The sequence below is a fragment of the Bombus pascuorum genome, chromosome 6 (assembly GCF_905332965.1).
Source record: "Bombus pascuorum chromosome 6, iyBomPasc1.1, whole genome shotgun sequence".
Classification (NCBI taxonomy): Eukaryota; Metazoa; Arthropoda; class Insecta; order Hymenoptera; family Apidae; genus Bombus; species Bombus pascuorum.
This window is the reverse complement of record NC_083493.1, coordinates 10,526,685-11,515,559: the sequence shown is the minus strand read 5'-3', so window position 1 is coordinate 11,515,559 and position 988,875 is coordinate 10,526,685. Positions and strand designations below refer to the sequence as shown.

Genomic DNA, 988,875 nt, shown 5'->3' with positions numbered 1-988,875 from the left:
AATGCTGTGATGCCGGCGGCCGAGCTGCAATTCAATTTTCCGGACTCCCGGGTGCACAGTCTCCTCACGCCTCAAATTCAATCCGATCCCGGGGCGATGCAACTGATATGCAGATACAGGAAAGCACGCTCTCTTACAAATTTATTAATATTTGAACCGTTCTAAAGTCAACGAGATGGACAGAGAGTTAGCGAGAGAAACGAAGCGTGGTTAGATGAGTTTCCTGGAACACCTGGAAATAGGAGGATTTCAGCTAACGAAGAGTCAGATTATTGGACAGGTTTCGACTTTGTACCATGGAAACTTTTGGTGAAGCCAATTAGCGAATTAAACTGACCTTGGGAACCGGCTACCCAGCTCACTCGCAACGCTCTAACGTTATTAAATACGTATCTCCCCTTCGTGCCATTTCCTGTGTGAATGCGGCTACCACTGTGAATACGTTTGAATAAACGCGATCTCCACACAAACATATGTGGAAAATCTCGCGAGATCTATGAAACATTGGTTTAATCGTTTTAAACGCGATAGAACGGTTTATGGTATTTCATTAGCGGTGACGTGACCACGTTGCCGATTATGTCGCCCTGATTGCTATTGGAATTGTAATTACGTGATGATACGGTGATTGCCATTAGCTTTAGCTGTGTCGATGAGGGGAGGAACGATATTGGAATCGATTTGACGAGATGTTTTTGCGCGGCCTTGAATAAATCAACTCAAGATAAAAGATTGGGCGTCAGGGTTTAAACTCGATAAAGCGAGGGCAAACTTACCGAAAAGGAAATAAAATGTCTGACAAATTCGCTTTGACGACAACGCTCTCCAGTTCTACGCTGGTAGAGAATGTTGAAACTAATCGTAGCATTGCAACGGGGTTTCCTGAGAGTGATATTAATGAGTTCTAACAGCTCGCGACACTAGAGAAAAATTGTAGTCGCAAAACCTTTTGGGAAGGGAAACCGCAACGGTTCTCGCGTCTGGAAACAAACGACTATACGAAAGGGAACGAAAGAGAGCTAAAACGATCGAGTAAAAGAGAGAGAGAGAGAGAGAGAAACGACGATGTAGGGGAAATAAGCGGGAGGGTGAACACGAAGGCTTTCCGGTTCCGTAGCGCTAATTCATTTCATCTTATGCGCACTGAAGAGGCGCTCGATCAAAGTTGAAAAGAGTCAGCGCGACAGCACTCGAGATCCAACCAGAATGGCGGGGGTTGTTTCGTTGAAGGGGAAAGCACTTTGGTGACAAGACGAACAGGGAACCGACACGATGCGACGGTGCGGGCACTCAAAAATTGAAACCGTTTTTTCGTGTTTGCCGTGCAAAGGGACAATGGCGAGGCGCGATTTCAACGTCAACGCCGGGAATCTCTTTTAACGTGGAACGCGACCACTGCACAAGCACCATAACGAATTTCTTCTTTACAAAGGCCTACTTCCTTTTATAATATCGAAACACCATTCGTCGAATAGATGTGATGTTTAACGTTATGTTAAAATAGAATTTATTCGACCCGAGAACGTGACTGAATAGAATTTTAAATTCGAATAAAAAATTAATATACGGCTTAATATATTAATGTCTGTCTCGCGGTTTGCTGTTCCGTTTCAAGGTGCTTTATCATTTTCCAAATGGATGTATATTTATACGTCACAGTTGTTGAACGAGAAAGTGTCTCTTCCAACTTCCAGCAAATCTGTATCGGGATTAAAACATTTACTTTCGTGTCACCTTTGACCTCTTTAATACACATTCGGTTCACGAACTACGTTAAACTTGGTTTGACGTATCATTAATTTATGTTTATTATGGATGCGTACAACGCTGTTATCCCGTTTATGAGCTTGGTTAATTTGCATACATTTTTGAATATACCAGGCATACACATCTGTTCACGACATTGCTGTGAGTGAGTGAAATTTAGTTTAGTTTACCTCTCTGTAGGCAATTAGGTATCTATTTCTCTGTGCGTATATTTTCATTAACAATTTTTTATATTTTCATAAAAATATCGTAAGACAGTTTTTGAATCCTCATTCCTGGTATACGTTTCTAAACTAAAAATTTATACGAATATTTTTAACCGGTTAACTGCGTTTGACGAGTACACAAGTCAAATAAAAACTTTATTTCGATGCGTTTGACGTGTATACTAGTCGTCGCTTGTATTTATTTACGCACTCCATGACCTAACCCTATGAAAAATTTCTAAAACTAAATTTCGCAGTTAACTGGTTAAATATTAAAATTTCAAGCTTATTTATACGCTTCTTGGAAAACCAGAAAAATTTCAGGACAACCAAGAAAATTATAATATGTGTAAAATACAGAATGTTTAATTAATGTTTCATTCATTTTGAACCGTTTTCCGTATTTGACGATCGAGATTGAAATTCTTATATTCTAGAATTCAATCACTATTTCTGAAGAATTCTGGTGTAACGAAGCGCGTTTCATTTTGTTCGTCTCTTCGGCATTTTGACGCTCGTCGTCTTTCAGCGACGACGCACAAAAACCCGCACGTTTTGGGAAACGCAAAGATCTACGACGGAGGAGCCTTCTCATTGTGAAGCAGACCGCATTGTGAAATCGGCTGCATTTCCAGCGACGTTTAGCCACCGCAGCTACGCGCACTATGTTAGATCAATGACGCGAGAATAATTTCGCTGCACCGCCCACAAACACGGGGAATCTTTTACCTGAATTCGATTTAGAACGCACACACGAGCTGCGATGAAATTCACGAGCACAATGTGGGAGTCATTGACGAGTTGCGAACACGGGAACTTGTCATCGCCAGAAAGCAATACACGTATCAGAAGGGACTTTCGAATTGAGGAGTTGAAATGGAAAACGATACAAATGTCAAAAAAATAAATAACGATATTTTTAGTGAGAAAAAGAATATAAATTCTATGTGGAATATAACAAACAAAGTTAAAACTGCCAGAATAATGTTGACTAAATTGTAGTTGGGAAAGATTAAATCTAACCATTCGGATACATTTTTCACGATTTATTCTCGCTCTAAATCTGCAAATGTGGTATGATCTCAAAGTTTATAATATTCAAGTGATAGATGATACAAAATACAAAAATTGACAAAACTGAGATTTTTGTTTCTAATAGAAATCTTTGTTCCCGACACTTAAGTATATCGTTTATCATTTTAACTTCTCAATTGTTAAAAATCATCCTGTCTTCCTTGTTTATAAATGAAAATTTATCCTTTCGAACTATGAGAAGTACGTTCTTTTTATTTCGTTCTTACTATTATAAATATAATGTTATCGCGCTGTTCTATTATATTATTGGACTCGATCGAAAGAAAAGAATCCAAGAGAAATACCAACTATGAGGGAATTTCTTAAACTCGATAGACGGGTTTCAGTATATCTGGTATAGGAGTAGTGACTTCCGCAAGGTGACCCGGTTTTCTGTGAGTTTCTACGAAGAATATAATAGAGACACAGTTTCGACGAGTCATTAAGCGATCGTTATACATAGCAGGTGCCTACTTTTATCGTTTTCCCTTTATACCATTTGATTTTCTTATTAAACCGTGAACCACATGTGTCTTAAGCATCTGCGTTCGTCTAATTTCACCTCGCAAGTTTCAGGAAATTACTGTAGGCTCCGTCGAATCGGTTTAACCGAAAAATGTAGCCAAGCGTGACGATCGGGTACTTTGGTAACCCTGGCGTTGAAGAGTTAACAATCGAGAACGAAAAAGAAAACCATTTGAAGGCTACAGGGAAAGCATACGATAAGTCACATTTTCGATAAGTCATACTTACAAGTCCTGTTTTGCGGCCAAGTTTCAGGACAAAAATACAACACAAACAAGAATACACAAAAGCCACGCTCCACTGCGACTTAAATCCAAAAAACAAAAATAAACACAAAAACCGAAAAACCACGACACATAATATAGCATGGCTACGCCGTACCGACGCGTATCGGTATTTTTGCCTAACACACTATACTCAAATTCATTGTTTATTGTGAATCTCAAAAATGTATAAAAAGAAACAAATCTTGGCAAAATAAACGATTAAAAAAAAAAAAATCATACTTCTTACAAAGAACAGCTTTAAAATTCTGTATAATGTCAATAAATGTTATATATTACCAAAATCGTCTATATATTTGATTTTGAAGTTAAATACATGTCTTTCCACCCTCTTTAATATTTCCAAACTATTGCTCGCCATAATATTATAATACAGAAAATATTAAAATATTGTCTGCCTTAATTGTATCTTTGACTTGTGTAAAACTTCGCTAACTCTTCACCTATTTTGAAAAGATTAACATTTTTAAACTTAACAGATTGTTTTCATTTTCAATGACGTTATATCAAGATTCTCTTGTTTAATCATAAAGTGATATTAAAATCAGAGAAACAACGTAATAATATCTACTGATTTCCCTACGGGATTACAATGTTCCGCTTCCTTCACGCTTCAGGCATCATATACATAAATATCACATACTAAACGTACATATAACATCATATATACTTTATCATTTATAAACTGTACAAAGTATGAATCAACAAAAATATACAAAAATATCGTGTTCTTTTCTTGTGATTTTTATTTGTAATAACGTAAAGTTAGATACCACTTTACATTTACAATTTTGCCTGATTTTCCATTTATGAAATTCAAGCGTCGCCTCATTATGTATGTTACACGATCTGCGTTTCTTACAATACGCTTTGTTCTTTGAGAAGCTCGTATAATTTTATTGTCTAGAATAGAAAATGTGAGATGCACTTTTTTCACTTTAATCATGGGATATGTACGTTAAACATATTCGTACGCGTGCATATGTATAATCTAATATTTGCGTGTCTGAGATGATTATCTCGAAACGCCGGGATAATAAAATAGCAAAAAGCTAAAATGCAAATGAGCATCTGCTGCTGTGGCGGAGATTGATTTATGAGTGTGCCGCTCGTAACTGTTCAGCTTCCTCCCGATAGGTACGCGATGATACGCGAAAATCTCGATGCGGATTTTGAATGGTTGACGAATGAAAATTTTGCAAACAATAAATACATCATACGAAATGATAATCACTGGTGTGTTGTTTTATACATGAGCTCAGTTTTTGAATACACATACGCGGGGAAAAAACAATTCGAAGAAATAATTGTATCGTAATAACTAATTGTTCATAAAATTAGTTTATATTTTCTTTTTTACAACATCGTTAATTCAATCCCAAACAATTTATTTCAATTTGGTACATCAATTGTAGCAAATTGTAAACGCCAACTAATTGTATGGAAATGGAATGTACGTTGTTTGTATGCATTCCCCGATGGTAAAAATTTGCAGTTTTAAATCGTAAAAAATAAACGTATTACGTACGATACAAGGGAACTTGATAGCGTCAATATAAATATAACAATTGACGAAAAGAAAGAAAAAAAAAGTGGGCTCAGCCGGGATTTGAACCCGGGACCTCTCGCACCCAAAGCGAGAATCATACCCCTAGACCACTGAGCCGCTTATGAAAGATACTCACTTACTACGGTATATGAGCGTTTAGTATAACATACTTTCGCGATTACAGATTGAATTAATTTGTTCGTTTGATATGACGTCGCGTATTACGAAACCAACTGTTTGAACGATCGATCTTTCAATCATCTTAATTAAAATCCCACGTTTGATATGTAATTTCAACTTCTCAGTTGAATACATTCTACGATATATATCAAATGTGAATAATTTTATAGTAATTAAATATTTGATCGATGTTACAATAATTAATATTTCTAATCATCGTCTGTTTAATTATCTGCTTGCATGCTTTTAATTATGTATTTCATCAAATATTCGTCTCTTGCGTATATAAACGCTACACGCACACGAGACGTAGTCTGAGTCATCTGAGTGAAAGTACTCACAGAACCATAAATGCGTAATGTTGTGTCTACTTACACATATATTATAGTGAAAATTTTAAATATGAAAAAATATTCTGAAACGGTTGATAATAAATGTGGAAGTAAAAATGGGAGTAAAAGTAGGTACTTCACTTATAACGTCTTTTATCTCGTACATCGAAATTGAGTGTCAGATAAACTTAGCAACGCGATTGAATTAGGAATGGAGACGACATACGTCGGTTGCTTGGCTGAAATTGGTTGAAATTCATCAGACGGCCAGGTCGAAATTGCGAGCCATATAATGAGATATGCAACGTGTGTCCGTGCCATATGCAACCGAATAACTTGATTACAGGGTGCACCTGCCTATTTTTGATCTCTAGTTATACCGCGATCACACTGATCACTATGTTCCATTCGGTTGATTGGGCAAGTAAGTGAAATACCGATGGGAATCAATTTTTTAAGAAACTAGGTCGAATCGTCCGGAGCATGTTCAAAAAACGAATCGGTACGTAGTTACTCAGAAAGATGTAGAAAGAAAACAAAGAATAGAGCCCGTTGAGATTAATAGCAGATCGTAAAGTCTTCGTCCTATTTGTCATAATTAGCACCATGAAATAGCTACTTAATTTCGATCTCCCCTTTTGTAAAAGGACATTCTATTTGCATCACTCGCGGTGATGTCGCAAAAAAGCGCGTATTGTGTGCGGCCACTTCGATCAAGCAACGCGAGAACACCCTTCGAGCAGGCTACGAACCCGACGTGCAACTACAGCTGGTCACGAAGGGTCGGGAGATTTGTAGTCGTTTCATGATTGCACACAAGCCTGGGCGAGGTAAAACCTAATCTAGCAGCGGCTTACTGAATCCGTTGTTTCGATTCTAGTAGGACTCGAGGCAATCGAGGAACCGAGATATAACCGCGGTAACTATTCGATCGATGACGAACTTTCCGACGGACGAATTTTACCAATGTTTCAAGTTCTATAGATTTCTTCAGTGTCTTTCGTAACGTTACGTGAGCGCAGATCCAGCGACTTTGCGCGATGCTTCTTGTTAACAGAAGTGGAGAGTATTTCTGTGGTTGAAGATTGTTTCCTCGCTGTCGTGCGAGTATTGATTTTACCTAGCACGCTGAGCCAGACGTGAGATTCAAGTTAAATCGGTCACCGTGTTTTCGAAACTCGTTTTCTTTATTCTTGAAGAAGTGTACAAATCGTAGACGATAGGAAAACGCTTCGACTCGACGATCACTCGAGTGACCACGCGCGTTCCTACGCGCCTTTTAACGCCACTTTAACGGGTCCCGATACCGATCTACCGATGTTCCCTCGGCTGGGGGCAGCTATTTTTTCACGGCGATACATCGCTCCGGAGGAAATCCGATCGAGTCCAGGATTGGTTGGCTCTTGGACGAAAAAGCGAAGCGACAGCTCGCTGATCGGGTCTGTCCTCGAAAATCGACCATGCCTGTTCCTTAAATCTCGTCGAGTCACCGCGCTAATCCTTATTTAACCCCGGAGTCTATCGGCAAGATCGGACATCGGGATTAACTTAACCGTTTCGGCAACAATGAGGCACACGAGAAGACACCACTTAGCGCGGGCTACACCTTCGTCCGACGGTATCTTGATCGAAGCTACACACAAGAGATTGGGGGATCACCTGTAAAATTGTCAGTCCTCGTGGAGATACGTGTCAGCGCAGGCCATTCTGTAATGGAAATTGAGTAAGGAATGCAATTAGCGGGAACACTGGGCCTACGAAAGCGACAATTAGTGGTGACACGGTTGACAAGCCGCCGGTACTTAGACAATGCGATAATAATGATCGTTGTCAACGGAATATCGGAACAAAGATATCTAGAGCATGCCGATACGCGTTAGTTAATTGCAGTCCTTTGATTTACTGGCGATGAAACGATCAATGGAACTCTTGTGACGCGAACTTCTTCTTTTCGTTAGTTTCTACGTTTCTTTTTAATTTGAAAATAACGAATAGTCGCAATTAGCGCTATATCCGGTTATTAGAACTGAGATAAGTTTACGATACCAGTTGACTTAGAGTGAACGCGCGTCGTAATAATTATTCGCAGTGGTGAAAATCGTTAACGTTTCAAGTTTAATTAAACGAGCCGTCCGTACCTCTAAAATCAATGAACGGTCACGTTACACGCAACGAACATCATCGCGTTTCAAGTGTTGGCCTGTTAATGAGGAATTTGCATAATATTAGCCACCCTTCGACGTCGAATTAATGTCCCTCTTCGACGGTGACATAATAGCGGGACAATGAGCATCAGGTCAGGGGACTGTGCTTTAACCGGTTATAAAAAATCGTGCCCACTTATATCTATGCTAATTTTATTTGCTAGCGAGACCAATCATGCCATTAAATCAGCCGGTTGCAAATAAATGTGCTGTCCTCGGAACAAGAGTTAATTGGCAGCGTCAAAATTTAACGTACAAATGTTGGTAATTAGAAGTACATATTTTTTGCCTGTTCGAATAATAGCTCGAAATAAACGAACTTTAATGGAAGTTCAATGGATGAAATTAACTGTTACACATGAAAGTAGTTCTATTTCTATCTTCCACTAAATTCCTAACTGAAGGTTGAAAATAGCTTCGTTAATACAATATGCGTAGAAAAAAATCTTTTTTCGCTCTCATTGTCTGTTGATTTTTACCCTGGAGTGACTGAAAGCATCGGCCAAAGGCATAATTTTTGTCGTTTATTTAGTCGCTTTTGTTCCTCCCTCTGGTGGAAACCAGAGGGGCCATTTAATTAGCTTAGGACCTTCCATTGAATTCATCTTTTTGAAAATAAAACGACGGCCCGCTTCAACGTAACGAGGGCCATACAATTACGGTCCTCCTTGACTTCGTCTTTCTCTTCCTAGTTTCTATACGGACGCGCCGTTGCCACTGATAAATTCTAGATAACAACGTCTCTCTTAGTTCACACAGTCTTTCGGTTGACTCTGCCTTTCTTGGAAAATACCGACGCTTCTTCGAGTTTCGCCCGATACCATCCACAAATGGTTCGGGAAAAGCAAGTTTTCGCGGGGCGCAAGATAAAATTACAGCATGAATTCAGTTTTACAAGAAACTTGAACGTATGACGAATGCCCGGATTTCCAATTTAATTAAACTTTAAATTGAAAATTCGAGTTCCCAAATGCTTTATCCTGTTCGCGCGTTCCACATTTCATTTTATCAACGACACGTGTATTCCGCGATATGTGGTGCGCAATATGGAATACAACGAGTTTAGAGAAAGGAATAGGATAAAAAATATTTAAAAGATATGAGAAATTTTCGATTACGGATTTTTCCATCTTTCATTTCTCTCATTAAGGGGTTTTTTCATTAGAAAAGCTAAGCTTGTAATGCGCGGCGCGAAGCAATAATCGTTGCGTTCCAACCTGCATTTGATAGCTTTGCTTTACCGCGGCATCGTATTTTTTATGGATACTATGTGTGCTTTAACCATGGATAACCCGCAGTGCAAACGTTACCTGGGAACGTTTATTAATCGCATCAGAGACAGTATTATATTGTCGGCTATTTGTTGTCTAGAGAGACAAAGCTGCAAGCATGCATGATTTATAGCCGTATGGAAGTTTGGTGCACTTATTTTGGCAGAAGTTCCAATCGGTGACGATGATTAATTGTTCCACGATCAATCGACGCTGCCTACCCTGGTAGTCGATACTTATACGTCACAAATCGTATATCGTTAAACTTTATAATTTCCCGGGGGATCCACGCTTGTGATCTTCCTCATTGGACCGGGTAAAAATCGAAGAAAATTCGCGAGACTTTGGTGGAACGATGAAGATAGAACAAGTTCAGGAAATTCTTCATGATTTCGTGTGATAGGTTAACCCATTCGTATTCATAGCTGAATGGTCAATAGTAATTAAGGTGGGATAATGAGCCGATTAGTATGTAATGCAACAAACGATTAGATAGCCTGAGAAATCGATGTCTTTTTGTAAGAGGTTACGCTTTGTGTTAATGGTTATCGCTTACGTACTGTGTAAATAACTGGTATATAACTGATATTTAAACTTATCAAGTGACAAACATGTTATGTAACTAGGTTTCATATATATATGTTGTAGAAATTTACTAATTCTCTTCATTACCTATGATCTCTTGGTTGTATACCTAATAGTACATGTTCAACAAAAGTTCATTTTAATTGGGCACCAAATAAAATTTCGTACTAGCCAATGTGATAAATAGAGTCCTTTTCTTCTTGTTTTCAAAATTTAAAATGAATGCAATGGACAAAATATTGTAGAGCTCAATAGAAAATCTTATGCCTCAAGAGTACAATTTTGGGAAAAATAAAGGAAAAAGAAACACTTGCCTGTGAAATATAAAATGACAGCAAGACCGTGTTGAAAATACGTTGTTTGAAAGGCAAGGAAAAAGAAAAATGAAACGGTATGACTGTAAAAAGAGTTTGGTGGCATATCGTGTATCAAAATCTTTTAAAGAGTGTAACATATTCACAAAAATTCAGGAACTTTAAATCTTCTATATGTGCAGTGATAATATGAGGAACCTCAGGAAAGCATAAAATTACTTGCCTGTACCATTTCTTTAATATAAAAACTAAGCTGAAGCAAATTAAATTTTCTATAATATAATTAGATCAGAATGGTACTTGTTATATGCAGTGATAATATGAGGAACGTTAGGAAAGTATAAAATTTAATTTGCATCAGCTTAGTTTTTATATTAAAGAAGTGGTACAGGCGGGTGAGATAAGGACGAAATAACTATGTCGCGCATGAATTAAATGCAGGAATCGCGGGATCCAACGATTAAAATGACTCCTATAATTACGTGCAGTAGTTTGCATTTTCAAAAGTTGTCGCCTCTCCAGGAACTTCTAAATGTCCCGGTGTTTCTTAAACGAGAATACTTTCTTGGCATTGTTAATGTCGGCTGTTCCTACGATCGATGTCCCAAGATTCTTCATTTCCTATCAACTTTTAATTTCATTCTCGAGCTGACCTTTCGATAATCTCATTTCCAAAGAACTATGACGTCTTTCTCGCGAAGATTTAACAGTTCCCTTGCCCCTCGTCTTCGAAATCGCTTCTTTTATCGTCGATAAGAGGATATTTGCGCGGTGTCGCGTATATGTACATGTTTCCTCTCCATAGCGCCACTGTTTATCGTAGATTGCTTTGCCTCTGATAGCTTATCGCGTGGCTGAGACGGAACCCGGGTCTACTGGCGAAGCGACGCTCGATCGACCTATTTTCCTTGGTTCGAGGGTTGGAAGGTTGTTTCGCAAGGGCGCACGTTCCGACGCTCTTTGTTCACGAAATTCAGCCTCGGGCTTCGTCTCAAAGACATCGAAGGGGACATGGTATATTTCTCCATATACCTTTCAAGAACATTCGATAGTAACTACCTCGATTTTTGGAATGTAATACTGTTTTGTAACTTATCTATACTTGTACCTGTGTCACTTGAGACGTCTTTGAGCAAGAAATTCACCTCGAAGATAATTCCAAGATTATTTTGAAGCAACAGAAAAGCTTTGCATACCAGTAACAATACACTATTTCCAAGCCTTCTTTTACTATTCAATGCAAGAATATAATCGAGCGACGAAAGAAATGTTATTTGCTCGTGGCACGTTCAATCGTTTTTATTTATGTCACTGATTTACGATAACAAAGACTATGTTTGTATAATGTGCTCTTCCGTTTGAAGTAATCTGAAAAGTGCTTGGTTACGAATCGATACCAGTCGTATGGTGTTCCGTTTATGAAATGTCTGCGGCAAACCAAGCGGAATTTGCGCTATCGATACTGAAATTCGGTGAGATTCTTTCGCATCGCGTGAAAGTGGCACTCGTAAATCATACTAAATGCCGACGTGACGGTACGAATTATCGCTAGTAAGGCTCCTTCGAGCTAAGGGGAGAGACTGATTGCCCGATTTTCTTTTCACTCGGTGGTACTCGACCGAAGGAGTGCACTTAATTAATGGTCGCCCCTTCCGCCAACCTCCCTTAGGCTTAATAGCATTGTTACGTGGCATATGTTTACGAATTGGGCACACCGCCGCTTGTTCCAGGTTCAATTCGACGATTCGACCTGGCAAGTGAACCGTTAAAGCCACATCAAGTAGCTTTAGTTCCTTTCCCTCTCTCCTTCTCATTGTTTGTCGCAGTTCGCTCTGCAGATTAAACGCGAATATACATCGAGCAGTTTAGTTTCTTTCCTACGAGGTGCACACGAGCATTCTTAATTCTACTTGATGTCGAGACGTTCTTCAAGGAAGCGAAGAATTGCTCGTACAGTCGACGACAACGTACTGAGTTATTCGAGTCGTTTCAGTCGTTTGCTCCCACTTGGCGCTGGTTCGCCGATTTCGTAATTCGTTTCGAGCAAAACGGTCGACAATACGCTCGATGGTTTAGTCTTTAGAAAGTTGCTGGGTAATATTTAAAAACTCCTTGGTGAATTGATGCGATGGATAAATGAACGCATCGTATAATGCCATGTAACGTAACAAATTTAAGAATCAAACATAACGTAATAACGTAAAAACATACGAGTGCTTTTGGAAAAATTAATATTGACTTTTGTTGGGATATACATATAATTATAAACAGGCTACCAAGTGTTGTATACAAAGGGAAACATAATTCAGTAAATTAAGTTCACACTTAGGCGCCACCACGTGTCTTCCAAACGACGATTCTCCTTCGCAAATCATTGCTATGTCAATGACGAAATATAGTATAGAAGGACATTAGGTTGTGGACCTAAGCCAATAAAATCCTCGCGACGAGGGTCAACTTTTCCATTCCCCTAAACTCTAAACCAACCATGAGATCTCGTCTAGTTCACGCCCTGTAGATATTTGACGTCGACCCGAGAGATCCTTTCTCGTATTTACATTTCTGCGGTGTGTACAAGGTTATCCGACTGGCCACGTTAAACGGATTAAAAGGGGGTGTATGGCAAACCATCTCGCATTTTGACTCGCACATTACGATCCTTTAAGCGTGTCTGGTCTGCGTGCAAGCAACGTGTATATATGGGCTTTATGTGTCACAGCGCTTTAACGACGTTTCCTCGGGCTGTAATGAAACATACTGAGTGTATACGAGATTAAGAACGTCTCTTCTTCCCAAGGAAAGGGATCGAATCGAAGCAGTCTGTAAGAAGATTTAGACTTATAGAAGGCGAAAAGGTTGTTGTTACACGAATGAGATATAACATTTTATTGTGAAGGTTGAATCTAAATTTTGAAAATTTATTAATGTCTTACTTTCGTGGAAAGATTGGAAAATTGTAAATGTGTATTTGTTCGGTATCGACCGCATAATACAACTGTCGCAGATTTTACGGCGAATTGAAACGACTGGTCACTTCGGGAGCACAAGTATAGAGATCTTTCCTCGTTTAGGAAAGGGACAGCGGGATTGGCAGCCTGGAAAATTACACGTTCATGATCAGTTCTCGAAAAGATTTATTTCTCATTGGTAGCATGAACTCTTGGTATCGTTTAAAATCCAGAATGATACGCCTGCGGGAACTGCATTGATTAATTTTTTATATCTTGATCGTTACGGTACAGGGTACAATTTTCGTAGCGAACGTCAAATTGAAAAATTCGTTATTAAGAAGCAGTGGAACTATTAGCTAGGAAAAATCGCGGAGGAACACGCGAATATCGTTCTACATTGCAGCGAACTAAAACATTTACGAGGTCTTGTTCTTAATCGTCTGGGGAAATGATAAATCGAGAGAAGTTCCCTTACAAAAGTAGAATTCACGAACGAAACGAAAATACAATATCAGAGTTTTTAATTTCGATCGGGTTTGAACGACCAGACATTTTGAAATATGGAAGTTGCCGCTGCAAATATTGGTAATTTCGACGTATCGTGATGGTTCTGCGCAAACAGGTCGTTTCGAGACGTTACACGTCTTTTGAAAAGCCGAAGAACGATCGTTTAATGGCTCGTTAAACGTGTGAGTATTATGCGAACGGCTCATTCGCCTGGTAAACATAGATCGAAGTTATGACGTGCATCATTCCAGACCGTTGGTTATAATTTTTTCCTTGCCTATAAGGAGTGAAATGATCCTAAGTGCTCCGGACCAGCCTAAGTAAACGATGGAAACGGCCCTGCAACGCTACTGTGCCCGTTGCTTTTTATTATACTGAACTGCCTATTGGGATAGTGTTCTATTTTTTATCATACTTTCATTATATTGTTGGCAGATTGTGCCTTTTATCCATTCATATCCTTTCTTTATTTACAGTGTTTCATTATATACCAGATCTCGACTGAAGTAACAAGTTTCCTACTTTATTTAGTCAATACCTTAAATACTAGCAAGCATTGATTGTTTTCTTAATTTTTATTGCCACACGCGTTCCACGTTTTGGCATTTAAATAGCCGTATGAATATTATAAAAGCTTTGTATAAATACAAACATACGGTATAAATATTTTTAACACAAATTTGTACAAATCGACGTTGAAAATTTTCCATATTGAATGTATGAAGCCACAAAAAGAGAGAAGAAAAATAGCATGCGTCCATAGCCAAAAAATTTACTGTAGATAAAAACAAACGAAATATTAAAATCAATACTTCCGACGGCAATATTTCAAGTATCCTTTAACGGCTTTTACAGTCCGATCTAATATTCGTCGCAACCCCGGAGGGCCAGGGTCGTAATAATTCGCTGTCCGATAAGCATACAAATAACGCGGATGATCCGTGACCATAGGCATAAAGGATCTCGAGTAAACTGAATGCGAAGACCTAGCTGGTGAAAAGTAGTGGAGTGGATACGGTTACGTGTGTTGTATCGTTGGCAAAAATTTTCGACGCGCGTTTGATCGAGACACGACCTATTATGCGTCGATAAAGCGCGGCAGAATGGTTGGATGGGCCGAATCCATGGGGCCCGTGGGTGCTCCCATTGTTACCATCCACGATGCTACCCTTGGCTGTGTACAGAAGTGCTTAATGCAATAATACACTATAAAGATACCATCGGGAACTCGATGGCCCGTGTTCTTTGCTCGGCACACAGCCTGAACCCGTCCCAACGAGATTTTCTTCCGACGGGAACATGAACTAATAAGCGTCAGCCACACACCATCCTGTGACTTGTCCCACGTTCTCGATTTTTGATCTCGTAATTGCCTAGATTAATACGTCACTCGGTTTTATTGATAATTTCCGACCGTTCATAATGTTAAATTATAAACGACGTTGATGGAATCGATTAAAGATTAGTTTCTCACATTTTTTCACTTCTTCCCTTCTCCTCGCTTCTTTTCCACATTCGTGCTCGTTACATTCGGAACGTTTTGAAAATAGGAACTTATCGGTTTGTGTTCGGCTAGATCACGTTTCGAAGACCCGTTTCGTGACCGACAATTTGGCACGTTAGGTATTTGCCGCATCATGTTTAGGATCACGATTTTACAAGCGTACGAATAATTAAGTAGGTCAGGTTGGCTACCACATCGGCGATGAAAGTCGTAAAACCAAAGAAATCTCTCGAACGTAATTCTTGGTTTACGAGTCTGCGCAGGTGTACAAAGAGATCTTTAGTTGGGCGTAGAAATTATCGAGTTGCGAACGATATTTATCATGAATTATTACGGCTCATGATGGGGCAATAACCTATATATGTCCCTGCATGACGTCGATATTTATCTAGATTACCGCTTTATCTTGTGGTATTTATAAACGTTTGGAAGTGTAAATAATTGATTTTCCATTCGTACCAAATAACTTTCGATCTAATACAGTATTAGATGAAATGACAAGTTTTTCATTTCGTATTACGTTTGAAGTTTTTCAAAAGTTCTATAATTAGTCACGCTGATGAGAAGGTAAAAATGAGGAGGGTTAGAATGCATTTAACGGGGGCGACCAGGTAAATTACGTCACACTCCGTGGTATTCAGGTATCCACCAGGTGTCACCAGACACAACCAGCAAAACCATTTAACCGTAAGAATTCTTTTGGCTCTTGAAAACGTCGAGCACCCCACACATCTTGCGTTGGAGTTCGAGGCATGTTTTGCCACAAGAGCGAAGTCGCTCGTTTCTACGCATTCGGCTTTGTCGGTGGCATCATGTCCCATTGGTTTTCTGACAAATTGAAGAGAAGAGGGTAGTTTGTAACAGAATGAAAACAAATTTGTCTGCACACGGTCATTGATAGATCGAGTTTTATACGAATTTTCCAATTTGTCGCTATAAATGTCGTATTCGGCGATCGGTCGTGCCGATCTTTTTTAACGCAATTACGAAGCCTGTACAGTAACAGAGCGGAAACAAATTTGTCTGCGCAGGATCATTGATAGATCGAGTTTTATACGAATTTTCCAATTTGTCGCTAGAAATGTCGTATTCGGCGATTGATCGTGCCGATCTCTTTTAACGCAATTGCGAAACCTATATTTTAATATCTGACTACGCCGCGCGACACAATAGCCACCATAGTTTGTTCATATATGAATCTATATTATTCAAATCTCCAAATTCGAATTCACATATTTTAATCCACATTCAAATATTTAAATTCCAGCGTAGCAATTTTCATATCCAAGTGGAAAAATTCACATTCGAATTTAGATTGGTTTTACAACGAACATTTCTTATTCTATGTAAGTTCAGTTCTTTCAAGTCTTGGCTGTAAAGCAACGTCAACTGGAAATCGATTACCAACAAACTACGACGAGGAGAATTTCACCAACTAAAGATTTACTTATTTACATGGTGCCGTATCCTGACGTGAAAGAAAACTCTCAAGAATCTTTGCTGGTCAAGAGGATTTGCGGCAGCTGCGAGATCTTGAAACTCGATGCACGCCGATTTTCTACGTCAGAGCCGAACGATTTGTCGAAAGTACACTGGGCCTCCATCTAGATTTGATACGCCGGATCTTGGAAAGATTCTGCGGCAGGCACCGAAGGATTTCACGCCTCTCGAGGAATACACTGCCTCTCCATTGCTCGCCTCTTCTCCGTTCGATCATAATGGAATCGAGGGGATACGAAAAATACACGTGCGCTCGTACGCGACAGTCTATCTGTGTGAAAAGGGCACGCTACCGGAGGGTTGAAATCGGTGAATGCACTCAAGAGTCTTGCGACATTCCGTCAATTTTGTGGAGAACGCGTGAAACCGAGCGAAATGTACGATAGACCGCAGATGCAAGTAACGCACCCATTCTTTTCTTCCTTTCGACTTTTCGTTTTACTTTGAGAGATTGATTTCCGCGCCTCGATTTCAATTCCCAATGCACTTTAAATCGATGTCGTTTACGATTCTTCACGGCGAAATTCGACACTATGATATGGACGATAAGGTATCGAGGTTTTCTTTTGGGATTTTGGTCCAGCTGCATCTAATACTTTTCTCGAAGATAATATGCTGTCTCATTTCACAGTAGTTCTATTTCATTAATCTAACTGAATTCTCTCTCTCTTTCTCTCTGTTTCCCTTTTCTTCCTGGAGCGCAACTCAGATCCTCTCTTTCGCCGTTAGATAATGATTTGTTGGAAATTCGCGAAACAATTTAAATAGAATTTCCGATAACGTCTGCTTTGTTTAACTGTAGTCGCTGCTCGACTTTAGCAACAGATTTTAATACGAGATAGTAATTTGTCGTTGAATCACCTTCTAACGCATTCAAAGGCAACAATTAGCGAACCAACAATTGCGAGGTATTTCGTTACAGAATTATGAATATAGAGAAATTTGAAGCGAACTCGACATAGTCGCAATACGTGAACCGAAGTAGCAGAGTGTGGAGGGTTAAAGGCACGTTAAAGCGGACAGTACAGGGTCCTCGCTCGTTTCATTTCCCTTCAACTATGTTGGCAATTTCCGCTTTATCGCGACAGCAGTGAAAAATTCTTATCAAAATACTGCCATTATCGAACACGATGCGTCACGAGATTCAAAGCGCTTTCGAGTCTTTAATAAATCGATCAAATGTCGTTGTCGCGATCATTCTGGATTATTCCAGTAGTCTAGCAATTATTTTCAAACGTTCTCAGAATTTATTATTTACTGTAATAATTACACGTTTATTTCACATTCGTTATTTTTTTTTTTTTTTTTTTTTACCAACGTTAGAAACAAAATTACGTCTACTCCAACTGTACCGACTCAACCTCCTTAAATTTCAAAATTTGTCATCTACCTTCAAGCGCTCTACACTAATTAGGTTAACCTTTCATTTCTTTTTAAAAAAAGAATTGCGTGCTAATTGCAATAAACTTCTCGTTTCAAAAGTCTTAAAGGTAACGTGAACGTCGGCAAGAGGAAAAAGTTTCTTTCCTGAGAAGTATTCTTATTGGAAAGTCGTAAAACTCGACGATCCCTAGACAATCACTGTCTCGCTGTGCAGTGTAATGCATTCTGAATAAAGATAGGTCAGTATTAACGGCGAAGCAATCGTGATTTCGCTACGAATCAATTTACCACAAAAGGATTGGAGTCGCCTACGTTTGCATCGACATTTGTCTACTATCTGCCTCTCACGAAACCACCGATAACTTCTTAGCATCGATATTTTTGCAAACAACTCGTTGACAAAAGGATTTGTTTCTCTTTTATAAGATGCGACATCTAGCACCGATAATTCACGAAGCCTCCGGGGAAATAGTTGCCTCAGACTTTTCCGTCGAACAAAGAACTGGCAAGAATCCGGGTTTCCTATTGGAAATTCTCTGTATTGATAGCTACTATCGAATTAAAACAGCTTTTTGTTATTGTCTATTTTAAATACGTTAAAGCAAAATTAAAAGCGAAATATACAGTAGAGAACTCTGTTTGAAATTAATTTTTAAATTATTTAATTATAATTAGTGTTCGATTGACACTAGAGGTATTCACTTGAGATTTATACCAAAATTTATGTTACGTAATTATAATATATAAAAGTGTCAGCATTAATTTTTTTTAAAGTATTCCAGTTTTCTGAAGGATTTTAAACTCGAGTATGGACTTTCCGATAGTAAGTTTGCCTAATTGTGTTCGATGAAATATGGATCTAAATTATTTTGTCAGCACATTCGTGCGTTTCAATTCTTTCAATTTGAAATCGTCAAGCAAGGGAATAACGACTCGTAAATCAGCTTTCTTCCGGTCGGGGCGTTAACCGATATTTTAGACACGATAAATTCCACTTATTTCCGATTCAGATATCGATTCTGGTTTCACGACCCTAATAATTGATCGTATAAATCGATAGCAGTATCGCTGGCAATGTATTAACTCTCAAATCATTGGGTTTCAGGACCTAAATATAACGAATACGATGTACTATCGATGTGAAGATCCTCTTGGAATTGTACGAAAACCTACGCAATGGAATTCAAGCAAAGCAGCGGCAAACCGAGATCAAAAGCTGCTGGCGAACGATGAACGAGTTTTCAGTGTGCATCAAAATATTCCGTCGATGGTGCTTCGTACCAGCTGAACTTTCCCTCCTTCTTTCTCCATGTGCCACGCACAGAAGAGGATGAAAGCATCGCTGAAGAGTCGTAGATCCAGATAAAGCTTTACTTCAGCTGCGATAAAAAATGATAGGTTCTCCATTGATACGGGCGTACGACAATGGCTAGGCATCAAAACGTAAGCGAGAGACATCCGTTGGTCGAATGACGCAAGTGCATTTTCTCAGAATTTCTCACCTGTGCTGCCGTTAATACGAAATCGATAGCGTGATCAACTTGGAGAGCCTAGAACCAGAGAACGACACTCAAAGTAGAGGAAGAAAGGGGAGAAAAGACCGTCATAGATTCCTTGGCACTCTTTAATAAACGCTATTTTCCATTGAATCCGAGGAACACGTGTCCTTAGCCAGGGTCCAGGTCAAACGATACGGGTATCTTTCGCAAAGTGTCATAAACCACCATAAAGAAAAAGAGAGCGATGCTTGGCCGAGGTCTCTCGGACGCTCAATGATCCCTGAGAGGCCATTATTATCCTCGTAGTAAGTCGAGCTGACCAGATGTTAAGACTAGCCTCCTCGATTTCAGCACCGCTAGTATAGATTTCATTCACTAGATCTTCGGTTAGCTTCTCGAGTCGATCGATCCATTGTGACTTTGAGTACCTGTAACTTAGAAGACCCGAAGGACGTTCGTGTGCGGTGGAGAAACGTAAAATCCAAATTTCTCGCACGGGGGGAGACGACTTGAAAGCCGAGACGCTCATTGAGAAATGTAGAAGAAGAGAAAGAGAGAGAGAGAGAGAGAGCGAGAGAGAGAGGAAAAATTGTGGGAGGAACGAATACGAAAAAGCAAAGACGAAGGAAGGGATAACTTTACGTCGTTCTCTTGCTAAAAACACGATAGTTGCCTCTGTCGAGAGGGTGTTTTCTTCTTGGCAATCCTCACGCTAAAGCCAATGCCTCCTTTAACTTCATTCAACGTCGTGATGATGAATGGAAACCGAACAGTTCTCTAGTAGGCGGTGAATGAGAATGATGCTATTGCTGAAGTGCCAGGGTCGATGGGGAGTTTCAGCCACAGTCGAAAAACGCGATCCTCTGACAAAGAGGTGCAACCAAGAGGCTGACTAAAGGAGTCAATAACGGTTTAGAGCCTCTAGCAACGACCATAACATTCATTCTCGGTGATTTCCGTTCATATTAATTGCGCGAATCTTACTGTCGTACAAGAGGCAATCTTCTTCTTTCTCTCGTATTATTGAAAGTAAATGTGGGAGTGTTTGAAAGAAAATTATGGCCAACGTACTACTTAGGCTAGAGGTAAATTAATATTTTCTAACTGAGGAGAGTTACGTCGGTGGGAAGACGGGGAGCAACGGAAATAAAAAGGGAAAATGAATTTTAAAGTAATTAATAAGTTTGCGCTTCGTCGACGAAAGGTCGATTTTTCGATCGGAAAAACCCAAGACGAGAGAGGAAATGAACCAGAGAAATCGATTGAGGAACACGTTCTTCGCATACCGGTAGTCCAATTCCTTAGGAAGTCTGTTCACCTTCGACCATTTCGAGAAAACCGTATCGCGAAAGTCACATTGGGAAACGAAGGACGACGTCAAGTTCAAGCAATAACGTACATAGTACGCGAAACCGCAGGTCGTCGCTTTTGCGCCAAGAATCATTTACTTCTTTTCAAAACCGGCTTCCTTTTATGTCGTTTGACTGTGTCGTCACGGCCTCCTTTCGTCCTTCTTCTTTTTTCCCCCGGGGATTTTCGACGACACGCGCGGAAAAGATGTACGCGACGATAACGACGCATGATTACTTATCCTACTCGCAAACGACATATGCATGCGTGGGTACATCATTATTTTGCATCCATGACATTGCACGCGCGCGTTTCTGTGTTGGAGCCGCTGAAAGGCAAGCGATAATACTTTCTCATCTTCTCATCTTCTCACTTCGCGCTGAGGAAGAGGTGAGATTTATTTTCGTTACGGAGAATAAATGATACACAATCAAAATAAATGCGTCTTTCTTTCTTCTTATTTCGGAAGAAAGATAAATTTATTTCGTAAAATTGCCGATGGTAGCGGTAATGTTATTCGCTGTTGGAATAATATTGTAATTTCTGTATTCATTGAGAATACGCTTAGACGTTAATGGGGAGGGGCGTCGTTTAGAAAGTGGAACGTAATGGGAAATACGATGTCGCTTTATTTCGTTAAAATGTTAATAATACGAACGATAGTGTTTATTGTCTGTGTAATGATTTCTAGTTCAACGAGAACCCGCATAGCGTTTAAAGTTTATCTGGGCCAATGCGTGCAGATTTTGATCAAAGTGGCGTCAAACTATCACCACGCGAACACGACTTCGGGGTCGTTCACAACGTCACCTATTGTAATCAGTCACTTGTTGACCGTATCCACCGGCCGTATATGTCGCTACTTTAAGCGAATTAAGCGCAAATCGAGTCGTCGAATCCGCAAGTGGCGGTCGACGAGCGTTAAGTTTACTTTAGCACTTTATAGGTCAATGGGTCGTAATTGAGATGTCCGAACAGCGGTGAATGTAGTCTGACCTGGTTCGTGGTAATACAGACTGCATAGTTCGCGATAATTTCGTTTCGACTATCCCATTCTGACGACCGTTTTATCGAGAAAGGTGTAACCGAAGTGAATTTGCAAAATTTCGTTCCCGACGTACTTTTGCCATTTAAAGGGGAAAAAACGTTGGAAGAAAGAAATCATACGAAATGGCCGTAATAATTAGTCATTAAATACACGTTTGAAGCAAACAGTTTACGAGATTCTAATTTTATAACCAATATAACTCGAGGGATTCTCGTCGGAGTGCCGGCACGCTCTCTTAGTCGTAAATTTTTATTTGTCAGAGTTTCTTAAGCCCAGTAGGCAGCTTGCTTGCCCCTTCGTATTCTCGAAGCGAAAGGACTTTGCTGGTTGCTCGTAATTTTCCAACGGACTCCGAATATCCCTACCAGGAGTTGCTCTTTTCTCAGAAACTGTTCCTTATTTGTGAATGGTCGTTTTCTATTGAAACACGATCATTTCTGTTTATATTCGAGGGAAGTTGTAATAATGCGACTTCTCGGAGATTTATTAACACGGACATCGAGACTTAGAAAGAAATCGCTATTTACTTTGGAATATCACATTCTTTAACGCACTTGTTCTTAAATTATTAATAATATCACCGCTTCAAAAAAAAAAAAAAAAAAAAAATAAAAGGAAAAGAAGGGGGAAAGATTCCAAAGAAATGAGAAGCATCGAAAATCACCATGGATTACTTTCGAGCTCTGAAAACCTACCACTTATGACCGTGCGAATGCCGTTTCATCGCATTAACGTTATCCTTCCTATTTTTCAACTTATCCACCCTCTCGCCACGAGAAATCGCAGGAGAAATCTTTTCGGGCCAGTTCGAAACAATTTAGACGGTTCCCTAGTTCTGTTATAAATCTTTATTTGTCAAAGTTTCACGAGACTGTCGAATGTTCTTACGTCGCGACAATGAAACTTGGCGGTGGATGACAGAGATTCGTGTCGAAGTTGTCGGGAAAGCTTCTTATATACTGTTCAATTTGCTTCGGGAAAAAGAAACTTTCCTTTTCCAGAATTAATTCTTCCAAGAGCGATAACAGTATATATTCTAGTTATAATTTATTTATAAATTTTATCACTGTCAAAATTTCGTCACCGTGGAGTTCGAGTTGAATTATCAAATAATAAAATTCTGCAGGGCTCATCGAATCTGTGGAATTGATTTACTTTGACATACGTGTAAGTAGTAAAATATTCTCCCTGCTGATGTCACCGTCCCTTTAAGGGATGAACCGCAACCCTAGCTTCCTCTCAAGAGATGACATTTATTAAATTAGAAATGAAGGGAGCTGTATGGTAGATGCAACTAGCGGATACAACTGGGGCCAGAAGCATGCGGAATACGTGGCGAGGAATCTTTGCTTGGCGTTTTCATCAAGCAGAGCCTCCGCGAGTACGCTTGGAATTCAACGTGTCGCAGCCAGCTACCATCATATTGATCGAACCTCGAAATCGAGCCAGGCTAACGCTTTGCGGACGATGAAGGTATAGATTGTTCGAAAAGTTCGTATCGAAGTTGAATGAAAAATTTACGTAATGTATTTTTATAAAAACTGGCATTTTATTAAATAATATCTATGTAATTCTTTTTAGTAACTTTTTTTTATTCCATCGTTTTATGATAATTCTTTTGGAAGATAGCGACGATTTCATTAGGAAGGTTTATGTAGACGCGTAAAATATTTAGTTTGTTACTGTGGAAAGAGAAACTTTCGCAGAGACAACAAGTGATAATGGAGATGGTTGTTAAATACTTCAACTAATTGTAAGATCCAACATTTTTCGGTATATGCTATTAAGATTAATAATCTGTGGAAGACATAATGTTTGTGTTGAAATAATATTCAGTGATGTTTATTAAACAGAACTACAGAACCTAATGTATGTAAGCGAGTGATATAATTAACAACGTATGTAAGAATTGTTGATTGTTGGCCAGTTACTCTCAGGCTAGGCTTAGGTAGTGACCCATGATCCCTTAAATGTTTTGAACCGCACTCTCTATACAGTAATAAGTATAATCTGTGTAAGAGTCCTGTTCAAATGCCTGTGTGGGTGTCTGTGTAAGGGAATTCGTGCCTATGCATGAAATATCGTTATATTCCAACATATGCATTTCATCGGTATAACATCTAACGTTGTTTCGTTGAAAAATGACATGTTTCCTGTTAATAAATCATCAGAGTTTCCTCTGTACTTGTCGCATTTAATTTTGAACTAAAAGTAGAAACTTTTTACTCATATTTAGCATTCTGTCGTTTAATAGAAGTAGAACCCAATATTCGTACTACCAGTGTATAAAGGATCAAGGACGGTAAAGGATAAAAGGAAATGCTTTCAAAAATAAATACGAATATTTATACTCCTGGAAGATATATACAGGGTGCGCCGTTAGAATCCGGACAAAAGAAGTTTTGTGCAGAAAGTTGTTTATTTAAGTCAATACACAAAAACACATGAAAATGTTGTTATATCTCATTTAAAGGGTCCTTGCTGAGAACTTTTATTCTATGTAACCACCCTCTGCCTCTATGACCTGCTCTATTCTTGCTCTAAAGCGCGAGCACGCTGACTTCAACTGGTCGCGTTTAATTGTCGCGAATTCTGACTCGATAGCAGCTCGTAGGGAGTTGACGTTGGGGTGCCTGCATTTATTAGTTTGTCTCTCGATAACGCCCCACACGTAATAGTCCAATGGGTTTAGGTCGGGACTGTTAGGAGGCCAGAAATCTTTCGACCAAAACATGTCCACATTGTCAGAGAGCCAATTTTGAACAAGATGACTTGTGTGAGCAGGTGCGCCATCTTGTTGAAATAAATACGGCCTTCCAGAAGCCGTAATTTCCATCCACGGCTTTATTACTGTCTTCAGGACCTCCAAATAAACCTCCTTTGTGATTCTTTCGCCTTTTTGGAAGAAGTGCGGAGGCATGACGTCGCCCTCACTTGAGACAACGCTCAAAACGTGAACACTTGCTGGAAATTTGGTTTTGCCCACAACAAAATTAAATTACCGTCGATCTTGGGTAGCTAAAGAATTTTATAATTTCGACCGGCGTTCTCCCGGCGCGAAGACTTTCTATAATCGCCGCTCTTCTATCGTATTCCGGGTTTTGCTTAACGAGTTCTGTCATTTTGAGGTTATAGAAGACTTATTGACATATTTAACTAACTTCAGAGTCAATCAGCACAAACATCTGAATTCTAATATGGTGGGAACTACAAATTGAATTCTGTCCGAATTCTAACGGCGCACCCTGTAGATATCCACTCAACGTTTTCGCGAATGAATCGTTTAAATGCCATTTACACCAGATATTGACGGATTTCGAGTGTAATCAGTCGTGTTGCTCTCCGATTCGGGGCATTAATATCGCATCATCCTAGATTCATTACGCTAAGAACTTGCAGATTCATTGGATGGCGCACCGGTTCACTGCATATTCATCGTGCCTCGAAAACCAATAATTCCACGATCGTTATACGACCAGGTAACCATGGGAGGCCCGGTTTGCCATCGCATTAATCTTTCGGTAGAACTTTGCAGTCTTAATAAACGCGTGATATAACAGTTTCGACGCCGTGATGCAGATCCATTGTGAAACTTGGTTCGGTGGAGTACCTCGTTATATCGAGCACGTTGTGTGCAGTGTATTTCGTCGACACAACGTGATAGGACGCCGTTGCTGACTGAACGCGGTACACTCCAAAGTGAAACGCCTCGATACCAGACATTTCGAACGATCGTTTAATTGTTCGCGCTTAATTTTAGCGGTGGATCGGTCGAGGTCTCGTCGGAATTATTCGGATGGTAATAAACTTCCATTTATTCTAGTAATAGAGATAATAATAATAAACATCGTGGATAATTCAACAAAGACGCCTAAAAGACGGGCACTCGAGGTTAAAGACGAAATTAAAGTTTCAAACAGAGATCGATGTAGTTGCACTTAGAATAGACGTATCGTGGAAATGATTCCAAATTTGATTCGATTTAATTTTGTATTGCAAAAGTTACCTGCAAATTAATATTCTGATTATGAGCTTCCATTATATGATATAACTATTTCTCACTTCTTACTCAATGATAATTGTTACGCTAGTAAGGATTAACTTCCAAAGACTAACTCAAATGTGTTGCTTCCATTCTACGTATTTTATTTTATGTATTGTTTCTAAACAAAAATATTTATCTTTCTAGAAAGATGACTACAAAATACATTTAATTGACGCTTCAAATAGAGAGAAAATTACTTGTTTTGTAAATCACCGCAGGCGAGCGTTCAGGCATAGTTATGATAAAACATGTACATTTGAAAAATGTAAAGAAAAACGGTTCCTAATTGCCATCGCAATGTTCAAAAGGGAAATGAAACTCTAAAATTTTCCAAAAATTTCTTAAATTAGGTACATGTTTTTGTTTCCGGAACACGGTTACTTCAATTTTCGGCTGGTGTAACGACCGCGCCACATTGCTTCCACTCGCGACATTAACTCCAGAGTTTCCATAAAAATTTTCATAAAAATAGTGGATGGCAGTCGCTTCTTTCCAAGTTCCATCATTCTTCACTGTCACCGATCTTGCATGCTCACCATTTCTTAGGTAAACAGAAGACGGAAAAACATGTAATTTCGTTGTAGTTGCATGCAGCTGAAGGCGATCGTCCGCGAAATTGCGCTTGTTTAGCTACCAGTGCATACATCGCTGTGGCCTGTCGGGGTGACGCGCGATATATCATAATTTTGTAACTGGTCTGAAAAAAAACCAGTGAAGGGAGAGCCTGTTCAGGGGGAGGGGGTCAAGATTGAATATGTTTCGTGTATTCATAACTCGACAATGGACACTTGAACCTGCCTTGTTAGATGGGAGCAGTGAAGCGAGAAACTGGGTGGAGTCTATAGGTCGCTATAGGTCGTTTCAGGACCCGTTGAACGTTATTGATGATGGTTCTACGTACAAGGGCAATACGGTTTCTCGATCTACGATCAAATCATTCGACGATATATATCGATAACGTTTCGGACGTGTTCTTCGAATTGTAGGAATTTTCAATGGTCGAGCGTAGACGATAAACTATTTACGATTTAATTTCAAATGAATGTATAATTCCCTATGATGAAATCGATCTAGTATGTTATATCAATCGTTGATTCTGCACGAAGCGCATCCGAAACGTGCATAAAATACTGTAGTTGTACACTGTAAAGGACGGCTCGTATGATATTGTGCTGAATACATTCATTTCCGTTACACGTAATCCACTATACCCTATTTGATGCAATCAATAATTTAATAAATTCCGATTGATTGGAACGAGATCAATCTAACCGCTGCTATAATTGCATGGAATAATAATTGAAACTACGATAAATATGATCAAACGCGTATCACGATTGATAAATATCCATCGAGATAGAAATAAGATATCGTGATATAAATAATACCAAAACATCGTCGTCGATCGGAGTATGATATTTATCATCGTCGACGATGTCCTCTTTCCGTTTGGCTCGGCGTAATTCCTTCTTACGCTCGTGGAACGCGAAGAATGCAATTATTTGTCGGTGTAATCGCTCGTGAATCCTCGGAAGATTCAACGCAAAGGACGGATCGATCGAATTGGTTCCGCCATTTGCTGGACACACGACAAACTAAACAGCGACAGCGGCCATGTTTCAACGAGAGAAACAGTAGCGTGAAAGCAATTGGGCTTCTCTTTCTTCCTTTCTCACGGTGACGAAATTTAATTCTTAATTAAAGCACGAGGATGATTTGCTACGCGCCATCGAGCTACCCTCTGTCCAAGCGCACCTGCACGCCTGCGCCATTCTTCGACACGCCACGTGGAATCCGTAGAACATTAAGCGCATAGCGAGCGAAAACAAATACGCGTCACCCTGGACGAGTCCTCGAAGCGTAGGCAATAATATGTGTCCTCGACCCTAAACTGTCGAGTTGAAAAAGATGAGGCAACGTGTTCAATCCACATAGATCTCTTCAATGATGCAATGGCGCAGCTATCGAAAGGACCTTTCGTTAAAAACTTCGAAATTGTCTTTTTTGAAGTCCCCTCCCCTCCGTCTACGGGGTAAGCAATTTATTTGGCGGAAAATAAATTACTTCGATAAAAATCTTTTTTTTAGAAAACAGACAACAAAGGAAGACTAAACGTTGTAACTAAAATTGGCGATTTATAGAGCGTTGTTTGAAATTGCGCCTGAAAGCACGGTTAACTGCAAATGTTGATTCAACCTGTATGAAATTTTCCTAGACGCCCGGTGGTATTTCGTGTTTGTAAGTTTCGCTGGATCCAATGTAAATTGTATTCACACAGAAACAAAACTTGCTCAATCGTTTCGAGCAGGAGCAGAGGCAAATAACTGCACGGTATAATAGAAGTTTTAACCGATAGTTTCGCGGCATTTGTCTATAGCGGCGCCATTGGAGGCGAAACACTGAAATGCGGGGTAGTTTCGACACCCTCTCTGCTCGGTATACGTTGCACGTGTACGATCCGACAATTCGTCATGCTTCTGGTTTCCAATGCAACCTATGATCACGCGTGTTAATACACGTTAATACGCGTTATATATCCATCCAGTGTTTATATTGCACACCGCTTAGAAGGTATTACGAGCAGGATCGTTTGGCCGTTGCTTAATTTTTGTTGCGTATATTGCGTGAATATTGCGCGCGAGAGCAAATGAAAATGGGTCAGCGAATGCAGCAAAAGTCAAAGAAAAAAAAAAAAAAATAGGATAGTGGTGTACTACAACGCTACGGTATTCGAACGATTCCAGATCATTTGCAGATCCAAAAAACGTTTTCAAAAAAATGTGTTTACGTAGGCTGGTATACAACAAAAACGAGTATACAGAGTATAGGCTACAAGAAAAAAAATTAATGATCCTCGTAGTCGTTCGTCGACAACCGACTGGCTAAATTGGTCGAAAAGTCGTGATGGAAATGGAATCGTCATCGATTCACAGTGGCCGATGTTACGACAAATTCGTATTAATGACCAGGCAACTTTTCTTTCCATCGGTTTTTGCATACTCATCGCCGGCGCAATATGCGACGTAACAGTTGGTAGCGGATAGATTCGATCGTGAGTTTCTTCTATTGTCGATTTCGAATTGCTCCGCGATCATATGTCGAAAGAAGAAAACCAGCGGGAAAAGGCGTTGTTCGACATTCTGTCATGCAGATCTCGATTATAGCCAGTGGTGACGGTTGATTCTACGCGAGAGTCCGGCTCGGTATAATTAATTTACCAGTGGGATTATTGATTGTAGCGTCATCGGGACGAGAAGGGACTGCAAATTTACATTCTTCTCTCGTGTTGATAAAATAAATAACGTCGGTGGATGGTATTTACCCTCAAATAATTACTTTTATCTACAACCAGGAGTACTAATTATATATAGGGAATCGTTGAGCGTCATTGAAATCGGGCATAGATAGAGTCAAATGTCGTATTTGAGAACATTATGGATTCAGGTGCTTCGTGGCTTCGTAATACAAACATCGAATATCCGAATGCGGATGATATAAAAAGTAACTGTTTTCTTTTTTAATGCTTTTGGTTGGTTTCTGCTAAAAGATAACCTACAGGAATGAAATATGAAGAGCGACGAAGCGATATACTCATCCGCAAACCAGACCCAATATTCCCTCGATCCATTATCCCCTTGAAACTGCCCTAACTTCCACTTCTGTTTGCTACTCGTTATCTCGCGAGTTTATAATATTCAACGACACAGGCCTGTGATCGCGGGCTTCATCAAATACGCACGATTTTTGCTCATCGTGTTTGCTTCCCGTGGGATGATATCCAAACACGTATATGTTCGCATACACACGCACTAAACACGCTCTCAGTTCGGCACACGAACACGCGTATAATCGAAAGCGGGAACGGAAGAACACACAGTCGGTGCACGCGTCTTCGGCTTTGCTGCACAATCAAGTGTCCCTCGTCATTGTCCGCGGTTATTTGCCTGGCGAAGTAGTCAATGAGAAGTGATTCAGTAAACAAGTAGCATATTGCCGATGGCCGTTCGCTCAGCTGTATGATTTAATGTTTCGTCGGGATACAAGCAACCGGGGAATCGATTCGCCCGACACCGTTGCCCCATTATATCTGCTTATCGGTGGGAAACAGTGAAGCCCGTGTTCATATGTATTCGTACTTTCCGATTTAAGTGAGCGCGTGAATCGACCGCGATTCATTAAACTCCTCGACAGTGAACGAACGCACGTACGTATACGTATACATGGTAGCAAGTTGCATAATTTCAGGACACGTATGTAACGGTGATTATGTCAGTGGAACCGGTTAATTCGGGACAGGTATAATTAACCAGCTGTTTGACTAGTCTACGTTTGATAATGGCATTCCTGTTTCTATGGTTTATTTTAAATATTCATTGGTGGGTATTGGTCGCATTAATGGCACGATAGGTCACATAATTTGCTATGCTGTGTAACATAATTGCATTGTAATATGTAAATACGAAATATAAATATTTCGAATAATATGTAATTTGAATAATAAACGAATAACGCGGGAATAATAATTAAAGTTTCTCTGATATATCATTACATTGTCATTAATTTAAAAGATGTAACTACAATAAAATCATCGTTCACGATAAAAGCTCCGCGTCGATGAAACGTACTTACGTACTGTTTAACATCTCCTGTGTGATTCATTACGGTTAATTTAATTTATCAAACGCGGATCAAAGGAACGTTTGGAACGTTTCGTTGCCTTTCAACGTTTTCCAACAACGAATGCGCCATTGTGGACAGACCTCGCTACTGCCGCGAACAAACGTAACAGTTTCACCCTGTGTAACTATGATCGTAAAGCAACCACGAACTGCAGACCGCATACAAGTGAGTACGTATGGGCATTGCAAAAAGCTGAAGATCGCGTGGCTGGCGATTAAATGGTCCGACGTACAGCCAAGAGTTTAACGACGGGTGGAGAACAGAACACTTCAAGGAGTTCAAAGCGAGACGAGAATATAGAGGAGGAAATCCAAGCGAAGATGCGCATCCGGGGCGAGCTTGGTTGGTAATATAAAGTAATCTGGCAATTTTCTGGGACATTGGTTTTCTACAACGCCAACTTTGCAGAAGTCGCAGGAAGTTGGGTTAGTTTAACACCTATTTGCGAGAACGGCCCGAGAACACTCCGACGACCGGTCCATCTTTCACTGACATCGAAAATTTTTCGTGAAGCCTTGGAGCGGTCACGACCCTTTGCCGTCAGCACGTTCCAAGAACATATGTCGATCTTTTGTGCGAGATCCCGAAGATTTTTCCTTTCGTTGCGGCCCCGAGTTTTTTCGTGTCAATACCCGGGACACCCTCTACGCGCCATTCGACCGGAGTCATTGGCGCGTGGTCGATCTCGTTAATGACCCACGCCCGTGCCAAACTTCTTTTTTTCCCTCCCTTTCTCGTGGAAAGATGGTAGTTTAACGTTTTCTGCTCTGTTGCGCAAAGGTACGTGCACAGGAGGATGGAAACCTTTCGTGTCCATATATCTTCGTTAAACGTCTGTGAAAGGTAAGACAGTGGGAAGGTTGTGTCTGTGTGACGTTTGCGGTTTCATCGATTCTTTCAATTATTGCCTTACTGAAATTACGAGTCCCTGCGGAATTACGAAAAGATCAAATTACGTTGTTGTAGCGATTCTTGGGAGTTTAAAAATCTATCGATTGAATAGAAGAGATGGCAGATACCTTACACAGTTGGCAATTTATTATAATTGTCAAAGTGAAAAACAGTCTTTCGATAAAGGGAATGTTAACGGATGCAAAAGAAGACGTATCATTTTTCTTGATATTTTTCTTTGAATTTTTATCCGTCTGCCTTTTCCAATACACGTTCGTATGAATCGCGTGAATTCAAAGCAAAAATTATCTCTAAGGTACGTTGTTCTATGTTAGTTCTCTTATAGATGTCTGTTCGCTTCTGGTTTCCTGTTTCCTTTATTTGACTCGAGCCCAACGCGTCAGTGTCATTGAAATAATATCCGACGAGGAGCCAATTGTTTGCAATTTTCTCTTTTCCTCTAAAAGTGCCACGTTACACGGTTGAACATTTGTTCGCGTCCTCCTTTGAGTACTTCGTGACATGAATTTTCCTACGAGCCATTCTTGAAAAGGACGTTCTTAAGATGGCGGTAGAATTGGAGTATTCTTTCGTTCCTAAAGATTCGTTTGGTGCCTGTGTAATCGAATAACATTGAGAAATGTAATCTTCCGAGTTCGTAACTGTAAATTAAATTAATTCTCGCTTCCTGGTAAAGTTAGAAAAACTTTCGCGAGTAGAAAGGGTGACGACATAGTTGGGATTGCATTAACATCGAACATACGTAAACCTATAGATTGCTTAATTCGCCGATTTAATTCACCAATCTAATTTACCGTATTCCAGAAAGCGACGAAATTAATATTTAAGATGATAAGGACGGCGAAAAATCGGGTAGATGAGATCGCAAATTACCCTGCATCGCTTCGTTTTTTTTTCATTCAAAAGTTTCAACCAATCGAACCCCACGCTATCTCAGTTCCGTTTCAATTACCGACTGTAATGCACTATGTCTGGAACGTGTATTCGCTATAAAAACTAATTAACTTTTAATTAAACAGTATACCCTTGGATTTCTACGGCTGTTACGTTGGCCAAAGTTAATTCGTCGACCGCTTGAAGTTTGCTTCTATACGTAGGTAATCGCAATTAAAGCAATCAGTTTTTCACATAGGGGCAAAAACCATGATCTCGCGTAAGCCTACGCAGTAAATTCTCTGTCCAGGTACGGTTTCCATGATTGTGCTGGCAAATGACGGAAGACCGGCAAATGCAGGACACTAGGAAATTCTGCAGCCACGTGTGACCAGGGCTTCCTGCGCGACGAGCAACGTTAATTGGACAAATAACCTCGGCTCGTATTAGACGGACCGTACGTTTCTTCCCAAAGGATTAGAGACCTGTGCATTCTCTGGGGTAGATCTGCTTTGCCTGTCGCAGTTTGCTCATGCGGCTAATCTACTTTGTTTCAGGTAAAATTGCGTTCTTGACGACATGTGCGTCATCGCCCTTGTTCCACGTTTATGAACAAGGACAAAATGATAAACTTTGTGTTTCGACGAATAATATATACGAGTAAGTTCGAGTGGGTGACGAGTGATACAGAGAACTGATTCAATGTTTAGTTTAACATACTGTTTGCGAGTAAACAATATCGGAATATTTGAAATGCACGTAAGGATCGCTATGCGTGACACCACACAGAGATTTGCTTGCACGTGAATCGTTGAGGAGTCGAAAGACGGTAATTTTAGAGTTCGTAGAATTGGATCGTGTTTGATTCCTATATTGCCGTTAATGCATTTTCATTTGCGCAATATTACGTTTAATGAACAAAACGCTGCGTGACATCCAATATCCCTACAACGGTGACAGAGACTTAACCGAAGGACGCAAGGTTTAATTTTATGCGAAGATACGCGATAGTCTGTACGCAAATTTGACTGCTACATGCATCGCTTATTCGAGATTCACGTACGAATTATACATATGCATTGAACGATAACATTCATTAAAACGTTCTATCTTTATTGGGAAACGCAGAAACGAGATTTCTAATCCGGAGCGGAAAATGGTCGAAGAGAATGTGGAGGATTTGTAAAATTCTTGTATCGCGTAGAATTTGCATAGTGGCATTCTGTTCGCGGAAACAAGAGTAACGCGTGCGAAATAGTTTGTTAGTCAGGGAGTTGAGGTTGGCGTACGAATTCGATTAGGTACATCGTACCGTGTTCTCGACAGCTCTCGCTGTGAATCGGCTTTATTCCATCCAACGAAACAGACAATGATCCTCGACGTTGAAATAGTTGCGTCTTGTCTTAAAAACCGATAGTAGAAACGCAAATGACGGAATTACACGGATAAAAGAATATTCTATTTGCGAGCGAAAGAAGTTGAAACTTTGTGCCGGGTTATGCAAATTAAAAATTGAAAATCTTATTCCGTTGAAGAACACTTCCAACAGTGGGAATCGATGGAAAGAGCCTTTTGCGGCTTCGACGGCCAAACAACCGATAGAAAATTTATTTCTCTGTCACGGCATGAACGAGTTCAAAAGCTCTTTTACCGCGGGAGAAAAGCAGCGAATATCGCAGAAATAAAACGTGCCATTTTCCAACGAGGAAGGTGAAAAATATGCAAATATTAGGTACAACGAAGAAGAGAGAAAGGGTCTTGTGAAGTCTTCGCTATCGTCTGCGCGACGATACGCGGTAAAAGTAAATTCACCTGCTCATCTTCCCTTTATTAGATTTTATTATATTTTCCAGCGAAAGCGCCATGTTCCCTGCAACGATTCTACCTTTAATGCGTCAGAGCATAAATATTTCATATTCGGTCACTCATTGTATATATAGTAATAAGGGGTGTTCTTTGAAAAGTTTACGCTTAGAGAGTACAAAAAGCTCCCGCTTCCATGAAACTCCCACGAATAACGATTTCTAGGAAGGACCGTATTTTATAATTTTCCCCGTGGAAAGCGGTAATTTCCTGTGAACTCTGTATACGGTTTACATTGGTCCCGTCTTCAAAGACTCTGCGTGACTGTTGGTAGGAAATGAGCACGCAAATACCCGTGCGAGTACAGGAAAGGGAATGATGATTTTCTCTTGGAAGTGGGACGAACTTTGAATGGCTTGTACGCGTAAGAAATCATAGTTTGGCTATCGAAGCTGAAATATCAAAAGTCTTCTTGTTCTCTTAACGATCATCCTCCGTCACTTCGTTTTGTTTCAGCCCGTTGTCCGGCGATTCTCGCCGATACGAGCTACCGGCGAAGAAGCAAGAGAGCAAATGCTCAATGATAGCCACCCTCCGACTGCGAGAGAACGAAATCAATAAAGCCAGGGCAAGTTTTACCAGCTCTCCTTCTCTCGCTTCTTCCTTTTGTTTACTAGTTCGTCTCTCGCTCTTTTGCGTGTCTTTGCATTATCCTCGTTGTATCTTCCTGTAGTTTCTCATATCTTCTACCTGCTTCGCTGGGTTCACTCGTTTCTTTCATGCATGGTATATTAAATTTTTTTTCTCCAGTCTCTCTTATACTTGTACTTTCTAGCCGCAGAATTCTTGCGTGTTTATGAAGGAAAAAAAAAAAAAAAGAAAAAAGAAAACACAGGCTTTTAGGGTAAAAATTGATTTTACCGCGGACTTTGTGTGTTAATTTAGAAACTGCGTTATTTAACATATAAACGGACTGATCATACAGAAGTGACCTTTAGTTGGAAGTGAATTTTTTCACTGTCGTTCCTGAATCGGACATGTGAATTTGATAAATAAAAGGATAAGAGCCGTGCGAAAATGTTGCTATCGCAGCGATGGCTAGAACGCGATCGCATGCATGTTACGGAGCCATTCGACATCATAAGGCATCACGAAATATCAAGCATAGATTGAATTATTCTTGGGTAAGGCGGCTGTTTTCCCATGACCGACGGAGCGTGCGTTTTCCAAGCGTACGTGCTTTGCAAGTATGTATACGAGAAAACAGGAGTTATATACTGCAACGCGATACTTATATTTTGCCTACTATCGGAACTATCGACGATTAAAGAATAACAAAATTAAAAAAGATCATTGCTCCGAAAGAAAAAACTGTAAATTGTATACTTTGTTCACTGTGGTATTTTTAGTGCGAGTAATATCGTCAATTTTCTGGAAGAGTGATATGGATGTAAAAAATCATCAAGGACGCTCTATAGTCATAACACTTATTAAGATTGTAGGTTTGACGGAAATAATGTTACAATTTCGAAATTGTATATTTCACAATCTATGGCAAGAAGCAGTAAAAGAAAGTGAGGAAACGAGAACAACGTTTGCGATCGCAACGTGCGTCGTATTAAATGAAACGTTAAAGTGAATCTTTGCTTGTGCGACCATAAATCCACGCAAAATGGTTTACGCGAATGTGAATCGCGTTTCCCGTGAGCATGCACGCTCGTTGAGCGTGATAGACAACAAAATTGCATCGGAAACGGTGCGCTATGTGCATGTAGTCACACATGCTATCCAATGCTATTTGAAACTGCAGTGACTGGCGTTGCAGTGGAATTGATAGATTAAATCTAACGCCTCGTTCGTAATGCGGGGAAGCATATGAAAAGTACATCACACAGTTGCTATCCTACAATGCTATGAATACCCAAAAGTTTAATATTTTTTTAATTTATTACGTTACTTCCTCGTAGAAACGGAGCGTCAAACACTGTAACATCGTTCATATATTATATAACTCAGATTTGTAATATATATTATCTTTCTCCAATGATAATTTGGATAGATAATTTTATCATATTTTACCCTAATTACAATATTTCACCCTAGATAGAAGATGCCTATTGTTTGAAGACCAGTTTCCCTACTAACACAAAGGTTTAACGAACATATGAATTCAGAGAGAACTACATTGTTTCGAAAATTATTTGCAAAGATATTCGTATCGGAATTAACTTCCTACTAACCTCTTTGTAAGCGAATAATATAATCCTAGATATCATCGCTATTGTATATATCGCACGAGATGTAACGATAGCGAAGGGATTGTTGCGGTCTGAAGGCAAAGGCCGCGTGAAAAGTTCCGGTTGACTGGGGATCCGGTTTTCCGGTCTCATCGCGAAACGTACGAATGCGTGTGTTGTTCACGGTGGGCGTGCCGCGCCCGACAAATCGTCTTTCGATGTATGCTTGAGCGATTTCGAATAGGAGAAATAAAGCTGGGGCAAGAGAGCGCCTAGGAAACAAGGGGTTGCAACCATAAATATAGTTTTTTCTTGAACGACCGTACGTTGGGTATCGCGCCACCCTGTCGGCAGTTGCCTCGCCTTTGCGACAGGTTTCGTCGAAAGAGAGGGGTTGGTGTGGAAAGATGGACCCGGTTCGGGTTAAAATGTGGGCTGGAAATGTGATAATTTAGTCGTGAGTGAAAATATACGTAGTGTAAAGAAACGTACAACTCATTTTGGCTATTGTACTTCTCTTAATATCGCGTTGAATTTAGATAATTCTTTTACATCTTAGTCAATTTAAATTGTTTATTTGAAATTTGTAAGTTAAATCTGTTCGTTAAAGCGATAATCCCAGTAAGCCTTCAAGAATCCACTGTCTTTTTTCGAATCGCGCAGTGATCCGACATCGAAGTGCTGGAAAGTTGGAAACGTGAAACCTTGATGCTGAGATTAATTACCGAGTTTGTTGGTGTTCCTGCTCGCGCCTTTGACAACTGTGTACAGAGAGAAGTGCGATATTCAGTCGAGCGAAAAACTTGTAGCAGCAAATATTCGAAGCGAGAGGTGACGCGACATAGCCATCAGCCACGTGTTTACACGAGTGTCACTCGCAACCAGTCTCCTCTCGTACCTTGAACGTACTTTTCCCTTGAACTTTAAACTTCTTAATTACGCGACCGTGATCATCCTAAGGAACACCTCGAAAAGTTAAGCTAACTTCTGCTCCGCCAGAAATCCCTGTTAATCTCTTTCTCCCTTTTCGTAAACGATCCATTTCCAACCGAGCCAGTTACGAATGAAAGGAATTTTTAACGAATTTCGCTCGATCGATACGTTTGATTCTCGGCGTACGGTACAGTGTGTGCGTTTACTATCTACTAGAAAAAAAATAGAAAAAAAGAAGGATGCATCTCGATCAAATTATTCGCTAACAAGCGTGAATACGCCTGTTAGCTAACGGTCAACTAATGGAACTTTCGAACGAGATTTAGGCAAACTATCTGTCGGATAAACTATGGAGACCAATTGATCTCGATTCGAGGTCGTCGTTGTCGAGGATGAGTCGATTTATCAACGAGTAAGTCTCATCAATGGGGACAATGAGAAATTCAGGCAGGAACAACCATCATCGGCCGCAATATCCAAACGTTGTACACATTGTCGATGTCTGCGGGGCATTTACCTGTTCCTTACAATGTGTCCTTTCATATAGGATCGATCGAAGGTTTCTTTGAAACAGCATAGATGCCACCCTTCCTTTATCGATGTATCGAAGAGGTTAAACGATGGGTTCGGGGAATGCAATCGTGCCGCCCCATCTGCGGAAAGCTCAGGTTCGAGGTTTCGGGTGAAAGCGTCGTTGTCCAACATTCACGTCTAAGATTCATCTGAGAGGCTTAATTCATTTTGACAACACCGTTTAACCCTCCCTATTGCGCCGATCTGTTCCGCGTCTCTGTTATTTCGTAACTGAATTAGATCCGAGCTGATCGTTGTGCATTTCGGCAGATGTCAGATTTCGCGATAAACTCGAACCAACGCGCACCGGTTCTCGTTCTGTTCTACAGAGAACCGATGAAACAATTTGCAACGATAACTCGACTTAATTTAGTTTACGATTCTCAGAGAGTCGGTGTTCGAAGCTTACTGTCGCCGCTCCTTCTTTTTTTTCTTTGTTTCCGGGTATAACACCCGCGAGCGCGAGCGACGGTCTGTACGTGACTCCTGAGAGAGAAAGAATCGCGGAAAATTTCAATTTGCCGACGGTGAGTTTGCGTTTCCAATTTGCACAGCTTTGCGGTTAAACGATAAGAGATTCGAAACGATCGCCGGTGAAATTAACGAAGAATCAAATATCCAACGCGATTTCTTTTATAGAATTTCATCTCAACGACAGATTGTTCGAACGATCCATTAATAATATGCAGATCATGCTAAGTTGCTAAACGGTTAACTTTATCTCGCGTAAATCGACTCATGACGACATTCATTGTCGAGGGTATCGATCTCGAAGAACAAGTATAATACATTAAACGAGAGGAAGCAGTTTCACTCGGTAGAAAGTACGGTGCCGGAGTTTCTACCTGGTATAAAGCATCCATTACAGCCAGTTAATGGTCCACTAAGTGACCTGTAATAGAAAAACTTTTTGTGCAATGCCGCTTCATGTAGAGTTTAGTACCACGATTGTTACGTCCAAGCCAGTATGGCTGGTAACGCGATACCGGATTGCATTACCTCTTTAATCATAAGCTCGAACATACGTATTCGACATGCTCAACAGGATATTAACTTTTCGCGATAAGATCCAACCGGCTGCCAGCCATAAGTTCTGCCCATTATTGGATTGGGAGATAAGGGTAATCATTTGATTTTGATTACATTTGTAGCTGCGCATGAACTAAAGGACAATTCGAATCATGTTGTTATTTTACTTCGGAGTATCAATATCCTTATGATACACATAATGTAATGATAAAAAAAACTCCGTGCAAAACAATGTCGTCGCTACGTGCAACCGTCAAACAAAGAATTTGAATTTTCCGGTACTCCCTTGACCAGTATAAATAAACGGACGCGACCGTAAGGAGTTCAGTAATCAATCAGTTATCAGTTAGTCGAGTTATCAGAGAATATTTTAGCGATTATGCACTGTCTTAGCGAATTTGTTAGTACGAGCGATTATTGTCTGCATTATACTTGACGGTTTCAACAACGAGCAATCTCGTCTTCTAAATCTCACGATCAACCATCCTCTATGAGCCTCCGCACATTTCTCGTATCCATCCTGAATGGCGTGTACTTTGACTCTTCTGTCGCGTTTGCTCGTGACCGTTTCTCTGGAAACATCGTGAAAGGCACTCATAAAACTCGGAACAGTCTCGTTTCACGATTTATCGTGAGATTATTTGTGGCGGATGTGGCGGTCACTGAACGCATCCAGAGCCATAGAAGTCGTTATCATATTGCCAGAGGTTATCCGAGTAGCAAAAGTTATTCGAAGTTGTAATTTCCGATGAACTGCTCACTCTGTAGCTACATATATGATACGATGAAACTTGCTTCGCTTTTAGCTTTCTGACTATCAATGTTCCGCTTAGACGTAAATAGGTCTACAACGACTATGAATTTCATGAAATCCTGCTGCGATTGAAAACCTTCCTGGTTAGATATATACCTCGAAGTTTGACGATCTTTTATTAACTAAACGAAAAGTGTCGAATCATAATGAATCGATCTTTGCAATAGAGCGACATTATTTGCGGAAGTCGAACATGGGGAAACAAGGAATCGAGGCAATTGGCGGTCCAAGCAGCCTTACGCTCGAATTATTTAAAACAGTGTTCGACTTTGACCGACCTTGACCCTATTCGAAACACCGCGCAATAAATTTCCATAATCTGTTCCATCGAGTTGATTCGCCCCTTCCAGAGGACATTAAGGTGGCATCGTTTCGCCCTCCTGACTGGCGCCACCGACGCGTCGTCGTTGTGGAAATAAACGACCAAACGAACACAAAGTAAACGAACTACTTTAGAACTTGAAACTGCTATGGCACCCTATTTTCGATGAATATTCGAGTTTTAATGGTCGATGCAGATGTGCGTTCTTCCCTCGCGCGTTGCAACGGTACATAGAAATAAAAGAGCGTCAATCGTGTACATACATGTACGTGTATGTAAATATATGCTCGCAATTTCTATTCGTCACGAGCACAGCACCCACTTGTATGTATTTTTCCATATAGTGCAACGTATTGTTAAAATATGTGTAAAACGCTGGCGCGTCAAAACTCGCTCTGCTCTACATCGAGCAAACAATTGTACGTCTACTATCGATTATACATACTATCGATCGAGATTCACAACGACAGGAATTCCAAAGACCACTTTATCGTTATTAGAAAACCATGAACTACGTTGCAGAGAGGGGAAGCCCTTGCGATAATAAATCGTTATAATAATCGATAAACCCGTGGTCCGTCGCACGATTTCCACGACATAATAACATCACACGATAAACAACTGCGTAGTAAAATTATTCGATCCGAGCGGTTCCCACAATTTTAATTGGTTGACCGCAAAAGCTTTATGCGCGACGATTAAATGGCTGTCAGGACGAACGCAACCATTTACACGTACACGTATACATACGTCTACATAGAATTAATGTCACCTCTTTCAGGCATTCTCCTAGCGGTTTCCTTTGTGCGATCCTTTTTTCGTAGGTCATGTGTTACGTGACACGAGTAGAATTGCCGCGTGTACGTGCGTATGGTTCGAATAAAATCGTCGCGTCGTCAAATGTCAACCCTTAAAGCAGCCACTCGAGTTACTCGGAAGGGAAACACGAGTCCAGAGTTTTAGTCTCCGACTCTAAGCCCTACTCTGGGATTTCTGTCGGTTACACAGTTAACATTGGTTTCTCCGACGGAGAAAAATTCGTACGACTCTCTCTGATTTAACTGGATATTCAAATACTCTAATCTAATACTGTTCTGGCCGACAAAGATTTCACGCGACAAATGCGTGATTAATTCGTCAGAATTTTTAGAAGTTGCCTGGTGTATGTGTGTGTATATTTCACTATGCAGTTTCGATTTTCACAGCAGTTTGCATAGCCTCTAGGGAACACGGGAAAATTCAGTGATTTTTGCCACAATCCGAACGAATAAAAATTCAAATTATACAGCAAAATTGGGCGACGAAAATATGGGCGAAAATCGGCGAGCAAATCGAGAGTTCGTCACATGAAAATTACGCAAAAATACGATAACTTTGATGGCTGATCGTCAAAGTTCTGGGAAGAAATAAAATGATTTTTACTTGTACTCGAAGCATTCATTCATTCGTCATCAAGTCATTTTATTCGTGATAAGGAAGCGTCAATGTTACAGAGAGTAGGTTTCTAACGCTATTTTCTGCAAACTATCGGCATCCACATCGGTAATCCTCTTACATTTTCCGGGTAAAACGCTGCGACGATCCTTCGCCAATGGAATTTAAGCGCCTTACGTGAGATCTATCAGCGAATTTGTGACTATCAACTCTGTTTCCTAATTTCTGATGGTACATCAGGAAAACGAAAAGCAGTGGTCGCGGTAAACAATTACGTCTTTCTCTTACCGTCAATTCGATTGTTTCTTAGCAATGTAAAAATCACATTACTTTTTCATCGTTTACTCCCTTAATTGGTATTTGATCTTTCGGCAGAATGATAAAAGAATGACAACACAAGAATCTGAATTTCGTGAGAAACAAGTAAAGCAGCAGTGATAACCGAAAATCACTTCTATAAGTTATTCGCAATCTTTCAATGTAAAGACGTACCAATAATTTTTCGAGGATCCAGGAGAGAGAGAGAGTTTTGTCAACAAATTTTAACCAAATCCCAGATCACTGAAAAAGTTCGGGATGGAAAATCTAGTTTCGAATTCAGGAGAGATTGTAGATAATGTATTCTCGGAATTTTATGATAAAAATTGACAAAATTCGTAAAATAATGTAATACTTTCTTCGACAACTCTTCCACGTGATTTCGCCGATTATGTTTTTCTAGAGATGTAATAATGCTTGTATGATTCCTTCGTTGAAGGTTAGCAGGAATAGCAGCTAGAAGGGCTGTTGGAATAAAAGTTTACGGCAACTTTCGGAAACAGCACGTTCGACGGAGTTCATCCTCCGTTGTTTCCGTATCCTCCTTTTCGCGGCCGAACTCGTCCTTCCGGAATACGGCTCGACCTATATTTACATTTAGATTGAATTCCGTATTTGCCTGCAGCAACTACGCAGCGCTGGACTACGCTGATTTGCAGCTCAACGATAAAGGCGCTGCTACTTACTTTTATCCTATTATCCTTTTTTATCTTGCTTATATCTACGCGAAAGAATGTACCGTGATTATAGCAATCTTTTAAATTTTCCAGGCACGAATTTACTAAACTGCAACAAGCACGAAAAAGGAAGCGAACCAGTAGAAAAATTGTTCGAAAAATTATTCGAGTAGGTGGATCGATGGTAGCGCATTGAAATTAAAAAACAGCGTGATTATGCTAATTCCAACTTCGCACTGTCTTGAATCGTGTGCTCTAATGATCCTTTGCGTTAATACGTTGTATTTATTAGATCATTTTTTCTGCCAGTCGAACAATCACAATTATTCCCTTCGCCTCTTTGTTCAATCAATGATCTTTATATTTATGACGACGTTGGAAGCTTCGAATTTTATCAGCTACGTGTTCACGAATCTACGCGAACATTCCCCTTCGTTACTCTTCCTCCCACGCTATCAAAAAGCACTTACTCTAAAACATTCCACCGGTATCGTTTTATCTTCTTTTTAATTCAATTTTGTACTTTCACGAGAAGCATCAAAGAAAAATATTTTCTGACCGAAAGAGGCCAACGCGTATACCTTTGAAGATTTTCCACTAGCTCCGCCCTTCGTCTTCGTTGCGTTTCATATCACGGTGCTTGATGGTAATAACGAAATGGTCAGAGTATATGATGTGACAAGAAAAGGGAACGTGAAGCCTGAAGATGGACAATGATTTAGGTCAAAGAGGTTGTTTCACGTTCAATGTAGACACCATGCGTACCACGTAGACACTTTTTATTCACAGTACTCGGCGGTTACGTTACAAATGGGTCACAATATGAGTCCACCACATCGTTTACAATTGTTTTACTCGCAAATTGAATGTTAATATCGCAAGTGTACACGTACAGAATTAAACGAATTTCTTCTTACATACTCGATTCATTCTTGATTCTACACCGATAGATACGATAGATAGATAACGTGCACGCGTATGTTTGCTCGCAGACCCAAGGATATGCGTGCACTGATACTACTCCATCGTTTGATTGCACATTTTCCCCTCGACAGTAGAGGGAACGCGTTCCGATATTCTTCTCCATCTCTTTCCCTCTTCTCGCCTTTTTCATTTCTTTTTTTCTTTTCCCTTTGACCCTTCTTTATTTGAATTTTATTATCGCGAGCACGGAAATATTGCTCGTATCACGTAATTGGGATACGCGCGATAGATTGTATCATAGGCGTGCTTGATTAGCAGCAGCTGCGCAATGGGTGTCGGTGTTGTAAGCTATGGAGAGGAAGAGGCGAAATCGCCGGTTTCGAGGGTAATTTAATTTAACGAAACATGTCGAGGCGATAAGCTCCGGTACTGTATGGTGTCGAGCCAAGTCTCGTCGCCTGCTACATGCAGATAATACGTCGCAATTCGAGGTTCAATTTACTTTAAATAGCCGCAACGTTTATTGATGGAACGCCTCCTCTGAAAGTTACATTTACTGCCGGTCATGTCGTTATTAAGTATTCTCTGTGAATTTATTTGCTGTTCCTTGGTTGCGGCAATGAAATATAGCCTCGTAACTTATAGTTATAACACGAAGTAGTCATAAAGAGACTGACAGGGATATAAGAACAAAAAGCGACGCGCATCCCATATATGAGCCGTGCAACCGTGCGTTCACAAAAGATGTACAACTTCCTGGGACACGTTTCAAGAGATCGTTATACACGCTCGAATCGTGTCACATCGTCACGCTACTGTTTTGTGTAAGAACGTTACAACGATTAAGTATAATACGCACGGAAGCGTAATCGACGTGTATCTATCGTGGAAACGAGGTGTAAACGTTATACGAGCTATTGTTCACCTGGCAATACGATAAATCAGCGGAATTGATAAAACAACGAATAATTACCAGTACGGACATTCTTTGTCGACGGAAAGTACAAGTATGTATCGTCGTTTCGAAGACATTGCTCTAACAATAAGGTTCGGGTTCACAATTGGTCGCGGTGTAAAGTCATTCGAAACATGGCGCTTCTAAAAAAATAATTTTCGATGTGCTCCCTTTCGGACGTTCTGCTAGTCCTCCGACAAGGTCTATTTCGTATTCGAATCGACGATACTCGATGATTGGCCGATATTTCGCTGCCAGGTTCGCGTGAATACGATCTCTTGCTTGTTGGCTTGAGCGTGGGACTTGGGAAACGGTGTGTTCGCGCCAGGTAAGGAAAAATGTCACTAGTGACGCGATCGATGGTAATTCGACAACGATGGCTGCTTGACGTGCAATTCCGCTTCGTGTGGCTGTTCGACGAGACGAGCTGCCTTCGGTAGACGCGGAGGTGTGTAGATGTTACACGCTTTTATGAATCGAGCTGAGGCGTTAATTTCTCGGGCAAACGAGAATACGTTAAATGGCCATATTAACGAGAAAGACTAGACAAACAAACGTTCGCGCCGTACTCGTTCGAATGGCTTCGCGAAAAAATATCAAGATGGAACTACTTCGGCCCCGACGCGAGTACAAGGGGTTGCCGACTCTTGCGACAGAATAGGGTCGTTTTATTTATTCAATACGAATCCCATTTTCATTCACTCCTCATATTCCTGTCCGTATGCTTGATATTCGATTCTGAAAGAAGCCATTCGTTACACATAGCAGTTCATATTTTAATCGCGATCGTACAGATAACGAAAAAGGAAAAAGAAGTAGCGTTCTTCTTGCTATCCTCTATAAACCGTGGAAAATCAATAACAGCACGGCGCTATCTAGTAATCGCAGAGTACTTTGGTGGACATGTTGCAACGTGCACTGTTTATTAGCATCTATATCGTTTCATTTTTGCCTGTTGTTCGTTTTTTTTTAACTCGCTCGTATTAATCGGTCGGCCTAATTAACGGCCGTGTCAAAACTAATGGTCGAACAAGAATACGCGTGTACGAGCTGGCGCCTAGTTATGGCGCCTCGCCCTCAGAGGTACTGCTTTCGATGTTAATTTCGCGCACGATGCGATCTCCCAACTCATATTCTCTACGCACGGACGATTAATGAGGTATATTTATATCGAAAGAACACGAGTCATAGCATGCTCGTTGGTATAGTGCAAATGGTGTAGAAAAATGTAATCGATGTATATGCGATACATAGTTGGTTCGGCCCCGTAAATAGCGCTGGCAACTTTTCTGTTTCTTGAACGAAGGCGGAATAATATTGATGATGAAGCACGGGACAGGAAATTAGTTTGTAGTATCGCTGGAAAGGATGACTGCGCGATATGGATATAGATATAGAAGTTACAATGGTACTGGGGTGTTGTTCAAGGTCGCAAAATGAAAGTTCGATTGATCTGGTAACGTTTGGATGGTTTCCATCGCTATTTTCGGGTACCAAGGAAGGAAACACTGGAACGTGTTAACGACGTGAATTCTACGTTAAAGCCTGGACCACATTTGCGATGTCAGTGCGTGCAAATAATTCTAACTACTACTTAAATAGTTTACGACACGACTAAACGCACCTCACGCATTTCTAAAATGTTCTCACTGAAAAACGTTATATTTGTCACATAATTACAAGATATGTATTACGTTTATGTATTATTACGTACACGTATGATATTTATTTTAATTAATACGACGATCTGTTAATCAACGACAAAATCAACCGACGCGAGTCACGCGTATAGCGAAATCTGAATAAACGAAGAAATCTCGCGATAATAATAAATAGCATCTCTTCGCCGCTTGCGCGTTGTTTAATTAAATATATAGGACGCTATCAAACCATCCAGTATAAAAATAAATAAGCTCTCTATTCTATATAAATCCAACGACACGTTTATATTAAATATATCAACACAATTGTTAATTCTTACGTGCTACGGATTAAAGGAGATCGCCAAAGAGGAACCTTGTGTTCTATTGTAGCTCGGTTCCGTACACAGTAACAGGATTTCTCTTTCACGACTCACGTACAGAGACAGATATACATGTATATACTATATATGTATAGATCTATATTACATCCACTTTACAGGGCATCGGGATTCGTGGAAATGTTAAATCAAATCGCGAAATCATTTTGTTGATTAATTTCATATTTGTCGTCGCGCAGCGTTTTAATTGAAATTTCAGAGTACCTTAGGCCGGTATCACTGGTTTCGCGTCTGCGAAAAATATTTCCGCGAATATTGTCACCCTCGGAAGAATATCGAAACAGTAGGTTTATTTGCGCCTGTCGATTTCAGCTGACTATCGAAATGGCGAGTTACCGGCCCCGATTAAAATCGTCGTCGTATTCGGTCGAACCGTTTGTTCCACTTCACTTTTATTTCGCGAATTCGAAAATCAAACTATGTAACTTTTTCTACAGAAAGAGGGAGGCGAGGCAAATACAGATTTACGTTTTCACGACTTCCCGATAATCTTCATTGTAAAATTTTTAGCAAGCGTTACAACGCATTCACTCGTGTCATTCATTCGTTCAACACTTACTCGTACGGCCGTGAACGGCGGTAACGAAAATCTGTAATGATTAATTGTATGCGATAAATTGTCGTGAAACAACTAATGAGCAAACTGTTTCGCTGCTATTCAGCTAATCAATGTAACCACGTCATGGGAATACTTCGTTTCGTTGATTCCTTAATACGATTGTGAACCAAGTTTTATCGATACGAGTTATCGCGTAAATAGTGACTCTGAAAGATTCGATGGTGAACGCACTTACGTCTGTGATTTTTGCCATGACGCGATAGTCAATGTTTTAAGCGAATGGAATGATCGAAGATAAGTACATATTTGTTTCCGGCAAGCAGTGCAGATGGAAGTTGAGCGTTCTCGTTTCTCGGTAATCCTATTCGTTCGTAGTGTCGTAGATCCCACGAGACTCCTGTAAAACATCGTTTCGAGTAGATTCAACGAAACTCGTTAGAAAATCCCTCGAAACGTTGGTGCGTGTTACGCGTTAAATTTCAGACGTAACTACATATTCAAGTCCTTTTTTCACTTCGTGTACCTCTAATTTTATACGTCTCCGAGTTGAATTCTATCATGTACGCGATGTGTGTGAATTTCTGCGAAATTTTCTGGCTGATTCCTTCTTTTTCTTTGTACTTCGTTGTGCACATGGACGAGGTTCGTGCCTGGCGCCTGCAGCCTCTATGTGCTTACCCGTTTCGATCTTATTGTTATGCGAGCATATAGGATGATCTGTTGATTTTGTTAATGATTTTAAATTCCCCAAATAATATCTTTTTTTTCGTTCGATTCAGTCGTAGTGCGTTTTCCTGTCGAGCCAAATTGTCAGTAGACGATGGTAAAGAATTTTGCATCTCATAAATCACAACACGGTACACGTATACGTTTGACAGCTCGGAAATGAAATTTTCAGTTGATTTCAGTTCGCCAGGCACGGTTTTCGCAAAAATCGGGCAACGATTCCGCTGATTTTCCCGTCGGCAATTTAATAGACGATCTGCGTTCTCAACGAAGTGTCATAAACTCGTCGACACAGTCACTGGCAAACATATATCAATTTAATAGAGCAAGTAAACATCTTCGCATTATTCGTCTACTGTTTTCTTTTGTTCTTTGTTCGACTGAAAATTGTACGTTGATTTTGAAACGATTCATTCGCCATTTTGGCCGAAACTCAGAAGAACGATCGCGAGCGCGATTAACGAATACAGTTGTTTAACTAAGATGGTTCACACACATTTTTTTTTTTTTTTTTTGTTTACATCGACAAAGTGTACACGATTACAGATTAGTAACATTTACTCGTACGGACGACTATAAGTATGGACCCGTTTTCGAATCGCCACGTAATCATGGACGTCGTACGTAGAACTGAAGATGAGCCTTTCTCTATACGTTTATACTCTCATTTAGATGGCACGCGTGCCGAACGAGAAACACACGCCTTCAGTGAACGTGCCTCGTTCGTGTCGTGTCTCTAAAAATACCTACAGAGCTCTTCTTCATTTTGTTTTGGTCGATTCTTTAATAACGACTATTTAGTAGCGTAAGAGCGTACGTGTATAGGTATTTATTGTATATATGTAGATATATAGACAGAATATATATATATATACGTGTATGTATACATCAAAGTGTCATCGACCGTTAGTGTTCCACGGCGATGGAATGAAATTTCCGATGCGTTGATTTAATTGACACTTATTCATTTTGTCCTCTTTCCAATCAGATTTTGCTTCTTTTTTATTTCCATAGTCGATAGTCATTGGTATGTACTTGCCACACACCGAGCTAGGAGAATTTTCAGCGGAAGTCACGCGGATCGTCCTGATCGCGTTACCTCGTGAAAAGGAACGAAAATACATCGAACGATACATCATCCTTAAAATAGTTTACAGACAACATATCCTTTGTTAGGCTTTATCATTGTATCAGGTTAGTGATAGTCGAGCCTTCGTGGTTAGTAACAGACACGAACGAAATACACATAATATTTTTTTTTTTTCTTGACACTGTTCAATATCGTGACGACGATTTCCGTCACCTCGAATTGAAGATGATGGACATAAATCGATGAAACATTAAACATCGCGATTTTCTGTCGTATTCTTGTAACCTTGTGACATCGTATTAATTGGAGTTTAACTGTTAACCGCAGACCCACGTTGTTCGCGAGAAAGAAGATCTACGAGGGTTTGTTTCAACAGAATGCATACGTTTTGTTATAACATTGAACGCGGTGTATAAACGAAAGAATATATTGGTTCAAATAAACGATTACGTTTAAATAAGAAAAAATGAGAAACGAATGAAGGTAAAGAGAAACATTGGTTAGTGTGACAGACCAGTTAACAGTTAAATGGAATTCAGTGTTAGCTACACAGATACGTTTGTACCGACCTCGTAGTTCGAATAACATGCAACATGAATGGAACCCCATAACCGCCGATAAAAACACTTATAAAAAGTATTATGTACAACAAAACTCCTTTGTACGGATTTTCACGTGACAATAAAACGTGTTAGCCAGTCGATATATATGCGGAAAGCTCTTCAAATGGACCTGGATAAAAGTATCGACAAAAAGTACATCCACCTTCGTAAATATTACACGTCACGACGTAATTGTTATTGATTGACAAGATTTACACCTATTTGATACAAGCTCCATCAAGCGCGAACTTTCGAGATCGTCGAAAGTATCCAAAGAAAAGGAACAATAAAAGCGTCGCTTACCTTCGGTTTTCTTAATAAACATTACCGTCAAGAATCGATGAACGATTACAAAGCTATTTTCCTCGTCGGTGTTTTTCTGATTTTGGTGAAATCCTCGTAAAAGATCTAAGATCTTCTTCGATGAGCCGGATATTTTTCATAATTCTTAAAATATAGGCAGAAATTGTCGGGAATTTTCTGATGTATCTTTCTTTGCTGTTCGCTTCGTGTACGGTTTGTGGCCCTCCTTTTCTTTACGTTACGGAAACGCGGCTCGTCGGAGAGAGCTGCGTCGTTGAATTTGATTTGCTGATTAGATTCCAGCGTTAAATTGAATAACAGCTTATTACGTATATACGCCTACGCGTGTCTCGTGACAATAAACATCCAGTATTCTTTATCGTCTGTTCCTTCTCTGAATTGTTCCAACGCTTTCTTTATCTTCCATGATTTTTTACTTCAAAAGAATCTTCTGGTATTTTCCTCTTAGCTTCTTCTCATCCAGATTATTCGAATTTTACGATGCAGGCAGGGTTTCTCACAAAATCCCAAGCGATAAACTTCTCTTGAATAGATTCCAGTAACGTAAGTTTACCACCTACATGCAATTTCCGTAGCTCCACGTCTATTCTGATTATTTTCCTTCTTTCCTGAAAGAGATGTTTTCGTTTTGGCAAAGGAAGTTTAATCTTCGCGAAATCGATCCTTCCTCGTCAAAGTTACTGCTTAGTGCGTGAATATAGTCGGTAGATAAGAATCTTCTCTGAAAGTCGTTTGTTTCCTTGGGGTTTGATGGTAATTTGCCAGATTTTACGGTGTTCGATCGACACGATCATGCTTTCAGCTATCTTCGCATAATTCCAATTCTCCTGGAGTTTGTTAAGTTACGAATTGCCGATTTCCAGAATTTACTTTCGACTCGTCGTCGCAGCCGATGTTAAACTGTAAATGCAATTTTTTCTTTCCGTTGCAACTCGAGGGTCCAAGATTCTGAGCCGTAGGTAATAGTTTGTAATAGTGATAGTGGTTGTAGGTTCGGTTGTAGGTTTGATCATTGGAATCGCTGTCATGTTTGACGCAATCGTCATTCCGCTTTACGACAGATTTCAAAATGTGCCCTTGGACGATGTTCTGGCCATATTCTACTTGCACGCGTCGTTTCTGTGATACCACTTCATTTACGTAATTAAATCGTTGTTGTTATCTGTATCTGGAAGAAAGAAGTCAATACGAATCGATGTAAATCGCGAAATATTTAGTTTAGCTTAGCAATAAACGCGAAACCATGAAAACACGAGTAAAAAGTTATTCGAAATATTTCGAAGAATGACGGATGGCTTTTGGAACTTGGAATTTTGTAGAAAATGTTACGCATCGATTTCAATGAAAAATTCTTTCTCGTAGGTACCAAATGCACAGTTGAAATGTTGGCACCATGTGTTTAATATAATATCGTCTGTCATAGTGTTAACTCGGCAGTTTATATTCGCGAAATATTACGAACGTTTAGAGAAATGGAAAATATTTGAATTTTGTTCTGATGAAATATTACTAAAATGAAATAAAAGTTGTAAAATAATATAATATTAGTATAATATTACCAATATACTATTTTATTGCCATTTGTTTAACTCTGGTGTTCCATAGCACAAAGAACGATGCTTCGTCAAAGTCGATGTGTAATATTTCGTACAATTTCCAAGATTCGTTTCTCGATGGATGGTCTTGTTACAGTAGGTTAGTGTCGTAAGTATCCATGCTGTAGATCACGCGACGTCGACCTTTTAGGACACTATCCGGCATCTATAAGACGGATTACTTCAAGCAGTCTCGATCGAACGATCCTACTATCGTCTACTATTGTCACAAATGTTCCATTGTTCCCACTTCTGCTTATATTCTAGAAAATTTCTACATAAATGTTTCTCCATCTACCGAAATTTTAATTAATATCAAATTAAATCGAGCTTCTGTTGATTGAATTTGTTTATCTATGTGAATGTGAATCTATGTAATTACGAATTTCTATTATATAAAAGAAAACATAATTCTGTACGTATGAACTCCACTAGAGTCGTATATAATGTAAATCATTGATTAGTTTATAGTAAAATTTGAAGGTAGAATTTCTTGTATTTATCTCACTTAATAATAATAAGTAGTACAACGCATCATATACGAAGCTACGCTTCTCAAACTCTTGTACCTTCCTCAATTTCAGAAATTCCTCAATTCCCTCAATTTCAGAAATTTCTAGCTTCGTACTTCGAAATTCCAATAAAATTACCAACCTCTAAAATATGTATTAACCAAAACAAGACCGGTTATTTCACGATTATAATCGAATAAAATAAATCTACTATCAAAAATATTAACTTTTCATGGAACTGGGTATCTGTCTGCCGACGGATTCGAATAGATGGAGTTCTACTGTAACCTTGAATCACCGGCGAGTTTTCCTGGTTCTCAGGGTGGAAAACTGAAGCATAACGCTGCCTGAACAATCTGAATATATCGCCGCGTGTCGAGATCGATCCGGGAGGAAACACGGCGACCCGGTCAACTGGCGCACAATGCTCGGTATGCGTGTCGTGCAATTCTTTCTCTGTCGATGTCTGTGGTCACGCGAATCCCCGTTTAACACTAAGACAGGAGGAAACAAGAAGAGCAAAAAACCGGCGGTTTTCCGCTGCACGCAAAACGGGAAACGGTTGGTTCATCGACGCGTTGCAACGACACCGTTCGTTTCTGGTTTCGCGGCCTCCTCGGGTATTTATGAGGCTGCCGCGCTGACACGCGACCAAATTCGTTGACCTACTATTTTGCACGTACATCTAGTTAGCGTGTAAGTGTACGTGTACGTACAGAGGCTGATTGCTTTCCGGGTATAGAATATTTGACTTTCGCGTCGCATGCGGAACACCCGCGCTCGACTCACGCTGACCCGATACCCTAGAATACCTTGCGCTACATCAGGGGTAAGAAGTTCGTCGACGTCTTGCCAGGCTGTCTGCAACGATCCAGATTATTCGAACGGTGCTGTCTAAAGTTTGGCTCAAGAGCTCCGTGCTCTGGGATAATGGAGAAGGGATAGGAGAATCGCGTGGATGTAGATACGTTCTGGTTCTGTCTAATTTGAATAAAACTTTCGGTTAACCAGAAGGTAAATCGATAGGGACTGTGGTATCGGTCTCTGTTTACGCTTAATTCGATTATACATTTCAATGGGCCGTGTTTGTAAGAAACGATCACTTTCTATGACAAAGAGCGTGGTGGAGTATCGATATCGGTGAGCGATACTATTTTATAACCCTTGAACTTTCGTTCGAGGGAATAGTTGGAACCAAATGAACTATAAGGAAAACAGAGGGAGGAACCGGTATTACTATCTATCTCGCTACCTTCGAATAAATTTCCTTTTCTTTTCATTTCGTATACGCAAATTCGCAGCAAGGAATGTACAACATGGTGATTTATCGCATGATCAAATAGCAGTCTCATCGACCGAATTCTACAGTGTGGTAATTCCATGTTCAGACCAGCGTGTACGGCAGATCGGGTCGCGATTGAGGACGAATCAGCCTGGCGGCGTATCGAACGCTTCGATTCGATCGAATTGGCGATTTACGATTGACCAAGGCTTACCTTTCTAGTAACGGACACGCTAGGATTCTGAAAGACGCCAGTACGGTTATCACGAGCAGTATGATTCCGATTGTGATATATATCACGCCCAGATGTGCCAAGGAAAACAGATAAAGAGTTCTGTGACAGTGATCATTCGGAGTGTGTATAATGTACGTGTACGGTGGCCACATGATGTGAAGTATCCAGTAATTTCCTGTAACACAAAGAAGATCAAGTAGCTCGTAGGAGGAAGAATCGTTTGAAAATGCATGTTAGAAAATGTCTAAGTGGATTATAAATAGAATTTAAAAATCTGCTTCATGGCGAGCAGGTTTTTATAAAATTAAATTGCAAGTTTGCTCGTGGAAGTAAGGTTCGAACCACAATTTGCGAAAACTTTCACAATGGTAAAAAGTTTCGTGTAAGCGGTAACGAGCGAGCTCGTGTTACACTTGAAGCAACAGCAACGACCTGGTCGCGAACACGAAAGAACAGAAGGGGTGTAAAACTTTGAGCTCGTTACCGTTTTTAAACGGACGCAATTGCGTCTGTAAACGTACGGCGCGCTTTATAACGCGATCACGAGACGAAAATTAGGTTGCATCGGTGCAGTTTACCACCGACGTCTAGCAATTACCCGGCGGCAGAACGCAATCGATCGCTTTTGTTCGCATTGTTTCGAACCGTTCAAAAACACGTTCGGTGCGACGCGAGTATTCGGGGATCGAGTACTTCGACACCTAAATCCTTTATAATTCACAGCGTTCTTTTTCGTCATTCAAAAATAAGTCGTCCTCGAACGATGGAAATTTTATTTCGATCACGGACCATAGGTTTCGAACGCGTAATTTACTAAAATATCTATTTAAATACGTTAATTCGTAATTAAATGTAATTAAACGTAACATATTCCTGAATTTTCGTCCATTCAAAGCTTCATATGCATTCGAAACCTAATAGCATCGTCTCCCTTTGAATATTACGTGAGCACTGATACAATAGTAACATTTGAATGTTATTTGTACTGCCATACCATTGTTCGTATTATCTCGTCCATTTTCTCATTATAACGTTACATTTTTCCGTTAGCGACTAAAATAACGAAATATAATAAAAATCCTGTAATCCTCAAGGAAAATAAGAAAACAAATATTTTACATGTATTCTAACAAAAACTCTTGAAACCTGTTGTTGTGTATCCAGAAAGACAGAGATTATGCTCGTATTGTATTGTAACCAGAGCTGTGGCATTTGGAGGATTAAAGCGTGCGACACGACGCTCGTGACAAAAGCATTAACATACGAGAACAATTAAACGGAGTCACGTGAACGATGTATTTCACGCAAGAAACAAACTCTCACAGGATAAATGTTATCTGGATGGCAGTAATAAAGAACTATCGTATTTCTCGCTCTTGCATTATAGACTCCCGAGCTTTCCTTCGACTTACCCATCACGAACCACCCCAGTAGGAAGCATGATAAGACGATGATGATCAATTTCCTGAAAGAAATTTGCGATCTGGTCGACGGAACCGAGAGCATTTCTGGTCTTCTTGAGCGTATCTGCGAGTAGATAAGCAACGGCATAAGCATACTTCCAAATGTTCCACCAATCACCATGTATATGGGTATCCTTCGCTCTCTGGGACATTCTTTCGAGAAACTCAAACCTGAAACAAAATCAGGACGAGTTGTACGAAAGAGGAACGGATTTCCGACGTTTTCTTTCTAGCGGCACGCACGCTCCAGTATAATCGTTTTTGTTTTCGTGTTCATTTACAGTCGAACGAGCAAATATATCGCTTGGATCGATATCAAAAAGTTTTCGCGCTGACTGCGTTGAATAATGTAATGGTAATGACGTTGCCTGACTCCTGCTCACTGTGTCACGTCCTATTTCGATACTTAACTAAGGATAACTTGGCATGCGACTCTTACACGCCTGATTCTTACTCCCTTGCCCCTTCGCGACCTATGATTATTTATCACTAATCTTCAAAGAACCTGCGAACAACGTGTCAACCATTTACAAGGCAAATTCTACGTTTTCTGAAAGCCTCGTAATTTTAATATCAGCATACATCAGAGAAGATCGAGGTTTAGAATTTTCTGAATTTTTTGAAAATCAAGCGATTAAACCTGATAGAACCGATCAATTTTTTTCCGTATTCTTGCCTCAGTTTGGATTCTTTGCATCGAGTTAGACAAATCGATCATTCGACATTATTAACATGTTAATGTTGAATATTGCGAAGATTCTCGGCGACTGACACTAGATTGGACAATGACTTCGTTGATGGTTAATATAAATAGTAAATAGTATAATAGTAAAGAAGTATATAAATTAAAGAAACGATCATATTTGTAAAATTTCTAATGTTTTTAATATTACAATAAAATATTACACGCATCATGAGGCTAATTTTAGAACTACAAAAAATATACTTCGCTATATCACACATAAATGATTAGAATCAAAGTGGTACGATAAAAACAAACAAGTGCATATAACTATATTTTAAGTCATAATTAAGTTCACGATAAGAGTCATTAGTTTTTCCCGAAGCACATGCATGTTTTTAGTAATTACAAAAACAAACAGTCTGAAACCGTTTATTTTGGTTTGGTAGCTCTGGTATTAAACAATATTATTCCTTCATTGTAACTGCATTTAATACGTCATGCTGAGATAAGTACCCTGATGCAGCAGGCAAAACACGTACAATTGCCATATATTCAACGCGTCAACTCGACGAAGAAACAGCTCTTTTCTCAACTTTGTATAATATCTCCACAGTAAAATTCTCTTAGTTATTCAGTAACAGTTATACTACTGTATAGTCTAATACTAATTGATTAGCGACGAGTGTTATTCATACATACACGTGAAATAAGTAAACACCGTAGATTTCATTTATCCCGCCGCGCTGTTAAATTTTCTGGAATTCACACGATTGGAAGGTTCATCGATGTTGGTAATTCCCGTTTCTCCGACCGCGTACTCTATCGATTCGAAGAACGTTCTATAACTCGAAGAAGAGGTGAACGCGCTGTCCTGGGCGACTCGCGCGAATTCATAGTCCGCGAGGGAAACTCGCTGGCGGTGTTGTTTCGCATGTCATAAGTAGCGCGCGAGCTTGCGTGTCGTAAACCAGGCAGGGTCAATTAGCTTGGAACCGATGCCCGCGTTTCACCGAGTCTCGGCTCAGGACCTCGTAAACGTGCTTCGATCCGTAAAATGCTGTTTCGTGACGGTGCGGCGCGGCGGCGCGGTAAGAGCCGCCAGTATCTGCATCTTTACCCACGTTTCGCTGCAGATTTGAATCTAGCCGGCCGAGTTTCTATTATTCACCTTCGAGACTGGTATATCTGATATTCGCGTTTCTCTTACTTGAGAAATCAGGACTTTTTCAACGTCCTGTTAATTAATTTTAATATCTGAACTGTGGATATAGTATTAAGTTGTAATAATTTGTAGGTAGGTAAATGTAAATGTTAGAAGATAGTTTAACGAGATAGTTAACGATCGAAGAAATGGGATGTTTCGATGTTTTCTAAGATTTGTCGAGTCTCATTCTTTATCGTGTCGTATCGTATAAAGTAGATTGAGTCGTGCTATACCGGTAAATTATACGGAATCGTGTTAATACGATAATCGCGACCTATCAGAGAAATAAGATTAACGAGCAGCTTCGACATCACCGGTACATTTCCTCCACCGTATTAACGTCCAATCGTATGCAAATTGAAACGTGTGTTTTATGCATTGTTGCATATATTTTGATATGATCGGCTTAGGAATCGAGAGGCTTTTAGAAAAGAGGAAAACCCTTCGTGCATGTCAACGGATCGTAACGTGAGATATACTTTCGATATGAAAACTGAAAGTTCAAATAAAACTTCGCAGGGATATTACTGGTAGACTAAATCGTTTTTCTTAATTTATATTGCGGCTGTCGTAAAATGAAGTTGCTACTATTTGTTAATTACGAAGCTTCACCACGATACGAACAACAAAGATAATCTCGTGGGATTTTTACCGTACTATGGACAAGTTAGTTGTCAAGTTAACTCTTTTCAGACTAATGGATGTGGAAACCAGGATTGGTGATAACGTTACAAGTAACGACAGCTCTCCGAGTTTCGCAACTAATTTATTGATAAGCCGAGTATTGATTCGACGTGAACACGAAGCGGTCTGTTAGGTGTTTGTAGATTGATGCTTTCTACATGGTACTACTATCTCGTGCTATTTCTTACAACTTCGTAGCAAACTATTTGTTGACAATTCATAAGAAAAGTAACGCAAATATTATACAGTTTGAAATATTATTTTGTCATGTACCTAACAGTATAAATATATGAATAGTACTAGATCAACATTGACTTATTCATAACTACCGACCATTCAATAACGCGACACCAAAACAATAACGTTCGTTCAGTTGTCCACGCATCGATGCTATTTATTGTGTACTTAATAATTAACACGTTCGCTACCAGCATCATACATGTACATGATGTTTTAGAATTAATTTAAATATAATTTTGAACTGGAGAAATAACTAAAGAAAAGGAAAAAGATAATTCTCGAACATTCATTGTTTATAATAAACATTAGAAATGTAAGTATTGGCACACTCTTTAAAACAGAATAACTTTTTTAAAATTGTATCAAACGAGTTGAATATTTTTGAGAAGTTAAGAGGATTTAATTTATTAGATGGCGCGTAAGAGAAATTTTGAGAAAATTGCAGTTGACCGGTATCGCCAAAAAAATAGTAAAGGTCACTGTTTACAATCTTCTTATCCTGTAATGAAAATTTATAAACAACACGTTTCCTGGATATGTCAACTATAAACATGCTGAAAATCTCATCGAAAACGATTAACCTTGTTATGAGCTTCAAACAGTTAACACTGATGAAAATCGCAATTTTTCTATGACTTTCTGGATTATTTTTATTCGTTCTTCGATACCTGTAGCTTGTTTTTTCATCAACCGATTTCGATGAAATTTTTCGCATGTATATAATTAATAGCAACATAGAATTAACGTCTACAAAGCGTACCATTTAAATTTTCATTATAGGTTCAGATAAAAAAGTTGAAAGTGACCTTTGCCACTTTCTTCGCGATTCCGACCAACTGCTATTTTTCCAACATTTTTTATTGCACGTCATATAGTAAATTAATATCCTTTAGATTTCTAAAAGAAGTTCGAGTCGTTTGGGCCAACTTTAAAAAGATTATTCTGTTTTAAAGAGCGTGACAATACTCGTGTTTCTAACTATGTATAAATAAAATACAATCTGTGGTACACGTCTTGTTCCAATGCACTGTGGCAACGTATACGTTAAGAAAACACGAATGTAAATTTCATATATTATGATGAGCATTATGGTGACAGTAACTCTGAACAAAAATCAATATTTCCAAAGTAACTTTATCAACCAGTTGTCCATCGTGTACGTTATATCATTATGGACGCGTTACCAGTGATAAATGCCTCGTTATCAATATACGAGGCACATACAAACGCCATTCGATCGTCATCTGATTAGTAAAACGTTCACGCTGCTATTGACACGGTACAGAAGAGTATCCATGCTATGCTATTACCGTCAAGTGGATTTACTTCTATTAAAACACATCTAATCATGTGAATATTTCGATGAGAAATTAATGTCATTCAGAAATTAAATTAACGATGACGTTTTAAAATACTTAAAGCACTCTAATATCTGGAAATCGAATTAAAGTTTCCTTCGGTTAAAAGTATATTGCAATTACAGACCATGGATGAAAAACGTGATAAATCAGATTTCCTGTATTTTACAAAACAGAATTTTTTAATTCGATAGGTTGTTAGCCAATTTTACATTAAAATTAACTTTGCGTTTGAGACTAAATGTGTATTTCTGACAGAATATTAATAACATTACGGTAATTATTTACAAAACGGACAACATCATCGATTTCCGTCGTCCTGGCATTAGTTTCCGTGATATTTGTAAAAGTTTCCATTTCGATCATAGCATGATTTTGATGATCGAACAATCGCTTTTTTTAATATCTTGGAAGTGAAGGCTGAAGTGCTTTCAATTTCGAATAACAACAAGATAATATAAAGCTTAATACTAATTGCATCTGTCTTATTATTTAATTCCTTAGCTTATTTCACAGCAGCAAATAATTATCTATAGCAAACCTAACAAATTGATTTTTCTTTCCTGTATGAGTTGAAAATGATTATCGTAAATGGATTAGATTGGATTATATAAAAGTACGGATGCCGTGAGGTGTAGCCAGAACGAGGGCTAATCGTAACATAAATCGAACTGAAGCTTTTTGAATATATTTCAAGATCATTGAAATTGGTGACATCGCCCGCGTCGTAAATAATTATCAACATTAGCAAATTAATATTAATAAACTTACACTAACCTAATAACTGAACTAATGTAATTTGTTTCTTACAAAACACAATGGATTTATTACCTGTTCTTAAAAGGTGAACATTTTCGAATCTCTCAGATTAATTATTTCTTCAACCATTTCACGTTGGAATATTCCAATTTAGTCACCAAACAAGTCAGAAAATCAACAAAAATTTTGTTATATTTCCTCTTGTGGTCTTTACTTGCAAAATACATATATACGAAGTAAAAGTCCGATTGCGAATGCGGTAAAAGCGACCATTCAATTCCCTTCACTTACCGTAAATAAACATAAGAACCGGGACAGGGGACAAGCACATCAGGCAAATAGTAACCACCCTGGTTCTGCAGACAACCTTCAGCCCTCGAAACACAAAGTCGCAGATGTTGTTCGCTTCGAGATTCGCGTCTTTCAATTGAAAGACCACGGAACCGTAGGTGAGGTTTCTGTTCTCCATTGTGTTCTCCGGCACTTTGGCGCTACTGGTGAAAAGCCGTCGCGACTCGTCTCCTGAAAACTGAACATCAACAGAAACATTCGCGTTAATTGCCTTCTAATTACCGTACTAGTTATCGTATACGTCGTTAACTAATTATATTAAGATCTACTCTACAAGAAACTATTTAACATAAATATTGAAGGTTGGCGAGTTATTAAGTTTTGAAGCTTGTCAAAGGGAAAAGAATCGAAATGATTTGCGATGATTTCAGATCGCAAAACACAAACTCGAGCGTTGGACGATAGATAAGCCACAAGCTTCTAACTTGAAGCTGGAGGAAGTCAATGTCTGTGATCGCCGAATTATAGTAGAATTGATACACGTATGTATATGTGGCGAATATCTAAAGGCTCTCTAGTTTACGTAGTTATTAGGCTGATTCTAATTAATAGTCATTGTTCCATGATGAATGATATACATGTATAGAACATTTTATATACGGCGGTTTCGTCGTGTCGTTTGAATAATTAATCTGTGAAAAATATAGCTACAATGCTGTGGAAACATTGAGGTAATATTCCTATTCGACACGGTCTACGTTCGACAGCTTTGTGTAGTAGTAATTGCGTGTGAATGGTAAATATCGACCACTATATATATCCTGTTCGACACATAATTGTTCCATATATATCCTGTTGCCTTTCTTCTCGGTTAAACAGTTACACATTTACGATTGAAAATGATACAATTTGTAAATGTGACTTCTGACGAATAATTAAAGTTCACGTGCCTCGTCTTCGTGATTATACGAACGGAACTGAGACTATCGATGCATTTTTATTTAGAAAGAAGATATAAGTGATAATCGTCATCGTCGTCGAAAAGACCAAGTAGAAAGGTGATTTTAAAATATGAACACTGACCATTTCAATTTTAGTACGTCGTTCTCGTACACGTTGAAAATTAAACAGAGACTCCAAGGTAAGGCTCGTGGTTTCAAATATCCAGAGGTCAGAAAATATCTGTAGGGTCACTTTCTCGGTTCAGTTTACTCGAATGAGTCTGAATCTTAGGATGATCGCGCGAATTCGTGGCTGTAAAGCGGTGGTTGTTTCGATCCAACCGGATGGACCGTCTGGAACTTGGCTGCTTTTTACGATCTAGCTATTTCTTTGATCCTCCTGGGAGGGGGGTTGTTTCTACACATGACCACAGGGCAGTTCGTTATATCGTAAAGATTTTAAGCCAACACGATGGTGGATGCAAGGTCGCGGACTACGCGACAAGATGAAAAACACGCGACCGTATTTCATGATGAAATTGTCAAACGTATCAAACGTGTCATCGCTGAGCGTCAAACTCTGACCATATACATCGCCCTCGCTAACAAAATTCGATAACAGCGTTGACGATGCGTCGAAAAAAAAAAAAAGTTTTAGACAATTGGGAACTAATCATCACGTGGAGTATTTTATTCGAATATACAGGCACGGTCGATACTTTATTCGACGAATACACCTCGAAAAAATAGAGGGAAATAATCCTAGAGCGTGTGAAAAATTCTATGTTCGCGTAACGATGTTTCTCCATGGTAAAAACTGGATGAAAAATGTAAAATTTTGCTGAAAAAATTTGTTTTGTTGGGATATGAGATACGACGAATGAAAATACCCTTCGGAAATGAATCCGTAGGATGCTTTCAAGGAATTGTTGGCTTGTACTTTGCCTAACGAAATTTTCCTAAGAGGATACAAGAGGTTTTAAGGCTTTCAAGAACGGGGGTACAGGCTTATAGTGTACAAGGGGAAAACGCTTTACCCATTCTGGTGGTATCCCCTTTTGTTTTTGTTATCGAATATCTCGAATAATAAATGTTGGATTTTGCCTCTGTGTCAAAGGTGAATGAAAAATATCGTACCTGCGATACAGAGCTGCTGGCTCGTCTAGAGTCTTCGAAGGTATTTGGGCCATATCCTAGAGAGATCTGAACCGTACTTCCGCGAGATTTGGCGCTGCCCGAGTTCACTTCCTTTTGCCGAGATGGGGATGAATTTCGATTCTCGTATATACCTGCGGAAACATAAAAAACAAAATTTTTTACACTGATACCACGAATTTCTTTTAGATAAAAATTAAGTAACGGTCAAAGAAGCGTCATTGATATATATATATACTTCCAAAATATTGTCTTAATATCTAGCGTATTAATATTAGGCTAGTCCATAAATTCATGGCTTTTACGAATGCAAGGTTTTCAGTTTTTCCACAATCGTTTGATACGATTTAACGAATCATGTATTTTCTATCGTTATTTGCAACCTTCTCCCCTAACATTGTGAAAGTTTCTGTATTCCTTGCTTCAACGATTCCGTTGGTTTTAACGCGAATGAATTTTTGAGTAGATTTCGCAATTTTACAATGTTGTGGGAGGAAACTCCAGCTAAAGCATTTCGAGGAGAACGGGGAAGATGGTAATTCATCGAAGTAAAGTCCGATGAGTAAGGCAGATACTACAACAGAGCTTCCCATCCAGGGTCTGGGAGAGCCATTTTTGTTAAATTTACGACGTGACCTTTGGCGTTATTGCGATGAAATAATGTCTGTTGTCCAATAAAACTTTATATTTTATATTAACAACAAGAACATTTTTATATGCAACCAGAAACTCGAGAGCCATTGTACGATCCACAATACATAGGAGATAGACAAATATTATAATTTACGTTCAGTACGAAGTAAAACACGAATGAATTTATGGACTATAGAATGATATGGTCGATTCTACAGAAGTGGGAAATTTCATCCACACACTTTTTCATTTCCTCTGCGAATTGTAACAAGTTTCGGGTATGGCAGAGAACATACTGGTATTGTTACAAAAATGGCCAGACAAATAAGTAACAAATAAAACATGTATGAAATTTCACCGGCATTTTTAAAATAATTATCTGCAGAGATTTCAATAAAAATCTCATATAATTTATTATATTATATATTATATTTAAAACTTTTTACTTGAAAAAAAATCAATATTTTTTCATGCTTTTTACCGTAAAGAATTAGTGAAAAGATAATTAGTTTTCTCAAGGATTATTTACAAAGTTTGAGCATCCAACATTTTACATCAATAGTAATTTGTAATCATCTAGATTTTTAGCAAACTAACTACCACTCTTGACAATTGTTAAGTTAAACTTGAAAGTTAAAAGAGAAATAATTAGAACTAGCTATCAATCTTGGCAATTGTCAGTTAAACTTCAACTCAAAGATCATTGCATTTTTAAAACAAATGAATAGTTATTCCTTAGATAAACAAACTAATGATCAATCTTACGTTCTTTATTGTAAACAGTGTATTTACAGAAAATACGGAGTAATCGGTATAAATCGGGTTCAGACATAACAGTTTAAAAAACACGAACAATTTCGTTTTAAATGGTTCAACTCCTTTTATCCGCGGCATTGGTCGCACGACAGAATCCAGTTATTAATTTTTCTTTGTGAGCTTGTTCTTTCCGTGCCAATAAATCGTACACGTTTTTATTTTACGATTGGCTGAAATTTATGGAAGTAGAGTTCCACGTAGTGTCTCAGAGATAATCAATAATAGCGCGTAATCTTTAACGCATCGATAATTCGCTCTTTCCTACAGATATTTCAAAGCAAATTACTTTTGTTCGATACATTATTTATTGCGTCGTTGACAAGTGCCATAGCTTTTTCTTATAAAGTTTAACAAGGACGATAGAACAATTCAACGTAAGTGTTTCATTTCCTTTTTAATAACGAGCAATACGCATAAACGATACATATTTTGTTAAGGAGTCTGAAAACCAAGACTATAAAAGAAAGAATTGTGTCATTGCTAAATAATAGAAAAATTAATTTTTCTTAATTAGTTTGTTCTTTTAGCAAACCGACAATATACGTATGTTTACCGAAAAATAATAAATGATCGTAAACTCTTTAACAGCGCCGATTCACAATGCCACATGATCAACAAAAATTAGGTCACTACGTTATTTCGTATTATTATTCCGTGTAACTATTTTCAACGCTCATATCAAACTACACAAATCGTATCAGAGTATTCATAGACCAACTATCTCAACGATGATTTTGTCTTCAGTTTCACACGATGCCTATTCGGTTCTAAACCGTGTTCCGTTGTCCTGATGTGTTACGTACACATTTACAAGATTTGCTCAACTAGATTAATGCGGTTGCATGAAAAGCGACAAAGTGTCACGATGCTGACTCGCTCCTATCACTATCCATACTACACTCGGCTATAATAATTCCGGCGATCAGGTAGGATTATCAGCTTATCAAGAGATCCTATTTTTAGAGGAATGATCGTCCTGAGTGTAGTTCATTCTCGTCTTGATCCTCGATGTTAAATTTGCAATATCACTTGCATCGGTTTATACTTGAAAATTTGATACCAATCCGTGTTAATCAACGTGTGATCAGATTCGCTTGTCTGTACTTCGATTACGACGCGGCGGAATCAACGATCTATGAAACTGCTCGGCAAAACGAATAAAATTTACGGCTCTCTTGAGATGTCGCGTCAAATTAGTGGGTAACGAGCATCGAATTGCCATAAGACTCCGGATACGGCGAGAACGTAATTCAATCACGTTTACTGGAAAGCGTCATACGTCGATCTACAGCGAGAGAACTCGGTATCGAGAGGATTAACGTGATTAATTATTTCATCGAATGTAACGCCATATCGATGACGCCGTTGAAGCGTTATAACGGTTTTCGTTTCCATGGAGTGGTGAATATCGTGCATGAAACTGAAACCTATAACACTTGTTCTTGTTTGTAAATACAAGCAAGGCACATGCCGTACAGCTTTAGTATGCTCGTATTCGCGTACATTAAAAACGTAGCTGCGATGTTAACGATATTATGGTTGAGCATTTAGAAGATTACAAAATCTCGTCGCTTTTATATGCTATTAAATTTTATTGGACTTCGTTTGTTCACAGTTATTCGAGAAAGTTTTTGTACATCCTATAGAAGCGCTATATCTGTTGAAATAAATTATATCTTTATCAACATACGCGACAATAGCTATTTTGTAGGAAATTGTGTTGCTTCGCAAAAATATACAGAAAAGAAGAGAGAAAATACGATTTGTGTGGGCTTATTATTACATATTGTACATATTGTCATTTTGTGAGAAGCTTGTTTTATTGTACCTTTAAAGTAGCTCTCAATTAGTCTTGGCATAAAATATACTAACTTCGTGATGGAATTTTATTTCAATAAAAATAGTTTTACTATAAGCTATACGAAGACTTTCGTCACTGATCTAATGCTATCAACTTCAAAATTACGTAGAAATTATCATTGGAAAGAGAAACCTAGTTATAAATAATTAGTTTTCACCTTCTAATTATTCTAAGAGAGACAAAGAAAATTTCGTGTTTCCCATCGCCAATCGCATCAGCATTCTCTTTTAGCATTAGCATTCTAGCATTCTCTTAGAGCAAACAAACTCTTACCTTGATCGGCAGAGGCCCTTCTCGGATCGTGCGCCACCATACCCGCCTTTACGGCTCTTCTGTCTTGTAAACCACTCAAGCTGCCCCTCGGAGTTCTGTCGATCGTGTCAGGATCGATACCTCGTCGTGTGCTTCTCGTCTCTTCCTCATTAGCACCGATCGATCCTCTAGGCGCGTCGTTCATGCCAATGCTCCCTCGCGAGGATCTGTTCACCTCATATGGAGTGATCGAGTTTCTTGGACTCTGATTCAAGCACTCCGAGGCTATGGAACCTCGCGGGCTTCTCTGCGGGCTACGATCGACCAGTTCCATGTTAGTCATGCTTCCACGGGGGCTTCTCGAAGAATTGGGTATCAAAGAGTGTCGAGGACTGCGAGGTGGAGGATTTCCATTTTCAGACATCAGGGACGTCCTTGAAGCGTTCAGAGGAATCAGACTGTTCCTCGGGCTTCTATTGTGAGTAACATCCGGTACCAAGGAATTTCTGGGACTCAAAGGAGCTTCCGGAACCAAAGAATGTCGCGAACTGTATAACATGTCAGGTGCCAAGCTGGTATCTGGAACCAAACTGTTCCGGGGACTTCGTACTCCGTTACGGGAACTTCTGTAATAATCGTCCGGAACCAGGGAATTTCGCGGGCTGCGACTGATCTTCTGAGTGAACATGTTCCGCGTGTCGCCATATTGATCTCGCTCCAGCAGAGGCTTGTGGTGGATTGGCTGAAAGGTCAAGGGTATATCCTCGAAATTGATGAAGGCAAAAGGAAATTGTAAGAATATAACCAGCGCGGGGAATCTTTATGGGAGAATTTCTCTGATGTCAAGAAGTTGTAGGAGATTCGAGTAGAACACAGACTACGATATAACCGTGCTCTGTTTTTCACCTCAACTTTGCAACTACGTTTCTAACCAATTAATCATTGCGAGACGGGGGACAAGTATGACATAGAACAAGGTAGGTCGTTCGACAATTATTTCCAAAGATGGTTCGAGTATTGGCACACGTCGAGCTCGCTAAGAATAAATTTTTTTCCTGTAGAACAAGTTTTGTGAATTTCTAGAAAGTTTCGAAGCCATGCTCCGTCACATTTAAGTGTCGATACGCGTTACTCGTCGTGTGCCGGTATCGATTTAGATTTTGTACTTTCTCGTCTCCAATTCACCTATGCGAGGTACGTAAAATATTTACAGATCATTTCGTGTTTGAAGCTTCCGTATTGTACGATACGATGATTAGCACGCTCGTATGACTCGTACGAGTCTCGTTGTTCATGCAAATTCACAGGATGCGAAGGGATAAATCTAAATAGATAAAATTGTCAATTATGAACAACCTCGATGTCGTTTCCCATTGATAGAGCAATATCGGGCACGATACTGCCCCGTGGAGAGCGTTGACGTTCCATAGTTCCTCGAAGACTCGTCGGTGGCAAATCGACAGGTTTATCGGTTGCCACGCTGGCGCGTCGTCCTCTTGGTCCGGCGATCGGCGACGTATGACCAAAATTCGTCATATTGCGCGATGCTCTAGAGCGTCGCGATGATGTGCTTCGATGCAACATCACAGAGGCATTTTCTCATCCCTGAAAAACGAAGGTAAAAAAATCTTTTTAGTTAGATGATAATTAAAGTAATTTCCACTGGTTTAATTTTTACTGATTGTTTTTACAGCGACTGATTAGAATTTCATTATTCCAGATTTGCAGGAATTATCTGTGTTGGAATTAAAAAATTCGCAGAAAAGATTCGTTATAATTTCTTCGTTTACAATTTCTCTGAATGTTTTTCAACAAACTTTTTCAACTTTAATGTGATCGATAATTGACGATGTAATAAAATTTAATTTAATTTAAACTTGGGAGAAACGACAGTTTATATAGCACGCTGTAACACATATCGAGTCAAATATATTTCTCTTATTTCTTCACATCGATCTTAATAAATATTTTCTTTATTGCTTATTCGCCAAGTCACGTTCGCTTTATTAAATTTTTCGATTAAACTTTGCGAAGAAGTTTCATGTAAACAGAGAACTTCGTGTCTTTTTCGACTGATAGGCATAGTAAAGACCCATAAAGTACTGGTAAACGAGACCATTTGACGAAATGTCGAGAAACGGAAAGCTAATCAACGTACTTTACTTCTTTTATCGAATATTTTTACTCGGTCAGCATGCGAAGTGTCCACGAACACGAAACGTACGATCCTCGGTATACGCTTAGCCTGGTAAAGATAATCAACAGTATGGAATCAATTTCCCGCAAGCTACAGAACACGCCAGGTACGTAATAAACCGGCTTTTATAAAGATGACCCAGATACGTACGCGTCGCGTTGCATCGCTCATCGGTTTCGATTCGCTGGCTCGTGATCGCGACGAATATTTCCATGGAACAGCGCGAGGAATAGGTAAGCGAGCAGTGATCCATTCGAACGATTAATCATAAACGTGACCGATCAACAGGAGGAAATAGGTCCTTTATCTAATAAAAGCTATCCTTCAACCATCAAACGAACTGTAATTGAATTTTCACGTTATTAAGTTCGTTGAATCATTTCCGTTTTACCAAACGTAATCAATGATACGATAATGTTCGATTTGTAATTGGAAATTTAACACAATCGAGAATCGAGATATTGAAATGATAAATGAAACAAATTGTGGGAAAATAAAAAAATAATCTTCCTGTAGAAAAGGATGTAAATTTGATATATACGATGAAACGCTAGAACTGTACACAGAGCGTATCACTGTAAATTCATAAAATTTCCATAAAAGATCGTGAATTGATTATTTTGACAATATTGGTGGTTAAATCTGATTAAATAAATTGAACTATTTCGATATATTTTTTAAAGGTGGCAAACGCTGAAAGCTCTTTCAACTGATAAATATCAAAATTAATAAAAACACGATTCTCGTTTCTCTCTGGTCCCTATAATATTATGCGAATTGTAATTACGTATTCTAACTATCGAAAATAATATATTTTAGAAGTTCTTCGTAGACTCATAAACACGTCGAATCTCATAAAAGTATTTCTTGAGACTAAATCTACTCAAAGTTACAAAGATATAAACATAAAGCGCTTTTTATTCGGTTTGCTTCTTCAGATTGGTATACTTGTTCACTTCGACAGATCTTACGAAGTCGTAATAAAGCGATATACCCGAGAGCGAAGCTTTTTATCCGAGAAAATTGCATTCCGTGCCAGTCATCGGATATTTAATAATCCGCTGCTGCTAGCATTAAGCTCGACAGAGGATACGTGGTCATTGGTAATTAATGTTCCCGACGCTTTTTTTCGAAGGGGAAACGGCAATAATTTATGTAAATCGAATAAATATTGCGTGCGTCCATTGCGTAATCGTCTAACTTTTCTTAAGTATCATCGAAGTGGCATCGCATCGCGAATATAAGAAAAGAAATGTGGAACAGCAATTCATCCAACAGCACGTGACTTAACGTAGAACTGCTTGAAGGCGAATCGAAGTACATAGAAAGCTCGTTGATTGAAGACAATTAAAAGACCTAAATGTTATTACAATATTTTCCGATTTTTAAGTGGAAGGATCGAGCTTACTTTTAAGTGATTTGAAATTCTTTAAAATAAAATCTCAAGTAATCTTCCGAACTATAAAACTTAATTGAAGTACAGTATCTACACATAAAATATCATAATTGTTTTGGGTCAAGGTGTCGAATAGTTATCTCTTGACTGATTTCGGTAGCCTCGAAATACGTTGTCAAGATCATCATTCTGATTAACTTTTTCCTATTTTTCGTATTGGAAAAAGTTGTTCACATGGTGACCTTGAAAAAATATTTCAAGAGTATCGAAATTTTGCAAATTACGAGTTAGTTGATCATCTTATTTGGCGTAAAATTGTAAAACTGTAAAGTTGTACAAGGCAAGTCTATAAGCTACGATTCGTAACTTACAAACTCTGTAATATTACTAGTTGATCAATAATTTCGCAAGGAGCAACAAACAAGGGAGAAAAATAGTACGTCTCTGTATGGATTAAAGCAACGTGTTTTTCACTTCGTTTTATACTGACCATCGTCGTTAACACACGAACGTGACTCGATTCGCCGAATCGTTAGAACATCGCTCGTTTTATTGGCTGCTGCAAGCGGAACAAGTTCTCGAGCAATTTTTTGACTCTGTTAACTATAAATGAGGTATAGAATTAAGCGACTTCTCTAACCAATTAGCATTTTACGATGGTAAAACTGCTCACCTGGGGTAAATAGAAAGAAAAACTCTACTGAACGTGTCTGTGTTCGCTGCTAAACTCGGTACCATGAGATGTTTCTACGAAAAGGATCGATGAAACTCTGAGTTCTGTTAAATTTTGATCAAACTTTTCGATGTAAAATTAATAAGCTTGGATTGAAAATAAATGGCTGAGGTTAATACGAAATCACGTCGGAAACATCGCTTCGTTACGCTGCAAATGATATATGCCCGACTTGGAAATATATTAATCGATTAAACACGATCGATTACTTTATCACTATATACACACATGTACGTTTTCCATATTTTTCCATTCGTTCACTTTACCGTCCTACTTCGTTAACGAAATCCTGTGTCCGCAGGTAATAGTTTTACAAAGGTAACGATGATCACGATAAGAGGAAATAATGCATTTTTGCTGCTTTTCGTGTTCAACGTTGAGATTATTAAGAATATTCTGCGATATTAATCGCAAAATGGACGCTTGAAGTACTACCGAGGAATAAAGCATACAAAGAATGAAATATTGCCGGCAATAATAATTCAACTACTAAATGAAACAATGTAGGAATATTGTACATAGAAAGTATTACGGTTGAATGACGTGAACTGTTACCTGTTAATTGCAGCCGGGGCAAGAATGAAATTCATGCCGCTCGTGGTCGATACAATTACATTTTTGTGCAAGCCGTTCCCTAGTCGGAAATGAATTAACCAAACGCCGCCAGTGTATTCCAATTGTTAATTGTTCCGATAACTCGTTATACCGAACCACATCGATTATCCCGATATATCATCATAATGCGTTTTCTAACGCGTCTCACGCCCAATGATAATCGAATCGCACGATCGTGTCTTAGCCTATGGAAATCTTAAAATATCACTGACTTTTTGTTCCATTTCAATTTAATTAGCGATAATTCCCTTTAACGGATTGAAAGTAATACGATATCTTGAGAAACATCTTATATCTCGGCAGTAATGTGGGACCAAAAGGCGATATGTAATCCGCCGATTGATTACTTTGCCTTTTCGTTACGTTGAAATTGGGAAGCCGAGAATTCACTGGATTTCTTTAGAAGAATTTATAGTTTCATTACGTGGTATCGGAAAACCCTTTTTTACTCATGAAGCGATATTAAGATGAAAATATATTAACAAGACATTACTTATCGGCTTTTCCTTCTAATCTTCATTTATTATTGTACAAAAAATATTTTGAATTTTTCCAGAAATGCCCATTACAATTACTCGACAAGAGGAAGCACAATCATTCTTCATCTTCTCGTCTATCCTACGCTCATCCCACGGAATTTCTTCCATCGTTTCCCCGAAATCCATTTGTCTCTACCGGTGGCGGAGGGCTGACGAGGGAAACGGGCCGATGAGTTTAACGGCACGGAATCGGGGCCAATTTCAGCGAGCTCTGGCAGCGCGTGCATGGTGCCACGGTTCGGCTCAATTTCTATTGCGACTGGATTACTCTGAAGACGGATTTTTCCAACCGGTTTCGATCGTCACGAAGGCTAAGATAAGTGCGTTTCAGACGAACGGAAATGAAAAATTCAGCGTGACGAACGCGTGAAACGATCGTTCGATCTTCGTTAGAACCAAAGCTGGAGAAAACGACGAATTTGCGGGAAAATCGATGCGTTCCATTATAACAAAAGTTGGTAATTTAATCCTTTCGGATGAGGATTTTTCTCCAGCAACGAATACGATAACGTAATAATACAAACTACAATACGCTCGAGTTTGAGAAAATGAAGAATGTGAGGAGGGAGCATTATGAGCCATATTTTCCACTCTTTACAGGGGCGAGGATTTAAAATCCAGTTCTAAAATTTCTCCTATTTGGTTTTGAAAGCAAATATACCCTTTTACTCTTCATATTCTTCGTAATTTCAGAAATGTTGCTTGGCAAAATATTAGAACACTGTTAGGGACTTTAGCGGCTGTTGAGGACGGTCTGGTCATCCGCTACGAGGAAATTGCTTGAGAAATGGAAGTCGAACAAGGTGGATGTGTGAAGGCTGACTACTTCTATCTAGTAGGAAATTTATTTCAATGGAATGGTGGAAATGAACGTCTTCGACGTGGCGGAGATTTTAAATTCTCGGCGAGATAGGTTCAATCGAATACTCGTTCTAGTGCGACGATTAAAAATTTATATTGAAATCAGCCGCGTTTCCCACTAGTACGACGTTATTAATGGTAACGAAGTCCTCGTGCGGAGTTTGGAAACTATTTTCTTTTCGAAGAATGGGAGGTAATTGAAATTATCGACGTCTATTCTTTGCAGAGAAATTTCCAACGGCCAAACAAAAAGAAAAAGAAGTACCAATGATATCGAGCGATATTTTAACGCTAATTACCTTAACGAGCGATGTAACGATCGATCGGCTAGATATTATATTCTGGGTATAGCAAGAACGAGATTTCAAACGTGAAATAATGAAATAAACAATCGGAATCGATAACATTTTAATACAGTCCTTTTTCCTAGACATAAGCTGCTTTCGATAAACTTGTATAGAATAGAAGAATAAAAGAAATAGTATAAAGATAGACTCTCATTGTCTAATGTTTATCCTACCAGCGTGTTTTTCTATATAAAACATCGTTTCCGAACTTCATGCATTTCGAAGATAAGGGAAGAACAGCATTGTTAAAGGCAGAAAAAAGGGGATGAAAAAGAGTAAAATAACGTTCTGGCATATCCGTGTTGTCGGATATTTATCTGGGAAAAGGGGAATAGTGACAATCGGGTAAAGTTGCACGCGCGAGCGAAGGCCACAGGCAATCGACCGAAACTTCGAGCGCTTCATCTGTTAAACGTCTAAATGCCACTCTCTCTCTTTAAACGGTTGGCCGGCTGGCAGAGGTTTTCATTTAGAAAAAGTCACCGGAACGCATTCATTTAGTTTTACGCCAGCAATTTTAATCGGTCGAAAAGATGAAAGATGCTTATCATGACGTAAACTCCATTTATTTCTTCTTATCCGTTATAGGAAGCTGAGTATCGCTGGATAGCTAAAGTACTAGCCAGCACTTGAAAAATTATTGGACGCCGATTCGAATCGTTTCGCAGGTGAACGCGTTAAGGAAATTCACGTCTTTATCTATTTAAGATTTTCATCTCTGTAAATCGAACATTGTCGTATGATAGATGAAGGATTTGAATGGATCGGATCTTCGTGCACGTAATCAGTAAATGGAGCGAGACGGAATCTCCGTTTCCGAAATGAGAATCTTAATCCCCGTTCCCTTTAGCCTCTCTTTTATTTCGCGTTCTTTGACGTTCCCGTTGGAATGAAAAGTTGGCGGAACAGCGTAGAAACTGCGTTCGAATCGCATTAGTCTCGTCGAGTCGAAAGTCAAGTACTACAACAAATGTAACTCGGGCCATTAGCTATTCAACCTCGAGTAGCGCTGGGAATTTATACGAATGACCTGAGCTGAGTTGCGTTAATCCACGTGGCGTACTTTCCGCTTTTAACGTAGGTTTACAAATAATTCCAACGATGGCTGTTTAATCTAATGCGTTGTATGGCGCGGACATTCTAAACGTTACGTTCGTACGAAAATGGTCGCCGTTTGTGAAACATCGCGAAACAATGTGCCGTTGAAGATGTAATCTTCCGTTAAAAATTGTGATTTAAACGGATTATTTAAAGTATTTCGTAGAAAGAACGTGCTGAATAACAGATAAGGATTCCGATAATGCATCGACACGCAACTATTTTAATAATATCTGAACGGAATTGAATGGATAACGTAATTATATGAGCTGAAATTCGACCATGTCCCACGAAGTTTGCATAATGCAAACATGGTGTACATAGGATCGTGAGTTCCTCGGCGTTTGAGTAATCCGAAGATGCGCATCGGAATACGGTTTCGCGACGGCCGCTAGATGAGCCTGGATTCCAGCGAGTCGCCGATAAACAACGTTCAATCTACCGGAAAGTAAACTGGTATTAAAGTTACAATGGAAGTTAACGAATTCACTACCGTTAATTCACTGATTCTTTGTTCGCATTAACAATACAGCATTGAATTTCGTAAAATACGATAGATAACGTATCCCACGCTCTGCTATACTACATTATCCCAATTTTTGTAAATATAAATAAAGCATTGAAATGATACAAGTTGTAAGTGTCAAAAAAGAAAAAAAATACAGAAATCGATTTGTTTATGATTGAGAAATAATACAAGTTGTACATGGAATAGGACGAAGAGATTATAAGGATTGGAGCAATTAAAATGGAACCTATATCGTGATGGAAAATAAATTTTCTATCGTATCTCTGAATCTGTAAAGATGGCAAACGCTGAAACAATCGATACTGTCTTAGTGATAAAGAATGTAATGAATCAAATGAATCAAAACGAATCGAAATGTGTAGTTTATTTCTATTGGAAATCTTCACTTTTGGGTTACTCAAAAAGACATGTAAAATATTAACGCGTTCATCGTATGGCGATCAGGATGTGACACTGAATATATTAGAGGCAATATTTATATTTAGTGAGAAGTATAATACATCATGCTTTCATGTATGACTCACTTTTCACCGAGGAACGATAAACCGAGTATATTTAGAATCATGCAATGCTGCACCAAAATGTATAATCGGTCGCATGATTACGGTGAATACTGAAGAGCTCTCGCGGCCTGAATCGGATTCGTCGGAGGTTTGTCGAGCAAGAAGTTCTTACTACCTACGCCTTCAATTAGCTCCGTTTTTATGTACAAGCAGCATTTCTGAATTTGTTTTCGGCCAAAGAAAGGAACCTGAGCCAGGTGGAACTGCAGTCACGATTAAGAACAAAGCGAAAATATTTCGCCTACTGTTTCACCTTATTATATAAAAACGATAAGGCGTGTAAGAACACGAGCACTTCTGAAGGTTGTATTGCTTGCTCGTGTGTCAAAGTTTCCGAGATGCTGAATAAAAGCTAATGCGTGTGCAACAATCATTTGTCTGTCTCTAATTGCGCGGAGAATGCGAGTCAAGTTTGCTCTTATACGCAAGATTACGTCGCTCAGGGGCACATTTCCTCTTTGACGTGGAATATTCCAATACCTGTTAACGATGGTAATTAATTCGGTTACTCAAATTATTCAAATTCACGAACACGATTATATTGACGCAATACTTTACCTAATTTAGTCTCTCTATTACTTCCAAACGTTATCATTTCACAAGAAAGGAAAAATACGGAACGTCGTACTTGTTCGTGGTATGTGAATTGGAAAATTGTCAATCGAAAGCATGAAACGTTTCAATCCCATTAGTGATACAAAACATTGTATAATGTTACGCGTGGATTAAATTTTAAGCTATTTAACTGGAAAACGAGTAGATTTGTAAAGCATTGATAAACTGATTGCGCGTTTACGTTTCCTCCCTGTAAATGTAACACGTAACTGACTCTATACGACTTGGCGTACTGACGATTCGCGATCGATATTGTGCAAACAAAAATAGAACGTAATGCACTTATTTTCTATCAAGCCGATTGGTCGTGGTCAGACGCGATAGAGCGTCCCGAAAAATCGTGTTGTCGGTACGGTAATATCAGTCTTTCACGTGTCAGCCGGCGTACTGTGGAAGGCGTATCCAGCGCGACCCAAGGGGTTGGTGACTAACATTTTAGATTCAGATGAGCTCGTGTGAATAGACCTGCTGTCTACCTTACGGCCGTTTTAGTCACAGATATACACGCACTTGCCACTTGCTATAAGAACATATGCTTTCTTTAAACGGACGACCGAGTGAAAAGTTCTCGGTATATAAATGAAAAATTTCGCGTCGCAACGCGGGTGTCCCGCATCACGACCGCTCATCCATAAAACAGCAGATCGTATGCTGAGATCGTGGAATGGATAATTAACGTTTATTATACGAGAATTTTAATGAATAGTCAAGCATGTTCGTATATGAAGTATATTCTTTGTACAAAACTTGTATTGCTATTTTCTCACCTTTTTTTTTTTTTTTTGCAACGTGTCGAGAATTTATGCGATTGAACGAGATAACATCAAAGTTCGAGCATGTTTGCAGGGAAGTTAAATAATAAAAAAATACGATTCTAGTAATAAAGGGATCGTAAGTTTCGATATTAATAGAACATACGTGGAACTAGAACTTTGAGAGTTAAGTATACCGTGTATTTCTGAAATTAGTCGATTAGTTTCACGATCCGCGTTTACGATTCCAGGAACCCAAGAATCGAGGATGAATACTTTGAAGAAACGATTGCATACAGAGAGGGTAATTTCGAAATACGCTTCAGAAAGCAAGAGACGGTGCAACGTTGCGAACCTTGCTATGGAAAATCTTAAGAAATCGCGAGAATCTTTTAGTGTAATTTGTTACCGGGACACGGGCACACATTTCACGGTATTACGTATTCACGGATATAGAATGTTAATAGCGAAGGTCTTCTGCTTCGCGTTTCGTTCTCAAGACGAGATGAAAAACAAAAAATGATATTAATAGGCTTTCTCTAAAAAGCTTGTGATTAAACGAAGAAAAGGACTGGATCCCTTTGACCGTGTCTTCCTCGTCGTGATTTATTTTAATGAATTTTTATTAAGTAGCGTAAAAAATGTTGAAATTGAAGAGATAGGATTAAAAATTTGATTCCCTTGATATATCCGTGAAAATATTAAATCTTTTCAAGAGCTCAATTAGCTTGCTTACTTCAGTTAAACTATACGTACGATGTACACGGTATATAGTTTATATTTTTGTAAAGAAATATTTGTTAATATCATTAATAAAAATAACTTTACATCACTATTAACGATGTCGCTTGAAATAACGAACGAGGCCAGACGTTTAATTTTATCTGAAAAATTTAATCAGAGAAGAAATTTTTGTGACGGAATTCATTAAGAGAATCTTGATCGGATTTTGAACGAGAAACGCATAATATTATAAAAGCCACGAGCAGAAAAAAATATTCTGTTATCTTTCCAAAACGAATTCATGTTGAACCATCTGCGTAGAGCTCGATCAAAGGATTGCGATGCGAGAGAAAAATTTTCGTGAAAAAGAAGAGGAAAATTAATACGATATAGCGATTCTCTCGCAATAGAAGCATGCAATGTATTTTGCATGTAGGACCGAATTTTGCAAGTACCGCGCTTCAATGTCAAAAAGAAGTAAGTATACATATAAATGTTAATTATGAATATGGCATGATTACTCTTAAAAATCCATTGAAATTTCTTCCACGAGGATATCGTTACAGGGATATGTTCTAGAAACACAATTTTATTTGGCCGTTCCATTCCCCGCGCACGCTTAGCAATTAAATCCAATCAATCGTTGTAGCGGTAAAATTAGAAGGAATGCGAATGTCCCTGTAATTTCAATTCACTATCGCGAACGAAGAATTTTGCAGAATCAATACCGCAGTTCGATGAATTAAACTCGAATTAGTCTGTACTAATTTCTTTAAACGTTCTTTTCTGCTATTTCTCCCTTTACATCGCGATGAAATCCTCGCTTCTGTGTCCTTACTCGCTCTACACTCTGACCACCCTAAAGCCACGAGATATCTACGTTCTTGACCCACTTGTACGTTGAATCTTTTATTGCAAAAAATTTTCCGTTTTACCAGCGAAACTTAAGCAGCGAAAATTCGCGATGAATGGAAATTAACATAATTAGGACAAGACTTTAAGCGCATCAAGAACAGGGTCAACGCCCAAACACATTCCCTCTGTTTACAAACGTCTTTAAAAGAGAGGCCTGCTGCACGAGGCATAATTATATGTCAGGCATTTGGCTTTTTCCATTGAACAACTATAGCGTACGGCTCGTCCCCGAATTCTTTCATGGACCATCAAAAAACGAGCGGTTTAATCACGTCGGTGAGAGCCGCCGTGCTTTAGAGGTTGCTCAACCAGCTCGTTTGAGTTATTTACTTCTTTCCGTTTCCGTTCTCGTGTCAATAACATCCCCGCGAAAAGTCAACATTATGTGTCGCTATTGTCACAATCGATCTTCCGTTCTATGTCACTAAGCCATCCATTCGACGTGAAACGTAGTTAGGCCGTTTGAAAAACTGTTTCACCTCGAACCAAATTCTGTGTTTTGCCCTTGCGAAACGGAATAACGTTCTATAGGGTCAGCTGATGTTCGTAGCAATACAACAGTTAAACGTAATTGAAAGAATCATACGTAGTTTCCTTTAGAGAACACCGAGGGACTAAAATTCCGGAAAAATTAAAAAATAATGAGCACGAGAAGAGTTCGAGGCGATTATTATTTGAACGACTCTTCTGTTGCAAAATCAATTACACCGAGAGGCATGCACTCTATGACAAGCAGCTCGAAGACGAAACTTTCCAAGTCGACTTACCTCCGTGTACGAAAACGGTGGTAACGTGTTCATGTCCACCAAGGAGTACGATCGCGAGGTATCACGTTCTCCCGTTGGTATCATATGTTAAAATAGTTTTAGCTCGCGGATTGGCAAAAGATTGCAAACGGAGGCGTACTCGTTTCTTCTCGAAAGGTTGCCCGACAAACAAATCTAGTTACTCGATGCTGATAGAAGATACAATTTTGACTTTCTATTCGATTCTGACGACAAGGTATCCCGGGGGTTGGTTTGTTTTCGTCGCGGCAGCCGGTCGCAGCGCAGGTTATCGCAGTCGCGGCTTGGAGCAGACTGAACGCGCCCCGCAGCTCAGGCCAGCGAATAGCATGACGCGCAGAACGGAGACGCTCTCACTGATACGCCCCGTGATTGTGGGCTCAACCTTAGACGCGATTCTACGACGATTGTACGACTCATCGATCCTTTCGTGATTGATCTTAATTTATTAAAATCGTTCGGAAGTATGGTAGAACTTTTGGAAAAATTGTGGATGAAGTGGCTATCGAGTATACCGTAAGATAAGAACTTGTAAGTTCCACTTAAATTTATGGCAGGAACTGACTTAACGAAGGAAAGGAATATAATTAGTATTATTTGTATCGAGTGGAATATCCTGGAGACGTTGTTTAACAACATTCCCATGTGCATAATTTATTTTGTTTTTGGAGTTTTGCATTCCCGAAATAACGTCGTACGAAGATCTTGGAAAATCACAAAACATTCACGATATTACCACAATATTGATATTAATCAGATGTACATTATAAACATACCAGATGAATTATTTGTCTTGAAAAGTTATGTTATCTAGCGGCGAATTTCCTTCCGTTTTGTTTAAGCAATGCGATATCGTTACAGCAGCACGACTCACACCTTAAACAAAGTTGATGGTAGGTTAATTGATTTATCCTCATTTTGCATCTTCTCGGTTGACAATCGCTTTATCCGCGCTAGAGTTTCCAGGCACCAGCAGAATGAAACTTCGCCCGTCCTAAAGAGTTTTGGAATGTTTAATAGCTCTTTTGTCTTTACGGGAGCAGATTTTTTCGTACTGCATGAATTTTTCATTTATTATGAATCTTCTACACCGTTGCTTCAACTTGGCACAGTTTTGAACTTCTCTGGTAAGCACTCTGAATTCTTACGAAAAGATTACGTACGAAAATAAATACACGATCGTTGTTTGTTTATCTCATCTTTTCCCTAGCTAATTGATTTTCAGTCTGCATTTTCAGGCCTATGAGAGAATCGAATCTTTCGTTAAAAATACATCGCAGCACGTTACAAAGAAACGGAAACCAGGAAGGGAAGTAGCATTTTAAAGTAGGTATTGCAATAAAGGGATTATTTTTATGCGACCCAAAGGTCGATTCCGCTGCTTCGAAAGGAATACAGTTTGACCAGCATGATCGATGGACTTTTGTAATATATCAAAGAAAATTACCGTGGCATCGGTTATGCATGAAAAACGGAAGCAACGAAATCGAGCGATCGTTACGATCTTAATAACTATGATTTAAATTCTCGTTGAAATTTTAACGTATGTACACCCGCAGTATTTTTATTGGCGAACGCTTCATGCTTCGATAAAATTAGACGCGTGGCTATTTTTTTACCCTGGATATACCGTTATGTTACGAAAACACGACACGACAAACAGGAAATCCCGTAGGAGCAAGGGTTAATCGTTTATTTTTTCTCGATAATGCGATCAAATCGTCTTTTTGTTGTACATGTATCATATAATTATTCTCACGTTTCGTGATTTTATCGGTGGAAAATCCTCGATGCCCGCGGGACTTTTAACGACTAAATAGTTGAACAGACGGTCTTTGTACGTCGCGACTACAGCCTGATCAAACGGTTCGAACAAAAAACGCGTTCCTCTTTGTCTTTCTACATGTTGTCGACCGTGTACACTTTGTGTACATGCCGTTAGTTATTATTGTCACATTTCTGTTTCGTGTACTTATTTCCTTCTTATAATTACGTGTAGTTGAGTATAATTAGACGAAACGTTTAGTTTATTCTCCGACCGAGAGAATAAAAAAAGAAAAAAAAGAAAATTCCGTGTACCACAGCGTTTAATATTAAAATGCAACGAATTTTTCGCGATACCTTTAACACGGATACTCGTGTGACATTCGAATCCTCTCCGATTGTAAAAAGTACTCATAACGCACGCGTGGCTCATTTAATACCAAAGACGAAGAAGAAATGTTTATTTCGTTGATGCAGCATAAACAGAGTTTATTTACTGAGATATTTCTATCGGTATTTTTACCGCCTGAAGGCAACAATCGGATACACGTGGTTACTCGGAACTTCGCAGACATTGGAAATTTAAATTCTTTCTTTCGTATCGCGAAACATACATAAATATTCACTGTACGTTGTTTACAATTCATTTTCATTGAATTGATTAAATATCCAGCTGCCTGCTGCAATCGTTCATAGGAGACGATCTTGAGGAAATTTTATAATTTAAACGTAGCTATTTTTTCAGGTTTTTCATCGTCATGTCGTCGTGTTGGTTTCTGACTCTTCGCACTTTCCCACCACTTACCCAGTTTCCCATCAGTTTTCATTACAAACGTGAACCTTTTCAACTCGTCTGCACAGAATTCTCGAGAAAAAAGTAAAAAAGGAAAAAGAAAGAATACCGCTAAATGTCAAACTTTTTCACAGAGGAATTCATCTCGAAACTGATGTTTTGGTTTATCATCGGTTACGTGCTGCGAAAGCATTTTTCAGCCGCGTAATATGAACTTCAACCTTAAACGAAGGAGCGATAGAACGGTAATAGGATAAAAAAAGTTTCGTATCAAATTTCTTTCAGCACTATTTCCTTCGATGCTAGTCAATCTCCTGTAACCTGTATGGCATCCTCAATTATTACCCTCTGCGATGTTCAGGCAAGGACGTTGTCGATAAGAAAGTAGATTTCATCGCGAATACTAAATGATTTAAAATACGAGGAACACCTGCAATCTCATACGACGGTCGCCTATTTTTAAAATCTGTCTAGTATCGATGTTGCCCAATTAAATCGTTGTTCACGCTATAGAAGGTGGGAATTATCTGACCTTATTCGAACTTCGAACAAGGACACTTGCACAATTCCAAACATGAAGTTAATTTGAAGTTGGACTTGTCGTTTGCAAAGGTTCGTTGTCAACTCTCTATCGTCGGCATTGGATTTCACGAAACCAATTCTACTTGTAGGAAAGGCGTTGCAGTTCCTGCTCGAATAATTCGTAATTCACATACGTCGAACGCGATTAGTGCGTTTCGACGATAATCTTAATGATTTTTCGATTTGTTAATCGAAACGGAATGGAATAGTTGGAATCGTTTACAGTGTTTCCAGTGAGGTGCATCGGGTTGAGGTTGAAATAAAAATAACGATTTTCAGCGATGCGTTAAATGGAATAAAACACGGCTGGCTATGTGTAATTTTTGACGCCAATAACTTCGACCAAAAGATTAACGAACCAGAGAAAAGAGCGTGCTTCTATAATTTTGTAAGCGTAACTCGACAATTTCCGATAATGAACAGCTTAATAAAGCGCGCTTTTAGCTAGATCAATTCTGTCCCTGACAGTTGTAATTTGATGCCGTTAAAAAGGTCGATGGTGCCCGTGTTCAAAGTGCCAAGTTTAATGCAACGTACAGTCGCACAGATAGAGATATCTAGTAGTGCGTCTAATTGCTTAGAGATTAGATCAATTTCCCTTTTGAAATATTTAATTCCATCTTAACGCCATGTTTAAATTAAGTAATTTATTTCAAGATAGCGGTACACACACCGTGTGTCGTGTTGCGTGCATTGTCGTGCAACATTTTTTACTTATCCACGACATTTATACACGAATATTCGTTGAATATTCCTCTTCGTAGGTACTTGGAGCATGTTACACGTCATTCTAACTTGACCATATGGCTAACTTTAACTTTATCATACGGCTCGTCCAAATAATCGAAACCTTGTCGACCTTTATTATTTTCGTAGAGAATTTAACGATTGCGTCGCTCTACGCTAATTAAAAGCAGCGTTAAGATGCGCTGGAAGAGTTGAAACGCGATGAGTTAATCCGGTTATAACCAGTTAACGAGAAACTGAATTTCTCTTTGCAAACCCCCTTAGCAAAAGTACGTCCCACTGACTGTCATTGTGCTTCCAAATATTATTCGAAAATTATTCGATATCGTTAGAATGTTTCAGTCAAGATCATATAAGGTCATTTAAAAGACATGCAAAATTACTCCAAGATCATTTTAAGATATCCTTAAGACCATATAATATCGTTTAAAGCTTGCTTCTGCCTTGAAGATTATGCAAACTAACTCCATAATCTAATTTCATAAATTTATCGTCTTCCCTTTCCATCCTATTATTTTGTATTGTTCTTTAAGTTAAAATTTATTCCACAAATAAATAATAAACAAGACTGAAATTGTTCACCGAAGAAAAGGAAACTGGACGATAATACCGAATCGTATGTATGTCTTCTAATCTATGAACTCGTTGGAAATCACATTGGAACAGCTAGCAGATGATTTTATTTCTCAACTACGTTGCTTATGTATAGTTCTATCACAATTGCAGGGTGCAGTTTCTCGATCGTCAAGAATCGTATCCAATAGCTATGAGTATGTACCTAAAGTTGAAACAAGGAGTAATTTTCTCGGAATTGTTACTGTACGTTCTTGGAACGTCTTCCGAGCACCGAGTACGCGGAACGCGATGAAACTCTTCCGCGGTGAGCACGACCGTGCAATTCGTCACAGTAAAATTAATTAAACTACGCGTACAGTTGTCAGCTTAAACTTACGACTTAGGATTGTAAGTGTAAGAGCTGATATCCGTTTAGTTGATAATTTCATTCATCTCTTTGCCATGTAAGTTTTGAAGTTTGACTTTGAAATAAAGCCAGCTGACCGAACTATCATAAATACTCCAGCATGTTGGAACATTGTTTATAGTATCATAATGCTGTTTGCGGGATCGCCAGTTAGCTTTCGGCATGCCCCTCACTTCGTTTGTAAACGCACGATCGTTGTTTGAGATAGAGATTAGGTTCGAAATAATTGTAAACTCTTGTTAAGGATTCAACGAGAAAGTAACAATGGCTGCACTGTTTCTGGTCCCGCATAAAATTCGAGAATTTATAAGAAAGTTTACTTAAAATTTTCTTATCTTAGGAAATTACGTCGTCAAGTATCTACAAAATTAAAGGAAACTTTTAATAGCACATATTGGGATAATTTCGAATTAACAGGAAATTTCAGTCTAAGAATATTCGCTGTTTTTTTAAATAAATACTTTGGTATTTGTCGTAGATTGTGGATTTTAAATTATCAGGTTGTCCGAAAAGTTTCTTTCGTTTTATGAGGAAATAACAGACGCATGACGTTTTTTGTTTTATATTATTTTGTCGAATTACGTACGATCCATTTTGTTCTGTTGAGATAAACACCGCGACATTTCACACACTTGGTTTCACTTTTGTATGAAGGTGCACTGTTGTGAAAAACCACGTCTGCGAGAGAAAGACACTTTTCGGACAACCTAATACATTCATTTTTTAACGAAATCATTAAAACATTAGTAGCGTAAATCTCAAAATACCTTGAAACTGTCCCAAGATACTTGAACAGGCGTATAAGCATAATTATTGTTAGATAAATAGCGCATGATTCTTTTATGTATGGAACGAAATTCAGATTGTTTCAAGGTTATCATCATCGCTGTAGAATTCATAGAACGAAGGCAAGAAAGTTGGAATCAGTGATTGAACGATTTACCCCGTCGAACGGAGTCTGATCGTAATCCTTTTTGTAAATATTTCCTGTTACCGAAGATTGCAAATATATTCCCTCGGATCAACTGACAATCACGTTTGTCAAAGTCTCTTTAGATTTAAATTACTATATTGCAGTTAATGGAATAGGATGTGCGAAGGATGACGTAAAAGAATGAATCGTTTGTTTCGCCACTAAACAAGTTTCATTCTCTTCGGAATCGAATTTCGATTTCAATCAAAACAGTACTGCCTGCCGGCAAGATATTTGCCATGAAAATGAGCTTTGGAATTAAATTCCACCCAACACGGACAGACAATCAACTTACAAACTGTATTAATGAACTTCTTAGAAGAATCGATTCGATCCCGTTCGACAAGTTGTCGTTGTCATTATTTTTATCGTCAATCGTTCCCCTTTTTAAAGAATAAATATCATCTAGCCTATTAACGGCAGATAAATCAAATTTCCTGCGCCCTTCATTAACCTTTTAATAGCTCCGTGCTTATCTTTATAAAAAAGTCACTTCCTCGGCTGTACACTACATTCTTTGTATTATTACCTCTTGAAAGGTATACGCTTCTCCATAGATATCGAATCGAGAATACTATTAGTATCGTTTTTTCCCTTTCTCTTAAAATGCTTCTTCCATTAGCGGTCACTTTGTTATACTTTCCATTCAACCTTGATGCAAAGGCTGTCCATTCGTCTGTCACCATCTTCGAATCTACTCTTTTCTATTTCACTTTGATTAAGTCTCGGTACATCGCAATGGGATTAAAGGATGACGTTTTTGAAAAAGCACTGATGAAAATGAAGATTTGAATATATTTGTTCCGGTTATTTGCCTTGCAAATGCGTACAATAGCAACCTAATTTCATGTAAATGGATAATATCGCAGGCGAATACATCGCGTGTTAATTTTTCAATTTGTTTCAGCTGACTGACAGATATAATAACTGAGCAATTATCGAAAAAATATACAAAGGATTCGAAATTATTCACCTGATAAATTTCGATCGTTACCTCTTCACAAATAACCAACAAGGAAACACGATTGTTTCTAAGGAACGAGACGTCAAGAACGAGCGGACCGATCTCGAAATGTCGTGAATATTTGAAAGAAGGTGACTCGCGAACTACCGTGACGACCATCTTATCATGGGGCCAACACACTTGACGTTCCTTAGAGAATAAAAGATATTCCTCCGACCTATTTTCCACGCATTCTTTCGGCCGGTCGTGAAACCGATTCTGCTGACATCGCGCAGATCGCTTCCACTTCGCTTTTCGATGCAAATGTTATTTGGAAAGTTTATTCAAAAATTCCAAGCTGTGATCCCCTGGGAATCGATGGAAAATTCTACGCAGACCTGTCGTACTTTTATTTAGAACATTTTGATCGAAGAAATGTTAACGACGATTACATGAATAATTTTCCGCCGTTATTTCGTTTTTCAAGAAGAACCTTTCACTTGCACGTTTCTAAATTCACGAATTAATTTAATCGAAATGCGAAATATGTAGTTTCTTTCTGTTTTCCGGTACATGATCGTTCTCCGACGGATATGTCGGACATGATCCCATTTAAGCTGTTTGTCGGAGCAGGAAATTCAGGCGACGTTATACGCCTGAATTACCCTCGCACGTATGGTATGTATGCTACGAAAATTGTAGAAATATCTGTTTCGAGATAGAGCAGCGCTCTCACCTTCGGGACATCCCATTCTTACATATACCATGGTGTAGTGTATAGAAGATAAGAACGGGAACGCGAGTGTATTGGATTTAAAGGGGAGAGCATAGTTTCAGCCAGAATGAATTTGCCCCTTCAATTGTTTTCAAACTTGATGACTACCTTGACTCTGCACGTGCATACCTTATGAATATACTTACTTTGTAGATGGGTACAGAAACGCACAAAGCGTATAAAGTAATATTTCCATAATATCGCTCGCGTTTCCTCGACGTCGCTCTGATAAATACATATGTATCCTGGAGAACACGGAGATAAGGCGAGGGAGAAGATTTTTCATTTTTAGCAGTGATATGAAATCGCTGAGCGACTGCGGAAATAAAGTTACAAGATTCCGGATAGTCGTAAGATTGGGACGTAAAAATCCGTGTTGCCACAGTGTTTAAATTATTCATTAATACCAGGAGCAGTGAAAAGAATAAAGTGGAAAATGGAATTCTCGTGTACTGACAGCCAGATTTTTTTCTTTTATTCTTTTGGTACAGCTAGCAATCTGTCTGCGGTCAGCTTCCGTTCTCAGTCCAAAGCGAAAGGACAGAATTCTGATCGATCGTACAGGGTCGACGACGTAGGCACTATCTTTTAATTCGTTTCTTTATTCCTCGCTCTCCAGCTCCAAGAAGAGATTAGGCGCCACTTCGAATCTGTAGAAGCATTTTATCTATCTTATTCCTTAAAAACGTATTACTTTAGGATGAATTAAGTTCCAAATTGGATGGAAAAAGTGCAGCATACACTCTCGAAGTTAGTTTAATGACGAAGAGACGTTCCAAAATAGTTAAAAAATTAAACGAGGCTTGCTTAATTTAAAGCTGCGCAGTACCAATTTCCTGGATATGTATTGGTTGTTAATTAATGTGAAATTCCCTTGTTGATTTCTCTCTCTATCTCCATCTCTCTCCTTCTCTTTTTCGTTTAATCGTTGCTCATCCGTAACAGCAGTTAGCCGTAAACGAAAATATAAAAATCGACGAGTTCTATTTGTTTGCAACACGAATGAGCATTTCTTTCGAAACGTCGCGCGTCGCGTTGGAAACGCACGTACCGGCAACTGCAAACATCGATCGAATAACGTTAATTCCTTGATAACGTTTTCCACCTAAAAGGACTTTATTCGTAATAGGACCACGAGATGTTAAACTTTCTGCCTCAAATTTAACTCTCCAAAATGCATTGTTCTTATAAATAAACAAGGGACTTAATGATAATTTTTCGTCTTCGCTATAAGAAAAATATTCAATGACTTTAACGCTGTATAAATTCAAAATCGAATTGTTTCAAATTGAACAATTATTTCCCGGAGGGAACAGCTCGATCAACAGATTTTCTATTCGATGAAATTCCATCGACTCTAGAAGGTGTACATCTGAGCATACTAATTTTTCATACGTTAACTTTACCATACTTAAAGTACGAAAAAATCTGCAGTACGTAAATATCGGATGATTTACGAAAATGTACTACGCGGCAATTTTTTCAGGGAAAGTTTGGATACGTCTTTCAGCTTCACAAATTTAGTTAACCGAAGGAAAAACTTTCATAAAGCAACTTAGGCGCTGGATAGGATAATCCTTCCTTCCGCGCTTGAAGGCACCATATTACTCGAAATTTTAATCAAGCCCGTTTAACCGCCGATATTCTTTCCCTTTCGTTAAAGTAACCACCACGAGCGTTGAAATGGTCGGTAGAAAGAATTCAGGAAAATTTCTTCATTATCTGGTATGGCCTTAACCGAAGTATTTTATGAGAAAACATCGATTCATCGAACGGTATACACGATTCCCGTTGAGTCCTTTCATCAAGTCTTATGCCTGCAGTTATTTTCTCGATCCACCTAACAACGATATTGTAACTGGAGTAATGACTTTTTTACCTGTCCGCCAGTAAAATGGTAAGATCAACTAGGTCAGAATGATAGTCAGATATGTTCGCGGTTGTGAACCAAAAGAAGAAATTTAGACAGTTGCTTCTCTCGCTCGTTTCTAAATCGAACGAATATTTGCAATAACCTTAAACCTTTCGATGAGTACATACAAGGGTCACTGACCCTTAAGAGCTTCAGATGAAATCGTCGCTCCGACCCCACCGATCATTAGGTTAGAACTTCCGGTCTATGACCTTTCTTGTTTTTACGGGTGGTGAATTTCTATCGACGATTCTTGTATTTTACGGATCACTGCATTTGGAGTGGCAATTAATTTTAAATGACTTAAAATTAGAATTTGGCGGAATTCGAAGGAAGTTGGAAATTTCATGCGATGTAAAATAAAAATTTTCCGAACATGAAACGGTTATACTTTTTAACGTTGGAAACGATCGAAACCTGTCAATTGCATCGCATGCACGACAATGTAAAACAGTATGTATTTAACAGTTAAGAGAATTGGTCGAATGCCAAATTCCGTCTATTGAAATAACGACACGTGTCAATGTTTGATCCCAGACACAATTCAACAGTAATTAAGATTAGTATTCATAGTTGCACGTTGCCCTGTATTCAACTGGAACTGTAAGGTATTTTGCGTGTATTAATACAGAAACGTCAATAGCTTACGATTGATCTAGCGACCCAATAATATTTCACCGACAATCGAGTATCCCATGTAGGACATGTAATAGAACGTTTCACTTTGTCCGACGAATAATGGCCTTTATCATTACGAACGATAACGCTATTCTATGTTCTAATACACTTGCTCTGATACCAGCCTGGTGGCAATGTGAACGCCTATGTCGCCATCAACGAATGAAAATAGCGGTTCGTACGTCATTTTATTGCAACTTTTATCCAGAGCCAAATGCATCGTGTTTGACATAACGTAGCAGCTACTGCTGTTCTACAATAGTATTTCATATTACGAGGATTCAAAGTGAATATTCTTGGAAGCAACGTGAATTCTAGTAATACAATGAAAATCCTCCCAGGAACCTTACACCGATTTTCAGGAATGAAAAATTGAAATAATAAAGGAAGAATGTTGCGCGTGTAATGTCAAAACTGCTGTGCTTCAGTTATTCTGAAAAATGTTACGCTTAGTTATTCTACAGAATAACTTAGATAAAGTTTGTTATCAACTCGGTTCAAGTTGGCTGAAAAACAATTCGTGTAAAATATTAAAATTGAATTAAGCGGTCCTGCAGCTTCTCTTCAACGCCGTCTGATCAATAATGGGCTGTGCTACTGTGAGCGACGCCTAGAACCATGTGTTCGCTGCTTATAATGCTTTTTATTTCATATCTTTGGAAACTATAATCTTTTAAAGGAAATCTTTATTTTCCAAATACTCCAAAATATTTTGTCCTTTCCAAGCGGAACCTTATTCGTGGAAGAAGCACGCAAATTTCCAGTAAATGAACAGCTATGTATTATAATCGGAATCACTTTCAAGTAAATGGTACCAATTACGTAAAGCTTACTGTTTCGCCATCGGGATTTCTGTTTATGTCTCCATTGAATACACGCTCGACAGCATGGATTATGCGAACAAGGCAGCCAACTGGTTTGTATACGAACTTGTAATTGCAGCCTTGTACGATGCGATGAGTATAGCGGCGTTCTTGTGGTTGACACATAGCTGGCAACTTTATCCATTCCTCTTATGGATAATATTATATCTTTTACGAACGAAATATGTGATCGTTACATAGTGCAAGGATACACGTCTACGAAATAAATCCAGTTTTTTTATTTGGGACAGTTATTTTTATATCGCTTTAAGCGGATGAAATTCGTTAATACCTCTCATTAGGTTAATCTGATCGTTTTTAAAAAGTTGAAAATTAGCTCGACATTATTAGAGACAGATTACGAGAGTGAGCTTTAAGTCGTGTAAATTTCTAGGAAACATTTTAGCGATATAAACTGAACAGAGGGATTCATTTGGCAAATTGAAGTGGAGGATGGCAAATAAGATGTTCGCTTAGATGGCAATTAAATGTTTCGCTTATCGCAGTTCGTTGAGTAACATCAGGCAAACGGTAGTTCAAGGTTTGAAGTGAGCAAAGTTATGGAATAAGTAGATATCAGTAATTAAACGTTTACCGAGGAACGACGTCGAAAAATGAATTCAAGGTTAGCATAGAAGCTAGCAAAGTTAGTACGATGAGAGAATAACGTTATAATTAATTTCAAATTGTCACGGTCGGAAGCGAGGAAAGAATCTTGTGTCTCGGTCCGTCTCTGAAAGTTGGAGAACGTCGCAATAAAACGTGCTTTATGGCCTTTGGGATAAACAGAATCTCAATTGTTTGCGTACTTGGAGCTTCAATTTAAGTCTTATTATTTTCACGATTTCATTTTCAATTCTACGTACGTTTGATTCCTGTTGAATTAAATTCATATTGCGCGCAACTTCGACCTGACTCTCAAGCGGGAAGGAAATCACCGGCCACTTTTGATCTCAAACTTTTCTACAGCCTCTTCTGGAAGAAAATTCTTCTCAGTCTTCGAAATCTTCCTTTTCAACAGAAACATGCTGAATATCAGTTTGCTCCATGACCTTCGTATGTTTCCTCTGTACATTGCCACAATTCGACCTAAGAATTATATACACTTTGCCACAGTGGGCTTTTCATATTCTATTCGTACGCAACGTGAAACATCAATCGCGTTCTTGGAACCTTTGTGATTCATAGCAAAGAACGATTTAATAATGGTTGTGCGTATTAATTCCTGTCCCAAGGCCAGAAACCGCTAATACAACATACAAACATAAAAAATGGCTATTCAACTTTCGAGACAATGATACACAAACGAGGCTTTCAACCTGCCTATGCATGTATTTAGTCTCACGGATTTAGTTTATGGAACTAATTAAACATTGGAAACGGCATTGCAAACCGCTACACTTGGCTCTTATAAACGTTACCATAAAATTTTCAAGAGTGTTCATATTTAGTCCACAAATCTTTTTGCTGGTATTTTATCGCGAAAAAGAAAAAAGAATGGAAAGGTTATAAAGTGCATGTTGATTTATTCTGACACGAGAAGCAATACCGATACGGTGGATCATCGAGGAAGATGCATATATTTCAAGATTTTTTGATTTATAAGTGGGTCACTCGTACCGCCATAGCACTCAATTTTTCTCGAGCTGAAGAAATATTGCACTCTGCATCTTTTTAAGGCGAGAAAGCCGACTTGAAACATGCGGAAGGTTCCTTAGATTTTGTGAATTCATTGTATCATATGGATAAGGTGTATAATGAGGTGATTCGTGAATAATGGACGAAACTAGCTGCACCGACAAAAATGTTTCAGTTAGTTTTCCTATCCTTTGACAAAATTTAAAATAAAAGAAAATTTAATTACATTTTCGGAAGGGCAAAAAAGGATTAAAAAAATGCAGCGACAACGTGGCGAGAATTATCGATAATCTCTGCGCAAGTATTTGATAAATTGTCGGGATGTGATTGATGGAAAAGATTTATGCAATACAGATTGGAGGTAATTTGTTGCGAGACCAAACCTAACCATCGATGAAAAATTTGTATTGATGCCAACATGTGTACCTGATGGATAAAAGAAACTAGTATCGTTAACTTTAAAATTATACCTAGTCCTTGACATTGATTTCCAGACAATATTATATTGTTTATCGGTGGATGACGAACTCCTATTTATTTACGTCTGTATTTTCGTCCAGTCGCGGGGAGACGCGATCGCGATGAAACGTCAACGTGTCAACGGGAGTCGTAAATTCCCGTTACGATTATAACAATCGATACCGCGAACAGGTCGATCCCCTTATTTCTTGTGGGATAATAGGGGTGTTTGTTGTGTAATAAAACTGTAGTCAACAGTTCCATAATACATATATTTTCAATAACTTATCCTGTTATTGTTATATCAGGAGGAGGTGCATTGTTCTAAGAAAGCGGATTCGGAAGGTGCCGATCTGTGATGCCCATTGGTTCTAATCCTTATTAATGAATAATGGTTGAGGAAGAAAATCTCCTACCATTGTTGCTACCGTCTTTATTCCCCGTAATTTAATACAGCACAACAAACCTAATGACTTTTGTACGAACTAGCCACAAACCGAAAATATTTCTAGGATTCGAAATTCCCTCAGAGTAAATAGATTAACCTAAGGGCATTATTGACAACTAACTAAACTAAGAAGTTAAGCTTTATGATGGGTCCTTAGGTTTATGGAGGATCGGATTAACGGTATATGTGTAGAGTCAGGTTAATTTGTTGTTATATGTATAAACCGTACACTTGTTGCAGAAAATAGTTATCTTTATTGTTTGGTCCTATTTCGTATAAATAAAAATTTAAGGATCGGATTAACGGTATATGTGTAGAGTCAGGTTAATTTGTTGTTATATGTATAAACCGTACACTTGTTGCAGAAAATAGTTATCTTTATTGTTTGATCCTATTTCGTATAAATAAAAATTTAAGGATCGGATTAACGGTATATGTGTAGAGTCAGGTTAATTTGTTGTTATATATATAAACCGTACATTTGTTGCAGAAAATAGTTATCTTTATTGTTTGGTCCTATTTCGTATAAATAAAAATTAGAAAGATCGCTCAGTTCATAACTCGAGAAACTGAATTTATTTTAAGCAGAAAATAGTCGGTCAAAGAACATATTGCGTTTGTAGGAGTTTTACATAAAAACGCTATTAACAAGTAGAATGACGAATATGCAAATAGGAGGTTAATCAAAACTCAGTCGCGAAACTATTCTATTAAACCAGCTTCGAGGAACTCGGGAGATTGTAAATAATTTCGGAAGTTCGCAACTCGCCAAGGAGGCAAGTAATTCTCGAATATCCGCTATACCTTCTAAGTAGCTATGTGAAAATTCACGAAGGCTAATTAAAACTTACGTTTATTGCAATGTATTGGAAACAACTTCACGAAGAATAAAAATTACACGCGGACTGCTTTTCTATGCTTTTATATGAAAATGTGACATAGAATGTGATATAGAAATGCGACGATAGAAAAGGATTTGATAATCAAACAGGAAGAGCAGTAAGATATATGCACACTCTAAGGAGTTGAATCGAAAAAGTAAACGCTTCCAGCACTCAGAATCTTCGTAACTCGGATAAAACCGATATCTCTATCCTTCTATCAGCGTAGTTTCCTTTGCTATTTACTCTTTTGCTTTTTACGCAAACTGGCTCAGGATTTTTCTTATTCGTGGAATATATGTGCACAGCGTGTATTTTATGATTTATGTATACTTAAAGGATTAAATGTAGTAGCAGTATACTAAATATACTAAGACGATAAGCTTTAGCGATAATGAAAGTGGTATTTCATAACATACCAATTTTTCAAGTATGATAGTTTTCCCGGAACGTTTCTTGCACGGCAGTGTTCGAAGAATTAAACAGTAAAACAGAGAGCGATTCAATGGTACTTCATCATTAAAGTGATATGAATCGATCGATGACTAATCGTACGGATATTCGTATTAAACCTGCAATGATCGATTCGATCGGTGTTTGTTTATTTCTTGATTTCGCTGTTGAATGCGAATGGTATTAATCCTAAACAATTTTAAACCACTGCGGTTCTTACGTGCTATTTAGTTGCCGACGGGAAGGTAGCGTCAACTGACGTTTAATGCAACCGGCAATAAGCTCCACTTTCGGCTAACCTGCTATGTGCGGGAATACTGCCACGGCAGAGGATTAAAGTTGTTCGAAAGTAGATTATCAATATAATATAATTTATTGAGATCTTACTCAATTTCGATATTGACAATTGACTGACGGATATGAAATTCTTCGGTTGACAAGTGATGATTCTTCGATAGACAAATGATAACTAATTCTTTAATAGACAAAATGATAACTAACTGTTCGATAGACGAACGCTAATTAATTTACTCGATAACCAAACGATAAATATTCTCAGACTCAAAGTCATGCTGACTTCTCTGAGTCGCTACATTTATATCCGTCGGGGTCCTTCTTTTGAAAATGTTTGTTCCCCAACATTCAACTGCCGATTTAATAATATCGTCCTAATATCGTTATAAAAACATAATATAAAAACGTAGTTAGAGTTTTTGCAAAATGTAGCTTTTAGCGGATTTAACTGCCTTTCACTTCAAATGCCCTAAACACGGTTTCGAATAAACGGTTTAAATTACCTCGGTTTAAAAGAATTTATAAATTTTACTTTCGCGCGGGTCGCGGGACGTAACAGCGGTAATATCTAGGGTTAAACGTTATTCTTATCCTCTCACCCGAAGGTTTACTTATACCTTGTCGTAATTTTTTGCTTGTTCTGTAGCTATAGATTACAAATCGATAACGCTCGTGTGGGAGTGATAAACATTTGTGTGCATCCTCATGTAATGACATACTCTTAATATAGTTTGAAAAAAAAGCAATAATGTTGCAACATACATACTTGATGAAAATAGTTGAAAAGAATCGATGGAAAAATTGTAGTACAGTGGAAAAAAATTGACCTTCACGAAAAGGGAGCCAACAGTGTAAAAGAGTAAAAAACGTGCGACTTCGTAGACAAGGAAAATTCTTTTCTAAAACATTTAAGAATAAAAAATATTACATGTAATGCGCTATCTAGATCTAGATGAATGTTTAATAGAAAAAGTTGAATTAAAAAGCATTATAAATACTCTGTTAAGTTGATTGACTGTTGCACAAAATATGTAATGACAATGTAATGACATATGAAGTGGCACCAATGTTATTAACGTCTACAAAACTTTAATCGTGCATATATAAAATATTTTAATTGTGTAATACATTTTAGAAGGAAATAATGAAAACGTTAATTTTTATAATGTTTTATTTATGATTTTTAATATAAAACAATACGTTGGTTGTTAACACAACCCTACATATCTTCTTTTATATTAAACAATGTGAGTGTACAATAACAATTAAAACTATTTGTTTATCATACAAAGTATCAATAGATAACTAATCAGAAAGCAAAACGGTTTATACATTAAACTAGATGAAATACGAAATCGTAATAATTTTACAGAAAATTACCTTGCATCGTGAAGCAATACTTCGTTTTAAATACAATATGGAAAACATAAACACACGGTTTGGACTAAATCTAAGAGGTTTTATTATAGTCCGCAAACATAAAACAAATATTTAATTGTCCGAAATATTACGTCCGAAACTCTGAAGTCGCCCCATCTAGAGATCGTTTAGTTATCTCGAAACTGCGCTTCGATAAATCATAAATCGAATTCCGATAAATCGAATGATTGCCAGTTGCCGCGCTCCATCTTAGCGTAACAATTCTGTTTTAATTCGAACGGTTCTTTCAAACGCGTGTTAACAAATATATCGCGAAAATTATATATATTTCATTTATATAAATTTGGTTCTTACAAAAACTACGTAATCCAAGATTAAATAGGATTTTCCGCACGCTAGTGATGTTATTATATGCGTGTTGAGTTTATTCGCTTTCACTGCCACCTCCTCGATCTGTACTCGAATGGCGGGAACCAACGTCACTGCCCGAAACTGATTTTCTCGACTCTGGAGTAGCAGATCTGGAATAAAATAATCGCAATATATGGTTATCACGGTATCACGGGAGCTGTGTTTCGTTTCGGTGAGTGCATTTTGATGTTTTTTTTTATATACCTTGCCGATCCACTAGGGCTGCGACTTCGAGAACCACTCTTTGACCGTGAACCAGAACGCGATCTAGATCTTGACACAGATTTAGATTTTGATCGGCTTCTACTTCTCGATACACGTCCCTCCGACTGTGAACCACTCCTTGATCCTGATCTTGACCTTGACCTTGATCGCGAAGCTGCTTTTCTGGAACCACTAGGAGACCTTGATCTCGATCGTGCACTAGTTGCAGATCCCGATCTCGAACGTGCAGAGCCTGATCTTGATCGTGCGCTACCTGCAGAACCCGATCTTGATCGTGCACTAGCTGCAGAACCCGACCTTGATCTTGGTTGCGATCCACTTTTCCTCGAACCACTACGCGATCTTGATCGCGATTGACTCTTCCTTGACCCTGATCTGGATCTCGAGCGTGAACCACTTTTCGCTGAAACGGATCTTGATCTCGACGGACTTTTCGACCGCGATTGACTCCTCGACTTGGAACCTGAACGAGATCTAGACCGTGAACGAGATGCGGATCGGGATTGAAGTCCTGATCGTGATCGTGATCGTGATGGTGATCGTGATCGTGATCGTGATCCCGATTGTGATCGCGATCGTGAACTACTTCTAGAACGGCTTCTAGATTTCGATCTGGAACGAGACCTAGATCTCGATGCACGGGATCCTTCTGAGTCAGATAGAATTCGTCTAGCACCTCGTCCGCGACCTTCGTTACCGCTTTCACCCCTGAAAAACAAATTAACGACGCCATTAATTAATTTATTACACACCTCAGTATATTATATTCTTGTAGTAGCACATGAGTCAACGTTTTTTTGATTGGATAGGTTCAAACTCCGGACAAAAATATTATCGCCATTATTTCTAATTGTATAACAAACCAGTATAGCGAATCAGTATAGTGAATCATTATACCGAGTCGAATCACTAGCGTAGATTTGAACAGTAGCATTGAGTGAGTGACGATAACGACCGGCATACACTATCTCTGTACTTGTACATAAAGTGATTTTAATATACACTATTACAATTTTGTCACTCGTCTCTTTAATAAACCAACACGTATAATAAACCACTTCATTCTGATAAAATGAATGATCCTTACCCGCTGGCAATTTTAAGGCCTCCTGAATCGCTATCAGAATCGCTCGTCGATATAGTTTCCTTCGATAAAGGCATCTTTCCTTTTGTAGTTTCAGCTGTACCTTTCCGAAATGCTCTGTCTTTCTTAATAATCCCTTTTCTTGTACGTTTGGGCTTGAATCGATCACTTTCTGAACCTGAATATTGCGAAATAAAATATATATTTTTTGAAATACGCAGATTAATGACGCGTATAATCGAAGATCATGAAATACTATCTTACCACTTCCTCCACTTGCCACTTCTTTCTTGCGCTTTCCTTTACGCTTGCCCCTTTTTTCTTTACGTTCACCACTTGCTTTCTTTTTACGTTTCTTTTCTCTAACAGCTTCATCCCGACCTTCCTCTCTTCCAGAACCACCACTGTTGTCACTAACATATTGATCAGTGCGTACTCTTTTTCCTTTCCTTCCAGGTTTTTCTGAAGGCATTTCGCCGAATACTAAAGCGTTCTTTGTCTTTTCAACGTACTCTTGACGTTTCTGTAACATTTCCTCTTCTTTTTGGCGTCGCATTTCTTCAAGTTTCCGTTGTTCTTCCGTTTGTCGCATTTTAAATGCTTGCCTATACATTAATACAAGATCATTATATGGTGTTTGATGTATTCCATATGTTAATTATGTTCATATAATTACCTTTCTTCTTCTTGTTTCCTCCTAAGCATTTTTTCTTCCTCATCCAATCGTCTAGCTCTGGCAACATGATATTGTGCTTGCGATAAAAGATCTTGGCACCTCCTTGCTTCTGCTTCCGCAAGTTGTCCCATTTTATCTCCATGCGTTGATAGATATTGGAAGTATTTATGTGAGAGTCCCAATTCGTGAACTGCCTGAAGCACTGTTGTTAAGGTGGACTTCTCATCCTTCAGAATTTGTGTCGCTAGACGTTGAAGGACAAGTGCAATATTGTATAATAAAACGGTGTCCTGTGGAGCTACTCTTCTTGCCTAAATTGATATAATGAAATTGATTAGTTATTCTTATTTAATCAATATTAATGATATCAGAGCATGACACAATGTTTCTGACTCACCTTTAATAATGTCAATTTTGCTTCTTTTAATTTACCAGCTTTAAAGTAAGCTCTTCCAAGATATTGCAAAACTTCGACATGATGGTATTTATAGAACTTCCGAAGGCAGTTTTCATACTGTAAAAAGATATATTTTATTAAATAGTTGCAGAAACATTATTATACCGTATTACATACAAAACGGAAAGTTACCATTTGGATAGCGCTAACGAATTGTTTTTGCTCTACATAAATGTGCGCAATATTCAACCACACATCGCAAAATTCTGCTGTTGCTTCTCGAACTTGAGCAAAAATATCTCTAGCTTCATTTACACAACCTTTATGCGCTAGTACAGCTCCTATTCCATTTGCAGCCCAAATATTTTTAGGGTCGTTTCGCAAAACCTATAAATTTCAATATTTATATATGTGTATACGAATAGGAAGATTTATTGTTTTTTACTATCATACCTGCTTATACATAGCCAATGCTCTGTCTTGGTGTCGCTTCTCTCGATCTTTATCTTTCCCACTTTGATGCAATGTTTGCAACCAAATGTTACCCAAAGCAATCAAAGAATAGGCATCGGTACTTGTTGCTGGATTTTTCAAAATTCTTTCGAATTTCTTCTGGCCAGGACCCCACTGCATTTTACCCAAATGCAAGTTACCCAAAAGAGACCATGCATCTGGGTGCTCGTTATTTATGCTTAAAGCATCCTTAAACCAATCAGATGCTTCATAAATTTGTCCTTTATCTCGAGCCATACAGCCAAGTCGTAAATAACAATCTACATAGTTTGGGTGTTTCTTTAAAATGGCTTTGTATAATTTTTCTGCTTTATCAAATACACATAAAGCTTCGTTCAAACGAGCCAAATTATATGTCGTTGTAACTGCAATCGAGTTATAGTATACAGAATCGTGTAAGGCATCGGCTTTAGAACGCGCTAAAGACTCCTCCAAATTTTTCCTAGCTTCTTCTAAGTTTCCAAGTCTATGATAAAATAATAAGTTTTAGCCTTAATAGTAGATAAAATAAATTAAAATAAGGAAATATGAAACATACCTATAGTGTAGAGCACCAACATTATTTAGAATTTCTGGTGGTATATCTGCCTGGACTTTTTCTTTTAAAATCCTAGTTGCCGTACCATATGCATTTAAGGCTGCATTAAGGTCACTTTGCTCCAATATTTGAGCCAATTCAATCCACGCTTCAACATCATCCGGAAATTGTTCAGTTACTTTTCGAAGGTGGTTTTTAGCAATATCGCGTTTCGATTGAGAACTTGAGTTTGCGTACAGAGATCCAAGAATTTTCATTGTTTCATAATTACCTGGCTGAGCTTTTAACACTTTTTCGAAACATTGTGCTGCCTGTGATTTAAAAACAGTGTATGTAAAATTTATTAGTTTTGCCCTATCGTATATAGTATATAATAATATATATAATGTTATGCTTACATTTTCTGCATCACCACGATAAATATACATTTGACCTAAGCCAAAGTGTGGTAATACAAAAACTGGAGGCGCAAATTGTGTTGCCTGATAGTAATATTGAAACGCTTGGTCATAGTCACCCTGAAATAGTTAAATTATTTGTAAAAATTTTGAGTATGTATATATGTAAACTTACTTATATTATACACTTACTTGAACATGAAATGCTCTGGCTAATTGATAGCAACTCTCTGCACGCATAGCCTCGTTCTCGGTATTGTGAAATGCATGAAGGGCTAAGTGCTGTACTTTATTATAGTCCTTTTTGAAGAAAAAATGATTTGCCAAATGATTCAACACCATGGGATTAGTCGAATCAATGGTATAAGCTTTAGATAACATTTGAACACCAGTTCTGATACTTTCAGGCTGTTGTTGATTCAGTTTCAGTACTGAAAGTCCAACTAACGCTCCAACACATTGGCCATCTAATTGTAAAGCTCTTTCAAATGCTAAACGTGCTTTTTCCTGGTTATTTAGTTTCATAAAACAATGTCCCATCCCTAACCTCACAGCAGCTGGACAATTTGGATTTGTTCTCAATGCCTTTTTATAAAAGGCAAGCGCACCTCTATAATCTTTTTTGTTAAACGCTATGCATGCTTTTCCCAGTAGAGAAGGAATATTATTTGGAGACTGATTTAGTACAAAATTAAATTGGGCATCAGCCTGATCCATTTTATCCCCTTCCAGAAGGCAAAAATAAGCTCTGCCAAGTAAATGATTCTGTAACACAAAGAAGTATTATATAAATAATACATAAATATTTCCAAGCATCAAATAAAATACTAGAAACGATATATACCTGGTCATACATAATAATCTTATCTGCAGTTGTATATAATAGGGTAGCTTTTGTAAATAGATCTCTCTTTTTGTCTTTATTCTTTTCTCTGTTGGCTTCCTGCACATAATATGCAGCCAACATATCCAACGCACGCATTTGATCTTTTTCATAGTCACGGTAATCAATATTAGCATCAATCCGAGAAGATTCAAGTATTTTAATGAAATCTTCAATTTTGTGTTGTTTGTAATATTCAAGCTACAATGAAATACAATATGTTTAATGTCTTGCAGCTTTTCTATTATATCTATTATAATTTGAGGTACTTACAGCCAAATTGACCCAAATATTAAGTTGTGCATGTTCTTGACGTAAAATACCAAGAACCTCATCTCCTTCTGGTAATTGATCCAGGTATAGCTCGATTACCTAACAGAACATAATTTAATATATTAAAAAAATTAACCAGCGATATATGGTGAGGGATTTAAGTAGACAAAAAGTGAATAAAAGATTCAATTTATCGAAAAATTTCAATTAACAAATGTCTGATGTTTAACATTTTACTGTACATGACATAAATGGGAAACATATTGGGAACAATATGAACAAAATAAAAACCAAAAAGTTAGTCCAAAATTATGCGATCAAAACAAATATGACACAATAATAATTTATATTTCATATCGAGGACAAATTTTAAGATATTTAATAGCCATTGTTTGTACGATGTATATATTCCGCAAACAACGCTTGCAGGTTAACTACACAAACACGTCTTTATATCACAGGTTTTTAAAGAATCTTGAATTACATGTCACTGATATATAACAGGAATGGTTTAGCTTACTTTCAATACTTCGCAAATGATAAAATTCAATGTTAAAAACAAAAATATTCACCTCATCTGTATCACGGAGTGGTATCTCTATGGATCCCGCCATCATGTACAGTGGTTAGCCACTAACTGAAGCGGGGTATAGCCGACACATATCATTCCGGCCTAAGCTTCGCCGCCATTTTGAAATAGAACAGTAAGAGTGGGGATAAGTAATATAGGAGGGGGTAGAAAAGACAGCGCAAGAAAGAAGGGAAAGAGGAGAAGAGAAAGAAAAGAGGGGAAAGAAAGAATTTCTTAATTTGAATTTTTTGTTTATTTATTATTTATTAATTTATTTATTAATTTATTTAAAAAAAATATACACAACACGCGAAATAACGTTCTGACACATGGATGGACTATAGAATATATAAGTACAGTTCAGTGCATTTACGAACAAAGATTGTAATAAGAATCATTAAAAATAATTCTTATCAATTTTCACTTATTATTTTACAGCAGGAAATTAATTAACATCTTTCGGTATTTAGATCTAGTAACAATTAGTTGTGTGTATTAAATCGTATCATTATCATTTACAAAGTATGTTGAGCAACAAGAATATATTTTTATTCTTACTGTTACGTCACGCGAGATGATCCGTGGGGTCGTACGTCCCTCACGGTGGGGCCGCCGAGGCCCACACATCGTTAAACTAATCCGCAATAAACCCAAGGGACAACCACAAACCGAACCTTTTCAGCTTAATTTCTATTTATATAAATATTTTTGGTTTATGGATGGTACTTAGAACAGTCCTTAGGTTTATTGCTAGTTACTAATTCCTCTTACTACTTACGGAGAAAGCCGATTTTTGTCTAGCGAAATAGCAGGTTTCGCCACGAGTCACACATGCAGGAGACTTTTCCCTCGTATTTTATTTATTAACATTGGCTATAACTAATGGGCATCTACCATTTTCTACCGAAAAGTGTAAAAAAAGTGTGAAACGAATCCGCGTTCTTAGTTCAAAAGGGCACTCTCACACCGAGCTTTCCTCCTTAATAGACGGCTATGTTATTGTTCTATCAATCCTCGGGCAATCAAGTCAAACTGTTCTATCAATCTTCGCGTAGTCGAATCAAACCTTGTTCTTCCACATATCAAATCTAGTTAAACATTAATCGGGCAGTCAAATCAACTAAACATTCGAGTAATCAACTACTATACTTTCCGTCACGACAAAGTCAATCAATTCCTATCTACGCAACAAGTGTTGTAAATTTGGACGCGTTATTGTAAATATATACATATCATATAACTGTAGACTACAGTTGTATTACAAAACAAACACCCCTATTATTCCACAAGAAATAAAGGGATCGACCTGCTCGTGATATCGATTATTATAATCGTAACGGGAATTTTCGACTCCCATTGACGCGCTTCAACGCGATCGCGTCTCCCCGCGACTGGACGAAAAAACACTTACATTTCGATAAACAGTCAAATCAACAATGAAGATCGCGTTTATACGCGGCTAATCGATATTTATGTTGGTTAAGTTCTTTAAAAAACCACGACGTTAATCAGAACACTGTGTATATTTAACTTATTTAACTTATTTATCGAGGAGATCTATTTACTATTATATTGTATCACATCATAGAAAACGAAAGAATGCACCTCTGTGATCATTAATTTCGAACTTGGTGTAAAACTTTAACAAGAGCGCGCACACGGCGAATCTACACATGTTGTTCGGTTGGCTCTACATTTTCTGTGCGTCTTCTTGCAGATTCCCTTAATCGTAATAACTTCCGTAAAAGGAGGTGAAGGCTGTATCAGAACTAACGCTTGGCGGTATACTTGTCGCGTCCATAGTTTCTTTTTCGCTGCCAAGGGTCGACGTTCTAACGTCGAGGGTACCACTCACGCCAGACATCCCTGAACTTGTTGCCATTTCCACTTCTCCAACGTCGGGATGAGATATATGTCTTAAAATGACGTCTCTTTAATCCACAGTCAATCGTTTATTAATTTCTTGTCAGGGCCGATGATGAAAATAAAAAAATACAACGGGGATGGAGGAGTTGTTCTTATTATAAGAGAGAATTGTAACTGAATTTCTCACGGGAACCATCTTTTGAAAAGAAAAATAAAAAAAAAAAAACATATTCAATCGAAGAGTGAATGAATAGAACATCAATGAAATTGAACATTTAAGAAAAAAGCTCGAATCGATTGACACATAAATCTTTAAGACTTTTCAGTGTCGTTAATATTTTGCTTCTTTTAAGAAACCACGAGTAACTTTTTCTTGATATCTCCTTTGGCGTTTTTCTTAGCATACAAGTTATTCGATCGAACGTACCTTCCAAGGCAGAATGCTCGCTAATTAAAAAGGGTTACTTTTTAAAACGTTCTGTGAACATTACCTGTAATCTGGAGCAGTGAGTTCAGTGTGTTGTCTTCGCGAGTTCGACGACATTGGTGTTCTCTTTATCGCGTAGATATATATGCCTGTCATTGTGAGCGTGTACGAGACGAAGTACAATGCGTGAAACTGGAACAGGTAGAACGAGACTTATTAGCATATGTAGCCATGTATTGTTTGTTATATAGGTTGTTGCAATAGATGATTCTATTCATGTAACACATAGCTTCGGACACATACGATAAACCAGAACAATAACGTTACGTTCCGATTACATCTTAATCTGAAAGGATCGTATCGAATGAAGATATACCTTGTATTGATGAACCAGCATGCCAGATAAAACGTTGAAAGAATCTGCGGTGAGTAACGCTAGTTGCAACGCAGTTGCACCGGACTCGAACAATATAACAGGTACCAACGAGAAAAAGACGAATTGCGTGATGCAGTAAACTATCAAGAACGTTATTACTGGTACATTGTTCCATTGAAATGATTCTAACTTTAAGCTCTCTAGTATGACCCTGGAACAATAACGATATAAATCATAATAATCAATTATATTGGATCGAAAATAATCTTCTTTTCTGGCGAACAGTACTTACATTTGTATACAGCATAATATAGTACCGAAGAAACCGATCATGCCGAGATATTCGATAATATCGACTGTCTTAACCGTTAATTCTTGTAGTACGGTTGTTATAGAAAACAATACCGCGCCTCCAAGGCACAGCATATCACCAACAAGATGATTCTTTCCTTTGTGGAAGAAAATTTAAATTGAAAAATTCAATAATAAACTTTAATGCTTCTTTTTTTCTAATTTGAAATTTATAATATTTGGCTGTAGACGAATGTTATGGATATAGATGAATTTATCGAACAATCACCTGTAGTCACAGGATCTTTATTGTCATCAATCCCTGCCCAAACCAAGCATCCTACACCCATCAAAGAAACAGAAACGCCGACTATGTGTACCATCCGATATCTCACCCCTAGAACTAAACACGATAGCGCCAATGCAACTGGTATGGCCACACAATCGAGCAGCTGAAACAAAATTATTTCATAATTAAGTTAAACATTGTCGATTCTTTAAGTCGTTAAAATTTTAATTCGGAATGAGTGACGATAACGAAGTTTATGATATTCGCGCGACGTTCGATTAAGAGTAAACAAAGAGGGGTAAGTAAGCCGGTTCGAAGACCTGGTATCCTCCTTTCATTGGTGGTAGTATATATCCGATACAATAGTTGCGTTCCGTGCCATTCATCTCAGCCACAAATACTACGTGCGCCGTTTAATTGATGGCTAAGCGACGAAAGTTGCATGCTCAACCGCATATAGATTGTGCGGTGTAGCGCTTGCACCTTATTTTATCGAAACCTTATTTTATCGGAGCTCTATACCAACGATGAAGAATAAGCCATTCAATGATGTCATTTCGCTTTTTCTAAGCTCTGGATAAATACGAGCTTCGTAGAATTTATATTTAAAAAGAGAGAAATATCGAATAAAAGGAGCAAGTTACAAAAGAAATATTTTACATTCCTTCAAAAGAACAAAGAAATTTGAACAAAAGATTTTCATCGTATAAAAGAATTTCCACGTCTGTATAGCAAACTCTTTTGTTTTTAATGACATTTTTTATGAATTGTCTTTTTATTTCGAGTACGCGAAGAGGAAAATATAATAATTAATGTATCATGTAATTTCTGACGTACGAAAGCTAAAAACTTCGTTATTGTTGTTTGGCAAAGTATAACGTTGAAATCCCACGTGACGTCATTAGCACGTACCTGTATTCCGGCTAGGCTAGTGAATTGATGCGAGGATGTTACAAGTGTGCACGCTTCGACGTCAATGAAAGCCAGTAGCAAGTACCTCCATCCACGGGCTCGTATGACAGAAATTAGGCCATTTCCTACCCCTTTGCAGGACATCCAGGTTGTGTACACAAGACACATCATAACATAATGCGGGAGATTTTGTCCTGTTCCGCGGAGAAAATTTGCTGGCTCGTTATATCAAATATATATACGTCTACGTACGATTTCAAACGTAATTCTAATTAAACGCAATTTTCGTACGCCGATTATCTATGCATGTGATTAATCATTAATGACATACCGGTCGGAAGCGCGAGCTGATACGCAGTGTTGATGTGATGATTCGCCAGTCTCATGAAGCATAACACGAGAGATAGAAATTGTCCCAATATTATCGCTCTCCACACTGACCTGTTAACAATGAAAAACGCAATTAAAGATATCAAGCATTTCATACATGATAAGCCTGAAATGATGTAGCCGTAAAATTGCAAAAAATTAGCAGCAAAGAAACTTGTAAAGTAAACGTAAGGTTAATTAAATGATAAATCATCGATGGACATTTGAACGGTATCCTTTTAACGATAAAAAAAATCATATCAAAAACTATCTGTGATTGAAGTAAATATGAAAATTATATTCCATGAAAGTAACAGGTCTCCGATGCGAGACAACACGAGATCAATGAACTAAGAACGTTGTTTTTCCGCCCACGAATTGTACGCAAGAAAATTGCTCCTAAACACCCGCCACTTCTATTTCTGGTGTTCCCCTTCCTCTCACCGGTTTAAAGGAGGCGAGAAGCCGGTTCAAGGGTGGTTCAACGTTCGACTTCCAATCGGAGGGTCCTTGCCGATTAGCCAGTTTTTGCTTACGTACCATTGTCCCAGGTCCGATATGTAATTTTCGATCTTGTCGCAGACCCCGTTCCCGGACTGCATCACCGTATTTTCGCCGTAGCGACGATCACCCGCTGACACTCCCATGCCAGGGTGCATATTCGCCCCGAGGCTTTTAGCCACAGGCGCTAGAAGAGAGGCGCCTGCGCGACCTCTTTCCCTCCATCGGCTCTGCATAAGCAGGGACCGGTATTTTTCGTTTTGCAAGTGCGATGAGGAACAGTGTGCAAAACCGAGAAACACGCTGTTCCATGGATGTCCTTCCCGTTAGTTATCCTACTACGCTGCATCGATCGATGAGAGTACAATCCAGTTTGCGTTCTATCGGAAAACGAGATTTACCTGGATCCGTCGATCATTTTTATTAAAAATAGCTTTGCTCGGTTCTTTTATCAGGTAGCGTTAGAAAGTTATGGTTCGAAATTTCTTGGATTGTGAGTTTTTAAAAAGTTTTAGAAGATCGATCACTAAGGTTCAATAGCTCCTTGAAACTTTTTTATTAAATAGCGTTAGAAAGCAATGATGAATAGCTCCTTGGGACTTCTTTAACAGATAATGTTAGAAAGTCACGATCGGAAATTGTTTGGTTTGATGAGAACGTTTGAAAGATCGATCGTTGAAAATAAATAGCTTTGTTGAATTTTCTCATCAGATAACGTTAGAAAGTTCCGATTTTAAGCTCCGATGTTTGTAAGTTTTTGGCGAGGTTTAAGAAATCGATGGTTAAGGGTGAATAGCTTCGATGAATTTTTAAACTAAATAGTATTAAGAAGTTAGTATCTAAAGTTCTTTGAGTTGTGACGTATTTCTGACGAGAAATTTTGAAAGATCGACCGATCTATAAAGATGAATAGTTGCTTGATATTTCTTTATCATTGTTAAAAAGTTACGGTTTGAAGCTCCGAGCGTTGCGAGCTTCCGATGAAAAGTTTTGAAAAGTAGGGCTGGAAGGACAATCATGCGATCTATTTTAAATGTATTTTATTCTACTTAAAAAGTAATTGATGAAGTTTTCCTGGAAAAGTTTCGAGGAATAATTTTGTTATTGTTACTTAGTAGCGGATATGATATCATTGAATGATAACGATAAACCTGTACACTGTTAATTGACGGTACTTATGACAGTATACTACTCAGAAACTAATGGAATTGTTAGAACTTAATCTTAAAGTTAAGATTAATAATCTGTGGAAGACACAATGTTTATGTTAAAATAATATTCAGTGATGTTTATTAAACAGAACTACAGAACCAAATGTATATAAGCGAGTGATATAATTAACAACGTATGGAGATTGTTGATTGTTGGTCAGTTACTCTCAGACTAGACGTAGGTAGTGACCCATGATCCTTTAAATATTTTGATCGCCACTCTCTATACAGTAATGAATATGACCTGTGTAAGTGTCCTGTTCAAATGCCTATGCGTGATATATCGTTGTATTCCAACAGGAATATTAGTTGCGAGGGATTGGAAAGGGAGCAAAGAACATCGAAATAAAGAAGTATGTCTTTCTTTATTCTCAGGTAATCTTGTCATAGATCGTTATTTACAACATATTGACATGTTTGATTACATCGCGATTTCAGTCGTCAATAATTTTCAAAGAGCTTCCACGTGGTCGTAGAAACCTTTATAATTTGATATAAACTTTGAAACATCTTCAACTTACGTAATATTCTTGTAATATCTCAAACATTACGTTAATGAATTAAATCATCATGCACAAGATGTGGTCATTCGACGTATGAAAAGAAGGCAATCGTAACGTTTATGATAATGTAGATTTGTGCAGTCGGTTCTTTTGTCGATGATCAACAACTTTGTAAATTATCTATCTAAGGAGAGGAAACTGTTGATTATACGGTGTGTCCAGCCATCCTTACAAAGTTGGAAAAATAAGTTGGAAAAATATTTCACCAGTCTCCCAGCTTGTTTCGCTCGTTTGCACGCGCTACTGGAAATGCGAATTTTTCGATCTCGTACGCGTGCAACTCGCGCAATTCTTAATTAATGTGCTCTAATCCGCGCATCGAAGAATTCGCTTAAAACTTGGAATAACGATAGATGTCGAATGTAGAAGATACACACGCGTTCAATGTAGTTTATCTATCGACAAACTAGCGAGAGTATAGCGTTTGAAAAATTTAAATCGTACGTTATCGAATGTTTGCGATATCTTAACGCGACATCTTTTCTTTGCGTGTAGAAATTACAGACTAATATTATCGAAGACGTTTCAGGAAGGGAGATCTTCCTTGGTAAATCGATCGATCGATTGGTCATTTAGCTATATGTAAAACGACATAAATTTGAAAAATTTGTTTATTTCTTCTTTGCCTCTTCCTCCACTGACTCGTTCTGTTTGCGGAAGCAATCACCGACCGGGAAAAAGTCCCAACACCTTTGCTGATACATGTTCCACACGTACGTTTCTTGACCGGTGTATTCCGTGTCTGGTTTGTTGATTAAGTGCATAAGGAAGAACCTAGAAAAATTTAAACCACGATGGTTAGTTGCTTGATAATTGATTGCTTAAAACATACGAACGTATGTGAACGTAACGTACATATAATTAGCAAGATTATGCTCCTGTTGAACATGTGTATCGAAACCATGCGGTACCGTATCGAAATATTCTTTTCCTAAGCCACAAATGAAACAGTTGCTCTCCATGTTCGTTTTTACGTTTTCGAGCTGGTCTCGAAGCTCACCGAATGCATCGATGATTAAACCTATCGTGCCAAAAAACAGCAGTTAACGTCCTAGTGCCAAGAAGGAGCATACTATTAAAGACATTAAAATTTTCTTCGATTTACCTTGAATAATAGCCAATAGAATGACAATGACGAAGAAGAAGAAAGTGATATCAAACATGATACGGTAGACTTCATAGTCGTCGCCATCAGGTTCGCCAATTTCATCACCGATACCACCACCAGCCCTAACACCTTTGTACAGATGAAATACGAAGCACTGAAACGTAAATATAAATATAGATAGTTGAACAATTTGTTCCAACAAGTTGCATAAGCATCGAGAGAACATTTTCTGTTATACCGTTAACATATCATGACATTTCTTGTCGACTTCGTCGTCCTCTTCTTGAATATAGAATTTTCTGAAGAAGTTGAAGGCTATGACAGTGTATATATAGACGACGATAGTTAATAACATCACTGTTAACACAAGTTGTTTGCCATTGTGCGTGACAGACTGCAAGATCGTTCTCAGAGTTTTGAAACCAACCGCGACATCCAGCAAATGTGCAGCGAAGAAGAAGTTGTTGTAATTGCCAAGGATCGAAAATGTGAAATACCATAAACTATACAAAAATGCCTATAAACAAATATAATAATTTAACATATCTGAACGAACTGAATTTTACTAATATTAATTATTTACTTACGTTATCCGTGATGGTGACTCCAGCTTTCCATACTTGATATCTCCAATCGATATTTACGATACTGAAGAACCAAAGATCGTAAGTAAATAGAAACTCGTATAAAAGCTATAAAAGCTGTGTAATTTTACTCACAAGTGTATCAAACCAGAACCCTCTTCCTCTTGTTGGCTGAACGAAGTCTTTTCCATGCCAAGCAAGTTGCTTATGTAATCGAAGTCATAAGTCTCGCTGTATTTCTGTCGAACTTTTTTCTTCACGAACTTGTCCCAATAATTCACGGGGAACGTTTTTGCCGATATCACCATCTTGTCCCAATGCGCTTTGATGTCATCTTCTTCCGGTGTCTCGGCAATATACAGACCATCGAACTCTACGCGTCGCGCAATTTCCTTTTCCCGTTTGAAGATAGCCAATGGCACCTACAGCATACATTTACATATTAACACAAACATGTTCATATAATCGAGAGAGTTGAATAATACGTAATAATAATTAATGTTCGTACTTTCAAGTGATAGTAGGCAACCAGCATAGCAAGAGAGACGATAGCATGAAGGATAGCCATGAGTCTTATAACGTGTGCCATGTAATAGAAATCTTCTGACACCTCCACGTATTCTAACGCGTACGCATCTTCCTCTTCTTCCGACTCGTCTTCTCCGCTCCCGCTGCCTATTTCTAAGCCACTGCCACTTCCAGAACCAGATGCACCCTCACCGGACATCTCTGCCATTATGTCATTAATCATTTGTCCGCTTCCTTCCTCATCCCCTTCGCCGGCCAATGATGTAACCTGTAAGATGATTCATGACACAATAATGTAAAATAAAATATTATTTATTTCATGAAAATTTTAAGCAAAGAGACGACTTTGCTTATCTAGTAAAGTTTTGAAGCGAAGAGTTACGCTTACCTTGTAGAACAGCAACATGAAATTGATACAGAAAGCGAGAACTAGAGCCACGTATTTTAGATTGTAGAAGTTTCTAGCCAAGAAAGAGACGATACGATGGGTGTATTCGGAGAAGTCGATAGTAGATGTTGAAGGCTCTGCTATCGTTTCTTGTTTCGCTTCCGCTTCGACAGCAGCCATAGCTGCTTGTTGAGCGGCCGCTGCTTCTGCTGAGGCTGCTGCTTGGGCTCTAGCTTGTTCACCTCTGTTCAGAAATATTTAAATATATTTCGTATCGTGTATATGAATTGCTTTTCGAATTCCACTTATATCGAATCACCTGCTAATTTTATTATTAATTCGAAATTGCTTCTACAAATACCAGAAACAATACCCTTTACTTCGACAAAATTGTTTACCAATACAGTTTTCTAAACTAATAAGATTATATACTGACTTTTTTAAACGTTTGTGTTCTATGAAACAAATAGTGATTCCAAATTTTTTAACACCAGTATACAAATAGAAAATTCAATTATACCCTAATAAATCAGCCAATGAAACAGGCGATTCCATGTTATCTCCACCACCTTCAGCTCTTGCACCTTCTTCGCCAGTAGCTTCTTCAGGTGTGCTTTCGCCAGTTTCTTCGATGCTCGATTGAGGAGTCGATGTTGCCGATTCGTGGGGCGCGATCTTTATCTGCCCACCTTCCTCTTTGGTTATATCCATTCCGAACGCTTGTACCTGTATACAAAATCGAGAGAATTTAATCAATCTGTGTAAATTTCTTTTTATAGCTATTATGCACATTTTTGTATATTTTTTCAAACCTGTAAATTAGATTCATCCGGTGTTGGCGGCAAAGCAGGCAAATGTCTTATCGGCTTTTCTTCCTCTTCCTTCACCTCGACTACAGGTTCTTCCACATGTGGTCCTTTCATTAATGCCAACAATAGCTTCATAAAGTATCCAATTATACAGCCAACGCCAAAACCAGAATAATAGAACGCATAGAATATCATCTTGAAGAAACCAATGAAGAGTTCCAGGAACGTCATCTGTTGCATTTCAGCGATCTTGTTCTTGATGTTACTAGGGGAGAATATGGAGAAAAAGAAGTAAATGCTGTCCTTGAATGTTTGAATGCCTCTTCTGATGGGATCTTTGTTTCTTTCTTCGTCATCCTCCGTCATATAGGTGTACGATGATTCTCTCGCCTTTCCGATTCCTCCACTTTCTTCTACCGCCATCAGCGCACTCGCGTGTTGCATTTCAAAGATAGCATCCTCGCAAAAGTTGATGAAGGTTTCCAATTTTTCCTTTTCTCCAGCTTCAACTACGGTATTATAGAAGTATGTTCTCTTTGACTCCTTAATTTGTGGTTTCTCCCATTGCTCGATGTTCGATTCCTTAATCTCGAAGTATACACGCTCGATCTTCTTATTTCCACCGAGAATTTCGATTCTTCCAAGATACGGTTCGAAGTAGTTCAATACGGAGCCTGCCGTTTCCAAAAATCTTGCCAGTCTCGGTTCATTTGGCATATGTTCTGATAAATTTGTTAACAGAACAGCAAGATTGAAACCGATTTCTTTAGCCGGTTCGTGGAAACGATCCATGAAAGCCACGTAATCGATTTTACCGTCGTGGTTCGTCTCGCAACAGGCCAACAAAAATTCGATCTCCTCGCTATAGAAATTTCTCTATGATATTTTTTGTCACTAACTTTAATATATAAACATAAAGAATAATACGTACTCGGTGTAACTCTTCTGTTGTTCCATTTTCTCTTTAAAATCTTTCGGATATACCCAGCCATCGCTGTTGAGATCTACTTCCAAGAAGCTTGGCGACGATACGAGGTCTTTGAGCTTCAAGAACATGTCGAAGTATTTCAGAATCAACTCGACGTTGCTTGCGGATTCTACCAGCGTGTCCACCATCTGCTTTCCAATGGTTCCATTTACGACGTTACCTACGATACCAAAACTCGTGAAACATCCATCGAAATAGATTTCATAGAAATATAGATCATCGTTAATGATATCTATAGTAGTTATTAATCTAACTTTATTAGTAAATATCTTAGTTTCGTATAGATTTCTTTATCGATTCGAAAGAAATACCTTCCAGCATAGAGAGCATCATAGTGATCATATCCTTTTGTAAGTTCAACAATTCCTTCAGAAGGTCCACTTGACTCGAGTGTTTAGATAGCTTGTCCTGCATATGAGAGAAGAGGAAAAGGAATCCACCAACAGCGTCCCACAATCGAGAGTGGGCAAGTGCCTGTTGATTCTGAGCGCAAGGTCCTTGAATCACTTCAGTAAGGGTATTGAATACTTGACTGGCAACGCCGATAGCTTTAAAGAAATTAGCTTTGCCAGCAGGATCGATGAGTTCTTTGCTGGAATAATGCCAGTAAAAGTCCATGATGGATTCCTGTAGGCGTAGTAGATAATCGACGGTGCAGATGACCACGTTCACCGTCGTCGTGTTGCCAGCTTGCGTCCTCAGATAATTCTGCCAATCTATTGATATTGAAAATTATATCGATTATATTTCTTTGGTCTCGTCATTGTATATCTATACACGCAGTGGATGTAAACGTCTTTCGGCCGAAGCATACTTTTATTATACCGTTAAGCTAATCACCGAGGAAAATGAATTAATTCGTTACACGTGTGACGGCACTCGGCAACAATGTATATCGCCGAAGTGAAGTGCCTAATGAATCATCAATATTCCAACGGTCCTTCCGCCGAATGTTTGAGAAGAAGGTGTGCGTTGCAACGGTCGCGGACGCCTAGCAAACGCATGGATAGTGGGAATATTGAAGGGTGACAAAAAGAAAAGAATCGAATCTGATCGACAGTTGAGTCTGAAAGGTCAAGACATTGCAATAGGGCAGCGAGATTGACTTGCGAAACCGAGAACGATACGCGACGCGATCAAAAGAAATGCACTGGTTAATAAATATATTGTTGACCTAAACATCGAGTGATTATTTAACGCGTTACACCCAATATCACCCCACACGGATTCCTAGTTTCTTGAACATAGCAAGTTCTTTATTTATAGATTTTTCATTTTTTAATGATGAATAGTTTCTGAAAAAGAAAAATTTTTGAGGGGGAAAATATCCACTGCATCTTACAATATATTAACGATAACAGTTAAACATTGGGGATAGTCATCAACAGAGCGTCGTATCGTGCGAGTGAAATACTTCAGTCTCAACAAGATCTTACAACCGTCAGAACATCAAACTTAGCAACAATCAAACAACAACCTAGTTTGGGGGCGTTCAATTCTTATCTTGTCTAACAATTCTTCCTATCAATTAACAACGACGATCGTTGCCTTTACTTCCTTACCGAAAATTGCAACTGATTAATCCACTTGTCCCTTGTTCTAAGCAAGCTCATCTCAAGTTTCACTTGCACTCAACTTTCCGCTCAAGAAACACAGTAAAACAACATAGTTTCGCGTACGTTATCATTCATCAGCACATTCAGTCTTCTAAGGTGTTCTTTTTTAAATATATAGCTATATTTAAACGTTAAAACCCTGCGTCAAATTCTATTTAACTACCCTTATCATTTTAATCGAGATGGGAAATTCGGGTGAATTTATGACTCTTCCGCGAACACAGCCGAACACTTACCAAGATTGTGGCCTTCGCAAGTCAGTTGAATGAATCGAAACAGAGCGCACGTAAATTCAGCATCGTGCATATTCTTCTCTCCAGCAGCTCCTTCAGAGCCGACTCCAAGACCTTCTGCTTTTGTGTTCCTCTCGAACGCATCCAAATCCAATACGCTACAGGAATTCATCAGACCAGCAATCGAAGTGAAGAAGCCTACATCCTTCTTTTCCTTCAGGTGGTTCAGCATTCCTCGTTGAATTTCTATGTTACCACCTCGCAAGATAGAGATTCCCAATTCCAAAGTCTTCATTACCATTTCACTAGGGACACCTTTGCATGCTGAGATATGAAGCAGAACCATCTCTGCTACGCCACGATTGGCAAGACGCGTTTGGTGGAAAAGAAGTTTCTGCTTCTCCATTTCTTGTTCCTAGATAATGATCGAGATTGAATCGAGAATGAATTTTATAGTTAAAACTGTTTTAAAGTTGTTGATGGTTTGTTTCTTTATTTAGCTGTTTATATTTTCTTTGATCTTACCATAAGTTTGTGCATCGGTCGCTTTAGGGAGAGCATTAAAGAAAGCATCATAGAATTCGTTAATGAAGTTACAATGCTTATGATATTGGATGACAGGAGAATCATTGTCGAAAAGGAACATAATAGACATATGTAGAAATAAAATTGATTTTGTACAGAGTGATCAGGGAATAGTCTACTGTTGATGCAAGCGTATTTACAAACTTGTATATGTGTATGTTTCAATAGGAATAATTTTTTAAATTAGGTTAACTAGATCCTACAATGAAATTTTGAGTAATTGATTGACATTATATTTAGCAATGGTAATATCGAATTTTTAACGAACGAGCGTACGTATAGAAGCAATTGAATTTCCGCAAACGATTACTTGTTCTTACCATAAGTGGCTTATAGCCCCGCTTCTACAAGGTCAGTACGCGAGAAAAAGATACGAAAGTGTTAATAATTTTCAAATACATTGGACAATCTCCCATGTTTGTATTTTTCATAAAGGAATGTTCAGTAGTTCAAAGAGTTTCGTTAGTAGAAATTTTTGTTTTTTAAATGTTTCAACGAATATTAGAGAAAGTACTTACATGGATCGAGGCGCCACCTTCTTCTTCACCTCCTCCTCCACCCTCGTCTTCGCCTTCCTCTTCCTCTTCGCCACAAGATTTTGATATAATTTGCGCGTAACTCATGTACAAGGGATCTTCTTGTAGCGCGCCAGATCGCTCGGTCATAGCGCCACGACAGAATGTTGTTACCAATTGCGTAAGCGGATCTGGTTTTCCTTCGTCCTCGTCTTTGTCCATTTTCTTCAGTTCCGCGTCCTCGAAAGATTGCTTTCAAGAAAAGAAATAGAAACAAAATATGAATAACGATAACTCTCAAACGAGGTAACTTACAAACTTTTGCCAATGCACATAAAACTGTCTCGCTTCTCAATCGTATCATATTTTTGAAGATTTGACATTACATATGAATTGCATATATTTTTTAATTTGAATTGCATGTGATTAATCGCCGATACTTTAGACAGATTCATTCACAAGATGTTCACTCGCCAGTTCATTATTATTCTTCGCCCATGTGAATTCTCATTCTCACAGTGAATAAAACGATAATTATGGAAGAAAATATTTCTTTACGAAACATATTCTTACCGTAAGGTCTTCAATCATCACTTCTTGGCCAACATTCTCATCCTGCAACCAGAGCTCGTAGTATGTTCGCGCGAAGATATTTATAGCCCGATGCCTGAAATAATATGTGAAATAATTATCATTTGTCAAAACTCGAAGAGCCATTAAACGTTCATTTTACCTTCGTAATTTGTAAAGTGGCTCACTACGCAGACATGCAATCGCTGCCCTTTTTCTTGCTGCGCACAGCACGCGTTTCCATCCATCCCGAGATGGTGGAGGTTTCGTTGCCTTTTAGCAGCATGCACACACAACTACAGTTGTTAGATCACTAACAAACAATTATAGGAGTCATTGTTGATGGTTAATATTATTTTTTGCTACTCTTACGATTAGACAAGCTTTCGTGGAAAACAACAAAAAATAACTGAAATGTTGGTTACTGGTTTACTTGGTGATAGCGCACTAAAAGTATAATATTTAAAACTCAAATCGAAACAAACGTCACGCAACAAAAGTATAGGGATTAAATAATATATTGATTATCCTAATTTTATTGTACTTGATTGCTTTTTATTATTGTCAGCGAAATAAACACAAGGTGTCACGGTACACTGGTAACGCGAATCAAACCAAAAGAGGATACCTGGGCAGGGAATGTAGGGAAGTTTGACGGAAACAAGCGATCACTGCTCGTTTACGTTGTATCGACACCACGGATCGATATTGACCCTTGCTCTGCTGTTGCGGATGATCTATCTACTCAAGAACATAAAATTACTAAATAAATCGAACACGTCTTTCGAACGAAGAAGCTTCGCGTATCTGAGAAACAACTATCGTAGAATATTCCAGGAGACAATGGTTACGTAATACTTGAAAATGATCCTTCACTAACCATATGTAAACCGTAAAGAACTTTGGCCATGTCTGTGATCCTTGCAACCACGTCCTCTAGCTGTTGTGCTTTCACTGGTTCCATGGAATCCTTCTTCTGACCTAGTTTGGAGTACAGATAATGTTGCCAGGACATTTCATCAGCTGGGTCGATTTTGTCTGGCAAAGTGAGTTGCGTCTTCGCGAATTCCGAGATCTCGTATTCCGGCATCTTCTTTAGGAATCTGTCTTTGCAGTGTTGCACTAATTCTTGTTCGCGACCAGCAAATAAGTTCAGACCAACTGGAAGCAATCTCTTCAAACAGGCTACCATTAGGGAAGCCTGCACTTCTTTGTCCTTATCTCTTTTCTTGTCACGGTGTTTCTTCTTTTTCTGTTGGATAATGGATTATACATTTAACTTTTTTTTATTAATTTTGTTATTTATGCAATATTTATGTCGTATTATCTACAGTTATGTGCATTATTAATCCTCTGTAAGCAATCTTTTACACCACGAGTTTAAAGCTAATTTTTATTTTTCTGAAAAATTTGACTTATTTGGCCAGAACGCTGTAAAGATTAAGCATGGCAAAATATGCTTACCCATAAATAATTAGTTATAATTTCCATGGACCATAGTATTTATTAATTATAATTACCATTTACTGTATCGCTATAATAGTGATTTATGATCGTTTAAAGTCACTATTGATTCTTTCGTATTAAAATACCAACCTTGCCTCCTCCGGAAGGTGCTGTTCCATCCGAAATAGTAGTAGGTCTTCTGGTCGCTGTCGGCATAATGAGCACCATATTATCGATCTCATTAGCCGATATGAAGTTTTGTTCTTCTCTCAAGAAGTACTGAGACTTGGACCAAATATTAAATATCGCTGCTACGTGATTATAAAGATCTTCTGCTTCTGGAATGTTATTCCTCAGCCAATGATTCCTTTGCAAATCAACGTACTTGATCAAAAGAGGATAGAATGAGTAGATATCGCGAACCAGAAGTTGCCAGTCTTCTTGAATCTGTGCTTCGATTTGTGACGTGTCATCCGTGGATGATTTAATAAAACCACGAAGAGATTCTTCTTTATGGAACATAGTATCCGTTCGTTTTCTGACACGTTCAGCAAGTGGTAAGAATGGATCCTTCAGTAACTCTTCTGATGAATTTATAATGATCTGTTGAGTGTAAGCAGCAATACGAGTCATCCAAGGAGCATTTTCGTTACCGATGTTCTTTTTAATCAACTTTAATACGTTCTTCAGCAGTTGATTCATGTGATCGCTGGTAACCATGCTGACGTACGTTCCTTCTGTCGGGTTTACATTGTCTGGCCCTTGAGACCACCAGAAAGGCAGATAGGAGCAAAGTAGAGGAAGAATAATGTCAACTACGTGGGGAAGATCGTTGTAGGTTTTCTCAGACTCGACGAATTGATCGACTTCCGTCAAGATCGTCTCTAGGGTAGGCATACTCGATTCCATCTTCATCATGATATCTTGTGCTTCCAAGGAATGGTCGGCTATACGATTCAAAAGGGAATACTGATTGTGCTTGTTTAAATGTGGCTCCAAGAAGGCCACAGGGAAACAACTAGAAAAGGCACCTAGACAGGAACCTAAGCTGGGCTTGTGACGCTCGATTTCTGTCTTCAAATATTTTCTGTCGTGTGTTAGGGAGGCATCTACACCGAGAGTGTATAAAGACGCCAGCATTTTGTAGGATGCCACCTGAATTTCGTCCACTGTTCAAAAATACAAACAGATCAATTTTATTGTGCATGTGTAGGTATTCTGTTCGATTAGTGAACATAATAATACTCGTTAAACAGTTAATAATATATCTCGCTATCTTCTATCGATATCACTAGACTATGGATGTTTGTGCAAGATAATAACTTCATAAATATGATCTAAAAAACGACAGTCAGAAAGAAAATTATTTTATCCGCTAAATGTTACAACATTATATTTTGAATATTTTTACATATTACATGTATTTTGTGCATGGCTGGAATTTCAGGTTTCCATAAATGCACAAACAAACATCGCAGTCTGGATATCATAAACATTCACTCGATTCACGATCGAGTATCATTCGTAGCTTCACACATATATTAAAAGGCTTAGAAGAATTTTATTTCAACTCTACTTACATAGCAAATCGCTACCATATTCGCAGGCAGCCAAATGATCGAACATGGCTGTGAGCACTGGCAAAACCACGCTATTGATATACGACAAGGATGTAGAAGTTTTCAAATGTGTTCCTCTCAGATGACTGTATTTGCCCTCTTGAAGATTAAGAATCGTGTGTCCTAAATCGTCTGCAGTGTTGTTGAAAAACGTTAGCATAGACGTTCTGATAAACTCAGGACAATTCTTCACTAAACTCTTCGCGTCTATGCCTTTGACTAGTACTTGAAGACAGCGGACGGTGATCCTAACATCCGGTCCGAAAGCAGCCAATCTAGATCTCAATAAACTGGCCAATTTACAAAATAGAGCTGCTACCATCTCCTTCTCTTTCAAGGACGCAGCTCCGACATTGTTGGTAGCCGTTGCCACAGCGATGAAATAGTTTTTGTGTGTGCTAAAATATTTTTCCATCAGTGGCAGGACAACTTTACTGAAGAATTTGATGTCTCTTGTAGACGTTTTAAAGCTATTTCTACGACTGAACGTGTCGGACGGTTTCAGTAATTTCATGTTGATAGTAGCCTTATCCAAGTAGGCTATCAACTTTTCAAGTAACGAGTAGGCGAATCGTAATTCCACCGAGGCTCCAGCCGTTGCAACTTCTGATTCTCCGCCTCTATTCGGTTTATGAAGCTTGTAACCCTGATATTGCAGGTACTTGAGGAATTCTTGGGAACGTTCGCGATCCTTTCGTTTCTCCTTATCGGTCAAAAGATCATACGGAACTAGTTGAGGATGAATACCACCTCCTGTGAAGGAGATAAATTAACATTTATATGTTGATATTAAATAAATGAGTTATTAATAGAAATATCTTGAGACAAATATTTGTGTTTTAGTAACAAATTATTTAATAATTTATTTCGATTCTTCATCGATACAAACCACAAGTGATGAGTTCTTCCTTCTTCTTCTTTGCCCAAATATCGTGCGCATTATCCGCGAGACGCTCTGCCATGTTTTGCATTTCTCTGCTCAGAGTCAAATTAGTCATATCAACTGGATGAGGATTATAATTAAATGGACTCGCTGAATCAGCCTGAAATATTATTTTTTATTCGTAACATATAATTCAGCTGGTGTATCGATAAAGATATATGTAAATAGAATTTTCACTCACTTGACTTTTCGATGATCTTCTCATGGAACTACGATTGGTAGATGGTACATCCACCTCTGCATGTTCAACGCTCCATCCTATGGCCAATAAAGCTTTCAAGCTCTCCCTGACTGGCTCTTTGTATCGTTCTCTCTCGTAATCGTTTAACATGTTGTACGGCTTCAGCCTGGGATGAGTCTTATTCACTTCAGACCATTGTTCGCCGTAGGTCCAACCGTTTTCTAACTTTCGACTGGCCCAAGCGTCGTGGTAATGCTCGGAGAACTTTTGGACTATCTGATTGAGGTCGTTATTGAGAACCACACTGTCGAATATTAAAACAATATCAGTATTATATAATTTAGAATTTTCATTCGCCGATTTTGTCGAATCGTAAAGCACATTTACGAAGGAATTTTATAATTTTACGAGAACTACATTCTTTCTAGAGGTGTTAGACAAAATTTATGACGTTGTTACGAGCGATAGCTATTTAATTTGAAAGTTTTTAGATTTTTATTTTATAATATTGAATGCAAATATTCAGTTGGTGCATGATCTAGAAATTACGAACTATATTCAGGAGATTTGTTAGACAGTTCACATTGAAATTTTCGTATTTTCACTTTTACACGTTTTGGTAACAAATTACATTGTCATAAATCTCGTAGAACTTTCGTGAGAAAATAACGAAATAAGGTTTTCTTAAATGACTATTCATTCATATTTTTATAAAGAAAAATATAATACCTAGAGGTATTGATTGGCTGAGGATTATAAGGTCCATCAGGCGACTGTGCAGATGCAGATTTACTTCCGTACCACTCGTCATCGTAATTTTTGGACAATGAATAATCAGGCGGTAACGCGCAACCAATAGCTGTGAGACAAGGTAGAGCTTTTCCAAATAGTTCTGGTTCGTAGTCCATCTTGGATAACGAATCGAAAATGTTGCTGAAGAGAACCATAGTCAGGCGTTTCTCTTCATCGCTCGATGCACCGTATGCGCCTTGTCCACCGGTCGATCCGTAATATTTCGCGCAACGATCGTAGTGAAGGGTCAGCAACTATTATAAAATTATGAATACCTTCAATAGCACAGAATATATTAAATAATTCAAAGTACGATAAAACTTCATTTATCGCGAATACGTCGAGAAGCAAACAATTTATGTAACAGTTGTTCACCAATTTACACAATAATAATAATATTTCACATTCAAATTGGGGGATTTAATTGACAAGAGTTCGATTAATCGATTAACTAAAATTTCGTTTCAATAAATGCAGTTCAGATAAATGAAATTCAGGTATATTTCATTTATCATCGTCATATTTTATACTCTACAATATTTTTCAATATTTCATAGAATTTGCTTTACCCTTAGAGCAACTGTCGTATATTCTGATAGTTTGGACACGTCTACGGTCAGCTTTCGAAGCAGCTTCAACAACATGCTGGGTTGCATTTGGCTAAAAAGAAAAATACATTAAACACATATCATAAAGAAGTAAAAACGTGAGGGCACTGAGTACTATAAGCGCCATTACCCATATAGTGTAATTACTGTGACTACAATCGTAGGCGAGAATTAGCAATTTAGAATAATATTGTTGAAACTTACGAGACATTTAACTCGTGGACGTCTCTTGTTAAGCAACAAAACGATTCCGTTAATCATTTTAATTATATTTTGGAAAAAGATCGCGCTTACCTGGTCAATGCCACGAGGAAATCCGACACTGCTTCACGTTGACCCTTAGTGAGCATTCTGTTCTTGCTCAATCGATATACGGTGTGCAACGTAGCATCTAGTAAACTGGCATAGTTATCCGCCTCGTTGTAGAATTTCGAATGTTTAATCAACAAAGGTAGAATACTGTTTCCAATGTAACGGTTCATCGCTAGCGCCATGTCTGATTCATATCCATCGTTCTAAAATAATAATTTTTTTTTTAGTTTATTTTGTTTTTTTTTACAATTTGTCCTGAAGGACATTTGGTAAAGTGTTATGTCTTATTGGTAAAAAAAAAATAAAATAAAAATAAATATAGCATGTGGGTGGCTACCCCCAGCGGGGTGCCATCTTCGTGTTTGCTAGGTTATATCTTTTATGAAAATAATAATTGAAATTAAAAGAAGAAACAAAACGATTCGACGTCCGAGTAATTGGTTACGAGTAGATTAATATCGAGTCTGTATTATATTTACCCTATCCAACATAGTGGCGGCTCTGAGATCGGGCAAAAATGCTTCCTCGAGTATCTTAAAGAACAATTCTCTGGTTTCGATTCCGTAAACGCGCTCCAAAAACAGAACGATGCTCTGTTTATGTCCAGGAATCAAACCAGACGGCATATCGCTTTTTGGTTTCTCTTCGCCTGCCGCGGGATTCAATAACGTGAACCTCAAAGACAGGACACCTTGTAGATCATCGAGTGGCACCAGAGATCGAAGAATAGCCCTCGCTCGAAGAGATTCGTTCTTCCCTGGAAAACATGCTTCGATGTAACCTCCTTCACAAATATGCGATTAGCAAAGAAAAGAAAGCTTTGATTTCGTATATATTACCGACGGATTCTGTAGAAGCCTCTGTTGCTCGTCAAAAAATAAACACTGTTATTAGATAAATAATTTTGAAAGTTGCGAGAGATGGAGGAGCTCGTGCATCAATTAGGCCGCAGGTTCTTAACCATTTCATAAACATAAACTATCCGAAGCAAAGTTAAAGAATTTCTGTACCATTAAAAAAAAAAAAAAAAAAAAAAAAAAAAGAAATGTCTTGCATGTAGGAATTTAAGGCTGGACGTTAATCTTCGTGTTCAGTTAATCTTCGATTTCAGTAGGAAGCTCTTCTACGTATTTGGCTAGCCTCTAATTATTTAAATACGAAGCGATCACAGATGAAGATTGAAACTGAACTCGTAAATGGTATCATTTTTATATTGTATATTGTAGAAATGCATAAATTATTATTGTATAGTACTGGTTAAGAACCGTTGGATCGACCTATAAGCTTGGAAACGAAAGTAAAATCGCGAACACTCTATCGAAATAAATAATGAAGTGGTCATCGACTAGTGATACTTACGAAGGTTCTGCATATTGCGATATCGTAACCCATGGAAAAGGGAATTCAACTTTTACTTACCTTGTTCGATAACAGAAGAATCTGGAGCGCAGCGGCCTAATAGGTCCACTAAGGTACAGTAGAAGTTCAAGATCGCAGCTCCTGTATCGATATAGTCTTCGTCGTCGTCTGATTCCGGAAGCGGATGTTCGAATTGCATGAGCGCCGTTGTACCTTCTGCTTCGTCGTGCACTTTCCTTCGATCAGCGATTCGTTCGGACATCTTATTGGCGTCTATGATAGCTCTTAATAGACCCTCACCCTCGCCACGAAGCGCTGGTCCCAGACATTCCGGTCTTCTGATCAGCAAACGGATCACCAAGTTTGCATTTTCTTCGACGCTTTCACCTAGAAGGAATTATTTCGAATTATTTTCTCAATGCGACATAGCACGACTTTTTTGATATAAAATAAATATCTCAAGATGAACTTTGGACTAACCATTAACCCAAACGCAGAACCTCAAAAAGTCCAAATATCTTTCGCCTTCCACGGGATCCCAACCCAGATCGGGATAACCTTTTTCAACCAATTCTGAATTCGATTGCAAACCACAACGGGATAGATATATGGCAATCTTTTCAAGATAATGTTCTCTGAGAGCCAGAGCCAGCTCCGTGTTTTCCATGAGGGAAGAATAAGCTACGTCCAGTGGAGTGGAACCTCTTAAAGATGGTCTCGATAACAAGATATTACTATTCTCCAGTAAAAAGTCAAAGTGGTCGAACATAGCCTTCTGATTCTGTCTGGAAGTTCGACAAAAGTAGCACAGGAATCTACAGCATGCTACCACCATTTCGTGAGAAGTATCCTTCTCCTTGGAAACTGGTTCTCCTTCGGTAGTTTGAGGCTGAGTTTGAGCGTCCGATTGCGCCTGTGCACGTCTGCCTAGTGTGTTCATCATGATCGCCATGACGTTCTCGTGAATTCTAAGCACTCTGATTAGATCTGGATGCTGGAAGAACGTATGATTGTTGACTAATTTCCAGAGTCGTTCCCGAACGAGCTCTTCTTCCTCTTGAGACATTTGTACAGGCAGTAAGGCGCGAATTTGGCTCAAACCGACCCACATCAAAGCAACGTCGTCCTTTGTCTTGCTGTTCGTCACGTAGGTTTTTTCTAAAGCTCTAATTAACTCGCCCACCGTGTCATACTGGCGAACCAGTAAACTGAACATTTCTCGAACCAACTTCGGAGTCTCGATTTGGGATTCCTCGGCCCAGCTGACGATGGTTTTTATCAGAACTTTACGGAACACCTCTGTAACAAATATCAAAAGAAGTGTCACCATTTAATATTTAAATATGTTTTAAAAAATGTAATAGCAAAAGATAAGAGCAACAAGAATCGAGAAGCTAAATACGATCGATACTGTGATACAATCCCAACCTTCTGGAGTCTTCCTCTCGGGTTCAGGTTCAGGTTTAGGTTCCTCTTCGAGTTCTTTCACTGCGTTGATAAAGTTGAATAGTTTCTTAATGGCGCCAGGTTTCTGAACTGCGTCTTCAGCCTCCTCCACGGCATCCGCTGCTTCCTGCAGGGCGTGCAAGGACACGTAGGACATGAGACTGTTGTGGAATTCATTCATCCGATTTATCAGATCTTCTCCGCAAGGACTATTCTCAGGATCATCCACGAATTCCATATTCTTGAAACTTAAGATTGCATTCATCTGTTCACGAGGTGGACATCGAAATTCTCTTGTCTTCTTCGCTGCTACTGCCGATGGTAAGTCAGATTGTTTGATTTCGACGTAACGCCGAAGTTGATCAGACTGAAGATCACCGACGAAGTCGTGGCTAAATGCGATAATGGACTCGACGCGATGTCGAAGCTGGATGTCGTTTAGATGATGAAGAAGATAGCACATCTGTAGTTTCGCACCTTCGGCCATTTTCATGTGAAGCAGTCCCTTCTTGTGCTCGTCTTTTCCTTCTGTAAATTGATTTTTATATTACATTTCGTATTTAGAAGATAAAATTTCACTTCTATTAAAAATATAGTAGGCCAGGGAATCATTGAAATATCATAAAATATTTGAAAAATTATTATTTGGATGCTGTATCATTTTATTTGCCTGGATATTACCTTGAAATAATTACGGTATTAGTTTATTTGATCTTTCAAATGATTTTTCTTCGAATTATTTTATTCAGCCATCAAATACTCGAAATGATCTGTTATCTCAAATCTTTCTTTTGTTTTCGTTTCAAATAAAATTTGCGTAAGTCTGAAATATATTTTACCTTTGTCAAACGTCGGATCCCAAGTCTCAGGATGAATCATAATCAGAAGCTTCACAACGTCTTCGTTCCTGAGCATTCCGACCAAGAGCAACCTGTCTACTAGTTTCAAAAGTGGCCTGTAATAAACAAAAATCACGTAAATAAGAGGCACAAGAATGGATCTGAATCTGCGGCAGCAAGCAAGTTATCCTGAAAGCATTTTCTTTCTTCGTATCGTCGACGTAGATATTAAATATGCAGAATAGCCCAGGCGTGCACGTATTCATTTGGCTACATACAGGAAAAGATTCTCATTGCTGCCACCAATGGGGTCCCGATTGTGAACTTGATTGACCTCGACGGCCTCGTTCAGTGCAGTCATCACATAGTCCCGCACTACATCCAGAGGGAAGTACGGACTGTAGAGACTCCTTATGTTCTCGATCGTTTGATCGCTGGAAGGAATATCCCTTGATGTCGCCTATTAGTCATGGGGTTCGTATCTAATTTTGAATTGAATGTACCTACCTGATGTCTGTCATTTTCATCTGAGGACGAACCGACTCGGTTTCTAGATACCTGAGGCTGTGCTTCATTTCTTCGTTTTCGTATAAATCCTTCAGTTCTTGGCCTATGAAACGTATAAACTTATTGTTACATATCTATAAAGCTATCTATATTGGTTACAGAAAATATTTCTACATGGTTGCATTTATTGTAGCATTCACGAACTAATTAATTATAAGTATATTAAAGTACAAGTTTATCGAATATCGTGTCATTTAGTAGTATTTTTACATCACTAACAAATGGTATATAGGACGTGACAAAAGAAAGAAGTTCATTGGAAAATATACAATAAGAGATATGGAATATAGGGATGTGTAAATAATTTTTTGTAACCACTGTATCTATGAATAGATGTCTTGTTTCAAGAGATGTTACTTTGAAAAAGTTTCTTTACCTAAAGGAATTATGTATTCATTTTTACACACTTCCATCGTAGTCGCGTGTGACTCGAGATGCAAGGCGATCAGCAAGTCGTAGAATCCTTGTCGTAGGGGCCCGGACATGTATTCCGCTCGAATTGCGTACAATAATTGTTTTTGATCGACGTGCTGGCATAGAGCGTGTGCTGCTCTGTAATTCGACTGATAACATAGAGCTGCGTACAGTGTCAGAGTGTGTGCGTGGAAGCTGTAACAATTATATAGACAAATGTTAATTCTTCGAATAAATAGAAGGTTTAATTCTCACTTAGCGGAGGCTCATGTTCGTCATGGAATACTTATTTTATAACAATAACCTGAAGATCCAGACAAAATAATTTTTTACCCTTATATGTTAATGAAATTCCTTTAAGAAATAAAATTCTACGTAATTCGATAAATTAACAACACACATACAATACTGTCCATATGTATCTTGGTACTTTGATCGATTTATAGCAATAGTACTTAAAATAGACCAAAGTATAGTTAGAAGCAGCATTCGCTTCCTTTTTATAGAGTCATTTTATGAAATCGAATTCTTTCATGCAATCACTGCAGTTCGATTTATCTGTAATTTTGTAATTGAAATATATCTAATCAAAAAATTAATAAGTGACCGATTTTCGAATGACAGCGTATAGGATGCAATTGATATCTGTATAAATCAAAATTTACCCAGTCTCTGCCTTTTGAGAATTAACATCGCACTTCCAGAACTTACCTAAGTAACTTATCCATCTCAATAAGCTCCAAGATGTCGATACATCTATCCTCTTCAGGGATATGCAAAGCCAACATTGATATGGCATCCTCGCACAGCATGGACCAACCTCTGATATCAGACAGTTTCAAGGCATGAACCTGAAGCGATTGATTTGGAACTCTTGCCCATTGGTGAGGTTTCAGACATTGAACCTTCAATCTAGGTGGGAACTGTGGTATCACATGACGTTCTGAGTTTTGTAATACAGCAGCGGATAATGGTAGCGTTGTGGAGGTTCTTCCAAGTTCAATCTGAAGGATTTCCTTGCTGGTAGCTTCTACGAAGATGGCAGGGAATAATTTCGTATCGGGTTCCATCTTGAATTTGTGGCTAGTTTCCTTTCCCTCGCAGGTGAAGGACACCCAACCGGTTGCGGTATCCACGAAACATCCAACGAACATTCCTTGAGAAGCTCCCTTGCCGGATGCATCTTGCGTTACTTCGTTGTAAAGCTCATCCGCTCTTACCATATAGCAGCTCTGTCTATCAACCCTGCAATAAATTGCTCCATTTAACAGAGTAATTTAAAATAAGTTATCTTGTAAAGTAAGTTGATTCTTTCGTTGACACACATGCATAGAGTTACGCTTAGAGCTTTGGCAGTATGCCATAAAATTAATAAAATTTTAATAGAATCGATAAAATCGATAGCGTGTTTGCATAAACATCATAGTATATAACGAAATTAATCGACATTTATTTCTTATAGAAAGTTGGAAATACGCATTTTTCGTGTCTGATAGAAGGAAATCTTAAAAAGAAATTTATTTTTTACATTGCTGATTTTCAATTTTTCCTCATTTCATTACACTGTCATAGTGCTAATTTGATGAGTCTTGTTTGAATATATATATAATAGAAGAGAAATTGAACTTACTGTTCTATAGGACGATCATAGTCATCGGTAATAACTACAGAGCCCTTCCTCACGCGAGACAGATTAAAGTCTTTAGTATGCAAATGATATTGGGAAGTGACCCAGCCAACATAAACGTGCGTTGGATCCTGTCCAGGAAAGATTCTCACTCCGTAGAAGTATTCGTTCATCAATTTCAAGCATTCTGCATCGAATATCTCATTTCCGATTGCCTCGACGCCGCTTCCACTCAGAGCAGACATAGACATTGCTTTTGGTGCGTTGCGTTCTGGGATCTGAGGTGGCACTACTTTCAAGTCCGTCTATAGGAAGAAGTTTTCATTTATTTCGTGGCTCTTAAACGAAGATGGCAATAAAATTATAGCAGCAGGTAGTTGGACGAATGGACAAACAAATAAATAAATAAATAAATGGTTTTACGTTTGATATGCGAATTTGGGGAGGCCGGTTACTTGCTTTGTTCATCGATTGGGTCTTGGTGCTCTTATCAGAAACGTCTGAACGTACTGGTGGCTCGGGCGTTTTCGATTTCGCGTCCGGAGACTTCGCTTTACGAGAGAAGAATCTGTGAAACACATTGGAAATTTATTGTTTCTTCTTTATGTATTCATTCGTGTTTTTCACATGACAAAGATGCAAAAGAAATTTCACATGTGCAAATATTTAGATATGAAAGATTTATCAATTTAACTTACGGGGCATCCTCCATTTCTTTGCTAAGTTTGCTAGGAAGATTAGAATATCAAAATCTATTTTCCCGAGAAGAACATATTTAAAATATGTGTTTATACTAACCGGAACGGAGAACGCCCACGTTTCTTCTTATCGTCCTTGATGTCGCCGTTCATATCGCCGTATCCATTCATGTCAACTTCGCTAATTGCGTTATCCATGTTTCCGACTCGTGACCCATAGAGGGAACCCTTTCTTGGAGGTCTCAACGGCTTGTTTCTTTGCATGGGAAGCGGTGACTCCTTCATCATTTCATCGGCTTCCACTGCATCCTCCGAATAGTTCCTTTGTAATCCTGGAACAAACAAGGTTTTTGTTAAAAACGCTCGGAAGTTTGAATTGGACAAATTATTTGTGTATTTATAAAAAATATAACGAACAGGTACCTCGAAGCAAACAAGTTTTTGCCTTTAAACATTACTAGCTAGTGTTACATTTTGAATATTTTGTATGTTTCTGCGTATTTACATTTCTGATAAATGCAACTTATTAATCGTAGAAAATTTTACCTTTGATGTCGCTCATACTGAATCCAGACCTCATGATCTGCTCTATTTGAGCAGAAGGCGCTGCTTGTTGAGCCTGCTCCACTTGTTCAGACAATAGTCTATTTTGTCGCATTTTGATTTCCTGCCATCTCCTTAGTTTCTCACTTTCCGAAATAAACGTCGATTGGCAAATAACCGGTAAAGATAATCGCAGGAACTCCCAGTTCGCCTTTTCCATAGTTTCGAACGTGTTATGAGAGATCTTCAAACATGGTGGAGTATCGGAACCCGCTGGAATCCTGGCTACATCTATCCTCGTGTCAGCCATATCGTCTGTGTTCTCGAAAATTGGTTGATCCTTGGTGTACCAATACGTAACTGGACGATTCATGTTCCTGGTATATTGAAGACGAATCTAGACATTTTACTTTACTCGATAAAATTCGTAATTGGAAAGGAGCGAAGGAAACGCATATCTAATTGGCATATAATACAATAGGATCATCCTCCCTTTTTAGAAGATAAAACAAGGTGCCTAAAACATAGGGCACGCGTATTTTCGTATACGATAATCGCTAGAGAATTACTCGTATCGATTACTCATGTAGTTATATAAATCATATGTCTAAAAACAAAACTATAATTCTAAATGCACCCATGATAAATAGTACATCTGTTTGTACACTAACCAAAAAAAAAAAAAAAAAAAGAAAGGAAGAAGTATCGTTTATTGACCGAGACAGAAGGACAAGCAACCAAAACACGTTTCTTCCAGCCATCTCCCCAACCACGTTTAAGACAGATTTATGATTCAGATGTAATACTTACACACAGAACGGTTCGTATCCCTCTTGCAAACCGCAGGTCGTAAAGAACTTTAAGGTATTTACATCCTGTCCAAAAGTTAATTTTGCTTTTTGTCCAACACCAAGCGTGAAAGCTGGTACGAAACAATCTCCCTGTACGTCAGCAAAAGACGTTTCACCACCGAGCGCATCCATCAGCAGTTCTCCGTTCAGAGAAAAGCCTAAATATTTCGATATTTATATAAAGATTGTTTGTGGTGATGGTTAAATGTATAAATTTATATTGGATTACTACCAGCACGGCAGGAATTAATTTTAAGAAAAGGGGTCGAGTAAAAGGAGTAATCCATTAGTGCGACTAGCAAGTTTAAAGTTAACGAAGCTTTACGTAATCGACTAGCAGCGGCTATAAAGATAAAACACGCAGATAAAATGCGACTATATACAACTATGCGAAGCAAATGTGAAAATTGACATAAACGTTACACATGCATATAGGGCTGATAATATCATAAAAATATATCAAATATTAAGACATGAAAATAGTGTGACATTATCACAAAGAAAATTAGCTTTGGAAAATGAATAAATAAATTTTGCAGAAATGTTGTAATGAAGAGATAGAAGGGCACTCCATATTGGTTTAGTTCAAACAAAATTTTCCATCGTTGATCAATCGCGACGGTCTTCTTTTCAAAGCCTATTCAAAATTATTTTGCGATACCAAAATTTAGGACCACCCTTTGTTTTAGTAGTTAGCAAGTATGAATCGTATGGAATATGAAAGCTTTGTTGCTGTTATTTACAATATTAATTGAGTAGAGTACTGGATACGGAAAGAATACAAGGACACACATGATGCTAATCGATTGTGTATGATTAGAATGTATAGCTTCGGTTGTAAATGGATGAAAATTTGATATATACGAATACGTTGTCGTGATGATGTGACAAGGTGAGGCAATAATCCGCATTAATGACTTTGTGGAATACATATGCTCTCATTGCCGTGTGATGTTGCAAAGTTTGATTGATTAAGCAAATGGCACTCATCCAAACTGTACGAAATACCGTGTATACAATAATACAGAAAATAAGCGAAAGATATACAATAAAAAAAAAAGCAAACGAACGTAGGTTATTTGTTGGACTTTAAACTTTTGTATTTAAAAAGACGTTTTTCTGTATCCAGTAATCTATCTCTTGAATCAAATCATATGTATGTATAGCTTGAAATGGCAGCTGAAGCGTTCGCTTGAAAGATTCCGTCTTACTAATTGTTCGGTCAATTAGATCCAGGAAAACCCCGACAACGTCTCCAACCTGCCATTGTTTGCCAAATGTCTCGGCTGTGCCCGAGTATACTTTTTCCTCCTTTAAAATAAAATTTCACCAATTCAAAATCTCCGTTGGTGATTTGTACGCGATCCATGACACATCTACCTTACGATTAAACACGCTTAATATCGATATAATTTGCATGTACGTTTCGTCGTATATTACGTATCTATTTATATATGTATATCTGTATATCTGCGCGAGACTGAGATTCGAACAAAGGCAATACGCAGGAGACACAGCAAATGAAGTACACTTGATAGATATATTATAGAGATATAATGTTGTTCGCGGATTCCTTCGCGTTCGCTAATGAACGTCAAGCCACACTTCTCGAACGAAATCCTCAAATCAATTTCGTTCGATCTTCGGACAAGGAAACGCAGAAAAAACAACCAAGTCAACATGAAAAAGAACATATAGAGACAAAGACAACAGTAGTGACGAGAAAACTCAAAAAATGGTGGGCCTGCAGATCGAATTATTGGAAAAATTGGAGTCTTACTGATCGTTCGGTCTGCGACGTCAATGAAACATCCAACTACGTCGCCCACTTGATATCTGTGACCAAATGACTCGTGGATACCGGCGTGTACTTTAGTTACCTGATATTTACGATTGGTATCAATTATTTATGGCCTGTCAGCTTATGATGCATTTAGAATCTATTTCATGGACAAACATCTATCCTTACCGTGAACATTGTCGAAACCATTCGAACAAATTTATCTGCGATGCATAATTCGACGTACGTGAATTCTATTCTTTTATTTTTTCGTTTACGCGAGTTCAGTGTCTTTAATAACAAATTGCTCGAGGTTGAAAATCTATTGGATCGAATCAAAGAACACTTACGTTATAGCCGTCAAAAGCCCAAGTAGATTCGTCGCTTCCCAGCATATTCCCGGGAGAGCAGTCAGCTTTTGCCCAACCGACTCGCATAGGGCCAGCTGTCAGCACCTCGAACTCGAAGTACCACTTTCCGCTACTGACTGCGTAGTGTTTCTCAACGCGATATGTTCTAAAGTATAGTTGTCGTAACCTGTTGGCTTCCAACAGCAGCGCTGTAGAAACAAACGTATGGAGGCAAATAATTTAACAAGAGTTTATTTTACTATTAGGTCGATCGGAAATTCGAAACTTTCGCGACTTGGTATTGCAAAATTTCCAAAACAAAGACTGACATTGCTAACGAAGCTGGCTGAAATCCTGGCAAAATATTGGAACATATCTTTTTCTCAAGAACACGACCCACGCTCGGAAATCTCGATTATGAAAATTCTATTATTAGACTACTCTAGAATAAAACAGGATTTGCCAATATTTCAATATCTTTCACCTTCGTGTTGTTCTCCAGTAGGTGGTTCCAACATGTATCCATAAACCAAAAGTGTCCTCACAGTTTCACTGGCTGTGTCACGATTAGCCTTCTTGATCGCTTCATCCACCTTCGGGTAGGGTACCAAATGGGGGCTCCTTCTCATCTCAGAATCCTCGTTCAGACCATAAGTCCATCCCTGACTAATCCTTTCCTTTGCCCACAAATTATGAGTATTTTCTGCAAGTTGGTCTACCAGTTCTTCCATCTTTGGCGTGAGTGTAATGGCACTAAGATCGAGTGGTGCTGGTTTATATCCACTGCTTTGCAGGAAGGGTTCATTCGGAAGCCTCAGAGTCTTTATTCTAGAGGGTGGTTTATCCATCGTGATATAATATCCCAAGGCTAGAACAGTCTTCAGCGTTTGCACTGCCAACTGAGTGTCGTAACGTTTTTCTGCAGCTGGTAATCGTTCAAACTGAACGATACATGGATGAATCTTTCTCATATCGTCTCTATGTTCTCCATATATCCAACCAGCTTCGATTTTATTCATTGCCCACATCTCGTGGATATTCTCAGCTAGTTTATCTCTGATTTGCTCGACGTAAGATGGTAAATTGATCATAGATGTGTCGACCGGAGCTGGGACGAAAGCTGTGTCGTCCTCGACCAGCCATGGACCAGCCAGGACCACCTTGTTCATGTTTCCAAAGTAGAAACAGGGATCCAAAGATAGAATTTGTTGTGGTAATAAGCTTTCCACCAAAGGTGAGAATTCTTCTGGCGGTTGAAACTTGAGTCGGCCGTGGTCACCGCCTAACAGGAATCTACAGGATAGTTTGGATGAGCAGCTGATTGCGGGGAAGAACATGCCATCGAGGTTGAAATTTCGGAAGGATCCCATGATAGGTGCTCCGTTGAAGGTGAAAGTGATTATGGGCACTGTGAGATCCAATGCACATCCGATCACGTCGCTCTTTCTGATGTAAGGTTCCGTGACATTCTGAACAACTTGAGTTTTTCTACCACCGGTCCATAGATGTGCACCGTCGAAACCGAATGAATAGAGGTCGTCGCCAACACCGTTTCCACCCCATTTCTCGCCACCACCGGGATATGGCATGTACCTTCGCAGGAAGAGATAAATAAGTGTTAAATCAGATTGAAGAATTCTCCATTGAAACTCTATGTATATTTCTTTCCCCGTAAAATAAGCGCAGTTATACGTATGGGTAATTTTATTAGTCGAATTATTTTCCTAGCGACGTTGAGCGATTCACTCGTAAGTTCGGCAGCTATAAAACAACCTTAAAATTATCTTAAGTACCAATGATACAACGATACTTTGTGTAACTTTGATACATTTAGTTGGTATCAAGGAAATTGTTAGTTGGTATCGCTGAAATGACCTCGAGTTGATATTTGATAAAACCTACACAGCCTTAAAAGGTCCACGAGTATCAATGAGACGATTTGAAATGATTTTTACTATCAGTGAATGCCAATAACACGACTCAATGGTCTGTCATTTATTGACTTACCCAGCAGTGTTCGCCCATCCTATTCTCAAATGCGGCATCATGTGCGTGGTCTGTTCGATGTGGTCGACGGTGACTTCGAAGTACCATTTCTGATAAAGCGCCGAGTTCTCGACTCTACCGACGAATATGTTCGGTCTAACGCTAGCCACGTGGTCGACCAGTTGCGTCTGAAGAAGAAGATTTTTTCCTGGCAGCAAGAAGTCACAGATGTTGTTCTGCGAAGATCGAACAGCCACGCCGTTACCCACGCACAGCGAGCAAAGTACGTCCAAGACTTTTGGGTCTCTTCCGTGCTTCTCCAATAAGGAAATGATGACTTTAATGTGCTCGTCCTGTGAAGATATAGAAGTTCATCGAGATTGTGGGATTTTAAATATTTTATCGTACGTTTAACTCGTTATAACGCTTACCCTCATCATGTTTAAAGCTTCGGGCGAGTCGATAAGAACGCAATGAAGCACGTCCAACATTCCAGTGCCTTCGCTGGAAGCCTGCGATCCGAGTCGACTGAACAACCAGTTCAAACGATTGCTGTTAGCAAATTGCGCGCAGTTTGTGTGATTTCCTTTGATAATAGCTGCCAATAGTTGATACAGGTATCCTGATATTTGGTCCCAAGCTTGACCACTCTCGTCTCCCGAAAGTGCCACGAGGAAACCTTGTGACGTAATCACGTTGATCTTGTCGATGGCTTCGAGTATCAAGTTCAATATACCTTCCTCTTGAAACAGGTCTTGACGATTTCTCAGAGCGCGGAATCTGTTTTGTTTCTCTTCGTGCTCTACATAAATGGTTAGAGTACGTCAATCTATTGTAATAATAGCGTTTCTGCGATCATAATAGTTTGCTTACCCATGTCGTCTTCGGGTTGAGCAAAATAATTAATCAAGTCTTCCAGACACATCACCATTTCGTTCAGATTCACATTTTGGAAGAACATAGACGCTCTTCTATCTACTTGCAGCGTCTCTAGGCCTCTAAAACATATTCGGTCCTTTTAGCGATCTGCCTGTCCACGTTAATTTATCATTCGGTTTGTAACGGCTCTGTACGCTTCCATCCAAGCCTCTACCATTTTTAATTGCATACTTTAATGTGGAGAAATTACAGTATCGATCGAACAATAGACACTCACGTGATGAACTGAGTGAACAGACTGCTGCACTTTCGTATCACACGAGCTGTCCGGGACTCCTCCTCTTGTGACCGAGAGAAGTCCAAACCGTCATCCATCTTTCCTTCCTCGTGAAGGACGGCTTGCTTCTCCTCCACTTTGCCCACACCCTTTTTCTTTGTCTCGTACGACTATGATATAAATCAAAGTCAATCAAAGTCAAGTTTAATCCACCCCGACGAATAATATATATGTGCTTTGACTGTAAATGCGTGTACGTACATCAAGATGAGTTATCTCAATAGTTAGGAGTTATGAGTGTAGAAGAATAAAAAAGAGAATACATATAAATTTGGAATTTATGTATGGATAGATTTCTTACGTTTAGTAAATATAGTAATAAACGTTTTAGTTTGGACATTTTATATATTTTCGTAAGTTCATTTCGTTTAGATGCTTAATTTTTCCAGTTCTGAAGGAAAGTCCAGCTTTTATGAATTATTAAACTGTTCTAAAAGTTTTGTGCAAGAGTGTATCTTTGCTTCTTCGTTTAAATAATTCACTTACTTGAATATAAGAATCCTACGTATAAATTATTGTTAATGTATACCTTGTACGAGACCCAGAGGCAAGTAGTAGCGTGCTGCATGATAACAGTCGAGTCACCATACTTGATGATCGGTGTACCGATAACTTCGAGATCCTTATCCTCGAGAATGATCTTCTGGTCATCCTTCTCTTGCCGTAACCAAAACGTTGAAGTCTCGGTCGTTGCCTCGTTTCTTCAAACACAGAACATAATTATGTAACTTACGATTATTGGCACGACGTTCGATTTGACCTTTGAACTTTCCTATTAATACCTATTAATAGATATCTACCTATCGACCAGATACAGTTCGTTGTTTTCTTTTACACCAAGGTAACGTCCAGTTGTCAAGTGTCTGATCCTCATCGGATGCAGCCAGTTGATAAAACCACCGGCCCATTTAGTTCTTGCCAGCTCCAGTCTCCATAGAGATCGAGCTTGACTCATTACGCTGCCTCCCTCGTAGACCACTATACTGTAAGCAATATATTAACTACTAGAAGCCATATGTAGGTTTAGCTGCTTTAATCGAATTATCTATAGAAAAGATTATCTCTAGTGGAATAATAAATAAATAACGAGTCGTCGTTAACTTTCTCGAGAGGAATTTTTCTTCCAACGATGAATGCAACAATATGATGGTGTGAAGCGTAATTGGATAGTACATTATGAGATATTTAAAGATGCAAATTAGAATGCATACTATATGCAAAAATATATAAAACGTTCGAAATATAGCATTTGTTATGATGCTCAGTGGATGAAACAAATTTCCGTTCAAGCTACACCTTTTGTTTAGTTCTGTTTACAAAAATATGAACTTGCATAAAAATAGTTATTTTGGTGCATACAGTCTTGTTTCATCTAAGGGATAGAAGAAGGGGTTGAATTTTTTAACATTTACTTTTGACTCGGTGTTGTGGCCCATGTTGACGGTATAGTGAGGCATTCGTCGCCACCGTGAAAGAATCGTAGAACATCACCGCCAAATACGTAACCAACGTATTTCATCCGGCTGATTCCAGTGCCGTAAGGTTGTACCGACCAGTGGGTTACGTGGAACGAGGCGTTAACCACTGATAAGTCGTTTTCTTTTGTTGTGTGCTAGATAAATGTGGACGAGATTAATTTTCAAGATAGTGTGGATTTTAATGATCCGACGGTGAGACTACAAAATATTTTTTTATTTTAATGCCATGCTTAACAAATATCATTGCGAACGAAGCCATTGGGAATATTATTAGAAAATATTATTGTTTTCTGTTTGTGTTGCTTACCAAGTATCTCTCAGTGGCCACAGATACCAGAATAAGGTCATCACCGACTCGAACCTTCTCACCCTCTGACCTCTGCTTCGATGCTGGATGCACAGTCCACCAACACGCCTCGCCTAAATGATCAATCGTATTACGTACACGTAAACACGACAGGAATTGATATTAGTTGATATTAATTCGATCGCGTTCCTTCGGCTAACCTTGAGAATGCTGTTGCAGACCTACGTCGAAAGCCAACTTGTCGTTGGACGAGCTGGTCGATAAACACGCCAAATACTGTAAACGAAACAGTCAGTTCTTGTGAAAATGACGATCAAACGATGATACATTTATTAATTATGTACGAAAAAAGATGCAATTGTTTACCATGTCGCTGTTTTGATGCCTCAGTAAAATAGCGTTGCCATACAATAACGTTCTGTGTCCAGATCCAGTGCCCTTTCCCTAAAATTACGGAACGATATTCTAGCAATTAGATGAAACATGTAGAAGGCCTGAGGTACACGTAGATCGAAAATGGATTAAAGAATGAAAAAAAAAAAAAAAAAAGAAACAAAATAAGTACACAAGCATACCGATAAGAGAAGGCCATAAATAATGATTGTTAACGAATGAATGTCAATGGCAGGCATGAAAAAATAAATGCGTAAATCGATCGTATGTTAATTGAACGTAAAAGAGAAAAGTACGCAGTCATAGAAATTCGCGCGATCAGCATACAAGTACAACGTAACTGTGTCAGTATTTAAACATAAGATAGAAAGATGCATAATCGAAGAAAGAAATTTCAACGAGGAAGAGAGAAAAGAATAACCAAATGGAAGAGAAAAGAGAAAGAATGAAAAGATCGGTGCAAGCAAATGACGTTACTCACAAGCATGAAAGTAAACGTAAACGTAAACGTAAACGGTGTCTTAGAGCGATACGGAAGGTATACTTACTAAATTTTCTTGCTGCTGCAAACAGAAACACAGATGTTGTAAATCTCATCTTTTCGCTTTGTCAATCGTGAATAGATAGAGAAAGAATAGTAGAAAGAAAAATTCGGTCAACACGCTTACAATGTCGGTCGATAGGTAAAAGTGTTTTGCATGAAATTCTAGTTTTGCGGTGAGTTGCAACGCATCGACGTAACAAAAATTGGACATAAACATGGGACATAAGAAACAAATACGGACAAATGAAAGACAATTTGAGACGTGTTACACGACTACATGGACGCATGCCACATTTATTGGATAAGGAAACGTGCGGATGCATTCAGAAAATTATTTCGTTGTGTCTTATCGAGGAATAAAAAAAGGTACGGAAAGAACAGCGATTCAAATGCAATTCAATTCGCAGTTGATCAAAAACAGTGGATAGGTTCACAAAATCGCGGGTATCTACTTTCTAAGTGCATCGTTCAGTTTAGTTGGTACAATTTTACAAAAATATGGATAAATGATATTGATTAATCTCTCCTGTATACGATACATGAGATCAAATGGATTTTATGGCCCACTCCTATGCAGGTGATTTAAGTACAGAGGTCATTCACATCGACCAATCGATTTACGCACGATGCAGAGGAGAGTCCTGTTTATCGTACGGATTAAAGATACTGCAACTATTCGTTGTCACAGTTATCGAACAAAAAATAGATACGGCGAAAATATATGACAAGAACGCCTGCACAGGAAAACGAAAAAATATCACGGTGTGGAACATTGTACGAAAATTAGAAAAGAAACAATTGCTTCGACAACGTAACGTTCGAACGATCGTGTCAGTGACACACGAGGATCATCGTACGACGAAGGGTGATAAAGAAGTGGTACGTTACCGTCTCGGAACCGGCGGCGGTTACCAATTCCTGCAGAGCTCTCACCGACAGAGCTTGTTCTATTACGAATACGCATTGCGACAGGTCAGGTGGTATGTTCTGCAATTGTAAATAAAATGGTCAATATTAAATTTCTACATTTGTTTGACTCAACTTTGTCAACGATCGTAACGAAATACAACAATCGAATTAATTAAAAATTCTACCTTGTCTGCGATATTCTCGAGGAAACAGTGTCGATTACCAAACCCTTCAGCTGCGAGGCAAACCCTTTCACCAGTTGCGGTACAGGACAGACATACCATGTCCTCCTACAATTTCGATTCATCGTTGAATTCAATTTTTCTTTTATCATTTTTCATGTAATTATCCCAGACACGAAACAATACTAGCAAACGCTGATCTGTTTTCGTTTTCCGTAGTATCGTGTATATACTATATACAACGATGTTATATACATTTTGATGGTATTTCGTTGCAATAATGTAATTTTCGAAATTCTCAGTTTTCGAAATAACTAATATATAGTACTAACAAACGCCGATCTGTCTTTAATTCTCCTAACATTGCATAACTGTTATATAATAGAAACTTTGATAATTCTTTTGAAATAACGCAGCCTTCGAAATGTTCATTTATTTAATAAATATATAAAAAGTGGCAACATAGTGAAAGAAGAGGTGTTGTGTTTAAAAAATGATTCATTGATGCATTAGAAATACGAGAACCAACGGCGACCTTTGCGAAACGCTAAAATATGATGTGAGCCAAACGGCAGATGTTACGCACAGTGCCAGAACCAATTTGGACCGTCTCAGGAATGCTCGACGCTGGTTTTATACAAGCATACTGGGAAACGCTTCTCAAGACTTTCAAAGCGGATTGTCAGGGAAACGATTTCACTGTTTTTACTACGCAAGCCTTGCTTAAGCGTTACTTAAGAGGCAGGAGTGGTAGTATTCTTCGGTATAAGACAGTGGCTTCGACTGAGTCATATCTCACGCGAATGAGTTTTATCATGCAATTCCGCCAATGTACAACGCAATTCGGCGAAAATATGCGGACAAGAATTTTCGAAGTAGTTCTAACTTGACTAAATAATACGTACTATATATTTGAAATAAAACAGTGAGGCGACACGACGATGCGCTTAGAATTGCATTCTTTAACAACAGTATTGAAATTATCGACGATTAAAATATAAAATTTCTGCTAAGCAACTTGAAAAAAGAAATATATGAAAAGATATAATGCAAACTTTTATCCATATATTTTACGACAAATCATTCAAATATTTAAAATTTATTGTTGCAAATTTAGAAAATTTCTACGGAAAGGTATACGAACTGGTCATATCGAATACTTTGATAATTTTGAAGTAAATATAGCGAAAGTATTTTTAGAGCGGCAGATTACGGTCGTGAACGGATTTAGAGTTTCGAACGGATGTGAATGATCGATTCTAATTCGCCCGTGCGTTTAAATTAGCGTCTTGGAGCATATTCGATGGCCCGTGGAAAGTTTCCACGCTCGATAACGCAATTAAACAATCGCTCTTTATCACTGCGATCGACGACCAGTGGTGCAATATGTTAACACAGTTATTTCTATCGTCGACGACAACCTGTCATGGCGCGTCGTATCGCTCACAAAAATTCCGTGTTCTTCCTCAATTCGTACGCGCGACGTAAAGAGTAACGGCAGTTCTGCTTCGTTACTTTACATATTTTTACGCAGATAAAAGAAGCACGCATATCCAAACGCAACGCGTACAACACGAACGCCGTCATGGCGTATTATAGGAAAAACGTGTTCGAGGGTGAATTAACATAACGTGTTACCGGGTTATACGAAAAGGCACGCAAGTCTTATCTGGCCCTCGAGTATATTTGCGATTCAGGCCTGCCAACGCCTTTGCAAATTTGTCTAATGACAACGTTAATGGCATTTCCCTTTTTAATTATTATTTTAGCTGTTCGTTAGTACAATCGAGTAATTTCTGATAAAATCTAAGGATCATCGATGGCTGATTACAAGTTGCAATAGTGATTTCTCGTGGTATTTCATTCGAGCGTGGAATATTGCTGCACGAATAACGAATAGGCAAACATCTTTGCAAATTTATTTAATGAGAATATCGACGATGTTCTCTGCCTCAATTTCTATTTCAATTGTTCGTTAAATAATTTGCGGTAGAATCAATAAATTACGGACAACAATATAGGAATTTTGGTCGCTTACGATCTATGTATAATCACGACTTTTCTCGGTGTTCCATTCAATTATGGAGAATGAAGCAATCGAACACGGATAATGAATCGAATAAACCAATTATTTCCGCTGTCCGCGAGATCAACCGCGATCGAACCTGCAACGTGTTGCAAACGTGGGTCAAGGGTGGGTTTATATTTTAGTGTTCAACAATTCGGCACGATTTTATTCGAACGTGTAATAAATGTAAATCACTCGATCTTCGGTTATGAATCGAAACATTCACTTTACATCTAACAACTTTCATCGAAATTGATGTCGTGAAGTTTAAGGTTACTAATTTATCTTTCTTACGTCAAATCCATTCACGACATTGTACTAAGAATCATTCTTCAATCGTATAGGTATAATTTCACAGTTTAAAAAGAACAAACGTTTCGATTGGAACGATTACGTCGTTAATTGCCGATCGATATCTTCATTGTACAGCGAGGTGCTTTCAGCACTTTCCAAACTACTCGTATCGGCCACTTGGCCCGTGGTTGTGTACGAAACCAACGAGCAATTGTTACGAATCGTTAATGATACGTTCTTTGCGTTCTCGTACGCAAGCACTGGCTGAAACGAAGCACGTTATTAACTCGGACGGTCGCTTTTCGACGTGGAATCTTTAATGAAGAGATACCTACACAAGCTGTATTGATCATACGGAACAATGCAACGTCGATTGCTAAAATTAACTGTCACGACGCTCTTAAAGAAGAGAGTTGACAGTCTAGAAGTGGCTCGTCCACTAGACGCACGGCATATTTAAATGGTCCAATTTAGTATTAATTTTAATTAGCTTGCATCGTCTATTTGTTGCCACTCGTGCCGCTAGCGACGAGTGAATGTAAGCGAATCGTAAAAGTGTGCAGGATAATTTTGAGCGGCGCTCTACGATGCCAATAGTTGTTGACTTAATTAATGATCATTACATACAAACCAGCGTATCGTGAGCGATGACATGATTTTTTTTTTAGCCTTCTTTATATTTCTCGAGACATCTCAACATTCTCGAACGTTTTCATTCGACGGATACCGTCAAACATAACATCCATGCGGTTTTATGTACGTCCGATATATTTTCGTGAAATTACGTTAAACGATCTATACCAGTTTCTGAAATTGAAAACGGTGCAAGGAAGAGAAAGAAAAGGGAGAAAACACTGGAGAATGAAATTACGCTCCTATTTCCGTCCTTTCTCGAAGCGAGGTAAAATTGATTTACGTCGGACTCGTTCTCGTGCCAAGCAAGGCTAGCGATAATTTCGAAAAGATTATGTATATTTGTCTTCGTTAAACTGGATGAACGAATGCGTCGTTATAAATTTCGTTTAATCGCATTAATCGACGCTCGATAAAGTAAACGAGACGTAAAACGATGAGACGATGTTTTACTGGAATTAATAACAAAGATAGAAATTATCGATTTGCGTGCCGGTGATAAGCGAAACGTTCGGTTATAATCAGCTCCACCGTATTAATTCTCGATTCACGTATAACACTATCGATTCTTCTGTTCCTACCTAAGCGAATCTAGCCGATGAAAGCTTCAAATGTTTTCAACCGTTTGGACATTTCAGATTTCGGCCACACATAATCAAATTTTCAAGTAAAGCTTAATAATAACGGCACAGCAATAGAACATGGATCGACCATTCGATTATGAAAATCCTAATGACGACAGGTGAGACACGTTCGATCCTATAGACTAGGCTAGAATCGTGTTTAAAATCATTTATCTCTGAATCGACACGATCGTTCCTCTAAAACGAGGTTGGCTTTCCTATAACTAGATCGGTCTCGATTAAATTTCGTCGTGAATCCAACGATAAACTTGTTTCTCGCACGATTTCCTAATCAACGAATCGGCAATCCCGTATAGTTGAACTCAACTTCAAAGGATCAAAGAAATATTAAAAATGTATTTTCTCGGTTGAGATAATCGATTTGTGACACGTCGCACACCAGCCAAAAACATATGACAACCGTATAACGTTGCATGCTCCTAAACATTTTCTTTCTTTTTTTTTTCTTCTTTTTTTATTTAGCCGATACATATTTACTAAAATGCAGTATGTTTTATCGGTGAAAAACGTGAAATTCGGTGACGATCGATAACATTGTTTCTCTTCGAACAAATATATCCGGTTATGCTTTTCAGTCACGAACGCCACTTACAGTCGTTTAACGCTTTGGATGGGGATATGTGATATCGTGTAATTTCATTAGCACATAATTCCCTTCGATACGTTTAATCAAACGCATCTCGTACCTTGGAAACGACGAAGGAAACACGACAAAGAAAAGTAATTAGTGTCGGTTATAACGGTCTATGTTCCAAAAAACCTCTGGTTTAAGGTATTTCTTCGTAGCATAGTAATTTCCTTGGAGACCTTGGAACTTGGACGACCACTTTTACGGATGCGCGATTCTTCAAAGATTCCCCCGTACAACTTCTGGGTCACGAGTAGTTTCCGTGAACGATCCCCTTAACGATATTTCGAATTAAAAGCAGTTCTCAACGCTATTTTACGAATTAGATGGTATTTGGTCTTCTTTTCGAGGCGAAACTTTTTAGGTTCGTAACGGGGTAAGCGTCCTCACTGGTAAACGATATTCGCGATATGGAAGATAGTTCGCGAACGATGCTTGCAAGATATTCGCAAACATTTCACGACCGCTTTATGATCACTTTATGATTTTCGTGTGAATATTACTTGTAACAAACTCACGAACAGTTCTTTAAAGCTATAAAAATGTGTCATATACCAATCGTGATCGATAGGAGCTTCGACGTAGACCGAGGATTTTCATGCTTTTCATAAATAAATATATTCCAGTTCACCACAATTCAGTAGCAATAAGATCGATATATCTTGCATGTAGAACTATCTTTGGATAATAAAGGCTTTATGGTATGTATCACTGATCGAAAACCGCTGATACAGGCGTTTCAGAGAATTATGTTTCATGAACATATTCGCGAACTCTTAAAGATTTAAAGGTAGGAATTTCAACGTTGTTCGTTCTCTTGATAGAAATGTAACGCAACAGACTGTTCATCAAGAACCCAATCCAGCCGTGGATAACCCAGTTGTCGAAAGGGGAAGTAGAAGAGGATGTCGCAGGCGTTCCCGAAGAAGAAGGAGAAAGTCCAAATGCGTCTGCAAGCCTCGTAGAAGGCTGATTCTATCGACTAATCCTTTCATCATCTTCTATTTGGAAATGTACTTCAAAACGCCTGGGAAACGCGTGACGTCAGTGGCTCGCGAGGCTGGTAAAAAGTGGTGTTCCATGTCGGAAAGTTCAAAGCGAAAGTACTACAAGCTCGCAGAAAGGGCGAGGCGACGATGCTCTTCGAGGCGGAGGAGATAGCTTGCGATACGATGCACAAAGTGTCTGGTTTACTTCGTATCCGTGATATCATTCTGATGATAGGATAAGAGAATACCCGGAAGAAAGCTTGAACGCTCTCACGTAACAAAGTGACGCGTATTCCAAAGCAAGAATCGGCCGTTTGAAACGCGAAACGCCTGCAACCTGCAGAAGTCGTATTATCGTAAAATCGAGGCATCGTATCGAAATTCGAATCATGGAATTTGTGTTGGAAAAACGAGATCGAGCGTATATAAATTCGCACTAAAACATACTATGTACTTTATGGAACGAATGTACAGGCTTTTTATACGTAGAAAAGGCCAGGACGTTGCGCAACGACAGCGTGTTGCAGAAAATGGAAAAGGCAAATAACAGAGGAAGGGAGAAACACGGAGGAAGAAAAAAAAAATCGATGGACACGCGTGTCGGTGTTGTTGGACGGCGATATTCCCCGATAAGAGGACCGCGTGCATCAGAGAGATATATTTTTACTAAAGGCGGGTATTAAAGAGTCGAGCATCGAGCGCGTGCAGCTTACGGAAGCTCAAGGCTGTAGCTACCCTCTCGGTCACTATGTTACTGCCTGATCCTTGCGGGTTGAACGAGGTCAAGGTCGTTTGACACGAGAACTTTAAGTGCTTCCACGATTCATTGAATTCCTCCCCCCCTTGTGCTCGTCCTTTGCAACGGAAAATCGCGATTTTATGCAAGACAACAGCACCGTAAACACCGCTCACACCGCGAATGCTAACTTTAAACGCCTTTTAAGCGGATTTACCCGACGTCACCTACTCGCTTGCCATCTAATTGCGTTCGAGCCTGAACGATATCCGACCTTCTACGATGTCGCGTTCTTTCTTCGCCGAGTCCAACCCTTCGATAACATCGCGCGCTTTTCGACCGCTCCCACGTGATGATCCGAGCTAGTCGAAGACTTTTCTGCGCGTGATTTTTATTTAATTCGTTTAATGTCCATTAAACGTTTCTCTCGTTGGATCAGCGTTTGCATGGTACTAAACTATAATACAACAAAAAAAGAAAAAAAAAGAAAAAAAGCGTTCCTTTGATAATAAGGTCCATGTCACGTTCAACTGTTAAATTCCTCTTTGGAATCGTAAGATAAATCGCTAAAAAATTTTCCTATTGCGTTATCAATTTTTAATATAGTAACGGATAAACATTTGACTCACCGTACGGAGGAAGGATACGTCATCCTGCTCGGAGCCACCCTCGCTGTCAGCCATCCCGTCGGTACGTTTTCACGTAGCCTGACGCCGAGCTCAGTTCACCTCCCCTCGCGTTATTTTTCTCGGTCGTGGTCTGGCCTGGTTCTCCGCGACGCACGTTCACCGTCTCCAGCTTCGTAGTCAATAGGGTGCTGATGAACGGTCACACGCGGTCACGATTCGACATGGTTCGCCTTTCCGGTGGCACACACACGGCTGCCGGTGCGGAACGTTTACGCGCTGGCCGACGATAACCACCAACACCACCAGCACGGTGTCGACGACGTCCTAACCTCCGATAGCGTACCAATGATCAGCCACTACTGGCTGGAGAGTGGCTCGCGTGAACCTCGGCAACCCCTGCGCAAGCGCCCGTTTCCTTCAATCAAATTCCGCATGCTCGAAATTCCGTCGTAATGAAAATGATACCCCGTATGCACCTTCCCTTGTTGCTGTTTTTCTTTACGTCAAGGCAGTTTGCTCATTTCGGAGATTTAAGTGGATTAAAATGGGCTAGTAGTTTGGGAATTCCCTGTATCTCCAGCAATCTCGATCGACTCGATAGATTTCATGAATTTATCGAGTTCCGGAATCTTGGAAGTTTAGAGACACGGAATGTTTCAGACGCCCTTGGGATGGGAAAGATCGCGAAATATTTTTGAAATTCATTAGCAATTTATCAGAAGGTTTCACTGGGTATATAATTGATACAGCGAATGCACGAATCGCGTCTAAGCTGTAAGATCCTTCGTACTTCGTGGGAAATATTAATTAGGTTACCCTATTACTCGAAAAGAAGCCAGAAGCAGGGGAAATAGTATTGCGTACTACGCACTGATTTAAACGATCAGAGTCGGGAAGAAAGCGCAGAAGGTGGAAGTTGGCTGAACAAGAAGGGAAGGCTGCCTGGATCTTACCGCGTTTAATTGAATTGGCAAAGTAGAGAAGTAATTATCGTGCTCTAGAATATTTCTACCTGATGCATTTTGAAACTAGATACACACATTATTATTTAGCAAATATCTTAATCGCTTGGTGTATTATTTTTCCAACGAATCATCCACGCGCTATTAATCGTCGTGTATCATTTCTATACACGATCACTGCTAATTGCGGCGTTAATTACGGTAACGTTGCTATCATTGTTGTTAACGGTATTATCGGTTTTACTATTTACGTAATTGCAGTGACGATGCGTAAACGTGCGTCAATTAAACGGAGAAAACTTCCAGCAGCGAAGTTCGTATATTTAGATATAAATCCAACGGGTGACGGGTTTAAGTAAAAATAGTTTAGAGCAACTGTTGCACCCCCTCCTCTCCCACCGTATTACTTCCGGTACAATTTAAGGTACAACGATCTGACGTCTCACTTGGTACAAATTGCTTTGCCATTGCACTCTTTCATTCTAATAACCGCGTTAAATTTATAAACCAACATACACACGCGACACGTAAGACCAAACATAAAATGGTTACGAATAATCCGTGAAAATCCAATTTGCTCACGAATCGGAATAAATCCAATTTCGTGCGAGCCCTTCGATCAAGTTTGAAGCAGTTCTTCATCCTCGACCGATATTCGTTCCCGAATATCAATCGAACAAATCGAATTTAATTACTCAGTTAATTAAACGATATCATCGACGATAACAAACGCGATGGTGGACGACGTTGACGCGAACAGACACACGCTTCGAATCGGACCTGTTTCATTCTCGCGTCTATTTCCAGCAACCGGCAGAAATAGATGCATTTACCACACGGTGAAACGAGCGAGGGATCCGTGTGAGCTTGGCCGTGCCTCTACTCGAATTAGAAATGGCAACATGTTAATCGAAGGTTAAGGATATCGCGACGATGTACGAACGAGTCGCGAGACGCGATCCTGAGAGGAATCGTCGAGAGTGCGTTCGAACGACCGCCGATAAATCAGCGATGCGTTGCCACGAATTGGCAACGAATCAGCAGAAATTAATATTGTCCTAGTGCTAAATATTTCTTTGAACAATTCTCACGGAGCAGCAGCGAGAAAATATACCTTGTTACCGAGATGGGACCGTGTGAACGAATTCGTATGAGTGTTTCGCAATTTTGGAAATTCGCTGCCAGAATATACACGAACTAAGTGGAAGATCAGCATCGTCGCGTGCATCTAAAAGAAATATACCTATCTCTGTGCGCGATCGATCTCTTCGATCGAGCAATCGAGCGTTTCATCCACCGATATAGGAAACTCCGTCGCGAAAGAGAAAGGTAAGAGAAAAGCCGCCCGTACGTATCTGTAATTAAAACAGGCACAAACTTTCGAGAAAGATGCCTGTGGCGCGTATCGCACCCACTCGTACGCAGCCACGCATACGCTTCTCGATGCGTACAGTATGCAAATGCATCGAGGTCGATCGGTCTGCCGAGTACCCGCAATGCAATTGGTAATTCACGCCGCATTACTTTCAAACTGCACGCCTTTTTTTTCAGCCACTTCACTGTATCGCGAAACAGACGAATCGATCAGAAACAAAAACTGCCCTCGAAGTTTCACCTCGAGAATCGAAAGGAAAAACCGTAAAGAAACTTCCTTTTACACTATACACCAAAAAAGACGGTAACACTCACTGTTGTCTGAAATCGATTTGCGGATCGACCTGGATCGAACCAGGGGTTAATTCGGTCGAACGATTCAGGATGGCTGGATCGTTCGTTTTCTTGGTCGGGCCCCACCGACGAAATTCGTATCGAGGCTCGAGCGGTTCTGCCGGAGCACGATGCCGAGCGGAGTGAAGCGAGCGAACGAGCTAGCGGCGCTCTCCGGCTATTTTCAGCCTCGAGCCGAGCCCGCGTTGCCTCTCCTCACGCTACGCGTCGCCGTTCCTCCGTGTTGCACGCAAAACACACCATGTTGCTGTCGTTCCTCGCAACGACGGTGTCTTGCCTCGTCGTTTGAACGAATGACGAGGAAGTTCAATAATAAATGGGTTCGTCAAACGACCTTAAAAAGATAACGAAACCACCCTAAACAGATATTTAAATTAGTAGATATTATTTCGCGTATGACCCGTTTCTATACTTTTAGATGTTTCGTGTTCTTGGAATATATTTTATGTGCGTGTCAGAGAAACGTATGACTAACGTCGGTACAAAGAACTGCTGTTATTTATTATTGCAACATATGTAATTACAAGTTTCATTGAGTTGATGTTACAATTTTGCAATTGCCTCGCCGCTGTTGGCAATGTTTGCCAAATTCTCCTGTATCGAGAAATAGATTTGATTCAAGCGTACAGAGAATTCCGACAGTGGTCAGACGAAGCGTTTTCCATGGAATTACCCTTATAACGCACCACCGACAGAGAGTAAACTCTGGTGTATTGATCGGACGTGGTTGTTCCCGGCTGTTGGTATTCGTTCACGTGTCTCGTCAGCGAGTCTGCAGTGAATAAAGTAGAATAGGATTTTTTTAACAGGATGTATTTTTTAACGTTTGCGTGACGTTAGATGGCGAGATTATATAACGTTGTACCTTTTTCCGTTTTCTTTTTTTGAGCGACGATTGTTTAGAAAGGATGTAAAAAGATTTTTTCGAAATTTATTTCTTACGATACTATTTTTTCGTCCATTGTTATTACCCACTTCGTGTCGATAAAAATTAACGTGCGACGAACGTTAACAAGTTATAGATAAAAATCCAGTGCGATACAACGATATATCTTAACTTATGTTGACTACGATCTACGCGATCGAGATAGACGCTAGATCCGCGATAAATCTTCTACCTCTGTTTGTTTTATACGACCTCGGTGCTGAGCTACTGGTTGATTGACTTGCTTTGATCGATGGTTATCGCAGATTTATTGCTCGATAGAAGAGAACTTGTTAAAATTCTCACCGTGCGATAAATTCTTCCTGCACGATGTGAATTCGGTAGAAAGAAAAAAAAAAAAAAAAAAGAAAAGCAAGGAGAGTATAACGAAAGGTAACAGCGTGTATCGATGTTGACTATAGAAATTTCGTACAAAATAGAATTCACCGAGGTGTTACGCGACACGATTCACGGCTCTATGGTGTTACACAGGAAAGCATGTGTCATTCCTTACACTGCACTTCGTCGTCTTTGCGTGTACCTTAAAATAGAACTATAGAGAAACATCGAAGTAATCGAACGACGATGTAACTTTATTTCTATACTTGAAGTTTCAGAGAATGGTGTCTCTATAAATCACAGAGAAATCTCCCTTAGGACTCAAATTAAACAAACCTCAACCAAAATGGCATCCGCTCGAAGAAAGCACGAACCACGAAGACTCAAAATGCCAGTATCCAACCGTAAAATATCGTTGACAAATGGTCGGTTCTTGGCCTTCTCGCGATTCTTCTCCGAGCGAAGAGCAATAAGCCGCGCGTCAAACGCGAGGAATTATTGACTTTATCTGTCCCTATCCTACCACCCCCTCTTTATATCGTGTAGCGCGGCAAATACGCGGTGGCTTTTTATCGAATATGGCAAACTTACCTAGACAATAAATCGCCTTAACCTGACCCGAGTGATCCCTTTATTGCCGGGCCCTTCGAAACGAGGGAAGGTTTGGCCCGCTCACTCTTTCGTGCTTCTTCGCGCAAATAAATTTGCACCGGCCGACCTGTACGCGTTGGAATCTGCCGGGGGAGCGTAATTTATTTTCACCCGTCTGCACCGAAGGCAATTGCATCATTTATATACGGACGCCGGACCGCTAAGGGTGGAAATTTGAAATTAAAACCCTGCCGCGCCGCAGCAACGATGGAAACTTTTGTTACGAGGAGTTCGACATTTTTCGCCATCTCAAATTGAAAGTGTATAAGAAATTGAGCGGATCGATAGAAAAGAGTCACATGCCACGAATGCCATAAATTTAGAAACGAGGACAATCTTTAGGTGAAAGCTTTTTCAGAAAATGTACCAGATTCGAATCGCTTTAAATGTTAAATAAATGCCAACTATTCTCATATAATAATAAATTAATCTTTGATTTATTAGCACTTGTTACTTTTAAATGTTGAGTTAATTTGGCATATTTTATTGGCAAATAAGTTTGGTAATAAATAGGAAGACAGTCCAAGTACAACAAATTGTTAGTTAATCTCGCGTATTCGTATTATTTTATTATAAATATTTTCTTCTTTTCCCGTTTCATTTGTCCTCGTTAGAAAAACGTTTTCTTCTTTTTCTTACTGCATTCAAGTGGAATAAGTGAGTAGTATTATTTCCATCTTTAAAATAATAAGTATCTTCTTACGAGTTTTCAAGAAGACCAAGTATATTGGCCTTCTATCTATATTCTATTTGTTTGCTTTCTTTGACGTGAAATTTTCATACGATCCTGTATAAAACATGGTAATATAAAAACGTACATGAGATGTTATATCGATACATGGAAAATTGTTAAATGGAAGCTAACAGAAACTAATTGACGATAAAAAGGATAAAAAACATTGATACAGATGTGACACGTTCCCTTTTTCCACTAAACCTCTCAATTGTTAGCCGACAATCGAGGGAACGAGCTTGGCTACATCGAGGACTTCTCTTTATCGATGTATTAAAGCTCTTAATACCAGCTTGAACTTGTACAAACGCTGTTATATCGGACACGGCTTAAGCCCCGTTCAAACTTTCCCTTATGAATAAGTATTTCTCAGTGTCGCGAGAAACCTTGTCCATTCCATTGCATTTATTAATTATACTCCGTGCTTTGGATGGAATATTCGATTGGATAAAATGGAAACGAATAAACGAGAGAATGCGAAGCATAAATTGGATGCGCAGCACTTTGCGGACGGAAATTCGTGTTTCGTTTTTCCCCCCGAGCTTTTTCGAAATTAACATTCTACAAGCAAAGCGTCAAGTATTTAGCTGTGAAAGTTAATATTTTAGTGCGTTTGTTTGTGAATTGTTAACGGTTCAGTGTCGAATATACCAAGCAAAAAAAAAAGGGAAACAGGAAAGGGAAAAAAAAGAATAAAATTTGAAAATATCGCAATGTCTGTATACTCAGTCAATATTTTATTTACTAGCAAACCGTTATTATTTTCGAACGAGTTAAAACGTAATTCGATATGGAGATACGGTGTCGTCGTATTTGCGGTTTAGGCTTTCAAATAAAATATCGCTCGATTGAATAAAGCAACGCTTATCGACGGTAACGATGCAGAATCATAGGTGTTTCGAATAAAATTGGCGAATTCTAAAAAAAAAAAAAAAAAAAAAAAACAAGAGGTAATTTTCGTTTCCCTAGGAAAACAAACGGAACGCGGGGATAAAGGGATCGCGAATTGAGACAAGTAAAAGTGATTTACTGTTTCAACAGGAATATCATTCTACGAAGATCCACACCGTTTCGAATCTATTTCATTGGAGGGCGAACCAAGGTATTTTCGGATAACAATAAAAGTTCCGACACGCCCGTTTCCACTAGCGCATCGATGGTTTACCAAGCCAGGCCACGACATCGTCCTCGTCGACCTTAATTTTCGACACCCAGGAACTGTTGCGAGTTGGCAGAGACTAGACGACCACCGAATCCGCAGTCGCGGTTTCAGCTCCGACACCGAGGGTGATCGAAAAATTTTTTCCCTGTTTACTTCCGTTCCATTCGAAAATAAACGAAACTAGATTCGGTTACGCGATTCTGTTTATACGCCAATAAATTTTCCCCTCGATATTTTGTTTTTAATACCGATTAGCATCGTTTTCCATATTCCTGTAATTCAACCGCATATATATAGCTCATTAATTTCGGTTAAGTTATCGTAATCGAGCAGCTAGAACGCTGTTAAGCGCGACAGAGTATATTTGAAGAGATTTCGTAGAGCTGTCGTATGCACCGAATCGGTCGAGTAAGAGAAACGTTGCGAAACTTTTCGTGAAAAAATTTCTTTGACACGCAGTTCGACACGTGCAGCCGACTCGGGATATGGACTTCGAATCTAATTTGTTCAATACGCAATGGAACTTTCGACCTCGTGGAATATAATGTTGACGTGAATTTTGGACAGCGTAAATGAAGTGACAACCGGACTTTGTTGCGCAACTGGAGAAAATAGAGTGCTCCTGGTGGTAGGCAACTGCTAACTGGGGTACGAAGTTAATCTCGGACTCGTCAACCGCACGAGATTAGCATATAAATTTGTCAAAATGCTTTGTCTACGCGGCCACGCCGAGCTTATGCGTTGGTACGACCGTTTTATAACGTCGACCGTACTTCTTGATTATTTTCCCTTTGTTGATTCGTTACATTCGTTCGAGTTGAACGCGATATTTCCCGTAGATTGCTCGTCCCTTTGGTTACATTCGCTCGTATTCGAAAGTTCGCTTATGAATAGAAACAAGCATAACAATAACTAATCTAGCGAGCCTCTCGACGAAGTGCTTCGAAAATAATAGCTTTGCGCGTTGTTTTGTAATGACCGGAACTTGTACATTCTCGAATATATTGCGCGAATCCTCCTCGGTACCGAACTTCGTACGTCATCCTTCGCGAAATGCTAATCACGTTATTACGTTAAAACAGAAACGTCGAATATGTAACCGGTTCGATGGTAACTATCGAGGAACGCGTCAAGGTGATTCAATTAGGAATAGGATACGTTCGATCTTAGCCAGGATAATTCATGATCTTATCAAGGACTAGCCAGGCTATCGTTGCATCGTAGTCAGCTACTTAATACGCAGTTACCAATACGTTGGGAATTTCGTTACAGCAGGTGGCAGGTATACTGAAACCCTTAGGCCACACGCAGACACGGAGGATTGAATTATTTCACCACGACTCCCACAACCGGCCGCAAGCCTAATTACGAATAGAGGTGAGTTTAGAAACTGGCAGACGGCTGGAAGTTCAATTAAATTGTTATTCGTCTCTCTTCGCTTCCATTACTTCCGCGGCTAGCGGCCCAAGATCCATCGAATCCGACCGACGCGACGCGTCGATACGGAACGTACCAATTCCACGAACCATCAACTCACAATGAATAGAAAATAGAGGCGTATTTGAATTCTTCGCGAACGTTTTGATTAAATTAATCGACGAATACGGCTACTCTCGAAGAAGAATTATCTGCGTGTTATCGGATGAAAAATTGCCTCGTTAAGCGTAAAGTAGTAGCAGTCGGGGATGGAAGATAGAAATTAATGGAAAAAATTTGGGATCTGCGACATAAAGAAAAACAGGGGATTTAGGGCACGGAGCCAAGAGGCGAGAGGAGTAGATGGAATCAGTTTCCTCGCTGGCGTCTGTTTAGTCTCGCGTAGGATCTCTAAATCGCCGGTGTTTGTTTCGCAAGCAAAGAAACGTTGCCGCGCATCGAAATCCTTCATGGACCAAATCTAACACACAGAGAGCATTTGGAATCGTTTTTTCGAGTCGGTTCGTGGCCCACCGAGTCGATGTTGATCCATTGCGTTTCAAGTTAAAAGCTTCTTGGTCAATCGTTGGCCGAGTAGAAACGGTAAGCAGTCCCCGGTAGACGACGTTAAAACGCGGCGGAATCGTGAAAATTGTTTGCCCTGGATCCGCGGTAAATTCTCTGCGAACCGCAAGACGCCACGGTAAATGGAAAATGCTTTCCAAGCGCTTTTAAAATTTCACGATAAACGATCTCGTAAATAATTACACGGAAATTACCGACAATCTCTTTCTACTATTGTCCTGGTAATCGTCCTATCTTTGATACACAGAGGTCCCCTTGTATTGTTTTATTCAGATATTTATGGGGAAAGCACGCGTAAGAGAAAACAGAGAGAAAAAAGAAACGGCGTCGAGGGGATTTTCGCGCGCTATGGTGTTTTAATCGACCAACTTCCATTTCGAAATCGACGTCGGGGACAAAAATGAACAGGAAAGGGGAATAATCCACACGGGATTTCGAAAGTTCAATTTTCCAGAGGGAACGCCACCTGTAACGGCAAATCCGTATGACCTTTTTGTTTCGATTCCGCGGGGAACTTCAATTCTCCCGTCACTGAATATTCATGCGATTTTATTAAGCACGATTCAAACATCGCTTTCCCTCGAAACGCCCTTTATCTTCTTAGACCTGTGCGCCCGTCCTTTTCCAGCCATCAGTCGCGACCCTGCTATGAAATTAAATTTCGTCCGATTCTATTGTGCCATTTCGTTCCCGTGTCGGGCATCGTTAACCATTTAGAAGCAAAATGCTCGTTTTTCCTTCGGCTCGATTTAAACGGGAAGAGATTAAAGCTTATTGTACGTATAAATACTCGAAACAAAAGTTATCTACCCTCTCGCCGTTTAAATTAGATCGCTCGTTTTCAAAACTTCCTACCCAACAATTGACATAACCGAACTTTTCTCCCTTGGCCGTGCTATCGTCCGAAATAATTGTACTCATAATCCAGAAAAAAAGAAGAGTCATTGGTATGCTGGCGGGCATTTTCAAAGTAACCGTAGAAATTTATATCACCGACGAGCAAGAAATAAAGAGTACCGATGGAAAGATTTCGTGGAGCAGACTTTGCCAGACCTTGGCATCAACTTGCTTGTTCGATCGTATAATGACGGTATTTTGCATCTTCATTGTACGGAATGTATAGCAGTGGCTTTTAAATTCTCGCCAGCTTCGGGAATTATCCTTGAATCTTTCTTACGTTTAAATCAGGCGAAGCTTGCTCTTAACTTCTTATTCTATCTTAAGTCAAAGTAAAACACCCAAGAACAATTTATTATACTGCAGTTAACGCGAATATGATTATATCGTACAGTGTATTAATATGTTAACATTACAACTACCAGGCTGGTCAAAATGAAACGTTCGTAATTTCTCATAGAAATGTTATAACCTTCCGACGATGAATTTTTGGAAATTGAAACGATTTTCTATTAAATGTTTCTCCCAGCAGTATCGTTTTATAGTTTTTTGAATTTTCACCGTTGAAGCATACCTTCTCATCCTAGATATCACTAGCCTAAATAAGTATCTAATAATTACCCAAAAGTAAATAATTCTTCTTATCTAGCGTAGCAAGGTAATATTTTAACAAAAACTTAAATTTCGTAAGATGTGAATAGCAAACGTCAAAAGTTTACGCGTGTAATTCAGCCACGTTTTATACAGAAAGTTAAAATTGGAGGAATAGAAAATAAGATTTGCGATACATCATTGTCACTCATACTCGTTTCTGACTCGATCTACTCCGCTACCAGTGTTATGCAAATATTTTTCTCAGTGTGGTAAACTCTACAGTTATTTGCACACGCACTTCCTGGTATTAGCATATATGCATATCCTGCAATATAGCTGATTGCTTTCAGTATGGGAATAAATTTGTTAGGACGATGCGGTTAAAAATAGTTAGTTAATATTAGGAACTAAATAGCCGATGCTAATTGATACTAAAAAATATCTTGCTTCAAATATATCACGTTTTGTTAGAAATAAGTAATACTATATTGGCAAGGATTAAAATCAACTTGACTGAGATTGACATACTTTATTATCTTCAGTTCCGCGATTGAAGAAGTTTGTGGCTAGCAAATTAATGACTGGCGTCAGACTCGAAACATTAAATAATTCACGCTAGTTAAATTTATAATTTTCGAAATGTTGGAAATAACATCAAATATTTAAGAAGTATCTACGATTCTTCCAGTTTGAGAATATATGTCCGAGAATAGCAGGGTTAAGAATTAGAGTTAAATTGTGACTGGTATTGAAAAATTCAGTAGTTCTTCTCAAGAATCAAGTATATTGTGCAAATTTATATCAAACGTATAAATACATACTATACAAACATAACTAAAAGTTAATTAATGGCTGACGCCAGAGTGCAAACAGCTGATATTTAACGCGAAGAAATATTCGAACAGGAATTCTCACGGTGCTAGTCTTTAAGCCCGAAAACAATTTATCCGAGCCAAACTATATTTCCACTGTTTGCTTATTTGCACGTTTCCGCAGTTTAGGACCTTTTATAGGTTTCTAGCCTTGAAATATTCTGCCTTTACCTGGTCAGTTTGTTTTCTCCATGATCTGGAGGAATGAATTGACGGTCAGAACGCTTTTACTTCGAGGTTCAGCAATAACGTTTCGTATTAACCGTAAATCCAAAGGGGATGCTACAAGAGAATGGATGAAAACAGAGGGACAAGAAATATATCGCGATCTCTGTTGTTCTCTTTCTGAAGTTTCTATGGAGGATATTAACTGTCGGATATCGTGAAACTCTTTCAAATATATCAACACGGATATATCAGCATTTTTTTCATGGTATGTTTCACGCATGTTTCTCTAATATATCGTAAATTGCTCCAAGTTATTCGAAGATCAGCGGCGGTTCTTGTTTCGGTAACGTGAGCTTACAGCGTGATGTTACAAACTATGTAAAACATTTTTCAATAACTCGCGTGTTTGCGTCGAACTGTTCGACTATATATGTATAATATTCTCTGTTACATATAATCGATATAATACCGTAAATTTCACATGTAAAATATTATCGTAACTCAATTATTAATTTTGTTATATATATATAGTCTTGTATCAGCGGATAAAGAGATAATTATTTGAAAGAATAAATTAAATAATAATTTGACGAGTCGTTTATTCTGAATTCTTTGTCATTTTATTACTCTTTTAAAAAGTTAATCGAATTAAACAGATGCTATATCTAACTCCTCGGTTGGTTATTGATTTCTTTTTAAAATAGAGTTTCGACATTTTTCTTTTTCTCATCTTTTGTTATACGGTTTTAGTTCAAACCTTTGCGTTACTGTTCTGTTCCAACAATGGTGACTAGTTATTATCATAGATTAATGGTTAATGTTAACGTATATAGGCGAAACATAACTCAATTCACAGAGGGTATTCTGTGTTCAATGAATGGTTGTACGTTACCAATGAATGTATAACTTGTATACACAGTTAGTAAACAATGACGTTTAAACAGCTAATAATTTCCTGATTGTTATAGAATCGCGTAAACGCGAGCATTCATCAAGAAGGTGAACAATCCAGTTGAAACTAACATTAAGAAGTCGAATCATTAATTAAATATTACAAACCAAGAACGTTTCTCTGTCTAATTCTCGTATAAATAACTTATCAAATGATATGTATTTAATGTTTAACAGTCCCATTCATCTCCGACACGTTAATGTAACATTATTTTCGAAATTACATCTCGAACTATTTCAGCAGACTCGTTAGAGATCAAACAAGTGAGCAATATTCCACTCGGATATGCGCGAATTTAAATGTACTTTGTCGCTAGATGAGACGAAATCGGTATTGTGTCCATCAAACTCTCCATTTATGGGTTGAGCTTTTCGTGCGGATAATTTACCTCGATGATATTTCACGTTACTCTCGTCGTTCTCGTTTTTTTTCCTGTTCTTTTTACCTATTCTTCATTGGAATTGAACAAAGCGGCTCGTTACCTGTTCACGGACGTTCGAGTTTTGAAATTTTCTTCTTTCATAGGGAAGGAAATTCTTTAGTTCAATTCCCGTTAAGCGTTCATTCGCGTGATTCCAAGGCAAGAAGAAATAAGCAAGAACAAAGAGGATCGGAAAGTTGGAACAAGTAGTTTTTCCGCTTTAGCAGTTTGCAATCTATAGTTTTGAGTCCCGAGTTAACAGCTTTTGTGCAATATATGCGAGGGGTACTTAATCCACTGGGGTATCCTACGCTGAACGGAACTTTATGTCGACACTAATTTCTCCTCTGTTATCTTGTAACAACACGCCCAGCAAGAATACGGCCGCAACTCCAACAGCGCTTCATGTTTTTCAATATTCTTAATCAATTCGCGTCAGTCAGGAAAGCTTTCGACCTAGATTATACTCTGTGAGAAAAGAAAAGTATATCGAAAAGAGGAAAAAGTAGAACGTGAGTAGGGGATGCTGGGTCGTGGGATTTCACGATGTTGTCTCAAAAATGAAATCGTTCGGTTTGCTTAAGAACAAGAGGGGAAAGGAGTGTGGGCGGCAGGGAGAATGAGGGTGGACAGTAAAGAGATGGAAAAGTTGGGGGAAGTAGATTTTCTGCTTTCGCCGTTTGCAAAGCGAAGCTTTGAACGCCGGGTTAACTGGCCGAGTTCTGAAACGACGATGTCCGTTGTGCCCGCGGTACTTAACCCTTGGGGCATTGTAGTCAAAGCGGAATTTCGTGCAGACACTAGTTTCTCCGTTTCTAGCGTGCCAAGGCTGATGCCGTGGAATTCAATGAGACTCCATTTCCAATGGTCCACGATATCCGGAAAAGCAGTTTTTGACGAATAGCATTGCTCGAGCTAAGCTGACGTAATTTTTTCTGGTTTGCGGTTATGATCGATGATCGCTGTGGCGCGATTACAATTTTTTCTGTACGACTGAAGATGTAAAGAGTGATGATCGTCTCTTAATGTAACGAAAGTTTTTTTTTTATCGAAAGAAGAGGAAAAATGGGGAAAAGAATAACTGAAAGCCGGGAAGAGGCAAAAAAGGAGACGAAAGGGAGAATGACAGGAAAAGGGACAAAGAGGAGGAAGGGCTGTAGAGCGAAGAAACGAAAGGTAGTGGGAGAATGAAATGCGAAGAGATACGATTGTATTCTCATTATTCAATCAAGACTTTTTACTCTAAACGTATCATGTTTCTGATGTTAGAAATTTCATTATAAACGTCAAATTAAATAAACGTTCTGATCTATCGTCGAATGAAACATAAACGGTTCTAGAGATGTAGCCCTTATCATGGTTTCACAACTTCGTGATTTAATCGGTAAGTGAAAAATCGAAACGTATCGAGTAGAAAAAGAGTTGTTTTTGCCGTGAGCTCGACGATTGTAATTAATTGATTGACACGAATCAGACTATGGTTACGATTTAATAAATAATAGTTGAAGCTAGTGGAAAAGCAATCGATGCTACCTTTAATTCTTCTGATTTTCTATAGCTTAAAACGTAACGACAAAAGCGTCAATTATCAGTTTGCAATTTCGTATGTTTTTTGGGAACTTCACGTTGATTTAAATACGATGGAAAACACGAAAAGCCGAACTCGATGATGCATGGAAGTAGAAATACAGGAAAAGTGGGTTAATGAGATAACAGTTTTACACGAAGTTCGCTCGTTTCGCGCGTTATTGATTCAGTGTTTTCGTAATATCCCTGAGGAACCACGAAAATTTTTCTCTTATTTTGAGATGATACCGCTCAGCCGTTGTCGCAAAGGCAATAGGAATAATTCAAGATTCGTCGTCATTGCGGAATTTCGACGAGACATCCACGGTTTGCAGGGGCGAAATTTTTCCGATCTGTCCGACGATTCGATTTCAGAAACAACGACGCAAGGGAAGTGGGTGTACGCTTTTGGGCGCTGACAAAGTTTTCGAAAGTACAAGGTTTGGATCGCCGACCGCTGAATATATGTATATATATTCCAGGCCGCGTTGCTCCGAAACACAGTGTTTGTTCGAAGTTATAAATCGTTGCCCGAGCCAAATGTTATTCTTTTATCTGAGTACTTCTTACGCGATTCAATTTTTGGGTAAATTTACCTGTTGTGCCCCTTAAACAAATTTTTCTCGATCCACGCCAATATGACGCGCAGGTCAGGACGAATGTTTATTGCGTTACAGCCGATCGATATCGGTTGTGTAACAAGGTACGCCACGAAAAATACGACAATCCATTTCGGAAACTGTGGTCTCAGTCTGTGGCAGCAGGCAAAATTGGTTATCGATCGACCGGTATCGATGGGTTAAGTCTCCTTGGCAGCAGAACGGTCCGGGGAATTAATAAAACGAACGATAATGTTAATGAGTCTGTTTAGCAACATTTCATTTATTCTCGCCTCTGATCCCTTTCGTACTCGTTCGCCTACGGTTTAACCATTCCGCCGCCCCTCACTTACTACGAAATTCTTGGGCGACCGTCAATTTTCGAAGCTACTTTTTACATCAAAAGCTAACCTTTTTTCGCTGAGACACTCGACTTGTTAATAGCGGTGTAAACTCGCGGATTGTGCCACGTCGAATCTTAAATTCATTTACGATCCCCTCGCGTAAGCAGGGATATTGAAAAGAAACCGAGCACCGCATTATCCGGCTGCTTTTATGGCGAGACAAACGCAGCCGCGTTAGTCAGCCGACATAGTCACAATGGAGCTCTTGTGCGTGATTAAAACGCACCAGAGTGATTCTACGAGTGGGAGCGCGAAGAGCGGATTATACAGAAAGAGAAAGACTTTTTACGTCGCGTCCGTTGCCCTGGAAGCTAGTAAGCATTAGCGGAACGGTGTCGGTATAAGGAATAATAAAGAAATAGGGGAGAATATTTATGTTTGGTTCTCGCGAACGTCTCTCCTTTTAACCTTCATCTTTCTTCGACGCTCGTAATCGGAAAGTCGCGAATGTTACGCGCTTCTGTGGTAACGAGATAGCGTCTGTCGACGTTCTAATTAATTGAAAATGGGGGTAATAACTCGCGTGCTGGCTAATTTATATCCTCGTTGGAAGGCAAGGTACAGACAATGTTTTACCTAATTAACCGATCTAATTATCGACCTGTAGAACCGAGGAGTAAACGTTAACGCTCTATATGTCGTATCGCGTATGTATTTTGATAAAAATGACATATCTCGAACAAGTTTTTTTAGGAGAAACGAGAAATTATTTGAAAGTTTGCAACGAGATAAACGCACGGTGTTGGCGAAGAAGAACAGTCTCTAAAAAGCAGTGGTTGAATATTATCTTTGTAACTATCCATTCTTAGCCCTTGTGATCCGCTTTTTACGGATTTTTCATGTGTTTACACACGATTGGATTAGTTTGGGTTGTAATATTTTCGAAATGCAATGTGCGAGGTGTAATATTTGCACGAGAAACGATATTTTAATACAGGAAAGGAATTGAAAGGAATTTTCTTATAGAACATTCTGAAACGTATTATCTGTCCACATTGTATTTGATCTTCGACTGATAGGACTTATTCGACTTATTCCCCTTTCAGTCGACTTATTGTCTGCGCACTTGCAAGGTATCCTTTGTAGCGAATAAGGCTCACGAGACACTAGATGTATATATTCTGTACAACCTAACAGGGTTCGCTGGTAGGATTTAACTTCATTTCACATTCACGGGAACGTAAGCTGGTGCTGGAGCATAGGTGTTGATCGTCTCAGTACGTACATGTATTCTGTTCTCAGGCTCTAAAGTATTTCAAGAATAATGGATTGCATTAATGTATCATAAATACATCATGAACTGTTCGATCGTGAATTACATTGAAAAAGTCATTTCGAGTATAAATTGATCGATACAGGCGGATTAAGGATTCGTTGCAATATAGATGCGTATTATTCGCGTTAAGTGGAGACGTTCCTAGAATATTCTGCGCTCGGATCGTGATTAACCATCGAGCTATAGAAACTGGGTCGACATTTTCTATAAAAAGACTACATCCGGAGCAACTGTGCTAGCCACGTTGTATTTACGCGAAGTATCACTCACTTTGCTGTGTTTATCAAACGTAACTTTAAAAATATTCTCGCGTTACTTTTACGAGATCCACTTGTACGCTGGAATTCGTTTAATTTCGGTTATGGTCAACTCGATCGCGCAACGATTCCTTCCACCGATGAACAAAGGGCTACGATAACCGACCAACGCGGGGTTTACGTCGTACGGATTTAACTGGATAAAGATCGGGGACTAGAAACGACGTTTGGTTGTTCAAATATTTTATTCACCCGCAAAATACCTCGGGGTATTACAGTTTGTAGCGGGAAAGTACGGATCCATGGTGAGCACGAGAAGAAAAAGGAATATCCCGGAAAGATGGCGTCGTATAACTCGACGGGGGGTGGGAGAACGATGGGAGAAAGGCATCGTGCGGAACGCGAATAAATCAGAAGTAAACTTGTGTAAACATCGCGAGTTTAGCTCACCATTACTTAGCATACAGACAAGGATGGCAAGCTTACGTCTTGTCCGAGAAATTACAACGTTCTCGCGAGCTGTTGGACCGGTCGTAAAAAATTTCCTGGCCTCTGCCACGGTTTCGAAGAGCCCTCGCGAATTACCCACCGAGCTTACACATATAGTTCTACGATGTTTTTCACGGGAAACCAGATACTCCTTCGCCAAATACGTTACTTTACTTTAACACGCGCAATACCGGCGACATTACGACCTGTTAAACTACTATTACGGCATTTAACGCGATGTACCGTGGACGAAGGCTGCATCATGATTTAATTTGTACAGCCTGGTAACGTATGTCTTGATGTGTTCGTTCCGCGGAACGTGAAATGCTCGTACCGGCTCGGGAATATTTTAACGCGTGATCGTATATATGTGCAATAATCAGAACCAACGTCGATTTCAACCGCGCTGAAATTTCCAACAGCAACTACGCGACTGTAAATCGATTAGAAAATTAGAGCTTGTTTAGAGCCGTTTTTAGAATAAAATCAGTCTCTGAATTTGGAATGTTGATGTTTCAACGAAAGCCATGAGAGAGGGTGAGAGAAAACGAGAGAGGGAGATCCAATCAGTTCAGCGACCGAAGCGTGAATAATTAACGAGGCAGAACTGACGATCGACGAGTGTTCTCGTCTTTGCGTGTTTCTTTACACGTCGCTGGTGGTGTGTCATAACGCATTCACCTCGTATATTACCCCATGGATTCTGCCCCCACGGGTAACTACTACGTTGGAATTTATCATTTTTCCGTGTTCGCAAAGGTATCGGAATTTGCTTTGAACTAAACAAAACCTTCATAAGACATGCATGAGACACGACGGATAAGAACGTGAATCGTAAGTAAGATAATCCATGTTGAAAGAAAAAGACTCGTGGCTCTCGCCCTTGGCGATCGAACTCGCTTTTCATTAGTCGCGATAACTTCCGAGAGGCTGAGGTTAAAAATAAGGGGATTATCATTTGTCTTCATCAACTTACAACTTTCTCCTTGTCCGACGCAGGGGCTCTATCACCTTAATCGATACCCGAGACATCGCAGTCTTTCATCTATCCATCTATCCGTTCAGTCATGAAACTAACGCGGCGTGCAACGTGGATGCAAGAAGCGTCCATTATCACTGAACAGGTTTTTGCTGCTTATGCTAGTGAACTTTTTTCCCGGTACCTTTAATTCGGTCCAAATAAAATGCCGTCCATCTGGAATTCCTCGATGCTTTAAAAATCGTTCAACGACGAATTATTCGAGACGTCCGGTTAAAGGAATGCCAAATGAGATTTCGATGGCTGGTAAAAGTTACTGACCATCCTAAACGTGCCTTAATGCGATCCACAGCTCTGACTATCTAAACCATCCTAGAATTCTAGGAAATTTGTTCAAGGACGATCGACGCAAAGGACCTTGTCAAAGCTGGCAAAGTTCGAATGAAATGAAAACGACCAAGGGAAGAGGGCTCGAAGTGTCAACAGGGTGTGTTAATGTGATGTTCGAACGAGAAACGTGGAAACGCGGATATGCGGAAGATGAACGCGCTCGGCCAGATACCGTTGAAAAGAGAGATAGGGGTAGATTTAAAGGTCTGTTTTCATTGCTATTCCGAATCGTGCGGGCTTCCGCACGGCTTCTATCGTCCTGTACGAGGACATCGGCCTGATTGGTAAATCTACGGCTGCTCAATGATGCGTTTATTTGCCAGAGAATTAGGGCAGGAAGCGAGACAGAACGACGGAGACTAGAGGTAACGACTTGTGGAAAGGGGATGGAGGAAGGGAATGGGAGCTAGGAAACGGAAGAGACCGGCCTCCAGAGAGGGATGACACACGGGAGGGTAAGTTCACCCCTCTGTGGAGGGACGGTGTACTCTACCGCAATCAGTAAACCTGTAAAACATTGGATTAGGTGGCCTAACCCAGACCTTACTCTGGCTTCGGTGGCTTGAGCGTACTTCCAATTTCCATGGCTTGCCTATACACCCTTTTGTTTCTGTCTCGTGTTATCTTATTCAATCGCGTTCCTACATATTCACGTTTTACTTCGTCGATCCGCGCCGTATGGTTCTGGTTAGTCGTCACTACCGCGATTGCGATGCCACGCGATGTTACTTCTTTGCTACGTTCTTTTTGTGTTTCAGGTAGTTCTATTATTGGTTTACTCGTTCAACGAAGGTAATAGATGGAATAAAAACGTTATTGGAAATGCGACACCGCAATGTGTATAAACTGTTTGTATACAGCAGGAATTTAAAATAAAAGAGGAACGAGTTTAATTAATGAAACGTTTACCTTTGAAAAAATTAGTTCGCCACTTACTAATGAAATTAGAATACCAGCGTGCTGTATATAAATGTAGCTATCGACCGGGTTGTCAATAATTGTTAACCAGGTTTTACTGGCTATCAATTACCGCTATTATTCCATTTTATTACGGAATTCACTCCGAAAGTCCGACTCCGATATTCGTTGCTGATGTTTCAAACACTCGTGCATACATGTTGTTTGCGTTTAATATTTCCGAATGAAGTATATTTCCGGAGAAAATAATGCTTTATTGCGAAAACGAATAATGCTAGAACGAATAATGGCCAAATACGAGACAAAGGATTTTCTTTTCTAGTCGAACAGGATTTATAGGTCAAGTTAGCTAGCTCTCTTTCCCTTCTTGGCCGGAGGAGACGATGTCCAACCATGTTCCGACTAATCCACTTAAAAATTCGATCGAACCACTGCTAGTTCAAGTCCATGAAAATTTAGCAACGTGCAAAAATGAAAAAACTACTTTTACACCGACATGTTTTTTCTTGTCGGTGGGAAAATTTTCCCATGTAAGCGTTCTTTGTTATTCGATGCTGGTATTTTCATCGGTGCATGCTGTCCGTGTATTTCACCTAGGTAGTCGATTTTTTAACTTCAAATATTGATCTTTTACAGATTTGATTGGTCTAGGGCCATAAAAAAAATCGTTTTGTTAACTACGGCGTCGTGTTATAAATGATAAATTATTTTTAATGATTAAATTATTATTCCGTAGTTTGACTTGGTAATACACTCGACTTCAACGCTATTGAAAGTGTTTAGAGCTTGTTCAGATTATTTGTACGCTCATTTCCGATTTTTGTATAACGAAGGTACGAAGAATTATCGCATGGTATGTATCACTTACGTATCATGTTTCAAGGGGTAATCAAGCAATGGTGTGATACATAAATTATTAATACGTATTGGATTATTCGGGAAGTTCATAATGAAATTTGGAAGAAACTCGTAGTTATTATGTCTTTATAGAATTCGTAGATTATCTTGTTATTTATTGGGTAACATCAAACCCATTTCTTTCAAAGAATTTGCTTCTTTCACGAGTTCCTTCTTTTCATAGGATTTTGAAATATCTAGTTCCTTGGGGTAAAATAAAAATTTTGTATAGACGATGGAGAGTATAAGAATAATTAAAATTACTGAAATTAAAATTTGGTAAATTCTTGGACATTTAATAACTTAACTATTCTTCAGTAAAATACAAGATCTTCCTTCCTTGTAGCAAAACATTTTTCTGTCTTGGTGTATTTTATATTCAATTAGAGACAATATTTGTTAAATAGTACTTTTCAAAAATACATGGTAAATAACTCTCTTTAAACTTTATCAGATAAGAGGCAAATATTTACAAAAACGGAGCCACTTTTGATTTTAATAATTTTTCAACATGTTGTCGAAGTCATCACTCTGAATAGTTTTGAGGATCGTTGTTTATAAAAAGCTATTGCCAAAAAAAAGTTTACAAAAATGTGCATCATTTTCCGTATACTATTTGCATTTAGTAGAGTGTAAATAACCAGGACCTCTTCCTTAGCTATCCCAAACCTAACCCACATCTAATTCAGACCAAAATTGGACTTGGGTTAGGTCAGGTTAGATTATTTCCAGGACAGGGGCAGAGGATGAGGGGCGAAGCTCATCCCTCGCCTACGTTTTCGTTTATTGTATTACAGTATCAATACACAAAACAATTTCACGAAACATTGCACAGTTAGTATTTCTCTTTTATTTTCTTCGTTCGTTTACATTTACATTTATACGATATGTATCTGTTATTATTTGCAAGAAAGCATCTAATCGTTTATCGAGATCAAATACTTTTTTAAACATAAATTCTGCTAAATAATAGTTGGAATGATATTTTCTCTGATCGTATGTAGGAATATTTGTGCGAATATCTTTCCATAATCTATGTTCTTAGTATGGACACCTGTATCTGAATCAACGAAATTGTGATCAACGAATGTTTCACTATGCAACGTTGATATATATTTGTATGAATTTTTACATATGCTTTCCAGCAGTCACTTTAGATTAAGGAATAATTTTCTTTTAAGTAAGAGAAAATTACATTAGTCCGCTTCACGAAATAGAATTGCCACTAGAAATATCTTTTACATAGCACGACCTGTACTACCGGAAGTCTATTGTTCGTCGATAATTAGAATTTCGATGTTGAAATTTAGCCTCTTCTATTTCCATAATAACTCCACTTCCTCCAATTTGAATTTCATTGTTCATCGACCATTGCTAATACATTGATAAACAACAATTGATAGAACAAGTCTTTAAATCGCAATTGATAAAATCGGCTAAATTAATTGCCTGCCCACAAAGATCGATCCAACAAACTGCTGTTCATGAAAAAAGGGTTAGTTCTTTTTGTAAAAATCTCTGGCGAGGAGTAATCAGCATCAACACGTAAGAAATTACTCGGCAAGCTACGTTAATACTTGAATAACCGTTTGAAAGCTAAGTGCCGTGGAGTGTATTGATTTTAAAATTACACCTTATCCGTATCCGTTCGCCTATAGTAATGATTTAAGCAACGAGAAATTAATAGTTTCAAATTGCTCGATTCTGGAATATTCCCACGTCCAGAACATTTCGTCGTTTTACGAAAAACATTTTTCGTTCGTACGAACGTATCAATTAACAGCTCGTCATATTGCGTTATTAATAGTGGAAATTCGAAAAATTTCATTCTGTGGTAATATATATATATTACCAATATATAACGTTAGAACATAGGAATTTGAACTGATCGTGAATCGTTGGCGAATCGTGAGTCGCGAATTTCATCGAAATCGTAAGAAATATCAGAAACGAAGATTTCAGATTTTTCGATAATAACTTTGTAATATATGACGACTGCCAACTAACACCTTGGAAACAAAAATTCGACAATTGACAACATATGAAAAAATTATCGAAATCGAAGGTGACTGCCTTTTTGTAAATATTTACTTAACAGAATAGCAGATGTATAACATCGGACGATAAACTTTGTCGACAAACCTTTGCTATTATGCATACACTACACTCGCGCCTCTCAATATTCCAAAGAAATGGAAAATATTGAAAACTTCGTATGGTCCTAACTTGATGGTGGGGATTTGTTAGGCAAACTATTTGACACGTTTCCTCGTCGCTGGGTCGATTTGACGTGTCATCGATGAATGATTACGATTGGACGTAGTAGAGATTGCGATTAGATGATGGGCAATGAGAAGGTGCGAAAGTACGTATTCGGTACGTGCACAAGCGACGAAATATTTCGCCCGCGAAGATAACCCGTCGCGAGCATCTTGTCTAGCGTGTTTGGCGCGCACTGAACGATTCGCAATCCCTCCATATAAATCGAAATCGTAGCGCGTATTTGGAAACTTCCGATTCCAATTTCGATCTACAAACAGCGTGCGAACGATGGCCATTCTTTTCGAATCGATTTTGCGATTCTATCGCGACATCGATTTTCGTGCGAATATGCGCGAAATTCTTCCGCCCTTTTCCGTCGAACGTACGCGCTTGCTCGATCATTTCAACGATCGACGATCATTAATTACAAAACACCGTGTTATCTCTGGGAAACGATTTTCTTATTAAATTAAGAAGAAAGAAAAGACAAATTAACAAGCGATCCGTTGATAAACTGGCGAAAGAAAGAAGTAAATCAGACGTTTAAATAATACGGATCGTTTGCGAAGAAAGTTTTTCACGAGATTAGTCCGGAGAATATAAATTCGAAGTGAGTTGGCGGCAGATTAGCGAGAAAACAAAACGGACGTTCCGCGTTTAATCGAATCGCGTATCTCACCTTCGTTCGAATCTGCTTAAATTATAAAAGAAACGTTTAATCGTAATGCGATAATGGAGCGAGAAAATAGAGCGAAACACGAGAAGGAAAAATTGAAGGAGAAGGATAATAATGTCGTTTACCGAGAACGACGCATTTCAATCATATTTTATCGCGTAACCGAGTCGCGAATCTTTTTCGACAATTTATCCAGGATCAGGGATTCACGTTCAATTTTGTCGAGTGAAATTATTTGGAGCCTGGGCGACAACGTTTTCATTCGAGAGCTCGGAGAAATCCGTATCGCGCGACTCGTGCAAAAACCCTAGGATGCGGAGGAAAATCTTGCGCGATAAAGCTATAATAGATTCGACTTAATAATTCAAGAACTCCGATATTTTTCTCGTTGAAATAAGAGAAAATAATGCACAAAAGAATCTGAGTTCATCGCGAAGCGTGCACCGGCGCGGCCGCTTCTGAAGGAAAGAGAGGCACTCGATCTTTGGGTCTCGATACGAAGAATCAAAACAGAGAAACATTAAAGGAACGAATCAGTTTCGTGGCACATCGATATTTGCAAACAAATCCATCCGAACGACGGATAGATATGCGAACTATGTCTCTTCTCGCGTTGATCCATACTCCGTTTCTTTTCTCCTGGCCGTTTTCGCAGGCGACGATCGCTCGGATTTACGAGCTGAGCAGCGGCGGTACGGCGGGCTTCGTCGAAACACTTTTAGGATTTTCGAGACTCTTGAACAACCACTCGACAATGTTTTCGTGCGAAATCGTCATGCACCGTGCTGTAATCCGAAAGAGTGGGTGGTCGAAATGGGAAACAAGAGAAAAAAGAGAAGAAATGGAAAGGAAGGAAGAAAGACGGAAAGAAAGAAAGAAAGAAAGAAAGAGGGAACGGAAGTAGGAAGGTAGAGAGTTGAAAAAAAGACATGAAAGGGTAGAAGGAAGAGGGCGAAGAAAAAGCAGGGAAGGGGGATAAAATCGAGAAAGCCAGTGAGGGGTGAGTGGTACCTGGTGCGCTCGCGCACACCGACGACGTAGAGGCTCTGATAGCAGCGTGCGCGCAAAGTCCGTCGCTGGAGAACCGAACGGGTGCTACTGGTACGAGTATTGTGTCTCGTATACGTTCTTGCGTTCATAGTCGGTGCCCTAGCCTGGTGCTGGTAGCAACGACACCGAGCTGCTGGTGCCTCGTGGTGGTGGTGGTGGTGGTGGTGCTGTCGATGGTGGTAGTGGAAGCCGGTAGTGGTGGTGGTGGTTGTGGTGGTGGGTCGAAATAGTGGGGGAAGGATGTTGGAGGGTTGCTGAAGTTTCCCTAACGCTCGATGGCGTACCAGTGCGGATCGTGATTCTGTGGGACGTGCAGCGTCGCGGCGCTCAGCTGTCTTAGCCTCTCTGTCGTCCGTCCGACGACCGATCGACGGACACACGCACGACGCGACGGCGAGTGCTTGACGGAACGTCGTGCGCGTCTGCTCGGTTCACAGTCGGTTCGAGGCGCACGATGTCATCGTGTTGGTTCGAAATCGCAACCGGTGATCGTAGCGATCGTGACGACGCGTGATCGTCGTCAGACGACGTTGGCGTGTCGCGTGAAATTAATGTCGTGCTACTCCACGTAGCATCAGACGGAGGAAGAGGCGGAATAAAATACGGGCAGAGGATCTCCCGCGCCTGACAGCCTCGTTGGCCGCGTGTGTTTCACAATTTTCAACGTCTATCCCGTTCCATTCCTCCGTACCACGGCGTGTTCGCGCCTGAAACTGGACGGGGACTGGAAGGTACGAGAGCCACGCAGATACAGCGGGAAAGAATTTTTCCAGGGGAGACGCCGGACGGAAGACGCGTTTGCGTTTCGTTCCGTGACGAAATTGTTCACGCGACCCGATGGAAAATTCTGCTTCCCTTTTGAATATGTTTTCTATGTCTGTAAGAGAGGGAAAGAGAGCGTGAGAAAAAGGGACAGAGAGGAGAACGAGCTGGAAGAAAATTGCACGATGACAACCAGAGCGAACCCTTTTCCATTTCTCTCTATTTTTTACCTTTTTTTTCGTTTTTAAGTTCCCCTTCTCCGTTTTTTGATACGTCCCATTGGAAAGTACCGTTCATTTTCTCCGGCGTAATTTTCTGCCTGCTAAAAGTGTGAACGCCGAGCTTCGCATTGTTCGGCCTTTCAACCGTTAAATTAATGATTCGAATTCGTTTCCCTGCGCGACTCGTCCGGGCTTAATCGCTCGAAACTGTTGCGTGGCAGAACGCAGGCGGCGAACATTCACAGCCTGTGCGATTCTCGATCGGCGAACATCAATCGGATTCGGTGATTTTCACTTAACGTCGCGACAAACGTTTACCCCGTAACGCCACGGTAGATCGAATCGTGCCACTTAACGCGAATTCGCAACGATCCAGTCGATCGATCAATTCACGTGGTCTAGATCTGGATCCCGCGAATGGAATATCAAGGACAAAACGTGTACGCGTACCGCGAGTTCCTATTTCATTCTTTTTCATTTCTCCGGAAAGACAATAGAATATCAATCGCGTTACCAATCATGTTTATTAATCAAATGGCAATACGTTTGACAGAAACAATTCGCGATATTTCGTGTCAAGACTTATTTCGCGAGAGAGATGATTCGGGGAAAAAAAGGCGAGAGGAAATTTATACGTTGCCTGTGTTATTTGGAATCGAAAATTGGACAGCGTGAGCTATGTTGGTAGATTCGATTGTTTGTTCTCTTGGGAAAAATGTAAACGGCACGCGTATTCCAACCTCACGGACCTTGTAAAAAATGTATCTTCGTTCGACGAATCGAACAGCCACTGGAGGACAATCGAGACGGGGAACAAAATGCAGAAATGAAATAACGGTTCGTTGGACGATTCTCTTTCCTAACGCTGCACCGCGATAAACGAACGTTCCCGATTAAAATGCAATTTCTTTGTGCTCGTAAAGATTTTAAAGCAGTCGCCAATCGAAAAAGAAGTTGTTAAACCGCGCGTCGTACGATTCTTCTCCGGATAGTATCGGTTTCTATCTATCGTTCCGTCTTGCTGGTCTCCCTTGTCTCTTTATCAATTTTTATCGTGACTCGGCTCGAACGTTATCTTCATCGTTGCGCGTTTCCTACGAGCCGCGAGGGCAATGACGTTTCCGTGACACAGCTCGATATCGAGGAAAAGAAGGATCGAATCGGTGATGGTCGTCCGTGCGATGCGTCTCGTTGGTTCGTGACCTTGGGTACTCACGAGGCACGATCGCGAGTCTAGATATCGTGGTTTGCTCGATGGGACCGATAAAATTCCCGATCGGTCGGTTAACCAGTGGTAGAACTGGATCGACGCTCGATGGGGCCATCGTTTTATCCGGATCTAGACTCTCGTCGAACATACTCTTTCGATCGTCAGGTGAGCGCTGAGAGATCGTAAAGGGGCCGACCAGTGGACTCATTGTCAGTGGTATTTCCAATTGGCCCGTTGCGATCTCTTGCGAGGAAACCGGTTCGACGACCGGCTCTCTGACTTCGATCCTCTCTCTTTTTTCTCTCTTTCTCTCTCTTTCGTTGCTGCTTGTTCGCCTCCCGATTTCAGCCGCGAGTTACCTGTTGTCCCTTCCTCGTCTGCATCGCGGCTCTCGATCCTTTCTATCTCCTCTCCTCGTCCTACCTACACGGCGAACGTTCGCGTTCCACCTTCTTCGCGCCGGCTACTAGCTTCTACGTTGCATTTCAGTGTTTACGCGGCGGACGTACCGTGACTGCGATCGAAGGACGAGTACGCGCAATATTCTGCCACGGGTCTGCTGGTGCTTACCGAGGACGAAGCGTTTGGACAGCCTGTAACGAACGTGTACTTATCGTCGAACATTCGAGAGGCGAAAAGTTGAAAGGGATTCTTCTACTTGCAAGCTGTTGGAAGAAAATCAAAGAAATATCTTCGCGGTGAGCCAGCGAAAGGAGGGATTGAGCAGAGGTATACGGGATTTCTCGAGGCATGAAAATTTTGATTATGTTCCACCTTTGAGGCGGAACGAAAAATCGAGTCACGAAGAAGCATTTACTCGTGAAACTTCTCGCCTCCGGTCAATGTACAAACTTTTCCTCGGAGCGTGAATAGACGTAACGTGTACCAACTAAAGGAGATCTTTTTTCTGCGTTTGAAAAAGGGATGGCATGAAACCTCGGCCAACGATCGACCACGCTTTGTTCCTTTCGTTTCCTTAGAGCATCTGCGAGATTCGTTCTAACCCTGCTTCGATTTCTTCTCGGAACAAAGAATACAGGCAACCACGATGGATGTTCTGTTCGACGTTTGGGGCGAAGGTACTTTGCCGAGGACCGCGCGTGCCAAGAAATCCGAGATTTAAAGACCTCTCGCGACTAGAGACGACTCTTTCGTCTTTTAATACCATTCTTCGAATATCTAACCTATCATTGACCTTTTTAACTTAGATGTGTATAGGATCCGTGTGATTTGGCAATTATTTGTACCTCAGTGTATTTGATTAATTATAGGAAGATAAATGTGCGCGATTTAGTGGATTTTCGCGAACGATCGCGATCCGATTCGTTCATCGTCGACTCGAAGAATCATCGGGGAATCTCAGAGTCTCTGGTTGCTTCTGCCTTCTTCGTGTGTTTTTCGTACAAACGCCACAGGATTTCGACTGGCAGCAGGGAAGAAGAAGCTCACTGCGAAGAGGTTCGTTTCTGTGGATCGGTGCTGCCAGGCCGTCGCAAGAAAGCGCTTAAAAGCTTGATTAATTGCGCTCGGAGGCAGCTCGGTGACCGGTGCACGCCAACCATGCATCGGTCGGGTTGTGCCGCTCGCTCTAGAAATAGCGGAGCGAACGTCGTTTCCTGTAAAAGGTCCGGTCCTGTGCCACGCCACCCTACTCTACCGATAAGATATCGAGGACGTTGGCACTATTAGAGAAAAAGAGGAAAAAGCAAGAGGAGCGGCACTAAAAGTGGGAGGTGGAGGAGGCGGAGGAGCAGGAGGAGGAAGAAGAGCTGGAGTCAGAGGAAAACGATTATCCAGAGAAACGAAAACGCGAACGAGTAGTGGCCGAACGGTGGCCACGACAAACGTTGACAGAGAGAAAAACTCAGGATAGTGTACCCGGGGATGGGAGGGCGGGAGGGTGGGTGGGAGAAGTCGAGTCAACACGGAGTGTTCACCGTTAGTATTTGACCGATCGCGATTCGGACAACATATACAACGGCGGTGGTGTGTGTGCGCGCGCGTTCTCCTATGCGACAATATCCGATATAAACAGAGTGTGTATCGTTCGGTGCGTGTCGTTAGAGGGGGTAAAACTCGATCTTTTCTGAATAGTCGGTGCTCCGCTGGCTCGGGCCCCGGAAACACGCATTCCGCCGGGGATTGCGTGCTCCTACTGTTTCGTGTTCGATAGTCGTCGTTGTCGTTACACGTTTAACCAGAAGTATAAAGAAACTTCCTGTATAGCAGCGTATCGGGTCGACATCGTGTCACGTTAAACCGTTGCCGATTACTTTATGCGAGCTTTAGCGGCTCGCTTCGTTCGCGCGTGATGATCCGTCTCGAGATCGCGAGCTCGCGAGTGTATAATAGGTGCGGCCACGATCGTGAACAAACAACGCGGTTTCCTCGATGATTCCCCCGATTGTTCCGTTCGTTCTTCACGAGAAGAAGGGAATAGAGACTGTTCTGAGTCGAGTTCTGTGCGGTTCGAGAGAAAACAGACGGACTCGAGAATACATCGAAATCCTGTATCCGGTGTCAACATTGATCGAATTAGATTAAGGTCAACGACGGGCCGCGTACAACAGGCCAGACGAAGGTCGCAAACACCATGGATTGGTGGCTGCGAGGACAGATTATCTACACCTACTCGTTATGGGTCGTCTTCAAGGCAGCGGCTGTTGGCGGTATTTTCGGTGAGTACTCTCACGTTCGTTCTATATATTACTTTTTATTTCTCTGTGCCTCTGACGCTTGTACGGTTCGCGATACGCCAGAAGGATTCTCCGCGTGCTAATCCGATGGCTTGATGCACAGAACTCTGACATGCGATTACATTATGTTTGAAATACCTTGTCCTTCGTCGAGTCGTCCTTGTTGTCGAGTATACGTGTCGTACAGCGCGGTCGCCCTTTTCTATCCCGTTTCCGTGAAAGGATTGCGGTGTTCGCGTTACAAAGAAACGAGAGACGCCTTTGTGACACAGTTATCCGCGAAATCGTTCGCTCGCGCCAAGCTTTTTAATTACTTTTTGCAAATTACACTTTCCCTTTATGCAAGCGAGAAACTAATTTCAATCCCCGAACGAACCCGAGCTCTCGCGAGCTTTGGGTTTCAACGTTCCTGAAAAATTCCGTGCGACGAATGACCCGCGCTTTTATGGATAATTAACCGTTTTGTTTTAAACCGTTTCTCTTCTGTGGATTTTTCTCACGACTACACGAAACCCAGTACAACATTGATCGAGTATAAAACCGCTTTATCGACCAGCTATCCTTGAAACTGATATTGTTGTATTACAACAACAATAACGGCTTGGCTATATTGTTACGTTCGATCCGTGGGTAAACTTGAGCTGGCTTGTCACGAAGTTTTTCCGATAATTGGAGACGCGTCCAAAACTGAAGTCCGCAACGCCGCGTTCCACAGGGATTTTTTCACGGTGACTCACGCAAGACCCTGTTCGAAAAGACGGACGAGAAAATGCCGCGGTGGCGCACACATGGTATAAACGCATCAGAGAGCAGGGGCGACGTTGTTGCATGAAACGCGACTCGAAATTACTTTAACCTTTTCATTGCCGTGTACAAGGCACAAAAGCCGGCGCCCGCTAGTCAATGACTTCGGCAACGTGTACACGGCCATGGTTAAATTGAACACGTAGCATTTTTTATGGATTACTTCCGGCACATTCTTCGCGCCACAAAAGAGTGGCATCGTATTGCGCGTGTAATTCACTGTTAGCGGTGGCGCCGCCTGCGAAATAAGAGAGCGAACGTTGAACGTAAATAAAAAGCTACCTTTTGTCCAAACGTGAAAACGTGCTCGAGAAACGCCAGTCGTTCGCGTTCGTATTCACGCTTTATTTTCGTCGTGTGGATTTTTTCTTTCGCTGTAGTTTTCCAAAGACGACGTTCGACCAGCGAAGGAACTCTTGATAAAATTCAACGGAAGATTCTCTTTGATCCTCTAGATCGTTTTATCTTCGACTACGGCTACGAATGATCAATCATTTATCATAACTTTCGATTCTTAGTATAACTATATCTTTGGTTCTAACTGCGCTTATGATGAACGATCCGCTATGCGAATATAGGTAGCTCGAACAAAGGGTAACCGTAACCTCATCAGCGGTAATGCCTCGTCTCGCATCTGATAAAGCTAACCGTAATGTACGTAACACGTTTGAATCCTCCAAAGCGCGAGAAGTTTCGAACGGAAGTTTGAACAAATTTTTGTTTGAAACACGTGGATCGTACTACGTTTGCATAAAACAATTTCGTAACAGAATATTCGGGCAAAGGACATTCCTCTTCGAAGGCGAAATTAATAAACGATAATTAAATTTTACGTGGCTTGTCCGCGGAGAAACTATCGAAATTGCTATCGAAGCTGCTCTCATTGAATCCAGGACCGTGATAATCTATTATTATTTCCGGCCCTAGTGTACGAGCTTGCTTCCATATCGGAACCTTTAGAGTCACTAACTGCCGCTTAACTTTTCGCGACAGTATTGCGTTCACCTGATCGAGCATATTTGTCAATCCGTAGGCGTTGGTTGCGTGGGTACGAGATCATATTACCGCCGAGTTAATCGCCAGCTTACCGCTCGAAATTAATTAGTAACCGCGGTGAACCGCGTTTCGTATGCTTCTAAATGCCTGTTGCCCGTTCCGTGGGACGATATACCGCAACACCGACCATATCTCCGCCAATCGTTTACCACATCGTGCGCGCGTTAAGAAAAATTCCCATATTATAAGACAATAGCTTTATCCTTTCTTCTATTTTAGAGCAGTTCTGGAAACATTGTTCTTCATTTTAACCTATCTTACGAAATAAAACTTAGCTTGTTTATAGTTGACTAAGTCACTTAAAGTTTTATTATTATCAAATTGGAAGAGCAGACAAACAGAGAAAGTTAGAATGAAAAAGGTCGATAGAATTATTTACTCAAATGCAGAGGCAAGTTTAGCGACAAATATAATAGTGGTAAGTCTCTCGGTTAATTGTATGCAAAGCAACTCTTGTATTATGCAATAGAACAAGCGATAGATTTACCGAAACAGCGACGTATCTGTCGCTCAAGTTGAAACAATTTCCATCGAGGTGACGGCATAAACGTCGCCAACTTGACTCCAGTTCTGAAGTCTACGAGCAGAAGAATTGAAAGTATGTTTCGATTAAAATACAATTTAGCCTGGATTCATAGTCTGGGAAATGAAATTAACATAAATTAGCATGAACGGCGTACGAGAGCCGTTCGTAGGTATTAAATTTTATTTAAGCAAGGGACGCGGAATTAATGTATATAGAATGTGCAATTATTAATGAACGCCGACATCCGATGCATTCACACGTTCGTTCTTTGTCTTTTTACGATCAAATGCATTCCTGCCACCGCATTTACGTTGCAACGTTTCGCGAATTTCACTTGTCATGACCGATTTCACACATTAGACTTTGTTCGAACGTTGCCAAACGTAGGACGAAGTAGATGCTAATTCGAGACGAAACGTCTAACTTCTTCATTACACGTTTCTAGTATCGACTTCAAAGGTTGTAATTTGAAAGAATAGTAACTTTTTCCCCGTATCTTTTCTTTCTTCTCCCTTCGTCGCGATTTCTCTCGTATTTTCATGAATAAAGAATTTTCAATTTGCACGACCTGAAGGGCTCTATGTGCGAAAGTGTGCGCCCGCTGAAGTTCTGAAAGATAGCCGTATTTTTACACGATAATCAATGTATGAATAGTAAAGCGGGAAAGTAAAGTTCGACGAAGAAGTCTCGGCTCGAGAGCAAACCGGGTCGAATCGATAATCGTTGCGTTCTTCCCCTGACGCATTAATCTTCTGGGAACGCACTCGATTCGGTCAGATAAACCGGGTTATTAAAATACAGTAACTTTTTGCCGTGCTCGATCGCTCGCGCGGATAAACTCCGTGGCCATTCGACTATCGAGCCGATCGATGGTGTAATATTCACAAATCCACGAAAATCATTATTGTATTACGGTGCGACATCGTGCATCGGCTACGAATCGATGGTGGACGAACGTCATGGAACAGTTCTCCGATCATATTCGATTCGTTCGTGTCGCGTGTCATCCGTTCATCCGTGAATTTCCAAGTATAGAACAGTACATGAAAACGCATGAACAGTTTTAAAAAAAAACAAAAAAAAAAAAAAATGTCGATGCTTCCTGCCTTCCAATTTGTTATCTTTTTAATCGAACTATAGTTTTATCTGTACTCTCGCGATTCTAACAGAAAAGGATTGTATCTATGCTGTCTCGTATATCGAGCTTTATGCAAATACTGCGTCGCCATCGATCATCGATACCGGATAAAATATTTTCGATATCTCATCGACGTACTCGAGACACTGTTTTCATCTGTAACAGAAAGAGGACGAGATACTACAACGAGTTGTAAATACGTCTCCGTCGCCGGAGGGAATCGCAGTAGGCCGGAATGGTAAACGTACTCGAGGGAGAACGAACGGACTATATTCTACAGACTTAAATCCGGCAATCGATTCGGGCGTCATTCGAGGAGACGCGCGTCGCGTCGTACCGTTTTGTTCTCCCGGCTTACACACAGACGTGGAAAAGGAAACCGGCTGGCTTCAACTATCTGTAGACGCGTTACTTTCGAAACGAGAGCTTCGAAAGGGATACGCGTACATATATCCAGTTCGTTTTCCAACAGCCGTCGTACCAAGATATAAGACATAAGGCGCACATTTTTCAATTTGTAGCGGCAGTCGAGCTATTGGTCGCGCGAAAGTTAAGGTTCCCTAAGAATCTCGAAACACGAATATCGAAGCAGCCGATGATTTATCGTAGATTAACGAGTAATTCATAGATCTTGATATCGCTCGTAATGCTCGGGTCACATTAGCCTGCTCTATCGGACAAGACACTAAGCGTTATCGACTATGTCATCGAGCCGGATATAGGAGGACACAGTCATGAGAGGGTGCAGTTGTGTCTTACGTGTGACGCATTATGAATCAATACCTGCGGAACTGTTATGCTCAGTTCGCGGAAGTTGATCGCAACTTTCTTCGTCGATGGGAATGAAAATCGTCTCCGAAAATTTTAGTTCCATCCCCACGAAGATGTACTTGCTCAGGATATAAAATCCTAATAAATAAATTACCGATCTTTTCGAGGGAACATTCGGGTAAACGTTTGCTAGAGTACCATAAGAACCGTCAGGAAAACTTTATCGCGGCTTTGAGAACGACTTGGCAAGAGATCCGAGGGACATTAACTCTTATTGGCAACACGTTTTATTCCACTTCTCCGTGCAAAGTGTTTTAAACAAGCGAACCGTAGTTGAATATAAAATGCTTGTTTATCGCTGTTATTACAAGTATGGGCAATTCTGGGCAAACAGGAACTTCCATTGAGGATCGTATCCCTGTTCGAAGATAAAGATCCTACTTTTGATATTTCGTATAATGGAGACTGAAAACATCAACTTCCTCTTTATCCTTGGTGCACTTATGGCGTGAAGGAGAAAAGTTATTCGACCTTTTTTTCTCCCAACGAGAACACGATCTTATACATATGTATAATCTAACTCGTTTTCAACGCATTAGCGCCCTCCTTTTTATTTTTCCACCGCGAAAACCGTCAACAGATTATCTCGTTAATAAAATAGCTGGTATCGCGTAGATTTGACAATCTAATTTCTACGTGCTAATTTCCGTGTCTTTCGTAACTGGTCTCGACGTGTAACTCCGATTCGTGTTTCACGGCACTGAGAAAAGGTCCAAAGGTAAACGGTGTCATGCAGCGTGACGTTAATATGGCGATACGTCTTTATCCTGGAAATCATCGAGGCGCTAGCTATGCATTTAGCGACACGAACTCGGCACAGAATACACGTGTGCATATACGTCAAATAACGGAAGTGGCTGGTGGAACGTTCGCGTGTTAATTATCGCGAAGGTCCTACTTATGCTGGAGATACACCTTGGTCAAAATACGTCTCGTTAACGCGTTTCTAAAGTCGTCTCCGTTATCCGTCACCTACTTCTTTTCTGCCAATATTTCCTTGGTCTTTGATCTCGACATTACCTTTAATACGTTCGCATAGGGCGCTAAATGGACGCTAAAGCACGCGTCTGTAGATCTTTCGCCGGAGAATACATGCAATACGAATAAGTACATGGACAGTGGGCGGAAGTGTTGGTATGTACGTAATTTGTAAAGAGATGAAGGATGAAAAGCTTGCGCTGAAGCATATATATTGCACACATGCACCGAGAACTTTTGCGTAACAAATCTGGTTCAAGTGGTTTGACTTTAATGACATACCGGTTACCGATCAATTGTGAATCTCTGGAGAACCGTGAAACGTACTTTATCCACGGCCCCCAGCCGCATATACGTCGTGAAAATACATACGTGTTCCTTGAAAAATGGCACGCCACGTTACGAGTGGACCCTCTGACCTACTTGCAACCCCCCTTGCCGATCTAATGTTTCTCACCTTCTTCAGGTGCCACGCGATATATATATGTATATATATATTTCGTGTAGATATATCTGCCGCTATTATTAACACCCGACAGAACGGACGGTTTAATGAACACTTACCAGTGAATATCCCGCTGAATGTAACGTCCTCGCGATTCGGTACGTACGAATGGGGTAAATGAACCGTACAGGAAGAAAGGTCGCATTCCGGAGATAGCGGTACGCGCCCTCTGAATTAGACCTAAGGTATGCGCGTGTAAACGTGTGCGAACGTGTTCCTGTTTGTGTGCACGCGTTCGTGTTCGTAAAACGGGTGTGCATACGAAGAATGCGCACACCTGACTCTCTATGTGCTCGTGTAGAACTGACTCGAGTTCACAGTTAGATGTGTTCGTTCGTGCACTTAATGATGCCGAGTTAATGCATGTGATTACGTGTGTGTGGGTACATATATGTGTATATATATACCGCAAGAATTCGATTAGGAAAAACCGGGATGACCGGATTTAGGGAGGGCGTACCGTGATCTTGTTATTAACAGGATGTGGAGTTTGTCATCTTCGAATTCTTCGGAAAATGTATCTCTGCTATTTTTGGATTAACAACTTCCTTTCAGTAATAACGAAAGTACATCATCAAGATCGTCAAGTATTTATGCGCTCAACGGAATCGATTGCGTACTATTGAATTAACGTTCAGACGCTTCGTGCGAAGGTGGTGCGAATCACTCGGCAGATAAGCAGGCTCGTTCGTAAACGACGCCAACTGCCAAAATGAGCAACGCACGTGTAATTACGTACGTGTCTAATCTCGATACTCGCGTTAATACCCTTTCCTCGCACGCGTACGCACACATGGTTAACAGGAATCATTAGATTTCGGCCTAACACTAGTAAGTACTTAGTACGAAGCAAGTAGAACCGTAAGGAGCCTGAGATTCATGAAACGTTCCATGCCACAAGGCGTATTCAAGCGTTACGTAGAAGCGTATTCAAAGCGAACAAAAGCAATCGCTTTTCGCGCGAGCACTAATTTTAATAATTATACGTAATCAATGTCAACTTTGTTGCGAAACTATACTTTTATGCAGTAGGCTGGCTTTTGTCTAGCAGAATCGATTGTTGAGTTGTCACTCTGAATTTAGTGACCAAATACGACTAAAAACTGATTATTATTATTATTCTAATTAAAACCTCACCAGAGGTCGGTCTGAAAACTAGTCTTCATTGGCTGAAGTTGGACAGTCGCGAAAATAAACTCGAAACGGTGAAAATTGTCGAGTGAGATTTTGTGACATTCGTTCACATTTAATAAGCTCACTGTCACGAAAGACAAATTATGAATCCTGGCGCAGCATACTTTGCACGGTTACCGAGACTTTCCCAACTGATGGAGAACGATAGCAGAGTAGGTTGTTACAATAACGCGCAACTGATGGCTCACGAGCACGCCTCTTACTAGGGAACGTCAATCAGTTTATACATATATGGGAAAAGGGTAGCAATTGTTTCATAAAATGTAAACACTAAAGTTCAAGAATTCCTACGTAGTGACCTAAAACTCGGAAACAATATCCAAGGTGCAAAATATTCTAAAAACGATTGGTTGATTGATTGAACCAGTCGAATGACAGGAGTGGTTACGATAACACGCAGTTCGTAGAGCATATCTTTCGTTAAGAAACACCAATGAGTTTCTATTCGAAGATACTCGAATAAAGAGATCGAACGATCAAAGTAAAGCCAAAAACGACTAACAAGATGAGAAAGATGTTCAAAATGATAAATCAATTTGACATCATTGATACGTACCGGAGCTGTCAGCGTAACCAAGGACAATCTATTCGCTCCGTTCTAAAAGTTTCGACACTGTAGAATCGGGACGATTATTCGAAACGTCGCTCGTCAAACATTTGTCCAACGTAATGGCGTATCACGAAGAAACGCGACGGCAAAGGTGCCAGCCAGCTTCCACCAAAAATGTATCGTAGGATCATAACTCACGCTCGATCATGAGGAAAGAATCCAGATCAAAGTTGCTCGGAAGCTCATCGCGTTTCCGTGAAGAGGAAGGTATCCCGGAACGTGGATACATCGATCCTACGTCTTGGAATCGAAAGCAGAGAGGAAACCTGAGGAAAGGCTGAGAGAAGGAGGAGGAGGAGGAAGAGAAGGAGAAGGAGAAGAGGCCACGACTCAGCGCCGGTTGCCGGTGCGTCTGCACAAGCAGATAGAAGGGCGAGAGAGTTAGGCTAGTCATCAGTATCGCCGAAATTGAATTTCTCGAGGGCGATTAGATGCGGCCGCGTATGGTAGGGTAAAATGCGAGAGGAGGGGTGAAACTCGGTGGAGGAAAGCAGAGGCCGACTGACGACGGGTTGGCAACGGTAGTGGAAAACTCGTCGAAGCAAGATGGAGGAAGTTCCGAGCGTCGACTGGGTAACGTAACTGCAGAGGGGTGCGAAACGGTAAAAGTTGGAAAGCGAAAATGTCCGCACACCGGGAAAAATAGAGAAACACCAGATGGCCAGGCCGCGGAGAGAACAGGATGGAAATGAGTTGGTAATGGGCGAAATATGTATGTCGTGGCTTGTGACAGTGAAGTATCGATTTGTGGTTACCGTATCGACGTGCGTATATTGATCTGCAGACGGATCGCGGCACGTACCGGTAAGCTTGGCTTTTTGCTCAGACTGATATGCACGAACCAGGCTTGGTTTCACGTGCTCGCGAATATGCCCGCGTTTACATGGACGCGTGTACGGGCCGCTGGCTCATCTTTTGAGAGGAGACTGCTTCATGGTCCCATTTACACACGGAGAAATCGAATCGGTGCAACGCGTAGTATCGGCATCGGCCGCCATATTCCTATTGTGAACCCATTGTGATCATTTGATCAATAGACGCCAACTCCGCTGCATCGTTTTACAAGGCGTCACTGGTATCGACAGAACGCGATATCGTTCCCGATCTTCCATTCGATCCATCCATTTTTTGTCTTTATTTTTTCTTCTTTTTTTTTTTACCACGGGTAGATGGAATTTTGCCTACTGCGGCAGATCGTTTGCATTATAAATAGCTTTCAATGGAGATCGTTTGATAACGATTGTTTTTACACAGAGAATCGGTTGAAGGCTGGATGGTAGAGTTTTAGAGAAACGTTTGTTCGACTTCGCTTTGGGACGATCCTCCTTCGTGTTTGATCATCCTCACGAATTTTGAAGCGCCGCATGAAAGTTGCGCTGCCGCGTAGCCATTACGCTCGATTGGCCCAATCAATCGCAGCTTGGCCGTGAATTTATCGAATTCGTACTCGTCCTAATATCATTTCGCGCCGTTCGTGTTACTTTTATCGATGTGTTTGGCAAGAACTTTCTTGGCCAACTTCCCCGCCATTGATTTGCACACTCTACAAACGTCTACAGACAACGCGACGCAGACTAATTTACATTCAGAATTCGACATTCGGTGGAATTCCCATTAACAGAGACAAGCGCGTGGTTACGCGACAAAACATGGGCGCATCCGAACGAGCTTCTTCCATCTACGAGTTGCGCTTGTGGTGAGGAAAAACGTCACTTAATACCGACCATCGTTTCTCGTAGCCAAAAAGTTAGATTAACAATACGAAACAAATAGTTTCAATTTCTTTCTATTTTTTGTCCCACTAAAATTTAAAATAGACGCGCAAGAGTAAGGATCCGGGGCGAACGTCGCAATTTTCTCTCGTTAAGGACCGACGAAATGGTGCTGCCGGTTCTTCTTTGACTTTTTGCGGTTCCCCGGAAGTCCACTCTTCGTTAGTTCTGCTCGTTATTCGTTTAGAAGTTTTCGTCGACGATTTACGCGGGCAAATTTCCATTCGGGAAAAGAGGAGGAAGGACGAAAAGGAAGGACGCGGGGACGGGAAGCGAAATTGATGTACATTCCGTTGCTGACAGTGGTTTCTGTAACATTTTATTCGGAACAGCGAACACGAAACGTACAAATCATTTCTGCAGCTCGAAATCGGACCTCGTCCTTTCTGATTTACACGCACGTTGTTTTCCCTCTTTTTCCACTCTCTCCTCTTTCTTTCTTTCTTTATTCCGTTCATCGTGGAATGATCATTGATTATCGAAGTTTATTGAAACGTCGTTCTAGTTACACGTAGCACGTTTTCCCCGCCCCTTTCTTTTTCTCTTTTCGATGGATCCGGGCTATTCGTTGTTTCTATCGTGGAAACCAGACGCGGAGCAATTTTACAGCGGTGCGGCGTCGTCTGTTTTACCTCGTTCACTAGATACGGCAACTTGTAACTCTACAATTATCACGAAGACCATCGTAGCTCACGCCATAACACAGGGACACCTTCGATGAGGAACAACGATAACGTCCGTGTTATTTACAACGTGACAACCCGTGTTTCATCCCGTTTCCCTCTAGCTACTGTAATTGAACTAGCCAGAGATTCGCGGTTTCTGCTCCCAGTATAACTAGTATAAACATCGTCAATTTGCTCCTCAGTCAGTCAGTGCTACCACGTGTGTTTTGACGCGATTCATTCACCGCGTAAAAACACGTATTCGAAGTTTGGCTGATTTTTCGAGCGGCACATGGCATTGAATAAAAACATTTCCGCTGACTTTGGGGTTGGATAAGCGGATAGACTGAATGGCGCCATTAGAGATTGGTGGCAAAGAGAAATACATTTTCTTAATAGCGTATCCGAGTTCGAGTAGCTCGACCAGAAAAGTTGGCTTAAATCACGCGCCCAGTTACATGGTCGATAGATTCATCGCGAATCTCGTCAGTTGCTAATGCTCATTCGCGAAACGCGTTTTGAAAATATGTAGGATAAAAAGCACGATATTATATAGTGGATTTATCTTACGTTTAGTTCCTCGATACCGGGTGACAAACTGTTCCTCTCGATTTAAGTGAAATAGTATCCGAAGTATATCGATATTTCAATTTTATACTGATTCATCAGAGATATGTCAGTTCTTGATAGATTGTCTAATGGGTTACAAAGCTTTTGTTTTCCATCCCTTGCCGCTCTTTTCTCTTATTTATGCGACCTAACGTAATAATAATAGAATAATAGTACGAAGATAAAGGTAGTAATATTTTTTATATACATAACGATATTTTAGAATAATATGTATTCTATAATCGCCTATTCCTAACGAAGAAATGGATCAAGCGAGAAACAAAAATAGAAGAAAGAGAAAGAAAACTAGAACCAGAAACTAACCCAAGTACAAGATTTACGTACTCTACGATTTAAATCAATTACCTAGGAAAAAAAAATAAAAAAAATCATTCTACATACGTGCATGATCTCTTCTAAGAGATACGTTAATCACCTCTATGTAACGAGAAGATTAAAATCAGTCGTTAACACGAATCGAAAGGTATAAAGTCTTATTATGTAGGATACAGTAGATCGTTGAACAACAATGTCGTGATGGAGCGTTTTCACTTCCTCTCTCACGATGTCTAATATTTCATCCGAAGAGCAATGGCGGTACGAGAACACTAGGATGCAAGCTTTCGGCGATCATAATGCCCTGAAATAGTCTTGCAACGCATGCTGGGAGAGAAAGGGAAGGGTGAATAGGAAGGGGAACTGTGGCCACGAGCAGCCACAATGGAAACTTTGCCTATCGTAGACAAGGCATCGAAAGTCGGACCTGAAAAAGCCAAAAGTACGAGTCTCTCTAGAAAATCGCAGACCGCCAGCGGGTTTAAAAGATACCCCGGGGACGCTTTCATATTTGGAATACGAACGAGAACGCTTCCGACCGATAACGATCGGTAATGCTGCTCTCACACACATCTTCATGAGTTTTGAAATTTCGAAACGATTAAACGATTGAAAAAATCGCGTTGATTGTTTTGTTTTCAACCACTTCTCCGGGAAGTCAAACTTTGATTCGCCTCGAGATCGATAATCGCAGACTGTCTTAGTGAAGTTCGTTTCGAGGCGAGTTTATAGATCATCTTGTCTTCGTTGATTCAGGAAAGTCAAGCGAAACTTCCTGGAACGAGAGTTCAAATCCAAATCCTTGGATAAAAAGAAAAACCAGTAGAAAGGTGATCTCGCAACCTCAAACTTGGTGCTTCGTTATTTTTAATATCTCTCCGTTTCTTCTTCCTTTTCCTTTTTTTTTTTCTTTTTTTATTTTCGTTGTCCGTCATGCGGCCCAGACCGAGCCCATCGATTATCGATTACGTCATTGCCTTTCTCTTCGACGCTTTTCATAAAATACTCAACGTGCTCCAGTCGTTACGAAGTAATACGTGTAGATATAGGTGTATTTCTGTTTGTCTTGTATGTACTTCGTTCTAATTAATATTTTTGTCAGAGAGCTCGTGTCGAGGTTGTCTCTCGTTCGACGTTTTACTCTTAAAAAAATGATCAAAGGGAAATTTTCCCTCTAACGAACAATAAGCTTCCTACGCGTCTGTGCTCGGCCATCATTATCGAACCTCCGTCTCAAAGCTGTTATTAGTTAGGGCCCATCAAGTAACATTCATGCGAGTCAAAATTTTTTAATCAGTCAGCCACTCCCAGATGAATCTAAAAAGGATGACCAAATACTTCGACCGAGAGCCGAACTTAATTACCGTGTTTTCATCGAACGAAACAAAGCTGTACCTTTCTCTCTCGTTTAATTTTCCATCCATTCGAGAGTATAGAGTAATACGCTGGAAAAGTTGATTCGCTAGGTTCAATTAGATCGGAAGAAGAGAAACAACAGAACGGAGAAACATGTTGATCGACATTATGATTTATACGGCTGGAAAAACAAAGAACGGGCTTAAACACTAACGAAGCGTTCTAAATTGATTTGATTACATCTGCTGGTGCGAAACATTTTAATCAGCGCCGGCCAATTTTTATATCGGCCTAAAAATTTGAAGGATCGCAATTAATCACGATAGGTAACGATTCATTTAGTTGCGCGATGTACTTCGTTGCCAGCCGCGAGCCGAATGCGTCTCGAGTTTCATGGAATATTCGAGCGCACTGGTATTGTAATTGTTGCAGTTATTTAAATTACAAATGCGCCATCCTCTCGTGACTTCTGACTACATATAATTTTTTATTGCACGCTATCTTGCAGTGTATTTACCCAGAGCCGTACGATTCAATATTTTTCAATACGATACACGCACGTTACACTTTATTGAATTGTTATTTCATGCTGCGCCATCGAAAATATTTACCCAATTTCCAGCGCGCAAGGATTCGTAATCAAACCCGCCCATGCTAATTACTAAAGGCGAGTCGTGTTCGATAATGAATCGTTCGCACATCGTTTTCTCTGCGACCTTTTCCAATTGCCGAGTTTGAATTTTCACGTACGCGACGCGACGTTCGCAGGTACACGCGGAGACGAACTCTCGTCTTTTCCCTCTTTTTCCTACCATTAGACTAACAATTTTAGCAATTAAAATATCACAGCGAGAGATACAACGATTCGATGTGTGTCACACGTGGTTGAGTCGCATTCTCTTTTCCCTTCCCGTTTCGCTCGTTTAGAACGCGTTTAGAACGATATTCGACTAGAACTCTCGTTATCGAAACATTCAAACGAGTGAATGGTAGGAAAGAAAAGGGTGGAAAAGAAACGGAAAGAAAAAAGACACGGAACGAACCAGATAGGGAAAACGTTCGAGACAGGATGGAAAAACGTATGCGCTAATTGGTTTCAAGTCTGTAACTCGCGCGATCCGCATTCCGCTGCGCTCGAACCCACTTTCCGTTCGCGTGGGAAAAGGCGAAGCGCATTGTACCTCGAGCCGGCTCGAGATCTCGTTCAAGTTGTTCTCGCAATTTGCTCTGGCTTCATCTTATTCTCTATTACGACGTAAAGTCAGTTTCGCACCCGTTTGTTTACACCACTCGCGTGATATCGCGACAGCACCAAAAGACGTCAGGTAACCCACTTGGACGTATAATAAAATTTCCCGACATACACACGTAGTCTCGTAGAAAGCCGCGCGATGGATCTATTAGACCGGAGAGACACGCGATGTAACGTGACTACTCCAGCTGGACAAGAATTTTCTTGCTTCGCAGTTGGCTAGCACGGCTTATCTTTTACACCTATCGTGTCTCTTTACATTGATAGGCAACGCGTCGCGACGCACACGGACGAGCTAACCAACGTAAATATCCGCCTTGTTTCTTTCGCGTCGATGCGATCGCGAGGAGCGGCGACCGGCTCTTAGTGTCAACAGGCCGTGCTCATTAATTACACGAAGCAGTTGGCTATCCTTGCGTTTCATTGAAATTCCAGAGACATCGACTTCGATAATTAATTACAGTCTTCTCTTCGTTTGTCGGACACGAGGCAGAAGGAGAGCCGATGGGAATTTCTCGAAACTTTTCAACTCTTCTCTCACGGTTTAAAGAGCGTGACTGTTAAGAGGAAGGTTGGCGAAAGTCGCGAATCTACTTTTGCAAGGTGAATCTACCGTAAATAGATCACAGACCGGCATGGTTTACGAACTTCCGCGCGTCAATCGTAAAGCCACCTCGATCGCTATAGCCGCATCCGACACTATAAAATGTACTTAAACACGAGTATAACATAATGTTCGAACGCAACTCGTTCCGCCGTGGCTGGAGAATCTCGTGGCGCACGATGGTCGGAGGTTTTACGAGACTGTTAAATTTCCGAGTGCGGCGATTTCCCAACTCTCAGCGGAATCGAAATGTTTCGGTCGGATCGGTAGCGGGAACGAGTCGAGATTGAGGCTAGCTGATAGCAAGGGGTGGCTGGCGATGGGCGAAGGATCGCTGTGGTGGGTGGGTTGTGGAAGGTTATGGCTGGAGGTGCATCGTCGTGCTCGCCAATTGCAACGCTACCATCGCCACCACATTTCTGCTGCTGCCCCTGCTCTGGTGGTTCAATAAAAAGTGGCAAAAAAAAAAAGCGTTTTGACAGACGTGTTTGCCAAGTTCTCGCGCCGCATATGACTGTAATCCTGACGAATACGAGGTGCACAAAGCCGCGTGTTCACCGTTCGACGATTCACCACGACGAATCTCTTTTTAATCAAACGGTCGTTGTACCCCGAACAATCGCAACAAAGCCCTCTCGCGCAGACATCGCGCGTTCGTGCGATTTTTGCGTCGCTTAAGAAAAAAACCGCGTATATCGGTCGACGGGGATGTTTCGCGAGTCACGAAACAGCCGATAACACCGAGCTTCTCTCTCAGCTTTTTTTCCCTCTTCGCCCCACTTTTTCCCCTCTCTTTCACCGGACTGTGATCTCTTTCTCACTCTCTCGTACGCTGCATCTGTTTCGCCCTCGTGTTTTTCCTACTTTAATAACGATTCATATCTCACCGCTGGCCGTTCTCCACGGTAATTTGCATGGACGACGAAGGAAATATTTCATGTGGAGAAGACGGAGCGGAAGCGGCTTTCCAACTGGGAAACGAGCGCAAGCGAGAAAAAGAAATCTCGTGCCTAAATTGCTTCTCAAGACCGCAGGTATTCGTGATCGAAACGCTGAGAATTTCTGACGAGACGAGTGCTATTTAATGATGCACAAAGCGACCGATGAAAAGGCAAAACCGTCTCCTCTCATTGACTCATCTCGCTGCGAGCCAACGGCCACCGAGACCGTCCAATATATCTATGGAATGAGTGTTTCTTCCCTCTTCGATCGTCCTGGGTATTTATTAGAGCTCTGTTGTTTTCTGGAATTTAGAGACCTATTATTTTTCCCAACTAATCATTATACATACACAAGATAATTACATAATATTCGTAAACATTTATTTATACTAAGGTACTTATAGAAAGATACAACATCTTATGAATAGCAATATATCTATCGTGTCTTTCAATAATTATCGTTAAATTTTCCGTTAATCCATATTCCGATAATCGATCGTCTCGGTGATCGATGTTGATCGATGATAATCGCGCTTGTACCGTATTTGAATTCTAACAACTACTTCGTTAGTATTTTCCCTTTGGAATTTCGCGACTGAACCAACGACGTGTAATATCGTTTACAACGCAAGATTCTTGGCACGGTCGATGGAAATGATTAAACGCATACATAAATGCATACGTGTTTATCATAGCCATTGATTTCTCGATAATTCGATTACACGAATGATTTGTTTCGCTACATGAATTCGACCAAAAAAAAAAAAAACATCTCATCCCGATGGAATAGTTAATTTATGTGGATACGAAATACCGAGTACCTAGGGCTATTAACCTGTGTTATTCATTCAGCTGACGCACGACTTCCTACTTCCAATGCTACGCGATGCAAAAATTGAAAAGACCAAAAAAAAAAAAAAAAAAAAAAAGGAAAAAGGAACGGACGTCCGTTAGAACCATGTTGGAACGTATTGTTCGAAAAAAATTACTTGACGTTCCCATTTTTGTTTGTCAAACGAACAGCGGCACGATCGGCGAAAAATGTCGGAACAGGTTTTCGGTGAAACGATCGACGTTTCGCTTATCATCTTTCTCCGTCGCGATAGATTTTTTACGAGGCGAAATAAACCATTACCAAGAACGCGAAGCAACTTTATGGGCAATCAAAACGCGGTGTTTGAACATCGCGAAATTCGCGACGCGGCAAATTACCGGCGAAACTTTTCGAGAGACAACTCCGAGCGTCTCTGAATAAAGTCGAAATTCAGAGGAATTTCTGAATACGAGCGTTACCTCGATCCATCTCTCCACCAACGGATACTTCACCCGTTTCGGTAAACGAGAAAACGCAATAGAGCCGCAGCGATGGGTAATAATAAAAATAAGCAATTTCCGTCGCATCGGTGGATGCGCATGATACGAACTAATAGAAGCTAGCGTGGAAGCTGCGCGAGCTTTTAAGGCGAAATTTAAGAGCGATGTTTAGAAAATAAGGATTCCAGGAATGGATGTGTATATCAGAGAAACTAAGTGGCATTCCTACGAATACGTGTATACCTACGTTTATAGGGTGAGCTTTCTTAAAGTTGAATGGCTCGTGCCATGCAAGAATGCCAACGCGAGAGAAAGAGAGAGAGAGAGAGAGAGAACGGAGGTAGAGAATCGCGTGCGAGAGTTTAGTACGAGAAATAAGAATTACGTTTAAAAGGAAAACGTGCGCAGCAACGTTTACAGAAAGCTTCTGACGTTAGATAGAATTGAAAATTACACATTTATTCGTGGGCGCGAGGGTGGAAAATATTTTGCCAGTGTTGGCGAAAGAACTTTACGCGTGCAGAAAATCGGGCACGTTTCGATAGAACGATCGATCACGCGCCCTTTGGTCATCGCACGAGAATCGAAGAGACAATTAACGCTTCCCAGTCATCGAAAGTACGGAATTCGCGATTTCGATCAGCGATTCCCGGACGCTGGTATGAAGAATTCCAGCACGTAATAAACTCGATAATCGTCGCCCTTCTCTCTCCCCGCGGCAATTAGCGATCTAATTCCCAACGAAACGCGCGCGCGTTGTCCTCCGGCGATCGCTTTTAATCGCCTCGTATACATGATCGTTTCGTTCGGTGAACGTCCATTAGTCACGCTTGCACCTGACGATCCTTCGAGAATAGAGTTCGACAACGGACAAGAGAGATGTCAACGATGATCGATCTCCGGCTCGTGATCCCTCTCTGGTCCACGGGCTTCAACTACGCGATTCTGGTCACGACGATCAGACTGGAATAAGGCACTCTGCGGACCATTCTCTCGTCGAAAATTACGCGCAGCTATAGGAATAAAAACGAGTCGACGAATGTGGGGGAGAGGAGGGCTCTATAAATTCGGTGGAGAACGTATAATGCGCTCCGGGTGGATATTCGGCAGGGAAGGTCAACAAAAATTTCCCCTCGAATATCTTATTACCTACGCGAATCAGTTTTCCCATGTCCATTAAGCGGATTGAAACAATGCGTTTACTTTCTTTTATTTTTGACCCTTTTCTCTCTTCCGTGTTATCCATTCTTTTCCGCGTGATGAATCGTCAAATATTTTAATAGCACGGAAAGTGCACAATGAAAATATTGAAACAGTTATAGAAACTTTTTTCTGAATATATAATATTATAGGGAACATGTGAAATTTCATTGACGTCGTAACGTGACACGAGTATATTGATAAAATTTGGAACGAATCTGAAAATGTATTTAAAAGTTGCAAAGTATTTATTGCAAGCATACACTTTGTAAATATCGCCAAAGTATCGGAACGATTAATTATTTCCTATAATAACAAATCAGAATATATTAATTTTTCTACGCTAACGATAAGCGTATATTTGCGATAAATGTTTATGGTATACATTTTCGAATCAGTTGCAAATCTTACCGATATCATTGCGATAAACGTGTCACATTTAAAGTTTCGTACAACGCTCATAACATATTCGTAAAAAATGGCGTTGGAATACTTTGGTGAGTCATTGCACATATAAGTCGTCAGCGAGAAGACTGAAATGAAATGTAATCGGAAGCTAGAAGGCAGACAGCCGGAAAAATGGTGCGCACACACATCTCCTTTTCTCTAGAGCGTATGCCGATATATCGCGTAATCCTGCGGATCACCGAGCTCCCCTATTGACGTCGCTTAACACAGGCCATTAATATTCATACGAATCGAGGAGCATTCGATATTATCGAGCAACCGCGCGGTCAATAATTTAATATCATCGGCGCAATAACGCGACAACGCTTTGGTCACGGAGTCATCGAAGAAGCCTGTGAGAGTAAAGGGGAACGTAATGGGACGCGTGGATGGATCCACTGGCATTAAGAGATTACTTATGTCCACTTGCACCGAGCAAACGCTTCTTAGGGACTTGTATGTGTCTGTATACGCTACACGACTACATTTATAACCGTGTTTGCATACACAGTCCCTTTGGTCCTTGCGGCTACCGCTCCCACGGCCACAAGTATTTGCATTTGCGGATTTGTCTTTCATCAGTTAGGTTTGTTGACCGATTTTTAACGAGTGTCGAGATTAGATTTCACGCAGCGTTGGAATTAACGAGATTTCGTCCGGGCAGGATTTTCCAAGGCGAAGTATCGACGGAACGCGAATAAAAAAAAGCAAATCCCATAACCGTTCCAACCTAAATTATCCTGTTCACCTTCAATCTTATATTCTTATATTGCTTTTTCCTGCGAGTTACGCTCGCGATATAAATTCTCCCAGAAATTTTTCCATTCCGTAACCACGTTCGTGCAATCCGACTTTTATTCTTATTCACGCGATACAAGGCTCAAAGGCGGAAGACGCGTTGTAACAAAGCAACGAAACAGCACAGCAACAAATCACATAGATGCCAATAAAATCGACGATGCGCTAATAAAAATACAAAGGGGAACAGACATTGCTCGTTGGTGGTACATGGCCGTAGAAATGACCATAGAAATGTCGGTAAAAATGACCGTAGAAACGTCCGAGTTAAGAGACGCATCGAATCGCGAAACGTCGGCCTGTATAATTTATACGCGTTTACGCGGCCACGAAAAGTGACACACTTTTGTATGTACATTCAGACGATTCGAAGGTATTCGAAGAGAACGACCGATGCTTGGGAAGACAGCCGAAACGCTTGGCAAGTTGGCAATTGATTTTCCATGCCATGTACGCTGTTGGCGATCTACCATGGTATTTCCGGAACCGCTGGTTCTGTCGATATAAGCGATTTGTTTCTACTTCCGGCTAACGTTCGAGAAATTGAGTTATTACACTTTAGAATGATTCCTCTACTCTGTTTCACCGATCGTGATCGTACGTAATTTTGACTTTTGCTGTTCTTCGGATTCACTGGTTTGCGTACAAATGATTCACTTTCAGGGTTACTAGCGTGAAAGTATTATAATCGTGGCACGTTTCTGACACCTCTACAGTTATTTTAGGCAAAACGCAGGAGGATATCCTCGACGTCCGCAAACGGTTAATTTCCAACATTATGCATTCCTTGTTTGAACGCGATAGCTTGCACGTCGCGTCACATAGGACAGAGCGGAGCTATTGAATATCGATCGAGCTTCGTTTCCACGCCAGTGTATACAATCTCGCGACGCTAATCGATATCGTATTTCCGATAGCCAGGCGCCTGTATCGTTACCATCCGAATTCCCCGTCACGATTCAATTCCGCGTTCGACGAAGAAGTTATAACGCGTCTCGTGATGTCTCATCGTAACAATCCGTTTTCCCTTGTGCATCGAAACCAACGAATCAACGTGCCACCATATAAACTAACTCCTTTTGACGCGCGCACGGTGTCACGGTTAAAATGGATTTCATCGAGTCGATTCGAATATCGACGTGGATTTACGACCGAGTTTCGTCCAATGGTTTTTCGTCCACGAAAGTTTCGCTGTCTCGTAAAATCCGTGAGAATGGCCCATGCAACTACATGCGTGCTAATTTCTAGGCGAGAAATAGAGCGTCCGTTCGTAGACCAATGCAAAATTGAAGGGCCAGCCGCGATGTATATTTCCAGCGGCGTTCCAACCAAATGCCGCACTGTTTACATTCGTATTACAGAACATTCTGTTAATTGCTGCTCGTAACCAGGATTCTCGAAATGAACAACCATCCCAGGCTAGCTTAAAGCCCCTTTAAATCGAAAGCTGCGGCTTTCCGACGATCGCCGATTCTCTGCTATCCTCCGTTGTTTGAATTTTTGGTATCTGAGACTATCCCAGTCGTCTTTACGCTCTCTCTAGATACTTTTCTTTCTCGCGCGTAGTGCAAATGGGTCGATGAAGAAACTGTGGTGGAAAGTTTAAGAGTCGTTATCTCGTTTCATAGACGTATTCTCGTCGATCGAAATACATATACCGATGTAACGTGAGTATAATTCGAAGATTAATTACACCTAGTCTTTAGCACAATTCTCGTTTGTATTTTATCTCTAATTTTTGCTAAACGTACTCACGTATGAATACGATAGAAGTAAAAACTAGCGGATTAATCATTCCTTGCTTCTAGTATAGTTTTCGTTTTTACTATACGTATAATTGTCACGAAATATCCATAATTTTCTCCTGTAATCTTCATACCAATGCCATAGGAAATATTATTTCAAGATCAACCATGTCGCATCTTTTTATCACGATTCTCATTTTCACCCGCTTTATCTATCTTTAATTATCACAATCTCCATATCTCTCGTATTAGATCGCAATATCTCGTCAGAGAGTTCGAGGTAGCATCTTATTTCACGTTAAGTAACCGTTAACCGAACCGTATTACCCTGTTCTCATTCCTTTCGTTTCTGGAATTGGACGATCGATGCTTGTTCAGTCGAACAGTGATCCTTTTGTATTCGGCGAAAGATTTAATTGCATCACCACGATCGTCTTCTTTCTTCGGATGGAAACAAGAAGACGAGCACGGGCGAGGCGTGGTTCCTTTAATCAGAACGATCTGGCTGATTCTTAATTAGTTACAAGTCCAGCGTTCGTCGACCCACTAATAAAAGTGTTGGGGAAGTTTCGTCCGGGATGGATCGTAATGCGAAATTTCTTGAGGAGTGGCGAAATATCCGTGTCGTGGAACAGAGAGCTGGCAACGAAGTTCGACCGTCGAAAGTTGAAGGCGGAGATAGTTACAAGACGGTGGCAGAGGCCGGTTGAGAATATACTTCGGATTAAACGATTTCAATTTCCCCCTCTTACTGAGAGAAAGAGAGAGAGAGAAAGAGAGTTGCGCAGTCAAATTTATGCGTCTATCTCTGCCACTCCCTAGTCAAGGTAAATTGATCATTAGCAACGAAGGTATGGCAAAGGCGAGATTGCCGTGCACCTGTACATTTTATCGATGTATAAACGACGAAGATCGAGGGAGGCAGTTTCAATCTAAAGTCGTTGAACAGTCGCGTGGTAGATTGAACGACTAGCTTGCCTGGATAGCACGAACTAGAAAAGGAAAGTCATCGAGGCCAATCTTCCGGTAGTAAACCTCCTTGGGATATTCATAATCATTCAACAATGTAACCTGTTGTAGTTTCCCAATGAGAGTCAACAAATCTGCGTGGGGTGATTGCTGCGTCTTGTCCGCTATTCGCTGGAACGTACGAAAAGTCAATAAATCGTGACTTTCGAATCGCGGATATTACCCACAAACTTACCCGGATTGGTATCGCGAAAAAGCAATCGGCATTGAAAAGAATTCTCGAGGGAAGAAGATATCGATCGTTACGAAGTTAAATTATAATAGATTTGATAGCTTGGGGAAACTAACTTCAACAACGTTTACATTATCAACAACTTCGATTTTTGAACCAGAAAAAAGGAGAAGGAGGTAGCAGGTACGAGAAGAGTGGAAGAAATATAAAGAAATTACATCAAGTATCTTCAGGTCAGTATCCACTGCACAGATCACATAACCGAAGTGTATCTGAAGCTACCCTCTTGAAACTTCTTTTCGCTATCTCGCTTGGGTCCCAGTTCCGACGGTGCTGGTATTCGACGGTTTACCTCTCGTGAAAGCACGCTGGCCCTCTGGCCAGCTATAATATTAGTTTCGACAGACGAGTAGAGCGAAAGCGAGAAAGGATAAGACGTAGGATGGAACGAGAGGAAGACTCGTCGAGGCCGGCGAGAACGAGATACGTGAGGAAGTAGAAGAGGAAGGCTGGAGGAGGATGGTTGGAGAAGGTAGAGAGCGCAAGGGGGTTGAATAGGGTGAAAAGAAAGAGTGGCTGAACGAAGAGAGAGCAGAACGAAGAGAGCAGAACGAAGCAAAAGAGGAGGTTCCGTACGTGACGACGGCGCTCGCAGTAAGGTGTTTCAGAAGTTGCAGATGTCTCTTGATTTATTGGCGCGACAGCTTCCGGAGACGAGCGGCATTCCGAAAATGGCGCCGGTGCTGCTACGTTCGTGGAGGTAGCTGCTTCATCTCGGTGGCAAACTTATTCGTTACTGGTGTATCAACCGCAGGCGAACAGAAACAAAAGGTGACGAAGTGGTCGTCAAACGGGAGAAAGAGACAGACCGCTCGGTAATTTTTATTTCTGATCGGTGTGCGTTGATCACGTTGGAGCGTAGTCACGCCTCGAATTAAGTCCTGAATAATTGACGAAGGGGACTGCCGCGCGTTAGTGCCGGTACGTAAGCTTTGCCTCTCGAATCGTGTCCGTCGAACACGTTAATTAGAGTGATTCACGAGGCGAATTTGCAACGACTGATAAATAGATGTCGTTTAACGAATGGAACGAAAGGATTATTTCTCTTGCCAAGCCGAAATACGTTTATCTTTATAATAATACCCAAGGATGGAAGGAACAGATTATCTTTCTGTTCGTGTCGTAAATTGCGTTTGTTGCTGTTTTCGGCGCAATTTCTCTATCTGAATCAGGGATTACAGGGTAACAAACATCACGCGATAGAACGAATGTGTCGGGAGGGAGCGGTAAAGGACAGAGAATTCTCGGCCGGTGCTAAAAAGCGTCACACAGCTGAAAAATGCGGCACGACGTTTCTACAGGATAGCCGCTTGAATGTCGGGCAAATTAATTCGTTCGTGAAGTGAAAAATCGAACGTTCCGCTCACGTTTGAAGGGTGAGGAGTAACGTAGAGAAAAAAAGGAGAAAGATCAGGAAGCTGGTTTAACCACTCTCTCAATAATGTTCGCGCGAGCGTGAAACGAGTTCACTTCGTCCTCTCTACATCTGTACACAGAGACAAAACAAACACAAAAGCGGGGGACACGTGAATGGGCGGCCACACGAACACACGTAGGCGTCGTAAACGTATCGTTCTGTGTCTTCGTTTTGTACGAAACAAAACGAGAAAGGAGAGTCGCAATGTTGTCGCGTAGGTGGGTAGACAAGGACAGCGATGTATTTCGAAGGTTTGGAAGCGGGAGACGAACGGAGGACAAAATTGACTCGGTCGTGAAATCGAAATTGCAAGGAAATGAACAGCTAGCCGCCACTAGCCGAGATTAGACATTGGAAAGCAGCGTGGATTGCCTGCGCGAGAAGCTCGATAACTCGGACGAATCTTCGGGATCGATGTTGGAGGATCGGATGCTGGAGAACGACGCCGCCGTCCCCACGGGGGTGTGGCGACGTTTAATTTATTACGCTCATTCCGAGATGCCCTTCGCCTCGAGACTAATTTAAATAATTGATTCCCAAGAACACAGCGATCTTGAGAGTTTCGCTCTTTTCATCAAGCCGCAACTTCCACACGGAGTTTTCATAGTGATTTCTAGGAACATCCAATCAGACGGACGGTCCATGATCTGACAAATTTCGATGAGCTGACAGTTTTGTGTCAGCTGTCTGTTGAATATTCCAAGGCGTTTCGTAATTATTTACTCGGGTAGTTCTCATTCTCGATACGATTAAATTGTTACGAGGCATTTGCATTAAAATATATTACGTTCTATACACACACACACACATATATATAACGTGAGAAGTAGAGAATATAAATTTTTGAGGAACATAAAAGGTTAACGATCCATCCGATCTGTATTCTCACTTCGTTCGAGGTATATTTAACGCTGTTTAAGGCGCAATGGTGAAGCGGATGGAAGCAGAGGAATACGCTGAAGTAACAACTAGTCTTTCATTGAAAGGAATGACCAGCGAAGCATCAAAACAATAGATTGGCACGGAATTGCAAGCGATCGGCGAACGAGGCGTAGGTGGTCGAATGGATGTCGGAGGAAAAAAAGAACGACTGGAGAAGGAAGAAGCCCGGGAAGCTTATCAAACGGGTTTTCAAATTACAGAAGTGATCCTCCTCGTAATAGACTCCCCTATTGCGACTTATAGGATCTCGCTTGGCTCGAGCCGGGAAGAAAATTATAAAAGAGAGGGCTCTTGGAACGGAGATGGAGGGAATGAAAATGGAGAGCACCAGAGGAGATGGAAAGGAGTAAACGACCGGGAAGAAGGAGACACGGAGCGTGAAGAAACGAGTTAAAGGTGGCTGGAGAAACGGAGCAGGTTCTCGTGGTCTCTGTCGGAGGGTAAACGCGTTCGTTTCTCTAGTTAACAGATCGCCGTTGAATTCTTCTTGTTAGACATGAACGATCGGTAACGTTATATAATCGTTATCGTAAGACACAAATATAGTAAATGCTTGTACAGTATAAGCATATTTAAGACAAAAAGTCGTAGAAAATATGAGGAAATGTCTGTAAGACCAGGAAGGGAAAATATCAAAAGAACGGAAAAATGATTCGATTAATATTGTATAAGGACTAATACACATAAACAACAAAATAATATGCATATACTACTAAATTATGGTAATTAAGATTGAGGATATTAATATTGCGGAAGCTTCTTTCTTTTTGACGACTGACAGTTACATCCTCGTTACATTCAACTATTTATCACTAATAATAATATACAAATAATCTGTTTTCGAATGCAGCCAGATCGCTTCGACAGCCATAACAGAATCTAGTGAGTTACGAGGCAAATCATTTGCTTTTGCTCAAATAATTATGCCTGTCGTCGCACAAATCGGGACATAACGCGATCATCTGGATTGTAAAATATTACGTAGAAAGGATAATGACGTGTACAATTGCCTCGATGACGTGGAGTAACCTTGTAAATTCATTCGCGGGAAACGCAACACTTTTTTCCCGTTCATCGTCGTAGTCGCGGACCATCCATCTTCCAGTAAACGCAGTAACCGAGAAATTTACGCGAAAACTCTCGCGTCTGACACGCGCGCAAAGCCGATGCCGCGCCGCCGCTGCCCAAGTTGCTGGAAACAGATTTGCTCGCGGATGCACCCTGACAATAACTTCTCGTCGACGCGTTAAAACGACATTAACGTCGTCTATACCGTTCGCGACGACGCACGTGCATTCGGTTTCGGACGGGAGCGATCACGGTCGCGGCTCAATTTTCCACGACATAGAGCCACCAAAAAAATAAACTGCTCTTAAAGACTTCTACGTAGAATTTTGCAAAATAACACGCGGATGTATTTCCGCGAAAACTAATTTACGAGAAAAAATCGAGCTGCCTCTGAATAATTTCGTGTAGATCAAACTTTGCGATCGAATAGATCGTAGAACTACCCTTTTTAAAATAGTCGATGTATTTCCTCTTTACGATTGCTTTCCGATGTTCGATTAAGCATAATTAAATAGTTGAAAAATTATCTCTGTTTGTAATACGTTTATCATTGGCTAGATCGCGCAGCTTAGTTACGGTAATAGCGTTAAAGGGAAACGGATTCACGGTCTTCGATGCTTTTGTCGTGGCACATTGTCAGCATCCGCGCTCGTGGAACGCCATGGAGAAATTCGACGAAATTCGTGTTGGCTTCATTGCGTCAACATCGACGAAGCCACGAGATTCGGTCGTCGGTTCTCGTTTCGCGAACGGCGTATCGCCCAGCGATTTTTGTAATCGAAGCGGCGCATGCTGCCGCATTAATTGTCGCGCGTGGAAAGTCAACGCGGCGGCTAATGACAAACTCGATTAAACGCGTTACAAATGGAAACAAGTCCAGTCAACCGGATCCAACCAAGTTACCCAACGATCCTCCGATGCTTTCGAAATTTTCGCTCGGTTTTAAAGGTTAACCTAAATTCCGTGTCTCGGTTAATGTCAAAGCGCGAAACATCCTCGACTCTACGTTAATTACTCCGCGAGACAGCGGCACGGTTTTTGCAACGAAAGCAAACGCTCGGCTACGGAACTCGCGATTTAATGCAATTTACAAGCGTTCCTTCATCGATCGCCCGTAGTTAAATCGAATGACACGAACGATTGCACTCGCTGCCACCAGTTCGTACAAGTGACTGCTCGAAGAGTGCACTTTCTTCGAACAGTCACCTTCGCGGTCTGAACATGTTGCAATTAAGCACGCGCCGTTGAACGACTCCATATACAGTATGTATATATGTATGTATCGTGAAAAGAAGTCGCGCGGTTGTTTCAAGTCCGTAGGCCGCTGCATATATCAATGCAGATCGTGGGATGGAAGAATTTTTTAGAAATCGATGCAAATAACGGTATTAATTGCCTGCGTTGCTCCCCGTATCCATATTTACCCATTGAACTGGATATCCGTTCTACTTGATGTAATGAGCGTTGTCGCAATTGTTACCCTGATTTCTCGTGCTGTATTTAGCGATGATTTATACAGCCGTACAAAACAAATGCAAATTGTAGCGTATATCTCTTGAATGCAGCAACTGTGAAAATATAAGAACGACAATGAATTGATTGGTTAATGTACTTAGCAATAACTGAAACACGACTGGTTAATACGAATTATGTAATTGGACCGTGCTGAGAGGTCTTATTGTTTTTTATTGAAAAATTTGCGATGCGAATGGAAATAAAAATTATCCAACGATGTTGAGTAATATCCATTGTGCTACATACGCAGCAGCAAATATGGAACGATACCGATGGGAATAAGAGTCGTAGGTACCAACGAACACGATGAAATGCAAACAGTTGTGAAAATCTAAGAACGACGATAAAAAAGCAATTTTATCCTTTCACAATCGAACCATCAAATATGAAATCTACTACAAATTTTACCTTAAGTATCATCGTAGGTAACGCAACTATTAATATCTATCCACCAAAAAGAGGTGAAATTACGTACTTCGTCTACGCCAGATACCAAAAATGTAAAAAAACGTTGACAAAAGATTATTTCCTGAATCGTTCGTTCTCTACTCTTCGTTACGCCATTATACTATAAAAGAAGTACAACCGGGGCATGAAGGGTTAATACGATAATTACCCCACTGGGACACTCTGAGAGTCTTATCGTCTCTTAACGAAAATTTCCCAACGTAGCTCATAATAAAAATTATCAGGATGAAGTAACATCCATTGTGTAATGTACACGGAGTTTGATATGAAAAGTCGTTGGTGGAAAAGAGGGTCCCAAGGCTACAGGAGCCAATGGGGAGGATCAAATTACGGTCGAGTATACATGTCGCATCGGATAAAACATCATCGTAGACCTTTAATCGTATCGAGGAGCGTGTCCCTTTATTTATTTATCGAACCCCCGACCAAGGCTGAACCGCGTGTATCCTCCGGCATTCTTCTTTTGTGCATAATTAATCGAAAGTTACAACAACACCATAGAAATACGTGGGGCGAAATTTAAAGTGCTCTTTCGATTCATAAATGATGCAAGTGGCTGTGGTCGAGACGCGGGTTAGAGAGCGAGCAGGGTTTCGCGGCTTGTTTGTGCACATGTAAACCTCTTCCGCGTGCACAAGCCCCGTGTAATTTTTCGAGGGTCGAATGAGGCTTTGACTGGCCCAACGGATTCGTGGTTGAAATACTTTGATGTCGAAAGTTCGTGGTCAATGAACGTTGCGGTGAAACAGGCTCAACTATTTGTCAAATATTCGGCAGGATACATTGTTTTTGTTGCATATTCGATACACGTATATATAAGTATATGATCTAAATTTCTAACGAGTTTCGAGCTCATCCAAATGAATTTTCTATTTCTGTCCATCAATGCGCGAAAGAACAAAAATTGGGTAGCTTTCAGAATCGCCAGTGTTCCAGCAAGCGTCGTATAAAGCCTTTTCGATATTATCGTTGACTTCACTTTTTATAAATTTCGTTATAAGCACGATTAATATTCACTTCTTAAAAAAACAAATGGCTTATTTTCGTAAGTTTGTTTATCACACGACGATATCATAGATAATGAATTAGAAGATACATTAAACAAAATAGCGTTTATTATATCATCGCATTCTTCTATATTCTTGTTTATGGAGTTAATTAATATGACTCCCGCATGATCCTTACGCCATATACCGAAAATTGTCAACAATTTTCAAATTCACTCGACGTCACGAATGAACTTTTCTTGTTGATTCGTACGTGAGAAAACAAGATTGTATATGTATACGTATATCATGCGGTATCACCAGTGTCCTTTCAAACACGACGCAAGAACGTAGGATATAAATTACGCAAGACACTTCCCCGCACGTATTCAAACTTTTCGATTACAATTTCCTAATTTGTAATATCGAACGAATCCTGCCTGTTAATCAACCCACGAGGGGACAGTATTATACTACATCCAACAGCATCAGCGTTCCCTCAAACATGACACAAAGTCATAAGGCATAATTACGCGAGATGCGTCCCTGACAAATGGACACAACGTTTCGCGGATGCTTGTGCTCGATGAGTCATGCGCGTCGTAAGTCATGAAGATCAATCTCGTGGCGAGAGTTATCTACTCTATTCTTCTTTCTTTCCCTCTGCCTGTTTCTCCTCCCCTACGTATGCGTTTCTCCGTACGTCGTGATCACACTATCGCGGGTTTTTCAATCCCGGATAAAATATCGTCCCACGGCAATATCGGAAGTAAATCACAAAGACCGCAGAGATTCCGGGTGGCGAGAAAAAGAGGGGAAAAACCGCTTGCCTCGCGGTTTAATCGAGTTAAGTGAAATTGTGCGACTCATGCAGCGACGCGAAAGGGGACAGAAAGTGACGGACGATGAAGCGGCTGCCGGAGCACCGACAGATATTTTTGGTTTTCTCTAAATCCTGGATGACACGCGACCCGCACGAAACGTAGAGAGTTTTCACGCCTATAAATGCGTGTCATCGCGTGCGATCAAACACAAACCACAACGGTGGGACAAACAAATACGGTGGGACCTCTACGCGGTAAATACATTGCTGTTATACTTAAGAACGCGTATGAGGATGTGATTCTGAAATTTATCGAAGCCGAGGAACCACTCGCCACGCTATGTCATGGCGACTTCACGATAAATAACACGTGTTGAAAAACGAAAATGGTAAACTGAAAACTATGTTTATCGATTTCGCATTAATACGGTATGGGTCGCTGATTCTGGATCTGCAATTGTTTAATTTATAAAACTAATTGTGTAATCAAAATTGGTTTCATCAAACGTCTTAATAAAATAACAAAAATAGAATTAAAAGGTTAAAACATAGTACTGAAATTAACGATAAAACAAAATCTCTTCTTCAGAATTTGCATTTATATTATATTGTCTATTTACAAATGTTTCTTTTGGTATTATTTCCTTAAATATCATATTCGGTAGCAATATTTTGATCGCGTTATACAGCGGTATACATGTGCATGTACTATACTCGTGTATAACGCGTTTCTCTATGATCTTCCTTTCCGAAGCAGGAAAATTTCAAAGCAACACGCGAGATACGTGTCGCTTAATTTTGCAATTAGTCGATCAACCCTTGTGCTGTGAACGGGAACGTTCCTGACTGGCGACTCGATATTCGCGAGTCGACTCGCTTTTACCAGCGCAGCGGTTGTTTCCATAATGAAATCGATTCCCGATCGTTTCCCGGCGGCGTGCCGATTGAAAAGAGTCATCGATTGAATTAGGCGTCGATAGCCTGATAAATTACCTGGCTATCGAGCACGCTTGGAAAATATCATTTGCATAGTAGAGAGAACGGCGCGTGGTAAATGCGAAGATCCGCGAAAACGCGAGACGTCCTTATGAATTAATTTTGCAGAACGTATTGCATCATGAAACGATCGTTTCCTGGTCTACGACTGCTGTTTGCAAATTCACCGTTGCATCTTTCTAATCTTCCCATTTTTTGCCATCTCTCATCTTCTCTTCTAGAAGACTATCTCTACTATACCATATACGATAGTTCTAGAGGATTCGCCCTGACTAGACGAGAGCAAGGCGAATTGAAGTGGAATCAACGAACATCTCCGAATACGACGGAAATAATAACCGGGCTGGCTTTTAGCCAAATAAAAGACGAGAGAGAGAGTTGGCCGGAGGGACACGGTAGTCTTAGCGCTCGTATGGTTCTCGTTTTTGACTGATGGATTTGTTTGCCCCCGTCGTCGATTCAGCGGGAGCAAGTTTACCAGCACACTGGGCCGCGTGTAACATCGTTCGTATACAATGACAGAAGGGAAGCTCTATGGTGTTTGCAACGTGCGCGAGCGTACGACAGGGTCGAAATACAGTGTCAATAACCGCGGCCGTAAATGCACAGGACAGGCTGCGGCGATACCCGTAGAGGGATGCCGATGCGGTGTCAGCCCTATTATGTCTACAATAATTCAACGTTATAGGAACGAGCGGAAATTCGGAGGTCACGACGACGTGCTCGTGCGGCGTCCCCATATCGACGCGTATCCACGCGGTCGGCCTCGTTCACGCGTGTGTACTGCACTCTCTCCTTTCGTCCTATGTTCGTCGTGGATTCTCGTCCACGACATCCCTACCTCTCTCTCTCTCTCTCTCTCTCTCTCTCCCTCTCTCTCCGGATAGTTCCTGGTTTTCCTCTGTTCCGGACCGCAATCGTTCGCGGTCGTCAGGCCGCCGTTTTGTTCCCGTATCAGAAACCGCAATCTACATCAATCTCGACGCCGATGGGTTCGGAGTTCCCTTAATTGGATAACTGTCGCGTTTTTCAATTTTATCGCGGCCAAAGCGAAATCCTTTTGACGTGGGTTCTCGCTATCTCCACGTCGTTCGATGCGATTTCAATCAAACGCGAGATAAAAGCAACACTTCTCTATGCTCCCGCCAAGCCGGCTGCTCGCCTCTCTTTTGTCCCCGTGTTCCTTTCTCGTCACTGCGCGCCGTTCTCTACGCGACTCCTTTTCGCCTCGCATTAGCGTACATACGCTTTGTCCTCGACACAAGCGGAATATGACGTGTCAAATATGCAGCACCGGGTGCGTTGTGGGGTTCGCGCGAAACACCGCGCTGACGAAGCTTATTTACTTTCGGCAGATCGGCCGTTGTTGGCTTGTCGCAAACCGTTGTTTTCATCGTTTCTCACCCTTTTCTCGCGTCTTCGAGTCGATTAGAATCTTTTATATCGGCTCTATCCCCCCGTTTCCTTCTTTATACGCAGTGGTTCACGAAATACCATAGGAAATACGGCCAGCATAGGAAACATTTCAAATATGAGCAACGTAATCGTGACAGTCGGATCTTGTTACAACGCTAATGAAATATTCATAACAGGTGTGTACAGGTGTTGGAATACTTTCGTGAGCTATTGTAAGTGTTTATCTCTATCCTAGTTGGTTCGTTGGTCAATTTTGTATCGTTTTATTGGGGTAAAACGTATCTCAATGGCGAAATAAAGTACGGGCAACTCTGTCATTCCTTGTCCAAGGTCTGGCACGCTCGACCCAAGGTGAAGTCAGCACTTTTTTCTCCTCCGATTATCGGTTGCGTACCGTGCTGCCCACAATACCCGCGATACCTCGTGTCACGAACTCCATTCAGCAGTCCTCTATTCCTTCGGGGAATACGAGCGACTCGGGAAACGGTTTGTTCGATGAATTATATGAATCGATTTTATGAACGTTTGTACAACGAATTTTTGTTTCAAATTTAACATCGCCCCTGGAGATTATTTTAGCTGTACCCCTACGACCGTTCATTTATTAAAAAAATACAGAATTAATAACGGCGCACTGGGGCAATTCTGTACGAATTTCATATTAGCTTAAGCTACAAAAACAGAATCTATTAAATGTAGCGCGCGTAAAAACGTTTACCCGATTCCATTGGTTCCTTCGACAGGCACCATTTTCCATACCACTTTTCCCCTTGTTTTTCTCCGATTTTCCAAAGATTACATTCATCCATTAGCTGCGCCATCATTCTCTGTCTACGAAGTTAGAAGCACACTTCACTCGCCGTTTCGCAATCAAATTCCACAAAACATCAGGTCAGCAGTTACAAATTTTTTACTCGCGAGGAATGAAGACACCACGCGGCAACGAATGTTATTAACGCTGCAATTTGTTTCGCCGGGACAAAATCGCAGCTGGTTAAATGCATCGCGCGTCTCGCACCGCATCCCATCAATCCACAATTGATACGCATTAACGTGACGCTGCCGCGGTGCCCGATTAATTCAGTGCAATATTAATGATCAACGGCACACGGCCCCGTTTAATTACACCCGTAGCCCGACCCTGTATTTTCTACATGCTCGTTTTTCCATCCCGTGTCCTCCGGATCCGGTTCCGCTTGTTCCCTCGATTCGTCACCAGTTCCATAACCCAAACGTTCACCTAGTGCGTTCATCGTGCAAGGGTGATGTCCCATGGTGACGCCCCCGTTTCGCCGCGATTTCAACACGCGCGTGCGACCACGTCACGACGACCCCTCGAGATTCCTGGCCTTGACTCTCGTCGATCGCTTCCGCTGCCACGCGACATCGTCACGGAGATTTGTCACGGTCGAACGTTCCGTTTCACCTCCTGGAACCGATTCGTCTCGTGGATTTTTGTCACTGTTCCGCCGGAATACGGAACGCTCCATCGTACTTTCCTACGTGGAATGAAATTCATGCGAATTCTGGCGTTGTTCGTTTTAAAAGATTTCAGAGATATCGAGGATGGAATTAAAAAAAAATATTGATAGTATTTTCATATCTAGTGGTTTTTTCATACAAAAACAAATAGACATATAGCAGGCTTGTATTATTGAATTGCTAGTATTAGTGGCATTAGTTAGATTTAATTGTTTAATCGAGGATGGTTGATCGTTGTTTTTCCTCGTGGCTTGAAAATCGTTCAAATTCTGGTGTTATTCGTTTTACAAGATTTGGTAGATATACATGCACAGATGATGAAATAGAATTTCCTGTTTGCCAATGATATTTTTTTAACGTTGGATTTTTTATATGGGAAAAAATAATTTCCTGAAAGCTATCGATCGTATAGTTTGTAATCGTTGGATTTCTGGTATGAAAGATGTTGAATTTAATCCTTCAGTAGCAAGTAATCCTGTTTCGCAATTGTAAATGCGAACCAATAAGGATAAAGATACGTAATGCGAAATAGTAAAATGCGTATAACGAAACATAAAAAGTTACAATAATTTTACTTAGTAGTTAATATAACGTAAGAAATAATTGAAATTTCCTGACATCGATTGATACGTTGTAATTGCGACTATCCCTCTTCCAGTGGATCCATAGATCAAAAATTGTCAATCAAATGTTCACGAGTTACATTCAAACGCTCTTCTTGAACGATGTATTGGCGTATTGCAATAAGAGAAAATAATGTTGCAGATGAATTCAGGTTTTGAAGATATAGGATTAAATGCGATTAACCTTGAATATTCTGTTCCTTGGCCCTCGATGCAGATTGATGTATCACGAACAGATGACGCAACATGCAGCCAATCATCTCAATGGACCTGCATATATAATTCCGATTCCTCTATTGTACAACGAACGTTGCTTATGTATATCGCAGATTCATCGTGTACGTCCAAATACTAATACTTCCTTTAATATTCAAATACTTCCTTTTCAGTGTTCTTCGATATCTTGTTCTTCAGCTACGTATATCAGAAAAGTGTCTTTAGATTTTGTATGAGAAACAATTTAGATACAAACATAATAAAGTTGAATACCTCAAGAACTAAACTGTAATGCAAATATCTTAATTGTATCAGTTACATACTTGTACATTATACAGCTATTATTCGATTGCTAAGAAACAAATGATTTATTTCCGTAAGTTCATTTATCACAAAAAAAAAAAGAAAAACGGTATAAGTAACGGCAAATTCCAAGGTAGATTATAAAAAATGATATTTGCCACTTAGTCACTTTTCTCTGTTTTTCCATTTGTGAAATTCGCCAGTATAGCCTCTGAACAATTCGACTGACTCCGCTATATCACATCACAAAATTGAGCTTTTAACGTCGATCTTTCAAGAATTTAACGGAAATAGCAAATAAAAATTTTAAAGCGCTGACTTTCCTGAAAATCGGTAATAAATAGTTCGAAAAAATGGTGTTGTATTTCGATCCGTTTCAATTTTGCAACGATTCGCGTTTCGACGTTGGGGCTGGTCCGTTTCCCTGGTAACGTGGTATTTGTCGATGCGATAAAAATATTTCCGCGCCAAGTTCGTAAACTCTGGTTTGTCGTTATCGCTACTTAATGCGTTGGGAAGCTTTCTGTTTGACCAGGAATCGTCGCGTACCTCTGAATCCTACAGTTCGGATAAATCGCGTAATTTTTTAAGCTTCCTATTTTACTCGTTTTTTTTTTTCTGTCAGGTTTCCATTTCCCGACGACGTTTTGTTTATAACCGGGGTAGTTTTTTACAGCAGAAGCAGGCGTTTACGAATGGAGATTTTATGCGCATAAATTTTATCGGACAGAGCAGAAAGACTTGTATACCTATTTCGAGAGGGTTACGTCGTCGTGCGGTGACGCTGTATTTTCTTTTAAACGTTTGAGCAGTTTCTTTTTTTTTTTTCTACGTCGAGGCGTTAATTATTCCTTGCCTTGATGATACCTCCTCGATAATCGACCAGGAACACACACCACTTCCGTGAAGTTCTCTCCACTCTATTTTTTCTTCTCTTTCTCGTCGCTAGAAGTTCGTGCTTCATCGCGAAGATTGATATTCTCATTGTTCCCGGGGAAAAATCGGAATTCGCATGGAGGTTTCGCCCGCGATGCAAATACGCAAATCGTCTTTCGCTAACCAAACGATCTACGGTTTCGTAAATGACTCTGTTGCGTGTTGAGCGCAAAAAATTGCCGTGCACGCCTGTTGTCTTTCCCTCGAAACGACGCAGCGTGCGCGTTTCGGAAGAAAGAGATCGGCGTACGACGAAGAGACACGCGGCTAATTCTCCTTCCCAGCCAAACTTTCTTTTCCACCATTAGCGAAGCGATACGTAATTACCGTATTGCGTGATCGATCGATCAGCCATGAGAGAGTGTAATCGTTGGCGGGAGTAAAAGGAACTTGGCGTGGTTAGGTTTGAGCCAGAGGGAGATAGAAACAAGCTCCGCTGTACGATGCGATAAGTGACGAAGTTATCGATCATCGAGCGACGTGACTGCGAGCGATAACTACTAGTCGTTGTATGTAACGCGATGGGATCGGAGGACTAAGCCTCGTGATTTTCGGATACGTATCGAGGAATATGGCCGAATTAGATTTCAACAGTGAAACGATCGTTTCATGGCATCTAAAATATAGGATAGATAGAGGGTTGCTTTGTTATCAACAGGATAACGGCGGAGAAATAAAGCAGGTTGGAAAGTTGTGCAGCTCGTCCCGTGGTATCGTATGCGGTTACCTCGCAGCAGCAGTTAATTCTACATCAATCAAACCGCGGTGCCAACGCCCCGCTAAAAAGAGAAGCGTAAGTTTAACCATGCGAAACTAACTTTTCCCTTGGATCGAAGTCTCGCAAGAATCATGCAACGAATGCGCCAGGATCGCGCGTGAGTCACTCGTTCTCCGAACGAAAGTGAAAGTCAGTTACGTACGAGTACATACTCTTATTTCCGCTCAATAAAATTTTAAATTATCCAGAAGCCAATTAATCGACCGTGATTTTTCATCCATGCAAAATAACGATACGAGAGTTTGTAAGAACTATTTCTGTAAATTACATCATACACATAATGGAACCGTTCGTGTTGATCCCGTAATCTGACTCTTATTGAAAAGGTTTTCTATGAAATATTGTACCATACGTAGGTGCAAAACTCAGAGAAATTTACCTAAAAAATCTGCATCCCGATTTCGAATTAATTCAGAACGAATGCATACAATCGAGACATTAACGACACGATTATCAGTGATAGTTAAAATCGATTAAAGATGAGATTTTTATTGTGACATTAAGTGCAATTTTTCATATATTTAAAAATTTTATAGCCTATACCTATCTCAAGTTTGAAGTCAGACGATAATTCTTTAATGGGTTTGTAATTATTTCTGAGAATAATCTCACTTTCACTAGAAGTGCTGTAATACTTATGAACGAGGGTATACACACATAAATATGTATTATACGTACCGGCTTAGTTCATAAATTCGTGATTCGTTCATTAATAATTAACGAGTCAGATTGCACGTTATTCTCATTTATACTCGGCGAGATCTCGAGGATCTCGATCGTCAGCTATCGAGATGGAAGATCTGCAAGCTAAGTAAGTTTTCCCGTGTCGTTTGTTCGCCTGATTCCTCGCGAACGTCGAACTTTCTTCCTTCTAAGATTACGGCCCGCGTCGCCAAGTCCCAGAGGAAATACAAATTCCTGATTGGCAAAGTCCAGTTGTCGTCCCCTAGATAATTGCCTTAAATTGGACCGCGCGCCGGCTGGAACGCTTGCGCCATTCTTTGGGACGAATAGACTAGGAGCTGCGAGTCGAATTAGACGAATCAAGTTAGAATACCGAGTTCCCAGTTGGAACGAGCCAGCGTCGGAAGTTCCTCTTGTCTTTATTTTTACCTGATTATACGACTCCATTAGGTACCGAAAGGTTGTGAAAATTTGCAACATTTGTTATTTTCTGCCCTGTCGTTCTGGGACAGGTACTAAATTGGACTTTTTACTGCAGGGTCGTGTTCTATACTTATTGGATTTTACAGGTGCCGAGCACTTAGTCGCATAATATACTTGTAAATAGGATGTCTATAAGTGTATTAGATACTTATAAGTAGCTTACACTTACCCACAAGTAACAGAATACTGTAGCAAGTTACCAGAAAACGCTACATCTTCCGCAGAACGACTAAAATGATGTTTTAAGGAGCGTTCAGAGGATCAATATTATTGTCAGTACTTAAGGTCCTCAACGTTATCGTACGTAAGAAACAATGCAATATTGAGAGCCTTAAATATCGATAATAATATCGATCGTTTGAACGCTCCTTTACGAAACACATTCATCAACGAATTGCCATTTCCGAGAAAGCGCAAATTCATCAATAACAACGCGTTATATAGACACAGTACAGTAAGTAACACACAGGATTCAAACAGACGTTGGGCAGAACAGTTTAGAAGTTATTTAATATACGTACACACCAATCAAACTGGAATTGAATCAAAGTGTACATAGTGCATCAAGTATTCGCAATCAATCAATCAGTTAGTTTGTTTTAAGGGTTTTGTGCGATGCATTTAAAAGGTTTTGTCTATCGTCAGATTGTACCGGAACAAGTGTTTCCTAACTTCACCAGTTTTCAACCGTACTTTCGGAATGTCTCTATGAAAACTTGAAGAGAATTAGTGGTCTAATAATAGTAGGGGTATTATTGTGAAACGAGCAGGGAGTAATTAGAGAAGCCGGCGGAGTATGCTCAACTTCATCGTTTTGCAATTTAATTGCGTACACACGAAGCAACTTTGTTCTTGTTTGTCGTCTTAAGTCGCAACAATTCGCTCGAACTCGGTCGATGTTTATTTATCCGGCGTGTTTGCGCCGAACGAGATTTAACGAGCATTTCGAGCGGTTCGTAATTAGTGAAACGCATTAAACACCTTTAAACTTTGATCAATCTCGACCTAAACGACGGCTGACGCCATCATTGAATTTGATAGACGAATTTGAATTAGAGAGGGACATTTGCTTGTTTCTACAAGCAGAGTAGTTCAGTTCTCGTATGATTCGCTGATTTACGAGCGTATAGCGCCCGTAACACGACGCGACATTGCACGCTTGAAAGGGGCGTCTAGTGCACATGAGAGCAAATATCGTGAAGCACGTTGTTCGCGAAATTCCAATTTCGAATTATCCCAGAATATTCATCGCATTTCGTCAAGCCACGTTCGAACTCTCGATATACGAGTATTTTCTTTCACTATGAAACCTGGTATATTATGAACGTTGCAGTCCCGTTCAAAACTTTGGAAATATCATTCGTAATAATATTGAAATATCGGAAACATCGTTTGCTTTAATAATTATATCCCTTGCTTCCATAAAACTTTGTCAACTTATCAGCTACTTTTTAAAAAACTTACACCTTTCAAACTGACAGCTATGTCGTATCAAAATTCTCCTGTTTGATCATAAAATGACTTTAAAATAAGAAAACAGAGAAAAATCTACCTACTTATTACGCTTTTCTGCAATGATCTTTGTATAGGATCGAGTGCGCGGAGAACGCACGTGTTTTCTTGTTTCTTCGATTTTTTCCATCTCTGATCTACGCTTCTTTATTAATGAATGGTGCGTTTTAAAAGAGAAAACGAGAAATCTAGCAACGTTTCGCGAGAGTGTCACTACCGACTCTTCTCCGCTCAGAACTTCCTCTTCACGGTCACTTTCGCAGTTTTATCCAACCTTGTCTCTGCACTTTGAACGAGTTGGTGTCCGATCTCTCAAACGGAAAGAATTATGCGGCGCAATCAATACGGCCCACTCGTTCTTCAGTTCTTGTTCCTTTTAGCTTCGCATACCACCAGTTGTCTTTCCGAAAAACATACGAAATTTCATCGTTCTTATTGGAGGTAATGTTGCTTCAAAAAGTCGTAATGGATCGGTAAAAAATATTGGAAAAATATATGTCGTCAAGTATTTTCTGATAGTTGGTAAACAGAATGTATTCTAATTGAGTCTGTTCGCTAACTACCATAATTAAAGCTTAGCATAGCTTCAGAAAATAGCGTAATGGAACGATTGAAAATATATATGGAGAGTATTTGAAGATAAACAAATATTTGCCTTTTTAAATAGAATATTGAAAAACTGTTTAACGTGTTTAGTTAATCGATGAACTAAAAGGTGTGTTACATAGATTTATTCGCAGTACGTCCCACTTTCCAAACTATTATAATTAAAGTTACACCCGTTTAAAACCAGCCACAGGGAAGACACCATTCTAATCGACTTAACGATCCCTTGAAGCAATATTGATCGTGATAATTCGATAATTGTCGGTCGGTAATTAAGCGAGTCTCGCGACGTTCGCCAGGGAAGGAAGAATCACAGATCTGTCGACTGATACCTTTGAAGAAAGAGGAATAGCAGTCGATAAAACGCGAACAAAGTTCCCACCGTTATTTTCCAAATGGTTTATAGCTTTGCTATGTTCGAATGGAGCTTGCGATACCGCGTGTAATAAATTTCAAATGCAAAGAGGAGCACTTTGCTCATTATTTTCTAGAAACTTTATGAACGTGCTTTTTCCTCTCGCATACGATTCAAAGTTTCCTGGATAATCGATTTCTACCGTGAACCGCTTCAATCATCGCGCGTCCGGAGCATTTTTATCACGACCACCGGCGAAAGAGATTTCCCAACGTAAAATATCACGATTGTTCCACTGGAAGATTTGAATTTCGAGAATGCACGAGTAGATTGGAACCGCTCGTTCCTCGAATTCGTGCAGTCGCATTGAACGTTCTTAAATGCGGTCAGCGTGTCGCTGGGCCAAAGTTTTGTAGAGTATAGCGTCGAGAATACGCCGGAGTTTCGAAGCGGAGAATACAGAGAATACTCGAAGAGTTTTACAACGAGTGTATTCTGTTCTAGGGAAAAGCAACGCTATAGTGCAATTGTAAACTGTTGTATTTATACGTATATAGCTGATCATTAAACAAAGCCGTCAAATAAAGCAAGCTGGATAATAAGCAAACAAAAATATGCTTAAACAACGCGTAAGAATATTCAAGGGTTCGTACGCGTGTCGAGGAAAAATTGATGGTTGATTAAAATGGAGGAACGAGACGTGGTAGTGCGTGATCCAGACGATCAAAGTATCGATGGGTGGAAAATCTTTTCTTACTCCACGCTCACACTTTACTCCACGGCTGCATCGAAAATGATTTTACAGTAAATGGACCTTCAAGCGACTATCGTTTCGCCGGCGATTATCCGGTTTCGCGTTATAGAAGTTCATTGAAAATTTCCACTTGAAGTAGCTGCACCCTCGTCTACGGCTCTCCAGGCGTCGAATAAACATTCGACGGGGAGCTTTTCTCTCTGTAAACGTTTCCCGCCGTAAACAACCGAGAAAAATGACGTCGCTCCGTTATTTCGGACGTATAATTTCCACACAGTGGCTTCGTCAGACGAGCGTTTCTCAAGTTCACGTCGAAGCCGAACCTGCTGAGAGGAATCTTGCAGGAAAATCGTATTCGTGCCGGTGAAACGAAAACAAATGGACAAGTTGATATCGAAAGTTCCACCGTCCGAGGAAGATTAATAACCCCTGTGCATAGCAAGCGCGAGGATATTTAACCGCAACGACTGCAGACGTTGCAAATAAGATGCTCGAGATGTCAGTAGGTTCCAGAATGAAAAATCGAGATTAGGTTCGTGTAATATTCGCGCATCAATCGCATGAAATATTCGCGTTCCACGGAGTCTGGTGAAAAATTGATCAACATGGAAGCATAAAACTTGCACGAAAGAAATAGAAATGTCAAGCTTGCTGTTTAAGAATGTAATATAATATCATGACACGCATTAAATTGCTTTTTAGAAGCCAATATCTAATATGTGTAATTGTCGAACCTTGTAGCATTATATATTTTGCTACCTGACAGGTCCCTTATCTTCAATCAAATTAGGTCTTATTGTTATAAGTCAAATTAGGAAGAGTCTTCTAGACTGGTAGTTTTTCTTTTAGCTTTTCTACATACATTCTCGACGATATAAAAAGTTACGAATTGATGTTGCTATCCACTTTAATAGTTCGAGTCTTAAACTTCTCTCCTGTTTATTATACATCTCTGCTGGCCTCATATTTACGCATGAGATTATAAATCAAATAATTACCTCTCCTGACGTCCTCCGTATGTTTAGCTTTCACGCCCCATCGCGTCGAATTAGAAACTACAGGCTTTCCACAGCTGATCGGCATCGCACACTTTATCGTTATAATAACCGTTTTAATCGCCTCTGTACGAATGCTAATTTTTCTTGTAGCACGCTCGATTTCTTTTCTACGTTTATCTTTTCTTTTAAACGTTCTGTCTACTCTGCTATTTGTAGGAAAGTACGTTGACGCGTTTACGTTAAATAAATATTATTATTATAGTTTGTCAAAACTCAAATTGAAAAGCAAAATGTTACGACGAAAAATATGACATATAAATATATGAGAAACGAGATGATGCCATTTAATTATTTGTTGTCAAGCGATCGTTTAACGTGCCGGTGGATTCGAGCAACGACGTTCTTCGTAGTCGAAACGCGCCGCGTTGGAGAAGGTAATCTACGAGCTGGCTCAGCTATGCGGAACTAAGAATTTGCCGGCTTAGCTATCCGACAGAGGAAACTGAAGCTAAACGTAATATCTGTATAAATGGTTCATGCATAAGGAATCCCGAATGGAACGCCGGTTTTGCGTTTCGCCGCCGGGTAAGGTGAAAAGTTTCCCAGGAATCGACGTTCTGTGCATTCGTCTGTGTCCTTATTGTTCAAACGGCGTAATTATTTTCTTACGCTTGAACCGGAACAACCGGTTGATAGCGTCGATGCCGTTGACTTGGCGATCTTTCCCTAAAACGCTCCGTTTATCTCCTTAGATCGTGGATTATTAATAGAGCACCCCGGGTTTCCGATTTAACGCGCGATTTGCTGGAAATTTGAATTGGATCGAATCGCAAATGCTGGTGAATTTAGCACGGACGATTTAGTCGTATTTGTCGTTGCCCGAAACGAGAGGGAATATCTTCTCGAAAGAACATTTTTATGGGATTTCTTTATTAAGAAAATTTTCGTCATCTCAGTGGAAAGAATCGCTTTAGATACCGGCCAGAGTAGTGTCTAACGATCACACGGTAATCTAGATTTGACGTGACTCGTCGTTGCGCAAAAATATTCAGATAGAATCTTATCTGTTTCATTCAGAAACGGAATTGTACGGTGACCCATATTCACAGTATTCTCGTCCACGAAGCGAGCAATTCTTGCTCTTGCTATTATTGTTCGTGTCTCTTGGTAAATCCTGCTAATAACGTATCGCGAGATAGTTCTCCTTTTGAGTAACTAACATCCTAACGAGAGCAATTATCGATAGATTTGATCTTTCTGATTTTGTCATTCTACAACGAACTCTTTGATTTCGTTAGAATTTCGTTGCCTTTTTTTCCCACAATTCACAGCGAGAGAAATTGCGGCATAGAACGAGCGTAAAGAATTTTTGTTTCCATCGACAAGGTACTCCTCGTTAAGCTGCTAATTCCGACAAAAGGGAAGTTTAATTAAACGTGACGTTTCCAAAAGCGCATTTCGAGAATGGCCAATTTTGCGATTATTTACATAAACACTTAACGACAACACGGAGGCCAGCATTGTTCTGGTTCGTTTCATTCGAGCCTGATTCCGCGAATAATGACGAACCTTTCTCCGCATAAAGTTACGTTTCGATTGTGTGCCGGAGACAAACACGGGACGTCAAAGGTTTGTCATTGGTGTGTTACCTTCGAAATGAATTGTAGTTCGTGGCACCGACTCCTATCAACCGTATGGTGCGTCATTAACGATAACTAGGCGATCGAATCGTTGCGTTGACTCTTGGACATTTAGCCGATAGTGTTCATTGACTCGTACAAATTTCGTACTACCAAAATTCTTAAAACAAACACCATGTTGTTTCCAGCCTCATAGTACACTCTCTCGCGTTACCAAATTCCAGCTGTCGGCGGTTGTGAAGGTTTAATAATCTTCCGATCGAGCCGTTCAGCCAGGTGAATAATAAACGCAAGCCACGTGGAAATTTATACACTTTAATGTGTTTCGAATTAATTAACTTGAGGAGCTATCTTATGAATTTTGAAAGGGAATATTCTATTCATACTATAATACTATCCGCTGTGATGATTCATTATTGGAAGCCACTAGAGTAATTGGTGAACAATGCATATTTGATTCCGCAGATGTAGATAGCTAAAGACTGCAGATTCCAGCGAACGTGGAATTACCGGAAGAAATTACAGTTCGATACGGAGTTCTCCAGTGTCCCCGTTGAACGATCTTTAAATGATAGATCGGATAACCTAGGCTAACCTGGAATCTCGTTGCTTACCGAGAAAATAACTTACTTGCATGCTCGCGTCGCGTTTACCCACCCTGCACGAAGTACTTAAGCACGATTTGTCGCACGATCAAACATAACGACGAATTGTGTATCGGCGGTATCGCTGTTTTGCATCGTTCATTTCTCCGCAAACATTTATCATCGATAACCTATCTTACTTACGTCAACGGGAAAATTGTACAATAAATCGCGTTCCGGTATTCCAAAACACGGCTATAGAAAAAAGAAAAAATCGTGACGTACCGGCGAATAATAATTCCTTAACTAATAGAATTAGCAGGATCGATCGGCAAACAATTTTCTAGATGGACGGATAACCGCGGGAACCGCAGATACCGCAAACGCATCAAATGGGCGTGCGCATTAATCGAGCTGATACACGCACTGCGTGTTGTATAACGGGCCGGGATATTTCCGTCAAAGTTGTAACCCTCGGGACGCATGGGCGAATTATCTACCTCGAACCGTGCACTGAAATTTCCACCTTCCGCACCAATTGATACCCTTACACTGCGCTAAGGCCGCGGTTATCTTTGACCGTGATACCATTTCGATCCCCTTTATCGAGCTCGCCATGCACAGTCGTCCTATCGCAGACCATCCAATTCGCAGACTTCCCATTCTACTTTCATTCTTCATTTTCGTTTGTAAAATATTTTCCGAAAGAATGTACACGAATTTCTATCAAATAAAGGAGCAGATACCGCTTCTAGTTGGATATTAAAAAGCATTAAGGAGAAACATTCGAAATGCGTTAATAAAAGGGATTTCTTTTTGTTTTGTTTTTTTTTAATAGATAACGTTGAACCTTATACGAAGAGCAAACAAGAAGTTTTAAATTCTGAATTTTTAATATAGCCTTGTTATTATACTATGCAGTCTTTATAAAACTTATTCAAAAGGCACTAAGTACTCGGCAAGCCTGTAAAAGCTGTTTGAAGGAATTCATTACCGAGCACGATGGAAATTTGTTGGAGGAAAGACTGGTCGAGTTACAAATGGTAAAAATTTATTCGAGGAAACGATGCATATATCCATCCAATAAAATGTTAGTTCTATAAAGGTATATTTAAATATATCTTAACTTTTGTTACAAATGTTGCAAACAACCTGATATTTAGAGCAAAGCACCAGGGAAACGAGATATTTTTTCATCTCTGGCGACGCGACAAAGTTGAGACCGAACAAGTAAAGGTAGACAGCGCGTCTAATTTAATCCGGTCGAGTAGAACACGGGACGGACGATCCTTCTTCAGTTACTTTAGCACCTAATCGATCTTATCGTGCTGGAGACACCTGCACGAACGAACTTTGTAGTTATTGTGGACTGAACTCATAAGCCGCGTTAACGAACCGCCGTACTGTTTCGTAGTTGTTCGCGTCATAAGTTAGCCAATTAGCCGGTGACAAGATTACGCGGCTATGTATAAACGTCTCGTTTCTATTTACATACGGGGTCAGCACTTGAGGCAGCGTCTGCTCGTCCCTTCCTACGTCTGACCAGAAGTACTGACGTTTCACTGGCACGGAGCGTGCTTGCACACCTTAATTACGCCAGTCTCTCGCGATAGGTAACATGCATTCCGCGAAGGATAATAAAAATCGCAAGAATAATTCGAGCCTAGGCCGCTCGCTGCATGAATAATGCTCCCGAGCTTTGTTCGAAAATTCGCGACAGGTCCGTGATTAAGTTTTTACGAAATAACTTTGAGTAATGATAATGGGGATTTGCATTTCGCCGCGAACCCACGTGGGTGGCGGCGTTTACGAATCGATGAGAACACGCGCTCACCCTTACCTTCTAGTAAAAAGTAGGATTTTTTTTTTATCGCGATCAGACGATTTAAAATCCCCCATTACGATCTATTTCAATTAAATATAATTTGCCGTAATGGCTATTTCGTTTATCACGAACGAAATCATTCATCCTTTATGGTTATTAAGCTGGGCACAGTCGGATTGCTTGGTGGTAAGTGCTCGATCGAAAAAGTGGCTAGAGCCACGATAACGCCGATTTACATTCGCCCCAGAGACAAGCCGTATCGCAAAGAATCGATAGTTGGATCGCGGTACTAGAGTCGCGAGTTCCGGCTGGAAAAAAACCACGCTCTCCATGGAAGGTTCAATGTCTCTCTTGGTAAATTGATGCACAGACACATTGGATATATGTGTGTACCTTACGCAGAGGGATGGATGCCGCGTCTATACATAGATGGATAGGCACACAGACAGGTACACACAGCTATACATTACGTTTCATTATCTCCGCCGCTGTTTGGCGTTGTTGCTTTATGCAATACGTTATGTTTCACGCGCGTATCGCGTGTTTGCGTATTCTTCGCCAGCTGCCTACGTAAATGTTGTGAATTATATTTCACGTTCGAGTCTACGTGTAAACACCGGACTCGCTAATCTGCACCGCTCCATCCTGCCTGCGAGTAAATTTTGCTTTATCGGTTCCTCGACGATCGGGAATGAACAAATTCGCGACTGCACTGGACGCTAATGGATGCGACACGAGGATTAACGTTACATACAGTTTAATCGTATTTTGACACAGAACCCGTCTATTGATATATATCGCAATACAGGAGAGAGAAAGAATCGCAGTTCCATGGTTTGGTCGCGATCGGATTTCGAGGCCATTACTTTCGTTTATCGTGCACGAAATTTCTTTCCTCGTTCGATCGGTCGGCTCAATGTTTGCTAAATGTTTATTATTTAAAGATGAAAAATGTAAGCTACATGGCCGATGTAGGTCAGCAAGCTTTCGTTGGAATTGTAATCTATTGTCAATCAAAATGATAGATCCCAAAGCGGTAGTAGGACGCAAACGTGAATTCTATTTGGTTTATACAGTTTCGAGGATCGTACGGATATGAATATTCGTGGACGAGGATCTTTGAAGCAGTGGGTCAGCGTTAGGAAAAACAAACGATTTCGGAATTAACCTCCTTCGATTCGAGATAACCTCTTGATTTTATTTTTGTGCTTCTCGCATCAGAACCACGCAATTTGCATATTCTCTATCTTTCAACCGTTCTTTCCGCTTTTAACGGTGTAATAAATTCAGCCTCGACGGCTCCCTCGATCCCATGAAACACTTACACGTCTGCCCGCTTTTCCCAGCGTGCACGCAATAGGTCATAGGTCGTGCGAAGACTCGGCTAGCATTCCCTGAACTCGTCCGTTCCACGCAAACACAGTCGGCCAGGATTACTTCTCTTCAACCCAACGATAACACCGGATACGACCGAAACAACTTAACGAATCACCTTATCGAAACAATTTCACGGCCTTCTTTTCCCCGTTATTTCTCTTCTTAATTGTACCTACTAATTCTTCGCTATTCGACTAAACGAAATTCTACGCGATCCAACGAAATTATCTTAAACTTCCGAACTCTGATTTCGTCGAAACTTCGGGTCTACATTACCCTTTTCCCAAATCACCGAAGGAAGGAAGCACTTAAACCGGAAGAGAAAGCGAAACGCTCGAAGCGGAGGTTTCCTTGAAACGAAAGTATCGGGTGAATCGAAAAGGGGTAACAAAATACGAACGAAGGAGGGGTCTCAGAGATCGAAGGAGAATGTAGTAGACGGTAGAAAAGAATGCTCGCAGGCAGGACGAAAGGATCGTGGAAAGGAGGAGCCTAATAACTTCAGCGGTAAGATCGCAACAGAAAGAGAACGTTCCCCCGGGCTGATTCGGAAAAAATATGTATCGGTATATCGTCGAGTGCCTCGCCCTTGCCGTGTCGTGGAAATGCGGCCATGCTGCTTTCACAGAAACTCATTCGTGTGTCCTGTATACAGACTTGTATACGTTAGCCGAGAGTAAAGTTACGCATCCAACGCACGTAAAACACTCGAGAGAGTCCGTGTTCGCGATAATTTCGCGTTTCTGTTCGCTACGGAGGGTAATTATGTCGCGAAACCGCAAGTGTAACAGCGTAACTGTTGCGCCAGCCAGCACAACGACGAGAACGTTGCTCACTGAAACGACTTTTTCATCCTTCGACCCGATCCACGTCGGGTTTCGTCGACGATCCAGCTTAAATGAGAAACGCAGCAGAGACGCATGAAAATTACCCACTAATAGTTTTCGCGTCAACGTAATAGCACGTTCGAACACTTGTTTGCCCGATGAATTAAAATGTCACGTTGCTTGATGTTTGGCAGAAAGGTACACGTTCTTTGATATGTATGTTCCACGCAAGGCAGAGTTTCTGTTGTTTTATTTATTTCGCTCGTATGTTCAAAGGAAAAATTTTCCAGGCTGATAATATCGAATCTTTCAGTTGAAACGCGACAAAGTTTAAAGGCAGGAAAATTGAAGTCTTTTAATTAAAAATTTTTTAGTTTCGCTCGTATATAAATTATACGTGAAAAGGGGTTTAGAAGAGCAATTAAGGCAGTGCTAGCTTTCAAATCGTCGCGTCGATCGAACACCCGATTGAGGAGCCATAAACGAACCAACAAGACATAACGTATGACGCTCTACATTAGAAAAAGTATGTCAGAAAGTTCGACTGTGCTCCTTTTAAAAACACCGGCTGGCGATACACATTGAATTCTAACGAGCCCAATTATAAGTCTGGCCTTTATTTTCCAAGGTATGTATGAATTAGTACAAGGAAAATACAAGGTTTCCTTCTTTTCCTTGGCACGTTTCGTTCCGCTTACAGCTCCGTGTATGATTCTCCACGCCAGAAATTGTTCGTCCAGATTTTCTCGCTTTTAGAAAACCGCACACATGGCTACCCTTTTCGCTGTTTCGCGCGTTTTCGCGTACACGAGTTTCTACAGCTCTGAACAAACATCGTTGTTGTCACAGGTATACGTTGAGTCGGTATTTGCACCGGGCGAATTTGCGACTAACAAGCGGTTTGCCCGTTTGCTTTTCGTAGAACAGCCGATCACGAGAAAATATAGCAAGAAATATACCGCGAGTTTGCTCGACATATACCTTCGATCCTTTTTTACGATCGAACGTATAATAAAACGAAAGATAAGTGGAACCGCCGCACTGATTTTACGCTAAAACACAACGTTCGCGCTCGAATCACCTCGAATTTGTGACGATCCCCGCGAACCTACATAGTTGGACCGATTAAGATATATCGTCGGTGCGTTTCCGTTACTTCGGTTTCCTCGCTCGTTTTCGAGAACGGCACGCGACACCGATGTTGGACCATCGAGATCGACGCTTTTTCCTGTCGACGAATACGTCCGTTCATTTCGATGGACGAGTAATGGAAATCGACCTTATGGTAAACGCGTTTTGGCCGGGCCATCGGTATTCAAACAGCGCGATAGCAAATCGATCGCATAAATTGTCGAGCAGCTGATAAATGTAAGTCCGTGCGAAAAGTTTGGTTCGTGAAATTCGGTGATATAGGTAAACGATAACTAAAAGCGTCATGATGTTTCGAGGCATATTATCCGAATGAAAATACTGTCTACATTTGTTTCTATATTATCACTCGTTTTACCAATGTATGCATATGTGTATGAAGTGTTGTTATTTTCAACGAACATTATGACCGTTCGTTTTTGTTTCGAAGCTACACCGTGTCCTGGTCGAATGGTCCCGTGTATTTATAAAATTGTTCATTATCTTGGCTAATGAAATCCCAGGCAAACGTAGAGTCGCGTAATAATGGCTTCCCTGAAAGTTTCCGCTAGCTCCGGGGCTGTCCAACTTTTGCCAACTTCTCGAATGGGGGTCGTTTACGTTCCGCGACGTGTAATTTGAAAATTAAATAACCCTTTCGCGCCGATAGAACTCTGTTTCGTTAGAACGAAACGGTTGGGGCCGGGTTTATGGAAAAACGTTGGAATTCCAACGAATTTCTCCGCTACCTTCCGCAGGTTTATTGTTTGAAAAAGCGACGTTTTAACGCGCGTCTGGAATTGAATTATCTATCCATTTTTAAACATTATAAAACCTCCTCCCCCAAAAGAGATGCAAATAAAAAAGAGGAACGAATAAAAAAATATATTTAAAAAATGCAAAAAATGCAAGGAATAAATATTGTCATGGCATTGCTGGCATTTCGAGCGAACATGTCACAGTCAGGTCCGATAACGAACCGCTGTTTAATGTGAAATTAAAAACGTCCCTCTCGTCAGTCAAACATTACTTTCCCGTGGCGCGCAAACCTCGTTACCGCGGCATTTAACGGCGATAACGAGACAACCGCTGTATCCCTACCAGGTTGGACGTCGTAACTGTGATTTTTAATTAAATCACTCGCCGGACGGTGCACGAAAAAGTGTCGTCGGTCGCGGGAAACACGTCGCTTGGAAATTTACAAACATACAGCTTCCAGGCACGGTGAAACGCGTAGCCTGGCACGTGCGTTACGTATGCATACGTCGGACGCGTACGCTTCGAATACAATTACGAGCAAATAGCGTCGGTATTTCCGGCCGACGATCGATTTTCGATCTTCGATTTAGAATTCGTCTGAGAGTATATCTCTGTCGATGGAGATTGTTCTACAGCAAATAGTCGACGCTCGATCGCGCAGCGTGTACACATATTGGCTACAGGATATTGCCGTCGACTGATCGATTACGAATCACCTGTACAATTCATCAAGAAGCGCGCGTTTGCGCGTATACGCGCGCGTCCCACCTCCTCCGGAGATTATCGCGTTAAGGACGCAAAACTGACCAAGCGAAAATTCTTCTTCAGTTCCTTTCACGCGTGATAAATAAGATCTCACGTACGTCATAATTAAAAATTCGCTTGGTCATAATTCGGAATTAGATTAATTTCCTAATTGCTTTTGTTCAGTGAATACGTTGAGCGCGGCAACAGACTGTTCATTTAGTTTCACCAATATATTCGGAATTTTCATTTAGAAGCTTTTTCATGTCAAAAACCTATGTTACACGGTTTTCGGTGCCTGTCACTTTTTCCCCATATCTATGAAACGAATAATAATAATGAATTTCTGCACAGAAATGTCGAAAAAAAATATTTCCACATCGATTCGACAATCCTCGCTATTTACAATTGGAAATTTCGAGTTGCATTGATTTAAACCTTCAAATAGGCTTGTCAAATAAAATAAATAAATTTGTCAAATTCAAATAAAATATTCGAAAGATGGGGACCTTAACTGAATGATATATTTTTCGAAAAGTTGGCGCATTTCTGAGCACCTAATCGAATAGAGTATCAGTCCAAACGTAAGGTAACAATAGTCAGAAGTGCACTAGTCTTTACTTATTATCTTAGTACTCGTCTTTGATTATCCAAGTATAGAACGAGGAAGTAGACAAAGAAAGAGAAGAACGTAAGAGGAAAAAGAAGGAGTAAACAGGAATATGGTTGAACGAGGAAAAGCCAGCGACCGCGCTCTACAAAATATCGATTAGTGTGTTCAAGATGTTACACGGCACGTCGAGTTTAACTCGCGACGAGTAAATTCTCTTTGAGAACACGCATAAACGTATTGGCATCCGAAGCAGAAAAATTCTGACGGATATTTGAGTAACCCGATTACACGTGTACATGTACCGTGACCTTATTTTACCGCGAGGCGTCTGCTGATACGAAAAGAACACGATTTTCTCTCGTAGTAGTCCTGACAGTATTTCATTGTTGTTTTACTACTTGTTTCGATACGTTGCACAAGAGTTGTTAAATTCCAGTCCTCTAAAGTTTTACTTTCTCCAATAGAAATGAAATTAATGATAACTGTGTCGATACGAGTAAGATTAGCAGAGACAAACTGCATGATAGATCGGATCTTGATACTCAATGAAACTCTGTGTTGCGTGATCTACTGATATTGCAACCCTCGTGTCATTGGCATGTCGTATACGCGGTAATTGGTCTTGTGTAAGGTGAGATTAAGATACTAATTAATGATTACGATCGTAATAATACTAAGAATTAGTGAAAATAAAATTTAACACAGTGTGGTATAAAAGAAAGTTTCGAAATATAAATATTCGACTGTTTTGTGAGAGATAAAAATTGCAGAACGGAATTACAAACTCAAAGGTGGTTGATGCGAATGTTCTTTAAAAATCTGTTATTTGTAATATTATTTCAGTAGGAGTTTATTTACATTCATGATTTCTTATGTTTTAAGATAATGTGCTATTGGTTGTCCGGAAAGTGTCTTTCTTTCGCACGTGTCTTTTACAACAATGCACCTTCATACGAACGTGAAACCAAGTCTGTGAAATGTCGCGGTGTTCATCTCAACAAAACAAAATGGATCATACGCAATTCAACAAAATAATATAAAAGAACAAACGTTGTGCGTCTATTATTCTCTCATAAAACGAAAGAAACTTTTCGAACAACCTATATATTCTCTTAATTTTATACAAAATTTACGCATCAATAAACTCGTATGATTAATACTATGATTATACATAAAACAACGAAACAATCACAGTCTTATGGGAAATAATCTCATTAGGACGTGTAATCGTAATATGAAAGATGTTAAACAAATAATACATAAATAAAAACCGAAGACATACTGAAGCCATATCATAATTTCATACCAATATTTTGATTAATTTTTAAACATGCGATACACGACACGAATGTGTTTAAACATACAATTATTGTTAATACAATGATCAAAGAAGACTTTATAATCTCAATTGTAAAGAGTACGATGTATCACCTGCATTTTTCAATAGTCAGCATTTCAATTGGTAGGAAGCGAAGTTTCTTAAGAAGTTAGATGTTACGCTATACTTCGTTTGCGATGCAAGTTATTCTAGCGAAGACGCATACCCGTGGGACCACTTTCCCGCATTTAGGATGTACTCATGGGAGTGTATAAATAGAGAAGTCAGTCTGTAACGCAGCCTTTGTATGATAGAACACTGATTATTCAGATAAATGGAGGAACTTGGTTCGATAAGTCGATAATAAGATAGTCGCGTAACAGTATATTCGCCATAATAGGATATCTTCTTTAATTATTCGTATCAAACCACAATTTTCAGCGTCTCAAGTCTGAAATTTCATATTATACGTATGATGGTGAAACGAAAATCCGATACTCGTAGCAATTTCTTTTAATATGATGATTATAATAATTCACATGATTAAGCAATATCTTTTATTCATCTGATATGATACATTTTTTCACGATCTGCAGCTTTCTTTGTTGCTTGTTGAACATTAGACGTCTTTATGGAACGAACAGAACCATCGTCAATTTGGATGGTTCGATCAGTCGAAACAATCGAGTCACATGTTCGATCGCTCAAACTCAAAATTCTCCTATGATATGTATAATAGAAAAACAGAGTTTGGATGCATGTAATTAGATAGTTAGGGATATCTCACGCTCCGTGATTCATACGTTCTTTCGTAGTTCGTAACTTTGTCTGTTACTTGTTGAATATTACACTTCTTCGAGGAACAGAGCTATCGCGAATCTGAATGGCTCGGTCAACCGAGGCAACCCAGTTCCATATTCGGTTCGGCAAATCACGTGGTCGATTCTTTTCTTCGGTGCATGTCCGCTTACGGAGAAACGTTGCTTCGCCGAAACTTATTACTTCTAGGCGTGCATTATTCAATAGATCAAGCGGACGCGGATCGGTCGCATCAGAACCACTTTAATATCGGCAAGCATACTTGCATATCGTTTCTAGCGGAGGAGTAGCGCGCGCAAAAGCCTTTCGCTAAATCTATTGGTCGCCGGTTAGAAACGGGGCAAAATGCAAAGTCGATCTTTTCCGATTCAGCGATCCTGGGGCTCGCTTCATTCAACGAAGCTTTATCGCCGATCGCTGTAATATCTACTCTCGTTCGATTAACCCTGTTAACCGGGACCGTACCTTATTCAGAAACTTGTATAATCACGAAATTAAAAGTTAATAGGGACATATAACTTTGAAGTAGGTCGGTTTTAATTCCTACCTACGCGGATATGATTTATAAACTGTAGATTTTTATGCATTTATAGGAAACTTAAACGTGCAGAGATGCAGAAAATATACGTATAACGATATTATTTTTGTATATATAAAAATGAATAAAATATCTGTAGCAAAGTACTTGATGAGTCTCATCTTCGCGTTTCTATGGGATGTGAAACGAATCTTTTTGAAAGCAAAAGTAAAAAATAAAAATGAAGGATAAAACAAGCTTGAACGGCGACACTAGATATCAAATAAATGAAAGAAGTTACAGACAATGTTAGGATTGAATCATTACCAGTATGTCACTTGCCTCGGACGAAAAGGACAATCGTTTCCAGTGGAACACACAAAGGTACAAACAGTTGGTAGTTCGGGTTATTAAGTTTTCTCATTTGGTTCGACGTAGATCGTGTCCTTTAAAATCGTATCCTAACTGCACAAATACATTTCCGTTGGAGACGGACTATCGGGAAATCCAATAACGCTATAGTCGAAAGGAGCCGATTTCTGTGCTCGTTTATCCGGAAGGCTGCGCTAAAACGCTTCGATCGCGCGCCTCTTGATTCCTAGCAACTCGCGGAAAGTAATCGCAAATCGTTACGAGCCGATCCATCAATCGGCGAATAAATTAAGAAGTTTCGAAAAGTTCATAGCGGGAAGGAAAAATTTTTAGCTATTCTATATCTCTAGAAAATTGTTATTATTATAGTAAAATTACATATTCATAGTTTTTCCATAAACTGTGTTTCCAAAACAGAGTACAAAATATTTTGTACAAATCAGTGTATCGACGAGACGAGATAAATTCCTAATGAATGTCGGAGATGTTTTATCTATTTTTATCATGAAAAATATTCGAAATTTACGTAATAATCGAGTGGTATAGCGAATAATTGAATAGTTTGCCAAGACGCGCTTTGTTTTCTGATAATTCGTCAAGAATGGGAATAGAGTGGTCCTGAAGGAACTCGTGCAAAGAGAATGAACGTATCAAGGCGAAACGAGGTTTACAATCAGCGAGAGATTCGTTCCAGCTGGGGCACGGGTGATCGTATGCCGCTTTCACAGTTGCCCAACTACAGCAACTGCGAACAAAGACCATTAAAGTACGGAGAAATCATGGTAATTTCTGCTTATCCTGCCGCGACGGTAATTTCGTCGGAACAAAACCGTACGTTTGATTGAAATATTAACAGGGCAAGTACACGCGACCGCAAATTTACCGACTTTTGTGCACTCCGTGTGCAGTAATGCGCATTTCGAACGTGTTTACGTGTGCAACGATGGGCATACCGTTGGCGGTAAGCGCAACCGCCATTGTATCTCCTTCTCTTTCTGCCATTCTCTATTTCTCATTCCATACTCCACTCTCTGTCTCTCGACTTTCTCAAATTATTCGAGCAGACTCGTCGGTATGGCCGAGCGCTATAACGCGACGGGAAACGCGGCTCCGACGCGTTAACGTCACCCTTTGATTAAAATAGGGAATCGTCTCGTCGGCGAACTTCCGTATTCAACGAATTTCCACGCGTCCGCGGTCTCTGTACGCGTTTATAAACACGATTTCGATGAACGAACGAAACATTTAATCCGGCCATCGTGAATATTTCAACGGGTCTAGAGTATATGTAAACCGGTCGTAGCCAGTCATCGATGACTGGGCAGCTTTTTTTAAAGCTGCCTCTTCCGGCCTTTTGATCGATACGTTATACGAATAAAACGACCGGAGCTGGAGGTCAGTGTCGCGTGGCGTTGTGTCAATAATAGGACGTCGACCAAGTAGAATCCATCCGTTATTGGTCAGACAATGCTTTGATGTATCACGCAGCAGGCGCGTTTAAACGTGGTTACAGCCGTTGCAAGAGGGGTTGTAAATTAAGTTATAAAATAAGTGCGCCAGTAAAGGCTGCATGTTTTTAAAGACGAAACAGTAATTTCAGGTATGAGTTGCTCGAAAGTTGCACTAGTCGAGCGAGTAAATAGAGCAAAATTTTATGACGCTTTATAATACTGATCAATTCAGTAAGTTGAGACAAAGTATAACAATTCCTTTTGAAATTCGCAAGTACTTTTATTACTTCTTCGTAATAAATAAATTCGTGGAAATATGTCGTACATTAAAGAAACAAAGAGAGCAAAATCTCCGTCAAGACAGTGCTAATATAAAATTGTTTCTTTTCTGATGGTGTATTTTAAAACAACGTAACGTACAATGTTACGATTTAAAAAATAGATTAGGTGGATTAGAATCGTTGCTTTCTTACAGTATATACATACAGTGTATTATATATACATACATGTATACATCGTGGAAAGCGTTAGAACGTGCACAGTGAATATTGGAAATACAATTTGCCATTTATCACACAATACACGCAGATTCTAAAGAAATTTCACGCGTCGATTCACAAATAACTTTTACTACGTGAAACTCAAAATAACTCTATACTGCAGATATATCAATTATCGATCAGTGTTTCCAATTACGACCTGCCGATATATATATCTTCTATCAAATATATACAATAACTGTCTCAAATAAGTGTCCAGAGATATACTATAAATCTTGCTGCGTCTATACAATGGGATTCAGGGTACATTGAGTAAAACTAGTACAATCTATTATCTAAAGTTATCAAATCTTTCATCAACAAACTGGCCAATCCAATCGTGGATAATAACACCGCCGACTATAATCCAGATGCGCAATCTGCGTAGTCCTCGAGCCACAGTTAACCCACGCAGAATATAACCAACTACTCATTTTCCAAGTTACGTCACAGCCTTGTATTAACTAGTCGCTTCGAACAGGGTGGATAGAGGTTGAATAACAGAGAATTCCGCGATAACGTTCCCCTACCGCATCGTGAGTTCATCTGTCCGCGTGTCGCAGTGACCAGCTAATAACTTTTCCGCGAGTATACCGCAATTGCATATGGTCAAACTGGAATGCCATTCTCGCGGCGGACAAAGGGACCCCGCGGTGGACTCGAACAAAAGAACAGACGTGGCTCTTCGTTGGAACGACATCGTCGAAAACAATGCGCGGTGGCGCGATTCAACGGGTCTCACGTTGGTAATTCGTAGTGATTTTTGAGCGGTTTCTACGGGGAACCAGGCTGGTCCCTGTCTCTCTGTCCCTGTACGTGGCAAAGAAGAAGAGGGATTCTCTCTGCCGCTGACATTTGGTTAAGACATACGACTGGTACGCCAGGTTAAATAGCGGAGAGTCTGTCTAATTTAAATTGCACCCGCTGTCTGCACACACGCGCGCATCCGCAGAGCCAGTCGGAACCCTTTCACCGCTGATAGTTCGTTTAGTACATGCGGCGCATTCGGGTTCGCGTTCCCCATTCCGAGTTTCAACGCTGGAAAATAGTGACACGCTCGATTGGCCGTGGAACGCGAGCCATAACTTTGCTTTATTTGTCGCGAAATTTTCAGCAGACGAGTTGGCAGAAATTAAACGCTTACGAGATATTGATTAGGTTTGCGAGTTTTCGGCTGCGCGATTGTGTACTTGGAAAAAGTTCGCGGCTAATAAGAAACGGAATTTTCATGATACAGTTGATCGGAGAAGTCCCTGCACGTTACGCGTTCCTGTGCAGTTTCATTTTCCAATGATAATTGGTTTATTATTTATTCGTACGTCCAATTAAAATCGTTGGATCGCGTTAAACGTTAAATTCCAGTAGCGACAAACGCAGAGCACGATTTTCCAGCGTGTATTTTGTCGCAGCAATTTATTCCGTCAGATACGGCGTTTTGAACGAAACAACCCACGTAACGGGTAAGTATCCGTGATTAAACGTAATGCAGAACGCGCGGCGATAAATCGCGGATCGTGGCACGGCGTGCCTGTGCCATTGGTCGCGAGCGCATGATCGTATTAGTTACGCGTGTTTAACGAGATTTCACTGGTAACAGACGTGTTTACGAGGCTCGTCTTAATTTAGTAGGTAAATTACTGCCTCTCGACCGGGCTCGAGTTTCGATGACGCGGATGACACTTGGACAGGTTGGAAGGGGGGTGGTAATGAGAGGTGGAAAAAGAAACAAGCACGAAGAGACATCGACGTCGCTGTGAAGTAATTACAATTTGAAACGATGCTCGGTACACGCGCGTGTTCCCGCGCCGATCGATATTTCAAGTTCTCCCACTTTTCCGTTTCTATCGTATGTCAGGAGGATGGAACGAGTCGGTCCCGTATCTCGAGGAGTTTATCAAGAGCGCGTAATTAACGTTCACTGTGCTCAACGGAGTTGCTTACGTGAGCCCGAGGAAGAAGATTTCGCCATATTGTCGTTGAACGTTCGGCATGTAAAAATTAATCGGATCACCGAGAAAATTGCTGTGGTGTAGTAGGTGTGCGATATCTGGCGAGGAACTGGCAACAGACCCACGTTAACGAAGTATTCGTGGTAAAATGGTAGAACTTGCAAGTGGAACATAAGCCAAAGCAAAAGCGATGTACAGACGAAAATTTTGTTTCCGAGGCATCCCAAAGACGAGGCGCAGATGTCACTCTGGCAAATGAATTTTCCATGAGCAGAGCATGCGGAACGTGTCTCGAATTCCGCGCACAAACACTCATTAATATCATCGGACAGGTAATTAATAATATATACGGGGTACGGTGCATGTTTCACAAAGCAGCTTGCGAGCTCGGAAACGCTTGGGATCGACGGTTAAAAAGCGATAGCGACGGGTCAGTGACTTGGTCAGGCATCCGTAGTCAAACAGGGTAAACCAATCGGACAGGGTAAATGATATTATTTGAACGATTACGAATTAGAACGTTTCCGATCTGGATGCGCTGTTTGCACGAACCGACGGGAATTAACTGTAAACTGCAGATGCGAATAAACACGATTAATAGCGCATTCTAACCGATGTTCGATCGTTGAAACGTAGCTACCCTCATCGTTACGCTCGTAATCCGTTACGGTATTCTGGACATAGGTTTAACAGAAGAAGTTCACGTGCTCATACGGTGACCAACGAACCGGTTTCAAACACGTACACACCACCTTGAACTTATCTTCGCGCAGCTTTCCGCTTGCCACCCACGAAAATTTACCGATATTCAGAAACAGCCGTTTCTCACCTCCTTTTCCATACTTGAACGAAAATGGGACAAATGAAATGTCTCCTTTCAGAAGCTACTTTGCCAAGAATGGTTTACAAGTTTGAGAAAATCCTGCTCATACTAAAGAATAGATGTTGTAATTAAGCGAATACTTGAACGAACTTCGTATTATTAGGATTGAATTATATACATCATGCAGATACTATATTCTGTTTAAGCGTACACGTTGTTATTCCTCTTATTGAAGATACGAAGAAATATTTTATATGAAAATTGGTTGATTTCATACAGGATACTTAATGGAATATTTGCATACTTTTTGCAATTTATATCGAGAATAATTTCAATATCAATATTAATTATTATTGCTACTTTTTTATTACATATTTTAAGACAAATTCAATAATGAATAACGAGTACATTTGTCGTGTGACACAAAAAATTGTTGACAAATGTCAAATTCAGTTATCACTTTTTCATAATATTTCGATTCATGAGATGAAGAGTAATTGAATCGAGCCACTGACATGTTTCGAGGCAATATATATATAACACTTTGTATCACATCAGATTCTCATCCTTCCAATTACATGTTATGAAGTGCACTGTCGGTTATAAGTACTTATTAAGGTACAAGTACTTATTACCTACTGATATTTAGTACAAATTGAGTGTTTTCCACTGATTTAATTTTCTGGTTATTTTTAAATATTTTTAATATTTAAATTTGTTAAATTTTCTAATAAATGGAACAAGTAATCATGCCTTGATGCTTATAACCAGCGGTATATTTTTCTCTTTTCTTTTTATTCGCTCGAGTTGTAACCAAATTGTCGAATTATATGAGAATCCAAGACTTATAACTCCTCGTTAAGATCCTCGTCTTATCTATGGTAAAAAATGATTAGAAAAACATTAGAAACGCGACATTCGTGACGCAGATTTCCGCGTCAATGCCGCCGTGTTCCACGCTTGAATACCACTGCTCGAGAATTTCATGACATTTGCTGTATTAAAGGAGCGGTTCTTGCCGTCTGAGATCCGCGGCATCCCTTTGCTTCTCACGTTGAACGTATGCGCGTCGGTAAAGCGAAGTGGTTTCCACCAGGTCCTTGTCTTTCATCTATCTGTCTCCGTTCCACCACATCCTTCAGTGTTCTTAACCCGAATAGAGTCGCATGCCCTATTATAAGACTTTCCTTTGCGCGTTTTGCTTACGCTCGAAGCCGACGAGAAAAAGACATCGCGATGTTTGCGACGGTCCTCGACTCTTCTTTGTCGGAGATTCTCCAGGTTTCGATGAATTACACTCATCGTAAAAAAGAAAAACGAACAGACGAAGAAGCAGAGGAAGAGAAAAGAAAAAAAGAAAAGGAATGAAACATGGATTTAGTCGTACAAATAGATTGAATTTTTCTCGAAAGGGAAATATCATAGGAAAAATTCTGCAAAGAGAAAGCAGAGCGACGTGTAGTCGAGTCGAAATTTAGCCTCACGATATCCAATCGCGCGACATTCACCTCGTTAGAGAGCATCGAGTTCGTCCCTTTCGGGATCAGGTTCTTCCGCGACACCGTTGCATTTCAATGCATTCACTGAACCCGTGGGAGACCGGCTTGCAACAATATCCTTACCGTTCCCCTTTGGCCCTCTATTTCGCTCGCCATTCCCAACACGAACAGGGTCACATACCTGTACAACGAGCACGCGACCAATAAACTCGTGCAAAACATATACGCACCGGTAAAAGGAGTCTCGGGGATACGGTAGAGAAACCAGGGGAGAAGAGCCATTGGAAGCGATGCAAGAGAAAAGAGGAGAGTTGGCGGGGGTTGCACTGGAGGGTAGTCAAGAAAGGTGGCGGAGGCGGAGGCGGAGGTGGAGGTGTCTTACGCGTTAGTGGAATACGTACGTGCATTGCACGTGGGAGCAGTGGGAGCACCGCCACATTGAATATAAATAAGCTGAATTTGTTGGATTACAATGCCGGAACGGAGCGGCGCGACGCAGCGGCAGCGTCTCGTCGTTGGGAGAGGGTTCCCCGGGCGAAAGGTGCCTACAGAAAAGGGAAGAATGCAGAGAGATGAAAAGAGAGAGGAGGGCTATGGAGAGGGCGGAAGAAAGAGCCCGAATGGTTAGCTCGGCTTTACCTCGAGCCTTCCAGCTTTGTATACTTTCGACGCTTTGTACGTGTCGCAAAGTGGGTGGGACTGATCGCTTTAAACTGAGAAGGGACCCTCCTGCGCGAAGTGTGACGCGCTCTCACGTCTGTATAGGGTACCTGAGGTCCTTCCTATAGAGGATATTGCGGGGAAAGTCGGCTCCAAGCGCGCGCGATGCACCCTCTGCTCTCTACGTTTACTTCCAGCCACACTTCTCGTTCCTCTTCTCTCTACTCGTCGTTCCCATCTCTAGTCGTTTCTCCTTGGGTTCTCCCGTAGCCTGGCTCGCCCATTTTCGTCAACCTCTTCGCCGGCGTCGTCGTCGTCGTCGTGTGCTCCTTTTATGCGCGAAAACAGCCGGTGTACTCGCGCGGATCCCTTGCTTCATCGGATCGGTGAAATCGGGAGTTCAGGGATTCTCTGAAAGGATGGAAAGAAGCTGTTACTTTGAAAAGCTTTCAGGCAAACACGAGAAAGAGGGAAATGGATATCTTGGAATCGACTGGAAGGCACTGTGTCTCGTGTTCGTACACGCGTACTATGATCGAGACACCACCCATCGGCGCTTCCAACTAATCAACGTCCGACGTTTCCGCAATTTTGTCGATGCCTGTGCAAAAGATACACCATGAAGGAAGGATTGTTCTTTCCCAGGGGATTTTCCTCTCAGTCCGCTGAACTTATCTCTGGCTCTTTTAGCCTTGTTGCTTAGACGAGGCAGAATACAGGCGAAAGAGTAACGAATGAACACGTTTGTACAGAAGAAGTTTTCGCAAGGACGCGCTTCAATTTCGAGGAAGAGCTTGGGCACAAAGATGGGAAAGAAATGTATCAAAATACTCGACCGAGTCGAAGAAAAGTATACGAGCCGTGTGTATTCTGTTCCTCTGTTTCATGTATCTTTATATTTAGCTCCGTGAACATCTACATACGCACGTGCTATGAAACTATGCCGCGCATTTTAAATTTCCCATCGTCCGATACGATACTAGGATGCATATCATCCGATTAAGGAAGATGCGAACGCCCAAAAGAGATCGTGCGAGCGGAAGGACGAAAAATGAAATCGGACGAAGCTTAACAATCGGCTGGTATACTAAAAATGTGACGAACCTCGTCGAAAGAGCCGGAGAGAGGCTGTGGAGGATTGTCGGACCGGAGGGCTAAAAGAAGACATATAGAATCGAGGTCTCTTGGGTATCCGGATATAGAAGGAGACAAAATACACACAAGCCGCAGGCATACGAGATATGGGTCTCGTGGAAGAATGAAAACGAGATTTCCCTCTGCGCCGGGGAATCGCTCTCCGGCTTTTTCTTATTTTTCTTCCGAATGTTTCAGCTTCTTTTCGCGGTTTCTCCCGCCGCTCTGGAATGTCCCTTCTCGGCGGCCAATCGTGCTCTTTCAGCGTCGAATACGCTCCAAATGCCGCGAACAATGCGGCCTCCAGACTTTTTACCCTTATTAACGCGAAAGGGGAAGAATATGGCGGGGGAAAGAGAGATTAAGGGGGAAAAAAAGGGACGAAGGGTCGGTGAAGGACCATAGTGTGGTGGTGCCCTTCTTCGAGAGCACTCAAGAGACTACGGAATCCTTTCCTTCCGGTGATCGTTATTATGGTTGCATATTTCATTCGGCAGGTAATTAAATTCATTTTGTTCGAACTATAGCGTAATTAATCGAATGCAGAATTAACGATGACGTTAAACAATGTTGCCTTCGTCAACAATGCGTGTATCGTATAACCCTTTATTTAGCCTTAAATGGGAGGTCCGATCGATGGATATGGCTATCTCACAGATCGATACCGACCACCTTAATAATTTATGTATGCGTTGCAATTTCGGTTATGGATTTCGAACGTCATCGGCTTTCTGTCCCGTTAAAAATACAGTTGAACGTTTACGTTTTATGGAGATCCTGGAAAATGATATCCTGTCACTCGGTTGCATACATATTTATGGTAACAAAAGAGTCCTAAATAATTGAAACTGTATCTTCTAAACTATTTATTAGTCCGTTTTTTTAATGATAAAATACAGCGAATATTTTCTACTAAAACTTTTCAAACACAAAACACGCAGGTTTTCTAATTCCTTGTTGAAGTCGACGTAGCGTGAATTTGCAGAGCGATCCAATCGAGCCCTCGGTTTCATCACGCGCACCATCGAAAGGGAAACGAACGACGAGCTCCACCGGCAACTTTCACGATAAAAATTATATCGAGGGAATTTACTGGCCGCGTCAGCCTTTAAGGGTTAATTTTACAATGCCCCGCGGACCTGCGCAAATCAAAGGAAGCGTACCCTATAACTGTTTTACGGTGATTTCACGACTGACACGCAACAACCTGCAGCCGTAAACCTGCTACAGCTATCGCGATTGAAAACTCGGATTCCCGGCGAAACGCGTTCCGGTTTCGACTTTTCTTTCACCATCGGCGTTATTTGGGGCAAACTGAAAATTGTTAATTTACCCTTTAGCTGGTACGATGCGAGTAAAATCACTGATAAACGTAATACAGTAGAACCTCGATTATCTTGCGGTAATCATGACACGTGGATAATCAAACTCTTGCGTAATTCTACAAGAATAGAAATTGAAAGAAACCGTTACATTTTCCTTCAAAAGTTTGTTCCTCCTTGATATTAATATCTACTGTACAGTTAAAAACAAACATGTTGCCCTAACGTGAAAATATGATAGAACTTCGTTTCTATGGACCTCCATTTATTATACAAAATTTTAGCTGGTGCTTGAGTTAATTTCTTCCTGTCAATTGAATCGACTTAGCGGTACATGACCTTCTGATGCAAATGAACGAAAAATAGCAAGTAGTAAAAGAAATTAGTAACATTAGCAAAGATAAATCGATTTAAGTAGAATCTGTTTTAATCCTTGCACGTGTAAATGCGACATAATTTGCTTTCGACGGAAATAGAATGCTATGTAAAAAGGATAGATGATTTCCAAGTAAAGATATTATGTCAAAAGTATTGGGAATTGGAATGATAGTTAATCCCGATTAACAGGTTAAGAGATATATAATAATAATCGGAATTTCATTGTATATTTTCCTGTATACGTGTTTCGTTTCTTCCAGAAATATTACGCTTCTTACTAGCTGCCTTCGATACACCTTACAATGGAAAGTTAGTTAAAAGTTAGTCGTTAGTCGATATGGGTACTAGTTATTTAACAGAGACCTGACCCATATCGGACGAGAGTTATTTGTTGTTAGAATTTGATATACATTATACCTAAACCGAAGTGAAGCCATTCGTTAAATTTCACCTGCTTAAGCGCACTCGACCGACCGTCCCAGTTTATCGATATTCCAAGCAAGTGGCGGAGGGTTGTATCGGCAACGTAATAACTCGGAAAATGTAATTTTTCGGTAAGGAACTCACGGGCGCAGTTCGGTGGAAACTGGCGCTGGTTCGCGACAGAATTCGATAATAAGTGTATCGATATCCAATACGACTGATTACCCAGTTCACTGAACACCGAGACTGACGTCGCTGAGATAATCGAATGCAAAGGAGGACGGCGCAAAGAATCTGGATAAAGGACGTTGCTCTGAAACAATCCTCTGTCGGATGCCAACATTTTCTAGGCTGATACGCTTTTCAATGTCTTTTCATTGATCGTTCAGAATTCAACCTTCAAATTTGAAAATCCCATTATAATTTGAAAATGATCACTCCACGTATCTGTGCGTTTGAAATTTTGCGTGAAAACGTGACAGAACGTTCAAGGATCCTTGTCCAGAGCTATAAATCACGCAGCAATAAACCCAACTCAAACTCTAGTCACCGAGTCTGACAACCAGACTTTTTATAACACCACCGATAACCAGATGGAGGCGAACCATCCATCAGTCAAAAACATAGCTAATAGGAAAACTAAACAATCATCTCTGGTATAACACAGCCAACCTTCTAGAACTCAACTAAACTTATTTAACATCGTACACACCATCAAACACTGAAAACTCTTCCACTATTTAAAAACGTAAGATCAAATTCTGCGAATGTCTAATGGCAAGTACTAAAAACGTAGAAAATTAATTTCGTAATAGCATCGAATAAATTGTAAAATTGGTGAAATTCTTTTCACATAAATGTTACAAAGTTGAGGAGAAAAGAAGAATAATACGAAGACAGACGAGGGTGAAATGAAAGGGGATAGAAGTAGATGACTGAAAGCATCATCGAAGCTTTTCAACCGGAGCCAATGAGTTCGGATATCTCATTGAGATGCACGGGGTGGAGTGCATCGATGACATGGTATGACGTTGGCGCACGTGTACGTAGGGCAACGTAGATATGCAGAGTTCGTACACACTCGTTGGTACTCGGAAATACTCTTGCGAGCGTGTGTGACGTTGTCGAGGTCGATCGGGGCAGGTTGTGTACCTATGCAACGTTCTCTCTACATATAGGGAAGACAGCGCGACGGAGTTAACGATAGAGAAAGGTGGAAGGCTACTAGAGTCTCGGCTAGGCGAGTATATCGTTTGGGACGTGCCTGGATTAACGAATGAGTAATAACTGGAATGCTTGGCCCGTTGGTATTCGCCTGTACCGGTAAGGGAAAGGACGTAGAGTGGTTAAAGCACACGGAGAAGGCACGAAAGAGAGAGGAAGAGAGAGAGAGAGAGAGAGGATGAAGAGGACCAGTAGACCACCGGTGGAAACTTTACTACCAACTCCGGCTGCGCAGATATCGTCGTTGCAGAAACCTTTGGCGCCATGTTCTGGCAATTAATATGCGGATTATGAGGTATCCTTTAAACGGGCCTGCGCGGACTTGCACGTAAACGGCCAACCTCTGATCTATCGCGGTTCGTTCGTGCAGTCTCGCCACGCCGGGAGCTGGATGGAGCGACCAGTTCTCCTATCTGGCCGGTCTGTCTGGCGAACGATCCTCTTCCACTGGATCTTGGCGCGAGGGGTAGAGGTTAGTTGGTTTCCGTTTCCAGAACGCGCACAGGTGTTACATCGCGGAGCGGCACGGATTTTGTTTAAGCTCGAAATTTCCATGCCCGCCAGAATTTACGGGCAGAGTTTACGGCCGTTACACGGGGCCGCGTACTCAGCCGTTAATACGCGCAATGTAAGCCCGCGAACGAACTGTTTATAAAATCTGGAATATCTGCGGGGATCGGCTGGCCAGCCAGGAGATTAATGGCGAGAGCCGGACTCTAGCAACGGTACGCGGAATTTGCATGCTCGCTCTATCTCATGGTACCTCGGTACAGAAAGATACAACTGAATCTGAATTTTTCCGCGGCTGTGTACACCGACTAGAAATATATTAAAAGCTCGACAACTCGTATTTTTTTTTATTAAGAATATCATAGTCCGTTTCTTATCAGATACGCGGCTGTAAATTTTCAGCCACGCGTGTATATAGATACGTGTGTGAAATTTTTACAGAACAGGCAGTTTACACAGTGTGGTCGAATCACTTAATCCTATAACAAACGTTGTGCCGCCTTTGTGTCTTGCGAGGAAACGCATTCGTCTTCTCTAACCTGCGATCAAACGAACTCTTCGAAGATAAATAATTCCATTATTAGGAAACAGTCTCTAACATCTGAAATTAAATCTTCGATATTCGATAATTGTTTTGAATCACTGGCAATATATTTGAGCACTTGCTGTCTAACAGCCAATTTGCCATAAATCAACTGGAAATATAATACGTCATTGCTAGTATTCAAGATGATGCTTCAGTTGATAATTTTCTCTTATCCCCTTTGCAATTGTAGGAAGAAATTCTTCGAAGCAGAAGCATCTCATCGAAATATTCTTTCTGTTCTATTGAAATCCCAATTCCATTTAATGCCTGCTAGTGGATCGAACTCCGCTTCGAACGAAGAACGGTCCCAGAGCGCAGAAGCTGCGGGAACAAGGTGTTCGATAAGCGTCCATAGTCCACAAACACCGAACAGTAGGGAAAAAGTGCCGAGCAACTTGGCCAGGGCCGAATCAAAAGAACACAAAGTTTTGGCTCGTTTAATAGTTTCCGGACGAGGAGCTCGATAGCGGATAATAATAAATACCCCTAGAAGGGGGTTTGCGAGCTCGCGCGCACAGGCTGGCGAACGAACGAGGACAATGGGCGGCCGCAAATAATTTCCAAACTTGAGAAGAGCGGCCGGCAGGTTCGGTTAAGTTCTCTCGTTGTCGTGCGTCGAATGAAAAGGGTAGAGGCGAGAGGAAATAGAGGGATGAACAGTGAGAGTTGAAAAAGGAAGGGTGTAGGAGGGTGGCTGGTGAGTTGGAAGGGGTACAGACATAAATTCAAGCATTTTTCGCGAAGTTTTGGCCCTCGGGATACCGTAATGGCGTGCAGCGAAGCAAGCACGACCGTTTACGTCGGTATATGGGGTAGAGGATCGAAGCAGCTAGAGGGGGCGGTTCGAATGGGCCACAGTCGAAAAGATGGCCAGGAACGAACGAATTTGCAACGTCTATTTAGGCCGTGGTTAGACCCTTTGTTCCTGCCGATGTTACGGAAATCCCTCGCGGCTTCAAATCCAGTTTCATTTTTTGCGGCTTTCGCGTATCTCGTGGATTTGATCGTACGCGCCCAACGAACTCTTTACGATTGATAAATTCTCCACGATTGATGATTCTTCACGAAGAAGAAAAAAAAACGACGACGTAGGAGGTTTCTGAAGACGTTGGCAAAGATACGGTTCGTTTCATATACTTTACGAGAGACAAACTATCTTCGAGCTGAAATTTTCAATCGTTGGAACGTTACGAATCGTTTATTCTATTGGAGCGGCCGCAATTGATAAGGAAATGACGCAATCGCGTCTCGAAAATGACATTACCGAGCAATAACGTTCCTTAGCCACGCCGATAATGAATACTAGATACGTGTTAGCCGTTCACGTAGATTTCAGTGAAAAACGACTCGTCGATTGAAACGTTTCGTTCACGTTTTCGACGTCGTCAGGCGGCGTCGTAATAGCGACGGCTTTAACGTTGCGGTCGCTATAAATGACAGAAATAGTACACTGTATTATGGAAAATATATCCATTGGGCGAGCAAGGATTCCGGTGGAAATAACGTCTTGGAAGTAATCTGGCTGCTAAACACGGGGATAAAAGTTGTAATGAGATCGAGTCGCTGATTTTTCTGGAGGGATAACGAGAGAACAAAAGGTTATAACGGAAGTTTACGAGCGACACGGAAATCTGCCGCCACCGTGGAATGTACTGGCGTTATGCGACGCGAAAAGCGTTCAATGATCCAATAAAATACGAGACAAAACTGTGTGGAACGAAATGAGTATAGTGCCGACTTTTATTATCACGCTGAATATTTTTCTTTAATATTCCATTGATGATGGCATCGAAGCCAACTCTTTTGGTCGCTCGCTTTGAAATTTTATTTTTACTTTGTTTGCGGGTGATGTCGTAGTTTCATTATTGTGGCAATATTATTTATTACGAGTTAATAGAAATGCATGCGTGTGACTAGATATTTATGCAAATTCATATTTTTATCAGCATGATTACCAGAATGAAACTTTACGATTACCCACTCAATATTGTTACCTAACGATATTTTACTCTGGATATTTTATTCCTTTTTTCACCTACAATACAATCATGCGAATATTTTATACACTTTGTTATGTACAATCTGTATATTTTCGCACCATTTTACTTCCCATACATATATAAACATCTACAATAAAATTACAAATAATAGAGTCGTTATTTCGAACAATATTAATGAATCGTATTCATTAATTGTACAGTTAAACCAAAATATTTCACATTCTTTTCGCGTAGTCCAAACTATTCGATTAAACGAAACTTCTAAAACTAAATCCTGTTTATCGTTAGCGATTTCAGCCTGGAAACTACTTAAACTGTCACGCGCGAATATTCAGTTTCCAAAGCACAGGTAAAGCTCGTCTCCGATCTAAATCCTTGTCCCTCCAACTTCCGGGCAAAACTCGCCGCTCTTATCAGTATCCATTGACGTTAAAGTTTCTCTACTGTGACATCGAAACACCGTTGGCGAGACGCCACCTCTGTGAACTCGTAATGTATCGCTTGTCTGTGTTTTCCGATGAAAATGTATGAACTCAGTGGAAGTCACTGGCAACAAGAAGAATCCTCCTCGAAGGACATCGATTCCCTTGCGGCTTAAGGATGCTGCTCCTAATGTTCCAACTACGTGCGACTTCACCTTTTATTATTTTCCATGACAAATATGTACATACAGTAGATGATAGCGGTATAACGACGTTATGAAATGGATCAGTAGCTCGAGGTATACATTTTTAGATGACCGTACAAGTAATTGGAAATATATTTGGTTAAATGGATTTGAAACGTCGTTCAAGATCATAGAATTTCAATTCACAAGTAATTCATTCTTTGCGGTATATCTACAAAAATTTGTCTCTTTATGGAGAAAAAAAGATTATGATTCATTGCTGATTTGTAATCTGAACGTTTCTATTTTATGCAAATTTAAATGAATATAATTAACAAATGAAGATTACGAGAGAAGTGTACAGTAGTAGTCATATTTTTTACGTTTCGTATCGTAGATACTCTAACGAGTATTCTTTTTTGGACATTTTGTATATTTTTGCATATTCGTTTAATGTATTCTATCCATTTTCCTTGAAATCTTTCATAAAATCTTAGACAACCTCTTTACAAGTAACAATATATATAAATTTTCTGAATAATATCACCACTATTAGAAGCAATAATAAAAACTGATTTAAAAAACACTGACACAAGTATCTACACGGATGTGGAACGCATAGTTTCGATTAAATCAATTGAAGATCCTACTTAATATTTTACTTTACGACTCACTATATCGTTTCCACTAAGTATATTTCGCGCGAAATAGGGCTGGCGTCAGCTGTTACCGAGTTTAACGACAAACAACTCTTATTAAAACACCGTTATAATATATTATAAATACCTTACATTATGAAAAGCTATCCTGTATAAAAGTGGGTACACGGTATCCTCGAAGAAGTGTCATTCTCTGAAGCGAGTGGGTCGCGGAAGGGTCGGGGAACAATGGAGGGCGCAAGGTATCTCATTGAAAAACGTCCAGCGGCACGGGGCGTACAATTTTCCGTTATATATACGCACGTCTATTACTTTAAATAACGACGTCCATAAAATACTTTGTGTCGGCTGGCCCGTGAAAATTCTGCTCGTTGAGGCAACTTTAAGCCCGTAGCAAAAGGAGAATTTCGACCACGGACCCTCTATTCGTGGCTGGATGTTAATTTAATATTAAGCAAGCAGGAATTAGTCTTGCTGAAGGGACGATGACCGTACGCGAAACCACATCGAATTCTTGCCTCCTTACGGTTGGACGGAAGCATAGAACGAACGGCACAAGGGGACAAGCACAACGATGAAGAAGATAGGAAAAAGTAGAAAGGACACGGCAGAGAAAGAGGAAAAAGATAGAGTTGAAATTGGAGAGTTGACCTGTAAAAAGAACGCCGGGCAGCGTGTCCCGGGCTTTGTCTGTATCGTATCCGGGCTTGCCTTTTATTCTCCGGCGCACTGATTCCTTCAACATCCAACTCGTGACGCGAATTCGTGATCAACTACGAGCCACTCGTGAGAGGAAGCTGCGGGAGACTTGAACAATCAACGTCACCGGCTGGACAAAACGGATTCGATCAGCGCTCCGTTGCGTTTCTCGATCTCCAACGATTCTAAAATCATGTTGCTTATCCCTCCGGAAGAGATTTCTGGTTTATCTCATCGAGAATGTTTATTCAAGACTCGATGTACCTTCTCCTGTATTTTTCTGATCGCGAAAGGGAAACGTTCAATCGGGATTAATTAATCTGTCGAAATTGAAATTACATACGAAATACACAGAAGAAAAATATTTCCGCGGAAATCATATTATCCACTCGTGCAAACGTACTTGCACATACTACAACTGTAATCTTCAATTCTACGTAGTTTCGTTAGGTATCTCGAGGAATCGATCGATACTGCTGTACCAGCTCGTTCCTCGCAAGAATTAAACGGACCTTTTAGTCCAAACCTCACGCTCGCGATTACCTACTTAACGAGCCGACGATTTAATGAAAATCGATTTCCGTCGCGGGTACCCGGAGGTGGTTTTGTTTTCTCGGCTAATTTTACGCTCGGCAAGACGCTGCGGTCGAGAGAACCAAGGGAAAAACCGGAAAAAGAAAAGCGAAAGCTGTGTGTCTCGAGAAGCAATCCGCTTGCTTATTTACCTCTCGTAAGAATCTTTTCCGCATTGGAACGCGAGTGACGAGCTTGCCTTTCAGGAATTACGCTCGCTCCGTTTTCAGTTTCCGTTGCACGCGGTGTGGAACGCTTTTTCGATCGATATTTCAAGAGGAAAACGCGATGGTGCGGCGGCCGTTCCGGCCTGACGTTTTTCTTTGCTTTGAACGGGCCGAAGGAATTCGAAGGCACGCGAAATGGATTTATGCGTCTGCATGTTTCCACTTGGTACGAAGCGGCGCTTCTTCGCTTAAGAATTTTATACGATACACGAGGTGAGCGCGTAGAGTCTGGCATTCGAATCGTGTATCGACGTCGAAGATAGAGCACAATGGAGACAACTGGCTTCCACGGATGTAACGAAGGAAGGAATAAGGAAAAGAAAGTGGCGCGTGCCTATGACGCGTTTGACTTGTCGATCGAAAGGGATAAAGCCGCCATGGTTCGTGGCTGGCATGCTTTCAAACGTATTCGCTTCGTTTCCTGTGAGCTCGGCAAGTAAAAAGAAAAAGCTTTTCATTATGTTCCGTGGATCGATTTGGATTTGATGAATTTAGTACGTTAACTGTGAACTAATAAACTATGATTATTGGATGAAAATATTCGCGATATTGTACTGGACGAGGAGACGGGGAATTTTGTATGACAAAATGCAGTGACTTTTATTTTCCAATGCACCGGTCCCTTGTTAGATTCTATATTTCATTCTCATAACATCAAATTTTTGCAACCATATGCAAGTACTATTAAATGATATAAAATTTAATGGATTTATTTAATGATATAAAATTACTTGGATTTCGTTAATTGGTATGTAAATACTATAATAAATACAATAGCGCGCTGATACTTCTTGTAGCCATTGTAAATAAGTGAGAACTGCGTGAAATTCTACAAACAATCAAGGATATATATTTAACATTATAACGATCAATATTTCTCATCGAATATTTCCGATATAACATGGGAATTTTCAACAGAATGGGCGAAGATATTTTTAATCGGAAAAACCAAACAAACGGATAATTTTGGTAATTGATTATTGAATGTTAAAATTTTTTATTGATTCTTATGGAATGGTATCAACGATTGAATATTAAAACACGCGTGCAATATAAAATCCAGATTCTGCACCGAATAAAAAATAAAACTACAATTTTATTAAAAACAGGGAATGTCCTTTTACTTTTGACCAGAAGTATATCTCTTCCTTCTTCCTTTTACTAAATATATACCATATAAAAATATAAATATGCACCAAAAATATTCAAGAGTTTAAGGAGGAAAAGGAAATCCTTGAAGTTCACACTTTCCGCTCAAACAATTATTTCATCGTCAAAGTAGAGAAAAAGACAGTCGTTCTTGCACGAAACGAGGGATAATTTCAATTAAAAGGAGCAAGAGGTCATCGCAGAAAAGGAAACGGGAAGGAACTGTGGGGTAGGTGACAAGAGAGGGCATATTCTCCAACTCAAAGGTGGAAAAGGATGTCTATGTCAGAAGAATTTCCGTAAAAAAGAACGTACAAGCAAATTACTCAACCGGATGCACTGAGCAGGATCTTAAGCTGGCTCGTCACGGTAAGCTACATCTGTGTGACACCGATTTCCTCTTCGTTTTTCCCTGCTATCCTCCGTGTGGCTTCTTGCGTGCAGGAACGTTGCCTTTCAAAGGACGTTCTTATTTCCTTACTCTTTCGAATGCCTCTTTTTCATCTTTCGCTCTTTTTCTCTGTTCACGACGAAAGTATCTCTAGCCATGTCCCCCTCGGACCATGCAACGATTTTAATTAATTCGGCAGGGAAAAGCAGTTTAGTTAGCAAGCTCGGTCGTAGTTTTCTTTTTCAAACTCGCTAAGTCGTCTCCTTGCGTCGAGCATCTCTTTCATATTTTTTGACCCAACCTCTCACCGTTCGTCCCACCGAGATCTTGTTCCATTTTCGTCCCTCTTTTTTCCTATCATTCTCTTTTCTTTTGTCTTCCTCTTCTTATCGTATCCACGAATAAACGAGTCGCATTGTAATTGCTAAGTAGCCCCATCGACTAATGTTCAAACGCCTCTTGCTCCTTTCGCGCCGCAAGAAGTGGTCTCTTTGATTCGCGATCGTGAAGATCTTTGGAGTTGATCGATGAAACAATTCCACCCACGACTAACGATAACCGTGTTTCTAGTTGATTTGAAAGCCGTTTCCTCGGTCGGAAGAAACGGTTAAAATATTCCTTTTACTCGGCTCGAGATCACTTTTCTCTCGTTGTTTGTACTTTGTAGTTTCGAAGGGTATATCTCCCTTTTTCCGATAGGGACAAAACATGGGGCTCAGAGCTTGTCGAATCGTGGCGGTAAATGCGATCTCGTTTCATGCGCAAACTGAATACGACACTGACTCGTTTGAATACATCTAACTCTCGTTACGTATGTACATTAATATGTTATGCTTTCACAAACCCTTGGAGTTATTCAAGTTATTCCCGCAGCAAGTTGGTAATTGTCGACGATACCGGAGCTTCGGGACCTCCGCGCGATAATTGATTTTCATACAGAGTTGAAACTTATCAACTTTAGCAGCCACCGGAGCATTAGCCGCTTTAAGTAGTTGCACACGTATGTCGCGGTGCGTCTACTACTTCGCCATTTCCTCTCCACTGCCTCGATTTCCGAACAACTTTGTTAACAGTTACCCCGAGGTAATTATCTAATAATTCTGAAAAGAAACATCAGGCTGCATAATACCAAATTTCGCTATCTAACAATTACGCGATAACAGCATCCTCACCGGTTTCTATCCTGAAACGTGTCAAACGGTAGCCACAAGAAGGTAAATGGAAGTTCATCGCAGCACATCCTTCTTATCAAATGTTATACTACTATCTGGATGTAGACTAAAGAAGCTATTGTTGGCAGTGATTATAAATAATAATATCGTATGATTACAGGACGATGATAGTAAAATAAAATTCATAAATAAAATGCATGGATAAAACCTATGATATTACAACTTATGATAGTCATTAAGGGTTAGATTCGCCTTAGTTTACTATTATCGAGCACCGTTGCCTAAAAATAACACAATAATTCCAAACTAGAATATCCCCTTGATAAAAATATCCACTTATTTCCTTATCATCTGTTATTACTAGCTTCGACCTTTGTCTTGCTGGCCTCGCTGAAAAACTAGCAAAAGGAGTATCAAAAGTGGACATGCGAGTGGCATGGAAAAATGGAACGAATTCTCTTTCGTAAACGCACACAAAGGCTGGGCGTAATCGGCGTTAAAAAGAATTTAGCCGTGCTAACTGGTCACCGAATAGCGTATTTCGAGCCAGCTCAACCTCTGTCTGCTTTTTCGTCCGGCATTGGGTTATCTCTGTAGTAAGAGTTCTGGGCAACGTCGAAGTGATTTCCGCGCAAGCTCTTCTCCTCGAATTGTTCCCGCGAAAAAGCACAACTGTCGCCACCGACTTCGTTCCGGTTATTTGCCAGACGAACGTTCCGAGTATACGTTGCGTGGAAAATTGAAGACCAGAAATGGGGAATGCTTCGCGTTGATGGTACTCGGCTGCGTTCATGCGGTTTTTGTTCTTTTAAGAGAGTTTTTCCAGGATTTCTGCTTCAACGTATGCTTATTTCAGTTGACGCGTTTGCTTGGTCCGACCTAAAAAGTGAATTAAATCGTGTTGGCTATCTTTCCAGGCAGACGACGTTTGAAACTTTTCGTTATATAGAATTCGTTGTCAACATGATTAGTTCGATTTCATAAAAGATTCTGCCTATGTAACGAGATATTTCCGTAAATGGGGCAAACGATATATTTTTATCAATAAAATATATCCATTTGTAAAGTTCCGACAGCGTGGATTGACAACTTATGACGATACGTGGTGCTTGATAAAAACTAGTTTTAGGTTGACGATGATCTCGACTTAATAGTTTATAAGTTGCTCTTAAGCTTTCCCTCGATTGTTCCAATGTCTTCATCGTTCAGTGACTAACGTAAATTACCAAGAGATAGTTGACATACACACACCTACGCAAACATACATATGGCGCACTCATATATATAATAGGTGTTACGTAGTAAGTGTAAGCAACTTCCAGGAGTTCAAAGAAAAGCTTCTTGTCGTTCAGAGTCACGCGGAGGTCGACAAGGGGATCGCAGCGGTCTATTAATTGGCTTTCTGACTCTTCCCCTGTCCTCGAAACCCAGAGGTAGTTACGGCCTATTTCCGTGATCATCAAAACTTCGGTATCTTTAGCAAAGTTGCTCATTACGAGCAACGCATTGACACGCACGTGTCAACAAGGCGATTCATCATCGATTCTTTGTAGTCAAACGGAAGGATCACTGCGTTATCCGTTGAAGCCGTCCTAAAACGGAAGTAATTACAGCTTCACAATTCTTGCAACCATTTTCTTATTTTCACGGCTACGTTCTTACGGCGTACGCTGCACGGTCGAGATAGTCTAGGGAAACTGTTTGGAGCATGTGCCAATCAGATCGGCAAGTCCTTTGAAAGTCGAGTTCGGTATCTGTCGAAGCAAGAACCGGAGATTAGCCGTCTCGATAACGTGCCATCGTGGAACGAATCGCTTTATGCAAACGACGAGTTATTCTGTGAACGTTCGCGACAAATTTGCAGCAGCAGTATGTTACTGCGTCGCAGCATCATCGAACAGACCAATATCGCCAAACCAATGGAAAACACGTACTTTCGAATTTTACATACTCCAAGCTGACGTCACAAGCCACTCTCCACTTTCTCCATCGGTTCCTTAAGGTGTCGGCTGGAAATGACCCCGGAAACCATCGTATAGCCTCTCGTGATTTTTACGATAAAACTCCATACGTTTATTCAAGCAGCGTAAAAGCCATCGAATGAATTACCGTCTCGCAAAACGTCGGCCACCATAAAGAACAGGCTAACTGATTCGGTTCCTTTCATGCTCGTTTCCTATGGTCGTTACCATGACCGTGATCGTCCGCTGGTGGACGATGGCGCGGAACGACGACCGAGGAAATAAGAGCATTCTGGCGCGCGAGTGCGGCCGTAAGTGGGACCTGCGAAACAGTTAGGTTCAAATAGACCATCCAGTCTGACAAGTGGACACTCGAAGGAGGATAAAGCTAGACAGGATATCGGTGGGCGCGGAGAACAGCAGGATGAACGAAAAGCCTATTTGTTCGCACGTGCGATACTCCTTCTTTCTCTCCTGTATCCTTTTAATCTTCTGTGACGCTCGTTCCTTTCGTTCGGCTCTGACGTGCTTCCGGGCTGCGCGGTGAGATTGACGTTGAGGGAAAAGTAATGAGAAAGCCGGGTCATGATCAATGCATCTTCGTCGACGTAATCGGTAAACGTACCGTACGGCTGATTCGCTATATGCAGCCGAGGGATCTCGACAGTGATAAAAACTAATCGAGTTAGCCGTTACTCATATCTTACGGGCCCTTCTAGCAAATTGAAAACGGAAAGCTGGCAGTGGTATCGTGAAGGATCAACTGATCAAGTCGTTGCGTTACTCTTTTCTTTTTCTTGCAAAGTCTTCACGGAGGAGCAGGGAATTTAATTCGGAGGGCGATTTGCATGCGAAGCACGAATTCCTATTTAATTGTAAATGATATCAGAAGGAAAATCGGAGCTTATGGCGATTTTCACGATTGCTCTGCCTTTTAGATTTATTAGAATCCTATAATCCTTTTGATGTAAATAGTCTTATATAGTTTCTTTGTATTTCGAGTTAATCGGAAGAGATGCGCGTGATTGATTATTACAGCCTTAACGTTAGACTATATTATTATCATAATTAATCTTTAGTGTTCTATTCTCGACATTCTATTTCGTTATTTTCAATTTTAATGTGTAACGATCTATTTTAATAAAGCCATGTCGATATAGATATTGCAGCAATATAAATAACTTGTGAAATTGGTTTATCAAATATGAACGAGTCTAAATAAAGTGTCGAATGGGATTTAGATGGCAAAAGGTTAAAATCCCACGAGACAACATAGTTTCAAGAAATACGTCCATCCTATGAAATATAACACCATTGGTAAAATATACAGCACATCAAGAAACAGATATAGTTTAAACAAACATCAATTTAGAATCCCATTAGTTATCGTTAGACTATAGATCTTCGTGCGTTTGTTATATTGTAAAAATATATTTTAACTGTGCTGCGATCTTCGAATAGTTATATTTTAATATACGAAAAGGATTCGTAGTGTTTTGAGAAATTGAGATGTTTGATAAAAAATTGTAGCAGGAAATTATGCATACCAATAAGAGTTGCTCCATGCATTATTCAAACTTGAGATTTTCTTTTAGGAAGAATATAATTGATTCGAAAATAATAGAAAGCAAACTCGGTAGAATGAATGTTCCATAATCGTGCATTCAATCACAATAATCGTCTCCATTTCGAGTATTAATTTATTCAAAGGCTCTCGGCATATTCAAAAGGTTCTTATTTAATCTACTATTGCTTTGCGCTATCACGCGGTTATTTTAAGCCGAATGATCAAAGTATCTTTTGAAGTTATACGTATTAACCCAACGATTCGCTCGACGTGACATGCCGTTTCCCATTTTCTAACGAGAGATGACGTAAAGCTTGCCGGATATGCGATAGATCTCAAACGTTCAGTGGCAATTGGCTTGAATCGTCCACTTTCGAAATCTCTTTAAAAGGTTCGTTAATTCGTCACAAAGCATAAATGCAAAGCCGGTAGACGCAATAAGTTCTTATTATACGATGCGTCGTCGAGCGTGTGATCGCCTGGCGTACTTGAAATTTCGAACGAGGATCGAATCGATGTAATTGGGCCTCAGAAACCTGAACAAGTCGGAACTTTCCGTTGGACGCGCGCTCACACCTGTAGCTCTTAATAGCTTCCACCAAAAAGGAGGCACAGCAATCACCAATTCGATCAGTTGCCCTCGACCCGCCTCCTACTCGCAATTGCTTCATTTCCTGCAGATGAATCATATTAGTAGGCGTTCCTCGTATCAGCTCTGTAAATTCAGGGACCATAATAAAAATGATTTTTTTTCGTGTTCGTGTTTTTCTATGAAAACGAAAGAATACTCTATACAGCATCTTCCGTTTCTGTTCGCTATTTCCTAGTACTTGACATACTTTGGTACGTTCTATATTACATATTTCCTGTAAATATATCTACAATCTAGCATCTGTTTAATTAAATCACAAAGTTAATTTCTGTTCAGTACAGTTGTGTTTCTGGTAACAAATATTTTATCATATTACGCAGCTGCTGGAAGTGTATCTTTAATTAACTTATGAAAGGATTTATATATTTAATTAAATCATAAATCTGTGGAACCTTGATGAAGATTTTTCGTAGAACCGTTTGATTTGCATCCTTATAAACCAGGCTATAGATCATTTTTTTTATAATATTGATTCCGTCATATCGCGAGTCTCGCTTCTGATTACACAGAATACATTGTCATCCGAAATGTATCTCGATTCATCAGTGTAGCAACGCTCGCTGAAACTCCCATAGAAGTTCGATTAAATTCCAATAATCTAACTCCACCGCATCTTTCAACTCAATGTCCCAAGCTCGCGTAATCTAAATCCGTTGACAAAGAACAATTATAGCCTGTAATATAATTAACGCAAAGTATTACATACGTGTTTCTCGGTTGTTCTCGCTAGATCTGTCCTTTTTCTTTCTCGAGGGACCTCGGAGTATTCTCGAAACACAATCACTGCTGGTCCACAAGAATTACAACGTACAATTCCCCGATTTATGGAAAGTTAGGCGAACAGTGCTGTAATTTATCAGTCCTCGAAACGAAATCGAAGATGAAAGAATCTATCAAAAGGGAGCTACGTATTCAATAATGGAGTTATCGACACTTATTAGTGTGCACTTTCAGGTCTGCAGCAAGAGGTGCTAAGCAGTCATTGCTCACTGCTTCGCGAAGCATTCTCGCGGAATAAGTCGGTCATTTGTCAGAGCTCCTCTTAGGAAGCTTTTGGTGGCGAGTAAGCTCGCTTGATTGAGTAAATCACCGCCCGTTCTCTGCCCTCTTTCTGCCTCTTTTCCTCCCCTTTTCCGCCTCGATTCCCTTACTCTCGTTTACTCGGAGATCTCTCAAGGTTCGACCAGTTGGTAGTACAGTACCTCTATCGTAAGAAAGAGAGAGAGGCAGAGAGAGAGAAAATTCTTTGTTCACCTTGTTTCGACTGCACGTCGATACGAACGGAGCATGAACGAGCCGTTTTCTTCTTCGACGTAGACTGGCGTTTTTCTTCGTGCTGATTGAAATGCAGCATACGTTTTCGCAGGTAACCGTTCTGTCGATCCGAATCGGCCCGCGCTACGGGTTCTTGCGGAACTGACCGAATCTCTCGGTGTATACTCGGCTGGCCTCACGATTTTCGCACGAACGCCAGCTGGAAATAGGCTCTGACGATTTCTTCCAGCGCTGCCTTTCGTTCCAGACGACGACGTGACGAGTTATACGTGTACCTTTTTCGAATCACGATCGACATTCGACCAGCTTCTTGATATATGATTCTTTGTCTTCTCCAACTTTTACGTTGGCTTATGACGTGGCGTGTATAGATTCGACCTGCCTATATATTATATTAAATAATGATCACACGGAGCAATGTCCGACGAGTATGGAGGATGACGAGGATGAGAACATGCCAATCAAACGTTAACAATTTGTATCCAACGGTCGCAATTAACGAACAGACTAGGCGTTGTTTTTTACCGCGATATCGCCAGGCCACATGTGCCCGTAGCCGTTAGAAATAAATTGTTAACATTTAATTGAGATGTTCTATCTCATTCTCCATACTCTCCGGATACTGCCCCCTGTGATTATTATTTATCCTTTTCGTTGAAAACATTCTCTTCGCGATAAAAGATTCAGTTCGATAAATGTCATGAGAGTGCACGTAGAACAATATTTTGCTGGCAAACCTCGAAGGCTTTGGAAAAATAGCATTATGCGGTTTTCAGAGAGATAGAAGAAGGTAATAAATCTGAGTGAATCGTAGTTAACTCAATAATAAGACGTAAAATATAAAATATGGTGCATTCACTGTGTATTAATAAAGAGAATAAAACCTCTGGGACAAGCTAATATGTGTATATTTCAAATAATTATTCATCAAAAGAAGATGTCAGATATTTTTGATACGTGTTTGTTGATAATATTATTTGAACGAATCGTTCGAACGACTGTAGAATTTAGAAGTTCTGGGATAAGTGCTGCTTTTCACAGTTCTCTCCCCAAAAGGCATCCTCGCTTTTCACACTCTGTGGCCAATTCTTCTGGAAACGACGTTCCTCTTTCTTAAACGCTCCATATCCCCTGACACATAGAGGCATAGATTATTCTGCGCTACTGATCCTTATAAATTCAAAAGTTACGGTATCCGATATACCAACATATTTATATATCTTCTAGAAAATATAATCTATACCCACTTGGAAATCGAGTCGCGTCCTATTACAAGAAATTTAATCACTTCCATTAACAAATTAAGAAAACTTCGCGCTTCGAGTGACTCAAGCAACGCTACTGTAAATTCCTTGTCGTACTTGACTTTTTTTATTTTAAACAACTAAATCACTGAACATCCGATCATCTTTATTCGCGCTTTCGTTACTCACGTAGTCTAAGTATAATACTTGCCATAGATTGTCTCAAAGCCAGGCTAATTACTTTCAACTTTCCTTGAAAGCACATCTAATAAATACACCCGGAAAAATCAATTAAGAGTGAATAATAGTCGGTGCAGGTTAGACGGCTGGCGCATGGAAGAAATAAAAGAGCACTGAAACGAGAATGGGATTAATGCGGATGATTATTCAGGTCTCCGGATGTTCTCAACAAGTATCGCACTTGGACCGTAGCCAAGGTTCGATCGAGACAGAAAATTCGATAAATAAAGCAACCGCGAGAAACAAGGGTTGCGCCGCGGGGATTGATTTACACGCAATGAATGACGGCCACCAATGTATTTACCGTGACAAGTATTGCGCCGTGATTAATTCTTGCCCTTCAGTCGGTATTAATCTTCGCGGCGCGAATCCAACGGATCGAACAGCCTACATATTTATTTCAACGTGGTACGAAGACGTAGATCGCAGTATAGTGTTAATGTTGAAACAGACGCGATTATTATTCATAATACGTAAGATCTGGAATCGGTGCGACAGGGAGAACGCGGTCACCATTAAATTTCAATATCGAACTCGGATTTCCGAGGTCGGCTTGGTTATAAATTATTGATCAGGCGGGGAGAATATCTCTGGAGAGTCGGTACTTTCGCGGATTCGCGGCTTGATTGGCAAAAGGCCGGATGAGTTAGATCTCCCCTCGCGAGAGGGTTGGGATACGTCGCTCGAATTTCTTTCCATTCTTAAAAGTTGCATAGCCAAGATGGGAGATCCGATTCCAAATGACTTTTTACGAATGTAAATTCCTTATCAAACTGAAAGTCGGATTACAAATTCGGAACGAGGCGAAGTTTTCCGCGGTGTCGTTTCCTCCCTTAAGAGGGCTGCTTTACGGGCAAGAAGAAGAAGAAGAAGAAGAAGAAGGGGCTCGGGAGTTCGATCGTGAGGATGAGGCGGGATACGGTCGGTTGCGGTGGCGGGCCAAGGGGTAGCCAAAGAACTTATGAGAGGAGAATTATGAGCGCACCTAATATGCATAATAACGTCTGATTCGAAATTTGTATTCATACCTGCCGATTTGCCAGCGAGTCGCGACTGTATGAATTTTGATGTTTCGATAGATGTAAAATGCCGGCGTTGTTGTTCGGATCGATAACTTTCTATTCGTGGCGCGCTTCTAATGAGTTCCGAAAAGTACTCATGCAACGCCGTAAATCAGCAATAGTGGGCGAAAAACTTCTTCGATGAATAATAAACGTGGAACTCTCAGCAATATTTCTGACAATACAATCCAAAAAAAGGGGGTTATGGAGGAAAATTAGAGTTTACCGCGGAATTTGGATAATTTGCCAGGTATCTAATTAGTTTTAATATAAAACATTTCGGTGGAAATTTATAGAAAGTTACGCGAGTTTTTTGCGATAATTAAGTTTGCTGTGTCCTTTGTGTCATTTTCAACCCAATTAAAGATTTTTTTGACGAAAATATGGAACAATGGTTTTATATGAAATTCTATGCGAAAAATGTTCTTGGACCTATGCTATATAAATCACTATAATCCCTTCTCAAGAGTCCATTTCTAAAGTCACGGATCATACACCTCTTTTTGATGATAAACTTCAAATATATAAGTATATAAATATTAGTATGAAATATTGTACACGTCGTATTGTGAATCGTGTCTCCATTGACAAGACGCGTGATACACGAATACCTTTTGCACCGTAGGATGGAAACGTGTTAACAATCTTATTGTTTCCGTAAGCAAGAGCAGGATTGAGATACAAAAATTGAAGAATCGTAGGAGAGTCGAAGAAAGGATCATCTGGAAGCTATCTGAAATGCACCTAACTCACCACTCGAAGCACATTTGTTTCTCACAGCACTAAAATCTCCATCGCAAACCACAAACTTCATTATCTAGCCCAAACGAACGGTGTAATTTCTCTTTAATTTTGCTGCTCCGATCTCCGTCCATCGTCTGGAGAATTCCCCAGACGATCGTATACTAGAACGCGATACATCGTTCGCGAAGGATTAACAGAGATTATGCAGCCCCCACGCGTCCAAACTTTATCGTTGCATCCGTAAATCATAGCCTCGGTGCGTGCACAACACTGCCGCCAAGTAATTCCGGACGAACCAAAGATTCTCATCAGTTTGTTAAGCTACTCCGTAATTTTAGATTTCCAAGTGGTCTCACGTAGACGATATAAATTCCGTTTAATAAGGGATAAAGATCGAGCGTTCGAGCTGGCTTGTTACGCGACTCGACGACGATCCACGCAGCGACCGGCCATTTCGACAACTTAGCTCGCCACACTTTCCAGTTTCGGTGGCGCATGGATGGCTAGCATCGCTGCGACAATTATGCAACGGCTGGATAAAGGCATGCTCTCGTATCCGGTTATAGAACGAAATAGCGACGAGTCCGGTACGCCGGCAAAGTTTCTGACGCAAATTCTACTGTCGTTTCCCTTCCCCGTCTCTCCCGTCGCTTTACTACCGTTGTCTCCACTTTTCGGCCTAGCGCCGTGCATACAATGTGATTCTCGTAAACCGACCGACACGAATATCCTTGAAATTCTAGAGAGCGCCGTGTTTCGTTTGCATGAAAATTTCGTCCGCCGGAAGCGACTCCGCTGGAAACATACGGAGGTTAATTTGGCTAGCTTTTTTTCTCGAAACTGTGGGAATTTTCATATAACGGCGCTGAAAATAGATCTTGAGTAAAGTATCTTTCAGCTTTTCTATTGAACGGTGTTGGGTTTTAATCAGGTGGATGAGAAATGATCGGTTATATCACTTGATAAGTAAATTAAAAGCCAGAGCCGTGTATGTTTCTTCATAAGCGATAATGGCGATATAAATAGAAATCGTATGAAAATTTCATCTGCCGGTTGCCATTTCGTTGGAGATATACGGGGGTTATTTTAGATCTTTTTCCCTAGATTGTTGAGATTTTTATATAACATGAAGCTTGAAGCGTATGTTTCAGTTTCTCATTGGAGAATATTGGATTTTATTACGTATGGACGAGAAATGATCGATTATATCCCTTAACGAAAGTAAATAACTATACGTGATTATGTTTTTCCCTCAATAAAAGTAAATATTAATGTTACCAAAAAATTTGTATTTTTTTAGTAATTACAAAAACCAAAAATCTGATAGCATCTTGATTGGCTTGATAGTTCTAGTGCTAAGTATATTCTTGTTGATAAACTAACACGTTTAAGATTGTTCCCTTGTAATCGATCGTCTTCATAGAATTGTTTGTTAATTTTAGCAAAAATTCCAATCTATTTCGTGTATCGTTACTAGATGCTCGCGTTGAAAAATCTTCTTTTATGTTAATTTTATCTTCAACTATGCATTAAAACTAAAATAGGAAATACGAATAATTTTTATTTCCAGAAACTTAATTCAATGACGTCATCATCGTCGATCTGCTCTACTTTTGCGACAGTAGATAGAGTCTGAATTGTATCAAGATTGAGATAAAACGCAGCAGATATTCGCAACAGCCTTTCTTTCGAAGAATTTAATTAAGTGACGTCGTTATTATCCAGCTAACTCCACTTGAAAACACCATTTACCCCGTAAATGATACAAAAATCACCTCCAGTCCTCTACATAATATTCTCCGAAACAATGTACCGCTTCCGAAATAATTATTCTACAGGCTCGCGAGTTGTCATTTAACTTAAATCACCCAGTATGCTGTGGTCCCTGTCAGCGGGGCGGTTTTATCCACGTCCCGGGCGGAGCTGGGCGTTTGCGGTCGCGACACTCACACGTTTGCTCAAGTTGACAACAAGCAGCAGTCGTCTGCCGACAGTTAAGCTACTTGGTCTGATAACGAAGCGGACAGGCCGGTACAGTCTCGTTATTTATTGAAATGCATGCGTCGTGCGAGAACGGGGGATGGTTTGCAGTTGTATTCTCGCATAGAGCATAAGGCGGGTATCGTGAACCGACGACCGAGCGATTTATTCGAGGGCTCTGGCTAATGGCGGTTGGTCGCGTGCTTCTGATTACACGTTTAACCGCGCCGCCCGTAATTGAGAGACACGAACGCTTCACATATTGAATAAATAAACAAATGGACGGACGCGCGTTATGGACGGCCCGTGCGATTTCAACCTTTCACCTAAGCAGTTGTTTCGACCGGTGCAACGTTTAATGACGACACAGTGATTAACGAGTTCCCTGCTGTGTTCATACTCGCAGGTGTTCAATTTTGCATGACTGCGTGATGTGCTCTGTTGAGAATTATTCGTCGCTCGGATGATAAAAGCTGCAACTTCCCGTGTGTAGAAACATTGAGTGACAGGTATATTGTTACATAAAAATACCAAGACTAGATTCAAAAATAAGATAAAAATACAGCTGTAGTTGCGAGAGATGGCCGATCGAAATGAAATTTGAGAAAGACGGTGGGCAGGGGAAAGGGTGAATTCCAAATATCAAATTTTAACTTCGGCTATAAATACGAAGGCTGATATCGCTCTTGTATCGTCGGCTATTCGATATTCAACGTCGACGACGATTATTATAGCGACGATGGTTGTATTAGTAACGTATGTATAGACAGTGTATAGTTGTGAATGTTTTTTATTAATACCTTGGAAACTAATAAATAACTGAAGCTAAAATCTTTTATTTAGAATCCACCTGCCTTATTCTCAAACCACTCTGCTCAAATCTCGTGTCTTTTCGGAACTCTATCTAAAAATATGATGATTCTCACTAGATTCTCTTTGAAATATCAGTTTTATCTTGTCTATTCTCTGTACGAAAATATCTCCTATCTCTTAATCATATATTACAATATAGATCCTATAAACATGGCGCACATTTTTAGAATTATAGGATTATTTATTCAGAAATATTAGAAATTAGAATTTCCAATTATTTCTATCCTATATTATAAATTTATTAGTAGTTGGATCTATTTACAGTGGATTAAGCAAGAAACGATGGTTATTGAGAAAATTTACCACGAATCCAAATCCACCTGTGAGTTCTCAAAATTACTTCTCATTTGTGATTAATGTATGCGGTCAAAATTCTATATACATTCTGCGAATCTTTCTTCATTTATTATCGACATTCTCGCATATATATATTCGTTCATGTATTAATAACTTATCATTCACTGATCCTTTCACTCCTATGCTTGAATAACGTACTATATGACTGAACAAAGACGAAGTCTGTAATGTACATGACTATATAGGTAAATTGGCAGTAGAGGGGATTATATGGGATCGCACCGTATCATTAGTTAATTATCGAATGCCTTTTTTATTATCTTTCTTTGATCTAATTGATGGTGATTATAAAAATTCCATATTATAATTGACGTATCGACAGTTGCAGATATTTTAAGCCAGAGTTTAGGAAAATTCAATAGAGAAAAATTAGTGTACAGTGTATAGCCTTTGTATGCTTGTTCTCGTTGATAACTGTAACTTATGGCAGAACAGTGGATGTTAATATCTACGAAGATTTAATTTATACATTTAACTCTTTTCTAACGAGAAGCGTCCGTATGTATACTCCCTAAAATATCGAGCAATCGTGCTCTAAAAGCGTATTCTATCGCCTAGAATCATTCTTATTTTTAATTACGTTTACATGTTGCACTACAATTAAATAAATGTTCATGTGCAAATTTTGTCCACATTTGTAAAAAAGCATTTTCGTCTCATGTATAAGAAACGCTTTCGTTTCTAATAGAATTGTAACGAAAGGATTAAATATTATATTCGGAAGTGTCTGTCGCTGTCTCTCCCTAAAATACAGGAGACCAAATGAACATTTCGGATGCTTGAAGCTTCACGTATTCTTACAATATCTTACAAATGTATCTCCATCCCCTACGTTCTGACCCTAACTTCTCCTAAAGGCTTCACCTCTGCTCGGTCAAACAGTGCTTCCCCAAAACCTTCGCAAATGAAAAGAGAATCGTATTCCTTTTGCTCCCATCGTCCCGAAATTTTCTTCATCTCTCCCTCGTCTCCTCTTCAATTTACCGTCCCATGGATGGTGACCAGGGACGATAAGAAGTAAGGATCGTTCGTGACAATCGAAACCCCGATGGAAATCGGGCACGGCGTTCCCCGAAAAACGAGTGATCGCGTGGCCATCGTTTCTGGGAATAATTTCTTCGTATCGAAACCAAGCCGCGTCCCACATGTCGTCGAGGAACAGTCGATAATCCTGGCGAGACTTGATAATTCTTTCGTGTCGTTTCTCGCGCAGTACAGCGGCATTTCCTGGAATCGATGTATCGACTGTGAGGGCGCCTCGACTCTGAAAAGTGGCAAGTTCGCCTGTACACCGGCATGCAACTTTAATGGCCCCAGAGTCGTTTATACGGCCGCCGCTAAAGCAACACAGACAACACGCCTATTCCCTGTAATGCAAACTGAAGACAAACTGCATCGATTCGGAGGCTACTCGATTTCGTAGCTACTACCGAAATTGAGATTTGGCTTTATAGGATCTTGGAAAGCCACAGAACCAAGGATTGAACATTTTCGGAGAAGCAAAGATAACGTAATGTAATTTGCATAAGTGTCTTTTAAGCAAAAAGAATTTCCGCGTAAAAGTTTCATGCGATTTATAGAGCGTGCGTATAATGATCTTAATTTTTCCATAGTACGAGTATTTCAAGAATTCGATGTGAAATACAGTGTAAAAGTATTGCGATTCGGAGACTATACAATGGCGTAACCACTATCGAAATTGGGATTTGACTTTATAGACTCTTGGAAAACTAGTGAAACATAGATTGAACATTTTCAAAGAAATATAAGTATCGAAGGTGGTTTGTGTAAAGGTTTCCAAGTAAATAGTTCGCCGAGTAAAAGCTTCGTGTGGGAAGTTTGCAAACAATGATCTTCATTTTTTATAGAGTATAAAACTTTCAAGTGTTCTAGTTTATACATTAACTCACGAAAGCATTTGAACACTAACCATAGAATAATTTTATGTATATACTGTATATGTTATATAAAATATTTTTAAATCTTATTAGCACTGTAATGAAACACGATTATCGTGATTACATCGATAAAATTCAAAATGAAAATTTAAATGTATCTAAAAGTCACAAGATATTTATTTAAAACATATTTATTAAAAAATTGCTTTCTCTTCAAACTTTACCAATATAATCATGATAGTTTGATCTCATTTCAGTGTTCTGGTATTTCAAAATGTTTCGTATAAAACACATAACATATACATTCATAAAAGATTCTTATAAGTATTTGGATACTTTGGTAAGCTACTCTGTATGCAGCGCACGAAACTAATAATGAAAATATTGTACTAAATTCTTAGAATCCAGAATAATCCCAACTTGTCTGTCGAGGTATTATATTCAGTGGAGTAGATCAGCCAATGGTCAAACACGATACCGAATAAGTTGCTGGCGCCCATTTAAGTGAATATTCGTTTTAAACACTTGAAATAACTGGAAAATAAGACAGGTTTAATAACAAGCTTTAAATTACTTTAAAGTTTTCTGCTATTTTTATGACAGCTATTCATTCGTACGGTCCATTATTAATTTAGAAGGAGAATGCTGATAAACGTTAAACGCTACGGCGTAACCTGTAACGATGGTTTATAGTTATCTAGGATTACTTAGAAGCCTTTTAAATACTCGCTACACCGTATGCCCCTCGTTTTATGTATCGTAAAGAAGCGTCGTAAAGAATGTACTATGTTTTTGTTGCAGGTAAGTGCCCCGTAAACGAGACTCACCTTAAGACGATGATTCAATTTCCTGGCTGGCGTTCGGCGGTGCGTAAGTCTTAAAAACGTACGATTATGTAGCTTTAAGAAATTGCTGCGTTAATACCTCGCTTAGATTGGATGCTAACCGTATCGTTAACCTCCGCATTCTTAACTATTTAAGACACAAACTTTAGTAAAGTACATAATTTCCAAAAGGAAGGATTAATATTCGAGGGAAAGTTATGCGGTGGCGAGCAAAGCCAGTTTTCGCTTCGGCCGATAAATATTAACATTGCACTTGCATAAATAAACGAATAATACAGTTCCGTATTTTTTCCTACGTTTCCAAGCGTATACTCGGTTCATACTCACTGCGTGGAAAATTATTAAATAAGTTGGTTTTATTATATACCTTATCATTAATTTCGAATAATAAATTTCAAATGAGTTCTATTCTCATGACTGTTTCTTTTACCAATGTTATCGATTAATAACGCTTAAAAGTGTCTACACTTAGTGATTATGCTTAAAAATCGGTAACAGAAATAAACCATGATGGGGATGAAAATTATTCGTTCCTTAGAATTATAACCTCTGTCATTAAGTTTCAGAAAAATAATTTCTTAAGTTCCATTTATATTACAAATTACTTCGAACTTTGAATTTTATCAACTCTAAACCAAATTAAAGTAAGGCAGATTAAAGTAGTCGATATTGCGCGATCTTACTTTACCAGGGAATAATCTAAAATAAGACGATATTGAAGATCTTTAGTGATCCGATCTTTAAAAGCTTTCTTTCTAACGAGCAAAGTCGATGATACTGGTGTACTCACATTTCCTAGAATTAACCAGGCAAAAGTAACATAAGTAAGTTGAAGGCAAAAGAGGAATAGTTTCCTTCAAGAAGTAAACATGGTTGCGGTTTAAAGAGAAACCCATAGGCGACCTAATCTACTCTTCGGTATACGTAAACAGGATTTTCCGGCGTTAGGAGGTGGGAAATGGGTGAAGCGTGATCTGACCCAAAATCGCAAATTGTTAATCTAGGTTGGTGGAAGTTACCTTAGTAGGCGCCGGCCAATAACTCGGCGGACAATCGCGACTGATTCTGCATCTCGATGAAGTTGGCTCGTGCGGCGAGGATTGCATCTGAAGTTGTACGATTCGAGAGGGAAGAAAGACGAAAGAGACGAGGGTGGTGAAGTGGGAGGACTGAAAGGGGAACATGGGAACACGGATTCGTTCGTGAAGGAGGAGAGAGAAAGGAGAAGTGTACTTCGGGGACGACCACTGGTTGAGTTTCCTCGGATGGCTCAAACGAAACTTACTTGGCAAGTTTCCACGACGCAGCCCGCGGAATAACAATCAATTAAATTTCCGGAAATTCGCTCGACACGACCTCGTCCCGACTAGCACGTTGGCTTCAATGGTGGATCCGCGTATCTCTTGGTCTCGTCATACGTGTCTTTTGTTCTCGTGCTCTGTCTCTCCTCTTAAATCATTCGAGCGGATTGCTCTCTTTACGAAGAGTGAAACGCGTTCGATCTTTTCCGACATGTATAGCCTCAAGGATTGATTTAGGTTAGCTGTAACGTCGTTCAGGTGTTCCAACAGTTTGTTCTTGTCACAAGGATTTGTTGATTCGAGCGTAAAACGCAATCGCAGAATTCAATGCAATTAGCAAACGTTCCGAGGAAATTGATTTTCGATATACAACAGTCTGTGCGACCTTGCACGTTCAGCTTTCTAGCTACTTTCCCGTTGTCTTCTATACTGTCGGAAGTGAAGGCATCCGAGCGGTAACGATTTCCCGTCCAGCGGCTCGTTACATCGTTACTGATGTCGTTCGCAATGTTTAGTCAGGCAACGGCGCGTGACGTCGACGAAAGAAATAACAAAAGTGGGAAAAGGGTGGGCTAACGAAAGCCAAGAACGCTCGCAGCTATTGATAACACGATGTGGATGGGTAACGAGAGGATGACAAGCTTGCCAAGAAATTGCCAAGCAATCCCGGGGTAAAATCGAACGGAGCGAGAACTTGGTCCGGCTGGCACGGTCAACGAAATCGTTCTCTTTCTCTTCCGATATCGTTGCTTTTTTGCCCGTGTGTATATGTGTGTATGTGTATGCGCGTGTGTGTCCTCTCTGCAATTTTTCACAGGAAAACGGGCTTTTTCTTCTCGTTGCTCGACACTTGAGAACAAACTCGCAACGAATCGTGATCGTATAAGAAGAAGAAGAAACAGGAAAGCAGCGAATCGGCAAAAATACGAAAAATTAAACGGCCGATAATTGACCTCGATGTATTTCCTCGGAAAGTTCAAACCACTCTGGATATCGTCGTAGCTCGTTTTGTTGTCGCCAGGAGTATCGAAGTTGCGCGCACACGGGCTCGTTCGAGCCGCAAACGCGCGACACCGTTAGACACGACTACTGGAAGACAGATGACGAAGGAAAGCTCTCTGGAGAGAAGACAAGATACAAGACGCGATAGTACAGAAGTTTTCGCGAGATCGTATAAAAGAGGAACTGGCGGGGTAGAAGGAAGCCGATGAGAATTCGGCCTGAAGAAAGCGGTCGCGGAATGAAAAATAGCGAGGAACAGAGGAAGACGGTGATAAAGGGGAAAAAAGAAAGGAAAGAAGGATGAAAGAAGCGGAGCATGGTAAAGCAAATTTGGAAGGCCGTCTATGAATGTACATCTTTACGCGTCAGCGACCGTGTTCGCATGAATAAATTACGCTTCCTTGAATCGCTCGGATTTCTCGAGTAATGTGATTTTTAAATAATTCCGAAGTAATCTCGTGAGATGGCAAGGAAAATTCGTATTTTCCATGAAAGAAGGGCGCGTCTTTCATATTTCACGTCTCACTCCGAAACATTTACGCAAGAAATCCACGATGTAAATAATTGCCATCGTCGCGAAATCCTATTAGACGCGAATAAGCAAATATATTTTTTCATTTTTTCGAAGAATCAGGTTGTGTGGTGTTCGAGGTGTACGCACTGTGTCCTTCTAATTTCATATTATTTAACTAACTGTATGTCAAGGAGAACGAATTGATCTTCATACGGACGTGTAGGAAAACGCGTCGGGGAAAGCGAGGAATTACGAAGGCGAAACTATCCGGAATTATCTGTGTGATTTACGCGGTGAATAACTCGATGAAATCGGTATGTGCGTCTGAGCATGAAATTGACTCTGACTACCTGGACTGTGTCAATTACGGTTCGTCGTAAGCATACCGTTATATTCTGTCGCGAAATCCCGATGATCTTTTCAATTTGACGCTTTGCTGATTTTTTCCGCTTTGCGATATCGACGGTGCCAAGCATCTGTACTATCAATTGAAAATGTAAATTATAGAACGATAATTTTATACTTCACCGTACCCATTGGATCTCGCAAACGATAAAAAGTGTTAAAATGTCAATATTTTTCAATGTTATTCGATTATATGATCTGCAGCCTTCAGCTATCAAATTAAGATAATCCATAAACATTTTACTCTTCTAATTACAACGTTATATTATAAATGACAAATTTCCTAAGGCTGTTGAAATTATTAAATACACGAACAATCGTGTGTACATAGAAATTTTTTTATTGCAACGTCGTATAGAAGCTTTGTTATAAAGTTCCTTTTACCAAAGAATATTCCATCATCTTAAGTGATTCTCGCATATAAAATAATCCGTTTCGTCCGCTGCTGTCATTCAGAGGTTATTCAAATATTCGTGACTCAAAGTTAAGACCTTCGATAGTCAACAGCTGCAAATCGAATGTTCGGATAATATCACAAAATATTCAGATTCTTTCTTGTTACTCTTGAGTTTAGTCTTATTTCGAGATATAGAATCTTCCTGAATTCACTTGTAAGGAATTTAGAACCACAGCGTATATGAAGTTCATTCCTGACTTTCAATCTTACTGAACAGAAACGTTGAAAATTATACGTAATCCCAATTCGATCGCTAGAAACTAGAGCAGTTGTTAATGCGAACGATTCGATCGTAATTCGTTTACCTGTACCCACGCGGCATTGCTACCTATTATCGTCGCACAGTACGCGTGTTCTCGACATCAAGTCCGAGCACGTTATCGCTGGCTCGCGGCACGAGTTACGAGCATGCAAATGCGCCGTGAGAGCCTACCAGGCGGATACGCCGTGTACTACGAAGAATTACGCTGAATCTTACGTGTGCCGATACTAGCTTCGAGCTAAAACAAGGTGAACAATTAACACGCGAGTTTTCGAAACAATTACGCGAAAGAAGCCGGATAACGGGAAACGAACGACCTCCCAGAGACTATCCCCTCTAGCACAGAGCGAAACGCTTCCCGAGGTGATGTTTTTCAACGGCTCGTTTACGGTTTAACCAGGCTCGTTCTCCTCCTGGCTACGGGCTAAATTAAAAATGCATATCAGCCTCGGATCGACCATCGACCCACCGTTCGGCTTATCAGAGAACACGCGTTTTACAGACCACGTCTATTTACTCGCGTGACCTTCTATTATTTTTTCCAACACAGTTCCACCTTCACTATGTGCTACTTTGATAACTTCGGAAGGGAATTCCCGTTATTGGCATGTATCGTGGATACCGAGGCCCAAGTGAGACGTTCTTCCGTGTTGGCACTTGATTTACGTTCTTTTCATTCTTCTCCTTTTTCTCGTCCTTTATTTACTCGATGAAGGGTTAGAACACGGGACACGTAAACTTGCGTTTCTTTCTCTTTACAAGAACTATGTTCTACAAGCATTGCAAAGGCCCCAGATGTAATGGAACGGTGAAAATTAGCGAAAGATCGGAGATCGATAAAACAAATCGAGCGCGATACTTCGCGTCGGATAGAAGGGTCCATCGAAGAACACGGCGAGAATTGAACGAAGAGGAAATTAAGTTCGATGCGGAAGGGGGGAAGGACTCTGTCTAACAGATAATTCGAACTAAAAACAGCTCGTTAACGACAAGAAAGGCAGCTGGCTTGCCCGAAATAATGCGGAACTCCGGTGAACAGCGAGAGAGATGGAGGCTGAAAGGAGACGCGGTTAGTTCTTACTTCGTTCCTGTTAAATCGAGTTCCCGACAAGGCATCAGGAAAATATTGAATGCCCTGTCGTCCACTCTGCACGGAGTTTTAATGGATCCCGTGAGTCGGAAAAGGTTTCGAGTATCGCACGATATCGCGTCCCGCAGCGAACTCGTACAGACACTAGCGATACAGAACCTCGAGCCTCGTCGTCAAATGGCACAAGGACAAATCGACAAGGTCGACAAAAAGCAAAACGAGAAAGAATACCGGAGGTTTCCAGTCGTCTGGATTTCCACGCGGTTCGCTAACATTCTTCTCATTAAATCGATTCAGACGAGACACGCGCGCGAGCGTCAACCTCGCCGTCCCTTTTTGTCAGAGGAGAGATCTCAAGTTCGATCTTTCACCTCGACGTTTTCCCCGTCCTTCGTTCGTCCGGTCGTTCAACGTCAACCAACGGGCGACGTCCCTGTGGCTGACGTTTAACGCAATAAGGCCGGTTTCTTCTGTCGAGGCTTCTGCATTTTACGTAATCCGTCGTCGGCGATCCACGCATCCCGCATCAACCGACTTTCATCTCTGGTTGACCGTTTATCCTCTTTTCCAACTGACCGACGCCACTCCCTTTCGCCATCACCTCGGTACGAAGTGGATGAAAAAGTTTTTTTCTGACTACCCCTCGAAATCCCCGGGAACGATACCGTCGTCGCGGAACGAGCTCGTAAAACCAGCTTCGGCCTCTCGACGAGACGCTACACGTACGACAGATCGCTCTCAAAGTCCCGGCTTAGAACAATCGTAGCCGATCCACCGCCGCGTCGCTTTGTTTTACGATTTCATAGGCATTAATGAACCTGGCTGGATTGGTCTGACGAATAATTAATAGTTACTCGGCACGATTCAACCAGAGGTAAAAATCTTTCGTCCGCGCCACGTCGCACCGCCAGGATTACCAGGATTAGCGCCTCCGTTCGATTTAATGAAATTATAGGCAAACTGCTATTGACCCGCAGCTTCAATTCTATACGAGACGATATCGCACCTAGTAAATAATTCCACTGTACCACGATACTTCGAACGAAGTTATTGACGTTACAAGGCGGTAGAAGTAAAAAGTGTATCGGTAGGCGTTCAGTGACGACTACGACACGGATTTTCGCGTTTTTCCGTGGATCTGCTGGATTTACTAGATTCAGTAGGGAAAGCTGTCTATGGAGAGACAAGAAATCGCGCGGATATCGACGTTATACAGTGTTAGGATCTTTTTTACCTGTATCCTGACAATGTTAACAGCGATGGTCGATCGTTTCCAAAGCTGACATTAGTTAAATCAGTAGCGTGCTCGCGTTATCCATAATTATACAGGATTCGCGGTTGCGGTGGTTCGAAGGCAAAAAGTTTCGCTTGGATGTCGCTCGTTACTCGATCGATCACGTCCAGTTATTCGAGGTTTCGACGATAGGGATGGAGGTACGAGTCTGGTACGGAATAGGATCGCGTGAACGAGATGCAAAAAGGAGACGTCGAATCAATCCTGTATTTCAACGCGATTAAGTATGTACAGATGTGTCCAATTAAAGCAGAAATGCGTAACTAGAACGTGGATAACGCGACTCGAATGTCGTTACACATACCGCGACGGTTGTAAATCGAAGCGAATAGACGCGATCCGATCCTATTCGACGAGCAAAAAAAAAAGAAAGATCGAACCCTTTTCATTCAACGTTCCACAGAATGTTGTTATTTTGATATTGATCCCTAGTCTCGGTTGCACGAAACACCCGTTTCTTTTTCATCTACTAGAATTAAACCTTTCTCATTGTTTCGTTCATTTCACACGCGCACGCGCGCCTGTGTGTGTGTGTTTGTGTGTAGACAGAGAGGGAAATTTAGAAAGAGAAAATTTTCCAATCAGAGTAGAATTGGATCCAATGATTTCGATAGATCGAAGGGTATAGGAAGGATATACTTTAAAACATATTCGTTAAAGGAAAGTTTCGTTGGAAAGGACCGCTTATTGGAAACGAGACGATTTCGAAGCGGTCCAGACGATTCGGGTCACGGAACGTCGATGGAGGTTAATGTTATATCACTGAAAGACTTACCATTCTCCGAGCCGGAAACGAGGCAGGATTCAATGGAAGTAAAGGTAGAGGAAGGGTAGTAGACGATGGCCAGAGTTTGGCCGAACTCTAACGGTAATTTGTTGGCTTCACCCCTTTTTCTCTTATGTGTTCTTATTTGCTTCACAGCCAGCATCCTCGAGTATCCAAGTACCGATTCCACTCTAATATAAATTGACCGAGTAACGCGTTTACGTTCTTTCCTCCGTGTGGCGCCTCGACGGAGCGAGTTAAAAGCGCTCGAAATTGACGAAGTCAATTCGATAAACGAGCCTGCCTCTGTTGAAATATCACACTTTTTCTGGAGATTAAGTATTACGAATGCGCTGCTCTGTTTATATCTCGGGTTGTATAAAATTGAAAATCGGTGTACTTTCTTCAATACGTTCGTTATCAGTTAGATAGTGACAGATATTTAATGAGTTAATTAAGGCAACGAATCGAATTATATAATAATAAAATCTTAATTATCGGAACATCAATTAATTCTTACAAGTTCCTTGTAAGAAAAGATTGAGAAACGAGAATAAGAACTGAAAGAAGTTATTACGTTTCTATTTTATTTGAATAATTATCTTCGTATTTATAAAATAGTTTTAAAAATAAAAGATCGTCTTTTATATGAAAATTAATTTATCCATTTATTCAAAATTCAATAGCGTCTGTTATAATTAATTGGCATGATCAAAATTCCACTGTATTAATTAACTGTTCAGTGAACGCGTCTTAAATATGCACCTACTTACATCTCGCGTACTTTTATATCAATCGCTTGATCGACCAACCATCCGATCGTTTTATCGTTACGCAACGCGTGTAAAGTTGGCGAGCCGTGTAACACAGTGTTTTTCCGCTCGGTGAGATTCACGACGAGGAAACGCGAACAAAGCATCCTTGAACGTATAAACGACCGAGAAATACACCGTGTGTTTTATTACACGTTGTCACCACATAAACATCGTGCCTGGGTTTTCGTTACGCCTCAGACGTTGGGCGAGAACATTCGACTCCAAGTACATAATTAACGCGACGAAGTTCGTCCTTGAAATGCTCCAAAGTGAATCGAGAAGCACGTTACAGTCGGTTTGCACTTTCGCAATTTCCGCCTAGATCCGTCGAAACTCCTTGATTGCAAGGGAAACGTGCAAATCGAGAGAAATTATTAAACGAAGAGAGATTTTAGCAAATCAAATCTTCCCGATACACTTCGATCGCATTTATGAATTTTCGGTGGAAATTTGAAACTCCTGGGTTTTAGAAGTATTTCTTTGATGTTGGAGTATGGGAGAAACAGTCTTCAAATTCATACTGTGGTTCAAAAGTTTTCGGGTCACGTATTTGATCAGACGAGAACTTGGATTTTTTTAACGGGAAAGATATGTACCATATGTTTAATTATGATATCTGAGCTTTCGTACATTTCAAATTAGAACGTAAAATTACAGTAGACGGTAGATTTGTTATTTTATTATTATTTTAAATGGTTTGAAAAATTCAATATCCAAATATATTTCTACGATATAGTATACTTTGAATAACACAGACACTTTAATTATATAAGGGGAAAAGAGATTTTGTGACACATTAAATAATCTCGAATTGGAAAATTCTATAATTCAAAAGTAAATCTAAATGTAACGAAATATTACTGTTTGTAAAAATAAAAAAGAGATACTGCAATGGGATAAAAAAAACTTCTATAAAAAAAATCCTGAAGACGAAAAATAATGAGACTTTTGAAAAACGCTACACGTTTTCTTCTCGCAAATCAACGCATTTTCCGAGCTTCAAATTACACGACTCGTCGAACCAAGAATTTCCTCTCGTTTAATACATATTTGATACTCGTATAAATTTTATGATCTGTTTCGCGCGAAACGTTCAGCAGTTTATTTTTTCATTCGTTACACTACGCTGGAATAAAAACTATCATACTCCATCAAAAAAAGTCCGGCTATTGTTTCGTTACTGATATGTATCTTCAAAATTTCACGTGTCCACCTACGGATATTTTTCTTTCGTCGTTGGCAAACGATAAACGCGTAATAAATTCTCTCCTCCGGTCATTGCGCAGTTTGCGTTTGAAATTCATTATGTAATTTCTTACGATTGAAAGGAAAATCAAGACGTTACGGTACAACCGTGTTACCTGAAGTATGTAAACAAAGTTATAGCAAAGGGAAATACGTTTGGCACACGTAACAGCGAAATACGAGCCGGATCCTGGAATCTTCCTCGACATAATTCAATTAAACTCGCCGTCTCTAATTCATGTTGGGCTAACTCGCCACGAGGCTTCCGCGTGGATATTTACTGTAGCCGATACACCGTTAAGTCGAGCCTATAAATCCACTCTGGTAGCCATGCAACGGTTTCGCAAGCGCTTTTAGGGGTGGCGAATACGAATGAATAAAAGAACTCGCTGTTCGTTGCACAGAGAAGAATCTACTACGTCGAGCCAAATATGAAACAAGTAGCAGCATAGCTGGGAATTTCTTATTGGATAGGTTGCAATCCATCGAGATATTACACAAACCAGGCAAGGTGATACGTCTATTCCACGATGGAATAAAAGAAAGGGAGAAATCATTCAACATCCATAGGAATAAATCTTCTTCGATGCTTCTATTTCTTGATCCCTGGCTTGCACGTGAACACGATTGTGCATTGCTCGCTATCTATCTATCGTTCCAATATCCCTGTGTTATTCTCGTTTATCAGCCAGCAAAAGAGGAATTCGTTGAAATCACGATAATGGGAAATCAAGCTGCCACGAAGCAATCGGACACCGGCTTTTCCCAGCGCTCAATGCCACTGACGTCGTGATAACGAGAAATACGATGTTCGGTTGAGAAGCAAAAGGGAAAGCGAGGAAAATGCTTAATACATTCGTTGCCATTAAAGAGGAATAACGCATCCAGGTCATCGTTAACGAGGTTAGGAATTTCGCTTTGGGAAATGAGTTGGGGGGAAAAAATTCGCGGTTTGCCAACGACGGTCTCGTACAGCCTTGTGTTTCTCGTCTGATTTCAGAATCGTTGTAAAAACAGAAACTTGAACAGGGAGCGCGTATGAAATTTAATCAAAAATATAATTTTTCCAGGCAAACGTTCGAGGGAACGGGCTCTCTGTATGCCAGCGGACCGTATTTTTCCAAAGTTTTTTTCCCTCGGCCTAGATTTCGAAGCGACCTAAACAAATAGTCCCCGGAGCAAATTCACATTCGAATTCTCTTGGCGTCGCATCAAGATAACGCCTCTGGTATTTCGACGCGGCCACAGCGAACCGTGTAAGATCGCCGATTAAAAATATTTCAGTTGTCGAAGTGGATTTTTCGCTACTCTGTAGGAAATTTTAGTTCGGAGAACAATCTTTTGCTATAAGAACGCTGAATTACAGGCAGATTTTTTGTTAATGAACATGATGGATATTGTAACGGGTATCCGATTTGTTCAGACTAATTATAGTAGTATGATCTACAAGTGGAAACAAGAAAAACATTCTATGGAAAGTTATATGAAATTTCACTGTAAACGTTTTATTACAAAGTGAAAAACAAATACGAATGCAGTGTGAAATATGTACGTAGCTATGGATTCTATCGTATTTACATTACAGAATATGAAAGATATATCATATTTACTTTTGTTGTGCTGTTAATAGTTGCAATTGCTTGGAATGCTTAAATAATCACTTCTGAATGTCGTCACGAGTATAACTAAAGGTTTAATTCTATAACAATTTATGTATCTAATATTATTATCTTATATGTGCATATTTTTTATACATTTTATTATTATACGAAAAAACTGAATTATCTGCAACATTTTTATTTACAATTAATTTATAAGTTTTTAGAAAATTACGCACAATTTTGACATTGAAGTAACTTTTTGAAAATTCTGTTGAATATCAGTGACTAACATAAGCTTAAATATAAATTAATTCTGCATATTTTAGTATTAATTACCTCGCACTACGTATATTACGATTGATCTTTTACATTTTATAATGCCGAATTCATTGCTACGTAGATATTTCACGCTTCGTACAATATTTGCTTGCAGTTTTGCAGCAAAGCATTTGCAGCAAAAACTTCGTATAAAATTTTTTGCTCCTTTTACTTGTAAATTTTTCTCCTGCCAACTTGTTGAGGAAAATTGGAAACATCCTGTATTTAATTCTTTCAAAACTAACGGAACACGATAACTTTTAAAAAGATTATAATTTTTTATTAGATCGTTATAATTTTTCTGCCGCAACTGAAACCTACTGAAGTGTAACGTTTCGTTATAAATGAAATTATATATCCCATTGAAAAAATGATACTTGATCTGATTATTTTTAAATTTGACTTCTATAATCTATGCCATTATATTATTACGCTCATTGTCAAAAGAATTTAACTCTAACGCGACTCTCGCTAAATGTTATTTTTGGCTGTGCGAACTCTCAATTCTCTAACATTTCACTCGAGATTCTCCCGCTTCTTAATCGTATCAGTCGCTTGAAGACTTCACATCCACGACATGCATTTTTCAAATTACTCTTCACTCGCGACAGATACTATAGCATAAACGTTCAACTTAATTCTCTGTCACTCGTCATCTGTGCGAATTCTTTTTTTTTTTTTTTTTTTTTCGTGCTGAGGAGTGACGACTCTAATGGAACGTTAATTTCTCACGACATATTAAATAAAATATTTATCTCGCCGTCGTCGGTTGTCGAGTCAGAGATAGCACGATATCGGTGCATAACCGAATAAACGAGTCCGCGTTCGGTTTTTCCACGAGTCGCTCACTCTTCTTAATGTATCGTTGTTCCGCGAATAAGAACGTTTCGTTCGGGAACATTATTTTTACATTACCAGAATTTATGTTTGGAAGATGTACGGAGTTAAAAGCTTCTTAGCTGGAATCCTAGGTAGAAATACTGGACGTTTGTGCACGCACACGATGAATTGTTCGCTATAATAAAAACTCGTCTTGCATCTCATGGAGAAAAACATTTGCGGCGATTCGCGTCAACCTGTGACAAAATGTGTCTCCCTGGTTTCTTCTGCTAACTGTAAATCGTTTAAACGCGGTCCAACGGAAGCCACGCGAACGTACTTGGACGAAGTAGTTGTCACCACGTTATTGTGATAATTTTTATCAACGATCTTGTTGAATATTATTTTCAATACATTTTTATCTTCTTCTTTGTTTTCTTATGGCTTTTTCTAATATTCGCGTCATTTATCATTACAACTAAAAAATTCTGTTTATTTATCCACAAAGAAAGAACGTTGGCCATACAGAAGAGAAAAAGAGAGAGTTAACGAATGACGAGCGAATCCCGGTAACCGGTCGCCTGGAAGTCGTGACATTTGCCAGAGATTCGGCTGGCTAGGTCCGGAGGGGGGTGTGGGGGAGGGGAAGACAGGAACATGGAATAAATTGAAAGTTCACCGGGAATATCAGGCACGAAGGGCGAAAATGTCGACGATAACTTTTCTCTGCAATTTTCCCGCGCGGAGGTCGCTCTTTGTTCCGCGGTCGACTTCCGGTGTCATTAGTTTCGCAGTTGCGAAATTTCGGCGGGTTCACAGTGCGAACGATCGTTGTATTCGGGGATCGAAAAATATCGCGTTTAAATATTTCCCATCCATCTTTGGCATTTTCATTCGATTTCTACAATTTGTCGAACGATTCGTTGAGTTTCTGCCTGATATTTTTCCGTCAACGAACTATCGAAATTCTTTCATATCGATCGTTGTAGAGTAGATCGCGACCGATTCGTATTGCAACCGACCACTGCGTATATTCGTGAAACCGCGTTTTTTCAAGTGGTTCTCTGTGCCGCTGCAATATTAAAAAACGAGGAGGGCAAGTAAAAGAAAAGGGAGGAAAGTGTAATATAGTGAAAAGCGTGTTTCGTCGTAAAACCGAAACGAGCTGGCGAGCTGGGTCCACTTTGTGGTTGGTTGCAAAGGGCGAGGCGAATCGAGCGGTTTTATCGATTCGAATTTTCGTTGTAGCGGTTTCTTCTGGCGAATTCGTCCCAACCAGAACTGTTATTTCCTTTTGTTGGTCTTCTATCTATACGCGTGTATCTGTTCGCCAACTTGCGTAAAAACATGATAGTCAAAAAGGTATTATATTTACGCAATTGCGAATTACGCGAAGCACCGACGCGTTGACTTTTGAACCAATTGCGATTTTTACTCAAAGAGTTTCGAACATTTTCAGTTTTTCATAAACGCCGTAGACATGTCTGAGCCGATCAATATTTATCGACTACATTCAACTACCTCAAACGTTCCACGTGGCTGCACACAGTAATCTCCAAAAAATAGAATATAAAACAGAGAGAAATGAAAGCACATCCATAACACATGAGGAAAGATATACAAGTACTGACACATCTCCGTTCATAAGTATCAGAACTTACGAAGTTATTGGGATACTGTTACAATCCTTAGCAATTATAATTTCACCTATGTAGCCGACTAACGTAATCGAGAATACTAAAGTGAAATTAGTCAGTTTGACTGTTGAGAGTGAAGATCGAATTTGAAAACTTGTCAAGTATATTTATTTATTATATTATATTTTATTTGATCAAATATTGCACTAATTTCCGGCTGAGCGAAAATGGTCAATCGGCAGCGGATTATTTTACACGCGAAAGTAAGTCGAAAATGTGGAATCAAATTTTATCGCTTAAGGAGAAAACATGGTTTATCCTTTTGAAAAATATATAGCATGAATATGTTAGCGAAGGGTTAATTATGTTTGATTTTCTCAGATAGGGAACTGCAGATGAGAAAATTTTGTTCTACGTTTATTTTTACACGTGCGATAATACCCTGTCAATTATCTGCTCTTATCTAGCTGGGAATTAGGCAAAATCATATACATTTGACAGGTTTTCAAACGTGATTTTCCCTTCAACTTTTTCGTTATTCTTTTCGTTATTTTGAGCCATAGGATCTCATTCAACTTAAAGTTACAACAAAATTAAAAATTCGTGATTTGTGGAACGCGATATTGAAATCATAAGCGTTTGCGAGGAAACTTTTCAACGACGTTGTACGCGGTTTCGTTCACAATCGGTGAACGTAAGTGACACGCAGGATACAACGTTGTGCTTTCCACAAATCATCGTGCATTTCAAGTCGTCTGATAGAGCACCGAACTTCGTACGTCATGAGAACCGTTACACGTAGGTGCAGACGTCAACTGAAATATTATGAGATTACGTATAACGAATACGTTTGGCCTGCAATCCACTCGACGCTCGCGCTTTCTATCCTTTCTCTCGCTCTCTTGCCCTCTTGCGCACTCTTCATCGTTGTCGGTAGGAGGATATGCATACCTATGCAGACCAGCATATTCGCCAGTAGAATGAAACACCGTTCGCGGACGCACGCATCGCACGCGAGATTTACGAGGGCCGATCTTTCTTTGGCCGCGGTATTAAAACGACGCCAGGTTTATGATTTTCAATTTACCGGATGCTGGACACGCTTTTAAGCTGCCACTGGAAAATTGAATGCCGTTCTGTTTTTACGCTCTACTCGTCCACGATCGCGTGTAACTTACAATTAGACAGGTTAAAAATGTCCAACGAATTAACCAAAGCTGTACGGGTTGCGGTTGATCTGCCAGATAAAAGCTAAATCTTTTCAAAAATTTTTTTAAACGAGTACAACGCGAAAGCTTAATAATGAACGAACGATGAATGAAAAGAAAAGAATAAGAGAACCAAATGTTCGTTTTATTGATCAAAGAAGAACGCTTATATCTGGATTAACGATTAATTAATATATTTCGTTTAATATTTGAGACATTTCTCACGTAACGAAATACAATTTTTATGAAAAGCTCGGTACTACTCACAACGTAGATTAACTTGCGACAAAATCTTTAGTAGCGTAGATTCTTAGCAAATATTCCACCAACACCGAGAAAAATATTTGTTACATTGTCGCTATACGAACATTATAAAAATCAATGTATCGTTACGAAAGAGATAACGAAAGAGGAATTCGATTAATTTGCTAAAAATTCGCGAATTCAGCCCGAATTCTATTCGATACTTTTCCAATTTCCCATCATCGACGGTTAGCAAAGCAGCCGTGCAAGCCTGGAGAATTTGTGGAATTCCGTAAGACGTAGTGGGTGCAACGTTACGAAGGCGTGTGCGATTTGTCACGTTGAGAGCGCATTGCCAAGTTGACCATTTTTCATTTGCCCGGGAAAACCGTTTCTCCCCTTGCGTCGGTGACTTTTGTACGGTAAAGTATTTACGTCTATCGGCGAGTGGGCGCGAAAGGAAACGGTCCGGCCCGGGCGTCGAGTTATCGGCTACCGGAGCTCTACGGTGGATGGCGTAGAGTAAAAAGGGTACGCGACAACGTAAATTCACCGAAATTTATTCCACGCTGACGCACTACATTTTTCATGGCGCCGGGGAATAAATTCACGAGTTAGCTCCCCGATCAGTTTCGATTTCGAACGCGCGCGGGAACAACGAGCTACGGGAGGCAACGAAGCGTGCGCCGAGAACGGTCGAACAGGCGATAAGGGAATAAGGGACTCCACCCTCTTTAATTCATTCCTTTTCGAACAAGCGGGAAGCTACACACGAGCAAACATCGTGTCGAGTGGTCCCACGGGTAAAAAAAAGAATTTTAACCAAGCACGATGCGTTCTACTCTGGCCCAGTCTCGTTCTGTGGCACCCAGCCTCTAAACGGTCCTTTCTCACCCCGAGCCAGAGAAATATTCGTAGTACAGGGGCGAACCACCATCAGCTTCTACCACGCCGGTAGTTTTTTCCCGTCCCTTGGCGTAAAAACGTATTTTTATGAATCAAACGAGCTGACAACCCTTTTGTTTGTTTATCCGCCTCGAACACTCTGCCACCCTGGCGAAATTGCTTTACGCGCGAATTCCGTGACAGTGTAATTACGCGCGTAATTAACCCCTTTGTATCACGATCCGCTACTTTTTCCATTGCTGGAAAATTAACTTTGCGTTCGGGCTAATACGCTGGACTCTTCTGCTGTGTATAATCTCGGTCTGACACCATCTGCAGCTCTGTAAATTAAGAGTTTATTATGAGAGTAATGCGGAAATTGATTAGCGACGGTTTTAAAAGAAGTAGAAGGAATAGATTAATACAAGTCTCAGGAATTTTCATATTTTCGTTTGGTAAGTATCTGTAGAATATGAGGAATGAAGTTGTACTCATGCGTGACTCGCGTTGCAATTTATGCGCTAACGTTCCATGAATTTCCGAATATTTTCGTGTAAGCGGTGTAAAGTTGGTCTGTGAATTAAAATTACATTACTTATATTTATGTCAGTGTTTATTCAAGTATCATGTATTTTTCGCCCTACCGTGTTTCTTGATGTTTAACAGACCGTTTTGAACGTAACTCTGACTCTTTTATAATCCTAAATAATTTCGTATTATGACGTAAAATATATAATGCGTGCTGTATGTATAGTAATTAGTGAAAAGTTGGAGAAGCAGAGAGAAAAAATGAAAATGCAAGATATATATGATCGTATGTTAAATAAAATTTGAAATTGAAAATAATAGAACAGAAGCATATAGAAAAAAGAGAATAGGGAAGAAAAATAATATGGTAGAAATGGACTTACAGTTAAAATAAATGTTTGATTTATTAAAAGGGTAAAATTTGCAAAATTTTTCAAAAATCAATTTCAGTTTCGTTTATGGTTTTACAATCGTTCGCTGTTCGATTTACCTGTATAAATGAACGAAATCGAATGTAAAAAGAAAAATGGCATAAGTGGAAGGAAGCGAGATGTTAGGCCGGCCAAAAGTGAGACGAATGCTAGATAGCGAAGCGAATGATTTATACGGGTCATGATAATCCATCATGTCCGTTCACCGGTGGTGACCACCCTTCTTGATTCTCCTCCAACCCCCGAACCGAGCCGGTGAAATCATCCCTGCGATTTAGCAAACTGCGAAGCGATACCTTTGCTCCTTTATGGGTAATATCGCGGCTATACAGTGGGGTGAATCGATGTCAAGAAACCTACGTAAATTTCGCATGAATGCGTTCCTCGACGACGTTTCAACCAACCCCGCAATTTTTTTTGCAGCCGGCGGCCGCAAATTTATTTCTACATAAATCATTCAGAATCTTGAAAAGAGGAACGACAGGGGCTGGTCGCGTAGAAAATTACCACCGAGCAAAAATGAAAGTCGCCATTAATAGACTCAATTCCGTGAAACATGGGACGTTGACAGGTAAAATTTGTTCTTCTTTCTCTTTTCTCCCCTCTTTTATTCCCTTCTTTCTTTTCTTCCTTTCTTCGTTCTATTTACGTTTCCCATCTTCCTTCTCGTTGCATACTTCTTCTCTGAAGGAAAGTTAGATTTTGAGGAACTTATAAAACGACGTGAAGATAAAAGTTCGAAAGCGCAACAGTGATCGAAAGTTAGTGGTCCAGTGAACCTGGTACGTTGGCATTACGTAATATTTCACAAAGTAACGGACGAGTTGATACTTTAACATCGCAAACAGATCCTTTAAATTGAATCATGCAGCGAGATATTTGCAGAGAAACTCGTTGGACGCGATCGATTGACTAATTTCCATGGATCTTTTATCTTGGAGTGCGCTTTGTATTTGTTTCTGCGCGCGGCAATCATCTCTTGTGTAAGTGAAACCGTGTAACCGATTCCTCGCGTACAATAATCTTAAAAGCAAACTGCTCTCTCGCCTATTCGCAATATACTTTCTCTTCTCTTTTCTTATGGCTGACTATCTTAAAGCGAAGGAAAAAGGTCAATGTTTACTTTTACATCTGACCTCGGCGACGTGTCTGTGAAAAAAACCAACGCATTCGCCTAAATATATTCGAAGAAACATCTAAACGTGTACATTCGCGAAAAATACGTTTCTCGATTCCACGAGAAGCCCCGGAATTAAATTAATTACGTGTTTTCCAATTCCCAGCACAGGGTAACGATACGTCGAAGCTAGTCATAGGAGCTACGAATTTTTTCTTTTTTTTTTTTTATTTAGTAGATTATTTACAATCAGTTCTCATACATAATTTTAAGTAAATTTGTTTGGCGTGCTACGGTAACTTGGATTATAAAAGTTTATAGTATGTTCGATTCTAGTTGAATCTAATGCTTCAATCTAAAGAGTACTTCCTTTTTAGTCTGCGGATCTGATCCGTCTTGTCAAGTAATTGGGTAACTAATGGATTTTGGTGATTGTTAACTCTTGTATTATATCTGTTTCTGAACTTGGTTATTTCCTCTTTGACTATGGGAGCTGCGAATTGAAGTTAAAATTAAGTATACGAGCTACACGTATCGATTCTCGTGACAATAATCTTTGGAATACTAAAATTCGACTAAAGTTGGCGGGTGCACGTTGGCTTGTAGCTGAAAACGGGTCTCTGCATGTTGGCCAAGTGGAGCACTGGGGCCTTTCAATTCGGAACGAAAGTGAGCGGCGTGTAAACGCTTCTAGAACGCGGCTCGTCCCGTGTATTTTTCACCGGGACCCAATAATATCAAGGGGATCACGTAATTTTCAGGTTTCTTGCTACTATACGTTTCATTGGTAGATATTCATTCTATCGACCCTCTTTTCCTTATTTCAAATGGCTTGAAGGTTTCAGGATATCGTTAGAACCGTGAGGATGAAGGGATACCGTGGTCGGCTTGAGTATTCCGCCACGAATTTATTCTAACGAGCTACGTTTCTATGCACATATGTTCACATAAATATTACGAGATACGCGTGTTTCGGCCGACTGAGTGAATCACGAGGGCGGAGTTATGGCTTGCTCTTTTCGGTTGGATTCGAGGGATATTCAAACGATACATGGTTAGATGTTATGCGAGGTCTGTTAGGGATATCAGTTCTTGTTAGAGAGCTGCGATAGCTTGTATTTTCTAAGAATTCTTTAGAAACCTTATAATTTCGATATAAGTTAGACAAGTTAAATTGTGAGTTAAATAGTTCATTTTGTTTTCAGAGAGGTTGAATATCACTCTGTGATTTAGGTAATTAAGTAAAGAATTTCTCAGAAAGAGTGAAGTCGATCAGCTTGTCTTCTGATAGATTCATATCACATTTGTGATAGAAGCCTGCGTCTCAATTGATCTCGGTAGTATCAGAAAAATCATAACAATCGAATAATCTTTCTAAGAATTATTTAAGAATTAAGAAACAGTGAAACTTTCAACAAAAAAGTTTCTAATCTACAACTCTACCGTATTTATGGCGAACACTGTCCTTTATGCACTTACATCTTTATACATGAATCGAGGCCGGTTTCATGTAAAAATCAATAACATTCCTCTCGACACGAATTTTAGTCGGTAATCAGGCCAAGCCCCGTTGTGGTAGGATAAAGCTTTTTTCCTAACGAAAGCTTTCTTCCAGCATCCAGTGGCGAAATTAAACATTCTCAAAGCTATTTGCGATGGTGTGCACCGTAATCGAGGACGTCACTTAGTGCCTTTTATCGACGCACGCGTGAAATTAGGGTGGAAATGGCCTCTTTATATTCCTATTACCCCGCTCCATGATGTCGAAGGTGGGAAACGGGCGACGGTAAATACATTCAATTTGACTGATCGCATCTACGCAAAGGAAAATAAGGGGATGGACGTTAACGTGTTTATCGAGGCTTCCAAGCACGGGGACTCCTGATACGCGTAATTAAAAAGACATCTTTGCCCTGTCTCCTATAGGGAAACTTGGTAAACGTCTATATAGAAAGAATTTACATTTTCACCAGGGGATGGAAAGTAATACTCTCCGCTCTTCTCCAAACTGTTAACGAGAATCTTCCTTTGCAATAAAAAGTTCTATTCAATTTTTCAGGCAGTTTATAGCGAAATTTATGACAAATTCTAAAGCATGTATTTTCCATGTATAATACTTTATTAAATAAATCATTGCTGAGATCTTTCGATTAATTAACACTGAAGAAACTAAATAAAAACAGGAATAAATTATTGCGATACTAGGCTACATTCTCGGTCGAGAGGACGAATGGAATTAAATCTTCAAGCTTCCTTGCAGTGGCATCTTATTAAAAGACAAAACCTTTTCGTTTAAACAATTCCGGTTTTGTTTCCGGTACAGGGACAGGATTCGTTTTAAATATAGGATTTTATTTGGGAGAATTTTATTAATAAAAAATGCTTTTCTAATCCTATCAAACACAATGCGATGTACTATATTCACTGCTGAAAATTCTACGAGAAAAGATTGGAAAGAGTCGACAAACTTAGAAGGGCGCAACTTGGTCTGTAATATATTAATGCGAATAACGGGAACGATCGTGGAAGACGACGATTCTTCCCGAGCTTAAGACCGTAACGTGAATTGGACTTAAGGTCGTTTCCTCGTGACAAACTGGCAACCTTCCGGGGAACCTTCTGGGCCGAAAGTCGACGCGCCGTCGCGAATAATTTTACAAATCAGAGTAACGAGGACTTTCTCGTTTCATCTTCGCCAGGAGATCCGCTATCACAAATGAAGAAGGAACCTCGAGCGTGACGAGGAAGAAGAAAAACTCGGTCGCCAATTCTTTATCTCGGTAGGTGGAGCTATCTTTGAAAATGAGTCTCATTAACGTTCCTTGTTTTTCCAGTCACGCTTTATCTCCGTTTAAAGCGTTTCGATCCTGACAAGCCAATTAAGTGCATGCCGCGCACGATTAACTAACTGCACTGAAAATGTGAATCTCTCGGCGGACCTACCTTAACCTAAAACAATTTTTGAGCCGTTCCAACGAGCACCGGAAAAACGAAGAGCTCGTACATTCTTGAAACTCCTTTTTCCGTAATTCACTGCATATAAATATCACCGGAGGTCGGCCACGTATGGCGCAGATTACAGAGGTAGAAAATAAAGAGCGTAGAGATGTTTCAGGGTCTCGTTTAACCCGCTACGAGCTCGAGACTCGAGTGGATCTACTCAACGATCCCTCACCCGTATCATCTTCCTTATTTTTCTTTCTTTCCTACGTCGTTTTTTTTTTTTGCTCTCCCTATTTTATTCCATCTCCGCTTCCGCTCTTAACACACGCACGGCAACCTGGCCAATTAACAGAGTCAGAAACAAGTAGACAGTTCAAATTGTGATTAATTGCGACAACACCCGAGCGAGTCTCTGCGATTAATAAAGACGCCTTGTAGTCTCCAGTGAAATACCTGATGATGTATATTAGTCGACGACTGCTCCATCTCTGTCCGTTTGTTTTATCTATGCGTAGAGAATCAAAATTTTCACCGTTGATAGGCTATCTATTCTAATGCATAAAATATGTAGCGATAATTTTGTTTCCATGTAATTTTCAAACTTTTAAATCTCGATAACGTTCTCCTATAACGTGTAGTTTTAAACAATTTGCACGTGGAATTACTTAAAACTACAACATAATTTTATGCCAGGATCAATCGGCTGTGTCATTCGCATACGTATGCGATAATATACATAAACGTGTTGTTCTTCACGTTTCGCGAAGATGTTTGCTTGTGGATACAACGACGAACGGTATCTTATGCTGTTACAAAACGATTACAAGTACCGACGATTTGTTTAAAAAAGTAAATAGGAAAACGGAAAAACTTGTGACGATTGTTTAAACACATACCTGTTATGGCGTGCATCAGTTCAACGCTTTGATACTTCAAACTTCGTGCATAAGTTTTCATTTTGAAGTTACGGATGGCGATCCGAAGCGGTTTTGACATTTTCACAAGAGTTAAACGGTTCGATCGTTTCAGTACGAATGAAAAGAATCTGCTGTCGTCAAACATCTTCCATGAAGGACTCTCTAAAGATAGGTACGCTGTCGGCGTTTCTATGAAATCGTGGAAAAACATCGAAGATTTCCCAACGTTGGGAACGGAAGCGTAGTCGGCACTGGATAATCAGTAACGCAGATTTCAAACCGTGGCGCGGAGCCGTTATCGGACTCAGCGAACCGTCTTTCGTCGAAAGGGCGACCGTAATGACAGCCTTTGTTACCATTGACAATTTTTATCGGTGAGAGAATGAAACTGTCGCGTATGCCGTGGCGCAGCCCCTAACGAGTTGACCAGGATTTATTGAAATAACATTCCCAACAGATTTCCCCGCTGTCTCCTCCCCAGCCTCGGTGAAGGTCGTTGAGGCGGAGGCAGCTTTGTAGGTACTCGAAGTGACTTTGCAATCGGCGGATAACGTCGCTATCAAATGGAACCACAGGGCTGAGGAAAAGGACAGGTCAATTAGTAATGGAGAGGCGCCACTGAAGCAGCATAAAAGCGGCAGAGGAGCAGCTCTTCGGTTCATCATTTTTCTCCCGTCTGCTAGGAAGGCTCGATCGACACCTGACTTCATTTACAATATCATAAAATATTAATATCGGCCGGCGGAGGCTTCGCAAAAGCTTCAAAGGATCGGGTGTGGCTGGACAAAGGTGGCGTTGCGAAAAATCGCGCCCCTGTATGAGACGTGTCCCTTTGTGAACGAACGGCATTATTACGCTGGAAGTTTGGAAAATGACGGACGTGGACACGCGCTACCCGTGATACATATCGCCACGGTGACGTTTTTTCCAAAATGTCCCGGTCGTTAGACGCGTTGAAAGGTGAAATATTCAAGGGTTGAAAGGTTTAATCGTGGCTCGATTAACGAGTGACAGCGGACAGCGCGACGTTTTAATTACTGGATTTCACAAGGCAGCAGAAATAGCTAAAAACTTTCGATAATTGTAGTTGCGGTTGATTGGTCACGGAGAAAAATGTCAGATAAAATGGTTTAATGTTCGAAAGAAGGAAAAACTTAAGGGGACGGTGCAATGTTTCCGAGATTTTTTCGTAATCACCTCAAAAAACTATCCGATGTTATGTAAATCGATGCTGATTCGAATCTTTGGAGAGTAGTAAGAAAGATCGTAACGATATAGCGCACGTTTTCTGGATGGGGTCTCTCTCGTTGATACCTTCCTTTCCTCGCCGACTGAGATCTTTTTCTCGTCCAACGATATCGAATGAAGCAAAAAGAACGGAGTCAAAAGTGCGGAACTGAAGTACCCGCAAACCAGAGAGAGAAAGAGAGATGAAGAGGAAACCCGGTTCTTGGTGTATCCTGGTTTTTCATATGGAAGCTTGGGAACCGTGCCTACAGATCCAAGAGGCTGGAAATAGTTACAATCTTAACTTACTTTCGAATGGCCGGCTTGGGACTCGTATCGTGCCTTGTCTGCCGATATTCGAACGTAACGAGGGTATTCTTCAAAGAGAATAAATTCCTTTGCTATTGTAGCACTAGCGCTGCATGAAAATTTATGTGGACGAAACTGTGGCGATGGCTGGTAGGCAGAGCGTAGCTTGGATATTAAGTCCGACAGGAAATGAATTCATCGACGGGTTGGATGATAGAATTGATCAAGGTGTCGTAATTTGATCGAGGATATAACTCAACGGTGGAATGTTATATAAGAAATGATCTATTTCGGTTAAAGTCGAAGGAGAGCAGCTATTTTATAGCGCGAAAGAGATAAGTGATATCTGATAGAATGATTGCACGTGTTACGGGTGTGAGGAAAATTATCGAGCAAAAAGCGTCAGTTAGTTACGCGCGTTTCTATAAAAATGATTGCGCACGTTTATGAAAATTCATATCGTTCCACTGTCTTTCATTGTCTATCGCAGTGGCTGGATTTATCCTGCACAGTTTTGATATTTTTGCATATTAAACGCACTCTATACATTTCTGCATACTATGTGTATTATATTTCCGTATAGATATATATCGTATATGTATCGTATTATATTAAATCCTCATAAATGCGACATTTTTCTTTCCGATCATGTATGCAGCTTTAGAAAAAATAATCCGTGATAATTCAAATGCTCTCGCAATGGAACGTAAAATAACATCAATGACGCATTGCAATAATAGGATAGTCAAAACGCGATGAATTAAATTTTCGGAATAACTATTCGCGAGCAAACTTCCATTGAGATCGAAAAGGAAACCATTGGTTTCTTCCGATCGCAATATCGCGCGTTATTTGAATGGACGATGTTAATACAGCTTCGATTCGATACAGGATATCTTGTCGGTTTTCAAAGATAAAAAATAATTGTAATTAACTGACTGGCCGGTGTACTGGTTGACTGATCTATGGGGAAAGTTGCTACACGAAGGAAACAACTGTCGCGCCGCTGCAAGATGCAGTAAATCAAACGGACAAAATAATTGTTGAAAAAAAGTGTCAGCCGCGCGAGTATTTCTCATTAACGCATCATTAACGATGAAAGGGTAGCGAACCGGGAATTCAAGGGTGCAAGGGAGGAATAAACTGCAAAAACGCAACGCGAGCATCGTCACAAAACGACGAAAACAAAAATAATTGTCGGAACAATCTGCGTTTCCCGAGTACAGCATTTTTTGCAGACTCGTTAATCTAATGAACATGGTTCAAATTGCAAAACGTTTATTAACGTTTAAGTATGTTTCCAAGCTAATGGTACGTACAACCAGAAGGTGAGGTTGTGTGAAAAGTAGATTGAAAATATTGACATTTTTCGTATAAAAATTCGACATTTAAATAATTTTTCTTTCAAATATGTTTAAAAACATCCTTCATACAGCATGCTATTGATACTTGTCTTTATTTAGTCTCTGAATCTCTACCATACTGCCGATGTGAATACATACAGTACTCCAGATTATCCCAATTATCGACATCTCGATAGAAAAGTTACATGTATGAAGAACAGAATGAATGGCAAAAGAAAAGGAAAATAGTTAATATAGGATAGGAATAAAAAATTATCGAGTAAAAAATTCTTTTGTTTCCTTTTTTGGTAGAGTAAATAGAAATAACTGTGTAGACGCTACAGAGATATTTCTCAGAGAAACCTCAAATGATATCGTATATTAGCGCAAGCTTGCTCGGCAAATCTTCAACATCGATTTATTCAAAGATGAAGTTTCCTATGGACAAATATCACGTATTCCATGTAAATCCGTATCATTCATAGAAAACGCTCTGTATTTCAAAAAGAAAACGACGATCAGCGATTTTCGAGTGAACATAATTCAAACACTAGGTCAGCCACTATCTTCGAAAATTCTAAAAATATCAAAAATACATTCCATCGTAACATTCACTCATTCAAAGAGATACTCGAACTGCCTCCCTATTCCTATTATATTCAAACTATGTTCGACTATATTTATCGCAAGACATTCAAGAAAGGAAAGAAATATTTCTCCGATAACAAGCATAATCCAATTCAGTCGTGGAACGATGGCACGCATCGATGAAGCGTCGATTAATTCAAAAATACCGTCTGATCGACAGCAGATGCGACACGATTTTCATGGCATTATCTCCGATCGTGTAGTAGAACATGTTGCGCGTTTCATCGTTGTCGATGCCAATAATGAGTCGGTCTCACATAAACAAGGAACACAATTTCATTGGGGCGGTTCTTTGGAGAGAGAGACACGATAAATGTCGCGCGACGAAGACCCGACGGAGCATTAATTCATTTGTCATTCCAGCGGCGGAGCAATTGTGTTCTCCGGATTATGAGGGCAACTTAATTAGTAGAGAATTAATTAGCCTCCATATGCTAGGCAAGGATAATGCACATTTCATGCGGCGCCATGAACGCGCGCGCGACCACGCTTGTGGATACGCCTGCATTTTGCGAGGTTCTTTAGCGAAATACATTAATCGCGTCCGTATAGTTGTGGAACGTGAAGCGCGAAACGCCACGGTGCATCCTGTGAACGGAAAGACGGGAAGCGGCGGCAATTTCGTGGTGCGTTTATCACCCCTGAGCTGCATTATTAGAAACGCATCTCCGCTAATTAATTCCGTCGCGCTTGAGAGCACGGCGACGGAGGCCCATGAACAATGCGTCGCGTCGACGAAACGCTTGATAAACTGGATGACCGGTTTTAAGCAGCCTAGAACATTCCCCGCGTCCAATTTATTTACACGCTTGTACAATCTACTATACTTCTTTGAATTGTTTCTCGACGAAATTGATATTCATTTTGCGTCATCATTCATCGCGATTACGCATTATATTCGTATCGTATATCCCGTACCCTCTTCGGGAACTTCATTCCCTTTCATCTTATGAAGAACTCTGATCTCATTGCCAAGCTATTACTGCTCCTCATATCGGAGCTTTAAAAAATAAAGGAGAAGAAAGAAGGTGGTTCCTATAATCGTAAAACAGGGGATAAGGCGCGTCACGGTGAAAGCTATCTTCGAAAATTAACATCCGTTCGTAGGCGGTATCGCAGCAGCGCGAATGGAGACGAAATTGCGGCCGATAAAAGAGAAAGTAGCACACGGGTGGAAAGCTAGCTAGTGAAAAGTTTCGTAAAAGGCCAGCCCGTAATTTTCCTCTTAGAATCGGTAAACAGAACCCAGCGTTGAATTTTTCGCGCTCTAATTGCAGCCGTTCCACGCACCGTATGCCTCTGTTTCGCTCTCCTGTGAAACGGCCAGCGATGTAATTGATTTCGTATTTCTCAAAGAACTTGCCGCCGTTATACGCAGCTGCAATAAACCGCCCCTGGAGTCGGATTGCTGTTAAACAAGATTTCACTACTTCCCGTTCGCTACGTTTAAATTATACCATAACGAAGACAAGATCGGTACACGTCGGTTTACAAGTGTCGTTCGTGTACGACCGACGAAATGGAAAAAAACGTAGGCGACGTAGAAAGAAGAACAAAGGGAGAGAAAAAAACGGGGGAAAGAAATATTCACAATACGTGCATTACGGAAATACGAGCATTTTTGTGGCGGCGGAACAGGCTCCTCTATTCTTTTTCGTTAACGAACCCGTTCGAGCAATAGAACGTCTTTTACCGCGGCTTTGATCTCGTAGGATATTCGCGAATAATGTCGCCCGTCTTTTCTCCGGCCAACCAGGAAAATTTTATTCTTTGTCATGCTCTCTTTTGTACCACTTTGTACACGCGTCGTGTTTACAACGGTGGTATATACGTGTGCACGCGTACACCCTCGCGAAACCTTGAACAAGGGGTTCGGTTGCTTGATGACGCGCCACGATACCTGGACGAACAATCGGTTTCGGTGTTCAATTTTTCAAAACGATGAAGGCGCTTTTGGTGTCGAAAACTGCTTCAAGAAATCCTTTTACCGCGTAATAATCTTCGGAGAATGTCATTTATCGTCGCGTTCTATTATTCCTAAGGTGAATATTCGTTATTAGTCCTGCTCGCAGGATAACTCGAGAGATATGAAATTATAGTTCTACGAAATTACCATTATACTATGAAATTATAGTACTATGAATTTCACATTTTCCTCGTTTCATCATACGTGACGCAATTATTAATATCTATTTCTCACGAAAAGTTGAAGGAACCTATTCGTGCGTAATATTTGAATATCCGTTCATTCGTTTATCTCTCTTCGTTACTTTATTACGCTATGAAAGGATTCAGTCCTGACAGAAAATGATCTTTACACATGAACGTTACTGATCACAAGAAGACAACTTAACAAACGTCCTGTAGTACAGAAAACGATGCAAAAATCCTTCTCTCAGCGTCTCTTCCGCTCTTTGTTCATCACCGTCGTGAACTTGCAAAGTGGTAACTCCATCTTCTAAATTCGTAAACAACCGCCACAGAATGATCGATGTAGAGCAGACTCCACCATCGTAAAATACGTGTACTGGGGCAATGAGAACTATTTGCGTTTCAACGGGGTTCTAACCGACGTTCATTCGCCTGACCTCGTCTTGCAAATATATCTGTTGGGCGTGCTTTAATAACGCAGATGAGGCGGCTTATTATACAACCTGCGGCCGTTAACTTTTAATATTTCGCGTCTTTATCTGCCATCAAAACGTACCTCGTCTCACGGGATCGTTAACGATCGAATGGTCGAAAGGGTACGCCCCTCTGTTACGAGGCGATTTTTAGGAACATCTCCTCTACCAACTAACTGTAAGTCGGACGTATTCGACGGTTTTATGACGGACACGGTGAAAGTTTCGTGCGAGGGATCGAACTAACGTACGAGCACAATTAAATGTTTGGATGATTAGCCTCGATGAGACGCGATCGTCGACGTAATCGAGTTCCCGTGGTAGTTTAAACTTATTTCATGGCTCAAGATTTTCAGGGGAACAACCGCCTCGCTGGGGAACGCGGAGATTTACGACACAGATGCCGGAAGATGCTGGTTACTCGCGCGCACCTCAATTCCCCGGAGGATGAGAGCGAAACTACGCGAAAGGTAGCCGTACAACAACAGGGCTACACCCCTAATTTCGATGTTGTTACAGGTCATCCTTGTATATAGACTGACTTGGGACAGAAAGGGTAAACTTGTTACTTCTTGCGCCAGACAAAAAGCTGAGAAGTTAATCCACCCTGAGAGACTACGTTCCGATCGAACAGTTCTTGGGAAGCTTTCCCCTTAACTAAGCCTCGTGATACACGGACAAGTTTTAGAAAAGTAGAGAAAGCTACTACAGAACCACATTTCTGTGGTTTTGGGTCTATAGTCCTTCAATTTGTAAAACAAATTGTATAATCAAAGTTGTATGCTCATAACCGATAAGATAACAGAAATGAAGCTTCAAAAGATCAAGCGTGATATTTAAATTAACAACGGAAGAAAATATTCTCTTTTCCTGATTTTGTTATATGGAGTGTCTAATACGATATTTCTCGTAAATTATTAATAATTTAAATTAATAAGGATAATATTGAAATTCACAAAGTTATTCGAGTTCCTGCGTGTTACATACAACGTTCGTACGCTCATACAGTACACTTTATGCACTCTGCTGAATTATCGTTCAAGCGGTTTCTAACCATATTCTTCGACGATATACCAACATTAAGTAATTTTCGTTATCACATTTTCCAAGTTTACTTGCTCTTGTTCACATGTTTCCGAATTTGAACAGGTTTCCTCTGATAGTAAAATTTTTAAAGAGTTGTTTGGCGCATAAGAGATGAAAACAGCGAGTGATCGAGCCGACTTTTCAGGAAGTTACGTACGTACATTTGGCAGAACGAAAGGATAGAACGCCGGCACACCTCGCCTTCTTTCCTGGGCGGGCATGCGTTAAGTTCACCTTTTTCGTAGCCATTTTCTTTACAATGCCGCACAGCCCTCTCGTCTATCTTCAAGCCCCATTCCATTCGCTTAGCCGTGCTTTCTTTTCGCCCTCTTTTTCCGCTATTCTCTCGTAGATGCTGCATCGAGTACCGATCCAACGAGCTTTCTGTACGAAAACGCTCGCTTTATCCACGAAGTGGCCAGCATTTCGGGTCCACCTTATTTCTCCTTCCTTTTCCCCGCTTCACACTCTTGTTTCTTAAAACGTTGACATGGAACTTCTTGCCATTCGTTTATCCGCGAATCAACCCACTTAAGTGCTCGATTTTCAGGCATTCGACTTTCTTTTCAGGGCCTCAGAGTATAGACGTGCTCGCGCTCGCCTCTTCTTGCTGCCATGTATTTTGTATACGATTTTATTCGTCAATTTTATTTGTACCAATATCAACGTTTTACGTAATTTTTTTTCAACCTTCTACTATACGTACAACTTACGATTTTTCAACATCGAAATAACAAATTGTTACGAAGCAAACAGTCTTGAGTTTTCAAAAATACAATTTATTTACAAATCGAATCAAACTGTACGAACATCAGCGTTTTACGTAATTTTCTCTCAATCTTCTATCATACGTACAACCTACGATTCTTCAACGTTGAACTATAATAGTTCTTGCGAAATAGTCAGTCTTGGATTTCCAAAAGTAAAGACCCCTATCCTTCAGGATATAAAATTATTCATAAATTGAATCGAGTTGTAAAGATGATGGAGAAAGCACATCGAAGAAGTTGAATGAAGAAGCCGCAGCGATTGCGTGAATTAACTGTGCGACTTAATACACCGTCGAGCTAAAAATAAATTGCACCCTCTGCTAAGAAAAGATTTCCCCCGCGGCGAGTGGCGTTCCACAGACTGCTGGTAGACAGGGGTTCGCTTATCGAGAAGATACTCGGAGGGATGGTATCCCTTTCACCTTAGCAATCCTTGAGAAAAGAAAATTGTTGTAAGAGGTCATGACGTTTCAACCAAAGTTTCTCGAGCGAAATTTTAGACAGACCTGTCTGTCGAGCTTCTTTCTTTGTTGCTTCAACCGTTTCTCGTAAAGATCTTGAGAGGTGGCCGAATACAATCGAATTTCTCTCGTGCCCCTTTTCGAGACGGCGACGAACTGAAATCGAGCGTGGAGAGAAAGTTTGAACATCGAGAATGTAAGGCGGAAGGAAAAGGTAGTCGTCACCCGATGAAAATAATTCTGCGAAAGTATAATAGTGCGCGTTTGAAAAACGTTCATATGTCCCTCCGCCTTTCTCTCTCATCCATTTTCTTTGTATATCCTAACAAAGAAACTTGTAACATTACGCAATGAAAATGTTATATATTATATTAATAACTTTCGTCTCATTAAGTTTGAAACTGAAGTTTCTTCGAACTTTAACGATTGTATAAGATGTATCCCATTTCGCTCTTGCTGTATCTTGATATTACGGTTTGTTAAGAATTATTTCACGACTATCCCACAGTTATATACGACATGCGTTGACTTCCATGAAATTCGCAAATCCTATTATCCAGCGAGCAAAATACATTTTATTTCTCAATACAAAATATGCATCATGAGAAACGATGACAATCGATACGAAGTTCTTAATATACGATAGAAATATTATAAAGCTGGAAATTGTCATAATTAATACTAAAAATCTTTACAAAATCCTCCACAAATTCCTACAAATCTGTACAAAAGTCTGCTTAAAAGATTCTTAAAAATACATTCATCTATATTTGGTTAAATTCTTTTATAAAGGCTTTTAAAGCAACAAAAAGTGCAATTGCAGATCCCCATTTACGCCTTGTCGGTCGTTTTTAACTCATAGTATAGTTACGTCGTTCAACCAAGTGTTAACCATCAGTAACAATTACAGTCTGTTACACCAAATGTCCACTGTGTCGTCTACATCGCGTTTAATCCTTAATCCTAACAATAGAATTACAAACGTTCAAAGGAATTGATAATTAATTAATTTTCAATATTTCCCTGATAATACGATTAATAATAATAAAATGTATTTCTATTATATTCTATTCTAGTATTCATATTAATAATTAATACATTTGTATATTTCAATACAAATTAATATATAATTAATAATTACTAACAGATCAAATATTCAAAGTCTCAGAGATAAAAACTAATTTATTCATATCGTAAACCTAGAAAGATTTGTTTGTTGACCCAAACATCACGAGGAAACAATTTTTCACGACCACATTTAAGTATAGTCTAGCTGATTTTTCCACGAGTATACGCTATATGTCATAGCTTATCGTGTTGGTCCGAGGTGGTCTTTGCGTTTCCTTCGTTGTAGCAGGCGAGGCGAGCCGCTTGTCATTCGCAGAACATCCTCAACCGACTCCTGCAATCTCTTTCTTGTCGGAGAACGGGATCCACCCTCTAAAGATTCAACCCGGAGAGCACGACTCTATCTTTTCTGTAATTACTTTCTGACTCGTTCGCGCTTTTCACGAGCCAACACTCCCGCCGCCTTTTTTCTCCTTGAATGATCATCCTGCACCGGGTATCGGACAAAGCCGCGAGAACGCGTCGCCAGGGAACACACAGGTTTGTGAATTCGGTTTTCCTTGCGTCTCGATCGCGTTTCTTGGTACATATATACCACTATATATACCCCAGCCAGCCTCCATTCCATTTCAACTGCTATCAACGACACCCTTATCGCCTTGTCCTGCCCACTTTTAATTGGATCGTTTAAGCGCCACTGTTTTGGTTTAATGCTTTTACCAGTGTTTCTGTGGCGAGGAGATAGGCCAGTAGGACAGATTTGTGTTGCATTTTGGTGAATCTCTCGCGTGTAGAAAAAGTACTGGGTAATTAAAAAGATTGTGGTAGGATATGTGGGAAAAATAAACAGCAGGTAGTACATGAGAATACAAGTCGAAAATCTAGAATAAAATCTTGTTGTTTAGATTCTCACGGATCTGTTCGTTCAATTTATCCGCTATCTCTGATACGTCCGTGTCGTGCAACAGCTACAAGAGCAAAGATATTATACAAAACGCAGCGAAAATTCGCGAAAAATATACAGAGTGTACCGTTACCGGTACTGACCGTGGCATGTTACATCGCGAATAAAGGTCAGTGTTCGTTTTCATTAACGCGCTTTTCATAAACGCTGCCAGCTCACTCATCGTTCTCTACTCCAGCTTCCGTCCACCCGCCCTCGCCTCTTTTGTTCGGACATATTTATTTGTTTGCGGCAAACTGGCGGTCGATTTGTTCCAGCTGATGTGCCGTTTTGATAATTAAGTCGCAAACTGACACGAACCGTCCTGGTTGTGTCTGCTTTTCAGCAAGAACAAAAGCTCGATTGTAGACGGAACGCGAAAATTATTGAGTCAACCACCACAGTGGGACAAACCAACAGAAACAAAGAAAGGACGTACAGCATAAATGCAAAGAGCGTTCACGGGACGGTGATTCTAAAAAGGGGATGCGAGGGGGAATAATGGCGAACAAGCTTTTAACTGTTGGTTAAATTGTTTTACCTGTTCGTATGAATCCACCGGTCTCGCATGCAAATTCCATCCTATGACAATTACGCCCGTGATTCCGAATGATCTGGCGACATTATCTTGGCCGATGTTGTAACGACCAGTCGATTTAAAAGTTGAACGAAGTAACTCGTAGGAGTCCATCGAAATTGCCTGAAATTCAAAGTCACGTCGTGGATACAATGGTCGTTACGTGGATACAATGGAGCACCTTCGTTTCACTAAAGTATTATCATCGATTCTATCTTTTCGAGGCTAGACAGAAGCAAAGTCAGTGGGCAACGTATCTGCAATCACCGTTGTACGTTTTATAACTTCAGATTAAAATTGTTGTTTATTGGTGTTGAGACGCATATTGGCTGTATATAAAATGTGGCAATTGTTTAAATCATTAAAGAAACGATTAATCGACTATGACGTGAATTGTAGGAGTTGGTATCCACAGTCTATCGTTGTCACATTTCAATATGAAATAAATGCAAAACTCGAAGAAGTTCTCTTAAAATCCGAATTGGAATTCGAAATTAATTAAGAAGAACACGTTATGATATATATATCAAAATCGTAACCTTTGAATTCTTAATTTATTTTAAGATTTTTAAGATTTTTTAGTAAGCATGCACGAAAACACAGTTGCCTATTGATCGGTTTCAAGATATTTAATTCCGTAGCAAAATCTATATTTTCCGGAGAGGAAATTCTACGGATATTTATAAGGACCGGAATTTTCCTATACCGCATTCTTAAATCGTTAGGATGAGAATTGGAACCATTTCTCTCGCATGGAGGAGCCGAAAAACGGGAATAGTACCCCGTGGAAACCATGCGACACGTATCGACTTAATCTTAACGTCACCGGCGATGTCGAAGATTCCGATAACCTCGAGGCAAAATTTAAATCGATGCCCGGTCGTCGCGACGCTGGCAACAGGCCGCGCGGTTCCGAGGATCTGTCATAGTTCTCCTTGCGAAAAATCCGATTTATACATGAACACGGGCGGAGAATCGGGTCCTATTGGGGGGGAGGGCGCGGTAATAACGCTAGGCATCCTTGGAACGTCGCAGAAAATCGATATCCTGGCTCGAAATCGACGATCGTCTTGAGCCCAGTCAGCTGCACGTGGAATGTGCGTGTAGTGCGTGGTACGCGGAGTGGATACGATAATCTCGGTTGGAACAACGACGGCCGCGGGCGTTGCTACGAGAAGATACTCGCCGGTATCTAAATAGAGCCATCAAATATAGATCACGAACGCGATACGTGCGAAGGCATTATCTATATGGCGTTATCCTTGGCGTAGCTCATCTTTCCATATTGCGCGTCGCGGAATTACGACCAGATCGGCCCATTCGTATTTCCAACAACGATTTTACGTTCTTGTGTGTCGCTACAGGGCGTTTCAGAAAGTCGGCGCCAAACTTCCAGAGCATATAAATAGTACTCGTTTGCTTCTGAACTCTTTTCCGAGTTTCAACGAGTATTACATTCTCTTAGGGTTTGGCTCCAACTTTCTGAAACACAGACTTAGTAGCGTTCGTCGTCTTTCAACGATTTCGAACATGTTTCCCCAAGAACAACGAACATAAAATGCCCCATGATTGTACCAAAGTGGCAATTGATAATTGGAAAGTGGTTTTGGTTGCTCGCGAAGTTTTGCATCGAATACGATCGTCGTATACGGTTAGCGACATCTTCGCGGCAGAGAATTCTTTTCTTTTACAGGATTCTTTGGTCGATATCCGAGCTTTCCTAAAGAGCAAATAAAATGGCGGGACTTAGCGAAACGACGCAAAATAGGGGAGTAATCGCATCGGATGGTTGCGATTGAAAACGGCGGGAAAGCTCGAACGGTAGGCAATAGTCTGGCGGCACGGCAATTTTCATACGTTTCGGAGAGTCTTACGAGTCGACCTACGAGCGAGATTTCGTGCCCGAGTCCGCTCGCTTCAGCTCGAAATTTCCCTCGTCTCGTGTGCTAACTTTATCCTTCGGAGATCTCTTGAAATGCTGCCGGCGATTTTTATTCCCCGAATTGTCTTTCACCCTCTTGACGATACGTGGCTCGTTTCACTCCAGCATGAAATCCTGGGTAATAACGACGACTTGAAAGTTCTTCGCGAAATCTATTCCCGGCCGATCGCAGACCGTGGAGAAAGTAGGGTAGAGTCTGATTTTTCGCGCGCGAACGAACCTTTCGGAAAGAAGTGTACAGGCGAGGACGATCAAGGCCACTCGAAGCCCGGCGACGATGAAAAAGAAGGCCCTTTGTTATGCATTCGTTATGAGCGCCGGCTTTATTCGCGTTACAAAGCATAGCACGATGAAACAAGCACTTCATCGCAAATGAAGTGGATTCTGCACGCGAATAAGGCCGGATGTGTTTATAGAATCCATTTCTGCGCCGCCCGTGGCTGCTCGAGACGTAAAGTGGCGTACTGTAGATAGGAGTCGTTTGCAAACGTTACGCGTGCCGTGTAATTTTTTTCATTCTCTTCCACGCTCGTTTCTCTTTAACCGTGTATCGCTGTTCCGCTCTTTTTTTATTCTTACCACTTTTTCTTCGCCGCGTTAGCAGCCTCGGCGAAACAACCGAGTCGAATATCACATTCCCACTGCGAGTAAGTGTTCATTACTGTTCATACTTTATAAAGAGAAACGAACAACATGTAAAAATTTATGGATATGCCTGATAAAGGTGGAATTAACATATAATCGTCAGTTAATAGTCAGGAAATAGAAGTTATGAAAAATCTTGATGATAACTGGTTCTCTTACGGGTTACGTGTTTCATATTTCTCTTCTTCCTCTTATCTTTTTTTTCATTCTTTTCTCTCGTCTTCAATCGCTTGAATTCTTCAGATGCTTACGTAGATAAGCATCCAGATGTATGGATGTTCCTCGGCATATTTATAAGTAATATTAAAAATGCTTTTCCTTACATTTCTTAGGACGAAAGTTATGCTACGTAATAATATAGCGCAGTATATACGCGATTACTTGAAATTAGTGCTGTGATTTTACAACAAATTTTATATTTAAACCCGCCAGATGTGCCTTGTTTTACCGAGTTCCAATACTGTTCGATTAAAAAAGCTTTGCTTTATGCATAACAGTTCTTCGAATTTGCCTGGCTTGTAACCCAATCTACTCGCTATCTTGTATCGTCATGCAGCAACTATGGCAACAAGAGTGTCGCACGAAAAGCAGCAAAGAAACGTAAGAAAAACACAGGGTGATCCATTAACAGGGTTGAGCGTATCTTGTTATACCGCAAATAAAGTCCGACGTTCGTCTTCGCTAACGCGCTTTTTATAAATATTATAACTTTAACGACATGTCTGTAGAAACGCGAGATTAATCTAAAATCGACATTTAACACTGAGAAAATCGGAGATAGTATGAATCTTGAACAGCTATTTTTCTCACGGATTGTGTTTCATACTTCGCTTCATACTTTTCATTTCCTGACTTTTCTTTGATAGACTCGGCTGACTGGAGACTGACTTCTTCTACTAACGTAAACGTTCCTAAGAACGTAGTACTCAAAGTGGGAAGTGCCCTCAAGAATTCATGCTTTTGTTAGAGACAGCCGACTTGTCAGGGTTTTGTTTTATGCATGCAGGCTGTTTCTTTGGTGACCCGTGCTTCGAGGATGGACTCGCGCCATGGAATATTGATAGGTACAATAAAAACAGCTCGTATAAGCGTATGGCCCTTTCCACATAGTTTTTTAAGGCACGGATCTCACGGCGTTTGCTCGGTAGCTGCATATTTTTACATTAAATACTGATATCGTTCGCTTTATTCCGGGTGCCGATCGCAGCGTGTAACTTCATCGTCGGCGTGTGAAGTGAAACAAAAATAGTGAAAAAAAGAAAAAAAAAATAGATTCGGCGAGTAATATTTCACGTTGAGTAAGAGGTCCGCGTGCACAACAGATAAATTCGTAGAACAGCGGCGCCTCGATAGGGGACAATGAATGGCCACTAGGCTCGAATAAACAACGACACGTGGGGAGAGGATGGGCTTATTTACATTCTATATGAGCTTCCGGATAATCGATATTCCAGGCCAAGTGGCGCTGCGATAATTCAAACGGATGGTATTTCGATAATCTCGCTTCTCGGGTGTAATTGACGTTTCAATCTTTCGCCATGGTCGTCCGTACCTCTACCATTTATCGATGTTTCCAATCTTTCCATCGCATCTCAAACGTAAAATATGCGAATAGAGAAAGGAAAGACGAAGGAAAGTAAAAGGGAGCAGGAAGAAATGAGACTGTGGTAGCGATCTGGAGATTGAATTCGCGATTCAAAGCGTCACGTCGTTGGATTTATAATATACACTCGATACCGCGTGAGATTAAACGTGCCAATTCGTCAAATCTGACGTTGGATTCGAGCGTTTCTGTCTGGTGGAATTTGTTGCGACGGAGAAAGCGAGAAAAAGCAAATGGGGGGAAAAACCGGGAGGAAAGCAGGCGACATCTGAATGCAGCGAATGAGACCAGGGGTATTTTCATCAGGATCCTAATCTCTACACAGATCTCCGACGACTTTCCTGGGAATGCAATTTCACCAAGTCGTCGAACGATTGGTCGAATCGAAGGACCGGAAGAAATGAAATTCAGGGCGAAAGGTTTTGTACATGAGATGTGGTTGGTCCGTGTACAACTTTTCCGAGTGGTCCACGCATCGACAGCTCTGTACCGGTCGCCGTTTCTGGTAAAGTTTTAAAATCAAACGTCAAGAAGTTAACCTGAAGGCAAAGGGAAAGGGAGGTGGTGAATGGAAGGAGAGGTCTCCGAGTAGAGATGAAGTTGTTTAGGAAAGCTGCCGACGAAGACGGTACTGCGGCTAATAATTTGCAGAACCCCGGATGTACGGAAGCCGCAATGGCAAGTATAACACCACAGCGAGCGATCTGGCACATTCATGGTTCGCGTGAGGCGCCTTAGAAATGAATTAAGTTCCAAACTTTGCATATCTTCCTGCTCTAGCTGGCGCCTGTACATTCCCCTTCTCCTATCTGCTCCACTGACCCGTACTCTTCCTTTCCTCTTTTATTTTTAGTCTCCATCTGCTCTTTTTGTCCTTTTTCTTTTACCCTTTTCCTTTTTCTAGTTCCTCCTGTGATGTATCTAGCCTCTTGGAAATGAATTAAGTTCTAAATTTCGCACATAGTGAATCTCGAAAGTATTCGAATAGTTGCAGAAACTTTTTACGAATATATTACGTATCTTACGCGAAACGTTTTCAAATTTTATTAGCACCGTGGTGAAACCGGGCTATGATGATTATATGGTTTAAGTTTGAAACAAATCTGAAAAAATATATAGAAGCCACAAGATATTTAATACGTGAACATATTTCGCTTAGATTACGAACAATCAATTATCCGTTCTGTCAATATGCCTCAATATTCTCAACGTTCAAACTGTTCGCCTCTTGCTGCTCTAGTTGGCGCTTACATTCCTCTTCTCCCATTTGCTCCACTGGCCCGTGCTCTTCTTCTCTTGTCTTGTAATTTTTGGTTCCAATCTGCTATCTCTATTCTTATACTTTCTCTTCCTCGTTTTAATTCCTTTTCTCTTCTGTCTGTCTATCAGCTACTCTACTATCTTCTTCCCCCCCACCCACCCTTCAAACCACCTACCATTTATTTTTTCTCTATTCTCTCGGTCTACTATCGTCTCCTTCCTTCCGTTGTGCAGCCACAGCATCGTCCTCTTCCGGGTAAAACGACCGAGCCTCGAACGCTTCGTCTAGCCTTGTTCGAACGACCTTATCTCTAAAATATTCCAACCACGGGACCTAGCGAAGCCGGGCATTGTCCTCTGGCAGGCACGCAGCCAGCCAAAGAACGTCAACGCTCGTTCCTCTCTGACACGTTATTAAAACGGACGTTACCGTGGCCTCGACGTGGTAAAGCCGGTACCTACGACCTTCGACTCGTCCCATCCTTGCTTTTCCACGTCCGAATAGCACACGAGTGAGCTCGGCCCACCCTTTAAAACGCTTTCCAAACGGTTTATTTGGAACTGTCCATGAAACTCGGCGCTCTCACGGGGCCTACCTCTTCCAATCAGACGCCAACTTATCTCGCGAAATGCTTTCGGACAAAGGACATTCGCGAACGGACGATGACACGTATTAGGTCGTTTCGTAATTTTTGTCGTTTCACTTTGACAAAAGCTTTGTACGAAGTCAGAGGAAAATATCATGAATTGAATTATTAACGCTGATTGGATTAATCGGACAATATGATTTAAGTTAACTTTTCAAATCTATTCGGACATGTGTGGGATTTTGTTATAAATAGTTGCATATGTTATTTTAAAAAGTATGATTTGCGGAATTAAAAAATTTTTAATATTTCACAGAAATGCATAAAGGTCACATCAAATTTTACCAAAATTCCTCTATTTAAATATCACAGGTGAATGCTATTAATATCTTCAATTGCCATTGTTAATTTATTTTTCTCTTTTTTTTTTACGAAATTCTGAAGCAGTAATTATTCTAGATTTGAATTTCCATTTCATTTTCATTTTCTCGCTATTTTCTGCATCCTTTTACATCTATTAAAGATAAAGTACTGACAAAGAAGATGGACAGATAAGAGAAAATGTAGTTTTGAGAGTAACTAATGAAACGACCATTATTATCTATGAAACGACCTAGCAGATCGAAGAAAATCCACTAAGAATATTTTTATGTAAGCGTTTCCACCGATAATGAAATTCTTATTAAAACTGGACGATAGTTTGAAGAAATAGAAATAATCGAACAGAAACAAGATACGATCGAACGAGATAAATTTATTATACATTTCAGAGACGGATGGACTGGTTCTACTAATAGAAAGTTGGACAGTCGTCAAGAAATTTTAACTGAATTTATAAATGTCATAAGTATTAAACATATCTTGCTGTAGCTACAGCTGTCATGGGATGGTTGGGAGAAGACCATTCCCTAAAGGTATGTACATAGAAGTTAAACTTACAAGTGCAAGACATGGTGTAACAGTTAACGAAAGTGCAGTGATATACAAACATGAGGCAATATACAATATGTATCGTTAGAATGTTGAAAGTTCAACATCAGTTGAAAGCATCAGGCTAATGATGCAAAATCGCTTCTTTGAATCCGTAACTACAGAAGTCAAAGGCTGTCTAGATACACGTTAGCCATTGGATGAATTAATTTTTCATAAATGCATGAATTCACAATGTATGAATTTTTATTGTGACATATGCGGTAGATGGAAAGATAGCGACATGGAATAGTTTCAGCATCAAAGTAATAACTATATACTCTTGTAAAGAAATTATAAAATTATGTTCCTTGTTTCATAATCTTCTTCGTTCACCTCAGGAAAGCTACGGACGGTCTCGAGATACATTGAGTCCCGTGCATTTTATAACTTTGGCATTCACGCACACTTCTCTCGTGCCCTGATTTCAAACACTCCACGCAATTCTAGTACTGAAACTCAACCACTTGCTATAAACACTCGTTTAAAACTAATTTCTCCAAAATCGACTTTTAGTGCGACTTTTATGCATTATGTGACTTAAATGCACTTTCCTAATGCTACTACCGTGGTCACGTCAGATTGACGTGTCTTTAAAAATGAATGGTGAAAACGTTGGAAATTCTCGCGGAGGCTTGAAACAGCGAGCTGTCGAAGGTCCAGGCTAGATACTCTATCGAAATATCATCGATTTTTCGTCGCTCGTACTTCGTTGATACGCATTCAACCGAGTGTTCGACAGATCGTTCGTACAGCTTTATGAAGCTCTCGCCTGTATGCACCATAATTTCGACGCGACATCATATGGCGATTTATGACGATAACGTTTGTTCACCGGCAGAAATTCATTAAATGGGTTCATGAACGACGCGGTGTGTTTTATTCACACGTTTTCAGGAACAGTCTAGGGTGCAGCAATGCTACTGTCAAACTTCTCGTGGTAAAATTAATTTTTCTTGTATGTTCAGAGTGAAATAAATGTTTCACATGTTTAATGACTGACTTCTCATTTTTTGGTAGAGATATTTTGATATTAAGTGAACGCTGTGAAACATTTTAACACATTGACAGGCCACAATTCTCTGGTAGATTTTAACATACTAACAGGTCTTTGGATTCCACCCGTTGTTCAGTCCGCTTTTATACTTCTCCAAATATATCAATAGAAATCCGTTTCGCGGAATCTATTCACTGGCCAACACTCATCAGTTTTCCATTGAACGTATCTAAAGCTCTGGATTCAAGGCTGTGGCTTAAAAACAAATGGCAGATATTAATACCTAAGCGATATATTTTTATTTATTTGCCACTCATGTCTATTTTGCATTTTGATCTACTAGCTCTTCGTTCGTTCTTTTGTTCTTATGACTATACATAAAGTAACTCATGTTCGACTCGTTCGTACTTTTAACTTCATTCGCATTGTGTCCAATGGAACCTCACCTGTCGGATTAATAAGCAAATAAACATCCTATGCGCTAGATTATTTCAAAATCGCTTATTATAGATAATTATTATAGATTATTTCTAAAGAAAAGGAAAATTGAAAGAGAGAGGAACACATTCTCATAGCGCTTAAACCATCCATAAAATACAGCCTGGGGTTTAAGCTATCGACCAATCATCCCCACCGAGTGATTTGTCTGGCCGCAAATTCTAAAATCGTGCATCGAGATAGCGCTCGACCCTAACTTAACAGCGTCACCGTAGAAAAAGTACGATCACAGATATTTCATTATCTTCGATTCGACCCGGTCGTTCGATTTCGCCCGTTCTCCACGGATGTTCTGTATCAACTGATTCCACGGGCGTTCGCCCCTCCGGACTCGTGAGACGCCAATAAAACCTTTTTTCGGTTTTCCCACAGAGGTCAATCATTCGTTAAGGAGATGGAGAATAGAACGGTATCGGTTCCCCGCGAATCGTTCTCGATTACCAAAGGCGGATTTACGATGGCGTTGGAGGACTAAAAAGGGAGGAACGGAGAAGAGATCCTCCGGCGGAGTGCGTCGAGTGAATAACTAAAAACGTTTAACATAATATCTGATCTCGCGTAAAGGCCCCGGCGGCGCTCTTTCGCGCAGTGCCGTATCTTATTCGAAGGCCAAAGGCTGCCGGGGACAAATGCAATTTTTCCAGCAGCGCGGAATCAAATGAAAGATCCAACCGCCATCGGTAACTACCCTCATTTTTATTCCAGTTCCTGTTCCCCTTCTCCGCTCGTTCCCTTCTCCCTTTCCTCGCCATTTTTATTCCTAGCTTTTCTGCTTGTCTCCTTACAGGATCGCGCTTTCCCTCTTTCACTCTTACTCTCGCTATCTCAAACGATGTTCCTCTCCCCCGGTTCCTTTTTGTATCCTTCCTCGACGATTTCTCGCACTCGGTATCTTGGGTACGGACGCCTTCGACGTATCAGCGCTCGTTATTTAAGCCAGTGAAGTCGCACGTGACACCCTGTAGATTACATTACATGCTCGCGTTGGATACCCACGTGAAATCCTGCCACGCCACTCGCCGCACACTGCGGTTTTCGGCAACGTCCTCCAGGCTATCTTAAACCGAGGAGGTTTGTCTTCGGCCACAATATAGCGCTCGCCACGTGCCACCTAATCACTCGTCTCGTTCGCATGCTTTTTGCCTACGTTTGATATAAGATATTATCTCGCCGGGAAGCAATGGTTAATTGACTTCACTTGTAATTTCTTGCTTGTATGGAATTTGTAAATTCAAATGAATAGAATTTACTGAAATGAACAAATACGGATATATGTCCACAGTTTTGTAACTTTGAAAGAAGAGCTTGGGGAGGTAGGCAATTCGGACTTTACCAAAAAAAAGGGAGATGTGTTGTCCGAGTCATAAACTGACGGCCACTCCAAATCCCGAACACCGTTCATAATTATTGATTTTGCAAGTGCTATGACGCTACTGAGATTCATACAATTCTCTCGCGTTAATGCTCGCTAAATTTGTTCTCACCATGTTGCTCCTTTAACAGTAGTTAAATGTAGCGACGTTTAAAGCATGAGACTTCCATTTAAAGAATCCAGATGGGAAATTTATGAAGAAATGCGTAATTTAAAAGGAAAATGAGCCTGAGAACATTTTTTAGGAAATTATTCGAAAATTTCACGAATTTACCGTTAGAAATTTAGAAGATTTCTATGAGAAATTACGAATTGGCCATTTTTACCATTTTGATAACTTCAGTTTTAAAGGCTTCACACGTACACATACTGCGAACATACTTGCATTACGTGCATTTTACGGAATCGTTCTTCACTCGTTACCAACATCCCGATATAATATAAACACGTGCTCGATCCTTAATTAATCATGTATAACACTATGGTTACAGTAAGAGCATGTTCTAGAGAATGTAACATCTGAAGAACGACGTAGCTAGTCTGACAAGAATCTACATATCTGAACGTTCTGACTTGTCAAAAATTGTATCCACTATCACCAAAGCCTAATTCTCAATTATATCTATCAACTCTTGACACACACAAACTCGTAATTATTTCACGCTTGTGAGTTTTCTTTAAAAAGAATCTACAGGTAAATAGAATTGAACTTCAGTGACAAAGTTGATTAACCGACTACGAGTCATGCAATTTGACAGCACATGCACTTGCTTTTGAACAACGATATACCACGATTCGGTAGAAAAAAAGGATATAGAATCATCGATGCATCGGGGCTGATGGTTTTCTAGGACGAGCTCGATTTAACGGTGAATCCACAGGGATACCATGGGATGCACGAGATGCATTTACGATACAGTTCGCGGGAGCTGTATTTGTCTCGAACTGTTCGCCATCGCGTGAGATTTGTTTGTTCCACTTTACTGATATTTCCTGCTGGATCAGCTGTCCTGGAAATGCGCCGGAGTTATAGCCTTTCGTGTGATTTAACGTTGCCAGTGCGTCGAGTACAAGAAAGAGACCAGCGAAAAAATCTAGGAGCAAGGGAAATCGGATGGAAAGTGAGGAAAAGGAGAAACGAGCGGAGTCAGAAGGAGCATAAAGGAAAGTCGAGGAATCTTCGAAGTTGAGGGCAAGGGCAATGAAGTGGCGCTGACCTCTGGAACTTCACCTACGATCTGCAATAGCTACGATCATCGATTTCATTCAACCCGACTTTTTCATGGCGACCCACTGAATTTGTAACTGTGATCACAATAGAAGCTTCATCGAAGAAACTTAACAACAAAAGAATTCGATATACCTACAAATAATGAAATACGAAAGAAGCGCGCAAAGAAACTGAAAGAGTTAAAGGGAAAAGATATGTAGTGAAATAAAGAAACGAGAACAGCCATGACTGTAAAATATAAAACGACGTAAACGTCTATCTTTCACGCGTCTCTGAGCGAAAATTTCGTTTCGAAGAGAAGAGACGTGAACGAGAATTCGCGAAAAAATGCAAGAGAGAGAATCGATGTCTTTTCCGTGAGTCGATATCGGGGACTTTATTTGAACGCGCTTCTTTCTTAGCTTGGAATCGGAACCAGACTCGGTTTTCGATGCGTCGGGCAAAGTGCGAAGGATTAGCAAGATACGGATCCAGGTTGTGGCAACGATAGTTCTGGGCACATAGTTGGTGTACGTTACTGTGAAACCTATGCAAATTGCCATTCCCAAGCCCGCATTAACGGATATAAATGCGATATACCGTTTCGCATTCAGGCTTCGAGCATTAAGCGCTCTGTCGTTCAACTTATCATACGTTGGATCCGCCAATAAAATTCGAACATCGATAAAAATGATTTGATTGATCTTAAATGTCAGTTTACTTGCTTGGTAAAATGATGAAACTCAAAGTATTGTGCCACTGTTAACCTGAAGACCGTATGGTAAAAATATATAACATTCTATGTGGTGGTATTTTATAAACTCGAATCGATTTTCTGGAAAGTTATAGTTCCGTGCATGTAAATTTTCAATGGAACGTCGAATCTGTATTCTCGTATTCATATTGAACGTATTTTATGCATTTAATTAATTAGGAATTCATAAAAACGTGCAAACGTTGTGATATTTTTTAACTAAAACAATATTCTTTGATAAATTTAATAAATGAAATAATATTCTTCAATATGGAAAGTTTCGTAACAATTTTATTGATTTCTCTTTTCGAAGTAAAATTTACCTGAGTTGTAACGAAACATAAATCTCCTTTGAAACTTTAACTGCGCAATAGTAGACACTTGTTGAAACGAGAGAATGTAGTACAAAAAGGAGATATTAAGGATTATTAACAGTGAGAATTGTTTGTAAGAAAGTAATACTACTTTTACAAGCATTCGGATGTATCATGCTGGGTTAACTGAAGTCTGCGAATGTAAAGGAAAAAGGAAAGAATGTCTTACGAACCATCGACCATTACAGGCGCGAGGTGAACTCGCGAAAAGTCATTTTTCAACATATTAATGCCTGACACTAAACAGGGATGGCATGGCGAAAAACCAGCGAACACGGGTTATCCATCATGTTCTTCCCAGCCTTTTTATCTTTATTTTTTGAAATCAACAAGAAAAATAAACGAGAAACGGAGAAAACGAGGGAGCAGCCTTGTACAACGCCAGCTAATGATCAATTAATCTTGATGGTTGTTTTCATAAGAATAGTCGATGGTGAGAACAGGATGAAATTGTAAGTACGTGCAACAATACTGCAAAACGGGCGAAACATAGCCGACACGTAACGAAATAACGAAACGTCGAAGCGTATAGCGACCTACATCCCCGGATTTCGAGAGCAAAGCATTTCGCGTGCTAATAAGCATTCGAGCGAGCGGTGCATGCAGCTATGCGCCGTTACGGATTCTACGGCATTAATGGAATGGCCTGTATCAAGATTTTCCAAGCCAGAGGTCTACTTCGTCGCACTAATTGCGATCTAATAATAGCTTTTCCCGCTGAGCACCATTCTGACGTCTTTAACATGATGAAAATTTTCCGACAAACCGACAAACGATATCGTTTCGAGGGGCTGAAAATCATAATGGTGTGCGTCAAGATTTTGAGAATTTCGATTTAGTCAAATCCTAGAAGCATCATCCCTTTAGTTTCGCCATTAATTATGTTATAACTTTATTCTCTGTCGCGATACATTTTTATGATTTAGAAAAATATAATGAATTTCGTGTAATAAAATGAACATAGGGGAAACATGAACTGACGAAACGTGATAAATCATATTGCTTGTTCTTACGAGAGTAATTTCTCGTAATCTACTTTCTCTAAAACTATCTCTATATTAAATTTGATCGTGCGGTTTTCTTAAAAAAATATTGACTTCAAAAGTAATTGGTCATTATATTTTGAATATTTGGTATGCCATTAATCATTTGACGAAACGTCACGGATTTGTCATGTATTGCAGAACGTTTACATCTTCGAACCGAATCAATTGTTCCTTTTAATTATGCTACGTTAAAATACACGCTCTCAACCATTAAATAACATCAAAATGAGAAAACAAGGGAATTGGACATACTATATTTTTCTTCTGTAATTTTCAAATGAACCGGAGAACACTATTTTATGAAATACAGCAGCGGATTGACTTACAGCGCTATGATTCTCAGCCCTCCATTTGTAAATACACCATTCGACGTGCCCACATTTCACGGAAGAGTACAGCGTACTACAATGTATTACCATAGTTTTTCCACTGTTTACGAGTTACATAATTCCAGCGAAATTCGGTCACTACGATGGGACAGGTCCATTCATCGTACAAGCTACTCCAACGATTGAAGCTAACAAACGCCTGTAGTTTTTGCCAGCTAGCAAAATTCGTGATTATTAATTAGCTTCCAATAACGTGATAGATCGTTAATGGAATTAAACGAGTGGAGAGAAACTCGGCGACATCATGGGATAAGATAATTAAAGATACGTGATCCAGGCGAAGAGACAGTTGGAGAAGAACGCGTTTAAGGGTTGGTCGCGTACGACCGGTGTCCCCGTTTGTGTGTTTTAAGGCGAACGGAATTAGGAAGCCGCAATGACGTGCCCGAAACTCTGTTGACCTCGCGGCGCTCAACGCAGAAATTGGATTACTCGTGTTTACCTGGGGACCCTTAACTGGCTGAAACCACTCGCCACCCCTCGACGAACGTCGTCGGTTATTCCAAGATGAGGTGTGTTCGATGGAGATCCGAACTGCGAGAAGCTGCGACGAGACGAAGCGAGAGAGAGGCAGAGGAAACAGGGAGTCATGGTAATTTGATTAATTCGACCCAACTGAATTAGGATTTGTCCGTTATCCGGTGTGCTCGAGGTAAACGTCAAAGAGCTCGAGTGTCGGGTACAATGGCGACGTAGCTCCCTGTCTCTTTTGTTCGCTCGCGAAATGACTACGTAGCAATACACAGTGGCTCTTGCCTTAGTTTCGTCGTTGGATAAACCACCTTCGTCCCTCTAAGAAACAAGCGAATAGAGCAATCTTGAAACTTGCCAATTGAAACATTCGCCGGTTATTGTTTGTTTTAATTACATCGTCGTAGCACGGCTCGTCCACGTGCGATATTGTCGTATAAAGATATCTGTACCTTTGTTGCATCGTTGAGATGTAGTTTAATTAGAAAATTATTATTGGACAAATGATTCTTTATAATCGCTGTCTCATAGTCACGTTATAAATCTTAATCGGTTTTTGAAGTCGATGTACAACAATGAAACTAGTTTCTGTAATTGTCGTGTTTCATGGAACTATTTTGTTACTTGATAAATTCTTTATCTTTAGATTCTTTAATGTTTGAATTATAAGACGGATTAAGCATTTCCACATTGATAGAAGCTCTTCTGTTATCATGTTATAGTAAAATATATTATTGTAATATTTTAGCAGATAGGTGATTTAGATTTATAATCTAGTGCTTTCATCGCAAGATAACGAGTGTTCCTCCTAGTTATTAATTCATCGCTAACTTGAATACTTTGGTAAAAGTCACACGGTATTACTACAAATCGACCAAAGTATTATCAGCGGTATTGTATACTATGTACTATATAGGGTCTCGTGCAAACAACCCTCTCTCATCAAGGCGGGCCATTTTACGCCGACACAAAGGTGTTTTGTACGATGAACACGCGACGTGAATTCACCGGACTTTTAATCCAACCCTCCGTTAATTCGCATGAAATTAACGATCGTATAAATGATTAATTAGCATGTGGAAGAAAAGGTCGCGTGTGGTGGACGTGTCCAATGGACAAATTCACGTTTTTAATCGTTTACACAGATGTCGCAATAACGGTACGCGATTGCGCTAATGCGGGGATGCCTGTTCATAAATCGTAATGGATTCAATGAAATCGCATGAATTTAATAATTCGATAAATCGCGCTAAGCGAATAAAACGTGGTCGATAATAGGATTGCAAATAACATTTTAGTCGAATTTGACGACGCTTCTTGCATTATTTTCCCAATGCTCGCTAACGCGCCTGCATTAATTTGTGTTGAATCAATCTCAGCCGATCGTACGCAAGAACCATGATCGTTATACGATATAATTTTTCTGCGAAAGGGAAACCCACAGGAAGAGGAGTTCGACGTGGTAATTGCTCCGTAAGCGATATTCACGGCGGGAAGTCAGCTCGACGATACAATTCCAGGGTTAATTTTCCATCGATAAGCGAGAGGCCGGCGACTAGGTACGGAAATTTGACTTCAGGAACGACGCCACCAACCACGAATTAATGGTATCGATAAATTCGTAAATTGTATCCGCTGGAGTCTCAGAGGGCGCATTTCCTTTCATTAGATCCCTCGCGACGCTTGATTAACTGGCCTTAACAGCCGTGCAAATATCTACCAATTCGTGACCAACAATTTCCCCTCTACACACATACGCTTTCTGCTTCACACGTACGATCCATGGTCGTGGGGAGGGTTTGCATTGGCGACGCCAGTTTACCCCACAAAGCGTCAAAGACACGTACGAAATCGTAATACAAAGACATTTCTCACAGTTGATGTAACCTAACGTTTCGTGACAAACATCTACGAATTCGTAATCAACTTCATCGAACAAAATTGTATTCGTCGTTGCTATCTGTAATTATCGGAATAACGTACCCCGATCTGAAGGCACATACTTTAAGCGGTTGCGGTATCTGGATCGCGGCCGAATTCTCCCCTATGCGGTTAAGCGTGGCGTCCAACAGCCATTTACAACGGCATTAAACTTCCAGATCGCAACAAATTTGATAAGTGCCGGCACAAAGGGTCGATGTACGGTGCTAGTCGAAACTTCATTCGAATCTATAACCTTGCAGCACAAAGTTAAGCCATTGGCGCGGAAAATTCTCACCGACCTCCATTAAAACCGTTAATTTTCCCGGTCGACACGTAATATCCGGCGGCGTGTTATCGACACGGTATCGATCGATGTCCCCGACGCGCGTCACGATCCATCACGCGATGTAGACAACGTCGGTACAGCGCGCGTCCAGAGTGTGGGAAAGCATCGAACGTGTGTCGGCTGCGTGCGGGGAAGAAGTTTGCTGAATCTGGCAAACTTTAACCTCGATCACTTATGTAACAGAGTTACCACCGCTACATACGCTCACTCATCCGGACAAGATTTCGATTCATCCTCTTCGTTCCATTCGTGATTGTTTGATCTTCTGTTTCCTCTTCGATTTGGCGTTCCGTTTTCACGCGTAACCCCGCAGGCGGGTTTCCTCTGACGTACGTGTTCTTCTGTGGCGAATCGTGCGACAGAATTGCAGCATTCAACGAACCAGATCGGAGCTCGCTCATCCCGCTCTATTCTACCCGTTTCATCACGGTTTATAGTTAACAATTTCGAATTCCGACTGTATTTACATACAAACTTATATGCGCGACGCCACGCGGAAACTCCATCTAGTCTGTTGCAACTCACCTCCTCTTCCTGTGGTTGACTAAGCTAGATCGAAATGAGATTTTGCTCGTACAGAACAGCGAAAGTCCGAACACGCGGCACGGGAACGAAGTTGGTCACGTAATCGCGGACAGGGGCTAAGTAGACAGGTGTCGACGATCTTCCGGAGAGCTATGGGATATTGCAGCAATTCCTCGCTTAACCCATTGCGTTCCAAGCGTCAGCTACATCGACAACAGCTTTTCGCTGTTACACGAAATTTGCAAAAATAATTTAATACTCGGATAATCGAATAATCTAATTGGCAAAATTACTGAACGTAAAGCTTGTACTCTAAAATATTTTCTTTCGTTTCAATAATATTCCTTTGCACGCGTGATCAATTCATGCAGAGGTTACAGAGCAAATATGACAAGAGGTGGGAGAATCACTGGCTATTTCCACTCTTTCGATAAGAAATTCGTGGAAAGTTTTATTTTAGTAGAAAATTAATGGATTTTGAAATTAAAGAGTATTGTGTGATGCAATGAATTTCTTTGCGAAATTACTCTTTCGTGAAACGATTCGGACGTTTCTTTCAAAAGATATTACGCTTTAAATGTGATGAAAATATTATGCAATGTAAATATATATTAATATGTTATTATACCGTTACGTTTTGAAATTCTTAGATAAAATATTGCTTTATACGTGACAGTAATATATATTAATGTAAACATGGTATTAGTAACGAAGATTTACAATTAGACTACGGATGATCATGCAAATTCATATTTGTATAAACATGACTAAAGAAAACCATTTCTTTCTGCTACTTAACTAGAGATTTACGTTAGCCATTAAATGTTATAAAAAGGACTTTACTTTAAGTATCTTACACATATACTGCAATATTACGCACATCCTGTATATCGTCCATTTTTTAATTTCTCATAAATGCATAAACATACACAGTATATGATATTCACAACTGTAGTCAAATTGTACGGTCAGAACCAATTGCGATAAAATATTGAATATATCCAATATTACAAAGAACCTTGATCATTCCGAAATAATTCCAATTATAATTACCGACGAAGATTTTTGGAAAATGCGGACTTGGTTCAAATTATCGTGTCACGAACACTCGTGTCTCGTTACGTTAGCTATTTAGCCTAGCCATATAAAGTTATACATAGTATACGTAATTATAACAGGAATATGCTTGTGTACAAGAGATCTTTAATCTTTAAACAAGACCAAGCAGTTCTAGAACTAAAGCTATGCGAATATAATTTCAACGGAGTTTTGAAAAACCATCCAGATTGGATGTTTAATATCACGTACCTATACGAAACGGATAGTAATTAATTAAATAATTAATAATCATTTTTGTTCTCGAGAAACGCATGAGAAACAAAGAATCCTCTGACAATGTAGAGGATCGACGAAAATATGCCAATTATTCTCAAGTGGTTTCAACGTATCGGGTCGACGTTCGATTCGATTCTGTCATAAAGAATGCACAAAAGCCAGGCGACACTTGACCGACACTCTCATCTCATTATCTCTGTGTACCTAATTTCAGACTCGTATCGAGGTCTCAAATTGATTTTTCGTTACACACAATGGGGGACATTGCCTTCGTTCACCTGGAATGCTTATCCTATTTTACATGGCCGATTGACGATAAAAAATCGATTATAGATAAAAACAATCGTGTGATTTAAGAGCGAATTTTATGAAAATATAATAATAGCACTGAGAGTGTGAACCTATTGCCGGTGAAGACGAGCTACTTGACCATTTTCGAATTTTTAATCTCTGGACGAAAATAAATGATATTTATGATCACTAAAGTATTCTTGACACAGTTGTTAGTATGAGCAATATCTTCGTTACGACAAAGTAATGAAATTTTTATGAAATTGGAAATTTTTAATATTGAAATAAAGAGTAATTGCGTTTAAAAAGGCTCCAAAACCGTTACTTTTCAATCAAACCGCGTACACTACTTTTTTTTAATGAAAATAACTAAAATTGACTGATCTTTGTTAATTTCCAATTCCATAATGATAGAAACTTCCGTTTAATCTCTTAGGTACGATTGAATTTTGTACAGGGCTGTTTCTCTGTACGGCAGAGTTTGACGCGAATTACGCGTAAACGATACAGCACTGCAATTTGTGAAGGATAATGCTGTTCTCTACGCAAGCACATTGGAATGAAGTTTTTGATAATTAAATTATAATTTTACTTAAAGATGCGATGCATATACTTGAACTTTAATAATTTACTTTAATAATTAATAATACAATTGAGTGTGATATATTTGAAAGCATGGCACCACACATAGACACACGTCACAATTTTCACACTCATAGCGCGATAGTGTTTTTTCAAATGGCTCTTGGTTTTCTATCTTGAAGCGACATTTTGAGCTTGAAGATTCTAAAAAATTATAAGGATACGAATCGGTATGTTATAAAGAGCATGTAATAATAGTATGTTTATTTTAACGAAAATCAACAATTGATATCTGACATTGACGTATCAAAATGACATCCGCGAAAGCCACTATAGTGGCGCATCGTACCTAAGAGGCTAAAGGTCGACGTTAATAGCAATTAATATAATCCATTGCCTTTTTTCGTTAAGCTTCGTCACTGGTAAAATCTGCTTAAACTTTACACGTTAATAATTTCGGATAACACAGATTTAATAAAGAGAACAAAATAATTCCATGTAGCACAAACTGCAGCTACGTTCTAGTTTGGTCAACTTTCAGGCCAAATGCATTCTCCAAGTCTGTAAAAACAACAGGATATACGGTAACTCCCATCGTGTTGAAAATCGCGAGTAAATCCATTAGAGCACGTGTGCTAACACGGAGGAAAGTGCGAAAACATGCGTGCGAGGCGCGTGTGTATCGTTGGCTCGATTTTTCGCGCCCTCCGAATGGCACGTTAACGAAAGCTCGATCGTAGGCTACGGAAATCTCGATAAACGATGCGACTTCCTGGATGATTCGTTTTGACGCAATCGGGAGGCAGGATCAGTGGGTGTTTATCGCGGCAGCGATGAAACGACGCTTCTATCGTCTCTTCCTCCTTCGTTAGTTGTTGCGTAATTACCGCTGTCCTTGTTCGCGGATGAGAAAAATGGCAGAGGGGCAGAGAGCCGCGCGTGTACACTCGACGAAGCACGCGACCCGTAATTATCGTGGTTTCAAACTGGTTCTGATTTATATCGGTCAGTTTACGTAACACACGTGCGACGATGAAATTTTTATCTTTCATTAAATTTTTGTTACGCGTCATTCGCGCGTTTGCTACGAAAATATGCCGACGAATGGCTGATCGTAGAGATCGAGGTCATAGTTGATCATCGATCAGTGCATTGAAAATATTTATGTTCTCATCAAGCTCTCGACAATTTTGAAAGATAAAATTTTTATCGAACGACGGTTCGCAAATATTTTCACGTAATTAGAGAGTATCGAAAGATTGGTAACGAGGTATCGTGAATCGTTGATGGAGATAAAATAAAAATAAAGAAAATAGTACGTATCCAAAAATAATATGGCGCGGCTAAGCTGTTTAAAAATGAAATATAAAGGTGGAAGGGAGACGCTGTAAACAGCGAGTACTTGGCTATTTAGAAACGTGATTTATACGGTTGTTCCTTAAGTCAGGTGAACGATATCGTATAAAATTGCTCGGTGAAAGCTGCGTGCCGGGTTTCCAACACGGACATCCCAGGCAGATGGTTAGACACGAAGGCATCGTCTCGAACGAGGCAACCTCCATTTGTGGGAAAACGAAGGGGGCTGGTTCCATTTATTTTGTCTTCTACCGAATGATCCATTAGCGGGAGCGTCGACTATCGGAATCTCGCGAACCACGCAATTCCAGTTTCGTTTTTCAACGGGAATCGAATAGACTTTGGTAGAGAAAATGGTGTTCGTGATCCTCGATTCGTTTAACCATGGCAACGACGCTGGAATTCCATTTCTTAATGATTGGTTATTTTCGCAGATTCATCCTCTCACTTCTGCCATTTAAAATAAAAGGAAATAAAAAAAACATGAGAGAAACATAAATGTATTAGATTTTCCAGGAAGTTCGTAGCATTTTCTGTAATGAATATGTTCTGCATTATATTCATCTTTCAGTCAAATATTTAAATACTTATTTAAATACTGTAATATGTATCGAATTGATTAATTAATAAGGTTTCGTTTTTTTAATAAACCGATATTGGATGATAGTTGATATATTCAATTCTATTTAATGTAGTTTTTGTATTATAATTAATAACCATTTATTTCCATTTTTACCAGGAGGCCAATTAAACGGTAAAAGATTTAAAATCCAAAAATTCACACGGAATAACGCGAAATTTTGGGAGCAATTCGGTTTTAATAAAATGAATCTACTTGATACACGAAGGAGACGTCATTAAAAATGAACTATATGTAATCGAATAAAATACAAATTTTAGCAGAAATACGTCGCCTTCAAATTTTTCTTAAATCTCGCTACAAACTTTTCGGAAAATTTACTATAACGACAAGGATTGTTCCGTAAACGAAACCTTTGCCAATGAAATATCCATTGACCCGTGTTCAACTTACATTTGTCTGACATCGAGAAGCTCAAAGAGAAAAATAATGGCGTAGCGATGGAAAGAGACTAAAGCAAGTTTTGTAAACTGTTTCTGTCTAAAACGGTTCCGGACAGACAAAGCCACGCAAGTGCATCAGACGAAGCGACATACTAATCGACTCTGTGCGCGAGAAGTCTCGTCCGGTTCGTGGATAGGAACGAAGAAGGGAAGCGTATCGAATTGCTGGAGCATCCAAAGTCAGTGATTTACAGTAAGTGCGCGAGAGCCTGCCTATTGTTACTCTCTAAGAGAGTAGACGCTAATTAAATGGGAGGTAATTAACGAGACAGCTTGACCAAGCGGCCAATTAAACCAGGAGAAGTTTACGTATTACCTGCCACGAACGATTCGGAAATCGCTCATAGATCTACGAGAGTCTTATCCATTCGTTTGCTCGAAAATTCCATCGTCTTTCGGAAACCGGGCTAAGTAAACATTATTCGATACCAATTACATTGTGATCGATGAGTTTACTTTGTAAATATCACGATCACGATCATTCATGAGATCGTTCATTTTATTACACGTTAATATAAGAATTTCTATTATAGGTATATTAGGATAAATATAATGAAATATATTGAAACAATTTTAAGTTGCAATAGTGTCACATAATATAACATTCAGAAATAAAATTTGTTCTTTGTTTAGTGGAGCGATTGCATTACAATGAGTCTTCTTAGAATTAGTCGTGCCTCAGGTCATCACTTTTACCAGCGTACAGAATTTGTACGAGTGACCTCATCTTACTAAATTACACAAGAGATTGAGAAATGTCATAGATAAACAGAGAGAAGATAATGTTTGTATCTCGTGCAGACGCAAGAACTAACTCGAACACGCATTTCTCGTTCAATTCTCCTTTTCTCTGTTTTATAATCTCTCGCAATCATTTTATAACAACACGAATATTCTCAGAACACATCAACCCCTAAGCTTGGATGATCATATACTCCTTCTTCTCGTGAAGATGATGCACTGGATTTGTCTAGATGTTTATACCGTTTGAAATCCCATCACTGGCTGTAAATGGTTATTCAAAATTCCCCTTTTCGTATTATCTTACAATACTCAGTTCAGTTACTCTTGTTCCAAACCACGAATGTGGTATACCGTTTCTCTACCTCCTAATCTTCAATATTCAACTTTCCACGCATTTCTAGCAAATGAAGCTCAAGCACCTGCAAAAATTTTCAATCACGTCCAAAATTCCAACTGTCGTAGTAAAGATGTTTAATGATCGTGACAGTGTTCGATCGCGTACGCGTCTTCGAAACACAGAATAATTTTTTCATTTCGTCGATGACTCACCAGTTTTCTAGCATGTGGTAAACGGTAAATTCCGCAATGCTCATGGTACAGAGGAAAAGCTGGCCAGATTAGTGAGTGGAAACACTCTGGTGTGCGGGCAGGGGTTGCAGAATGGTCTGTCCAATTTTGCGGTCGTGCTGCTTGAAATACCTAGAGATGTAGCGGTGGCATAAAGAGGAAAAGCAGAACGTGGGGTGAGGGCGAAAAAACACACTTTCCTGTAACCTCTCTTGACAAGTATCACAGGCCAGGCTCGTGACAACTTTAACGAATTCCAACCGCGGGCGAAGAATTTTTAAAAAATCATTCCTTTGAAAAAGGGTAGCGGGGATGTGAAAGGGGACCGCGGTCGCCACTCGGTTCCTCGACGGTGAGTTTCGAGTAAACACTTCGGCGTGAAGAAGCCGAGGCGGTCGCGAGTCGCGAGTAACAAACGCTCTCGCTGAAATAATGACATTCTGCAAAATGTGGTGGGCCTGTGCCACGAGCGAATCACGCTCGGTTGGAGCAACGAGATCGCTTTAGGCAGAGCTAGGCCAACGACTGCGCTGCTTGAGAAAGAGTTACGAAAATCTTGCTCATTTCGTGCTGCTTCCATCGTGGTGTGAACGCGTGCCTCTTTCCGTGACGAAGTTTGTTTACTTACACGATCATGCGATATTGCATGTATTATATAGCGTGGCATGTTCCCTGTTCTAAAGTCACGTCAGATTGTGAGTAATCGAATCGTATATGATAAATGGAAAAGCTTGTAATAAGATTCTGAATTTTTTTAAATTTTTAATAAGAATTCCTCATTAATTCGAGATATAAATGAAGTCGTCGTGAATTTTGCAGAAAAGTGAACGATAATCTTTCATTTTTACTTACGCTTCGATGCAGAAGATACTGTTGCGATATCCTTCCCGATAAGGAACGTAAAAGTGTGATAATTATCAAGCTTGTCACCCCTGTTACGCGTCAGTGTCCCATTGAGGGGATTTTTCTAAGCAGAAAGCGGAATAACGAGATGCCGAGTAACGCAGTGGCGACTAACAGCGTGAAAATTGGCGGAACGACTGGTTCCGTTCGATATTCCCTCGAGAGGATTGTCACGGAGCCGTGTCGCACGAACGATCAGGCATTATTGTCTGCGAGCAAGGAGCGAGAAATCTTGCTAGAAAGACAAGGGAAATCGTTCAGAATCAAAGACAAGAACAATCAGCGAAGTGCCCAGAGAATATCACGAACTAAAAGAGTCGAAACGAAACCGCACAAATCACAGATGGAATGAACAGCGATACTAAAGGGAAGAGGGAGCTAAATTAAGGGGTGGCAGAAGGCAAAACGTGGAGGGATTCGAAGGGTCGGAGGTGGGTAAGCGTAGAGACGTATCTAAAGTCAGGAAAGCGAAAGCAATTAAGATAGTTACTTGGTTATGAGACAAAAAGTCCGAGCAGAACGAAGGTAGGAAGGTAATTACCGTGGTAACGGCTTGCCAAGGCCGTGCGACTGCATCCCGTGGAGTGGTGCTGGCTCCTGGGGAAATTAGTGCTGGAAAAATTCATGCCCACAGAAGATTTGCGTAAATTAATTTACGCTGGCGAACCGGTCGGCTATACGGAGAAAGGGGATGAAATTCAATTTCTAGATGACGATGGACTCTTACCTTGGTCAAGATTGGTTTTGTAGAGATGATTGGTTAACACTCTAGAACCGTGGGAAGGGCAAATTATCTAGTGACATTTGGCTGGTTAATTCATAAAGATGTTATCGTTTACACGATGGTTGAGAATTAAGTTGACAAAATACAGGGAGAGAGAAAGGGAGTGCTATTTCGATCGTGTTAGTCGACCAATTCGTTCAGAGTTGGAACGATCTTCCGGCGCGTGCAGGATTTCTGCTGAAACCGAGCGAACGGAGGAGAAAAGTTCGATGTTGAGACACGTTCCGTAGCCGCGTTCGTCGATGTAATTAAGGAGGAAGCCGGATTAATCGGAACGATAGCGCGAAAGGAAACACGAAGTTGTCGTCTCTTCTTTTCTTCTTCCTCTCTTCTCGCTCTCGGTTTTCCATCGAATAGCTACGCTGCTCCTTTTTGTTGTTTTCTCATTCTTCGTCTGATCTCCCGACGAGTCTGCCCGATACTTTCTCGACACGGCGCGGCGTCCGTACCTTTCTATTTATTTGCATTTACCCGGAGAAGTCGGTTAAATACCGTGATCTATATCCTGTCTGGGGATAAAATGCCGTGATCCGTGAACGAAAAACGACGAAGAAATCGCGTCCGAAGCGTCCTTTGCCTCGCTCGTTAGCCGAAGCATGCGAAAAATGGAACGTCTCTCCTCTTTTCACTCTACGTTTTCTCTGTCGGGTACACTGCATCGAACGCGTAATTTCGTTCAACGTGTTCGCGGCCCCGAGAAATCACGTCGAGAGAGGCGATGACTTTAAAAATAACAACTCTAATTGCGTTTAATTACGCCAACTACTCGGAACTCGAATGGTCGAAGGGTCTCGCCTACGTATCTCGGCTCCTCTATGGAAAAAACGCGCCAACTCGTGGCCTAAAAATGTTGGTTTTAACTATTCAATTAAAGCAGCGACCTTGTTAATGAGCTGAAATTTTCTTTACCTACGTTTCCATGATATCGTATCCTTGCACGATTATACGAAGTAACCGCGGTCAGGTGGTATCGTAACAAGACCCATTTCACAACAGTCTAATTACACGGTATAGATCGTTGAGAAACAATGAAACAAGTTGAAATAGGAAAAAATCTTCCTCCGACGCATTCAGCTCGATTCCACTCGTTCCCTTGAACTTTTCCGTTTCTCCAGTTCGATATCTGTTACCATTTTCCATCTCTGTGCTGTCTCTCGCTTCAGAAACGGAAGCCTACATAATGGCACGTTTCTTCCTGCAATGGTTGAAACACCGATGACTCACCGTACTATTTCCGCGGCTTTAAACACCGTTGATATTTCATCGCTTGGAAAGTTGATTTCGAGAAGCTCGACTGATTCACGGCCCATTTCCTCTACTCTGCTTTCCCTCTGTAATGAGAGTCCGGTACGACAGATGTATCTTTACAAAGATAGAAGGCTGCTCGTCGAATATTTTCTAATTTTTCATCGTAGCCTCGAGTGAAAATCGGGGACAGCTTTTTTCGACGATTCCTTTCTATCGAAGTAAAGCTCGCAAGTTCGAATAAAGATCATGTGGCGCAAAGTTGATGAATACCACAAACCAGACGCTACTCTGGACAAGCGTCGGTGGCGTAGTAGATTTTTTTTGCCGCGCTGTCACAGAACAGGCGAGAATGTCGTCTAATAACGTGACGTAGGTGGCACGAGAACGGGTCGCTCGAACGCTTTATGGCCGCGCTTCTGACGAAGTTCAAAGAGTAACGAGCCACGTTAACGTTTCGTCCCGGTTGCGGCCCAAGTTCATAAAGCGTTGGCGTTTCTTTGATGCGGCTGCCGTATCGCGTGCAGAATCCCATTCCCAGTCGTTGAACGATCAGGGATCACGCGGACAGACGGCTATATTTTCTTCCTGGTGACGGTTTGTATGGCACCATCGTCGATGATGCTGTGGCAGGCGCGTGTTATCAAGTGTCCGTTGAGAAAACTTTTTACATTATGTTAAGCTACGCGCGAAATGGCCTTCCGTGAAGTAGGTGGAAAGCGCGCTAGGCCGACGAAAACTTTCCTTTCCTGCTCGAATAACGCGATCCTTCAAAAGGAGCTGTTCCTTGTTTGTTTTCCTGTTTCGCTCGAGTCTCTGTGTTTCGTAGTATCGCCTTCAGCCTCTCCTTTTTCACAAGTAAAATATATATCACGGAATAAGGCACTCGACTTCCTGATAATGGAGGCACAGTCTCGATTCACTCGGATCGTTTAATATACTTCTTTGTGCACCTTGCTTGAACGCGTTTCTATCCGTTTGAACTGCTTCGAGTTAAGGGAAGGTTATGACACGACCGCTTGAATTTCAAACGTTTCCTCGCTATTCGCGAACCACGTCGACTAAAGGAAATTCCTTTACGCGTCGTAATTTGGTTTGGAGTAAACAAGAAAACGCACGTCAAGCCCGACTCTGCACTCCTTCCTTCGGAAAGGGATTTAGCGTGATTCGCTTTCTTTCGAATCTCCAACCAGCTAGAAATTTTATCCGACCGTTTTAACGTATGCAATGATCGTCTTTTTCTTAAGCGAATACAGCGAGCGATCTATATCTTTTATATGGGCATGTAAAGAAATTGCTATCTGGAATAATTGTGTAGTGAGAAAGTGAATACAACATTTGAAATATTTAAATCGAGCTAAACGAGAAAACGTTTCTTTCTGAGAGAAGAAAGAAAGGATATTCTTGCTAAATGCTTTCAGGATAGTTATTATATCGGTTTCAATATTGGAAAAATAATAATAAAGATAATACTCTATACAGCACAGAGAGTAGCATCTATATTAACCATTCTTTTGTTAAAAAAAATATACGCAATTAAAAGTTCATAATAAACATGAAACGTGTCGTTTTTTCAGTTCAAGAAATTTTAGTTTTCAGACCTTCTTCGTTAATATTTGATCTTTGATAAGAGTAAATTTCGTGGAAATTCACAGAGTGGTGAAAAAGTAGCAACAGAAAACCAAGTCGTGGATATTTACTGCACCGTATACTTTGTGAACTTCGCATAGAAATAGACATTAAAAAGTAAAGAAAAATTACAGAGAAAATATCGGTAATTCAGTGTTATGCCAATCTTTTAGCAAAGAAACGACGAAACTTATGAGACCTAATCAAACGTTTACTTTTTTAAACATTTAAACAGTAGCGTAAATATTTCTAGAATTTCAAATCAGGCGAGAAACATCTGTGTTTTCATCTTCCTTTATACACTTTCCTGCAGCGAATCATGGAACTCTCGTAGCCAGCTGCAATTGTTCCTAGTTTTTACGATCGGTCCGTATGGACGCGCGACACGAGCGCCTGTAATTCCGTTCGTCCCAGCACGGACGATATTCTTGCACGCTGCATACGACACTTTATCCCTATCGTCTCGTTTCCCTCACTCGATCGGCCAGCACTTGGAACAGCTGCACGGACGGACATCATTTCTCCGATGCACGTTCCCATAGCTCTTCTCGAATCGACGAAAAGCTTCGAACGTTGAAAGACGGAAACTGGTCATAGATGGGAAGAGAAGGAACGCGTTTAACCCAAAGCCGAAGCTGTCCGCACGGGCGTCGAATAGCTCTGGATGTTCGTGTAAAGTATGTCGGAAAAACTGGTTTTCGAATGAAAGAAGAAGTATAGGACGTTGAGCTCTTGGATGTCGATGCTGAAGCACGGATTGATTCAAGTAGTAGAAAGCGGAATATACGCGGCGTATTCCTCGGGTTTATTCTTTATAATTCTTTTTATTTTTTATTTCCCGAGAAAATACATATTTAGAGCTGAATGCTTGAAGAGGCTTAGAAACTTTTTAATATTATTTTTTGACCCGTTATTTAACATATATTAACATATATTTTAAGGCATAGATGCACTCGGAATCGTTAAAGCATAAATTAATATAGTAAAACTGACAACTAACAATAGTTTTAAACCGTAAGAAATTTAAATAATTCGCTTCATTTTACTGATACGAAACGTATGAAAAATTACTATCCCGAAGAAGTACATTATAATTATAAATTCTTTCGCAAACACAACCGTATGGATTAACATAGAAAGAAGAAAAAGTATCACATGTATATAGCGAAGCTTGCTCTTTGTATACGTAACTACGGTTTCCCGATAAGCCCGTAATAACGATAGGACGCAACATATGCATCAGCAACAGTAGAAGTACTAAAAATCGGAATTCTCATATTTTTTAAATCCTACGAAGCATCACAAGAACGCTAAATTCGATATTGTCCCCTGAAATAACCGGAAATTCTATTCCGATCGTTTAGTGATTAGCAGAAACGCGGTAGCAAGCTGATCGGTGTACCAAAGTTATAATGCAGCCGATGAAATTATAGTAAAGTCGTCTCGACGTAATTTCCATCGTAACTTCCGGTCAGAACTACGAATCGATGCAGAATGTCGGATGGTTAAAGTTCAACCAAATTCGCAGAACCATTGGGCGGTCGCTGATCGTTGGCTATGCCGGCGAAAATCGGTCTGCGTCACTGGAAAAGAGGATTGAACGGATACTACATACGATCAGTGGTGTGTATAGTATCGAATGTACGACGAAGAAACAGAGATAGAAATAGAGGTGCGGAGTGAGAGCTGGACAAAGAGGTGAACAGCGGTACAAACCAGAAATGGGTTTACAGAGTCGACAGGGGCTAAGTTGCACTTTATGCACGTATGAATACGCGTGAACCGAATGCTCGTACAGCGCACGCTCACGGTCCAGTTTATCAAAGATTGGAGATGGAATCGTTTCGTGAATCACGTCATAACGGCCTTTCGGTTTTGAAGAACGCGATTTCGCGATCGAACCAATCCCCCTAGCCGTTCGGTCAATTCGATACTATTCCGTTACCTCGCTACCTCTCTCTTTTTCCTCTCTTCTCTCTCTTTTTTTCGCACGCTGGAAAAATCGCTTGCTGATTCAATGGAGCTACCGTGGCTCGAAATCGTGGCGAGCCATTCGCGAAAAATGAAAAAAACCGCACAGAAATTTCGTCGAACGGCGAAGGCGGTGAAAAATGTGAAAGCCGTAGACGGAAAAGTTCGTGACGATGGTCTAAAATGAGCAAAAGCAAGAGTTTTAATTCGTCGTTCCCTTTTCTGCTTACGACGAACACGACCTCGAAACTTCAGAAATATGGAAACCGCCGTTCGAATACCGTTAATTGATCGGCTTCTTGTTGGAATCCGCGTAACTAGGGCCAAGGCAAACCCTGGGCAGAAATAATAGACCGTAGCCGCGCCGCGATTACTACGGTTAATCGAAGTATGCACACTGGCTCGAAGATAACCGATGTTTAGCTGGATCGTTATCGAAACTCGAGGGTTTAAGAGAGAGGAATTACTGCACGAGGAAAGGGAGATAGGAATCGACTGTTGTATATCGACGTTGTCCTTTCATTTATTTATCTGCCATGATCAAATTGTTTTCTCTTGTTGCGCCATCGATGAACATTAATGAAAGTCGTTGAAAGTAGCAACAAGAATGAGCGCCGTATTACTTTTTGCGTGAAATGCAGCAAACTTGAAACAAGACGATCGAGAATCTGGAAAAGAAATTAATTACGAACAGAGCAAGATAGGGTTAGAAACGTTTGCGATTATAGATCGGTTTACCCTTTAGTATCGTTGACTATGATAACTAAATTACAGTCACTCGTGCATTTATGAGAGACAAGAATCTACAGAATGCTGATATACGTAAACATACAAAGTGACCCAAATAAACTACTTATTCTAAAATTAAAAAAGCTGAACAGGTCTTTAAAGCAGTCTTATTTTTTATGGGATCATGAAATTACCTACATATTTGCATAAACATCCGCAGTACAGCAATAACATTATACTACGTAATTTGTCATCATCTAGCAACGCGGTACACCGTTCTGCTATTACGATCGAATTTGCTCTTTTTGCCTGTCATCAACGAAAATGAATGGTGGAAGTAATGTAAGTCAATGAAAGGAAGTAATGAAAGTTGAAGATAGAAGGGCACCGTAATTCGTCTTAAACATGGTAAATTCGTAACCAGGTACAATTTCGAATCAAGAATACAATCGTTTAGTGTAACCTACCGTCTACGTTGTTGCAAGATTGGCATTAGCGTTGACCTTGTCTCTATTCGAATACGTAGCTCGTAAATTCAAATCGCGGCGTGTCTCTTTTGTTCCGAGATCTGGCGGGCTCCGTACCGGCACCGAATCAGCGTCGGAAGGACTATCCGAAAACAGGGAGCAGTTGAGCTAATTGGACTCTTTGCCAGGGAGTTTGACTCGAAATTGCTTCGTAACGCGAGAGACACCGAGCGGAAGCGCGCTTAGCGCCCGCGCCCGTTTCAAGAAAGTGCAGTCGTTGCCATTTGATCCGTCTCGTTGCATTTAATCTGCTCGAATGTCGCTGGTTACGCGTCCTGTAGCGCCTTGCTGTCCTAACAAAGGAGAATCAAATTGTTCGGAAGAGAAAATTTGCAAGATGGTTTCATCTAAACAGTCGAACCTTTCCATCCTGTGTTTCGTGACAACTGAATTAATTGTAGGTGGACAGTTATAGGTGAGGTGGTTTTAAAGCCAAGTTAAGTAACTGGGTGCAGGGACACTCAGAATGGTCAATGCGAAATACCTATACTTAGGTACGCACTTTCTCTTCCCTTATTTTCGTCCCATAGACGCATTCATCGGTGGAAAACAGAACCAATAGGAAGACTGAAAAACTATCTTCAGCATCCCATAGTCATTTGACCAGAATAGAACTCAACTTATCGTATGTGCACCGTCGAACACTCAAACTTGTACAAAATTTCAAAAAATACTCTCAGACCCTTAAAAAATTTCGAGTACCACGAAATAGGTCTTTCCAAGATTCTCACACCCTTGCAAGATACATATTGCAATTCAAAAATGAATAAACAGAAAATACTGGAAATATACAGATCGTCTCATCGTTAACTTACACGAGGAAACGCGATGTGATATTACTTTGAGCAGCATAAATCCACTGTCTCTGCTTAACTTCGTTAACGTAACCGTGTCGCATCAATATACCTGCCGAACTCGTGAAATGTTGAAACTTTGAAACGACGCGAGACGACTGGTCACGGTCATAAGAATCGTCCAGAGTAGAAAGCGTAGAAAGGGAGGTCGTTTTATCTGACCTCTGGCGAAATGGTCCTGACGCAGCCCGATCGTGCAGATCCTCACTGTCTACGGATAGTGTTAGCTTTCTTTGTTTTTTATTCTCGCGATAACGGCCACGACGTGATGGACGAACAATGTCTCTGTTTCCAGATTCCATGGTGGGAGAGATGGTCGTCGAGGCTGGGAAAAACGTGACGCTGAATTGTCCAGGGGTGACAGAGAATTCTCTCATACTGATGCTCGAATGGCGGGTTAACAGCATGCAGCTGCTTGAGTACAGCAGCAACACTACCATCGTATGGAACCATCAGAACAGGGTGTCGTTGTCGTTGAAAAACTACGCGCTCCAGTTCCATCCGGTCACCGCACAGGACACCGGAGAGTACACTTGCTTGGTGAACAGCCGCAGCATGCCGGAGGCTGTTATCAGTCTAATAGTTCATGGTGAGTGTTCATTATTTTTTAGTGTTTCTTTACGTTTCATGTCAGTCTACTCGATTTCGCTTTGATACGGCTTTGCGTGACATAGAAATCGTTTCACGATGATTATCAAACGTCGATTGAAATACTGCCAAGAGTGGAAATAAATTAAATTGGTATAAAATGGAGCCTGTTCCTTTTCTATGCATGGAAAAATTGAGTTTGTAACGATCGAAATTACCGTATATTGGGCCACACTAGGACATCGTAAAAATAATCACGACAAATCCTGCCGAGTCTCTCGATTTAATCTGTCAGGATTGTCCCACTCTCGCGAGTAAATTAAAAATTAACCTGGTCTCGCGTACCTCGTCGCTTGGCACCGCGCCAAACGGTCCAAATGGGTCAGTATATTTGCGTTTTAACCTTGGCGCTCCATAATTCTTCTTGGCCCTTTTGAAACCATGATTCGCATGTACGTACCCATTTATAAAATTCTGACGATCCAATCCAACATTGCAGTGAAAAAACGTTCATATGTTTTTTTTTTCTGGATCTCGTGTAAAAGCTAGAAAATAGAATATTTGTCGTAAAACAATGTGAACTGGCTGGAATTGAACAATTCTGAGGAATTATGTAAGCGGAACGTGGTCGGGTCATGCACCGTGGCAAATTCTGCAAGTCTTATTATTTTAAAGGGGGCCATCGAAAGAGTGGTCGGGTAACTAACGAAGGCAATTTTCGAGTCTTGCAAGGCGCGCCGTTCAACCGTGCGGTAACCGAGCTCCTGGCAACTTCAATCCCTCGTTCCTTCAACGATATTGGATAAACTTGCGAGCCAGCGGGGCTAAATTTCCGGCGTAATGTAAAGGCAATTTACATCGTCGTTCGGATAATCGAGGAAACTCTGGCGAACGAGCATCGAAATTGTACATCGACCGTTCGAAAGCTTTTGGATCTTTCGCCGTTACGTTCGAGTTACTACGCCCGACAAGGACGCATCGATAAATCGTTTATCCGCCGAGAAAGGGACGGTTCTTTGGTTAAGAAATTCTTTTTTTCCGATCCTGAGACTGGTCGAGAGTCACGAGTAAGCGCCAAAGACGTTTCCAACTTTCGAATGCGTTTCTTCTGTTTCTCGGTGTTGTTAAAAATGAAGAAAACTTTCCCGGGGCAGCTATGTTGCTTTTAGCCGGTAACGGTGCACAGAAGGAGCCCTGGGACCACTGGGAATTCTCTGCGAGTTGCGCATCGATCGTTCCTCCCTTTGAACCGTGTTGGAAACTAAAAATCCTATAGTTAGTGTACTGTCTGTAGTTCGATGGAACCATGCTACTTGCAAGCTAACGGTACCTAAAACCTAGCGAACGACCATAGTTCCGTGCTCGTCCTTTCATTGAACATATCACGTAGGGAAATTAATCGATCCTTTTTCCGCCGTGTAATAATTTTCGTTCTTTCGTTCGTGCGCCAACGTCTAGCAATTTGTGTTTACCAAACTGGATGGGAAAGTAGTCCAAGTTTATACGAAGTTGGCGATGTCGACTAAAGGGGAAAAGAGATAAATGTGAACGCGAAAGGGAGAACGAAGGAGAGGGATAACGTGATAACATTCTTCCTAACTATCTCGTTGCCCTTCTAATGTTTTATTTTACACGTGAGTTTCCCTTCACTTGTCGCGGTATGTTTGCCGTAAGTATTTACGGCTGATTTGAATTCGTCACGTGCTACCTACCACGTCAAAAGCTAACTTTTCCGAGCGTCCCATAGGCGTCGGAATCGTGGGAGTTCTCGTTAAAACTTCGCCCCGCATAACTTGGCTGAAAGTTTCGCACGCGCGCGCGCGTGCATCTCTTACTCAGAAAGACAGAGGGAGAAAAAGAGAAACCGGAGCCCCTATCGCGTTATGTCTCGGTCATTTGCATTCAATGCACGATCCGCGACTCCATTTGAATAAGAAGTTCGCCGCGGTTGAAACGAACTGCTTCGAAAAAAATAAATTCAATATTTTCCCTGAGATTCTTCCTTCCATTGCCTGTATCCGGCAAACTTTTCGTGGATGATTAGCGACGCGATGCTTTCGTCGCTTCTCTCTTGAGTTGGTTAGAGTAACCATAAGTTTTTTTACAGCATTTATTGAAGCGTTAAATGTGTGAATTAATTTCGTACCCTTAAGTTTACTTGTTTCCAATAATACATTCACAAATTCAAACATTTTCCGATCTTTTGACAAAAGCGTTTTAAAAACACGTCATTCATATTCACGCGACTTTATTCAATTTTCGAAATAATTATTTTAGATTCCTCGTGTGTACGCAACTGCACACTATATAAATAATTCTAATTAAAATTGTATGAGGAAAATAAAACGGCAGAATATATTCATATTTCAATAAAAGTTCATATCAATTTTATCAAAAACATCTGCATATACCCGGTAATTGAAAAAGAGAGAAAATTGAAATCCGTCATTCTGACAGATTCGCTAACTATGTATTTAACGATTCGGTATTTAACGATTATTTTCATGTTAAACAATCGTTAAACAGAAACTGGATTTTTCCTAAAAAATACCAAGTAAATTCTCTTCCTTTATAAACAAAATATTGCAAATCGTATCCTTTACGATTCTCAAATCATCGAGAAACACAAGCAACGTTCTTCTATGTCATAAAGATTAATCGACCGTTTTTTTTTACTTAAAAATTCAAGTGGTAAAGGGGTGAAGAACATTCCCATGGCGTTTATGTAAAGTTTAGTAACTACAGTAGCAACTGAGTCGCGCGGGAAACAGTAAAACGAAAGAGTAAACTTTCTTTGTCGACGGAGTTAATCGTCGTGGATGAAAGTTCGCGTTTGACAGGTAAACGGGCAACGATAGTCGGCGAACATTCAGAGGGATATTTCGCGTTCGCGCGATCCCGATTTCAAATACCGCCTTTTATATCGTATATTCCGCGCGGCGCGTGATAGTGTCCGGAATTCCGGACACGTACCGTTTCGACGGTAACCAATATCCGCGTTATATCAACCATTAAAATGAATATTTCTGGAATCCGTAGCGGGTGTGGTTTCGTGACGCCTCGTTTCCCGGAAGACTTCCGTTCTCCTTGATTTTTCCGCGAACTTCTTTCGAACTTGCTCGCGCGGCGCCTATTTCTGTTTGACTTTTCCATCATTGCTAAAACCCTTTGGTAGATCCAACGCGATGCGACGCGACGAGGCGAATTTTCTTTTCATGTCGACGTGAGTTTTACGTGAATCTTACGTGGATCTTTCTTGAAATTACGATTAGGCGCCACTGGGACGAACGAATGTTTCGATCGATAACCCGGTTCCATTATAAGTATAGCCACGGATTTCCATTTTCGGGATCTTCCACTTTGGAAATTAATTCTACTTTTAAGGCTTTGTTACGTCCCCTATATTCTTCTGTCGTTTTTGCGGTTGAAAGCATGGGTAGAACTTTGCGTTTTATGACTTTTTTCTCTTTAAAACTTCTGCGGAACGTACGTAGCGAAGGTAGATGATATAACATAGCAGATGGTTAAGTGTCGATGTCTTTTGGTGTCGGCTCGAAAGTCGGACGATTATTTGGACGGCTGAAAAAGTTGAGCCTCTTTAAGATCGGCGTAAAAGCTTCGCGAAATAGAACGGTTTTCTGTGATTTTTCAAGCAGATTTTCTGGAAGTTAAATCAAATTCGCCAAAGGGACTCTGTGCCAGGCAGAAGCGATATTCGAGCTTTGAAAATTCTCCGCGTCGTACGCCTCGTGACATCGATGTCCTCGTTTCGAGTCTCGTCTACCAAAGAATCTTCTTCTCCTTTTATTTGTTATGCAGCCAGATCCAGCGATGTTACATAGTGAATAATTGTCCGAACTTTGTGCCAACTCGACGAACTCATTGAAATTCATATTGTTTATACGAACCGTAAAACGTTACTTTCAGTGAGATTCAAGGTGACATCCGCGTTTTACAAGTGCTTGCTGAATACTGAAATCGTTCTTTAAGATGAAGGAATTTACCGAATTTACAACGTCTACGATGATTCATCGTATTTTCTGCTACCTCTTCATTTACCGAGAAACAAGAACTCGTAAAACCGTTTCGTAACGTAATAACGACAGTTACTTCGTTCATTATGTCTCATTTCCATCTCAATCGAAGTAGCTCGCTCAAAAACTTCTGCAACTCGTCGACAGTCCACCGTTACGAATGTCTGATTTGATAAAGGCGATGAAATTTTAAAATATTGCCAGAGAACGTTGTAAGGCGGAGACGCCACTTTAGGGGCGAATACCATTCACGAAAACAATCAAGGAAGTTCGTGCAAATGCATCGTTTCGAATAGCGATACGTTTAAAGTTTAAACGTGCTTCAAGATTCATGATATTACAGCTATAACAACACTTAACAAGCGCAGACAAATTTCTACGTGGTCCCATGCGTGTCGATCTCCACGAACTAGAAATTCTAAAAATGGCTTCACATTTCTTATCGATATTTTAGAATAAACGCTCGATATCCTTGTCTTGATCCACAGATACTTTCAGATACAAGGAGTACGTATCAACCAATAGGTAAACAAAATCCACGTAAGACGAGCGTTAAAATTTTTCTGTCGCATTAATACGTTACTGTTGGATCGCATTGGTTAATTATAGCATCGAGAAGGTGGTCCTCGTAATTAAAAGTTACTATCAAAATTTGAAACATTGTTCGCAATTAATCAAACAGTACCACGTCAAACTTCTCAACGGAATATTAAGCCGGAATATTAACCATTGTGCACTTGTAACGGTTCAACCTGTCCAAGGAATGATCGGAAACATCAACGCGATTATAACTTAGGAACAGGATTACCCGTGAGATAAGTTTATGTTGCCAAAGTGATAGGCAGACTTGTTGTTTCGACTTGCTGTTTGTGCCGTTGAAATCCCGGACGCTGTTCGTGACATGGGAAAGCGCAGGGCCGCTCGTCGACTTTCAAGGTTCGTTTCACGTAAAAATTAACGGAGAGACAGGGAGACGAAGACTCGTGAATCGAGTGGATCGAGAAAGAAGATCGACGAAAGAGTAAACGAGAGAAGAAAGTGGAGGTACAAAGGCAGTGAAGAGAGCGCCTTGATAACGATCACCGCTTTTACTCTGCCTCACACGAGCTGTACCTTTGTTTTCCCCGTTTCTCCCCCTCCCTCTTATTTCTCTGAATAGCGCGCACCACCCGGCCTCTAGCCCAATGTTCGACTCCCTTTCCCCCTCCTTGTTCTCTATATCGGTGCCCGGAACCCAGCGAAGATAACTACGTTTTCCAGGGAAATGGTTCGAATTCGTTGGGATGTGGTTTCGGAGCGCGAACAGCGTGTACAGGCAAAGAAAGGAGCCCGATTGAATATGGAAGGGGCTTCTAGGCCGGTCTCGTTAATCTTCAAAGGACTGCACGAACTCTGGGCCAACGTCGAAATTGAATAAATGTTTTCTCCTTTTGTCGATGCTCATGGGACGCGTATGGGCGAACAGCTCACACATGCAGGAAAATGTAGGCCCTCGAAGATCGAAAGTTCATCTAACTTTATTCTGCGTTCTACATTCTTTCGTGGTACGTCGTGTGGAATAGACGAAACACGACAGTCTTCTCGATCGTGGTTTTCACAGTGAGGATAGAAGAGTAGGCAGAAAGGACATTATACAGCGGATAATATATAGGTCGTAGATGATTTTGGATCAAAATAGGATTGAATCTGTTTAAATTGACTAAATCGTGAAAGTGATTTTTCTAATCCAATCGATACTTGCATGCACTGATAATAACAGGGAATGTAGAAAGGTGCAACTTGATAACACGTATTACTATCCATCTCTTTTATCGAAGTAAATTCTATCTGATCCATAATTAAACATAAATCTCTTTCAGAACCCCTTCACCTTACAAGAGTGCACATTTATCGAAACGGAAAAACGTATTATAAGAACAAGAGTGAAAGTTATTAACACTGGGCATATTTAATAAGAATATCGAGCTGTGTGTCATACCTCTCGTGTCATCACTAATGCAAAGATCACTGCAATGTGTCCTTTCAAATAAGCGTCGACAAGATTGTAGCGTAGTCAAGTGAACGTGGTACCCACTCAGCTCTATTTATCGGTTTTTACGGGGCCCTGTATGCGCGACCCGATTCGATGCACTTTGTCTCCGCATTTACGACTCCCAACAGTAACAGAGCGACAATGGGTGAAAAACGTGTCTCGCAACGAACAAGGATTGTTGGCCGAAGTGAAACAGTGCCCCGCGGTTTCAAATTCGATCTCTCTCTCTCTCTATCTATCTATCTCTTTCTGTCTGTCTGTCTCTTTCTCTTCCTCCCTCGTTTATACGGTCCCGCGTCGGGTTTTTGTTTCCTTTCTCTGTGACTGTTCTCACTTTTTCAGCGTCCTGCCTTTTTTCCCTGACGCCACGATTGAGAAATTCTATTAAATCAACTGAAACGATGATATCGACGCGCGTGCTCGTAAATCAAGCTCGTCCAAAAATCGCGAGCCGTTGGTGATGGAAAGGTCGATAAAGGAGCCAGGCTTGACGGATTTTGATACTTTTTATCGGCACAATGATGGAGTTACTCGAATCTTTTTCCATTCGCAAGCAATGCAATATCTAGCGGATAACACTGTTACGATATACCTATGATCGAACGTTTATCGTATCGCAACTGTTGTATCGCAATTTTAAGTGAACGTGAAAGAGGAAGCAGACGTGAAAATGCACGAGAATGAACCTGAGTACACCGCAGAGCTAGTAAGAAAACTGGCATAAGCAACGCGAGTCTGATTGGTTATTTTATACAGACCCAACACAATCGAAAAGAAAAGTGTGTGTATTGGCCGGAAGTTCTGCATATACCAATAAAACAATGTAACAGTACGCGACCGTGAACGATAAAGACCAGTACTACCTCCCTTGTTCTCGCGCTGTTCCGTTAGACATCTTTTCAGCCCCGCACACTACATTAGAAAAAGTTTGCAGTTGAATTTTAGTGCGGGAGAGAAAGGACTGCTAGGAATGTAGCATAGGAGTGAACGAAGCAAAAGGGCTGTATATTAATTATTATACTTTTCAGAATATGTACATTCTTGCTATTACTCTATTATTCCGTTCTTTCTCTATTGTTCCATTTTTTGTCACTTGTCGTTATTAAACCCGAACAATTTATTTTTACGAAAGGAATTTATATTATATATTATATTTCTGCTTTTGGCTGAATTAATTCAAGGAATTTATCTTTTTATTTTTGCCTCAATCTATCCGAGATATAATTTGCCCCAAGATAAACGAACTTTTGATACTGATTATTTAACTTGATTACTATCTAGATATTGTGCTCATTGCTTTTGTATAATTTCGTTTGTCTATCCCAGAATAAGGGACTGTTTAATGATTCACTATGAACGTAACAAATACAAAGCATATACATATATACGTAACAGTGTAAATTATAACTATTTTGTTGATAGATAAGAAAAGAAAAACGAGCCTGCCGAGCGTCACAATTATTATCAGAACTCTTTAAATTATATAGTATTAGTTCATTATAATATGTTATTTGTTCACCGTCATTTAATATCCTCGATAAACAATTAATAATTCGTCACTCATAATAAAGTCCACGCAACGAAATACAATACGTCCACTTTAACGACCGTTTGAAAATACACGAATTCTCTCCCGTTTCGTTTCTAATCCTCCATCCATCGAGGATTCATGAAACAATCCGCGACATCGTTTATTCGCGCTTTGACACGGTAATGTAGCAAACGCGTCTCGGTTCAAGGGGGTGTTCGAGAGAAAAGAGCGGATGCTCGTGGAATCCATTCTTCCCAGACGCACAAAGCAGACTGGAATTATCATGCCGCTGGTTTACTGCATCGGAATCCGGTGTTCAGCGAGCCGGGCTATGAATAAACGGCAGTCGTTTAACAGCGCTACAGTTTTTTCGACTCGTGGCGAAATCATTTCATTCATATGCATGACAGACTATGCTACGCTGGGAAAGTAATACGGAGAGACAGTCTAGACAAGGAACGAACGGAGGGAGAAAAGAAAAGAGAGAGAAAACCAGAATATAACGAAGGAAGAAATACCGCGAAATCTCGGTGGCGCCTAACGAGCCACGATTATTCTTCGGATAACGACCGCCTCCAGACGCGTCGGATCTTTGCATGATGAACGCGCCTACGGTATTGTTTGTGTCGATTCATCCCTCTGGGACGGCCACTTCTTTATCCACCATTCGCAAAAGCGTGTGATTTTCTCGAAAAACGATAAATCGAACAACGAGTGTTGATTTTAACCCTGAGGGTACGGATCCCGATGAACACTGGCTGGATTATGAGGATTTTATTTAAGTTGAGCCAAACTTACCTAATTTTTACGAAAATGAAACAAAACTATTCAGGAAACAGGAAATTTTTATAAATGTATTGTATACGTAATACGAAATATTTTCGGAAAGAGGGTACTAAATGTGGAAATTGTAAATAAATAAAATTTTGTAAAATAAATAATATTCATATATATATGTACAGATTGTACACCAATAACAGTATATCTACCACATAATATTTATCTTTATTACAATCGTTTGCGATATTTATTACCATTTCCATCGCATGTATAACATCTAGGCCATTCCAGGATCTTTTTCTATACGATGTTTCTGTAATTTTCCCCTCGATCGACTCTGTATTATCTACTACTTGCTTATCAAAAGTTATTCTATGATTTTCAAAATCACGAAAAATCAATTAATAATTGTTCTGGCAATAATTCGAAAAATATATATATATATAAGTACAATGACTCGATCATCGGATGGCGAGGGTTAATCGGGTTGCCTGAAGCCCCTGTAACTCCTGAAGACATTGTGAGCGCAATTTGCAAGAACAACAACTCATTAAAGACCATTTTGTTACGCCTATGATCGCAACGGGGCATCCTCTACTTCGGTGAAAGGGTAAGAAGCTTTCAGAGAGGAAGTTCGCAACAAGAACACTTCCAACAAGAAGTAGCGCTATCCTTGAAGACATGGCGCCAAGAACTTCGTCGACAGTAAAACGGCTGAAGTCAGGATTTCGAAACTGCCATGGTTACGTTGAAAGGTATTGAATGTTTCACGGTTACCTGAAACGCGTCTAAATAATCATAGCTGTTTTCTTTCATCCTGTAACTTTCACGCTTAAAGCGAGTATGCGAGTATGGAACAAACGATATATAATTAGAGCAAATGAAAAGATTTAGGAGGAATATCGTGCTGCAGATAGCTCGCAGGAAAGCTCGCTGTAAATGGAGGAATAAAGCGTCGAAAACGATCCCCTCCGCGTCAGTTGCAAAGAGTAAATGGAACAGCTGCTCGACGAGAGGAGGAAAGTGAAAAGCAGCAGAGAGAGACACCGATACAAGGAAGACGCCATGACGAGCAAGAGGGATTGCGTCCCTCCGCGACGGGGCAAATAAAATGTCTCTTTGTATCTTGCCAGGAAAGCCGTCCCATCGTCTTTCCACCATCGCAACCCACCCATCTCTACACCCACCCCCTTTTCTTTCCTTTTTCTTTACCAGCGTCTTCGTCTTTGTAGTGACAATTCTAGGGCGTATTCGAGTTCCTCTTGACACAATTCCTAGTCGCGGAAATTGCACGACGAATCTCTGTAATCAAAGCTTCTGACTTGGCGATCGAGTTAATGGCATGTATGTACATCACGCGTGTAAGCGGTTTAACGACGGATTTATCGTTGACTTTATTTACTGCCGCGCGTGCAGGTAACTTTATTCGTTTCACTGGTCGACGACATTATGCGGTTACATTGTTTGAGTATGATTTACGAACGGATTAAATAGAACCTAAGATAGCAGTCTTCATAAGGAACATGTTATTGAAAGATTGGCACATACTTGACTATTTTTCTATATTAGTCTTTGCTATGGAGAGAAAATACGATTTATATCGAGCCTTTGTACCTTTATATCAGTTTATTACAAAATAGATTGCTTTTGAGATAGGTATGATAATTAAATGTAACGGATTTTTGGTCATGTGTGTTCTTTAATTGTCGTTAATTATTCATTTCATTCTCATACAAATTTCATACCAAAAATTATTTATTACTACTTTTACTTGTATAACCTCTAGTTTCATCAACATTTTTCGTATCAACAATATTCATCTATAGAGTAACTAAGAATATTTATAACCTGATAACTCGTCAGTCTACGATACATTTGACCATCCATTCAGGAATAATACACGAATCTTTAAACGTGTTCCATCGCCTATGTATCTGACTATATTTGACGATATACGAGCCGCATAGCAAAACATATTCGTACATGTAGGTAGGTCAGATAACTGGAGCGACGAGTTCGAAATATATGGAGCCAAAAGGGAAAGACCATCCTGACGGAGCAAATAAAATTTCCCCTTCTCGAGATTACTCCGCTACCTGTCTTCCAGACGTTATTGTCAGCTTGAAGAAACGTCGAGCATCGAGTCCCGTCGTACTTTCCACCCCTCCCACTTCGCTGCCATCCTCCTTATTCTTCCTTTCTGTCGTCCATCCTCTGGTATCAACGAATCTTACAACTATTCGCAACCTCAAATGACTGAAACATCGCCGACTCCCGCCTCCACTTTAGACTTTAACTTCTGAATGGCGTTTTTTGCTTGTTCTCACTGGTGGACAATGAACCTGCAGACGCTGGCTTGCTCTTGGAATTTCTTGTACAATGTGATAGAACATAGAGATTCGAGAGGAAACTTGGAACAAACAATCATGAATTCGCCTTTTAGAAGTTGGGCATGTATTTGGTGTTTGGTTATACTGTGATCGAGCCGGAACGTTATTTTTTAAAACAGCTCCAATATTAGAATCGTCATGTGTGTTTTAAATACTGGAAGCATCTTATTTCTTCAATTTTGTTTTTCTTAGATGATCAGAATAATAGATACGATAATGTGGATAATCGGAATTCACTTGAATTCAAAGAAATAGGTTAAGCGCAATTTTTAAACTGATGAAATCATACATCTAGTAGATTCAGTGATATAATGATTTAAAGAATGATGTAAAGAGTTATAAAAATATAGCAGTCTTTCTAAAAATCATTTCACCGTCGTTGTTTCATTAATCTCGCAAGGATTAACAGGTGTTAAGTTCGTGTAGAACTTTCGCATCTTCCCTTCTTAGCAGTAAGAGTGTCGGAAACCAAGAATTTCAGAAAGGCGTATTTACTTGAAATAATACGACGAACAAAATCAAACCTGTAGAAAATTTCATAGTGTCTCAGAATCTCGTTCATCTGACACAAATACGAACACTGCCATTGTTCTTCTTAAATCAAAGTATGCTAAGGCTCATTCAATCAACGTATCCCTCGGTCAAAGACACTTGGGTTATACTTAAATTTTTTTGCAAGAAATCAATTAGTCATAGACTTTAATCGAATCAACTCATGAATCATGTACAAAATAAACAGCACATCAACTGTTATTAATTCGATTGATCTTCTTTCTCTGGCCTTGCAGTTCAATAGATCATTCGAGATGGAGCACACACTGTAGCAACATATATCAGGACAATTCCTCTGGGATTAAAGCCTTTTTTCTATAGTAAATCCACAACTGCAAACCAGGCACACTCGCGCAACACCCCATCCGCGGACTCCTCATCCCCAACAGTCATCGCGTTGAAACCAGGGAAAAAGCGTCGAGTCGGTGTTCGCTACGGTACAGCTGCTCGCAATTGCAACAAATCTCCTCGCCCGCAGGCTTGCGGCTATCGAATTTCGGTAATTCGAGTCGCTCGAGTATTTCTCACTGCACACCGTAAACATCGGCAGAACTATTTGTAAATTTCTCGCCGCGAATTCGATATACTGTACGTTCTTGACGAAATAGGTGCAACTTCCAAGAATACTTCCCCATGACGATGACAGTCTCGAGAGGAAAACCCTGGGACTACTAATCCCATTACCATGATTGCTTAATTGAATTTTGCGAAGTTGCAAAGATGATTTAGCATGCGTTTGATTTAACGTTTGTCGCGTTAATCAAAGAGATTCAGTTAAAAAACTGAGATAACAAACTGACGAATGACGTTGAGATATACATGGTTTATTAATCAGTTATAATTGGACTGTAGATATATATGTGCATTTTCATATGTGACGCATGTAATCGTTCAACGATATCAGTAGATTATGGATTTATGTACATTGGTGCAAAATTTAAAGATGTAAAAATGCACAGAATGCATATCGTATGCAAAAATATGTAGAATATTCAAAGTAGATATTCTATAACTTTTAATAGGTAAAATTTCTTTTTAAGTTATAGCTTTTTAGTCGTGTTCATAGAAATATAAATTTGCATTTTGTAGTATATTTATTAGAATTTTTCTCGTTTTCTTCCTTCATCTATATACGCATTTTTATAAATGACGGATTCTCTCTATTAGTTGATGCGAAGCTTTGATGATTAAACTAGGATTAGTGGATGCTGAGATTAAGGGCAGATGCTGGAAGTTGAATCAAGAATGAGATGGTAATTCGTTGGTTGGAAATTATAATTATTCTTTCTACTAATCTTCAAGATATCTTCGCTTTAGCATCTTCAATAAAGGTCGAACGATCTGTAAACCACCTTGCTATTTTGACGACTTGCAAGCTCTTGTGATAATTTACAGTTTAGTGCGATTAGACGTACATTTTTAAGAAAAACACTCAAGCTCTTGCGAATTTTCTTAATCCGATGGCAGTTTTCGATTAGTTTGTCGCATGTTCGGAATAGTTGGCCGTTTAGTTCGTTTTCTGGAGGCGCCAGATCATTTGTCAACCGGCTGAAAGGACTCACGCTTCGAAAATATGTCGTCGATGTAAGCGTGTGTTAGCGTGGATGAACGTGTGCTCGCGAATTGCGGCCGTATCCCTAGGGACCAATTGAATTCGAGCCTGAAGAGGATGTTGCTGCCAGCACGACGACAGATGCCAGGATATGTGTGTAACACGAAAACGTATATACGACCGCTTCCATATATTTATGGCTACTCTATATCGAAGTATATGGGACAACTCATGTTTGATGGTACTTTATCGGGAAGAACTGTCATTTTTCCCTGTCATTTTCACTAAAAAACTAACTTTTAAAGGGCTATGTAAATTAATCTTAATTTTATATTTATCAAATTGCATAGTTTGTTTAAAAAGATCCGATATACTATTATTAGCAGAATATTTTACTGAATAAATATCACGGGATTTTGTAATATAATCTTTATATAAATCTAAAAGGATTCCCAGGAAAATTAATTTCAGAATATCCTCCCAATTTCTTCACGATTCTGTATTTACCTTGAACCAGCCCGTACATTCGAGTCTACACTCAAGTAATATCTGTATTTAGGCGCACTGACACGCGTGTGTAAGGTTGAAGTGCGTCGAAAATTCGTCTAGCGGGACTGTAGAAGGAAGAAAATGGAATCACGGACAGGGAACCCTGAGTTGGGAAATTTCAGCGTAAGTAAAACCCAGGTTAGTCAAGAGTCCCATTTCGACTGTATAACTGTCGTCTGCAGCCTCGTAACCGGATAAAGTTCGGGTTCAACGAAAATGAAGCCGCCTCTGCCGCTTTCGTCTTGCTTATCGAGTTGATATGAATAAACGCTACCTCGTCGTTACATCAAACTCATCAACCTTACTTTCCCTCTTTCTCAACTGGCATATCCTTCGTTAAGGCTAAACGATTCTGTTGCTCGTTTAGTCACATGTTTTCTCGTTATGGTTTTCATTTATATGGCTTATCACACGGTTTGCACAATTGTTATTTTTAAAAGACAAACTTTCGCTTTTCATGCGAGCAGTCACATATACATGACGTACAATTAGTATCTACACATCGCATTTTGTATTTTCTTCATTTCTCTAATAATCTTATTTGTTATTATCTGTTGCAAAAATTCAACATTGATTCTGTAAAAATATACGAAAACGGAGTTGATCGATTTGACTTTCGAAAGACTCATTCAAATTATCCAAAGTAACATTTTGGGTGATCCTACGGACACAGTTTTAATCGGTACATGCGTTTAAATTTTTACATGTCCGATCGATTCTTCAGAACGAATCACGACGATGTTTTTACACGAACAAAGTTCACTCGAACATTCCACGAAGCGAAATTGAAACATCAGAAATTTTAAAGACACGCAAACAGCCTAACGGAGCTTTCATATCGCTCCAAGATACATCTCGTGAACCATCACTTTGCGTCCTTCTTTCTGGAACGTGGCCAACGCGTTTTACGAATCTCGATTTTCGTACTATTACGTCCGCGGAACGGACCACCGTGCGCGCCAGTTTCGCTTTTCCCACTCGCAAAAATGCTAACCTAGGATTCCGCGCAAGAGAATCCGGCTGTTACTCTCGCACGGAACTTACATTCCGCTTATCCTCGACCTTTTGCCGAGATTGAAGTTACCTACAGTTCATGAGTCAGACCAAACTCGAACACTACCACTTACGAAAGTCTGCCAGCCGATCGATGCCGCGATTAGCGAAATCACTTTACGAATAAATTATCACCAAGCGGAGGAGAAAGTCGTTTCTGTTCGAAACTTTCATTAATCCTCGTCTAATTATCTAAATTCTGCTTTCCAAACTTTGATGTCCTTTTTATCTTTCTCGTAACTTTACACATGCCAATCGATATAGCGTTAGGATTTGCTTTAGATCGAGTTAGAAGCGATTGCTATTGTAAATTACATTTTCTATTATCTGCATGCTAATGATGGAATGATATGTGTCGGATCTTAGAATATGTCAGATTTAGTAATTTGCCAAATTTTAAAATGTATTTTTACTTCCCTTACCTTTTGCATCTCTTCTGTGTTTCAATAGTAAATAAATGTAACGAATCGTGGAATTGTCAAAGTTTCCTATGTGACGATGACCGGTCACCTACAGTTCTCACGCCAAATTCAAATCCTGTGGAAAACTTCTACCAACCCATGGCTGACCAAACCGCTATCCACTCCGTAGTAAAGGGTCTCTGTTCGAGAGACAGAACGCGCTAAAGATATAATGGAAACGCGAACACAAGGTCTTTTCAAGACCCTTGACATCTACAATTAAACAGAGTTTCTAATAGAACGTAGAATAGAATGCAGAAAAGTTTTAAACAACATAATAGCAGTATAACTACAGATTTCTCAAACAGAGTTACTCGAACAAACAAAATTACTCCGTCTACTTGGATGGTCCCTCGAACAGTTGGAATAGACATTTCAACGACGCCGTTATGCGATATTCAGACATGACAGGCAACCCTAATACGCAGAATACTTCCATCGCTGCAAACATCATTCATCTTGGATACATTCTGCTGCATCCTCTCGAGCGAACGCATAGCATCCACGTTCCTAATGCTGGATCTGTCAATAGACCACTCGTCGTTGCTATTGAAAAGAGACCAGGAAGATCCTTGACAGTTGGATATTTAACGAGACCCTTGGATAATCGCTAACGCTGTTGGTGTAGATTTCTCGAACATATAATGGTTTCGCGAACCGCTAGACAAGCTATTGGCTTGCACGAAAGTGCACGCGACTATTCGAAGAGTTCTCGAGAACTGGGTGTTCGAGTGGCGTGCCACTTGCGATCCTAAATTAGCATATCGTTCGTTACTCGATGGATCAAGGAGCAATCTGGCAACCGTCAGTAACAAGGAGCGAATTTTTCTTTTAGCCGCTAGTGTCTCGTGACACTTGGCCGTTACCTTTGTCGCGTTCTGCCTCTTGTCTACTCGGCAACCAGACAAAACTGCTTTTCCTGGAAAACCAATTACCCAAGCCCGTACTCGATCTATTCCGTATACATGGGGCGTGTTCGCCATATCGCGATACCACTCGCAGTATCGAGCCTGTCGAATCTTTCCTTACTGAGGATACTGATTAGCAGAGCTTTGACATTCTACGTTTGATAGGAAATCAAGCGGATGATTTAAAACTCTATTGTAGGCTTATTCATGACTGTCTTGTATATGTGTGTTTATATAGGTTTACTCGAACATGGTATGTGGGTAGCCATCCATATGTTATTCAGCAATTAAGCTAGAAAAATTTACCAAATGTCCGGCTGAATACATTGTAAAGTACAAATGAAATAATAAAAAACAATATAGGTTTATAGAACAGTGAGAGATCTTACAGCTATCTGTATATATAACTGACTAATTTGTACATGTGTATTTTATCAATAATGAAAATACGCGCGCCCTATTCTTGAGATTGCGACATGGAAGGTAATCCTATTACATTATTATTCCGTTTGACACAAAAGGGCTACGTTGGGCTACGTGATGGCGAAAGGGGAATAAAGATATTTAAGACAATCTTTTATCTCACGAGAAAATATAGTTTTGTCGAATGTAATTCCAGTATCCAGTCTGATTCCAAATAATTGGTGATGCGTGTCACATCTTCCTGGTTTCATGCAACAGAGCGCATAAAAGTAGGATAGAATAATCATTTCGAAAGGAGAAGAGCACGGTATAATATAAGTGTCGATTGATACAATACTAGAACCTCATATCTTGAATTGCACACAATGAACGATGAATTTGAATGAATGATAAATTTTATCGTCCTTAATATTTAATATAATATTTAATACTAATAAATACACGCTTTTCTCGCGGTTATTAACCAAGCACCAACCTTAAATTAATAATTGTACGTAATTACGAGTTCGATATAGTGACAGTAAGGAAGTACACAAGAAAAGGAAGCAAGAACAAATAATTATTTATGCACGAGTCCGAGTTAATGGGAGGATTAGTGGGCTAATTGTCAAGGGTAGTTTAGTTTCGACAATTCGTCACGGCAACACGAAATTAAAAGTGTTCCCATCAGTCCTCGGGTAAGGGTCAGCGAGCAAATCGGATGATCCGACCGAAGGATAGCGACTATCGATCGGAGCTCCGATACATGCAAATGAACGGAATGAATGCGAAGAAAGAGGTATGAGTCGAACAGGGAAGAATTAATGGGGTGGCCGATCGTTGGACCGTACGAATAAGAAATAAATGGTATGCGGAAGTTGATTCCCCAACCATTCGAACATTGGGTTGGAGAGATAGTGGGCTGCATGCAAGAAACGTGTCCCCGAGAAATTCGATAGATACCAGCGGAGATGTGCTTTCTTTTTCCGCTGTCTGCCCTTTTATCCGTTCGTACCCTTTTAATTGAGGCATTAACCAAGCGACAGCAATTAGTTCCAATCGATCAGTAATTAACTAACGTTCCAGAGGCTGGAATGTTACTATGTACGAAACGATCCTGTCTGTTAAACGCAATCGTATCGCTTTGCTTCGTGTGGATCAAACGTGACGGCGCAAACAAACTCGCCGATCGTCGAGCATCGCCAAGTCCTTCCGAATAAGAACGTGAACTCTGTACACGGATTATTACCTGTTTGATCGACGTTCACCTGTTACTTCCTCATGTTCGATCCACGCAACCGTTGCTGGTCAAAGCGGAGCGTAATAAGTCATCGGTTGCGCCACGGTTTCGGGTTAATCTCTAAAGTTCCCTTGTAATTTATAACGACGCGTAACTGAGTGTGCACCTAGCCGGCTGGATTCATTATTTCCTCAACTATGCCCATTATGCACCACCGGCACCGTACACCCTGCAATTTACTTTCGATTCGATGAACGATGAAATTTGATCGATCGAACGCTATATCTGTTTCCCGGATAAATTAGGTCACGCGAAATTTCGTAATTTTACTAAATTTCCCGTTATCAACTTTCAACATCCAAAACAATCGCGTTAAGGATTACGGGATTCGGATTTTAATTGTTAAACGTGAAAATAAAATTCTGTCGAGCGAACGATCGACTTATACTACTGACCGGCCGGATTTTCGTCGATATTTTCACTGAACGAGCGAGCCAATCGAGACAAAAAACGAAAAGAAACGACGCGGAACAATTTTCTACAATTTTTTATTGTCCCGACTGAAATACGCCGAGGTAGATATTAAACGAAAACATAGAGAGCAAGATTGTTGAAAGTAAAGCGCGATTAGTCAAGTAATCGTCTTAGCGGAGAGAGGGAAAGCTGGCCTGTGGATATTCGTAGCTGTTAGACCGACGCACGATTCCGCGAGACAAACTACGACGACTCACGTTCCCGGGCCGGTGAATAAAAGGAACGATTTAACATGTGAGCACCGGGCATGCTACGATATATAAATGCGCCCTCCGGGCCGGAAAGTGCTCCGGTTACTAAGATAATGAATCGCCCGCTGAAAAATAGCGACTTTCCTCAAATAAGCCACTAAACCGCACACTCCTTCATCGCCCTCGTTAAATTTTCGGCATTATACGGTAATGCTTCCGCTCTGTCTTTCAACGGGCATGCAACATTCAAAACGCCAGCTCACTTTCCCCTCCGGGTGAGTCGTAGAAAATGGAGTGGATGTTGCTTCATCGCGACGACTGCTCGATTACGAGGCTCTCTTCGTCACTTAACTTTTAAAAGGGTAACTTTGATCGCGTTTATTAATTCTCAGTTTTGATTAGGTATTTATTGCAATAGCTCGTGAAACTGTAATTCTGAGAAATTCAATTAGAAAACTACGAACGAAATCTCAGAGCCAAAATTTCAAGCAGAATATAATCAAACGTTACTTTACGCGTCGACCGTCTACGAATGGTGCAAGTTTATTCTGAAGATGCCGCCTGTTTGATTCTCAAGAACGATATGTTAACATTTCAACGGTCTCAGCATGAACGCACGCTATGTATATTTCTACCGCGAGATTTCAACGCTGCTTTCTACCCGAATAAGCTTCAACCGACGAAACATAGAGAGAAATTATAGAGAGTGGAATAGCAAGTAAAAAAAGAAGGAGCCAAGGAATCGGTTGAAATAAAACTATTAAAGACTCGAACTGTAAATACATAGAGTATCGACGTGACAAAGTTGTCAGAAGGTTCTCGATACTGTGCTAAGCCAAAACGGCGTTGCTTCGTGAATCTCGTCGAGTTCATATGCAAATAAACGCTCACCTCGTCTATGGATACATCCATAAAATACACGGAATATCGTATTTTTAAAGATTCACTCTGCTTCTATAGTTGAACGACAGTTTCTGTTCGTGAATTTTACGATGCTCGCGCTGGTTGATGCCTCCTTGGCATAATTTTATTCACGCGACTGAGCGTCGTTCGACTCTCGATAAACCATGTCTTGCAACATCAAACGGTAGACACCGACTATATTCTAAGGAGCCATCGAATGGATTTGCAAAATTGGAGACCACGATGTCATACGACATTCACAGCCTTCTCGCGAAGAAATTCTAAATGTAAAGCTGTTTTTCTTTAAAAGTCATTAGGCGACTGTTTTAAGAACCCAAAACAAAGGCAAGTTGATTATTCTTGTTCTGAACCGTACAACAACTGAAGCTTCTAAACGTGGCGTTTATTCATGCAGTGAAAGTGGTTCACCAGCTGTGTAACTCCGTAAATTTTGAGAGAGGATTCCTTTTCCTGGTTTTCTCGGTGATCCATTATTTACGTGCTCTTTCCTACTTTACAGTACATATCTGACTCAAACTGCTTCTGGCACTCTGGATACTAAACATTTATGAATGAACAGAACCGCGCACGCATCACACGACCAAGCATCGTGAAAGCCGTGGAATTACATTCCAAAAAAGAACTTCTTTATAACTACTTGCAGTCGTATATTTTATGAAGTTTCTACAAGGATTGATTTATTGCTGTTGAGTTCTACGAAGAGGAAATACGATGTTCTCAACCTTTATGTATTTACAAGTGCAATATTATGGCATGAATTATACGGTTCATACAATTATGGAATAAATTATACTCTTACAATAAGTATATATTATAATTGAATGCAACAGACTTTGGTTCACGTGGCATGGACGACACGACACGATAACGCGACGATAGCGTGTAATAAGTATAAAATGTCAAATTCGTAACCTCAGAGTTTTTATTTATATAGTGACTATTTTTATTTAGCTGGCTTTATTTATCAATGAATACTATAATTAACTCCAACTTGATCCATGATTGTTACAACGACTTGTTACTTTAAACTCTGTTCTTAACCTAAATTCAGTATACCAAGAGTTTCTGCTCCTAGCTTCCATTCTCTTCACTCCCATATAATTCCCTATTCTCTCTATTCCCTCTATTATTCCCGATAGGTGACGACAATAGTCAAGGAGCAATTGCTAAAATTCTCAAACATTGACAGTACTCGAGAACAATTTCCCAAGTTGTGTTAATCCTTGGAAAGTAAGAGCTTTACAGGCAGTAAACGAAGATAAGCGAAATAACAGAAAACTCATATTGAAATTGTAATCTCGAAAATAGCAGATGAATTACGTAAACGCAACATATTTTCAATTATTCCTAACACATTTTTTGAAATTATACTTTTCATTCTCGTACGAAAGACAACGTATAGCTTGGAACAGTTACATTCTGATATAAATAATAATTTCGCGCGTTTCATCTGTGTAAAACAATATTGCCGAGGTTCTCTGGGACCGTTTCAAATGTTAAGAAAGAATATGTCTCGTCGGCTCGTTTGCATTTAGTTTGAAGACCAAACAGCGTTGAAACTTTCCCAGTGGCTTTTTAATTGGATATCCTTTCTTTTTTTTTTTTTTTTTTTTTGCTATATACTTTCAGGAGAGTTTCTCAGGTGGACGAAGACTCGAGATTTAAGTTGCGCGATAAGACAAAAGTTAGCTCCGACTAAATCTCCATGGAAGATTGCCAAATTTTCGCAGTCTACAGTGTGGAAATATTCGAATAAAATTGTAGTTGTCAGAAAGAGAAAGGAAGAAATAAAGATGGGGGATGAGGCAGGAGATCTTTAAAAATCTTGATGAAAATTCGTGTGGAATTCTCATGTCTCTTTACTACATACGATCCATTTGCAATCAGTGTAACTCTACGACCCCCGTGAGAGAATTGGATAAATTGGTCGATGGCTCTAGTATCGATGGCTTTCAATTGACATCAGTGTTTGATTTTCAAATGGTTAATCATACGGTTACGTTACAAATCAAACTGTTGTGATTTGCATATAAAGTCCACAATGCCTATTGCACAATAATTTATTTAATATATTCATTAATATCGGCGAACTAACAAGTTTTAAAGTTTGGATATTACAAACCTGTTTTGCACAATTTTACAAGTTTATATCGAACAGGATAATCCAGTGCTTTGTAACTCATAAACTTGTAAAATTTAATTTATCTTATCACCAAATTCGTTTGTGTTCTAAGCCAGACGGAAGTCAAAGTTTGACCGACTCCATTGAGAAATCTATTGATTTCGGAAAAATCAAATACGAATCATGTATTTTAACATTCAAAGTAGAAGCAATTTCAGAGAATAAAATTAATTAATTAATTTATAATTCGTAAAATGTCATTAACAATATTAATTGAATTGCATAAAAGGACGACGAAACTCTTCAAAATATTACAATCAGGGTATCGAACCGTTGAAAGAAGTCGTTTTAATTGCTTTCAACCATTCTTCACCCGTAGCCAGGTGAATTCAAAATGAAGCAAAGAGAAGAGAAAGAGGCGTGAGCTTTAAATGGTAGGATGCGTCACTCATGAAATCGCCGGAAGCCTTTTTGCATCGTTTTCGCAATTACCGCCTCAGTTTCAGCGGAACAACGATTAGTCTGCATTAAGGAGCTATATTACGGTCGAGACTCATGCGATGTCTACCACAATAAAAAGACTTCTCGCGCAATGACCTTTTCCTTTTGCGTCACCTTTGAAAAGAACCAGCTTACTCTCTAACATTAACATTCTCTTGCGTACTGAAGTTCCCCCGAACTTTCGATAGCTTCGAACTTTCTACGCTTATCGCGCAGGAATTTCCAGTTACTTTTTATTATCAAAATTACAGAGTTCTTTCCTCCGTGTTATAATCGCGAAAAACTTAACATGTTATTCACGGCATAATATTCGTGCAGGTTATCAAAAGCTACAAACGTGGAACGACACGATGCACAGAAGACCGTGGAAAGTTTGTTTCGTATAAAACCAAAAGGTTACAGAACGTGAGACACCGATTAACATTTATCATCCACCCACGCACCTTGACATTTCTCCAGGACGAACAGGGTACGTTCCATATCCTGGCTAATATCCAGCGATCTCGAGCTACATGCGTATCTTTTTCGCGCAAACCAGACGGTTCGATGTTTCAATGAAATCCTCTCGCCGTCGACAAAGGGAATTTTCATTTCCTTTGTGTGTGGAACGCCAACCACGCCCACGTATAGGCCAGACCGGACCGGGGCTGCAGCCACCATGACTCTCATAGCCGGGTGTTTTGGCTCGCGAGCTAATTGCAAATCGGCTATCGATCTAGCAGCGTCGAGAGAATTCGCATTCATTTGAACCATGGAGCCCTAGATCGGTTACGCGATCGACTGCCAGCAAAATTCAGGTGTCCTCGAACGATCACGATGAGATTGCGTTGTGTGCGGCGTGGCGTGCACCCGATTCGATGGCATCGGATCCGGGGCATCGGTCGTTCGAGCCGTGTCGGGCCTTTGCGAATGCGCCTGTCATCGACGAAATCCCCGCGAAACAGAGTCGATGACTCTCGTTTCCTTTGTACGTGGAAAGTCACCGACACGCCCTCTCGTGTGTCGCCCCCGTCAAAAGAGAAGCATCGTTGTTCATCGCGTTAGCGGTGGAACGCTGGAACGATCATCGTCCCAAACCAGCCTTCCGTTTTATGTATATTCTATCCTCGCGGGACCAAGGTCGTTTGCAGTGTGGCCTCCAGGCTGCTAACGCAAACGATACGGTTAGTTTAGAGCACGGACAACGAGGTGCACGATGTCTCGCCTGACGACGTCCACGTATGTACTCCTCAAACGTATTTCTCGCAAGATACAAATTAGAATTTCGGAAGCGAGCAATCAATGTTTTTCGCTAATTAAATATACATTTAAAGTACAGCTTCAATGATACCAAATTCAAATATTAAGTATTAAATAAAAGTTAATTATAAATATTTGATAACGTTCATAATTCGTTTAACGTATCTATCGATTAAATTCTTTCCAATAAGAAAAGTAGTTATTTAATTTACAGAAACGTTGCTTTTTTCGTTTTATCTGTATCCTTCGAAAAAAATATCCAATTCAATCCAAGAGTTATTTAACTCTATCTCCTAATCTGATGTTAGAAGTTGAACGATTCCATCGGTCTGTCTCGAGTATGCGATAACTTGCATCACCGTCGCAGCTGAACTAATTGCAGCTGACAAGTGACCAACTGGGAACAGGGTTAGACGTTGTCCAGGATGGCTTCGCGGTATCGAAACCGATCAGCACCAAAAGCTCTCGCAGTCGCAATCGTAGGCTGCGGAAGGGGCGCGCGGCCGGAAACAGGGTTCAGGCGGTTGCACGTTACTCCAGCCAGAAATGAATAATGCAACGCATCACCGTCAACCGAACCGCTAGCGCGTTGCTACGAATCTCATCCTACGAACAGGTACCAGATAGTCTCATCCAGCTGCCGCGACCAACAGCATTCGGGTCTCTTGTCCTTCGATTCTAGTCTTCCCTTTGGTTGCTCATTTTCTGTCCTCTTTTCTCATCCTCCCGCCATTTCCGCCAGCTCCATTGGCTCATTTCCTTTCCATCTCCCCTATATCTGTCCTCGTATGATCTTCTTCCGAGATTCTTTTCTTTCTTTAACGCCGACTCCCCTATCTCGCCATTCACGCTACGTTCCTTTCTCATCTTACGTACTGTCTGTTCTTCCTCTTTTCGGTTGGTACTTCTCTCGCCAGAAACCTGCTTCTTTCCCCTCCTTCTTTTTTCCCAGAATGCCCTTCGTCCCATTATCTCTTCAACTGCACCCCGATTCCGCGCCTTCGGACACGACGTCGGTTAATTGGTTTACGATCGGCCGGTTATTAATGGGCTGCTCGTTACGCGTCTGTCTGTCCCGAGGGAAATCGACATCGATGGGTTGGGTCGACTTTTCACAGTCGAAGATTGGGTAAAAGACGAGCGATTTCACGCGATACGATTCGTGGTACGAGTGGAACGATAGGTCGTTGAAACGTTGATTATCAGCCGTTGCTACCATAAATAAATGTCACGCTGCCTCCCTGAAACTGCTGCAATAATCTGATGATATGAACGAATCGCATAACGAACTCTGTGTGCATATCTGCACGTATGTAACGTAGTCTCGCGTGACAACAAAGGGTGTAACGTAATGCATAACAGTAGTATAGTATTTTTTGCGCGATCAGTACATTTATGTAATTGTTTCATGTCAGAGCCTAGCGAGCAAGATTCGTTAGCCGCGCACGAATGAGAGATGCTAATTCCATGTCGCATCACTCCTCATCGTCAGCTGGCATCGCATCTGATTTCGAATCATATTCTTCCTCTTTGTTAAGGTTATTCAGTGGATGGAATTAAAGAAATGCGTGGGCAAACTGCAAGGTATTGAAAGTATATATATTGTGAATAGTAAATTACAAAATATGTAGTGCTATGTAAGCCGATCCAGATCCTCTCGCTAGCAACGTTACCCTGAGACTGAAACAACTGCCGAAACCAACGTCGGACGTGTACCGCTTATGGTCTTTCCTCGACGCATTCTTTTGTCTATGCGCTTTCGATGACCTTAGGCGCTTGAGAAACCGAAGACCAGATGTAGAGTTTTCTCAGAAGTGACGATCACTTCAACACTCTTGAACTAACATTTCGAAAGTGAGTTTCGTTCATTTGTGTCGTAAAAATTTATCGATACGCAACTCTAATTTCGTGTCTCTTCCTCACGTAAATTTTTCAAAGGTATAACTTCGAAATCTGTCCTGTATGTTACACGAGGAACAATAGTCCTCCCAGTAGCGTATTTCGCACGTTTACTTTCGACGTAAAATCTGCCGATACATATTCGCCAGAAATGCACTTAAATTTGCCGTAAATACAGATGCGAAGTCTGCGTTGCATGTTACACGAGGAAAGACGCTTTTCAGTACCTTGCTTTACGCGTCTAATTTCGACGATAACTTATAGGTGTAGCTGCAAGAAACACACAAGCAACTTACGCTTGCCACGTGAACTCGTAATAAGGTAGGAAGCAGTGATTTGTAACGCAAGCAAACTGTAAGGGAACTTACAGATAAGAGGATTCACCGAGAAGAAGTTGTTTCCATTAGCCTGTATCTTCTCGTCATCTTGGATGTCATTTCACCTTTCTTTGAATATAGGAATTTTATTTTCAGGCTTTAAATTAGAATATCCATTTTATAACTTAAAGTCCACCTGAAAAGGTAGAGCTCGCTGCTTCTTCGTTTCTTTGCTGGAGCACTAGATACTTCATCTATTCAGTCCAGGAAGGATCATCAACGTTCCCAAGCGTTGGTTTTTTCATTTACGAATCGTATCAAAAGGCTTGCTTTTTACGAAAAAGACCTAAATGTGAGACGCTCCTCGCTATTGCTCGACGTGTCTCAAACGCTTCAATGAGCGTTCACGAGCACGCGTGTACAAATCAGTAGAACGGTTCTTCTTGGCATACTTTTATTTATCGCTGTTAGAGTATATTTCTATCCAAGGAGTATGAAAACGTGATATTTTGTTCGAATAACTCGCGTGTCAGGAACGATGAAAGGAAATTTCACAGATGGGATCGCGCATTTCTTCAAATTACTGCGCATTCACGCGCAAACGTAACGAGGGCGGCACTCTTCCGCTGCGGCGAGCAAAGATTGTTTCGCAACTGCTTCTTGCCGGCTTCTTAATCATCGCGCAATGTCCTTTTCTCGAAAACGACCTTTTTTTCAGTCCACAACAGGGGAAACACACAGAGCGTGTTTTTATGCGAATAAATTACGCGGTCGCTCGATCGAATTCCTCGAGAAAATTAACGACACCGCAAGGAATTGCGGTGTCATTTTCTCAGCAGACGTGGACGTGTTCGTTTTCCTATATCAGCGTGATTTAATCATGGCCCCCGTGTCTTCCGAAGAAAACTCGAGAAACGACATAGACAAAGGTGAAAACGGAAAGGCGGTTAGAATGGAGAAAAGATTCGCGGATATAACATCGAATGATCCTGAAGAGCGTATAATTTCTTAAAAAGCCGAAAACGTACATCGTGCGGGGGTGGCGACGACCCACGAAGGAGATCGACCAACCTTTTCCATTATCAAATTACTCCGCTACTTGAAAATACAAATGGTTCTCCTAGTCTCCGTGATTTGAGTCACCGCTCTTACCAGGCTATTTTTCCTTCCGGCTTTCCTTAGTTTGTCTTTTAACTCAATCACATTTCCCGCCGCGGTGATTAATAACATACGAAACGTTATGTAAACGTTCGGGGATAACAAGAACGATGGTTTAAAATTACGGTTTTATATTAACCGCCGTGAAAGACGGTGGGTGTAGGAATATTTCGACGAGTCGCATCGTCGTGAAGTACATCCCAGGGATGGATCAGTGAAAAAGGATCTACTTTACGCGATAGGCGTAAACGTAGCTGGACGAGAGTGGTTGCGTTTCACAGGACGGTGATACAATTTAAAAATATAGTTACATCGACCACCGTGGTTCTTATCGCGATAATGAAGTAAATGACCATCGTGCTAATGCTCGACCGGGATGGGGACAAAATGGTCGGGTCGGTGAAAACGAAACGAGAGAGGCGAGGAGGGTTAATTTCAGAGGCAAGAGACAAAAGTTCCGACGATGGTGAACTTTTAAAGCATTCGACATAAAGAGAGAGGAAATGGGGTGGCCTCGGTCCTTTACTACCCGACACAAAGCGGTGCCGTACGAGTAAGTAAGAGAAGGGAAAAGAGAATGACGGAGGAGAGGGAAGGTAGATTGCTGCAGGGGTAGTTCGGAACTTCTAAAAGAAAAATTGTAGGAAAGACCACCGCGGGAAAAAGGAAATTTCCATATAATAATTAGATCCTCAAATTACTCTAATAAAAGAGTATGATTAACTCGGATATCTACCGGCTACCTTCCTCTTTCGCCCTGTACGTCTTTCGCTTTACATTTCGATGGTTCCGCAGCCGCTACGCTACAGACATAGATAAAGCCACCGCAGTACCGGTTTCCTGGGATTTTTTACGATTCATGCAATATCTTTTAGTCTCGTCCTAAGGATAACGTTCTTCCGACGAATGAATTATCACCGAACTCGTTTATACATAGAATAAACTAGCTTAATGCAGACGTTGACGATCACCATGAAGGATGCTACATAAAAATTCTTTGGATCTTCCGTCGAAACGTTCGTACTCGTATCGTCGTTTTAACTCATTCTCATACGTATTAAATCATTCAGTACGCGATAATAAAAAAAAGGAGGACACAAAGGTACACGTGTAGGACACGCGTCGTTCGTAATTTATTTAACAAGCAAATGGAGTGAGGGACTAATGATACACGATAAAAGGGACGGTGCCATTACCGTGTAGAGATCGTCAACATAATTCAATGGCGTGCAGAGAGGGCACGAAAAAAAAGCACGGCGAAATTGTTCACCGTCGATCGAGCGTGGAATGCCGGCCACGTTTTCGTGTTTAATTGACATCCATCAGGCGAATTATCACCGGAACGAGCATAATAAACCCCCGTGCTTTGTGCACCATCCTTTCGTGTCTATGAACGGCCAAGAGTTAGAGAAATGAGCGGTAGGAGCGCGAAGAATGTGCAGCGAAATTTCATTGGCGCGTGTTTTTCACGAAAAATTGCTTTCACGCGGGATGTCGCTCGTATTTTCGGTACCTCTATCGGATTTGATGAATTTTAATATAATCTATATATAGTAATTTCGGTACATTAATGATAAAACAGGAACGAGTGCAACATTTAGTGACTCTTTATGGATTGTCCGAATTCGGCCAATTTATTAAAAAGCCATTCTCTTGGAAATTAGTTTCGGTTTGATGAAAAATCATGATGTTCGTCATACAGTTTTCTGTTTGGAAATATTTTCCCCCTCGTACATAAAATTTGGCTTATTACGATAAAAACTTTTATAGATGGAGTACTATACAAAACACTTTGAAATTTCATTACCATTGTAATGAAATATTACCAGCATGATTAGGTTGGTAAAGTTTAAAACAAGTTCGAAAATGTATATCTATAGAAGTTACGAGACATTTACTGCAAACATATATTTTCCAGACATCCTAAAAGCATCTGATAAGGTATGAACAATGGTTTTAAACCTATAAATTAGTGGTCTTTCTAAATATTGAGATTTATTGATACAATGCATAATTGTATATTCAAATAACTTTACAATCTCTGAAAATTGTATTTGAAACGAATACCTTGTAACTTCTATGTGCACCTTTAAATCTGTCGTGTCTCGTTCGAGTGCTAATAGAACTTCAATATATTTTATGTAACATACAATATATATATATATATATATTAACAAATGATTTTTACACTAAATGTCCAAGTACTCCCTTGAGTCACTATATATATATAAGCCATACTTTTCGATAGGTGACATAGGCGAAATCTCAAACTGGGGAATGTAAAAATCGTGAGCACGTTGCATCGGGAACGACGAAATTCAGAGGGAGAACCGATCGAAATTTACATAAGAATGAGCATTACCGCGACAAATCCGCCGCATTTCTAGGAAACGTGACATCTTTACAGAGCCCACGATAATTATTCAATTGCACGTGTTCCCTCGACGGGCGATAATTCGATTGTCACGGAGGACATCGTCGTGGTGAATTCTTCGACAGGCAATTGACGTCAATCCCGATTTTGAATCCAAATTGTACCAGTCAACTCTTTTAGGTACAGAGAAAATGGAATGTTTTAATACTACTTATATATAAAACTCTACGTTTTAAGTCTTGTATTTCTAACTTTAACATTTATTCCAAAAATGACTCAAAAGATACGATACTTATTTTTATGATATTCAGGTTAGCGGTAAAATTTTTACCGTATAATGACTGTGTAATAGAGATGGCAGAGAAAATTAACACGTTTAATGCGGAGCGAATTTTATATATCTTGTTCATAAAACTGACGCGTTTTAATTTATTTCAGCATGATACACTGTTATACACAATTATAATCTACATTACTAGGCAAAAATGTTGAATCACTTTCCTAACTGTATCTGTATCGAATTTTTTATTAATTCTATTAATTTTGTTATTCATTTGAAATTAATGTTTCTTTGAAATATAAAATTTATTTAATGCTTTATGATGTACTATATTTTTTATACTTTTACTGAAATATTTAAAGAACCTCCGATTTTATAAATCTAATTGTTTACTTTATATTTAATTCACTAAACTTTCACTAGTAGCGAACATAGCGTCACAACTGGTAGGCATAACATCAGTCACCAATGACCCCTACAACATTCGACCCGAAATTAAGTCGTTTCTCTAACGGGCTAGCGCAGTGATAAGAATATCAAGAAAAATCGGGGTGGCAGGTGGAACTTTTTCGAGGCCCCACGCAAAGAAGAATAGAACGCAGATGAAAGAACAAGCAAACGCGAAATAATAAATGCCAGCACATTTACAGGCGGTTATGGGGTTGAACAATACAACCGCACGACAAAGTTTCATTTCATACCGTTTCTGCCTCGAACGTTCCTTCCTCGCATACACGCTCAAACGACTCATACACTTTGTATTCGGCTTTGTTTGAGAGAGAAGAAAATGCTACTACGATGCTGGAAGAACTTTCTTTCTTCGTGTCCTCCTCGGTTCAAAGTGTTCGTAAGTGTTCGATATGTCGAATTTCGTAAAACGATAAGAGGATCAGAGGCAAGCATACGAAGTAAATAAAACATCTTGCAAATTTTTCGGATAAGAGCAGGTGGTTTCTCAGCTATTTTCATGGATTTGAAAATTTCACGACGCAACGATCGCTTCCACTACGCGACGTTTCCCCTCGATTTACGATCAATGGGCCATACTGAGATATGCAGGGAATTATTCTTCATGGTATCAGGATGGGAGATACCGAAAGAGCCAAGATCTTCTAAAAGACAATTTCCTTCTTTATCTTATACCATGAGAGGAGAGGAATTGGAAGAAACTATTGCACCAAGTTCGACTAATAACAATTAATCCGGCACGTTTTCATGTTAATCTCATCGTAAGAATGGAGGAATGGTGTTCTCTGGGAAACGAGATCGCCTGAACGAGTTGCGTTTCCTTGAACGCGTTTAGAACTCGAGCATGGTACGCTACTTACAACATAAGTAACGATACAGAGTGCTTTATTAAACACTTCCTTCTAGGTAACGATTACTGCCTGTTCGTTACGATGCCGTGCGCGAATTCGTTGGAAGAATAATAAAAAATTGGTTTAACTCGCTGACGAATGTATTAGGGGTTGTTCATTTATTCTTCTTAAGAGTCGCTTCGTGTTCGCCCGCTTAATTTCGCTCTAATGGTAGATATAGGTAGACAAGACTAGCAATTTCAGCGCCACCATAAAAAGACTCCTCTAATAACATGGCTCCAGTCATCAGGTCAATTTTCACGTCCTCCTAGCCAAGTTTTGTCTGTTCTTTTTCCTCGACACACTTGTATCTTAGATTACCCACGTGTCAGGGACAAACACGTATTTCCGTGGGACTCGTAGGTAATTAAAGTTATACATCAGGCTAACTCATTGGCCTGCACAGTCATCTGCCAGGTGGTCTGAGATATTATGATAATTTAAGTGTTTTGTTATTAATAACTATTAAGTTACTTTGTGTAAATTCTTGCACTTGGCAAATCATGAAAGGACCTCGATGAAGACCTATAAAAATTATAAGACTTATTTATTCAGAAATATTAGAAATTAGGGTTTCCAATGATTTCTATCCTATATGATAAGTTTATTGATAGATAGATCTATTTGTAATGGATTAAAGAAGAAACGGTGGTTATTTAACGTAAACTAAATACAGTAATGTGCTATAACTAAGACAACTAAATGGATAATTCAAAACTCACAACTAATAGTTTACAACTCATAGCAACTCGGCAACTCAACTTTCGACTCCTCATAACTCGACTTTTAGTTAACGACTCCTCACAATTCGACTCTCGGTTAACAACTCCTCACAATTCGACTCTCCCTTAAGCATCCCTTTGTCTTTTCTCGTAGTCTCATCACGTACGTGTTATGTAACCGACCGCGGTCATGGTCACGTAGACCTTTTTTTTCGCATAACTATTCTACTGAAGAACCGACGATAGATTGATGGGCCGTTCGGCCCATTGAAGTTTCCAAACCTTTTTGGCCGGACAGCACTTAGGCTTTGTCGCAACATTGTTTATGGTTCACCCGATATTTCTTAGGCAATCTGTCCACGATGCTAGAAAATTGTTTTAATTTGTGAATCATTTGAATGTTAACTTCAGTGATCCATCCTGTAGAGCCCACTTGGTGTGAAAAATTAGCGCGCTAATGGGTTAAGTACAGGTGGAGCCAAACACGAAAAGACGTACGATTTCCTTGTTCGAATCAATGGACGAGAAATTCAAGTAAACAAGACTTCTCGTTATAGCACGCCATTAAAATTGCCGGTTGTACGGTCGTACATCGTTTATCCCAGGATGTTCGAATTTTTCCGTTTCATCCAGCAAAAGAGATTTTTAGCCATGTCGGTATCGACGTTCGATGGAACGATTGAACTGCTCCCGCTCGTATCGTTTTTCGAACGAAAGTCACTCGCCGATAAGACAAGCTCGCCGCTTAAACTCCCGAGCAATTGCTCTGAGCACTGATCCGAAGTTTAAGCCGAGTTCCTCGCGAACAGTGGAACCCGAAGTTCACGCTAGCTTTACTCTACTTCGAATAGGTTGGGATAAACGAGAAGGGAGGGGGAAGAGAGCGTGCAGCATCTTCTCCTTGGAAGCTTTCCTCCATTCCTTCTGCTCCTCCGTCCAGTGCTGTTTTCGGCTTTCCTCCATCGTCTGACTTCCTCGACCGCGTTGCAAAATGATCGCGTGTGAATATCTGGACCATTCCCGTCGGTTGGCCCTGGCAATCCTCCAGCAGCCACTCTTTACCCTGCGTGTCGGCCGTCCACGTCTGTCGACCGATCGAGAATTTCAGCCAACTTTGAGTTTCTTCCAGATTGTGTTCACTCACCTCAAAAATCTCCTTTTCTTCTCCCGTCTTCAGCCGCGTCGCAAATAATCGCTCTAACGCCCGATCATTGATTTCGTCTGCCGGAAATTTTCCATCGGCCATCCGGCAGTTCTCCAGCACGCGCTAGGTCCTGTCTGACTTCATTAAGGATCCTTCGATTCAGCACGCAACTCGTGCCCTCGTTCTATCAGACGTCCAACTACGTGAAACTCATTGATGAATTCATTTCCATGGATGGAACTCCTTCTTTCAACAAACACTGGATTGATAGACGTTATTAGAGGTCGCGTGAGTTTTCATCCGAAGTGAACCACATCGTTGCGCTAATTCCGGCGAATATCGGGATACCTGTTGAGACTGATTTGATTATTCAAGGATAGCTTGCGTTATCGTTCTCGACGAGCTCTTTGAAAGGAGAAATGTCTCGAGTAATGACGCAAATAATTACACAAAGAATAAGACAAAATAGATAAATAGAGGGCTTCCCTTAAAAATGTAATTTGCAAGGCAGAATGTCTTCTGTCGCTTTCCGAGGAGCTTACATTAGGTCTTCACCCGGTAACTGTCAAATTCAATTTGCGACTGTATTTTAACCAAGGAGAGGCCGACCGGTAAAGTAGAGAACCGTGTAAGCAGAACTATTTCGTTATTTAAATCTATTCTTCTAATAGTCGCCACGATAATGCGCTGAATTAATCATAAGGATTTCTCCCTCTTCTAGCATCTCATTCGGGCTTTTCCCGCCCCAAGAAACGAAGTGGCGATTAAAGTTTTGCAGCCGCCTCGAAGGATCTCGATGAGCTTGAAAGCCTCCCCTCGGAATTGCATAGATACCGCGCTTTATTTCCTTGCCCCCGTCTTGTTCCCACAAAATCGATCATTTCTTTCTTACTTTTCGAACAAGGATGTTCACTGGGTCCTTCGTCCGAGTATTGTTTAATTCTCGTGGGTTATGTCACTCTGATCCATGTTAAGTCGTAGAGGAAGAAGAATAACTTTGTTGGTTTGCACGGCTGTTTTATATTTGTAACATAAGCACTCGGTTTGTGAGAATTTTTGTAATTCTTTACAAGAAGTATTCGACATATCAGTGGAAAGAAAAGAACTAGAAAGCTATGTCTATATTTGGACAATTGTTCGAAGTTCGAAGTATCGTCATACGGAGGCAATATATCACATAGTGAAGCAACTAATTAAAGTTCCATTGACAAAGTCAATTTTGAATTGCTTTAATAATTATGTCTAATATTTATAAAATACCTCCATTGTTCTTAAATATATTCCTTTTATCCTTGCGCTGACATTACCAGATAACATTTAGTATCTAAAACATATAGTTCTAAAACAAATATAATACAAATTTTTGTTACTCTTTGAGACTTAACGATTTATCCATACAAAAATCGACGTTCACGCACGACGGAAGCGATTTTGAGTTATCGCGATTGTCCGATGACTCTTGGAAGTTCCGTGGAGCGTATGCAAGTCTAACAATGGTAACGGCGGCCTTCACGTTCACCAACAGATTTTACCTGATCCGATATCCTGTCTTGAGGCGAACTTCTCTCCGAGACTTCGTAAGCCTGCCCATGAATATTGCATCAGGAGAAAAATAGCCCGAGGTCACGGTGTATTACTCACGATTTTATTTTCATGGATAAGACGAGACGAAGTACCGATCAACGATCATGTAATCGGTGAACGAACGAACACGTAATCGAGAACGGTCTATCTCGTTTCGATGACCTCGTCTTCGCGTTTTTCTCATGATATCCCGAGCGCATCCGTTATTAGGCAGCTACCGACGTCGTGTATTTCTAATACAGCCACCAGATCCTGTATATATATTTTATAGTCCTATTACTCCGGCTGTCTGAGAAATATTCCGCTTTCCCCTTATTTCCATATTCTCAAACATTCTACGTTCCCATTTCTATAATATTATTCTACCCGTTTCATGCTTCTCAAATATTCCCCGGCTTCCCCCGTCCATTTATTCGACGGCTCAGTTCTACCCAGCAGGATATCAAATAGTTGCTTAACAAACGTCGTTGTAGTTATAGTCGACATCACCGGCTAATCTTTTTACAGGTCTTTCTAACCCTACAATTTTCGTTTGCTGTTTCAGGTACGTATAACATAGCCAAGAAATCTACGCCGCGAAATGGTCCTCGTTGCGTTAATCGCAATCCGATTGATACCATTAACCCGAATTAGCTACGTAATATAATTATAGATCCAGGTCAGTATAAAATATTTTTGATTCACACGTTTCTCTATCGTGCTGCTCTTGAGTATAGATAAGTTGATTTTTCTACATTTTTCGGAATGATTCCGTTCAGTTTATGAATTGAATCACTTGTTCGACTGTGTGGTAGTGTTTATGATACATGATCGGATATTCGGAAGCAATTTCTGGATAAATGTAAATTTTCCGTGTATTTTCTTTTAGAAAAAAGTACGTAATGTTTCTATCTCACGTATGGAGTAAGAGAAATTATTCTTTATTTTTAAATGTAAAACTTAGAATATAATATTTCTTAAGGTTCAATTTATTAAGTACAATATTATTAGACCATTATAGTATTAGACCATACAATAGTATTAGACCATGAAACTTGATTTTTCTAATCATAACAAAAGCGAAAGAGCTCGAGTTTCGTGATAATATTATCAAGGTGACATAATGCTCCGCTATTATTTATCTCTCTTTCTGAAGCTATATTCTACAGTATAATTCTACATAAATTGTCTTTAGAATGTGGGACTCAAAAATTACGATAAACAATTTTTGAAACGGAGGAATGTGAAATAAAAGAAAGATACAAAAAGTTGTTAGTAGAAAAGTATTATCATTCTTATTTAGAGTATATCTCGGCCTACCGCTTTATTGCCTTAATCTTAAACCAAAGAGCTATATTCTGATTTTAGCCAATAATCAAAATTTCGTTGTTGCACACGCATACGTAATGAAATTCATACCGTCAAAAGCTACGATTTGGTTCCGGAGGCAAATGGAAATCAACCAGTGTCCCATCGTCACGGTGTCCCCATAAATATTGATTTCCTATCGTTCTGCTGTTCCTAGCAGAGATCTTGCCGGTCCTGATCGGTCGACATCCGAACGAACGTAAATTCGTTCGGATTACTAGAGCCACTTGTTCGTACGGGTCTCGTTTCCTAATCTTCGACCGCGATGTTCTTCAATGCCGGAACATCCGAGATAAGTTAAGACTTGATATCCAGTTTCTATGTTTATACCATTCGTTTCCGTTAACCGTTCATAGGTTTTAGCTTTCTCCTTCTCACTACTGAATTCTAGAAATCTTCCGAGCTTTCTGCAAATCTATTATAGATGGAAGTCACGTTAATCAGATATTCAAAACGATTTCTAACGAAATCGATATTCGTAGGTGAAGTTATACGCGATGCGTTGAGAACAAATTTCTGAGATTTGATTGATGCGTTTTTAATGAATTCGGTAATTATGATTAGAACGTATGATTAGGATATAATTGGAATAAGTGGGCTATCTGCAGTAGAACTTTGATCATTCGAATTAATCACGACACTAAGCGAGGTAATTGAATGTTTTGGATAATTGAATAATTTTATTTTCATAAAAGGGAAGTTTATTTATTGTCTACCACTTGCTTTGTATTTTTGTGAATGTTATTAGCCTGTGAAATTTTCGATTATTGACGATTCATACTGTACGGAATACTAAAAAAGATGCGTTTATATCCTATATATATAAAAGTTAAAAATTAAAATTATACATGGACGAGAAAATACAGCGTTTTAAAATGATATACAAAATAATGCACAGAGATAAAAGTATTTGTTGAAAATGAGAGTTCAGAACATTGATAAATCGGAACAAACATTTTTTTAATAAAGATATATCAACTTTTTCCAGTATCTACCTTTTTCCCCAATATTTCATAAAATCGACCATCCTCAAATTTTTTATTGTTTTCCCCATAATGGACCGTTCTGTTAATTACTATTCTGTTAAACGAGGTTTTACCGTGCTTATAATTAGAAGTTAAGAGGATTGAAATCATTATATGAAAGTACAAATATAATAAATATAATATGAAGGTGACAGTAGTATGTAGTTAATGAAAATGTAATTCACTTTCTGAAAGCTTTAACACGATCTTCTAATTGCATTAAGTAACACGTCCGTCATCTGGAATTTTCTATAATTTATATTTGATGAGTTCAACGTTGATTTAATTAAGTTCCTACTGTTATTATTATATAAATGGAAAGAAATGGCATGTTCCACAGGGCATCAATTATTACTACAAATTGCAACAGTGAAGAATATTTTCACCAAAGGCGACAAAGAACGCACGAGCGTTAGCCATAACTCGTGCTTTCGTTGGTTAAGCGCGACCAATTTTCGATTAACGTAATTTAATGTTCAATTAACCGAGCCTCCGCCTTGGGAGACCGCAGACATTCCTTGTTCATGCATTACGCACGTAAATCGGACACTAGCGTAGGATGATATTAAATTATAGTGACACTATCCAACTTAAGCCGTTCGAACGCCCACCTGGATACCGGTGTTGTTCGTATGAAATTCCTATCGTACATTATAAGGTTAATTGTTATGGAAAACTTCATAACGAATCGTTATCTAGAAGTCTAAAACAAATTTTCCTGATTAACTATCGCAATGTAGTTTGTTTAAATATAATTGCAGATATTTGCATTCACGCGATGGTTCTGTTATGAATGTGTCTAGCTTTACAGTCTCAAGTTTTTAATTCAATTATTTTAGACTGACAGAACTTGGAACTTAATTCGATTACTTTATACTGTTATTAGACAACATACTATATTTGTATCTCGGTCGGTCATTGATTCGGTTCTTCGAATTTAAACTTTCAAGTTCAGATTTAAATTTCCAAATTTAGATTCAATTTATCAAATCCAAATTCAACTTTTCACATTCAAAATCAAATCCAAATTTAGGTTTTTGCAATTCAACGTCATTTCTAGTGTAAATTCAATTCGTACTTTCAAATATAAATTCAACATTTCAATCTCTTCTTTAATTAATATGTTCAATCAATATATTCAATTTTCTAGTATGAATTCAATTCGTTTCAATAGATCGAGGAATTTGGGAGACAATCCTCGTTTAGAACCTTCAATCCTCCTACCTACATTTCCTCCCGCAGCCGTACCAAAGCACTAATGAATGCTAAAACAGCGGGCCGGTGTTCGAAATTCCGCCCATCCGATTGTCACTTGGCATTCACTCGCGGCGCGTGCGAAGATTAAATAGTCAGCGAGCAGCTCGTCAAAATTCACCAACTCCCGCCTTCTAATTGTGAGCTCACCGCGAAGCTTTTAAAGGCTGGCCCCTCGTATAACGATGATTTACGTTGCGATCCTGCGGAGAGCCCCGAGCAGAGATGTCCTTTATACGAGCGCGGAAAGCTCCTCTTTGTCGTGATCGCGCGGATATCAGAAGCTTTACCCATCCATTGTTCCGGCGTGCAGGCGCGCACAAAAGGTTCGGGCGCTCGCGTGTGCTCGTCCGCCTCGCGTGCACGCACCATTCCGTGCGAATACATTATCCGCAACGTGTCTGTTTCTATCCCGGAGCGATCGCGAGAGGAGACTCATTCCACGCGAGAAATTGCTTAGTAACGCGATCGCGATTTGTTACCCAGTTGAGAATAGTAGGAGGCTTAGAACGATGGGCGTAATGTGTATGGTGGAAAATTCAGCAACCAGAGAAGAAGAAGCGAAGGAAAACTAATCGCTCTGGAGCATTTCCGATTGATTTTATCCGCTCGAAGCCACTTGCGAAAATTAGATTGCTCGAATTAATTACGTATGCCAATCGTCGTATCGGTCAATCTCTTATAAAACGGTGCGCGACTCCAGAAATACGTTGCTTAAGATAATCGATGCCACCGTAGGATCAAACCTCAAAGAAATTATGTGTGCGTTTAATTTAGTAATGAGTCTCGTTTGTTAAATATCAAAGAGTTATCCAATATAGACATAATTTTTAAAATAAAATGTTAACTCTCTAAAAATATATAAAAGGAGTTAAATCTAACTAGAAAGTAATCTAAATCCCGCAATTAATCATTCTGGAATAATTAAAAACATACACCTTTCATTCTCCTGGACGAATATTCATACACGCTATTCATAACACGCGAAGATCAGCAGTATCGTTCTCCAATCCTTAAGTTACGTGCGTCTCGATGAAAACGTCACCACCGATCATGATCTCATGGTCAGGCATAATTTCCCTGTTAATTATAATTTACCCTGAAAGTGGTTCGGCGTGCGTGTCTCGCAGGCGTGATTAATACATCAGCTATAGGCTTTCTCGACTGAAAAGTTCCATTACCTTCTTCGTGATCGTAATTGGCCGCGGATCACGGCGTAAAGTTTACACGAGGAAGGGTGCCGCTGGCATTTTTCGTTTATCGTCCCATGAACGCGTGCACGCGCCGCGTTCCGTCCAAGAGTAATAGTCGTTTCTCGTGCTATAAGAGCCCACGGTTTCACGTGGAATTCCAGTAAATCGCAGTGATCAATCGCGACCCGCTAAATTGCGGGTAATTAATTGGCCACAGCACCGGGCACTTCACGGCGAATCGATAGTCAACTTATTCAACGAACGCGCGAATAATTTGCGTTCTTCTGACGCGTTCCGTTAGAGTGTTCCACCTGGACGACGTTATTACGCGCGGATCGATGGGAACGAGCTGCACTTTCATTCATTGATCCTTTCGCAGTGTAACCACGAGAGAGGTTCGAGAATGAAAATGAGTTCAACGAGCAAGTCTTGCTCATTTACGAGTAAAGAAAAAGTTACGATATACAAAGACTCGCGTTAGCATTCGCGCATTAGTAGGCACGTTTTGTGAATATATTATGCGTTATATGAAATGTTTTGAAATTTCATTGTCATTGTTACGAGACACGGGCATTGTGATTATATTAAAGTAAAATGTGAAACACGCATTAAAATATACATATATTATTTTTTTTTTTATTTGGCATATGTATCTATGAATTTTGCAGAGATCACACAAAAATTTAAGAGATCAATTATCCATTATACGAATAAGTCTCGATACTGAGCTCAATTTTAATACTTATTACTTGTTTTAATTTTCTTTTTAATATATATTTGCAATAAATATCCTTCTGTATATAATAATGTAATTCTATATGCATATGTATGTTTCCAGATTGGTTTCGTATTTTATCATAGCTGTGTTTCCTTACAATGTCAATGAAAACATGCTATATAATTTTATAAATTAGCGTAGCTGGCCTAGTTGTGCTCTGTGTTTGATAGGATAAACGATAAAATAATAAAACGTTGCCCCAGAAAAAATTACTGTTCTTAGGAATTAGATAGAACAGAAAGAAATGACTTTTCCCCATTTATTTTTTCGAATTAGTGCATATCACGTTAAAATCATTTTCCTGTCCATCTATTTTCAATATCTCCAATATCTCGTATTTAAATCTCGAAATGGAATTATGGTTTTAAATTGAGATCTGTAAAAAATTGTCTCTACTATGTTCGATCAGTGTATGACGTATTTAACGAACCAATCAATGTGTGTATTGATTAAAGATTTCATATAGTGGATTATTCGATTTATACGTTATCTTCGGATTTATAAAACGTGAAATATAGGCTCGTGAAAAGCGTAGAAAACTGTTATGTCTATATCGCATGTGTTATATGAAATATTTTGCTATTTCATTAGCACAATGAGATACGATTGTCACGATTATATTGATATATTTTGAAACCAATCTGAAAATGTGTATAGAAATTACAAGATATTTACTGTAAGTACATACGTATTTTGCAGAAATAACGCAAATATTTAGACGATCGATAATCAAATATATTAATAAACCTCGGTATTCAGTGTGACCATCTTTAACGTTTATTACGTTTATAACGTTTATTAAGTTATATGTTTAAAACGACTATTCATGCTAATGCAAATTTCTCGTTAAATGTATGTTTGCAGTAAATATGTTCTAATTTTTATGTAACTACATTTTCAAATATTATCAATATAATCATGATAATCGAGGCTCACAATAGCGCTAATAAAATTTCGCAACGTTTTTTGTAACACATAGCGTAGGATCATAGAACGCTATATGTTTCATAGAGAGTTTCATAAAGCGCGCTCGTTTACTGATGCCAGAACGTGATTGGTCGAAAGATGATAGGCGGAAGAAGCAGTCGGCAGAGTTTTAAGCGAGCGAACGCACCTTGTACGGTTATCGTATTTTATTTTTATTTCCAAGATACTTGTGTTCAGTTCGAGCATCGTATCTCTGTGTCTACCGAATCACATTTACGTTTGAACTAGTGCTTTTACTACAGGAAAAGATACATATTGCAGAATATATTCGTATTGTGTTACACAACCTGCATACAAGTGTTCGAATACCTTCGTGAGCGAATTTTCTGAATCGATAGGAAGTATACGATTATCGACGTGGTAAGACATCCGAAGGATATTTACATTAAATAATGTAAACGTAAATACGCTTCGTTTCGTCCTCGACTCGGTCGCTCAAGGCGAACTTCGAGTCGTGTATACGAGAGGTTAGTCGTGTTTTGTCTCGCGTTTCGGCAACATCGTACCATGATATGCCTCGTGTCGCGTGTAGCAAGTATACATAAGTGTTTCGCTTCTCATTTCTCATTCAATGCGCTTAGAATCTTACACGCGAGTCTTACCAACTATAACTTGCATTGTATCGTGGTGATCGTGTTTAATATGCGAACCGTTTACGTCACTGGCCTCGGTATGTGTTTTGTGAAGTCTGAGGGACTTATCAAGAGAGAGACCAGATCCTTGTTGTCTACGATGCTTTAGAGGGAATTATCGACGAGCAGATTCGCATGCAAAGGTAAGGCAAGAAATTGAATGCAAATACTGGTGCGAGTTACTCGATCGTCACGTAATTAACAAAGTCGGTGTTAAATTATTCTGTTGTATAAGTTTTTGACGGAAATATTAGATTGGTGTATATGAGATGTCGTTTCTTCACATAACCTTAATCGCACTTTCCTCGAAGCATAAGTCAATTTTATCGATATTTTTGTATGACAGTGTATTCTACCAATGATAAATTAATTATATTGTTATAGGTTTATAGGAATTCATTATTTTTAAAAGTGTATTCTCTCTTGGAATAGAACTCTGTTTAAAAAATTATTTACATTTAGAATAGAGGATTTTTTTAACTGGTCCAAAATGCTAAATATGTGGCTTGAAGAACTTTCGTCTCAGCTTTCCTAAATTTTAATTCATGTAATAAAAATGATATAAGTATTTTGATTTAAAATACTCACTTTAGTATTCTAAATTAAAATACTGAAAACTTTATATTATTATATTTTTATTGCAAATGCTCTTAACACTATGTATGTGATTTATAATAAATATCCTTTTTCTTAATGTAAATTTCAAAAAAAGGACATTTTATATACACATGTCCTATAACGCGAAAGTAATGAGATATCGCTTGCAATACGTGTTAAATACCGTCGTATGAAGTATAAAATAAATTGAATAAAATTTTAGAGTTTCTTTTTAGAAACCTAATATTATTTCGTGTTCATGTATGCATAGGAAAGTTAATACGCATAACTTCGTTTATATGAATGAAATTTTAATTAATTCTTGTTTAAATGAATCCGTGTTGATTAAATCCACTTATCCGAACGTCCTTTTGTATTATATGAATTCCAATAATATAAATGCTTACTGCTAGATACAAAAACACAGCTCTAATAAAGTTATGGAATGAGATTACAAAGACGTATATAAATAAATAAATAAATAAATAAATAAATAAATAAATACATATATTTATATAATATACATTTTAAAGATTTCCTTCTAAATTAGTATAATCTATGGTCGGCTGCAAAAATATTTCAATAATGTATTACGATATATGCGTAAAAATTTTCTAAGTTGTCGAACACTTTCGTAAACCAGTACGCATTTACATAATTCTCACATGACGCAGTTTCATATAACAAAAACATCCTTTGCCTTGAATGGGCATCTCCCATCATATTTATATCTCGGTGTAAACAAAGTTGGTTCTCTTCGAATAATAATATTCCATCGCAAGAAGCAAAATTCATTCACTCATTCACCAATATTTTGTTTTTATTTTACAATACGCGGCCTTCAGAAATTCATCTATAGTTTGTAGTCCGTTCTATCTACTTTGTACACACACACATCCACTATATAGTAAGCAATTCTGAACAGTTCGTCATAGCAAAGCGGGCCAAGTTTTCCTTATCGCAACTTCGTTACATTCGGTTTATATCGTGGCTTTTGCACCGCGTGACCGCAACACATCACATGGTTGAGAAGCGTAAAACGGATTTACCATGGAAAATCTTTTTGGAGTCACGGTTGACAATAATACGATCCGCCAGAGAAAACACGACCATTTCGCTGCCTGTTTATCCGCGTCTTTGATGTCTACCAATTTGCGCGAATCGAATTTGTCGCGAATCCTCACATCCCCTTTGGGAGGAAAGACATTCCTAGAAAGTTAGTTCTTTTACACATCTTGCTGCATCTCTAGGGAATTTTTGACTTGTACAGTAAATCCACATTTGATCGTCGTGCAAAAAGAATTGAATTTTTGTACAGTAAATCCAGCGACGATTTTCAACTCGTCATCGTTTCATAAGTCAGATGATAAATCAGCTGCATCAAAGAATTCTTTGGACAATATATTAGTGATGCTATAACACCACATCGTCTATTTGTCATTCATTTGATTTCATCCCTTCACATAGACCTTGCGTCATTATCACACTGCGTTTCGCGTCATATTTTTGGTATTTTATTTTTAGTAATATTTAAAGAAAGAAATAGTTGAAGATATTTGGATTTTTAAGTGCCAGTATTTAATAAACGCAATTTGAATTGTGAAGTTTCGTCCTATTTTGACTTGTAGAGACACCCTTTAAATTTTCTCCCATTTGTTACCGTACGCGATATCCACGATTTCAAGATTCTAGAATCTACCCCTGACGAATACAGAGATTTAACTGTAGACAAAGATGCTACTGGTTTATTCATAAATTTGTCGCAGAATATTTCTCGCTTATTCGTGATTTCTCTTCGTCGAGAGCATCGAAGGGTGCCTTCTCTATGCGAAACGGGCGAGCGATTTTTGAAACGGTCCGAAACACGAACGTTTTAGAGTTCGTGGAGAATGTCGACTGTCGAGAAGTCGTGGAAGTCAGCGACAATAAATCATGAATATTAAAGGAAGAAGCGCCGCTGGATTTTCCTCCCGGTACTCGTCCTTCTGATAAGATTATATTCAAAGGGAAAAAGGATACGAAACTTGGGGCGGATTGAGGGTACAGATAAATTAAAACCCGCCTGCATAGGTAGACAGCTCCATAATTTAAATGCAAATCAGTTTTTAGTCAATCGGAGAGAGGTGCCGTTCGTTTAGCCGACTCTGTACGTCTCAGCGTAGTGCGACTTCTTTCTTCCTTTCTTCGCCACTCTTCTTCACAACTTCCTTCTTAGTGAAACGGAACAAGGGAAAAAAATAAGAGAGGAGAATAAAGTAATCGCTGCCGACGACTATCGCGGTGATTTGCATATTGCAATTTCAATCGGGACCGCCGCGTGGCGAAAAAATGCAATTAAGGCCGTTCGGTGATGGAAATTAAGTCAAGATTACGGTTTCTTACATAACGGAGTTTTCTTTATTAATTCGATTCGCGATAACTTATCTGAACGTCAACCATTATTATGGTCACAATACCCGTCTGCTAAAATACGAGGCTTTGAATAAGCACACAAAAGAACAGCATGCGCGTTCGAATCGATCCAAAGGACTTACCGAAAGCCTCGAATCTATCGCGACAAGTTTTACAACCCGCGAACAGTCTCATATATTCATTCGTCTCTGGAATATCTACAAATCCAGGCTCGTCTACTCGTAGAAATATGACCAGATAAATATGACCTGATATTTATTACGACGAGAAAAGTATCGTGGAAAATGACCGGTGAATGGTTGGATCTTGTTCTGTCGCGAAACTACTTATTTCAACGACGAGTTCCAACGTAGGGTTGATTCGGTTCGCCAGGAAAACTCGTGGCGCGCGTGTCCTATCCGACGGATTCATGAAATCGATAAAGAAGAAGAGGACACGGAAAAGAACACACTTTCGAGCAATCCTGTTTCCAGCGTCCATCGAATTTCCAGTTCCAGCTCGTAGCCAGTTCGAGATACAGACGCAGAAGGGGGGAATCAAAATGAGCGGTGGAAAACCGGTCGACCGTCGGTCGTGATGGCCCTGATGGAAATTCCGACGAGACGAGAAAAGGGTGGACGAGCTACCGTAGAAACGATGCCCGTTGGAAAATGGGAATGGAGAACCGAATTGATTGGGGATCTCGCAACCAATCCTTTCTTTCTTTTCTTCTCCGTTTATTCCGTTTGTTTCGATCTGTTTCTTCTATCCTTACGATGGGTCGTTTAATTTCCACCGTATAATTTCACATGGCGGAAGCGGAAGCTATTAAACAAAACACCGAGAGAACAGGCGCGTGATAATTAAGAGACACAACCCTGTGTCTGCCACCCGGTAGACGCAACAGACCAATGACACTGTTTATCTACAAATGCAAAACGAGGCGGTTTGCTTGGCAGAGACGAGGCTCCGTTGGAGCGTATGCTGTGGCTCTGTTGCGTTTAAACACGATATCTGTTGCTGGGTAAACGCCGCGATCCCCCAATGTTTTTGCTTTGTCCAGTTTAACGCTAGAATTTTAATGGGGTCACCGTTTACGGAAAATAGTAGGTTTTTCGAAACTAGGACGTGTTAGACGATGCTATGCTATCCGTCGTTTGTAACACGTTAGGCAGGCTTGTGCTTTTTGTCCCTTGGAACAAATGATCCGGTAACAAAGTATCGAATCGAGCATTCAACCGATGAAAGCTTCGAAATTTTTAGCGTTCGAGGCTACAGTCTCTGTGTAGATGAAACAAAAACGCGTACAGACAATAGTATAATTAATAGCGGGGACAATAAATGTTTTATAATTTCACTAGAACAAAGAACGAGACGTAATGGTGTAGTTAATAGCTAGGTCTCTCGTTTATTCGCGAAACAACGCGATGTTCGAACGGTACTGTGTTACTCGTCGCTTTCTTCTGAAAATCCCATCGAATCGGTTTAATTCGCTTTTAAAAGTAAATCCTTCCACAAAATACGCCCTCCATGGTAAAACAAAGACACCGTATTACGGGATCGAAATACGATGGGGAGGAGGGAAAAAAAAAAAGGAATAAAACATGTGCGTTGATCGACGCGCGATCAACTATTCCGATCGTATCGCGGACACGTACAAAAATTCGCCCCTGGACGTTCGATTGATGGACCGATTAAATATCTGATCGGATATGCGTCAGTTATCGAGCGGGCCTCGAAATGTGAATTGCCAACAATCTTGCCCGCTTCGAATACGCTTGTTCGTGTATTTGCACGGGAACGCGTTAAATGTATAAAATCCAGCGAATAACATGATTGAAAGGTAGATAAAAATCGTAGAACCAGTTTTTATACACGAATAATTCATTTTATGTAATCAAGTATATATTTAAACATATGTATTTCATGTAATTAATCGAAGATTCACAGATTGTAGCCAGATCACCAGATTAATGTACAGAACACGATAATTTTTTAAATTAAAGTAACGCGTAATTATATAATTTCATATGAAATTATACGATCGATATAGCGTAAAATCTTCTTTTATCTCGGAGGATCTCAATTATATCCTCTAATAACGTTAAGCCGAAGAAAGAAACGCCAGTTTATCATCGTGAATTGTTCGTTATATGTATATATATATATAATCTTCACACGGAGTTTCCCGACTGTGCGATTTCTAGAAACCCAAGACGGTTTCGAGTTCGCGAATAAAGAAGAACCAATCGATAGAACTTTTCTTTTTAATCTGATACTTCGTAATCCGTTCTCCTTGACGCGATACCGGTGTTTGCACAACAGCTTTCTTCCATTTCGTCGCAAGTTCTTCAATTTTGGCTTGATTGGATTAAAAGGTTACATACCACTATGACAAAGGGAGAAAAAGCAACGAGGGAAAGGGGGTAAAAGGTAAATAAATAAACATGGAGGTGGTACAAACAGCAGTGTGTACCAGTGCGATTTCAATAGGTACTATTCTTGTCCGCAGTAATGTCGTGGCGTGCGTCGCACCGCGTATTCGCGATCGTTTTGTTTTTTTCATCGATCACTCGACAATAGCACAGGGGAATATCGATGAAGCTGCATAGCTCGGTTGATCGGTTCGGATGAATCGTGTCAAAAGTTTTTTTCGCATGCCCGCAAAAATCGAATATCCCGGCGTTAGGCTCGAGTTTGCAGTTTCGCGCGAGTGCACATTGGTCTCTTCACTCGCGCACATATACATATTTTGGGTCGAGGCTGGGTCGAGGCTCGTTCGTTCATGCACCCCGTGTACCTTCTCTTCTTCCTCTGGTCTTTTTTTCCTCTTTCTTTTTTTTTCTTTTTCTTTTTCTTCTTTTTCGAAATCGTTACTATTGTTGTTTTCGTTCGTTGTATTGTTTCGCTTTAATGAAAGAATAAAAAACGCGGAAGAATTTGTTTGCGATAAGGTCAAGCGTGACGTTGTAATGGCATCGCGTCGAACGAAAAAATAAAAAAAGGAAAAAAAAGAGAGAAAAGGAGCGAAAGAGAAAGGGGAGAGAAAATATGCAGAAATCGCGAGCGAGTCTCGAGGGCGGTTACAGTAAGAGCACGTGGAAAGTTTTAATAACGTCGTTGCAGGGTCCGTTGGAAGACGCGAACTGAAAGGTTGAATTGTAGCCGGTTGGTTCCTTTGATCTGCCGCGAAATTGCGCGCACTATTTGTCCAATCTCATTAGCCGTTCGGTCGACTACAGTTTTAATGACTTTTTAATTCGAAGCTGACATTAATTCGAGGCGAATATTAAAATCCCTTCGATGCCAGAGAACGCCGGCCTCCGGAGAACAAGGGGCAGATGGAACTTTTCCAACGAAACTTTTGACTCGGATAGCACATGGTTCGTCGCCTGAAAGTGATTCTCCATCGTCCCCTTCTCTTTCTTCCTTTCTTTCTTTTTCTGTGTCCGTTTTCTGCTCTCGACGAATCGTCGCTGAATACGACAAAAATATGGTAGGATGAGCTATTATTGCCTCTCGGTGATAAGTTTCTTTCTCCTCTTCCCTGGAGTAGAGCACGATATTGCTTCACCTGGATCGCTCGACGAATATCCGTGAAAATATGTCCTGTAACGACACTCTGGCCCTCGCGTTGGCTCGACGGACAATAACAAGGGTTGGAAGTATCCTGTGGGACACCGAGCATCTATTTCGAGAGTGCAAAACTTTGTAGAGGAGTTTGTGTTCCGTTTCCTCTTGTTCTCTGCTTCCCCTCTCTTTCTCTCTCTTTCTAACTTTTTTTCACATCCCGCTTTTTCTCTCGACCTTTTTAGCCTCATTGTACGATACGTAGTACGATACATCTTCGCTTTTCAAGCGAGTTAAACCGACCGAGAATGGAGAGGGTGGCAACTTTGTCGCGCTAATTCTATGGCATATGTTTAACGCGAGTTGTACCCTTATGGGGTTATGTGTCGCTTGTTCCGTGCGGTGAGACCTGAGCTTTGGGAGTTGCGCCCCAGTTTGGCCGCAAGTGGAAATCCGCCAGACAAATGGTCGAAATTTGAAGAATTTATGGATTCAGGGAATTCTATCAAATTTTCTGGAGCGCGGCATCATGCTCGAGTCTGTCTGCCGGTTCGGTTTGAAACAAGGAGAGACTATAAAGAGGAGAGACCATTAGAAACTTTCGTCCCTTTGTCTCGCGAGGGTATACGTTTTTAAAAGCGGTATGTATAACAGTAATTTTGTTGAGGTTACGTCTGGTATTTGCTTTCTTCCGTCGTACTTGCGTTTAATGTAAAAGAAAGCTCGCTGCTTTCAACGAGACTTCTTTATTATTTATATTATAACGTGGCCTTACCAAAATTTGATGCGAATCACGTATTACGTCTTTCGTATTTCTTCGTCAACCTCCATTTTTCAAACGGAGTTTTTACTTCAGTTAGAAAACAGGGACGACTCTTGAATCGTTGACTCGTATCACTGTACGAAGCAGTGAAATGCTAGTCGCGAACGCCTTTTGCCTTTCCTGTTTTCGGCATTTCGCAAAACCGGCAGACTCGTTTGCGTGGTTAAAGAACTGTCGAGTTCACTGTGTTACCGGGCATGGTGACGTTTAACGAACATGTTTCTCTTCTGACTATCCGACCCGACATCGCAATCTTCGAACATAGTTCTTTGACGTGAAAGATCACGTCTACCGGTGCGCAAACTGCAGACAACCGGCGTTCCTGGATCTTTCTTGCTTTTCTCTTTTCTTTAATTAAAAAGTCTTCTGATCTCCCGTGAAGTGGGGAGCGACAAAGAAACGAGGTCGCGTATAATAAAGGAGAGCGTGTAACGCGTGGTAAAATCTGTAACCAGTGGAATCTGTTACGATTCGATTATCGTCGACAATTTGCCATGAGATACTTTGATCTCCTTTTAAGACCGTCTCATTTAAGTCACTTTCGTGTCCTTGGTCGTGTAATAGGCGACGCTAATTGATTATCCGAGAAGAAGATGCAGCCACGTTTAGATTACATCGTTATACCACGATGTCTCACTTTAACAGTACGCTAATCTTCAAACTCTTTCGGTTCGCAACATCCAAAATCTGAACAAGTATTTATCTGATAGTTACAGCGCGCAGTTGACACGTCGTTTCTATCATTGCATCGAAAAAATCTGATCTTGCATCTAAATTCACGCGGATTAAGTGATTTCGATACAAATGTCGAAATACATTGGAATATTGAGATACGGGAATCATGGAGCAGAGTTTTGGAACTACCGCGTCAATTCATCAAAGTTTCCAATACTGCGAGGAAAACTAATGTATACAATTAGAAAAAGAAACGCGAAAGATAGGTACAATTTATACACACGAAATTCTCGGCGAGGACGATTCTCAATCTTCGTCGGCTGGCACGAGCGACACCGTTCAGCCAGGGTGCTGAATCCGGTGATTTATGAGCCGGTATTTAAATAAATTAATGGTCGGGCAAGACACGTGAATGCTTATCGGCTGTATCGTGCCATAGTGACTCGTATGCATGGGAAATCAAGGCGGCTGCAACGGGGAGAACGAGGGAAAAAGAAAGGAAGAATCGCGGTTGAGCTGACACGGTTTGTCCTAAATACGAGGAAACTGCGTTGGCGTGGTGGTACACGTGTCTCAGGTGAACGTAAGTGGCCACGAAGTCTCCGAATTTCTGCCAGTTTTCGCTTCTGGAATTCGTTCACGCGACGTTAATTTTCTTTGTAGAAAAGTATGTTACGGCGAGGTGAAGAAAACGAACCCCGTAAGAAAGGAAATATGAAGTGTACACACCGGACCTGGCTTGAAATTGATGAAGCAGGGGATGAAAAAGATACCTTACGCCAGTGTTCGCGGCTTGTTCTACTCTTTGTCCACCGCGCCGAATCACTTATCCTCTCCCCAAACTTCCTCGTCCCTCCGGTAACCAATGAAAACGTCGTTTCAATCTACCGTAAGGAAGAAGAATTACGTTGCTCGCGGTAAAATATTTCTATTATCTCGTAGTCGGCTTCTTTTGTGGTAGTGGTGTGCCACGATGACGGAAAAATTATAATGCGTGGGAAATACATTGGTTGGAACGATGTTGATCTAAACAGAAGGAAAAATACGAAGTATTTCTTGATTGATTTTTTTACTGATAGTTTTTTTATGGTAGATTCGGAATGTATAGTGTTTGAATTGGTAATCTGGAGCGTGAGAAGATTCAATTAACGAAACCGTTGGAACAAAAATCGGATTCTCGTTTGAAGAATAAGCGGTACACAACTTGACCTACATTCTCTGAATTATCTGTAGATTTTTTCGTTTCGAGTTTTGCTTCTAAAAAGGTTCATAGTTTACGATTCTTTGGCATTGATAATTAACTACTACATTGTACGTGTATGTACACATACTCTTCAGGATAAAACGACTAAATGGAAAGAACGATCAGATTTAAATATAAGATATTATTATATTAATCGATGGTATTACAGGATTATATTGTATATGATATACAGTAGCGGACAAAAGTTTAAGACGAAATGGAAGAAATAAATAATTGATTTACTTTCCATAAAAAATATAAATACAGTGTTCTACATTTGGTATTAACTAATTAGGCATTTGTTTATACACTTACAAAAAAAATTTCATTTTGATATTTTGCTCAGTAGCGAAGTTACAAAAAAAGGAACGAAATCTGTATAATATTTTGTCGGTCAAAAGTTTAAGACTACACAAAAAATATTAAGTTTTGGTAAAAAAATATGCACAATTTTTGTTTAAATTCAATATTTTGTCCAATATTCGTTATTTCTTATCACTTCGGTACATCTTCTTGGCATTGAATCTATTAATTTTTTACATTGATCTACCGTAATATTACTCCAAGCTGTTTCAATTGTAGAGTAAAGTTCATTCAAATTTTTCGGTTTATAACCTTGTACTGTCTTTTTTATGATGCTCCACAAGTTCTCGATTGGATTAATATCTGGTGATTGGGACGGCCACGGCAGCACGGTGATATTTTCTTCTTGAAAAAACTGTTTCACAACCCGAGCCGTGTGCTTCGGATCATTATCATTTTGAAAAATAAAATCATCACTCATATTGTTGCGTGCAAAAGGTAACATTGTGTTCTTGAGTATGTCCTTGTATTGAAAACGGTCCATAATTCCATTGATACGACATATCGGACCAGGGCCGCTTCGAGAAAAACACGCCCACACCATAACGTTGCCACCACCATGTTTAAGAGTTTTTAAAACGCACTGTGTTTTCAAACTTTCGCCAATTCGACGTCTAACGTACCGTATCCCGTCAGAACAGACGCGATTGAATTTCGATTCGTCAGAAAACAATACCTTTTGCCAATCTTCACTTGTCCAATGCTTATGAGCTTTAGCAAATGCAAGTCGTCTTTTTCGATTCCTAGAACTCAGCAGTGGTTTCTTTTGGGGTTTTCGTCCTCTTAAGTTAAAGTCTTCTAATCTTCTCCTAACAGTTCTAGCACTAATTTGTGTATCGTTTTCATAGTTTATCTCCGCAGCAATATTATTTGCACTACGAAAACGATCCTTTTCGCTCAATCGATGAATCCGGCGATCCATTTTCGGTGTTGTTTTCCGTGGTCTTCCGTTTTTCGGTTGATCGCAATACATGCCTGTCTTTAAACATTTATACCAAGCTTGTTTACAAGCTGTTTCTGACCTGTTCACTATATTTGCTATTTCGGTGAAGGTTTTACTTTGCTTTCGCAGCCTTACGATTTGTTCCCTTTCGTTTTCAAGTAAATTCTTTGATTTACCCATAGTCTGTTCCTACCTAAATGAATTTTAAGCAATAAAAGGTACACTAAACAATGATTTTGACATTCCAGAATCAAAATGTTCAAAAACTGTACTCGTACTCACGTTTTACACAGATCGTCTTAAACTAATGTCCACTGTTTCCAAGTGCTAGGCGGTAACTAACTGTTGTAACTCCTACATTGTTTGTATTTAACAACTGACTGTCTGAGGTTACGAAGGTCAAACATACAGCTACGTTATTCCAAAGAGACAAACCGAATAGAAGAACAATATGCGTATAAGATGTTTGTAATCCGGTTTACAAATCATCGTCTTAAACTTTTGTCCGCTACTGTATTTAAATAGTTGGACATATTTGAAATAATTTTTATATAGATTCATATCATAGATCCATTTTAATGGATGAAAATGAATGGAATAGACATTGATTAAGGTTCACCTGTTGTTGCCTCTCTTTCTCACGTCGCTCGATATAACGAAATTTCAGTCCACCAGATCAGTTTCTCGTTTCGTTATACGGATTAGATTAGTCTCTTCTTATCGTTGGTTATATTAATGATACTGCAAGGATGTGCATAAGTTACCCTCTCACGACACCGTGTCACGTACTTTAAATGCAAGAAGGTTTGTTAACCGCGACACAGCACAGCCGAGGGAAAACGCGACCACGACACGGCCGGCACACGGGTTAAGCTGACGCTCGTATAATTCCATCACGTTCCCAGGCGGAAACTGGAATTTGATTTTCTTGATATTTTGTAAGGTGCCGAGTCACCATCGTGCGACTGCCGCGTGACTAACAACGTTAAAAACTGAACCATGCCGAGTGCTCGAGATTTAATTACATAACGCGTTAATCCAGAATAGAATGTTGAAAATACGACATAAAGAGAACGGAGCTATTCAATTAGAAAAGTTAAGCTGGCTGGAAGTTTACGTCGCGTTGAACTTTCGATAAGCTTACGTTTTTAATGAGTATGTTCTACGTATTTAATAACTGTGATGTTCTTGAAGCGACCATCGCTAGAAATGACCAATGCATGATTTCTCATGGAAATTTTAATGAAAATTTAATTTTTCCCTTGTATCATATATATCCCCATATACATACAATTTATTTGGAATATTTTAGTTGGAATAAATTTTTACAGCTTAGCTGTTGATAGTTAAAGACAAATATAAAGACAAATTAGCAGAGTCAGCAGGTAGTCCTTCTGCATAGTAATAAGACGAGAAATGAAAAGACCTGCCGAGAAATCTGAAATATTACCGCGTAGGTGTTGTTTGCAGGTTCACGAGCTGTCCGCTGCAGCGGCAAAGGGTAGAAAGAAATTACTCCGCGTGACAAAGTGCAAAGTGTGCCGCGCGTTACATGAGCGAGCCAGCTCGCGTCGGGGATTTCTGTGAAAATATCACCGAAACCGCATAATTAATCGTACTGAAAATAGGAAAGTGCGCGAGTGTCACCTAGATATATTCGTGCGTTCGCCGACTCTGGCCGTGAAGTGCACTGCCGAGAAAATTCGGTTAGGTTCAATTAACAGTGCACACTGCTGCCTTTTCCATGCGCCGCTAAAGCTATTCTAGGCATATCGGGACGAAGTTAGATGGTAAATATAATTCTGAAAATAGGGAATCATGGAAATATTCGAGATACGTAGCTACTTTGAATGCGCGTCTCTATGCACCTGAGCGAATCGTTGTTATCCAGATCTTTCACACAGCAAGAGAAGCTAGTGTCACGCGTTTGACAAATAATTGAGATTTTTATAGCAGTGGTATTTTATGCGAATAATATGTCGTAGTATATATCTACCCGTGAAAAAATGTCGAATATTTCCGAGACTTCTATTTTATTCTATTTTACCACGCCGCGTCGTTCTTCCGTATTTTGTCTTGCTGCTTCTATGTCTTTTGAACCGGGATGTAAAAATCAGAACAGAATTTGAATCACGCTGGTATTTCTTTGCGTTTAAATACGATTGTTGAAAAGCTATGTATAAGTGGAATTTTATATTTAGTATAAAAGAGTCCTGTCAGGGAGCTATCCTCGTGTCGGTGAGTAATACATAATAATAATTCGTAGTTTGCTATTAGTATCTAATCATTAACGCTAGAACTTACCAAACTCAGATTCCCTGCGATTATTAGAAGTATTCGGATGCTGCTTGTAAAATTGGTTTTGACTTTTATTGGGAGAGAAATATTTATATTTATTATACCACTGAAGTAACGATCACATACATTAATTTTAATTATTTAATTAATTTCAGTTAATTAATTTTAATTTTCACTTATTCATTAAATAAATGACTCCTCCTTTCGTATTTCAAAACGAATACCACTTTTTAATTTCACACGATGTTCTCTGCAATACTTCTTCTACGCGATTTTACTTCTCTGATTGCTTTCTCAGTACTAACTGGTAACACTAATATGATGTCTTCCATATGATACATATGATGTGTCACCGGCTTTGAATGGATTCATATAAGATCTAATCAGCAACTAGTAACCACCACGATTCATTTACGCAATTTATTTGTAGTATGTGCATATTTTTGTAATGCTGAAAACATAGAGATATAAAACACACTTTCTCTGAGTATTCTTTCTTTCTCTATTCTAAAATGTTTCTTTCAGAACTCGCACTCAGTATTCTTCCACGTCTTAATTTCAAACTATCGATTTATCCATATACGTACATAACTCTAGTACGCAAAACTCAGTAGCAAAATTCATAAATAATTGGTCAAGATTCTCGTACAATTACAACAGTAATTTCCATAATTCTACTGTGACCGAGCAATTTCTAGAGTTGCAAAGATGACACGATCGATCAACTCGATGGCTGACCACGAGCCCGTGGAAACAATATCGCGTAGAAAAGTAAAATCGAGTTATTCGTCAGAAGGTTGCACTTAATTTCTCCGAACCACTCTCGTCGCTCTTATTTATCGTTCCCTTTGAATGTCAATCTCGTTTAATTCTGATTGATCGCCCCGACGAATCGATAGTCAGTATTATATCAGTAGGATTGTCTGACAAAGAATCTTCAAAGGAATTACGAAGATCGGAAAGACGGACCGCATATTATTTCGTGCCGCGACGCGACGTCTTCTCTCTGAACTAATTTAATTATGCCGAACCCGTGTGCGAACGCGGAACAAAGTGCACGGCAAAGTAGGCTCGGGGTAAGGGGTAGGCTACAAAATCCTTTTAATTGATCCACTGCTTTTCCCCTCCAATGAATCTTCTGAAGCTCTACCGTCATGGAATAAGAGATTCATTTGTATTTCACTGATCAAACTCAATGAAACACCTCTTCTATTGCTCGATATTTCAAACGGATGATCCTCGAAAACGCAGCCTCGATATGTCAGTTTCTCGATTCAGTTTCATTAATCACTCGAAAGCTGGCCGTGAATTCGCATTATTCGGCGCAAATAACTAAGTATGCCAGTGTCAGTGTAATAAACAGATCTGGATTAATAAAAAGTAACTTTAAGGCTCGCTTGTGTCACCGTCGCTTTTGCGCGTCTGATATTTGAGTCGACGCAGACGAGCGGTTTGCGTTAATTTGCCGCCACCTTTTGCGTTTCCGTGCGAACCGCTTCCTAAGATTGTATGGTGACCTACAATGAAAATTGCCGCGACGGTGACGATACCGCAAACCGCTCATCTACACCGGTCTTAAGAATGCTTTGTTGGAAACACTTCCCACGAAGACATAGACTTTCCAAAGCTTCCCGCGTCTACGTTAATTACGTGTTTCCGTTGCTTTTAGTTGTATCGATTAGTATGGTTCCGTTTGGTCGAGCATCTCGCCTGGAGATTCCATAGACGCTACGCAAATATGAGACAATATAATTTACAAGTTAATTACACCTTCGTACATCACCGCTTGGCTAACCGGTAATTAATAATTGCTTGATCAAAGCGGCACGATCGAGCAGGTAGCCTCCTTGTTGACACTTCCGTAACTGTAACCGTAACTTGCCTCGATTGCCTCTTTCCTGACAGTGTTTACCCCGCGAAAGAACATCGCGAAGTACTCGTTTCTCGATAACGAGGCTCTCTAGGTACAGAAATAAACAGTTGTGAAAATTGAACGCTTTAAATCAATAGAATGTTAACGCGAAGCCTCAAGTTCGTATTAGGGTCACACAAAACTAATCGGCAGTACATTGTGGATATTTAGACATTCAATTCGGGAAATTTGAAGATGCAAATACGCACAGACTATACATAATATACGCAGTCTATGCTAAAACATATAAAATGTTCAAAATACGATACTCTTTACCATATTTAGTAGACGAGACAATTCAAATTCATTCGTAGATTCTGTGGAGGATCATCGAGCTCCTGTTGTTGACAGAATTCATAAAAATTTAAATATTAATACTTCACCAACAGAAGACGTCAATTGGTGTTTCAATTAATAATAATATTTATCTATGCTATATGAGTTACGCGGAAACCACTTTGATCAACTCTATAAATTAAAAAATATAAAAATTGATGAGATTTCAGATGCAATATACTTTAAAATCTGCATTGGAATAAGCGATTATTTGTGTTATGTTTTTGCGATAAAGGAATTTATGGAAATTAGTTATCCGAGCAATGGAACGCAAACCAGCCACCTGGGTAATAAAATTGAAAAACTGATAAAATGTCAAGTTGACTTAGTTCGCTTTCTAAAACACTAAAAGCATATATACATATATACACCCTCCGAAGAATATTATATGCTTCTTCGTAATTTCGTATTGCGTTTAACTTTCGTAAAACAACTTGTGCAAAATGATCAATCTTCCTTCTCATTTTCCGAAAATACCCTCATCGACATTTCTCATAGTGAAAGCACATCGTCGATAAAATATTAATAGTCTTGTGATGAAATTGTTCTGCGTGTTGCAACGATGTTAAAATTTTGAAAAATATATTTTTTTTAAATCTGTACAAAAAGTGACTATAAGTTGTATTGAAACATATCCTCGCTTTCCAATGAAACGCTTTCTGTCAAATTCTACATCTCATTCTCATTCAAGTTTCTGTAGCCATATGAAAGTACTATTAAATGATACTATAAAGTACTATAAAATGTACTTGGACTTTATCAATTGATATATAAATGCTATAATAAATACAATGGTGTGCCAATACTTTTTTGTAGCCATTGTTATAAAGAAGAACGATTATAGAGGGAAGAAAAGATCTTATCTTGGTTTTCCATCAATCAATAAACTTTACTCTCTTACCCAGTATTAAATCACGTCTACTAACGAACGAACCCGGGAATGGTCATACTATTCCCGAAGTGGAAGGTGGCTGGACGTGCTGTAAGCATGGCTGACCGTCGAATTAGGTCAACGAGAAGAGCCGTACGGGCTGGTTCCGGTGCTCGTTTTTCTTTGCCGCGATTTCCAGGCGTGTTTCGATCCCTGCGTGGCCGCCCGTTATTGCGTTCATTAGCGCGCTCGTGCCGCTCTCGCGCGGAGTTTCGAATCGGGCGTAATTAACCGTGTTACGGTGTAATTAATAGTCGCGGTCCTGTACCGCTAGATTCGGACGCGAGCCACTCCCAACGTCTGCAACAACGCGGGATCGGAAATGTAATGAAATTGCGTTCGCTCCTTCTCGGAACACCGATTTAAACCCCACACCCGAACAATTAAACAAAAGCGAAAAAACGAGGTTGAAAAATACATAGCTGTAATATCATGGTGTAATTAATATTGTAAACGATAATCTGAAAAAATAAGGTGTAACGTGAACTATATGGAAATATTTCGTTAAGTGTAATGACGTCTAATTGAGGAGTTGAAATGACGAACGGAACAAAAATGAAATATGATTTTTAGCATGAAATCTCCGTTTTCTTCGGTTAAAATAAATATGCTTTTGTTATTGGTTATAGATTATTGAAATATGGCAAAAAAAGTTATAAGTAATGGAGTAATTTATTTCAGACGTTTCACAAGATCGTAGGTGTCGATTATAATAGAAACTGTGATTAAAAAGGACAAGAGTTTAATCTACAAATAAATAAATTTATCTAACCTAGTTACATTTTTATCATGTATGCATTCTCACACTAATTTGTGAAAATCAGGATAAAAACAACATTTCAACTGTTCAATTCGCGGATAATAATATCATCGTCAGGTACTGTGTCCTCTATCTTTCTTCTCGACATCCTTTTATTCCCGGTTTATCTCGATCAATACTTCAATGGTGAATAAAGATGTGCGTCATCCATCGAATGATAGATATTCTAATAGTCCTATTGCGTGACAATATAAAATAGAATCGCGCGAAGAGAGAATTGTGAATTTTATTCGTCAATTTTAGACATCGCCACTGGCCTCATAATATAGTAATGTCTTCTTCAAATTGGACAACGGGTTCCGGGCCAAATAATTCGACGAATGAGAGCGAACTCAGCGAGATTTGAGAAGGAACGTGAGTTCGAAGAACTAGGCATCGTTTGGCCATTAACGCAAACAAGCACGAACTGGGAAGGAAGGCTGGTAAACGGAATCGCGAAAAACGTGGAAACGGGATCAAAAATGGCCACGAAGAGGGAACGTGGGTGGAGGAGGATGGATGAGAAGAACGGAGACATTACGTGGCTCGCGGCAAAAAGGCGAATCAAACAGGCCGTGATGATAGCAGGGGTGCTCTAATCGCATTAAATGGACCCCGACGATTCTCGATGCGAGTATCAGAGGGAGAAAGAGAGAGGGGTCTCTCTTTTTCCGGCCCGTGTTGGTGCGCCCTCTCAAAATGTCTGTGAACGTGCGAGCCGGCGCACAAAATTGTGGGAAACTCGACAGGTGCGCGGAAACCCGCCCCGTACCGCCGACAGACCCCTATAAGCGCTATCTTCATCGAAGCACCAAGCCGGCAGTTAACGTTACCAAAAGTAATTTAACCTGACCGAGCTTTCATAATCACCTTTGCGGGGGCGCGTGGAAAAGAGAAAGAGAGAAAACAAAGAGGAAAGAGAAGAGAAAAATAGAAGAAAGGAGATCGGGAAAGGGTGGTAGCTAGCGAGAACGGCAGAGGAACGTTTCGAATTACACGCGGATATCGCTAAAGAGGTTTCAATCGAGAACCGGTTGTGCCCGAGGATTTTCCTCGTTTCCCTCTTCTGCCTCGTGATTATTCAAATGAAGTGAAATCTTTGGGGGAACGAACAAACCGACCAAGGTCTATTTCGGTGTAATTGAATTAATCGTCGGCTGTTTGGCTTGCACAGAATTGCCCACCGGAATAGAATATTCCACGGATAGAATCAAAGAAACCATCAAGGAGGAAAGTCGATATTCTTGAAGAAACTATACTGCCCCTTTTTCAAATCGATGTCCAATTACATTAAAAAGTCATTGGGATCCGTTAGCGTCAGACCATGTGCGCCATTAATCAACGCGATTTTCATCGACGGCTGATCGCGCAACCGACCAGATCAAAATCATTAGCCATTAAAACGTTAATTAGGAAAGAAACCGTTGGTAGAAAGAGGAACGAGATCAAACCGTCGAAATTGCGCTGCCTCCGTCCGATCGTTATCCACGATTTTCTATCGATGCCGCTATTATTTCTGCCAGCGATAAATTAACGGTCTCGTTAATGTAGAACCGTGAGATTCCAATCGGCGATTTCGCTGGAGGGTGCTGCTTCCGCCTGGAACAGGAGCTATTAGTTAAAAACAATTAATGCGTCCCAGGGGTATTTTTATACGAGTAGCGGCGGGCCATTAGTTTGGTACATGTACGATGCACGAACGAAATGTGAGTTGCAATTGTTGTATTTAATTGTTTCTTTATAGACTATTCAATTTCGCAACAACGAAAGTGCAATAGATGAAATAAAAATACACGCCCATTCATCGTATGATACTCTCTCTAAAAACAATAATTGATTGTTGAAAAAATAATTCAAATATATGATATTGTCGAAATTGTTTCGATGAGATTTAAAGGAAAAATAATGATTTGTGCTATTTATATCTAAACCGTATATGGATATATATATATATATATGATAGTTACATTTTCTTCACATACAAATTTACAAAATTAACCACTGCGCGGACCTAAAAGAATAGACCTCCGAAATCGTCGAAATTCCGTTTCATCGTATTTCCTCTGTTTAGTCTCCCAATCAACGGGGCGAACGTTTCGCAATAAAACGACCGAAAATTGAGGTCGATATTCGTTGAAATTAGTCAGATTCTAACTTTTCTTTTTTACGAGTGCATCGATAGTGTTTCGAACAGAGAGGCAAACGAGTTTCGGCGTTCCTACGATTTTCAGTAAGGGTGCGGAGAAATCCATCGTGGGAAGGCAGCAGTCGTTCAATTAGCTCGGCTAAACGAGTCGAAATCGACACGAAACTGTTTTAATCGAGGGCCAGGATAAACAATGGCTCGTCAATGGCGTAACTGTGCCGCGCGCTTTCATTTTGATAAGTGTTCAGGGCTCGGTCCAGTGCCTGGGCATCGTTATCGTTTCGCAATTACCGGCGAAACTAATCAGAAATTAGTACTATTGCCGCCCTCGTATAACTACTTCCCAGTGTTATTTCATCGTCGCTATTGCTTTCAAAGCTATTGTGGAAACACGTCCCCGCGTTAATTTAACATTTCGTATAATTAGTTATATCGGTTGTAACTTAATTCGATGGCAATAACGATCATTTCACACGAACGATGCAATCGTCGATTGCGAGGATTGTAATTTTGTCGTGAGAATCGTGCGACGTGCTCGCCACTTGTTTCCAAATCAAACGCTTCACGTTGCACATTGTGTGGAAGCGGCTGCCTGGCTGCGAAAAAGTCACGGAACAATGTGCGGATTAACATTATCGAGCTTAATTATTCCACTTACTATATTTATGTACACATGGAATTACTCTTTTACGAGACGCTGTGTATAATTTATGGATAATATAGTAATTGCACATATAATATGGTAATTAGAATAGATAAATAGCGACATATAGTATACATAGCGTTCGCAAAGAAACTATGAACTTCGATATTAAATTGCAATAATAACAGCAAAACGTGACACTTGATTTTTACAAAAATCAGAAGAGTAAAATATCATTGGAATTTTGGCCAATCCGTGTTGAGATTCTATACAATCTACGGAAAAATAATTCATTTTTTACGAGAAGAAGAATTTGTATTCTTTGACACAGTAAAAATTACTGCATTTAAGTAATTTTCGTACATAAATGACATTGTAATTAAGAATCTTTAAGGATATGGAAACGCGAAGAAACCAAAAATTGTGTAGAAAATAATGTAAATGACGATTTTTTTCCCAGTCAAGTAGTCGTTATCAGATACCGAGCGTCACGTCGGCGAGCGTCGATATTATAAAGGGAAAGGAAATTACGTATCGCGTAACGTGCAGAGTTGGGGAAAGGACGTATTTGCGGGTCGTTTTAGAAGCTGCTATTCGAGATAAAACGACCACCTAGATGTACAAGGTGTTTCGCTAACTCTCCGGCAAGTTCTTGCCGAATATATTCATGACGCACGACCGACTTTCTTCCTAAACTTAGTCGTACGAAAAAGCCTCTGGTATCTTATAAAGGGGAATATTTAAAAGCCGCCGCTCTCCCGCGAAGCGAACATGTGTACGAGTTAAGAATTTCAAACGAAATTATTGGTTAATCTTGCATGTTCGTAAAGTGACTCCGGACAATTTTCTCGCGTCCCATTTTGGGATAGAAATGTTACATAACAAGACGAGATCCTTTTACTGGCGACATCCTGTGTCTGACGCATCCATGTATACGTTCTTTTACAATTTTCAGTCTTTATAAAATCAAAAGCTTGAATGATACAGGAGGTCGAATAGATAGTAGACTGGCGCAAACACTTCTTTCTTCCTGAATTCGAAGGCTGGCTGGAGAGGTTGTTAAAAAAATCATAGCGATATCGAAGGCACATCTCGAGTTCCTGGGGCGAAGTTAGCGGGAAACGCCCTATATGTGGAGGGACCAAGTCCCCTCGAATAACTTTGACTCGCGGCGAACTTTGAAATAGCAAGTGAACTGCCGTCCCTTTTTATCAAGCCGGCTCCTCCAGTTACTCCAATGTACGGACGAACCGAAGCACGCGCGCGATAAGAAAACTCTCGCCACAATATGGCCGGTCTCATTCTACTTAAATCCTCGCGATCCAACGCGACGTTCTTTCGTACGATAAATCGTTCTCCAAGTCGTATGAAATCTTTGTCGAGGCCTTTGATCCTTACTGGCATATTTATTCGAAGTTATTTAAGGATCAAAGAATAGTTTGTCGTCTCTTCTTCTTTCTAAAGAATTGCTCAATGGAATGTTAGAACCATCAATAGGATATTATATTACTCTGGTGTCTGAATTTCTCTCACTGTTCCTGGCATCAATCAAAATTATTAATTATTTGGAGTTGCCAAAAAGATAACAAATGCAGTGCTTGTTAAATAAACTTTTTATTGATAATACTCTATGTGGCATTTTGTTTAATTCTATTTGAAGATATGATTGACTATTCTGTTAAGAAAACTCTGCTATGTTCTATGTCAAGTTCCACTAGAAGTCTTAAACTTTCTTAACAAATTCTATGATTAGACAGTAGAATGTTCTATTTATGATTCTATTAAAACTCTATCGAAGAGTTCTATACTCTATGCTCTATATTTTATTTAACACTCTGCTGAATTCTACGTGTCGAAAACCTCATACTCTCCCTTTTGTTACTCCCTCAAAGCTTTCCGTTCGGAAAGTGAACGGTATCTTCGTCATTCCAACAGAAAGTTCTACAAAGTTCGATTGGACAGAGGGTCTATCAGACGATCAGTCATCGTCACACAATCTGTGGAAATTGCGAAGTTTAAAACGGAGGGTGTTTGCTGTTAAGACACAGGGAAAGTGAAAGCAAAGAAATTAAACTGTATGTCGTTTACAATCCCATAAATAACGTCACAAAATAATCTGACACAAATCGTAGAAGCGCTAAATTTTACATAACTCTTAAAAATAGCAATCGTTTGCACCTAACCATATGATAAATCTTCCCTGACAGCAAATTTTAACACTAGCTAGGATTTCGAAACCAATGAAATCGTAATATAGGTTATATCCATGGCCAAGTTCTATTTACAATAAGAAACGCGCATTCCACAGGCTACTGGCTGTAAGGTCCAAATGAATTTTAAGCGGACTTACAGAACATCCGTTTGAAAGTCAAAGGGAAACAGAGCAACGAAGGAAGATAGGATGGTCAAAATTGCTACTGGAACCGCGTCGAACAGCTTCCAATAAACGAGCAGCTCGTTTAGACCATCGACGAATTAACTCGTTTCTAGGTAGAAGCTATCTTGAACGAGGATAAGCTTGCGGCTTCCGCAACGTTCTGGTACAGATACATACGCGAGTCGGTAAATCGTGTTCCGGTGGATCTCCTGGTTGGCCTAGCCAGCTTCTGTCGCTTCCTTTCTTCTTGACAACGCCGGACGCGCGATGCTCGCGACTTGAAGCAAGTTTGTTGCTTTACAAAACACATGACGTTCTCTCTTCTAGTGGTGAAGTACAGCGTGTGGGCGAGTAGCAGAAGAGAGGCTGAAGAGGCGAGACGCGGTTTGAAAAAGAGGGACGAGGCTAAGAGACAAGAAAGAAGACGAGACACGCTTGCAGACACGCATTGTTTGCCGTTGGGAGAACGTACAGCGATACTTGCTTGCGTATAGTTGTTCGCCACTGCCTAGTTCGTCTCTTAGTTACGGAAAGAGCCGGCAGACACTTTTGTACGGATTGTACAAAAGAACACCCGGCGACACGAGGTAACAGAGGCTGACGAGCGCATGTTGCGGACGAGGAAGCGCGAAATCGCGATGATTAGCACATTCACCGCTAGACAACGCTCGATGTCAAACCTTGGAATTTTCCTAATGACACCGGCCGGCCGAGCTAGCAACGTTTTAACATTGGACGATGGAAATATCGTGCTTAAATTTTATAAAAAACGATAGGGGTGATTTTCTTGCAGAGAAAATTTCACTTTAGGTTTGTTGATCGTAAGAGTCGCTTGTTTTAATAGTGTTGTTGTCGTTTGTGATTTATCGCAACATTAACGAACTAACAGCGTGGAAGTTCAAGGGAATAATAGTAAAGGGTTTCCCCTTGAGAATGATGTTGTAACATCGGCTATTGAACTTGCATCGATTATCGTATCGTTGGATAAAAGAGTAGACTTTTTCTTTTATGTAATAAAGATACCTTACGTTGAAAAATAATGTGTGAGAGTTTTCAAAGTTTTTGAAAATAATAGAAAGATTAGTAAGAAGAATATTTTTAAAATTCCAAGTTTTAGTGGAATTATATGATGGCTGGTCCGAGCGAGCCATTTCACATCCGATTAACCGGATTGCTCGTGACGGCCAAAATTCTTAAAGGGCTTCTCGAAACTGGGATTTCAGTAATACACTTGCAGCTCGAGTTTCGGAACTGTGTGCTCCGCAAGAATCAAAACCACCGGATTCAATGAAAACCGTTTAACTGAGATTTCCAACGGTAGATGCCACTCGGAGGGCGCACTTATCCCGGATTTCGCAATTTGTTCGTTCTTCTTTATCTTTAATATCATATAAATTTCACTGCAAAACTAACTATAGCTTTCAATTGTCCATAGATAGATCGTCGGGGAACTTACATTCGTCGGAGTTCGAAAATCTAAATTGTAAAATTTAAATAGAAAATGTTGAATTTTACAGACTCAAACGCTTAAACAATTCAAATGTCCAGCTGTAAATTACCAAGTTTAATTTCTCTACTTCAAACTGAAAAATTTCGATTCCATAGATTCGAATTTCCAATTGAAATTTCTACATTTAACTTTGAAATTTCGATTTCAAAATTCAAATTTCTGGGGTTCGCGGATTTCAATTAAATTCTTTAGCGTTTGGACATAATATTCACTATCTCGACAGTGTAGTTAATCTCATTGAGACACTTGATGCGTCAAGCACATATAGACACCGGAAGGAAGGATCCGATACCAAAATTCGTCAGCGTGTCCATATCCAATGGTTTGTCTGATTAAGTCCGCGTTAATTCATCCACATGCACACAACTAATGTCATCGCTAGTTACGCGAGAGTTGGCACGTGAATGGGGCTCATGGTCAAGTGTCCCGGCCACCGGGACGGCTGATCAGGTGCGACCGATCCTGCTTGACGTGTCTCCACCTCCGGGTCCGGAATTGCCTAAAGGCGTCAGAGTCACAATTGGCTCATTGTCTGGGATCTTATGCACATTGAGCATATACGATAATATCGATACTTGTGCGTTTGATCGATTCGCGATACTCGCATGAAGCTACAAAGACGGACATCGTCAAATGTCTCTCAAACTATTAACGCCATTCCTTTAAATATTAATCCAACGTCAACTACGTTCGACCAATCCGAATGACAACGTGACATATAGCGACTATTGTTTTGACCATTTGACGCTACTGTTTTATTTATTAACAACGATATTTGAAGGGTAGGTTTTAAGAAACTAAGATATGGTCACTTTTGAATATTTTCTGAAAGTTTTTTTCAAAAACATCAATTTGGAACTGTGTAGTTTCATTAAATGTTTTAGGAGTATGATGAATTTTTTCCAATAATAATAATGCATATATTAAAAGTTGTAGCATGTTTACAACAAAAAATTGCATGAAAGTATCTACTTTTCTAGCTGCTAAATTTTTAATTTCGCACATGTCGAGAGAATCCTGTTACGAGTGTCGGTGACACGTCTATCGAACAACATCTGCCAAGTTCCAAGTAAATCTATTCATCGATTCACGAATTATCATGATGCTCGTAGGTATTCAAACATTCAAATAACTATTAGACTTTACGATGTTTTAGAAGGGCAAAGTCTTTTCAACCTTACAAATAACAGACAGATTTCTCGAAATCCTCTCCATTATGATGTTTACCCAGTCTGAAATGCTTCGTCAAGCGAAGCTTCTTATTAGTAGCCTGTCGTTCGTTGGTGGAATTTGCCACTGGTTCGAAACGTCTGAATCGTAGTAACCGAAGTAGAAAGCATGCTTCCCGCTTGGACGCGTCGGATGAATTATAACTCGAAGGAATGGCTAAGTATCCGGGTCAACGCGATAAACTGATTTACTGCAAAACCAGAACATTATCTTGGTAGAAGTTGAACGGCCGTCCTGTCTCTTTCCAATGAGCTATGAGGGTATTTTTCGAGGAGCTGCCTGCCCCGCCGAGTCTTACCTATCGAGCTATACCTATATGCCGCGAAACTTGCCCGATCGCTGGAACGTGGACCGAGAAATTCCTAAGGATGGAGTAAAACTGGAACTAGAAATAGACGAAGAAGAGTGCGTAGTTGAAGCGGGAGGATAGCTATCGGTTGGTGGGATTTAAAATTATTCAGAACGGCAAACGGAAAATGCCCTAGCGTCCGGATCTCGCATCGTATGTTTTTGACTCGGTATAAGAAAGAGACTGGCGGAACGGGATGCGGCAAAGCTGCTGACATTTTTATACGATCGAGCATTGGGAATCGCATCGACATGCAACGCGAATCCATTATGCATGTTCGCTCCCCCTCCCGAATTCGCCTTTGCTCTTTCGCCCGAGTTCTTTCCACGGCTGCTGCGTGCCCGACTTGCTATTTCTGAATCGACGCGATCGCAACGACGACGTTGTGACCCGAAAATGAAAACAGAACACGCACTGGTGGGTGACAGTTTATCAAGTTTAAATCGATTCGATATACAATATATGTGCAACGTTGCGGAAAAGATTCACGCTGATAATTATTCGCGCCCCTTACTCGATTTGCAGCGATAGTAAGTAAATGTTAATGAGTGTGTTAATCAATGAGAAGCTGACGATATCAGCATAAAGCAGCACGTATGAACATTTTTTAGTATCATCGCTGTTATGCCACGAGGTTTAGTATAGGCTGTATTTCTAACCGTTGCTCGCGGTCCTACAGTGTCGTAGACTGATCGTCTTATCTGCCCGACGGAAAATATACAATGTATCGACGAGCGCATAGTTGTCACCAAGCAGCGAGTTCCAGAAACGTCGATTTCGGTCCGTTATTTCATGCACACAAAGAAGGTGGCATACGTGATCATAGACGCGAACGGTGTAGTGATCCGAGCGTAGTGGGGGTCGTCTCTCCGAGAAGACAAAGAAATGATCAAAGAGCAATCAGTCTCATTTGAAGATTCAAACGACATACATCGAGAGGTCTGACGATTGAAATTAAAGTCTGTTAAGGAATTAAAGAAATGCGTGGGCAAACTGCAAGGTATTGAAAGTATATATATTGTGAATAGTAAATTACAAAATATGAAGTACTATGTAAGCCGGTCCAGATCCTCTCGCTAGCAACGTTACCCTGAGACTGAAACAACTGCCGAAACCAACGTCGGACGTGTACCGCTTATGGTCTTTCCTCGACGCATTCTTTTGTCTATGCGCTTTCGGAGACCTTAGGCGGTTGAGAAACCGAAGACCAGATGTAGAGTTTTCTCAGAAGTGACGATCACTTCAACAAAGTCAATTAGTCTAACGAATTCATTGAGAGATATCGTAAAGTCGGGTCGAATTTCTGTAACACATTAACAGTATTCATCGCTAAATAATTTGTGACGCTTTTATTATTATATAATTTATTGTTAAAAATACAAGTTATATTATCCTGTTAATACAGTGTTAAATTCATTAAACTACCTCTGTTATCTTAACCGAAACAGGGGGACGACTAATTCGCGGCGTCGATTATACGAATCGTAGCGAGAATGTACGCCTCTCGCTGACGCGTTTTCCTCGCGACCGCGTCTCTCCGCGAACGGTCGTAACAATCGTTATATATATTTTGAGGCACAACGAAGTAAAAAGTAGAAATAGTACACGCAAAAAGTAGAGAAAGCAAGTAAAACGAATGATGTGAGTTAATTCAGTGGATGTGTTGATCTACAGATCAAACGTTTTCCAATGCTCTTAACACCTTTCCTCAACGATATATCGGTGCATATCAATATACAGTTAAACGAATCGACGCTACATTCCACAAATGAAAACGTAGTATGTACGTTGCAAAGTGGGAGTTGATTGATCAAGTTTCAATCCATTCGATGTGCTATCGCATTATGGAAAAGGTTCACGTGCATTTCGTGCCACTCATTGGTGCTGATAAATCCATGGCGGTATACTCAATGTACAAACTTGATGATTAGTCGGTCAACAATGTTTAATAACGTATCCGAATATTCAGGAACACCGTCATCGATACACTGGAGCACGTATTAGTCTGAGTAATAAGGGTCAATTTACTTTGATGAATTATTAATTATGATATATCTAGCTTGTGATAGTTATGGCTGGTTATAATAATTTATTATCTGTTTATACGCAATTCATGTTTAGATAACAAGCGCCTCACCGCAATAATATTCATCAGAACGGTACAATGGCGAAGGGTAAACTCTCCCTTTCAACCCCTTCAAATGACTTCATCATAAACTCTCTAAATTTAATACTCCAACATATATTTATATGTGTACGTTATTACGGTTCCCTTCCTCTTTCATAATCCTTTATTCATAATACTCTACAAAATTATTTCGTACAGTTCAATGTAATACACAATATCAGGCAAGGGGATGTGATATTCGTTTCGGAACATTATATCGAAATATTCGTACACCGTACGATTCGAGATTCTGGAAATGATCGTTCTCTGATATCGTTCTTCTAACATAATCAATCTTCCGAATGTCGGTAACCAACGAATCTTCTTAATCTCTTCTCACGATATACGCTTGCCTTGATATTCTACACCATTGCTGCCAAATAATTCAACAATATTCTCTCGAACCTGAACGAATGAAAACTACAAACGGCCATGTACCATTTTGATTTATCAGAGCGTAATGACGCGAGATCTATTTCATAATTCCATGTAATTTTATCACACGGAACGGGGATACGATTTAACCACAGGCTAGTCATGGTCTTTTTTCCAATCCCAATTGGATCCGTGCAGGGATTACAGGTAATTCCCAATTATTTCGCGAGCGTAAAGCGTAAGCCGTGTGCTCGATCGGATCGGTTGCTTGCGGAGGTTTATGGCGGAGATAAGCGGGGCCCTGATACTCGCCGATCTTTCGCCGCGTTTCGAATCGGCCTGGCGTGACTTTACGCTATCGTAAAAGCAGGAGCTGTATCGAGATGGTTTTCAAGCTGACGGAAGTGCCGTTTTCGAATGGCGTCCGGGACGCGAGACGCCTGTCCAGATAGCGTTCGCCATTTTGGTCCCGCAATGTTTTTTTGATGTATAGTCGGATTCAGGGCATCGATGAAACTCGATCGCCGCCGCTGTATATTAATATACAAAATGAATAAAAAATTCATCGTCGTCCCCTCGGCGCGATATATTTGTCTTTTGACGCGTGGTACTTCGATATCGACCGAAATGGAACGCGGTTGATTTCCCCTGGACCTGCCCGTTCGCATGGCGACCGCTATATTTCTAAATTAATGATCATCGCCTAACTTGTTCGGGATAAATTTTTGTGTAGCGTCGATGGAATACGACGATGCAAAAGTCTTGTTACGTACTTGTCAATAGTAATGAAACAAAGGAAATCAATTTTGTCACACTACTTGTCTAGTTGGGTACCAAACTTGGAAACTGTAAAAAAATTGGAACAAAGTAAGCTACTTTTAGATAGAAGGAAAATCTAGAATTACATGTTTCGAAATGAGAAGTTTGACTACTATCCAGTGGAAATAAAGAGTTATGAATTACGTGTCTCTAATTGTAGGAAATGACCTGAAAGAAGACTAATTGCAAGGCTCTTTTTCATGAGTAATTATCACTTTTTCAAATTACTTTATTTATGTTACAAAAATACGTAGTTGGAATTGTTCTTTATGAGATTTTTGTTAAAAAACGTTAATTATTTATAGCTACGGCAATCAACAGTGCGAATCCTGTATTTATAAATTGTGAAAGCAGCAAAAACGCAACCAACTCGGCTGTGTTACCACGTCATGTATTGCGTCGTTGTGTTTACGATGCGTCAGTCAGTACCCAACATAATTTACAAATATTCTGAAAAAATTAAAACAAAAATTACATTTTTCGTAAATAAAAAAAAATTTGGGATACTCCAGTGTACCAATGCAACAATTCAGGCCAGAATCCTATGAAAGCAGAAATGAAGAGTTATACGTCGCTAATTGTAAGAGACGGTTATAGAAAACAGGTCCGAGAAAAAAATTGGCGAGTCCGGGGCTCGTGTGGCCGAACGTAAAATGTAACCCACACGAAAGCAAGAGTGCGTGTGTGCATGTAAATGGAAACGGTGTTAGGAAAGTTGTTGAGTCGGTAGAGGTCGAGAGCTTGTGCACGGACGGTAGCATGGTCGGGGGATGATGCATGGGACTCGTACGTGAGGATTCACGTGAGAGATCGCCGGTATTCCTTCTATCTCATATATCATGAGTTTTATGTTCGCCCGTTGGAACATTTATTTGTTTGACTGCCTTGCAAGTAAGCCGGGCAACTTTCTTCCGTTTTGTGCACCCGCACCAGTGTCTCTCTCTTCCCTTGCGATCGTAGGAACTTCACAATTATCGCGAATTTTAATATCACGACAGTTTCGTCCGGAAGATAAGCGCGGAAGAAATAAATAATAACACGTGAGCCCAGAGATTTTGATCATCACGCGATGTAATTAATTCCGGGCAGAGTCGACACATAAACGCGACGAAGCGGTTCGCGTAATTTCTGTCGGTGACTTTAGAACAACGAGGGTCGTTTCTGAAAGCCGTTTCTTTCGGTCCCGAAGGGAAACGCGTGCAAAAGCTCGAGTTTCTTTCGAGAAGTCACTGTCCCTCTTCCTTTTTGTATTTTTTTCTTCTTTTTCTTTCCTTTCTTCTTCTTTTTTTTTTTTTTTAATGGGACGTAAACGGAAGGACAGATCAGAAAACTCGAGGGAGAAAGGCGGCGAGCCGAGAGAGAAATGAGGCGGGAAGAGGTACGAACAGCAATATTACTGGCGAAGGATAGCGGTCGGAATGGCGGAAGAGGGTAGAGCATGGTTGAGATTTTAGGTCGGTAACAAGAGAGGTCAGGGAACCACTATCTCGAATGCCCGGTCTATATCGCAGTCGTGTCATGTATTTCGAGTAATTTATTAAAAGGAAGTGTGTCGTCAACTTTCTTTCTTCTTAGGATTGGCTACTTTCAGTGATATCTTAGCGCCTCGGCGAATGGTTAGGAAATGTCTTTGAAATCGTAGTGCACCTAACGACAGATCCAATTGAAAAAATGTGTGTCGTATACCATGTAATTTCATAACATCTGCTGAACGTCTCTTTAATATTCCCTTCGGGAATATATATACTCGTATATTTTAATTAAGAAAATGGAGTCACACGTTACTTCATTTACGCGGTTGATCTTATTCAGATCCATGCTGTTTAGTCTTGAGGTGGCGCGGTTTTTTATTTAAATGAGTGAGAATTCGGTTTTCTCTGTGAATATACGAATTTCTTCTGGTTGCCGCAGTCGACGGTGCGGCAGCTTTTTATTCGTTCTTCATTAGGATAGGTATCGCGGCGTAAAAAAACAACACTCAAGGAATGAAAAGCAACGTGAACGCGATAAGAGAAAGTGGAAGGATAGAACGAAGAAAGGAACACATGTGCTATTTGACAGCGAGCAAACCGAGGAGAGTAAAAAACTGTTTGTACAGAGAGAGAAACGCCGTGGCATTGTACGCGCCTCGCAGGCACACTCGTGGCGAGCAAAGTAAGTCGAGATTTATCTTGAAGTTGTAAGTTAGAGGCTCTGTGACCCCGATACACCCACTTTTCTTTGCGTATAATCGTTCTTCCAAGCTCTTGCATATTCATTCGGCATTATTTCAATTCACGGCTCGATGAATATTACATATTATTCAATGATTCGCCGCGTTTTAAATCTACCCATTTACGAGAAGAGAGTCCTCGTCGAAATAATTATCGTTCGTATAACCTGGAAAATCTTTTAACGAGGGGGAAGGTTTCTCCCAGTGGAATTTCTTGAGTCCTGCTACAACTTCCACGAGAATAAAAAAGCTCGACCTCGCGAAAGGATCTTGATATCCCTCGATAAGCGGAGGTGAAAACGTATCAGTCAGTGTCAATGACTACTTGCGTGTTTTCCGGCTCGTTGATCCCCTCGTCCACGAGGGAAAACGTCCCTGTTACGACCACGATATAAATATCTGATATGCTCGATGAAAGAGTGCAGGAACCTGCTGGTCCTTAGACCGCTTTTGGGTAAACATTGCCAGGGTAGCTCGATAACATCTTATTCCATGGAGACTTCGCGAAGAGTTGCCGGCCTGCGCCTCTTTCGAGACCTTATGGAAGTTTTAGATAGAGGACGATAACAAAGGATCACCTTAGCCAAGTGACAAAGTCTCGAGCAACAGCTCTTCCCGGATAATATATATATATATACGTACCTCGTCTTAGGATGGGCATTTTTCGCTTTGATTAAAATTCGCGACGCGAACTTTGCCGGATAGTTACGCTTAATTGAAAATATTCGAGCTGCGAGTTGCTTCGTTTGGCTGACGGCTGGTAAATTCGCAGAAAATATTGGCTGTAAGGGTTGACAGAAGTGTAATGGCTCAAAAAGAACATTTGCAAAACTCTCTCCTTTTAATTTTTAATTTTTGTTTCGAATAACTTTATTAGCATCACGAAGTGGGCAATTAGAATTGCTTCTGTGAAATTTTCATTGAAAGATATATTGGTGTTTATAGCTATAGGAATCAATAGAACTGCATGTTACGTGGATGTTACAAGCATCGAAACGTATGATTTATTGTTCGATCGTGGATGTTCATGCAAATTGATATATTTACAAACAATTGAATAAAATAGAACCTACGGGAGATTTCATCGTTTAAATATTGTAACAAGTATTTCATTTTGAATGTATCGTAATGAACATTTTATACATTTTTGTACCTTTAATCATTGTATATGTTGTGCATACACAACGTTGTATTTTAACGAGTTATCAAAATATATTTGTCTTCGATAAAATCAACTTTTTTTTTACGGAAACACTCTCCGATTGAGAATTCGTGAACAGAATTCTTTTTTACAACTTCCAAAAACATATAGTTTTGAAGGAGTTAAATTTAACATAAATGTATTAACATCCACAATCAATTTATCACATTTCGTTAAACTTTTTCTACCTTAAGCGACCACTCGCCAAGAGCTAGAACAGAGAAAGAGAGATAAGGAGAGAAAGATAGACAGACAGAAAGAGAGAGCAGTATTAATGAAGAGAGGAAATTGAAATCCCGAGTCGTATCCCGTTCGGCATAAAAACAATAACGCCATCTCATTATAGCGTCTGAGAAACGTGAGTGGGATTAGCGACCACGTGCGCTTTCATTCGCGCGTTCTCGCGAATTCCACCGGCTAGTGAAGCACTGAAACGAAGGCTGGGATCCGCGAGACTGCGCACGGCGATCCCACGTCCTTCCAACCCTAATTCGAGTTCGTGCTTAATCCGCTGGACGTGATCATATTTCGCGGATCCCGTGGAACCAAGGCAGCCGTGAAAGGCTTATCGTCGACTCAACAGCGCGCTCGCTGTTCGCGTTATGAGTTAAGACGAGGAACGGTTGCATAAAGCAGTTTTACCTCGGAATGCCTTGACTCGTGACTGCAATGCTGGCTACATGCAGCCAGCAGGTGATAGCGGAGGTGCAAGGAAGAGGAAGAAGAGGAGGAAAAGTGAAGGTGTACCGACGCGATTGTAAACGGGAAAGAGAGAGGATGATGGAAGGAAGAAATGAGAGAGGAAACGAAGGTTGGTGGAGAATTAAAGCGTGCCAAGGAGGGAGGAAATAAAGGCAAGAAGCTTCGGGGAGAGAAATAGATTAAAGAGAAGAAAGGGGAGGTGATGTAGAGGTGAAACGGCCGGTGACGAAGACAGCAGCCGGTTGCCAGAGGAGTATGAAAAAGATAAGGAGAGGAGAAACTTGAAAACTCCCGGGTCTCAACAGCAATTAAAGTAAAATTATACAAAAGTGCATCCAGAGTGGCGCGTCTCGCGCGTCAGGCAGCCGAGAAACAACTGTAAGAGACTTACTTCTCTCTCCAAGCCTCTCCGGTTGTTTCGTTCACCCTCTCCCCGTCAAACACCCTCGCTGCTCCTTCTCTTCTCTCTACATTCCTTTTTTCCCTACTTTTTTTTTTTTTTCTTGCACTACCATCGTACGTGTAGGAGCACGCTCGACGAGAGGGAGTCTCGGCAACGAGATCTCTCATATTTAATGACCCAGTTGGACTGCCTCTGGCGACAAGCTGAACGCGCTGAATTTTAACACCGTCGCCGCGCGAATGCCACAGGAAAAAGTACATCCAAGCGGAGGGAATCCTCGTGGCATTCGTGTAACGAACTTCCGCCGACTTTGAACCTTGATTCTCGTGGTGCTTCCACGACGCACTGCTTGTCGCGATTCCACCGGCAAACGGATTCGGAGACCCGCATCGGTTCGCCAACGACTACTACGATAGCTTGGTTTTCTCTGCGACGGCCGTTTATTCGCGTTTACACGCGCCACGGGGCGAATTAAATATTTAAACGACGATCGAACGTTAAACATTCATGAAGATCGTTTTACCGTCGCTTAGCTGTTTATCTTTATGTCGCAACTTTTCCATCTAGCTATCGAACCAATGCAAGAGTAATAGTTTATTTATATTTATGGTCTGCGACTCATTGCTGCAGAAATATTGAAAACCGATTTCTAGATGCTTAAATGTATATAGAAGTAAAATTAGTGAAGTTATAACATATTGATGACTTTGTAAGTTACAGGTTGTAGGTTATAGGCTTCTCTGCTGTAATTTTGCAATTTTACGCCGAGTAAGGTAATCAGATGGTTCGTAGCTCGCAAAATTCGATTGTAATTTATTAATGTACAAAATTTTCATCGTAATTTTCGAATTTAATATAATCTCATTTGTTTAATTATCAACGTTGTTACCGTTATATAAGAAAATTCAATAATATACTGGTAATTTACGAATTGTAGAATTTTACTGGTAATATTAGATCGTGTAACGAGGACCTGCTAGTGAATGATAAAACAATGATGGTAGAGAATAAAAGATCTAAACGAATATTTTCCTTCGAAATGGAGATGATAAAAAATAAGTAGTTCAATTTTAATTGCTGGAATTCAAGCAATAATTTTAAGAATTTAATAATTTTTATTTAACTTGACCGAAACTTACACTGTAGCATGTCCACCTTATCATTAAAACTAAGTGCAACGACGTTAGGGCGTTTTTAAAACTTATGTCGCAATTCTTTTCATAACGGCTACACTGGGGAGACATAAAATCCGTTAAACGAACATAACCTTGGTTCACCAGTGATAGGACTCTAAGACAGTCTTGTCTCGATGAAATTTATACCATAACCGCGGAAGCGATTCCAGAACATCGTCATGGTTCCGTATTTGCCACAGACTATGGAGAGTGAATTCGCGCGCGGAGACCGGTCGTCGCGCGAATAAAAATTCTATTAGCGCGAACGTAATCAATTTCCGGTTTTATGGATAGCGGATGCGCTAAATCTCGCGGAATTGGCAAAGATTTTACACTGCGTCCGCCACGCGGTATATACTTCATTGTTTGGCTGGTGAAAAACGAAAAACTAAAATTTCGCGAAAACGTTCCGATCCCACCACATTGTCGCGTATCGCTTCGTTGGCGTTTTACCGGTCCCCTCGTATTTTTATCATGCCGTCGCTGATTACACGGAACGTTTGAAATTGCTGTCCGTTCTACTATATTTTTTAACCTCTCTCCGTGGAATCGATCGAACCGTACGGTGAAAATATCGGAGATCTTCTGTTTTTGGAATTTGACGGGGAGCGATTAAAATTTTACTCTGCAACGAAAAACATTCGACTACTCCGGGCTGTGTTCGACGAAACTCACGAGTCGATAACGATAGTCGACCTCTCGGATATGGGAGATTATTTCAACGTCGAAACCGCGAGTTTCAACGATTAATAATATCGAGAGCGAGACCCACGGTATAACTGTAAATTCGCCGGTGTGACTTTATGAATTTCTCGTTTTCATTATAAATCTCTTTCGAGCGAGATATATCTGACAGGTATCTCGCTTGCCTGGGGAAATTACAAAGTGCTTTCACTACCGTGAAATTTATTAATCGAGCAAAGAGTGCAGCTCGATTAATGTCGCGCCGTTCTCGTACTTTGCAGGACATCGAACGATGAAATCCTTCTAGCGTTCGTTATATAATGGATTAATGAGAAATCAAGCTCAATTACTAACGATACTCTTTATTGATTATATGGTACAAGGTTTGCAGATATTAACTGTCACAATATTTGTCAAGAGGCTGAGATGAAAGTCTCGAAAGCTTTAATGAAATTATATCGAACACGGGCTGAAATAATGATTGGAAAATCATTTATATGATTTTTATACCTTTCCTTGTTATTCAATTAAATATCAAATCTTTAAGCAAGAATTATTCGCATGCTTTTATAGTAACTGCTGTATCGAATCATATTGAATCATTAACTTTTCGTACTCCAAGCAGCATTTGACATTTCAATAAGTTATTATTTCAAAAGCTGTTTGTATAATGTATGTTGCAATTCGATATTTTTATATTTTTGTATCCCATTTATATCGATACAGTTCATTAAATTAAAATATTCGATATAAACTGTGGGCATTTGAATACACCGCACAAAAACCATAGTCGTGGTGTTCGGTAAAATATACCGTATCAAACTAGGAGAACTTTTTTTTAACTGCTTCCTCCACGACAACGTGGTCGATACGACGTGTTTCTTTGAAGAGAATTCACAAATGGTCAAGATAGAAAGAAAGGATAATCGTTTATTTAACTTGACCGTCAGATGTAGTCGATCCGGGGAAATTCGTGGTAGGTTGCAAAAGGGACGTGTCCACGGTGTCTAGTGGTGAATTCGCAATAAATTTCGCGTATTTGTAGAGCAATTATCGTCCAACGAAGGGTGCACTTAATCACGCAGATTTCCGGGTGGCTGGTGTTGGCTGCCGGCAGCCGCAGATTTCATCCCTTGCTGGGTACAATTCCTATAACAAATAAGGCGCATTATTTATTTGGACACTCGAGGTGTCAGCGGTAAAGTTAAGGATCGTTGCTGTTCCCAACGCGTTGCTAGGTTGGTTGGGCGAGCACTCGCAAGGCCAGTTCGCTTCGGAGCTGAAACGCGAAATAAGGGGGTGGAAACGTCCCCTACCGGATAATATATTTCAGGGGCTCCCCGGTATCCTTCTCTCGTCCCGGATATACAGTATGTAATCCGTGACAAAGACGCCGATGCTCCTCACGTCTCGGGGGTAAATTTCGCGAATTCGCCACGTGAGGAAAAAATAAGGGAGAATTCGACAGTCTAATTCAACGTGCGGGGTTCTTGGAAAATATGGGTCGGTAGATTGTCGCCTTGAATCTACGTCCAACGCTGTGTCGAAATTTCGTGCGATTTTTCATTATAAGTATCTTTTAGTATCGCCGAATATCGCGCAAAATGTTTGCTACTGAGTAAATTCCTTTTGCAACACGCTCGTGTTGCCGATAGATTTCACGCAATAACAGATACACGATAATCAACTTCATAAATAATGCGAGACACGCTGTAACCAACGAATGCGTAAAATGTAGTAGCACAATGCACGTATGTAGGAAAAATTCCCGAATTATAATTATTTGATCGACAATAATTCCAGAAGAAACAACGTTACATTGTATCGGTGCACCGCTTCTGGGATTAAAAGGTAGGTACATTGCCAGAAAAATAGAAATCTATTGGGAAAGCAGAAGCGGCTCTGAATGCACGCGAATCCGCGTTTTATCCCGCTGAAATATTTATTACTGTTTCTGCACGTTATCGCGCCATTTTTCGCAACAGACGGATCTGAATTTCATAATTTTTTACCGAGATAAAGTCCTGCCGTGCATTTAAACATTCAGCGGGCGGAGTTCGCGTTGCACGTTGGCTTTCCTTGCGGATGCTTCTCATCAGGCTCTAGGCACCCACTCAATTTCGCAGAGGTGGGGAAAAGTAAAAAGTGTAATTTCCGGCAGGGTGTTTCAATGGAAGGCATGCAAGAATTCATCTCTGGTTCCGGCTGGTCCAGCCCTGTAAAAATAAGATAGACGAATGAGATACGCTTCAAACGAACCCTACTCTCGCGCCAGCATTTATTCAACGTACCTCAAGATAACGCCTGACGAAACAACGACCAATTACGAGGAATTTATCCCACTCTCGCGAGACTGTACCTCCTGAAAAAAATTCGAGATTCAACTTCTTTTCGCGTTCTGTGATATCCTTTGAATAGACTGGTAATATTAAAAAGCCTAAAGTCACTCGGGTGGACGTATAAGACGAATTGAAAGAAATTTTAATCCTAATATAACTGATATATAGTCTAATAACTTAATTTTAATGCAATTAGTAGAAAGGATGAAAGAGACTGTTTAACGGGAATGAAAAATGCCTCGAGTATTCGTGGTCAATATAATTAATTACTAATTGTTCGAGTATCGCGGTGAAGGATGAAATGGGCGTCATCAACAAACGCGGGTGCAACAGCCAAGGCAAATCAGAAGCAAGGCAAACGCGGATTCAGCAAAACTCGTGATGAGTTATTATCTCTCGTTGCAAGTAAACCCCGTAAAGCATCGTTGTTGGCTGGCTTGGCTGACAAAACGGATTAAATTACCTCGTTAAGTTGGCGACCTTTTTTCCTGGCCACACTCACGCATTCGGACGCTCGTTTACCTTCTTCCCTCTGTGCACCCTTCTCGACCGTGTTGCATTTGTTACATCTAACGACGCGTGCGGTTGGTTCCCCTTCTGTCTCTCGATGAATGGCGAGTTAACTCTAGTTTCTTGTCCCAAATTTCTTCGCCAGCTCTCCTTCTGCAAGCGTCAAGCTTGTTTACAATAGTTTCAAACGTTTGGAAGTTGAATTCTAACGATAGAAAAAGTGTGCTTATTCGTGTGTAAAGTGAAATTGTAACCTGAACAACGATATTCAGGCTGATAAAAGAAAAAATGGTTAGGTGAATGTTATTCGATTTAACAAGAAACATTGAATAATGGAAATATAAAAAATCTGTTCTATAAAATCATCTAAGGAAACGACCTACTACTCGTCGAACAGTCGCTACAAAAAGTTTGTTGCACAATACTAGATACAGTAGTTTCCTGAACCATTTAATTCGAAAAAGAACATAAAGTCAATATGTTCGTTGGTCTCAGGAGAATTCAGCACGTAACATCTCATTTGATACATTTTATGTCAAATGTATGTCCATTTATAGTATCGTAGAACACCGTTGTTGTTTTCTCGTATATATATATATTTTCTTGTGTTTTTACATGACAGAAGAATGTTATAAAAGAGAAAATAGCAATTGGCAGGAAGTGAAATCCATCGATGTGGAGACTCACCAAGCCACTGGCTATACTAGAGTATATGTGCAGCATTACGAATGGTGAAGCAAAAAGAAGGCAAAATATGAACTTTTCTTTGCGTGTTGTCTTATTGTTACTGTATTTTTGCAATCATATAAAACTTGGTACAAGTTGTTTTTATATTGAATCACTACAGTCACTCGAAAATTATTCCATAGTAAACTACTAGATGAAAGCAATATGTTCTTACACACAAAACATTTAATACTACAACTATCAAAATAATTAAAATGATCAGTTCATAATTTTACAAAAATGTTATAAATTCATGATGGCGTACTTTTGAATGATTTTCTGTAAAATATACAGCACCTCTTTCATTACATCGTGTATTTTCATTTTCTGTATGTATAAATTTTATGTTTTTCTTGTTAGTGAAGTTGCAGCGTTAAAAAAATCGTGTAAAAGTTAATCTGGTTAGTATGGTCGGGCGACCGGTCCAATTTTCTTCGAAACTCACCGTGTTGAATTTTTGCCCCATGTTTTTCCAGTGATTTCAACTAACCGCCACTGAAAAACTTCCGCAGAACTTCAACCCTCGCGCGCTATAAACGCGAAGGCGTTTCTTTCGCGGTCGGAGCGTTGCGATTTTTGCGGAGTAACGTGACAGATTCGTTGACGGTCGCCGGGACATCAGCGTGACGAATCTTTCTGCGTCTAGAGCAGAGGCAGAGAGTCACAAAACGCGCGAGTGAAGCGCGCGTTGCAGCGAGCGTGATCTCACGTAAAAGCGGCGACGAACGATCTGTTTTATTGCCGCTGTCTCGGCAACCAGTGAGATGGCAAACAGGCGATGAAAGGAGCTTCGTGAACGTTACCAATGAAAAATCGTCGCTTCACGTGCCACCAGATACTTACTCGTCTATATCCGGCCTGAAATCATCGCGGCACAGCGTTACGATAAGATGATCGATTTAATAAACATCGTAGGTCGTTATGCTCGTTAAAATTCTCGCCGTTCTAGCAAGCTCAGGAGCTACTTTTTGCTTTGAACGCCAGCCGATGCTCTCCGTTTTCTTTCATGCGAGAAATTCTCGCCGACGTCGTGCTTTCTCGCTACTAGAAATATTAATTTTTCCCTTTTCTTCCGGCAAGTTCATTCAGGACGAGAATATCTGACTGAAAGGAATCGAATTCTTGTTTTGCTCTCGTCTTATAATTAGTGGAATATTCCATGCTGATTCGTTGCAACAAATATCGAACGATATTCTGTAGAGAAGGATTATTGGAAATTCAGTCGTTTGATTTCATCGAAAATATTCGCTAGAATAATCTTCCATGGTTCGTAAATAGAAATTTCTAGCGATGGTCAATATGGCATAGAGAAGTTGTAAATATCAAATTTTGCGAAAAGTACTTTTAAAAATTGGTTTTTCGTTCGTATATTAAGCCAAATTCCTCGCTTTTCTGTTCCTTCCATGCAAGAAAAATACGCTTGCTCGATTCGAGGGATAACCGCGGCTATTCACAGGTGAACATTTCCTGTGCCGAGTACCACCGCATCCGTCGAGACACTGTTCGGGAAAGCGAGGAGAACGCTTTCGAGTGCTTTTCGATGCACATGAATTAACCGAATTCTGAGGTCGAAAGTTGCGGCAACTAAAACCTCTTAGAGGTTGTTTCCAGCATGATAGAATTTTCTTGTAGTCTTCCAGTTCGCGAGAAGTTTCAGCGGAGTAAAAAGACAGTTGTCGGTGTTTCACCCCAACGACCATTTCCTCTCCTTGCAAAATTTCTCCCCTCTCTGACTCGAAAAGTCTCTTCGACTTCTGTCGAATGTTCACCGGAAGATAATCCGATTTCCGCTAATCTCCCGTCGCTCTCCATTAAAAACAATTCCACCGGAGGTATCTAGACGGGTAATCAGCTCCATAATTTACCACGCGACCACGCTTATCGTTCTAGCTAGCTAACCTCCTCCGCATCATCGCGGATTTCCTTCTTTCCACTTTCGTGTAACCCTCTCTCTCTCTCTCTGCTCCCTGTTACCGCTGCTTATGCAGCTACTTACGCTTCCCTATCATCCCATGTCTAGATCGTTTGAAACTTACGAACGTACGATTATCTGTCAGCCGTATAATTTACGGAGCACGAATACACGATGTTACGGCTAGCAGGCGGCGCGGATGGTGAAGGGGTGCAACACCGACAGAAGGGATTCGGTGGTTACAGGTGGAAAGGACAGAGAAAGGTAGGCCGCGAGACAGAGAAAGGACTAGACAACTCATTACCGGGGCTGGCAAACAGAAAACTAGGTTATGCAAGCTCATACGTCATCGGAATTAGAACCGTAGTCCGCTCGCTGTATCTCAAATGTACACTATCGCGCGAAACATGTTCCACACGTTCCCCTACCCTTCTACGTTCCATTCCCTTCTACATCTCTCTCTCTCTCTAACCCTCTCTCTGTCGCCTCCCTCGCCCTCTTCTCCACCTCCTCGTGCCTCTATGAATTTATGTAACGCGCACAGGCTCTAGATTGCGAGGGAAATACGGCGTTGATATGTGTTTCGCGACTATTCCACCCATGTTGCACACGGCTCTCGCATAGGGAAGATAATGCAAGGCGCTTGGCCACAATCGATAGGTTGCGGAAATTTGCCATCCTATCCCTACCAGAGGATACTAACGTCGCAGATCCTTAGCGCCAGGGTGCAGCCGGGGGCGATGATGATCGCGCATCTGGACCACCAGCCGGTTAAGATTTCTTGGAAGACCACATCGTATACCGGGGAACATCGGGTTTCAGTAGTTTAACGCCGCCACGGACGCGACCGAGATGTATCCCTTCCCCACCGGAGGCAATTAAGCGCAACTCACAGGGATGGCTATCGATTGTATTTATGGTCTGGTATTCCGCCAGTAAATCACTCTAGACTTTGGCTGTCTACGTTATGCTTTTAAGGGGAAGTTGGAACGGCTGATTAACCGGGGAAATTATCTGGAAATTCGATTAAATACGAAAAACGTAGGATTTCAGTTTCGATGTGGCATACCAGAGCCACGGTTTTATTTCATTTCCTTCGTCGAAAGTTTCGTTTTTCTCAAGCTGTCTCGGTTCACGAGTTTCTACGGTAATCTTCTACCTGGATCCTTGGATTCATTTATCTTACATACATTAATCATCCCGGTTCGTCAATCGTCGGTTTTCGTTCATCGTTTTCAAGTTTATATCAATTAGCATCAAGTATAGTTTCTATATCTACTAATTGTATAACGTTAGACACTGGCGTTAGATTAAAACGTTTCGTTCCAAGTATATGTTACATGGATATTTACAATGATTTTGTAGTATCCAAATATTTCAGGACGGCAGTGCAGTTCATTCTTACTCATGTAACGCTTACATGAAAACCTACGGTACATAGGACGCGTGAATCGTTTCGGTTTACTTGGTTGTCCGCTGATGGTTTCGTTTCTTATAGCCGGCTCGGTTCTCCAGCGCTGTATACACGCGCCAAATTCGCGATAACTTGCGCTCCGTGTTCTCGAAGATTCGAGCCGCGCGATCTTTTTCGTGCGCAAAGTAGCAATTACAGAGTTCGCGAGCTCCGCGAAATTTCATTTACGCGCGGATGTATAGGAACGTGCTCGATATCAGAGGAGTTCCACAAGCATAAGGAGACAACGTCCCCAGCTAGAACGCAGAGCCTTGCGTTAATTAAACCCATCGTAGAAGTGTAAATGTGGATTTTGTCTCTTTCGAAATTAAGCGTAGAGGAAATGTGGAACAGAAGCGTGTACCATCAGCTACAATTTACGCCGCACTCTTTCCTCCATTATCGTAAAATTGTTTGAAAAATTGGGTCGATCAAACCGACCGTGGTTGACGAATATCCGAGTTTGTAGTATCCAAACGGTAGCAAAGTATCCAAATAAATTTCGCGCTGTGAAATACCGTTTTTCACCGAATATGTCGCATAACGAACGCAAGAACCGTGGTTGCATCTTCAACCTTTGTCCATTAAGATTCTTCGCCACCTCTCTACGATATTAGAGCACAATGTCCTTCGTTACTGCAGAGAGATACGCGAGTTCGTTCAGAACGCCGAGCGAGCCAGGCAAATAAGCGAAACAGCGACGCAGATGTATGCAGATACGAACTTTACGCGTCCCACTGTACAGAAGCACACACACACATACACACACAAAAATAAAAAAGAAAAAAACAGGACGTGCAATGTGTCGCTGTTTCTCGAACGCTGATGTGGTGCTTGATCGATAAGAGGAACAATTTAAATCTGGAAATAAAAGATACCTAATAAACTCGAAGCCTCGTACCAACTTCAGATGGTCTAATATTATTCTCTTTATAGTTCGCTCGAGCTCTTACAGTAGACAGTAGGATGAATCGCAGTTCTTCTCCGGAAGTCTATCCTGGAGCTGGTACATGAGGTACAATCGTCGTAAGGAGAAGATATTTTTCACGAGGCCGTGGAACGATAACGACGCGAAAGCTCCCCTGAAAAGTTTTCAAAGCTGAATCTCTGTCGAGACAACGGCGTGGCGCGGCTCGCGCAAGCTAATTCAGCAAACCTGACTCTTCCCCGCGGCGAAAATTGAAAATCAATGGATCGGTCGTTAGATATGCTTTATACGATTTTCTTCCTGGCTGCGCGTCAGCCTGTGTGGACTTTCTTCCCGGCTCATGAAAGTTCGCTTTAACGTTGCCCCACACCGATTCACCCTCGTCCTCAGCCTCGCGGATGGAACACTCGTTTACTATCCACCCACGATTTCGATCTGCTAAGGTTTGATTCTTCGCGTAGAGTTGGATTTAAACGAGCAAAGGTCGTGTCACGAAAGTGAAACAAATATGTCAAGAGAGAGAAGGGAGGGGGAAAACATGATTGAAATATCGATATCGAGGAACCGTTATTTCATCATCGGTAGGCTGACTGAGGTTAGGGTGAATTTTGAAGGCTATGTCGAGCCGAATGAACGGTGTCGTTGGGAAATATCGTGGCGCCGGCTCGCTAAACTCGACATGAAACGAATTCCTTGAATAGCAGCCACCAAACGGGAATTCTGGCAGATGGTTTCCACGCGCACCCTTATGGCCAAACGCTACTAAAGCTTCCACAAGCTCTCTGTCTTAACTTAATAAGGCGAGGATGTATTGACTCGACCCTGGTGGAACTGTGTTAGAACTTTATCCAAAGCAACTTGACTTTATTGTCGAGTATCAAACGTGCTATTTTAAAATAGGCAGTTAATTGTTACGAATCGTAGTATCTTTGAAACAGTTTACGAAACTGGTTTGTAAAACGAAGTGGTGTAAGGGTTGTTTCGTATATTAATCTTGTACTCGATACTCATTACCTGAACGATTTATATTTCCTTAGGGAAACAGGAAGATTAAATAATTGGAACGTATTGTGATTTAGATTTATGTATCAGGTTATAACGTATGAAGCATTGGATTTTTTTGATGAGAATAAATTTTCTCCTTACTATCCATTAGAATAATTCGAGTACCATGTCGTTAGAATTTGCTATTGAAATATATAGAATATTTAAGAAGCATTCTTGCGTTACATATAAAGTCTCTTCGTATGTTCATCTTGTTTTTCATTTTCAAATCTGGTATAGCTAAAAGAAAATTTGAAAAGCCAACAAACGGTTCATTAGTAGCACTCTCCTCATAAAATTATATTAATGTCATTTCTGTAGAATGACGAAATTAAAATTCACGAATGAAAATGCATGGTAACGTTGCAATAGAATATTGAAGAACTTGAAAACTATGTGACGGAAAAAGTGTTTTATAAAGTCCAGAATGTAAATAAAATAAATTCTTAATGAACATCGCAGTTACTGCAGTTTAAACTTGTTTTCTTTGACGTATTGGTTAATTTCGTGTATACGTCACCGCGGGCAGCGTTTCCGAAAACGCGCCTTTCATTTCACAGATAATTGCTCGCACCGTAGCACCGGCTCCGACCGTTTACATGGATTTATTTCGATAAAAGGGGACTTCACATATAGATATAACCACCGTTCTTGGTTAGAAAAAAAAAAAAAAAAAAAAAAAAAATAGAAAGAGAAAGGGAGGAAAGCGCAAATATTCGACGGTGTGTACACGATAATATTCGCGAAAAACGCGCGGTTGGAGTTACAATATTTCCACGGTCGGTGTACTCGTTGCGCGTTACGAGCAGAACCGTTTGAAAAGCAGCCCTGCGTGAAGCTTGGACGTTGCACGGCTGATTGTTAAATCGCTACGACACAGCAGACGTCCAAATATTTGGCCCATCTTGCTTCCGCGAGTGTCGCGAACAACAACGCGTGTAACCAGACCGTCAGCCGTCGACCGGGCGCCAATGAAACGAAACGCAAGTTCGATTGTTGTCGCTGCCAGTGGTATTAATATTGACGCGAGTTGCCCTGTTACCGGTTTACGCGATCGGAACGAGATCGTAAAGCCAGCAGCCGGCCTCTAATAAATCACAGCTGCCACCATCACCGGTCTCCAAAGGACTGGTTATTGCCTCTGTTATAGTTTCTTTATCGGTTTTCAGCCCTGTCGCTGTTCGGTTTCGTGGCTTTGTCTGATATTTGATATTTACATCGTTAGCTCGCGAAATTTGCGTCACACGTCTCTGCGTCCGAACAGAGAAACCAAAGAACGAAGCGAGAGAGAAACGTTGCACACCAGGAAGCGACCATTAAAAAGCTATCTATAACCTTGGCGATTTACCTTGGCGCGTCGAGGTCACGCCGTTTAATGGGCATAATGTCTGAACGCGAGCTCGCGCTATCTGCCCAATATATCAGAGCTGTGAGCCGTGCTTGTCTCCTGATGAACGAACGGGTCAGGAGAAAACGGAATTTCGTGAGAAAGCACCCCGGGGAGAAGTTTCGTCGAATCGACAAAATCATTCGACCGTGACGCTCGCCCCATCGAAAAGCCATTCCCTTTTCGGCGTCTGCTAAGAATCAGCCTTTTTTTCGCTCCGGATAAGTGGATCTCAGTTTATTTTAAGCCGGAATCTAACTCATGCCAAAGAGAAAGGGTGGAAAGAATCGATGTGAACGAGGGAGAACCAAATCCTTCAACGTCCTAAACGATAGAACTTCCAGGTACACAAAAGAAGATCTATTCAAGTTTGACTTACCCTTTCGTCTTGTGAGAGATTTTTTTTGTATTCCCAAATGAGACATGACACGATACTCGAAGATATTGACAGACACGTTAAGGTAAGATTTTATGTAATCTTCTCTTTCCATAAGCTTCCACGGATGTCGAAACGATTCGCGAGTTCATCCCGTTCGTTGATTTTCATTCATTCGATCCTGTAGCGTATCAACACGCGTCCTTGCAAAGAGTTCTTACTATAATTTCTACATTCCTACGCTCTTACATAGAAATTTTTCATCTCGCTTATCGGAAAATCCACATTTAGGGGAATGAATAGTTTCATCATGCAAGATCGGATTCGTGACTTTCATCAAGACACTGTTGAACATAGGCTTGCAGACCTGCTTCCAGTTGAAAAGTTAGCCAAGTTTCGGGCTTGAACATCTAATTGCGTAAGTTCGCCGCCGCAAAGCAGCGAAATGTGCGACCAGAAGTTTTCGAGAAATTAAGTACCCCGTCTTGGGTTCGCTTAACGCTCGAACGACGCACATATATCGCGCGTTTCTAAACTAACACCGGACGAGTTCGCAAACACCGCTCAATTTTCTCAAACTTTTCTCTAACGTTAGTCGATCCTATTTCCACCTCGAATTCTCCTTTCTAATGCGTCTTTGACACCATAGCCTTTGCGATTCTAGACCGATCAAGCAGAATCCGATAGGTCGGAATTGAACGAAAGAATAAGGAATCCTAAACCTAACTTGAAACCTAACTCCAATCTATCATTCTTTCCAACAGTACACGTACTCTTTTCTACAACTGGAACGTACGTAAATATCAATAGTAGCTGATTCACACGGCCAGCTAATACGGTAGCCATTTAACTGCGCGAAGTGCGCTTAACAGCTCGCGCGTAGATTCCACTCTCGACACCCGAAGCTGGTTAATTGATATCGATCGAGCCGCGCTGCGTGCCGCATATCACGCGTGTTCCTCATCACATGACTCACTCGTCATCCTTAGCATCCAGAATCTCGACACTGATCCATTAATCATAGATTGACAAGAATCGACAAGAATCCGCCGCGATACAAATTAACCTGATATTTTCCGTATAATTTAATGGACGAAGTATATAAGCAATAATAAGATAAATCTCATGCTTGAGAGATTTTAGAAATATTTTATACGATATTTCTGTATCAAGCTTGTAGTTTTGTAGCGGCACGGAATGTTTTGTTTTGTTCCGGAATGAACGGAAGATTCGAATCGGAAGAGACTCATACTGTTGTGGCGTGGAGTACCAACGTTGTTTTGGTTTGCTAGATTCAAAGGTAAACGAACTTCAGACAAAATATTATCGTCGTTATTTGTAATCGTCAGCCGGAGTTACACTCGTACCTTTTATAATAACACCGGTCGATATAAACAGAGGAACGTGCTCTCTAGGACAGTCATAACAAATCATTGCAGCAAGTCACATACAGTCGAATAGCAAGCTTATAGTCGAACAGTAGCATTGAGCGAGTGACGATTACGACCGGCATACATTATCTCTGTGCTTTTATGTAAAGTAATTTTAATATACATTGACTATTACAATTTTATCACTCGTCTCTTGAATAAACCAAACAACACGTTTAATATCCATCTCAGTCTCTTAAAACTAACTTAACCCACTGACATACTAGTTTCTTCACAAATCTACGCTGTTATCGCGTCGCGCTTTTTATATTATATTAAAAGTCTCCTTACGATAAACCTGTACATGATAAGAATAGAAAAATATGGAGATTGCCCGCGGCTACAGGGTTAACGAACAACTCGAAGAAGTACCTTAACGAAAGTACGTAGCGAGGACTACGAGATTTCAAGGAGTTCGATAAAACGAGACCGATGCTCGGTAGAAAATCTCCGGGGAAATTTCGTAGAATTTTTAGGGCGAAAGTTCACGGGCGTTGAAGTTGGCAGCGGATTATTATGACATTTTAATCCGTTTAGTGGACAGTGGTAGTGGAATTTTTTGTAGCGGGGCTCGAGGCTGTCGCGAATCGAAATTTCGGGCGGCGGAGGCGCCAGTTGGCGCGACAGAGTTGAGCGACGATGCGGGAACTCGGAAGTTTTGCGCCAAGCCAACGCGAGCACGGCCTCTAACGTCCCTGTCTAATTAAGACTAAATACATAATTAGAGTGTTAGTCACGTGCTGGCGCGGTGTAATTGAACGGTCAACCCCAACGTTACTTGGAAACACGTACCGTACAGTCAGCACGTTTCGATTTTAAGTTCTGACGATCACATCGGCCGGCGAGATGTCTTCTATTTGCACGGGCCGGCGTCGAACTTTAATTTCACAAATTTTCGGATATCCGCGGTAGATTGAAACCGCTTTATCGAAAGAAATGGGCCACTTGACGGCTCGCCGAATCAATTATCCGACCGTGTTTTATCTTCGGCCTGGCCGTCAGCGGTCGATTTCAATTTTTCTTCGCTCCAGACTCAATCCCCGAGATTCCTGGTTTTTTTATAACTGCCGCGATAATTCGTCCGTATCCGTTCATACGTTCCTTTATACTCGTGCTTCTTTTGGTCGATTCGACACGCCGGATTGGAAAAGAAATTACCGGGTTTAACGCCATTCGATTTTCGAACGGACCGCTTGTTTTTCTACCAGATAATTGAGTGATTCTGCTTTAACAGTGAAACATTCGTTTTTACTTCTTCGATTTTCTTTATCGAGCTGTAATATCAAGTGTTGATACCTCATCTTGTATTATTCAGTTTGTTCTGTTTATCTTATTCGCAAAAAGTAACAGAAAGAAATTAATAAACATATTTAGCTGATGCTAACTCAATCACGGTTAAAATGATGAGATATTTTAATTTTGTTACTAAAAATATGCTTTTATGTTAATTTGGTTTTTATCGCAATGGTTCTGGAGCTGCTGTTCGTTTTTGTTGTATCGTCTTAATTATCATCTATTTAGAGGAAGATGATATATTTAATTTGAAACTGAATTTATTTGCGCACCGAAAAAGGAAGATCAAAATAACAGATAATATATTATTTAAAATTAGAATTATATAATCTCAGGATGTCGAGCGGTGTCGCTTTCCATTATAGACCACTGCACGTGAACGTGCTCGCGTTATAATTGTGCTTCGTGACCCAAGAAAAGTGACATGACTGAGGAAAGTACATTTTTCCGGAAATTAGTTTAAAACAGAGAGTTTAAGGAAATTATTAATTACTCGATCACTTATCGATTTTCTATATATTTTGCATATTATGTGCATTCTTGCGTTACATTTTTACATTTTTAAATAAATCTATAAACATCCACAATTTATATATTACCAAGAATAAGGATAAGAAGCTATCTGTATTCACAGCTCGAGTAGCTCTACATTTGTTTAGTATCAATTGTGTTAAATATTACAATTTTATTGACTCATAACTCACGTTATATTTCATTTCCACGATATATTCACATTACACTTCGATAATTCTACTATTAAATCTTTGATTAATCCATTTCACGTTTCTCGGAATGATCGCAAGCTTCAACGTGACACTAATACTCACGCTTAATGGCACACAGTTAACTTCGTCGACATAAAGTCGCAGAGTCAACGACGAGCTGTCCAAAACGGATAAAACGTCATGGATCACGGTCCTCACGATGTATGTAAACGGTGAGGCACTGTCGGCTCAACAGATATCGTAAATTTTTAACAATCGTTGGACGCGGTATTAACTCGTCGTAAAGCTAGCAGGAAATCGGGAAACAATGTGCTCGATCGTTACTGGCGACGTGATCCGACGACCGAAAGAATTTCTTTTCACTTCGACTTGAAACAAACCCGTCCAAGTGTAAACGCGGCGCAGACAAGCTCGTTGTTCGACTTGAGCTGAAATTACATCGTCTGTTATTTAGCAATCAGGGTGACATAGTTTCGGTTCAAGCGATCAGTTGTAGCAAGAACGACTTGAAGACTGCGTCGAATTTGCTTAACATCCGACATTGGCTACGTTTATTGGCTGCAGTCGAAATTGCATTATTAATTATTACAGTCTTCCTGGTTTGTGGTAAATAGAGTTGAGAGAAAACGAGTTCGTTGTGTTATACACGTAGAGAAGAAATGAGAGTCAATCTCTACTGACATACTTATTATTGGTGACTAGATAATGTCTCACAAACGATTTTTACGAATAGATTAAAAAGGATACCACACCATATACAAACTATAGAGGAAGAATATCATAAATTAAATTTGCCATTTTTTGAACAGTTGTTGTCAATCAATGCTATGTTAACAAAATTGTCCGTTTAACGCTTCATGCCAACAAATAAGCTTCATACGATACTTGTCGTTATATGTTGTTTGATTATTATTATTTGATAACTTGTTGTTTGATTTCATATAATATTGTATGCTAACGAATAATTTTCATAAAATATCTGTCATTATAACCTGTTGAAGTGATCATCACTTCTAAGAAAACTCTACATCTGGTTAGTTTTCTCAAGCACTAAAGACATCGACAGCGTATAGACAAAAGACTGGGACGAAGGAAAACCATAAACAGTAGACAGGCGACGTTGGCTTCAGGGTTTTCAGTCATAGGGTAACACTGTAGCGTGCGGATCTAGACCAGCTCAATTATATTCCGATTTGTATTTACACTACAGTATTTAAAATATATTTTCTATCTTACAATTTATCCACGCGTTCCTTTGTTCACATATATCTAATAAGCTCAACATAACTACATATATAATAATTACTACATTATAATTTTCTGTATGCTTAGTTCATGTGATACATTCATATTGATAGTGCACATAATCCGAAAGTAAGTGCCTACTCGAATCCACGTTTTACGTAGTAAACGTGGCAAACACGTGTTCTTTCACGTTCCTAGAAGTTACTATCATCGAGGTCTGACGACATTGTTCGACTCGCTCAGGAATGGAAGTGTTAATAACGCATAAGAATAGGAATTTATAAGAATTACGAACTTGCGAGTATTTATTCGCTGTCATGTTTGCAGATAGGAATCTTCTCGTAGAAGAATTTCGAACATGACAGTTGCAATTGCAACATTACGTGTTATATGAACTAGACGTATAATTATCGACGAGCATCACATCGAATCGATCTACTTAGGTGTAATAAACGTGGTCTGATAACAGCTCGCGTTGCTGCTTGATACTAATTCATGGAATCGTACTTAATTAACTGACATCTGGTCAGATATTCCTCGACATCCTGTTCTCAGCGTTCCAAACATAATTGGAACTTTGGACACGAGGAGAGAAACGGTCTGACCATCGAAATGCCACGAACGAAGTATTATGGACAAACTTCCGATTCAAAGTAGATTAACCCTTCGAAGACGGACAACTCGTCCGACCATTCTCTTTCCGTATGAACGGATATTTACGGACAGACATGTACACATTCACTGGAATAGTAATTTTCTCACATCCTGTACTAAGTGCTTCATTGTAAAATATTAATTTGTTAATACGTAGCGTATGTGGTAGAAATATTTACATTTTTTATTTATATATATATACATTAAATTATATAAATTATCACATTCCCAACAATGAAATGAATGAATATTTACAAGTATAACTACAGATATGAAAGCTGTGCAAATATTTGCTATATCCAGTACATGTAATAACGAATACATATATTTTTCAATATTACGTAAATTCTGTACATTTTTGCATCCTTGAATTTCCCATAAATGCATTCATAATTTATATCTGTATCAGTCTTGCGAAAATGAAATTAACAATTTATAAAACTAAATAAAAATAACATGAAATGAACAGATACAAGAAGAAATACTAGATCGCACAAGGTATGTACGGTGGTCTATACTTTATACGACATGTAATAGGTCGACAACATATGGGGAAACAACGGTCCATATGAAGATCGTGTTTCACAGAGGCTAATGACCCAAACAATGTGGCCGAAATATTGCGTTATTACATTTCTGCCCTCGATAGGAATATCTTTGACATGCGTAACAACTTTGACATCCAACAAAGCGATCTTTAATCACCCTAGGCTGGCAGCCGTCGAGAGCAACGAATACCTCCGTTGTATTAATACCTGGTAGATAGATTTAGTGTCGTAGTGACCAGTAGACGTGCAGCATGCCGCGCTTAGGCACGAACTTAATTAGTATAATTACCGTTATTGGTCATTGGTCGCGGGGACACGTGTGCACGCGTTGTAACCGCAAATTAATTACAGCCTATCCGACGAGTACGACGCGGCGAGGCCACAATTAAGCACACTTTTCGTTGAGAACGTTAACGATTCTCGTAGGCGATCCGGCCACGACGATCGATCGTACCGGCAGAAGCTCGTGTCGCAGACTCCGACGACATTTATCGCGATAACCTTCTCAATGCCTCCTTATCTGCCACCTTTGTTCCGTTTAACTCTTTAGTTTACTATATGGCTCTTTAATCGTCGAGAAACGATCGAGATAAAGTTGGTACGCTATAGTATTGGGGATTTAGTCTCGATCATTTGGTTTTAATATGTTCTATCGGGTGTTCTCATCAGGCCGCATTATTAGGTTGAAACTAATGAAACTTCGTCTAAAAGTTAGAGTTTAATGGGCTAATATTACGTGTTAAGTTGGGCCCAATCGTTAATTATCAGCTATATTAAGGAGGAAGGAATTTACTACATCACATATTATCGGAATTTGTACAATTTTTTTTGTACAATTGAACTGATATTGGTATTGAAATTTTACAAGCAACAAGTTACTGCTATTAAAGAATATCCTGGTATAACAGTGATACGTATGATCATTTACAAAGTTAACATAATAACTGAATTGATATTACCAATTCCTTACAAAATATTTTGGATTTATTATCCATTTTCAAAAGACTTTTGCTTAGAATTTATCAGGCTATTTCCCTTGCGCATTATTTAATGTTGAAATATTTCTAGCTAAGTATCCAGAGTTGCGAAGGAAAAAATAAAAATAAAGAAAGATGAATTTATCATACCTTTCCTGTTCGGCTTTCAAATGTTAATAAGGTTTATAATAAGAATAGACAAACTCAGGAGTCGATCAAATTTTAACAAAAATATATTTATGAAGGGTACACCATTAATTTTATGAACGTTAAATTTGGAAAGACGTCATGAAAATTGCTAGAGCTATAAATTTAGCATATGGGAAGGTTCAAGATAATCTTTGATTTCATCTGGATAATCTTCCACTGCATAAATAATTTTAATATCTTAAAACGTTTCTAAACTAAAAATCACTGTGATCAAAAGATCATAAATTAATAAGGAGAAAAGAAATCCAGTTGGACTAGTTTTAATTTCTGCAAATATAGTACAGTTGTCGATGAAAAGCTACCTAAATTTGAAGAATGTATAAAAAAATCGTTGTTGATATCACGATTTCTCCTTTCAATTCTTTGTTTTAGTTCTAAAAAAAATTATTTAAATTTCCGTAGACCGCAACGAAATTAACTATCAAAATGATAGAATACCGAATAGAAGAATTATTGTCAACATTTAAGTTTGTCAACGTTATCTTACGTAATATACCTAGACGATCAATATACAAGGTGCTTCATAACATGTGTGACCCACCGCAAGACTGAACAGAGGACGCAAACACAACGAGAAAGAGTTCATGTGAACGTGTGCCCTGTTTAACCTTGTTTCGAAGTTATAGCCACTTTTGTGTTTCAATAATCCCCAACTGCTTACCTTTATAGGAGCTAGTCGAAATGGCTACCCCCTGTCTGTATTATTCGATATACGTCTGAAAATTTTGGAAAATTGCGAAATTCTTCGACACAACGACTGCAAGCTTGCATACAAACCAAGACTTAGCCATTTCGAGCATTTTCCATGAAAATAATCTTTCGCGAATTATTGCACAATAATTAATATAATATAAAATAAACGTAAAAATGGATGTTACTTCGAAACTACATCAAGTAGATTACGCGTTTATATGAATTTTTTTCATCGTTTTTGTGTTTCCTGTCCACTCGCGAGGTTGATCTCACATTCTATGAAATATCCCGTATATTGTCAATACAACGTTGAGAACCTCGAATATTGACAATAACATTGATCGTCCAAATGCTCCTTAACGAAACTCTGGTGGAACGAGCAATAACTTCCGTTAACCTGACTCGAACACTTGGTAAGCTGTAAAACAAAAAAGCCTGGAAAATAATCTGCTGGTACCGCTGTAAATCACGGTTTTTCGAGTCGAAGAAACGACACACGCGTGCAGGATGCGGATGAAGGGTGTGGGCAGAGAATTCCGTGACCGGGGCAACGACACAAGTCATAATCGGCGACGCAACAACAGCCGAAGGGAAGTTACGGTCGCCACTAAATAACGATAATGTTACTTCGCGACAGTTTGTAACCAGTTTACATGCATAGATCTCGTTATAAAAAAAAATATATATATATATAACAAAAGGGGGATGGCGTTCCCAGTGGTTGAAACACGAATCGCGATAAGCGGCGTGAGTAACCGTCTACTTCATTTATATATCACCGTTGTTATAACGAGGTGTATTGTTAAGTGCGTTTAAGGGAAATTTCGCGAGAAGTTGTCGCAACAACTGCTGCGTTACGCTCGTGACACTCTATATCGCCGGAGCACGTAGCGAGTTCTACGAAGTCGGACCATGAAATATTTGCGTCGGGTGAAACGGAGCTGATGTTATGAAAGTGCAGAGGAATCGTCGTTAAAATTTGAACTCGCTGCTCTGTTGCACGAGTTTCGAAAGAAGAAAGAGAAACCCGATAGAATCATTATTCTATCGTTTCTAGATGAGACATATCGCATTTGATTTCAATTTAAAAGTCCTTACAAAAATGGAATTTCTAAAAGGATGCATTTACATATCATTCCTATAGCGGCATATAAAAACACAAAGAGTCCGAATCGCTTTTCTCACGGCGCAATGCGAAGCGAGGAAATGTGTCGGCGGTGATAGCATCGTCGAAACTAAAAAGCGGCTCCTTGGCACGCGCGATGGACGAACGTATTTACCATTAGGGGTTTGAGATAAGGCCGCGCCCCGCGGTGGCTGGCGTTATCGAGATACGTTAATCAGTCAGCGAAACGCGAGGAGTGACAGCTCGATGGAAACTCGTCGGGGTGATTCAGCCGTGATCGTGCATCGTCCTCCAAAGTTTCCGGCCAATTTCATCGTGCATGCTTTAAAGAACGTTAATCGGATTAGTCGGTCGAACGCGCCGCCAAGATCGAAGAGGAAAAGGGAAATTGAAAGACGGGCTGGGCTCTCTCTCTCTCTCTCTTTCTCTCTCTCTTACTCACCTTGGTAAACGAGAATTTCAATCTACCGACGTGCTGGGAAACTAGGTCCAAAGAGGAAAAAGGAAAATCGTTCACGAGAAACTAGGTAGGAGGATAAAAAACGGAAGAGAGAAGGAACGATCGGTGAGTCGTGAAAAACAACGAACTGCCGATCGAATTTATAGCTGAAAAGGGAGGGGAGGACAGTTTTTGTCCCGGACACCACGAGAGATATCGCGCGGTATACAGCGCGCGGATAAGTCGAATGTATAAAGTTAGCACAATATGCGGGTGGTTGGATTCTACCAGCGATTTGATTAGCCTCGTAGTATTCTATTCTATCGAATACAACAGCGTTCCTCTCTTTGCATCAGCCAGGTTCGCCTCGCGTTTCCATTCGAGAAGCAACCAAGTTCAATCCTATTCGACTCCGTTGCTCGATTTATAATTTCCGACCGGTTACCGCTCGAACCGCTCGTTCACGAGCTATTCGTAAACACTGAATCTACATTCGGCGATGGTGTACATACGTACGTGTACCATTGCATTCGAGATACTGCCTATGTTTGTTGGCCTATTCTCCAGGTGAATACTGTGTGACTGAGTATCTTCCCGTCGAGTCGTATTCGCGAATATATTCCTATTGCGTACAGTCTTATCTTATTTTTGACGTGAGATGTAAAGTTAACCTTTCGTATTGAATGCTACGATGATTTAATCCTTAAATGTATCGTGTTGCCATTTGGTAAATATATTTGCCCGATCGTAACCTGAATATTTTAGTATTGTTCGCAGTCGTTACCTTCTCTTACTTCGGATAAAGTGCTTCGGAAACTCTGCTATACATTGACTAATTGTAGGACAAGTAATTGTAGTATTTTTATAATGTTTAATGTCTTATAACTCTTTAAGTAAATGAAAGAAATGAATTTTTAAAATCAATCTTTTTGCAATTCTGTGTCCAACGAACTGACAATTTCAAAGTGTTTCGTTACATCTGGAGAAACGATTCGTTCAAAGATTAAACGGAACTTCCAAAACTGTGCAATACACCTTGATATTTCTATTTATCACGTACCCTAAGAGAGAAGAGGTTTATAATACAGAAATATCTATAGGAAATGAATAAATTAAGAAAATCAATATTGCATGGCAAAAGCACGACACTCAGTATGGTTTCCAAAGATTCTTCCATACTCCATTCGTCTATCGAGGACGATATCACCGTTATCTCTCTCGAAACGACACAGACGGATGAACCTCATTTCCGATTGACCGTCCGCCTCTGTCCGAACTCTCGTTTTCACGAAACAGCCAGGCTGCGGCGGCACCTTTCCTGCGGAACACGGCGCTGGAAACATCGAAACACCAATATCAGGTCGTTTAATTTCCAGGTCAAAGCCAGACCAGTCGATACTTGGGATACTTTCAGCCGTTTCCTCGTTCGTCGACGACCGATTGCGTTCCGCCGTGATTGCGGCACCGAGCACGGAATAAAACGGACGGCGTGTTCACGCCGGTTGTATATCCGCTTTTCGACGGCCGATCACCGTTCCCTCGTTGAACTTTCACACCGCAAGCTTAAATATCGGAGGCACGCCAGAATGCAATCAAAGCCCCTGACGCCAATCGGCGCCTCCTGTACCTTCGTGAACTGTAGTGCGACGTTTCGCGCAGCCATCCTCTGGTTTTGCGGCTTGATCGAAGGCTCCTCTCATAGTCGAGCCGCGTCGATATCGTGGCAGTTGATTGTAGTGATTTAGACACGGTCATTACTTCGTTTCGATCCTACCAGCGATTTCGCTTGGTCGAGTATCAACGTTTTTAGGAAATGATTGGCTGATCGACCAATGACCAAAATATTTAATTTCTCTATAGGTTCTTTCAAGGAGTTGGGATAAATATATTGTTACTATGGTTGTTTTCCTTCAAGTCTGGTATAGTATAACGTATCGCGTCGTTCCGAAAGTTCGTAGGATATTTGGTAATCGGTATACGAATATATATTGTCTTATATTTACTATTTCTAATTAAGAGTTGGTTAGTTAAGATGAAATGCTTTTTAGATTAGATGAGAAATTTTTGTTTATAAATTTTAATGGCGGAAACTCGTTTACTCCAATTTTCTTATAAAGGTGAAGTAATGTACTAAAATTCTCTTTTATGGAGCACAAATGTATTTCTCGTTCAAAGTAGAGCACGAGAAGTTGAAAGAGATTTCATTTTTAACAAGACTGTGCAGAACATCTCGTATGAAGAGCAGACAAGAAATTTTGGATATTAGCGGAAATGTTTAATTCTATCAACGGATGTTGTACACTCACACGGCATCGTTTATTTTGACTTTTATGAAGCTCTTTCAATTCAATGAAAACTTGAATCGAGATCTCGGGAAATTTACTCGACGATTCTCGTTGCTGGAAAACAAGAAAACTCATGCATAGCTTTACATATATTTATTTTTGGTCACATACGTGTAAGATGCAGCAGAATTTTTCCTCGGGTCAAGGGCTAGTTCCATGTTTTTTTATTATGAAAAGGTAGAAGCTTTCACGGATATTATTTAATAATGAAATTAAGAAGAAGCTTATTTCGACCATTATTATTTCGAAAGCATTATACATGCACCTATCGCATTACATCGTGACTCCGCGAAATATCGCGATGATACTATTGTTGCACTTATCATTTATCACGCATGGTTATGAAATTATTAAATACCGAACTTCCGCCGAGAACTGGCAAAGATTAGAAACTTGTCGAACAAACTCTACCGTCAGATATCAGTAAAATTTCCAAGTCTTCGATCGAACGAACATGCCTGCGCCCCTCGTTAACTTTTCTACTGTTTCACTCAAGGAAGTTTTAAGATTACCTAATGAAGTATTACCGTCAAACTACGCTTCAAGGAATGTTCACGTAGATTAAGGGATAGAATTATAACGGAGGAAAAACCAGACTACTTAGGAAAGAGAAGAAAACGAAGAAGACGATGTTGGCTTTAGTAATTAAAGACTATGAATTTGAAGATCACAAGTTCGCAAACTGACGAATCTTTCGTTTTTTAAAGTTATTCTGTATCTCTTTATAAAAGAAGATTTTATATATCTATTGAACGTTACTATTAGAATTAAAATTGATCGAAATAATAAATTGGTAATGTTCGTTATAGATTTACAGTGATGCACGTTTCGAGATTTGAATAACATTTTGTGAAACATTTTGTAAAATATACATGGGAAAAGTTTTATATTTGTTTTTGTATTACAGTATAATTATTTATAATACAAGAATGTTTAAATTGTTTCCATAATTGAATAACTTCAATTTTATATGAGAAAAACTTATAGTGCTTCTTATAGATATGAATATTAAACAGAGAGTTTGAGATAAAAATGTAACAATTTTATTTCACATTGTATTCTAGTTTCTCGCTAATCAATTTTCCAATAATCGATATCATCCATCGGTTTTCTAACAATCCAGTTTTTATTGATACATTTTTCATATAGCTGTTCATTTTAATTTTTTCTTTCGACAATTTCACATTATTTTTATACTTTAGCCGCCCGAAATTGTACCATTAAATATTATGGACAGGAAAGAAAAACTTTGGTAAATCAACCCCAAACCTCGAAGCATTCCCTTCTGCATTTCGAAGTGTCAGGAGAGTAAGGTCGTCGATGAACCATAGCTTCGTGAGGAATCGTTCGATACCGTAGGCGAGATGCGATGTAATTTTTCATTTAACCATCGTTCCCCCTTTAAAGGCTTGGAGTGACTATTTTTCTTGTCATCGGTGCAAGGATGGTTATTAAGCTTGATACTCGCTACCGTGATTCGCCTGTAGCTTGTGGAAGGTCATTACGAGGCAACAGCATCGGTCGAACACGTGGCTTCCGGTTCGTTCCTCGGGCAGAAAAGCAATAATCATAATGATAACGCTGGTTGAGTTTACGACTAGACCTGGGGTGTTCGAAGCACGTGACGAGTCCACAAGTTTGGAAATCCAATTTTAGTAGGGCATCGTTATTACCTCACATTAATTACATTCCAAGTCTGGAACGTGTGATATTTAGTCCACAGGAGCTAAATTGATCAATTCCATTTTATAGCATTGTCACAGGTGATGAATATTTATTTTTTTTGCAAGTTAAATGATCCACCCTGAAATTAATTGGAGGAGTTGATTAGTATTATATTATATTGAATGCTTACACCAGCCATTAGTCATCTAGTCTCTTTTATCTCTTTTCCTTTCATGTCACTCGTTCTTCTCCTATGCCATTCTTTTCCAACATTATTTTCTACAAACATATATATTGCAATAGTTCATTCCTCACTAAAATGTCAGTTCCCTGACTGGAGACAAATCAAATATCGAGTTGTCCGTAAAGAAATTTAAGTTTATATAATTAGCATCTTATTGAGTGATACAATGCATTATAACATTCAATGGCTCTTTGTCGAGGTATTAATTGTAAAAACTCCCTTCTTGAATAATTCTTTTGCCCCTTCACCAACAAATTTCTCCATTTAGCTTCTACCAGTTTATAGAGTATATATTCAATTGCGTGCTATTTTGAATAAATAAATTTTACAAAATTCGCAATTAATAAAAATGGAACTACGCGAATACGCTGATAAATAAGAGGGTCGAATAGCCATTTTCTTGCTTCTCGTTAGTGAGTAATATAGTTTCATGAAAGAACAAAGCCCTTTTATGGATGTTTCTTAACAATTCTCTTCAATATCTATTTCGATCGTAATATTCCATTATTTGTGAGAAATATGTAACAAATAGACTGCGTGTTTTTATGTGTCTATGGGAAATCTGAAAGCGTAAAATTGCAGAGAATGAACATAACATGAAAAATATCGAAAATCATAGTGCCTTTTATAATACTTGCCAAGTACACGTATTTTCTATCGATATTTTATTGTCTTCGAGTATATCCTCAAAAAATACGAATCTGTATGGAAATCTTCAGTCTAGTAAACAATTAATAAATAATTCTCTTCTATTTCTATCAAATCTAAATAAAAGTATATCAATTATCAAAAACCCCACCAACTTTTTCATACTTCCAAGTAATTCTATCTCATCAGTCCTACGCCTTTTATTCACTGTTTATGAATTCACGGTCTGAATCCACACTGGTAATGTGAATCAACGATTCTACAAAGGCAGCATTTTCCAGGCACGTCGGTGACGCGTCAGACAAATACGCTTTTTGTTCGCTCATTCGCTCTTACCCATGGGTGTTAGTACGGAACACCCTCCAGAGGCGATATTCGTCGACAGCCTTCAATGACACGCGACGCGGAGAATGAAGAGGAAAAATCGGAGCAGAGGTAAATGAAATGCAACGGATGGAGAGCGTGAAGAGAGGAGGCTTGTCGAAATAAGAATTCTCGCGTCACCGGCGATGGGAAAAAGAGCCGCCGGAACAAACGTAAATGCAGTCAGTCCGTGCGAATGGCACTTCGCTCGACGATTTTTGTCGTTTGCTCGTAGTCACGAAAAATAGTCGAGGAGCATCGACAGAGTCTTGCAGTCGTCGTCTGCAATTATATAAAAGAGACATTCCAGTCTCAAAGGTCTGTCTGAGAATATTAGAGCATTGCTATGATTCACGCAGCGTAAATTAATAAATCCAATTAAATTAATAAAATCGCTGCTGAACAAACAGGAGTGAATAGCTCGAAGCGTAAAGATATGGCGAGATTCATCTTCAGCTTGGAACTTAATAAAGATGCAGCGACTTTGTGCACGAAACGTGTTCAACTAGAAAGAAATAGAGGGAGAGAGGTGGTACAATATATATATAGGATGACACAAAATATGTGAGAGATATTTGTAGATGGTTGATTCCAGACGTCATGGCAATGGAAAAGGTTCTTGGATAAAAGTGTTCGAGGCTTATTTTTTAAGTTATAAATAATATGACTGAGATATACTAGTATCGAGAAATCAGCTGACGAACATTTATTTTTATTTTTCTCACATTCTATATTCCTTACTTCAAGGTCCATTATAATATATTATTTATGTAATATAATATATATAATTATAATAATATAATGACACAGAAAAAATGTGATATCGTTTTTTGTACATTCTCTGACTTTTATGTTACTTGATGGCTAAACAGAAGTATCTTAATATAGAATAGTCGAAGAAGAGAGCAAACCCTTTTATAAGTATTATTTAATTAATACTTTGTAGACATCTAAAAAGATGATAAAACGATATATTTAATCCTAAAATCAAACACAACGATGCTTTTAATGTGGAACGACACGTTGAGTTTTGAAATTGCTCCTCTATAAGAGGCAGGAAATAAGAAATGTGGAGTATGAATGAGCTATAGAGGAAGACTCATCAGCTACAAATAGCCCGCACATATTTTGTAACACCCTGTAGAACGTGAAGGAGAAAGAAAGCGAAAAAACGGAAAGAGTGGTATGAGAAAGAGGACTGAGGTAGAAAGATAAAGAACGAGGAAAGGGGATGAAGGGAGGGTTGTCGGTGAATATTCGCCACTACCTCATAAATTGCGAGACGTAAATAGAAAAATACGTGCTGGTATCGTTATACCAGGGGGTATAGACGGAAAAAGAGAAGCTGCTCGCAAGAAACCGGCAGAGGTGCAGAAGAGAGAGAGGCAGAGAGAGGAGACAGAGCGACACTCTATACACGGCTGTGTATTCTTCGAGAAAGTTTTTAAGGAGAAACTACGTTCCGATAGAAATGTCAGTTTTGCGGAAATGGATGGGGCTCTGGCGGCGGCTTCAGTCTTCGTTCCTTCTATCGTTGCATTATATCCCCTTTGTCAACCAGAAGTGGGTTAGCGAGGCGTCGATGCAGGCCTCCCCGACTCTCTCGCCTCTCTCCGAGGAGCGATGCAATCGAGAGTTCGCGCGCACGATGAGGTCTGAAGCGTCGTAACGGGCCGCGACAGGTGGCAAGTGATATTTTTATCGAGTAATTTCGCGAGCCTTTTCTCGCGTAGCCTTCTTTTATCCAAAGGGCACGGGCTGAAAGGCTACACGATACATTGTCAAATATAAACTCCCCGGCTTCGTTGATGATTGCACCGTTATTATCGGAATCCCGATGGTGATCCAGTGGAAGCTATTGAGATGAAAATCGACGAGAACGAAACTCGAGGCGCGCGCTGTAGTAAAATTCGGTGAACCTTTCCATCCACGTTCGATCCGTGTAATCGTAAAGTTCCCTGGCGGCGATTAAATTGCGATCGAGCGGAAGGTCGACGTATTTCGAAATCCATGTCGAGACTCATCGTTCCGAGAAAGAACGTAATCTTGATATCCGATGAGACGTCTGAGTAAGACGAAATGGGTAAAGTCGCAGGATATTTCGCAAAGCTGCGAATAGGACAGAATTACGAGAATAGAGAAAAATGTTTGTCGCGGAAGAAGCGCGACTACCGTCTTCAAAACAGCTATTCGAAGAATGTAAAAAATTTAGTCTAATTTGGATCCGTCCCTAGTACATCCGTAGAATTCCCAGGGGCCGTGGACTGTACGATCGAGCGCAGTGTGGCTGTATATCTCCCAGCGGCAGACGTGCACTTCGTCGAAGAAGAGATATAATCCGATACGTAACAGCAGTAGAAGAAAAAGGAAGATAGCAGGAATGGGAGGAGCAGGAAACCAGGAACCCTAGACGATGCTACAAGGGAAGAGCATCCTTTGGACAGGTTAGCATCCCCCAGAGTGGACCGGCCGATAGATCTAAAGCTTCTAACGCCGACCAACACTGGTACTAGCCCCCGAACCAACCCGTTCTGCGAACTACGAAATGGACCCAGGAGTAACGCGACCGATAAATTTACCGACCGTCCAGCCGAATCTTCCGATTCGAGAGAACAGCCTTATTTCCGCCGTGGTGAAAAAAGAATAGCCGCGTCCTCGTTACTGTTCTGTCTCACCTACTTCTGTTCTCTTTCACGTTTCAATGTTAGTTACTGTGCCAAACTATAGCTGTCTCTGTAGGTGAAAGTGATAGAAATTTATTGCACTATCTCTTGAATCGATCAACCAGAAAGTCCCTAAATAAAAAAAAAAAAAAAAGAAAAAAAAGACGGATAACAACTTACGAGTTTAACATGACACATATACCGAGTGTTCGATCGAACAGTCGATGACCAACGAAATCGTCTCTCTGCTACAACGATGATTATCAAATTCACCGAGGCAAGCAGTGTCATTGAAAACGAGACACGACAGACGTCAAAAATCCCGTTCCGGGCCAGTGCCTGGAACAGGCCAATCCGTCATACGGCTATGCATGCTCAAGCTCAAATACTGTATACGCGCCTATGCGCATTTCCAGTCTCCTCCATCCACCTTTGACGGGCATAAATTCAATAACACCGTTGACGTAAATCGAACCGTTGTGTCCCTGCTAATTGACGATTCTGATGAAGAGCGTGGCCGGCGCTCTCTCGCCAAGGACCATTCATTATCTCCCTCTTCGTCCCGTCTACGCGCACCTCTTGATCGTATCTTGCGTGTTCAACCGTCAAGATGACCTCGAGGGAGAGGGAGTCTCACGGTGGAAAAGATATGAAACGGAAAATCTTGGAAACTTCCTGACCGTAGAAACCGCAACGAGTTCTTTGCCAAAAAGTCGTACACGAAGAACAAAACGTAGAAAGAAGGAGAGAAAGTAAGTTTTTTTCACAGCGATATTTTCTCGTTGGTCGCGCGTTCCCGTCGCGAGATATTTTCCAGTTTCGTAACCTCGCCGGGTAAAACGTTCGGAATAATCCCGGCGGCCTTAATTGCAGTTCGCCGCGCCGGTTTTCGGACCGGAGGCCGCGTAACGTTAATTAGCCGCGGTGAACGCTCTTAATAACTCAGAACGACGACTACGTTCCCGCGAGTTAAATTTCCCCCGCGGAGTCGATAACCACCGCATAGGGTGGCTGGGGTGGTTAGTTAGAAAGGTATGGGAAAGCACCACCACCCTGTGGATTCCATTACAATTCTTGCGCTTCCGTGCATACGATGCTCTAGAATGGAAAAGAAACAAATGGCAAATTTACCCAGCATAAATGGCCGAGGGTCCTGGAAATGGCGCGTTTACTTAGTTCTTACTGTGCCAACCGATCCAATTGCATAATTCTTGGAAACGAAGCGAAGCGGTTTCTTGGACGTCAGAAATACGAACAAGTAGATATCTTTTTTCTTCTTTTTGGTGTGGTTTTTCCGACAGGTTTACTAACCTTTACCGTTGTTCTTTCTCTTCTCATACGATACATCTTATATTAATATTTCTGAGACATTCTCTTAGTCTCTTATATGTTGCGCTTCCTGTTCTTGCAGATCGGCCTCTAAATCGGAACTTTTATCGTTGGAATTTAATTCGTTGTTCGATAGAGTTTGCTTTCGGTTGAAACGATTCGTTGAACTTCTATCGGATATCAGCTTACGAAAGTATCTGAAGTCTTATCATAGGAATTTTATGTCCATACTGTACGTGTTACGTAAGACATTTTGTAATTTCATTAGCGGTGTAACGAGACGACTGTAATGATCATATTGGTAAAATGTGAAACCAATCTGAAAATGTATTCACAAGTTGCTAGATGTTTATTGCAAACATATATTCGATAAAAATTTATTACATTACATAAATAGCCACTTTAAACATATAATAAATGTTAAAGATAATCGCAGTGGATACTGGAACTTGTTAATACAATGAATAATTAATTTATAATCATTGCAAAATATATACTTGCATTAAATATCTTGTCATTTCGATGTTATATTGCATCAAATTTTACCAATGCAATCACGATACTTGGATCTTCTAACAGCGCTAATGAAATCTAAAAATATTTCCTGCAATATGCATAACATGTTCATAAAAGGTGTACAAGTATTTCCTATTTTTACCAGCCTGTGTATATCTTTTCTTTGTGATATAGTAAAAGAATTATAACGCGTCGAAGGAAGTAAACGAACGCTGATTTACTCCAAGTTGTTTCATCGATGGGTTGTTTAATCGGCCATTGATTAAAGATCGTGCCCTGGCTTCACCGTTGGTACACGGCGTTGAAGCGCGAACAACGCATTAATAATGTTCCATTCCGTGGGGAGAACTTTTAATCGCGCCTTCTTTACCACTCAGCCGGTACTATCGCTTAATTATCGTGCTTCGCAATTAACCCGCATTTTGATCGCGCAAACCTCTCGAATATTAAAGAACCGTGGAGAGATTCGAAAAAAGATAGGGGATTCGAAAATCCGCATGCATGATAGATGGCTGTCGATCCGACAACAAATGCGGTGAACGACTGACGTCGGATAAAGAACGTTTTCGTGAATGATTGTCTATGATATAATACAACGTGACAGTTTGCGAGGGGACTTGCTTTTCCTAAGAAGATGAATGTCTTTGAGTGTCACGAATATTTCTCTTTCTTTGGCACGTGCCAAGCACGTTTGTTATCTCTTGGCACGAATAGCCCGGGATTTTATTTACCACTTCCATTACGTAAAGAATAGTAAGAAGATAACCTTCAATATACAGCGTATCATTCATCTTTGTATGTTGAACCCCGTTGCACAATAATATTAGTAAATTGACAGCAAATTAAAGTAACAGGTTATACATCCTATACTTTCTTTTCGCGATTTTAGAACTTTGCGATAAACACAGTCATCGGATAAGCTGCAATTTATAAAATTTACTTGCAAAAAGATACTTATTAGTAACTTGTGCTTAGTGGCTCTGAAATTTTACTAACAACATTACCCAATTTGTATAAGATCGGTCTAGTTTGTAATATAGAACGTCCAAAAGGAATACCCAAAGATCTGTCAAACATAATAGTTACGAGATTTTCGCAGAACAGTGGATTTGGTCGAGCAAGAGGACATAGGAACACACAGTATCGAAGATCTCTGATATCAGAAAGGACGAATAGCGATCGGCTCAACGGCCACACGTTCCAGATATCAATGTTGTCTGTAGACTGGCTACAAAAGTCTCGCTAAATATGTACTTCAACCAATCTTCAATCAAACCTATCAGCAAACCATCAAGCGTACTCGGAATAATCGAAATTTCTCTATCAAAGTGGAGATCGCGTGCTCGTTGTACAAGCAACGGTCATAGGCGACGGTAATCCAGTGTGCATCGGGCAACGAGCAGTGTCTGTAACCGCAAGACAAAGCTATCGGGGCTTCGTGTTGCCCGTCGTGATTGGACAGAGAGATTTGTCGCATAGACGTGAGGGCTCTCTCGAGAAACGGATGTAAGCCGAGGGTAGATCGAATTCGATGAGAATCGTGGGCTCTTCCGGATGGAAACTCATCGAGTGAGTGGGAGAACAACGCGAGAGGTCTTGATCACGAGAGCCTGTCATCCCTGAAGAACTCACACCTGTGCAATCGCGAAGATCTGCGTCACCTGACCGTGCACCTGATCCCGGTGATCTCTGGGATCGTTGTGCTACGGACGATGCGTGTTATCTGCGGGGACGGAAGATCGTATCGCAAAAGCATGTCACTACTAAATCCGTCGTCCGAGTAATTATGCAGGTCTCTCCTATCCACGTTCGCGGATTGGACACTCGGACTCTCTCTCAGTATCTCTGTTGACAATTGCGATCAACGAAACTGTACGTTGAAACCTATCCACTGCGAAACGCGTTATTGTATTAGGTTGAAACTGTTGCGTGGCTACATCCTTTGCCGCAAATTGAAACGATAACGTGCAACATTCAGAAAGATGGATTCAGTGATAAGAATAAGAGAGGATCAGATTGTAGAAAGATTGATATTCAGGTATTATATCTCTATTACCCGTCTTGGATTGATGGATTGGAAGACTGCATCGGAATTCGATGACACAGATTTTCTATAGCGAAATAACTATGTAGGATATGATAGACTGGTTATTCACGGACAAGTAACGACTACTCGGGCTATCATTTTGAGATCGTTTGTTCGACAGTTTGATAAGCTGAAACCATGGTTGTTCGTTTGATTCGGCCGCAAAGCGTGAAAAAATGAAAATCACTGCGCTGGGAAAAACGACGAGCGCGCGTTGAGCCATTTCACAGCCGGTCGACCGCGCGTCACCGGTGACGTCGAAAGCATAGAAGGTCGTCGAAATATCATCGAATGAAATTTCGCGGTCGACTCGCTATCCCGTCGTACTGGTCGGGCGTACGTAATCGGGTTATCGAGACAGACAGAGAGAAAGAGAGAGATAGATAGAGAGAAAGAGAGAGAGATCTGTGAACGGGAAATTCCGAGGATACAGAATGAAAACACGTGACCCGGCGGGATTTAAAGTTACCGTGGCTCCCAGGAGGAATTTGGGGTTATCGTCTTGGAAGTTGAATAAGCTCGAGTCAGGACAGCATAGGGTAGGTCAGGAAGGCCGGTCGTCAACGTGAAATATTGAAATGCGTGTGCTGGCTCATGATGACGCGACCAGAAGCAGGACAAGGAATGCAGAGAAAGAGGGAGAGATAGGGAGCAGAGAGTGGTGCATGGCATAAAAATAATTACGCTGATAGAATGATGGCACGTTGCCAGTCGCAGTATTGTGGCCCTTGCCAAAATCGGATAGCGCGTTGTTGCGTCCGGATGCATTATTCGACGATACGAGAACAACGCTGGTTACATGCTGGCGAAAGAAAAGACACACATGTCCTAGCCAAGACGAATGTAGTTAAGAATACGCTACGAGGATATGACGGATTGTGGTTCGTGTTGGTCCGTTTTATTTGCACTCGGAATCCTCCAGGGGTTTTGACCGGTCGTTTTGTTGATGAAACGAACCGCAGAGACGTTCCCGTTATCTAAGCCTTTGCACTTGTGCGTTGTCTTGAACATGATGAAATATTACTCGAGCTTTAGAAGCTGCATGTATCGTGCGAGAGAAAATTTATTATGTAGAAAAGGAGAAACGAGATAACGTTTTCTTAAAGGTGACACTTTTCATCAGAGTAGTAAAATAAAGTTTTTTCTTTTGGTTCCTTTATAGTTGACATGTCAGATGAGATTTAGGTTATGAAGTATTACGCTGTTATGAGAAGCTTCTAGGAAGGTTGATGCTTTTCCTGCGTTATCTGTGGCTCTAAGAAACCTTAAGTTTCCATGGCAAAGTTCATCGACTAATCTCGTTGTCGTTGCCGAGAAAGAACAGTCAATTAAACTTCTAGGATGAGCATAAACGACAAGAATAATTCGATGAAAAACTTCTAATATGTCGCCGATGTAATTGTAAATCTACGGCAATCCAACGTAATTAAAGAGAAGATAATTAGTTTAACTGAACAAGCTGCAAACGTTAGTAATTGCCAATGAAACAGTGGTATTAAATTTGGAACATAGGATTGTAACAATAAAATGACAAATAAAATTTCATCACTATTATACATATCATTGAATTTCTATTATCTAAGGTTTTAGCATGCTAAATTGTTCACAGTTTTATTCAATTTTTCATACTTTCGCAGCAAATTGCTAAGGTTCTATATTAATTTCGCGGTAAGGTAGTGAATAATTGTGACACTACTTTATATTTGAGACACTATACGTTTGAAATACATGACGTGCACATTATGAATTTGTTAATACACCTATGAAAAATTTAAAGCTGCAAAAGTATAGAATCTATGTAATATAGAAATACACTTAAAATATCTAAGTCAGATCTCTATCTTGATTTATAAAAATATGAAATCATATCAATATATGCAGTGTAGTGACTCGTTTCGTCGTTATTTAATTCATCATATTATATTTGACTAAGTCGTCTGAACATATAGTAATCCTAATTATTTTTTAATTCTGACTAACTTTATGCTGTAACATGAATTATGTACCGTATCCCACGTGATAATTGCTTCTAAGTCGAGAACGTAAAGAAGCGTTCAAAAATGAAGATAGATATAATATTAATCTCTTGAGGAGTATGCATATATCTGTTGATATATTTGGATCTTTAATTCAAGTATGATTCCAAAAATACAATTCCTCAGGAATCTCAAAATATTTACCAATAGTTTCTAATATTATCTGTCTTGCTTAATACCTATAAATACGTTATGAATAAGTATAGTTTGACCCTAGGACAAAAACTAATTATTCCTGTCTGGTCTGAGCAAATTCCATGCTGAGGACCACTTTCAGGATCCTGAATTTTGGAGCAGGAATTGAAAATGACAGACATTTGCATAACTGAAGGACTATAGAAAGGCAGAGAAAAATGATGAAGATGAACTGACAATAGATCGATAATCGCCCTATTAGCATAAGTAATTTGTAACATTTTTGAGAAATTCAACTGAAGACTGTCTTTTACTTCCAGAATCGGTCATTGTACTATTCATCTGTATAACTATAAAAAGGCGGACATTTTCAGATCTCAAGGACACGTTTTACCCTGCATTCCTTACATTTCTCGCCAGAGTAAAGGGAGAGGTTGCTCTGCAAAAGGCAATGAATGACGTCAATAATGACTCTCTTGAGTCATAAAGCAGAGCAATCTTGGTGCGCAATTGAAGCGTTCTGCGCTCTTTTAATTTCGAGATTTGTCTTTGACAAGGTTAAGCCAGGACAGGACAGGAAATTGACTGCTCGCTCTCCATTATGCCTTGTGTATGTTGGAATGCAATTTTCCACGAGAAATCTTTCATACTTGAATAATATTAAAATCGTGTCTGGAAAAAGAATCGATAAGCGGAGCCTTTTCAACCTTCGTATACTTAACCTTCGATGAATAATGAATGGTCTTTGGAATCATCTCGTACCTAATATTCTCCATATTAATTATTAGGTCTTTATGAGAATATAAAAGATTCGGATATTAATCAGTGACGAATTTTCCCCTGTTTTCTATAATTCTCTATCTTCCTCTATTAAGTTTTAATTTTAAAAATCTACATTGTTTATAGAATGACATAATATTACAAATTTTCGCGGGAAATCAATCACGTAATAAATCGAAAAACGTTCGCTTTGGCGGCCAATATTGTTGCATTGCTATTCCGGCACACGCGTGTATGTGTTTCGTTTCGAAATGATAATCGACGCGTAAGCCGCAAAAAAGCAGCGACACCATCGAGCGTATCCATTTAAACGGTTTAATCCCCAGGCACGCGGTGCGCGAAAACCGAAATCCCGCGGCCATTGAATCGCCATGCGGCCTACAGAAAGAAAGAGAGCGAGAGGGAAGAGAGAGAGGACTAATAAAAACGTTTTGGGATCATATTCCAATCAATTCGAAATGCCATTAAAAGCATCGTGCATCGAATCGTGCTACAATCTATGTCCGATAATTAACGATGACCGGCAGAAAAATTGATCGACAATGCGACAAAGCAGAATGACGGTGTTCCCATCGTACACGCAAAAAAAAAAAGAGGAAAAAAAAAGGAACGTTGCAAGTAAACCAAGCCACGCTGGCAGTTTCGGCCCATCAATGAGCACCTGCCGATGATTAATTGCTCGTAATTAGCCGGGTCGATAAACGGCGACGTGGGTACGGTTTCACCCCTCCATCGGTAATTTATCAACGATTTATCCCATTTTCAACGGGGAGAACGGCCCTGACGACGCCTTGGAACGTAAGAAAGATTCACAGCCGGGGATATCGCGTGCGTTATCGTAGTAGAATATAAATTATGAATAATTGCAGACGGTGTCTAGCGTGAAGTTCACGCCGCACCAAGTGAATAGTTTCGTTAGAGATTGTAATAAATCGTTGGTGCCTACTCTTTCGCTGCCATAACCGACTCTATCGGCTTAATTCCATAATCTATGAAGAATGAGCTAAAAATCGTCTTGCAGGAAGATCGAACTGAGAGAAATAAGAGAATGACTTAGGTAAAGAGATGTCTTGTTAGATCCCTTGGAAAATTGATAATGATGACAACGAAGATGGAAGAAATGATCGGTATCTCTTGAAAATTTAACTGATATCGTCTTATAAATACAGAATGTCATAGCGTGATTGACAGCTTGTCGAACGAGGAAACGGGACAAAAGTTATAATAGGCTTTCCGAGGCACGAGCTCGAAGTGAGAAGACGTATTGAATTTTGTCAGAGTCATGTGTTTTAAATAGAATTAACACGTTCACAGTTCTACTATATGTAAATAGTTTCTCTATAAATGCTCATTAACCTACTTGCTGATCAGGCATGTTTAAGATTAGATTATTTTCTATATGAACGATATAAATGTCTTTCTTTCTTTATCTTTTCTGTAAATTTCATAACATATGAAACGTATCTTTTTGCAAATGTCATTATCTATATATTGTACTTGTAGTATCGTTTCATTTTAGTTGACCAACCGATTATGAACGTGTTAGTAGTTAACGAAAAGCAATCAGAGTTAGATCGATCTTATTCCTTGCAAATGCAGCCAAAAATGAAAGTGATCCATGAATTTACAAACGAATTACGATGGTAGATAAGAAAATAACCATGCCAGTGATTAACTTCGGTTACCAAATTAAAAGAAAAATTCGATAAGTCAAGAAAAATATCGTCGCTGGACCGTGTCGTTGGATTTAATGCAATCGGCTGGACTTGAGTTTACCCGACACAGCAGTTTTTATTATGGTAGGACGCATTATCGGCAGTCCTTGTGTTTCAATTACGGTAACACGATCTTCTGGACGACGCGACGTTGCGGTTAATGAATATTAAATTAGCGCGGGCGACGAAACTCCGCCCCGCTACGGAGCACCTCGTTGAACGCAACTCGGTGGAAGGGAAGAGCGGCACACACAGTAGAGTTACGTGTGCTTTTGGATGGTCGATGTGACCACCGGTGGTGGACGCGGACAAATTTCCTGAAGTCGAACAAGTTGAAAGCGGGGAGCCGGGTAGCTTAATAGAGAAAGTTCAGTTCGAGTCGGAGGAAGCCGCGGCGAGTGCTTTGATCTACGCGACAAGAGCGGAATATAATGTATCAGGCTCACCAATTGGATTTTCTGATCAATTAGCAGTTAAAGCCAAACTAAGCGTCTGTCGTGACGCGACAGTTTAAAGTTTCCACCAGCGAAATTACGTCGCTCGCGATTCGTTAAGCTGCGCCATCGATACGGCATTGATTGCATCCGCCAGCTATCGTTTCTCAGCCAAGCCCACCGCGACAGGATCCTTCTATTAAACCCATATACAATATATATATATACCGTAGTCCCTAATTCGTAGAACAAGTACAATTAAAGTTAGGGATATTCTATGACTGAAAATGAGATTAAAATAACTAAATTGTATTGACGAAGTCTGACTTTTGAAAAAATCGGACTTTGAAACTTGTCAGATCTGTGTATGAATCTATAGGGTGCGCGTATGTTAAGCAAATTTTCTAGATAGAAAAATTGTATTCTACATTTCCAATTTATTTACATCTGTTTAACTGGTAATTATTAATTCAACAAATTCACGTACGTTTGATAAGTGTTCAAACTCGATTTTCTCGAAAATGAGACCTCCGATACGATTTTGTTACTTACGATCTCTTCGTCTTATTTCCAGTCATAGAACCTCCCTCGATTCACCTGCGTAACGAATTCCGAAACACGGTGTATTGTACTAGCATACGTTCGACGAATCACAGTATGCTGCATCTTGCAATGCAAAATCGAACTGGAGGGAATCGTTTTAATCCGTCGGTCGTCTTATCGGTTGCTCATTTATTCCGTCTGGTATTCCAGCGACGATAAACATCGCCGCCGGCCCGATAGGAGGTGGACAATTTAAACTGGAAATCATAGCGGAGACGGGTTTTATTTACTCGTTGCCGTTGGAGAACGTGATCGTCGTGAATGGTGAATCGGCCCGATACGCGAATGGAATATCGAAGAGTCAGCGTACTGTTACCTTTGTTTCCGCCTCTGTCCCTCCCTTTCTGCTAGTATACATCCCTCGAATATATGTATGTATCTTCTTTTTCTCTCATTTTTCCCGATTTTTCATTTTTCTTCCTTCTTTTTTTTTTTTTTTTTTTTTTTTTTTTGGTTTTATTCCGTCCGTCAAGCACGCATCTCGTAACTTTGCGTCGAATCGATACAGAGTGCAGATAGACGGGGCTCGAAAAGCGGGGATCGGGGCCTCCGGCGCTTTATTTATGATTTTGTTGACACGGAAGCGTGTACCGTTGACGAGCGACGCGAGAAATCCCGTTCCAGATCGCCCGCGGAGGATATAATGCGCGGCCGAACAATAGCATGGCGTGCGCGGTCCGTTGCCCGTTGCCCTGTGTTTTGCGGCCGTAAACGCTTCGGTCGCGTTTGCCGAACCGTGATCGCGCCGTCAACCGCTCCGTAGAAAACGCGCGAATCCACCCGATTGATCTGTACGTTGCGGCCCTCGTCCCGACCGGATCCAATATTATTTTATTACGCAACTCCCTCCGTATTATGAATAATTCACCGGTCGCCAATTACGTCGAATTGAATTGAAGTAGCGTTCGATCGAGTCTCCAGCTTCTGTTCGTACAGTTTCTTTTGGAATTTTCTGTTCGTTAACGCTCGACTCAATGCTATGTCTTTGATCAGTGATATGTTTTCCGTTTACGAAGAACAAACGACGAGAAACATCGGTTATTACGTCGGTTAAATTGCGTAGCCAACGAAACGTCTGATCATAAACGTTCATTACTACTGGCTGTCTTTCAGATTCACTCGGCGGTCGTCCTGAATTTCTATTAACGTGAGACGTTTTCCTTGTGTAAAATTCAAAGTTGAAGGACCAGGTTCTTATCAAGGGAAACGTCATGGAATGAGAATCGTACGGCGAAGTTACTGCACGAATTGTTATTCTTCCATTTCGGGTTAATAATCGGCCGGCTTATAAACCGGTCGCTGGTTTCGACTGGAAAGTCGAGATTAGCAAGCGCAAATTATCGATTCTCATGGATTTGCAGATTCGACCGGAGGCGAACAAAAATAGCGGAATGCGAGCCGAGGGAAATTGAATGCGCCGTTTCTGCATACGCCGCACTACGCGAGCTCTTGATTCACTTTGGCCAGGAAAATATTTGAAAATTTACGATCCGACCAGCCCCTTTCTCTCCGAGACACCGGCCGTCCCGCCCTTCTTTCTACTTCCGTCCACCACTCCCCGGTCGCCTCTTTTTCCCCGTGTCTGTCGTGTCCTATGCTGAGTCGACTAGAACGACTCGGCAATTACTCTTGAAGGATCGTTACAATCTGGGAAACAATCCTGCAGCTTGTAGACAGGGGTTCCTTACCGGTTACGAAGCGTAATCACGATTTGGATTTCGAATCTTCAGGTGTGTGGAATCCTGAAGTTCCTGTATCATCCGCTAGCAAAAACACACAGAGTCCATTTTTAACTTTGCCATTAAGAACCAACGTGGGTGGCATCGATGCTGTTACGTCCGGTGACTCTCTAGCAACGTTTCATTTCCAATTCTCCTCAGTTAATTTATTGTACATGATCGAATTTGATAATTTATCATTGTGATTATGAAATCCCAAGGATTGCTTAATATTTTTTCCACGCACTATTTCTCCCTACACTTATCTCCTACATTGAAATTGAAGTATTTATAGCATTATGATAGCGATTTCTTTTAAAATTATGCAATTGTTTCTTTATATTTTTTATTTGTGAAGTGAATTTCTGTACGTTATTCATTATTCTAATTTATTTCTTTTCTAACGCTTGCGATCAGCAGCGTTTGTCAATAGCGATATCTCTTCACACTGATATCAATTTCAATATCTGGCAGCTAATTTCTACTCGCATTGTAAACGTGTAATATTACCAAATACAAAAAAGCGGCTTTATCTGTAATTATAATCATACTTCGAAACTTGACCGAAATGAAGATACGCGATAGGACAACGGGGTAACTTTGATAGGAACGCGACGCGGCAGGTCCTTAAGTAAATCGTGTTTGCCAGCCTCGGTTATTGATATTCCCGGATAAAGGCGGGTGGAATATCAAATTTGCTTTTTAAGTGGGAAACGTGTAATATATTTCTTCCTGGTGGCCGTCGTGGCTGGCTCTCTCTCTCTCTCTTTCTCTCTCTCTTTCTTTCTGGAAGTATCCGACATACTGCGGGATATACGTGACGGCGCAGAAAACGTCTCTCGGCGATATTTGAAAGGCGAGCGACGCGATATCTCGGCAGAATCCACGGAGTAAGGGGGTGAAGGAAAGGGGAAGGTTTCTATTGAACCATACATTGAGTACGATCTCCGAATTTTGACGCACACGCGACTCCTGAAGGGAATTTGAATTCGCGCTATCGACCGCCCTGGCTGCTTGCGCGTTTAAATTCACCACGTTCTCGTCTCTTCCACCACCCACCCACACGTCCACCTATCCATCCCACCCCCTAACCATCCTTCTATATAATCGATAAGTACGCTACTCGAAGCGAACATCGTAACACGCTTAACATCGTATTAGCTGAAACCAAAACGAGTATTCCCAGTTGAAAACGAGCGATAAATTTTCAACGATCACCTCGTCCCGGTCGCGTGTTCGACCCCGTTTCGCCGGCCGGCGAACTCGCAAAGAGGAATTCACGGGGAACCGAACATGAAAAATTGATGGAATATTTGAAATGGAGCCTGGATCGAGCTGTGCTAGCACGTTGATTACAATACAACGGGAATATGCATATGCACTTTGGAAACGTCTACGCATCCGCATCGCAGTTGGAAATCCAATATCGGTGAACGCCGTTATAATCGGGCAGTATAACCGATAGCAGCGGGGATGGGCCAATAACGAGCCAATAACCCTTTAGCTTAGCATCCACGAATCGCTATGAAATTAGCATAGATTCTCGTGGTGCAGAAGATCAGCCGTATGTGTAACGATGTATTTCTGCTAATGCAGTCTAGGAAAATCCGACATTGGTGTTTGGCGACGCGTAAACGAGGGTTTGCTCGCGTGTAACAACCATTTACGTATATGTCCGGGAGATCGAAATTGCGATTATCGAGTATAAGTTGCGTCGTGATACGTGCGTACATCTAATCGTAGGAACTGGTTGGAGGAATCGAATACCCGTTGAACTCTATTAGAATTCTCGTAGCAAGATTCTCGGTTTTTTTTTCTTTCGTTTTTAATTTTAATACCATCCATTTGTACGAACGCGAATGAAAAAACTTTTCATGAGATTGAAATCAAAGACCATTATACGTCTTCCTATCGTCTCGTCTGTTTCTTGATTTGATTAATTGAAACATCCTCATAAATTAGACGGTAGATAGAAGACTGTGAAACGAGCGGAATATATTTCCATAGTCAGGCGCCACTAGCTCGAACTTTTAAACGGGCTCGAAAAATTTCACGGAACTTCCTGAATGAAATAACATCGGTCGGCATACTTCGGCCGATTTATTTCAACTACATTATCATCGCGAGAAACGTCTCACGTCCAGAACTCTTTTCGTGTACTTTTTGTATACGATCAGCGACCTGTGTGTTTAGAGGATTATGTGTATAGGATTAAATAATCGATGGCTCTGAAAGCCAACTGAAATTGACGATTCATGTTAATGGAAACGATGGAATCGATGAAATCGTAGAGTTAAGTCAACTAAGTAGAACTATTATATCATTCAGAACGATATTAATTCATAAACTGTACTTGCACTCTGGAAACTCTAGTCTCGATAGACGAGAAAAATAATTCATCTCGTGCAACAAATTACACAAAAGGAAGTTAATATAATACACAATGATAAAAGCAGAAAGAAGCACTACACAGAAGTATGCACTTGTTATAACATGTTCTTGAATTCTTAATGGTGATAAAAATTCACGAAATTTCTACAATTCACCATTCGATGCTTTATATTCCTCTTGCTACTTTCCCATTAACCCAACTAAAAATTAATTTCTTAATTTTTTAATGAACGACTCTAGCGCTTGGTAAAATCCTTCGATCGAATTCACCTTTAAAATTAACCGTTTGATATAACTGTCGATTCTAAACGTCCATTTGAATCTGAACCACATCATGAGCAACGCCACTTTCGGCGTGTCATTAAGCGTACATATCCCGTACGAGGAAGTTGCCACCGTCCAACGCAACTAATATTCGCGTTTCGAATTTATCGGTCGGTCTGCCGGGTATTCGCGGTGCACCACGGCAACTTTATCCGCATCGTTTACCAGTTTGCCTTTTCGTATCTATTACGCCGTTGGCGAGGATCGGCCGCGACGAAAATAGCCGTTCTGGAGAAGCAACTTTCGGAGTAGCGGCCATCCCCGGGGACGAGGTGGACAGGGGAAGCTCAATTAACGTTAGAAGACGAATTCGTCGTGCTTCACGACGACACATCGACCATAGCCGACAACCCAGATATATTCCGCTTCAGAACACTAACAGCAACTGATCGTTTCGTTCAGTTGTTAAAAAAGTAATACGTGTTATGTTGATATTGCAGTGTATGAGAGGCTTCCAATCTTTGAAAATTACATCGACAAATACGTACTGATTTGAAACATATTATATTAATCATTCCCTAAAAACGTAGTATATCTGCCTTTCTGTTAGAACGTACACGTAATTTCTCATGCAAGAAGAAACCGCATAATTAACAGAAACACATCATCGTTGCATCCACGTGACTCAAAATCCGTTGCATCTCATTATCATACTCATTGCATCCACATAATCAGTTTCACAATAGACTAAGAGTAAATATCCAAACACACAGTGTATCGTATTTTCTCTCCGTCAAACTCAATGCATACTCTGCTTTATTAATCTTATCTTCCGCGTGATGAAGGTTGGTAAGTCAACCAAAGGATCATCCCTGTCAGTGTCAGCAACCAAAATCTATATCCATAAGAACACGTCCCTCGTAGTTGCTACTTAATCGTGTTGGTAGGTTGGTCGTCGAGAAGGTAGCATATTCCATCGTTTCTAATTACTAGTTCTTGACTCGGAGAAACTTCGCCATCTTCGATCGGGAACTTCGCGGAGAAACTGTCAACCGGCGAATCTCCGATCGTCCCGTCGTGGTGACAGATCGCGAAGGCGAACGCCGACAATACGCTAATGGCTTCATTTGGTTATTGGCCGATCGATGAGGCTCGTAATTAAAAGCCGGAGCAATCGGAGCGCGAACAGAGAGACAAAAGCGTAGAGAGAAAGCGGGTGATGAAACGGAAGGAGACGATCACAGATATACCGATAGAGAACGATTGACCAGATGCAACGGCGCGGCACACGCAATAGAAGAGATAGAATGCATCTCATTAATGTTGTACCGCGATAGCACCTGCTCGCAACTGATAAGTTCACATGTGTTCGACCACGACCTGTACGCGGCCTCGACTCAGCCTCTCTTCGACGACGCTTTTGACCCGTACGTCCCTTTATTCTTGTCTCCTCTATGAATGGTTGGTTTGTTCGAGTCTACCTTTGATGCGAGACTAGATCATTTGATATGGTTTGTGCGACTGAGAGTGTTGTTCGCTAATCTTTCTGATAAGAGATATCGTCTTATAAGTGTGGTATGACGATTCTCACAAAGCTTTGCAGATTCACAGGGTGGCCAAAAATATTCGATACAGATGTACTCTTTCCATCGGCAATTACACACATTTAAAAGCAGCCCTGAAAGTTTCAATTTGAGGATTGAAACATTTTTTCTGAAATGTCTAGAAAGATATTAGAGATAGAGCAATGTTGAGATGATTTGAAAAAAGATTATTTGTTTAAATAATTATTGAATATTAAACTTTGTATATTGATAGGAAAATATCTTCTTATTAGTTTCTTTGTGTAAATTACAGATACAAATTTGTAGGAGTGTTTGAGTGGAAGCTACAGATAGTGACGTCATCAACAAGTTCCTTCCAATTGAATTGAGACGAACTAATTCTTTCACTCTGTTTGAAAATTCAGAGTTTTCAGTTTTATGATTGGCAGTCTCTACAGAATCGTAATTCTAACATAGAAATACATAGTTTGATACTTAGCATATGTAGCTTGTTAGCCAACTGATCGGTTGCGTGCTGACCGCTGGCGTACGTGATATCTGCGCGGAATGCATAATTCGCCAGAAACTATTCCATAATATTATTAATTTGCAGGTATCGCGCTAAAGGAGGAGGATCATTGTTACTAGTATAATTCAGTCATCGTGAATCAGTATATTGATATTTCTCATAAAATTTTACTCTGTAAATATTGTTCCAAAAAGTCCATTATAATCTTTTTAAGATCCTATAATCTATCTATTTTTACATAAATTTCAAATCAATATCTAAATAATTTTCTAATCATTCCGATCAGTGTAACTTCATTTCCTGTAGGAATCCTAATACTTATGAACAAAGATATACGTGTTAGTTCACGTGCAATTGTTGAAAATGCAATTGTCAATAGTAGAGTAACCGAATAATCCTGGCGCCTCTAATTATCCAAATTGCAGCCAAATCAGAGAGGTGTCCAATCGGTGGACAAAGCGAAACCATTGTTGAAACAGCGAATCTCTTAACAAAGAGTTGCTAGTTCACGAGCTGGAACACCGAGTAGAAAGCAAGAGTGTAGTGCAGTACTTGTAGCCAGTATTGAAGCGACGCGTGCAAATCTCAGGGATCGGTTACAATCCGGACAACGTGATATCCATTCAATTAAGCAGATGCAGAGGGGTCGAGCACATGGAATACGGCGGTGCCCGTTGAAATATCCTGGGCTTCTTTGCCGCGCCACATATCATACAGGTCCGTTCATCGCGCGCCACGTAACACGGCGTAACACATATTACGGTGGCGCGCGAGTTATAAATTGGATCGTGGCGTTGCATTATTCATGCTTCCGAAGGGCGTCAAAGCTCTTTGATTCATTTCGTATCCAGCCGGTAGACAGGTGAACGAATACCACGCCTTCTAAGACTGCCGCCTGACAGACGTGTCGGCTTCATCGACGTGTATCGTACCGCCCACGCAGCCTGCTCTCCCTTCGTTCCTTCGATTCTCTTCCACCGCCATTATCGCGTTCCGTTTCCGCCTCACGAAACGATGCGATTCAGCAAGCCGATCGAGAAATCCTTGAAAGCTCGATTTACGTTATTTAGACGCTTGGAATGCTCGATTTACGTTATTTAGACGCTTGGAATGCTCGATTTACGTTATTTAGACGCTTGAAATGCTCGACTTATTGTACAAATACATACGTATTCGTATCTTGATATAATAAGGAGCAGAGATTTATACGATTTCTTTTCGAAGATCCTATTTCAACATGATTTTGCTTCACGATCTTTCAGACTGATGATTGTTCTGTATAATCTAACTGAGAATCTATAGAATCTAACTGATGTTCAGATCTAAATAGCGCTTGAAAAATTTTTAGCGATTCAAACTATTATACTCGGTATAATAGAAATATTGCTTGTATCTCATTTATTGAATCACATGTGTAAAACTATGAATTTCTATATACACCTGCAATGTAATTATTAGGTATTCTGATTGCCTTTCTTTCGGGTATAAGGAAATGCAATCTAATTAACCTTCCCAGTATGGAGTAGCTGATGATCGTATGCGATTGATGCTTACTTGAAAATGCATTTTACTTAACAACATCAAAATGATAATTATTCTGTGTATATGTTTATTGTTAGGTTATAGCAAATGTATGTATCGTTCTAAATAGATAAATTTACCGCAATACCCTAATTACTCGATCGCGTTTACTGAAATTTGAAACATTTTGTAAATAGGCCCCTCCAATCAAATGTGTCCAATCAAATTCGAGATAGAGGTTTGACCATAGCCTGATGTTAAACCCCAATTAACAAAATCTACATAGTTCGTCAAATAAATTTCGACATTCTGTCAGAATTGTTGGTCTATCCGGTTGGTGTTTATATCATTTTATTACGCACAGATCGACAAGTAAAATCTACAAATTAACTTAATACAAAAATAAAAGAGAAAACAGGTTTGGTTTAGAATTGAGCGTGTCGTCTTGAAAGGTTTCTTTCAGCGATTGATTATCTGCATCTGGCGTTGCTCCCACCATAAGCATCTCTTATCCGAATCCGAACGACTGTAGCTACCTTCGTTAACATGCCACAATTGACAGACATCGATACAAAAATTTAGACACATTGGTAACTTAAGGAATATTAATATCCTTTTTAAAGATTCCAGATTTATAAACAAATTGCATGGTAATTTTTTTATTTATATCGTTAGCATTATCCAAGAAGAAACCTGACGAGTTTGATACACTAGCAGCGTGATGGGCAAAGTTTGAATATAAATTTCAGGCTTTTTTCCCGCGTGTGAAGGTAGCTTGGTGAAAGCGACGATTTTATTCGAGACACCCGTTCATCCCTCTCGTTCCCTCCGCGGCCTTCTGTTTCCTAGACGAAGGCGCGAATTTATTGCCTCGGTGAAATTGAGCACGCTATATAGACACGTGCGAACACTCTTTTAATCCGGGGAACGCAATTATGCTGGCATTTTCTATATTCCCTTTTTGAATGTAGATTTACAGCGAGGCACAGGCACAATGTGCTTTAGCCTCGCTTTCGGCTCGAGTTACAGCGAGCCGCCCTGTTTTCAAACGAGAGAATTATGAGCATCCTCCCCCGTCACCCTTCTTCCTCGCCCCGGCACGCTGTTGTTTTCCTTGGTTTCGCGGGTGCAGTGCTGTTTACACCGAATGTAGATTTTAGGCGGCCGCGCACGGTCGTTTATCTAAAGACACCATAACCAAGCCGTCTTCTCTCGCGCGATGACGGTGGAAACCTCGCGAACGTCGAGACAGCCTCACGGAATTTCAAAGTAGAAAGACCGAGATTCTTGGTGAAGAAAACTTCAAGAAATTTAATCTTGTGTTATATTGTCTTTGCGAATATGAACACTTCACTTTTGTTAGAAATAATTAACATCGTTTTATCGACTGTATATTTCATCATAATTTACAACTTTCCACCAACAAGCTTTGACAACTTTTTAGTTCCTTACTCCAAACGTTACACCCTTTTTTAAGCAAGTCGATCTTCGAGCTATTTTTCCAGTTACTTGCGTATCAACGTAGTAGGGAGACTCTGTTTTGAAGTGTGTGGGGGAACGAAAAATATGAAATACGAAGGAAAATTTAGCACAAATAAATGAATATTAGGACACCTATATGTTATATTAACTGGAGAACTGTAACACTTTATAGCTTATTTAATTATAAAATAAATAAATAAAAAATAAAATAAATAAATAAATAAAAATAATAAAGTATATAAAATTACTGGCTCGTAATGAAATAGCTAAAAAATGGAAGCAGCGAAAAGCATTCAACTTTTACTAAATATCAGTGTTAAAGCCCAAATAATTATCTTATAATATATTAGTGTCTTCATGCAGAATCTTGAACAATTATATCTATCGAATTTGCAATCAGTTACAATGTGCAAATGACCATATAAAATTCTATATTTTTACATTTGCATGTAAGGTGAAAAGAAGCTCTTGAATGACATATACCAAATGTTATATAATTTACGTTCAATACGAAATCAAAGTCTCACAAGCTTATAAACAGCGTTAAAGTAAAGTCTAATCGACAAAATGGGGATGGAAATATTTATTTGAGACTAAGCAGATCAAAATTTCTCTGATATTGGATGTAAACTCGGTTCACTGGGATCAGAGATTCGGTTCGATTTGTTGGTCCAGCGATCTTGGACCGGTCGAGACATTGGATGGCCTCTTAAAGTGGCGCCGAAGAATAGACAGATCGAGGTGGGGTCCGGGTGACAAGAAAATTGTCTGCGGGACAGCAATCGGTGCTCGATAAAAGTTGGAAATCCCGGACTCACCGTGCGGGAGCTGCAACTTTCCAATGTCGTCTTTCGACTGGCTGATGCTGGAAAACTCATCCTTGTTTCCAACTATAAGCTCACGCATTTCTGAAATTGAATCTTCCGGACCTTGTCGATAGCGTTCCCTTCACTGCAAATTCGGATTGCATCGACGACGGGGTGATGCGGTCGACCATTCGTTGTTCCGGGATAACGTGTTTCTATATTTCGGTGGAAACTGTGGCTAGAAACTTATGTACGGTGTTTCCGTTATTTCTAGTGATTCGTGTCACGTCGTGGCATCGGGTCCAGCTTTCGAAAACATAATTAATTTATCGTTCCTTGTGTAATGTACGGATTATACAGAAAATGAATATTTGGACAGATAATTATAATCGGAGAACCTTGATGGTTTATTGAACATTCGGAATATTCGCTTTTGGAAGAAAGGATATAACGTGCATCTAAAATTTCCTAGCCTCGAAATTGCACTGGTTTTGATAATTAAAATGGAAATTGCAGAAGATGTAAGAGAGTAACGCGTTCGCGCTTGAACTTTATCAGGAAGGACAGTTTTGTTAACTATAAACTAAATCTTCCTTTGCACTTGCTGAATAAGTTTTACCGATATAACGATTATTATATGCTGACACGGCGTAATTTTCATGGCAGTTTATACGCGGAAGTTTTAAATATTAATTCACAAATAACTTCTGAAACATGACATTTGTGATGTTTCCACTTTAGAATTCCTTCGAACTGATAAAGATGTCTACGTGCGTACGGGACGTATATACATAATTTTACCCATAGTTCGATCGATCGATGTGTTCACTTAACGCTTGAATTTATGATTTGTCCGTATTCTTTTCAATAAAAGTATAATCGTCAGCAGCACGGAGATACGATTTAACGTTCGGAACTAAAAAACATCTGTTTAAACATGGTGTCTTAAGTACGTCTACAGAAGGCTAACTCTACCAGATGAGGATGCTGATGAAGTTGTTCTGAAGATAGGAAGTAAAAGTATTTAAAGATTACAGTCACTCAAAAAGGAATACACTACACTCGGATCGTTGCTAGAACAAACTTTAAAACGCTTAAATAATATAGCAGGTACGCAACGACGTAAAAAGATTGTAAGAGGGGGGAAGGCGTGCAGCAGGCGTACTTGTGCAACTTTTAACTTAGCAGTGTTTTCAGCAACGCTGAGCCGTAGTTTAATAAGCATCTAGCGCGCTTCCGTGAACGGATTAACGAACGAAATTTATTACGCGGCCACGCTAGAACGAAGAAAATGTTCGCTATCCATTCCGGTGAACGGAGAGAAAACTTAATGAACAGTAGCCATTCAGTTATCGTTACGTGCAACGGAAGGAGCTATGTCGAAAATACCAGAGCATCTGGTCGGATCTTCCTAATTTATGACTTGTTCGTACGGACGACCGCCGTACCTTTTACCGGCTATCAACAAGGAGCTATGTTAATTTGCATTAATTATATTCTGGCGCTGCGCAACCGACGAAGACGGTGCATGTATCCGGTGAACCATTCGAAAATTCTCTCTCAAGATAGCGAGTGCCCTTACGTGTTCCTTCTTCCGACGTTTCTCATCTTGTGAAATCTCGAAACTTCTGCTGATTGTCGTGTAAGTGAGAAGTAACAAGATACTTGGATTTAATGTTGGTTTATAGGAAGAATCCAAATCCATAGAAAAATGTGATCAGAAAGTATAGAAATTCTTGGAAGTACATTTGCATATTAAAAATATGGTCTACAGGGGATAGGCGATCGAAAGGATAAAAAATTCGCATTTAATGAGTTTAAAGAATATCGTATAGTCCTCCGATATGTTTCGTTCAGGGACGAAACAGTGGAAAATCGTCAAAAATCATATACGATGATTGGTCGGTGGGAGAACGTTGATTTATAATTTGTTTAATAACTCACGGTATGTCGAGATTATACGCCAGACTAATTGCAATTAAATGAATGATTTTTGAAACGTCCCGATCACGGGCTATAATGAGGGGCCAATTATTTAGCGCGGAAATACTCGTAATTGCAGCCCCAATATCGTTATGCTAGTTCTTTGTATTCGTTGTGCCAACCGCGTGGATTATTAAAGTTGTTCTGCCGCGTATTATAGCATTCTCACTGCACGATGTAATTATCGATACGGAAAACTAAAATCTCGATGAGGAGCATCGCTTCTCGCATACCAAGGACGTTTGGCTCGCGTGATTGGAATTATTCTTCGGTTTCTATTTAGATTTTTCAGATTTCTATTGAGTAAAATCTAGCGAATGCTATTTATTATTTATAACTTGTCGATCAAATCAAATCAATCGATCAAACGTGATTCACGAACTCGTATTGTGATTCGTAAGTTAATGTTCTACGAGTTTCCGCAGACTGTCGCGCCAAATCAATAGTGTGAAAGGTGTTTGTCAATTTAAATAATGAGGTAATTAAGAATTGATGTTTGGAACACTATGATGTATGGATTGCGAATGTTAATCTATTTATTGAACATTTTTTAAGATTACAGAGACGTACATAAGATGTAGAAATATATAAAATATTCAAATTGAAGAATAATATTTGTTGTAATATTTAATGTCTGAAACAAAATTTCTATTTAGATTCATAAAAATACGAAACAACAAAGCATTCACAATGATGTATATTTCATTATAGTGTGTGGTATAATGTTTGATTAATTAATTCAAATATAAATCTGATTATTTTCTAAATTCATATAATATATATATATATAATATATGTTGTATGATGATTTGTTGGAAATTTATGAAATAAAGAGGAGTTAAAATTCAAGATAAATAATGGAATATGAATTTGTGTTGATAGAAAACGAAAGTAGGAGTAACTTATAATGGTAAAGAGATGTAGAAGAGAAATCGAGAAAGAAAATGTTTCACTGAAATGCCTATTTCGTTTTTCGGGATATCGAATTTAGAGTGATTTATAGTTTTACGATCGTTACAAACCGTACGATTGCCAACTAATTGCGTTTCCGAAAACACACTTACAAACATTTGTGTATTGTCACTCGAAAAGCTATCGGTGTGGCGACACGGTCGAAAATAGTTTTTTACAAGCTCACCGCAATGTCACGGATTGTAACGAACGTGGATGGCGAATATTCGTTTGGGATCAGAGGGAAACGATGGAAAATTGCGAGGCTGTATACGTCACGGAACAATGTGCGTTCTAGTGTCCGAAATAGAAACGATTTCGGTACCGGTTAATTTTTTCTATTTGTCCGATTGCATTCAATTACGTAAAATATTGCTATTTTCCTATAACATATAGGGTTTGTTTAAAAAGTAAAATGGCTATCAATATCTCAATTCAAACATTGTTAACATTTGCTTGTTTGTAAAGGTCATTTTATTCGAGCTGCTCCCTTTCAAAAAATGTCCAATGAATGCATAAATTTCTGAAGTGATATCTTCCAATATTCTTATCACTAACTGTTGGTAAAATTGAAATGTCCTCGTTAGAAGACTTTTATTGGAATCCTTGGAAATAGGAAATAACTCGAGAATGCTAAATCAGATGCATATAGTGAATGAGCAAGCATCGCTATTTTGCATTTTAGCCAAAAATTCACGAACAGCTGCGCGAGTAAAAGCAGGTGTATTATCATGCAAAAGAGGCTAGATACATCATTTATATAATATATATATATATATATATACGTACGTGTGATACTCATGAAATATTGATATTTGTCTATGTAAACGTAACCCTATCCTGACAATAATAATTGGCAGATAGCCATTCATTACACAGTTTAAAAAATATAAAACCCGTTATTTTTCATACAAGCTGTATAATATCAATGCGATAGTATGTGTCAAAAAATTTAACGGTTTTATACGAACAAATCGAATCAATGTCGTTTCTCACTGCGTTCACCGACCAAAAATTTACATTTGCGGCGGATGTTTCGAGGAACGTTGTGATCTCGAACAGCTGAGGACACGGTGAAGCGATATTCCATTCGGCGACGATACCCGGACCAGCTCGTGAAACAGACCGTGTTGCGACCGAGTTACAAGCACACGAGCTGCATCGAAATGTACATGAACTACGAGGTCGATAACTGGCGCGTTAAACGTTCACGTGTCAAGTTTCCATCTCTGTGGTTTGGTTGCTTATGGAAATCGCCGAACCTGATCATAGTGACTTATGTTCTTAGACAATACGATTGTTACTTGTTTTTTGTATTAGAGAATTTGATGTTATTAAATTAAGCTTCAAAGATCAAATGCGGTTGAATGACACAACGTTGTGGCGATCCTAAAACAATGAAATTGTGCAATACCACACCATTGTAGATTTAACGATACAATGTGCGATTTTGTTATTAACAGACTAGAGATTTTTTTGCATTTATAGGAAATTTGTAAGTATAAAATTGCACAGAATGCATACAGTACGAAGAGAAGGAATCAAGTTCGCGTGATAGTTGAAAAGGAAAAAAACGCTCTTACATTCCTGACACATGGAATAGTAAAAAGTAGAAGGCGTTAATGCGAATAATTGCGGATAGAGATCGATGTAATTTCGTTAAAAGGGAAACGATTGCTGCAAGTCTTTGGCGTTTCTCGTGGCAACGGCGATTAATTGAACGAACGAGCGGGGCTGTTGACCGGAGCGAGAACGCTTTGATACCATAAATCGTGGTTTCAAACGACGTAACCAGGGAATCCTCGTTGCGTAAGTAGATTATTCGATATGAAACAGATTACGAAAGTCTATCGGTCGTTTCCTTTTCTCGCGAGATAATCCGCCTGATCGATGACCCGATTCATCTCGTTACATTGCTCAACGTAGCACGTTACATAAGTCACGTTTATTCGTTATTGACATTATCTAATAATCTTCAGAATATTATTAAAATTCATTGTTCTCCTATTCGAGTACTTTCGTAAGCTTGCATATAAAAAAAAAGAAAAAAACTAGCATTCAATCACTTTCTTGGAAAGATGATACATATATCTAGATTGCTGAGATCTATTATTCAAAGTGGATAGAAATCAAATTCGCGGTTCCACCATTCTTGTCGCGCGATCAATTTCACTCGGTTCGGCTAGACGCGGAAGATTCAAACAAAAGAGAAGATAATGATATCTACGGATGAAATTGTCACCGACCTTTCCCGCCGAGTGAAAATGTATGGCCTTCTCGAGAGAAAGGACTTGAAAGGGCTTTAAATTATAATTATCCAACGCGGCGACAATTTTGTTCGTCTCGTTGGCCTTTTCATCGTGGTCGTTTAAGACACCGTGCAGACACCGTGCGCGAGCGTTACAAACGCACATTTATGCGAACGCAACAAGGAAAAGGAACTTGCTTCTTTCGTCGGTGCTCTTATTCCGAGTCTATTAGATTATCGTGCTTCATCCTGAGATCAGACGAAAGAACAGAAAGGAAAAGATAGGCAAGCACGTTGGTGAAAGCTCTTCCGTTCCTGGACCAGAAATTGAATGCAATTTCGCCTCGGCGTTTTTACTTCTGGCCCGTTTGACGGCGTCGAAAAGCTTGACGCCGGCGCTGAAACGCGTCGCGTCGCGTCGCGCCGCGCCCGCTAACCTACATTCCTCCTGACGACCTTCCTGCGTTATTGAATTTCGACGCGGGGCCAAATTCCCGGGCTTCGGCTGAATTTACATTTAATCCGGACCGCGCGAACTGCCCGAATGAATAAATAAGCGACGTTGCGATATTTCTCGGCCTGTCACTTATACGTGAATTCCAAATCGTATCAATTCTTTTAGCGGGAAAATCCTGTTCTTTTACGGTCTAGATTTGACTGCTCGGATTTACCACACGAGCCCCTGTTGCTATATTTCAGAAATGTTCTACAGTGGCGACAGAAAGTAGTATTTTCTGATTAAGCGTTTCTTTATCTTGTACTAAAATAAAGTACTTGTTCTATTGCTTAATTTTTTAATTTAAATTCTATTTATTTAATTTGTACCAAATAAAACGTATAAAATTGGATAAAATTTCGCAGTTTAGTAATGATGGGTCGTAAATCTGCAACTCAGCCCATCGGCAATCAGTGGACGGAATTCTTCCTTAGGCCTGACCTTCCCCTGAGTTTTGGGGTAGCTTGATACGTGGGTTCCCGAGGGTCAGATAACTTGTCCAAGATGGTAACCGTCGTTGATTCCCTAATTAAGCGTACGTTCGTGCCTGTTGCCGTCTAGTATAAAGGAACGAATATGTTCAGAGATTCAGATCTTTCAAATAAATTATTAGCATAATGTTTTTTTACATAAAATTTCTATATAGCATTTCAAGCACATATGTACCAGGATATTTGCATAGTTTAATTCAGGATAGAATCGTTTTCTACCTCACCATCGTGTAGATGTTATCAATGCTTGTCCGTGATTTCACAATCTGAATAGTTAACAGATTCGCTTCGGTAGTTGCACAGTCAACGCCTTCTGAAGCGACAGACTTGAAGAAGTAACTTCTCAACTGTCGATAAACCAGTCATTCAACTAGCTCATTAGATCTCTTCAGGTTAATCTAATTAACAGCCGACTAATATAACAAGTACTCAAAACGTCAATCTTTACGTTGATTCATCGAGCGTTCCAGCGAACAAAGTCTCTAGCCAGGAATCTCTTCCACATTCGACGATCTCCTACAAAAGGCGCCGCATGAAACGATGTCCGAGCATTGAAGAAACAGTGCAGGTCGAAATAAAAATGCGATAAAAATAGGGTAAACGGTGGCGAGAGGCGTTTCGACTCGAAGAGATTCGAGGCGGAGCCATTCCGAGCTGTCGAATTCAATACAGCCACGTGCGTTCCTTCGCATGCATATATTCATGGGCGGTACATACTTTTGCGCGCGTGCAGATACAACGCGCGAGACGCGACGCGAATTTATCGTCGACCGTCAAAATGCACAGCCTCGGGACGCGCGATCCGCTCGCGATCTGCTCGACACCGCGCGCCTCGATCGATCTATTCGTTCCTCCAATACGCGTGCATGTTTGCGAACGGTGCTCCACCATGAGGATTCTTCTGTTCTCGCGTCTCGAAAGACGCTGACAAGGCATCGAGATAGAGAGGGATTCTTTTTCGATACTCGTTCTGCGAATACGTGTCGTTCGCAGCTGTTGCTGCGACATATTGCCCGGCTATTTTGTTTCCTCTTCCCGGGTTAGATTGATCTCGATGAATTATCGGGGCCATCGACGTTTGAATGACAAATAAGTGTGTGAGAAGGGTGAGCGCTTTATGGAATGGATGCGTGATGGAGGTGAGATAAAGTTGACACTGGTAACACTGGTGATATCGCGAGACGATTACCTGATCGAGGGGTCGAAGAAGGTGCTTTTATTTTCTATGAACGTGTAGGAAGTTTATTGGCATTGTTAGTACTATCTACGTTAATCTTATCGTGAATGAAATTGCACGTCGCGATATTATTTTTATTTTACAAATCAATTAAACACTAAAGTGGGAATTCAAATAAAATGGAATTAAATGTGCTATTTATCGTAAGTTAATATCAGAGGCAAAGTAGATAAGTTGCAAGTGTTTTTGCGGTAGTTACAAGTAACGTGAGGGTAAAACAAAATTTGCAAGTTACACTGCATCGATGATGGGCTTTAATTATTTGATGCTCACGCTGGTGACATACATCTTGACGATTGGAAAATTCTTGAAAATTTGCTTTGTACTTTTTGCCATTGATCTTTGAATTCCAATTAGCAAGGTAGATAAATTGCAAGTGTTTTTGCGGTAGTTACAAGTAACGTAAGAGTAAAACAAAATTCGCAAGTTACACTGCATCGATGATGGGCTTTAATTATTTGATGCTCACGCTGGTGACATACATCTTGACGATTGGAAAATTCTTGAAAATTTGCTTTGTACTTTTTGCCATTGATCTTTGAATTCCAATTACGATATCTTATATTCGAAACGTCGTATTTTATGAAAGATATATCACTCACCTTCATCGTTTGTTGCCATTACTGTAAAAAATATTGAAACATTTTCACCAACAAAAGAATGAAAAATTTGCCAAGGATTTGAAGATTACTGGACATTCTACCTTCGTCTTCGGTTATACTGAACAAAATTGATTTTATTTAAGCCACACAAGGAAGTCTAAAAGCACGATGAAGAGAATCAAAGATCAGTATTTATTCGTAGCGCAAGACGCTCTAAAAACAATGTGCAGCTAGAATATCAACGTGAAATTCGCTGTTGTCTTACATCTACGATATACATACAAACGAAGGAATAAAATTGCGGAGACACAAACGCGATGTTTAAACGTCCGCGATTTTTCTTCCTTGCTTCCTTCTTTGCGATTGTCCAGGCTCTTCCGGAGCTTTTAAGGGAACGCTATATCGCATTCTGTGTAATACTAAACAGGCCGTAAAGGTTCTCTTTGTAGCACAGCCATGCAATAGCAGATATACATACCTTTGACACAGTGTATCTATTTACAATGGATATCATTTATTGGCCCTAGTCAATAACCCGAACGCTTGTTTCATTGAAGATACGAACAAAGCAACGATCGATTAATTTAGTCATGTCGCCTTCCTGTCTGCTTCAAGTGATTTCCTTTGACGAATCTCGCGATCATGGTAAAGGAGGACCAATTAAGTCGTAACATTTATTTCAGAACGGCTGTTGTTTCGTAACCTCGATTCCCAATGCTCCCCTCTTGCTTCCTAGTACATTCGAGAATTTAATTAGGAGCTAGATTAGAACATGGATTTCCGATTATGTTCCACCAGATTGCTACTAGTTGGACAAGCAATGGCATTCTCGGAGTGATCTTCGAGCGAATAAATAGATTTGGAACTATGAATCGGTATGAAGGGTACAGACAGGGTTCGTCTATGAGCTCAAACTTCGCTCAGATTATTCAAGTTATTTAAATTCAAATTTGATATCATTTTACTAATATGAATTTGTCTTTCTACCCGGCTTGGAGTACCTTTTCAAGATTTAAGTGGAACTGAAATTCTTTCAATTGCTTCTTTGAAACTTGAAATATCTTTTTGAACGACACGTTAAGAATGCACTATGCAAGCTACAAGCAAGCTGGTAAAAGTATAAGCTTTTTCCTTCTTTTTTAAAGTAAATTTCATTCTTTAGTGACATGTAGCAATTATGTATCAGCTTCTTTCAGATCACATAACTACATATGTACCATTTTAATTCGCTTAAATTCAAGCTTGTACAAGCTTTATGCAAATCATATTATCAGAACCAAGATATTTAAAGCAGGTAACTTTGTATTTTCAATGGGTCATTGCTATCAGTTTTACAAAATTAATGTCTTCGTGAGGTAAACAAACCTCAAATACAACGTTAATAAAATAAACAAATATCTTAAGTACCCATATCTCACTTACATTTCGTGACGAAAACAAAAAAAAAAAAAATAGTCAAATTACCAAAAAATATAAAACCATCATCTTCGATAAGATGAACTGTAGGTAAATTTCTATTCCGTAACACTATTGGAACTCGTTCTGTATAAACTGTATGATTCAAAATTGAAATAATCCCCCAACTCTGCATGAATTATACGAGAAAGAACGGAGCATCAATCGATGTCAGTATCCGTTGTGGAAAAAACGAGTAGAAGCGGGACGGACCGATCAGGCGTAAACTGAATTTCGTCTGACAGGAAATATATCCTGGTGGTACGAGATAGCCCATCGTTTCCCGGGGTGAACGAGAATGCGGTCATGTGCACACGCGAATCGTACGATCATCGTTTCGATACGCACGGACGTCTTACGATGATTTAATAGCGCGAACTACTGCCTCGATCGCTTGTACGAATGCTCACAGTGGGGTGAATTATACCTGCGCCATAACGGAGGAGGTTTCGGCGGGTAGCAACCCTTGCAGAGACATTGGAAAGGGGAGAAGTTTCCAGGACGATGATCGTACCGCGTAGGATGCTAACTCGATTGTTTTCCTGTTCTCTCCTGGGACGAGTGACTCGTTCATCTTTTCGTCGCCATGAAATTCCAAATATGGCTGGTGCTCGCAAACGGGACAGTGCAACGAGCCAAAATTGAATATCCTTTGACGCGATCACGGGATCGCAGGTATCGATGGAAAGTGCTCGCATCAGATTGAGTGACTGGTCGAGAGTGCATAACGTTCGTGAAAAAAACAAACAGGCGGTGCCAACAATTTCACCCAATAACGTAGTTTTCATAACGAAGGTTTCTTGAAACAGTTTTTTTTTTTTTTTTTTTTTTTTTTTAATCAAATCACTTAGCCAAATACGATCGACAAAAGTGAAGAAACACAGAGGAAAGGCACGAACTAATTCGGCCAGACAGTGATTCAATTCTCGGTTCCATTCCTTTGGCTCGAATAAATTGGATGCTGAACGCAGTTGAGGCACGTTAATTATCTTGTCTTTGGGAGTGCACGTACTACGATGGGGACAGACGTTTGTATGTACGTACGTTACGGTCACAGATACAATCTCTCGTTCATTATCCCTGTTGTCGTGCAATCTGACAGACAATAAGCATCATGAAACAACAATGGATAGGGGAAGATCGGGATTCTCGATGTTCGATGATTCGAATGGGAACCCGGCTATAGGGAGCAACGTTCTCACAGAAATTGTTCGTTTTTCGTCGACTATCAGCTTTTAAAAGAAATCTCGCGCAATTCTCACGAGATACTGGAGAAATCCAACTATGAGACAGTCGTTGTAATCGCGATGTCGCTTTACGTTGGTATTTAGTCTCGATTAAAGCGACTGTTGCATAAATTACTCGGTAAATAGGCCATCGTCGTTACCCAAACCTTGAATCGACGTATACAGCTGGGATTATAATACGAGGATCGTTTGCTATTATCGTCGACCGACTAAAGCCGACGCGTTTCTACGCCATTTTCCTTCTTTTCGTCGTTCTCTAGGTTTCATGGCGTTTCGTTTGTACGTAGTCGAGCAAAAGTTGGTAGAAAAGCATAGAGAAAGAAACGATCAACGCTTTCGAAATAAACGTCGAGTTTAAAGACGCGATCTGGTATTGTTTGAACCCTCTCTACGATCTTTACCCGTCGCTCTCGAACGCCGTTTCCATCCGACGTTTTCGGTTATGAATTTCATTATAAAATCGTGCAGCGGCGTTGCAAATCGGGCGAAAAGAGATTCCTGTTTATGAATGCAATGATCCACGGTAAACTTCGGTCACAAAAACGTTGATTCATTTATGCAGCGCGTCGAACGAACGTGGTTCGAGGGGGATATAATGCGTTTCCATTTGTCTCGTGAAATAATGCATAGGCAAATGTAGCGACACGGCACAAGGCAGCAGATGTTTCCTTTCTTTTTTACACTGTCAACGTTTCATCGAACGAATAAACTGCAGCGTGGAATGGCACTTAATTTTCAATAAAAATACCAAAGAATCTCTTACGGTCGCGTGGGAGTTCGAGAGCACGACGAAAATGTCCTCTGTACGAGATAATAACGCGATGTCCCGTTAAAGATAGCGAGCGATCGATACGGATTAACTCGAATCATTTTAGACGCGGGATCTTTTTACACGTGAAAAGCCGCTTCTGGGATATTAAGAGCGAGCTGCAATTTTGACGGCAGATAAATCGACGCTTATCCTCGACCGTCGATTCGTGATTGTCACAGACCCCCTGTTGTCTCATGCGATCGAACCAGCCGAGCTTCCAAGAAGCCGCGTGGCAAACAAACAGACTATGCCTGCGTGCCCTCTTTTATCTGATCACCTCTGATTACTCTTAAAACTTTCTGCCTTTACGCGTTTCCGTCATTTTTCCCCCTGCGTCTGGTTGCTTCTTAAATAATTTATACCCCTCGCGGAAGGAAAAACGTGTCACTTTATTTTTTATGCGGTACGTATTGTATATAAGTAACGATTACATCGCACTATATGTGTGTGTATTATATGTGTTGTATAGAACGTCTTGAAATTTTGTTAGCATTCTAATCGTAGTAATTTGTTTCTTGTAATTTATTAATAGCAGTACACGTAACATTTGAATGTGTAGGTATAGAAGTTGCAAGATATTTATTGAAAGCATACACTTTACGGAAATTATAAAATTATTCATTAAATTAACAAGCTATAATAATTAACAAAGCCAGCTTTAATACTGATTATATACATATATGCTCAAAGCAACTGTTGGTTTCAAACTCTGGAATCATAATCATAATAGTAGTATCTCATTACAGTGCTAATAAAATTTGGAAAAGTTTTATCTAGTATACGTAACACATTCATAAAAGTGTACATAATTGCAGATACATTTTTACGTAATATATTTATAAAAGAAAACGAAATGAAGAAACGATGTTAAGTCAGCGAATATCGATCTTCATACGCGACGTGCTGTCTTTAATCTCGATTGGAACGGATATCAGCTGTTCGCTGCACGGGAACGCTAATGGCGATCGGAGATTCACGATGGTCGTAAAGGCGATTCGTCACCTCGTTGGAATCCCATTTATGTGCTATAATTCCAAATAGAATCCCTTTAAACGGCGATTACGCGATCCCTCGGTTTTTCTCTCGAAACTTGCGATGGCCTCGATGAACGATGATGCTCGAGCATCTGATGAAAAAATTAATTCAGACATCGAGTTTGTAATTAGATATCACATGACGTACGATAAATTCCAAACTGATATTCATTACCTCCAACAATTTTCGATAGTTTCGAGTATGAAAATTACGGACGTTGTACGAAGTGCTTGGAATTCTTCGGTCCTCAATTTCTCGTTTCGCCCCGAGGGAGTGGAAAGAGGGTAGAGAGAGCTCTAACCGGAAAAGAAGGATCGCTTTCGAACGTAGCAGCGAACTGGGCATCGATCGACTCGTCTTTATTTCGTCGTAACTGCAAGATATCGTATCGGCCACTCATTAACGGTAATTAACTTGTCCGGTGCAATTACGAACTTTCCTGGCCAAAATGTGCTCAGCCTGTTTCAACCGCATCTACCGACCGTTAAACGCGTTACCCACCTGGAATTCCATCAATTTACCGTAATTAATGTCAGGATGTGGCAATAATTTCATTTGTACGCGATTATTGTCACCGTGACGGTCGGTTAATAACGCCGTCCATATAAATAGTATCGAGCTTCTCTACGGCGTTCCTCCAGAACTGTTGCAATTCGAGCGAAGTTTCAACCCTTCCTCCCTCCTCCTCCGCCAGTTTACGATGAGCCCGCGAAAGTTTCCACCAAGTTTAGATGTAGATTGATGCGTTCCTCTACAGTGAACGTTGAAAGAAACAGTGGACGTTTCAGATTTATGAGTATGTATTATATTTGGTTACCTCTGGATATAACAGGGAAGATACCTTTATCCAAATCCTTTTTCTTTCAAACGAAAAAATCGACCGTTCACGAACTAAGACTCCATTCATCTACGTGCTTTGGATCTTCTTTGCCGCGTTCCTTATCTGCTGTTTCAATTAAAGCGAAAAAACACTACAAAGAAGACCGTCAAGGAGCTCACGCTCCAAGACATTAGCAAGTTACGTTTAACGGACATGGTGAACCGTTTAATTAACTCACCGGAAGCTTAGATAGTCGAAGGTTAAGCAAGAGGGACGATGCGTCGTTAAGTACGAAGTCTGGAGGGCAAATGCGAGTTTCCTTTCTTATGGGAGGGTATTAGGGGCGAGCGCCATTCACGGCGAATCCGCGATTACCATTCAGGAATGAGAAGTTAGACGTTTCACGTTTGCCGGAACACCGTAGCTAGTGTCCGAGATGCGAAATTGCTACAACCCTGAAAGGGGAGGATCCATGGACCCCGCGAAAATTGAATGAAAGGGGAAATTTAATCACCTATTTCGAGACGTATTCGAGAGGCTGGATTTGCATATTCCCCCAACTGTCAGCGATCGAGATTAAAAAGAATTACTCCAAAAATCGCTTTATAAAGGTTATGGATTCCAAAAATAGCACAGCATCAAGGTAATAGCCATTCGAATATTAACTTGAATAATATGACTATCGTCTTTGAAGGAAAATAATTGCGAGATAATTTTGTTTTACGAGTTCTAGTAATGTGTATAGTATCCATATCATGGAAACAAGCATATATTTATTTGACTTGATATACATTTTCAAGCATCTGCTTTAAGTTGTCTGAATTCAAGTAATTTGTTAAATCTGAATGAAACTTTAAAAAGAAGTGGTTTAGTAAAACTTTAATGAAAAAGAAAATCGTGTAAGCTAGATTAACATAAACGTTCTTTCCGACCGAAATGATTCAACCGTAGAGGTAAGACCATGTAGAAAGTAGAGCGTTGAGAAATCGGAGTGGAATGTCATTAATTTTCTCAGTGGAAGCGCGTCGTGTTACCGACGACATTGACCCAAACCACTTACTTCTCGAGAACGTCAACAATGTTGCCAGTTTCATTCAAGGTTAGAATTAAGACAGTGTGAACGGTGCAAGATCTTGAAAAATTGAACTCGCGTTGATTCTGTCGATTCGACCCGAGTTGTCTTTTTCAGAGTGTTGACCGGACCGTTCCTGAGGGAAAATAGATTAGACACCAGCTATGGATGGGTTGCTGGTGTATTAAGCGGCAGAAAGTTGGGGAAATTCGGTTAAACTCGATAGTCGATACTCTATAAAAGGAAGATTAACGAGGCGAACGGGAGTAAAGCTCGATGGACGCGCTACGTATTCGTTTAATGCGCCCGACGAGGGTGACCGAGCCGCTTTCCTAGCTCTGCTCGGCTGAAACATTAATAAGAATTTCAGGATCGCAAGCCCGAACCCGTCTTAACTTCGAACCGGATGGGGACACGCGCGAAACTTTGCCCTCTGGTCGCGCGAGTTCAAACTTTGGACGCGAGACGCATTAGCCGTAGGTAGTGGAAAGAGATGGTGGAGAAGAAAGAGGAGAAGAAAGAAGAAGAGAAGACTCTTCGTCGCAAACTGGCTCTTTCGCAACTTTCTCATTTGTCGAAGCTCGTCTGGTCAGTACCCGAAACACCGGTAATTTGTCGTTAACGTTGCAAACGACAGGCAGCTTGAGAGTCACGTATTTGTCGGGGAATTGATAGAGACACCGAGGAAAGAAACTGACGGAATTAAGAGTAGCCGCGTGCGAACCAGAGAATTCGATTCCGATGTCACGTAGAGTTTCATGATGGGAAATAAAGTCTTTGGGATCGAACTGACCCGAATCATCGAGCTTATTGCCGCACCTGATGCCTAATAGATTATGCTCTCTATTTCTCGGTTTTTCGGAGAAATTCCTTGTTGAGGAAATTTAGAGGATGTATAGAATAAATGAACATACGAGCATTGTAATAAATGTCATCAGCGGTCTTGATAAATTTATGGGGTATCCGACTGAGGTGTATAAATATCTTGACAAAGTTAATGTGTGATAAATCCAGGGGGCAGAAACAAAAAATGTACTAGTATTCGGACAGAATTAATGTTTTATTGATTATTCTTGATTGATTTATTCTTAAAAAATATTTATTCCTTTACCGTATAATACGTACTTTCGGCTTGTCATATTCAATGACTTTCGATAATTAATTACGTATTTTATAAATCTCACTTTTACATTAGTCTTACTGCTTACAAATCTGTTCTACGATTTATATATATTTTCCTGTTATTTATTCATTTCACTCGTTCATTTAAATCATGATAATTATTTGAAGCGTATTAACAACAACCATCTGCTGAACCTCTCTTATGGTACATTGTAAAAGGATAATTAGGATCGATCGTTAGGCGCCACTCTGAATTATTCCGCGTCTATCATATTTTCGGTCGTTATATTTAATAGATATTCCTTGTCATCTGCTACGTTCTCATATATTAGTGGTGTGTTGTCTCTCGATCATCTATCGTCGTTATCAAGCTTCCGGAAATATAAAGCGTTCCTGTTGATAAGGCTGAACGTTCAGTGCATTTTCATGTGCGGTTAGAAAGGCCATTGAATTTCAAGATCATGCGGAGATAGTGACACGCGGCAAAGATGGCAGACGTATCCGCGAAGGGAAACGGATCGTTAGAGCCGTCACAAGGCGTCGTGCGTGAATAATTTGCTGACTCGGCTTCGTCAGCTCAGCGTAATGACAGCTGGACAGGCACGATTCACGTCAGCGTGGATTATCGTCGCCCGATTGTGGGTCTCTGGAGAAAAACTAGTCTCCGTGCGAGCAAATTGGCTAAAACGACAATTGGAATACTTGACAGCGATTAATACGAATTTTTCAGTAGCAGTCGCGACTTTGCAACAGAAAAATAAATACATCCTGTGTAATATTTTATTCAAAAGACATTCTGCTCGCGTCGTTTGCCGATAATTTCGCGTCGATTAATGGTCGAGGTTAAATGTGTTGAAAACAGTGATTATGCCAAGCCCTGAATAATGAACGAGAGGAATTAAAGCGGACACGTAGAGCCGATGAGTAAATTTCGGAAATAATTGCATTGATTGTCACGCCTTTAAATATTCCGGATGGATCGAGAAACACTAATTCGCGACAAATTACTTTTTACTTCTGTTTCTTCTCATTTGCTGATTATCGCACATCCAAGTAAGTACTATCCATAAATTGGAGTAATTAATCAACAAAATGGGATGCAAACAGACGGATGCTGTTATCGGAAATGGAGAAATGAAATTGGTGCACAGACAGAGATATTTCACCAAATTGGAACAAGTACCTGCATCAATATTTTAATGGCGAAAATTTCCATTCATTGAATTATACAGTGATTTTAAATGATTCACCAACTTTTTACGACATTTTTTCTTTCTTAAGAATTCTTCGAACATATCGCAGCTATTTCATAATCTGGAAATTCGATGTATCCATTAGTCGGATATTGCGTGATAGAGAATAGCACGTGAAATATGATGTCGCGCGTGGACAAGTAGAGCGCCACGACACGTGGACGCGCGGAATAATTGGAAACTCAAACAGAGAAGTTACGCTTCCGATCAGCTCGACGCGCGTGCCAATCGTTTAACAATCTCCCGTGTTACTTCTGATCGCCAATCCAACTCGAATTTATACGTTGCTGGTCGATGAAACTGAAACCAGGTCGTGTATCAGCAATGGAAAAGGATAAAAGAGAAAGAAAAAAGAATGTAAAACGTAATCCAGATTAAGAGAAACGACGTTTGTTTCGATCTTTCTCCGGCTTCGAATCGAATAGCATTGCCGAGTTGCGTGAATTTAAAACGTAACTGGTATCGGACTGGAATAAATTAACGCGGTTGCAAGAAAACCCATGGGCAGGCTACAATCGAGGGAGTTGGAGGTTAGACAAACGAGAGACGCAGTAATGCGCGGCCAGGCCGCGATTTATGAGTTCCCCGAGCTAGATCGCGAAACACTTGGGGCATCCAAGTTCTAAACCGACTTCCTAGTTGTTTCTAACAGGGGTGTGGCAACAACGGCTCCCAAATGGCATAGGTAACCGACCTGCCAACCCTCGACACGTTCCGTCTTGCGGAGCGATATTCCGCAATTGTATGCGACGATCCGGTCAGGCTCAATAGTTAAGTTAGGTCAATAGTTATACTCTAGTATATAGTTAAAACTAATTTTTCTCTAATGCCACTGTCTAACTTTGTCTTTGATATTGTCGATCATTCGATTATCTTGTTTTCTACATTGAGAATTTTTAGAACAAGTGTGAGTTTTTTTAGAGTTCATAGAGTTTCTTTTTATCCCTAGTAATTTATATATAGTAACAAGAATTTTTGTATTTTTGATACCATTGTTTTACTTTGTCTTTATGTGATGGTTTATTTGAGTGTATTGTAGTTTATTGTATGTTAAAACTCATTATGAAAACGAGAATGTTTCATTGAAATTCTTTAATCCATTAAGAGCTAAAGTTGCATTAATTCAACACTTCGTTCGAAAGTTTCTTTCATTCTATTCACAGTATTCAATGCTATTTTTTAATATTGCGATTTTAAACGCCTAGGATTAATATTCTCTTTACAATATTTCTCTTTCCACTTGGATCCTACAATTTGTGAAGTTCATAGAAATTGAAATTTATAGCACCATCATAAACTATTTGTGTTTATCGAAGCATGGAGACCTTTGTATGAACCTGATTTATCTAGCAAACTTTTTCTATAAAATATCTATTGTTCTAGTACACTTTTGTACTTTGACAAAACAAAATAAATGAAAATAAAATACTTTATTTAAGTTTCTTGAATCATACATAAAAAATACCCTGCACAGTTTTCACTGCATGTTCTTCGATGGATTATAACTTATTTTTATTTAGAATTAAAAAATGAGATTACTTACGGAATTAGAAAGTCTTAGGATCCCTCCAAAAAGAAATAGCGCGGAAACTACACAATTTTGTTACAAAAATTTCGACCCATGATGTTCTGTGACGGTTCGTGAAGTATAGTTCGTGATTTTGCTATGAATTCCAATCCCTGTATAAAATCGGAGATCTGTGTGCTTTTGTCCTTATGCAACGATCGCGACAATTCGTTCTCTGATCAAACACGAGTCGATTGGCAAAAGCTGCGTATCCCGCATCGATTTCGATGCACGTTCGTTGACTGTCGTTTCTGTTTTACGACACCGGCGGGCAGCGAGTTCCGTTTCAATTCCTGCACTCGGCTATCCTAACCCCGCTGTGTAATATGCCATTACTGCTTTCAGCTGCCAGCATTATTCCTAGTTCTAAGCTTTACGATCGGCCATAACAAGGTCCTAGTAATTCGGAAATTCAGCGTCACGCTCGAACTACTAAGAGGAGATCGTCATTCATTCCGTGCTGGGTATAATTTCTTTGCCATTCGTGTGGTTGAAAAAATATACCACAATTTAGTCATCACGATCTACAAGATGATAATACCTCGAAATTTCATTCCTCCATAATATAATAATAATAATAAGGAATAATAATAAGTATAATATAAAATAAAATATAATATAATAATAAAAATATAATAAAATATAATATAATATAAAAAAGTATAATAATAAGGAAAAGAATTGATACAAATTAGCTTTTCTTTTAAACTCCTGTGCAAATTTGCAAGAATCTTTATCGATTCTTTATCAACAATTGTTCATCAAAATGATTCTTTATTTTAGTCTCACATATTGAGAATATTTATGACAGCGATATCAATTTTTAAAATAGTTTGAAACGTACAATTTGAGTAGAATAATTAAAAAATTGTTCAGATGGAAGTATTTTCTGCTTTGGTTACGTTACACAGTTCCTATGTCACTTCCAAATCGCGTCTTTAATTTTATGCAGGTTTAAAAACGCTTTTGTTATATCAATTTGAAAATAATTGGAATCTTATGCTTGGCTTCAACGATAATGAATTATGATATGTTTAAAGATATACTTTACCAAAAATATTGATGAAGAATCCTATGTTTTACAAATTTATGCAGGATCCTATAAAAAATGTAATAGGTGTATTTTCGTTCGTCATTGCATATATACTAGCAACGATAAATCTGGTTAGAAATGTCAGGCAATTTCGTTACATATCGTTTTGAATGTCTAAATGTCTAAATATAAAATGTAATAATGAACAAAATAAAATATAAGCTAAATTTCCAAAATTGAAGTCGAAATGTTTGCGTATTTAGTAACGTTTCAATTATCAGGTTCGATACAATTAATTCAAGAACTCAGTAAATTCAAACTGCAACTACCGACCGATATTACTGTACTACCAAATTACCCGGTGTAGCTACATGCATATGTATCTTGTCATTCATGAAAAGCTATAATATTATTGTATATGCTATCTGCACATGTATACGCAAACTCTCATTATCCAATGAAAAGGGCTCTCTTGAAATTTGAAAATTCCAATAAAGAAAGAAACACGGATGCTGATGTTCATGAATTCCGAACGAAATTGTAAATTATAAATACTTCGAGCACAATGATTATTTTCATGCGTCTGTTAATTCTGTGTTAATTCTACGTTTAAACTGGATACCGAATACGTTGGTCGAAATTCAAAATCATGGATATTAGAGATAGTCCGAGCAAACAGAAACCAAATCAGGAAGAGCGATACTTAATTAAATCCCGTTTATGATGTTTATAGACGAACAACAGAAAGAGGTGTCCCGAGGGAATAATAGACAGCGAGTTTGTCGTATAATTGGTTTAATCGATAGCGACTGCCAGCAAAGCCACGTACATCTTTCAGACGCATTCATTTTCCAAGTTCTCGCGTTCTAAAATTCCAACTGAAAATCATACCGTGCAACTTGCAATTATCTACATTGTACGCGATTATTTCGACATAATTCGATCGGCTCTTTAAATTATTTGCAACGACGCACTGCCCTTTGTCGCGATAATTGCCGAATGATTTCATCGAAAACATGAGTACTTTCGATTTCCTTCGGCGCCTCTTAATAGCATGATTCGACGCTTTATCGTCGGAAGAAAGAGCGATTCGACGATTGGCGAAGTTTAGTGGGTGTTTTAATGTCGCGCCGTGTTGTTTATTTTCTCATTATCGTGGCACGTCTCGAAGAAAGTGCCTTCGTCAGGAAGTTTCTTCGTGATCATGATACAAAAAATCGTATAAACTCGGCGAAACGCATTGATGGTTAGTTGAGCGAGATAATAAACGAGGAACGAAAACGACACGCCAGCAGGTCGAAAGACTTTTCCGATAGGTTGTTCATTAACGTCATGGCGTTCAGTAGATGTTGGGATTAAGTGTTAAATAAGGAGACGAGCTTCGATAATCTGATCTTGGTTGCTAAGTTTTAGCGAGATTATTTTATGAAAGTTCTGTAATTTGATCCTTTGGTTTTGGAAGGTGATTGTATTTTGAAATCTGTGGAGGTAACAAGGTTATGCGTATACGAAATTAATGTCATCGAAAGCCAATGGCTTCATTTGGCCACATTCCAAACGTAATCATGATCGACATGACGAGATTATATTCGCCCAGCCACTGCATTCTCGTCATCGTTCATCGGTAGAGATATTTTCCCATGCTGCATTCCTTCGCTTGCATTTTCGCCTCGAACCATCATATCAGAGCCGAACGATACTTCGAAACTAAAATTCATGTTACAAAATACGAAATGTTCATGTTATAGAAATATATTACTTGAAGCGTCACTCTTTTAACGAATACTTGATACTTCTACTAGTTACAATGAATAATTTATCTATTGTCTACCGATTGTCTGATAAATCTTAATCTAGTTGTAAAATCTGTAGTGTAAATAAAAATTGTAAAATTTATAATAAATCTACGCGTTTTAAGGTGTGCTACAAGTCTCGTCCGAATCTATCCAAATAATATTTCTAGTTGGCTTTTAAAAGGACTATATATGTAGGTACATGATGTCTGGTAATCATTGAAGCAGTTGAGGAAACAATAAGTCAGAAACATAAAACAAAATTGCTTCATATTTGTTCCAATAAATGTACAGGATGTCGACTATGAAAGTTAAATGCGCTGGAGGCAGGTTGACAGCGATGAAGTGGTGATCCGGTAGACTTGTAGGAAATTGGATATTTTGAATTGGATTGATACTGGAGGCTTAGCCAAAGGGCGTCGTTTTATTCTCAATCGTCATCCCGTTATAAACAATCCGACACACAGATGTTACACTTAACACGCAATGGGCGTTCAATGAAATGCTCGCGAGGACGAGAAAACAGAGATACTTGTAGCGAGTTACCAACGGACTAACCAATCTCGCAAGGACGACGCTCACTGCTAATGCTCGATAATGAATGACGAGCGCTGTCATTGGCACGTACGATAATTCGAACCCGCAATGATTCTTCCGGCGAATCGCTACATGGGCGCGTTTGAGTTTTAAGTTCCAACAATATTTTTGTCTCGAAGAAGCAACTTTCTTTTTGAGAAAATAAAACCTTGGCTAGAAATCCAACGAATAGTTGCCCGGTTGATATTCAGTTGAAGAATGAACATCAGATACTCAAAGCAGAATTTCACCCTCGTATTTCTTTCTCGCGAATTTCCATATTTATTGAAAAAAGCTTCAAAGCATTTGACTTAACGAACAGGTAAATATAATCTAGTATAATTATTTCCTCAGGATATTTACAAATCTTCAGCGAGACTGGAGCGATAAATCATATTATTACGGAGTATGGAAAAGTATGTCTGCAAGATTATAATATTATAATGTAATGTTATACGCAGATTAATACAATAGGTAATATAATTAGTAACGTTACGTTAACCCAATTTATCGTTGCTACAAATTTACAAACTGCTTCGCGGTTTACATTGCGCAATATATAGTTTAGCGCAGAACTATGTAAAATGATTCTAGAAGCGTTTTAGAGAAATAAGTGAAATATACTCAATGACTAATGAAAATGTGAATCGGGACTGAAAGAACAGTTAGTAGAATGATAAGTAAGATACTTTGAACATCGTACGTATACAAGACTTATTTAGAACAGTTTAAAGATTCAATTCTATAAACTGATCTATCTAACTCCTTCTACAGAGATTCAATCTTTCTCACTCCTTACACAAATTCTATCCTCTGTTTAAATATGAAAAATATAATATTAGCGAATCAAATATTAGCGAACCAAAAAAAAAAAATTTTTTTTGCAGCGTTCTGTGCCACTTCAATTACTCCGAAAAGCTGACCGCCGAACAAAAACTCCGTGGTTTAAATCTCCAAACCAAATGCTTTTCTCTCGAAGAGGGATTTAAATTCACTGGCGCCAAGCTTTCTACCATCCCTTTCCGTCCTATGTGCTACGATAACAATTCGGCAACCAGCACATTCGCATTTTTGAATGCGGCGTGAGAAGCGAACAGTGGCACGTGAAGGGTAAATTTGTATCCAAAATTGAAGCTAGTGACTGTTCCAACCTTTTTGTCAAAACAAATTTCTTCCCTCGAAGTCTCCATGGTTCCGACGCATCAATAGTGAACTTACAATCGGTGTCGCGCGTGATGACTCGTTGAAAGCGTAAATGGTACACTATTCTCATTTTTCGAGTGGGAGCTATTTCCTTTCTTTCCTCCGTGAAACCACGGAGAAAGGGTCGCGCTCAGTTCGGTTCATTGGCTTAGAATGGCCTGGAACGCGTTTGATCAATCGCGGCTGCGATTGACAAGTGTTTAGAAAGAGCTGGGGCAGTACACTTGGAAGTTTGGAGGTGCTTGCTTTATGGGCGAGCTGCATGTGAGAATACCAATGTCGAGTGAGATATCTAACGAGCAAAGTCTGTTTGTGTACGGCACCACTTATTGTTGGAAAAGAAAGGGGATCTTATCGAAGAATAATCATTTGTAGAATATAGAAATGAAGGCGGAGCGTTGGTGCATTTTGTTTCTTTTCATTGCCAGTATCTCGAATCTTTGAGAAGGAGACGAAGTTGATTTCCTGTAAATTTCATCGCGAACAATATCTTACTCGCAGAACCGAAGGTATCCGGAGCACTCGCGACCTGTTTTTCTTCGATCCAAATATCGCAATGGCCGTTACACTTTCGTGAGTGTGTAAGATTCTCGTCGAAACGATAACGATCGTCTGGAGAGACTGGCGCTCGCGAGGAGCACCTTGAACCCGAAACGGCCTACATTTTCGTCCGGCGCGCCTTGTAGTTGGCAAGTAGGGGCGCGATAACTTCATAGTTTCGCCAGTAATGGATTTCGAGCCGGCCAAATGGTTATGTCGGCGAGCTTCTCCGCGCGTTTCGTTCGTTCACCGAATAAATAGCAATTTCACCATTCGAAATGCCCGCGACGTGCCCCAGTACGATATATACGCGGAACTTGGTATCTGTCGGCATTGTTAGGAGGATAAAACGAACCAAAGCTTTGGACGAATTGAACGTCTTCCCCTGGAGTCGTTGGCCGGAAATGAAGGAATGGCTCGTTGTTTTTGGAACGACCTCGGAATATCGACGAAAATTTCCGTCGATAAGACGGATATCGTGCAATAATTCCACATAGTCATATCGAATTCCTGGGACCTTATTAAACTTTTTCGTCGAACGCTTTTTACGGCAGATATAATTAAAATTGGGCGAGACAGGAAGTTCGATATTATCGATAAGATAATTGACATCGTGGACGATCACTTTGACATTATTATCGGATTCGTTTAATAAAGAGAGAAATTCAGGGGCGTGCATCAGTCGCGGCCGATTTACGTTTGTTTCCCTTACAAGTGGATCCTATCGATGGAACGGTGGTCCGTGCAATTCGTCCAGGAAACGTCTCGGGTAATCCCACTTCTAAAACCGTAACAAATGTGTCACATCTGGCCCCGTGACCCTCTCTCTCTCTCTCTTCTCTATTTCTCTGGTTCTCCTCGTCCGAAGATCGATTCGATGCTCGAAAACAAAAGAAAAAGCGAAAGAGCGAAAGAGAGACAAGAAAGGGAGAGAAAGAGAGAGAGAGAAAGAGAGAGAGGAGTTGATCGAGAGCGTGCAGTCTACCGTGGACTCGACCGAAACTAGAGCTTTACCTAGTTTAACCGCGACCAACCAGCAGCCGAGCAAAATGGATAAAGCATGGAGGATGTAAAAGCTTTCGCGCGGAATATGCACTGCCGCGTGAAAAGCGTTTCATAAAATGGCCGGCGGACTGAGTCGATTTTAAGATATCACGTTCGAACATTGTACACTATACACATACACGTGTTCGTGAAAATTACTCCAACCTCTGGTCGTCGGCACTGTAACGTTTTATTAGCGGTGTAACCTCCATAATCGACGCTAATTGTTCGTCGAGTTGCCAGCCGGTTGGTTAAAGCGGCCTTAAAAGCGCCGGAAAATTTCCCTGAACGGACCTTTTAATTTTGTTTCTCGTTTCTCTGCTCCTTTTACCACTCTTATTTCCTTGTTTCACCCCAACAAAGTACACGGTGCTGCACGTAAACCTATATTGTGTACTTCGTGGCGTCCATTCGTACAGTTTGACGGAGCGGATGGAAAAAGGAAGTTTCCGCACAATGAAAAATCGTTGCACCGCGGTTCCTTCGTGCGCACAAAATTTGATTGTTCCTGCTTGAAAGAAAGGGAAACGGTTTGTGCGTCATCAAGTTGTCGATTTCGTTCGACTTTACATTCTTCTACCATTCTACCCTTCTATCCCGTTGCGTTGTTTCTCTCACTCACGGTATCGTATCACTTCGGGTTTGCCGGTTTAATAGCGAAACGATCCGTCATTTCACCGCGATAATTAATTTAACCAGCATAAACCGATAACCGACGGCTGTTTAATAGCACGCTTAATCAACTTCATGGGATACCGTGTCTGAGTCAAATCGGTCGCGAGATCACGCCGGGTATTTACCGGATTGTTGGTCGTATAGCTGCTCGACTTAACTCACCTCAGTCCCCAACATTCCCCTCGCACCGTCTGTTTTATCGGCGAAATTCGACGGGTGTGCCGGCAAACGCTTTGAAGCACGGTTGACCGTGCTCTAGCAAAGGGTGGCTTGGGCGTCGTTGGCGCCTCGACGCTCGAAAACACTTTACTCTTAGCGGGGTCGGCCGGAGACGCATCAATCAAGATCGCGAACTGTGCAAATGGCTTCAGACGCTTCTACTCTTTCCGGAACCGGGTTTCTATAACGTCGCTTTGCCGTTGATACAGTACGACAAGACGCAACCACTCCTTGGGACCACTTCACGACAATGCCCTCGATATCGCAACGACTTCCGTGGGAGTCGTAAGTAAGGCTTTTTGCCCGATTTTTCCTGGAGGACATCCAGTCGTTCCACGAATATATACGAAAATATCGCTGAACGGCTTAAAGTAATTATTATGAGAAAATACGTATAAAGACACACGATGTGAGTACAAAAATCAAACTAACGCTGAAAACGATTCTACAATTGTTTCGAATAATATGTTAGCTCAAATATGTGATATGCTTCTTCCGCCTAAACGCAGCTGACGATGAAAGTGTTTGGCATATCATTAATTCTAATTTATAGGTAGTACGTGAATACACTCTACAAAGTTCTCTAAATGTTCGTTAGTGGAATTAGCCAGCAATGCTGAGAACTTAGAAGGTGTCTTCGAACACACGTATGATTAATACACAAGTGATCTGTTCAAGTTCTCCTCTCAATTTCTAAACTTGACATAATAACCCCGTAACAGTTAATTCTGCGCGATCCGCGAAGTAGTTTGACCTTCTAGTCAATGCATACATTGCGATTCGACAGCTTTCCATTCGAAAAATATCAATGCCAAGAATCGTGTTTGAATTTCGAACGAAATCGAAGGTAGATAAATGCAAGTGTGAATTGTCGAACGTACATCGGGCCGTGACAGCATTAGCGTGACAATGTGATTGTCCGCGGACGCGAACGTATAACGCGATAGCGGCCAGCAAACTCGATACCTTGTTATCGAATGGTCGTGTTACAGAAAGTTCTGAACGACGTTGGAACGAAGTTTGAAGCGGTTGCGCCGCCTGTCTCGATGAACATCGAACCACGGAAATTTTAAACTTACATCAAACCTCCCAGACTGAATAATTATGTTTCCTGTTAAACTACCTGTATAATTAAGTTCAACTCCCATTCTCAGAATACCAGGGATCGGGTTTAATCTGCTTAAACCTATGGAATTTGCGGCATACGCCGCGTGGACCGTCTACTGGTCTCGCGAATTCGACGAATTTCAGCGTCCTGGATGAAAGTGTCGGCGGCAGAGCGCTATGTTGTGGATACACCATTAAGGAGAAAGTTAAAGTATCTTAATTATATTATGAGAAGAGTGTGGGTAAAATTTTATGTAGATTTACAAATACGTACGATCTTTACTCATTTTTATTATTGTGAAAGTTGAAATTAATTCAATTTAAGAAAAAAGTTGGAAATTAGGGATATTTAAAGTTGGACACTAACAATGAGTATGATACAAAAACGTGTTGATGATTCTATGCTTCTGTGAGAGATCATTAACAGTGTTCGTGATATATCATTGTCTGTATTATAGTACATATTTACATACTGATTAATTAGACCGAAATATATTAAATTTCGTATCATTCAGTAGTATTTCCATATGACTGCAAAACTTTGATACTATAAAAATGGAATATGTAGAACCTGATAAAATGAACGTACATGCAAATATTTTTTCTAGCCACTATACAATACATAACATAGCAAATCCCTATGTAAATCCAGTATAATCTGGATATACCATTTTTTCAGAAAACAAACGAGTTATTTTTATAAAGTTACTTACCACAAGGAAATAATGTAAATTTTAATAAATAATATTTATAGAATTCATTAAATACGAGCCATAAGTGGTCCAATTGTCAAAATAATGCGGTGAGAATCTCAAGGAGCATACCAAAATCATATCAAATTTTATCCGAATTTGTAAATCACTAAAAATTACACCTACAGATAATACTTATTCAGATCCTTTAGCATCAATCGAACGCAACTATGATTTGTGCCTTAAAAATCAGCATTAGCTAACGATATCAACGACTTACAATCGAATGCAATCGAGATGTTGTAAATGAACACGTTGCTCTTTAATGTACTCGAACGAACTTTCTAATAGTATTAGAGACCGTAGGAAAAAGATGATTACAATGGATATCGAGGATAACCAGTTTCGTTGGCTAAAGCTATCGGAAAAGTTTCATTTGGGTAAAAACGATCCGGTCCATGGTGGCTCGTTTGCCGTTTTTCAACTTTCCGATCAGCTGCATCGATAATGGGTTTATTGTTAAAGTACAATTAGTAGTCGTGGCGTGTTTCTTGGAAACAGAGGAAAGAGAGAAGAAGAGAGAAAGGGTTGGAGGAAGAGCGGGAAGGGAGAAGGAGAGGATAAAGCGTGGAAACAAAGAAGGGCACGCTACACACGAGCGAATCCGGTTTATCTAGCCCGCAATTTCCAGTCGCAATTGTCGCAAGAAAAAGAACTTGCAGCAATGAAATCCTGCAGTGCAGGTACCCATCTGGTGCAATTTAAATTGCCGTATGCCGTACGGGATCTCCCTGTTGGCCGTTCGATCTCTTTTCCTCTCTCCGTTTTCGCAATTCGAATGAGTGACCACTCCGGATTCTCATTACTCTCATTAGTCGTCAAGCAGTTTCGGACGATAGTAACTTCCGGTGACTCTCACCTGGAGTATCTATGCGCTTTGTCATTAGTGGACGACTCTTTGTTCAAGTGCATTCGATTTCCTTCCTTTTACTGTGGCTCGTTGAGTGGTGAACCAATGTCACATATCGTGGCCGTAACATCGTGATGCTTTTACTTTGAATTATCTGAGTGAAGATAAATGTTATTTGAATCGATTTATAAATTACAGTGATGCATTTCCAACAAAAATTGATCGATTCAAACCAATAACAGATACAAAGTAAAATCTATTAAAAATTATCATTACCAGTCGAAGGAACAGTGTGATCGTTCAACAGGTAATTCGATTTAACTAACTAATGTATCTTAGAGACCTTCGACCTCGCGAGTCTTCAACTGACTGTGTTTCGTTTCGAAGCCACGTCTTCGTGAACGCGTCACGAAATCATCGACTCGCTGGAAACACTCGCGGCGTGAGTAAACACGTGGGCTCACGCTTGACGAAACACGCCAGCCGCGATGTGTCAATAGAGGAACGAGAGCCTGAGTTTACCCGAGGATACGCGTCGCAGGGAGGACGATCGTTCGAGACACGGATTGTAAACGTGGAATCGCCTGGTTTGAGTGGCATGGTCGTTGGCCGTGTCAGAAAACGAACCGCTTCGATTGATCGAATTGAATTAGTCACGATTCGAAATGATTCCGTAGCTTCTAACTGAGCGATGCGAGGATAATAGATAAATATTTGCGATAGGATATTTAATGTTTTGGAAAATACCTTGGCATGAAACTAAAACGGGTAATCGTATTTCGATAACGATTCTTACGTATTTTTCTCAAATGGAAGAACTTTATTAGCCATATAAAACATTACTGGATTGAAAATGTGATAGAGAACGTAGTAGGATTAAGACTATCGCGATATTGACACTGTGAAATGTGAAAAAAGATTTGCGTTAAGACTTGTGATATAATACTTTTATTCATTACTTAACTTATTTAAACCATTTGCATTTTAATTAGAAGTTATTAAAAAACCGACCAATTTCAATTAAGCTGATTTAAATCCTTACAAATGTCCATACGGTGCAGTATATTTAATTCTGACAAAAATGGAATGCACGTAAGAAGATAAGGAATCCTTAAATAAAGAAATTATAACGTCCAAAATATATCCAATCTATATGACGAGTTTATTCATGCTTTTCGATTAACAGATTAACAGATCGTAGGATATAGCGTTCTATTTTTTAAGATTCAAGGAGTAGATCAGGATTTATGATACAAAGTTCTGCTCGAAAACAATTGACTATTTAATCATCCGTGCACAGAGTAGCACTAATGCAGCATAATATTCCACTGAGAATCTACGGTCGAAGAAGGCGCAGATAAGAGCGATCCTCTAACCAGCGCAGCGGAATAACGCATCCGAGTTAAGAGGAAACGTATGAATCTCTCCTGTCGAGAAGCGACATCGGGTAACTCGGACGCCAGGAAATTCCAAGCGGGTACGCTTGCTGCCTAATCCTTTGCCCCAATGCGGCCACATGAATTTCATTCCCATGAGATTCAGCATGCGTGTGTATGTTGTCCGCGCGGTTTATACCGACCGCGACTCAAGACGTAAACCTCCAGACCTTTTAATATTTTCCAACCAACACGATCATCCGAGTTGAATGACATTCCCTCGTGCAAAACATCGAACACGAGATTGCGACACGAATATCGATTGACCTATTTTTCGAAATACATGGGGAATCGAGTAAAATTATTTATCGACGCTGTCGAAATCGTAGTACGACATAACGTGACAGCTCTGGGATTGATCGTTCACACAGTTTCGTCTATCGCAAATAAAGTGGCACGGGGGTAACTAACGCGTTTTGACTTGGATCAAAATGTCTATCCAATCGAGAGAATCGAGATTGGACGCGCGATTGGGGTCTTCGAACGTTGTGGCAGACGTAAGTTAAGTTCGACCCAAGTTTTACTTGCCCAGTTTTGATCTGTTGCGATAGACTTCGAAGCGAACGTACACCCCTTACTTTCGTGTATCTATGGAACTCGAGTGTCAAACGCATTCTCGACGTCCTGTTAGCAATCGAACCGGAAAGTCTCCTTGGTAGCGCTTTAAACATCGACGAAGTTAGAGTGCGCCAGCGAGGATTGCTCGAATCGACGCTACACACGATACAACGCTTCTTTCGAAGAATATATGTATATGTAAATAGACGTGCAGCTCGAGCGATGTCGCGCAATAAAATTTAACGTCACCGGCGGAACATATTATTTCCCGCGTCCTGTTGAACCGTGGCCCCATGGAACAGGGGCATCCGGTTCCTTCCTACAATTTTTCCATGTATTTTTCTAAGTCCCCGTCGGCGTCCGCGGAATTCTAATGAGCGTCGCTCCCGACGCCACGAAAAGGGACTAGCAGGAGGTACTCGGTCGGAGATAAAGCTAACAAATAGCGGTACCAGCGAGCGACATTATTCAAGATTTTTATGACGTTTTTAATTTCACTGGGGAACCGTTTCTCGAACCAGATCTCGTGGCAAAGAAACACACAGTCAAAACGACGTACATTTGCATTTACGAAAATATTTCCACCGTGATGTTTTCAAATGTGACTGGTCCACCAGTGGGCATAAGTTACGTGGAAATGGCAGTAAAAGCGCGTAAAGCATCGTATAAGGCTTTAATCGACCGCGAGACGATACTCTGTGAACGTTACCCTTATCGCGTAGCCGAGAAAGGGTACGGGGAGGAGTGAGAGAAACGGTAGCGGATAACACAACGTCTTTTTACGTCTTAGCGGGCCCGACCATAAATTATTCTAATGTACTCCCAGGGCAGGTCACCGATTACACTGATTTACAGGTGCCGCCCTCCTTTTTTGACGATACCTCATCCACGGCCCTAGGGATGCATACAAGACGTGGTCTGACGCCTTAATGTCCGCCTTTTCACTAACACTCTCGCCAACTTAAACTGCTTCCTCTTCATCTCCTAGTCGGTTCTTTCTTTTCTTTCCCCTCTCTCCCTATCTCTCTCTCTCTTTCACCTTCCACATTTTTCTCCTCTTCCCACTGTCGCCCATTTTGTTTCATCCCCTTCCAACGGTTTGGCGCCTCCCACCTTCTCCATTTTTCTCCTTTCACCGTCCACCTGCTCGATTCTTCTTCTACTTCTTCTTCTTCTTCGCCTCCTTCTTCTTTCTCTCCCTCTGCTTACCCCTATTTTTCTCTCTCGAACCCCATCCTCGTACACTTTCGTGTTCCTCGACCGCCCGAACCAATCTCCAGCCGCGCGCGCGGTTCTCCTACGGGAAAAGTTACGTTCGCCTGAGTTATAACGGACAATTAAAGCGGGTCGGTATCTAGTCGGGGCATTAATGGACCGCAGCTAGCTGCGGAATGTAACGAGCGTGGAACGCGTGAATGATCAACGGGATGGTGGAACAAAGGAATCGTTTCTTCAGGCGGGCCATTTAAAAAGACGGCCAGCACCCCCGATGATGATATACTCGGAAATTATACATCACGCTATTAACCAGACTGGATGAACGAGCAGCTCCGTGCTCGTTGCGTGACAATCCCCAGCCTCGTATCCTCGCGATCCTCGCATCCCCTGGCATATTCCATTGTTCCACCCACCGCGGGGGATAATTTGCGATGCCATCTCTGAAAAGGCTACACTCCGAGCTACTTGCTCGTCTTGTACTACCGCCTCGCGAATGCTCCCATTCGGCCATGTTCGAGTTGAACGACATTTTACGGTGTAAAGTCGCGAATGGATCTCGTCATTTGGATTTCGGGGGATAGCATCAGCTTCTTATCCCTTACGGTTTTTTCTAATGATTACTTAAGTCGAGTGTTAACTACTTTCTCTTGCAATAGAGTCTTTCATGCAAGATATCGAAGGTCTTCAATAGGAATAGTTAAAGCAAACATTAAAGTCGAAATTAAAGTGTGTTGTAAATGTAATGTGTCATAGAGTTGCATCTAGTGTTCAAATATTTATGGATGTTACGCACGTGTACAGTATGTCAAAAAGAGAAATGATGTGAGAAAGCTCGAGGAAGGTTGCAGAAAAGATAATGTAAAAGAAACCTTGGTGGAAACAACATTCGTGTAAATAATGACTAGAGTACGAAGTATTTGCAGATTATGTACGCTAAGCTGTTTAGTCAACAATTTCGCATGCATTCAAAAGTATCGATCGAATGAACGATATAGATGGTCCGATGAAATCGCAGATTGGATAATTCAGCAACTTTTCACTCGTCAATTGGCTTTGATAGAATGATCGTTCACGCAATTAGCCGGAAGTTATTGGCGTTTTATTATATATATGTATATATAGAGATAGAGAATCACTGGTGTTCCGATGATAGCACGCTACGGCAGGGGGTTGAAATTGCGCGTACGTCGCGTCATAAAAACGTTGTACATCCGTTTGACGATTCACAGAATGAAATTCCGTGACACGTGAATCGGTGTGCGTGTGGCTATGCTTCTGGTCGCGATGTGTTTCCAGTAACCCGGTCAATTGGACATCGCGGATCGAAATTAAATCGTTCAGCGACTAATCGTACAACAAAGGTGACGCGAAAATGATACCGCGTTCCATTACAGTGAATAAACGTTGGGATAAAAACTTTGAGAATTCGGTTTTGATCATCCATCAGTGAATAACTAATTAACGATTAAACCAATTGCTGTAACGAATCGGATATTATGTGCGCGTTGCAGATGGTCGGGGGGATGAAAAAAGTTGCAGATCAATTCTACCGGTTTTCGAACACGAGAATCGCTTCATCGACACTACGCTTCTGGCGAAGTTACGTGCATGCCAGAAGAGGTTAGAAACTCGGAAACCAGAAAAGGGAAAGAGCCGGTTTTTCCATTTAAATCTCGGAAACAGGCAGTTAAATCGAGCCCACAAAGGTGGAATTAAATCGATCGACCACTTTCGAAAGAAGAATCCAGTATGGTGACCGATAAAATCGCATTACAAAAATAGATTTACGTATAACCTCGTATCGAATATAAGTTGAAGTTAAATTTTATATTGAAACAGTACAATTCGTAATAAAATAATTGCTTGTATAAATATTCTTTATTTTTTCCACGTGAAAAGAATATCATCGAAAAATGATCTGTAATTTTCAGTTGATAATATTAGACGTTCACATTATTAAATATCTATTCTCTCATTAGTAGATATCTTCCCTTTTTGTCGCATGGAATTCTCTTGCTCCTGGTTAACGAAGCAAACAACGGGGAAAGGATAATGAAACGCGGTGTATCCACGAGCTGCTCGATCGTCGAGAAGTAATTCGTTTCCTTTCGCTTGGAAATAATGACGAATAAACAGTTCGGTCGTTGCCATGAGATAAGACGGTATTCCTCGAGTGTGAGCGCCATCCACTTTCTTAATGTAACGTCGGCGAATATTCTACTTAAATTGATAAAATAAGGGAAAGGGGAACTGGAAAGAATTTATAGGTAAGCTTCGTCTGAAAACCAAGACAGCAGTCTTTCTCGTCAAATACCGTACTTATGTACTATATTATATTATAAATTATTTGTCTTTGGTATTCATCAAATAACGATAATACCGGACTGCAACAAATGAGATGTTTGCTTTTAACAATTCATAACGATTCACTTTATACATTCTAAAGAGTTTGTACGTGTCAAAAATAAAAATCATGTATAAAATAAAAAGCTTCCCGATTTCAAAAACATTTACGAAGACAAAGATAAGTATCAACAAGTATTGAAAACGAAAGGTAGAAGTCTAATATGTAAAAGAAAATCTGCTATTTCAGATATTATGTCCTACTAATATCTTGTTCTATAATTTATCTATAATTTTGCTCCATACTTGTGCAGTACAACATTCTACTGATTTTTACGTTACACGAGGGTTACATGTGCCAGTAGAGATTCACATCGCTACTAGTCAGACGCAAATAATACATCATAATTGTAAGATAACTTCAGTCAGCGTAGCGTAGAAAAAAATTACAGCCACCGTGAAATTGGATGATCGCGGCATCGCGTCCCCTCGAACGGCTGCAAAAGGCGGAACTGGAGCGTTCTTGGCCAACTAAATTATAGTCCGATAAATCAGCGGTCCGATCGCGGCAGCGTGCGCGAAGACGCATTCTCTATTCAATCTCCTGCCTTTTCTGCCGCGCCGTGCTCGTCCTTCCTTTCGCCATCGTCTCCTTTTCCATGAATCTTTCTTGGCGTTAAAACTCAATTTGGCTCCACCTCGAAAACCGAGCCTTTGACACGCGGCTAGGGCCAATTGAAAAAACCGGGAAAGCAGAATCGTGAGACGATAAAATCGCGCGCACATGTCTTCTATTTGATCGTGGGGTCGAATACGGAAATGGTGAGGCGCGCTCAACCGTGACTCGAGGACACGTAGTGGCCTGAATGTAATAAAGAATATGTAACACGCGAGCTGCAAGCTACATAACGTGATATTTTGAGATTTTGCAATCTGATAGGGGTGGAGGCGAAGGAGGTTTATTCACAGTATCTGTGGATTTAAATTTCGTGTGATAGCTAGTGTGACATTTTTAACAAAGTATAGCTTCGTGTTGTTCGAGACTATTTCGAAATGTAAAATGTAGGAAAAAATATCTAATAGAGTATAAAGAAAAGAAGTACTTCACGTTCTTCCGGGTATAAATCTTTCTTAGCTCTGCGGTTGATGTAACAGATACATACGAAATCTTCTTATAAATATTTAATAGCTGGCATATGATAAAACTTGCCGACAAAGAATGCCTGTTATACACATATACGATACGCTAAATCTCTATATGCATACGTGTTCATTGCTTAGAACTGGCTCTCGATATATATCGTATATATTGTGGTCAATGTGGAAAACTTTTGTATCTCGACTATACTAATATCATTTTTGATGGATCTATCGTGGATAGATGAATTTAGGAAAGATGGTAGCGTGGGGAGGAAGAGTGAAAGGATTGAAAGGAAACAAGAAGATGAGTAAAAAAGGGACGAAAGGAAGAAAGGGAAAAAAAAGGGGGAAAAATCATACAAAGTAGGGGAAGATAGAAGAAAGAAACTAAAAGAAAAACAAAGAAAAGGAAGAAAGGCAGGGAGAAATAAAAGAACAACGAATAAAGCAAGAAAAGAAAAACTCCTCTTATGTAAAATTTACTTTTATTCCAGAGTTTGAGCAAAAATTGAGCTAATACTTAAGTACCTATTTTCCATAATTCAGTCAAGATTTTTAACCGTAAACGGTCTGCATCTCGTCTAAGCTTTCTACTTTCTACAATGCTATTTATTAAAACATTGTAAACTCGGTGCAAGCACATGTAAACTATCTCAATCAAAGTCGCGTTCAGTTTGAAAGAAAAATTCGTAGTTCTCAGCGAAGCGTCGTCTCGGCCACATGAAAAATCGGATTTCCCAAGGTATTTTTAATAGTGGCAGGAGAACAACGTTGCCACAGGTGCACCGAGCGCTTAGAGTGAACACCGTCTTGCGTGGAAGTTTCATCAAAGTCAACCGGTCCATCGCGTTCTAACTGTTATGCTTTCCGAAGGGCTAGTTCTGTACAAACAATGAGTTGTCTAAACATCGATCAGACTTCGCCCGATTTCGGACTTCGATCCACAAGTGTACACTCCGTTCGAGCAGAAGTAAATCAGAAGTTATTCTAACCAATAGCCAGGCGAAACGCGATTTCTTCTCTTTCCCATGGGCGCGATATAAAATGAAAAAGTTAAGTGTCTCGAGGTAAAGTTTCGTCTTAAAGAACACGATCTTTCCGAGTTTGCCGATCCAGCCAATCTTTCGTGTAACTCAATACCGTCTCAAACTTTTTTATACGACCATTATTGCATTTTCTTCCGATCTATGATTTCTTTCGTTCAACGATACCGATTTCAAGCTGACTCCCCGTTTTGCTTTCGGCCTGTAAGAATCGTGCAAGAGTATTTCTCCACGGAGATACAGGATACTTATTATCAAAATTAAATTTTGCGCCGCCCAAGCAGTTGTATGTGACCACATTGCACTCGTATATGTACGTGCGTGTATCCATATATATTTATATATATATACGTACATACGGCAATGTATGTACCCACGAACGAACCAAAAAGTTAGCTACGTATGTAAGTATAACTATGTGTGTGTTTGTATATGTGTACATACGTAGACACAGACGACATGTATGTAATTCCTACAAGGGCAAAAGGTTCAGAACGATAACAAGCTCGGATAAAGGAGGGTGAGCACTGTTCATGGCGATCCAAGCTGTGACCCCGCCATAAATTTCCGGGGAAGCCTGACGCCTGAAAATTCCAGCCCGTAAGAACGGGCCGGCGCGAGGCTTTAGTTCTCTCCGACGTCGTTCTCCTTTCTCTACGGGCTGTAATCCCGGTCGAGGACTATCATCGATCCGAAAAAAGGGCTCATTTGCTCCCGGTGACGCCATTTTGTCACCGCCGACAAACCTGACGCAATATCCAGCCGACTTAACAATCACGTACATCTTCTACCTGACAAATTTTTACTCGGTGACTGGAACTGTCAATTACCAACGTTCCACTCTCTTTCTCCCTATTCGCCTCCATCTTCGTTCTTTCCTTCTTAATTCGGGGAACTTCGTTAAATTCATTTTGATTGAACATTGAAGCCCCCAGAAGTTTGATTAACTCCATTTCTTTTTTTTTTTTTTTTTTTTTTAATTTCTTAATCCCATTACGTACGTAATACAGTTAACATTCAATTTGCGAGACGGATGATTTATTTGGGTAAGTTTGTTCATCACATGGAAAAGACAGATAAGAGTGAATTTCAAACTAAAATTTAAAAAGTAGTGTTTTTAACATAATTCACTGACAAATTGACTGATATACTGAAATTTTGAATAGTTAATCACGATCTCTTGGTTGAAGATTGAAACGTTCATGTGTAAACAGACGTCGTGTAGCTAATTTTGAAGAAAATAATAAAAACAGAATAGCCTTGAATAAGGCTGGATACGCTCGCATAAAACGTAGGGTCTTACGGACGATAAAAACAAAATATCTCGCCGAGGAATCCGATTTTCCACCCAGACATGTATTCTCGAAGCTTCGTATTTCGCGAACGTATCCTTCAACGTTCCCTGGCTCGTGCGTTCTCGTTTCTCTCCTTTTGTTCGGCTCGATGAAAATACTGGGGACCTGGAACTCGGACTTTCAATGGATCGCGGCTAATATTTTCAGAAAGTTTGTTCGCAAACGTGTAGGAATTGCTGAGGAAAAACGCGTGAGAGAGCGTTTGAAGCGACTCCTAGTTTGGAGAAAATAAGGGGACTGGTTGAACGCTACCCCGTTAGTCAGCCTCGTTTCTGCCGGATCATTTCGAGCGGCTAATTAAATCCCTGGTCGGAAAAGGCCGAGCATCGCGCTGCCTAAAAAGTGTCTGCGCTTAAGCGTTTAATCACGAGTTGTTGATTGCGGCAGGGTGGCTTGTGCTCCTTTGCTTTTCCAGCGACGCTGCGCTATTTTCTTCAACGCGTCAAAGAACGTCGTTTAATTTCGTGCAATTTGAACGAAGGCATCACCGTGATTTCTCAAGAAGAAAGAAGCTATTTTCAGTTTTGTTTCTTTCTTTTTTACGACTTTTAAAACAAATTCTCTAAACAATTCGACAAATAGTTTGTAACAATAATTTCGTTGTTAGGTATTGAATTTTACAAATGAATATAATCGAGTTCCTGTCACGATTCTTCTATGATATAATTACAAATACACTTACGCTTACTAGTTGTGCAATATAATGAATATTTTTAAAAATTAAAGACTGAAATTCGTGTTTCCTTTAAAAACACACCTGGATTGGAGTTGTTCTTGTCACGAATCCTTCGTTACTTTGCTCGTTTCTTGCTTCATAGAGGAAGTTAACTAAGAAAAGGACCGGATAGTCAAGAACTTTAGAGAGTGTTTCGTGACAATTTCGATTGCCACAGGCGTCTGTCTCTGCCATTCGGCGAATAATCGTGGCGCACGACAAGGTTCGTTACTTCCTTAGCGGTATGCGCACGAACTTGGCGCGTTCATTAGTTGGCGAGGCTGTAACTCGGACACGCGTGACGGCATTTTGCATACAGGGAATCGACTGGCCGGTTGTTGTAATTGGCGAAGTAGTTGCATCTGGTAATTGGCAAAGTAGGTGTATTTGAGCGACGAAACGGTCTATTGGGAGGGTCTGATTACCTACGGTTTGAAGCGCGTTGTTATTGAACAGGGTTTCATTGCCTCCATTGTCACGTCTACACAGAATAATTCAACACGGTGCAGCGCACTGGTTAGTTCGAAATTGCCATCCTCGTCTTTAATTCAATCTTAAAGCTCGTTAATTTCGTAAAAAAAAAAGAAACAAATAGAATATTTTAAAGTCTCTGATATTTGTCAATAACGGAACGAAATTTGTAAGGAAAATTAGTTTTTCGACTATAGAATATCAGGAAGAGGCATTCTTCGTTGTACACCTGAATAATCGATACTCGATTCACGTGGCAGCATCGCTACAAATTCAATATGAACGCATCTGGACGTTCACGGCGTCGCGATTATTTTCGCCGCGTGCACGAGAAGGCATCGTGATTGCCGTCACGAAAATTCGATAATAAAACCGGGGCTACCCCTACTGTCCGGTGGCGAATCTCCGATATATCCGCGCGGACCCGGCTACGACGCTGAAACATCCAATTTTGAGAGGAAGCGAGTTGGATGTAGCAAGAATTGTCCGAGAATAATGGTTTCCTGGCATCAGGTTTCTTTTGTGAAATAGCGAAGCGACATTTTTCTGGCAGCATGGATATTGAGTTTCCCTCGTCGTGACGTCGAAGCCTTTGTGTCATCGCGACGAATCGATCGTTACCGCGCGATGTATCACGTCCGTTGACACCTTGATTTTCGGCAATAATTTATGTTGCAAAGCAGCCTTAAGAATGCGGCTGGTTCGTTCGCAGAATCGTTCGATTCGCCATCGTTTTCTCTCGAACGATCGTCGAGATGCTCTCGAGGCGACATAAAGAGAGGATCGTGCTCGTGATGGCATGTGGATAACGCGGAGGAATGAAATTCCCCCATAAATCGCGACGAAGGTGGCCTGTCAGAAAAGGGGATTCGCGCGTTCGTGGCCAAGCAACGGGAAACGATGCGCTCGCGGTTATACAACGCGTGGCAAACGTTTCGGACGCGAGGCAGAGGAGATGTTTGTGTATCCGCAACTTCCGTGGCGGGATATAAATCAAACGCGGGACATTCTTTAGCCGGCCGAGTCCCGACACCAGAAATAAGCCACTTCTGTCTGCAAGCCTTGGCGAAACGCCTCGATATATATTATCTTTCGTATAAATTTTACCAACCCTTCCGATTTCTCTCTACATCCTCTTACAGCTGCCATACGCGGTTTCTTTTGAGGCTTCGTGTGCTCGCGCACGAGGATCCTCCCCCCGCTGTTCGAATACCATTCCCGTGGATACGAGACGTTCTCGTCTGGAAGAAGCGTGGCGCGCTTTTGTGAGCGATGCTGCAAAAGAAAGCTATTTTATGTTTTTCTAACGTAAATCTGTCTCGTTCGGTGAATGTTCCGCACGATTTTGCGCGGCACAACCGTGTCTCGTGAAAATGGATGACCATTTGGCTGCTTGCCTATAAATTTGTAAGATGATTCGGAAAACGTGTTAGCCAGCCAGTTGAAATTCACATGACTGACTGGATTAAATTACGATCAAGGATCAGAGAGTAAAGACTAAAATCATCGTTTTCTTATCAAACAAGAATAATTTGACATCTTTCTTGGTTCATAGATTCTATGAAACCATCATTAATTCTTCTATACGTTTGGCTAACGTTATTATACACTATTTTACTTAAAGTAAATCGCGTGTATGCTATAGCACCTGCAAATTTCCATCGTCCATAATACCACTTAAATAACATCAGCTCTTTATGAGAATTGCAAGACTCAAGATTAAAAAGCTTTAAACATTGGAACGACTAAATATTACAGAGAATCAAGTAGGAAAAAAAGAAGTTTAATCGACTCACTTAAACTATCAACAAGTACTACTAATCCGAGGCTAATACTCGATAGCAGCAAGCGGTACATGTTCATGGGATAGTGTAAATGCGGTTTTAAAAGTACGTGGCCCAGCGCGAGAATTAATAACCCGAACGGCGGAACTGCTGTAAAAGGTTTATGAATCGTTAATGGAACGAACTTTCCCCGGTAATGGATATTGTGTAACTGTCACGTTTCGCAGAAAGAAAGTAGCACTAATAGTTTACTTACATTATAGCGAAATAGCTATCGTTCATATCGCGTACTCTAATAGCCAGACACATTTGTACGTCTCTTATTCTTTTATTGCATACGTCCTCATTGTCAGTAACTGAAATTGAAGTTGTTATATTGTTCGATTCGGTAGCATTTTCATGTTCGAAAATCCGTGTCAAGTTACTTGGCCCGAACGTGATATTACATCGGATACAAACCAAAATTGATTGCACCGTTATCACCGTTACGTGTACGCTCTCTCCTCCAGCGAGAGAAAGATTTCCGCGATTATTGCAGGCGACCGGTGAACATCGCTGAAAATATGACCGAAAACATCGATCCCCATCGTTGCTTAATTGTTTCCGATGGCAGGGAAATCGGAACGAGCCTGCCAACGACAGAATTTCCAATTATAAACACGCGTGTTTCTCACTGATCGAAAGCTTATTATACCATTGACATTCGCTGTGAAACGATTATATTTACAATGACCTAATTCTACTTACCATTTATTTATTACTCGTTAATAAATTCGTGGGAAAAGTTCGAAGAACAGAATATACGTCGAATGCGAAACATGCTTTTGACTTTTCAATCGAAGGGAAATACTGCTGAAGTCGCAGAAATTACTTATTCTTCTTTGGACGAAGATGCAACGCAAGCCGAACTTGTAGGAGACGAAAGATTAGAGATTTCCCGAGGGATATGTTTGATTTATCTCGTCGGCAACGTCAAAGTCAATCAAAAAAAGTTTAGAGACCAAGAGTCTGAGCAGTTGCTAAATGAAAACCCGACTTAAATTTTACAAGAGTTTACTTTACATCTTACGATGACCCAGAAAACAATCTTCTACGGTCCCATAAATTGCGGCTGATTCAGAAGAAAAGTCAGTGAAGAAATGATAAATCTAAGAAAGGCAGCAAATTAATTTTCAAACGCATATAATATCTTTAGTTTTGTTCGAGGAAACCACAGCCATACAACTGAAGCACTAAACGCACCACAATCGTTTAGCAGCAGGGAACGTATTGGAACGAGTATTCCAATTTGGCCGGATGATATTCAATTCCACGGCAAATAAATTCCCACGATAACGATCGTTAGGATAGTTTGTTGTATAGGTCGAAAAGTTTCTACTACGAACGGTGAATCTTCGATGTCTCGCGAGTGTGTTAGACGCTAAGGGGTACGAATGACGGCTGGATGGGCCACGGAGGAGCATCGTGGCTGTGAGAACCAAACTTGACACTTTTGGCAAATTTCCATGCCGGCTCTACGCGTTATCTTTTGTCTTGGAGTAATTGTTTCCCCCCTGCAGAGGATGCCAACGACGACAACGATGACGATTACGACTACCACGGACGACATTGTCGAGGCATACAGGATGCAACGAAGGAGAAGGAGAAGAAGGAGGAGGAGGAGGATATGGAGAAAGGGGGAGCGGCAGGAAACCCGCTGCAGGACTATCTCAGATATGGACGCGGACATTTATGTCGTAATGAAACGTCAGCCAGTTCCGCCCAACCGAATTTTGGGAACTCTCTGTACGCGCTTGTAGATGCTAATTCGTATCCGCTCGTATTTCCAGCTGGAAATCTCGCCCAGCCCGTTATCTCCTGGCATATTTCTGCGCTCTCCGTTTCGCTATCGCTCTCGTTTGGCTGACAGACGATTCTCTTGCCATTGATTTTATGCACCGTTTACGATCCCGTAACATATCACGATCGTAATGAGATCGAGGATGTGAAAATATACGTCGATGTTAAATTCTACGTTAATAAACCGTAAGAAAATATTTCTACTAGTCCTCGGAGAATCTTCGTTTGCCCAGCGAAGTAAGGGAAGATCCTCGGAAGAAAAACAGAGAGATGCCATCGTTCAAACGTTGAATCTTCTTAACAATCATACAAGAACACGTTCCGTGAACGATCCTTCTTACGCGATGTTTCAACGGTACGTTTCATAAATGAATAACTCGGAAGACTGTAAGAATCGAAGTTTTGAACGAAATAATAAACGGAGAACGCGAGATAAAAGGGAAGGAACTCTGTCTCGAAACTTCCGCAGGCGAGTTTCATGCGGAAGAAATTGTAGCGATAAAAAAATATGATTTACACGAAACTTGTAGCCGTTTTGTTTAATAATAAATACTTTGACTAAGTTGTAACGGTTCTCGCGACTAACAGGAGACCATGGCAACGCGATAATAATTCTTCACCAAGGAATTTATGAATATTGTAGCGTGCTACGGAAAATCAACAGCTCCCGGTTAAATACTAATTACGACGCTAACGATTATAAGAGCGCGACAGTTACCCATTACAACGTTTACTTCCCATGCCTGTTAACCAGAAAAGATGAAACGGCCGAATATACGAACGAATAAATTTCCAAGTTACGATTCTTCGTCTTTTAGATTTGTCGGAACAGCGAATGTTAGTTTCGTCGAATATCACTGGCTGTGGTCTGACAGTAAAGGGTATAGAAACCGAATGGCAGGGGGGATAACCATCCCGAAGAGTGGTTTAGTATCGCGGGTTCGCAATGGTCTGGTCTAGTATCGATTTCGGGGTTTGTTAACGCGCGGTATTTAAAACCATGGAAAATTGAGTGCCAAACGTTCCGACGGATTGTGAACGATAGCCCTCGAAAACGACAACGATAACCGACAATTGGACAAAGATAGAACAGGAGAAAGCAACAGGAAAGCAGAGAGGATCAGTCAAGAGCGAGGAAGAGAGATTTTGAATCAAAGAGTAACATCGATGGTAAACGTTTTGCGGTAATATCAACAATTACCGTACCACGATTAAAATCCACTCGTTGCTCCCGTGCACGCGTCCCTGTCCCGCTCGTTCTTGGTTAAACTCTAATTAAACCCTTTCCTCGGTTCGTTTCTATACCGCGAATCCTTTGTGAACTATGCGTTTTGTCCCAACTGAATCGCGTTTCAATTAACGAGCCAACTGCCTATGATCCACGTGTACACGGAAAAACGAGCAACCGAGAATGTTTCCCTGGCAATCTCGTGATTGTTTTATTACCTTCTGTTCAACGAAATATGCATCCGTGCGGTGATACACCGTTTTTGTTTAAATTACCTCAATTGTTTTCTGGTGTTTCGAGTTGGTCATGAAAGCGTACGTGGAGGAAAATATCTTGTAAAATAATGTTTGAATATATTAAGCATCAAAATAATAAAGATACGGTGAAAGCTCGGTAAACAGCTCTTTTAATCGTATATTCGTTTGAAGATGTTATGTTTAGGTTGTTTTGAAAATAAGAAATTAATAGATAATTAAAGATCATAGGTTAGTAGACTGTAGGTTATTAATTAACCAAACGGTAAATGTATTCTCAGCGAAACTAGTCTCAAATATTCGTTATGCTTTCTTTAAAAAACCATCCGAGAAATGTGTTCTCGGTCCTCTCTCGGAAATATGTAATGTGGAAAAAGAATTCTAGTATTAAAAATTGAGAGAATTCAGAAAAATGGTACAACTTTATCAAACATTTTATATATTGATCTAGGACAGTATTAATAATTTCATTATATTAACCTGATACAAGAGCTTGGAAAATCGTATTTTCTTATATACTTATTTATTATCAATCGCCAAATGACTCTCACTTCCGAATTCTCATAGAATCTCTACTTCATTAACCAATTTTCTTATACTAACGCCCCTATCCGCACTCCATTTATATCACATTAATCCCGTTATCGTTTGTCAGTACTAACAACGTCATCCCAAATTCGAGTAGCTCGAAGTAAAAACCGACAAATTCCATCCTGCTCGTCGAAGGAAAAAAGTTTAATAGCATATATCACTGCGCTACACTGCGAAAGAAAGCGCCCGTAAAAACACGAGATTGCATTAGTAGACGTATGCGGATAGATTTCGCCGAAAATGGGACAGAAAGGGCAACGTGATCGAGGAAAATTTCGCTATTCGTTTGTGGTTTTTATCGGCACGATGCGACGACGATCCGCGAGGTTTAACATAAGCTTCATTTACGGGAGTCTCACGAAACGGATGGGCGGCATTGTTTGCTCAGCGGATCCGAAAATAAATAGCGCTTTCTTCGTTGGTTATAGGCGGCGCCAGAACGTGGCTCGTTCATAGAGAACGTTTGAACGACGTGGAATGTTTAATCGCAGCGAACTATATTCTCCAACAAAACGTGACTACTTTTTATAATGCTCTTATCGGTGCCGTTTTTTCCCAGGTAATTGATGTCTCGTGTTGATCCTGCGATCCAAACGTGTCTGAAGCGTTTTTCTGATTTCAGTCATTCTTGTTTAGCACCCTTTGACCAGTTTTACGACCTGTTGAAACCAAGGATTCCTTCTACAAAGAGTCAAAGAGCTTTTCTCGAAGACGAAATTAAATAAACACCTACAGGGTGTTATTGAAATATTAATAAATATTAATCTTCGTAATACTTTTCTCGTAATCTTTTTAATCCTCGCATACATTGAAACACTGTGTAGTAATGTAAAGATTAATAGATCGCCCAAAATACAGATTTACGGAAGACACTCCAGTGTATTATTCCAGATGGTTTCAGTTTACCACTTCTTCATGGGTATGGAATTTTATAAAGTCAATTACTTGCGCCATTCAAACACGTTCTATCAAAGCTTCTATACTCAATCATCTCACACAAAGACTTTACTACTCACGAACGTGCTTCGATGCCTTGGTGCAAGGTTGCGTCGTTCCAGAACCGATTCGCTTCTTGCGGTTCTTACAACGTACAAAGAGGGTTGTTACCCTTTCTGAAAAGTTCGTCGTCGTTGTCGTGCTGCGCTATTATTTCGTCCAAGCTTTTTCGCCCGCGACCGCAAGTATTACGTCGCACTAAACAAATGGGTTATTCGCGGCAACATTTGTCTTTGTACTTCAGCCACCGTACTTAAAGCATCCGAGACGCAAGTAAAATATTTGCGGCAGCTAACGCGCTCCCCTGTCCGTGATTTCTCTTTTTGCAAAGGCGTGCCCCTCGACCGTCCCGTCGACTATTCCCGTGTCTTATTCCATCCTGTTGTCCCCGCTAAACCTCCGCTAACGTGTATTTTTACGAGGGATTTCGGTATCCTATCGGTAATTCTGTCTAAACTATTTGTACGAGAAACATCTGAGCATCGTGCAAACAAACAATTCTCGAAGCGATCGCCATTGTTTCCTTCTTCCTCTATTTATTGCTTTTGTTTTCTTTTCTTTTTTTTTTACTTTTCGTTTTATGTTTATAGTTGAATTCATACAGCAGAGAAAGGAAAGAAAATTAGAGAAGTTATAATTTAAGAAAGTGCTTGATCGTGCTTGCGTTTGTTCTTCGCCTTGGTATTTATTTCCGTGGTTGCCATTTAATTCTCTTTTCGTACCTCTTGTATACTCTTTGCCATTTATTGGTTAGTTACTACTGTTTTTAATTCTTTCAGTGTTCAACAGTTGTAACAATAAGTTCAGTCAGACCATTCTTCTCCACTTATTGTTTATGGTTATCTATCGTTATTTCTTCATTAGCATAGACAAAATTGCGAAATGGAATTGTTCAGTTTAATATTTTATACATATTTATATATCACTTATGTTCTGCCACTATCTATTTTCCTTTGCACAGACATCCACACTGTACATATGATACACAGATTGAATTACCGTACATCGATAGATTGATACCAAAATTAGTCGGATCCAATTCGATCTAGAGTTTCCTGGCGCCAGGATCAGGTAGTGAGGTACCCATCACTGGCCAACTCCAGATTCCTCCGCGTCTAATGCACTGTTTTATATTCGATAAATTCCATTCGACTTCACGCGAGATCCTACTGCCTTGAAGAACGATCACATCCAAAAAATTTCGAATTCAGATCGGATGGAAGATGGACCGAGATATCGACAACGAACCACTCTCCGTATAAAGCCGAATTTACACTGTTTCACTGTGGAAAATCGCTGCGAATGATTCCTCTACAATGGAAGTGAAGGATGAAAGCCGCAGTGTCAACACCAATTCACTGGATAAATACTTCGGATAAATCATTAAATTTATTACACTGAAAGTCAGCACACTGGAAGTAATGATATGCGTGTTAGATATTTCTTATTAAGAGTAATATCCCAAATTAATTTGTATAGTTCTGTTTACCCGTAGAGAAACGCTTTGTACGAGCAAATATCAACAATAATTACATTTGCTAATTTGTGAAAGATCAAAATTCTAATTATCCGTATTCATCTCCATTTTCGGTCGAATTTGTCGGAATACGCAATCAGCATGCGTTTATGACTTGTCAGAACCGTTTTAATACAAATGCATCATCCATTTCGTTTATTCAAAGCTCGGCTTTACTCTGTTCATTGTTCACTTTGGAGCATCACGGCGGATAGATGGAGGATGAAAGCGGTGTTTTGCGACGGATCATCCGCAGTAATTTTCTAAAGTGAAAAAGCACAAATTCGGCTTAAGCGAAACACGAATGCCAAGACGGCGCGCGTGAACGCGTACGCGATCGAGTGACGTCGACGTTATAATAACAGAGCGACAAAATCATATACGCGCAGACACTGTGCAGGAACGCATCATTCTTGCAGCGACAAACAGATTTACGAACAGGTGAACAAATATTACGCTTATATAGGATCGTGCTTGATGATAAGGTTGGAAAATGAACGTGTGAAAACATAGTTTTAAAGAGCTTCTCTTTCTTTCGGCCATTTCACGAAAGTGTTCGAACACTTGTGAAAATTCTGCGTTATACAAAAGATTTTAAATATTAGGAGAAAAGAAGGATAATAGATAACAATTCTTTCATGTATAAAAAGATATAGATATATATTTATTTATTTATTAACAGGATAAATATTCGCTTCTAAAATAACTTGATACCGAAACATTTTACCAAATCAAGCAATTCGAAGGGGAACGTATCCAACACTAGATACCAGGATATGGACATTAGCTGTAAAAACGAAAACGAATGAACGAAATAATAATTGATAGAAATGTTGGTAGATGCTTCTAGACTTTTGCATAGTAATTTCTCTGTATCGTAGATAAAATATGACGTTGTAATGAAGGAAAGGAAAGGAAGGTGAAAAATCAAAATAGAGAATTCTCTATTAATGGAGACCTATGTTATGGCAATTGTAGGAATTGCGCTACATGGAGGATGAAAGTAAGAAGCAGGACGAAGGAGCGTGAAATTTATACGTTCGAGAAATCGAAAAATCTAGTAGAAATATTCCATTGCCTTTTGAATTGTTAAAAGTAGAATCTTGTCAACAATCTTCTCTACGTCGATTTCCATCATCCTTGCAAAAGTTCATGTGCACGTCAAAGTTCGTGTATAGCAGCGCAGTGTGCTCAATTCTCGAAGAGTCTTGCGACCTTTACACGCGGCCACGGACCAATTTTTCCAGCGTTCTGTCACCTCGCGCTATCACTGCATCAATATTACGTCCTTTATACCTCTCTTCGCCCAGAGCGGATACTTTCCCAGCATTACGCATATATTGCATGTTTCGCGAGCATTTCTAGCTAGCGCCATACTACACTGTTCCGAATAAAGATGTTCACCGATTGAAAAGTGCTTGAACACACGCGACGAAATATGATTCGATTTCGAAAACTCCGCCCTATTTCGCAAACAAAAATCCCAAGATTGCATCTTACGTGCTTTAGGGACGCGCATGCTTCATTCACTGTGGGGATCATGAAAGGAAATACCTGAAATCGTAAATCAATCTTGCCAAGAGCCAAGTCGAAAATGAATTTCCCTGGTAAATCAATCCTTCTTCAATTTGACAAACTTGCATGCAATCCTTTCTCTATTCATTTCCTTGTGCAGAATCAGTCGATGAATAAAGATTATCAAAAATCGACGAAAGAACAACATCCCCGCAGCGAGTACGACATTAAAATTCCGTAACCAACTGCGCGAGAAGAAGGCTTTTGCACAAAGGTACTGGAGAGGGTGTTAATTTTACACTGATGTTTCTGATGGAACGTATACAGTGTCCCGGACCAGTGGAACTGGATAAGCAACCAACCAAGTCAGCAACCGAGTCAGCCTGTCTTTTCTGTTTTACGTTTTACTCGGTTGCGCGACTCGCGTTCGTGGAACTCGACTGGTGGTCAGAGGCTGGCTGACCAGTTGGGAAAAGCTACCGAAAGAGGAGTTCGTGTTTCCGCGGCACACGTGATCCGCTTGCCACAAAAATTTAAACAGAGAAGTCTGCCTCTAACTACAGCCCGGGATCATTCCCGGTAACCCTATTCAACACTCCTTTTCAGGGATTTCAAACAAAAATACGAAGTTAGTTCACTATGATTTTTTTTTCCACCTTCAAACGGATAAAAATCAACCGGATCCAATATTTCCTCGTTAGTTTTTAATTGGATTTTTGGTTTTTGATTGGTCTTCCCAAGCGAAATATCGTCAATTATTTGTTTTTAATGAACGTAACCGAGGTGCAGGAATTTTTCGGTCGACCAGCACTCAGATTATTAATTTTCCAATGTAAAACACGCCGATTGTGTAAATCTCGGCTAGCCGTTCGCGATAAATTTGCGGTCGCCTGGGGCATCGGGTAGCGAAACGGGCAAATATGTAATTTGAAATTTACACGGGTTTGGCGTATTATGTTCCGTCAACGCGTAAACAGGCCAATATTGCAAGCAACGGAGGCCGACGCGCGCGCCCGCCGTTACGTTAACGAGGCGGCAATCGATGCGCGTGAAACAAATTATAAGGAGAAAAGTAACACAGCTAGGGCATAATACGTACGCGTAATTTCGATTCAGTCGAAAGTCGACCGAGTGCGCTGTTCCCACTGCATTAACGAAATATCGCAGTACGATGGGCTCGATCGTGATGCAGTTATACGTGCAATTTACCGTGCGATGCGCCCCTAGAAAATTGCATTCCCATCGGTGGCCGACACTTTTCCGGATCGACTCGCGTTTACGCGTGGATTTTTCCGTGAAATAAAGGGATGGAAGAAAATAGGAAAGATTGGAAAGGGAAAGAAGAATCTGAGGATGGATGGATAGAAGAAGTAAGACAGGATGAAAGGAAGAGAAGAAAGAAACGGAGGAAATCTTTTTACCTTTGCGAAATATTTAAGTATTTCTGTGAACGCGCTTGCATGGATCGAACAAAATAGAAATTTCGGGAGAAGAAAGAAGGATTTGAAGATGGCTGGATAGACGAAGGAAGAAAGGATGAAAGGGAGGATAGAAAGGAAGGAAACCCTTTCACCTTTGCAAAGTATTTCTGTGAACAGGCTTGCCGAAAAGTACCTTCTATTACTGGTCGTCGCTCTACACCTGGGTTCCAGCTTCTCCAACCACAGAAGATCCACGCAAATCCTGGCGAATCGAATCGATATCCTGGTGGAACTATCGGCCAAGAATGAACCACGGGCCAATTTCCTCGGGACGGTTTGCGATTTTTCACTTTGCACGCCGGCCTGCGTAATCCCGTTTTCCCGTTCGTTCTAACGATAGTCCTGGGGCCACCCAAGGGGAAAACGTCAACGTATATCCAGACAGAAGGGAAATACCGACGGGCGTCTGGTCAGGTTCACAGAAGGGTGACATAAAGGCAGCGGGATCGTGACTCTGTGCGTATTTATCAATCGGAAATATCGTCGTACAGAGGGGCGTTATCGTTCCTCCTACACAGTTTGTCGCGTTTGCTCGAAACGCATTTATTATGCCTTGGACAGATGTATCCCGGACAAATGAAATCGCCTATGAAGGGGAACGTTTAAAAATGTATTTTTCTATCGGTTTAATGACAGCTGAAATAAATAGCTAGAGATTTAATTCTATCACACTTGATATTATGCACGTACAACATTGCATATATTAGTTTAACGCGTTATTGATTCATATATAAATAATAGATATATTTATTTTCTTATAAAATACTTCATTTTTACAGCTCATTTTCGTAAATGTTTTAAAATTATGAATCTTTATGATGCATTATTCTTCCACTATACCGATGACATAAAGTCACATGAAAGTGTCCGTACACCTTACAAAAATAACATTTCTTTAAATCAACGATCGATATGCAATTTAAAAAGTAATCTTGATTCTATAGTTATAATAGAATGTTAGAGCATTTCACTGGAAAATCATTAAGATTTATTTCGCTATCACTTCGTACGTTAAATTAAATGGAAGTTGGATCATATATATCCAAGTTAAATAAAAATGATCTTTCTTTTTTATAAGGTTTACAAGAAGAGAAATTTTACGATTTAATAATATACACGACAATAAAACATTAAATCGTAAAAATATGCTGTTCTTTTATTGTTATCTAACACTTCTAACTGCTGGGTTGCGAAACTATCGAACGATACTCGATACGACCGATATATGGCGGAGTTATAAAGTCAAACAACAAACAAATGACCTTTTGCGATTGTGAAACACGGTATTCATGAAGCGTGATATTCGAGACGTCGTACAGAGAATTCTCTTTTGGCGATATTCGAAACTGACAGTCAACCATTCTATGAGCTCGATGTTATAGAAACTTGTCAATATCGAATCCCAATTCCAGCGTTAAAAGGAAGGGAGGGTGTTAGAAGGGGATGTCAGAGTTCTCAATCTACTCCGCAACTAGAGAGGTACTTGCGGCTAATGCTGCGAAATCTTTTTAAACTTTCCGTTCTGTGTGGATGGCTCGTGTTAACCGATCGTTCTATCGGAAACAACTGTTTGTATTTCCAATAGCAACCGTCGCACGCGGTATCGCGTGGATGATATCTTAGAAGACAGTTTATCCTTTAAAGTTTATCCCAACAAAAAACGATGCTCCTTCAGTTTTTCTTTTCTACAAGAAGAAATCAATTCGAAACGCAGAACCGATGTTCCTCGCGAAATTTCCCCTATCCTCCCCTATCGTATTCCTCCCCTATCGTATTCCTCCTTCTAAATCTGCTTTTTAAACCTGGGAGCGCTTTAAATCCTTCACATGCACCTTTAAATTCGCGTTTCCTCCTGAATACGTAATCTGTATCGCGCACATTTTAAATAAATATATCGCGAAGCTTGAGATATAGTTATACTCAGAAAATACATCGAGAAACGAATTTTGAATTTCGTGGTATATTAGGTCCTCGGTCTTTGAATTAAGATTTATTTTGTATTTCGATTTAAAATTAAAAAGATTATTAGAAAAAAATTACTATAACTGAGAAATAATCTTTTCAAATAAGGGCTAGAAATATTCTCAAAATATTATGCAAATATTTAATAGAAACGTTAAGGAATATAAATAATCATCGGTTAAATAATAACACGAAAAAGACGTATCTTTACATGAGCAACGCGAAACGTGTCAACAAGTGTGTCGCAATTATGCAGCTTACATATAACGCTCGTTATACCTACATATTTATATCGCTTCATTACATGTCGGTACTTGAATAAATGTTTTGCAAACATTAAAGAAAACAAATGAATTGAAGGATGAAGCGGGAGATGTGTAAACAGTATCGAAAAAATACGTCATGGGGAACCATGGAACGTAATATAGACTCAGATGGTACAGTAACAGTTTCAATAAGGCTCGATCGAACAGCCCGGGAGCACGTTACTTTATCCGATCAGCTATTTGCTTGAGGAAAAGTCCATCGCGTACTCGAAAGGGAGGAAAACTAACGTTTAAGGGATACGATACACAGACAAAAATACTACCGACACGGAGCGGAGGTACGGAATTGATACATATAACATCCAATATTGAATGAAGCGTTTCTCGGCAAATAAACTTGTTCCGGTGTATTTACGCGGATAATGTTTGGTTGCTTCGTTAACCCCTTAAAGCTGCAAAGGAGAAATCATAACCCCATTGATGCTTTAATTCGTTTTACGGTTAACCCCGTGATACCAATCACAGCTACGTGCAAAAGTTTCCGACCAGATAGATTTTTCGCTTTATATAACAGTGTTTATTTGTTAAACCATTTCTTCTATTATTCGTCATATTTTTATAAGCGATAGAGTAAGGTGGAGTTATTTGAATCAACTAAGTTTCAGCATCTTAAAATTCAGTCTTGAATATTGCATAAGAGTAATTCGTAAATTTATTGGGTAGACCTAAGATGAGAAAATATCGTATGCTTTAATTCCTTTTAAAAAAAAGTATTAAGAACAAGAAAATCATCGGATAACTCTATAGTAGAACTGTAAATGATAACGTGATGTAATATATTTGTATTGTAATTTGAATTATAAACAAAATTGCGATTATGGAGATAAGAAGTAAGAAGATTAACAACTGTAACGAACTACATGCAAGGTAACCCTTACTCTACTACTTAAAGTTGTTTGAGATATTGCTTCTGAAATATAAAATGAAAAATCTGTCTGATCAGAAACTTCTACATGCCACTGTATCTTGACAAGATCGATTAAAAATTGATAAATATAAACACCAGATCGAAAAGAAAAAGAGAGGAAGAAGCAGCAGGTTAATGGTTAGACGGTGAGCTTTAACGATAAAGCGTAGTGAGAGATATTTACGTGGAGCCATATGGTTGAGCAAGGCAAAACAGTTCTTAAAATGACACTCATAAATTTTGGTAAACGGCCTCGGTGGAATTTATATTCCGCGTATAGCAAAGGACGAACCGCGGCGTCCCTCTGTGTGCAGTTACGTCGGTATGCAACCTAACCTATATAACTTCCGGTATCAAGCGTCCGCGGATCCTCGTTACCGAGGGCAAAAGACACATTTCGCCTGTAGTTTCGTTAACGTGGTTGATTCTAATTGAGAAAAATTGTTTGTAACGCCATCCCGTGCAAAGGAGACACGCGCCTTGAGGATTTATTATAACAGTTCTGGTTTGCGAAATTTACCGTGCCTTCTGCCAATTAAAATCGCTACAGTTTGGATTAATCTTGACCTGAAGTGATCTTCAGTCTTTAGTAATCTTTCATTTCTTCAACTTTACCTTCGTTTAATGTTTGAGGATTATAAAATGTTTGAGAGATCGTTTCATTAAAACTTTGAGCCATTTGTAAGGGGAACGTTCGTGTTGATAGTAATATCTCGAGTTTACAAATAATTTTCCCTTTGTCTCGAGGATTACATTCCCTTGCTTAAATATTGACGGTATGAAACAATGTATACCTTCCGCGTTAAAGAAATATTCCTGTGTGTACATATGCTCTAGTCTAAAGTAACGAAACGCGAAAGTTCCTCGAGAATTTATTTGTTCATTTAGAAACAAACAGGGTTCGACTGATAGCGCGTTATGGTTTATGGATAAACAACTATACGCAAATAAATGTAATAGTTTTATATTATTGTTATTATGAACTTGTTCTACGAAAGCTCATTACGGAGACAGTAGATTAAAACTCTGTATTGTGTAAACTGTTCTTGATATTTCTTTACAGTTTTACAGTAGTAATTGTGTTATGTATACTTTGTAAAAATTATTCTGTTGAATAAAAATATTTTAAAAAAGGAAAAAACGTTACAGTTCATGAATATTTACAAGTATTCATTTACTGATCTCATACGAAACTAAACAATTGTCTTAGATTGTCAAGGAAAACGATTAGCCAATAAGAATTTCGTACACGTGTAAAATTGTGATTCGATATACGTATCATTAATTTTCTTAAAATATCTACAAGAATTATATAAATATAGTAAACTAGCAATAGTGTAGTCATAGTTTTCTGATCTAAATTTTTGAAAATTTTTAGAAGAATTGAAACAGGCATAAACATGGCAAAAGAAATAACAGGCTAATGAAATTGTTACTACATTCGATATATAGATTCTTACGATCTGTGGTTTAAATAATTTTTATAAATTTTGATAATTTCCTAATAATTCTTCGAGCATACTTAATTCTTCATTAATGTCCTAGTACTCAACCGGGAATGTACACTCAAGTAACACGTTTCACAATCTAAATGTTTCTAACCCGCGAAAAAGCAACGAAAGAAAAAGACAAAACGATAAATATCAGAAGTAAGTAGTTTTAAACGATCCGTTCGAATCCATCCCATTAACCAGCTCGATGTTCCGATCACGCGAACAAAAGCGGGTGTTCGAGAAGCTGACAGGGCCGAAGGGCCAGCCAATAAGTCCAAGAGGGATTCGATCACGCCCCGTTCACGTTTCCATGTCCGCTCGATAAGACTGCGCAAACGAGCCCGCATCGTTTTTCGAACTCGATGACTCGGCCCTGTCGGCTGGCGATTATTTTTCCCGTTCCCGAACGGGAGATCGAGTTCGAGTTCGTTAAGCCGCAACAATAGGATTTATTTTCGCTCCTCTTGGAGATGGTCGTTTCGCGTTCGCCTTCATGACGCGTGTCACCAAAGAAATATCAGCTGTTGGTCCCTCTTCTGGTTATCGAGTGACGTGAATTATTAACGAGGGAATGAATATTAGAAGCGGTCGCCTCGATGCAAGACTGCGTTTAATCTGTCCGCGAAATTAACGCGCACTTTTTCGGACCTTCCGAATCGACCTAATTGTTCGTCGATCGGATAAAAAAAGAAGGGCGTCAAAGGCTTTGGATATAAACTTGATCGTTTATCTCCGACTGGTTGATTAATTATTATCGGTGCATTAGCCTGTTGAAATTATTGGAGGTGAGGGTAGAATACCTGATATCATTTTGAGGGAGATGTGAAAGCAAGCCTATGTTCCTTTTTACCTAACTGGAGTATATAATACAGGAGTTCACTGATTTTCCCCTGTCTGCGATGTTTTGTTTATGTAACAGGAGTTTACGTTCGAATAGTTGGAGTTAATAGGCAGAAGTTCATTTAACAGGCAGTTCATTTAATTAGACAGTAACGAAACTTTTGTTGTAATAGATGGAGTACTACTCCACTACTATTGTAGCTGTATATTGTATTGTATAGTAGCCTCTTTGGAATCAATCGATAGTTCTGACGATACATAAGGAATGCAAGTGAAACATTCAATAGTAAACACTTTCTTCGTTTTAATGAATTTTAGTGTTTTATATTTTATGAACCTTTTGTTAAATCATACGATTTAATCCTCTTGAGTCTTCGTCTATTGCCTTCCAAGTAGGGCAGTATTTTTATCAGTTCATTGAATGTAACTTAGGAAAATTCATTGATGTAACCTATTATGATTTTCTGTATTGTCAAATGGCGAGGATAAATGTTACATTACAATGCGCATTATATCTAGTAGTATTTCTTAATGAATCTTTTATAGATCAGCTTGAGAGAGAACACAACAACCATAAACGTACAAATCCAGGTTGCCTTTCAATCAGATTATCTTCACACGCCTGAAACTCGTATTAGTCCATAATAGTATTGTAATCAGTAATCCATCGTGTGCAGTTCGTTCTTTTTATCAAATTAAACCTATTCCATAGTGTAGATCAATCAGGGACAATTCGAAATTACTCGATAAAATTTAAACGAAGCGACGTGCGCGAATTAAAATCTGCGCGAGAATAGATAGAGAGAAACGGGGAAACGTTTATCGTAGCTGCATTTACAATGGGCGATTAATTGCTGGAAGTTAACTGTGACCAGCTTCTCGTCCCGCTGCAAAACGTTAGAACGCACGAACGACCGAGGTCAGGGGAGGATGACGACTCCATCGTGCAAGGGTTGCGCGCCCTCCGTTCTCATTTATGATCTTATGCGACGTGCGCGCACTGTTATATCTCCGTGGCTCGCATGGCGGTGCATATTAAATGCCTGACTCTTATCCGACGCTGGTTACAGCAACGGGCGTGATCGGTGTTTCAGACCATGACTCCTTCGAAAGCTTGTTCTCTTTGTAAACCACGATAAAATATCCCAACTAGCGAGTTAAAGGGGAGACTTTCAACCTTCCAACTCTTGCGCGAATTATTTTTCCAGCAATCCAAATGGCGATTTTCCAAATTCGTATTGAAAGAAGCGCTAAATAATAGTAAAGAAACAAAAATATTCAACGCAATGTTAATACATAATTCTACTTTGTATAAAATATATTAATAATAATTAGACTGCGGATGTTTATGCAAATTCATATGTTTACAGGCATTGAAGAAAGAGCGAGACTAGGAAAAAAGCATTTTAGCCCCTAAATGTTGGAATATATGTATATTTTGTATATTGATCTCTGTACATGTTTGCATATTTACAATTGTCGCAAACGTGTAAATATCTACGGTTTAATAATAATGAAGGATCTTATAGTATCTGTGCCAAACTCTCCTAAATTTCTTTAAATACAGGAAATACAGGAAAACCAATAATCGTGATGCTTTGAAACTTATTCTATCTTTATCCTTTAACTCAACACTTAAGAAAGTTAAAGTAAACTGCTACACGCTTCGTTTGATTGTTAAAACTTCAAATGTTATTACGAGAAATACAGCTGCGTAAGCTATGTAAGAAAAACATCAGTAACCATAAAACTGTTTAAATTGCTGAGACTTGGAAATTTGTTTTCAGATGTGCCCGATCCGCCGGACCGTCCTCTTATATCGAACTTCACGTCGAGGTCCGTGCGTCTGTCCTGGGTGGCGAGCCGTAATTCTCATAACAACCCTATCCTGTACTACGTCATCGAAACTCAGTAAGTCGTTTAAATATTGATACTACACTTTCCGCCCGATAACAGCGGCCTGCTTCGTACCACCCGACTCTCAAAGGAAATTAATCTGGTCGAAACCGATGGACTTGAAATGTTAAGAACTTCCAACGTGCAAACTCCCAACTTTCAGCGCTTCTCTCTCATTGTCAGTTAATATTTTGTCGTCTTCCAGTTAATTTCCTCTCTCCATCTTTCTTATTTTCGTTTGTCTTTGTTTTACAATGATATTTTCGTTCGTTTGGTTTGAGAAAACGACACAAGAGGGACAAGGGACGCGGCCTAAAATTGCCGTCTGCATTCGAGTACGTCTCAGAGTCTGATTATCTTTCAGATACAAGCTACGAGTTCGAGGCTTTAGCCCAGTAGCTCGGGAAACGGAAACGGATAAAATAAAAGGAGTTACTAGGGATAAGAACTGCGGTGTCGATAAGCACCCTTTGTTCTCCCTCGCTTCTCCCGGTCCTGTTATCTTCTCCCGTCCTTCCCGCATCCCTGTGTGCCTCTTTTTCTCTTACTTCGCTTCTTCCTGTTTCTTTTCCCTCTATAGCTCGCTCTTCGACCACTCTACCCTCCCCTTCTGTCTCATTCTCTGTTCACGTACGAAAGGAAGGCCCCCACGCTCGCACTTATCCCCAGCTCCCTCTGGTTCCACCGATTTTCCACGGAGAAATTCGCTATCGACATTTCCGAGTGGCACGTATATCGAATGACCACTCGCGAGGTTTGCGCACGGGAATGCAGGAAAATGTGCAGAAGGAAATTGGACCGAACGAAGGGAGCTGCGAGAAAAGTTGGGAAAAGGAAGAAAGGGAAAGGCGAGGAAAAGTCTTTCGCTATCCTTTCTGTTTACCCTTCTCTCTAGCCATTTTCTCATCCCGGTCGCGACTAACTGGTTCGGTTTTGCCGATAGCTTTCGTCGTGCCAACTTGCGAGAAGAGAACTCGGTCGTTACCATAACTTTCGTCGAAGCCCGCGCGTAAATCTACACCACTCCGCGGCGCGTTGTAAATAACGCCGGTTTAATTCAATTTGCTGCACGCGCCTTTGTCCTGTTCTTTGGTGTGATCTCTATAGTGTCGCAAACACTACGATCGGCGCGAATCTTTTCAACGCAAGTAATTTTATCCTGTAGTTTCTTTTATTTAATAAATCCTATCAGAAAATTTTGTTTAATATTGGAATTTCCAGAATTGTTAAAACAAACAATACGTAAATTTTCGTAAAATTGATTTTTTGTAAAATATATGGACATGAAAGCTTGTTCGCCTTGTATTATATTGTTAGAGGGAAAAACGATGAGAACAGAGAGAATGTTATTGCGAAGGTTTATTCTATTGGTTATCTAACTGCGCTGTTACCATACATAGTTTGATTAACGACAAATTATAAACTATAGATTTCAGTTGCACAGCTGTTCAATTTTTATCGTCGGCGATACGTTTTTTCACGTATCTTTCATTTTAATTTCTTTCGTTTATAATTTAATTGTTCCAAGTTTTACACTGTAGTCATCGACGCTTCTTTTAACTCTTTTGCAACGAGTCTAAAGATAAAAAAAGACATAAATAAAGCAGGCTATATTAAACATGTGCACCTTTTATGAATCGTCTGCGGTGACGAATGAACCCTGAGTGTCGATCATGAAGAATAACGGTGACGCGTTTGTATTATTAATCTCTCATTCCGGTGGCTCTTCGTTCGTACTTTTTTTTATTGTGGACCGCGTCGCCAAATGAAGGTGGCGAATGTATGTGCAAAAAATGGACGAGAGGTAGATGAAGAAAAGAGAAAGAAGCAGTGGTTGGAACAGAGTGACGAGGCCGTAGCAGCAGGGGGTTGGGCAAGGAAGAAAATTAGTTTGAGCCTTTGAAAAAAGAAGACAATGGAAGCTGGATCTACGGCGCGAAAAGTAGCGCTTCGATTTTCATCTCTGACGCCCTTTTGTTTTTTTTTCTTTTTCTTTCTTTTACAGTTTTGCGACTCAATGTAATAGCCACCAGTCCGTCGTGGTAACGCTACGTAAATAGTTTTAAATTACATAGCTCGTAAATCAGTGCTCTAATAGGATTCCCTGTTAAATCCGCCTTCTTTGCGGTTTTAAATATCTTTCAATTTCCCGAAGACCGTCTCAGCAATAACTTGATTAAAAGTACTTGTGAACTTGTTGGCAATAAAGGAATAAAACTATACATTATATGCAAATATATTATTAGTAAATACTATAAATCGTGATATTATTGATCGAAAAGTTTCGTTCACCTTATTCTTTGGAAAAGAACGAAGCTACTTGTTCTAATTAAAATTTTTACCGATTAATTTTAAAAATTTAATATTCATCGTTACTTATGCTTGTCTTCCATCTGTATCTTTCAGTAATGCAACTTTTTCGTTGTTGTTGTTTTTCTCATTTTTCTTATTTAAAATATCCTTCCAGCGTGTTTAAAGTGATTTACAGTATCGAAAATGTTTTCCCTGCAAAAACTTTTATAAGCTCTAATCTAACCAAACTTTATAAATTGTAGTCTAATCGAGTTACCAGCTTATTTGAAACAAACTGTGACAATTGCCTTCATTAAACATTTTTATCTCGTAGAAAATTCAACGTTTAAGAACAATTTTTGAAAGATATGAGAACCAAAGTACATATTACTATATCCAAGAAATAAAACATTCTTTTATTCAAGTTAGAAACCTGTATCTCAGTGATTCTGTTCTGTGGTTAAAAAATTTTAAGAAGATTCCACCTAAGAAGTAACTGGTCGGTAGAGAATAACGACCGCTTTCTTGGTCCCAAGGGACGACGGATTTTTAATTCGAAACTTACGGAGCCGTTTATCGCTGGAGAAAGTTTCGACGTTGCGGCGTGGCTCGCCGTTGGAGAGAATCGTCGTCGAGACATAGCATTGTGAGGAATTCTTCGTCAAAACGGCGCTTGATTTCCTCAAAGATTAATAATCCACGGACGAAATGACTGCAGACCGTCTGCGGCTCCGATGGAAACTCCGCGTGGTTGTGCGAGAAGGGGCGAGAGGGAGAGTCAAAGGGATAAGAGGCAGGAAGAGAAGGAAAAAGAGAGTGAGAGGGGGATGAGAACGGAAGGCGAAGAAGGAAGTTTGTTCGAACTTTATTATAAAACTAATATTTTCCAAGTTCTATGAGGTATTACGATAGTTTTCTGAAAGGGCCTGCCAGCTAGAGCGGCAAGGCGAAGTGGTTCGCGGGCGAAACTTCAATATTCGGCGACCATAACGACACCCGGCTGATATATTATTTCCTATAACTTCTCTTCACTCTCACGGCTTTGTCTGGCCCCGTTGAACGAGGATAAGAGGATCGGAAAAGAAACTTGATTAAGAATTCCGTCCCCTCTGAACCTCCGTTTTATCTTCCTCTTACCTGACCCTCTCGTTCCCTTCTGTTCACAAGATACCGTCCTTTCTCTTTCTACGATGCGACTGCCATTCCCGTTCGGCGAAATGAATGGTCGTACGTGCGAAGTCCGCCGAAGTCCGCCTCCGCTGGTCCCATTCCAGCTTAATAATTAAATCTCAATTGGTCTCTGCGTTGCTCATAATGGTTCATCGGATGACACGTTATTGGATACAATATTTCCATGACAGTATTAAACTTTATTAAAATACATTCTGAATATTTATGTCATTTTACGTTTTTACGAATTTAAACAGAGAAACGTGATCTGGGAAAAATTTGTTTCAATTTCGAAGTGTTATTAGAGAGAAACTAGAGTGCAGATGTTTGTAGAAATTTATATTTTTATAGATGGATCCTATGCAAAGCTGAAAAAGATAGCTCTTGGTGGAATGAATATCCGGTCGATTGTTTGCTAGAATCGATAAAATCATTTAATTAGATACGTGTATTAGTTGAAAATTTTAGATTTACATATATATAAAACTATCTATGTACATATAGCATTGTATGGGGGAGCGAGAAAGGGGAATACCCCTTTTTCTCCTATAAGAAATATAAATTTAATGGGGCTTTAAAATAAACACTGCCGACTTTTAATATTAAAACACTTAATGGTTAGTACAAATTGAATGCTTTTCACTGACTTTATTTTCTAATTGTAACGAAAAACAAAACAAAATAACACTTGATAGATTTTTTTAAAAATGTAACGAGAAAGTGTTCTGATAATTATGACCAACGATGTATATCTCGGACGATTACTTCCGAAAACGAGTGCCTTAACCTGCAACATAAATGTGGACGTTGAGATTTTTTGTCCGATTTGGCAAAAGTGGACCGCTTTAAACGCGGGAAATCCTAATCCAGCTAACAGCACAGCTCTTCGATTTACATTTCGATTCTACACTTTTGTTAATTTCGTTACGCTCTACTCAAACAAAAGACCTCGTTTTCCTCATATTTCATTCTCGTTAGTCTCGGAAGATTTTCTTCTGGTTTTGTACAGTATTGAAACCAATGGTATGGAAAATCGGGAAATATGTCATGGGTGATCACGATCACATGATCAGAGGATCACGTCGTTACGGATATGTGAATGGCCCAAACATTGACTGTCAAAAGAAAAAAAAAGACGGAAGAGAATTGGAATTTTTCACGTAAAAAGAACAAAATGTCCTTAAATTTTCACCGAGACTTTTATTTCTCTGAGGTTTAATGAACTGTCGACGGGAAAGTAATCCTCTGCTATATTCACGTCCGTCGAACTGGGCGGACTATCAATCTTCGTGCTACTACGGGGGACCAATCGATTTCCTCGAATAATTCATTCGCAGCCGCTCGTGTAATCTGCGTAATATCGTTACACTCGTTTAAGCTTTCTTGACATTAACTATAATTGAATCGTTACTCGGACTACAACCAAGAAGTTAAACTTCTAAACGACGTAGAACTTCAAGATATATCTTATGCAAAATAACCATGTTTCTATATATTTTTGAACAGTAGTGTAGACTGTTTCTTATTCGAATGCCTATGGATTTTCAAAGTTTATCAGCTTTACCGATTTAAAGGGAAAATGAATGGTAAAAAATGTACAGGATTAAGCAAAGTTATTTCTTTGTACGTTACATATCACTTCCTTCTTTTTGTTCTCCTTTTTGTTATCGTTTTTACTCCAGCTAGTATTTACGATCGCGGCTCCATCACGCGATAGCTCTAAACGCCGAAATAAATTACTCTAGCGTCTATTGCTTCTTTTTCACCATATTCCGCGTGCAATTCACATTTTTCTTAACTAAAAAGTACTGTTCTTTCATTTGCCTGTCACGTAACATCATTTGCTTGACATCAGTTCGACTTCCCAATTTTCAAAATTTATATTTTCATCTGCAGTTTCGAATTAATTTTGTTCCTTCCTAACTACCCCTCATAGCGTTTCCAATTTATCTACTTACAAAGAGAACTTCGTGTTGCGTAATTTTTCGGACAAGGTCATAAAACAGATCAAGTTTCCGATCAGAAGAAAGCTTTGTTCGATCGAAACGAGCGATTGTGATTAAGTTTTGCCCAAGTCGGAGCTTACTGCGCGATATACGATCAGAAGGTAGTACGTGTGGGTGCCCTTTGTTCGATTGAAGGACTCGGGTTTGTTTTCACTAGCTACACAGAGCATTTAAGCTCGATCCACTTGTCACCGGGATAAGGTCGTGTTATCAGGCTTCTTTGTCCGATCTCCGTGAATAGACGCTCCCACCTCGATAAACACAAACTCTACCAAGTTATAGGCATGAGTCAACAAATACGCTCGTTCAGCTATCGATTACTTTCTTCATAATCGAGCAATTAGTACACGGTAAACCTGGCACGATACAAAAAAAAAAAAGCAAATATCGAAATACATTATTCAAACGAAGACGGAATTCGTTAAAACGGAGCTGGGACACTTTTTGAGTGGATCAAAAATAAATATTGCATAAACTCGTTAGCCGCGGTGGCGAATCAAACGCGTAGAATGAAGAATAATTTACAAGACAAATTAAGTCAAATGTGAATGACGTAATCTCATAACTATCACGATCTTCCCACGCTTTATTTCTTTACCTTTTAGCGCTTAAATAAAGATTTTTCTGAATATAAAGTGAAGCGTCTTGTAATTGTCGATCTATGTGTGACACAAACATTTGTAGGATGTTGTTTTTAAAAATCACTTCGTTTTCCGGTTAGTTTTACATTGGGAAAAAACTATAACGTACGTAGAACATAAGACCAAATTGAATATTACGAACATGTAATTGTTTATGTTGCTCTTTTTACCTGCCTCGAAGCAAAATTATTCAAAGTGAATCTTTATGGAAAATACGAAAATGAATTCAAAGTGAATTTGTTTCTCTTAACAAACCTTTCAAACACTTAGCTGAAAAATTATTTGCGTAATATAATAGAAAATCTAATAGAATTTTGTTAAGATTATAAGAAGTCTGAAATGATGAAAAATTAAGCGTGGAAATAAACGATTCGGCTTGTCCACAAAGTGTTGAGAACCAAATTCGAGGACTCTACTTTTTCTAACATCGCAATATAATGCAAGGTACCTGACACGTTTGCACAAATTTTAAACATCGTAAGTCTCGCGTCTATGGCCTTCATTTTCTCAGCTCCTTCTCATTTCTTTCAAACCGCCTTCGAGGTGATCCTGCAGCTGACGCCAGGGTAAAGAACTCGGCCCCATGAAAAATTCCTTAGACTTAATGGATATAATTTCATCGTCGGGTACGACCAACATAACTGCATTCTTCACCCCGCTCCCCTTTGAATAACAAATTAATGTCATTTACGTGATACGTTGAATCGCGACGCGGAGAAGACGACTTTGGCCTTCCCCAACCCCTAACCTCGTCACAAACCACCTCGTTGATCGTTCATTAAGTGGCTGGTTTGTCGTCGATCAACTGTATCGAAAGCATCTCGTTAATTTCATTTCGACGAGACGAAAGGATATTGTACGACGAACCATTGACCCGTTTCACTGTGATCGTATATTACTTGTACGCGTGGTCTGATGAAACAATGTGTCGGGGAACAATGGGGACACAGATGACGCTTATGAAAGTAACATAGAGAATGTTCGCCGGGCTCCTTTTCAATCGGATCGCTATCGTCGAGTGCTCTCCCCTGATCGTTGGAAATATTTCGTATCCGTGCTCGCCGATATTGGATTGTTTAAATGTCGCGAAATCGTTTTCGAACGGAACACGTATATCCGGTACTTTTGTTGTTCGAAAGGAACTTTTTATCGTTATTGACCTGCTACTGCCAAGTAGACGGTTTGAGGAAAATCAGTGGTGAAAAGGATGATCGATATATAAAAGATGCTTATTACGTGTGTTAAGAATTTGTACTTATATTACCGGTTTGATGTTTGTATCACGTAGGGTCTCGTTTGATGTTTTTCGTCACATGATATTATGCATATGTATGAATCTACTTGAGGTATGATTGTTTCGTTCCATAGTAAACATTCTCATGGTCTAATTTTATAATTGTGAGAGGAGGTGCACTATTTATGATGACTTTAAATAAATTATTTAAAATAAAAAGATAAAACATTGTCTATATCAAGTCTAGGAGTGTACAGTGGATAACGTAATAATTTTCAATTATAGTGAAACGTTGGCTTCGCTGTGTGCTTCATATATTAATTATTTTGTAATTAATGTTGTGATTATTCTGTAATTACATAATTATATTTGGCAATTAGTATCTGATTTTAGAGCATAAAACATAAAACGAGAGCTAATACCTATTTATAGAACAACCAATATATGCTCAAATCACTCGCAAAAGTCACAATAATTTATAATAAGTATTATAATTAAGCACATACACATGCCTTGTATTTAAATAAATTTCATGTCTAAAAATAATTGTCATTGTGTGTATCTGTCATTATATTATGTATGAATGTCTTCACACTTGATTAACAGCTGAGCAGTCGCAATGCTAGCGAATAATCAACTAAAATGACAGCGATCCAAAAGAACAGAAGAAACATCGCTATTATCGAAAATATGAGACGTTTTCGCGAAGAGGATTGGCTCTCGATACGTCTTTCTAGTCGAGGGAGGTTGGCACGGACACGGATTAAGGTGACTGAGAAGAAAACGAAGGAAAGAAGAAAAGGAAACAGGCAAACGTCCTGATCCTTGTCGGAAATCCCTGAGAGATTTGCCGCTTCCATCAACGAGCCCTTGCTTGCGCGATACCTGGCCGAGGTCAGTCGGCTTAATTCCAGAAATTCTACTATTGCCATGTTTATGGAGAGGGGAAATACAGAGTAGAAGGAACGTTGGTTAATCGGCCATCGTGAAGATTAGACAGAAAACTTAATTATAAAGATCCTGATTGGCTCGATTCTCGGGAGGCCCACTGCCGCCGAAAAGACAGACCTATTCCACTTGGCTATCCTTACTACGGATAACTACTATGAATCATCCCACTTTGTTTGTTTTCACGCGAATGTACTTGTGTCTTTCGACGATCGTGTTGTGCTTCTTGCAAAGATCGTTGCTTCTCAAAGTAATCGGAGAACGATAAACTATAATTTCTAATCGGACGTCGATAATTGTTTCCTGATACGAGAGAATAAATACTAATAAACTTTGAACAGAGAAACGTACCACACTGTGGAAACAATACAACCCAACGTATTTTCGTTTCTAAACGTATTGAATTGATCAGGAAGTTCGTAGCTATATTAAAAAAAAAAGCTTTAAAGAGTATTTTCATAGAGCTAGGTAATATTTTATTGAATAACGTATGATCGTAAGAATGTACTTCCATTTTTTCCCTAAAACTATCAGTTGTTTCGTTCAAGTATCTAATGATTGCAAGCTTTCGATTTCTCATCATTAAAAATATTGTGTTTCTCATACTGTGTTAGGTATACTTATTGAATAGAATTTAACTTACCGCCTAACGTAATCTTATCGAAAAGAAAATCATTTGATGGATTAATTACGGTTTCTTCTCGAAGCAAAGACAGTCTCAGACTTAGCATTTAAATATTTGAGAGAAATTAATGATAGATAAATCGTTCGTGAAAATTAGAGGACACGGATCGGCTCATAAATTTATTGACACAAGATCTACATTCCGGATACCTCGGCCTCTGCCGAGCTGTTAGGTAAACGAGAACTTTTAATTATGCACGGTGCTCCGACAATGCGTCCAGACGCCTTTCGAGATGATTTAAAAGAACGAACCGCCGCGTGAAGATGAATGAGGGAAGAAGGCGACGAGGGAGCGACGAGAGTCGCATAGGACAAGCAATTTCACGGTCGACGGAAATAAGAGAAAAAAGGAACGGGAGAGGAGTGGCCAGGGACGCGGAATATATTCGCGGATGTGGGAAAAGGTAACGGCTGGTCCTACCGAGGGCGAGCGCAGAAGGGTGGCTCGTGAGTGAAAGCGTGATAGCGCGCGCGCGCGCCTCCGTGCATAGTTCAAAAAAACGCGAGACGATCGGGGCTGGTCTGACGTCGGAAGATTTATTAAGGCGGGTAAAATTTATTCGGTGCGATTAAATGCCTACTTTAGCGAATGGAGTGCGCAGGCCACTTTCTCTCTGTTCAAAGGGTAGCAGGCCAATTCTGGTGCCTTCGGCGGGCGCGAAATCAATTTTGCGCGCGATGAATATACAGTCTTACGAGCTGGTTGAAAAATTCGCCAGGAGGGTATAAATTTGGCCGATTTAATAAATTCTTCTAGCCGGCGGCCGTCTCTGAATCGAGAGCCACATGAAATATGATGCAGTCTCACCACGAATTATTTGGCCACTTCTGTTCGGTCAAAGTAAAAAAGAAAAATAGAAAAAGGTAAGAAGAACGAAGGAGCAAGGTTTTTTCGTAGAAGAAAAAAAAGGATCAATGGTCGTAATCGGCAACGCTGATGTCGGAATAAATCTTGTCGCGCTCGATCGATTTCCTGCTCGAGCGTACGCGAGGTCGAATGACCGGGTTACACGCCAAATAATAGTTAACGCGTACACACACACGTTACACGACTACGATTCGATTGACGTTATCAACGTTTAACAGAAACTCTGTGTATATATGTATCAACGCGAAACTGAATCAAAATAGCGGCGTGTGTAACTTCATTCGCCGAGTTGGTTGTTTCCGTTTCGACCGCCTGAAACGAAGCTGGTGTTTATTACGATTAAACCAGGAGGTAGTTTTGCGGCGAAAGTTGGTTCTCCCGGCATCGATCTTTCGACTTTATTACCGACAACCAGCATTAAACACGTTGCGAAAATCGATAAGCGTACGATAAGCGAAGCATGAGCTCGTTTGCATATCTGTACCCGGGCCAGGTAATGCGGCCGCTCCGTGGCGAACCTTTATGGATAGATTAATCCACGGCTTAACGACACTTTCCCAGATTTCGACGGTTTAAAATCCGCTCACTCGTTTTCTTACTTCGCCTCGTCCTTCTTCTCTCCTTCTTCATCCTTTACCTCCCATGTCGTCTAGGATGGAAAAGGCTTTAAAGCGTGGCATCGTGTCGTCGCGCTACGAAAGCTATAGGAAACGTTGCTTGCAACATCCGAGAACATTATACCTTGGACAGGTGAAATTTTGACATGTAAAGTAGAGCAGAAAATAGGGGATTGCGCGCGTGCGTAATTTACAGATTTGTTACCGAAGCGTATTTGAAATCCTGCTTTCCACAAGCATTACGATCGTTGGTAATTACGGCTTTTCGACGAGTTGCTAATTCGCCGGCTTTCTACGCTAAATCCAGTTATTAGTGGCCCACTGAAACGCCAGATAACTAATTATCGGCGATCGAATTAAATCTTTATTTCGTACGGGGCGACAGAGGACCACCCGTGTGCATATTGAAAAGTGTCGATAAGCTGCTGATTAGAGGATTCTCCCGACGCCTGATTTCGCAGTTCCAACCTGTGGGAATTCAGAAACCGTTAACTCCCCTATACTAAAACCCTCGCCGTGTTCCAGCACAGCTTCTCATCCCGCGAAATTTCCTGGCTTTCACAAAATCGATTCCACCAATCGGTTGCGATTAGCGTGTTGCCTTTGTGCCATTGCGTGTGAACAATTTATCAAACATTTCTAACTGCTACTTAAATGGAATTGGAATTTTATTTCTTTTTTTTTTAACACCATATTTTGAATTACAGCATCTATTAAGTGCAATTAGACACTTTGGTTAATTACATGCGAATTAACCTTCACCGGTCACTCGTCCGGATGTAGGTCATGACCAACGATAATTGAAGTTATCATTGCTGAAATGAAATTAATGACATTCATGAATTACATCATTTAACATGTACGTTAATGATATATGAATTTTGGGAATTTCTATTTCTCAACTACATCGCACTCTTTTAAATTTACTATCATAATACTGTTTCGAATATAGAAATACAAGAGAAAGAAAATATTGTAACGTGTACTCTATCATATGTTACATATATATTATAGAATATCGGGAAAGGAAGTGAATGAAAAATATCGATAAAAATAATATGGGGTATCGAAAAACAGAATTTACGCTTACAGTTTATAAATGCAAAGGTAGCTGTAGAAGGATCAAAATCGAAAGCGGTTTGAGCTTATTTAATAGTAAAAATTATACTGACGACTTGTACTAGATTAAAATCCTTTACTTGGAATGTTCTTCTTTCAGTTCAAAATTTCTTCAAATAAGCTCTATAACGCATTCACATATGTTATTAAACGAACAGTATGAGACCCTCATGACACATAAGTTTATTTCACTAGATGCAAATTAACATGTTATTAAAAATGAAACAATATGAGAAATAGCAGTGGATCTCTAACAATGGCAACTCGTGTAAGTTAAAACATACAAACGTAATAAGTAAATTGCGAATATTTATGCAAATTCTTGTCTTTCTGGAGATATTTAATAAAACAGAAGTTATGTAGAAAATTGTTTTATTAAATATTATAACGAGTACTATACCCTGTATATTCTATATATTTTTGCATATTACGTGCAAAATTCTGTGCATGTTTCACCTCCAAATTTCTCAGAAATGTGTAAAAGTTCAGAGATATGTTAATAAGTCAATTCGTCTTTGCCAGATTAAAGTTTAAATAACAGAAACAAGGGATGTTGTTTCCTCATCAAGAGAACCTTGCCATTTTCTAAAGTGCACATTTTAGCAAAGAAAAGGCAGTCACCGCGTAGCCCTTCGCGCGTCTCAGGCGACTTCAATTTTCGGTGGCGTCAAATCCAGAGAGAAATTCCCTGGTCGGTTCGCGGATTGTAATCTCTCGACGGGGTCCCAAACCCTCCTGGAGCGAGGTAGGGATGAAGAAAACGGAAAAGGGCAAAAGGAAAAAGCCGCTGAATTCGGTTCATCGAGGACTCCCGGGGTAAGCGTCTGACGAATCTTTATTGCGGCCTCGTTGAAATTCGAGACGATCGCCGACGTCGATACCGTTTTACGTGGATATAGGAGGTGCCTTACGGTGATTATCCTTGACTGGTTAAGCTCCGTGGCGGGAACTACTCCAGAGGATTATCTCTCTGTCTCGACCTCTATACACCCTTCAGCCGCTGTCGATATTTCAAAGGTCTTATCTTCTCCTTCGGGATATCCATTGGAATCGCGAGCGCACGGTCCCATGCAACCTGGTTATCTATTGTCAGCTTAATTAGGTTACATTACACCGGTGGACCACGTCGATGCCTTTGCGTATTGTTCGCGTAACGTTTAATGAGAACCGATAGTATGAGATCGTAGCTGGCTTAATTGTTTATCGTTCCTATTGACGCCGGATGGGCCAGCCAACTTTGGAAATTCACGATTTTGAATTAAACTATCTTTCGTCGATTTTGTAATCAATCGCTTCTGTACTTTTCGAATTTTCTATGTCTCGATCTACCTTCGCAACCGACAAGCAATCTTTCAATGATTCAAGAAAATTTTATCTTACAATTGAAACGAAAACTCGTTCATACATTTTTCTCTATTTTAAGGAAGCTTCTATCGATAACAGAATGTGATCCCGTTGAAAATGAACAGAGTTAATATTCATAGAGAAATAATTAAAAAATTTGGATTCATCCTAAACATTTTCTAAACCTACAATACTTGTCAGCAGAGAAACTTCCTATCTCAATTTTCCATAATCAAACTAAGGAAGGGAACAAGGAACGAGTGAGCTGTGGTGGTACGAATTTTATGTCACTAGTCAATGAAATTTAACGGAGCGAGAATTATCATTCGAGAGTAGCGTAGCGCGACGATCAAACAGGCCGGCGCGATACCACGGGAATTAAGCAAACAACGGCCGGAGTCAGCCAATATTATTTCGACCCACGGTTGACTGGGAAAGAATAATAAATCCGGAAGCCACATTCGACATTTCGACCAACACGTAGCCTCGCGTGAAACGTCCAGTTCATTCTACCGTAAAGCTGTTCTGTCATTTCCTCTCTTTCTGTGGTACGCGTTTCGAATGATGGTGGTGCAGCGTTCGCGTGTGTCCTCCTGCCACGAAAACGACGAAAAAGCTCCGGCGTTTTCCAAAAGGAGAAACTGACCGGATCCACCCACTGCCATATAAATAATGCAATTATCTGCGGAAACTGCGGCCAGCAGACAGCAGCGCGTGTCCGGCCCGGATAATAATTGTCATTAACCTGAAAATATGTGCTGGAAGTAACCCGTGGAATTGTGGCCGACCGAATTTTCTCCTGCCTTTTCCACACGCCTCTACCATACCCTCTACCCCGCCACCTTTCCGATTTTCGTTTCCAGTCGACGTCGACTTTCGTCTTCCATGGTCCGCAACTTCCGTACGATTTTTTCGCCAGACGTTTCCTCCGAATAAGCTTCCTATCTTTCTTCCCTGCGGACTGCCTATGGAATTTACGTTCCTTCGGCTTCCGCCTAGACAGAGTTATGCGTTTTTAACGAGGCCCCGTCCGATGAGATTCTCCCTACCCCCCTTTGACCTATTGCACCGATCGACTATTCGCGCTGTCCCTGGAAATACGTATCAAGAGTTTTAAAGCTGCTCCGACTAGCTTTTTGACGTTAAAGCTCAGTAAAAATTTATAAGGTAAGGGTAGAATAGAATCTGCAGTTTTTTAATCTTCCGTATAGTTCTCATGGATGGCTCGACAAGAAATGACCTTCTTTGTATCGTGGTTACAAAATAATCAGCCCCTAGTGACCGATACAGTATCTACGACAGTCTAATTTATGGCACCCTAAAAAGCTGCATGTTTTTTTACAGTTTCGTTTGGGATATCGTTCTCCGTGATCTGACAAGTTGATCCAAGTCACGACTAACCCTTTCATAGTGAACGTTTCTTTTTTTAATTACGAGTATCGTATCATTGAAAAATCGGATATGTGGCTCAGATTGGCTGAGATTAATTCTCGATCATTGAATCAACGTTCGTTGGAGTGGCCCCTAAAAGAATCAATATTCTGTTAATATTGTGTACAACAACTTAAGGGTAAAAATATAATGTAAAATATATAGGTAATAATATAATAATATAAGAATTTTATTCTAACTAGTAGATCAAGTAATAATAAATAGAGCTTTCCTGTGTATACATAATTCTGTATACATCATACACATAAATCTTATTTCCTTTTCAATAAAAATGTCTTTAATGGAAATATCTTAAGTTTTATTCAGAATTTATCCTCCAAACCTATACATAACAAAGTTTCAGTGTCGGACCAAGCTAACCGTACATCTACGAGCCGCGTTAGTCTGCGAGCATCTGCCTGCCATTTAAAGTTAATTTCGAAGTCAGAACGAGTTTCTACATAGTCAATCCTCATTACTTTAATGACCATACCTACACAGAAATCTAAAAAATCAAGCACGACCTTTCCACCTTAACATTCCACTCTCTAAAAGCGATTCTCTTGAAAAATCCTCGTTTACCGTAGCGAAAGAAGAAAAAGGGAAAAAAGCAGTGACAAAAAAGTAGGAATGAAAATCTCCGTCCGCAACGACGTTTCGGCGCTTGACCCAAGCCCTGAAAAACCATAACCAGCGAGTTACGGCGGGTGCTAAAACTTCGTAGCACGCGTTTCCGGCGAACATCCAGCGATACGTCAACGCCGGATATTCATTCTTCCAGTTTTTCTCTGGTTTTCTCGCGATCGATCGTAGTGGCGCTCGCTGCAGGGCAAAAACATGCGACGGGGCAGGCACGGGAAACGTTTAATCGCCCGGGGACAAATCAGAAGTGGCGTTCAGATTAGGCAGCTTAGAATTAGAAAGCTCTTAGACGCCATTCGGACCAACGGCGTTGAAACACTGGCGTTTCACGGAGCCGGCGTGAGGTTGTGTCGCCTAGCAACCGGAAACAGTACCAAGCACCGCCTGTCCGCCCCGATTAATTCATTCGAGACGCAGATTAAACCGTCGGGTTACTTTCCATTGTTCGACCGTGCGATTAATCGTCAACGTCGCGGTGTCCTTCGCCGGCCAAGATAAACCGCGTGACCGCTCCATTCACCGGTCGATCAGAACGCGTCGGATACGTCTGACTGCGTTGGATCCGGAGGAAATTAATCTGACTCGACTTGTGCACCGTCCAGAAACGCTAACTCCACTTACTTGCATGTTCCCGTGAAAATTTTTGCTCCTTCTTTCTAGAATTCTTTATTTTGTTCACTTCAAAGAGGAAAATGTATTGTTCTTATTACAATAGCTACCGATATTCTATAACGTGTCGTGAATATGATCAGCTATAAAGTTAAGTACAAATGATACGTGATTGTAGATCCAACGAATGAAAATTGCTAGAAAATGAGAAACGGAACAGAACTCTTGTTTCTTCTTTGCAAAAAGCTTCTCAATAACAATGTATAGAATTTGTTGGTCACTCGCATTATAGGATTATCTAATCGCAAAATTGTCAAGGTACAAAAAGTACGGCCAGTATTACGAAGATTTCGAAAGATCGAATAATCGTTGAGTCTATTTAACAAGTAAATTCAGGCGATCGATCCGTTTGAAATTATTATTGGTAAATAATCATTATGGTACACGCGGTACGAAGCAGCTTTGAAAAAGAGATTAAGGAGGATAGCTCCGTTAAACGGCTTTTCTAAACCTAACGCGCCGGTTACTGAGTACAAGTACCTTAAAGTTTGTGCTCCGAGCGCCGCTTCGAGGCTCTTGTAATTACCTTTATTTTCTAGAAATTCCAACGGGTTAGTTTTTCAACCAATTTAGGAGAAATTTCGTAAGGGAAAAGAATGAGCGACGTTTTTAAGCAGCTCTCTAGTTAAATTCTTCACCTTTATTTTTAATTAATCAGTCTTGGTATCCTTTAAGGTTGTTGAAGGAGGTCTTCATTCAACCCATCGCGATCACAATGCGTAGGTATGTCTGGCTGCCTCGAACAGATCCTGGGCGAAATTAATCTCCTTCACCTTCTCCTTCCATTTTCTCTTTTACCATCCGGAGAAGGTTCGATAGAGAGAGAGAGAGAGAGAGAGAGAGAGAGAGAGAGAGAGCGGTCGCGGTGAAGATTTTCGCGGTTTCTTCAGGGTTTTGCAATATTCGAGGAAGTAGTCTGGGCCCTGGGAGGCGATCGATGAAACGCTGCGCCGGCTGGCTCATCTACGAGGGTGCATCAGCCGTAATTAAAAAATACCGTGCACAGCTTAAGTATTCCCAGCGTAATCAGCGCAAGATAGAATTAAAAGTAATGAAAGCCGCCGGGGAAACATGTCAACCGAACGACAATGGCTACCGTCTTAAAAATCATCCTCGGTCTTACTGTAATTGTTCAACACCGAATATTCTTTGTTTTTTGATTCTGCTCGTACTTTACCAAATATAGCGAGGTTTATAAAGAAATATTCGACAATAAACAAACAGATTGACACTTTGTGGACTGAGTAATTTTACTATAAACGATGTTTTTAGTTAAATTGTATCTTTCAAATTAATCTAGGTATTGGTGTGAATATTAAGGATAATGTACAAACAAATTTATCTACGAAAGCCTCTTAATTTTGGTTATTGCGTATACATCATTTATTTAATTTATTACATGTTGTTTGCATACTTATTATGCCATTATTTGTTCCATAATTGTTAAAATATTAACCTTAGCTGATATAGTGCGAATCACATCACGGATAGACATGTCAGAAAATTTTATGAACTATAAATTGTCTAAGTACTCTATTTGACGAAAGCTAGCAAAATTGTACGACAGAAATCTATGTGTGATCTACAATCTATAATTTATCAATTTATCAATATCATTAATTTGTCAATTATCATACAAAAAGCTGAAGATTAACGTAATAGTAAATAGAAAGAATCGATTGCTGTTAAATATATAGAATACCGATTGAAATTTTTTATCACATTCGATTCGCCAACTGGCAACGTTTATTTCTTTCTCTCGCGTATCACGCGATGGGTGATCGCGCCGATCGTCTGTTCGCCGCGAATATCGCGTTGCGTTATGTGTATCGATTATAGACTGGAAGGTTCGGCGGGCGGAGCTGCTCCTCGTCGAATTTGAATTTCAAGCTCGGCCGCGCAGATAGATTCAATTTTTAACGAGCCGCGTTGTCCGTCGCAGTGCTCTTCCTACCCTCCGCTGAATAATGTTACAGCTCACGGATCCACGGACCCCCATAAATATAAATGACCGGTGTCCGGCGGATCTATCGATCGCGGTCGCGGATTACGCCGGAAGATCCTCCGAGAACGATCCCTCGGCCTCGCTCGGGAAAAAAGGAGGCCGGAAATCGAATGGTAAATCGCCCGGGGAAATTGCCGCGATTCGCCACCGAGAAAAAGCGGCGATCGCGCGATGTGCGCGCGGGTTTTTTGATTCACGGCAAAAGATTCGCATCCGTCGAATGCAAATGTTGGCGTTTCATCGTGGCGTCGTCGTGTTCCGGACCCTAACTCGATTCGTTCCTCTGTTTCGTCGAGTATAAAACTGCTGTTGATTTTAGGAAAGAACAAGTCGAGATTGCAAGGAAGTTAGCGAATTTTTCAATCGATTCGAAAAAGATAGGTAACGTTTCGGTCATACTGTGTAGAGATTAGTGTAGAGAAGTTGCGTGATCGGGAATTACCGTTTCAGAGTTAAATATTAGAAAAGCTGATTATACGTGACACCTGATGCATTTGTTTTGTCATAACGGCTGATGCGAGTAAACTGGCATAACGAGAACATCACGAATACGGTGCGAACCCTACAGGTTGAGCGTAGATAAATAATGACGTAATATCATACATAACGAGTTAATGTATGTGTGATATTTTGTACCAGCAAATTGCCTTAAAATAACTATATGATGTTCATTAAACAAGATTAACAAGAGTTAGATATATTGAAGCAAATAAAAACCAGATTAATCTTAGATTAATGGAATAATGGAACAATTAATAAGAGACTCGAGTAACCTTAAAATGAACTACGTCTGCTGAAACTCGCTCTTATAACCTTTTTTGATTCGTGATTGTCCTATTTTTTAAGATGTAGATATTTAGTTTATTTTAGTTATATATTAATAACGTAATAGAATCAATATTTTGTGTTAGCAAAGAATCGTCCCATTTGCTTAATGAATAACTACACGAATATCAGAAATGTCATCAGACTACTTGACAGAATTGTTTTCCTCGGTTGTGAAGTCAAAGAGAGAGGTTACGATATGAGAAGAGCATAAAGAGCCAGTGACCAGCGTAAGAGGCAAGTACGTTACTACATTTAAGTTATTATGCGAGATCGATAGCGGCGGTCACGTTAAACCCTATTGTTCACCGGGCAAGGGATTTTAATGCGAAACGGAAATGAAAAAAGGGGAAACGAGGGAAAAAACGGTCTCTGCCCGGGGTGGAAATGGAAAAATGCCTGTGAAATTCGTGAGAGCGGAATGAGCAGTCTGGGCTAGAATTAAGGTAAAAGGAAGGCGGGAACATTATCGGGCGGGTCCATAAATTCAAGAAGATTAGTCCATAGCGAATCTTCCTGGTCCCGGCAGCCTCGACCGGTATTATAAGCCTTTGGATACTTAAAACCTTTTAAACTGCGGGTATAATGATGGCCGCTGGAACCCTCGTCAATTCAGATTTTATTTTTCTTCCACGTGAACAAATTTTTCGTCCTTTTTCTTTTCTATCTTTTCCTTTCTTGTTTCTACTTTCTCCTGAGTAATATTTCCTTTTTCATCTCTGATTTTACCGTATAATCAAATACAACCTATAAGAGAACTGACGCGAGTAAGTTAATTAAGGCAGGCTACAGGGAAGTTGTCCAAACTGGTACGTTCATAAAGCGTGCATCCTCCCGGTATGTTGGAAATTAATTAGCAATTAATTTGCTGTAAATACTCGTCTCTCGTTAAAATAGATTCGACCGGTTACCATTGCAATTGGACAATACAATGATCGAATGAGCGGCATCGAAGTGGTGCAATCTTTTTAATCGGATGCCGAACGATAATACGATTGCGCGGAATAAAAGTATTCTACTTGTCCTCCCTTTCCGCTTGCCCTACTAGCTTCGCTTCGCGTTCTTATTAATTATTGCTAACGCCCTAATTATTACTAACTAACCACAGCGGCAGCGTAATTTCGACCGCTATTATCCGCTACTTTTCGTCCTATAAGCTACCAAGCTATTTCGCTTGAATGCTCCCGTGATATTTACGCGGCGTATATACCCGCATTAAAAAATTGTGGATTCATTAACGGCGAGAGTAAACGCGGGAATAATGCGTCTGAAATGCTTCTAGGACGCTTTCTTTTCTTCTAAAATGAACGTCGTTTAGGGAAAAGCACGTTTCGAAAGGAAAGCTCGTTAGGAAGGCGAGATAAGTATGGGAACGATGGAAATTCGATCGAAAAATTTCCGTGAAACTTGAAGTGACCGCGTCGAGCCGTGTAAGCCGTTAAGCGCCACAGAGTAAGGAGAGAGAGATGGGAAAACGTAGGAGAAGTGAGAGAGAAAAGATAGAGACTGGTTGCGCGAGTAGATAACCAGATAATCCACCGAATCAGCAATTAGTACACATTGGAATAATTAACGCCGATCTCCCTATAAACCTCGTCGAGGCATCTCACACATGCTTCTCAGTTACGAAGCTGCGCGCGATGGTTGCCGTTTTCAAGGTCTTTTCAAGAATAAAACCAGCGCGATATATAAAGTACAGCGAGTATGACCTCAATCGGTTCGCTGTGGAACTTTGTAATAATTCACAAACTTCGCTTTAGAATCATAGTTCTTTTTAAATTTGATTTAGTTGAACTGTAAGGGTATTATTGAATCATGAAAATGATTTTTTAAATCCAAGTGGTACCAATATTAATAATGGAAACTTCAACTTCATACTAATATTATTATTCATTACTCTTTTTCGAACGAGTTTTAAATTGCTTTTATAACTTTACCCGACGCAAAACTCGTTAAAAATGAGCATTTACTAAACCAAAACAATGTGGTATGAATATCACCATTGCCGAATGTATTTATTTAGTAAAAGAATAAAATTAAAAATTTTGCGAGCGAGGACCGGCCTGAAAAACGAGGTTTACAATGTAAACGGGACTTGGGTTTTCCGAGAGAAATTGTGCACCAAATTAACCAGTTGCTGATACGAGCGTCCCAATCGAAACGGATCGAAAACCTTGTCACCGAGGTTCGAGGTTCTAAGTGGTCGCTGAGAATTTAGGGTGCGTACAGCCCTCCAAGCATCCACTTTCCCTTACTCAGTCAAAACGTCTATATTTCCACCAACTTAAAAAGCAACTCTGACGACTTTCAGGGGAGATTATATTGCCAAGTATCGCCCTGTGACGTATCGTCTCGCAAAGGATAGATCGAGGATATTGATTAAAGCCCTAAGAGTTTGACGTTTATTCACTCATTTTCCATTCCACAATTTCTAAAGATATCAGGTCGAAGTTTACTGAAAATTTATATTTGACAAACAATATAAAACGCTATTTAAAATATATCTTATAAAAATCCACATAATCAAGTCAACAACATCAAATCAACTAAATAGATAAGTAGTAATAACACTCAATAAAAAGCTGTCGAGTTCAATCGAGTTCAGTGGAAACAAGAATAAATCAGGCAACAAGAATAGATAGCTTTAGTATTCTTTGTGAGACATCGCAGTTTCGAGGTTTTCCAGTTGAAACATGATGATGGGACTCGTCGCCGAGAGGTCATTCTTGCGGTCACGGTTCATTCCTTCAATAGGTCGACACGTTGCGAAGCATTGTTCACCAGCCGGCTATTTATTTGTAAATGGTCAACGTATATTGATGAACGAGAAGTGGTCTCCGCAATCGAATCCAGCGTAACCTTCTCGAGGATCGTTCCTTTCGCTCTCCCCCGCCCCTTTCTCTCTCTCCCTCTCTCTCTCTTTCTTTTTCCTTCTCTGTCTCTCTTTCTCCCTGAAATCTCGCATTATGGAAGTTGGAACGTAACTTGCGCGACACGACAAACATAGTCGTTGCCTTTAACGGTCTATCGAGCACACTTAACCCCTCTGGATTACACACTTTCACGGTACGGCGCTATAGTGGAAATAGCGAGAAAGATCGTAAAGTAATGGCTATCTTCAAATGTGTTTCCATCGGGCACCGAACTTATTTCTGTGGTCGGTAAAAGTAGAGAAGTATGGCTCTTTGGATAAACTTTGACGATTCGCTGAGTACTTGATGCAATTGGCAACGTTTAAATCGGGCAAGACGTCGTAATAATGATCTTCGATTTACTTTTTCTATAATAGACAAGCGAAAACAACTATATTGACAAGTTGAATTGAAAATACTGACCAGAATTGAAACTCATCAGTCAAGTCAAAGAGGACATGATTTGAGCGTGACGAAATTGGACGTGATGTAACGTAATAGATCTAAATCATTGTTCTTAGTTTGGCGAGTAGAATATGTCGAAGTTTAACCGGCTAAGTAGAATAGGACGGTGCCCGATCAGACGTAGACGACAGTAACCGGGACGTTGTGGCCGATCCAATTTGCAATGATCCAGAATTAAACGGGCTAGATTGTACTGTTTATGGAGTTACATGAAAGTTTTATTACATTTCCCAAAGCAACCTTTGTCTCCTCGCGTTCTAACATTGCCTCGCAAATGTAACGACGGTAGAAAGAGGACTTAGTGTGAATTATACATATACAATTTGATGATTTAGTTATATCCTACTTCTAGCTAACTATTGTGTCTTGTCTTGCCCTTCGTTCGTTATTTCTACAAGTTGCTGACCTTATAATCTGATGTCGTAATTTTTGACCGACTGGACGGGACTCTTTAACGTTTCTTTCACCTGGCTGACCACCAGATTTACTTGGGCGACTAGGGAGTCAACAAAGGCATCGGGCCAATATGGTCTTTCGTAATTATGTGGAAATTAGTTTGAGTCAGTTAATGCGAATACGTCATTTTACTGAATTCACGCTAACATTCAGCAATTTTTTCCCAAGCGATAACATTGGCCCTAAGAAAAAATCTCTTTCGGTTTTCCTTTTCTCTCTTCTGTCTTTATCCCTTTTTTGTAATTCGTTTGCCATGTCGTGCAGAATATGATAGAAAGATCGAGATACCCTGTCAAAGCATTTTCTAACCGAACACATCAACGTGTGCAACTGTCAAACGAATGACTAGTCTGTTTGTTCTTTCGCGCTAACTGATACAATTTTTTAGATACGTTTGCATCGTCATGCACCAGTTAATATCTGTTAATGCAATTATTCTACGTGTTTCAAACACCGAACGCAAACAATACGTTTCGCTTCAATTGTATTTTTGGTCCCCCTTTCATGTACGTTTTTATTTTTGTTTTCTTTTCATTTCATTTTCTATTTTTTTATTTTGTTTCGATTTGATTCGCCAACGAAAGAAGCGTTATGGTATCCGACCTTGCTCAACAACGCTTTTATTTAAATTAGAGGATGAAGAATAGATCTGCTCGTGAAAATTGAAACAGGATACAATCTCATGTTGTAATAAAAGATTAACTGTAATGGAACACCGAACTTTCCTTGCTTCTTTCCTAGCTTATATCGATCATATACGTTTAACGAGTATATTGTAATTTGTATTCTAACAACGCTGGATTATCTAGAACTATCAGAGAGTTTGCAACTGTATTCGATTGCGGAAGTTATAATCCATGAAATTATTCATTGCTAACAAACCAGCTAACACACGTTATCGAACTCCCAGGGTGCCCGTCATTAAATTATCCACATGCGTATTATTTAGATATGATGAATATTTGAAGAATTACGTTTCAAATTAGCTACTGATGTAATTCTACAGTACATTACTTGATTATATGTTCGTAAATGATCGAGAAAGGAAGGGTTGAATGGTTCGACTAAACAGAAAAGATAGAATATTCGTTCAGATGAGTTTCTTGGAGGAAAATTCAATTGGACGGCTGGTCGAGATCAAGTTGGATACGAACTCTCAATATTTCCCTTCGGCTTCTTCTCTTGTATACTTTTGCATTAGTTTAATTAACCTCTCTTCTCCGCGAGCTTTATCCACGGCTAGCGACCTAAAAGTTGAACGACTCATACCAAGGAAGCTGAACGCGATTCCCCACCTGATGATCCCCTTAATGAAATGAGTTTGAAATTGAGCTCAATCTTCGGAAATGGAGATCCTGGGCTACGAGTACGTCGAGGACTGACAGGGGCTCTGTAACCTCGGAATTGTTTTAGTAACGTGGTCGTTTGATATCCCTACTTGTTATCGAATGTACTCCCCAGGTTCAGAAGTACCTATCAAAACACTTACTAAAAATTCAGTGAATTTGAATCATCTTTGAAATATTAAAATCATTGAGAATTAATCTTTAGATTATAAGAAACTAATATATTCTATATTATTCATACATTTAACGTTCAATATTATTTTTAGACTATAAATAATTTCTATATTCAATATTATTTATGTATTTGACACTTAGTATTATGAAACCACTAACTATATAGAACTCATGTATTTAATCTTACAATAATAAACACATTAATTATATATAATTAAACTAAATTCATCTATATTAATACAATATTCGTTATATCTCCTGATAATTGTTTCAATCAATCTCAATATTCGTATCATTAGTTCTCCTATACTGGTTGTTATTTGATTCCACCATAAATGATTCTACAAATTAAATTCAAACAGATATTGACCAGAATTATTTGCTAATTTCATTCCATATGTTTTTAATGAGATTTGAATTAGAATATTGTGCAACCAAAGCATAATTATTAATGCATTTCTTTATAAATCTTATAAATCTTTATAAATGACTTTTGTCAATATTTATCGTACATATTTGTAAAAGTCTGATATACTTTATATTAATCGTTTTTGCAATAATCTAAATCGGATATTGGATTTTATATGGAAGCAGCAAATGTCCCAATACTTGTAAACGAGGATATGAATGTAGTATTATTTATGGTTATTTGAACAATTTAACAGCTTTTATAATTTATTTCACTTCTTCCACAAACGTCAAATAACGCCTTCTTACTATTCTTAATACAGACAATTATTTATTAATTGCGATAACTCTTACTACCAACGTTACCATTGGATAAATATTCTACGAGTCTTAAATTTTTGTTCTTCAAGCAATATCCATTTCTGAAGTAGTTTAAATAATTATAAATGTAAATACATGAAAATTCTTATTCTTCTCTTTTCTGTTGTGTCAATCTTTTCTCCTAGTTCCTTTTCCTTTCTTTTTTCCTTAATTTCATTGTCTCTTTCCTTCAGTGCACGTAAAATATCTTTTACGACGCGACCTCATTTCCAAATTCCGCATGATCGTGCAGCAACGTGCAGTAGATCTCTCAAGTGTCTGCGCAGTCAGGTTCCTTTCAGCACGAAAGATTGCATCTGGTTAAGGCAGCAACGTTCAGAAACTTTTCTATTGTCAGACATACCACGTCAAACGCGATCAATCCCTCACGATTGTGCGTCGAAAGACTGCCACGGTCAGAATTAACTCTGAGAACTTCTTGTTGTAGCCTCGACTATAGCTAAAGTTACCGGAAACAAAGGAGTAGTTGGGTCGTAAAACGGAAGACTTTCGGATCACTTTTCGCGATGAAAGAACTGTGTCTGGCAGAGATTTAATGGGTAACCGAATTATTCTACGTGAAAGACAACCCTCGCTCGTTTAGAGTTCGTGTCGCATAGTCGAAATTTTCGAACGAGGGACGAAGCATTACCATAAATCAATCTCGGCGCACCGTCACTCGACACCGCGATTCCCAGCGGATGAATGCTAATTACAAGGGGCCCGCCGCGGAAATATCAAGCGGAGGATGCGCGTGTCAACGTGATGTAAATAGAAGATTTTTCCATTTCTCGACATTAATTTGCGCTGTGTTGCCGTGGCTCGCTAGAAAAGCATTAACATATGAACAGGCCTATACCATGCGCATTTATACGCAATATTCATATGGAGATTTTACCTGAAGAGTATTATGTATCTAACAACCCGTGGATAAGCTATTTACATAAATGGCGGTGCATCCTCGATTTTGTTCGTCGTCTGGTATTCCACCACAATCACGCAGGAAACGTTTTAACGTTTCCAATGCGAATCGATTTCAATCCTCTGTCTCTTCCCTTCTATCTCACCCTCGTTCTTTCTCTACCTTTTTCCATCGGTTCTTTTTCTATTCCACGATTCTCCCATTTTTCCCTCGTTCCCTTCTTTGTCTCACTCCCTTGTCTTTTATCTTTCAACCTACAAAACTTCGCGCGTTTTCCACCCCCATCCTTGCGAGTAGTTCCCGATCTTTCTTCCCCCGAAGTCGAGCGAAAGCAAGAAACCGAATTCATCACTTACACCGGAACGTGCCGCTTTCGTAGAACGATTATCTTTTCATGTCGTTATCAGTAATGTACGGAGGATCTCTCGTATTCGCAAGTAGGTCGACCAAAAAGCGGCAACAACCCTTTCTCCGGGAACTGCAATTCCATTCCCGTCTGACGCCTAATCGAGAAACGTCAGCTGTTGATTCTCCTGGCCGAGGCAGCGCTGCGTTTTAGCAAATGACCGTTCGATTATCGCGTCGTCCTTGTCCGCATCAACCAGCGAAGAACCATCGTCTCGCCTTTCCTCTCGACTCTCGTCTCGGCGTTGGCTGCTTTCTATCCACGAGGCTTTGCTGCTCCATTTGCGCCGCAGTTTCTCCTTGGAAGGCGCGAAATTCCCGAGAAATGGCTTCCGGACGAACTGGCGGCTGCACTCTCAGCTGCGAATCATCAGGGAGTAATTGTACCGAGCGTGCTTCTCTCCGTTCCTCGTTGTTAAATAATGCCGTGGATGGTCCACCGTTGCAACTTGGCACCGCTATCAAACTGATCTTCATCGATCGATCTTGTTCGCCACCAAAGCTGCGTTCTCTTAACGTTGAAACGAGTTACCACCGGATTAACCCGCCGATGAAATTTTCAGGTCCCAATCAGCGCGGTTTGGGAAGAATTACTTAAAACCGAACGAAACACGATGGCTCGTTTAGCGAAATGGTTTTGCGGCTAAATTCCCGTTTGATCGATTGCTTCCTTTAATTTCGTCCGCGCTATTCGGTGGTTCCTACATTTCGGAAGCCCTTCACCCTCCACCTATTTGATGGTCGTCGAAAATGGTTTCGTCGTCCAGAGGTTTCAATTTTCCTTTTTCTTCTAACACCGCAGGCTTTTCCATATTGTAACCAACTCGATTAAACCGTTCCGCTGTCCAATTAGAAGAACGTATTCGAATGGAAGACGGGGTTTGAAACAAGCGATAACCTGTCGACGGCTAACAGACCGATGCGAAACAATTAAATAACGAGATATTGCGGCCTCCCGGCGGTGTTTATTTTCTGTGGGACGAGCCGCTCTGTCGAAACGCCAATATTTTTCATGCTCGCAACCGTAGAGCGTCAAAATCGCGACGACCGCGACCGCGTGACACCAGTTTTGCAAATTAACTTTCATGGCACGGTGAAACGTGAAATTGCGGCGTAATCTTTTCCAAGAGGTGCGGATCTCTTTAAAAAACCGGTCACCCCTTTGTAATTCTATTAGTTCCCGCTGACGTTTCGCCATGATTCGAATAACGCTTCTCACAGTCGTCGACTCCATGAAAGGGAAAATACGTTGATGTGGTAGCACGAACAAAAATCGAGCAAAAGGATGTGAAAAGATGTATAGAAAAATCATACGCGTTGAAAGGATTCGTGATTTACGAATTTCTACCCGATTTTGTCACCGTGATATATTCTTCTTTGTTGAGAGATTTTTTAGTGCAACATGGTTACGCACTTAAAGACTACAAGAGAAGAACTCTAAGTTATATATTTCATTTTTTATGAGGGAGCAATTTTAAAATACTTGTTACAAAAACTACCTTCTTTATTTTTGGAGCTGAACTCGTATTATCCTATCCATTTTATAATTTTAAAAATACTCTCTATCGTAATACTAAATTATTGAAGATACTAAAATATTGCTTCTCTTAATAATCGTATTTTTGATATTTTTTAAAACTTCGTCAATTTATAAGCTATTTTTATATCTTTCGATCTAGCAGGGTGTCTGCATTTTCAAAATCAATAGAGTATATATTTATATATTGGAACAGATATTATTGAAATAAAAAGACTTCATATAAAAAAATGTATCATACAATTTATGGGATGACCGACTGTATTTCTTAGCAGTGAATGTCTTGATCCATTTAATTGGTTACTCCATAATTAAAGTTAGACTTGGTAACTTAACGTTACAAAAACCAATCCTATAACTTCGATGTGATCTGGCACTTTTAAATAGAAGCTAGCGCCTTTTATGCCTTCCCTTTGTAAGCCATGTAGAGGGAGAAAGCTGTTCGCGATTAAGGGTTGATTTCCAATTTGCCGGTATCAGATATGATGTTCTGCTAAATGAGCGGCCAGGATCAGAGAGATAGACCTTTTTCGGTAGGTGCAGCGGTCGCAATTTGGAAAAGGAGAAAGCGGTTGACAAAGAGGGAAAGCGGTTGTCTAGAAAACGAATAAAAGTTCTCCGATCCAGGAAACTCTTTGCGATTTCATTTTTACTCTGCTTTCGGCCAGCGTCGATAAACGAAAAACTCTAATGCTTAATAACACCATTACCATTCTGCGTTACTGTAACGCTAAAAACACACTATCGCAATCAACGAACCGGCTAATGAAATATTCTCATAACACAGGGATTTTCTCTACTTCGATTTTCCTATGAACAGAAACAACGATGCATAGATAAAGCTTCAGAGGAGAATGAGGGCAAGCGATTTATCTCGATATGTCAGAATAATGGTACACCCTACAGACAAGTTTAATTATTAGCAGCGGCGTGGCTTACTTAGCTGTTTAGCTAAACGATATGTTGTAGGTTATAGAATAAATCTAATAGAAAATATTAGAAATACATAGTACGATCCACATAAGCATTCGAACACTTATAGAAACATTTTATCGTCGTATGTATACGTGAAAGTTTCCTATGGTAAGTGTTTAAATACTTTTATGAGACACTACGATATTTCATCCTTTAATATTCACCGCGAGGTATTTGACCAGTTTAAAAAAGGAAAATCTACACCAAGGATCTAGCATGATAAGAAATGGATCGACAGATAGAGTGAAACAGTGATGCGTGATAGTCGATTCGAGATACATACTGAGATTCTAAAATCAGTAGACGGTTGAATCATTAGTTGAATTGACGAGTCTACGAAGCAGCATTATTTACAAATAATAGATGAATCAATTAGATAATTGGAACGTCACGTCTTATGCAACGAACATGTTAATCAATTTCAGTCGGGTAGGGTTTCTAGTGGGGAAGAAAGATCGTTTCCCTAATTTTCCTCTCGTCTAAGCACAGCTTGAAGGAGGACGGTTACCGATAATCTCAGAGTTCGGTCCATTCTAGTTCGTTTCTCCTTTAATTCATCGATCAGAGTGCCCAAGTTATCACCGATACTCGCGTCAGACGACGCGTCTTGAGCCAATCTGTCCTCCCTTTGAGCCTCCATCCCGGCTTTGACGTTCTAGCAGATCATTTTAGGCAGTCGAAGGGAGGAGAGTTCGATCAACTTCCTCGAAGGTCCTTAATATATCTCGAAGAGCTACTTCCACTCTCGGAAGCCACTTCGAATTGAATCGGTTGCATTCTGCAGGTAGAGCGACGAGAAACGGCGTAGGCGGAGAGGGTGGGAGGAAGGGCAGGACTGTGAAATGGGAAGAAAGAAAGATGTAGAGTCGACGATTCACGAGGAAACGACGCCGATTTATTCAGGCACGGTCCATAAGATTGAATAAGAGCCGAATAATAGGCTCGTGACCAAATTGTTGGACAAGACACACCTGACAACTTTTCTATCCACTTCAGGTGATTCCGTAATGGAATTGGAACACCTTCCACCCCTCGTAGACGCTTGTAATAACGTACTATTTCTCCATGACAGTATCACATTGCTTAGAGAACTCGTCAACGATGGACGAGCGTTAAACCAAATAATTTAGAAGCAAAAGATGGAAGCTATTCTGAGACTGTATACATTACATATAATTTCTGATCGTTGAATGAATACGTTTATATTGCTAAAATGTACATTTATATGTTTATAAAAAAAAAACTCTGATAATAACAAAGTTCATTCATATGCAATATAGTTTCGTCCTGTGATTTAGCGGAACGTACGATCAAACGATTAAACGTCGAGCAACGATGCAAAATCGCGGAAAAACAGAGGCACAAAGGGACGCAATTATTCCTTGGTACGTTTCGAGTCTCCCTTTGTACTCGTAGGTCGACGCATGATCAACTGAAAGCGCCGTATGAGAAATTAAAAATGCAAGCGGCGCCATGTTACCAGCGGAACAGAGTGGAAGCGTTTACGCAGGATACCATGGGCTTAAATATTAAATAATTATTTTCACGTCGAACACGAAACGACGGCGGCATCGTGCACAAAACAAAGGGGAGATTTCTAGGTCGAGCACGGTACGCGTTACGTTTCATTTTTCGTTTCATTATTTTGATCCGTTGGCGCTTTGTCGTGTCGCGATCGTTTCACGTGGCAAAAAAGGGGCGGCTCGAACGTGACCGGTGCTTTCAGCAATTTACAAGTCAAACGAACAGCGGAGCGGCGCTTCAATTTCCCCGGTCCGAGCCGGTTTACGCATCACGGCCACCGTTAATCTCAAATCTTCAAAATGTCACCGTGAACCGGCCCGTTTCGCCGTTCCTGCTAATTACACGCGTATCAGCTCTAATTGCGTCCCGTCCGGTGCAACGAATCCGTTCCCCGTTAATCGATCCCTCCAATCCGAAGAAACTGAACGAAACATGCTCGTGTAGCAAAATTCGACAGTTGAACTTCGTTTTCAGGCACACCGAATTTTTTTTCCTATGTAACGTATGGTTTTTATTTTTAATAGAAACAAAGCGATGTGCTAAAGAATGAACTCGTTCTACTTTTTTCCTAGGATTTTCGTACAGTAGTTCTCGAAAATATTTGAATACTTAAAGAAATGTACTATGTATGTATACAGTATGTGTTACAAAAAACAGTTTCAAATTTCATTACAGTAAAGCTTCATTTATTGAAACGAAATTTTAGTTATTGTCCCAGTAACAGACTTTTTAACTTATTTAAACATTATTGGACACTTATTTGGAGCTCCTCGGGCATTATTTGAACGAAAAATAGTAGACGAAATAAGGCCGAAAATAAGTGGAATTTCTATTATATGAACTCCAATAATATAAACTGTCTGCCCCCTTTCCGACAAGTTTAGATACATGGAGATTCAAATTTTATCAATATAATTTATAATAGTTGCATTTCATTACAGTGATCGTGAAATTTTGAAAAGTTCTGTATAATAATCATAATATTATATATTCGTAAAAGGTTTCTATAAGTATTCGAATATTTTTGTGAGCAACTGTAGGTTATAAAAAGCAAGAAATTCGATGTAGCTGAAAAATGATGTTAGACCGAATTCGCAAATTCGTGAAACGATTGTGTATCTACTTGTATCTATCGTCTCTCCCATCGATTTTTTCTGTCCATGATACGACAGGAAAAATGTGTAACGCGTCGCATCGTTCCTGTCGTTTGCTGACGTATCGTTGTGCTCAGAACGTAAATCACGTTGGTAACTGGCGGAGGGCATACGCGGGCGTAAACACACGCCACGAGGGAGCACGAGCGTGTACGTACACGAGTTACACACGAATTTGCTGGTTCGTCGTTACCATACGTTATTAGAGCAGATGCGAAACGGAGGTCGAGATAGCGGCTCGTCCCGAGAACCCCGTGTTTCGACCAGTTATAGCACGCAGCTAGTCCACATTTGATGTGGCGTCCCGCACACTTCCGGTCGGTCAAGAACAACGGGTGACGCATCATGACGCGCACATGGTTGCGCTATAACGAGGCAAGCGTAATCGCTATCTCTCCTGCCATTGGAGATTTTGCATATGGCAGATTCGAATTGGTTTCCCTTCGTCGTTCGAAGATAGGAAGGGAACCGAACGTCCAAGTTTAAGTACCAAGTGCTCTATACGAAATTCATGGCTGTACACTTTCTATCTTATGTACACGGTATTTAATAGCGTTATAGGGGTTTCGTCGAAACTAATTCCTCTCGAAACTTCAAGCCGAATTTCAAAGCGTTGACCAAACAACTAGAAATGTTTCTTTTACTGTTCGTCTTAACCGTACTTCTAAATACGATCTTCGAATTTTGTCGTTGGTCTCTTTCTAGTTTGGACAAAGATAGAGATTTATAATTCTTTAGAAATATGTTTAATTCTTTGGAATATAACTATGGCATGATATTGAAACGAAAAAACACGTGTATCAATACTGGAATAGCATACTTTTTTCGGACTACGATACATCACATTGGGATTTTTCATGTTTAGCTTGATTTTCGCGTATTTTAAATATGTAACATATTCCGCAAAAATTTATTAAAATATATTCCAATATGTAAAGTTAAGGTTATAAAATTGTAATTTTTTCAAAAAAAGTCAGTGAATCTCTTTATTTGCAATTATTTTACAATACAGTAACCAAAGTTAGCGTCCTGTTGCAGTCATAAAACACGACAATGCAAATTCTTTAATGATAGAAAAAAATGACTGACTGTTGATCGAAAATAACTCGAAACGGTATCGATGTGTTAATTGCATTTTCTGCCTGAAACGCTAGACATTGAATAACTCACTGAAATAAGATAATGAAATTTTAATACATGTTAACATATTCCGCTTTATAATCGTGGTATTTTAATGAAATTATCGAGCTTTTTCGAACAAATGATTTTGAATTATCTGCGCAGACAATATAAAATGAAACACGAGAATATAAAACATAAGCATTATTGTGCCTCAATAACCACAATGAACACAGTACAAAATAAATTGCAATCTTTTTGATTGTAATAATTTCAAGCTTTCACGTTTGGATAACTGAACCAACACATCACAATTATTTATGAGTTGAGGGAACAGCCATTTACTCGTAATGTAACTGAGATACACATACAAAATGGTCATTTCACTCTTTCTCTCTATTTTAATCTCACTCGACGTTCCTCGGCCACGTTTTCAACTCATTCAAGAAACAATTGAATTCAAAAGGCATAACAGCAATAATAGCCGACGATTCTTAGAATACCTGTCTCCCTCGACAACAGTTCTGACGCGTACGCAAGCCCCGACAATTAAGCGAGCATTACTACACTCACCGGACCGTAAATATTACAGAAACTGGCCGGTGCATTGGAACACGGACAATCCCGCAAAACCTCGTTTCCACGCAATAATGTAACGCATCCGCGAGTTATTCGTATTATGTAGAGCCGAGTAATTTAACGCTCGCGCCCAATGAATTCCGTCAAAATTACAGCGGCTGGTCCCACGTTGTTTTTCCATCAAACTGCGATCTTTCCGATCGCGTTCACGCTATATAAAAATATACGTTCCTGTTATAACCACTAGAATAACGGTGTTAAGACGATAGGAATTTAACCTTAAAATGCGAAGGTTCAATTTTCGATCGTGACGTATTGCGTCATTCCTTTTGGTTTCTCACAGATTTAATAGCTCGCAACCTATTTAATCGGTTCGATCGAAAATTCATTAAAACGAATTTCATATTATTCGTGGTTGAAGACAATCGAGGATGGAAAAACAGGGGATGGTGAACAGAGAGGGTCTCACGAAATCTACCCTTAGGCGAGGGCAATTATTCCCGCGGAGAAACAACAGCTGACGAAACAACTTCTCGAAAGGATGGAATGTAGCCTTGGGCTGGATCGGATGAGAAGAAGGCGTCGGTTATCCGCAACGATCCTCGTTAACGAATTCCATCCACAGCCTATCGAACGAAACTGGTCGGTTCTCTTAACAACCGTAGGCGTCATGGCGCCAATTGGACGCGTGGATGCTCGGTTTAGATTGGATTTTTCCGTACGAGTTTTTCTCTGTCTACCTATCATTTCTGTCACGCCACTGGAGGAGTTCTGATTTCAAGAGTGCGAATAGTTTCGGCCACGTTCGAAAACGAAACCCATAGGATGGCTGACGGATTCGAGCGCGACCACAGACACGGACAATTATCGTGACGCGTAAAAAGAATCAATCGGTGACGGGGAATAACTGACGGGAAACACGCGCGGCTTCGATTCTTTTTAAGCCCATCGAACAAAACTAACAGGATTCCAGGGGTGAATCGATGCCTTCATGCATACGCAGCAACACGCGCACGCTGCCGAATCAACAAGATTTTTATTTTTTCACCGTGTTGGATTCTGGTTGATACGTGCAGTCGCGAGTGAAACACTTTTTACTTTTGTCATATAGCTTTATTCGAAAGCCAGCGTACCAAGCCGTTGTCTAATTATATTAATTACTTATTCGAATATTCGACTTACATGTACATAGATATCTTGTTTCTATCCTCTGTGCTTTATCCGCGTAGCGCTGGCTTGATTGCTTGAGGCCTGAATTCGTGGTCGAAAAGCTCATTCGAATGTCGGTTGGTTTTCAGCCAGCATCTCTGCAACTCGATTTATTCGTAATTACATCGTGCTTGTTTCCGCGCGGTTCTGACTGCTCGGAATCCATCTAAACATCGCAAGTCTCTCATATTCAAATATTCATAAACTCATTGTCACTCACTGTGTACTGGGACATTAAAGTACTAGAAGACTCTGCGCCTTAGAGTACTAAAGTTTTACACATGAGTACCACAATGATTACTATGAGTACTATGTACTGCACTATACTACTGAGTACTATAATTACAATAGCGAAGATAGAAGAAGATATTATACAAAGACTTTTGGAATAGGTAAAGGTCGAGCTATTAAGGAACAGAAACGAAACATTTACGGAAATGACTATTGTCAATGCATCGAAAATAATAAGATATGATTGGCGACCGACAATCGAACGAAGAGATTTGAGATATATAGATCTTTGGTGTGGCATTAATGTGATTGTGATATTATACGTATTATACATATAGATTTAGCATTTGCAGAGTTAATGGCTTGTAGTCTGGGACTTATTAAACCAGTAAATGCTAAATCCAAAATTATATTGTCATTTTCTGGTGTATTTCATATTGAAAATTACTTTAATAATTCATACTCTATATAAATATTTGTTACAAATGTCACAGTATAAATGTATATAATGATACCAACAAGTAATGTTATTTTTGTTTCTACCAATTACCTTCTACACATAAAGTGTACAAAACAATTGTTATGCTGTGGAAATTGATTCTAACAGAAAATGGTTTCAAAAATACAACAATATGAAGCAAAACCTAGGGTACAAGCAAAAAATACTACCGTGTGTAATAAACAATGAAACTTTCACATATGTAAAGCTTCCTAACATTTCTCTCGTATCTAAATTTTTACATGAATTTAAAATCCAGCCACTTTTTTTACTATAGGGTTAGATTTTTTCATTTTCCAGTGAAATACTGAAATATTGCGAAAGGATTTTAATTTCTAATAAAAACAAAAAGGAAACATATTTCAAAGTGAATTTTTGAAACCTATTGTTTTGTATCAATAAAGATAGAAATGTACGAAACTTCATACATTGTGTTATAATCTGAACTGTAAGAATTTGAAAGCTAATACATATAAGTAATATCCTAAAGTACCGTCAGCATATAAGAGATTAATTCCCCTGTGGATCGCGATTTGTAGGTTACCTCTACCGGAGACACCCTCGAATGGAAAAGCATATCGTCGTTTTATTGAGAATATTTCTGACCCATTGATTTATAAAATCCGTCGTGCGGCCCAAACAACGAATTACAGTATTTTTAATTCGGATGTTGAACGAACCCGACCGTTGTCGGTCTCCGTATGATTCGTAGCCGTTACGGCAGATCCGCCGGTGAAATTTATGTTGATGGGTGTGCGCGGGGGCGTGTAAAAAGTGGGACATAAATTCACAAACCTTTGGAATTGCCACTCTGCCGGACCCCCGGAACAGATCTCTCTCGATAAACTGTGCAATCTTTTTCTGTATTTCACCAGTCGCTTCTTTCATTCTATGCGAGATTTGTCGAGAAAATTTAACGGAGAAAGAGAAAGCCGGAAGGTGAACAGGAAAACCATTCGGTAGCAACTTTGAAGAGTTAATATGGTAAATGAGATGAGTGCATAAGTGTCGGAAGTGAAGATTTAACGATAAAAACGTAAAGCGCGTTTCTGTCAATTTTACCATTTACATTATTTCAGTTAGTCAAAAATATAGCGTACGAATTAATATAAATCCGTAAATTGAAAAATATAGGACCAATAGTGGTGTCTCACAAATATTGTTATCTATTCAATGTCATACATTTCGCGACAAGTAAAGTTATAAAATTCGTTCATTTATTTGTTGAGAAGTTGGTCATGTGCCCAGATAATGAAATCCAGAGATCTATAAAAAAAGATGGAGTTGATCAGTTTCACCTCTGAATTGTTCATTCGTCAGTCAAACGACATTGAAGCATGTGCCATCTGTACAAATTTAAAGTCAAAACAGACTCGTACTAGTTAAATTTATTCGTTTGCAGCTCTAGAAGTTAAGACAAACTATTTTAAACACTTCCAACTTTCTTCACCGTATTCCGTGTAAAATGTACATTCTTCGTGCTAAAAAAAGTCCCTTTTTAAAAATTTTTTTTACCACTTACATCGTTCACCAAATCAATTTCTTAATTGCAAAAGCGTTCCGAGCAAATTTGACGCATTCTAGAGGACAGATGCGCGGACGAACGTGGCGCGTGCATTATTCAAAATTAGAACCAACCCTAGGATTATCATTGACGTTCTGCCGATTCGTTCGAACAGGAGGTAGAGATGCGATACGCAGTCGACCAGATAATACGGTCCAATTTACTATTCCAAGCTGGCATAAACAGCGGTCGTGCTCGCAGTGGACAGTACACTATGCAGAGAGAGATCAACGCATCGGTCTGCTATCTCCCTGGGTACGGTTACCACGTATACCACCGGCAACAAGATCCACAAATCCCTGACAGGTACCGTGACGAGCCTCGAGATCGAGCTTGGTAGCGGTACGTCGTCCCGGTTTCGGATCCCTACGTGCGTCGTTGCTATCCTTTCAAAGTTGCGGATAATTCTTGCGTCAACAATAGGCCCTGTGTCGAGAACATGTCACCCTTAAAATACCATGGAAAAGACACCCTTTAAATATCACAGAAAAAAAACCTGTCCCTTGTTAACATGGTATTATGGTAAAAATGTATTTAATTAGCAAGCGAAAAGGTAGGAAACGAGGGACAGCGGAATACATAGCAAGCAAAAAGAAATACCGTCAGACGTATATACAATGCAGGGTAAATTAAAGCTTGTTCCCTTCTTTTTAACTTCGTATTTACGCGTGAATATGTTCATGTACAGCGATAAAAAAGAGCTGATTTCGATAGTTATATCTCGCTCCCTCTGTGCTGTGGGTGTTGCTTGACGCGGAACGTTTGCAATTTTAATAGTACCTGTGCACTATGTAATTAATGAGATGTCATGTTTTCAAACGATTCCCTTGTGCGCCTCGACGCCGTCCGTTTAATCGAAATAATTATCCGACGTCAGTCAGTCAGTCTCAACGCGGTTTTAACGGTTAAACGTGGACGAAAGTAAACGGAGCTGGCAAAAACAACGTTCCTATCAGCCATTTCATAGAACGTTATTAATCGAGATTGCACGTCGAACGCGTTTCAAAACCGACGCGTTTTCAGCGAGTCGCTGAAATTCGTTTGGAACGCGATTGAAATTCGTAAATTTCAAAACGGTAGCTCGGTTCCCGGTCAAAGTCAATCAAAACACTAGTTATTTCGTCTTTCAACGATAATTACCAAGGCTTGCGAATATCGCTTTGCGATTTATAATTTACTGCGCGTAAAATCCAATTGGTGTTCCTTTGAGCCAACGCGACTGTGTTGTAAATACATATTAGAATGATATGATAAGTCGAAACGACGTTGATGAAAATTTAAAATTCTCGAGAGTTTAAACTTGATAGTTTTCTGGCGACTGCCGTGAGAAATATTCGATATAAGATGTAAATGAGATCCATGATTTTACATTTACATTAATTTTCATTCTCTTAAATAATAGACATTTATTTCTATTTCCTCTAAACAATAGACAATATTTTAATAATAATAAACCGTTTTCAGAATCAAAAAACTATGAAATTAGCAAAAACTTTATCTGACCCTATTAAGGGGCAAGTAAATTTTGTTTCATACAATAGAAATTCATTGATTCATATCACTGCCTACGTAGCATTATTATTCTAGTAACTACTACTAACAACAACTAGTAACAATTCATCAGACACATGGATTTAATTAACAGAAGTTCGTTTAATGGATTGGATATTTTATTGCCCTGGGTTTTATCAAATTGCATTTTATTAAATAAACTTCCTTCCCAACGGAGAATTTTGTACTTTACGATCAAATAGACGATGTTTAGAAATTTATAACAACGTAGCAAGTTAGTGCTTTGAAGGAACTACATGTGGTCAAAGTGCTACAAGAGAAAACATTATTCTGTATACTGGTAGCTCGTAATAAAAGAAAAATATTAGTTCTTCAGAGAATGAATTAATTTCGGGGCAATAAATCTTAAATTACAACTAGAACTATAAATTGGGACTATTGGGGACAAATAAATTCTATCGCACATAAAATCTTTCTTTTGCCAATATGTATAATAAGAGTCAACATACATGGATTTGATTAGCAGGAGTTTGCTTAATGGATCACTGACTAATTCAAAGAATGTTCTTACTTCACAATCACACTTAAATCATGTCTAGAAATTTATAATGTGATAGTTAGTTAATTTTTTGAAGAAATTATGTGCATTTAAAGTTTTACACGAGAAAATGGTATTTTGTATGCGGCAAGTTACAGTAGCTCGTAGTAAAAGAGGGCGTATAGTGGAACTGGAAGCTCATTCCCCCGGTTAACTAAGAATATAATTGAGATCATTTACAGAGCTCTCTCTATCTCTGAGACGACCCAGTTTCCCGGCATGTTCTCTTTGTTTCACGAAGTCGCAGGATAGCGAGGTAGGGCCATCTCCTCCTTCTCGTAGAAGGTGGAAACCGGAAATAAGTGCGCCAGAGAAATTCGGCGGGCACGAGCGGAAGTGGGCCAATCAAAGAGATAACTAGATCCCCATTAAACCGCTTGTAACTTAATTAATTGCGCGAGCCTGAGCTAATGTAGCACGGCTAACCCTCGTAGATAGTGTTCTCAGAACGCGATATCACGTGTAACGTGATTTGCTCGTTAACCGAACTTCGGCAAGTGGAATACATTCACGACAGAGGTAGCCTGTTTCCAGCTCACGTGGCTGTCGCGCCTTTACATGCTCCAAGTGACCCCGTCACTCTATAGATACGTTTGTCAGGCGAAAACCTTAATTTAAACGTAATGGAAATAATTCACTTTTCGTTCCACCTTTTGATACGTGGAAACCAGGAATAAAAAATATCGTAAGTCATAATAACGTTAGTTATGCAGGTTATCGATATTAATTGAGTTAAATTAACGTAACAGTTAAATAGATAAACAGCGAAAGATTATTCGCGTCTTACAAAACATTGTGGGTTCATCAATTGTAGTAGAGTTGTACTAATGTAGTACATGTAGACTATAGTATGACAATGTGTATAATAATAGTTGTATTGATAATAGTACTTTCCTATAACTACAAAGTTTTGATACCAAGAAAATGAAATGTATATTTCTGCCAAGAAAACGCCTCATTGGAAGATAAGAATGCATGCAAATATTTCTACCACTGTATATATTCTAATTACAATTTCAATATAATTTTAAAATTCCAATAAGGAGGTTAAAGTATTCCTTAAAATATTTTTAAATTTTCCATGATAATTTGTAACGAAAACGAAAGTTACTAAACACGGTAAAACGGTACGCAAGACAAATGGGGAATTGTTAAAAAATTTCAGTCTGGCGCGAGAGTGACGAGAGGACAGACGGCCCGGCGTCAACGCGTCACAGAAGTGAATTACGTGCGGTGGTGCTCACGGGACAGTTTATTTTTACAAGATGGTTGTCAATGATGATATAGTGCGCTCGTAACCACCCCCGTTGTATCTCGATATATATCGAGTTTTATTTTTATGGATCGTTTCGTCCGTGAAATGATTTAATAACGGCGAGAGTATTACGACGGGGAAGCGAGGCGAAAAATAAAAAAGAAGACACAGCGTAGGTAGGGGAGGATCGTTGATTTCGTCGTAACGCGAGCCACAGGACGGACGTTTGAATTGTAAAAGCGTAAACACACCGTGCGCCATGCGATTCTTCTTTTTTCTCGTTACACTTAGTCCGTGCCAGCCCCTTTTGTTTTGGCCGTAATGCGATGAGATTGCGTGAGATCTGTCCCGCGGGTGTCTGGCATGAATACGCCTGGATGAAAGGTTTTCCGAAACGTCCTCTCTATGAAGGTGTTTAACTCTTATAATACGAGAACTTTTTATATCCTGCATGAATAACGATGCTTGAATAAAATACAGATTCGTTCGTAGATACACCGCTGTCTATATGTATTTGCGTATGTTAATCGATTTATAAAAATATATAAATTATTGAGAAAGCAATGGCTAGAAACAATACTTGGAACCTTCTTATAGGATCATCAAATAATAAATTTGAATTATTTATTTAGGAATTGGCCGACAATATATTACAATTTGGAAAGTGATTCATCGATATGTTTCATATATTATTGCTTGAATTAATTACGATATGAGTTTAGAAATACTTATCTTATCTCTATTTTAGAGACTATGTATGTAGATAATCTGGGGATAAATAACGTTTCCAGAATATGTTATTGTGAATTTTGCTAATTGAGTAAATTGCTGATTGTGCAAATTGTGTTGTAACTTGTCTCACGTTTACAGATGCCAATATTTCAGTGTACATCTATTAATCTTCTGAAAATCGATTTTATCATGTTATAACGACGAAATGATGATACGGAATGCAATTGAACTTCAATTAATGAATTAAATTACGTCTTTTCAAAAATAAGCAAGAGTCTGGATGCTTACAAGCGGTAGTGTACTCATATTACTATAATGTTTATCTCTAATGAATAGCTGACACTTGATGATATTTGTATAAACTTTTAAAACATGAATAGAAACGCACATTTCAATCATTTTATTGAAATGTCTCTATACGCCAATTTTAATTCGCCTCCAATAAATTACGTATTGCTCTTTTGTTTATGCTAATTGATATTAACGATTTTCAATTAAGATTTAACAGCGATCAATATCTATTAACCGTATATGTGTATTTGCCTGAAGTAAACTGTGGGGTGAAATTATATTGAAGCATTCAATTTGTTGAAATGGATGTTATATCTTCAATAATTTAAAAGAAAGTACGCAAATGCTCATAGATGACGTGATTTAAGTATGACTCCCTGGTTCTTTTTGAATTGTTAAAAAAGGAATGACATTCCCAAAACGATATATGAAACCGAAAGACAAGCGCGACATTTCATACTTTGGGCGTTGAAACGTTTTGATCTCAAAATTTGAAAGATCGTCCTTTCACAGTTATTCAATTTCATAGTTCGGTCACGTTCGACCATGAAAACTCTTCGTTATCTCGGGCGTTTACAATTTTAGGGCGATATCGGCGCGGATTCAAATGGCCGCGTTGGAAATTAAAAGGTATAAAAAAAAAAAAAAAAGAAGCGAAAGAGAAACTCGGTTGAGCCTGGATAACAAAATTCGTGAAACATTCTCCGCGGGAAAATTTAAACGCGAACAAAATCCTCGTCGTTGATAATTGCGTAAAATGCTTTTTCCATTATCCGCACTGATCGAAATGAAAGGCGATATGTCTGAAAGAAATTCGCAATTTATCGGTAGGTAAAGTTAGATCGTCCCATCCTGTTCCCTCGAAAAAACGGGGAAATTCTTCCATTTTGCAGTCCCTTTTATCGTTATTTCTATTAAAATTCTCGTGCGCGGCATTCGGCGTTTTTCATTCCGCGGATTGCGGTGAACGGCAAACAAAGCGAAATCTCTGTTCAATCTTCGATCGCGAATAATTCATTTCAACACAGGGAAAGATAGATTTTCACTGGCCTCGATGTTTCATACATAAAATGCGTGTCACAGGACGACGACCCCACATGTGGCAACCGTATGATATAGAAATTCATTTGGTCGTATTACACGATATGATGTTTCGATCGGTTCGAAATCCGCAACAAGCATCTAATACTATAGTTGTTCACGGTATACAATTTTCCGCTCGCATGAGCGTACGTTCAATGGCCAATCATGGTATTACGCTGGTCGAAAACAGCCGGGTATTCCGACTTTTTCGAGGGGAGACAGATATCGGTCACTTTTAATATCGACGTCTGTCGTTGAAAGGTTTCTCTGTCGTCGAAGCTGTTCTAACGGTTCGATGCACTATCTGTCAGGCAATGGTTCAGAGGAAGTGAGAACGAGATAGATAGATAGATAGATAGATAGAGAGAGAGAGAGAGAGAAAGAGAGTGAAAGAAAACTGATGAAGAAAAAAAGCTCTCTGAAATCGATGGAATCAAACAGGTTGCAGAGGCCGGTTTCACGTCGCGTCTCGTCGAGTCGTCGTTATGATAATCACGCTCGAAGCCCAGTCACGGTGTTATTTTCGCCCGCGGTACATAGCCTGCACACGAAGTTTCCGCACACGCAATGTCGAGTCGCGCGACACGATCCTCGTAAAGACCGGACAGCTCGATAACTCTGGATTGCGGAGAAATAACGCAATACGTACTATAATATCGATTCCTGTTTTGCGACCGTTGCAAATCTGGATTTAGCCGAGTAATTCCAACGAAACGTTACTCTTGTCGTTGTTCCCCTCTCTATCGTTTCCTATTTCTCTTTTTTTCCTCTCTCGTTTGAAATAAAATCGACAACTTGATTCCCGATTGAGATCAAAGGGGAAAAAAGAAGGGGAGAAAAAAAGGGACGAAGAGATATTCACGAGAGTAGTCTCTCTTTCTATTCGAATGGCAATGGATACTGTAAAAGTTCCGCGACCGAGCTCGAATCGAAAGAGTATTTGCAAGATAATTCTACTGATCATGCCCACATAACACGATGGAGAAATTGTCACACAAGCTGTGGAAACTTGAATCCGTTCCTAGGAAAGACGAATGCCCTCTGTCTCATACGACGATATTTCCCTCTTATGGACGATGCTCGTTGATCGAAAAGTTAGAGGACGACGATTTATTTTGGGGGCACGGGGAAGGCCACGCTGGGAACGAGCGACGAATCAAAATTTCTGATACGGTGACTCGTTTCTTGGGAAACGCCGCCCGTATCCCTTTGAGGGTAAAACTTTTCGTCGGCTGGAAAAGCAGAGAGTTTGGCAGAACTGAACGGGCGAACTGTCGTTTTCAGTGGCGGCGGACACAGACTTTCAAAATGAAACGAATTCCGAGTTTTCAAGTTTGCGTGATCTTTTTTCACGAATTCGTCCCACTCCCTTCAGTTCGTACACGAGACGGGAAGAACAGTTGACTTATCGAATTTCCATTTTTCCTTTGCCGAGACAACTAGACTGCGATAGATTCGAAATCGATACACAGTCGTGCCGGTAAACGCGGATCTAATAACGAGCGGATGGGAGGGTGAGTCGAAGGGGAAAATAGTCGGGGTGAATTTAAATCGACGCGGGTACAACGATATCGATTTCGCCCGCGTTGGAAAAGCCAGTGAATGATCGTGTCCCGAGCGTGACCAAAATTGAAATGATCTGCTTGTACAAACGATAAGCAAATCGAAGAGCCGAATAAACGATGAGCAAGTGACGTTAATTGGAAACGAGTTATCGGCTTTATTTTCGCGCCGTTCCCGAGGGAATCGTCACGTTGCGGGATTGGAAATAATTTTTATACGCGATTTCTCATCTCTCTGTGTCCCGCTGATTTTTGGAGTTAGAGAGGCGAATCGAACGATTCGCGACATGTAAAACGAGCGAAGGGATTCTGCTGAAAAAAAATTTTAAAATAGTCCACGTATTATCCCATTTTCCTCGTTGCTCCTCTCCGCGTCTACTGTTTTGAGAAACAACTTTTAAACATAACAGATAGTTGAACGTATTGCCAAATAAATCTATTGTAAAAACATCAGGTTCTTGATTCAACCGTTTAAACAATTTACCTGTGCCAGCCGACAAAATCATTGAATATTTTTCTTGCGAACAATACCAAAAACACATGCATCAAGTTGTATGACATAATAAAGTTTTATAAATCGCAGAAATAACGATTAAAACGGCAATGATTAAAATGGAGCGATCGTGCTGCTATATTTGTATTACATTTTATACTAGTCCTCTTTATCATTAACTATACGTAATTTTTGTGAGTGATTATTTCTGGCGAATTTCACGTTATTTACGGAACTGAAACTGAACTAGAAATTAAAGAATTTATTTAAATGTCAGAAGAGAGGATTTCAAATAAAAAGACAAATACATTTCCGTCTGTTAATTTTAACATTTGCGTTATGTATTACAAAAATAATGTGAACTTTTAACATTTATTACCTTTATTGATTTGTAAGAAGAATGATCAGTAAAAAGAAAACAAATTAGTTAAATATATTTATTTGTACATTTTACTTTTATATTTTTGAACCATAGCCTATTCAGTGACAGTAAAGGCAAGATATTATTGGCAACGAATTATTAGTGGCGCCAAATCGCAAATGTCAGTCACATCGAGATATCAACAATATTGAACTGTCAATGTTGTTGACCTCTTCACATATTTTTTTAACCTGTTTTGATATTTCATTAATGACTAGGAATGTGAGAAATTCTCATTATAGCTTTCTGTACAATGTTCGATAAACCGTATTCAGAATTACCGGAAATGTAAATACACCGTGAAACTAATACGTTGTTTCATCGACCGTATTCAATGATCATGTTTCTGAAATAAACGCGGTACCAGTTTCAATTACTAAATCCAAATTGGAACCATATATCGCGTTACATAGACGAGAAAAACGATCGCGCTAAATGGCTAAAAAACATAATTTTGTGACCCAACAAACCAAGAATAAAAATGAAGAGAAAGGAATGAAACGCATGCACCACTTGAAAATTTTTATTAACAACAAGCTAGGAAAAAGAAAATAAATTTACAAAATCTATTGAAATATCAGTCGAGTAATTTACTTCCATTATAACCGAGAATGAACAGAATGGAACCAACCGGTGCTTAAAAATTCTACAGTTTCAAATGGCTTGTCGAACCGAAACCGAGTTTCGACGAAGAATAGAAAAAGAAGAAACGCCATTGCTCGTTATGATATTCGCAGTACACGTTTTTTGAGGAAACTCAGATTCGGGAAAAATGTACAGGTTATATAATGGTTTCAATTAGGACAATTAGGACATCGTGTATCACAAGGAACGCAAGAACGAGCCAACTGAAATATCCAGTATTCTTCAACAGAATAACGAATTAATTAAATTGGTTTTCTGAAATGTGAAGTGGAAATAAAATTTTTCCGTTTTATATTTTGAACGTCAAATGTACTGGTACCAAAGACTTCAAAATCCAAGCGAATTTAACTTATTCTTCTCAAACGTGAACACGACAACCGAAAATTGAATAATTTACCATTAATGCTAGTAATTTTGACATTTAGAATTTTTCGACTTTCTTGGAAAAGAAGCAGCGGTCGATATCTAATCGATAGGTAATTCGTATCGAATATAGTGTTACCATTTAGAATTTAGAAGCCAACGAATCTTTCTACCGGCAAAAAACCGACTCGGCCCAACGGAAACTGTGGCAATTACTCGAGAGCACGGTTGCCAGAGAACTTTCCGAAACGGGTCGTGGGACAATTAATGGATGGTATTAATTAGGGATAAAGGAGACGGGGGAGGAGCAGAATCGCGTATAACGTACGAGAGAGTAAAATCTCGCAGCAGAGGCAGGCGTGTTGCGTCTTCGACCACTCATTACTCTACGTCGAACGATGTTTCCGTCATCGGAACTTAGGTAGGTAGAACCGGTGGGTCGTAGCAAAACGGTATTGTTTGTTCACAGCGAGCCGACACGGGGCCATTAATTAATCGCGCGCGCAGTCCACGCAGTCGATTTACATCCGATCCAAGCACGTTACATCCGGATCGTCAGCGATCCGTCGCTACCATTAATTTCTAAATACAATCGTCGGTTTCTCGTTGACGATCCATTGAATTCTAATCAACCGCGAAACGTGCAACGTTTGCCATGACATGTTACGATATTTCGGATGATCGGAGTGCTGTCGCGTAATTCGCCCGTATATATAATGAGAAATATTTTATTTTTACAGCCTATACTTTCAACCTTTAACGCACGTAAAAGATATATTCATAGGGTATAGACGTACGATGACACGGGCGGTTTTTGAAATCGTTTATTTTCTGAATCTATCGGAATAAAAGGAATATTTTTAGCACAGCGTACCCGCTTTACTAACAGCAGGATATTTCAAAACTTTCGCGCACGCGTGCAATTACTCCATAAACAAAACTGTGAGGGCGAACAAAAGCTTTCGAAACGACAGCTTTTCCCCTCAAATCATCGCTCTTATTTACACGGACCGTACTAACGACTAACGGGCGATTGTTTTCAGAACGGGAGTAGGTGGAGCATGGAACGCAACAGAAGAAATCATAACGCCAAGCAACGATACCACCTATAACATCGAGAACCTGCAACCGTTTACCGTCTACAGCTTTCGTGTATCGGCAGTGAACGCCATGGGACGGAGCAAACCCAGCGAGGAGACTTTCCACTCCGTCACCCTTCGAGAACGTATGTTTTTCTGTATATCTATACCTCTACCGTGAACTACTATTAATCTTCTGTCTTGAACGCCCTCGATTGGTCACAAACTTGCTCCTAGCTGAGCTTCGATCGTGTATTGGGGGAATGAGAATTCGTGTGGATGACGAGTGATCGAGAATTAGCGAATGTTTATGCCAAGTTATTTATCGTGAGTTTTATTTTAGTTGAAAAGTTTTAGAAGATTTACCTGGCAAAAGTGTTTATTGTGCTTGTGAGATTTTAACGCTTAATCTGTCACTTTTACGTTGACGTACATTTGTTACGAGTGCAATCTATTGTTTTCGCTGTTTCTCTACGCAATATTAGTTGTATTTAAAAATTTCGAACTTAAAAGTATATGTCTTATGAATGTTATAACGTAATATTATAAGAAAATGCTAAAGACAATAGATATGAAGATCGTACTCGTTAGCTTACGTTTCATGTATGTTTAACTTATTCATTAAATTCCTTAGCATTTTTCATTCTGCACGTACTAATATCTATTACCTTTTAATATTGTCTTTAAAGGAAATTCCATTAATGTAATAACGTTTAATATACATTTATTTCGCATTAAAAGTAATCCACTCAGAAATTACGTACAATCAAGTTTAAGTATTTTATCACTGCAACGCACAGCTTCGCGTTTAAATTGCCGGCGGCAGACGAACTTAAATTTTCGTGTGAAGCTTCAAATGGGTTAACTGTTAAAATTGCGATGTAATTGAGAAACGAGTCGAAGAGTTGAGAGTTTCGATCCTGAGGAAATCGAATCGACTAAAGATTGTCTTCGTTCGAATCTTGAATCCATTTTTCATTATTTCATATTTTCGACTGAAAATCTATCTAAAATTTCAACGTTCCTACAGTATCGTATCCCAACGTTATAACCAAACATTGCTTCCTTTTTATTCACTCAACGTCATCTCCCCTCTCTTTTCTTCGAATACTCATCGCCAATTCCTTGACCAACTCCCTATAACTTCTCGAGAGACATTGAGAACGATATTAGCCGAAAACATCAGAGGGAATGATAATAGACATAAAATTCCACGAAAGATGCCCGTTGGAACGAGTCCCTTCGGGGCAATGTTCAGGCTCGCGGGAGTAACCGTTCCGAATCCAACGGAGGGTAGAAACTCTGGAACTGTAGCGCTATACATATAAAGAAAAGGGGTTGGAAGAACAAGACTAGAAGGAGGAAGAAGAGCGAGAAGAATGGTTTGCACGGCCGGTTTTCCGCGGCCAGGCATCGTCACGAGACTGGCGTAGCCAACTAAGGAGGCGCTAATTGCAGCACCGGAAGGAGCAATGTATAGTCGTGCTTAACTCGAGCAGTCCAGCTTTCCTCTTTCTCCGTTGAACCGTTCTTTGGCTCATTGGTTCGTCTTCGTCTCACGTTCAAGGCAGAAAATAGGTTGAACAGACGGGCGCCTCGGCTAAGCCCTATAAATTCTGTCAACGCCGCCGGGATTGGTCGACGCCTGCTGTATGTATACCCACGACGCTCGACAAACTTTGCATCGCGACTATGTTGACAACGACGACGACGATGACTGTGACAAAGGCGCCGATAGTTAGCGCGCGCCTGCCCTCCAGACCTGAATTCCCATGCGTATCGCTATGGCAATTAGCGCGTTACACTGTAGATGTCTCGCTGATGGGATTAGCTGCACGAGATTTTCCCCACTGAATATTTGATACCGGGTCGGAAACGGATGCTTTAGTTTAATATACATAGAATTTCTTAGCTAGTCTTCTTACAGCCTCGTTGTTCGGAGGCAGGAAGTTGTGGGGAAAAAGAGAAGGATCGATCCGTCCTTCGATTGCTGGCGAAGAATGGTGAAGAATGGAGGAGCAGGACAATGAGAGCACGTGGTTTTAGTATACGTGGAATTTCCTAGTAGCTGGTCGTCGAATTAGGATCATCTGAAATTTTTGATATTTTTCAATTTTTTAATCTTTACAATTAAAGGGCGTAAACGAATTTTAGATAGGAAGAAAGACAAAGTAAGAGTATTGCTTTCTATGTCTTTTCTTGTCTTTCGTAAGACAAGTTCTAGGAAATTAAAGTTAAAATATCGTCTGTGATTTCAACTGTGGCTTCAAATATCTTCAGTGATATTTACATATGTGAATCGTGTTAATTGTTTATCTATTAGAGCTTTCGATTAGAGGAATGTCTATGATGAATTTAAATTTTAGAGATTTCAGATTTTTATAAGAAATTTAAAATAGCGACAATTTTGTGCCTAATTCTGGTTCGGTGGCCAGAGAGTATACCATGGAATAACAATCAAAAATTAGTTTGACTTCCACGGAACTGTATATACAGTTCCCTTGTTCTATTGTTTCGGATTTGTTAATTAATGCACAATGAATTTCGTAACTATTGATACTGCACCAGCTAACATTAGTAAATAACACCTGTGGCTAGAGTTTCAGCCATCGCAATTTTAGCTTGTTCAGCGTGCATTTGCTTTGAGAAAATTGAAATAGCTTTGCTAAATGGACGCGCTCACTTGCATGACGACTATTCGGAGCGATGTTTATACCGCTTCCGTAAAACGTGGATTCCCGCACAAACGTTGTGCTTACCGTAGCCTTATAGAAACTTATAGAAGTTTTACTAATAGCGTAGCAAAACACGACTATCGTGATTATATTATTATTTGGAACTAATGTGAAATGTATATATATATCGAATTTACAATACGTTTGTTGTATGCAGTTAAAAATTAGTATACAGAAACCACAAGGGAAAACCGTAATACGTCACATTTTTTACTTTTCATATAAGAACGATTTTAAAGTCCAGTAGCTTTTATGCGATCTCATATCGGCAATCTATCTTTATATTAAATTTGGTTATGTCATTCTTTTGAGAAATATGTACATCAAAAATATTGATGATAATTAAAATCAGAAAGTTAACAAAATTGTACTTATTCTATCGTTCTTTTGCAATCTTTGTATAGCCATCCTAAATCATGTTTAAATAGTATTTTTGTCATCTTCTAAATACACTAAATACCTGTAGCTTTTATTTACAAATTTGTTTCAAAATTTACCAATATATACATAATAATCGGATCTCATTATGATACTAATGAAATTCCGATATGTTTAATATAACACACGTTTTACATTCATAAAATTAAATGTTCCAATGCTTTTCGTAAGTCACTGTGTATTTTTCATTTTCTTAAAAAACAAGATAAATATTACGCGCTCGTAATTCATGTATGTCACAGACTAACACGGTGATAATTAATACGTTGACGATTTATTAATATGGAAAATTAATTTAACGCATGGATGAAACGATCGGAAGTATTGATCTCCAGGTCAGCTGGGTCAGAACGGAAAAACTCCCTCGATTTTCCACGGGTTTCGAAAATTACATTTAACAACTCGTCAATATAATGGCATTAATTATTAATATCACATTTCTCCGCTAACAATATCTAAACACACGAATTAATTAAACCGCCAGGGCTGAATGATTTCACGGAAAATTCAACGTGTGATATTTAAACAACATGTATCCCGGGCAAATATCGAGTTACAATGAGCCATCGATTGATATATCGTATTACTCGAGTAATTCGTTTAGTTGGCTCCGAACAGTTCCAACAAAATCGTGGGGAAAAATGCGATTAACACGTCAAATCTTCGAGACTCGAATGCCGAAAGCAATTTATTGTATTATCAGTCGATCGTAACACTACTACGTAAAAACTGGAAAGAAACGAAAACTAAGCAAGCGTTCATAATTTCAGATTCATTTATGCATACGAATATAATGCGTACCGTACAAAAACACGGATAAAGGGATAATTAAATATGGTTTTAAAAATGTTTCTACGCGTTATTCTCATATTTAATCTTTTCATATTACCCTTTCTGTATTGCTTATTCATTGTTCTTTTTTGTCCCTAAATTTTTTAAAAATCTTTTGGTAAATATGCGTAATCCCTGATTTAAAATAGAACAGATATGAATCAGAGAAACAAAGAACAAAAGCCGAGAGATAAAATAGAATTTAAAAAAAATATAAAACAGTCTTTTGAAATACTGTAACTGAAAGCAGAATGGTAGGAAGTATGAAATGAGCTTATAAAACAATTATGTATTCAACAAAGAAAAAGAAGAGATTATATAAAATATTAACTTCAAATTACTTTTATGGTAGTTACACATTGTTTAATTAAATATTTTTTAAGAAAGTAAACGATCTTGCTTTTGTATACAGTATTTTAATAGTGTACTAAATTATATTGTAATACTGAAATTCACCGCGTAATTGTAACGCAAAATGCGTCTTTCATGACAAAATGCGGCACATTTTTGCTTTTCACATATTGCATCGAATTAACGCCTGATACGAGACATATCTACGTTAGAATGTCAATAAACCAGTATTGGTAATATGCTCGCTGTTCAAATAGCTTAATTAACGAAGCAATAACCGCACGTTTAATAAACCGGTTTACTGAAACAGATTAACGACGAAGACTAGTTCTGCATACCTATTAATTTCTACGCGCTATAAAACGTTCTACGATCCATCGGATATTTCTATACAGATAAATTACAAATATCAACAATAATTAATTAATTGAATCTCGTAAGAAAACTTTTTCTCTACTTCTACGCCATAAAAATCAATCCTCAGTCAAAATGTGTAAAAATCACAGATGAAAAACACGATACGGCACAATTCCCATTATTTGTAGAAAAGCAATTTTCGATACATTGTTAACCAATTCCTATGTTCAAATTATCTCATCGTTTGTTTTTTGATATTAAACATGTATTTTATTAGCTTCCTGAACATCTAAAAATACAAGTAACATTACAGTAGAGTTACGCAGAGTTGCAGAAAAATCAAACAATCAACGGAAATGGGCTTATCATATTTTTCTCACGCGATTTTCATCCACTGCAGAAATACTTTAAAAAATTGTCGTTTCAATAGCACTCGAACGTTAATCCTGTAACGAAAGTAGATCTGTGCGCGTTAAAACCGATCGTCAAATGTCCGAAATCAATTAAAATCAGGCCACGGGACACGCATTAAGCTCGATGGAAAAAATCGCGACGTGTTCACCGACCTGACAAATACGGGCGAAAATGGACACCAGGCATCGAAATCTAGCCGGCGATGTTTTTGATGCTTCATCGAATCGAATCGAATCGAAACATGGGAGTCGCGTCGCGAACTATTGCCTGGAGCGGAATAGGGAGAGGCACGCGAAATCGGTGCTATTAAATACATAAACTGGCGTACACAGCCAGAGGCACGTTCATTATGGTAGCACGTGAGGAAGGAATAATTATCTGGTAATCAAGGCTAGCCCGCATAGGCGATCACGCGGATTCGTGTCAATAACTGATTTAAATACCAGGGAACATGAGTCGACGCCAATATGAATCCATGCGTGAGCACCATATTAGCAAAGCCATCATCCTAGAAACGAGGATTGGTGATCAAGAAGAAAAGAAAGAAACGAATAGAAACGTTACGAGTTGTTAAATCGAACGCCATTATATTCGTTTGGAGATATTGTACACCCCAGATCCGGTTTTTGTTTTTCGCTGTGTTTCTCCTGCTGTGTGTTTTCCGATACTCGCGACCGGAAGCGACGTTTAAGCGCCGTTTTCCCTGGTACAGTTAAAAATAACATTGCGCGATCGAGCAAAACATTGACGCAGTGAAAATTTTGACGTTAAAAAAAGAAGATTCCATGTTCACAAAATTCTAGTCGGATAGTAAATAGCCAGAGCCGATGAAGTTATTTTCCTCGTCACTTCGTTGTGGATACATGTCTATGTCAGATCGGTCAGGTTTGTTAGACTCTTCGATTGGAGAAATCGTATACGGTGACATACCAAAAAAAAAAAAAGTAAAAATGCAGTTTATCACAGAATTATTTATGTTTTACATATCAATATAATTATTTCCAATGTATTTGTAAAACGTTTAACTCATACAAATCTGAGATTTGTTGATGGCTTAGTGTTTATGATTTATTTTCTTATTTTTATAATTTCATGCAGGTACACGGGTGTATGTAATATGTGTAACATCGTATTTTATGTTTTTCTACTTTTTCTTTCGTATCAAAAGTGAAAATGAATAAAATGTGTTTAACAACTATTTTAACAATGTTACCTTTAACAACGCGTGCTTTAATCCATCAAGAAAATTCGCACAGTCAACGATCATATTTCAGACTCGAATGAAATGTATGTGGACTTTTACGATTGACTTATGTTTCGTAAAAGAAACTTGGTTGAACTGTTTCGTATCATAATTCAAGCTTCTTGGATTCGTACATTCAGCCAAACATAGTTCGTACGAGTAATTCAAAACCGTAATTCGATTGGTTGTTTCGCGTGCTCAAATCACTACGAACTACGAACGATGTGACATCCTATCTGAAGATCGATGAAGTCTTTCCAAGTAGAGGTGAACACGCGTTTGAAACAGGATGACAAACCTTTGCTCGATGGCGAGCGACGAGTAATACGTCAATCGTGACAGCATGTTTTTCTCGCGATGAGACGAATGAATTTTTCAGAAACGCCCGATCCAAGGAGAAATCTTTGACGTCGAATTGCGAAAAAGCAACTGACATTGCGTCGCTATGAAGTTCCTGATATGGATTTTAATAAATAGATGTGTAAATACAATACAGCACGCTATTTTGTTCACTTAATGAAATTCGACTATCAAATTTTGGAGTACTTCGACGTATCCTTGATAGGTATAACATTACCGGAATAGGTACAGTAGCGGACAAAAGTTTAAGACGATGATTTGTAAACCGGATTACAAACATCTTATACGCATATTGTTCTTCTATTCGGTTTGTCTCTTTGGAATAACGTAGCTGTATGTTTGACCTTCGTAACCTCAGACAGTCAGTTGTTAAATACAAACAATGTAGGAGTTACAACAGTTAGTTACCGCCTAGCACTTGGAAACAGTGGACATTAGTTTAAGACGATCTGTGTAAAACGTGAGTACGAGTACAGTTTTTGAACATTTTGATTCTGGAATGTCAAAATCATTGTTTAGTGTACCTTTTATTGCTTAAAATTCATTTAGGTAGGAACAGACTATGGGTAAATCAAAGAATTTACTTGAAAACGAAAGGGAACAAATCGTAAGGCTGCGAAAGCAAAGTAAAACCTTCACCGAAATAGCAAATATAGTGAACAGGTCAGAAACAGCTTGTAAACAAGCTTGGTATAAATGTTTAAAGACAGGCATGTATTGCGATCAACCGAAAAACGGAAGACCACGGAAAACAACACCGAAAATGGATCGCCGGATTCATCGATTGAGCGAAAAGGATCGTTTTCGTAGTGCAAATAATATTGCTGCGGAGATAAACTATGAAAACGATACACAAATTAGTGCTAGAACTGTTAGGAGAAGATTAGAAGACTTTAACTTAAGAGGACGAAAACCCCAAAAGAAACCACTGCTGAGTTCTAGGAATCGAAAAAGACGACTTGCATTTGCTAAAGCTCATAAGCATTGGACAAGTGAAGATTGGCAAAAGGTATTGTTTTCTGACGAATCGAAATTCAATCGCGTCTGTTCTGACGGGATACGGTACGTTAGACGTCGAATTGGCGAAAGTTTGAAAACACAGTGCGTTTTAAAAACTCTTAAACATGGTGGTGGCAACGTTATGGTGTGGGCGTGTTTTTCTCGAAGCGGCCCTGGTCCGATATGTCGTATCAATGGAATTATGGACCGTTTTCAATACAAGGACATACTCAAGAACACAATGTTACCTTTTGCACGCAACAATATGAGTGATGATTTTATTTTTCAAAATGATAATGATCCGAAGCACACGGCTCGGGTTGTGAAACAGTTTTTTCAAGAAGAAAATATCACCGTGCTGCCGTGGCCGTCGCAATCACCAGACATTAACCCAATCGAGAATTTGTGAAGCATCATAAAAAAGACAGTACAAGGTTATAAACCGAAAAATTTAAATGAACTTTACTCTACGATTGAAACAGCCTGGAATAATATTACGGTAGATTAATATAAAAAATTAATAGATTCTATGCCAAGAAGATGTACCGAAGGGATAAGAAATAACGGATATTGAACAAAATATTGAATTTAAACAAAAATTGTGTATATTTTTTAACCAAAAATTAATATTTTTTGTATAGTCTTAAACTTTTGACCGACGAAATATTATACAGATTTCGTTCCTTTTTTATAACTTAGCTATTGAGCAAAATATCAAAATGAAATTTTTTTTCTAAGTGTACAAACAAATGTACAATTAGTTAATACCAAAAGTAGAACACCGTATTTATATTTTTTATGGAAAGTAAATCAATTATTTATTTCTTCCATTTCGTCTTAAACTTTTGTCCGCTACTGTACATATTCCTGAATAATTCAACTGATTAATAATTAATTAGTCGGAGAACATTGGACATAAAGCAATTATTTGTAAGCCTGGAGGCAGAAAATGACGATTGTTCGTCGTGTCGAACTGTCGAATATTGTACGTAAACGTGGAAATGTTATACAGGAAAATTAATTTCGAAAATACGTTGGTGGCTGAACCGCACGATGGTCGATAGAGGATTAGTAAAATGATAGCACATCAACGAGGAATGTCTAGTATACAGTCGAGTTTACGTTTTATTTTACATACATAGATATATTATCATCCATACATCAACGGATAGGTGAAGTACCTAGGCTAGATGGCAATAATTGTGTTGCTATAACGAGATAATGACAGTTATCGGGGTAATAAACGGGTAATTAATAGAAGGCCGTGTATTTAATACCGTCAATACGAGACACGTGAGCGTCGATGAGCGATAAAGGCTAATAAACAGAGAGATCGAAAGGGATGATGAAACGCGAGTCGACTCGAATGAAAGTGGCGTCGAAATCAGCGCAGCGCTGCACCGGCCGACGTTAATGTTAGCATCTTATCACACGACTCGTTATTCAACCTAGTTTCTCTTAAGAACTCTGGATAACTGTATTTATGTTTACCTGTTTCTTTTTTTAATAACATTTCTACGAGTTTACCGGAAGCTTCTTTGATCTTTGCAACCCGGAGCGAACTCCAATCTCTCCGCGCAAATAGATATGCCTTCAGAGAATAATTAATTTTACAGCCGGTAAACGTTCTACCTCTTTGCAGTTGTTAATGAGATACTACGAAACTTTCTCTTTTTTCCATCTTCCTCTCTCTCTCTCTCTCTCTCTCTCTCTCTCTCTCTCTGCCTCTTTGTACCCCTTGTCTATTTAACTTGGCGTGCAAGTAGCATCAAGCGTTATGCAAAATCGTATTCTCGATTCTTTGGCGATAAATATCTGAATTAGGTGTTTTCCGTATCTAAGACACTTTACAGAAGCTACTCTACTTTATTGTAACTTTGACCCACATTGCAGAGAACGAACTCCACCAAATTACTTCCACCCCTTGGTCCCGTTTCTAAACAGTTTCTCTATATTTTAACCGCCATGACCGTTCTCCATAACGAAGCAAATGAAATTGAATCGACGCGCACACGATTAGCAGATAATGCGCCAACATAGGGTTCGTGGGCGGAATTTATTGCCAGCATATTCTAATTCGCGATACTAATTGGTCGGTGTATGGGTGTCTGTATATGTTATACCGTATATATGGACAAGGCAGGCAATAGCGAGAGTGCGATGCCACGTCGCTGGTGGTGTACAGGAATCCACGGGTGGCTTAAATGAAACGCTGCCCTTTCTCTGTCTCCGTCTCTCTTTCTAGCCATCCTCGCACTGCCCCTCTGCTCTCTGTCTCACCCAGATCAATAGGGCACCAACGAAACTTCTCCTACCACTTTAGCCCCGAACCAATACCTACGTATACCGACTCTCGTTCCTGTTTCCGGAGGTCGTTCGCCTGTCCCCCATAAATATATGGCGTAACAGAGCCACCAATTAGCCATCGGGACAGCCGTGTCGGGGTATATACGCCCCCGGTCCTGTGCGGATCGGGGTAAGTTCATTCGGGGCACGGTACGGTGGTGCGCGCGAAAATTGGAGAATTCGTTGCGTGGTTGTGCTAGCTAATTCCGGTAACATCCTCGGGTCCGCGAGCCGGTAATCAGCTTGAGTTATGAACTTTAACACCGACGCCGGAGAGATACGGTGGAGGAGCGTCGCGAACCACGCTTTTATTTCCCTTCGGAGCTGATAAGGGGTCGTGGAAATTTCTACCACTCAGTCCACTGTCCTCTCACACCCTTTTACCGACATCCACGTCTTCTTCATCGGCATTTTTTTCACTTTTACGTCGCGCTGGGAAGATATAATTCGCGAAGTGGCGGCGGTTTTTATTGCAGGAATATCGCGGCAACCACCGTCTCTATTTAGTTTATAGAACCGCTCGCGACCGTAGCGCTGCTCTTTACGATCGTGCCGGATATTGAATTAGTTTTCTCCTTTCCTATTTTTCCAGTGTACGGGATTCGTTCTATTCGGCGATCGAAGAAAGTTGCATGGATAAAGAGAATGGGAGGGAGGAAGAGAGGAAAAGTCGACGAAAAAAGAAAGGAACCGATGTTGCGTGCTTTTATCGCGGAGACGTTGAGGCAAACATAGCCGTCATAAACGTGGTCCCGGCCCAGGATCATAATAACTTAGCGCAGATTTAGCGACGGTAAAAAACGCGGCTAGCTCACATTTATTACAGGGCTGAATTACCCCGGCAGAGTGGCTGGCCGGAATCGCGTGAAAGACTTATCGCCCTCCACGTATCCGTCATAATACCTGACCCACGACAATGTCTTCAACTATGCGTTAATAATACTGGTTGTTTCGTTAATTGACTACCGGCGCAGGCACCACAGTCGCGGTTGAATAAAAATAAAACGTGGATCGCATAACAAAAGATAGTCAAGAGGTAGTAAACTCGAAAATATACAGTCACAATATATAAAGTAAATTACTGTTATTAAAAGTGGCTCTTTTCGTATTCGCGATAAATTTTTTTTTTTTCAGAAATTACCTCTCGCGCGTTTACCGTCGCAATCGCAATTGAATTTTATTTGACTCCGAGAGATATTTAACACGCGAGCAGCGTTTAACGATGGAAGACGTCTGCCTCGTTGTTAATATATCTCTGTTTCGTTGAAAATGTTAATTGTACGAAGAAAATAATAGAAACGAAGGGAAACTCGTTAAAAAATAACACCGCGAGCGAAAGTTGACGGCTGCGCAATTATTATTATTATAGACGGTGAAACGGAACATTGTCCAGAGACTTATGAATAATTATGCGAAAGGGGAACATCGAAATAAAAACAGATAGTGGCGAGGCTAACAGGAAAAATTACTGGGTCATTTCGTGGGGTTTGCGTGTAAATAGAAAGTAAGACGACCGCGCTTTAGAAGGTTCGTCCGGAATCCAAAGTTAAGTGCTGGAAATTAATCGAGAATTACCGAGCATTTGAACGCGAGGTTTCGCCGTTGAATGCTCCAGTAATTAATTCACCGGCGAAATCGTACTGTAGACTATTCGTCGATTACCTCTATACGCTCGCAATTACCCATGATAAATATATTTTATTTTATCTTCAAATACTGTTTATTTTACTTCATTATTATTACTAGAGTCTCTTAACGAAACCTCATTGTTCCTCAATCTCCACCGTGTTTTCGATACGTGTAATTAATCTCCATGATAAATACATTCTCTTTTATTCTCATCTATCTTTTCCTTTGTTACTTGAATTATTTAATATAATCATGTGAAACGACTAACGATTATTTTATCAATCGTGCTTCTCATTCGTTCAGTTAATGCAGTTAACAAATATATTTTCTTATTATTTAAATCACTGAATAAAATTTATAGATCACTGTGAGAACGATTAACAATTATTGCTCATTATCCATCACATTTTCGATTCCGCTAATTCTATAAAACGTTTTATTTTATCTGTATACCTCTTGCTTCTTATTATCTGAATCATTTAACACAATCTTCTACCGCTGTACGAGCAATTAGCAATCAAAGTGCTCAATGTCATCCATCAAATTTCCGACGCGTCCAGTTAATCTGACCCATAATATTCCACAATTTTCCCGACTGACACAAATTTCCCTGAATTCGCGAAACAATAAGCGGGTATCGTGATTCGTCCGTGCAATTTCTCCGTCAACCAGCCGACTAATCGTTGTCACCGGCAATTATTCACCAAAATGTCCGTTCGCAGTTTCGGTGGCGATGCAATAATTACCCGGCGACTTTCGTATACGCGCGTTCACCCGCACGCGAATCCTTCATTTCCCCGGTGGTTATCGTCGTTTCGCAGTGAGAACGCTTTTGCACGAGCGTTAACGAGTCGCCGGAAGTTTGCACCGACTTTGTCGAACGATGCGTGACGCGCATTAAACATCTTGAAATTATTTCCACGACAATCTCTTGTTCCCCAAGAAACAGAACGGAACTTCCACAACTTTTCATCCGTGAATATTGGCACACGATAACGCGGAGTTTCACGAAAGACGTGGACTCGCGTCGAATGGGACCTTAGATGGGGTTAAGAACCGCGATTTTGTAAGTTAAGGTAAGGGGGCGATCCACAAGTTAAAAAGTTTTCTTAATCAAGTTATTTAATTTACGTTCTCACACTTTTTGGCAGAAGTTATAGAAGTCGGAGTATAAAGGCAAAGGCATGGGGCGGATGTACTTCGTCGCTTTAAATTCTTAGGATAGTTACCGTACCTGCTTCAAAATTTTGAGAAAATTGAGTAATCGTTAAAAGATACGAAAGATGTTCAAGCTTGTTACTTTAGACGTACCGATGACTGAAGCGTAAGATTTGCCTCAAATTCTCCAAAATGCATTGTTACAAAGCTATGATACGAATCATGATCTTTCTAACCACTTTGACAGTTGCAGTGTTAATTTCATATTTTCTTCTACAAAGAGATTATACCAAAGAAACGCATGCACAGTTCAAGATAAAGTTTTATTAAAAATAAAAGGTGTCTTAAAACCCTCGAGTAGAAGCGTAGCTGTTCTTACAGGAAATGTCTTAAGACTCTCGAGTAGAAGTGTAGCTATTCTTTCAAGAAATTTGCTTGGAAGTTGCGCGTTAGTCATGTTAGTACGTGGAAGACATCCGTCAAGTCGATTCAGCCTTCGAATGCTATTGTACTTCGGTTTACCGCAAGAAACTGTTGGCTAGAATCTACTTGCTTGTTAGGATGTATGTAAGTTGGTATTCGCGTGTGGTGTGGTAGAGTGAAGTTGCGCCAGTGCCAAGAGGAAAGTAATGAAATAACATGTGCTTATGAAGTATCTCGGGAGTTGGAAGCGTACAAAGTATGACGAGGAGAATTTTAAGGAGGATATATTAAACTCGCAGTCCCGGATATACCGGTAGGAAAAGAGAGAAAAAGAAAATTGGTATGGCATGGAAATTCTATTCCATTTCATTCGAAGCTTCCGTAACGGCATCGATCGATAAATTCTTCGAGACACTTCTGACAAATAGAGGGGACGAGATGAAATAAGTCTGATCGTATCGTATTTCTTCGCCGTAATTACTATTATTTTCCAACGCAGCGATGGTACGTTTCGATCAGTCGGTAAAATTCGATTATGCGAAAAGTATTAAATTACGCGGGACTCGAATTTTAAACGACTCGAAAGCTATCAATTGTTGAAAATATTACGGTGGAAAGGGTGTGGGGAATGCATGTACCTGGATCAGCAGCATGGGGGAGAACAGAATGGAATAATGGGTAATGCGATTAAACGTGCTTGTTCGAATTTTATTCCGCCACGACGACCAAGGGTGGAAAATAAATACGATCGTTCCGATATTTATTGCGAGTCGATCGTCAAACAATCATTGCAAATATGTTTTTATCAGATAGAAATGAAACTTCGATGGCACTCGTGTTGATCCGCCTATTTCGATGCTTACTGTTCCCCTATTATCTCTAGATAGTACATTCGAAACATCGGTTCTTTCTCATCGAGAATGTAATTTATACAATATGAAAACATCAACCATATTTTGATATCAATCTTTAATCTCTGATATCAAAGTATTTTTTTTTTTTTTTTTTTTTTTTTTGGTCTGTAGGTTTAGTAATAACAGTATAGAGATAAATAAGTTGAATTGCTGTAAAGCGCTTAAATGTGTAAATTGTAATGAGATCATCGCGGCATTTATAATGTATGCCAATTATTTATCGGAATTCAATAGAAAATTCAAAACAGAATAGCGTATTAATTCTTTTCATCCTTTGTTTATTTTTTCCTGTTTTTTCTTTTTCTCTCTTTTTTTATTTTCTTTTTTATTATTTATTTTTTTTTTTTTTTTTTTTTTGAAAGATACAATTTTTGCTAATTCGGAAAACTGGCATATTCACGAAAATATGTATTAAATGAAAATCGTCGAGTGGCGGTAAACATTCTACCGTGGGAGATGATAGTTTTTATGATATCCGTAAAATATCGATACAATTTCGAAAGCATCCCGACAATATGTTAAAGTAAAAATGTGTTAACGCGTCTCTGTTTTATTCGTCTTTTTTTATTTCAGTGCCGACGGGAAAGCCTATAATTACCAGTGCTCACAACACGTCTGCCACGTCCATTTATTTAGCGTGGAAAGCGCCCAGTTCTGATACCATTCATGGAGAATTCCTCGGTTATCGAATCGGGTATAAACCTCGAGACAAACCTTACATGGAAGAAAAAGAAGTGTATATCCGTAATCCAGCCATTGACGTAAGTTACGTAAGAAATCGTTCGAATCTGTCATATTGAACATTACGTCGTCATTCCTCGTTTAATAAATTTCATGTTTTGTTTCATTATAGAATCACACAATCCGCAATCTTCAAACATACACTCAATATCTAGTATCGTTGCAAGTATTCAACCCAGAAGGGCATGGCCCTGCGACCACCATCTCCGTAATGACTGACGAAGGAGGTAAGATTAAAAATATTTTTATTATTTATTTATAATGACGTAGTCATTAAATATCTGATAAAAGGACAAGAGATTTAACTACACAGTTGATTCCGACATCCGTTTTCGTTTATAATTTGGCGCTTCAAAACTGAACGTGCCGATAAAACAGAATATTCGCTGGTTTCTTTGTATCTTCGGTCGATAAATGCAATTTCGAAGATATCTGCTTTAGCTAAATTCGAAAAGGAAGATTCCTGTAATAACGTTCTCTTACCAGCGATCACATAACATTTAAAGGGATCTAAAATACCTGATGTTGGAAAGGTAGCACAGTGAATTCTCAAGGTTTCAAACATTAATGGAGTAGGAGAAAATGAAATTAAATAAAATCTAGAACGTTTTTAATCAGAATTAAACGAGAATGTCGCTAAATTTGATTGACCTTTCACTAGATGCTATCAAGTTTTTGCTTTACAGCCGGGTGATAAGAATTTGATAAACCCTCGTTCGTGGTTTATAGACCTCGTATCAAAATCGTAACATTTTTATCTTTAGCACGTAAAAAAGATACACTTCCTAAAGTAATAAAAGCGTGTCCCATCACGCATCATTTTATGACATTCTATAGTCATTCGGTTGACGATAGAATAATTTAATTATGCACTCTAAACCAGCGCCTTTCTTTGAGCCGTCTCTATCTGTCGAGCGCAATGATTATGCGGGAGGCAGATAACACTTGCTAACGTAACATTCAGAAGATAGCGTACAATCTTTCAGTAACTGACGCAGTTAATATTATTTGAATTCACCATACATCAGTCGCTTTTTCCCAAAGCGTATGTATGAATTCCACGTTTCGTAAAGTTTATGCAAATCATGATTATCTTGGTAACGATCGTATTTTTATACGCCTTTCTTGATGGTCCATTCGTTTCTAACTACGCCCCTGATTTCCGTACGGTCCTCAATTTTGTCCCTCTTTCTCGTGGCTGTCACACGTCGCATTTGCTCTCGCTGAATTTTAGGTCTTGGAACTTGGAACACTTTACTATGTAGCGGTCTTCCTATGTACAATCGCCACTAGAGGAATCACAGCAGAATACCATTCGCATAAGTTATTCCCTCCATTCCTCCCAACTATCCAATATCTACAATACGATCTTTGACCTGACTCCATTACCCCTGCCTAAAATGCGATCTGCTAGGTAGTGTTACTGATGAATTCACCGGCAAGTGGGTACGTTTCCTTTGCCCCGTTCCGTTCCTCTATTGCCCTTGTAAATTCTCTCTCTCTCGCACACCTTTGGTATTATAATGCTTAGCGCACACGAATAAAACATAAGGAAATCTATAGTGTTATTGAAACAGACAAAAACATTTGGTTCTCCAATTGGAGATATCTTGCCAGTTTCAACTACTATCGCAGCCGCTCTGATACGTAATTACTCAACGGATTATTCATTATCAGGATCCCGATTACTTGGAACTTCGTTTTGTTCTTTGCGATTTCCTTTGGCATACGTAGCTGACATTGAAAGAATACATCGAATGATTTTAAATGACTATTTTACATTTTCTCTAATTCGATGTTGCAGCGAGATCAGAATTATTTATTAAAGCAAAGTATCTCGAGCGAGGCGACATCTGCTCGAAAATCGATGTGACGATCGTAGCGCCGATGGTACTCTAATGATATCATCATGCATCGTCGCCACAGATTCTTATCGACTGGTGAAAGACGCCATCGTCGCATCACGACCGAATACTCGGCACTCGGATCACGTTTTTGACAATGACAGTTACAGGCCACGTGGTACGAAGATCGAACTTTACGTCCCTGAAAGCCCACTCGCCAGCAGGTTTCCAGCTGCTCTTCACCACGTCCATGAGTAACCATCGTTTTGTGCCGTCGACGGCGCTTTGCTCTCTCTCAAGAGAGGGCACGGTCGAGATTTTCATGGTCGTCGGCACGATTTTCAGTGACCTGTCTTCGCCGTTTCGTGATTCATACGGGCCTAATCCTCGTCAACGCCGGTTCACCTTTGTCGTTGCTTCACGTCCGCCGATCGGTTTGTACGAATTTTCGTTTCTCTGAAAATCCATACACGTTGGTACAGGGCAGGGACCGTGACAAAAGAGGCAGTGCGCGGAGAATCGGCGGAGCAACGAGGATCGAAGAGACAGCGATGAGAAACAAGAACGGATAGCCCGTAAGCAAGAGAAAGAAAGTGTGTAACGTGGTGGGGAGCAGAGGCAAAAAAATAAAGAGAAAGAGGGGAAAAGTTAGGGGTTGCGGGAGAAGAAGAGAGATGGTTGGAAACGTCGGTGGATAAACAGAGAGAGAAAGGAACAAAGAAGAAGGAAGATAGAAGGAGGGAAGAGGAAGAAAGAGATAGGGAAACCAAAGGGAGGGATTGCCACGCCGTTTCGGTCGTCGCCATTGGCGCGCCCCTTCGTTTCACGATCGATTTTCCACGATTTTTCACTCCAATATGCGCTACTTCCTCGAGAAGAGTATCGAAGTACGTGGTGAACGTGACACGTCAAAGTCGCCTCTTGTCTCGGCGTGAAGAAGACGCGATAAGCGGGAACAGTTGAAGGAAACGCGTTACAAACACGCTATATACACGTTCATATATATAAAACACTAATACTTGGTGCCTCCTTCTCGCATATGGCTGTGTAACGTGTTCTCCACATACCCCTCTCTCGTTCGTTTTCTTTCCCTCTTGTCTCCTTTCTTTCTCTCACGCACATTTCCTGGCGCACGTGTATGCCGGCTTGTTAGAAACACTGTGCGCCTGTAGAGTGCGCGCGCGCGTGCTTCTCGTGCATTCTCCGTCTCGCTCCATCCCCTTTGTACGTACACGTTTCAGCGTAGCGCGGCGTCAGTGCTCATCGCCTGTATTCGTGAACGTGAGTTTCTCTCCCTCTTTCTGTACCTGTCTGTCTGTTTTCTTCCTGACTGGAAGCAAGTCGGAGAAGCGAGTGTAGAGAGCTGGAGTCACGGTTTACCGTACGCGCGAGAACGTTGTACGTTGGTGATCGCAGAGGCAAGCAGTGTGTGTGGCAGCGTTCGTGTTCCTCGCTTGAGACCAGTGCGTTTTGTCACTCTCGCAGCATCGCAACGGTGCTCCATTGCTAGTGCCGAGATGTCGATGGGACGTTATCTTGATTAGGCTCTCTCGCAGTTAGATCTGTCATATTGTGAAGTTACTCGTGAAGATTCTTCGTGCGGTACAGTTTGAAATGGCGTTTGATTCACCGCGCGAACGACGCCTCTTCAGTGCCAGTGACGCCTAGTGTGAGAAAGTTTTCAGTGATTTGCGCACACCACGTCGTATAGTACCGGCCGTATCTATTTTTTTTTTTGTTTTGTTTTTTTTTTTTTTTTTTGTTAAGTTAGATCGAGGATACTCGAAACGCAGAGAATCGTATGGTAATGATCGGCCTAGTAAGTGATCCGGGTTGAGAGTTCGACATGGGCGGAATCGTGGCTCGAGGTTGGAGGGTCGATATAGCGTAAAGGGTTCTTCGCACAGTGCCAAAATGACGCTGGATCGGTTGCATTCAATTGGTCGTGCGAATACTTCCTATAAGGATTTCAATACTCATCGAATATTCCCATCGGTGTAGTTCTCTCGGATCGACCTTACCTTTCATACAGCGTCGTGAGAATTCGTAATGCGATCCATGTTGTTTTCGTAAAGTACATTGACAGCGCACCGTATAGAAATATTACTATTGTTACTACACAAATATTATTGTTCGACGTACATGCACTTATAATATGCGCTTCAATTTTTGTTTTCGTTAGACATTAACTTATCGCGGTTATATGAATAAGAAATAACTGTCGGTCTACGTAGCGTTACACGAAATACATGTCAATGTCACCCGCTTTGATAATTTATTCTATCTGTGTATCCGCGAATATAGCATATCGCTACGTAGTCCACTTTAATCGACCTTCGCCAGTGTGTAATTGAGTGTAACCTCGTCGACGGTTTTCTCTCGGGGAATGTTGGAACAAGGGTCGTCGGTGCAGTGTCAGGTATGACGAGTACCATCGACGACAAAAGGCAACACCCTTCGCCCTCGAATCTGTCTGGCTGAAAAGCGACGTCTCGTACCAAACGAATCGATTCGTCTTCTGGTGGTCGATCGGCGCGATCCCACGCGACACGCGGTACGGCCAACCTATGCAAATAGCACATACATCGTTGTATGATATCAGTCGGTTTGTGGTGGCCCGAGTTTACACGTTTCCCGGCGACTTATCGCGGAATTGGATATTTCTTGTCGCAAAGGATATTGGAATCGGAAATAACAGGCGTCTCTCTCTCAACCTCCGTTGGTCTAACGTCTTTCTTGCGAAACGGAAGTAGATAGGAAATCGTTGATAGTTTGCCGATCGTCGCGCACGAAATATCTACGATGTTCTTTCAAGTCGGTTGTACACGAAGTGTGTCAGAATGTATAGAAGTTGCTTAGGTGAATAGACACCAAAGCAATGGACAATGTTTTTAATGAATTACACTTTCAAACTACCGTTATAAATCACGTGCAATTTGCATAGAGGAGTATGATAGTTATCTTAAGTAGGTATACCAAAAATGGCAGAATATATCGCGCCATATAATGCCATGTAATTTAACCACATTTCTTTTTATCATCCGAATGCACCGAGTTTACCCTTGAACCGGTGCCCACACATTATGATACACCCTATGTAAGTACACTCGTCGAGGCTTCGCAGGCCAATGAGTCATCCTTTATTGCGGAACATGAATTTTCAAGCGAGATCAGCGGAAGTGTTTTTCCGCGTTTATATCCTCGTTGTCCAAGCACGTCGGAGCTGGTCTCAATTTTCTTTCCGTCTAGCTTTCCGCACAACTGGGATAGACGTAGGACGTGAAGTTTCTCCGTGACGTATAAATGTCAAGGCTCGTGGTGCTTGTGCACGCGTGCAGCGCCGCTGCGGCCGGTTCTCGGCTAACTTGCGGTTAATATCGCAATCGTTGAGTCATAATTGCGAGTCGTCCATTTGCTCGTGCTTCGTCTCCTAAATCGAACGTGAACAATTCCTCTTTGTTTCAAGAGCTTGCCATTATTCTTAACACCAGGGAAATTTTCTTACGTTCGGTATCGTTTGAATCGCGCGATCTTTGCGCACGCAACTACTCCGAGATTTTTCCTGCACGTTATACTCCCATCGCAGCACAAAATGGAATCGTGTCGATGGATAAAAAGATAGAAACACGCGTAATTGTTGGAGAGATCGTTACGCGCGTATAGCTTTCGACGACTGTTTTTGTTAGAAGCGTGAGACACACGTTGCTGGATCCTCGACACGCCGCCGAGGCGTTTGGCCGCGTGTCCCCTCGATCTTGACGTACTAAAAATATAAGGGGAAGCCGTTTTAAAACGTTCCAGAGGGGCCGTGTAATTATTGCTGCGCGACCGGCGAATAGCGAAGTTGATGCGCTCGTTGCTGCCGCCGGCGTCTCCGCTGTTGCTACCGGCGCTGTCGCTGCCTCTCGGTGTGCAGCTCGACGAGAAACAATCGAGGTCATAATTCCGACTAATTGAGGCACTCGACCACACAATTAGGACAACGCGCGAGTTGGGAAGCGGCGATGATCGAATTTATTTTTTTCCACCAGAGCTCCCTTTTTATCTCGCAATTCCCACGTGTGTTTCTCGCGCTCGTGAAACAAAGCGTAAAAAAAGAAAGAAAGAGTAAGAGAACAAGTCCGATGGGAGAGAAACCAAATTAGGATAACAAGTTCGATCTCGAGCCACGTTAATATTCCGGTCACGTTGCACGGACGTGTACGCGACGCGCAGAGGTATATCGGGTCGCCAGGATGCAGCACGAACGAAATCATCGCTTCGTTAGCTTCGATCCTTGCTGTCCGATACGCCTCGACAATTTCCTATTCCTTCAGGCAACCGAGGGACGCGCCAATCAATCGATCCGTTCGATCGTTCTCCTCTTACACCTTGTGTACGCCCTCGCGCCCGTTACGGGGTAAAATCGTATTTGCAAAATATGATCGTTCACCAGTGAGCACCCTCTTACGTTCGAACGATTCGAACGATCAAACGATCCGGATCGAACTGGTTCGATCGTGATCGTGAACTCGGACAATCGTAGGGTGCGATGAGACGACGTAAACTGTGCTTCTACCCCGTGGACCACGGGCCCACGTTTTAAACGTAGTGCTGCAAACACAGCCGAAAAACAGCGATGAACTTTCGCGGAGACACGATTCGTACGGCGGACCGTCTTGTCGCGTATTGTTCCCGTGGTTGGTGTGCGTATCCGCGCGGTGTGCCGTCCCAAGGGTGAGACAAGCGCGATGAGAACGCCGGTAAGAGTAACGAGGATGGACGAATTCGTGAAATAGCCCGGTGGAGAGCGAACGAGCCACGCCGTGTACCGTGCCGTGCCGTGCCGCACACCACGCCACGCCACGCCGCGCTTCACAGCTGCAGCTGCAAAACGAAAATGTCGTGGGCCAGGATAGCCAGTGCCGCTCAACTTGCGGCCGCAGTGGCTATCATCCTCCGGATATTGTTCGCATCCGCGGATCCGATCGCATACACGGACGATCAAACATACGAGCAGACCACCTACACGGCCCCAGTCTCCTCCACCGAGAATGACAGCGACGTTTATCGAGGTAAATGTAATCACAAGATTGACCACCATGATGTTTTTGAGTAGGTGGCGGGTTGTGGTCGGAAGATGAACAAAAAATTTGACTTTCTTCCTTTTTTACGTTTTTTTTTTTTCTCTCCGGTGATATTCCAAGGAGATGGATAAAAAAGAGAGGATAAACATTTACATTTCGGTATAAAAATAGAAGAATTAATTACGCGAAGTTGAGCGTGTTTATGCCAAGCAGATTGTCGTCGAGTTGGAAGTATCGGAAAAAGAAGCAAAAGACATTGGGAATTTATTCAATTAATCACCGGCGTAGCTGATCCTGAAGCGATTCATTGCCCATGATAAATAAACTGCGACAAAGCTATATCATCATAAATACAATCTTCGTACAGGATGCTTCATTATAGGTAGTCTTTCGATGAACAATTTTACATTCGCCATATGTCGCGACCTCCGACATATTCTGGAATAGTCCGAAACATATGGATACGATTAATGCCACACAATTTGTCGATGATATCCCGCGGTATTATGAATAAAATAAAAAGAAACATTGCTTACTAACGTAACATGCGTCAGGAAGAAATCTCCCATAAGACTTCCCTTCATCCGTTTTCAATTTTTCAAAATGGGAAGACTCGCGATCTATACAAAATTAAATGTTCAACAGGTACCTGGCGTTTATCTTACGATATATGTTCTACAATATCGCGGAAGAAATACTGCTTTACAAACATAACACGTAGCAAAGAAAAATTATCCGTAAGTCGTTTCTTGCTTCCTTGATCTTAACTTTTCGAATTCAAAAATCTCGCCATTAAATTCTTAAGAGATATTCCGCAGGATCGCAGATCGATAATAGACACGCAGCGTTCGCTGCGAAAAAGATTTTCCCGTCACGTGCACTGGAGTGACGTTCGCGCGCCACTTGTTTCCTTTTCCATCTCGATTCCGGGGAACAAGGTGCAGCGCGCGTGTATTACATTTCTCTCGCGGAATCCACTTCTGCTTGTCTAACTAGCGCAGCATAGCGTAGGAACGCCTTGTCTCCTTCTTGATCCCGTCTCCTTCTTCCCTATCTGGTTTGGTCTGTTTCTCCTGAAACGCACCTTGCCGCCGCGCGACGTTACGTAAGCGGTTTAGCGCGGATTTGCGGGCACGTACGTTGTCATAAAGGCATGAAAACAGCGCGTTGCGTTTCCTCTGGTGTGCGATCAGGTTCCGAACCGTAGCCACGAAACTAGTTCTGGCCGCGGGAAGGAAACACAGCCGTCAAGAAATCGTCGTCACTCGATCCTGTGCACACCCTCCGCCAGGAAGCGAGTAGCATTTCCGTCCGACGAATAGTCGACCGGACCTCTGCGCCTTCCTTCTCGACACGACCTTTTTTCGGTCCAGTTTCGCAACTGCCATTCACGGATCCTCATTCGCGAGAACGCGTGATCCGCCTGCAAAATACAGATTTCTTCTCTCTGCATCGTTGCAATAACCACGCTCCGGTTGACCTCATAGCATCGAACAGGTATAGAAATATGGAAATTCGGTCCTGTCGAGCGTAGATATTCTATTTCTTTTTTTTTTTTTTTTCTTTCGTTTTCAGTTCGTTTTTGGAAGTCGGAGCACGTTAAAAACACGAGGCATTCGGTTGGTCTATTTTTACGCGAGAGAGAAGAGAACTTCAAGGCCGCACATTCTAATTTACATGGTCGAAAATGTTTAGACATGTTTGCGCGCATTTGCTAATGCCCATCGCGGAGGACGCGTATCTCGAATTAATGGCATCTTAATGGCCTTTCGCCCTCCGAGACTCACCTTGCTCCGACACGGTCGAGGGACGTCGTAATGTTCGATGCTTTGTAGTCGATGGCGTGAGTTGAAATATGTAACGCTTTTGGAGTTGCTGCTTTGGAATAAAAGAAACCGTGATGCAATTCTGTTCGACGGTGCATTTTGCTTTGAGTGAATCATGGTCATAAACTGTTTACTACGCAAGGTTATTTAAAGTGGTACAAGTCTATATTTTTATCAATCATTAATATAAGAAACGGTTGAACAGTACATTGAATAAATGAATCGCCTCTTTGGAATAAAAGAAATCGCGATGTAATACTGTATTATTAAAATAAAGTACACTTTGTGTCGGACGAATTATAAACTGTGTTTAAAAATGTTTAAAAAGCTAGAAATCTTATACTTCATTCGTTGATCGTTAATCTAAGTAAAAACTTGACAATGCCATCGAATAAATGAATCGTTTCTTTGGAATAAAAGAACACGTGATGCAATTCTATTCTTATTCTATATGTCGAGTGAATCACAGACATAAACAGTGTATTGCACAAAGTTATTTAAATTGCCACAAATTTATATTTTTGTTTATCGTTAATATAGGGAAGAGCTTGATATTGCATCGAATAAACGTCAATTTGTTGGCATCGAATAACGCAAGCTTTCAATGTAATTACGCAGAGTTACATAACGAAAAATCCGGTACTTTCGTTGTGCTCAATCGTTCAAAAAATAACTCGACGCTGCATCGAATAAATATTAATTTACAAAAATCATAAAATATCAAGCGTGAAACTCGGATTTTCATATTTTACGGCAGTTGAATGTCAGACTAGCTTAAATTCCTAGTATATTTCGAGAGGAATGTTCAGCTTTGAGGAGTGCCGTGAGTCACCCAGCGTGAAACGCGTTAAGACGGCAAGCGATTTTGCCGTGGCACTGGTTCGAGGACGAAATCGCAACGGTGCAGGCTTGAGTAACGCAGCCGATCGAAAAGGTACGTTTCAAGTTCATAAACTTGCCGCCTAGGGAACGAGAAAGCAGGCAATGCGAAACAGGTAGTCGACGATCGTTGCTTTTCTTATCAACAGTTCCTTTCACTGGAGCACCGTTACTCATTGCTAACCGATCCTAATACAGCTACTTTCGCCCGTGTCTCTCTTACGCAGCACGAAACCACTCAGATATATCTCTGCGTCGATTCTTTCGCCAATGGGGAAGTGGATACATCTCTTATTTGAAGTTATTCTTGTAAATTACAGAAAATTGATGAAAAATGAGAATTAGATTCTCAATTTTAGAATCTCAAGAGAGATTCGTTAAGCACAAGAGCTGAGAAATCTTCTACTTTACAGTTATAGCGTGGTTATTATGGATGTTTATGGATTTATGGAAAAAATAAACGCATAGAATGCACATAATATGTAAAAACATATAAAATATTCGAAGCATAGTATTATATTATATATTGTTATGTGTTGGACTACGCATTCAAGTATGTATTAACATTCTTTGGAATATTTACTAGGAAGGAAACGGAAACGGTAACAGCGGTACGCAAAAGTTTCCGACCAGATGTATTTTTACTTTATATTTTAACAGCCATGATTTTTAAAGAATTTTAACTAATATTATATGAATATATAATATTGCTAATTATTTTACTGATCATATCCTTATACCTAATATTAATTAAAGTTTCTTTAGGTATTATTCTTGGAATATAAAATCAAATTGCTCACAGATGTATATACTTAGGCCCTATCTTTCTTCAATTCAAAAAATATGAATTTGCATAAACATTCGCCATTTAAGTACAACATACATTTTCATACCAATCTCGATTCTATTTTTCCCTTTGCCGCGTCATTTTCTCTCCATAAAGATCACTCGGAGTGAATCGTTCATCGAATTGTTATCAAAGAAACACCCAGCAAACGCGCCTATTATATAAGAATTTTCTCGCTGTACATTTCCTGACAGTAATTCAACCGGTCAGTTGCATTCGACCACGAAAGAAAGTTGCTCCTAAACTCTAGCTACGTAAGAAAACAGGATCAAGAAAATGTATGAAGTCATCCGTAACTTTAACTCCTAATTTAAGACTTTACACTTCAACGTTTTCCCTCAGGTGCGGTAAAACAGAAGTTTCTAGACAGCAAAGAAACGACGGAGAAAACGTTTTCCCGTGATCGCGTGCAACGTGGAAAAATGATGGGCCAAGAGACGCGAGTTCTCGGCGCGCGAAGATCCAAGCGCTCGATTCTCACCTTTCTCCTCGCAAGTTTTCCTCGGCCTGCAGAAGCGCGAACCGCGCGCTCGACCTTGTCTATTTACCATACACGATCACGTTCATTTTTCAGAAGTCGCGTATCGTGATACAACACTATTCGGTTGCGAATTCTAAAGGTCTTCGCGGCCGATTGTCGAGCACGTCGTCGTCCTTCCCTCTTCGCGTGAACGAGACGTGAATACGGATTACAAGGGAGTCCGTTCTCTTGCTCGAGCTTGGTTTTTCAACGACGAAGAAAAGCCCCGCTCGAGGGTGGAGATTTACGTAAAACGAGACGCGTCGCGAAACGCTTTTGCGACGAAACGTCGCGGAAAAATTATCGACTGCGTGGAAATGCGCGAATTTGCCGAGGGGTGAGTGTGAAATGCAACGGCTCGGCTGAATATGCTTTCGACATTCTTTGAAACTATGGACGATCGTGTTGGGAAAGTGAAAATTACACGTTCGTGGCTGAAACTTCAGCTTCCTTGTTAGGTTATTAGGTGAAACCGAAGTCTATCTCGTTGTCCTTAAGTAAACGTCCATCAACGGAGTTTACTTAACAGAGCACATCAATACTTCTGTCCAGTATATAGCTTTTCTCCGTTGACAACGATTCATTTTCATGTCCAATAGGGTGTTTAAGGCACGAGTTTAGTGTCGTTTACAGATTGATTCGTCCGATACGATTTCTCAACAGTATCTCGTTATTTCGTTAAAGACTCAGTAGCGAAACAAAGTGCGAAAGTGTCGTATATGCAACATTATTAACCCTACTATTCTTTTCGCTTCTTCGTTTTCGTCTTCTTCTCCTTTTTCTGGAATATTTCAGTCAAAAAATACGTAGAATACTAAACGTAGTAAAATTATATCAAATATTAAAGCCAAATATTTAATAATCTATATAGACCTGAGAAGAACAGAATTAAAACACGTAAACTATGCTATTATTTCGTCAAAGTATAGTATAATACAAAGTGTATTAAAATAATAAATACATTATGAAAAGCCACTACACGAATGGAAGGCACGAAGAAAGTCTGTAATTTGAACAATAGCTAAAGTACGAGTACCTGAATTTCCTCAAACTTCATAGAATTGTGTGGATCTAAGCGATAAATTTTAACAAAAGCAAATGTTCTGCAACTTCTTGCAACTCTTTTCCACGATCACAAGACGAATTTAATAGAATTGGTCAACGTGAATTGGCTAAGAAGAAATTACAGATGTAATGTTACGTTATCGCGTCGTTTGTCTTTAATGGGTTAAAGAAACTTTCTTGCAACATTTTCACGCGGATAATCCTCTTACTCTTCGGTGTTGCGATATTGGTGGCTTCAATCATCCGTTGAAATCGCGACACCGTACCGTGCCGCTCGAATACACGGATGGCGCCTAACGTTCACGCGTCTAACCGTTGATGCGTAGAATTATTGCGCTTCAGAGAAGCACTGGAGAGTGTAGGTGTCATTATCGAATTCCGTTCGGTGCCCGCAGGATATCGGTTTCTCCCTAGTATCGTTTGAAATTGGATGTACAATCGAATGGCTTTGCATTGAAGAAACATATCAATGAACAAATACTTTTCATCTTATGTTTATTTCATCTACGATATCTACGATTGCAATTCCTTTTGTATGACGATGGAAATTCGTGTGCAACCTTTCACCCTGTCCACCCTCTTGTTAAAACTTGGCGAAATTCAATCGCCAAGCCATACAAGCGATGGATCGTTTCATATGTACATATTCCGTTTCGTCTCCCTCGATACGAGTACCAGATGTTTCGACGAGATAGGGGATCGAAAACATGAAAGCGACGCGATAAAATTTGATCCAGTTGGATTGTTTCAACGCTACTAGTTATTCCAGGTATTTTCGAGAAATAGTAAAGAAGAAGAAAGCAAAGAAGGTAGCTCCGATCTTAGGTAGCAGCTGCGGTCGTCCTGTACGAAAAGTGAATAGTGTCTATAGAGTTACTCGTCGCAGCGCGAGGGGTCTGAGAAGACACTCGAGGCGAAATTAATTATTCAGACTTTGGCCGTCGCAAGCTCGCTCTCGTCTTTGTAGGCTGAAAATTGGAAAGCCAGCTCGGAAGATGATGAGCGGCCTGACGATAAGGAAGGAAAAACTGACACGCCGACGAGTGCATCGACCGAAAAATAGTTTACGGAGCCGAGCGTTTTCGAGGGGTGCTTCAACTCGAGTATGACAAAATCGTTTCCGATGATCGCGTGCTAACGGCTTCCTTCATACTTGCTGCACGAAATGTGAAAATCATTCGAAATAACGACACCGTTCGTTCGTTCGCTTTGAGTATAATTAACGTTATAGCGCGTTAAAGATTTTATTGCATTTTTTAAACCTATAATTGATGTATAATTGTAAGCGAAATAACTTCGTAATAACGAAGTGTATGAAACCTTATTAAATTTTATTTTCTTGATAATTTGGCAAATATTACGAAGCGTTGTACTACCAATATATTAATTTATAAATTCCTCGATCGTATATAATAGTAATTTATAACTCACAATATTTCCTTTTGTAAATTTCCGAACATTTTTGCTTATATAATTTATATAGTTTTGTAACTTTGATTTTCGTGTTGCCGTGTTCCAGTGCCAACGAAACCATTGAATCTGTCGTCCCACGGCATCACATCCACCACCATTGAACTGTCATGGGCCGAACCAGACTACGCCAATGGGATCATTTCCGGTTATCGCATTTACTACATGCATTCCAATTACACCGACGTCCAAATGTACAGAACCGACGAGTATGATGGACCAGTCATTGAATTCGTTTTGAAAGAATTAGGTGAGTTAGTTATATTAAAAACGGAGCAGTTCAAAAGTATTTTTATCTCTCGTTTCTTCTTATTCACGTTGAAGGCGAGGCTCGTAATAAGCAAAGAGTACTAATATACAATTATCTATTTCGAGAACCGTTATTCGTGTAAAGAAATAAGAGTCATCAGTGTGCGTAGCTTAACGATAAGCTGGAACTCTTATCATCGCGATGCGTTACATGCTCATCCTTGATAACTGCAGGTGAACGCATTGTTAGATAACACAAATTTGATCTTATTCATATGGTAAATTCTATGTTAGGTACGATACATTTATTTTACGAATTGCTTTGAAATAGAAAGTTATTCCACGAACATTTCACTGCTTCGGTAGATACTCAACGGTATATAAAATATATGTGCACATATCGATCAAATATATTAAGAAATATTTATATGCATGTCGGAGATGAAAGGACACCGGAGCGTTTCTTTCGGAATGTTTGGGAAAATTCCCAATACTTTAATCCAGACTTTTTATCATAACCGTACTTAAACAATAAAACTGAGAAATAGCTGTTTATGAGTCAAGACAATTATGATTATCCGAGATTTATGACAGTGGGCTTGAGCTCGAAGTGACATAATGGGTCGCTGAACGAAGCCACGGTCACGGCAGGGACGTGTACCTAACAGTGGCATAAAATAATTAAATAACTCTCCTTAAAAACAGGGATTGACCTGAGGAATACGGAGACGAGTATATAAGGGCAGTTCCATTTGGACTGAGATTCAATTCGATAAGTTCGACTAGTATAGAGAACGCTTATCATCCCGTTGACCGTGTATTCGTTATCGAACCTAAATTCATCGTCATAGATATCACGATCACTTAATCATCGATATCATTTGTTAACTTTTGTAACACGCTCCCATAAATAAAATTCATCTGGTATAAGACAACTATGGACAACTCTCAGCAAGACTTATTACACGCCCCGTTTGCCAAGGACATCACGACATGCATATTACAAAATATTATACATTGTCAAATTATATACTATAGATTATTGTATATACTAAATAATATTTTCTAAATCGGGATTATAAAGTAATTGATGTTGGCTGAAACTATCTTCTGCATATATGTCATAAATACACTTTATTATGTTTTATTATAATATCAATTAATAATCCCAACTAAAAATTTATATTTCAATATTATTCAGATATTATTCTTATGTTATTACATGTAATATTAGCCTTTATTAATTCTATATCATTCTTCTATTGCAATATTTTATTATCATATTGTATTTTAATAGAAAAATTCGTTCCTCCTGATTTACTTAGAGGACTTCTTTCCATCTAATCACTGGACCAAGTGATTGTACGATACTATATTACCTCAACTGATCAGTTAATTCCTTTCAGATCCATACACGGAATACAAGATATGGGTAAAGGCTTACACGTGGAAGAACGAGGGCGAGCCCTCAGACCATATCATTCGTCGAACAGATATTTCAGGACCCAGCGCGCCGTTGATCTTGAACGTTACTTGCCCGACTCACGATTCTGTCTACATCCAATGGGCCAGGCCGAATCTCTTTTGGGGTTCTATCGATTACTATTTCATCAATTATCGAATCGAGAATGACAATCGTTACGAGGAGATCGAAATGATGACGGAGAAGAATCATCTTGAGAGCGCGGTACGTTTCAGTTTGCTATAATTTTCACTTCGACTCCACCAGCCGCGACAGTTCTTCCACTTTCTTCGTTCTTCGTGTTTTCACTGCGAATAGCTGGTTTATTTCACGCGATGCTCTACCACGAAGAAAAAGAGACAGCCACCGAGAATTACTGGACTGGAACTCCGTTAACTGGAACCTTTCGTTTTCCCTATTCATCGATTATTTCTCTCAACTCTAGATAAACAATTTTTCCTCTCATCTGCTTTGATAAACAATTTCTTTGACAATAACAAACGTAGAAAGCTAGTTTATGAGAAATAGCAGTAGACTGACTTGCACTATTATAATTGTCTCTAAATGTGGGTTGTTTTGAGCTGATACGCTCAGCTGACACGAGAACATCCTTGAACGATTAAAGCGTTTTGTCGGTTATCGACTGCAGACGTGCCGGAAATGCACGGGACGGACGAACTTCCTTATCACGTTGAATTCCAAATTGAAATTACGCGATGACTCACACGACTCGCTTACAGAGAACCCCAGTACACAGCGAGGACCGTAGAAACGTTGTGTACGCACCCGAATAACTTCGATAAACGCTTTTTTATCCACAGATGATCATACCAAACCTGACGATGAACAGCGTGTATGAGATCGTGGTGCGTGGAGGCACGCGAAGCGCTATCGACAATCGGTTGATTATACGCGGAGAAGGTTCTGCTCCACAGAAGGTGCGCGGCATTCGCGATTGCAACAGAGCACCGCCGTTATTACCACACAGTACCATATGGTTCAGCAGCGGAGTGATTGCCGGGGTGATCTGCGCTTGTCTGGCGGTGATGCTGATGATCACGTCCTTCGTCCTATGGAAGTGAGGATCAATCGTTTGTCCTCTTTCATTTTAGACGTCTATATCTTTCTTGCATGACGTCGTTCTCTTATTAAACATTTTTACTTTCTTTTTATTTTTCCCTTCTTTCCTCCCTTCTTTTTTCTAACTCAGATATTTTTAGCAACGGAAACAGGATTATTCAGGTATCGGCGAAAGAGCAAGAATTTATTAAATCGTGGTGTTCGTTCTTCGTAAACTCCAATAGTCACGAGATTACTGCCCACAGTCTTATTCACTCATTCAACTTTGCAAATGCAATACCTCGCCCTCATCATACGATAATAGGCATTCGGTCGTCTTCGTGCAATTACAAACGATCTACGATGCAGTCATACAGTATTACATGGCACGTAGTCGGTGCGCTGTTCGCGATTAGTCCGCTCGACGAGCGCTCAGTTTACCGGCTGCTCTCGTGGTATTCAGACTGGCCGTACATTATCATAGCTAATGGCACAGGAAAACAATTATACGTACGGTGAACATTCGGCTCTAGGTGTCTCTTCGATTTGCGGTTCCCTCTCCGTAGCGCCTGTAATCCCTCCTTTTCTTCGATTCTCGCAGTCTTTCTCCTTCTCTATTGCCGACTGACCTCTTATCGTACGCGATAACAACTAGTAATAACGACAACGTAAGGTTTCCCAGTCGTACGGCGGCATTTCGTGAGTACATCGGGACGTCACGTTTCATTCGTTTCGCTTGTTTTGCCAGGAGTGGAGGTTCCATCGAGTGTTACAATAGTCGTGTGCCAAAACACGTGCCGTCGCGTGCAATCTCTTGTATTTTCGCTGGTGGATCGGCATCGTCGAAGATGCTCAAGGACGTCGATTCAAACGCGATACTGTGTGAGTCGCGAAGGAACGATTCGTAAAGAAGGAATACTTTCTGGGTCACGGACGGCGTGCTTCGCTCTGTGTCTGTGCGTTGCTTGTTCTTGCAGTCTATTCGAGGAACGTTCACCTCGATTCCTTTTGCTCTGCCGATCGTTGAAAATTTTCTGCACAATCATAGAATGGATAGTAACAGAAGCTCATCAACGGGATGAAGAAGTACCTCGAACTGTGAGTCCCAGAAGAAAAGAAAATGAAAACGTTTCTCCTTCCTACGTGAGAACTTTTTCCATTACGGGAAGATCGTCGACAAACAAGAGAGCACACGGAGAGGCATAAGTTCCCTGCGTGTTTCGTCGATCGTAAACGATGATCGATCGCAAGCGATAACGCGAATGGAAACAGTTGACAATCCCAGTCTTTTATTGCGTTTAATTTACCGCACTTTCTACTACGAGATATTTTGTTAAGAGTATGTTATATAAAAGAATCGTATTGTATCGCTTTGTTGTTTCGACAAACCCTTTTAATGTTCTTGTTCTTTCTTTCTCATTTCGGTTTTCCTCCGTTTGTGTTTGTTCATTTACATTTTCTTTTGGAATGCATGCTTATGACGAAACTCATTAGGCCTTGCCTGAGGCCAATTTTCAGGAAATGCTTCCACACCGCGTACTACTTCCTCGACTATCCGCCCCGCAACGTGCCCACGCTTCAAGAATGGGAGAACAGCGAGCAGGATGGAGAACGTACCGCGGTCGCCATTCAGAAATTCGTACAACACGTTGCGAGTTTACACGCGGACGGGGACATCGGGTTCAGCAAGGAATACGAGTTCATTCAATCGGAAAGTGGCAAATTCACCGCAGAGAATTCCCAATACGTTGAGAACAAAGCGAAGAACCGATACTTGAATATATTGGCCTGTGAGTAGTACTATATGCATTTCTTTGATTTCCATATCAACAGCATCTTTTCTGCAAAATCTTTATTTCCATGAAAGAGCGTTTGGTTTCGACAGCTCCACGCAGCTCCTGTTTTTCTTCCTGCAGCTCACCGACGTCGAACTTCTATTTTTAACCAAGTTTCCCTTTCACCCTCGCGATATATCGCGAGGTTTAATTTCATTTCATGCAACAGAGTCGTAGAGTCTACGTTATCTCCCGCGCAGTGGCGATCGAGCACTCTGTTTAATCGATTAATTCGCAGCAATGGCACATTTCCGTCTTTTTCAAGGTTTCCTCTTCTTCGTCGGTACCAACGTTCCTCCGTTCGTTCGTCATCGAGCATGTAAGTTGGCGAAGGTTTCACGCATGTCGGGACAGAGACCGTGCACGATACGACAATTGTAATCGCGCGTATCGGAAGTCCGCAATCGTCAGAACGTCACTCAGCCTCGCGTGGAACTAGCCTCCAATAGAGCTGAAATTGCGCACAAGCTCGCTTTCTATTTCAAACGAAACGACTTTCATTTGATTCATGAAATCCCTGTCTCGCCGTACCTCGAGTACCGTAATATTATGTCTCGTCATCTCGTTAAAACCGATCAATGTAACACTACGCTTCCTTCGTTTAATGATGGAATAACCCTTTACCCTTGTTATTCGATACTAAAGATTGTACTATTTGTGGTAATCGATCGTATCTTATCTTATGTTAACACCAAGGTCGTTTATTAAGCTTTCAATGGAAGCAAGCGTATAAAGTGCAAGTTAAATTAAAGTTCAATCTTCCTCCGTCGTTTATACGTGATATCGTTTGTAACAATTCTACAGAATTATAATTCTACTTGTAATAATTCTGTTTTATTAGAATTTCAGCTAAGTAATATTCTTCTATGCGAAGATAAGATCGTCTAGTCTATCAGGAAAAGCGAGGAATGAAAATCTCTCGTGATTTTATACCGATAACGTATCGGCTTTTGCTGAGATAAGCGGAATGGCTGGTCTAAGTGAAATCGCGCGCGATTTAACGCGTCGAAATTCGCGATGCTGCGAGCTTCAACCGTTCGCGATGTTATCGGATTAACGAGTTGCTCTCGTTCGCTTTTAATGTGAGTGACCGGCAGCACTCTGCAACGAGGTCACAGATGCTTCGCGGCACTGCTCGTTAATGCCTATCAATGGTGATGGGTGAGAGAGAAAGAGGAGAGAATGGGAGACGATCACCTGGACGACCCGCAATGACGTTGATTCATGGTTTTTCAGAGTTTAACTAAACGTCCTGGATGAGAAAATAATACCAGTAACGGGATGCTTGACAGTGAGATGCGAGTTTGGAAAAAAATAAAATTAACGCTTTCAAATACTTAATTAATAATAACGTTAGCTTTTATTGCAAATTAATCGAATATATTACTAAATATTTTTTAAGTGTTCAAATGTTTTGGTAATTTATTTAATTGGCAGTGAAAAGTTACAGGAAGAAAATTTCTGTTCATAGACGACCATACTCGAGTGCAGTTGTTATCATGCGGTGGAGGACCCCCGAAGAAGGGTCACGATTACGTGAACGCGAATTACATCGACGGTTGGCAGCGTACGCGTGCGTATATTGGTACACAAGGACCTCTGCCACCGACTTTCGATGGGTTTTGGCGCATGGTATGGGAACAAAGGGTATCGATCGTCGTTATGATCACCAATCTCGTTGAACGTGGTCGTGTAAGTACCTCTACTATTTTACATACATTTAACTTGTATGTATTCTCTTATTTAACTCTTTCTGTCTTTTCCTGTTTACAGAAAAAATGTGATATGTACTGGCCTAAGAAGGGATCTGAGACTTATGGCTATATTCAAGTGACTCTATTGAGAGAGGATGTTATGGCTACGTACACCATTCGTACCCTTCAAATTCGTCACATGAAGGTTGATATATTTATAAGAAGTTTCATCGATAAATTCTTTCAAGACCTAAATGATGTTAATGTCTATAGGTCAAAAAGAAGAAGAATGGAGTCAACATGGGAGAACGTATCATTTGGCAATATCATTACACTGGATGGCCTGATCATGGTGTACCAGAACATCCGTTGCCGGTTCTGAGTTTCATCCGGAAATCTTCCAATGCCAATCCTCCGGATGCAGGACCAATCGTTGTTCACTGCAGGTAGAGATAAGCGAACACTTTTAACTACAATACTGTAAGCAGTATAAAAGATACAAATATAGTCATGAACTAATATTGTTTCTATTATAGCGCTGGCGTCGGCCGTACAGGTACCTATATTGTAATTGACGCTATGCTGAAACAGGCCAAGTGCAAGAACGAAGTGAACGTATTTGGATTCCTAAAACACATCCGCACACAGCGGAATTTCTTGGTCCAAACCGAGGAACAATACGTGTTCATTCATCATGCTTTACAAGAGGCTATTGAAAGCGGTGAAACTAATATCGAGGCAAACAATCTATTAGAATATGTTCAAGACATGCTGAATCCTAATAACTCCAATATCGAGGCATGGAACAACCTTGAAGCTCAGTACAAGGTACTGTTTATAGAATAGAATAAATACTATATTCTAGGTTCTCTTATATGTATATTAATACGATCTTTACAATTATATTTTCAGCTGGTGACTTCATGGAAACCGAAAGAATTCAATCTTGTCTCCGCGATCAAACCGTGCAATCTTCACAAGAATCGTAACCAAGACGTTATTTCAATCGAAACAGCTCGCGTTCATCTAACGCCGAAGCCCGGAATCGATGGAAGTGACTATATCAACGCTACATGGATTGCTGGTAAATAATCGTTCGAAATTATTCAAATTCGATATTACGTTGAACGCGAAGCAAATTTGTTCGTTTCCAGGCTTCCATCGCAATCGTGAATTCATCATTACCCAACATCCAATGGAAAATACAATCATGGAGTTCTGGCAAATGATGTGGGATTACAATGCGCAAACTGTAGTTATGCTAACCGAATGCGACGAAGTAAATGGAGATTTTGTTCAATACACCGTATCTTTAAGGTTGAACTATTCAGTAACACTAAATGATAATTAAATAATTCACAGGAATATCCCGAATTTTGGCCTACCGAGGGAAAAGATTTAGAGTCAGAGACATTTCGCGTACGATTTTGTGGAATCAAGGAAACCGCGAGCGGGATGATCTTGCGCGAAGTTGCGGTCCGTTCTCTGCAAGACGATTACGAATTGAGTGCCAAAATCGTCCAAGGACCGCGTTCCCAACCTGGCTTCTGGCCACACAACACCAATCCGAGACCACTTGTAACCTTGATTCACGATTTACATCGGGATTACCAAAACGGCCCTATTGTCGTAATGGATAGGTAATTTTCTGCAAATATTATTATTTCATGAACTTATAATGAATATAGAAATAACGCTGATCGTTATTGGTACCAGGTTCGGTGGCGTCGAGGCTGCAATCTTTATTCTGCTCACCACATTGAATAAGCAACTAGAGTTCGAGGATAGTGCTGATATTTATATGTTCGCGAAGTTATTGTACATGAAACGACCTGGAGTCTTCCGATCAAAGGTATACTTCGCAACCTATAATTTTATCCTTTATCAAATTTCATTTGGAAAATATTTACAATATTAAAACCGTTTTTTGCTCTTCATAGGAGGATTACGCGCTATTGTATCAATGTCTGGAGACAATGCTGTCATCAAAAACTCACGACGAGCCGGATCTATACTCGATGGCCAATGGTCACGTGTCCACGATAACAGATCCTACCGACGTACCTACCTCGTCGATGCAACACATGCAGATGGACTATTCTCCCAAACCAACAATGATCAGAGAATACGCGACGGTGGAAGTGAACTCCATGTCCGATTATTCTATTCCAATTCGAGTGGATCACTCGATAGAACCGTGTAGTAGTAGAAGCAGCGAGAGCTGCATGTTCGCCCACACGGGAAACGAGCACGAGAAAAACATAGTTATGACCCATCGGAATGTAAGCTATCACAATCATCCGGGCAGTGTCTCCGTTATTGTTGATGCGAACGGTTACGTGACGAATGGCAGCATGCGTATGAGACCAGAGGGTATGGAGTCGAGCTGCAAAATGTTGCCTCAATGATGCCTGCCGATCTTCGGTTGCAGTGTTTCCTCGAGCCGGTCAGAACCGCTGTAACCGATCGAGCTACTCACTGCCCGAAGTGTAATCCTGATTCTGTGAGTAGCCACCCTGTATATAACGTTCGAATGCTTCTATCCCTCAAGCATAGAAATATATAAATATTTCATATTTTTCAATAATTCCAATGTAGATACGCATACAATCCTTCTATGATTTATGAACAATCGTAACGTCCATGTATCAACCAGTATTTTCCAACTATAAAGAAACACATGTCGACTATCATCTTCGTAGATCAAGGTCTTCACGAATGTAGTTCTAACTGTAGAGCATTTATAAAGTATTTATAAACGTTCTTTTTCTATTACATAGGCTACAGCGCAAGGAGTTCCAAATTGGACACGTCTTCGCACAAACGGAAGAACGGCAAATCGATTCTAGGATCAGCCTGAAGAGGATTCTCAAGCACCTTTAGTGTAAATAATTGACCGCGTTAGCTTATGCGCGTGTACGTGTACACTCTCGAGGACATCGAATGACGAGGGTACGCGTACACGCGGTATAGAAAAAAAGAAAATGAGGGTCCTGTTTTTGGTGTTGCTGGGTGCCAAAAACCACTTGTTAAAGCACGCCACCCTGGACCTTCGTTTAATGTTGTTCATCGTGTAAGTGTACACTACTCGTTTTTTTGTACATACCCACACAGACACATTTTCGCGCGTATCGTGCACATAACATACTTACATAACTTTACTCATCACGCGTACACGCACTTCACCCTACGACCATACACATACACACGCACGTATATTTAAATGTACGTGAAACACCTTTATATAAGTTGGATCATATTCGATCACTTCTTTACCAAAGAATCGTTTATATTCGCTCTCGTTTCGTTTTAAGTCCCTTTCTAAGGTTTCATCGTTCAGCCGAAGACTGACCAATCGAATTCGCACTGTCGTGCGCGCGTTGCAATCTATAAATAGAACCCACTATCGTTTCTTACTTTATAATTAAAGAAGAACATCGCGCCAATCAAATTCGATATGCTTCCATCCCTCTGTCTCTTTTCGCTGCAGCGAACATGCAATGTCACAAGGAATTGAAGATCCAAACATTGTTCGTAAACGCGTCGTCGTGCGTCTATTCGACTTTCTCGAGGTTGATGGAATGAGTTGTCCAGCGGAAGGCAAAATACGTTAAATAAAAAAGAAAGGATCAACGGATGAAAATCATGTGGACGGAACGCGATTAAAGTCGCGCAGGCGCGAGTATTTAACGATTTATCATGATCCGTGAGAATGATAGCAAACCGTGACCAATCGCAGCTCGATCGCTGTAAATTAACTCGGTGGAAAATAGATAACCGATAGCAAACGTGAAACCTGTTTTTACGAACGTATCATGTATGTACGCGAAGGAGAGAATGTGAGAGAGTAAGAGAATGCGAACAAATGTAGCTTGTTTATCATCCTATCTAATTAATTAATGTCGTAATCCATTCCTAACGTGTAAGATTTGAATTAAGCAAAACGTGGAAAATGTACCACGTTTACGTGAACTTTTCTTCATCGCGGTATTTCGTTGTCCCGCGTGATTTCCGACCTAGCCAATCGAGCATCGAGACGCGACAGAAAGACAAAGAACAAGCTACGACGACGACAATCTGAAGCGTTCGATAATTAACGAGATTAATTTCCAATCGTGATATCAGAGATGACCTTGATCGGTATATACCGAATCAACGGGGATTGAGCAGCTTTTAGACAAACGTTGTCCAAATTCATGTGATTCAGCGAGATTCTTCATTGTGATATAAAAAAGAAGAAAAAAAGTAAAAAAAAAAACAGAAAAAATAGAATTCGACGCTGTTGTGAAATTTATTCTAGCCACAAGTTCCTTTGCCACGCGGTCATTTTTCTATGAGATCTAACATCCGGAAGACTGTTCTCTCACCCAGAATTCTTATATACAATTATATGCGTATTGCTAAGTCAGCATAATTTACGTGATACGGAAACAATAACTGCCTGTGACACCTTCGATCCATCTTCTATACGTGTTTTTTACCATCTTATATACGTTGTGACTAATCGTTGACGAACGATCTATCGTCCTTCGTTTTTACATTTTACTGCCGATTAACGATCGACGACGTGAAAGTTTAACAAAAAAAAAAAGACGTGAAAAAAATCTCAAAAAAATCTGTATATGTATATGTGCATGTATGTAACCGTGTCCGTATTAATAAGACGTATGTAAACGTAATTCACGACTGAACGATTTTTTAAACTCGTTATCGGTTTTTAACTGGATGTCGATGTAGTCTACTTAAACGTAAAACCGTGCTTCTTCCTTCGGGCTGATCGACGCGATGGAACGAGGAACCAAGGTCATTTTACAGTGTAAATCATCACCGTTCTTATCACCGTTTTAATATTTGACGACACTCGACATACCTTTATCAGAACGAAGTCCAAACGTTGATCAGCGTGATTTGAAGCAGTTCGTTAAGGGATCCCGAAGGAAAATTATAAATCTTAAGGCTTAGATATAGTTCGCGCCGATGAGAGTATCAACGGGTTGTATTTCTTGCTAACTTTCGGACACATCAGCTAAGAAACGTAATGAGCGAAGAAAAGAGAGAGGAGGGAGGACGAAAAAGATGCAGAAGCGTATAAATTGATGTACGACAGTAGCGACATTCGACTACCCTTTGGTAGACCTATCTTTGGCTTTCTTGCCCTCTGTTTCACAAGAATGTACACTTTCGTTAAACGAATTTGATCCTAGAAATATGTTCATCATTTTTCGATCGATACGATCGTGAGTCTCATGTGCATCGTTTCGATAGATAAAGGAACGTTGTCGATGATTCAGTAACTAAGCGAGCGTAACCGCTTGGAGCCTTATGATGGAAGGCTTCTGACGAATCAGAGAAACCGAGCCGACGTCCAGCGTCGAGCACAGCGTTCATGGATGACGATCAAAGACTATTCGATTCTTTCTCGTTGATAATTGCGACTTGAATTATTTGAATCTCGATAGAGATTTTATTATAAAAATCGATTGATACATTTCGTAGAGAAAGAACGAATGGTAGTTGAGTCTTATGTATCATCCGATAAGATAGTAGAAAACGCTCGAGCTGGACAGAAACAATACGGTGCCTTCCTGCTCGTGAGCACAGGAAGGGAAGGCATCGCGAAAGTAGATAATTCCTTTGGGCCGATTGGGCCAGCGAATCCCTCCCTACAACGAGAAAGAGCTAAAAATGTCTGTACCATATGCGATATATTAATGTAATATCGGTTCCGCTGTAATTAGGGATAATTAGAACGCGAGATTGTTGTTGACTCGTGCAAAGACGTGTCTGGACGCCAACTATACACATCGTATATATACAAAGTATATACACCTGTATACAAAGCAACGGATGCACGCTATAATACCGCTGTTAAAAAGTGCATGGAGAATTGACGACGAGCTCTTTTAGCATAAAAATAGTACACCACCGAACGAACTGACTGTTGTTAACTTGCTTGAACGAGCGAAAATGAATCACACGACAAAACGCATCGTATACATAAAGAGAGAAAAAGGTATATATAAATATAAATATATATAAAAAATATAAATATATATAAATATAAATGCAAATATAAATATATTATATTCAGATATTTATGATATGAGAAGTGGAAAGCTACACATTGTAACGTCACGTTTCGAATCGCCGCGCGAGATACCGTGATTAGCATGCATGTGTGCGTACGTAGAATTTATTGAAATTTTCGCGGGTGTTCTCGAGAATTGAGCCGTGTGATAGAGTAATGGGCGGCTCGCGTGGACACCGTCACTTCAAGTCCCTCCTATCGACGCGGAACACGAAGGAAAATTCAAAAGAAACAACATTTTCCTCGCTTGCGTGATGTCACGGTACCTCGTCGAACGGTATCGAATACGAATCTGTACTGTATTTTACGATAAGCACCGTAAATTCTGAATGTACCTATACGGATACAAAAGAATGATATAAAAATGAGCTGAGAGGAAGAGTGTGTATGAGTACGAGTGTGCATGAGAAAGTAAGTAGATGTGCAACGAAGGATGTATGTGGATCGATCGATTCCTGAGAGGATCGGTCGTCGCATCGTTTATACATATATAAATATTATACATAATTAATTCGGAGGATAAACGAGATAGGTGTGTATAGAAAAATAATTTAGACTCTAGTCAGCATAACACAATCGTAATCGTCGACGCACACGTTTTCCTTGTTCATTTCGTTTCTTTTCTTACGTTGTCACGGGAGAACGCGTTATTCACGTCGTTCCCATCGTTGTTTCTCTGTACTCGATGCGTTCGGGTTTTTTTCCACACAAGAGACGAGTTGTAATGAACGCGTGGCTGCGTTTACGGCTGTTCGTTTGCTCGGAAGGGGTGCGTTGGCGCGGTGCGGACTAAAACAGTGCGACGTTCGTGGTAATTGTCGTTTCTGTTCTCCTCGTCTTTTCTTAATCCTATCTTTACTTTCACCTTTTTATAATTATCTTCTTTCACGTTGTTAGCAATAATTAAAAATAATTCCTCTGATTAATAATAAAGGATTCGATGCTTCTATCTCTTTTTCCTAAATGTTATTGTACACGAGCTTCCGTTACATATGTTTTGAAAAATCGTGATGAAGATTCTAGAATGATGCGATGAACGGACTGCAGACGCAGCCATCGAAAGCCCGATAGAAGATAAGTGTTCGATAATGTAAACGAGCGTGTAAACACGCGTATCGAAGGCCTACACGAACCTCGAAGTGTCGCTTGAAAATCTACGAAACGTTCGCGCGCGAGCCAAATCTTCGAAGAAAATTCGGGAACGCGTCGCGAATAGTTCGTTAATAAATGGCAACGAGTAAAGAAAAGTCGAACGCTTGATCGTACAGTCGACCAAAAGTCATTAGAGAATTAGCGAGGCAAAAATATCATGGGAGAAATCGGTTCTAGCGTTTAGAGGTAAATTTCAGGTCGACCACGATGTTACATTATTCGAATTAGAGAATCCGCGCGCGGGGAACGTACAACGTCACGCCACCGTAAGACTGCAAACACGACAAACAAACGAATTAAAGCAACAAAAAGAAAAAAAAAAGAAAAAAAATAAGAAAAGACCGCGACCGACAAGAACGGTGTTTTTTACGATTATTATAGTATATTACGATTATTAATACGTTTCCTTTCCGGCGTTAGTTTCCGCAGCATCGAGTCAATCGACGCGCGACATTTAAATGCAAGTATTCGCACAGGCCTACGATAAGAGAAACTCTTTATATACGTATCCATGATGTTTCACGTGTACACTAAATAAACAAGCATTAATTGTCATTCAGCTAATCGATGATCGGACATGACACGCGTAGCGCTCTAGAAAAAATATGGGACAATGATGATACACCGAGAAGCTTTTGCCACCTATCGAAATGGCGGAACGACTTTTCACTCGCGTTTCACACTTGCAATTGGCCTAATCGATGGATCCCATCATCTCCGACCTTTTTCATTCCTCGAACCCTGAAATTTTGGATGGCACGCTACTCCCGCTAGCACGGCGACGTCGTAATGGAACTGCATGGAAGACAAACGGAAATGCAGCGAGACGCTCTAAGAAGACGGATTTATGCGAAGGTTAATTTTCTGTTCGTCATGGATTCTAGCAATATTGCGTGCGTAATCAAAGCTAATCGAACGTGTAATTGACTGACTGAGTGTGCAAATAATTTTCCGCGATGATAGCTCGTTGGCGAACAGCATTCGCGTGTACACACTTTTATAATCGATCATTTTTCTTTCTAGTTAATCGTAATTCGCAACGGAACGACATCGAAGAAAATTTTCTCCACGTTCGCCAACCAGCGTTATACTAGTTTCTGAGAAATCGTGCTGCAGTTTCATTACGATTAGCATGCGATGTTTCAATTCGACATAGTACAAATTTTGCGAACTTGGAAAAACTCGAAGAACAAGATATATACATATAAATTGAAGAACAGCTGATAACTCGAACGATCAAGATTGGTACATGTCCGTTTACCTTAAACGATCGTACGATGCTTCGATTGTTTTCGAACACAGCTACGCTAAAGCGAGAAGTTGGAAGAAATGCACAGTGGAAACAGGCAAAAGATACACGTATGTCCTTTCACCGTAACAGTATCTTGACCAATTAAATACTAAGCTAGCATGGATGTATACACACTGAGATAAATGTTAACCAGTTACCTGCGTAATACTCAATGTTAAGTGTCGAACTGATGCTCGTTCAGATCTTTCTTGACGGCTGTCCTCGCTCGTGTGAACCTCACGGTTTTCTTTCTTCCATTTGCGCAAAACGAAACATTGCCAACGACTGTCTGCCAATCGTTTACGCGAATTTTTTAAACAAACGAAGAAAAAAAGAAGAAGGAAGCAAACGGAGCAAAACGAGAAAAAAAAAATGAAAAAACTTTAAGAAACATTCCACGCCCCTTTTTTTAGATGATCAACGAAACGAAACATTGTTTGACTGCCATATACATATTTTACGATAATTTTATAGACGAGAAAACGGGGTGGACACCGAACGACCGAGGCTCCACTCCGCGTTCCATGCGATCTACCATGATTCGAATGAAATAGTATCCCGTGTTTTCTGAATGCGAATTTTATTGTAATCTACCCTGGTTAAAACGAAGAAAAAAAATGCGACTACACGACACATACTGATATGCGAAAAACTATTGTCACAGCTAATAAGTGTGTGTTTTTTCTTTGTTGTATACGTATCCGCCGTGTAGAAAAGTAGCGAATCCCCGCTCCAGCTCTCCACCCCTTCTCTGATGCGATCATTGTTGCAATCGATATCCCACAAGTATGTTGTAGTAATATACACTTCTTACTATCGAAAAAAAATCGTGAGTCATTCATTGCATCGATCGTAAAATTATAAATCGCGCCACATACTGCGCCCATAGCCGACGACCAGTATTTTCTTTTCCTCACATATTAATTTCTTTTGCATTTGTTGATCAAAGTAGATGGAATTATCGTTAAGGACGCACGCATAATTTGTTTTTAGATTTAGGGCTTCCTTTTTCTGTGACAGTGACAGTCTTGCTATTGATTATTGATCTTTCTTTGTTCTTTCCATATTGTTCCTACCTAATTTGTTTCTTGGTATTAAATGCGTATACTAGTAAAAAGTTAATATAATGGAAAATAGTACATTGTTTCATTCAAAGTAAGAAAAATAAGACTTCTGTGCATTCCGGATTGTTTGCATGATATGCAAATAATAAATTAAAGATGTATGAGAGATGAATGAGACTTAAGGTCATGAAGCTCTTCATCGTTATCGACGGTGGGAATTTAGGAATTTATCAAGTGACGGTAAAGGTAAGTACAAAGGTGGCGTTTGCGATTATTCTCCGGCAACTGATATCGTTATAACAACAAGGATTAGAGAATTATTACAAAGATATGATTGAATCTACTAACTTATTCATTAACAAGAAATTTTTAATTTTTTATGTGCTTCGGTCGATATTAAAGCGATGTGGAATCAATAAAACATGTTGAAATACATCGTTTATCACATACGATAACGTAGCGATTCTGTCTCCAGATAAATTCCAGAATCGAATTACCGTCCTCTGGAAATACGACTGACGTGCAACTGATAAGCGCTAGTAATTAAGCTGATTGACGTCTTGTTTATGACCGCGTCTATAGCCACAAATTGTCATTTTAACGAATCACTGTTCTCGCCTGAAAGGCAACCGATCGGTGGGAATTCCGAATTCGCTTCGAAGCTATCTATCTCTTCGATCGGCACTTAACGAAGTGCCACATCAATCGTCGATGAATTTAAATCCGAAATCAATAAATTCCTTCGGAATCTATAGAAAACAAAATAAAATACTCTTATTTACATTCTTTGGTATTTTCGATGCCGCATAGGTAAAGGTTCACGAAAGAAATTACACTGGTGATTAGCTTTTTTCCGGTTTTTCTTACAAAAATACCTCTTTATTGTAAATGGATCGTCGACGGTAGTTACACGGAAAGACAGTCATCCATCCACAGAGAAGCGTTGGGGAATCCCGACAATCTCAACGGCGAGGAAATTTTCTTTTTTGCGTTTCATATTTTTTTTACATTTTTGCTTTTTTGAATTAACACTCATCATGCTTTGGCATCTTTATTATTTTTACGTGTTGTGTCTGTATGTGTGTACGTGTGACTGTGTCTCTTATGCGATATATCGTGTTTTTTTTTTTATTCGTTTCATTAAGTTTTGCGGTTTCATTTTAGTTTTACTTCATTTTTTTTCTTCGAATATTTGATTAACACATTTAGACAGTGATAGTGAAGTCTTTAGGTGATTTCGAGAGCGAGTTAGAAGGAAAACCCGTCCTCTTCCTGTGGAGCTTCAGTTTCATGTCGATATCGCACTCCGCTTCGCTGGTCTCGTGCGCGTCCGTGAAACCTGTCGGCGGCTTCAGTTCCAACGTAGACAGCTCGCTGCCCCAGTCCTCTTCCTTCCTTGCCATTCTGGACGACCCGGGTTCCTCCAGCAGGCACAACGACTCTACGGACTTCCTCGGGCTCGGATCTTTCCCCAGCCGATCGCAAGATCCAGGCCTCGACGGTTGACTCGGCGATGCTCCCCTCGAATACGAATGCATCCCGGATTCCGAGAGCTTCATCACAGGGCGTAGTATTCCCGGTACACGACCGTCCATCCCCATATCGGGCGTTGCTCCTTGATTCCTGTAAATTTAACAATTCCGTATGATACGACATTGAACGTGTTATAACAATAGGCATTTTTAATAACAAATTTCCAGAACGAGATGAGAGTGGATTAAGCATCGATCAGGATGTTACGTTAAAAAAGATCAAAGTTATATCGATGGCGATTAGACTCTTTTTTACTCTTTCCTTTTATGCTTTTTTTTCATAGCCAGTATATTAAAAAGGGAAAAATATTTTTGGGAGAGCTGAATAATAATGAATAAAGATGCTTATACATTTTTAGGAAATATAGAAAAAACATGCAAATATATGTAAAATATTCAGTGTAAAATATTCGTTATAACATTTAAAGGGTAAAATAAGTTCTCTATAGCAGTTTCATCTCTCTAGCTGTGTTCAAAAAGATATAAATTTGTATAAACATCCACAGTATAATGATAAATACACGGTAGAACTCTATTTATCTGAATTCAACGATAGTGAAAGAGCTCATATAATAGGAGTTCCTTGATTCCGTCCATTACTTACAATTTTCCATTCGTGTGTATAATACGAGTTCACGTTTCTACAAGTAGATTCGTTCAATAGAAGTTCACTTAACGAGGTACTAAGATATCGTATCCATGAATTAAGTTCTACCATATATACAGTATACAGACTCAAAGGAAATGGATGAACCAGAAAAAGATTATATCGCTAATAATAGAATTAATAAAATTAATATTCGTTTAGAAAGTTTGACAGGTAATCGAATGAAAATGACTCGTAGTACAATCCATAGGAATATTTCTGCGGGTTATCGTACCTTTGCTTCTCGAGCCTCGGGAAGGTCTTCCTCTCAGAAATTGGTGACGGCTCGGTTGATGTACTTGATTCGTGCGTGTGGTACAGCACATCTGGAAGGTGCACGCGAGACACGTTGATGCGAGAAACGTGAGACGTTAGTGGCGACCTGGATGCTGTTTAAGGCTGTTGCCGGCGTCGACACAGAAAATCGAATACTAACTTACTATGATGAACCGGCCTCGGGACCAGGGCTAGTCGCTGCTCCCTCTGCCCGATCGAATTCGGCCCCGGGGATCGCGTCATTATCGACGCCGGCCCGGAGTCGTCCAGGTGATTCGACGACTCGGTGCGACTGCTGGTACCGACCTCCGTGTCGCTGTCCGAGCCTAGTGTATCGTACTCCTCCGATTCTGACTTGAACGATTTCGACTTCCGCCGCGCCCTCCCTCGTACCTTTGTATACTGCTCCATGTCGCACTGCAACGTGTAAAAGTTACCTACGTTCTTTGGTATAAGCCTCAACATTAGAAGCTACATACAAACATCTCAATGACGTTCAATGCCATTAAATGAAATGGCTGCATATACATAAGATATGGGGGTTGTTCTTCAATGAAAGTAACTGTATGGAGTTAGCTTCGTGATATTGAACAGTAATAAATTAGCTGCTATATACACGAACGTCTGCGTATCGAATAGTAATTTGAACAGTCAAGAACTATTTACTATCTATGATATAGCGTAGTAGTTAGAACAGAGGAATTTGTGTACGTAGTTCTAATTCAATGGCGAGGTATATTAAATAATCTTTTTTATTTTATATTTCATTCGCCCTTAATATTTTTTAAACTCCCACTTAAAGCTTGTTTAGAGACGAGCGAAGAAGAGAAAGAAAAATTTTCGATTACCTACCCTGGCTGGCTAGCTGCAGGGAAAATGCAAATCGAAGTAACCGCAGCTAAGAGGACACTGTTGTGTACGTATACGATTATTTCACCAGTTTGCAGAGCCAGATTCTCTATTGATGTTCGAGGTAAGTAACAAGTTTTCCGACCACACAGAGGCAAGCACATTTACTTGAAAGGAAAGTCTCGCCAGATCTAACGTAAGCTCGGGCACGATACATAAATGGAAGTCGTCTTACATTTATACGCGAGATCGAGTGCAGGCTACTTTGATCTCTCGGGATATCCGCCTACGTGTATACAAGCAATATATCATCGACCTGATCTCTCACGCTCGTACACAAGGATATATCGTTCCATCCTTCCCGATGAAGAGACATTTCTTTCCCGTAACGCGCCAGGTATGCACGAATGTGAGACACGCGCACAGAAGAGAAGGATACAACCTTTTCGATCGATTAAATTACTCCGTGTGTAGGAGCCACGGAAAGTACATCCGTTTGAAAAGGTCTCTTCTCGCCATCTTCGAAACGTTTCTTTATCGAATTTCGTCGACAGTTATTTATGATCGGTACTCGTACCTGATTGCCTTGCAGCATCGTTTCGCTACGTTCGTAGTAGAACGCCTGTCGCATCGGGTTCGCCGACAGGTTTTCCTGCTCGGGCAGATTGAAGGTGGCGTACGGATAAATGTCTTCGGAATATTCGGGTATTCTTTCCAGCGCGCTCACCTCGCGACAGGGTGACTGCTGGCCCGGTTTCCTCACGGTCGCGTAGTATTGTTCCCTCTGCTCCATGTTATGCTTGTTCTCCAGCGCAGCCTGCGTTTGCGAATTCGGATCGTTCGCTCGACCAGATCTTTCCGCGTCTGCAATAATCGCGATTAATTAACACGTTTCTGTGTGATTATCCGTTTACGCCATGCGATGTGACCGATCGAAATATTAGACAGATATCTGCAGATACACCGGTTACGAAAGATTTATTATAAACTTGAAGCGAACAGACCAATTATTGGAATGCTAGTTCGATAAATTAATTTTATTTATTTATGAGAAAAATGTCTATGCCAGGTAGATATAGAAGTAATTTATCGAGTGAAATATTTTGTCGATTTGGTAAAAAGGCAGCCAAGGTTTACAGTTTTCGTCATTAATAGACGGAAAGGATAGATGAAATAAATGATAGTTCAGTTGATGATTAATGGATGATGGCTTAATTGATAAGCAGTGGGTAATAGTTCAGTTGACGATAAATAGATGATGATTTAGCTGATAATAAATGTATAATAATTCAATTGATGATCAGTGGATGATAGTTTGATCGATTATCATTAAATCGTGTTAAGAAATGTATACTAAGCCGTAATAAAAAAATACTAAAAATGATTATGATATCAAAACCAATAATATTAGGAGAGTACGATTTGATCCGAAAGGAAGACATTTAAAAATTACGTCTTTCACAAGTCCGTTTGGTTGTAAACTTTGATATTTTTTTGATAGGTACGTTGTCCGAAGAAGTAACTCAACAAGTGAATTAACATATATATTGCATAAATGCTATTGAAAAAATATTTCAACTGTTAATATATACATGCGAATGTTGGAACAAATCTATACGAAGTACGTCGAACACGTTGTTTTTTGCAATTAACAGGATAACAAAAATAGAAGAAAAATTGTCAATAGTGTTTACCTGTTATAGGTGATATGACATGTCCAAAGCACAGCGTCTTAGGATACTTCGACAAACCTTTCAAACCGCCTACGTATCAAAGACTTGACGTGGCTCTACCACGCTATCGAGGAGAATTTCAACGCAACGGGGGTGGTTTTGACGGCTTTGAAAATCTACTACCAAAATTTCATCGAATAAAGGACTTCGTCGATTAAGCTTGTAATTATACTTATCTCAAAAATGCACTTAAGTCGTACGTTATTCGGAAAGAAATCCCAAATATCGATAAGATGCTTACAACAAATACATTTTTCACTTTATATTCCAAAAGCAATATTTCGCAGAATTTTAATTAATATTATATGTCTGTATAACATGTTTATTCGTTTCTTTCTCTCGTCCTAGCTTCGTGTCCAGTATTAGAAATTGTTTACATATCGTCCTTGGGATATGAAGCGACGAATCTATCTGGCTAGAACTTTTGCACGCCACTGTAGGGACTTTTATTTCAACATCTCGAAGAAGGTGAGAAAACAAGGGTGTAATACAGTTCTAATACCAAGAAAGAAGGCTGTAATTAGACATAAGTCACTCGGATATATGTCAAACTGATCAGTAGATTGAAAAAAGAAAATTCAACGATTTAGAACAGAATCTTGCACCACTTTCGAATAATTGTAAACGCATAGATAATTTTTGCTCATTCCACGCGCGCCAACGAAACGATCGCTTCGTTTTAGCACCATAACGGCAGGTATAATTGCATGATCCGCGCACGGTTGCCTCGTTCGCCAGGCATTTAATTAATCAAATCGTTCCAGACGAACGTATCAATCCCGGTGATGTTGACACTGCAGTGGTAAGTGGTTGGCCGAATAAAAATGCACGGCACCCGACTGGATCCATTAAGAGGAACGTTGAGACGTGAAAAGAGGGTAGAAACGAAAATCAGGAATCAATTTTCGCCCGTTAACCGGCGATATCTCGTGGCTCGCCATCCCTCAAAGGTGCCCCCACGGTATAGTAATTGGAGCACAATCCTGCGACGTTTAGCTACTCAATAACGACGAGTGGTACGAGTGCGGCGCCAGCACGCCCTTCTGGCTTAATGCAAATTGCCGCCGCTGAAATCCTACCCGCGTGCTTCGAGTACCGAGCTATCGATTCCTGCCCTCCGATCGAGTCGTCCTATCCTTCCTTTCGAGTTCCCTTTGTGATCTATCTGTATATATATAGATCGAAGTATATATATAAATATAAATTGGGTCGTTCAAGATGATCGTGGCAAAATTTAAAAAGAATTCGAAGTTAACGTATTTTTATAGAATCAGAATTTTTATAATTTAATTTAACTCAACCAGTAACATTTAAACGGTGATATATAGTATATAGTAAATAGTAAATAGTAAAATATATTATCGTTATGCTTTTTAATGGATAATTTAGTTTTATAGCCTGAAAATTCTATATTAAAGTAGTTAGCGGCGTTTCTAGTTACCAATTCATCATTGATTTGGAAACTTTGATAAAAATTCACTTACTGCTACTATAAATTGAACAGTGTCCGGATACTTATGACTATGTGGTAACTATCTATAGTATATGAAGTAACTATCGAACTTTCTATGTAAGATTTTATCGTCGAATTTGAGGAAATCGGAACTCATCAATGGATCAGGTGGATGATTATAATACAGTGTAAGGATATGTACTCTAGCAAGTTCTGGCAAAGAAAATACACATAATGAAAGCGACTACGATATCGTAAAAACTGATATTGTAAAGAATGATTTGAATCATTTAAAAGGAACAGATCAAAAAGATTTCTAAAGGCATAAGATCGTACAATCGAGAAAGATTTGATACATTTATAAAGACTTTATGCCGGATAAATTATTTGAGAGAATAGACGAACAGTTAAATATCTGCACTGTACAAATGTTATTCCAATCGCGGTCATCAGTGATGCACGCTGAACTGAACGTGTTATTACGATCAATTCCGATCTTATACATTTCACAATCTACAATCTAGACTTCGGCTAGATCCTTTATTAATATCGAAGTAATAATCTTACTTTGATCGACGTAAGACTTCATTGTCGAATCGGAGTAAGTTAAAGCTTATCGATGGATCAGTTGGCGGATAATTGCTATAGCACGATTAAGTTTGAATCGGTGATAGTTGAATGTACGAGGTATAGGATATGTATACCGGACCGAATTTCGGGCGTGTTATAGACACGAATTCCGTTGTTACTCTGAAATCATGATTTTCGTTTCACGCGTACGCGCATGTTATACGTTGAAGTATACACACGTGCACGTAACTAGGATCGTTAATTGAACATCGATTCAATGCTTCTTTGTTTGATAACGCTTGTTTCAATACAACGAAATATACATCTCCCTCCGGTGATTTTAATTATATGTACGGTTATTTGAGCACACGCGATAACGGTAACGCAGAAATGAATTTGAATTTTCAAGCCAAATGGGAATTTCCCCGATCGCTGTCCATAAACGTGTCGCAAAAACGTTCGTCGAATTCTCATGGACACTGCTTCTTGCCGCCGGTTGTATATTTTACGCCTAATTACACGCGGACATCGGTCAAATTGTTACGATTCATCGTTTAAAGTAAATTTCGACGAACCAATATTTACTTTAAACAAAAAATACAATTTTCTAGCGAATAACTGTGGATGATAAACGTTAGCGAAGGGTCTATCCACAAAAGGAGACTTACGTGTTTTCAAGCAAAAGCAAACGCCAGCCACTGCTAGGAATACGGCGAGAAGCGAGATCACGCTAGGCGCCAGCACATGGGCGTCAAAAAACAGCGAGGTCTCTTCGGTTTCCGGCGGATGCTCGTCATGCATTCGATTACTGCCGGTCGGCGATAGCGTGTTGAACAGGTATTCGGCCTGCGTCGAGCCTGCGTTGTTGTACGCGGTGACACGAAGTTCGTATTTGGTACCGCTTTCCAGACCCACTATAGGGAATCTCGATTGCGGTGGCACGCTATTCGACACTGCAACAGAATTAGGGTCGTTGTGTGAAACAGACCATAACATGCTGCGGGCTACAAAAAGTTTCAGGAACTATTTCGAATACCAAAACTTTTAAAAAGACTTTTGTTTTTAATAACTGTACTTTTCTTTTATATTAATGAAGAAATTACCATTACCGATCGGTATTAAATAAATAATCAAGAAAGTAAGGTAAGAAAAAGATGAATAGTCCGCGACCTAAAGTCATGAGTCCTAAAGTCACCTTTTTCCATAATAATTTACCAATTAACAGTATCAGTTTCTGCAGCTACTGTATATATGTATACTATATTATTCCATGTAATTTGTAAGATAAAATTTCACTAATAGCAATAATTCAAACTAAATCAGTTTCTTCATATAATCTTCTACTTCTGTAATGCTTACCGAGCAACCAATCACCAGGAAGTCTCCTATACTCTGCCACGAAATACAACAAAGGACATCCTCCATCTTGCCAGGAGGTCAACTCCAACGTAATGAACGTCTGGTTGGACTTGATCAGCTGATGTTTCGTAGGAGGAATAGGCTTCGTTCCGTTTGTCTTCGCTGTCTCGATCTTACTGGCGCTTCCGCTACCAATCCTGTTGAAGGCTGCTAACGTGAACTGGTACCTGGTCCCACACTGTAAACCTTCGAGAAGATGCGTGTTTGCCTTCCTATCCAACATCACTTCCTCCCATTCGGAGAACTCTCGACGATAAGCCAACAAGAATCCTTTGATAGGGGCGCCCCCATTGTCGCCTTGCTTCCACTGCAGTTGAACCGCGTCGGTTGTGGTACCGGTGGCGATCAAAGTCGGTGGAGTTGGTGGCACTGTGCAAAGTTGTTCGATTAAGGTCGGTGGTTTGATCGCTCAAGAACGACTGCTCGATTGATTAATCACGTTAAACTATAAATTGGACAGCCGTAAATAGAGAACGGAAGAGAAGTTATTTCCCTCGATCTGTCAAATCTCTCAACTAGTAGCGTTCATTGAGTCATTCTTGACCTGAATGTCTTTCACTGTCGTTAACAAATTTCTGAAGTTTTAAGGAAAAACGAAATAATCGTTATCGATAATCGCCAATAATACGCTATTGATAATCATACTTGACAGTGATTTTTCATTTCATTTTTTCGCTACAGATTTTTTGTGAAATCACTTGGTTTGTTCAAACTTGAGCGAGATATTCTACTGCAACAGAGTTAGACAGAGAAGACGAGATAACTTCAATCTCGTGGGCTATGTTTTAATGCGGCATTTCATTTCTATTGGAAATAATTTATTTCAATTCCATTTATTCGAATGAAATTTTAGTTAATGCTCGATTAACTGGATTCCTGTCGATCGAATCTCTTTCACTTGTTTGTACGCGGACTTTTATTATGTGGGAATAAAAATAATGACATTGATAAACTGCTATCGTATGAATTTTAATTATATTATTTTTCCCATAACAAATTCAGATAAACAAAATCATACTGTTATTTACATTTAGAAAAATTAGAATTTAAAATTGATTTATTTTGACAAATTTTTCATTTCATCGTTATCGAAATTTCTAGGCAAACAACGACCAACTTTACAAGTAACGAATCTTCAAAGAAACTTGAAAAGAATTTGTAATTCATAAGAACCAACTGTTCAACAAATTTCAAAGCAAAGTCTCTAGGTGCGATCTATTCTTGCTGAGCTTGAGATACAGCCACCATAGTCCTCGACAGGAAACGAAATCAGAAAACTCGGTGCACGTCGCGTGTAACATATTCGCCTAGTTTTTCCCGAAATCCGTTCTCACGTACGACCGCGAGAATTCGAACGACGTGGAGATTGTATCGTCGTCGTCGCGTTCCACGCTCGATCCGCGTGACATTCCGCGTAACGAAGTGCCTTTGGTAAACGTATTCGTCGTACACTACTTACCATAAGTATCAGGTCATTTTGTTTAGTATTTTCTAATATAAGGTATATATAATATAAGTAAAAAAACGAAATATCTTTTCTTATTATTCATTGAGAGAAAGTAATCAATTTTATTTTATTTAGTATATTATATTGTAAGCTATATATGATGCGAGTAAAATAATAAATTTGTGATAAAATAACAGCAATGAGAGAGAGAAAGGTATGCAATTTATATGAAATTTTAATAGGTGTTTTAATACTTATAGTTGTTGGTGTATCTCCTCGAGCGTGTTCGAAATACGTATTTTATTCGACGCCAAATAATTGCATAGCCATCGAAACGTAAAACAGTTCGATGTAACTTTTAACGAACTCTCCTCTTCCCATTAGCGACGAGCTTTTCCAGGATAACTGCGACCAATTCCCGTTCATTGCCATGATAATACGTGTGACGCAAGCGAGACAAACGAAGGTTACCCAGGACGCGACGTCGATTCGCGTTTTCGATGAGACGTCGATTCGCGTTTCCAACGCGACCCGTTGACCCGATTCGTTTCGCCATAGTGCTTATCTGCCTGGTATTATCCCCTTTTCGCCGAAACAATGTTACAAACGACATGCGGTAAACCCTTTACTCGAGTTGTAAATCGCCTATGGAAGAATCCTAAACCAAGCGAAAGCGATACCACGAAAGAGGAATTTTTACGTTGTGGTTTAAAAAGATAAGTTTTCATATAATAAGGGTTAGAAGGGTTGTCTTAAATACAATAGAATCTCAGTTTCGAATGAGCGAGAATAAAAGGATTGCTTCACGTTTCTCACCGTAGATACAATAACAACATCGGGATAAAGCGATTACTGTAAAATGACATTAAAGGACGAAGAATCTGGATTATCGGGATGATTTTTTCTCCCAAGTGACTCGTTCCACATACCTTGCACTTGCAGCGTGTACACGATTTCGTCGGAGCCAAGAGGATTCTTCACGTGGCAGGAATAGTTTCCCTCGTGCGTCCTCTGCACGTTCCTCAGTGTTAATGTGTTGTCCGAACCGATGTCTGATCTGTCGTGGAAACAACATGATCACTTACTTACATACACTGTAGCATCTCAAATATCGTATTCATCTCAGATGAATTTATAATCACGAATTTATTATTATTTGCTATTACGCACGACCGTGACGATAATGTGGAACGCGTTGATTTAATCTTTGTGACAGTAATCACTAGACAACGTATTTGTGTACCTTTTCTCTAACATTTATTATCTAAATCATTCGCATCGTCGAGAATTTGTTAGTTTATGAAATTTATGAATTTTTCCCATCGTTCGAAGAATACTTAATAACACAGGTGACATTGATGATCACCGTGACAGTCAACATGTTAAGTAGTCGTAAACCATTCCAGCCGCTCGAAAGACTCGCAGGAATTTATTATTATGTATTGCGTTCATTCTACGAGACTAAACACAATCTATAATACATCTACACGATCTTGCACGCGTTTCACACTTACTTCTGCTGCAACTTGATGTCGCCGCGACGCCATTCCACCGTCGGCCGTGGATTACCGACGGCGAGACAGGCCATATTGACGTCCACCCTCCACGGCACCACCAGCGGTACTCCGAACGATATTATAGCTGCTGGAACTAATTAAAAGTCCCGGTTATCCTTGCTCTTCGTTAAACTTCCTCCAGCTATGATCCGTGTTTGAGTTCACTTTCGAAACTTGCCACGTCTATTCTCCTCTCTCCTCGTTTCTCCTTCTCCTTATATTCCTCGACAGCAAAGAATTTTTAACGGGACATTTGAGAAACGAAACTCGAGCACCGATTTCGGGGAAGATGCTTTCAATTATTCGAACGAATCGAGCCGGGTTACTTTGATTAAAATACATGATTCCCGGAAGTCCTATATTAGCACAGCCGGAGTCACTTCGATCAACTTCGACCCCACCCAAACTTTGAACCAGTCAAAGTCAAAGTAAAGAATCGTGGGAGTAACATCGATTATACATCCCATGCATATAAAACGAGGCAATGAACAAGTAGTAGAGAAATCCATCGAATGTCGTGTTCCAAAAACGAATTTGGTCTATGAAAATTATTATTGGTATGCTATCATTTGATTCATGTGAATTACTAAATTGAATTGTAATGGTTTTATTTCTGGAAATCATCGTGGCTATCGCATTATTAGAATATTTAGAATATTTTGATGCGATTAAGTTAATTTTCAAAGACAAATATACACAATAAGGAGACTAAAAACGAGTTTATAGTCGTCAAATCCTGCGGAATTACTTTGCTATTGGAAAAATTCTTTACCTTCGTGTTCTTTAGCTTCATAGTATTGTAATTTTAAAACTATTATCGGAATTCGTTAATTATAATGGTTTCGCTTTTCCAATAAGATAACGTTGAGCGTCGTGTGTCGATGAAAAGTGGGCAAAAAGTAATGAATTTTAACAGGAATTACATTTATCGAAGGCACGTGATTATTCATTCTGTGTTTTATACAACTCTCTTTATTACGAGAAATTTAATGCTTTAAGAACTTGAGAGAACTTAAATCTACTTGAAGAAATTTATTGTTGGAAAGAATGGAAAAATTGCGGAGAGAATGATGATTGGGAAGAAGTTATTGAAAGAAACAGTGAAAACGTTACTTAATAAAGCACTAAATTTTTACCTAAATTTCATTACCAACTTCTCGAACAACTTCATATTACAATCTGATGAAATTAATTTTTGCAAGCCAATATGCAATAATAAAATTGGCCTTTGTAATTATTAATCCTCGTAGAAGTACTTTATTATTTGACTAGTTTTTTATCTCCAGACATTTTAATTTTTGAAGTATAAGTTAGATTAGAAAAGTTCTTTTAAGCTGATGGAAAGACATCCGACGTTAATGATATTTCAATAGTAAATGTATGTAACAACTAGCAAGATATATTATCGCTATGTCTTGTAATAGATAATTTAAGTTCACGGTTTGCTGATTTCATAAAGAGATATATTTTTTTTACAGTAAGTGCTACTTCTAATTATTACAGTAACCGGATATTTACAATAGCCATGACAGATATTGGTACATGTCCTTATTTTTTAACGAAGAATTTCGTTATCAAATTTTTCACTCTATTTTCATTATAGAAAAGTATATAATTATATTAAAGTACCACGAAAAATGACAGGAAATTTAATATACTTGGACCTAATTAATTAGTATCTAAATGTTGTAATAAATACAGTAGCATGCCAATACTTTCTGTAGCCACCGTAAGTACGATACAGCACTTCTGAATCTTAAAAAAGTAGAAGGAGAATGAAAAAAAGAGAAAGTGACGATGGAGAGGGTAGAATATAGAAATACAAAGCCGGCATCGTGTGGTTTGTTTCCCGGGGGATTATAGCTCACGAATTTTTCATATAACTTCCACGTTCATTGGCCCCATTTTCCACGTGTTCGCCACGATCGTTCGCGAATCGAGCTGTTCAATTCAATTCCTCCAGGGAATGAAAGAAAGAAGAAGAAGAAGAGAGAGAGAGAGAGGAAGAGAGAGGGGAGAAAGAGAAATAGCCGGGGGTATGGTTGAAACGAAGAAACGTTTCTTGCAGCAGGAAGAGGGAAAGTTTCGCGTTCGTCGTACGATGGCTTACCAGTATTGCTCAACTGAAGTTTGATGACCGGAGTGCTAGGTCCTTGCCCCATTTTGGTCGAGGCCGTAACCCAGGCCTCGTAGGATTCGCGCAGCTTCAACCCAGTCGCCTCGTGGTGCAGGTTCTGCGCAGGCAACGAACTTTTAGTGATCTTCACCTCTTGGCCCTGGTCCAACACCCGAACATAGACGGTGTACTTGGTAAGGATTCCGTTTGGTCGCCGTGGAGGCAGCCAAGATATCACCACTGCGTCTTCGTTACTGATCACAGCCTTCACGCGCTCCGGCGCGTCCGGAACTGAAACAGGAGAACTAGGTGTGACAGCTGTCCCGGATGTGCAGCGGAAGGGATGGACAAGAGAACAGAAAACGTTGCTTACGTCGATGGTCAATAGTGATACGTTTTGAATTCGGGATTGGTAGAGTAAAAAGAATGTGTTGGAGGAGAGTTGTCAATTTTTTTTAGATTGCGTTTCTGTTGAATCGTTGAAATATTGTTGGTAGAGATAAAAGGTCAGTTTTATCGTATGTATTCGTTGTATATTGTATCGTATTTATGTACAAATCTTTTAGTGCAACAAAGTTTGTTTAAAAAACATTTTTCAATTATTTATATTAAACCATTCATCAGGTAAGTGACGAGTTTCACTACGACAAAATGTTGTCTTGAGACAAGATTCAATCGTCAAGTCATGTTTGCATTTCATTCACTAATTGGAAGTATATGATAAGACGTGTTGCATCGGAACAGGTGGTAATTTAGAGGAATAATGTCTAGAGAACATGCTGGCTGCTGCAAGACGTTCCAAACAAGATTCATTACAATATCTTTTGTCGCAGAAGCAGTGTGTGGCCTAGCGTTGTCACTCAGCAATTTCGTAGAACATTCTCCTTTGTCAGCAATTAATGATTGCATCTTGCCTACAGACGCAATATCTTTCCATGATGGAATTCATTATTTGCCTAATAGATGGTTTACAGTTATAGGAAGCGACGACAAATACTTTGACAGGACAACTTCCAGTATTTTCTTTTTAAATAAACTTTGATTCTCACTGGAAAATTTGGATTATTCATTTGTACGCCTAATATTTTAATAACGTATCTATATATAACATTCTGTAATAATATATTTATTTCTTAACACACGAAGCAATAATAAAATATATCTCGAACTTCTCGTCATAAGATGATGAACAATTTTAGAATAAAATTTTGTAGCAATTTATTCCCCTAAAAATGATACTTTTGTAGAATGTACCTATACAGATTTTTGTGACAATGACTATATACGTCTGCCGATAAACTTTGTCCAAAAAGTATCACACAATCCTTTTTAATTATATTCATTAAAGCTCTGTTTTTCTGAAATTCCCTTTATTTATCGGCTCATTGGCACGTGATTGTATATCGCCAGCTGTCTGTTGCACGGCTCAAAACGAATCGGTGTTCGGCAACTAACAACGTTTATAAAGAGCCGACGAGTAAATCCATGGGTCCGGGAGGCGGGATTCGCTCGCGCCGAGTTTCTGTCATTGACAAACTCTCCCCGGGACTCGGGCGTTTTCTTTGTGATACACGAAATTTCGATTACGTCCCGCGCCTGTGCTTCGTTTGGCGAGGCAGTGCGACGCGACGCGCGTTTATTACGAGTTTCGCGATAACGCGATACAATTATTCGCGACCCATTTCGCGGAATTTCGACGGGCCGGCGCGTACAGTGGCCCGTGTGCAGCTGCGTTTAATGGAAAACCAGCTGCTGTTGAGTTTCCACCGTTGTACGAGAACGAGAACAAACTCTGTATAACGTTAACTTCAAAGGCGCGACTAAAGTTTCTGTCATTGACTCTTTTCGTCCACGTTTCTCCATTCTCGTTAAACAACCACGCCGATTCTCCGGAATTCATGGTTGCAAGTGGCCTCCTTTGTTTCCGGTATAAAGCGAACCGTGCAGCCACCTCACGCGAACGGCGTTTGGCAAGAAATTTTAGAGCTTATGTTACTCGAGTTTAAACTTCTTTTGGGTTAAACGATAGTGAAATAGCGCACATAAGCTAGGAAGAAGTAAGTCGTCTTACGGAAATATTGCAGAAATTGGAATCTCCAAAGTCTAGCTGCGATTCTATTGTTATTAATATTTTATAAACGTAATTTACGAAATGGAACTGAGAATAAGAATTTGTTTTATGTAAAAATGTTATGATAAATACTGTACTTTTCATATTTTATATATTCTTGAATATTACGTACATTCTAAAGATTTACTTCTACGTTATTTTAATAAATATGAGGATTCAGATGCTAAACGTATATGCTGTTCATATAGATCTTCTGATTTTTACATCTATTTTACACAGTATTTTCTCAACAAAATTTAGGTGAGGAGATTATACGATTCTTTCATCCAACACGTATGATTCTTGATACATGATGTTTCCCTCGTAACTTACAGAAATAGCGCTTGCATATTCTTACATCGTTATCTTGTATAAATGTAAATCTACGATTGATTAGTCGCTTCATTGGTAATTTGAACATAAACCAGGTATCTTAATATCCATGAATAGCAATGTATACACTTGATTCACCGAAAATCGAAATCCAGATAATCGTATTTGGGATAATCAGCTAATTCAAGAAGCTCAATAATTTTAGTACCTCGACCAATACCGGTACTAGTGTCTGACAGCTCATTAACGTTTCAATAATCCTAACATCCCGGTTCTAGCCGACTTACATCCACGATCCACCCACTAACCCACCTTCCTAATCTTCCAATCTCAATCCCAAAACGACAAACTGGCCGACAATCTCGTTGATCTATATAGCGATCTATTGAAACGTCAATAGAACGACTCTACTATAAAGCACCGAGATGAAACCCGCAAGCTATACCGCTGTCGACTCTTCCAATCTTGTCGGAACGTCGCTTCGAAAATTTCCTTTTATTCGTCGATAGTTGACGTTCGTTTGTTTACCACAGGACGAAAGCAAGAAATACGACAGATACTAGTAGCAAATAGTTTACCAGTTTCTTCGGTGGTACAGGAAACCGGGCTGCTGGTAACACCCTCGCCAGCCCTGGTGTAAGCGAGCACCTGTACGGTGTAATTGGTGTAGGGGCTGAGACCATGCAGCACCGTGCTCAGTGCATGGCTGATCTTCGTCTCCCTGCCTGCCTGCTGCTCCAAAACCGCGCTGGCCGCCTCGTACAGCAACTTATAACCCTGCACGACCCCGTGAACTTTGTCGGAAGGCGGTGGTTTCCAGGTCACCTGGATGTTCTGGCCGGTTAGAGCGGCGCACGCCACCGTCTGCGGCGGAGCGCTTGGAACTGCGTCAAATTGTAACCATGAATTCGTTGCAAACCTTCGTATACCATTGTGTTACTAGACATGCTCGTTCTATAAATACGCTATACGCGGTGGTCCCTCGTGACCGTTGAAAATTAACCTTCACGGTTGGAAATGTGGATGCGGCGGAGGGAAAACAAGAGGGTGTTCGTCGATCGCATCCTCGTTGTCTGTGGAAATTCGAGCAAAGAGGCAGGATGACGGAGTCGCGGGTCTGGTTACTGCCGCGGCAAATGGCGTGACTAGAAGTTTTCAGTTTCGAGAGGAAATTCGAGGACAAAGAGAAGAGGTAAACTGGGTGTCGAGTGGATTGTTTTTGCGTTCCTGATTGCAAGGCTAGAATTCTTCGAGTGCTAACTTCTTGAAGAGAAAGCGAACAGGAGAAACTGATCGATTTCTTCGAGATAGGATCGCCGGGCTCGTTATTCGAATGTCGCTGTGTGTATACGATGTGACCGACTGCAGAGGGATTCCTCTGTCTCGTTAAAAGGGTGGGCCACAAGCCGCGATCTTTTTCCACTGGGTCAAATGTCAAAAGCGGAAAAACGACGTGGCATGCGCGTGTACACGACACAAAGCGATATCCACTCTATCCGTGGTTTTCACGGAACGCAGAAGAGTGTTTCTTTTCCGAGGTAGCTCGTTCGATGGCTAGCTGCATCACGGGTTCTATGCAACCGAGAAAAACGGGTGGGAATATGGAACGCGACCGCTCCACGTTTCCGGTTGCTCTCAAGGGAACTTACGACGGAGAGAAATTTGTCCTTCGAAATCCAACTGTCAAAACGCTGTTGTTCATCTTTTTTCACGGAGATATGTAGTTTCAGGCGGCTGAATTTCGGGTTATTTCCGACTATCGTTGGATGACAAGTTTGTTGGAAAATGTGGTACGACCGTTTCCTCGAGTGTTGGCAAAGGAAACCGCGCAATTAAGCGGAGCTATTGTTTCGAGCGGAACGAACCACGGAAGTCGCACGAGTGATGGACAGATTTCATGCATCGTTGCAGCTAGTCGTTGAACTTTAACTCGCGATGAAGGTCGGTTAAGCGTTTGGTCGAATGTTTCAAAAACTGAAATAGAAACTGCACGAGGTCTCGATATTTCTATATTAGATGCTGTTCACAGTATTATTTAAACTATGTTATTTTGAAACTATTTTGGAAGTAGATGTGGTCACTGGTTACATAAGGGTTACACAGAGTGTAAAATATCAAATTACCAGGATTCTACTGGGGAAAATTTCTTAAATATTTAAATAATTAGTGAATCTATAAATTACAAGTTATAGGATAATGGACGATTTGTAATTTATTTTGAAAATGAGTTATTTAGGTGTTATATGGATCAGACCCTCATAAATTAAATAGAAGGATGAGAATTACAAACATTATTCCTAAAAATTATCATTGAAATTTACGGTTATTTATGCAAACTCCCTCTGACAAACAAGGTTTATTTTTTGAGATGTCGAATATTAATTATGTACTTGGATAATGTGAAATTTACAATTTTGCAAAGTGCAATAGATTTTATTAAGAAATATATGATTTACCTGTAATATAATTTATATAAAATTGAGCATTGATTGATGCTTTTTTGTTTTGCCCATGTCTCGTTTAAGATAGTGTTGCAAGAATTACAGTATTCTCTTGGCAATAGCACAATAAATATACAGGAAACTCGCGTTATCTTTCGTTACGAATTTAAACTACCAATGAACGTATCATTTATCATTGTCTTCTAGAAGCTTTGAAAACGAAAAACGATGCAGGCAAAAATCTTATAAAATCCAAAAGGACGATATTTTTCAAAAATAATATTAGGAACATCCTATCTTGATTCCAAAAGTGTATCGATTGCAACAATACAGTACTACGATTAGCGAACTTGTTCCAATAGGAAGTAAACGCCAAAGTTTTGTTCTTACTATCAAACTTATTCTCATTACCTCAGGGAATTTATTAAACGTAGTAACGTATAATTTACAACTCGTGACTAAAATTCCACTAATAATATTAGTTCAATTATACGAGAAATAACGTAGTATCGTAGCATGAACCTAAGGAAAATAAAAAGGGGAGAAAGCTAACAGGATAACAAAGATAAAGGATTCTGTGGATGCTAATACAATGTGGAGCGACAAGTTTGTTGAAAATATTTCCGTGGTATCGCGAAACACGAGCAAATGGTCCCGCGGAAGTTTCTTAATGCCAGGGGAGGTATCGCGCGACGAGGGTAGCTTCCGCGACTGTCGCGAACTTAATCGTTTTAAACGACAACGGCTTCCGTTTTTACTTTGCACACAGTATACAATACTTAGAGAGTTGAAACTCAACAAGTTAGAACAACAGGTCAGTGGGGTAAAAAATAAGAACATACGCTAATGAGTACTGGCTTGCTAGATGTATCGTATATGTAAACTTTTTACATCCAATCCCTCTGTTATTGCGGCTTTGCGGGTGTAAACCGCTGCCGTGAAAATTAATTTCATCGTTTCGCGGCAAAGCACGAGTCTTTGGCCTCATCAGCGCTGGGGAACGCGCTGTATTCTGTTGTATATTTATCCGGAAATTGCTGAAGTCCCCGATTATCCTTTATCACGATTCGTTGAGGCAAGGGAAATGCGTCCGTTCTAACTTGGAAATACCGTAAGTTATTTCTTATTCGGAGGAGGACGTTTGAGGATCAGTTTAGTTTGCAGGCAACAAAGCTATTTCTCCACCTTGCGTATTTTGCTATATGAAAACCACAGGGAGAAAACATGCTAAGTTATATCTTTCCTTCTTCACAGAACAGCACATTTTCAATTTGTAAATTTCATACCATGTCGAGCATGTCTGTATTAGTAAAATTGCCTCCCTATTTTGTTGCGGGATTAAAAAGCAGGTACTATATTTTTATCCGGTTCTTAAATCTATCTGAGAGATATTAATAATTATATTGTCGGTTTAGCACAAGCACGATGAAACTAAGAAAAGTATATTTTTTTAGAAATTAGTTTAAATAGAAAGTAATTTATTACTCAAGTATTAATGAAAAATACTTGTTCCTTTACGAGTTAGTTAATAGTCTTTAGACTTTGAAGGTCTGTAAGGAAGTATTATTTATATGTGTATTTTATAAGGAATAATATAGTGTTATTAAATATAACAGTTTAAGAATTGTAATACCGTTGTTGATCATGAAAATTCCTATCACAGTAAATATCTCACTTTTACAGTTCAATTTAGCAAACATCTCAAGATTAACAATCTTTTTCTCACAAACTAACGACATTTAAATATTATATATTTATATTATAAGACAATAAAACGATAGACGATGAAACAGTGATGGTTAATAAAACAGACGATATAAAACATACGATAATCCAAACTTATTAAATAAAACTCTAACTTCAAAATATCTGAGAAAGGAAATATTCTCAAAATTGAAACGATAGCGTTACGAGAAGGGGAAGAATGAATAACAAATAATACAGTAATAACAGGGGGAGGCGAACAGAAAATAAAAGGGAAATAACCTTGATATCGTTTGCTCACCGTCTTCGAGGGTCTGCACCGACACCGGGTCAGATCCTGGACCGTCGCCTTTATTATTGAACGCCTTCACCACCACGCTGTACTGTGTGTACTTTCGGAGGCCGGTTAGTCTATAATCGTAGGTGCCATCCCCGTTTCCCGTGATTCCCACTCTGGTGATGTTCACCGATTGATCATTCCCTCTGAAATAATGCCACGGTCGGTGTTCCTCGAGGCAGAAAGATAAAACGCGAGAAGGAACGCTCGGAACTCGGATACTTAAAGCCATTCCGTGAAAACTAGAGCGAGAAATAGTCTCCTGATTTTTCCAACTACCCTTAACCCCCTCTTCCTGATGCTCGTATATATCTTCCTAGTCAATATGAAATATCTCGTAGACGAAAGAACAGAGCACGCGTTTCCGTCATCGCTTAACGAACCAACGCAATTCTTCGCGAATTACAATCGAGAGTCCATGGAATCCCGACAACGAAGAAATTCCATCGTTTAGTAATGGTTAACGATGAACTTCGTTCAAATCTATTCTGCTGTCGTGTTCCAGCGACGTTATTACATTTTCTCGAGAATTTCTCGTGGAAAGTCTGGAGGAAGTATCCCAGCTCAGGATGTCAATTTTTAAGTTTCCTTGGGATTCTCTTACAAAGAAGCCACAGGAATTTTGTTAATATATATTCGATCTTTCGTACGTAGATTTACGTGTGTTTGAAAAATATTCACCACTATCTTTAGGCGAAAATAATCAAGATCATAATATCGAGTTAGACAATTGAATTTGTTTTATTCTAAATTGGTACTCGCGGTTCGTAACCCGGTTTAATAATCGCTAGTACGGACATCGTAATGAACATCGAAATAAATTTCACAAAAGCGGAAGAGCAACGAACGTCCGCGAAACATCTGTTACGAGAACAAAGCATGGCGATTATCCGCGGCGGCGGAAACGCGAGCCCGAGCCGATCGTCCGTCCATTGTCGGCGGAATCGCCGTGATAATCGACGAAGATTCGAGCCCCTCATCGGGACCATGTCTCTTCCCTTCTAAATTCTACGATCCCGAAGTGTGCTAGAAACTATTCTAAATAGCCGTAAGCGGATAACGATACCCGAGATTGGTGTAGCTGATGGTGTATCCGAGAAGTTCACCATTCCAGAGGGATCGATCCGGTGGTTGCCAGGTGACCTTCACTTGCTGTGGTCCTAAAGGTTCAGCGATAACGTGTCTGGGTGGTCCGCCAGGAATTTCGCCGTCCGTTTGGGCCTGTTGTGCCGTTGGTTTCCGTTGTCGTGGTCGTTTTTTATTCGATCGAACGGAGACGCGTGGACCGAGTGAAAAGGGAAACGATAAGAAAGTTAAACGAAATGGCGGTCGTATTCGAACTGAACGAATAGATGGACATAATATGATACAATGACAAAATTTGCTTTCTTTTCTTTTTTTTCTTTTTTTTTTTTTTTTTTGAGACATGCTGAAATGTTTGATACTGACATGAAGGATGTCGCTTGGCGCTGATGTTCCAAGGTGATTTTCCGCAAGCACCCGAAAGTGGTAGGAGGTCGCCGGTTTTAGAGGCGACACCAGCGCGACCGTGTTGTCCCCTGCCACCATCTTCTGCGTGTTGTGCTCATGCCACACGTCTTTCCAGCAAAAGGCAACGACAACGCTTAGAGGGCTTGTGCATCGTTGATCGCTAGGATAGTCGACGGATTTACGACGCACAGCTTTCACGCGCCGCACGAAACATATGTACGCGAACTTTCGTTCCGCCCCGAGGCGCGCTACCATAGTGATCACACTTTTTTTATTCTACCAGTTCACGGTGAAACTACGCGTCGTTTTCAGTTTCGTCCTCTACCATCGAGTTAAAGGAAAAAGAAACATAATCGACGTCAGTTGAAGGCTTCTTCGTTGCCTTCAATGGCGCAAAGGAAACAAATTTGCGAAGAAAAAGCAACGATCGCGTTTCCTCGTTGCAAAGTTCGCTGACTTATCGAAACTTCGAAGATGGAAGTATATCGAATTCAATTTAAACTCGATATGTCTATGTTGAACGTCTGTTGTGACGTGTATCCTAATAATATCGATAAACTTCCTTTCGACAGTCTCTATGCTTTTTCAGTCCAAGAAAATTTCTGTTAAAAAAAGTAACCTTGTATGGAACACCAAGAACGTAACTGTTGCGTTTTCTTTTCGCAGATCTTATTAACTAACTTCGTTTTTAGTTTTATCGTCGTTGGCTCGGAAGCTTCGAAAATTGAAAGATTCGTCAAGCGGCCATGTTAGACGCCATTGAAAACGAAGTTATATCAATCAGAAAAAGAGAATTAGCAGGCTGATATCGCGGACGGGCAGAGTAGCGGTAATCCGCCTCGAAGCAGTCGAAAAATCGAACGTGCGAACGAACAGAACGAACATCCATGGTCGACGAAAAAACTAAAGAAAAAGGAAGACCAATCGAAGGGAGAGTAAACTTCAATAAAGTAATATCACATGGTACGTATTTCCGAAATTTTGAAGCAAGTTAATCAAATGCGTTTCGCTGTGATTGAACAAAAATGCAATATTTTCGGCTCTATGAACTTCTTTTATCGCGTGCCCTCGATACCCGTTTATATGAATATGAATAAAAATTCCATTACTATCATGCTTTGCTCTGACAATAAAAACGGACGAAAAAAAGGAAGGAAAGGAAAACCAAAATTAAAATCGTGTATATTTAATTTCAATTCCGACGTTCGGATAAAGAAACGAGTGAAATATTCGTCGTCGACTATGAATAGTAGAATGATCGAGTTCGCACGATCGATATAGTCAGGGGTGGCAGCAAGAAGAAATCCCGGGGACGGCAGTGATAGCGAATACCCGACTCGGTGCTTGCCCTGAAAACGTGTTTCACGCGCGTTCACACCACGACAGGCCGCTGTCCTTCCATGTGTTAAGTTCGATAATTTAGCAGCGGCCAGGCGATTCGAGTCGATTAGGCGTAAATGAGGACATCCGAAGTTAACGAGGGACTGGATCCTGAGGGCGGGTAGGCGAGGCCTGAACAGAGAAGGAGAGCGAGTGAGAGGAAAAGGAGAAAGAGATAGATAGAGTTTGTGTGCGGGGTGTTCGACGCTTTGAAAGAGAACTTTCCACCGGCGGAGAAAATAAAGGCAGAAGACAGAGAGAAGAAGCACAGCGTCAACTTTGCGGCAAACTTCGACTTCCTTCTCGTGGCACGCTTTTATGAAAACCGTGACCCACCCTTCGCTTCGCTCGATATAACACCCTTCGCCTGGCTCTCTGTTCGTGTTGCTTGAAAAAACGGGTCATTCCACGCGGCGTAATTAAATATCGTCGAATAACCGTCGGATACGAGCGAACTGCAAGCCCTTTCTGCGAACCAGCCTTTCGTTGACCGGTTCTCCATCGACAATACGCGTTTGATTCGATGGCTAACAAAACTTGTGAAGGTAGGGCGGCTTTAGCTTTCACGAAAATTGAAAAACTTTCGCCCTGTGTACGCGCCATGGTTCACAGCCGGAAGTCCTGCTAGAGCTAAGGGAGACTCGACTACGGCGCTTCGAAATTAATTTTTCCATTAAAATGTAAAAACCAACCGGGGCTGCGAATTGGCTCGTTTCGCGGGCGTTCTGCGGGATCATCGTTTATTATTTTGTTGGCCGACAGCTATTCCAGCTAGGGGAATCGAGAGAAGTCGATAAAAAGGTAGGAAAGCTTTGGAAACTGTAGAGAAAGCCGTACGTCAAAGGTTTGTGGTTCCAATCAGCGACGAATCACACGAAAGAAACCACGGATTCTGGCATACGATCGTTGGCTCGGATTGATTATATATTGTTTGCCATATTGCGCTATAATTTCATTCCCTCCGATTGCCCCCGTAGCTAGCCAGCTAGGCTATTGATTAAATTCGAGATCCAGCTTGACAGTCCAATAATGGAGTCTTAATGTGGCACCGCCGAGATATTACGAATCAAACTCCTTCCGACGGCCGGCCTGTAATGAAACGACGATCGTACTTGTGGATGGAAAGCAATTAAAATATAGAGACCAGACGGAGGAAGTTCGTGTAAACAAAAGATAGCCCAAATGAAAACTGTCGTGATCGTAATGAAATTTTCCTTCTCTCTCGTGCGTGTCGAATTCAATGAAAAAAAAGTCGATTAAGAAACTTTATAGGACGTATAGGCTGTTTCAAAAAGTTGTGGTCAGATGCATGTAGTAATAAAAACAGGTAAAAAGGGATACAAGTATCGTTGATTTCGGAGTCAAATACTTTCATCAGTGAGATATTATCTACCTCAACATATTGTTTGTTGAGTTCATCAATATACACTAGTTTGAAAATTTAAAGCCAATCTGAAAATATAGATAGAAGTTTTTTTTTAAATTGAAAACATACTCTTCGTACAATACATTAGTGTTTTGATAAATACTAGTCGCTTTGAAGGCCTGTTTCCAATTTTTTAAAAAATACCGTATATGAAAAATTTTTGAGCGACTGAACGCGTCGATACCAGATCGTCGACGATGATTTTGCATTGAAACATAGAATATGGTTGGAAGTAAGTTGAATGGAATCGGAACGAGTCCTTCAGTTTGGTATCTCTGGAACGACGGTACTTTTCGATCCCTTGAAGCGATATTGCCCTAAATATTCAAAAATCTGTAAGGACCTTTTCCTGGCTGCGAATATCTCGCGTCGAGGGATCGATCGGGAAACAGACAGAAGACCCTGCACAGCGTTTCTCAAATTTCACACGGATTCGTCAGGAACCCGGTGCTCGAGTTTCGCGATCGATTAAGAAATGCTCGACGAAAGTCAGGAGAAATCAAGTCAGAGATAGAAAAGATAGAAAGAGTTACGAGAAGAAAATGGGTATCCAGTGAAAAATAACGAAGACGGTCTGATGGTCGTGAGGTATGAATAATGTCTGACACGTTCCCCACGGAAATCGTTATGAACGAGTCAAACGACATCGGCAAAGTCGAGGAACACCAAGATGGATCTTAGTAACGCGATGGATAACACCGTCACAAGCGAGAAGAGGTCGCTATTTGAATTCCAAAGAAGCTTTCAGGGAGTCTTTTTCCTGGCGTACATGTCAAAGCAATAAATCACCTGGCTCTATAAAGATTCAGTTATCTGTATCTGGTCGAAGAAATAGGTTAGAATCCTTCTGATCGATCTTCGGCCTTTTTTTCGATATCTGAAATTAATACACTTCCAGATAGGTTTTCTCTTGGCCTCTATCTAATCTGTCATATTTTTCCGAGAACATACAGTTTCTGGAACATTGACCGCGAGTGGTTGGAAAATGATCTCAAGTTTGAGAAACGCTGTACTACACGAAAGAGATCCGATGTAGCGTTGCCAAAGTTAGACAACCCAACTGTAATCCAACAAACAACATTGGTATATCTATTTCCTTTAGTGTATCAGCTTTCATCATAGTGCGGGGCACGTAGCCGCTTAGGAACTGCGTGATGCGATCGAACATTACTATCTAGAGAAAACATCCAGCAACCCTTTTACTTTCTTTCACCTCAGAATAAAGGGAAACGGATAGTATCAAGTTGATACGCAACAAATTACGTTATTGCCAATATTTGTTATCAAGTTATCAGGTTATTTTTCTCCATAATCGATAATGTAAGACTTCTCAATTTCTGTCTGCTTGGTGAGTGCAATAGAGTCGTTCGCAACATCGATCTTCTAATTGTTTCGAGCAGAATAGTTCTGTACTATTTTTGAAGACGAAGAAAGCTATTGGAAAACTTCAACTTCAAACCGGAATTAGCGCGAAACGCAATATTCGACTGGAAATCGCCTGCAAAACATCCCGAAGTATTATAAGTATTATAAGTATTATAAGTTTCTTATTCCCGAAGTAATAGCTAAAGAATCTCACGGAAGTGGTGTGAACACGTTTCGGAACGTCAACGAGTGCACTATGAGTATGCGAATCTAATGATAGGAATGAGTCTAACATCCTTGTCTGCAGCGTGAATTCGATCCCATTGCCAATTCCGAGTCGGCACGAAGCTCACGGGTCCGAACGCCTATCCATATGTCATCGATACGCGTATTTGACCACGATCAATCGAAGTCACGGCGCGGTACACGCTCCCGAGACACGCCTCTCTGTCTCGAGGCAAGCTGTAACGTCGCAGGAAGCTCAGTCCAGTGACCTCCTCATTTCCATCCCATCAAACGGAACCAACATACCACATCGAATCTCATCACCAAACCACCGATCCAGTTCAAATTAATTTTAATTAACCCTTTCAGCGTTATGAATCGAAACTCGTGATGTTACGATTGTTTACGATTGTCGAATGTTTACGAGTTTCGAAAAATTGCTCATTATGCGCTACGTTTATGTCAATGAACGAAAACGTTTAGAATCATTTTGTGGCCATTGCGAAGTAATTTGTACGATCAATATGGTTTTTGTCGACGTACGCGTAAACTGTATTTATATCAGTTAACTATTTATCGATCTAATTAATTAAAAAATGTATACCAAAGCTTCGTTGTGTGAAATTTTAACGTTCAACATGGCTATTAATACTATATTTAGTCTAATTTAATTTAGATATTTCTGCAATTGTTAATCCATTGTCGACAGACCAGTGATTACACGATCAACTTAATTAATATTGCATATACCACCGGAAGTGGACCGGAACTAGATTGGAAATCGATCGAGCTAATCTGTTGTAAACGCGGATATAAAAAGGACGCAGTAACAACAAACTACTTTTGTATTTCTCTTCTCTGCCTAAAACATGTTCAACTTATTTTTCTTCCATGAATCTAGGGCGACATAAGATTCAGAAATTTACTAATTTTTAAATATGAAAGATATAAGTTTTTCTATTTCGGTGTTTCTAATAAATGATATAAATTGTGAATCAGAAAATTCTGAAGCCTGTGCATTTTGCGTTTCAAATAATTTCAAGTGTAATTTAATATAGTTTGTACCAGAAATGAAAAATTTGCACAGCATTTACTCCACCGCAAAAAGTGGATGGCAAATGTTTATGCAATTTCATACTTTTATGAACGCAATTAACCTAAATAGAGATCTGTCTCATTCACTAAATATTATAACGAACGCTTTACTCTGAATATTTCATGTATTCTTATAAATTATGCGCGTTTTGCTCACAGCGTGCCTTTCGAACTTTTCATTATCTCAAAAAATATTTCAAATAAAGCTACTATTTACTTTAAATTATCCATGAACGCACCAACATCCACGATCTAGTAAGAAGAAAATAATGTTCGATACACCTGCCTCGTTAGATATCTTAACACTGAAAGGATTTAATCAAATTCTTCGGCGAATGGCTTTCAAATTCATTCAATGTACATATATAAAAAGATTTGTAAAGATTTTGGAAGATCCGGTGATAAGCTTTCCGCGACGTGACGTTCTCGGTGATGTCCATTGGACAGCCGCCGTTCCTCGATCGATAATCACGCGCGTTACCCGATACACCGTGGCGGCCGTGTACTGTACGGCGAACAAAGCGAATCAGCCAACCTACCCTGCGCCTCCTTGTACTGCACGATGTAGTTGGTTATAGGCGAGCTGGCGTGCGCTGGATCCTGCTCGCTGGACGGCGACGACCAGGCCAACAGCAACGATCTGCTCCCTTGCTCGGCTACGTGTAAATTCCGGGGAAAATTCGGTGGCTCCTGAACCAGCAGCTTGATGCTCGCTCTGGCATGCCCGTAAGCATTCGTCGCTACGCACATGTAGTCCCCACGGTCTATGTGGTTCGCCTGAGTAATACGTAATTCGGAGATCACCCTTCCTGACACCTTCTGGTTGTCTATCGTATATCTACGAATGAAAAAGTAGAGTCAGTTTCATTAACTGGCCGCTACGTTGCCACAGTTGTTTAAAATTTCTCTTCGGATGGCGACGGTAAATATGCATTTACCTAGTTCGTACTTACTCCGACTAGTTAGTAGTATCACCAGAAAATTACGTTGACCGCAAAAATTTAAAACGAAAATAAAACGAACGGTGAAGAATAAAGATGAGAGAATAAAAAATAAATTTTTTGGTAGCTAAATAAGTACTGCTTGGCGGAATTGTTTAAACATTCATATAACTTCGTATCTCTGAAATTTTAGATTAACCGCCGATCCTAGTTAACATTTTAGTTTACGATCTCGCTATATCGTTTCCACCAAGTACACGTGACTTCGAGCCACTAGCCATCGTTGGCTATCTGCACATCCTCGCGAATAAATTCAATGAATAGAACGAATACGCCAGATCAATCAAATATATACGTAGATTTTTATGAAAGTAGATGCATTATTCTTCTGTTCTGTTCTTACGTTATCCTTCAAGTGTTTCATTCATCAGGGCGAATACGTCGGAACAATCAAAATGAGAATAGTTACATTATTCTACAGATGTTTTATTCATTAGAACGACAATTCTCACAGACGACTATCGATTGTGCTCACCCGTTTTTCTATTTCGTCGTAATGGATGCACGAGCAGGCGTATACGTGGATCTAATAGATATGCTAGAAGACTATATCGCTAGCAATTTATTGATAAACGTTGCTATGTCGCGGTGCTCGAGTAATTTTGCGTGAGCGAAAGTTAGCGAGCGACGCAACAAGGGATGCGCCGAATAATTTTGTAATGAAGGAGCACGATGCAGAGCGAGCTGTTGGGAAAATGTTCTGCGGAAACTCTCCAACTATGGCGCTCAGTCACATGCTTCGTGGAGTGGAACCGACGGAGTGTTGTACCAGCAGAATCCCTTGAGGAAACTCTACTTGAACTGCGTCTAACTAATTCTCTTCGATGCTTTTGTTTGATTTAAAATATACAGAAATTTCGGAAACGGATTCTTCTAATTGATCTCCACTGAGAATGGCATTCTTCGACGATGGACACGTAACATGTTAATCAATTGGCCTGTCTCGACCGACTAGCATTGTAATTAACCTGTGTGTCTCTCTGTCAATCGAGATCGATGGGAGATCGAAGTGTCATTCTCATCGATCGTTCATAATGTAAGCTGCAGTGTGTATGGGAGGCAATGGGCTTGATTAATTTCGATACAAACCTAACATCGTAGTTGGGGTCGACTCTGCTGTCACGTGCACGCCAACTGAGATCAAGAGGTGCGTCTCCTTCGGCCTCGCAGCGCAATGTCACGCTCTCTCCTCGTCGGACTGATTCCTGCCGCGTTTTCACTGATACTTGAGGGCCCGCTGTTTCGAGCATTCCAAATTGTTAATATGCTCATTTTTATCTATCGTTTCTTGCTAAGAGGAACGCCAAACGTACAGAACGATGTACAAAATTATATTTCTTAAACGAAAATTTTTAGTAACCGATTAACAAGATTGTCTCTTCAATAGAAATTCAGAAATTATTGTAAATTATTTATATTAGATTTTAAGAAGATTTGTGAATGAACATATCAAAAGCTAGTTATTGGTCGAATAATCAGAATATTAATGTGATTTCTTTAATACGAGTTTAGGTCTGGGAAAAGTGTCATGAAAATTATTGGAAACAAATTTACCACTTATTTAAGATTAAGGACGTCCTCTATTTCGTGCAGAAAGATAAATCGATCTCAGCTAGATTAATTTCTATCTTTTAATCCATTGTTTAATTCATTCTTCCCAGAAGTAGAAGGAGATGTAAATAGATCTAAATAAAGAAATTAACTTAAGAAATTTTTAATTCGAATACGAACTAGTTCAGGGCAGATGTTTATATTTCAACGTGAATCAATAGTGATTGATTACTAGAAATGTTAGTTTGAATAGAAATAGTAATATCGAACATTACCACGTATATTTATGTTCAATTCACCGAAAAATGTATGGTTAGATGGGACGATAAATTGCAAAATCCATTTTCCTTGAATTGCATAAATTGAGTCCTTATTTGCGTGACTACGGACAACATACGGCCTGTGTCATCGCATTTCTTTAGTTACTGACTGAAATGAAATAGAATTCAAATTCTAATCAATTTATATACCATAATTTAATATATATGTATATTATATATTTAATATGTTTAATATATATTTCCCAGTTTCTCTAAACTTTATAAAATTCTAAAATTTACTTAAGCAGGAAAAGAATATTTATGCATATTCATCTTTTATGAACACTGTTAAAGAAATGGAATCTAAATAAAAGTCTCTTTTTGCTAGTAAATATTATAGTGACTACTCTGAATATTTTATATTTTCTTATATTTAATATTTTATATTTCCCGTGCATTTTTAAATTCCCCACGAATATACATATACAAATACGTAGCCTAAGTATTAATCAAATCCTTGAAATTTGTTTCTATAATCGCGATGTTAGAAAATAAAGAAGGATTAATTAGCTTGTATAAATTGACTAAGGAACATTGGAAATGAAATATATATGGCGTTAACACGACATTAACTCCTAATGGATTAATTCACTATATCGATGAATTTAGACGAATGTATGAAGCAATATTAACTACATCGGCCTCGCCAGGCGTTCCCCTCTGTATGGATCGAGAATGGTGATATTGGGCTGGAGCTTGAGAAATTCGGCCACGAAACGAAGAATTTCGGAGCAGCTGGTCGTGGCCGGAATCCCAAGTTCGCAAACTGACACAGATCCAGCCAGCAGTAACTTGTTGTTGCGTGAATATTTTACCGTGAACTGTTAGTCGAATGAGCTTGCTGAGGCCAGGCCCGATACCGTTGCTCGCCTGGCATAGATAGAAACCGGCATGATCTCTCGATACCCGTGAGATCACCAAGGACCCGTTTCCGGCAACCCCTGCTCCCTCAGTGCCACTGTATCCCAACTCTCTGTAGTCGCCTGGTGTATCGCCTGAATGTTTCGAGGGAGCAGCCATTACTCGTCTAAACTAACTCGTTATCATAATTTTCTGTCTGCGTTCTGGTTAGGGGTCGCAATATAGGGTCGTAATATTCTGGTATCGGGAATCGTAATAAATAGAGACTTTCATTGGGATCAAGAGAAAACAAGGAAAATAGGTATTTCTATCTGTGAATTTTGATATTGGAGTTTTCCTTCTTCTTCGCTTAAATTGAATTAAGATTTAGATTAAATTAATATATTATATATAGAATGTGGTAAAATGAATGGTATAATGGTTATAATGCATGCAAAAGTAAGTCGAAAATTTAAAACGAAATTTGTTCGTTCGCAGTCTCGTTCCGTAGAAAATCAAGCTTATGAAGTTCCTTTAATGTAAGTTTAAGTAAAGAAGAATTTCTTGCGATTATTTAAATTAATATTAATAAATGGTACGGAACGTCGTCGTATCCAAAAGCTCGTTTTCGATCTTTGCTTTAGTTACAGAAACGTACGATTTTTTATCTTCTATTAATTTTAAGGATCTTTCTTCAGGGTTGTAGGATTATTCCGATGACTTGTTATATCACCATAAGCTCGGTTAGGTCAGATTAAATTAGAATATACGTGAAAATATGGACATAGACTAAATATTGTTTACATAGAAAACGTAGAATAACTGTTTGATCGGTGCTATTTCGACTTTTCTATGAATAGCAAATGTTCATCCGGGTGATTAGTATTGTCTGCGCTATAGTTATCTGTAATGGTAATCCCCTGCAGTAACAGACCATTCACCTGCCTCGTTGTAATTTGTAGCTCATGTCAAGTATATCCTGAGTGTTTTAATATACTAGCCGGATTAATTTGCGCCAACCCGTTTAATTATCTTCGATCTTTCAATATTCTATATTATTCCTATCTGCATATTTCTCTCTTAAATAAACTCTAACTATGGATATTTTAAATCGAAATATATACAGCGACGTAAAGTGAATTTACGTCATCTTATTGAGAGGCACGTTATTTCGAAACAATTTTGTGCAATAATCTCCGAAATAATTTCTGTTTCTATTATATCAAAGTTGTCAACAACTTGTAGAAATACAAATTTCTACAAGTTCGGATACATGTTATACAAGAATAATATTGTTATATCCAAATGCTATTATGCTTTAAAATAATTTAGCTATATTGTTTATGATTTAAATATATGCAAATCAATATATCTAAAATTCAAATTAATATTAAAATTAATATTAAAATTCAAATTAGTTGTGTAAAATAGAAAATTATTTGAAGACGAATTATATTTAAAATGTTCAATGTAAAATTAAATTACTTTGCCTGTATTATTCCTAAACTAAAAATTATTTCAAATAGTTATTTCTTATGCTTATTTCAAATAAAATTTAACCAAACCCTTTCAGGAAAATATGCAAAATTAAAGTGTTTATAGTTTGAAAAATACTTATCTGATATTTGTACATATATATAAATTTTTCTCATTACTTTGATATCTCTCTAAGGAATATCTACATATTTATACTTTACAACTGATGATTTATCCAAAAAATGTTTAAAAGATAGAAATTCGTTTCGACATTCGCCGATTCGGCGAATCGGGTGTAATTCAGGAGGAATCCCAGCTACCTCATGCGATACGCGTTTATGACGTTACAGAATTTTCAGCCGGGCATCAGAATATCCGTCGGAATTCACAGTGTCGTCGCGTATGCCCTACCATCGACAGAGAGGAGCGCTACCATTGTGGCGGATCAACGTCATTCGACATTCTTTCCGATACAATAAACATCGGGAAACGGGTAAATGTCCAAAGGAAGTTCGGCGTTGCGTGAAAAGATACAACGTACGTGAAAATGCGATCGAAAGTACTTCCAGAGCTTTGACGTTTGATATCAAGTAGTGACATCTTGTATAAGTATCGAAGTAACAAAAAATTACTATCTTGAATACGCATTTGTTGGATTTTCATCATTTACAAACGAACAATTCTGTCTCTCAATGGTAAAAGCGTGTTATTGCACAGAGAAACGTAAAACATAACGCTAAAGCACAGATTGCAAACTTGACTTTATGATGCGGATATACGCATCTACTAAAAAATTTAAAACATATTAGGATTTAAAAAATAATAATTTCCTTGAGCAAATAAATACCTTTTTTATGAAATATAATCTTTTTATACTATTGAAACAGCAATTAATTAATAGACCGCAGGTTTTTATGTATTTATGAGAAATTTGAAGAAAGAAAAATGACCAAAACGCGCATAGTATGTTATATATTATATAAAATTATATAAAATATCCCAGAAAGAGAGAGAAAGATTTTTTTAGTTCTGCTCATGAAATTTTGAATCTGCCTAAATATCCACAGTTTAATAATTATGAATAAAAATGAATTATTCAGAAAAATGTACGATAAAGCTTGCTTCGTCCAAAAAGCAACGACAGCTTCAAATTTAAGAAGTGTTCGTATTGCAACGCAACGAGTTGAAAAAGATCAATCCTTTTTTGCACTTTCTTTTAGCCTATCTACGTCCAGAACTCGACTATGTACTGGCGTATTCCAACAATATTAAATCGTTTAATTAATATTCTCCCTCATTGGCTCAGTTTTGAAACGTATTCCTCCCATAATGAGTGATTTAACTTTCAGTAAAAGAGGAATCGTAACAGTACGAAGTAGATGGGCTATGATCGAGGAAAAAGAGGAGAAATTTCATTCTCCCAAGCGGTGCAATATAATGTTCACGAGCAACGAACTGGTGAAACTAATTGTACCACCGCTTCATCGGACGGAGGGCTTATTTCAGATTGAATGAGACCTCTGGAAACGGCCGATCAGCGAAATTTCTGATGGATATCTTCGTCAACCTCCGCCAGCCTCGGGTTAAATACACTCAGCAGCTGTAACCTGATGAAAACGATCGATGGGATTCACGTAAAAGTCAGCCAGTAATTAAATTGTTTCGGAGAAAGAGGGAAATCGTGCAACGAAATATCTCGAATATCTATTTTTCTGTTCTGTTTTGTTGTACTTTAAGGTCAATGAGTAGTGATTAGTTAATAAGCCTCTCGAGGCAAACAGACGTTTTTAATGACATCAGATAAGTCAATCTATAAATCAATAGCAATAAATCGAAGTTGCAACGGTCCTCGAATCGATTCCGCCTGATAGAATTTTAAATTTTCCTCCACCTTCGTAAGGACGCCATCTTCTCGTATCTACATTTTCTTCGTCGTCTACGAAGTCCTACGTTTACATTTTTCTGGAATATTCCACATCATAATGTGGTACGAAATTGTATTACTAATTTTCTTTTGTTAAACTACTTTTTCGAAATGTGCTAGGTCACTGATTCTCAACTTTTTCATACAGTCGTATTAGCAAAATTAAAATTCAAAAGGTGTAATACCATCAAGGAAGCTATATGCAAATTCGAACTCAAGATTAGAATTGGAAAGTATATTGTACAAATTATCCGTGTACGTACCATAAGCCCTTTTTAGTGTACTACTGACAAAAGATTACTATATTAACTTTTAGAATTCTCATTATTTTTCTTTTCGTCCAATCATTGCTATGGTATAAAAGCTTACTTTGTTTTCGACGCGACTGCCTGTCTGTCCATTTGTTGCTGTCAATAGAAAATTTATAACGTGACAGAGAAGTCGATTATCCTGTCAATTAAGTGAAATCATTTAGGAGAAACTATTATATTGGGAATAAATAAGGCCATTTTTCTCTATGAACCAAATCTCCTGGAATAAAAATTACGTCACGTCAACATCTCATAGGCACGTATATACGTATTAAGTTCGACGAAGCCGAGATTCCCGTAGAAGGAAACGAGCCGTCAAAAGGCAAGCATCAAATTCCACGTATTAAGTGCCATCAAGGTGTTACAGCAGCTTGTCCGCATGCTCAAAGGCATCTTCCACAGTAGAATACGCCTATAAGACAGCCAGCGAGAGTAGCAAGAAACGTGAGAGGAAAATGTGAGGATGTACAAGCTCTAATCAGAAAATGACACTTTGCGAATTAAGAATCTCTCTTTTACTCTTTGAAACAAATATCCATCTTCCCTCGTTACACTGGTTCCATATATATTACGATATTAACCCTTCAAGAATTCAGAAGAAAATATTTAGACAATGATTATCTTTTGATACTAAAGACTTTTTGCGTTTTTGCTATGAGGCACAGATAATATGTAATTTCAACTTTTCATAGGAAATAAGCATTGATAACTGTGTTATATGTATATGACGATGTTCAAAATACGAAATTTATCGTAGTATATTTGAGAAAAATAACGTTGCTAACATAATATCTACCTCGAACACATTTAAACATATTATTGTACAGTTTGGATGATTGCCATTAAGAAGAAAAGATTAGGAGAAATCCTAGGCGATTTTTTACAGCGAGTAATTGAGTTTTAAGTGATAAGGGTATACGGATGGCCCGACTGCTTGAGATTAAAGTGTGAAAAAAAAGTGCACGGCTACCCAAGGTTTGGAGCTGACGTGACTAAATGTGTTCTAAGAATATCGCTATGGTTCTTCTGAAGTGAGCGAAAGAAGTTGTAAAATAAAAAGAAGAAAATGCTTTGATGTTAGAATATATGTATGTATTACGCAAGAGAGACGGTTTTTAAATGGGTAGCCTTTCAGTTGTACTTCGTTGTGTCGCGTTGCATTGCATTATATTTTTATTTTTCCCGGTATAATTAACTGTTTTATTTTAATATCGAAATCTTTTACTTCTCCACACTCCCAGCAAATAAAATTTCTGTAAAAATAATTCTCAGAAAAATATAAAAAATACAAGAACAATATTCCCACGAAACTGTAACTACATACGAAATACCACTTCTCAGAAATAACTAAACTAAGAATAAATGAAAGACAGAGTACCCGTCTTAAACGTACTATCTGAGAGTTAAAAATAGTTCCTAATACATTATAAAAGAAGGATAGGGCAAATTCGAAAGAAAACGCAGAGGAAGGAGCAAAGACAGATAAAGGTACGAAAACAACTCGGTAAGGTGACTGATCGCATCATCGTTCGAGATCGAAGCCGAACGTATGTCACGCTCGGTGGTTTTCAGTAAGACAGAGGACAGTTTTTCGGGACGTGAGCTCCCTCCAGCCACAGTGGGTTGGTAAGTTTCAAGTCTGAGTCGTGACTTACCGATCGATTGCTTCCAAGTCACCGTCGGAATGGGGAATCCTTCAGCCTGACAGGCAATGGAGACGCCGTGACCTACAACGGCGTTCTGGTCGATAGGTTCCACCGTCCATCGCGGCGGCACTAAAAATACGATCCAATTGGCTTAAAATCTTCCGGATCGCCGGTTCCTGGCGGACCAGCGTTTCGTCGTCGCCCGATTTCTCGGCAGATCCTCGTCGATCGACGCTTCGTCCTGTTCATTTCAAATCACCGTGTCAATTACACTATCGCGTGACCTTTGTCCACGTACCCTTTATTCCCTTATCTCAATTCGTGACAACTTTTCGTCGAAAATGCTTCCTATCGACGAACCAAATAGCTGGTGGACTTAACCTGGCACGTAGCTGATATACACAATTCGTTTGGAAGACTTAGGAACCGGGACAGAACCATTTAGACAAGAAGTTTTCGGATCGTTTCGTCTTTCGCTGTTTTTCTTTTATCTTGTTATTCGAAGCTATGAAAACAAAAGTTGAGATCTTTTTTATGGTTTTACGCGTATGGTTTAAACTTATTATAGATTATCTGTAACTCAATGATATCTATCGTGGATTAATATCTAATTGCACATAAAAATGACTGCTATTCTATCACACTTGATATGTCTATACAGTTCTGCCTCTTGCACAATTCCATTTTTCTCCTTTCAAATTGAGAAATCGGATTACTCGGTATAAAATAGGTGCCATAGAGATTAATCAGCGCATCCTCTGTTAGCTAAACGCGAAGAATAATACTTTGTTTGACTAATTAGCCATTGTTCTCTGAGAACACTGGTTACTTCTATAGAATGATCGAACGATGGTTTTTTAGTCGACGAGGATCACCGGTCCCAGGCGTTTCTCTCTATCTACTACATTTGTCTTTGCTGTCGCGTGTTGTTGTTTTGTACTCGCGTATATACTCGTGTGTCGTGAAACGCATGCATTTCCAACGGGTTTCGATGTTACTGCATACTTACGGATCGCTAAAAGTGTGAACAACAACGTGTAGCAACAAAACCGGTGGTGTCCGTGTTTAGACTACTTGAATTGACGATGTCGTATTTAGAGGGGTAAAATGTTTACTCATTCGTTGTTTCAATCAGAGGAAACTAATTTACCAGGAAGAATTTCGAGCAGTGATTAAAAAACAAAAGAGATAAAACAAGAATGAGAGAACAGAATTATGGGACGAAATTGAAAATTAAAAGAAAAATGTTCGTGCATTTGTTGTTAATCTGTGTTAATAAATTGTAACTGAAAACGTGCTCGTTTCGGAGAAACTTATCTGTAAAAGAAAAATTGAAAAATGTGTTCGAATAAAGGGAGAGTGAAATAAAAGGAACTATAAAGTGTTTTAAAGAATGAAACAGAGAACTCATTGTTCCATGGTACGTACTACACGGGAAAAGAGCATTCGCTGGAATAATTATATAAGAAAAAGTATACCGTAATTGGAAGGGTAAGTGTTCCATGCAAGAATCATTTTATTCGAAAAATATAAAAACACGGCAAGCATCATTCCAAGTAAAAAAGATGTGAATATATAATGTAATAATAAAAGGTTGTTAAAAAACAACGTACGAACAACGCAAACGGTACCTATTTCAAAAGAACGTTACTTGTAATCAGTATATACGAAGAAAAAGACACGCAAAAAACTTTCGAGGCACACATTAAATAATGTAAAAGTTACTCTCAACATTCTTTCCATCGTCATTCCAAGTTGCTCGTATGTATATAGAGATAAAATATAAAGGTAGGCGAAAAATATCGTACGAGAAAACGCACTGAACCAGTAAACGTTAACTACGCGAACGCATGCTTTTACATCTGTCACAGACATTTTGTTGCATTACACGAGCACAATATAAGTAATATCTCTCGGTACACGAAACCGCTACAAAAAACAAAAAAAGAAGAAAAGAAAAAGAAAGTAAAATAAAATACAAAGGAACAACAACAATAAAGAAAATAAAATGATACTCTAATTAATGAAAACGCGTGTAACGAGGACAAAAAGATATGACAGTAAAACAATGAAGAAAAAGAAAAAATACTAATGATTCGTTCGCAATTAAAAAACGGTCGAACAACGAAAAGTATACTAATTCTAATTAGAAATCAGCACGCTCAACTTTCGAGATCTACAAATCGAACTCTTTACAAATGCTGATGATTCGTGAGGATGTACAAATAGTAACGATGAAACAACGAGAAAAGAAAGTAATAACAACAATCAAGGAACCTTCGTTCTCATTTACTTTTTCAGCATCTTTCGTTCTTCTTTTTTCTAGTATTTTTTCACTTCGTCCTCTTTCTTTTTTTTCATCTCGTTTTCATTTTTTCCTTACCGACTCGTCGTCGACGGATTAACTTGGCGTTGCTTTAATCGTCGCTCGGGTGGAACGTGCTCTTCCGGAAAAATTACACGAACGAAAGAAATTCGTGTCGTCGAATACGTTCCCGTTACGGTTAACCGGCTCGTCAATTAGCATGCATTAAAAACGAAGGAGAGATAGAGAGATAGAAAAATAAAGAAGGCAAATCGCACGACGTAAACCTGCATCCCTAGAAATATATTCGTTCTCTTTTTTTTATATTCTGTGCTGCGTGAGGAAAAACTCTTGGACTTCCTGGCTTGTGTGCTATTGCTTATCGTGTCGTATATATTATATATATATATTTTTCTGTCTTCTTCTAAAAAACACTTTCTTTACGCGCAAGTGCTGTCGTTTCGAAGAGGATTGGAGTACCGGTGTTGCGTCAGCATTACGTGGCCTCGAAACTTTATATAAAATCGAGCCGTTTTTGCGGACGAAGGGAAATGCCTCGATAAGGACACGCTTCCGGTCGGACACTTCGGCTCCGACTTCAACTCCATATGAAATCACTATGTAGCCAATACATAGATATGCGGCCCTCCTGGTATTTCGAGGAAATAGTCTTCCACAAACCCAGTAACCCCGATTTCAGATACCTGGTATCCAGACTTCTGGAGATACGGATAACTAGAATAACTGAAATCACTCGATTCACCAGAAAGATATCTTATACCATTGGATTGCTTCAATCCCTTGACAATGATCTCGCACGAATATTTTATGATGTTTTAAGCATAATAGTACTATACTAATTAGTCCAAGTTGAAACTTTGTTTCGTTAAGTGATCATACCTATTCTTGCCAGTTCTTGGAACTGAGTTTGTGGAGTGTGCGCATAGCGCTAGATAACGTAATGAATAAGAATATTAGCACAGATCAAATTTTTCTATAATATGTCACGAAAAGCTACGGTATTGACTTTGTTCACCGTTTCTATGACATGTAGTTTTACGCAGTTGTACAACTTAAATAACTGCTCGGAAGTTTCAATTCATTGTGAAAGTTATTAAAAAGAAAAGTTCTACATAGATATCTTAAGAAAGGGAATCGATGCAATAACTGTTTTTAGTTTCTGCCAGATTCTTATATTTTACAAGCAAGATTATGTAAAGCACCACTGTAACATCTGAAGAAACCATCAAAGAGTATTTCTACACCAGTGAAATAGCACTTTCGCGGGCGTCGGAGATATCGTCGAGCAAGCAATTTGCTTCCCACATTTCCAATAGAAAAATTGGAAATACGCCAACGACAAAAGACGAAGATTGCTCGTTGAGTAAACAGAAAATTCTCGACAACAGCCGTGTCGCGTACGATCGTAAACCTGTTGCAGAAAACTGAATGCAAGAGGAAGAGGATGTTGCAGCCTGATGAACGCCTAGCGGACCTAGAAGCGCATTTACTTCGGTTCCGCGGTGCGCGAGGTAAACGTTACCAGAATCTCGACCGTGCTATTTTCCGGGGACGCGAATCCGCGTATAACCCCGGGGAAATTCGTTTCGTATTCCGGTCGCGTATTGTTAGGCGAAACGCGAAACTTTGAATCGAAATCGCTCGACGAGACTATAGGGAAAGCTCGACACTTAATTACTTGTGGATGCGTGTATGGCGAGATTCTATAGCATAGCACGAATGAATTGAGGAAATTTTACCGAATGACTAAGATTATCAGGTTATTATATCGTCGCTAAATGCCGCAAGATATACAGTTTTTAGTCGTTGTCCACTGACAAGTACGCAATGGTATGGAATAAACGAAATAAACAAAACAGGTATGGAAATAAACAAACGGAAGCTTGAATAAATAAATTGAAAAAGTAAACAATCATAATTATTGTAAAACAGGTATTTTTAAAGCATACAACGATGTGATAATTGTGGTGTCAATTAAGGTTGGTTGATCGAAATGAATTTTATTTAATAATTCGTTATTTCTTCTTGGATTAGACGAAATCTAATAAGGAAATCTTTGATACGACTTGCCCAATCTTCTTCTTAATGTAAGTCTATTAATTCACTAGTCTCAGTAAGCTTATAAGATGGATAATTTAATAGCATGAAAATCGTAAGTAGGTTGAGGAACGTAATTAAAGGCGTAAAATGTTAAAATAATCGCAGTGATTATGAATCGCGTGTTTATAGATTATACAATAAATTGAGAGTACAGTGTCAATTAATTAATTTTGTTTGCTTGAAATCAATTTGAACGAAATAAAATTTATCATGAAATGATTAACGAGGAAATGTTTTTCTTCTCTTTCCAATTTGCTTTTCAATACGGATTTATTAACGGATTCTATTTCTTAAATTTATAAGGGAAATAACAACATAACAATCTAGACAGTTATAATTCTCTGGTTGAAATATACTCCTAGCAATATAAAAATGTAGAAAAATAACATAAGACGTAAACAACTAAAATAAATAGAATAAGAGAAGTTACGATAAATCCACTAATATGTACTATCAGTGAAATACACGTTTTCTCCACAAAACAGAGAAGATGTGGATGAAGTACCGAGCTCGAAGAACGTAGAACTCGATTCACCAGAAAGAGTAAGACCAAAATTGATTAACTGGCAAAGAACCTTGAAATTGGCGGTCGACAATCACGGAAATAGACGGAATAGAATTTGCCAGGGAATATAATTTATCGTGCGTTTTAGTATAATTCAGTTGAAGCAACTTACCGAAGACCTGGAAGTCGGGCAACAAGGTTCGCAACTTTAAATTACTCGCGGATCCTTGGCTTCTCGCGTCCCCCTCAGGGATAAGGGAAGGATCGTTTATACATCCTGCAGGATACGCTCTCAGCTGGAATCGCTTTCGAATGACGAGCGAGTGCACGTCGTTTTATACGCATTAGGACACGTGTATCCGATAACAGGGCTAACGCGAGTATTTATCCATACACGTCGTCGTTTCCATTTCAGTCGTTTCTCCATCGGCTGACCAGATGTAAATCGCATCTGGATTGTATAGTCCAACGGTTTCAAAATGCCATGAATCCAGATGCGCTACCATTCGTGAATATTTCGACACTTCTAAATCACAGAACCTCGTTTATATAAATTTTCTTTTAGGACCAATCGTTCATATAACTGAACTCATATAACTGTAGTAGGTAGAAGTTTGTAAATTTTGTGTTCAATATGCGACAAGTCAGTGAGTTCGTGTTTAAATAAATTAATCAAATTTCGTTTCAATGAATCCATTATTTGCAAATATACACTAGGTGACGAAAGTATTATAACACTTATAGAAACTTTATATGAAAATACTCCACTGTAATGAAATACGATTATCATGACTATATTGGAAAAATTTGAAACGAATTCGAGAATGTAGAAAATCAGTATCCAGTATGAATAATGGTCTTGAACGTACATAAAATCTATTGTCTTAAGCATCGACTAAAATTTGTTATAGTAAGTGTTCAAATATTTTTGTAAGCCAAAATATATAGAATATACTTTAATCTAATTTCCATTTCTGACTTTATTTCGGGCAAATATATATATAGTTACTAGATATTGACGAACACAATAGTTAATTAATTAATACAAATAAATATTAGACCTGTATTAAATGAGTTTCTGTACAATATTGGAATATGAAAGCGATAAACATGGAACTTCATAGAAATACAAATATATTCGCAAATTTAATAGAGCACCGTTGAAAATGTGATAAAAATATCAACCTTTTAATAAAATTACATCAGATATCCAAATATTAGCTTATTCGAAAAATTCGTGGCATTTTTTACAGTAGATATATTCTGCATTATGTTTAACAGAATTAGAAAAGAGGATATATTTTATCACGAATTTCTGTTAAATATTTATACGTTAACTTAAACCGATAGTAATAGTAGAAAAACGTTCTTCAATCATACTTGTGGATTAAATTGCATCTGGTGTGTTCAGGTACTTACGGACGATAGTATTTGCTGTATACAATAACCATACGTTGCACAAAAGGTAGCGCTATAATATCCCAGGGAACAAACGCGGAAGGTCAGGTGTTTCTTATCGTCCTTGGTCGAAATCCTCCTCAGCAGATTGTTCGCCGTGGCGACCATTGTTGCTCTTATCATTTCCAAGGTTTCGCTGATCGGCGAAAATCAAGCACTCTATTTTCCGCACTATTGCCTTTTGTTTCCAGTAAACGGGGTTCTATGAGTCCCTTAAATTCACCTGACGTGAGAATTCCCATTGGTGAACCAGTTTCGCGAGTTTCATCGACTCGTTATTGCATCTTGGTCGATTTCACCTAAGTCACGAATCCTTTCACTGTGAAATCCCTGTTCTTATGACTCCTAAATCGACGATAGATCGACTCTACGCGGATCGTTCTCGAGGGTACTCGTATGTGGTGCGCAAGTAGATTCTAGTGTTTGGGTGTCTTAATCGATTATACGTATGTGAACTAACTCGGAGTACTGGAGAGACTTTATCATCCATCGACTTCGTTATTGAATTTCATAGTAAATTTCAAAGTTTGAGATGATTTCTAGTTTATGAAAGAAAACGAAACAGAATGTACTGCTATAAAATTGATTTCACTATCTGACGTTTGTATTTTATTTTTGCAAACAAGAAATTGTTAGTGCCCTTTTATTTAAGTCATATACTTCAAAGTTCCAAAGATTATAGAATTTTTCAATTGAAAATTATTTTAATACTTCGTAAGAATCACAATATTTCCTCTCCTTGTTAGATATTTAATCTTCCATTGTATTAATTTAGTTCTGATTACATAAGGATTAATAGTACTGTGTCAAGAATAAAATCGTCCAAATATTTTAAATACACATACACTAGTAATTAAAATCTATTATTTAAATATGAAACACATTACTAATAATTGAAATGTATTCTTTAAATCTGAAATACGTTCCAACACACATTCATCCTTTTAAAAAATTCAACTTTCCAGCAATAACGTGCCATTAAATTTTCTGTACTACACCGTGTAATTTACGACTCCTTGTTTTATAAAACATTCAGTCACAATGACAGCAGTTCTTAATGTCACTGCAATGAATTCGCCAATAACTTAGCGCACTAAGAATTATTAAAGACTTTTCCAATTTAATGTAGAGCAATTTCCATTTCCTCGATAAGTGGAATCAGTGTAACTTCTAAAAAACGAATAACATTTTTCAGAAAATCATTGTGAATTAGAACACTACGCCATAGTTTCAGTTGTCCAAAAATTTATTTCACAACCAATGAGATACGTGTCAAAGGCATTGTCCCCGCGATATGTTGCCTTCTGTAGGGTACGCACGAACGACAGAGTCCGTGAAAATAGTTCGTTAACGGGACAAAACAGTGAGGATGTTGTTTCAGGGCGAGAAAGAGAGGCGTGTGTACACTGTGCGTTGAAAAACGATATCGAAATCACGAGGGACTCGCGTACGTATCACGGTCGCATCGATTTGCTGGCTATAACACGGCTAACTCGAATTTACGAGCAGTTTTTACGTGCGTTTCGCTCGCCAACACCGGCCAGCTCTTAGTGAATATGAATGACGCGGAAGAACATTACACAGCGCGACAACGCGTGTCACTCTTTTAATACTCCTGGCATCTCGTGTGTCCCTTGAAATATCAAAATCATGATATGTAAACCACCTTTGTTTTTTCCAACTTATTACCTTCCCTTTTTTTCATCTCCTCGTACACTTGCAATTCGTTTTAAAAGCGAGCAACGAGTAGACTGTAGACTTTATGCATTTATGGGAAAGACCCATTAATGATTAAGCAGTGAAATAACGCGTAGTAGCTTCAGTTGTAATACAAATGCATTAATTACACAAATCAAATAATCAAGCGAGTTTCTATATACGATTTCAAAAAATAGTTTAGTACAATGACATAAAATATTTCAAATTTTCTTCAACTTGGTAAAATTGTAGAATCTAGATGGAAGGAGAAATAACGACGAAAACAATATAAAATAAATTCTTCAAATCCCTTTTCACAATTACAATGTAAATTAAATAGGATTCAATAATGTGAGTATGCGAGACAAATTTCTACTTAGGTCCCGTTCTTTAATTTTATTCTATAAAAGTACAAATTTGCATGAATGTCTGCAGTCTGCTAACGAATTTTATCGTCTCTGGAAGAATTCATTTTAACTAACGAAGATTAACATCGCATCGTTCTTCCGTTTTCCACTTTGCTGCATATTGTTGTACTATTATTTACCGGAAAGTTCCTTTCGTGTAACGATACCGCGCGTACAGGTCCTGTAATTTAATCGACTTCGCGTGCGAGGAAGTTCACAGCTGCCGTAAACGGAAGAACGGCGCAGCTTTGTTGTCGTAGCTTGGGAACAAGCCCAGAACCGGTTCCATTCATACAAAGGTAGAAAGTGATTTAGATCTCGATCGCGGCGAAGGAATGGGTGTCGGCGACTTTCGGAATCGTCGAACGGCTGCCGAGAACTTCTTGAAAAGTCGCATTACCGCGCCACCCCTCTGAAACTCGAAACTAATTTGCCTGGGTCGTATCCTCGCGAGAGCGCCCGGTTCGACTGCCAGTAAACTTTCGCCCCGGGAAGACTAGGCTTGTAATGTCATTCAGAGGTGGAATAGCGGGGAGAGGATGGCTCGAAGATGGAAACGAGGAAACATCGTTGGGGAAAACGGCGACGGAAGAAACGTGCTCGCGTTAAAAAAACGCGCCCGGAACGAGCCAAACGACTACTTGGTACACGCACCGAGCACAACCCTGCGAAGAACGGCTACGGAAAAGGCGGTTGGTACCCGGACAAATGTAATTGCGAGGCAACCATCGGTGTCCTTGAAGGAACAGAAGCCATCTGCCTGGCGGATCTCTCTCGCTATTTTCTTTTAAGGCAATATTCCAGCAGTTAGGAGCGGAATGTTATCCGCCTTAAATAGACCTCCCGTCGTCTTCTTACTGGGGTTATAGGCGCTGGAAAAAAGAGTCCTCGGCAACGTAATACCATATCCAGCCTTGATATTCTACGTTCGTGCGAATTTAAGAAAATAAGAGTACTAACGCTATAGTCAGTATACAAATATCTGGCCATCTCTCGGTATTGCATAGATAATTCAAATAGATCGAACTTCGAAATGTATCCTCTGACGAAGACAGATGCGCCTTTTCTCACGTTGGAACGTTCGTCCCTATAACAATATATCTTCTCTACTCTGATACACCGGACAGTTTTCCATAAATTTCCAGAGCCGAAATTTTTTGAAGAAGTAGAAATCTCCGATTTAATCTATACACGCAGAACATCCTATCGATGATAGAATGGAAGGATCATGAAAAATCCAAGAAGATAGGAGCTCGAGGAAGCGTGATCGAGGGTAACGAAAACACGACGTTCGAATCGACTCTGTCGAAACAAACCGTACTCCAATCCTTCGATATGGCTGTTCGATTTTCTGTGCCGTAATATGTATATACACGGGTGTATATATACAATATATATATTTGTAGAAAGACAGTCAGAGACAAGTATATCTGGCTGGCACACGGTTTATGTACACAGGTTCTTACAGCTACCATATGTCGATTTTTGTTTTTGCTCGTTTGAGACACCAACCAGCAACGGAGAGGCTGGTCGAGTATTCGGCCAGGCCAGCGACGTTGCTGATCTGGCACGTGTAGTTCCCGCTGTGCTTAGCGCTGACGTTATTTATCGTCAGGATGCTGGAAAACGGCGGATAGTCGCTTATCTGTATGTTGTTGCCCGTCTCGACGACGGCCGCGTTGGATCCGCCTGACGACGACGATGCCGAGGACGACACCGACGCACCGTCACCCGGCCTGACCTGTATCGGTTTGTCGTCCATCAACCACGTGATGTTGAACGGCTGGTCACCCTGGCTCGTGGTACACATTAGCTGTGTCCTCATCCCCTCCGTCACACCGTTCTCGAAATAAAACGGCGAGATCCGCGGTGGAACTATAAACGTGACGTGTGATAATAGTATGTACCTGCATGCGGGCACAAACCGTTCTCCTATACGCGTATCTCGACCAGAGATTACGCTCTCGTCTTCGTTTCCTATTTTTCTTTTTTTTTTTCTTTTCTTTTGCGGAAAGGTTAGTTAAGGGGACTGGAAGATGAGAGGAAGTTTCAGATAATAAAATGAGCGCGCCAGAGGAACAACATACGAGTACCATCAAGATCCATTTACACACAAACGTGCCATGTCCGTTTCGTGTCTAAATATTGGCCCAGTGTTTATTTGATATTTATGTTAATATTTATGTACTATCCAGGACCATCCAAGATGTATCCGGGATAAATATTCGACTATGTAAAATACAATCTTCGTATCAGCTAATCTTCGATTTTGTACAACATCATGTACGAACGAAATACGTTCAGGCACAATTTTACAAGTTCATGCTATGACCGTTGCCTGACGTGGTCAGACCGAGAGACAAGGAAAATATCCGAGACTATTAAGTGTAACCGGAGGCCATTCGAACTACTGATAATAACGAACATAGAATGAATGACGTATAAATAGATACACATGAAACGTGGATATGGCACGGTTTTGTATAAACGGACCTTTAGACGACGAGACTTCTATATATTTGAGTTTCGATAGCGAATACAGCGAAATAAAACGAAGTAAAGCGAGTCTAGTAAGGCTTGGCTATAGGTATGTTGAAACAGTGTCGAATTACCTAGGAGAGAATGAAATGGCGAGCCGGATAATTACATCGAAAATCGTGAAACTCCGCGGGACTTCAGAGGCGGCCCGTTGAAACGGAATTAATAGCGCCGGCGCTACGCGTCCAAAACAACGGAGAGTTAATAAATCTTCTTCCCGAACGTCTGAAATTAACATTAAAATACAACTGGCGGATACAAACTGCTCGGAGTTTAATCCGTTCCCGGTGAGCGGACGGACCGTAATTAATGTTCCTCTCGGTGGCAACGACAATCCAAAAACGATTGGTAAAAAGAACCGGTGCCTGCGCAACTCTCTGTAATATCACCGTTATATTCCGCTGGCTCCGTTCCGTATAATACTCTATTCGCCCGCAATTTCCAGTATTTCGCTTCGTTTTCCTTTTTTTCTATTTTCTTTTTTTTTTTTTTTCTATTCCAGTGATCGAAGTCTCATCGTGAAATTGGCGCAGGAGGTCACGAAGTACGAAATTTCGCGATCACATTATTTGATCAAATCCGCACTGATCCTCCGGTAGAAGCGGTTGATACCGTGCGGCTACTCTATTTCGTTGTCTGACCAAACACGAACCTATACTACTTCGCCACAGACGAATTTCAAGTAGGTCGAGTTTGTACAAGAACTGGGCGTTTGATAACCGCGATAACTTGGAGTTTCTGCTACGTGTTTCCTGCTACGTGACCTCCGAAACGTGGACGCTGGACAGGTGCAACGGTAACCCCGGCCGAGTCCGTGAAAAATGGTGGCTCGGTCATAAATATTCGGCCAGAACCGCACACACGTACCTCGTGGCTCGGAAAATGAACATTTATGAGTCGGAGTAACTGCTAATGTCGGCCAATATGTCTTTATGAGACTTTCGGCGAAACTAAGTTGAAACCAGAGGTGACTGCACGATCCTTATACCGGTGGTCTGTTTTAATGAACATTTTCATCGGGGTTACGTTGAACCTTTGGTCTCCTCGTTGTTCGCTTTACTGGCGCGTCTTTCGCATAGATTTCATAAGTTGATTCAAGAGGCGTTAAGTAGAAATAATTCGCCGTGATCGTTTGGCTTTCTTTTCTCATTCGAGTTGATTAACGATGAGTTTACTTACCAGGACCTATAGAACGTCGAGCAGTCAATTATCGAAACGAGCGTGAAAACTAAGTAGGATGAAAAGACACGAGAGATCTTGTATATACAGTTGCCTATAAAAGTCTCCGTATATTTTAGAGAAAGGCCATTTTTATCAAAATAAAATAGTACAAAATTTGCCCAGTCTATGATTTAATTAATTAATGCGCTGTCATTAATTTATTTTAAATTTAAATTGAATAAAACGATTTATATATCACACTTAATTTATAATATTCATATTTTATCTATTTAAAAATAGTCTTCTTGTAAAATGTACAAAGACTTTTGTCAGTGACTGTATCCTAATGAAGGATTTTAACTACTTGAATTTCAACGAATTAACAGTATATCGAATGCGTAATAATATGCCAGATCAGTCTCATGCAAGATAACGTTTCCCGAATTCCTAACTTATATAGATCTCTCGTATCGATTTCGCCCAAATACGATTTATCACTACGGTCTCAATATAACTTGAATGATAATAATGATGATAATGATGATAGTACACAAATCATAGAGAATATCTCGAGCGAAAACATAGCATAGTCTTCATAAAAAGATACTGTTCTACTGGATAGTGATAGTGATATAATATAATGTAACTCGGTCAGAATCGGTCAAATACGTGACTGATACACGATAATACAACACAAATATCGAGAGAGCAACAAAGGTGGACGGTTCATTCGAAAACGGGACAAAAGAGCACGGCTCCTACTATATGCGAATCGTGTTTTCGAAGTGTCGTTATACAACGATCCAACGTAAAAGAATACCATAGAAATTACGTATTATGTAATGTATATACATTAATGTTCGTTTAAATTTCAATAGATCGAGAACCACGTTATAATTTTCGTGATGTTAACCATTTTTTAAAAATCCATTAATAAGGAAAAAAGAACAATTTAGCAAAAAACAAACGAGAGAGACAGGATCAACTATAAATCAAAATTCGTGATATAATTGAAGTTAGAGAGATTCTACAGTTCAATATATGAAGAAAATCGAGAATAACAAAATTCCGTTAGACGTTACATTTTCGAGAAAATTGACTTTGCCGAAACTTGTCAAGTATATCCGAATTTGCTTAATTGTCAAATAAATAGGAGTATAAGTTGCAAGTGTAGAACAGAACTTTCTGATATAATACTTCGTTTTGCACAAATAGAGTTTAAATATACTTAATGAAGAATCAATCTGGTACACCAATCCTCTACCTAGTTCATTCGATTCGTTCGACTTTCCAAGAAACGACATTCTTTGGATGAAGCAATTTTATTCTATACTTTCATTATATTTTCGAACTTATCTCTATACATCCTAATTTCCGAATTACGTCTAATCTGAAATAATTAACTCTTAAAAAATTTATGCTCCAATGTAAGTTTATTATTCCTCACTTTCCTCTTATTTTGAACCCGAATCTGCCTCAATTGTGCATCTTCCAGATTCCTGAATCTTCCTGACATCATCTGTATCAGAACTTAACTGTATTTCTGGCTTCTTCTCGGTATATCTATAGGCTACTTTTAAATTTAAATCACTCTGAATTCGAGTTGGAACTCGAATTACGCTAATAATGAAAAGCGATAAGGTTGGATCGTTTGAATTTAGGAGAAATCAATTGTAATCGAAACGAGCATTACTGTATATACGAAACGCAATATACTCAATCAATACTGAATCAAAATTGTCTCCTGAATATGTTAATTCTGAACGATGCAATATAAACACGCATATATTGCGCGCAAAGATTAAAACTCAGCACGGTATGGTAACTTTTACGTAGAAGCGATCTCACGCTGTGACATCGAGCCCGATCCCGTGGCCGCCGAGCGCAAAATTAAACGAAAAATCCTAATCTGACGCTGGATTCTCGTTTAATTTCGCGGCAGCGAATTCGAAACCGGTCTGAACACGAGTTTCTGCGCGAGCATATCCCGGAGAGAAGACAGGAGAAACAGACAGACAGAGAGTTACAGAAACGGAGAAATAGTGGGGGGACAAAGTGTGTGTGTGTGTGTATAGTGGTGTATGCGTATACGTATGTATCCATGTATGCGTGCGTATAGTCGTGTACATAAGAGTTTGGAGCAACGAGTGGAAACTCGCCTCCGAAGCAGATTTTCAACGAGCGCTTCGATGTCACAGATCACAGTTGTACGATCTACGAGGCATACACCTTCAAATCGACTGATTCAGCCCGATTATTACACACTATAGAGGAGAGAAAACAAAACGTTCGTGAACGAACATTACGTGAAACACTGGCAAGATCTGTTAACTGTACATATACAATATAGATATACATACGTATAAATATACATATATATATGTACGTATTAAGAATATCCGAGGGAAAAATATATATTTACATATATACATCCGAAAAAAGCGTGCAATTGGGCGTGCAAAAGAGAAACAGCGTGCAAAGAGAGTCAGTAGTCACAGAGAGTGTAAAAAGACAGAGATAGATATTATACAAGAAGGATTCAAAATCGTGGGAAGTATATGAGATTGAAAATTCGCGGCACGTTCTACCAGGGACACGGGCGGTTCCACTCAGTAGACCGGCAACGACGGCCAACGAATCATCTCACCGTCTCGATTTTCACCCAGCGTCGCTACTTCTAATCTAAATTGAAATCTAATAATCCGCGACGAGACGGAGCGCGGCACGTTTCGCCACGCTCCATATCCTCCTCGCGATATTCCTTCCTAGGAATCTTTTCTCGAGCTAACCGTCACGAAAAGAGTAATAGAAAAGGGGAAGAAAAAAAAAGCGAGAAGAAAAAAGAAAGGAAAGGAGAGAAACGGAAGAGAAATAGAACCGTCACGGACCGGTAGGCGAAAGATCGTGGCAAAGCAGAAGTAGAGAACGCGAATGTTCGCCAGTTGTCACAGGTCGAACGTGCCGTTGAGCGTGCACTTTGGACTAGCATCATAGCAGAAACAGGTCGCGTCGAATGACATCGGACAGCCTCTCTGTTGTAATTTTCCGGCTCCGAGTCATCCTCGACGATCGTCAGTGTACGTGGTGCTTAAGAAACTGGACTCGCGAACGACGACAGAGGTGAATCTTAGAGAAAACCAATCAAAGATAACGATTATGATGTTCTTTTTAAAATCAAAATATAAGCGGATATGTATAAGGTCGATTGATTATCAAAAGGTATTTATTCTAGGGACCGATCGATTTTTTCAAGAGGCTCGAGCTCCAAGAGACGCGACAACCGATCGAAAATTCTTTTTTCCCAGGACGCAACAGAAAATTGATCACACCGCGATGCCGTAGTCTCGAGAGCTCGCTGATTGATCGATCATACCCGACCCACCGGCTAGAACGACCGCGTTGCACTGTTTCCTTACCAACCGATCAATCAGTTACTTTTCCAGCGCCAGCACATAATCCGCAGACCTGGAAAATTGCCAGTCTGTCTTTATTATGTTCCGTGAATCGCGTGCCGCGATCCCACAACGGCTCTGTTGCTCTGAATCGATCCACGAAATCCGTATCGTTGCACGTCACTTTCGGGATATTCCTCTTTCACGAAAACGATCAGCATATCGGCTAGTCACTATGAATAGTCGCTAGAACTATGCATATCCAAATTGAAGCTTAGGCTTTCTCCAAGCTTTAGATTATTGCTATGATTTTATTGTAAGATTTTATTAAAGCGATCGTTTCCCAAGTAAGATTATGGTTATAGTAGATATGTGTTCTGAGGAATTGTCATTTTAACGGATGTGTCGTTACAATCAGATACAGTAAAATTCCATTTATAGAAACTCGTCAAATTATAAACATGATTGGAGTTCACGTAATATGAGTTTGCCGAGTCTTCCCTTTACCTATGTTCTCTCGTTCATATAATAGGAATTCACGTCTAAATAATTGGATTCAGTCAACAGAAGTTAATCCAACTCTGACTAAGAGTTGATTCAAACGAATGAGTTCATATAATCAGAATTCTATTGTATGTAGATTCTTATAAAAGCATGCATTTCAATCTCCTGATGATACATTCGTCTGAAAGACAACTCGTCAGAACACATATTCACTATAACCCACAGCCTTGTTTGGAACGATCGTTTTTGGAATATATTTGAAATATTTCATCGATCCGCTGGAACATCTTATAGTGACAAGCATTATTACTCGCGTAGTAAACCTAACGATCTCGCGACGTATCGATGCATGCAGACACGTCGAGATCGATGCGATGCAATTACAAATTGCCAAATTTTTGAACTGCCGAAAAGATATGGAAACGCGAAGAAAAGCAAAGAAAGTAACGAAAGAAGGAAGCGTGGCACCTCTGTCGTAGTGGGAGCGTGAACGAAGAAGTACACCAACGGTGTGCGTTTACCGTTGACGTGAAGGAGTGCAGAATGAGCGACGGTGGCAGCGCCATTGGCCACGCGACAGGTGTACGTGCCATTGTGCGCGGGTGCGATCGTGCTAATGCTCAGGGCGCTGGTAAAAGCGTCATATTGCCGGACGGTAATGGCCTTTCTCGGGGACTGTTCGGCCTGCCCGTCGGCCTTGGGGCCCCGCTTGGGCCCCTTAATCGCGTCTCCAGGACTGGCCGGGGCCTGAACGCGGCTATGGCTGGACGACGGAGTATCCTGCGACGTCCTGATCGTCTCTATTGGGACGTTATCTTTCAGCCACGTGAACGTCAGTGGCAGATCGCCAGTCACGACTACGCACTGTACGCTAGTACGGTGCCCTACGTTTAAATCGCGAGCAAAACTGAAAGGCGTGATTTTAGGTGGCACTGAAAGAACAATACAAAGACAAAGGTGGCATTCCAGTCAAAAGCGGTTCGAGGAAACGCTATAGAGAAAACCGCGTATTCTTTTATGGAATTTGTGTGTGAGTGAACGGGATAGAAGAGAGATTTTCATAGGACAGAAGATATATGAGCACACACGTCGAAAGGATGGGTTTTTAATTCTGCCCTCCTTAAGTTAACATTTCCTAGTTAACAGTTTTTTCATTGCTCGAGGCTCGTTGAAATATTTGAAGTTCTCCGTGTTTCGTTAACTTTTAAGTAAATTTATATTATACAGAATGTTATGAAGTAATGGTTAAATGTTTGAAACTGAACAAAGAGAGAGAGAGAAAGAGAGAGAGAAAGAGAGATGGTATAAGAAACAAAACGAAACTTTCAAAATGGTACACAGGACATTTTAATTAAGGAAGACAAAATTGTCCACCAATGCTGTCGAGTTAGTAAGATAAAAATAATATAAAAATGGATTAAGAGGTCCACAATATCAGTTGAAATAGAAAGCTTGACACTTTAGGACGCTTTGTGCGACGATCGAAAATACAATTCAGTGGCGATACATCGAAAGGACGTATGTCTGGTTCATGATGAAAGCACAGCGTGGTCAAAAGCCGCTCGAGCTATGCCTGCTCTGTAATTACACCGGCGTTAATTAAATTTCCATCTGCGGTCCGTGCACATCACTAAATTAAGATCTTAAAATAACAGTTTTGAGGTAGAGTCAAGGAATATATTCTTTGACCATAAAACTAGACTTTATTAAAAATTGAGTCGTCGCAAAGTGTCCTAATGCGCGACATATAAAGGAACATCGTTTAACGTTGCGATCGTCTATATAGAAACAGACAGCTTCAAAGAGATGGGTGAACACATTCACGTTGCGAACTTCACTTACAAGCACTGTTTGTCTTTCGCGGAGATAAAAGATAAAATTTACCGGCAATTTTTATCGTTAGACCTTCGAGTTCCAATCTTTGACTCGTCGCCAACTTTTTAATCCTAGTCCAACAAATTAATCCAATATCTGTACAATAGCTTGCTTAATTGGATGAAGCGAGCGATGTAGTTATTTTTTGTATCGGAATCCAATGGATAGACCGTTCTATAACTTACGCAACACTCGTTTAATCCCCTCAATTAAGAATTAACTGCTAATCACAGCGCCGATATAACTCTGCAAGCTTCCATCCACATAAAAAGAAACTGACTCACAAAAGTATTTGAACATTTATTACGGTAAACTTTTATGTTCGCGTTTTATGCATTATACAAAATATTTTGAAATCTTGCTAGTATCGTAGATACTAGCGATATGACTGTTATGATTATATTTAGTAAACGATTATTATACAACATGACAATCATCTTATACATGTAATAAGTGGTCCCCATTGAATATTAGTCGATAATTGGCTGTTTAAATATTCTTATAGTCTCTGCGAAATATGTATTTTTATTAAATATCTAGTAATTTCTACATATGCATATTTCCAAATCTGACAGTGCTAATAAAATTTTCAAACGTTTCACATAACCACACGTAATATATATTCATAAAAGTTTAAATACTTTCATGAGCCTGTGTATGCGTCATAAGCCATCGTTGCTCCCTATAAAAAGCAAAACGCGCCGCGCAGGAATATAATCTGCTTGCTCGTTGGTATCGTTAAATCGTTTGAGTTAATCCACGAAAATCGCGATGTTCAAATGCCCCATACACGCGCAGGTAGGTATATCTCTTGCCTGTGTATATACGCGCCATTTTTTACGCACCTCTTTTCCCCCCTTTACAACCCGCCAGCCACGGTTCCTTTTAATATCGCGGAACACTCTGACTGGGATCGGATTCGCGATAATTGTAACCCGCGTAACGCACTTCTTCCCCTCGAACGGTTCAACGAATAAACCGGCGTTAGCGAGAACAAACGCGGTAATTGATATTTAACCGTAGCTGGCGCGCCGTAAAATTTTTCACCGATCGGTTTTTACTTTTCCACCGCCACTCTAACGCTCGCTCGTTCATAGCCTACCCTCATGGTTACGAACGGTGCGGGAAAGCTGCGAAAAATTCGCTCTCGCCGCGGCGTGGATCGTGTTAATGAACTCGTTCTCCTCGTCGATCGAACGATCCCAGTTTTTTCGTTTCAAAGATTCCCCCCACCACGGGATTCACATCGAATACCTCCGTCGACAAGCTTTCGCAATTAATTCGTGGCCCGCGAGCACCATTCGAACGCCATCGCGCCGATAAATGGGACTTTTGCTGGCGCTTAAACGCGCGAAATTTTCACAAAACGCAATACAATCGATCGATTACAAGCACTCTGGTTGATTGCTTTCGAGTCGAAGCGTAACTCGTTCCGCGTTTATAAGCCGCCAAGTTTAACACTCTTACGCGTTGCTCGAGCGTTCCTCGTTGGTACATTTGCCTCTTCGATCTCGATTATGAGAATTGCCAGTAAAATTGAATTCGTTAACGTATACACGTATAAGACAACAATGTAACACTTTGTACATGGATTTTTGTTACGTTTTTGAAGTGCTTGCATGGTGAAGGGCACATCGCGCGAGAGAAACGGCGACTGAGTCACGTTAATAGAATATCGATGCTTCGACAACAGCATATTTATGTACAAGTAGTACGTGCACACGTTCTCAAATACACGGAGCGCTCGTGGTTGAAATCATCGTTCGATCGTGTACTCGCCATGATTTTATATCGCGATGGTTGGCGCTTTGTTTCTTCACGAAATGTCAGGTCTACAAATCACGTGATGGACAATTTCGTCGATTACAGGATTTGTTAATCCAAATATTATTTGAAAATAATGTAAGGAAACAACATTTACAACTTTTACCATAGAGAATAAGGAATTTAAAAAAGCTGTTGTATGAATAATTGAAAAATTTATTCAAAAATTGTAATTAATAAATAATTCCAGATCTTATAGCATTAATATCAGAGGAACATGTTAAAAGAACTTCTGAACCTTGTGACCGAGCAAGTATATGAAGCTTATTGGAAACATACTGTTTTATATATTTGGATATCGATAGATAAGGATAAATGTTTCATAAGTCACGAGATACTATAATACGGAGCGTAAAATGCGAATATCAAGGATATCTGGAACGACGCGACGCGAGTCGATATTAAACCGGTCAGCGATATTTTTCGCCCGCCAACGTTATCTCGGTCCCAACGATAACAGAAGCGTACGTAAGGGGATTCCTTAGAACTGGTATGCTGTTTTTCCGAGGTTGATGCACGACACGATTAAACAGTAGCGAAGCAGAGGATCCTTTCTCGTAGAAGCGCCCCGTGTATCGCTAGAGCGTGCATATACACGCACGTAGACCCGGCCCCGTACCCTCCGGTTAGTACGTGGCATCGTCGCGCTATGAATTTTTATGTACAAAAGTACACGTATGTAATATAATATACAGAGCAGTTAGGCGAGCGCGTGCAAGGACAGATGCTTGAGCGATGCAGTGAAGTGCTGTGCTCTTGGTGCGTGGGTTCGTTCGCGGAGTGTTGTCAAACGCACGGATATCCGTTGACGCACATAGAGAAGATAGACGAAGAAATGGAGGTACAGTGACTCACAAAAATATTTAAATATATTATGTGTTTACGTTATGTTTGTTATAAATATGAAACTTTCCGAAAATTCAGTAACAACAGTAACGAGACATGGGTATTATCGTTACATTGGTCAAACTTGAAACGAATCTAAAAATAATGAAGTACAAATTTATAAACTTTCCGAAAAGCTAATAATGTAACTGGTATAATATCGTATAATAATGTAATCTAATATTTTTAGTATCTTTGAAACGATCAAGAGACTGACAAAAACACATGTTTAATCCTAAGACCAAATAAACTTATAACATCTGTCTACATTTTAGATATCTCCTTATACATTTTCTTTCTCAGATTTCTCTCAAATTTTGCTCATTTAATCCCGATAGTCGTATCTCATTACAATACTAATGAAATCTCAAAATGTCTCGTATACTGCGCATAATATGTCTACGAAAAGTTCCTGCATATGTTGTAACACTTTCGTAAGCCACTGTAAATAGAGTTAGAGATAGAAATAGAGATAGAAACAGGTAGATGGACGCATACACGCACACGTACACACCCTAGCACACATGTATATATATATATACACACGGTTGTACCGCAATTCCTGTCGTATGATAAGGACCTATCTTAAGAAATTCTCCGGTCGAGAAACTTTTTCGACCGTCCGTTCCAGAGAGTTTGCTGTATGTGCACCACCGACTGTTCCTGCAGTCGGACGATTGTGTTTCACAGAAGCATCCTATGCACACACACGATCAGTGTGTCGTATCGTGTGCAGAGAGTTCCCTTTGATTGTCTCCTTTGCTGTAGCTAGCGTGATCATATAGCTCTGGTGGCGGTTCGGTGGAACGTAAGACGGATGAATTGACCGGCTCTGCTGTTTGTTAATCGGTTCAAACGCGATCACATTCTGTTCGAGTAAATACAAGAACAACCAACTAGTAGATAACTAATCGCATTCTCAATGACTAGAAAATCGTCCGAGTGGCAAGTTAATTAAGTTTGACGCCAGGAGAAATTATCGATCGATTTCGTTCATATCAATTTTGTCAAATCGCTTTGACGTTTAATCGAATTCGATACTCACTCTGCCTTTCGATTTCTTCGTTTTTCCTTGGATACGCGAAGCTTCGCGGATAGGGTTCGCGGAAACGGGAAAGCGATTACCAATTCGGAGGATCGCTTTCAAGTACTTTCTCAAAGTATACAAAATGGCGAGCGAGTTCGAAGGGGCGCGATACGATTTCCAAGCCGGCTGCGCGATTAGGAGTCGCGCGATATCCCTTTCCGCTTCACCGGAACGCCATCCAGAGCCTCAGGATCCTTTGAGGCAACTTGCGGCAAGTTTCTCGAATTTTTCGAACTTCCGTCGCACTTTGCCAGCTTTGGAATCATACGTACAGAACGTTTCCTCCCCCTTCTGCGTCTCTCGCACGAGGCAACGTCTATTAAACTACGCGAACCGCTTCGAGTGTTTGTTCGGAATTGAATTTATCTCCTCGCGCGATCTGCACTCGTTAAACGTTTCGAGCGCTTTCAATGAGATTGGCGACGAAGAAGATGAAGAAAACACAACGCAGACGGCGAGAAACGCGAGAAAATCCGAAATATCGCGAACTGTGTGTATTCAATTGGGGCGTAAACGTGTGCCGGTTTATCGGCGACGCGATACAACAATTAAAAGACGATAACGTCGGTACGTTTCGAGAGATAAACCTGGTTTGCCCGCAGCTCACGGTTGTTACTGTCTTTTCGGAAATTCACGCACGGCTACGCGATAAACCCGGTGAAACCCGAAGCAATACTGGCTCGCGTTAACTAATCCCAGTCAGCGATGAACAATGGAGTACACGGAATTTCCTCCGTAAACCTAATACAGAAACATTTTGTGTGAAGGTAAATTTGGCGGCACGCATCAAACACGCCGGGATGTTATGCATACACGAATTGTAATTAATATGCGATTGCCGCCGGGGCAGAAAATTACGGAGGGGATGCCTGGGGGGAGGATGTTGTGGGAGGACAGAATATATCAAACAAAGAGATGACATAACTTTCGGTATGTCACTGTTGCGATTATTCGTTGATAATCGTTCTTTGACATCTCTAATGGTCACATATGGTACCCGGTCACGCAGAAATTGTTTATTCCCATTCCTTTGTACGACAAATTGTTTCGTACAATTAACGATTTACTTTTGCAAATTTTTGATATTTAAGATTTGATATACATGTCACACTGTCCATAAGTATTTGGGCGTTTCCAAACTATTGGAAATGACATAAACTATATTTCAAATGGAACTCAATTACAGAATTTGGGCCACGAATTTTGTCTCGGTTTGTCGTATACAATTAGCACATATCGATGAAAATGATAATCAATATTAATTATTACAAGTAAAAGGGAAATAATTTGAGACCAATGCAAATTGATATTGCGGATACATTTGAATTAAACGGCTGTGTCTGTTCGATATTGGAATTTTAGAGCGATTCAAATATATATCCCTAACGATATTTAAAAAAATTTGTATGTAGAGTGACCCAGGTATATTCGTAATTTCGGTCTGTATCTTACAGAACGTTTGATTCTATTTATGGCTAGGAATGAAGAATTAACGATAGAAGAAAGTTCTCCTACCGTAATATCGAAGATGTGATTAAAACATCGATATTTCGCTCCAAGTGCAAGAGGAGTCCAAATATTTATGGATAGCCGTGTAATTATAAGAGAAAATAAAAAAGAAGGAGAATTGAAGGAAAGATACACATGGAAGATAATATAAAAGTGTTAACGTTAAAAGTCTCGGTAACTACGTCCACATGTACTCCATCAAAACTCCGCAAACACGAAGCATAGACGTAGGAATGAAAATGAATGGGTGTACCGCACGTGACCAGTAGAGTTCAGATACTGAGGCAAATTAAATCGTCCTGCCTTGTGAAGCCTGCAAAAGAGACCGGTATCGGAAAATATTTGCTTTCAGTTCACTCACCTAGAACGCGCACTTCGACTGAACGTTGAGAGGTGAAGTTATGCTTGTTCCTGGCGGTACACGTGTACGTGCCTTGATCGGCGGCTCGTTGCACCGTATCGATGAACAAGCTACCGTTCGCAACCCTCTGTCTCATGTTCGTAGGCAGCCTTACTCCGTCTGGTAACAACGTGATCGATCAATTTGCCTCGTAATCGCAATTGGAATTCCAAATGAATTCAAGCCAGTCCGTCGAGAATTTACTGACTCCACTTCGATTGCCCAATGTATAACGGATATATGGATGCATTTTTCAAATGAAAGATTGTATATGTGGAAGATAGGAGGACATATTAATACTCACCTTTCTCCCAAACGATCGATTCGATGGGATAACCAGCGACCGGGCATTTGATGTGAAACTGTTTCCCAGCAACCGCCGAAACCGTCGACATGGGCCTGACATATGGCAAACCTGCGATTGACAAGCAACGAAACATATATTTCGCTTCGAGCGATTCCCCCTCTGACGCGACACCGATGCTTCTCCACGTTCCCATCGAGTGTCATGAAGTATATATAAGACTCGCAATTTATACCATAATACAGGGTATCTACAAAGTACAGGCACGAATCAAAATATAAAGTGTAATATACCATTTAACACCTCTGATATAATAAAAACGTGGAGTTATTTACCTAAGCTTTAACAGACTGAAAACACAGTCTTGAACTTTGGACAGATTAGTCAAACTTGTTATAAGACAGCTTTCGTCATTAATATGATAAAGAATGAGAAAATATCCTGTACATTCTGTTCGGCGAGAGAAGTTAGAAAAAGAACCTTTTTGATGGACCTACGGACGCGCAGTGCTTCGTGGTTGCTACAGAAAAAACCAACAAGCGTTGCACTCTTCTCAGACCAACTACTCATCAGCATGTTGCATCGCGTCAGTTTTTTCCAGTTGCGATTTCTTTTGCTTTTATTTTTTGATTCGCCCTCGTATCTACGAACAAGTTCATAAAACTTGTTTGAATGGGGAAATCTTGTGAGTTTCACAGGGTGTACAAGGTTTTCATCTTCGTCCGACAAGCGGAACGATTCGCAGCTAGCGTAAATCCACTGATAAAACAAAAGCTACAAGGCAGTTTTTAATTAACAGAAACCACCGCTCCAAGGGTGGTGGTTAATGACAAAGGATCCCATCGAGCCGATATTCCTGGTGATCGATTCGAGCTACGCGAGTGCGAAAGATAGACGAAGAAGAGAAAGAGAGAAAGTGAGAAAAGAATAAAGGGGGAAAGGAACAGTGAGAGAAAAAGAGAAAACATAATATTCCCCGGGGTTTCCAGTCAATTTCAATCGACACCGGCCGGCGATTCTTCTCCTTAACAGTCTTTACCCTCTCACTCTCTTTCTCTGAGCTCTTACTCCTACGGAGTACTCACCGTAAATATTGAGTTTCGCCGAGTGACTCGCCTCGCCAGCGCGGCTGCTCGCGATGCACTCGTACTCGCCCCCATCTTCGGACTTCACCGACGAGATGTTCACGTGGGATATTACGTCCCCGTACACGGTCACGTACTGGCCAATCAGGAGTCTGTCGTTTTGCGGAAGCGGAAATCCATCCAGCAGCCAGGAAATTTGCGGCGTGGGATTACCCGCGGCGCTGCATTTCAGAGAAACCGATGGACCGGTCTGCATTGTCTGTTCGATAAACCTGTAGACCAGCTGCGGCGCGATCTCTGTTAACAGACGTTATGCTCGGATTACACATACCTCGAAGCATCGAAATACCAGCACACCGACTCACGGCTTTCCCTCTCAGCCATCCTTTCCTCGTCTTTTCACCCCCGGTTTCTATCTTCTTCCCTCCAACCGTAATCTGTCTGAACGATCATCCTACCTCGTCCCACCCTGGTTTCCGATCGAACCTGGATTCTCCTTCGCTAATTACCACCTACTTCTACCCCCCGCAGCTACTACCACTTCGCTAATATCCGGCTATTTATTTACCTGGTAGACTCGCTGCTCGATCTTCGCTCTACCCTCGTCGCCGGAGCCTAACTTTCGATCCTATTCGGATTAAATTTGTATTATACAGAAAGGCGAAACGCGGATTAGAATTTTACCGAGACGATATTGGCTAGAGAATAATACTAGGATTATTTCCGATAATTTTTATCTAGTACGCAAGGGGCGGATAAAGTGTGTATTAATGATTTGTAGAAACTTTGAAAGAACAGCAAGATTAGATAGTCTAGGCAAAGTCAGTGCGGATTAATTACGGAACGTCTGCGCGGAAGCAAAAATAAATCCTCGAAGGTAGATACCAAGAAGAAAAAATAGAATAGTAGAAGATGGCAGAGGGATTTATACAATATCTTCCTACGCTATAATATTACTTTACTAAAAAGATTCTCCATTTACCTGTTCTACGCCAAGATAATAAATTATCTTAATTTAATGTAATTTGCGTGCAAAAGTATTTTTCCCGTTCTTTGATTCAAATAACATTGTTCAGGATCGTGCAAAATTGTAAGGAAAATAGCGCAAGAATAGGAGGAACAGGTAAACAGATTCGGTAGAAAATTAACAGAGTGCGTAATGATAATAATATAGTTTGTCACAGTATAAAGATGTAGACGACTAGAAATTGAGAAATTTTTGAAAGATATTACATAAATTCCAACCTCCGGCTATGCACCGGCTCAAATGGATTTTTGACTCGGCCACTCACCAAAACTGGGTCACTGTTACAGCCACTGTGACGCGTCGTTGTGCCGTGAGAAGAATCGCCATTCTAACTATAACGAAAAAATCCAATATCGAAACTGTCCGAATCGGTTAACCTCCAAACTGCTCAATGTCTGCGTCGTAGATCGACAAAACATCGCGTCCGGGATACACGTGGAACGATCTCGATGCGCTTCTAACCTGACACTCGGTCATCGTATCCCTTTTCATTATGTGGATTTTAATAAGCAGCAAGATTTTGTGTTAAATAATTGGCCTGAAGATTAATGGGACTTGGAGATTAAGAGCAGCGCAACTTAACGAAGAAACATTGAAAATAACCGCGACGCGTTCGCAAGCATGCGTTCCAGTTCCAGAAGGGCTCTAAATGAACGTGCCACCGCTCGTAACGAGCCCTGCTGGTAATGAATTCATGAACTTCATAAGCGCGAGCACGTCGACTACGAAATAACAGCCGACTTTCCGCCAACTTTTCGTATGCATACCTTGATTCTTGCACGCCCCTGCTACACGTAGTAACTTCGACGTCTCCTCCGAAGTCGACATCGTCCACGGTTCTCCGTGTTACTAAGTGTCAAAACTCTTACAAGAAAAACATCAGCTTAGAAACTTCGCGTCCGTTTCTTGTCAATGTTCCCATCCTACTTCTTTTCTTTTTTTCAAGCAAGCCTGTGTCATTCGTCGTCTATCTGACGCTAAGATGTCCTTAACTTTTTTCCGAGATGTTTCGCTGACTTTTCAAGCACATATATGTATATATGTGGCGAAGATCAAAGTAAATTATACGGCTTGATAATTTGCAACGATGTTTTATCAAGGAAATTTCAAGCACAATAACGTTTGACGCGAAGCGTTTGCAGAAAACGATGGTCGTGTTTCACCAAAGTGGCAGCGGGAAATTTGGTAATGAAAATTCGAAATTACGGCAACACGGGAACACGGCGTATAATTAAAAGACTGCCTACCCAAGGAAGCTATTAGTAAATTAACAATTACGCCTGTCCAATTAGTCCACCTCATTATTTCGCCTTCGGAACTGGCTACACGTACAACTTTGCGTTCCAGGTTTTCTTGAGCCTGGAATAATCTTTAAAAGCATCCTGCTTCGGGGTTGCCTGTTTACTCAGACTCGAAAGAAGCGTTCCAGCAAGCCCATCCTTTCATTATACTTTCCCCGAGTTTCGTATTTATTATAAAATTATACGAATTAAACAAGTCAACAACTTTAATCATTTCTCGGCGATCCTTTCCACGAAAAAATTTCTTTCTATAGAAAAATTCATCAAATGTTTCCAAAATCTTGTTGGTAAGCTTAATCCCAACGATCAACACGTTTCTCGCCCGTAATACAAGACACTTTCGTGCGGTGAAAGCGCTGGTTCAGCGAACGAGGTTGATGTTAATGAAACGTTAACAGGGTAGACCGCTTGTTTATCGTTCGCCTGGAAAGAAAACGAGAATCGCCGTGCAAATAATAGCCGAGGCTGTCGCCAAATATAACCAGTACTCTAGCGAGCATACCTCCTAGCCGCTGGTTGCAATTTAAATTAAAAATCTGCGGAGGGCGGCTCGACTCGTAGAGAAACTTCATTTCCCACCCCCTCCGTTTAGGGAAGAACAAATTTCTCCGTTTTCCAGGCTCGATTTAAAGTCCAGCCTTTTCTCTCCGAACTTTCGTATCGTGACTTGTTCTTATTATATTCGTAATGGCCATCCAATCTGGTCGAACGAAATATATCTCTCGCGAGCCATTAGCCAAATTTCGTTTCGACCGTTTAATTTCCAATATAATTACAGTCCAGTTGCCTGTGGCAGATTGCGATATATACGTAATACTACCATCAAATGACCTCAGTAAAACAAAAAGATATGGAAAAAGTATTTCTATTTGCTAGGATAAACTTACATACAACCACTATTTCTTAATATAGTTTCTTGGCAAACGCAAGCATTTGTTGAGAAACATCTTTTACGCGCTTGAACAATTTCCAACCTTATACATACATCTCCATACAAACATATGAAAATCTCATGGTAATAGGTCTGGACGATAAGACAGATGTTCCCACCGAAAGTTACGCAACAGGATTTGAATAAGAGTTGTGTAACAATTGACACAACGATTGAACGAATAACACGTAGCTGAAACTTGAGTTCGTTTGTTATACGACGTGTCACTATACTATGTACGTATATACTATGTATACTATACACGTGTTATACTATAATGTACGATTGACCGATGCAATTGAGTTGATATTTAACATGAATATAAATAATAATGCTGCGTCTATAAATATCGTTCGGAAATTCTGTGATTATTCATATCCTACATAATATAAAACTGTCTAATATATTGAATATGAGCTTAACTCGATAAGGTTCGCGACATTTCCTTATTATATACGCCAATAAGCATTTTCTCGGAAACTTGACTTCGATATACATCGGAAGCGAAACAATTGTAGGAAACGTGGTTTCTGATACGCGAATTTTCCTACAAAGTAGTACGGCATGCTTAATAGAACGAACGAAGCGCGGCATTCGCTTCTTGAGAACGCGACTACTTGCGGTAACTGCCAACACGATGCTGGGTGTCTCTCTCCTGTGTACTCTATTCTGATCTCTATCTCGTTTCCTCGCATGGCTGACGTGCCTTCTTCCCCCTAACGTATCTATGACGCATAATAAATAGACGCAGCCAGAGCTGCAGGCTGGAGCGAGATCGTGCTCGGCTGGCATGCAAAGCATTGGCAAAACCGCAGGAATCTCGTTAGCGTATGCAAATCCAGGGTGGCGGTACTAACTATCCCATCGTGCTGCGGGCAATCCCCACCTAATGTACACTATGTGCCCTGCAGCTTAGAAATCATGCGACCGAGAAAAATTCCAACAGTAGCTAATGGGATACATCAAATTTTTCCACACATCGAAAATCGACACGCGTCACGCTGTTGGTCGGTCAATCGGAAAAACGGTCTCGACGATCTCGGCACGTTCATATTCGAACAGATTCGTTCGCCGTGGACGAAGGTTAAAATTGGTATGCTCGGGTTCTATTAGAGCGCAAGAAACTTTTTTGCTGAATTTCTCTTGCTCCTTTGACAGCGAATTCCTTTTCCTTCTTTAATCGCCGAGTGAATGTGATCCTCGAGTCCCTAAAAATTTTCGACTTTTTATATGTACTTAATTAAGGATGTCATATTATGAATTAATGAGATTAATTGGACTGATATAACGAAGAGAAGTAAATTATGTGTAATTTTTTAATATTCTTGATCGTGGATTTCTTTTAATTTTCGAGTCATTACTACTGGAATCGCCGACTTAGTATATAACATATTTTTGCCTGATTACAGGTCAACTGTACTATTGCGAAAATTATATGTATATCCTCCTAATAATTGTGAGAAGATTGATTTAACATTATCACTGAACTTTTACGTGTTGCAAGTTAGAGGTTATTAATATTACTTCTTTCAACTTTTATATCCATCCTGTCATGACATCGATTTTCTTCACAACTGCTTCTATATTGAACGTGACTAGCGGTTTTTCAAGATAGCAATTTATACAGATATTGAAAAAAAAGGAATAAATAAATTTTCTCGCATAATAACATTAAGTTTGGTGACAAACCAAATAAAATTCTACAAATAAATTCTATAAATTACAAGTCACTTAATTATCCTATTATATACATATAGGCAAATAAATTGTAAAGTGTAAAAGAGAAACTTTCACAGCTTCTCAATTTGCTAATATTATTGGTTAATAAATTAATATGCAAGAAGACTCTGAAACTAGAACATTTTGACAGGTTTAATAATTCCAGCGTAAACGAAATCGATTACGGTTTATTCTATAAGAAAAATAACCTAACTTAGCGTCTTTTGAACCTTACGAGCGGTGGCGAACGTCGAAGAAATAACGCGCAATCGTAGCGTCGTTAAAGCTAATGAAAAGTCGCTTAGCGCGGCTACCTGACGACCACGGCAAGTTATTGTAGCCCGATGCAATTGCGGGTGAAGCGTTCAAAGGTTGAATCCATTACCGTTGTTTGCTCCTGTTCTTGTTTCTGTGGCGCCCCGCCATCGGCTACCTACTCTACTTCGTCTCTTCAATTACCCCCACCGTAATGGGGCAGCGGCTACGTGGTGAGAAAGGAAATAGTTTCACTTCTCTCTGATACTCGACCAGGATGGATTATTGAATCGTGGAAGAAAGAAAACGGACCGTTGTTCGAGAGCCCAGCCATTGTATCGTTCGACCACCGTCAGTCAAACTGAAACTAACGTTCTTTCATCCGAGAGAAAGAAAATTTCATGTTTCAACGGCCATCGAAGTTAGCCCGCGTGGTTAATGATGAAGAAAGTACGTGGTAACTTTTCAACGTCGTACAGATTGTTTCAACAACCTTTAGAATAAAACGTCAGAAGAATAGAGAATAATTAGCTTCTGCTGTACCGTAGAAAATATCTGAATTGACTTTCATTGTTCGCAGCGATGCTATTATAAAATTAAATTTTACGTACACAAAATTGCGCCGGCAAGTTTACTGAATAAGCGGCGTTTCACGTTTATAGTGTTTTAGTTAATGCGTATCTTGTGAGAATCTTCGAGTCCGTGTTCGAAATTTTCTGCGAATCTGTTTGAAGGTTCGAATCTTGTAAGGATATGAGATATAAAAATGTGAGATCGAGTATGAATTTGTTTCAGTGTTGTTTGAGATCTTGTGCGAATCCAAATGTGTGCTGGTGACGATCTGTGATTCGTTAGATGAAGCAGAAAGTTTGTTGGTACAGCAGAGTCGTCTTCTACAATTGAAGTAAGTTCGTTAGATAAAGAAATTTTACAAGTCACACCTTAGAGCTAGTAGTAATAAGTACCGTTGCAGAATACGTGTTAAGTGGAGCTGTAACGAAATAAATGCGATCATACAAGTAAATTTTAGAAATCAATCTGATTATCCTATTTGACGAAAAATGATAAAATTGTAAAAAATACATTTATAACTTAAGTCTATCGATCAACTTAATTCTAACCTAGTTTTATAGTTTGTTGATTTACCAATACATATTATTAGTTGGTAAATTATTATGTGCAGGAATGGCCTGGGATCTAAAATGGTTGAAAGTCGATTATCGATTGATATTTGAGAAAAATAGGAGTGAGACGGCAGCTAAAAGTGTCTAAATAATGGAGAAATGAATCGATTCAATTTATTAAACAAAGTAAGAAAAGATAGAAATTGTAGCCTCTAAATCGTCTATTTTGAAAGATTTGAACCGAAACGAAGCTTGTTCTCGCGTTTGTTTGAACGAAATCGCGGATAAATGAAAAAAAAAGAGAGGAAAAGAAGAGGAAATCGAGGTATGGAGAATTGGCTTGATTGTATTTCCTGGAAAATTCGAGTATTGCGTGGTTCTCGATAGGGCATTAATGTAGCACGCTGGGATGGACCGTTGAACGGGCGGACAGCAAACGAGGCCATTTTCGCGCAAAAATAGCGCGTGATGCCCGCGGCGTAGCAACGCTCACGACGGAAAATACGTTACGAGAGGCAGCGGGCTTCGAAACGTGGAACGATAGCCGTGAAACGATATGGAACAGGATGAAGCGATGCCTCCTACCACGGGCACAGGAAGCTCACCAGGCGCGAAATAGCGCGGCGGACACTTTATTCCTGTAACCGAGCCCGGGGCTGGCCAAAGGCAATCTGCCTTGGTAAAAGTGTTTTAATTGAAATCTTCGGGGCTGTAACTCGCTCCGCTTGCCATCGTCGAGAGAACAACGTTCGATGTTCGGGATAATGGAAAAAGCATCGCGAGCGTTGGTCGAAATATGACGAGAACCGATACGCGGAAGTGAATGTAAAGCGAGAAAAAACAAAGCAGCACCCACTGGGTTCGTTCCCCGGCTGTTTTACATCGAAATAACGCGCTTCGCCGCACCAAAGCGTTGTCGAGTAGATGGTGCATCTCGAGACCAAGAGGGAGAGACAGTCACGGCACAAACGGTCGATTGTAATCGTTTGACATACTTTATTGTCGACTATGGATATGGATGCAAGAAGAAGAAAGCGTTTTGTAGGTCACGGAGTCAAAGGTCTGTTCTATCGTCGCGTCAACCGAAACTCTGAATTGGATGTATAAAATGTCGTGTTCATTTAACTTGTTCGACACTCCATAAAAGTAGAATCTTGCTTATCTGAACGGACACCGTAAGTATTAATTATTAATAAGATCTCTAGAAGACTCATACAGCACACATAGTATATTTATTAATTTTTTTATTGCATGTGTTCAAATACTTCCACCAACTACCATATATTAATATATATATATTCGTTATAGAAATACGACTTTCTATGTGAATTGAATATTCTAATAAAAATTACTGAAATCAATCCATAGTTCGAGTAGTAGGCATTCGATACTAATTATCTCCTACAGTACGAACGAAGTGTAAATAAACCAGATTTTATTATACTTTATCTGTAATTTCATTGATATATCGACTTATCATATTAAAAATTATTCAAAGACTGAAGTGAAAATGGCCTGAAAAATGTACGTGACGATGGAAATTTAATAATTAAAAGCGACGAGGATCGATGTGCTGAGAACGCGATTAACGGGGTGGTAAACAGCGATTTCCGTGGCGAGGCACGATCGGGAAACCGATGTGGCCATTTTCGCGCAAAAATGGCACGTACTTCCCCAGAGGGAAACCGTGCGGCTCCGTGATGGAAAACGCGTTACGATGGAGTGGCACGCAAACCTGGAATGGATCGTATGGGAAAGAGTTCCACTGCATTAACCACCAGCAACCTATCACCGCGGCACCATTCGCTCGACAAACAGGTCCATCCCTTCTCCGCCACCCTTTATGCTGTAGCAGCCCACACCATTTCGTCGTTCCTCCATCTACGAGCCTGTCTTTCAAACATCGTAGCTGGGCCGCTCCATCGTCAACCAAGGAGTAGTGAACTCGAATCGAATGAAGGAAAAAGACGAGGAAATAGCAAAGGGTAGAAGGGGAAACCTTCCCGGGACCAAGAGGTTTTTCGATTTCTCGCGGTTGATCAAATTCAAAGTCTGTGATCAGGACGAAACGAAATGCAAATCCGTCGTGAAAATTTAACGAGGAAGTAAATTTTACTAGCAAGATGAGGAAGACATCGTGTCGGTGCAATTGAAAGCTACGGCTGTGCTGACGTTGCGATGTCATTAGATGGTACCTCTGAGTGTCTTAAATGTTTCATTTCACGGAACGTTCGTTAAGCTGTTTCTATCTAGCGTAGGAGGAGCAAGCTAAGAGGGGTAGATAGAACGAGGGTTGTTTAAAATCGTTTAAACGGTATAATGGATATTACGCGGAGCTAGAACTGTAGCTGGCCCGAGTCGCGAAGAAAAAGACGATTATGTAGCATGCGGGCAGAATTAAACGGGCAATCTTGAATATCCGTTCGAACGCTCGGCGACGATTTAATAAAACGATCCGCGCCGTTTCACGCGGGATTACCAGCGAGGAAACGACGTTCCATCGGTCAGGCCATCCTTTCTCATCTTCCATTTCCGCTCTCGTTGCACACGATAACCAGCAAGCAAAAACGCGTTGGTGTGTGTATATGATGCGATAAGGTACGTAAACGCTAAACAAACAAAGACTCACCGCCCAGCCGCAATTCCGCGATTCCTTGAGCCATTTCATACTCGCTTCTCACAAAGCACTGGTACATGCCACGGTCCTCTCTTGCAACCGCCATCACGGAAATACGTTCCCTGGAAACCGCCCTTATGCGACCGCCCGTCCTCAATGGCTGACCGTCCTTCAGCCAGTACAGCGCCGTCTGCGGAAATCCACTTGCGCTGCACGTCTGAAAAGCAGTTTAGAGAAAAGAGGCTGATGAGAAACGTTGCCTGTGTCCGATGCCGCCGTATGGATCGACCTCGAATCTGCCGCGCTTCTTTTCTCTTCTTTCTTCCGAAAACAAGATTGCCATCTATGGCGAGAGAAAGCCACGGAAAGAAGAAGGCAAAACGCGAACGCCGTCGTAGCTTGAAATCAGACCTTTCGCCTTTTCGCCGTGCCCCTCGTAAAAATCGGATTACTCCGGAACGTGGATCGCGGCAAATGGCTTGGATGCGAGCGAAGAATTTACCGGCAGATGAACTTTGCGAACGGAGATTGCGATCTACTTGCCTTACGTACACCACTTTTGTCTTCCAGGGTTAGGGCAGGCAAAGTTACCAGTAATGGTTATTATATTAGGATCGTGTATGTGAAATTTTGTTTCTTCGAAGTTTGGATTTAGCGGCTCAATGTTATATATCGAATTCTATTCTATTCTATTCAATGTCTCTTGTTGTTCTTCGTATAACGAAACATCGCTGTTAAACAAAAACTTGCTTCAATGAAACTATAAAAAAAGCAACAGAAGTCAGTATATGAATATGTCTCAGAAGACAATTGATCAACTCCGTTGCTTTGGTTTTATTATTTACGTGCATGAATATGTTCAACTTCTGAAAGATGAATATCTTACTTTTGTAAGTAAACTCATCGCAAGAAGATGACAGAAATGGCAGAAATTCCAATTGAAAAAACGAAGTTTGAACGTTTTTCTAGTCTTTTATTTCTTTTATCTTGGGAGATCTCATCAAACCTTACTCTCTTAAATCACGAAGTTTATCAGTTTGACTTCTGATCGACTGATATAGGAATGATGTACACGTAAATCGCAGTCGACCATGAAAATCATCAATTACCAAATGAGCGGCTTTCCCAAGATCGACGGTCTGGATCGATGGCTGAACGTGCACGCTCAGTGGTGCAGACACCGTTAACCTCACTTCCATAGATTCGCTGCCCTCCGAATTACTAGCGCTGCACATGTACGAGCCGGCATCGCTTTCCTGGACGCCTTGTATGATCAACGAACCGTCTCGAACAACGTAATGCCCGGTTGAGTCCTCCACCGGCTCCTCCCTCTGATTCCTGTTATAGTACCACCTGTAACAAAAAGAGAACAAGAAAAGAAGCGTATCCGTATATTTGCACGAGCATCGATGTTGATTCTCGCCTAAGAATCGCGAGACAAAGAAAAGAGGAAAAGCGGTGCACGATTTTCGCCGCGGATCATAAAACAACAGCGTTACGACGCACAGATACGATCGAAATTCTATTTTAGATCCTATCGATATCCGATCGTTGGACTAACGTAAATTTCCTCGAGAACGTTACCTTGGACGCCTCTTCGGGTCTTATTGAAGAAAAATATAGACCTGTGATACCGCTTTAGATATACACATGGTTAGCACGTAAAATTTTGTCATATAACGAAATGTTATGCCTTGTCTGTCTCGCGATACGAAAATTTTTGGGTATAGCGAAATGTTATACGGAGGAAAATTTTAGATCAGCTTCGTGGTAACATCTTGAAATATATACGCGGCTAGCGCGTTAAATTTTATCATATAAGAGTGAAGTATTGTGTCCTGCCAGTCTGTTTAAACTAGACCTTGATAAGACACTATTTGACGTTATATCGAAGAAAAGTATAGCTCGGAACTCCTGACATTATTTTCAAAGTATGTGATTACTGAGCTAAATTCTGGCATATTATAACTGCAAAATATCGTGTCTAATCTGTCTCTTAAAATAAAGCGCCTTTGGCTACCTCTTTATATTAATTTCGCGAACGAGGACTGTGTAATGTCAGAGGAAATTATAGTCTAAAAATTATCGCCATACTATTTTTAAAATGCACATGTGGTTATAACGCTAAATTTTACCATATATAAGGGCGAAACATCGTGTTCTGTCTGTCCTATGAAGCGGTGGGTCGACAGACTTTGAAAGAAGAAACAACGACATACTCACGTCGCAAGATTCTCCTTCGTGTCTGACGGCAAATGGGATATACTACTGTCAACTCGAGCGTACGCTCGCTTCACTGACTAGTCGGACTCGATGAATCGTAACATTGCATCGTTGCAGTCAGCCATTCAGGCAGTCAGCCATCTCGCTACGATACAGCGTTACATTACGTTCGATCGCTGCTCAAGATTCAGCTCAGTGGCGAAGCAAAAATAGCAGCGCATACCAGAGTGCACTGGCACCGGACAGAGGGCGATATTACTGCTTTGCTATCCGACCAAGCCTTTCCATTCCAACGGTGTATCTCTCTAGTGCACTCGCCAACCACAAAATAACAACTGTTTCATTGGGAAGACTGAATACACACAGCACGGCCGTGAATTGTGCTACACGGCTACAGTCATACGTTCACTCCCTCGTTTTGCTTGTCTCTTCCTCTCTCTCTCTCCCTCTCTCTCATTTTTTTGTATTCGACAGAACCCCTCGCACAAGCCGAGAGCGTATGCAACGCGCTTCGATGTACTGGCACGTTTTCAAAACACTCCCGCTTGAACAAGCAGCTGGATAAACTGCGCCTCTGCCTGCACCGGATACGGACGAAAATCGTTAATACCAGCGTATCTTTAAATAAAGGAGACGAACGGCTCGCGTATACGTATGTTCGTTCGTTTTCGCAAGCGAAGCGTATGCAAATTCCTGAAAACGCAGAGAGAACGCGGGAACGTTTCGAGCTGCGAGAATTTCAAGCGTCTCCACAGATACGGGATAATCGAATCGATCTTTCGCGAGCACACACGACCTTTGACCTCATCGAAGTACAGAGAAAAATCGGAGCAAATTCCAACATCCAAAAATCGAGACTAATCATCGTTCAGCCTTGAGATCGTTGATACATTTCGAAAAGTTTTGAAATAATCGCGTAGCGATTTTAGGCACCTGACGATTGCTCCGCGCAGCAGTGTGCAAACGAAGGAAAACATTTGCGTTACATCGAAACGCGCGCGAGCAGAGCGTCAATATTTACCGAGCGAAGCTTGGAAAATAAAGTTTTCGTCGCGGTCGATATTGATTTTGCTCCCTTAAATGGCCGCGATTCGACCATTTACCTTTGCGTCCTGCGATAAATATTATTCTTAGAAACTTACTTTTTCACCTGTAAATCGAAAAACTGTATCGAACCCAGCCACGTTCCCGATTTCGGTAGCAATTTTCGAAAAAAAAAAAAAAAAAAACGCGGGAATCCGACACGGTACAAGGGAACAGGCTAGTCGACGTAGTTCTTTCCAATCTTCATTCAACTGAAACGAAATCGTACGTGACCTCGCAAGATCATCATCCAGGTCTGTCCAAGGGAAAAACGTCAAACGACTAGTTGCTGGGCAGAACCACTGAGGATCTAGGCTACGAAAAACCTGAATTTTCCTCTAAAAGGTCCGGATCTCCAGCGTCAAATATTTTCTGGTCTACAATCTCGGAGCTAAGGTAGCATCCCTTGGGATCGTAGTCCCCTAACATTGTCCAAAAATGATCTTGCATCCTCTCGTTCTCATCTTCGTGGTCCATCTTCTCCGACCGGTGATTGACCTCTATCTTTCTCTGTCTCCTGTGTGTGCGCTGAGGTAGTAGTTTCGAAAAGCGGCGTTACAGACTGTCGGAGGTTGGTGGGCTCGCGAGAGGAATCAGGATAAGGTAGGAGGTGCAGAAGGACGCCGATGAGGTTGAAGAGTCGTTGGGTATTCGGCGGAGGAGTGGCGGAAGAGGGAAAAGCGGGACAGAGGAGACACGACCGACGACGAGAAGTATACCTATAGATAATCGAATTTACGGAGGGAAATTGGTGAGGGAAGGAGATAGGATAGGTAGGTGGAAGTGCGAGAGAGGGCCAGAGATGGAAGCCGTACCTTGCTGGCAAACCCTCAGACTCTACCTCTCCCTTTTCTATTCTGCCCTCTCATCTTCTGCGTCGCTTTTCCTATCTCGCTCCGATCCTTTTGCTTATCCTTTGCCACCCGATTACTCTTTCTCTCTCTTGCGCCCCTATGGCTGCGTACTCTCCTCCGTCAACTCAGTCAAGCCACGGGGAAGCGGCAGCGGATGAGGCGGTGGAGAGAGTCGCTGTACGCAAGCGGGTCCGACAGAGGACGAAGATGGGATAGAGAGAAGGAGACGATGAACACAGCCACGGAATACTCAGTGACGTCGACGTACACGTAAATGCGGAATATTTGATGGGCTGTCAGAAGCAGTCTCTGTAATCAGCGGTCGGTTTGTTTGCGCTATCCATACACTCCTCACGTCTATATACCTTCGAGCAGCCTCACCTTGCTGCATTCCCGGCATCCACGATGCACGCGTGTGCGCCTGAGCGTATGGCCGCGTATCCTATGCGAGTACACGCGCCTCTATCCCCTGATTTTTAACGTAATCGATTAATCACGGATCAAGAGATTTCTTGAAAGGAAGCGTCGCGTCATTTCCAAAGTCGTTGCCGCGATTATCGATCGAGATGCTCGTAATTCCGTGGACCAACGGAATTAATTACGCACGTCAAACATTCGTGACAGGAAATTACTAACGGTAAAGCGCATCGAATTATTTGTATTGCTCATTGTGCGAATTTTCATCCTTGACCGATATGTAACAATCGATGTATATCAATACAATATCAACAACATTGGTTTCATCTTAAATAAGCTCTCTCGAGGAATAAACTTTTGATAATCTTTGGCGAGAACGGTCAGATGATACGAAAGAGAACCTACCTTAACTGTTGTAATGTATACAATATTCAACAAATCTCTTTTTGTTCTTGTTGTATTATCATTGTGTAGAAGAAGGACGAGCCAGGTCGTTTGGCGTTTAATAACCTCGACGTCGATGCAACGCGAGTAAGCAACAGCTAGAGAAGAAGGGGAAGAAGTCGTTCCGCCCTTCTCAGTCCCGACCCTTTCGTTCGTTACCATTTCAAGCAAAGCGGCACAATCGAATAATAAATACATTAACATCCTAATACGCAATCCCTTTTCTCTTTGTCCTTGCGCGAGTATTTCCGTTAATCCGCTTTACCACCTTATCACCCCATTCCCTTTATTTTCATAAGCACTTAACGATACGTACGCGGAAATAAAACGTAGAACGAAACTCATTAGAACTATCGTTTCGCCTGCTTTATTTACGAGGTCCCAGTCGTGTTTTCTTTTTGCCTTCTTGATTCCGCGACGCGAGAATTCCGGCTCGATTACCCGGTCGTTTCGTTTCTTACTCGGGTTTATTGGATTCACTGGAGGCTGGAGTGATAAGACTAAGTTTTGAGATAGAGTTCATAACTCGTGAGATGTCTACAAAAGTAGCTTCACCAATATCGACCGAACAACCGAATAAACGAACCATTCTTATACACTCGACTCGACGCTTCTGTTTCTTTTCAGTTTCAGTCTATTTGGCTATGCTAAATAGTCGCGAAAGGTTATCCGTCTGACCTATGTGAGAGATAATTCTACTTGTCAAAGAGAATCGCTTTTCTCCATCTCGTAACCTCTCTTCTTCCCCTTTTCTCGCGTAATAATATGGCAGCAGAAGCCAACGAACAACGTGTGTTTCACCTTTTCATCATGGAAATACCTTCGCGTGCGAAATAACGCTGCTATGTTTGAAATTAGCATTAATATAAGAAAAATACGAGGGTTTTGAACCTGAGGGGGCGAATTATTCTCTCGTCCTGCGCCACTTCCTTCCGTCATTATTATTGTTCCCTTTGACCCTGCGATTCTTCCCAAACGAAATCATGAAATCTCTGAAATGCAAGGTTCCTACGTTTGCGAATGGAATCACTGTACCATGACGAAACAGCGTGTTCGGCTTATCTACCGTTGAATTACCGAAAGACCGACCTTCTACAGAGAGGGGTGGGGGGCGAGATTGCTCACGGAATAAACGTCGCTTATCGAGGTCTGGCCCATATTCTAAAATAAGACGACGAGAGAGAAAGAGAGAGAGGGAAAGAGAATATGGAAACGAGCGTCACGCGAAATTGAAATTTTTACATTTCAATAACGTATTCGTTATAATCCTCTGGTTCCTGTTCGTAGTGGAACCGCGTTTGTTGCCAAGAATTATCGTCAACGATTTAACGAAATTTAACGGAAATTTTACCGAGTAGCCGAGGAAGTGGAGATTGGAGGGTAATTTAGCGACACGACCGGATGTCTTATTAATCCGAAGAGTTATCTTCAATTTACCCAAGCAGCTACAACGTAGTAACAGTCGTCCTGTACTTCAACCTAGTAGATTACTTTGCGCCAAGGCTCAACCACGATGAAAAGTAAATGGTAGTTTGCCGGTTAATTTCGTAGCGGAACATCCGTTTGCACTGGTACTCGAGAAGGGAACGAATGGAAACCAATTTGAAGGGTACAGAAGCTGGAGCGAGTGTCGGAAGTCGTAACACAGGGCGTGTTACAATATTTAAAGCGAGGACACTCTCGCGAGACCCTCGTTGAGGAAGTCGAGCGCGGAAATTCATCGATCAAAATATTGTTCACCTATACGAAAAAACACTTTTTTTCGCCGTCAAGCCAATTAAACTTACCCCGATACGTATGAACGCCACCTATTTACCGCGTCCCGGTTGTATCGAGAAACTGTTTGCCACGTAACTGAATCGTTTTCGAGGACTGTTTCGTGAAAGTCGGCAATTACGGAACGACCGTCTCTCAACGGGTAACTCTTGTCTCCTAGCTGTTGCTTTATTGAATGGGAAACGGTGTATTCAAGCCTTTTCAAACGACTTCTCTCTTTCTACTTTCGTCGTGTATCTTCGAACGAAGACAGAGAATACATTTGTTGGTAGATTTTGACTTTAATGGTACCAAAATGGCACACTCGATGTACTTTCTATTTGTCTTCTCCGAAACTACGATACTTCGTTCGTTTTTCATTCTTCTATTTTCTACGTAGAACGACATACTTTCTGCGCCAACGTCGAGGAAGAGAAGTTAGTTTCTGGTCGAGCAAACAAAGAATTAAAACAGATTTTATGATAACGAAACTGCATTCTGAAGTGCGACAAAGGGATGAATAACTCTTCTCTTACGGCAGTTTGTTTCGATAAAAGCGACCGGAGATGCATTCGAGTAATCAAGATAAGTGAAACAAGGTGCTGGAAAAAGTGCAATAGAACTGAAGCTTCCGCGAAACGACGATAGAATTCATTCTCGACGACCTCAAAAAAACGACAACAAAATAAAAAGAAAAAATCGGGTCGTAAACGTTCGATTCGGATCGACGCATGTCACGTCCTGAAATCTCACGGAATCTGAGGATCAGTCACCGTGTCAGCACGCATCTAAAGGCGGAGACATTTCACCGGTCGATGGTGCTATCGTACCTAAAGTTTACGAGACTACCGGCGCGGCGCATGCTACAAATTCGTACGTATCTAGTGACATTCTTACCTGTTGGTGGGGGTTGGATTGCCATACGCGACGCACGGTATCACAATGGTGTCTTTCAGCCGTGCCGACATATAAACCACCTTCTCGTTTATCATCGGTGGCATGGTGCTGCGTATCTCTGCAAGCAGAAAAACCAGAAAGGATCGCATAAATCCTCTAATGATAGCATACTGGTTGTAGCGTCTCAAACAAACGAGATAATCTCTGGACGCGTGAAACAACTGTTTTGGCTGTCTGGTAGATCTTGAATGACTTTCAGACTTCAAAGAATACGTGTGCCGATTAATGCTTTTCTCAAGGATTACTAAAATTTTCTTAATGTAAGAGATATTGCGAAGTCAGAGATTGAGCGTTAAATAAACACACTGATCGATGCAGCTATGTATTATGATGTGCAAATGTGTATAAGAACCTGAGTTAGTTCGAAAGAGTTCTTAACAACAAACATCTTTGATTTTAAGTTATGAAAGCTATTTATGAATCTATATTTAAGAAACCGAATTGAGTAACTATTTGTTTTCTTTTTTTGGGGGGGGGATTCCTCAGTTTTATTGCACACAAACACGATTAATGTTTAGCTTTGGAAAGACAAACGACTCACTCTCTTGAGTTAATCTTTTGCAAGAAGATTTTATGTTCCTGACAAAACTTGTATGCCTTATCTCTCTTAATTTTTAAAACCTACGAACTTTCAAGCTTTACTAATTTTATGGCCACAGCGAAGAAATTACAAAAACAGTGCTTTTTGATTATTCATTGATATTCTGCATTATATTTGGATAAATTCTATTTGAGAATTCTGTGACTGGCAATATTGTCAATTCAACATGCCATGTACTATATTCTGTTGCACATTTTATTTAAAAAATCGTTAGATTCTATGTTTTGGAACTTCGTTTGTTCTTTACGCTTTCAAAGCGTTGTGCCTTGAAAAAAAAATTCTCTATCATGCGGATGGCAATTTGATTAACTTTGTGAAAAATTTCACAGGGTTCAAACTGGACGCAGTAATTGTTAGCATCGTTGCATAACCTTTGAACCTCTGAAATTTATGACAGGTTATTTCCTATTACGGAAAAACTAAAATTGAAAACTCTATTACATAATGTCTAAAATAGATTAACAGTTAGATGATAGAAATTTCTAATCTTTAATTTCCGTCTCTAAAAAATAGCAATCGCCTCTGGCAAGCTCATAAGCTTGGAGTAATGGTAAACTATAACACGAGAAAAACAGTTTTTTGAAATGAAAACACGAAAAATACAATAGAATTGTAACAACAGATTAACTGTGAGCTGGAGTATATTATTTCCTTTCTTGGTTCCATTTTAGTAATCAGATCAATAACATAGAAATCATTCTGAAATTTGTAATAGGATATTTGCTACTGAAGCGTGGAACAGTAAAGTATAAAAATTAAAATGTATATTATTCGATACACAATCTCTAAATCATGTACCACCAAATTATTGACAGAAACGTCAAATGAACATCAAAATATCAATTTCTGGCTATGTTATAAATCCTACATTCGACGCTTTAACAATGATCAATATTTTTTTTTCCTCTACAATGAACTGGCTTTGTTACAGTGTACAAAAAATTCCCGTGAAATTTTGGCTAACATTAAAGAAACAGGCAATGGTATTTTCCGAAAATAGCCCACCCTTTTTCCAGCAGCTCTTTTCGACTCCACCATTCTAGATGAGTTCGAGCAAGTTTTTCCCGCGCTATATGCGTAATATATTCATTTAGCCTTGGAAGAAATTGAAGGAACGAAGAAGAAGACGGTGGCGAACAACGTGCACGGAGATTTAATAAAACAGGCGCCTGGATTAAAAGCCGACTGCTGTATATTACGAAATGAAATTCTCCTTAATGGCGATCGTCGCTTTCCCGTTACGGACCCGGTGTCGTGTTAGATGGCTAGGGCGTGCGAACGATACGTGGAAAATAACGGAAAAACCAGGAGGAACAGTATTGGATTACATTGTTTGGAAAATTGATAGTGACAATATCGCTGGAGATTTAACAAAAGAGAAGGAAGGTCCAAGGAAGGAAGCGAAGGATGAAATACATCCTCCGAGATCATCTTCGTTGGCGAAACAAGTACATACACGCACACGTATACATACAGTCAAGGGGTTACTTTGCGACACAGACGCAGCCAGTCCCTGTTGCTGGTGCTCCTTCTCCCGCGGGACGAGTTCATGTAAGTTTGTTCCATGATATACGGGAAATGTTTTCCACGGCGTGTCATAAATAGCCGTCGGCTGAAAAAGGAATGTGGCAACAAAGGTTCTTCGTGGCAAGATAGAAAGGTGGTGGAATAGGTGGGAAAAAGAAGAATGGATACTAAGAAGGAGAATAAGCAAAAGAAGAAGAAGAAGAAGAAGAAGATGATGATGAAGAACAAGAAGAAGAAGAGGAAGAGGAAGAAGGGAAAGAAGAAGAAAAAGGAGTAAAAAACGAAAAGGAACGCGTCAGGCGGGCGTTTAATGGGGAATTATGGTCGGAGATAGCGACTCGTCCAGCGACGTGGCGTACCGTAAAGGGACAGATAACGGTGATGTACATATCTCGTCGTTGTTCACCAAGAATTCCAAATCACCTACCACATAAGCGTGTATATATATACCATTAACGTAGATCAACTCGCGTTCAACCTTTTCAAGAGAGCAAAAAGACGACTTTGTATACTCATCTCTGTATTTATTCGGCCTCGTTGTCAATGAAATCGCAATTAGTCCATTGGTTTCATTAAGATTTCATTAACAGATATTCGCGTAATTAGCGATGCTTGAAACGATGCAACAAGAGAATCGGGCGCGTTAGCAGCACCGCGTGCACGCGCCATAGAGCATCGTAATAATGCGGTAATGAATATTACAACAAAACGGGCCGTGTACCTGCAATGAAAACGGCGGTTGGTGTAATTAAAGCGGAACGTTTTTCGCGAATCGACTCTGGGAATCGCGTCATTAGCCCGGTTCCTATTTCCACCGTGCCTCGTCCACTGCTTTCTATGTTTTCCCTGAAATCCGGCCGAATCCGATACACCCGCATGTTTCGATGTTTCTACACAACCAACGCTAACGATTCGTCTATCGAATACAGCCGATAACCGCTCGAGTGTTTTTAGCGTTGCACGATCAAATGACACGCGATCTCGTTACAATATGAGAATTCAGTGAAGCAATTGAACGCTGTGCATTGTATTACCGCGAACGTTACACGATACCTTGACAGGAAAGAAGATATTAGCGCCAAGTGTAGCTTTTAATTCTCATTGGATGCCATAGAAACGCAACTTGCACGATAAAGGAAATACAAAACGATCGACGCCTGTCGCATGTAGATTCTTATCCATCGATAGTATACCAGCATGAGACGTGTATCTGTGTAAAATCGTTTTCGCGAGGATCGGAAGCTGGAGCATCGTGCAACTAACAACACGGTGCAATTATTTCCGCAGGCTTTTCGCGATACGAGAGCATCCGAACGCGATTCGAAAATTTTCCGCGAATAACAGATAATTCAGAAAAGTTTGCTCGTTACTGGGGAAAATCGTTGTACCTCGAGTTTTCGGTTAATTCGGTGTATTCTAAATGGAAGGGGAGACAGAGAAACTGCGACGATGGACGGCTATTCGAGAATATGCAAACGATCGGACACACCCTAGAACTTCGTTATTAAGTTCGTAAGTATGTAAGCGCGCTTAGCATAAATTTCTATCCAACGTTGGCCAGGTTTTATTATACGGTGGAGCGAGCGGCCAGAAGAATCGTAGCAAGGACTCGCGACAGCTGTTCGTTTTTCGCCAAAGTTCAAAAGCGGTCTCCTCTGCTTCGTACTACCGTGGCTCTTCCCAGAAGAATTTAATCAAGCGCTTTGTTAACTGAAAAGTTGAATTTGCCTGATTACCAAAGGAATAAAATATGACGATAGAAGAGATAGTGGAAAGGGTGGGATAGGACCTAAGAGAAAAAAGGGCGAAAGAAGAGGAGAATGAGGAAACGCCCGAGGAATTAACGCGTCACGCGTTCCGTCAGATGCGAAGGAACGCCTCGATGATCACAAGCGTTGACCGTTGATATTCTTGCAAAAAATACTCTTGGCCCTGCAATAAAGTTTCGCATGAGTTACGTCTCGAATAATTTGAACATCGCAGATTCCGTTTACGTGCGCGGTGACCGCGTAGATGGATCGCAAACTGGTGTAACTAACAACGATAAAATCTCTTTCCATTCTTCTGTTTTATCTCTGGTCGTAGTATATTTCCGCTTTGCCCGATAATCTAAATTATTTTCCCTTCACCCACGACTCGTTTTACAAAGATGGAGCAAGCAGAACATAAATTAGTTTGGCTAGTTGGCTCCTGTTATTATTATTTTCCATAAATTAAACGATCCATCTACGTCTCGCAACTTTTGCGCAAAATTATTCCGCCGCAAATATCCCGTGGCTCGGGAATGGTGTTACACATCGATCTCGTACACACACGAAACGGGATGCAAGTTAAACGGGGAACCAATTGTTGCAAACATATCTTTAGCGGGGAAATATAAAGCTAACAATTACGCGTTGCTTGCGTTCGACATATCGTTTCCGGCAGCGCATGCCCAGGTTAATAATAATTTGCAATGTGGTTAAAGATAATCACTATTTAGATAGTACGGATACGTATAAAGCTACCAGTATACGACCAGTGTTTATCTAGAAATTTTAAACAATTCTTGTAACGCGAAATTTCCCATGGCTCTTTCTCGGTTTCTGGTCCCACAATCCAAGCAGGTAAACATTACTTGGTTCCGGGATATCTCGTAGAATGTTCGTCGATGGCGATAAACGACCGCCTGTGAGCGCCTCTCTATTCCATTAAAGCGGAATCTCTGCGCGAGCAGACGCACGGATTGCAAACAAACCTGCTGGCCATCGATTCACTGGTCCGTTCAAATTTTCGCGTATGACGGTGTGTATCGTGGAACATCATACGCGAAATTTCCAGCCTGAATGTGCGCTTCAACACCCAGATTCTCTTTTTATATTATATTCTTCCTGTAGCCTTACGTTTACTATAGGGTGTTAACTCTATACATTTTAGTAACATTCTACAAAAAAGTCAGGAATGAACAAATAAATATGGTATACTATTACACTTTACTTTTTACATTTCATCATGTGTAGTGTAATTGAAAAGCTTTCTAAAAAAAAAAAAAAATATGTAGACTATTGCTCCAGACAATTCCGATACTGATATATTTTTAATAACTGCAATAATACAACCTACAGTGATTTTATTCTTTATAATTACCATAGCTACCTGTAACAGTATATTATAACTTTCTAGCATACTTCCAAATAAAGGCATTGGAAATTTGGAGGTAGTTTTATTAATATTTATTTCGTTCAAAAAGTTGAAAATTATATATACAATATATTGTACGTATAATAAGAAATGATGATTTTCTAAATTGTTCATTCGAAATTCTTCGTCATTTTACTACACTGTCAAAAGATTAACATTATGAGGACGCGGTTCCTTTAAATCATCAGAAGAGAAAAGAAGATTTCGAATTACTCGACCGGCTATTTTGCTTCTAATTAGCCCCGGTGCGTGACTATTTGTCGTTAAGTTTAAATATTCGATCGCGATTTACTATCCGCCGTTGTACGCGCGGAATAATCGCCACGCAGCTGTAATAACGTTGATTAAACTTAAATAATAATTTCAGTGCGAGTTGGCGCGCGATTAAAAATGAAACGTTAGCTGCGCGATGTCGATTCGAGATCCCCTAGACGAGAACGAGGCTGTGCAACGAGCGTTATCGCGAACTCAATTTTCACCGTACTTTCGTTTACCTTCGTCATGATTACGAGAGGCTGCTGACATATCCGTGGCTTCGCGATTAAGCTGCTGGTGTATTAATTATTCCCTGGCAACCTGCGCAGACTTATCGACTGAATGACAGATCGATATACAAAGCGTTCAGCGATCGAGGAACGTGACAAAAAAAGAAGGTACCGACCCGGAATTACCTTCCCGGCCGGAAAAGGACGAAAAATAGGAAATGAAAATAAAGGAAGATGCGAATAAGAGGAAGTATAGGAAACGGCCGATGAATTATGACGCTTCCTAGATGGAGGATCGGTCACGTGCTAGGGGAAAAGTGGTAGCGAAGAACGTGCAGAATGTCTTGCCCGTTTTTTTTTCTTCTCCACACGCATCGTGTATAGGCACGTCTAAAGCTTCAACATGAATCTGGAGGGTAGGTGTGGCATGTGAAGAGAAGCATCATTAGTTAGCCCGGCTCGAGTGGAGATTTCTCCCCTTTCCGCTTCTTCTTCTCCTTTGCCTTCCTCACCTCCTTCGCGTCTTTCCGCCTGCATATTTTCCCTTTCTCCCCACTTCGCTTCTCTACCGACGTGGTGTAGCTAACCCCCAAAGCAGACGTTACGCTGGTGAAGCCAGCTTTGCCTGGGTAACAAGAACAAGCGATGCCAGGCCTCCGCTGAAACGACCGAGAGAACCTTTTCACACGGCTTCGCGGCCAGAACCCCACCGAGACTGGCAATTACGCGACTAAGAGAATTTTTACTTTGATCGAACGTCGATCATCCGATGGCTCATTAAATCCTCTTCGCGTCGCTGCGACTTCGACGACGCGACGCGAATCAAATTACGGACTAACGTTGGAAAAATCTGGAGTAGAATGGGTAGGCTTTGTATTTATGATTTTGCGAATCATGTCGGGGGATATTGAATATTTTTTTGCTTCCTTTTCCCTTATTTTTCCTTCGATTTTTGTACTGTGGCTTAACTTGTTCGATATTACTATGTAAGCCGCAGAGAATCCAAACTGAATAGCTTCGCTTTTATAAATTTCCTCAATTTTATTACGTAATCACACGATTAATATTCAATTCTCAAGAAACAAATCACTCGATTCGAAAAATTCGTTCATTCCAAAATGATGACACAGATAATGGTAAATTGTAAGGGAAATTTGAGAAACAAGTTCGCAACATCATTTTCTGCCTATTGACTTGAAATCGCGTACGAAAATTTCACCTTCCTAACTCTGCGATATATGTAGATAGTAAATTATCTTCGATTGTCTAATTTGTTATTAAATATGGCAATTACTTTAGCGCTACACAAATTATTAACGTGTACATGTATAACGTTTCAGTAATTAATCAATTACGCTGCTATATAGATTTCAACTAGAAAACCGAACGGTATTGAGAATGTTGATTTATCCTGTTTCCTGTTAAAATCAATAACTTTACAGAATGTTAATCTTCGTTAATACTACCAAAATAATCAAAACAATCAATGCTAAATTTTTCGTCGACATTTGCTACAAAATTAGAACAATACATTTTTGGACATTATAATGAGCTTTTGTCAGGTATGTATATAGGTAAAGATTTTTTTCTTTCCCTTGAATTACGTATTCTATCATGTAGCTTATATTTTGTTTTCTGTGATGGAAATTTTACTTTTAAGATGTCGATAGATCTAGCGTTGAAGGAACAATCTTTGATACCATTAAATAGCGTTATCGACCTGTGTTCCGATCGCACGAAATAAGGCTTCTAATTGCATCCCGGCCGTTAATGAACCGCCCTGAACTCCGTTCACCGACGCAAGCTCTTTTTCCTATTCACGAACGCACCACTACTATCGGGTTGTCGATCGATCAGCGCCGCAAAACGCGTAATATCGAATCACGTGCGATCGTGCGTGCACAACCAGGGGAAGAGGGTGAGTTTATCGCGGGTTCGTAACCGTGTGATAGCATCGCGATGTTTGCAGCATGAGACACGACGTTTGCACTTTTACTCAATCTCGTGGGAGTAAACTGTAAATTCGCTCAGGCAGCAAGAATAGAAAATTCGAACTATTTATCACGTCAGTTTATTTATCAAATAAAACAGGTTTATTTGGCATATGTGATCAAAGAAAGTTCGAAAATATTAAAAACAAAATTATTCGAGAATTTAACGATAGAACGTATGAAAGAAGAATGAACGGTTAGGCGATCAGTTTCGACGTGGCTCAATAAAAATTCCGACAGCTATTTCTCCAGGCAATAAAACGCAAACGATCAAGGATTCGTAATCGAGGCGAGGAAAAATTTTTACCGCCGTGGGTTTTCTTTCAGCTGCTGCCCCTTTCACGATGTTTTTCCAACGATAATGATTGACAGAGCATATAGCGACTGATACGTCGGTAGGGCGAAACGTTTAAACTGTAGGGAAAAAAATATTCGGCCGATCGGGTTGCTGGCCCCGAGATCGACCCTGGATCTTCCGCTTGCCGGTCGGTTGCTTTCGCAATTAAAGCTACCCAGATCGTCGACGAATATTTTCGTCCCAAGCTCTTAATTCTCAAATGACTGTCGCTTACAAAATCGAAATCAAACAGATTCAGAGCGTCACCAACGAGTAACTTGGAGCCCGGTTTTCTTCGTGAACGTGCGAAGAGGGTCAGAAGAATATCCTGCAGCGTTTAGTGTCCCAGTTTTTTTCCACATTGTCCCCGTTTTGTTATTGAAAAAAATTTAATAACCGCGGGTACCCTGACGTCTTCGCTCGGCAAGTTGGAACGAAAAAATAAAATAGAAAGGGGAAAGAATGGAGAGCAGTGGGTGAATGGAAATGATTACGAAGGGAAGGCACGGTGTTTCGATCCACCGGGTGTTGAGAAAACTCACGAGCGTCTAGTTGCTGTCCAATTACGGATTCACGCACTCGAAGGAGATCAAGTTTGAATCGTAGCTTCGATAATCGATCTAGAAGGTTGGATTGGATCGAAGCATGAAATCCACGGCATCTGACGCTCTCCACGAAGGGTAATCGGTTCATAAATATTCAACGGTGCTTGCAAGAAATTTGTAAATATCGCGTCGAGCTGCAATAATAAGTTTCCGCTGGTGTGTATCTGCTCGTCGCCTATCCAAAGGCGATAAAAGGGGAAAACTTTTCTGTGCCTCGATGGATCCTTCGATAACACAGCCAAGAGGACGATGCTATTCTTTCGATACTCTTATTAATACCATCCTCGGTTCACGCTAAAACGTCCCTCGGCTCGTGTTAAAACTTTATTAGTCGAGTTAACGGGCAAAGCTTCGAAGGAACGTGCCTCGAGCTTTCAGAAAATGTACGAGGGAAACGTTGAAAGAAAATGTGTTAACGGACAGGAAATATTGTTCCCTTCCTTCTTTTTCACTTTTTCCGCTGTTTACCCAGCTTTGCTTCAGCTTTGGTAAACGAAGGAAAAATATTCAACGCGCGTGTTATACGCCGTGCCATCTTTGCTCTATCATGCCGTTTGTTAATAAACCATGTCTACAATGTTGTTTATTTTGCAATTACTACGTAAAGTAGCCAAAGTAAAGTCAGCTGCATCTGAAATGCCCTTGCTTTTTAAAAGTATTTTTAAACAGTCCCGAAAAGGGAGGTTTCTGAAGTTTAATAAGCTTAAAAGGAGAGAAAGTAAAGCCTCAGAATTTTGTCAGATAAAATTTGCCCGTCGACGATACTCCCCTTATAACCTCATAAATGTAAATGAGAAAAAAGAAGCGATCCTTGGTGGACCTCTATATGTATCGATTAATTTACATGGTATCATATTATCATATGATAAACATATTTTAGCCAGGTTATGAATTTTCGATCAATTCAGAGAGAACTGTGTGAGTCAAGTCGAAACCGTGTTATCTTATCGGAGGCTACGCAAAACGAATTTTAATGCACTCACCGGTCAGCTGAAGCCTGCCGACGTTGCTGCTGACGACCGTTTCCTGCGTCAAACGATGATGCGTCCTGCACCGATATGTCCGCTCTGCGTCCTCCCGCGTGATATTCAGTATCATAAGCTCGCCACTTGAGAGCATATGGTATTTGCCATCTATGAAAACAAAAACCGCGTTTCAGTCATAACCATAAGAAGAAACGAGAACTTCACCGAGCACGCACCGATTCGTATGGTTCAAATTGAAATCTTTGACTTTAAATTTGCGAATTGTGATAATTTTGTGGAACTACAACGCACGTTTGATTACAATCACTTGGAGAATAAAGCTTTTCCGAGCTTAAAATGGTCCCAAATTTCTATTTTCGAACGTAAACCCTAATTCCTAGATTCAAATTTAATTTTCCAAGTTCAAGTTCATGAATCGCGAAAATAAATCTCTGTGAACAGAAATCACGTTTCGATCATAATTACACGTAAAATGAAAGTTTCTTCGAGTTCGAATCGACTCTAGATTCGAATTTTTTAACTTAGTTCCAAGTATTTTGATTGAAGTTTAAATTTTTGAATTCAAGCGCACGAATCGTGGTAATGAATTTTGATTTGACTCTCTGCTTTTCCGACGGTTGTTCCTCGAGTTCGTTCAACTTCGAACTCATTCCGACCGTGCAACGACGAAAGTTTGGTAGTCTATCGATCGTCTTACTGCAATTGATGAGTGTATTAATAGATCCGCCTGGTTTATTAACGAACACATTCAAAACTGTGAAGCATACCTGATCGAACTGCTTCATAATTAATGAAGTTTGTCTCGTTAACGGAATCGCTATGCTTCGGGCGAAAACTTGGCGTATCGGCAATGCCAACCCTACCTTGTGTCCAAGAACAGGACGTATAGATACTGTTTTTCCCATAATATAAATTTCAAACGACTGATAAACAAACTTTAATATTATATACTTTTGGCGTTTCGCGAAAATAATTTGATCAAAGAGCAAATTCATATTTTTAGAATATAAGTAGATAAATTGTATTTAAATAAAAATTTTGTTGTGTTATTGAAAAATGTGACGTCTATTTTGAAATTTTTGCAACGTCGCATATTTGTGTTTAAGAATATACGGTAGAATTCATTTTCTTCAAACTCCATTTGTTGAAACGAAATTCTAATTGATATTCCACTGATAGAATCCATTTATTTGAATGTGAACCTCAATTATGCGAATGAAAATAATAGGTAATGGAGAGAACTCCTGTTATATGAATTCCAATAATATAAACTATTTGTCCCCAGACGGGTTCAGATAAATGGAATTCTAGTATCGCATACAAGAATAACTGCAAGTCTCATGTTTCTGTAGCACATTTATATCATCAAATTGATTTAGTCTATCATAACTGTATAAAGTGTCAATCACAATAATACGTAATCAATGACAACCATAGATCCCATAAAACTATAGATCATACTATTCTGATCATACGAAACTATAGATATTCTGTACGGTTTATTGAGCATTAAATATAGTAATTTGTCTTCCAAATTGGAATAATTGAATTTGACTAAATTTCTCGCATAATTACACATGTATCGCGTAGATTATATAATATACGAAAGTTTCCTTCAATTTTGTTAAAAGTAAATACCGCAAAAGATAGACGAGCATCGTGTATTATATCCAATCATCCTCAGTTAACAATTGCAATCTTGAACAAAGTTCTTGTAATTTATTATACGACACAAATTATAAATATGAAAATAGTTGGAAAATTATTGTCAAATATCTATTATTAGATATTCTATCGCAGATAATATTCGACTTATATGAAACATACATAACATGTTTTCGCATATTTTTCATGCACATTTGCATATTTCACGCGCATGAACATCATATATTCCTTGCATATTGAGCCTGTATAAATAACCATAATCTAATCATAATTATAAGAATCGAAAGACAGAGACATAATCTGCAGAAGACAACCCGACCTGCCTCCGGATCGGTTCAATTATATTTAAGGATTCTTGAGATGTTTTCGATATTCACGGAATATTCCTTGAAGAAGTCGCTTGTACGTTAAACCCACGATTTTTATCTTCATCCGACTTCATAAAAGGAATAAATACAAATATAAATTCGCAAGAATAACCGGTTGAAAGAAGATGATATTCATTCCGAGAGATTTCACCCTACTGCTCGTTCTTATTTATGAACAGACATCATTAGAGGATAACCAGAGATGTTTCTGGTGTTTACTCACCTCCCATCGTGGACGGGTAGATGTTGAAGGACGGTTCCTGAAGCCAAGAAGTAATGGTAACGTGGTCGCGAACGAAACTGGGCACGTTGCATCGCATAAGTACGTTGTTGCCGAGGAAACCGCCGGGACACTGCACTTCCGGATCGTAACGCTGGTTCACCACTGAAACACACAAACAACCAGCCGCTTGAAAGCGTGTCTTGAAAGCGCAGGGCCGACAGGGGCGGATTTGTCATTCTTAAAAAGCGCTGAGCCACCTAGACACTACCATCAAACAATACCGAATATTCTACTAGCTATTTTAAAATATAATACTTATTATTTTTCTAATGATACTTAATATTTAGTATTAATAATATATAACATTTTCAAGATTTTAGCGACGTCATTACGCTATTGAGTCATTCCTCGAGTAACATCGTGTTTTCGTGTAACTTTAAAATATTTATTAAAACATTTATCGATAAATAGTATATTAATTGTTGTTTTTGAGGATTATTAATTTTTGGTAATTCTTCAGTTCCTTTCTTGAAATATTGTCGCAATTTTGATCAGGAATATTAACAGGTTACTATTTTTAGACGAGATTTTTTATCTTCAATATTTTGTAGTGACTGCAGCGATATAAACAAAAGTTCGTTTGTACCCTTTCATTCGATCTAGCTTATTGTTCTCACTCGACTGTGCGAATGAGTATTGGTACGATGAAAAAGAATTCTCCTCTTTTTTTTTTTCATATTGATTCTTCCAATTGCTACCTGTAGGTTCCATATTTTACCTGATGTATCGCACTGGTTTTCTTACAACCAACGACATAGTTTAGAATTCGCTTCGTTTCAACGTTAATTAACGAATTGTTCCTTTTTATCGAGACTGTAGAATATAGAGCGTTAATAACCGAACATTGGCAAACCTAATAACACTAAGCGGATCCTCATTAACCGAACTTCATATGCTTGTACCATTCCGACGTATCCCATAAATTCATGACGTATCAATTAAACGCCGGAAGCCGTGAACGATTTCGTTATTTTACTGCGATGGATCCGCGGAAGTGTGTTGGGGGGCGAGGAGGAGGATTTCGATAAATTCGTCTTCCAGCCATTGCGTAGCTGGATGTTAACGCGCCAACTTGAAACTCATTTTTCCTACTCGTTAATTCCAGCAAGAATATCCGATCGTTTCTACTAGCAACCGTACGAGGCAGCGAATACGCCGCTTTTAGTACCGTTTTCGTCGACGAAGACTAAATTATTTCAACGAATCGATATGAAGCTCGTTCCAGAGTAGCAAATATGCATGCGGGAGATACGTACTACTGTCGCTTCATCTAAGAATGTTGACCTCAAATATGGATGTTCCACGGGCAAACAGCACGGAATTTCTCGCGGAATTCTCGAAACGAACACGCACGCTGGGATATTCTATTACGCAGTTCGCGTGCTGTTTATTTAATATAATTATGATAACGTCGTGTTAACCGGGAAGTCACTATACATATATATTATTCGTCAGAAGACGTTATACTCTATGACGATCTCCGCATCACGTGGATATATTAATCCATTAAATGCCAACGTTTCGTTAACGCAAAATTTCATTTGCAATTCATTTCGTTCGATTTGCATTATTGACTTTTGATTTTCAGCATCGGTTATGGAAGAGAATTCGAAATTAATATCTTTTTCCCCGTTACTTCGCTTTATATTGTCTGGAACTCTGCGATTTTATTGCAGGTTCCAAGGAATATTCCGATCTTTATATTTTTTAATTCACCATTTATATAATTTTATTTCTATTCTTAGTTTTCTTAGTGCACCGCTTGAAAATATTTATTATAATGATATTCTATTATTCGAGTACTCAAACGAAACGATATGCAAATTATCTTCGTGGTATCTTTAAATCTAACAATTTTAAAAACATGAAAAGTCTTCGTCAATCCTCGTTGCAGATTCGAAGCTTTCTAGTCGTACGAATCCGTTCCTGAAGTCTGCGCGCAACATAATTGTCTCTGTGCTAGAAGCTTGCTAAGGACACGGGTGGTAAAGGCGAGAAAAGGGAGAAAGAAAAGCTGTTAAGTGGTGCGGCGAGGGTGTAAGGGAAAATGGAGGGCGCCGCGGCGATACCTCGGAATTAAATCCGGAGAGGCTTTGTGCGACTGCAACTACAAGATGTTGATACCCGTAGCCGCAGAATCAACTTTTACGGTGGATGGTTGAAAGCCGGATAAAAGCGGACAGACTCCAAATGAAGCGGATCTGAACTCTTAATTAAAAAAATCTCGATAACGGCGAGGCCGCCGACGCCAAGCTCTCTATAGGATTGTGGCGCTCTTTCAAAAGGTCATAATGAAAATTGAAGGTAAATAGAAACAAAATAGGTGTAACGCGCCCGCGGACTATTTACGAAGAGAGGGCGTATCACGAGGCCCGTGATAATTACCTAACACAAATGCGACCAACCCTGGCGCACACGTACACCAACTGTGACAAAAATGTATCCCTAAGAAAAGTCCGTTTCCTGTTTTCCCGTTGGAATTTTCCTAGAGGAAGAAGGGAGCACGAAGAACGAAAGAAAATGAAAATAAAAAGAAACGAGTCACACTTCCATGCTTCCTTTATACGAACGGCAGATCGATCCGCCGGGGAACCACCACCGAATTGTAGCCTCTTTTTCTTAAGATGGAATACCATCGTTTCTTTCCCCAATATCAAACCCGCATGACGCTGTGTCTTTCTTTCCCCCTTTGCTCTCCACGAGGTCGTTAATCGGCGCAAGAAAAATCTCCGAACCGATAGAAAGCATAGAAACTCGGTGGAAGATTGAGAAGCAGAATTTGAAACCCTTAAAAGGATAGCGGTATCTTATCCAAAATCTCGAGGCTGTCCCAATCCACCCATGAACTAGCGTTCCGCGTAAGTTGATGGTCTCGGCTGAAAGGTTGGCAAGAGAGCAGAGGCCTGAAAGAGGGTGAAGCAAGGACGCAGAACGAAGAGAAACGGATGCTGGAGAAAAAGAGACACGTTAGAAGGGAATAGCCTGTCGGAGAAAGAGATGGTGGCGAAAGCGGAGGGTGGAATAGGAATAGTAGTAGTAGGCGGTGGGTAAAGGAAAATGTGGTGGTGTGTAGGACCTGGCTGTGCAACCCGTTTCGAGAGTCAGCGGAGCGAGGCACTCAGACTCCAGAATGGGGTAAAAACTCGGTGAGTTCGCCTCTGCTTTCTCCCTCTTTCTCTGCTTCCAGCGCCGGCTTCCAAGCTTGCTACCACCCCGTATCACACGGCTCTCGGTTACGCGGCAACCAAGCCAAGCATAAACTCGGCAGACGTATCGTGGCAGGTAATATTTACAAACCATGAAACCTACGGGAAGAGAGGAACGACCGACTCCAGCCGGCCCCATCCGTCCTACACTAACTCTGCCTTCTCTGCATCCACCTCGGCACATTCACCTGTCAGAAAGAGAGAGGGTTTGCCTTCTGCCACGAAAACCGCCTTCTTTTTCCACCGACTCGAATTTTCCGCGGAGACGAGCCAAGAGTCTTTTCCTGGACGCACTGCTACGTTGCAATTATGTCTTCGTTATCGTTCGCGTCGTATGGTTGTAAAGAACAGTATAATCGAACGATGGACCAAATGGGGAACAAAAGACTGGTCTCGAGAGAAAATCTTTCACATTTGATTGGAATACCTACACGAAGAGAGGTTGACGTCCAGTAAATAGAAACTTGATTTGTGTAAAATAATTGAGTTCAAAGTTATATAGAGAGTAGGGTGAAAATTAACGATACACGATTCGTAAGAGAGTGAACTGTACAAGAGAAATCCAGTACAATCGAATAGCTATGGAAATATCCTGAGAACTAATGAATAGACGGTATTTGTCGAGATGCAGAAACGAAAGGTGAAACTGGAAAACGTAGATTCTCTCCGACGAAGTTCAACGCTCGTTTAGCCGGGTCCCCAAAGCGCACCGTTGTCGAATTAGATCTGCAACGTAACTCGAGCTCGGGACGCGTAATTATTTCCGTATAAAATTTCCGCGAATTTCGTCCGCTCGCCGAATAAAAGGACAGCCTGTGGAACTCGAAAGAAATTCCACCTTTTGCGAATGACACAGAGAGTCACGTTAAATTAAAAATAATCGTTCTTTCCTCGCTTCGTCGCAACGGATGGTGACGAAACAGAAACATGAAAAAAGGCAGCGAAAAGAACGAAAGGTCGTGTGTTTTCAGACGAATTTTACGGAGGAAATTTTTTCTCCTCCACTTGGAGGAAGTGAATTCATTTTCCGATGGAAACAAGCAAGTATTCGACGCACGAAAACACGTAGTGCAGCTACGATAATAAGATTACTTTAAGCGTCTTGTTACGAGCATGTCGAATATGGCACAGAGTATCTTATACGATCTCGAAGAGAGTAGCAAAGCAGAAATTCCGTGGACGTTTTCCGTTTATCAGTGAGGAATGTTCGTGAACCATAAAACGCGTGTATTCTGCTCGTTTCCGTTCTCTAGAAATTCACCGAGAGTAAGTATTACTAAATAGAACATTAAGTCTGTTCACATTTCTTTAATCTTAAAATGTAAATCTCCTTAATTTTTGCAAATAACAAAACTTCCGTTCACCGCAAATAATACGTTTGATTATTGATTATTAAATAAATAAAACGTTACATTATTTATCAATAACAATATGAAAATAATATGTTTGGCCACTGATCATTAATTGAATAAAATGTGAAATTATTGATAAATGATAAAATGCAAATATGTACTATGTTTGGTTATTCAGTAGTAATTAAATGAAATGTTATATTATTAACCAAAGATAAAATGCAAAGTATTATATGTTTGATCACTGATTATTAATGAAATAAATTATTAAGTTGTTAATTAAAGATAAAATGTTTAGTACCGTATTATAAAAATACGATCTTGAAGAAATTTTATACGAGGAAACTACTTGAATAAATCCATTTACTGATAAAAATGAATAATCTTTAGAACTGAAGCTATTTCACACACGAAATAATCGAAAACGTCGTACGTTATTCATTATATCATTATTATTTTATGAAAACACATCGCATTTCAATTAAATTGCAGCGAAAGGCGAGAAGATATACTATATAACTTAATATATTCGACCAACTCAATTTCAACCATATAACACAACATAATCGTCTGTTTCGACACGAGAGACTCGTTTGTAACTATTTGATCGAAACGTTGTCGTCTATTCTTGTTCACGCCTTTAAGAAGCACGTAGAAACCTGCCGGAAGTAATTTCAGCGACATATCCATGTCGATAAACGTAGCGTATCTTAATCAAGCACCGCGTTTAAAGACCGAACAGAATAAAAGCTCGAACGAGTAAACATTACGCGGGGCAAATGCGTGCGGTATTTACGCTAGAGGCGGTCGTCGAGATTTCTCATTACCGCGACGCGGCGGCACCACTGCCATCGTCGCTACGCCACGAAATTAAAGTAGAGCAACGAAATTTACAAGAAGAATAACTCCCTGTACACATTGTGCCGAGTAAATGGAAGAAAACAGACGTCTTACTGGAATCGGGCCCCCGTCTCAAATGCGTCGCAGTCGAGTTGAAAAGCGCCACGTCGCGGCGTCGCTACGTTGCCGCGGCAAACAATACGGCTGTGGCCCGTTGTTTTTCTACAAACGTCGTTAAACTTGCTCCAAGCTTCCTTCATGGCGATATTCTCGCGGCGCGTTCCGTGAAAAGCCGATATTAAACGACATCTTCTCCGAGACTGCAACAAACTTCCAATCTCCGAGGATCCAGTTCTTTATCATCACCGATATTCATTCGGTTTCGCAATTTTTCTTTTTCTTTTTTTTTTTTTTTGGCTTTTCAGCTTTCGTCTCCTTTAGCCTATAGCAAGAAATTACCTTTGTCTCTTCGTGAAACAACAGGATGGGTATTTTTCTGGTTGTAGGAGGACGTAGAACGCAGTCACTTTGTAGTTCCAAACGGTATAAAAGACGCGGAAAGTAATTTTTATATTATTACCGAGGGCCAGGTCAGAGTGTTTCTTACTGGGATGTAATTTCCCCTTTCAAGGACTTTAATTAACTTCTTTGGCTCGTGCCACGGGGATGGCACTTTAAATAGTTCGTTAAAGAAGAATGGAAACAAAAAATACGACAGGTTGAAGCCCGCGCAAAGGAACGAGCTTGTGTGCGTTAAGTCCGCGAGACGTCTGCTACATTGTGACGATATGGTTTAAACGGCTCGTCTTGTAACCTCGAAATTATTTCTCGAATAATATGACTTCATACAGCGATCGTTCCTGGTGAAACATTGTATCGATGTTAAAGAAGAAGAAGAAGAAAAAAAAAAGAAAAGCATTCGCGTAAAGAATATCGATCGACCGGTGGATAAAAAATATAGAGAGAACAATGAAAATCGCAGCAATATATTTGAAAGGCGACAATATTTGCTCTTCGTGGAAATACAGAATTCGATGTTGGTTAAACAACCAACGATAGTAACATGGTGATCTATTCGAGACAACCGTTAAGGGGCAATCGTCGAATACGAGCTTCCCTCCTCGATGCCCCTTTATCAACCTAGTTACCCTCATTATTTCACGAAGGATGCGGAAGCGACGGTCGAACGAGCCCCTATAAAATCATTCTCCCAGCGACACGTTCTACGAATGAACGAAACGTACGTGTTTTCGATCACAGATGGGTATAGTTAGAGCATAGTTAGGAAAAGAATACTGGAAAACGGAAAGGAAACCTCCATTGTTGTTAGTCGATTCACGATCAAACGGGTATGCGGCGCTGGCTAATCATATCCGTTTTGCTCCGAGGAATACACTTATCTATCGTGTTCGAGGAAAGACTTTTCTCGCCGGGGAAGAACAGAGTCAGCGAAGTTGATCGAGTCGGAAAGGAACCAGCGGATTCGGAGAGGAAAGTCGTGGTGACGCGGAGAGCAGAAGCTGACGTGGCAGAGGTATGAATGTGAAAAGGTGTGGGCTACGTTCACGCGACGATGATTTACGGGCATATTAGGTCGATAAGATATCTTCCGGTTCGTTGACCCGGAGGAAACTCTATTTTTAAGACGGAGACACCTCGTTCTATCTTCCTAACTCCCAACCCTTTCTTCCGCATCGCCCATGGATCTTGTCACGGATTCCGGTTTTTGAGGAACGTCCGATAAAACAGCCGGAGGAAACAACCAGCGACCGTGAATATATTCTCCGTTCGCAAACGAGCGACGGGCTTATCCGTAAAACGGAAACGATGCCACCGCGTCGAGGGCGAGTCCCGATAAGACGGGTTTTTATTTTTATAGTCGCGGTTCGTCGAGGGAAATTCGAACAATTCTATCGATCGATGAATGTCTCTCGTGGAGCCATTACGCGAAAGAAAGAAGTTGAACTTCTTGAACCGAAGGGAAACATCATTTTTAAATGTCATCAAATGAGATTCGACCGACAAACTACCCACGATGAATCGTATTCCGCTCATCTCCTAGTGCCAGAGTCACGCCAATTCCGGAATAGAGGGCGCGCAGGTGTATCAAAGCCAGCGACGACACGAAGCAAATCACGATCCCGATGGGAATAAATATTTCATAGCGTCGAAGACGTACCATCTTCCGATCGAAAGGATGAATTATTCCGTCTAAGAACGGAACTGCTGTTGGTTGCGTTCGGTTTGCACGGCCACAAGCCCAAGGATGTTTAATGCGAAACGAGCACGGCAAAGGGTCTCGTTGAACGCATGGCAGATTCCTCCCCTAGTTCCACTGCCATCAAACTTTCCTCCCTAAACGAAGTCTCAAGGATGCGCCCTTACCGGAGGAACTACGGCCGAAAAAAGCGGCATGAAGGGAAATGAATATTTCCATGACGACATACTGATGCACGATCGATCAAAATAACGAGCGGTTTCATGAAATGGAAACGATCTTCCTTTTCTTCTCAGGGTGGACGTGATATTATCATCACAGTAGAAAAATATAACTAGTACACGATAAGTACATTGAAAATGAAAACAACTCGTTAATTGACGAGGTTTCGTGGAAGTCAAAGATATAATAATTGTTATTAAGACAAGCAATATGTTAATATAAATGACAAGCAGATATTTTGAAAATTTCGAAGGAACACCGAATGTTCGAAAACAAATAAAAAGACAATTTTGGTAACATTGGATTAATTAACAACGAACTGAAATTTAGAACTGCTTCCTTATATAAAAAAAAAAAAAAAAAAGAAAAAGAAGATAGGAAATGTGACTTATCATGTTTTAACCCCGCGATCTTTATACGTGAATTGAACAAAAGTCGAGGGTCGTTGAACAAGGATAGCAATAGAGCAACGGAATAGGAAGAGAGATAGAGGAGAAAGCAAGCGGTATACCAGGCAGACAACATAATGCAGATAACGAGCAAGAAGTTTCGCGTGCCTGCTCTGACAGTGACGTCTCTGCTAACGATGGCACCGACGCTGTTGACGGCGGAACACTTATAAATAGCCCAGTGGACGTCCTGTCGGAAGACCTCGGCCTCGAAGCCAGGAAAGTGGATCGTCCCGTTGCCAAGGACGTGTCTGATTCCAGGGATACTCGTTATACTGCCACCGTCTGCTGCCAGCCAGTCGACGGTAGGTGCCGGATTTCCTCTCACTATGCAGTCCACTCTGCCGCCGTTCACGTTCGTGAATTCCACCCGCGATGGCGGTTCCGACACGAAGCTCGGTCCCTGCATCTCGTACGAGGCGTCGCAACCTGCAACAAACGGGACAGGTATCGTCATAATGAGCCGCAGATTCTCTTTGCCTACCCTCCCTTACCCAACCCATCTCCCTGCCTTTCCCTCTACTGCCTGGTTACACCTCCTCCTCCTAGCATACCTTTCATAGGGACTTTTGCGTGGCTTTTTGTTGCCAGACCGACACTTTCCGTTCGTATGCGAGTTCCTCGCATTCTGCCGTTTTTGAGAGGATTAGCATAATATTCTATGTGAATTGTAATTAAGTCTACGGACATTTTAGTCGTGTTAAATCGTTTCCCAAGGTAGTAGGGTATTTAGGGAAACGAAAAATCCGTAGAAGTATGATATAGGATGGAAATAATAAAAATAGGGAATAGAAAGGGTGGGGTGTTAAAGTATAGCTAAAGTAGATAGTATAGTATAACGTGATATTTCGCAGCCGAATAAGGTTACAATTGTATCGTATCCAGGGGAATTGTCTGGAAGAAAACGCTATTTCCTTTTCTCTTTAACGTTTTGTATTCTACCGACGTTTCTATAGCGACGTTAATAATGTAAAAATTCCTATTCAATTTTATTTTCACCAAAAGAAGTAGAATGAATAAGAAGGTCTATCATGTAGATTATAAACAGTAATGTTTTAGCTTGAAAAAGTTTCGCTGCCAAAGTGTGCTATATATTTGTACGTGGATTACATATATAATAAAAATCATGTTGCTTCAATAATTTGTATAAATCAAATATTTGATTGTCTTCCTAACTATCTATTGTTTCAAAATTGCCCTATGAATGATTCAACGTTTGCTTTAGAAAATCTGAAATTATCTGAAACAAAACCGTATTGAAGTCTCGTTAACGACCTTGCTGTATTGCAAATCGAAGAGTTTCGAATGGATTTTATTGAAACGCGATTAGCAATTCGACCATAAATTCGGGACGGTCTGGCAGCGCGATTCATTCAAATACTCTCGCGTGGATCAAAATAAATTTTCCTTACTGTTTCAATCGGCAGTTAGAAGAACATTAATCATGGTCACAGCGCGTGGACACCGGTTGATGAATTTTTTCGCTCGGCTAGCCGAGTTCAAAGTAATTTTCAGAAATGTAGGGAGCGAAACGTAGCAGTGGCGATGAGAGGCAACGCAGGGGCGGCTAAAGGGGAGGGGCTGCACTGTATCGTCGACGGGACATGAACGAAGATAATACGGGTGGCCATAAATCACACATTTAACGCTGAAATTCGGCCGTAATAGCTTCCATAAATGGAGCGCATTGCGTCCCCCGCGAAGCCTGTTAACCATTCATCACCCGAGTTATGTTGATTTAAGTAGGAATGCCGGTCCGCTTGGATGTATTCCGCATTCCGTCCAACATTGCCCATCTGGAAGCCGGCCCAACGAACTACGCTGAATACCCAGAGGAACGTGCATCGAATAGGGTTCGCTTGCTTTGCCGTGTGTGGCGTTACATTTTAGTTAATAATGTTCGATGCGCGCGTTTGTTCTCCGATGATTCAAAAAAACATACATCACTCTCTTTGCACATTGTATACGCAGAGAGAAATTAAGTAGATTGACAGAAGTTAACACCTCCATGCTCGCTGTTATGTATATGTAATATTGTTGTTTAACAAGTCATTGAATAATACTTTTAGTTCATAGTGTCCGATGGATGCGTACCAAATTTTTGTAGTTATACGAACGTACTAATCAAGTGTTATCAAATTTAATACACTTGGACCTAATTAATTAGCACGTAAATGTTTTAACAAACAAATATAATGGTATACTCTCCATAGGTACTGTATTGTTTTGTGATAAAATTGATCGTAAAAATTAACGCATTGCTTTCGTCGCCTTGGTATTGTTAATTTGACAAAAACAACATTTTTCCAACCGAGGAAAGTATAAAAGATCGTTACTAATATATGTAGTTTCTTATTCCAATTATACGTTACAATTTCTCTTAATGCGAGTAAAATAAAAATTCAAAGACCATAGATTAAAATAATATAAGATAATAGAAAGATTCAAATAATTAAGAATTATTTCAATGACATACGATAAAATCGGCCACGTGAAAGGTTCGCAGGAGATATTCTAATTCACGATCGACGCAAAGATAATGAATATCTCTCCTCTTGAAATTTCTTTCCGTTTAAAATCTCTCCGCGAGAAGTCAGCGTTAATTAACTGCTCCTCGACACGGGAGCTTCAGACGAAGCTTGCGGTCCACGACACGACAATCCTTATCCGTGAAAGCCACGAGACTTCTCAAACAACGAGGAATTTTCACCGGCCTCGCGAAACTGTTTTCTCTGCTCGGTTTCTTCTCAAGATGCGTTCGCAAGTGTACGAACTGCGCTATGATCGTGAAAACTGTTCGCGCTATCTTTCCTAACAAATTGTATCATATTTCGTGAGAGCCGTATTATTCGTGTTAAGAATCACTTCTAGTCATTGTTCTTTCCCATGATTTCTTTAACCTCCGCCGTTCCTTCTTCCTAAGACTTCCCTTTTCCATGTAGACGATAATACCTTATGACCTACATCCCCTTGGAACTCGTGCAACAATTTTTCTCCGAAGAGAAAGAGTAAAGCTCGCCCCGTCATGAGCGTAACTCTATATTTTCCGTCCCGAGAAGTCCATTTCACGTCATAAAGGTAACTTAATTTCCTATAACGTCAGACGCACGTCGACCAAACCCATATTATCCCCCACCCTTCGATGCGTCATCCCTCAGCTTTCCGCCACGCCATCCCGTGTGTTCCCCTTTCGTAATTCGACGTTTGATTAAACGTACGCTGGCTGCAACGTTACAAGCCGCCCAGCGGTACCATACCATATCATGACACCGAATATCAGGAAACGAATTGAAACACCGACGGATGTTCCTGCCTTTTCGCTTCGTTACAAGATACCGAAGTAGCCGATTCTTTATAAAGAGAGGTAAAACAAAAAGAAATCGGCTAGAGCGCAGAAAGTTAAATTAGGTGTACAATGGAAACGAGTAGGAATTGTACGAGTGAAGAACCCGATGGAAATTGAAGTTTACGAGAAATTTCCATATTCGCCTTTCTCCGTTTTTTGTTGTTCCATTCTCAAGCTCCGTCCGCGTGCCGTCCGCCGCGGGACTCATAATCCGGATTAACATTGAGAGAATCTAGTATCACGGCTATTCCATTTTCCCTCCCTGGGTTGGATAGAAAAAAAAGAATAATAATAAAGAGAGAAAAATCGGAATAGCCCGCTCTCGTCGAAGTAGTATTTTCAATTTCGAATAATAGCGGATAATCACGCGCTAACAGGTGAAAACAAGCTTTTGATCGAATAAAAAGCGTTTCCTCCGTGCCTATTCACCGTTCCAGCTTTTACCCGAATAAAATAGAAGAACAAAAGGAGTAATAGAAGAGAAAGAGGAGCAGCGGCCGGTCGGAGAGAAAACCAGGACAAAAAGAGACGGGAATCTTCGTACACACGTTGGCGGTATTATTATGTACTATACATATATGTATATAGAAAGAATTATGCAACAGCGGGGAACTCACATACCGTCGAATTCTTCATCTTTTTTTGTATACAACTCTCATGGTTGGTACTCTCCATCCCAGAAAGGAATCGTTTACAGCGAAGAATCAACGAGGTCCTTCCACCAAGTGAACTGGATGTCATGTGAAAGCAAGGTGGGGCCTTTGAAGCGTGGCACGCACGCTTCCGATTTATCTTCGCGGTTGCGTCCAATTAACGGCGCGCCATATCAAAATGTCCGGATCGGCGCGACGAGTAACAACAACAAGAACGACGGAGTAAAGACACGAAGAGAGGGGTAGATGGCTCGTGCACGTGGCCGGCTCGCAAAAGGAAGCGATGTGTTCTCCGATATAATGGCTCGCTCGAGTGTATTTGAGATGCACTGGCTCATCAGAATAACTAAACAATAGACGGCGACGGAAAGAGGAGGATAGAATGAACGAGGAGGAGAAGCGAAACCCCATCCCTTCTGTATGTCCCGTACAACCAGGCCTGCCAGCAGGTACTCGAGTACTACCCTCTTCGTGATGTACTCGGTGATACGGCTGCAACAGTAGAGAAAAGGGCTGGGCCCGTTGCAGACGCGCGTCTGTATTACACTCTCAGGCACGTATGTGAATGTTTGTGCGTTCACCACCCCATTGAGTTGTACACGATACGTTGAGTGGCCTAACCTTAGTCAACCCTCAACGTCATCGGGAGGGCTCCTCTGAAGTTGTACACTTCTGTTTCTTCGCTAGCTGTTCGAGAGACGAGACGTAACCGTCCATCGACCATCTGCGTAATGCTTTGCGTCAACATCTCTCGGAGATCAGTCACATCCCTTCCATATCTCTCTCCATATCCTCATCCATATACTTCTTCATGTGCTTTTCCATCATCCCACTACGTTTCTTCCTGATTCTTCTTTAAACATGCTCGAATGACCACTCTATTGCCAAGCTTTAAGGCCCAACCCAAGATTTCGCGCTCGCGGCATGTTATTAATGGCTCGAGATCAAAAGTTTCTCTGCCACCTTCCTAGCTACGAATTTTTTTTACCCGTTTTTTTTTCTTTTTTTTCGCCATCCTTCGTTTCGCTTTCCGTCTGGTGAACGCTGAAGGAGAGGTAGCGCAAACGCTTGTCAAAGCTACAGCAACCGAATTAAAATTAAACGTTATCCCGACCGCGCTAAAAAATGGATCGCGAGGCTGACGGACGACGATAAAATATGAACGATCATCAGCCGGAGTGACTTGCAGTATTTTGTCCCTCAAATTGGCACTGCGTAAATTTCAGTAATCGCGACGCACCCAACGACGAGAACCGATTTGCCGAAAAATTCGCGACTGTGAGTTTTATGGCAGCTCGACTGGGCGATCGTTTTCGACGTAATCAAAAATCGAGTCGAATAAGAACTCATCCGACGAAAATCCAGAAATTGTACCTAATGATAATTGTTTCAAGCATCGGAATAAACGCGGCCGTCTATGACACACTCGTAACTTGTCCCGTGATTTACATGGGCGCAACTTTTTATCTCTGGTGTGCAGCAGCCGACGAAAAATCGCTATAATTTCACGGTTGTTGTCGCGGTGAAATATATCAGGAACAATCAAGTATATGTTCGTGAAAACGCGCGTATCGTATCGTATCGTGAATGGCGCACTTAAAAAGCCGCGTCGGCCGAATGTATTCGCTCGTGATACATGCGGTTATTGTATCGGCCGGTATTGTTCCCGAGCGGTTTATTGTCTAAAAGTATCTCCACTCGAATGCTGGCGACAGGAAAACATCTTAAAAATTCTAACCACTCGGCGAATGAGTCCCCCTAGTCGAACGAACGAGAATGCGGGCTGGCATGCGGACAACGTCGTCGTTGAGATACCTAAGGGAGAGACGACCCGATTAACTTATTAAAATGCGCTCTGGGAGAGGAAGAGATAACCTCCACGACTAATTGCTGATGCTTGCGTTCCAGTGAGCACGCTGTTCATTCACGGTTTACTCGCGCGCGCGCGCGCGCGCTCTTGCGACACCCGGAGAAAACCGTTGAATAGAGCAGTCCCCATTCCGGAATCCGCGGCTCATCCGGCGGTTTACAATCCTTTCTTTCAGTCGGCCGATGGAAAACGAGACGGGGATGCCGTCTCTTCGCGGAGGGGAAAAAAAGGAGGCGCGGGAAACATAGAGTAGGGGATGGGAGAAGGCGAAAAGGGAGGGAAAAAGAGAGAAGAGAAGAGAGTGGAATCGGGCACACGTACGTAGCCCACAGGCACAAAGGGTAAAAGGTAGAGACGCGAAGGGAGAAACGAACGCGGTAAATAGAGAAAAAGAGTGAGGAAGAGCGAGATGGAGTGAGAAAGGGACGCGGTTAGAAGACAGACAGACGCGAGGCGGTCTCCCCCTTGCACGCCGCGTCCTCTTGTCCGACAATGCAAACCAACTTTCTCATTTCAATGTATTGTTTCCATTGTTTGGGCGTGCAGGCTGCGAGGGTTGATGTCGGTGGTGCTGCCAGTGTAAGGGGGAGGTTGGGAATGCGAGATCTCCTTTCTAGCACCGATCGTCATCGCAAAACTTTCTCATCTCTCTTTATCTTTCTCGTTTGCTCTTCTTCTGCCACTCTTGTGCCTCCTGAACGCTCAGCCACCGCTCAAACCTGAGCGCCACCCAACTTGCAATCCTCCTAGGAGTCGCCTCTTCAAAGATTACGAATAATTTCGGGGACGGGCCTGTGCTCCGAGTTACGCTCCGGCTATCACGGTACACCGACCAAAGAGCTCGACGTTGAACCCACCGAGTTGTCTGAGTTCTTCTACCTTGGCATTCTTAACGCGAATACTATCGCTGGGAATATTTAAAATTCTTTGCTTCCTGCGAGGATTTCATCTCGGAGGAGAAATCGCTCAGATCCGTCGTGTATAACCTGCGAGCGAGCACGCCTGGCCTAGGTAAAGCTTCGCTGTTTTACCTATCCGTATTTCCGTGGAATATATCTCGGTAGAATGGGATTCTTTTAAATTACGAGAATGTTCGAGACTCGAGGACCGATCCTTTCCTATGTAGTTTGTTTTTAACCTCTATGTCTCTTTTGAAACAAGGAGCTTCTACTGTCATCTATGAAATATCTTTTCCGAAGCTAAATTTTAAGGTCTGGTTCCAAAAAGTACTTTCGCTGGGTTTAGGTGAAATTTTCCAAGGTTGACCTTAAAGAGATTCCGAGACCTGCAAACTAACCAAGTTAAACTTCCTCCTTTTTATAGCTACCACTTTAAATTGCTTCACCTTCAATTAACTATATATATATACCATCCACAAGTATCTCCTTCTATTAACTTATTTTCGTGCGTAGAATAACATTCTGTCGATTATGTACTCCTATCTAGCTGAAGATGAAATAAATTCATGTATGCTTGACAAATTTTCAAGCCCGATTTTCTGGGAGATGAAGTCTCTCGGACGTATAATCTGTCTGACTTTGCTTATGTCACTATATGACCACGATGTAAAAAAATATGTGTTTTAATATTCGATCCTCACCAAAACGCATTCACGCCTTATGGTAAATTTTCAACGTTAAGGCCGTTTACATAGTGCGTGTTATGCAATGTTTACGACACGCGTGTTAAGTGCAAGGATGCGTTGGACGTCCGTTCCCATCAGTCTGAGTAACAAATATATTACCCTAATTGCGATGGCAGAACTTCTTGGTTACCTAAGCTGGCGGGGAAATCCCCGGGATTTGTCACGTGACGCAGAGTCACGTGCCATGCAGTGCCCCGTTAATTAGCACTAATTCGTTGTACTCCATTAGCAACGGCTTCCATGGGAGGCTGGGGATGAACAAGTCTCGAAGCGCACGCAACTTACAACACGACGCGATGCAACGTTTCGCCATCGCTTCCGCTATTTCGCGTTACTGCATCCGCCAACGCGCTCGCGTATTTAATGGTCTGTACCCTTCGACCTGCCTACACGATGTTATACGAATTAATTTCACTGCAATTACTTGTCCGATCGATTCATAGAATCTGAGCCCAGATTAAAACCACGCCTCTGATATTTCGTGATTGAATGTTTTCCGTGATATTTTTCTTGATAGTATACATAGGGTATCTCGTAATTAGCGGTACAATCGAATGTTATTCCGCGCGGAAAAATATATCAAACATATTGAATATTTATTTATTTGGCACTTCGTTTTTGAGGAATTATTGAATTAAGTTCATAACGTTTTTAACAGTCGATTTATTTTATCGTGTTCCGTGTATTATATTTTGTACAATTTGCAGAAAATTATTTGCCACGCAATTTTGCAAAATACCGTTTACAGTTCGATGTTAAATGCATCAATTGGAGGGAGAAGAGAACGTTTTATTCATATCCTAATCTTTTTAAGACTTTGCTAAACATTGTTTTCATGGCGAGGAACGGATTACTGTAGAAGCTTGCAAGCTCTGCTTTAAAGAATTCATCGGCGAAAGGCTCAAGTACAAACTTTGCTACGAACTTTACGAACCTAATAAAATTTGAAAATCTGTTGTGTACGCGTGTACCGAGGTAATTCTTGATTAAATATGTGCAAATTCAATTTTCTTGAAAACGAGATCTTAAGTCTTTATAATCCGAACCGCATCTAACATTTCATCGTAACTAATTCATACTTAAGAGATTAAATTTAAAAACTATTCATAATTCAGCTGTAATTATAAATTTTCGTAAATAATAATAATATTGATATGGTTCTTTGAAGTTATGTTTCGATACAAAAGATCTGCTTTATAAACTAAAAATAAAAGATGGAATAAAATACAAATTTAAGTCCAGCTCGAATTAAAACCAGAAAAGTAAAACGAAGGAATTATATTTAAAAATCATATTAAACTTTTTACGTATTTTAACATGTGCGCACATAGAGTAATCTCTCGAATTAGATATTAGCCATACTCAAACATGTTTCGCGAGTTTTCAAACCCGAAATTGTAAAAACGAAGTATCACATAAAAAGTTGTATGTATTTTATATATCCCATTTACTGTTTCGCACAGAACCACTTCCTAGCTCCATACCTACTTGAGTGTATTACCAATTACCTATGTACTCTTTGCGCACTCTATGCACACATCTTTTATTTCTTTCTCTTCGTCCGTTTTCTTGTTTCTTAATCGATATTATTTGAAATATGTTATTTTAAGTTTTTACATTTTTCCCCGACCAGCTCCCTGGAGGATACGCGCGTAACAATTTTCCGATTATACATATTTCGCCGATATTTCCGCTCTTAAAATCTCCATCAAGAAGCGACATTTAAATACTTTTTGCGATTATTTATATAGGAAGAATTTCAAGAATTTTTCTTCCATAACTTCCTACATCTCTTGATAGACAAAATTCGACGTAGTTCACACTCTGGAGACCAAATATTCATCCTAATCTAGAACGCAACCCAATTCTAAGACGCCGGATGTTACAACGAGCTCGTACAAGGACGTTTAGATTGAAAACTAATAGGACCGGCTGAAGATACAGGCTGAATATTCCGCTCGTTGATACAACGATAACGTAAACTGCGCCGAGTTTCGTGGCATTAATATTCAGGAAAGCAGCGGTTACGAGGTTACCGTGTTTCACAGCCTCCTCCATCCTCTACTTCCAACTACCATCCCCCTCCGGCATCCTCAATTTCGTTCTAGTCAGGCCGAAAAGTATGGCAAATTTATGTGCGCCAGTTTGATGCTCGTATTACCATCTTAACGAGGTCTGGAATCGTTCCGAACGTCGAAATATTCAAATATAAAATAGCATCAGATCCGCGGCGCAAATCGTTCGCGCACGCAACTCCTGCTCGCGAAGGAATTTCAATTGCTAATGAAATTACAGGAACGTACAGGTCGGGAATCTATCCCGATGGGCCGCGTTTTGGCCTCGTGACATCGCGTCCCTGCTCATTGGACAACCACGCAACACGGAAACGCGTATTGCCAGCCTACGTGTTTGCAGCTGCATTGTTTTGCGGCAGACCGAGCGAATTTCGATCGTCTTTCTTGTACAAGAAATGGTTAAATGCGACTATATCGTTGCTAAAAGAGCCGAGAAAAATTCGTCCATTAAAACACTCATGAGCTTTTGTCGGCGGATTTCACGCAGCTTGCTCGTTCGTTTAATTGTAAGTAACGTTACGAATTAGGAACTCGAGATATGTTCTTCGTTGCTAGCATTACGGCTTAATTCGGTCCCAGTTTATTTCCGCGCGTTTCCGCTCATTTTATTCGACTCTGAGTAAATTCCTCCCGCAAGTTAAATTTAAATACATGCATAAACATTCCCAGAAACGAAAGTCGGTCAGTTTGTTTTAACTCTAATGCAAATTCCTCATTTTTAGTTCATTATTATTATTGTTACTGTCTTTTAGTTTTTGCGTTACGATCATTCAATGATCGACAAATAACCGCAATGTTCTTAGGAGCGAAAACGTAAAGGCAACGGTAGAACCTACCTTAAGAACGACTATATCGCGATCCATCTTAATCGTGGTCAGGGGAACGTTCCAAGCCAGTGACCGCACACCGAGCCAATACTTAAGGATCGATCACCGGTGTTCCTTGGCCGGGAGAGACCTTACAAAGGCGGCTTTCTATACGGGCAAGTTCCTTCAAGAAGATAAACAGTGGCAAACCGACGGAGGAGTCAGTTCAATATATATGTGCATATTCCATACATCTTGCCCGAATTTCGTAAATATTTAATTTAGCAACGTGTAGAACGTACACGATAGTTAGTACACTATATCGAAGGCTCTGACAGTCCACCGATAAGGATTACAGTTTGCCCTTTGCGAACTACTAACACGAATTTAATCTCTTTCCTAACAATCGCCAAATCTGATCTTGCTTTCGATGCTGAATTATTAACCGAACCTAGTCCAAAGTTGTCGGATTGGCCCTCGATTATCGATCCTACATCGCCTCATCCGCGGGAATAACTTGAAACTTGCGATCCACCCTGACTAGCACTCTACTCTTGACGATGTTTCCTTAACGCGCTACTCGTCGACCAAGCCACGTCCGAGCATCAAAACAGCCGGGTTCTCTCAAACCGTTGCACCGTTAAAAGCAGCTACTCCATGACGACTGGGCCGCAAAAGCTCCCTTTCGCCTTTGTCCGGAATTGAATTAAAACCGCGCAACGATCCCGGCGGGACGCATTATTTATCCTTCAATGAAACAATGCGGGGCCAGAATGAGCAGAAAGTAGAAAGACGAGGGAAAAACGGTTCATTGTCTTCATTCGGCCGCGACGAGAAATACTGTGTATATGGTATATCAGACTGGTTGCGCGATAGGCAGCACGATGGAGAACGATTCTGTGGAATTTGAAAAAAAAAGAAATCTCTCCACAACTGTTTCTCTCCCTCTCTCTCTTCATCTGAGTGTCTTCGTCCCCCTGCCTTCTTCTACAGCTTTAAATCCGTTTAGTTGAACGGTAATTCAACGAGTATTTGAATCGCACGGACAAACTCCCCTCCGTGCCCATTGGAAGGGAATTTAAATGGGATTTGAAACGAAGCGGATCGTCCTACCAGAGCCCCGGGTACAATCGGCTCGATTTTCATCGCTTTTTATCGATGATAGTTATGAAAAATCATCGGGAAACACGTCGAAGGAAACGTTCGATGACGAGAGTCCTTTAACCGTCTGTGTTGTCACGTATCTGTGATCTGTGAATTTTAAACGCTTAACCGTGAACAGGTGCTTGTGAAAAATTCCGATCAAAAGATACGAATTTACCTTTTGATAGACTATCTGGTTCCAATTCATAAAGGGAAATTTTTCCAATTCAGAGTGAGAGAGCCGTTTACAGCGATATCACGGAGGAAGGAGAAGGGTAATTGAAAGGCGGAATCATCGATTTCGGTTAACGGTGTTTCGTATCCGTGCTCGATGTTCGATTCACTGCCTTTGTGAACGCGTGGAAAATTCAAGCCGCGTAATAAATTGAATCGAACACGCGCTACGGAATTAACTCGAATCGCCGACTCTGCCCGTCTGAATCAAAATAAATTCTATTCGAGAGTAATCGATTCGCAAAACCAACCCTTGTAAATGTGATTTAATTCCTTATAAAGCGGTTTCATCTTATTTTTGTCCATAAACGTCAGCATATAATGGACATTAATTGATCGATCAGATTCCGGAATCCGAACGATGATCGGCATTAGAGAATGTCGCAACCATTTCGGCTCAACCGTGCAAGCAGTGATTGTTCGTGCAAAAATGAGTTAGAAAAGTAAATTACAATTTTTAAATGTGAAAGGTCGATTTCGAGAAAAACAAATCTTGTAAGTGTGATATATACATATATGAATATTAATTACTCGATTGGTTTCTGTTTCTGGTCGTGTATCTATTTATAAATCAGAACAAGATCACTACCCATTTCCTAGATATTTTATAAGAGTTAATTAGAAGTTATCAGTACCGATAAATCTTCTTGTATAACACAGTCACAAGTTTGGCAATAAAATAAATAAAGTTCTACACACAAACCTATATATTATAGATTATAATTGCGCTATTGGATATAACATTATTCAACAGAAGTTTTGAACCTACAACATGTTACTAATTATTAATTATTACTAATACTGCTTATTACACAGTTAGTAAATTATCGCGTAAAAGGACTTTTACCGATATTTCAAACACCTGCCATTAATAAACTTACTTCTAGGAAGTATGTAATAGTCGTATATTTATTTATATAATCGTTTAAATGAAATATCAAATAAAAATAATACAGATCTACGGTAATTAATAAATATGAGATCAACCTTCTGCTTTTACGAAGACGTAATATCGTGAATGTAATCGTGTATTAATTTTTAATTTGCAATTTAACTTGCTAAATCATAATCTGCGCTTTGGATTACAAGTTAGAATACAGTTAAGTGTAAATATTTCATCACTGCGACACTCACAATCAGCTTAGAGCTAAAAGTGCCGGCAGCAAGCGTAAGTTTCCGTGCGAAACGTACAGCAGATTAAGCATTAACACGCGTGTACCAGACAGATTTTCAGAATTGTTTCTCTCGAGATTGATAGCTTAAATACAAAAAATTAAGCAGGATGGTGCAATAATTACGGTATTATATAATTGCAATCAACGGAACGTCGATCTACGTTATCATGTTAAAGAAAAGTTGAAAATCTAGAATAAAATTCTGTTATTTGAAGCCCGCTCTACAAGAACATCGAATTTGAGAATTTGTCAAGTGCCAGATTAATTCTTAATTATACCCATTATATTTTAATGGCCATGTTACAATTATAATTTCATAATTATTATATATTTCATAAATTATATAAAATATGTATTTCAGTTAATAAATTTTCACACTCGATTCTGTCCAGACACAAAACGTTTCACGATATAACAAATTTTATCTTTTATCTTCGACTCATTTTTTCACGTAGAATCACTCCAATCCCAATTGTACAACTCTGAACAAAGTTGTATAATAACAAGAACATCTTGTACTTCTCGTTATTTATTTATTTTTTATTTCCTTCTTTATTTATTTTTATGCAAAGTATTATCATCTATCTCGTAATATATTATAATACTAGGTAATAATAATATATCATATTTTTGTCGATTTCTACGAATAATAGACATTAATTAACTCACCAATTTCCGGAATCCGGACAATGATCGGCATTATGTTCGTATAAGGTGTATATTCGCTCGACACGGTATAACTTGCGTCAGCAATACGCATCGATTTAACCGGGCCCGAAGTACCGCGATCCCTCACTAATTATTTCGTATCATGGAGTGGCTGTACATATTAGCCGTTCATTATCTTGTCTCCGCGATCAGCATGATTTCTAGCTGGGAGGCTTATCATGCTGCTCTCGCGTGATCGCTGCCAAATCTGTTTACGATATTAGGTCGATTAGAAAGGATGATACCGCAGCCATTCATGATTCAAGGAGTATCAGAACTGAATGCAGTATTTACGGCGTCGGTTGCCGTTTAGTTTCCCCCTAATACGACGACGTCTATGTCAATGCGTCAAATATTTCGAGATTGCTCTTTGTAATACGCACATTATTCACCTCGCAACGCGTTTCATTTTAAAATCACAAAGAACGTTATATTAATCTTTGGAATTGGAACAGTGAGATTGGAAAACTTGGAAAGAAAAGAAAAGAAAATTCTAGGTCGAGAAAGGATATATCGATACTTAATACCAGCATTCCTGGCACTGGTTTATTTAAACGGTATTACTTCCAAGATGCACGAGTCGTGAAAAATTGTGTTTCCATTTCATTCCTGTAATGGAACAAAATTGAGAAACAAACGAACCGTGGTAGATCTAAACCGTGTAATGACTAAAAATTATCGTGAATACTATCGAACAACTAACTTTAACCTCGTGTCGCCGTTAAAAGGGTAATTGTCGCGCGACGCTCCATCAACGGCGAAACGAGCACGGGACAAACGCGTAAGCAGTCCCTGACATTATTTCCGGCACGCAGGAGCCACGTGCCAGCTCGTTGACTCGCGTATTAAACGGTCACATGTTCCACCGCCGTCATGAAACGTAAACAAAATAATAATCGTATTCTCGTTGACCGAATGAGTGAACAACCAGCCTTCATCGGCTGATTTTAATTGGTATCTAGCATCGAGTAGTACTAAACGCATCGAAGAACGGGGAAATGAAAAAAAAAAAAAAAAGAGGGAAAAAGAAAATACGTAGACCGGAGTGGAAAACGAAAATTTGCCGGAAGTTAAAGCTTTATATTCGGGAAATATTTTTGCCTGCAGCCAGCGTGTCGCTTTATACCCATAAAAATTTCCGCGGCGCAAACTTCAAACGTTAATCCCCCAAAATATTTCGCTTTCAGGTTCGCTGCTTTTCATACGGTGCCGGTGACCGCTCGCGCAGCCAATTTTCTACCCGCCACGTACACTTGTATCGGAGAGTTAAACGACGTTTTCGACCGGAACTGCGAAAGGGGAAACATCGGGAGGGAAAAAAACCATAGTCGCTGGAATATTAAAACGATGAGGCAAGAGAGCGCACGCTCGGCCTCGCTCTCGCTGACACGGAACCACCCCTGGGCCGGGGTCAGAGACTGATTTCCCAGCGAGAGGACCTTTCGCAACTCTCCTCGTCGAGCAGAAGTGTCCGCGAACTTTCTCCATGGCCTGGACCGGCTTAAATCCACTCGTTACCGAGCGAACGTTCAAACGCGAAAAACCCGCTGAAACTAATTCGTCTATCCGACCGCGAACACCGCACTTAGCTTCTCCTACTGCTCTTTCGTCTATCCTTTTTTTTCCACCCGACTACTTTTTTTTCGCGAACAATATTATGACCTCCCTTGACTTTTGCCCCGGCTGAATCGACCGCCGCTGAAACAACGACCTTTCGTGGCCATTAACGGCGATTCCTTTCGATCATTAGCTCCGCGAGCTCCGGCTTAATTACAGAATTCGGAAAGGAACAATGTAAATACGAATATCGCGAGTCTGATATCGGATCGTGGATTAAAATGTTGCACATTTTTAAAAGTTCAGATTTAAAACGCTAACTACGGATCGCGGCCGTGTAATGAATATTTAAAACAATTCGTCCATTTTTTTATTATTTCTTTATGAAAGGTACGTTAATACGGCTTTATATCGGGGAATAAAATCGGGATATTATTAGACTTTTGCGTTTCTAAAAATGTAATTAAATCACGATTATTCGTAGACAGAATGTGACTAATGTAATAAAACATTAAAATTAATAAATTATCATATATTCAAGTAATTTCATAATCAGAATTCTAATGTTACTAACATCCCATCTTTTATTAACCAATAAAATCGATCGTATATTAAACAAAACGTATACTTAATTCAAACATACAACGTTAATAAGCCACTGTTAATACGTGCATATTATACCAAATGGTATTTTTGAGACAACCGAGGTACGTTATATTAAGTTTTAATTCTTGCTACCACCGCTGCTGCAATTTTATTCTCCGCTGGGTCTGTAATAATGAGAAGTAACACGAAAATGATAAAAAAGAAAGAGTTTTGAAGCAGGCATTATGCAACACAGGGATGTATTGCGTGTCAAGTCTACGTTGTATCTCGCCTACGCTGCAGTGCGCTATACTACATATAATACCGAGTGCATCCCGTTTCTCTCAATAAAGTAACGCCATCAGCAATATTGTAAGCTTTTCTTGAATTGATTTTAAAACAGCGTTTTATTCGAGGAAGAAAAACGACGTCGTAGCAGCTGTCGTACATGGAAAAGAGAAACATGATGTAGTGCAATAGTGGAATGCGAATTTTCCTATGAAATTTTAAAACAAAATAAACACTACCATCTACAACCAGGGACAGTCACTTCTTTCTCAGAACATTGCGCATAGATAAGAGAATCGTTACAAAAATAAAACCTCAGACTGGAAATTCTAGTAGAAATTAAGTATCAGATTTATAATAAATTTACTCGCATGGTTTTGATTTAAAAAAGATAAACCTTCTTAATTTGTATAATTGTTAAAACATTCACATGTAAATAATATGTTTTATCATTGATCGTTAACCAAATGATATGTCAAATTATCGATCAAGTATAAAATATGTAATATCGTCTCATAAAAATACATTTCGTGAACATTTGTGTTGTACAGTTCAAAGATACAACCTAATGGAACATTTGACAGGTGCGAGATGTTCGTACGAAAAGATAACGAAACGGTCAACGAAACGAAGAGCGTAGAGAATGTTTTTTGAAAATGACAAGCGTTTGAGAAAAGTTCGGCAGTTAAGACTGTACAAACTTCCTAATACAGGCAATATAACGACTGGTGCTCCGGGTTTATGGCATGCAGCAAGCCATCCCTTTTAATTCTGTTTTCATAGTTTATGCAGAAACTTTATGGATTAAATCGACTGCAAAATCGCTTAAAACTATAAACCGATAAAAATCCTTTTATCTTGAATTTCGTCCCAATGAATTCATAAACTATTTCAGTATTTATCTATGAATCGAACGGATCAAAATACAATGAAACGCAGTGGCGTGCAACTCGCAAACCTTTACCGGTTGTTGTGTTGGGAAAAAAGTGTATTCAGTGCATTCGAGGGAAACGCGAGATTCGTTAAGCGGATGCATTACTGCGCGATTTAACGCGATGCCTCGTAACACGATAGAAAATAATGTGATTACGGTCATCGCCGCGCCGCATAATTTCGCATCACGCATCATTGAATGCCCGCGCGTTTTCGTAAATGAAATTCAACCCCCGGCTTCACCGCCGTTGTAAACTATACGCGTGTAAACATGTCACGAATAAACCTACCCTGGCAAAGAGGAATTAATTGGTTCCGTTCTATAGGGCTGCCTCGTGTTTGATAAACATTTATTACCTAACCGAGGCTGCTATAAATTTTCTAGCAGGAAAGGAGATGAAAAAAGTTCTGAACCAAAGAAAAAGACAAGAACGTCATATTTTTTACAGTGATATAAATTATCACGAGGACTTGCGACTAGCTTGGAAAAGGCTGACACGGTCTAAAATGGGAAATTGAGGCGCACATTCTACGATGGATCCGTTGAAAAAATCATGAGGGACACTTTCACGGAAGAACCGTAATCACGAAATCAACGGTTGTTCCGTGAGATTTGCGTTTAAAACGGGACGAGCTCCTAGAGTGGGAATATTATCTCGTGAAAATTCGGGCCGGCTGATCAACGAGGAAAAAAATGTTTCTTTGACTGCTTGACTGCGCGTTTCTTTGTCCTCGAAAAAGAGGTCCCCTTTAAGAATCCCACTCGTTTCTCTTATTAATTCAAGAATAACTCTCTAGAAAGAATTGCAGTCTTGAATCGGCGTCCCGTGATCATTTCAAACGTTTCTCGCGAAAATTCCACCCTCTTTCACCTGACCAATTTTGATCCTTCTTTCATGCCATTACAAACGAAGACCGCAGTCAACTATACCTGCTCAAACATCATTCGAAGATGTCGTTCGAGAAATCTATAGCGATTTATAAGGAGAAAAGTGTGCTTAACTAGTTTCGAAACTACTCGAGACATGGTTGAATTGTGAAACTCTGTCGATGGTTTAAGAATATTTTAATCCTAAGTTTCGGCACGGCAAATAAGAGTGGTTAGTAGCGTGGATTATTGGTTGGATCTTACAACATAGAATAAGATTCACGAGGGAGGAAAGTGAAGGAGGAAAAAAGAATAAACGTAAAGGAAAGGAAACCGCATCTTTGTGAGAACGAAAAATCTCTTAGAAATTACTGGGCCATTTTATAAGACCTGAAAGGAGGAATAGATAAAAGCTGTTCAATCTAAAAGTTTTGCACGAGGCTCCTGAATTCCCGGCGAATCCTCGCAAGTATTTCGGCGCCAGTTCGGTGATTAATTTAGCTACTGCCGTAGAAAACTGCTAGGAACGTCGTAAGTCTTGAACTCGAGTGCTTTAACGATGATTTACAGGGCAGTCGCGAAATACCGAGCATGCCACCTCGAGTTTCACCGCGTCCAACTTTCAAAAAAGTGAAAGGAGGATCCAAGAAGCTGTGGGGATGCGCCACTAATGGGATAGAAAATCCATTATGCTATGTCCACGGAAGCGTTAAGTCTTTGAGGTCCGTCGAGAAAAAAAGGAAAAAAAATGAAAAAGGCAACCACGGCGTCCTCCTGACTACCTGATAACGCTTCAACGAACGGAAGAAATATCGTCGTTGTCGGGTAAGGATCTTCTGACTGACTTTGGCAGATTCTTAAGAGGCAAAAACTTCCTTTCGTACGAATCTCAAAGTCCGAATAACTTTACTTCAGTGATCGAACGAGCCTTGTATTTCAAAGACTTTAATTTCTTCAGGTCCAATATTTATCCCGTCAATGAGTACGGAAAAGGAGAAGTTTGATTATCCTTCAAAGATCACACGCGATGCACGTTCAAAGCGTTAATAATCGAGGAAATAAACTACTGTAGAAGGTATATGAAAAGCTCGGGAAGACTTCTTTAAAGATTTGAGAAAGTGTCAAAGAGTATGCAACAGCAGGAAAGCTTGGAAATTAATTTCGAACATCTCCAAATAGCAAGTCTCCAAATCACCAAAGGATACGTCTTCGAACTATTAATAACACAGAAAATAAACTATCCTGGAAGATTCGTATATAACTAGAAAATACTCTTTTCTAGAAAGAAAAAATACGTAACAGCAGCAGAGGTTGAAAGTTAATTCCGAATACCTCCAAATAACGAGTTCTCAGATCACCAGGAAGAGGGTAGAAACGAAGCCGCAGTGCGGATTCTCGGACATGTTGCAAGCGCACTCCTAATAGTTACGCGGTTTCATCCGCACGAAGACGAGACCCTTAAGTCGATTATATCAAAGAAAAAAGAAAGAAGAAGAACAGATTCGGATCTGTTGGAACTATCCTGACGACCATCTTGGTCGGCAAGTTATATCACGATCAACCGGAACTCCTAGAGAATTCGCTGTCGCGAACTCCCGGTACCTTAACGATGATTTAATCCCAAGTTTATAAATACTGACTTGCATGATAGTTCAGGGACTTAGAGAGAGACCGCAGTGCGGTTAACAGGATGCGAGTGGATCCGTTGGCCTGCCCGTATGGAGTTGGGTCAACGTTGAAGCTCCGGTGAGAAAAGCGGCGCAGGAATATAGAAACACGGAGGATCGAGCTATGGAGAGAAAAGGATACAGAGAGCAAGAAGCAGAGAGAAGGACAAGAGGAGGATTTCGACAGAGATGGTAAAAGAGCAACCGAGAAATCCAGAACGCCAGACAATGAAAGCAGGATACGAACGGACAAACGGATAACAAGGACAAAGAGACGTCTAGAGAGAAACAGAGGGAAATAGAGAAAAACGGTTGGGACACACGGGACGACAGAGACAGACGCACGTGAAACACTAACAGGGACACACCGGTACAAAGACCGAAATGCAAATACGTATTCTGTGTACTTAGGAAGCCGTAGCTCCAGTGAGCCTCATGCATAGAGATTGTACGTTGTCCGTGTAAAATCGACCCTCAACCACGCCGTCGCTTTCCTCTCCGGAACTCTCTATCTACGTCTGTCTTTATCGATGCTCGCGCGTGTTCCGCCATCTCGCTCTCAAACGGCGCGCGAATATTTTCGAGCAAGCGGGTTTTGCGTACGAAAACCACACGCTGCATCACTGTACTTTGACTACACCTACCATCCTCTATCTGACCTTCAATCCAGCCGAAGTTTAAACAACAGAGGTACGTTTTTGTTCGATTACGTTCTAGAATTTACGCCCTTTTAAACATTTTCTTCCCTACGGAACCATTCTCAAGCAAAGAGAATCGAACTTTTGCCTTTCGTTTAACAACCGCGAATTCACTCAATGAAGTAAATCAAGCGTACGGACGAGAATTTACATTTAATTACGGGTTACCGCTACTTTTGCGAAAATGTGTATCGTGATCGATTAAGTAAATCTCCGTATTGCTCATGAATTATTCATTGGAAAGCTTGTACGGCGTGCCGTATCGAGCTAACGGTACATGATTATCGATGTTGTTCTCCTGTAACATATTTTGCAATTCGAACAAAGCTACCTTCCGATTAAACAGAAATTTCGATGAGGTATAACCCATAATAATTGAACGGCACACATTTTCTAATTTAATTACTAATTTCTGGTTCGTTGCTAGGAAAAATTTTGACTCCCTGCAAACAGATAACAACGTTCGTGCAATTCGGCAGGATTATATTTTCAATAATGTAATTCAATAATGTAATGCATACGTACGTAATCCCTGAATGTTAGAAACATGGATCGTTTACTTCAAGAGTGGTGTAAGTCCATTTTCTTATAATCTGTACTCTGCTCAAAAGTCCAGGCGCCAATAACCCAATAACACAAATTAATCAAAATTTAATGAATTGTACAATACGTTAAAATTAGCAAAAGTGATGTAAATCTATTCACAAGTCTAGAAAAAGATATTTGTTTTGTCAATTCTCAAAAAAAATTAATTTATTTTAAACACATAGAGACATGGTAAAATCAAGTGGACTTAACAGAATTTTCCGAACGATGGAAACACAAACGCTTGGATATTTCAAAACAAAGGGAAATGGACTTCAACAACTTTCAAAAGAGACGATCCGTAAAATGATAGAGGAAATTCTTTCTTTTTCCAATTGTATCGTATTAAGGAATTTCTTTTTAGCCACGAAGTGACATAAATCTTAGAAAATCAATAAAAACAGACTCATCATGTTTCCCGTGTAATCTTCATTTTTAATAGCGCAGTTGTACGTCCGTGAACATTATAATATTAAAAATTTAAGTTCTATCATATGAATGTATCATTAGCATATCCAATTATATGGAGAAGCACACACAATATCAAGTAAATATTGACGCTTATGCTGTAGTATATTTGTGTAGATCCTACGTGTACTATATTTGCACATACAAATGTACACAGTATTATCGTATGTCTATAATATGCATATACAAATAAATATAATGAGACTACTTTGTCGCTTTATGTTTGCTGTTGTTTTTAACATCATTGGGTATTCGCAAAAATGAATAACAGAAACTCACTCACCCACATCCAAGCTAAACGAGCATCTCGCGTCCTTTCACCTTCGATCGTATAATCAAATGAAAAAAGAAGATGATGTACGTATAGAGAATAACGTAATGGAACAACCGATGCATCGTAATAACAAATTTAATTAGATCGTCTTCTTTCGCGAAGTATTCATAAATTACGTATCGCGCGCACGCGTAGCCAATCGTTTAAAAACAGGCAAGTTCCGAATGGCACGAATAGTCGGGAGAATCAAACGTAGGTGGTGCAGAGAGGAACGTGTATTTTTAAATGCGTCGAGTGTTCCGTTGACGTTCAATTACTCTTTCAAGCTCGCCAGGCAAAACGCGAGGGTTTGGGGAGGAAACGGAACAAGAAGAAGGGAGAAAGAAAACGAGGCGAGCGGCCGCAAGCTGGCATCGTATCCGCAACGCGCCTTTTGTAAGCTTCTATCTCGTTTACGTATCTACTACCGGGGCCGGCTACACTGAAGCGTCGCCATAACGACGGCATTCTTGTCTATCACGAGCAGACGCGCCGCTCCCGCAAACAGAAATGTCTATTTACCGTCGGCTAGCTTCCAGAAACTCTGTTTTCCCCTGTACCACCCTGGACGCCCCTTCCATTTCGGTTTGAATACAGAACATCCCCTGACAATTACACATTTACAATCATATTCGTCGTAAAATGAATCGTGAAAAATGTTGTGGACGCTTCGTTTTAATCTGTCAACTAACGTGATATTTCTTTTCCACCAGTTCCTCGTTTCTCTACTATGTTTTACCAGTTATGAAACGAGATAAACGTAACGAGGAAGCTTTTATATTTCATTAGTTGTAAACGTCATTTAAATTTCCGCGATGCTCCAATTATTTCCACCGCCATGTTTCCGACTAGTAAGCATAAACAGCATACAAACTACGGACATAATCCGTGTTTCGTATGCAGGTTGCTTGATAAATAACTTGTAGTTCTTAATGCAGATTACGGCTTGGACAAGACAGCGTGCCTCGTAGCCTGTTACGTCTAACAACTATAGACAACTTCCCTTAACGCGTAAGCTTCCTTTAAACGGTAATTGAACGTTCTTTGAGTGTTAAGACGAATGTGGACGGTTTATTGTACGAAGAACAGTGAATGCGAATTCTATGCCGTGAAGAAACGGACGAATTTTCCGTACTAGACTAAAACGGCATAATGCCATATACGAAGAAAAAGAAACGAGAAGAAAAAAGAACTAAAAAGAGTTAGAAAAAAAAAAATAACATAGAAAGGAGGGAGGAAGAAAATTAAATTCTCCTGTGAATATGAAATTAACGCGCATTCGAAAAAGAAACAAGATAGTTCACAGTGAGTCGAATCTTTGGAACACCGCATCGTTTCAATCGCGTTTCCCCGTACTTCTACCTAGGTTCTTTCCGAGCTCGGTAAATACCAAAAATTCCCGGGCAAATGGAAATTCCACGTTCGAGTACCATCGAAGCGACGTTTGAAAAGCGCGGCCGCGTAAACGCTGTAGTCGCGTAAACACACGATTCGTTTAATTTTTCAAAGCAGTTTATCTGCGCTTGGTGCTTGACACAGAAATCAGTTTACTGCTCGCGCACACCTCTCGAGTACGTACAACACGCATATGTGCTTGTATACATGGCCGCACGATTCAATGTATGCAGGTAGGAAACATAGAGCAAGAGCTCGTGCGCATACGCGCATATTGGATATGCTACGCGATGTTACCAAAGAACGAGTGAAAGCGACAAAAAGCAGAAGACGAGCGCGTGTCTGTTACACATGGCAGAAAATTACCACCCTTGCCACCTCTTCTCGTGATTAAGGTTAATAAAAATTCAGTTACTTCGGCTTTTTTAAACTTGTCCGACCACCGCAAACATCGCCAGAAATGAATTCGCGCCGAATCACTGAAATTCTAACGTGAACAAATAACGCTGAATATTTCAATGTTCTACAGTAGAGAGAGTGTGTGTGTGTGTGTGCAAGACGATTCTTCGCGCGGATGCTTCGTTTTCTCCGAAAAAATCATCGAGAACGAGGAAAGTATTAAAAGGATCGAAGGGGCAATAAAGAGGGGACATGGTGGTTTTTCTGCGTGGAAGCGGCTGGGCAACGAGAACGTTATAGAGAAGGGAGGAAAAAAAAAGGTCAACGCGGTGTTTTGTGGTTGTTTCAATCGGTCGAGAGTGCATCAAAATAAATTGCGCGTATCGCGCCCGCGACCAAAGCGACCGCGGCTTAACCGGTTCTTTTGCGGCGACGAAATTGCAAGCGATCCCATTCGATTGACTCTCCAATCCCCTGGGAGCCAATGAAAATCCAGCAACCCCTATCTGCTCGTGTTTCGAAGCCAGTGTGTTTCGGATTTTAGAAAAACAAAGGTAGATCTTGGTCACGTTGAAAAAATCATATACCCTTGAGCGTACTATGGTCCTCTATACACCATTTATCCTATTTCATAAATTTCTCGATACACGTTCTAACTACTTTCTACATTCTCTTTTATATGATTTATCCATTTTATCCCACTTGTCCGTATAAATCATTTCACCGAATATTCCCCGCGATTCGCAGCTACACTCTTTCCATAAATCAAATACACTCGATAATTCATATGTATGGAATTCACTGAAATACCGCTGAATATCAAATCTCGTTTTCTCTACACAGGAACGATGAAGCGCGATCCACTCTCATCAACGACCGGTCCAATTCTACTCCTTGAAGCAACTAAACGAATAAACGTACGAAACACGTTCATTCGTATCATTCCCCTCTACTCATGTGTACAATCATATATACCATCATATATACAATCATAGAAGACGTTTCTCTGACTCTGAATGCCAAGTCATCGTGTCTAAAGTTATGCTGAACCTTTGATAAGTTGATCCAAATCCAAAAGTAATATCAGTCCTTCTTATTTCACCAGTATTTATCATTATGAAATTAATGGAAATTAATGCAATACTATTTTTGGCTATTGACATTAATCATATTAATAACTATTAATGCTAATTACGTGTATTCGATATATTTTATCTTCTCGTGCAATCAAGAAACTATTATACCGTGCCTTACTGTAGTATCATTTTCTAAATTATGTATCTGTATCCTTCTGCGAAATGTTTATATATATATATATATATATAAACTTATTTATTTAATTATTTATTTATTTATTTATTTATTTATTATTATTATTTATTTATTAATTAAATAATATACTTATTTATTATTACAAATAATTAAATAAGTATATTATATATATATATATATACACGTATATATATATATATATATATATATATACACGTATATATGCCAGTATTTATTTATTTTTCCACTCTATATAGCTTTGATGTCCATATCCTATTTTTTTAAAGGGAAGCAATTTTAAAATTCAGTAGCTTGTCAGTCAGTCCAATATTACCACAATTGTTTTTACCATTACCAAGCTAAGCATGTATTGGTGTTGCACATTCTTGATGTTTTAGCTACACTTTGATCCATACCGATTTCATATGAATGTCATCGCGCGTAACCCTTGAACGCTAGCGAACGCTATCATCTGAACGGCGTAGTTTTCAATGACGGTTGACAAGCCGGCGACACGGCTCGGTGCAACGCACAACAGTGATTTGCTTTGCGGTCCGCGTCGAATGAATTTGTGGCGGCGTGGACGGTAGGCACGTGCGGTTTTGTATAATTACGCACTTAATTGCTTCTATTGCGAAGACCTGAATGACGACGGGAGAACCGTCATCTCTGATTAGCCCTCTTGCCAGACCGCGCTTTCATTTTATTGTCGAAACGTAACACGTTTCCTCTGTATATCGCGCTAATAGCACCACGATGCATCGGAAATTAATTTCATTCAACGCGACATAATTAAAAAGAAACGAAAAAGTAAGGAAGATAAAAAGAAAGGAGAGCTAGCAAAATGGAGCGAACGATTCTTTGATGCATTCGACGAATTACGCACGGTCCCATAACTTTCATGCGAAAAATTTTTCGCTCCTATCAGTTCGTATCGTGCATCGCGCAGGCTATCGAGAAACGAGAGATGCGCTTCTTTAAAAAAACGCGACGTTTAATTAAAATCTCATTAAACTGGAATGAAATCGATTACGAGGAGCGCGGCCTGACGTGAATATTTGCACGAAAGATGGAAAACGTGGGCATCGTAATCACCCAGAGGCTAATAAGGTTGCGAATACGTCGGTTAACAAACGTCACGCTCGTATCGGATCGAATCGGATGGAATCGGATCGCTATACGGCCACGTGCATATTTGTCTAATTACTGAAAAATTTTCTTGTACTTCTGCCAATCGCTCGTGATGAAATATACAAACAAAATTGAATTTCGTTTCATCGATCCATGAAGATCTTTCTAAAATAAACGTTCAACGCGAGATTATACTATATATATTAAAATTAACATTTTTGTGATTGCATACACAAGTATAGTATATGGACACCTGGCACCGTTTGCACGACAATATCAATTAACGACGTTAGTAAAATGAGGAATTAGACGCTATACTAGATTATAGACTTCTCTTGTATAAAATTATCATTTTACATATATATTACAAATAATTAAATAAGTAGTAATTAATAAAATTTACTTGAGAAATTTCATTTTGTTTCATCGTTGTTACGGTTATGCAAGTATATTTATTAGTAATTTGCAACTTGAAATTTGCAAACTTTTACTTATAATATTTGCTCAATTACGCAAGGGAAATCTTAGAGGGAAGTATCTCAAATTTATTATCCAATTATAAAGATTTCACTTTCCAATAAAATATCATTGAATCTCGTATATTGATGAAAGACATGCAAAGAACGTCGCATTTTATTAGCTGCATTCAGTGTTCTATACAACCTCTTTATTTGCAAGAAATTGGATACTCTATTTAAAAGTTATCGAAAGACGTATTACACATGTTATTTATTAAAATACTAAATTTTTCTGCATTTTTGCTACAAACTTCCTAAGTAACCTAATATTTGCAATAACGTAGAAGCTTTTCAAATATTTGTGAACGAAATATTCGACGAATTTCAATCAATCAATTCGCTGTTGGTCGCCATTACCGATCGATAGTCGCTTAGTTTTTTATCGTTTCATCGGCGAAAATCCAGGAACAATTTCCGCGAACGCTTATCTCCTTTCTAACGATCGTTTCGCGCATCGTGTACCAAATGTCGAATCGACGATCCACCGATCCCCGGTGGATAGAATGATACGATAGTGGTCGCCTTGCACTCGAGACGATAGAACATCGGGTCACACCGACGATTTAATCCGAACAACGTCTGCCCCGTATCGAATCGGAAATAAGTTTCCGCAAGTTGCGCAGAACGAAGGAAATCGCTGCACAGATCGTTTCTCGCTCCTTGCCTCCTCCGTCGACGATTCTCTACGATTGACCCGAATAGCGATTGCTGTTTCGTATCGTAATCGACCATCGTTTTCTTTTTTCTTTTGTTCTTTTTTTTCACGCTGACCCGTCCAACTGAAGGAAATTGTCGAGAAACCAGATAATTCGATCAGAACCGGCAGTTTCCTTTAACTATAAGAAAGTTTGTCTTTCTCCAATCTCAGTTACCTTAATCTCTATACAACAATCGATTAATTATTATCACGACATTGTTTCGCAATAAAACGATATTGATCATGCTTTGGTGTTTCGAGTTAACGTATAAAACGTATAATTGCTCGTTACGTCGTTATCATGTATCGCCCTAAGCGATCCGGAGTAGGTTAGGCTTGCGGAGTTGCTGTCGCGAGGACTCCTTTAGATCCGCTTAGCGCGAATAGCGAACCACTCTCAAGCACGAACAAACGGAATAAGTTTGGCTTATGGTACTGTAAGAGAAACAGCTAAAGATAAATGGAGGAGAAAATAAATAACAATCTGGCCTCTCTCTCTCTCTCTCTCTCTCTCCCTCTTTTTCTGAATCTTTTCTACAAAAAGAAATATGGATATAGTCAACCTTTACAAAATCAATATCACATGGAAGTCAGAAAACAGAAAGAATCTTCACGCGAGAAGAAGTTGGCCGTTTTTTATAAACGGACAGTGACATCAAAAACATGTTTTCAGATAATATCAGCAGAGAACTGAGCAAAGTTGTTTAAGTTACCCCAACTTTTCCACCACATACGTTAGGTCGGGCGCAAAAAATGAGCCGGCTGAAAGTTTCGTCTAAGTTTCGTTTGGACGAGATTGAATCCGACGATAGAGCCGATAGGTTTCCCTTTCGGTTATTTTTTGAGTAACCGGAGAAATCGATCAATTCTTCGACGACGACACCCGGTAGACTGTCTGGCGAAGACGCGAGAGCTCGAATGCTGATTTTACGATGATAGAATCGGATCAACGGGATGATAAATTTCACGGAATCAGTCGAGATGACGAAAGGCAACAGAAGGGTTTGAGAGACCGATATCCATCAACGTCCTCCGATTCGATTAACTTCTCTCCGCGTCTCTGGTAGCTCCGATGTCCCCGTAAACATCCAGAACATCGCGATTTGGCGATGCGAGCGCGTCAATTACAGTCGATGCAATTACGTTACAGTACGGTCACGCGAACCCATAATTAATTATCTGCGAAGAGGAAGATAGTGGAGCATACGATGTTCTTGTCATTTTGCAGGAATAGAAATTTTGGCTGATTGTTTATTGCAGTCAGCTGAACTCCGATAGCAAGAATGCGTGGCTTGATCGAGCGTTTGATATTAGGGAATGAAAGAAGAGTGCATGATTGCATATTGAAAACTTAGAGTAGTTATGGGTAAATGTATCCTGTAAAATGTTCGCGTATGTTTATCCAAAGGAGTAAAAGAGATTGTAACGGAGAAAAACCCAATGCAAAAATCAATCGATATACTTTTGTCAATAAGATTACGATATTTCTAACACTGTTTTTGAAAACTATTTTCTTTCAGATTTCATAAAATCTTACAAATCCACCCTGTCATTTAGTTTTGGGAATAGCGCCATGAAACAAAAATATGTTCATTAATAGCAGTCTCTTTAGAAACTACATTAATATTCCAAACAGTTTCGACATAAGGGAAAATAAGTTGTATTTCATGCGTATTCATTGTGCTGTTGCGAAGAAAATCCTAAGAGATTTTCCACATCATTTCAAGCGGAATATAGGCGAAACAAAATGGAATAGATCGACATTCAATTTTTCTATATAAAGTATATCTACTGTAAGCAAAGAATATTCTACTGGATACAATTTAGATAAAGAATCTGGTGCGTTTAAACGGACATTCTGTTACAACGTAATAGCTTTACCTTCGTATTAAAACTACTGTATTCTCTCTAAAAATCCCTACAATACAATATCGATTTATCGTTGAAATTTTCCACCGACCACGTTCGAAGCAAACGAATTTCCTTTCGCTTCGATTAAGCTCTAGTTAGATCGCAGCCAACCGTTTCCCCGCGTAATCGAGCAAAGTAGACACAAATAAGTCCCCATCGTAATCAGGAGAAAATTTTCTCCGGAAGTAATGGAATGCCACGTTTCGATCGAGAGACTTTCTATTTTCCTTCGATTCGACTTCATTTCAGCTCGATTCCACCTATCTTCTTCTCTCTCTTTCTTTACTTTACCTTCATTCGAGCACGCGTAGAAACTCGAGAAAAAATGAAGAACGAGTCGACGAAGACGAAGAAAGAGAAAGAGAGAGAGAGAGAGAGAAATATACGAAGAAGGGCGGAGAAAAGATCCCCAGCATCGTTCGAGGTGGTGAGCGTAATTTCCCCGAGAAACTCGTCGGTGCGAGACGACTCTTTTCTTCGCCTCCCTTCCAGCGAAACTTTCGCCGCACAGAGAAGTCTTAGAAACTGGCCGACAGGTGGATGAAGGCTTCGTTCCCAGCATTCCAATCGTCAGGGTGGAACCGGTAATTGTTTGTTCGTACCTAACACTACTACCAACCTACGGAGACGGATGGCGAACTTCTTGGTTGAACACGATACTACCAACCTCGCGTCACTGTATTCGCCTCATAATGGCAAGGGTAGTGGTAAGAAGAGTGTCGACGAGGTGGACGGGTGGTTAGGTTGAGGGTAGTGGAGCAGCAGTAAGGTTGATTGTAAAGAGCGACAGAGGCAAGCGCAAGCTGGTAGTGGCACGGAACAGAGAAGGACTGTCGTTCCTTCACCCCTCGACTAATGAGACCGCGCGGTTACATCAGAGACCGGGGACAAATTGAAACGTACGAGCCTAGAGGGGCTACGGAACTAATGCGTGACTATGGACCCTCGCACCAGCTACATCCGCAACCCGTTAACACCCTTTCCAGTGTACCGTATTACAGCCAGGAATTGTCCATTTTCCAATTCCATTTCAGCTGTAGGAGCGACATTGTTGCATCATGAGGTCAGAGTCGTATCACGAATAACGACTTTGTTCTTATTCTTAGTGTATGAAAGAGCAAACTTCCTAAAGAGCAAACCTATGTATGTAGAGCAAGGGTTGCTTGAGCTATCCAAGCCTTCACATGTTAAAATTCAATCTACGACTCAACGCAGAATAATGAAACTTGTTGTATGTTATGGGATAACATTAGTCTTTGATACAATAGTGGAGGAGTGAGAAAATATCGTGTACTCTAGATCTAGCGGGAAGAGATATCAAAAACGAATAAACGATGTTTCGAACAATCCTGTAACAGAGCTATTTGAATCAGCAAGAAGGTCCTATAATATAGGAATTGATAAAATGGGTAACCAAATAACCTTCACAAATAAAGTAATGTACACTTCTGCATGATTCTAAATTATGATAATTAAAACTGAAAATGTTAACATTGAACAAACCTCTTTCTCTTCAATCAGTAGAAATGAAATATTCCCAGAAAATTATGATTGTCACTATATTATAATATAGTTCACTATTCATCACGCGAGTTGAAGAGTAAATAACGAGTTAAATAGTATATTTTCAACTGTAGATGGTTTAAAAATTATTCATAACTAAATTTCCCGAATAATAAGGCAAATTGCTTACCTTGACTCAAATAACCCTATCCTTGCCCCAGGGGAAACTTCGAGGCATCAAGAAGATTTCGAGGTTACGTACATAGTGTGTAATTTAGATGGGATAGTTTTCGTTGAACGTCGTCTCGTGCTTCGATACAAGGACGCGTCAATAAATAACGAAATAGGCGTGGACTTTTGTGAAAAAGAAAAAAATGTAGAGAACATGGGATAGGACGAAGGCATGGCGCGTTCGAGTAATAAGTTTCCAAAGTGATTTATGTGTAATCTCTTCGCGAAAAGCGTCATTATTTTCGCAAGAACCGCTCCCCTAGCCTGACATCTTTCGCCGCGCGCGAGTTCTTTTTATGTCCTCGTAGAAGGTTGCTGCGAAGGAAGAAACGCGGAGCGAAAAGAGCGCAATGAAATACGTGGCCGGGGAGGATTATAGGAGTCAGAAACAGGGCCACCGCTGGAAAAGACGTATAAGCACGGGCTATAAATTAACGTTCCGCGTTGCGTATACAGGGCCGTCTTAATCTTTCCCATTCTTACTGTTATTGGCGCGCGCGCGCCAATTAAAAGCTGCACGACGTTAAAACCATTAACCTCCCTGACTGATAGGTCAAACGAGCCAAAAAGTTGTAGCCGGTAATTGTCACCTATCTCCAGAACGAGGAAATTACTATTTTTTTTATCTCACTTTTCCTCGTTCTCTTTACGAGAATAGATAAAGTTGTTCCTCATCGTGACACGGACAACGAAAAATCACGCCGCACAGTGTGAATTCGCGTTTTCAAGCAGTTTCCGCCTCTTTCCATTGTCCCGGTGACCTATATTAAACGCGTTAAAGAGCGGCGCGTTATTCAAAGCCAATCAAAGCCAGCAGAACCACCGGTGTACTCGACTCGTCGAATGAGATTCACATACTTCTCTGTCCTTTCCGTCATATGATCGACGTCGACTCGGAAGAGAGAACGATTCTCTCTCTTTGATAAGCGATTACACGCTTCCAGGAGATCAAAATTCTGGCTGGCAGAAGATACCTCTATTTTGGGAGTAAGGACGTATTCGTGAGGCCCGGAGTTTGCAGTAATTGATGAGACTTCCATCGCCTGCGGGGGATGACGGAAGCTACTGATAGGCGGTAGTTGGGGACTCGGTGGAGTAAGGTGGCAGTCTAAGCAGGAGAGCAGGTAGATTGCGTGGCTGACACGACGTTGTCTCTGTCTTCCCAGTGTCGTAGCAGCACACCGTAGCAACGCACCATAGTAATAAGGAGGGATAGGAAGGAGAACGACGAGGACGAGTAAACCGGAGGATGGAGCCCGAGGAATCGGTGGATAGATGCCTGTGGGGAAGGGGTGAAGAGGGGACACCGATGAAGGGGACACCGAGTGTAGGAGGAGAGGACAGGAATAGATGTAGCAGCCCGGCAGTCTAGCATGCAAAATGCTGCGTCGACGTTATCACGCCGCCAGAGATTAAGGGGCTGACGCGGTAGATACGGGGCGGCGGCCTTCAGTCTTCCTATTTTTCGCCCTGCTCTGCTGAGTTTTACTTGGCAAACACCCCGCGCTACCTTCGCAGTCCTTATTGTTCGACAACGCCGTTCTCCATCTTCTATCTCTGTTACAGCTGTTGCCGCAAAGCATCGTTTCTTCTCACTCAGAATATGCGCCTGTAGTTCTCCTCCCTACTTCCAACCATCGTACGTCCTTTCGACCATCTGAACACGCGCATGTCTCTTTTCTTCCCCTTCCCTTTTTATTTCGCGCGCTCTCTCTCTCTTTCTCTTTGTTTCTCTTCGAGACGACTTACTCGACGCGTTTATGACCGGAACTCATTTACCTGCAGTTTCCCGGTTCCACAAAGGAACGTTGCTTCTTGCCAGGCTTACCAGGGGATCAAATGCACACAGGGACAAGGAATTAGCGACAAGATTCGCATCTCCGATCCCTCTACCTTTGTTGCTTTGCGCTTTCGCATTCATCAATCCACAAAGTGATGTATTCTGTTTGCATGGAAGATCTCAGATTTTAATTAAGTTCGTCTGTTTACGGCTAACGCGAAATTAAAGGATTAGACTATGGTTACACTACTGAATTATCGTTCTGACGAATATAGTTTCTATGAGTCTATGTACAATATATACGCATCCATTTAACCATATCCTTGGATTTCGTTCAAGCGTAGTTTCATTAATTTAGTTACCTTTAATAAGGTCCTTATTAAAGGTAACTTTAATCTTTTACAAGAGTGTCAAAGCTACTACAAATACAAAGCCACTGCCACGATTCGTTTCAGCGACGAGGTTCAGGCGAGAAGTGAAAGTGAAAAACTAGACTATTGAACTGTATGTAAGAATAGGTGCCTCGAATCTAAATAGCATCGTCCTGATCGTACATAATTCGTAGACGAAATTCGGCTCGTCTTGATTTAAGATGTCTCGAGAGACTGTAGAAGCGAAGCAAGAAGACAGACGCGTACTACCGTGTGATTAGCGAGATATTTCGCAACTCCACTGTGTCTCGCGATCCCTGCTGAGCTTTCATTTGGCAAACGTTTCGTATTAGTCGTGAAGTATTATTCGGTAGCATGTTTGAACGTATACCATGTCTGAGGTTAAACCGTTTCCTCTGGCACGAAATCGTGAACATCCACATCTTCGTTTCCTGCTTCAACGACCGCGTCGTCTGCCAGAGCTTTTCACGGTGATTTAGACCTCCATGCGCCTCCACGTGAATTACGCCGTTCATGACCGGAATTTATTTATTCTCTCTGATACAGCGTGCGTTTCTACGCCGCAACTGCACCCGTCCGAGAAACAGAAATAACGGAGAGAAAGAAGCGGACGTGATTAGGAACGCGGCAAGGAGAATCGCAGCAGGATCGATAACCTTTGAATCCCGACCTTTCGTTTTCTATTCCAGGAAATCCTATCCTTGCCGAGAATAGATCGAAGTAACTTCATTTAGGAGAGGTTAAAGGACGTCTGTGTGTTCATCGATCGACCGCGACAGAACCGTTGTAAATTCCACTTAAGACACTTTGGCTCATTGATTTGTACGCTGCGGGTATGGAGGATGAATGACTGAAGGTCGTAGACACAGAATTTTGTTTACTGGCAATGATTGACTTTCGAGTGCTAGAGATACGTAGAGATACGAACGATTGTGATTAGGCTGTGAAAGAAGAACGTGTGACCATTCGATTGTTGGAACCGACGTGGTTGAATATATTCCGAGAATGTCTGTAGAACTTTCTCGGTGTGTATGAAAGAAATTATGAAATAGAAAAAGAGAGAATGTAGGGATGTTAGGACACACTACTGCTAAAACAACTTGTTCATTTCTGATACGGTATAACTCAATTAAAAAATTAATTATATATATTAGTTAATATAGTTACATATAATAGAATATTATGATGCCACTAAAATAATTTTGAAAATCAATATGTTTGATCACATTATATTTTCGTAGATTTAATATGTGTATCTGAGGTGGATTATTAAACATGTTGGTTTATTAAGAGACGAGCGATAAAATTGTAATAGTCGGTTCATATTAGAATCACTTTAAATACAAGTACAAAGATATTGTATGCCGGTCGTAATCATCGCTCACTTACTGCTACTGTTCAACTCTACGCTCGCTATTCGATTGTATGACTCGCTATATGATTCGCTATAATGCCTCGTTATAATGCGCTATACTGATTGTCCTAGAGAGCACGTTCGTCTATTTATAACTACAGTTGTTATTATAAAAAGCTCGAATGTAACTCCGGTTGACGATTACAAATAACGGCGATAATATTTTGTCCGGAGTTCGTTTGCCTTTGAACCTAGCAAACCAGAACAACGTTGGCACTCCAAGGCACAACAATATGAGTCTCTTCTGATTCGAATTTTCCGTTGACTCATGTATTGTTACATATCTAATTATTGCTTCGTGTTAATGTGGAAGCTTCTCAATCGTTCGCCTTTCTTGCTACCAAAAATTCCTACAGAATATTGGAACAGACGTTCCAAGTAATAATTTGTAAAAATTTCTAGACTCGACAGAAAGGAAGGTAACGGAGAGTAAGTCGGATCACGTAGTCGGGGCACGCGTGCCACGATAAATTGAGCTCGCATTAAAATTTCATGTGTATTTCTCGCGTTTTCACAGTCAGCAGTCGGACGTGGGCGTTAATACCGTTTCTTGGTAGCTAAAGCGAACAGGAACTTTAATGTCGCGGCAAGCCCCTGCGAATTCGATGCTGAATCAGCGCTAGGTCTGGCCATATTATCGGCTCCGACTACTGAAAGAACACACGCGTATCTACCGAGGCACGTACGCCTGCCAAGGGAACGAATAATTTTCACGGCTAACTACCGTCCTACACACTGGACGCCATAGATGTTCGAATCAAAGGGGATTTCATAAAATCTCTTACTTTTTAATCACACCGTTTCATGTTTTACTGTTTAACTCGTTATATGACGATCTTTTTTACTGCCGCCTGGCGTGTTTGCTGTTCTTAATTAATATCGGTTAGAGTACGTAACAGAATTACATCAAACACGAAATTTCAAAATAGATAGAAACGCGTTTCTTTTTTCCTCAATGATTAAATTACTTGGGACGCATATGCTCGTCATGTATGCGTTCCATATGTTACGTATATTTTATAAATATACATTTCTCGTTCATATCGTATTATCGTAACCATTCCATTTATATCATGTTAATAAAACGAAGGTTCATTTAATGGACAAATTTTGGACAGTAGTAGCTAAAGTTTGGAAAAAGTTGAAATCAAAGTAAAATATATCTAACCTACTATCATTTTCAACTAATACGATTCTCTGGTACTTTTACGAAATGTAACGAAGCATAACTTTTACCCAGTATTAATAGTTATAATTAGTTGTAGTATAATTAGTTGTCAGGTGTAGTTAAAATTTTTCGAGCGGAAATATTAAGCATTTTAGAGCGCACAGTTATAAACCGGCAGGTTTTTAGAATAATCTAACCCGGGAAACTTTCCTGTAAACGTTGCGCTCTCTAATACGCCAAAAAACTATGATAAAATGGAAGAAGACTACGAAACGCGTAAAGCGACGGTGGTCTTAGAATCGGGCAACATTTTTCGCGTTCTTCTCGAAAATTCCTTCTTCCTGAGCCTCGGTAAATCCGCGCGAGTGGCGCATCTAGGCGTGTGCCAACTACTCGACAAACGGTTGCAGCCTCGAGAGCGAATCTCTTCAATCACTAGCGGTACCAATGAGAGGGAAAAGGTAGAAAAAAGATACGCGACTGGAACGGCAGATAGGAAAAAAAGAAAATAATCACAGGCGTTTAACGGCGGAAGTTGTCATGCAAGACGCGCGTACGAGCGACGTGGGTGCGAATGCCAACGGTAATGATTCGTTGCAAGAGCCCTAGACAATCGCAAAGTACCCCAGGTTCTCCAAGCAAATTTCCAGCCTTCTCGGCAGCTGCACACGCGAATTTATCCCGAGAAATCGGTATTCGGTCTGCCAACCGCTCTATTATCGGTTTCAACGGATTCGCGTTGAGCAAAGGAAGGTTAGCGCACAAGCGTATGACCGTTTTATTGCGAAATGAGACGCGCGTCCTTACCCTGCCTTCTCGCGCGTCATATAAACGCAACGCGTTTGCAGCGAGTCGCGCCGCTAAGGAGGAAAGAACACACCGGCGACCGACGACTCGCCAGTAAAGAAAAGAGGCTTTCCTTTTTTACTTTGACGTGTGCTTCTCATTTATTTGTGCCGTGCGAGGAGAGGGGTCGCTACGTCGAGCAACGACCACGACCGAGACCGCGACTACGTCGACAATAACTACGAGAAAGAAACAGCTAGAGGGAAGTTAAGAAGGTCTGGCTGAGAGAGGGAGAATGACAGGGACGCAAAATGAGAAATAAGAAGGGAAAGCTGCCGGAGAGAACGAGAATAAAAGAGGGATAGAGAAAGCATACGGTGCTCGGTAAGGAGCAAGTCGGAGAAAATCAGCAAGGGGGCGAAGCAATGGTGAAAAGGGGTGAGTTTCACCTTGGATAGGGTTCTAACTCCGGTGAGTTGTAGGCCGCGCAGCCAGAGAAAAGATGGTGGAACGGGAAGCTTGGTGGAAACGAGCGTGGAAACGAGCAGTGGTGAAGGCGTGGATAGCAGGAAGAACGTCGACGCCGCCGGGCGGAGGAGGGGAAAGTTGGGTTGCAGCTAAGGGTGATGGGGTTGTATTGTTGTGTGACGGCGGTGACCCGTGGAGCGTTTGCAAGCTCCTGTAAGCTCGTCTTCCCTTTCCTTTCTTTCCTCTCCGTCTTTTTCTTTGCGATCTCCACCTTGCCTTCACCAACCTACCCTCCTTCGGTCGCCACTTCTTTCTCTCTTTTACGTTTTTTCTATATGCTCCATCTCGCTTCGTTTCAAAATCCTCAAAGAATACGTATACCATTCCAGTTTTCCCTTTAACTAAATGCTGCTACTGACAGCTAGTCGCTGCTTCCATCGTTTGCGGAACAATAAACGAGAGAATTCGCCGATATAACGCGACTCGCGCACCCCCGATAGCCTAGTGATTGCATAAAGATTGCCGGCCACGAAAGTCGACAATGCACAGGACTGGCTCCCGGTAATTGCTGCGAGAGTTCCGATTGTCCGTTCAGCGGATCCCTATAAATTGACTTTCGTCTAACCTCGAGATGCGGTAGTAAGTAGATTCGATTCCCACTCGTCCAACTAGCTGCCAATAAAAAGAGATTTCTTACGAATTCCTCGAATGCCTCCTAATTGGAAGCTGTCACCGAGACTGCAAACTTATCAACCATCCAACCTGGCTAATTCCCTGATACATCTCCGAGCTACCGTCTTTGCCGCTTTTTATTCCGCAAGATGCTTCTTCCTTGCACGCCTTCCTTTTCCCTTTTTTCCCGTCTACTTTATCTTCTCGTCTCTCGTTCTTCTTTACGTCTTTTTTTCTTCTTCCGGGGACTGTCCCTCTTTCTTAGCTGTTTACACCAACAAAGAAACGACAATTCCGCGAAATCGCTTGAACTGAACGCCGTCACCGGCATGCGGCCGGTTTTATCGTTTACGAGCAAGTAAATAACGGCACTTCGGTAATATAACTCGCCACTCGGGGAAACGGTGCACCACGAGCTGAGATGGCACGGTGTGGCGTTGCACGGCGCCGTTGACGAGAGGAAATGATATTGGAGCGCGTAGAGGATATTGGTTCCCAATAATACTGGACGTAATTACGCCAGGATCTTTGATCGTTCGACCGAGCAAATCTGCAAATTGATTTTTTTCCTCGGATTCGTGATTACCGCACTAACGAATACGGAGACGAATAACTGGTTAACGAAGGTTCGATCAGAGTCTTAATAAGAGTCGCGTTGCCTCTAAATCGTGCGACAAAATTTTTTAATCTAGCTGCTTTTCTAATTTTTTCTTTTCCGTAGCAAAAGCAGGAAACGAAGCCAGAAAGTATGAAAGGGGACTATAAAAGGGAGTAGATCGCTCATGTTCTTTCTTTTCAGTTTTTCGAACGAAATTCTCGTTATTAAACATTCCGAATACTTTCATACTCTGATATTTAATGCTATTTTAGTACAAAAGGGAAATATAATATAATATGTATGATATATACTGTTCTATGTTTCGTTAACAATCATCTTCAATTATACGAGAAGCAACACGCTTAACGAAGCCTTCTATTAGTTTTAACGTAGTTTCGTGGTAACAATAGCCGTTTTCTGTTTCATCGAAGCTATTGTTGCTAGTAGATTCGCAAAAGGCCATAAAAAACACTATGAAACGTTTTCAATGGAAAATATTTTGGTCCCGCGAGTTTTCTGCTCACCTCGGAGCTTGTCCACTCCTGTTCATCGAAATTGTTATCAACATAAGACGGCCGAAAATTCGTATAATTAATTCCGAATTTCAAACTTCTCTTTAATTTATCGAAACTCGTCAATTGATTTAACGGGAACAATTCGTGATACAATTTCGCAACGCGTTCAATTTATGAGCTAAGTTTATTATGAAGTAACTTTATCCTTCTGGTAAAATTTGTTGGATGTGATCGAACAGGAGGATGCGAAATTCTTCGAACGTGTACTCGAGAAAACGTCGGGAGAGAAGAAAAGTGACGTCAGTCATTCAACGTCATCGAGCTGTCACGTTACAGGCCACTCGAACTGTGAGAATTAATTAAACCACGCGTATTTCGAGCCGGTACAAATTTCAGCCTGTCAGAAATCGCAGAACCACCGAATTCGATGGTACGCTTGATTATCACCGTTGAAATTTCGCCAGAGGAAGGAAAAGGATGGTGGGACTTTCGTTGCGCTCCATTCCAATGTTTTTTAGTAGCGCGCATCGACTTTCAGTAGTATAAGACAGTTTTGATCAGACGCGCCGGTTCCTAGCTCGCTGTGCACGTAATTAATGTTAAACGGAAAAGCGTCGGTACGTTTGGCGAAAAACGCAATTATTACTTCACCACGATGAGTTTAATGACAATTATTCGCTGAATGCCCGGAGGAAGAACAGACATTCGTCATTAACGCAGAAAGTACGGCGAAATAAGCTGACGTATTTATTAAATTTCAGCAACGTTTCCATATCGAAGAGTCGTATTTTCATATTAATTAATTATTCATCAAACGGAATGTTACGATCTGTTCGTTGGTATCATGCCGAGATAATGAGAACTCCGTGAATTCGGAAGCAACTTGATAATGACCCAAAAAATCGAAGCCAGTTCAGTCAGAGGTAAAAGAGAAGAAAGGGGAAAGGGGTGTTTAACTCCGAGGTCAGAACTCGGTGAAAAATCACGGCAACAACCGATGAAAATTAATTACCGGAGTATTTACGACCTGTTAAATTCTCGATTCCCTTTCAAGGGAACGTGGAACAGTCTCACGTAGGGGAAGATAAGCCGCAGCAGCATCCGGCGCACAATGCCGAGCTGCAGGTGAAAGAACTGTCTTTTGATGGCCGCCACGAAAGGAGGGGTAAAAGTCTGGAGGAAAAGAGCAAGAGAAGGAAATGCCTTGATACGGTGCCTCGGGGTTAAAGTTCTTGGTTTTCTTCTGTGCCTGCTCCGCTGGCACGGGATAGCTTGTGGGCGGTTCCCAAGGAAAAATAAGAGTTAATGGAACAACGAAAAAGCAGCACCGGCTGGAATGGGCCAAGATGAATGGACCTTTATAGCATGAAACGTTATATCCATTGTACCGTGTATTTTCCCGGCTCGGTGAACGGAGTAGATCGGTAAAGTCGCGTTTCCGATTCGATGTTAATCGGCTGACACAGGGCCAAAGGACTTAGGTATATACATATAAATGTAGGAATAGTGGTCTATATAAAGTGTTTACCTTCGCAGTAGTCATAAAACTTTGCCGGTTACTGATTTCTAATTCAGACTCTTGGTGACTGCATGGTTTCTATTGTTTATTGTTTGAGGTATTCCAAGATATTTTTTACGCAAGAAATAGACATTGAACAGACTCTACGATAATGTACGATATGTTTTAAGGAGCTGAATCCTAATTGTAGGTGTATACAGTACTTATCAAAACAAGTAAAAGAGCTTTAATAAACATAAAAGCATATTCTTAGATTTTAAATATAAGCAACATCTGACCCTATTATGTATAGCCACGCTGTTCGTCAAATTCAAAATGTTTTATATGTATATTTCTTTATGAAGTTACATATTTATCCGTGTGTATAAACACTAAACCAGCTACTTTGTTAGATAAATTGAAACAGCGAATTCAGAATTACTGTCGATATACAAGAAAAGCCGAGTAATTTTCAATGTACGCGTACTTCTACGAGGAAATGCGTTGAACCGTACATTAGATTAAACGGAGATAATACCGAACATACGTATATTATCTATATGAAAACTTCTTATATAAACTTCTTACAATCCATATTCATTAAGATCTTTCTGCTTAAATTAACGAGCGTTACTCCTTTATTTTGCCACAACTTTAACCATAATTGCTTGAAACATGCTATATATGTAAAGTCGTAACGGAGGGGACCAAGTTGGAAGAATTGGAACGATCGCGAAAGAATAACGTCGCAGCTCGAATTTATAGAGATCCGTGCTTTAGTCGATCGGGTAATAAAGACTTATACGAATCGAATGGCTCAAGCATGATCCGATTTCGAATTCCGCGCGAGTTCTCCCTGGTTCTCTCTACTTCTTCTACGCGCGTCCGATAGAATTCGATATAAGGTTTCGTCGGCGGATCGACGTTAATCGCGTTCGAAACATTTCCCAGGAAGGATCGTTCGTTCTTTCTTCGGTTTGGCTCTTGATGCCCGTCTATATACGTTTCAAATTGCATTTGCGACTTGTTTCTCGGTTGCATCCACGTATCGTTGCAACGATCTAGTTCTCTCGACGGAACCGTAAGTTTGGTTCACAGTACACCCTCTCTGCGAGTATATTTTCCAATTCCCTAACGGTGTTCTCGAAAGTTACGCTGGACAAGACCGATGCTGATCGAATTGCTCAAAGATTTCAGGTCGATGGTTCGTCCACAGAGTTAGAGAAAGAGAGAGAGAGAAAGAGAGAAACAGAGAGACCTTTCTTTCCTACTGGTAATGGAAACACATTTGTCCGAAGTACCAACGGTGCACGCTTTCTAGCTACTACGCAGCTGTTTTAGATCGGAAATATGTGGAATAATATCTACAGCTAGTGGAACTTAACCGAACGTCGTTCCGTATTCGCTTCGATTCGCCATGCTGGTGTATTAGTAAACCATTCTTTTCCCGGGGCAGATTCAATCTTCTGCTCCATTAAAGGAATCTTAGTGGATACTTAAATTTCGCCGCGAAACCAATATACCCTAAAATTGGTGCCGGTTGAAATTGAACGTCGTGCATGGGTCTGTCTCCATCTGCATTTGTATTCGCGATGGAAGACCCGTTTTGCCCAGTGAGTAACGACGGCCAAAGTAATGTAATCCCGGGACAAGTTTATGCTACAGAAGACCGAGCTTTTTACTTTTAAATTATGTCAGGCGTTTGTCAAGCTGTGCGTGAGCGGAATATTTCTGGCCGAGCGAGCCTTTTCCACGTTCTCTTGGTCCTTTCGTCGGTCCAAAATTACGAAACGCACGAACGAAGCGGCGGAGCAACCGGCTGCACCTGAGAGAAAGAAACGAAAGAAACAAGGACAACGGCTGACAGGTCAACAAGAAAGCTATTCCCAGAAGTAACATGAATAGCATTGTTGCGGTTCATGGCGTAGGTCGCGTCTTTCCTCCGCGAAAACTTACTAAACAGGTCGTTCAAAGCAGACCGTATACCTAGCTCACATTATTCTTGTCATATTACGCGTCCAGTAAGAACACGTACATATACGTGGAAATTCATGCCAGCCGTAAATTGTCATACGTAGGTAGATATGCGGCCATCTTAAAAATTGCCAACGACTTCAGGCATAAAACCGCGTCGTGTCGCGACAAAGACGTAAAACCGAAGAAGTCATCAAAGTCTTGGCAGAATTCATCCTGAAAACACATTCAACACTGCGATTCTTTTATTTCCAGGGTTAATACTACCCTTGTCGGTTCGATGCCCGTGCAAGTTATCTCGTAATTTAATCAGAAAGGACGAAGAGAAGTCGATATGAAATTCCTCATAAAATAGTTTCAACGTGAAATACACGTGTGGTAATATTACCTTCCTTGGTGAAACTTTATTCTACGTTTCCTATTCATTTTTTCATGAGCAATTATCCTTTGCCTATAATTGTATTATTACGATTCAGAGACACCCTGTATTTTAAGTTCAATGTAGAAAAGTAGAAATGACAGGGAGAAAATTATAAAACTTGAATTTCCGCGAATATTTTCAAACGGTGGATAAAACATTTTGGGCGGTCATTCAACAATCATGCCGGAAAATTAACCGCAACGAACGCGACCATGTGCGCTTTTTACCCGCTCATTATACGTTAATCGCGTCTTGTTGATCTATAATTCGGTCAAAGCAAAATTTATATCCGTCGGACACCGCACGGTGTGGTCTGCCAAAGCGTGTCACGCCCGTAACCGTTTCCCGCGTGACGAGAATATAATTTTAATCGTTGGCTGAACCGATTGCAACAATAATGGAGAGATAGGAACGACCGTGTAGTCCGAGGGTGCACGACATCCGGGTCGACGTGGCGCGTCGCGACGCCAGCCACGCTCATAATTGCTTCCCGATTAGATACTGTGTCGTTCGATCGGTTGATTTCGGCGGACACACGCGCGAGTGTACGTCGCGTGTATTGACAGATATATCGCGAGAAAATCAACAGGCGGCAATACATACAGCTCTTCCTGAGTTTTTTCCGATCAATGCACCGGTGAGATAGAGGGATGGTGGGATGCGTTCATCAGTTGCTGTATTTCGTTTATGTGTATATCGACGACGACTTAGCTATTTCTAGTATCGAATCCTGAGGTTTTGGTAGTGCCATTTTTTTAATTAATTTTAACTAGCAGACCATTTATAATGAATATATTTAACCCTATTGTAGGTCTCGAATTTGTTACAGTTTGTTTTAGTCAACAAAAAGGATTTCTAATATTTGAAGATAACGCATATAACACACGATATAATATTGGGGTGTGAGATCATACATATTATAAAAACTGTTTCAATGCTCTGTATATGATATTATTTGGGTGCACTATTGTTCGAAAATATATGAACGCGTACTTGTTTTAATTTAATTACAAAATAGGAGACAGAATGACTTTATTCCTTCTTTCAACTGTAACATGAATACTTTTAAAAATTAATATTCAATAAGAAAAATTATCCTATTAGTGCCAAACGTTATGTATAATCCGAAAACTAAATACTGACTAAGAAAATAAGACAACTAAAATACAAGGTCTAATAGTTTTACCAAGTAGATCTTATTCTATTACGACATCCTAAAGTAGTGTGACAAAATATAACTAGAAAATAAGTACGTGAATTCATGACTTTATCTTAATAAAAATTAATATTTATTTTGTTGCAGAAATAAAAATTTAAGGCATATCGTTCTGAGAAACATGTAGCATTAAAATCCATCAGGTTTCACTATTTTAGTTGAAATAGTTGAATGTGTTGCTAGTTGCTTCCACCTTCGTTCAGGCTTCGAATATCAGGAGAAATTGGATTAACGGATGGGATAATTGAATTGGCAGGTAAATCAAGATTGAATTCCTCGCCATCTAAATTCAGCATTTGTGTATACCGATTTCATGATAGACTTTCGTTATGTAAAATAATTGTAAAATATTGCAGATCTGGATGATATTTACGTGTACTTGAGATGTGTTTTCGGAAAGAACTATATCTATATAAGAACGAAGAACAGCAGTCCGAATTTTACCTTCGTGGAGTGAAAGCACATCTATTTTTAAGCCTCTTAAAAGTCAAATTTATCAATTTCATTCTTTGTTAATTTCTCAATGTTATTACCCAAATAGATAGTACTTACTATCTCGACTGACTTACGTACATATTTCCATCAATTTGTTTATCACGTGAGGTAACAAAAACTATCGTGTATCCCCAGATAAATTTTAAAAGACAATGTTTAGAATTGTTATTTTTTCCTTTTTACACTCCAATTTATGGAACTGATCACCACAGCTTTTAAGCGATTTAATCCGTTTCTCTCATTTATAGACATATGCTTCTATTTAAAGAAACTGTGAGTATAACTTTCATTTTGATCCTACAATAACCCTAACGTAATTTCAAAACGACCTTCGAACAACCTGTGAACCATCTTGATACGTACATCAAAAAAGCAATTTTCATTCTGAATGCTAAAATAACCATGCAAAACACGTTCGAGCAACAAAACATTATAGAACAAGCCTTCTGCTATTGATTGGTCGACCGAAATTTATGCCCCATTATATTCCACCAGAGTAATGTATTGCTGTTGAAATTGGATGGTAATGAAAATTGACGATATAATAATTCAGTAAATTACCCAGGAACGATCGAGTCGCGGAAGCAACAACTCTGGATAGGCATTACAGGTTGTTTGCACATTTATAGATCCCTGTCGTCCGCGGAATCCTCGGCATACGAAACCGCGTAGAAGACAACCAGGACGAATCGAGGATTGCAAACGAATTGCATTCGATTAAAATTTTACATGGCGTGAACCGCCAAAGCTCGTCGAGCAGTCGTTGTTTTCAGGCCATAAATTTCATCCAGAACAAGGTCGATTTCAACAGAGTTAAGAGAGTACGGACGGCGAAACATCTGTCCCGCTTAGACATCGATCCATGACTCAGACTAAATCACGATCGATTGCAATTACGACTGTGTGCATGACGTACTCGTTAATGCAAAACTGGAATGGTCGATTAACCACCAAGCTTGACAATACTTTAGCCAATTAATTGCCCATGATATTGTTTCGCAAAACCTAATCGATCTAATGTTTTATCTTCCCTTAAGTCGACAAGGATGGAGGTATAAAGCTAGAGTTCGATCGTTCAATTAGAGTAAAAATTCTCTTTAACAGATGTCAATTTCAAAATACATAGCAAGAATAACTACGTCGTCTGTAGATGTGCTTCAATTGACCCGAAACTCGAATGGTCATCTTATTACATGAATGAAACTATTCAGAAATTTATAATTGGTGATATTGTTGATTCTATATCATATATATTGGTAATCATTAAGTTATACATTGGTTAAACACCTCACGACGCGTACTTTCCAAATTACCACAAAAATAACAATTTCCAGAATTTCATGAAGTCTATTACTTTATCGGTTATGAATTAACGGGTTAACGGTGGAAGCACTCGATTCACGAGCTGAAATTTTCCTTAATGCTTTAAATCCCAAAAAGTCACGATTTAAAAAATTCTCTTCATTGTTCCCTTTCTGTCCTTCCTCCCCTTCATTCTATTTCTATTCTGTACCCTCTTAATTACGTTTTCTGTCTCATATTTCTTTAGAAATATCTCACATTCGCGATATAAGATATAAGATATACGTGTATGCTAAATCCAATTTACAACGTCGAAATAAATTAACGATGTGTATATTTAGAAATATTTGTCAGATACACCGCGACCTCGAAAGGATTAAATCAGGCCGAGCATGAAGCTCTTGCTGTCGAATCTTCAAATCGCCGTAGCCGATAAATGAATTCCGAGCAGCAGGCCACCTTTTCAGGAAGGATCGGATTATTGTAAGAGAAAGGAGATTATTAGAACTCCAGGCTGGCCATTATGGAATTAACGGTGGAAAATCCTGCACTCCCGGCTCGATTCGAACTGCTGATATTTGCCGAGGCACGTTTAAAGTAAAAGAAACCAATAGATGGACCGACGATGGGTTCCGGAGGCCGCGGGTTTTATGCAGCTCCATTGCAGTCGAGTGGCTAACTCGCTGAGAGAAAGGCCAGATCGGGAAAACGCAGACGTGGCCGCTATTTTCCTTATTAAACGGCCGTTTAAAAATATAACCGCGAACTTCGAAAACCGAGGTCGAGCGAAATATCTAGGCCACCGACCATCCTCGTACTTGAACATTAAAACAGAAAATACATAAAATGAAAGCTATTGTAGAACGAATGGCAAATACACGAACTTGAAAATGTGTAACCCGTAACCATGGGAATTAAGATCACATGTAACAATTTTACTTTTCTTGCTATTAATTAGGAAACTGTTTGAAAAATTTGTATAGTAACTAACTAAAAATATTAACAAACTTTTACAGCATTAACAAACTTTTCGTCTAAGGGTTAACGATCCGTGTTGTTTCAAACTGTACAATTCAAACCAACCTGTAATAGCAAATTGCTAAGCTAACAAAAGCTCGCCATTTACCGTGAAACAATTTTACGATAATGTAGCGTTTTCAAACTGTGCCCTCTTCGTTCTATTATTTTGAAACGCTTTAAAAGAGGCGTGGACTCAACATGGAAGGAAGTAAGGAAATGTATGCAAATTTCTAAAAGACAGACGTCGATGAAATTCAACCCTGTTCCTTTTTCTTCTACCCCTACGCTCAAACTCCGCATAATAATGTCCCAAGTAGCGGGGACGTCTTAAAATCTTGAAACAAGATTATACTCATAGTGTGGGGGTGGCAACGCGTACTGGCGCTTTTTTCCCCTTAAGCTTTCACGGGGTGTTGCGCCGCCGAGCCATTAACCGCGAATTTAAGGAACCGACGCGCTACTTGGAAACATTTGAAAAGACGTTTCCAACGACGCGCGCTTGGTCACGTTTTACATCGTGCATCCCCGTCGTAATGGCCGGACCATGGAATGGCCGACGCCAGTGAATAGGAAGAACCGGATGAACTGGAAGGAACGCAAAGGAAAGGACGGCGGGGTAGCTCTCTCTGATCAAGAAGTAAATGAGCGCGGGCTCGGATCTCCCAGCCTCTCATTATCCGGCTTCGAGTTATCATACGCGTTATTTTTTCCCCTCTTAACAAGACTTCGTTCGCCGTGGTTTCGATCTGTGCACGGGAGAAAATCGCATTTCCACGAGTAATCGTACCAACAACGAGTACAAGCAAATGAGTACGAGCAAACAGGAGCTTGATGTTTGTGGTAGTTGTCTGCACTCAACTGATGCGAGTAAAAAGTAGGGAAAGAGTGGAAATCCTAAAAATTCAACGTTCTCACTAAGTATAATGGTACCAGACTATGAAGCTTTAGAAGATCAGATTGTTATAGGAGATTGCGAAATAAAAGCGACAAAGAACACATTTACGACAGAGCATTGTCTAATTGTTGCAAAGCAGGGACTAAGCGGCGAAAACAAAGTGGAAGCATAATATAACGTTTTTTTCCTGTTTTTTTTTTTTACACTTTGTGTAAACAGCTCATTAACGGCGACTTAAACGCACGACGATATTCTTGAAACGGGACTTTATTCTCGTTGCTTCTATACAGCCGTCGTTAATTTACTAATTAATGCGATAGCAATAACCTATATCGACGAACGCGATCAGCATTATAAATGCGGTATCAATTCAATCCATTTCAAGTAATACAATTACCTTTACTGTAAGAGCTACCGACGCGGACGAATAACATTCACGTTTTTTCGATAATTAATGTAATTACTTTTAAAATAAAATAAATTCGACAGATATACATATGGCTTTCGCATCGATAAAAGCACCAGTTTCACTGATTGGACGAATATAGACGAAAAAAAAAAAAAAAAGAAAGAACGGTGGACCGAACAAAAGCTGAATCGAAAAAAGTTCCATTCACAACATTCGATATTGTTCGATAAACAACAATTTTTCTCGTGCGCAATTATCAGCGACATCGCGTGAAGCGAAAACGCCAGTCGCAATATCCTGTCTCAGTATTTCTTTTACTTTCCAATCTCTAAGATTTCAATCGCGTCGCGCGCGTATCAAAGCACGTTTATAAAATATTTCACGAAAGTATTCGAACACTTATAGAAACATCTTTTTAATATAATATATACCGTGTATATATATTACCTACATTTATCCATTATATTAATACGGTTCAATATTAAGTGCAATGATTTTTAACATTCATTATACATATATTTAAGATGGAAATTCATACTATATACCAATTTGTTACTAAATATATGTTTACAATAAATATTTTGTAACATCTACATACATTTTCGGATTAGTTCCATATTTCTCCAACGTGTAATGATCTATGTTAATAAAATTTCACAATGTTTTATATAACACATGCAACATATCCACAAAAGTTTCCTATAGTAAGTATTTAAATATTTTCATAGGCTGCATAATGTACAAAAGAGCGCGAGAAAAACACGAGATATCGATTCGATAGAAACACTGGTATCTGCAGGCCCTGCTTTCTCTTCTATCTTTCCTTTCAAAATTGTATCTTTCGACTATACAGAAAACAGCATGTCAGGCATCGTGAATACGTGGAAACGGCATCTCGAAAAGCGTGTTGTGCCCACCCATTCGAGAAGGGGCGATAGATCGAGCCACGTAGACGATGGTTTACTGCATTCCATGTCGTAGATCCATTGTGGCCCCAAGGATTACCGAGTGGTTCAATGGACGCTCGGTCGATTCAGTCTGCGGTAGTTGTGCTCAGTATTAACCGACTACGGTAATTAAACACCCCGTGCCCGGTAATCTTTCGTTCCAATAACACAGGACGACGTCTCTTCCCACCTTTCCCATCCCCAATTCACTTCTGTCCTCTGTGAAAGTTGCGCCGCGCTCTCTTCCTCTCTATATTCTCTCTTTGCTCCAACGCCAAGAAACTTGTTTAATGCTCGTCAATGCCGGAAGTCTATTCGACAAACAACGGGCGCGCACTCATCGTTCCCTCGCATTCGCCGCGGAGCTTAAACTTTGTTCGTAAAACCCCCGTTAGAGAAGGTAGATACAGCCACTTTGCGGCGTATCAATTTAACACTGTTTCAAGGAAACGATATACACCCACATATATATGTATGTACACAGGGCTAGCGCTCGTTAAGAGGCATCGATTTTCGCGTTGGAATTCTCTATGTCGAGCTTATTATGGATTTTACGTCGCCCAAAGTATTTGCTCGTGGCGGGATAAAGACGACCGCGATGTTTCAAAGCACACGGTTACTTGTTGTTGCCGAGACGCGAGATTTTCTTTGAGCTCTTTAAACGGTACGATCCATTCTTGTCCTCGTGCGATGTTCAAATTGTTTCGTGCATTGATATCAAAGGATAACATGACAAAAGATAAATACTATGATTCAAGTGCTGTGTGACATTAACGAGGCATGTTTTGCAGTACGGTATTCATCGCCGAAAAGACACGTTATCACCTCGCGTTGTAGACAAACAGTTATCTTCATTAATTAAAGAACAAAAACCAAGAAGTCGATTAAACGATTTAGAAAAAAAAACTTTTCTCAAGATCTCACATATTCATGGTTTAATGAAGTAGTCTTTCTACTTTAAATAATTAAAAAAATAAAATTATTAAAATAAAATCTATTAAAATAATTGTACAGCACGATGAATATTTTATTAAAAACGAGTGACGTGTACTGAACAAAAATTAACGTGCATCTGTATTATTTCTACCTTGATATCAACGATATGTTAGTTACTAATGAATCATAAACACGTAAGAAATACACTTTTTATATTTTTTAACATAATTATTTGCTATTAACCGGACTATTTTAATGAAATTATTGAGCCTCTTCTTATGAAAATAATACCAAACATGACCATGTCTGACATGATGTATCTTTGAATGAACTTAAATTACACTAAAAAAACCGATAACTCCTAAACACTTTTCCCCTACTTTCGAATCGGAAAGATATAACAAGTAGCGATTTGTAGAACGATACCTCCCTTGGAAATAGACGCCTGAGAAGCTGAGAGTCCGTCGCTAAATGAATTTGTATTTCAAAATTTGTAAACTCTCAATGAAGAACCATCATCTTGCATCCAACGACCTTTTTAATTACACCTCCACGAAAGCAAACGGTTGTCGAGTTATGCTGTCGTCGGTGAAGAAAAGAACTCATCGCCATGGCGACGCGCAATCAGAGCACGAATAGAATCCGAAACGAGCGCTCGTGTCAAGCGGAGAATCGTTGTCTAGACAGGTGGAGAAAGCAATGTTAGCTATGGACAAATCGTGGATCGAACCGTAAACGTTAAACAACAGCACACTGATCGAGAACAAGCTTCGTCGTGGCAGACGGGTTTTGAAGAGGTACAAGAAAGAATGTTAGCTACGAGCAAATTGTACATCGAATCGTAGACGTTAAAACACTAACACATCGATCGAGAACAAGCTTCACTTTGTAGTGACCGGCTTTTGAACACGTGGAGGAAGCAATGTTAGATATAGACAAATCATCGATCGAATCGTGGGCGTTACACGAAGCACTCAGAGGCGAAACTAATCAACATCTCTTTTTATTAATTTCCTAAGTCTACTGCATAAGTAGGCGATTAATATTCAATTTTCAAGAAACATTGTTTTACTTTCATAAGTTCAATAATGGAAGATTCTATAATATACTTTAAAAAACAGTCTCTATAACGTCATCATTTTTCCATATTTTTCAATTTGTGGAATTAATCAATATGACTTCCGAACGGCTCAAACGTCTACGGCACTACGTCTTTTGAAAACAAGCGCCCCGGATGGTGGGCTTCACAACAGGCAGAGAAACAAATATTAACTATGGAAAAATCGTAGATCGAATTGTTATAGATGGAAATTGAATACCAGTGCACCGATCCACCGTTCAACGTGTTTCATCGCGATGGCCAGAGTCTGAACAGTGCGAACCCTTCGCATTTAATTCGAGCCGGTGCTAGCAGAAGCTTCAAAGAAAAACGACGTATCTGACCATGAAGAAGGATGTGGCCAACCGTCCGTTCTACATCGACTTCGGTGAATGGACCCGGAAAGGTGGAAGGGTGGCTAGTTTGCCTGAATGGATGGCTCCTGAACGAGTGAGAAGGAAGCGTGCGTCGGTGGTACTCATTATTAGTCGTGAGCTTGTACTGTTTCCATCATCTCCCTCGGCCCGGTTGCTGAATAAACACTTTGATTTATGTGCCATGTTACCCTTTCCTCGATAAGGATAAGCCGACCTCCGAAGGAGTAACAGAGAGAAGAGAAAGAGGATTAGAGAAAGTTTCATAGCTGTACTTAACGCATACAATCCGGCAACTCTTCCACTACCTCTGTCGATTCTCCGGTAAATTTTCCTATTCTACCGCCCTTCCTTCTCTAACATCTTCTTCTCAACCACCGCTCTGTTTTCGTCCTCTGTGTATCTTGATTCGTCTCTTTGTCTTCGTCTATCCATGTTTATCCTATTCTTCAGCCCCTGCCGCTCTCTCGACCAGACTCACCACTGCAAGCTATATGCACGAAGCTACACCAATAACCACACGCTATGTATACTTCGAATGCTATACAGATACACACAGTGGATTTCTCTTCCCCTCGACACTATCTAGATCTATCCATCCTCGTTCAGCGATGGTATATCGTGGCTCGTGTACGTGGTTATTACACGGTTCCGTTGCAACGCCATGGCTGTGCATCCAGACAACGGATATCCAACGTGCGCCCGCCAGAAAACGCTAGGAGCCTGCGAGCGACACCGGTTCTCGGCTTTTAACGAGGTACGCGGATCGCGGGGGATCGAGGAAGTGGAGGCGTTTCATTGGTTGTTGTTCTCTGGCCAGGAGGAAGATAGAAGAGGGGACAAAGGGAGAGAAAAAGGGGAGGAGGAACGAGAAAAATTTATTCGACCGCAAGCGAAACATTCCGATACGTTTCCGAGACGATCGAGGCAGCACCGCTAGCTGTCGTTGAATTTTAATGCACCAACCGCGAAACGAGCAACCGCCAGCGATATTTTCTCTCTCTCCCACTGCCATAGATTTTGACAACGCTGCTGTAATGACGAGATTGCCCCCGGAGCTCGTACAAGTTTCACCAGGTTGCCGTATTTTCTGCAGCTCGCCTGGCTTTTGTTTAATGAACAAATTACAGGATTATGCGCCGACAAAAAAGCCTCTCGTCCGCATAGAAAAAAGTGCGATTCGTCGTTATGTACGCCCGCCTGTTCCGCCCGGCGCTTGGAAAATTGCCGTGTATTTCCGGTTACGCGTACGAATTAAGACCTACACGCGTAACAGCTCCGACGAGGCGTTATTATTTCGTGAGATATACCGTCTGAATTATCTCGAAGGTCTGATGTGAACTACCGAGCCGACTCTCAACCGCTAAGACACCGGTGGTTCACAACACGTGATATTTTGAATGATTAACGCCGACCTAACTGTTCCGTTTCTTGGCGAGAATCGTGAGCTTTTCCCTTATCGACCACGGAAACAGAGACCTATAAACCATACTGTCTGCCCGCAAGCGACCTGCACGAGATAAACGAGCTAAAAGGAATAGCCATGTAAATGTAGTACCAAAAAATTGTCGATTAAGAATAGAAATAAAATGAAGGACAACGGAACATGTGCTAATTGAAACTATCTGCTCATAGTATGCGGATACCTGCTTATTCTTTATGAAACGTAGATGCTTTAGTTACAAAATTACAGATAGATCAAATCGTAGTGATTTTAGATATATGTAAGTATAATGATATATTATAGCTCGACTAAATTGTTTTTTGAAAGTCAGTAGGCGATAATAAAGCTCACATCTCAGATTGTCAAACGTTATAGAACTACTTTGTTATCCGAGAAATTCTTTGTGTCCTCAGATTCCTTAAGACTTATTTAAGTCTTAATTATGAGATAGATCGAAAATGATCTTAAAACTTCATAATGATTCAAGTATTTTACTAGAAAGTATACTCGATATTTACACTAACGCTCATATGCATCTAGGTACTCTGCACTATTTATAGTAACGATATGCGAATTTTATCAAAGTGTGAAAATTAATAATGAATTTATAATTAGAAGCAACATTTATTACTTATTATTTTATAAAGTAGGCTGATAGGAAGGTATTTGGTATTAATACCAGTTCAAGTAGTATACATATACAGTAGATAACGAAATATATTATTAACATGTTTTTCAATACGTAATGTAAATTTTGTTATATAAAAAGACAGCAAATACGGTAAAATTCACTTTAGTAAAATTCACACATTATTACAAGTTGACCATTGTTCACATACTTATAAACGATAACGTGTCTAGATACATACGTTTGGCATAGATAAATTTTTTCACAGAATGGGGAGTAAATGTGACAATTTCTGACTAACACGCAACCCGGCTTCATTCAATTCCTTGATTTATAGTAGCTCGTAAAACACGATTACCGTGTGGTTTCGTCGTACCGGGACACATAGCGCATACTGACGACGAGCATTCCAGCTGAGGCTGTTTCTGTCTGACGGAAAACAGAAGTCCATAAATGGCACTTGCTGACGCCGTATAACAGCTTTTGCAACACCAACAACAGAAAAGCAACTCGGCGTTGCATGTCAGCTTGTTTACACTCGGCCTGTATCGCACGCAATCGTCGATCGACGTACCAGAAATCCTCGTGCATAAAAATCTCGTTGTAAATACATTTCGTTCGGAGAGAATATGACTTTTACTCGGTTTCGTTGGCTCCGTGAATATAAAATAAACGCATCCAGCTGCGCCCCTTGTGTGGCCGTTCACGCTATGGAAAATATCGAATTCTTATATTTCGACCTTTTCATCGATTCAAGCGTGGCGGCGAGTTATTTCTTCGCCACTTTATTTCCACCTCCCGATGCTTCGTTGCTTTTTTTTCACGTAGCCAGGGTAGTTCTGCCTACGGTCCGCCGATATTGAATTTTCATCACGCCGGATTACCTTTCCTTTTTGTTATCGGCTATCCCATATTGATTAATGTATCCATCTGTTTCTTCGTGCTCGCGTTTCCTTTTTATTGTTTCCTGCCGCACCTTCTATATTCCAGGTCGGTTATCGGCCCGCTTTTTATTTTCCCTCCGCATCCGCCTTCTATCGCACTTTTCCATTTTGCCTGTACGGAATACGCCGGATACGGGACCGATAATGAATATTCAAATTTTAGACGAGACTCGCGGCCGACGGGCGGCGGCGCGTCGTACGGTACAAAAATTTAAGAGTGACGGACCTTCCGATACGCGATGTCGGGAAACTCAATTGCCTTAAAATATCTGACCAACGTTTAATTTCTAATCGAACCACGTATTGCGCCGATCATAACAAGGCAGGATTATTTGAGCCACCTTACCTTCGATAGCTTCAAATTAATTCTGAAATTCTACACAGGATAATCGAACTTGTATATTATGAGACGTATCGATTAATCTTTGATACGATAACGAAATAAGGAGACAATATCGTGTGCTTTAGGTCCAGCCAGAAAATATATTAGAAACTGTCAAATTATTCATATAACTCTATGATAGGATTAGATATTTGAATCAGCACGGACGTATTATGTAAGAACGAATAAAATAAACAACAAAATAACTTCCATGTATATTACAATAAGGTATACACACGCTATTGAGTTATAATAATTACAACTGGGACAATTAACGTTAAAATATAATTATCATTAAGATTTAATTCTGTCCTTTCGATGAATAGAAGATCTACTTCTTAGAAAACTATAGTTATCGGCCTAGTCAATGTACACTATATGTAATTCACTGTTTATCACGCTACTAATAACAAGTTAAATACATAGTCCATTTTCGAATGCAGATCGCTTAAAAATTGTTCATAACCGAATGTGGTAAATTGAAATGCAAGCTCCATACTTTGTCTCAAATAACCCTGCTTTACTCTATCGTGAAATTACTTTTGTAATTCTGTAGTTGGTCAAGGAACATAGCTTTATGCGAATTTCAATCGAGCTTATAAGGATCGAAAAGCATTAGCAATGGAATACTAGAGAGAAGGCATTAAGGTGTATTAAACACAAACGTCAGCAGAGAGTTTGAAGTTACGGTAACTCGATAAAAGGTGAGACACGTATGATTAAACGTCGCCTCATTTGCGTGACCTACTCGACCATACGTTACTCATCCAACATTCCGTTAACGACCGAGTTCAACGTCCCATCCTTAATGCTCGCTTTAACATTAATATGCGTAATACTCGACGTTCAAACCCGTAAAGCAAAGTAGTCGAGGTCATTATTAGTCTGACGGTCGGCCGACTCGAGTCGACTTTATCTACTGCGTGACTCTACGTCTGACATAAGTACAGCTTATCTACTTCTCGTTTCCAACAACTTTTCCAGGAGCTTCCATTCTCCTGTGATTGATAGTATTTTCACGATGTCGCTACACTTCATCCTGCTTGATCCGTTAAGTGCTACCACAGCAATTTCGTAACGTTACAAATTTCATGTTACTTACAATACCAATGAGAGTACATAACAGTATAACTACCGACGAGCAAAGTAAAAAGCTTGTAGCATGGAAATTGAAATGCAAGTTATATGCAAAAATAAATATATGTATAATGCAAAGAGAAAAATACGAATGTTGATACATATTGTATAAAAATATCATTCAAATTTCCAAGAATGTATTATTGTAAAAGTGAAAAATTTCTGTGAAACATTGACTGATCATGTTGACTGCGTTAATAGGGCTGTGTTAAAAGAGGAAGGGAAAAATAATGGAAGAAGAGAGAGAAAGAGAGAGAGAGAGAGAATGTTGTATTCATCGATAAGGCTATTCATGAAGACCATGTTCCATAAAAAGCAGTATTCGATTAATTGCAGAATTCCCTTGTATGAATCGAAAAATATATGCTATGGAATTATATGATAGACCTGTCATACCTATATAACGCAAAAATATGAATAAAAAATACTATTTTCAGTTGGTTTAGGAACTAACTTTATCTTCGTAGAAAACGAACAACCAGCTCCAAATGAGAATTTTGGCGACTTTACCTGCTAAAATATCTTCTAGTGCATGCTAAAATCTTTCTGCCGAAAACTGTTGAAAATTTGACGAATAAATTCTACAACTTGGCGTTTCATTTTGTATAAGTATCAGATGATAAAATTAGTAATAAAATCGATTGTTACGTTCTTTTTCAGATAAATTCATTCCCATTCTTATAAAAATTTCAGACGATAAAATATACTACAATACTGCGCATGTAGCTGTAGGGGCATTAAAATAATATTTTAATAGCAAAATTAAAAATTCAGCGATGAAATTATATAGGCGAATTAGTTAATAAAGATTTCAGTTGAATAATCGATTTCTCTATTCTCAAAAAATAAATACCCAATATTTCTAGTGAAAGGTACTTCCTTATTCCATGCTTCCGAGAATTTTATTTTCAATCTGCATTCCTTAGTAGGACAGTCACGATATAAAATGTCCCAACAAAGTATTCGGTTACATACCATAGAAAACTTTCATGTATATATTGTATGTGTTATATAAAATATTTTTTAATTCCATATCCATTACTATCGGTACTGTGTCCGATCGCACGATTTTTTACTTTCTCGAAAATTTGTTAAAACGTCAAAAATTCAACACAATAAAGTTAAATTAAAAACAAAACAACAACGAGACACGGGGATAAAAAATAATCTGCGAATCGTAAAGACACCATGACGCGGATAAATTCGCGAACCACTATAGCGAAACGCGCACGTTCCGCTTATAATTCGTGTCAGCGGTCCGGAATGAAAGATTCCTTCGAAAAAGCGGCTAACCGTGCACCAGGAGCGGGATTCGATTAGATGGCTGTTTAATTTGCATGCTGGTTCCCGATGCGCGAACTTTCGTCGCGGTAAAATTCGACAAAAAGGTCGGTGCTGCGCTTCACTACCGATTTTCTTCCTTCAATTCTGGCCGAGCTAAATCGGTTTTATTAAACGGATTGTCGGTTGGTGCGCGCAACGTTGGTGGTCGAATAAATTTCATCGATTTGCGGCGAGTTAACCTTGCTTACTCACCGGCATTGATAAAACGATCGTCCCAACAGGGCACGATCGTCGTATCACGAAAAACACGCGCCGTAATGTATCGTTAAATTCATGCATAGAAAACACGCACGCGCGATCTTGGTCGGGCAATTTGACACGCTACGTCGACTATACTCGCCACAACATATAGGTAACGTTCGATACATTGTTGCATCCTCCGTTATGTTCCCTCGTTGTTTGCCGCGTTTCATCGTTTTAATTAAAATTAAACTAATTGCTTTCCTATCGAAACGATACGTGGAAAAACGGGAGAGAAAAGTGGACGGGCCAATACGTGGGCAGCAATGTATATAAACGGCAATGAAATGTATCGGTTATAATTGCGTCATTTCGATATTGTTTGCTCGATGGTTCGAATAACAATCGTTTTCACCGTAGATATACATTGTCCAAACATTTGATATGTTTCATGAAATCACATCGAAATACTCGTGAACTTATAAAAACATCGTTTTATGCGCTAAATATTTCCGGTGTACAAATGTTTCGCAACGGAACGAGTTTTTTATTTGTTCTTCTTTAGTCGATAGTCGTACCCGATTTTTCCCCCGTGGGTAACGAAACGTTGTTCCGTAAGATATCGTATGACGTTCACCGTACAAATATTTCCGGGTCCCAGATTCAGATCGTTGGATAGAAACGACCAGATTCCTGTTGAATTAGATATCTAATGTATTCAGCTCGCGTTAGACAGGAAATTAAAGTTCACGAGTGACGGGTCGTGCGAACGACTTCCGTGAAATCAACGATTCCCGTTGTTCCACCGCAACGTTTCATCAATTAACTTCTATCGTCGCCGATAACGCGTACCCTCCAATGATCGTAATCCGTGGTAACGTATTTCACACGGCGAATTACTCGTGACAATCTTTGTTTGCCTCTCTTTTCTCCTTTCTTCAGAAAATGAAAGAATAATTAAATATATATATATGTATTTATTCGATTTAAGACGAAAAATATAAGACACAGGGGAAAAGATTGCAGACGCATCGCGAAGATAGCAAAAGATTTAAATTTGTTAAGCAACGTAAAATAAGATAAGTTTCGTTGCATCTTTCGTCGATGGATTAAAAGGACCAAGAATTTATCCATCGCGTCGTGAAATATATCGAACTATCGACTTTCAAAGGCATTCGCACGACTTTATAATTCCTCGTACATCCAAGAGTTAATCCTTTAATCCAATAACGATGAAAGCGACGTTCGGTGTTCGAACGCACTTGAATTGAAATCGGAAAAGGCGCCTCGAGATCCTTCGAAGCTGAGAACGATAAGGAGAGCTTCTCAAAGGAATCTGAGAGAAATGGAGCGGTTGCTCCATTTCAGCAGCCGTTCAAAGAAGAATATAAATGCTAAGTGTCCACTCTCTTTCTTCAATCTTCTCTCTCTCTCTCTCTCTCTCTCTCTTTCTCGCACTGTGTCTAATATTCTTTCTCGTTTCGAATGTACAAGCGTCTTGACACGTCAAAATGACAATCGATACTTTTCCAGGATGAGACACGGATCTCTTTGTCGGGTCTGTCTCGATTGACTCCTTGGTCATGACTGAAAATTGCGGTGAATCTTAGATAACTTACAAAATTCTTTAACGGGTTTTTTCCAAATTTTTTAATATCTTGCACACAACGTTGAAATGGTTCGCTTACTTCGATGTAACATGTTATATAATGCAGTTCTGATTAGAAATAATCTGTGATCAGCTACATACTGAGTGCTATAATTTATCGCATTCAACCTAGATAATTTTACTTTCCTTTTCTGCTTTGTACGATTATACTTAGAATAAAACAGAATAAATAACAGTTCAATATGACGAGCTAAAAATGATGTATACATTATATATAAGACAAGATTTTAAGAATTTAAATCTAATCACGTATCTCAACCTTTAAAAGTACCATCCCCTTAATTTCATAATTAATTGAGTTATAACTTTACTCTATGTCGTGATACATTTTCATGACTTGAACAAATATAATGAATCTTTTATAATAATAAATACAGGACACTCATTCCATGAAAAGTGGTAGTGTAATAAAAGAATAAAATTATTTGAGTGCTTCGTAGTGGATTTAATATTTTACATTATTATCGTAATATTAAAAATACTAGAAACTCTATGAATATGATTGTTTAATTTAATTCTGGCATTGTCGGTCATTGATCGTCCCCATGACGCTACTGGGGATCAAATCTACTGTTGATTACCACTAATCCTCACGACATTCAACCTACCTATAGAAGAGGGTAGGTACTTTAACTATTTAATTATGACTAGAACTACCAACAACTAATCCTGTCATAGAGTTCAACATTAAACATTCTGAAGTTATTATATTATAGTATATAGTATATAATATTATCGCAATGTTATATCTAAGCAACGTGAAGAATAACTCGTATCGTATTTGTTTCACTTCACTAATTGTACCAAAATGAAGTTTTACCGATGACAAAATTCAAATGATTTCCTTGGATATAAGTTTCTAAGTGTTAATAGAGCAAAATGTTCCGGACAAAAACCTTACGTGTTCTTTTGCGTGTTGTATGGGCCTGTTCCATGTGAAATTGTTTCTCAAAATCAACGCCTGCTCCTGTAAACGATTAATCCTCTCAAAAGACAATTATTCCTCCACGCTTGACATAGCGACGCCTTCTCCATTAGTGACATTAGGCGGCTCCCATAGTCGATCCGTTTCAGAATTACCCATCCGCCACGTTGCTGTTAACTTCCTTCTCTCTAATCGCCTTTGACGGTAAATCGCTTGCACGATGTCAGGGTCAGAGGGTCAATAAAATTCCAGGGAAATCGACGATCCTAGCCGGTTAATCACAGGATACCGCACTGCTTAAGTTCCGTTTCGAACAAATTAGCATACTGGCACGTTTCGCCCGAAATTTCATAGCCGCGATAATAAAGCCGGCCAAGTTGCCACGCGATGCGATTAATTCAAGCCCTTCCGATTCGATTTTAACATCGTGGAAACCTCCGAGGAGGAAATTGACCTGGCAATTTTCACCGTGTTAACTTTCCGTTCAGGCTTCGAAAATTGATCGATTCGCCGCCGATGCAACGGCAAATCGTGCAAACTGATATGATCCATTGGTATTTTAATAAGCACCGATGAAATTCCGAATGATGAAAATCTACTCGCGAAATCGTCGAGAACGATCGCGATGAACACCGGGAAAATTGGAACGAACATCGCGGTGTATCGATTCGGACGAATTTAACTCTTGATTCGACGTAAACGTAGTTGGCGATGCGTGAAACGGCAAAGAGTAATGTTGGGAAACTTAAAAGTTTTTCATGTGTAGGATAAGAGATAAGTTTTTAGAATATCATAACTATATGACATTATATCTATATATACATATACAATTGTATATATACGCGTATCCTAACCATTAAACGAAACGCAGATAAAATGTTTATGTATGTAATAATTGAAAGATATGATCTTATTAAGATAATCTCCACATCGAATAAGTTTAGGCTAACTAAATTAAATAGTTTTATTATTAGTGTTTCCATGACAGAAAATTATTAGTATGTAATAGCCTAAGATAAAAATATTAGGGTGATGAAATATCTGTGAAATATCTCTCTCTTTAAATAAAGCTGCTATCCCATATGTATATAATGGTTGCTTTAAAACGTCATATATTTAATCAAGGTAATTTTCTATGAGGTAATCCAGTAAACACAGAATGCAGTACTCTATCACAGTACTCCAGGACTAAGCAATCGTCACCATTATGAAGGAGTCATATGTTTTCTATAGTTCCTTACTATCATCTATCACTTGTAAAATAGTTATAATAAAATTAGAAAAAAGTTCCCGGAAGCATCGTTTAATTTATTATTTAATATATTGCACCGAATTCCGAACATCTTATACAAACAATAAAATCAGGCATCTACTAGATCGTTGAATTATTTCAAACGGCGTGCAAACAAATCGTTCGTTTAACGTCCTGACGGTGAAAAAAAAAGAGGATTCACTCGTACGCGGTATCTGCTTCCGTATCCGCAAACGTTTCGCTGACCCCGATTCGGTAATGCAAATAACAAGATAAATTACAGAGTAGGCAAGCTCGTTTCCATGTTAAAACACGAAACATGGGTCGGTCGAACCGAAGAAACGGGTTTGATATCGACGTCGGTAGATCGCGTTTACCCTTGCCCCGATCTTCCTCGTTTCGGCTTATTCAGTAGCGATCCTCTCGAGTCATAGTCGTGACCCGGTTCTTGCTATTCAAAAGTTAGGTCCGGAAGTTAGGTAACTTTACATTCGGGGGTCGACCGTCTGCTGGACAGATTAATTTCGACGATGCAGTCGCGTAATACGCGTACGTGCTTCGCCTGATTTTCAGGCTCAGATTAGTAAGGGCCGACAACCTAAATCGAAAACTAAATCGAATAACTAAAAGTCACTCAAGCTCTACTTTCAGCAACTGTGGTCAGTCGATATGAAGTTTGATAAATTGGATGGTATTAGTAAATTTCGGCAATCATACACAATTGAATTAATGTATGAATTGTATTGAATTAATGCGAGTACCAATAAACTTTAAATCGATAGAAAGACTCCTGATTGTTTGCCGAATCCGTGATACTTATAGCAAATAATATAGTATATAATAACGAAACACAATACTGCCACATCAATCGGTAATTTACATGTATAATCTGGAAATACCGTAGAAAAATAAGTATTGCTTTTAATTAGTGAATCATTAAATACTTTAATAAAATTCACGCATTCTTACTACAAATTGATTAAAGTGTCCAAATATTGATGGGCAGTAGTATATACAAACACGTATCTTTCGAACGTATGTATTATCGAAGATCAGATTTCATATTTTAGGTTTACCACATTTTCTTATACCATCAAATTTAACCTCGTTCGGTCACTAATGCCATTTGACTATCTTCCGTTCCACCTATTATATTTCCATTGTGATTCTATGACCATTGAACGTTATATCGGTCTTACTTCGTTGTATACGTTTTACGTATTAATTTGCTACCGATACTGGTATAGGGTTTAGAATCGTATCTCATTTCGACCAGTCGATTTCGACACCGCTTGGACAGACGGTCCACAAACACCATCGATCAAACGTCCTCCTGCGATCCTATCGCCCCTGGCAGAAGGGAAATGGATTTCATTGGCAGGAGATCGCCGATGTTCCTGTCTCTATTCACAGTCTATCTACGGCCGATTATTATGATAATTAACTTGCAGTTTTGGACGACTGAAATGTACCTAATCGACGTTGACGAGTCACGAAATGTTTTTGATTCTTAGGACTCGAATTTTCTACAACTCGACTTTAGAATGTTTATACTGTAGCTTAGCGAAGATAAACTTGCACAACATACGGATACACGGTGGAAATCGATGTAATATCTATAACGTGGATTCGTATAAATTGCATGTTATAGCGTTTCCGTGGTATTATAACGTGGTGTAAACAGATAGATTGAACGTAGTTTCCTCTGTTAGGAGGCGAGTACAATACTCACCTCTTGTTATGTATACAAGATACATTTGTTATGTATACATACAGGGAAAGTAATAATAAAGTAAGTCCTAAAAGACGCGATCTTATTTCTTATACATGAATTGGTCAGTTCTGTCCAACAATTTACCAGTTAATAATATTACTAAAAAACAATTTCTCATTCAATTCTCATTTAAAGACGATTACTACAAATTGCATAGAAATACTTTACAACTTGTAGTAGCGCATGAAGCAGAAGTTTTCATTTGTGGACAACCTGAGACATCTACTAAAACGATCAGAGGTTTGAAAACAAAAACCGAACGCGAACGAAAACAGTAACTCGAATAGCTCGTAGACGATCGGTAGCAGGATTTCATTATCCATTGGCTATTAAACTTGCATAACGAAGCATATAGCGTCTTTCGTGCAAGTGATCTGCGGGGGTGAACGTCCGTGCCGTAAGTTGCAACCTGGCCTCCCATAAATCCGGCAACGATTCTAGCCGACGCGACGGAAGCAGTTTAAATTTTAGAGAAGCACGCGATAAACTATGTCAGTACGAGGAATCGTGCGTTTCGACGCGTGTAACACGCCGAAAGCAAATATTACGACCACTTTATCGACCACATTTTTCTACAGATCGTGCCTCTGGACAACCTAACGAGTTTACCGCTGTTTAAAATAATTATTCTTCCAACCTATTCAACGGATGACTCAACTAGATATTTTTATAATCATAGCCCTGGCAAATGATAGCCATTACAAATTATTTGTAGCAGGAATGAAACATCATATGTAAAGATATGAGATTTATAAATAAAGAAATAACTATGTTCAAGAAACTAGAAATTCGAATGACGATTGACGAATTAACTCGTCTTCTCTAGCTAACAGGTTAATAAGTGATATGGTTAACTAGGTATTATAGAATGAAAAATTTTGGTTATTTATTACGAGTGAGTGAGTTTTAAATGCTACAGATGTATGGAAGAATCGAATGCTTGAAATTGCGCATTTTTATCGTGTTTCGGCGGTTGATCAATTAAATAATCCATGAAATTGGTATGTGTCACTACACTGGAAGTCAAGGAATCGTATCGGAACAAATCTGAAAATGTTCGACATAATTATTCTCGTTGTTTGCGATAATCGTATCCGTTGTTCAAACAACACGGTATCAACGAGTCGTAAAAATGGTAGCTGCCAGTCTAGCTTCGAATTCCTCCGAGGTTGATCCTATAAAGTTACCGAGATTCGTTGAAACTCGAGTCACGGACTCACCGGCCAAGTTCGTTAGCTTTTTCCTCATCGTTTTGCTTGCCCGGAAACGAAGGTAGATTCGTTTGCCTGCTACGGGAAGTCTTATAAAAACTTTCCCCTTTCTTTAGATTCGTATTTAACCCGGCGATTCGATAACGTTCGAAATAGAGACGAGAGAACCGAACTTAAACCACTCGAACGTGGCACAGTCCGGTGCCAAGTTTCAAACGAAATCATCTTCTTGCAAACCGAATCAAGTCAAGGCAAAAAGAAAGGCGCTCGCAAACAACCCATCAATCAGAGTGAGTTTCCCAATGAAGCCGATCAAATTCCCGTGAAAAAGGATCCTACGATTGGAGCATCTCTAAGGAGCCATCTCGTCCTGCAATTGTGCTAATTCACAGAGAATTTGGCGTAGTCAGCGAATCTAAACGAAGGTGTCTGTTACGACTATTTAGTCGATCGTTCTTGTTCGTCACGCTACTGCTTTCACAGCAAGATCTGTCTTACGGCACCGAAAAAATAAAAAACGATGTGCTCCGACAAACAGTCGAAAATATACGATAAGTATATACTCAGTAAATCGTATCCTACATTTGTACTCTATGCGACGTAATTTCCTCTCGACCGATACGACTTCTATTTTATACCCGACATTCGTTCAAACTTCAAATTAACCACGTCACGCGTGAAAAAGTGAAAAAGAATGACTCACCGTTCATCAGGACGACGACGATCCAAACAAATAAAACGATCGATGCCACGTGGCGTACAGAATCGACGAACAGATAGCGGCTCATCCTGTTACAGCGTCGATTCTCTTCCTCGCGTGTCGCGGTCATCTGGCCTCGAAGAAGGGGTAAGTGCTTGCGGATGGAATGTGTACCACCGTTCACTCTGTCCCCACGCAGAGGTGGGCCCTTCCTCTTGTTGTCGCTTCTCTAAATGCCTCCTTTCGATGTTCAACCCTTACCCATTCAATAATGAACGCACAACCCTGTGTGCTTCACACGAAATCCAGTCTCTCGAGCACTCGCCGCGCCGGGCGCCAGTGAGAGACTGTTCGACTTTCGTGGCGCGCGACAGGTTCCCGCGGTGATTCGTGGTTCGTGCGCAGCCGGTTGTCCTCGACCACCCTCGGCTTCGCTCGACTCACACTCAGACATCTCGCGTTCTCACTGTTTCCGTCGAGGTGGCCACAGCTACCGACTCAGTTAGTCTATGCACATACACACCAGTGAAGGCCTAATTGTAAGTGCTCGCAAGTATAGGTGTGCGCTGGGGTTACGAGAAGCTCCGACCGCAGCTCAGGCTGCGCACCAGGGAACCACCACCTCTGCCAGCTCTCCTGCTTCGTTCCATAACGTGATCCAGGTACAACTCCTCCCTCGTCGCGCCCTTGTACACCGAACATCGTCCGTCTATCCAGCATGGACCAACGAGTCCACGCTCCGTAGAATTTCCACTGCGTACACCAACGGTATGGCCATCGCTACCCAATCCACTCCCGACACCAACCAGCATCGAGCAGAGACCTCAAAGAGCGAAGGGACCACCAGAGCGGAGCAGCCGGTCGTAACCTTGCGTCAGCGTCATGGGCGCAAATTAAATAGAGTGCGGCTTATGCCGCCGATTAGCCACCCTACCTAGTAGGAAACTCCACGCCTGCCGTTGCATTCAGGTTTTCGCTAGAACGCTTATCGAGGAAGCGTTTGCATTCTGAAAATGAGTTACACGTGTCATATGTGGATGCTGTAATGATCATCGTTATTCGATGTCGCGTTCACGTGTTGATATAAAATTAAGTAGAAAAATAATATCGCTAAGGGAGGTCATAGGGGATTAAATATCGTCTAGTAACAAGTAATGAAAAAACATCAAGGGTGAAATTGAGAAGTAGCAATGCTCGAATAACAACAGAACGATAAGTGATATTACATTCGTGTTTCTTTTTTAAAATTGTAAACTTTCTAACGAAGAAGAAATGCCATGCAATATCACGTGAAACATTCAATTAATTGGTGGTAATATATATATAGATGCGCTTGATAGTATGATACACAAGCGCATTAAACCGAGATGAGAATATGATATTACGGCGTAAATTATTTTCCAAGATTTTAAAATCAGCTTTTTAAATGTCAGAGGCAAAGATAAGCTCGATTATCGATAACAAGTGACCTCGCCTAGGGTCAAAGAGCGACGAGGATCATTGTCCCACGCGCCGTTGGCGCAGCTATAGGCGTAAATTAAATAACGATCGTACGTGTGATCGGCTGCTTCGGTCACCAACCTGCGGTCTTGCGTTCTTTCACAATGTCATATGCATCGAAAGCGTTTGGTACCAGCCTTTTAAAAAAATCACAGAATCTATAGTGCGTAAGCGAAATGACGGGAGTAAGCGAAAACGAGAACGTGTTTTGCCTTGTTGGTTAAACGCTCAAAGTAACGAATAAAACGTTATAAGCGATTTAACGTATTTCGTGATTATAAACCGTGTGTGCAACGAGCGATACTGGTAACAATATAAAAAGCAAATTTGATGAAGTGAATAACGCAATCAATAGAAAACAATTTCATGATGACTGCTGCCTTTAAACAATCAGTTACGATACAGTACGGAAGAGCATATTGTTTTTTTTTCTCTTTATTAAAAATGTATAAAATCTGTAAAATCAATTGAAATTCATCATAGAATGGAAGCATACTATCAAATTGATAAGTTTAAAAAGCGAAAGAAAAATACTATTGTTCGCGGAAGCGAAATTTTTATAGAAATCACAAACATGTGTACCTTCCAAACGGGAAAATATCTCTTCCTGAAAATAATCTTTAATAGAAAACATCCTGGTAAAGTCGGTGTATGATAGTTGATGTGACTTGACACTGCAGTACGATTAAAGAGCCATAGCATACACGACAGATTAACCCCTCTTTCCGACGTTCCGCTTCCGTAAATCCTTTGGCGTTTGCGGCTTCTGAGCTACGTGATTAAGTTACCACTACTTGACTTTTGATGTTGCCCCACAAACTTTCGTCTTATCAGTCCATCGCAATTGAGACTCGCCGGAGGGCGGAAATAAGTGAAAAATCAGAAAGCTTATTCTTATTTACGCGAACGTGCTCCCAAGCAACAAGCACTCGACGTACAGAGGGTATGGATAATATGCATCTAAATAGATCATGGAAACTTTTAATCGAGTTATTTAAGCAAGCCCGAATGGGGTAGGCAAAGAAGCGACTATAAAAGACTTTTCATCTCTCGGTTCCCTCTCCTTTCTGATTCACGAGATATCCACCAGTTTTTAGAACACCTTTTCACAAGAAAGAAGAAACGAGCATCTCGCAAACAATTTCAGAAGCTATCGTTTGATTCGCAAAACAACAGCAGCCGCTATTATACGAATAGATTGGCAAGCGGTTTTTATTGGAAACTGATACGTCGAGCAGCTTTTTGTCGAAACGAAATCCATTGGTGCGGGCTTGAGGCACGGCCAGCCATGCAAATTGTTTGGAACTGTAAGCGCAACAAGAACACACATATCCAGGATCATTTGCGGCTAGCCCTCGTACCACGATCACCTTGTTTCCTCTATTATTTGTTGCGAGCGATCAGGAAGGAACGACGCGCGTAACCGCCAACGTCTCTCGACTCAGAGGAGGTACGGCAAGCCTCGAGGGCCAACGTTTAGCGATAAATTAATGTCAAAGAACGCTAGTGATTAATCGATCCATTTGGTGATATATCGTTTACGCGTTGCTCGCGATTCCTCAAGATTAAAACAGTGAAGAATGGATAAATAAGGCACGATCATATCCCTATGATCTATATCCTATATGGATGGAACGAGTGATAAATCACATATTTCCTGAGATTTTTACAATCAAATGTTTCATAGGCAATTGTTAGGTTCAATAAATAAAAAATTAATAATACCTTTGCGAATGATGGATGTTTGGAAAGATAGGCCGCCTATCGTGGAGATTAGTGATCTTGGAATCTTTCTTAACTGCTTTTGCCTCATTTGTAGATCAATCCTTTTGCAATGATCTCTGTGTTGAAGAACATGCTAGAAAAAGATATAATTTAACCCAATTTAATCATCGCTTGGTAATCGTTACAGACCACTCAAAATATATTGTGTATATATACAGACATAGATATATCTCGATTAACGTTGTGAGAAATCCTTAAAAGATGTATTAATTTTTGTTTCGACAATGACTCAGACATGGCAGTAACATTCATAAAACAATGAATTCTATTTATGTATTTAATTCAAATATTTGAAAATCACGATCGCTAAGATCGTAGTGAGGTCATTCATTGGTAGATAACATAGGAGTCACTCAAGTCTTATCCACGGTATATAAAGATCAATTGATCATTCGAAAATCATTAAAAATACGTTTGTTACATGTGACATTAATCACGTCTACATATTAAATATATTGTATTATGAAAAAAAGTACATTGTTTTGCAAATCCCACTGATCTTGTTATGCGAAAACTATGAAAAACACATTGGACTTTATGAAATACGTTGGAAAATTCTATCTGAAGTCACGACTGTCCGATATTCCTAGTTTGAATCGAACCGATATACACCGAGGATATATACCATCGACTCGTAACGAAAGCAATTTGCTGAATAGATATGTATGTACACGCGTGTTTTGAATGGCAAAAGAGCCGAGTGTCTTGTATATTGTGAGATACACTTATGTCCGCCAACAGCAATCAAAGTGCTAATCGAGCTTTTGAATCAATTCAAAGGATTCAGTTTCGTAGCGGGCGGAAGTTAAAGAGAACTTCCGCTTTCATCGAAAGGGTTATTCCAGGAACAAGTAATACACACGCAACCACGTTCGCTTTCGCGAAATTCTACAGGACGATTATATCAGAATTGCTGCAATGCAAACCAAAGAGCCCATGTTTCTGTCAATAGGCATCTTTTCATCAGACACCAGGACCAATTTATGCTACTGCTTAAAAATATCCCAATATGTTCATCTTTAACAAGATGTATTATACTTTAATTACAGAACTATAGACAAATCAAACTACAATGATTTCATTCTTCTTTAGAATCACTAGACTGAGGATATTTATGTAAATTAATATTTTTATACATGTAATTTATACATGGTACGTAGGCAAACACTTGCCTTTTTACTAAATATTATAACAAGTACTATATTTTGCATATTTTATATATTTTTCGCATATAATGTGTATCACATGCATTTTTGCATCTTCAAATTTCCATAAATGCATACATATTTGTAGTCTACTATAATCGCAGAATAATATTCGCAATCACCATAGCTACATATAATAGTATATTATAAACCGATTAAATTGGTTTTTAATAGCCAATGTACAATAATAAAATTGGTATATGTAACTATCAAACCTTATAGAACTACAATTTCGTTACTTGACAAACAATTTAGTTTCCTTCATTTTTAACTATAAGATATAATTAATTATGAGGGGTATTTTATATTGATAGAGAGGCTTCTTTTGTTAAGTGATTTTTAAATAGAAGATGTATGTAATAGTATTCATAGCAAATAATAGAATGTACTATTGCCATGGGAATTAAAAAATAATCTAATGGGTAATTTAGTTTTATAGCCCGGTAATCCCATGAAAGGGTAGTAAGTGTTACTTTTAATTACCAATTCATCATTAATTTGAAAACTTTGGTAAAGTTCACATATTGCTATTATAAATGAGTCAATGCATTGAGATATTTATGAACAGTAGCGTTAACAATATATACAACATTTTTCAATTATTTTTACTCGTTAGTATCACACTGACAGAGTACATATGTAGATAAATGTCTATAACTTTTTCAATCCTCAGCATTTCGCAAGTAGTGAAACGTTTTGCTTCAGTGCACGACACCGATGCATGTAACGCTGGAAAAGACGGAAATGGGAGAGAACGTAAATTCGAGGAAACGCTATTTCTTGAGAAAGCAGAGAGCTTTCGTGAAGTGAGGTTTCGTATAACTGAAAATATAAGGAGAATAGATGTCACTGTGCACTGGTTCTCGAATTTCCCAAAATTATTGACATTTACGTGGTTTTCCACTTTCGATATTTTTTAATATATCTTTTAGATCCTTATTTTATATTTATTTTACATCGTCATATTATGATTACATGAGATTAGGATTAACGGAACTAGAATTTTCCAGAGCGAAATCATTCATTACAAAATCTCAGATGTTATTTTATCGAATCCACCATGACAGTTACTTTTAAATTGTAACGGCAGATTTGGATTTGTACAACATCAAAAGTTTAGGTTAAGTCTTGTAATAATTATGTAATTGTTCAGAAGTAGCTAATATGTTATGGTTCTTAAATTTTGAAGTAATGGCTATACGTTATACATTTAAATCTCTATTCGTTAATCTATATTAGTATACTGGAAATGTCAGTCTCTGAATAATATATACATACAATATAATACATACTATACACCCTTGGACAAAAAGATAGCACATGTGTGCTATCATTAATTTCTCATAGATAGAGTCCGAATTTCCCAAGTTTGACGAATGGCATATAAACAGTACCTTGTAGTAATAAGGTATATGAGCTTGAAACTGTATCTTCGCTATTCCTCTTGTATTTATCAACAATGATTGTGAAATCCGGTCGGCGAAATGATAGCACACTTTCAAAAGTTGTAGTGTTTATTATCTACTAAATTGTACAAAAATAAAAAACCTTTTAAAATTTAATAATGTGTGGATCCTCCCTTATTCTCCACCACCTCCAGCATTCGTTTCGGCAAAGAACGATATAGTTTTCTAATATAATCCAGCGATATATTTCTCCATTCCTCTTCAAGGCACTTTTTTAACTGATTAATACTTTCAAATTGCCTATTTTCTCTATAAACGGCATTGCTTAATTTACTCCAACAGTTTTCGATTATGTTTAAATCGGGGGAGCATGCAGGCCAGTCCAAAACTGCAATATTTTCTGTTGAAAAATATTCTTTCACAACCTTAGCGGTGTGAACTGCAGCATTATCTTGCTGAAAAATAAAATCTTGTCTCGCAATATGTGTTGCGTACTTTGCAATTTGATTTTGTATCAAATTACGATAGGTTATAGCATTCATCTTGCTGCGAATTGATATTAAATCAGTCTTTCCGTTATACCCAATACCTGCCCAAAGCATAATGCTACCTCCACCCATTTGACGCCGTATTTGTGACAATTTTTTTTTTCTTACATCATGATAGTAAAAATTGAATCCATCTGGGCCATCTAAATTAAATCTTTTTTTATCTGTAAATATAACTTTCCTCCACTTCTTGTTCCACCGTATATGTTCTTTTGCAAAATATAATCGATGCTCCTTGTGAATCTGCTTTAGAGCTGGTCTTCGTTTTAATTTCATCCGCTTTATGTGCGCGGATTGTTGTAGTACACGTCTGACATTCCGAGGATTAGTTTTTACGCCAACTTTTTCTGCAATTTCACGTGACGTGAGAAGCGAATTTGACGCGGCACGTAAAATTGCACGTTTTTCACGAGTACTAATCGCGGAAGGTCTCCCACTGCTTTTTTTTGTTCCATAATTATTTACATCTTTCAGTAAATTATAAATGACTTTCCGACTTCTACTGAGAACTTTTGCAATTTTAGAAATAGTAAAGTTTTCTTTCTTTAATTTCAAAACTGTTTGAATCTCTTCACTATTTAGCTGTTTTCCACGTCCCATTGTTTGAATCGAAATTTGTAAGGTTTCTAATGAAATTCTTCTACTTTTCACTACGTCTACACCACTCAGAATACACAGAAATACTAAGGAATGGAAACAAAATGCTTGGTGTGCTATCATTTCGCCGACCGGATTTCACAATCATTGTTGATAAATACAAGAGGAATAGCGAAGATACAGTTTCAAGCTCATATACCTTATTACTACAAGGTACTGTTTATATGCCATTCGTCAAACTTGGGAAATTCGGACTCTATCTATGAGAAATTAATGATAGCACACATGTGCTATCTTTTTGTCCAAGGGTGTATACTTCCAGCGAAAGTAAATGAAGCTATGTTCTTCTTGAAGAGCCTCTTTCATCCATTCTGAAATGAATAATATGCAATCTGTACATATTTAACTGGATACCGACAGAAGAATAAAATAAGTTTAATAGTACACTCGCAATATGCGCAATCTCTAACACTTGAATGCAACTGGATGAAAATAATTTTAACTTTAAAATAATTCGAAGCGCACTCTGTTGCGTGAATATCATACTATTTATTATCCAAGCAGTTTCAAAGTGTTATCTGCTACCTATAATAAGGATATCTATAATCACGGCAATATTATCATCAGTGATATATGTCTGTGGTACAATCATAGACGAGGTTCTGTACTTCGTCCGTGACAATACATGTCTTATATTATGTAAGATTTCGTTGGTGATAAGACTTTATTCTGAAGTACCGATCGTGCAAAATGGCAGAGTTTGCCATCTATGATCTAGAACAGTGACAACTACATCATTAATAGCGTACCATTGATTATTGAACTTTGATAGTTGAGAATTTAGTGCCATTGACTAAATTAACTGTAGTTAATCTTACCCTTGTAGTTATCTTATAATTCCATCAATAAGCATACATTTCATAACCTTGATAATTTCTTTCTTATCTTCTTTCTTTCCTTTTCCTTTTATTTTCTTTCATATTTTAATACTTCCCTAAAAAGTTGTTCATCCATATGTGTACACAAGCCTTTCATTAAGCAAAAACCAAAATGTCAAAAATTCCTTATACTTTTTTGATCTGAAAATGCCATAATTCGTTAATTAAGGTAATATTTGCAGTGTGCAATATTTTAATTTCTCCCGCTGGCTTTACTTGAAAAGAAACTCCACCGCTTCAACCAATCAGGATGCAGTAAGACAAGCATTTGGCGGGACGAAGCAAATAATGTCGGAAAGTATGGCGTTTGCATGTATCAACACGTTTGAAGTGCGTAATCTCCATTGTGTAAATAGTAATTCTTCATCTTTTATAAACTATTACCAGGTTTGTTTAAGTAATACACATTTATTTAATAGTTTGTCAAACAGTATTATATCGAAATTAAACAGTTTTCCAAACTTGTTTCGTTCGTTGATCTCCTACTTGATTGTCAGAACCACCAATAGCTTGCATTATAAATTTTAAATATTATATACAGCTTGACAGAGACTAGAGACAAAATTTGAGTTTATATATTGCTGTATTTTATTAATATAATTGGCGATTTCTTCTATAGAGATTATTGATTGATTATCAGGATCACTTTATTTATGTTGATCTCGCTTTCCTTCCATGATTTTTTTGCATTCTCTCATCTCTTTACTCATTTCGACTGCTTCTTCCCTATTATTATAATATATATAATCACAATCTTCTATCTACTAATCAATCTTATTTAATCAAATTAAATATGGCATGTATATTACATTTCTACAACAACTGATGTATTTACGTTTCACATCCGTAAACAGTGTTCATTCAAATTCTATTAGCTTAGTGGTGTTTACTTTCTGCATTTACGTTCGCACATCAGTCTAAAATATTATTTCTTTGTTTGAAACATGATACGTTTACTAATGAAAACATATCCTTTCCTGGAATTTGACGACTCTTGACGCAGGCTCGATTTACTGGTAAATACCCCCTCTCCCCGTCAAACACTCCACGCCGACCGAAATTCGTTGGGTAAACCGCGGCGCGGGGGTATTATTCCAATGTCGACAGTTGGAGCGATTAGACGTACATATTTCGTGTCACTTCGTGACAGGCATTCACCTTCCTATTACGTAGGATTTTCGTAGTGATTCTTTGACCGCCCAAACTCCACGTTATTGTTAATTTCGTTCAACTAACGTATGTTTTTACTCAATAATTTATTACAATCTATTAATTGATTATATTTTTTCTTTGATTGTCACATTTGTTGGTAGCTCGTATTATAAGCTTCCAAGACGTAACCTGATCTTGATTGTTGCTCCTTATTTATATAATTTGTCCTTCTCACATATATATTTTAATGTTTCGGTCTTTTTTTGTACAGATTATCGTTTGTTTGCGAGGAAAACTTCGAATTATTAGAGGGATGCCACGGTATTCAAAAGGACGCCATGACGATTGACAATGAATTTGAAAGCATTTAATGGAAGTTTGGTAACATTTAATTTATTCTAATAAAAACAAACGTATTTGTACGTTTGTTTTCTTCTTTTCTGCATAATTGGTAATATTTATTTAGTATTTTACCGGGATGCATTTTCAATAAGTACTACGTAATATTAATACGAATACGTAATGTATCAAAATTTTAAATAATTTCACGATTTATTAAAAATACTAAGATGAAAATAGGCAGAATCAGAGAAATCACATCTTTTCATTTCGAATATGTTAAATTATTTGTGTATTCAAACAAGTTTGTACACTTCTGCGCATCGCGTTTTTTTCATATTGCGCAGCTTTGTTTAACGGACAGAAAGGCCAGTATGTATATCTAAAACTGTAATGGCGGACATTCAGTTCAGCAAGCAATTTTTACAAATGACTCATATTGTACAACAGTCATAGTAGATATTTGACAATAATAAGAAATACTTTATAATGTATAATAATATTTAAAAAAGATATATATATATATATATTTCTTATATTCTTGATATATTTCTTTGTACAAGGGAAATGAATAATAATTAGTTCGTAGTTTAAAAAAAAACAGTAGTAGCCTCTCCTATTGGTAATTAATTATAAATATCGCATAGAATTGTACTAATTTTTTTTATAGTTCGAGTTTATTTCAAGATCTACAATAAGATCAATGGAAAAAGACATATACTCTACATAATGTTCTTTACAATTTTCTTCCCTTTATGATATTTAGTTTTTCTTACGGATATAATTCCCATAAATAGATCTTCAAATTCTTGTATAGATAGGATTTATAGAAAAATCTTCAGATTTATGATTTTGTAGGATTTATAAAGAAATCTTTAGGTTCCCAATAGATAGGATTTTTAAAAACTTTTTAAGATTCCTTATAGGCAGGATTTGAAGTCTTTAGAGATTCGTAGTAGATAAGATCTATAAAGGCATCTCTATATTTCTGGTAGGTAGAGTCCATGCAAAATCTTTTTATTTCCTTCAAAGTGGTTTAAATTCCAGTTTGTTTCTGAAATCTCTAAAGGACCAGGGTGATGTTTGAGTAGATTAAGTAAGGGAATGTAGATGAATTAGTACTATTCTTTATAAGATTATTATATGGTACACTATATATTATACCATGTTTAAAAATTTAGGAAGTCTTTAGTAGACTGCGGATTTATAAGAAATTTTAAAGTCTAAATTACATAAAATACACATAATTCGAAAAAAAAAAAAAAAATATAAAATATATGCTGTATAAAGCAATGTATAGGTTTCTATAATATTAGGTAAACCAATTTTTCTACCGAGGTTTATTTTTTAATTATATTCTCAAAAATATGAATTTGCATAAAAATCCGCTTTGTATTCTTCACAATTTCGTAGTAAAATTTAATTTCAATTCCAACCTACGTAATTGATGTTGCAAGTTTCTTCTATGAATTATTAAAAAATTCATGAGATACCTCTTCTATGTTTTGTACGTTTATGAAAGGAAGATCTTTTCATAGTTACTGGCTTTATCGTTTTCGAGTTTAGTTGAATTGTTATTATATATTATTGTAGCAAATCATAGAGGACATATAACAGAGTTTATGACCCCATGTCGGTAGTCCTATAGAATGTCTTTGGTCACAAACGATGATCAAGTCAATCGCGATAAGGACCAATGGTCGGTATAGCAGGAAAGCGCGCGCGACATCTGGTAAAGCTCGGTACTACGAATCTAAGTGAAATTAAATGTTATAAACTGAATTTTGTTAATTAAAATAATAACTTGTTATGTCTTTTTTTTTATTTCACCAATGATTTATTAGAATTGATTATTTTAAAGGTGCTTAGAAGTGTACTGTTATCAATTTCATTCTTTAAATTTTATTTCATTTTATTTTATTTGTTTTTATAATGTGTGTCAATACGGTTAATGTTTAACTGAAATTTTCATTTTTATAGTTTTATAGTTTTTATTAATTTGTAGTTTCATATATTTCAATCAACTATCTTACTGAATACGTGTGATTTATTGAACAATTACTATGCTTATTTATCGTAAATAATGTCATTCCTATTTATTATTTATTCTTTATTGAATTTGGAGAGTTCGAGGGTTATCTCATTTCACTACACGTGTTATTCCTATCTGGTGCAGTATTTTGTTAAGTTTCGATGGCTGACTGTGGAGGGTCGCCACTATTGCATCTTTCGAGACTCGTGTATTGGTAATAAAACGATTCATGGCGCGTAAATTCTGTACGTGAGTCGTTCATTTCTACGTAACAAGTTCGTGGTGTATTTCGCAGTACTGTAAAGATTGTTCTTTATTATCCCATTAGTGTTTTATGCGCACGCAATGTTCGTTTCACGTAGAACACATAGTAACATTGCATAGGGTGTACGACACTCGATTCCCTCGGTTTTTGAAGTTGACACGGCTTGTCGTCAGTACGTTGCCAAGCAAATTCGATTTCCTTTCGTCGTAAACATACGACGAAAATGTGGTATGGTGAATACGTTGTATGCTATTACGATTTATTAAGGACTCTCGAATGCCTGAAGTTCCTCGAAAACTGTAATTTATTTTATACAGTTTACGAGTCGCTCACGCATTGTTTTCCATCTCGCGCAAATGGAAATGTCAGAGTTGTGGTCATAGTAGTTTCAAAGTCTGTGGAATACCGACATTTTCGTTCGTACCTATCATAGGACAAGGAGTGCCATGATGGGAATGGTAAGTGTTCCTCAGTGATATCTGACGTTTCTATGCAGTTACGGATGTCGGAATACATACTTTGTAGTGTTATATTTGTAACATTCCATGGGTAATACGAAAAGATCTTCCGGAAATAAAATAACAACATTTCTATCGTTGTTTATAATTATTTGCAATTAAGTCTGACTTATAGTTTCCTTATAAGCCTCAATTTTTCTTCCTATTCATCCCCTGCATTTCTGTGATCTTTAATTAATATCGACGATTTTCGCGCATTGACATTTGCACGTGAGATCAGTTAGACCTAAATAGACCCTTATATTCAGAAGTTCAATTAAAAATTATAATATTAGTGGATATTTTATAGCGTAATTCCTACGATACCATTCAGTGTTCTATAAACTTCTACATTCGTATACGATAAAACAAACATGCTTGTATTCTCTACCACTATGTAGCTTCGAAGCAAATTTAGTCGGTTTAAAAATTTATCAACGATATAGTATCAATTTTTCTCCTACTATCGATGTAATCTTTAGTTTCTGTTATATACCTCCAAGGAAGATTCATTCAAAAAAAAAAAAAAGCAGAAGTTTCAGCATAGCCCCTCGGGACTGTTGGACCAAACATATCTGAGCATGAGCTGGACGCAAATTGGCCTGCGATCGGTATTCTAACCCAGACTCATCTATCGGTCAATCAATCTTCCCCATTCACTCGTTTATTCGCGCGGTTCGGCAATTCTCGAACGTGTCGCTGACCAAGATCGATATTTCCAAATTTTCGTATCCGGGTATATCCCCAGGTCTTTGATCCAGAATAGTGCGCATACTGCGGGACTACATCGGGATACGTGCTGGAACGAGTAATTCGTGGTTCGGCAGAGTTTGACAGTTTGCTAAAAAGCTCTCTGTACCCGCAGGAGGTGGTTGGCAGTCATAGGATGCGTTATGCCGATGTATCGGCGTGCGCGTTCTCATCTATGTGTCTTCTGTGCGGGATCCGATACGAGGGTACGAATCTCCGTGTTCTAATGCTGGGTTCACACCGAAACTTCTGACCGTAAAGAGACGAAATTAAATGTTAGTCGTTCATTTTAGACAGTCTCACGATTCTATTCGATTCTAATGCAATTAGTGGCACAATTTCATTTCGTAATCTGTTCCTTTGCATTTGTGTACGATATCGATTGCTATTATAGCTTGATCATCAAGTGACACTTTTAGGAGTTGAGGTGAAACAAAGGGTGACAAAAGGATTTGTGGGATATCTTCAATAGTCAATTGACCGATCGTAACATGTGATTTCCGCGGTTTCAGATAATAGTCTTAATAAAAGAACATAAGCTGGAAGTAGTACGTGAACGGATATAATGATGCGGATCAAAGTATTAAGCTTCTTTCCACCTATCTATTTGGCTCGAAAACTTCATTTTCGTTACGACTGAAATATCGAAAAGTGGAAAGTTATGAATGTTGGGCGCGTTGGAAAGGCACGAGATGTTATAATTAATAACATGGCGCGGTCCATATTTAATTAACAGCATCGTATCCGGTGTGGGATAATTAAACCATAATTAAATCAATATACTCATACTCTATCAATATTGGCGAGGTTTTGCTAATTATCAGGTAACACTTGCAGCAATATAGGTGGCAATCGATGTGCTAGGCCGATTACTTGTACGAGCGTAATGTTGAACGTTTTTCCAATGAATGGAGTTTAATCTAATGCGAGAATCTGCATACGGAAATTTATCCTTAGAAGAGACACCATTCCGATATTTGATGCTACGTGAGAATGTGGCTTAAGCTCGTACTCAGCCGTATGTAGGCGCATAAACGAGCGTATTAGCGCTCGTCCCCGGTCTCGTCCGTGAATACTCGCACACGGATCAAACACACAAGCTCAGAGATCCTACGAATATTTGAGTAGCGAATGTCTAAGCAGCATCGGGTATCAACTGGCTGTGTGCGCGTTGTTCCGACAGCGAGTGGTGACGTGGGCGAAGTTAGTTTCGTGAAGCCGATGAGTAAGGGGAGGAGATACCACCCCGTGTTCCTCTGTAAAATTACATTCGTTTCGCGCTAAGCCTCCGTCGTTATATAAGCGAATTGTGAGGAGATTGGGAGGGTTAGTTGGCTGGAACTAACTAACTGGTTTGTGATCGCAACTCTTTTCTCAAGTTAACTTCCTCGTTAACTTAGCGTTAGAATTGGCAAATAAAGACGAACGATACACACATGGCCGGAGAAGTAGCTATCTTTTAATTACCTTGGCTTGCGGTAGACAACAGTAGAAACATCTTTTTAATTATGGTTTATAATGACGGAAGGGTCGGTGTGGTTATTGAAGAAAAACCAGCGTGGAGAAAAAAATTTGTTGTGGTTAAAAGCATGGTTGAAGTAGTTAGCTTCGAATAAAACAACGGGAAAGTAGAGGCAACCAGGGTACGCGATATTACCGCACGCTTCGAGTTTACGTACTGAGCTGAAACAAGGTGAGAGCTTTCGGGGCTCTCGGTGAGCTTTAATTTAACTGCTGCATACGTCAGACATATTAAAGATACTAACTCTCGGACTCTTATGTAACCTCGGCGGTGTTAACCGGTCCGTAGTTCCTGGAAACTGGCTCTTCCGAGGCCCTTATGAAATTTTACATCGGGCTAGCATTACTTGAACATCCCCTTATCTGATACCTTAGAATTTGAAAAGAAAGGTTACCATCGAATAACTCTATCAATGTATTAAACGGGAGACTTCGCAAAGGGTTACTGCTACTTTGATTCAAGGTACTAGTTCGAAGAGATCCACAGAGGGGTTCGGTAAATTTACGAAGTCTACTTTCTTAGATGGAATTTGATCGAAGAGACGTAATCAATTGCCGGAAGAAAAAATTACGTTAAACGCAGCGTGCTAATGGTAATTCGTCGCGAAGTCGGTAATTAGAAGTTTCCCGCGGTAATGTTAAAGCGATTGGAGCGGGCGGTTACAGGCATGCATAGTCTGGTAGAATAAATTCAGGAACAGTCAGTCCCCTTGGTTTCGAAACGAGATTAGAATGGTAACTTTGTTCGCCAATCAGCTGGCTCAAGAATTTCAACTCCACCGAAGTGGATTTCTCCAGAATTAAGGTTACTCTTGTTATACGCTCCGTTTGTCTCGATCGAAATAATACCGCCCGCGCGCCCAAGAAACCTGAATAGAAGACGTACAGCACGCCGCAAGTTCGATTTATTTGGCCCCGTTTACACAACCCTTTCACGTTATTCCTCGGAAGCTCGCCTCGTCAAATCGTTCCATCGAATTACAACATCGAATTACGAAACTCGGTTCGTTCTTCTGGCATGTCGTCGCTCTTATCTTTTCCTTGTTGTCTTGGCATCGCCACTAATCGACTCATAGTATCGGCGCGTCCCGTCTTTATTACGGGATTCCATGCAGAAATTACTTTTATCGTAGCGACGTCCGGAGAAAAGCTAGGTAAGATCATACAACTGAAAGTTGGCGCGAGTCATAAACGGCAGAGAGAGTACGCCGCTCGATTATGGAAAATCCCCTGGTGTCTCGTTCGTCGCCTGTGATATCGGCGTCTTTCCCTCTGTCTCCGTACACATTCGAGACATTGCGAACAGACCGGATGTCTTACGTGGATCCATGGGTTGGCATACTCGCAAGTGGAGCAGACATGACCGCGAGGTAGTGTAGAGGGATGGTAGAAGAGAAGGAGAAGGTAGAGGAAGGGTTTGCACCGGAGGACGAGGAGAAACGGGGTGGCGGAATCAGAGGAGAATGGACCACCCCCTGTTATCAGCTTGGAGCCAGCCGCCTTCCCAAGCCGACAAATTACTACATCCCCACCATCGCTATTCTGGTACCAAATCAAGCTCCATACCGGACACCCGTGTCTCTCCGTGTCCTTTGCTCTCAACTGAAAGATTCACTGCCCTGATGCTTCACTCGATGGAGCCTCGTATCATGGCTTACAACCTGAAAGAGACATCAAACAATCGCCATCTTATTCTATCTAAACTTCTTTCTCCTTCGAAACAATTGATGGTGTAGGAAGACAGCCCTATCGATAAGAATCTATTTCTTGTCTGCTAATGTTGCCACGAGTTTCGTTTGGTTTATACAATTATCTTCTTTGATATCTTTATATTGAAAAAGTGAATGGAAGATAACCGTGTTTAGTTTGTTGTTAGTCTTCTTTTTAATTATCGAAGAATTTTTAGATTTTTAGGAACATCTTTAAACGTTTCGTCGGGAATAATGATGCGTGAAACATTCTTTTAAGAGATAGACGTCTCAACAAATTTTTTTTTTGCTCGGTAAACGTTGGTTTCCATAATGAGACGAAAAAAATTAGATTGCTCAGGGACGATAGGGCAATTGTAATACCTTTTCTTGTCTTCCTTTTCGTCTTCGCGGATTACTACCGGTTACGGACGCGTACAAGGTATTCGGTGCAATTCTTCGTGGAACTCCGCGGTATTTTTCAACCGATAACGTATTGTTAATAAACTCTGACCATTTCTCTCGACTCTGTTCGGCGGATGGAGACATCCCATTCAGAGGAGGAGGTAGATAAAGAAAGAGAGGAGAAGAAGGCGAAAGGAGGGAGGCAGTTAGGGGGTGGAGAATGGTATGCGAGGTAAGGTAGGATGACGTCGAAACGTATGGCCGCTGATTTATAAAGGAAATAATTTCGCGAGCGCAATTTCTTACGTCGGGTATGCGGCAGCGTACAGCTGAACAGCCATGGGGGCTCATCTACCGTTAAAATTCATTACTTCTGCTAAAAGCGGCCTTTAATATCGTGCTGCAAAGCTGAAAAATCTTTTTTTTCCTCTCTCGCTTTTTTTTTTTCGTTAGTCAGGCCAACCATCGTGGCGTACCGCGGTTTCTGTACTTATACGTTGGCGTGTACGGATATGTATGTACATCGAGTGATTCCACGCGCACGGAACGGGCAGCGATACACGTTGCTCCTGTATTATAGAATGTTTTCGGAACGCCGAGGTTATGTCGTCGCTACAAGATGATGTATATTTACGCGAGCAGCACCCGAAATTACGCCAGGGGCAAGGGGGATGTATACATATTTTTCTTTTTTCTCTTCTCTCTCTCTCTCCTTTTTTTCTATTCTCCCCTGTACTTTCGTAATTCAACCGTTTTGCCAGCAAGTAGAGCGTTCGCTGTCCATACAATAACCCCGGCCGGCTGCACTAAAATTTTTATTGTTCTCGGCGAAGTTATGCGTGGGTTACTGTGCGGAGCAGGGTAACGAACCGACTTTTCTCGCGACCGGCAAACCGATTCTTCGTTTTTCACTGTGGAATCGTTTATCTTGTGAATGCGCCGGAACAAATCGACGCGTTGATATCCGCGATATGAAATTCTCGGCCGAGCAAAACCGACAAAATTTAATTTCTCCATTATCGAATGGTCACAAAGTGGAAAACCTGCTTCGATTCTAACTTTGAAGTTTCGGTCGATACGTTTTCGTTTCGAAGGATACTCGAAAATCTCGAAATAATTGCTAATGCTTATGACACAGTTGGAAAATGAAATCACCATGACGCGTTTGAAGTTTTGTCCCTGGGTAATGGATTAATATGTTTGTGATAACGAAGACGCAGCATTATGGACCCAAAATACAGTACCTTCGACCACGAATTCTTGATGAAATACTTAGACGCGCTTTGCGCAGCTCGTTTTCGTCGTTGTCGCCCCTGAGAACAAACAGACTGTTTTATAAGAAGGACAACACAATGTGGATAGTGGAAAGAGTGGGGTGGCGGAGAAAAAGGAAGACATGGATTCGCGAGGAAGGCGGTGGAAAAGAAGGAATAAGAAAGTTGATGAAATATTGGAGAGCGGCTTAGACGGGACAATATTCTGTTGTAAACCGTTCCTTTTCCGCGCCAATAGATATCGCTATATAGCGTGCTACGCGTTTCTCTTGTATCATTATTTCTCTCTCACATTCTTGTTATTCTCTCCATCCCTCTTTGTCTCTTTGTTCTTCTTCTGATATTTCCATCTTTTGCGCTCTCATGGTCAGAAATCCTTTGGATTCGTACAAAATGAAAGACCGTTAGTGAAATCGAAAATTCGACGTGGAAAATGTGCGGTTGGGTGGATGCACAATTTATGAGATGCAAATGTAAGACGATAAAATCGCGGATAGATAGGAAAACGAAAGATTGGTGGTAGAGTTGGAAATTTTTCGACCACGTTTCTTTTCAGTTTCATCGTCGTCGTAGTCGACATCATCGTCGTAGTAATTGACGTCGAACGGACACTCGATTATAGATCGTTCGGCTGTAATTTCATCCGTTTGTCGAGATCGTTCCGAGTGTCTGGAGTACCATTCATCTGTAGGACGATTCCCCTTCGATTTGCAATAAACGGCTGGACATCTCTCTTCATCGTTCGCCCGCGACGATTCTTTCCCCGCAATTAAATCGAAGGGAGAAATCTCAGGCGAGACAAAAGGCGTCCGGCTTCTACATTCCTTCTTTGTAATTTGCTATCCTCGTCCGTCTCTTCTCTTCCTACGGCCGGATGATGGAGAACCAGTTGGAACGAGGAAAGAAAGTCTCCCGAGCTCGTATTTACGTGCCAGTTCAGCAAAGTACCTCTACCGCTTGTAACACCATCGAACTATCCACTCCCAAATCGTTTCGAGTAGTACGACGAACTAGTAGGGAATAAATCTTTTGCATTTTGACCTTGATCTCGTGTTGCATACGCAATAGAATTTGTAGATTAATCAAACAATTTGACATAGTCAGTCGGTTAGTAGTGGAATAATTAATTAAAATTTCATTCAAAGATGCTATCGTCGCAAGTAACTTTTCCCGGCGAACTTTCCGAACGTTTCAACTAATTTTCCTCCCCTTCGTACCCATCCATTTCATCCCGGTTCAGAGTTAGGTAGTCGAAAAATTTGGAGCGTAACCGTGTCGACAACTATGAGCCAACTTTTGCATTCGGAGTTCGTTAGAGTCGTATTTCCCCCTCGTCTCCCACGAGAGACACCGAAATTCCTTCGCATGGTTGCAACGAGGACCGGGGTCGAAAGTAGAAAAGAAATAACGTACGACATTTGGCGGATGTGACATTTATTAGACATTAAGTAGTAATACCCACGAATGGGACGGACGGGACTAGCCGGGTAATAAGGATGGGCTAGGAAAGCCGTCATACTAATTGTAGTAATTCCGGCATCCACTTTGGATATTTAATTAAGTTTCCGCTGACAAGCATCTACTTAGTGGAAAGGGGCAAGGCGGTTCTTACATAGCGACGCGCTTACTACTCTCCGCTTCCATCAACCCTCTGCTTAGCTACTATGTAACCTACCGACCTGCTTAACTGCCGCCTCGAAACCTGCATCGTTCACAAATTATTTAGTACCTTGTTATTTGTGCCTCTTTAGTCCGAGTAAAAAAGTCCGATTTAACATAACATTTACGATCGAACCTGTGAAATTACATCTGGAATATTTTATGCGATCAATTTGTCGTCACATCTGAATACAAATACAAATATATATATATATATACAATATTGCTAAAAGTATTAGAAGAATGAGCGAGAGAAAAATATCGAACAATCGACATGAAGAACGTGTGTTACTCTTAGAACGTGCCAAATTCTACAGTCAAATAACGAGCAAGATAGTTGTCGAGGGTGGTCACAGACCGTTTCAGAGTGATTTACAGAGGATGGAATCGGAAGTGAAGAGTTCGTGGAAGCGTGGCCAACGCCTAAATATCGCGGTAGACGATCCTTCTACCGGGTGGCGGCTGGGACAACGGTATTCCTTCTATTATCTATTGTCCGGGCCAAGATTTTAGTGGAGCAGTATATAAGAGGAGCTAGACACGAATGCGGTCTCCCATTCGATTCCGTAAAGTATGAAGCTATCAAAGCCAATGGTCCGAAAAGGCCGGCGCAATTACCAATAACTCTTTGACATGCTCCGTCTACGTTTCTTTTTCCACTCGAAACATTTTCTCGTTGGCTCGCGCCGGGGAATTCGTCAGAATTGTTCGCGGAAATCGAACTGACCTCCGTACGTCCACGGGAATAAATGTAGTAGATGCTGCGCCCGCGAAATTTTTCCCTGCGCTAGGTAAGAAGAGAAACGCGAGGGAACGCGTGCATCATCGTGACCCCGTGGCACGAAGTCGAATCGAACGATTCTATATTCCATGCTTGGGATAAGGATATTGGGGAATGGGTAGGAAGGTAAAGGAAAAAATAATGACGCGAATGAAGGAAAATGTTGGTTCACGGACCGGTAGCCACCTCCTCAACTTCTCGTTTCTTTGCAAAATAATGATTCTTCCTTAGGTAGCGTTTTTTCGAGTAGCAGACAGAAACTTTGATTTCGCGGGCCGATCAGGTCGCGGCGAACGAGTGCCCGGCGTCGAAGAAGGACGGTAGTCTCTTTTCGCTCGGATGAATTTCTCGAGTTAAGTAATCCCTGCTCGTGGATTCAGAATGGAAACAGTGCGAGCGCACGGATAAGAGGGATAAGGATCCTCTAACACCTCCTTCTGCTTTTCCTCCTACTGCTCTCGTCCGTCTTTCTACTCCAGCACAATCCTCCGTTCCCTGCTTCTCTCTACGTATCTATAGATAGAGGGAGAACACAGCTTGGGAAACTCGTAGCTGCCGGTCTGATATCAAGCCACCATTGTTTACCGAATATCGAGATTCTATTGTGGCCTAATGGAGGAAAAAAGAGAAAGAAAAGAAAAAGGAGATCGGCGATTCTAAACTCAGCGGCTGATCCTTGATTCCGAATTTGGTTTGCTATAATACGTAAATCGATTTAGGAAGTAAAAATAAGCTAAAGATTAGGTGTGCTTGAGCAAAATTTAGACAATGGATTACTTTGAGAGAATATGGAAAAAGAAGCATATGTATCGATGACTGGTTTCGTGTTTTATGTTTCCGAACTCTTCCAGCATTGACAATATCAAGAAAACGACTCTATTCCTCTGACCATCTTTGCTAATTGAATACGGTAGAACGCGTATGTAAGAATCCTCGCGTGTCTTTGCTCGATACAGGAATGCTATTTTGGTATTGGTTTGTGATCTGAGAACAAGGAGAGTATCTCGATACGTACGTCTCGATTCATAATACACGCCGAGTAAAGTGATTGACATTGATCATCGAAAAGTATTATCTACTTCCGATTAAACGAGTTAAGAGAACGTCTCGAGTTACAGCGATCGAAAAGAGAGATGGTGGAAAGTTTTCTAATTGAGAAGAACAAATGATCCATTTCACGATCCCGCGCTTCCGGTGTTAAAATAACCCTAGGGTTAATGCGATTTGTAGGTTAGACCGGAGAGGGGTTACTGCAAATGATCAATAGGCTTGTACGGCTGAGATAAGAGAGATCAGAGCAATTTCCAGCGGAAGACGACGTTTATCATTCGAACATCGAAATGACGAAATAATTGAAAAGCATTACAAGTTTCTCAAATATGTAATTACAGGGAATAAGAATGATAGCAGGAAATAAGAGAGATGAGACTAATTTGTAGAAGAAGCTGTTTACCATTTGAATATCAAAATGGCGAAAGAAGCGAGAAACATATCAAGATTATCAAATATGTAATTACAGGGAAGAAAAAGACGAATATTTTCGAAATTTATAGAATTACCCTCATTGTTCCTACCTATAGCTATTTTTATAAAACGATGGTGGTAAACAAATTTCAGTTTTCCAACGTTTATCGCCTAACTTTCCACGTTACCTACGAACTTGCCAGGAAATTGTTGCACGCAGCTGAACATACTGCGCGTGTCATAAATTAGCCAGGGGCTCGTTAAACTCTTTTCCAAGTTGGCGCGTGCTAGCACGGATTTTCCCTATGAATTCAATTTTTGTTCTCTGTATGAATACTCGTAATTTGAATTCGGTTTAATTACTTGGTCTCGCGAGAGCTTTGTATCCAATCAGCTATGTTCAATAAATCGCAGAAAGCGAACCAGAGACGAGAAACAAACGTAAAAAATGAACGGCATGATCGTGGAAACGCGAACAAGTGGCGGTTCGATTGCGCGTACATTGCATTAATTGTGTCTATGACGCGCGTGTTGGAGCACAAAGGGAGTGTACATCTAGCGGTACAAATGTGGTCGTCCTTATGTAACCACGTAGCCGCTTCCTCCTATAGTCATGCTAAACAACGTAGCTAGTCCGTACAAGGGTGTTACAAAGTGACGACGGTTTCGTGTTTGTTGTCGGACGTTGGACGTCCATGAATAATTAATCCGTTCGTTTCTCTAGCTGTCTGATGTTACAGCGGTCGACTCCAAACGCTCCGCATTATCTCTGAGCGAAGAACGTGTGTGCATCGTGCAGATCGAACGAGACGATACTTGCACTGGCATTGACTTTCCGACAGACAACTTCTCGGCTAACCAGAGTCTCACGATTGATTCGAGCGATTAAACGTTGCACGGGAAAGCAATTGCGAGAGTTTGGATTAATTAAGGTTGCTCGTTCACCGGCTGAAAACGGGCTGAAATTTTGCCGAGGACTTTGAAAGTTTCCAAAGCTGCTAACGTATTGATTCTACTTGTAAACGGCCCGTTAACGATCGCGATTAATCGACGAATAATTCCGACGCGTTTTCGCGGAGAATTGGACGATTAATTATATCTCTTTGACGAGAGCTCACTTGTTTCTCGATTCCATCGGACACGACGCGATGACGGTTAATCATCGGTTAATCTATATAAAGTGAGAGATATTAATCCAGATAAAAGTATCGTAAACTATACCGATACAATTGGGTATCGTAAAAAATAAACGAACAACCTGACAGATTTGAATTAAAACAGTTATTATTCTGCCGAAAAGCACAAGGAAGCACTACAACATTTACGACCGCCAATATACGTTCACGTTTTTCGATTACGTGCGAATAGTAAAAAGACAGTTTTAGCAGTCGAGTAGCAACATTTAGTAACATGTATATACTAGAACGAAGTTTAAAGCCAGATGGAGTGCCGTGTAATAGGATACACACGTATTACGTATTACGTAGAACGACCGGAAGTTCATACGTTCTAGTAGTCTCATCGACAAAATGAATAGCTGTTGCTTCTATGTATGATGTATGTTTTATATTAATATTACTGTTTTTGAAGCACTTTGTTGTTTATTCTCTCGATATATGATCTTTGTATCTCGAAGAATAATGTCAATAGTTCAAACGGATTTAATTATACGCAATAACCATCGATTTAATCAAATGATCAGTTATCCTCGAAACTACTTCCTATTTAGTCATAGTCTCCTCAGCAAAGAAATCGAAAACTCGATTTATCTCGAAACTCAGCGCGTTAATTAAGGGGACAATTGAATTAGCATTTGTAACACGTGGATGAGCCAAGCTGCAGCGAAATTTCAAATCGACCGGCTACAATTTGGACGAGCATTAAACAGCGTCGTATCATGCATAATGCACGGAACATCGCGCGCCGGCTGGCCTTTCGAATATAAGTGGCCCGCGCTGTTCCTTTCCTGTCCCTCCTGTATCCCGGGCGTCGTTTCCTCCGTTTCACTCGATTCGTCGTCCCGGGTGCTAAGTACCTTGGGAGAGAACAGACGGAGCAGGCTGAACAAGCCGGATTACGGATTAGGATCAATTTCGAGTAGTTCAGAGATATGCACTGTTTCACCCGCGGCACCGAATTCATTCTCCCGCGCTTCCTCTGTTTTAAACGCTGTCACGCTTTAAGCTTGTCGCCTCCTTAAAATCAGCCTCTGGTAGCTTCTTAGTGCTTCGAAACGAAAAGCAGATTGACATGGCCTACTATCTGACGTGCCTTATTCTAGCTTTGATTATATGTATGATTTCTTATAGCTTATTTATAGTAGATGGTAGGTTTTCGTAAATTACATTTGAAATTAATTGAATAGATATTATTTATTTGGATGTTTATTGCCTGGAAAATCCATGATTGTTTTACTTTTAAATTTTATCGAATAATCGAGTATATTTGACATCAAAATTTTTGATCTCAGATTATAAAACTTGTATGAGAAAAATTAGTTATAGTGTTAAAAATGTTAGTTATAGTGTTAAAATTCCAGAGTTACGCGATATGGCAAGTAGTATAATCGTGCAATCATGTCACTGATAATCACTTTTCAAAATTACTCTGTTAAAAAAAAAAATAGTCCTGGGATGTAAATAATACAAGTGTGCATCTATGCCACTGATTAACCCAAATTATTTTGTGAAAAGTATTAGTCCTAGTTGAATTGCCATACTGTAGGTAGCACAATCGTGCATTCATATCGTTGATAATCGATTTTCCAAATTATTCTGTCAGAAATAGTAATCCTCGTATTAAAATGTTAAAGCTGCGATATTGTAAATGAGGTAGTCGTGCATTAATGTCATAAATAATCAATTTTCTAAATTATTTTGTGAGAACGAGTCTTGCCAAATAACATTACAAGAGAAAAGAAGAGAGGAAATTTCAGGAAAACGTTGTTCGAATAAAAAGCGTTGTTGGATACAAGGAATCGTTTCTGGGCAGGTAGAGCTTGTTTGTCGTTCGACTCGTTACGCGTGCAACGACGGCGTTAACTAAAATCGAAGTGATTTCGCGCCGGCAGGAGGCGTCCACCGATCCAGACGAATAAACTATCGGAATATTGAAACATCGGTTCCCTGTGCAGGTGCAGTAATCGTTCATGGACAAACGTGCACGTGCGCAAACGGCTCGCGTTCACGTTCTTGGCCCTCTGTGTGCGCGTACACTGCTATAGTCACGGGAAAAGCAATCATCTCGGCCGGACGCAATCAGCCTCTAACACACGTTCCATCGCGTTCCACACGCTGCTAGGCGGTCCCGATTTCGACCTATGTAAGTCGCCTTCTGCGACACTCCCGTTATATGATGGGCGTAACGCGAAACTATTGCTTCGTCGAATGAATCGTTTTGATCCTGACGATGTACTGGAAAGATTGCCTCGAGAAATATTTTTCGTTAAACAACACGTTTCGGTGCCCCGTGTATGCCATTACATAAATACGATGAATTTTCGATTTAGTATGTTTGATATCTCCGGGATAAGTAGATACAGTAAATATGTAACAATAGTGAATTATTTCGTAATTAGTTGGTATATGATTAACACATACAGAGTAGTTAGTGATATGTTATACAACCGATCCGCGTAGTTTCAGCGATCAATTTCCGATTACTGTGTTATAACATGCAGACATAAATAAACACGAGTAAACATATGAAAATGTAAATAAACGAATTGACAGTGTGCCAATTTCCATTCATACGTTCCGCGTTTCGCGTAGAAGAGAGATAATAAATGTTAGAAATTAATACCTAATTTTGTATCCTCTCCTATTCTATCTTTCGGATGAGAATTTTCGTATTACGAATTCCGGGCGACTCAATGGAGCTGTTAACATTTACGTGTTTCCCAATTTTCGAAACACGAAAACCAAGGTAAATAATTAAACTCGGGTCGGCGAAGACTAAAGATTTTCCGAGGTTAGCCAATAGAGAGCACCGGGCGGTCGAAACGCATTCCCGGTCTCTCATGAAATTTCCACGTTGCTTTCGTTGGCACTTTTCTCTCGTCTCGTCTCGCCACGTGTATAGTTCTGCTGGCCGGGACTTGGCTTAAACGCAAACTAAGAAAATCATGTTACCTAGAAGTTTCTATTCCTAATAGAAGCGAGCTCGACTATCGGCTGGAAATACCAGTAAGAAGCTGGTAGAACGCGTTCGAGATCGTCGATTTCGAATGGTGTTAGGAGCGGCACGAAATTCCATCTCGCAAACGTACACCGACACTGGGAAATTTCGCGGATGGGGAGTGTAGGCTGCGGAAACAGGTTGCAGCATGGAACGAAACGTTTCTCTTCGCGGTGGTTTATGTTGTTTAGGGGAAACGGGCGAGTTGATGTCTGACGCAAATACGGGATGGCTTGTTCGCGGGGAACGCGCCGGTAAACTTTGGACGACGGCAGTTAACCGGAATCAGGCCGAATCGATTATAACGGTCGGATCGTTGCCGCGAGATAGCACGAATCGACAAGGGGGAATTTAATGGAAAACTCGTTGTGCCGCGTCTCGTCGCGAGCATCAGCGCGCGTTGCCTTCGTGCCTGTGTTACTTCGCTAACTCGAGTTACTTGGATAGATGTGTACGTGTGAGAAGGTGCGAGAAGAGAGAAGAGAGAAGAGAAAGAAAAAATAGGAACGAGTCACGACGCAAAGGGCGAGAAAGTAAAAGAGTAGTGGCGAATGATGGCGAAGGATGGCGAAAGATGGCAAAGGAAAAGGGGGAAAGTGTCGTTGACTATAGGAAACTTGCGACTTTTTTTGCTCTGCTCGTTAATGTGAAATTTCTGAAGGAAGCGATGGAGCCTCCGCCGGATGTCACGTCACCGACTTTCAATTTCCGGAACGTGGCCAGCGGGGAGTACTACCGCGTCCCTACAAATGAGAGTCGCTGCGTCTTCTGCCGATGATGCTCCGTATACGCTTCAAATTGATTGTCACTGCGTCGAAGGTGCAAGATGTATGCCGGTTTCTCGCGTAAATCGATTCCCGGCAGCCATCATAGGGACGAACTACGGGTTCGAGGGTCGATCGTGGGCCAAATATTACTACTCCTTCGCCGATAGCGACACCGATGGAATTTTTTTCTGACAACAAAGGTCTTCTTTTTTTCTCCCACGCTCTCGACGCAGAAGCGACATGACCGGAACGATGGTCGCTTCTGAAAGGACGAAGCAAGGAATTAATACTCCCGCGTTGAAATATGAGAAACACTCGGTTTTAATTTCGTGTCAGTGAAAACGAAACGTCGATTTCTCGTTTTTATCCCGTTTTTCTTCGTAACTAGAAAGAGAGAGAGAGAGAGAGAGAGAGAGAGAGAGAGCGGCGGGGAGATGGGAAGAGAAGAGAGAAAAATGATATGAATTGAAGCGTGTAAAAGTTTGACCGGAAACTCGTTCAGATTCGTTTGTAATTGTTGCGTTTTGCGTGGTCTAAAGTTATGTAAGAGCGACACATCATCAAGCCTCTTTGTCGGACTATTCAATGACGTACTTAAAGGGCTGCTGTCTTGGGCGTTTATCAACATCGGAAATAGCTGTCCTGTCTGAACATAGCCTAGGGTCAGAAAGGTCCAATTCCTCGTAGATCACAAATAGTCTGCAGTACACAGAGAATGTGCGCGCCGCGCCGTCCGGAAATTTGGAAGTTGACGTTGCTTTCGGGGGTTAGGGGATGCGGTAGGGTGCACCGAGTTCGCCGACATTGAAAAACCGATGGAAACGCGTAATTCACGATGGATTTGCGATAAATCCGAACCGATGAACGACATAATACGGTGACCAGTTAATGGATGAGACAGCGGAGCTAATTTGACGCGTGTACTAGCCGAGCTTGGACACTCTATCGCGCGTTTATTAGCGCAAAATGAAAATACAATGACAACGTGCTCCACGATACGGGGAAAACATAGCCATGAAATTTTAGTGGAGATATAATTGTGTTGTAACGCATAAACATCATTTTGTAAAATAATGTTGGCTTTATGTTTGCACAAGTAAACTTACTCGTTTATAAATAACGGAAATGCATAATATTACGGATTGTAAAATTCTTTCGTTCGACAGGCTATTTCGGATTTACTTCTTTTTCTTAGAACGTAATCGGTAATTTCGGTGAATCGTATCAATTCCTGTCTAAAAGCTTCTTATCCAATTCCCAACAATGTGCCATAACACCTAATAGTATTCCTGTGAATACCTTTTTTGTCCCCTCTTTCGGCGACAAGTTGCGGGATCCAGTTTGCCGTTGTGGCAATTTTAATACAGTCTCTGAACCGCCAGGACAGTATCGCGTCGCGAAATAGAGTGCCCAGTGAGTGTGCGGGCCAGATATCGTGTAAGTCGGACTTAAACCTCTCTTCGCCACTTTCGCGGGACAACTTGCACCCCCTCAACCAAGAGAACGACCAGATACCAAGCGGCCAAGCACCTCTGGTTTTCATTTTAAAAAGCCTTTCTCCACTTGTTCCGTGTTGCTTCATTAATCAGAAAATAAAATTGGAACGAATTAGTAAATAATTTCGAGTATAATTCTGTCATACCTGTTAAGGGAAAATGATAAAAAGTTGAAAAGAGTCGCGTGAAATTTCTGTGACAGTTTTCTCTCATGAGAATATAAAATATATTATAATAGGATTATTTCGTTATGATCAGGTAAACTGTGTTAAATTATTTTCAGGCTTGCATATGACAAGTATAATCTTTAGTAACGTGGTGTAAACATGATATCGAATTTTATATAGAATGTCTTGCAAACTGTATTCGACATTAGTCATTCCTTTTGATAGGTTTGACACGAGCGAAGTTATAGACAGCGCATAATCACCTGCTGATCATTATTCAGCCCCATTCATTGCGTTATCGTGTTCGAACCGATCCGTGATTCGATCATGCAATATCTGGTAGACCATTTGTAGTCATGGCGCTCTATCGGCTCATCGTAATAGTTTCCATAATTCTGAACTATTTACAACTATTTACAACCATTTGCTTATCAATAACTTATATTATTTTTATTATTTTTTTTAAATATTATTCCACAATATCAAATTCATTTCTAATCCAGCACGTCAAATTTCCCTCGCAATGGAAGACGGATTTTCCGAAATTTTGCAATCGATTGTACAATACTTTCCGTGTCAGGTAAAAACTCTTCCAAATATAGGGGATTTGGTTGGCAGCAGTGTAAACGTACATGAATACGTATTAGAGACACATAGAAACTAAAATAGCGATGTACGGTACAGAGGCTGGCATTGTTGTCGAGGTGAGCTCGCTGGTAATGAAAAGAACTCCAAACTCTGTCTCTCTGTACTTTACCCTTTCTCGTTCTCTCTTGTTACTCCCTTCGTCCAATTTCTATCTTTCTCTTTGTTCCTGTAACTGGCGTTCTCTTCTTTGCCTCGTTCACCATGTTCTTCTTTCTCTCTTTCTCTCTTTCTCTCTCATTATCCCTTGCGAAGCCCGGGCGAAGAGAAACGAGCATCCGCTCCCGCCTCTCGTTCTCCCTCGTTCGACTCGGCCTCTTGTTTTAATCACAGCGCCACAAAGTACGCCATTGTCTTGCCAGTATCGGTCTGAGAAAGTATCTCAAGAACAGCGCAGCCATCTGTATGCACGGTCCAGCGAGAGCTGATTGTAGAAAAATCCGTCTGGGAAACCGCTTGGCTCATCGCCGAGGGTGCACCTGTTTCCGCCGTAGACCGCTAATCGGGCCAGATCAAACATAAAGGGAATCGTTGTCTCGCGAACTGTTTCATTATGTTCTTCCCTCGGTTTCGAGTGATTCGACGCGCTTTTTTCCCCTTGTTCGAGCTAAATCGACGATGACGACGACGATGTCGATGTCGATGTCGATGTCGATGCCGATCGGCCGTGTCCGTTTTTCGATGGAGCGCGTGTCACGAATACCCGATACGACTGTACGTCGCGGCGTTCTGCTTTCACGCGCAAAATCATCGGACGCAGAATCGGGAAACGTAAATCGTACGGTAAATAGCGCGTGTACGTGACGTAAAACGTAAACGCGGTTGAAAAGGTTGTCGAAACGAGGCTCGGAAGCGTCGCATCGGGAAACCGTTGGACGATTTCAAACGATCGCTTCGTCGCCCTCGGTACCTGTGAATTGTATCGGTTTTCGAATGGATATCGGCAAATCTGATGATATGATTGTAATTTCGTTTCATTTATGTCGTTGGAAATCACGCGTGCATACGACTATCGGGTAGCTCGCGGTCCACCGGCATAATCTAGGACAGAAATTATCGAACTAAAGCTGTTCGCATGTGCTCAAGATCATCCTGGCAACTCGGTATTAATAACCGAAACTGGGTAATCGAACCAAGATCCTTTGCTGCCTTTGATCTCGAATGTTGTTTCGAATCTCGCACGAGATTGATCGCGATACGCGTGGAAGCGTTTGTTGTTAATTAGCCGGAATTGGTACGCCCTATTTATCGGATCGTATCGTTCAAAAATACCTTAAAAAATCTATTTATGGTTATGGAATATCGCGTTCGAGTTTCAGTCAGGGAGAAGTAACAAGTTTAGTTCGCCAGTATCGTTTCCTGGGTTCGTCGTTCATTGGTGACAACAGTTGGAGCGTAGAAGCTTTTTTAAGGTATATAGATACCGACTCGGTTAGGAGCGTTCGATTATGCATTGCCAGGGTAACGCGAGACGCAGTGAGATGCAAGATTCGGAGACAAACGCCCTTAAAGGAAGTATCTTGGTAGCTCGAGGGAGCGAAGCAGCGCGAAGGGTGAGGCAAAGGTTGGATTGGCGAGAGGGCAGGGGAGGACAAGTAATTTCCTTGGCAGAGGCGTGAGAAGCATGCCGAAGGGGGTGGGTAGAACGCGAGAAGGTGGTCCAAACTAAACTAAATAATATTGATGGCCAACGGAAATTGAAAGCCGTTAAGGTCTTCAGCGTTGTGGTGCGAAACGGCGTTGCTGCATAAATAAGACGGTGTGCATTAGGATTAGGCCAGTGTCTCTCAACGTTCGATCGTTCCCTTTTTTTTTTTTTTTTTAAGTAACGAAGCAAATATTATTTAATACGTTTGCTATAAGGACAAAGTTATTTTCTAGTGTTAGAGAATTGACCCGTGTTATTTCTTCGTACAGTTATCAGATTTTCACATCTTAAGCCAGAACTTTGAGATATAAGCGCTCAAGTTTGGCTGTTAATTTCCGATGACTCGGTGTATCAGCTTCTTCTAATTATCAAACTTTTAACGAAACTACGACACTGGCAGAATGTTAAATCGCTCGCTCGACTAATACACAAGCATCGGACATTATTAATAACGCAAGAGAGGAAAACAACGAAATCCTTAAAAATCTTCTACGTAAAGCCCGTGAAACATCGACTCGGACCACTGGATGCTCTTCAGTTAGCATATTTCCCACGAAACATATTTTCTTGGATGAAAAATAGGGAAGATATTTAAGCTACTAATTTATACCAAGCCGGTCCGCTGGCCACGGATATATACGAAAATATAGGCGGGTGGAAAAAAGTCGGTACGTGGGAAGAGGGAGGTGACGGTATTAGAGAGATTATGATCCCAGGAAAAGCACGGTCAATCAGGAGATGGGAGACCGAGATAGAATAGACGGAGAGAAAGCCAAGCGACTTTCGAGCCGCACCACATAGAAACGCCGAAAGTTTTCACGGAACAAGGCTGGAATCGTTGGTTCATGCAAATTTGACGTAGACGTATAGCGTAAATGCTGAAAAATGGCTGGCTTAAAATATGCGAGAGTGTACGGCCAGCGATAGGTGAAACTGTAGCTTGCAACACGCGTAATAAGTCGGTCGATGTTTCAGACGGTCTTCTTTTTCTTCGCCCGACTAAGGTGTACACTGTCTCACCAATCAACAGTTTAGCTGCATGCAATGGTATTCCTGATCGTGTCGCCGATCGTTAACTATATATTTCGTAATGGATAAATATAGGGACAAAATAACGACGTCACTCGAGTGTAGCTTACAAGTTTTAAATAATTTATATCTTTATAAATACCGCATATCGTAAAAATTCGTTGTTATATTCAACCGTGTAGCAATTCGCCAGGGTTGTTTTACATTTAATAAATTCTCAAAGCGATAATTTCAATGGTCAAAAGTTCCACTTGAATGCGTTAGAAAACGTTCCCTTTGTTCCCTTTACGTTTTAAAATCCCATCTAAAGTGGCCCACTGGTTTTAACGCAGATAGATCACGTTGAACGAATAATTGTTACATTGTACCACGTATATTCAATTACATTAAAAATACGGCTTCTAGTTCATCGACAAACGCCGCGTACGGTTCGTTAATTAAGATTGTCCGGTTAATCAGCGTCAAATGTTCCCATCACGAAAGTCAGGTCAGTCTGTTTCGCATTTCACCATTCATACGGTATCTGAATATATTTTCGAATTTTATAACGATCAACAGGTTAACGGATACGCATTTATCCCTGATACTCTACACATTCGTGTCTCGTGGAGACCGTTCTGCGATTAATATTCGATCCTCGTTATCATATGTTATTACCGTTTAATATTAATTGCAGATTAGAGTGATTTCATTGGCTCGAAATAATTATGGTGATCGTTGCTGAAAAGGGACGCGCTTGCCTATCGCAAGCTTCTCGTGTGCGTAATTCATCGACGTGTGCGTACGTGCTACCTTCGAGATCCAAAGGAATCCCACAATCAGTCATTCGAGATATCGTTTAAGCGCGCCGTGACTGAAAAGGGAAAAATCTCGTCTTGGCTTCATTATCCTGACAATGGCCGAAGCCACGAGGTCCAAAGCGCAATTCTCCATAGCCTTCTTTCGACTTCCAACGCGACTACCTTCTCTTTTCCACCATCTTCATTTCTTCGATGCCTCTTCTCTCGACGTTTACCTCACCGAAAACCATATAGAACCGCGCGTACCACCACCACGTACCGTTTTCCCACCCTTCAAGCCCATCTCGACCGGCCGATGCACGCATAATAGCAGCGAAGCTGTGCCCATAAAGCGGTATCCCATCATAAAGGCCTCTTCAATCCAGGGAACGTGGAGAAAAAGGAGAATTGGAATGAGAATACTCCTCTCCATACTTCTACCCCTTTCTTGAGCCTCCATTTCTTCGTTTCGTTTTCTTTTTTCTTGCTTTCTTTTTCTCTTTATCTCATTCATTTGATTTTCACATTTTTCTCTAATCTTCTGTCTCCTTCTTCTTATCCTTCGTCCGTCTCCTTGGTCTTTTTCCTTTACAATTCGACTGCGACGGTGGTGGTAAACGTTTATGGCATTACTCGAAGAAACACACGGACCTCGAACGTAAGAGGAAAGAAAGAAAAAGATACGGCGCGGCCGGATAAAAATAACAACGGGGAAGAAAATACAACGGAATTGTTGATCTTTTAGCGAGCTGACGCTTTTAATTCACAAGGATGCCGTCTCTTCTTAATTATGTCCCGCCGTCGCTCCCGTCTCTCATCGCCCGGCGGCTTCTCTAATTCTATGTTTTGAAGTTTCTTCTCGCCCTTACTGCGAGGCGGCAGCTGCTTCCGCAGTTTTTCATCTGGAAATTTTCTATTTTCCGCCGACCACGGGGATTTTTTTATGATAACCTTCCGCCTCGTTCCCGCGCCCCTTTTTCGCTAGCACCCTTCCCCTCCGGTTTCGTTTAGTCATATTTTTTTCTCTCTGCCGATCCAGGATTCCGTTCTTCCGCCTGAAATACGCACGCATAACGCGTTTCGTTTTAATTCCGTGCAATAAAGCCGTTCGAAATCACCTGACTCATCGAAAAGACGGTTGACGATAAACAACCAAAGGGGGATATATGATTTTCAACGATATTATATTCCGACCGACGTTGGATATAAATTTTTATGCAATAAAATAGCCGAGCTCGCGAGGCCGGTGAAGAAATAAATTCGACTCGATAGTATCGGTATCTGCTTCCATCTGAAAGGGGCTATGTCGTATAGATAACCCGACGTAAATGCCACAACCTTGTCCTTGTCGTGTTCGCGGAACGTAATAAAAGATCCAGGGAATTCACGAAGGAAAGACGTATAGTGGGCGCGTATTGCGATGCGAATCGTAAGAGGGGTACTGGAAGAAAGTGACAGAGGGTGAAAGAGGCGGACTGTCCCTGGCCGTAGATAGGGACCGACTTACGAGCGGCTTATGTTTCAATTTGTTCAACCTCGAATAAAATCGCGTTTTACGAGACATCGGGACACCATCGTCCGAGAGCAGTTCTCCTCGTTTCTCTCGGTGAACCATGAACACCATTTTTTCCCTCGTTAATAGAACCCTGTTAGCAGTGGCTACCATGGAATCCACGGACCTCCTCGCTGATTCCTTAAATTCACGCTCCTTCCCTTGTGAATCGTAGAGCGAATTAATCCGCACGTCTCTTCCGTGAAGCTAATTTCTCAACAGCGCGGCGAGAAACGAATTCACCACTTTTGCGCAACGGATTAATTTTCCTGGCGTTGTAGCGTATCTAGTAGTATTGCAAGAATTTCTCGAGATTCTTAATTAATACCACGCAATCGCAATTTGTTCTTAAAGTATCTACATATATGTAAATATCGAAAGATCATGAAATCGTATTTCACAATGTTAGCCAGATTATCAGATTTTAAGATGTTTTAATGGGTTGTTCAATGAAATTTCATAGTCGTTATAGCTGGACGAATTGAATGAAAGTAGCGACATTCATTCCTTTTAAAGTAAGAATCTAACCGGAATTATACTTGTACGTGAATTTCATGTAAAAGCATCGTTGGAAACGATGTCGTTTTCGAATTTCACTGAACTTCATCCAGTCGTTCCAACTTTTCGTGGTTTGTAGAATATATACGAAGGGGAGGGAGCGGGTGAATGGGAAACGCTGGACGCGAAAGTGACTACGTATTGAGCTGTATCTGGTGCGAGCAATCAACGACGGAAGAGACAGGATATTCTCGTGGTTGTTCGCGAAATGCACGATCGCAAAGATCGTTCGTAGCCTAGAGGTATCCGCAACGATCGGCCCAAAGTACTTCCCCGTTCGTGGGCTCGATTCGTCGTGAAATCTATTCATTCCTATCGTTTCAATCCCACTCTCGTCTCAATAGATTCAGACGCAGTAGAAACAGTCAATCAATCTGTCTATTCCTACTCTTGGCTCTATCGCTTCGCTGTCTGGCTGTAGTCTACGATGGTACGCTTTGCAGATGTAGGAAGCGTAGGACGAAGAAAGCACGAACGGTAAAATGGACGTAAGAAGATAAACGGGACAAGAGAGGAAAGGCGAAATGAAAGGATTAAAAAAAAAAGTGAAAAGAATAAAAGGTCGATCGTACATTCTGTGATTGGTATTTTTGAAACGGTATTGTCTCATCTTTGTTAAAATCATTCTCCTCTGTTCGAATCGTTCCGCTGTATCTTTTCATTCTTCTACCTTTCTTGATCCCCATTACTCGCGTACCATTTGTTCGGTGATTTAATCGATCGAAGGCGTTTCGACGTGCACGTTCCACGAGATCGAGGATGCGAAAATGGAATCGTGAATCGATCTTCAACAGGTACCGCTGCGTCTCTCTATCACGGGTCGACTAATATGGAACGCAGGATTTCAAAAAGAGGATCACTCGTAGATACGATGGAATTGTCGAACGAGTATATAGGCAAACAACCGAAGAGATCGATACGAAACGAACATGTCAGTCGAGGCGGAATAATAACGAGATAAAATAATGGCGAGGCGCGGCTGCGTGTAGTACATTCTTCGTTTGTGCGCTGAATAAACAAATTCTAGTAACGACGCAACGTTACAATTTACGTGTTCCTATTGAGCATTCGGAAAGATACATTCGAATGACAGTGTCCCGGCAATGTTCCGGTTATGTGTGGTTAATAGAATCTACGATATATCTATATCCGTATGTGTAGAATTAACAAGTTCACCGATGGAGCTTATTAAACGAGTCTCGCAGATACGATCCTTCGTGAATATGACACTTGTCGCGCGTCGACTTGGACGTAGGGTTTCCGAGTAAAAAGTAGATGATAATGCGAAAAAACAGAAAACTGGTATGATCCTGCAGCGTAGAACGCGCGACCGCTGCGCTGTGAAAACGGAAAGTTTATGGAGGAAGGACGCGGGGAAAAAAGTTGCAACGGCCGGCTGGGGGAAGGAAAGTGCCGCAATATCGTTCTTGCAATTTCCTTGTTTAGGTGACGATCCATTTTATCAGGCTGGTATTAACGGCTATTATTTCTGTACCTGAGAGCCAGACTAACCCAAGTTCATTTTTTTCAAGATTGAGTTATATACTCCATCTCGCCGTTCTTTTTTTTTTTTTTTTTTTTTTTTTGTTTTATTAGGATAATAAGGATCTCTCTTTCAGTTACGTAGTAAATAAAGGAGATTTAATGGTGTACAATGTTATCCCGAAGCTGGATAAATCCAAGTCTTTCTCAACTACGATTTTATTTTAAACTAGTCCTTTTAAGCTTCAAACGTAGTCTGATTATAAGTTTGAAGAGATAGTTTATAATGTATCATATAGCAGCTAGTCTGTGTCAACAACTTTTACAATATGCCTGCTTAAAAATAGTATGTATTTGATGCATCACTGCGATTCTGAAAGGTTAATTAATATTTACAGCAGTTATTAGACATAGTTGACGTAGTCAGTTAAAGTTTAGAGTGTTTCGATAGCTAGAAATTTGTTACAGCTCAAGCCAGATACAGTCCACTTACTTAAAAATATTAATTGAGTTATATCGTAGCACAATAAATTTAGATTTGAATAGTGGGAGGGAATGGTATAAAAATCGTACATTACTCAGGCATTAGGTCATCGTTTGGAATTGTTCGACGTTCGTAATAAGGACATTGTTCGAAACTTGTATTTTTCTTTTAGTGTAGTTTATATAAATGGTCTTAAACGTTACGTCATTGGAAATAATTAGAGACATAAATGATAGTTCCCCGGTGAATAATGGAGATTATCTTTAGCGACCTGTTTTTATTCAATAGCAGTAAATAGATCAAGTCGTTTAATGCGCACTATAGGAATAATAAGAAGTATTATTCAGCGATAATATTATTCGTTATACGTATATTTTCCACTAAACGATATTTATAGAAGATTTGCCAACGAAGTTTCGTAACAAGATGGTTCTTGTGGAAATCGATTGAAAATTAAATAAAAAATTTAAACAATGTCCCTTCGTTCGAACAAATTCGATCAGTTTATATCACGATCAAATTTTATAAATCATACACATGTAGCGGCTCTGAAAGATATTGAAGTGTTCTTATCAGGTTCTGTATATTCTATTTTTATGTTATCAAATCTTTGTAGCCATCTCAAAGTATTACTAAATAGCCCAAAATTGAACTTAATTAATTATTACGCACATCACTGCTACGTATTTGCTTTACGCTGTATGCAAAATTTTTCGCCCCGAAAATTGATTCACTCTGGAAAATGCACAAATCATTTTTGAAAAAATCTTCCGCGACATTTACCCGCTATGTTTATCGAGTCCCTTTCTTCGTCGATCTACTTGAATTTACTTGGAGAAATACTCGCCAAAGTTCCGCACCAAGCTGGACTAACACTAGATACTTGTCGCTCGCATGATGCCATCAGGATGAGCTTATCCAGCCAAGGCAGAAAAGAGAACGGCCTGAAGGTAGGAAGGACAATGGTTGGAGAGAAAAGAATAGCCGACAGTCCGGGAGATAAGCGGCGAAGGTGGTGATGGAACAGGACAGAGAGTATTTAGTTGTGTATAGAAGAGAGAAGCGATGGTTGAAGAGAGCAGGAGAAACTGTTAGAGAGGAAAGGAAAGGAAAGGAAAGGAAAGAGGGGAAATTGGAAGGGAGAAGGCATCGGTGCATGCGCAAGAATTTCACACGTGAGCCCGCGAATCCGCGAGAGGCTCACCTCGGGCGCTAGACGTCCTGGCGGTTCAGTGTCGTGCGCGATTTCGTATGCGGCGCTTGTCAACTTCCGGCCGTGACGGGCTTCCACGTACGGGGTCGATCGTTTCGATTCTAAAGTTTTGTCAGGTAGAAGATAACAGATAATTGGAAGCACGTATTAAATGGAAGAGATGTGTAGTTCGATTTATCGGTGAATCATGAGCCAGGAACGAAACGAAAGACCCGTCCCTACTTCCTGCCACAAAAGTTATCCTAAAGAGAACTCTTGACTTGGACGGTCGATGATGAATGACTTTTGAGGCCGAGAAATTAACTAGGATGCAGCGTTTCGACGACGGTCTGACAACGAAGCGAATAAAATATCAAACAGCCCGTCTGTCGTGAGTCGGTAAAAATAAAAAAGAGAGGGAGAGAGAGAGAGACAGACAGAAAGAGATAGAAAAGAGGAAAGTGAGAGGCGTGCTGCGCACTCTGGCTGGAGAGAACAGGAAGCGAAAGGGAAAAATAAATCCTCTGTGGGAATCGATGGTAACGCGTTAGTATAATTAAAATCGGTAGCTGGCTCGCGGAACAGGAACACTAGAATAAATTTTCTGACAGATTAAACTGAGCCGCGGTAAAGTAATTTCCTCATTAACGGAGGGATTAGAAGAGCAGTGGTACTCGTGATTCTACCGGTGAACTTGAACTTTTCATACAGGAAAACATTCTAATCGTTCGATTCGCGGTAGCGTAGAAAGTAACAGGTTTCGGTTAGTCTAAAGAGTATACGGCTGATCGACGATCGAAAAGATGCTGTCCGAATACAACGAAGAGATTGAGGATCACTAACGAGATTCTGAAATCGATTACGCGTGCTGAGTTATTTCAGAGATCAATAACATCGTCGATCGTAGTGCGACGGCCGTTATTATCTTTATCATCGCTCATACATCGCGCGATCAGAAACCGTCCGATTCGGGCAATCGAGCCACAAGTTGGTTGATGGTCTGCAAATAGCTGGACAGCGGCGTGCGGTAACTGCAAGAAAAGCATCCTGTGTATGTGCTACACGATGGAATCCCGCTCGTAATGACTCGTAATTGCGCGAAGGAGGAGCCAACGTCGTGCTGGAACGATTTAAGGAACACCTAGCACCACCCTCTCTCCCCCTGGCTATAATGATTAGGTGCACGCGACTTCAAGGATTACCCGGTTGAAGTGTGGTGAGCCAAGGATAAGAGATTGCGGTGGACGTATCTGAATACGGAACGTCGACTTTCCAACCAAGATAGGTTATCGCCATCCGAGTATTCAGTCGGTGTCCTACGTAAATTACAGATCGACCGTGACGTTGTTGTAGCGATTCTACTCGTCGACGTTGAGAGGGTTCAACCAGATTTAATTAAGGGGTATGTGTCAGCCATAGTACTTTCTATTCGGCCTAGATTCTCGTCTCGATTTTATTTTTTATCTCTTCGTGTCGTGCTTTTGTTTCCATTTTCGTCATTCTGTTCTCCTACTACTACTACTCCTCCTACTCTCCTTCGTTCGTCGCGTTTCTTTTTGCTTCTTCTAGCGTCGCGTGTCTGGCCGGGCCGTGGTCTCGCATCATTCTCCTTAATGCTCGTCGACGACCCGTAAATCCTCGTCGGCTGGTTCTTTCCTCCTTCAGCTGCCGCTCTAGTCCTTGGCGCGTTCTCGTTCTCCAGCTCGCGTTTCTGTGGCCTCAATGAGCTTTCATCCTCGAGTTAACGAGCTCGATTACGTTCGTCAGATTTCTTTACGGCGACGACCGTGTTTTCGAATCGGTGTTTCGTACGTCCTGAATGTTAATCCTTTCACGGTAATTTTTAGCCCCGCCAGTAACTGTGTCCATTTGATGGAAAATGTCCTTCGGAGAGAATGTTTTCTTCAAGTCGTCTAACCAACGGACGCGGATATAGAAGAGACGAGAACAGAAAGAGTATATCGCGCTCTTCGTCGAACCATTGTAACGTCGTCGTTAACCATAATTTCACGAGCGCGCGATAACAACTTCGCTAGTAAAACCAATATATTCCGGCATGCTCGTGATGCAATTAATTATATTACAGATACCGCGATTACGAGGAATTATCGAAACGTGTAGCCCTCGAAATTTCATTCAGGCCTCGCGTTCAAATACCATCGTACCATGCTAAAATAACGAGGCACGAGCATCCTCTTCCCTTTTTTTTTTTTTTTATCTACTTTGTCCTTCGAAGAAGTTGCACTAAAAATCATCTAATATCACTCGAGGTTGCGCAAGAGCCGGAAACCGAATGAATAAAAATATTTCACAAAGACTGACCCACTGTTAAAAAATAGCTACCTACCTATTCGTTTGGAATACTTTTGGAAGCATTCATAATTTCATGTAATAGGCTTCATTAAATCCCAGCTGAATTTCTTTAAATTCCACCCTTCTTTCACGATCAAATATCTCTTGATATAATTCACATTCAAAAATATAATTTTTATGTACAATATACGTGGGTACACTTTTTCTATCTAATTCGAATGGTAGTGGTGAAATTGTTTAATTTTCATAGGTTTATTTCTGTTTCCAGGGGCAAACATGGACACGTCGCCTACGTTGAGTATCGGTGGCTCGAGGGCTAGAGCAGCGCTTTTGACTACCAGTGGTACCGGGACCGGAAGTACCGATAGACGTGTCGTCTTTTTAGCTAGTCAACCGACCGTTGGGAGTAGTCACGAGACCAAGACTTGGCCGCACCATTGGTCACCGCATACGGTATGTACTGCATTATTTTACGATCGCGCATTCATTACGTCACGACTCTCGAGATCTCGCGATAAAGTCACTTTTTTTTCTTCTTTCGCGCAAATTTCATCGCAGGTAATCGTTAGATGTATCGTCCGTGTGTATGTATATGGCAAGCGTGTGTGCAGGGTCGTTTTAACGAGAAACATTAGGTAAATTAGCGTCTACGGTTGGGGTCGTTTGAACAACGGTCGTTGGTTCGTTCGATATTCATCAGAAAGAATAACAGGACTGAGGACGGCTGACTATAAATTTGGATTCAGTAAAATGTTTAAACGAGTCATGGAGTGGGTAAAGAAGGGCGACAATTTCGATCGGTTCGCAAACCTTTACGACCCACGGATTTACAGCCGATGATGGCATGTAGCTCGTCGTTGCGATTGAAATTAGAACGATTGATCTAACGACACGCTTCGCTCGGCATAAGCACTTGAATGCGCCACGCGGAAATATGCGGCGTGTACATGTAACAGGCGACACATCGAGATGGATGGCGGACTCAGTTGTAATTGATGCACGGCCATGGTGACACTCGAGATCATACACGTCGAGAGACGATGAATCGATCTAGTAGGTTCTCTAAACAATCAATTCGCGCTGCTTACAGTTGAAATTCCATACAACTTGTTCTACCGTTTGACGATGACAGGAAGTGTCTATAATGCATCGAATTAGAATTGAACCATTAAATCGTGCAATAAATTTGTGCCATTCCTTACTGTACTATTTTGATTACATTCTCGTATTTTTTAAATGTCGATAAGCATTAAAGAGGCTTTAAAAATCTTGCGAAAATACTGGACGATAGAATACCGTTCATAAGTGGTACAAATATTGTTTTTAGCAATTACTGCTCTGTTTCCTTTATGAACTGCTACACACAATACTAGATGTCGAAAGTATTCGTTATCGAACGTATAAAATTAATTGTTTAGTCGGTTATCGTTTTATAAAGAATGATAAAAATATCGCAGCACGAAATCATTCGACGATCTAAGAAATCAAAATATAGAGAGAGTCTTATAATCGGCTATCGTGTTTCAGAAGAAAGAGTTTTCAGATGTATCTTAGTCATGTTTCAAGTATTAGTAGTTTGACAGTGTATTATAGCACAAAATTGAACGGGGGATTCGATTATGGCGTAATTAATCTACCCGTTCTTATCAGTCACGTAGTCTAACAACGATACGGGCTGGTTGTCATAGCACTTTCTGTTTGCTCTCGTGAAACGCTAGCCACTCTAAAGATCTCCATACCTATTTGCTATAGAAAACATAGGTTAATTATATGTGGGATGTACGAGGCTATACAACGTTAAAATCTAAAATATCTTCTTTTACCCGAAGAAACATGTGCAATTTTTTATCACATAATGTTTAAAGAATAGTATAATAACGATATTTTATTAGCATAAATTCTTCAAATATTTGCTAAATTAAAAGAAGCAAAAGTATTAGCAAAATTTGTTAAAGTAAAAGTTAAGTAAAGGAAATCTATTCGGATTTTACAAGAGTCGCCTCTCAAAATAACGAGAAGAACACGGTGCATCGTAAATCATGTTACAACATCGTGGTAACAAAAATACCTAAGTACACTCTTTCACTTAAGACAATATTTTCTAACATGTTATTATTGCCGCTAACAAAACAAACATTTCGTCTCTGGAACATCTTCTCTCTTTATCGAAAACAACGGGGATGAACTTTACCACTAGCGGTCAGCGACTCACCTTCTGGAATATGTTGTGTACAAAAATTCGAAGCCAATCAAGAAACTTCTAGAAATCTAATACGACTGAATGTTACTACGATTTTTGATTTAATAGCTACGAATGTTTGGACTCTAGAGACTATCATTTCAATTGTATTTCGCTTTGGGCAAATCAGATTGCTTTAAAGCGCTCCCCTGAAGTTAAAAACTTCTCTTTTACCTGAATCTTTTGTCGAGTTATGTGTTCATCGTAAAAAGTGATAGTCAGAAATTTATATATTCGATTGAACATATATATGCAAAAGGAAAATTCCGTTGTTATAAGTTTCCAATGAATGTCATCGTTTAGAATAGAGCTAGATCTTTGCCATGCGTCGCTTTGTGGGCCCGTTTGCGTGCAACCCTGGTAAAGGTATACTAGGTCATCAGAAGTCTGCTTAACTTATGGAGAAATTTACATAGTTATTCGCCATACAGGACGAAGATCGTTATAGATTGGCTCGGCGAATTCCAAAAGCAAAATTACCTGGTTCAGAATCTCGTTACTATCTCTTGTCCCTTTAATATCCTGCGATTAGTTGGAGCGAACTTTTAGTGGCAGAGATTGGTTTGGCGTTGGTATTATTGATTAGATATATACATGTATCTTTTTTTTATACCAGGAATCAGTTATAATTCGTATAAAACGTGAAACGAATTTCGGGCATTATTCAATACGCGCGTGGTTTGCTCTTATTTCGCGTAACGCGTCGAAATGGAATAAAATTGAAAACATATTTAGAAGCAACACTCGTTCGCAAGCGCACGCGCCAACACACGAAACATTTCACGCGTTCGCGATAATGGTGTTCCTTTACCGTCGGTTAGATCCATTCTTCTAGCATGTTGTCAAAGGATAATTCGCTTTTCGCCGCTTGCCAAAATAAATACGTGATATTTTGAAATAATTGGAGCAAACAATACAAGAGAACGGAGACTGTGTGAGGGAATATATGAATAAGAGTAGTTGGACACGGACGCAGATCAGCCTGTATGGTAAAAGGAGGGTCGTGGTATTATTTACACAGCTATACAAACACGACCACGATAATCAAAGATAAATGTTGTTGGCCCGATATATTACCATAGTAAAGCGTTCTAAAGTGAGATCTGTAGGTTTGTTTCGCTAATCGATCATTATGGGCACCCGCGTTTCTATCTACTCGCGGATGTGCACTGGCAAAGTTCTTGATAAAAGACACAGTTCCCAGTGACATCGTTCCATGCCACGCACGATTGCAATTGCAGCCTACCAGTAAGAATAATTTCGATCATGGAGTAAGATTTGGAGTAAGATTTCGTTGTCGTGAAAATCGTCAACGAACGGTCGGTGCTTCTCATTTACTCGCCTGATTTCCTTCCGTCCGTTCTCGTTCTCCGTTTTTCTTCTCTCTTTCTTTCGCGCTCCTTTTTTTTATTTTATTTCACATGGGCGAGGAATCTACCACGAACGTCAATGAAAGTTCCGATTCCCACGAGCAAAAATTTCTGAGTTTCCGCCGCGGACACGAAGTTCGCCGCACCGATTTCCCTACAGCTGTAAATCAGGATCGCTCGATGACATTTTTCCACGAACGTTCTACACCTCTCTCTTTCCTATTCGCGAATCCAACCCCTCTTCTCGATCTTTCTTCCACACTCGTAGAAATTTTTTCTCCCTTTTACAATCCTCTCATATCTCTTTTTTCCTCTCGACCCCTAGGTTCGAGACTTCGCCTCTAGAGTTCCATCGTTCGCCGCCATTCGTGGCCGCCTCGTATATCCGCTAACGTCCATTCATATTCCATGGCCCGCTGTATCTGTCGTATCAACTGTTTTGTCAGTTTTCGGCACGACCGTTCGATGAATGGGACTTCTTCTTAAACTTCCTTTCGCCGCTCTGCTCCTTCGTTAAAATTATCGGTTCCACTCCTCTATCCCCGAACGTGCGCCGGATAGTCGAAATATTACAGAGCAATCGATAATGCAAAAATAATAATTCTGTTTTTGCACGAACCCACCGAGAGATATCGTGATCCTATTATATTGTAGCTGCTCTCTCTGTTTTGGTAATTTTTGCGCCTCGCCGCGCCGTTGGCATAACATTAATTCATTCCGTGTTGCTTATATCGTGCTGCTTTTTTTCCATACTTCTTCTTGTCCTTTGAAGCGTCGAGTTAATATGGGAATCTCGATTTTTTGCTATAGGTACACCTTTGTTACATGGAATATTATTTCAAAATTCTGATTCAATCTGTTACATGTATATAATCTATTATACGCGTACGTATACATGTGATCTAGATTTTTTCCTGAAATGTTTTAAAAATATTTCTTATATAAAATATCTCTTTCTTTGATCGAAAGCATTAAAAAACAGTATTTTTACGAAAGTCCGCCTGATCGATCACAAAACGGAGTTACTTAAAATGCAAACTCGTTGAACGAGGAACGAATTAAAGAGCGACGAGGGGACACGGTGAATTCGTACCGGTGGCAGTCTATCAAGGATTTTATTTCCGCATCCGGACAATGGGGAGTATATAGCCAGGCCGGAGAAGTTGGACGCGCTCGACTTACAGAGACAATGTAAGGTGTGCTCAGGTTGATCGAACTGCTACGATTTCTGGGGCGTTGATATATGGAAGCCTATTTATTTGGATCCTGGTCGAACGAAAGCCTGTCCTGTCTTTCGTACAATGCTGCTTAAGTGGCGGAGGTACACGAAGTTCGAGGCTTGACAAGGAGATTGGGGGACAAGGGTACTGAATTAGTGCCACTCGAATACGACTCTACGAGATTGATGATTGCCAGTCGCGTCGCGTTTCTGTCCCCTTCTTCCTCGATTCCTCGCCCCTGCCCGGAGGAAATCGACGTTTCACATGGGCGTCATGGTGTTATTGAACCTTTTAGAGACGTACAATTAACCATTTAATAGCTGTCGACCAATCGTAGCATCGTATCGTGACGGATATTACCGCAAGGCGACTAGTTATCGAAATATGAGCTGTGATATTCTTTTCACGATGGAACTCATCAAGTATACAAATTCCTTTGAATATCGTACTTGTCAAAGAGAAAGTAAAATATTCAGTAACGAGCTCGTTCGCACATCTACACGATGATGTCTACATGATCACGTTGGTGAAAAAGTTATTGGTATAGATGCAGGAATATATTCGGTAACAAAATGCGGCGATAAACTTACAGCATCATTATTAATCATAATTTTATCATTATCGGTGTATTTCTCTTTTTCTCGATGCGATATTGTACAGAGGCGCTCATATACGTTTTATCGATTCTTTCACTGCCTCTAATAATGTCTCCGTAAGATATTCACAATGGCGAGACTGAGACGTTAATAATAATTTTAGTGGCATCGCGGAGAGGTACCTTAGCGTTTACGCGAAGACGTCTACGCAGAATTAACGTGTTCTTCGAACCATTAGAATCGGCACGGGACGATATTTTGGTCTAGAAAATAACAGATTTCCCGTTCTCTCTTCGATGGAACGCTGGTGCGTTGTAGAATGGAATCCGTTTGACTATGATGGGATCGAGGTATATTTTACCTTGGCGCTCTTAAGACTCGGCTGGTCGTGCAGAAAGATAGATTTTTCTAGTAAAGTCGCGAGTTCTCGAAGGGCCAGGGCAGACGCAGCCTCGAAATGGAATTCTTCGGCGGCTGAGAATACGCGAAGGCACCCTGTGCTCGGACGGCAAGGATCTAACCAGTAGAATGAGTTGGCTTTGACCCCCACCGCCCGACCTCGGTTCGGAGCAAATTGAAAATAGGAATTGGTCCTTTGAAGTTCGAGCAACGACCCGTCCATAATCTTCTTAATAACTTTCCCTCTCTCTCTTTCTCTCTCGAGGATCATTTTGATTCTAGTCGGATATCTCTTTCTCGGAAATTGCTCGCTATATGGTTTCTTAGCTCACGAACCTTCTGGGCTGCTTGATGGGTGGTACATCCTATAGGAACGTAGTACGATGTTCTAGCCGTAAGTAAAAAATTTTGGTTCGTCGTTTGACAGAAATGAGTTCAGATTTCGAACGGAGGAAATCGAACGAGAATACCTTCATGGTATAGATTTTTTAAATCTTTCAATTCCTTCTTCTCATTCATTTTCTCGGATAATATAACGCGATATAAATATACGATACGAAATACGTTCATCGTGCAATTTAAGAATTGGTTTACATAGTTGGACAAATGATAAATATACGTCTTTAAATGGAATTACTTAGCAATGAGCTATTTTTGAAATGTCAAATGGCGAATCCAATTAGAGTCTGGCTTATAAAAATATGAATAACCTAGATCTAGCGGGAAGCTGTATGACTTCGTTGAATAATTTGTATTTATTCAGACCGAAATGAAATTCAATAGTCAATTTTTAAAGTCAATTTCCCTTAATTTAGCGATTATAGATGAATAAATAAAACCGTTTAACCCACAGAAAAAAATGTTACCCTCTGTTGGCAATCTGTTTGATTAGGAACCAACCAATTTTTCTGCATTCATTGGACGACTGTTAGCCGCGACAAATGCTTCAAAGTGATTTATTAATGGTTGTAAAGCACGTACCGACCAACCAGGCTGAGCCATATGCGCGCTTTGTACACTCGGAAGAAGTATTTTTTAACGAGCGTAACATTTTCTTTTTACTACTTTGCTAACGACTCGACCAGCGTTACAAGGGGATGAAATTAAAAATGATTTTGCCTAAGGAACGTTCTCTCCGGTCGGTTCGTGGGAAAGGAACGTGTGCAGGATACGAACGAAATTATGCACGAAGGAACGGAATAATCTAGTTTTCGAATATTATCTTCTTCTTTTTCAACGAACCGTTCTATCTTTCACAGTAAACGTGTTAATAAATCTATAAAAGTCTCGTAACGCCTGTGCAATTAGACCTTCTAATGGCTTAATTTACGATTGTATCAGGAACATTCGCGATCTTCCATTCTCTGCCAATATTTTATTCGATCAAACGTCAAGATACGAACACTGTACTACGTCTCTACGGGGTTCTTCACTTTGGGACCATCGGTCGATTCCTCTTCGTCGTGAAAAAAGAACTCGATGTAACCAGCGCACGTCTCCTGATGCAACGACAATAATAAAGTATCTAGCTCAAGCGAAGCCCGGAAAATAGGCGTCGTAAAGTGAATTCATCGCTCAGCTATGCGCACGAACTTGTCGTTAACGCGACAGCCCATTACGACTTACGACTTACCTTTTCTGCTCGCGTGCACGCACGAAACTCGCCAGTTTTAACCACAGCACCGTGGAGTTTGCAATAGACCGAGCTTCAGATCGACTTCGAATTTCTTGTGGCAGGAAATGAAGGATTTCGCGCTGTTCACTCTAGTTGAGAGTTCATCGGCTGATCTGCGTAAAATACACCATATTCAATCACCGATGTTTCCCAATTTACGATGCCACTAACTTCTCGCGTGACAAACACTTATCCTCGTGTTACCCGCGGTTTTATTTTTGTGTGGAATATTTTTATATTATATATTTTGTGGGTGAAGTTATTATATCTCGAATTGGTTATATAAGATCGTGTAACGAAGGAGGTGAACAAGATACATGTAGATCAAATTGAATAGAAACATTTAAACATTAACATGTATACTCAGAGTCGTAATCATTAACGCAGTACAAACATTGTGACGATGTGGTCTAACCTTCTATATATTATGTTGTCCCGAAAGTTTCCTTCGTTTTATAGTACGATCCATTCTGTTCTATTGGAAGAAACAAAAATGGACAACAAAATGGATTGTACATAATTGAAGAAAATAATATAAAAGAAAAAATGTTGTACATCTATTATTTCCTTATAAAATGAAAGAAACTTTTGGGATAACCTAATACTACGTTAAAGTATGTCATCAAAAATTAAACACTTTAGACTTTAGAAGTATTAAAAGTGGAACAAGACAGAGCCCGTAGAATACTTCTTTTATCTATGTCATCATATCAGCCATCTTCTTATCTCTGTATACTACACGTTCTATCGAACATAATGAAAGGAAAAAGTTTTAGATAGGTTACGTTAAACGCTTTATATATTTTTGTAGAAATTGTAGTTGGGGAAATATCGCAGATATTTCTGGTGTACATATTCCATTTAGTATGTTTCATTTATTCCTGAATTCGATGTTAATCGTTTGCAGACGAATTGTCTTCCCTTCCGTCGAAATAGCTGGAAAATCTGGCATGCTTTTCCTATCATAAGTCCGTCCATGCACGAAGTTATTTAGGCAACGTTAACGTTTATTCGCGAGATTCTGAAAATTCAGTGGACGTGGAGCTGCACGGAATTTTCAACGGTTCGCGCAAACCCGTCGCCCACGATTCACAGGAAATATCGTACGTATCGTTGTCCGACGGGAACATAAGCAAACGTAGTGCCAGGAAATGACATTGGCCGCAAAACCTACGAAACGGGCGAAGAAAGAACGACAGGAAAATGTCTATCGGTTCGTGGTTAGGTAGGAGTGAGCGAGTCGTTAATTTCATTTAGCGCGAACCACGAATTCGATTAACGTCACACCTGACAATCGAAATGATCGTCGACACCTCGACATTGGCTTTCATCGAACAGGTTCTGCTTTCCATCCTCGCGTTATCCGCGGCCTTCGCGTTTCCGATATTCGTAAAACACGCCCGGAAAATGTAAGTCGACAGTGTTTCGATACATCATGCCTAAGCAATGGTAACGTTTCATTGACGATTAAAATAACGGTGAAAATCGACGAGGCTAAGTTTGAACAGCGATTGCACGTACCGATCTTGTAACTTTTAATAGAATTAATACTGCAGGCAATTTTAATAGCAGAACTTGTTTCCTTTTCACTGGCACTTTATTTGCAATTAGAAGTATGATATTCGATCATGGAAGAGACTCCTTCTTACTTTTCTCTCTCTCCAAACCAACGTGAAAGAACCATCGCCGTGTTTGAACGAAGGATTTAAACAAGCTGCAACAAGAATGCACAACGACGAACGGCTGTTTGCCGGAGTGCGCCTGTTCCGTCGTATCCGCTTCAGTCACCTCGAGAGCGAGGGTGTCGATCGACGCCGTGCTTGACCCCGGAAGACAGGTCGTTAATTTTTTACACGCCTCGGCAACCGACTGCAATGCAAGCCACCAGGCCCCTTTCACCTGCCGTGAACCGAAGTGATTAAAGATGCACATGCAAAGTCCTGCGTGGCCGTGTGCCTCGACGCTTGGTGCTCAGCCGTACGAAGAATTCCCTCGCGGAAACCTTATCCAGCGAGTATCGTACCGGGCGTGCTCGATGCTGTCGCATAAATCATTGGGCAATTCGAAACGGGGTTGAAAAGAAATTCAACCCTCTGCTCAACCTGTGATTAATTCTATTCGTTAAGCATGGATGGACCTTGTTCTGTGGACAAACCGAGGCCAATTCCTTCGCGAATCAGTCCAAGTCACGATAGTGGGTAGTTATATACAGGGACGTGAGTAACCAGAGATAACAGCAATGGGAAAGGTATCGCGAAAGCATAGGTCGTGTACGATTCTCTCTTGTTCCACTTGGTTCGCGATTCCAATTTAACGCGGCCGCATCCGTTCCCCTCAAACTCGATCGTTTCTTCGTTCGCATGGATCGTTCGCTCGTTCATTTCTTCATGCTCGTCAAGCGAAACTGAAACTTTGCTCGTTCGATTCGTTGGTCGGTTCGTTTGGTGGTTGGTTGGCTTCAATTCTACCGCGGATCTTGCCAACAGGAAACGGTAGGTTCGATATCGGCCGGAGAATGAAAAAGGAAGGGGTCGACAGCGAGTAGTTAAGTAGCAGCGAAGGGTAGTCAGGTTTAAGCGCCACCTGTGCTTGTCAATTAAGTTTACGCGTCTCTCGACCCAACGTTGTGCAGCCTGTCACCCAACCTCCACCATCAGCCTTAGTTATTCTCGTTCTCGACACTCAAGCAGTTTCACCCTGTTCCCGATCCCGCCGCTTTGTTTCCTTGTTCACTTTTGTTGCCCTTTCTTCCGCGCTGTTACTTCTTCCTCGTTCCCCTTAACTCCAAGACATTTTCTCGCTTTTTTTCGTCGTTTTCCTCTGCAAGCGCTGCGATCTCGACGAGCGTTATGAATTATTCGCTCGTGGAGGTAAAAATGTCTTCAACTACGGAAAAATTCGACTATGAGATACGTTTTCAGCGGCTTTGGTTCGCGCGTTTGACGATAACGCGATGTAAATATAAAATATTAGAGTTTACACTAAAAGTCGAGTAATAGAATTATTTTTCAAATTTCCAAATCGTTAATTAAGAAAAATTTATGATCCAGCAATAAATATGAAAATGTCGACACGGATTTTTTCCATTCGAGGTTAACTCTTGTCTCTGGTGTTTTGGGGTAAACATCAAAGTGCAGCGTAGTTTCGTTCACCCGTGTTTGGTCTCTTTGGTCAGCCACCTTCCAGTTCCATTTACGTTACGACCTCTTCGAAATTTTATGCTCTCAAGGGAAAATATTTTCTTCTTTTTTGTTTTTTTTTTTTACGAAAATGTGGACACAGCAGCTTTCTGTTTCGTGGTTTTCGCAATTTTGCTTTGTTCCCATTGACTGTGTATGATTGACGGAAACAACTACGCCGAAATACAACATACCTCCCGGACGAGCAACGGATCGCTAACGTTTACCATCGGAAAAAAATAGCTCTCTGTCATCAATCGTACATTCAGTGTCGCGATTTTTTACTTAGTCTCTGCCGTAGAGCTTCGTACATTAACTTTCGCCAAGATTGTCAACGAAGGTGAATTCTGTCTCTTTCGATGGTAGTTACCCGACACGGACCCTTAAAGAGTACTTCGCGTGATTGTAAAACCTGCCATTCCCTTGGCCCAGTCTGAGCCAAATCGGAAGATACGAGTCTTTTACGATGCAAGGAATCTTGTGTATCATCCAGACGCACTCCTTGAGTAAGCACAACGCGGTTATGTGTCGTTTCGCGGCTCGTATGCGCCTTGTAATTTTTCGACGTGTGGCATACACTCGCGTGAAATATGATCGTTTCCTGTTAAAGCTTCTTTCTCGGAATTGATTTTTATACGTATTGCTACAGATTTACGGGGGCGTTGTAAATTACATGATCCTGTATTTTTTACAAGAAAATAAATAGAACGTATTAAGGCGACATCCCTGGCCATTCATACAGGGTAATGTTCCGATGCTCTACATACACTCGCGTGAAATATAACCGTTGCTTTGTAAAACTTCTTTCGCTAAATTGATTTGCATATCCTTTTCGCAAATTTATCAGAAGGATAATAAATTACAATGGCTAGGAAAAGAAAAAGTATTTGCACAACATTGTATTTGTTATAGGATTTATATATTAACGAATTAGATTTAAGCATTTCTTTCTTCATACAGCTAGAAAAATTGGATAAGTACTATGAAAATGAAATGTATAGAACCTGCGAAAAATTGTAAAATAATGGCAAACAGCAGGAAGTAAGGCAAATATCTTTTTGTAGCCACTTTACGTGATTCTTTGCTTTTTAACTGGAAACGAGTAAAACTCATTAAGGTGATACCTATGAACGTAAAATGAACAAATCGAATCCATCGATTAGCGAATACAAAGCTATAGATATTCGTGAAACGACTACAGTGATCGATGAATTCAGTCAGCGTAAACAGCATTCAAGTAGCGAGGATCGCGTCACAAAAGGTTGATTGTAAAGCGTGCCATTTTCGCGAGTACGATGTACATAAACGATACGATGAACGATGCATATAACATGGTGCGTACTGTAGCTGGCCCATAATGGCCACGAGGCCGGATCCCGTTTTAGTTTCGGGAGATCGTAGCACACGGGCTGGCTGGTTTGACTAGCTAGCTGGTTGCCTGGCTGGTTGGTTGGCTGGTTGGCTGGCTGGCTGGCTTGCTTGCACATTCGAAAAATCGGTGTTTGTTATTGCCAAGCGTGCATGTACGTGCGGTCCTATCCAGTCGCGTGTGGTCCGCCTCGATATCCGGAAAAATGTACTCACAGATATTGCGCCGACACGAAAGTAGTGGGCGCCCCTCTCCGTGGCTTCTCCTCCGTGGCTGAGTGCACCGAATTGTTATTGCCGAACAATCGATTTCTGATTCCACCAACCGCCGAAAGGCTTCTCCTAGGATTGTTCTTGCTCTCTCTGTTTTCACTGTTCTATTTAGCCTTCTTTTTCTCGTGCACTCCTTCCTTTTTCTGCTCCTTTCTGGTCACCCGATGTGTTCATTTTTCCTGCATTTTACCATATTTTATCTGTAGTTACTCTATACGCTTATAATTTGTCGTAATGATTTTACGAATTCTAAATTTTGCAATGAATAATCCTCTATTGATACCGAATGTGATAATAGGCAAACTGAATGTGGCGTCAAGTTCTAAGTGATAAATAGTTCGGAGGCGCGAAAATTCCAGACAAACAGGTTTCTCTGCTATTTTAAATTTCTATCACTGAACCGTATAACCGTCAGAAGGAGATGTTTCGCCGGTAATTGGTGTCAACAGTTCTGAAACGTGGCACGCGGGACGGCAATTTCACGCGCGATGGGATGAAATTCTCCCAGGTAGAGGATTGCGTACGACGGAAACTGTTATGGGACTCGTCGAACTGTAAATAATTAAGTTTAAATAATTCATTAATTAGTGGACTTTAATTACAAACGCCATCAATCCATTAGCGCATCCGTTCTGACAACGATACTTGGCAAACGGAAGAACGAAGAAATCGGTGAACCGTCCATGCCGGGGAAACAATGGAATCATCGACGACACGTGTCGTGACAGCAGCGCGTTCAGTCGCTAGCTTGCATTGCTCCCGCTAATTGAACTTATCAATATTAATTGACTATCGTTGTTTGGAACGACGCTAGTGTGTGCACCATTAGAGACATTAACACGGCCGCGGCAGAAATTGCTTTAATTTAGTAGTCTTGCATGTCTCTAACGGGATTGTAATTAACTATGCATCACAAGAGGGAATGGCGACCGCGTCATTCACCATGGGTAACGGCGTGCCACGAAAATCTGATAATTCCAAGCAACGCGCACGGGGGTAAATTGGCAGGTTCCCTAAGACGCGACTTTCCCCGGCGCTTAATCGAGTCACGTGTAAACAACCACTCGACTTATCTGATGACATGGATGATGAGCGTATCGCACGCGAGAAGTCGAAGCGACTCGCTTGAAACATAGCGAACTCGTTTTCTTTACTATTTCCTCTTTTTCCGGCGTGTCTCGGTGTTTTCTATTTTCCCTCCATTCTATTTCTCGTTTGCGAGTTTAGGATTTCAGTCACTCTTTCCGTTCTCTGACATTCGTTCACTCCACAGTCCACTCCTTTCGAAATAAGTCGATAAATTGATTTATTTACGTTTGAGCGACGAACGCATGGCTCGACGAATCGATATTATTTGAGTATGTACATATCACATATGCATATTTGTATATGTACATGATCGTTTCCGTAACACGATGCGATGTGCACGTAAATGCACGCCAAGGTTAGCAATTATATAAGAGCACTAGAGAATTATTCATAATATTTGTGGAATCCGCTAACTGTGCTACCTCTCGGCTTCAATTTTGTTTCCTCATAAAGCGTATGCTGCTTAAAACACCGATTCACGGATGTTAGTAGTTCCTATGGCCTGAATATACTGAAAAACTAGTATTTAAAAACGGGATAAACGTTGCGAGTCGTTACAGTTTCAAATAAAGCGATATCTATGCTTAACTGCGTGATGCTGGGATGGACGGTGACTCGTTACAAGGTTTATGTTTGACGCAAATCCTCTTTTCCATCCTCTATCGGATGTTCTTCTCCACCCTTTGTATATCATTCTAATCTCTTTCCATCAAAACCATTTGTAATCTTCACTCGCTATATACATGAATGTACTATGTTCCGGCCAAAAAGCGAACAAAGATTCGCAAATTGGAGACGAGAACAAAAGAACTATCGACACCATCTTGTTCGTATATCCAGGACTTTAGGTACGATCAGCATCAAACTCGATTTCGCTTGGATATAAATCTCGGTGGCCCTGACAAGGTGTATCGTGCCTTTCCAGCAGGTTATAGGGAGTCTTCGTGCCGGTTACACGGTGGTGGCTGTGGCGTCGAAACGACACGAGGCGAGGGTTGAACGCTGGCAGAAGGAGGGAGAGTTGAGTGACGGTATAGAGGGCGAGAAGGAGAGAATAAGGTTGGCAAGCGAGCGCACGAATATAGATGGCAGGTACGTGTTGTCCTGGACGACCAACCCCCGAGCTGCACTCGACTGATTTACTACCCTCGTCTTTGGCTCTGGGGTATCGGATTCGTTGAAGGTCCGGCCGAGGGTGCCAATCGAAAGTTGTATTAAAACGACGATGCCTTACACACGATACCTCGCGGCCATGGAAATTCTTCTTCCGCTGTCACTAGTCGAGTTTTCCCTGTAACGAAACCAAGGGAAAGGGAAAGAGATCTCAAGTTTTTCAGAAGGGAAGTTTTTCTGGTTACATCGATGATACGTCGACCGCGATCTTGCTGCCCATCCCCGATTTTATTGTAGGAAAACGGATATGTCAAACGGCCGCAAACCATTCCACCGAGAAACCGAACATCGCAAAGTTTACGAGATGTAGCCTTTCGATACATGTCGATGAAACATTCTCACCGACGTATCTTGATTTACGACGTTTAAGGAAATATTCTTCGGAGCGTGAACTTTTCTTGCGATTTTCCCGTCTCAATTCTTTATCTAATCGTGAGATAATTTAAAAGTAACGAAAAGATTTTTATATTGAATTTTACTAAAATAAGGCGGATATGAAGATAAAAGTTCGTTACATTCTCGTTGCCTTCTCGAAAACTTTATCAACTTTCTAAATATCAAAGTCGCAGTTGACCTCCGGTGCCACTTATTTCATCAACTCTGTACTTTCGACCGAACCATCAGGTCCGGGGAATTCATATCGAGCCACTGCGAGCTACTCGCTGTAAATTGTAAAATCAAAAATAGCTGCAGTCCGGGATTACCGGGCAAAAATAGAGCGTCATGAAGGAGAAGCTAGAAGCGCGTAGAAATAATTCGCGGCTCGTTCCCTTTTCAGCTTGTCCGAGCGGAAAAATATTCGCGTTGAAATAAGCTAGCGCAGTACGAGATAACGTGCCCCGGGGCGGAAAGAATATTTTCATAGAGAAGAATGCGAGTACCGGAATACTTTTCAAAAGATGATTAAATCGTTTGAAATCTCCTTTCCGACGAATAGAACGAAAGACGTTGTTACCAGTGGACGCGTTACTATCCTTGTAAATGTCTTAGGACAACGCAAATGTCGGAACAACTTGAAAAGGAGGCGAGGCATGTCGTTAAAAATTTGCGAGCTCCAGTAGACAAATGGCGGTGATCCTTATCGCGGGTTGTACAGGCCGCTATTAACAACGGCCGCAAAAACCTGCAATCTGAGGTCAAAGACAAATCGTTCCTCGTTGCGCTGCGATCTTCTCTGTAACTTGACGTAGCCGCCATTTGTTGGCTGCTACGGTTTTACGTTACGCGAGACAGAAAGAATTCACACCGGTCTTATCGTCTCTGGTGTCGACGAGATCACGAGATGCTTGGTAGTAGCTCGTTGGAAAAAAGATATCGCGAGTAATAGGACAATAACCGATGCGAGGGTCCAGATGGTAATTTTTTTTCTTTTTTCCTTCGTGGAAAAAATGGAAGAGAAAGGTGGACAGCTCGAGTGTTTCCAGCGTTGTTAAATGTCATCGGAGGTAAGCAGATAGGGTTCTCTTCGAAGCGTTCGGAAGCTGTGCGTTCCAATAACGCGTTCTGAATATTATACGCTGCCCCATAAATAAACCTCGAGAAGAGACCGACATCGGTATCCCGTTGCGACGAAATATCGCCTCCGGATGGCTTCTGTCAGGAAAGCCAGATTAGGATTCGGATGCAGTCACGACCTTACATCCCGCGAGATGTGTCCTCGACGGAGTAGGCCGCCGAGAAAGGATCCGTGAATAAGGTCAGACGTATTATACAATTTCATCGAGGCAAAGGAAGAAAACATTCGCGCCCGTGTTGACCTTTTGGGAGACATCGTAAATAAATCTGGATTTATCTTTGGACGTCCCCAAAAGCTTGAAGCACCGATCCGAGCGTGATCGATGAGAATAAAACCGGGGAGGATATGCTGGACGCGTCGTAAAACAAAGAAATATGGCAAGGAGGAAAAGAATTCGTTCCTTTTGCGTCTTTTAAACGTGATCCTATCCTTGTGTGCCGAGATGAGAAGTGTACCGTGTGTGTACACTGTTTGGAACAACCAAGAAGATCGTTGTTTTTTATCAAAGCTCTTGCATCGCATTGCATCCTCGCGATCGAATATTAAACGCATCGAGCTGACCTTCTTTGCTTTGCTTCTCCTCGTCCGCTTGCTCTTTGTTCACGGTTTCTCAATAGCGGTAATCCTCTCGCGAAAGCTCCAAAGTTCCAAAGACGTCCCCGGAGATGAAAAGCAATGCTCGTTTTGTAACCACGCCAGGCAAATAAATTTAGAAAGAGTAAGTACACGTTTCTTCGGGTTTTATCGAAACTAAGTGGGCGAACATTTTTGACATCAACATTTACGCGTGGCATCCTCTGTTTTAAGCGGAAATTCGTTCCAAAACGCTTGGCTTTGAAGAATCCAGAATCGAGAATCTAGATTGTATATAGTCACTGCACTGAAAGACTGTGCACGAGGTACTACAAAAGTAGTACGTAATAATTCGAACACGTAAAACCGTGAGAAGCAGTAAAATTCATTTTAGTAAGAGATCAAGTAGCGAGTTGGAGAAAGATACGGCGCTGATGACCCTCTTTTGGCAGTGATTTCACTTTACGAACGAATGATATTGACGTTATGGCTAATAATCGAATGGCAGAATAAAGGTAACCTCGAAGTCGTCTCGGACAGACAGTCACCATGAATAATGGTTATCAAAGGGTGGAAAAGATATTCAATTCGATCGAGGTCAACGAAGAGCATAACGACACGGAGGTTAGAGGAATAGGGTCGACAGGAAAACCGACATGGAGTTACGGAAGCGGGATAAGGAAAAACCACGAGCGCTGAGTTAGCTGGCGTGTACGTACCTCTAGGGAAGGAACGAGAGTCGTTGAGTACGGTGTCAAAGCAAGCCAAGAAGGATACTCGTTGGTAACTCTTTGGAAGGGCATGCGTGTCAGAAGTCCAGTCACGTCCTCGGATCCCAGCGTGAGACACGAGCGTAACTCAACCTTTGCTATTTCTTTTTTCTGTTCTCCTTTACTTTCTTGCTTTCTCCTGTTGGACCTTCTCAAAGTAGCTTCGTGTCTGCTGGTATGTTCTTCCTAGTCGTGGCTGCATCCCAGATGCCAGTATCGAAAAAGAAAGCGCGTCCGGCATCGCTGTTGCGACTCTGCACGCTCCCCTTTCCGGATTTCTTCGCTAACTTTACGATACGTTAAGTTTCAGTTTCGCCGACGGATTGGTACAGTCTGGCGCGGTCGAAAAACTTTCCGCTGATAGAGAAAGGGACTCAACTCGTCCGAAACAAGATGGAATCACGTACCGCGTTTTAGCTCGTCTCCGAGTCGCGACTCCGTGGTTTTTGCCTGTCTCGAATCCCAACTAGGGACCAAGGGCGTTGATTACACTCGCGAATTAATTAGGGCTAATACTACGACATTAAATAAGAGATTTCGGAACGTTTTTAGTTCTCGTTCTATTTTTTTAATGACAATGGTTCGCGTTAATATCGCGCAATGCTTAATTATCTTGGAGAGCCATTGACGAATCTCCTCAGTAAAATATATAGCTTTCAATTTAATCTCCTTCAGACCACAATAGTAACCCCGCGTTTAAATAATATTTCTACGAAAATTAAAAAAAAAACGCGGAAACAAAGGACATATATTAGAGAAAGCGAAAAAATATGCAAACACGTGTCATTGTAAAATTCCCGGAAACAAAAACAAATGCGAAATCAGTGCTTAGAATGGATTCATATACGTTGGACAAGTAAAATAACGTTTCAGTCGGAACTGGGCCCAACGTTAATTCAGAAATCCGGGAAATAGACGTCGGGGTATAGAGGCAGCCTGGAAAAGTCGAACGGTTTTTAGGGGAAAACAAGGCCGGACTGCTTGTTCGAGCGGTTATTTAGTGACGTTGGTCGGGCACGTTATTTGAACGGACACCCTCGGTTTGTTTAGCATTTTACAACTGACGGCTTCGCTGCTCGCCGCAAATGTATACGTTAGCGTGGCAAATTTTGCAATCGTTTCTCCCCTCTCCCATTTTCCTCTGCATGGCCTCATTTACGAAACTTGCGATCGTGGTTAACGTGCTATTAATAAAACGTTGGATTAATAATTAGCTACCACTTTATTTTCTTCCGTTGGTCCAGATATTAAACCCGATTTTTATACCATGTTACCTTTTTCTAAACTTGTCTATTCTATGAGAATTGGAAAGACGCAGTCGAGCTAGGCGTTATGCTTCGAGTAACCCATTGTACAGGGAATGATATTTTTCATTCAATTTGCCAACATTGAACGCACGAAAACATACGAATTCTACTGCAGCAATTCCGCGTTCAAACGCAGAAAAATAACAGAAATTGAAGGAACATTATATTTTGTCCTTTTTCATTTCTATCTATTTTTTATTTCATTTTTTTATATGCACAAAACCATATAGATAAATCTCAAATGAATAGATTAATTATTGCACGAGTTGCAGATTTTAATTAACTATATTCTAGGCTCGATTGTTTAATCTTTGTTGCAAATCCTACTAACAGCTCCCATGCGGGAATTATAGGAAATTATAGATTAATCACTGCGCTAATGGAACTATTCCGGTGTGTTTCATCTCGCCTCGACAATATATCTGTCAGATATATAAAGTTCCAGATATTATCAAAATTCTTTACAATAGACTCATGCTGGATAATTAATTATAACGAAAGAACCACTATAGGAAATACGAGAATTTCTCTTTGTCGTTCGCATAGTGTACACCGATTACTCCCGCTCCATTACTTTTATTGAAAGTAAATTCAAAAGCCTTCTCAAAGAATTGCAATTTCCATTGTCAATAAGTATAATCGCGTTTCACATTCCGGCATACACGGAAATCGAATCAACCGATCACAAAGTAAGATAGAAATCGCGCATAATTTGCGCTCTCTTTGGCGCAGAAAGCGCCGTTTAGTTTGTTTGGTATCTTTCAATAGCGGTCACAATGGTTTGGAATCGCATTATCCTGCTGAGGGTAAAGGCAGCATCCGCCGTAACGTCATTAGCGGAGTCAACCAGAGAATTTCTATTTTGATAATTCCGCGCCTTTTGCCATGCATTCTCGGTGCACGCGCTGCATGCACGTGTCTATACCTTGATTCTGGTAACCAACGCATATCATCTGTCGATGGAAAAGAAGTAGACTCGTATACTTTATTCGGAAGTCGATGCAACAGCAGTCGCGTTACGAGTTTCCGAGTTTTGTCGATCGGGAAGGAACGAAGGAAGGGAACAAAAGAGATGGGATTCGTCGATTCCATCAAAGGGCAAAGGGAGTCGCGGCTGATTTTTCCAAACGGGGAACGATTACGTCTGCTGGGAAAATTTGACCGGAAACGCGCAGCGGCCCGGCACGGTTGTCGATGGACAGGCAGCGGTAACGAAAAAACGGGGGAGAGAGAAGGATCGCGAGACGGATGAACGAATGAAGCGAACGAGAGAGAAGAGCGAAGTAACGGAAAAGAGAGAGAGAGAGAGAGAGAGAGAGAGAGAGAGAGGTACCGAGAGTGAGAAGGGATTGGTGGAATGAGACTAAAAACGGAAAAAAAAGATATCGCCTCGCGGTGGACGAGGAGATTGGCATTCACGGTTAGTGAAGCTTCGCTGGCCGCGAATGGAGAACGAGGTTTTCGACCATGCACGGAAGGGGATGAGACGGGGAGGAGAAGAGGAGAAAGGGAGAAAGCACCTATTGGGCACGGTCGGTCAATTTAAACGGAAAATACAAAAAGTAAATTAGCCGGATAGAACGAGCGTTCGGTGGTTTGGTCCGGCACACTCCAGCTGGCCGAATGCGAGCTGCGCGTCACGTGTGTTGGATCGTGCGGTGCCTGCGGTTCGCGGATTTTACGGACACCCGGTATATTATTAGAGGCAGGACCGCGACGCAGTGTCTGTGGAACACTGCAGGGTACGCACGTGTGCGTGCCAGATCGAATCATCGCCTGTGTCCCATCGACATGGTATTATACACGGTAAAACGTAACCGTTGCCTGCTTTCGATATTACCGTCGCGAATAAAAAACCGTTCAACTTTCTGACTAACCGGTTGGCTTTGACTTTTGTTCCGAAACACGGGATCAGTCGAGTGGTTCGTGTAACTTTCACACGGCGAGCCGATGTATGGCGATATCAAGCTCGATGGGAAACTGGTGAATTTATGAATATACAAAAAGTTGGAGCGGTGTAACGTTGCAATGCACGCCCGATGGGAATGAGATTCCGTTTGTTTATTTTCCATCGCGATACTATTCTCGTGACCGGCCTCGCGGATGTATTCGATGTTTATTCGTGATGGTAATTTTTCACCATGAAAATCATGCGCCTTATTACAACGGAAAGCTAAACAAAGATATTCTCGACTTTTTTTTCGTTTCTATCTCCTCCGTATTCTCCTCTTGTATCTCTCCCGTTGTTCGTACGCCGCTGATGTGACGCGAGCATCGACATCAAGATATTCAATGGAATTAGGCGGTCGTCGCAGTAGCTTTTCAGTCTGGCTACCGTGCACCCCTTCTGTGTCGATTAATCGGCGCCCGGTTGGCGAAGGAGTTAATAATTCATTCGCTTTGGCTAAAATCTTTGGCAATGTTTGTCCCCGTTCTCATCGGGCCGTTGGTTTCTGTTAAGCTTCAGCTTCTCGGAACTCCCATTCACGATATTTCTTGAAGCGCGAGGGATTTTATTAAGAGGGTACCAGACATTAAACATACCTCTTGTATCCCCCTTCTTTCTTTGTTCCTTGAGCGTACTTTGTTCCCTGACGGAAATTCTCTTTTTCCACCCTCCATCCTTCTTTCTCTCTTTCACCCTCTTTCTCCTTCTTCCCAGTTAAACTCCGCACATCTTTCCTTCGTCTTAGCCAGCTATACCGCTGATCTCGCCACGTTGCTTCAGTAGTTCCTCTTATAATCCAACCGACGGATACAAATTTTTCGCCATTGGCCCCTCCTCTCACGTATTCACCCCCTTTCCTTCTTCGTACTCGATTCTCTTGGTTATTGCAGCGAAACGTTGCAACGTTGGTCGTGGAAATAAATTACTGTTCGCGATTCGCGGATGATCTACACCGGAGCTCTCCTAGCCGGCTTGGAAATTCGTTATTGTTATTATCGTCAATCGGAATGCGCGTCGAGCGTGTATCGATTCAGCGTTTTCAATATTAAATCCTGCAATGGTTTCGATCCGCATGCAATGTGCTTTTGATCTAGAACTCGGATCAAAACCGTATAAACGAGAAAAATTGCTCTACTCGTGTTTCTGCCTGTTTGTCTCTCTCTCTTTCTCTCTCTCTCTCCCTATCTCTCTCTTTTTCTCTTTGGTTCAATGAAATTTAATATTTTCAATGTAAACGTTCCGAAATCCTGGTCAGTTTTTTGATTCATTTGTTGCGCGATTCGTCTCGCTAGCTAAAATCATGTTTCAGCATTTTATGCGAGGGGATCGAATCGAAATTTGATAGTTTACTGCCGTCTTTCGTATCAGTCTCAGTTATCTTGGATGTTAGCTTGGTCTCTGATCCTTTTTCTTCTTTTCCTTCCGTTTTGGGGATGTAAATTACCGATCGATGATCACAGGCAGTCTGGGAATGCCTCAGATCATGGCGCATATTCCGCGAAGCGTTGCAAAATACCTGCAGTTCTCGTTTGCCGCGGTCGTACAGCGGCCAAGCGTGATTAACAGTCGCTCTACTGCGTTATTTCGTCTGTGGTTTGCTCGTTATACGGCCACCATATTTATATTAAAATTCGCGGGTAGGGGTTCCAGAGAATTCCAAAGTAAAAGCGAAAGAATATTCGAGCTCTCGCCTCAAGTTCAATGCGAGCACGTTATACTCGCGTGGAGATTACTTAGATAGCTGCGAGATGGATAAATTCCCTTTATAATCGGCGAATCGGATCGTAAAATTGAAAAGAGGTTTCCACCGTTCTTACTTTCGTCAGATAGAATGGTTTATAATGGAAGAAAACCTTCTTCTTATCTCCTCGAAGGTGATTTCTCTCGATTTTCATGATTTTCGTTGATATTAATCAACGAAAAAATCGATAAGAAAAACAATATAAAGTTCGTGTCGCTATTTTATCGCGCTACTTCGTCCTTCTGGTTACATTCGTTCTTCACTATTACGTGTAAGGAACAAGGAGGTCGTGTTCGAGAGAGGAATGGGTGCGTGTGACGGGAAAAGGAAAGGTAAGCACTTGGGCGGAGCAGTTTTTGAAAATTTATTACGTTGCTCCTTAAGCATTGGTAACCGGCAGGCAGACGCTCCTCCTGGAATATCGCTGATTCATCGATATCGTAAATAGAAGTTTAATTAATTCGCCGGTCGGTTAACCCGGCTGACAGGCAGACGGAAAGGAGAGAAGATTGGGATTACGCCGACGGTATAAGGGCTTGCTTTAACCTGGCGGTAATATACCCTTCTCCGCCTCTTATGTCGGAGTTTGGTTCGAGAAGGTGGTTCGACGAAGCAGCGGGGTCAGCAGATAGAAATTAGACTGGTGTATGACGGATTTGTACGCCGCCTTTCGATCATCGCGACTTTATGCAATCACAGGCATCGAGACCCGATTAGCGAAATGCATACGTGCACATACATACATATATGTCGCGAAGGTCGACGATAAGATCGATAACGACATTTTGACGTGTACGAATCCATGAATCAATGGAATTTTTAATGCGCTCTGGATTTTATCGAAGGGAAATTAAAATTAAATATTGGCATGTTTCCGTAGGCAAACGTCCCGCCTCGATTTAGCACGGTTACGGCTGGCTCGGTCATTTTACCTTCTAACGTTTGTACAGAGCATCCAATTATTCAGCGATATCACGGAAATTGCTCGGCTGCCGGACGATTTGACAAAATTAAATCAAGATTAAATTTACTGGGGGAATCTTGGGACCGGAGTTATTTGCACACGCGTCATGTCATGTACGCTTACTTCTACGTAACCCACTGGCTCATGAAAGTATTTAAACACTTGTCACAAAAAGCTTTTATGCTCGTATTGCGTCCATATGTTATATAAAACGTCTTGAAATTTCATTAGCTCTGTATGAGACACGATGGTACCGTGATTATATCGGTTGCGAAACTAATTTAAACAGAAATTGCAAAAAATCTGCTGGAAATATTTTATATATTACGTATTATTTATATTTATATACTATACGTATATATAGCATTTTTAAAGATTTTAACAATACACATTACAGAAAAGAACCGTGTGTCAATGCTCATTTCGTAAAATGAGAATAGCTGTAAGTATTTAATGGCAGTCGGATGAGCTCCGAACGAAACTCGGTCAACATTCGTATATCCAATGGCCAAAATGATTTTTCGTTACTTCTCAGGATAAATTGTTTGCCCTGAAAGTAGCGTTCCGTCATTTGTCATTTATTCGATAACATATCTGCGCGAACGTATCGCTGGCTGGCTCAGATAAGTATGAAATTCCTTTATTTATCAAGCAATGCTCTTAAGGCTAGTACTGGGTTTCGTCCCAGGTCGCTATTTTTCCAATCGATCCAATCGAATTAGGAAAGGCCACCTTGGTAATAAGATAACTTTCGCTAACAACGAGCAAAACGAATTACTCGGTATCGCGGCTTTTGATATCGACCCAAGATATGAAATAATACAGAGAATACTGTTCATTTTCTAATGGATCGACGGATTTGGACAAATTTCATTGGAGTCGCAGTAATATCGGGAGCTCTACAATTGGACGTTGAATTCACAAAAAAAGCAGACACTATTGCAGATTTCTGTTTGGTTTTAAATTAAATACGCGGATACTGTACGAGAAATACGTGGTAGATTATAAAAAATGTGAACAGTGTGAATTGATTATTTTGTTCAGATTTCGTTTTAACTTAACTCGCGTCGACCTGAAAATTGCTCATGCAGGAAAACTAATTAATTTTAACAAAACGTTTGATTAAAGCGTATATTACTAGAGAGGATTGCTGGTTAAATGGATTTTCAAAATATCTGTATCCTCGTGATTCAAGCATACTCGCAACACCAGTGTCGTTATTTTTTAATTGTTCAAATTCTCTATATCTCTGTAGTAATCGAAGCGAGGGGCTAGATAAATTTTTTTAGTCACGTTTATTTTAATTTACGCTATTTATCGAAATTCCGGCAAAAAAAAAGACGAATAGAAGCAACAAAAAGGACGAGCTCACGAATGGCGCACCGCCTCTGTTAACAGAAGCTTCCGCAAAATTAGAACGTTACGACGGAATTATTGACAAGTTTGGAGTACGAGTCGTTGGAATTTTTTAATCGCTCACGATAAGTCATGAAAAGATTGCTGACAATATCCGTGAACGTGGACGGGTTACTCCATTCTTTACTATCCCCGAACGTTCTCCTCGAATTTACGGTGCGAGTCGGTGTCACGCGTAAATCTTCGCAGATGCGGGTCGCGGGAAATTGGAAAAACGGATCCGCGATTGGTGATTCATCCGGGCGAACGTACATCGATGCATATTTTAATGACGAATGGAAAGACGCGATCGTTGCTGGTTCCGCGACAAATCCATCCTCCCTCTGTTCCCTTTCCATACCATCCACCATGCACTGTATTTTTCTTTTATTATCTTCCTTTTTTATTTCCATCCATGATCCATGCACGACCGCAAATTTTGATTTCCATTGAACTTCGCTCATTTGCACCTAAATCAGCTTTCCTTTGAATAACGTTAATAGAAAACGACCATATCGTCGTGTGGTGTTTGGCTTCGATCTCGTGTCGTCTAGTTTCTTTTGGAAAGGGAACTATGGTCTCTTCGCTGACGATGAAAAATAGGAATGAAAATATAAAAAGTCCGTCGTAGTGGATTCGAACGGTGATCGGAATCGTGGATTATTTAACAAAAGAGAACGTTAACATTGTTGTAACGAGGGAAAATGCAGAATCACACGGGAATTGTAATGGTTGCCCATAGAAATTCGGCGTAGCGAGCGTTTTCCACCGGGAGAAATGGGAATTAAATTTTCAAGGACCGTTATTACGACTGACGTTGGTCGCAGATTTGCTCGGTCACCCCACCGTTCCCTTTGCCTACACCCCTCTTGCCTGGTTCGTTCATCTCTTCCGTCATTCAAAGGAAACAAACCGCGAACACCAAGCTTGTCTTCTGATCCGGTTACGCTGTGCGTTAACTCTGGCTCCCAGTCGAAGACGATAAATTCGTTAACATGGTCATTTACATGGAGAAAGCACCGGTAATACTGTGAATCGCCGATCGAGCACATATCCTAGCCACTGTTCCACGCCGGCTTATTGTCAGCGCGGTACGCTCGAGTTAATCGATAACTGCGCGAACCGTGTTCAGAGAGCATCTCTAATATTCCCATTGTCTTTGAACAGACGTCTCTGGTTGGTCGCCGGTGCAGCGGCTTTCTATGGAGAAGAGAAAAGACAAGGTCGGAAGTGGGAAGTTGGCATCCAAAGTTAGTCTCGCCTAATTTCGCATCCGTATCGTTGTGTTAGGAATGGTTGGAGAAGGAGAGTCGGGCCTTGGTTCCCCGTACGGATTTATCTGTGTACGGCCATATAATATAATACAACTCGATACCCGTCTTAGCCTAAGTTTCTAGCCGCATAGCGTGCTCATGATTAATCCCAGTTACGATAGGGAGAGAGGAGTCGTGAAATCATCGCGTGGCTTCGCTCGAACTTCACTCCGTATATTGGTGGAAGAAGCGATACAGAGACGAGAGACGACGATGCAACCGTCACGTTGGTAAACTTCGAAGTTACGACGAATCCGGTTGCCGACATTAGTTGCCTGGTGTCGCGATTAAGCGTTGCAATAAGCGCCTATTTACGTCGGAACGCGGGCAATTTCGGATGCAGAATTGAATAACGACTAGCGTCGACAGAACGGCGGTTATTTCGACGGTTTACGAGCTATAGAATATGTTTCGTCTCTTTGTTCCTTTGGAAATAAAGATGAATCGCTCGTCGATTAGTCTTTTATGCGTGTGCTGCTTGTTCGCTATCGTCTCATAATGTTTAACGATTGATGAACCGACGCAAATCAGTTTAAAGTATGACAAGTGAATATCGAATTAATCTCAATCTCGTACGGAGGTTAATCGAGTAGCGCCGAGAATGGAAAGATCTCGAGCTAGGAAGTGGCGTTTCGCAACGCCGAGCAAACCGGTCGCGCGTAATCTCCAGATTGCAAAGTAGTAAGATGGGAGTAGAGGTGGCGAAGAAAAGAGGAAGAAGCGAAGCTTGGGGTGGAGAAACGGAGAAGGAACGAGCGGTTGGAACGGTAGCAGAAGTCTATCCGTAGGAACGTGCGACTAAATGAAAGGAATGTAAATCATAAAAAGTTACGAGCTTTTAAATCTCCTACAAGGTGGTGCACGTTCGCTTTAATTACCTTACATCTCTCATTCCTCCCTTGGCCCCCGTCGTCGGGGGTGATTCAACCTCGTGCTCGGTCCTGCCGAGAGAATGCTAGACAGAGTTGGACGCATTCCTTCCTTTTCATTCCGTCCCGATTCCATCCGTGGCCTCTCCTTCTTCCACCTCTCATTTGCATTCTGTGAAAACGAGTATCTCCTTCTCCTCGGCCTCCCTCCCTCCCTCCCTCCCTCCCTCTCTTCTTTCTCCCCTCCCCCTCCATCAGCTATCTTGTTTCTCCGCTTTACCATCTACCGGGACGTTCTCTCACTCACAGAAATTTCCTACCGCGAATAGATCACCTTCAGGGTCGTGCGCTCTTGGGGATAATTAGCTACGTGGCCGTGGAGCACTCACGTCCTGATATGCGGTGTGTACTATAGAGGAAAAGGAAGAGGAAGAAGAGGCAGGACGTGGCTGAAGGGGCAAGAGGCCAAGCTTAAACGGACAGGACGAGAGTAAGGGGGAAGCCAGAAGAGAGACAGACCTGTGTGAGAGAATAGGGGGATAGGGAGCTAGGAAAAACCATACGTACACGTTCCAGGTACGTTATTAACGCCACCGTCAAGGGATTTGCTCGGAAATGCTGTGCAGCGAAGATATGCAATCTACCCAGACAAGTTTGCAACGAACACGTGGAGGATTGCTTTCTAAGTGATCGTGAGATAAGTGAAACGCTCCTTTCCATCACGATGTCTCCCCTGTGAAGAAACTGCCCCCAAAATGCAGACACAAAAGTTGTTTCCACTCTATCCCCTCGTTATCCGTTACTCGATCGTTTCGAAAGCCGATTCGGTTTCCTTAATCCCATAATCGTGAAAATTGGTATTTCATAAAGGAAGAAGATATAGCAAGAGAAGAAAAGAGTACACTCTTGAAATTTGGAACGAAGAGACGAAACTAATCGCCATGAAAGGTTATTTGAACACCGGTCGTGTAGTGGGGTTAATTAACGATGTTTGGTGAGGTCGTTCGGAGGACTCGCGTCCGGTAAACTCAGTCTCTTGCTTCGCGTCTTCGGATATGCGGAATCCTGAGGGACTCAGACGCCATCCTTGTTTATGTTACCAGGGATGTTCCAGAGGTTGGTATTGCCTGTGTCCCCAATCGAATATCGCCGAAAATTTCATGATATTACGTCGCTTACCTTGGAACTCGTCGCTAACTTTGATCGTATCACAAAATCTCACTTTGATTCATTTAACCATAATCAGAAATCAATCTTGTTCTCTAGATTTTGTGTTTCTATCTGGTAACCTACCTAGTAACAGATATCCAGTTACGTTCCACGCAGCGTTCAGGAATTCTTGTTCAGGCGAGACATTCGTGCAATAGGTTCGCTCGTAATACGTGTAATATATAAAGCGTTTGTAATACGTTGCGGAAAGGGTGGAGCAAATGTCGAGCTGGATGGGACATACGTCATGAAGTGACAGGCGGAACAAATGGAATCTGAACCAGCAGTCCTCCGGTGTAAACTGCTTATGTATTGAAATCTGCTAAACGTCACATACCGATGATCTAATAACACTATAAGTATTAAACCATTCACCCTGGCTGTCGAGTTTTATCAGGTCCATTGATTACTGGTACATGTTTATGTATATTTATGTATACGGATGAATGAAAGTAATTTTCTTGGAAATTAACTTTCTAGGAAATTGTAATAGGAATAAAATCGCATACTTAGTTTTTACGATTTCATGCTCGAGAAACGAATACCAAAGTAGTCCTGTTGACTGATGCAAATTGCTCTTCCTTCGGCAGAAGAGTCGAAGTCGTCGGTCTTTGATCAGCTATAAAAATAAATCATTCAAACATCCTCACGTTCCTCCTAGCGTGTTTTAAATTCCAGTAGAACGGATTGAAAGGGAAAAGAAATTTCATCGACGTTTTGTAAAGACGCCTTTCCACGGAATAAGAATGATGAGTAACGGGATTGTTAAAAAGGGTGAAATCAAAGTCGTAGTTCAGCCGGAAGTGACCTCGTTCTTCGATCTTTTTTCGTATGTAGGTTATCCAAGGCTTCGAAGACATGACCTGGCTGACATACGCCGCGTCTACCTATATCATTCAATCTCATCGCAGTGTCTTTGGATACGCTCGTATCTGGCTCGTACCACATATTCTGGACTTTCCTGTTTCCATTCTCGGTGATACGATTCCACGACCGTGTCGAACGAACGAGACGGCGAAAGGAAACGTGCTCCATACATGTTTCGCGGTAATATCGAGTGGCCGTACTCGGGACATCGAAAAAGTTTTAATGCGAATGCTTAAAATTTCCAATAAAAGCCCCATTTGTAGGTAAAAAAGGAGTTTTAAAACACGAAGAAATAACAGTCCCGCGGTTATTTTCTCATTTTTCATACTCGTTAAATTAAAAATTATACGAGTTGTTGTAAAATAAAATTGTCGAATTCGCTCAGCCATGCTCGTCGTTTCGCAACATGCAAATTCAATAACGAGATGACGGAACGGTTTAAACGCGATACGGATGAGAACCGGCGACGAACAGGTTGGATACGAGAAGTTATTTGATCGTACAGGCGCAGTCGGAAACGATTTGTATTAAGAATTTATAGGCGCATTAGGTGCCATTATTTCTATCTAATAAATCGCTCGGAATTTTTCCCTCCTTTTTCGCCCTTTTCCCTCCCATGATCCGAAAACAATTGCGTATTTTGAAACGCGCAATAAGTATACACGGTAATCATACGTGGAATTTGTTCAGAGTATTTCGCGATTTTTGGGAAATTGAATTCTCCAACAACTTTTTAAAACACGACGTTGTGAAAAATCAGTCGAATATGGAAATTTATCGTGAAAAACAATTCCACTTAATTTAAGTGTAACGTATTGTTAAAGGTAGAATTTCAATCGGATATTCACTAGGTAGACCTTCTACATGATCTATTTACGCAATTCACTTCACTTCATCTGCGAGCATTGCAGTGGATCTGTCGATGATAGAAAGTATACGAGGAAAACAGAGGAAAGAGTCGAAAGGAAAGTAAGGCGAGGTGAAATACGAGATAACTTACCTTTGTCCCTGGTCTAAAGTTTAACGATAATTAACACAACTACTATCACTGCATAGTTAAATCTTCGCATGTGATATATCGGCGTGCCCATTACGCTATACAGTTCTCCACTTGAGTGTGAAGCTGACGTGCCTTCTTGTCGAACGTTTTCACAGTCCTGTATGGTTCAGATTACAATTAGGAAAAACAGGGACGAGCTCCGCTGACAGTGACGGTCAAACAATCGTCGCGAATTGGCAGCGAGCATATCGGAAATAGCATGGAGACAATGGATCGCGGAAGCTAGCGGCGAAAAGGGTGGCGCGCCATAGAAAAATATGTAACTTGTTGACACGGCCGATCCCTCTGGGTCGGAATGCTATTATGCAGTCAAATGAGATTGTGGCATATGCATGAGCCCGTTCCTCTAGATCTCCCTTCGTGCCTGCAGCCCTCTGCCTCGATTTCGCCCTATGTGTTCTCTTGCGCTACCTACCGTGCTCCTTGCCTGCCCCTCTATCCTCTCTACCTATCCTTTACCGGTCTTTTGCGAGGATTCGATGCCACCCGCAGTCTCGACCAACCCTTAACGATGCACCCAGGTATCGTTAGAACAGTGACAATTTATCCTCGCGACTTCGAAAGGCTCCTAAGTTGGGAGTAAGTTTACTTCCATACCAGTTTGAAACGAGGGTTACGCGATCAGGCCAATTCATTACCATAGGTTGTTGGAGTGTATCGAATGAGATCGTTGGGAAATCGTATTGCTTTAAATTAGGACGTGAAAATCTCGAGTTTTTACATTGTCGCGGAAATATTTGGAACAATTTTATTCTCGAAAGTATTCGTTTAATTGTCCTCTCATAGATTTACATCCTCTGATCTGGTCCCTGCAATATTTGTGTTCAATATCATACAAGCTTGCTAGGTAGTTTTATTGGTGAATCCAGTGGGTCCCGAATGAGAAACGGTTTCCTCTCTCTTCGTTTTCTCTTTCCCTACCTCTTGTTCCCTTTTTCTCCCGTGTCTTTTCTCTTTTTCTTCCATTAATTTCCTTCCTTTAATAATAATAATAATAATAATTTAGCAGCGTCACACACCTCCAGATGTCTAAATACTTGTCAAATCCATTCTGCATTCCTATGTTTCGAAATTTTCTCTTTGGAGGCTGTTGTTCAATCAAGGAAATCGGCGAATCCAATCGGTTTCCTGATTTCTTTGTGACAGACGCACTGTTGCGGGAACAAGGGTAAACAATGATTTATAAGACACGTAGAGTACGTGAAACGTCCAAAAACGTCGTTCGAGCGCGCACAAGGTAGGAAACATCGCGAGATGGAAAATCACATTTGCGTACACGCGTTCAGAAGGCAGACAGAGAACTAAGGCTAGGCAGAGAGAGAAGAGACTTGTCACCTCGCGGTTTCATTACGGCAATGTATCATTGCGACAGACTTATATTCTCAAACCGACGCATACACGTGTATCGGTATCCGCGAACATTATTTTATATTTATATGCACCAGCCTTGATAATTCATGGAATTTTCAATATCTTGAGAGAAACAAGCTCGATGGAGAGTCGCTGTTTTAACATTTCCGATGTCTAAACCGATTTATATTAATATCCAATTTATTTATATTAATATCCAAGTGAAATTGCATTTATCAAGGAAATATCATCTGCTACCGAAAACATGTCAGAGCGATTATAGCTTCGACGTTATACGCTTGTGCGTATTTTTATATTTTATATACAAACGTAAAACCATTGTTGAATTTTCTTCGATTGTTGCACTTCCAAAACCAAGAACTCATTTTTAAGTTTAAGCCACCCGAATTTTAACACGTCAAGTTGTTTTCAAAATCTTTTGCCATTGTTCATCGTATATATCCTTATTACGTAGCATGATGTTCGTTAATTAAAATACTTCAGAATATCTCGTATAATAATGTCGCCAGCCTTCACCAAGTCGTTAGTGGTTAGTAGTTTGTAGTAATAAGGTTAAACGATTCCACTTTACCATTGAGATACTTAATTGGAAAACGTGAAAATAGTGTCGTTTTCTCTGACCGGTGGCGAGTCTGGTGTCGCTGCGTCGAAATCGAAACTTCGATCGGCGGCGTATCTTTGTTCGTAGTAATGCTGGTAATTTTGGGAATTCCTAGTGAACAGGGAAGGGAGTATAGCAGAACGAGCAAGAAGTTGCTCGGCGATTCTCTAACCGTAGGCGACACGACGCCACGCAGCCGGTATTATCTGGCCGAGCGAGTCTGAAATCTTCGAGAGCCAAGACGATTCCCGCCGTCGATGACTTCGGGATTTCTACACGGCGTCTTTAGTATCCGTTGGCGAACCAATCTCTCCTGCTTGGGATTCATTCGATCTGTGGTCTATCGGAAACTTCTCATTCGAACGAGATCGAATTTATTCTCCCTGATCTATCCTCGCTCGTTGTTCCCGCTCATGAATCATCCTGTTTCTTTCAACCTTGGATGACGTTGTCATTAGCGCTGATTAACTTTGAAGAAGGTAAACGCTTCACCATACACTATTTGTCATAAAAAATGAAAGATTTTATAGAATTATCTGGTATATTGGGAAATATATACAATATTTGTTCCGAAGTAAGCGCACGGGCTAAAAATTCCATATTATCGAGATGCACGGGTACGCGAAGTTGGAATAGCATGGTGTATTTACAGTGAAATGATTCGCATTTAATTAATTGCTTTGCGATGTTACAATGGAATTCGAAAGCGGAAAATTGTCCATTTGCGTAACGAACGTATTTTGTCATCATATTTCCGACACATGATTCGAAATGCTATTTACCATACATTACATCATTTTTTTTTTTTCTTTATTTTTCAATAGCTACAAGTTGTATTGACTCATTGGATAATTGATACATTTACCGATGTCTAAATAGAGGAAACATTTTCCAACCGATCGATCGACTCACTCCTTTTCTCTCTACACTCGTGACAAAACCAAACGACAGTCGCCGCGAAAACAAAATGCGACAGACTCGTAGAGAAGTTTCCGGTTCGACACAACCCCACCGAACGTGCTACCGGAACTTGGAATCGAACGCCTTACAACTAGACGTTGTAAGGGAATAGAATAGACCCATCCACGTTTTCGATTCGCGAACGTTCATGTGAATATTTAATATAACGTAACGGAAGGAAAAACTTTGGAGTCCGATGTTCAATCGATATCATGTTGATAGAGGCTGATTACGTTCGCTGCGCGTTACACAACGCAACGAGACAGCAACACATTTTCGTCGGTCGTTTACAAATTGATTTGCTCGCCAGACAAATAGAGGTGCGCGTCGTTTATTCTCTTTCACGATTTACCGTTCGGTACATGGCTATGACCTCCCAGCTTTCCCGCCAGCGAGAATACATTACGCTACGAGTTCACCTGATCAGAAAGCCGACTGCGTCTGATTAGTCGATGAAAATACGAATCTCAAGAGATAGAGAGAAAGCCACGATGCACGGTACTAGCGGTACTAGCTTGTATACGGTGGCGAATACGTGCATATAAAAGGGTAAAAGGGGGATTGGCCTGGGATTCTAACCGAAGAGAATACCAATAGAGGTTTAACCCGCGCTAGCTATCCAAGCTAGTAAATTTACGGTCAGCGTCCAAGTGTTATTATGTCGACTGTTCGATTGTACAACATGCGAATATAGACTGTGACGAAATTTACGGTTGCTCGGGAATATACGGAAAGTAACATTGTCTCTGTGCAGCCTGGGAACGCCTCGTTTCTCATTCCACTATTTTTATCATATTCCTTCTGGTGCAATTTTGCTTCTCGTCAAGTTGAATCGAGTCGTGTTTTCACGATCGCGTACGCTTGCCACCGCTACGAAGATTGGATGGGTCGAAACTGTTGAGACACGAAGGGTTGCCTGAATTACAGAGGCACGGATAGATCCATCGGGAACGGAAAAACACTCCTCTCTCTCTCTTTCGTTTTCTGCGTCTCTTTTCGGTTGTAATTTAAACAATTAGGAGAGACAAGGGAACGGCGCGGTGAAAGAACTTGGCTCGCAGCACGGCCAACGCTCTTCTTTGATTATCGCGTCCCAAGTCATAAAGAACGCTGAATGTTTCTCGGGGGCAATTAAGAAAAGAAATTCTACAGAGTTTCCTGAATCTCGAGAATTTATAACACTTTCAGGAATTCTCATCCTTGAATGAAACAATTAGTTAATGTGGATGAATAAAAATGGAATATCGATACAAGATGGTGATCTTGGCGTTTGTTTGCCACTGTTTTATTCGGGCAATAAACGATTCGGCGAAATCCAGGAAGCAGGAGTTCCTGAAGTCACGATGGGGAAAATACGCGAAATAGGGGATGGAAAAGCTGGATCATCTCCGCGTAGTCGAGTCATTTCGTATATATAAGATCTTTGAGCCTGGGAGCTACGACGAATACGAGCGATATATCGCGATCTGTACGCCAGTTTACATCGCGATCTGCAAACGATGCGCATTACTTATGCAACAGCGTGTTCCGTCTCTTTGATTTGCTTCCGGCTGTCACTCGTTTTCATCCAACCTCGGGTTCAACCGTCACGTCTGCTCACCACTAGGATGAAGTAAATTTGCCTTGGTTAAAAAACTGCTTTCCTCTGTACTTGGAAGAGAAAATACATCGTAGAATATGGGAATATAGTGGTGACGTAGGAACGAGATAGGGTTTCGATTAATAGTCCTATCCAAAGGCGGATTAAAGATCGATAGTTCATAAATAAATAATCGGAGCGTTTTATGCCTCAAGCGCGTTTGTAAGCCCGGAATTCTATTATCTTGCATTTTATCGTAAGATAAAGAGCGTAACTGGATCGTAAAACGCGAATGGTAAATATACACTCGTGTATCATCGACTTTATTGGAGAAGCTCGATTTTTTCGTTACCGTTTTTGTCGCGTTTTTTGCAGATGATTCCTCTTGGAATATTTTTCCCGCTGCTTTGCTATCGGAACTCTCGAGTTCTTCAAAATGAGAAGAAATTCTCACGACCTGCGCTCCTTTTAAAGTACTCTTCTTTTTTCTGCAAAGATGGAGCAAGTTAAAAAAGTACATGCTTTTAGTTCTCGTAGACTCAAGAAACGCGCTCGTAAGGTTTTTAACTCAAAGGAAAACAAGCTCGCGCGGAAATACCGAGAATAAAAAACGCGAGCAAATTGACCCTATTAACGAACGTTTCGACACACTACACGGTGTATGATTTGTCGCTATATCCTGCGGGGCTGCGGTGAAAGAAAACGCGGTACACGCGCGAACGTGCAAAACACACAGACTGCGACGATAAATTAGGCGGTTGAATAATACCTATATACAGGCTCGTGAAGTAATAAAGCGGTATCGGTGTCGTGTCGGTCCGTTGCGAGGCTGCCAGTCGATTTCGCGAAAATCGATTATCGATATATCGTTTCATCCCCTATCCACCTTGCTCTCTCCATTCCTCTTTTGTCACTGTTTTTTCTTTTCTTCTTCATGGTACCTAGCTCTCTCTTGTTCGATCTCTCCACCCTTTCAGAAATATTTAGCCTTGCCTATACGCTGACATATAACTCACGTACATGTACACACACACACACACACACACACACACACACACACACACACACACACACACACACACACACACAAAACTAAATCAACAGAGTAATAATAGCGGTTGCAAGATAAGGATAGGACGAAAGTTGGCGAGCATAGTTGTACGACAGGTACGGTCGGGCTAGATGTACCGTGGGTGTACGAGTGGCAGAGGGTGTCTTGGTATTTGGCGCGTTGGAAAGTACGCAAAAGTTTACTGCTGATGGAGCGGCGCATTCTTCGATTCCAGGTTTACGGTCAAACGACGAAGCGGGAACGGCACTTGGCCCTGGGATCTTCGCCGTCCCTGGTACTTGCACGCTTGTCATTTCTCGAATACTGCCATTCTTCTCATGTCGTGGCGTCACTGTGACGCGAGTCGAACACACTCGCCTTTGAACACTGTTTCATGATATCCCAATACAAGAAACGATCTAAAAGGAATCGAGACATTTTTCGTCCCGAAAGAACTGCCGATGCGTTATTGCTTGCACTCTTCCCTTTCGCGTTTTCTGCTTGTCCGTTTGTACATTCACTCACCGTCCGGTGTCCCCGATTATACCCGTACGAATTTACCGCTTTGCGCGTAATAGCGTCCCAGACGATCGACAGAAATCGTCGTGTAGGAAGTGGTTGTACTATTCAGCCAGTTTTATTAAATTCGAAAGGAAACGTCTAGCGTAATCAACTTCGATCGACTCAATGCCTTGCGCGCTGCTTTTCTAAATACGTAGCTTCGATTCAATAGAATGGGACGATTTTTCCAATAGAGGCGACCTGCACAGGGCTAGATTGTTTTCCAAATAGGTTCGCCGTTTCGTTTCCGCGCGTACGAAAGGCCCGATAAGCGCAGCCGTGTAATCGTTAATTTTATCAATGTTACCGCGTAATCGACGCGGCACGGTAAACCGTGCCAGCTTGGCAATAACTCGACGATGTAAACCGGGCCATCCGTGGCGCGAGTGGGGCGTCGGTTTTGCACGAAGTCATGCTACACCAGCATCGCGTCCGGTGAAATATTAAAATGGCGACAACCGGGGCAGCGCAAAGTACGTTTGATGCAGCCGAGCAATTAACAGTTAAGAAGCGATGAACGCTTGAATGGAACCTTTTGAGTAGCGTACGTACTCAGCACCGTATATAATGCTAAATAATCGAGTGACGAATTTGCCTTGGTGCGAGATCCATCACTCGGGACTTTATCCGGCACGTTTGTTTTTAACGGTTACTGAGAAAAATAGGAATCCAGTCACGGACGAATACGGTTTGTCACGCGTTCGGATACGCGAGATCATTCACCAATAGCGGCAACAGAACGCAAGGTGAGCACAGAAATACCCTTACTGGTATTTTTCATCGAACTCGGTATCGTCGACGAAGATACCGTCGTTCGGTTTTTACGACGCCACCAATTGATTTCGAAACGGCGCTGCTCTTTTTTCTCGCCAGAAGCAACGCACAACCAACTTTTCACTCCCGTCGTTTTATTTATTCTCGATTACGCGGCTATCGCGGCGTTATATTTATGAATTTAATATCCAGCCACCGTTTTACGAACGTTCGTGTTACACGCGGAATAAAAATAAAATGTCACGAAAAAAGTACAACAGCCGAGCCGAAACGTTGGTGGTTGAAACGATTCGGGAGGAGGTACGTAGAGGGAAAGAAAAATAGACGATAAAAATAATGAACGATAACCACTATCGAGTTTGAACGATTCTAACGAACGACGTGATCGCACACATGGCTCTCCGCGTGTAAACTTAAAAATTTCAACGTGTTCCCAACTCCATATCCCCATTCATAGTTTAGAGTAGCTGGATGTAAAAAACTGTCGAGTTCTGGGTCTCACGGGCCGGGTCAATAGTTTCGCCTCTGTCAATGGTGGCTCGTTGACATCCGGTCTTTCGTCCGCGGGTAAAAGTCTCGTCCAACCACGTGGTGATTAACGCGGTTAATTTGTTGCAATTTGACGCGACGATTCCCCTCTTCGACCTTCCCGTTTTCATCCACCATTTTCCTCGCCACGATGGCCGCAGAACTTGGAGTCGAACCATTGTGTTCGTAAATAATTTACGAGTCGCGATTGTATCGGTCGTCGTTGACCAGTGGATCGAACGCATTGTTGGACGTCGCACTTAGTAGAAGAAGGGAGAGATCGGTCGTAGCGAAATGATCGAGCAAATCCGGTCGGACGTCTCAATTTTTAAACGAACGTAGGGTCGAACGGTGTCGTTCCCTCGGCCTATTGATCGCTGGAGTAAAAAAGATCGCCGAGAAGGCGAAGACCGATAGGCGTAAATGTACGATTAAATCGAAGCCAATGCCCGGATCGATTAAACGGAGAAGAACTAATGGAACCGGGACACCGGCCTGCAGTGCAGTGGATCGAGCACGGGTGTATTTAACTTGGCTGGATAATAGATTATTAAGCGGTCGATTCTCTTGGAAAATTTGTTCGGTGGTTTGCCAATGAAATATATAATTTAAATGTTCTCGAGAGATTAAACGTTTCTTTTTAAGTGAAATTTGATAAACTAGGCAGATGTGACGACACGATATACTGACAACGAGGCGTGAATTCACTACACGAATGATTGGAAATTGGCAGGCTGATTCGAGGCTCCTGCGATCTCGGATCGAGCGCTGGAAGAAAAAACTTTTCTGTTCCGTTTTCTTTTCTGTTCTCGGCGAGTTTTACGCTCAAGTATTTATTTTCTTTATATTAGCATCGCCGGGGTTTATCTCAGGACTGGGAAGGGAGAGGGGCGAGAAAAGACAGCGGAGCGCGGCGTAAAAACATTCCATTTAATAACGGCATCGCCGGTGAATATCAAGTACATTCCACCAATTTCTGAAAAATATTTTATAAAACGTGACAATCTAAAGGGCGAGCATTTCGATTCGGGTGCTCGTGGACAAATTGAACCTGCCATGAAAACCGAGTATCGCTTGACATTCCTTAAATATTCGTCGACCGAGACACCCAAGTGTTATTCACCATTGGATTCTCTAATTGCGAAACATTAATCCCTGTGTTCCAATTCCTTATGTAATGACGTGATGGTATCCCGTGGGAATCTCTTCTTCAGACTTGGGTTTGAACATAGGTTCCAAGTAGTATGATCTCTCTGGGATGTATGTACATGGAATGAATGTGTAAAGAGTAATGGTAGAAGTTAGTCGAGAGACAAAGGCAAAGGCAAAAGCAAAAGTAGAATCTACTCACGTAGCCGAACGAAAAAAGAGACAGAAACATGGAAACGATCGGCAAGAGAGGAAGGGTTTCCAGGTTCATCTTCGGCATTCCGCCCGTTTAAAATTAACTATCAAAACGTGCCTTCCTGTTCTTTTATCTTGCAGCTAAATACCTCGCCGTTTCGTTATTAATAACGAGACCAACGGCATAGTAAAAGTACGTGCACTATCTCAAAGTGAAATTCATAAAATCGTTTTTGTAATAAATTTTCACGGTGTAATCTCGCGTATTTAATATTGCACCTTTCGTACAACGAATGCTTGTTCTATTAATTGAACATATGTACGGTAGCAGTCGTGTTACGTCGTATTATAAATTCTCTTGCACCTATCATCGAGCATCGTTCGTTGCCTTTCCAGTCATCATTTTATTTACTCGTAAGTTAAACATTGATGTGAAACAATACATACGTGTCTGACAGCTGTTTTCTTGTTTTTTGCTTTTTCCAACCAGTTGTGACTCGCAAACGCCATTTTGGAAGTAAGGGACGATCCTTACCGTGTAACTAGAAACCTCGTGCGTGAGCTTAAGGAACGACCCGGGACGAAGACAGCCGCTTAATCCGTTTAATCCGGCTTACGAGAATACTACTGGTTATCGTGAAACCCCTCTTCGCATTACTTATACCGCTATCCAGCCGTTTTGAATATTCGCTACCAATCGTCTACTTCCGGTCGCTTTTACGGAAGGAGGAAACGACAAGGAACAAGGTAACACGATTCCATGTTCTTTTATCGATCAACTTCCTCTCACTAGATAGTGCTACACACACGCACCATAGAAATAGCAAGACCGTCTTGAATAATGCAATCCCCGAAATTTCTTTTCACCAGCGACGCATGACTTTCGATCGTTTCACCTTTTATCTTATTAGCAAACGCATTTTATCGGATCTCTTCTATTCTTTTGCATTCCGAGCACAGAACGGTATATTCTGATTTTCAATCTTTATGTTTTAGAAATTTCATAGAAAAAGTATTTACTAGTTGACTTATTCGATCCTTTGTTCTCTACTGGCGTTGCTATAGCGACATCAATACTCAAAGATTATTTCTACCGTATAAATAAATTTACAAATATTTGCAATTTATTCCCTTTCAAAATAAAATATCATATGTGCTCGTATTTCCAAAGGATGAAATTTACAACGAAAAATATTCATTAGCGATCCTTTGGTAACGTAATATTTAATACCATCAAAAACTGCGGTCAACGTCGAGAGGTCGATGTTAAAAAATTCAAGCCGTTAAGAGTGATAATCTTTTTTTGCAATGAACCATGATAGAGATCGTGATCCGTGCTGGGAACATAAATGTGCGACGAGTACCGCAACGCTAGCGCATTAAACGGTACAACAAATAACTTGCTAGACCGAATACATACATTCGCTTAATACAATTTAATACGTGTTTCCGACGCGATTAGCGTTCTCCTCGTAATTATTATTAGGACCAATACGTGATCCAATGCGCTGGTGACTGTTTAATGCAAATAGCCGACGTCCAATATCACGATGTGAGGCGGAAGATAAAACGTTAGGCTTCTTTGACCATCAAAGAGCCCTGGAATTCTGTCTAGTCTTGGAAAGGAGAAGGAGGGGAGTTGGAGAGGGTGAAGCGATTCGATCGGTCGTAGAGTGGAGATCCACAGGTTCAGGTGTCGTAAAGCTTGGTGCTTGCAAGCCTGTAAGATAGGCATTAGCATGCATAGGTTGGTGCGACGCATTTAGCAAACTCATCCCACCGGGCTACGCCATTCCGTTCTCGGTCTCTTGGCCTGTTCGAAGAGCTGGCTGGCCGACTTCTCGACTACGCGCCGGGGTAAGTTCACTCGAACGACGAACAGAAACTGTGAGGGATGAGTCGTAGCGTGCGCTTACAGTCGCGACACCCGGAGCACCGACAGGCTTTCCTTGCTTTTTGTCCTTCACTGGAGCTGGCTGGTTACTCGCTCAAGTATGCATAAATTTCACGCTTGTACACGTAGAAACGACGAGTATTTCCGTTCTCGCCTTCCTTCTCCTTTGGAACGCCGTTCTCGCCAGTTTATTAAAGGGGAAATATTTTGGAAGGGAACACGTCGAGTTTGCTTTTCGTTTTCCAGGTGAAAGTAATAACGACGAAAATTCCCGGATAGTCGAATACGTTTCTAACGTTTTAAAGCGATGTTTCATTTATAATGTATGGTAACTGGATATTCTGTACGGCTCTGGTAAAATGTGGTACATTTTGGATTCATGGGATGGGATACGGTAGTGTGTTTAGAACCTGGCAACTGATAGAAACACACAAGAAACACTCCGAGTTTGTAAAACTTAATACGAAGTGAAATAGATTCGTGGAAATAGACACGAGCTATCTTGAACGTATCGAGGCTATAGATGTAAATCACTTTGGACTCGCAAGAGTTAATTCGGATCGTCATGCACTTACGAGACTCGATATGCAAAGCACCAAATCGATGAGAGGCGTTCCAGGTTCGTGGAATCCGTTATAGATACCTTGAGAGTAGTGGATTTTGAACCTGCAAAATGTCGAAAGACCTCAGATATCGAAGGCCCAAGGACTTTGAGACCTTGAGGTTTCGAAGACCTTGAATTGTACAAAGCATGACCCCATTAGCAAAGAATTCCGTGAGTTTGCCACGATTTTCTTTGAAACCTGTAGACCTGTTCGCCTCGAGTATGGAGTTCACGTGTTCAGTATAATATTCGTGGAATCTTTCTGCTCTGATGTCATGAATATCAAATAGCTGTTGTATAGAATATTATGGTTTCGTAAGAGATTATTATTTTCTTCTCTGTGAAGTCTCTAATCATCTGTATCGATTTTCTCTAGCTCGAAGTCACCTTTGAAGTCTCCGTTTAAAGGAACGTTAATATTTAGCCAATTTCTTTCATCGATCTCTCCGCTGGTCTTTCTTCCCGTCATACAAAACTTTATTACTAGACCTATAGGGTCAATAGAATATCCATCTACGTTTCTTTCCTTCTACAAAAAAAAAAAAAAAAAAAAAAAAAAAAAAAAAAAAAAGAAATCGTTAACTTGGCTCGTTTCGATAAAAACAGAGAATCAAACAAACACGGTCGTTTTCTTCGTTCATTTACCTAAAACGAGCCACCTCGTCGTGTTCGGTTCTGTTAATTACCAGACAATACGAATCTCGTTTATCGTCTGCATCGTATATTTTCGTTGAACAGTGCACACAACGAAGACAGGCGGAATAAAGCGGAAAAATCATGCAGACGAGCAGCAATACGATAAATCAGAATCACGAAGCGATAAATCAACAAGTTTCTTTCGTTCTTGTTTTCCGTGCGATACACGTTCCGTCAAATGTCATCCGGCGAATAATTCGTAACATCGATCGTGAATATTCGAGTTGTAGGGATACAACGATGGAGACAGCAGCAGCTCATAAGGTTCTAGGAAGTGTAGCTGGGTAACATGTGCAAGATAATCCGAAACTGTTCCCCGTGGTGCCGTCTTAACCCAATTTCTCCGGCGTCTATCCTTACATCGGACCGCTTATTCACCATTTCGGCGAATACCCTCTCCCCTACATCCTTGTGCATAGCTACTCAATAACACTCCGGCTGACTACCGGTGTGCGGCTTTATCTTGCGGTTCGTGCAAACCATGGCCGATTAACTGGCCCGTTATGAATCTTCTCGTGGTTAACCACCTATTAGCTGACCGTGTACGCGAAAATTTTTTCGATTTCTCGCAAACGCTGTCAGAAACATATGAAGATTGATACGAAGTTTTGGAAACGGTTCTAACTATATAGGTAGTCGATTGGGCTGCGTCTGCGTCATTGACACAATTGCGTACCAGCAATATGGATATCCCCATATATAGTTTGATACACATAGAGTCTAGATGTTAAAGAGGAAAGTACATTCGGAATTATCTGTATAACGTAGAAAATTATATCATTCGTTAATAATTAGGTGTTTATTGATATTTATATATTAGCTCAGAAGTTACGTGCTCTTCGCGAATTTAATTATTAGACCGCGGACACCTATAGATTTATTGGAAAAACGTATAAATTGCGTGTGATGCGCGCAAACATAGAAATATTTACAGCAATGTTGTAGATGGATACGAACGTATAAGTTATTCAAAAGTCACATTGATTAACTCTGTTAATTGAAAGGTATAAGAAAGTGATCGCGTTACAAACCTTGTTTTTTAAATTTCACTTAGGGTCCACTATTATTTATGTTGTCTTCTTGTGATGAATGAATCTATAGGAGTGAGGAATTTGTTCCTTAAGAATTGAATATTAATCGTACACTTGTAATAAAATTGGAAAATTTGTAAAATATAGTGTAGTCCAGTTCGACGTTTAGAAGATTGTTTTAGATAATATTTAAAACTTCGTCTCTACTCCCTCAGTTACGTTCAGCAAAAGACGAACTTGCACAAATATTCGCAATCTAGTCCTACTCATTATCTCGTGACTCGTCATTCGCTTCAGCTCTTTGAACGTTTTCCGTTAACATTCGGGTTAATAGCCGCGCATTCGGAAAGATTTCCAGACACACAGTTAATTATCGGTGATACAAAGTTTCGCGATTGTTAGGAAGGGCGTGTGATATAAGGAACGAGACGTTATTAGGCAGTTATGGGTCCCTGTAGATGCATAGGTGCGTGTCCCAGCAAGTTGAGACGCTTGACTAGTGTTCTTACAATGGTATATGTGTTCACACGGTAGCACATGAAACTAAGCTATAGTATGTTAATAATGACCAGAGTCCGAATGGACTATCTACATAGAACCGCACTTGCATTACAAACTTCAAAGCTGAATAATTTTGCTGTTGGCGGTTTCCCTCCGATTTGAACTAATCTTCGCTTCGCTCTTCTGCTAATCGCAATCACTCGTCTCAGAGTGTTATACTTCATTCAGATCATTAATATATAATCAAAAGCTAAGAATACATTTCCATTGACTGCAATTTCTAAGCAATTTCTCGAATACCGAAAGAAACTAACGAATATCTGAATGAAATTTGATCGAAAAAAATCTCAGTAGACGAAAATCGTTTGGAAAGGAAATCTTGAGACAATTTTTTCCGAGGAAACATGAAGCAACTTCAGTGAATTGCGTATTTCAAGTTTAAGGAGTAATTATGCGTACAGCTGATTAAATAATCCAGTCGCGGGGAAAAGTTTTCCGCGAGGAACTGGGTTTACACGATTCCCACGGGTGTTTTTTGAACTTGTCACCCCTTTCCAAGTACCCGTGGGTCCTCCGTCCCAACGCTCACCCCCAAAGTTGCCGGAGAAACTTTCGAAAATAATTTGTTCGATCGTTCCTCTGTTCTATGGTTGTGAATCGTGGGACGCCCAACGTAGAAACGTCACGAACGCGTTGCAACTTTATCGTTCTGGCAGGATCTTCATTTTTAGGGCAGCTCCTTGGTCTTGTTTATGACGGCAACGTGACCTGCCCGAGTTTGTTGTTTGAATTAAGAATTTCTGTACATCGTCGAAACTACGGTCTGAATTTATACGCATGTTAAAAGTTTGAAATTTTCATTTCGAATTTCGCGGATTTGAAACTCGGATCTGTCTCAAAATGACAGTTCTAATGCATATCGTATCAGATCGCATGAATCGTTAAACAAATCTTCCGAGCAACTTGTATGAAATTTATAGACTAATTTTGATAGTGAGAATATTAACATTGTTCTCGGTGGAACGTGTTCAATGCTGCGAAATATATTCACTTGGCAACATTCTATAAATAATATAATTAGATAGAAATAATTTTAGTTCAAAGTATGCGAACAAAGAAAGAAGATATAAACGATACAGCAGTATCGAGCGCAGATTTTAATAATCAAGCGAGGATAGAATCCCAGTTATTAAACTTTTCATTTCGAATCCGTTGCATGCCCAACATGGAATCCCAAACATCGACCGATATATTCGATCTATCCAACCGACACGGTACTGCGTTCCATAAAAGCCAAAAATCCAAACTGCAGAATTTCGCCAATGAAATGGAACGAAACGTTGTTTCCAATCGGTGTTTTCCAATAAAAGTCACCGATAGAAGTGGTTAGCCGTTAATCCAGTCCGGCAAGATGATGGATCGACGCGGTGATGAATGCGAACGGCCGATCGACGGAAACGTTCGCGATCGGAAATTGTCACTTCCGGGGGACTAATGCCCTTCCGGCGAAGATAACGCCGGCTGTTACGTAACTTCGACCCTCCGAATAATCGAGTTCCCTGCGACTTTTCTGCAACCTCTGTCATATGAACGGCTGTTTAACGGATTGCGATGATAATTCTAACGTGTTTCGCGCCTCGTACTCGCCTAGCGTAGTTGCTAACCCTGCTCACGGGCATTAAATATTCATCGTGCCGGCAGATTTCGAACCCAGTCCCGTAGAAGTCCTGTATTTGCATTGGGTTACAGTCACTGCACGAATTAGAGAGCTCTACCACTCGGAACGTTTCAATTTCCGTTCGAGGAAGTTGTCTATAAGCACTTTGACCGTGCGTGCTTCTTAAAAGGGATGCTATTTACGTTTCCCATTTTATTTTACGTTTTCCCTTTTTATAAAAATAAATTGTATTTCTTGACTATTTCGGTGTAGATTTTAGCTCCGACGAGAATAATTTTTAAAGAATGAGATGAACTATTTTCGATTTTCTCCTGGTACCCGCGATAATGATTTTTAAATCGATGTAACGAATCATTATATGTAAGACTCAAACGTTGTATCTCGGCGAAACGTGTATTTCTCGTGGCTCTGTGGCCAAGCAACCTTTTGAAAGAAAAAGGCATACGCGACATATATATGTATGCAAACGCTTAAGGAAACGAAAACGCGTTTCACGAGGCGAGTTCAACAAATTGTTTCTCGCCTTTGACGGTGGCTAGCGGCCGGTGCTGTAAAGAACAAAACAATCAAGGAAAAAGGAGAGGAAAAAGAGGGGAAAGGAAAACAAAATGAAAGAAATAAGAGAAAAAAGCGAAGGAAGAGAAAACCAGGGGAAAAGAGGAAAAGAAGTAAGATTTACTAACGGCCATACATAAGCGGGTAGGGTAAGTCGGACTAGGTCGTAATTAAGGCAATTACCAGACACTCCAGCGTAGAAGGCGGCCGAGGGCCGCTTGAGTACTTCTCGCATGTACGGCTGGCACACACCTTATAATGTTGCAATTATGCGAACCAGCCGCGTAAACCGACGCTATTAAAACGTCGGCAATTAGTTTGACGTAAGAAGGTACACGCATCGTCACGATTGTAATTTATTGAAGAACCGTTAGACTACGTCTAACTTTGGAAGGGCTCGTTAGACAACGAGTTTGACGATGAAATCTTTTCCTAACCGAACCTAACTGAACCGATAGCGAAAAATTCACCGAGTCACTGTCGCAACAATTGCCTTTTGGAATCTCGCAAAAGAGCTAATACATGGTTTAAAATCGAAGTTTTAAAAGCTTCTCGCGCATCTCGTGCAGGGACATCGCGCTCGCAGTCAATTTAGAACAATCTCGGATAATTTTCGTACACGCCGTGTACGTTGGGCGAAACACGTTTGTTTGCTTTAATCCGGTTGCAGAGGAAATAGAGGAAGCGTGGCTTCTCTCGCGAAACGTTCCGGCGTTTTCTGCGGGAAGATCCTGTGAACGTCAGTCCGATAACGCGGCGCGCCATGCCGGGACGGTCGCTAATTGTTCGAGCAGCGCCACGATGAACAACAGAAATTAATAACGACAATCATGACGGCACGAAGCGAATGTTCGTTTCTAGAGTTGGAGTAGTGCGTTCTTCGTACTTACCCACATATAAGGATATGAATTCACGGAATGAATCGCTATTTACTAGCGTCTGTTACCGTACCTCGCACGCTTGTAGTCGCGGGCTAACGAGGTAATTGCTAAAGTTTATCTCGGCGAAGACAACAAAAATTAATTACACAGAGATAACTCGACGTTAGCGCTTCAACGTTCCCTTACTCTCCACTCTGTTCACTCGTTTGCGATCCGAGCTAGCATCTCAGATTATTCAGCTTCTAACTGTTTTATCATTGTAAGAAGGCTCCCGTGACAGCGGAAACTTAGAAACGAGAGAATTTAACAATTTCGCCGGATAAACAAATTCCTCGTGTAATTTCACGGAAACGATTCACATCGGAGGAGTCGTTTGATCGTTGAACCACGTCGAGATTCATCGAGTATACGTGACGTTCCGGCATTGTTCGCGGCAGCACGCCGCTTCGTTGGCAACTAAGCGCGCGTATCGCGCTACCGCTTAACCTTACGCGTCGCGTTAAGCCGTAATCAGGCAAGTTCATCTTTAGCTTGGCGTACAACAGGAATTAATTACAGGCGGGATAACTGGCCTCTCGTATATTGCGCAAGGCATCCCCTTCTTCCATTCTCCACCTCTCTCTTTACTCCTCTCCATCGCGTTCTTTGTACGCATTTACCTTCGAAACTACTTTCCAACCTGCTCGTTTCCACCGTGTCTTTGTCTTGTCGCGATGCGTAGAACGTTCATTGTCTTTGTCTGCGAGCTCGTGCCTCTAAGCCGTCTATTCTGCCTCTATTCTCCTACTGTCTTTCTTCCAACCCCTTCCTTTCCCTCTTTGCGGCTTTCTGTCTCCGTTAGTCCGGCCCTCATTTCCTCTTACAGACGTATGCTTACATGCACCTTTTTTCACTTCCCTTTTAGCGGCGTTGCTGGTCCTTCTTTGTACTTCTGTCCTCGTCGCCACAGGCATTATTTTCATCGCTTATTTCCGCACAAATAACCAGCAGCTTGACGTGGGCGCAAAAAAAACGGAGCGAGGAAAGAAAGAGACGGTGAAAAATAACTGAGAGGGAAAGGTGTTAGACGGAAATAGGAGAAAATAGAGAAGACTAGGTATACGCAATAATTACGCATTTTATCGAGCAAAGGATTCTTATCATTTAACGAGAATTTTTGTTGCATTTACTCTTATATGCAATAATTCGCATATTTCAAATTTCTATCATCGGAAATTCCTTAAAATATCTCTGATCTCCTTCGCAGAATTTAAAGATATTATTGTCCCTTGTTCTTGATATAAATCGCTTTGAGCTCACGTTTTCTTGCCGTCTGCTTTTTAATTATTCCTGCATCTCTTTCGTTTATCCGTTTATCAATTCATCGTTATGAAATCGAAATCGAATCACGTCCATAATTATCATCAATTATATGTATAGATATTGTTTCTATTTTAAATTCCTATTGCCTGAAATTTCATTTTCCTTTTTAATTCTTCAGAAGATTTTTCCGATATTCCTTATAGAATTTTAAAATATAATACGATTACGTAAAGTCGCTTGTTCTTGACATTGATACTTTTGTGTTCGCATTTCCTTTCCACATCTTTCCCAGTCTCTACTCCTTCTTTGTTCGCCTCGTTCGTTTATTAGTCCATCGTTATGACGCTATTAAATCACGCGAGCAATTAACATCGACAATTGGTAATTTGACTTATCGGCCTGTTATCTCTGGACCATATAACTATTTTCATTTGCGATTGTGCGGCCACAGACACGTTAAATTACGTTCCATTATATTCTTGCGACATAGTTATATTAATTACATTTACTTGGGTTTCAATTACTAGGAGCACACAACTAATTATTTCGCGACACAGGCTGCGATACGAAGCCCCGTTTAATAGTGCATATCAAATCGATAATTAAATGCCGGTCGTAACTCTATTGTGTACTTCCATTCTCGTATGTCCCTCTTATTTATTCGATCGTTTACTTCTATTAGTTGTATTGTTTTCTTGATACATCCCGCAAATTTCTCCTTCCGTCAAAACGATATTTTTCTCTAAATCGGTCTCGACTATTAGATCGGGTCGTAGGATAAATTTTCAGATTACGATAGAAATTGGAAAAAAGATATTCATCGTGTACGTAAAAACAGTAATCGTCAAGAAAATCCTATAAAGCGTACTATATCTCCACGCGTAGTCAGTCGATCTACGATCTAACGTACTAATCGGTTTTAAAGATTCCGAAACGAGTTGGCCAGCGTCATTCGTCGTCTACATATTGCGAGGATCGCGTTAAAAATTGCCAAGCTCGAAGGGAATGAAAATAATTTTCCCTTTAATTAATCGAGTATCGCGGCTAGCATCGTGAATTTTCTTGCACGATCGACCGTTCGCTACAGAGTTTGTCTCGTTTGCGCGAGTTTCGACGTCGTCGCTTTGCACGTATTAACTATTCGTTAGTAGCGTGGTACGTTCTGTAGCCTCATTAGCGAGCGCTACGTACAGGCGCGCACTGAATTACCGAGTACTCGCGGCTGTAATACAAATTGCATGAAAACTGCAACTGTTAGGCGCGCTTTGCAACCGGCACTTTGTTCGCCACAACGAAACACCGATGCCCAGCCCGGTAAACGTGGTCCCGCGTATAAGTTAACGACACGTCTCCACCAAAAATTTGCATACTGCTCGATTTTTCGGATTCAATTATCCCCCTTTCCTTTTCCTCCGCATGGTCCTCGCCACCATTTTGCAAAATTGCAAAGCCAGAGACAGAGAGGAAGAGGTAGACACACACACGCGCGCATAAGTATATATATATATATATATATATATATATATATATATATATATATATATATATATATATGTAGTAAGCTTTCAAGTACCAGTTTTCCTCGTATAAACGAAAATCGGGTTCCGATTTTAGCTTATATAATATCGTATCAAATTACCGTATACCTATATACGGTTGTTAATTCGGATAAGTTGATCACCAATTGATTTTCTTCCTTATTCGGCGTAATTAAATAACCATATCTGTTTTCGAGTCGTCAACGCGGCCAAAAATCGCAAAGAAGGGCTTCCTCTGGTATCTCGCGAATGTGATTACGTCGATTTTTGGGAAGGGACTTGAAAACAGGCACAGCGGCGATAGCCAATGAAATATGCAAGGGACAGTTTTATCGGGCAAAGTTGGTACGTTTGTCGGACGCGCGCCCAGCGGTCGGCGTTAATTCGACGGGCTACGAATTTATGGAGAAGAGCGGTTGCTCGTGAAACCGTGGCCTTTGAATCTTGGATGTTGCTCCTGTTACAGGACCCTTCTTCGCTAAACCATTTAGCTTTTACCTGGAAGAGCTGAAATAGTCGGCAAGCAGTCCAAATAGGAGGGAAAAAGAGTCGCGAAAAGGATGGTAGTAGCATCCCTCGGTGGGAAGAAAGCTCTTGCTCGAGAGAACTCAAACCCTCGAGCTCATTTGGCCCCCATCCCTAAGTCTCTCTCTCCCCCCCCTACTCCCTCTTTCACTTTTTCCTTTACCTATCTTTCTTACTCCCGTTCCTTCTTTGGCAAGGTTGGGAGCACAGAGGCAAGAATACCGCCTCAGAGTTTCGAAGCTTTTGCATATCGAGCGACGCTAAATCTCAGCCCTTTGCTTTTCGAACGTGTAGCTACCATGTAAAAGTAACAACTGGCGCGATATGGAAGATGCGAGCGGCCGGCGCGCTCCATGCAAGCGTTCAACATCCTGCGCTTATACGCTTTTGATGCGCGATTTTATAATAAGTCACGGTTTTTGCTACGCGTCACTTTCATGCATATACAAGAAGATTATCCATATATGCGTGTATACCAAGTTTAAAGGAAAGTTGGGAATTTCTTGGGAATATTATGAGGAATAAATATGTAATGGCGAGCGTTAATGATACATCATGGTGAATATGCAGCGAGTACGATATAAATTAGCAATCGATTAAATACTTAAGCTTCACATTCGAGCGATTCACGATACTCTAACAAATTTTAATACATTCCAACAACTGTCCGCATTATTCCTAATAATTCACAACATACCTTTTATATATACGGAAAAACATTTTTCCTTCTCTTCCTTCTTCCCTTAATTGCCGAAACCTGAATACGATCTTCTCCTCGTGATACTTTCTTTATCATAAACTTCACTGGAAATCACGATACTACGTGATATTTGTATATAATCCTAATCGCGACTAGCTGTTGTCATATCGCTAGTAGGCTTTCGATTTCATTCTTCAGCTCATCGTTCTATCGTACACCGAAGCCCTGTTAAGAAAAATCCATTCAATTTCTTTAACCGTATCAACCTCCATTCACCTTCAACCGTCGTACGACATCCGTAGAGTACCATTGAAGAGGATGTCGTGGTGAATCGTTTCGATGGTGCAACTTCTGGTTGCGACAGTACCCGGAGAGCGGAGCTCAGGCATGAGCCAAGGTGTCGGTTGTTTGGCTAGGGAGGTATTAGGTGCTATCTAACGCCTATGTGCGAGTTTGTTGAGACGAAGGCCTCTCTCCGTGTTTCCCCCAGTTACCACGTATCCATCCTGTGCTCGTGTTCCCTGTGTATGCGTATGTACTTGGCGAGGACTCGGTCGGGTATCGTACGATGGGGCGCGGGCGTTGGTGTGCACACGATTGGCGAACGTGTTTCCTTGTGCACGTGTGCTTGTCGCATACACGTAAATGTATCATACGCGTGTGTCCCGGGGCGCTGGCAATTTCCTTGTTGTTGTGTACATCGATAGTAACGGACCACGGGAACGGAGTCCCGTTACAGCTAACCTACTACGTTACAGCTAAGCTATGTGTATGTACGTTTTTGTACGTATATGTATTATGTACGTGTGTAGTACGTATGTGAGATGGATGCACGTACAGAGGTATACAAAGGCGGCAGTGGTTAACCTATCTGGTGGGGCGTGAATAGACTGTGCCATGGAGGCTACACGATGTCGGACAGCGCCTCTTGCTCGCCGACAAGAAAACGGCAGGGGTCGATGGTGGTAGGAGGCGCAGAATGTGGCTAGATGTCTTGGAAAGCTCGGCCGCGGTGAACAATCGGCTAGGAGTCGATTGGATAGGGGACATTCGGTCACCAATGTCATCGTCTGATGATTCTTCCTTTCACGGACTTTGGATTACACGAAGTCTACTACCCACAAGTAAATGGACAAATGTTTGTTATCGGTTTGTTCCAATTTTGGTTGGGAATAGAGACTTGTTTCATCGAAAGTTTGCTTTGGTTATAGAAGCACACCTTTCTTTTTAACTTTACCGTTAACTCCTCCGCAATGACAGCAATCGTATCCGCTATCTCAGACCAGACATCGGCCATTGTAATCACGCAATCGAGAGTAATCACGCGGTCATTGAGTTACACGTACAGGAATCTGTTGCAAGTTATGTTGTTTAATATCCATAGTATCCAATGAATAGGAACAAGTTATTAGTAGAGCTTTTGCGTACTAATTCATACCGAATCCATCCAATGATTTTCATTCGTGTAAAGCGAACAAAGTAAGATTGTGTAAGAATGGATTGACGCCATTCCGAGTCAATATACCTTTCATTCTCTTTGCTGTCATACCACGAGTCATTAAATCAAAAACGAGATTCTTCCTCGTGTTGCGAAGATTCGAACCACGCCCTGTCAATAACGCGAAGTCGATCGAGATGCATGGGGGCGACGGATGCTAGAAGGATGTCCAACATAAAAATCCCATGTGTCGCATAAAATCCGTCGACCGGCTCCTTGTTCGAATCGAAGTCGAAATCGGAACGCGAGTGACCTCCGCTTTATATTCCGCGTTGCGAACGCTGATGCAAGCGTTAGCTAGGTGTTCGGCCTCTCCTCGCTTCTCACCCTTGGGAGCCGAGATCTCCGTCCGTCTATCGGGCGAAACTGCAACGGGCAAACATAAACCGACTCTGATCCTCATCACTCTCCGGCTTGTTCGCAGGGTTTTATTCGCGTGTTGAACCGACTACACGGACGGACAGCTGAATCAGGCATTGTTACACATCGCTGGCGTTGGCCGGTTGTAAACGTCTTGTCCGGGTAATATCGAGAACATGGAAATGTGCACAAGTTTCGTACTGCCAGTCGCCGTTTCTCTGTTTACCGGCTTCGCGCGTCGACTTTAACACCCATATCTGCTTGAACTTTCAGATCCTATCGCAGGGCTTTCGACTTTGTAATTGTTTTGAATTTGGTAACCGCGTTTCAGCATGAGTTAACCAGCTTCGTAACGTTAGAAGTATTTTTTCACAAAGTATTCAAGGCGTTAATGAGCTTTTCGTTGGCGATACAGGAATTTTATATGGTTAGTTTGGTAGGTATAAAGTAGCCTAAATTTTGTAAAAAGTTTGCAGAACGTGCATAAAAATTTCGCGTTTAGGTTCTAGAATACCTAAATATGGTATGCTAAATTTAGTCAGTTAAATGGTGTCGATATTGTTTAGTCGATCAGTTGACGTTTCATTTCGGCGATGATCTAGAGGAATCTATTTCTCAGTTTTAAGAAAGCTTGTAAACGTCCTGCGAAGCTGTTACGTGTATTTTATAATTGTCTGTCATGAAAAGGTTTTTGTATATTATTAGTAAGGAATAATCGAGCTCGAGTATGTAACGATAAAAATAGACAATTATCGCATTGATTTCGAAAGCAACGATATGTACGTGATACAAAAACGCCACAGTTGTCCTCGAACTATTTCACAACGACTCTTATCTATAATATAAGGATTATTTTCTAAGGAATAACTTCCATGACAGCCACGAATCATGTGATCTTGCCGAACAACGTTGCTGTTAGACATTACAGCTGGAAGAAGGAAAACAGCGACTATACAGATAAACCGAACTGCGTTATTATTACGAACTAGTACAACAGTACACTAAATTCACAAGTTACCATCAGATTCCAAATGTAATCAAAGCTCGGCCTCAATGTTTTTTCGATCTGTAACGAACGATAACACCGTTGTCAAAAAAGCTTCCGGTCAAAAAAAAAAAAAGAGAGAGAGAGAGAGAAGAGTAGGATAACGAGGATCGTGTAGTGCTCAGTTTCCAGTCGTGGCTCAGAACGAAAGGGGTTGATTTACCGCGCGATGGGTTCGCTTTGAGAGGAAATCGACACGCGTCAACGTGTTCAGCCGCGTAATACTGATCAGAGATCGAATAACCGCGTTTAGGTGAGCGTCAAATTTAATCGCGACGCGAGCACTCGCAGCGCTACACCTCGAAAATCCACTATACCCTTATTCCGTGGCGTACACTCGTGTCCCAGGAACGGTTAGCGAACGAATAAAAAAAAGAAGAGAGAAAAATTAAAAAAAAAAAAGAAGAAAAAACGGAAAAAATGGAAAAAAGAGAGAAACGAAAGGAGTGGAACGAGCGCGAAAAACACTCGCGAATTATGCCGCGATGCAAAATGCGCGGTTCACCGCGCATAATTACGAGTGCACGACACACCGAGAACCGGAGTTCTGGAATTATTGCAGGGTCGAAACGAGTGCAACCACGCGCGTCTCTGAACGAGAGAGGCAAAAACACGATGGAGAAGACGAGAAGTTTCGGAGAAAGGGACAGAGGAGAGAGAGAGAGAGAGAGAGAGAGAGAGAGAGAAAGAGGAATAGGCAGAAGGGAAAAAAGTTATGGAGGGGCGTGAGCGACGAGGAAAGTAGGAAAATAATAATATTGAAGGCTTTTGAATTTCCGAACAATTATCTGCAGGGCACTCGTAAGGCCAAACAGTTTAAATCTAATAACGCCGCCACAACTCTCGTATCTTGCTACTTGCATCTCGTTATCATCACCCCTGTCCGCTCAACATCACCGCCACCCCTCTTGTCGTTTGTTATCCCGATCTTGAGAGCCACTTTGTCTTACTCTGGAACAGTCGTTTCGTTTACTCGGGATCTTTCTAGAAATCGTGATTGTAGAAAGTTCCGTGTAATCGTCATTTGGAACGATCCCGATTGCCGCTCAATGGGCAGTTAAACGGAAACCGAATATTAATAAACGCGAGTTCATTCGGTATTGTTTCACGGTTCTCTCGTTCCTTCCGTCATTTTATGTATCAACGTGGGTATCTGGATTTATAGCGGTAAAGCATAAAGCTTCTTTCATAATGACAAACGGCAATAGAAAAAACAGAAAAGGGCATCGCGTGATTGCAAGGGATAAAGTTTCGTTGGCAGAAAAAACGAAATATGGTGAAAAACGCGAGTATGGGAAACGGGTGACGGGGAATAAATAAACAAACAAGAAACACAGTGGTAATACCTGGGAGAAAGAAAAAAAAAAGATCCCTGCCAATGACAGTTCTGACACAGGATCGCGGATTCAATAATCCGCTGCTATTGAATGGCGAAAGCTGAAAATAAATACGCGAAGCTTTCCATCGATCGAAGTGGGCTTTGTCGAGCCACGATCCTTGCCTCGAGTAACACGTGCTCGGAAATGTCGAAAAGTGAACATTAAAAGAGGCCGCTTAAAATGTCATTCAATTTGAAGGGTCTCCGCTGGGGTGACAAGAGAATCATTCGGTCGTGTAACTCATTGGTCGGGTCGCCCAAAAGATCGTTATTCTCACTTTTTTCCTTCCTTTTTTTTTTTTTTTTTTTGGATTCTAGCTTTTCATTTGTGTGCAACAGTTAATCGTTGCATCGGAAGCCGAGAGAAACGCGTAGAAAATAATTTTGTCCAGTCGTTCCGATTTTTTTCCTTTTTACACTTTATTTCTGTGTTTTGGTACGTGAAAAATTGTTCAATAATTTTCGTACGAAAAATCACAATCCCCTTGTTTTTACGACTTTTTACTAAGCTTTACACACGTGAAATATTCGTGATACTTAGAAAAAAACTCGGTCTACCTTTTTATGGTTGTACGATCTAGAATTTTCTGAATATTCGAGGAAAGAAAAATTCCGTTTGAATTTCCACGAAAGATTTCCTGCTGTAGGAAACGTGAAATCGGCTCGAAATTCTCCAAGTAACAAATCGCGACGTTTCGTCGCAAACGAACCAAGCCGCAAATTGGCAGTATCGTTGAAGCAGTGACAGCGATGACAAATGTTCCAGATACATCTCGCCGAACGCGTTCTCGATGATCGATGTCGTGGCACGGTCAGTCGACTACCGTGGTGATCTCCGTAGTTCGTGATCTCCATAGTTCGTGATCTCCTTCGTTGTTGAATTAGAATCGCGGGGTTAGCTGGCGGCCGTGGTTAGAGCGTGTCTCCAGGCGATGAGGAGAGTGAGAAATTAGGGAAGGTTTAACATTGGCCACAGCGCGGCGGCCCGCGCTCTAAGTGATCATGGATTAGCTGCAGGAGGAAATGTAGCGGCGGGGAAACGGGGCCAAGTGCTGGAGCAGTGCTTGGCAAAACCATGCGCCAGCCAACTAATTACTATGGCACGGGCCACCGACGCGACGCGACGGCGCGATGGTTAGAGCTGGTCCGCCAGCTTCACTCATGATCGTTACGGCCATCCGGCTGCGAACGGTGAAATTCCGAGCGTTTGCCAGCTCGCCAGCCCCAACTCAATGATGCTGTACTTGCGCTCATTACCGGATGTAGCTAATGGAAGAAGTTTAAATCGACGTTACGTTCCGCTAACGCACCGGCTACCGAATCAATTCGCGTGTACTTACGTCCGCTTCGCTTACGAACTCTTTCTCGAGTGTTGGAACGCAAGCATAAACTACCACGGAAGATGGTAGTAGTGTAGCGTGGATCGTGTGGTCGGCATATAGCCTAGCTGATGGTGGTTGAAAAGAAAAAAAGAGGAAAAGAGAAAAAAAAAAAATGTTGAACCAGCGGTGCCTCGTTAATGCGATAACGTTCCGCTTTCGCCGAGTACATTTCTGGTCAGAGGAGAAGGCGCCATTTGCGCACTCGCGTTACGAGCATAGAGCGAAACAAAAGGCTGCGTGGGAGAATGCCACGAGTGGCGGAATAAAAGTAAAGGTCGTGGTGTATCGCGTTGTTTCACGTCGTTCCACGTTTCGGTGTATTTACGTATATAAAAGAAGGGTTACGTGTTGGGGAACACGTGCGAGCTACGGATGATTCGCGTGCTCCGCACGTTTCGAATCCCCAAACAGATAATCAGGCGGGTAAATCGAGAGCGTGCAATCTCTTCGCAAATAGGTGTCAGACAAGGTCTTGAAACTATGGGTGCCAAAAGGGGATGAGAGATGGAGGGTGAATCTAAGAGAAAGATTATTGTCGCTTATTCGAGGAGAAGGGAAAATGACTGGGAGGGTGGTAATTAACCAGCTCCGGGTACTCTTCGGTGTCTGACACGAAGGCTTCTCCTCAAAAGATGTTTACGCTGTGAGAGGATGCTTTAATCGAGTTGAAGAGACGAGTCGAGTAACCCAATTAACTCTCTCTTCCGTTACTTCTACGCTATGCTTCTGTGCACCCGCCTTCACTCACCTCTTAGACACTCTCTTTCTCCTTCTTTCGGCAAACGCATTTCGCGCATTCACCTCTCTGTCCCATCAACTTCCGTCATTTGGTTTGCATTTCGCTCTTGAGAGCATAAATGTCAACCGACCGCACGACGAAATGGCTTTCCCACTGGGGAAAAAACATTTTCCTTGACTAACATCTACTAGAATACCCTGGGACAGAGATTTCGCTTGACGCTGACGTGACCAGTGATGGGGATAATTAATTTTCCTAATTGAAGTCTGTACCTTTCTGCCTCGGGCCAACCGGTTGCGTTGTTCCTCAGGGAGGACGGTCTTCGACGAAGTTTCATTCGCGTCAGTCACGTGGTTTCAAACTTGTCTATTTTTCTTATTAATATAGTGTGATTCTTGATTTCTTTTACACGCGTAGTTTTTATTACGTGAATTTCAAAATCACCGCGTGTGCCAGTTATGCGATACTATCTTTACGTCTTTCATCGATAGAAGTCAAGCATGGTCAACCAATATTGTCGAACAAAGAATCACTTTCCTCGGTATTACGCTACAAATTATAGTGTTCTGTACATATATTTACACGTCAAACAAAGTTACGCGGGTAGAAGAAAGAAATGCAAAAAAGATACCTTCCTATGGTCGCTTGACATAGATCACTGAACAAATATTTTACCAATTCATATTTTTCGTATTACCAACATATCAATTCGTATTATCAACATATTATCAATACAAACACAGTGTATTTTAATTAACTCATTCGTTCTCTAACAATGTGCGAGTGGTTCAACAAGTGTTCAAAGAAACACCTTCATGACATAAGTTCGATGATCGAAGCAAAAACATCTCACGAAAAAACGTTACCTCTGTGAATAGTATTGAATCAGATAATTATAATTTATAGATTTATCTTTTGGTTGATTCGATCGATTTCACTTTTTCCATCTAAAGAACTTTCTCGAAAAAATTGTCATGGCCAATTTGCGTCTGACACGCAGCTCGGTTAATGAATATGATGCTCGAGCATGTTCTCTGCTTCTGGTTCATAAACGTCACATCATCGTGGCACGTGCAATTTTCAGCCGCAATTGCGTGCAGTCGAAAGTACACGTAATAGCTGAAATGGAGTTGAATGCATCAAGTTTGATGCAAAAATAAAAAATATGAGTCTATAATTAATCGTAAATTGTTTACGTTATTGTAAAACGTTAAAAGAGAAAATGCAGTAAATGAATCATTTGCGTAATTCGAATACAGTTGATATATATGAAATTCGAGGTTCAATCGAAATTCATAAATAATAGGTATTTTAATCCGAACGTTGAACGATTGTGCTTTGACCGCACTGGATTATGATTGAAGAGGACAAAACGACTATTTTAAATCTTGTTTTCGTTCGCATAGAGTACGGGTAAATGTTGAGTATTTTAAGAAGTATAAAGTGATGCAGATGTAATGCGATTTATTCGACCACTATGGTGGGTTATATGAAAAAATAATTTTGATGAAAATTCATTTTCCCTGCGTTTTAAACACTCGAAATTGCGGACGCTTTTTTTTCGGACTGAATTTTTCTATTTCTCTGACCGAAAAACTGCTTACTGCGAGCATACGCACTTTTTAAATATTATAACTACCTAACAAGTATTAATACGAAGATTGGTTTTCGTGAATTTAACATTCTCGTTTATGTGAAAGCAAGTTTTAGCTTAAATCTGTTATATAAACCAGAGTTTTATATCCTATCATTTCTTTTATCATTTTTTTTTTTTTTTTTTTTTTTTTATCAACGTGCACATTTTCGAATCGTCTGGTCAAAGTTTACGTCACAGAAAGTGCTCTCTTCATCTTAACAGTTCATCGATTATTTGTCAAACAATTTCTGGCACACAGCTGTTGGAACCACAGAATTATTTTTCGTCAGACAGACTCGCTTAAGGTGACAAAGGCATCAGAAAATCAAAGAACCAGAATTACGCACGACTGATTGTCGCCTTGAAACTTTTCCTTTAGATGCTTTTGATTTATAGACGTTTTGCATAATTCTTTCGCATCCGAGTATTATTCGTCTCCTTCTAACGATAAAAGGATCCGAAACCCTTTTTCAAGACTCATCTCGTTCCTTTCTTTCTAAACGCAAACTTTTTTTCGCAAATGACAAAAGTGAGCAAAGAGTTCGACCATTATTTATAGCACAGCAGAATGTCACGTAGTGTACAGGGAAATTTCAACTACAAATAATTTCCAAATTAAAGTAGGAGCGAACTGGTCGGAACAGAAATGTTTAACATTGAAACGGAAATTAAACGGAGAGTTGGTTGAAATCTTTAAAGCAACGGTAATACAATAATTGGTCATGGCAAACAGAAACGGTTGTGTAATGCGATTTTAATTGCAAATAAACGGTCGCTAACATTAATTTTTTCCCAGGATGGAACATCGCGACGTAATAATGACTTCTTGAAACGCATCTAATTACAAAAATACATAAAACAGGATTTCAGCTTCGTAAACGCTGCTCTCGCGTCATATATAAAAGCAAAAAGTGTATTAAAATTAATTCCCTAACAGTTTTTCAATTGTCTGATGGAATTAAACGTAGCTTTGTGCAATGGATTAACGGTGGAAATCCGTGGTGGAAATAAAGCCTCGAGTATTGTCTTTTTTTTTTTGTTTTCAAATTACGTTATATGTATAATTAAATAGATTACATTACGAATTAAATTTTAAGCCGTAAATGAGAGAAAATCCGAGAAAATTGAGTCCTGGCAATCGAATTATTTTACCCGGTTGTATTATATCGCGTTTTAAGAATCCTACTCCCGTCCCAATCCGTCACACTCCCCATCGGAGCAATAACGAAGTAAACGTGATAACAGTACTACTACCGAAGAAGTCACGCCGCGTAATTATTTGCAAGTCTCTGTGCGTGAGAGAATTGCCCGCACGATCGTTAAGGGTAATCGACTGTTTGCAGTAAAGCAGCGCGCAAATCTTGATAACGTTCTCCCGTATATAGCGAATAGCCTCGTAGACCTCGATACTTTCTCGTAACCTGAAATTATTATTCGGTACGTCAGGAAATTGAATGAAAGTGTCTGCAATTTCGAGCGTACGTGAATGAAATGCGTCGTGTAGCGCGAGCATAGAAAGGGAGAGACGGAGAAAGGAATAGGGCTCCTGCGACTTAAGCGAATTGCAGGTAAACTGGCTACGAGCATAACGCGGTTACATCCGTTCGAGTAGTATATCATTTCGTGACATTCTTAAACGCATCTGGACACCGGTTGTCTTAGATCGCACTATGGTCAAATGTCCTTTTTTCGATATATCGCACAACATTTATCGTCAGCTGTCGAATTTGAACTCATTCGAAACCGCGGTTTAACTTAAAAAATCATTTTCAGGAATCAGCGTTTCGCAATTACATCGGTTCTGGTTGTTGATAACTCTTTTCTTTTTTCTTTATCTTGGAACCATTACCACTTTTGAATTTCACATATTTCCTGCAGTACTTATTTGTTCTTTATTTTTCGATTGCTTTTTCACTGATAATGATAACGAATTTTTTCACGTGGCAAGATCATACAGAATTCATCAACAGTTTCGTATAACTTAACAATCTCGTGAAGCGGGAGTTTACATTAGGAAGATTTGGAAATTAATAAGAATTAAAGGAAATTCATAACGTGGAAAATTTGTCTGTAAAGCTAACATCGTTTGACATCATGACCGTAACTACTTGGTTGCCGTTATACTTAGCTGCTATTCAAATTATCGCTAATTATACGAAGAATTATGATTATGCGAGATTATACATAGTTTAGCATGTGAATGTGCAAGCGTCTCTTACACGAGATATTTGTATGCCGCAGTACATAGACACGTTCTTTCATTAACATGCCCAGAACAAGCCTAAAAGATGCAATCGAAAGCTTTAAATAACAAGCGTACGATCAACATTAAACTGCATTTCGCTAACCCACTTATCTAAATTTAATCTTAGCGTAACCTGTAATTTACCCCGACCACGCATCACCGTAACTTCCAACTGATACTTACACAAAAACTCGCGACTCCGACACACACTGCACGTTCCTTTCTTCCTTCGCAGTTCCATGGTTCACCTTTCACGTTCTTTCACCATATCCAAGCTCGCTGGAATCATTCACCCCTCCGACTCGTTTCGACGAATGCTTTTTCCATCCGGGTACGAATCACGCGGTTTGGCGAGTGGCTACGATAACGTTGAACGGTAATTAACGCATATAATCGAGTCAGCGTTACATTCATTCTTCTCGGCTTGCACGCCTGTATGCATACCTAAACACGTATACATTTGCGGTTCGATCGATCTCGATCATGAGCGTCGCGTGGTCACGTCACGTTACAACCGGTCTCTTTTGTGTATAATGAGCTGTCGATATTGACCCGCATTCAGAGGGAGGAAAATCAGAGAGGATTTAGTTCCAATGTAGATGTGCGATGTGACGTCGCGTTATTCGACAGCTTTAAGCACGATGCAGATGGGCGATAGAACGCCGTTGCGATTACGCACTGAAGTTGTTATGGGATTCGGTTGCTTTATATTCCTGATAGCGAGGTTGTATGCACGGGTACACTGCATTATTAAAAATATAAATCTGGTGAAATGTGTATAGCGTCATTGTCGTAAGATCTTAACTACGTCGTATTACTCGTCTGCAATGGGCCTTAGACTTGGTGCGCAGGGGATGATGGTACAGCCTCGTGACTTTACATCGGTGATTCTATACCTCTTCGATAGATTCACATCCCGATTCCATGTCGTCGAGATATTAAAAATATCACTTTGCCAAGTTCCACGGTATCGCCGTAATCGCAAGATTACAACGACGTTATGTGGTTCATCTAGAACGAGCTGTATATTTCCAATTGCGTGATGTCGCAACCGTATGCATTGCATTAAGCTTTTACATCAGAGAAACGGTTAAATCGCGAATGATCGAATCGCGACTTGCACAGCTAGTGGCGGCCGTGTTGCGATCCGGATGTCGTGCAGATAGCATGCATTAAGGGGCCGCGTAATCTTGGCATCGGATGAAACGAGAGAATAATGTCGTCGCTCGGTAAGTACCGGCTAAAGGGCTTGCTCGTAATTACTGTAAAAACGATATGATTATAGGAGAAGGCTGGCATGCCGCGTAATTGCATTACCCGCTCCGTGATCGCCAACTCTGCCGGCTTTTCGACACATGCGCAGCTTGACCGTACACCTACGCATGAAATAATCGTCCGGTGGTACACGCGCCTCTCTGCTACCCTTCTTTTCCATCGCTTTACTTGTACGTGTGTATATATATATAGATATACAGATATACTGTATATACGTGTGCATATACAGATACGTGTTCATGTGTATGTACACGGGCATTAAAGCCACCAAGCGCTTGGTGGCGGCCGGCGGGTGCCGGGGGATAGCGATTTGTAGCTGCGCCGGAGTTATGGCCAATAAACTACGCACGCGAATATAACGGGTCGAGTGCGCGGAGAGAAAAAGAGAGGGGAGTATATACGGAACATGAGGTGTGGGGGGGTGAAGAGAATGAACCGAGGACTCTCCCTCTTTCTCTGTCTTTTGTACGATATGACGACTAAGGGTGAAAGAGGACGAGGATTACGGCCGAGCCGCAATAAATGAATATTTAATCTATCTTCTTGCGTGGATGTAACTAATTTGAAGGCATCGCGCGAGAACGGTCGGCCTCTTAAGCGGCGTACTAAATCTCGAAAGTTCGTACCCTCGAAGGGTTGCTGCCAGGGACGTACTCGACGCTAGTGTCGTCGTCGATCAACGTTTCCTCGGTGCTGCTCTGGTGGGAACATTCATTCGTATTCCGTCTGGCGGTCTGCTGCGCGGTCGTTTACTATGAAACTCGGGCCTTGCCCGGTTTCTATTGTTCTTTTCGATCATATTCACCGGCGGTGCATTGTCCTTAAACTTGGTATTAATTATCGTGTCGTTAACCGGATACATTGTCCGAGTTAACCTGCTTCGTTTCTGAATAAATAAAGTTGCGGACGGAAACAATGGCGGAACAATAGAGGGAGATATCGTTTTTTATGACGACCAGGAGAGATACGCCGCACAGTTTCTGTTCCTTTCGCGCGGAGATTTCCAGCGCTGGTGGAATTTCGCGGAAAAATCTTTGCGATGCAGACTCGAAGACGGGACGAAAAAGAGTAACAATTAACGAAGGAGAAAGAAGGAGAGAAAGAAAAGATGGAAGTAACAGAGAAGAAGAGTGGAACATCTTTATCAACGTTCGTATATTAATTCGTCGAGGTGCGTGTAACGAACGAGGGATAGAACGCGAGAGGATAGAATTGCTTTAGCAAATATTCACAATCGTTAAATTTCCTGGAATAACTCGGTACGTGTTAATAGAAAGGGAAGCTTATCTTTTTCCGGGCGGTCATTAACGAGTCTCGTCGCATCTGACGCTTGAACGGTTGCCCGACGAGCTTGATGACAAAAAAAGTAAAATAAAATAATATTCCCCTTAATGGCGCTTAAGTAAAACGCTGGTCGGTCCAAACGAATTGCACCTTGCCCTCTGCCCCTTCGTTGGTACCCGGAAAGTATTTTCACCGGAGAAGAGAGAAAGAGAGAGAGAGAGAGAGAGAGAGTTGTAAATTCTATCGCTCCGGAAAGAAGACCATATTGAACTAGACCAGGCAACGATTTTATCCCTCGATAATGAATTTCACTTAATAATCATAATCTTTGCCCGTAAACGTGAACTCTGCGATCCGTGCCTAATCAAAATGTCTCGTGAACCGAGGTATGATATTCCGTCCTCTTAAAAATATTCTTTCACCATTCAAAGAAACGAGTCGAGAAATTGAGAAACGCAAATATGTCTTTGGCTATTGCGGTTATTTTATAGAATCACTGTGCCGTGGTAATTGGAAAGTTTCCTGGCCCGTTCCGCAAGAACCTTCTTGGCAAAGAGAGGAACTGAATACGATATCGCGTAATTATTGTGCGGTTTCGGACGTGGAAACTGCACTGGTTTCTTCCTTTGAAGGCTGCCGGAAGTAATCAGAATCTTGAACATGGTTTGTCTAATAACTCGTGCGCCAAAAGGCACGGGACTGGCTGCTGCTTCATTAAGCCTCTCGAAAACTTGCCAGTTGATTAAGACGGATGCTATGCTTGCGTGGATTATGTTGTTTGGAGCCATTGGACAGCAACTGGGAACGTTTCGTACGATGGGTCGTGGTTAGAAGTATTACTAGTCTTACGTACCAGTTTTACATAGTTTTAAGTAGGTTTACTAATTCGGTATATCAAGACATTCTACTGACAGACGTGGTAACAACGTCGTTTGTACGTACTAATTTAGATCTTCTGTGAAATCTGATTACCATAGACCGGTTGTTATTCTTACAATAATTTTATAACAATGGTTTTATTGTAAGGAAGAGTTTTGTAATTGGATATTTTTTTCTTTTAATTTGCTTCTCCTTCATTGCAACATCCGTCGCTACTGTTAGTTTACGTCAGTCATTCCCTTTTCCCCGTAATACGCTTGACCGTATACGCGACGAGGAAATTAAAAGGTTAATATAAAGACTTTATAAAGCTTATGAATTTTCTACTACGACACAACAGAGCTCCCGGTTACAAGCTTTTGAATTCCGTTTTATAGAATTTTAGCAAAGGCGGGGAGAAGAGAGCCGTATTTCAGGAAAAGCCATCTCTTTCAAAAGATTGTTCGAATAGCGAAAACCTGAATAGGTTCTTTTGCTTCCGATAATACTTCAAAAACATGTTCTGATATTAACAGAAAGAAGTAACGAAGCCTTGTTTGTTAATGAATTTTGATTTTTCTTCAAAATCTAACGAAAAGTCATTTGTCTAAACATAATCGGACGATGAAGATTCCTCGATCAGCGTAATTCTTAAGCATTATTCGAAGTGTTTTTCTCTTAAGGGACAGGAGCTATTCGTCTTGCGAAGGAAACCGAAGTTTTCTTCGCCACATTCCCCCATACCACCCAACTTTCTATTCTTTTTTCTACCGACTGCTTTTCATTGCTCCGACACGATCGGTGTTTTTTCCCGTGCAAATCCCACTGTAGAGAAAGAAGTGGCAGTGGCAGAGTAAAATTTTATTGACCTACGAACCTGGAGACGGTATCGCGGCTGTAGAGACGAAAGAAAAGGATACTTAGGCGATTGAAAGCTCGCTGTAAAACGAACAGGCGAGTCTCAATATTATGCATTATGTATAGGCCTATGCAACGGCACTTGCACTTTGGCACGCAAACCAGCTTCATGTACAAGCGATCTACAATTTCGTAACACAAACTTGCGAACTTTCCAATCTGTGATCGGGTCGATTTTAAGGAAATATCATCTCTCTTATCTGTTCTGTGTGGAAGCTAAGCCAAATATATTACTTCCTATCGACTTCAGTCAAATCAATTCTAAACTTTAATGCTTGCAAATATAAATAAAGACTACGAACGAAGAATACGATAAGTCACTTTCCCCATGTTTTACAGGAATACAATTTTAGAATTCAATACGTATATTCGTATATGTGTGTATGTATGTATATATATATTTGACGTGTAATATAATTTACTTTTTAGAGAGATGAAGGGGGCACATAAAAAAGAAGTAGGAGGTTCTTAAGTAGAAAAAGTATTATATTCTGTAAATTTGAAATCTGTATGACACGAGTTATGTCGCTTTTCATAGTTAACGAGTTAATCTAGATAGAATTCCAGTTGCTTTCTATATGCTGAACTTTCGAAAATTTGTTTTAATCTGCGCGTATTCTCACGAGAAATTGATACTACACGTATATATGTATTTTCATTTTAATCCGAACAACGCGCAACCCGTTCTTGCATCTAAATACTCGCTCGACATAAAGTTCCCATCTACAATTGTTCTATTTATAGATTGTTCCAATATATTTCCAGTTCTCGTTGGACTGCATACATGGTATTGATGGCGCACCAGTCTCCTTTCACTGGGTAGCGTAATTGATTTCCGTGAAAAGAAATGCCGTGTTGCCTGCACGGTAGCTTGCTCCCTATGAAATTCAAATTCGCCGTGCGCTTAATTTTCCCGGCATTTTCGAGTAGAATAATCAACATTTTCAGAAGCACTATGCAAAGTAGCTCACTCGTAATCTCGTGGCGCGCGAAATTCGCTCGGTCTTGAGCGATACAAGAATGGAACACGATTACGGGGTTACGCGTTTTCATATTTTTTTTATCTCTTTCTTTCTCTGTCTCTTTCCTCTCCTTGCATTTCGTTTCATTTCTTTCTTCCACCGTTGAATTCAGTTTCGTCAGTTATGAAAGATTCCCTCGCTGAATCGGTGGCGTTTTCACGCGTCTTCGGGAGCTGTGCCGGCTCAGAGGTATATCCTGCAGGAGAATTCTTGACGGTCGAAGAACAACGCGTGCCCCTCCCGAGGGAGAGAAAGTTTCTACTAAGTACGGTTAAATAAATCAACGGCGCATTGCGTGCAAGCTTTAAAATGAGTTTTTAATTTAAACGTATCCCGGCGCAAATACGTAATTTCCATGATTTAGCGGTATTCTTCTTTTTTCTCCCCTTTCTTTTCTTTTCTCCTCTCCTACGTTCTTTTTTCCTTTATCCCGCTGAATAAAATTAAAAACGAATCTTTACACAGGGAGAACGAGCCGTCGCTCGTCCAGGATATTTAGGATAATGGAAAACGGGCAACGGCTAGGTGTTACATTCATAGACGATTACTTAAAACTTTCAGGTGATTACTCTTGCAATATGTTCACACCGTTGTAATATTCCACTTCAACCACTAGCTATTTTCATTTCGCGGTAAATACAAACGGAGAAAGAGCTATTGAAATGGATGAGCAAACAAAAACCGTTTGAAAAGTCGTAAAATTATTTGTGCCATTGAAGACAGTTTCTACGACATTGCTCGACAAAATTCTTCTCTTCTTCGTCCGAAGATGAAATAAAAACGTGGAGTGAACCCCAAACACGGAGAAAACTCTACAAAGGCCGCGTTAACGGGTGGTCGGAAACACAGTTCGCTTGTAACCCAATCGTTCTACTTCCGTATAACCGTAGCCGCGGAGGAAAAGAAGAAATAAAACGATGCACGTGTCCAGCCGGCAACGGTAATTTGCAGTTACATGGAGATCGAACAATAGTTGGAGCAGTGGCCGTGCATGGATTTCTAACGGTCTAACGCGGCACCGAAACGCGAAATGTTAAGCTATTTCTCCGACTGATTTCAATTTCAAATTAACGCGTTCCCCATGCAAATTAACGCGGATCGTTGCTGCGTCAATATTCATCGCCGACCGTAAGCGGGTTAGGGATTTTTCTCCGCGCTCAACGACCCTATAACCTCTCGCCAATCGTCTGTCCCCTATCTTTTCGATTTTCTATCTGTGTGTTTCACGCGGAACACACGATCGGTCACCAGCTTCAACGAAATATCATATCGTCTGAAGTTGTGCTTGCGAAGTAAGCCGGCGATTCGCGCGACCGGCTTAATTACCATCGAGATTGACTCGAGACAACTGTAATTAAGAGGAACCTTGGGCTTTGAGGTCTTAGCAGTCAGGTCGGAGGAGGACGAATAGACGGTCGAATCGAGCCGGTACGATGACGAGAACGAGATGATAGAGGAGGAGTTGAAAGGGTGGAAACACAGGATGGTTAGAGGGAAGAAGATGGAACCGCAAAGACGGATACCAAGAGAGTACAGAGAGATCCGCTGACTTATTTGCATGTAATGGCTCGAGTCTGACTCGATAACGAGATCCATCGTTGATCGTCCCATGATCGGAGCTTCAAATTCACCAGCTTTTATTTCGATCACTTAGTTTTGTTCTTCGTTATTGATATGAATTTTCATGTACTTATATTCGAAATAGAATTAGCCAACGTGTTATTAATAGAATTATACGAATTAACCTTTTTTGAATAAGGCAGATAACTTGCCATCATACTTTGAATTTGACTTCTTTATTCCTTATTTTATTTATTAAATACGATTATCTGACGATTAGCGCGTTTGGATGATTCGATGTAACGATAGAGGATCAGCGAGAGTCTAAGATCAAGAACGATTCATTATGGTGACCAATTGCATTTAAACCAGCGCGCTTTTCATCCCGGATGTCGAGATCTCCAGGACCAAATCCGATTTAACCTTTTTGCGCTTTTTATCTTCTCCCTCTCCTTCCGACTTGCTCCATCGTTTAAAACACGCGCTTACAAAAAAGCGAAGAAGTTAAAAAGCCGAAGAAGCTGACCGGGGTAAAAGAGAAACGGAAATCTGCATGAAGTCAAGGCTTTAAGTGGGTCTAGAACGAAATTCATCGCGGGAATCGAGAGGTAAAGAAAGAGAGGAGGCGAACGAGGCGATGGTTGAACTCAAAGAAACTCCTGATTCTCCCAGAGGAAGAACACACGGCTTCTGACTTTTTGATTTACCATCCACCATTCTCCGTCGTGCTTTCCTCTAATCGTGTTTCCGCGCCTTTTTGTTTCATCCCTGCCTTTTCGTTCTTTTCTCCCTCTCATCCTCGTCGCCTTCGACTTTCTTCGAGTTGATTCTACTAGCTCGTAGTTTTCGTGTGGAACGTGACGTCGTCGATTTCCGAGGTAGGGAAACAGAATGGCAGACGTTGAAACATTTCTCACGAATAAGGGAATAATTAGATTGCTCGAGTTCTTTCCTTCGGTGTCTTAATTTGCCTTTTTGGTCGGTACACTCGTGTTCTGGGAACGGCGAATGCATCGAGTTGTAACTTTGCTTGATATTGTATCGTAATTTCGACGAACGAATTGGCGCAAATGAGAAGCGATTTATCATCAATGTAGCTCCTTCGATTTTTAGGCCAAACTGCCCCCTTAAACAATAATATCAGAGGAATTTTATGAGAAATATCGGAGTCTAATACCCAAGTCTTAATGGTATATATCTAAATTGTACGTCAGAAAATAATATCCTAGCCAGTTTCTATCGATACACTTGCTAAGTATAGTTTCTTTCAATCGATGTTATGTCTCTTACTGAGCACCGATATCAAACAAACATAGCTCGAAACAAGGATAGAACAGACGAAGTATTCGAACTTCAAATAAGCTGATCCAATAACCCGAGCTATTCCTCTGACCTCCTATGCGTTCCACGAGCCTACCAACGCCGGTACCCAATATTTCACCCTCATTTTTCTCTCGAATGCAGACGACAAAAATCAATACCCGAAATCCACGAAAACAAATAAAACAAACAAAGAAAGCGAGAAAGAGGGGAAAAAATGAAAAATAATCAACTATAAAAAAGAGAGGAAGAGAAACAAAAAAGTTCTACGATATTTCCATTGAAACCAATTAACCTCATGGCTGACTTTTTTCAGACGGTGGGGGAAAATGCGCGTTGTTGGCAAGAGACGTATAGCTTACCGTTCAGCTGGTGCGAAACGTGCCCGCGTTCAGGACGAGGATAGCGCCTCTAGAAATTCCCGATAACCCAGAATCGAGCATGACGACGCGGCTTGCTCGTAATAGATGCGCCCAACCCCATCGAAGTATCCAAGTATCGCGTGTACAGCCGCAACCGGAGGCGACGCATTTATGTGGCCTGTATGCGCCCGAGATCGTCGCCGTGACTCGTTCGTGCTCCTCGTTTTCCCGACGATCGCAGCTGCATCGTTTCGCGCTGCTAATCAAGCCTGATAGACGACGCTCGTATTTCATAATATCGAAATTGTCCCGGGGAAATAGTCGGGGAGTTTGCATCCGGAGGTTGCACGCGAGCTCGCACGTTAATGCGTTTTCTAAACGACCCTGGACGATCGTAAAAATTCTGGTATAATACTCCGACGACGTTGTTTCCGAAGATTCCTTCGGACGAGGGTTCAAAAAGGCTGTATCGGCGTGGGATTTAAAGTCGGCGGGTAAATACTGGAAGGGACGGCGGCGTAATTAACGTAATTGGCGAGCGGCGTAATTGGGATTTATCTGTTGGAATCCCTGCTTCCATGGTTGGTGCGTGAGTTTATAGCTTTTCCTTTCTGGAAATAATAGAGTAAGGATGAGTCGCGCATATGGTAATCAATGAAATACGGTGGCGCCGGATGGTGCCTCACAGTTTGTACGAAATATCCTATCCCCTAAATCGAGAATCTATAATATTCGAAAACCATCATTTAGCTGCAAAAGCGTCGAAACGAAACGATCGCGAGAATGGAGGAAGTAGAATTTCGTAACGAGCGGACGAGTAGTACGCGCGAGGTATTCGGGGAATGCTCGTACAGGGGTTGCCGCGTTATCATGGTGCGCGCATGATTCGCGGTTCGAACGCATTCATAACGGAGTCGATCATCGCCGACTGTATAAATTTCGTCGTCATTAGCTGCATGCATTATATATTCAGAGCGAGCGACCGTTTCGACGTCGTAATTCATCAGCGCGTATCATGGGCACATTGTCGACCATAATTCATTCGTATCTTGGCCCCGTACAAACTGTATGCTCGTGTCTCGTTACTTTGAAGATGCTTCGAGGACTGTTTCTTTCACGCATATTCGATCTTTTTTGCCAATTTCCTGCTTTCCTTGTACTTCCGAAGGATGGACTAGAAATCGTTTGCAAATACATATAAAGGAACGATCTTTCTAGGTGAAAATCAGTAGTTTTCGAATGCGTCGCGTCGCCTATAACTTTGGGAAAATATCGCCGTTCGTATTCCATAGGGGATCGTGTCTTGACACATTTTGTATTCAATGGAGCCTCCCGACGGAAATTTCATTCGATATTTATCAACACGTTAGGCGCCCTCGCTCTATTGGGTGGCACGAGTTATCAAAGATAAATTAATTTGTTACCTCCGTAGCTTGATTAGAAGGGTGGAACTGAATCGCGTACAGACAGCTCGGTAAGCCCCGATGCTACGTGCCAGCATGGCGATATAATCATTTTGTGCCACGTTTCCGTTCTCCACCAGTCGTTCCTTTTCTCCCCCACTGCTAGCGTGCCAGCGCAGCGCAGCCGTTTCATCAACCACGGAAAGAGAGCACTAGACGTTTGGACGTGGATCATCCATCAATTGCGTCTGCGTATCGAATCGTCAATCCGCCGCTGTATGCCTTTCTCTCTCTTTTTCTCTGTTGTCCTATCGTTAACTGGCAAAACCGTGAGCGGGTAGGCGTGATCCGTATGACGAGGGAAAAAAACGAAAAAAAGAAAAGACACGTATTAGATCCGGTTCAAGTTTGTATCCATTACGCGTTCGCCGCTCTTTCTCTCGTTATCACGATGGATTCGTACGTAGACACGTAGAAATTGGTTCGGATTGCATGAAACGTGTCGAATGGAAGTTAAAGGATTGTTGTGCCCTCCGTTGGATCAAAATTTCTTTTTCCTTCTCCGCGAAGATATAAATCGAGAAAAGATCTTGTCCGTTTAATTATTATCTTAATTATACGAGTATCGATGATTAAATTCACCACTTGAATTAATTTGTTTCTAAATATACAAAAATTCCGTTAGTATCCTGCAAGATATATCTTCCATTTTGTGACCATCGTGGTGACCGCATCTTCGCTTAAAAGGTTGGACCAGGGTGCTGAGTTTGGCTCACAAAGTAGCCGTCAACAAGGTCGAAGATTGCGAGGAGCTCGCTTCAAGCGAAATTTGTTAGTAGGGGGAACGAGCAAATCCAAAGCGACGAAAAAAGTCGCGTAGCCATAATCCGTGATGTTTAACGAGTGCATCGTAGAAGAGGATGGCGACTCTTCATAGAAAGCGGCTCCGTGTCACGTAGTCAATAGCCTCTAGGACGCCGGTGGCACGTGACAGCGTCAACGTGTCAACCCCTTTATGCTATATTGCCAGGCATTATGCTACTATATTATCGAACCTCCCTACAACTACAGTTACACGTGCCGTATTTCGGTGCAGTTCTCACGAACTCAGCCCTTGGTGCACGCGTGTATACGTGAACCAAGCCCGGATTTCGACCCAAGCCGGAAACGCGTCACAGCCACACGGACCGATACGTATCTGCCAGCGGTATCGAAAACGATAGCTATCTCAACCGTGTTCTCTGTTCACTTTACTCGAGCGTTGCACCCTTTGACGTTTCTCCAAGGAAGCGACGCGGAACACGTGGATCTTAGAATTTCATCTTTCTTACCCGTACAAAATACGACAGGACCCGAGGATGAAAGATTGATTAATCACACTGAACTTCGATACTGGAAATATGGATATCGGAGTTTAGAAAAATTACAGAATATGCAGTAAATTAGCAGTTAGGAACAAATTTGTATAAGAGAATGTCTTGTAAACTGTTTAAAAAATTTCGGATGCTGAACAGATTTGTCGAATTTTCATAGAATTAATCTTGTTATACTCCTGAAATTTCCGTATCAATAATAAAAGGGACTTAATTATTTTAAACGGCTTTATCATAAAATTAAAAGGAACGTTGTCGCGTATGAACAACTCTTTATATTGTATGTTTGTACAATATATTTATCTCCAAATATTTAAGAAATTTTGTAATAATGGAAAACACGATCGGGTTGAGAATAAGTCAAGAATTGTAACAGGGTCGAGCAATCCATATGACCTATAAGTTCTTTATTCCAACCCTTTGCTGTATAAACTTACACGTTCCTCCACTTCCATGAAGGGAAAACAAGAAATAATAAGAAAATAAATAAGAATTGAAGGAAATTGCAGTACGCCTTTCCACCCCTGCAGTTTCTCAAACTGAGTACAAACATTTGAGTAGCCGCGGTGTTCACGAGTCCGTCGAATTTATTTGGATTTACAGGGCCAAACGACAATGTTGGCATCGAGGTGACACACGGCACGACCACAATCGAGCATGTATCGCGATAACAAAGCGACAACTGTATTAATTGAAGCGCTTAACCTTTTTTTCTCAATTATTCACGATACAATCGCGTTAGGTAGCTTGCGTGACGAGAGGGCCGCAAATGCTTCGCACGCGTGAAACCCGCTAAAATATGTAGCCGCGCCGTAATGAAGGTATGTTTAATAAATAGCCGTCCGGAATCGCACCGCTTTCACGGCGTTTCATGCGTTTCACAGGTGCCAGCGTTCATATATGCTTGCAATAACACGCGTTCCGCCGGTGTATACGTGAATCTACGCTCACATTCCTCTTCGACTTGTACGTGTACACAGGTTGAGCATATGTGAGGTGAAAAACTTGGCTATTAGTGAGAAGGTGCGTACGAGCGGGATAATAAAGTTGCCGGGTTGATGCTTTCCAAACTATTTTCGTGGATAGAAATTTGGAAGAGAACACGTAACCCTTGAAGGTTGACCCGGGTACGTTGGTCGTAGAATATGTTGAGTGAAAGACCAACTCAGAGTAACAGATGTCACTCAGAGTAGAGTGTAACGATTTTTTGTATTACTGATATTAATTTAGTAGATAGTCTCGTATGAAAGACCGACGCACAATCCATCAAGAACGAGTAAACTCGTTGTTTCAAGTTCCAAACGAAACAGTTAATACATTCGTTCCATCATATGGACTTTTTGGAACAAGTCGTTCCTTCATTTCACACGATGTATTCGTTACGATCGAAATTGCAAAGAAATCTGTGTTCCAAGTGAATTTCAAATTTTCATTCCGACGCAACTCAGGAATTGGTCTGGTGACATGTTTCATGGTGTGACATTCGTAACAGTATCCCTTGTCGATCGTTTCGACGAGAACGTTGCGCAGAGAGGAAAGGGAAGATTCATCTCTTTCAAGCAATTTCTTGTCGGTTACAGTACTTTTACGATTCTCGTGCGGCTGTTTTTCCCCAGGCCCGCGGTCCTATTAAAGCGACACAGCATCCTCTCTCATCTATGGAGTACAGCCATTGCTCGCATACATTAAAAATGAATGTCCCTTTCCAGCGTAGCCGGCGGAAAGTAGGCAATGAAGTTTCGCGCATGAGCGGGCTATAATAAAGCAGGTATCAGGCTGGATAGGCCGCGATGAGAACAGTCTCTCTTTTTCTATCTCCTTCTCTCTGCTAGTTTGGTTGGTAGACATGGTTCGGCTGTTTGCCTCGCGTAAATGGTTTTCCCGCCAACATTATTGTAAGCGGCGTAACGAGAGTGACCGATAAAAATATCGATTCGAATTTAATCCGCGGGAAGGTTACGCTCGGTCGAGCGGAAAATCGGGAAACGCTTCTCACGCTGGTTTTCCGGCTCCCTCTTATCCATCTCCCGAACCTCGGAGGAACTCGCACGAACGTAAACGTTTCGGCTTCCATTCGGAATCAGATCGATCATGGAAATTCACCGACCATTTTGCTGGCGTTAATTAAGGGAAAAATTGGCTGGCGTCAAGTTTTTTCATGTTGCACCACGTCCATCCATTTAACTCGATAGTATGTTACACTATAGATTGTTGATTGTTATAGATTGAATTATAGGGAGAATGAATATTTTTCTGTTTGGTTAATACATGTCGAACAGGAATATCGTGCAAAGGACCCCACTACACGTTAATATATTCTCAAATATTTGTCCCGCGATATTTACCAGCAGCCAATTGTTATCCCACTCCACCAGTCAACAATTCATTGTATTCCACACAACCATACCACGTAGCTTGCTGCTACTCGATCGGAAACCAGTCGCGTCCTTGTCGTCAAAGTCTTGGTAAACACTTAGCACGGGTTCCTTCGGAAATCTTCGCCCGTGCCGCAGCGGAATACTGTCAAAATACCAAGGGATTGATGCTATCCTCGCAGCAGGTAAACGTCACCCTGATAATCTTTCAGAGCGTTTGCCCCATATTTTTGAGGTGGAACGCAGATGCCGGGTAAAGAATTTTTGTCTTTTTCGTCACGTGGCAAGGGACATCGTACATAGGAAGATGTAGGGAAGTCTGATGGTTTCGAGGTAGAAGAGAGAGAGAGAGAGAGAGAGAGAGAGAGAGAGAGAGAGGAAGAGGGACGGATACAACGCTGGAATATGAAAGAAAAATCTGTATTGAGAAAAGGGGTGGCAGCCCGCGGCTCCTGATATCAGATATGTATGACATCGTCCTACCAACACGTTTCAGATTCGGATCGTCGGTGTATCGGATTGAGCGGGGCATCCGTGCGTGATTACCAAGTTCCCTCGGGCTTACCTGATATCCATGCACGCCAACTGATGACCCTGAATGCACTTCGAGCTTTGATGTTAGTTAACCAAATTTACTACATTTCTTAGCTGAGATTCTTATGTTTTCTATGTAGATTTTTTTCGAGTATAATTAATCAAATTTCAAATATAGTATATAATTGAAGCGATCACTATATCAGTTGCAGGATTAATAAAATATTGGAGGGAACTTTTGTGTGTTGATCTTGTTCATTTTTTAAAGTTATAAGAAGATCCATATTTCGTATTATTCCATTAACTCTGTATCACCGTACTGGTCAAAATAATTAACTACCATGAACAATTTGAATTAATGAATCAAGCAAATTGAAATTATTGTAATCGGCGTATACAAAAGTCGGAGTATCACTTGGCATACAACTTCTCTCGATATCGTATAATTATCATCATTGGCAAACTTTAATCTTCGTCGTAGAGGACATTCTCAGAGCTTGCAACGTATAGCCGATCGTTGATCGCTTTTAATAAGTTTTCGCTTTATCTCTATATGGATCCACTATTATGAATCCGAATTACGGAGCTCGACTACTTTAAATTACACTTTGCTCGCACGCGATACATACAGACTGATGACAAGATGAAGATTCCAGCTTTCGTTCTTCCCTTCGATCTACGCGGTTTGGAAACGTCGATTCTCTCGCAGAACGATATATCATCTACGAATCTTTATTTCGGTGTACGCGCAATTTCCCGTATGATTTGTGTGACCGAATAAAAAGCCACCCCGTAAACTATAGTTGTCCTCATATATACCGAAGTTTCCGGAGCGTCGCTGGCACTCAGCACCAGTAGCGAACACGTGGTGAATCTAGAGCAAAGAAGAACGTTAATCTTCGTTTCGAAAGAAATGTTCGTAAGAAGTATTCGAGTTTTTCGCGCTGATATATACGACACCGACGATACACCGGTTCCGAAACCAGCGATGAAACGGTCTCCTCTTGTACCTTACTACCGAGAAAAAGTCAAATAGCAACATTAAAACAATGGATCGAGTTTGTCGTCGACCAGTAATTACTTCTATATCAGACAAACTATACTACATAAGTACATAGTACAACATCATGCAGTATAGTATCAACGGTCAAAGACAAAATTCTTAAAAAGGTTCTTTCGAGAGAAACTAAATGCAACGTGCAATTTCTCGTAAACGATCAATCCCATTTCCCATTGCCACTAAAATAGTCGACAAGAAGAAAGAAATACGCGCAACCGAGTGATTAGTCGTCGAGCAGGGTGCGTGTCTGAGAGACATGAATTCTGCAAAGTTGAATAATGAGCTGGAACTTTGACACCATCGAGCTCGATTTGAAAGTAACATAGATAAAAGAAAAAGCAATACACACGTAGTTAGACGAGTTGAATTAAAAGGACAGGAGAGAGTAAGGAAAACAACGATGCAATGTTATAGAAAAGATCGGAAATGGATAGGGGAAAGGGGTGACTAGAGATTGCGATTCGATCGCATATGAAAAGAGGATGAAGTACATAGAGACTGAGACGTGAAACGAGCCGGCCCGTGATTTATATTCATAACTTTAATACGAAGCAAGTTACAGTCACGTCTCCCTGACCCCCTGCCAGTCACATAATTTATGTATTTCTCTTATGTCGACCTTCGAGGAAGCGCGACCTACGGTGGTGTCGAAATAGAGTCGAGCCACGGCCTCTCGTGACACGTTGTCGTCGCTTGAATTATCGAAACACGTGCCTGGTTGCTTTACGAGCGTGTAACATGTAATCGGCAGAGTGTAGAAACATTGTGCCTGTACTCGGGAGAGATTAAGACTGATATTGAAATACATTTCCTCCCATGATTAGTTGTTTTATTTTTTCTTCTTTTCTTTTTTTCTTTTTTTTTTTTTGCAGCACAAAACGATCTGAATATACGATTTCGTGCTAACTAATTGGTATCGCTATTGTTTCATCCATTAATTTTAATATTACATTTCATTTTTTGAGAACAATCTTTTAAATATTTCAAAAATATATTTCTAGTATCGTAAAAAAGACTAGGTTTCAAATTTTTTGTTTTCGCAATTATTACAAACGTGCAGGTGCTTTGAGCGATATCAATGTTGATTTTTGTTGGACTACAAGTATCATTGTATGTATACCTATTTATTTCCATCATATCATTTTAATTCTAACCATTCATACAACCGTCCAGAAATATGTGTTTGGCCATTCTCACTTTATCGGAAATATACAAAATTTAGTTGAAGATTTTTCATTATAACTTATTGCCATTGTTTCTATCTTGCACGTACATGTGCAGATCCTGTTACCATAAATAAAAGGATGGTAATTACGGATGGTTGAACTTTAGCTCAGAAAACATTTAAGTATAATGTCTCTAAATGTTACGATATATTTAAATATTCATCATGTTTTGTACTTATTGTATATATCGTATTTATTATGCATTTATTTACGTACTAATTAATTAGGACCAAATATACTCATTACGTGTAATTTAATTACAGTATCATTTGATAGTGTGAGAATGAACGTAGAAAGTGATAAGAATACATTTAATTAGAAAGTCAAAATAAGTGGTAATATTTTTCGTAAACGACTATAATATTCTTTAGATAAAAAAACGTAAAAATGCTGTACAAACTACCATTCTTTTTATATCAGGGCGAACAGCCTGAATCAGCTGTTAGTCTATTCCACGCGTTAAGGACACTCTAGCCTGTCGAAGTCTTTCGTAGCCCATACATTGTGCAGCTTATGCACTATAGGAGGAGTGTCGGGGTCTTGGAAGGCATCAAAGACGAAGGAAAGAAGCAACGGCATCGGTTAAAAGGGGCGCGAGTGAGTCTGGACCGTGTATAAAACCTTTATGTTCGAAAGTCTCCTCTACATTCAGCTACAGGCAACTCGAGCCGCTGCCGTTTAATTACGGATTCTAAAGCTCCATCGCCTACTGGAGAAACACAGGCGCGTTTGTTTGTCCCGGTCTTACTGCCACTTTTACGACCCACCTTTCGGTGTTTCCGCAATGAAATCGGTCCTCTGTTCTTCTCTCTAGGTTTCCACCTCACTGGCCAATGGTGCGCTATCGTTTCTCAATGATTCGTCGAGACAGTGGAAATAATAATGTGGAATTATTTCGCGAATGATACCTCGGTTCGTCGCCTTTTCATTCGGTAATACTAGAACAAACTGTGCTATTTCGCTACTCTGTATTTTATGAACAGTTTCCAGTGGAAACTGGTGATTCGTATCTTCAGTTATTCACTTCGTTTCTGTTAAAGGAAACAGCAATTCACAGTGAAATAAATAAATAATTCTACCGAGTAATATTTAACGATCGAAGTCATTTCTCGTTGATGTTCTTCGTGAATTTCTGATCAATTGAATTTCTGATAAACAAATTTAACCGTTTAACATTAGAATCTTATGTATTCTATATATTTGCAAGAATTCGTACAATTTTTATACTAAACGCTATCAAATAATGAAGTGAAAAATCGAAATAATTAAACGCGAGTCGAGGAACAACGAAAAAGAAACTTTTTATACATTCAGACTCTTTCCTCATTGGACGAAAATGAAATTTAACATGGTTGGTTCGAGTGGCCGCTTTGTACGACGGTTTCGAGCGGTCGTCGTCAGCGGTCGTGTGATAATTGCGAGGTCGTGGGCCGACGACACTCGAGTATACGGTCGCGCGGGCTTACGAGCACTGACGGAATAAGAAGCGGAAAGCTTTTCATCAAATGGGAGGTGTGGTGCGGAGGAGGGAAATTCCGAGTCGTGCTTAAAACGCACGAGCGAAATGTTTAATTTACCCGCCTTACTGCCGGCTAGTCTTGAGCTTCCGTTTCGAGCCGTGAATATTCGCGAAACTCGGCGCTCGTTAAACAGCCAAGCGTAATCGGGCGATTTGTATAACCTTAATGACGGAGCCACCCTTTCAGCCCACCCTTCCACTTTTTCGACTCCCTTCTCTCTTCCTTTCTTTCTTTCTCTCGATATCCCGTGAGACGTTGCATGGCCCAATCCCTCAGCCGCTTCCGTCGATCGAACGACCAAGAACCCGGTCACGGTGGTACTTTATTTTTAATTAACGTAGTTGCCCGTTACCTTGAAGCTTATAATGCAGCCTCGTTCTGCCGGTTTCGGACGAGGTAAAACATCAAGTAAGAAGGAGAAAAAGAAAGTGTAGAAGGTAAGAGGGAAAATCAAGAGAAGGGGGCAGGGAAAGAAAAATTGTTAAGACGTCGACAACGACGCTGGACCGTTTAATCGAAAACTTTACGAGGAATTCAGCGACTTTTTACAAGCGTACGCGCCATAAAACTTCTCCCCCCCCCCCTCTTTCCCTGTTTTCTTTTCCCATCCTCTTCTTTTCGATTTTTTCTATTTGTTTTTCCTTTCGTCTCATTCGATTCTATTCCGCCTTCTCCTCGCTCGTCGAAGCTGTAGATTATATAATTGAAGTCGGAGAATAAGGACGAGATGCATATCGATGCATAATGCAGACGAGTCGCGTACAAATTCCCGGCTTCTTTATCTCTGTTTCTCATTCTCCCTCCTCCTTCTTCCTCTGTACCTGCTCGGAGAAAAATATACGAACGCCGCGCATAAAATACAAGTCTTTCAATGTCGTCCTCCGGAGTGCTACTTAGCAGATACTGCGGAAGATCAGTGCCTCAAGTTTCGACTATTTCTTTCATTCTTCCATTCTTTCGTCCCCTTCTGGCCTGGTTCATCTCGCCGCGCCGGCGTCCTTCTACCAATCGACTTCTCGTTGTTTCTCCGTCTTTTTTCGATCTTTTGCTCGTGTTCGTTTCACCCTTCGACCATCCTGCTCGTCCCCGTTTTCCGGTTGGGCTTTTTCCTCGTTTTCCTTCGGTCGAGCTTTCTTAGTCCTCCGCGTCGTCAGGACGGGGTAACGCAAATGGCAGAGTGAACTTGACTAAAGTTCAATATGCGGACGGTAACAGGGGGCAACGGGGGCGGCGATGGAACTTTTAAGTTTACAAACTCAGTCGAACTCGTTGCCCGACAGTTGGATTGATTTTAATATCGACTTTGTTCTCGAACTCGACTACTGGCCCGCTACTTTCGCGGCTTCTTTCCTTTTTCCGGCGTTCTAGTTCTTCCCCGACCCTTCTTCGTGTCCCATCGTCGCCATGCCAAAGTCGCGGAAGAAGAAGACTGTTGTTTTATTCCATTCGTATTCGTCGGATATCGAAAGTAATCGCCGGCGAGTATCCACCGAATCTACTATCCATAGAATTTCCTCTTTTTCTGTTTCTCGTAAAAATATTAATCGCGGAACGGAGAACAGCAAGCTTTCTTTCAGCCGACTCGGCATCTCTATCAACTCGGTCGTACGAAAGGGACATTCAATCGAAATTCCACGGAGCCAAAGAGAAGCCGGGCTAACTCAATCTTTTCCCCGCTTTTGCGGCGCATAGTCGTGTAAACGAATTCCTCGAACGTCGCGACCGAACGTTCGCGACTCAACGAGAGAACTATCGCGGCGGAATTATTTATCACGCTGCTCTCGTTCGTGAACGGGCAGAAAGAAATTCGTAGAAACAAGACAGAAAAAGGCAGGAGGTCGTTGCGATACCTTTTACCCATCGGAGCTTAATTGAAAACACGGATGAACGTTCACGGATCGGCTGATCGTCGAACAAAATTCGACCGGATCCACAGTCAAACACGGCACCATGGTTACACTGATTCTCTCTCGTTGTCGCTTGTCGTCGTTCTTTTAATGCGTTATCGATAGCACGTATCGCCGCTTAATAATTCAATTGTCGGCGTTGTTATTGCATACAGAGAGATTTTCGAAGCATCCGCACAAATATTTTATCCACCCTCGAACCCCGCCTCCTCTTTTCCGTGGACCTTTCGACCAACCCCACGGATTTACTGCGCACGCTCGTTACCGGACGTGAAAAACGCGCACGGATCCCTGTAATTCACAGGGTATCTCGCAGAACTGTCGGGCATCGTTGTTGCGATCGCCGTGGATATATCTCCGTAATAGTTTCCAATCGCACGCAATTAATATTTCATTCAGTTAACTCGACATTACTTATTAATTTGATACGCGTCAAATTATTGCCATTTCCGCTGCGTGTATTATTTTAACAAAGTACGGTGAAATTACAATTATCTCCCTTCTGCTACGTACCCCTCTCTTCCTCCCACCTTTTCCCTTTCTCCCTTTGGTCGTCCGATGCGATAACGAAGTTCAACGCGAAGCGCATTAACTACTGATCGAACGTTTGCAGGTAGTCAACGTTATTAACTAATGATGCGAACGAGAGATCGCGACAGCTTCGTTTATGGCCGTGCCAGGCATCAGTTTGGCGCGTTTAAGCAGGAAATGGTACCAAGTCGAAGATCGTTCGTGATGTATTATAGAGTTTTCAGGTGGCCATCGAAAAGAAGGTCATCGCGTGATTATTTCTCACGTTGACATTTCATGAACCGCTCTATAAACTGTAATAACTATTTTCATTTAGAGCGAAGGACGTAGGAACTTAGGAGAATTAGTCTTGATGATATTCAGATTTCTTACTCAGATTTGTAGTATTTGTGAAATGTTGAATTAAAAATATTTGACTTCTGTTTGATTCCCATTCCAACACAGCTTACCGTGTCAAGGTCCTATAAAATTCAGAAATTAACACCTGACTCGGAAGATATATAACTGAATTTGCCCGTAGTTGGAATTTCAATCTATCGCATACTGTATCAATCCAGTTACAGATTTAATCCGCGAGCGACAAAATTGGAAATATCAAAATTATTCCCTGACCTATGAACAAAAAAAGTATGAGATCACACCGGTATCCGTGACATGGGTTCTAAAAATAAAAATAACCTTCTGAAACAAGGTAATCTGAATTGAATATTAGACCGCCCCGAGTTATAAATAAAATAATTTGTAGTAAAATGTACAACTTTCTAAACGGTCTCTTAGAATCAACATCTTCTATTTTCGTTCTTATCCCCGTACTATGTCACTGTTCCTTCATATCCACAGATCGAAAATGTACGTTGCACGGATGACGTTGCGCGAAAGCGGATGGAAGTTTTGATTAGTTGCGGAGCGAATTGACGAGGAAGGAGCCGTTGCAGCGGAATCGCTAGCTAATTCTGGAAAGTCAAGCGTTGAATTTCGTTTACTTCCGGGTTTTCGCGGGGATCATCAAGCACATCTTTCGAACGCGTTCCTTGCGCTTAGCCTCGTCGCAATTAGATGATTGCGGTCGTGGAACATATCAGGTAACAGTGGATTATTATTACGCAAACGGTAAGGATAATTGTTTCGAGACTATTATAGCAACCTGTTACTTGATCATCACGTTCACCGCCCTCTCTCTTTATCCCTCTCAGACCTCGATGTCTTACTCGCAAAGGTTCTCGTTAATCTAGACGATTGTCGAGTTTCGTGGAATCTTGTTCACCGAGATGTTATGACGATAAAATGATTCCCTTTCGGGAACGGAACGAGATTCGTGCGGGTTGAGGAAAGTCCTAGCGTTCGACCAACAGATTATAATCACGATTGTGATACTCTTTTCGATGAATTAGCATTTAAGTAGAGGTCGCATTATTTTTCATTTATTATTATTTTAGAATTCTTTTGCTCTCGCTGGAAAACGATATTCCGGAATTAGATTACGTTGCACTTGTGCTATACTCGCGTACTACACTCAAGTATTTTCCTCAAACAATACAAAATCAATCATGGATCGTTTACGAGCCACAGGAAACGTTAAACGGCAGTATGCACGAAGCGGGGGAATATTTCAAGTAGTATCAGTCGAGCGCTGGTCAGACGCGCATTGATTTAACCGTGGTTCGAGCACGCTTTAATGCATCGTTCTGAACGAATAAGCGAGATAGAAAAACATAGTCGTCTGAGCGTGAGAAGGGACTGGGAAAGGGCTGGAAAGGTGAAGCTGTTCTCAGTGGAAAACTGGCTAAGACAAATTGCTGTTACGAACTATTTTAACCTCATTTAAATATCAAATTATGTTGGGTCGAGGAGATTATCGCGCGTGTCTCGGTTGGCTGAAAGCCGTGTGTTCACCGTAGTTGCACGTAATCTCGAGGCCCCGTTGGCTTATTTAAATACAGCGTTGAGCACGGAACAACTTTCAAATTGGATCCATCAATCGCCACGCGTCCGACGAGGCGGAAACTCATTGCCGCGGAATTATCCACGTCCTATAGCTGCTCGTAGGCCAGACCCTAGGTACGAAAGAGAGGCGAGTATAGCTGTTGAACTAATCGCGCACAAGACGCGACAGACCTCGAACGAGGCATAATATCGACGAAACGAAGTAACGAGTGGCTCCTTTAACCATTTCCGTTGGGTTGCTGGCATTCGAGTCACGCGCCGCTAACTGGATGTATTCAAATCACAACCGGCGTACCGGAGAAGCAAGAGAAATAGTTTCACCACCTCCTCCCTCTCATTCTCTCACTTCCACTTGCTCAGCCACGGAACCACCCTGTTCTCGGATCGTACGGGCTAGACTGTTTAGCGAAACTTCCCATGCCTCGCTGTCCGTTCCACCGACCTCCCCTTCTAAGGGGGAGACGACCAGCCAACCCCCGCCACTGGAAATCTAATAATCGCGAGACTTCGTTTCGCAAGGCGACAATCTCGACGCCGATCGAGCAAACTCGATTTTTACTCGTAATTAAACTCTCTTCCTTCGCCGTGTTCCGTCGTAGTAGAAACTCTTCCTGGTATTGTTCCCTCTTCTTTCGCCACGTTCCTACTTGGTCTTCTGTATCCTACTCCCCGAATACCTTAGTTGATACTTTGCGCGTGCTGAAATTTTACGACGATCGAAGAAACTCTGCCGGTCGTTCTACGAGTTGCACGTCGGTTGTAGGCAAAGCAAGCACTAACGAGGATTTCTTACTTAGGGCTCGCTTCTACCCGCGCCAATTTTCCTTGATCTTATTTCTTCCGCAAAGTTTTTCGCGGTCAGAAGTTTTTGAGATATTGCCGCAAAGGTTGGCGGATGCTAGTAACGAGAGGCTAACACTATCATCGCGATTTACCATTTAATTGCTAAATCAGTTTCCTTCCACCACTACTTTCTATGCTTCTATTCTTCTCGTTCTTTTTCCCTCCTTTTCTTTCTTCTTACCTATTCCTCATTCGTTCTCTATCTTTCTCATTTCTATACGTCTTCTCGTTTCACTGGCGTGAAAGCACAGACGGAATCGATCGACGCTGAGTTTCTTTCATTTTGAAATTACCCACGACCAACGAGGGGGAAATCTGGGTCAGGTTAGAATCACCTCTAATATCGGTCTTGCTCTCCCTTAAGTGCAGACACTGGAAATAAATGCCTTTAATGGAACGGTCCTTCTTTAGCGCGATTTCCTCGCGAGGCTGTCGCGATACGAACGCTCCTACGTGATGCATGAGAACGCCGGGGCGTGAAAGAAGTGTAAATTACGCGAGCTGGCCGCGTTAACGCCCACGTAATCCGAAAGGCATTAGACGGGCGTTCGCCCGCGAATTTGCTCGCCACTCGGTCGGTCCGCGTGTGTCAACGACATGCACTACGAATTAAGGGATGAAGATTGATTAACGAGCGTGATTTCGCCTAGAAGAAATAGGTTGGGAACGGAACAATCATTTAGAACTAGAACTTGACAGACATTCGAATCAAAAGTTGGTCGAATGTGATTATAAAATAGAAAGAAAATATTCTACTTTGACAGGTTAGGTACTATACATCTGGTTAATAGATGACCCACTTCGTCAGACCGAAAGCAGCTTGGAAGAATACAAAGAACAGAGCGTTGGATTTTCAGAGCAGAATTTGTGTCTATATTCTTGGAACAACCATTCTATCAGCCGAGCATCTCCCTTTCGGATTTGCTTTCGACCTACTTGATGGACGACCTATTTCTCCTCGTAAAAACTCCAAAATAACCTGGAGACGAACAGAAACATCGCGCCGGTATCCCCAGTATATTCTATTAAAAACAGTATCGAAATAGCATCTATCCTCGACTTAATTCTCGAACGAATTCTGCTTTGTCCCGAAACCTAACCGCGTACAAAATAGTTATCGTACTCGTCGTTAATATCCACAAGTAGCGCAAAGTACATTCGAGGGGAACAAGCAGCTCCGAAACGACGAATACATCTCGTTGTCGCGGTTTGACCCTTTCTCTGGAAAATTGAACCAGAGTGGAGAGTAAAGGGAAGAGGAGAGGAACGAAACGAAAGTTAGCCAGAACAGGGACGAACTTTTTCACGCGATTCTATTCACTGCTGTGGAAGCGGAATCACATTATCCGCCGTACGTTTCGTTCCTCGCCTCTCTTTTTTTCTCTCTCGCTCTCTCACTTTCTGTTACTGTTTCTGTCCTCTTCCGGTTCTCACTCTGATCCGTGTGTCGATTTCTCTTTCTTGACACGGCGCTCGTAATTCACGGGATCGCGAACCTTCGTTCCAGTCGATACAAATCGGCCCTGGCATCGGGTAATTCCCCGGCGACACCGTTTTTCCTGACATTTTCCTAAGGCGTGACGCTGCACCGGTAAATACTCGTTTACCGCTAAACGGTTTTTTCGCGGTAGTCATTGGAAAATCCGCGATCAAACGACGCGGGATAAATGCTGCGGGGATGGAAAATACACCGTGACTCTCTGGATTCTGATTCAAGATTGTTTGATATCGTTTCGCCGTTTCATTTCACGAGAAAGATGTTCGAGTGTGTTCGGAAAATTTATGATCTGGAAATATCCAATCCTCGCTAAAACTAACGTGCCTGGGATTGGTTATTTATTATTTATATGTAGTTTCCGTGTCTTATCCTTCCGTTCTAATTTTATTAAAATAACATGATATTAGTGCGACATTAGTGTATTAATTAATTCGGGAGTATTCGATATTCATTTAAACTAATATATCTGAGATTGAATATTAGTATTCTATCAATTTGTTATGATTGATTTTATTCGGATTGTATTGATATGAAAATTGAAGTTTACATTCAAAGAAGCGTGTTCCTTCGTCGTTAAAGTACTAATTATGTATCTGTCATTTTTTAGTTGTTTTCTGTCGTTAATTTTATTTCCTGATTGCCTGAACCTAATAAGAGCTATGTTAAATAATCATCGGGAAGACACACAAACAAGATCGGTGTTGATTAATTCAGTATCACACGGTACACAAACAGAATTAATTTCATTTTATTTAATTTTGATACTCGACCTTTGCATCAATATTTACTGATATTTCCTCACTTATTTCATTAATCACTGTATTCACGCCAAGCTTACGCCGTAAATCCCCAAGCGTGCCGATATTCGGTTACCTAGATGAAAATTAGCCTGCTTTGATCCGAAAGCAGCTGGATCGTCGAAAATACAGGAGGAATGTGACATGATGAACATCGACGAGAACGTCGATGTAACACCGTCTGTAAGATACGTGTGTCGCGTGTACGGTTCGAAGTAAACAGTGCAATATACGCGGGAGCCCGATTAAGCAAATTATAGATCCTAATGGACTAATGGTAATTACTGTTACTAGCAGGTTCTCGTATCACCTCGCTCTTGCCTCGAGTCTCTTATTTCCTTTCAACCCTCCCTATTCTCTCGATAACGTTTCCGCCGACACTTGTGGATCATTAATAAAACCAGACATCACCGGCTCACGCGCACAGATACACGCGAGTAACACGTGTACGTACAGTTCCAGTATATCAAGTATACGAATACGACTGCAAAATGGAAATTCAAGGATGGCTGGCGGGAAAACAGAGGGTTTCGCGAGTATTTGCATACAGAAATCTTAAAAGAACAAATTTTTCCCGAAGCACCTTCTCTGTCTTCACCGAGCCTTGCCTTTGCCTCATCTACTCTCTCTTCATCTCTTTCTCTCTCTCTCTCTCCCTCTCTCTCCCTACGTTCTTTTACTTCGTACCGGAGTCTCACTCCATTCCTCTCGATTTGCATACAAGATTGCAGATGCTCTTCGGCACGGCACGTTCCCCACCTCTTTTGACTCGCCCTTTTTCCTCTCGCTCGCTATCTTGCCTTCTTTTCATCTAATAGGTAGGCACACACCGTCTCGCTCGAGCGAGACTTTATCATCCCCCTTGTTTTCCACTCTGGCCAGAAGAAATGCCCAAAGGTATCGAATAACGTGACGAGGTTTTCTATAAACCGAGCTTGTCCTCGAGACTGTGACCTGGTCGTCGAACCACGACGACCAATTGATATTAGTGCCGAGGGGTGATCGTGTTAGCGTCTCGATTAAATTCCTGGTTGTTCTTTTGGACGACTTCTCCGCTTCGAGCTTTACGCCGAGAACGTTGGATTCTGAACTATCAACCTTTATGAACACTTACGAATCTTTATAAACGTTTATGGAACTTTCATGAACCCATATGAACTTTTATGAACCCTTATAAAACTTCGTGAATAAGTATGAACCCTCATGAATGAGGTTAGACATTATTGCAGTGAACTGTCGCAATGGCAGAAAAGAGAATGAAGTTTAGTTGGAAAACAGATCGAGAGACATTTGCTGGAGTTGCAATTTTTTCCTTAAACTTATCGAAAATATAAAAATGGTCGATTTAAAGCGAGGAATATAATGATAAATTTTGTCCATGTTCTCTCTGTTTTTATTGTATCCATAACGCTGTACGCTGTACGCTGTACGCCGTGGAATTATTAAAACAACTAGAGCGAAAACTTTTGACCGGTTGTTTATAATTATACAAGCATAGCCAATACCAGAGTAATTTATGCTCATTATACACGCTTGTACTCGCGTCCCGAATTGTATTATTACATTTAATCAATTGTTGATCAAAATCGAGTCCTGTTTATTCCAATAAATGTAACAATATTTAAGAGCTCGTATCGGAACGAACGCGAGCGGAAATTCGCAATTCCACTCGAAAAAGAATATATGGGAAAGATCAATACGAATATCGAGTTCTCCGCCCCGTCAGCTTCAGATCCCTTGTCAGACTAATTAGAATACGTTGTCGGTGTCGATATCCATCAAAACGTGATCTGCCTACTTCGTGGTTAGTTGAACGAATCTCGAGACCGAGAGAGTGGAATCGCACCACCTCGAGACTCGTCTCAGATTTTCCTCGGCACAATAGAATACATTCTTTCATACAGACGGTATGAAACAGACGGTATCTCTCTTTTCTTTTTCGCTCGTTCATTATAGGCGAATGTAACGTTGGTTACGATCCGACCTGGCGATGTTCTGGAATTAAATTTGATTATCGCGACCGAAGGTGGAGAAGCAATTGCCTGGGGATGGCGAACGCCTGCAGGAGCCAGCGGCGAATTTATATCGTTCCTTGCTACTTCGCTTTTTGTTCTTTTTTCTTCCTCTGTCGTAAATACACCGACACACGCGCGCCACATTCCGCGGACCGATACGTTCGAGCCAGTATCGATCGGTGCGTTTCAATTTGCCCACCCTCGCTTTTTCTCGCTCATTCCGTGTCGATTGCCGTCTCTTTACTTAGAAACTCTGGAATTCGTCTCTGTTTCAACCGGCGTGCCTCTTTTCTAGCTGGTTTCAGAAGAACCGTGCGATAACGTTTAAGACGAGACCGGCGAAGAAAGCGCATCCGAAATGTTTAAAACGCGGATCGAACGTATTATTTCAAGCGGAAACGAGATAAAGACGCCAAAGTAAGGGAAATATGCTGTTTCTCCGCGTCAATTCTCTCGGAATATTGGTTCGAAGGAGAATACGCTGGAAAGAAGGAGGTAACTCGATTGGTTAGAGCGATCTGACTCGGAAGATATAGCAATTTCGAGACAGAGAACGTGGAAGATTCGAGTGTTTTTGTTCTATGGTTTGTGTTGGAGTATTAGATATGCCGAACGTGAAGTTTCTTCTTCGTAGCGTTAATATTTCCTTATACGACAGTTAGTTCGTGGTGGTTTCCATTGTGGAATTCCTGTTCCCACGGCATTATAGTTCGACTATCGATCGGCTCAAGTAGATTGCCTATCTTACTACCGAGTACAGGCTGGGTCTAAGGTATGGCCCTATTAGGTGGTATCGCTGACGAACACGCTGTGGAGTATGTTAAATCGAAATATGTACTATTGTACAGACAGCAGGATCTCGCACTCTTGACAGTCTCTGCATAAACGATAGTTGAGAATATTTTTAACTTTTTACTACCTACTAGTATATTCCATTTTTGTCCTCCAATTTGATCTTCTTGCTCTTTTCGGTTGATTACGTTATTGTAAGTACGACAAAGACGTGTAATATTCGTCAAATATTCATCGAAATTATCACAAGTAACAATCTATATCCGTGTACCATGAGAGTGATAGAAGTTTTGTCGAGCGATGAAGAATGTTTGGAATAATGTTTATAGAAGTACTTGAGGTGACGTTATAAGCGAAGGGTGTATGGCTACCCAATATTTAAACGTTTTCTAGGAATGCGTAAAGTAATGAAAACGAGTAAATAATAAAGAATAAACAGGCTCGACAGATAATTAAGTGTAATAATTTTATCGAATTTTAGTCGAACAGAAGAAGGATTGTAGTACGACGATCGTTATTGTTATTTTACAAATCAATTCTTGTCTACAATTTTCCCATAATATTGTATAAATATCAAGTATGTGCTTACAAATATAATACACGATAATGACACTTACCACGTATATTGATCGCTCTCCGAAAAGTCGTTTCAAAGGGATTCCACGGTGATTCAAATCCCGAATCATGTGCACGAGAGACTTGCCGCGAATGGATCCACGGCCGCGGAAAATATCGGAATCTCGATATGCTCGTTGTATTTTGATTTATTCGGTGCATTCGTCGGATTTCGTGTTCTTCTTAGCTGTACGCAGCCAGGCCACGGCCGTGCACAGGCGTGCATCGTATACAAGACTGTCAGGTTGGGCAAACAAAGTATCGTATTTCGGATACGGTGGTGGCAGATGCCGCGAGCATAACGGAACCACCCTCTATCCTCTGCTCAGTGCCCCGTCTCTCTTCATCCCTTTTCCACTTTTGTGGCCCACTCTTTCGCTCTCGACTCGGCTTCTTCGTAAACTCACCATCTTATTTCGCGAACAGGTCGAGCGACGCCTTTATGAAAGCGGCCGAGTCTCGATATTAGCATAGGAAGTGAGGGCACCCACATTGGCGCAGCCTACGGTGTCTACCCAGACCTTTCCCCTTTTGATCCCGATGTCGAGATTCTTCGTATAAACAGGATTAAATATTTATGCCATTATTTACCGCAATGGTACATATTACGTTATCAAACGATGTTACGTATGTATTGTGTTACCAATATATTTAGTTGCTTATGTCTCGCAAACATCTCTAAAAAAGAATGTTTCCGTCGAGATATTGGAATGGAAAAGGGGCTTGTTCCTGGAGAATTTCGTAATACCGATAGAAACAGATGGAAATGGAAATAGAACGGTTAGGAGCAGTGGAAGCACGCCGGTTCTCTAGGTGCGCGAGTTTAAAGATTAATCGGGCCAACAGTTGTACCTGTTGAATTACAACCGGAGTATTTACGGCCGAGACGAGGCTGCGCCAGAAAAGAGCGTTTAATCGCGCTCACGGAGTCGTAAAGCTTGGCCCAGAGGCTGGCACGCGAAATCGTATTAATACGGAATGCCGCCGCTTCGTATCGTGGCTGATGTTTAAAACGTAAACTCGTCGCTGTAGAACGTGCGGTAGCCTTTCTCCGTACTCGAGAGATTTTTCTCGCGGTAAGGATATGATATCTAAACATGTCGAATCGCGAAAACGAGGCATCACAAACGAGTATTGTTTAATTAATTTAAAAAAAAAAAGAACAAGTGTCAATTTGGTCAAAAATTTACTATTAGGTACTCGCGTACAATATAAATAACCACAAATACAGAGAGCCGTGTGTGGGCAATGATTAAGTACACGCCAAAATTTACGCTGTCCTTTGACACACGCGGATCAGGTGTATCCTCTGTAGGGGCGCATCGAAGTCATTAAGTTTCGGTCATCGAGGTCGAACGTAAATTTCAATATCACCGACCGGTTGTTCTAGTTAAAATTTATTACGGTTGTGGCTCGCGGAGCGTATATTTTCCTCAGTGGCGTGTGCGATATTCGTGTCAGTGAACGAAGAAGCATCTGATCTCATGCCGAACGAACGGCCAGAACTCCGGAAGCATAATTGCTTTTCAACTGTTCGCATTAAGGTCTTGGTTTCTAACTATCCGTTTGCTACGTTAATGAAAAAGAACACGTGGCTACGGGCTTCCACGAGCGCGACTCTTTTTCTTTATTTTTTGTCTTCCTTGCACCCTCTACTTTCCTCTTCCATTTTGATGTAAATTTAATTACCGCTAGATTCCCGGTTGAAATACGCAGGTCCTTATTAACGCGTCCCATTAATTCGCACAAGAAGCACCCGGGACGAGGTATCTTGACTTTGGAGATTCGTTTCGGAGCGCTCGCGTGACAATAGCCTCGAGAAGGTTCTTGGTTTTCGCGCTATCCTCTAATTAATATTGATTAGTATATCGAAAAATCCCTGAAATTTGAATAGAAGATAAAGGGTAAAAGATTTGTGGACAGGCGTAAAGGACGCGGATTTTTGAATGAAGGATTCTTGCAAAGAACTCTATTAAGATCTCCTACAAGACGCATTTAAAATTCTCCTTTGCAAGGTGCTTAAATCTCTGACGATTAATTCTTCCTGAAAACACCGTGATCATCTCATAAAATACGAATTTCCTCGATAAAATAATCTTTCGCGGAAGAACCATTAACTCGGGACAGCGGAAAGTCGAAGAAAACAATCCGCTGTATTATTTCGACGAGAAGCTTGGGTAAAGCCCTGGAGGTGGCTCAAGGGAATATCATTACCGATAAGAAATCTCGTTAAAACAGTGGGCTGAACGTCTTAAAGAAGTCAATTTTCCGCATCGAGACGCCGGCAACGTGCGTACGGAATAATTTCCCTTACGACTGCCAGCGTTTCCATTCTCATTTCCTGTTTAGGGATCAAGGGAACCAAGCCGTTCCTGGTCACGAGTTTTCTCGTTATTTGTTTGCGTCCACCGAACAAGACAGAGCCAGCCCATACCAAGAAACAACGGAATTACCTCGGTGTTTCCTCTCTCTCTCTGTCTCTCTCTCTCCTTCTCTCTTTCTCTTTCTCTTTCCTTCTCTCTTATCTACTCCTCCTGTACAAGACACGACGAACCGAGCGATGGCAGAAATTCAAGTAACTCGACCGACGTGGTATTCGAACGAACAGAAAGAGAGGAAGGGCTACGCTAAACACGAAAAGGCCTTCGATAAGCAGTTCTCGAGTTGTTAATGCGAAACTGATCGAGGGAAACGACATTTTCAGGCCTTCGTCGTTACAAGGAGACGCGGGTCGCCCGGCATTTTCCGGCGAGTTCACCCCATTAAACATTTTTGCTATCTCGCCGGAATCTGTTCGAGGGTAGACACGAGCAGAGGAACAGTGGAAGGTTGCCGGCGAGAGACAGAGTGGGGTACGGTATAAACGGTAAGCGAAGGGGTGAAAGGCGGTAGGGGTTGCTCGCTATCTAGACGTCGGCACCTGTTGCTTTTCCAGTTGGCTCTCGCTTCTCCGTTTCTCGCGTCGCTCCTCTTTACTTCTTTTTCTCTCTTTCGTTATTTTTCTATTCTTTGTTTCTGCCAGTCTCTTCTATTTTCGCGCTCTCGCTCTCCCTTTATGTTTTCATCTTCCTTTCTCTCCCCGACCTCGTTTGCCCCGATTCTTCCACGACGAGAGAGAGCTTCCGCGAGATTGAGACACACCACTCAGGACCACTTACGCCCTTATAGCCGCTCAAATAGTATATTTTCTATTACCTTCGTGAATATAGGAATATTCTAAACTACAAAGGAAACAAAATAGGCGCGGTGTTCTCGAAACTATCGTTTAATCGATTCCATTGAAGTTACTCAATCTCATGTTTCATTTATCGAAATTCAAGAATAGCATGGTCTGACCAGTGAACGTCTTTATCTACTTAAACGCGCCTTCCACTCTTTGGCATTTTTACTCCAATTTTTTTATCCACTTGGAATCGGAGAAACGATGAAACATAAATTACAGAGTGTTACACGCGGAGTTGATGTTACGTACACAGCAATTTCGACAACCGCAGGATCGCGGTGAACGATGACGTGTACAAACGCGCGTCGTTAAAGGGTATAATCCGGCTCGCTCTTTGCGCTGGCTGGCGCAATAATCAGCTGAGGGGCTCAACATTGATATTACGTGTCCTATATTGCGGTATACGACACGCAGATAGTCCATTCAGTGGCACGACCCTCCAATACACGGGATCCCCGAATGTATTAGAGGAATACCATTGTGACGTGGCTTGATTATGAGGCTCGTAGCTTGCCCGCCTCTACATCCTCGATAGGTCCCGTCCCATCGTTGCCCTGCGTCCCCTCTACGGACCTGTACTACGAGAGGTCGTATTGCTCACAGACTCGACCATCAGCCATCCGGATATCACCGTCATTACCTCCATCATTACGTCGTAACGACAAAGGAATCGATAGTCGTGCCGTTCCTTAAAGGAAATGGACGCGTGTTACTGTGGCCGCAAATTCGTACAGCTATTATCGAAACTCGATCGTGTAAGTTTTTAAAGTCCACCTTGAAAAGATGTTTGTGGTCGATAGAAAGCATAGAAGTTGGTGGTTGAATATTTAGGGGCGTGTTACCCATTTCGCGTGCACCATGCAAGATGAATCTTTATGAAAGACATAGGTGGTGGTTAACTTTTTAGTTCCACTTTTTTGTTCTTTCCATGAACCGTTGTTTTATGGTAAGCGTTGCAAGAGTAAAAAAAAAGAAGCTTTTTCAAAGGAGGGAACGGAAAGACTGCTAGTAATACGTTGTGGATGTGTTTCGTGATCCTGCGTTGATTACGAATTCAGCGTGAAATAGCCTGTGGGACCAATGACGTCGCAGTGAATCGTCGATTGTTACCCTTTAGTAACTCGCTCGCGTATACTATATGAAAAAGAAACGATGAAGACACGACAACTTCAATACTTCGGTTTACTTTTCTTCTCTTGCTTTTTTCTTTCGATTTAGCGTACCATAAGTATCGTTAAATTAGACGATAACTATGGTCGGTTCTGTTTCAACCAAACCGTTATTTGGTGCGCGACGTCGTTTGATATTAAAACCCGTCAGAGTTTGTAAAGACGGGAAACGTTTCCTTGGTTGAAAATTCACGAGCGCGGCGTTGCGCGGACGTAACAACGGCGTAATTCGGAATTTCAAATTTACGGTGAGCATAATCCCGAAAACAGGCCGGGCCACGCGGTGATTTGAAGCGGTTGTCGCGGCCATTTCGGTGCTTATACGCGGTGAATGAATTTTAGAGTACCAGCCGCCAGATAGATATACTGCCAGCTGGTATAATGGATAGCGTACATGGAACAGCACCGCGGCGAATCATCGATCATTGCCTTTTAATGGCTCAACCTATGCGCTACTTAAAAGGGATCGTGACACTCTATAGGGGATACGTCTAAGATAAATCGTCGTCACTGCCAGCTTAGAGTCAAGTGTGCTTTAGCCCTTTCCATCCTCGAGTACGTGTGCCCTTGCGTGTGAACGGCTGCATTATAGTTCGCTCTCGAGGAGCTCGGTTTACAAATACCTCGTCTCTCCTGTTCCATAAGCGTATTCTTGTATCTACTTGGAGCATGATTTTTCAAGCAAAAGTTGCTTAACAGTATCTGTAAAATTGTTCAATTTCTCTTACATAAAAATTTGACGAAATTCTACGATGAACGAAAATCTGCTGAAATCCCCCGATATATCTCATTCGTCGAATTAAACTGCATTCGTATCGCTGAAATAAAGGAGTTGTCTCCGATTAACTCCAGCCAAACCAAATCCTTCGATTGATCAATCGAACTCTACATCGGATAAAAATTCGCTAAATGTTACGGTCGATACTTCATACTTTCAAGTTGAAGCAAAGCACCAATCGCTTTCCAAACATAAGGTAAATGTTTCAACCTAAATCAACAATCCATTTTTGGCAACCACTCTTATAAATTACCGATCGAGAAAATCCTCTGTGCGCTAAGAATCAAATACACTTGAAACTTACTTTGCTCGTTACCCGCAAGTGAAAAATCAGTCAACCGGCCTGTAATTCCTTTCACCAGGTCGAGTCATATCCTTGGATCGTATCTGCGGGAGCAATCCCAAGCTATCTAGTGCTTACAGACTACGCTCGGAGTGTGATGGTGAACGAGTTCCAAGATCAGAACCATAGAAGAAGCGGGAGATTCTTTGGAACGGGACGACGAAGATCGAAACAAAGTGAAAGGATGCCGAGTGTTCGGCAACGTCAGGAGAAGAGAGAGAGAGAGAGAGAGTGGATGCAAGCAACTTGCAAGGATGTACAAAAGGGACAAAAGGCAAGCTAGACGGAAAGAAGGAAGATCCCGCGGAGGAGATAACGGTGGCTGCCGAGCAAACGAGTTTCGCCGAGTTTGGACAAGAGTTTAACGGTTTAACGACGCTAGATGGTTTCAGAGTTCCTGGCTCAAAGTAGCTGCGTCGTTATCTGATACCGACGAACCGACCTGACGTAAAAGTGTTGACCGAAAACTCTTCCCGCGATTTCGTCATGCTTTTACGCGATTCAACGCGCGCCAGACTTCTTCTCTGAACTAAATACGCATGGAGCTCAAAATACATGGCGCTCATTAACTGAACCGCATGATGTACCGCGTTACATTCCATTCATGGCACGGGAATTACCCGTTGAATGCTAGATCGGTTCATTTGCCGTACCTGGATCTTGTCAAAGTTCTTTGCAAGCCACATGCCGAGGGAAACCTGCCATCTTCTCCGCTTTGACGGATTAGTTGAGGCGTGTTAAGCAGGATGTATCGTTGCTTTAAGCGGCTTGTTTGATATCTGATACACAACAGAGACATTGGACAAGTCAGTTGGAATTATTATAATTGACGGTGATTATAGGATTTTGGATCTTCTCTAGAGATTGTAGTTCTTATGGATATCGCGGAATTGTCGAAAGTAAAGCTTTCAGACGTAGTATTGATAAAAGATGATAAATGTTAATTGTGTAGCTAACTATTGACATTGAGAATTTCATATAAAATAGAGTCGATCGGTTTGACTTTTAAGACACTCGTGCCCGAATGTAGCAATGAAAGGCGAAGGTACGATTTATTCGACTCGTCAGTCAATAGCAGTCATAAGCTGAAAAGATAGAGCTCAAGTATAAGATACGATCTACAGCCTATTGCAAAACTATTTGATACTCTTTTTTATTTCTCCGGATAATAAGAAGAGACAAGTTACAAAGTTAAGAAATTCCCGATACCAACTTTCCGTGGAAAATTCGAGATCTGTTTCCCCCTTGTAAACGTGACGGAATTCGTTGCACGAGGAACCAGAGAGCTTTGGACTGGCTGGACTTTCGCGAGAAGTAAACGATACCGTGAGGCAGGGCTGGTAAAGCTACTGGGTCGAACAGTTAGGGAAGGGAAGAACAGACAGAAGTTGCAGGAGAAGCAGGAGGAACGGCGTATTGTTGGCGAAGAGGAAGAGGAGTCACGAAGCGGCTATAAATACGTTGCACCACCTGCACCTAACGTCCACCTACGTACAGACTAGACAGAACCGAATCATGTGCCTCGTTGCTCGTACAGGCACGAAACGCCGTGCCGGCTTGTCTTGCGTATTCGGCCTAGTTTTTACGCGAAATGCGCAATGCTATTTCTTCCAGACTACTCGCCCCTTACAACGAAGAAAGTCAAATCTGGTAGTCGGACTCAAAGAGAATTACTCGATCATCTCTCCGCCAGCATGAACAGGCGTGTAAACTTCATAGATGAACGTGGTCGTATCCTAAGTACGGTGGTGGCTGGCGGCCATACACAGTTCCTTTCAGGTCGAACCGCATTTCTAGAGCTCGACCTCGATAACGAACATTTAATATGATTTCCGGGATGTAAGAGCAGCACGCGTCTCGGATAATAAATTGCTAGATAATAGACGCTATCCGGTAGAACTTATTAATTGTAAGACAAGTTTCGATCGTCCCGTAATCATCTTTCGTAATTTATCGTGTTAATTGTTCTTGTACGAGGAAGGGAACGAATATTTGCCTTTAAATCGAGAAGCACGCAATTACCGCGTATCCAAGGGATGAAATGTCTGGTGGAAAGGATTCTCGTGTCGCGTCGTGGACAAACAACTCGACAGCTACCAGGTATGGTTTATTTTATTCATTCTCGGGCTGAGCGTACAGACAGAGAATTGCACGATGGATATATCACCAGGGATATAAGGTTACTCGATGCCGCGAGCTAAAGCCAACGGTACACGCGATCTCGTCTGGTTCCGTTGAAAAGAATAACCGACGAACGAACGAACGAAAGAGAGAGTCAGAGAGGACCAACGTCGGTACGAGTGCTACGAAAGAAAAAAGAGGAAAGAGGGGTGGGGGGAGAGAGGAAATTAAAAAGGACAAAAAGAAACGAAGAGGAGAGGAAACGTAGAAAAGAAAGGCAGCGTTGAAAGGAGAGAAAAAAAGAAGAAAAAGATGGTAAGCCAAAGCGATGTTGGCAGCGCGATGTAAAATAGTCGCGCCTCTTTTCCATCGCGACTTTTTTCATTCACGCATCACTTTTTAAACCCGATACCCTTGAGCGTGGATTTTTAAGCAAACAAATACCTATCGAATGTATCGCGGAGCGAACGGAAGGCAACGAAGAGGTCTAGGAACTGGAAAGTAAAGAGGGATGGGGAAGAAAATAAGAAGCATAAACTGCCGGCACACAGAGAGCAACGGGGAGAAGGAAACGGGGGAAGAGTGGAAGAGGATAGGAAGGTCTCGGTACGCGGTACAAGGGTAGTTTACTACGGGCGTGTTAATTAAACAAAAAGCCACCCCGTATACCAAGCTAATTAGAGTGGCTCTCCTACTAACGCGCGCGTTCTTCGCTTCAAAAATATTTTCCTGCTACTCCTCCTCTAGTGCGAAAGAGCAATCCTTTTCCTTCTTTCCGCGTATGAACACGTACCGTTGGATTTTCCTCGCATTTCCTTTCTTTCTTTTTCCTTGCAGCTTCGTTTTTTCTTTGCTCCCTTTCTCTTTGCTTCTGTTCTCTTTCCTTCCTCTCTCACTTTTTTCCTTTTCTCTCATTTACTTTACCCCAGCGCGTTATTCTTCCTCAACTCTAGGTCGCGCGTTCTTCGTTCATTGGTGCGTTCCGAGCATTCGAAACTCCATCGTGCGCGAGCAGACGTTTGACGCGTCCTTTTCTGCGATGTTTACCGCTTGCGACGGAATAATTTTTTCGCGCGACACACGGGAATATGATTATATCGTCCATTATTCTTTCCTCGAACATTTTTACGCGATTATTTCGTAGAAGGTGAAAAAGCAGACGGCGGGTGGTACCGTTAATGAGACTTCATAAGCGATTTTCGTTTCGTACGACAATAAACGCGACCATTGTCGGATTTGTTTATACAATCGTTCCCGCGTGCAATGTATTTCTCTCGAACAAACAGTTTCCGTGCGAACGATCCGCCGTTGTGTTCGCCAACTTCTAACGAGCACGGATATCCATACTCGAAAATGCCGTCCTCTCGAGTCTTTTCATCCTCCATCATCCAGAGTCGATCGATCGAAATGAAAGATTCAACGAGCAGCAAATACCAATCGGGATGGACATCGAGCATGCACGTTGAAAATCACGATTTTCTCGCGAGGGAGAAGCACAACCGAGCGAGAAGATTAAACAGCTCGTACATGGTAGCGCGTTTTATTCGATTCAAGCGGTCCGGTCTCACGCAATGGCAGATTTAGGGCGAAAACGGACCAACCGCGATTAGGATTCGCTAACGCAGCCGCAAACAAACACTGTGGTCAGAACGATGGTGGATAGAGGAAAGGAAAGGGACAGAATTGAGATAGGGAGCGGTAGATGGAGAGAGAGAGAGAGAGAGAGAGAGAGAAAGAGAGAGAGAGTGAAATCGAGTGAACACGAGGGGACGGTTAACAGACAGCAAGGGACAGAACGTAAGAGAAAGAGCGAACAGAAGGACAGAGGGTTGAATGGAGAGAGAAACATCTGCGATCGGATTAGCGGTGAACAGTGGCGACACTTCCGGGTGATTAGGCTGATTCCGCATCCACTCTAAGCCTGCGCTTACAACCTTGCTGTTCGATGGACTACCAAAGCTCTGTCCGTACAATTCGCATTACCGCTTACCTCTGCTCTCTGACTACTTCCCTATTAAAATTCCCTGTTCTCTGTAGTTCTTTTCGAGTTACCGGTTCCCTGGCATGCAAAGCAGCGTCGAGATTGGACGCTGATCGATCTTTGTCCATCGTGCAACGTTGAGGGGTCATGATAGATTAATGCTGTAAGGACTGCTTTGTCGAGGTAGAAGTGTAAAGGATGTGCTTTCGACGAAAATGAAGTGGAGATTTTTGTGGTAGAGTGAGGAAACGATGTGCTGTTCTATTTTCATAGTTAAGGGTTGTTACGTAGAATTTATCGATCATTTAATTAGCGAGGAAGTAGATTTTTAATTTTGTGCACACCGAAATATCCGTAACACGATCGACGAATAATTCCAGTAGATTTCCATGTTAAAATTTTTCGAAACTAAATGTTCTGTTTCGAAACAACCTATAGATATAAATTTATTAACCTGCGAAAATGATACGGGAAGCAATTTTCATAGAAGTTACAAGAAGTTGATAGAATATTCGTAAGAAATCTGAATTATACGATCTCGATATACCGTCTCAGTCGAACCTCACGTATTACTTCTCACCACTTACTTTAATGGTACAATTATTTAACAATATTATTCGTTCTCGTACGAGCATATGTATTATTTAATAAACAATTGTACGAAGTTTTTCTCACCGCGACGCCAAAAAGAAGCAAAATGTGAAACGTTGCACCGGACACGTCGCGTGACGTTAATTCTGGGCCAGTAGCGGCACGCGTCGCAAGTCGGTCACTCGTCCACTCAGGAATCCATTCAGAACGGGCGATAAATCGTCGACAAGAGCGACGTGATATGCGAACAAATTGAATTTCTCGTGCTCCTTTGAGGGAATCACCGAATTTCACCGCCCTGGACAATCGTCCTCTCGGAAAAGAAGAATTTACCGGAAGAAGACGTTGCTCGATGCATTCCGAGTGAAAATTGCCGTGCGCACAGCAGATACGGCAAACGAGGAAGATGCTGAAGGCGTCTGAAGTTGTTTAACTCGTGTCGTAGACCTCTATTCCTTGTAGCAGTTTCGTGTTTTCCCTTTTCTGACGCTCTTATGTTTCGTCATCTAGTCTTTATATCCCTTTCTCCGCTATAAGCGTAAGTTTTTGCAATAAAGTATATTAGAGGGAAGAGTTTGCGATAAGATGTAAAATGGTATAAGAGAGACGTTATTACTATTATTGTTATATAAGACCCTTTAAAATACAATTCGATTACAAGTCGTTTGTGAATAACAATTTTCTATTAGTACTATACCTGCAGAAGGATTATGAACAAAAAGAGTCTATCGAATCAGAAAATTTATTAAACACACAATTTATTGGCGTTTAATGCGATTAACGCAGTGGAAGTGATCAAAGGTCGTACGCTGAGTTCCTTGATGCAGTGAACTATCGTGATTTCTATCGAATGACGTTGACGTATCTAACTGAAAAAGGGGTAAGGATACAAATTATAATAGTTTCTTATTTATCAGTTTTATAAATTGAAGGAGATCGCAGAATGAGGAAAATTATCGAAGGTTTGTTATTGCACCTTAAAATATTCATTAACAAATTGAGTAATCGTTCGTTTACTAAAGTAAGGATTATAAATTATCGTGGATAAAAATTAGTTGAAAGAAGTCCGTTATCCATGTATCTTACACGTTAATCTCGCGTTAACCTTATTTCAAAATTGATGCCTTCGTAAGTTACCAAACTCTTCCAAGAGTTCATCTACGTTGCCATAAGCTTTATTTCAAAATTAAACGCGTCCCATCAGAGATATATTTTGGTGACTTCCTAATTGTTCTTCCTAGTTCGCTTCGTCGCCCGCCTACGCATAGAGTCGAATCTCTTGTTCTTCCTCATTCTCGCGTCGAGTTTCTTCCTAGACGCATGTTCCTCTTTTCCTGGAGGAACGGTTGATAGTATTTCTCGTGCCAAGAGGTAGTCGATCGTGCTAGATCGCCACTTGGCTCGTGTACAATTGCGCGAAAGTCGCCGATGAATAGAGGGAGTACGCTTAAAATGGGAGTGAAATAGTCAAGGGGAGGAAAATAATGAGTGAGTCGCGTGAACAACAGTGTATCACTGGAAGAATGTGAATTTCGCTTCATATGAATGGCCTGGGAGCAAAACACCTGCTAAATGAAAGGTGAAACGTCGGGTGGGAAGGTCAGCGTTTTCGTTGTAACACAACGCGATATTATATAATTGAAAGAAAGTTAGACAATTTGATTAAATATAAATATTTGGATTCAGTGTTCTTCGTTTTCTTTGAAATATTTTCCTTCGAAGAAAAAAGTATCCTGTACATCACATCACTCCAGATACATACATACACCTGCGTGCATGCGTCCAATACATTCAAGAATCATCTATTCCTAAAATATACGACGGAGCTGTCGATATAAGTTCCTTGTCTTCTTGAATTGCGAAAGACCATTGTGTCCACTTTCCTTCTTCTCTCTCAGAACGTGGCCACGAACTCGCTTTAGATACAATGGAGAACAGTCGGGGAACGGGACCTACACGCGGCGCACATCTGCCAATTAGCGAAAGATTGAACTTGTAATAACGACGCGGCGTAACTACCAACGTGAACAATCCTTTAATAATACCCGCGCCCGCTATTCAATTTCCGTCTGAATCGAAACAATTATTATTGTCAGTGGTGCGATATCGCGTGAACGGCGCGGCGGTCCGTGCTCGCCTTTTGCCATCACCATTGTGCTCACGCGTATATTTCCATAACGATTAATACTGTCGACGTTACACGCGATTCCGTATCGTCGCCACAATTTCAAAAACATCGCAACTCGCTTCGATTTTGCTGTTCCGATTTTGATCTTCCGATGTTGCTGCTCCGATTTAGTTACTTCGAATTCTGGCAGATAACTCGGTCGTACGAGTGACGGAGAGACGATGACGAGACCGATCGAAATTCAGCGAGGAAACAAAAATAGGACGAAAAGAAGAAAGTTCTTCTCGCAAGTTGACGGCTAATTGCCGCCATTTTCAGGCGACGTAAATTTCATCGGTACACGGAGAAAGAGGGAAAGGACGAGTTGCACCGGCTCGTGTCGTGAGTCGACTAATCGCTTCCGAGATAATTGTATCATTCTGCTAATAACTGGTGGCACGGTGGAAGCCCCGTCGATCGCCGATATAATTGCATCGTCGATAACGCGCGCGCGCCTTGCTGTTTGCTCTCCGTACAAACGTCGAATCGTACCGCTCTAACGAAGAAATTTACGACGGGAATCGGCTCGATGGAAACCTATTAGCTATCTCCATCTGCGAATACGAGTTGGGCATTTCTCTCTTTGATATTCGTTTTCTCGTTTCCCCAATTTCTTTTTTCTTTCCTTCTCCTTTACCCGTTATTCTTTCTTTTTCTCCGTTTTCACCTTTTAATCGATATAAATTCTCGTTGGCTCCCCGTATATCCTGCGTTCTCTTGGATTTCATTTGTTACCACGACCGAGCGCGATTCGAAACGCACGATGTCGCTCAAGGTACGAAACGTTAACTATAAATTCGATATTCAGCAGAATATTGGTTTGGAAATGCGGGTCCGCGGACCATGATTCGGAAATTTATATCGTCTGTCTTCTTTAGTAGCTTTATTGCCGGCCGATGGCGTCAACGACGGTGGGAAACGATTTATCGCGCGATTTTCATCGGTCGCTCGACCTCGCCGAGCAGGGAATAGCTTGAGCCGCTTCGGCGAATATTATTTCACGTACATCGAAATGAGAGTTGCTCACGCCGCGACCGAATTGTGACGTAATTCTGACGAAATTAAACCGGCGTCGCGGCAACGGGACTAGGTCACCTCGCGACGACAGCGTTGTGATGCATTGGTAATGAGTGATTCTATTGCGAGAATCGTTGAATACTGAAAGACTAGACGTTTTGTGAGTTAATGGACCGATGATGTTTATAAGAAGTCTTGGTTGATTAGGAAGAAGATCTATGATTCATGAAGTAATTAGTCTAGTTAAGTTATTAATGATTATGTATGATTTATCCATAATTCATATCTGACAAGGTGTTACAGTAGCGATAAATAACGCTGACTTAAGTAACAACTAAGTAAATCGTAGGACGGGAAGTTAATGATGAATAATATTATTCAAATCTCCATTAGTTATATAGTCACCTCTATATACCTTAAGGTACATGGAACAATATACATCGATGATCAAAAAGGCTCGGTTGACAGAGAAATGGTACATCGTCCGGAAAGTTCTAATTCAACAAGTAGAATACGATCGTCCTGGTCAGACATTCAGAAAGAGCGTTTACTCGACGCTCGCTGCGAACTTGTCTACTTTTGAATTAGCGGTACCTACACAAATATTCTTCTACATCATCGTTCTAACTTCCTTGATCACACCCCGACGTTTTACCATTTTCACAAATATTAAAACTCTACGAAACGTTGTCGCGTCTTTATGATTATATTTTCTATAAGTTAACGCGTGTTTTGATCGTGCTAAGTGACGATCAGAAAAGCAGGCTGTTTCTAACAAGTGTCCTTTTGATTTTCAGACCGGTAACAGTTACAAATCGCCCGAGGAGTCGCCGCATTCGGAGCACAGCAGATTGAGGTGAGTGGCAGTGCCTTTTACGCCATGCTTCCGGCAGTTTAATTACGTTTCACGACGCCGCCGCCGCGCTTCAAAGAGACAGACCCCGTGTAAACCGAAACGCGTTGAAATTCCGCGCGACGTATTAGCGGTCTCTTAATCCGCGTATTACTCTACGCGCGATAAAGCCAACGGCGAATTCGAATTTTCGCGCTCATGAATCCATCGTCTATGGCCAATTACGCAACGAACAATATGGCCATGGTCGGTGCTAAGCCATGAAATTGGCCTCTTTTACGAAGAATCCATTGCGCCATTCTTCTTCAAACAATGTACGACACATCGATTCGAATTCTTGCGGTTTCAATCGTGTTAAGTATACCTGACTTAGGAATCAATGTATTTTAGGAAACAAGGATTAGTTTACACTGTCGTCGCCGGTAGAAGGATTGCAATTGGGTATTTTCGTTTCAGAGTTACGTTAATGGTTCGTTCTATTTGCGCGTCCTTTTTAATCAACATACATTCTTGAATTTTATTGCATTGGTGTCACACATACGAAAGGAAATTTCACGAATCCGTTCAAAGTTTCTTTTGCTTCTGTTGAAGTGGTTACCACTTTTAAGAAAATTCTACATCTGGTCTTTTAGTTTTCTCAAGCACTGAAGCCATCGACAGAGTATAGACAAAAGACTGAGTCGAAGGCAGACCATAAACAGTACACAGGCAACGTTGGCTTTAGGATTTTCAGTCATAGGGTAACACTGCTAGCGTGCGGATCTGGATCAGCTCAATTATATTCCGATTTGTATTTACACTTCAGTATTTAAAAATATATTTTCTATTTATCCACGCGTTCCTTTGAGTTTCGTTCACACGAGAGACGCGTTCGCGAGAAAGCACGTCAACGGGAGTTGTAAATTCCCGTTACGATAATCGACGCCGCGAAATGTCCGATCCCCTATTTCAGTTAGGATAACAGAGGTAATTAAATTGATTATGACACTGATATAACAAGTTATTAGTTACAGTTTATTATAACAGCTGATGTACAAACTAAATATGAGTTGATAGAGTGTGATTGTAATTTCTAAGTTCGAGTAGAATAACGCAAGTTCGAATGGTGAAAGGTCGAAAACGGAAGAGCAACTAACTCTCTATGAAAATGATGCTGCGGCGGAAAACTTGTGATGGGTGGATCCACGGACATTAGATGAGCTGATTCGTTAAAGACAGGGTTTCGCTATGATAGTGAGGGAAATAGGCTTCGTTGGTAATTGGTTAATTTTCGAGGTTGGTGGGTGAGGAAGGGGCTAACTGTCCCTGAAAGAAAGTGGCGAGTGGGAAGCATCATACGTGAGAAAACTAACTTTCCCAAATGAATTACTAAAGAGATGTTTGTTCGGTCTGAAGGACCTTAGCTAGAATTTGCTAAGATTTATGATGGGTCCTTAAGGCTATTGAGGGTACGTCATGAGGATGTGCCCGACATTTGGTTGCCAGCCTGCCCGCGATATGTGGCCTGATCTAGGTAGAGAGTCGCCAGACGTAACACTTTGTTCACATACATTTAATAACTTCAACAGCTTCCGTATAGATTCTACAAATTTATAAAATCTACAGATATTTCAGTATTATCTGTCACTGACACATAGTAAACTATATTTTTGAAATTAGAAAAATTCTTCTTGTACTTTCGAATTTGTGCAATGGGTTCCTGTAATACATCTATTGCATACATATACATATTACATACATATACATCTATTCATTGCTCGAACCTGAGTGGATTATCTAGACAATAGAGCTTTTTCCCTAGATAACTTAATTGATCAGAGTTACCCTTATACTCATATTGCGCTTTCCTATTAATTCGAATTCTGTTCATCCAAATCATGCAATTTGATCCTTTCTATTTCTAGTCTCCATAGTTTTGAAAATTAAAAGTAGATATCAGTTTCTTATTACTGTGTGAAACGCAGCGAAAGATCCAGTATTGAGAAACAAGTATAAAAAACAGTGAAATATAGAAGACGAGGGTCGACTGCGTTATTTAAGATCAGATTTCACGCGGAAGAGGTGTCCCATAAAGATGAGGGGATAGAAAAAATATCATCGCTCTCGCATTTCACGTAAATAGTGAGAGGATTTGGAGCACGGGAATCTTATTCGCTATAGCTTCGATATCGGATTCTCTTGATGGCCGAGTTTATTTTCCTCTCATAACCGTACTTCCGGAGCCATCTTTTAAGTATTATGTCAGCTCAACAACATTACTATATCACTCCACATCAGGGGCCTATGTCACATATCGATCATTAAATTACGGAACTATTTAATCAGCTGCGATTGGTCCACGATGAGATTTTAAATCTTAGAAAGTTGCAACATTAACGAATCGAAAGTCTGTCTTTTTAACTTCAGGATATTACGACGAAGTATTGAGTGTTTTCATTTTTCTTGTGTTTACCTTAGCTATTTCGAGGAGATTGGGTAGCAGCTTGTTATTTATACTTTTGAGTCATTTTATAAGATGAAGGTGGAAAGATGAAAACTATTCTGATACCAAAATATCAGGACTAATAGACTAAAGTATGTCTCTATCGATCTTTATAAAAATCTAAGTCATATTTCTACTTATTTTCATGAGTAGGGCATTCAGTTTCCGATATTTGTATTCGGTATACAAAACTTTCTCATGGCGTACAAGGTTAGTGATTAATTTTAAAAACATCATTCAATTTTCCAATCAAAATTTGCCATAAATCACATCAAAGAACGAAGGGAAGACTATTACAATCTCCGTTGTAATCTATATTCTCATGGCAGCAGTTTCATTGCGTCGCCAGGCGCCATTATTTCCACGGTGATTGCAATACTTTTAATAGGGAATCGTGGGTTTCGTGTCGGTGGCGATGTAACTGCGGCGAAAGGGCGAACGGACGGGAACGATTATCTTTCATTACACCTGCGATTCCCAGGTGCAATGTGTTCCAATTAATCACAACGTGCGGTTCAAGTCGGCGCTCGGTCCCGGGGACGTAAAGGGGAAAGATAGGGTGGTGAAACGTGGTCAGGCGTGCCACGAGACACCGGAAGTTACGCGAGACCCGAACATCACGGATCGGAGACTGAAATTCGCGAGAAAAATAAATCGTGATTCGATGGTTATGTCGTACACGACTCTAATTATCAATTTAGTCAGGGCCGATTATATGTTTCAAAACATACACGTTTGTGCTGCGTGAACGAGTACATGTGTATAAATTAATTCGAGAAAGGTAGAAAACTAATTGTTTTTCTTATTTTCAGTTTTCAAATTGGCAATAATAATTGTTTGAAACAGCGTCTGTAAAAAAATCCGAGTTAAAAATTGTTGGATATCGCCGGAAGCAGACAACTGATATATTTGAGATGGAATAGATAGATTACGTGTTCTGTATGTCAGAGATAGCAGATGCGAGTTCGGAGTGATGAAGTCGAGTAAATGAGTGACTACCTCTATGCTTTCCCTTCGGTTAATCCAGTAGGAGAAGTGATGGAACCATAGAAAATGTTTATGTATATATTATATGTGTTATACGGAACTTTTCGAAATTTCATTAGCACTGTAATGAAACACAACTATGACATTTATATTGGTAAGACTCGCAGCTAATCTGGATATACATCTCGAAGTTACAAATTATTTGGTGCAAACACACGTACATATTAAAATTAATGTGTAGCTTATTAGTAATAATGAATAATTAACGATCTAATTATTTAATAATTAATTGACCATATTAATGGGCAATGTTACCAACGTAATCGTTACTATGTTAAGAAAATTTGAAAATGTTTCGTACGAAACCCATGATACATCTATCCATGAAAAGTTTATACAAGTGTTGAAATATTTTCGTAAATCAGTGTATGTCTCTTTATTATTTCGAATATTATTTTTAATATTCCATACTATCTTTCATCTCTAGAAAGTTCGTAACAGTTATACCTACTCGGCGAGGTTTTCGAGCACTTCTAAAACTTATCCTCGACGAAAATCAAAAGTCAACGAAAGATAACGTATTGCGAGAGCAGAAGTTTGAAATCGAGTAGGATCAAGGGTCGAAGGGGCATCGAGAACTGGGTAAAACATCGCGCTCCTTCTTCCCTTCGCCTCTCGTCCACCACGTCGTCGTCCGTGTGATAAATGGCGGAACGGAAAAAAAATGTTACGAGACCGTGCAATTCTTTCTCTGTTCCTCCGTTTCTGTCGCGGCTTTTTTCCCTTTTAACGCTTCTTCGCCCAGCGACGTATAATTTTTCGCGTCACTCGCAAATAAATACCGCGATCCATCACCATTATCATTGAGCCTGCACCCGACCATGTGAACGTACACGCTCTTATTCGACTCGTTAACGTTTCCGCAAAGCTACCTCGAGATCCAGGAAACTAATTCTGTGCCAGAAACGTTCAGAAGTCCGCCTTAGTCGAAAATCTGATTTGGTTTATGCGTTACATTGTTTGGCAGAGGATTCGAGTCGCTTCGGTTATCGTATGTCAAAGCGATGCATCTTGTCGGAGAGAGCCACCTTAAGGGATCGATTTCGGTAATACTTAATTGTCAAAAAGGGAAGCTGTATCTTGGTAATCTTCTTTGAATCTGGCTCGTCTGACCTCTCACGTTTAACCTCTGCTGCAAGAATTTTATTAATAGAAGATAAATCGCTTCTCAAACTACAGACTTAATTTAAAAGCAATAAATTTACAAGAGTATGTATCCTCGGAAATAACTGCTTAAAAGACGAAGTAACAACCTTCATAATCGATTCATACCACCTTTGATCCCTGCTAATCCCTTGTAATTTTTCTGGTGGAAAATAACACTGGTCATTTGTATTCAGAATGCGGTTTCGTAGATTTACTTTTTATCACGCGGGTTTATTATAAAAGTAATAATTTACGAAGGACTCGTGGCTTTTAAAATAGCTTCTAAGAACATGAACCAATAACCTTTATAATTTATTCACTTCACCTTTGATCTCTGTCTGCTGGAATTTTTCTCATAGAAGATAATAATAGCTAGTTTTTATTACCAACTTACAGAGAAACCAGTTATCCTTTCCTATTGATTGGTCGTTATGTAAGTCGATCATGTCCGTACATAAAAATGCAGATCAAGAACAATTCTTTTTTAACTACGACTCGCGTCGACCACGAATCGTAGACGCGTAAAATTCGGAGCTAGATGCGTAGACGTGGTGCAATCGGTATTTCCAATGGAATTCTCGTCGCGTCGTGTCGTTCGTTCCTCCAAAATCATTCTGCAACACGTACGTGCGCGCGCACGTATATCACATACCTGTAAAACGCGTAACACGTTCAAGAACGTGCAACAAGCTCTCGCGACACGCTCGTCCCACCAATCCGTACTGGAACGAGATGGTTTTTCTTTTGGTTGGTTTGAAAACGAACTTGGCAAATGACTGGCGGTAGACACGCGGGCTAAATGACTGGCAGACGCAGGCACTCCATCTTCCTGTTCCGCCAGCACGTTGTTGGAACGAGCACCTCGCAGCTGCATTCGAGCCGCTTAAGCGCTCGTATGCCATACCCGACAACCGATTAATTATGAACATGCGATTAGGCATAGTGTTTGGAAACAGGTAGCGCGTGTGTTATCTCGACGCTAGAACGAACGTTCGTTTCTCGTTGTCGCGTATTCCCACGGAAAGACGGTGTTCGTGCACACTTCTAGACGCGGCGAGACGAGCATTTTCTCCAATGGTAGGTTGGCGCACGTAATTGGCTCTGGCAGCCGCGAACTTTTAATTGGCTACGCGAGCCAGTTTCCGAGGCCGCTCGCCGATCCGGTCTCGTCAGTCCGATGGTTTGTCATTCTCGTTCGGCTGGAAATCACCGTGAAACATCATCGCCGATCAGCGAGATTCAAACGTGGCGCAAACGGAATGTAGTAGTAGCGGAATACTCGTTGACGAATTTACTACGACGTGAAGAGAAACGTATAAAAGGGAGGGATTTGGTTTGTTTTTGGCGCTGCATCGATAGCTATATGCAAAGGGTCGTAGTTAATGCGGAATTATTAATAGCAACGCAACGATATAATGCCGTGAAAATTTTCGAATATTATTTGTTGGATTAGCGGATTATCAAGGATCTGTGACAGAACGAATAAAGCAATTATTTCGAGCTTATCGATCGTGGCCTGCTACGATGGTGGATGTGCAATAGTGCCGCCGTTTACTGCAATCGTTTCGGACAGCCTGACGTCTTCTCCCGTTTTTGTTTGATTTCTTTTTTATTTTAAATCTCGTTAGGAAAGCAATACTTTTTCGCCTGATCCGAAAGTGTCCGCGGCGGGATTAACGAATTTCACGGGGTGAGCCGGCTCTTGGCGACGATGAAAAACGATTTTCTTGATCCTTAGATACAGTCAGAGGTCGGGCGTGCGCGGATGCACCGCGAAACCTTATCCCCGGGGTCGAATTGAAAGAAAATACACCGTTGTTATTTCAATCGCGCAGCGTCGAACTCGGCCGCGAAGCTCTGATTACCGCCTCGTTTCGATCCATTTCTACTCGGCAGGACGCCTATTAAAGCTGACGTTTTTAACGCGGCGGACACAATCTGACCTTGTCACATAATGTTTAATGGTGCTCATGCCTGTTCATCTTCGTTTAAATCTAAAACAATCCGTATTTATCTTTTTACCGTATAGATAATGTGACACGTTCCGAATGGTGGTTACAAACGAGTATCTCGTGACGTTCGAAACAGTGAAGAGAAAAGAAGCGTTACATGTGTGTTTTACGTGCGTGATTATTGAAATTTGGGCAAGATCGGTGAGAAGGTAGGTGAAACTGTTTAAAGGCCTTCGTGTGTTGTTGCTATTAGTAGAGTTATAGAATAGTTTTAAGAGCAGAGAACAACTGAAGAACCACTTTTAGTTTGCAATTGACTTCCGTCACGATTTCGTGTTACGTAGAAAGCAAAAACGGTCGAAGGATTTCCTATTATGAAACGAATATTGTACCGTCCCTTCGACTCACCTATCTACCACGATGCCATTAAAAAAAAAAAACCCCATCATTTACTCGAGTACTATTTCCATTACGAAAAACGTGCATTTCCTTCGAATTAAAATAGGCGCATATACTGTTTCGTAACACATTTGTCCGGCTTTAGATGCATCTAATGGCAAGTAGCCAAGACAAATTCGGCAACTTTCTCCGTCATTCAAAATGCACGGAGAGTTTCGCCAGTTCAGTTCTTCCCTTCGCGTGTATTATTAAAATGGCAATTACCTCGCTAAACGGTGCCCTAGCAAGTTGTGAGCACTTCATGTGTGCAATCACGTTTTCGAACAATAAGCGCCGAGGCGACACGACGGATTCTCTCCTCGATACCCGTGGCTTATTTCCAAGTTAAACACGGAGACGTTCCTCACGAGCAACACGCCGTGGAAATATATAGGTAGGAACATAAACAAAGCGAAAATTTAGGTCGAGTTACTCGAACCGTGCGCCGAAATCGACGTTACGATCATGCCACGGTTTTCTTCGTCAAGGCTTACTCCCTTTGCTTTCCCTTAAAAGCTTTCGTTCCTCTCTGAGATATTGAATTTCTTCTTTTGCAAATGTGTGTTGGATATTTTTATAGCTCGAAAGTTTTGCAGTTTTTTAGTTGGATCGTAGCGTTCCACTTGCAATCATGTCTTGGTTAATTTACCGTTATTGAGATGAAATTTTTAATTTTCAAATATTAGAATTTTCAAATTACCAAACTTTCGAATTTTTTAACTTTCGCGTGTTCAAATTTTCAAATTTTTCAAGTTTCAGACACTTTAATTCTAAAATCTTGAAATTTATACATTTGTAAAATTTCATTTAAAAACTCACAATGTCATATTTTTAAATTACTGAAGTTTCAAGTTCTCGAATATTTTCTGTAGCTAAATTTAATTTGCGAACTTTTATGTTTTCAAAGCTCCATTCTTGTCCATTCCATATTACTTTAATGTAATCTTTGCACATTATTTCATTCCTCGATATTCTGCTTCTCTCCTTTCTTCTCCTTCCTTTTCCTTTGAATTATATATTTTGCTTAAAAGCATTGTTTTTTGTTTGATTATTAAGCTTTTAAACCTCTTATACCTTTTCCAAGATTTACTGACTTCTGTCTTTTTTTTTTTTCTGTATTTTTGATTACTCTCGTCTGAGATGAATATGTATACATGGTGATTATCATTCAAAATCCGCATTGATTAACAGAATAAATTTCCAAAAGGAAAACGAGATGTTGGGCGCAGCGTTCCGTGTACGGTACTCGAATACTTAAGCTGAGTCGAGTTTCTTCGATAATAAATTTCTGTTAGCAGGTAACAAATCACGCTCTAGGGGCTCCTCGTACAATACCATTCCGCTGGTTCTTCATTAAAATAACAAACAATACGAGCAACTTTCTCGTTCATATTAGTCGATAAACTTTCGTTCGGTAGCACGATGCTCATGGTGAGAGTCAAGAAGATATAGTGGAGGAAAAATGGGATACTAACAAATTGATGTCTGATCAGTAACGGGCACACTCTACTTGTCGATTAGGCGCAATTAAAGTTTGAAATTCATCATCAGTTTTATGAAAACTTGTTGGACGCACGTTGATTTAATGCTAATCACATGAAAATACGATTTGTCGCTAATAACAGTTTTAAAATAACTTAGATTAAAAATCAGAATTATAAACTTCATGAAATCTGAATACAGTACGAGATACAATTTTTATCGACTATTTTTACTTTAGATGTCTTTGTGTGAAATATTGCTTGGACCTTTTAACAAAAAAATATTTTCTAGAATTCATGCGCAATGTGGGAGATAATAAAAATTGCAGGGAAAAGAAACAATACGCAGTGAATAGCTCGATTTAAAGGACTTGTACTGTATATTGTTGGTAGAAGCACGCGTTTCCATTTCGTTTAATTTAGGATGTTACACGTGGTTGAACAACGGTTCATAACAACGAAAGCCATCGAGGAAGGAAATCTTGTATGTTTTCGGTTTTGCATTTCACGCAAGGCGTGTCAACGACTTCGGTCAAAGCCCCAGTTTATCGTGAATGGGAGCAGAGAGCTGCAGAAGCGCGTGATGAATCGCGGAAACTTGCCCAAGTTGTGCGTTTCTGCAGAAACGCGAAAGTTTAAAACTCGCTTTCATGAAAGCCTAGTTAGCGCAATTGTATCCATTGAGACCAGCCTTCTAGAGTGCGATACCTTTTACCGTATCATCTCGAAAGCTTTCTTTAAACTTGCTGTTACTGTAGATCCTTTAACATCCCTAATTTCAAACGTAAAAGAACTTAAAAAAAGAGATATACGTCGTATTACAGCCTTGAGCTAATCGTGTAATTGTTAAGCAAGTTTCAGTGGTCGAACTTATAATTAAATAAATGATAAAGCATTATTATTAGCATAGAATAACATTATTTTACTGTACTTAGTTAACCTCGTTTCTAAAACAGAATTATTCGAAAGCGAACAGTTTCGAAGCCGTGACAACGTTCAGCGTGATCCGGTGCCTTTCGAAACAGCTTCATAACGGGACACTCTGCTCTTTAATCCGAGTTTTCAACACTTTGCACCTTTGACTTTGTTACGTCCGTTCAGCGGAACTACTCCATCGCGTCGGCGCGACGCGTTCCTCCACCGGCGCGGAAGTTGTCGCGTTCGAAAGCGATGCGTCTCGCAAATAAGAAATTCGTTTAACGGCACCGATAAGGTCAACCGTGGCGCGTCGAGTCTCGCGGCCGAGTTCGTCTCTTCTCTCCGGCAAAGGCGACGAAACTCTTGGAAAACTTTGCGAATAAACTTTCCTCTTTCGTGAGAGCGAAGCGCGTGCAAGAAGAAAGACTGGCAGCGAGAAGAACGATAGAGAGGACGAGAGGAGAAAAAGCTATCCCCCAAGCCTAGACGACGACGCGGTGTCATCTTGACGTAAAATATGGATTATTCCGGGCATTTGCATTCGGAAAATAAGCCGACGAGCCGTCGCTGAACGGGGTCTGAACGAGATCCCTCTCCTTTTCTATCCTCTTCTTGCCTTCGCCGCTGTCTTCGTTTCCTGTCGAGCCCGACAGAGGAACTTGTCGCCAAAGTTTCGCGGTAATTATCGAATCGTTTGCCAATTCATCGGCAATCGACGCGAAAGCTACACCGTTCCCCTCCTTCTGGTGTAACGATCGAATAACAGCAAGAATAAAAATCCGATTTTCCCTTCGGGAACAGCTTTCTTTCGCCGACGCGGCTCCCCTGTACTCCCCTGCTTCCGACCATCTTTTCAACAACGTTTCCGTCAAGAATCGTAATTAGATTCCTTCGTATTGAACATCGTCCGCATGACCGGACCAACGTTCGTCGATGTTAATTACTTTCCCGTTGATGCTAATCGATTCGATATACCTCGTCCTCGCCCTTGTATTTTCGATGACAACGGAAATCAACGTCGAGCCAGGGTACGGCTAGTCGTTCGCCACGCGACACCGTTAATCTACCCCCAAAACCATCGATGCGTTCCCACTATTTCGACGATCTGGTCGATATTATTATCCAGCCTGGGTACTGATCAACATCGATTGACATTACCGAATTTATACCCAGGAATACGAGAAACCGGCGGGGACTAATCGTTATTAGCAACGACAGGCGCGAGTACCGTCAATGACGAGATTGTGTTAAACGCGTGGTCCGCGATGGAGCCTGTTTTCCAAAGCGATTTTACGCGGACGTATCGCCGGGGACAGGTGTTTTTCCCTGTTTCCTCGATTAACGCTGTCACACGCTCTTCACGGTCTCTTTGAGCGTTAAGCGTGATGTCGATGTTTGTTATTTTGTTCGTCGCTCCGTCCGTGTTTTGTCGCCGCGATCGCTCGCTCTCATACATATAAACGCGTATGGGACACAACCCATTGTTTCCTGATGCGATTTTAAAGCAGGCGAAATCAGGTTAAGTCTGTTTGCGGTGTGTATAATCTGTGGTGTCAAGCGGATGAGCAGATTCAAGTGGCTGGAATACGATCTTGGTCGAACTGAGAACTGAATTAATTTTTTTTGCTCGAAGAATTAGATAGACAGACTGACCCTTGATCGGAGGATAAATTTGTGTGAAATTATTTTAACCCTGCGAATATTGACTTAAAATCTATGCTGCGGTGTCAAATTTTACGTAAAATTCGTAGAGATGCTTACACGATGAAATATTTCATGTTAGTGATGTGCAGGAGGAGCTTGAATTCCTTCGACACTTAACCGAAATTCCAAATAAGGGGAGAAAATAACACAAAACGTAGGTATCATTGGTTCAAATCGATTTACCGATAAATTAAGATTTCACTAAACTTTGTTCTTTTACATTTGTCATTATTTTCAATAGTTGGAAAGAATTATCTATTTTTAGAAAACGTCGATCGGTAATTACGGCTGCCGAAATAAGACAAATCTATAATGTCACGATAAATATACGACTCTATAAAGAAGCTTTCCAAATTTTTAACCGGATCATAACTTATTTAGAAACTTTTATAATCACGAAATTAATACCGAATAAAATCATCGATTTCCGTCACTGCCAATATAGATATCATATATTTTGCACACAGATAGTTATAAGATTTCAGATCAGATCAATCGCGGTTTCTAGGGTTAATAAATTCATGCATGCTTCTGATGGGCGCTGAAATATCGAAATCCGCGTACTTACCCCTTAAATCTGTCGACATCTTTGTATTGCGAAATTCATGATTCCGTTAATAATTTGGAGCAGAGCCCGCATCGTTTGCCTGGCGTGTACGTTAAACGATTAACGCGCACCGTTTCAAGAATTTATCGAAGCGATCGGCCGATGTCTGACCAATTTTACATTAGGCGCGAAATTAAGGGCGTGGAGATTTCGCTCGCTGGAATTCAAACCATTCAGCGCAGTCGATCGTATTAATAGACCACAGAGGATCGTTCAGTGTCGTTAACGAAATGGTTTCTATTTAATGTAACGACATACCTCTACGAAATTCCGTGACCATTCGTTTCACTATGGCCGAGGCACGCCGGTTGAAGAGTTGCGTGCATAGCGGTGGTTTCTGCGAAGTTCAAGTAGATTTATGCCACCACCAGTGTATCTCAATTAATTTCACTGTATACGTACATATATAGCTATCTGCCGGTGATATTGTTGCAGCCGACATCAAACGAACAGCTCGCTTCCAGGAAAAATCTCAATTAACGCTGATCCGTTACGGGTACGCACCGACAATTAACCGGCTCTTGGTCGGCCTATACACGATTCTGTTTTTTCCCGACCCAATTATGTAGAAATTTGATGTAGAAGTTTTATATACGTTTCGCTTCCATTAATTTTTTAAAAACGTCGAATAAATTCGCTTTGTTACTTTGATTTTTTATCCTTCCATCGAAGAGAAACAAGAAAATCGACGATGTAAAAACCTATGGATATGAAATTTTTGACATCACTAACATGGAAAATGTAGTAATTTTATTATAGCTTCTTGTAACATTAGGTGGAACGATTTATTCCTCTGTATCCTTGTAAAATTTTACTAGATACATGCCCACTCCATGGATGCGAGATTTTCAGCATCGTTAAAATAGGAGATATACGTATAGCTGACAATTTTAGAAATTTTAGATCTACAGCATTGAATAAAATTCTTCCCTGTTTCTTCATCTTGATGCTTTTAAGGTTCCACTGGATGCATTTTCACCAACTACTCGACGAGCTAAACTCGATCGAGAGTACTCTCTTCATCTTCTCCTTGAATCTCTTTTCTCCACCCTTGCTGAAACTTTTTTAACAACAGCCAGATCATGTCTGAAGTTAACACCGAATCTCGAAACGAATGTCAACGAAGTTTCCTTCTCGCGAACGGTATTCATCTCAAACCGTTGAAACGCGGACTTTTTTCCTGTGTTCTCTTTCGTCTTCCTTTTCTTACAATGAACGAGCTTCCACCGATGATGACCCGTCACCTGTTCCGTCATCGAGCTCGCCGCGAAGGTATCAAAATACACAGCAACGGGAGAAATGAGCTCGCGTTCGAAGAAACTGGAAGGCAACGGTGAACTCCGGTACGCAAGAGGAAGGCGGAGGAAAAAAGAGAGGCGACCAGAGGAAAGGAAGAGAGCGGGAAGGTCTGTGCACGCTCGCAGATGGCCTCGGATAGACGCTTTGTACGAAAATGAAAAAGTCACGAAGGCGGAAGTTAAGAGCGTGCACACATAGAGGTACAAATACACGCGTCAAGGGACAGAAAGAGAAATTTGTTGCACCGGGAGTCTGATACACCGTACGTCGAGAAAATGTGCGCCGAGGCCTGAAATCGATGCCCGCCATCGACGTTCCTAAATATTTCTCGCTGTTTCTTCCGGTGGCAGGGTTCGATCGATACGCGAATATCTCAGGAAGAAATCTTTCCCCTAGTAAGTTTTTTAATCTCGTTTATTTCGTCTGGATAATTATCAACACGATCTCGGTTATACAGGCTGTCGCATTGTAACGATGTAAACCAGATTTTTGAGAAATTAGATTTTTGAGAAATTAGAAACACTTGCATTTCAACTATTGAAAGTATTGTACGTCCTCGTGTCATATTTCTAGTTTCACAATTGATTCAATTACCGACGCATGAAAAATTATTGGTATACCATTTTATTCTTCGTCTTATTTAATACTTTTATGTCGATATAATCTGTAGGGGGAGAATGAAAGGTAGAACCTGATAGAAAGTTTCATTGGAAAATGAGGATATGCGTCAGTACGTTTTGTAGGCACTGTGTAACCTTATTCTCTGTTTCGATAAGTTTTCGTGCCTTGAAAAAATACGATGAACTTTTCACAACAATAAACGCAGAGCATCGATCGATGAAAAGCAGCAGTGAATTGATGCATGAGTGTATTTCTCTGTTCTCCGTATGTGGGATATATTCCAGGAATTGATCGTATACCTAAAACAATTGAAAAATGTTGGTATAAATACATGTGCTGTTTATTCTTGTTTACGAGATACATATAACGAGTTTTATGTTCTATCATTTGTTATCTGATTATATCTATGCAGATGATATATAGTCAAAATGATCACCTTACGTTTCAAGATAAATCTTTAGATATCTTGTCATTGATCCGGTTACTCTCTCAATGTCTTGTGGTGTTCCCCGAAGTTGCTGAAAACTTTGTTCTACTATATAAGGTAGTGCTTCCAGATGGCATCGTAATGAACCAGATCAATGACACAAAATGTCTCTAGATTCAGCTTGAAATGTAAGATAGTGATTTGGAGCATCATCTATAAAGTTGATCAGATAACAAAGGATAGAACACATGAAGTTTTCTCATTGTGTTCAGGTCGTATCAATCACGATCGACACTTGAAACGTGCCCAACGCGTTACGGGACAACCTGCATACATTAACTGCGTCGACAGACGCGAAGAGAGAGAAAGAAAGGCAGGGCACGAGATTTTACGCGAGCAGAGAAGTAAACATGTTGGATGAAAGAAATATTTCATTCGGTGCTAGCTATAGACATTGAGAACGCGTGCCGTTATTCTAGCGACATTTTACAGGTGGCAGCGCGCTTTGATAACCTACAATATGCAATCGTTATTTGGATATCCAACGTGAGTTAAAGGGCTTCACTACGCTATGAATATGCAATATTTCTCTACTTTCGAGTTACGCGCTCTGCGTTTTCAATGCATGCATGAACTCGGGAATAAAGTGGATAGCCCCGTGCCTCGCGCCCTCGAAACTACGATTTTTTTTTTTCTCTCTCATACGCGCTCCCTCGATTTACTTTGCCGGATCGATCGTTTGGAAACGGAACGAATTCTTTAAGATATTCATACTTCATTGTTGAATATTCCATTTAAATGAAAGACAAATACGTAAGATAAATTTGATACGATTGTTAAAAAATCACCCAGTGAAATATTTCAGTCGTACGTTATGCTGAAATTCAAACTCTCGTTCGAAAGCATTCAGTTCCGTTTCATGCGCGGGAGAATGTCTCTTTCTTTCGTGTATCCCAGTAAAAGTCGTTAACCGCTTTTGTTGCGACCACATAATACACCAGAGAAAACAGAATATCACAATTACAGTCTTATCTATTGATACATTCTACGTTTACCAGTCTCGTTGTCATACGTTCCTAAAATCTTAAAGCTGTCTTCGACCGTACAAATCCTCGATTGAAAAGCGTCTGGGAACACGATGTAACGGGTGTTACCTCCTTTCAGTGCCACGTCGGTGTCGATCTTGAAAACGAAAGACACTTGAACACAGTTCTCAGCTGAACGTGCGATTCATGTTTCTCCTGAGCGTCTTCGTTTGATCAGCGCCGGCTTCTTTCTCAGTCACGAACAGGAGCCACAGAGGAGGCCTCTTTGCTTGTTCGTTCTCTGTTTCTCTGTTCCACGTCCGCGTCCAGTTTCTTCTTATCCCGAGATTTTCTCTAGTAGGGAAATAAAAAGAGTCACGAGACAGGAAAACCTCAATCAGCAAACACACCGTCGGGACGTCATGAATATCGGAAAATTGGAAATCGGTTAGCCCTTGGGATTCGACGACAGCTCACAGGCCACGTCTACCAACGTTTTCTTTGGATATCGTCCTACCCCTCCAACGGAATTCCGGGGAAATCCTCGCCAGACGTCCTGCGAGGAATCTAGAATTAACGTTCCCGTTTTATACCCACCTCTCGGTATCTCTTACCACGGAACTCTCAACCGTTAGGTCGCTCCGATATTTGCGTTCCTCGATTTCATCGTAATTGTACGAATTGGATCGGATAAAGAATCCGGATTCTACTTACAGCACGAACAGACTTCTTGTTCTTTTAGGTAGAAGATCCCTCGAATCGAATACGATGGTAAAAGTTCAAGTAGGTGAAATTTTCTGTTACGTATCTCTGAGTTATTTGTCCTATTCGAGGTTAATAATACGCTCTCGCTCAAAAATCATAGGAAAGTTATTAGATTAGCTCTCTAAAATTGGGAGAGCTTTTCATTGAATGTAGAGTTTTAATAATTCGGTGAACGTGATACTTTATACGGTCAGGCAAGTAATGTGCATCAAATATCAAAATTTTATTAGACATAGCAAATGTGTCCTATAAATAACAATGAATTATAAGGTAAGTTGTTAGAAGAAACAGTGTTTACAGAATCATCATTTTCCTGTACATTTCAATTAATTGAGTTCATCAGTGTGGGTTCCGAACAGTTTTCAGATACAATAAAAATTAGAAAAACAACGAAAACGTATTTATTATTGTTTTTTTATTAATATTATTAATATAATATTATTTCGACATTGCAAAACTCGAGGCGAATTTCTTCGACTTGGAAAATGTATATCGCGGACCTTTAACAAGTCATTTGGGATTTTCGAGAATCCTGATATGCGCATCGTCTCAGATTTATAGAATCTCATCTTAAATCCGTAGCTTGTTTTACGCGTTTCGACCATGCACGCGGAATCTTGCTTGCAGCGTAGAAAGATTCCTCGTATCGGCGTTTCTGTATCGCTGGAAACAGGAGTGAAACAAATGGCGCTGGATCACGATGACGCGGCGCGATGGCAGAGAAACGAGGAAGGAAAGACTGCATGCGGGATCATTGTTGGGAAGAGCAGCTTCCGTTAGATTTATTCCTTTCCTTTATTGAGATACGATCGTTTATATTCCCGGAAATAGAAATCCACGTTGGATCCGATACCGAGCCACGTCGCTCAAACGTTTGTCTCGCTTTCTGCATGACCTTCGAACACTATCGGATCTTAGTGAGAAACGCACCTAGAGCGTGTTCCTCAAGTTTCATCCGCAGAAAGTACATAAATGGTCTTTGACACATAAATGGCTCCAAATGACATTTGGATATGTTAAGAAGTTAACGATGGTTGCCACTTTGTATATCATCTTATACGTTCTGTGACTACTTTAAACATAGCTGTCATACGGGGAGTTTAGATATTATCCGAAGCATATTAGAGTTTAGAGAAATAGAGGATAGCTTGAACTTGGCTTATTTTTGACACCCAATGCTGATAAATCATTCGAGTTGATTTCAAATCGTGGGTAGAAAACGGTATCGTAAGATTTGCATGACTTTATTCGTCAGATTGTTTTCTGTATCTTAGCGATGATTCATTAGTATACAAGTAATGCACGCTATTGGTACAGATACTTCAGAGCGTACTCTTTACTGTACAATTCCAAGTTCACAAAAGATTTTCTTTAATACTTCTTTAGGTATTAATACTCCATATAGTCCTTTAGGTATACTCTTAATTTACTCTGCCACGCTTTCATAACATACTTTTCTAAACCATCCTAAATATCCTGTATTCTGTCCCAAACTCTACAACACACCGTCACATCCAGTTGCATCTCTGCAACTCAATCTCTCTCAATTAGGAACAAAGGAATTAAAACCCACCTGCATGCGAAGCAGTTAGAATAGCCAGAAATTTGAGCAACGGTATAGCACATAACAATACACGTCCGCGGAAGATGATCTAGAAGGCAGCGCGTTCAGATCGCGCGTAAGGATCTAGCTACCTTATTTGTGGCACGGTCCGCCTAGCCAAGCGAAGTTGCATTTGCCAGACGGAAGGAGAAGGATGTATACAAACGGCAGTCGCAGTTCACAAGACGAAAAGGCTCCCGTGGGGCTGCATTATCATCCGCCGGCATTAGGTAGCTTGTTCGAGGCGAAGGTGAATCCTTGGCATGTATCGCGTACGCGCACCTGCATTCAGCCGTACATGTGTATAGGACGCGCATTACGTGCGATTTCTATGGGAATACGGCCAGCGGAGCCAGGTTTGCATCCGAAAGATAACCCTAGATGTCCCTTCTACGTATTAACGTCCTCTACGTTCTCCATCTTCCTTTCTGTCTCTCTCATTCTCTCTTTCTCTTAATCTCTGGTATACGGGTCTTTTCTCTTTGTCATCCACTGTGAGTAAACCCTCGCAACATCACCGTGCAGCCCTTGTATCAACGGACCAATCATTTCCCAAAGAAACTGTTGCCCCGTACAGGTTTCCCCTGTATCCCGATTAAATCCACGTGGGACCCAACCAGATTTTACACGACACGGTGCCATTAGGGATAATCGAAGAGAGATGGATGCTCCGAACTGACGTCGTCCTTCATAGAACCGGGTCGTTTGGTTGATTTTCGGGCAATTACACAGTATTGTAGATAAATCATAAACTTAGCTTCCTCGAGATTATGCTTGGAATTTTTTAATTAATTGGAAACAGGGAATTGGTGGTAAATAGAAATGGTACTTCTAGATTTGGAATATTTCAAGAGGTTGTATATCATTGGACTCGGTTTGTCGTGAAACTTATGAGTTTGAATTTGCTAATGGAAAAGAAGAACTTATAATATTTTCAAATGATACTTCCGAAATTTGAAATGTCAACAAGATTCGAGCGCATCTGAAAGTTTCCTATTTCCTTTAGCATGATTTTATGATACTATGTACCGGTTTTGTCGGTGGAAAATGCCTTCGTTCAGATCGGTGGAGTGACGTCAATTTATAATTCTACCGAATGTATGAACTCTTCTATGCTGTTATGTCTGTAGACGAATTTTGGCAAGATGAAATATCGCTACTGCTGTCGCTCAAAGTCGTTCATAGCTACTGACTTCCATTACATCTGCAGAATATTCACAATCAGTCTCTTAGCGAAATATGTAGAATTGCATGTAAATGTAAATTGTCTGACCGAACGTGAACTCCGTCTTCATTCCTCTGACACTTTCTTCGCCAGTTCCATTTGACTTCTCTGAACTTGTCGAATCGAAGTTCGAAAGACGCAATTATTCCAAAGTTATTACCAAAATCGTCGGCTGTCCGTCATTCAGAAGTCGTTTCACCATTTGGGAGGCACTTAGGGAACCAGTTTGGGATCTATAGAACGCTAGAAGATTCTTTTTACGTCATAAACGGGACGTCAGTTTCCATTATTTCTTCATCGTTTATCCGCTTAAACAGAAAATATTCCACTACACGATTGATATATTTTCTACAAGATAAAACATACCCTGGGTAGAACAAAGTGACATTTATTGCGTACAAAATCGTATTCCCATTTCTTTCGTACTTGGATAGTAAACGGAGTCATCGGGAACTCGATTGTTTCCGATAGACGAGAAAGAAATTAATTTTTAAGGAATTGAAAACTGATGTGCTCGGAGAAGCTCCGTATCCTTGCGAAACTTCGTTTGAACACTAGCCATTTTTACGCTCCTTCCTTGAAAATAAGACTCTAAGGACATCGGAGAAAAAAGAAGAGCACTCTGAACTTAAAGGTCAGTTAGTTACTTGGTGAGTAGTCAAATAGAAGTAGAAAGTGGAAAGTTGAAAGTAATTAGGTCTGGTGTGACAGCTAGTTTTAGAAACAATCGGACTTGTAACTACTTTTAGTTAGCCAACATTTAATTTTGACTTAAATCGTTAAAGATTAGAATTGTCTTAGAAATTTATTTACTCCATTCGAAATCGATGACGTATCGTATGCAACATATCGGTATTTATTTTTATTATTAAGCGATTATTATTATCATTATCGATTAATATTGAAAAAGCAATCGAAAAAATGAAATCGTCTAGAAAAAATATTGCTAAGAACATTGTATGAAATTGAAAAGAGCGATACCACAACCAAGACTACCAAAATTTCGAAATCGAAACTTCCATTGCTGGTAACTGTCCTTTAGATAATAATCGATCTTGAATAGATTAATAAATTCGATTAATGTCAAATCAATTCCTCCCAAAGACCTACGAACTTTTTCAATATCTCAAAATGTGAATTACTTCTGACGTACTTCGATATTTCAATATTTCAAGAGACTACTCCAATCTCGTATCGATTAACTGTAATCGCCTGGCTGCCATAAAATGTCCATTCAAGATCCCAAAGAGTAACTCACGAGCAGAATTCGCTATAATTTCACGGTTATAAATAAATACGCGAAGAAGGAGGATACTCGTTGCTCCAAGCGGTCAGCCACAAGGCCAACCGGAAACGTTTTTGTCGGGAATCAAGTTAAGCTCCCGAGTCACGAGGCGCCGCGTTCAAATGGTGTTGATACCGGCGGTCTTACGATGGCCCCATAAACTCAAGACAAATGGCGTTTAAGAGTTTATCGTTTCCGAGAAGCGAGAGAAGTGGCGGCGTTACAGAGAAAATACGATGAACGAAGAAACAAGATACTAATGGACAGTGAGACTGAAGCAGAGGGAACGAGGATCGTCTAATGTCGGAGAGCCAACGATTCTTATTCCCGAATTCGTTTCCACCGTACGTAACGGCAATTGTATTCGCCGTCTATGCTACACGTGCTCTCGGCCACCATTAACATTTTTACGAGATCACGTAACTCACTATGTTCACTGGAACATCGTGTGATTTTCTTTCCGTCTGTAACGATGGTTACGAGATTTAATAGGGGAAATAAACGTGGACTATGGTATGCAATTTTTATGTTACTAACTTTGGTTAATATCACGGAGATTAGGCTCGGTGTTTAGAGCAGGCCGAAAGAAGAATATGTAATATAATACAACATTAAAAATGTGTTAAAATGTTTAATGTGGGTACTTGAGGTTACCATAAGGACGAAAGGTAATATGGATCGTACTTTAAGGTGGATTGTCAGCTTGGGTCGAGCTGCCTTTTTAGAATGTCTACGTCACTTGTCACTTAAATAATTGCGAAAAATCCCCGCTTAAATTGGCCAATTTAATTGTCAATTAGAATTAAGAAAATGGACCAAGAGTTAAGAGTAGAGAGTCGAAACTAGGACTTCTTAATATAATTAACAATTCACAAGTACAAATCTATCTATAGTCTCATGTTCCCACGATACTATTGTAGTATTGGTTATACTGTTTTGTGACGATTAGCACAAACTTTGCTAAACAGTAAAGCGATGTTACATTTGAGTTAAGTTACTTACAGTACTACCGTGAATTTCAAAGGAATATTCAAATCAGTACGTAATATAGGTGACGCAAGCGGATGGATGATCCCATAGATCAATTGTGGCCTTCGAAGGGCCTCCTTATTCGGTTTTGTCTCCCTGTGCATGACACATTGTGTTTTATGTTGTGTTTGTATTATACGCATGCTACGCATAACCGTGATAATAGCATACTAATCGCATAACATTACAATAGAGACAGCTGATGTCGGAAGCAAAACAGCTTCGAACAGAGCTGGTATGGACAATGCTGAGAGATCGGCCGAGTTTCCCTGTTTGGTTTCAAAATTTCCCGCCGCACAATCAGGCGATTCGACAGCGCGCTAATTATCTCTCATTAGCGTCTAAATTTTTCCTCGATACTTGTTATGGATTAAAACAGCGTGATTTCATAACGAATGAAAAAGATTGCGAGCGCACTACTCCTAGTGAATTTCGCATTTGTTGACACGACGCGATTTCAGGAAAGCCGTATGACCGCGAATGACCGATATGAGTCGTAGAGATTTTTCTTATTAATTAGAGTATGAACATCTGAACGAGGATGTGTGATATATGATTCGTTTAATTTCTCACTGTACCATTGCGAAAAGAGTGAAAATATGGATAACGAAAATTATGGAGACACGTAAAAAGCCATAACTTAGAAAGATATCATCTGATATGGAATATTGATCTGGCCGTTGTTACAGTTAATTGTATCGTATATCTTAGATTCGTTCCTCATAACCACCCTAAAAATGATGATACTATGGAGTATTGTTAAATGTAAGAGAAAGTTACATATGTACCTATTTATATTCCCATTCTCATTTTCAGGATCATTTTAATCTGTGTCCGTAGGGTAATCGATAATTTCTAGGAATTAATTGCTATATGACGAATGATTATGTGGAATTATTGTTATGAGAAAGAGACGACATTTGAGAATTTCCCTCTCGGTTTTTCGAATATCGTTTTGCAATTGACAAGATGGGACGATTGTCCTACGCAGCCATATAACAATCGTGTTCTCTTTCGAGGAGATCAAACGATTTGTTTTTCGTAGATTCGAGAAAATCACGCTCATGGGTCGCCTCGTTCCATCGTCGAGACTTCCGTGGATCCTGCTCGTGATACGTCCAACCAAAACGAGCAGCGAACTAACATCCTGAAGTGAAACTTTCGGAATCTCCGGAGAACGAAGACGAGGATACGTTTGTACGCCTCGTATTCCCGGGGGTTTGCTTTCCTTCTTCCTACCTTTCTCTCGATTTTCCCTCTCCAGTTTCTTCCTCTATTATATCCCACCCTTCACTTCCGTATTCCTCTTTCGTTCTAGTAACATGCGGTTGAGTAAGGAGACGGGATACCGCGTCGACACTGTGTTTGGCGACGATTGACGTCGTCGATGGTGATGCTACACGACGCCGTAGTAGATTCAATGGGGGCCTAGATAAAGTTCTTGATATGCTGATACGTCGAGTTTGTTGCTGCAATGCATAATTTAGAGTAAAATAAAATAGAACAGTAAAAATATATATTTAACAACGAGATACAGATAATACAATAATAATTTAACTTTGTACTTAGTTTCAAAGTCTGTTTCTCTCTGAACTCTCGCGTGACTTTCTCAATTCTTATACAATTCAGTTTTCAAACATATCAGCTCTTACAAATCTGACACATACAAAGTATATTCCTTTCACATGCAACCAATGCTCCTACAATTATATTGTATTTATTACAACATTTTTATGCTAATTAATTAAGTCCAAATATATTAAATTTCTTATTTAACACAAATATGTAAAAAAAAAGAAAGCATGTGCCAATACTTTTTGTAGCCATTGTACATGTTAAATTTTTACTCACATTCCCCAAGGCGCTCATCATTATTTATAGATAAAAATTTCCTCGGTTCTTAATCGCTTATGAACCATACACACTCATATCACTCAGCATTCTGAGTTTCTCTCTCTTGACAGTGCTTTTTTTCTCTTTGGCACCCTTCGCTTCCTCTGTCTATCAAGACAGTTTTCCCCTAAAAATTTTTTAAATAATAAAATATCTATCAAAGGATGTCCAGCGTGCAGCTCTTCACCCGGTTAGTTGTTTAATAATCCAAGTAGGTGAAATTGGCGTAGACGCTTCAAAACAAGTTTTCAATTTTTCTTGTGTTCTTGTCACTGACCGGAAATTAGAGGCTCCCCATTGTGTGCCTTTGTCCCGTTCGACTCGCGTGACTTTCTTTTTTTTTTATTACAGTCCCATGGTCAACCAGTGGTGGTTACGTGGCACGACGCGACGTGCACACTTGGCTTATGTCGACGCCGACGTCAAGCCTCGTTCGTTACGCGGCGACGTTTTCGTCGTAAACCCGTTGAAAACCGGGCCAGACTCGGGAGCTTGATTAATCGCCAGCTCGAGGCGCCGCGTCTTTTTGCAGCCGTAAAAATTTGTTGTGCATTCGGCGGGGGAAAAAATCGTTGCATTTGCTTGATGGCAGCGGGAGTGAAGTGTCACGGAGAGGAACGGGGCTAATGTTCTTTTTAAACTTTGATCTGACACATTCTAGGCAATGCTAGAAATTTCTTTGTCTATCGTTTACAGTCGAAATACTTTGTATGTTAATATCACGTAGGATTTCGAAGTCTTCAAGCTTTTAAATACAAATTTTCCTTCATTTAAGTTATGTTTTGAAGTTAGAATATTAGATTGGTGTCCGAATAAATAATCGACGTAGAATAAATCAAGCGATTAGTCTCGATCGAGTCGATCAGTTTCGTATTTGTTTATCTCGATTACGTTACTGCCTTGATAAAGATCAATATTAATTTTGTCAAAAGTACCGGTATATCTTTCGTTCATTGCAGAAGTGAAACGTCTGGAACTGGTAGTTTCAACGAATTGGATAGTTTTAATGGTAAATTTGCGATAAGATAGTTACGCAGGAGTATAAAGAATATGAGATACACAAACATGTTAATGCTTTTTTTGTTATTTGCGTTTATTTTACAATCAATTCTCGTTAGAGAATTTTAAGTAAATTTATCTGACGTGGTACTATGACATGATTAACAGGTGTTTATAGTATGTTTGATTCTATTTGAATCTAGTGCTTAGGTCTAAGGTTTAATGTCTTTTTAGCCTGCGGATCTGTTCCGTCGTGTCGAGTAGTTGAGTAATTAGAGAGTTTTGGTGGTTGTTAACTCTTGTGCTGTGTCTATTGCTGAATTTGGATAATTCTTTTTTGACTGTGGGTATGTGTTAATGCTTTAAATAAAAGTTAGTCGTAGTATTCTATGATCGTAGTCACGCACAAATAGAACACAGCGAAAGAACAGGACATATCAACAAAGATCAGAGAGAGAGAGAGAGAAACACAGTCGGAACCTGGTAATCCAGATTACAGAACGTTTTCCGTGCTTTTTGCGTTTCCCTGTCGGCCTTTCAATTACCGGAAGCTACGGTTCTATTTTTCCCATGGCGCAGCGCGCGGGCCGGTAATTAGGTGGCGTATATAAATTCGTTAACTCTTTTAAAAGGTTAATGGTCCATGTGGCATTGGCAAAGAATCACCTTCCCCGGTACTTCTGCTTTATTTCCCTACCGAATTATTTAAAGGACCTGGAATTGGAATTGAATGCGGCCGGAACGAGCAACGGTTACCAATAGACCACCAGTCGTTCCATATTTTCATGGAGCCGTTATAGCAAAGAGTCACTCGGCCTCTTAATTAATACCTCCTCAAATTTACAGACCTCGTCGAATTTTCGAACGTTTCTCACATAACTTCAATTAACGAATTGTTTTCTTTCACTTGTGTCTTTGTGTTTTCTTTGTAATTTTAAGATTCGTTCTATAGCAGGACTATATTTATACGGATGAGTTTATATCAGGCTCTAGATGTATGGTCTCATAGTTGAACTTTTATTATCCAACCTACGATCAAATGGAATTTCAACTTCGATTACATGAATATATATTCTTACTTTCTTGCAATTTATCCTTACACGTATATACAGAGTGTTACAAGATATATGAACGTTGCTTGTAGCGTTGATTCTAGGTATTAATAAAATAATAATGAAATAAATGCCTGTTGAAACGTATTCCTCAAGTTATAAATTATTTAAGTTCCCGTTAGAAACATCTGTATAGATGTAACCCATTTTACACCTGTGTGCGTTTTTTTGTAAATAGGTGACGCAGATACAACACATATGCTCAAGTTCAATTTTCTGAACGTTAGTTACTATTAAAAGAACTAACAAAAACAATATGATGAAGGGTTAGGCAGATCTATTATCAAAACCAAAAGTTAAGTTAGATACTTATAAAAAGGTACATATACAAAAATTACGACTTTCGATGATTTTTATTTTGTGCTCTCTTTGTTCGTCTATTTTCATGCTATATTTTAAATAGTAGAAGTGGAAAACTAAACTCTAGAATAATATAAATCTAAACTTCTAAAGAAACAGAGATTGAAATGAGTTAATGTTTGCAAGAGTCAAGTTATGCAACGAATTATTTGGCTCGATTTCAGCCAGTTTTCATCGTTGGTCAATAATCGACGTGCTTACAAAAGGGGTCAATTTCTCTTGTGATTACAGCAACGTCCGCTGCGATTTACGGCGGCGGTGCAAATGTTTCAACGATATTTCAATAAGCACACAAGCGATACGCGTTATTACGAGCGTAGCAAAATGACCTTCGAACATTGTTGATACGTCCACGAATGGATACATATGATGTTTGCTAGAAAGATGTATGCTGATGCTAATGTATCGCGAAAGCGAGCAGCTGAATTCTGTGAACGAGCCGTCATGCGCGTTTCCATATTTGGGTATTGTTTAGAACTCCGTTCTAACGTGAAATATATTCAGTGTGGCGGGTACAGTATGTAGCAGCCATTAAGCTTTAGAGTAGGATGTATTTGGTAATGAATTGCTTAATTGAAATGGTTACATACCTAATCCTATATTAAATATGGAGTATCCATTGTTTCGGATTAGGCGTTTCATATTTAATTTGGTGAAGTAATTCGATAATTTGACGAATTAAAATTTTAACTGCGTCCGTACTGCGTTTCTCTCTTCGATTTACCAGTGTAAAAATAAAAATAATTCCTTCGTCCAACCGTAAAGAAAATTTAATTAAGAGCTCGTTATCGAAATACCATCCATCAGTAAACGCCCTCATAAATACGATCTCCCATCCGATAAATTGCCCAACCATCTATCCATCGTTTATTTTATACGTTGGATCCATGATCTCAGCAGTTTCGTCGTTCGTCATTATAATATTACACACGCCGCCGATCCCGAGGCATCTAAACCACAGGAAAAACCCGAGCAGAAATTATCAGAATCGAATTCTCGTAGGGAAACGAAATCAGTAGGAGGGTTATATCGAAATAAATCGCGTACCGGAAGCGTAGGACCGCTGTTGGGCGCGCCGCGGGCGCTTGCTTGCATTGTTGATCGTGCCCAGAGTGTTTTTCCCCCTGTTTCCACTAGGGACGGATTGCCGGAGATGGTAGCTCAAAGCGGAACAGCTCACCGCGTTTTTCCTTTGCGATGACGCCGGGTAAAAGAGCACTTTTCTATTAACGAAGCACGCGCGTTCACCTACCTATCCACTGACGAGAAGGCTCAGGTATTTATTTAATAAAACGCGACTAGAAAGGTGAACGGTACGAGGGAAAAGGATGAAAGGGGAAGAGAAACAGTAAGAGGGGGTTGGATTACAGATTTTCCAGATAAAGGGAAGCAGAATGGCGGTGCCGGACAAGCCATGCAACGAACACCAAAGAAATTCCGTGTACCTCATAATTTGCCTGTGTCTAACTTGCTTCCCTTTACCTTCTTCCACAGTCTCTCTCTCTCTCTCTCTCTCTTCCTCTCTTCCTCCAGATCTGCTGTTCTTTCTCGAATACTTTGTATGTGATTTTATACCAGAAGTTTGGAACGCACGACTTTAAATGGACACACTTTTTATGCAAAAAATCGCCGGCATTCAACGAACACGTTTACTTCCGCGCGATCAAATACCGAAGGACCATCGTTTATCCCTTTAAAGCTAACGCGTCGTGAAATCCTTTGAGGGAATTTTTTTCTTTTCCTCTTTTTCTACCTTACTCTTTCGGTTCGTTGCTATTGTTTATTGATAGATCGATGCGGGAAGAGAGAATTTATATACAGAGGAAAGTCACGCAAACGATGGAACGATTGTACCAGAAAAATGCACGCTCGGTCGAATCTCGTAAACGAAATATAGGATGGCGAACCATGAAACCACGTATTCGTAGTTACCAAATATGTAGTTTTCATCACTTGAACTCTCTTATACATCCTTCTTTGTCCTTCTGTAATCTCTGACGGATTACTGGAATCGTTTATAGTCACTGAACATTTGTACATTTAAATATCTCTCCATTGCTTAATATCAAGCTTATCCTTATCCTGGGAATACGAGAAAATAACAAAGTAATTCTTGAATGATTATTTCGTCTATTCTATTAATTTATGTTAAGATTCTGCGACAATTCTATGTTCCATGGTCTATTTAAAGCTCTGTTAAAAAATTTTATATTGGGGTTTTTGAGATCTCGGGTTCTCCCTTTCATTGCCTCTGATATGGGAAAACGGATATAGAAGGATATGGGAATGACAGTTTGACAAAGCCTGTGAAAAATTCTACACGGTTGAAATTCGAATTGGACGGATTATTGGAAGTTGGGGAACCGTTAAATGATCAGTCATCGTATGACCTATAGAAACTACCAGTATCATAACGGTACTTACGATCGAGGTATGGCCAGGATAAAACTACAAAAAGCAAAAAGCATGTTGTCTGGAATCCATCAGATCACTAATTATGTCACGTACCAACTGAATATCGATAGTAGCAATCGAATCGAAATAGCGATCATATCCGACCGAATCAGAAATCTTTTCTAGCAGAAAACTCCAACACCATCAAAAGCTAACAACCCCTAAACTCGTGCAGTATCATTCGATCGCCATCATCGAGGTGATGGAACGAATACAGGTAAACCAATCGCGATTCGACATCACTGTGAAGGAACGAAACGAAACGAATCGAAGGGACTAATCGAGCGGACCAATGAAAGATGTACGACGTTGAAGGAAGTTATCCGAAGATCGGAAGCGGATGAGAAGGTACCGAAGCATGGAAGTTGGTGGAGGGGAGGGTGGTAGGACCAGTGGGTAAAAAAGGATTCGTTCCCTGTGAACGTTGAACCGTACACAGCTCGACGTCGCTTTTATCCACGACGAACAACGACTTGGCTCCACTTTCAGCCGACGAGTTCGCGTTGCCTGGCCATGAAAAGGCGTTGCAAGGCCGGGACGGGGGTGGTTGGACGTTGCTGGAATTTGTCCGTTTCATTTACCACGAGATATTTTCGGCCGCGAAGCCATGGAACAGAAACTGGAAGGGAGAGGGAGAGAGAAAAGGAGTGAGAAAAAGCCCCCGGTGGTACGGACGAAAGTTATATTGCATTTATTGCGAAATGAAGTTCCTCGAAGCGACTATTCTCAGTGTTCTCTGGCAACTGAGCAACCCTCGACGGCGGACTTTCGTCGCTACCAAAACGTTTCTGGCGTCGTCGATACGAGACAACGAACCTCATCCCTTTTCACTCTGGAACACGTCCTCTATTTCTCTCGCACCGCTATCCTGACCATCCAGCTTGGGCACCCCCTTCCGCCCTCGTCCCACCCTTCGTCTCATCCACGAATACTGTATGACCATTGTCGAGATTTTCATTGTGCGCAGTAGAAGCGAAGAAGAGAACCGACTGTCCGAGCAGGCAGTAGTTTCTAACGAATTGGTCGGCCGGAAACTGTCCTTCGCCCGGAGCAACCTGCTGGGACCCTGGCTAAATAGGAGGCTTCCTGCGGGATCCGGACGTACTCCGTTATTCCCTTTCTCCTTCTTTTCCTCCTCTTCTCTCTCTCTCTCTCTCTCTCTCTTTCTCTCTCCCTCCCTTTTTGACTTTTTTCTTTTTTTCTGCGTTTTTTTCTCCTTTCTCCCATCTGTGTCTCGATGGCAGAGCGAGAGATCTCTACGAGAGGTCGTGAAGAGCCGGTTATTTCTACTGGTTCTCTCGGAATGCCGGAGTAGAAAATATTTCGACTACTTACGCTAGATGAACCGTCTACTCTTGGTTTGTTAATTAACTTATCTCGGCAAATTTTCCATCCTGTTTTAATTTTTGGCCAGACTTATATATACCGTCAGCACAAAATCGCGTTCATTCGTCGAAAACTCTGGGTATAATCAAGCAACCACACCACATTTCAACTTCACTATTTTACTATAGTATCTCATAGCGTGGCTACCTAATATCGAAGGAATTTGCAAATCGTCAACCTTCGATATCCGATACCCAGTAACAAGCTTCCCTAATTCTGTTTCTATCATCTAATATACCAAACTATCGCCACCAATCCTCCTCGCGATCATGTATTAACACCGCTTTATCCACTCGGGACGACCGGCCTCCTTCACTTTTAAATCACCACGCTCCAATCTCTCCCTTAAATCTGGCGCTGGAGCCCTTGGGCCGCGGGAAACTTTAACGACACCGTGCTTCATCCGCGGTGATTCGCCGTCAGCGCGGTTCGTGGCCGATAACAGATTTAATGGATTCGATTTTGTCGATCCTTTACCGCTCCGTGTACACAGGCCGCTTAGCGTCGACGTCACCGCACCGACTCCCTGGCTTTAGAAAGTTTCCAAAGACGAGGTAATATTAGTTCGCTGGCGCGAAGCGTCGAGAATCGAAGCAGCCGTCGTTCCTTGGACTTCAAGGCGAAAATTGAAACGTCGTATAGCGGCTCTTCCAGACTTTCCAAGCCGCGAACGTCCGTTAGAAGGATCCCTGGAGGTAAAAGGAGGCACGCTTTGTATCCTCCCCTCGCGTACATCACCCTTTTACCGCCACGGCACTCACGCACACGCGCACAATGCAACCAGTTTTCTTCTTCGCGTTGGCAACGTGAGTGGAAAAAAGGACGATGGTTTCGTCAGCGGGTAGTTTTAGCCCTATCACGAACCGCCACTCTTCTCTTCGCCGCATGTCACATGGTTTCCTCGCGGTATTGGCAGATCCGGTAAATTCTCAGTCGATGCCACGTCCGTAAGTCGAATCACCGATAAAAGCCGCGCCAGGATTTCGAAATAATGCCCTCGGCGCGTTTACATCGAGACCGCAATGGAATTTTCATTGGTTTTTTGGGATAGTTTAGAATGATACGCGCTTCTGCGACAATCTGTTTGATTTAGAAGTTGATGCGGCTCGATCATGCTATCAAGTTTGACTTACTCGAAATTATATCGTGCTCTTTCGATATTTTACTACTGAGTTTCACTGCACGAGAGATGTTCTCATTTTATTGGAATTTTTATCCATATTTATGTTTATACAACATGGTATTTTTTTTATAAATGATATATGGCGTAGTATGTTTGAATGCGTTTTTTTAATCTGAATGTGTATTTGAGTATTGGAGATGTTGTACGAATCTTGATACGATCTTAAATAAATTTGCTGAGTTCTGATCGGTCGACGTGGCAGTATCCTGGACACGATTGTCTATCTTTCCTAATGGTTACGTTTTTAACCGATAAGAAATTCGATAAGCTTGAAGTGGTGTAACTACGAGGGAAAAGTGTAAAAAGAGGAAATATTTTACAGAATCGATTTTCTCTGATTTATAACTGTCAACAAAAGTAGTTCTTGAAGGGAAATTATCTTCGATAGTAAAGTATCCCCGATGATGTATTTGAATTTTTAGCGTGAAATTTAGGATCGATCAATCAAAATTTCAGGAAGACTAGTTTAGAAACATAATCGCTTTTGACGTTATCCTACTGCAATTAGTTGACACGTTTGTATCAGTTGCGTATGGATAAATCAGTATTAGTCCGTATAATTGCATATGAGTCTGGATGCGCAGATGCTCTGACATCGAGCAGCTGCGTTCAGCTATACTGATTAGTTGGATTACCTCGTAAGATTGAGAGATGCTGACAGTGGATTTACATAGAGATAGTCCGACAACAATTACTTTGTTCCAATTATGTATAACTTCGTTACTAAGAAAGATTTTTTAACTCGGAAAGAGACTAGTCCGGTATCAGATAACTACGGTGTTGTTATTACGAGGAAGAAAGAAATAAAGAAAGAGAGGAAGATAGAAAAGAAAAACAGAGTGAATTCAAACGAGGAAACAGAGATGATTACCTGAAATGACGTATTTCTTCGATACGCATTTCTCTAGCGACGATGAGCCGATCATAAGTGTTCAAAAATCTTCGTACAATTATCAGAATCGAACCTTCTAGTTGCAAAGGACATCTTTTTATCGATGTTTGCCAACATTACGACTACTTTCATCAGAGGTCGCGAAATAAGCTAATTATTGATAAACAATTCTTAAATCCATCCAATTCCCAACGATAACGTGCTCTCCTAACGAGCAGCTTCAAAATAAATACCACTGAATTCAGGTAAAATGCAAAGCCCTCCAGTGTAGAAGGAAATGTTCCAAGTAACAAAGTTTCAGCGCGATAGACATAATAGCATGATATACACCATCAGTCGTCCCGGGACTTTTGTCCACGGTGTATTCCAGCAGCTTTCTGGAGACGCGGTCTCGACGACAAATAACAGAATCAGCGCGTGCGGGCTGAGCCAGGGCAAAGAATGAACGCAGCGGGTCGACCTCTGTTAAACACAAGGCTAGGAAAGATGGTGGATAAAATAAAATGAAAACGAGAATGACGTTGGTGACAAATAAAGTGTAGGTTGAATTCGGGTTGTAACCGAACTGACATTCGTCTCGTCGAGTTTCACCCACCCAGCCTGCTCGGTTAAATGCGCCGTTTCACGAGTTTTTCTCTTTGTATCTCATTCCTCCTCAACCACAACGACTTGGCCAATATCATTTTTTCTTCGAGGGCACCCGATGTTATCCGGACAACGCAACGTAGCTAATTTACCAAGGAACACGTTCGACATATGCTTGTCCCTTAAACTTATTGCTTCCTTAGCTCCACGTGCTTTAAGCTTGAATGCACGTTGTTTTCGTGGCAAACGAGATAAGATCACCGGTCCTTAAAAGATACATCACTCTGGTCTTCTTAATTTGTTCGAAAAACTTCAAAGAAGAGACTCCCTTAAAGAACCGCACTCGCATGCTGCCGCATCTTATGAATTCTCCAGACGACGAGATCAGATTCAATTTACCCGAGAGTATATTGTTAAGCTCAACCAGCGAGATTCCTCGACGAAAACACGCCTGCGGAAATGTTGGTACGCTTATCGCGATATCAGGCGTCGTGAATGTGCTAATGACGCTTTTACTATTTCCACGAGGACGATTGGGTGGATAATGGCTCGATTTCAAACGGATTCGAAGAACACATTCCAAATAGAAAAATTCTAATCGGATTGGAAATTATCCAAAACGTCGACGATCGGTTCAGCTAAATATAGTGATTTTAGATTAGCTAAATCACCCAGATAATTAACGCGAATTTAACTTTATGAGGATTGTAATTATTTATAGAATATGATTGAAAATTTGAAATCTATTCTATAGTTGAATATATTGCGTTCGAAATGATAATTACATTTGCAATAGATCGATAAGATGAGTAATTCTACAGTCTGGTAGAATAGTAAATCGATTAGATAAGTTAATCCACGATATAAGATTAAGTAAAGTATGGATAGAAAAAGTAGTAATCTATGAAAAAATTGTTGAATTCAAATGGAAGGATTCGTATATACAATGCACAGTTTGACAACACGATCTATTGAGAAACTGTGTACTCTTGATAATTTTGCATGATTAGTTTTATCTCGTTATACGTACATCTGTCAGTAGGGATATACAATTACGCAAGAATCTGGAGAAAAGATTGTGGGAATGGTATGCTAGCGATTCAGTTCAGCGGTTTCAGTTGAACAGTTCGGTTAATTAACGTATCGTGTTAATCTCCTGTTTTAAAATGACACGTGAGATTTATGATATGGTTTGCCAATCAAGTGTGAAAATCACGAATCACAGCCACGATACATATCAAATGGCGAATTTAATAAACCACGAATTCGATCACTTATAAATTATAATTAAATGATTCCTCTATCTCAACATATGTTCATCGCATACCACATTCTGGCACGTCACGTGTCGTAACGAATTGAATCATAAATTAATGGAATCATAAAGAATTTCATCGGAAATATTTAACATTTGTTCGTATACAAATTAAATTAAAGTAATACCTCGCTAAAAACGTTAAGCGTTTTTTCATTTTTCAACACACATCTCACATACGAAATTTGAATTTAAATTCAAAATTCATACGAACATCGATCGAATCGCTAATATAAAATTTGAATTATATTTTTCCTTACCAAATTTCACCACTCATCGAGGATCACCCTCGGCCGGTCGTTTATCGAGCGATTCCTCCGTGATAACTGGGTCCATTGACGAAATTCACCACCGGAAATGGGGCCAAATTTCCGTGCATAATTAAATTCTATCCACGACGGACGAAGTTTCTCGCGGAATAATTGGCATTCTAGAGGCCGGTCGGCTGTTCACGGGGTGCAGGTTCGGCTGCAAAAAGCCGGCTTTCGCGGCGAGCGTAGATAAGGCGATCTATGCGAAGGCTGAGGCGGCTTGTTACGGAGCGAAATAGTCGGCGAGCCCGTATAATCCAGGGCGACCGGACGACCGAAAGACTCGATTAAAGCAAATCGAGCAAACTCGACGTCACGTAGGAGAGAATCTGCCTCTTGCGCGGAGCCAGCGTCTATCCTTAGACGAAGTCCGTTCGTGAGACACAGCCAGAGAAGAGAATCAGCCTCTTACTACTCTCTCCGGTTACGAGCGAACCAACGCGACCCCTTATCTCCAACGTAGATACGTGCCTGTCGGATTAACGCATTACGGAAGTTCCGTGCGAGAGCACAGAACCGACCTAAAAGCCAAGAGTCTCGTGCCGTCCGCGCCTGCAGTGTGCCGGCTGCGCTGGCTTGAGGTTACACCCAGGGGATCCGACGCGTCCCTGGAACACCGTGCCAGGGTTCCTACGACACGGTGTTCGCGCGTACGCGAGCCAAATCTCGACATTCCGCGCGAAATCCACGCGAGGTCCATGCGAGGTCCACGCGAGATCCACGCGAGCTGGCTGCAGTCGTCGCGCGCCGGTTTACCCATTGCTGCAGATTCACCCCTGCTTTAACTGTTAGCCTTACTATCATCGTCGACGATCGTAATTCCAACGATGCTAACCACGGTGCGTCCGTTTCGATATTCGTCTGCGTCACGAAGACTCGACGGGCCGATAGATCGCGCGCTTTACAGGACTCGAGGGGCTGGTATTTACAGCGGCTTGTGTCTCGTTGGTATCTAGCTTGATAATGAGTGAGAAGGACAAAGATATAGGTGAGAGACGTAGATTTCTACGAAGAGGAATTTTTGTCGGTTAACGAGGGAACAAAGTTGGCAAAGCGATCTCGAATTAAGATAACTCAGTTGGAAGGCAAGCGTAGCATGGAGTGACGAGGTGGGCGGTCGAGTTAGACGACCGACTCTAAACTAATCTGCCGTTTGAAGGTTCAATGCATGAAGATGGCAACGGATGGCGGAGTCCAGGACTACCCTCGGGACCGGTGGTTGCGGCGGAGAGATAATGACCCCTGAGGTAGGCGACCGGTCGAGTTAGAACTAAGCGCGAATAGTTTTCCTCAAAGTCACGGCGAATTCTCTCGCTATCGTGCATTTTGCAAGGAGACCGTTCTGCTCACGACGAACAGCTCCTTAATCTTTAACAAAGAAAGTTCCTTCAACGAAGGAACGGTGAAACAGATGTGCGCTCCTGTCCCGGAAATTTCCGGAACTAAAGGGAACAGGTTGACATCACGTGGCTCGCGAATGTTTCTTTCTTCCCTTTCTGCAACCGGGCACATTTCGACGAAGTACGTTTTTCATAATTAGCGGCCAAGCATAAAGAACAAAGTTTCCTGGGCAAGTTAAAATTTACAGAACGGTCTAGTCCCACTGTAAAACAGGATGTCACAAACGTCCTGTAAATATTATCTAAACGTTACGACGACCAGAATCTTCTTTATTAAATATTTTTTATTTTCTAAATATCCATTGTCGGTGAACGACGATAATTTTCGAAAATTAGAGATAACAAAATAACATTAATTCTAGGGTGTTATAGCTGGCACTTGGTATTTGAGATTAAGGAGTGAAAGAGGAGAATATGGCTATTTTTAAGCTTTGTACACTTTTGAGTCGTCATATTCAATCGTGTGTTTTGAGAATGTCTGTTTACTTGTATATATCGTATAAATATATTGTATAAAAGATACGTGCGCTGGATAGTCAATATGGAACAAAATGAGAGACTTGTGTCGTTGAGCTGTTAAAACGTTTTGTGCTTGCACCATTGTATCGAACTATATCGTCGTTGAATTCCGGTTGATCAAACTGTGTGTGTTGTAAAGATATTAAGGTGACTTTTATTCCGAAATCAACTGTGTTACGAGATTTAAAAAAAAATCTGACCTTTTTATGTTTTCGAGTTGATACATCGAAACTCGCAGAGAATGACGTTCGAGGAGAATGGAGCGGAAAAATAAGAGCTGGTGAGAAACACAATCGAAGGTTTCAGATGGCCAAGGAAAAATTTACAAAATATTCAGAGAAGTAACGATTTCAATAGCGTTGCTAGTCCGATACTGCAATAAACATGGACTTTAATCCAGCCATTTAAAAAACTGTGCAAAAACAGGAACTGGAACTTCATTTTCGTTATTCATTGGTAAAAATGAAAAATAATGCTCCAATTATTATAAATAGTGTACTTATTTTTATCTTCATTTGCTTAGAAACATACAAACCCAGATAAAATTCATCCAATATTTATATACGATCGAGCAATCCTCGTAACAGGTCAAAGGTCGCTTCGGAACAGCCTACGCCGTATGAAAAAAGATACTAAAAAAACTGTAACCGCAAAGAGGGCCAAAGGGGAGGATGGAAAGTAACGGAAGGTTTGGCAATCATAAAATCCAACTGGTATCTGTTCGTTTGTTTGGTTAGTAAGCCTCACGGGTAACTGGATAATATAAGCTAGCAAGACACAGAGTGGAGAGGAGGCGACGCAGTTTAACTTTGGCCGCGGTGTGCCCGTGCAAATGTGTGCCTAAGTGTGTGTATACACGTAGCAGCCGACCAAGGGAAACCAAGAGGTAAAGGCGAACAGGGTAGAGAAGAGAGCACGAGTCGGAGGCTACACCAATGTTTGAGTTCCGTCTCGGATGTCGCTTTGCTGGGTCCTCTGTCGCTCTGTCTTTCAATCCCACCACTCCCGTTCGCTTCCTGTAACCCTCTACTCGCCCTATCTTTCTCTCTCTCTCTCTCTCTCTTTCTTTCTCTCTCACGCTTTCTGCATCCAGCTCTTCGTTTTACCCAGTTCAACCGTCTTGACTTCTGACCTTGCCGGGGAAAGTTTAGTCCAAGCTCACGGATCAGTTCTTTCGCTGGTACAAATCCTCGTTGGCAGGACAGCTGCTCAGAGAACGAACAACCGGCACGCAACGCCACGTGCCCAGACCTCCCCACGGCTATACTATCGCTGTTTCGTCGCCCGAGTTTTACGTAACTCCTTGGAGACTTGACGGAAGGTGTTAAGGACAAGCTATATTTCCGTTATCAAATGCTTGGATGTAGAAGATTGACATTATCCTTCTTCTTCTTTTTTTTTTTTTTTTTTTTTTTTTATAATTAGCGAAGGAATATGTAGGCATGATCATCTTGGAAAATATATCGTAAAGGTACGAAAATAATTGGAATTTGCAATTGGAAAATGAAAAGAGTGAATAACGACGTTACTAAGTTAGATTTATTTGCGAAATAAAAATAGAAACTGAACGAGAATTCGATCCAAAACTACTAACTACCATAACGAGTACTATATTTTAATCCAGTAACAACCAACATTTTACGTTATAAACAAATATTTTCTTCCGCAAGATCCTACTCGTTTAAAAATCCTTTTCACATCCAAACCGATATGATCTTCGTTTACTGTTCAATGCCACCGCGCGAAGAAAACAAACTGTCTCAACTGGATAATTCTACACTACCAAAATCTATCCTCGACGTAACGACGCTTCCTTTGCTTTTCCTGGAATCTCGCGATTTTATCAAAGGACTTGCGAAAATGGGTTGATGGTAACGAGGATCCGATTATTTGGAGCTGGTAATTAGCAGGATGAAAGTTTCTCGAGCAATTTTCGTCAAGTTTATTGACTCAGCATCAACCGATGCCGGGTGGTTCGCGTAAAGTGGTAGGTGCCGCTTAGTTTCGAGTTAGACTTGACCGAAACCACGGTCAGGGATCCGCACTCAGGAAGCTTGGTCGAAGCTGGTCAGAAGTGGACTAGTCGTGCGGAGACGAGTCGAGTTCGAGACAGCTGACCCCAACTCACACTGTCCACGGAATCGTATTAGGCGTCGAGCAGCGTGGACGCGTTAGCGCTCTGGAATTGTACTCGCGTTGTGCATCAGTCGGTGCCTCGTTGACCGGACGACAATCCGTTTAGTCTAATTCCGTGAAATGGGAGCGTAAACTCGTGCCAAATTAATCAAACGTTGCCCTCAGATGGATATTGCGCTCGCCTCGAAGACGTTCCACTCGACAAACTTTTTGCTTGTTCCGTGAACAGTCTCGGATCTCCGGGAACATCCCCGTTTGAAACACACCGTTGAGTTCTCTACTCTTCCAACAACTTTCCAAGTTTTCGAGAGGGGTTTCTTTCGGTGAAATTATAATTACAATTGGCGAGGAGTTAATTCGTGGCCGAGAGGATAAGCGCCGACCAAAATTTGTAATTATAATCGTCCCTCGTGGGAACCTCGTCTCCGAGACTCGCTTAATAAACGACCCTAAATCTCTCATAGTGCTCGTCTTCTTCTTTTATTGCCCGACAGGTTTTACTAGCGATTACGTCGTTCTATCCAAATGCTTTTATTGGTGACGGAGTTTATTAACGAAGATCCTCCCACGTTTACATTGGTTTTATTTCTCGTACATGGCAATGTTAAGAACGAAATCATTAGAGCGATGGAAATTCATAATGTTTCATAGTAATTTTGCAGATTAAAAGGCTTGTTCCCTCCTTTTAACGTTACAATTCAAAAATTTCACTCGGAAGTTCCGAATTTGTGATAATTCGAGAATTTCAGATCCAAATGTCTAACGAATAAACAAAAGATAATTTACGTTAATGTATATTCTACATTTACTATTGTAATATAATATTATGTATAATACAACTTACAAAACATAATACATCATTATAGTTCCATAGTCGAGAATAGAGTATAGAATACAGTCCCCTATTATTCTCTACTCGTTCTTATTATACAACTCATGAAGTCGTTAAAATTAATCAGATGAAATAGATAGGAAATTAAAATTCAATTTATTTTCAAATTTGATCAAGTATACAATATATCCAAGAACAACTAAGACGAAGGAAAAGTGACATCTGTTCGTCAAACAAGTTTTACATCTTGTCCGCGATCAGTAGAAACGAGGAAATTTCTCGCGATCTTCCCACTGAGGAAGTAAAGGCAGGAATCGAAACCAGAACTACGTAGGACGAGCATTTAATATTTCCTTTACGAGCGAGCACGATTCCATTAGCAAAGTTTCGGGAACCGGCACTAGGGCCAAGAGGGACCGACCTGTTCGTTAACGCCCGCTGTTTTATTCATTCGATTAGTTTCGCCGGCGAGTAAAGCCACGATGTGGGATTTTCCGTGTGCCGAGTTGTCGGCCCTTGCACGTGTGCGGCCCACACGTACGCGTACTATACGAAACCAACCCGGAATTTCACCATTTTCAATGCTTTGGAATACAATTAATACCGGATCGACTCTGATTCAACCCACCGCTATTGATCTCACCGAAATAATCGAAGTGTCAATGCCTGTTACGTTTCTGAAATATCAAGTACTTTTCTACAAGACAATCGCCGTCTAATTAATCACGTCAATGGACATTCTAACATCACCGGCTTTATATCGTGATACAAAGAACTCTCGTCTAATTACTCTAAATACGGTTCTTTCCGATATTGATTACGTAGAAATATTGAGTTTAAGTTAAGTTTTCACTCTTTTTAATACGAAGGCGTTATTCTTCAGTGATATTTAAACTGGAGAATGATTAGATAATTGATGATAGACCGAGAAACATGAAATTTCTCATGCATATTTGGTTATGTTTAAGTAAGAACACAGCGTAATTTTTATATAATTGCCTTTATTATTGCACAACTTATTGCGTGTTTGCTAATGATACGTTCACACGATTAATCACATGATTCCTTCGTTCCGTAATCATTCGAACAAAAGACGTTCAAAAGTCCAATCTATCAATCATCCATTCTTCTACAAGGCTTAAAATCTACCCGACTGAAAGTTCACTCAAAATCTAACCGCAATCTACCATGTAACTATTACTCTGAGTTCGAAGTTAAAGCCCTACCAAAGATTCAAATCCCGGAATTTTCCCCAGCTGCCCGAATCTGTCTCACCCATTTAACTGTCGAAGAATCGGGGTCGCAGCCGATCGTTCAATCGGCCAGGATTTAACGCGTAAACTTCGTCGTGACGCCATCCGCTCACGCCTAACGGACGGAGGGAAAGGGTGGCGAAGTAGTGTGACAGAGGGTGCAGGAATATACGCGCATGAACGCGGAGAGGGAGAGAGAGAGAGAGAGAGGATAGGTGAATCGGGACATAAAATATTGCTAACCGCCTCGCGGCCGAATTTAATTCCCCGGTCTGAACTCGGGGAGAACGTCGAGCGGCAGAGGGATTGCTGGGGGTATTCGTTGAGGAAGGGTGGAGGGGTTAGTCGACGGTGCTGGCCTCGTCGAGATAAATCTTCCTGTCGATGGCTCACCACCACTCGGATTAGAGTCTACATTTGCACCTACTCTACCCCTGGCTGGCTCACTCTTTTCCATCCCTTTTTCCGTCCTGCTATACTTCCACCTCTTGCGGCTCTTTCCCTTCGAAATCTGCCGATACGACCACCCGTCGGCTCGCCTCTTCGTTCGGTGGAAAGACCATCTCATAAATTCGCCGCGGCTCGTTATAAATTCAACTCTCGTTGGACATGAGCAGCCAACTGACTACAGAGTACTGGAGAGGAAAACGACGACGGCTACCACGGGGTTGAGGACGAAGGGAAGGATGCTGGATTTGCGTAGCGCGTTGATCGGATAGCAAGAGCCATTATTGGGGTTGTCGCGATGAACAGAGTGGCGACGGTTCGTGGCTGCAGGCCGCTGGATAGATGCATTCCTGATATGAACGGGACGCTGTCAGCGAATCCGCGAAAGGTAAAATACGGTATGGTTACATATGCGCAAAGATACTATGTGTTCTCTTTGCAAGTATCAAGAAGTCGGAGAAACGATTCGATTTTATGACGAGAGGAATAGCGTTTATGATAATGATGGCCGAGTGTCTGCTGTCGAGTGTCGAATACCGGACGCGTAAGAGAAATGTTTTCTTCTTATTCGGTTCGTTTTAGATTGATAATATGTTGGTAGAAAATAGGCAAATGTTTTTTGCTATATGTATACAGGCTTCTGCCGAAATGATAATAAGGATGGAATAAGGTCACCATATTTTATGACACGTAATCTGAAACACTTTATGAAAAGTTAATTGCAGTGTTAAAAAGAACTAACAAATTGGAAAGATTCCAAAAAAAAGGTTGCTCGACTTTATAATGATTCTAAGGCTTTGTTCCGGCTTGTATAAATTAATAACTTAGTCTATTCTTTGACTTTTATGATCGTTTATTTAAAAAATCCGGATTTTTTTCGATCACGCATCTTCGATCGAGTTACATATGCAGGCCTGTCCGGGACAATCCTAGATATATGATAAGAGCCTATGTTAAAATACGTAGTAGTGACCGAATACGGAGCATGTATAAAAAAATGTTTTATTTCCATTGAAATCGCTTTACATCGATTGATATGAAATAGTAAAAAATTTTAATACAAGCGTACAGGCTCTTTTGTAAATGAGCATAAGGAACGACGAAATGCTCGTTAGCAAATACATTTTCATACTTGGTCATTTGCACGTTAATTGAAATTTTAAGGGCACGTCACAGTGGCAGGTAACTTACTCGCAAACTAGCTTTAACTAACTATCGCACTTATGGTTTACAACGCTTGCCATGCGGTGGTACGGCACAATGATGTCTTCCTACGATTCCCCCTATACATTACTGGACAACTTGAAGAGTGATGTGCTAAAGTACAGATATTGGCGTACCTGTACACGTATAAGTTCTCCTTTGATACTTGTGCTTATAAATGATGATCTTGACATTTACGATAAATCGTGTTCTATTCTTGCACGTTGTTTCATCCTTTTACACCCCTTTTGTGAAGAAATTATTCGTTGCATAATGATGCACCTGCATACGCTTATTCGTTGTCGAAACTAAAAAATTTTAAATTGATCATTTTCATCGTTCTGATTTTGTTAAGATTTAACATTAATTCATTAAGGACCAAGCAGAGTTAAGTGTACGTAATATTATTGTAGAACGTAAATTGTTAACGCTTTGTTAACGTGCAACGAATATGCTGGAATAATAGGTACTCTACAGAAAATCAGTATACAAACCAGAAACATAAATAGAGTGCCTGTAATTTTAACGAAAAGTCTATTATAGTATAATTAAATTCCTTCATTCTTCATAAACTCACAATGTTTGGATGAACGAAAAAATATATATTATAATTAACAAAATATGCAGCTATTATCCTTTATAACCGCAATGCTAAGAAGAAAAATTCAATAATATAAATTAATTTTAAAAAATTCGTGTTTAATCATTTAATTCGTCGTATGAAATCCAAATGAAACGTCATCCAGACAAATTGAACTTTACACGAAATAAAGTATCTACGGCTCGCACTCGATTTAAAATGAGCATCCTGAAGGAAACACGATGTTCTGCGGGTCTCGAAAGGGGAAATGTTAGATCTCCGCCTGGCCACCAGGAAATGTTAACGACACCGAAGGCAAAAGTCAACGGATATCCCAGGCGTGTCGCGGAGACGTCGTGTGTCATTTGTCGAATGTCTGAAACGAGAAACAAGCAGTGGTATTTCACGAAGAGGTTCCTGGTTACGGGCGAGTCTGTCTTCATGACTCAAAAATTATTACTTTGCCTGACAGGGACAAAGGGAAGCGTTTCACTTTCGTAGCGCTTTCCGAACTTTATTATTCATGCTACATCTAAGCAGAGACGAAGATTGAAATTATCCTTCGTCGTTCGTCTTGGTGAAGCGTTTCCAGGCCGGAGATGATGCATAAATTACAATAGCTGGAAGAGCATTTGATATTGTACGAGCAGTAGCTTAATACGCGAGAAGTACCGACGAGAATCGCATGAGAAAGAAAAATTGCTACTCGAGAAACGTATTCGAGTTGATGTTGTTTGTATAGGAACGAGCTCAGCGTATTTAAGAACCATACCGTGAACGTAATATTTTTTATTCGCAGTTATCTTTTCTGTTTCTTTTTTTTTTTTCTATTAGTCAATTTACGTTGTTGAATTCTGTGTTAATGTTGTAGTCATGGAAGAAAATCCTAAGGATTTGTGTAAAGTTTGACAAAATTGGAATGTTCATAGTATCGTCATAAAGACTATTTGTTTTCAGATAAATGGAAATTTTTTGAAAAATTTCTGACTCGCAAAATAAGCTTTTGTAAAGTAGCAGTTATGCAAATTACTTTGGTCACGCTTTTTAATTGACGTTTACGTGACTTTTACTTTAAACCTTTCAGCGTAGTAGGTAATATAAAGAAAATGAATAACGTCCATCAAAAAGTTATATGAGGCCTTATTTTTATCAAGCAAAAATAATTGAAACATCACAGGATTAAAAAAGCGTACCAGCGCAAAAGCACAGTGAAATAACGTTCGTACGCTAAATGGCCGTTAAATACGTATAAAACGTACACTTTGTCAATTAATTAATCCCACGAGCTACCCGATATAACATACGTAACGCGGGCGAATAAATAGAACAGGGTGCGAGAGTTTATTTTTATTTCCCATTTATTCGTCAGATGAAGCTAAGTGGAAACGGGGCTTTCCTTAGGGCAAGTTACGGTCACAGTCGAAATATCGAATTTGGTGAGAAAAGGTGGCCAGAGGATAAGAACAAAATAGGGAGCGGAGTGTACGAGAGAAAACGGCAAAGGGGAAAGAGAAAGAGGAAAAGGATCGTCCCTAATCCGCGAGATCGAGCCGGTAACGCGATCAAAGCAGCTCCCTTCCGGTCTCTAAACCGATTTCCTTGGATTCGTAGAAACCTACCACGTGAGTCGATGGATTTTCCTTCTTCTCTCATCCCTTCTTCTTTTTCCTGGAGCCTTTTTACTTCCATCGGTATAACCCCCCTTCCTAACCGACCTCCACCATCCTTTCGTCCAGCTTCATATCAATTACTTTACTATCTCCACACCCTTGGTGATATATGTAACAGAATAAAGATAACAATCTCCCTTAAATTTTCGTCCGTGTGGAACGAACGTTTCCTAATAAATCTGGCCGGCTATCGGATTTCGTTACATTTATTGATAATTATTTCGTTTTGTTCGGCTAATCGATATAATTTACCGGGATTCATTAAACCCAGTAATCGAAGAGCGATTTTTGAATGTTCGTGCGATCGAACGAATTTACCAACTAAAGCGATGTATCGTAAAGTGAGGTAGAAATATACATTGCGTAAAATAAATCTGGTTTTTATTATACAGTAAATATTCATGGCATTATACTACTGGTAGGTAAAAATGGTATTTGTAGAACATTTAAATGTATAAAGTCCGATAATTTTGGAGGAGTAGCTTTTCACAATACAAGTACTCATGAGTAGTATACAGAGGAAAAATGATACAAGTGAAATAACGTTTAATTTGAGGGAACGTTGAGGGTAAAAGATTATTCTAATAGAAATATCTGTATGTTCAGTTTGAGACAACGTTTAATATTTCACCCAAACTAGTTCATAGTCGATTATTTATTTTCGCAGCCTGTTCATAATTTATATGACGTATCATTGTTGAAATGTTTCTATTCGATCCATTCATAGCACAAAAGCACGTATTTTGCGTGTTAAATACTGAGGAGAATCAAATGAGATGGAATGTCAAATCATGTTGTACATAAGATTGTAAAGAGTAAAAGCATATTGCATACAGTAGTATGGAAGTTCATAATGAAATTTTTTAAACACATCTTGTTTTCTGAAAAAAGGTACACTTTTACCATTTTTCCATTAAACGTCTCAAAAAGTAGCGATAGAATGCTTTTGTCTTCCTATATTTACTAAAAAAAAAAATCTATTTACCCATCTTTGATAAAACATAATTTATAATCATAAAATCGTTTTTTTTCTTTTTTTTTTTAAGTTTAACGAGCGATTTTTGCTTACAGATGGGGAGGCTTTTAAATTATTTTAACTTGATCGAAGGTAACAACCGTGAACCGACCTTTTTCCTTCCGTTGCTCAAAGACTTGTCCGCAAACGCAAACAAAAGCGTGGCCGGAAGTTATGGCGTGTCCAGATCAAAGGATAGGCAAGTTTTCAAATTTAGCATCGGCCGTGGGTCGGATACAAGGGAGAGAAAAATAAGCGGCGCGTTGGCAGTTTACCGAGAGATACGTGTAACAGGTATAGACATTTAGCCGTTTATATGACCGACACGATGTTCTCAGTGGTCAAAATCATAAATTTCGCGATACCAGATGTCGAAGTTCTCACGTCTCTTTGTAGCTCGCGACCCTTCTCGTCGAACGTCAAATCGCTTTTTTGTTAGGCGAACAGATTTCACCGGGAAAATCTTCCTCGTGTTTGGTACACTACGATTCACATCGTTCCTCTTTGGAGAGAGAATGCTTTCAGAACGTTTATAAAAAACTTTCGACCGACGATTTCTTTCGTATTCTTTTTCTCTGTTCTCTATATGCTCTGTTCTTTTTCTACGTTCTTTCCAAGATCTTCCACGGCCAGAAGTATATATTCAGCCATTTAAAGCATATGAAAGAATCGAAAACACAGATACCATGGCACGGTGCTCGGTAAAACTAGAATGTATCGATACAGGCAACAAAAATCAATATGATCTAATTGAAAACAAAGTTATCTATTAACGATTTTTTTCTATCTATCTTTCCTTTCTTTATCCAAAGTTCTTCATTGGAAATACACGCATCAGTTACAATATCGTTGCGGAATAAAAAACATAGATTTCGATTCTATCAAACCGTGCTCGGTAAATTAGAACAGGGAAAATAAAATGTGCACGAACGTTACAGTTAAATCATTCTAAAGAACAATTTGTTTCCATAACCCAATCGAGTTCTACCGAAAGAAGAAAAAGAAGAAAGGAAAAAATGCATATGAATAATAGAGAAAATGGTGCGGGTCCGAGAGATTCGTGTAGTATAGCAATCAGAGAGGCGGTGCACATCGAAGCGCAATCGAGCAGCGTTATTAACGTCGACAGATCAAACAGAGGGACTACAAACAATTTTACTCTGTATCGCTTCTGCTCTGATTTCATTCGGGCAGCGATGCGCCGATGATTGCCTCCACGATATTATAATTTTCATTACCTTTCTCTCTGCGTGTACAAAAGACATTATTAAAACCATTAACTTTACACGGCAATAGTTATAAAGTATATATGTGTATAGAGATTATTACAGATACAATATTCGTACTCGTTGGAAACATTTGCATGTCGTGTACGCGTTGGTAAACGTAGGACGACTACAGATTTCGAGCCGTGAAATCGACGTTTATTTCCAGCTTGTCTTCGACAACAGTATCGGAGGCTGCCGATCGATCATCACGGCGTACTATCGGGCGGGAAAAGCGGCGGAATGTCGATGACGATGATTGATATTAATGATGAGAACGCGAGGTACGCGCCGGTAGCAGCCATGCCGTGATCGAAAACGTACCAAGAGAGAGGGAGGAGAGGAGAGACCGGTGTCGGTTCGGTTGGCGTGTATGCGGGCGTTAATAATCGGCGCACCTGCCCTTTTAATTTACTTCGTCGGCCGTTTCACCGATAAATCGATGATAGACCCGAATGATTGCCCTGTAAATGCTTATCTGCCCGTTAAACATAACCACGTTGTGAAACGCGGGGGCCCGCATCAGGCTTGGTCAACGCGTGTTCACGCGGAATCCTACACGACGTCAGATCTCGATCCGATGAAGTGTTTATTTTCGCGGGCGTTGTCGATCTGTCTTTTAATGGATATTTGCGAACTACGCTCAGCCTCGCTCCCGGTAAATCACTCGGTGATTCGCGTTTTAGGAAATCGTTCGTGGACGACGACGATTCCGGTGAATACGGCCGGACCACGCGGCCACGTATTTCACGCGGATTCTCGTCGCGCCACTGACCAATACGTCACGCCGATCGTCGCCACTCGACGAAACCCGAATGGAATTTTTCGGGCTTCCCCTTGCTATCTATAGTTACCTCTGAAACGTTCTACTGGATTTTGGAGGCAAGCTTTTTTGCTGTTTTTCTTTTCACCTTTTTCCTACTTTTTGGGGGAGTTTTAAACGCTACGGGAATTATAGCAGAGTAAGAGGATGTTGTGATTTCTGGGTTTTAGCTCATAGCTGAATTGTACAGGCCAATAACTGTGCCACCGGTGATTGCGGCAAACGATTTGCGCACTGACGACTTTTCATGTAGTAAAAATATATTTAATTCTTTACAGTTTCGATACTTCATAACTTTGTAATAGCTACGATCTTGATTAATTATGACATAATTGATTCATCGACATTTTCATGATGATTCTTTCACGGCAACTTTCTCGTAAAGGCTTCCCATGCACGATATATATTTTCCATATACAAGTACATTTCTTTTGCGGAGTATCACAAGTTTCAAATCTCTCGTACATTATGAAAATTGTCCCTCGCTCGTAGATGATAGCCTTGACTAAACGTACAACTTCTTTGAACTGCTTCTGACTCGTCCTAAAGGACTGAATCGTTCACTAGAAACGTCCAACATTATTCCCTTCATTAAGTTATGATATCAAAAACATCGGCTCCGCAACCATACCACATTTTCCTTCTATTTATATTTCCGAAGTAACGTATTCCAGGGCTCTCGTTTCGGCAACGGATAGGAAGATCCTGCTCGCGGGTACACGTAAAATAGCGAATTCGAGAAATCATAGAAGATTTTCGTAATTACCCGGCAACGGTAATCCAGTTCCGGACGAAGCAGCCCAGGAAATATAGTCGAATATCAGCTAGCGAGCAATTTTATTTCAATAAACTGGCCGGCGCGGTAAAATTGAAACGACCTGACAACAGAATAGTGGAAAAGAGAGACAGACAAAGCGAAGGGCAGAAAGAGAGAAGGAAGGAAGGAAGGTAGCGTAATTTCCGCGGCAAACTAGACGAGGACAGCCGCGGTTCGTTGCGGTCGTACTGTAAACCTCTGGCATTTTTCATGGAAATTGCCGAGCAATTTCCGCGCTGTCCTACCGAGAGTAAGAATAGCTGGAGAAAAAGAAAGTGCAAGGGTGGACGGAGGAAGAGGGAACTGGGTAAGGAGGAAACGTAAGAAAAGTAAGGTCTCGAAGCGAAGTCGACGTACAGCATAGCTTCTTAGATGTTACGACGAATGAGTCTTCATTAACGGCAATTCGCTTTAAACTATGTTTGGCTTGCGGCAATAGCACGAGAAGGGCTAGACCACCTAGATACCACCAGAGGCGCCGACAGCACCAAGTCGGACTACCTCCGTCGACGTCACACCCCTTTCTGTTCCGAACGCTGCTTGAATCGACCCCTTTGCGCCCATTCCCGCTGAACAACCACAGAACTGTGGTTTTCGACTAACCACCCGATAAGTCGTTGGCTTTCCGGCAATAACGTCAACAAGAAAACAATTAACCTGTATGCTCTTGAACCAGCAGGCGAACACGCCTTTTAGTGCGCACGCTTTCTTGATTCAGAGAATTTTGACAGGAGAGGTACAAAGTATTTTAGAATTATGAAAGATTCTTGATATGGAATTTTGAACATCGATTAGTGGAAAATTTGACGGCGATCCTTTGTAAGAAGAATTATAATACAAAAAATGGAAGCTGAAAGATTTCAAAGCTGTTAGGAAGCACCACTTTCTACTTGCTTTTGATTACTTTCCAGTAATTCCGTTAAATCGATAAACGTCAACTCAAAATGAAATTACTTCTTGAAACTCGCTATAAATTCAATCGATAGTAAGTCAACTAATACTCGTAGTAATAAATTCTTGCACCTTTGTCTGCGAAACTTATGCTTTTCTTCCTCTTTCAATGGATGTAATTTCAATTTTAAGACTGCCTCCTTACTGCTGCCAATTCTTCAATTGTTACATTTCTACTCGAAAGTTTTTGTTTCTATTTAATATCTGTAATCGGAAAATAGTTCAAGAATATTATTACACTTTTGTTGCTCTAACTTTCTTCGTAATTAAGCGTTAGTACATGATTGCCTTGCTTCTCGAAACCTTTACAAAATTGGCTCGCAAGTTTCGCGATTAACATGTGGATAGAACGTGGGCTAGAAGTTGGTCGAAACGCGGCCGGAGGAGAATAATTGCTACTCGTCAAAAATTCGAAAGGCTACTTGACTCCATCCGAAAGGTCAATCTTGGCGGAAACTCGTCGAAACTGGGATAGCACAATGGAGGCAGCTTGGCCGATTACGATCGACAGAATTCCTTTAGACGCCTGGCGTGGCTCGAATAGGAGCAACGATCGCGCTCCAAGAGAATCTCGGGTATCCACCGAGTCTCTAGAAACTATTGGTTGGACGTTCGTTGTCACGAAACATGTGAAAAGAGGCCTCGAATATCCTCGCGAATAATTCCTGAATACAAGGTGAATACATTATCATAATAACAGCATTTGAGTTCGCCCAAAGAACATAATTGAATGAGAAATTAATAATTGGAAGTAACATTCACTATCTCTGCCAGATTAGAAATTTGTATAACTTATTGAAAGACGTAGTAATAATATGTTCCTGAATTTATTAATTAATTATTGGAATTCATTAATTTTTGTAATGTCTGAACTGATCTTTTGTTATTTGGTTTATAATTAGCAAACCAAACGGTCTAAAAATATAGAGCTTGTCAAGTTATAAAATAGCTCTGCAAAGATTGCCAATTACAAACGTCAATTCTGGTTCTAAATTAGCAAAACTGACGTATCAGATTTCTTGTTTTTGCAATTACTAAAAACATATAAGTGCTTTTATTCAGACAGAAATATGATTACATATATTCATCTTCATTCATCTTCATTATCGTCATTATTCATCTTCATCATATTGCTTTAAGTCTAATTAGGTAACATATTTAGATGTTATTATAGATCGGTATTTCTAATGTTAACCTTGTGCAATTTTGTTAAAACGCGTCTATGATGATTCTAAAGATTAAAATCGTCGCAGTTCAATTCATCCATAATTTTACGACTAAAATATACTTTTTTAAAAACAAGTAAGTGGATATTGGATACCTTTGAACAATAGTATACCTCGTCGCGGTTCTGTCCATCAAAAGCAAAGTGAATGGTGATCGATCGTTCGTTCTTCTTTATAGTTATTGAACAGAAACGAAAAATAGACGAAGAGTGGAGTTAGTTTTCAGAGAGGAACATTTAACGAACCTGAGAATCCTGTCGCGAAGAGATCGAGAAATTATAATGGACATTGTACAGAAAATAATCTCACCAAGACGATATCCGGCGAGGAAATGAGATAGTCGATACGGTCCTTCGTTTGATCCGCATTTCGTATAAATACGGATATATTTTTCCTTCGTGAATTAATCACGTTGTCCTGCATGACGGATGGTTAATATCGTTATTACCCATCCTAGCAGGGAAATTAACTTCCAGTCGCTGTGGTTTGCTTAATATCCTTTCCATCACGTTTACTTGTCACCGTTTCGAATTTAATTAACCGTATGAAGACTAAAAGTTTCGGACTTGTCGCGCACAGAACTTTTCTTTATAAAACATTACACTCGAAACAAATATTATTAAACTAACAAATCAAAGTATCTGCCATATTCTCGAGATATGTACAACTACTTTTGTCAACGTTCTCGGAATTCTCTTTTTAGAACGAATCACGCAAGATGTGTATTGTATACATTATGCATTATCGATTCCTCTCAACCTTGCGACTCTTCTCTCGTTGTATAAATTGCAATTTGAAACTCTCAATTCGACGTTGAATTCGAATCTAAAAATTCGAATTGCAGTTTTAATTGAAAAACCCAAATTTGAGGTTGAATTAAAAAATTTGTGTTTGTACTTGAATATGGAAGTTCGAATCTAGAAACTCGTACGTAAAAATGCGAATGTAAAAATACGAACTAAGAAGTTTGAATTTGGAATTGTTCAGTTATTATTACAAGTATAAAACCACAGGCAGTAAAGATCATTTCGTGGTAATACCGCAGTCTGAAGCGCGTTAAAATCACATACAATTAACTGTAACGTTCTAAAAACACGTTCCCTACGGGACCATCTCATTGATATCTCGCGTGATATCATAATTCATCATCCATCCCGGGAAGCCCGTCCCTTTTTCCTCCAAGATTTTCATCTTCGTCGACGGTTTGGAATTCATCGCGCGCAGGTTCGCGTGTCCTGCATTCGAAAGCCACAATTCTAGCCGAGCGGCTGCGCGACGCGTAAGCAACCGGCCACTCGTTTAATTCGTTTTAAACAAAGCGCTATTTATCACGGAAGTTATGCGGCCAAAGCTGGACGAAGGGGGCGAAAACGGAGAATACGTACACGCGGATGTCGAGACGGGAGGAAAAAACGTGTAACACGGTCGTACGTTAGTACAGTGATAATTTCGCAACTTGTAATGCTCTTTGGGCTTGAAACCGTGAAATTATGGCGGTGGCCGCGCTAACTTCGCGTTACGTCAAAAGTTCCAGCGCCCGTTTAACATACGTCCGACGGTATTTATGATCCGACGTATATTTCCGCTTTGTAATTGCCCCTTGAACCTGAATCTCACCGTTTCTCCCGGCTTACTCCTCTTGCGCCACAGTAACGACTTTCGAATGCGTATAAAACTACCCCTTCCTGTTCGAATCGACTTCAAATGTTCGTACGTTTCTACAGGGCAAAAAATCGTCGCTTCGAAACGAGCTGCAGGCATTACGCTTCTGTGATTTTTAAAGTAAAACCAGAACAGAGTTATAGAGTGAAGCACTTTGAAATAAGGTACTGGAAGTTAAGGTTAATAGAGGTTAGAATAATTTAATACGCGTGTTAGTAACGAAGAGAAGGTCACATTGTGAAAAATGATTTTATTCTTCGTTTGTGTTAACGGAGAATTTATCTGTTATTATTAATATAAATACTAGACTTGGATTAAAAAATCATGTTTATAGTTCAATGATTCCGTTGTGAGTTCCAAGTAGAGTTTAATACAATATAATGTCATATTTATATATTTATATATTTCGTTTATACTTCGCATTTAGATCGTCTAATATGTTACCATTCGGAAAAATCTAATCATAAATAGAACGAATTTTATCAGGGAATAATCGATCCCAAAATGGTTGAATATTCGCAATGATGGTTCACAGGTCTCTGAATATTCTACAAAATCAAGAATGTCAAACCTTGCAGCCGTTTACTTCCGCGTGTCCGCGTTTTATTTATGGTGCCTGGGAACAAGCGGTGCGACAGAAATTAATATCGAAAATCGAGTCCGGAATCCGAAAAAGCTTGCCAGATTAAAGACCTTCGTTAAATACAATCTTCGATGAGGCGTGCAGCTGTGGCAGCGTCCTTATAATCGTTAATCCTTCTTTCTCTTCTCTTGTCTTTCTCCCTCTTCCTCTCACCATCCCCGTTTTCTGGCTGTTCCCTTGCTGAAAATCGTACACTTTCCTAGTCCTGAAAAGCAAGCTGGCGGCTCTCTTCCCCGCAGGAGCTTATCTTCGGAGCTTTTAATTTCGAGCGACCAAGCTCTTTATATCCACGAGAGGTATAATTATCCACAAGAAGGCAAAAGGGTAGCATTGAATATTTTAGCTCATGCCCCACTCTTGCTTTCTCCTTTTCTTCTTCTATCCCTTGTGCCACTTCTCTTTCGCTTTATGCTAGTGTTTCCATCTATTTGTCTTCCTTCTTTTCCGCCAGTTGTCCCATTTGTCTCTCGATGTTTTCACTTCCCTTATAATTGTTCACAGAGTATATGCGGCATGCAAAAAAAAAAGAACAAACAGGACATGAGAACAATTAGGTCGGCGCATATGAAATGTGCGTTTTTTTTCAAAGTTTTAATTTGACGTTAAATTTGTTTTGCTCGTTAAATTTTGTGACATCGTTAACCATTAATATATTAAGGAATAAAAAGATTATTACAAATCACGTATTATATATTGTGTTAAGAGGATTCTTGATGATATTTTATAAATTTGAAAGAAAAATTGCCACAACAATTGCGGAAAACATAAACGCTCTATTCTATCTAAACAATTTTTAAAATTATCAATTACTTTGAAATAGATTGTAATAATAAGCAAATTGCAATAATAATTGTAAAGTTCATAAATTTGGAACTGAATTTTAATAATAAAATTTACAATTTAAATAGAAACAGCTTTATTCTCCAGAGTTTTCAATTCTACGACTGATAGCGCTTGTAAATGTGGGCTGATGAAACCAGTTAGTTGTTGGGAAAGTACACTTTGATTAAATGTATGACGTTTTAAAGAAACTGCGCGTGATTAATATTTCATTTAAACAAACGGCTAAAATAAAAACTAGAATAAAAAAGGAATATTCCAAGACCATATTTTGAAAGACTGACAAGAAGAAGAAAGTAAAAGGTAAGAAAGCGTAAGTAAAAGTCAAGTAAAAGCATTCGAGTCAGCGGCGACCGAGAGGCAAGAGATTAAGGCACAGAGTTACGTCCGCTATTTCGCAGTCAGATTTACATAAGTTCCCTCGTTCCTTTCCTCTTACATTCTCCTTCCCCGGAACATGGTCTCGCTTATCGATTCTCCTTTTTCCTCTTCTCTTTCGGTGTTCCCTTTTAATCGCCCTCCCGCTCTTTTTCCTGGCTCGTCCATTTTTCACGCGCGCACGCCTCTACCGCCGTTAATTATCTGCCATTTGATAATCCTCTGGTTCTCCACCACACCATTTTGTATGCGGTTTTACGGCCTCCTATTTGCCACGCTAATTTCGGATTCAGCGGCTTCTTCACTGATGCTTCGTATGATTGATCTTTCTTACTCGTGGACAAAAATCTGATTCCGTTGCCTGTTACCAACATCGTATCGCGTTCAGGGAAAAAAGAAAAAGGGATAGCGTGTTTTCAGTGCTGGTTCGGTGCAAAATGGACTGTGTGGAAATGGGTGGGATGTTTGGACGCAGGGCACGTATGAAGGAAGGCTCGTGTTTCAAGAAGTAAGAACCGGAGATCAGTCTTCTCACGGTTCTGTTCCTCTCCCCATCCACGGCCAATTTTCTGCACCCGGTGTGCGAGGACGAGACATAAATCGTTGATAAATCATTGGGAAAAAATGGCCTGGTAATTACAGCCTTATTAATCGCTGGCAATTATGCTCTAAGGCTTCGTTCGTCCTTTTTCGTTGTTTTTTCTATGCAACTGCAACTTTTTTATGCGTTATCGTTTAGGAGTCTCTTGCCATCTGTTGCTTGAAATACGTACCAAGTTTTCTGAGATTTAAAGATAAGAAGGGGAAAATTTAATTTAAGCATTGCTCGACTGAGAAGAACTGTCTTTAGTTTTGTGACGTTAGAGTTACTACACAAATATTTGTTTAATAAGTCGTAAAGTTTGGGATCGCTAAGTCTTCCATAGCAGCCACGAATATAAGAGAAAAATCATCAAACACTTCTAATATAATAAAAAGCGCTTCCGTCTGACCACTGACGTCTCGCTCTACTGACGATTACCAGAAATAGCGCACGCTGTTCTTGTCCACTTCGGTGTCTCCAGCACACACTCTACGTGTATCAATGTGATTCTATCAATTTTCAATTAGCAATTCCTTAAACATAATAATTTTTTTATTTCCCATATTCTCTTACGTATCGTTTAATTTTTATTAAACATATATATATATATATATATATATATATATATATATATATATATATATATATATATATATATAACATAAAAACATATATAAATCATATCACATTCACATTTGTAAAAAATAAAACTAACTGAAGTTAAGGTATCTTCATCAACGTTTAATTCTTTATTAACTTCTTTCTATTACTTCTGTTAAATTTAATGCAGGTTTATTAACTTCTCATAGAAGTTTCAAGTTAGGGAGCAGTTGAGTTTATAGTTTGCAAAAACTCATAGAAAATTTATAAATTAAATTTCCTACTCGCATATAATATCTAATAAATGCAATTCGTACAGTAAATCGTGTTTCATTGCAATCTTACTTATTTAAGAACGATTAACTAAAAGGACGAAGGACGGTTTAAACTTCGTTAGTTTCCTAAAATTGGACAAAGAGAACATTAATGTTCACGATGACACGTGTTCAGCGTGTTTATCGCATGAGAACTCGTACTACGAGAGAGGACAGATGTTTCAGTTGACTCGTTTGTGATTTCAGAATGTCTCGAGGGCAGTCAGGCTGGTCGGACGAGCCGTGCACGTCGACCGGAGGTCGAAACGTGCGACAGTCGGCAGGGCCATCATCAAGGACGACACCTCCGATTCTCGAGGACCGCACTTCCGGCACCGCGTCATGTAAAGGTGGATTCAGGTTAGGTGTTTATGGATGGAGGAAAAGGTGTTTGTACTCTCTGGTGCTCACTTTGATGGTCATCGTGATCCTGAACCTGGCGCTCACCGTGTGGCTGCTTAAAGTCATGGGATTCAGTTCCGTAAGTTTGTGATATTCAACATGTTCTACGAATTTGTTTTCGAATTAATTCATAAGATATCTTAATAGATTAAAATCTTCGTGCTATGATCATTGTAGTGTAGCTACTCACAATAATAATTTTTGGATTTAGATCCATAAATTCTTGATATTTATTTTTGTATTTTTAATCACGTTCGTTATTATTTTAAAATCGGAAATAATAGTCCTGGGTTAATCCGTTCGTCTAACCGACTCCTTCCAATTACTGCAATCGTATGTTTACAGTTTTAGAATTGTAACATCGTTAAAAATTAATTTCAGAACTGCAAATACATTTTTTTTCATTTCTAAACATTTCCTTACTTCTCGTGTAATACATCGAAAAATTATGGGCAAGTGTTTTTGTGGCTATCGAATAAACCAGGAAAGAAAGAATTGCAAATTTGAAATTTTTGTCCTACAATTACATATATCGTTTAAATGGTAAATAGGTCGAAGCAAGAAAACTTCCACGAGCTCGATTCTCCGATATATACTTACCGATATAACTGAGAAAAAAGGTCACCATGTTTACACAGAAATGCCTTCATTCAATCCTCTACTCATCATTGATAAAACATACCTTGGTAATAAGCTGTCCTTTCAGAAATTTAAATTCCTGCTCGACCGGTCTACACAAAGAAGAATTAATATTCGCGGCGTCTTTTTTCCCGACGGATCTTGCTTTTTTCCCACGTCGAAATTATTTCCGGAATCGCGCGTTGAATTTCTTTATGAAGCACCTCTCTGGTCATTTTCGCTCGGCCGAATTCGCCTGACACGCTGTTGCATTTCAAGCGCAACGTGCGTCTATTCACGTTATTTCGTCGCGAGATACTGCCACGATCCCTGACTTTGATATTCGCCGAGCTGAAACGAGGAAACGGAACGAATTTGTGTTGGGAAACACGAATAGAACACTGACACCTTTGGATATGCAAAACGGCTTGCAACCATCATCGGTGGAAATCCGCGGGTAAGCGGCTTTTATTTGGTAATGAAGCGCGATTCGCCGCGCTTCAGCGAGATCATCCTCTCTCTTCTGCTATCCTTGTTTCCTAATCGATGCAAATACGCTCTGCCTCGCGTCGCTTGTTGCACTTATAGAGTGCCATTCTACTGCGATCGCCTCGAGTGATTCCGATTAGACCGTCAAGTAGAGTTGGAACGGTTTGTTCAGACGCCGGTGGGTTGGGCCAACGTGATGGAGAGGCTCGAGATTTTAATATCGTCGGATGGTTTTTGAATGGGGTGATATATTGTTGACTCGAGCCCGTTATGGCTGATAAGAAGACGAATCGAATCATCTGTCATGTCGGACGTTTATCAAGCTCCAGATAGTTTAAGCTCTGCAGCGGCTTTCGCTTTGTGTGTTTAGAGAAAACGAATTGAAAAATTATTCTCCGCCTCTTCTTTCGTATATATTTCTTTTCCTTTTTTCGTTTTGCAGATTTCTCTTGAACGCATTAACACGCTAATTACCTGGCAAATTTTGTATATTTTCTCAAAAAGGAATATCACTTGTTTCAATACAATACCTCGTTAGTAAAGAAATAAAGTCGTTTATGCGTTTTATACTACATCTAATAGTTTATATCGCCAATGTAATATCAACAAAATTCAAATCTAATGAACACGAGTATTCCTCCAATTTTCATATTTCACGGCAATCAACATGTTAAACACGTATAAAATTCTTTTTAACATTACAGATCACTTAACGTTACAGAATCAAATCAAATGCTTCTCGACGCCCGATTCCAACATTCTGATTCCATGTCTGACCGCTTACGTCTCGATCTACTGATTACCGCTGACGAAAGAAATTCACGCTATCGTCGTCTTTTCCAATGATCTTACCACGCACTCTATTGCATGCTCCCAATCACCAATTCCCTCACCAATATTCAACCAGCTATATCTCTCAAAATGGACTTGCTAGATACCAAAACTTTGTCTGAACATTTCTCTGTAACGTGGTATAACACACACTCCTAATAAAATCAATTCCTGTCACGTCGTTGGAAATTAGTTTCAGGCGAGTTTCGCCGCTGGTACAACAGGCCTCTGGTGCAATCTATACAACCGGTTACCAACACAGATAAGATTCGCTCCTAACGCCACGCGAACAGAGGCGCGAAACAAAGGGGGAAGGGCAGCAAGCTGGTTAATATAATTCGCCGTAATTACCGGAATCGTTGTATCGCGCCCGGTATCGCGGAAATCGTCGTTTGCACTTGCCACTTCTTTACGTGGGCCGGTTAATTCCCGGTTTATAATTAACCGAACCCCTTGGTGGTGGCCTCCGAAAGCCAGGGGATGAGAGGCGCTCGTTACGAGCTGCGAGCCTGATAACAAGCTCGTCGAAACGAGCTCGCGATCGTTAGAAAAAACACTCATGCCCGCCGCTGCTTGTTCCCGTTGTTTCATTATCGTTATTGCCGAAATCCTGCCGCGCGAAACGCGATATTTAATGGCGTTGAGTAATATCGCGGAGGACGGTGTAACCTTTCGGCTGACCACCGCTACGGATTTATGGTGGCCGCGTGCGAGCGTTGCGAACCATAGTTCGACAGAGACCGCGTAATTAACGCTCTCCATCGCCGAATTTATACGATCCACCAATGAGTCAACTCGATTTTTCGTGAAACGCCCGGGTATCGCTGGATGTTACGAAGTGACGATTAGATTGAATTGAGAATTCTATAAAATTCCTGAAGTGTCTAGATTTGTCAATTTTTAACTCTTTGTGATCTAGCGATATTGACCTGAAGTAGACACTGTATTCCATTCTACTTCTTCAATTAAAAGTTTAATCTAGTAACCAAAATATAGTTTTCAAATTTAACGTATCGAAGATAAATAAGTCGTGATAAGATGTTGAATATAACTCAGACTGCAGAGGGTTATAAATGTAAAACCTGTCTTTAATTATGTCTCATTCTCTGATCAAATAACTTCGCTATAGAATCAGAGAAAACAGTCCCGTTCAAATACTCGTTAAATATAGTGCTAGAATTATTAATATTCAAACATGTAACTTTTCTCTCACAATCTCTGTTCGTTCTCTGATTATCTCGAATTTCACTTCCGCGTTTAATCGAACTCTCCTCACTCTTTACGCCAATATCTGTCCATCAAATTCTCGAAGCATCAGGCTTATTAAAAAAGAATATCCACGTTTGGTAGCGTGAACGGATGATTTTTCTTCCCACAATAACGGCGATCACGAATGTCCGATTTATTTACGACTCGTGAACAGGAAAGCGACACACATTACTCACGCCGCGTCAAGGTGAATCGTTCGGGGAACAGCATCACCAGCGGCAAAGAACACGCTTCGGGAAACAAGGGGACGTATACGTGAGACTGTAGTGGTAGAAGAGATGTCGACGATGCAACAGGGTGAAGGCGAGAAAAGGAAAGAGAAATGGAATAGGAGAAGCGTAGACGAAATCGGTGCAAGTAGAGATAGCGGACTCTCAGGATAGCCTTGCGCGAGAACGAACGAACGAACGAAGGTGGGAAAGAAGAAGTAGCGGAGGCTTACATTTCCCACGGGGTATCCTTGCTTGCTCACAGACTCCTTACTTACGGATTGATACTCAATTTCCAGCGAGTTTAGCCCCTATCGAGGGATCGTTGCGCCTGATCGCGGTGGCTCCTTTCGATTTCAAATAAATTCGATAATGGCGGATATATAGGCGGTGAAGAGTAGAGGAGTCTGAGATGGTGTAGCGTACTCGAACAGGGATATAGAAAGGGATTTCTCCATCGTCTTTACCTTAATCGACAAGGTTCAGGTAGGAGAGAAGAACGAGCTGCTTGGCCTCGTCTGGCTTGTCGATGGATTCGACCCCGTGATGGACGATTTACGAAGGACGTAAGGCATTTTTCGAGCTTTCGATTTTAACCACCGCCACCAATCGTTCATCCGCGATATTGAACGTTTGATTATCAGCTCGGCGCGTATGAAATTTTTTCTGAGGTTTGAATTTGCCAGGTCTATAATTTCAATTTTGTCCTATCATGCGCATTGACGAAGCAGATATTTCATATAAATTGGTTATATTAAATTTTGAGGAAATTTATCATGAGAATATTTAAATTTCATCATTGCCTGCTGCGAATAAATAAAATATTCGGTCGATTCTTTTGTATCTGTTCAAATTCGGGAAGAGTGCAAGTTAGTAGAAATATAGAAACATTCGGAGAGAATTCAAGACACTCTGTAATCGAAGCAATTTTTTATTAATACATTATTTTCGAATCATTGTTATAAACATTCTAAACGTTGTTAAGATGGTTTGAAGTTTAGAAAATCGTATCGTATGAATCGTAGTAACTTGCGTAATATAATAAACGATTCTTAACAGATAGAAAACCAACGAATGACTATAATTCCTGCTTTCAAAATTAATCTACAGATTCTAAATAGAAACGAACAATAAATTTCTAATTCAAAGGCACAATGAAACACTCAACTCCCCGGGAAGAACAACGCGGAACGATAAAATGCAAACGGTGTCATCCTTGAAGCGTGAAATGGAACGAGTCCGTGTTCACGAAAGCGAGTCCGTTTATAAAAATCGCATCGTTATCAGCGACAGTGGGAATCGTGGATCGTGCTGGATCTGAAATTTCCCGAGACGCGCGAAGTTCATATCCATAGCAAAAATACTTTAGCCTTGTGTGTTAGCCGACGTATACGAGCGAAGACGCGATACACTCGCGAGTCAGGAAATATTTTATACCCTGTCCTTTCACCCCTTTTTCTACCAGTCTTATCCACCATTCTTTTCCGCTTTTTCATATTTGATGAGCGAGTGCGGAACTCCTGGTTTTGCGAAAAACCTTTTTACCCAAGCATCACGAAACCATCTGGCTTTGCTCGATGCTGTTCGCGGGCAACGTCTTCGGGAAATTAAGTCGTTCTTCTCGATTAAGAAGTTGGATAACCGACGAGCGAACTATTTCTGGTGTATTTTATCGGAGATTCCAAGAATAAATTATACTTTTTAGAGATGATTTCGTTTCATACATACACATACACATGAACAATGCGGAGAAATTATCAGAATGCTATTTTTAAAGAAATGTCGTTCGCTCCCGTAAGTTTTGAATAATATTGATTACAAAATTATTCAAATTGAAACGTTTAAATGATAAATAATGTAAATGTCAGAAATGAAAATTTTTAATCGATACAATGAATGTATTTTTGTTAATCCTAACGCTCATGTCTTTTATCGCTTAAATGCTATCGAATTTCAATATTTATTTTCGCAGACTCATAGCAGGAATAAATGGAATTATTTGGATTACCTACTACTAATTTTTTTTTGTATATAATTTCAAAGCAGTTGCCACAAAACTTACTGAATACCCAAATTAATTATCTCCGGAGTTACTAGTTTGTCCATGAATAATTATCGGCTTAAGGGGTTGAAGTTAGCAAGTGTCCAGTGATTTATAGAGAAAATTATATATACAACAGCAAGCTGGTATTCCTGTCAATATTACTAAAAATAGAACTATCCTCTATGAAAATTTAATTATCAAATATCCAATATCTCATCCACCATAAATATTCAAAAAACACGTCGAGCAGGGAGGATAATTGTTGATTGATTGAATCGCAAATCAATTACCCGGCTCGACAGTTAGATATTTCAAGGAATGGTATCGAGCCAGGCAGCAGCTACGAATATTTTCTTCGATCCCGCATATTCTTCTTCTTTGGCTTTCCGGTAATCTAATAATTCGATGGTTCAACTTTATCGAGACTATCCTCGCTTTTGTATTCGACCCATCCGAACTTAACCCACTCCCTTCTACGTCCCACTGGCTCCGTTCACCCCAATTCAGTCGTAAAATTTCGTTCGCTTACATCGCGGATGTTCGCGTCGCTCGAGAAACAGAATTTAGTGCGCGAACTCCGTCGTAAAGTTGGCTCGGTAAGAAGGAAATTCATAACTAGCAACGCTTCCAATATCTCCGGTCGGATCGAAAGGTCTTACGAGATCTTCGATTACGAACAATATATAATATCACCTCGAAACGTTATGTTGGCTGGCATCGTATACAGATACTATATTGCCACTAACGGCTTTACGTATACAGGACGGTAGCGAAGCAAACGCTCCCATGCCTCTTCCGTAATATCGCCTACGAAATCGACCTCTATAACTCTCGTATATCCATATGGAGTTCACCTGTATACGGCTCCCTCTTATATTGCATCAGGGACACTACAGTCCCGTTACATTCAAGGGTCAAGGTGAATCCTGTGTCGCGATATACCGCGATATCCGCTCTCGAGCTCTTTCTTCCGTTGCTTCGTTATGTAGTAAGTTGGTTATTCGAAGCTTCGTAAATATGGCTCTTATCGTAGCTGTATATTAATTTCTTAATATTGTAACTGAGGCAGATTTTCATATGTTTCTGTAGAAAAACGCAGATGAAATTTATATATCGTATAAGCTGATTATTAGGGCACTTTTCATGTAACGTAAAGGAAAATCAGAAAAAGTGGAGGAAAAGGAAATATTTCTGTTTATTGCAATAACTTGTAATTTACAAACAGCGTAGCCCGCCGAAATTAACAGATTGTGCGGAACGCGATTCTCGATTACTTTCGCGGCTACAAAGCTAAAATAGCGGTATAGGTTTTCGATTTTATGCTTTTTGAACTCGAACTTCTTTTTTCAACAAAATAATAAAAAGCAGATACAAATAGTTATAAAGACCGTTAACCGATAGTCATTTGCACTTTAAAATTCGTAAAATATTATATGCAAGAGAGTTTAAAATAGCAAATGGAAATATGTAAAATACGAAAATTTAGAATTTTTCATAAAATGTTGTAAACCCATAAAATGATTTCATTACATAATCAGCAACTCGTAACACAGTCCTTTTTCCCATATTTTTCCATCCAGTATCCAATTATACGCCGCGTAACCAAGCGACGAATCGATAAATGGGGGAGAGAAGGAGGTTAATAGCAAGGGTGCCGATAAAAATTCGAAAACAGTTTCCGCGGGCTAAATAAATGATGAAAATTTGTACGCGTTGGCTCGGAGAAATATGACCGTTACACGCTGGCCCGCCGGACAAAATTCTATCCGGTACGTGCAATAAAGTCGGATCCACTTTTACACGACCTCATATCTATTGATTTAATCAACGAAATAATAGCCATTGTATTCACCGGGAAATCGGTTGATGGTTTATAAAAATATAAGCGGTTAACGTCCAAACAGAAGTCATCTTGATGAGACTTTAACTTGTCGAGAGATCGGTATTCAAAATTCTCAAAAATTCATGAAATGAATTCTCACGGATGGAATTCGTTATTGAAAATTTATCAACGAACGAATCATAGAAAGCGCAAATTCTCGTTTCTCTTCAACTGTCGTGTACAAATTTCAAATATTCAAATTCGCGCGAATTTTGCACATGAAAGCGAAGCATAGAATGTTAACAACGAGGACCATCGACATAGAAAATTTCGCGAAACGGATACTTCTAAAATTTTACATTGTACCGATCGTTGGCTCACGGTGGATGAATCTTGCATAAACTATGGCCAACTTGTCGAGCAACGAAACGTAACGACGAAGGACAACGGACGAAGCGGTCGATATTGATTCATTGGAAAAGTTGCCCTGCCGGCCAATAAATGCGTGAGAAATGGCCGGGTCACCCTGTATATACATTGCATATAAGCGGGTGCGTTAGTATTAAAGGATATCTATTACAGCGGCCAAGCTAGCAAGTGCAAGTACAGTATACCGGGCACGGCGCCATGAATTTTGAACGTACACCGGTACCATAGTTGTTGGCCAGTGAAACTGGATCGAACAACGGGCGGACGAGTTTATCGTTCCCAGGGATTTCAACTGCGGAGAAACGTACGATTTTTTCTTCCATTTTACGACGATCACCTTTCGTACCACCAACGTTTTCACTCCTGGTTTTCGATGATCCTCACAATATTTCGTGTGAATTTCCATGTTGGAGCGCGTTCTCTTCTTTTGGTTGGAAATACATATTATAAAAAAAAAAAAAAAAAAAAAAAACGGAGAAGCGGATAGAAAAATATTATTGAGGATGAGAAATGTAGTTTCCATATTAAACTTGAAAATATTGTTCAGATTAATCAAGTTATTTGTATTCAAACCATTTGAGTTCAAGTAATACGACTTCAAACGGGTACATAATGAGAAGAAAAAGGTTGCGTATCTATGAAATGTTAACGTTGATCTTCGTTATAATCATAAAAATATTACGTACACGAAACATGACTAAACAGAAAATTTACAAAGAGTTGATTTAGTCCAAGCAACCAATATATTTCTCTAACACTGGAAAGAATACTACATTACCCAGTAACTGTGTTTTTTTTCTTTTTTTTTTTTTTTTACGTCGAAGTATAGTTGGAAGAACTTCGCTTTTAACTCATTTGAAACTCAGCAAGTCAGGTACAACAACAAATTCACATTAGTAAAGTGTTTCAAATTACTGAATGTCAAGCGACTTCACTAAAGGAAATAGACATAATAAGTTTACGCTCGTGAAATATTTTGGAAAATATCATGGCAAAACAATATCTGTATTTAAATGGAATGTCTCGATTAAGTAGTACAGTTATTCGATAAAAAGGCGAATGCATTTTTAAATTAAAAGAGGAGATGGTACCAAATTTCGAACTCGATGTTGGTAAGAAAGATTTTTCGTGAAATCCGAAAGCTTTTACGGAGTACAAAAAACAATTTGTGCTGTTGTTATCGAGCGCAGAGTCTAGGATATATACACTGAAAAATGAAAAGGATATTCGTCGGTCTTCTTCTATTCCTATTAGTATCGTTGTGACTGCGTACATTAAAAATATCACCACAGTGCGTCGTGAAACGCATCGCAAAGGAATTTATCAGCTTGGTCCGAAATAAAGTGATTACCGCTGCAGAGGTGTACTTACGCGTGATCAAAGGCAACGGGACGAGCGAAAAGTTGGGTTATTAAAAACTATAAACAACACGGTTTCCTGAGACAAAGTTTCAAAACCATGGCCTGGCTGATGCGTGGTGTTCATTCACCAGTCTTTTCGCGCTTTTCCGCGTATTCGTGTCGCCTCGTTTACCACTCGTTCAAAGCCTACCATACTCGCCTCTCCTTCTATTTCTCCTATGCTCTCTCCTTTTTTTTTTTTATTCTCGTTATTTTCTCCCTTCCTTTTTTTTCACGTTGCCTCGTTTTTAATCCTCGTGACTACGCGCAAAACAAAACAAAAAGAAAATACAGAAATAAAAGAGCTATTGAGGTGGGAAGATGAAGAAGGATAGAAGAAAGCAGAACGTCGTACGATACGTAGATAGAAAAACAGAGAGAGCAAGAGGGAGAAGAGTAACCGGGTCGCCGAAAGGTATCTCGCTGTGTCTTTCGCTGCATTGGATAGAGTAGTTCCCCTTCGAGGCAGAGATTAATTAGAGAACGAAGAATACAATAAATGATTATATCGAGGAAGAAGAAAGTGGCAAGGCCAGTGACGGAAACCGAAGAGGCCGAGACGAAGGGGAAAACGAGACACCTGGAAAAGGCTCGGAGTATTATAAAGGAGGATGCCAGGACCGAACGAGACTGTACCGACGTTAATGATGCCCTTGGGGCGTCCCGTCTCCTAGCATCTTCTTTGTAAATTATATAAAGAATTGTTCCTATTAATGCAAAAGATGTGTACGAGATATATATATAATTATATTATACATGTATGCACTAGATATTTAATTATTAACTATACGTACATAGATGTATAGCTATAAATAGAAAGGAAAAACGATGAGCGATGATATGCACGGTATCAGTTACCACTCTCCTCGTTATCTTAAGAAAATGATCTGCGCGAGGACCGCTCATTATAGAGCATCACCATTTCTTCGAGGTATCTTTCATCAGGCTATTGTTCGACCCGCGCACACACATTCACGGGCTGCTACATATACCATGCACAAAAGGGATCGAAGCATTAGATAGAACGAGTGTCAATGCTCGTTGAGTTTCACCCGGTAAATACCACGATTGAATTATCAGCGGATTAACATTTCATTCGCTGCCGGCGGTAATGATAATTACACCCATTTCGATCCGTTACATTCGGCAGCGAATCGATTCGAACATTAACCGCGACATGACCCGTTGGAAGTCGCCCGTCATTATTCTTTGATTTACGGACCGATGGTCTTTTTTCTCTTGATACTTTTAAAGCCGTCTTCTTATCGATTATCTTATTTGCAAAGCTTTCCGCTTAACGAGCGATATAATGGTGCATAATCATCGGAGAATGAATAGGATATAACATAATTAAAGGTAACTTGTGATGGATTTATATTACAAAGAAGGATTGTTAAATTATTATAAGCAGAGGAGTGAGTTGCAAGGAGAACAGCATGCTCTAGTTTTCCATATGACCCAGTGAACGAGTAAGAGGAACATTAAGTGTACCGTGAGAGAGATTTGCACATAATTGATACAAGTCATCCATCTTCTCCAAATATCCATAGAATATGAGACAAATTGGCAGTTGACTGGAATATCTATCCAGTGCAGTATTAAAATAAATAAAAGAGCATAAATACAATAAATATCAATATAAATATCACCTGTTCCCTCTGATCAAACTTTGTCTTCGTTTGCTGTCCACCTTTCAATAATCGTTTGATAACTACACTAATACACTAATACATTCTACAAACCCAGTATCGAGAAAGACTATCTTTAGTTTGTAGCATACGCACTGCTTCTTTCAACGACTTTTCAAAAAACTTTTCGACACACTTTTCGACAATTAGTTTCTTTAAATTTCTAAGAAATCCTAAAAAGATTCTTTAATAGCCAGAATAGATAAATAGAGTGATTATAATATATCCGCTAAATTAAATTAAACATTACTATTAAGACTCAACTTAAATTAAGCCATCTTGAATAGTTGCCTTAATTTCTTTTAATATCCGATTAATGTCTTATTATCCCTTTAATATTGATGTTTTAAACATCCTTTTAAGAACAGAACGTAGCATTTCGCTTAATCGATCCATAAATTTCTCCATGTTCTTACATAGCCTTGTATCTCATTCCACCATATCCATCGAAAAGCAATTGTTCGGACTAAATCTACAATTCTTCAAATTCCTCCTCCCCTGTCGTTACTTGAATCACCCATGCTTAACGCTGTTTCATGCCTCTCCATCCAGAAAGCTTCACCGCCATCCCTTCGTTCTTCTCCTTCTCATCGCACAGCAACTAGAAACGAAACGAAAACGAAATGAAACGAACTAATCCCGGTCGGCGATGTATCAACGCTGGCAGCGAACTGTATTGCCGCGTTTCAACTACGAAATCATACCGGACGTTGGTAAATCCTAGCTGGATAGCGAGACCATCCGCCATCAGTACACTCCGCGATTTAATCCTTGCGCCGTGCACAACGTAAAATAACATGAAATTGCAATGTCGCCACGACGATGTAACTGTAGGGGTGGGGGTGTGGTCTGGATGGTCCTCGACGTTGAGGGGCGAGCGGTTCGCCACGTAGAGGGTGCTGACAGGACTACCAGTCGGATTACTCGCGGCAAAAGTTAGACGACTCCTGTCCAGCTCGGGATAATTACGTGAGGTGCATTAACGTGGTGTACGTACCACCTGCATATGTATAATTACGTGTGGTTTAAGCGCGCGTGCGGACACGTGTACAAGGTGTTTCAGGAACATAGAACCGAACTTCATGATTACGCAATACTCATCTAAAGTTCTTCCATATTGCTTAAACAATAACTCTGTGAGGAAAAATGTCGAAGCGCTTGTTGAAACTAACGAAGAGGAAAGTATTTGATCGCTTATCGTAGGAAACCTTCTTGTCCGTATTGTGTGTGTTATCTAAAGCATTTTGGAATTCCGCTAGCATTATAATGAGAGACGATTGTCATGACTCTATTGGTAAAGCCTGAAACCAGTGTGGAAATTTATATAGAAATTACAAGGTATTTATAGCAAATATATTTTTTAGTAAAAAATTTAATAAGAAGTTTAACAAAAAATTAGACTGCAGCATAAATACCTATCTTCAGAGTTATTCAAGAATTTCCATATCTTTTTGTACAAAAATTCCAGACGATTTCCGTATTTTTCTGTACTAAATGGCGGATGATTTTCATACTTTTCTGCACCAATGGACGAAATTTATATTTTGTATAGGTTTATCGTAAAGAAGCCCTTAATGCGATGCAAAGAACACGACGCGAGTATACCGTAGCCCGCCGAAATTAACAAAATAAGTAGATGAGATTGTGGCGTCGCCAGCAACAGAACGGTTAAGATTTCTCCCCTTCTATTCACGAATACATACTTCTAAAGTTTGTCATCAACTTTCTGAAACTTCCTATACGGAGACGTATCATATACGTAGGTGCTGTCGAGAGGAACGCGAAGGAAAGCGTTTCTCCATCAGTCCTGGAGAGGGGCCTGCGCATTGCGTGTGCTCGAACACGTTCGCTTTGCATCTCGCTTCAACATTTCGTTTCTCGATGCGAATACCGACTAATTCCAATGTTATGCTACATGTAGAGTGAAAGACCGGAAATTTAGACAAGAACATAATGGGATTGTTTTATCGCAGTCAATTGTCTACACGGAGAGACCGGAGGACTCGATGAAATTTCTTCACGTTCAGGGGTCACGAGATAACGAGAAGAATCGCAAGTATTCGTATGGGAAAATTAATTTCGTTCGCACACGGGTTCCTCGAAACTTTTATTTAGTCAAGATAAAACATTGGTAATTTCTTTCTGTTTTACGTTTTGTGACGGAGGATTTGTTAAATGGAAAAATTTTATTTATTGTGCATTAATGGATAGCACAGTAATTCGAGAAATACTTTGAGAACAATATTTTCACAGAAAAATTAAATACGATTTCTCTTGTAATATCCTACGAAAGGTATTAACACGAATTTGAATATTATAGTGTCTGGTATTAACACGAAAAGAATATTATAGTGTCTGATTTACATTCATATTAACATCACAATATGAAGCTTAGTACACACAGCAGTATCTAGACGTCACCTGTGTACCTTTACGACCACGTGACATTGAAGAACAAGTTCGTGATAGTAGAAAAATATTAAAGGGTCAGACAATGAAAGCTAAAGATAGAATAAAACAAATATATGAACGCACATCAACAAGAATATGAAGCAAGTGCTATAATACAATATAACATTCATTTTCTTACGAAAAAGAAGAACTGTTCTCGACATATTCGTTGCCAATACGTTGCCCGTTTAAGGCAGATCAATTTTTACTAACAATATTTTTCATACTGCGTACCAGTAACAAAAGATCGTGTCGACAGTTCGTGTGAACACTCTGTGCATGATGGATTCGCGAAGAACAAACATTTTGAACAAATAGAATAGCAGCGGAACGTTAATATTAGTTAAATAATACCGAAGGAAATTGATCGATGAGAATAAAATGGGCAGCGACTAAATTGGCGAAGCCGTGAAAATGGTGTTCGAAAGTCTGTAAATAACGCGCTTTGTATTAATTTATGGACGGCGAGCAGCCGTTCAGAGCGCGGCGTTCCGAGGGCGTCGTTATGATGATATACACGTGCAAGGGGTGTTATTTGGATTTCATTACGTCCCGCTCGGGGCACTCCTCGTGAGCACTCGCCTTGTCCGATGGGAGCTCCTAAGAATCTGAAGCAGCTAGCCAGGGGGAAAATATTGGGTCAGCTCGTCGCATGATCTCTCAAATGATCTTACATTCGAAAATCGCTGAACAGGCTGGTAAATATGAACAAAGAAAAGATCTACTACTCTTCTGATATTATTAGCTATGTTTATAACCTTTTTGGTTTTTTACTGAAAGTCCAAGTGGCCATTTGATTTAATTCTTTTCAGCGGATCAGAATTTGATGAATTCGGTACAGGGAATTAATCTTTTCACCGTTTCTATTTTATTTCACAGTTGGAGTAAATTAATTAGACATTGTTCTACATTTGTTGTTATTAAAAATTCATTATATTTTACAAAATCATCGTATTCTGACTGGGAATAAAACAGAATATTCTACATTTATTCTCATTAAAAATTCATTATAGTTTACAAAATCATAAAAACGTATTCCAGCAGAGCATATCTTAATTAATTATACTAATTAAAACGGAACTAGCGGATCGATGTTCTGAAAAATTATAATATGTAATTAAATTCAAGTACTGGCAATTTTTAACTCATATTACTGTGATTTTTAGCCAGGTAATTATTATTGGATTGTAGAATCATCTTTTCTCTTGAATTATTACTAACGGAAATGCATTTTTCTGATTTCCTTCTAAAAAAAGACACAACGTATTAAAATTAGAATCGCTTTTACAGCAAATAAATTTATATATCATTTTATTAATTGACATTAAACATTTTAAAGCACTTTAGAGCTTATAGGTAAGCAACGTTGAGCATAAACGACAAACTATTTGTATCAGTAGTTTCTTGACCGTCGTATCCAAAAAAATTAGAAGCATTTGTTTCAATTGATTAGTTGCTTTTAACCGAGAATATGATACGCGTACAATGTGAAATCACAAAAAATGGAGAATTTTATAATAATTGGAAACGCGGATAGCATCCGAGGAAAGAACGAAACGACTATCGCGATCGAGTCGATTTGATTTGATTTCATGCCGAAATCGAATCCAGCTAATTTCATCCCTCCCACCCTCGGCTAGAGCGCAATGGACGAAAGTTGCGAACCGGGCTGATCGCGTGTCGCTAGATTAATTTTCGTAACTGTGATTATTGGATGGGTTTTCGGCCACAATTCGAGCCACATTGAGTGGAGATATTGTTGTTATCTGGATCGATTAATTGGAGGAAAGTTGACTTTCCGCACACTATATTTCGTATGAGTAAAATTTTAATTACATTGCCCAGAGAAAACATCGAAGGGTTCGTATCATTTTATGATGTATTGGATTACTCGAATAGTTTGTAACATTTTTTGAAATTTTTATGTTCTGTATGTATAGAAATAAATGCGTATTGTATTGTATTCTGCATGGTATACATCCTATGTAATTTGAAAAGAGTTATTTATTATGTACATTTGTAAAATATTACCTGGCAAACTTTGCTTTTAGTTGAACGACAAATGCTTTAATTAAAGAGAAAAATCTGGTATTACCGATAAAAAGAGTTCTCCGATATGAAAGAAGACTTTATGATTTCAGTAAAAAACAAATAAAAGATTTATCGTATTTCGTATTATGTATTTTTTACGAAATACCTTTTTCATAAGAAAAAGAAACAATCACAAGAAAGGTTAATGAATAGGCAAAAAGTTATGGAAAGAAACTGCGCAAGTATCATTTAATAATATGTTACTTCTACAAAGATATAACACTTTCATTCCAATGTTTTCGAATTAAATCATGCCTTTTAATATACATGATATCAAACTAAAACGTAATTATTATACATTAGTGTATACGCGTTGTATGTCACGTGATAACATGGAAGGATCGTCATTAATTTTGCATTTTGTAATATAAACAACTGTTTTTTGATATAAGTACGGGACGAGCGCGCTTTCAGTGAAAGTTTAAGAATAAACGCGTATAATTTCGTGATAGCTTTCATCTACAAAGTGGAAGATAAAACGCGTAAACACGTGAGAATGCAGATACATAAAAATATGGATACAGAGAAAATACTTAACATCGGAACAAGGTGCATTCGATCACGTTCAAAGAGAAGACATTTAATCCTTCAAACAAGTGACGTCAGCTCTCAGTCGTTATTGTATTGCAAATTTTAAGAGTGTTATGCGTAAATACGTGGAATTTCTTATTGTATAAAATTATCTCGTTATCATGTTCCTCGCTATACGTTTTTAAGCCAATCTTTCCTTAATCAATGTAAAGCTGCCGCTATATATTATTTAAAAACTCGTGATGTGTACCTCACCCAGTAAATGTAACTGGGTGGAAATTTTGATAGTTACGTTCGGAGTGCAAGTTCGAGCTATCAAGAACTCACGTTTTAAATAAAACATTCCGAAACATCGAATTTAGTCGAGTCTAGTCTGGGAAACGCAAATAGAAACGAGATTCGTAGTCCATGCTGCCAATGATAGCGTAAATTGAGGGACTCGCTTTAGGGGACGACCGGAATATCTGTTCTACTACTGATAAAATCATTTTCATTTCAAAATTGAATGTTTGTATTATCTTGTCATTTTATTCACCTAAAAATCATATGAGACTGGTATCCTTAAATCATTGGCAAATAAACCATTTTTCGTCTATTTAAAAAATAAGAATTATTTTTCGTAAATTTAAATAAACGACACCGTATTATATACAAGCCCTTGTTATCGACTTGGAATTGCACAGGTGAGAAGGTTTTACGCGTAAAGTAATGTAATGTACGAAAATAAGTATATAAACGATCTAAATAGCCTACAGATATATTCATTATCGCTCAAGTAGAATAAGTTGTCTGACTACATGAATACAGGAATACTTCTTCGATGAAAGAGACTCTGTGAATTAACTTCTGATGATAAATTAATTGCTACTTGTACATCGTCATCTATATATTCAGCAGCAGTTCGAGTAACAGAATAAATCTTATTATTTACGAAATAGCCTTATAAATAGAAGAATGCTATGTTTCTGTGTGATCCTAATTCGACGATCAAATGACTCAAATAGAGAGAAAGACACTTTGAGGAAACAATCGATCAAAAATTCGTAGCTTCTTGATCCGAATGGCAGGATAGGCAGTGAAAAGTTCAACGACGTCTGTCCTTTAACTTTCCAGCCATCCAACGATTCAGTTGGTTCGCCTTTTGAGCGTACGACGATTCTAAAAGGCAGCCACCACTATGACCCTCTCGACGCCATTGGGGTTTACGGTTACGGTTAAGTACAGAGCAAAGAGATCGTATCGTTTTCCGAACGATTTGGCTAATCGAGTGGCGCCACGATGGAGAAGGAGCGCACCAGGCCGCGGCCGCAGCTATGCGTATATGCGCATTCGGCAGTACGCTGCCGCCGCTGCTCTCGACTTCCGGCTGCGGGAATTTAAACGAGGATCGAGCTTAGAACTGCCGAGAACCGGGAACGCGGCCCTCTTCTTCTAATAACGACCACGATCCTTTTAATTTGTCACGCTGTTGAGAGTTAATTCGAGTTTCGTCTTACTAAAAGGGAATTAGATTGAAACACGCAAATTTTGAAACATAACGAACGTCAATTTTCTCACTATTATATCTGAGAATAATATTCGTGTATTAGTAATTCGTTCTGCAACCGAATATTGTTCTCTGGTTTTCTCTTTTTGTTTCTTTTTAATTGAAGCAGCGTGGAAATATAAAACGAGAGCAATGAAAGAGTCAGCTTGTGGGGATCATTTTTTAAAACGCGACGAGACGAAGAATTAATTATTGGATGGCGAAGGTTGTTTCTGCTTTCGTGGTTAAGGAAATTCGTTTTATGGACGAAAGAAGAAAAAAGAGTTAACGGGCACCGACCGCTAGAAATTAGCTGCGAAAATTAACGCCGAGTTCTTCCGTTGGCCCGAAGTGAAATTTTTTGAGGAAGGGGTCCAAGAATTACCTGAGAGGTAGAACACGCTCGTACAAAGTAACGATCGCACGAAATTAGCCTTAAAACCAACGTTACTGCTCGCCGGATATTTTTGAAAGTTACGCTGGATTTTAATATCGTTCATAGACCAAATGAATTCGAATATTAATTACGTTTTCCTTCCGTTTTAAAATTGAGGAGTTGAAGTGGCAAATGATGCATTTAAGTGTTAAAAAGATAATAGGAAACGGATTTTTTAATGTGAAAAGAAATAAATATTCCACTAACCCTTTACTATTCATTCTCCTTCTAAATAGCTATTCTAAATATATGTATAAATTTAGTCAGAGCTACAAATTCAAATGTCATTATATATTCAAATTGCCAGAAAGGTTTTCAATTTCTGTTGGAAATCATCACTCGTATCGCTTACACCGTTGCTATTTCGATTCCTCGATTAACATTTCTAATTCATCTTCACTCAGTTACTATATTTGTACTACTCACATTTATGCTAAATCATTTAAGCGCCTGTACCATTCTTATTTAACCACAATTAAAACCATCACCTTTTGGCCGAATTCACGAATATCGATGAAACTTAATCGACTACCGGGTAATTCGATCGCTCGTGTTCCCTGAAACGCATTTTGTAGCCAGAAAATCCCAAAGCCACGATTATTCGGCGAGACTTTGGAACAGCTGGGTCGAGTTTACTGGCGTTTACCCAACTAGTAGCCGCATTTCGTAGTGATCGGTCGCTATAATAAGTGGAAACTGCGGAACAGGCTAGCGCGTGGTGATTGCTTCCAATCGAGTGGCTAATCATCGGAAACCAATGTAGAGACGACGATCTAGATATATCTACTATATAAGCTAGAACGTAAAACGAGGGAAAGGGGTGGAGCGAATTTTTCGTGGCTGGCGTTTCAAGTTTGAGAGCAATCTCTCTCCTTTCTTCTCCCTTCTCTCGAGAAGACGACAAGATGCCCATGTCTAGACGCTTCGAACGCAATTACCGCGAACGTTCCGCTCACGATCGACGTAAAAATGAATCGTCGATCACGATGGACGGGTCCCTGAACATGCTTTCGAAAAAACGATAAACAAAAGAAGTTTATAGACACGCGCGCGTTCGATCTCCTAGCGCAATTAATGTAACGGGAAATTGAATGTCTTTCGTGAAAATTGCGTGAAGATGCAGCAAGAACGAAATGACGATGAAGAACGTATATCCTGGAGTAAACGGAAGAATATCCGAAGTTTATGAGACGAATACGAAGCAGGATATACATGTACGCAATGTGTCTGTTTTATAGTACGTTCGCCGGTTCGTCATGTGGCAGTTTCTCCTCTTAAGCCACGAGCGAGCAAGCAAGCTCGATATTTCGCTCGATACCCTCGACAATACGGTACAAGCTAGCGCGACACCCTCGATATACGCCCGAGTTGGTGGTCGAAATAAAATTCTGCCCTCGCCACTGTTCCAATATTATGCGAGAGATATTTCAAACGAGTCCCTGGCTTCACAATGGTTAGACCAGGAGGGTTGTGGGTGGTGGCTCGTAGGAGTGAGGCCTCGTAGCTCATCATCGCATTTATTATTCAACCGTCTGAAACGGCAATAATGTCGGCCCGATGGTATTTAATTTTCGTGCTGTTGAATCATGGCGTGAGACTACATCAAAATATATATCTACCGACCGTTATGGATCCATGGAAATGTGAAAAAAAAAAAAATAAGAAAAAATAGGGACGAGAAAAGATAGGGGAAGAGAGAGGGAAAGATGAAAGAAGGAAATGGAGGAAGGATGAGAGAGAAGAAAGGAAACGGAAGCGCAGTTAGAATCGGGTGAGGCAAGCGAATTTTAACATAGGAGGCCTACGGCTTCTGTATTCCTTCGACGATCGTGAACGGCCGACCCAGAAAGAACCCCACGACAGAGAGGCTCGTTTATTTCCTGACAGTCATTTCCTCTTCTTTCAGGAGGGAATCGGTTCCCTGAAGGTAGTGCCCGGAGGGGTCGAGCTTAGAGGTCAGGCCGCCGTATTGGATGCTCTGGTGGCCTCCAGCCTGAGATCCAGACGAGGAAAGAATCTGGTGCTCGAGTCCTGGAGCAACTTCACCGCTTCCGCCAGGTCGCACGATGGCCGATTACTCGCCCGGTTCACCGTTGGTAAGAATATAGTTGACAAAATATTTTGTTGAATGATTTTATTCGACGTTCTTGTTGAACCTTTTCATTGAATATTTCGTTGCATAGTTTCAATTCGTCAACGAGCCAATTTATCTCTCCATCACATTTCGACGAATGATGGTTAAGGTATTAACCAATGAAATATTGGATTACAGTTTCGATCGGTGGAAACGAACTATTGATACAGATATTCGATTTGCAATCGCTTGTTTCATTGTATTTGAATGTAATCGAACGTTGTTGGTCGATTCGTAATCGATAGAGAGGAACGAGTCGATTTAAAATTGCGGTCAGAGTTAATTTGAATCGTGAAATGTTTGAAACGAATGAGTAATTCATGATTAGTATTTAATCGAAATGTTAAAAGTATAGATCGCGAAATTAAACGTTCTCTCTGAGCCTTGAAATTGTAACAAAGAATCTTCAGAACTCTTTGAAGAGACAGAACGTGAATATCCTGTGGAAAAATGGGATTACTCGGATTTTCAAAGGATTTATAGGATCGCGCGGTAATTGTCCTCAAAATCCTGTCCCCTTTCAAGATGAACGAATATTTAGTTTTATTTCATTCTTCCTTACAGAATTTTTTTAATGCCACCGGATATGTTCGCCTTGCGTCCATTCGAGAAACAAAAGGAACGGATATCGATAACAACGGGGGTAACAGGAATGAGATGTACCCGTTAATGGACACGAACGTTTGCAGTCACATCGGTTTTACAGCTATGGAATTAAATCGCGTGACAATCGTCACGTCGAAGGCATCGGTGCACTGTATTAATGTCGATGACGATCGGAATTTCAAACATTCCCGTGCATAGAAACAAAATTCGTTTAATTTTTCCGAAAGAATACGAACGATATATCTTTCATCTAACATACAAAGTCGTCGAAAAATCCTTACGTAATTCAATTACGTATTCTCTTTTCAGGTGTTTAAACGTTTAAATGAATACGTCAGTGCTTGTATTCGGTCGGCGAAACAAAACGATTTGAAGTAATTCCTCGTTCTTTGCAGCATAACGATTTAAATCTGCGCGTGAATTCAGGGCACGTACAATAAATATGTAAACGAAGATTCGTTACATATTACTAACGGATACCATGGCAAACTTAAACTCCATTATCCCTTTTAAACATTCAGCGAAACGTGATTCCTGGATCCCTGGTTCGATTTCTAACGAGCTCGTTGTCCCGTTGAAGAAGTTTCCACTTCTTCGTTTCTCTTTTTATACCTCTCGTTCTCTTTTATTGTGAAACGGGAAATGGCAGATGACTGTCTTTTTGTCCACTTTACAGGCGAGGATCGCGTGGACTGCGTGTCGAGAGGTTTCCGGATAACCGACCCTCGAGGAGGAGTTCTCTTCTCAGCAGATAGGGAGCAGGTGGTGGTGGGGGCAGAAATGTTGAGGGTGACTGGCGACGGGGGTGCTGTTTTCCAGGGCAGTGTTCAAACGCCTCTCGTCAGAGGGGAATCTGGACGTGGTCTCAGGTAATCATAAAACGGAAATCGCAATAAGCGAATATACTTTGCTTGTGTGTATAAATACTCAGACAAAATTTATGATCAGTTCTCTTCCATACTTTCCTAATTTAATTTGTGGTTTAATATAAAATTTACACAACGATAGAGAGTCACTATACTAAAAGAATAAATAGTTCAATTCCTATGTTTTTTTATTTTACAGATAATAAAATAGTCAAGACATATTGCAATAGGCAAGACTTCTTTTATATCTATCGTAACGTGTCAAACGTCTGTCAAAATAAGGGACATTGAGAGTTAAACAGCTTGATAGACGCATAGAAATCTAAGAAATAGCACGAACATACTTAACATTCTCCTTTAAAAGAGATCGCAAAGTGTTTCTTGAACATCGTCGCGGTAATATTTAATTGTAATTATCTTTGTAGAAAGTTTCATCTCGAAAATTTTCGCTACTTATTCATTTCAATATAAATTGTTGATCATTTCTGAGATTAATTGACTATTATGAAATTAAGTCACAACTTGAAACTTATGTTAGAAAACACTAAATATACGGGATAAAAAATCTGAGATACAAAAGAGTGTATTCAATAATTTAAAAATAAAAGAGAATTTTGTTTGAAGATTTCTCGAATCTCGATCAAAGCAATTTACAATTGGTGCATTGAAGTAAATGACTTCGATAATTTTTCGCGGGTAGTATTGCCCCATATTTGTTTCCGGGACATCTAAAAGTGGCTTCGATCCGGTTCAACAAACTCAGCGTAACATTTTGGGTCGACTTTCTGCATCTCTCCGATAATCATCCTGGATGCTGGATTCTAGACACAAATAGCGTTTCGATATTCCAACCAACTTTTCTTGTAGTCCCCTGACTATAAATAATCATACCGAATTGCATTCAATACGACGCATATTCCCGTGGGATTAAACTTTGTGGTAACATGTTAAATATATGGCGTCGGTCAAACGAAAGGGCAGCAATTCTGTCTGGAATCGTGTAATTGATGGGAAGATTCATTGACAAAGATTGCGTATCTTACTCTCATTGAGTATTTAATCGTTTCGTGTACAATACGATTGAACTTGTTGCCAACGTTCAGCTGCGACCAACGAGAACTAAATTCGCGATGAAAAACTGTTACGTATTTGAACGTCCGTGTATTTTCCATTCATTTAAATCTTTATTTATTCATATAAAAATGAACAGGTCTCCTGCATGTTTTTTTAATTCTTAAAAGCTATTGTTAAAAGAAATTGCGTTGATATTGGTAAAATGTTACTCTAGTACATTTTATTTTATTTTAGGAAGCAATAACGTCAAACAAATGCGATAAAACATTTTATTATTGCACAACATTAAATGAAAAACGAAATAAGTTAATGCCTGCATTTTATTAGTTACAAACAATATCGAATTGATAATACTACATGGCAATGATATTAAGGATGATATACTCGTAGTTAAATAATAATTCAAGCAGAAGAAGATACCGGAGAACTTTAACCTTTCAACTAGGTTAATATCTTCAAGTATATGGTTCGCAGAAACTACAAAGATATTTTAAAGAAACCTTCCCACAGTCGTGACACGAATTCTGTTCCGAATCTTCAATCTTCTTTTTGCTTCAACGTTTGAAATATTCAAAATATTGCCAGTCGTAACTGCGAGTCTTTAAATCTGCATTATATCATATTCAATTGATTTAACAGAGCTCCAAATATACAGTAGCCACATCGATTTCTCGATTCATTGAACCACTTGGCGGCTAAATGTCAACGACGACGTTTCGTTTTGAAACACGGATAGTAGAAGAAGATGGCGTATTATAAGATGGGAAATTGCGATGGTTTGAAAGAACGAAGCGGATGGCGTACTGATACCGCGATTATTGATAGTGTCGGACAATTTACAGACGGATTTACGATTACAATAAAACTTTGCTCGCGCGGAAAATTATATTCATAGGATTGGATTTATGCCAGATATGAAATACCGAGGATTCGAACGAGCGAGATACTTCGGCTGCAAGCAATAGGTCGTCGGCGATGACGGAGGGATGCAGGGGATGCAAGGGAGAAGGCAGTATTGGAAGAAAGGCACGGTCGAAGACCCTGCTTTACCACTTCTTAGAAAGAAGGATCGATTATTGCGAGTCTGACGTTGCAGTCGACTAGTTGCCATATTATTTTGTCGCGCGATATTACAAGTTTTCAATCGCATTTAGCTTCTCCAATATGCTACTGTATTTCCTCCTTGAGATTCTATCGCTCTCTCTGTCTCTTTCTCTCTATATATATTAATTCCATTTCTTTGTGTTCTATATTTGTAGCAAGCAAGATTTAAAGCAACCTTCTTTACCTTTAATTTAGTTGATAATTTACAAGAAGGATAAAATTAGACGATAATATGGATTCGTTAAATCGAAACTTTGGACAAACAACATTTCATATTCATCGACCAACATTTTTATTCGTTTAAAAGTACATTGAAGAAATCTGATTAACAGACGTCAATTTCATATTACTAATACAAATAGTGAAAGAAAATGGTATATAATAATAGAAATGATACAATATTGAATAGTGATTATAATAGAATTTGAAGATGAAGTATCAATTGTAATAACATAGCACATAGACTCAACGTTATAACACCTTTAAACATGCAATGCAAATAGCGCAATTTCACGCATTCCCAACGGTCAACTTACATCTCAATAATAAATAATTTTATGCAATTATTGACAAATTCTCTGTCAACAGACTGGAGTCAGCAACCAGATCCCTGAAGATCAGCGCTCCCCAGCGAGTGGTCATTGAATCCTGGGCGAACGAGATCTCAGCCTCGTGTTTAACGGATCTGAAACTTCAAAGCGTACACGGTGGCATCAAATTGGACGCGAAGACTCTCTTCATGAAAGGCTTGAAGACAGCCAGTCCTAACCAAGCACATTCTTCGAGAGAACAGCAGCAGCAACAGCAGCACTCCACCAGGACGTCCTCTCACCAAAGTCAGAGAGACACGACCATTTATCAGTTATGTGCCTGTGCTAACGGCAAACTTTTTTTGGCTAGGTCCGAAGGGACGTGTCAAGCGGACAAATCGATTTGCTAATACTAAGCGATTAAGCTAGACGCGACTCGATGTTTGAAAAAATCTAAATAAAGGATCCTCGCAATGGAGAAGATACCGATCCTACGATGAAACGCGATGTAATCAGATTGACGAGCGGAACGAGCAGATGGTGATCGAAATTCGTCGCGCGGAAGTTGTAGAAATTGATGGAGGTTGCGGTGCATGGTAGTCGAAGTCCCGAGATCGCCCGAGGCCTTTCGCTTTTCGCTGATGTTTCCGCTCTAGAACGACGCGTGGACGCTGGTTCCCATCGTTTAGGTCCGCGTTTCGCTGTTTTATTCCGCTGGATCCTATGGACAAAGCGTTGGCGCCTCGTGAAAGATGAAAAGGGAAAACAAATGAACACTCTTAGAAATCGTGTTTCCAATGGCGGTGCTAATTCCCGATCGGTGGATCGACAAACAGCGAAGCTACTACGAAATGAATGTATATCTTGTATATTAACGAAATGGATTATCGGTAGTCAGCGGCTGGTAATCGAATCGTCATCTCGTTCCTGTCTGTCCCTGCCCTGTCGTTAGGTCGAATCATTTTCCCTCGCCCAATTCTCCCTTGCTGGTTTCTTTTGCGCAAAATATCGTTCGTGTGACCAGTCGATAGGCAACGATTTGCAGTTCCTTTGAACCCGATCGAACGAAAGTTTAAAAAGAAGAGAATGAGAGAGAGAGAGAGAGAGAGATTAAAATGCATATGAGAAAGAAAGAGAAAGACGTGTGAAGAGATATATCTTGCCATGTTAAAACTATCGTTTCTAGCGTGTGCGCAAAAATCTGTGTGTTTTCGCCCGGTTCCGGATACGCCGATTAGAGTGACACATCGCGATTAGAGGAACCTTTATTTTGGAGCGTGTTTTGCGATTAAACGGAGACGCAAGTGTAGTTCACTGTAAAAGGATCTGATTGTGCGATCCAGCTTGCACGCTGTACATCGGCCATGTCCATCTATTTATGTATGTGGCAATAAAGTGGTTATTGTTACTATTATTATTAAACATGATGAAGCATTTTTTCTCGCCCTCAAGGAGCGGTACTTCGTCCTGTGCTGCAACAGGTACGTAGAATTTTATCTTCTGTCCTTTCAAACGAAAAATTTTTTAATTGAATTCGACTATTGTCTTAGGTAAAAGTATTCAATGTTAGCAGTGAGACACATTTTCTCCATAATCTTCCCTCTAAATACTCGGATCTACGCTTGAAAATGACGAATTTATATACATAATAATAATTCATCATCTCCCAAAAATATCTTTGTCACCATTTCATTGAAACCTGCAAACTGCCAAAATCTCATCACTTTTTTAGAATATACGATCTTCTATATGGAATCTAATTATAATCTAGAGCAGAAGTAAGTAAATAAGTGATATCTTGAAGTTATCAGCTAACCTTGCCAACATCTTTCTTTTCAATATTTAAGTCAATGCTTAAGAAAAATGAAACTCAATAATATTATCTAATAAACCAGTATCATATTCCACTTTCTTTAGCGCAATCCTATAAATATCGTTGATAATTTAATACTGTATCCTGTCTCCTTTTTCCAACGTATAATCCACTTAGATTGTCCGATCTAAACATAG

The 988,875-nt window shown here is 40.3% G+C and overlaps 7 protein-coding genes, 1 long non-coding RNA gene and 1 other non-coding gene across 35 annotated transcripts; 2 read left to right on the top strand and 7 right to left on the bottom strand.

Moving 5' to 3' along the window:
- Window positions 1-5,450: 5,450 nt before the first annotated feature.
- On the bottom strand, window positions 5,451-5,522 carry Trnap-ugg (transfer RNA proline (anticodon UGG)). Its single transcript has one exon. It is a non-coding gene; the product is annotated as a tRNA-Pro (tRNA).
- Window positions 5,523-43,445: 37,923 nt separating this feature from the next.
- On the bottom strand, window positions 43,446-78,847 carry LOC132908254 (uncharacterized). Its single transcript, XM_060962059.1, has 8 exons — window positions 78,521-78,847; window positions 67,227-67,475; window positions 65,892-66,612; window positions 62,291-62,442; window positions 60,213-60,450; window positions 54,941-55,162; window positions 53,508-53,703; window positions 43,446-51,072 (listed from the first exon to the last, which is right to left on the bottom strand). Exons 2-8 carry the CDS (start codon window positions 67,452-67,454, stop codon window positions 51,063-51,065), a joined length of 1,767 nt encoding a protein of 588 aa, XP_060818042.1. The 5' UTR covers window positions 67,455-67,475; window positions 78,521-78,847; the 3' UTR covers window positions 43,446-51,062.
- Window positions 78,848-94,938: 16,091 nt separating this feature from the next.
- On the bottom strand, window positions 94,939-101,130 carry LOC132908356 (RNA polymerase-associated protein CTR9 homolog). Its single transcript, XM_060962296.1, has 14 exons — window positions 101,074-101,130; window positions 100,502-100,600; window positions 100,190-100,429; window positions 99,538-100,110; window positions 99,346-99,465; window positions 98,948-99,258; window positions 98,350-98,875; window positions 98,089-98,283; window positions 97,897-98,013; window positions 97,500-97,810; window positions 97,088-97,428; window positions 96,827-97,001; window positions 95,719-96,447; window positions 94,939-95,624 (listed from the first exon to the last, which is right to left on the bottom strand). Exons 1-14 carry the CDS (start codon window positions 101,116-101,118, stop codon window positions 95,528-95,530), a joined length of 3,879 nt encoding a protein of 1,292 aa, XP_060818279.1. The 5' UTR covers window positions 101,119-101,130; the 3' UTR covers window positions 94,939-95,527.
- A 1,348-nt stretch (window positions 101,131-102,478) lies between these two features.
- On the bottom strand, window positions 102,479-106,303 carry LOC132907620 (solute carrier family 35 member F2-like). 3 transcript variants are annotated; one of them, XM_060960871.1, is made up of 8 exons: window positions 106,143-106,303; window positions 105,565-105,674; window positions 105,234-105,427; window positions 104,322-104,484; window positions 104,034-104,190; window positions 103,742-103,952; window positions 103,430-103,557; window positions 102,479-102,988 (listed from the first exon to the last, which is right to left on the bottom strand). In XM_060960871.1, exons 1-8 carry the CDS (start codon window positions 106,259-106,261, stop codon window positions 102,796-102,798), a joined length of 1,275 nt encoding a protein of 424 aa, XP_060816854.1. In that variant the 5' UTR covers window positions 106,262-106,303; the 3' UTR covers window positions 102,479-102,795. The 3 variants fall into 3 exon arrangements, with proteins under 3 accessions (XP_060816854.1, XP_060816853.1, XP_060816855.1); XM_060960870.1 differs by having other exon boundaries at window positions 102,479-103,003; window positions 106,143-106,302; XM_060960872.1 differs by lacking the exon at window positions 106,143-106,303 and having other exon boundaries at window positions 102,479-103,003; window positions 105,234-105,477; window positions 105,565-105,646.
- Window positions 106,304-107,660: 1,357 nt separating this feature from the next.
- LOC132908115 (ryanodine receptor) lies at window positions 107,661-148,630 on the bottom strand. 11 transcript variants are annotated; one of them, XM_060961769.1, is made up of 61 exons: window positions 148,464-148,630; window positions 145,813-146,208; window positions 139,195-139,299; window positions 138,989-139,087; window positions 138,105-138,119; window positions 137,530-137,607; window positions 137,364-137,439; window positions 137,164-137,276; window positions 136,791-136,990; window positions 136,179-136,361; window positions 135,908-136,079; window positions 135,319-135,488; window positions 135,036-135,160; window positions 134,594-134,964; window positions 134,184-134,515; window positions 132,661-133,769; window positions 132,177-132,385; window positions 131,827-131,926; window positions 130,006-130,204; window positions 129,199-129,572; window positions 128,753-128,984; window positions 128,653-128,682; window positions 128,378-128,522; window positions 127,958-128,259; window positions 127,039-127,572; window positions 126,290-126,522; window positions 125,854-125,956; window positions 125,625-125,795; window positions 125,347-125,462; window positions 124,490-125,035; window positions 123,542-124,360; window positions 123,122-123,448; window positions 122,542-122,562; window positions 122,182-122,459; window positions 121,685-121,905; window positions 121,595-121,618; window positions 121,352-121,442; window positions 120,720-121,036; window positions 119,991-120,294; window positions 119,756-119,909; window positions 118,828-119,619; window positions 117,398-118,416; window positions 116,682-117,053; window positions 116,430-116,542; window positions 115,805-115,898; window positions 115,235-115,483; window positions 115,037-115,060; window positions 114,657-114,677; window positions 114,135-114,546; window positions 112,594-112,998; window positions 112,226-112,442; window positions 111,298-112,156; window positions 111,006-111,211; window positions 110,486-110,729; window positions 110,078-110,365; window positions 109,705-109,991; window positions 109,573-109,633; window positions 109,224-109,502; window positions 108,983-109,139; window positions 108,733-108,898; window positions 107,661-108,651 (listed from the first exon to the last, which is right to left on the bottom strand). In XM_060961769.1, exons 2-61 carry the CDS (start codon window positions 145,864-145,866, stop codon window positions 108,489-108,491), a joined length of 15,480 nt encoding a protein of 5,159 aa, XP_060817752.1. In that variant the 5' UTR covers window positions 145,867-146,208; window positions 148,464-148,630; the 3' UTR covers window positions 107,661-108,488. The 11 variants fall into 11 exon arrangements, with proteins under 11 accessions (XP_060817752.1, XP_060817753.1, XP_060817754.1 ...); XM_060961770.1 differs by lacking the exon at window positions 128,653-128,682; XM_060961771.1 differs by lacking the exons at window positions 121,595-121,618; window positions 122,542-122,562 and having other exon boundaries at window positions 125,625-125,780.
- Window positions 148,631-174,106: 25,476 nt separating this feature from the next.
- On the top strand, window positions 174,107-597,322 carry LOC132907998 (tyrosine-protein phosphatase 99A-like). 4 transcript variants are annotated; one of them, XM_060961501.1, is made up of 20 exons: window positions 174,107-174,851; window positions 328,028-328,321; window positions 509,054-509,177; window positions 555,495-555,676; window positions 570,302-570,498; window positions 570,582-570,696; window positions 584,036-584,236; window positions 585,642-585,922; window positions 586,519-586,775; window positions 588,251-588,546; window positions 590,063-590,283; window positions 590,365-590,490; window positions 590,568-590,731; window positions 590,822-591,113; window positions 591,198-591,369; window positions 591,440-591,564; window positions 591,648-591,925; window positions 592,002-592,137; window positions 592,226-592,788; window positions 593,066-597,322. In XM_060961501.1, exons 1-19 carry the CDS (start codon window positions 174,767-174,769, stop codon window positions 592,691-592,693), a joined length of 4,014 nt encoding a protein of 1,337 aa, XP_060817484.1. In that variant the 5' UTR covers window positions 174,107-174,766; the 3' UTR covers window positions 592,694-592,788; window positions 593,066-597,322. The 4 variants fall into 4 exon arrangements, with proteins under 4 accessions (XP_060817484.1, XP_060817483.1, XP_060817485.1 ...); XM_060961500.1 differs by having other exon boundaries at window positions 174,108-174,851; window positions 570,302-570,489; window positions 590,559-590,731; XM_060961502.1 differs by having other exon boundaries at window positions 174,108-174,851; window positions 588,275-588,546; window positions 590,559-590,731.
- LOC132908306 (uncharacterized) lies at window positions 405,172-407,235 on the bottom strand. 2 transcript variants are annotated; one of them, XR_009658348.1, is made up of 3 exons: window positions 407,044-407,235; window positions 406,254-406,457; window positions 405,172-405,390 (listed from the first exon to the last, which is right to left on the bottom strand). It is a non-coding gene; the product is annotated as an uncharacterized LOC132908306 (long non-coding RNA). The 2 variants fall into 2 exon arrangements; XR_009658349.1 differs by lacking the exon at window positions 407,044-407,235 and adding an exon at window positions 406,533-406,614.
- A 3,400-nt stretch (window positions 597,323-600,722) lies between the features above and the next one.
- Window positions 600,723-763,540, bottom strand: LOC132907996 (cell adhesion molecule Dscam2-like). Of its 7 annotated transcripts, none has more exons than XM_060961496.1 (29): window positions 763,180-763,540; window positions 698,642-698,962; window positions 690,187-690,348; window positions 687,928-688,077; window positions 678,159-678,276; window positions 671,595-671,838; window positions 670,498-670,702; window positions 661,512-661,808; window positions 660,427-660,537; window positions 660,084-660,242; window positions 653,064-653,474; window positions 636,463-636,582; window positions 631,072-631,251; window positions 629,475-629,622; window positions 627,924-628,222; window positions 621,852-622,000; window positions 621,469-621,623; window positions 620,367-620,548; window positions 616,499-616,804; window positions 613,472-613,768; window positions 611,320-611,455; window positions 610,735-610,862; window positions 608,299-608,727; window positions 607,608-607,892; window positions 603,911-604,047; window positions 603,761-603,835; window positions 602,499-602,736; window positions 602,294-602,384; window positions 600,723-601,503 (listed from the first exon to the last, which is right to left on the bottom strand). In XM_060961496.1, exons 1-29 carry the CDS (start codon window positions 763,304-763,306, stop codon window positions 601,086-601,088), a joined length of 6,078 nt encoding a protein of 2,025 aa, XP_060817479.1. In that variant the 5' UTR covers window positions 763,307-763,540; the 3' UTR covers window positions 600,723-601,085. The 7 variants fall into 7 exon arrangements, with proteins under 7 accessions (XP_060817479.1, XP_060817478.1, XP_060817476.1 ...); XM_060961495.1 differs by having other exon boundaries at window positions 602,499-602,751; window positions 763,180-763,538; XM_060961493.1 differs by having other exon boundaries at window positions 603,761-604,047; window positions 763,180-763,539.
- A 37,428-nt stretch (window positions 763,541-800,968) lies between these two features.
- On the top strand, window positions 800,969-988,287 carry LOC132907822 (zeta-sarcoglycan). Of its 5 annotated transcripts, none has more exons than XM_060961235.1 (7): window positions 800,969-802,359; window positions 803,539-803,723; window positions 907,560-907,618; window positions 962,524-962,797; window positions 982,458-982,647; window positions 983,968-984,160; window positions 986,924-988,287. In XM_060961235.1, the coding sequence occupies exons 2-7, from the start codon at window positions 803,547-803,549 to the stop codon at window positions 987,273-987,275; spliced, it is 1,245 nt and encodes a 414-aa protein (XP_060817218.1). In that variant the 5' UTR covers window positions 800,969-802,359; window positions 803,539-803,546; the 3' UTR covers window positions 987,276-988,287. The 5 variants fall into 5 exon arrangements, with proteins under 5 accessions (XP_060817218.1, XP_060817221.1, XP_060817220.1 ...); XM_060961238.1 differs by lacking the exon at window positions 800,969-802,359 and adding an exon at window positions 842,643-842,899 and having other exon boundaries at window positions 803,595-803,723; XM_060961237.1 differs by lacking the exons at window positions 800,969-802,359; window positions 803,539-803,723 and adding an exon at window positions 904,909-905,177.
- The last annotated feature ends 588 nt before the right edge of the window (window positions 988,288-988,875 follow it).

What these genes read in the sequence shown, in the direction of transcription:
- LOC132907996 (XM_060961492.1), bottom strand. Translation starts at nt 763,306, where the DNA reads ATGACCGCGACACGCGAGGAAGAGAATCGACGCTGTAACAGGATGAGC. An exon ending in GGTGCAGACCCTCGAAGACG is followed by an intron (nt 616,805 to 620,366) that starts GTGAGCAAACGA and finishes AATTTGACGCAG; the next exon opens with TTCCAAGCGCTCCGCCGCAG. An exon ending in ACTTCAGTTGAGCAATACTG is followed by an intron (nt 611,456 to 613,471) that starts GTAAGCCATCGT and finishes ACTTTTAATTAG; the next exon opens with TTCCAGCAGCTATAATATCG.
- LOC132908254 (XM_060962059.1), bottom strand. Translation starts at nt 67,454, where the DNA reads ATGTTGCATCGAAGCACATCATCGCGACGCTCTAGAGCATCGCGCAAT. An exon ending in AAGGGCCTCTGCCGATCAAG is followed by an intron (nt 62,443 to 65,891) that starts GTAAGAGTTTGT and finishes ATGTTTCCGCAG; the next exon opens with GTATATACGAGAATCGAAAT. An exon ending in GGTTCTTATGTTTATTTACG is followed by an intron (nt 55,163 to 60,212) that starts GTAAGTGAAGGG and finishes ATTTTGTTTCAG; the next exon opens with GTTTGAGTTTCTCGAAAGAA.
- LOC132908356 (XM_060962296.1), bottom strand. Translation starts at nt 101,118, where the DNA reads ATGATGGCGGGATCCATAGAGATACCACTCCGTGATACAGATGAG. An exon ending in GTTGGTGCTCTACACTATAG is followed by an intron (nt 98,876 to 98,947) that starts GTATGTTTCATA and finishes ATTTTATCATAG; the next exon opens with ACTTGGAAACTTAGAAGAAG. An exon ending in GGCCTTAAAATTGCCAGCGG is followed by an intron (nt 96,448 to 96,826) that starts GTAAGGATCATT and finishes TTTGTTTTTCAG; the next exon opens with GGGTGAAAGCGGTAACGAAG.
- LOC132907620 (XM_060960870.1), bottom strand. Translation starts at nt 106,261, where the DNA reads ATGCACCCTGGCATGGGAGTGTCAGCGGGTGATCGTCGCTACGGCGAA. An exon ending in ATATCGGACCTGGGACAATG is followed by an intron (nt 105,675 to 106,142) that starts GTACGTAAGCAA and finishes CATTGTTAACAG; the next exon opens with GTCAGTGTGGAGAGCGATAA. An exon ending in TAAAGATCCTGTGACTACAG is followed by an intron (nt 104,191 to 104,321) that starts GTGATTGTTCGA and finishes TCTTCCACAAAG; the next exon opens with GAAAGAATCATCTTGTTGGT.
- LOC132907822 (XM_060961235.1), top strand. Translation starts at nt 803,547, where the DNA reads ATGGACACGTCGCCTACGTTGAGTATCGGTGGCTCGAGGGCTAGAGCA. An exon ending in ACCATTGGTCACCGCATACG is followed by an intron (nt 803,724 to 907,559) that starts GTATGTACTGCA and finishes TTTGATTTTCAG; the next exon opens with ACCGGTAACAGTTACAAATC. An exon ending in GAATCTGGACGTGGTCTCAG is followed by an intron (nt 984,161 to 986,923) that starts GTAATCATAAAA and finishes CTCTGTCAACAG; the next exon opens with ACTGGAGTCAGCAACCAGAT.
- LOC132907998 (XM_060961499.1), top strand. Translation starts at nt 174,767, where the DNA reads ATGGATTGGTGGCTGCGAGGACAGATTATCTACACCTACTCGTTATGG. An exon ending in CCAATCGTTGTTCACTGCAG is followed by an intron (nt 590,732 to 590,821) that starts GTAGAGATAAGC and finishes TTTCTATTATAG; the next exon opens with CGCTGGCGTCGGCCGTACAG. An exon ending in ACCTTGAAGCTCAGTACAAG is followed by an intron (nt 591,114 to 591,197) that starts GTACTGTTTATA and finishes TTATATTTTCAG; the next exon opens with CTGGTGACTTCATGGAAACC.
- LOC132908115 (XM_060961769.1), bottom strand. Translation starts at nt 145,866, where the DNA reads ATGGCTGACAGCGAGGGTGGCTCCGAGCAGGATGACGTATCCTTCCTC. An exon ending in GGAAGAACTCATCACTTGTG is followed by an intron (nt 119,620 to 119,755) that starts GTTTGTATCGAT and finishes TCTCCTTCACAG; the next exon opens with GAGGTGGTATTCATCCTCAA. An exon ending in GAGTCACCATCACGGATAAC is followed by an intron (nt 109,503 to 109,572) that starts GTAAGTAAATAA and finishes ATTTGTTTATAG; the next exon opens with GCATTTTTGTATAGTTTATG.